Source organism: Microtus pennsylvanicus, chromosome 16 (assembly GCF_037038515.1).
Source record: "Microtus pennsylvanicus isolate mMicPen1 chromosome 16, mMicPen1.hap1, whole genome shotgun sequence".
Classification (NCBI taxonomy): Eukaryota; Metazoa; Chordata; class Mammalia; order Rodentia; family Cricetidae; genus Microtus; species Microtus pennsylvanicus.
In genome coordinates this window covers 11274165-12427597 of record NC_134594.1, presented here as the reverse complement: position 1 = coordinate 12427597, position 1153433 = coordinate 11274165, and the positions used below count along the sequence as shown (strand labels likewise).

The 1153433-nt window shown below is 40.7% G+C and overlaps 2 protein-coding genes and 1 non-coding gene across 16 annotated transcripts in view; 1 reads left to right on the top strand and 2 right to left on the bottom strand.

Moving 5' to 3' along the window:
• Positions 1 to 270733, top strand: part of Mecom (MDS1 and EVI1 complex locus) — a 549775-nt gene extending 279042 nt beyond the window's left edge. Inside the window, exons 1-16 of one of the 10 annotated variants that reach the window (XM_075951067.1) lie at positions 183872 to 184014; positions 212662 to 212796; positions 224578 to 224680; positions 229002 to 229218; positions 234771 to 234918; positions 236097 to 236253; positions 240799 to 242155; positions 244446 to 244533; positions 248760 to 248786; positions 254120 to 254286; positions 255232 to 255309; positions 258702 to 258871; positions 260745 to 260889; positions 264317 to 264553; positions 265356 to 265539; positions 269177 to 270733. In XM_075951067.1, coding sequence (XP_075807182.1) covers positions 224632 to 224680; positions 229002 to 229218; positions 234771 to 234918; positions 236097 to 236253; positions 240799 to 242155; positions 244446 to 244533; positions 248760 to 248786; positions 254120 to 254286; positions 255232 to 255309; positions 258702 to 258871; positions 260745 to 260889; positions 264317 to 264553; positions 265356 to 265539; positions 269177 to 269311 — 3159 coding nt within the window. In that variant the 5' untranslated portion in view covers positions 183872 to 184014; positions 212662 to 212796; positions 224578 to 224631 and the 3' untranslated portion in view covers positions 269312 to 270733. Of the gene's footprint in view, positions 1 to 183871; positions 184015 to 209200; positions 210004 to 212661; positions 212797 to 224577; positions 224681 to 229001; positions 229219 to 234770; positions 234919 to 236096; positions 236254 to 240798; positions 242156 to 244445; positions 244534 to 248759; positions 248787 to 254119; positions 254287 to 255231; positions 255310 to 258701; positions 258872 to 260744; positions 260890 to 264316; positions 264554 to 265355; positions 265540 to 269176 lie in introns of those variants that run through there. The other 9 variants (XM_075951066.1, XM_075951060.1, XM_075951059.1 and 6 more) reach the window with 9 other exon arrangements.
• A 136772-nt stretch (positions 270734 to 407505) lies between these two features.
• Positions 407506 to 1034203, bottom strand: LOC142836509 (EGF-like and EMI domain-containing protein 1). Of its 5 annotated transcripts, XM_075950804.1 has the most exons (26): positions 1033742 to 1033874; positions 975913 to 976047; positions 973149 to 973258; positions 971446 to 971550; positions 652123 to 652245; positions 590269 to 590391; positions 537888 to 538007; positions 535357 to 535479; positions 529895 to 530032; positions 524817 to 524939; positions 521640 to 521762; positions 520972 to 521163; positions 519260 to 519433; positions 515862 to 515990; positions 510973 to 511107; positions 507543 to 507674; positions 452625 to 452756; positions 447956 to 448084; positions 444846 to 444971; positions 438262 to 438390; positions 436534 to 436562; positions 435628 to 435756; positions 432187 to 432315; positions 430775 to 430903; positions 425591 to 425764; positions 407506 to 407837 (listed from the first exon to the last, which is right to left on the bottom strand). In XM_075950804.1, exons 1-23 carry the CDS (start codon positions 1033828 to 1033830, stop codon positions 432241 to 432243), a joined length of 2823 nt encoding a protein of 940 aa, XP_075806919.1. In that variant the 5' UTR covers positions 1033831 to 1033874; the 3' UTR covers positions 407506 to 407837; positions 425591 to 425764; positions 430775 to 430903; positions 432187 to 432240. The 5 variants fall into 5 exon arrangements, with proteins under 5 accessions (XP_075806919.1, XP_075806920.1, XP_075806921.1 ...); XM_075950805.1 differs by lacking the exons at positions 407506 to 407837; positions 510973 to 511107; positions 515862 to 515990 and having other exon boundaries at positions 424857 to 425764; XM_075950806.1 differs by lacking the exons at positions 407506 to 407837; positions 507543 to 507674; positions 510973 to 511107; positions 515862 to 515990 and having other exon boundaries at positions 424857 to 425764; positions 1033742 to 1034203.
• LOC142836686 (small Cajal body-specific RNA 4) lies at positions 667282 to 667409 on the bottom strand. Its single transcript, XR_012908152.1, has one exon.
• Positions 1034204 to 1153433: the final 119230 nt, after the last annotated feature.

Genomic DNA, 1153433 nt, shown 5'->3' with positions numbered 1-1153433 from the left:
CGCATGTGGCCATGAGGGTGTTCCATTCATGGGAGCGTGCCTTCAAGGTGATGTTCAAGAATCAACTCTCTTTCGATCTCATTACTTGATAAAGCAATGTGTTACTTAAAGGAATAGCATGATAAAAGGAATACCAACTGAAAAATGATCGAGGCAGCCCATCAGCTTAAAAAGATGACAGGAAGAGGTTGTAGTTTCTGGGCTATCATTCAGTACATTGGCTCTGACCATCTTAAAGAGCGTGTGGTGTGAGCACACAAGCTGCTCGTGAGATGTGTACATAGTATGTGATCTTTTGTGAGGCAGGCTTGTCTGGAAGGATTGGGGTAAAGCATATGTTTTCTCTATTTTCTAGCTATAGGTCAATTTGGTTAAACTTTAGCTTCATGTTTTCATTTACCTGTATCGTCCTTTTATGTAGTTTCTCTTCTTAATCAAAGGAGACCATTTTTATTCAACATGCGTCTTGAAAGTGTGCATAGCAGTCACCATTGAAATCTGTGATGATTCTTTATATTTAAATTGATTTGATGCATAATTTATATATTAAAACAAGAGCATGGAGTGATTATAAAAGTAGTCACTAGTTTTAGCTGTGCATTGCCTAGAACCCATCAGGCAACATCCAACATGTGAGGTCGTTAATCACAATAGCTGCCTTAATTTTATTTCAATAATATTAGCTGATCTGCAGTTCTAAATTTATCAGTTCGTTTATCATTTTGCACCAATGCACTGTATGTGTGTTTGTTGGTATGTACATAAATTCTTTATATTTATTTGTGCTTTTATTTTCATTCTCATGGCTTGAGATAGAATTTGTTATCGGTCAGGTCTGCCTAGAACTCTGGCTCCTCCTGATTCAGCCTCCCGAGTGGATGCTGGGATTATAAACTTATGCTATCAAGTCTGGCTTGTGTTTAGAGCTTGAAAACTGATGTGACTAAACCATAACATCATAATTTCTGGAAAATCTGGTCTTCAGCAGAAAATCTTGTAGGTGACTTCTGCCTAGGTCAACAGCCGTGGAGATTTGAGGGAAGTCTCTCTCCACAGTATTTCAGCTGGATGGAAATCAGATAAACAGGATTTATTTGGGTATGTTCCCTTAATATTTATGATCATTAATAGAATATCTGCTTAGCTTTTAAATAGAAATGCCTGCAGGATGTAATTTCTGCTTTTTGTCCTTTTGCCTTATATATGTCCCCTTGTAAAATTTATTCAAAATTCCATAATGAAAACCGCCCTGATTCACATTCTGAAATACCAAAAGTTTTGCTCTGGATTGAACATGATTGTAACTGAGCATGCCTGCCACAGTTTTGTCCCTGGATATAACCTTGCCAAGTCTGTGGTTTAGTAAACTTACTTTTAGGCACATGTATCAATAAGAGATTTTTAAAAGTCGCCCTATCATTAATGGATATGTGAGTTTGAATACGTTTTAAGGCAGATATGAGTGAATTTTATGTAATTTTTGTTCATCTTAAAATAATGGCTATAAACTATCTAATAATAATTAACTCATTGACCTTTTATTACCAAATCTGCAGAGTTCAGAGAGTGTAGTCCTGGTCTAGGAATAGACAGAGTTTAGCTGTAGAATCAGCTTCCGGTTGCAGGGTGGAAAAGTACCAGATGGGGCCTTTTTAGATACAGTGCACAAGGACTGGGCATAGACTTCTGCATTTAAGGACATTTAAAAATATTTTTATTTTTCTTTTTGGAAGAACATGTCTACAGCACACACACGAGCAGATATTTACCTTAAACAATATAAAATTATTTCCTTCATTGTGTTAAAACTGCCTAGAATCCAAGATGCGTACATAGCCCATGGCTTTCTGGCTGAAGATCAGGCACTCAGTTTCTGTCCTTTTTAGAAGACAGCTGATGGCCAGGTATATAGTTCTTTGCCATTTTAATATTTACCCTCTTCAAATTTTTTTACATTTATTTATTTGTGTGTGTGTGTGAGCACGCGTGTGTGTATGCACACACGCACACATATACTCCCGAGTGTCACCTTACACATGCGGAAGTCAGACTCTAACATGCCGTTTATGGGAACCAAACTCAGGTTGGCAAGCTTAGCAGCAAGCCCCTTTGCCCATTGAGTCCTCTTGCTTGCCTTCCCCACAGTTTAAAGAGTGGGAATTGTGTGCTCTAGAGATATAATGAACAAGGCCGTTGAGAAGGCTTCTCACTGTTTTGTCAAACTTTATCCTTGGTGGTGTAGCTGAGTCCTTGACTCTATCTGGTTAATACACAATCCATTTGCCATCAACTCAGGCACTTTCACACAGAGTTCTGTCCACTCCGGTGTGCCCGTTTCGAATTGTCCTTATGGCATATGAGTCTTTAATTGTAGCTCATTCTCCTCTTATCTGATTAGACCTGTAATTGGGTTCTAACCACAGCGACTCCTCTGAGACTGCTTCACGTTTCTTAAAAACGATGAACTGAGGGAAGAGGTGGAAAAGAAAGCAAGTCTTGTACATTTCCTTAAAGCAAATCTGAGTGGGGCAATTCTGATTTGGCAAGCAGTTACTGAGTGCCTACTGTATGTCAGATCCTGCATGAAGGGCTTCCTTTCAGCCACTTGCCTTGCTCTAATGCAGCAGCCCAGTGATGTCTCTGATGCTCCCTTCTCTCCTCTTGGCTCCCCTCCCTACATTTCCTGTTCCAATAAACTCTGAGCAGGAAAGAGTGTGTTGCTTCCACACCACTTCCACACCAGCATGGTTTGTAGCGCCCACCGTCTCTCAGCACGCTGTTCTTACAGATGCTATTCTTTGTACTTGGGTATATCCTTTCTCATCCTTCTGGATTTTTATATTTATTCTCTGAGTGTTCTTCTTGCATGACATCATCTCCAGCCTTCAAATCACAACTCAGTGTTGCTTAAATTTTGTTTCACTGGCAACAGTGAAGCCATTTACTGAGGAGCTTGAGAAATTATGTGGCATACAGGCTTCCGTAGATTACCCAAGAGGGCAGGCTTGTGTAGAGTTTTCAAAGTTACGCTCGCCTAGTGCAGTCTTGATAGTGTTTCACGAAGTTGTGTGGTATTGCCAATGCTCAGCATATTTTTTTACCTTTGTTTAATAAGCAGATTGTATTATCTCAAGCTGCCTCGACTCAGGGGCAGAAGCAACAGAAATTTGTTTTATCACAGCTCTAGAAACTAAAAGTCAAAGACTAAAATTCTGGCTGGTTTTTGTTTTGGTGAAAACTATCTGTTATTCTAGAGTGTGCACATACTAATATGAGCACTTGGAAGGTAAGCTGTATCTCTAGCTTTTAAGTATTTATTACACATATATATAGTATTTTGGAAAATTTTTATAAGTTTGTATTTCAGGGAAAAGGATATTTTTAAGACATACTTATAAGCTAAATATACATATACACACATATATATAACTATACACACATATGTAAAATAACCCAAAGATATTGTAATAGACCTATTTTTTTCCAAAAGAGTATTGATCTAATAAAGAGAAGCTTGCAAAACATTTTGGTTTGACTGTGACCGCTATGTCCTGAGGTATGTCACCCACTGCATTTGATTAAATCCTCTAGCTCTTAGGGCTTAGCTCTTGGGTGTGGAGGAACACAAGGCAAACAACAGAAATGCCATTGGCTAGGACACAGACTAGCCCTGGGCCATCACTGGGCAGAGGCCAGTACACTCTCTCAGATAGACTTTTAAAAATCTTCTCGTTTCCTAGAAACTCAAGTATCTCTAGGATGTTCAGTATTGTGTAGCTGAGGCCTCATTTGAAAAGGAAGCATTGACTGTTTCCTAACTAACAATGAAAACAAGGACTTAGGATAGGTTTCTAAACTTACTTTTAAGTCCAAGACCAATCTGAGTGGTATAGTTGTGGTCTGAAAGAAAATGACCCTCAAAGGGAGTGACACTATTAAGAGATGTGGCCTTGTTGGAGGAAACGTGTCACTGTGGGGGTGGGTTTTGTGGTCTCATATGTGCTAAAGCCATGTCCAGTGAGTCAGTCCACTTCCTGTTGCCTCATGATAAAGATGTAGCCAGCGCCATGTCTGCCTACATGCCACCGTGCTCCCTGCTGCCCTGCTCCCCACCATGATGATAGTGGACTGAACCTGTGAACAGTAAGCTGCCATTTCAGTGAAATGATTTCCTTTAAAAGCATTGCCATGGTCATGGTCAGGTCATAGCAAGAGAAGCCCTAACTAAGACAAGTAGTTTATTATTTTCTCCTAAAAAGTCCGAAGCAGTTTATTAGAACTATATAAAGGTTAGCCTTTTTGAAATATGGTCAGTTAGCATATTTTCTATACCTTTGCTCTCACTGGCTACTCTAAAACTCTACAAGTATATGTGCACCTATTAGTGAGGTGCCTACTGTGTGCCAAATCCCTATCATGTTCATCTTGTCGAACTGCTCCAAATTTGTGTGATCCATTAAAACTTCAGGTATGTGCTTAGTTTTTATTTTTCCCACTCAGACATACATAAAATTGTACACAGAAAAATAATGATGTGCGTAGATAGTAAATTTCTCCTTTGTCCTGTTAAATAGATGAGATGGGATAGTGGAAAGAGATTATGTTGGAGTGGGAAATTCATCACCCAGCTTTGATTCATTGCTTTGAAAATACATTCTGTTCCAGACTGTAATCTAGATATGCAATAGTTCAATGAGGTGTCCTTCCCTATCTCACTGTAAAACAGGCAGTTCTCATGGGTCTGGGGTTACACAATGGTATCATCTCAGATACTACAACATAAAATCTGTATGTTTACTGAAACATGAATATCCATTAACACCAACAATACTGAATTTTTAAGATGCCTGACTCATACATCAGGATTATAAGAACACGTTGTATATCCAGTGAACCAGATTTCCAAGGATTTATTTGTCTTAATACTTTTGATGTTGCTTCTAATTAGTGAGGAAGACAACTTATCATGTGTGTGTGTCTATATATATATATATATATATATATATATATATATATATATATATATATAACATATGTGCAATATATACAATATATATTTATATCTAAATATTCTAAGCACAAATAATAGCCTGAGTTACAAAGTACCTATTAATTGATGATCACTATAGTGACTTCTTACTTCATGAGGCATTAATGTCTCTCAGGAATATGCTCATTCATTCCTAGGATTAATGCAAACTGGCCCATAAAACAAATGAATGTTCCTTCTAGTATTGTGGGTCAGAACTCACTCCCAAGATCTTCCCCTCTCTCAGAGATGTTATGGCATTGCTCAATATGCATCTTAAGAGATTTCAGATCAGACCTGTTGCATCCTTCAAATGCTACTGGCAATACAGGTAATAATTTGGCTGAGTCTGCTAATTGAATTCTGGGGAGTCATCTTTATTGATACAGGAACAAGTATTCTGAATACACACTGAACAGCCTAGGAACCGCCCCCCCCCCCCAGACAAGTGTGCATACCTTGTTTCTTTTGAGAGTTTACCCGAGGTTGGCCATGCACTTGGGAGGCAAGGGCAGGTGGCATCTCTATGCATTTGAGCTCAGTCTGGTCTACATCCAGGGTGACATAATAAAAACATGTGCCAGTAAACAGACAAACAAGCAACCAACCACAAAAATGGTCATCTGGGGGTTTATTAGTATTGTATGTTACGTCTGATGCCCCTCTGTGTAGCCTACATACATCTATTGGCTTGATAATAACTATAAAAATTAGCATGTCCAATAACTTTTACATTCTCTCCCCAAATAAATATTTCCCTTTAAGATTTTTTTTAAGATTTACTTATTTTATGTGTGTGAGTATTATGTCTGTGGTGCGAGAGAAATGTCTGTATTCTGTCAATCATATTTTAAATAAATGCTGATTGGCCAGGCAGGAAGTATAGGTGGGTCAACCAGACAGGAAGTAGAGGTGGGGTGATGAGAACAGGAGAATGCTGGAAAGGAGGAAGCCCCTTTCTCTCACTCCTGCACAGACCACCGAAGGAACAGGATGTAATCTACCCAGCTGAGAAAGGAACTGAGCCATGTGACTAACATAGTTAAGAACAATGGGTTAATATAAGCTACAAGAGCTAATGGGAAGACTGAATGAATGGGCCAATCAGTTTTATAACTTATGGAGATCTCCGTGATTTTCCTTGGGACTTGCTGGCTGTGGGGTACTGGGCGGGACAGATACCCCAACGAGCCCAACCTTCATGTTACATGTCTCTATGTATGCCAGTGGGCCGTGTATGTGCCTGGAACCAAGGAGGTCAAAGAGGTCATCAGATACCCTAGAGCTAGATTTAAGGATGGTGTGGACCACTGTGTGCGTGGTGGGAACCAAGCTTGAGTCCTCTGCAGGAACAAGTGTTCTTCACCCCCTGGCATCTCCCCAGTACCAGTACTTTTCCAAACCATCTAAAGAGGATTCCCTTTATAATGCTTGGCATTATATTTAAATGTTCTGCTTATGTGTTTCACTCATTCTCTGACTCTCTCAAGGTCTAAAATCAGCAGGAATGCCTTTCAAATGTCTCCCTCTCAGAACTCTCTCAGTCTCTTTCCTATGATCTGGGAATCTACCTTGTTCCTTGGCCTTTTGAAAATGATGTCCATGGAGGATGGAAAGAGGCTCAGCAGTTAAGAGGACCCAAGTTTAGTTCCCAGCATCCACCATGACTAGCTCACAGATGACTTTAACTCTATCTAGCAATAGGAGATCCGATCTCTTTGTACACTGAAGACACCTGCATATAATCATACACAAATAACTTAGTCATGTACGTGAGTTGGCTCAGCATGGCCCTCTGCATTCTCTGGTAACCCAGTGTCTGGAACTAGCTGGCCAATGAGAAGCCAAACTGCAAAGAACACTCTTCTTCCTTGGGGCTCTGGAGGATGACTGGGTTATGTCTCTGGATGGCATCTCTGTCCCTGTTACACAGAGAGTTTTGCTTGTGTGGACATGAAGTGTATGCATACATAATGCTGTTGCTAGTAGCTCATGTTGCTGACCCAGGGGTGGTAGGCACCATTTGCAGGGAAGTGTTGCTTTCCTTTGACCGCCGACGTCTCCCTTCCTAGGTTGCTTGGCATGGAAACCTCACCTGGTCAGCAGTCCCAGGTGTGCATCGCACTCTTTGCTGTTGTCGTTATTGTTGTTTAAATTGTTGTGTTGGTAGAATCATTGCCTTCAATGCTAGCATTAGAAAGTCCACTCTGACACAGACACCAGCTGCCCCAAGAAAAGAGCAATCCCTGTTGGTCTTGCATTGCCTGCCTGAGTCCCCATTTTCCTGAAAATCTCACCCAAGACAGTGTCTCACTGTGGAGCTAGAACAGTCATCTCACATGGCCATGAAGCATCTTCATGGAGAAGGAAGAGTTGGTGTAAATCTAGTGTGCAGGTAGGAACAGATCACCTGCCCCTGCCCTTTGTGGGGTTGTTTTCTTTAGACTAGACCCATAACTTTACACTTATACAGGAATCTCTCAAATGGCTTCTGGAAGGCTCTAAATCATCCCGGAGTCCGGGCTTTGGCACTTACAGTTCTGCCCACTTGTAGGATCACAAATGGATGGTTGGTTCTGGGTGGAGTTCTCCATCTTTCTGGGGTTTCCCCAGGAAGTCATTAATCCTTCCACTCCTCTTGTTTAGTAGAGGATGAGGTAAAGCTGGAGCTTGTTCTAGGTCCCCTCTAGCCTTCATATCAGGGTAGAGGAGATTAAATCACAGTGCTTGATAGGCAAGATAGCTGGGGAAGGGGAGAGACTGCTTTCTGCTAAATCTAATGAGTGTTTTTCTGCCCCCACTTTCATGATCTCTGTTTCCTGTCTTATAGACTCTCCCCTAATTTTCTCTTTAGAGAAATACTTACAGATTGTTTAGAGTTGTTTTCTCACCCAAGTACACCTTTACTAGCTAGGGTTTGGAGGCCAGGAAGATCCCCAGTGTGGTCTTTTGCCTTCTGGCCCCAGCCCCTCTATGAGTATGCACAGACTCTAATGAAAGCCTAGTCCAGGATTGCCCAAGGACACAGCCACATAGATGAATGCCAAATAGCAAAACCCAAAGTTGGTGCCATTGTGCTTGCCCAGTCCAGGGTAAATCTACACCGTGCTTTGGTGGTGCAGACGTCACACTATGCCACCTTGCTGTGTGTTACAGAAGCCTTTGTTTGGAAGGACAGTGCATGGAACTTTTACTTGTGGTAAAAAAAGGATATCACGCATGTGATCTGAGAGTCACTAGGCTGCCTTTAGATCTGTATTCACCTTGATGAGCCCGTGCTTATTTTTAAGTGTGTTAGGTCTCATGGCGCGGTCTTACAGTCCGAGAACTGCCCACAATCATGCGCAGGCACAAAGAGCAAATATAAAGGAAATTAAAGTTAGCTTTGGAGCTGTTGCCATCCACTGTGCCACTTCGCTTCTCCAGCTTTGGCTGCCACTGACAGCGTTGTTGTAATTATTAGCTCTTGGAGACCTGGTTCTCTTGTGGTTGTTGTTACAAATACACGAAGCAAAGTTCTCATGAGTTCCCCAGGTTGACAGCTGCTGTGCCTACGTTCAGCATTTGCTCATTATCTGTTACCCATCTAAGCCCTTGCTACTTTCAAGCATCAGAGAGGGATCAAAACAGCTCCAAAAGAGATACTCAAAAGGAAAAAGAATTATCATTGTGTTTAATAAGAGAAATGACAAGCAATCATAATTCTTTCCATTAAGTAAATATGTTAGAAAAAAATTTATTATGAAATGACACATTATGCGAGCCAGGAATCAAAGATGACATCCTTGCATTAAATACGGTAGATGCCATTAAGGAAAACAGTCAATATGTCACCAAGCCACGGCCTGTAAAAATTAAATTGATTTGGTAAATGTAAGTAAGATAGATCTGTTTGCTTTCATCATCAATTTTGAGTGGGTGAACAGGTGATGTCACCAACCTGGGAGCGATAAAGATGCAGGGCCATCTGGAAAGGCGGGTGATGGATGGGCAACTGCTTTTGGCTAGTGACAGTGCCGTGGTACTTTGTCACTTGGGATGCAGTACTTAATAACTTTTCAATACCATCATAATAAATTTCACTGCCTTATTAATATAGAAATGGTGAGTTATTACCATGACGGTGAGTGTAAATACTGAGATGCAGCCGTCAAAGGCTGATTGTTCCAGCATGTATCTTTAAGCAACACAGTTCAGTCGTGATAATCAACCCATGTCTATACCAGTAGAGTTTATTGCACTTGTCAAAGGAAAAAGTAGTATTATTCAAAATCATATGAAGTCGTAATAAACAAGTTGAATATATTATCAGACTTTTCCTGTAAGTTTCCAAACGTGAGGCAGTAAATAATTTTTAATAATGTCTTTTCATGTAAAATAACGTCCATATGCGGTAGTAACACCCTCGCTTAACTATTAACAAAACAGTCAACTTCTTTGTGTGATTTCAAGGATATTTTTATTTGTAGTTTTCAGTCAGCAGAGCTCCAAGGCACAAAATCCTTCTGCATTAAGAGCAGAGACGGGAGCCTTAGAACATTTCATTACCGCGCTCCCACGTTGCTGCGTGCAAACCATGTCACACGTTCCCATTTTAATTGAACAGATGTCCCGAAGAGGCAACGACAGCACACAAAATAAAGACAAAATTATAAACACGTGTCACGAAGGCAGCGGCCAGGCCAGAGCCCCTGATGGGCATCTGTGTGTATTTTATGGAGAGCCAAGGACTGCACTTTATAAGTTTGCCACTGATGTTCCCAGTTTAATGAGGAGAAACCAAATATGTAGATAGGTGTAAGCTGAAGATGAATTATTGGATCAGTCACTTAGCACCACCGAGGGTGTCTGCCATTGTTCAGCGGGGAAGTGTCTAGAGCCGGCCAGTCACTCTTTCGCAGCAGGGTGCCTCGTGTGCGAGGGAATATGGAAAACTTCCTCCTTCATGTCGCCGTGATCTTTCTATTATTTCTGGGCCAGGCTGACTTTGAATCCTGACGTTGTCTTTCAGGCTGCAGCCTGCCAGCCTCTTAAACGACATGCCCGTCCGCCATTTCTATTACTGCTGAAAACACAGCCCGCAGTCTATTAACAGGCAATAAAGCTCAGGAAACCCAGGCCTCATTTCTTGGGTCAGAGGTGAAAACTGCATACTAAATGAAACAAAGGTGTGCCTTGAGCCCTCTGGAAGCTGCCCGAGAGTGAGCACACGTGCTTTTAGCCAGAGTCTCCCACTTAAAGGGGAAGGAATAATCATAATAACGGTGGCCCGTGGAGTTAAGTACTCAGTTGAGAGAAATTATATCAATCTGACAAATACAGCCTTCACAGGAGATAAAGTCTCTAATGACCTTAAATGCATATATTTATCATTTAATTCAACGACCCCATTCCCCCGGGCTTAGACCAACTACGTTTCCCCAAAGCTTGGGATTTTTTCTTTTTTTTTTACTAGTCCAGAGAATAATGACCATTTGTCAGAAGTTCCAAAGTTGAACACAGTTGGAAGCAGAGGACAGGAGAGGGGGAAAATGGTTAATGAAGTCATTCTACCTCAGAGAATATTAATATGAAGTTTTATTGATGTGCGAACTGCAGTATTTCATGGGTGAACAGTAGGTGGCACACGGGGTAGTGAAGGAATGGGTAAATTTAATCGAAGTTATTTTCATCGCATTGTATTAACTTCTGTATGTCACCAATGTACACAGCATATGAATATGCAAAAAGGGGGCTCCGAGATAGTTACGAAACATGCAAGTTGGATGTGGAAAGGTCCAAAGGAGCCCCACAAATAGAAGCAGACGTTCTAATATTTTATCATGTAAAGTGGGGAAACAGGAGAGTCCCAAGAATAAGGAGTCCTTGTGGATGGTGGCTTTCCTGACTGTGTTCCAGGTTTCATGTGATGAAGGCTCCGAACGATGCCCAGGAAGCACGGTGACTCCTGTGTCCCTCTTCCAGAGACTGTCGAGACCTGTGTTCTTGCTGTCAGTCATCCGCCCTCCACTCCCAGTCCCCCTCAGGCAGCCACATGGGTAACCGCAGTAGCTACTTGCAAATAGATTCTGTAACGTGTATTATCCTTCAGGCCTTTCCTCTGGAGCCCCCAGCCCCCATCTTCAACAATCTAGCCATTCATGTGGCTTCGCCCCTTGCTCACTTCTTCACCATGTGTTGAGTGGTTTGTGTTTCAGGGCCGTGTGTGACACGGTGGAACGGACACTGGGACAGATGCCAGGAACCTGGAGGGTTTGCCCTAAGTCAAACTCGGGACCTTGGAAAAGTCATTTGACTTTCTTCTGTCTCCCCGCCTCCCCTTTCATTCATGTGGAATACTCCCTAGGGTAACGGGTTGGAGGTTTTATTTATAGTGAGGCCATGCTTGGGTCTTTGTGTTCTGGGAAGAATACGGATTCGCTTCAAATTAAGTAAAAAATATGTGCTTGTTTTACAGTTTCTGTTGGTAAAATGACTGTAAACTTGTGGTTTGCGGACTTGAAGTGAAAGCAACTTTGGTATGTGCATCCCTCTGTGGAACTTGATGTTTTAATAGAACGGTCATCTGAAGACCAAACCTCCCTTTTGAGTAGAAAGTCTGTGGGCTAGAGGTGAGAAGCTATTCCTAGCTCTGCTTTGAAAGGCAGGGGTATGGATTTCTCTGTTTCCGTAGTAGGCCAAGTTCAAGCCAACACTGCACCATCCTCAAAGCAGTATTCAAAGTTATTGTTGTGCCCCTTCAAATAGAACTTAGATATAATAGGATTTTTAAAAACAGCACAAAACGGTAAGAAAGGAGACAATGTAAGGTAGAGAGGAAGGGTTCTTTTGTTTGAATTCCATTCACTGGCTTCTTGACGGGACCTAAGTGTTCAACCACTTTCCTCCAGATGGAGTAACTGCAGCAGTGACCTCAGGGGTCTTGCAAAGGTGATGTTGAGAAGGTGCACACAGGTGCAAGCACGGTGTGGAACTATAGAGCACATGCCATAGCACATTGCTTGGTGCCTCCATGATCCCCTTCCCACCAGCCTTCTGTTCTGGAGGCGTCTCACCATCTAGAAGAAAAAACTAGAAAATTAAATGTTCTGGGTTTGCAAAACCACAACCTGCAAGGGTTAAATAGCACCCCTGCTCTGAGTCTCTTGAGAAATGCTTTCCTGGAGACCCAGCTCCCATCAGTAGACACCGAGGAAGTTTAAACAGACCTTAAGTGAAGACTTTAGTAAGTGTCCCTTATCCATGACAAGACGGAAGAGGAGGAGGAAGAGGGGCTTTACCTTTGTGTCTAATGAATCTGGGTTTCAACAAGGCAGGGTGGGTGAGGGAGGTTCAGCATTGAAGCATCTACAGAGCATGCCCAGGAGATGGCTCGGAACGTGAAGTCAGCCTCCAGAACCCATGTTAAAAACTTACAGGCTTACATGTGTGATTCCTTCTCTGGGAAAGGCAAAGATTCACTGACTAGTCAACCTAGCCTACTTAGGAAGTTCTAAACCAGTGAGCTACTCTGTAACAAACAAACAAAACAGAAACAAAGGGCGACCGTATTATCTGACTACAGTCTTCGGGTTATCTTGTAGCTTGTGCACACACTTGTACACACACAGCTTCCAAGATTCACCCAGCCCTGAGTCTGTTGATGTCCACTCGCGGTGACTTTATGTGCAGGCTTTGCTTCTTCACTGCTCAACTTGACACTCGGTACTCCCCTGTCCTGCCAGGTCTGTTCTCTTAGGCTTTGGTAAGAAAGATGGGTGGGTTGGTTTGTTCTGCAAGGAGGGAGGGAGGTGTGTGGTCTGGTCAGGAAGTTGGGGAAGGTCTGAATGCTTTGGTTCCTGTGTGTGGTCTTCAGGAACCGCTGCTGTGGACCCTTCCTGACTAACTTAGAGAGCACACATACCTTGTGTCAGCTAGTCTCTTAATGGATTATGAATGTCTAATCTTAAATGAAGGCAATATACTTTATCCCTCCACGAGATTCTTTTGCTTGTTAAATGACATGGCCATCTTGTGAACTGGTTTTCCTTCTGGGCTCTGCTCAGTGGTTTATGATATGACAGTGATGTTTTATCACCGTATCATAACTCACTAGGTTATATAGACATCATATATCATGAGTGCTCACACATCTCCTGATCTTATCATATTGTCATCTGTTCACACGTAGCATTTTATATATAGTGTTAGCGCAATGGAAATTTGGGGAATCAAATTGAATAGAAGATTCTCAGTGACTTCTAACATGCTAAACTCTGCTATTTGTTATAAACTCTGTTTTTTGTTGTTTTTTTTTTTTTTGCGTGTAAGAAGCATCAACAGTTGTGTGGTTCTCTCAGGGAGAACTATCATCTGTAGTTTTTGAAATGGCGGGCAACAATCTCTTGAGCTCACAGAATGTTACAGTGGCAGACTAGATAATACAGTTGAGGGTTTATAGATGAATGGACCAGTAGTCCAAAGCCCAAAGTTGAGTTTGCCTGGGTATGGATAGAAACTTCTCAAAGGAAAAGTGAGAAGGGCCAGGACCTTGTACAGAAAACCTCTACTCCCTAGCTATGCAATTAGTCCCATCATTCAGTTCCCCTGGCTATAAAAACTCTGGGTTAATATCTGCCAACATCTATAGGACTAGTTTGTTGCAAAAATCCTTGCTATATTTTATGATTCTTCATTCAAATTGTGCTATCCTAAGATTTCTTGTGTGTAGGGGTGGGGTGGGGCTTCCATTCAGAATATTGTGGATTTCATAATATTTAATAGAAATTTGAGATGTTAGAAAAGGCATCAATATTGGGAAATCCAGGAAAGAATTCATTTTCAAGAGAATCTCTCTGTGTGCCTTCCAAAGCCTGAAACTTCTTATTTGAAGACATTAATTTTATAAGGATATTTCTAGTAATAATATTGAGGAATAGTTGAATTTGCCTATAGACACTTCAGTTTAAAAAAATAGCAAAAATATATTATGGAACAATGAAGCATTGCAATACTAGTTACATGGGTCCCTGACACTGCTCTGTTAGGGACACACGCAGCCACATGGTGAATTTATCTCACTGATGTTCAGTCCTCTCTCGTGGACCTCAGCTGAGTGTGGGCAACATGGCTCTGCAGTTGGCTTAACGTTGAACACCTTCAGGGTTCCTTGAATCAGATTTAGAGGTGAGTTGCCATTGGCTAACCCAGCTGGGGAGCGGATGTCGATGATTTGTCCAGCTTTGTACCCTAGAGAAGTTGTAGTGCTTCCAGTACGAATGCAGGCAAATAGGATTTCTTCTTCAGTTTCTGTGGACTTAGGTGTAAGGTCCTTCAGTCAGGCATGGTGGTTCTTGGAATATTCGAACTCTGAACTCAGGAAGGGTAGAAGGCAACACTGTGATGTGCTCTCTATGTAGGCAAGCATGACTACATGGGTTAGCTAGTTTGATTTGGGGAAAAAACTACCTTTGTAGGGTGTTAAAAATTCACCAGAAAACTGGTAGATTCTAAAAACAAGCAGGAAGCTGCCCTCCTCAAGCAGTCCGTCCAAGTGGATTTGTTTGTGATCTTTTTGAAAGTCACTTGCATTTTTACATATTCTTTTTTTTCACTAATCAGTACAACGTTCACCACAAATCTTCTATATATTGTCCCTGATGTGTTGGAATATGGTCCTATGTATTCTTGTGGAATAATATATCTGTTTTTACTCATTCATGAATGAAATGACACTTCTCTTTAGTCTGGATACTAAATCCATCCTTCCTGCGAGGTCTCTGGTTTTGAACAGTTGTCTTGTTTTCCTGGTCCTATTGCTCAATGCCTCTAAGCTTGGTTTTCTGCTCTGTGGAAGAAGCCAGTTTCCTACAGCTCTAAACAGAGCACACACTCCTTGAAGTGATGTGTTGGTCCTTTCCACGGGGCCACTCAGGAATATTACACAAATGTCAGAAGAAAATTATGTGGTAATGAAAACTGGTCTATCTACGTTTTTAAAAAATGAGGGGCTGTATTTTCAGAGAGATTGGAAACCTCTATTTAATGTAAGTCCTTTGGTCATTGAGATGTGTCACAAACCCTGCCCTTTATTCCGGAGGTGCTATTGTGTTAGTGTTGGAATGTAAAAATAATAAACAGCTGACATTTTAGGCACAGACTAAACACCAAACAAATGACATTACATCAAAGCCCTTGAGAAAGTTACAAGATGGGGGGATGCCAACGGGAGGAGAGCGCGAGGCAGCTACAAGTTCCTCTGTGGTACTGTGGATGCCTCTGCCTCGTTCTTGCCTTGAGAAGGCTTTGTTTATGTGGACAGTTATTTAAGCTTGGATTCATATGAAACATTGATGAAGTTCAGAAGTGAGCATGTGGTTCCGAAAATCCCTCTTGCTTTTGCATCTTATTAGTTAATATGTGAACTCCACAAATGTGTCACCTGAACACCATGTGTTCTTAGAACCTGGAGACTATGCAGGGGCATCTGTAGCTCCCCCTTCCTGCCTTCCTTCCCCTTTCCTTCTCCTCCCCTCTCTTCTCCCAGTTTTTTTTTAATCTCTACTTTTCTTTAGCTGTGTCCCAACATAACTCTCCTTACCTAATAGTTTTGGTTAAACTAATTGCATGTCCACCTAATATGTTTCTAGCCTTCCTCTAGAATAATTATTCCCAGGGTTTGACCATCTGAGGGACAGTTAGTCATTCTGAGGACACAGGTGGGGGAACACCTGCGGTGAGTCACTTGTGGCGTGATCATCTCTCTGAAGTGACTCACAGCTGTTCCGCATGTGCTGATAAAGAAGGAGGAGGCATGTTCGGTCCGGAACGTTGCCTCTTAAATTAAGGTCATTTTCACTCTCCCCCATGTCTTGGTTACTTGGAGAAAAACACTTAATGCCCGGAATGGCAGTGACGGGGGCTAAACAGGCAGTGTTGGCTTTTTGGCTGCTTCCTGTAACTGTTCTCCTCAGCTCCAAAAATTCACTTATGTCTGAGCTATAGAGAGAAACAAAAAAGCCGTCAAGTTTTCTAGTTTTGAAGACCAAATTTCTCATTAAATCTTGGGATCTGTGGTGTTCCTGGAGACCAGGCACATTTTAAGGCTTTTGCTGTGTTCCTGCCAGCGTTCCAGCATTCCTACCAGAGAGGAAAACTCAGCTATTTACTGAGTACAAGTGGGTATCAGCAAAGAGTTTTATGAGAGTTTTACAAAAACGTATTAACCTTGTACCTTGCTTCATGGCATAAAGGCTAGAAATAGTGAGAAATTTAGCAACCAGGGTCTCAGCGCTTACTTGACGTTAAATTTGACAGATTTCGAAAATTCTATGATCAGTTTTTTTTTTCCCCTAGGAGACATTACTCTTGTTCATTCTTCAAAAACATTTGCCTTAGCGTGGGGAATTATAGATAATTCCGTGCAACAGGTTTAACTCACCATTTTCATAGTGAAAAGAATAGCCTAGCATGGTCCCGATTTTCTTTGGTTTCCTCCCATTCTCAAAAGAAGCAGTGGTATTCACATTTCTTTGTCTAACAGTTTTATAATGTCTTAAGAGATTAACAGTGAGCATGAATGAGGGCCCATGGATTAGACAACAAAAAGCCTGGGACGTTCGCTACCTTCCTCCCAGATTTCAAACCTTCCGGCATCGCCAAGCGATGTATAGAAACTAAGAGAAGATAATAAGTACCAGAGTCTCAAAAGTGTTTAGTGATTCAAAAAATTCAGATGTCATGTCAGAACTGACAGACTGATGGAGCCGTCCGTGGCAGGGCCTACTTTGGGTCTTATGTGCAGCTCTCACACTGACTGAATGCAGATGTGCTCGTGGTACCCCAGACAGTCAGTCAGTGAAACCTGACAAGCTGTCAGTGCGCTCATACTAAGTTGATTTTGCTAAAATATCCACAAGCCTTACAGCTTCTCTTTAGAGATAAAAAGCAAACCAAATCAACAAACAACCCTCTTCCCTCATTCAATGGAGCGAGTGCGAGTGATCCCCGGACCCCTCCTAAACTGTCTTTTCTCTGGGGACTTTTCACATGTTAGCAGCAATGCCTCTCAAGTATCCAATCCCAAAGTAGCTCACTGCAGGGTTGTTTTTTTTTTAAATGAGTTGCATAATTTTTGCTTAATTTACATCTTACCTCGATGCTTGGCAAAGGGCATTTCAAGAAGAGAGGGAACCCCCTCTGCTTAAATCAGGAGCCAAGAGGAAAGGCTAAAAGTCGGGAGCCACGCCAAACAAAAAACCCTTTCTTAGAAATAGGCAAGAAAAATGAATGCGTGAGTTTCCAGTAATCAAGAACTAAGAATTCTCGTTTCTACACTTTTTTTTTTCTTCAAGAGGGAGCTAAAGTTTCCTCCTGGCCTCACCGAAGGCCGCATTCCATCAGTCCATGAGGCGAGATCTCTTTTCCATATATGGGTTGGACATTTAGAATTTTCTTCTAAAACCAGAATTTTTTTTAAAAGGACAAGGAAATATAAAGGATCTTCAATCTGATCATACATTGATCTGTAAAGACCATGTTTGCTTATACAGTGATCATTTTATTTAACATTAGTTCCAGATTTAAAATTTGAAGAATTTCAAATTGCAATTAAAAAAAAAATTCAAGATTTCTGGTCAGAGCAAGCCCACAAGCCAGCAATGAGCAGAGAAGAATTAGAAAAAGAACATAGTTCGAAAAATTCTGCCTTCCCTGTGTTGCTTTTCAGTGTAGCGATGGTGTCTTTTAAAGCAGAGAGACGGGGCGATGCCATGTGTGTGCCCACAGTTAGTCGCGCTTTCTGGTTGGCACGTGGCTCTCGTGTGGAATACGTGGATTTTGAGTTACGGGTTCTTTACCAGGTTGCTTTTTATCACTGTCCCCCAGCTTCACGGGACCAGGCCACACTTTTAGATACCAAAGGTGAGAGAATTCGAGTGACCACGGGTGCTGTCCTCACGCCACCGAGGAGGTTGTCGCACCACGAGAAACCATCCTGCGATTTTGAAAAAAACGAAAAAGCGAAGACATTTTGAAGATAACATCTAGCCCAGCGTTTCTGGAAAAAAAAAATGCGAGCTAAACAATCAGGCGGAATGCTGCATATGGAGGAAATGATTTAGAGTCTGTTTCGCCGCTAATCGTACTCACGCTCGAGTTTTAGATTTCGTCTGTCTGCTCAGATCTATTGTAAGCCATTAAGTGGCTTCCTTTTCCCCCTACAAATTGAATGCTGCAACTGCAAGGAACTCTTTTGTTCTTTTAATTCAGTCAGCATGGAAATGATTTTCTCATTTCAGACCCTTTTCTCTCCTCTCTTCATTGTGTCAATAAAATAGAGTTGTGCGGGCCGCTCTAATCAGCTTAGAGTGCTAATTCATTGCGCAGGGATGCTATCTGGGTCTGGCTACAGGTGGGCACTCTAAGGGGTCAGTCTCCAGGGGAGTGTAATTGTGTGTCTCCTGAGGCTTGTTTGCAGAATGGCCTAAAGCTGAAGTCCCAGTTGGGGAAGGGAGGGGGCCCGGACACACAGAAGCGGGGTGAACATACTCAGCTGTGTGTTCACGTTGGTCTGATGGTGGGAGATTGCAGTCCCTGTTCTTTATGTATTTGTGCATTTCTGCAATTACCCATAAAGCATGAATGCAATTAAAATTTGCACACATTTCCGAGGGGTACAAGCAACTTTATATTTCTAAGCTACGGGTTAAAAAGTTAGGCTAAAATGAATGTTTGCTAATATGACAAAACCAAACTGAACAACAGCAATAAAAAAAAGAGAACCCCAAACTACTAGTTTAGGAAAATGTGTTCTTTCATGTCTCGTGAAAGTTGCTTAATAGGTAGATGTAAGAGGTTTTGGGCTAATAAGTTAAACTTTAGGGGCACTGAGGAATTTCTGACAATTCTGGAAGGAGAACAGTGAAGAGTTGTTTGGAATAAGGAGAAAAGTAACTCTGGGCAGGAAGCTGGGGGTTCATGCGTCCTGGAGTCGTCTGGGTGTGGACTGCAGACCTTGCAATATTGTCTGCATGGCTGTCTAAAACCTGCTCTGAATATGGGCTTAGTTACCAGCTCTGGCATTTCTTGCATTAGGATTAAAAAATTCTCTAACATCCTCTTATTTGTTCCTAATAGTCATTTTCACTTTTTATTTTGGTTTACATTGGGGCTAATTCCTGTCATAATGGAAAAATCTGGACTTTATGGAACAGCTTTAAGCAGTTTTTAAAGCAGAAAGATGTGACAAATGCTCTTAAGCTCTGAGAATGGAGTGTGAGCTGTGGATGAGCTGAGCAAATAATCTCTCTGTTACTTATGAGATCTAGTGTTTGTCTAATGTATCAGAAAAAAGTACCGCTTTCTTATTAGCAAGATAACTAGGGAAAATTATTATACATTGACTATCCTGAGAAAAGTCTTATAGGTACTCTGTGCTAGTCCCACTTGCTTGGCATCAGATGGCGGAACGCGTACTGTGGCATGGGAAGTGGGGTATAGGCACAATTTATGGGGTTGTACAAATGCAAGTCCTTAGAAGACGTTTTAGAAGGGAGTGAGATGAGCATCTCTGAGTTCAGAATACACTTTTCGGGTTTAGCTCCTTTGTTTTCCCTTACTGTCTCAGCCACAGGCTGTGCCAAGACCAGGGCTCTCCTGCCATTGCTGCACCAGGCCTTCCCAAGGCTCTCAAGTTCACCTTTTTGTTTGTTTATTTATAACTCACATAAAGTAATATCAGGAGGTGAAAGAGGAAACAGGGGGACTTGTACCAGTGATCCCTCATTTTCATCCTCACGCAGAGGGGTCTTTATGTGGCACTCTGAGATACTCACAACTTAAATTCCTTGTCTTAACTACAGTATTTTCTCGATTTTAATTTTTGTTAAGTATTCGTAATTTCTCTGACCTAAGCCATTACGCTTTCATGAAAAATATTTCCACTCTTACTTTTCGGAAAAATTTTCCGATGAGGTTCTTGTTTAATTTTGCTTAAAGTGCTTTGTTCTTACAACCTGCCTCATTGTCCTCTGTGGCATCATCTTATGGTTAATTGTCTTCTATAATAGCCAAATGCCTGGGGCATATTTAGGCATACTAACTTTGGGAGGAAAAAGAGCAACATTTCATTAACTTGTTTAGAAATTTCTTTCTTTACAAAATCAAATTCTAATAGTTTTTAAATAAGCTATTATCAGTAGAGCAACTTTTTCCCCTCAGGAAAGAAGTCTCCGTTGTTAGTACGCTCCTGGCTCAGACAACAGAGCCCTAGCCCCCTTTCAGCTCAAATGTAACTACAAAGCAGAGAGGGGTGAGGACATGCACTTAAAGGGGGCACTTTCTAGGAAGCATTGTCCTTCTCTTTCTCAGTCATTTATTTCCGTATGTCTTCTGTGTTGAGAAAATTTCTCTGCTGTAGGAAAAACATTGGTGCAATGATTTGTCTCAGTGCCTTGGCAGGAGTTTGCGAGAATGGCCCCAGACATACATCCCTTTGAGAACGTAACGTTGGTTTGTTCTTATTTTGAATCTCTATTGTCATTCCCAAGTCCTGTAATGATGCTGATGGTTCTGTTATTACCAGAATGAATGAAAGGAAAGGAATGAATACAAAATGAGACATTCAGAGTTTCGGGTGAATGGCCTTTGTTCTTTGGATAACTTTGAAAGCCACACAGTGCCTCAGAGAAGTGAGCAGAAATATTTTCGTGCATGTAGTTTGTGTTGTTAAATTAGAAACTCTACAGTTAAGGGGCTATAGTTGAGGAGATTATGTCACAAAAAAGTTACAGAGCCTAGGTGACTCCTACTCAAGTTCTTCAGAACCCATGTGTGTCGTTTTGGTAAAAGAAATTGTGCCAGGTTGATAAAGATGGCCAGGTTCAAGGAATGGTTCCTGCAACCTCCTGGGATAAAACTCTGAATCCATTCAGCCATCTTCTGCTAGCAGTCTTGTGGAGGCGGTGAGGATTCGAACCTTTATAAATGTAAGTAACCGACTGTGTAGAATGAATTACAAAGAAGATGTAGAGATGTTTCAGATTTATATCCTTCTTTTTCATTTTTAGTTAGCAAACAAACAAACAAACAAACAAATAAAAATCAAATTTATTGAGTTCTAGGGTTAGAAATATCTGTCATGGAGAAACTTGGGCCCCCAGAAGACAAGAGCAAACCTGTAGAACACACGCTTTCTTTCCTAAACGAGAGGTCATCGACACAACTTTCCGTGACCCAGAGATGAATAGGTTCTCTCCTTTATCAGTTTGCCCATCTGGGAAAAAAGGAAATTAAGTTCCTAATTAGGTGAATTTGGACTAAAGAGGTGGGGCCTTGAGGGGATGAGGAAAATTGAGAGGTAGTTTATGCCATTTTAGACTAATGATAGGGAAGGAAATGAAGATACGAGCTGAGCCTAAAAGGTCAGCGGCCTCATTAAGGCCAAGAAGAGCGTGTCTTCAAAAGCCCATATCTGCAGTGGGCTGGGAGGTGTCAGTTCTGGGCATGCTCTGAGAATGTAAACACTTGGAAAAGACGTGGGGAAATATTATCGTGCATTCTTAGATTGAATGATATTTTAATGTTATTAGAGAAAATGAGCATACCTGCTTTATAACTGTTTCCTGCTCTGGGCTATGTTCTGTCAAACTTGTGTCTCCTGCAGTATGGAATCAGGATGCTTCTTTTTTAGAAGTTAGTTTTCATGGCTAATGCAGTAAGTATTCAGTCTGTATATATGCCTCCTAGAAAGACACATAATTTTGTGAATGTACATAGTATAGTTTCATAATATTTTACATGAATTAATTATTTACTGAAATATGTTTCACCTAGGTGTAATGCTTCCTAATGTATGTGAAACTTCAGCTTTCAGTAATAATTTAAATTTTCCAAGTACTGACAAGTTGCAAAAAAATGTGTTTTTTTCTGTAATCTTTCTGAGGTATGATATAATGTCAATATTGCTATATTAAACAATGAAGGATAGTGTAAATAAAAATTCTTCCATCCATATTTTCTAAGTGTTTTACTATGTGGATGAATATAATTAAGGTACTGAGAAAAGTGACTTGGAACAGTTAGATGCTACTAAACTTACCTTTTTTTTAGCCATTTAAAGTCCGACTGTGTGTTGGTTATCTGCTGCCCTGTAATTGTAAACAATGTACCTTTAAACATTAAATGTTCTTCATAAGCATTTGGTGGTTCAAACTTGACTCTATTTGAGTAGTTTGTATCCAGACTGCTTCTGTCTTATTATAAAGCCACAACGAATTGAATATTTCGGATTCTTTCCATTTGAATCCAATCACCATGGTCAACTCTGAGACCTCTTACTGCCTCCCTGCCTCGTCTGTATATGTAGCATCAGCAACAATAATTTAACTATTTCAGAACCTGCATTTTAAAAATAAGTAAAAGGACACAGGCATAATTAATCTTAATAACATCTCTTTATTTTATCAATGAATCCTAAACATTAGCATTTATACCTGCAAGACAAGCTAGAATTATTATTCAGGAAGAGAGATGGCTCTCCTGGTAAAGATGCTTGCTGAAGGATTGATGACCTGAGTTCCATTCTGAGGACCCACATGATCGAAGCAAAGAGCTGATTTCTGCAAATGGTTGTGGGACCTCCACACTCACGTCCCAGCGTGTGTGGATGCCCCTCAACCCTCACACGTACAGAATAAATAAGTAATGGGAAATTAAAGAAAAAGAATTATTGACTCAAATATTTACCCATTTGGCACTAAAACCTTTGAAATCCAGTCAGAAAGCTTTAATGTAGATTGGCCATCACTTCAGTAACCGATGTAGTTACTGGCTCCAGTATTTAATGGAGTCTTATACTATCTAGGAAACCCCATTTTCAGTAGTGCGATGAGTTTTCTCAGTTATTAAGGTGAAGGAAGCAATAGCCACGGCCATGGGGACCACCTGGTCCAGTCCACTTATCCTGTGAGTGCTGAGGACACTGAGGTCAGGTCAGGTCTGCTGCCTGCCCACAGTTGCCCTTTCTCAGTAGACAAGGACTTAGATTGGCTTCCAGAGTTTAAGTTTATCTGGAATTCTATGCTGCTTTTGTTAATTTTATGTAAAACGAAATATAAGGGGGGAAAAAGACCTACTAAGCCACTAACCCACCAAACAACCATAGTATACAAAGAATCAGAAACTGTTGAGGTGATCTTGACCTGAGGGCACTGAGACCATTACTGGAGATTTTATATGATTTTCTTATAATCCGTAGAGTTTTTCTAAGTGATAGTTGATATTGAGCATAGAGGCATTCATTTAGATCATTTACTTTGGTGCTTCTCTCAGTCCTAAGGAAAACAGAGGGTCTTTTGTTTCATTTGTCATGAATAACTAGAGGTTTTAACTTGATTGTTTTGATTGGAATTCAATAGGAAAATGATTGGGTCTCCTGTTTGTTGGCCCATGGACCCTGAAGAGAGCCTGAGTGTCCACTATGGTTTAGACCATAGACAACATCTGAAATTCAGCCCCATCTGACAGTGTCAATAAAAGGCCACCGATGAGAATTTCTGTGGAAATCAGGACGGGGAAAGATAGGGGTCTTCTTTTGGAGGATGGACAGCTGCCAGCATTGATCCTGGGCTAACATTCCCACATGAGATGAGGTGGGGCAGGTTGAGTCAGATGATAGCAATGCTGCCATTCTGCAGAAGCTGTCTCGGGATGAATCAGCGCAGCCAGGGCTGTGAACTGAAACCCACTGAGCAGCCGGCGAGTGCCACAGAATCTCCCTCAGCTGCAGGCTGCATACCCGTGTCCATGGGAGCGCCCTCCATGACAGCATGAAGTGACCAGAAGTACCGAAGCCAGAGAGAGGCTGCTGTCCCTGACAAGACAGGCTGTGTAATCGTATCGTGTCCCGTTTCCATCCCCACCCCCCCCCCCCAGTAGAGAACTCCACTAGGCTAACAAGGCAGAGGGTAATGAGAAACATGCCAAGGTAAAAAGAGGAAAAAAGAAAAAAAAAGGGAACAAGAGTGAGGGGTCTAACCTACGAACAAGAAACAAGTGTGATCAATTACTGCAAGTGTGACACTCACAGATACCTTATCTTACGCCTCCTTTAAATAAAGGCCTGATTGCTACCAAATGTGTCTGAAGAGCGAGGAGGGAAAACACGTTCACGAGCAAGGGCGGAGAGGGGTGAAAGGGAAACACGACTTTATATTGATGTGAAACCAAACAAATCCCCCAAACCCACGCCATTCTGTTTCTAGAGAAGTGGTCGACAATGGCCTTCACTCAGCCAGCAGTAAAATGGCTCAATGTTTGAAAAATAAAAACACCCCACTATGACACGGCGTGGGGAAGGGAGGTCTAAGCAGGAAATGACCACTGGCGGTTGTACAGTCATTCTGAGATGTTTGTTTTGCACAATTAATTTACTCAAATATTTTAAAGAAGGAAGTCCACTTTTGATAAGATCACTGATGACAGTAGGCACGATGACCCTATTAACCTTTGAACGGACCAAGAGGCGAGTTTTTATAGCCGTGTTTTCAAGGGTGTCTTCATACAGAAGACATTTCCTTGTCCTATGAAATACACAAAGCTAGTCATTACATGTTGAGTGGCCTTCATCTTAACAGGATTGCATTGTGCCCAAGGAAACGTGTGAGCCTGTTTCAGCCACGTCAAGTCGAGCAGGGAACATCAGGGTTAAAACTGTGAGACGACCCGAGGGCTGGCGGGCCTGGGCTTCACATTCCCCCAACTCCCCATAAGAACAGGAGAATTAACACTATCCCTTTCTTGGAGACCCTGGGTCAGTAGGTGTTACAGGATTATGTTATGAGGTGTGACTGTGGACTAGTAAGTCTGTTTTTCACACTCCACACACAGAAAGAGCCTCTTTTGACTTCAGTAGGTAAAACAGTAAAATTCCTCATGGCACTTGCCTCTGGTCCTCACACGCGTGTGCACACACAGGAGCCCACAATCTCCCCCCTTGTTCTCCACTGTCAAGGAGCTTGGGGAGTGGCAAAGGGGAGGGCTGTTTTAGAGCCCAGAAGTGACTTCTTCCAGCATGGTGTCTTGCCAGGAAGATGCCCTGTGGAAAGCAGACTACACAATCCACTTTCAGAGGATTGCTGCCTTGTCGCCAATTTACCTTCTGACATTCTTTCCAATAGAGTCCCGGCACGCTGGAATCAGGCGTGGTCCCAGCATGGTGCACTGTGCCAGTGGGCTGGTTTGCACTTAGTCTGCAACAGGTTTAGCTGGTAGGCTTCTCATGACTGACAGCATGTATTTATGGCATCCGTAATGTGGTGCCCTGGCTAGTTCCTGTCTCTGAGCTGGTGCTCTGATGTTCCCCGGGGCTTGCCACCCAGCCAGGATTTCCAATTGAACTTTTCTCTTTTCTAAAGTGGACATACTTACATTTATTTGAGATTCAGGAAGAGAAGGTTGGACAATAGCAGAAACAGAATCTTCTATGGGACATTGCTACCTGTTTAGACAGTTGATAACTTGTTGCTGGACATTTTTTTTTATTGTTTCTATACCGAACTTGTTTTTGTCTTTTGTTTGTGCTTACTATGATTATGAAAGAAACACGGGCTTATAATAAAGTTCAAATACCATATATATACGTCTTCTTTATCCTTGTAGATGTTCCACATTATCCTTGGCTTCAATGATTTCTTGCATATGATTCCAAAAGGTTTATGTGAAACTGTGTGTACACATGTAAACACATTATAAGCTTAGAGACAGAAGTCTCACTCTTGCAAATATCTACCTATGTTTTCATAAACCTGCTTTACTTTTATGATATTTTAGAGATCTTTCTTCTTCTTAGTTTGTTAATTTACATATTTATTTAATTATGTGAACATACATACCCCCATCCATTATACCTATCTGGCTCAGAGTCACACACAATCAATATTTTTTATTATTCTTCTTTCCAGACACATGTGTTTTATTAATTTATACACATCTATGTTTTTTTTCTCTTTTTCATGCTAATAGTATATACTAAGCACACATTTTTTGAGCTTGCTTTTTTTTGCCCACTTAATTTTTCTTGAGGTCATCCTATGGAAATATGTAAAGGACCTTCTTTTTTGTTGATTGCACAGTACTCTCTAGAATAGATGTACCATTCTTTAACTATTCCTCTATGGTTAAACATTTGGGTTGTTTTGATTGTTACCCTCCTTTGATATTGCAACAGTGCTAAGTGAGTAACTAAGCGTACATTTCTAATTATTTCAGGGTTTGCTAATTTTCTCTGGCAATATTAACCAATTGTCTTTAGAATAGCAAATGTGTTTTTCTCTTTTTATGCACCAGCATGATACAGAAATAAACCATTTTCTTTCTGCCAGTCTGGGTAAAGAGTAGTGCTTGACTGCATTTAATTATATTTTTCTTATTCATGACACTATGGTAGTCTTTTTCCCAATATTTAAGGGCCACTCAAGTATTCCTCAGGTGGGGTAATTTAAGACAGTGTTTTCTTCCCTTGTTTACATATCTTTGGTTACAATGTCTAGTTATGAGAAGACAAGACTAAATTTCCATTCTTCAGCTATTGACCAGATGGGTATTTTGATTAACTCAACACAGCTCTTAGTATAGTGCATAAGGCCGACCTCTTCTATCCTTTGCACCCCGCCAACTTTGGGTTCGGATGAACATTGAGTGTTGGAATGCAGGCACACTCTGGAAAGAAGAGGCCATGAAACAGGAGATAATGTTTCATTTAATTTTATGAAGAGACTGCACCATTTATCACTTCTGAAAAAGCAAGGACTTCCTAGTGCCAACAGAGCAGGAAAGGCTCGATGGGGCTGAGGGAGGAGACAGTCAGGTTGTTACTAGGCCTCCCGGACTAGCGCGACCCTGGTTTTTACTAGCTTCGTGCTGACATCTAAGCCTTGTATTTCTCTCTCTCTCAAAGAATGGAAAACAAACCTTCACGGAGTGATGGCAGTGTCGTTTCACCAAAGCCTTTGTCACCCTCCACATGAGCCATTTGCCGCCTTTAGACGGGGTAGGCGCGGGTCGTGCGCACTTGTCTTTGCAGGGCCTTGTAACCTTTCAAAGTAGGTAGGTTAAAATAGAGGTTTCTTCACCTGGGTTGGTACTTTTGGATAATTGATCTTACCAGGTAGGCTCTGGATAGCATGTGCCCTTCTCGGGGTTCTATGTAGTTACAGTGCCATTGTGTCCAACACTTCAGGCATTTATTCCTATTTGTATTTCACATTGGCTGGGCAAATTGCTTATTTTGTGTGCCCAAGGCTTAAAGACATTAGCTGATAAACTGGAATGGCTGTCCAAACACGCATATACGAAAGTGGAACTGGGGAGACTAACTTGTATTGCCCTGCCTCAGGTCTCCTGGTAATGAGGGGTGCCGGAGGACAGAATTAATCTCTCTCAGTTTGTGACTCTCGGGGCGCTGCTTGGGTTTTAAAAGTCTCTTGCCAAGGAGATTTGCTGCCCCAGAATGCTGCTTGTTGTGGGATGGGGCAGCTGGCTTCCTGCTCTCAGGATCGGGGAGACTGTTTTGATAGCAGGTGCATTGGGTCAACTGCAGTCCGCCTCAATAGGTAAGATGGGAAAAGGCTGCCAGACTTGTCAGACACGATGCCTTCTTCTCTTATCTGGGAAATCCCTGTTTTTGCAAAAACTCACGAAAGCTTTCAAGCCACGCTCTGAACGCACAGGAAACCGTCTTTTATTTATATTTGCAGCGTGATACGACAGCCCTGCTGCCGGGAAGGCGTAAGTCAAGTTGATATAATTTGGATTGATTTGCTTTTAAAAGCTTTGTGATGACGGAGCGATTGATGCCCCGATGCAGGTCTCTCACAACTGGATTAATGCACTTAACAAACAATTTGACCGTGGAATTTATTTCCGTGGCGTTCCCATTTACTGTTAAATGCACTTATTCCCCAGCAGTCGAACTATTCCTTCAGGACATGCAGCAGTTGTGGGGAGGCTAAACTCTGGGAGGACCTCTCCAGCCCACTGGGATTCCAGATTCTCTCTTCTTGCTCACTAATTTCCATTGTGAGGCAGATCAGTAGTCAAACCCATACGATGACACCCCGGTTGTATTGCTCCCCCCTATCCTGTAACATGGCAAAGGACAAATCATAGAAGAAAAGGCTGAAGCCAGAAACCAGTACACCCAGATCTGCATGTGTGCTCCTCAAATTTTAGTATATGACTCTGGCCATTCACAAAGTTATGGCTTTTGTTTTAGAGACCTCACCCTGGCTAAGTTTTGAATTGCATGGAGTGAATGCTTCTTTTAAGAAATTTAGAAAGATTTATTTTTGTCTTCTATATGAGTGTGTTGCCCACATATATATCCACCGTAGAATGCTTTGCTCACACTGTCCAGGAGGGGGCATCAGATCTCCTAGGAGTGAAGTTACAGAGAGTTGTCAGCCACCATGTGGGTGCTGAGAACCAGACCTGGGTCCGCTAGAAAAGCTGGGAATGCTCTAAACCACTGAGCCATCTCTCCTGTCCCACTAGTTCCTAACAATAACAACTTTGCAATTTGTGTCTGTCAAAGAGTCCTAAGGATTCTCAAGTTTACTGATGAGGAAGGAAAGGTTCAGGGATCAAGGTCACTTGCTAGTATGTCGCAAGCCAAAGCCTTGGTCTTCAGATTCTTGCATCAGGACTGTCCTGGACTCCTGGTTGTAGACTAAGAAAATCCTGCCTCTGTCTTCTATAATTGAGGATTGAATATTCCTGCCAAAAATGAGAGGAACACTCCTAAGTTCGTTAACTCTCTTTGAACTGTAAAGTAATTCAGCATTATTTGGAGGATATTCTGGAAGCATAAACAGTGACAAGTATTTCCTTGCTGTGTTACAACTTCTAGAACATTATGCCTGAAGTGATGGTTTTATTTAAATTGTTTACATCTAGGTATGCTATACACATAACGTATAATGTTCCACTTCATGCATCTTTAAAGAAATATCCAACTATCAAGACACCAAACCACAAATATTGTCTTACGATAGCCCAGAGAAAGAGTCTGTTGTTTGCTGGTTCATGGCAAAAGAGAAATGCTAATATTGATAACATTACTAAAATATAATGAGAATTAATATTATTTAAAAGTTTTTGATAAACTTCCAGTTTGAGGGAGAGCTAGAAAAATCAAGTTGCTTTCAATTAGAAGAGTGATGATTGAAGTTCCTCTTTGGTCATTTCAAAGCAAAGCTTGCAAGGAGTGGGTCTGGAGGCAACTGATTCTCAGTGTCTCGAGGATGGCAGTGTAAGATGCTTAAAGCAGTGTATCGCTTTAACTGACATCCACAGGACTCTCAATAAATATGGAGAACTGAATCCTGAAACCATTCATCAAAAAAGGTTTTGAAAACAATTATAAAAATATACCTAGACCCCGATTTAAATCCCAATGACCAGCAATCCTGAGATGCGGTTTTCTACCAGCATAGCTGCCAGGGGAGGCATTTTACAGAATGCCTGGTAGACTGCAGCCCTCCGAGTTCCCTTGGAGTACGATGGTCCTCCTTGAGTCAGGAGGAAGTCACAGCCCCAGAGACAGAGCCTGGGAAGCTGTGCTATGCAGGGGCTTCCTTCTTGAGTCAGGAGGCAGACAGAGTCAGGCAGGCTGTGCTGTGTAGGGCCTTCCTCCTTCCTCCTTGGACCCGCACGGCACTTTGCAAGCAGCTGCCAACATTGTCAGCGCTGATCTGTCAGCAAGGATTTCCCTTGGCCTGACTCCGAAGCCACTCTCTGACATCTTCAACACACTAATTGTTGTCTCCTGCCCCTGTGAGTCCTCTGAAGTCCCAACGAGTTAGTGTCTTCTCAGGAGACGAGAAAAAGAACTCAGAAAATCAATTTATCAGGCTATTGGACATTGTCATCAGCCAAAACAAAACCTTGCTAAAGACAGGAGGAAAAGTAGAAGAAATGGGTCCCTGAGAAAAGGTTACGTGACATCCATCTTCTGATTGTTCCCTTTCTTTGCCCATTTTCATACCGCTTCCCTCTGTTAAAAGACACTTTATGACAAGCATTGTAATCTCTTTGGGATGGAGGGGAACCTCTTCTTTGCGACACAATCTGGGCAAGTTGTGAGTGACAGTGGGAAAGGGTCCAATTGCCACCGAGGACACCAGGCAATAAATCATCCTACCCTGGCATCGGCTGGCTGGACCAATCCTACTTCCTGAGTAAGTACTAGGGCCTAGAGGGGACAAAACAGCCATTGTCAGCTCCTAGTGGCCACGCCACATTCTCACTTCTGCTGAGATCTTTCAGCTTCCTTGGGACTGTTAGCAGGGCAGGGCACATGTGGAAGAAATACTTAAATAAACTCCCCAGGAAAGAAGAGAGCCCAGAGTCACATCGCTCTTGCATAGCCTGCAATTTCAGGGCAGTCGTGGTTAACTGCGGGATCTTCTTCAGAAACTGCTTCCAATTCATCCACTTCTTAATGGCTAAAAATATAGACTTTATTAAAACGATCTGTAATGGATGAAGCACAGATTTTGCTGATCTCATAACCTGATAGGATTTGGGACTTTTCAAATTGTGCCCTTTTCTTTGCAAAAAATTAAGTAATTAGATATGCTGTTACTGCTTGCAAAATGTTGCCACCGATAAGCTGATGCCGAGTTATTTCAGGTAGTGATAAAAACTTCTGAAGAATGCCCAAGAGAGCAGCCCTTCAATGCATAACTAAAATTCACACAAAATAGTTGTTTGTGTGTATTTTATGTATTTAAAAATACACTTTTAAAATATCAATAAATATAACTGTGGTTAATTGATGAGCCATAAGAAATGACAGTATAAAGAAATGACTGAAATCTGATATTTTATATAATCTAATAGCTATTGTAATTATTTAAAAATTATCCAGCTCTTAGCTATGGGACAGAGAGCATATGCTGCTTTCTGTGGAGAAATCCTTTTTTCCTAATGTCTTGAGTACAGGTTTATTGCATACTTTTCTCAATGGAAACAGAATGCTTTAAATTAGGGAAAACTCAAGTAATAAGTTGCTAAAATTGTATTGAAAATAAGGATGTTTAATAGAATGAAAAGATTCCTTTGTTTGCCCTTTGCCTAAATAACCCAAACAAGGGGCAAAATATAATCCATCACCTTGATCAGTCTCAGAAATATTTTTGGTAACTTACGATGTCCATCTAATGTTCAGAAAGACCCAGTATTTATCATTCTATGGGGAAAATACCTGGATAATTGGCAGATTTTTAATGTTTTACCTGTCTGTTTCATGTTGGCATGCTGCATATCTATATCTCTCAGCAAAAAATATATCCTTGCCCAAGTTACCTGTCAGGGTCTTTTATGATTATGAAGAATACCTTGCAAGGAGCTGATGGATTCCCCACTTTCTCTGTAAATCATGGGCTGTCACGTCGGAGCTGGAGCACTTTCATTACCGTAAAATACACACAATGCAGATCCCGTGCCCCTTTTGGGCTTGCTAACACAGGCTGCGTGTGTGTTAATTGTGAGAGCTGCACGCGTTGTTGTCATTGTTTTCCCTTCTCCTGGGGTAACTGCCCGTGATTAACGGCCATCGTTTAATATTGCCTGGTTGGTGATGAGAAGAGGGCAGAAAGAGGCTGGCATTGTGAATTCATAGCCAAACGGTGACATCGACCAGAGGAGATGATGGTGTACCAGTTTCCGTGACAGTTCTATCTCAGTTTATCATCCTAACTAAAAAATAATCCCATCTAACCTGAAATCCACAGCAGCTATGAGGAGAAAATAAATCCAAACTGCAGCTCAGACTTGTAACCTAACAGCCATCATAAATAATCAGAGCCTATTTGAAGGTGGAAGATGGGACATTAGAAGCTATTTACACTACGGGAGTGATGCCATCGATCAGTCGCGGCAACCCGTAGATAAGACTCCCGTGATGTCATGGTTATTTATGATGGGCATTGACAGTAAAGCTACTATGGAATTTTCTCCTCAGACAGCTTCATTCATTTTTGTTTGTGATGCATTTTGTTGTTAAAGAAGGAATCAATAGCAAAATCGGGGCGATAAAAGTATTACTTGTTAAATATGTGGAAAATGTGTGTGTGTGTGTGTGTGTGTGTGTGTGTGTGTGTGTGTAGGGACCAAAGATGGAGAACCTAAAATTTCACTTCCAATATTTACATGTTCCAGATACAAATGCTCAGCAGATTCGTTTCCCACATCTGGGGGGTAGAAAGGCAATTCTCATGTCTTCCCTTTCCCACCTGACTCTGTTTGAAAGCAGAGCCAAATGTTTTGGGGCGCTGCCCTTCCATTCTATCTCAGCTCATACTAGATAATGTAAAAATGTGATTAGCTAGATCATACGTGCTTCCTGAATGCCGCTGGTCTATAAGACATGATTAGGGAATGTGGTTGTCTTTAATGTAAACATGTTTTCATCTTTTTCTCCTACCAGTAACCCCCCTTCTACTCCACATTTGTACCAGACGGCTCATCCCATATTGCACTGGTGATGATAAACCAGCTGGAGACCTCAAAATGAGATTCTATATTCAGTGGGTCTTAGGTAGAGCTTGAAGCCCAGTGTTTTATTATTTATTATGCTTCTTAATTAAGATTATTAAATTTTTTGTACATGTACGTGTGCATGTCATGGGGCATATGTGTAGGTCAGAAGACTCCGTGTGGGTGTCAGTTCTTCCTTCTACCACATGGAACCTGGGGATCAAGCATGGGTTGCCAGGTGAGGGCATGACGCTGGTCCAGGGGCCAGCAACAAGACAGAGGTTGTGTCCTTGTCCTCTGGTTTTTCTACTATAGTCAATGTTCTTGTTTTTAAATTCCTATCGTCTGTAAGCTTATAATACAGAGACACAACTGGGTGTTGTACAAGGTCTTGTGACCACAGAATGCAGCGCAGCGAGGGAACACACCTGTGAATGTACCCCTAGACATAAACACACCTCCTATAAAGCCATGGAACGTTTTTATTGATAAAAAGGTTTCCTTGGCCTTAATTATTTCAGTTGTCTTAGCTCTGATCAACAGCATTTCCATTCAGCAGGGATCTGAGGGGGGGGCTGCCATTCTGGGCACGTGGCGGGGCACATTGGGGACCCTACTCCAGCCCAGTCCTCCAGAGCTGGCAGTCTGGCGTAAACTGGTTTAGAAACAAGCAGGCAGCTATGATTCAGGGGGATAATTGTTCCCTTCCCTAAGGAGGAGGTGCTAGGGGACCGAGTTGTGTTCCTTAGGCATCCAGGAAAACTTTGTGGAGAAGGGAAGTCTCGGCTGTACCTGAAGGATAAGAAGCAATGAGGGCAGTAAGGCGGAGTGTGGGAGGATCTGGCAGTGAGCACAGCTTGCTTGGGAGCCCCAGATCTTGGCATAACAAAGTAGAAGGCACAGCGTAGGCACCCAAGTAGCTCTGCGTGGTTGAGCACAAATACTCTCAGATTCTGTTATTTCCAAATAAGTGCTATGTATTAACCACGTGTCTTGTGAGTACACGGTGTCTCCGAATTTTCATGCGTTCTTAATAAGACAGAATGAGGTTTTGAAAATGTGTTTTCCTTTGGTAAACAGTATTGAAAATAGTCACAAAGGACAGATAAGCTGCCATGCAGGCCTGGCTGCTGATAGTATCTCTACCTTCCTGTTTGGCCGAGGATAGACTATGCTGGGCATTAGTCACTATGTGAAAAATACACTTTGACACAGAAACATCTTTTCACATCTGTGCAGAACCCTGGAGGTCAAGCACAGGGTAAGGTTCCATTTTAGTAGAACTTTCCCACAAGGAGTGAGTTCCCACTGCATATTCTTTGTAACTTCTGACAACGAAGTACGGACCAGGGCTTCACAGTATGGAGTGGATTCAAGGTCAGGGTGATGCAATGGCAAAGAATGAGTTCCTAGTTAAGAGACAAGGTCTGCTTATAAGACACATATCAAGCGACTGGAAAGTAATTCCCAGGCAACAAATACCCCCTAGGGGTGGGTACAGACGCCATCAATTATTTTTTTAATCATAGTGACATTTTGAGCTAAAATAATGGAAGTTCGCATTAATACCATCTAGCATATTCTTGAAACTGACTAAGAGATATATATGTTCTGGAGGTTATTCATCAACACCCTAAATCTTTTCTGAGCTTAGACTCTTAGGTCACTGGTTGGAGTCTCCCTCTTCTGTGAACGAGAATCACTCCCATTCAAGCAGAGACATGTTGGATGGTGGCAAAGAGATCTTATTAAATCTCCTCCTGATTAAAAATGTATACATTTGGACTGGAGAGATGGTTCATCAATTAAGAGTGCCCTCAGAGGACCGAGTTCAGTTCTCGGCACCATGTTGGGTATCTCACAACTGCCTGTAACTCCAGCTTCAGGGGATCCAATGCCTCTGGAGTTTGAGAGAACATGTACACACATGTGCATATACCCACATACATATAATATACAGTAAACCTTAAAATATGTGTGTGTTATATCCAGAGGTTAAAATTAACTGCAATATTATTATGTCTCTTACCCTGTTCTAAGCCATATGAGTCAATATCCTGGTTTGATTGAAATAATCCTAAAATTGAGCAGTGATTCCAGAGAGGTAGGTTTTCTTTTCTTTTTTCATTAAAGGTTAAATCTTAGTGATCCCGTGAGAAGACAGAACCATGTTCTATTTCTCTGAAATGACTGCAATAGTTTCCACCAGATTTTCTCTGATACTGCTTATCATCCCCTGCAGCTCTGATTTCTGATGAAAAATGACCCCCTTAACTAGAATATTGTGCTTCTTTTAAGTATCTTTTATTAAACGCATTTATTCTAGAGGTCATACTTAATCGTTTCCAAGAGCATTGTCAAGCTTGTAACAATAAATATTGGAGTTAATTTAAATGAGTCAAAGTTCATTCTCATTTAGCTGCCATCCATTTAAGTAGATCACCTGCCCAGACGTCCTTCTCCGTGCAGCAAGGAACGGAAATGGCTGGAACCCTAGCACAAAACTTTTAAGGAAGAAGGACGGCATTTTAATGGATAATCTTTTAAAAGCATAAGATAAATGGTCAGCCATGGATGTGTGTTTTATTTTATTAAAACATGCATTTTATTTTAAACACTGAGTTATCTTGAGTTTTCCCAGACTTAACATCATATGAGGTATAAAAATAGCATAACTTTTCATGTTTTCATTGTAGTGCTTTCATTAAATATTTTCTCTCCAGATCGTAAGATGGTCCTTTGTGGTGTGCTTTTATTTGATGAGGAGAAACATTGTATTTATTAATATGTCTCACTCCTTCTAGGAGGCTCTGTCTCTATGACTTCATGTGGTCCCAGAAAGCTCCCTAGATCCTATTCAGGAAATGTTATTACAAGACGCTGCGTGATGGTTTTTTGAAAAGCTGGCTTCCCGCGACTTACAGAGAGCCGTGGGTGATTTTGCTGCCATTTCGCGCAGAAAGTGTCTGGAGTCCAGGCGGCCATGGGGGCTGTTGTGTATCACATGACCATTAAACGTGGTGCATTGAAGAAGGACTCAGGAAAATCACTCTGAACTCGTACAAAACCAAGTGGAAACAAAGAAAGAAAAGAATAGAGGGGCGAGAGGTGACTCAGTGTTTAACAGCGCTGGTCGCTCTCCAACAGAGAGGGTTCAACTTCCAGTACCTGTATAGGAGCTCACAGCCTTCTGTAACTCCAGCCCGAGGGGATCCAACACCCTCTTTTGCTCTGTGTTGGCCCCAGGTAACCACGTAATACCCAGACATATATGCAGACAAAATGCTCATACGCAGTAAAAAATATTCTAAAATGTGTTTTCCATAAATCTTTAGATGAAGCAATAAATAGGGACAGCACAAGAACATCAAAACTAGTTTTATAAATGGATTAGCCCTATAAAATGATATGGACTTATCTTTTATAAGTCCATCATCGATACCTGTATAGCGTACAACCATCTTGGTTACGCTTTCTGTTGCTGTGCTAGAACAACACGATCCAAACTAACTGGTGTAGAAAAGGGTTTATTTCAGTTTATAGTTCCACACCACACCCCATCACGGAGGGAAATTAAGATAGGAATTCAAGGCAGAAACCTTGAAGGCGGGAGCTGATTCAGAGGGCACGAAGGAGTGTTGCTTGCTGGCTTGCTCTCCCTGGCTTGTTAAGCCTGCATTCTTATACCATCCAGCACCAGCAGCCCATGGCTGGCACTGTCCACAGTGAGCCTAGCTCTCCCAATCAATCATCAGTTAAGACAGTGTTCCACAGACTTGCTCACAGGTCAATCTAGTGGGGGCATTTTCTCAACTGAGGTTTCCTCTTCCAAAATGACTCGAGCTTGTATTAACTGGACATAAGACCAGCCAACAACAACCTTATAACGATGATTGGATGTAAGCATGAATTATCAAATAAAGCTGAGTTAAAAAAAAACCAATCACTTTACATCATTTTCAAACGAGTTAAAAGTAGATAATGGAAATATAACAAATGAGAAACTGAGGTAGCGCTTTGGGTCAGAAACTGTTGTGAGTTTCTGCTGCCACCTGGGTGCAAACTGTATGCTTACATAGTTACATTGATACTGCGGAGCATGTTTAGAGACTATTCGAATACCTTCTCTGCCTCCGCTGGGGAAACATCTTATTCTATCAACATTAAACCGAGTAGGAACTTGCCTCAGTGTTTGGCATGTTGCAGGACCAGGAAGGGCTAAACAGAGAGACAGGTTCCTATTTTCTTAAGGGAAAGGACTGGGATCCCAGGCTGGGAGACAAGCAGTGTGGAGAGCAGAGAAGAAACCTTCCTTAGGAACCAAGCATCTCATCAAACGCAGTGGGCATGGCAAGGTCTGTCTCCTAGCCGACCTTAGCTCTCCTGTTCGGTTCAGAAGTGAGCAGAGCATACCGCTTACAGCGACAGCTCACGTGACCTTCTCCTAGTGTGGGGAGCTGTGGGGTCCTAACAAGACTGGGATGGCTTCCTTATTTGTTCACATGTAGCAGACCTGGGGCCCCTATTGGCTTGCAATGCCATTCCTCAAATGTTCCAGTATCTGAAAGTTTTGGAAGTGTTTGGTTAGGGAGCATTTTCATTTTCCGAATGCCAGATTAGAAATGCCCCGCCAGAGAAATCTGCGCAAATATTGCAAAATGCAAACAAATGAATCCGAAATCCTCTTGGCATCAAATATTTCAGAAGAAATGCTCAACTTCTACCCCCACACCCCCCCCCCATGCCCCATGAAGCCTCTGTTCCTTCTATTGAGGGAAATGTAACAGACAACAGTTGTACCTGCCTTTATCAGACAAACCGCACGTTCTCCTTCCAATGGCCACTATATTTTCTCACTCATCCCACAAATTCAATAAACAGCTTGGCAAATCATCCTTGCGTCTGAAACATTTGAGTGTCTTCTTAGTGTTCTTGTACAGGATGAGACTACATTCAACACAACACTTCCTGTCCTACCCAGAATATTATTCTCCCGCTACCAAGCACTCTCTGCACTTGTACTTCTCAGCTACATGCCGGAATTACGAGGTGGTTAATATCTCCGACCCCAAACTTAGACTGGAGCATCAGAGCAGAATCTTTGGAGCTTCCAAATGATTCCAACTTTGAGACCCACAGTCGTTGAAATGACCTAAGCGTGTCAGTTTTTGACCTGATTTTTGTCTCTGTTCAGCAGCAAAGATAAAATTTGTAAGTGTGGAGTCTGATGTGGGCAGTTTCCCGTCTGTCAGTGGGACTGATTCCAGAGCCGTTCCATTGATGTAAAGGGAGAAAATCAAAACAAGTGACAAAAGTCGTTATAAAACCCGATGGGCTAACCTAGGTTTAAATACGCTGATCTGCCAACTCCTTACAGATTTAACCATATGAGGAAGCAAAAAGTTGCAAATTCTTTTCTAAAAACCATTTCTAAAACCCCAGAATGTGTTATTAAAGCAGAACCAAACCAAACCAAAACAAAAACCAACCACTTAGAAGAAGCAAGTTCTGAAGAGTTGCCCCTGAAGACCATTGCTAGTGACCGGATTTGCTTTTAGGCTTTAAAGACAAGAAAAGAGCAGAAGGAAGGGAGGGAGGGCGGGAAGGAGGAGGTGCAAGGAAGGAAAAGACCATAAAACAGTGGAAGAAAACAGCTCAGTCCCATGAACACCTTTGAACAGAAATACAAATAAACATGGTTTGCTTGTTTGCTTTTGTTTTTTTTCTTTATCTTCAACAAGTGTTTCTAACACTCGCAGTAAGTCAAGAAATTAAAAATGTGTGTCTATCTGTAAGGCATTTGTTCAGCCACTGAGTTACATTTCAGTTCTTGGGAAAAGTGGCACTGGTACTAGATAAGCTTATTTGGGAAATTTAGCAGTTAGTCTAAGAAGAGGGTCCGGGAAAGATGCTTCAGCTGGCAACTACACCTACTGCAAAGACTGAGGACCTGTTACTGCATTCAATCCCCAGGACCTACGTGGTACAATGAGAGGGCTGGATCTCGAAAGTTCTCTTCTGACCTCTGCATGTGTGTTATGGCCTTCCAAAAACATGCATACACATATGTACACATACACATATATTCTCATACACATAAATATACACATACATACATATACATACAAACACACATGTAAATACACACATTTTTATATATACACATATACACACATATACATCTATACAAAATATCCACACATATACACAAGCACACATATGCATATACCCACACATACAAACCCACACTAACATACACACATATATACATATACACAAACACACACACACACATATATATACACACACACAAATCATACACATATATGTACCCTTATACATACACATATACACATGTACACACACACACACACACACACACACACACGCACGGAATACTATTAAAGAGAGAGTGAATAGGAAAGAAAACCAAGAAGAGATCAAGGTACAGGAGTGTGAACCAAGGAACTGATAAGATGAATATATCATACCTCCCAGTGTCTGTTGTGTGTAATTACTATGTTGCCATCATTTTATCTTATTTATTCATCTCTAAAAGACTATGGCTGCTTTCCTCTTTCTCATCGGTGTCTGTTCTTTGGCCCTGTGAGGTGACAGTGGCTGGTGGATCGCCGCCTGCATGTCACGTCCCTCCGAGTCCTCCGCGTTTGTTTCAGCTCTAAGCCATCTCCTTCTGACTCCAGCGGAGCCTCACGAGCCGTTACTGTTATGGCTGTGCTTTGCAGACGTGCGTGATTCCCAGGCAGGCTGCTTCTGAACATTTTTGGTGGTCAGCTGTGATGGAAGAGGATGTTGTTAATTTAAATTTCATAAACTAGAATGCTATGTTTTTGGTAGAGTACTATATTTTTGGAAGACATTGTCCTTTGTTAACCGAGAATTTTCCCTTTAATGACTTGCTTTTTTCCACTTCTCTAGTTATTAGAATTTTAAAGACATTTCTTTTATATACTAATTTTATTCTCTGGGATTGAATTCACTGGTCAGAATATTTTGGTTAATTTCCTTTATTGGTGAAATTAACTCATGGGTAAGAGGTGAGTCTGACTTATTTAAACAAGATCCATTGTAAGTAACTGACTTCGTTAGCGGAGTTTCTTGTGTGCGCATGTCATTTCATCAGTATGTGGCATCCATGAACAGATTTAAATACAGAACTTGGTTTTATTTTATGTTGACAGTGTTATCGCTGTATAACACAGGCTGGCCTGACCTCTCGCACGGGATTCTCTCCCAGAGCTGGAGCGGCAGATGCCTGCCACCATGCTGACTTAAACATCTCGTGAAGTACTAAGTGTTAGTGAAAATTTACACAAACTAGCCCACATAGTATGGATGCGTGTACACGAAGTGTGTCTATGTGAGTGTGCGGGGCACTTCACTGTATTTGCCCTGACACTGGAAACCGTGCACACACCACGACAGTCTTGTGCCTGTTGCAACCCTCCCTCTCGCTTGCCCATTAATCACCGGACACTAATAACACATTTTTTTTTTTATGTCATGGCACAACAAAAATTCTGGCTCTGACCCGTGTTCTGGCTCATTTACATTGGCCTGCCTGTCAGTTCAAAGCTTCGGGGAATTAATATAGCGAGATTAAAAAGTGGAGCCCTTGAAGCGTCTCAGGGACAGCAGTTAGTTTCTCAGGGAGGAAAAACTTGAATTCTTCCAAGGACCTTCAACTTTCTTAACTGCAATTTCTCCTCTGCTCCATCCTCCCTTCTCCCTGCACGCGGGAAGGCTCAGCCCTTCCTCAACTGTGTCGTGAGTGTTTCAATGCTGCATTCTAAGCTGGGGCCTCACACCCCCCAGGCTAAGCTGAGGTGAACTGAGAGATTATTTTCTGTATAGTTTCCTCTAGCTGTCTTTTGGTTTGTACCATTTTGGGGAACCATTTGAGAATAAGAGTCTTAGGAACACCTTAGAATTTCATGCATCTATTTATTTTATTATTGTTATTTCTTCATAAAAGAGACATTTTCTGCAGCCATCTGGTTTCCATGTAAGCGCATGCTGTGACTCCGGAGCCATCCAAATCCCAGGGTGCATCTCACTTGCTCACACTCCTTTCTGGTGAATCAGAAGAAGAATCAAAAGCCTCTTTGAGGCTTACAGAAAAGGAATTCCACATGTGTTAGTGTGTGCATGTACAGGCAATTTATTTTAGAGAAAAGCCCCACTCAAATCAAATGAATACAATCTAAACATGCTTTTAAAAGATTAAAATAAAAAAAGAGACGAATCTGGCAAGCCCTTTGAATTTTTATGGTGGGGTCAATTTATGCGGTCCATCCTATGTCTTTTCAGTTCAGTTTTTAATGGGACTGAAGAGAAACGATGTGTTAAAGATTCCTGCAGTCTTTCCGCGTGTTGTGACACTTGTGGAAAGAGGAGCGTTGCTGAGAACGCTTCTTGCCTTTTTCCGGCATAACTCACTGCAGACCGTTTTTGGAGAGATGCTATTTCTGAGCATTTTTCAGATAAACCTTTTATTGCTTTTGAGGAGATAATAATATTTTTTCCCCTGCGCATGTCTTATCAACAACATTGAGTTCTATGTCCAAAGCAACACGTTAGGTAGTTATGATGGCTGTCCCAAGTTTTGAGATGAGGAAACCTTTGTTCAGAAAGCTACCAACCCACATGGTCAAAAGCTATCTTAGCGCCTTGCTGCGTGATTCCCTTCATGACAATGGCATCTGTCTATTGTTGTTTCTGTGTTGTTTACGCATTTGCAAAGTGAGATCTGCATCTTGGTGGTAGGGGCCATCGAATTAAAAGAGACGAAGATGTCTACCACTACATGGAAAATTGTAAGTGGAAAAAACGATCAGACTGCTAATCATTTTATTTAGTAGTATTTTTAGGGATAGAAATGGTAAGATTTGTGCTACCATAAAGGTCAGCATTATTATATGAAAGTTAAGTACTGTTAATCTGTAGACAATTGAACATCACACATCTCTACTGCTATTAATAATACATGTAGCTATATAGACATATTTATTTATGTAGATTTAGTATATATACATATAATTATGGAAATACAGTGCATTTTGTTACCTAAGTTCAGTAAAATCTTATCAAAATCTTGCTTAAACGGAAATGCTTATACTTAGCTAATATGAAAATTCTTTTCTATGACTACATTTATTTATTTTTATTTTATGTGTGTGGGTGCTTTGCCTGCATGTATATCTGTGCACTACATGCATTCAGTCTGAGGAGGCCAGAAGAGGACACTGGATTCCCTCGAAGTGGAGTTACAGGCAGTTGTGAGCCACCATGTAGGGGCTAAAAAATGAACCAGGGTCCTCTGCAAGAGCAGCAGATACTCTTAACCTCTGTGCCTATTGACATGGTTTCTACGTTCCTAGGCCGGTCTTGATTTCCATATGTAACTGAGGATGACTTTGAACTTTCTGTCCTCTTATATCCTCTTCTGAGATGCTGGAATTTCAGATATGCACCACACGCTCTGTCCAGGATATACAGGGCTGAGAATCGAACTTGGCTTCCTGCATGCTAGATGGACACTCTACCAATTGAACTATGATCCCAGCCCCTTTTCATCCTTAAAGAATCAAAATCAAGGGGGGAATATTTATCATCCTAGAATGTTCTAAAAGTGCGAAAGGAAATTTAGTTTTGATAAATCATTTCTGATGTCCATAAATGTTTCCATAAATTCAGATGTTGGCCTCATTCTGGATATAGGCTATCATCTACTTAAAATTGACATTCACACTTTTCTAGTCTTTTAAACATAGACGTGTGAATATATTTATCAATCTTTTCTTTCTAGGGATTCTGCTGTGGAATTCAGGCACAGGTTTGAGCCAGGTATCATTTGTCATTTGCTATAATCCCATGAGCAAGTAGATTCTTCCCTCCACTCCTTGGGACACCTTCCACTCTTCTTTGCCTAGCTCATGTCCAGGCACACTAAAATTCCACTTACTTACCCTACCCTTGGCTTAAAGAGCCCTTGGTTCTTGAACTGGATTCACATATTTAATTCTGATACACATCCTGTGGGAATATTTTGCTTACGGCCTACATTCTCCATTGACTGCTATGGTTAGACATATTCCTGACTCAGACTTAAGTGCTCAAGGATGGACATACAGTATAGTCACAAAAAGTGTGAATGGGCCGAGATACAGTAGTCTTATTTTTCCCATATTCCTATAGTATAGAACTGTAATTAAAATAATCTAAAACTTAATCTACACAAACACTATATCTGGACTCCTCTTGGTCATCTAATTATTTGTCAAACAACAAAAAAGGCTAAAAATTCAATTTCTGTACAATCAAGAGCTGTCTTCTGACTCCCATTTAAAATGTTTTGGACCTGTATTTATTTATTGACCTGTGTATGTGTGTGCATGCTCATGGCTTCCCAAATGTCGCCAGGAGTGTGTGACAACGAGAGGATGATAAGAGTCTGTTCTCTGCTCTCACCTTGTGAGTGCCAATTATTGAACTCAGGTCGTCAGGCTTGGCCACTTGTCTGCTCCCAAAACCTGTTTTATTCCTACGAGAACATGGATGGCTCAGGATTCATTGGAATTGTAGTAGCTTCCCAGAGTTAAGGTGCCTCTCAGTGACCCAGTGAAGGGTGTCCAAGCATTGTCTATGGACAAAATGGTGCTGGCTTATACTTTCCAAATGATTTTCAGGATAAAGCTATTGCAGATATTTTGACACATCCCTTTGGATTGATTGGCACAGTGTCAAGTTTGAATTGAATTTGAATTAAGAACCTGGTAAGAGACTATTCTTTTCTCTGTTAATTAATTTAGATGAGTCTCATGTAGCTCAGGCTGTCTTTAGAAAACTCCCGAGATCCACCTGTCTCTGTTCCGCTCGTGTTGGCATGAGAGGCACATGCCGCCACACGCAGCTCCCGCTTGTTTTCTTTCTCACACATAACATGAAGCCTGTTGGGGTAGATGAGAACATAAGTGCGGCCATAGTCCACAGACTGAGTCTCATTACTACTTCCTCTATCACATATTAAAGGAATAGTTTGATTTTCATTGGTTTTGAATAAAATTCAAGACAGAAATCATCTTAGGCAAACCACTGCGAGTCAAGTATAGAAACTGATGGAGGTTCAATGTTAAAATCTTGATGATTGAGGTTTTATGCAGTTTACTGGGTGAAGTGTGCATTGGTCATGGACAATATCATAACGGCACTGAGCTTTGCCAATAGTATAACGGTGGTAGCCATCCAGTCATCATGTTTGTCTAAACAGCTGGTCTTTGGCTCCCCTCTGGAAGTAGTTAGTTTGTTCAGGACTGGTGCACGAACTCCATGATGCTCTCTGGAACATTGACTCCATGATGTCCTCTGGTACAATGACTCCATGATGTCCTCTGAGCCTTAGATTCTTTCAGTATTTTAGTCTCATTGTCTTTGGTCTGTGGCTTCCTTCTCAGCTACACAGTGTAGCCATTAAAGCTGCAGTTACCATATTTGGGTGATAGACGAGAAAATGGTGGAAAGGAATAAATGTTAATTCCACCATCTCATGAAGTTTCACGTGAGCATTCCTGTTTCCATTTTATCGACTAGGTGTTCATTTCAGAAGACGAGGAGATACTAGCTAGGCCACTATCAGATTGCAACACTGAAGAGCTTCAGAATGGCTTCAACTCCAGAATTTCCCTTGTGTCCGCTTTAGAGAAAGCTCACCTTTCTATCACAGTTGCATCAGAGTCCTTCCTGAAGGGATGCTTTCAACATTCTAAGTAACAGGCAGATCTCCCGGTTGTCTGCAGGAGTTGTTCAAAAACAGCAAATTATTTGGTGAAGCTAGGATTGTAAGCAAGTATATCCCTGATTTATTTTTACTGGTTCTGCTTCTATGTTGGGATTACAGGTATGTGTACAAATTCTGTTTTTGCTTCTTTTTTTCTCTCAATCATGCATGAATTCTACAGGGTGAAAGGGAATACTTCTACAGTCTATAGCTTGAAGTCTGCGACTGCTTCTTCCAAAGCAGAGGTTCTCAACCTTCCTAATCCTGGGACCCTTTAATACAGTTTCTCATGTTGTGGTGACCCCCAACCATAACATTATTTCATTGCTACTTCAGAACTTTTATTTTTGCCACTGTTATGAATCAAACCATAAATATCTGTTTTCTGGTGTTCTTTTGGGGATCACAATCCACAGGTTGAGAACCACTGGTCTAAAGTGAGTCTGATCTTTATCATTGTGCCTCTAGGTTCCAGGAAAGAATTGGGTCCTTGCACACACAAAATACTAAATACCCCTTAGTGTTTTGGAATGAAGGCAAGGAGGAAAGCCCTATTATACTGGGATGCCACGTGCAGCAATGTCAGTAATTCTTTCTTCTGCTGCTAAGTTTCTGAAGGGCAACGAGCTCTTTTGTAACTAGACTTGTAACTCAATGAGCTTCTATGATGTCCCACTGACACATTGATTAAAGGTGTCACATGCAAGCCACAGGTGTTTGCCTCAAGGGTTTTGAGCCTGTGGCTGCATTTTTATTGTTTAAACATTGGCATATTTCATGTAAGTTATTTTGATTCTGCCTTAAATGTTTGAAGCATTTAAAACGTTGTCTGCATTGGTTTCACCGTGAGTCTAGTCAATAACTAGAGGGAGCCAGTAGAACTTAAGCATTCTCAGAGTCCCCACACAGGCACCTCCTTACTCTTCCTGGACCTCAGGACATCTGCCCCAGGCACTGAGCATTTGTGTAGGCAGATACTTGGTTTGCTACTTGGGGATGAACTTGTATGCATAGGCTTTAGTCTGTATGTTTTCCTTCATGTCAGGACTGGACCTCTTCGCTTCATTCAACAGAATCAAACAGCTTCCAAAACAGAAGCACCATAGGAAAATTTCAATCTTATTCCATCTCAGCAACTGAATATAATATGTAGCAGAATGTTTGGACTGGCTTCAGGACCGACTTGGGGTCCTTAGAATGTAGCATGGTCTTTACTCAAGAATCAGCTCTGATGGGACTAACCTTCAACTTAAAATCATTTAGGTTTCTCCAACTTCACAGAGATTAAATGTTTGTAATTTTAGAGAGTCAGAGAACTTGTCCCTCTCATTATCAGTCTATTTGTATATTTGTGTCAGGGAACATTTCTTTACTGGAGGATGTGTAGTGTCCCAAGAAGCAGTTTCTGTGTCCAGCTACGGGTGATAGTCAGGGAACTAGTGATGTTTACCGACAGCCTGAACACAGTACTCAGGCAGCCAGGATCTTGTCCAAAAGTCAGGTTCTCAGACTGAGTGGCCATAAGTCTGACATTCTGTAGTAATTGGGTTGGATATGTAGTTTAAGAAATGTTTTAAAAGCTCAGAAGATTGTGGTTGCAGGCATCAGGTAGAACACCCATCTAACATGGGTGGAGAACTGGAATATGACCTTGCCTTGCACTGTAACTGGACTTGGGAGCTAAACCTCAGGCCTGCCATTTTCCCTAGCAGATGGGCACATCCATGTAGCGGCCACATCTGTGTTCTCTACCACAGTCAATCCACGTTGCCTTCAGCCCTCTAATACTTCCATGCCAACACACTCTCCTTTCCACAGACATTAGCTAAACACCGATCAAACTTAAGTATATTTGAACAAACTAATAGCTTCCTTCTCCACAATAGAATGTTTTAAAAACACTTATAGGGTGCTGAATAATGTACTTTATTTCTTTGATGACAGGACTAAACAAACTTTCTCGTAGCCTTCTGGGTTTTCATTCCGTTCTTGTAGCTACGAACTTGTAGGTTTCTCGCTTGAAACACAATCTAGTTGACTTATAAAATTTGAGATGTTGACAAAAATGTGCAGTCAATATTCAAATGACTGAAGTTACTTCATTTTGTGTCAACAGAGAAGGTGAAAAGTGCAACTTAGCTGGCTTGGGAAGATGGGAAGGAGGGGCTGGGCACACACAAGAGACAACAAAGAGATAGCTGCTAAGATTTAGTGGCTCGCTTCAGCAGGGGTGGTGAGCAGGCAGTGTGACAAAGTTCAGTCGGGTCACAGAGAGTGCAGGAACTTCCTCATAGACGCCGAAAGCACGGTCGGCCGGAGCAGAGGCAGAAAATTCGCAAATGTTGTGATCCCGAGGCAGCCGGAACCATTGTCAATGTCTTGCTCCTGTCTAATCCCGCTGTTCCTTTTGATCCGGGAAGTAGAGAAATCACCTTATCTCTCATGTACCAGGATGATATAATTAAAATAGGACATGTTTTTTGAAGTGAGGCCTTTAAAGGCTTCAAAGGAAGTGCAGAGTGCAGCAGGATCTGCATCTGTCTGCTTCTCAAAGACAGTTATGGGCAGCACATTTATTTAACAAAGACATCCTTCTGAAAGAAGGGCCGCCTCAGTCACGACAGTGTGTGATGTCTGCTGCCTCATGCTCGCCACCTACAATGCCGAGCTGACTCACTGCCGTAGATCTTAAAAAAAGACCACGATATTTTTATACGATGTTATTTTACTTCTGTAGGAAGATTTCATCAATTTGGGGAAAACATAGAGTTTTCATGAGGACCCCACATCAAGGCATGTCCATGCATTGCTGTAAATGCAAACAAACACATGGGCTTTCTTTGCAAGGAAGATCATCTGCTTGGGACGACCTGATGCCTGTGATTTGCATATGCAGCTTTTTGGCACGCCTCTTGTATCTGACCCTATAGTTGACCTTGGAATTGGCTCACTTTAACTCTGATGGATGTACCAGAAGATTTATTTTTGTCATCTAAGAATTGAGTCTTAGGCCATCGGGAGCATAAAAACTGCTTCTGGAAGGTAGGCTTGGCAAACCTTTGCTTTCAAATAATCCTCCAGAAGCTCATCTAATTTGGCTGATTAGCAGGAGATAAAATATACCCACATTGTCCTTCGCAATGACTCGAACCCTCTGCCCTTTCTTGATGATAATAGTATTAAATGCACGTGTACTTCTATCACCGGACCTTAATTGGCACGGGCTCACAAGAGGATTTTGTTACACATCCAGCCCTGGTTCGGAGATGTATGTTTCATGCCATATGAGTGTTTTAATATACCCTGAAAACTGGTAGAAATAATGAAGGTGACGTGATTCTTAACTTGCTGATCGGCCAAAAGAGGCTTAGGTGCCCCCTAATTGTCGAGGCCTGATTTTAATAAATAATTCAAGACCGAAAGAGCAGTTGTTTCCGAGGGAGGCAGGGGACCATTCAACTAGTACTGACCTTGTCACTGGGAATTAAGCTCTTTCTCGGAATCTAAAAATCAAAGCTTAAAAGGCCACTCTCTCCATAATATTTCATTAACTTTTCGAAATGAAATACCTATTGATTAGATTTTCTTTCAGATAATAAATCCTCCACGTCTACTCTGTCACCTCAATTACAGTATTTACTTGTACACAAGGAAATGTTTTCACTTCTGAAATGAATATACTTTTCACAATTGCACACTGTGAGGGTTGGGGGGCTATGATCTCGCTTCTCCTCCCTGAGCTCAGGAGAATCTGGGCTCTTCTGTTTGGCCAAGGGAAGTTTCTTGCTGTGGCTATTCTTCTATTCTAGGTGTCCTCACCACTAACAGATCTCGCTCATCCTTCCTAACTAGTCCTTTGCTAGTTGCAGTCTAAGGTCACCCCAAGAGCCTGTCCCCATGTATATGATCCCCCACATCTGTCCGGCTCTTCAGATCTGTTCCACACAACAGTTGGCTCCCTTTGTACCAAGTTGCCTCTGCTTGTTGTGGTGTCTCCCCAGCCACTGCGGCTGGCTTTTGTTTTCCTGGGGCCCAGCTCAGTGATAGGCACAGAGTGTTTCCAAACTCAGTGCTTCATGTTTTGGATTTCATAGCGTTTGTTTTTGACCCGTTGTCTCGTCTGCTTGTGGAAATCCACACAGTCTCAGGGATCTTTATCTTACTGTGGTTTCTATGAAACACCTGAAGTCTGGCAGATATTGCACCAAGTCCCAATCATACAGAACATGTAAAGTTATTCTATTATTTGTTAGAGGGAGAGTAAAAGGAGTGTGTGTATCTGTTGACCAGTTTCTAGGAAGGATACGAAGGCCACCCAGAAGTCAGAGAGTGCATGAGGACAAATGCAGTGTATTTAGCATCCGTGATGGATCAGCACCGAGCTACATCCTTCTGTATCCAGCAGTGCCTAAGCTCAGAAGCAAAGTTAGTTGGAGTTAGTGTGGTACAGAGTCAAATGTGAAGTTCATATTCCCTTCAGACAGATCTATCCTAGGCTGCCCAGCGCTGCTGCATTATCTTGTTAGAGAACGGATGTGCTGGCCTCGTAAATGCGGCTTTAAACGTGGTGGGAGATGGCTGGGAAGACAGCTTACAGTGCTTACCATGGAAGCACGAATATCTGAGTTCACAACACCATAATTCATGTAATTGTTGGCTGGACCAGTAATCCTAACCTAGGGATTCAGAATCAGGGTTCCTCAGTGTAAGCTGGCTAGGGAGATATCCGGAAGCTATGGAGACTTTGAGAGGCAGTGTCTTTCTTACTGAATAAAGTGGAAAATGATGGAGTGATTCCTAGTACCAACCTCTGCCCACCTCACCCCACATATAAACAAACACACACACACATACATACACACAGACACACACACTCTCACATACACCCATACCTCACATACATGCAAATACACATATACCATCCCCACAAGACACCCCACACACATATACATGTACACAGACAGACAGACACACACCCCACACACATAAACATGTACACAGACAGACAGACAGACACTCACACACACACACACTCTCTCTCTCACATACACACATACCTCACATACATGCAAATACACATATACCATCCCCACACAGACACACACCTGTCACACACATATACATGTATACAGGCAGACACACACACACACACACACGAAAGCAGCAAAAGAAAAAAGCGGTAGTGAGGAGTGGATTTATTACTCACGGTCACATATTCAGACCGCATGTCATGACCCTTAGTCAGTGTTTCTGAATTCTCTGACAGAGAGCAAACGTCGTCCATAGCCACTTGGAATTTGGTCTGTTACCAAACTGTGACACACTAACCTCGGCCCTTGCTAGAAGTGCCTTCTAGAAACCGTCTGAAAGTAACACAGACTGGACCCTGCACTGTTCTCCAGGGCCTTGCACAATCCGCTGCTGCTCTGTTCCCTCAGCATGCTTCTGTGCACCCCTGCAAGACCTTCCCCTGTTCATATAGGGTTTCTCAAAGCCATGCTGAGTTAGATCCTGCGCTTGCCTCAGACCGCTGTGGACTTACTGTTTCCTGGATAGTCCGAGCCATGTATAGTGAAAAGCTGTCAGAGCAGGGCTGATACCCACAAGGCACTGCTCCTTACGAAGTGTGGTCTGACTCTGTTGGGATGACGGATGTGGCACAGAGGGAGTAAGGGTGGCAGGGAGACACTATGGAAATACCCACAGTGAAAAGTCCCTGTCGTTGAATCTTCCAAATGTCTCAGCAAGTTCCTCCTGGCTCACTGCACCAATGGCGAGGTCCTTGGCCCCTCTTCCTGTACTACTACTAGGCAAGTCTGGGCTCTGGGAGTTCTAGCATGTTCAGCATGAGGGAAGGATTGAGAGAGGGAAGCCCCAGCGGCAGAGGAAGACGGGTTGGAGAATCTGAATTGAGTCGTGGCTCCTTAGCTGGGATTGGTAATTTGCCTAAACTCCTTAAAGGTCGGTTTTCTCACTTGTCAAATAATTAAATATACTTGCCACTCAGAGAGCTTCCTAAGTGAAAATTGGAGAGGTCTTACTTATAAAAGAGCCGTGAAACTTGTAAAAAACAACTGCTTTTGACAAGGCAGACATAAATGTCCAGAGTAAGAAGTAGATGTTTGAACACGGCAGAGTCTCAAAGACGGCTTTCGTACAGAGCACATATGTAGATCCCTTCCTATTTATTTGAATATTCTTGCACTTCTGAGTCTTGCTCATCTGGACTTTGGCAGAAAGAGCCTTTGCTACCACACCGGGGTACATGTGGTTTCCTCATCACTAAGCTAGGAACTGGGGTTCTGGTAAGGAACAAAGCCTCCATGTGAGCACTAACACTGTGGAGTGTGAGGAGCCCTGGTTCCCCTCTGTCCCTTTCCTCCACACCCTTGCCTCTTCTGCATGAAATAAAATCCTCCTTGCATAACTCACCAAGGTCCAGGAACACATTCCTGCAAGCCATAGAGGAGAGAGAGAAACACTTCCCTGTGTCATTTCACTGGGCTGGGACGGGGCTGATGTCATAGCTCTCCTCCTGGCTGCGTTTTGGTCAAAAGAAATTTGCGTCTGTTGAAAAATCGCCAAGGAGGCCTGTTTCCTAGGCATGGGAAAGAAGGCATGTTTTGTCCATCCTCCAAGTCCTCCTTGCCCAGATTACTGTCAAATCCCAGCACTTTATTTATAAAAATGCCAGCGTGCTCTGATTATTTGGCAAATGACCATGTTGCTGTCAGTGTCAAAATAGCACAGAGAATATAAAAACAACCTCCATTTTTATCATGCCTGTCACAGCTGGGAGGCCACGGAACAAGGATCCATTGTTTGAAGAGAGGCTGTAGAGACAGCACTCAAGTTCTTTGGTGGCCTCTTGGGCAGAGGGACTGTGGCCATATTTGGTAACTTGTTAGATGTTGTGTTACAGAAAGACATACATCTGGACCCAAATTAATTTCTTGGTTCAACACTGCCATTTTGACATCTTGTTGTTTTGAGATAGGCTGTCTCTTTCTTCTATAGCATCGTAGATCTTCACAGTGCTCCCAGGCCACAGGAAGACAGATCCAGTGGGGATACCCTGCCTGATGGAATCCACCATGAAATGAACTTCTAAGGACTTCATACTGCCTTGCCAAATAAAGCCCCCTAATTACAGCCCTAGAAGGAACATACACACACTGCCGGGGGAACAAGGGATGAACACGTGCTGTCTGTTTACTGAGCGTTGGTTCTGGTCTCCTCAGACTCCTAGGTTCTTAGTCCTGGATGAATCCCAGGGTGGCAGCACTTCCTCCGTCAGATAGCAGGTGTGAAGCGTGTGTATGAGAATCAGCAGCCCTGCATCCTCAGGCTTCAGCCTGGCTTCCTGATATTTGTTCTTCCTCGAGAACTGCTACCTCTCCTCCCCAGACACAAGCTGTACCCTCCTATGGGCCACGTGATGGATGAACTGGAATCATTTTCCTTTGTTAGTCATTCATCAGCATTTTCTGCTTTGAAGAATTTTTTTTTAGGAGAATGAAACCCTCCTCTAGAAAGAATTAATCATATGATGGCTTAGTTTCCACACGGGGAACGTTGTTAGGTCATTTGTGGTCAGGTGGGGAAAGAGCTTGAAATGGTTTTTAATGAAGAAATTTCATGCTGGAGCTTGCGGGGGGTGGTGAGCTTCCAGGGGCTCATGGATGTTGCTAATCTAGCAGTGTACAAGACCTGGCCTTAGATCTCTTCTGGAGATGTCTAAAATAAGACCGGCCTGTGTGGACGTATAGAGACTGATGGAGGTGTATGGTGAGTATGATTTCACTGTCACATTTATGACATCTCAGTAGTGTTGACATAATTTTGGTCTAAACATTATAGTGAAGTTGGAAATATACTTAACATTAATAAAAACCCCTGTGCACCTAGCTAAACATGCAGAAAATATCACTGCCAAAAAGTCTAGTGTCATCCTATGGATCAAAAATGATGCTTTTTGACTGGGGATAGAGGTCAATGGTAGACCATGTGCTTAATATGTTCAAGGCCCTGTGTTCAATCCTCAGAACACAGAGAGTGGACAGGGCGCACATGGAAAGCCAATGCCAGCTTATAAAGTCAAGTTAATAGAGCTGAAGGTAGGTGGAGAAGCTGGATGACCCTCGATGTTTTTAACTTTGGGACAACAGCCTTGGCAATTAGAAAATAAAAAATCATCGTTGCATCAGTTGTATTGATTTGACACCTAATTTAGATACAGCCGCAAGCATTACTGGTGTCTTTCTTCTTTCCACCCCGGTGATAGCCCCCGTCCCTTCGTGAAGTTACAGTTCATGTAACAGTGTCTTTCTGGTTGGCCTAGGAGAATCCTTCTTCACTGGAACTGTTCCACAGTGATAATTACTAATACCTGCTTTCACTGTCGGGAATGTCTTGGCTGATAAATTCCACAGTCCACCTATTTATACCTGTCCTTGATCTTTACCCTTGAAAATACTCAAATACCCATCCTGTTGAGAGCCGCAGATCTACAACTTCTCTGAATTTTTCTCTCAGCCATCTGTCTCTCTGTATCTCCATAGCTCCACGCTATTGAAATGTTTCCTGATTCCTATCCTGTTAAATTTTCAGCTTACGTCACTCGTATACACACAGTTGGGTCACAAATGTAACCTTCCCAAGTGGGTATTACTCCCTGTGACACCTTCCGGTTAGGCGCAACACAGTGAGTGACTCTCCTTCTCTTACAGAGAGCGAATAATGGAGCTTTGTTCTAATCTCCAAAATGGACCCTATTAGCTCTTCATTGTGCTATCCTAGCTCTTCTTCCAGCCATGGGAGAAATCCATTCTAGGTACTAAAGACTACTTGGCTGAAAGGTAGAAAAATATGTAAATTCTGGGCTGAGAAGCTGGCTCAATTGGAAAGGTTTTTCCTTGTAAGCATGAGAACTTGAGTTCAGTTCCCAAAACTTATATAAAGATCTGGGCACGATGGTGCGTGTTTGTACTCCCAGGGCTAGAGCAGTGTAGACAAGGCAGATCCCTGGAAACGTGCTGAACAGAAAGCCTGGCCTATCGGCAAGTTCCAAGTCATGGGGTCCCCTGTCTCCAAGTCTGTGGAATGAGACCTGCAAATGTCCCCCTGGCATCTACACACATATGCATGTGGGCACACTCGTGTGCGTATATACCCACATGCAAACATGCACACACGCACATGCACACACAATTGAGAAAGAAGGAAGGGGGGGCAAAACGGGGAGGAGCGAGGGGAAGGGGTGAATTCTGGGAATTAGATCTTCTGGAGTTTAAAGGCTGTCCTGCGGCATATGCCAGGGCTGGCGATGGCTGTGGAGCTGGATGTTTAAAACAGGGACGAGGGAAGTGTCCGTGGCTGTGGAAGTGGTGAGTTTTTGGATTTGAGTAAAATAAACCAGGATTTTGTTGCTTGAAGTAATTACACCCTGGAGAGAAGAGAGAGGGGTGGAGACAGTTATGAATGGCCTTGCATCTCAGGCTGTGGGGAACATGTGGAGCGGCGGCTGGCATCTTCACACCTTTTCAAGTGCGCCCTTTCTGTGTGGTCGCAAGCTTCAGACCAGACTTTGACAAAAGGCATCCTCGTCCCCCTTCTTTTCAGTGATATCAACCCTGACTGGAATGGCATATAATGACAGTCATAGCAAGAGAGGAAAGTATCTCCAAATACTTTCTAAAACTGTTTAACTATTCTGAAAATGTGGAGCCCTAAAACATTTTTTTTTAGGTGTGCTCTGTTGAGTGCTCTGGTTTCACTGGTTTGTTTCATTTCAGTGCCAGAATTGGCAAGGAGTTCCCATAAAACAAATAAAATTCTTCCAAGGAGCCTAAGTAGGTGGCATTGTTGGTCCCTACTCAACCCTCCATCCCTGGGCTCTGTCGCTCCCGAGGACTGTAATAACAAAGAGAACTATTTAGTAAGATTCTTGACACTGGGATAAAGTCAACTCCATCTCTATGTCGTGAGGGTCATGATGTTTAATTTAGTTTACTGAAAATTATGACTGTTAATATATTTTGCTTTCATAAATGGCATGCAAATGAGGAACAATATGCAGACATTTTTAGTTTACTAATGAGGCATGACATAGCGAAGACATGATTAAAATTATATTTCACGTCACTGGGAAGTGTGTGACATGTGCCTGTACAGGACAACACCTGATGTGTGACATTTGTGTTCCAAGTGTCATCTACAGAGCCACAGACATAAGACAAAACCATGAGACCTTTTAAAGGTGACTTATTTGAACTCCAAAGCTTGACTCTTAACTAGGTAGTAGGGTTTACTAAGGCACCCTGAGAGATGTAGTTTTGCTTTTATATGTGAGACTACTTAGATCTGGATATCTGGGGATGCTGGTTTCTGGATATCTGGGGTGGATGGCTTCTGGACATGTGGAGCAGATGGTTTCTGGATATCTGGGGAGGATGGTTTTTGGATATCTGGGGTGGATGGCTTCTGGATATCTGGAGCAGTTGGTTTCTGGATATCTAGGGCAGATGGTTTCTGGAGACTGTCTTCCTAGTTAGGATTGGCACCTTTTGGCACGATGAGTCTGTATGCGGTGAGGGGAGAGTCACTTGGTATTTCTCTGCTGAATATTTACTTAGAAACATCATTCTCTGAAGTTATTAAAAGAACAAAGTTTGTAAACAGTGTAGATGCCATCCATGGCTTTTAGCCCAGGTCTGGCTCGGCTTCTAAATTTATTTTGAATTACAAAAACACGTAACTTTTCTCCATGTAAGGATAACTTACTTATCTTAGCTATTCCCCCAAATTAAAACTTTAATCAGGAAAGCAAAAACTCTTATTGACTATGTGGGTAAATAATTAATTATCAAAGCACAAATGAGCTTAGTCTTAAATATTTGCTCACATTTGACTCCTGTGTGATATCTTTCGATATCATGGGAATAGGCCAGTATTCAGCATCTAATCATGACATATTTCTACATCACAAATTACAAATTGATTTCAACTCCTGGGCTTATTCTCACCTATGGCTGGTGATTGTCTGGAAGGGCTGCATTCGCCTCCATGACGAATTAAGGTCAAGCAGCAAGAGCTACTGTTGACTGTAGAAGGAAATCTGTTCGAATGTTGGTATAAACTTGTTCATCCCCGTATGTGCCCCCAGAAAACGTGCAAGTACTAATATGCCAAGCCACACACAGCATTGATAACGACCGCTGAGTGACTTGAATTCTTCTTTCTTAGCTCATCTTTCCTTCTGAGAAAATAGCCAAAACCTCTCTAGAAAATATTTCTGTCTATGTACTTGAATGCTCCATCCATGAGTGCAAGTATATTTTCAAAAGAATAAACAAATTTGTCCAAATGAAGTGTCCCACGAGCTGAACAGGACAGTGTGAGACTTGGATGAGTGTCTGGGTCCCATCTGCTTTGCATTCAGATCCCTGGGGTCAGTGCTTCAGGGCCTGTTCTGGTGGTTACCCCGTCTTTCTTCTCCGTTTTCCTCTGGACTTGGCCAGAAAAGGATGAGCTATGTGGGAAGCCCTGTCAGCTGGCTCAGAACTCACCCTGGTCTGCATATCCTCGCTGCAAAAGCAACACAAGCGGAGAGGACATGAACCCTGAAGGGAAATAGCATGGTCCAGTCTGGGTTTGAGGATCAGGAATCTTACTCACCCTCTTCCTAGTTGTTCCTCCTGCTCCAAGATGCCAATATTCATTGCCACGAATAATTGAAGGTCATATGGCTGAGTATGTAAATGTGGTCCATAGATAATATTCATAATATGAATAAACATTTAGTGGAATAAAGGTTAACTACGGGTAGTCCAAGGTATCCCAGCCTCCTTCTAGAACTTCTGAACTCTGTGGTTTTGCAATTTCTTTCTTCCATGATATTCGTTCTCCATGGCCTGTTTGCCTTTTCTTTATGTCAGTGTCTATTCTGAATTCCATTTTCTCTTGTACATTTTCCTTCTCCTTTCTTCCAATTCCTTTCTGGACATCGTTTTTTCTTCCTGTCCTTTTCACCCTTCTCCTCTCATTTCTTCTCATACTTCCCATGTGATAATTAAGACGATGGAAAATGAGTGCAAGAAGAAACGGGGAGATGGACTTGTGAACTGTAGGGCTTCCTTGAGATTCTAGGGAAGAGCAGAGCAAAATGTATTTCGAATTAGGTTAGGATGCAGAAAGACTGGCCCAGATAGGTCTTGGTTTGATGAAAGGGCGGTTGTCTTTTGGCCAGGGGCTACCTGATTCCCCTGGTGTGGTCATCTGAGTCAGTTAGTGAGTAAGAGCTCCTCAAGAATGGGAACTCTCTTACATATGACCTTAACTCCTGTGTCCCTCCTTCGGCCAATTCCCAGTCCTGGTTATCGCTTCCAGCTTATCCTTCTCTGCACCTTCTAGAAAAACACACTTCGTTCCTTTTATATTCCTCAACCCACACATTTCTCTCCTTCACTCTCTGTGGCTAAAAAGTAGCCTTGCTTTCCAAGTGAGAAGGCGAGCTAGACTGAGCGGCCCTTCCCCTATCCGACCCTCTCTGTCTGCTTTCTGCCCTGTTACTCTGCCCTTGCTGGTTCTTACTCAGACCCAAGAGGAGTTCTTTCCCAAGTCTGCTGGATCCAATCCTCTTCCATCTGTCTACACCTCTAGCGATGCTGCCCCTCCCTGGAGCGTCATTGGACTTTATTCTTCCTGTGACCATTTTCATCAATGTATAAGCACACCGTACTAGACAAGTGAATCTTTTAACCCAGCATGGTAGTGCGTGCCTATAATTGCAACTCTCAGGAGATGAGGCAGGAGGATCACTGTGAGTTTGAGGCTAGTTTATGTTGCTTAACCGAGGTCAGGGACATACTAACCAAGTGTTCTTCTACTAGTCATACCCTCAACTTCCTTTAACCCCCCTTCTATCTTTTATTTTAGCCAGTGACTCAATAAGTTTAACTCACCCTGTATCCCACTCTGGTATTGAACCTGTATCATACTGCCTCTTCCATTATTTTTTCTTTCTCTGTTTTTCTTGGAGCTGAGTATTGTAATTTGTACGTGCTCCTTCTTGCACGTTCTCATCTCACGTTGGACCAAAGAGGTTCTTATTTAGACTTTGGTGACCACCATATTGCCAAAGTCTAGGCTCGGTTCTCAAGCTTCTCTTTACTCAATTCAGTTAATCACTTCCTTCTTTTGGAAAAACGAAAACAGCTTGATTTCCTGCAACTCAATCAACTCTCCTTTTCCAGCTCTCTGGCTGCTGCCAAATCTGTCTAGTGGCTTCCTTGTCCTTGGCGATCTGTAGGCATTGAAACACTGAGGCTCGGTACTTGGAACTCTTGTAATCTTCGTTCACATTCATGCTCAATGGAAGATGATCTCACTCACATCAGGGCTTCAGCTGCTGGCCCTGCCCTCATTATTCTGCACCAGGTCTTAGAGTGACGAGTGACTCCTCTCTCTCTCTCTCTCTCTCTCTCTCTCTCTCTCTCTCTCTCCCTCCCTCCCTCCCTCCCTCCCCTCTCCTATCTATCTGCTTTGATATAAAGTCTGATTATGTAGCCCTGACTGTCTTGGAACTCACTATGCTGACCAGGATAGCCTTGAACTCATATAGATGTGCCTGCCTCTGCCTCTGGAATTCTGGGATTAAAGGCGTGTGCCACCATGCACTCAACATTAACATTAAAAACTCAGTTCCGAGGCTCAGGAGGTGGTTTGCCTCATAAGCATGAAGACTGGTGTTTCATTCCTAGACCCATGTATAAATGGTGATGCGAGGGGTATGTGCTTGTAATCTTGAGATAGAGAAAGGAAACGCTGGGAGGTTGCTGACCAACAAACCTAGCCTAATTGTTAACTGTAGTAGTTTGAGATTCAGGCTGGATCGTGCTTCTGAAGATGACACCTGAGGTTTTCTTCTGGTCTCTATACACACAAGAACATCATGCAAATTCGAGCGCATGTGCATACACACACACACATACACACATGCACACATGCACACATGCACACATACACACATGCACACACAAACACACACAAGCTCATCACACACACATACACACAATACACACATATAAGAACTTCACACACACGCACACACATACTTGCGAATACGCACTTACTTGCTTGCTTGTGCTGAACTCTTGGCTTTTTTCCCCTTTCTCTCTAAACCCTGCTCCTTCTCTAACATTTCTCATTTTCTCAGCTACTCACATCAAGGAAACCCTTGGAAGTATCCTTGTTGTTTTTCACCCTCTCACCCGTAGTTAGTTAAGCACCAGAGCACATTAGTTTGTTTATTCAGATTTCGTTTAGAATCCTTCCACTCTGAGCACATCCCCATCGTCTTGACCCAGAGCACCACCGACTCCCGCCTGATGAAGACAGCGTGTAACTGACCGCTCCTGACTTCCCCTCTGTAGTGTCTCTGTCCTTTCTGCTCATTGCAGCCAGCCAAGGTGATTGATTAGAAACACGAGTTAGTTCAAAACCTCCCAATGCTTTCCCAGTTTCCTGGGAGCAGAATGCAAAGGTACCTACCATGCCCAAAAGGCCCTATACAGTCCGGCCCCACCCCCTCTGGCCTCACCTGATACCACCAGTTCTTCCTTTTAATCAGCCACACTTTCAAACACTCCAAGGAATTGCTCTGTTGAGGAAGGCCTTGGAGTCAATTCTTTTAAGTGAACATTTTATCATAAACCATAAAATCAACTTTTTCCATATCACAGACTTTTTTTTTTCTTCCTTTCTTTTGACCACCTGCAAACTGGTGAAAGGGGCCATGCGTTTGCTTTTAGTGAAGCATTTCTTGGAAGGCATGACTCTTCACACACAGCCAGTTCCCATTTTCAATTTAGGGAAAATAGAACTTGTGAAAAACAAAAGTCTGAAAAAAAAAGTAAAATATGAAAGAAATACTTTTTCCTTTAAGGTTTTTCACTTGATCAGAAAGACCAGGAAGCAGATGAAGCCATTTCCTGCATTATGTAAACTATGTCTAAGGAAGAAATATGCCCGCGCTGTTCAGGAAAGCCTGCCATTGTTTCTGGTGCCATTTGACATTTCTTCATCTACAAGACAACTGATACGTGCACCCAAGGCTAATCATTTGGGGAAGTGTTTCTGATTTTTTTTTTAGATAGGTACAGTACTCAAGTTTCAAGATAGTTATTCAAAATGAGGGTGTTTTCAGCTATTTGTTTATTTTGAGGAAAAGCCCATTTGACGAAGGATTTATTGTGGTTGGCTGTCCTGAACTGTCCATGGCTTTTGTATAAAATCACCAGTATTCACTCACAGTGCAGGCCTTTTGTGTGTTTTCCTGAGAGATATTTTCTTAATAACTCTCCTAAGGCAGAGCTGGGAGCTTGTGCTCAGTGATATAACTCAATGCTCGCACTGACCAGAGCACCCATCTATCTCACGAGGTGGATGTGCCTGAAACCCAAATCCTGTGAGCTTTCCTTTGTAAGAGTCATTGTGAAGAATATCATCAAGCAGGGTCTGGCTGGCCCAAGACACCTTATGAGAAATAGTAGCAGAGTTGTCAAAGCTGAAAAATATCTATTTTTCCATGGATGCTGTGTTTGCTTATTTTTCTATTTTTCCCATCAGACATTTACCTTTATAATTTAATTTGTTATCCAGTTGATGGTTTTGCTGTATCTACTACATGTTAAAAACTCAGGGATAGAGGCTGTGGGTGACAGAGAGAAGCTTAAACTATGCTCTTGGTAGTCTAAGAGCATTTTAGGTAAATACGCAGTAAGAAGAGAATGCAATTAATGTAAGAAAGAGAAAGAGGTCCTAAGATTGAGAAGGGATAGCATGTGTTCATAGGAATCAAAACTCAAGGTTTTACTTCTATTCTGCATCTTTGACTATGATTTTTTTCAACAATAACTGCCTCCAATATTGGTAGTGGTTGTATGAGTTTAGGTGAAGAATTGAGGCCAGTAGAGAAAAGAGAGCAATTCCTGTATTTGTGGAGAAAAGCTGCACAGATCTTAAATCAAATAGAGAGGCTTTTTTGTTTGGTTGGTTTTTGTTTTTCCAGTTTATACCACACAGCCTTCAGGTTTGTTGAGTATGTAATTGCCATTGTTTTTTAGAAGCAGCTCCTTGTTGGGGCAAGGATTGGGAAGATAGGAGAGGATTCAGTAGTTATACCCTTTTGTGACTAGTGTTTAATGTAAGTTGAAGATTTATTACACTCCCTGGTAGCTGTTAGGCCAGAATGCCATGCATTTGCTTTTGAGGTTGCCTTAACAATTTTGTAATTGCAAGCTGTATGTGGGAAAGAAGCTTTTTCATGTTTTTCACCAAAAGAAAGTGCTGCTTCCATTAGGGGCACCACGAGGAAGAATTCCTTTTACGTCATTTTCTGTTTCTGTCTTGCCTGTTTGTAGAGTATATTTTCAGGGGAATTCCTTTGATAGTCTTCGTGGAGTGTCAGCAAAAGATATTATTTTTGGCTTCTGTCCTGATTAGCCCAGACATTTTAATGTGTGTTATGATGGTTACTTGATGGATAGTCACCTGTACCCTGTGATCAACTGAATTCTGGCCTCTGGAACGAAACCTCAGCACTGGAATGTCATAATTTCCCATCTTCTGCTTGATTAATACTTCCTTTTGAAACCCGAAAGGGAAATGTCTGGAAGTATCCCTCGATGTCCAGCCCCATCATGATGAGAAGGAAGACATGCCTTTTATGGGGAAGAATTCCAAGTTGATCACACCAAGTTCACCCGGGCCAAGCCCTTAGACATCTTCCCTTTCAAAGAGGAAAACAAAATAAACACTGAACAGTGTTTTCCCCTAAAATTCTATGGACGCAAATGCCTTTATTTAGACCTGAAAAATAATAGCCATGTGCCTGCAAATAAGTAAAAGAAAACTGTTACTTGACAAATGACAAAAGAGCTTAGTTATACTGCGTGAAATTACACAAGGTCTTCAGAGTTGCGAATGTATCGTAAGATGTCATGGGAAATATGCAATTCTTATTTGCCCTTTATTTTTGAAGAGTAGATAGAATATTTACAATGCCTGCAGCACTTTGGGTAAGGAACCATGACATTCTTTAACATACAGAGTTCTTTGGGCAAAGAGCTCTACCCCCTCATTATTTTAGAAACAGTGTGTTCCCTTTAACACCCCCCCTCAGCTACACAGTGCGCTTCATTGTCTCTGGAGGTGTAACAATTTAAGAGAATCTTAACACCTCTGGTGTTTACAGAAGAAGTATTAATTTATTCACTTTATTTAATACTTATTGAGTCTAAAATATGGAGTGGCCTCTTCTTCTAAGAGGCCAAGTGTGCTCCCTGGAGAACGGTAGAATAAACGCAACTTTTGCCACTTTGGAGTTAATCCTCTAGTAAGAGAGACCATAGGAAACCATGAATAAATTGACATAGGATCATGACATGAGATCATTTTGCTCTATCATCAATAGAGGCAAATGGACCTTGCCACACCATTACGCCTCAAGCAACAGCACGAGGGTAGAGGAGAAAAGGGGACATTGGTTTTACCCGAGTCATAGCACAGGCAATACCTGAGGCAGGAAGAGATTCGTTCATGGCAGCAATGAATGCCAGAGGGGAACATCAAGGGCTGGGTATAAAAAGAGGGCTGGTGGCTGAGAAGTGGAGTCTGGTGAGGTAGCTGTTCAGATCTTGGTCACATAGCAAGGGGCATAAGAAAGAGGAGCAGAAATTGCATGTGGGAGAAGGAGGGAGGCAGGGATGGTGGGAAGGCATTCATTCCTTATCTTTTTTGGGTGATTAGGAACATTTGAATGTATTATCTATTAATAGTTTTAATTTAGAAATGATAATGGGAAGTCGCATGCAGTTTTATGTAAGACTATATCACAACATGACAAGGCTTACGCTGGTATCAGACAGAGACTAGCATGAATGAGGCAAGGGGAAGTAAAGTCTGGCTGCATAGTCTCTGCAGGGGTGATGCAGCCCAGAGCAGAGTCCTGGCAGCACCCAGGGGGAGGGGAAATTGGGACTTGTCTGTAATGACTGTCTAGGAATTGAGGTCAGATTTTAGGGGTAGAGGAGGGAAACTGAGGACACGGTGTTGCTAATACAGCTGTGCCCATTGATGAGAGAGAAACCCGCATGGCAAGTACGATGCGGAAAACTTGGGTTGTCTGTGAAACCCTGAAGAGATGCCACCCAGTGACAGTCGGCCACGTGACTAAGCCCCTTAGCAAGGGGTCCGGATTGGAAGTCAAAGTTCAGAAGTGATCAGCTGTTAGCTGTGCCACGTGGGGACACTCACAGGTTTGATAGAGGAGTCTGCTGAAGTGTGGAAGGAAGAAGCAGGGTGGGGCCTGAGCCCTAGAGAAGGAGGACAGCAGCAGGTAGCAAACCAGGAGGATGTACTGTCTCTGAAAGTCAGCATTCTGTGACTTGTGGGGCTCCAGGAGACCCCAGTCCTAGCTTAGAGCCTGTCCCCTCCCTCTCTCCTTCCCTCTTTTCCTCTCTCTTTCCTAATTTAAACAGTTCATCTAATGTCTGAAAGGGTTGCCTCCTTATTTCCTTTCGGAACCTGTCTCTCTCCACTTCTTCCCCTCCCTCCCTCTCTCCATTTCCGTCTTCCAGTCTTGCTGCAGTGCTGGCAACTGAACTCAAGGACTTGCATATACTAGGCGTGTCTTCTAGCATGGAGCCACATCCCCAGCCCCTTGCATTGTTCACCCACTGAATGGAGTGAAATGAGTCTAGATGATCTGCCACCCAGTCTTGAGATGGGCAACGTTAAAGGAATATATTAATGAAATTGATGCTTTCTCTGTACTTATGTACTATAAGGACTGATTATATTTATTATATGATATCTTATAATTATGGTGAATTTATTTCCTCATTTGTTTGAACTTAAGCACCCACACAGTAGTGGCATAGAAACGATAAGTAGAGTTAAGCTACCAACCCATACTGAATTAATGTATTTACTTTAAAGAAATGGTAACAAGAAATTTAGCAAAATACAGTTGCAGGAAGAAGATCTTTAACCACGGCTGGCGTATATTGTTTGAAGTCAAAATCATTTTTTTTCTGTATTACTTTTGTTAACAGCTAACTTTTTTCTAGAGGAGTGAAACCTCAAGAACTCTGGCTGTTACAGGGTTAAACTGCCAAGTTCAAGAAAGTCACTGGGAAGGAAAAAAAAACACCTTTACACAACTTTGTTAAAACAAGAACAAAGAGTCCATGGAAAGCACCAGGTGTGACATGGAGAAGATAAGGAACAAACTCTTCTGTGTGCACATCACTCTTAGATTAGTTAATGACTGGAAAGATGACCTCCACTGAAAGGTGTGGCGTGAAACAGAACCCTAATCACATACTCCACCAACTCTGATTTCCAGTGGGCTGGGCCCTGGCACGGACAGTCTACGTGTCCATTGTGAGACAGCTTTATCTCTTGCATAAGTTTACCAGTATCTTGGAAGCTCTGGTTGCTGGCAAGACACGCCTGCCTGCCTTCTACCTCCCTGGGCTGCTCTCTCTCGTCCTCTCCCCCCTTTCTCTCTCTCTCTCTCTCTCTCTCTCTCTCTCTCTCTCTCTCTCTCTCTCTTTTCTCCCTTGTAGAACTCAGAAACACGGTGTGACTTTGCCCCATGATTAGGTAACCATTTATGTATCCCTGACTTGTAATTGAGATGCAGGTTGTGATTCCCCTTGACTCCCATGATGACCTGTGGCACCTGCCTTTTCCATCTCCCTGTATCATGAGATTAAAGCATTAAGGAGGGGTCTTAAGCAATGCAATAAAATCTGGAATTAATTGACTGCACCAAAGATGGTTGTATGAGGAATTAAGAAGTCCCTCTCAGCTCACCATAACTAGTACAATAAATCATGGTATAAAAAGCCAGGGGGCTTGATTTTCAAATGAGCCTTCACCAATCCTGTTAATACTTATTGGATCCTATCAGTACCCAGTGTTTGTAGCCTCACTCGTCCTGATTAAGAGTGCTTTTCCTTTCACAGCAATAGGAATTTATTGGTAACAAAATAAAGAAATCTGTAAGCTCTCCCAAGATCTCACTGTAATAAAAGTTTGCTGAGCATCTACTATAAACAGGAATATCAGCAAAGTGCCTGGTATATAAGAAGAGTTGACCACAAGTGTCAGGAGAGAATTTGGCTGGGAAAAGACATGTTCATAAAAATAACTTTAACAATACGATATTAAGAGAAAAATACAGGACAGGGGTAGGAACAAAACTCAGCCCTCATGACTAAGGACTTCCTAAATTGCTTTATTTCTCATACTATAGTATCAGATATCTTCAATGCTGATTCAGTTTGGGGTGGCTGACTGTGGACATGGGATATATTCTACTGGCCATTACTTCAGATAACTATGTTTAGAGATTTATTTTACCTTTAATTATGTGTGCATGTGTTTCCAGGTGTGTGCGTGTGAGGCCAGAAGAGGGTGTCAGATACCCTGGGGTTGGAATTATGCACCACATGACATGGGTGCGGGTCATCTCTCCAGCCCCTTGTTTATGTCTAGAATATTAGAAAAGACTTTCGAATGGGTCTTGCACTGACCGTCATGGGCTAGTGGACAAAAGCAGCGACTCATTGTCCCTACTTCTCACAGAGTTCTTTATGCTCACTTGCGTTTTATACATTTCGTTACTCAATCACTGGCTTCAAACAGAAGAAAACAAGATTGGTGCTAAGGATATACATTTTAATAGACTGTCCGATTTTCGTACTTGTTAACAATTTTTGCTAAATTACATTTTTCTTATGTGAACAGCAGACAAGGGTAAACCGATACTGTGACTAAGTTAAATTAGGACACCAGTAAAAAAGTGTCTAAAAGAAACAGCAAAGTATGTTGGAGCGGCGGGCTTGTCAGGAAGTACATAATTGGATTGGCCTTTAGGAGTATTTGTGGAGCCAAGAATGATACTGATTATTTCATTTACTTGGTTCTTTGAGGGTTGAGGGACTGAAAAATTCTTTCGGAGCCCATTGCTCATGCATGAGGGGCAATGGAATTGCTTCCACTGACCAAACACAAGAAGTCTTCACTTCTTGTAGTCTCGTGGACTGGACTCTTTCCAGTGAACCAGTTTCACTATTCCTAAAAGCAACCCTTCATCTTGCTGCGGCCCAGGCACTCTCCAGCCCTCTGTGCTGCAATCCCAGGCTCTCTCCAGCCCTCTGTGGACACTCGGCATCTGCCCCCACTGTTTAGAAGCTCATCTTCTACTTCTTTGGAAAGAACCATTTAGGTGATGGCCATCTAGCTTAGCTAGGAGGCAAGAGAAGACAACTAAAAATCCCAAACAAACCTAATGGGGTAGTAGCAGGAGGTGAGGGTGAAGGGCAGAGAGGAGAGTACAGCCCTTCTTTTTACTTCCGTTTTGTTGCATTTAGGATATTGGAGAGAGGATTTGACTCTTGTTCATTTGAAAGACCGTACAGCATTCGTGAAACACCAGGTCTGCAAACCCTGTTTGCAGGCTTCTGCTACAGTGTGCTGAAGGCCCCGTGTGAAAGGCTCTTGTCGCCGAGCCTGACAACCTGCCTTTGACCCTGGAACCCGCAGGCAGGAGGAGAGATCTGACTCCTGAAAGTTGTCCTCGGACCACCACACAAAATCTGTGCCACATTCATACACACGCGCATCCCTCCCCAACATAAAAGCAAGCAAGTGAACAAATAAATCAAAAGCACTTGTATTTGAATGCCCTGGCGGGGTGAATGGCTGTGCTTACCCCTCGCCCTACTGTCTCACACTTTCTCCTCTCAGTTTGATCCTAGGGGTTGCAGACTGGTGTGAATGGCCCCGGAATATCTTCCGTGTTTTATGAATCTGCAGACCAAGGCCACAGTTGGCATTTAGTACACACAGGTCAAAAAAGACCAAATAGAGTAGCAACAGATACACTTCCTTATTTGAAAAGAGTTGGCCATGAGTTCCATAGGTGTGTTTTCAGAAAATGATCTCAATGTGTCTTCAAATAGAGAGGAAAGAATAGTGAGGAATTTACTTGTTTTGTGGGGAGAAGGGAAGTGAGGCTGTTGGTGGGTGCTTGGCTTGGAATTTATAGAGAATATAGAACTCATCCCGAGACCATTCCTCCTCATTCCTCCACGTACTTAATTCAGCTTTTTGTCCCACAGCTTCTACCATCCCCAATTCCACAGGAAGTCTTACTTATTTAGCTGCTAGGTGACATTCAACAACAGGGTTGCTTTTCGATGTGGCTTTTTGGCACTCAGTCTTAAAAGAAACACTGTGAAGGGGGGGGGGAGATAGCCAAGCCCCACCCCATCTCTCCTCAGCAGAACAAGATGAGGAGCCCACTCATTTTGTTCAGGGCTGGTTCTGTGGAAATTATAAAAAGAAATTAGACAAGGTTGGTATAATCCTGATTAATTAAAAAAGGTTACTTTTTCCTTCATTTTCTTCCAAATTGATTGTAAAAAGTCATTCTTTCCATGTTGTAGAATGAAATACAACTCGTTGAGGCAAATAATTGCCAAGTACTCGTGCTATGCTAATTTCCTGATCTCTTTCTGCCTCTGTTTTGCAAAAGCAACAGAAGCAAGCGGAGGTTCAAGCTAAAGGATGCAGACTTCTGAAGAGCCCCAGCTTTCCCTGGGTGTAGGTGTGGCCACAGGGTTCAGACTGTCTCCCCCAGGCCTATTCTGTTATCTCACGCCTTGCTAACATGGCAAACAGGACTTTGTACATGTGTTTGTTTCTTCTTCCTTTTCTACCTCTCCTGAAGCCACAAACGTAGATTGAGCATGCTCAGTTTCAGCACACATTGCCGGAGGTAGGCATTCTCTCCGTCTCTCTCTGCCTGTGCCCCTCCCTGTGCCCCCCCCCTCACAACTAACCAATCAAGAACCCGCAACCCAGCAGCTTGCAGAATGACAGCTCCTTTTGAACACCATCTGTGTACTTAAGCAAGCTGGACCCTTGTAGGGTCTCCTCTCTCTCCTGGGTTCGACCTCCTCCCTGGTGATTTATACTTGAAGGAAATGGACATAAAGGGATGCCGTGTTTGGGGTTTATGAATTTCATAGCATTTTTAGGCTGTAAATGAAGGATTAGTGCCTATGTTCCACCTGCGTATTATTCTTAATATAAATCCTATCAATGTCCTTTCTTTGATTAGCACGAGTGAAAACTGTCATCAAAATTAGTGCATATTTAAATACTAGAAGCATCTCACCTTTGGTAATTGCGTTGTATTGATTTTGCTAGAGCAATGGGGAAGAATTTAATTTAGTTTAAAATATGAGTAATGTCCACACCTGCAAGCCATTATCCTGCCTCCTTAGATTTCAGACTCTCATTCCCAGCATCTTACATTTCATTGCTTTGTTTGGGGAGAGCGTTGACAAAGTCAAGTCATGGGACGCGCCACTATTGTTGCCTAGGAGTGAAAAGCCAGGGGCTATCAACACTGCTGCTGCTTATTGTCTGAATTCGGATGTTTAAAAAGGCATATTTTGTCCCCATTTTCCCTAGGGTGGATTGCCTAGCGTCTTGCTTCCCGGGATAGGAATGGCCAGTTTTCTTTATTGACAGTGTTCTGTGTTCCTGTAATCACGCGTCAGCTTTAAGAGGAAGGAAAGAATGCTGTGATGGAAGAGGGAAAATCGTGCTGGTTTGGCCTGATTTAGTCAGACACTCCCTCTTTGCTTCTGTCTTGTTTTCAGAGAGTAATTGCGATGCCGGATGAGTAAAGATGAACCGTGTTATTATCTGATGGAATCACACTGACATTTAATTAATTCCACATTTGCCAACATGGCAGCATCCTCAACAACCAGAGCTGTGGCTAAGGGCTGGATACTGAACTCACAGAACGGTTATAAAGTAAGATTGCTTCAAGTGAATTCATTAGCTTGCGACAGAACAAGAAACAGGAAAAAGTTCATGTCTTCGTTTAGGACCACTTACTGCGTGAGGCCTCGACAAATCATAATATAACTCAACAAGGTGTTGGAGTGGCTGTAAAAGCGAATAGAACCCCAGGCTCCCGTATAGAAGTGCAGTGACCTGCTTTAACAGGGCAGTGGTTAGCTGGGCTCCACTCGCCTCTGGTTCCCAGCTTGTTTGGGTTATTGTCTAAATTTGGGGGAACTGGGTTTTAAGAGAGGAATTCCTAACTGTAGAGCTTCCAGAAAGCACAAAGATGGCAGGAGACAAGAAGATGGAGTGGCTGGACTGTGGCATGGTGGGAGGGTTTGGCTGGAAAGGGAAGATACTTGGAAGGTTTCGGAGAAATCATTTTAAGTATTTACTGAACTGGCATAGTGGCATAGTTCGACTTATTTCCCAGTACACAGCAGACATAGGATGAAGACTGGAAATGTAATTCTTTAAGGGAAAACAAAACATTTTAACAGGTTTTAAGTCTACTCGAGCAACTCAAAAGTGGTGAGATAGCACAACCATGCGCATTTCACAGTCTCTGTAAGAGTTTCACCACTCAGTTCCCTGTGACTGATTTATAGAGCCATCGTCATTGGGGATCATCCACCACTCCAGAGCTCTGGACTCGGTATGGGAATTCCAGTTATACTGTAACATCCGTGATTTCTTATTGTGAGGGAAGAGCTCCCACTCCCTCTATTCAGCCTGTGGTTATGGCACTGGGCTAAGCAGCTCATGGACAAAGGTTATGCCTTCAGGACAATAGGCCGACGGCCAAGAGATAGTGATCTTACGTGAGCGTAAATCTCAAGTGCTCCCTGAAAATGATCAAGAATGTTATCAGAGCAGATTGCTGTGAGGGCCCGCCTCCAACCAGAGCACCAACAATGGGCCCCTTAATCTCTGCAAGGCTTCTGGGGCCCACGCCCAGAACTGTTGGAAAAGAGAAGGAAAGACCGGCTGATAGATGTGGGCATTTGAAGTACACAACATTTGAAATACATGCAGATTCATATTGAAGATTTCTTAAACTCAGTTTGTGTGTGTGTGTGTGTGTGTGTGTGTGTGTGTGTGTGTGTGTGTTGCATGCATGTGGGCTTGTCTTGATATAGGGTATCTCACTGAATGGGAAGCTCTCCATTTTGATTAGATTGGGTGGCCAATGAGCTCTTGGGATCTCCCTGTCTCTGTCTCCTAAAACTGGGGTTACAGGCATGTGTAGCCTGACTTTTTTTTTTTTTTTGGATTTTTCGAGACAGGGTTTCTCTGTAGCTTTTTGGTTCCTGTCCTGGAACTAGCTCTTGTAGACCAGGCTGGCCTTGAACTCACAGAGATCCGCCTGCCTCTGCCTCCCGAGTGCTGGGATTAAAGGCGTGTGCCACCAAGGCCCGGCTGTAGCCTGACTTTTTACATAGGTGCTAAGGATTCAGACTCAGGGTCTCATGATTGCATAGCCAACAGTTTTATCCAATGAGCATCTCCCCAGCTCTCCTCAACTCAATTTTTAGCAAAAAAAAAATTATGTGATTTCTTTTTATATTTGATTATTTTGGGGGTATAAAAAGGAAACCAAACAACATCAGGCTTTAATGTACATGGTCTCCCACCCCAAAACATGTGGCTACATTACTTAACGCAGGGCTTCAATTAAATGACTAATCTTCAACTTTCCTTTTTAGCTAAACAGTCTGCTGGTATATCTGGGATAGGGATATTGGCTCAAAAGAGTGAAGAGGGTGAAGAAATGCTGTATCAGACTGATTCATGAACGTGAGATGACGTGTAAGTCTGGTTGAGTGAACTTTACTTGGAAAGAGTTTGAATAATGGGCCCAAGGTTAAAGTAGGGCGGCAGTAATGGTTCAAAGTCAACCCAAATGACCTGATAGTGTGCTCCAATCCTAATTCCTCACTTGGCTTTCTCCTGCAACTTGTTGATCCCGGTGGAATCACAGGAGAAAGTACTGCCTCTACAGATCTGGTGGGGACAGGAGTTATGAGGAGCTACGACAAGGGTTGGGATGGGTGGAGAGCACAGCTATACCTCTCTGCCTCAGTTTGCATGATGGGGTTATGATCTGTGGGTAGAGCTAGTGTTTGAAGCATCGTCCATCTGTCTGTAATAAACCACTCTGAATCGTGGTGTCTTTGCTCTTACTTTTTGAGCGATGGGTACAGGCGGACAGTGGTTCTGAACCTGTTCCTAGTGAGCGATGGTACAGGTGGACAGTGGTTCTGAACCTGTTCCTAGTGAGCGATGGTACAGGCGGACAGTGGTTCTGAACCTGTTCCTAGTGAGCGATGGTACAGGCGGACAGTGGTTCTGAACCTGTTCCTAGTGAGCGATGGGTACAGGACGGTGGTTCTGAACCTGTTCCTAGTGAGCGATGGGTACAGGACGGTGGTTCTGAACCTGTTCATAGTGAGCGATGGGTACAGGACGGTGGTTCTGAACCTGTTCCTAGTGAGCGATGGGTACAGGAGGACGGTGGTTCTGAACCTGTTCCTAGTGAGCGATGGGTACAGGAGGACGGTGGTTCTGAACCTGTTCCTAGTGAGCGATGGCTACAGGTGGACAGTGGTTCTGAACCTGTTCCTAGTGAGCGATGGGTACAGGAGGACAGTGGTTCTGAACCTGTTCCTAGTGAGCGATGGGTACAGGAGGACGGTGGTTCTGAACCTGTTCCTAGTGAGCGATGGGTACAGGTGGACAGTGGTTCTGAACCTGTTCCTAGTGAGCGATGGCTACAGGTGGACAGTGGTTCTGAACCTGTTCCTAGTGAGCGATGGGTACAGGCAGACAGTGGTTCTGAACCTGTTCCTAGTGAGCGATGGGTACAGGTGGACAGTGGTTCTGAACCTGTTCCTAGTGAGCGATGGGTACAGGTGGACAGTGGTTCTGAACCTGTTCCTAGTGAGCGATGGGTACAGGTGGACGGTGGTTCTGAACCTGTTCCTAGTGAGCGATGGGTACAGGAGGACAGTGGTTCTGAACCTGTTCCTAGTGAGCGATGGGTACAGGTGGACAGTGGTTCTGAACCTGTTCCTAGTGAGCGATGTATACAGGAGGACGGTGGTTCTGAACCTGTTCCTAGTGAGCGATGGGTACAGGCGGACAGTGGTTCTGAACCTGTTCCTCGTGAGCGATGGGTACAGGAGGACAGTGGTTCTGAACCTGTTCCTAGTGAGCGATGGGTACAGGACAGTGGTTCTGAACCTGTTCCTAGTGAGCGATGGGTACAGGAGGACAGTGGTTCTGAACCTGTTCCTAGTGAGCGATGTCTACAGGAGGACGGTGGTTCTGAACGTGTTCCTAGTGCCCATCATAGTTCAACCCGCAGAAACCTCCCTTTCTTACTCACTTCTTGGAGCTTTCTTTCTGAACCACTCAGGTAAACAGCATCCATCTCAGCCTAAAGAACACCGTGAAATGAGTGTTTCCTGGCATCTATATCCTTGGTGATGCTGGGTTTCATTTCTAAATCTCCCCATCATAGTTTGGAATCCTTCTTAAAGCCTGTATTACTTTCATTTACTGAACCCGAACAATGCTGAGGCAGGGCCCAGGGAACATTCAAAGCCCATTACAGCTTACTTCCTGAAAGCCTGGATTTGTTCCTCAAGGTGGTGAAACACAGGCCAGTGTCGTGTTTCCTTCCTAGCTTGGCCGCCATCTGTAAAGTTGCGTCTTTACTGCCCGCTGGATGAATAAATGAGTGTAGATAATTCCATGCCCCAAGGCGTTTCAAATGCTTTGGGTCTTTGAAGAGGCTGTGTCTATGCGACATTTTCAGTTCTAAGTACTTTAAATCATGACAGGGTTTTAGTGCCACATCCAATCTTGGATTTTGATTAAGTAACATAATTTCCATACTGAAAAGACAGTGTAAGTAGATGTGGATAGAAGGGAATGCTCTCAGGGTGTCGTTCTAGCATTTATGTGTATGCTGAGAAGTGGTGGGGCATCTCCTTCCATCCAGTTTTACTCTCTGTAAAGTAGATATGCATGCAGACAGATGGCACAAGGTTAATCCACTCCTTAAATAAAAGACGCATTTACAACACACAGATTTTTTCCAAGAAGGAAATTTGTTCTTATCCCACCCTCTAAATTGCTCTTTATTAAAAAGAGAAGTGTTTGTTCAGTTTTATTTCTCTCAATGCTGTGTGATGAGATTGCCGTAGATGATATATAATCAGTTTTTATGGGTGATGTTCCCACAGTGGGAGTGGTCTGGAAATGAGCAAGCCACCCTGTACTGGGCAGGGCTCTCACTTTGTCCCATGGGACACTTGCTCCTTGTTTCCAAACAGAGGGAATTTAAGAAGGGCCTTTTTTCAGGTGTATGACAAGCGCGTGAGCTTAGAGATCTCTAGTGGAAACCTGCTGAAGTTCGTGCCCTGTCAAAAGGAGGAATTCCTGTCCTAACATGGCAGCTTGTTGCTCTCTGACTTCCTTTTATTTTTTTTCTGAGGCATTTCTCCCTCTTAGGCTGGTCAGTCCAGATTGTCCTTAAAGTTAATACAGACATGTCAAATTCTGATTTCTGCCTGAGTCATAACAGAGATAATTCACGCTGAACTTTGGGGTGAGTTCCTGACCCATCTCGATGCTATGGCGTCCGTTTAAAAAAAAAAATGACTCGTAGCAAGTTGAGACCAAACAGCTTTCGGTGGCTGATAGAATTTTTAATTGCCAAGATTTCCTCTGACGTGAGTGTTAATGAATGTCAAAGCAATAACATAAAAAGACATTACTCGTTTAATGATTGATAGAAAAGGAAAAAAAAACAAGGTCTTTTGTCAGATAAATGACTCCTGTTTGGTGTTCCTTTACCCGAGAGTATCAGGAATGATCTCAAGATATGTAGTAATGGCCCAGGAGCTAAGGCAGCCACCGTGTCCTTGTTATATAACAACCACAGCGGGAAGGCACGTTAGCGTTCCTGTTCCTGTTTGCTCGCTTGGTGACTTTGACATGACTTTTCATTCCTGTTCTGGTCTGTGTCCTCTGTGGGAGCTTTCTACTTCTAATCAGGGTTAGGGTGAGTTACCAGGTGTGCGTTTTGTGTCTTCTTTATCTCCAGCCAGACTTCTGAAATTTTCCCTGCTCATGACCCCTTCTCACCTGGAAAACTTTTATCCAGCCCTGGATATATAACATAAGACTACAGACCAGACATTTGCCAGTCAGACATCACAGGGAAATGTATCTTAAATAGTCCTTTGGCATACAAATAGTTCTCCCATTCACTAAAGTCAGAGATGAATTTGCATACTAATGAAATGGTTGTTCTTGCTTAGTTTTACTTAAAGAATTAAATTTGGGTTAAATATTAGATACTGCAGGGTGTAGAGCATCGAAACGTTTTTCAGTTGATTGATCTTTAATTTATGCTTAAAGGTTTGATTTTTTTGTGTATGTGTGTATTTGTGTGTGTGTGTGTGTGTGTGTGTGTGTGTGTCAGAGAGAGAGAGAGAGAGAGAGAGAGAGAAAGAGAAGTAGTACCCGAAGTGGCCCAGAGAGCCATTGGTGCTCGGGAGCTGGAGTTACAGGTGGTTGTGAGCCTCCTCTTATAGGTGCTGGGAACTGAATTTGGGTCCTCTAGAAGGGCAGCCAAAGCCCTTAACTGTTGAGCCGTCTCTCCAACCCCAATATTGTATAATTGTCAGTTCTTAGAATGTCACTTCTCAGAAATATGTGATGCACACAGGCAGAAGTAGCTCTTGAGCCATTTCAGAAATGTTCAGAAAAATCTGTCCTAACTCCGTCAAGTTTCATTTAATGATTTATTTTTGAACCAAAATATCAATAACTCCAATAGCATTTAAAGAAATCAGACATTTTAGCACAATACAATCAAGGATAGACTATTTGATATATCCTGGGGAAGAGTCTAAGAAAATCTTGAAAGTCTTCATTTTCTGTAATTAAAGAATTAAGTTTTCATAAGAGCAGAACACTTCGCATGTACAATAAAAACACAACGATATATAATCTACAGTAGTCTAGATCTGAGCCGAGGGACAGACAGCAGCCATCACTCGTGTGCTGGGATGTAGGGGTTACCTGTGGTGCATGGCATGACCGTGTGTTCAGAGCCGCAGCTGCAGAGACCTCATGTAAGAGTGAGCGCTCCCAGGAACATCTCAGAGACGCTGCAGACTTGGTTTTTTAAGTTACTTTTGATGGTTGTGGATTCATAACTTTACTGGAGCCACATTTTTCAAGACTCCACATCCAGGAAGGTCAGGACTAAAATTTGAAGCTGGTGCAAACTGTGCTATGGTTGCTGCAGCTGCCAGAAGGTCATGGCTGGCCACATTTGACTCTCTAGAGAGGCTGCTGGGACCAGGTTCATAACATACTGTGATTATATCAGAGGTATCCACCAGCCTCAAAGCTACAGTGACCAATGAGTTATCTGAATGGTGGTCCAGATCTGTGAAGTACCTAATGTTGGCTATGCTGTGTCAGAGGGATAAATGGTAGTATAGCTCAAATGCTCGAACTTCACAAGTGGCTAGTGTGGAGAGCACCATAGCCCATGATCACAGTGGCAAAATCCTTCAAATATGAAGATCACTAGATGGGTTCTTGCCATTTGGCTTTTTGGTTACTCCCCTTCCATCCTGTCTTTGCTAAGAAAGCGTTTTTATTTTATTTGTAACATCTTCATTTGTAGCTGACGCAGGAAAAGCTGTCAAAGAATATTAGTAAGAATGTTTATGGAAACCTGGTGCGGATATGGCTCATTGCTGCTGTCCTTAAATACCATGGGGTCACTGAGGGTAGACAGGGAACCTGGTAGGATGTTACCCTACTGGCCCCTGCTCCTTGCAAAGCCATCGTGACTTCTTCAGAAGTGTGTGCACTGTGGCTGTTGAAGGGCCTTCCTTCTGCTCTGCCAGGACTTGCTGCCGCTCCTCTTTGCGGCACACAGTTCCCCACAGTCCTGAGAGCTGGCAGGATGCCCCATCCTACTCTGAAGCTCTTCCTGTGTCTTCCTGGAAAACCCAGTCTAAGACGTCACCGCGATCAAGAAAGCCATGTCTTCTGAGTCACAGAGCGGAGAGAAGGCCAAGGACAGCACCCTTGTTTGTGGGGGAGGGGCTCTGTGTATCCAGCCATCCCCAGGACAGCACCCCTCATTTGGGGGAGGGGCTCTGCGTGTCTGACTATGTCCAGGACAGACCCCTCTTTTGGGGGAGGGTCTCTGTATGGCTGATCAGGTCCAAGACAGCACCCGTCATTTGGAGGAGGGTCTCTGTGTATGGCTGGAGACCTGGAGACCTCCAAGAAAGGCCTGGCTCTTGTCTCCTTTCCGTTTCATTCTCCAGTGCCTCACTTACTGGAACTAGTTCTGAGTGAGAACGGTGTTCGGCCTTAACAGAGCCTTGCTGAGTCAGGCCAGAGTGAGCGTGGCGTGGTTACAGTGGGCAAAACCGGTACACTATGGAACTGTCATGTGAGAGCTCAAAGGTCTGGAAAGGGAATAAATCTCCCAAGTTCTTTCCCCTTTCCTTTGCTAACATGTTGTACTCTGAGCCGCGGTCTGCCTGTTCTATTGTGCAGCAGCTTCTGAAGGTCCGGGAAAGTTGTCCTTGCTCTGGTTTTTGTTTGGTTCTGGAGGAGGAGAAGTGCAGCTCCGGGAGTCTCAGGTAGAATGAACTAAATGAGGATGTAGCATTCATTCTGACTGGAAGAAGAAAAAGCGGAGACTAGAGGGTAAAATGACACTCACATTCAAACATGGGAACAATTGGAGAGACTGTGAGGCTTGTCTTATAGGCAGTCACAGTGTTGGCTCTAAGACATTAGGAAAATATTTCCTACAAGCCGAAGAGATCTATGTAATAAGGTTGGCAATTCATTTATGGAAACCTTAACTTTTAAATATTAGGATTTCATTGGGAAAGCGATTTTGTAATTTTTAAATGTGTTTTTCTACAATGACATGTGTCTCTGGGACACTCCTGATACTACCGCATAACTTCTGAGTAGCGGGTTCCGTTCCAGCCTTTTCTATAGTAAAGCACATTGCCATTGATGTTTGGGTATGCTGCCACCAGGTGGTGGCAAACCCCTCGAGTCATGTGTTATTGTAACAAAAAACTTTCGTCCCATTTAATAAAAACACTACAAAGATTTCTTTAAAAGATGTCTTTGAGTGCTCAATATGTGAAGTAAGCCAAGCAAGTTATGGCGGTCTGTGGAGCAGAAGCGCAAAGCCCACGGCCGTTTGACAATACCCATCTCAATTATACTCATCTTCTGTCTGGCATTAAGATATAAACTACTTCCTAAAATTAAAATTAAAACTTAAACAGTAGAGAAGGCGACATTCGAGAGCCAGAAGAGAGACCAGGAGCCAGATCTCTAGAGCCAGGGGGAGGGCGGTGGAGAAGCTCATGGGATGGAATTGGCTCAGTGTGGGTGATGGGAGAAGCAGACACCCTTGGGAAAAAGCCCGCAAGCCTAGACTGTAGTGAATCTCATCCTATGGGGCTCTGCTTTGGCAGAGTTACCACCTGCAGAAGCTTCTGGAAGAAGGACTAGAGTAGAACCGTGCAATTGTATCTGTGATTGGCCTCGGTGCGTTCAGATCCATCCCTGTCCAGCTCCCCAGAGCTGGGGCTGGGACCCAGGTACAAGGCCATGTGTTCCAGAATGTGGAGTTCTGGGTGGTCTGCTCTCTGTTTGCCAGCACCTTCTCCCCCGTGTCACTAGAGAAAATGTCATGCAGTGGGACAGACTGACAGACATTTGTTTTACCATTTGTGGTGTGCTTCTCCATGATCAGTGTTAAAAAAAAAATGCACCCCCCCTCCGTCATTAGCTAACTTTGCCCTGGAAATACCTGCCTATGCTCTCCCAGAACACACACACACACACACACACACACACACACACACACGGCTGTGTACATATATATGTGTGTATATACATATATATATGGGTATGTATATCTATGTGAGTACATTTGTGTATACGGGGGCAGACTGTGTGTGTGCAATATGAGGCCAGAGAGGGATGTCATGTGCCTTTCTCTACCGTTCTCTGCCTTCCATCCCTGAGATAAGGTCTGTCACCGAACCTGGAGCTTTCTGGGTTTTGGTCAGATTGACAGCAAGTACAGTGATCTTCCTGTCTCTGTCTGCCAGTGCTGGGGTTACAGGTGTGCTCAGTTATGCCTGTTTTTTTATGTGGGTGTTGGAGGTTTTGATTGTGATCCTCATGTCTTCACAAGCGCTTTTCCTCACTCCCACTGACCTATAACCCTAGCCCCCAATCCAATCATCTTTAAACGAACAAACAACAACAGCAAGCACAGCCTTTGACTAAGGGAAATAGCTGAGTATGGAAATCTAATTATCCTACAGCAGGAAAACAGACCTTTCAGGGTTCGATGGAAAAGCAAAACAAAAAATCTCACCAATCAACTAAACAAGAAACTCTGAGCTGTAGTTAATGACCAACCAATAAAATAACTAGGCACCTTGGGTCATACAGTTATTCTAAGGAGAGAGAGAGAGAGAGAGAGAGAGAGAGAGAGAGAGAGAGAGAGAGACAGAGACAGAGACAGACAGAGAGAGAGACAGAGACAGACAGAGAGAGAGACAGAGACAGAGAGAGAGGGCGCGTGCTCACTCTGGATCCAGGAATGAGTTTCTGGTTGATGTGACTGAGCAGGAAGAGGGAGAGTTCCATCGCCAGGGAAGCCACAAGAACACAACAATAAATGGAGGCACTCTTGCGATCCTGGGCTGAGAGCTCCCCATTAACTGCCTATGAACCACTCTAGATCTCACCTGGTATTTTGGATCTAAAGATCCACAGCATCCTCTCATATATCTAAGCAGCCTAAGCGGCAGACTCATGTCTGGAGGACCTCACTGCAATCTAGATACGTGCTGTATATGTAGGAACTTTGTAGTGGGCAAGAAGACAGTGAACAGAGGGCCAAAAAAAATACATAATATTTGGTAATGAATACTCTAGAATACAGAAGAACCACACTCAACAAAGGGATTGGGTTCATCTACTTGGAAAGAAAATTTGAACAAAGACCTATAGAGAAAACTACATGGAAGCTATGTCAAAAACTGAAATCCTTCCAGGGTGAGAGATCAGTGAGATAAGAGCCTCCAAAAGGAAGTAGCAGGCTACAGCATGAGACTTAATGAACTAGACCAGCATCCAGGTCCATAAAGACTCTGTCTTGCTCGGGTCTTGGGTGCAGAATTGTAGGACTGGAGGCTTATACAGCAGCAATGAGGTGAGGCAGGAGCGCCCTTAAAGCTTTTGGGAGACCTTGAACACAATAGCTCCAAACTTGGCTCTCATGATGCAGCTTTTCTCTCTCAGATTCTGTATGTTCTGTTGATTTGAGTCCTCTGCTTCTTCTCTGAATTGGGATTTCAAACTTAACACCACTACCTGTTGGCTAGTCATGGCAGGTATTGGCGCTGTAGCAATACAATTGGGGTCTTGGCCAAGTCAGCTCCTCTGTACAAGGCTTTGGTGGCCCATGCTGTCCTCTTTCTCTGAACTGGCATCCTCTGCATCCTGCCTTCTGTGACTGAGCATTAATGAACACCACCACCCAATAGGACCACAAGCTAATGGAAAGCATTAGAATGCTCTGTGTGCTTCTGAGCTCAATATAATTTGATCCAGGTATGTTTCTATTCCCTGGATGCCTGCAAATACTCTGCAGCTCCTGGATTCAGATTGTCAACCTCTTATTAGGCCAGCTTGGTCAGCTCTAATGCAATAATAGCCCCCGTGTAGTGTGGGCTCCAACAGAAGCTCTCCTTCCCTTACCATCCCTGGCTCGCATCCCTTCTCGATTGGGGCTCTCAAAGTGGCTCCTGAGAAGCCTTAGAGGATCCTCCTCTGCGCTGATTTTGACTGTGATGCCTTGGGGAAGAAACTCAGAATCTCTGCTTTTTCTAGAGTTTCCCTGCACAGAGAGAAAACAAACAAATGAAAGCAGGATCCCCATTAACGGGAGTAACGAGTTCCAGGAAGGGAGGCTGCAGAAACCTCCTATTCTGTCGCAGCAAGTAGATGCCAACTAATCCTCTCTACGTCCAATCTTTCCAGATACAAAGTGCTAACCTAGCTACCTGACGAGCATTTGTGGTCTTGTGTAGGGGTCATGTTTCATGTCTATTGCACACACATGTTAGGAAATAAATTTTAAAAAGGCACCTTTGTTGAAGCAGATGTCAACACCTGTAGTCTCACCCAAAGTATGTGGTGTCCCTTGGCATCATCATGCCATGTGATCAAATTCTGCAGATTGGACCAGCTTGTCTCCAAGGCGACTCTGTAGTTTAGACAGTGAACCTAATTCTTGGCATGAAGCATGCAGAATAGCCGCCTGCAACCAGTGCACAGCACAATGAATTTGCTGCAGTTGAGTGTGTGCACAGCACTTATAAAAGCTGTTCCAAGCTTTGGGACATTTGAGACTTGATGCAAAACCCACTTTTGATAGTGGAGGCTCTAAGGATAACAGCTTCATAGGAACTTTTCGCTTGGAGAAGCCTTGGCTTAGGCTACAAGGCAAACAGATTTGCCTGCCTTTACTGTACGCCATACCAATTTGGTACTTCTCTCAGACAGAAACTGATCGTCTCCCTTCAGACAGAAACTGGTCTCCCTTCACCAGCGCATACGGTATTTCTAAGAGGCTGAGGGAGTTAAGGAGAAATCTGGAAATTTTCCAAGGAACCCAGAGGAAGGTGTAGGCCACATTTTAGGGCAATTGTATTTGCTATTTTAAATTAATAATCATTATAACCTCATGTAATATGTGATTTTATAGTCATAGGATATGCCCAAATCTTCCGGGAACTCAGTTATGCCTTAACACTGAATTACCAGCTGGGTATTTAGGAGAGTGTTGGGGAACTGAACTTAGCCAAGTGGGAGAAAGGAAGATAAAGAAATTTACTGACTTTTTTTTCCCTGAGTGGGATGGTTTATGTGCACATGAGTGTAGGTGGCCAGGGAGGCTAGAAGAAGGTATTGGATTCCCTGACGCTGAAGTTACAGGCTATTGTGAGCTACCCATGGGTGTTGAGAACCAAACGTGGGTCCTTTGGAGGTGCAGCAAGTGTTTTAACTGCCAAACCATCCCTCAATCCCCTTATTGAGTATTCCTAAATAATAACCTTTTTCATAAAGAGCACGTTGTGAGGCTGCTGATTTGACATGCTTTCGCCCAGAGGACCGAGGACTTGGGTAAGAATGACCAGATGATTCATTCCCTTGAGTGTGTGGCATTCAAGCTCGAGTGGGGGCACAGATCACCAAGGTGGAGGCAATGTGGCTGGTCATTGTTGGAAACAGGAGAACGCTACAATAACATGCACTGGGATGAGGAACCACGGGGTAGTTTGTTTGTCTATACTTTCTAAACTGGGAATTTTGCAAGGAGAAAGATGAAAATCATTATGCACGCCCCATGGGAACTCAGTGCAACAGTGTAAACTATTTTATGCCTAACTAAGAAACTTAAAACATGATTTTTGTACATTAGAAAAATGTACAAAAAAATGTATCTTGCCGGGTGGTGTTGCTGCACACCTTTAATCCCAGCACTCGGGAGTTCGAGGCCAGCCTGGTCTACAAGAGCTAGTTCCAGGACAGGCTCCAAAGAAACCCGGTCTCAAAAAACCCCAAAAAAAAAAGAAAAAAAAAAAAGAAAAAAAAGAAAACTGTATCTGTAATAGTTCAGAATACAGAAATGTCTTACACCAATGTTATGTTTCTGTTCAAAACTGCCATGTTCGTCTCCTTCACGCCAACTGAGTTTGTTTATTGAATCCCCTGAGAAATTTCCAAGGTAGATTTCTTCATCATGCGTGCCCTCCTTATCTGAGACATATCAGTTTAAAAAAAAAAAATCTTTGTTTGTCTGGGGAGATGGCTCACTGGGTAAGTCCTTGCCATGAAAGCATTGAGATCTGTGTTTGGATCCCCAAGATCCACATAAGAAGCCAGGTGTGGTAGCAGGCCCCTTTAACCCCAGCTCTTGGGAAACAAACAAGAAAATCCTGAGAGCTTGCTGGCCAGCTGGTATAGCCAAAATAGCAAGCTCCAGGTTCAGTGAGGGACCCTGCCTATCTCAAGAAGGAAGAAAGGAAGGGAGGGAGGAAAAGAGGGAGGGAGGAAGGAAGGAAGGAAGGAAGGAAGGATGGAAGGATGGAAGGAAGGAAGGAAGGAAGGATGGAAGGATGGAAGGAAGGAAAGAAGGAAGGATGGAAGGATGGAAGGAAGGAAGGAAGGATGGAAGACAGAAAGGACGGAAGGAAGAAGAAAGTGGGCCATGGAAGAGGAAGGCATTCATGGGCCGCTTCTGGCTCCGTGAGCACACACATTAGTGAGCACATTTACACACTTGTGGCTATCACTGCTTGTTTTCTCTCAGGGTCAGGTCAATTGTGCACATGCATGGTCAATACAGCTTCCTTACAGACTTTCCAAAGTTGCCTTACAATTACAGGGTAATCTAACACATGTGCAAACGGGAGATTATGTCTACGAAGAAACATTATAAATCAATGCTAAATGTTGACAATTTTCAAGACGATGTCATTCCATGCCATCTTTAAACATACAAATCAACCTTGGGTTGCCAGGTTGTTCTCGTCGTTTTTCCGTTTCAGCCGATGTTTTCGTTTTTCCTAAAAATACCGTAAGCCTGCTTCATAATCTAGAGGAACTTTATTAACGTGTGAATGTAGGAAACTTACCGTTTTTTTAAAAGGTAAATCTTCTGAGGAAAAGACTTCTCTCTCCACACTCGATCTCAAATTGACAGACTTACAGCTAGCCATGTGACTTTCTGTAAGGACACGGAAACGTCCTTAGAAGGTGCGACTCCAGGGTTGGCTCACCAGGCTACTGTGAATTATGTTTCAATTTCATGACTCCAACGGATGTTCTTTTTTTAAAAAAAATCTAACTCAATTATAAGGTATATTTTCTATACATGAAACCTAAGAAAATAGCTAGTTGAATGTAAGTGGTTTGCCTGGCCTTTGAGGAAAAGGTAGAATTCCTGCTTCTTCCTAAGCTGAGTTCTTTCCCACCCCAGAACTATAAAACTCGTCAGGAATTCGTTGTGTCTTCGGTCAACTCTTCCCTGGTGGGTACGCATGTCTAGGAAGAGCCGAGGCTTGCCTAGACTGCCAGGGTAGCTCCAGTAGCCGTTGGTTGAAAGTACTTGCTGAAGCAGAAAGGGCCCTTTTTTGTTTTGTAAGCATGTTAATGTGATAATGAAATGTACAAAGCAAAGAGGTTCATCCATATAAATGGGTCATTTGAATAATGAGCAAGGAGGAAGGATGTGGTTTGATGTCGGTACTGATTAATTAGGACATAAAAATAAATAACCAGCCCCACACAGCCTCCTCCCTTGAAGCAGACTCTATTAGTGGGCAATGAAGTTAATGCAATTGACAATATAATTACAGGTTAGTGAGCAGACCAATCCATGAAGAGGCTCTTGCTTCTTCTTTACAGCTTTAATCAACTAGATAGCCGAGCTCTATTAATGTTCTCATCTTTACCTTGTTAATCATGCGCTCCTTTATAGAAAGCTAGTGTTCGCCACTGGCCTCCTAGGATACCCTGGCTATAGACTGGTTCAGCCGAACCAACGTTCATTACGTGCCTTCCATATGATCGTCACTGTCCACACTCACGCTAGTGAGCGTAAACGGGCTCTGCAGAGAAAGGGGCTGCGTCTCATCACCCACTTCCACGTTTCTAAGGCCTCATGGTAGCGGCTTAAAAGAGTTAACCTTGAGGCAACCTCAGAGACTTCTATTTTACATATACACAGTTGAGGACAGCACAAAGTAGTTGGAAGTTAATAAACAACTCAGTATCAAATTCACAAGGAACACCTAACCGGAGATCTCTGACGTCGATAGAAGACAGAGGTCATTGAGATTCCTGGAAGGGCACATGGAACACACACACACACACACACACACACACACACACACACACACACACACACACTCTATATCAGGCACAACCACATTAGCTGGTGGAGATTCTTCTCCCGGTCATGCAGTGTTCCCTATAATGTGAATGACGTTGGCTAATATTTTCTCACCACTAGTTACGATGCTCTGCTGTTGGCTGTGGCTTAGGATGTGTTAGCTGCATAGAAGCTGGGCATGGGGTAGCCTCAAGGGACCAAATTCATTCTGTTAGAATCTCTTCAATGCCATTTTCAAAGGCCTGCTTTTAACAGTTCATGGGTGGAAATAACTTGTAAGGGTTATGAAATTAAATGAGAAATAAAAATGCAAAAGTGTGTTTGAAGCTACAAAAGGAAAACCTGGCTCTTCATATTTTAGCAGTAATGAGGGGCCACAGAGCCCTTCTCCAAGATATACATTTCCCTGTATTTTTCTGCATAATCTCCAGGTATTCAGCCCAAAGTAAATTATCTAATTTTTTTGTGTGTGAGCAAAGTTTGTCACTTCTCTTTCCTCTTCTGCTCTCTCCTCCCCTCTTCTCTGTCTGTCTGAAAACATGGAGAAATCAGAATTGTCTGGGATTTCTCTCTTCCCCCTCTACAATGGCTCTTTTGTATTCTCTGAAGCCAACACGAAGGCAAGTTCTAATGTCTCACTGTTTTATGTCACCACCGAGGCAGTAGTGACATGCTGGCTGCTGATGAAGAAATATATTTATCTGGCTTCTAAACCTGCTTACACGTTTGAATCATAATGAGCAGATGTTAACAATTACTCTAAATGTCTTGGATATTTTGTAAAACTTTTATCAGACTTAGGATAGTTTATTGATTTAGTCAGAAGCATGCCCTGGGCACAAAACATATTGTCACTTGGGAATCAGCATGGAGGGAATGCACATCCATTAACATTTTAAATTCAGACACTAGTGCCTTGCTTCTAGAACCTTCTGAACAATAAATCTTCCTATGTTCTTGTCCCTTTTTCACTTACACCAAAGGATATCAGTTGGTAAATTTTCTATGGCCTCCTCTTTTGGTATAAAAAAGTAGGGAAAAATATGTATGTGATTTGGATATCAGGACCTTGCATTTCAGGTAAACAACATAAATTAGCACAGTAGAGATTCCTTACGTTTGTTTTTAAAACAAGTGAGCAAAAATCGATATTGCCATGTCTCTAGATATACACATGGCTACACACTCAGGCACACACATGCACACACACTCTTTCTTGGTAACTTCAAGACATTTTAGTTGAGTGCTATAGAAAGCCACTTTGAATTCAAATGTAAAATAAGGTCATCCATCATGCAAACAGTTTAATTGCCTGGGTATATGTATTTTTCGATCATAAAAAATATCTTTTATTATTTGTTGTGTGTCTTACTACAGAGCGATTGCCCCAGGACAAGGTGGCTGTCACAGGCAGGCCTTGTGGTAAGATAGGGAGAGATAGGGAACAGATAAGCCGGTGGCCTTAAGCCTTCTTTCCTTCCAGACCCTTCCACGGGTGTTTGCTGGAGGCTGTACTTGTGAGAGTCCCTGTCGTCTTTGTTGCAACAGAGAAATGGTGGCTAGGAGAGGTGGCAAAGAATGGCCAGAGCGAAAGGGTAGCATGACATAGCAATGTTGTATCACCAACCCCCTCACCCCCCAGGGCTGGGGTGAGCAGCACTCAGGGAAGCAGAGCATCCAGCCTTCCCCAGAGTGCAGCTCAGGGGGCATTTCAGCAGAGAGAAAGGAGACTAGGAGAAGGGGGTAATGCAGGGAAGAGCCAAGCCTGGCTCCTTGGTACAGCCCTGGCTTTGCCCTGAGGGCTCACCCAGATGCAGGCAGATGTTGACTGTGGGTCTGTCTGTTTAACTTTCTATGTGTGTGCCCCAGCTTCAACGAAAGTCCACCAAAACAGCCAAGTCGCAACCATTCTGTCCCTTTGGAGGGTAAAGGGCACGGATGGAAGGCAGCCTTTCTGAATTGTACCATTTTATGGACCATGGAGTTTGGCTGCTGTGCAGTATGCTGCCTTCTTCACTTAGAGCAAACCTGCTCCACTGTGGGAGGTCTTCCGCCAGCGGGAGTGTGTGCCACTGGCATCCAGGCTGGTCACTGCGAAGGAAGGTGCTGTGTCCTTAGTGCGACACTATAGGAAGAAAAATCCTTATATTTCTGAGTAAAGATCTGAAAAATGACACATGTAACGGGCTCAAGTAATGTCCAGTTGGAAGCCTTTGCTGGCCTGATTGGGTTTATTTTTCAACCTGAGGACCTATAACTCTAGAACTGTGTTCCCTCTGACCCGACCCAACAAAGAGCTGGGGATCATTCTCCATTTAAACAAAGGTGTGGAAGGTTTTCTTTAGCAGTTCGCATTGAAAGTGTTTCGGTAACCGCGGCCCAGGGTGCACACAGGATCATGTTTTCTTCTGGATCCTTGATAACTTTACAAAGACATCTGATTTTCATAGCGAACGCATGTTTTCATAAATGGAAACAAATAAAACAGTAGGCAAGGCCCTTCTCAGATGCCTGCCAAGGGTATTAAACACACAAAAGTGCGCTCCCAGCGAAAGTTGGTTGGAAACAGCTGTTTTAAGGGATTTTTGGTGAACGCAGTTAATGGCATCATCATTATGAGGCCTGAAGCGAACGTGTTACTGATTACACCCCATTAAGACACTGGAATGTGCTCCCCCAAGGAAACCCCACAGCAGAGGCATAGTCGCCGAGAAATCACAAGCAACCCCCAACACTCAGCTAACACTCGCTCATACAGTATGCAGTCTATCTATAAAGATAAAACTCTGGGGGAAATGAGAGTCCATCTTATCTTAAATAATCAGAATTTTTTTTAAAAAAATATCGTTTGCGGGGAGGTTTCCTTAGCGCCTTCCACCTTTCCCCTAAACCGGCTCTGTCTCTTTCGGTCTTAGGCTGTGTTGAAGTCATCCCAGAAACCACATGTGAAGGAAGTTTGGGACAGCTACTTGTTAGAACATGCAAATCCAGTTGACCGGGTTGTTTGAGTAGAATGCGCATGCAGTTCTAGATCAGTGCCTTAAATGATGTGTTGGGCCTCGGTGCGCCAGTAATGCTCTTTGCTGTGGGGTGCGAGGTAGTGTCGGGATCTGTGGGGCACTGGAGTTTCCTATGAGCCAGGGGGTGAATGAAAAGGTGTTCCTGTGTTCTGCCACATGTCTCTGTCTAGGCTGTGACTGTGTCGCCCCCGTCTGAGCCACCTGCTCACTATAACACCAAAGGGCTTTACATATGCTGCGTGGTGGCTCAGAAGTCTCCTTGAGGCTCTGGCGTGTTAGGTGGGAAGGATGAAAAGTCTAATACTTGGTTAAAAAAAAAAAACAAGGAAAATAAAGGGTTTTTTTAAACTTCTACACATCTGAAGGACGGGTCGGATTTCTCCTGGTGATGAGTCACTTCCGGGCACAGGCTTCTGTCACACCGCGAAGGCCACATTCTGGGTCACGATTAGAGGGTAACTTCCCCTCTTCAGTTTCTTAAAGGCCGAGTCCCTGCCTAAGCTATCTATGATGCTGATATTCCTGGCAACAATAGTGTCCCAGACCCACGTGAATCCACGATGCTTATGGTAACACGAACATACGAACTGATACAACTATATGACGTAGCTCAATATTACAGCTATTCCTACTGTTGGGGAAGAGTCTTGCTGGGTAGCTCAGGTTGGCTGCAGACCTGAAGTCCCGAGCGTCCACATCTCCAAGTGCTGTGGTTCCAGGCACGTGCCACCACTCCCAGAAGTGGTGGGACTTTTCACAATCACTATAACGTGTATTTTATTTTCAGAGAGATGGCAGGAAGGTCCATCACATCTAACTTCTGTGAAGAGCACACGTTGAGCACACACGAGATATGTGCCTACCTGTGCACTTGAAGATACATGTGCATACATGTGTTTTGTATGTCACACACATACTCTAAGAAAATGGATGTCAGCCTTTACATCGCAGGCATCTCTTGGGGACCTAGGTCTTATGTTAAAGTTTGGATGATGAAACAGGCTTGTCTGTTAAAGGAGAGGGATGGTCCTGGGGGCGGAGAAGGAGGCGATCCTTGTACATTATGTTGAAACTTTGAGGCCCTCACTGTTAAGCTAAGACAAAAATAGACTTTTGGGGTTAAGGTCCATCCCTGTCCAGACTGAAAAGGCATCCTTCTCTAAATAACTTTACAAAGACATCTGATTTTCATAGCGAATGCATGAATTCCTAGACCAAGAAGGAGGCGACCTAAATGTGACATTGAGAATGGAATGGTGTCTGTGTGTCGTATTGAAATGTCTAGTAGCTTTGGGTATTAGAACACAGGGACCAGGACTTTTCTTTCCTTTAGCCTGGCTCTGAGAGTAGAAGGCCGTTCTGGTGTGGGGTCTTGACAGGGTGCTCTTAGCTCAGCAGGGAAGCTGGGCATGGAGCCTGGCACCAGCGATTGGCCTGTGCACCTGAAGGAACTATGTATAACTGGGCCATGCCTCACAAAGCACCCTTTGTGCACGCTGACAGTGCACAGCGGAGATGGTGATAAGCTTATTGCACCCAAACTTTGATGTCACAGATAAATCTATTATTGATAATGCTGTGACCATGAGTCTTGGGAAATGTTTTTGATAACATGACACAAATATTAGTATTACCAACTATCAGCAGAATTCACTTGCCAGGGAGAAAATACATTTGATTTTGAACAAAGGCCCTGGTGATAGGAGGCAGCTTTGAGGCCAGTGGCTGTGTAACTGTGTCTGCTTCCTCTTCTATGGATTGTGGGCAAGGTAAATAGTTTGAAGGAACTACCATGTGAACACACTTCAGAAATGACTACTTAGAGTAAAACTGACTTACTGACTACTGACTTACAAAGAGAGCTCAACAAAATTGTACCCTGGGGCTGGAGATGAGACCTGTCTTTGGATTTCACCTTAACAAATGAGACTGTGCTCAAGATAGACTCATTCTCAGATGAAGTTTTATTCTGATTTTATTATTACCATTGTCAGTATTATTATTCTTTAAATAACTGATGTGACTGGCTTTTTTTCTGGCATGCAAATTATTTTCTCTTATTATAGATGTAATCTTTAAAAAATACACGCATTTTCTCCCTTCCATTGTCTTCCCTGTTCTTGTCACACTTGGGATGAACACATTTTATTTTCAGGCTGTGTGATGACAAGCTTTTGAGAGTTGCTGCTCCAAATCATCTTCTTCATGGGGCCAGGAGTCCTGTCCATTTTGTCTGACCTTTAACCTTGAGTGGCACTATCGGTCACGTTTGGTGTTTGATAACTCTTCAGCAATGGAATGAATCAATGACTGAATACACCAGAAATGATGTTACCTCCTCAAGAGATGCCAACTAAAAGTGGTTGGTTTTAGCAAACTCTTTGTTAGCGTGTAGTAAGGTGTTAGAATGTGTATATTTTTTAAAAACACGTGGAAACGTAAAACATATTTTGTGTATTTTAGATGTAGTTCTGTACCTAAGCCACACCATACCTGGTATATGTAGCGGTTATAGCCTGTGATCCCCATATCTGCCTTCATGAGCTACTACCATACATGATAGAACTTTGCCTTGGAAATAAGGAATGGTGCAGTTATCACCTGAAGGATTGCCAAGGCCCTCTCTTTATCTCTTGTCATGTGGGGAAAAGCAAAATGATACAAATAGGCTCTATTCTATCCACTCTATTTTAAATGGTATCCATGGTGAAATCTACTTAACAGACAGAATTGGGGTTTGATTTAAGGTTAATATATTTGGCTAAGAAATGTATACCTGGATAGGATAAGCACCAAGGGCTTGTTCAGGGCACAGTCCTGGAAATGGTCATCATTCCCTCTCTGTATTAGGGAAGAGGTTTCATGATTCATAGAGGACCAGATGACTAAACTCTTCACATTTTTGACTGAAAATTTGTACCTTTGACCTTTCTACACATGGGACTCAGAGAGTGTTGCACACAGTGTCTATTTGTCGCAATGACAAGATGACATTGCCTCTGTCTGTTTCTCCTTTTGAGTTCCCTCCTGGTGATTACAACCAACCTGTGCTTTGGGACAATGGTCTTTTATTCTGTCACTTGTATTATTTTAATAAAATGCTGATTGGCCAGTAGGCAGGCGGGAAGTAGAGGTGGAGCAACAAGAAGAGGAGAGTTCTGGGAAGAGGAAAGCTCAGTTTGCAGTCATCACCCGGCCACAGAGGAAGCAAGATGAGAATGCCTCACAGATAAAGGTACCAAGCCATGTGGCTAAACAGACAAGAATGATGGGCTAATTCAATATGTAAGAGTTAAATAAGAAGCCTGAGCTACTGGGCCAACCAGTTTATAATTAATGTAGACCTCTGTGTATTTCTTTGGGACTGAACAGCTGCTGGACCAGGCGGGACAGAAATCTCTGTCAACAAACCTTCTTATTTCAACTAGTTTTAGGGAATAAAATATGTGAACTTCTAAAAAGTAGGTGAAAGAGCCTGGGCCTTTTTCTGCAACATCACATTCAGAGTGGGGCATGTCTGAGACTTTCCCAAGGTTCTCAGTCAGCAGTACCAATGCTGATACTTTCCCTGCAAGCAATCCGAACAGCCTGAGTCTGCCTCATTGCAGGCATCCTGTTTGAGGTTGGTACAAGATGGTTAGGATACTCAAAGGACATCATTGCTTAGAGAAGGAGACAAGGCATGAGGCCTGGAAGTGCTTGTTATTCCCCCTACCCCCCAAAAGCCCTCAAATCCAGCCCCCTTTTGCTGTCACTCTACTAATTTTATTCAGGACTTCCACACCTCTCTTCCGAGCTGTTGGAACAGCCCCCGAGCAATGGCTGACATCTGTTCTTGCCGTCAACTTCCCCCACTGCCATCTATCTGGTGGAATCACCATTGTATCGTGTGACTTCTACTGTTAATGGCACTGGAGGATTTAAAATAGGATGGAGGCGTCAGCGAAGGAGCAGGGTGTGTGCAAAGCTCCTCCATTTTCAGTAGGAAAAACTACAAGTTTTGAGTCAAGCATATCACAACACCTCACATCTGCCGCAACCCGCACTGTTGTCTCAACCGCTCCCCATTCCCATCTCAGTCATCTCACATTGGGCAAATATAGAATGTTTGCTTTCCTGCTTCCGTGGAATTCCATCTCTAAATCCAGTTCTTTCCTAGATTTAATAAGATCGGTTTTTTACAATTTTTAAACGTGATTGTTTCCAAGGGAGCGTTGGGGTCTTAAATTGTGTGTGTGCACAAATGTGTGTGCATGTGTTGTGTGTGTTTGATTAACACCTGGCCCTGCTTCTCACAGAATGAACACACCGTAAATATTTACTTAATGGGTATGGTGAGGTGCCTGGTGTAAGGACAGTCACTGTTGGATTAGTCGATCAGGTAGTAAATGGTCAGGAAACATAAAAGAAAGCAAAGTAATTAGGCATAGATATTTGTTTCCATTTCACAAAAAAAATTGTCCAGGGTACTTTCTGCATTGTTATATATATATATATATATATATATATATATATATATATATATTATAAACATTGTAGGATAGTTGATTTGTCTGGTCTCAATCAATGAAATGGCTTAGACTCTAGGTTCCAAGCCTCATACTATGGAATGTTGCAGGTATCTCACCTTTCCTCCCTGGCCTCTCTACTTCAATGAGAAGAGTTAGCATGTGGATGACTTCCGACGGACAATGATAGTGGTTCCACAGGTCTTCTCTCTGCCTGTCGGTAGTTTCTGTTTGTGGGACTTCTGTTTATAACCAAGATCTCTGGGGGGAGAACTAGGCAGTCTTATTATTTATTAAAATGTAGGCAGGCGGCTGTTGGACTGGATCTGAAAAGATCTAAAAAAAGTAGATATCAACTAACTAAACAATTAGCAATTTCTTTGGTTTATTTTAGAATGAAACAAAACTTTTTATATAGAGTTCTATTTTCACACCCACAGACACAAATCTATGAGCACTGTATTGAGAGTGTGACTAGATGCTGATGAGCAAGGCATCAGTGTAATACAAGGCAGAGCAAAAGAAAAATTGTAGGGTGTGGCCAGGAATGGCTGGCTGTCTCTAACTGAATGGAATCCTCCTTATCTTGGTAGTGATTGAGATCTTTTGCCATTTTTTGATGGAATGCTTAGAAATAGAATTCGTTGACCATGCTGCCAGCACATGGAAGTGAACTAGAGAGCAAAGCTGTCGTTATCCCTTCCATTCTGAGTAGACTCATCAGGTCCACAGAGATGCTCAGGTCAGGGTACCAGAGACCTCTACTTCAAGGAGATGGCAGGCAGTACAGCCAACAGGGTACTGACTTCACTAGACAGAATCACATGGTTCACAGTGGCATTGCTGGTGTTTTCAAGTGTCTCAGCCCCTCTGGACATAATTGAACAGTTCATAATATCTGGCTTATCTCCTCAAGGTCAGACAAATACTGAAGCAGAAAATAAGGTGGGGTGGTGGGGGCTGACGAGGAGAGCGAGTTTGTCATGCACCAGGAGTCTACAGCACTCTCTTTGGGTGGGGCCAGCCCGTACTGCCCCAAAGCAGCTTTATCCAACTGCCCGGCTCCACCTTTTCCCTATGTTGTCTGAATCCTAATGGTGTTATCAGACAAAGCACCAGAGAATTCCTGAGAATAATCTAGTAGTTACACAGGCGAATGTGAGAAAGGTTCCATGCTAACCTCTGCAACCCTATGCTCCAAGTCACACCTCTGAGATCACACCAAATGCTTTAATTTTCTAGGTTGACTTTTTTTGTTAGCATTCCTAAAATAAATTTGGAAGCCACTACGTTTTTACTGCGTCCATTTGGCACCCTGTGGTTTAAATTTTACATTCAAGGGCTAAAAATAAATGTGATTCCAGTTAAAGGCATTTAGGATTAGAACCTGATTCAAAGGACTGGACGTCTTCAATTATGCCAACCGACTAAATTAACAGAGTTTTTTTTTTTGAACAATGAAGACCTGACATGAGGTGTACGTAGAATTCTCTAGTGGCCCAGGGGTGTCCGAGGCTTAAGGCAGTTCTTAAAGAGAGAAGGAAGATAATGGAGCAATTGTGCAGAAATTGATATACCGTCTGGCGAAAGTCACGAAGACAATGAACAAATGGGATCTCCCATACAGTCTGTGCCGTCACGCAGGCACTGCATGTTCCCAGGGAGTTTTCTTTTGCCTCAGGAACGCTGGGAGATGTTTTCACAGTGTAGCGCCTCTGATAGTTCCCAGTGCGAGAAATCAAATCGGTTCACTTTAAACTCGGAGTGCAATTAAGAGTTCCTTAGGATTAGGGCACAGAACTCCGAGACTTACATGATTAATGGAGTGGATTTGAATTTTGCTGGGGCAGATGGTAAAGGGCATCTCTCCGGGAGAAACCCTGGTTGGGAGTCAAGAAGAATGTTTTTATGCAACGAGTTCCCTTGCTGCAGTCTTATTTAGTGGTCGGAGCAGAGTTCACATCTGGGACCCCTTGGAGAATTGGGTACTGTAAGAACAGGGAACCTGGAGGAAGCAGAAGTAATATATTTTGAAAGGCTTAATCTGATCTCTTGCCTGTCTTCAAAGGAAGCGTCATTTGTAAAAGGCATGCATGCTCCCGAAGAGAGGACCCCCATTAGGCAATGCAGAAATAATAAAAGACCTTCTGTGCACAGCCTCCCTCCGGATCAGGGAGGTAAAGGGACTCCCTCCATGCTCAGCCGGCAACGCCTGCTGGAGCTGCTCAAACTCCACGCCTGTGGGTTCCTTGCTGAAGCTGCTGTGCAGCGGAGCACAGTTCCTCTCCTTTGTTTTTGCTATAAATTAAGATTTGTCTGACAAGGGGCTTCCACACGGAACAGAAAAGTGAGAACCCGACAGAGCAGAGTGGACCCTCATCCCCTGTTGTTTCTCTTGCCTCCCAAGTTTCCATCTTTCTTTTTTTTTTTAATTTATTTATTTATTAAAGATTTCTGTCTCTTCCCCGCCACCGCCTCCCATTTCCCTCCCCCTCCCCCAATTAAGTCTCCCCCCCCAGCCCGAAAAGCAATCAGGGTTCCCTGTCCTGTGGGAAGTCCAAGGAACCCCCACCTCCATCCAGGTCTAGTAAGTTGAGCATCCAAACTGCCTAGGCTCCCACAAAGCCAGTGCGTGCAGTAGGATCAGAAACCCATTGCCATTGTTCTTGAGTTCTCAGTAGTCCTCATTGTCCGCTATGTTCAGAGAGTCCGGTTTTATCCCAGGCTTTTCCAGACCCAGGCCAGCTGGCCTTGGTGAGTTCCCAATAGAACATCCCCATTGTCTCAATGTGTGGGTGCACCCCTCGCGGTCCTGAGTTCCATGCTCGTGCTCTCTCTCTTTCTGCTCCTGATTTGGTCATCTTTCTTAAAGTATGGAAGTGAGTCCCACTTCACCCTCCTTATCTCAGGGAGGGTGCACGTTGAAGCTGTTCACCAGGTTACTGAGTTCATAGCCGAAAGGAACCACCTATGAGGATCAGGGAAATACCTTCGATGGAGCTGGAGTCACCTGGCCATCCTCCCTTCAACTCCACTATGTGCTTTCAAAGGATTTCTCATTTTTAAATGAATGGAGGCAGCTGCAGCCTAGAACTCATGAAATGTGTGTGTGTTTTGTATGCGTGTCTGTCTGTCTGTCTGTCTGTAACATAGATGAGTGCATACTGTATCCTTTTGAAGTTTGTGTCTTTCGCTTGTTTCTCATCATGATGAGAACAAAAACTTAGGCTACACTGGATTTGGCCCCGTGTACTTGCCATGGACTTTGGAAACTTCAACTCTTCCAAGGTAGATGTCTGACCTTGATTTACATTATAGTTAGTCTGCTTCGTCCGTAATTGATATTTATGATGCTTCTTTTTGTTGCTGTTGTGGTGAGTCATGCGATACCATCCTCGTTACACAGATTCCTCAGATGTGTGTAGGGATGGTGAAGGTTCAACATGGGTCTAGAACACATCTTCCCGGAATAGTGGATGTGTCTGAGGGAGCACAGCTTTGGTACGGATTAGGGAGCTTCGGGCTGCTTTGTCCTGTTGTAGAGCATTCCTGAACAAGCATGGAGTCCTGTATCACTTCCGTGTTAAGATTACTATTTCCAAAACAAATGCAAGGTTGGAAGTTTTTCAACACCTAAGAAGTCTACGTGTCCTTCCCTCCCCTGTCTTTTGTTTGTTTGAGGTGAGGTCTTGTTCTATAATACTATGTCATCAAATTTACCTTGCAGACCAGACTGACCTGGGAATTTGATTCCCCTGCCTCAGCTCTCTGAGTGCTGGTTTACTGGCCTGCTATGCCACCATACCTGGCCTCTTCCTTACTTTAAACCCACCATCTGCATAAGATCCGCACAGTGTGGCCATGGCTGAAAAAAAAGGGGGGGATGCTTTATGTTAGCGTGCTGGGTGAGGTGTTATGTGTATTTAAATAACTCTTACTCCATCATACCTGGATTTTAGTTCAGTAGCAAAGCCTCTACAGGATCCCCAAGAATTAAACATCACAGGGAGTATTCCCTAGTCTGAAGAAATAATGTCACCTGCATTGATAATAGAATTTGTTATCAATGAGGGGACAATTCTGTATTATGGTTGACATAATTGTGAGATTTTATAATTACTTTATGTGACTAGCAATTCTGTTCATTTACTAGCCCTGGATTAATTATAGCCAGCTGGACTTTTAACTGCTGGTGTTGCAAACAGCACTGCAGATGGATTTCCACTGTAGCTTCCTTAGGCTTCTTTCTGGGCAGGTATTCTGGTACTATCCCGTGACAGCCCTGCACATGTAAGCATGTGGACACACTCGTCCAACAACTGCAGTCCAACAGGACAAGAGGAGGAGGGGGGATCGAATGGTGTATTTTAAGCTGGCATTTGGATATCTTTGGAAAACTAAGATATGACCTGAATAACAATATCCCAGCACAGAAAATGACCTTGGACATTATCAAGATTCTTCACTCTTAAGATAGCACCCTAATTAAACACGCCGTTCAGAAGACCTTCCGGAGTCTGGCCCGTTGAGAACACGTGGGTGATGATTTCAGTCCTGAGTACACTCCTGTGGTGTAATGCACTGAAATTCTCATTTCTGGGGGGAACGAAATGTGCATGTACAAGTCAGAGACTTAAGTCCAGTGTCTTCTCCAATTGCTTTCTACTTTATTTTTGAGACGGGGTCTCCGGCTGAGACTAGAGATAGATGATTCAGCTAGATTGGCTGAACAGCAAGCCCTACCCCAGGGCTATTCTGGTCTCTGCCTTCCCAGTGCTAGGGTTACAGGTGTGTACCAGTGTACCTGGCTGTCGTGTGGGTGCTGGGGGTTGAACTCAGGTTATCATGCATGCTCCCTAAGCACTTGACCGTCTGAACCATTTCACATAATGTTTGCCCAACACATATCCTTCCTCCTTAAAAATCAGGCACGTTTTTTATAAGTGACACCAACCCTCCCTGATCTTTAGAGAGCTTTGGGGAGGTGTGACACGGCCCTTTATGCCTGTTAACCTCTGAGTACAGACTGGACAGAGGCCTTTTTCACACAGCCAGTATGGCACACTGTGACAGAAACATCTTCCTTTTGAGTTTCCAAGAAATGAATCGCTGATGAGCGGCACTTCCTGCTGCCCAGGGCCCCTGAATGTGATCAGGATGAGCAGCTATTCTTCAGAAGTGGGTAGAATTTTACAGCAGTAAACATGGAGATTACAGTCGGCATACACCCCATCTTCACACAGGCCGCCTGAGATAATGCTCCGACAGATACCACAGGTTCCCAGGCCTGTCACTGTGTCTCTTTACTCAGAGGCCAACCAGGATGCACAGAACACAGAACTGATACCACCTAGATAATTATTGACTAGTTGTAGCATAGATGGTGGAGGCCACGCTCTCTTCCTCGTCATGTATTAACGCAGCTTGCCGGTGTCTATGTAAGAACATGATGACGGGCATTCTTTGTGATGAGAGCTCCAACCAAGGAGACACAGGTAATTCAGTTGAGGGCTCCTATGGTACATGTGGTTTTCATGTCTAGAAATCGTCTCCTTTAAGATCTGTGATTGGCTGAGGGCAGAGATGCAAAGTTTCCAAGTGTGTTTGGGGTTCCTGGCTTGATGTTCCGACTCTAAAGGTGACATGTGGGTGACCAGGGGGTGCTGTAGAAACTGTGTTTCTATACATTTCGTATAGAAAAGCATGTGGGTAATCTGAACACAGCCCACACAAGCATTTTCCCCCTCCTCTGGGATCCGGGGGGCGCAGCTGTCTCCTCGTTCGCACACCACCGAGCCATCGCCACGCTCTTCTGCTGGATGTGGGGCAGGGGGCAGATGCTTCAGCAAAAGTTAACCTCTACTTCCTGCGTGCTCACCCGCAGTCAGCCCTTTCCTCAGTTCCTCGGCACCCCCTCCCCTTTCCCCTTCTCTCCTTACCAGATGTGGCGGGATTGGGTTGACCTCTTGCACCTGGTACGCACTCTCTGACCTTTTCCTGTCTATTTGGGAAGTGTGAGAGATGGGGTGTGGGGAATGGCATTGACAGACAAAAAAGAAGTTGCCCCCAGACTTGGGCTGAGCTCAGTGTGAAGCCACCAACCGTTGGAAGGTTGTACGTGCTGTCCAGGTGTGCGAGTGTCTGCCTCCTTCCTTTCTTTTTGAAATTTATTTTTATGTGTCTGGGTGTTGTGCCTACACATGTACGTAACGCATGCCCGGTGTTCACAGAGGCCAGAAGAGGCCTTCAGAATTTCAGACAGCCCTAGACTGCCACGTGGGTGCTGGGAATTGAATCCAGGTCCATCTCTCCAGCTCCATGTCCTTTCTTAACATTTTCCTGGTCAAGTTACTACCCTTTCACTCAGCTTCTGAGATAGTTGCCTTAGTATCCAAAGACTGATGTGAATTTAAAGCAGCTCTGTCTCAGAGTACATTTCGGAGGCCATCTTCACACAGAAGATCCTGCTGTCATTTACTTCTAGGTTTTTTTTTTATTAAGATTTTGTTCTCCAGAACCGTGCGTCTTCTGCCCCTATTTCCTTTACCTCTAAACATTCTGGGGCCATGGAAAGAAAGAGAGACTCGGTTCCCGTCCCTAGCTGTGGTGTTCTGAGAGCAGACGGAAGTGATGTCTAAGTTCCTTTTAGCTTCAGGACTCTGAGTGCTCATTCCTCCTAGAGCCCACATGGCTCCCCCTACTCCCTTCCCAGCCATGTCCTCTCTTTGCCTCTCATGAATCATGTCAGACTCCCAGAAGTCCCTAGGTCCTACGTGGAAAACTAATGCACTTTCCCAAGCCACAGGAGAGACTCTTTCTGTGTTTAGTAATGTGAACGCAGACTGCCAAAGGGTTAATCTTCTAAGACTGAGTGCGGATTGGGTGAAATAAGAGAAGATCAATGGTTATACCCTGCCACGAGTGGGGTGCTCAATCATGCAGGTTTCTAGCAGATCTGCAGAAATCTCCATCGCAGGAGTCCACCTGGCCGTCACACCCTGAGGAGCTCTGAGTTAATGTGTGGTGAACAGAAATAGCAGGGTTATGCCTATAGGGTGGTTTTCATTGGAATAAGCTTAAGCACGGGAAAAATGGCCTCGGCCGTGTTAATTTTTTTTTTATGGGCAGCGTAGGATAGCTGGCCTTGGAATGTAGCAGCCCTGTCGCAGAACTGAAAACGTTACCCTGAGACATTTTAAAAGAGCAATAAATATCTGGTTTTAAAATGCCAGCATTAAAAAAATTATAAAATAGGAAAGTAGTTTTTGGGGGGCTGTTGTTTTAGTGTTGGAATGCCGCAGCTGCCTTTCCCTTTCTGGCTTTCTGAATAAGCGATTGTTTGCCCCTGTACTTTAGTGATTCCTTGATGGTGTTGGCACTGAGCGAGTTATGCGTTAGAGGGAAGATGCCTGGGACCTAGGCTGAGGCCCCTTATCAAAGCGATTTGGCTTCATAGTGTGAAGATGAGGCTGTGCCCAGGCCTGCACATCCTGTGTGTGCCCTGCTGGGGCAGTCCTTTGATGTGGAGGGAGTGGCTCTCACAGAGGGCAGATGTTATTTCCAGACCAGTAAGCCATCTGCGATCCCATGCTACTGGCCGATAGCTGCGCCGCAGCACTGGCCGCCCTTGGAGAAATCTGACTTCTTTCCCCCACTCGCTGCAGGAAGGTGGGGCTAAAGTTTGGGGCCAGGGACGCTATTTACTGTCATCATTCTCCAAGCACTATAAAAAAAATTAAATGGAAAAAGGATTTCACTATTTTATCTCGCTTTATTCAAACTTCGTTCAACACATTTTTTTAGGTTAATGCTTTACCATAAGTGTGAGCTCGGGTTTTCATGGTCTTTATGGTTGCTATCATTATGAGTATTAACTCTTATAGGCATATAGTTTGTTACTTTCCATTAATCTCTCTTTATGTATGTATGTATGTATGTATATGTATATATATCAAAAGATCTGAGAGATTGAGAGATTAAAGGAAAGTAAGCAAACTATTATGCCTATAAGGACTGAGTTTTTGATATACATCAAAAGATCTAGGTATACATACACAAATATATATATATACACACACACACACATACACATAGAGAGAGGGAGGGAGGGAGAGAGGGAAAGAGGAAGAGAGAGAGAGATTGAGAGAGGGAGAGATGTGTGGATGTATATTCAGTAGTTGTTCAGTTCACCTGACTGGATGTCTCAGCCAGTCCTCAGAATATGACGGAGTACTGAAAATACTGAAGAAGTAGGCTCTAATGTGAGTGAAGGACAGACCTGCAGTGAGAGCAAGAGCAAGCAGGCAGGGAGAGAAAGCTCCCTTCTTCCATGTCCTTTATATCAGCTGCCGGCAGAAGGTGTGGTCCAGATTAAAGGTGGATTTTCCCACCTCAAAAAAAATCCGGATTAAAAGTAGGTCTTTTCACATCCCTCCCAGGTGTTTTAGTTAATTCTAGATGTAGTCCAGTTGACAACCAAGAATAGCATCACATTTTCTAAAACTTCTTCTTTCAAAGCCACCATGAATGATGACATTTACTGGTACTGGTAATATCTGACAGAAATATATTTCAACATATACAATTAAAAACTGTAATTTGGTACATAAATAGTGTACGTAATTTGTATACGCACACATACTGAACTTATGAAGTTTCTATGTGCTAGGCATCAGTCATCTTGAAGATGAACAGTTTGACCATGTGTTTGTTTTGTGTTTCAGTGTTTATTCCTGTTCTCTATGGAAGTTTTTATAAATTCAACGTAACTAGCCAGATCACTAGGCACCAACCCACACTGTTAAAGGTCTGTCAGCTACTATCCTGATTCTGATGCCCAATTGTAGGCTTGGACATTGTCTAACTGTGTCCAATGAATTCATAGCCACTGTGAAGTTGTTCGTTTTCCTTGGGTGTATTAGAATGCCAAGCATGGAATGGTTCCTTTATAAAGGAATCTGTAAGGATATTTCACATAATACCTATTCCGTGGTCAATGGGGTGTGACTGTTAGAGCATGTGCACGTGTGTGTGTGTGTGTGTGCGCGCGCACATGTGTGTTGAGTTGCTACTATAGTAAGATTGAGAGAAAAATATTTTTGGACCCATTTAAAGACAGGCATGTTATAACTAAAACCCACTTACTTTTCAAAGTCCAGGTTTAATCCAGGAAACAAAAATGTTCACATAATTACAGAGAGTGCCCAAGCCTATCCTTTCAGAAGTCATTTCTACAGGTCATAAGAGAGTGCCAAGGAAACAGATAATTAGTTCTGGGGAGCTAGAGGTATCTTAAAGAATGAGAGAATCTGCTAAGGATGCTCTTGGTGCCAGAGACTGCTGTTATCTGAATTCCCCTAGAATTAAGTGAGGTCAGATTAAGGATCCCCAGGACCGTGAGCATGAGCAGAACTGTTATTGAGCAGGACACCAGCAAATGAAGTGACATGTTCAGGACCCACAAAAGGCTGCCAGGAACCCAGGGCAGTTGCCCGTCACGATGAGCCTAGATGTCGATTTCATTCTTGAGCTCTACTGCCTGTGTACTCCGAGTTCGCTGTGGCTAAGTTCAGTGCCTTCCCTAGAAGACTGTGTCCAGCATGTTCCGAGTTTGCTAACACGGAGATTGCGGGGACTTTTGCAAAGGCAAAACAGCTTGACTGTTTTGAAGAAAGCCATACGCAAAGACGGAAAATCAGCCGTCCTTTTCAGAGTGTTGCAAATGTGGCGTAGTGACGCTGGCTCACGTGTAATCATTAACTAACATGTTCTCCCGAGTAGACAGAGCATTCAGCATGCCAGGGTGCATTAATCGAGACAAGGAGGGAAGGAGGGCAGCAGAGTGGAGGCCTGGCCACCTAGGAATAGAGCTAGGGCACGAAAATAAACAGAAGAAAGAGGCTTTTGTGTGCACGGGGAACAATCCCATATACAGGTGCAAAACATTATTCCTGAGTGGGATAGGACGTCTCTGTCCTTCCCACATCCTTGGCATGCAGAGCCGTACGCCTCTAGGCCTCGTGTGTTGCTGTTTACTCATTCAATCCAGTAGAAACATCAAATCCCACTTGTGTATCCTGCCCCCAGTCTCTGTCTTCCCACCCAGAATTCTTCAAGAAGCACCGAGGCTACGGCAACGGGTGCATTTTAATATATGTTTGTGCAAAGACTAATTATTCATTAGTATTGAGTGCAGGAGGGAAACTTTGGGAAGATGTATACATGCCACCAGCCTCTGCTTGGCAGGTAATGTTCTTAAATGGCCTGGCCTCCCTCCAGACTTGGATTATTCATGAATATGTTAAGTGTGGTGTGTTGTGCACTATTAACATTTAATATTTTATCAAGGCAAACTCGAGAGACTAAAATCTATTTGCTCTGCCAAGTTTGGTCAAGTTTGATAAATGTATAATTTAGAATTTTCCTTTTGTGAATTCCACAGCTCAAGAACAACACAGCTGGGCACGGCACAGATCATATTTATCTTTTCCTTCACTAAAGTACAAGAAGATAGCATCGTCGGAGGCTTAGAGGGAGGGATTGCTAAAGAACACTTCTCCTGTTTGTCTACTCACTTGAGAAAGCCTTTTCAAACAAGTGTTTGAGATACTTGGGAGCAAGGCTAGTCTAGTCGTCCAAAGAAGACCAAGTGAATGTCTATAAAGTGACTGGATTTCAGATAACATTTTCCCCCTGAGTGTTTAGATTGGTTAAATATTAGAGGAAGAGAGATAATGACAGTGTTTGTCGCCATAAACTTGGGCATATATCTGTTTTCACAAGGTTAGTTTGAAAGGCCTATCAAAGATTTTATTTTTCCATACCAGATGATTTTGTTTCGGCTTGGTAAAGGACACAGGAGGTAGAGATTGGAAGGTACCTGCCAGGCAGTAACAAGGAGACTTTGTGTAGACTTTATAAGACACATAATTTCTTGATTCTCATGAATAGCATAATATATTGGTTGTCATTGTGGTACACAATACTTTTATGATCTATATTTAAATTTGCATATTTAATTCTTTCTTATTTTCTTTGCTAGTGGTCATCTGAGCCTCAGGGAGATGCTTATTTGTAAACTTAAGCATTTCCATTATTAGATATTTTACAGAGTGAAGCAAGCAACTTATGGCATATATGAATTGATAATGAATCCTGAAACAGGAGAGTAAGTGAAACGGCAGCAGTCCTGTCCTTTCCCCGCCTCTGAGGGATTGCAAGGCTCTTGTAGTTTTGTTCTTAGAGTCCCTCCTATCCGGAGCAAAACATCATGCAAAGACCAGGTGACCAATCACAGTGGATGGAATCATGTGTGATATCTGGGAAGGGATGGAGGATGTGGGAAAGAGGGAGGCTCCTTTCTGCCAAGTCCAATGTGGCTTCCATTGTGTTGAGCTCATTCTGACTCAGTGCTGTCCCAAGTGGGCTGATGTTCAACCCCGAGTCATTAGCAAGTGCAGCCTGAACTGGGTCCCTGTCTTACCTACTGTCCACCCAAGCTCTTGAGCTTTCCTTCCAAATGGAGCCAGACCAGGCAAAGACAGTTTTTTCCTGCCTCCACTTTCCTGCCTTTGTCACACATCTGTGAGATTGACAGAAACGTTCCCTTGCTTTCTTCTTTCTCTATCCCTCCTTTCCTACCCCCACCCCTTCCTTCCCTTCTTTCCTGCCTATGTCTCCTTCCTTGCCGTCATGTCCCCTCTGCCTCCCCTTTCTTTTAACACCCTCCCTTCTTCCTTTCCAGACTCTATATATTGCAGCCTGACTTCCAACTTGTGACCCTTCAGCCTTTGCTTCCTGAGTTCTGGGATTGTAAATGGGAGGTTAATTAAATTATTATTTGTCCTAACTGATACTTCTGTGAGGTTTCATCTTTTGCTTTGTGAGTTCTGAAGTTTGTAGCTATTTCTCTCTCATTCTGACACTGATTTTTCTTCTATTTTTCAAATACACAAGTCCAAATCAACTATAATTTTATATGTGTTTAAAAATGGTATCTCAAAAACCATTCTCAGATGCTAAAAGCACAAGTGTAAAATGAAATCGATCTTCTTATTTGATTCATAGAGGAGAGAAGCAGGGTCATTAGATGGAAGGCGAGTTTTCCAAAGTTTTCACTGTTTACACAAAGGCAAGAACTAGAGACTATGGCTCAAGTCAGCATGTTCCACCTCCCTGTTATAACAGCATAGCTCAGCAGACACCTAAAACAGTGGCTTCAGATGTAAAAGGCAGAAATTGGCAACCAGTTGCTGAAATCATAGCCTCATGATGTTTCCAGGAGTCCAGAATCCTCTCTCCCTACTGTGCTCTCACTAGGTGTATCTTCAGCCACGTGCTTTCAAGATGGTTGCCAACTGGCAGTCGTTCTACACACATTTGATGTAAGAAACAGATCAAGAGTGACAAGCAGGGTTCATACTCATTAAATGGTTACTTTTAAACTTCTTTGTTGGAGATTCCAACCCAGAAAGACTTCTTCCCTCTATCTAAACAGAGCTGGCTCAGCTGCAGGGCAGGCTGGGAAATGTAGTCTACTCTTTCCTTCCATCCTTCTCCTGCTCTTCCCCCCCCCCTCTTTCTTCATCCTCCCATCCCTGTCTTTCTGCCTTCTTTTCTCTCTTTCTGAACAATGCTCTGACGAAAATTCAATCTATTGCCAATGTAAAAAGCAGAAGAACTGATATTGGGCAGGCAGCCTCTTGTGTATGCACAGCTAAGTTTAAAATTAAGAAATTACCATTAGCGATTGGAGTGTAATGCATTATACTTTTAAAAAATTGAATAGCACTTCCTTCAAACAACTAACACAACACCCCCCCCAAATATAATGTCAGACAATAAATGCTGATTGCATCATACGAGCGAGATGATAAGAGGCAAACATGGAGGTTCTTGCCCCTCTCTTGTGTGCTGGCCTTCCTGTTCAGTGAGACACTGGTGCCATTGTTTTCCTTGACTTCGGGTGAACTTGGCAATGAAGACTGATGTGGCTCCACCTAGGTATGCTGAGAGATAATAGCAAAAGTCACCTACGCATTTCAAAGTCAACAACAATTCATTTGCTTAACTTGCCCTGCACCTGTAATGGATGCAGGGTTTCCAGAAACCCAGTCACAACCCATGTTAAGTGATTGAAGATGCTGGGCGACAATGACATGTCCCTCAGGTCCTGCTAGAGGGAAGAGAGCAAACTCACTTGTAGCTCTGCTGAGGACTGCGTGCTCCTTTACTATGAGATCGATGGTACTCTTGTCTATGTGACTGTCCCTTGCTGGGCTGGTTTTTGCTAGTTCTTTTTATGCTAATTTAAATAGAAGATAATTAGAAAAAGAATTTGATGGACAGAATCCCTCCCTTGTCCCCAGACTGGAAGCTATGTTCCCCCTTCACTGATGCTCTGTGTGAGTGGCTCCTGGTCTTGATAGTGTATAGGTTGGAGACCTCTGCAAATAGAAAATTCCAGGAAGCAATGCTCCCCCTCCAAAAATAAAAAAAAATGATCTGGTGCCTGACTGGCTGCTGTCTCATTCTGTAACTCTTGCTCTCTGTGGGTGGTTTTTGTCCCTGACAGTGCACAGGTGGTAAGCCCTAACGATAACGAGGAGATTCCTGAAGGATTGATACTAGAAAACTCCCCACACAGAAATTCATTAATATCACTCTGTCTAATAAATGAACTGTTTCATTCCAGTGTTGCTGACTGCGACCTCCTTAGCCACTGCTAAGCCCTGGTGTGCTGTAGAAGGACAGGGGCTTCCTGGTGTGTGTGTGTGTGTGTGTGTGTGTGTGTGTGTGTGTATGGTGGGGAAGGGGAGGGTGCAGAAAGAACCCGAACCTGTCGCACCTGAGACAATGTTTTTAGTGTTGTCGGAATAGCCCATGCCATTTTATTGGTCTAATTCTGTAGCGTTCCCCCTTTTTATACGTTATTAACTTATTGATTCTCCTACTATGTTCCCTTGCACTTAGGACTGGTCAAAGCCCCAAGGGTCCCAGACCTTTGACGTCATAGTCTATTTCTTTCCAAATCTCTAATGTATAAAGAACTTTATGGCAAGATTTCCCAACCAGAATCTCTTGAAGTTGCTTCATAGTCAAATTCTAAACTCTTTTTGAAGTTAGAGACTATAACGTCGGTGTTCGTAATAGTAGAGGTTGCTAAATATACTTTAGTAAATAAGTCTTGTCCATCCTGGCTGTAGAGTGAGGATGCTGGGAACATATTTAGTTCCAGGCCACGGAACCTCTTTGGAGACCATCTCTGGCTACCTGCGTGGCATGGGTACCCTCTCTCTGCATTCCATCAAGCTGACCTGCCAGGTCTTATCAGTGTAGAGTCCGCAAGGGGGGTCCATACATCAGCCACAACATGACCCATGTGTCCGGAGTCACCCCTGGTAATTACTCAATGATGGAGAAGTGATTTAGAGTGAGCACCACGGGGAAGCCACTGCTGGCGATACCCCTCGTAGCCCAGACCACAGTGGAAGAGCGTCTTGTTCTCAGCTGAGGTGGATTTATTTCTCAAGACAATTGGCAGCTGATCTTTCATGAAATTTTCTTGCTTTTGCTCCTGGTTACAGGGATCCTAACTGGTGGAGATCCTGACAATAACAACACCAGGCAACAGTTAGCCCAGGGCACAGTCCCCAGCTGGGCTCCTGGCAGGAGTCCTGGGAGTAAGTGCTTTCTCTTGGCAGCTGCCTGAGCCCTAGGTTGTGGAAAGACGCCGTTGGTTGGCAGGAGGAGGGTGGACCCTCGAGCACATTAGTTTTAATCACTCTCTATGTAGAAAGTTCCAGAAACCTGTGCAAAGTAAATAAGCTAATCTAGAATCCGACTTATTGATTGGGACAGTGTACTTGAACACAGATATGCTTCTCATGAAAGGAGGTGACAGGGTTGAAGAGGAATGCCCGTGCTATCAGCGTGTCTTAGGTAATGAAATAACTTCTGCTTCCTTGTCTCTTAATGAGAGTGCTGCATTAAAAGAACTTTAGGCCTCCTCCTCTTCCAAAGCTCCACGATTTCATGTGACCTGGAGAATCTTAAAAATGAAATCGTATTTGTTCCTCATGCTTTACTATTTCTTTAAAAACTCATCATCGAACATCGGCATGCCCATAAAAACGTTTGAGTCAGCTTCCAATAAAAGTGCAGTGCAATGAAGTTAAAGACAAGGAAGACATAAGTACTGAAAAACAAACGGAGAGAGAACCATGTATTCACCAGTTCTGAAGCAAGCTACAAGAAAGGATAGACCGAACTCCTCTGAGTTCCCCAGTAGCCAAGGCAAAACCAAAACCAAAACCAAAAACAAACCGCACCATCACAGGACAAAGAATATAGCACATAATCCTTTTCCACACTGCTTGTTAAAGTTAAAATTTTCCCTGGTATATTAGTTGCTCTTCTTTCACTGTGACCACAATAACTGACAGAATCAACATAAAAGAAGAAAGTTATATGTGGGCATCCCATTTTCAGAGGGATTCAGACCACCATGGTGGGGGAGGCACCAAAGGCCAGATCACATGGGGGTGGTGGAAGTACAGCAAAGACTGTTTAACTGGCGGTTGACTAGGAAACAGAGGGTGTGAGATGGAGACAGGACCCAGGGCTTGGCTACAGTCCTTAGAAGCCCATCCCCAGGGGCCTACTTCTGCTAGCTCGTGTCTGCCTTCTAAAGAGGCTTTAGTCTCCCAACACAGCATCTCTGTCTGGGGAACAAGCTTTCAAAATAAGAGCCTGGTGGGCATTTCTGATCTAAACTGTAACAGCCAGGATCATGGAAGCTAGCTGTAAAGATGTAGTATATTTAGATGTTAGTATTTAATTCTTGTGCTGTGTCTTAAATCTAGAGAATCTATATTTGCGCCTGCCCCTGTGTAAAGACATAGCAACAACAGTCCTGTCTCAGTCTAGTGAAGAACATCTTAGCGTATTTTGTCATCTCGGCATTTACTCTCACTACTGCTCTGGGGAATAACTTTTCTTCTCAGATAGAATGGAAATAATTTTCATTTGTTAGCTTTATACTGAAATAATGTAAAAGTTTCAATATTGAAGGGAAATAAAGCTAGCCGGGCTTACAAAGGGACATCCTTAAGACTTAGGATGTATTTTCTTCACATTTGTTTCCAATTCATTCATGCCAAAACAAGGGAATCACTGCTGTGTAAGTGACATGTATGCCCCTGTTTACAGTTCATATAAATGGTCTTTATTACTATTTGATAATCTAATTTGATAATTCTATCCACAGAACAGGGATGCAGCTTAGTAGTAATCTGACTGATTAACATATACAAGGCCTGATTTGATTTCCAGTCCCATTAAGTATTTTTAACTAGAAAATTGCTAGCATTCACTAGTCCGTATTTTAAGACTGGAAACTCAGAATTCCACTTAATTCTTATTCATAAATTTAGTTGTTATCTCCAAGTTAACATTTCTCTCATTTTTTCAAAATTATGTTTATAAGTAGAAGAATAATTTGAAATTGTGTGTGTGTGTATGTGTGTGTGTGTATGTGTGTGTGTGTATGTGTGTGTGTGTATGTGTGTGTGTGTATGTGTGTGTGTGTGTGTTCTCGTGCGCATGTGCACATGTAAGTCCCCCCAGGCATTTCCACACATTTGCCTGCACATGCGCTCTGCTCTGTATATGTGCTCTAAAGAAGATATTTACATCAGGCTTGTGTTTCACCAGTAACATAGGACCTGAGTACCTTTCATGTTGGGAAACAGGAAGGAGGATGGTAGGCTCAAGGTGGTTCCCAGGTGTTTGTTTTTTTCTTGGAATCAATGCATGCAGGAGGGAGCACCAGTGAGAAGAGCAGGTGGGCTGGGACTTGGGAATGATTGCTCCTCAGTCTGTCCCCAGGGCCTAGTGCTGGCAAAGGTGGCCAACATGCTTGTAGGTCTCTAACATAACCTCAACCAATAAACCTCATGGTGTAACAGCATTTATGTCTTCCTCAGTATGTGGTGCTGGTCAGAGAACATGAGGAGGGACAGTTACTGTTACCCCCAGATTTCTAAGTTTATCCTAATGGAGTAGGGGTAGCAGAGAATCAGGTCTCACCCTATAGATTTGCCTTATCACTTCTGCTGGCTAGTCCCCACCACCTAAAGGGTCTTTCCCCCCAAAATAGTGCCATCACCTGCGTTTGACCACCCTTCTTGCTTTCTCCTTTCTTACACTAAATCACATGCCCACGGCTAAGGTCAACCGATCTGGAAAAACTGGAGATAATGTTTACTTGGGATCTGGGAAGCATCTTGTGTAATAGGAAACCAATTTCACGAGTCAAGAGACATCTACAGGAAGCATATTAGCTGAACTTTCAATACACGTTTGACCAGCAAGGACATTTTAACACAAAGATCTATTCTCTTGCAGTGATAATCAAGAACCCAAAAGGAAAGTTCCTGTATGCTATGAAATAAGAAATGCCATTTGTCTTAGTTACTTTTGTATTGCTTAAGATAAGACATCGTGGCCAAGGCAACTGATAGAAGAAAGATTATTAGACGCTTACTGTGTGGTAGCGTTAGGTCCAGGACCACCTTGGTGGGGAGCATGGCAGAGGGCAGACATGGCCCTGGAGCAGTAGCTGAGAACTCATATCTTGACCCACAAGCGTGAGGCAGAGAGAGCCGAGAATAACACCAGGCTTTTGAAACCTCAGAGCCCGCCCCAGTGACACACCTCCTCCACCAAGGTCACACCTCTGAACCCTTCCTAAATAACTCCACCAGCTGTGGACCAACTTTTGAGAGCTGTTGTCAATCAAACCACACACTGTTTCTGGTAAAAGGTCCCTGGTCAGTACCATGGTTGTATTATGTTTAAAACTTGAGGTACTTTTGTCAGAAGTTAGACTCTCACTCTCCACAGCTGCGTCTTTCCTCAGTGCTCCCCACAGACTTGTTCTTGTTCCCAGATTAGGGATAGGCATGTGGTATACATAAATAAGTATCTGAGGACCAAAAGGGCCAATCTGTAAGAAAGTCAGGCTAGTATATCCATTTTTTTTAAAAGACTTGGGGTAATCAATATATTCAAATGGTTTCCTCGGAGCTTGGGACAGTAGGTGGACTCTCTGTTTAGAAAATGATCATGCTTCTCCATATGAATTTCTATGTGGGTAAAGTCACAGAAGAAGCAGGGCCCAGCAAGTAGTTAGAACTATGAACTCTGTACCACCTTCCCTGTCCCTTTTTCTTCTTTCCTTTTCATTTATTGAACATAGATTCTCTTCTCATACAATATATCCTGATTATATTTTCCCTCCCTCTATTTCTCCCAGTCCCCCCACCTCCCCCTCCTCCAATCCATATCCACTCTTTTTCTATCTCTCATTAGAGGAGAACAGGCTTCTAAGAGATCATAACCAAACATGACAAAATAAAATATAATAAGGTAAAACCAAAACTATCACTTCGAGTCTGGACAAGGTGACCCAACAGAAAGAAAAGAGCCCCAAGAGCAGGTGCAAGACACAGAGACCCACTCATTCACACACTTGAGAGTCCCATAAAAATATGAAGCTGAAAGACATAATATATGCATAGAGGACCTGGTCCAGACCCGTGTAGGCCCTGTGCTTGCTGCTTCAGTCTCTGTGAGTTCACCTTGAGCCTTGCCCAGTTGATTCAGAGGGTCTTGTTCTCCTGGTGTCCCCCATCTTTCTCTTTGCTTTTCTAATCTGTATCATGCGGCTAAGAGAAACCTAGCACTAGAGAGATGGCTTAGAGTTTAAGTGCTTTTATTGCTCTTGAAGAAGGCGTGAGCTCAGTTTATAGATATCACATTAGGTGACTTAAAACCACCTGGAACTCCAGTTCTGATCTGACACCACAGCTTCTGAGGACTCCTATACTCATCTGAAGAAACACAAAACACACACAAACACATAGCCCCCCCAACACATAGATCATACATAGACACACACATACATAAACACATACATAAAAACAAATTATGAAAGAAGAAAGTTGGCTTTGGCCATTCTATAGAGAACTTTGAATATCTCCTATGAATAATTTGTTATTGTAGACAGTTAATATACATAGTTGCCCATGTATAAATTTGTTATTGAATTAGAACCAGAGATAATGAATTGGATTTATTTTCTAGAAGATCTCTGTCTCTTATCACAATACAAAAATGTGAATATTTTTCTCTTAGGAAATAACATTTCAGACAGGCTGTTACAGAACACATTGAAATGCACATTTATTATGTAACTAGGAAGAATAAACAGCCCAGAGTAAAAAGGCCCCAGGACCAAGGAGATAAAGGAGCGTGTTCCCCTTTGCTTGTCATTCCTGTGTAATGATCAGGTTAAAGCTTCAACCAGGACAGTGAATTCTGACACATAGTAAGTGCCATCGTTTTATCAGTGACTACTCATATAACTGCCCTCTGACTAATTCTCAAATGTTCATTGACACATGACAGCTACCCGAGCTCTCTCTCGTCTGTATTGAAATTTGGAATGATGATCCTCTTATCAGATCTCAGATAAGTTTCTAAATTGGATAAAAAATGGAAGCGACAACAACAAAAGACTTTGTTCCAATCAACATTATCACCCCTCAAAAATATAGAGATTAAAAGGGACACAATAGATATCTGCATGTAGCAATTTAGAAGACTGTGGCCATTCAGGAATCTGTGCAGAAGTGGAAACTGATCAACTCGTGCAGTTATTTGCCATGAAAGCTACTTTAGCGTGAAGCCAAAGAAAGGGACAAAGAAAGGCTTTATTTTTCACAGTTTTAACCAAGAACAATGACACCATTTGCAACCACAGTAGAAAGCCAAAAAAAGAAAAAGAAAGAAGTAAAGAAAAAAGACAGAAAGACAGACAGACAGACAGACAGAAAGAAAGAAAGAAAGAAGGAAGGAAGGAAAGAAAGAAAAAGAAAAGTAAAAAGGAAAAGAAAAAGAAAGTCATTGCTTGCATGGTAGTGTAAGCTCCCTGGAGAGCAGCTGGAAAAATTTACCATCTGCCAGCGTTAAATTTTATTTCTAAGGCAAGCGCACAGAGCCCCACATCTTTTTAAAGAAACTGAATATATCTCTGTAAATGAGTCATCTTTATTACTTTTCTCCTGAGTCTTTAGATTCGATGATTGAGTATAAAATGTTAAGAGAATTTTAGAACAAGATGGAGTAAGTTGAGGCAATTTTGTCATGGCCGTGGTGTGAGAATGGCAGTTATCAGGTTGAAGTTTCATCATTTTTTGAGGTAAATAAAAATATATGTGAATTATGTTTGTTTGTGAGTGGGTCTTACTGTGTGGCCTAGGTTAGCCTCCAACTCATGATTCTCCTGCCTCAGCCTCACAAGTGTTAGGATTATAGATGTGAACCACCATGCTTGTTTTGGCTGAGCCAAATTCTCAACCAGCATGACTGAATAATTTTATGGAATAAATTTATATAATCCAATGTAATTTAAAAGCAAAGACACATAAAATTATTAATGCATCTAATATACACTAAAATTAGAAACTAGTGTTTTCCCTAGCTCATTACCGATTTCTGATCTAACAGACAATACTTAGTAGTTGCTTTGTGTCAGTCCTTATTCTACACACTATGTTCTTGGCCTCACTAACTTCTCATGAGAATCTATTTTCCATTGGGAAATTGGGATGGAAAGACAATAGATAACTTGACCAAGGTCGTCATGTGAGCCCTGGAGACTGGATTCTGCCCACACTTACTTCGTAGTATAGATCCTTGTTGTGGTCAGTACACTCCACACTGAGTGCATTCAATTATTGTCTCCTGAGCTAACTTTGACCTTCACTGATAAGTGCAGAAATTCTAGAGGCAAGAAAAACAAGTAGAGGCATAGAACCATAAAACTCTAAGGATAGCATGAAAGCCTCTTAGGGCTTGACTTCAAGTCAACATGTTGAGTAATGTAAGATTGAGTCACTGTCACTGTCTCAAGTCTTGTAGGAAGAGATCGAACCACAGAAGTTGCATTGCAACCAAGACTGCCTGTGTTGTCTTTACAAAAGAAGATAATAAGCAGTTAAGACAAAAGAAAAAAAGCGTGAAAACCAAAAACGATAGACTGGTTTCCTCTTGATCTTGGCTTTTGTCTTGGCTCTCTTCGCTCACAGCACTCTTTGTTGAATATGACCCAACTCATTAGGGAAGTGGCTGATAGAAGACAATGTCAGCTTCAGGCACTCTACATTAAACTTGGAGTGTTTTCTAAACTGAAGGTCAAGAGAGCCTGAGATTGAGATACAAACCCTTATATAACACATGTCCGTGTTCAATGTGTGACCCCAGTCTCAGCTGTGACAGAGGAATACTAGAGACGATTATTGCAGTCAGTGCTTTAACAGTTAAACGAGATAAAAACACATAATACAGGAGGAGGCTCTTTTAACAGAATACAGATAACAGTTGAGATTCTTAATCTTAAATGCTCCCATAGGATTTGGCTGGCATCAAAGGTCTTTGAGGCCGTGGAGGTACTAAAGCTCCTGGTGACAGGATTTTGATTTAGTGTGGCTCTGATTAGCACCCTCTACTCATGGAACTGGACATGGGTGTGTGCTTAGCTGCGAGGAAGCGATCCACAAGGCCGGCAATGCCAACTGGAAGGTGAGCTGCTCACTTTCCGGAGCAATGGGGGCAGAACAAAGAAAGCTCTCCCAAGCAGAGACCTTGGAGAAGAGCCCAGGAAGACTTCACCACAGGGGTTAGAGCAAGGGTGGCTAAGCCACCTTAATAAAAGTTAGCTCAGAAGTTAGAATAGCAGCACCAGAGGTGTGGTTGCATGTATTTCCTATTAAATAATATTTTTAAAAATTATAACATAAGTACATATTTCCCCTTTTCCATTTCTCCATCTAATTCCTCCCATGCATCTCCCTTGTTTTCTCTCAAATTAATGAAATTAGCCGGGCGGTGGTGGCGCACACCTTTAATCCCAGCACTCGGGAGGCAGAAGCAGGTGGACAGGTGGATCTCTGTGAGTTCGAGGCCAGCCTGGTCTACAAGAGCTAGTTCCAGCACAGGAACCAAAAAAAAAAAAAAAAAAAAAAACTAAGGAGAAACCCTGTCTTGAAAAATCCAAAAAAAAAATAATAATGAAATTAAAAAAATTATAATTCTCTCTCTCTCTTTCTCTCCTAAATATATAAATATGACCTGCTTAGTTCATATAATGTTACATATATACCTGTATGTACAAGAGCCAGGCTCTTGGTACCGATAACAAACTGAAGGATTCTGGGAAGATTGTATCTCCCACTCTCAGAATTTCCCAGTTGACGAAACATGTCCATTGGTGTCATGTTAGGCTATCCTGTCTTCAGGTCTTGTCTAGGCAACCATGCTGATGAGACTTCGTGGGTAGATTAACCATCTACATGAGTTGATTAACTGGTCTTACATCCTTGTATTTTACTTTTCTACTGTAAAATAAATAAGTAAACTCTGAGAGACCTTTGATTATAAATTTTGCATTTCAAAATCACTGTCCATCTAGGTTTCAATATATTTGTCACTCATTTCCTGAAATCTATTCATTCGCGAGTCAGTCAGTACTTCTTCAGTTTGCCTCTGGTGGTTGGGACGTAGGATGGTTACCTTCTTGTAGAAAAATATTTCACGCTAGGCTCAGACTTGTGCACACTCTACTGGTTACATCTGATGGTAGCAGAAGCATTTGTCCACAAAATTTACTTGGTGGTTGAGAAAAGCCCAAATATTATGTGACAGAAGGGGCAGAGGGAATAAATATAGTCATTCAGCATTTCTCCAGAGAGTGACTGTTTGAGTCCTCCTTGGTTGAGTTGCTATGGCTGTAACTTTGGAAGAATTACCATCTAAAAGTATAAAACAGTGATCTACCCAGAACTCTGGGATTTTCTTCAATGAGGCCTTGGATACAAACATGAAGTCTGACTAGTTGACTAGTTTCATTGTACAGAGCAAACTGTCACACTGACATAGATATAGAGCAGCACCACGAGACTGACCAACCTTTGCCGAGATTTTCAGTTTTCGTGCCAACCATTTAAAATTATCCTGGCAGAGGAGAAGGATACACTCAATGTTTTCTGGAAGAAACATGCAAATGACCTCATTCTTAAACATTCCCCAGAGGCCATTATTATTTTTCATCCCATTCCCAAATGTTACTCACAAAAGTGAAAAGGGATGACCTGTCTCTTAAAATGTTTTTGACAGTCGTTGGTGTTTATAATGTATGTAACATTAACAAAAGACAGGTACATGACCCGGACTATTTCTATTTCTCTGTCATTGCTCGTCCTCCTTCTTCATGGGTATCCTAGTCATTCATTATATTTTAAAAACTAACTAATATTTTTTTAAAAATTGACTTCCCAGTTTGGGCCCACATGTGAGTCATTTTCCTTGGTTCATGATCTCTGTGCTGGCTGTGCCCCTGGCAGTGGGCCCTAAGGCTGCTCGTGTTTGATCAGCTTCAGCTTAGCTGCACAAGGATTTTCTTTTCCAGAGAATCTGCACCCTGGCCTCTTGAAAATCAGGAGAAGATTCTAGGTCTGCTCCACCAGGGCTAGGATGCTGGGAAGTCACAGATCTTGACCTCAGTTTCAGAATCAGCAAACCCATGGGAAGAGGGTTTCAGAAGGTGAGAGCAGCAATCCTTAGTACACACTCTCATCTTTCCTGCCTGAGTGCTCATCCCTTCCATGTATTGAATTTCTGAGACAGACAGACAGACAGACAGACAGACAGACAGACAGAGACAGAGAGAGCTGTTCCTTGTCACAGTGCACTTGTGAAGGCATGAGGATAGTTTTTAAAAATTGCTTTTTGCCTTCTACCTGCTTTTTGAGGCATGATCTCTCTCTCTCCTCTCTCCTCTTCCTCTCCCCCCCCCCCCCTCTCTCTCTCTCTCTCTCACACACACACACACACACACACACACACACACACACACACACACACACACTATCTCTCTGTCTCTCTCTCTCCTCCCCATGCTGTGTAGTCCAGAATATCTGATCTGCAAATGTCCAGTCTGTTCTTCTGTGCACACTTACTTTCTTGCACATGTGTGTCAGACTGCAAGTGTGCATGCTCTCTGCTACATCTGACTTTTGAAAAGTAGGTCTGGAATCAGGCAGAGGTTGTCAGACTTGCACAATATGCACCTTTGCCTGCTGAGCCTTCTCACTGGCCCTGTGCATAAAATCTTTTTCTGTTGATAGCTAAACCTATCTGCTAGATCCAGTCAAAACACTTTGGTACCAAGCCCTGGCACCTCCCAGGGAGAAGTCTGTCCTCTCTGGGGCTTGTTGCATCTTTGTCCAGGTGGAAATCCACATTGTTGGATTTGCTTTTTTTTTTTTTCTCCTTATATTCCTGTGTGACAGGCATGGTTTCCATGGAAGGACTATTGGAAGAAAGTGGTAAAAGAAAAAAAATCATGTCATGATTCTGGAAGGATGTGTATGCCTCAGAACCGTTCTCATCTTGGGATAACTTACATATACTCTCAGGAGAACAGGCAATGTATTCGTCTAGAGCCCAAGGCCATTAGGCTCTACTGCTTTGTAGGATTTTTCTCTTGTTTGAATTGGTCAAAATTGTAATATATCCTTTACGTCACAGTAGCCACCCGAGTGGTTATCGTATTGCATTAGTTACAGGAGGTTTCGAGGAACATTATACAGTATATACTGCCTCCAGTAAATACACCCGTCATGCTTATGGTCACACAGCCCGTGGCAGGAAATTTAGGATGACATTCCCTGCAGGTTGGTAATTCTAGCCATTATTTATATTGGTTTGATTTGAAACTAGTTGAAGCTAAGTATTTTTTGAAGACTTTTCTGACAGAACTCAAAAAAAAAATCAGAGAATGCATATTTAAAATAAGTTAAATATCTTTGGATTAATTTAAAAATTTACATTTTTTTTCATATGTCAACTCATTGAGAAAGCAAAGACTTGTTATGAGCACAACGCATTTCCCCTATCCAGTGAGACCGCTTACAGATTCCTTTGGGGTAAAAACTTTAGTCTCACTTGAGGGAAAAAAATAATATCAGTTCTTTAAAAAGGGGGATAAAATTAGTGATGAGACTGTGGCTGCGGAGCTCAGCCCGACGTGGGGATGATGAAGCATTCTCTTGGCAGCTGAAGTGGTCTTCCCAGCTGGATGTCTTCTGGAACTGGAGATTTGTCACGTCTGTGCCACAATACAGGAGTCAGTCCTCTGAAATGCTTGTCATAACAGTGCATCATTTTGATGCAAACATTGGATGATTAGAATGAGCTTGACTAGTAAAATCTGGGCTGTCATAATGAATTAAGAGCAGATTATGTGAGCTTCTCCTGTCGTTTCGCAATTCCATCAAAGTATCCCATGCTTCCTAGCCTAGTTTCCTCGGGAGGAGACAGAGACAAAAGAGGATGGTCAGCGGGACTAATCTTGCCCCCGCATTTTTGTTCCGTCCAAGAATCTTCTTTCCCTATTTGCCAGTGTGCAAAGGTCTCTGTGTAAGTGTTCAGAAAGGGCAGTGTGGTACACAGAGGACACTAAGTGACTATTTCCTTTGTTTTCTGATTGGTTAATGGAGTTTATGAGTCTAGGAAAGGCGGTGCAGGCCTCTAATGTAGAAAGTTCACCAGACTGTAATGTCACTGAGATGAGAGGCTTCTCTGCTGTGTGTCGTGGGTACTTACAGTGTCAGCCTTCTTTGCTTGTCCTACCTAAGACTTCGGCTTCTCTCTTGACTGCAAAGGCTATTACAGGTGAGGTGAAGGGAAGCTGTGCCACTCTGGGTGAATTATCCAAGTATGAAAGAGTTAGACGCATCTTTTCCTTGAGTCAACTTCTGGACATTGAAATAGTCTGGAAACCGTGGCCTGGCTCCGTGGCCTGCTGTTAGCACTGCAAATGTCAGTGAGAGGAGGCCATTCTGGCCTTGCCTCTACTCCTGACTGGGCAGGTGTACTCCAAGGTCACTTCTAGATCTTTCTCTGGCCTCATGCCTGTGCCATTTATTCACTAGTTCTTTCCTGACCACTTCTGGCATTTTTATTGTCCTAAAGCAGTTTGGGTCTTCTGGAATCTTTCCCATTTTCCCTTGTTTTCTTTTTTGACAATTGGAAAAAAAAAAACCTCTCTCTTTTCTCATATGGTAGGTGTTATTGGAGAATAGTAGTGTAATTTTATTAAGAACAGAATTTGTTGTGAACAATGTTGATTGTCTGACATAGAAACATTGGACTGTGGAGGTGCTGAGCAAATAAAGGGCTGGCTTTACAAACATGAGGGCCTGCATTTGAGCCTCCAGACCACATATACAAACAAAACAGCAACGATGACAAAAAGCAACAAAATAAACAAACAAACAAAACCATGAAGCGCAGGAACAGGGGTTGTGCTTCCAATGCCGGTCCTGGGGGATGGATACAGGTTGATCTCTGGGCTCCCTGGATGCCCAGCTTAGAACACTTGGGAAGTTTCTGGCCAGTCAGAGATCTTGTCTCAAAAATCAAGATGGACAATATCAGGAGTTATCGTGTGCCATCCACACGGGTGGGCACACAAATGAACACAGTAACAACCATAGGGGAAATTGTTGTCTGATGTGTTTTCTTAATATAAAAATTATACAAAAACAAGTGAGTCTTCTCCTGTGAGTTAATGAGTTGTTGAGGTTGCAGAACCACCAAAAGAGAAGATTCCAGATGGCAGTAACTCTCCCTGGGAGGATACCATTATCTCTTTGTTCAATGAACGAGGTAGTGTTGGCTACTTAAAGTAGAAAAGACTATTGGGATATCGTTTGGCTTGGGATTCTCAGCCAATGAAGCTGGACAAAACCAAACTCAGTTCCCTGGTTGGGGGTCAAATTTGTGATATTTGCTCCTGTGCTACTGTCTGGAAAGGAGTTTATATAGGATTGTAGGGCCTCACACCTCAGCTTTCCACTTAATTCTCGACAACATCCCAGTTGACTACAGGCTTAACTATAACTTTTTCTTTCCTGTTCTGAAACCCTATGCTATAAGTTGTATGTCACAGGCATGATAAGACAGAGACCCTAAGTTGACTGAAAGATCACACTAAATAGTTTAATGAGAAAAAAAATTAATGAAAATGACATTGACAAGAAAGCCTTATTTTATAAGAATTGCTATTCATTTTTTTAGGTAATCACAATATGCCTCATAATGTATACTACTGACCCTAGCATAATCAAATAAGGACAGGTTGAGTACCTACCTCAAGCCAAAATGTGTTAAGTATCACTTGTGTACAAAGAACTACAAAATGCGAGTAGACTGGATAATTTACTTGTTCTAAGGGTTCATTCTGTGTTTATGCTGACTTTATATGCTGCCATTAAGATGGTTAATTCATGTCAAGAAATGTCATTGTTTCTATTTTCTTCCCAGAAAATTATTCTAAAAATACACAAAATCAGAAAACACTAGGAAGTATGTTTTAATATATATCTCATAACAAATGTAAAAGTATTAATAAATGCATATTGTGTAAATTCTTGCAAGGTTTCCATAAAGCATGGAACTCTAAGCTCCTGATAATATATTTTTATTGCTATACATCCCAAATGATGTTTATAAAATGAAGTCTCATAACTTAGGGGGGAAATAAGCAAAAGTGGGTCTGCTGAGAGTCACGTGTGTTAAATGCTGAAGAAAATTGCCTCGCTCCTCTTACTGGTAGCATTAGCAGGCTCATGGTATTCAATTGAAAACAATCCGTCATTTTCTAGGTACAAACATATTCTGGAAACCACTTTAAGAAAGAGTGGGCGCTTTTGTGTAGTTAAAATTTCCAATCAAATTCAGTCCCTTTGGCATGGGATTAACACGCAGTGTTCATATTCCCATTCCGAGGTACTTGGCAGAAAACAGTTTCCTATCTGAAGGAGAAGCTAAGGACCTCCAGTTATTTTCTTAAGAGCTAAATGTCTCTGAGAGAGAGAAAGAGAGAGAGAGAGAGAGAGAGAGGAGAGAGAGAAAGACAGACAGACAGACAGACAGAGAGATCAAGCTTTTGAATGTCAAATGGCTCTTACAGAAAAATATTTGATGAGTTAAGTATAAAAGAATAAGAAACATATGGATTAAATTTCACTGAAAATACACATGGGCTTAGAAATTAAGAGGAAAGTATTTGGCAAAATGTGGTTTTAGTTTTGCCAAATCCAAAGTTTGAGACTAGATTAAGACACTGAACAAATGCAAACCATACCTGGCGTTAGCCATCCGCTAGCCTGACAACTATAGAAGCCTTTGATGAGGCTTTTCTAGGACCATGGATGGCACCTGGATTTGCTGTGTATCCTCTCCGAGGGGTGCTGAGAGCCAGCGAGCTCATGGAATAAGCTTAGAGCTCCGCTCTTTGTCAGCAGCTGTGCTGAGATAAAATTTCCAAGTGGGTAGTATGAAGAAATCCAGTGGGTATTATGTGAATAAGGGTTTATAATATTATAAATGTTTAAGCAAATATATTTTACTAAAAAGTTTGACTATTTAAATGATATTTTTATTTTTATATGTTGCTATATGACAGTATACCATTTTGTTTGTGCTTGTGCTTTTTTAAAACAATGACTTTGATCATTATTATTTGTGTGTCTGTGTGTGTATGTGTGTGTGTGTGAGAGAGAGAGAGAGTGACAGACAGACAGACAGAGAAAGAGAGAGAGGAGAGACAGAGAGATAGAGAGAGAGGGGAGAGAGAGACAGAGAGACAGAGGCCCTAGTGTAGGTGTGGAAGTCAGAGAACAACTTTCCACAGCTAATTTTCTTCTGCCTTGAGTTCTGGGGATCAAGCTGAGGTCATCAAGCTTGAGTGTCTAGCACTTTAGCCCTTGAGCCGCTTTACTGGCCCCCAACTGCCTGTTTTCCCCTCTCTCAGACGCCTTGTCTCTGCTGCCTTCTGATACCTAGCATGTGTACTCTTATGATCTCCTTTGATCTCGTACTTCTTCCTTTTCTCAAAACTTAAAACTCATTTTGTAAAAATTTTCCATCCAATTGATTTATAGTTTTCAAAGATAATAAGTCAAAGCTTTTGTGAGTATGGACGGAGGTTTGATGGAAGTATTTTAACAGGCTGGTTTTAAAAGTAAATTGCTACCTCATCTTGCCCAAAGCTAGTTCTTTTAAATTATTTGTATTTTATACATGGATAATTTTATATTTGGTTAGAGTTATTGTATGTCTAGTTCTGATCAAGAGCAACTTCATGTGTATCTCTTACATCACAATCTGTAAGTAAATGTGTGTCTGCAAGCTATGGGACAGCTATGAAATAAGCAGTAGATATGAGTTGAAGTTGAGTTTCATTCCATCTATTTCGCTGAAGACAAAGAAGCAGCAAGTTCTGAATAATGGGAACTTCCTTGAAGCATATACATGTTCCATATGTGAAAAGCTTTGGTGAACGAGTCCCACTTGATTTTCTGGGCAGTCGGAAGATGTGTCTCACTTTGGTTAGGTATATACTCAAGAGGTCCGAGGTTTTCTGTGGTGCTGTCTACACTCCATGCTGGAGACACTTGGCTAGGACTTCATTTGTGTGTCCAACAGGGTCTCATATGATGTGGCTTCTCTCCTGCTGGGCTGCACAGGATATGAGCAGGGCTCTGGCAACTTCTGAAACAGGAATGAGTGAGGCTCTTGTGAAGCACTCTTAAGAAGAAGAAAAAAAAGAGCCCTTTGGAGCCGAAGTTGTTTTAGCTTGGCATGCCTATCTGGGAGCAGACTTTGGCACATGGTACTGAGAGATACCTAAACAAAGATTTGTTCAATTTGATAAACTCCCTGGCTAAGACTACCTTGTCAACCCTTTCTAAAGTAAAGCTTTATAGCTGAATTATAAAACCTTAAAAATCAAGGGTTTATAGTGGAAATCCTGAGAGATCTGACTGATGTGTAGTCATGGCACCCCAACATTGCCATCCTATTGATAAAGAGGAGTTGGTAACCGGAGCCAATGGCACCCTCTCCTTTGCTACCACCTATTGAACGGCATCATGACATGCTGCTTCCCACATGAAGACAAACTTTCTTTGTGGCCATTGGGTGACAGAACAAAATTATTCTATTATCAAAGTGTCCATTATGGACTAGAAAGTACAAAAGTTAGTATCTTAAATATGGCATAATCTTTGAATAGATACACAATGCTAAGTCAGTTGTATACCTTTGAGGCAATTCATATTGCTTGTCAAACCTTCAATTTTAGTCATTAGCCACATTTCATACTTACTCAGATTGCTTGTCATCAGAAAGCTTCTTAAAAAACCGAAGGAACGAATAGAAAGTGATTATTCACCAAAGTAATTAGCTGAGAATTGACACTTGAGTTTCTGAGAAATCCACATTTAAGTATATTTTCAATGCTAGTAAAATATGATGTTCCTATTGCATACCTTAGTATTTGAGATTAGGAGATAATGACTAAAGAGGCAAAAAAGGAAAAAAAAAGGAAGTAGAAGAAAAAGAAGAAGGCCTGTTAGTCAAATACATGCTTTTTGTTTTGTAAAATTTTGCATGAAGGTCTGCCTTTGGTATACGGGCTCCTTAGCAGGCAGGAGAAGGTACAGTTAACAAATTAATGGAAAGCAAGTGAAGCCTCTGAAGAATTCTTAAGTGAACCTTAACCAATGCCTTGGGCTACATGTTCAATGCGAACAGAAAAACGAAGGTGAACTGGCCACGGCTACTAAGAGTCAATTGACAAAATGCATGGGTCATTAATTTTGTGTCCTTTGTTTTGTCAGTGTGTTTTCATGAGGCCTGGTAAAGAAAGTAAAACCAGTGATGCTGAAAATTGTCTGCTCGGGAGCTCATTTCCCCTCCCAGCATGCACTGACCCAGGGGAGTGGGCTTCAGGTCGCCAGCCCCGACTTCCCTTCCAAATAGTCCCGGCTCCTGCAAGTTTAAGAACAGCTCCACTGGGTTGGTACTGTGGATAATTCTTTGCAAGTTTGTGCTTAATCATATGCAGAGCCTAAGTCAATAAAAAGTGAGACATCGGCTCATGATGCTTTCTTGGATTTTAAAAATAATTCTTGAACCAGGCTTTGTGAATTCAGCTCCATAGGTTATGGGAAGCGAATGCGTGAGATTTAAATTGGTCAGCTTATCCTAATTCATGGTTCTTTCATTAGCAGGAACCCCTGAGAACCACCTCCTGACTCTTGGTGCCTTGGATCAGTGATAGGACTCCAGCTGCCCACAGTGCTGGTGTGGCGTGCTAGGGTTCACATTTGACCTTCAAACTACATTCTCAGCCATTATGCCTAGATACTCGGGCATATCAACAGTTCCATAATCCAGTATCATTAGAGCCTAGATTTTATTACGTTTTATGACCACATGACTCCATTTAACCAAGGTTATTTAGGGATTGCAGTTTTTAAAAGTTCTTTGGCGTATTAGAATAGGTATGCAAATCTCAGTAACACCTTTTTAAGTCCCCAAAGTAGGAAAGATGCGACTGGCCTGAATAAGAGTAGCCATGCCTCTGCACAGGGTTGGGGGGCAAGGTAGATTGACAGAACTTAGACAAACAATATTTTCTTGTTTCGTTGATAGAATTGTTCATATAGTGCAGAAATCGTGGAATCGCCTATTAATCTGGTTTTGCTACAGGGATTTCTGTAGGCACACTTGTCGATCAATGACACTAGATGCCCAGGACCAGAACATAGGAGGTCAGAGTGGTTCTGTGTAGGGGTAAATTCTCCCTCTACTTTTAAAAAATTGATTTTTATTTTATTCATTATTATTTATGTGCGTGTGTGTGTGTGTGTGTGTGTGTGTGTGCGCGCACGCATGTACCATGGCATTCATGCAGAGGCCAGAGTTAAACTTTTGGGAGTGGGTTCTCCTCTGCTGGCTTCTGGGTATGAGATTCAGGTCTTCAGACTTACACAGAAATTACTTTTTCCTGCTGGGTCACCTTGTTGTACTTCTCTCCCATTTTCTGTACGTAGTTATTATTCATTGACTTGGTAGTCAGGTTTTTTTCCTCCCATTCATTTATTCACTCATTAATTCAAGAATTATGCCAATTACATGGTAAGTGTTAGGTAAACAGAAGGACTTTGGTTAATTCTCAGCCTAAGGAATCTCTGTTTTGTTGGCTTTGAGACACGAAAAAAAATGAAAAAAGGCATTAAGGAGAGAGAGAGAGAGAGACAGACAGACAGACAGACAGACAGACAGACAGAGAAGGAAGCCTGGGCCTGCACAAATGAATAGAGAACTCCTTGTATTGGCTGGGCAGTGCTGCTATAGTGAGCAGCTGTAGACCTTGTAGCTTAACCAAGGTCTCTTGTGAAGCTTCTCTCCTTGGCTTGAAGAGCACCTGCTTCATACTATGCCCTTGCCATATGACCTTTCTCAGTGCATGCATGCCATCGCTATCTCATTTTCTATTTCATCATTTAGGATACTAGTCAACTGACTCCATGGTCTATCTAATTGGTCTTATTTTAATAATTTTATATGTCTAGTCTCCAAATAAATACCAACTCTAAGGTGGTAAGAAGTAAGATATGATCATACTTATTTTCACAAGTCATAATTTATCCCCAAACATAATACATCCCCCGTGTGCAATGTTACTCTAAGAATTTATGCAAAGCAAACTGAGAGGTAGGTTGGGAAGTTCTTTGTTTTGTTTGATAATAAAGCACCGACTGTATGGAAACCATCAAACTAAGCTTTTCCCTTAGGAAGACTTAGTGAAATGACCAGAAAACTGGGGCCACCCAATTGCTGAACTCGAATGACTTCATCAATGGTTGTCACTTTCAGGTACAAATTTTGATTATCCATTGAGATTCAGATTGATTGATTTGAGTTGATTTCCACAGAAAATATTAATGTTGTGATAAAGCTTAAGTTTATACTTTTCAGATGCTTATATAAAAAATAGCTAATGCATTTTACACGGTACTAATTATTATCCTAACCCTTAAACACATTATCATAGTTAATCTTTAGAAGGAGTCTATGGGTTATGGAGTATGATGATTTTATTTTCAGAGTCGAGGAGATTGAGTAGTTTGGCAAAAGTTACCCAACTCATGTTGTATTGACCCAGGATCCAGTTCAATCTGATTTTGCCGTGTTTTTCTTGGTTTTGAGCTTGTACTTCTCATCTTCCTCCCTTTATACCTCCTGAGTGCTGGAATTGCAGACAAGTGCTGGGACTGCCACCATGCTCAGTTTATGCTATACTAGAGACTGTACCCAAGTCTCTGGTGGCTCATTCACTGCGGTGCACTCCTCACCTTCTACATTTCGATCAAAGTATTGTGTGTGTGTGTGTGTGCGTGCGTGTAGACATGGTCTTGGTGTTCAAAGATTCAGACTGAATGTTGATTAGTGGATTCTAGGTTTTTAAAAAGTCCTTTGGAATCAAGAGTAGGAATTGTTTAGTAAATGCTTAGATTGCTATGAATTCAGACATGTTCTACTATTTCATTGAAGTACTTTGTCTGTTCTTACTCTATTGTTCTTTCCATTAAATACCTCATTTTATAAAAACTATCGAGGTGGTTCTTCACTTGTTATTGGGTTTGCTGATTCAGGCTCTATGATAATGTGAGAGAACACACAGTTCTTTTTCTTGGAGTGATCAACTATTAAAAGAGAGCCTAGCTGGGAATGTGAATTCCCTAGCCAGTTCTAAGACAGACAAAGTACTTCAATGAAATAGCTGAACATGTTTTAAATTTAGTTCTTGAAATTATGTCTGGTCTAGTAGCTGCAGTTTGGAATGGAACTGTGGGCACAGCCTTATTTATCCTTTAGATATCTGACTTCATCTGTTGAATTTTAGAGTTTGGGAAGCATAGTAACCCCACTTGAAATCACCAGCCACGTTATGGTCCAATTTCATATTATAGAATTTTCAATGATTTTCTGAAAAGATAAAATAGCTTACCCAATTGTCTTCAATGACCCATCAAAGCAAGAACTATTTTGTTTATCTGACAATACTTCTAAGAAAAGAATAGTTCTTTTTTTTTCCAAATTAGCCTCAAAACTTTCTATTCTGATATGGATTAGCCTCAGAAAATAGAGTTTCATTGTGTTCTTGCTTGTTACATATAAATCAGAATCAGGGTCAATATCTAAGAGAAGGTTCCATTTACTCCAAAGAGAAATGTTGACTTTTATTTGGAAAAAAATGTCTTGGCAGACAAGCGGGGAACTCCAGATGGAGGAGGCTATGCCACATGGGCTCTGAGTTTCCTCTCTCTTCTTATTGATGTCTCAAGTTGAACATGTTCCGTCTGTCCACTCTCAATAATGAACAGCGACTTTTTTATTGTAAAGGTAACAAATTCCATATAGGGTAAATGAATTCAAGCATATAATGAAACACGCACGAGTCCATACTCTGCACCATGTAGACGGTGGGGATTATGGTGAAGTATGGAAATCCAATCCAGTTTCTGGAGCGGACTGTGCTTTACATGGGAAAAGTTTAAGAATAATTCTCTCCAAACTCCAATTTTGTTCTCTTCTGGGGGTTAAACATCCCAATCATGGTTTGTGGGAATTATCTGAATCTTATTTAGTTTTTTTAAATGATTATCTCTATGGAGAGACTCATTGAAAAGAGAATCCTTTCATCTACAACAAAATACTTCTCTATCATACAGTTAAGTGATTTGAAGGACATTAAATGTTTCACTTAAATCCAGCATGTCAAATATAGTATACCGATAATGAAAACTCGTTAATCATAGCATTGGCCTTTTGGAAACTGGCTCCTCTGAGAATTTTGTTTTGTATCTAGAGTATCAAGGATGGTTGGCATCCCTCAGTTAATGCTAGTGGAACCATTATGTTGCTTTTTACATATTTAATTGTGACTAATGCCTATGTTTTATAATATTAGTAACAATTTTTTTGTTTTTGTTTTGCATACTTAAATTATTTTAAGGAACCAAACCTTTGTTTTTTCTCTCATTAAACGGTTGCTGAAAATCCTTTCTTTTATTGCTTAAGCAAGATACAGATTTAAGCAGCTGTTTGGCCTATTTACTCTAAACATATTTTTTAAACCTTGGTTTTTAGTTATCTCTGTGAGTGAGAGTGTTATATCTGTTTGTCTGTCTATATACTGTCTGTGGCAGTGAACTCTGAAATGTTGGCTCCATACACAGTTGAAGATATTTTATTTTAACTTTTGGTATAACAATCCTGTTTTTCCATGACTGCATTTCATGTTCTCTTCTCTCCTCACTCCAGCATGGGAAAGATTCTTTTTCATCATTTGCAGATAACTAACGCTAACCCAACTTATCCAAGTCAGAACCAGCAAGGCCAGGCTTTATTCAGTACCCCAGTTCAGCTGCAGAGTTCTACAAATGGTCCGGCTTCCGCAATGGCTTCAGAAACCCAACACTCTAATTTTCCTGTCCCTAATGGAGAACTAAGAATTTAAAGGGCCTGAGCTGTTCACATGGACTGAATCCCCAGGGCTTGGGTGCAGAGGTCTTACAAAAATTTAGTAAGTGAGAAAGAGAACAAAGATTCTTAGTTGGCGGGGGAAAATTTTTGATCGCCTGTGGCTAAGAAGCTGAGGGGGACAGGTAGGCACAGTGGGGCGCAGGATAATGAGGCGCATGGCAAATGTGATGCACAGATGTTAAGCCAACTGTAGCTCCGGCTCCCACAGTGGTGCATGCCACAGCACCATGCCCCAAGGCTATGTCTACACCAGAACATTTGGGGCAGTAAACGACAGCAACATTAGGTTCAAATTAATCTATTATCCAGAGCTGTGAAATGCTGGTTGCTTGTTTCAGAATTACATTGCCTGTGGGTGAAATGTTTTAGGTAGATTTTAATGCAAGCTCATGACTTGCTGAGGAGATTAAGTGGAGAAAGGGAAATTAACAGTTGGGAGAGTTGTGGAGGGCACAGTTCTGGTTAAAGTATATGAAAAAGTATTACATATTTCATGGGCAGGTCTGGTCTCCTGTTGGCCACCTGCTGGGACTGAAATATCCCACATCATAATGAAGGCAGGTTTGCAGAAGTCTTGTAAATACTTGAGCCCTGCAATTGAAGACGGCAGACAAAGGCGGCTTTGGGGTCTCCTGCAGACGTTGGAGGGGTTGGCCCGTCAGACTGTGCTCTAAATGAATTTGGCAATATATTATTCTGCACTTGTTAAGGAGGACACACAAAATCTCACAGTTGGGTCTTCACTCTCCTGAGCTTAGACTCCTAGTAACAGGTAGCCTTGGGAGGTTTCAAGAATTTTTTCAAAGTAATCTTGCCATGCTTCCTGAATGTCATTCCACTGGTATTGGTAGGTTCATTTCCCCATACCTGTGTGATATTTGACCCTATATTCTCCCAAAATAAACCCCAAAATCAAAAAGCGAAGCCTCAAACTAGCCTGTAACTTTTTTTGTCAATTAAATGGTTTATTCAATCAGATGGGAGACCAAACCTGCTTGGGAATATCTATAAAGAATTTTTTTTTTACAATATTGTAGTTTTTCTTATAAAAACACTTAATTGAAATGCCTAAGAGCTGCCCAGCACAAAAGTCAATAAAAACCCTAGAATAGAGTTTATAAGGGTTGTCTATGTACATAATTAAATCCTTCAGGCACTTTAAAACTCGGCAAAATAAATGGTTATGCAAGAATAGCCTGCTGAGAGAAGAAATGCTTGTATCAGCTTTAACCAGCTACCCTGTGTTCCATGTTTCTGGACTGGAATGAGAAAGCCATTAGAACCCAGGAGGAGTGTGAGCCACATACAAATCATCTTTGTTACTCACACTTGGGGGGTACTTTATAATGGCTGTCAAGGCCAGTACGAAACATGGTCTGTGCATGAAGGAGTCAAATGCCATTACTTAAGAAGGAAGATACCAGCTACCAAGTGACTGAACAACATCCAGAATGCTTAACTGGGCCCCGTTGTCAGGGGTGCAGATTTATTATTGGGCCCGACTGAAGTAAACCTACACGCACGTTTGCATTCTGGATTTGATGGACTAACAAAGGTTAATTACTTGCAATGATCTATGTGGAGCAGGAGTAGAAGAGAAGAGCCATGTTTGATTTCATTTCACCGCTGTTCTTCGGGGAGCATCTAAAAGGATGGGATTATTACGTTGGGGGGAAGGGAAGAGTGCCAAGGGGTGGGGGGACTAAAAAGAAAGCAGTCTACTGAATGCAACCAATAGAAAGTCCAAGGTTTGTTTCTCCCCCTGGCCCTCAAAGTTATGATAAATGATAGCACAAGGGAAAGATAACCTACCAGGAGAGTACGATCGCCAAGGCCAAATACTAAAACTCCCAGCTGACGGGGCTCATACACTGCAGCCTCTGTTCGTGTTTATTTTTTCTGCTCACTCTTGGTTTCGTCAATCAGTATGATAGACGATAAGTCCTGACTAGAGCGGCCCGCGTCCTGCTCTCTCACGGTGGGTAGCATGTTGTGGTTGGCGCCGCGCAGTCGGAGCATCGCCCGCACCCGGAGCAGCAAGGGATGAGGTTCGAGCAGCTTCCAGCAGCCGACTCCTTGGAGAATACCAAGCAGGAACGTTATCAGCGGAGTGTGGGGCTGCCAAGAAACTGACCACACATTAGTACCTTTGTTTGGGTAGAGTCTAAGGGGGCTGTAGCTCATACTTGAGACACTTTCTGTTAAATCATCCCTGGTGTTAAGTGTTAAAAGAAAGGCTTGTTTAAAAAAAAAAAAGAAAAGAAAAAAGGAAAGAAAAAGAAAGAAAGAAACCAGGGCTGATGGCCCCAGGCAGTCCTGTGACAAGAATCCTCCCAGTTAGAGACTGAATTTGTGGACTTCCTGGGCTGAGTTACAAATGACATCAATTTAAAGAAAAAGAGGAAACCCTTTTGAGTCTCCTCTTTATTTCTAAATACACTATCTGCTGCAAAACAGCATAAAAATTCCTGCAAGAGAAGCCTGTGGGCACAATGGGGGTGGGGTGGGGGCTGAAACACCACTTAGGTCGCCAACAGCTCATTAGATAAATGGAATTTCCTGAATGCTGTCCACAGATACTGATGGTGTTTATCTAGTCCCTCAGAACTAACAACGCTGAGTTTCTTCCTAAGAGAGAAGTGTTTCCCCCCACTTCTACTTCAGACATTGGAAACTTTTAGAAACATTTTGATATCACTAATTTTTTTTTCTTAATTCATTTTGTAGGAGCTCAGTGATTGTAAAAAAATCAAGAATGTCCTGACTTGATGCGGTGAATGAGCCAAAGTAAAATTCTTTTGATATCTTCTGATGTAACATTGGTCAGACATTTCCTGTTGGACATTTCCCTCCCCCCCTGGATATTATGGTTTCCTTTCTTAAGAACAGATGCAGTGGACATCTTGAGTCCTCCTCTGTCTGAAATTTCGAATGAGTGATCCACACCTCCCCTGCGCACTGATTGCCTCCTGGTAGAAAGAGGAGGTAAACTTGACAGCTCTCTTTGTGCGCACAGCTTTTTTCTACTCCAGAAACTTGGTGGATGTATTCGAGAAGGCTTCCTCCTACCAAAAGACACATCCCCCAAACAAGGCATGCACTTTCTCATTCCGACTTCTTCGAGTCCCTGGTGTGGTTTCTTGGAGCTGCTGATGTCTGTTAAGGTGAAACTCAACACGGGAATATTAGTTTTATTTCAGTTAATTATGTTCCTAAGAGCTCCTGAACCTTAAGATTTAGGGTTGGTCTGTTTCTAGTTAGGCTGCCAAGTTTTCGACTTGATGGAGGGGGTCTGTTTCATTCTGCGTGGCCTCTGCACCTCTGTAACCTCTGGCTTCCTCTTTTCCTGAATCACAAGTTTACGTTCTCCCCTTCTGTGAGAAGATTGAATGCTTATTCAACTCTGAAATGACTATGGTCACAAAATATCAACAGTGATTTTTAATAGATCTTTGCCTATCAAAATATTGTTGCTGAATAACAGGGTAGAGGCGGTGGTGGCTGCTGATAGTAAGGAATCCGACTGTTAATAAAAAGCAGACAGGGGGCTTGAGCAATACTTCCACCCTTGCAATTTAGACACTTTATATTACTTTATTTAGTGTAACACCTGCAGCTACTCACATTGCTGGTGGCTGAAATAATCCAGGTCCACACGGGGAGAGTATTACAGTTTCATTGTGCGATCTGTGCTTACCGTTTGAGCCTCTCTCACAGGAGAAAACATTAGTTCAGTGTACAGTAGATAATAAAATAGGGGATCTGGGCTCATCTGTGGCCCTTAAAGCTGCCTAGTAAAAGCGCCCCCCCCTTTGTAATTAGTATCTGTCTTTTCTTGCACCCCTGGCTGGCACCTGGAAGTGGGCAATGCTACAAGCTTGCACTTGTTGAAGTGTGCTCAGTTGTCCCCACAGTTGGTGGACTTTATGACCAGGCCCTCTTCTGAGCCTTGGTGAGTGTAAACTTCCTAAGCCTTCTGCAGATGCCGTAATGGATTTCAGACGGAAAATGATCGCATCTCAATGGGACAAAGAGGGTGCTCCACATTAAGGCAATAATAACAAGTCGTTCTTCATCTTTAATTGACACCCCAATTTAGGTTTCAGATGGGTGCTTTATAGTGATATTCTACTTTATTTTTAACTCTAAAGGGTGGATACACATGACTACATAGGTACGATCTATAAAGAGTTCAAATTAAGTAAACTTCTAACTCAGGCAAAATAATAATAAACATAAAAAAAATGTTGGGTCCAAATTGGGGACTGGTTGAAACCAAGCTTGGGGCTATCTCTCCCTCATTTATCTGGAATGGTTCACAGTTCAGTGGATTCATACCCTTGACTTTAGTTGTTCTGGGCCCATTGAGACAAAGCCATGATGCTCTGTTTGTTTGGGGGAGCCAAAGAAGTAACCATTAAGGCCTTCAGAATATTTTCAATCATTTGTGTGTGGTGGGGGGGGGAGGTAAATAGTATTTAGAAATTTTATAATCATGAGATGAGTTTCCAGATAGTTATCTCGCTTCCTCAACTCTGCTTGCCGGAGTTTATTTGGTCATTGAAACATTAAGCTCAGCCAGTCCTACTTTATGAAAATGTAGACAGGAAATTATCAGCAAATTGCTCGTTTAGAATTAAAGGCAGGAAATGAACTTCGGTAGTTGAGTTCTTGCTATAAAAGCATCTACCTAAAGCGTAAGTAAAGCCAGAAAACCATGCTTTGTTTAGTTGTAAGTCTGGGCTTTGTTATAGCAGCACAAATAGATTTCAGTACTCTGTCCTATTTCTCCTCCACGTTTGTGCATACGTTTACAGGATCCATAACTATTTGTTATTAATTTCCTAGCAGTTTAAAATTTTAACTGGTCATTTTTTTTAACCTTTCATTACAAAATACAATTTCTTGTAGTATATTACCAGACCAGGGTAGGCTAAGACTCAAAAAGACTAACTTCATCATTTTATTCTAGACACAAAATATGTAAATATCTCTTTAAGGTTTTAAACTATTTTTACCTGCATTTCCAGAATTTCATAATAAAATCTTGCTTAAAACACACAAATATATTTTCTTAAATAGTTACTAGTTTCTCACCATGGGACTTTTTTTGTGCTATTCCTCCTGGAAGCTTGTTAATCGGATTGTATTCCTTGCATGTTATATTGTTAGCATGCCCAATACATCAGTGGTCTCCACAAAACAATTCCTGTACTTAATTTTCTTTTATATTTTTGTGCTGTCATTTTTATTTCTCTATATATTTCAAATGCTCTAATATTCTTTAAAGTTTTCCTTATTGGTATTATGCTATTTAAATAAACCACAGACATAATTCTCCTCCAACTGAATGATGTGTACCATGTCTGACTGTTTTGATTACCGTTAAGAAAAAATGAATTGCCTTGGATTAAATGAGAAAAAAAACAAAACCCTCAAACTTTAGCCCAACTTTCAAGCACTTACTTAACTGAGCATGAGGAAGTCAGAAAATGCTGGTTTTTAAATTTAGTTTATTTTTCATTCTCATAGAGACTCATGTCTAACACTTCTTCCAGTATTTTAGAACCTGTAAAAGACAAACATGTTTTTTAAAAATATATAGTATTTATCTTTTTATTGTAGATCCTTGCTACAAATCTTCTATGATGAAAATGTAATGCATTAGGTAGATTTAAATAAGAACAAGTTATTCTTGGTATTTATTGGCACTAAAACTTTATAGAATCAATCATATTAAGTTTTAACATGATAGTTTATAATTTTTGTTAAACACATTATTAAGTAATAGCTGTAGATATTCTTAGATGTCAGTGTGCCACCATTAATATTTAAACTGAAATATCCTTAGCCAAATTCTATAAAAGATCTTACTTAAAAGAAAGTAGCCTCTGACCAGACGTAGTTTTTACCATAAGCACTGTGTCTTAATCAAACTCTTAGACCAGAGTTCAGATGAGATTTCGGCAAGACATTATTTCCAAGTTGTTTTATTTAATAACTACTTCATGCACGATGCATTTGAGATTGTTGGTTCCTTCTGGGTTTCATACCTTTATCTGAAGTGTGTAATAATGTCAGTATGACTTCATCTGAGTGTAAAATTGTTGTGGCCATTTTAAGGTAGTAGCTTTCCATGCCTTTTCTCGTGGTACAGTGAACATTTTTCATAGCCCTGTGATGCTAGGTTCCTAACGTATGACTCTGGACCGAGAGAAAGATGGCTGTATTGGCCAGAGTGCTAACTTGGATCTGAACTCAGTGCCATATCTGACTCTTGCAGATACTACCAACATTTATGAATTTAAGAGATATTTGAGGAAGTTGTTAGTGTTGGAAGACTATGGTGATAAAAAGTTAGAAACACAAAGTTAAGTGTCAATAAAGAAGACTCCAGGATAAATTTGAAGGGGCAAAGAACTTTTAAAAATGTCAACCTGCAGTTATAACATTATATTATATTATAGTCATTTCACACATTCAGATTGGTGGTCAATATTTGCCGTTATGGTCTGGAAGTGATTTATGATGACTGGTTTTTTTTTCTTTGAAAATGTTCTCTCTACAAGTGGGTAGATGGTAGATGTTCTTTGGGGTAGTAAGGGCACAGCATCGAAGATAGATTCTTTGGTCTCATGACACCTCTTTTCTATTGGGGACAGACAAACTGCACAATAACAAAGAAAGAGTACTAGACATGGTGACTAACGCCATGAAGATAATGGAGGACTGCTGTGGGGTTGGGGATGTGGTGGTAAGACAGCATTCAGACACGATTTACACTGCAGCCTTCAGTGAGCACACAATGTTTATCTAGACTGAGTCATCTGATATCTACTTAGGAAAAGTCTCTAATTCTCATATTCAATGACAAAATGGTACATTTCAGCATTAGATGCTTTAAAGAGGTTCCACTTTTAACTAGAACTTGGTAAATTTTTAATGTCATCAGACGAGAGAACTGTTGTCAGAGGTCTTAACCTGAATCTTAGAAGATTTGACATATCCTAATCTCATAATTTTCTGCTCTTCACCTTTCCTCGGTGTAGCTGTCACATTGTCACATGGTGAAACCTTGAAGTGTGTGGTTCTGTGTTCTGTCCACTCAGACTTAATTCAGTAAGAGCTTCATCCATGTTTTGTTTACTCGCTCCTCAACTACATGCATGAGATTTCAAAATTTAGGAGATCACAGGTCAAATGAAAGGTCACAGAGCACAAGTAAGAAGTTAAAATTTGCAAAAGCGAAGAACCAGCAGGACAGTGCCAAATGAGAGGGCAAAAGTCAAGGGAAAGACTGCACACTGATGAATCAGACGCTGCCTTCTGGACATCTGAGCACGGTAGAGTATCCCAGGGCTCACATGTGCAAAGTCAAAGGTCCCAGCCTTGGAATTCATGGTTGGGAACTGTGTGCCACTATAAAAATAGAGTTTCCTCACTCATGAAGAAAAGCAGACAGAGCACAGAAAAAGGAGGCTGAGTTCCTATAGTTACTGGTTCCTGTCAGTTAGGATGACCCCTTTGTTAGCAGAGCTCCTTGAGACAGCCACAGAATGCTCACACTAGGGAGACTGCTGTAGCCTTCCATTCCGTCTGATGTAGCGACAGTGGCACAGATTGCTGAGCATGCTCAAAACAGCATTCACCATCATCAGTCCGAGTATGAATTTCACTGCATACAGACTTCAGCTGGTACCTATATGTGTTTGCATTTCTCCAAGTGTTTCTTCATTTATTTAATAAACAGAGGTTAAAAACAAAGTCTTCTTCATTGCTTCTATTGTAACTGACTGACAGAATAATTTACTTGAGATGTAATTTCTTCCTTGTGCATCATTCCCAAGTTTTAGGCAGTGATTTTAAAGAGTCCATTTATTGATGATTGATTGATTGATTGATTGATGATTGATTGATTAACTGATTAGACCAACTTTTGCTGCATGGCCAAGCCTGGCTTTAAATACATAATCCTCTTCCCCCAGCTATCTGACTGCTAGATTACAGGGATGGGCTACCACACCTACAACAGTTGTTGGAATGGCTTTTTTATGCAAAAAATGCTTTTATTGTAAGCCTTATGAGGGAGTGGAAGCTATTATTTATAGTAAGGGAACTAGAAAAATGGATACTTACAAGAGCTCTGTTCAATCAGTGGTATGCTTTCTTGGTATCATCGTGTTTGTTTTCTCTCAGGAAAGTGGTTGTTGTTGTTGTTGTTGTTGTTATTGTTGTTGTTGTTGTTGTTTCTCATCACTCTTGGTCACAGAGACCAGGAAATGTGTACTTCTTACTTTTCACTTGGATGTGATGTGATCTTATCCCTAGAACCTCTCATATTAGTTTTTGAGGTGTAGTCAATACTATTTTGAATTTTTATTTTTCAGAATTATTTGTTTAAAGTTACTTATCACATTCTTATTGGAGGCCTATGGGTACCATTACCATGCTTGGGAAGGGTGTCTGTGTATGTGTGTTTGTGTGTGCATGCATGTTCTTGTGTCTGTGTGTGTGCACGCAGGCATGCTGTGTACATGTGCATTTGTCATTAGCAATAAATGGTTCTTTGGGGTTTAGAGGCCTCTTGTCAGTGCCTTGTTTTATGAGTTGTACAAAGTGACCATTCTTCAACAGCAAGGCATTTGAGTGACGTCTCTTCCCATATACTAGAAGTAAAAAGTGATATTGTATGACAAACTTGAAAATGAATTAGTACGGTAGGGTTTCCCAGCTTTAAAAGAGGAATTCAGCAAAGGAGTCTCCCTTTCCGTGGAACTCTGTGCTCTCTGTTAGTAGGTCACATTAGCTGGGAACATTTATTTACAGGTTAACAATCTCCAATGATAATGGAATCTTTGGAAAGCCAATACATTCTAAGGTCTACCAAACTTTAGAGTCTGCCTTAAGTCATACATAAGTGCTATCATTGTCTAAGAAAAAGTCTTATTTTTTTTTCTGTTTTACCTTTCACATCTCTGACATAAATTTCTTTAATACATACTTTGCAAGTTAAGGGCCCACTCTGAGGGATGAAATACTGCGAACCAATTAAAAACAACTGAAGTCAGATTCTGCAGTACAGGAGTTTTCCAACTCATGAACAATATTTAGAGAGCTGGTTAATTTTAATTCCTCAGGGAACCGTAAGTCTGGGCATTAATAGGCTTACAGTGATAAAAACAGCCATATACTATGCACATGTAGATGGTATTGTCAAGAAAGAAGCAATTAGTGGCAATGAAAGCCCAAATATGTACACATATGGTGAGCAGGTTATGTGTAAAATATAGCTGCGTGTAAGAGCCGGTGACAAAGAGAAGGGCGAGCTGGGCTACTGTTGAACTGTATGATGGCGTATGATGACTAGCTCGCAGACCGGGGCCAGCCAAGCCAGCCTAAACAATAAGAGGGTTTTTAATAAGTTTTCTGGATTCTATAATATATGACTTCTTCATTTCCTTCTCCTTCTCTCTCTCTCTGTTTACACTTCTTTCCCCCTTCCTTTTCCTCTTTCCTAAATTACTTTTGTATGTTCTCTTCATCTCGTTTTCTGTCTCTTTCTGTCGTTTCCTTGATGACAGAACTGGCTGAGTGGATAACTGGCTTTGTTTTGTGTGTCTGATCTGTAGTGAATAATCTTTACCAAATCTTTGTGTGTGTGTGTGTGTGTGTATAATATATATATTATATGAATATATGAATAATATATATATTATATGAATGATCTATGTGTGCGCATATCTGAAGATAGATGTGTACAGGCCAGCATGTGTGTGATACATGTGTGTTCATATCTGAATGTAGATATGTACACGCCATGGGATGTGTGTAGAAATTATTGGACCAACCTTGGGCCTTTGTCTTCACCTTCTAACTTGTTTAAAACAGGGTTTCTTTGTCACCATGGTGAACATAGGGCCAGTTGGCTAGATGTGCTTTCGAGGATCCTCCTAACTCTGTCTCCATCTTGCCATAGGACACCAAGAGTCCAGATGTTTTGGCTTTATCTAGATCTTGGTAGGTTCCGGTTATTCAAACTTAGGTTCTCTCACTTGTACCACAAGTGCTTGAAGCACCGAATCATCTTCCCACCCCTTTTGTGAATAATCTTGATAGATTCTAAAATGTTGGCTTACCTAATCAAGAATGGCTGCAGAGAGAGGAACTGAATGGCTCTGAACATCTTTCTTCGTGATCATGATGTGGATGGCTTAGGGCGTCTCTTCAGGAAAGCACGCTTTCTGCCATTGGTCTGTTAGCTCCAAGTCAGGGTATACACGCCTACTTGAGAAATCTCTCTCTCTCTCTTCCTCTCTCTTCTTCTTCTTCTTCTTCTTCTTCTTCTTCTTCTTCTTCTTCTTCTTCTTCTTCTTCTTCTTCTTCTTCTTCTCTCTCTTTCTCTCTCTCTTCCTCTCTCTCTCTCTCTTTCTCTCTCTCTCTCTCTCTCTCTCTCTCTCTCTCTCTCTCTCTCTCTCTCTCTCTCAGAGCATTGTACCATAAACACATTTGTGTTGGAGGCAGTCCTGAAAGGACACATTTACAAATCTTAGTTTATAAAAGTTATACAACTGTCACTATAAAACGTCACCAGCAAGTTGTAACCTTATCTTCCACATTATAGATTTTGTGTCACTTTCAAGAGAAGCCAGTGGATATGAAAAGGAAATGCGTTTTACAATCTGATAACCAGCAACACGTATTTCACCCTCCTGAGTCAGGAAATTGAGGGAGCGGCACAGGTTGGCTTCCAGCGTGAAACTCGCCCCACTGTGACTGGCTTAGGATCTGATTGTTCTACAATACAAAGCACCGTGGAATGGAATATGTAGGAATCATTTTTAGTCATTTTTAGTATTATTCTCCTGTTTATTTTGGCTAGGATTTTTTTTTTGCGGGGGCAGGGAGGTGTCATCTTCCCAAAACACAATTGCTAAAAGCTGGTTTTGCTGGCAGAAAAGTAAAAAAAAAAAAAAAAAAAAACACCAAAAAACAGCTGAGTGAGGCTCTGAGCATTTGAGTGCAGGGGGTTGCCAACCCGACCACAGCCCAGTCTGAGGAGACGCTCTTTACTGTTTATTAGCAGTTGAACTTATATGAGAAAACCACAGATGCTCCACTTAGCTAGTTATAAAATGCCAGGGTCTCTACAGTTAGAGAGAAGGTGCCATTGCCCTCACACATGTGCCGGTTCCCTCCCTAGGCCTGCGCAGAACCCCTTTGTTTCCACAAAAGCATCCTTAAGGGTAGTCTTCAAACAGACAGGTTTCCCTCCGCCTCATGACTCACAGTGTGGTAATCTGGGTAAAATGACCTGTAGTGATATCAGCTGAGATAGGTGGAATCATTTCCTGTATTCTCTGGTGTGGAGCCCAGTCAGCGAGGTGTGTAGGATGCTGGTATTCTCCAGAGAATCCTTCAAAGGCAGCTCCAGGGAGCCGCACCATTGCTGAAAGTAGGGAAGCCAGTATCAGACGTCAGTATCTCTCCTTTGGATTTGAAAACAGGAAATGACTTGGCATTTCTGATCTTGCCTGGGAGACAGGCCCCGACTCCACAATTACAGGGCATAATTACTCCAAGCTCAGCCGAAGAACCCCCAACTGCTTCCTGAGGACCTGCCAGGAAACTGACCTAGGAGAATGGTCTAGAAGAGAACACGAGGTGACAAGAGCCCGGGATGCCTTTTCCAAGCTATTTCCATGAAAAGGCTGCTTAGAAAGGTAGAGGTTGTTAAAATCAGCTTGGCAGGGGGCATACTGGAGTTTGAAGTGAGGAAAACTGGCAGGCAGTTTGGGGCCTGAATCAGATATTCATAGAGGCTTTGAATTTTGTGTGTGTGTGTGTGTTTCTCTGTGTGTTTTAACAATCATTTCAGGGATTTTACCTTTAAAAGATTGTAATTCTAATCACACCACGGACACATCGGAAGTGACCTCTTAAAGCCATGTGTACCCCAACTCATATTCTTCCAAAAGCGTGTGACTTCCCATGCAAAACAGAGCCATGGCCCCTTATTCTCCTTCTCATTTCCTCCTGGAAGAGGATCGCTTTCTAGTGATGTGTCTCAGGATTCCCTCTCCAAGTTCACAACTCAGTGACATGGGTGCCTGTTGCCATCCATGAGCTCGTTGATGTTCCTTCCGTCTCTCCCTCCTTTCTTTCTTTCTTTCTTTCTTTCTTTCTTTCTTTCTTTCTTTCTTTCTTTCTTTTTCTTTTTTTCTTTCTTTTCTTTTAAGGTCAACCTTAAAAGAATCAGCTCCTAACAAAAGTTTTTGTTGCGGTCTGCTTGCATCATGCTTGGCAGAGCAGCAAATGGCAGGCTACAGTGGTGGAGCAGGACCATTTCAAAGATTTGATTCTTGTGTCCAACTTGTTTATCACAGCTGTTGTCGAATGGCCTCAAAATAGCAATCTAGGGGCCATGGTCTTACAGACCTCGCTGGAGTTGGAATAATTCAAAAAGGTGATTTTAAAAGAAAAATGAGGAAGTCACAGAACCTAGAACTTCATTTCTTCTCACATGACCAGAGAGGGAAATTATTAGAGAAGCCTCATAGAGTCTCTAAGTGCCCTGGGCAAGCACTTTGAGCTACATGCATCAGGCTGTCAGCATTGGGTACCGTACTTGTTGGAACGGAATGGCTCAGAACTTGTACAAAACTGGCTTTTAGGTGGTACCCTTCAGCTTCAAATGACTGTCACTGAAAAACTGAGACTCGCTTCGAGGTGGAAGGTCACTATTGCCAACTGTTTAAACTTGGACACGTATGCGGGCTACATTGGCTGTATTTGAGTATTACTTCACAGGACAATCAATTAAAAACATCACCAACAGAACTTGCTCTAAAGAACCCTATCCAAATTCCTCTCCTAACTGTGAGTCGGGCATGATTGATCTTCTACTTCCTGGTTTCTACTCACTTACCTCTGGAGCTCGGCCATACTGGCTTCCTTTCTGCTGTGAAAAGACCTCCCTTCCTGGGGAGCAGTGCCCTAGCTAGGCTCTAGTACAGGAGGCTCAGTTCTCATCTTTCGGTGTGAGGTCAAATGTCACTTCCACAGTCTGCGGCTATCTTAATGACCTCCCCCCGACCCAACCTCATTATCCCATTTCTTTCCTTTGTGTCTTACATGGAGCAGTTTATTAGTTGGCTATATATTTGCTTGCTGTGGCTTGTGCTACCCACTTTGCACTCTGGTCATGTAGGCTTCTGAAAGGAGAAGAACTTGTGAGCGCTGTTCACTTCCTCATTCCCAGCACTCTGAGCGCATCCAGTGTAAGTAGGTGCTCAATAAAAGTGTTTCCAAAGACTGAATGAATCAAAGTGTATAAATGAAAAGCAAACAGTATGCTCACATTAATCTGTGTGCTAGGTTTCTTTTGAGATGTTTCCAGATTGATGTTATATACATGAGAAAGTGGCAAAGTAGATCATGAGGAAGCATGTGGCGATGAGACTCCTTTGGACTCGCACTGCTGTTTGCAATTGTAAGGTTCCACTTCCACCAAAAATATCCTCAGACTGCTTTGTAGATGTGCTTCTTCTGGTAGAAGGCAGAATGAGATAAAGGAGGGTATCTGAAGGAAAAATCTAGATGATAGGTTAATAAAGGGGAAAGTTAGAAAGGTAATTAGTTATGTGATTTATCATTATCTTTATTATATCTACCTATTTATTCTCTGTGTGTGTTGGGGGGGTGGTGAATGCACATGATACATTGTAAATGGTGAGGATGCGGCTTACCGGAGTCAGACTGCACACTCTTTCTACCATGTGGGACCTGGGGTTCGAACTCAGGTTGTCAAGCCTCCTTATCCACTGAGCCATCTTGCCTGTCCAGTTATGTTATTTAATAATAGTACTAATTCATGCTCATAGTTTGGGAGCATCCTTGGGGATCTCACATACTAGGATGAGTCTGGAGAAGGGATAATTCTGCACGTGGCCATAGTGATTGTCTCTATAAAGGGAGTGAGCCGAAAGAATCAGCATCACAGCTGTAGGCTTCAATAATGGCATGCTGATTTCTTGGAAATTCTACACACTTTCTGTTTTACTTATAATATCTACCAGGGAAACCAGCATTATTTAACCTGATTCCTCATAGAAAACACAATGACCCGTGTTGTACACTACAGTCCTTGTGCTATCAAATGCAGGAGAGGCTTCCTGTCCCAAGTGCTTCAGAAGAGGTAGAAGTAGCTTATTAAAGGGAACTTCCAGGACAGAACATTTGTCAGGGTTACTAAAAGGGAAAACTCAAACAACGACCAAGGTGCTAGGCTTACATCTCAAAGGTACTTCAGGAAGAGAAGAAGGGGACTGTGTGATCTAATAATGGCTTAGGAGAAGGGAGAGCTACCCTAAGACACCAGTGAATATTTCTAGAAAATTAGCCGTAAATTCCAATACAGTGTTTCTACATTTTGATGTAACTTTAAAAATAGATCCCTCAAGTCATTCTCATTTAGAGTAAGGAAGATAGGTCCAAAAGTCAATTAACTTGAGATAGTTGTCATTTTTGTATTCCTTTATTGAAAAATTTCTCAGCTTAGTTTTATTGCATTTAATCAACTCATGTTGTACAAAATTTTTGATCTAGTTCAGACCATAACATGCAAAGGATTCCTAACTGAAGAAATAGAAAAGCCATATAACTGACTAGAAAATAACAGTCTCCAGGAGAATAAGATGCCTTAGAACACCAGAGTTTATGACCAAAGAGACATCTGAGATCCAGAGAGTCTCCTCCTTGTGTGGGGATTGAGGGGGTAATCAGAATATCTCCCCAACCTGAGCCACTGAGACACAATAGACCTTGCCTTTACAATGGCAAGGAAGAGGTAACTAGAGGCCATGAAAAGCAATAGGGATAAAGCCCATCTCCATAGCCAAGGTCACAGGTAGCCCCATGGTTTTGGCCATGCTTGCACTTTGAGCTCCATCCATTGATGTCCATCACTGACAGAGGATAGCAAATCAGGTTCTCCAGACCCTGGACACTTGAATCATTAGGCCAGAGAGGAAGCTCATGATTGACTGGGGATCGTGACTGCTGGGATTTCTAAGTTTTGGGGTATGGAATTTCTTGCTAGGTTGTCATGGTGACTGGTGTCTCTAGACTGCCTGTGCCTTTGCCTGCTTGGCTAGTCATCCACCGTCTCACAGACCCAGGTGGCACTCTCTAAAAACACATGTAGTCTTCTGCACAGACCTCTTCAGCTTCCTCTGAAGGACTTGGAAAGGTTGGTCTTTCTACGAACACAGGGAAGAGGTTGAATTAAACCCCACTGGAAAGGATTATTATATGTAAATGCACCCTTGGCTTGCAAGACTGAAGCAGGCTTTCCAAGCCAGTGTAGTCAGTGCTCACACGTGTGTGAGAGTGGGAGGCTCGAACCGTATAGTCGACACGCAGTGTTTGGGGCACATTTCTGTCTTATTAAAATAGCATCGAGTAGCATCTTCATTATGTGCACTCTTATGACATACAGCAAGACAGAATAGTAGCATCGAGTATGATCTCCAAGCCTGCTGGAGTCTGAAGGTTCCGAGGAATGTTTCAGCTGAGCGTACAAAAAGCCATCTGCTTTAAAAGCTGCAGACCCATTGTATCCTTGGAAGTCCAGAACAGCTCTGTCTACTGCTGTCCAACTTGGCAATAAAAACAAAATGAAGAGAGCACAAACACTCCGGGGCTCCCACCAAGTGTGCGGGATCTCAGCTTGACAGGATTATTCCTCCGCAGGAGTGACTTATGATAGAGAGGGAAGTTAGCATGGAAATGCCTTTGAGGTTAATTGTTATGTCGTTACTGTGATGCCACGATCACAGCTCTGAATTTCCTTCATAAATTTTTTCTATTTTTATCCTGTTTTTATTTTAATATACTACTGTCTTGAAGAAGTCTACTGCAGTCTTATGAAAATACCCCCTATTTTTAAAGCCTCCTGAAAAGCTAGTCTCTACATAAATTGCAGTGTGTAAAGTGTAGTGGCCTGTTCTCTCTCACTTTTCATTCCTTGATAGCGACACACTCCCTCTTGATGATGGACATTAAATGGTCAAATTCAACAACATAAGGCTTTGTGCTGGGGTGAAAGAAAACAACTCATGAACTGGTATTTTCATTATGACTTCCCACTATGATATCATGAGATATACGGGAAAACCACCATGGATGATTCTTTTTTTGAGAAAATCATTTGTGTAACCAAATCTGTGGCAGGTCTGCAGTGCAGATTGCAGCAGAGGAGGACCCAGGTGCAAACCAGCAGATGCTGCTTAGCGTTGTGGCCAGACTGCTGCAGATGTGGGCTGTTGTCATCTCTAACGTAGGTTATGGAAGCTACCATGTTCCTTGTCGTCGCTGCGGTGGTCTACTCCCTTGACCTTTGACTTTTGAGTGCATTATCTCCATTGTTCTTGATTTATCAGTTGAGAATGCAATGGTTCCCATGGGGAACAATGGACCAAACCAGCCAGAACTTTGGACTCGCTTATCCAGGTTGAAAGGTCCCAAAGTTGGTAGTGCTCCTTTTCCGCCTACCGTAGGTGGTTCTCTGTGGTGCTCCTTTCCGGCTAACCCTAGGCTGTCCTCCACAGTGCTCCTTTCCGGCTAACCCTAGGCTGTCCTCCACAGTGCTCCTTTCCCGCCTACCCTAGGCTGTCCTCCACAGTGCTCCTTTCCCGCCTACCCTAAGCTGACCCCGTAGTGCTCCTTTCCCGCTTACCCTAGGCTGTCCTCCACAGTGCTCCTTTCCCGTCTACCCTAAGCTGACCCCGTAGTGCTCCTTTCCCGCCTACCCTAGGCCGTCCTCCACAGTGCTCCTTTCCCGCCAACCCTAGGCCGTCCTCCACAGTGCTCCTTTCCCGCCTACCCTAGGCTGTCCTCCACAGTGCTCCTTTCCCGCCTACCCTAGACTGTCCTCCACAGTGCTCCTTTCCCGTCTACCCTAGGCTGTCCTCCACAGTGCTCCTTTCCCGTCTACCCTAGGCTGTCCTCCACAGTGCTCCTTTCCCGCCAACCCTAGGCCGTCCTCCACAGTGCTCCTTTCCCATCTACCCTAGGCTGTCCTCCACAGTGCTCCTTTCCCGCCTACCCTAGGCCAACCCCTGGCCCCAGGAGCGCGTCTGGACTGTGACTGTTTGAAATATTGTCAGTTTCTAGCCATATTTTTTTCTTCCAATGTGAGCCACTTTTTCCCCCCATGGCTTAGCCAGTTTGACACCCATAGAAGTGATTTTTCATTCTTGTCCACCCTCTTAACACATGTCTTTGCCAAAAGTTAGAGACCCACCTGTCTGCCAGGAATGACAACATTTTGGCCCGGATTCCCCACAGTGTGGAAGGTGGCTGAGTTAGGCACTATTCATGGTACCCATTCACCACAGCCAGAAAAACAAGTCTCTCTGATTTTCTCATGGGATGTGGAGAGGAGAAACGCAACCCAGAGTTTCTCAGACACATTCTTGTGAGGGCATTTGGTGAAGACATCCTGGTGTGGAAACATGAGAATAGGATTTCATACCAAAATGACGATGGATAGGACGTGGAGCTTAAACTAAGAATTATTATATTCAGAATTCATGTGTATATATTGCCTTTCACAGGGTGTATATTATAACCAAATATTACAAAGAGAACTTCCTCCTCCTCCCTCCCTTTATTCCTGTCCATTTGAAATAGAGTCCTACAATCCCAGCTGGCCTTGCTCTTTTATACTCAGAGGTGACCTTAATCTTCCTGACTCTCCACCCCAGGTGCTGAGATCTGAGTTGTGGGCCAACACACCGTGTTTATGTAGATCTGGAGGGAGAAGCTAGGGATCCATCCATGCTAGATCTACCAGCATCCCCAACCCCATTTTGATTTTTTAAGATAATAATTTAACAATTTATTTTGTTTTTCAATAAAAACAATTTAGGAGAAGTGAGATGATTCAGTGGGTAAGGCACTTGTAGCCAAGTCTGAAAACCTGAGTTTGATTCACAGGATCCACAGGGCAGAAGAAGAGAATACGCTCCCACAGGTTGTCCTTAGACATTTAGGTGTACAAGACACACATGCATGTGTATGTGAGCACACACACACACACACACACACACACACACACACACACACATGTGAAGAAATAAAAAAGATACCCAAAACAATTCAAAACCTACTTGGTGTTTTCTCATTGGTGAAATGTGGCTAGTCCATTATCAGTATGAAGTATAGTTGTGTCCTCTTCCTGTCTCTCAGATACCCATCAGGCAGAGTCCTTCCTAGTTTACATGTTTACATGACAGAGCAGTGAGTTTGACTACATCACTCAAAGAGTCCTTTTACAGGAGAGATGGAAGGCATGCTAACCCAGTGACTGACCAAGGACAGAAAGAGGCTTGAACACTCTGTACAAGGGATGAGCTTTTCATCAGAGCCCATGGCCATCTTTATTAAATCAAGTAGCATTAGAATTTCCACTTCCCATTGCTAAATATACAGCAAAACACAACTGTTAGTCACTTCAGCGCAGGAAATAAGATCTGGCTTCATGCAGTTGTGAGATCTTGTAAAGTGATTTAATTCTGCACACTTGAAAAGGACTTTGAGTAAGATCCTTGTATGTGAGTGCAGGAGCTCTTCAGACGGTTGAAGAGCTTTGTTGGCCGTTGCTTATAATTGCTTGAATGAGGAGAAAATAGTCACATTTTAAATAGAGACCCAAAGAACTAGTAAATGTGGCTGCCCGGTCCTTGTTACAATCCAAATGTTTGCAGTATGACCTTGCCTAATATATCTAAATTTTATGATCATTTATTGCCACATCATTGAAAAGATAGTCATTAGTGTCCATAAGATGGCTCAGCATGTGAAAGGCCTTGTTGCTAAGTCTAATGACCTGAGTTTAATTCCTGAATACTGTATTATAGAAGGAGAGAACCAACCCCCAGTCCTCTGACCTCTACACACATGCCATAGCGTGTGTGTGCCCATACACACCCACTCACATACACTCGACTGCATGCACATACACAGTAAATGAACAATTTCTTCCTTCCTTCCTTCTTTCCTTCCTTCCTCCCTCCCTTTCTTTCTTTTTACATGGAAAGAGCAACAGTACTTCTTTGGTCCATAGTAGATAAGTATCAGCTCCAGGCATAGACCTAATGTAGAGAGTTAAAACATGTACTGTAAGGTTTATGAAACCATGTCTGTGTGTTTCATGACATTTCATACCTCATAGGCAAATCTTCCAAATGACTGGAGCCTCTACAGACTCTGAGCACAGTGTGCTCTCAGGGCAGCAGACCCTGTAGATACTCAGGTTGGGCTTCCTGCCTTATTCCTTTTATTCTTGTGACTTTAAGTTCAGTGTGAGCTTGTAGTAAACTCAGGTTACAATGGTTAGTCATCCTGTCTACCAGCACCAGGATTTAAAATGAAGCTTGGTGCAGGGACAGGTAGGACAGCGCATACCTGCTCATGTAAGGATGGGATGCATGCTTAGAATGATTCCTTGTGGTGAAGAATGGATGAGAGACAGTGGAAGATCACATGTTCTCCAGGAGTCTTTTCTGATTCCCTCCCACCTTGAAGGTCCTTTATTGTAGGCTACGTGTCCCCTTCCCATACTGTTTGAACAAAGTTCTTAGCATGAGTACCATGCTATTTCATCTCCATCTTCGAGAGCAGAAGTTGAATGGGCTAGCCTAGACTATGTGCTCTGTTTTGAACTTGTTTTGGAATATTTGGGAGACTATATAGCTAAGCCCACTGGTCTTTGATAAGGCAGAGATTTTTCTATGTGCTTCAGAAGAAGTGAACAGTAATTTGCCTCTGCTTCTTCCACGCTCACACTGTCTCCATCAGTTTGCGTATGGCATCATCCAGGCGTGTGCCCTTAGGTGGGCAGGGGTAGCATTTTTAGTTAGTCATACATTCGTGACACACACATTCTCGGGCATATTGAAAGTGACATCTAAATGTCTCTTCACTTAATTTAAGATACATTAAAAATATTACTGTAGCTCATAGCATCCTGAACTTCCCCCACCTTTTTTTTTTAAATTGAGACAGGTCTCAGATAGTCCAGGGTGGCCTCAAACTCATAAGGATGTTCTCAGATATTATGGAGGATGACCCTGAGCTTCTGATTCTTTATCTCTATTTCTCAAGTGTCTCAATAGCTTGGTAGTTTTTACATTCTCTGCATATTTGTATAGATGTTAGAATAAAACTCACATAATGATACTGAGTGACCTTACTTTAAAAAATTTTCAGAAGCCCCCAGAATCAGTAAATTTATTGGGCTGGTCACAATCATTTCTGCTTTGGTCCACCTATAAACAGGTTCTCTTAAGTTAAACAAATATTTCAGTATAAGAAAATCTGTCCAATGTATTCAACAGACTTTGTGAACTTTTCCTTCCTTTCTTTCTAAACTTGGTTTTGGGAAATACACACATATATTTTGCCAAGAACTTGCCCCTTAATGTTTAATCTTGTGGCTTTCAGGGGAAATCTAATTTGTATCCTTCGTTTATGCTCAGCTCAACAGATTGGTGCACTGTTAGCCAAGTGCTGGATGGCCTTACGGCCCATGGGATTTTTGGGTTTCTGAATACTCTATGGGCCCTACTGCCTTGCTTCCCAACCTCTGATTGGTCATGAACTTGGCCAATCAAGCTTTAAACTTAACCGAATAATAATTGAGTTAAGTTTATTATTCATTTCTTACTGTGAGGTATATTGGGATCAATCTGATTATGATGACTGTGACATTAGACGCACTACTGCAATAATTGATTTAGTATCTAACTGTGCCTTTCCATGGTGACTGACACCAGATTGGCATTAGATCTGTTGGGCATAGATTTTTGAGAACCCTAGAATGCAAGAACCAACCCATCGAGAAACTCAGATACAGAAACCTGTCTTTTACGTTTGCATTGGGGATGGCCACTGATGATTTGATGCCTTCCAGCCATTGCTTTGTGTTTCTACCCGCTTCCCTCCCATCCACATGGATCCCCAGTCCCCGGTTTCTTTTTCTATATCCATCTCTTGAAAATCTAGGACATGTACTTCAATAGCGGTGTTTCTGGTGAGGGATAGAGGGAGAAAGGACTTCAAAGTCCCTGCATGAGCTGACATTCTCCATCTCCTCTCTCCTCCCTCTCCTGTGCAACTTCTAAGATAACTTCTTATCCCTTAGGGTAGATGCCACTCTGAGCCCTGTCAATCATCAGTGAGTTAGAGTTTCCTTCTGAAATGCAGTCTCTATATGTTTGGAGCTTATGTTACAGACCCCTTAGTAATGTTTGTTTTATTTTGTACAAGATGTATATTTTAAAAAGAGAATGATTGGGGAAAAGAAAAGATTCTAGGGCATCCTAGTCAAATGTTGCTTCCAGGAGTGCAGAAGGAAATCCCGAAACAATGCCCCTATTGAAAACAATTTCTGGCGGAGTAGGGATTGCTGAGTTTCTCCAGCATTGTCCGGCCCATGTCCCAGATGCTTCTTACCACTACCCCTTAGCATGTCTTCCATGTTATGCTTGCAGCGACCAGACCTGAAACCTGCTGCAGTTCCTGCCTGGAGCTTTGCGAGTCACTAGAGCAGCCCAGAGCCTGGGAAATGTGAAGGGTCTGCAGAGTGTAAATAGGGGGCGTGAGGTCCTGGCACCCAGGGAAAGCATGCTCAGCCTTTCCCATGTGTGTGAAGGACTTGGATGCTGGAGCACTACTGTTATTGACAATAGGCGATCTGCTCCGTTAGAATGTGACTGCATTGCACCGTAGCACCGAAGCATAGCTGAGATAAGCTCCTGCCATTTGCCATGTTACTTCTAAAGGAAAAGGAGTTCTATCTTCCAGGAATAAATACACAGTTGAATTTGTACAATCCTACTCAACGTTGCAATTGGGAGTTACTTGCTCTCCGTGAATCACAGTAAACACAGATGATTGAGGATATTAAATTTGCCAGTATGGGAGCGGGGATTCTTATAGCCATTCTTAGACCACAGAGTTGGTGATGGCTATCTCTGGCTCACCAGGGCATAGATGGGGAGATCAAGGCTCAGAATGGTGAATGAATCTAAGCTACCTCAGTTCCTTCCTATCAATAAGCTTTGCATTTTTAAAAAAAAGCAAAAAAATCTAATTGTTCTGTGGAAGAGGGCACTGTTCATTATTAATGGAATTTCTTTTCATTCAATTTTGTGGTGTCCACAACAAGATTATAAAAACAATAATTTGATTTCTAAATCTTTCCAGTTTCAGCAAGGTTACTTTGTGGAGTTGGAGATAAATGACCAGAAGAAAACTTCACAAAATTAGTGTTTACACTTAATCTGGCAACGAGCTATAATTTGATTGGTAAAAAATTCATTTGGTGTACCTCTGGCCCTTTGCTGCCGGATAATGAAAATTTATATCTGCGTTTCAGACAGCTGGGGAGGGCCCGACAGCTTTGGGGCTGAATGAAAGATGATGTCGCGCTGACCCCTGTCAGCATTTCCTCACAGACTGGTTACCCAAAACCCAACAGCAGCCACACTTTTTTTCCCCCTGCCAGAGCAGACTCTCATTTTATTTTGGAAGGTTAATGACACTGTAAATCTAATAGGCCATTTTAGTGCCATCGTGTGGATATTAAAAAGTCATGTGACCAGTCAGGGCACCATATGTGGAGTTCACTGTTGTCTGACGGCAGGGATAAGACGCCATAACAAGGCACCAAGGGCAGCCGGTGTTGGGAATGGATTTCCAAACCATATCTACCTTGCGCCGATTTAGAATCTCAGCTGATGATCACTGCTCGCCAGTTTGACTAACTTCGCTTTCATAAGCTGAGTAATATCAGATCCACGATGGACCCCAGAAAAGTTTTGATTACTTGTGTAATTATCAGCGACTCCCATTCCAGACAACAACACTTCCTGATGGAACTCTCTGTACAGTCTAGCACCATAGCCTGTAGCTACTGGTGACCAATGGCCCCAGGAAACGAAGCTTTAAATTCACTCAAATTGAAATAGAAACACGTGTCCAGTGGTTGCCATTTTGGACAGCACATGTTGGAGCAATTATGAAATGAGACCAAATTCACCAGGAATAAATTAGGAAATCAGTGTTGCTTCACATTCTTACCTGCTTCTCCTTAGATTATCTGAAAGACAAGCTGCCTAGTGACAGAACTGGAGTCCAAACCAACCTTGCATCCATATAAAGTCTTATATGTAGAGTTCAAGCATATAGAAGCAACCAATAGAAAGGTGAACAAGTGGAACACACGCATGGATAATGAATAACAAAAAGCCAGGAAAGGAAACAGAGTTTCCCTTTTTACTTTTTCTGGGTGCCCTCCCTCTGAGTGACCCAGAGGAGAAGTTGTGATCCCTCAGCCCCAGGTATTCAAAGGCAAGCCAGAGAAACTTCCGCAGGCAAGCCAGAGGAACTTCCGCTCTCTGTTGCTGCCACTCTTGGAAGCCCTGGTTTACCATCCCTGACACTGAGTCTTCAGGTAGGAGAACCAGAAGGCCAGGAGCCTGAGCCAGCCAAAGAAAACCGAAAGACCAATACGAGCATCTAACTCAGACACTCCTAAAGCAAGAAATTGGGAGGGAGGAATCCGTTCTCTCTGGATAATGGGGCTATTGATTGTGGAGTGAAACAGAAGTATCAAACGGGAGACCGGAATCATTTGTGAGTCTAGTCCAAAATGTTTATTTATTAGAGTGTTTTAAAGTGGTTATTCATGATTGCTACCTCATGGCACAGAACGCTCAGGAGGATGTTTCTGATCATTCTGATGATGCTGATGGTGATGAGATCACTATCTTTGTGTACTTTGTCTACTCTTTCAGAAACCCTGTAGAATTCGGTGGACAGTGATTTTAATTAATCCGCTCTGTCCTGAGACAGTGCTACCATTTCTTGCTTGTACAGATTAGGAATGAGAACAAGCATAAACAAATCTTTTTACTTTAAGTTTAGACAACCAAGAAATGGCAGAAATGGATCTTGAAGCCAACTAACCCAACTGTGGAATCTATGTTGTTAAACACTTTTCTATCTTGCATCTTTCCTTGTGTTCTCTTTCAAATCTCATTGACTGATTCATTCATTTAGTGAAAGTATTTTTGAGCCCTGCCGTGAAACAGGCACTGTTTTTGCCAATAAAACGGAAAGATATCTGTTCCCTTGCCCTTTCTTTTCCAATGATGAAGACAGAAAAAAGAAAGGCTAAGAACAATATGTAGGTTTTGTACATAGAAATAAGTGTTAGGAAGGAAATAACAAGCCGATGAAGAAGGATTTAGAGAGTCAGCCAGCAGGAGAAATGGACAGAATAAAGTCTAAATAGAGGAAATGTCACTGAAAGATACTATTTTGAGAAAAGAAGCAAGCAAATTTTATTTTTAAATCGCACGTGAAGGCTTTGGTCTTTCAGGAAGAAGGGAACTAGGGGGAGTGATTTCCCTAAGATTCAAGTAGAAGATCTTAGATTTGCGATAGGTTGAGAGGCTACTGCAGGCAAAGTGAAGAATAGCAGACATCTCTCTCTGTGTCTATGGAGTTTCCACCTTTAGATCCTGTGACACTCCAGTATCTGCTTTTACAGCAAGGTGAGGAGGACGCACCAAATCTTACCGTTACTCAGCATGCAGCCTACGACCAGGCATCCCCTCAGCAGACAGACAGACCAAGCACTCAGCCTGAGAGGGGGTTTCCGAGTGGGAAGTCCATATGTGAAGCTCTCTGTGCAGAGGTGTGAGGACTGTGTGCACGGATGGCCAGCATGGCAGATTTCTCTTCTGAGCTGGCAGGCCTGCCTACCCATAGCCACAGCCACTGTCAAGTTAAATTAAATATGGTTCAGCATTCTCCATCAAAATGAGACTGCATGATCCGTTAAACAGAGATACTTGGAATTCCCGAAATGCATTTAGACAGGAAGTAGTGGTCTTTGTGTATACCTGGACTAGAATGCTGAAGAAATGAAAGCTTATGGCTACTCAGATCTTATTTAAACACACACAAAAAGAAATTTTCCTCCTCTGATGTACTATTGTTGGGTTTATTTATTTGGATTTTAATTTTTTTTTCTTAATTTTCATTTGGGGGGATTTCATACACAAGTACTTCATTTCCATCATTTCCATACTAGGTTTAGAAGGCCCATGCCTCAGACTACAGAGTGTGGGCTGTATCTGAGGGACACTCTGCCTCCCTCTGCCTGCCATGAATGCATAGCACTCCTTGGACTGGAAAACACTCCAGTCAATAAGGAAGTGTCCTTTAGTGATGCCTGGAGTCACTTCCTGTCTTTTCCTTATTAACTTGTTGCATGGCTGGAACCACAGGCCTGGTAACTTTCCCTTGTTTCAGTCAGTACCCGGGGCTTTGAGTGCACACACCTGATTTTGGGGACTTCCCTCTTAAGAGGGACAGAGTCTGATTGTAAATTAAGAGGCACTCCCTTCTCATCCCCTGAAAATCTCATCTTCCTACGGTTATTTTATTTTTCTTTCCAGAATATCATGCAGTTTTGATAAAATAGATTTATTTCTGTAACTTCAAAATGCATAGTTGATATTTTTTCCAACAAAATACGTTTTAAAACAGTAGCATTTTTCTTCTCTCTAAAATAAAACCATAGCTTCTTTTCCAGGTCCTCAACCTATGAGGTAATATTACTAAAACATTGGTGTCTTGTGATTTATAGTTTTAAAATTATTACTGTCATGAGCATTAATTGCACTCAAATTTATTTTTAAGATGATGTTTAATTATGGAGTAAGAATTTAGGGTGTGCAGGGAAATAGTTGTCACTACCTAGGCCATGGTATACATGCCTGTTCTGTTTGCGGGTGAGTGTGATCGCTAGACTCACATTGATAATTTTGTAACTTTCACATCTGAGGCCAGCATATTTAAGTGTTTTATGCGTGGCTGTATTAATTGTGCTCAATTTCTAAAACCGTTTAAGAATTCACTAATTCCTCTGTCCTTGACTCCAGCAGTGTTACCATGGACGGTAACATTCTAGCTTACCCCATACATAAAATGCAATGCCATGCCAGGTTTCACTCCCTTGGATGCCTTCCTCTGTTCAAAAACTACTGTAGGAAAGGCAAACCAAGACTCAAAGAAAGAAGGTAAAATCTAGTTGTAGTGTGCTTGAGCTGGTGAGAGAGAAATCTCCGTGAAAGCCACACAGAAGTGAATTGAGGCATCTGTAGCCAGTGTTTACTCTGCCAACAAAATTCCTATCATGGGGCTTCAAAGACAGCTTAGTCACTGGAGTGATGGCGATGCAAGTGAGAGGACCTGAGCTCGAATCTTTCAGCAGCCATGTAAAATGCTAAACACAGTGGTGTGTGCCTCTGCTCTCAGCACTGGGGAGGTTTGCAAGGGAGGTTTTCAGGCTCCGTGGCTAATTGGTTTATACAACTCAGTCAAGCTCAAGACTCAATAAGAAGTTATGGATCACACCAAAAGAAGAGAGACTGAAGAAGACATGTACACCAAGCTCTGGCCGCCGCACACAGGGCACATGCTCAGAGAACCACATCTTTGTATTATGAGTTCATCCTACAAGCGTCAGCTTCTGGATTGTAGGTCATCTCCCCTTTCCTTTGTACTGAAGGAAGTCAAGATCAGCCTGTTGAAAATGGGAAGGTCGGTCAGTTTTTCTGCATGGTAAAAATTCTGTGCTTTTGAGACTGCTGGTAGAGACTGAACTGCCCACTTGTAGATGGTTATGACTTAAATTATGGGATCATGTATTTGTTTTGCTTCAAGTACCCCTGTCAGGCATGAACATGAAGATTGCATAATGGACATTTTGGGGGGAGGTGACACTTGTCCATTTTTATAGTCACACTCATAGCCATTGTGACTTCCAATCTCTGCATGTCTCCTTTGCAAAATTGAAATTATATTTTATAGTTGTACGAATTTTTTTTTCTCATGTAACCATGCACCATGAACTTTAAATAGTGTTTCCCCAACACTGAAAAATCCTTCTTCACGAGGACTATTTAAATACTAAATTGTATAAATGCACTAAGTAGAAACATAAAATTATGTTTTTATGTATAGGCAACAGTTGACCTTCGCAGCCTATAATGTACGGTTTAAAAAGAGACTATATGAGCGTTGCTGCTATTCATCTTTACTTTAAGAATAGTTTAGAAATACACGCAGGAAGCTTGAGGCAGGTCAAAGGGTCTCACAACATGGCAATCTGGTGCCCAGGTATCAGCTGTCACTTTGGGGCTGTGGCATTGATACTCCTGTACCTAAACACCACAGGGAATGACACAGTGGGTTTCTGTTCCTCAAGCCCTAGGCAAGATGAAACTGGATAAGACAGTAAATCTTCTGATAAGAACAAAACTAGGTGGCGCTCATCCTGCCATCAGATGACAGCCCATGCGGCAATTCTCCCCAGCTGAAGTTTGGTCAAGGTGGACTCTGAACGCAGCGGTCAGCGCAGCAGCCAGCGAGTTTCTCATTATGTAGCGAACACGGAGTGGAAGCCCTTCTGAGCTGCCTGTGCTCGGGGGTCCAGGAAAATTAAGGTTGACACTAAAATAACTTTGGCTCCCATACAACTCACAGCAAATGCTAAATAATGAAAAAATATGTCTTTTTGCTCTAAAATTTTCTGGGTTGTGAGAAAATGCGGAGCATAAATCATATCAAACCCTTTCTGGCATTAGGCCTTCAGGATGCATTTGTTTGAAATCAAGGGCCAAATTGCCTGGAAGAGTGAAAACTGCTCGATGCCAGCCGAGGCAGAAAGCCAGCTTTGGACCGAACACATAATTTCTAGAGAGATCCGTGCGCACGATGACTCGAGATTGCCTTCAAAGTGGTCCCCTTGAATTGAGATTGTAAATTAACAGGGTTAGGCCTCCTGTAGGCTGAAGAGTGTGTTCGTCACTCTGGGCTTACTTTACTGAGCAAAGGAAACCATTGTTCTGTGGCGGCTAGAGTGGTCCCAGGGCGGGCTGGGATGGATTTTGTAACGTTGGGAAAGGAGCCGTGTTCAGTGTTCAGGCAGGATTAAGGAAGAACTTTCGTAGCCAGAGTGAACATGACAACGAGCGGAACTTCACCAAAGAACTCTAGTGGGGCATCGGGGCAGGCTCCTGTTTTTACGAGAGTGTGTGATCGTCTTGAAGAGGTGCCAGGCATCAGTTGTTCCCAGTGAGTAAGGACACAGAGTAGGCAAAACTCAACAATTTATTGACAAAATGTTTTGAAAGAAATTTAGGATTTCCACAGATCGGCATTTAAATTCACCAGAAGCGATTAATCTTTATGTTCCATTTTCTTTTTTTGTTCAAGGTCATTTTTACACACCATGTAAAATCACTTGTTTAGAAGAAAGTCTTTTTTTTTTTAACAAAAAAGGAAAAGGGAAAATGATGGGGAAACAGGGAGAGAGGTATGGGGGAGGGCAAACAGGCCTCCTGGGAAATGCTCCATATGGCATCTTTCCTGTTACATGTTTGTGTGGGTATTTGTTTGTTTTGGGGAAAGAGTATGTTGTGTGAGATTCTGCAGAAATAGTGGGAGGAGAATAATAAACTGAACACGCACGTGACTGTTTTCAGGAATTGGTGGTGACTATGTCAAAAGTGCCCTGGGTTTTCAATATTCTTGGTGTTATCTATGCTGTCATCACGCACGAATTGTTGCCAACTCTGAACACAGAGAGGCACACACACATGCACACACATACACACACACATGCACACACACACAACCTTCCATTTTCATGAACATATTATATGTCTGTTTGGATGGGATGTTTCTTTTATAAACTTTCAGACACGAATTTTACTGATGAAACTTTGGCTGTAAAGTAACAACTATATTGATGCCTCTAATTATGGAAATAAATTTATTGGAAAATGTGGGTAGGAATAAATATCTCCAGATTCATCTGCTGCATTCTCACTAGACTGCATTTTGAGCTACTCACCTGATGGGGTTTATGGGACTGAAGGCACTCGATGACTTGAAACAGAGAAAGGGGTTAATGGGAGACAACAAACATTTTCATCACTGAAAATGCAAACGAGGATTTCCAAGCTGGAACTGAATTAAAATTGAGTTCATTTGCAATAAAGATGGAATTTCTTCACATTAAAAAAAAACCCAAAAGAATAATAATAGACTACCTTGGTTCCATTTCTTTTGCTTGTAAACACAAATGTTTGGTTTTTATGACTTGCATTGAAGACTAATCTTTAATTAAGTGTAATTAAGTTAATTTTGACAAAGATGCTCATGGGCTCTGCTGTGTGCCTGTTTGGACTTTGGCTGCTGGGATGCCAAGCAGAGCCTGACAGTCCCACAGACAGTCTTGACTGTTACTCGTTTCAATTATTGGCTTTTACAAAGCCATAAAAGGATCAAGTATATCTCTATTATCTTCCCGGCTAAGATGTTTTAGCAATTGAAATCTGGCGTTGGTAGGGATGCTGGAGCCCTTGGTTCTCTGTGGATGAATGCTACCATGCAGATGTGTGTTGTAGCTAATTCTTCGTTCCTACTCACTTACTTTTAAGGACATTAAAGTCCATGTAGCTCCTAAAGAAGATAAATAAGGGCAAGCCCCCTTTCTTCCTCTAGTCACAGACGAAAGAGCTTACTTCAGATAATGTGTAGCTTCTTAGCCATGGACGCAGGAAGTATCTGGTGCTTTAGCCAGGTCCCAGTTGATACAGTAAATGGTCTACTTTCAGGACCTTCTTTGAAATCAAACCTTCATTTTCTCTGCACAAATAAATTTGTCTTGTTAATAAAATATTCTAATCAGGTAAGTCTTTAAAGAGAGTAAAAGCAGGATTGTGCCCCTTTTTTTCTGCTTAAAAAGCCTATTAAGTTTGCTGGAAATGATGAACATTAAGGTCCCAAAGCCTGCGGAGTTTGCCTCTCCGGTGACTAAGCAGGGTAGAAATGCATCTCTTTGGAATTATTGGTACATCTTTATTTGAAATTAGACCTCCATGCAGCTCTCCCACTAGGTTGAGAGATGAGACTGAGTTAAAATGGATCAATTTTTTTCACATGTGCTAATGTTTCTTTAAAATGGAAAACCTGGGGAAAATGTAAAAGTGAAACGTGACAAACTTCTTTACTTCCTGTCTGCCCTTCTCCAGATTCCACTTTGCAGTTCTGAGCTTCCAGGACATCTATGCTCGCAGTTCAACCTAGCTTTGAGAGATGTTCATCAGGACTTAGGGTGCCTGAAACCTGTGGGCAAGGCATGGAGGAGACAGCTGCAGCTTCACTCTCGGGGAGCTTCTGTCCTTACTGTGAAACATATTCTGTTAGTGAGCGAGTGCATCCCCAATAGTGGGAGAGGCAAAGACAGAAACACAGCTGGTTGCTTATGGTGCCTGTGATAAAGCTGGGCAAGGGAGCTGATTTAAAGTGGAGTGGAGTGGCTTAGAGTTACTATTACTGAAGTAAAATACCGCAACTAAAAAGCAACTCGGGTAGGAAAGGGTTTATTTCACTTACACTTCCAGGTCATAGTCTATCACAGAAGGAAGTCAGGGTAGGAACTCAACCAGGGCAGGAGCTGACCCAGAGGCTGTGGAGGAGTGCTGCTTACTGGCTTCCTCAACCTGCTTTCTTATATACCTAAAACCAGCAGCCCGGGGTAGCACCACCCACTGCGGGCTGGGCCTTTCCACGCCAATCATTAATATATAATATGCCTCAGAGACATAAACCGATCTTGCGGAGAAATTTTCTCAATTGTGTTTCTCTCTTTTTAAATGACTCTAGCTGTGTCAAGTTGACACAAAACTAGCAAGCACAGGATGATCCTCTGGAAAAACTATATTTCATTGAAAACTGAGTAACAGAAGGCATTGGTGAAGTCAAAATCAGAAAGGGGAACACTCTAAGGGAAAGGTGACGGCATATACAAAAGGAACCTGTCATAGTTGGGGAACATTAAAAAAGGGTCTAAAATAATAAGCTGGGGGAGAAGGGAACAGTGAAGTCTGTAGCGGTTCAAACTGTTAATATGGCTCACAGAGTGGATGTAGTCAGTGTATACTGGTGGCCGGTGTGTGATGAGTTTATTCATTGGCGTCACAGTTAGCTGAGATTTTCACCCCATGGGCACAACCTACAGCATGTATTTATTTCTAGCCAAAGCAGAAAGACATAAGAACAGTGTGTGCTCTGGGTTGTGTTGTCTAAAGACCACATGAGCTGATGCAAGGAGAAACAGTGGGGTGAACCTTATATGGAAGCTGGTACCTCCCATGGTGCTTGGTGTTAGGAGCATTGCTGGCATAGACAGACCGGTTCTAGGCATGTTCCTAAGAAAAGACCCTTGAAACCCTTTCTGATGGAGTGGAAGCAGATAGAAAAGGTCCAGCTGAGGATCATTCCCCGGTGACTGGCTTGGCAAAGGAGGTGATAGATGGAGTCCTTTGGCTATTAGAAGTGTGGAGAAGAGATGTGTTGGCGAAGAATGGGTAGGAAAGAGGAGATGTTAAAGTCCTCATGGAAGAAATGTATTGGAAAGTAGAGATCAAACAGTCCACAGGGAGATCACTCTGACAGATGGAAAGGTCTGGAACTTGGGAGTCAAGTCAGGGATAATGATAGGAACATTGGCGCCATGAGCACTGATGGTCTTGGAAGTCATGGAGATAGAGGATGACCATTCCCCTAACAGTCATCTTTCTATCTACTTAGCTATATATCGTACTTACATTTGAGTTTGGGTAGCTTGGGGAGAAGCATTTTCATAAGAAAATTAGGTCTTCTATCTGGATAAGTACGATTCTGAAAGAGCAAATGTGCTTTTCCTGATTTTTCATAAAGCTTGTGTGTGTTTAATAATAGCTCCTCTTCCATCAGCTGCCGCTTTTGTGATTTCTCCGGGTATTAATTATAGCTGATCCCCTGGCTAATGTCGCCTCTTACAGTGACTGTGACTTCCGCCCTCTGTGTGTCCAGATGGGATATTCTGAGATAGTCTCTTCCTCCTGAGGATATGGAACTCCTCTCCAGGAAGCACGCCTGACTATTCTTAACTTATAGTGCCTATCCATCTTGTGACATCCTTCAGAGATGCTGCACCTTCCCAGCCGCCTGGCCAGTGACTAGAGCACTCACTGTTTACTTCTCGGCTATTTTAGGAAGGCCCTTCCTCCTCAGTGATGATTAGCTATGGATCATCTCCCAACTCCTTTGTTTCCTAAAGAAATCCCTAGGCTTCAAGGCCTTTTCAGCTTTCCTTCATAGCATCATGTTCTTTATATAGAAATAGCTTTAAATTGCTTTGAAACCCATCTGCTGGTAAACATTTAATAACCCATAATATGTTTAATAATTCAATTCTGTTAATATAAAGCTTCATGTAACTATCTTTAGTCCTGTATATTCAGAAATTCTGATTAGATAATCTCGGGTCGGGCCTGAGTTTCAGGAGTTTTTAAAGCTCTGTAGGCGACTCTTGAATGAAGCCAAAGTTTGAGAACCTGTGCTTTAGAAGCTACGTTTTCCCAAGCATTGAAAAGATATCACTGCACACCCAGTCCAACAGGTCCTTCCTGTGCATTTAAACAATCGGGGAGTCGAGAAATGAGACAGCAGGGAGGTATGAAGTCATCCTTCCTGATGTTTCCAGAAAGAATCTTCAATTGGTTTTCCTCCCGGGGGAATTATCCCCACACAGGGCATATTTGGAGGATGATATGACTGTAGAGTGTTTGTGTTGGTAACTTCTGTTGCTGTGACGTTATAGCATCCTGCCCATTAGCAATTATGTAGGTAAATAAATGTAATTTAGACTGTCATCTATCTATCATCTATAGGTACTATCTATCTATTTTCTATTTACCTATCTATAGATATTATCTATCATCTTCTTTTTTTCTGTTTGTCCATCTACCCATCTACCCACCCACCCACCCATCCATCATTTATATCTATCTATCTATCTATCTATCTATCTATCTATCTATCTATCTATCTATCTCTATCCATTTATCCATCCATTCATCTATCTTATTTATCATTTTTGTGCATATGTGATGTTGATGGTTTAACTCAACTCAGGTCCCTAGAATTATAACATACAGTTAACATTTTTCCTTCTTTTTGAAAAATATGCATTTTCTTTTTATTTTATGTTCACTGGTTTCGTACCTGTATGCATGTCTGTATGAGAGTATCAGAGCCCTGAAATTGGAACTAAAGACAGGTGTGAGCCACCATGTAAGTGCTGGGAATTGAACCCGGGTCCTCTGGAAGAGCAATCAGTGGTTGAGACCACTGAGTCATCTCTCCAGACTTCTCAGTTAACATTTTTTTTTAAATTTCTATTTTTAAAAAGAAGTTCACCTTCTGGAGTGAATTTCCAAATGCTGCTGTTGATATCTAGTATCAAATATGTGTTTGTTATTCATATTGTGGGAGAAAATTACATATAGATAGTCTTTCATTTCAAAATGGATGTTGAAAATACTTGGGAAAATATATCTGCATTATACATATGAAGATGTTCTCTGGTATTTATAACCCCAGACAATATAATACCACTGCTATTTAGTTATCTTCCATTGCACGAGCTGTTTGAAGTCATCTAGAGATGGTTTAGACTATAGCAGATCATAAGCACTTACTGTGCGCTTAAGAGGTGTGACCCTCTACAGAGTCCTGGAAACTCTTCTCCATGGGAGAGAGCAACTCTCTTTCTTAAGAACGTGAGCATCTATTTCCAAGTGTGCTCCTGCTAAAGCCTGCTTCCTAAATCTTCTTCGTTTTGAAGTACCCGTTATCTCTTTGCTCTTGGCAGCTTACCTTGCTTCTTCTGGAGCATTCTACAGTTGATATCTCCAGAACTTAAGCAACTGCAGCTCGTGTGTTGTGTTTATAATCTTTAGAGGATCCTGGTGTTGTGTCAGAGAAAAACCTTGTCTGAACTTTCCAGAAGGGAATGGAATGTGCAAACACGGTACGGCCTATAAATCATTTTCAAATTAGTATTCTGTACATCTGGAGAAGAGTACATTTCTACTCATGCATAAATTGCCTATGAACACATTTCAGAACCTACGCTTAATCTTAGCAATGAACGTTTCAAAAAGTAAATTAATATCTTCAAGGGGAAGAAATACAGTATATTATACAGGAACCCGCTGGAAACTTGAGAGCTAACAGTCTGTCAGCGTTTCCATTATAAGCCCTGTTTTTGAGGGGTTTATAACTCACTTATAAAATTCATCGTAGGCCGAGACTTGGCATGTAAGGTCTCAGCCCGGCAGCTTGACGTGATATTAGGTCTGAAGGACCTCAGATTCTTGTCAACGGGATTCTATTTTAAAGCTCCACAATGAGGCCTAAATAAAGAGAAGGAGTGATTTAAGTCACAGAATCGAGAATTGCAGAGGAAGACTAAAGCAACTGCTGTCAGATCAGTAGGTTGGGTCTTGACTCTGCAGATTCCCACATTGTTGTCTGCCCTTAATTGTGTAGGACACAGGGTAGGGTCATATTCCATGCGACCTTAACCCTCCATTTAATAGCTTGGTACGTTCTTCATTGAGGTTACAGTTTTAGATGGGAGTTTATAAATGAGACTAATTGACATTGAACTTGTAACCCTTTTATTTTTCTTTCCACTTGATAAAAAGTGTTACTAGGAAATAGAAAAGCATATAACAATGTCTCCAGCCATCTTAAATGTCCTCAGAGAAAACCCTGGGACATGTTGAATGCTTGAATTAGCACAGTATGTATTCATTTTAAATACTGGCCTTTAAAGTGCTCACATAATGAATCTGTATACTCTTCCAATGTTGTTTACAATTGGTCTTTGATAGAGTAAGAGAAACAGTTGTTGCGTGATTTTTTTTTTTAGCAGAGAAAGCAGGAGCATATACATAATCCCATTTCCGATTACACAAAAACACTGATGATAAACTACTGGGGGGCTATGTGACATCTCCAGAGCTCGGCTGAATCATAGCCCTGGACCAGGTCTGTGTGTGACTGGTATACAGCTGGCAACGGGGCCATTGTTTCAACCGGGAAACAAATGAACCTGCAGCATAGAACAAAATTCTATAAATGTAGGCTTATCAAGATGCAGTTCCTTTCCAGCCCTGAAGTTTCTAAAGAGTTACTCAAACTATTTTAAAAACATAAAAACACACTTATTTGGCTTGGTAATGGTAGTAATTTGTCTGTAACAATGTTAAGTCGGCCGTGGTATCCTTCGTGGGGAAAAGCCCTATGGATGGACTTGGCTGTGGCTTGAGGTTTCCGTCTTTTCCCAGTAATGGCTGTCGGACTGTGGTATAAACTTCCCTTTGAACAATTTGATATCTCAACCAAATTTCAGCTAGGAATGTTAAAACGTAATCGTGGAAGATTAAGAATAAATTTACACCTAAGCCATATAATTCCAGGGCCAAGATCAACCCATTTCCCTTAATATTCTGATCATCTATTTGGGAGTACAAATATTCACATGGAAATGAGGTTGGTTGAAACGCTTAGCTTTTATTGGAAAAGGTGTCTGCTAAGCAGCTGAGAAATGTATTCGTTTCAGTCTTTCCATTTGACAAGGTTCATTCTCCCAAGCAAAACACTAAGAGCGCAATGACAGCAGCCGAGGCTATTCCATTTCCTTTCCTGACTTTAATCTTCCCCTAGGAAAAATATTTGTTGAAATGCTATAACGTGTGGGCATTGACACTCTTACTTAGATATTTAAATACCTTTGACTTTCTATTTATTCACTACATCTAGCAAAGCTCTTTTAATCTTTACTTAAATGTGTGCTTATTACGCTTTGGATTAATAGTGATTATTGTAATCCTACAGTGCTTTCCAGGCATAAACATAATTTCATACATGTTATTATATTGTTGACATGATGAGAAGAATATCAATATATGGATGGATCAATATTGTGATTTTGTCTTCCAAGCTTCTTTTTTTTTTAATGATACAAGTTCAGGGAGATTAAGTGACTTACCCATGTTTATTCTTCTTGTAAGCGTCTAACCTACACCTCACTGCAGTGAACTTTAAATGCTACGTTCTTTCCACTGTGGCTTTAGAATGGCGTGTTTTTGAGGGACTAGCATGGGGAATCCTAGGGAAGATGTGTGTAGGTCTGCCAGCTTCAGGTGCTCTAAGCCTTTCCATCACCACAGTGATGCTTCTGAGTACGGCTAAGGCTGCGTGGGCAGTATAAGCAACTGCTCTGCGGTCTCCCTTTAATCAGTGCTACCCACACCCTTCACGAGTTCACCTTGACCTTGCCTCCCTTTAGCACCCGTAAAAATGCCTGGGGAAATAGTTACAGGTGGGAGAAAAGAGGAGGTTAGTGGAAACTGGCAGCATGGTGACGGTGTAGCCACAGAGTCCTTGATTTGCGATTTTCCAACTGTATTTGATCGTTCTTTGCAGCTCATTGTGCACTACACTTCTACAATATACACCCAATAAATCCATCTCCTCACTTGGCAGAGCTAACCCTGATTCCTATAAAGTTGGACTTAATTGTTAACTATACATGTTACTAACAACGAGATATTTTACCAGATGTTCTTAGTACTGAAAGAGCTTTCTGGAACAAAGATCAGGCAAAATTTCTTGAGAGGTGTAGAAACTGAGGCATCCAATTATACATGCCCTGGACATTGAGGTAGTCTTGTCCAATCCCGGTTAGACTGTAACATGATAGCTGTCTTTTAAATAGGCAACCCTCTGTGACTATATTAGAAGGGAATTTGTCTACTTGAGTCTTACCATTAAAAAAGCTTCATATTTTACCAACTAATATGGAATTTAATCTGTTTTGTCTCAAGCCTATGATTTAGTACATAATTGCTGCCCAACATGATAAAAGAAAATGTTCTACAGTGAAATGAATACTGAGCCGAGAATACTATATGACAGCTAATTTGGATTGCCCTCCAAAATTCTACTCAGCAGGTATAGACCAGTCACAAAGCATAGTATAATTACAGCACTGACTTGCTTTTTCCTCAGTTCAGATATTAGATGATGATGAAATATTCTAACTAGAAATGGTTTTAATAAAAATCAATTATTTTAAAGTGGTGTAGAACTATATTTTTGTCCTCACTTTTTGTGTTTTTTTTTTTTGTGTGTGTGTGTGTGTGTGACTGTGCGCTGCATACAAGGTTTTCAAGAGAAAGGAATGCAATGGTTATGGTAAATTACAGGACTCAGGCAGTAGGGTAATCAACAGGTAATTACCAATAAACAATTTAACCACAAAAGCCTGGATCCCACCTACCACTTGTCAACAATAAAAGTTCAGTAGTCCCACAGGCCGCTGGAAAGGGAGCCTACAGGGAGCCGCAGAGAGGTCTGCCAATATAAATAAACAACTCTTTCTCGGGAGAATACACAAAAGCCAGGCTGAGAGTGACCACATTGAGGAAGGACAGACAGTTCCAGCAGGTAGGAAAGATACTAGGGAACCAAACTTTGGGATTCAGATTTAGGAGAAAATAAGAATGTGCTGGGTACCGAGGCCAGAAAAATTATCTATGAAATGTCGTTCTTTTCCCATACGTAAAGTTTACATTTCCTCGAGTAAGATTGGAAACGCAAGCTTATGTAGTTAAACTGGTCTTTTGAAACTGGAAAAAGTGGACCTCATCCAGGTTTAAGTGTAATGAGCATGAGGTATATTTCCAATGATTGGTGAATAATACACTATAAAATATTTATTATGGAAACGTGCGAGGAGATCTTATGCAGAACTTAGTTGCAGGAGGGACTGATTGTTATGATAGTTTTTTTTCCTGTTGTTGTTGCTAGTTTTTGTTTTTGGCATTTTATTCTGCCTACACATACACATATCTTGCTCAGAATGACAGTTGAATAGTTACAGTGAAATGCCCTTATCGAATAATGCCAACATTTGGTCTGAGAAAAGCATATGAAGTAAATTTGTTCTCTGTCATCTAAGGTGTGGGAGATAAAACTTGTAGATCAAGCTTGAAAGACATACATGCAACTGAATAAACTTTGAGCAGATGGACATATTCCATCAAGATTTCATTATCTACAGGCCAAGGGGTAAATGTATATTGCAGAGTGATGAGAGAGAGAGACACAGTCTGTGGAAGTTGCAAGGTTAGGCAAGGGAGTCTAGAGGAAAAATCACCAGCTGACCACAGATGATAGCCTTTAGCAAAGAAGAGAGACTTTGGACACAACTTAGATGGTCTGCAATACATAAACCCAGCATATGTTATGTGGGGGACCTTGCCTGTGAGTGGGGCAGAGTCATGTTTTGAAACACTATTTTCAACAAGCGGTCCAGGTCCTAGCAAAAGGCCGTCAGTGTTGTGGGGAAGACTCCTGTGCAGCAAGAGTTTCGATCATTAGTATAATGGTTCAAGTCCTGAAGAGCTAGTTGCCAAAGTATCTCACTCATCTGGTGAACTTCATGTCAGATCATTTTTTTCTTTCTCTCTTGCTTGATGTTGTGTGCCTTACATCTTTTGCTCTCAAAGTGCCCACATCCAGTTGCATTCTTTAGAACTCTGTAACTGCCAAGTACCCCATGCTTTTCTTAATTCCTTTTTTTTTGTGACAAACCCTCCTACCGTGTCTTCTGTTGTTATTTCTGCTACTAAAATGTAATTAAATTCAAAGTAAATTTGGATACATCTCTCATTTATTTTAAAACTACATATGATTGCAGCAAGGAAAAGTGACTTTAAACATCAGTTCTCAATTTTTTGTATAAGAACTGTTATTAGCAGAAATCTTATGAGCAGAGTCCATTCTTTTGACCCGTGCAGAGTCTGTCCTAAGCAATTACTGTAGCAGGGCAGGGGACCAGCAAATAGCTTTGAATCAGTCAGACCCAAACTGATTTAAGTTTGCATGTGGTTAAATGAGACATTTGTTAAACATAATTAATGCCAATTGTGACCTTTGAGATGTGGAAGGACATTTGCAACCCTTCCCTGCAACTCTTGCTCCATCTTGTGTGACTCAACATGGCTCCATTTTATTCCTTAAAACAAAATATTTTGGTGATATTTATTTGATATTAAATATTTTGAATAATGTGTATAAGGCTATATGTTTCCTAACTGGATTATATGAAGATGTTTCACTCAGATATTCAGCGCATACATTTTTCTGTAGCTCTTGGGCTGACTGTTGAGAACATGAACCTGGATAGTAGATGCTTCATGAAATGGCCACTAGTCAAATCCCAACTTGGCAAGACCCTATGGGACTGTTAGGAGGCAAACTGTGACGTCCTTCTTCCAGAACTGGCTTTGATTATGTGTTGTATATGCCAAGCACATAGAATTTGGGGACCGATATCTGTTTACATCCCAACGATTTGCTACCAGAAAGAGGAAAGGTGCATGCTCCTCTTTCTTCTCCAACTGTCATTCTTTTCAAGTACCATCGCTGCTCTTCAAATGAAGAGTGCACAGCACTGGCTGTCTATCAGGTGGAACGCAGTAGGAGACAGAAGGGAGTGTAGTTATCAGTATCCCAGTACGAACTATTCTACTTTGTTAGTCACTGAGATAAGGGTGCTCTATATGGTCCTAGGTAGCAAAGTTTTATCAACAAATGAATGGTCAGTACAGGTGGCACAGTAGGTGTGTGAGACCCAAGCACACTACCAGTAAATGGCCAGGGACTGAGCGATTGCATGAACTCCACTCTACTTTCTGTGTCCCACCCTTTAACATTCTTTAGTTAGAAAATTCTTATTTATTCAATGGATCCCTATTTAATTGTTACTTCACAGGAAGGACTTTCTTTGTCTGTGCTTTTTAAAGTAAACAATAGAAAAATAATTTGTCACTATGTCATGCTTGATACATGTCTATTGTGTCTTTTGTTGTATTTTGTTAAGATTCTGCATTAATAACTGCCTCTTCTGTTGCATTGCCAGAACCTAGTATGTGTGATTTCCTATTCCTGTTGCCTAATACAGCAGATTGATGCTTGGTTTGAAAGTAGCAGGAGGGAGAATAACTGGGAAGTACATTCTAGCAGGAAAGAGGAAGCAAGCAAGGAAGAGAGGGGTAAAGAAAAGAAGTAGGAAGGACGGGAGAATACAAAGAAATGAAAGAAGAAAAGAATGGGTAAGATACACTAAAGAACAAGGCTATGGACTCTGGGAAAATTAGATAGAGGAAGGGGATGCTCAGAATTAAACAATAAGAAGACAAGTAAAGAAGTCACAGCCACGACTTCATGGAAGAAGGTTTTTTAAAAGAGAGAAGCAAAATTAGATTTAAAGGTAATCTAATTACCTTTAAAACTATAAGTATACTAGAATAGAATTTCTTCTACTTATTTGATAGAAAAACAATATAAAATAAACTTCATATAAATATTTTCTTTACTTATAGTTTTTTCTCAAAATGAAACCCCATAAATATGACCGCTTGAGCCATCTTAATGATGAGGATCTATGTCATTTTTAAGGACATATTTTATTGTTAGAAGTCTTAATTGCTATGTATAGTTTACAAAGTCATGTTCCATGCTTTAGCATTTACATGTATTTTTCAAAATCTAGTTTAATACTGATAAATAAAGTCTGTGTTTTAGGATTTCTTTCAAAATATGTCCATTATAGAATTTTCCATAGAGCCACAATTTAGCATTGACTTTAGTAAAATTGAACCCTATCAAATGAATACTATATATTATGAATGATAGATTACATTCCTGTTGTGATATTATATTGTTACTTCTCTTTGAGGAAGAGGCAAAATACCATGTCTGCCGTGTTATACCATGCCAAGACATTTGCCAAGGAATCCTTAGCCTGCAACTCCCAAATAAAAACCTGGGATTATATTCTTTGTATCTACATAGAAACTACAATTGCTCATCCTCCTCATGATGAAAGCCCATTTCCCTGGCAAATCACAGAAAAATCAATGTCAACAGAAGATTCTATTTAAATTTCTCATAACCCTGAAACGTGCCAACTGTGTTGGGGAGGATATAATTTGAAATAGTAGCTCACATCGTCAGTGTATTCTTGTATCTGAGAGTGGCTAATAGAGAAAGCAGCTAGAAGTCTTCCTGGGAGCCTAGCAGACCCCGCTTGTACTCACCTGGGATATGTTGACAACTGCGTCCTTCTCACTAATTCACGTGTTTGTACTTCACTTTTGTGTAAAGCATGAACACATCTTGTGCTTGGGTTGCTCACTGTCACCACTGAATTACATCTGTGGTTATCAAACTTTCACAGTAGACAGTTTGGAAGGAGACAACTGGACATTACTGGTGCTAAGCAAAAGGCAAAACAATCCCGCCGTGTAGTGACGCTTCCTCAAAGTTGCAAATCATTTTACAATGAGGGGTGTGGTTGAGCTGGCACACATGTGAGTGATGTACATTGCAATGTGAGGGCATACATGGGTTTACACACGTGTGAGTGCATATACGTTTTCCAACCCATTGTCATCTACTTTGTGCTTCAAATAATTCTGTGTTCCAAGCTAAGGCTTTATTTTAGTTATTTTAATGTTTTCTTTTTTCTACTTAGAAAGTGATATCTCAGAACACATGATACGTGAAAATTAGGGAGGAAATATTACATCTCGTGAGCATCAAGGGAAGTATAGATATAAAATGCCATCTCACGCAGCTCAGTCATATTTAGAATTATGTTTTTGTTAGCGAAGAATGTACCCACTGAAAGGCTATCTGATATAATCAATGGGCATGATGTCCTGCGAACTCCATTCATGCTGGATTCCTATAGTTAATAACAGCTGGAAAGAGGGGACTAGAAAATACTCTTCTATTTGATAATTACAGAGTCCTTGTTAAGTTGGGAGCTTAGCCGTATAGCACATTGGTCTCAGCAGACTACGGTAAAGTTAATTAAGGATGATTAATGGTGCATTTTCCTTCCAATGATATCTGTGACAGAACAAAGCTGTCTGAGGCTTGTCAAGCAGAATTTGAGTTGAATGAGTATTTATGTGATGAAATCCGAAGGCTGCCTCTTGACAGAGAGAGGATTCATCAATCAATTGCTCTGGCTCACAGTGGTGGGAAATTGGCCTATCCAAGGAGGTTCTGCTCCCATCCCCCATTTTTTTTTCATTCAATCATCCCTCAGGCTACAATGCATCTTTAGCTTTTACCTCAGACCACCTTAAGGGCTATCAGAGCCAAGCCAAGGCAAGAGCGGAAACATCTATTACAGAGGTTCATTCTGAGCCGGACTCCTACAATTGATTTCTTCTAAGTAGAAGGTTATAAAGTCACACAGGCCCAAGCGAAGAATTAATTGTCTTTAATTAAAGTTATCTCGCAGCCAGATGAGAAAAAAAATTGTGAGCTTCGGGTTTGTTTGTTCCTATCTGTCTCCCATCTGTGGCTTTTCAGGTTTCAACCCCTTTTCCTGATAAAACTGCATGCTGCTTCTTAAGTTCCTCTAAAGGCAGTCACTCTAAGAATACTCTCATGAAGAAAGCACACAGTCTAAATGCAGATATTTGTTTTAACCACGCTCTGCATGCCACAGAAGTTAGTTTTGACTTCTCAGAGTTACAGCTCCTGGCCCTGTAAGGCAACACTGCGGGGCCGCGGCTCAGGCTTGCTTGTGTTTTGACCTCATTCATTTTCAGCACTGGATTCAGGGCCTCATTTGATTCTACTGGACCAGAGACAGTGAGCAAGGATGGCTGAGGACTATTTTGCTAGAGTTTAGATATCCAGTTTATAAGGTTACATTAAATGTGTTATTATCTAATGGTAAAAAAGACTTATTCAAAGAGAGCAGGTGTGATCATTCTTATTAAACATAGATAGCCGAGCTGAGAATGAGGATCCAGAACCTTCTGCAATGATTTGGATGTGTTTTGCTATGACTCAGAAAGATGGCGACCCACATAAATAGGTCCAAGAGTGCAGATCAAATTTCAGTCATATCTACTCTACCCCTGCACCTCTTTGTGTGGACTTACGTCTTCATGAATCACAGCTAACTGTATGTTTTCTCTAAAACTATGACAAAATATTTGTAACCAGCATCTAAGTACGCTCCTCTGAGGTTTTAATGACCAAGGGTATTGATGACCTTCATCCTATTACTTTGGAATTGTTTATTGAATTCTGAGGTTCAGTGACCACAAACGATAGTGGAAAGTTTGTGGTACCATTTGGCATTAGGACCCCTGCAGTTTTTGATGGTAACACAGAAACACTCACGATCCCTTCAGGGTGTTAGTGTGCAGAACCAAAACAAGCGTGGCGTCCTGGAAGTGTGGCCTCTTATTCAGAAGAAAAAGCATGCCTCCATCCCCCCTCAACAGCCATTGCTGCTGTTGTGATGCTTATGAAGAAGCATTTCTAAGATTTGATTTTTAATTGTAGAGAAGATGCTGAGTTAACCCGTCTGAACACTTTACATGTTCTCTAAGCCACATGTATTCACTGTGAGCTGTCTCAAATGCTACCACATTGGCTGCATTGTCTTCACCTGTTGGAAGCATGCACGAATAACTAAACAATAGAATCTGCAATCGGTTTTGTTTAAGAGTTTTGGAAATAATTTGCTGTCACAGTACCAGTATTTCAGAGAACGGGTTTTGAAATCTTATGCATTTTTAGAGTGCAAAGAGAAATATAAAAGAGAAAAGGATTTGGTAAAGGAATTGTCCCATGGCATAAGGAGTTCCATTTGAAATATTTTGGTTTTTGTTCTTTCATCTGTAAACATGAAAGTGTTGATTAGTTTTTAAGCCTTTGTAATTGTGAGTATTTGGTGATGGTTTGTGTTTGTTTTTTTGAGACAAAGTTTCATGATATAGCCCCGGCTAGCCTGAAACTGAGCATAAAGAATGAGCTAACCTAGACTCACAAAAATCTGCCTGCCTCTGCCTCAAGAGTGCCAAATATCAAGATTAAAGGCGTTGCTACTACACCCAGCCAATTATGAATCTTGATTACTAAGATCATTTATTAAGGAGTAATTAGCATCCAAAATTTTAACATACTCTAGTTTTTTATGCATAATAATTACATTAAACATGATCATTTATTTTTTTAAACAGTTTTGTGAAAATATTGATAGCCTGTGTTTCATTTGTTGTCCTTTTATATATATTTTATGTATATATATTTTATGTAATATTAAAAACCTTTTGTATAGTTCTAAAATGCTAATAGACTAATAATTCTTTAGTTTCCAAAATATTGCTGAATAAGAACATTTATTTTAGCTTTCAAATGAACATTTTAAAGCCCAGAAGGGATGTTCAAGACAGTACCTAGAGAACAGCCAGGACTGAAGGCTGTTGCAGGATGACTCTTGAGCCAGGGCAGTCTCCGCACCAGACACACCCACAAATGCAGAGGACAGTTCTGTTTGTCTCTTGAGAAACACAAGTGCAAACAATATCTTCTATGAATCCTGCTTCTGGACGTTTTGTGTCAATTGTATCACTGTCTGAGCTGTGTAGACCAAGCCTCAGGGAACACCCCAGAAGAGAGAGCAGAGATTATAAAGGCCAGAGGTGGAAGAGGGCTACTGAAATAGAGTGTCTTCTGAACATGATCCGGCCCCGTGAACTCATGAACTCAGAGCAGCTGCAGGTCATCTAAACAAGACTTGTACAAGATGAAGCCAACTAAAATCCCAGCATGGATGGGGATTCTCATGAAGTCTCACCCCTAGCTGAGGAGCTATTGATAGCTGCAGTCTTCTGGCAGAGGGAGAGTCGGCTTCCTCCACAAGCTAAGCCCTGGGAAGTTGCTCATGCTCCAGTGGATGGCTCTACCTCCATCTCATACATACATTACTAACTGAACCCGGGGGATTATTTAAAAATATTGAAAGGGGGACATAAGGTTGGGAGGGAAATGTGATGCGGTCTCTGAGGAAAGTTGGAGGGAGGGTGTCTGGGATGGATATGACTGAACTCAATGGCATATATGTATATAATTCTTGAAGAATCACTTAAAATTCTATTTAAAATTATGCTCAATAAGTTAGATTCTTGGACAGTCCACTAAATAAAACATTTTGTTCTAGAACCAGACAGAGACACAGTAGTGGTGAAAATAGTTTGGTGATATTGAAACAGCCCGTGCATCGTTAATCTACCAGTCCCGTTCTTGGTTCAGCGACCTGCAACCCAGGCTTTCCTCTCCTCTCATCATTCTGAGTGATCTAACCTATATTCAGCACACAGAATCCCCAATGTGAGATTTTAATATTTTCAACCATGTCACTTTGTTTGTTTCCTACCTGACAAAGGGATTTCTCTTCCCTTCTAAAAATCTCTCTGATTTCATTCTTACTACTTCCTTCTTCACTCATCTGAAACAACCCCCCTACTATCACATCCACTTCCATCTCACTCCAACTTACATTACCTTTCTGTGCCTTATCTGATCAATTTCTACCCTTCAGTGGATTTAGATTGACTCTCTCCATCTGTGGAATATTTTTTTCTACCTATTCTGGTCCAGGCAGGTGCTTTTCCATGGTCTTATCCTCCCGTCGGGGTTTTCTTTGTTACTTCTATCCACCACAAGAGCATTAGCTCCCCAAAGCCTGTCCTAACCATGCGTCTTATCTGAGAGCATGGAACATAACAAGAAGGGGCTCTCTTAAGACTAAAGAATGATATGGAAGGGAAGGAGTGAAAGATGGAAGATGCAATTTCATAGAAAATAATAATAACTATTTTCAATTAATTTGCTGATAGAGGGAATCCTGTTACTTCCCAAGAAGCTGCAGTGGCGGTGCACAGCATGTGGACTCTCCAACAGGAGCAGGCTCTGGTGGTTATGAACGGTGCACCTAAACGAAACCTTCTTATCTGAGAAGTCATCCGATCCATTCATGCTGAAAATGAGGACAGAGTAGTGCCCTAATCAGGGCAGATTTATATGGATGTACACGATCATTGTCCCCAGGCCTCCTTTTGCTACTAATAGGTTTGTCATTTTTGCTAGCTTTTTCTCCTTACCCTTTGATTTCATCTTAGACCATGGCCTGAGGACCTAAGCATGTGCTTTTGTGCATAAAGAAATCTATGCTAAATTTCTGTGAATTAAAATATCTACCTTCTTTAAACATTGTCTGGAGATCGTGATTAAGATAGTCCGTGTAGTCTAGGAGATCCAACAGTCATTCAAACGTTGACTGCATCATATCTACGCATATGACCTTATGGATATGACTTCTCTAAACTTTCTTTTGACCGTCCAATCAGAAATGAATTCACTTGGAAGTTTTTGCAATGGAATGTAAAAATATGTTGTAAACTCAAAGTGGTATGAAGTCATGAATTGGTGAACACTGATAACAGGGTCATGGGCAGTAAGTTGTTCACCAAGAGCAATGTTGAGTATCCCTCACCATGTAGTACCCATGGTAATGGAAAATCCTTTCTCCTTCATTCTGGGGCTGGATTGAAGGATTGGGAATAAAGAATGTTTGCTAAAGGGCTATTAGTAAGTGGGCTCTCTTTTCTTCTCAACTCAGGAAAAGGCTTCCTATTTTATTGTTTGATGCTCTGAAAATGCACCCAGATTTTGAAAATATCTTGAGTGTTCAATGGCTAAATTTAGATTATATTTATACTAGCGTTGAGTACCATTCTTTCCTTCCTTAGATATGTGAGTACTATTTTTGTGTGCAAGTAAGCTTAAAAATTGGCTGTCTAAATATTTAACCAGAGTTATTTGAAAAGAATTTCATTATTTATCTTCTTTATGATTTATATTATTACGTTCCGTGTCTGTAGTCCTGGTTTATCATAAGAAACCCATCTGCTTCAACGACCAAGTTGGAACGTTCATGTAAGATGAGTTCAGATCCCATAAACATGACACGAGATGAATTACATTTAGTCTTTCTCCATGTTTAACCAACTTAATTTGTTTCCTATGCAGAAGAGGTTCCACATTTACTTAATATATGTTAGCACTTAGAAGCATAGCTAGAAACAAGGCGAAGGTCTTAACCTATTCGTAAATAAATGAGAAGAATCCTGCCGGGCCGAAAGAGAGAGAGAGAATTTATGTCAAACAATCAGGAATTTAATACATAGTGGTCTTTTAGGATGTCCAGTTTGTATACATACTCTTAAGGCGTGATTACGAATAACTTCACTTCCTATAAACAATGTGACTGGGGAAATTACTCACAGATACAACAAAAAGGGGAGGAAAGGTAAGACACTTTAGCTAAAGCCAATAAGTGGATTACTTTCCCTGAAAAGGTTAAAAATGGCAGATTTATTTTTCGCTGCCATAATATTTGTCTTTGTTGGGCCGGCTATCTGAGGTATTCTCCAGGAGACGCGGGGCTCGCTGAGACGTCACTGCATGACCCTGGGTTCAAAGTTACAGCAGAGCCTGGGGGATTTTTCCCTTCTTGGAGTGCGGGGACTGGCCGAGCCCTAAAGGAAAGCACAGTCTGTGGACTGAATGAAAGTATTGACAGTGCTGTAGGGAAAGCAGCGATGATACTGGGTTTGCCTCTGCCCGGGTAGAGGTCAAATAGAGGACTTTTTAGTGCAAGCACAAAAGTCATTTCTCACTCTTCAGGTAAAAGGACTCATGCTATATTATTAGTGCAAATGTGATTAACTGTTAAAGCAACATAGGTTGTAATGATCTATAAAGCTATTTCTCTCCAAGTTATGGATTCATTGCTCTGCAACTCTAAATATATATTGTGCTAGGATCATGCAAGTCATGAATACTAAAAATAAAAATAAGCATATTTCTTTGATGATGATTTATGACCAAACAATTTGAGGCTAATACATTCACATTATGGGACACAAATTCAAATGTGACATAGCAGAGTGGGCCTTTAAGATGGAGTGACATTACTTCGGGAAATATGGGCAGTGCCTCAACTCCATCACTGTGTTAGCCACATGTTTTGAGAGCCCATGACTGATGCCTCAACTTCCAGTGTTTGGTTACTAAATTCCATACTTAGGAAGAAAATAGTTCCCTTAAAAGCCTCATTGAGGACCCTGAAACCCACAGCCAATTATGGGGATGTAGGTGCTCTTGGGAGTTAATGTGCACAGCTGGTCAAAGAGACTGGGTGGCTTCTCTCAGGGAACATACAGAGTTTAGGATGCAGCCTCTGAAGAGTGTCTCAACATCAGCTCACCCCACAACACAGAGTCACAGTCCACAAGGGGCCAGGGCATCCGTGGTTCTTCTATGAACTGTTTCCAATACTTCTGAGAGACCACAAATGCCTTGGTTGTGCACTGCAGTTACTCCTTTGTATATCATAATAGCCACCCACAATCACTCTCTGATTGTGTCGCAAAGTTAAAAGCTGCCAGAACCTTAATTCGGTGTTATTAAAAGTGTATTTTTATGTGTGTATGTGTCTGTGCATGTGTGTGTGTGTGTGTCAGAAGTTTTCAACTCAGTTTTTGAGACAGTCTCTCATGAAACCTGGAGTTTACTAATTAAGCAAGGTTGGCCAATGAGTTCTAGTCATCTGCCTACCCCTGACCCACTGAGGTACAAGCCCAGGCTGCCACATGAGGCTGTGCTGTGGGTGCTGTGGACCTGACTCACGCCCCATGCTGTGTGGCAGGCGCTTGCCCTTCTTGGCTCTCTCCCCAACCTTGAGTCTTTTCTACAGTTGCATCTCCCCAGGTCCTGTACTTCCAGGGCCCAAACTTGCTCTCTGCGTCTTTGTAGCCCTTGTTCACTTGCGCTCTTTGCTTTTCTCTCATTGTCTCAGATCCTTTGTCCTCCTTTCCCTTCCTCTCACCCTGATTGTTTTCTTTCTAAATCAGAATAGAATGTAAGCTGGCATGAAGCGTATTAAGCTGCTTTCTTGGCACTACCCATGATTTGTGTAAAGGAGAAAGGTTTGTGGTACGAAGAGAGAGCTGCAGCCTTTATGAAACTTCCTATGTGATCCTCTTCTTTTTCTTGTGCTGAATTTTACATTATTTTAAACCTCAGTTTAAGTGAATGTCTTCATCTGCTAGCAATCCTTTTCCATTGCTACAATATGTATGATATGATAATTATATTGATACTTTGATAATTATATTGATCTTTAACAGAAAGTTAGTAAGCTGAAATAAGAACAGAAGAAAGCAAGAGAAGACGCACATATGCACTAGATGAGCTCTGTGGATACTGGGCACGGAGGACCACACGAGCGCATCTGTAATTTATGTAGTTTATAAGCAAAGTTAGCAGGGACCTTGGCACTATTATTGAGGCAATCTTTTTCTTGAGGGCGTACAGCCTTAAACAACATCTTCCCACTTTAGGGTCACACATGCTCTGCTTTAGCATAAAGCAGATATGTCTGTTCTCTTGTTCCATTTCATTTTCTTGGGAAAAAAATTATTGTGGGCCCGTTGAATGGAAACATTGCTTACTGTTGATTGTCTGAAGTTGCTCTCCCGCTCTGCTGAGAATGTCTTCACTCTAGACTTATTGCACGCCCATGTCTTTCTTTCCAGTCTCCATCCTTTTTTCTTTCTTTCTTTTTTAAGGTTACTGTTTCAAAAGCGAGGTTTTGGCGGAGCAGCTGGCAAGGTTTAGCAGCCACCTGCGCACGTAATTCTCCTTCCAGTGGAAGAAAATTTAGCACGCATAAAGGGAAACCTGCAAGGTGTTGGCTTCGCCACTTTTAGTTGTATTTGTGTACGTTTTCTTACACATTGATGAATGTTCTGCTAAGTGAAACTTAACTCTTTTGTAAAGAATGAGGGGACTACGGTAAAGGAGTCATTTGTTTCAATCATGTGGGTTACATTGAAAGACTGGAAACGGGAGATTGATCACAGTCAGGAAGAGACTCTTAGCATCTGTCAATTTGTTGAAGGGCAAGAAAGCACCCACTGGTTTTGGAAACTTTCAGTGTTAGCTTTTTTTTCCAGGTCGCACTCCCATCTGAAACTGAAAACATCATGGTGCCTGCTGAGCCCCACTGACTGCTGTGTTACAGTCAGACTTTTGGGATCCGGCAGTAAATAAATTTCTTTACTGTTGCTCCAGACTGACTTCAAATCTCAAAGCTTGGCTAAACTGTTCACATAACTGCACATCGAATACTGACCTTTTCTGTGCCGACAGTGACAAATGGGTCAAGTAATTTGACATCCTTAAGTCAAGGCAGACAACGCTGCAAGTAACACCCCCGTCGGAAACCTGCACCAACCCCGTCTTGGTAAAGCCAGCCTCCTCAGTGTCCTTTGTCTTCATTCACCCTTGAGAGCCAAGCTGGATGGCTGAAGCGAGACCACTTAGCTAAGTGTGAACTCAGTAGACTTCCAACTCAGTCATCTTGTGAGAAGAAATGCCCAACAGTTAATACTGTTTTACTTAGACAGCTACAGAATACAGCTATGCACTTCTTCTACCCAGGAAGATAAATCATCCAAATAAACGCTAGATTTCTTTAAAGCCCTGTCTAAGGTGAAAATGTTGATAGAAGAAATTTAGTATGATGTATAGGCATTATAGGTTAACATGCTAAATTCATGCGTGAAGAAACCCATCAGTTTATGCTGACTCTGAGTTGAGAGCAACATCGTTTGCTTCCTCCCTGCTTACTATCCCATTTGCTCATCTCTCTCTTCCTTCTCAAGTATTTGAGTCCATATCTGAGTCCTTTATTATTGCTCATCTATGAGAGCAATTAAAGCCAAAACTCACACTTCTTTTCTAGTCTTAGCAGGACTTCCGAGATGGACTCAAGTGAGCAGGTGCCACGCCTTCTTAGGGAAGGTATCAAATAGTAGGCACATAAGTCATCAAGAAGAACAAAACTATTGAGGGAACATTGATTCTCTTATAGAAGCATAAGCCATCACTTAAAGGATATTGCCACTTATTACAACAAAGGGACATTGGACAGCTGAAGGGAAACCTGTCTAGACATCATCTCCCAAACTAGAGCAAGGGTCCAAGCTGATAGCTCTGTGTGGCTGTGGCAAGGCAGGTACGGAGTGGTAGAAGATGCAGTCGCACTTTTTAGAGGTAAATTGAATTCCGGAGGCATTAGAGGTCTATACAATACAGTTAAAAGTATAGAAGCTTCAGGATAATATATTGGAATCACAATGACATCTAGGGCCATAAAATGTAGAATGATAATCCTAATACAAAGGTTACCAGTTATGAATGGCCCTTGGTGTCTATCTGGTAGAGAAAGAGGTCAATGAGTTTTAAAGGTAGTAGCATACCTGTGAGGCACTACCTTCAGAGATAAATATAGCTTACTATATATTTCTCCGTTTCTCTTCAGTGTTCATCTTATTGTCAACACATCCAAGTGGGATGCTGTCTCAAAGCACAGATTTCTGAATTTAGTGTGAGATTTGTCGACTTAGCACATTCAAGACTCTCCTTCCTTGTATGAAATGAACACCATGAGGAGCAGTGTGGCAGTGGTGCTTTGGAAAAAGGGAATTCTAAATACCGTTGTTTAGAGTATGTGGACGTTAAATACTCGCTGTTAGCCTTGGAAGCTGGGTTTTGTGTTGCAGCCTGTCAAATGCCTTCTAGTCAGGGGTGTTCTGTGGTAAAGAATCACAAGCAACTCTGCTCTGTGAGTGTGTAAATGTGCAAGCACCGTTCAAGGCTCTGTGCCCTGTGAGTGTGTAAATGTGTAGGCACCGTTCAAGGCTCTCAGCTCTGTGAGTGTGTAAATGTGTAGACACTCTTCAAGGCCCTTGGCCCTGTGAGTGTGTAAATGTGCAGGCACTGTTCAATCCTATCTGCCCTGTGAGTGTGTAAATGTGTAGATGCTGTTCGAGTCTCTCTGTCCTGTGAGTGTGTAAATGTGCAGGAACTGTTCTAGCCTCTCTGCCCTGTGAGTGTGTAAATGTGTAGATGCTGTTCGAGTCTCTCTGTCCTGTGAGTGTGTAAATGTGTAGACGCTGTTCGAGTCTCTCTGTCCTGTGAGTGTGTAAATGTGTAGGCACTGTCAGTGTAAGATCTCCCCTGCCCCTATTTTCCGGTTTAGTTTGGGTTTGTATTTGCCATCTACAGAACATGTATATTTTTGCCTCCCCCACTTCTCTTCTGAGCAGAAGTGGCACATGCTCTGTGTTATTTGATTCTCAGGAAGCCTTGCCCAAGAGTATCATGAGTCCTATTTTATAGTTGAGAAATTGAGTTTAATGTAAATTATTTCATGTTTCTACTTCATAGATGCAGGGATCCGGAACTGGGACTCCAGTCTACCTAGCCCCGAGTCTTAATCTTGCCCTTTCTCATCATGCCAGCTGCTCCCTCTCATTGACTTCTAAAATGATAGGTGCAGCTATAACGAGGGGCACATTTCCACCTGGCCACTTTCTGAGACAGGGTATCTAGGATGCTTTCTGAATCGCCACCTTATCCTAGAGAGTCAAACAGATTGAAATTCAAGGCAGAATTGGAAACTAGAATTTGCTTTTCTTTTTAAACAGTAACATGGTGCATGTGTGTGATATTTGCATATATGTGCACGTTTGTGTAGATGTGGTTCCATGTATGAATGCGAGTGTGCACGTGTGCATGTGTGTGATATTTGCATATATGTGCACGCTTGTGTAGATGTGATTCCATGGCTATATGTGAGTGTGCACGTGTGCATGTGTGTGATATTTGCATATATGTGCACGTTTGTGTAGATGTAATTCCATGCATATATGTGAGTGCACACGTGTGTGCATGTATGTAGAGAAGCCAGAAATAATAGACATGAGGTGTCCTCCTTTGTTCCATTCATTTGTTTGTTTATAGACAGGGTCTCTTACTGAATCAGCAGCTTGCCGTTTGGCCCACCTGGCAGCCACATAGACAGGAACTGCCTGTCTTCGTGAACTCTCCTACCACCAGGCCTAGGGTAACCAATGAGCGGTGCTGTGTTCCTACCCAGCTTTTACAGTGGCCTTGAGGATCTGAACTCAGGCCGTAACACTTGTACAGTATACAGGAAACACTTTATCTACCGAGCCATCTGCCAGCCCCTTGCTAGCAGTTTTGTTTAATCTAAACTTACACTCCCTTAATTACTGGCTGGTGTGTAAAGCTAAGGGACCCGTTCTGACCAATTCTCAGTCCGTGCTAACCAACGGGGCTTCTGCAGAGGCAGAACTATTCTGTATCTGCATTGTAGATAAAGTTCTTTAACAGTAGGCACTGGCCACGTGTGGCCAGTGGGACTGAGGACTTCATTTTCATTTTAATTAATGTTTCTACTCAAATAGCCACATGCAGCTGCTAGCCTCCCTGCTGGGCACCATAGGTTCAGATAATTGTATCAGAAGAGAGTGAGTGGCCAGGGACTGTTGTTCGGGGCCACACTGCCTTTCTTACTGCTGACTCCGCTGTCTGAAGGACCGCACGCCTCTAGTTCCACTCCCTTAGATATCAAGTGGCAATAACAAAATAACAGCAGCACATTGATCCCAAGTTAGGTGTGGGGATTTCCTGCATATTTTTGTGTCTAAATAACTCAGTTCCCCCTCACAGCAAGTGGGCATTGCCACAGTCTGCTGTTATTACTACTTTTGCTAATTTTTGTTTTACTCTCAGAATAATTTGAATTTGCCTTCCTATTTCATGGCTTTAGATATACTGAGAAGTATTGGTATCATGATAACCAATTTCTTAGTTTTAAAGTAAATTTTGAAATCTCTTTGATTAAAACTTTTGCTATATGAACACACACACACGCACGCACATATACTCACATACACATGCCCACACATGTGTATGGTTAATATTGACATTAGGTTTATAAAACCTTTTCACTTAACGCTGAATAATTCTAGCCAGAACAAACTGACAAATTCGAAGTTTAACTGCCTTGGTGAGTCTCAGGATATAAAGGCTTGGTAACCAACTAACGAATTCTTTTCCTAGTGGGAGTATATTCCTATCCAAGGTTTAAAGCACTATCGTTTGAAAAGATAAGTAATGAGACGTACTTTTACTCTGTGACTATATTATTAGTTCCAGACACTGCAAAAACTAGAAAAATCAAAGAGAAACCTTGAAGTTAAATAACAGGTTGACTCCCAGGTTTTCTCTCTTCATCAGCATGAGTCAGAGTTGATGATGTGGCCTGCGAGTCACCTTAGCAGAGCAATTCACGCTGCTGGTCCTGTGCTAGACTGCCATAGACTGGAGAGAGAGTCATGGGATGTGGGGTGGGGCTGAGAAGCCACCGCACTATCCATGAAAATGTATGGTACCTTGGTCAGCCAGTGTTAACAGAGAGACCTATTGCTCAGTGGAAGGAAATCTAGCAGGTCCTGTTTTGAAATCTGTCTTTGTAGTGAGTTGCATTAGAAGAAATCGCCAAGGAAAAGGAAGCAGCGTGTTTCTGTGGGCACCGTTTATTATGGCTGTGGCCCGTGTCTATTAGTCGGTAAAGGCGGAGCATCAAACTCTCGCCAGTATATTATAAAGCAATTCTGTCCTTTCAAGCACTTTTGGTGGCACAATATGGAGGCACCCTTATTGTGATAACCATGTTTAATTGTTGGCTCTGTTGGTTTTATGACTCAAACAGGCCCCACCTATTGTTTCAGAGGTCAAGGAGTTGTCTGGCTGCGTTTCATCGGAACTAGAGCTTGTCAGCCACACTCTGTCTTCCTAAGCAAACATGGCACCATCAGGGCTGGAAACGGGCATGCTTCACACCACAGCAGCCTCAGAGACTTGCATTCACCATCAGGGCTGGAAACGGGCATGCTACACACCACAGCAGCCTCAGAGACTTGCATTGAACCGCTCCCCGTTGAGCGGCTTTGCCTTTGCTAGAGTCTCTTTTAACACACTCAAGTGGAGAATGGAAATGTGGGTTTCCGTATTCTCTGCACAATGGCTTTGCCAGTTAGTTTCTCAAGGTTTATCTCAGAGACAAGGTCTTTTGTGGTCTGCAAAGGTTGTTTAAATGTTAAAGAGAGCTATAAATAGAGAAAAGAATACCCACAGATAACTTCAGGCACTCTCTGAAAAGGAGGACTCCTCTAAGACTACTGTGTCTTTGCAAGTGGATGTCAGAGATTTTTGATTACCCCTTTGATTTTCTTAATGTCAGAACACTTATGTCTATAAACACACTAAATAGATAACGTAGGCCTAGTACATCCCAAACTGACCTTCTTGTGACATTTAGCAAACTGTAACTTGATGATTAATCATGACTAATATGAGTGTCTTAATACCTTGGACTCCAAGAGGGGTGCAGTATCAGTGAAGATTGGCAGCCTCATGAAAGGCACAGTTTTGTAAATGATAAAATTATATGTATTTCAAAGGATCATTAGGGTTTTCTTCATGATACTAGCAAATGTTTGATTTATACAACCGGTTTTAGCTCTCTCCATGCCCAGGGTTGAGTTTCAGGAGTGTGGGTGGTCGATGTTCAGGAGACTTTGTTACAGGTGAGGAAAATGCCTGTATAACATGAAGACACTAGAGACAGGGAGAAATCCGCAGACTCCGGAGCATAATGCAAGTTCCGTAGTGTTAGACTAAAATGCCCCATCCAGACAAAAGAGAACCGATCGTTGCTAGAAAAGATAGTCTCTTTTTCAAAGCCTGGGTATTAAAATGTCGTTTCATGGGGGCTGGAGAAGTAGCTCAGTCATTGGGAACACTGGCTGTTCTTCCAGAGGTCTTGAGTACAATTCCCAGCACCCACATGGTGGCTCCCAACCATCTGTAATGGGATCAGATTCCGTTTTCCGGTGCTCATGAAGACAGAACACTCATACACATAAATACATGAATAAACCAGTCTTTTTTAAAAAAGTCATTTCATGCCTGTTTCACTGTGAAGAGCTTCACTTTAAAAATATCAGGCTTCAGTGGTCACTTAAGTAATATCCCAGGCGGTGGCACAACTCCCCAGGAGACTGGGTATTCTTCTGTTTAACTTTAAGTACTGGCTGTCAAGTTGGAAAAGACAGAAGAAAGAGCTGACCTTGTCTTGTATTGGTCAATTGCATTCTCCCAATATTCCTGCAGTTAGATGCTGCAGAATCACATATATTCTATTTCTAAGAAGATGCATGAAAGCATTGTTTGGCAACATAACCTTACATTGACTTAATATGGATAAAATGGTTTACAGTTGAATTATTGCTGATATCCCTAATGATTTAGGGATAAAACAATTTTGTCTTGGTTTTCATTTTGGAAGATGTTTTCACCCATGGTTTTTCTTGTGTTATGCCCTTTAAAAACATTGTCTTTCTACCTAATCATTGTAGTCATCCACATGACTTGGAAGGAAGCTTTTGTAGTTTGATACCATGCATCCACTCATATTCACTGTGCGAGTATTATATCTGCATGCCCGGAAAATGCGCTGGGGACTGGATCACTGCCAACACGTACAAAACTTAGTTCTCTGTTAATTTTGTCTCTAATATGAGCCAGCAGCAAAGATTCACAAGACTGTTTTCCTGGCCTTGAAAATCTTAGTGTTGACTGGTAATCAGATGGGTAGACAGACCGACAGACAAACAAGCAGATAGGCAGACAGAGAAACTTTAGAGAAAACATTGGCAAATTCATGTCCAAAAGGTCATGGAAGCATAGAAAAACACCCATTCTTTGGTAGTTTGGAAATTTGCTACACATTTCTAGGGACAAAAATGTTTCAAATGTGAAGCATGGTCAGTTAGGAACGTCACCCTTAAGAGAATATAAAGAGTCGCATGGTAAACCAGGTGTACCTGCTCAAACAAAGGCTCAGACCATGAACCGCTAAGGTGAACTTGAGCCTTTATATTCCCGTCAGTCCTTAGAGAATGCCAAGTAGGGAGTGGGCAAGCCAGACTTAGATAAGATGCTGGAGACCACACGAGTGCCATGCAGAATTCTTTGGCCTTTTGCCTGTCAGTGTGTCATGCAAGGACATAAGGCAAGAAAGTAGTGTGTGTGTGTGTGTGTGTGTGTGTGTGTGTGTGTGTGTGTGTGTGTGTGTTCATTGCAAGTATATGGAGCTAGAGACTGAACCCAGACTCTTGTACATTAGACAGGTATTGTCCTACTGAACTAAATCCCTAGACCAAAGGGTTTGCTTCCCAGTCAAGCTAAGTCATCCTAGCTGCATTTGGAGAAAGGGCTTAAATAGGGCAAGTCTGTATGCAAGGAGGAGGGTGCATGGGGTGATGTGGGAGAAGATAAGAGGGAAAAGCTACTGGTGTAAGAGTTGTTGGGGAAATGTGATCAGAAGCCTGAGGATCTGCTGGGTTGGGGGCGAGAGAGAAACACCGAGGCTAATCAAATACCAGCCAGAGAAAGAAGGCACACACTTTTCAGTTGGCCAAGTTGAACTTAGATACCTGTGGGACAACTGGATGAACCAGTTTGAAGTTTAGAAGGAAGCTGTGGTTAGAGGCATTGTCCATGAGCTATCAGCACAGGGAAGGAGAGAAGATTATAGCTCTGGGAGTGGCTGGAATAGAACCTAGCAGGCATGTTAAAGGAGAATACACGGAGGACTAATCCTTGGGAGGAACCCAGTCCGTCCTCAGCAACTGGAGAAGATGGCTTTCCAGTGGACGTTCTGGAAAACAGATCCAGGAAAGTAGAAGGTAAACGAGGAGAGGGTGGGCTGTTGGGGGGAGCAAGTGATGATAGCATCAGATATATTTCATATGCATTTTAGGTTACCTCTATGGTCATTTTTATGTACTTTCTGAAGATGGATACAGGAATGCATGAATAGAGCAAACATTTTAAAAAATGTAATCACCATAGGGTAAACTTGAAAAACTGATTTTTTGTAGATAGAGTGAATTTCATAAGCCTTTATTATGATGATGTTTATCAAATAGTATATAGTTCATGAATGTCTTTATATGCAATGTTACTTGCTTTTTAGTGAATGTACATATAACAAACATCAAACCATTACGATTTCCCACTTTCTCCAGCCATAGACCCCAGAGCCTGCTGAAGCCCAGTGGTTTGGCAAGGTGAGCTCCTCAGAGCTGAAGGGTTTGCTCAGCGGAGTGTTGTGTTCTCAGCCTTTTGACCCATTAAGCCTTTCTTTCACGTTAGAGGTCCAGATGTGACTGCTACACACCCATTCAGCATTTAGCCACAAAAATCTCTGCATGCATTCTTTAGTCTTCTTAGGTTCCTTCTAGTCATTGCTGCTCACAATCATGAACTTCATATTGTTGCAACAATGAAAACACCAACTACTGCTTTAATATAATCAATTTTTCCTCATTTTAGGCCCTTAGGAAAAAGGTTGCAGCTATAATTTATTTCCGGTAAGAGTGAGTGTATTTTGAGGCTAATCGCCAGTCTTTATATCTATGAAGGTTCCCCCAAGAGTACATACAGTGAAAACTCATAACACAGTGGAAAGAAAGAAAAGGAACTGACATTCGTCAGGGTCTATGTCTCCCCAGTAAATATTCACAGTATCCCCAGTAAAATAGAGAGCGATCTTTAGAAGTTTAAATCCATGGTATCAGAGGTTGTCAGGCTGTGTTACTTAGTACAAAGAATTTTCTGTCCTGGTTGCTAAACACAAATTACATTTCTATATCAAGCTAAACCAGGGAGAAACTTTTCATTGTAATTTTTGAATGTGGCCCTCAGGAACAACCAATTCTTCTTTGTCTCATTCCTCAATGCTTTGTTAGTTTTACCAGATTCATGTACATTTCATCTGTCTTATGTCCCACTTTGGGTGGTGCCCATTGAATGTTGGTTTAATTTCCTATTTCCAGTTCTGGAATGACCAGTCTCTTTGTATGTGTATTTCCTGGGAACTTTCTATTTTGATAGAACCAACTTTCTTCCCCCCGCCCCCGAGAAAACTAAACTCCAGGTTCTTGCCCATCATCTCTTCACCTGTGTCTTAGTGCTTTGAATATTCTTGCAGGCCAGTCTGCCCACCCCTCATGATGACCTCTGACATTCTACAGTAGCTGAGAAGTTCTTGGCTCTGTGGTTGCGCATTTCCATCATTGTTTGCCTTAGAGTAGCACGGTGTAAGTGCTTGACAAATGTTTATTAAACCATGTATTACAACGATTATGTTACTTGTGATTCATTTCATTTTATTTTTTATTTATTCATTTCCTTTAAACAAAATTAAAGATCATTTTAGTCTACTCTTTTTAAAAGAATAATGGTTGTATAATATAAACGTTGAAGAGTTTTTAAATTTTTATTTTAAATTGACGTAAATACATAAAACTTGTATGTATGACTAGGGTAACAATATTATGATATTATACATGTTTACACTGTATAACGTTGAATCAGGTTAAGTACACCAGAGTTTTCAAACATTTGTCATGTATTTACAGTGAAAACATTCAAATTACTTGCTTTAGCTTCTTGTTGTCTATAGTCACTGCACTGATGCATCTTGTGCCCCTAACTATACCGTAGTACTGACCAGCCCCACCCCACACCAGCCTCTGATACCCACCATTCTGTTTCCAACTTCTATGGGACAAAATATGTTAAAGAGCTTTATAATGGTCATAAAACAATATTTCTAACTTTCATTTCATCACACATGTATTGTGTACAGACTGTGCCCCAACCTCCAGATGGGGCAGTAAAAGTGGTTTAAGAATGAAAAGAACCCCCCTTCCAAGACGAAAGTCTAGTGTGTTTTGGAGTTTTATCATATATGCCCAGACTCTGTTATAGTGTATGTTGTGAAGTGGAGTGCTATATATTGTGTGAAGTGCTTGTATTGTATGCTATGTGTGTAAGGAGTGTGTATGTATGAATAATATGCTTATGAATATGTGTTGTATGTTTGTGTGCTGTGTCTGTGTGTTGTGTATCCTGTACATGTGTTTGCTGTATGTGCATGTGTGGGTGGTTGTGTATGTGGCGTATTTATGCTAGCTTGTGTGTTGTATGTGGGTATGTATGTGTGTTGTGTGCTCATGTGTGTGTTGTCTGTGGAGCTGAGTGTCAAATTCGGGGTCTTGCACATGTTGACAAATGGTCTGCATTGGAGCTACATCCTGAATCCCTAATATCCATCCATGAGAAACCCATCACAGAAAGAATTAGGAATTCAAAATGGAGATTCCATTATTTTCCATTTTGTGGTGGAAGAGGAAATACTACATAGAACCTCAAAAGCACCAGTAAGTTTCTTCAAGAGAAACAGGTCAATAAAATTTGATATTTGATCATCACCTGAGTCCCATCATGTACACTCCTTAAATTAGCCAGGAAGAAAAGGTGCTCAGATGTTGTGTGTGCTTGAGAACCTACTTCTCCACTTCCAGGTGAACTACTATGAGCATCTCTAGGAAGCTTTGTGGAATGTGGCTCAGAATGAGACTTGTTGGCTCATAACGCCAAACATTACTCCAGCTACTTTCTGCTTGATGAAATTACACACACACACACACACACACACACACACACACACACACACACACACACAACGTCAAGTGTGTTTACTCACAGAAGTGTGTACACGTTTGAGTTTTGTCTTCATTAACTATGGTATAATTGGAGAGTGAGTTCTGAGAGAATGGAGATGAGGCGGCTTCGGATTGACTTTTAAAGTCTAACTTAAGATAGGCAATTACAATTATTAAAATAGACATGTAAATCAACAGACGTAAGGACACAGTACTGGGCTCAGGAGGGCTTGTGGTCTTAGGCATGCATTTGGAAGAGTGTCTGCGACAGTCTGAGCATCTGTTACCAGTATGGACAGCCTGGTATAATATGATCAATAGCTAATATGATCGCTCCTTGGACTAGGTACTACCTTTCTCTTTATGCTTTGTCTGGCTAACATTTGTTTGTTTGTTTTCTATGAAAACCTGCCTTCCTCTAGAATTGAACAAAACCAAGTATCGCATCAGTGATTTTTGTTTGCTAAGGTAAACTGGTGATAGATGGTCAGCGGGAGTTTGGGTGGCTCAGGGAAACCACTGCTTGCTCTCACTATTCCATACCCATCATTTTACACTCCAGAATCCCAGCTTGCAGTTTTGTGCAGGGTTTTAAGGATACAATGTACTAAATTCTGAGTGATACTTTGGCTTCTTTTTGTTGACATTGAATAACTGAAATGTTAATATTTTTATTTCTGTTGACACTCTGAGGTCAGGGTAAATGTTCAGCAATCTAATGGGAAGTATGCACTTGAGTTCTACAGTGTTTGCAAAGAACATAGCAGGAAATTTCGGAAGAAAAAACACAATCATTTCTCTTTATGAATCATTTTCTTGCATAATAGTTAAGTCTAGATTAAGGTGGCTCTTTTACCTCATTTTGATAACTCCAGATACTTCTCCAAGCGTCGTCTGACTGGAGAAAAGGCGTCATGAGCCAGAACAAGATATTATGTCTTATGGTAACAAGTGTGCATGTGTTCTCCTCTGTTCAATTACAAAGCAGAATACAAATTCTCCTTTTAAAATGATTTTTAAATTTTTTATTTTATGTGCATAAATGCTTTGTGTGTATGATATATGCAGTGCTCATGGAGGCCAGAGGAGGGTGTCAGATCCCCTGGAACTGGAATTACAAATGGCTATGAATCACCACATGGATGCTGGGAATAGAACCCCAGTTCTCTTCATATGCTGACAAATTCTTAAAAGCTGTTTTTAGCAACAAAATCATACTGATTTGTTTTAGTTACTCTATGCTTAGAAACTAAATGAAGGAGAAAAATGACCCATAATTTTTAGTACACAAAATTCAGTTCTAAGCAATATAATCTAATTTATTTTTTCTATATGGCTTTCCTATTAATTCTATGTCTAATTTTTATCTATAATCATCCATTATGTATATATTTGCCTATAAATGTATTGTATTTTTACTAATAAAATGTTATCTATAATGATTTTTTTCTCTACATATTTTATCTATAAGAGCATCAAAGATGATTTTATTTTTAATAACATATTCTAAATCATAAGTATTTTACTTTAATTTCATTTGAGTTGTGATATATGCTAATAATGTAACTTTATGTGGGATTTTATATTTTTCTATAGGATTTGCCAATTTTCTGCTTCTAATCATGAGCCTTTTATTGAAAATCTGTATATTGAGTAGTTTTTATAATACAAGCCCCCTAAGGTTCAAGCACCAGGAATTGAAAAAGTAAAATAATGAGATCAATAAAATAGCTTTAGTAAAAAGAAAATGATTAGATGTCAGACCAGCATAAACTTTGAAGTTGGTAAAGCAAATAAATTTACAGCTTTTTTGCTTGTGCATAACCAGTCGCAATCAGTTGATGTTAACAAATCTGATAACAACAGGATTTAAATCTGGGAACTGACATTTACCAATTTCACATATAAAAATATTTAACTTGATATCTCTAAATGAAAATAAGATAATACTATAATAAGAACCAAATGAAAATAAAATAATAGTATAATTTAATAAAGAACCAAATAGATTAATTTGAGCAGCATGGAAACAATTCTTACTCATTTCTCATGGGCTTTGAACACTGTTTTCAACTTGAAGTCTTTACAGCAAAAACCAGTAACTGGGTGTGCAGCAATCCTAGTGACTGAGTAGGGAACTCAAAAGGACAAGTGAGCAAAAGCAATTCAAAAGTATACACTATGATTTGTTTTATCAAGTACAATTTGGAGGAGCGGGTGAGATGGCCCATTCCCTGCTTCCAAAGGACCAGGTTCGATTCCCGGCACCCACATGGCATCTCAATGTGCCCCTAACTCCAGTTCTGGAGGATATGATGCCCTCTTCTGGCCTTAATGGGCACCCAGGCACACATGTGGAGCACAGACATACATACAAGTGATCATTTATGCACATAAAATAGTAAAATTAAGAAGTATACTTTTGAAGTCATATGAATATATGTGTGCATGTGTACCTCACAAACATGAATTCTCCTTTCCGACGTTAGAGTTGAAGAGTCTGCTTACAGTAGACATTGATGTTCATTTTCAATCAATTAAGAACAAGGTGACATATTTGGCGAAGCCTTGGTAAAAGGCAATCTTAAAGTGGAAGCATTTTAGACTTTTGTCAAGCATCTGAACCCTCCACAGTATCGGAGGCAGCTGTTTGTGACTTGGAATGTTGCCATAGATACATAGTCACGCAGCATCTGTTCCACGTGTCCCTGGCCAGTCACATACACCGCAGGAGCTGCTTTTTTGCTTCGGCGACAAAATGCACTGTTGAGAAACAACTGAAGGATGATTTGTCCGGCCTCCCCAGTCTGTGACAGTGAGAGCACATGGCAGCAGACACATGAAGCAGCTAGTCACGTGGTGTCTGAGGTCAGGAATCACAGAGTGGTAACATGATTGCCTGTAGGCTGCTTTATCCAGTCTGAGAGTCTAACCCATGGAACGATACCATCCACACTGAGGTTCAGTCTTCCTACCTCCATTACCGTGTGCAGGCACTTCCTCACAGACACGTCCAGAGATGTGTTTCCATAGTGATTCTAAATCCCATCAACTTGACAATGAAAACTAACCATCACAACTTCATTCTTTGTCACCCTAAGACCCCCAAACATCACTTTTAAAATGTAATTTCCTATCCATTGTCTATGGGGTCATGACCATCTTGTAATATAAAACACATTCAGTCCAGCTTCCAAATTCCTCATAGTCTTGAACAATCCCAGCACTGTTTGTAAGTCCAAAGTACTCTCGCTTCTGAGACTCAAGGAAATCTCTTAATGTGAGTTCCTATAAAATAAAAACCAAATTACCCTTCAAATTGACAGTGGTACAGAACAGCCATCCCTATTCCAAAAACAGGAATGGAGTGTGGACGGTGAGAGAAATGAGCAAATCAAAGCAAGACTGACATTCAGCAGGGAAACACACCGAATCCTACTCCATATCTGGCTTCTGGGGCTTGTGATGGAAGTTCCCGGACCCCGAATGGCTTTGATGGAACCACCTCTCAAGCTATGTCGCCTGAAGCACACATACCCTCTTTTGGGATAACTCTTTCTACATGCTTGCAGCTTTCCACAACAGATATCCCATGGTCCTGGCATGTAGTTCCTGACCTCAGCAGCCCTCTGGTGTAAGTAAGACTCCATGACCATGACCCCCTTCATCCTGCATCCTATAACATCAGTTCCACGGGAACACTGTTGCTTATTCTGCCGGAAGTTCAGCCGGAAGCCTGGCTCGCTGCATCTACAGCTGCCAAGCCTGAGAAAACACTGTCTGAGCTTGTTTTTAAGGAGCGAACCCCTTCAGCACAGTTCTCAGCTCAGCCTCTCTCCTTTCAAATGCAGCCTTCATGTTTCAAATGGATCTTGAGGTCTTGTCTTCGAGGCACCATTCCTTTTCCTTTTCCAGAGCAGGAGCCCCCCTCAATGGTGTAAATCTGTATTTAAATCTCTACAGAGATCCTTTCTCATCCCTGCCCCCTTACCTAAGGCTTTCAACTGTTCATAAACCTCTCCTCACTAAACTTCACATTTTTCTCAACTTTCAGCTTCACTTTTTTCCCCTCCCTCTCTCTGGAACTGAATGCGAGCCATGAGAAAAAAAAAATCATGAACACAGCCTGAATGTTGACCTGTTTTAAAATGCCCTCTGCCAGCAAACAGGCCCATTATTATCTTAAGTTTGGCCTCTTTCAAGGTCTCAGGACACAGGCAGAACACCACCAGATCTCTTGTCAGAATGCCGCAGGAGTGACTCCAGCCAAGCTCCTCACTCCCTTCTGAAACCACAGGAGCCCAGGCTCCACTGCACACTGATAATTCCTATCTTCCAAGCTCCCACCAGAATGGCTTACAACATGCAACTGACTTCCTAACCTGAAGTTCCAAGGTCTTCCACATTGCTACTACAAGCTAGTTTCAGAGGCCCAAGGACCACATGGTCAGGCTTATTGCAACGGTTCCACTTCTCAGTGCTGATCTTCTGTTCCGCTTTAGGATAGAAAGGGTCATTGTGCTAACAGCTGGGGAAACAGTTCATCCTATCAGGCAGCAGGAGCTGGAGGCCGCTGTGGCCCCCCGCAGTGTGGAAGCAGCCGGCGATGAAATGACTGCATTTGCCTTTCTCCTTTTAATGCATTCTGAGATCCCATCCCTTCAGAGGCTACACCCCACGTTTAAGTTGGGCCTTCCTATCTTAATTACCCTAACATAGACAATCCCTCACTGATACACCCAGGCATTTATTTCCATGGAGATTCTAAACCCCATCAATTTGACAAGATTAACTGTCACAGACTCCATAGACGGCTCTAGAATATTGCTCTGTCCTCCTCACTGCCCTCCTCAGAGCTAAGAGATGGCTGGCAAAGGAGAAAAGGAAGAGCTAGAGGCAGAGAGAAAGGAAGAGCAGGACTGACCACGTGAGGTTTGCTTTCCTGTCATGTGAACCTCAGTGTTTGAGATAAGCAAGTGCAGAAAGTGAAATCACCTGTGAAGCCAACAGGACACTCAAGATACAAGATGCACATGGTGCTATTTTCACAAGTTTTCATAAGTTGTATACTTTGAGGAAGGTATTTATGTGACCTGCAGATTGGGGGGGGGGGTTTAACTTCTTGGGCTATTGATCCTACCCTCCTGAGTGTATTACACTGGCCAGGAAATGTGAAGTGAATGCCATGTGTCAGTTTGCTCTGCGAATCTCCTTTATAGCATTTGCAGTGTTGTTAAGGGACTGATAGAAGTTTAGGCCTCTCAGACAATGCACACTGGAATGTTCCATCACACTTTTGAGGAGGCCCCGGTGAGGGCCCTGGAAGCAGGCAATGCCATCTCTTCTCCGGCCCCATCTTATTAGGGTTAAAGTCTTGACTACTAATTTATTACCTTTGACCCATGATAAACACAAAACCATTGTCATTTTTTTTTTAAGAAAAAAGCTTTATGTTTTGGTGAGGAATATAGCTTTTGGCAGTCGGGGCTCTGGAGTAGAACTTCTGGGAAAGCTGTGATCATACTGGGAATCCATTAAGATGGCTAAGTGTCAGGAAGTGGAATTAAAAGGGACCTTCTCTCTGTAGTCGGGTGATGGGATCCTTCAGTGCTGGTGGAATTCAAGATACATACACTGTGGCCCAGCTGTTTGAGAACATTAAAAATCCCTTCACTTAAGCTGTTGAAAGCTGCAAAAAAAGACCAAATGTTTTCCATCTCAAAACACATTTTACTTAGCCATGTTTTGAAAGCTGCTATCTAAACATAAAAAAAAAAAAATCCAGTGTGCTTTAGAACACTTTCTTCCTTGGGTGTAGATTGGGAGTTATAATTTAATTTAGGAAAGAGAAAAAAGAAAGAGGATGGAAAAAAATCCCATTTTATTCTCCTCCCTCCTTGTTTATCTTTCCTCAAAGCCCTTGAAGGATGTAAAACAATAAAAAAGCCACCAGGCTACAGTTTTGTTAACTTATCTTGTGAACATTAAACATTATGCCTCAAATTTTATATGGTACATAAAGTGTTTTACCTTGCAAGATCGTGTATACAGCACTTCAAAAAGTCTGACAGGGCAGCTCACGGACATGATCGATGCGTGACAGAGTCCTTTAGATCTCTTGTATTTAGCATGACATCTCTGGCCTGTTAGGTACTTTAAACATGATACCTAAAACTATATAGTTTTCACTAGTGTTGAAAAATGTAGACTAATTACAAACTACTCATATTCTATAGACGATCAGGCAGTCTGGTACAGTGGGAACATTTGATTATACCAAATTTCCTCTCATTATTGAAGTTAATCAGTTTTACAGCTTTGCTTTATTGTTCTTAATGAGATTCTCCCTCCCCCCCCACGCACTAGAATGAGCGCTGTGTTAGCAGGGTTGGCGTGTGGAACAAGGCAGTAGTTTCGTCCTCATGACACTCTGAAAGCTGAATTCTTTTCCCGAAGGTCCATCCGTCTCTACAGACAACATCCCAAGTTTTCCAGAACTCTAATCAGCTTCGGAAGATGCTCCTAAAACCACCCAAACTCTGAGATCTGTTTTCTGAACCCAAAACTGCAGGTTGACAAACTTTTGTCAAGGCATTTCCCATGGAACATGGCTAAACTAGGAATGTGCTAGAAAATCACTGCCTTGTACCTCAGGTGCAGACCTCAAGTGGGTCTTTATGATAGAAGCCCTGGGTGTGTGTGTGGGGAGGTCTGTAAACAGTTTAAATAATCAGATAAGGAGGCAGGCATGCTGAAAACAGAGGAAACATCTACCAACCCAGTGACCTTCCTGGGCTGTGAGACACAGTTATGGCTGAAGGATAGAATGTTAAAAAATAAAATATCATTGTGTTTATTACCTTTTATATATAGACATAAATTCATAGCTGGAAGTTGGTTTTTTTGCCTTCGTTTATTCTTGTGTGTTTATGGAAATACAGCTGCGCCATCAGGATAGGTAACAGGGATTTTAGGGAACTCGTGGACACCTCAGGAGACAAGACATGCTGCTCTCCTCACTGAGCTCTGAATTTCTTTCTGTTTGTGTCCATTCTGAAAGACTATAATTAAAATACACTTAATTAATGAGTGAGTAATTGAAAAACTGGTGTAATGCCACAGACCAAGCCAGGATACAAATTAGTTCTTGCTTTGATTGTGGCCAAGCCTTGGCCGAGCCGGCGTACGTACTGGCCGATATTTAATTAATAGAGCATAGACTTCCATCGTGTCTCGGGAGTCCATTTTGGTTTTGGAAAGGCCTCTGGAAGTATTGCTTTCTTAATTTAATATATATCATTAGACTGGGGCTTGCGGTTCACCATAAGGGTCCCTGAAGTCAGCGATTGACTCAGAGTGACCAGAAATGGCTGCTTTCAGTGACCAGGATGACAACACTTTTGGCATCTTAGTAAGTCATCCTGTCAGGCTGCTGTGTCTGATGCAATGTAGACCTGTTGTAAAGGAAAACTAAAACCGTACTTAATATAGTAAGACTGGCCAGAGGTGCTATGCAAGCACACACCAGCATTTGGGAGGGAGAAGCAAACACTTAGTGTGACTTAGGGCAAATTACTTACTTATTCTTGTTGTATTTTGCCATCTGTATTAAACAACAATAAACTTCTAATGGCCTTTTTTGTGAATTATTAAATCAAATTGCACAGCAGTGCTGGACATAGAGAAGATACGTATTAAATGCTCACTGTCCTCTTGCTTCTGCTGTTTCACTGCTGGCTGTTGGCTTGCCCAGTATCACTGTCTCTGCCCCTGTGCCCTCACCACGTTGTTGCTAGTGAAGTTTCTAAGATGAGAATTTGACGAGGATTATGTCTGATTTTTTTTTTCTGGGATAAATGAATAGGTTAGTAAAACGAGCAAGACCAACTTAGGTTACAAATAAAATACTCCATTACTTTCTAAGAAAAACAAGCAGGTGGCATTGGCTTATGATTTTATCTTTTAATCACATAATATTAAAAGGGGTTAAATGCATGGGCGAATTTAAGGCATTTCTTTGGACATTATGCTTATGGTGTCCTGTGGTCTTTGCTTTTGCTATTATTCCTGTTAAAATGAAGCCAATGTAGCATACAGGTAGTGTTTTGAGTTAGTAAGTCAAATAGGAAGACCTATTATCTAAAATTAATGTTTTCAGTTTGTTTACAAGTCATTATGACCGAATATGAAGTATGTTAGCAATTTTTAGATAAAAAAAAAACTTTTGTATATACCTTATATTTTCCCCCAATTATCTCCTGGCATTGCTTTAATTAATGTTGAGAAATTCACCAAGGATAGGTTCAAAACTATTTGGTACTTTAGTGTCTACCAGGAAATGAGTATATTTAGAACTTGCACAGCAATGCACATGGCTCTGCGTGCACCACTGAACTCTGAGGCCCATCTGACCCCCCATAAGAAACAAAAGCATGCGTGGATTCATCTAAGCAGTCAGACACAGAAGACACTTGGAGCCTAGGCCATATGCTCCCCTTTCCTTCTCTCTCCAGTTCAGAATGAGAACAGGCTGACTTTGGCCCTTGCCACGCCGGCCTTTACCTTTCTCCCATCTGAAGTTCTGCAGAACTTACCAATCAAACCACATAACTTGATTCTTAACAGCACACAATCTTGCGCTGTCTGCAGCTTCTTTTCTGCCTAAATCAATCAGGTGGGAACAGCGATCCACATGCATAGTGTGATTCCCTGTGGCTTCAAAACCTTCTCCTGAAACATACTTAGTTCAGGCGTTTTCAACATGTAAGTTGAAACAAAGTGGTGGAGAGAGTGAGGTGGGTGTTGGGGAAATATCCCAGAGTCATTCCCAAGCCCACAAGTCCACATGAAATTGTGTTCATGCCTGTTTGTTTTCCCGGAGCACATGCAATTGAACGGGTTAGAAAATACCTTCAAAGGATGATGGTGGCACATGCCTTTGATCCCAGCACTCGGGAGGCAGAGGCAGGTGGATCTCTGTGAGTTCGAGACCAGCCTGGTCTACAGAGCTAGTTCCAGGACAGGCTCCAAAGCCACAGAGAAACCCTGTCTCAAAAAACCAAAAAAAAAAAAAAAAAAATCTTCAAAGAAGGCACACCTTTGAATCTGTAGTGTGCCTCTGATAATGTTGCATTCAAATCCATGTTATAAACTCACATGAATAATATGTCTATTAGAGCTCTATTTTTCTTAAAAATGTTATTTGAGAAAATTTATATACTCAAACTGACTGGATTCAGTGGATTCAGTGTGGTTGCTTGTAAGATAATGGTTATCATCACCACAGGGAGCATAGGTGAGCAGCTAGGTGAAATGGTGTGTGTTGAGCCTGGGCATTACTTTGGTTGGTCTGCATGCAATTGTGACAATCTCTTTGGGAACCTGGGAAATAATGGCAGTGGCCTCATTATAGCAAGTGATTAAAGTGCCAAGGAGATGTCTTGCTCTCATGGGCAAACAGGGAGGCCACCATCTTAGGGATGTGGGAAGATGAGAAAAACAGAAATCACCAGTATTATTTTTGTTCCTGATGTGGTTATATTGTCTTTTGTTTCTAGGTTTGGGCTGGCTTTGGGGACTTTCTTGGTAAACAGTAAATCAGAATATGTTCATGAGCAACATCACAGCATTATATATACAACCACAAAAATGAGTCTGACTCTGCAAATTAACTCATCTCTATTTTGGTACATGCCCTGAACCAGTTCACAGTTTACAATCTACTCTGAGATTCCTGGAAATCTTTTTATTCTCTTTCAACTCTGAAACTTTTGGGTTTTGTTTGCTTGTTTTTTGATTTTTCTAGACCAGGTTTCTTTGTGTAACCCTGGCTGTCCTGGAACTTTATCCATAGAACACGCTGGCCTTAAACTTACAGAGATACGCCTACCCTTGCCTCCTGATTGCTGGGATTAAAGACGAGTACCAGCACTTCCCAGTCCACTCTGAAACTTATGATCATTGTCATATTTTTATCCCATGTTGTTGTCGGGGTTTCTGTCCTGCCCAGTTCCTGCAATTGTTATGTCCCAAAGAAATCACACAGAGGTCTATATTAGTTATAAACTGATTGGCCCATTAGCTCAGGCTTCTTATTAACTCTTATAACGTTTATTAGCGCATTATTCTTATCTATGCTAGCCACATGGCTCGGTACCTTTTTCAGTGAGGCAGTCACATCTGGCTTCTTCTGTGTCTGGTCTAGGACTGCGGAGGAATGGGCTTCCTCCTTCCCAGAATTCTCCTGTTCTCATTTACCTGCCTCTACTTCCTGTCTGGTTGTTTCGCCTATAAGTCCTGCAGGGCTATTGGCCAATCAGCGTTTATTTAAAATATAATTGACTAAATACAGACCATTCTCCCACACCATGTAGCCTAATTTCCAGCTGGTGTTAGACAGCTTTTCATAATTTGGTCTTATCAAGTCATGTTCCCTGATGTTCAGCCACCTTATCGCTCTTGGGACACTGTTGTGAGTCTATTGAATGATGACTTGTGAGTAGAACTCGGAGAAACACTTACGGCAAGATGGCTGTCTGGGAATCTATCCAGGCCAGACTCTTTTAGATCCAAGTCAAGACAAGTTCCTTAACTAGAAACCATTATCTTTTGCTGTGTGCAAGTAGGCCACAGCTTAGGGGCCATCTCCAGTCCCTTGGTGGTCCTCTTCTCAGAAGTGATAACGGCTCGCCAACATTCTACCTTCTTGTCAATTATTGACTGTAGGGTATAGTTTACAGCAATGGCCAATACAATGGATTTTTTTCTCTTGAACTTGGAGTTCCTTGTAGGCAGGAGCTTAAAAGATCAATTATCTTTTTAGTGCCAAATTATTTGCCAAGACGTTGAAATTTCCTGATAAATAATCGTGGAATAAAGTGAACTAAGTTGGTTTGCATATTGAATTCATGGTGTGATCTTACTGTAACATGATGGCATACTAACTAACAGAGCAAGCTTACGTATTCAAGACTCGGTACCTTCTCTGGGTCTTCTGGAGTCACACAGTGTCACATTCTGCAGAGTTTTCTCTCTTTTTCAGTGTATCATCTTTTGTCTCATCTTCCACTATGAAATATTATAGCTTTTAGTAGCCAATATACAATGCTGACAAAAAGGAGAGCTCAAATTGGTTTTCTGTTGAAGATTTGTTTTTTTAAATCCCATACCAATTCTGGTAGTATTGGGAAGATTCCTGTGTTGAAGCTATCATTGTGGCACATGTCTCTAAACCCAGCAATTGGACATTGTAGGCAGAAAGGTCAGGAGTTCAAGATCATCTTCTTTATATAGCTAGTGTGAGACAAGCCTGTGCTATGTGGAACCTTGGGTTCAAAGGAAGAAAAGATTACTGTATTTCTTCATATGTTTTATTTTACCTAATTAGAAAATTAATTTCTAAAAGACGCACTTTACCCCCATCAAGACAAGGATCCCTGACTTGGTCGGCAGCCCATTTTGGTGGAATTCCATTCTATCTCTTGTTTAAATCGTTCCTCACTGTCTTGGTGTATTTCCATTTACTTTTCTCAGAAACAAATCACTGCCTGGGTGAGCAGCAAATAAATGAGGAAGAAAAAATAGTTTCTCTATTATAGTATAAACATGCACACATATAATAACAAAGCATGGAGGGCATTGGGGAAGATGACCATTCTGTTCTCAGGGTAGCATACTACTATAACAGATGCTCAGGAGATGCTCACATACTAGCCACTGAAGTGGTCCTGTGCATACATTATCTCCTATAACACAGGAGATACCCACATGCTAACCACTGAAGTGGTCCTGTATATAGATTATCTTACATAACCCTCTCAACAGAAATATAAGGCATCTCCTAGTCTAATTTATCTTCACTTTACAAGGGAAGAAATAAACAAAACCAACATGATATCTTTTTGCACATGCTCCTCACCTAGCACACAATAAGGCTGATAACTATAGCAGGCCCTTTGGATTCTGTAGTTTTAGTGTCTTGTATTTAGTTTCTTTTTCTCTTGGTAGAGTCCTATGGACCAGGTAGTATACTAAGCATCGTATATAGATTATCACGACTGTTTAATTCCAAGAACCTCCAATGATGTAGGTGCAATTCTACAATTTTAGAAGTAGCGAGAAGGAAGCCCAGAAAGAAAATCTCTCAAACCCACCTAAGTAACAACAGACTGGGAAGGCTGCATCATCAGAAGGACACAACATAGCAGGAACCGGGTGAGAGACTGATTTGTCATGAGCCAAAGGATTTACATCTTCCAGAGAGGAAGTCTGTAGTCTTCAGAAGTCCAGGGAAAAGATTATTTTACTGTATGTCACAGCTTATCACATCCAGTCCTTTTCTTTCCTGTTCCAGGCCAAAGGGGGGCAGGAAGTTTGTGAAGACAAACAGTGTGATTACACCTAGGTTACATGATTGACAGAGTCCTGTACCAATAGCATTCTTTAGATCATACCAAAAATTCCCTAGGGGTGAAGAATTAGAAAAGAGCTGGTTTTCTCTCTCAGTGTGCAATGGATGAATTCTTCGGTGACTCGTTTCTTAAGAAACCCTTTGTTTGGATTTGTGCAACTATCTTTTAAGTGTTCTCTCTCCCTTTCCCCTCCCCGTCTTCTTCTTCCCTTAATCCTAAGACACATTTTAAAATCTATATTAAGACATTTTTTAGGTGGTAGAGGGGTATCTCAGCACTTAAGAATATCTGTTGATCTGTTGCCCTTGCAGAGGACCCAAGTTCAGTTCCCAGCACCCACATGGCAGATTACAACTGTCTACAAATTCTAGGAGATCCTGTTCTTTCTCCTACATGCCCAGGTTCCTGAATACAGACAGTACAAATACACACATACAGTCATACACACACACACACACACACACACACACACACACACACACACACACAAAATAAGAAAATAAATTTTATAAATAGGTTCTTGGTCCGCACATAAAAATATAGTATTGATTCTAATTATTTAACTTGTCACTATTATTCAATAATTTTCAAAACTGAATCCAAATTCGCATAATGTACATATTTCTGAGACATTAGTTTGTGCAATGAACAATTCTCCTCTTCTCTTCATTTCTATTCACAGTTTATGATAGTTAAATTGTATTAAATTGAGTGTGTTCATGGTGTCACCCCACTGATTTTGACAAAACACATGATATAAAGACTTTCAATAACTTTTTGGAAATATTTCAGCTTGCAGTACCAAGGAGATAAGTACAGAAAATGAAAAGCATTTCTGAAGAGACACCAACAACATATTTTCCAAGTTACACGGCTGAAGTACCTAGTGAATTATTAAAGTTTGGTTCGTTAACAACTCTTGGATGGCTAATGAAGCTTGCTAGGCTAGTAGAACGGAGGCAGTGAGCAGGGATCTAAAACTAAGAGGTGATATAATCTGACTCAGCTGTAGGAGTATAAATTTTAAAATGTGTAGTCATTGGAACTGTATCATTCTGGGCTCCTGGTCTGAGGTTTTCCATGTCATCAAAGCCTTTCTTTAGCAGGTGAGTAGGCCTGCATCGCATGGAGAGAGACTCTTAGGAGTTGGAGTTGGGTGAATTAACTGCTTCTTTTGAGCGTTTTCTTTCATACATGTCCCTGTGACTTCCCTTTCTCCAGTGGTAAAACATTGTATGGGGAAAACCTGGGAGTTTTTGTCCTAGTCAAGAACTGTAGACAGAATACAAATAAATTCGGAGCTCTGTATGTTGCAACTGACCAGTACTTTATTCTGAAACTTACAGACAGCCTACAATAAGGGTTTATTTGACACCGAAGAATCGATGCAACGCAATTTACAGAACGATCTTTGAGGTCTGTATTTTTACAATGATACTAGGATTTTACTGGTGCTTTAAAGACTGTGGTGATAGTTTGACCTTGGACTGCATGTATCATAAAATATGCCACACATTAAATGGATTATAAGCCATACTTTTCTGACTCTATAGAGATTTTATTTATAATGTCTGGCTACAGTTACAGATATGATAAAAATGGAATTTTAGGATTATCAACATAGAAGGAACACAAACATTTCATTACATCATAGATAAGAATTCAACGCATAACTGAGTCCTAGCTGATTAACAGGTGTAAGAGGCAGAGCAGTTTCCCCCACTCCCTAACTCTTGTAGCCCCAAAGCTGCCCCAGGCCTAAGACTGGTCCTTGAGGCTTTATGTTCCTGCTTCCATCTTCCATGTGCTGGGATGACAGGTGCGTAGCACCCTTCCGTCACCCACTTCCTCTTGCTTTAGTGCATGGCTCTGTAGCTGGGGTTCAGTGTTTTCAATAGTTCCAGTGTTAATTGCAGCAGGTAAAGCTTTTTGCAGAGATTGTGTGGTCACTCTAGGGAAGCTCTGCTCTTCGGTGCACTGAGTTAATTCACCCGGAACCACATTAGTTCATCGAGGTTTGTGGTTCATCTACAGATTGAATTCCTGGAATTTTGCACGCCATCTGACTTAAAGTTCACTTAGTTCAGTGGCTAGCTAGACAGCCACAGGCAGAGGCAACACATGGCGCCAATGTCAAAAGCTCGATAGAAGAAATCTTCGTGTTTAATTCAGGCATCTATAGCTGGAGATGGTTTTGGTAAAAAATCATATTAAGACAAACCTAAACATATAAAATATTATGTGTAATATGCTCATGGTAAAAAATTTATGTTTCAAGAAGACTTTTAATGAGAAATGATAGGAATGAGTTGAAATGAGATTGTATACATTCTTTCAGAAGGTTCTCATACCATATCCTTAAATAGAATTTTGAGTTTACAGGTAAAGGGTCAATTTGCCAGAGTTTACAGATGATAACTTGTTTTTTTTTTTTTGTGAAAGAATTTCCAAATGTATTTAGTTGAATAAAAAAAATTGAAGCTTTATTTTGTCTTATTTGTGACCTTTTGGTCAAGAGTTAGAGTCAGTTAATAGAAAAGTATATATGGGAACATTTATGCTTTTTTGAAACACAAAATAATTTAAATGTTTGTTTACAAGACCTAATCCTCCACCCCAGGTGTTTCACTGGAAAGAGAAAAGAGGGAGGGGTTGTGTATGCTTAAATACCTTGCATGATGCCTAATAAAAATCAAATCTATTTTTAACTAAGAAACTTATACTTTTAGTCTTTCATAAAGTATTTACTGCATGATCTTCACTGGGATGCTTCAAGAAGCAGCCATGTTTACTTCGGTTAACCCCAGATCACCTGGGGTTGATAAGGGATGCCTGTGAGGATGTGTTGGTGTGCAGGATGTTTCTTGGCATGAGCCAGGCTACAGGTGGCCTGGATAATCACAGAGTACCGCTGGTGGTCCTAACTGTGCTTCCTGGCCAGTGCATGCTTTCGCAGTGAGGACTGTAAGAGCTTCAGAGTTTAGAGGATGCATCTGGCCTAGGGAAAAAGCAGACACGGTGGCTCTTAAGGACAAACCCACTATAGACAGGGTTGGCTTTGGTCCAGGAGAGAAGCACAGTGAAGGGCTTCTTCGAACCCAGCTGCTACAGATCAGTAGGCATACAAGGAAGAAGGCGTAGTGGTGACGGCTAGATAAGGAGGAACCTGAATCACCAAGGTTCCCAGCAGTTAAGAACACTGCCTGCTTGCTCTTCCAAGGTCCTGAGTTCAATTCCCAGCAACTACGTGGTGTCTCACAACCATCTCTAATCAGATCTGGTGCCCTCTTGAGGAAGAGACCTGGTCAGTTGGCCTCATCAACTTAGACCATGAAACCCAATATGGACAAGTTCAACAGAGCCGCCAAACATACGGGCTGCCCATGCATGCTTCAGCATTGCCAGGGCATAAATTTCAAAATGTCATTCATTTCCCCAAGGCTCCAGGCAGAGTGGCACAAGCGACAGCAATTACATCACTGATCAGTAATATAGCATTGTCTTACTACAACAATAGTACCATGAGGTGTCGATCAAACGCTGTGTTCCATGCAAATTCTATTATTTATATTTACTACCTCATATGACTTCCCCAAACTGGGGTGGATTTGCATTAAAAGGTACTGCAAAAGTTTGGGGAGTAAAGTCTGGAGAATTAAAAGCATGGAAACTAGTAAACGGTGAGTTGGAGGATGCCGATGGGTGGCAAGACCACTGCAGCAATCCAAACTGGAGTCCCAGGCTTCCGAGTTCTGCATGTGTGTTTACTCTAGCCTGCTTGCAGACACCGTGGAACTCACCAATTCTGACCTGTTCCCATGGACCCAGAGCCACTCACACTCACATTACTCAATTTATTTTCCCAACACTCTCATTATGCTGATATTATGAAACTTGCATGGAAATCAACTCAAAGGTTAAGTGCCTTGCCCAGAGGTTCACAGGAGGATGGAGGGAGGCGTTGCCTTCCAACTCACTTTCCCCACAAGATCGGGAGGCTGAAAGCAAAACCCCGGGGAGGGTGTCAACCCCGGAGTTATTGCACACTGTGCTGAACACTGTCTTGAAAGGCTGAATTAATTAAAATGAATAAAATAATGAAAAATCAAATCTGTACAGAGTTGAAGTTACTTCCAAACACATTAGCTGCTTTCGTTTTGTTCCAAAACGGAGAGAAGAAAAGAGTTGGCTTTTTGAGACCAGCCATGATTCTCTAGAAATTGAAGATGCTTATAAAATGTCCTCAGTGCTATAAAAAATACCTGTTTCTTATTGATACAGGTGTGTGTCATGTGTTTTGCGAATCTTTGTTTCTTAGTCTTTGTGAGTATATATTGGTTCATCATGTGATTTTCTTGAATGCGTTCACATCAGACAGACAGGGAAGAGAAAAATAATGTTGTTTTCGTGCTCCACTACAATTTTGCTGTATTTTATTAAACTCTTTATTCATCACAAGGCTTTCACGGAAACTTTAGATGAAGCCCTTTGTTGTGATATTCTAGCCACTCCTCACAATAGCTCGGGAAATAGATCAAAATAGCCAAGAAAAAAATTTAAATATGGCAGCTGGAGTTGGAGTTTGGGAAATCAATCTTTGAGTATAATAATTTAGTCATGTGAGCTGTTTTGTCGGCAAAGTATTTCATCTTAGTTTCCAAACAGTTGCTATTTATTACTAAATATTGTGTTTAAAAATCAAAGCAGAAAAATTGACTTCATTCTCTCCAGATACCCTAAAAAATACTCAGGTGTTAAAGTTAGGGGCTCTTTTGGGAGAGCCTGTTGGATAGGGAATTATGGCTGTGTGGCTAATTAATAAGAAGGGAAGTAGGGGCCAGTTCAGGGGTAACTGCATCAGGGCTGTGGAGGACTTCACGTTGTAGGGACAATAACAGGGTGCTAATTCTGAACGCACAGTGCTGTCCGACAAAGACATCAAGATGTGTAGGAAATCAACCCTCCTGCAGTCCTGGCAAGCCAGACTGACCCCGGCAAATGAAAATAATCAAAAGTAATTAGAAGCGTGCTGGACGACTCCTCAGAGAGCCGAGCAGGAGAGTAAACACGCCTGAATCCTCGAGCCACTGCAAAGGCCCATGTCTGAGCTGTTAGGTGCCCTGACCTTGTCCACATAAAGATGTGATTTATGAAGTGCAGGGCACAGCAGCCCGGCTTCTGTCTTCTCCTGGAGAACCAAATTACTGAGGCCGAGATTAACATGCTTTCAGGCGGGCCCATTTCCAGACCAAGGAAAATTTTTTATTTACCTTTTTTTCCCCCTTTTTACCTTTAATTTTCTTTCTTTCTTTCTTTCTTTCTTTCTTTCTTTCTTTCTTTCTTTCTTTCTGACTGCATCAGTAGATTCAAGAAAAGATAAATAGATAGATAGATAAATAAATAAATAAATAAATAAATGGAAGAAAAGCAGAGTTCCTCAGAAATGCCCCAGTATCTCTCTCCCGAGCAGCGATGATAGGGGTGCCCTGGAGGCTCAGAACCTTTGTGCCTACAGCCTTGGCACTGTGCTGGGCAGACTTGCAGGTCTGCCTATCAGCGTCTCAGAATTCAAGTTCAAGCTTGTGACATACTTCCCTGATTAAGCAGTATAAATAATTAAAATCAAATGGGACATTCATCACAGCCAATCCTGCGGCTCTCTGGTCTAGTTTTTGCACCTGAGCATTATATTTTATTCAAATCTTTTCACTAAATCTACTTAGAGAATTAAATAGATTGTGGGCGGTGAGAATTTGGGGGACTCAGAGGGGAGGAAAATTGGGCGACACATTTGTGCAGGAACCAAGGGGACATGTCTTGAGTCCTAAAGACATACTTAGGTTTTTCTTATCTGTGTCTCACTTAAGCCTAGGTCTGCCCATGTCCCACATACTGGTGTACCGTAGAAAAGGAAACATTGATTTTCTTTTTAAACACACATCAATATCCATAACAAAGCTAATTTAATTAGCAAGCAGTTATTGTTCAGCCAAATGTCAATTTCTCAGATTATTTCATGCTTCCTGACATGAACTGTATGAAGCACGATTTTCATGGGCAGTCTGTGAATGAGACTGCACGTGAGAAACCAAAACCCTGTATTTGCTCCGTGCTGGGAGGAGGGGGGGAAGGCAAGCTCGGAGAGTTCAGTGGCTGCTGAGCCACCCCAAGAACCCAGAGCTGCAGAATTAAAGGGACTGTACTTAGGGCTAAAGCTATAAAGTGCCTTCCTCTATAAACTCAAAACATAATGTCAGGGTGAATGCGAACCTACTTTATTAACTTTATGGTATTGAAAACTGCCAGCGAGTTGTCTTGTTTTTAAATACCGTCCTCTGCAGAGTGTTACAGGGCCGTTTGTCCACAGGAAGCCATTAAAAGTGGACAGTGCAGTTATTTCATCTGGCTTTTGGTGGACTGCTTTTCTTTCTTTTAATGATGTGCTGGCATGTACCGTGCCCATAGGGTCTCCATTAGCTGGACTCCTACTTCTGGGACAACCATGAAGTTTAAGGCTTAAAAGAGGCATCGGTTTACAGTCCTGTGGGGATCATTGGAATACTGGGGCACTAACTTATTACTGTTTTAACTAATATATTGACTTATTTTGAATAAACAGAAGGCAGAACCCATGGCCTTATTGGAAATCTTTGGGCTTTTGAAAGATTCTGCAGTCCCTGTAGCTGGGGAGGAAGGAAAAGGCTTGAGGAGGGTTTTATACCCTTTCAAACAAGGAAGAAAACACGTTAACCTCTCCCACCCCAGTGCTGCCGTCAACTAAAGTGGAGTCTTTATAACTCCTAGAAAATCCTCCCGTTCCCACTCAGACCTCGTACTTTCCAATGTCGTCTTCTTGGTAAACAACGATTAAGAAAATAAAAAAGGGGTGACGCCTCTGCTACTGAAGAATGTTTTAAAAGTGTGATTCTTTAAAACCATTTCCCACGAGCTACTCTCCTTCTGCTCTCCCAAAGCCTCGCGTTTGTTCAAGCCGCCCCCCCCCCCACTCTATCCCCTTGGTATTTAGATCATATGTCCTGATACACGCTTGCAAATTAAAGCCGGTTTGAGATTATAGTAAAACCATTATTTTTAATAGCCCATTGCAAGGGCGGTGCTAAACCCTGCAGAACATGCATGTTCCTGATTACTACAGAGCAGAAAGCGGGGCTTGCAGCGGCTTAATTTGTACCTGGTAACTACTGTAAGCAGACTTCTCTAGAAATCCCAAGGAATAAAGGGTGGTGGTGGTATGTGGCTCCTTGTATTTATTTGTTGTTTTAGAAACCTCCTGACTGGAAGCAAGCTTATGGTGGGGGGTGGGGTGGGGAAGAAAAGCAAGCTCCTTGCAAAAACTCTGGCTCCCTACCCTACCCTTATCTGGGCCTGTGCTTCCTCTAATGGGGTAGATCTTCTGATGAGTTATTATTGGAAGAGCAGCATGCTAGTCCGGGGCTCGTCACTTATTGCGGGGTTGTGGATCTCTCTCTGTGAATTTCGTTATGTCAAGAAAATGTAAGATGGCTAACCTCACATGAAGTTATTATTCCTTTATAATAATAAAGAGGGGGCGATGATCATGAATCCACTGTTTTGCTTTCTTTGCCCAGATCCATGTAATGACGCCTGTTAATTCTTACAGTTTATTCAGTGTACAGGAGTGATAACAATGACAGCAATGTTGATATTATTTCATATGAAACAAATATTAAATCAATATAGTGATGCTAGAATGGATCCTCCCTGCCTCTAGACTTATCTCGCAGGGTCCCAGGGAGGAAGTTAAGGTTGTGTTTGAAGAAGGGACTCTTGGAGTTGGGAACATTCTCCACTCAGGCAGTGTCGCAGGTATCTGTAACCTGGAGGATGAGACTAGCAAGCAGGAGCCTGGTGGGTTCACCTGGGTTCCTGAGGCCGCAGACACCAGGCTTTATTTCGGGATACATTGCCACCTACCGGCCTCCAGCCATACCTGCAAGGATCCCGTCCAGACCCGTCGCCCCACCTCCCTTACCAGAAGCAAATACGGACGGGGGGGGGGGGGGGGGGGGGGAGGGGGGACGGGGCTGGGGCGGGGGGACCAACTCAAAGGGAGGCTTTTTCCCTGGAATGTGATTTTAGTCAGGACCTGTCACTGATTCCGCAGGACCTTTGTCTCATCACCCACGTTTCCTACTTTTCACAGACGCTTTGGAAAGGATTAGGAGGTGGGTGCTGCAAGGCCAGGCTGGGTGGGGTAGGTCAGGAAAGGTTTGGGACACTGAGCGCCCATAGCCCAGACCAAGCCCAAGTGTCTGAAGCAATCAGTTCCCTAGATTACTTGTATTTAATACACAATGCATCATAAAACAAATCTCTCATCCTGACAGGAAGAAAATAGAACAGCTCATAGCTCCAGCTAGTCCAATTTATGGCTAAATTAAAAAAAAAAAAAGCTCCAACAATGGGCAAGTTGAGGAAGGACCCACGATCAATGCAGGGAGGCCAGGGCTCTTCAAGGTTCTCAGGCAGGGCTCTATGGGAATATCTGACCGCTTAGGTTATTTACAAAGGATTTTTTCCTGTCTTACCTACCACTGCTGTGAGATTTTCCCCTCAAACAATGGCCATTATCTGAAATAACAGTTCAATGTCACAGATAACAGGCCACCAAAATGAATTAGTCACCACCTCTTGTCATTCACTATCCCTCACATTCTTCTGTTCCTAGTTTTGTTTTTCGATCAGCATTTTCGGGAAAATAAAGCTTTGCTAGATCTTCACACTAACTTGCCCTTGGAGAAAACAAAATGTGGGTGGCGCTTGGGAGACCTGGTTTGTGTAGAAGTTTAAAGTCAGCACCTTGTGAGCCCGATGGTGGGCTCCGCCTATCCTAGGCAATTGCCCCTAGACCTGGGCACTTTCTTAACTTTCCATTGTTGAATTGGGAATAAATTGGAATCGGGGCTTTGGGATTTAGCTCAGGGGTAAATCTCTAGCCTAGCAAGGGTGGGGCTCTGTGTTTGCTCCTTTCTTGGCGGGTGGGAGAGGGGAGCTGAATTTTTGCTATTTGCTTTAGCTTTTATTCCCAATTAAACTGTGGGCTTAACAAAATTGATCCAGATTTGTCTGCAGTTAAACACGTGGATTTTTATGGTTTGCTATTCACTCTACAAATTCTTTCATCCAATGTCATTTCTGCACGGTATTGATAGAAACTGTCCAAACTTATAAAGTTATCTAATGTATAAAATATGAATCACTAAAAACAAGCATTTGTATAATTCTACTTTGGGACAGTCATGATCTTTTGAATAATGCAGCAAAGATAATAGCAAAATTCTCTAGACAGTCCTCAATCTACTAACATAGCGCTCTATTTGGAAGAGAAATGTGCAAATAATGTTTTAAATTTTAAGATTTGTTCTTATGTGGGGGGGGAAGCGATTTTGAAGTGTGGCGCACTTTTCTGCTGACCTCACTATAAAAACTAGGGATAAATTTAAGTACAAACTTAAATTAGAATTTACTTTAAATATGCTTCACGGAAAGCTGGAAATGCCTGTCAGTTTTCACTCTTGAAGCTGCTGTCTTGAGAATTTTAGTGTTAGCCAGTGTCTTTTTATCCAAGTGCTACTCTGGCCCTCTCCAGAGCTTCCCAAACCCGCTGCCTGGAGAGCCACCCTCACACCCCTGAAAGCAATCTCCACCCCACCCCATCCCCCACCTCTCTCTCTCTCTCTCTCTCTCTCTCTCTCTCTCTCTCTCTCTCTCTCTCTCTCCACACACACACACACACACACACACACACACACACACACACACACACACACACACACAGAGTCACACTTGTGCCCAGGACATCAAAACCGAAGAGATTTCCCTGGGGAAACAAATCCTGCCTGGAGAAATCTCCCCATTGGTTGTTTATCCGCAGAAATCTACATGTTCCAGGGGATGGTGCATCCATAATCAGTCTGTCCCTATAGGACTTGGGTCTTGGCGACCTTTTTGTGACCTCTCCCGCCAGAGGAGGCTGCTGTCACTTTAAAAATTTACTGAAAGAGGAGCCCGTCGTCTGGCTTCCGACCACTCTGGAGATAGCTCCCTTTCTCCCTCGCCCCGGTTTCTTTCTGGATGGCCGAGCAGATCCCCTTTAAAGAGACAGTTCATGAAATAGAAACCCCGCGGCTGGGCGCGGAGTGGCTAAAGGGGACGAGCGAGTGAGGGTCTGGACCCGAGGAGGCTCTGGGAGGATCTGGGGGCCGTCCTGGCCTGGCAGGCCCCCCACCTTCGCAAGCTCTCCTGCCGGTCTTGCCCCTGGAGCTGGGAGAGAGGAGTGGAAGAAGTTTTAGTAGGTTTCAGATAACTTTCATTACACATCGGGCTGATAAGAGCAAGAGAAAGTGAGGAAAGAGGGAGGTGGTGAGAACAGAAGGAATAGCTGCGAGCTCATTTAGGAAGGGGGAAAATCCCAAATACACCAAACCCGGGTCATTTCTGGTCTTAAAACACTGTTGGCGGACAATAAACCCGAAACGCGTGGTCCCGGCGGCGAACAGCTCCCAGGGAACGACAAACTTATCAGACACCCATTTGGAAGGCGAGACACAAGGCTTTTTTATTTTTTTATTTTTTTTTAATGTCTCGAAATGTTACCGGGTGTTCTTTGAAAAGACTTTCCTACACGAGTGCCGGGTGCTGCTGATTTTATTTTGCTTAATTCTGCTGTGATTGCTTTTGATTGCTGAGTTGAGGCCGTAGAAATCGGAAGGTAAGCGAACTCACTTTAAAAAGTCTTGGCTGTGGGCAGGGTGTCGCTGGGGACGGCGTCTGTGTCCCGGGTCTGCGCTGAGCTCCCCGCGTCCCCGGAGCGTCGCCGGTCGCCCGGGCTCCGCCGCCTCGGGTGGGTCTGGCCAGCTGGCTGCCGCCTTCTCGGCTCTCGCATCCTCCTTCCCCTCCCTCCCACGGTCTGTCGGTCAGGTTCGGGGACGCAGAAGGTGGGGTTGCCAAAAATCAGAATTCCTGGCACCAGCCAAGCGACTTTGGAAGTGGCTTTCGGCGGAGTCCCACCTTGCCAAGTAACAGCTTCGCTGGCCAACAGCGTGTGTGCTGCCTCAAGAAAGTCACATTCGGTCCCTTTGGCTGCAGGCTGGGATTTTTCCCCCTTTTCGTTGGGTATTTTTTTTTTTTTGAAAGGGCCTTTCTCTCAAGTCCACCTAAAGGAATTATTATTATTATTATTATTATTATTATTATTATTGAAGCTTAACAGCTTTTGAAAACACAGGACTGTGTTAGATGGGGCATGAAGATGCGTTGTTTATTGTATTCAGATTTCCGAGGAGATTGAGACTTTTGGGCACAAATGAAGTCCTGGTAGCAAATCAAAAGTGAATAACTCGCCAGGGGTGAAGATAGTTAGGCGGCCTTGGGGCAGGAATAGTGAGAGTAAGGACATCAGTATGTTGGGGAAACCTTTGAATAATCGCGTAACATATTTAAAAAGCCACATTCTTTGAAAATGTGTTTTAAAAAATTAGCCTTGCTGTTGACAGAGACCGTCAGGGATGCTAACACGGAATAAAATCACACCTATAATTTTTTTGTGTACAGCATGTAATCTTCAGTTCCTTACCTTGCTTGGAAAGCGGAGGGAGTAGATGCTTCTTGACTTTAAAATTAACAAGTTTTCCACGTCTTTCTGCAGCATGAAATGAGAGCAGTGTAGCATTTCAGTAGCTCCACCGATTTCCTTTATTAAATATTTCTCTGGGTGTCAGTTGGCATGCCTCCCCACCCCTTTTCTTCTCAGTCAACAAAACAAACAGCACACCCCAATTCAGAATAAATTAGCAGACCAAATACAATCCCACTTAAAAAAGAAAATCAAATTTTAAGAACCATGCTAATTATTTACCTCCTCTATGTCTGGGAAGGGAAGAATCTCAGTGCCCTTTGAGTTGTTCAGTCTTGAGAGATGAAATGTCTTAAAGTTTGTAATTTTATAAATAACGTATTTGTTGAAATTTGTCCTCCATAGAAAGGGTATTTAACTCTCTGTTAGAGTGGAGAGGCGGAGGGAAGAAGAGGGAGCAATTATTGTCTTTCTCTTAGGTTACCATTTTTCTTTTTTAAATCCTGGGGCGACTTACTGCCCTTCAATGGCCCCATGGTCAAGGACTTATTCATAGTGCTTTAGGCTGGGGCGCTCAGAACCGAGTTCTTGAAGTTTATGGTAAGTTAATGACTTAAATCTGCAAGTGGGTGATTATCGGAGTTCTATGCAAAGCTGCTCTTGGTCCATATAGTGAAGGGTTTAACGTTAATTTCCAGGCAGGTATAGCAGGAGCAGAGTTCAAGGGTTATTTAATTCATGAATTCTCGTCCTAGAGTGTGTTGTTTAGTCTGGAGCAGAAACCATCCCCACAGTTTGCATTAGCTGATTGACATAGCATTGCCAGCCCCTAGTTCTCCACCATGAGGTCAGTGACTCCATAGCTTTTAATATTGATGCTTAGCAAGTTATTGAGGTTAATGACTCAGAAAAGGCTTGATCTGAGTCTATGAAACCTTAAAACTAAAAGCTTCCCATTTCAACGCGGATTTCGCAAGTGTCCTGAGTGACATTAACATTTAGTAGGGGCCAAACACACATCTTCAGAAAATGATGAAACACTGCCATAAGGTAATGCTGGCAACATGTGAGACCTGCTAAGTCTATGCTTACCTGCAAACCACTTTGTTATTTTGTTTACTGGGCATAGTATGTAAACATGTATTGATATGGGTTAGTTAAACCTTAGGTTGTCATACTTTGCATGTATATATATGTATATATATACATGTATATGTATAATTTTCTTTTGCTTGTCTTTAGTTTGCTCAGAAACATCTATGAGACAATTCTTTAAGCTGCAAGCATAATTTTATGGTGAGGAAATGCAAACTAATAAAAGAAATTTAATAATGTTTAGATGAAAGTTTTTAATCAAATTAAAATGAAATAATGTAAAAGTGCCCACCCAGATGAGGAGGCTAAGCAGAACTACAATACTGACAGCTGAGTCATCCAAACCCAAATATTGAATATTTAGTTTAGAAATATTAGTTTGCACATGCCGTTCTATATGACTTTTTGGTGAAAACAAAATAGATAAAATTAAGTCATTGAGATTATTCATGGATGAAGAAGAAGCAAGCTTGTTTTGAAAGCAATTAATCAGTTTCTGTGATAAGTTAAAATTGCTTTATGCCTTTTGTAAAAGCAGTATAGCTCATGCTTCCTTTAAAAATATATGTGCTGCCTGACCTTTTCCTTGTAAAGATTCAAAGGGAGAACACGCATTTCAATGGTAGATTTTCAAGGAACTGACTACTTTCAGCAATGGGCCGACATGGCAATTTATTGTTCTCATCTTCTTCCTTCCAGATCTTAGATGAGTTTTGCAATGTGAAGTTCTGCATAGATGCCAGTCAACCAGATGTAGGAAGCTGGCTCAAGTACATCAGATTTGCTGGCTGTTATGATCAGCACAACCTTGTTGCATGCCAGATAAATGACCAGGTATGTTTTAAAGATTTTCTTGTCTTATTTAAGAACACTAAGGTATCAGGGAAGCCCGAAGAATAAAAATATAACAGGGAGCTACAATAGACTCCTCTGACCTGGTTGTGTTGATACGGCAGAAGCTAACACAGAGACACAAGATACAGAGCTAAGACATTTTCAGCACTGCCTTTTTCCACTGCTGTTTTCTTTGGGTGATCTGTTCATGATGTCTTACCATCGATATCAATGCTGCAGCTATTGTAGTTTACTGAGTGACTTAGAAACTAAGTACCTGATACTACTGTTGCACTTTCTCTTTATCATCCTAATATGTACATTCATACAAAGTATAGAGCTAAATTTGAGATGTATTCAAAATTTGCAAATGATATATTTGAAATGTTATAATATAGTTTTATTTGAAATAGTGTTTAGATACGTATGCATGTCATTGGTGCAGACTACCTGATTATACATTATAAAGTGCATAATTGTGTTGAATTACCTAAATCAACATAAAATGAGATTTTTTTACTCTTCAAATAAGCAAACTACTGGTCTTTTATGTAAAGCAAAAGTTTAAAGTTGTCACTGTTGGATCACTTTGTGACTTTATGGAAGACCAAGAAGTGAGACCGACTTAAAGAAAAGTAACCATGAACTAAAGGTCACAATATTATCCTGAAACTAATTTTGCACTTAATAAAATTATGACTCTTGTAGATTTATCTGAAAGTGCCTAAAGAATAAGGGGTTATCCTGTTGACTTTTTTTTATTACAAACATCACTGGGTTAAAATTTAATTGTATCACAATCATATATTTCCTTTAACACCATGGTGACTTAAATGTGCTTCCAAGACCCTGTTGAAATGGTTGCTTGGCAGATCTACTACACCCAGAAAATGAAAAGTTTAAATTAGATGGTTGCAATTGAAAGCAGTTAAATAAAGCTAGCGCCATCAGCCCAAGATTCCCAGCCATCATTAGGAGATTATTTTTTGGCTTTTCACCAGCTCCCAGATCATTTTTTTTTTCTGGCTAAACTAAACATAAGGTAGTAAGTTGTAAAAATATGTTTAAATGGGAATCATTTAAATCTTCGGCATAATCAAAAACAATAAACTAATCAATTGGGTTTTCCCTTTGCTGTAAAAAAAAACCAAAGTGTTATTGACAAATGAAAATATTATTAAATTAGCTATTGATTTTGAGAACAGTATATCCCAATCCTGTCCTAGGAGTTATTGTCTCCAGCAGCAAAAGCACTTTTGGAGCATCTCCTGTTTACAGATTGGGAAATAGGTAGGTCTAGTAAGGGGTAAACTGTGCTGTGCTTCCTAAAACGGAAACTATGGGACCTCAAAAGATCCCTTTAAGATGAAATAATATAAATATATCTTAATGATTATTTGCTGTTCATATTTACTGACAACAGATGTATATCATTATTTTTCTAAAATTATTGAAAGGTGACTCAAGAATTCTACTTGTAGCTAATTCAAGGCCACTTGTGGCCAACTTTGCATTTAATTTTTATTTCTGATGTTTCATGATAAGTAAGCTCTTCTTGCAAAACTTGGTTGCATTTAAAGGGGAAGTCCTGTGGTTTCTAATTGTGTGTGAATCAGGCTGCTCATTGTAGTTGGTGTTTGTAATTTTTCCAATTAGTTTGAAAGTACACATTTTATAGGCATTGTTTCTAGAGAAAACATGTTCCTTATTTTAACAATATCTAATGTTTTACCTGAAGAAACAGAGAAAAAAATTGAGAAAGACACAGAACACCATTATGAGATACGTATTTACCTTAAGTATTCATCCTGAACTTCTATATTACACTAGCCAAAATTAAGATGGTTGTACAATGAGCACATATCAAATAACTTAATCGTGAAATTGATATTGCATGGTCAAGTAGGTTCATCTATACACTTAAAAGTCAAAGATAGAAGACGACTGTGATAGGTGCCTTTGTAGACTACAGCCTTATACTTGGCACACTTAACAAGACCCAAGAAGACAGCACCTTAATAGCACATATCTGTATATTGTAAACATATTCATCTGTAAGCTCCTCTGCGGTTCCAGAAAGGCCATTTAGCTGGGCATCTCTGGACAGCTTTGAAATGTAAATGTTGGGCCAGGTGCAAAGATACAGAGCTGACAGCAGAGACCCTCCAGATGTGCTTTTGCATCCTCTTTTCTGTGGGAGGATCTGTCCAATGGTGGCTAGGCACAGCCCATCTCATTCTAAACACACCCGTCCCATCGTTGGAGAGTCCATTTACTTTCTAGACACTGAGAGAAGCCCTGCATTCGGGCTAATTATTAAATTAGTGACATCAGCTTACCTGTCCAGTACCAGCCTGTAGTATTCTAGAATAAATCATAAAAATGCTCTCCTTTGCTCTGATTCTTAGAAGAACGTTAAGTTATTAAAAGAATTTTGATGGCATAATAGGCAAATATTGTACACTCTGAAAAGAAAGAATTTCGGGTAAATTTTTTCAGCTGTGATCTAGTTTTGGTGATGTTTTAGGTTAGCAAATAAAGAAGGCAATGGTTACCCTGAACAAATGACAAGTGTGTGCATCATAGTGTGTATTCAAAAAATTCCTGATGCTGAAGTTAAAACTGAATGAGTTTAAATCAGCTTCATAACAAGGTGGAAGGATAAGATCTACTAAGGAAAATAAATGTGCATGCTAAGATTCTGAAGTTCGGTAGGAGGCAGCTGTCAGAACATGGACCCTGGATAAAACCCATGCTGGTCTTGTGTGATTGGTGGATTTTGTTTTTTAAATAATACTAAGAACGAATGTAACCTGAATTATGTCGTAAAATAGAGAAACAGGGACCACACAATGAACCATTTCCCCTCCTACTTTTCCATAAGCACTTTATCCCAGGTGATCTCTTTGGTTTAATCTTTTTAACAGATTCACATGCATGTGTGTGTGCTCATGTGTGTGCATGTGTGCATGTGATCATTTGTACCTGTGTGTGTGTTTCTTTATTTCAGATATTTCAGAATGAGCTTTGAAAATGAGCTCTCTTTCTTGACACAATTGCCCAGAAAGAGGCAGGTCTTACGACTTTAGATGTCTCTTTTCATTTTATATTCTCAAAATTATTGCTGTGATGTTGTGGGGCGCAGAAATTCTGGGTGTGCTGGGATTGTTGCTGAGATATAATTTCTAAGTAGCTTCAAGTCTGACTGATGTTGTATTCCCTGACTGAAAGCATTGAGTTAACTGTAGTAATTTATCTTTATAAAGGAAGGCCATGCCAAAGACATGAGGACTGAGACCCCAATCACAGACAAGTCATAGAGTAGTGCAACCATCCAAACACCCAAACTTCGTCATCCTTGGTGTCTTGATTACTTTTCCCTACATTCCTTAAAGTTTGTTTTCGATAGTATGTACCTGTACTGCTGACACGCAGCAGTGAGTTGGGAATATTCATTCCTGGCAGCAGACAGTAGGTAGATGCATTAGATAACTTGGGTGGCTTCCAGGAGCAGCAACTGGTTCTGAGCAGTAGGTTGGGGTGGGAGGAAAGGCAGAGAGCTGGATACTGGAAGCTGTCCCAAGGCTAGATCCTCAAGGGGACCAAATATGAGCTTTATCAGTTATTTAGAGGCTTCGTTTATATCGAGAAACACCCACCACCACATATTTAAAGTCAAATAGTCCAAAATCTAAATGATTTACTGAGGCTTTTTAAAATTTCTTGTTATTTTTATACCTTTCTTTTGAAGTTGTAGAGATTGCTTCCTTTTATAAACCAGGGTGGTTGGAGGATGTAGCACATTATTTTAGACTTGGCCTCAACCTACTCTTGCATCACCCTTTACCCCCTGTCTATAGCTTACCTGTCTATATTCCTTACCTCAAGTCAAAGGCCAGGCTACCTACAGGGAGTCTATGAGCCTCAGGCACTGCTCGTTCTCCTCATTGAATATATTCAGAAGTTTTGTGTTCTTATGGGGGTTTTTACTCCAAAGCATCTTTAGAGTAAAACTCTAAATTATAATGAGAGCGTTTAAGCTCAGCTCCTGCAAGTTGGCCTTTTAGATGAGAGCCAAGTCCATCTTTGTATCATGGTAATCAGAATGATCTGAGGATTTTCTGTGGGATAATTTATATGTGTGCAAGTATTAGTATTCTGCACCACGGAAGGAACACAGTCATCTGAGTCCTGTCTGGCCCTCACATGGTCTTCAAATGGAGGAAAGACCTCAGAAAGCCAGGACATTATTAATCTTGTCATTTACACAAAGTGATAAGTACTTTCATTTTTAAACGGGCCCTTGACAGCTGGTATTTAGTAAGTAGAACCAGGGAAGTCTACTGTTGCCTCTGAATAGAAAGAAAGGTTTCGATAAGAGGTTACCTCACGCCTGCCGTCCATTCTGAAGCAATGAGATAGGGAAGAACGTATGGGCCACAGAGAACACGAAGTCAGAATTCACTTAGGGGACCCAACCAGCTTCCGAGTGGTTAATGAATGGCAGCAAGACTCCACCGTGTTTTCAGTTGGAATGGGCATTGTTCTCGTTTGTGCTTTACCTTATAAACTTTTAACTGCTTCCAGGACGACCATGGTTGATTTGGCACACCCGCTTTTACTCAGCCCAGGCTCATATGAGTGATGCTATCGGACTCTGTGACACTAGAGCAGTGTTGTTATTGCAAGCTTATTATGGGCTCAATTATTAACTTATTTTCTTTGGCCTTTTACTGAGGAGGGGAAAAAAATTCCCTTTCCTTCAACATTCACTTAATACATATGGTGCAAAAATGGCCCAGCGAATCAACTCTGAGTACAGAAAATGGGGAGCTCTTTAACCTCTCCCCACTTTGTAGAAACTTTGTTTGCCTTCACTGTCAGGTAATTTGTTAATTTCTCTTCCTTTACAAGGATTTCTGTTCATGTTTGTGTGCCTTCTTTTGATGTTAAAGTTATTATTGGCTTTGGGCATTTTCTTTGCTTTGCTTTTAAGTCAAGTCCTACTTTTATACCAAAGTTATACTCTGCTATTTTAAGATGAATGCCAGCTGGCAGTACCTAGGGACCAGCTTTGCGTGCAGTGTGCAGACTGACTCTGGTGTCTGCTATCTGCTTGATAAGTTGCTTCCTTTACCCCAAGATGAAACTGCCTCAGACATAGCTTGCAGTTTAATATTTACATGAGAAAAAGTCCCACCTTCTTCCCCAAGTATAATGCTTGGGACATGATGGTGACGTAATATATATACATAGATTTTGTTCATTGAGACCCACGGACCCGTGCCTCAAAAAGCGTGACCTAAAGTATTACACCCATATTTAAGTTGCAAACAATGACCTGATACAACACATGCCCGTTTTTAATAATCAGTGTTTGCATGTAGACATCATCTTTCATTTAGGATGAGCTCAGAACACCACATGAGCAAGAGATTCTAGCTATTTCTGGTGTGAAGCCAGAAAAGTACTCAGCAGCATGTCTCACGGGTCACCAGGGCTGGTCAAGAGCAGAAGAGAAGTCTTCAACTTGCAGTGCAGCACCCAACCATGAGCTTTAGCTTCTATGTAGTGTGATGGGGCCCTTTTGACAAACCTTCAGCAACCACTTACAATGATCACGAAGTTTCCATACAGTCAAACAAATGGCCAGTGTAAGGAAAGGGGGATCACAGACATTGCTTGTGGGCCCTGCGGGAAGACCCTGAGAGGTTATTATGTAGGGTGCACAGGTCTCCAGGCACACGAAGGAGCTTTTCAGCACTTCTCTTTTTGTTGAAACTAGGACCAAAGCCAAATTTGTTTTCTTTAATACAGTAAATTATATTGTCTGTGTTCTCATGTTACTAATAAATAAGTAAAGAATGTATAGAAGAAAAAAACTCCAATGATGTGTTCTACTGAATTGTTTTTAGGACAGTAGGCCCCACTTTGTCCCAGTTGTTTTATTTATTTATTATTTATTCATGAAATTATTTAATTTTGGTGCTTGAATGAACACTTCATGTATGCCAGACAAGTTGGTGGCACAAGGTTACATCACTTTATCACAAGCTTCTCCATTTTTTTTTTCTTGGTTTGCTCTGTGTCTATAAGTGTAGATGGAGAATACTTCCGTTTGGAGAAATTAAAGGGTGTTTGGCTTGGGCAAAGCTCAGTCATAATAAAGCTAATATTCTGTTGGAAGTGTTTATTTCCTGGTGGTCTATCTCTGTTTTCTGAAGATGCTTCTCTGCCTCTCAGTAAAACCAGACCTAGACTGACCATTAGGACTTTCCCCCAGAGGTTAAATGCTTGACATCATTATTGCTCTCCTGATCCAGGGTTTCCCACATTGCTAGAGGTAGATGAGGGGCCCAGACTGTATTTCCTGAGGAGGTCAAGTATACACACATGGCCTGTGGACTCATGCTGTCTCTGAAGCCCCGAGACTGGCAGATGTGTTCACATCAAATGTTGACTTTGTACAGACATGTACACTGTCACTTAGCTGCCCTCCTAGCCACTTCCAAACATGCAAGTTCCACTTGGCCTTTCCTGCTTTTTCATGGTGCTTTGAATGAAGCTGTAGAAAAATAAAGCATTCAAGCCAAGCATTGGGAGTTGGAGGAGAGAGAAATCAGCTGACAGTTTCAAAGAGAAAACACAGTAATAATCTGAAAAAGCTGCTTCTCCATATAGATTCTGCAGGGAGTACATTTCTCTATTATTTCAATTATTAGAACTTCCTGAATAGGTTGAAGGTCACTCATAATTCACACTTCTGTCATTTTTAGACATGCCAAGTGCAGTCTATTATGCATAAATAAAACTTCCAGTGTTTGACCACGGAAAATAAATGGAAAGTCATAACAATGAGGCCTTGTTCATCTTTTTAAAAGTAAACGGTTTGTTTTCTTTCTTGTTTTCTCTTGTACACTGAAGTTTATCTTCTAACGCAACAGTACAAACAGCACACTTTAAAGTGATCCAAACCTGGCACACTAACAGCACAGTTGTTCTGGAAGATTCTTAGAACTTCTATTCTGTAGGATAATGAGCAAGAACATTTTACCATTTTAAAGTACAAATGGAAATATCATTATTTTGATGGCAGATTAGGTTGGACAGAGGCCTTGACAAAATGGAGTTAGTCTGAGAGCCTTCTGAAGACTTCAGCATTTCCCAGAATGCTTTTGAGTGTCTCTACCCTCATTAGTGTGGTCTTCTTGAACTTAAGCAACTGGTGGAAAGAAACGCTTAACGATATGTAATTAATTAAAGTTAATTCAAATTTTATCTTTATATAAGATGTACATAACATAATATATATTTAAATATACATACAAGTAGAATTAATCTGACGAAGCATTAACCTCATTTAGATACAGTTAATACATAACATGAGATTGTTAATAGTTCATGTAAAATTTCAAATTCCTTAAAAATGTGAACTCTGCTTCATTTAGGTGTTACATGCAAAATATGTATGTCCCAGCAAAAAAATTATGTTTATGCAACATTAATAGTGGCTCGCTCAGAGTCTGGAAATTGGCTGCTCCTGTCCACATCACTGCTACTTTTTTACCCCCTTGTTTTACCTGATCTTTCTTTCTTTCTTTCTTTCTTTCTTTCTTTCTTTCTTTCTTTCTTTCTTTCTTTTTTTTTGCGTTCAGAATTGGTTTAAGAGTTTGGTTAAAACGAATTAATTACAATAATTCTATCTATAGAAAATGATGTCTGTTTACTAGTATATTATGTTTATGCCTTAAGCTACAAGTGTCACTACTACCGAGAGGGAACAGTTTTGGGTTTCCTGGTATTGTTTGGCAATTATGCAAATGATTAAGAATGCTTTGTGAAACCCAGAAATTTTGCTAGTGAGCTGCTCTTGCAAAAATTGGTAGTAAAAGGCTACAATGAAGGCGGTTACCAAATCAATCATTGTCGATGCTTATCTTCTTAAATTGAAGAATTCAAAAACCCAAGTTTATGAAGATAGAAATACAGCTTATTGGAAAAGAAAAAAAAACAGTTTATCCAGATAGTAGAAAAATTAAATTTTTATGTTATGAAAGAGTTTAGCCATGTCCATGACATCTATTTCTGAATTTTAGTAACAGTTATCAAATTTAGAATTCCAGAAGAGATCACAGGGTTTTAGATATGCAATAACTGGCTTGTGAAATAGAACGTCCGTGTACCTGTTCCTCACACTGGTGGGACCCTTCTTCTGCTTTTCCACTTTGTTTCGGGATTGTCTTTCATTCCAGAAGAGTGCTCTACAAGAGAGAGCAGCACAGAAAACTGACAACTTTTGAATTGGTTCAAACTTATTTCTGAATATTTGAGATTTCTGTCCTTGTATTGAATTCATCACAAAACCCAGGACATTTTAATTTTGGACCCGGTTAAGTTTTTCCACACAGCTACAATGGGAAAGGAGGACTGTTAAGTCTTTTATGGAATTTAGCAGACTAATCAACTCCCATTTTTTTCCACAGCAAAACCCCCAGAAAAAATAGTGTCTTTTCCTCTGGTGTATAAGTCAGATGACACAGGGTTTATAGACTTGCCGTGCAGCTGAGTCTCTGAGGTGCCCTGGTCCTAAAGACAGTGTGTCTGTGAGCATCCACACTGATGAGTGTCTGCAGAGATCACCCCTGCTGCTGCCGGCTTCTTATTTACCACAAGATGTTTTTATAACATGAAAGTAGAGACACAGCATTTCCTGAAAACAGAGACACGGTATTTCCTGAAGGAGGAGGTTCATTCAGGGTTGCGGCCCATCATTTTCCCATGCAATCAGTTTGAGACACACACACACACACACACACACACACACACACACACACACACACACAAAGACGGAAAGTCATCTTGCTTTGAATGCTTGCTAATATATTCCTATTATTGTGATAAGATATCTCTGGGCTCAAGTTTTCAAATTGTAATCAGAGGAGGAGCACATAGTTTGACTTCAGCACTTCTGTGGTCCTAAGGAAGGGCAGACAGCAAAGATCCCAGGAGCAGAAACCCCCCTGAAAGGAGGACTGGGCCCATGAGGGTGTGGAAGATAGGGCTTTAAGGCACATTCTTATTGCTGTATGGGGAAGCATGCCCAGAATTTGCCCTCGTTATGGCTGGCGTTTGCCAGTTCTTTTCGTTTGGTACAGTTTCACGAGCACCATAAAAATTCAGTTAAAATTGAAAAGAACACCCTGAAGTTAAAATCCACTCTGCTTTGCCTTGCCTTTCATGGCCTGGAATGTCACCTTTTACCTCCAGTAAATAAAGCCAACGTCAACACTCGTCCATGTCTTTTATATTTTATGCACCCAATATTCTTCACATGATAATCTGGACACTCAAAGGGTAATTACAGAGTGATCTATGTCCTGGCAAGGAGAATTGTCTTCATAATATATAGTCGTAGTGCATCTATCATTTCCTTTTGTTCCTCGGACTGTTCGCATTGGATTGCAGAAATCTAAAATGGAATTAGAAGAGGCATGATTAATAGAGGACCGCAAAGAAACCACGATATCATAATCCTTTTTCCAAGTGGCCTGACGTGTGTGTCCGAGAAGGGGTCCCCAATGAGACAATTGGACTTGCATTGTCTTTCTACCCTCCCTGTTTCGGAGAAGCTACTGAAAAGTCCTCCTGCGTCATGATTTGCATGTTCACGTGCCGTTGGAAAAGAAATTAATAAGTCAAACCTTTGAGCAATGTCAGAGCAGAGGTGATTCAGACCGTGGAGAGGTCTATTGTCTTCTCAGGGGAAATAGAACTCGAGGAGGAAGCAGGGTACTAACCAGTATTTAACCCGCAGGTGGAAGGGCAAAGACACCCTGCGCGCGGATATGCTTTTAACCTGGTAACTTTTGAGCAAGGACTCTTCCTGCCTGTGGGCCTCCAGAGACAGGAGGGTGAGGGTGTGTTGGGCGGGTGCCGGGCGCAAGGTGAGCATGCTCAACTTTGTGACCCTTTTAGGCAGCAGCCACAGAAGGAGCCCATTTTGTGGTAGTCTACACTTCACTTCTGGAAAAATAGAATAATCACAGGTTATATTACAGCAGTGCTCAGCAGTGCTTCCTGATTGATATTGTTTTCTATAAAGGGACGTAGACCGGTTTAAGTACCAATGAATAAAAAGAGCTCATTTTAACAAGAAAGAGAGTAAGCAGTAAATATATATATATATATTTTAATTTAGCACAATTTCATGCTCTGATCTTTTTTTATAGAACAAAATAAAATGAAATAAACAACTGGAGTTTAGAGCCACCTGCTGGAAAAGAGAGGCACATACTTCTCTGTAAGGTCTTCAGCTTTTCAAAGGATAAACAAATAGGCAAACGGAACAAATGCATGGATATTTCCATTGCTCTTACAAGATGATTTACGCAGATTGTCTCAACTTGAATGATCAGATGGTCCTGGGTACCAGATGCAGAGCAAGTCCGAGGCCTGGCTCAAATAACAGTGTCTTCCAGGTTCCTCTGCCTCTTTCTGGATTGATTTGTTTGTGTTCTGTACTTTTCCCATAGTTTTTACTATTTGTGTTGCTTTTGCTCCTGGATGTGCTCTGGTGTTCAGACTATGTGGGGAGGGGAGTACACTCTTGTTTATTTATGGATTAGCTAGTGAGGAAGAGGATTGGTGTGTGGTGACCGAGAGAGGGAATGCACGCTAGCACAAGAGAGATGAGCGTGGAAGAAAAGCCACAGGGCCGACGCATACAGCTGCTGTAGAGAGCTATAATTTTCAGTGCTTATTAGCTATAGTATAAGCTTCATTGTCTCAAAACTTCTATCTGGTTGTAGAATTGCTCAATAGCTAACCTTAGAATAAGATGAACCATCGATAGCATTTTAATGATAAAATAAATGCATATCTTGAAGACTTTTTTGGGGCTTAAATGCTTATTTTATCAGTGATAAAGCCTGGTGCCTGGACACGCAAGAGGTCATGACTAGTCTGTCACTGAGCTACTTGGAAAGACAGGCAACTCTTGGAAATTTGAGATTGGGGTTCTCCAGACTGCTCCTGTCTCCCGGATCCCTTTCAAGCCACTAGTAGCAGATTTATTAAACACTTCCTGTTTTTACCTCCTAGGTAGGAAACCAGGGCAGAAGCACCCAGCACAGCAGCCTGACTGTGCACTGAGCATAAGGGGCAGGGCCTGCGTGTTGAAGTTGAAGTCAGGCCTGGGGGGCACAAGGGCAGGACCTAGGGCCTCACCTTTATTGTTGGTGGGAGGAGTGTTGTGAAACGAAGAGACTCCCCTATGATCCTGTTCTCTAGGGACCATGGCAATTCAGTTTGCTGCACCCCACCAACCACTGCCTTTGGGAAGTCACATAGAGAAAGGCTCCTCTGCTGGTTTAGGGGCAGCTCAAGGTTAGCAAGGCCTCTGCGGAATAACTAGGAGTGGCTCAGCTCTGCGAAGGTGTGGCTGCTGGGTGCTTTGAGGAATCCAGGCATGGAAAAAGTATTTGTTAAACATTACACAGACTGACTATACTGCAAACTCCTATTAGGAAATTTGGTTTGTATACTAGAGCTACGATTTGGTAAAAGTTTGTAAACTGTTTGAAAGATTTTTTTTCTTCCAACGAGGACATTTTTTTTCTTCTTAGTTTATAAAACAGAAATCGCCACCTCCTTTGATAAAACTAAAAGGGAATATGTTTATTAAAATATGATAAATTGTACAGCTGCCCTGCTGTGTGTCCTGCCTTGTGTTAATGCTTGCTCCTGTCTGTCTTCCCTGCCACCTGCGCCCGATCTTCGAAGATCTTCTACCGAGTAGTCGCAGACATTGCGCCTGGGGAGGAGCTCCTGCTGTTCATGAAGAGTGAAGAGGATCCCCATGAGCCCATGGCACCTGACATCCATGGTGAGCACTGTGCGCAGCACCCAGGGCCAGCTGCCTTCTGGAGACAGCAATGTTTCCAAGAAGGCCCTTCACACCTGTGCTTTCTTCATTAACTTCCTTGGCTATACAGTGTCTATGTTGACAAATGTGTTATCCCAGAATGGGTATTTTCTGGCGGTGACGTGTGGACTGTTGTGTTGGAGAAATTTCATTTGGCTAAGGTCTAACCCAGAGTGCATGGAAGAGGACTTTGAAGATCTGGTCAAAATCATCACTGTCAGTTTGGTTAGTTTCTTCTGTAAGAATCCTTCCACTCTTTTAAAGAGTATTTAGTCATTCATTCACTTTTATTTATTTGTTTGTTTGTTTACTTATTTTTATTTATTTAGTCTGTTAGTTAGTGCATGAGTGCTCTGCCTGGAGGTTTGTATGTGCACAATGTATCAGCAGTGCCTGCAGAAGCCAGAAGGGGGTTTCAGACCCCTAAGCTTGAGTGATAGGAGGTTGTGAGCCATGACGTGATGCTGGAAATGGAACCCATGTCCCATGCAAGAGCATCAAATGCTTTACGCCACCGAGCCTCTCTCCAGCCTCCCACTTTTTGAGAGTCATCACAAATAGCCAAACAGGGAACTTTCTTAGAACGACCAGCCATTTCTCCCACTTATATTTCTATTACTGGGAAAGTGTTTCCATGGGAGCAGAATTTTAATCAGCTTTCCTTGTAGGGGGAGAAAGGAAGAGATCGTGGACAAGAAAACTATAGATGAGGAAATTTTACAGCCAATGGAATTATTCCATGCAAGAAGCCTGTTCTATATCCAAAGATGGAGACTCAGAAAAATGACAGCTAGGAGTGACGCAGGTTCAGGACAGACCAGGACAGCTGCTCGCGCGTCACTGACAGGAGACAATGTCTTTCCCTTCTGATTTCTGTCACCTAACATAATGTGATTTGGTTCCAAAAATACTTTAGAGTACTTTTCAGTTGAAAGTACCAGAGTTGATCTCCAGGGAGAGAGGACCTTAAGACTCTCTGTGATGGAAACTACCATCGTGGCTAGTTATTTTCACACAATCATTGCCCCTATAGTTCAGCTCCATTCTCTCTTTGTAAAGCATCCTGGCAGTTTAGGGATATCTTTGGGGCATACATTTTCTTCCTGGAAAATCTGATATCAAATTGCCTTTAGAAACCTAGACTTCCCAGTCAGCCTGGTGGAGTTTGAGCCCAAATGTGGCTTAGATTGTACAGGGTGCTTAGTGATTAAAAATGGGTAGTCCGGGCCTCTTTGGGTAGAGTGTTTGGTTTGTACATGGTTGTTTAGTCCTAGATGTTCTCAAGTAGTTTTTTAAAAACAGAAACGATTAATTTGCCACTTTCAAAATACCCAAACAGAAGTAGCGATTCCATTCTTGAAACTGCTGCTCAGAAAAGCAACCATGGTTTGAGGGATTTGGGGGAGCTAAAAAGATAGCTTGCTGCCAGGCGGTGGTGGCGCACACCTTTAATCCCAGCACTCTGGAGGCAGAGGCAGGCAGATCTCTGTGAGTTCGAGACCAGCCTGGTCTACAGAGCTAGTTCCAGGACAGGCTCCAAAGCCACAGAGAAACCCTGTCTCGAAAAAAACCAAAAAAAAAAAAAAAAAAAAAAAAGAAAGAAAAAGATAGCTTGCCTTGCAAGCCTGAAGACCTGGGTTTGATCTTTAGAAGTTGTGCAGAAACATCCAAGAGTGGGGGCAGGGAGTGTCAGTGCTTACGAGGTCAAGACAGGTGACACTTGGGACACTGGCTGGTTCATCTAGCCAACTTAGTGAGTTCTAGGCCAGTGAGAGACACTGTTTCAAAAAAAGTGCATGGCACCTAAGGAGTGCCACCAGAGATTGTTCTCCCACCCACACACATGCATGCATCTGCGCACACACACTTTTATACACACACATACGAACACACATACATTTCTGCAAAAATATCCTTGAACTATTAGTTGATTATTATCTTGATGTATCATATCTGTTTTCAATTATAAGCATATACTGATGTATAAGGCTTAGAATGTTTAAGTGGTCGTTTGGGTTCTATACTTCTAAAAAAATAAATTTAAAGCTATGCTTCCATAGCTTCTATATGCTGGATGTAATGTGCTTTGCATAGCTTGTTCTTTTTAATCTTTTACACATAGATTCAGCCCCCCTGAGTCAGATATTATAGTGATTTTGCAGGTTGAGAACTGAGGCTAAAGGGAAGTTAAGCATCTTGGAAGAAAACATGGTCAGCGCGTAGAGTCAGCTTCTAGGGCAGGGTCTTTGCTGTCTAGTATTAGGCTTTTTCTGTGCATTTTGCGCCTGGAAGTTCAGTTTCTTTGTGGGTTCCTGGATGAGTTTGGAATCACAAATCTTGAATATATAGACGTGTTATAACCCTTAGAAAAATGTCTTTTGTTAATATTGTTGAGATTTCTCCTCCAATGCAGAGGAGATGATTGTGGAGTACTTCCACCCTCTGTAAGTCTCTGCATACAAAGTAAAGACCATGCTATCTGCCATTGCCCCCCCCCCATTACTGATGTGATTTAAGGTAAACCTGTGTATTGGTAGGCCTCTCTATTAGACTTGCCCCACTGCAAATGGGGGAAATTCTTCTATGCATGAAGCCTAAACATAACCTAGCTTCCAGGCCCCAATGAAATTCCATTCCCCTCTTAGCATGAGCATTAGCATCATTTTATGCATTCCCTCCAAGTGTCTTATACACCTGGCTTACTTTTTTTGCAGCCTGGTCCTTCTGTGAGCCATGTTTGGTGTGAGTACCTTCATCCTTAGTGCATTCTAGCCCCGTGTCACTGCACTGATTTTGACCTATTCTAAGCCCTTTGTGAAGGAAGCATTTTCTCCCATGTAGTTGAGTTGGGCAGTTATTTCCTTCGGGTTCCTGTGTGTTTGTTTGTCATAGCGTTACACTCATGCATGTCCCTTTGAGTTCCTTGTGTATTCATTCTCTAGCAAAGTCTCTGGCAATTTGGTAGGTGCCTGCAATGTTTTCCCCACACACAGTGAATTAATAGCTGAAGAATAACGTCTTCCTTGGTTATAGGTCTACAAAACAGCTTATGTGTCATGGTGTTACTATGGGTGCTTTTCAGCTTCGTGGGATATACACAATACCTGTGGGATCATTACCTGTGACCTCCACTGAGTGAGGACTCTTGAGTGGGACCTCAACTATTGAATAGAAAGGCAGGAACAGTGCTCTTTGTGCCTGACTTATAAAGAATGCTGTTGGTAGTTTCCACTATCACTGCCTAGTAATAAATCTGCTGATTTAAAGTGTAAATTCTTGTTTGTTGTTTAACAAAGCCATGTCAATTATGGCTGACCCCAGAGTACAATAAATTAGCCTTGAAGGGTGCTGGAAACATCCTGTGCTCCGTCCCAGGTAATGACAGTTTATTGACAATGATAGGCATGATTATTGCTCAGACAGGGCCTCTGTGAACACTTGTGTCTTTCAAGCAACATATCTTTGGCTTAGCGAAAAGTAGAAGTGAGTTCAAATTCTGACACAATCTTTTAGTTCCATAACTGACTGCTTAGTTTTTCCTCAAACTTTAGTACTGTTATCTGTTATACTTAGACCTGTATTTTCTCATACCTAAGTTTTAAGGAATGTGAATCGTGCCTATACTGGCTTGAGAGAATAGATCATGGTTTATAAGTTGTGATTATTATTTCTGTTTTCCCTAGAACCTGTAGAGGTGTTTAGGTGTTAAGTTTTATTTGATCAGATCACACTGTAACCAAAGGAAAAATGCTATTTTCCCAATTCTTTATGGGGCTCTTTGCATTCATTATTTTTAATTTACACATTGAGCACGCCTTGGGAGAAATGGCAGTCAAACTTTCAGGATTAAGAAATAACTCAGCGGGTCAAGTGCTTGCTATCCAAGCATGAGTGCTTGAGTCTGGATCCTCAGCACCCATGGAAAAGCCAAGCATGGCTCGTCACGTCTGTAACCCCATCAGAGGTAGAGGCAGAGTCAGGAGTGGCCCCAGGACTCGCAGGCCAGCCAGTTTATCAAAGTGGAGAGTTCCGGGTCCAGTGAGAGATTGCGTCTCAAAAAACACAGTGGGGATCAATAGAGACAGCAACCTCTTCCCTCCACATGTGCAGACATGGATGGATGAGTACACTCGTGCCCAGATAGTCTCCTTCAGTCTCCAGCACACACACACACACACACACACACACACACACACACACACGCCGAAAGCAAACTATGGGTTATGTTTTGTTTCGCTCAAAAAGATGACTGGTTTACAGTGGCAATTGACTGTCTCCACAGAAGAACGGCAGCGCCGCTGTGAGGACTGTGACCAGCTCTTCGAATCCAAGGCTGAACTAGCCGATCACCAGAAGTTTCCATGCAGCACACCCCACTCGGCCTTCTCCATGGTAGAAGAGGACTTGCAGCAAAACCTTGAGAGTGAGAGCGATCTCCGAGAGATCCATGGCAACCAGGACTGTAAGGAATGTGACCGAGTTTTCCCTGATCTGCAAAGGTTAGCAAAAGCCTATTGAACACGAGTGTTTGCTCGGCAGCTACATGCTAGGCTGGAGTTTGACAAGTTTGCTTTGGGGAAGACTGGAGCTTCAAAAACCTGGCCAGACGTGGTGACAAGTTCAGGGATCATTGTTTCCTTAAAACGCCTTGTCCGTAAGATAGCTACAGTGAACTTGGGTCATTTTTTGTCAAACAGAATTATTCCTTCCCTCCCTTTCTCTTTTTGCCCCCTTCCTTTCTTCCTTTTTTTTCTCCTTGTGTCTTTTTAAATTTTTTTCTTTATTTATTGATTTCATTAAGTTATACATTTTTCTCTGTGAAGGAAGCAACAACACTGGAACCTCCCCTTAAAAGACAGTGTTGATAGTTATGCTACAAAATACAACCTTATGTTCAGAGATACTAATAGATTTTCTTTTTGCATATTTCTACCTAATAGCTTTTGCTTTTGGTTCACAAAAGATTCTAATAAATGCATTCATTTTTTTCTCAATCTAGAAATGAGCTTTGGAATACACAGTTGACTTTCAAGTGAACACATCCTACCATGTTATGTGGAATGGCTGTGCATCAAATGGCCTTGTGCAAGAGTGTGTCTGAGTAGGCTCTCGACACAGCTCTCACCCCATCTAGCCTTTTCTTGTCCAGTCTGTCCTTACTGGCTCCCTCCCCTCTTTCTCTTTTCCTCCTCTCACTGCCATGCATTCTTTTCCCCTGATACAGTCTGTGTGAGGAAAGGATTTCATGCAAACATCATTCTGTTTAGGTAGGAATGACTAACAGACATTGAAGTATAACAGCTTCTCAATGGCTCTCCTCAAATAAGCTGAATCAAATAGATACATCTCTAGCTTCAAGTACAAGTTAGTTCATTACTAATGAGAAAAGAAAATGGGAAATAAGAGAGATTCCCTAACACCTTTCAAATTTACTCTATAAATATAAATCTGCAGAGAATAAATCAGTTAAATACATATATGGTTAGTAAATTATAAATTTATAGTGAAAAATCATTCAGTGTCTCTTAAATATAATCATGCCCCAATATTATATAAAATAAAAACCAGTAGATGTCAGGGAGAAGAGAAAATATTCACACAAAGAAATGGTATCTCTGGACCAGAAATGAAAATGAAGCATTTTACTTTGGTGTTTTAAAAGGGAAGAATCTCTCTCTCTCTCTCTCTCTCTCTCTCTCTCTCTCTCTCTCTCTCTCTCTCTCTCTCTCTCTCTCTTTTAAAGAGAAGAACTGTGCAAAAAAATTGAAGTTTCCAGTTCCTTTGGAAAGTTGATAGCAAGTGTTCTTAGGAGGGACCTTCTAGATCTACTCAACCTCAGGCAACAGCCTCAGGTAACTCCACTTCATGCTGAAGGCGACTGCCAGTCAGTCATTGGGTGAACTGCCCTATAGAACCCTCCACACTTACCTTTTGGAAGCCCGGCCAGATGCAAAGAGCATATTATCATGCACTTGGGTACCATTTCACCAAGTGTTGTAGATGGTCATGGACTTATATACTGTAGCACTGCCACAAATTTACATTTCCTGGATATTTCCCACTTTATCATGCTGCCATTATTGCTAATCTTGTCAACCGAAGAGATGGCCTTCTTTAATAGGACATTTTTTTCTTTCTGCACATACCATCTAAAATATTTAAAATTCTTGTGTGTGTGTGTGTGTGTGTGTGTGTGTGTGTGTGTGTGATCTTACACTGAGCCATCTTTTTGTCCCTAAAATCTTTGAAACTAATCCATATATGGGCAGGGGACTAGAACATGGGATGCTGACCAAAGCTCCACCCACTATTATTAATTTGTATGAAAAGTAGAGAAGTCTGATGGCTGGCAGGAGGGCTTTGATGTTTATGGAAACAATGCAGTTTCTGCTTTTTGAGAACTTGTTTCCCTTCCTCCTACTAGGTGTGCATGTGAGGGCTATGAGTGTGTGGGGGGGAAGTGTTTGTGTGGGTAACTATATGAGGAGGACAGAGGAAACCTTGGCTATCATTCTCTGGAGGTTGTCTACCTTTTTTTTTTTTTAAATTTTGAGGCAGGGTTTCTCTTTGGCCTGAAACTTACTGAGTAGGCTAGGCCAGTTGGTGCCAGTGAGCCCAGCCCAGGGATCTTCTTTTCTTGGATTTCAGATGCGTGCCGCCATGTCAGCCTGTTTATGTTGGGGTGCTAGGAAAAGAACTTTGTTCTCCATGCTTTCATTTTACTGAGTTACCTAAATGGTCCACGCCCCCTTTTATCAGCGTATTTGACAGTGATAACACCATGGGACAATAATGTGTCTTACGCTACACAAGAGAAGGAAGAAGGGAAGGCTCCCTTGCTTTGTCATCCCCCGAGGAGTGCTATGCGCTCACGACATTCTCTCGGAGCTAGACCACAACCTTGTAATCAGGAGAAAGAATGAGTCTCAGAACACATGGCAGTGTTCTGCCTCTGGGAGGCAGGGATCAGGATTTCAGATACACATACTGGAATCTGTAGCAGAAATGGCTTGCCCTCCTTGGTTACTGAAGACAGCGCACTCCCAGTCATGGTAGTGGTTTGTAGGAATGGCAGCTCATGCTCATTGCTGTTCCTGAGGTCTGTCCTCCCTCATCTATTACCTTTCAACATCTTCTGCAAACAGAGGATGGCATAGTACAGGTAAAATGGGGTCTTCCTTTCAGCTCCACGTCCCCGTTCCCAGCAGGTACTTTGTTTTTCAGTGAGGCATCAGCACTTGTGGGCGAGCAGCAGGGTTTGCTACAGGACTGGCTCACGGGCCTCAGAGTGAGTCCATGTGCCAGTATGAATAGGAAAGAAGCTATAGAGGAAAATGAACGTGGGAAAAGCATTTTCAGTTTATGAAGATATGAGAGTCGGGGCTTTATTCACAAACCAATCCCACTCATAACTGCTAAGGAGTGTATTCTTAGTGCATGTCTTAGTTAATATTCAAATACAGAATTCTGATCTCACAGAGAAATGAGACAGCAAATTAAACACTCGTTCTTGGCAGTGTTAATAGATTTTTATTGTGGAATGCTTCAAATTGGCACAAATCAGAAAGGACGGTGAATTTAAAAGCACCACTATGTTCAGCTTCCACAATCACGACAAAAGACCAGTTTCGTTTTCTCTTTCTTCTCTACCTATTTTGGGGTGTTTGAAACAAATTTTGGATAATATATTTTTCTTAAGAAAAAATATATAGACAGGATGTTTGAAAAGTTAAGACTTTTGAAACACTATTTTGGTAGTGCACTTTAAAAATACTAAGCTGACGTTATAATTCTGATAGAGCTCTTAGGATTATTATGAACAGAAGGTCCGTGTATGCTGTTGATTGACAGAATTATGTCTACTTTAATCTAGTAAGTGTTCCTCTTGTCAGACTCTCCCTCTCAGGATATCTCTCCCCTGCTATTTTTCTCAGTCCATTTTTCCCTTGCAGTTCTGCTGTTTGTATATCCTTGGTGGTCCTAACATTGTTCTTCTTCCCTTCCATTGTCCATAAAGGCATCACTACATCCTAGACCTGGCCTGGGCTTTGGATTTATTGGTTTAACAGCTTGCATCATTGATATTATCATTTATTTATATCAGGTAGCATACAGCAGATTACCTGGATTCATTAACTAATTAATGAATTATAAGGATCAATTAAGTCTGTGTACTCCTACTCCTGATTGTCTATTTTGCCACCTTAAAACAGGGTTGACATCACAGGGAAAACCCGAGATGTATGTGTGCTTTCTCCGTTACCTCCTAGTTTTCACACCAATCATACTGTTAGGGTCACTGGCAAGGTTTTGTTTGTATATTTTGAATATCCTTTTTGTTAAAAGACTCACTGCTGCTGGGCAGTGGTGGTACACATCTTTAATACCAGCACTCAGGAGGTAGAGGCAGGCAGAGCTCTGTGAGTTTGAGACCAGCTGGTCTACAGAATGAATTCCAGGACAGCCAAGGTTTTCAGAGAAACCCTGTCTCAGAAAAACAAAAAAGACTCGCTGTTTTTGGTGCTTAATTTGGACTATTTTTGGACAATGTACATCTTTTCAGATTGGCATCCTAATATCTTTTGAGGTCACTTGCCACTTTCTTGCTCCCTTTCATAACAAACTGTTCAGAGCCTAGATTGTGTGCTGTATCGGAATGCACATAGGCTGACTCCAGGAGCTCCTCGTCTATGTGAGCGCGTATGCTAGTATTCCACAGACAGTGTGGCCGGTGAACAAAAATGTTGCAGGTGTCTGCTACCTGCAGATATTATGGATACTGGCTTTTCATTTTATTTGTACAGAGTCATGTACCAATTTAGAAAACAAAGCCAAAATCTTAAGAAACCAAAACATTCTAAACTTTAAAATGTAGACAAACTATTTTATAAGGAACTTCATGTTTTTCTCTCATTATCAGTCAATACTATCTTTAAATTCTGTATGCTTTCCCTTATAGCTTGTGATTTATCTATCTATACTCCATCATCTATCTATCTATCTATCTATCTATCTCTCTATCTATCTATCTATCTATCTATCTATCTATCCATCTATACTCCATCTATCTATCTATCTATCATCTATCTATCTATCTATCTATCTATCTATCTATCTATCCATCTATACTCCATCATCTATCTATCTATCTATCTATCTATCTATCTATCTATCTATCTATCTATCCATCTATACTCCATCATCTATCTATCTATCTATCTATCTATCTATCTATCTATCATCTATCTATCTATCTATCCATCTATACTCCATCATCTATCTATCTATCTATCTATCTATCTATCTATCTATCTATCTATCTATCATCTATCTATCTATCTATCCATCTATACTCCATCATCTATCTATCTATCTATCTATCTATCTATCTATCTATCTATCTATCTATCTATACTCCATCATCTATCTATCTATCTATCTATCCATCCATCCATCTATACTCCATCTTCTATCTGTTTGTCTTCTGTTTTTCACCCTCATCATTTCAGTCACCACTTTTATCGTCATCATCTCTTATCTATCCCCTTGTCTCCCCATTTATCAATCCACACACGCACACACCTGTATCAGAGCCACAATAGGAAGTTACTTTCAGTTCTCTTTTCTATATGACTAGAAATATAAATGCTGTCTTATCTAGAGATTACATATATTCGAGAGAATACCTACCTCATGTCCTTAGCATCGTATTAATATGTTTTATAGTTGAATAAAGTAGACAGCACCAATCAATTTTGCTATTAAGATTATGTCAGAAATCCATAATAGATAAATAATTTTTATCATAGTCCTAAATTCAGGCAATCCTTGATAGGTGTGTCAGATTTATTTCTCCAGGGCTTGACCTGGTGGGAAATACAGTCTAGGAGCTATAACACACGCTTCTGCCTGTCTCTTCTCTCCTTCTCGCTTCAGTTTTTTTTCCCTCTCAATTCTTGCCTTGCCAATTGAATTAGTAATAAAGGATAATTCTGTTTGTGAATGTTTTCCTTGTCCCTGCCTCTCAGTAAATCAATTATTCTCTTAACAGCCTGGAGAAGCACATGTTGTCACATACCGAGGAGAGAGAATACAAGTGTGATCAATGTCCCAAGGCGTTTAACTGGAAGTCCAACTTAATTCGCCACCAGATGTCACATGACAGTGGAAAGCACTATGAATGTGAAAACTGTGCCAAGGTACAGTGAATTTGTAGGCTGCTCGCCTCTCCCTGTTGTCCTCTCTCGTAATCCATCGCTTGCTATACTATAGAGAAAAAGCCTTGAGATGGGGAACTATAAATACCTTCAGCAAAGCAGAGTGAGTGTTCTGTGCTAGAAGGCATTAGCAGCTCACATAGAAACACTTAGTGGGTACCCTTTTGTTTCTGTCAGAGAGGAAGTGGGACTTAATGCTGAGCTCCCGAACTGCATGTGCGACATCCCTGGTCAATTCATGGTTCCGCTACTGACTTGCCCGTGTAGGGTTGGTTTGTAGCCTCATGGGAAATGAAAATTATATCCAACGTGAATTACTTATTTCTTTTAATGGCAGTTTGTGAGGAAGGTCACATAACCCTTCAGAATGCTTATTCAGAAAGAGTGTGAGACTCCAAACTTTCAGGTTTGTCGGTTTAATCCTTCGTGGAAATCATAATTTGGTTCTCACAAAGCAGTGCAGGGCTTTTAGCGATCAGGGCTACACAGCACGCAGGTGAAACGACAGTGTTCCATTGGGGCACAGAGTGAGCTCCAGCAATGGCCGTCCACAACTTCCATGTTCTTGGACTTTACAGTGAGTGCAGAGATGTCCTGGAATAGTCGCTTTCTATTCCTCTCGCTTTTTGTGGCAGTGGAAACTGGAACATTTGAAATAGTCTTCAAGGATATTTTATTTCTGGATGCACTACTGGGTTTTCATCTTTTATTTAGTAAAATGTCCAAAGGAAAAGCTCCAGATTTCTGGAAACTTGCAGAAGAAACAATATGTTTGAGTTTAACTTCTTAGGAAAATTATTTAAATAAATTTGGGGTACTTTCATCAAAATTTTCCAAATTGTGTGTGTGTGTGTGTGATGTTCTTTATTTTAAAATGTAATTTTAATGGTAATCTGGACGAGGCCTTGCTCGACTCTGGCCTGATAGTCCATTCATGATGTGGTCCAGTATCCGACACTAATGGATTCCCTGTTACAATCGCAGAGAACTGAGTAATTCCTGGTTTCTTCCTTAAAGGAGTTCCTTGCACTTTGGAAATACAGTTTTCTTTTGGTCTTAGGCCAAAACAAGACAAATCAAATTCCTCCTTGGGCTCTTGCTGGTCTTCTTTCTTGTATTCATGAGTGAAGTTTCTGGATTAATCAGTACTCATTTCCTAGCAGGTTTTCACGGACCCTAGCAACCTTCAGCGACACATTCGGTCTCAACATGTTGGTGCCCGGGCACATGCTTGCCCGGAGTGCGGTAAAACATTTGCCACGTCGTCAGGCCTCAAGCAACACAAACACATCCACAGCAGTGTGAAGCCCTTCATCTGTAAGTCTCTAAACGCCCCAGCTTCTCCGCATCTGTCTGTCCTTCAAAGGGCTCTGTGCTCTGGAGCATGGCCGCGCACGGCCACGGTGGGTGGGAGAAAGTTGCCCTCCTAGCTTTTTTGGGTCCAAAGTAGGAGGGTTATTTTAGAATATAAGAAATTATTTTATAAGCAGATCCAAAGCATTTCGCCTATAATCCTTGGGGTGTTTTTTTATGGATGGAGTCAGTACCAGGTAAAGAAAAGAGAAGTGATTAAATAAGGAAAGGAGAGCCTTCCTAGGTAGTAGGATTTAGCCAAGATGATCAGGTGTATCTCACATTGTAAGTGACTGTGGCTTGGTTAAACAGCCAATAACGGATATCATTAAGTGATTAAAAACCTGGTCTGGACCTCAAGGAGCTGGAAGAAGCCGGGCAGACGAGAAGGCTTATGTTGCTGTCTGTGTACTGGAGTGTGTGTGTGGAGGGGTAGATGCTGGAGTGTGTGTGCAGAGGGATAGATGCTGGAGTGTGTGTGCAGAGGGATAGATGCTGGAGTGTGTGTGCAGAGGGATAGATGCTGGAGTGTGTGTGGAGAGGGGTAGATGAGGGATTGTATGTGTGGAGGGGATAAAATGCCCTTCACTCCTCCTCTTCCTTCTGCTTCCATTGCAGACTGGTAGTTCTGGGCCACTTGAAAAAGCAGAGTCTTTTCTCTTTAATGCTGGACAGGTTCTCTCCCCCAAGCACTGCCCTCAAGCAGATATACAAGGTGCACGCTTTCAGGGGACATCCCTCTGCCCACCTACTTGGCACACTCCTGGACTGAGCACTTAAGTAGCACACTTCAAGAAACAGAGAACTTGGCTCATTTTCTTTTGCTCATCCTTGTGGGTCTGTTTCTTGGTTATGCGGCAATCTTTCCAATGATTCAGAAGGTAAACCTTTTGTTCTCGGTTGATCTAGTCAACAGTTCTTGAACTCTTTGTTCCTTTGCCCTGGTAGGTGTGTAAATATAGGGAAGAAGCGAGCTGTGCTACCAACTTCTAAACTGATTCTGGATCCAGATATGGGTGGGATGCCTTGAATCATTACCAGCACCTGGCAGCATCTGTGGCTTTCTGCTTTGGGAACTGCATGAGAACCAGTTTTATTCCCCCTTTGGTTTGTTTGTTTATTTATTTATTTTGACAAGCACTGGTGGTTTGGAGCAGGTAGCCGGGCTCTAATACAGAATTGATTGGCAAAACACCTAATTCTCAGTGCCAACGTGGAGCTGCCAGAGACTAACCGTCCTGTTCTTTGCCTTGATACAGCCTTCTTTTGTGCTTCCAAGTGCCAAAAGTTCTCGTCTTTCCTTTTCCAGTGCACAAGAAAGTCCTGTTTTGCTTAGCTGTTCTGTTCCCTGGGCGGAGCGAAGACAACCAGCAGATAAACAAAGGGTGCCCTGAACTCCCTGGGGAAGCACTGCTAGAACATGGGAAATTATATAGACAATAGGAATTAGAAGTTTGAGAGAGAGAGAGAGAGAGAGAGAGAGAGAGAGAGAGAGAGAGAGAGAGAAAGTATTCATTGTCTAGTCCATAATTCCTACAAGCTCTCTTGGAAGTGCTATGAGCATACTATATTAGTTCATTTATTTCAGAAATAAATGTGGTAAGTTTTATGTTTTGGTGAGAAGAGCGGAATAAATCACAAGGACTCTTATCACCTATTTCCTACTTTATCTCTCTTTGAAGACTAAAGTCAGAAAGCATCAACTCTGCCGTTCAGCACGTTGGTCCGTGCTCTGAACGATGCTAGAGTCAACTGTTCCGCTTTCCAGTTTCAGAGACTGTCCTTTCTTATTCAGGCTGCATCCAGTATTTCCCTTGAATACATTCTCAGCAATTATTGGTAAATTTAAATAGCAGATGACTTTCTTCAAATATCAACTCTGACAGTGAACTGTGGAGTAATTACAAATAATAGCCAGGCAATTTCAGAACAAAGGGTTTAAACATAGGAGTTTCCATGAGGCTGAAAGGGTGGAGGTTCACCTATGACTGCTATCTGGTTCCTCCTCGAAGGCCACACACCATGATCTGCCCCCAGTAGTGTGTTTATGACAACTGTCTCTTATTACAGTGAGCACAGGGTCCCTAGCGCTAAGGCAATTACTCATCGCCTGCACAGCAATCGCCAGCCTTCCTAAATAGAAACCACATGCTCTAATAGACAGAATATATTCAAAATACCTCTTCATTTGTTTAAGAAGGAGAAAGATGCAATGTTAACTGGAGGCTAAGTCCTTGTTGCTGAGAAAATTGCAGTTGCGTGTAGACTTGAACATCAGTTGAACCATTGACCTGGAGCCTGGTTATTGATGTCTCCATCCAAGTTTTCGAGGCTGAAAAACAAAGCTCCTGACTAAGGAAACACCCAGATTCTATGTTAAGAGAGCGACACAGACTCTGCTCACCCTGTAAAAAAGTTTCAGACAGACAAATCCAACTACATCTTATGTGATTCCAACATAGACACTGTGGATTTTCTTAAAGTCATCCTGCTGTAGAAAAGAAGATGACCTAGCAACATTTTATTTATAAAACATTGCAACTCCTGTCTTTACAGTTGGTTAATTAACCCATTAAGACATTTTCTTATAGTACCTTAGTGCCCAAAGGATAGATTATTGATGATTTTTAAAAGTGTATTTTTACAATTCCAATTATATACAAGTATATATATTTATAAAACTTATATAACGCACACACACACACACACATATATATATATAAATTTTGCTTGACTGCATTCTATAAAATAACATATCTATACTTTTTTGGAATTATCCATAACTGAATCACAATCATACAATTATGTGGAGGTCTGCTCCCCAGGTGATTTTATTTAATGTATTAGGTAGTATAAATAGTACGTGTGTTGATTGAGCCTATTGAAATGCTGTTAGACCAGACTGGCCAGTGTACTCTGGGAGGAATCTGAGAAGCGATCACCCCATCTTCTTTTCCTGATAAATCCTGTGAGAGTCTCTGCAGTGTGGCCAAGGCTCCGTCCTGATTAGCGACATGCAGCAGTCCTGTTTAGTCTCCATCAGCAGAAAACAGGAACACAATCGCCTAGCACTTCCTGTTGGGGAGGGGGGGTGGGGAACGAAGCTCCAGTGAGTTTTGCTTGACTGCGTTCTATAAAATCCCCGTGGCATGAACTGCTCTAAAAATCATCATTGCTTCAAGTCACGTGTTGGGCTCGGCCATTCTGCACCCACGGTCAGCTATCACTTGAAAGCAGCGTCTGTCAAATTTTGTGTTTATTTTCTTGAAATCAATTTGTTTCAACAATTACCAGCCAAGTATATCGTATTTCCACATATATAAAAAATTGCAGGGAGGCATTAAATTAAGCTCACACATAAAGTAACTCATCGACAGCAAAGTTTTTTTTTTTTTAAAAGCTATGATGCTTAGCAATTTGATATTATAATCCTGAAAGACTCAAATTGAACAAAGTCTTACTTGAAAGGCTGGAGGGTTACAAAGTTCGGACTTAAAATATACTTAGAAATATTGGCACATCTGCGAGAGGGGACATGCTACTTTACTGACAAATTCATGGTGAAGGGGGCTAGTGTAGGACCACACCGGCTGCTGGGTTCTTCAGGATCAGCGTTTTCACGGCCCTCCCCTCGGCTTCCCATACTTGGCCATAACAGGCAGAAGTCAAGCCCTGAGATAACCGAGGAAGATACAGCCACAAGTGAGCATGTTTCCCAAGGATGGGGGTTTCATGTGCAGGAAGGCTAGCTTAGCCACTGGTGTGAGGGGAAGTCAGAGGACGTGCTCATAGTTCATGGGAACCAGCAATGCAGGATGGGCTACATTCAATTGAGTTTCCTTTGCAGGCTTAAAATAGAGCCATTGTAAATTATGTCAGTCTTTCTCGAATCATGAAAATGATTGTTAAAAAGGTCTCCCAATACACAATGCGCATTGTTGTGTGGCTTTGATGTGTGAACGATGGGAGTACACGATACAATCCTAATGAAGTGTGTGTGTGGGGGGGGCACAGCCTTTCCCACACGGAGAGATGATAAAGGCGAAGTGTGTGGATGAGGGGAAGGCTGTCTGCTGTCCTGATGCCTCCAAGGCAGGCTGCTTGAAGTGCTCTAAAGTTTTTGTGCTTAATCTGTCTTTGATTTTTCAGATCCTACTAGTGTTAGGAATCAGGTGGAAGACGCAATGCATTCTGGATTGTGACTTTCCCATAAATATTTAAGCACACAAATATTATGCAAAATATTGTGCCTTGGGGATGGAAACCATTTGTGTACTCTGTGTGAAGTATTTGTGCTGCTTTGCAGACGTTTGTCAATGAAATGCTTTGCTTTGGAATCTAGTAAAATGGAAGGTATTTTATGTTCAGAGCATCCAGTCTGGACTCCCAGCTCCTATTCCTGGCTTCCTAATTGTAACCATTCTGGGTAAAGCACTTGTGATAGATACTTGCTGACTTGAGAAGCAATTGTCATAAAGCCTGAGACTCTTTCTTGTTGTTTGCACGCAGGTGAGGTCTGCCATAAATCCTATACTCAGTTTTCAAACCTTTGTCGTCATAAGCGCATGCATGCTGATTGCAGAACCCAAATCAAGTGCAAAGACTGTGGACAAATGTTCAGCACTACGTCTTCCTTAAATAAACACAGGAGGTTTTGTGAGGGCAAGAACCATTTTGCGGCAGGTGGATTTTTTGGCCAAGGCATTTCACTTCCTGGAACCCCAGCTATGGATAAAACGTCCATGGTTAATATGAGTCATGCCAACCCGGGCCTGGCTGACTATTTTGGCACCAATAGGCATCCTGCTGGTCTTACCTTTCCAACAGCTCCTGGATTTTCCTTTAGCTTTCCTGGTCTGTTTCCTTCAGGCTTGTACCACAGGCCTCCTCTGATACCTGCTAGTCCTCCTGTTAAAGGACTGTCAAGTACTGAACAGTCAAACAAATGTCAAAGTCCCCTCTTGACACATCCTCAGATACTGCCAGCTACACAGGATATTTTGAAGGCACTGTCTAAACACCCACCTGTAGGGGACAATAAGCCAGAGGAACTGCTGCCCGAGAGGTCCTCTGAAGAGAGGCCCCTTGAGAAAATCAGTGACCAGTCAGAGAGTAGTGACCTTGATGATGTCAGTACACCAAGTGGCAGTGACCTGGAGACAACCTCGGGCTCTGATCTGGAAAGTGACCTTGAAAGTGATAAAGAGAAATGTAAAGAAAATGGTAAAATGTTCAAAGACAAAGTAAGCCCTCTGCAGAATCTGGCGTCAATAAATAATAAGAAAGAATACAGCAATCATTCCGTTTTCTCAGCATCTGTAGAGGAGCAAACCGCGGTGTCAGGAGCTGTGAATGATTCTATAAAGGCTATTGCGTCTATTGCTGAAAAATACTTTGGTTCCACAGGACTGGTGGGGCTGCAAGACAAAAAAGTCGGAGCGTTACCTTACCCTTCCATGTTTCCCCTCCCATTTTTTCCAGCATTCTCTCAATCAATGTACCCATTTCCTGATAGAGACTTGAGGTCGTTACCTTTGAAAATGGAACCCCAATCACCAAGTGAAGTAAAGAAACTGCAGAAGGGAAGCTCTGAGTCCCCTTTTGACCTCACCACTAAGCAAAAGGATGAGAAACCCTTGTCTTCAGTCCCCTCGAAGCTTCCAGCAACACCTGCCACAAGCCAAGACCAACCCCTGGATCTAAGTATGGGCAGTAGGAGTAGAGCAGGTGGGACAAAGTTGACTGAACCTCGAAAAAACCATGTATTTGGGGAAAAGAAAGGAAGCAATATGGAAACAAGACCAACTTCAGATGGCTCCCTGCAGCATGCGAGACCTACTCCCTTCTTCATGGACCCCATTTATAGGTAAGGATGATGAGAGAGGATGCTGGAAAAAAAACATATGTACGAAACCAAGATTGTACACTTTGTCAGTATTTCCTCTTCCAAGTCACTTGTTGTTGTTATTGTTGTGGTTATCAGCAGTGGATGAGGCTTAATCTTGAGAAATCAAGTTTTATTCAGAAGTTGAGAGGTTAAGTGTGGACTTATTTTTGGATTTCTCTGAAATTGAGGCTTTGGAATAGGACCACAGAATTTTTTTTTTATTTTGACAATAAACTTATTTTTAAACATTTTTGGGGAGTGGAAAATATGAGAAAGTCATCTTTAAAGCAAACTGTCAAGTGGCAGAAGAATGAGGCTCCCAAAGGATTAGCACAGATATGCATGGGCATGAAAGTGGACTGCTTGTTTAGAATAACACGAGACCTAGAACAGCCCGAGTCTCCTATGTGGCAACCCACTGAGATGTCTAAGAATATGATACTCATATTCTCTTTCTAAAGAAACCTCTTAGAATCCAGAGTAAGTGAAATTGCTCTGGATTAATTTTGGTATTAATCCCAAAATGGCTTTGTATATAGAATGAGTAAGTTGCTTAAAATACATTTCTATTTAATATCACCATTATTCCTTCAATATATGAATTCTAGAGGTAAAGCATTTATGTTTAATAAGATATGTTTTGGTGGCATACTATAACAATCACCATTAAAAATTATTTGGTTTTTGAATATTAATTTTCTTTAACCATTATATTTATTACACCTTTTACATATTATGAGTTTTTAATTTACTTCCTAATTAAATTTTGAATATTATCAAGACTTTGTGGAACATGTGGACTTTTTATTGAACTTATTTAAGATAGGATTATTTTCATATTGTACCCAATATTTGTGAATGAAGAGATATGGTGAGATTCTTTCATTCGGTAATATTTATGGATGTCCTCAGTGCTAGAACTGAGAGGCCTTATCAGTCAATGCCTTCTACCCATATTATCTACAGAGTGTTTGGAGAGCTTGCTAGTGTATGAAAAGGCTATTCCCATTTCAACAAGAGAAAGAGAACACAATACAAGGACATGGTAGCACATATTCAGAAGACTGAGGCCGGGGTATCCTAAGTTTGAGGCCGGCTGGAGGCCCTGTAACAAGATCATATCTGAGGACAAATACTCAAAGATGCCCTTGTGTTCCGAAATTCTTATTTCAGCACTGAAAAAGCTTCTGTCGCGTCATCATCTGTGACCATCCTCAGCCCTGTTTGCTGCCTTCAATTCCAAGACTCCAAACCTTCATTTTATAAAAGATAAAGTTCTTATGAAAAGCTCTGAACCCTAATTACTGCCAGTCTGGAATGAAGCTCAGTTTTGCAGCCTCCAGATATTTTACCCAGGAATTGACCTCTTAATGCCTAGTTTAATAAGATCAATAATACATGTAAAACATAGTAGAAATAAAATTTTTTGAACTCATAGCTATTCTGTTTCAATAGCATTTTGTTTTGTTTTGGTCTTTACACAAGTAGCCCAGAATGGGCCTCAAACTCACCATGTAGCCAAAGATGAACATTAGCTCCTAGCCCCTTCTTCCGTTTCCCGAGTGCGCACTATGTCTGGCTTACAGATACAGTTCAAAAGTGTACTTACCTAAAAGTTTTTAAAAGATAATTGCCAATGGCTGGTGAAAATTAGTCTGTCTTACTTCACTTCCTATGTACCTAATTGCAGGTAGGATGTGGACCATGTTTAAGCTTCATCCTTTGCTCTAAACCTTGAAGGACAGAGAGGTGAAGAATTTGTCTATTCATATGCCCTTCTCACACATATGCTGGGTATATATGTCTATAACTGAGCATAGCTTGAATATCAGTAGCTAACTTGGAGGTTTCCTGTTTCCCAATAGGCAAATTTAAGAGAACCAGAGTGGATATTTGGAGATGTAATTTTTGGTAGAAAATGGCTTAAATTAAATTGCCCTACTTTTCCCCAACCATCTCAAATTCTTCAGATATTCTTGCCGCATCTGAAACAGCAAAGTCCTAAAGTTGTAGAGAGGCTCGTGACTCAGCAACTCTGCATGTTTCAAACTCCTTTGCCGCTGGAGTCACTGAGTAGGGTTTTTCTGTTGTAAAGGGTCTTTCTCCCCTTAAACACTTAGAAGTGCCTGACGTATCCTTCCCCAGCGGAGGTCTTCTTGCCAGTCCCAAAGGAAGCTTCCATTGGCTTTGCTGTGATGAATGACAGGGACTGTGCTCTGATTGACAAGCAAGACTGATTCACCTCCCCAATCTAATTTTAACCTTTCAGAGTAGAGAAAAGAAAGCTCACCGACCCACTTGAAGCTCTGAAAGAAAAATACTTGAGACCTTCTCCGGGGTTCTTATTTCACCCACAAGTAAGTATTTTGGATTTGAGATTTCAAGCTTGTAAACTAACTTGTTGATCCCGAAAAGCAGGTGCAATGGAATGAAAGAAACTTTAAGAACACTAGGATTTCCTATGACGCTGCTGTGGAAGAACACAGGAAATTCTAGCGGGACTAAAACCCAGGCTTTTGAAAGAAAAACCTTTCGGTATATGTGTAAAAATAACATAGTTTGGGTGTTAAATTATTATGTGCATCAACTATTTATTGAGCGAAAGTGCACATGGGAGTGAGTAGAACTCAGTTGAGGAAATAAATATTGAAGTTATCTTTTGTGTTTAAAGTTTCCTGACACAAAGATATGGATCATACTGCATCGTGTCCCAGCCTCTTGAAGGTCACTCTTGTCCTTTTAGTGCTTAGATAAAAACAGGAAATGAGTCTACCTGACAAGTTGTTACCATAGAGGGTGAAGGAATTTATCTCGACACCACTGGGCATTCCAGTGAAGGTCTGTAATTGCACAAGAATTCACCACAATACACAGCGCTATTTACTGAATGGGGCCAGGCCCATTTATCAAAATACATACAGTTTCTCCTTGCAAAGGGGCAGGCTGAACAGCTCTGTCTCACTGCTTCCTCTCTACAGTGCCACCCATTTAATTCTGTTTCCCCAAACTGGTTTACATATCAACCCACAGCTAGGGAATTGTGTTGAAAGTGCAACCATGATGTCTGGAATCTGTTTTTTTTTTTAAATCGCATTTCATTTTGTTTTGTTTTGTGTTTAAATGATACAAGCTCTGATCTTTAATGATACCGAAGATTTTATAAAAATGCTTGAGCATTTAGTAAATAAATTTGTTGTGTTGTAGTGTGTCCAAAACACAAACAATAGCTCTCTAATTAAACTTGTGATGAAAATCTCCTCAATCTCTGTAGTAGATTCATTAGTTTTTTCCTGGGCTAGGAATCTTACCTGCTGTCCGGTCCTCACTTTTTCAATTGTCTTCTTTAATACCAAACGAGAGTGTGAGAGCAAAGATACAAACATCTGTTTTAGTTATAAATAGCTATTTTTTTTTGCTTTAAATTCTCACTCTAATCCAAATTGAAAAAAAAATATGCTTAGTTATCAAAACTTTCTGAAACATTCCAGCCATGGACTTTTATTTAGCAAGAATAAGGACTAGTACTGTCTACCTAACCCTACATGGAAAAGACCCAAGTACTGAGGCGGTAAATGTTTAGCGGTGAATATCTGATATTTATACTGACCTAGATGACACTTGCAAGGGTTTATGGGATAAGAAGCCTAAATACAATATGCTCCGTGTTTCAGATAGTGTAGTAAAAATGCAACTCTCTGATACTTTCTCTTCTAATTGTAAATAAAGCATACGTGACACTATATTATTATTATATGCTTTTAACAGTAGTGATCAAATTGCTTGCATATTTTAATAATATAACAAATCTAGCAATTAAGCACTTCAAAGCTGAGCGGTCACGATAGGATGAAGAAAAAATGAAACTGGTTTAGTGTGTTTGAGCAATTTGGTCTATATGAGTGTTGGTTTTCTTTCTCTACAAAAACTCTCAGGAAGAGTTGATTTTAGCATGCCCATGCCATCTGAAAACTATTACTAGCCTAGGTAAATATGCCACTTGATAAAATGGGTAAGTTCATTTACCAATAATTGCATGTGTATAGGGCTGTGTTAAAAATATGGAATGCTCAGATACTTAATAAGATAATATGAAGGAGTGTGTTATATTGTAATATTCTCAAAGGTAATAAAGAACAAAACAGATAAGGGATATGCCCAGAGCTCAGAGCACAGTGATGCCCCCTCCCACAGTCTCACTCAGGCGTACCTGTGGGAACACAATAGTATACTTCGTTCTTACCTTCTGGAATAGGTCTCTGTGTAATGCCAATGTTGGATGTGGTGGACAGAGAGCTGCTACAGAGGACTTGGGAGGAAAAAAGGAGCTAGATATTCAGGGTGCTTAATTCCCAAGCTATTTTTAAACTATTGTGGGGATCTAGAAGTTTTAGTAAGTAATACTTAGGAAGCAAATTCCTGCAGTACACACAAGAGAAGCTCGGCTCTCATTCAAGTTTGTGGTCTTTGGAGGGATCAATTTCTTTTAGGAAACTCTTCAGGTCCCAGAGGATTGGTTTGGTTTTTGTACTTGATCAGTTCTATTCTAGCCACAACTAATCAAAGCCAAGGGATTGGGATGATGAATAACCGAGGCACAAGGTGTTATTGCTACTTGCAATTAGCAAAAGTGCTTTGGTTTGAGGAAGATTTTTCACCCCTTTATGTATGAGACCCCTTGTCCTTTCAGGGTGACTGGATTACAAGACTTACAGAGAGGATATACTTGGCTCTCTGTGTGGTCTCTGAAAGGACCTAATGGAGACTCTTCTGAATGGACATTGAGATCATAAAGTCATTGTAGTGAATGATTCTTCTTTTGCCCTGATCTTACTTTCTAAGTCATGACTTTTCAAGCATGGCCGCCCCATGTACCCAGGGATATTTGGAAAGATGGTCGTTGTATCCTTGGCAAGACCTTACTATGTCATGAGCCAACACAAAGGACTGCTAAATACATGCTTGGCTAAGACCACTTGGTTCTTTACTTCCCATTTAATATATCTTGAATCGCAGTTAGAAGTCGAGGACACCCACTGTCTGTTTTTTGAATTATCACACAACAAAGAGGATATCAATTCTTAACTGCTTTAGAAAAGTATGAACGCATACACCAGGTTTGAGTAGTGGCACACCATGGAGAAGCCTAGTTTTGCATTATTAAAAACACAATCCCTCCCTATACTTAATCTCTAGACAAAAATAAGTGAGCAAGACAATAGATAATCATAAGATTTTGCTCAAAGATTGTTAGGCTCTCTTGCTTCTTAGAGAAGTACAATGTTTTAAATGATGTCCAAGTATTAAGAAGATACATGCTCACACATGTCCAGATTAAGAGATAAATCTAGAGCCCAAGTCTCCTCATTCTGTGCTCAAGGAAGCAGTTTGTGCTAGGAGGCCATTAGACTACGTAGCCTTCCTTTATCTTCACCTGTGAATAAGTTACTTGACCAAAGGGAGTACTGAGCACTGTAAAGTCTCTCCCTGGATACAATGTTGAAAATTACCCATGGTGCTTTAGTTTAAATTAGAATTTTGAAAAAGAAAGAATGATCACAATAGATAAGATGTGCGATGGAGAGGGCACATCACTGAATGACGACCCAGACTGTCCACTTCCTTGACCCCTAGTCAGTGCCTTTCACACTCACATTACAGCTGATTGAACTGGAATACAAATCATTTGGTGATAGACCCTTGTAAAGGTGGCCGTTATCCATGGTTGGGTTTTCCTGACCTCTTAATATTATTTTTGCTTTTTGTCACTTTTTATTTTCTCAGATTTGACCTTTTTAATCTATATCAAAGACCCTGTCACTTAAGTTTTCTCTCTTATTCGCTTACTCACATCGCCTGAGTGTGTTTTACTACATTCTGAGGAGCTGAGAATAAGTTAAATGTATTCAATGCTATCATTTATGCGTGGCTGTGGGGATACCACATGCCCTTTGCCATTCACATGCTGTATTGCTTCCAACACATCTTTCCCATTGTCACATTTCATACTTGCCACTACCTTTATGGAAACAAGTCCTGTATCTCTCAACTTCTCAAGGGTAAAAACTGCAGCCTTTTGGAAGAGCATCTAAGTCACTGGAACTATAACATTTTCATTCCTTCCTCCATACTTTTGTGTTCCAAGTACCACTCTGTCAAGCACAGAATTCCCAACAACATTTTCTTTTGTTATGTAATTATTCCAATTTTAGTAAGTGCCACATTTTCTGTATTAATGATATGATAAAGATGCAGCAGACTGGGTTATGACAGGGAACTCTTGCAATGAAGAAGAAGAAAAGGATGCCCTGTGTTATGAATTCTGTAGCACACAGTAGGTAGATTTCTTAGAGTGGTGGACATTCTGGTTTCTAATCAAACTTGGGTCTATGATTAATCTTAGGAAATAGAGGAAACTCAGCAATATTATACATAGGTTTAATTTTCATTTCTAGAACTCCAGATAGAATTACATGATAAGTAAACATTATCAGATTAGCATAAATGCTCATTTCTCAAAGGATAGATTGCAGTAAAGATCCAACACAGAAGTAATTTTCTGTTTCTGTTTCAATTTTGCTACCAGTTCCCACTACCTGACCAGAGAACATGGGTAAGTTCCTTACATTTTTAACTAAAGTAATGTAGCATTGGAAAAAAAGAGGTTAATCTGTATGCTGAGTAGATAAGAATCCAGAGCTTTCCTTTCAGTGAGAAACCTGGAGCACACATTTCCCCTGCTCATCCAACAGCAGAATGTTCTCAATATAACGGGGAATATAACATGTTAAAAATGACTCATGGAATGATTTTATTAGTTAAATCGCACTAATTCCATAATTCCATGTAATTATGCCTTGGTAAGAGTGTTCTTATATAGATTTTATATGGGAAGCTTTGAAATGAATCATTAAGTAGAACCCATTATTATTTGGGGACAACGTATTACAGATTTTTTGATAAAGCCCCATGTAAGGTAAAACTTGAACTAATATTCAGGGTTGACATTGGAATTCACATTCTTCTATCCCAAGGCAGGAATGGTTCCTACCAGTTGGAAACAGGTTAATGTTAAACTATTGTACCTAAATACTGAATGGACTTTTCAGAATTAGGTCTCATTTCTGTAACTTTTGTATGAATGTATATCTGGTTTCTGCTCATGATGCTAGGTGTAGGTTATTATTTATTCATTGATTGATTGATTGATTTATACAGAAAGATATACAGGGAGGGAAAAATCCTCGTTTTATATTTTACCCCTAAATAGAAGTTGGCGGATGGGAGTAACATAGACCTCAGCTTTCCCTTTAAGTCTTCCTGTGTTTACATCACCCATCTAAATGGCTTATTTCACAGGGATACCAACAATCTTGGGAAGTTTGGTGTCCCGCAGTCACACTTGTTTCCGTGAAAACTTAGTTAGATAGACTATGTTAGCCTTTATTTATTTCCTTTATCTCATTTATGTTAATTATTATTATTTTTTTAAAGCAGGGTCTTCTTTATTTTCTCTGTTGTGGAATATGTGACAAAATGAGAAATTTTCTCACTGTTGTTGCGTGCTTGATAATTAAGTACATGTGTTCAGAAAGCATAAAAATGTGTATTGCCAGGGAGGGGAAAGCGTGATAGAGGGAAAGGAGGCCGGTGAGAAAATGTGGAAGCCACTAGTCTAATTATGCCAAGTCGTACAACCAGTGCGTTTTTTTTTTTTATCGGAATATACTGGCCTGCGTTTTCAGGATTCCTCCCCTGTCCTTCCAGTAGAGGACTGTTCTGAGCTCCACACCTCAGTTCTCTTATCTTTCCTAAGGTACAGTGTGACTTTGGCATTTGCCACCTTTGTAACTGCTTAAAGCTTATGATGTTGATCCCAACACTTAGGGCTGATCGCTACATCCACTGGCAAAGCCAATTCAAAGTCCAGGCGAGGTCTCCTTTGTAGCATCCTGTGTTACTGCTGTCCTGTCTGGAAATACGCCTTTCCACGTAGGAATTTCCAAGGCGAATTTCACACTGGCGAGATGAAGTAGATACTTGCCATACATTCTGAAGACACGGGCTTGCAATTCTTGGTGGTAAATAGCTCTCAGTGATTTTGTAGCCATGACTGTTGAGCTTGATCTATGAAGTGAGATAAACATAAAATATGAGTATTCTCCCCCAGATGACCATGGCTCCGAGTTTCTCAAGATTATCAAGTGAGCAAATATAGAACACTTCTGACTCCACAAACTTTCCCAGCCTGTTGTTTATGAATAGTTAGTTATTCTATGATAAAGTCATGTGTAATCTAATTGGGCATCATTAGTCCACATAACTCATGGTGCGCCTGGACAGACAGCCTTTCACATAATCAGGTTGTCACCGAATAGTTTCGATGAGAAACTTTCTCAGGTCCTCAGCTATCGGCCCTCCAATAATAATGCTAAGATAAGTGCTTAGATCCATGGTGGTGATATCTTGCCTGCAGAATTTTTTTTTATTATTACTCTATTTGACGAGAGGCTTAGCTGCATTTGGGGGAAGGAGCTAGGGCACTGCCTCTAAACAGTTTGCGTCAGTATAAAGTTAATAGCCTCTTGGGGACTGGAAGGGAGAGAAATAACTTCCTTTTCCAGACATCTGGCTGTAGATACTATCAACAACTATTATATATATGCAAATAAAAAGTACTACTACATTGGAAAAAACCTGTCATTTGCTGATCTTAGATTAGTCTAAGATATTAATGGGTCATTTGGCATTATAATGCTAAAATATACAGTGGGTAATTTCTTTGCTTTAATTTTCCTAATTTTTTATTCATTGTATTGCAATTCTTACTATATTTTATAATTAAATAATATAATTTACGTCTAGCCATTTCCTATTCTATTCATCCTATTTTACCTCAACTTTTTAAAATACCTGGTCAGACTTTAAAACAAGTATCAAAATGTATTATCTTTGCGTAAGATATGTTTCTTCTGGGGGAACATCACATGAGTCAGAACAGATGGAAAGCTGAGGCTTTGGCCCATGTATTAGATAATCCAGTATCAATCGGTAAGGGCTAGATCAGCACTGATCACAGAATTGCTAAACTATACAGCTGGATGGTATCTAAATCACTTCTATCTGTTCAAACATGGGCCACTTAGTCATTTTAATCGAGAGTGGCGTAAGAGCAAATACCAGGAATAGGAAAGGGAGAATGTAATGAAAACTCTCCTGTCTCTTCAGTGGTGTCTAGCTAAGCAGCGTGTGTGGGTGTGGGTGTGTGCACGCTTGTGCATGTGTGTGTGCGTGTGTGTATGTGCATGTACACACACACACGTGCATGCACACATGTGTGTGTGTTTGTATATGTGTGTATATATATGTGTGTGTATGTATGCGTATGTGTATGTGCGTGTGCACACACATGTGCATGCACACATGTACATGTGTATGTATATGTGTATATGAGTATGTGTGAGCATGTGTGCGTGCGTGTGTATACATATGTTTATGTGTTTGTTTAATGCTTATACTTCCATAGTCTTGTTTTTCCCTTCTCCGTCACAATTTTATCCTCTTTTTATTTGACAGCAGAAGTCAAAGCTGTGTGTGTGGCTTTTAAGAGAGGTTCTTGGGCAATGGATGCTCTTTTCTCACTGTCTTTGAGGACGCCATCATGTGGCTATTGAGTCCACGCTATGTCTTCTCATTTGTTGATGCTTTTGCCACGTTGAAACTGTTAGAGGTGGAAGTAATCTCACTGACCTTCCTTCGAAAGGATCTAGTATTACAGCTCCTAAAGCAAGACACATTTCCCAATGGCCAATCACTCCCAAATAACTCGAAGGTCGTGTAGTTTGTGTGTGCTAGGGATGAAAGCTGAGACTAATAATAGTCATGAGGAGGCTGCTTTCTATAAAAGTGAAAGCGTGTTTCTTCAAGACACATTGCTTCAGGCATCTGAGTGGGAGCAAGATGGACATTTAAATTCTTTACAATTACACGATAATGAGACATTACCCAAATATTAAATGCACACAAATAAAATATTTATAACCTCCAGCCATTCACCTACTTCTCTGCCCTCGCAATGCATGAGAACATTGCGACCCTTCCCCTTGCTTGTTGTCACGAGTCAGATTGTAAACCAGAGGTTATTTTTCACTCAGATAATTTATTCCATGGTGGATAGACTATCAACATGATTTTCCACAAGGAACAATTAGAAGGAATAAATGCAGATAAAATAGTATCATAAACTATTTCTGAATTGATTTTTAATAAATAAAGTGAGCATGCTAATACTGGCTGGAACGGGGTAATGGCTGTGTTCGGCGGGGACAGACTTTCCTCCAACCTCTCTGAGCAGCGTCATCATTCCTTATCTTTGCCCTGTGATCAGTATGTGTCAAAATCCTTCACAGTGACAGATGTGCTGTCCGCTTGCATCTGTGCAGAATGTTTTAGCAGCTGAGTGATTATGAATCAAACCCTTGAGCTTAGAGCCCTTACTGCCTCCCAATGCGTTCACATTTGTCGCCTGACAAGTAAATGGATCTTGACTTTCCTCTGAGATTTTTTTTATGTGTTGTGTTTGATGAAAGACATTTGGCAAATTGGCAGTGGTACCCTGTACAATGCAATTTGTAGCTAGCATTAGGAGTCCGGGCATGAAATGGGCGAGCAGGTTCCAGGATAAAGAAGAAAGAAAGATAGCTAATTAGAACATGAATAGTCATTTGAAGACTCCAACCTACAACACACCCTTTGTGAGAAGAAAGTAACGTTTGAGATTTGACTTTAGGTTATGATGCTCATGGTAACATACATTGTTACTTTTCCTTTTCAGGTAGACATGATAGATTTTCTTTTTAACTGTTTGTGGAAAATACATTTTTAGCATTAAAAAATTAGGCTTCTGATTGGCTCAGTGTTTGGGCTTGCAGTTGCTCTCTGGATCCTGTGTCCACCACCATTGCCTCTATGAGGTGTATTTGCATTTGAAGAACTGTTAACTGGTGTTCCCTTGGTCATATAACACCCTGAGAACCAAGTGAGTTCATTTGACAAGCTGGCCTGAGAATTAGTTGTCTGTTTACAATTTTGTAGTTCAGGTTCTCGAATAAAATGTGAGTGCCAAGGTGACAACGCTTTGGGAAAGTTGAGGAGAAGAAGAATCTATGTAACTGCAAACAATAAAAATCAAGAAAACCAACACAATTCTGTACAAGTCAGTCTGGCAAATATGCCAGCGGGTGGATGACAAACAAAACATACGAGACTGATTGAGCCCACGGAGAGAGCGTGGCTTGAAAAACGGGAACCTTCCCCTTGCGTGATGATATCTATTCCATCTGAAATTGTCTTCAGATATCATAAACTCAGCTTAAATATATCTGCTCGGGACAAATGAACATTTCGTCAAAATTTCTTGAATCTGATCCCACTTAAAATTTTGGATCATCCTGATATTAATCTAACCTAGCCTCAGGTGATTCTTACATACCGAACCTTTTCTTTCTGGATGGCATATGTTTTGTTTAAGCTTCACCCTTTGAAGACTTGATGTTCTTTCCTGCTTCTCAGTTCTCATGCGGCACCACGGCTCTTTTATTCTTAATTATCAGCAATGGTGGGTCGCACCTTTCCCTAAAATTCTCAGTTTCTCATTGATATCCGTAGTACAGGGCTACCGATTAGATAAAACTGATTTCGTTTTGTTATGTCTTTGGGGTATGCCACTGCTCAATCATGTTACTATGGTGTAGCCTAACCAGGCCACTGTGGAAGCAGTCCAGCTAGCTCTGCTTCTTATCAGTTTCCTCATTGGTTGGCACTGATGCCCTGCAGTCTCCTTCAGAACCTATGGCATGTAGGGATTTGAAGTCTTCTTGCGGAGTATTGTCTTGGTTAGTAAGCGATCATTGCAGAAGCAAAGATGTCTGGGATTGTGCCTTTCAGATGTCAGCTATTGAGAACATGGCAGAAAAGCTGGAGAGCTTCAGTGCCCTGAAGCCGGAGGCCAGTGAGCTCCTTCAGTCGGTGCCCTCTATGTTCAGCTTTAGAGCACCTCCCAACACCCTGCCCGAGAACCTGCTGAGGAAGGGGAAAGAGCGCTACACCTGCAGGTAGGCGGAGCTAATGACAGCCAAAAATCTTCCCTTTGGTTCCAAACAGCCTGTTGTTGGCTTTACAAATTATTCTTGATAATTTGTCAAATTATCAATATCAGCCATGACAGATTCCGGGTACTTCAAAGTGCTCTTTATTTGGTGATATATAAAAATAGTGGTTTAAAAAAACTATCATTAAAGAAGAATTTTAATACAGACCATTTGGTTGTGATATACAGAAACAATGCAGGGACTATCTACTTGTCTCACAGTAGTTATGCGTTTTCCTTCACAGTTAATTATTTTCATGCAAATATAGAATATTACTGCCTTCAATCATATCTTTATCAATTGTCATGGCACTAATTTTGAATCAAGCTATTCACAAAAGACAGAGTCTTTAAGTGGGGAACACTGCTTAATAAATTTCTTAGATCTCACGAAGGGATGCGCAAGCTTCCTTTGTGTGTCTGTTGTGTTCCCTAATAGATTATGCTCAATGATTTCTCAATTATTTTCAGATACTTGTGCTATCTGTTTCAAGCACATCAGTTTCTCTACTTTTTGGCCACACTGTTCCTTTCTCTCCAGTTGAAATATATATCCATCAACCCAGAATCACACACTCTTTGCAATTTCTTAGGTCCTCTTGTCCGCTCCAGCTTTGTGAGTGTGAAGATATGGAATTAATAAAGCAAGTTTCTGGGGGTCATCCGGGCTGATGCCTATTTTCATAAACTGTTCACTTATGCGTGAGCAAATTCAACAGGCCTCCTAATGCAGCCCTTATTGGTGGAGTTATTTATAACTTTAGGACGACTTTGCTGCAAACTGTAGATGCCAGAGATGACATGAGTTGCGTGCAGGATTAATTAAGTTAAGAACACACCCATGACGGCTTTCTCCTGTGGCGTAAGACGACTCTGCTGACTCTCTCTTATAAATATCTTTTTCTCAAAGATACTGTGGCAAGATTTTTCCAAGGTCTGCGAACCTAACACGGCACTTGAGAACCCACACAGGAGAGCAGCCTTACAGGTTTGATGATATTTTTTTTCTAACTATCTTAATAAATATTGTCTTATTCAATGTTCATTAGGTCACAGCAGAATAAGAATTAGTTTGGTGTATATTTGAATGTAAATCAAACTCAAGTCAAAATGGAAATGCCTAGCTGCTGGGACTAAAGTTAAGAATGGCTTTTCTTCATCAGATGAGACTTCATAGTGTTTATAGTCTAAGAGATCTAGTGGAATTTCTAGTAATAAATATGTGTTTAAAAGATGTTAACAACCATAAAAATGTTTTTACTTTAGTTCTTTTTTCTCAATAATCAGTGTCATTTTAATTGACAAAGACCATAACACTGAAGTTCCTCTTGTCCAAGCTGCGAGTCCCTGCTAGGAGGTAACCATCCAAATATATCCTCTTCCGTAGTACAGTTAAGTCATCCTCCACAGATCCCAACAGGAGGTTTAAGAAACAAACATCTTAAACCTCAGAAGAAGAAAAAAAAAGTATAGATTTAGAGATTCAACAGATAAGTATTCCAGGAAAAGGGCCAATTCTATCAATAGCTCTTTATTCTGTTAAAGGCTAAAATTAACCAAATGATACACAGGTCATATTTGACTGTAATAGCTTTGCTTACAACACAATGGAATTAGTAACATGACTACTTCAAAAACGCGACTCATTATTGACAGTGCAGTCCTTTGCCCTGACAATTTCTCCAAGAGTGAATCTATTTCAACCAACACCGAAGTCTTGTTTCTCCTTCGACATTCTTAAGGAGTGCGTATTAGTAGAATTATTTGGCCTGAACACTATTATTTTCATTACAGTAACAAATAGTCTTGTTTTGATGGTATTGTTTGTAAACATGACGATGAGAAAGGGGAGAGAGTTCAGCAGCTTGCTGTAAGACAGATCACAATGCCAGTAATTTCATCTCAGGGGAATTTGATGCCTCTGAATTCCAAAGTCATTTTTACTCTCGCGCTCTCGTGTACTTATCTACCCTCCTATACTGCATGCAATAAAAATGTACATCTTAAAAAGAGAGAATGAAAAAACGGGGAGACCCATGCTCACTCGAAAATTAGAGAAGTTTTAGGAGAAACTTAGAAAATTAGCATTTTCTTAAGTCCCTTGGTTTCTATTTATAAATGAACTTTATATAACAAATATTTAAGAGGTAGAACAATGGAAAACTCTAGGTAAACTTTTCTTTGGAGAATATTCCATCACCTAGGAATTGTTAAAAATTCTTAAGTGGAAAGATTCGTATATTCCCATTTTGTTATGGCTGAATGTTATCCCACTCCACAGCTATGACATCGCTATGATACCGTGCTCCTTTAATTCTAGGCAGAATGAGAAGGTCTCATTCTGCTTCATACATAATACTTTTGTCATATATGTGTTCAAAAATGCACAAACTTGCGTTTGCATAGCTGGAAATCCTGAATGATTTGTCCAGATCTTCTATTTTACAAATGGAGAAAAATAAGAAATCTTCTCTTTAGATGCTAACTACTATCTATGAAGTTTGGTACCCAGACTGGACTTTTTCATTTTGGATCTTTTACCTCATATCAGGTTTCAAAGGGTTTTTGGCTCCTATTTGATTTGAGCTGTCATTTAAATACCAGCTAATATATTGGACTAGAATAAAGTTACTTTAAAATTTACAGTACTTGCCTCTCTATTCAAGGTGTTAGCAGAAAATAGGGTCAAAATGCGAGTTGATCACGGGTAGAAACCTTCTTATTGATCAACTTTATTCACAGCCAAGAGGGTGATGTTAAGTACATTTGGAAAAGACCTTTCACACAGAAGAGAAATGGGAGCATGTGAAATTCCAACTCTTTCTCCATTGTGGTTCATGCAGACTGTGTCGTGAGCAGAACATATCAGGCTTCTGATTACAGTGTGCATTTTCTCTGCAAGGCTCGTGGGTTTGCTTTACTTAGTCCAACACAGTTGTGCTAACTGCACCGAATTCCTCACTGCGGTGTGCTTTCAAGATGAAAGGATGGCAGTAGGGAAAGCCAGTGTTCCATAAGTGTTCTTCCTATGACAATGAAATGGAACAGCTCCGATCACAGCACATGTTCACTTCATTTCTATTACTGTTGTAAGCCAGAAATATTAAAGAACATTATGATGAAGAAGTTGTTCCCACCACCTCAAGGACTCTTGAGTTGACTTATTGATACCATGCCAAAGTAACTAGTTCAGCAGCTTATTTTTCCCACTGACCTGACTAGATTTCTGACATCACAAGGGAAGCAGGAAGAGTTGAATACTTGGAGTGTAAGGAGTGGAGTGACTTTTAATGTGGAGTGTTTGAGCTAAAGAGCGCATTGAGGTGCAGAAGACCTGTCGCATATGGAAGTGCAACTAAAGGATTTTCTGACCTTGAAGTTACAAACTTTTACTTAGAAGACAGTCAGGAAAGTCAGGTTATTTTCTTTTAACACAGTACACACACACACTCACTCTCTCTCTCTCTCTCTCTCTCTCTCTCTCTCTCTCTCTCTCTCTCTCTCTCGCACACACACACACACACACACACATAAATACCTGCGAGAGTCTCCCTTCAAGTGTGGTGAAATAACTCCATTGATTACAAAACCACTTCCATTCTCACGGAAAAGACCTGGGGTAGCCTGGGTCTCAAAGTTTTACATTTTTTTTATTTTAGGGACAAAGGAAAAAAATAAAATAACTTAGAATTTTTTATTTGTATCAAATGTAGAAACAGTTAATAATTCACAATGATTCATTTTCAAGGAAACTGACCTTGTTCGGAGCAGTGGCCAACTTTTTAATAGACATCAGAATGGAAAATTGGGGGAAGGTGAAGCAGGAGGCTACTGAAGACCTTTGCTTTCATCCGGGGGACTTAGTGGCACCATCACTTGCTTTTGGAACATTTTCAGTATTAAGGGAGGCTCCGGAATTCCTAATCACTACAGGTTAAGAAAAACCACTGTCTTTGGCACCAAACACATTTTTTTTACATTGCTTCAGCTTTTAGAATATTGGAGTATTTTGTGCCATTTAGGAAAAAGCAATGGAATATTCTTTGTAGTTATCATCAGGCGAGTTGAATTGGTTAGACTTTCAATATCCATTTAGGAAATATTTAACTGTGTGTGTTAAGCAGAACAAGAGTCAATGCTATCGCTTTGTAATATGCTTAGTTTAGTGAGATTTGTGTAAAACATTGGAACTCAGTGTTCTAATCAATTAGAGAGCAATGAAAGCACCCTAAACAAAACGAAACAAGCCCACTGGAATTGCAGCAGTCCTATATGAATAGTATTTTCCTATGTGAAGTGTTAATTTAGCTTTCAGGTCCAAAAGCCTTGTGAAATGTCTTCTAACGTGTTTGCTATACTGGGTCTGTATTTGCTTTCCAGATGCAAATACTGTGATCGGTCATTCAGCATTTCCTCCAACCTGCAGCGGCACGTCCGCAACATCCACAACAAGGAGAAGCCGTTTAAGTGTCACTTGTGTGACAGATGTTTTGGCCAACAAACCAATCTCGACAGACATCTGAAGAAACACGAGAATGGAAACATGTCTGGTGGGTCCTCGGTGGTGTTGTGGGGAAAGGATGACTTTCGTTCTGTCCCGTGGAATACGATCACGCTCAGTCTTCCCTCCCATTTCAACACTCTAGTCTGATGGCACTCTGGAAGTTCATGCCACATTTCCCTGGTGTTTTACAACCACACGAATGAGGCAATCACTGATGAATGGGAATGTGAGACTCCACGGTCATATTTAGGTTTCATTTCCATCCAGCTGGAGTTATCTCAACAGGCAATCTCAAACAAAGACAGCCATGACCTAGACGCTGCACAGATAGGCGTCAGAGTTTCCTAAATGGCAAGAATTCTCTTTCCATTTATTCACAGAATATGTATTCTAAATGTGAAAAAACTCCCTGCATATGAAGCTAGAAATCATGGTCCCCGGGGTAACTTTTATGTAAGACTCTGGATGGATGGGAGGGAATATGATCAGAACATACAAAGGATGCTGAGATCATCTGGTTTTGTCCCAGATTTTACCTAGAATTGAGTAACTAGCAACTCCACCCCAGTCTTTAGCCTTCCTTGCTGGCAAATGTGCCAATTGTTCTTAACAGAAGAGATTCTCAGTCTTTTCTTTGCTTTTGACAGTTAGACAACTAGCCAGGAGCTGGCGTTTGTTGCTGGTGTATATGTAGAGAGACAACCTGTGCAATTAGGAGTGTGGTGGGCGAGTACTGAGTTCAAGGAAGGGGCTTCAGAGAAGGAAAAGGAAACAAATTTGGATAACCAAATAATTTTTCTTGAGTAAATTACTTTGTTGATCCTTTGTGAGTGTAAGCGACGTTATCTGTGATCTTGAATGGGAACAACATATATTATTCACCTTCCTCATATCCAGAAAATCAATCCTGGGTTCAAAGTGTTAGGTTTTAGGCCTAGAAGTTTAGCCCAATGAAGAAACTATGGCAATATATTCTATGTGATAAGTATTCTATATTACGTAAGCAACATTACTTCAGAAAAAAAAATAGAAAGTTAGAAAATGCAACTGGTTGGAGGCCCAGAAATATAGCTCAGTGATAGAACAGTTACTTGGCATGTTCTGGGTTCTGAGTTTGATTTACAATATTGAAAAATAAATTGTCAAAATTGAATGCTTGGTTTTTAACCAGATAATTTCTTTAAGATGAGGGAAAAAACCCTGGTTTTTCTTATAAGGACGATAATAATGAACTACTAAATTGTAGACACATTGTGGGAATACATAAGCAGCATTAAGCCTGTGTTTGCATAAGACCTGGCAATACATAAAGTACTCACGGTGGTGCAAATTTATGTAAACCAATACAGCAGCTCTGTGACAAACGTATCGTGACTTTAATTTTGCAAGGAAGCTGAAGATCCTCATGACAGACAGATCCATTTTTGGACTCTTCATGCTGTACAAGCCCCTGGGTCGTTTCTGAGTCTGCTTACACCCTGTAACAAATCAAGGCACACAGTGCTGGGCGTGGTTTCAACCTTCACTTTGTCACATACCTTAGTGTAGCGACAAGAGACATGCACTGATGCAGCGAGGACTGTGTGCAGTGTGTGGTGGCAGAATCTGAATATAAGGTTCCTATAGTTTCTTACCCGATCTTCTTATATGAATAAAAATACTCCCATGCTCCAGAAAGATAAGAAGAAGCAGGTTGAGAGAAATGACAACCTCGCTAGGCTGTGGTTCTTGGTCTTGGTGTACCACAGTGCTCTCAGGAGACTCTTATGAGCGGGCACTGTCAGTTGGAGTTGCTTGTACTCCCTTTGAAAAGCACAAGTCTTAAGACCTAGCACTCCTCTGGTTCACAAGGAATGAAGTTCTAAGTAAGTGGCCAGATGAACAGTGATCTTCTCACAAAGGCTTTCTCTCCCACTCAGGTACGGCAACGTCATCGCCTCACTCAGAGCTAGAAGGCACAGGTGCGATCCTGGATGACAAAGAGGATGCCTACTTCACAGAGATCCGAAATTTCATCGGGAATAGCAACCATGGGAGCCAGTCTCCTCGGAACATGGACGAGAGGTAAAGCAGACCTTGTAGATGTTTCTGCACGCATGTGCCTAGGGCTAGAGTTACTGCTGATGCCAGTGGTTGGTGTTTATTTGAACAGACAGCAAATAGTTATACAATATGTTACATGTACTAGTTGTGTGTGTGTGTATGGTGTGCATGTGTGTATCTTGACATGTGCATCACTACCCATGCACATGTGTCCAAGCTGTGGAAGCCTGACGTTGAGCACCTTCCCCAATCATTCTTCCACCTTATTCTTTGAGGCAAGGTCTCTCCAAGTCTAGCCTATAGCTCACGAATGTTTCCAACTTGGCTAGCCAGCATGCTGCCAGAATCCTTTGTCTCTGTCTTCTGAGGATGGAGGTATAGGGGGGCCACCATGTCCATCCAGCATTTATGTGGGTTTGGGGGACTCTGGTCTTGTTGCTTGGGCAGTTATTGCTTTAAGTGCTGAGCCATCTCTTCAGCTCTATATTAGTTGATTTAATTTTCACAATGATATCATAAAGGTGACTGTAACATTATCAGCAAAAGAATGGGGACATCGAAGGTTAACAACTTGCCAGAAGCCACATAAATAATTGATGAGACATAGCCTGGCCTATTTGTTTTGCAGCCCATTTCGCTACCAGGCAGATCTGCTTATCTTGGCAACTAAATAAAAATATTTTACAAAATTTCAAAGCCAGCAGGAAGCTCACCACAAGGGGTCAACTTTATCACTAGTCCTTGTTGGCTATTACTATTTCCAATATGGTATTAACAGATATCTTGTGATACAATTTCTTGTGTCTCCATCCTATCTCTCTATCCCTCTATATATCAGCATTAATATGTATATGAAGTTCACATTGATTAGGTCAATATGTTTGCACCAAAGCTATTTGAGAACTTTTCATTTGGGAGCCAATAGTTCCCCTTGTTCTCTCAAACAGGCTTTAAGTTGGCTTTAAGTGGGCATGGCTGTTCTTGAGCTAGTAGCATCAGTAGCATCGAGGACATCAGCAGAGAAGCAAATGCTGTTAATAATTACTCGTTCATCTATGCTTGACCTTGTATATGAAGTTAATGACACAGTATTTTGCCAAAACTTTTCTTACATTTAAATTTCTGTACCATTATGGGTAGCTAAATATTTGGTATTGAAGAACTACCCTTCTCTGACCATAGCCATCCTGGAGCATATTAAATTAGAATATTTTAAAATATCATGAACTTAATTGATAAAGATTCCATCACTTTATTGTGGCACTGTCTTTAGTTTGTTATGCTGGTAAAAGCCTAGACTAACCATTTTACGTCGTTCTCCAAGGAAGCACACTTCAGATAATAAATGTTCTAACTGAAATAACAGTAAAACAAACCACTGCCCCTGTTCTTTATTTTGTGTAACCGTAGCTAGGGAAAGGAGAGAGAAGGACCCTTTTAGGCCTTTAAGAAGTCGTAAGAGCAACAGTATCTCCTTGTTGGACGTCCCATTCCTTTCACTTGCCCCTTTGTGTTTGTGTGGTGTGGGGGGAGATGAGCCCATTGCTCGGCAGTACAAAATGGAGTTAGTAACAGACATAATGTACAAATTAAAGTCTGATTATATAATAAAAATAAGAAATGCTAAAATCACCATTGGGTTCCGAAAAGTCTATTCAAATTTGATAGCGCTCAACTGGAGATTTTGAGGCTGCATAGCCGCAACATCTGGCTTCAACATGTCTAAACACGGAAGTAGAAGTCAAGTCATTTGACTTTCCCTCTCTCTGCACCTATCAGGCTACTTTTGATGAATAATTTTTCCCTATAAATTGCCACATTTGAAAGCATAATTAACAAATAGGCTTTCTTAATCATGTGGCTTTTGTTGCTCTTGGTTTTTATCCATGGACTCTTTGTTCTTTTACTTTCATTTTTTCACTCTTTTAAAATAATAACAATTTCCTTCCATTCAAGCTAGCAAGTTGGCAGTGTATCTGAAAACTAATAGTTTATGTCTGTGAAAAGTATGTTTTCATCGTTCTTTTTGGTAGAAGAGGTTAGGAGGTTGTATAAAATACTTGATAATGATGTTACTTTTTCTGCTCAAATGCATTTGTACTTCGTGCTTCTGTCATCTCCAAGGTTGCTCCATGTATGTATTGCTTTAATTCTCAGAAATCTAAACGTTAAGTTCTACGTATTTTTGTGGGGGAATTGCTGTGTATGCCTTCTGTTCTTTCATGGCCTGAAAAGTCATTTCAGTTAATGTGGAGGTATACTTACCTACATCAATAACCGAAGGTTCTGTGAGTTTCTAATACAGTAACTAGATAGAGGAACATGGTAAGACAAAAAATATGGATGACTTCGAGATTCGGATGCGTGGGGGCCTGTGATGGTTCATATCGCCGCATACTCATCAACCGCTCTGACCATGCCTCTCTCAAAACCAGCTCCCTCTTTTAAAGTGCTTATGGTTGTGACATGTTTTAGTTCTATTTTAAAGTCTTATAACAAAACTTCTATTCATATTTTCCTTAAATTGATGGTCATTTTGAAAGCCTCACCATCATCTATGCCTTCAAATTCCATAAGCGGAATTTCTGTAGTACATTACACGAGTTCTGGATTGCAGTTCTTATCAATGTGAACAGAGATATTACAAAGGACATTTTAAGCTGAAAAATGATTGTTTTGCACTGTTAGCTGGGCCTGCTATGTCAGTTTCAAAGGATGTTAGTTCGCTTAAATTCCTACATGATTTACCATCTGTGTGTTTTCTTGGAAAACAAAGACCTCCTTTGCTCTTAGACAATTTAGGATCGTATAGAAAGAGTCAAGATTAGTGGGCTCTCAATAACTTCCAAGCTTGAGTATTGTGTCCAAGTAGAGAATATCACAACGGCCATCCAGGAACAGTAAATACCAATCGCTGCTTGGCAGCTTTGCTCACTTTGTCTTTGGTTTCGTAGATTCGGTTTGTGTGTGTGTGTGTGTGTGTGTGTGTTGAAGCTATTGTCGCTATTGTCAGCATTGCTCGGTGACACATGTTTTCCAGAAATCAATTACTTTAAATGGTGGCACTTAAACGGTAATTATATACATAATGCAGAGAAAACATTCATGTGCTTTTACATAGTGCTCACCATATCGTTTATCAGGAAAGATAAGAAATCCGAAACTGGGGTTGCTTTTCCTGTTCTGCCAGAGGCTGCATTTGCAGCCTGAGTAATCATCCAGTTATTTTTGTCTTTGTTTGCGCCTTTGTGAAATTACATTATTTTCCCAAAGTTGCAATGAGGCACACACACTATAAATTCCTTTTGTAAGTGCTGAATATTTAAACTGTTGTTACGGGGAATGATGAAAAAACTAACTGCATGTTTATATATCATCTATCTATCTATCTATCTATCTATCTATCTATCTTAATAACTTATCCTTTTACTCTCTATACTTTTGAAAGGATGAATGGCAGTCATTTTAAAGATGACAAGGCTTTGGTAACCAGCCAGAATTCTGATCTACTGGATGATGAAGAAGTAGAAGATGAGGTGTTGTTGGATGAGGAGGATGAAGACAATGATATGCCTGGAAAATCCAGAAAGGAGCTGGGGCCAGCTAATTTAGATGAAGAAATCCCCGAGGATGAGTATGAAGAAGCCGGTGCCCTGGAGATGCATTGTAAGACATCCCCTGTGAGGTGAGTGCTTTGAAACTTTGCAACTTTGCAAGCCAAGCAACAGACATACTCTGTGTGGCAGGCTGCGGTGGAAATTCCTCCAGCTCTGCTTGGCTACTGAAAGAATGTGTTAGATTAGAAGGAATCTGTGAGTAGCAAATCATTAACGTTCTATTTGACCCGGGAAAGGCACACACAGTGAATCAGTTTGACATAGGAGAAAATGAGGTGGCAAGGGACAGAAACATGTAAATACATTAGTGTTTGTGGAACTCTGGTGGCCCCAAGCAGGGAGGATGAATGAAGATTACACAAGCATTTACTTTTTAGATTTTACTTAGGAAGCCCAAAGGAAAAATAGACATTTCATTGTGATTGAATCCATTCAATCATCTATTATAGTTGTAACTCAAATGTTTAATATAAATTTCACAGATGATAGATTTTTTAATAGGAAAAATTAACAAATAGGTAAGGTGAAGGTGATACTATATTTTTGTGATCGCAAGGTATCCTGACTGAATATTTTTATAATTGACTTTACTCTAGAAGAAGCTTTCAAATGTATGATTTCTGTTTCCACACATTGCTAACTCAATATGGCATTGACTTTACTTCTAGTACATGCTTGACTTTAGTCAATAAAATATTGAAATAAATATATATTAAGATGTGCTATTTGTAAATATTTTAAAACTAGCCATTATTGCATGCTACTTTACATGACAGTGCAGTATGAAGTTTGACAGCTATTAAGATAAAAATGACTAAAAAACTGCCAAAGAAAACCCAATCTCTGTGCTTTCCCATTGGTTCATTTTAGGTATAAAGAGGAAGACTATAAATCTGGCCTTTCTGCTCTAGACCACATAAGACACTTCACAGATAGCCTCAAAATGAGGGAGATGGAAGAGAATCAATACACTGACGCTGAGCTGTCTTCCTTTAGTTCTGCCCATGTGCCAGAGGAGCTTAAACAGCCGTTACACAGAAAGTCCAAGTCACAGGTACTGACTGCCGCAGTCCACACCAGGGGACATGGTGCATGCATGCCTGCATTTCTTCAATAAACAGAAGGAGATACTGTCACTCGGTAGCATTCTAGAATCCACGTAGATCTGGTTGCTTTATTCATGATGTTCCTGGTTTTTCTCTATATAGATGATCAATGCCAACGTTAACTAATGCAGCCATTAACTTGGAAAACTGCATTCTGTACCACTGAAACTTCCATGGCAGGGCTGCCCTTGCCTTGCAGTGCCTTGAGTTTCCCTTTGGTTCTTTGCTTCTGGGTAGAGAGCACACACGGCTTATCTTCAAGTTTTCTTACCTCAGCATTATTTTCTGATCGTTCTGTCATAACCTCCATTGACATATGCATGTTTTAAATTTATTTATTTTTCTTTACTATATGTAGTGAATTCTGATATATCCATCAGATAATTAAGTCCAGAGATTAGGGCTAAAGTGAAGGCCAAAAATAAAATGAGCTACCAAAGATCTGTACCAGCTTAGACAGATCTAGAAGTAAAGCCTGCAGTGTTCACTGAGTGAATGAGTAATCTTCTGACTCATGACCAACCAGCACATGGCAACAGAAAATTATTCTAAAAACGGATTCACCAGCACCAATTAAAAGAGCTTTAGTCTTTTGTTAAAAGATAAAGAGAAACAATAATTTTTTATGACATCTACACTCAACTGAATGTTCATTAAGACCATTTTTAAAAAGACAGTTTAGCTAAGCGGTGGTGGCATAAGCCTTTAAACCCAGCACTTGGGAGGCAGTGGCAGGCAGATCTCTATGAGTTCGAGGCCAGCCTGGTCTACAAGAGCTAGTTCTAGCACAGGCCCTAAAGCTACAGACAAACCCTGTCTCAAAAAAAAAAAAACAAAAAGCAAAAACAAAAACAAAAAAGAGGCAGGTTTAATTATGGTCACATTGGTTGAATTGTTTGCTTCACTTAGAACATTTTGGAGGTGGCAGGACATATTAAAACAATGGGCGATATTAGCATCCAATTTTGATATGATTTCCTATTCTTTGAGATGCATTGGGCTGGTGTTAATAATGATATAGTAAAATCTCAGCTAAGGTGTGGTGATTGCTGATCAGGGACGTTATGTGAGTAGAAAATGTATATTGTCTGTAATCATTTAATTCAATAAAAGCCTATGGTACTATGTATGTAAATAGAAAAAGTAATATTCTTTCTGAATTGGATATAATCAGCCTCTGCACAGTGGGCTTCTACAATCTATGTCATGTTGGCAGAAGCATGTAGGTTATGGTCAGATGCCATTTCCTCATTGTAGAAGAAGGGGAGAGAAGTTGTCTTCTTCTTTTCTCTAACTCGATGGGCTAAACATGACTTCTCAGTTTCTAATGTTAAATTCGAGCCATCCAGAGACACTTATAGACACTTCCATAAGAAGTGGTTGCTTTGAATACACACACACACACACACACACACACACATTCACACAAATATATCCCATGTTTCCCAGCTGTCAGAGATTCATGGAGGATCCAAGCTTCCTTTCTTTTAGTTATCCCACCCCAATAATGTGCAGTACATAATATACATTTCAGAAACTGTCAGACATGAAAGAAAGCCAGGGGGTCTGAGAATGTAAAAATAACAGCTGTGGCATGTGTCTCAGGGCCAGCATTCTGAGGTAAATATCCTGCCTAGGCATGGTAACAGCTGGCATCACAATAAATATAAGCATTGTGTAACCTAGCTTATGTTATTTTACCTCACTGTCCATATATGCACATATATGTATATATGGGTGTTCTATCAAGTATTCATGCAAACTAACTTTATTGTAAGGCTCTGTATTCATTCCCTTGTCACTGATTCAGCCACTCTGTGGTTTAGCGGCTGTCTCCGTGGTGTGGAGGAACTGAGCAGTGATCCCTGTATTTCAGCTGCCATTCGATTTCCCAAGAGCGCACGCTTTCTGTCATTTTTTTATATAATTTGAAATTTATGGTGCTTTTCTCAAGCATTTATATATTAACTCTTTATAATGATTGAATCCAAAACCATTAATCAATAAAATAGTGACTTTATTTTGCCATGGGAATTTCCTTGAGGGAAACCATATTGTACAAAAAACTATGTCCCTGATGGTATCAGTTTGCATGAGGCTTCCTAACCTGAATTCTGTGTTTCCTCTGCAACCACTGGAGACAAGTGCTGGGGTGTTCTTAATTAGTGTAAGGAAATTTAAACTCAAGTGATAGAGTAAGCAAGGTCACCACAAAGGACATGGGCTCTGCATTATCTGTCCTTAATCCTTTAGAACCACAGTGCCTGGCATAGAGCTCATGCTTAAGGAATATTAGTTGAATAAACACTGGGATTTTTGTGCAAACCCAGAAGGCAAATCTCATCTATAAAAATCAAATGTGGATCAGTCACTAAAGTAGTTGCTATGCAAGCATAAGACATGAGTTTGACCTGCAGAACTCACGTAAAGAAAGCCAAGTATGGTGATGGAAGGGTTCCTGGTGCTCACTGGTCAGCCAGTTAGCCACGTTGGTGAGCTCCAGATCATACTTCAAGGTGTGCTATACCTGATAAGCAGTATCTAATGCTGACATTTTGTCTCCACACACACACACGAGCGCACGTGCACACACACGAATATGTAACTCCCGCATGCAAGCACGTGTACATTCATGCATGTGTGTGTACGCATGTGCACACACACACACACACACACACACACACACACACACACACACACAGAAATAGAAAAGCCAAATGTATGCCTTGAGAGCCATGACCCAGCAAATTAAAATCAGCCTGTAATCTAACCAAATGCCATGGTGAGAGAGAAACCACAGGCTGGCCACATGTCTCAGCATGACTCCCCGAGATGAAATTCTGCTGAACAACAGAGGCATTTGTCTTTGTTTACAGACACTTGGAATGTCTTTGGCAGGACTTTAATGATTCCACTTCAACAGCATTTTGACAAGCAAGTTTAGCAATGGATGAGACCCACAATAGCAAATCAACAGTGAAAAGTTCACTCACAAGTCAAGACCAAACACTTCATTTGAATATTTTCCTTGGCAGTGGGCAAGGGAATCTCTGAGCAGTTATTTAGAGCTTGGCATGATCACAGGGAAGAAAGAGTTGCTCCTGACAGAGACCCTCTGTGTACCTTCTCCTCGTGGACTCATGACTCATGGTTGCTTAGGATGTTGTCGGGCCTCCTATTTTTTTTTTCTTGATGGAATTTACTTGAGCGCTTAGTCTCAGGGGTGTTAGATGTCTGCAGTAGGTAATTCAAACACAAAGGGAAACTTGAGAAAGGACACGAGTCTCAAATTTGGGCAGAAATAAGGCCTAGCTCTATAGAGTTGAAGGACCTTGGGGTGGTCATTCACCTTCAGGAGTCTGGGTTACAGGTACAAGAGTCAGACCATCTCCTCCACAGTCTGGCTAAGGTAAGCACTTATGTCCTTTGGATGAAAAGAATAGAGCCCCTCTATCAAATATAGTCATGAAGGGTGCTTGTGTCCAGGGTCTCCTGTCTTCCTCACGTGCATGGACTATATTCTTTGAATTGGATTTACTCCTTCTGTTCAAATGGCCTTTTCTGAGTCTCTCCTTTTCGCTCCAGGCATACGCTATGATGCTGTCACTGTCTGACAAGGAGTCCCTCCATCCTGCCTCCCACAGCTCCTCCAACGTGTGGCACAGCATGGCAAGGGCTGCAGCAGAATCCAGTGCCATCCAGTCCATAAGTCATGTATGACGTTGTCGAGGTTGACCAGAGTGGGACCAAGTCCAACAGTAGCGTGGCTCTTTCCTAGAGAACTCTTTACAAGACTGCTGAGCAGAATGCCTTATCAACCGAAAGGGTCACTCATTCAAAGTTTGGTGACCTTAAACTGAATGATTAAAGAAAAAGAGAGAGAGAGAAAAAAAAAGGAAGCTATTTATTCTCAATATTTTGTTTTGCACAGCAAGGCAGCTGCTGACTTCTGGAGGATCAATTAATCTAACATGATCGGAGATGAATGAAAACCTCACTGGGGAAGGCACCTTCTATTCTCCTGTCCTAGGACTGGTGGATGAGAGGGGCGGTTGAGATGGCAGCATTGATGATACAAATGAACACTCCATAGAAATCAAATTCTGCTTCTTACAAGATCACCTGATGTGATTGGGAACAGTTGCTTTTAATTACCAGATTTAATTTTTTTTCTTTTTTAAAGTTTTATGTAATTTAATCCTTTGAAGATGGAAGTAGTCAGAAAAAAAGGCACAATGATTCTAGGAAGTAATAGCAGGAGTTTTGTCACCCCCTTACCTTTTGCCTTCTTAAGTACATTGTTTAAAACTAGGGAAAAAGGGTATGTGTATATTGTAAACTATGGATGCTCATGCTCAGAGAGGGTAAGCCAGTGATGTAACCTATTCATCACCATTACCGCCGTACCACTAATACGATGTTTGCCAAATCCTTGTGATAACATCTTAATTTTAGACAATCATGTCACTGTTTTTAATGTTTAAATTTTTTGTGTGTTGCGTGTATCATGTATTTATTTGTTGGCAAACTATTGTTTGTTGATTAAAAAGAGCACTGTTCCTGTCAGCCACTATGTTATGATGTCTGAGGCACACCCCTTTCGGAATTTCCAGGACCAAGGGGACACGCCCTGTGTATGGGAGTGCCCAGTAGTGTTTGGCTTTTCCTAACATTCCTTCCTTTTTGTTGTTGTTGTTGTTTTGTTTTCCTTTTTAATGAACTAAATACAAATAGATGCGACTTAGTTTTTGTAATACCGAGATCAATTCAACTGTATAAATGATTATAATTTCTTTCACGAAAGCATGATTCTTCTGATTAAGAACTGTACCCCATATTTTATGCTGGTCGTCTGCAAGCTTGTGCGATGATGTTACGTTCTTGTTAATCCTATTTGTAAAATGAAGTGTCCCTGACCTTATGTTAAAAAGAGAAAAGTAAATAACAGACATTATTCAGTTATTTTTGTCCTTTCTCGATAAACCAGATTTTGTTTTCCTTTTGTTTGTAATCTCATTTGGAAATAATTGGCGAGTTGAGGTACTTTCTTCCAATGCTTTGTACATTATAAACTGTTATGCCTTTCTATGCGTCACTGTGGGAGGAGCAACTAAAAAATAAAGACTTCCAAAAGTGATGAAAAATAACGACTCCCCCGTGTGCTGTTTTCCTTGCTTGTGCAAGCTTAGTTCCCTTCTGGCGTCCAAATGATGGAAAGATAAGGCGTTGAAGACCCCGATGCCCTAGCGGACTTGTGGAATGTCAGCATGTTTGTTTGGCTTTGAGATGACAAAGTGATAGATCTTAGCCAGCGGTGAGGTCGGCTGCCTGTGCTGAACTTTCTTCATGGTGCAAAATCAAGACCCATGGTCCTCGCTTCCCAGCCCTGGCATCACCCCAGGTCTGCAGTACACATTGTAATCAGAACAGAGACTTTACCACAGGGAGCTTCCCTGGTGTTTGTGCCTCGACTCCTGGTGGTATGTGTTCCTGGTGACAAACCTAGGGACTTAGTATTCATGGTGAAAACTCTAAAGCACTGACTATATGCTCTGTCACTGATTTTCCTTATAACATACTTACTGTCAAAGTTCAGAAGCACAGAAGCATCATCCCCATTTCCCCCCTATGTTCCTAACTAACTAAGATCATGTTATTTTTTGTATGTGCTTAAGAATTTATATGTATACATCTTGACCATGCCTGGTGCCCCAGAGGGCCAGAAGATGATATCAGATAGCTTAGAAATGGTTATAAGTGGCTGTAAGTTTTCCGTTGTGAGTGCTGGAAACCAAACCCAGGTAAACTGCAAGAGCAGCAAATTTGTTTAACCATTGAGCAATCTCTTCAGCTCCACCTATGTTTCTTTCAAAAATTTGCTTGGCTTCAAAATATCATTATAAAAAGAAAACAATAAAATCAGTGTATATTGCAGCGAGTTCTGCAAGCTTGTCATGTAGATGTTTGATCTAATATAGTTTATTCAAATTTTCAGTATTCTTGAAAAATGTAGCTTTTCTCTTTTCACTACTACAAATGAAGACATGTTAGTCTCCTTTACATAATTGTTCCTGGGAATTGAGGGCCACATGTGCGGTGCTGAAATCGGAGGAGGGGTCCTGTAGATCATGCCTCCCCTGGAGTAACAATTAAGGATTTCATTTCGCTTCTTACATATGATTCTGACTTGCTTAAAGAGGCTAGTTCATGTCTGTCCAAGCACCGGATTTGACTGAACAAGTCTGAAGAGGAAAGGTGTACACATCTGTTTGGACTCCTTCCTTTGCCTGTGCATCGCTAGCAACCATGTTAGCTCTGTAGCTTAACAGTGCTTACTAAGTAGTGTCAGATTTCTCTCTAAATATTTGCATTATAGAAACAAAATTCTGAGATTAATTATAGATTTTATAAAGTACACAAAATTTTCAAGAAATGAACTTAAGGTATAAATCTGTAACCAAAGAAATAGAAGAAGAACATAGCATTTGGCTGTAAGAATAGCACACACGAGAAGGTGGAGACGTGGGTAAAATGTTATTTTCAAAAATATACCTATGCATTCAATCAGAGTGAATGCAATTAAAATACTCCCAATGCTGCTGACCTCCTTGTCGACTTTGATCTTCATGTTTCAATTGGTTGCTAGAGTTTATTCTCTCAAACTCCAGAAAGACAACCAAGATATATTCCTCCCAGTCTCTCTTGTTCACTTGCTTTTCCCGTCACTACACCAGCTGCATGCCCTAAGAAGAAGCAATGATACGGACAGGAGACCACCTTGGGAACCAAGGCTGGGTTTGAGCTGTGGCTGCAATCCCTATCAGCACTCATGTCTCATGTCTTGAGAAAGTCATACCCTCATCTGGGGGACCCGGAGCTGCTACTGCCTGCTCTTCTGCTTTGTTGAGAGGCTGTAGAAATCAAAGTCAGAGGACTTGAGTTCGGTGGTAGAGTGCATGCTGAGATCACCCAAAGTCCTGGGTTCAATCCCCACACTGCACATAAATAATTAAACGAATTAATAATAAAATTAGAAAATAATTTGAAAAAGTTCTGAACATGCAAAATACTTATAATTTTCTTGTGATGATCTTAAAGACTATAATATGTGGGCCCATGTATATATTTGCCCTGGCAATACCCATATGTACATAGAGGTACCCATGTGTACATAGAGGTACCCATATGTACATAGAGGTACACATGCAAACACTCTGCAAAAGAACAGTTCTACAATATGACAGAGATCTATTTGAGATTAATGCAATGATTGAAAGGGAAGTTTTATAACAAAATTAGCTAGGAATGTTTTTTTTTTTTTTTTACCTCATTCTGGTCCTTGTTTTCCCGCTTGGCTTTTTGTGATGGGCATTCAGACTAGGGTATATTAAACACATGCTCTACCACTAAGCTATGCCCCCTGTGATAGACACATTTTTGGAAAAGCATACATTGTTTTGAAACAAAGAAAGTTCAGTTCTTTAAAAACATGAAAACCGACATTACATCTGTTGATAGTAATTGTACATTCTGAAATAGTTAAATTAATTAGTATGCACTTTATGACAATAGTAATCTACCTATTCTTTAAATTCAAAACTGCAATATATTGTTATTTCTACTATTGTGTATATTAAATAATTGTCACTATTAAGTGTACTAATAAAGCTCTTTAAATTTATTCAAATATAATCTTTGAAAATTCCCCAAAAGTTCAAGTATAATTAAGAGAATTCATTCTTAACTTTATTTTCAGATGGCTGCTACATACAACCCTATTTCAGAGAAAATAGAATTAGTTGTTTTTGCAATTACATATGCAAATGTGCGAAAGACGTACACAGCCTTTGCTCATCTAATCTGCTTAAAAGGAAGACAGGCAGCTGCCTTGCTGCTTTAGAGACGAGGAAACTGGAATTCACTGTCAGTATCTGGGTGAGATGTGTGGACGATGGAGGACACAGTGTCTTAGACTCCACAGTTCATGCAGAGTCACAGAAAGGGAGTATTTCAAAGCTGAGGAAATGTGCCCCCCGTCAAAAGTGCGGCTGCCTCTCTGCAAATGTGCCCAGAAGACACTGAGGCGCTGAGTCTTAGCTGCAAAGAGCTTAACAGATATCTGCCAAGCTTTTGTTCCAGGTTTTTTAAAAATTCAGGTTATTAAGACTGCCATAATTTGCTGATACTCATGAGAGACCTGCCCTTTCTTAAACAGAAATGGAAGGGGAGTGGATTAGGGGGTGGGAATAGAATTAGGAGAGGGACTTAGAGGAGAAGAGGGAGGGGAAATTGCAGCCAGGATGTAAAAATAAATAAATAAATAAATAAATAAATAAATAAATAAATAAATCTAGTTAAAAAAAAATTCAGGTTATCCCAAATCAGAACCAGCAGTGCTTTTGAAAGCCCCTCGATGCTTTGCTAGTAAGTCTTGACCATCTTTTCTGCATCTCTTAAGCTTGATCACTTGTTTTTTCTAAAATGGATGATTCGTTATAAGCTTACATTTTGAATTGATTAACATGCAATGATTTAAGCACTTTCAGGAATGCTTATCAGACTCAAGAGAAAGAAAACATGAGAGCAAGAGCAGATAAGAATTGTCCTTATTCTCCATGGGCTTAAAGGCTTGTGGGTGAGAGGAGAGTGGAGAAGGAAGGGGAGGGAAGAATGTAAAAGGAAACTTAGCGAGCAGACTGGACACCTCCCCAAGAGATATGGGTTAGTGTTTAATGGTTATTTTAAAATATTATTTTTACAGTATATACAAGACACTTTTTTGAAGCTCTCTGGGTTCAAAAAGCACACTGTACTCATCACAACGTAGGATAGGTACTATTCAAAACACAAAAAACAATTGTTGGCAAGAACATGGAGAAAATGTACTGTTAAATGGAATAGCCAATTTGCAAGACTACATGAAGATTCTTAAGAAAATTGTGAATTTACTTCAGGCTGCACATTCAAAATGACTGAAATCAAAGTGTTTAAGACATATTTGCATACTCCTGTTAATAACATTTTTATGAAGACAAAAGTTGGCTATCAGTAGATAGACAAAAATCAGTAAGTATGTGAAATTTATATATGTATGTGTGTATGTGAATATGCATCCAGTGAGGTATTCAGTGTTCAAAAGGAAGGGAATTATGACACAGACAGTAATGTGGATAAATGTCAAGAAAATTTTACTAAGTGAAACAAACCGATCACAGAAGGAAAAATACTGTAGGATTCTGCTTATATGGGGTACCTAGGGTAGTCAGTTCATAGAAGGAATGTCTGTAGCCATGGACCTGGGGGACTAAGGCATGATGAATTGTATAATGGGAACGGGATTTCAGTCTTGCACGATGAAGTATTCTGGATGTTCATTTGTCATGCATGAACTGTATACTTAAATTGGTTGTATGATATTTTATGGAATATATATTTTACTCTTATTAAAGAGAAAAGAAAAAATACCTCTCTATGGTTCTTCAAAAAGATTAAAATTAGTGAGAATTTATACAATTGAGGGGAAAGCTTGAGACCCAATCCAGAAACAGGAAGTAGCCAGTGGAACTCCTTATTTTGGCCACTCTAGGTCTAGATTATAATATAGGGGCACCTCACGAAATTTTCCCCTGTAGAAATGAGGAAATATCTGAGGGCCTTGGCTGCTGTGGGTTTTCTGAGTTGTTGCTGTAGCCTAGATACCACACCTGCTACCACTTACCTGTGATGGCCTATTACTGTTACTGATGCAACTGCTCTTTCTCGAGCCTTCTTCCCTACCACTGTGCTTTACTGGGAAGTAGAAAGCAGGAGAGAAAACAGAGAAGAGGGTTTAAAACACTAGGTCCTTGTGATCCAAAGGGACAGTGATGGGTACCAGAGGCCAGATCTAGCACAAGACTGCTACACTACATGTGTTCCAGAACAATGGGGAAAGCCTTCAGCAACTCCCTTGCAAGTGTTCCTTGAGTGGTTACCAAGAAGTCAACCTGGCCTCAGACCTCTATGAGCTGGTTCATCATTGCCCTCTAGCTTCAATTTGTCTCAAGCTAGCAGGAAATTTACCAGTCACCAAGTTCAACTATACCTTTGAAGGCTTTATACATTATAGAGATCTTGGAATATTTCCTCTTTATTCCTACCTAATTTACTCTCTTCTTGCAGCCTCTGCAAGAAGGTGGGAGCCTAGCCAGTCTGGATGTTCACCTTCCTAGATATGGATGGAGGGGGGAGGACCTAGGTCTTACCACAGGGCAGGGAACCCTGACAGCTCTTTGGACTGGAAAGGGAGGGGGAGAGGAGTGGGGAGAAGGGGAGAGGGGTGGGAAGAGGGGGAGAAGAGTGGGAGGAGGGGGAGGGAAATGGGAGGCTGGTGGGAGGAGGTGGAAATTTGTTTTTTTTTTCTTTTCTTTATCCTCCTTTTATCAATAAAAAAATTTAAAAAAATCTGTTAATTTCTGTATATTTTCCCCTTTGAGTGCAATTAATTTTACATGATCAACTACAAAGGAGTTTTGTAGCCCTTTCCGTTTTCCCTAAATTGCCATCCAAAAGTACAAAAAAAAAGTCTAATTAGAACAAGTAAAAACAGCCAATTTTTCTCACTCCTGTCAGCATTCAGAAGTTAGTTAACGTTATTACACTGGCTGTAGAAAATGAGAAGCGAGGAAGTCAGTCTTGTGAGCTAACTTTGCGAACTGATCATGCATAGTGAGCGTTTCCCTTGTCCACACATCGTCAGTGTTGCTAATCCACATTTCAAAACTCTGGAACATTGTGGACACATCATGAGCCTTTGAAAGGCAAAAGCATTTCAGCAGGCTAGGCTCTAGGCTTACAAGGAGCACAGGACACGTCTTGGTTGAGTCAAGTCTCTCCATGCTGGTGGCAACCAAGCGGAGCCCTGAATGCTAGGGGAGTCCTCCATGGAAGATATAGGTGAAGAATGTGTCTGGGAAAGGAGAAAAGTGGGTAAAGTTCCTCGGACATGAGATCCAGGTTGTGAAAGTGCAGAAAGAGTAAAAGAGTAGAGATAAGTGTCTCATTGGTGTGTGTGTGTGTGTGTGTGTGTGTGTGTGTGTGTGTGTGTGAGAGAGAGAGAGAGAGAGAGAGAGAGAGAGAGAGAGAGAGAGAGAGAAAATATCACCAATTTAGCCTGTTGGAAATGAGAGCTATCATTTATTAAGTCATTGCCATTAATACACGGAGGGCAATATTCCTCTGTCCTGGAGATATATATGTCAAGGCTTTCGGCAGGTTAGGTAAGAGAATGTCCCACATTACTGTACTACCTGCTAAGGTCTTAGTTTCTGAGACAAAATCTTGTATATCAAAATCTTACATAGATAAGCATGGTTCTACTTGAGCTCTTGATCCTCCTGCCTCCACCAGCTGGAGTTACACCTTCCGCCAGCAGGCCAGTCTTGATTTTCTTTCTTTATAACTCTCACTACAACTCTGCTGTGGGAACAACGGTGTCAACTGGAAAGATGAAGGGAAAGAGCGAGGGGACATAACCCAGGTTACACATCATCATCATCATCATTGTCATCGTCATCATTATCATCATCATCATTGTCATCATCATTCCTGCCCTGGAAACACTCAAGCATGCATGGGCAGCCCATTTATGGTGGCTCTCCATTTGTTATCCTGTGCAGTCCTAGATGCTTGTGTTATTGTCATACCCAAGGTTCTACAGTCTTCCTTTGTCTATTCAGCATTTTGGGGGCTTTCTTCTTCGTCTTATCCTCGGGTATCTTCCATCATTCATTCACATATCATGACGAAGGAAGTAAACTACAGGAAATGGCAGGCTACACACCAGGTTACTAAAGACTGGACTGGGCCTTGTGATCTATGTCAAGAATACTATCTATGTAGGCAGTTAATGCAGGAGGGTCGCAAGCTTAAAAGCCACCCAAACTAGAGAGAGAGAGTTCTAGGTCATACTGTCAACTTACAGTGACCTTATTTCAAAAGAGAAAAAAATTAAAATGGGCTTGGGCTGTAGCTCAGTGGTCCAGTGCATGGCAAGCATGTTCGTGGCCTTTGGTTCAGTTCTACCACCTCACAGTAAAGAAACAAACAGGAGAAGCAAAAATGCTGGGGTCGCTCTCAGCAGTGTGGGGATCCAGAGTCTGCACCCCAAATCTTCTCCCTTCATCCTGATGCTATGCACGAGCAACGCTGTTCTGCTTTCCACTGAGTAGCTGAAGTCACATTTTCTTCATCTGCTGTGGCCTGCTCTTCTCGTCTTGACCGCTTGGAATTCGGTCATGAAGACAGCCTGCCATCCAGCCATGTGCTGAGAATTTGCCTGTGTAAACAAAGCGCTTTGAGGAGGAATTCGCAGGCCCGGGGTTGCAAAGGCAGCTCAGCTCAACCAGCCTGCAGAGTGGGACGGATACCACTTAACTTTGACCAATTACTCGCATGTGTCTCGAACATGAAAACCATTTGTGAGTTTCCCCCAATTATCCAGGGAACCGTGCAAGGCTCTGGGTCACTGCAGAGTAGGTGGTTGCTTTCCAAACAAAGTCATTTCGGGGTGTATGAGCGTCTGTGTCAGGCTAGGGGGATCTGGAGGGGTACACGAAATGATAGATGGTTGGTTACAAGCTGCCCAGTGGGCTGTAACAGCATCAGGCTGGCCTTAAAAAGAGTTTCAGTAAAACATGTCATATGAAGAGGGAAAACAGTACAAACAATATAAGATGGAAGTCAAAACGCACCCAGTCAAGACTGTAGCTTTGTTACTAACTGGTGTGTGACTCAAGGCACTCATTTTACCTTTCTTCACCCCATTTCTCTGTGGAAATGAGGGTAGCTAGCACGCAGGCGTGCAGAAGGTAACACATGGATGCGTGTGGTGCATGGTCAGGATCACTGGATCACATCAAACCATCAGCATTTGCTTTGTTCTGAGTCCTACTGACATTAATTTTTATTGCTATTTCATTTATCTTCAGTGTGTATCTGCATGGGAATTGCAAAGCAATACAAGAATAAAAGGAACTACACTGGAGTAGTGTTCTCTCTCTCTCTCTCTCTCTCTCTCTCTCTCTCTCTCTCTCTCTCTCTCTCTCTCTTTCTCTCTCCCTTTCCCCTAGATCCTAGAAAAATCTGGTTTTCCCTTTAAACCTGTGCATTGCTAAGATTCTTGAGCACTTTGCTGGAACTGTATATCTTTTATTCTATTTATTGTTACCACACCATAAAACTCTGGATATTTTCTATACAATCTATTTTGGAAATCATGTGTATGGCAATCAATCCAGCTCCCCCTTTCCCGCTTCTCCTGTTCATACTTTTAGGTATCTAACAGTCCACTGTCCCGTGGATATTTGGGGACACACTCTACTTTGGTATTGTGAACAGTTTGATGAGTATTAGAGTAAGGAACCACAGAACTCCAGGGTGTAGGTTTCATGCTTAAGGAAGAGTCACCAACAAACATTGTCACCATCGGTACAATACTTCTTTCCCATACCGATTAGCACAATTTTCTTTTTTTTCTTTTTGTTTAACCTTTGCAGTTTAGGATGATGTAGCAATACATTTCTTTCATTGTGCGACTATGTGAATATCTTCATGTATTTAAAGATGTTCTACATCTTTGCTCTCTGTCTCTCACTCACTCATTCTCTCTCTCTAACTTATAAAACATTTGCTCAGGTTTTCCTTTCTAGCCTGCATGTCTAGTTTGCATGGTTGTCGGCTTTGTTTTCTGGCGAGCCCTTACTTAAGCCAAAGGGGTTTTTGTCATGTTGCCTAATGGTTTTAGCTCATCCTTTGCTGACTTCTCTAGTGTAGAAATTATTCTCATGCTTAAATTTGTCAATATTTTCTTTAGATTTTACTTTTATACAGTTCTGGCCATTATTCTTTTTGCTGTATTTTGTTCTACTTATAGCTTGTTTCATTGCAAGATACAAGCTACTCTGCTTAGTCACCCCCAAAACAGATAACAATTCACATGTTAAGCACTAATCTGAAGTGCCCCCTTTATGTATTTTCTATATTTTTCTCCCTGTCTCAGCCTCTGTTTGTCTCTCTCTATCTCTGTCTCTCTCTGCCTGTGTGTGTGTTCACTCTTTCCTCTAACGCCTGTTTAGAATCTTTTTCATAGTCAAGGAACAGTTATTCTGTACGATCATATATGTAGTTCACTTTCCAGGATCATCAGAAGGGTGATGCCTCTTTCTCTACCCCCTACCATGTACAGCTCATGAGATCATTCTATTCAATTATTAACCTCATTCAAAATTTCCTGGCCATTATAATCTGCTCATTTTAAATGGCGTCTTAGAACTCTGCAGTTTAGAAAAGGACTCTTGGGTTTTTTTTTTCCAACCAGGACATTTTAAACTCACAAATTAATTTAGGGAGAATTGATCCCTACCTCATACCACAGCAAAACATAAAATAAATTCCAGTTGAGTTTATAAGTAAACAGACAAATCTAAGGAACAAATATTTGCGATAACAGAGTTATCTTCAAGAAATTATTGTAGAAGTCTTAAAATTGGTTTCAGATACTTTTTCCAAAAGGCTATCTTGTTGAACTTTGGTTCAGAACTTATGTTCCTAATCAATAGGGTTAAGAAAGACAGCTCTGGCAGACAGATAAACAGATACTTCACAACTGCAGGTGTCTGTGTATTCAACTTCATCAATGATCAGTAGGTACCGAGTGAAGCCACAGTTAAGATAACCCTTTCACACACTCTACAAGTACTAGGATTAAAGACTGACAACGCTAATTGAAGGCAAGATGTGAGTGAAGCATTGTGAACCCTCACACAGTGCCAGCAGGAGTGCATGTGTCTACTTTAGGAAATGTTTTAAACCTTATTTGCCAAAATGCAATGTGTTACCCATAAGCCCCATGCAGACCCAGCTTAAAATTTATGTGCAGAAATGTTGACAGCAGTATTATTCCTAATAGTTATGAAGTGCACAAAATTAACATCTTCTGCAACAACTGAATAAATAAATATAAATGTGATTGTGTTATTTGTATGCAGGAAATATTATTTAGCATAAAAATTCATGACAAAATGCAACAGAATAGGTTGTGCAAGAATATTTTTTATTCAAGATCTTAAATGCAAGCCAAGTGATAGTGGTGCGTGCCTTTAATCCCAGCACTTTGGGGAGCAGTTCTCTATGAGTTTGATGCTAGCCTGGTCTACAGAGTGAGTTTCAGGATAGACAGAGATAAACAGAAAAACACTGTCTCAAAAACAAAAACAACCAACCCACCCCCCCAAAAACTTAGATGCAAAGAATGCATTCCATATTATTAAATTTATTCATATAAAAAACAGTAAGGCTTACTGTATTATAATGGCAAAGATAATGTTTATTTGCATAAAGGGGAAGAAAAAATGGTTCAGGAACAATAGAATAAGTTTTTGGTTACTAATGGCACTGTATTTATTACTCTGTGTGGTGGTCATATCGATATGCCCCATTCACAATGATCCTCCAAGATGTCACTGTGCTTTAAAAGATATTGATATACATTCAAATAGAGGTTTACCTTCCTCCTCTTCATCCTCCTTGCTCATGAGTTTGGTCATGGTGGTGGTGGTGGTGGTGGTGGTGGTGGTGGTGATGGTGTGTGTATGTGTGTGTGTGTGTATGTGTGTGTGATATGTATATGTGTTACATGCGTGCAAGTGTTTAGGTTCTTGTACCCATACAAGGTATATACAAAAGCCAGAACAGCACACAGGCCATCTTCCTGCGTGCTGTTTACTGAGACTGGGTCTCTGACTGAACTGGATACTGAGATCTTGCTCTTTCTGCCAAGTCTGACTGGACAGGGTGCTCTCAGGATCCACCTGCCTCTGCCCCTTGGTTTCTTTTCTGCAGCAGATAAAACACCATGATAAGGCCACTCTGGGAATAAAGGACTTATTATTGTTCTAAGTTCCAGGAACGATGGGCAGGAAGTCACAGTGGCAGGAGCTGGAGACACTGTAGCTTTAGACGGGAAGCAGAGAGCAATGGATGAGGCTACTGTTCAATTCCCCTCTGCTTGTACAGGTAGGTCGCCTGACACGGGCAATGGTCCTGCTCACAGTTAAAAACAATATTTCATTGTTTTTTAAAATCCTAAACAAGCTATAAAATAATTAGACAAGACAAAAAATTAGTAATGATCGCATTGTATAAAGTTAGATAAATATCTAGAGATCATAGTTTACTTTTATAATTTGTTTATGTTTATTTATTTATTTGTAGTTGTGTATTGGCTAGTTTTTTTGTCAACTTGACACAAGCTAGAGTCATCAGAGAGAAGGAAGCCTCCGATGAGAAATTACCTCCATAAGATAGGACTGTGGACAAGCCTGTAGGGTATGTTTTCCATTAGTTATTGGTGGTCGAGGGCCCATCCCATCATGGGTAGTCCATACCTGAGCAAGCCAGTAAGCAGCACTCCTCTGTGGCCCCTGCATCTGCTTCTGACTCCAGGTGCCTGCCCTGCTTGAGGTCCTGCCCTGACTTCCTTTTGCGGTTAACTGTGATGTGGAAGTATGAGCTGAACAAACCCTTTGCTTTGGACATGGTGTTTCTTCGCAGCAGCTACAACCCTAACTAGGACGAGGCAAAAGGTCATATGCACACAGAGGCCAGAAACAACATCGGGGAGTTGGTTGTCTTCTGTCCTCACGTGGGTTCTGGAGATCAAGCTCAGGTCACGGAGCTTTGTGCCCAGAGCCTTTTACCTGCTGAACTATCTGGTTGGCCCACATTTTACCTTGTATTAACAATTATTGTCTGATAAGGCTGCTAAATCACCCCTGAATTTTATCATCTTTCCTGATGGTTGCTGTTGATAATTGTGTATGCAATTTGCAGGGTTTTTTTTGGCTTGCTTTCCACTGGTGTTGTCGGGGTTTCTGTCCTGCCCAGTTTCTGCAATCGTTAAGTCTCAAAGAAATCACACAGAGGTGTACATTAGTTATAAGCTGATTGGCCCATTAGCTCAGGCTTCTTATTAACTCTCATAATTTATATTAGCCCATTATTCTTGTCTATGTTAGCCACACGGCTTGGTACTTTTTTCAGCGAGGCAGTCACATCTTGCTTGCTCTGTGGCTGGGTTAGGGCTGTGTACCAAGCTTTCCTCTTCTCAGAATTCTCCTGTTTTTGTTGCCCTGCCTCTACCTCCTGCCTAGTTGTCCCATCTATACTTCCTGCATGGCTACTGGCCAATCAGTGTTTTATTAAAATACAATTGACAGGGTATAAACCATTGTCCCACAGCACTTCCCCCACTTAAAAAAAAACTCTGAATCTAATATCCCTTGTTTAGCTTTTTTCCTGACCATTATCCATAACAACTTGTAACCAATATTCGTGGCTTAGAGGTGCAAGAGGCTCCGCCATTGCTGGACTGAGCAGGGCAGGCAGGCTTTTGCCCTAGCAATGATGCAGCTTAAGTCTTTAAGAAGCAGTTAGCATTTTAAGAAGTGTTTCTGGACAGTAAAGAATTACAGATACACAATAGGACAGATTCAGATGTAAAAGACCTCTAATGGGCCACAGTGTTGGATAAATGTAAGTAGGCTTGGGAGAGAGAAGAAAAAGAGTATAGATAGTCATACAATAAAGTTAATGCTTAAAAGGGGGTAAAATCTTTAAAGAAACAGAGTACAGATAGTCTTAGATTAAAAGGAGTAAGCAAAAAATAAGCCATGTAAAAATGGAAAATTTGTAGAGAGTCTGGGTTATGTATATTATTGTGTTTTCTTTGAATTTTTTTGACTGTGAAGGAGCTAAATACAGAGAGACATTTCATTGTATGGGCTGCTAAGCTAAACCAGCATATTTGTTCTAAAAGTATCTTGATTCCAGAATTTGAGTCTAAGGATATGTTGGCTTGGAAAAGAGGTTCTTCTTTTGTTTTCACAGAAGATAAGAACCTGTGTATTGCTTCCAGGTGAATATGGTTTCATGGACCAAGACCTCCTGAAAGGTTGCCTTGAACACCCTCAAATAATTGTTTTGCCCAAATGCTGACTGAGATGAACCTAGCACACAGGATACACCGTGAAAGACCTGATTAACAGTGCCCCCAAACAGGAAGAAGCAGTGTGGACAAAACTATGACCATGTTTCCAAATATTGTTTATAAATGTTCATTTATATTTAAAGGGGTATATGATATAGATATGAATAATTTGCATTGGTATGTATCTTGGTTTATTGATGCAAATTTCAGGTCAATTTTGTTATTTGTATATTTCTGCTCTTGATTAAGGTATTGTGATTGTGTATTCATTTAAAAATGTAGGGTATAATTAAGAAATATAGGTTAATAGATAATCATTTATAATAGTCAAGTTTGTAGTCATGTTAGTTAGATGTTCTAAATGTACAGAGAAGTATTTCAGATGGATAGGGATTCTCCAAATATTTCAGAGGCTTTCAGAATATGGCATTTAAAATGCTTTAAGAATTTAGGATTTTTCATGACAATGAGACACATCTGCTCCTGGTAGCACACCAAGCTACGCCAAAAGGATGATGGGCATTGAAGAGGCTCCTTATGGAATTTGCTAACCATTTGGAAAAGAAACTGCTCTTTCATAGAAAAATGAATGCTGAACTTGCCTAAAGGTAAGATGATTTTTTGGGGTTACTGCTTCATGAAAGAGTCTGCGAGACATTCTGCAGGGCACAGAAGAAAAAAGGGACTGACAGTATAGGTGGAAGTGTCTTTTAAATTTCCTGCTTTGTGGAAAATCTGCTGGATACTATGAGCCTGTAGGCTAAATATGGATGCCCCAATGGTACAGAAGAACTTTGGGTCCAGGCAGCAAGATGTCTGTGTCATTTTTAGTGTTATGGGAGTTGCTTACAATGCTGTTTACTTAGGTAATATTATATCCTTCTAAAGTCTTTGATGAAGTTGAAGAATTTATAGTTATATTTTTCCTTAGTTATGATAAAAGATAAGATAGATATAAATATTGTAACCGTAGTTTTTGCTTGATACCTGTTTTGTTATATGCAATTTTACTATGTTAAATCTTTCCTTCTGTCTTTGTGTTGCTTTCATTGGTTAAAAAGAAACTACTTTGGGCCTGTTGATAGGGCAAAGCTTTAGGTAGGTGGGGAAAACTAAATGGCATGCTGGGAGAAAGGAAGCAGAGTCAGAGAGAGGAACGCCATGGAGCTACCAGAAATAGACAGGTTGAATCTTTCCCAGTAAGCTACTGCCACATGGCAATATACAGATTAATAGAAATGGGTTAAATCAAGATGTGAGAGTTATTCAATAAGAGGCTAAAGCTAATGGGCCAAGCAGTGGTTTAATTAATACAATTTCTGTGTGGTTATTTTGGGCTAAGCTAGCTGGGCTGCCGGGACGCAAAAGCGGGCCCTCTCCCAACAACACACAGACATGAAACAGAGGCAGTTGGTTACTGTTTTCATGTTGAACAACTGCTAACCCCCGATGATTGCACTGGTGCATGACTGGATTCTCGGTTTTCAGTTAAACTGCCCTTTGTGACATCTCGGCGTCTGTTTTGTCTAATGGAAAACTTGCCTCTCCCTCATCAGCAGCATGGAATCTTTCACAGACACCTGCCAGCTCCCTCACAAACTTCTCTTATGTTTATTTCCTTGTCTTTATTTCTTCTTTTCCTCAGTGCCATGCTTGGCCCTAGGATTCATTGCTTGCCTACCTCATCAAATTCATTTCTGTCTGGTCCTTCAGTTGAGTCTACTTCCACTCCCATCAGCCCTTCAAACCATTAACAGATTCAGTTTTCAAATCAGGAGCCTGATCATGTCATGCTCCTAATAAAAATATTTCAGTAGTGTATTTTAAAGACATTTGTAATGTTATACTATAAAAACAATGGAATACATGAAAAATTCTCATGATACTATGTAAAAGGAAAATCTTGAAAACAGAACCACATATAAACCACCATTAAAGTTTTATAAAAGTACCCATAGACATTGAACAGAAATACATAAATCATTCATCGTGTGAAGAGTCTGGAGGGGCTTATGGGTTTGTTTTTCTCTCACAAAGGAGAAAAGTGTGACACTTTTATTGAATAACATGAAGTTGTGCACACACAAAATGGCAGACAAGTTTGTCTCAGAGGCTAGGCAGATAGCAGGAAGATGAATGAAGGATGCTGTAGTTTATTGAGGCAATGGAAGAAGGCACATTTGAAACCACAGAAATAGCTGGGGAAGAGCTTAGGGCATGAGAATGAATTCTAGATATAGGAGCTGTGGCTTAGAGAGAAACTAGAGGCATGAGAGAAGGGAGTGGCAGATGAAAGCTGAACATACCAGATGACAACTCATTCCCAATTGATGAACAAAAAAGCACAAATATATCCTGCAACAACAGGAAAGCAGACAACAGAACAGTATCATATTGTAGAAATATTTAGCCTGATAACATTTGAAATACAGGGACAGAGTGATCAACTCCATGGTTCTCAAGCAGGCAGCTCTCATTTGTAGTAAGTAGGAATAATTTTTAAATTTTCATCGAAGTGTATCCTGTAAATCTATGTCTGCCCACATAAGGGTGTTCACATTTCTAAGTATAAGCAGGTCAAATGTCTAATGCACAGTGTTTCTCTGGGACTCACATCCTCACTTTGAAGCCTTCTGTTCCTATCTACAGCACCCTTTTTATAAGTACCTACTCTGACTTCTCATAGCGACCTCATAACTACTCCAAGTGTTACAGACATTTGCAAGAATCCAGCAGAGAACCGATGAATGTGAATTGAAACAGAACATTTCCTAATAATTGAATATGCAAACAGAGAGCAAAGGAGGAGGTCTTCCCAAGAACACACACAGATACCTTCACAGGCCACAACACTTACCCCACACTCAAAACTAGGAAGACAATATAGAGGAAGGTTGATCCTTTTATTTTTTGTCTTAGTCTGAGCTACCATAATAGAATGCCTGCTCCCACTGGTAAATGAAAACGAACTTAGATTTCTTCCTTACGATTATAGAGTTGAAGAAGCCTAAGAGAGGAGATGAGCGTCTAGTGAGCCTTCTTGGTACATCATCTCATGGGTGAAGAGAAGGAAAAAAGACACAACACAGAGATGACAGGAGTCCACTCACAGAGATTTTTCATGGATGATGTCTCAGAATATCCCATCTACCAACAACACTGAATGGGGCATTAAATTTCTAATGCCTGTATTTAGGGGAATACTTTTAAGGCACGGTACTATCCAGCTTGTACAAAGGTACAAAACACCTTTATAAACAGTCAGGAGGCCAAGCTTGAATCAAAATCACATATTCCTCAAAGTTCTGCTCCAGCACATTGCAGCTGGGAAAAGTCATTTCTAGTTCCCTACACCCCCACACAAGCTCTTCCTTTATTCTTCCCTGCTCCTCCTATGTGCTGTGGGAGATCTGTGCATGCACTATGTATGTAGGTGGTACCCAGGTTACAGCCCATACTTGTTTTTCTGTCAATATCAACTCTAGCTAGATGTGTCTTAGTTTTCCAAGCCTCTGGGCCATACTCTTAGACAGCGAGCTCTGCTTCCTCCAGAGTTGATTGAAGGAGTGTGCTCTAAAACAGGCAAGAAAAGCATGCTTTGGGGTAAGGAAGATTTTATTTTATTTTTAGATTCAAGTTCTGATCATTTAGTTGTTACTCTTAAGAACTTAGTTCTCATTGGGGTCTGACTTAGAAGCAGAAGCTCTCGACAAAGACAGCTTCTTTGGTGATCTGTTTCTGGTAGTTTTCTTTGGCTTCCTTTACTCTCTTGGTTAAAAGTTTAGCCCTGATCTTAAGTCTCCTTATTTTGTTTAGTGCAATAATTCCTTCAGGCAATGTGGCATTTGTGTTGTAGGTCACATGGAGTAACAAGATGCTGAATCTTGTTATGTGGGTGCTTTGGTCCTGAACTTCTTACCTTCATTAAAGTGCTTTTTGACAACATATTGTCAGTCAGCACCTTCTTGAGAGAGACTGAAAAGCCTTCAGATTCTCTTCGGGACCTAACCACTGAAGCACGGTGCTATGTATCAGTCCAGAAATGTCCTCTTTTTTTTTAAAAAAAAAAAAAAGTTGAGAACATTTAGATTGGCAAGCAAATACACCCAGAACAGACTTGCATTTTCTCTCTACAGTTCTCCTTGATCTGTAGCATGAGGGCCCCTGACTCAAAGGCAAGTGCAGTTTGCCATTGGCCAAGGCACCCTGCTTCACGGGAAAGCTTTGTTTGCTATTCACAACACTGATTCGAATCATATAACCCTTCCATTCTTCATCCACAGGTGCTTCTTCTGTGGTCAGGTGCTTCTCATAGACAGTCTGGAATTTGCAGCCATCTTCTGCTTGAATGAGTTTCTGACAGTGGGGAAGGAGATACTCAGCTGCATTTTGACAAAGATGACTGCATATAAGAAGCTCCCCCAAAGATCTGGGGGCATCTTTGTCATAGTTCTTTTCAACAGTAGGGGCAAGAAGTAGACTTTGACTTCTGCAGAGAAGAGGGAAAGTCACAGATCAATTGATGAAAATGGGAGAGTCTGACCGATTTGCCCTTGAGGGTCCACTTTATCTGGAAATTAAGACACCATCTCTGTTGAGAGAAATGGGGAGAATGATGGTGGGGGCTAGGGTAGGGAGTTGCACTGCATAGCAGAAACTGCTGAATGGTAAGGAGATGTTCTGCAGGACAAGTGAGACCAAATGACCTCCAAGTATCATGTTGAATTTGAGTGAAAAATAATCCGTTGATGGGTGATGTCTATGATGTTGTAGAGTTGGTCTTGGCTGGAAGGAACATGGCACACAATACTCACTATGATGAGGTAAGGGCGAGAACGCACTCAAAGGCACTTTGGGGAATAGTTAGTGGATAATTACAGGATTATTTTTGATGCTTAAATATTAAGTCATAGAAATCAAAATGAAAAAAATCTCCTTCCACGCTTGAGCCAAAATTGCCCCTTACAAGGGGGACTCCAAGCAATCACGGCTTATTTCAAGAGTCCTGAGTAAGGCAGAGGACTCTGCTTCCTGTAGGGATTATTTCAAAGCCTAACAGTTATTGTAGCCAGGGAGTTTATTTTTTTTCTCCTCTTAATATTTAGTTCAAATCATATTCTTCTTGATTTCAACCTGTTATTTTTAGTCATTTCCTTGGGATTAGCTTAGGAATCTCTATCCTTTCCTGGAATTTACACCTTCCAAATATTACATTGACTTATCACCTGACCTGGCAGTAAGTGTTTGAAGGTGCAGACTTTTGGTTTATATATGGATTGATGGCTTTACATCCTATAAACACACTGTACATGGATGTTGAGGGAGTTGTGAAAATACACTTTGTGAGTTAAAATATGTAACTCCATATTTACCTGATCTATGTAATCATAATCTTCATAATCATTCATTTTGGATTTGCCAAATGGCACATGTGGAAATGTTCAATTTGTAATGTGATTATAACTCAAAAAAAGTGTATTTGATACCTGTGGCTTGGTACAGAAAATTTGCAAAACTGTGTTACATTTCCTATTCTAAGCCAAGTCAAACTCTGAAGGAGTTCTATAATTCTTGGGGAATCTCTTTAAGCAGACTTGTGTCAAGGCCAATTACAGTCCAAGCAGCCTTTCTATAATTGGGGCGAGGTAAGTAGCTGAATACTTCTGCTATTAAGTAAACCCCTTGTAAAGGTTAGAGTACCAGGGCTGAGAAAGCATAGGAAGGCAGGAGCATAGCATTTCTGTAGTGGCACCTTCACCCCCGTAGCCCTGGGAGGGGGTTACATTTCTTTCTATGCTATTGCCACCCACCCCTTGCTCCATCCTTGCCATTGCTCATATGTGGTGAAGGTATTACAGCAGTAAGGGGTAATAGATTTCCATTAATTTTTGCCTTGCCAAGAAGCAGTGTGTGTGTGTTAAAAGAATAGTAGAGAACTTACTTTTGGCAATAGTTCCGGTCAATTTGTGTGTAAATATGTAAATATATGCGTGTTGTGGCTGTCATGGCTAATCCCAACCTGAACTGTGCCATCCTCTTCATGCATGCAGAAGGCATGCAGGCCAGTAAGAAGGCTCACTGTCCGTTTTAGTCACACCCATGTCAGCACAGCCCTTGAGATTTTGCCACCAATGAAAATGTCCTCAGCTATAACACTGCTGCAAGTCATGAATGTATGCATCCTTCTGAAGCAACCTTAATGAGTCTTTATTGACAACTGACGATTGTCAACAGTCTAGATCCAAAATTATATTTGAGTCTATATGTTTAGGCCAATCCTGGTACTAGTAGGTAGTCACAAAATTGACACTAAATAGATCAGGGACACAGGAAGAAAACTAAAAAAGGACAACTGAGCTTCTATGTCATTTTATCAATGATATCTGCTGATTCAAGTGGAGCTCCATAACCTGGAAGCATCTTTTGAGTTGTGCTAAGTTAAGGACAGATAACAGGACATTTGTAGCACACCATCTAACAATAATTAAGTAAATAGATATATAAATTCCCATCTTTCTTGTGTCTATCAATTATCTATCTATCTATCATCTATCTATCTATCTATCTATCTATCTATCTATCTATCTATCATCTATCTATTTATCTATCTTCTATTTATCTAGCTATCTATCATCTATCTGTCTATCATCTATATGTCTATCATCTATCTATCTATCTATCTATCTATCTATCTATCATCTATCTATCATCTATTTATCTAGCTATCTATCATCTATATATCTATGATCTATCTATCTATCTATCTATCTATCTATCTATCTATCTATCTATCTATCTATCATCTGTCTATCTATCTACCTTTTGTCTACCATCTATATATCTATCATCTTATCCTTTTCATTAAATATTTATCATCTAACTAGCTTTAATTGATTGATTTATGAATCCATTCATCTACACAGTCCATGTAATTTTCAGCACCTCCTTTTATTCTTTTCCAAGCTATAACTTACCTTGGTCCTAACACCTTTGTGATGTAAACAGCAGTCACCTCTCCAAATGCTTCTCTGTTCACAAGGGGGTCATCTTGGGAGATAAGACACATCTTCCTACACTATCTTAAGATCTTTTGTTTTCTGAAACTGCTGAGTCATTATTCCTAACACATCTTGCCAGGATGTTACAAGAAACATGTATTAAGTTGCTCTAGAGATTTTCATCTCCCATAGTGTGCTATATTTTGTATATATTGCCTTTTTCCCCTAATTCTAAAGTATTTACCCCTAGTGTCTAAAACCCAGTGTCTGATATACAGAATAGAAATTAAACGTATTTGTGAAATAAATTGCTAAATTTATTACTTATAGATTCATAGTGTTACCAGATGTTGTACTGATAGTCTTTGTTGGAGGTATTTGTGGGTTCTGATTTAATAATAAACAAGAAGCCGAAACACTTTATATCTTTTCTGAGTTAAATTTAGCTTTAATATTAAGACAAGGTAGACATTCTTTCTTAAGTGGCCTTATTTCCGTTTTCATTGACATCCACTTTGGTATACCTATTGTTTTGTGAACTTTGCTCTTGTAGAATCCACTGTTTGGCATCACACCAGCATGGAATCCCTTACAATTAAACAAAAGGACTAAACGGGATATGGATAACTGCATTTCTTTTCAACAGTTGGCAACAGGATTCCCATGACTTATCTGATCTCAAGATGTTTCGTACATCTACTCTCCCTCCACCCATTGAACCCAGACTTGAGCACATTGCTTGGCAAACACTGCTCCACTGTAGCATGGGGCTGGAACCTCAGCCCCATCTTGTTCTTGCCATGACCTCTCTGACAGCCAGCCTTGTCCTGGCTGTTCGCTTGGCATTCTAAATGCTAGAGGAAATGAAGACAGGCCAAGTGATTAAAAATCACCTACTTCTTGTCATCCTCTTCTATGCAAACATCTGGTGTATAATCCATAGCCAGTTCTGCTGCCTGTAAATGTTTACATTGTTTTCTATGGATATTCTCTGAAGACCTGGAGAGGCGACTCCACAGTGGTGACATCAATGTCTGTTCAGCTTTCATCCAAAGTCATGTGTCATCATCATTCTTTGACATCTAGGGGATACCCCAGGGAATTGACCAATAAAGAAATTGCTAGTATTTGCTAGATTAAGTTCAGAAATCACTATGAATTCTTAGAACTTGGTATTTACATTTTTTTTCATATTTGTGTATATGGTCCGTTTTGCTGTGTTATTAGACTGTAATCGTCATTAGAGATAGATTCATTTCTATTTTTTCACCTTTTTATTCTGAAATACCTAGAACTTTTCCTGGATGTATTGAACCCTTCATATATGTTTTTCCTATACGTGAGACAGAATCTTTTCTGCCCCCAAAGGGCTGAGACTATGTTGCGGGAGGTCCTTCCACTCCTCCAGCCAATAGCTGAGATACCAACCCATTGGGGCGTGGTCTCTCTCCCTTTAAAAAAGCGGCCACTTCCCTTCTCACTCTCTCTTACTTCCTGCTCCGCTTCAGGCGACTAGACTCCCTTCCTGGTTGTGCAGAGGGCTGTTGTCTGGGACAGTGATCTGTAAGTTTTTACCACTTTAAATAAATAACCATTCTATTAATCATAATTCTAAACTGGTGTGGGATTGTTTTTGACTTACACCTTCGCTTTCAAGACTACAAGTGTGAGCCATTATGTTTCTTAAAAGAATTAAAATAGGCTCTGTGGTGGTGGCACATCCAGATGGTGGTGTAGTATGCCTTAAATCCCAGTACCAGGGAGCCAGAGGCAGCTGGATCTCCATGAGTTCAAGACCAGCCTGGTCTACAGAGTGAGTTCCAGGACAGGCTCCAAAGCTACAGAGAAACCCTGTCTCAAAAAACAAAACAAAACAACAGCAAAAAGAATTGAAATGTCTGTACCTCCTGCTCATGGCCATTTAGCCTCCCTCACAACTAGCTAATTAGAATTGCTGATTTCTCTTTGTAAAGAGAATTAACGTAAAAAACATGTTTCTGATTTCAGAGACTGTCAAAAGATGTCTTAAGGAACTGAAGAGAAATCTCTGTCAGCAAAACACTCATCTTGCAAGCATGACCCATGTTTGACCCTTAGAACCCATGTGAAAATGCTGGGCATGGTGTTCTGCTTGTAACCCCATTGCTATACAAATGAAGGCAGGCAGACAGGTCAGGGCCCTTTCTGTTTATCCTCCTTAGCCCACTTGGCAAGCTTCAGGCCAGTAAGAAACTCTCCCTTTCTCAACTATTTGGTGTCTAATGCCTGGTGCCTGAGAAACAACACCTGATGTCTTCCGACAGCCCCACTCCAGGCACAACGCAATGTCTTTCTTACCTCAACCACGATTTGAGATTTCAAGAAACATGAACTTTTCACCATTTACCAAGCTCTAGGGAAATCTGATTTCATATCTTCAGCATGCCTGGTATTTGACTTTTTACCATTAATTCCTCATTGCTATAAATGTTTAGGGAGATATATTTTATATCAAGAATTAATTTACCTAATTAAACCTTCCAGTAAAATTTCCCCATTAATCTCCAAACTCTGTTGGAATGGTTTGACATGGGACTAGTAATTCCACTGTTGAATGTTACAAAAGAAAGCAGGGAAGGTGTTTCTGGGAGCAGTCAGTCAAGAGTGGTGACCTCTGGAGGAAATACAGCTGACCTAAAGAGTAAATGGTAAATTGAGGTTCTCTATCTGAAGGACAGTAGAGCAAAGTGTCCTTGGTAAAGTCCAAAGGTCCCAAGCACATGAAAAACTTGTTATAGTGTAATTTTGAAAGTCAACTGTAAGCCAATGACTCTGATAACAACAAGCAACAGATGATATTTCAAAGCTAGATACTGGCAAAGAAACTATGCTGTGTGAATCTGACTTTAGACTAGGAAATAACTAAGTGTCCCCTTAATAAAGAAGTGGATAGGGTCAGAAATGGCAGGATAAGTTGTGTAAGCTTGCTGGCTTTAATGAGAAGAACCAGGGATAGTTTAGGGTCCTATTGAAATTCTTGTGAGCAGCCAGGGTGAGCTGGAGGCCACTGTGGTATCTGCTGAGATAAAGGAGTCTGAGCAATATGGGGTCTAAGGGATGGAATTCTAGAACTTACCAAAGAGTTGACTTTGGGATATAAAGGAAAAGGTGGAGTTAGAAGCACTTTTGCCTTTGGGCTAATGCAATCAGGAGCAATGGAGGGCACACACAGCAAGGTAGAAAGAACTCAGCTGGGTGCAATGTGGTGTAGGCAGCCACCTGCTTTGTGTGATAACTGAACTTGTGAGCATTCCCATGCGTGCATTGAAACTTTCAGGATTTGAACCTAAAGGGGTTTGTAGGTCATCTTCCCAGGCCATCTCTTCACAAAAAGTGCGGAAGCACGGTAATTCTGTCCCAGGCTGTTTCTCGAAGGAAGTCTGTAGCTCTTACCCTGTAGAGCTCCTTATGGATGTCTCCCCATACTCCTAAAATGATCAGCTCTGTCGTACTTATCTGAGTCTTTTAAGATTTGGCTGTTCTTCTAAAACAGATATCTGTGGGTTAAATGCCACACTTTAAGTTTAATATGACAATCTTGAAGTTCCATAAGGCTGCATGTTGTCCACTGTAATTTTGTTGTAGCTAAAGTCCTTTCCAGAAAGTTCTCGAAAGTATATTTTTAAATATTCTGGAATGAGCGGTTTCTTAGAAAAAATATACAACATTTTCTTTGAAATAAAGTATTAGAACCCAGTGAAGTGAAAATACACAGCAATATTAGTAATGATATTAAATTACCTCCAGCTACTTGTAGTTTAATTTTTCATGTCTCCGATAGCTTAACTAGAAGATATTAGTTCTATACTGAAATGTTAAATAATAGGATCTTGAGATAAGGGTAGGGTGGCAGAGCTGGAAGGTGCAGCCATATGTGGAGGTGGAGTGGAAGCTGAGTTTCCAAGCCAATGAGAGGACAGGGTGGATTGTTTAGGTTGTGGGGAGATTAATATAAGCAAGGACAGTAAATGCAAGATGAACGGCTCTGGGAAATGATTAGTTTGTAGGTGCTTCTCTGTGCTGAGAGTCCATTTGCCAGGGATGCTCTGATGCTCCTCTTTGTCTAGGTTTACTGTAGGGATCAGAGAGGACAGAGCGTGCCATTGCCGCTCCTCTGGTGATAGGTAACTGTCAGTGATCAGTGAGGATAAGAACACAGCAAAAACATTAAAACTCCCAGTGCTGAGTCACACCTCAATTGGCCAAGAACTGTTTCAGCACCCTCATACAGATGAGGGGAGAGTTTGATATCTGATTCCCATGCTTCTTAAACAGGAGTGCTAATGATTTATTATGACACTTAATTTTCTTCTTTTTTTCATGTGGGAAATGAAGAAGCAGAACTGAGAAGCTTTTTAAAACAGTTCTAGATGACTCCAGCAGAGCAGTCTGATACACACCCCTTTCTACAGATCTCCATTTCCAGCCAGGCGGAGCCTGCCAGTTACCAGCAGACCCAGCCTGTCCTGGCAATCAGTGCATGAGGCAAGTGATCATGAGCCATGCTTAGCGCAGAAAAGCATTAGCTTTGCCATCTGGCAAGAGTTAGTTCTGCCAAGACAAGAGTCTGCCTCACTCCACGGATATAAAGACATTTGTCATTTTCTTGCCATGTCTCTGGGGCCCCCTTCCCTAGGGAGAGAAGCTCTAAGCCAAAAGAAGAAAAGAACGTAAGGCACCTTCTTGTCCCTCTGCAGGTTTGTCTTAGAGATAGTCTCACAGGCTGCTGGTTTGGGTAAGCCTTCATGAAAATCACAATGCTTAATCTCATTTGGGTTATCAAGCCTGTTGTGCATTCTAAACCCTCCAATCAAGGCAGTGGGAACCAGGGTTTCTATTTAATACCAAGAGAAATGGTGGAAGTCAGCGATTGATATTAACACAATGATGGGAAAAAGTGTCCAGAGGTGCTGCTCACATATCTCATTTTACAGCATCTTAAAAATTCAATAGAAAGGACTCCACCACAATACCGCTCCACACAGTTCGTCATTGTTCTCCAGAATTCCTCCAGCTCCAAATGCAAACTGCACAATAAAAAATGCTCTATAAATACAGACCAACCGTGCACACAACTGTTCTTTTTCCTTTCGAAAACAAAAGCATACCTGTTAGTCATGAGTCATATAATATCCCTGAAACAGGTTCTTTGCTAAACGTGTATATTCACGTTTAAAAGATAAAGTCTAAATAATTGATCTGTTACTGGGCATTAGAAAATATTTGCAGTTAAATGAGAAAAGAATTTGAACAATAGCCATTGAATCACCACTGCCTGTGTGCCCTGAGATTTTTATGGAAGCTCTGCTTTGCCCAACATGTGTTCTGTCTTATTTGTAAAAGCATTCTGGGGGAAATACTATTTTCTTCCAAAGGTCCCATAAGTTCTAAATTTTTTCTGATGTGTATTTGTCTGCTGTTTTTTATTTTATCACTGGAAATGTTGGAATAAGTACATTTTAGAAAGACTTTAAATTGTAGGATATCATTGCCATACCCTCTCCCCTCTGCTGCCCGTGCCAAATGAACAAACAGATAAAACTCAAACACGCAAAATATGGGCCACCCAGTCCTCGAAAAAAAGATTTCAAACTAGTTTAGAAAAAAAAATTATTTCCTGTTTCATTCATAGGGGAATAAGAACCAATCGGTTATATTAAAAACACTATATCATTCTGTAACGGAAAGAAATAATAAATGAATAGCTCTTTGCTGAATAATTTAATACTAAAATACCTAGTCGTTATCTTTTTAGTTTAACGGTCTGAATTTTAAATGATTCAAATGTTGATGATGGGACTGAATGAGGAAGGATGTTGTTGAGAAGACTGCAGAGGTCACCTCACAGGTAAAAGAGCTGCTCTTTCAGAGGACCTGAGTTTGGGTCACAGCTCACAGCCGACTGCAGATCCCACTTCAGGGCACCTTCTGGCCGTCAGGGCTTCTTGAGCATCTATGCATACATTGCACACGCTTGCTCAGACAGACACATGTAAACACAAATACAAATTTTAAAAGAGCATTGTTAGTGTTATTTTTAAAACCATTTGTGAAAATTCTGAATGTTTTCAAAAATTATGCTTTCATAAAATTTATTTTCAAGGTCTTACACAGAATTCCTTAAAAGTTGTTGAGGCATAAAAGTTGAAACCCAATTAAGGGAAGCCTGGTCTATTGGTTGAGTTCCAGGACAGCCAGGACTATTCAGTGAAACCCTGTCTGGAAAACCCAAAACAATCAAACAAACAAAAAAACTGAAACTCAAACTAAAATATTGATAGTGGCAAGTTAAAATACAATTTATATATTCTGTATAATGTTTTATATTATTACATTTTGCTAATTTTCATTATTAAAAACTGGTGTAGTATCATTAATATGTGAGACATTGATTGCAGCTGAACCATAAAGGATACATTTTTAAAGTGGGCTTTCTTATCTGAGTCTGCAAAGACATGAGGTTGTATTTTATTTATTTCAATGTTTCAAGATGATTGTTGAATCAACTTTCTTAGATAATAACTGTTTTCTCTCAAATCCACTCCTAGTTAGCAATATTCACTAAAGAATGGGAAAAAACAATCAAAAGAGAAAGATTTAACTTTTCAAGTGTACTAAAATAATTAAATGTTTAGAATAGAAACATATTATAAAACATGTGTCTTAATTGATACAGTTTCCAACCAAGATCAGTGACTTTACGTTTGTTGACTCTTTCATAAACCCACATTTACTTTTAAGAGTTCACCATTTTAACGTACTAAAACTGATGGAGAAAGGATTGATCTGATGAGTTTTTCCACTAGACACTATAAAACTCCACCTTAGCACCTTGCAGGCTGGGAATGTGTGACTGAAGCTCACAACTAAACAGTGCCAGACTTTATTTTGTGGACTGTGTCTTTAGGGTGTGAACCTAAATCTGCGTGGAAAACCAGCCCCACAGAAAAACCAGGCTGTTCCTGAGGCTTCATTGGATGGGAGCAGTACAAATGTCAAAATTTCAGGGGGTCATAATGCACGTGATGGGGACATAACGCAAGAAAGGGCAAGAAGAGCAAGCATGGAAAGAAGACAAAAGCAAGGTGAAGTCTACTATGCTCCCTGTGTGCTATCCCACCCAGGTTCCGCCCCCGTCCTCAGTCCTGAAGGAACCTGTCTACACAGGAGAGTCTGTGGAGTGATCTTGCTGGAAAAGTTGATAGCTGATTAAATTATTTATTTTGCATGAATACTTAGTGATTTTTTTACATCTTGTTCTCTGCAGAATAAATAAAAATATCTATAAATTCAATAAAGATTATCTTCATAAGCAAAACAATACACCGTTTAGAAACTGCTACGGTAATAGCATTTCCCTGTTGGAAGAGTAGAGCTGACAAGCATTTTGGAGAGCTGATTCACCCCTCATGATTCTTGCCTAGAAACACTCGGAAGACGTTTGTTTTCATTCTAGATATAATTCCCACAAGGCAAAAGTTATTCTCTACTGTTTCCATTTTACAGCGGTTTATTTTAATAAACTCCTAATGGAGCCCGGGGATGTCATTGCTCTATGGTAGAGTGTTTTCCTAGCACATGTAAAGGTCTAGTTCTTACCTAATTTATAACACTGAAATACACAGAGGTGGTGGGGAGGAGAAGAAGAGAGTGGGGGTAGCGGACGGGGGAGATGACACACTGAAACACCAACAAAACCCCAAGCAACTACGAATCTTCATTGAACAATACGATCTTTAATGAATAACCCTGCAAAGTTGAGGTATTTATGGAAGACTCTATTTATGCAGATACTTGAGGGCATAATACGCTATTTTTCCCCTAAGGACAATGGTTTAAAATCAATGTTTCGAACGGCAGGGGCAAAGGAGTCCTCGACTAGAAAGTTCTACATAATTCATGGATGTGCTTGGAAATAGCATTTCCACACTGAAGTCAGAAGCAGCTGCTGAGAAAAAATGGCTTTTTCAAAGGGAGGCACTGCAGCAACAACCCTATTGTCGCAGGTCAGTTCTGACCATTGTGTGCCATGACAATGCAACGTTTGTGTATGTATACTGGTTTGGGAAAGAAAGCTGAGAAGAATTAAAGCATACATACACCATCACAAATCTAGACATTTGTGGCTTGGTAGCAAGAAACAGTGCCCCACTGGAAGAATTAAATAGACCATCCCTTACGCCCTTAAAGAGGTTGTTAATTGGCACCTATTAGCTGCACAATTGTATGGGCTTAAAACAGCTGAAAGAAATGATGAACTTTTGAGGTGATCGTTTTGAGATCTTAAACATTAAAGCACGAATCTTAGGCAGAGCTTCCCTAATCCACGAAGAAGGAACAACACAAAACAGGGTGTCGCCCACCCTGCCCCATTTGGTTTCACGAACAGCATTTCTCTAGATGTAGGAGCAGGAAGAGAGTTCCTGGGAATCAATATGAACCTCAGAAGAGTCCGGGGAAGTTGCTCGGCGTCTTCGAATTGGATGATGAAGAGGAAGAGAGCTGCCTGTTGTTCAGAGTGTCGATGCTAGATGTGTGAAGCTGAAAATGGCCGAGTGAGAGCTGGCTCACAGGAAGGAAGCGATTCTCATTCGCTTTGGGAATAAATCACGAGATGAGTCCTCTTCACACTGGTACCTTCTCATGGCAGGAATTGCCTGCCCCCCTGGCCACAGTGAAATTATATGGACATACTACTTGATTTAGGCTTTAGAAAGAAAAAAAAAAACCTTAAATTCCCTTTCTATTTGCAAAAAAATAATAAGACTAAACTAATTTTTTTTAAAAAAAATAATTTAGCAATACCTTAGACTAAGTAATTTTTTTTTTCTTTGAGACAGGATTTCTCTGTCCTGGAACTTCCTCTTGTAGACTAGGCTGGCCTCGAATCAGTCTCTACCCCGCCCCTTGGCTTAAGTAATATATTCTTAAAAGTAACTTTACACTAAGCTTTTAAGGTTATTTAAGTTACTGTATTTTGACTCATGGTAAATTAATCTTATAGTTAATTAGAAAAATAACTGTTTCTATTTTTTTTTTTTTAGGTTTTTCGAGACAGGGTTTCTCTGTGGTTTTGGAGCCTGTCCTGGAACTAGCTCTTGTAGACCAGGCTGGTCTCAAACTCACAGAGATCTGCCTGCCAAGTGCTGAGATTAAAGGCGTGTGCCACCACCGCCCGGCATATAACTGTTTCTAAACTTTAATAAATATTAGCTTTCTATTTTACAAACCTCTGTGAAAATTTCCAAATTTGTAAATTAATCTGTCTGTTCAAACAGGAAGGCAGAAAAAGTACTTGCTGAAGATACTTTTGGATACTGAGAAACCTAAAATATTTTATATTATTGAATAACACTGCAGACTAGGTAGCAATTATTTCTAATCATGGTTAAGACAAACTCCTTTTATTTAATCAAGGCTACATTTTAAGATGCTCATACAGCGATGGCAGATAAATCACAGATGAATCTTAATTATGATCTTAGTGACAAAGTCACTTGCAATGAAAACTTTTAGCCTATACTTAATATCAACGATATGCCTTGAAATTTTGTAGAATAACGTTTTTGGTAACCACCCCTTAATTCTTCATTTCTGTGACTTCTAGTTGAATATTATTAAGAATATTCCATTTACTTGCATGTCCAGGAGACACTAGGTTCTGTGCTACACGCTGGATGAACACAGTGTAAAACAAAAGTCCCCTTTCCTATTAAATGCATCGACTTTCTCTTAGGCCAAGATTTTTAGGGTTTGAATGATTTTCTGTCAGCAAATGGGCCAGAAAGAGAACAATTTTTACCAGTTCATTTTATTAAATACATTTTCTTCTGTTCTCTCCCAGACAAAAAGAGTTAAGCCTTCCACAGTCAGCCCATCAAAAATCTTTTTAAAAGCAGATGTGTATGTGTATGTTCGTGTGAGGCCAAGCGCCTAAGAGGCCAGAAAGGGGCATCAAATTCCATTCAGTTGGAGTTAGAGACTGAGTTGCCCAGAGTGAATGCTGGGAACTGAACGCAGGACCTCCACAAGAACAGCAGAGCTCTGAACCAGACAGCCATTTCTCAAGCCCTAAAAATCTTCTCATTTTTGATTTAAATTTTTTATTTTTTTGAGAAACGCGTGAATACTGGAAGACTTACATGAATACTTGACTGACTTCTAAATTCATGCTGAGAGTTAATTCTCCACACCACCATCCTGTAACGTGGATCTCTGTGTAAACAAAAATTGCAAATCAGTAGCATTCAAGCTACTTTTAAAACATCCTTCTAAAGTTGTGATTTTTCTTCTTCCATTTTAAAATAATTATCAAAGGTATTGTTTTCTGTTTTTTTTCGTTGTTGTTGTTGTTTTTAATTTGGTAGTACTGCAATATCCCAACCTTTGTGTGGTTGATTCAAATTAAGCCTTCCATGAAATTATCATTTTAGGCCATGCCAAACCGTGCCCACTACTGAGTTGCAGTTCATGGGTAAAAGCCACCATGTGCTGAACTCAGTATGGGTGAACTGCAAAGATGTGGTCTGATCTTGTCTTGTCTGAGCGTGTTAGCTCTCCAGTCTGACAGCGGCCTCCACTCCCTCTGCAAAGATGAACTTATTTACATCTGGCACACCAGGGTACCTCACTCCCTGTCCTGCCCTCTGAGTAAGGCTTCTGATGACATTCTTAGCCACTCTCGTCAGTTACTGAGAAACGATGACACAAAAGAAAAGTCCTTTCAGTTTTCTGCCCTTCAACCTGGAAACCACGATGTTGCGTTCTCTTCTGAGGTCTCACTCAAGACTCCAAGACAATACAGGCTGTGATCTGCTGGAGGCGCCCAGCCCCGGGCACAGACACAGAAAGTCTGACATCTCAGGTAGAGGCATGAGTGCCCTGCTGGGATTTGCCAGCAATCAGAAAACGGTCTTGAGGTTTTGTAGGCCAATTCTAGCCTACCTTTGACTTAACTCTAGAAAAATAAACATGCAAAAATTATATCTTAATGGTTTTAAAAGCCAGAAATCGGCAAAGGAACAGACTGTATCTTGGGCAGGTATCAACTTTCTTTTGCCAAAAGCACAGAAAAGATGAAGAGTACTGATTTTGTTCAGCACTTTAAAAACACGGGTTGATAATTGGCAGCATCTTGAGTCTGAGCTCATCTCTTTGCCATGAGCGGTGTTCTGACTTTGGGTTTTGGGTTCCTATGGACAGAGAGCAAGATCATAATGAACTGGAAATAGAGCACTAGGTTCAGTTGAAAGGGGCTCCCTGTTGGTTGTGGGGCATTTCGAGGAGGGCCATACATCCCCGTGTCTGCTCGCCGTGGGCTCAGTGACAGTGAAGCCCATTTTGCTATTTGTTTTTCTTTCTTTTTCATCCTTTTAATTTTTTCACTCTTTAGTGACTCCCATCTGGGAGATGCTGCCCTCTTCATTTCCACCTACCAACTTGGTACCCAGGGTAGGACCTAAGTGATCATCCGGATGCTCTGATAACATTTAATGTCAGGACTGTTTTCCACTCTAGGTCTTACTGAGTTGCATTGCTGTCTTGTCTTCCCTGAGGAGCACTGCTAAGAAGTAAGTGTCACCTCTAGAAAATCCTATTTAATTATATCCACACAGCTAAGGGGAGATGGGAAGCAAGTATGTCCTTTCGCATACACACAATTCAACGGTTCTCAGCAATAGCACATGTTCAGATGTGTTGGCCCACAAATGTGTCTGATTATTGGCCCATCAATTTCACTCATACCAAATAAAGTAGTTTAGCTTTATTATTTACATGATTCTTAAAGTATGCAGGCCAATGACCACACAAATAAACATGTGCCTTTGGATCTGTATAAAGCCTAGTGTTTATGAACAGGGATCTTTGTGTTCTTAACAATATCTGGCACATTGAAGGAGAACTCTTTGCTAAACCATGGAGCCAGGGTAATTGTGTGCTTTGTATCTGTGCTGGGCAGGAACCCCAACTTCTACTCTTCTGTCACTGAAGTCTGACATTTTCTTTGCATGATTAGGTCACTTGGTAGATTTCCACCCCCTCAGTTCTTAGAAGCCCAGATTTCCTGTTACAAAGCAATGTGGTTCTGATTACTTTACTGAAATCCCGGCATAATACCTGTGCTGTATACGCACATCTACCACCTACCTCTCATTTCCTGTGCTAACAAGCAACGTTGCCACTCCCTCCCCTACCATTTCCCTGCAGTGGCAGGGAAGAGGGACAGTCCTGTGAGTTGTGGTGAAGTAGAGAGATCATTGCCTCAAATGCAGTGTTCTGAAGTTGGGAATAAAATCAGGGTGTGTAGAACTGAGTAAGTGCTTTTCTACTGTAGGGCTGTGGCTTCTGTTCTAGGCTTTAAATCTGTCCCCAGCAAGTTTAGTTTGAAAGAGAATGTAATGGACATTACAGAAGAGAATTTGACACGACCCTGAAAGTCTCCATCCTGCCTGATATCACCAGGTGATGCTGATCCCTAGCTCACCTTTCCACACCCCACAGACTCCATCACCCTTCTCCTTGTTCTCCCCTGACTTCTAATCCACAGAGAAACCTTAAAGGTGACTGGAGATGGACAGAGTTCTTCATCCTAGCTCTGGTTCTAGCTCTTGCTGGAATCTCCAGATGCTTCTCACAACACTCTGATCAGCTCCTTTCTGATATATCAAAAGCCTGACATGATCTAAGCCGTGTCATATTGACTCAGGTTAATCCTCATTCCTGTTTCATAATGCATTCTGTGCACAATGGCTTCTTCCTAGGCCAGTCTGGAAAAATTTGAGCCTTTTTTTTTACCTCTTCCTGCAATACTTGTTCCATGCCTCATCACATTAGGTATGTCTCAATTGTCCTTTGAGTCCTAGCTGGCCCATTGTGTCATCTCAGCAAACCCTTCCTGGTACTTGAAAAAAAATCCTTCGGAATTTTCTACTACCCTGTTTCATTTTTGTTCTTCATGACCTTTATTATTCCTGGTATTGCCTGATTCCTTCATCAGTTCATTTTTATATTTCTATATAAGATTATGTTCTTCCCAGGAAAAGAATTTTGTGATCCATAGCTTGTATGGCCTAGCCACCCAGTAGGCAGATTAGAAACCTTAAAAACCAAACTATTGAGTTTATCTAAGTTTATCTAGGGACCAGAAAAGGCCTGTGAAGTTTTCCAGAGTCTCCACTGATCGTAGCTAACTCAGGATTCTGTCATCTTTGTTCACTTACTTCCATAACTGCCTTCATTACTGCCAGAAGCCTGAATATTTAATTTATCTTGTAGCCTAGAGAGAGAACCTAAAACATGCTAGGTGTTTAATCAATGTTGACAAAATTATGGTCATTTGATATTTTGTTTTCAATAAGCTGCAAGTCTCATGCTTACATAGCTAGTAACTCCACTAAAAGAAAAAAAAAGCCAGGTTTCTTAACATATAAGAGTTCGAAAAGACATGCTGCAATGCAACAAGTTTGTTTCCTTGGTGTTTGAATATGAGGGATGTTCAAACAAAGAGATTGAAATAATCCTAGATGCTTTTCCAGACGTCTCTTCCATAACTTCTTCAAAGCATAGCTTCAAGGACATGGTCATAAACTTCCTTTGCAAGGCAGAGTAAGTGTTCAGTGACTGGTGCAAAGGAAAGAAGCAAGCTCTCCACATTTCCAGCTCTCATCCCACCCACTCCCGTCCCTCCTCCTCTATTGCATCTTTACCTTTCTGGCTATTGGCTGTGTGCATGTGTGCTCCTTTTAGTTTCCTTCCCCCTCTCCATCCCTCCCTCCGTCCCTCCCTCCATCCCTCCCTCCCTGTCTTCCTGTACTTCCTTCTAATTTATTTGTTAGTAATTTCATACACGGATGCAATAATTCTGGTCACAACCTCCCCCATTCTCCTCCCTCTCTTCTCTTCCCATTAAGTCTTTATCCTAGTTTCATGGGGTTTCTTGTTTGTTTGGTTGTTTTGCTTTGTGATTTAGTGGATTTAACTAGAGCAGTCAGTGTGAGCAGTGCTGTGGAGCTGTCTACAGGAATATGTGTAACTCAGCAGGCAGTACATCACTGAAGATGATGACTTCCTCTGCCCCAGCAGCTCTCCACTTCCAATAACACCTCTAGGTGTGTATGTTTGTATGTGTGGAGATCTATCTATATCTATCTGTCTATCTATCTGTCTATCTATCTGTCTATCTATCTATCTATCTATCTATCCACCATCTATCCATCATCTATCTATCTATCTATCTATCTATCTATCTATCTATCCATCATTTATCTATCTATCTATCTATCTATCTATCTATCTATCTATCCATCATCTATCCATCATCTATCTATCTATCTATCTATCTATCTATCTATCTATCTATCTATTTATCTATCCATCATCTATCCATCATCTATCTATCTATCTATCTATCTATCTATCTATCTATCCATCATCTATCCATTATCTATCTATCTATCTATCTATCTATCTATCTATCTATCTATCTATCTATGCATCATCTATCCATTATCTATCTATCTATCTATCTATCTATCTATCTATCTATCTATCCATCTATCCATCATTTATCCATCTATCTATCCATCTATCCATCTATCCATCATCTATCTATCTATCTATCTATCTATCTATCTATCTATCTATCTATCTATCTATCTATCTTTGTGTGTGTGTGTGTGTGTGTGTGTGTGTTTGTGCATGCACAGGTTCATGTAGGGGCAACAGGACAAACTGATATCTTTCTTCAAGAGCTGTCAATGACGTTAATAGAAAAGTAAGGCTATCACCTGCCTGGAGATTGACAAGGAGATGAGACTGGTTAGCTGTTATGTTCCAGGGATTCTTCTTCAAAGAGTAGCTCACCTGTCTCTGTTTTCCCGTATGTGGGTTTACTGGCTTTTCTTCTGGAGTGGGTTCTGGACATCTAAGTCAGGTTCTCATGCTTGCAAATTAAGACCTTAACTGACTAAGCCCTTTCCAGTCCTCCTTTTTCGAGTTTCTAGAAATTCAAATTTAATTCTAGTTTTCATCGTATTGTGTAAAAGTAGACAAACGCATGAAGAGCTGAAGCTGTGAAATCGAGAGACAACTAGGTAGAGATTGTGTCAAGAATTAGGAGATCCTCGGAAGTTCTAAAGAGCTTTTTATCAAAAAAAAAAAGGCAAAGGCGTTGTGAGAAGTAACTCTTTTTATTAGCTAGAAGAGGGCAGACGATGACTAAGGTATCTGCTTAAATATGACAGCATTGCTACCTCTCCATCCTGTCTCCAAGGCATCCTATGAGCTGCACAATGAGAATATTTGAATGCTATGGCTACCAAATAAAATTTAACCAGCAGCTTAAGACTACATTTTCAGTTATGATGAATAAAACAGGGACATTTTTTCCTTGCCTGGTCTCGTGTCTCCATGACACACCATTTCTTTTTCTTGAGAAAGATAAAACTCATTATAAATGTGAGTTGGGGGGCGGGAGGCAACTAAGAGGGTCAGTGAGAAAACCAGTTCTAATCCATAGACTAGAAACAAGAAAACACAAAGACACGAACAAGAACCTCAGCCTTTTCACTTCGTCTGGGGGAAACAGAGAAGGATAACAGGCCTACTGGTTTAACCTGCCTTGTACTCATCATTACAGTCTGGTTCTCATTCCCTAAACTTTTAAGCAGGAAGAAAAGAATATTTTTTTCCTGCCTAAGAGTGTTCCCTGATATAAGGAAATGGACTCCTGTATATGATTAATTTGAGGATAGTGCCTCTTCCAAGGAAATATGAATTCCTATATGAGCAACAGAGCTCACTCATGAGATGCTTTCCAGTTTCACTACAGTCAAAGGATTGTGCTTACTATAATTAGTTTAATAGCATAAATTGGGGATGTAATAATATGTATCTTGCAGTGTTGCTTTAAATCTGATATATTAGTGGCTTTATAGGAAATATGTGATAATTCATAATTTTTAAAAAATTGTAGAGGTATTTCAAACTTGGTCAAAAATAGTAATTGATCATGTGTTATGCTAAGAAGCATAATTTTTTCAAAATATGAAATTATTAGCCCATCTCTAAATTCTGACTCATGATGGGGGAAGCCAGACAGAAGCCACATTAAGTAAAATTCCTTTTGGAATGCATTTCATTATATTAGCAATAGATTAAATATAGAACTGAAAATCAATGAGCAGACAGTCAGTTAAAACATCTAGAAAATACTGAAGTGGGTGAACTGCCAGTCACTGGCTTGGTCATGAATGAAATGGGAAGGAAGAGCCTGTCTCTTTGGAAAAGCAAAAGCTTTTACATTTAAAGGTATAAAGATCTATTTAAACTGATTTTAAAAAAAATACCCTACATGTATAAGTTGACTGTGAATAACATCCAAAGCTACTCTGGAAAATTTTCAACACATATTTTTTTCATAATATTAAGAAACTGTAAATTACATGTGCTGTATTTTGTTAATATGTTTTTACGGCCACTTGATATGTGGATGTCAAATTTCAACCTTTTCCTGAATTTTCCAAGCTAACTTTTAAGATTCTTTGAGGATTTTCTAAAAGATAGAAATAAATTTTTGCGTGCTTTTAATGAAATGGAAAGTAATATATTGTTTTAAAACAAAGAAAGCAAGGAAACAAAAACCTCAAGTTCTTTAAAAAAGCAAATACACACGCATACACTTACACACACACTCAAAGAGAGAGAGAGAGGGAGAGAGAGGAGAGAGAGAGAGAGAGAGAGAGAGAGAGAGAGAGAGAGAGAGATTATTTTTAAGGCTTATATCCAGGAGTAATTGCTACTTTGAAAATGATATACAGATTTTTTCCTATGCAACTAACCACGGGTTCATCCTCTACGTTGAATCACTTAGGATGTTTTCAAACTTACTGTGAATTAAAATGCATCCCACGTCGTCAGTGCCAGCACATGTATGTTTATATTTTCAATGTCTTTCATCGCAGTCCGACTTCTCCTCCATACCTTTATTTTTACTGCCATTTTTTCTTTTAGACATAGTTTTTACTTTTCTTATTCTCTCTTCTATTGAATCCTCTAAATGTAGTTTGTCTGACTGTTTCTATAGCACTAATTACAAGTGAGAAAATGACTAAGTTAAAGGAAATTCACGCTGTAAACCTTGTTGACCTATACTATTCCTGTCCTATGGATGGCTGCTCCACATCTGCCCCACGTGTTCTATGCCATCATTTTGTTAATACAAAGCGTTGTGGTTGTTTTCAGTCTGTGTTTGTTTGCTCACACAAACTTTCCATCCTAACTTGCATTTTGCTGTTTAATGTTCAAGCATGAATGACTAATTTTCCCATGCATATTGACTGTGATTCTGCTTTAGTTGAGCTTCAAGTAATTTATTTTTTAACCAGTTGTTATTTTTTTCTTGAACTGATACAAAGCAACATCTCATGCTACCATACTAATGCTGTGGCCAATTTTTTTTTGAAATTTGTGTTTTTAAAATTCCCTTTTAAAAATCTTGATGTCCAAGACACTATATCAAACTTGACAAAGTTATTGTGAGCAAAGAGGGCAGAGTATATAAAAATTAAAATAAGGAAAAGATTTAAGAAATATCACAGTCTCCTCACATACCACTTTATACAATAGCTAAACCTCAAAAAGAAAGGGTAGAATTAGAACTTTAGAAGCTCCTGGTTGCTGACACTCTTAAATACTGGCCATGCTCTAGAAGATGCCCAGGTCTCCCCATGGGACTGTGTAGTGTGCCACATACCTTTCCATCTTGAATATTCCACAGGGACAGGCCAGTAACTTCTCAAGATGTCCCTGTGCTCTAGGTGAGAAATTTTTCCATTTTCACACATGAACTTGGGTTTCTTGGAAGTTCTAATTCAAAGTTCTTTCCCGGTAATTAACTGGTGGTGTCAACATTGCCCCTCTTGGCTAAACAGCCTTAAGGGGAAAGAGTGGAGTCCTGGACAGTCTCTCCAAGTCTATGAACAAGGGCAGTCAATCTGGCTTTCAAATTTTCCTAATAGCAAAAAGCCCACATCAGTGTGACTCTGAGTCACTGCCCAAGCTTTAATTTCTTACTGCTCTCTTGTGGCCATTCAAATGAACTGTCCAACGGCTTCAAAAAGGCTCTAATATTAATAGGACAATTATTTTCCAGGCAGTCATCATTTTGGAATGGAAGCAATTTATTGTTTTGACATTTGAACATCAAAGTTCAACGATTCAGAAAACGATTTCTTTTCTTCTTAACATTGTGATAGAATTTCAAAATTCAAGACAAAAGGCTAGGAGTTTCTTTTCTCTCTCTCTCTCTCTCTCTCTCTCTCTCTCTTTCTCTCTCTCTCCCCCCTCTCTCCCTCCCCCCACTCTCTCTCCTCTCTCTCCTCTCTTTTTATCCCTATTTCCTTCCTTCTTTCTTTCCTTCCTTTTGTCTTCCTTCCTTCCTTTCTTTTCTTCTTTTCTAATTTCTTTTCGCATTCTCTTTTGTAAAGTCAACAACATAGTATTTCTCTATGAAATCATCAAAAAAATGAAGATTGAAACATTCTGGCCACTCTGAAGATAAAATAATGCAGTTCCCAACTTGCTCCATTGCTGTGGTTTTGGGAGTATCTGTAGTCTGTGTTTAGTCATCGTAATTTGAAACAGCCACTGCTTTATGGAAGAAAGCATTCAAATACAAATTCTGTATTGCAGGGCAAATGCAGCGCAGTTAATAAAGCCCCCTGTCATGTTTGTGTCCTACCACTGACATGTGAGTATAGAGGACCCAGAGACTGCAGTCTAAGAAATCTTAAGAGGAGGGAATGTTCTGGTATGCTTTCTTCCTGCAGTTGTGCCAGACAAGTGATCATTTCTCTAACAAACCACCAACTCATTCGACTTCAATTTCTGTGGCCATGTCTACTCAAGCTCACTAGAGTTTAATCAGAGTTATTAGCAACTCGATTGTAACTAGCCTGTACATACCACACAGGTAACTCTTCTACAACATGAGGGTCATGTTGCTATATAACCTATAGACACAGAGCTGGACATCGAGAACTTAAGGGTAAAAGTCATTCATCCAATGTCTTTAGTAACATCTATGTGTGTGAAATCCTTGTTGCAACGTGGTCTCCTGATGGTACAGTCTCACAGAATTTGCAGTTTACTATGAGACAAACATAACCAAAGAATGCCACGAAGAAGCATAAAAACACAATCATGTTAAGCATTATAAACAAGAGGCATATAAAACATGCCTGGTCATGAAGATCATATCATGCTTCCCTGAGAATGCAATACCACAGACAAGACGCCTCAGAGCACAGGAAGAGATGAGGCATATACACGGGCCCTGAACTGAGGAGGCTGATGGGTTTTCATAATATAAAACAATGACCAATGCAAGCAAAAGAGAGCATGAGGTACCTTAAAACTGAGACCTGTGTGTCATTTGAGTTCAGCCAAGGAGCTAGCCCATCTTTACTACGAGAGAGTAAAGAAAACATCAATATTCTCTAAGCGTAAGACCTCCTTGTGTTTGAAAAGATTGTTCTCCCAGAAGCAGAGACAAAGGAATTGAAGAGATCAGAGTGTTGAGGAGTAAGTCCTTTGAAAGTTTCAATAGTCCACATGGTAGGTGACGGTCTGAAGAAGGTCTGAAGAATGTAGCTATAGAGGGGATGGGATATTGACTTCTCAGGACTCCACTATCGGTGCCAACATCACAGAAGGTTATTCTCAGCACATGGCATGCTTATGCTTCCTAGTGCAGAGGTGACCAGTTGGAAGAGGAGAGTTAAGCTGAAGAGGCATGTGAGCCATCAAAGTGGATGCGTAAAAACGGAAGCTGTATGTGATGACCAAGATTTCCAAAAAACAACCTGTGATGGAGAGGTGTGAACGGAGTTAGTATTTTAATTCAGCAGGAGCCACAGATACCAGGGAAGAGATTGTAACTAAAGTAGAAAAAAGTTAGCAGTATGCCAAACAAGTAGGGTGCTAACTAAGCCTCTAATAGTTGTAGGTCTAATATGATAGTGATTTCCTCAAGTCTTTGTGTATATTAACTCCTCAAACATTCCCGTGTAGTCAATGATGCAGATACTACTGTTGTCCTCTTTTTCTTTTCCTGTGAATATCTGCATGTGTGTAAATCTACAGCTGTGGGAGAATATGTAGACCCATGTGCACGTGTGTAAATCTACAGCTGTGGGAGAATATGTAGACCCATGTGCATGTGTGTAAATCTACAGCTGTGGGAGAATATGTAGAACCATGTGCATGTGTGTAGATCTACAGCTGTGGGAGAATATGTAGACCCATGTGCACATGTGTGTAAATCTACAGCTGTGGGAGAATATGTAGACCCATGTGCATGTGTGTAAATCTACAGCTGTGGGAGAATATGTAGACCCATGTGCATGTGTGTAGATCTACAGTTGTGGGAAGACACATGTGCACGTGTGTATGATGCGAGATTTCCCTCTGTATGCTGTGAATGTGTTTTGTTACCATTGGTTAATAAAGAAATTTCTTTAGGGCTATGACAGTGCAGAATAGAGCAAGGTGTAGCTTCCAAACAGACACAGAGGAGAAAATTAGGTGGAGTGGAAGAGATGCCATGTAGTTGCCAAAGGAGACTGATGCCGGAGAATGTTACTGGTAAACTACAAGTCTTATGGCAATACATAGATTAATAGAAATGAGTTAATTTAAGATGTAAGAGTAAGCTATAAATATACCTAAGCTATTGGACAAACAGTGCTGTAATTAATATAGTTTCTATATAATTATTTGGGGTCTGGGAGGATATGCAGACATGTGTATGCACATGGAAGCTGCGGGCTGATGTCAGGAGTCTCCTTCAATTATTCTTTCTCTGTGTTCAGGCAGGGTTCCTCAATTAAACCCAGGGTTTGTTGTCACAGCTAGTCTAGCTATACAATTTGCTTAAGGACTTTTCTATCACTGTCTCCTGAGTGCTGGAAGTACAATCAGGTAGTATAAGTACAATCACTGGTACTGATGTGGGTTCTTGGCGACACAAACTTTGAGCATCAGGCTGCTGCTTCCAGGACAAGTGCTTTAACTGCTGAGCTAGCTCTTGTCCCCTACTATTGCCATCCTTATTGCACGGATGAAACAAGATGCTACACATCTTGCTTGAGGTCACATGGGCTGTGAATGAGGAATATGAGTTTCCACTGCTGTTATACTTACCTAAGATAAGAAACGTCAGGGAAACCTTTGTTTTGGCTCATATGTAGGGAGTCTCCAGTCTGATCAATGAGCCCTGTTGCTCTTGGGCCTACAAATCGGCAGGAGTGTAATTGCTTACTTTGTGGCTGCTACACAGAAAGTGAGGGAGAGAGGGAGAGACCAGAGCGAAACAACCGCTTTCATGCACCATGACTTAGGATAACCCACTAGACCCCACCTCCTAACTCTGCTCCTCTGGAATCACAGCTCTGATACACAAGTCTGAGAGGATACCCAGGCTCCAAATGACAGCATCGCATAATCCAACCTCACTTCCAGGCTTTGTTTACTATTATATTGTTCTAGTTCCTGAGGATTCAAAGACAAAGAGAACTATTTTTTTTTAAAAAAAATTTGTTCAAATAGTACTTTCAAAACTCCCAGCAGGCTCAGGGCACAGCTTAGTCACTGAGTACTTTCCTAAGATGCTTGCTTTATTATTTGAGAATCTCATACAATTGCTTTGATCATATTCACCCCTTCCCTACCCATCCAACTCTGTGTCTTTTGTTTTCCTTCAAGACTAATGTGTGCTACCCAAATGTTCTCGGATGTGTGGTCTACCACTGGAGTGTGGTTGACATACCGGGGGCTTCACTCTTAGAGAGAATGCCCTCTCCCCCTGTGAGTGGTTAACCATTGCCAATAGTTCTATGGCTAGGGTGGGATTGTGTGCTCGCCTTCCCACTCCACAGTGAGATTTGTTCTATATTGGATGGCACAGATTTGTGTGTGCTGTACCCACCACTGTGAATTTATGTGTGCAGTTTCCCTGCTGTGTCCAGAAAACAATGTTTTCTTACAGTCACCTACGGTCTCAGGTCCTCAATACTCTTTCTGCCTCCTCTTCTACAGTGAGAGCCTTAAGCAGAAGGGAACGTGCCTTTGATTTTAGTGATGTGAAGGTCAATCATGAATTGGGTAGAATGTCAGGGTTATAGCCAGGCTGCCATGAAAAGAAGAGTCAAAGAGATGAATAGTGGGCATTGTCTTAGCATACAGCAAAGAACATGTGCTCTAAAAGCCATGAATCTAAGAGATGTCTCCTGAATCAGGCCTACACAGACTTGTACCAGGGCAATTCCTGGGAGACAAGGGGAATTGAAGAAAACTCTCAAGTTTGAGGGATCAGTCCAGGGATATGAACAAAGGACTCAGCAATGGACCAGACTCCAAATTCTGCCTTAGAATGAGAATAAAGTGGAAAATACTAAATTTGGAAGTAAAAACAGTTTTGCTTCTTATCAAAACAAAATTTATTTATTTCCAAACCAAAATATTCCAGCCTTCCACTTTTCCTTCCTTCTTTTGTTTGTTTTGTGTTTTATTTTTCAAGACAAGTTCTCTCTGTGTATCCTGGCTGCCCTGGAGCTCACTCTGTAGACCAGGCTGGCCTTGAGCTCAGAGATCTACCTGCCTCTGACTTCTGAGTGCTGGGATTAAAGGTGTGCATGCTTTAGCTCTTCCTTCCTTCCTTCCCTCCTTCCTTCTTTCTTTCCTTCCCTCCTTCCTTCCTTCCTTCCTTCCTTCTTTCCTTCCTTGCTTCCTTCCTCCTTCCCTCCATACCTCCCCCTCCCTCCCTCCTTTCTCTCTCCTCCTGTTTCTTTTTTTCTCAGTTCTTTCTCTTTGCTCTTTGAGACAGTCTTATATGGCTCAGGCTGACCTTGAACTTGCTAGGTAAGTGAGGATGATCTTGGACTTCTAAATCCTCCTGCTTCTACTTTCCAAGTGATAAAATTCCAGGCGTACACCACCATGCCTAGTTTTTTGCAATGCTAAGATTGAACTCAGGGCATTGTGGGTGTGCTACTCAGGCACTGTACATACTGACAACATTTTCAGTCCCTTTATAGTAGGACTGAGAGGTGTGCTCCTTCAACTATAAAAGGGGAAAAACTATTATATCTTTGGTAAGCATAAGAATTAAAATATATTATTAGACACACAGTTTTATACAAATGCTAGGTATTAATATAATAGTCTGTTATTGAAAGAACAGAAGTATGTGCAAGAAGGAGAGATCCTGAGGATGGCAGCTATGGTTGGTTATGAGTTCAAGGCTGGTTTGGGTGGCGAGCAAGATCATGTTTTCAAAGTCCAAAGTAAAAGGAGGAAAAAAGAAGATAAATAATGAATGTTGATTCATTGATTCATTATACCAGAAGATACAGATGAATACCTACCATATAAGTGCTTGTTGGTTAATCATTTGTTATCTATTTAGAAAACCAGAAGCAGTAGGAAGCAATCATTGTGGTCAGCCAAGGGGCTTCCTGACCTTTGTGTGAACAGCACATTGGCCAATGCAAAAGGGTGTGTCAATCTAGCAGTACTGATAATTCAAAGCTTTACACAAATATCTGCTGATTGATTGATTGAACTGGACATACCATCAACATTTAGCCGAAACATTTCCACAAGCAATCTTGTGAAACTTTAGAGGAAGAAGGCAGCCAGACATTTCCTGAACAGCCATGCTGCCGCACCCCCAGTGATTTGCCCAGCCGTGTTAATTAAAGTTCTTGTAGTTAAACCTTCAGGGTGGTAAAGAACAAGATTGTCAGGACAGCATGGGATTCACTGGGGAGTCACCAATCTATAACATTATGGTTCCACACATATTCTGAGGGAGAACTGGAGAAAGATCTGAGATAGCTCTTTGATGCTGATGTAGACCAGACGTTCTTCCTTCAGAGCAAGACAGATGTTCATGAACAGTGAAATTTGTATGTCTTTCGGACATTATATTATATTCTCCAAACTTTTCCTCTTGGTACACAAAACTTATTAAGATTATTGTAGACTACTTAGCCTTGTAAAGAAAGTTCACAAAAGAATCACAAATAATGATGGAGTAAGTGAACTAAAAGGAGAAAAAGTTTGCAACTCGACCCTGTTCATGTGAAACCAGCAAAACCATTGAGAGTTTTCTCCATCAGACCCCTGGAAGAGTCAGCCATCAACTCAGACACTTCCGCACCCATGAGCATCAGCAGGCATCCCCAGGCTTCTTCCTGATGACTACAAACGCTAAGCCAGAAGGATGCATGCTAAAGTCAAGTTCAGATGTGCATTTTCTGTGCAGTTGTTGAAGAGACAGCCTACAGGTTGCATCTTCTGTTTTGTTTGTGTCCAAGTTGTCCCTGTCAGCTCCAGCTTAGATCATATTATATTTCATTTGAAAACATTTTCACATTTGCGTACATTGCTTGGTACAGGATCTTGCTATGTCACTCAAACTGTTCTTGGCTACACGAGCCCAAGTGCTGTTCCTCCTGCAGCTTCCCATGTAGCTGTTGTTTTAGGTGTGGCCTGCCACGTCCAGCTTCTCCATGCCATTCTTACTCATGAGTGGAAAATGCTAACAAAGCAGTGTGAATGGTGCCATTACAGAGCAGGTGCTAGGTCTACTGCAGCAGGAATAAGGAATGTCAATAGTATTGACAAGTGACAGTGTTAGGACGATTCACTATTGCAGGAGCATGACTTCCTAAGACACCCGAGACAAGTCTGACATAAAACAAAGAGTAGGCTCACCAGACAGATGAATGTATTTAGGCTCACCATGTTCTCGTAACTCCTACAACACATGTAGTCTCCATGAGGAAGACTACAGAGCTTTGGCCAGAACACGCTGTGCAAGAGTTCTATGGCAACAGAGATAACTCAGAAAGCAAGCAGACACTGATGTTTCCAGACCCTTGCATGTTTTGACAGATGATGTTGCATGTTTTGACAGATGATGTTTAATTCATTACTCTAAATCTATTTGTAGATTAGTTTTCTAAATGTAAAAATGTTCTAGTAAGTGCAATCGATATGTTTTAACTGTGTTAAGACCTATACAATTGTAATTTGTGATTCTTTTGATCTCAGTTCTAAATTCAGGCACCCAAACATCAATAACTTTATTGAGCACCTACTATATTCTAAAGTCCATCCTCATTTTTCAAATACAGCATGGGAAAAAATAGTCTTTATCCTCATAAGGTGTATTTTCAATGACAAAATAAATAATAAATTCAATTATAACAAAAGTCTAGAGGAAAAGCAAAAGTTGGTAACAAGACTTATAAAATGCATTGTGAAATTATAAAAAATTGATTACCTGGAAGGCAGGATATAAAGTCTCTCTGAGGTTTGGCTGGAGATGACATAAAATGTCTGTTTAGGGAGAGGATTGCAGTTAAATAGAAGCCATATATTCAGGATTTTAGGTAGCAAAGCATGGAACACGTGAAATGTTGGGCTAAGTGATTTTACGGGTTGAGGAAGGAGACGCAAGATAAAGAAGAAACCTAACACGTGACATCCTTGGTCTCTCTAACTCACGAGCTACTGTAGTGGCCTCACCCATGTGCTCTGGAAAGATCTTTTGACTTCACAGTGGGGATACAATTAAACTCTGCAGACACACTTGTTGTATCAATTTCCTCTGAGACAGAAACATTCCATCCTACAGGGAAGCTCCTTAAGCAAAAAGGTAAACAAGGCAGCTTCAGGAAGTCCCTGAAAGAGACCAGGTTCATTAAGCTCCTCCCTGTCAGAGTACACAGCAAAAGCTGAGAGTTGCTCTCAGGCAAAGATGAATTGCAGAGAGGACTGTGAGGTCAGAGCAGCTGCCTGGAAGGAGCAGAAAGCCAATGAACTGCCTGGGAGAGATTTAGACCACCTGAGTCACCGGGAAGAGCCACTCTACAGCCTGTGGAGTACCAGCTGCAGGCAGGGCAGTGTCCTCCGCATTCTCTGCTTTTGTGAGCTTTGGTGATGCAGCTGTCTCTGAGTATTTCTACTCCTGGAAGCAGCTCCTGTCCATGTTTTTGTAAGTAACCCTGACACAAGCCATGGAGTTGGGCTTTGGTGGCACCTGTCCTTGGGACTGTCTGGGTAAGAAGTCGTGCATGCTGCAAATGCCCAGAAACAGTTTTGTCCTACCACAGCAGTACCCGATAGTAAGAGTTCTTAGAGGTTCAAGCAAGAGCAAAGTGGTTCAGTTAAACTTGTAGAAACCATCTAATCTCCCTTGTGGATTTAGATCACTGTCTTGTTGTATCTATGCTCTTATTAAAACTAAGGAGCCAGATTCATAAAATAAGGGATGTTTGTAAGTTTACTTGGGACAATTATAGTCCAAAGATATAATGAAGGCCACCAAATGTCAGAGGCCTGATGTTCAGAGAGCGATGGTGATTAGCGTGAGGGTTGGAGAGAAGCCATCTCGGAGAAACCATTGTAGCACGTCCTATAGGCATGAGTGAAGAGGGCTGGAGGCATGGGGTCAAGGATAAGATGTCATGACTTATAGTCTTGTGATAAGAAACTAGATAAGGAAGAGCTGTTTGGGGAGAAATAGTCTATGTGGACTGTAGTATATAAAGTAACAGGAAATATTAGTGAGTGTGCAGAGAAAATGGAAAATTATACTGTTCGCGGGACTATAACTTAACAGAGACACTCTGGAATCAGTATAGAGGATCTTCACAGAACTATCATATGGTCCATGGGTGCACATCATGGATACTTGCACACCGATGCTTATCGTAGCCCTATTCCTAATTACTAACTCAATACTATATCACCTTAGGTGTCCATCAATGGAGGAACAGAAGAAGAAAGTGCAATATGTGCACACCAGGGAATTCGATGTGGCCGTAAAGAAGAATGAAATGACTTCATTTGCAGGAAAATAAATGAAACCAGAGATTAGATTAGAGAAGTCACGACAAATATCACATGCTTTCTCTGAGTTGTAGATCGTGGATTTTATATAAATATACACAAAATAATGTGTTCACACATGACATGAAAAGAAAAGGAAAACTGTCTCGGGAAGAAAGGGGCACTAAAGACATGGATAAGGAAGAGAGAGGGGGAAGGGAGGGAGCATTGGGAGGAATACGGATGCAGACGTCATACACTTGGGTGAGAATGTCCTATGAACCAGGTACAGTCAGTAATGAATGTACTTCAAAGGAGGTGGTAAATGCTGTTCAGAATGCCCATCTTAAAGTGTCAGAGGGACATCCATGTGGGACTACCCAGAAAGCAGTTGGATGTGTGAGACTGAAGATAAAACGCATGAGCAGAATCTCTCTAAGATTGTGTGGCAGAGACTGCTGGCTGCCCACCTAGATCAATCCTTTTCCTCTTCTGATGACACGCCTAAATAAAAACTGTATCTCCCAGGCCTCCTGGTGGAACTGCACTCTTACCAGTGGAGCATGCATGTGCTTGGTTATATTGCTTCCAGGGTATTTGATTTAATATTTGTTCCCATCTCCAAACTTCTGATTTTATTTTTTTTTCCTTTCCTTAAGATCCAGAACTTAACAGCAGTGAAGCTTCTTATAACAGATAGAGCAAGACACGGAGACTCTGAGCGGCTCTGGGCTGTAGAACTGCCTGTTGTCCTGGACCATGTGGACCTTCAATTTGGCATAATGAGAGCAACCTTAATTTCTAAGCCATTTCTTTTCTCATGTTAGCCTAGTTTTCATCCTAAACTACAGAGGTGGTGATGTCGTGAGAATGTTCTCAGTATGAGCAGAGAAAGGAAGACCGTGCTAGGCCCTTGCCAAACACTAACACTGAAAACACCATTCTGAATCTCATAAAAAAAGATGGAGAAGATACAACCAGTGAGGAAAGTCTAGTGCTATGAGCGAGCCTTCCTGCAAATTCTAGCAAGAGGGCCACAGAAGAATATGTAAGCATGGTCAGTAGTATCAAGTGATTCCAACGGTTCAAATAGGAGTAAGAAAAAGTCCAGGAGATTTTATATTTTTGAAGCCATTGATGACTTTGGAGAGAACAGGTTGAATGGAGTTATGGAGGGAAGAGAGAGCAAAGAAATGAACACAAAGAAGCTACAAACTTGGGAGCATTGCGAAGAAGTTCAATGTTGGAGAGTTAGAGACAGAAATGAGATCTGCAACTAACCTCTCCTCAGTGTTTGTGGGAGCTTGATACTGTAGCAGGTATTTCACACACACCGCTTCGTTCTGTTGTAATGAGGAGCAGTGAGCAGCGTTCCCAGCGCCTGGCCGCCCACATGGTTTAACCAATGAAAGCAACAAATAGATACAAGACCCACCTCCATCACCCTTCAGTCTTCCCAGCTGCACTAAGTTAGCATAACCAGGTATACATCACAAGTAGAAAGCTAAGGAAAAACAACATGAAATAATTATCAAAGTCCAGCAGTGTTTACCAGTGTCCTGATCACGGGTGCTATGGCTTCCTCTCAGGCACCCAAGGCAGGCCACCCATTCACGTTTTCCTGTATAAACAACACTGGGATACTTTACATGTTGCTGCTGACTGGTAGCTCAGGTTAATGTCCCCAAAATGTTTAGCTCTCTGGCAAAACAGATTCATTCCATCCAGCTGAGGCCCAGAAACTTCCTATTTTCCTCCTTCTCCAAGTTCTGAATCAATAAAGAAGAATGGCTTCAGATGTTCTCTGAAAAGACAAGAATGAGCATCATTTGTCAGTCCCAGCATGCAACAGTGAATTCACCTGGAGGTCTATTGGAGGCTTGCTGCTTTTGGGTGCCCGCATTGTTAAACATGCTTGTTTGTTTGCAGTGGTACCAAACAGGGTCACAATAGGATCTAGAAAAGGTAGGAGAATGTATTCTTGGGAAATGAGGAGAACCCATCTGCTTCTGTGAAAACCAAGAGTTATTGTCCTGTCTACGTCCATACTTGGAAGATTTCTTTCAAATTGTGTTCATGTCCTGGGGTTAATATGGTGAGATAAAAGTGGTTGGATTCCTTCAGGCATGGAATATGCCAGTATAGTTATTAGGGAAGTCAAGATATTGAAACAAGGGCAGTAAGGAATGAGTGAGGGAATCGAAGCTATTGTCTAATAGAAAAAACGTCTATTGTTGAGAACAGAAGGGTAAGTTTCATGAAGGTGGCGTCTTTACTACATGTTTTATTCCAGGAATCAAAGGACTAGAGCAGCAGAAGACACCCACAGGGCAACAGAAGACCCTACATGGCTCTGATGATATATCTTCAAACAGCTGTGACATTAAAGGTCACATCAAACAGAGTGACATTAAAGCTATAGGCAGAGAATAAGAACTGGGGGTCAAGTAATCACAGAGTCTGAGTTTGTACCTTTGAAACGGGAACAATATCAGGTAATGCTCAAAGTGCCTAATTTCTGACTTGCTCATGGATGTCTGAGGGCACCTGGCAGGAGGTTAAAAGGCCCTGGGCAAGTATCCAATATGCTCAGAGCCTTGGTTGGTTTGAGTTGAACACAGACCTTTCAAAGGACTCACTAGGATAATGGAAATGCTGGAAAAGAAATGTAAACCAAGGCGCTAAGGCAGTCTGAGATGATAGGTAAGAGATTGGAAGTCTCTAGTGAAGGCAGAGGATGCTCTAAGCAAGTCGCTTTGGAGTCACAGCTGTTTCCACTGGTCTCACTCCATGTCCTTAACCTTTAATGTGGTTGGTTCCCCTGCCTAATGACTGAATGAATATGGGAGCTTTATAGTCTTCTCTACCAGTTTTCATTATCCAAAATGAATGTTGATTGCCTGTCTAGAAAATTATTTTATCCTGTGCCATATGACATGAATATTACTCCTCTTTTGTGTGTGCCAACAGTGGTCAAATCTATAATGACAGTTTCATAGATGGTAATATCAATAATGCAAAGAACATTTAAGGTAGTTTGAGTTTCTGGTATTTCTTTTTTATTGATTTTATTGAGCTATACAATTTTCTCTGCTCCCCTCCTTTACTCTCCCCTCCCCTCCTACCCTCTCCCATGGTCCTCATGCTCCCAATTTACTCAGGAGATCTTGTCTTTTTCTACTTCCCAGGTAGATTAGATCCATATATGTCTCTCTTAGGGTCCTCATTGTTGTCTGGGTTCTTTGAGATTGTGAATTGTAGGCTGGTTTTCTTTGCTTTATGTCTAAAAGTCACTTATGAGTGAGTACATATGATATATGTCTTTTTGGGCCTGGGTTACGTCACTCAATATGATGTTTTCTAGATCCATCCATTTGTCTGCAAATTTCAAATTGGTATTCAATGAATCAACCAATTCTTATTATTTATGGTTCTGTCTTGTTAATAAATCACACACTCATTATTCTCTTTGTGTGACTCAGCACTATGTGTTAAACAACTTGTATTGGCAAAGCCATTATTTTTATATTTTGTATATAATTTTTAATGTTCTAGCTTAAAACTTACTGTAATTGAATTGCTTGCTTGTATATGCATTGTCTATGTGTGTTTGTGTATACGTGTTTATATATCTGAAGGCACACACATGTGCAAGTATAAATTTGTTGCATATGGATCCCAAAGGAGATGTCCAGTATTTTCCTCTGTCCATTTACACTTTATTCATGGATGCAGAGGATCTTGCTGCAGCTGGAGCTTGTGCAATCCAGCTATGCTAACAAGACAACTTAACTCATGGATCCAGTCTGTCCCTCCCAATTGCTGTAACAGTATATACTTGCCATGTCTGCCCAGGTTTCTTGTGGCTTCTGTGGATCCCACTTCTGGTTCTCCTGTTTGTAAGTAGACAGTATCTTTTGAACCACATCCCCAGCCCCATAATCAAATTTAATTTGTAAAATTGTCGTTTATAAATGATCACTTCTAATTTTGATAATATGTTTTCTTATTTACTTTTCTAGTGCTGGAATAAGACACGATGACCAAAGCAACTTATCTATAAAGGAAGAGTTTATTTGGAGCTTACAGTGTTTAGAGGGTTAGAGTCCATGGCCATCTTGATGGGAGTGTGGCAGTGAGCAGGCAGGCAGGGTGCTGGAGCAGTAGCTGAGAGCTTATACCTTGATCCATGAACATGAGCAGAAAGACAAACAGACAGAGATGAGGGAGGAAGGGACGGAGGGAGAGAGGGAGGGAGGGAGGGAGGGGGGGGAGTTTTTGTTAACTTCAAAGCCCACTCCAATGATGCACAGTCTTCAACAAACCATACTTCTTAATGCTTCTCAAACAGTTCCACCAACTAGAGACCAAGTATTCAAACACATGAATCTACAGGGGTCATTCTCATTCACTGCCATGTATGTATTATATTCAATATTTTGTTTTTAAGAGCAAAATGACCTAATTTCTCCAACTGTTCAGAAACAAATACAAGTAGCTTGTGTCATTGTTTTAAACCTGGCAAAGAGCATTGGATATTGAGACAATCATATTGATAATTACCGTGTGTGTGTGTGTGTGTGTGTGTGTGTGTGTGTGTGTGTGAGAGAGAGAGAGAGAGAGAGAGAGAGAGAGAGGGAGAGAGAGAGAGACATGGTTGTTTTATTTTAAAATGCTTCTTCAGTTGAATAATCTGAATATTTTAAATATTATTCCCACCACTTTCTACCTGAATCAGACACCAAGGGAAAGCGTTGTGAGGCCCTAGGTAAAAGCTGACTGGAAATGCCTGCACTTGCTGTGTCGGACGTCTCCCAGGCATCGATCTCTTGCTCCCCTCTCCTGCTGCCTTCTCTCGACTCTCGCTATTTCAACTATGCTAGTCGAATGAGTTTCCATGGCCCTGTCCTCAAAACTTGTACAGGGCATGATAGATTGTTTTGTTTGGCAAAATCCTCTAAAACGTGATTCATTGTCTGCAGGTGATTCATGGTTAGGAAATTAATTCTGAACGGTGCCAGTGATTGTGGTTGATTAAGGTCCAGAAGTCCCTGCTGTTGGCTCGCGAGCCCTCATTGTCAACTGGGACATTTCGAAAATTAAAGGAGCCGAAAGTGGATGGGCTTGATGCGTGGAATTCACATGCGTGTTTGCATCTTTTGAAGCAGCTCCCCAGCCTACACAATTTTAACTGTTGGCATGAAAATCATTCTCCAAGTGTCTGCCTGAATGAATCACATTTTACAAATAAATATCTGTCAAAGGGTGCAATTACTTCAGATCCAGTCATTAAGCAATAAAATAAAGAGTAAATAGGATACATCTGCTGCAAAGTGCTAGAGAAATGTGAGTTTCCTTCTCAAGTTACTTGTCTTTAATATGTTAGCGTAATTGGGAAAGCGATTCCCTAGAAACATGCTCTGCCTGGTCTATTCATGGCACCCAAAAAATGGAGAGGACGGCCTCCCTGTGTTTTCCCTTAGAAAATGAAAGAAACATTGTCTGTGAGAAAAGAAGGAGAAAATCAGGGAGAGAAGACAGGACAGCCTTCCTGTCATGAGCCACGGACAGAGCTCACATCAGAAAAGAAAGAAATAGCAAATCTCAGGGTGTGAAGTGCTTTTCCCCAACCCCGAAGCGTTTAGGTGAACATATACATGTAAAAGTAAAATTCAGGGTATCTGCTCTTGCAGAAAATAAACTGGAATTGTTTGAATATGTAGGTTTTTTTTAACTGAAGTAACTTTTTATTGTGATAAAAAAAGTATGGTTTCATTGTTAAAGCACTAAAAGAAAATGAACAGCAAAGAAATAGAAAGTTACAGCAAATATTACCAATGAGCCAACAAAGGTAACACCCATGTATCATAGGGCCTTTTTCATTTTCATTTCAGTAACCACAAACTATTACATAAAGAAGCTTCTCTGTGTCTGCTGTCTCTCTCAGTGTCTCCCACGCTCTTTGTCTCCGTGTCTCCCATGCCCACTGTCTCAGTGTCTGCTATCCCCTGTGTCTGCTGTCTCCAGTGACCCCCCCCCCGTGTCTGCTCTCCCGGGTGTCTCCCGTGTGTCTGCTGTCCCCAGTCTTCCCTGTGCCCACTGTCTCCAGTGTCCCCCTGTGCTGTTTCCTTGTGCTTCCAGTGTGCATTGCCTCCTGTATGCCTAACATCACCATGAAATCACACACTCAAGTTAACTAACTTTCTGCTTTCAGGAGAATGAACAAGATTTGGAACATATTGAGTAGAGGAATCCCATCTAACCACAATCATACAGTGATATATGGGTCATAAGTGATCATTGCTTGGGAATTGATTTGTTACATATCAATAACTAGCAAATACAAGTCTTGTTTTGGAAGCACAGTATCTTCAACTTGTTATTTGGTTCAGTTAACATATAACCACATATCGTAATTCAAATAAATATTTCTATTTTCCCCTTCCTGAAGACTGTGAGGTAAATGAAAGTAGATATGATTGTATAATATTACGAGAGTTGGAGCTGGTGTACTGTTAGATGAGTAAAATTATTGATAGACTAACTTGAATATTTCAAAGACAACCTTTTATTAGCTTTATTTAATTTAATTATATATTATTTATATAATATCATATCTAAGTAACATATATTTCATTGTATATAATTGAATAAAATGGTTATTAAATATACACACATATACATACAATAATAAATAAAATAAATGCTTTATTTTATCCATTCAAACATATTTTTCAGCCTTAGGCAGATAAGTTCTGCATTGAGTATTTTCTTGGGAAAAATTCTTGCACAAGGAATTTTTGAGCTGACATTGGAGAAAGGCTAGCTATTTAAATATGAACTTTCCATTCATATTTTTGTGATTGCAATTTTCCAAATGGCTTTCCTTTTTATTCTGTAATGTTTAATTCAAAGGTGGTCTTTCTAGGTTAAAATAATGAGTGGTCTCAGATTGCTCCAAGAACAAGGGAATTTTGTCCCTTAAAATTGAAAAATTAAGCTGTATCTACATCTTGTTCTGTCATTTTCTCTATCTCTTTAAAGTGTTATTTATTTACTGAAAAAGAGAGATATATGGAGATAGAGTCAGATCACTAGATATATGATAGATAGATAGATAGATAGATAGATAGATGATAGATAGACAGACAGACAGACAGACAGACGTATAAATAGATAATCACCCTTCCACAAAGGGGCAAGTACCCAGGCCCACATGAGGAGGTCAGAGGACAGCACTGTGGAATTGGTTCTCTCCATCCATCATCGCGTGGGTTCCAGGGATCTAGTTCAGCTCATCAGGCTTGCATAGCAAGTGACTTTACCTGCTAGGCCTCTCTCTGGCTCCATCTCTCATACTTTAAAAAAAAAATTTTACAGGTTATATGTGGACTACTTCTCTCATGAGTCTCTGCTGTAGAAATATTGTCCTCCGTTAGGCACTGAAGAGATCTATGGAGTAGGAGAGTATAGACCTGTAAAAGTCAAGGCAGAACAACGTCACTTTTTTTTTTTCTGTATATCCCTACTGTGCAACTTAAGGGAACCTTTGATACTTTGAGATAAAACAAGGTTGAAACCAAGAGATAGGGAGTTGAGTAAAGAAGCTGGGAACCTATTGTCACCCGGAAGAGAAGGCACGCACACCGATGATGGGGGATGTGCTAAGCATGGCCCCTTGGCTGAGCACAGTCTTTCACGGAGGCCATAATTGTGTCTGTGTCTCTTCCTTTCTCGTCTCTGTGGACCATTGTGAACACAGACTCCTCAGTGAAGAAAGACACTTTCATTGATGCTTTCTGCGTAGAACCTGCTCAGAGCACAATGGACTTGTCAATCCGTGGTAATGCTATTCCCACCTTGTGCTCCGCGCTGTGCTTAGTTTGCAGCATAAGTGGCAATGGCCTGACAGATTTTGTTAGCACAGACACTAGGTTTTGAACTACACTTAATCTGTCTTAATTGATGCATATTTCTATAGTTTCTAAAACTTTGGTGGGTTGTCTGCTAAATGTGGCCAATGTCTATCTTAATGTTGATATCATGTGAAGTTTTGTAGCTGAGGTGCATAAAATCAGAAGAACTTAATTCTTTCTTGAAACAGGGCAACGGTTTGTAAAGATTAGGAAGAAAAGGGGGGTGGCTTTTCTTAGTCTTGAGTTACTGTAATTTTAACCCTCTCTTGATATCGGGTTGATTTGAATATAACCCCTTTCAGCAGAGGTGAAGCATTTAATCCAGGATCAGAATTCAGCACTGTAAGTAGAATAAAAGCTGAAAGGGTTGGCAAAAATGCTCTTAAGTGTCCCTCATTCTCAACACTGTTTCCAAAGAAAGCCATGTCTTGTCACATGAAGTTGAGCTTCTATGAAGCTGTGCTTGTGAGCAGCCAATTTCAGACCAAAATTACAGTGGTAAGTCCCATATTTCAGTAAAGATTTTCTCATTTATCCATAAACTTTCAATTTAATAAAAAAAAGGCCACTGGATTTTGAAACAAATTAGAAGGGGAAAATGAAAAATGATCCTCTCTATTTATGTTGGACAATTGGAGGCATAATTCAGGGACTGCCCTCATCCCTGTCCCACAGAAGACCAGATTTATACATATATTCAAAATGATATGAATAATTGCTGCAATTATTCAGATATTTGGCTGGAGATATTCAGACATACAACATGAAAGTGTTTTGATATTTGGGGGGCTTGAATTACTGAGGTAATTGGACCAATCCACGTTTTCACATTGCCCGAAAGTGCGAGAGCGCCTAATTACACCTAATTTGCAGGGTTTCTTTGCCTGAACAGACGCTTTAAGAGGACTAGATTTTAAATGGGGAGCCTGGGGCTCTATTTTTCTTCACAGTTCTTGGTCATGTGATCTTGGGTGCAAGCCATTTTCTTGTTAGTGGCCCTGCACTCTGACCTAGACACAGGTTATAAAGCAGACCTACCACATTTTATGAAGTTGAGGAAAAGGTAAGGGACACAAAGGGCATGTGTCTACTCCTTGTGCCCAAGTGCTTTGGACACTTCCTTCAGTTTCGCCATCATCACAGTGATGTAGCACTGGCGTGCACAGAGACAAAGAAGGACAACCAGAACTGCACGAAGCCCAGGCAAGAGCCTGAGTCTTCTAATGAGATCTCCCTGCGCCAAACTCACCCCCTCACAACTAACTTCAGTCAGTTCAATTAAAAAGCTTACACAAAGCTGAAAAAAGTTCGAGTTGATATTTAAACTTTATAAAAATGTCACCCATTCTTTACTGATTTTTCTAAGACCCTTGAACAAATGGCCCTGAATTGTGTCACTGATGGACTCTTGCCCAACATGATGGGAATAAGAAAATTGTTGGCTTTTTGGACATTATTGCCAATAATATATTTACCACTTTTCCCAGTTTGAAGAGCAGTCCCTAGGGTTGCATTGTCAACACCAGTATGAGGCTCCTTATCTGATCAGAATTAGACCTAATCATATTTCAAAGTATTTGACAAGCAATGCCATAATGGACCTTGAGGACATCCGAATGTCACTCAGTAATATGGTTGTCAAATGAATGACTGGTAAGTTTAGGATAAATGTAGTTTAAAATAGAGCAACAGCTTTATGCTGATACTTTACTCATGTGCCTTTCAACCACACACGTATGTATGTGTCGACACAATACATTGTTACCCCTGACATAATAATGATATGCCTATGAAAAAGCTAGCTTGTCTTTGTTTTAAACATGGAGAAGTTGCCATTTTCTCCACACACAAATTTTCCCACACATTGAAGAAAAGAATTTCAAAAGCTTTTCTGTTTGAAGCCCAGCAGAGAGGCATCACCCACATGTTCATCACCTCCTTACTCTTTAGCTATTGCCATGGTAACAAAGTAGCAAATTCCATTTCCCATCCATTTCCACCAAACATACCATACAATGTGTGCAGGATAAGAGGCCTTGCATTGCGCAGTTGAAATGAGAAATGTGTAGTAGATAGAGGAAATGCTGTGCCTTTCTAGAAACATTTGGGTAAGACAACATATAGCCCAGCTCCATGAAATACAAAAATACCACAAATAGACTAATTGTATACTAAACCCTTGCTAGTAAAACTGCAAATACAAGTCAGTCTTTGACAGATCTAAAAATACCATCATGTGTATCAGATTTTGCAGTCAATGTTTCTTCTCTGTAGATATCTTTGCCTTTGAAAGAAGTCTTGCTTCTTCCCGTGTAGACGCTGACTGGGCTGTCTATGTCAGCACTGGGCAGTGAGCTTCTGAGAACGCACTTCAGCCAGCCACAATGAGGTCGATTCACTAAGGGCTCTTTCATCTGCCCAACACCTGCCTTGAATATCTTGCATTTCATAGTTGACAGTTTGCCTTCAGGATGACGTCTCTTGTAGTGACAACTGCTTGGGCTGTCACAGAAATAGGTGCTCTTTCTGAGAGCTCCTCCCAAAGGGCCATGTGGTGGGGATGTGCAATTTTTCAGCCTTCTCTATGGGTTAATGTGTATTTCTGCGCATTGCTCACATGGACTGTTGGCTTCTGACTCCAGGAAAGGAGTTGATAATATACATCATAACTCCAGCATATGCATTTCATAATGATTGAGGTAGATGGTGAAACAGCTATTAAAATAATTTATGAAAATGTCTCAAAGAAAATCGCTTTTTCACGGAATCAGACACAACTAAAGTTGTTGCTTTGCTGTGCCTCTTAGCTACTGCTTGGTGAATCACTTCCCTGCTAATACTGAGATATCAAAGACATCAAATAAAAGTTACGTTTAATAGATATCATCAGACAATAGTCTGCCTCAAACAAATATAACAAGATAACTGAAGTTCATTTTATTTAACACTCAGTTTATGTGTCTTTGTTTGGTCTGTGTTCCCATATGTGTGAGCATATATGGAGAGGCCAGGAGTCAACAGTGGGTGCTTTCCTTAATTTCTCTTCCCAGTTTTTTGAGACAGATTCTGTCACTGAAGATGGCGTTTGCAGATTCAGCTAAACTGGCTGCCCAGCAAATCACCTCCCCCATAGCAGAGTTGGTATTGGCATGCCCAGCTTTCATGTGAGAGCTGAGACTCCAAACTCAAGTTTACACACCTGCACAGAACTCATTTTCCTAACTGAAACACACTCATCCCCATACACTCAAATGTTGCATTTAAATTTATGCATATTGCAATTGAACTCCCTCTGACATCTACCTAATAAGAAGTTGTAGCGTTTTGGTCTAAGTCAATTGGAATTCAAATGCTGTTGTCATTTGCTATGGTGCCTTTGTGACCTGCAAGTCTTGGCCTAGAAATGACTCTAGTATCCCAGTTGGTCCTCAGTGACCGTTTGCACTCAATGTAAAACATTTTCTCCTGAATATGTTTTGTCATGCTTAGATACCTGACTTACCATGGACATTTTAAAACATTGTTTTCAAATATGATTAAACCAAGGGAAAGTCCCTTAAATTTAGAGCCTTTGGAGCTACTGAATGGAATGGTCAGGTACTGGAGAACTTGGGTCATACATATTACTCACTAGGTTGAGCAAGTCATTGTGTAATAGGAGAAAATGATAGACTTAGAAGTGAAAAGAAAGATTAAGACTGTGAGATTTTCATGGGGAATACCACTTTCTCTTTCTACTTATGTCTGAGGCTCAGCTATTGCTAGAGCTTTTCTTTGGGTAGAGATGTAGCTTTATGGTAGGTTTCCTTCATTGCTGAGGTGGAATATTGTCAATTTACTGTCTTGTAAAACCAAAGAACCCTTAGGATATTAGTGGCTTCCTATATTGTCTATAGCACACTGCTGAGCTTTCTTCACAGGACAGATTACACTTAAATAAAAACCTCAGTCAAAAAGATCAGCAATACACATTGGAGAATAGATGGACTTCATCAGTGTGGTCAAACTGAATAGATGCATAGCAAAGAATGAAACCCAATTCTTTATTTTCTGCCTTGTACATAACTCAACTCCAAATGGACCAAGGACTTCAACGTAAGACCTAATACCTTGAATTGGATGGAGGAGAAAGTCAGAAATACATTTGACTCCATGGCACAGTAAAGGACTTTCTGAATAGTTTGTAGTGGTGCAGGCAGTAAGAAAACCATTTGATTCTATCCTGAGTCTCTGTATTATCTTGCCTCTGGGTCCTGGCCTTGGGGGTGAGCACACTCTCGGGGTATGGGTCTTCAACTGGGCTGGTCATTAGTTGGTGACTCCCACAATTTCTGCACCATCTTACCATAGCACATCTTGTGAGTGGGATAAATTGTAGGTTGAAGGGTTTACGGCTGGATTGGGGGTCCCAGTCCCTCCACTGGAAGTCTTGCCCAGTTAAAGGAGATGGTTAGTTCAGGCTCTATATCCCCAATTGCTAGGAGTCTTAGCTAAGATAGAACAAAACACCACTGGCAAAAACGAAAAGTTAATAAAACTATTCCTAAAGATATTCTTCTATACTTATAGATTGGTGTCTAGCTCAGCTGTCATCAAGGAGGCTTCACCCAACTGAAGGTGAAACAGATGCAGAGACCACAGCTATTGTGGGATATTTATTTAACTCTGTGAAGATGTGTCGCATAGTTAAAGAACTATGTAAAAATGTGTTGTATTTATTTGTGATGGGGAATATGTGCTTAACTATAGAAAGATGTGTTGCGTTTGTTTATGTTGCAGAATATTTATTTAACTACGTAAAGATGTGTGGCATTTGTTTAATTATGGGAAGATATGCTGCTGTTTTACCTTGTCTAATTAAAAGCTGAGCATTCAATATCGAGGGAGGAAGCATAGGCAGGACTTTATAAATTGGAGGAGGAATTTAGGCTAAGGTGAAGAAAGAAAAAGAGACACCAGAAAGACACCAGGGAGCAGCCAGCCATCCATGGAGGAAGCAGGAAAGCAGGGCATACAGAATGATAGGGAAAAGGCCCCTAGACAAAACAGAAAAATAGAAAGAGGTTAAATTAAGTTAAAAGAGCTAGCGGGACAAGCCTAAGTTAAGGCTGAGCATTCATAATTAATGATTGTTGCGGGATATTAGTTTAAGATGTGTTACATTTTTTATGCAGTAGAACATTTGTTTAATGATGCAAAGATGTGTTGTATTCTTTTAGGTTGCATTTGTTTAACTCTGTTAACTTTCTTGCTTTGCTTATCTAAAACACCTGATTGGCCTAATAATGAGTAAAATGGCCAATAACTGGGCGGGCAGGAGAGCAAACTAGGTGGGGCTGTGAGGCAGAGAGAATAAGCGGGAGGAGAAATGAAGGATTGAGAGAGGGGGAAGAGTGAGAAAGGGGGAAGGAGAGGAGGATGCCAGGGCCCAGTCACCCGGCCACACAGCCAGCCAAAGAAAGGTAAGAAGCCCAGATGCTAAGCATAGTGAAAGAGAAATAGGATAATAAAGTTAGAAAAGCTGGCTAGAAACAAACAAAGCTAAAGCCAGACCTTCATAAGCAAGACTGAATCTCTATGTATTTATTTGGGAGCTGGGTGGTTGCCAAAGAGTTGTTTTTTTTTTTTAAATAAACTACAAATAAGTCTCTGTGTGTTTTCTTTTTTTTCTTTTTTTTTGGAGTTGGTTGATGGCCCAAAGAATATTCCAACTACACACAGCCAAACATTAGATGGAGCTCAGAGAGTCCTGTAGAAAAGAAGGACCAAGGATCATAGGAACCAGAGGACTTATCAAGAACACCACACTAAAATTCACAGAAACAAATAACCTGGGCTCACAGAGACTGAAATGACGACTAGGGAGCCTGTATGGGGACCAACCTAGGCCCTCTGCATATGTGTTGCCATTGTGCAGCTTGTGAGTCTCCTAACAGTGGGAGCACAGACTGTCTCTGACTCTGTGGCCTGCTCTTGGGACCCTTTCCTCTTACCAGATTGCCTGGTCCAGCCTTAATAGGAGAGGAGGTGCCTAGTCTCACCGCAGCTTGATTTGCCATGTCTGGCTGATATCGATACAAGGCCTGTGGTATCTGAGGAGATACAGCGGAAGAAGAGCAGGTGGAGGAGGAGGTGAGGTAGAGGAGAGGAACTGGGAGGAGAGAAGGGAGGGAAAACTTTGTGGTGTAAAAACGAAGACTAGCAAAAGATAACCCTTTGACAGCATGGACTGTCTGAAATGTACAAGCTTCGAGAGGCAAGGGGCACACTAGTAGTTGAAAGAGGACACAGCTTGTGAAGTGGAAAAATAATCATTCCCAGCTACGTATCTGACAGCATGCTAGTGTCTAGATGACACTCAAAGAACTAAAAACGAAGCCTTAGCATCCAGCAAACAAGCAGCCCTCCTAAAAATGGAGCACGGAATTTAAACAAAGAAGTTTCAAATTATGGACTATAAATGCCTCGGAAATATATTTCTTAAAATGTTCAAGATCCTTAGCTGTCAGGGGAATGAAAAATAAATCTCTTTTGAGATTTCATTGTACCCCAGTCAGATGAACTAAGATTAAGAAAAGAAAAGCAACACCCCCCCCCCACCCAAATAAAAACAAACGTTGGAGCAGGTCTGAGGAAAGGGAACATCTATCTATCCTGGCGGTGGTATGAACTGGGGCAACCACTATAAAAACCAGTGTGGATGTTCCTCAAAAAGCTAGAGATGGATCTATCCTACTGCCGAGATAAGAGAAGGTACCCATCTATGTTCATGGCTTCTCTACTCAGAACAGCTAGGAAATGGATACAGCCTAGATGTCCATTATTGGATGAATGGATAATGAAAATATGGTACATTTACGCAATGGAATATTATTCAGCTGTTAAGAGAAGAAACAAAATTAGAGGGTAAATGGGCAGAGCTGGAAACAGCTGTTCTGGGTGAGGTAACCCAGACTCAGGAAGAAAAAAATACCTTAGGTTTTTCTCTCATCTGTGGATGTAACTTTAACTCTTCAGATATGTGTGTTTAATTAGGAACACCCAAGAACTTAGGAGAGGACCAAGGATGGTGGTATTTCCAGTAAGGGACAGTATAACACAGTGATATTACAAGAGAGAGGAAATACTAGAACAGAAAGGGTTTAATGAAGAGGGTATCTCCATCTTCCTGTAATATTCTGGTTTATCACATGGCTTGATTATATCAATTATAAATATAAAAGTAAATAATATATACACATAAACGTGAGCACTTACTCAGTTTGGTTAGAATATTAGATTTCTTTTAGAATTGAGATTATTATTTACTTCTATTCCTATTTTATATTTTTCTGCCTTTATATTATTTTTGTCTATGTCATTTGCAAATCCTGTATCTAAGTAGAAATGTCCCAATTCTTTGCATACTTTTTATCTCATCATTTCTGGAAGCTGCAAAGCTCTATATGGTCTCCTCTCTCTCTGTTGTTGAGAGTCAAATCAATTAAGACTTTCAGCACTAACCGCCAATATGAGAAATTAAGCCACTGTCAAAGTTTTAAGGAAGTAGACACTGCAAGAGGCCACTCTGAACTCTGGCAATTCACGAGAAGCTTCCCATAATTTAACGGAAACTATGGCATTGCAGGTTCTTGCATGGGAAAGCACAGGTTAAAATTGAGGAAGGGAAGACCCATGTGGGGCTGAGGACCAGGCACAGCTGCTGCCCTCTTCCTGTGGAGTCTTCTGTGTGCTCTGCCTTGACACTGCCGCTTCCCAGTGTGTGGGGAATAGCAGCAAGCAGAAAAGATCACCCTCGCTTTTGCGTTTAAGGCTTCTGAAATTTGGTGGCATCCTGCCTCACAGTTTTTATCCTCTTTATAGGTCAGACTGATCTCTGCAGCCATGACTCTTTTATAAAGGCCGAACTGCTACAGCAAGATCCAAAGCCATTATCAAGAACCGCATCATTAGACCGTCTGGTGGCTATAACTCCAAGATAAACAGTTACTTCTGTCAGCCACAACATTCCACACAGCCCAGCGATCACAAGTCAGCAGTTGAAGGCACAAGGTCAGGGCTCCCTCTAACTGATGTTTATTTCTTACTCTAGCTCAGGACAGTAGGTTTGTCTATTCCGTTTCTGCCTCCTTAAAGGAAAAAGACATTTAGTTTTATAGCTCTGTGTGTAGAATGTTGGTGCCCTTCCAAGTACACATGTTGAGATTATAGCCCCCAGTATGATGGTATTGGAGGTAGAGCCTATAGTTGGCAACTGGATCATAAGGGATCATAAGGGTATAGAGTATGATGTACGACGTTAGTGCCCATAAGAAGAAACCCAGGGATAGTCTTCCGGAAGCAGGCTATCTTCAAAGTCGATGAGCCCTCACCAGAGGGCTGTGTGTTGATTTTGACTACCAGTTCGCAGAACTCACAGAAATAAAGACGTCATTTAAGCCACCCACGGTGCGATATTCTGTTAATGCATTTTGAAGCGCGACATCACCGATGTTTTCCACGAAATGTGGCACACATAAATGCTCAGTAACTATGGTTGTTTGTACAAAGTGGCTTGGCCTGCCTAGGCTCTCACTGCTTTCTGCACTCAGCTGGGCTCGCTCACACCCACACCGTAGGCAAGGCTTATGTCTCCTTTGTTCAGTGGAATTTACAGGCCGGCCTGAGTATGTATGTGGTATTAGGAGCTCCCAGCTCAGTTTCTGCTTAAAAATAAATCCAGATTCTCCCTTCCCTTATAAAACTGGAAGCCCAGAGGCAGTTCTGAACGCAAATAGTCAGAGCTAACAAGACCCTGTGTCCTACAGACAGGAGCCCTCCCCCAGCTTTCCTTTTGTTGCCATCCAGCCAATGTACACATCCCATATTCAGTAAATTGCTCTCCCATGGTGGTTACTGCCTCCTACACAAACGCTGCATTCTGATGCTTCCTAGGGAGTCTTTCTAGTATCTTAATAATCAATAATTTATTCTTCCAGAGTAACCAAATAGAAAGAAAAAGGCCTTTTTTTTTAATTACATGAAATCTGTGGATGTAGTGAAAGTAACGGTACGGCTTAAAAATAGAATCCAGGATCCTAGAACATAAAGTTATGTTTCTTAAACTTTTACTCTTGTAGCCCCTTTTATCCAATAAATTTAAATGTATCCTTGGTTAGGAATACAAATTAGGTATACATATCAAACATTTCCTGATAACAACTCATAAAGAAACTGATTTAAAAACCATACTTTGCTATACATGTAATTTTACTGTTTGTTAAAGAGAAGAACAAATTCACATACTAATGAGATGGGTGTACTTATTTACTATTTCACAGAGGAATTAGATTTTGGCTGAATATTTGATACCAAAAGATGGAGGGCTTGCTCAACAGCTTTCAGAGCTGACCAAGACTTTGATTTTTATTGTTGTGAGTACTAAGAGTACCACTCAAATAAATGCATTGCATTTCATAATATATAGTAGCCTGCATCAGAGCTGAGGCGCTTTGGACAGTGGTCATGTGTTTTGTTGGGTGTGACAGCATATGCTGTACAAAGTTTATGTGTGTTCAGAACCAAGCTACAGTGAAATCAGGCAAGGCGATATGGACAAGCACTGGTGGAAACAGTCCTGGTTCAACACATGCTTGATGTGAAATTGTATTTTCACCCCTATCCATTCAGAAAATGTGATTCTTGACAATTGTTTTGTGTGACAGGTGTTCAGTTACTTTACCCCATATAGGACCCAAATCACAGTTTCAGAGGTTAGGTGATTGATAGAGAAGTATATTAGGTTCCTGACTATTGTAAGATGTCACCCTCCCAGATACATATGTGAATTAGAAGTTAGATAAATAAATTAAGTAATAGTAATAAATAATAGTAGCAATAAAAGTAAATAAAGTAAGTTTCAAGGATTTATGACTGCATAAACAAATGAACATAAACAAAATTGTTCTGAAAGAACAATGATTTTAAATTTATACAGCACACCATTAAAATGTCAACAAAGACTCTGATGTTGTGCTAGGGGAAGGATGAAGTCATGAAAGAAAACAAAAAGTGAGAGACTCATTGCATTGCCAACACCGGGATTTCTAGCCCTCAGATTCCATAGGAAGCAAATTTGAAAATCATGTCATATCTTAGTGTGTACAAATGTATGCCATTGCAATGCAACTGAGAGTGATGGCAAGAGGGGACAGCTATTGGTTCACAAAGGACCCATCTGAATCATCAGGAGGGACAGCAAGAGGGGATAGCTATTGGTTCACAAAGGACCCATCTGAATCATCAGGAGGGATGACAAGTGCGGGCAGCTATTGGTTCACAAAGGACCCATCTGAATCATCAGGAGGGATGAAAAGAGGGGACAGCTATTGGTTCACAAAAGACCCATCTGAATCAACAGGAAAGACTGACTTATTCTCTCCCTCGGTAGTAGCATAACTTTTTGCTTAATTGGTAAAAGAAAATTTATTTATATTTAGTAAAAAATCCAAATAGATTATGTTGTTAAAAAGAATAGTTTTAAAGTAAAAACAATTTGAAGAAACTATATGAAAATGCATCATTTCTTGGTAGAAGATCAATAGAAGAAAATAATCAAAAACAAAAATGTTGATAAATTTAAACACACAAAAATGAAAAACTTAGTTGGGCTTGGACTTATGTCTTTAATACCAGCACTCAGGATGTTGGGGCAAGAATATTGAGTTCTAGGACAGCCTTGTTGTATATTATAATAATAACCTCTTTCCAAAAACCAGTAAGTAAATAAATACATAAGTGAAAAACTTAAAAAACTATTCTCATAGTACTTGAAAATAACTAAAAATAAATTAGTAAAAATAATTGAAAATTGAACTCAGCTATTGCTTTTATAAATATAAGTGAAGACCCATGTAACATGAGGGCCTGCTTGTTGGGGGTTTCTGTTCTCCCACCAGGTCACATAGCTGTTTAGCCCTAAAGAAAATCACACAGAGGTCTCCATAAGTTATAAACTGATTGGCCCATTCTTAAAACTTACATTAGCCCATTATTCTAGTACATGTTAGTCACATGGTTCAGTACCTTTTATTCTTGTTGCATTAAGTCACATCCTGCTTCTTTGGTATCTGGACAGGACTGGGGAGGAATGGGCTTCCTTCTTCCCAGAATACTCCTTTTCTTATTGTCCCACCTCTATTTCCTGTCTGGTTGTCCTGCCTATACTTCCTGCCTAACTACTGGCCAATCAGTGTTTATTTAAAACATAATTGACAGAATACAGAATTGTCCCACACCAGACCCACAGGCAGCAAGGTGGAGCAGTGGATACAGGAGCTTAGGACAGACAGACCTGGACATATGATTTCCATTCCTGGGTCTCTGAGGTGGGGGAGGAGAGAAAGTAATGCAAGTTGTCCTCTGATGACCTTACATGAGTGCCATGGTGTGTTTGTTAGTGTGTGGACACACAAACCCATACATACCCATAAACATACACTCTCAAACACACATACATCGATGTGATAAAGTACCAAAAATAATACTACTAAGGAAATTTTATGAAATAAAATGATAGTGAATTTATCATACAAACTGTGCGTGTTATAGTAAAATGTTTACATAACAAAGACCCAGGTAAAATAGATTAGCACACAGTTCTGTACAGATAGTGTTACACATGAATGAAAGCAGTGATGTTTAGTGTTGACTGGTGGTGGCAAAGAAGGCAGGTCCAGCACTGGGTTAAGATGCTGCACTAAGCACTTTCCTAAAGTGTGACATGGAGCACATGTAATGAAGCCTTAACATCATCACAGACCTGCGATAGGAACTTAAATGTATGAACACATTCTAAGGAACCCCTTAGATCTGTTCAAAGAGATTTATGTTCATTTCATTTCTTTGTAACATTTTTTTATGTTGCCATAAAAACATTCAGTAAGAGAAATGTGGCAAAACAAATTAATGCTAAATGAATGAATTCAATGTAACCATGAATTAGTAAGTTGAAGAAGTATACATTTTGTGATGTATGTAAAATTGTATATTTGTAAAAATAGAAGTTACTAAAATTAAATATGTGAAGTAATAGATGGAATTTAATTATATTATCTTAATATTTTTAGTGTGAATATGCATGTCTTTATGCTGTATTTGTATAAGTGTCTGTGTACAGGTATATGATGTGTGTGTGTACGTGTGCACTCATATGCAGAGACCAGAAAACAACTTTAGCTACCATCTGCATAAATCATCATAAAGGAATTTGAACTCAGGTTCTAATGCTTGAACAGCAAGCACTCTTTCCTACCAAGTTATTGTCCCAGCCCACTCAATGTTTGATTTTAAAAATAATGGTAAAGCTTCTTGATTGAAGGGCAAGAAATCCATCTTTTGTAATTGGGTAAGACTTACCTAGTTGTTTCTTATGTTAATGTAGGATTCCCCTCTGTATGCTATGAATATGTTTTATTATTGTTGGTTAGTAAAGAAGCTGTTTCAGCCAATGGCTTAGCAGAGTAAAGCCCGGCAGGAAATCTGGACAGATATATAGAGAGAAAGTAGGCGGAGTCAGAGAGATGCCATGTAGCTGCCAAAGGAGAAAAATGCCAGAACAGAATCCTACCCAGTAAGCCACAGTCTTGTGGCAATACACAGATTAATAGAAATGGGTTAATTTAAGATCTAAGATCTAGCTAGAAAAACACTTAAGCTATTGGCCAAACAGTATTGTAATTAATATAGTTTCTGTGTAATTATTCGTGTCTGAGCAGCCAGGAAACGAATGAGCAGCCCCAGACTACATTATGTAAAGCACACCATGCTGAATTCCAGAAGCCTGGTGAGAAACATGCAAGTTTATTCGCCACTGGGGAACTTGAGGTCTCAGGCAAGTGATGCTGCGGCACAATGGCCACATGTACCCCAGGATAGCCATGAATGTGACCCAACACAAAATTCTCAACTTACTTATAATGTTGATTTTTATTCTTGTTGCATTAGATTGCATGATTCTCAAGTATGAACTCTGTAGATGAAGATGTCTTATAAAAAGTCTAGACATGCCTAGAAGACAGAGATATAAACTTAAAATATTGTAAAACATTTACTGTAATAAATGTTAAGACTAGGTTTGAACAGCTGTGGAAACAAAAGAAACGTCAAATGGTATCTGGAGGCAACAGTGTCTATGAGAAAATCTTCAGGATGAATAAGAACTGGGTGGATGGTTGAATTCTGGACGAAGAAGGTTGTCACATGAGAGGAGATGGCCAGAGATCTTCTCCAGAAAGGGAAACGAAGCTTGCTATGTTTTGAGAACCGAAGGCCTGCTGTCTGACTGCAGGGAGAAGAGCAGACTGATAGCTCCCTGATGATCCCAGAGAAAGTGGTAGACCTCAACTGAGGGTGCTACCGCACTAAAAAGACTGCTAAGGAGGTGGGGAGCAGGAAATCTCTGCACCATCGGCAGGACTGTAAGTTAGCAAAGCACCATGGGAATGATACAGAGATATGGGAGGAAGCCAAAAGCAGAACTATCACATGATCCATTCCTTCCACTGAGATGTGTGTATACATATACATACATACATTTCTGTGTGGGTATGCATGTATTACATATTATAAATTATAAAACAGAATAAATTATATAATTGTAAACTGCCAAAATGAAAAAAAAACATTTCATTCTCATTTTTAAAAACTTCTTCATGAGATATGATCTACATGCAAACAAAATATATTAAATTTAGTGTATAATTTGATAGTCTTGATAAATTTTGTCTCCATCATGACACAAGACATTTCTGCTATTCTCAGAGTGACTCTGGGGCCTTTACTGGCTGTCTTGCCTGCTTTACTCCCAGGTCCTGGCTACCTCCGATCTTTCTGTGAACTATATATCTTTGTAAACATTTACAGAAAACAAATCATGTAGAGTCATTTCTTTTTTTGCAACTTAAAAATTTAATACATTCACTTCCTTAATGTGTGTGTGTGTGTGTAACAATAGCAATCAGGGAGGAGAAATTTTGAAGAAAGCGGGGAAGGCATGGGAGAGTTAGAGAAAGGAAAGGGGGTGGGAAATGATGTAACTGTGCTTTATCTTTAAAAGCTAGTTAAAAAAATCTTCACTAGACTTGCCTACGGACTAATCTGATGGAAGCACTTCTTCAGTTGAGGTTCCCTCTTCCCAGATGACCATAGCTTGTATCAAGCTGACAAAATCTAACCAGTACACTGCCGTAAACTTTTAAACACAATTCTATAGGTGGATATGCTTTTGTTTTTCCCAAGGAAACCGAAAAGAATGCTAGTTTGTCAGAAACCATCACAGTGTTTCCCCTTGTGGCTGCTGTTAACATGTAAATATTCTGAACGTTCAACATCCTTCCAAACTTCTTATGCTACCAACTCTGCAACATTTAGTGCCTGCAGCTTGTGATGGCATGCTGGGATTGGAGTTGTTTTCCCTACTGCCTTTCTGGGGTGAACTTTTCTCTTTGCTGCTTGTAATTCATCCTCAGAAAATTTGAAGTTTTTTCTCAAACACTTTTCCGCTTCCATTCTTTCCCCCTTCCTGTTTCTTTGCCCACCCTACTCTTTCTTCTTTTCAGTCTTCCATGTTGTAAACCATTCTTTTATACGTTCCTGGTCCTTCATTAGTTTTTCCTGTAATACTGTCTTATATTGCATGGCTTGCCCTGTTTTGGGTTCAAAAGATATTTTTGCATTACAAAGTCAAAATTTGGACCAAATTGAATTTATTTGTCTTTCTTTGACAATCACCACAAGTTTTCTCCCATCCAAGAGCTGTTTTCCTGATGCGGATTTTGGTTTTGTCTACTGTCACAATTATGCTATCCTTGGTGTCTGCTTTTGTGTGGACCACCATTTCTTTCCATTTCCTAGGGGTTCAATTTACTTTTTCATCATTAGTTTCTCTAAGTATTTAAGCTCAGTTTGTTGTTTCAGACCTGTTAATGGTAGAACTTCCTTGTGAACTTGACTGGACCTGGAGCCAAGTGACAGACAAGCTGTTAGTACGCCTATGAGAGATTTCCTTCAGTTTAACTGAAGTAGGACAACCACCCTAGGTGTGGGCAGCACCTCCAGGTGGCAGTAGGGATAGGAAGTCCCAGAAATAAAAGTCTGGCTTTTGTCTGTTTGCTTCACATTGTACTGGTCCAAGTTCCTCTGTCCTATTGATATCTTGTTGTTGGTACTGCTGACATCTTTCTCTAATATCAGGACTCAGCTTCCCCCTCTTTCCATTGAAGACTGAGAACCAGCTGCTCTCCAGGAATTTCCAGGTTCTCAGTGGTAAACGCGGATTACTGGGGTATCTAGCACAGTGGACTAAGCACCTAAGAGGTTCTCAGCCTCTTGAGTGTGAAGCCAGTCATTGAGTACTCCCTAGGACATTATACATAAGGCAATTGGATAAACACTTTCCCCTTAGTGTTCATTCATTCCTGTGATTCTGATTCTATAGCAGACCTTGGCTATCAGTGGACCTAGGTTTCCAGGATAAATTAATTTAAAATTTTGCACTTCCCCATGTATGTTACCTTAATTACATTGCCCAAGTTTTAATCTGTTAAAGTATTTCCAAATTATTCTCAAAATCGTGGGATTATTTCCTTTGTTTTTCATTTCTGTTTTATTTTCTTTATGGTCAGAAAACTTACTTTGCATGATTTTAATTCTCTTAAATTACTGATGCTTGTTTTTAAAAATACAGATTATATTGTGTCTTAGTTAATTTTGCGTGGCTATGTAATTCTGCTGACTTAGAGTGATATAGTCTATAAATGTGAACCAGTTTTATTGAAAGTAGTGTTTAAATATATGCTATTACTGATTGTTCATCCTATTCATTACAGTGATGTAGAGGGAGGGGAACTGCAGTCGGGATGTATTGAAAATAAAAACATGCTGGTGGGAATGCAAGCTGGTACAGCCCCTTTGGATGTCAGTGTGGCAATTTCTCAGAAAATTAGGAAATAACCTTTCTCAAGACCCAGTAATACCACTTTTGGGTATATATCCAAAGGATGCTCAATCGTGCCACAAGGACATGTGCTCAACTATGTTCATAGAAGCTTTGTTTGTAATAGCCAGAACCTGTAAACAACCTAAATGCCCCTCAACCAAAGAATGAATAAGAAAAATGTGCTACATTTACACAATGGAGTACTACACAGCAGAAAAAAATAATGGCATCTTGAATTTTGCAGGCAAATGGATGGAGCTAAAAAATATCATTTTGAGTGAGGTAACCCAGACCCAGAAATACAATTATCACATATACTCACTCATAAGTAGTTTTTAAACGTAAAGTAAAGAAAACCAGCCCACAAACCACAATCTCAGAGAACCCGGACAACAATGAGGACCCTAAGAGACTTACATAGATCTAATCCTCATGGGAAGTAGAAAAAGACAAGATCTGAGTAAATTGGGAACATGGAGACCTTGAGAGAGGGTTGAAGGGGAGGGAAGTTGCAGGGAAGAGAGCAGAGAAAAATGTAGAGCTCAATAAAAATCAATAAAATAAAAAAATACAAATATAAGAAAATAACAGAAGAGAGGAAGAAAGAAAGAACTTGAATAGCAGCATACCAATGCATATACAAATCAAACTACGAAAAATAGTGATAAAACTTTCAAACATCTTGGCAGGAAAACCTATATATATTAATGAACACATGCATATAAATATGCACTCAGTAGCTGCAAAGTGATACATGCTTTTAATCCCAGGACTTGGGAGGCAGAGGCAGGAAGATATCTATGAATTCAAGATGGCCTGAATAAAATAGTGAGTTTTAGGACATCCAGGCCTACATACTGAGATTGTGTCTTGAAAAAAGTAAAACAAAAACAAGATCAAGAAAAGAATTACAGCAGATGTTTGATCAGAAACTATTCAAGTCAATTGACAACAAAGTGAAATCTATTCAGTGTTAAGGATTGAAGGGATAGAGAAAGCAAGCAAGGAAAGAAGATGGGAAGGAGAGAATACTGATATCACTAAAAACAAAAAGCTATTTCTGGGCTTGGGGTATACTCAGTTGATTGACCACTTACCTAATCTGCACGAAATTCCCAATATTCACACCAATTATGGTGGCACAATTCTATATTCTCAACACATGAAGATGGAGGCAGAAAAATAAAAAATTCAAAGTCATCATCAGGTACATATAAAGTCTGAGGGCAGCCTATACTCCGTGAGATTTTGTCTCAAAAAAGCACTTTCCAAATTACACTTTATAAGCAAGAACCAATTATGTTCTAGCTACAGGAAGCACATTTTATATTTTATAGTGAAAACACATTCTGAAGATAGGTAGGTAAGTAGGTACGTAGTAGATAGATAGATAGATAGATAGATAGATAGATAGATAGATAGATAGATAAATAGATAGATAGATAGATAGATAGATAGATAGATAGATAGATAGGGAAAGGACACATACATGTATGGCTATTGATGTTATTGTTAAAAATATATTCATATGATATTGGAGACTGGGAAGAGCCACTCTGTCCTTCAAGCTGAGAGCCACATAAGCTACTGGTGACTCCCCTGTCTGAGCACTCAAGAACCAGGAGCACAGATAGTGGAATTTTAAGTCCAAATGCTAAGCAGACTGGTGTCTCTGTTTCACAAGTGTCCTTTCTATTCATTCTATTCAGACATTTCATGATTGACTTTGATGACAACTGCCATGGGGAGAACAGTGTGCCTTGCTCTGTCTACCATTTCCAATGCTAGCCCCAAATTATCTCACAAACCTCCCCCAGAGTAGCACTGAACCGAAGATTTGGTCTAAAAGAAGTTGGCACAAAATTAACCATAGCATATACCAACACAGTAATAAGTTATAAGGAAGAAGATGAGAATGGTACACCAGGAAAAATCAAATTTAAGATATATAAAATATATAGACGGGAAATAAAAATTTAAAAAAACCCTACATAACTCAGAAAAAGTCTCCTGCCAGGGAAGAGAAATGTTTCATAATGACATGATATATATTCATCAAGAGAGCAAAGATGTATTCTTGAATGTGTGTTTCTCTAACAGAAATTCAAGGAAGAGCAGGTAAGATGACTTGACGGATAAAGGTGCTTACCGCCATGCGTGAGTTCGAATCCTGGGACCCATATGTTGGAGGGAGATAACGGACTCCTGAGCGCGGTCCTCTAATCTCCATATGTGTGCCATTGCATGTGCAAATAATAAGTAATAAAGTAAATAAAAGCAAAAACTTTTAAAACAGACGTAAAAAGGTATATCGCAAAACTAGAGTACTATCTCAACACCTCTTTCCTGGGATGAATAGGATAATCAATCAGTAATAGCATAGATTTAAATGCCACTTCCAATAAAATCAACTGACGTTTATAGACCATGCCACTCTAAACTGGCAGAATTACATATCCATGCAGAATTTACCAAGACAAGTTATATTCTGGACTTTTAAAAGTTTTAATTACATTGCCCAAGTTTCATTCTATTAAAATATTTTCAAATTATTCTTAGAATCATGAATTATTTACTTTGGTTTTCATTCTTATTTTACTTTCTTTACTGTCAGAAAACTTACTCCCTCCAGACACACTCCTCCTCCGTTCCTCTGCAGAAAAGAGCAGGCTTCACAAGGAAATCATCCGAACATGGCCTAACAAGTTATAATAAGACTGGCTAGGCACAAACGCTCATCTCTAGCCTGGATAAGCCAACCCAGTAGGAGGAAAAGGGTCCCAAGAACAGGTGAAGGAACTGCTCATGTTTCTTCTGCTTGCTATTCTTTGTAAATTGGTGACTTGGACAAAATTTTGGGGAGAAATTAGTGTTACTTTGTATAGTACTACTTTTTGTTTTTCCGTACTCCCCATTCTTCTTTCTTTAGATTAAATTGCAATAGTATTATGCTACTCTGTGCTCTTTCATCGATTAATAGTATTTCATTCATGTTTTTCAGTCTTTCTCAAACTGTTATACTCCAATTAGTTACCCCTGCGACATGTTTCTATTTCCAGGGTCATATTTTCTTCTGCAGTACCTGAAAGGTTGCTTATATTATCCAAATTTCTTTTTAAAGCCACACATTGTCTTAGAATTATTATCTTTAACCTTTGCAGTGTTAGGGATCAAATCCAGGTCCCCAGGAATCCTAAGCAAGAACCAATAAATAGAATATCACCTTTTCCTGTTCAACGTGATTGGTACAAAAAAAGGGAATAGTACACCTCGAAAAAATGAAGACGCAGAATTCTTAGTTTTACCTTGGCTTCTATAAACTATACTTTTTATCATAGAAGGTTTCTTTTGATTATCTTTTCTATGTTCATGTTTTCTATCTCTACTGTGCTCTTCCTAGCTCCAGGATTATGAAGAGCATTTTTATAGCTTGTCCTCTTAACTTTGCTCACCATTTCCTTATCTCTGTCATAGCTAGGATTGCTTCTACTTATGGTTCTACTAAATATGTGACAACTTACTTTTATTAAAACTACACCTAGCAAATTTCAGTAGATGATGGACATTATGAATTTCTACTATAGATGCCAAGATCGTTTCATGGCTATTTAATGTTATAATTTGCTTTGGAAACAATTGGATCTTCATGAGAACTGCAAATTAGTTAAAATTCCAAAAATTCCAACAGGCAGGACTTTCTCCTAAGGTTGATGCAGCCCACTCCCAACAAATGACCTTTTGGAGGATTTTACCCTTTTACAAAATAAGATCTTTCTATTCTGGCTAACGGGACGCTGACTTCTCCCTGATTGGTGTGAGAATCAGAAGTTGTTTTCCTCCTTGTGCTTATGCCTAGCACCCTGTTTACTGGACTTGGGTTATTTCCACCAGTCTGAATTCTAGCTAGAATTTAGCGAGAATGCCCAAAAAGGGGGAAAGCTACAAGGGCTGCTCACAGAGCCCCGAAGATTCAGAGGGACTCTAGCTCTTGGGTGAACTCAGGCTGGTCACAAGACTGTCGCTCTGAGTTTGTGAGCATCCCAGTCTAAGGTGCTGGTGGTGAGGACAACGGCCTGGTGCACAAGTTGAGGAGGCCAGCTGAGGAGGCCAGTTGACGGGGACGAAGCAGCACAGCTGAAGGCGCAGTGTTGCAGTTACTTTTGTTTCTCTTGGAAGCTCCATGTGTACTGTTCACTTCCCAGAATTTCTCCAGGCGGCACCAAGATGGTTGTAGACCCCTTCACACCAGTATTCCAGGAGTTTGGAAAAAAATGAATAAACAGAAGAAATCTTTTGGTAATTGTTCTGGCAGAAAATCCTGAGACGTGTGTATGAACATGCATATGTGTGTGTTTATATGTGTGTGTATTTGTGTGTGTTTGTATTGTGGTGCTGTGTGTGAGCACACATGTATGTACAGGTGTGTATGTGTGGTGTGTATGTGTGCATGTGCGTGTGTGCGGTGTGTGTGTGTTTTCTGAACGAATCACTGAGAGCAGGAGAGAGTGATTTTCTAAAGAGCAAGGTCTCTGAAATCCAGACACTGGATTAGATGCAATGGGGTTTAAACTGCAGATTGGATGCAGATTGGTCTCGTCTCTCTGACTTGGTAAGTTCATCATGCTAGGCAGTGAGTCGCAGAGGAAGGTATAGCCAGTTTCATCCAGTAAGTGGTCTGGAGCAGGAAATTACCAGCATGTTTTGATCCTGCATTTTCTTAGCAACTTTCATGCCACAAAAGTCCCACGTGCTGCGTCACCAAGTGGCTTGCTTCAAGGGGCAGGCAAATGAATGCAAAGCTGTCTTTTACAGTATGGTGAACAACCGTACGTTTTATAAGGATACAGGGGAAAACAGCACTGTAGTATGCTTAAGTGAAAAGTTCCAAAAACTGACAATGCAGATAATTTTGCCTGTGAGTTTTCAGAGATTAATCGTGCTGAAGACAGAAAAGATGCGCCTTTGGTCTTTGTTCTCTGCTTAGGCACAGGACAGTGTTTTATCCATGTGAGGTTTTCAAGAGAGTGTTTGTTGAATGAATAGCGTGGTTTCTGCATCAGTATCTTGTGGGATCACCTATGGTGTCTTCCTAACAAGCTCATGAGATACAGTCTACTCCTTCCTCATTTGACAAATTCATAAGTTCATAACCAGAGACGTGTCACTTGCCTACAATACTTAATGAATTATTAATTAATGAAATACCTTAAGCCAAGCAGTTACAAAAGTTGTAGCCTGGCCCTTGGTATTTTGGGAATTCCTGTTAATGCTAGTTAATGTTAATAAATAAACAACAACAACAACAATAAAAACATAGCCAAAAAAAAAGCCAAAAAACAAAAACCAAAAAAAGCAGATCTGTGGAAAGGGTTTACTGGATAATGTCAAACAAAGCTGAAGAACGGACCCTGTGCATGTCTACAGCAAGGGCTCAACTGTGAAGGAAGTAAGATTGAGATTTGCTTAGCAACTGTGAAAACACAAGGGAATTATTCATTAACCGATGAGTCAAATGATGGTGCGCACCAGAAAGTCTTTCCCGGTGAGCTCCAGCAGCCACCTGAGTGATGAGCGCATTGTTAAAGGCAGCAGGGCTGGTCCCTTTGTTCTGAGGTGGCCAAGTAGAAAGGAACAGAATCAAGTGACAGCTTCAATGGTTGCTGGTACAAAGAAACCACATTCTGTTTTCAGGGCAGCAAATTAGTTGACTCACACAATAAGACCCTACAGGCCTCAGCTGCTGTAGGAAGGAGAAGGGCGAGCTCTGCTCCAGGCAGGAGTGCGGCTGTGGGGGCTTCAGAGCGCCCTTGCCTGAGAAGGCCATTGTCGCGGTTTAACAGCGTCCATTTGCTTCACCGCTGCTTATTTTCATGACTGCATTTCAATCACTTGGGTTGAAATTATCAATAATCTCATCTGGTTCCAAGAAAAATGGCACCATGAGTGACATCTCTGTTGTTTCTTACTCCCCTTTCTTTTGAGCGTTGTTTTGTCAGAGGTAACCTGAAACACGCTTAAGCTAGCTTAAATAATAAGGAAGGTAAAGTCGGTTTTGTTATGTTCGAAGCAGAGGGCTGTGGAGGTGACTGATGGGCTCGCATTGGTAGCACAACCCTGGACAGTTTCAAATTCTCTGCAAACATAGAAGCATTGTGAGGAGGTTCCTGGGCGGGGCTCTGCTTGGTCACGAGCTTCTCTGCTGTTTCCATGTGTCTGTGTTCCCAGAGAAGAGCAAGAGTCAGGTAGTCACATCCTAAGAAATTGAAAGAAGAATGTCAGATAAAAATAAACGACTGTAAGCTACAAAGTGCTCAATACAATAAGTAATAAAATATAATTAAATTCTTAGACCATAAATTATAAAAGCACGTAATTAAAATCTGTTTTAAAGGAGTTTCTGACACAGACCCCCTACCAATGCAGGGCACTGGGTTAGCCATTCATTTTCCTATGGGAGAGAGAAAGAGAGTACTCAGGAGGCTGAGGCAGGAGGATTGCCATCCAGGCTAGGCTATTTGATGAGATCTTACCAACAATAAAAAAAAATAAAATTCTCTGTACTTATTGCAGTAAAATTCAGCTTATATCTGTAGACAATCTGTTGACAGTTATAAATGTTTCAGTTTGAGTTAAAAAGAAACAGCATCGAATGTTCCTGGGGGAGTCAAAGCTACACTTCAGCATTTATCTTCTAGCTAGTGTTGACCTGGATGATGGAGACATTGGTTGGATCGTCGCAGAGAGTTGTTCATGTTCTCTTAAACTCTTTCTTACTGTTGACTCTACTTGCCAGCCTTGTGGCACAGAATGATCCTATGGTTCTATGACAAGTCAGGATGGAAGAGTTGGTTGATTTCCTATGGAATGGAGAATATATTTAAAAAGTTTTCTCATCACTTGAGGAATATTCAGAGAATAACCACAGTAATGACTATTACAGGTTCACTGAAAAACACAATGAAAATCTGGTTCTGAGCCTACAGGTGTTCAGTATGTAATATTGCCTACATTTCCATGCCCATAGAGGCATACACGTAAACACACAAGAATGCACACAGAGTCACAAGGATGTGCATATTACACAGGCTCCCACATACACATACATAGACACACACACACACACACACACACACACACACAATGCACCAATGCACATATACACATAGACAAATGCAATTTTATTAGTGTAATGTCTTAACTTTGTTTAGTTTTTTTGGGGTCAGCTATCCTCATTCTGTTAAATCTTGGACTGAATGGGGTGGTTTTCAGCGTGAGTTAAATGCCATGTATCATATGTAATGATTGCTACATGTGGTAACTTTATCGCATATTCTGTAAACAACGTCCTTCATGAATGACAGACAATAATGCGAACCAACTGTGAGCAATCGACTCCAAATTCTGTGCTAGAGATTTTCAGTTCCCAGGGTCACGGAGGAAAGCCGTTAAACGCACATGTGACCTGGTCTTGTTGTTTGACGACCTCTCCTGATCAGTTTCTGTAACGGCTCCAGACAGAAAGAACTAATCATGTTGTATTTCATATTAGCACCAAGCTTTACAAATGAACAAGGGAACTTTTAAGCTGTGCATGAAGTTACAGGTTAGATATGGCAAACAAGAATGACTACAAAATACCAGAGATTAGATTAAAATAAAACACGTGCATTCCATCAGCTTATGCTACACATACACAGAGCATAAGAACTTACAACTTTCATCAGATAAATAGGATAAAATCTATAAAATGTAAATGTAAAATAAACTTTTGACATTTGAAATTATTTATAGTTCTATGTTCTCATTCCTGTGTTTTTTTTTATTTTGCTTGTTTGATTTAAAAAAAAAAAAACAAGGTGAATTTTCTACTTCCAGAAAGGAAAACCCTTAAATTCTTAGTCTCAAATGCTTCCGATTTTCAAAAGTATCAGAGCCTGTGGGAGATCCAACAGGAAAAAACAAAACAAAACAAAAATATAAAACAAAAAAACTACATATAACCCTTGCTCCCTAAAAGCTTCTACTATAATGAAAAAGCAGTGAGATATTTGAACTCACAGGAAACCAGCAAAAAAATTAAAAGGTAAATCACATTTTCTTGTACAAATTTTTGCTAATCCTAATGTCGTTTATAAAGTCCAAAGGAATGCTGATGCTAATTTGCTTTAGTAGAGATAGGTTTCTGCGCCAGGAGAGGATTCTATTTGATAGTTATTTTCTAACCTTTATTTCTTGTCTTAAGTCTAAAACTTATTCACACAGCTGAGAGGTGGAGAACAGGCTTCGACGGGTTTCTACTGAGCAGTCAGAGAAACTTCAGAATCATTTTCGATTGCCTGACTCTTAGGATTAAGTCCCTCCTACCCCCATGTTCCCATCCTGGATAAAGGGGACATGTAGCCTTTGTGTATGTGTGTACATGTTCATACGTGAAAGTGCACATATATGCCTGTGTTTTGAAATTTCATACATGTGAAAAATAAATAATCAAACCAACACACAAATCTTTAAGGAAAGGTGGCTTCAGATAGCTAGACTACCTGTACGGGAGTTGACTGAGGCATACACAGTTTGAGACAGAGCAAGTGTTTGAGTGGCCCACTTAATCTAACTACAAGATGGTTTGATTTGTGAATTCATTATAATAAAGTCTGGTAGACAGCAAGCATCAGAGGACCCTTGTTTGCTTCAACAACACTGTTGTGATATGTAGAATGACACTTTGGCTTCTTTTTCAGAACTATGTTTATGAATCCTGAACGTGTATGTTTATAAATTCCACTCAATAAACTTACAGGTTATATAAAAGCTATTGTGTGACTTAGAAGGTCCTAACCAGGGCATGATACAAAAAGAACCTAAGGGGCATACCCTGATCCACATCATTTCCCTGGTGGACTCCATTAGAAAACCCTGGCCTCCCAAGTTTTTCCTGAAAGACTTTTTTTTTTATCTGTCTGACCCAACAGCACAAAATTCCATCAAGCAGCTTTGAATGCCATTATTTATTGGGATATAAGCAACAAGAGTGGAGATGAGAGACTAATAAACTCCAAGTTAGATAGAAAAATGACGAAAATGATCTATCTGGTTTGGGGTGATTTTCCTTATCACTATGTCAGACACCCTTACTCATCAGACACCCGCTCTCTGGTTATACGCCAGCCTGGCCTTGTGTGTGTCCTTTTAAATTGGGTTTACAGCTCTGTTTCTGATCAGTCTGCAGCTCATGCCTGAGCTTTCTCCCCATTCTTCAGCTGCGACACCCAGAGCCAGGCATTGGCTCCATGTTCTTGTCGCTCTCTAGAGGTGTAGCTTTCTTCTAGTCCCAAGAGTCAGATATCTGGGAGAGGAGTCCTGCTGAAGGGTAGAGGCTGGGGCCGACATGCTGGCATAGAAGGTTTTAGGGAAGCTGGGCATATTCCTCAAGACTGGTTTGTACTCATTCTCGGCAGGAGCAAAGATATTCTAATAAGATAAGGTCATTTTTTTTCAACAACTAAAAAAAAATAAAGAAAAAAAGATATTCTAATAAGAGACATTGCCCCTCACTCCGGATATCAGACTATGATATCTAAATAATGAACCTCAAGGAACTGGAGTTTCCTGCAAGAATCTCATGTTGCGGGAAGGGAAAGCCTGCAACCCTGCTGCCAGGCAGAGGAAAAACAATATTCCAGGAAGAGATTTCTATGATGGCTTCAGATGTACATTATGAGGCTTCTATGTGCCCTCCCCAGATCTCGTCATTAAGCTCCAACCCCATTTGTTAACTCGGTCTCCAGTCTGTGCAGTGTTTTAAGCAAGTTGGTTCCGGGCGGTGTATATTATTCTCAAGGTGTTTCTCTTCCAGGAAATGAATTAAGACGTGTGAATGAAGCACTAATGTAGTCATTGGCAACCCTTCTTACCTTTCCTGGTTGGTTCATTGTTTACCTAATAGCTAGAAATAATATTTCATTGTGTGGAGAATGTTGGCATCAGGGGCCCAGGTTACCAGCTTATTGATGGCTCAGAGTTGCTGAATTGATGCCCTCAGCAGGTGGCTGCCCTGATGAATGGCAGTTATGGTGGCTCCCACAGAGGCCACTGTAGCCAGAGCATTTACTCCTTTCAGATAATTGCCCCTGAGAAGCTGAACAGGTAATTGTAACATCTGAAAACCAAGCTTTTGGCTCAGAATCAAAGAGTATCAATCTCGACGACAGAGGTGTTCGGAATGACCCTCAACAGTTGTTAATGAACAGTTTCTAGGGGTTTAATTTTAAGACCAATTGGAGAAACATTAGCCTCAAGCTCCCCCACTCTAATGCAAATTAACATACTGTAAAGACACCTAGGTAATATGCACCCTGTTAGAAATTTGTAAATATCCTTTTGTGATAGACTGATTTTAGAGTTTGTGACAGACTTCAACTCTTTCTCATGTCAACCTAATCTGCCCATGCACCTCAAAAATCTAACACGTTCGTTCTCAGCCCCTGAATGCACACCATTCTGTGATGTTGTTCCACAAAGGTACCCAAAGGGTCCTAGTAAGCTCTCAAATGAATTTTAATTTTGGAGAGTGATTTAGGTGGGGTTACCTAATGCTCTTTCAGTAACGGCACTATCTTGGGGTTGGGTGAGTCTTCTACAGGATCATATGATTGTCTGGTGTGGAACTTCTGTGTTTATTCTTTGCTTAAACTTGACTTTTGGGGAAAACGATTGCACAAAACAGGAAATAGAATAGAAAGCACCTAATATGTGGCAGTTTGAGGACAAAGAGAAGGTGACAGCAAGCAGCAAATGTGTATTAGGATGTGGTCCCTTTACCGTCTGGAGGTCTAGACATCTTTAAGAGATAAAGAAATGGAATAAAGAAAAATATTTTCCTTTGAATCTAGAAAGAAGATATAGAAAGATCATAAACTATTTCCAAATCTGAACTACTTGTTGTACAAATATTTATTCTTCTTGAATTATTGGAAATAAGTCAGCATGCCGAGCAGCGCTCAGCCAGGTCTGCTCGGCTGAAGTATCATCATTCAACAAGCCAGGGGCTTCCAGAGGATTTCATTGTCATCGTATTTCAGGCTGAGCAATATTGCCAAGAAGAGTGACTAGGAGACCAGACTAAATCATGAGTCAGTTCAGAAACACTCAACAATTAAAACAAAAACGTTGAGAAGATGATTATAAACGTAAGCAAATTTGGCATTAAAGTGAGGGGATTAAAATAGGACTATAGGTAAAGTTGACCTAGGAGACATTCTATAAACACACATGCATCTCAGAAGATTGAAAAGATAGCAAGATAAAGGTAGAATTATGTATGTAGCCATACACATAAATTGCCTTAATCTTGATTTACAGAAGGCTTTGATACACCAGTCTCCTTCTCACACAATCATGGCCTTGTTTTCCTAATTAGATTATTGGAACTGACGTCTGTGGATGTTCTGAATGGAGGCATGGATTTTAGAAAGCATCTCTTCCAGGTACCTGCCTTTAGGCTGATCGATTTCTCAGCCATGCATAACAGACAGGCTTTAACTTACAAGTCAATTCCAGGAAACTGCCAGTTCATTGCCTAGACCACTGTGCTGACTAGGATCCTAGGGAGGAAGGGAGGAGTGAGATGGTGTATGTACCTCGGGATATGCAAGAAGCTTCTCCGACTGCAATTACTTATGGCCAGGAATTAGAATCCAGACACACACTGGTGGAAGCCAGCTCGAGTTCCATGCATTTATTTCATTTAAAATCAAGAACCTAACTACATGGTGAAAGATGGTTGGGGTAGAGATACCAAGTGCAGATAGATGTATTTAATGTGGATTCCCTTTTCACCAACTTTGCCTCCAATGTGTTAGGAGATGTTTTTAATATCTTCTGTATTATGAAGAACCTGAAAGGCCTCATGCTCTCAGTTTCTGACCATGCAATTCTTTCAGTTTTGTGGGCTCTCAGATAGGATGCAGAGGCAGAGAACAACCCTATTAGCACGTGATGGCAATAGCTGGGCTTTGCCTCTTGCTCTTGTCATTTAGATGGCTACAAGAACCTAGACCCAGGTCATTTCTTAGTTAGTCATTTTTCCCCATAACTAACCCTGCCATATGCTCGGGAAAAAAACCATAGAAACATATTGATAATCAGCGCTATTGGTCCTGCCCCCCCTCTCAAATCTATTCATACCTAAGAGATATGCAAAGTAGTAAGATGTTTTCATATGAAAGATTCACCTGGATTGTTTTGGGAGATGTCCCATATTATTACCACAGGCGTGAACTCCACTGATCCCTTCTCCTTAGTTTGAGAGTGTGCTTCTTAGACATAGTCACTTTGTCTTACTTAGAGCAATTCAGGTTGTTAAGACCCTCATGGACTTTTTAAACTTTGAGCCATTCTTGCTCAGTTCCTGTAGCCTATATCGTCTATGTGTTTTTCTTTGCTGCTTCTCTTTCATTTGCACCGAAATGCACCTAAAGCCTTTATCTGTACATGCAGCAAATGCTTGGTGATAAATCTTCAAACCCAAACCTAGTGTGTGGCAAATATAGCAATGAGCACTTTTCTATATGTTCTTCCTTTGCCACAGCGTCTGAGGAATTCAACACTGCTCCTACATAGCGTGGCTGAAGACATTCAGGGCCAGAGATACTTAAGAAGTCATTCATCCCCACACAGCTGGGATTGGAGTTCGTCATTCCTCACACTGGCAATTCTCCTGCACTTTTAAAACTCTGCCTGGTAGTGTACCCTTTTATAAGGACAAAGCCTCGCACAAATCCATATGGAGATTGCAGATTAGACAGATGTCAAAGTCACGCCTACTTTTCAAACAGTTCGACTTAGTCTGATGGCTCTGTCTGGCCTGCCTTTCCTATTGTCAAGCCTGGACCCAAAGCTTTTTTTCCAACATAGCCTCTGCTGGAACACAACCTGCAAAGAGGCTTGTCAGTGTGCTCAAGATCTGGCCGCTGTATTAGTGGTTTCTATGGTCGCATGAGTTGGTTCAAAGATATATACATAATTCATGATTTATCACGTGTTATTTATAATGACAACATCCACTATTCCCACTTGAACAAGTTCGTCAGCTCTTCCTGAGAAGAACAAAATTCAGCTGTTTTGGCTAAGGTGCTTCTAAGAAGTATGAGCTCCAAGACTGAAGAACTAGGCTTCAAAGTATGCCACAACAGAGGAAGTACAGGGATCAATGAAGCTGAGAAAGACCCTAGAGTTTTGCTCTGTTTGGTCTAATCAACAGAACCTCTGTCTGCAGGCTGGCTGTCTTTTCACGGCACGTAGTCTCTACAAGGCCAGCGATGCATTTCTTAATCTCAGCTAAAGCAGCTGAGAGTGTAACACAGCATTTGCTCCACAATCGCTCCATGACCTATGACATTTTAAATTATGAGTGGGTGAAACTATTTGAAGACGCCATCGAAAATGTTAAATGACTATTTCAGACGACCCGGGAAAACAGTAAGCAGCAAGCCAAGATAGGATGTAGGATGCTTTCAGATAGTTCTCTTTTTTTTGGGGGGGGGTGTTGAGACAGAGGTTTCTCTGTGTAGCTTTGGAGCCTGTCCTGGAGCTAGCTCTGTAGAACAGGCTGGCTTTGAACACACAGAGATCTGCCTGCCCCTGCCTTCCAAGTGGAATTAAAAGTGTGTCCCACCACCGCCTGGATCAACCATCAGATAATTCTTGATGATCACTGCTTTTGGTTAAATATAGTTATCCAGTCAACAACACTCATATTGAATGTATAGTGGGGTGCGTCAGGCTTTGTAGCTAAATATTTTAGAGAAAACATAGGAAAAAAATCCCCCTACTTCAGTTTTAAAGCAACATTCTCAAGCTTATTTTGAAATGAACCATATTTCTTTAACTATTTAAGTTGGGATGTGTAAATTTTAAGTAATATTTAACTAATATTTTTATATTTTATAATAGCATCCCATTTTTTTCACCCTTGAATAGACGGCTGTTCTTCAGCTCAGTCTAATATAGAACAAAATTCTTTAATATATATACACATATATGTATATATAATGTTTCACTTTAATGTTAAAAACTGACTTTTATGAATATAGAATTATCACACCCCTAAAATTGGACTTTAATACTTCTGGGATAATTTAAAAATTTATAGTATAAAGGTCTGTCTATGATATTGACAAGAAAGACTTCAACTCATCTTGTTAAAAGGAATGTGTAATTTTGTTTGCACATATAGCATGAAGACATGGTGTCTGAAGAGACACCATGACAGCCAAGCTTTAGAAGAACCCCCAAAGAAGAAAATGGACCAGAAATCATTCCAGTCCTTCATTGCTTTCAGCTTAGTATGACACTGCTGCCCATGAAGAGTGTTTACCGGTCCCATGAGAAGGTTCACCACTTGCTTCCTGTGTTAGCAGGGTGTGGCATCTTTACCTCTGTCTCAGCCTTTCTCACAGTGAGGGTTTCATGTATACTTTTGGTTTTCTCCACTCCTCTGTGACTTCTCCTTAGCCAAAAGAAAAGAAAAAAGGCATCTGTCCTTATATTATGATCTCTGTTATGCAGTTCATCCATTTTTTAAAAAAGAAGCACAGAATGAGCTAGAGTATCTCAGCCTGTTTGGTAAAATGAATTGCCAGGGCCTGGAGACAGACCTCAGTGGGAGAGTTCACACTCTGTCACAGAAACAGAGGCCTCAGGTATGATCCTCAGAACCAGGAAAGCTACTGTTGAGAGTAACAGAACAGGTAAGACTATGAAAACAACATAAAATACAGAACAGATACACAATATGTCTAATGAACATAATACCTGATGAATATTTGCTCACATAAATAGCTAAATTCTTCTTCATTAAGAGATATGGCCAGGATGAGATTAAAATAAAACCAAATGGCAAAATATTTAGATCATCTTAAGGTTATATTAAGTTTCTGAGCACAGATCTCTAATAATGAGAATTATACTTGAATCAAAAGTGGTTGGAATTTAAATTAGGAGGTTTTACTTTTGAAGAACACAGCCTTTGTATAAATAAGTGAGATTTTATATCCTGACAATCCTACATATATACGCTATGTTTTCTTAGTAGATTCCTGCTTCTATGAAGAGTCATAGAAATGAAATTGAACAGTAGAAGCCTCTTACAATTTCCCGAAGCACAGCCTGTCAACCTCAGGCCAAAGCTTCTAGCAGTTTTTCTACTTTCCCTTGGACTTGGTAATTTTGTGGCAGAAAACTTTTTCTCCAAACTTTGTCTTAAGGGACAGGTTTTTTTTTCTAATACAGTTTAGTTGCCACATAGGTAGGATAATTAAATATACATATTTATACAAAATTGGACTAATATGTGCTTTATGGTAATGCTAAATATGTTTACATATTTTCAATTACCATATAACAAATTAAGCACCAAAGAGAGTATCTCCCTGTAACAGGGTGTGTTAGACATCCCAGTACAGTCGGGTTATCTCTAAGCAGAGCCAAGACTTTTGTTGTTAATGGTAATTCATTTGGGTCATTTACATAGAGTGAATGGGCTAAGAATGGGATACCAAAGAATCTGAACATGTTTCTGGTGTGAGAGGAATGCTTTAGGAAAGGGATGGGAATGAGAAAATGTGACAGAGTTCAAAAACCAATTTAGTATACTGTAAAAAGCGTAGACCAAGAATTCTGAGTAAACAATGGTGACTCAAAATTATACTGGGGCTCAGGTGGTAAATTGCTTGTCTTGAGCTCATGAAGACCTGAGTTCAGATCCCCATGGCTCACATATGACAGTATTTAAGCTTAGAAACCTAGTGCCAAGGCAGTGGAGTCAGAAGGATCCCTAGGACTAATGGACTATCCCAGAGACTAATGGAGGATCCACAGGACTAAGGGAGGATCCTCGGAACTAGGGGAGGAGCCTCGGGACTAGGGGAGGATCCTCAGGACTAATGAAGGATCCCTGAGATTAATGAAGGATACCTGAGACTAATGGAGACTCTCTGGAGCTAATAGCAGATCCTTGACCATCTAGTCTCCACAGATTGATGAGCTCCAGGTTTAGTTAGAGATCCTGTCTCTAAAAATAAGGTGGAGAATGATAGAGAGATACGCCTCTGGCCGCCACACTCACCCATACTCTGTTCATATGTACCTGTGTATGTATAATCTTAAATACTACTCACAAACAAGTCAATTATAACTTACCTGTAAAAACATGAATGGGATTAATAACACTCATCTGTCAAAGTAATGATTATTGCATAACAAATGACGTCAAAGGGAAAATCCATGGATATAGAAAGCTATTCTCTGATAAAATAGTAATCAAGCCAGATCTTGAGTGATGAAGAAGAAAGGGCATCTTTGGGCAGACAAATAACTTGATGCACCAATGACCACACTTTGTGGTGTGTGTATAAAATATACAGATATATTTACGTATATCTGTATATTATTATGAATATGTTTAAAATATTCACATACATGTAAAGGTGTGTGCATTTGTATACTTGCATGCAGATGACAGAATAGTATGTCTCGGGTCCTCCTCAACTGTTTCCCTCTTTATTGTCTTGAGACAACAGGGCAGCCTCTCTGAGCTGGAAACTCACTGTTTTGGGGTCAGGCTGAATATCTGCCGGTATCTGTCCCAAATACAGGGGTTTGGTGTTTGCACAACTATGCCTAGATTTTTAGGTAGGTACTGAAGATTTAAGTTCAGATTCGCAAAGCAAATGCTTTTGCCCATTGAGTATTTCCTCAGCCCCATATGTGCCATTTTATCAAGAAAGTGGGACCTGCTGATTGTGATGTGGGGAGGCAAAGATTAAGGGCAGTGAACACTGTCATAATAGTTGAGGATGAGCCACAGAGTTCTTTCAATCTTGGGTTAAGGGTTTATTCATGGACATAGGGATGAGGAGTCTATGTGATTTCTTTCTTAAATTCAATAAGAATCTAATTGTAGAGATTTCACAGGGTCATCCATAAATACCAGTTAGTCACCGCTGTATGAAAGGCATAGAAAATCAGAGCATTTTCTATATGTGAGGCACCAGGCTGGAAGACAGATCTTCGGAAGAGCTTCCACATGGACAGAGGATAGAAACTGAGAAACTAGGAGATAAGACCAAGAAAGAGATTGCAGGGAGACACCGAGGAGGGCCTTGGGGCATCACACCAAACTTCTTCATTGTTTACCCTTGCAGGGTATATACAGATATATCAGGAGTCTCACACTGTTGCTGCCTGCTGTAGATCTTACAAAGACCTGGTCTATGTCCTAAGTCTTGGGATAATATAGAGTCTATTATACTTGAGGATGTGACATTAACTCTTCATTCTTTGCTCCTAAAGACATTCAACCTGATATTTACTTAGTTTACATGTTTATGTGTCAGCCTTTAATCTCCAGTCACAGAGAATAATTCTGTCTAAGGCTGTGAAACAGTTTCCTAGTATCCACTTGTCAAAGAGCAGCTTGAACAGTCTTAAACTACTTTATTATATCCATAAAATATTAACCCCAAATTGATTTCCTTGGTATGTTATTACTAAGCTAATAATTAATTTGGGAGCAGTGTTTAAGTCAGCTTTTATTGCTATAAAAATTCACACAAGATGCTCAGGTTGGAAAGAGAATGGCACAACTTTCCAAGTTACAGTTCATGGTCAATTGACCTGACTACTGCATTTGTGCCTTCGTGAAACAGAGCATCCTGGCTGGAGCACATGGTAAAAGTTGCTCTTTTTGCTTCATCGTGGGGGTGTGAAGTAAAGGATTCAAACTGAGGTTCCTGTGCTTAGATAACAGGCACTTTAACCCTACTGAGCTACATTCATAGCCTTGCACCTCAATTCTTAAAAAAATAATATTTAAGCTTAAGAGTATTTTTTATGCATGTCTGTTGGTGAAGCACACAGTCAGTACTGGTGGAAGTCAAAAGAAAGCTCTGGATCCCCCTAAAACTGGAATTTTAAAGAGCTCTGATCTGCTATGTCGGTGATGAGAATCAAACCCAGGTCCTCTGGACAAGTAACAAGAGCTCTTGACTGCTGAGCCCTCTGCCCAGGCCTGCACCCCAAGTTTTATAGATGCAACAATCTCCCAATTGTGCCTTGGTTGTTGCCAGTATTTTGACAAATTGGTCTTTGTGGATGCCTATCCAAGTGATAGCAGACAACAGTAGGTAAGGTATTTCTCCTTCAATGCTTGCCCAGTTATCCCCATGAGCTAGAATGCAGCATCTTATTTTCCCTTTGTATAAATGTACGATGGCGGTGTCGTGCTGATTTCTGACTCCGCTGGTTGATGTCCAATTCTTTCTTTGCTGCTCCACGTTTCTTTGTTATAAATTAGCAAACCTTTCTTTTGGTCAAAATTTTCTACTGAGTATTTAGTTTCTGTTCCATCAATTCCTACTCCAATATAGTCATAATTTCTTCTCTTTCCTTTGAGTTTCATTTCTTGTTTTAATTAAATTTTGAAGTTAGCTTTTAAAAGTATTTTCACTCTTTTTTGTAATACATATAATATTATACATATATTCTCTAAGAATGACTGTAGTTGATTTGTTTCACATGTTTTATATTTTTATAATCATTAACTTAATCATTCTAATTTCCATTGTGTTTTCTTCTTTAACCCATGGTTCTATAGAAATATGTTTCTAGTTTTCAAACACTCAAGAACTTAAATCATTTCTGTTACTGACTTTTAGCCTTCTACTACAGCTGCTATAAAAAGAATGTACTTCAAATGGCTTTGGAGTTTGAAACGGCCAAGACGTGCCTTATGGTCCAACATATGTTCAATTTAGGTCAGTATTTCAAGGATACTTCTGCAGGTGCTGGATAAAGTACTTCAGATGTGAACTTAACATTGTGGCGACAGAATGTATTGCCAGGAAAAAATATCATAGAGAGAGAAGGACAAAAATACAAAGATCTTTGCCACAGAAGCTGGAGGAAGTAAAAGTAGGGTCGAGAAGGAAGAGATGTGAAGGCAGAATTGATACACAGACGTCAGAGTATCCCTTGATTACATTCATCCTGAAGCTTTCTCTCTTCTGCTTTTAATAATTTTTCCTTCTGTGTTCTTCTTCTTGTGTCTGTCACTTCTTGGTACATGACTAAACATTTTCAAGAGCTGCATGACCAGCCCAGTCACTGGGGATCACACGGCAGCTTTGACTCAGACTCCTCCTTGAGGTGCAGATCCGAGGGGAGGGCGGCCTGCCCTGCTTGACTCCAGCTGGACTGAGATCTAGACGGCTCCTTCTTTGCTCCTCTACCTCTAACCCTTACTCAAGCTTTGCTTGGTGTTCCTGGCTGTCTGCCTGACACCCAGATTTGCCTCATTCTGACAAGACAGAATGGTTCACCTCACTTCAGAACAACATCTCAGATGCCAACCAAAGTAGATCAGATACTCGATCCAAACTGCCCTTTCAGGTTATTCCAAAACCTGGACGAAGCCAGGAGCTGTTCCAGAAATACATCATTGTATTCTGCCTTGGGTGTCATTTCTCTCCTTGCCAAGTGAAGGCAAGGGAAGTAGGAACAGAGGTTCCCTGTTCCCTCGCTCATGTTCTCCCCTTTCAGATACTTAACTTTGTCTTTGACTCTCCAGTAGGACTGAACTGCATGAGATATACAACTGTCCGTGGCCCATTGTAAAGAACTGGATGTCTATATTTTATCTCTGGCTTTCTTCAGAATGGTTTCAGTTAAGCCGTCATCAACTAAACAAAGGAGTTTGTGTAAACACCCCAATGTTTGGATGAAGATATATTTTACAAATATAACTTCATATTTTACACAGAAATTTTATATCTTGTATCTTTTTCTTGTCTATTATAATCATACCCAATCCTTGATGACCTCACAAATCTTGGAGTCTTTGCTTGGCTTGCTTGATGTACATTGTAAAGTAATTACTAAGATAGCAATTTTTGTTGGCAACAATTAATCGTAAACATTTAAGTAGTGTGAACACCCAGCGAAGACAGATACTGCAGCTATAGCAATGGCAAACTCGTAGTAGTGGTAAACTCTGTCCTTTTCACACCTCCCTGGGCACATTGTGTGAAATGCACACAGCACTATCAGCTGCTTCAATCTGTCTTCTTCGGTTCTTAAAATTTCAAAGAAGGATAATGATCTTATTCCAACTCAAACATGGTGATAAAAGATGGGTCTTGGGGCAAGAGCTCATGGCTAAGCAATCATGAGGCGCTGGATTTGATTCCCAACACCACAAAACAAAAATGAAAAACAAGAAAGATGATGAAAATGTGTTTTAGGAAGTAACAGAGACGGGCTTAAGGTCATGTTAAGTGAAGAAGCAAGTACTGAGCTAACATTCTTACTTCAAAGATTCTGACCCTTTTTTTTAACCTGCTGTTTCCCAGTTAATTTTTTAAAATTATTACTCATTTATCTCCTTCCTTTCTTCCCTCCAATTGCTTGTATGCACCCTTTCTTTGCTCAAATTCATGGCACTTTTTAAAAATTGTATAGGTGGATAGATAGACAGATAGATAGGTGATAGCAAGATTCTTAAATATATAAATACAACTTGCTCAGTTCATACATTACTTTCTCATTTTAAATATCTTATTTTTTGATATTAGAATATAATTGCAACATTATCCCCTTCCTTTTCTTTCTCCCGCCCTTGCCATATGTACCTTCTTGCTCTCTTTTAAATTCTTGGCCCTTTTCCCCAATTTCCCAATTATTTGTTCTCTCTCTCTCTCTCTCTCTCTCTCTCTCTCTCTCTCACACACACACACACACACACACACACCTCTTTTATGTGTGTATATTTCTAAATTAATAATACAACTTGCTCAGTTCAAAAAGGTTACTTATACGCATGTTTTCAGGGCTGACCAGCTGGTATCGAATAACCAATTGGTTTCCTCTTCTCAGGAGAAGGCTGTTTTTCTCACTGTTGGCATTCCTTAGTTATCTTTAGTTCTCTAAGCTGAATTCAATCGGAAATCCACCTCCCTGGTACTAGAAGGTGCCATACAAGCTTCCAAAGGAGTGAAGCAACCAATATTCCAACCCAACCATGACTCCTGTGAACCACAGCAATCAATATGCTTCGCAGAAAAACACAGCCTAACAAAATGCAGAACTATGCAGGCCCATCTCCACCGATACACCTACAAAACTTCCCGCACCTAAGGCTCATGGATCAGTTTGTGAGAGGGAGTGTAAGATGATAAGATTCAGAGAAGCAGGGAGCTTGATGGAAGATTGCATCTCCTAGAAAAGTTTCCCATTTTTTTTAAAAAAAAAGTGCTTCAGACTCCTAGCAAAGACTCACACAGATCTGAAGGGCTCAACAACAACAGAAAAGTTCTGTTACAAAAACGTGAAGAAACAAGCTTTATATTCTATATAATAGTTGAATATATATTTGGAGACCGACTTAACGATATTTTTGTTAGAGTACCAAGATATAGGCACTTTTCAGTGCAGAAAATAAACAACAAATGAATGTCTCCAGACTTGGATTCATGTTGCTAAGTCAATGCTTCTAAGTTCTGATTCAAGTTATTCTCACTGTTTGAGTGAATGGACTGACGTATGTGTAGGGTGATTCCTGATTTTGTGTCTTGCTGTATTTAATGTACTAATAGGCTCTACCTTATACATGTTCACTTTTTGTACACATCCAAACACATGGGCAATACAGGTCAAATGTTAGTATGATCCTTTCTCCAGACCCAGCTTTCTTGGAGATGTTGGGAGATTTTGTGTTAGTAAGTATTGCAAAATGAAAAGATGTTTTGTAGAGCAAGACCATATGTCTCCATCAATTGACTTCTCCCATTCCTAGAAGGATTTGAAAGTGTTAAATTTTCTGCATGTTGCCTTTCTGACATGTCAGCAGAGATTACCAGGTATTATCTGTACCACTAATTTACTTCTCTGACTGAAAAAAACAAGTATATCTTTAAAAAAATCAAGAAAAAGGAGAAGGGAGATCTTAATGATAGGTTCTTGGGCATTAATCAGCATTCCTATGAACTGGCTTTTGTGTTTGAATAGCTCATTTGGTGCCAGAGACAATTCAAACCTTACAGTGCAAAAAGGTGAGGCTTGAATACAATGCCGTCTAGACAGAAATTCTGTGACAATGCAGTCAAACCACGATTATAAAATTTAAAAACAAAACAAAGTAAATGATGTAAAATTACTTTCAATTATTTCTTGGTGCCAGATCCTCCAGCCTTTTCAACTTTTTAACTGGTATTTCTTCCCCCTTCGAAAGTTGTTTTCAAGTAACTCACTTGGTCACAGGCAACGACTATAACCCAAGAGTTGGGGCAGCAATTTTAGTAGTGCCCAAATCAGCTTGGCTGTCCTCTCTTAGGCTCAGCTCTGCCATCGCCAGCTCTCCAGTATACCTGCATAGGACTCTTAACCCTGCCAAAAGCCCTGGCTAGTCATTTCATAAGTTGGCAGGCCGAGGGTGCTGCTATAAGTCAAGACAGTGTCCTAGCAACCAAATGACTCACCTCTTAAATTATCTTGAAATTGGTAAAAAGTTCTTAATTTCCTTCCACTAAGCTTTGCTGCCACAATCCAGTTTCTCTCTTAATTGCATGCAGGGAAAGGAATCTGCGTTGTGGTGGGTTTCTTTGTCTATCCATTTCAAGCAGTATAAATTTGAATCCCTTCTTTATGAATGCATATGTCCATATACACGCACACGCATACACATACAAATGAGAACTTCATCTGTTGCTTCCTTTAATCTCTCTATTTTAAAAAATATACATTTTTTTTTCTGTTAGCTTAGGACCAGTTCCAACTTCCAATCCTCAATTTAGATTACATGCTCTGAAACCAACTCCAAACGTTTACTGAGTTTGAAGGTCACAGGGCTATTGATTGATTTCTAGTTATAATGTGTGTTGTCCTAACATGAGCTGTGCTCTTTTTTTTCTTCTGTAGAATTGGGCTGAGTCCAGAAATGCAAGGATCAAAGCATCTGGACTTGTTGCTTTTATGTTTGGCATATAAAGGGGCTGGCAGTCACCAATGTGGTCTTGGCTGGGCCCTCCTTGTTTTCATTCTCTGATGTAAAACAGTTGGGAATCACAAGCCCTCCAACAACTAGAGTGGACTCAAAAAAATTGGCTTACTAATCTTCCAAGAGTTTGGAAGTGCCAGTCTGAACAGTTTTTCAGTAACTATTGGCCACATTTTTCTTTCTTTCTTTCTTTCTTTCTTTCTTTCTTTCTTTCTTTCTTTCTTTCTTTCTTTCTTTTCTCTCTCTCATCCTTCCTTCCTCCCTCCCTTCCTGTCTTCCTTCCTTCCTCCCTCCCTCCCTGCCTTCCTTCCTTTCTTTTGCAGAGGATTCACTGAGAAGTTATTTTTAAAAACTTTATTTTTTTATGTTATGTTTATGATGCTATGTCTGCAGATACACCTTATGGCAGAAGAGGGCATCAGATTCCACTATGGATGGCTGTGAGCCACCATGTGGTTTCTGGGATTTGAACTCAGGACCCCTGGAAGAGCAGCCAGTACTCTTAACTGCTGAGCCATCTCTCCAGCCCTGAGAAGCTACTTTTGAGACCAATATTACAAATAGGCAGATATTCATCATAATAAATCAACTTAGGTCATCATTAATTACATTGTTGTCAGTATTTCATGAGCTCATTCTTCTTCATCTAGGGAAGGATTATATTTTCATCCATCTGTTCATCTATCCCTTGAATATCAAATATGACATTAAACAAATAATTAAGGACATGTCAACATATGACAATTTTATCTAAAGTTAACTAATTTAAATAAACTTACCTATTCATCTTAAAGTATCTAGTTATTTAAATACAGTTTCTTTATTTTATATAATCAAAATTTTATTCAAGTAAAATGTTGGACATAATTATATTCAAAAACTATCTTTTATGGGAACATCTATTTAGTTAGGCTGAATTTTCTCAGTTTTTAAAATCTTTTATCCCAGGTACATATTGTCCATTGTGGCCATGAATACTACCTGAAAATGTAATATTTTAAGCTTGAGAATAAATAAATATTTTCATCACTTTAAAATTCCCTTGGCTTTTCATAAAGATTTTAAGCTCACCCTCATTTTATCTTCCTTTACTGCCTTGATTCCCATTCACAATAGTTACAGTGCACTTTTTTTTATTGAAAAAATTTCCTCCTCCTCCTCCCTGCCTCCCATTTCCCTCCCCCACTCGTCTCCCTCTCCCCCCACTTCTCTCCCCCCCCCAGTCCAAAGAGCAGTCAGGGTTCCCTGCTCTGTGGGAAGTCCAAGGTCCTCCCCCCTCCATCCAGGTCTAGAAAGGTGAGCATCCAAACAGGCTAGGCTCCCACAAAGCCAGTATATGCAGTAGGATCAAAACCCAGTGCCATTGTCCTTGGTTTCTCATCAGCCCTCATTGTCTGCCATGTTCAGAGAGTCCAGTTTTATCCCATGCTTTTTCAGTCCCAGTCCAGTTGGCCTTGGTGAGCTCCCAGTAGATCAGCCCCACTGTCTCAGTGGGTGGGTGCATCAACCGCGGTCCTGACTTCCTTGCTCATGTTCTCCCTCCTTCTGCTCCTCATTTGAGCCTATAATTTGTGATCCTAGAGAAGCTAAATAAGAAGGTAAATCCAAAGAAAAACATAGTTATCCATCTGGATATTGGAAGTAGACAAGATTGCTGGGTAAAACTTGGGAACTTGGGGGTGGGGTGGGATGGGGGAAAGGGGAATTGGGGAGAGAAAAGTAAGAAGGGAAGGATGGGGAGAGCTTTGGGGAATGGGATGGTTGGGATAATGGAAGGGTGGATATGGGAACAGGGAGGTATATTTTTTAATTAAGGGAGCCATCTTAGGTTGGCAAGAGACCTGACTCTAGAGGGGCTCCCAGGTGTCCAGGGAGATGTCCCCAGCTAGTTCCTTGGGCAGCTGAGGAGAGGGAACCTGAAATGGCCCTATCCTCTAGCTATACTGATGAATATCTTGCATGTCACCAGAGAACCTTCATCTGGCGATGGATGGGGATAGAGACAGAGACCTACATTGGAGCACTGGACTGAGCTCCCAAGGCCCAAATAAGGTACAGTGCACCTTTAAAGGACTGTTATCATCTTCTGGGAAAGTTTAATCTTTTCTGGGGCAAGTGTAGAAGTGGGTCAGAAGTGAGGTTTCGGAGTAAAATTACAAGAACAAGAACACCTAACATTGAATCCTAATTCACACTGGGACTCATGATTTATCCAGTGAAACAAAAATAAAAGGGGAAAAACTAAATATTGGGGAAAAAGAAATTTATCATTATTTGCTCATGATATGTTTGTTCACTTAGAAATGTCAATAAGTGAATTGTAGGCCTTCCTAATAAATATCGTTAGTAAACTTGTTAGCAGAAATGTCGACATGTTGAATTCATTTGCCATTTTCTATCTAAAAATGCAATATAAGACAGAATCTAGGCAGCACTTTATAGACAGTGCTATTAGAGAACAGCATTAAAAGATGAAGTGAAATATGGAAGAATATTCTACCAGGAGGTGCATAAGGCCTATGAGAAGAAAATATGAAATACTACAAAATAAATCATGATTTAAATAAGTTTTCTAATGCCTTATAGTAAGTATTTATTCCTAATTAGTCTTTGCATTTAACGATAAAGAAGAGGAGCTATCTGGAAGCAGACATGTTTCTGAGATCATACAGAAGAAGTGATCAAGAAAATGGAATAAGAACAATTCTGAGAAATGAATATTATGAAAAAGGAGTGGGCCCGATGTGAAACCATGTTACAATGCTCAGATAATTAAAACAGTCATGCTGGCACAAGACTTGACAGATTGATTAACCAACTGCCCCAAAAGAGCACAGAGAGACTCAGATATAGAGAAGCATTTAGCATATGGTAAAGATGGGATTATAGATGGAAGAAAAGGATTTATTCAATAAATATGTTGGAACAACTGGGCAAACATCTGGTAGAAAATAAAGTTGAGTCCTACCTCATGTGCTATGCCAAAATCAATCCCAGAGAGGATCAAAGATTTGAATTCATAGGAAAATGGCCATGAAGCCTGAGTGTGAAAAGCTTTAAAAGCTTGGTAGATCAAGAAGCAATTAAAAACAAAGAAATTCTAGTATAAATACATGTCAAAGAATTCTTAATGGATTTATATATGTATATGTATACATTCTATATACACATATATGTAGTTTATATGCATATATATATATATGTAGAGAGAGAGAGAAACAAACAGACAAAGAATTTAAAATTTAGTAACACCTACAAATGAAATAAAGATAATGTGATTATTTTTATTCTCTGTATATATGTTGCAATCTGGTAACTTTTTCCATTCGTCTTGGAAATGAGACTATTGGTGCAGAAGTAAGTGAGGAACGCATACAGAACACTTAGCACAGCACCACACACACAACACAGTTTCCTACCCGGTCCTTTCTGCTTCTGCTTCTACGGCAGAAACCATTCTTCCTGAGGACATTAACATGAGGTTGTGAACGCAGTTCTACCAATGGAAACATCAAAAAGACTTCAGCAGAGGGAAGTCAGTAATTAATGTCAGCCCTATCCAACCTTCAACAGTCTTTAGTCATCATAGTCTCCATGGGCATTTTTTTCTGTTTTATTTCCACGTGGATTGGATAAATACTCTGACACCAGTACCATTAAGTGGGTCATGCTTTATAGAAGGCTCACAGCTCAAGGCTACAGTCCACCATGACCGAGAGTCCAGGCAGCAGCGGAACGAGGCAGCTGCTCACATGGAATTCGCAATCAGGAAGCAGAGAGCAGTGAACGTTCACTTCTGCTTAGCACCCTTTCTCGACTCACACGGTCCAGGATTCCAGCCAGGTCACAGTGCCATTACTTTGGGCTGTCTTCCCAACCCTATTAAGTTAATTTGGGTGATCCCCAGAGGTATGTCTGGAGGCTCACCTCCCAGGTGACTCTCGAATCTGTGGAGCCAACAATGAACACTTCCCCTCACAGGCATGAGATCACGTCATATAGGCAATTATGTCACCAGGCTCAGCACACTCAGATAGATACACCTACCTCTTAGCTAGAGCACCGCTGACATTAGTTTCTGGTCCCTGACAGTGTAGCTTGGGGCAGATTTTGCAAGGTTAAAAGAAATTGACATTCCAGACTCAATAATTTGTATCATCCTAACTTCTGGTGCAAGATTGTGCAATACCAATTTTAACTTTTGTTGACAACTCTTTGTAAATGGTAACTTTCCAAGCAACCGAAATGATCAAAACCATGGTGGTTAAACAGGAGATGGATCTGAAAAACACATCTGTCAGAACTGTAGGGTGACACACTGTTTATATTTGAACGTACATGACAAGATAATAGGTCCAGTGTTTAGATAGTACTAGTGTAACACATCCTACTCAAACACAAGAAACTATAACTTAAAACAAATTAAGTGGCCCTTGGAGACTGTTACTGACTTTATAAATAAAAGATGAAAGGCACTTATTAAGCAGCTGGATTTCTTTTGTGACCCATTTTCTACAAGGAGTTAAAGGTTTCTAGCTTCAGTTTAAGACTTTTATGCACATAAAGTAGAGATAAGAAAACCTACTGGAGTCTTGCATCTCATCAGCTCCCCAGCACACCCAACTTGTGCATGCCTCTCAAATGAGATAGCATATGTTCAGGCAGGAGTAGCCGCTGTCTTGCTTCTTCACAGTTGCTTACAAACACTGGAATGCTTTAAACTTATAGTTCTTTTTTTTTTTTTATTGAGAAAAGGAAAAAAAAACCAAGTTTCCGCCTCCCAGCCTCCCATTTCCCTCCCCCTCCTCCCACCCTTCCCCCCCCTCCTACTCCTCTCCCCCTCCCTCTCCAGTCCAAAGAGCAGTCAGGGTTCCCTGCCCTGTGGTAAGTCCAAGGTCCTCCCCCCTCCATCCATATCTAGGAAGGTGAACACCCAAACTGGCTAGGCTCCCACAAAGCCAGCACATTAAGTAGGGTCAAAACCCAGTGCCATTGTCCTTGGCTTCTCATCAGCCCTCATTGTTTGCCATGTTCAGAGAGTCCGGTTTTATCCCATGCTTTTTCAGTCACAGTCCAGCTGGCCTTGGTGAGCTCCCAATAGATCAGCTCCACTGTCTCAGTGGGTGGGTGCACCCCTTGTGGTCCTGACTTCTTTGCTCATGTTCTCCCTCCTTCTGCTCCTCATTGGGACCTTGGGAGCTCAGTCCAGTGCTCCAGTGTGGGTCTCTGTCTCTATTTCCATCCATCACCAGATGAAGGTTCTATGGTGATATGCAAGATATTCATCAGTATTGCTATAGGATAGGGTCATTTCAGGTTCCCTCTCCTCAGCTGCCCAAGGAACTAACTGGGGACATCGCCTTGGGCTCCTGGGAGCCGCTCTAGGTTCAAGTCTCTTGCCAACCCTAAGGTGGCTCCCTTAACTAAGAATTGTGCTTCCGTGCTCCCCTATCCAACCTTATAGTTCTTGAAAGTCAAGCCTCTGATATCCCGCTATATCATGTGTCTGTTTATATTTGGAATTCAACATAGCTCAATATTGAACATCCTTGATTGTGTCAGGATATCACTGCTTTCTTTTTAAATGAAGTATATAAAGGACTCCAAGTCCCCAAGCTGATTGAATACCATCCCTTTATGAAGTTTCAGAAATTTTTGTGAATCAACAATATTTAGTTTCTCATTTTCTCTGCAGATTGTATATAATATATATATATATATACCAGGACTATTATATATTTATTATATATTTATATAAAAAACTATTATATATTTATATATAAAACAGATCACACAAAAGAAAAGAAAAGGAGATTTGGCTAATTCAAGGTTCTCGAGCTGTTAAGGCAACAACCTTAAAACATGACAAAGCCATTAGTCTAACGTTCAGAAACTTAGTTTGTAAGCCTTGGCCAGAATGCTAAAATCTTGCTGTTTTCCAAATCATTAACACTATCAGTAGCATAGACACTCAGCGTGCCCAGCCAGAGGAAGCTGAATGTCTGCTTTGTGCTCTTTCCTCCTGTGTCCTTCACCAGCATGGTTGTGTTTTACACATTTCAGGTTTCCCCTCCTCACATCCCACAGCTTTGAGGGGGTCTTCAGGAGGGAGGGGACAGGGTCATGCCAGCAGTCTCAAAGCCGAAGTAAACGGCCTAGCCAAGCAGAGCTTTCTTTGCACACATAGGAATAGTCCTGTTTCAAAAGTGAGCATGGCGGGATTCATTTAGGAATCTTTTATTAGGTAAAAACTTGAGGGCGAGAAGCAATGCTTTCTTCATTTCTTCAGTGCATCAGCAAATTTTCAGATTTTCACACACACTTTAAAACTGAGAGGTCCTTCTGTAAGGGAGCATATGTAAGCCATTGGGAGGGGCCAGGGAGAGGGAAGGAAAGAAAACAACTTTGGGTTATACAACTCCGTGTCCTTAAAGACAGCTTGGAGACATGGAAACCATATGTGAACTCTAAGCTAATAAAATATAATGCCAAGATGTGGTGTCTAAAGCTATTGCACCCAAAATGTAATTGGACATATGTTCATTTACTTGCTTATAATCAAAACATTAAAAAAATTGTTTTGAACTCGGCTAGGTGTGAGTATTGGACTAACTTAATTTATGTAATTATCTCACGTGGAAAAAATGCATCGGTGCCCTAGTATTATTATTACATCGAGGAAAGTAAATAATGTATAAGCTGGAATAGATAATGCTTAAGCAGAACCAAACGGTGCCTATTGATCACACTGAAGCAAGGAAAACAGCTTATTAATTTGACCCTGCAGTTGTTCTCCCGTGAGCATGCTCTCTGCAGATTTACTGTGGCAAGGCAAAGGAATGCCAGTCTGTTTGAGCAATCAATGCAAATTTCATTTCTTCAATGAGAAATCACAGCTTTTGTGTGTCTGCTAAAATTGCCAGGATGTTAGGATTTAGTTGCTCGGCACAGTTTATTCACTCTACGGGCCTGGGTTTCATATGTGAGTTCATTCAAGAATGTTCAGACAGGGCCTGGGTAGACAGCTCCATGGGTAAAAGCACTGGCTGGTCTTGAATAGGACCTGGGTTAGGTTCCCAGCACCCACATGATGGCTCACAACCATCCCTGACTCTTGCTCCACGGCTTCTGACACCTTCTGAACTCCACAGGGATGAAGTAGGCATGTGATATTCACAGACACATGTAGAAAAAGTACTCAGGGACATAAAATAAGCAAATATGCTCATGCCCCCCAAAAACTTTCTGAGAAAAAACAATCCAAGTAGAGTTAGGGTTCCCCTACCTGAAGGGTCTTCTGGGTCACTTGATGCATTTATCGCCATTTATTGATTTGTTTGTTTATTCCTCAGTTGGTTGGTTTATTGAACACCTAGAGAAAAGCCACATACTAAAAAATAGGAAATACACATCATCATTCGTCATGTTTTAGATATAGGTTAAATAGTAGTTTTCCTCATTATTAGGCACAGACAATGCTTTCCACTGTCACTATTTATGTTACATTCTACATAGCACTATGAGTCTTAGCCACAAGAAAAATCAATAAAAGACACCCAAACAGGAAAGGATGGTAATCATCACAGTTAGTTGAATAGATTTATATAAAGCCCTGAACACACACACACACACACACACACACACACACACACACACTCATACACATGACACAAATGTAAATATGTTAATTTATTAAAGTTGTAGGATACAAAATCAATATACTAAAAGCTCCAAATTTCAGTCTTGCAAGAATAGGTTCTGAGAGTCTAAGGGGTAACATGGCAGCAATAGTTGATAATAACTGTACTTTAACTGAAAAGAAAATGTTTTATATGTTCTTACTGCAAAATAGAAAAATAGAAAGGTCACTCTGTGAGATGATAGATGGATACATTATATTGGAAGCGGTAATAATTTAGCTATGCTCATATATATGTGTGTGTACATATGCATAAATATGTATATACATATATATCAAAAGTCAACAGAAACTAAATACAAGAGCAAAAACAAATCAAGAGGATTTTTGTAATTAATCAGTTTTGAGGAAAAATAAGAAATTTGAATTAATCAATAATAAAGAATTATTGAACTGAAAGGAAAAAAAAACCTAAAAATGAATTTTCTCCATCAAAACAAGGTCACACAAGAAGCAAAGCGAAAACAAATTAAATGTGCAGAAATGCTATGTGAGCCAACTTTTCAGCCTACTGGGATCACAACGTAAACAGAACTCCAAGTAGCGGGACTTGGAGATGTGGAAATGCCACACCTTTCAACCACCTCACATCCTGTGTTTCTCACTACTAATTTATTAAAAAGATTCAACACTCACCAGTCTGTATGTAATCAACAACTCTCAGAGTGTATCTCCTACCTTTAGACACTAAGGAATCATCGCAGGATATAGGTTTTCAGAATATATTTTGGGGACAAGCTAACTTGAAAGGCAGATGACAAACCTATTGGCAAGGGCTGTGGGGTAGCTCCGTGGGGAAAGTGTCTGCTGGACAGCAGTAAGGATGCATTCCAGATTCCCAGAACCCATGTGAAAGTTGGGTGGCATAGTGGCCATCTGTGTGAGGTCCTTTTATTTGGGAAGAGGAGGCAAGCGTTCCCCAAGGCAAGCGGACTATTATACTAGCCAAGTCAGTGAGTTCCAGGTGAAGATCCTTCCTCAGTAGGCAGAGAGAAAGTGAGGAAGACACTCGATATCAACATCTGGCCCTCACAGTAGTGCACACAGATGTGCATACGCACTACATTCATGTGTTCCCGCATGCATACAAATGCATCCACACATGCACAAGCCTCCCTACACATACACACACACCCCAAATATGCGTCCAGGAGAAACAGAGTCATGAACTGGGAAACAAGTCAAGACCAGAAAGATTTAGTTCCTTACAGACCTGAAGAGAGTTGATTAAGGTAAGAGACAATGCCCAAAATCAAGAAGTGTATGAAAAACAACAACAAAAAATTAAGTTGAATCGAAATCTGAGAATAAGGGTAGCATTTTGGCCTTTTGGGTTTTGTATTAGTACTGTGAAATAAATCAATTAAATCTTCAGCTGTCTGTGGAGGAGGAAACAAGTGGGTAGTGTTTATGGAAGCCATGCGGAAGGCCCCGTGGTTCCTTCACGTTGTCACTTTTAGAATGGACATCAGCAGCAACCTTTAATGAAATGATTAGGAGTGGACACTGACTTGTGAGTATGGGAATCGGGGCAGGGGCTCTCTATCCATGAGGTTTCACCTCTTACCCAGAACTGTATCCAAGCAGCCGAACGCCTTTTCTCCTTCCAAGAGGACATTTGTAGGTGTACGCACAAGCAGGAAGTGAGAAGATGCTTAGCATCTACAACAAACTCAGAGCATTGCAAACCTCTCAAGGTCCATGCACAGTACTTAGAGGGGATAAGTCTTCCCTTGCACGCAGCCAGTGGAGTTATCAACTAGACCTAACCAATTCTCAAGGTGTCTTCCAGGTTCATATAGCTCACATCAGAGTGGTGGAAGCTAATCATATACCCAACATGCACCGAAGCTTGTAAATAGTTTATTTGATAAGGACGCCATGAAATCTATTTGCAAATGGCCCTTCTACATCAGGCAATAATATCAGCACAGTGGCAAAAACAAAACAACACAAAGCATAAAGCATGGGCATTGGAGGCAGACTATCTAGATTTACGCCGTATCTCTACCAATTGCTACTGTATCTATCACTTTTGACCAAGTGTCTTTTTATCAGAGTCCATATATTAAAGCAAAACAATAACAGTATTGTATTTCTTATGACTTAGGAATATAACAAAATTTAAATGTGTTATTATAGGCAATGTGCTAGACAGGGTCAGCACACAGGGACACACACATGTAAATCCTAACGTTGTAAGGATTGAAGCACCTGGCTTGTGGAAATCTGTTTAACTTCATCCAGCCAGTTACTAACATAACTGGGATTTAAATCCGGATACATCTGGCTTATCTCTCATGGCAGTCACAAGACATCACCACGAGAGCTGGAACTTTCTCTGACTGTCGCTTCAGCTGGCATACTATAGTGGATCAGCCTCCCAGAGCTCCAATCTGCTAATGCCCACGAACTTTCAAACAACACTTGCTGTCCCCTGACCTATGTGGAATTCAATGAAGCTAAGCTGCAGATTTGAAAACTCAACTCATTCAAAGGAAACCAAAAAGTCTCCATTTCCTCAGAGAAGCCAGAACGGCTCTTTCGTTTATTTGTTTGCTGCGGATCGTATAACCTTCCAAGGAAAATGTGTAAGACTTCAGAAAGTCATTGCTTTTCAGTGTTGAAAAAAAATAACATGATAACTGGACGGACTTGGATCCAGAGGAGGGACAGAGCAAATCAAATCAAGAAGCATTTCAGCCATACTGTTGAAGTTAGAAAAATCTGTTACCAAGTTGTGGAAAGAAAACAACTGGAGGAAATATCATCTAAGGTCGACCGTTTCCAATCACTGGTACTCCATTCATTATATGCTTGAGTGGTTCCAGGAACAACAGAAGACTGTGCGCTGCTACAACGCCAAGGACAAGAAAGGCACCACAGCCTGTCGGCCTGACTTCCCCTCAGTCAGTCCTGACGTTTCAGGCGCCACTTCCCTTGCCCAGATGAGCTCGTCACTTGAGAAGAGAGTCTGCAGCCAAGGGCTTCTTCGTCCAGCGACTCCCCCAGTTCTCTCAGAGGCCATCTGTTGTTGCTCCCGCAGGCTTTGCACAGGGGAAGCACTTGAGAGGGACAATCAGATGTGTCCATCAGTCCATTCTCATTCTACCATCTCAGGCACATTTGAGGATCTCTGGTGAGCAGGAGCCATCTTTGTGCGGTAGCTCTTTACACACTCCCTTCAAGTCACTTCCGTTCTAGGCGAGAGTGAGCTGGCACTCGCTTGATTTGGAGTGACACTGAATTGATTCTGAAGTGTTTTTAAACGAATATTTAATAAGTATGGTTATTATACATCCATGACTTTTACGTGGCAGAATTTGGATGCTTTGGGAACATGAAAAACAATTTGGAAAACAGTATACACTAACTAATAGTCCTCCATTAGAGGAGAGGGGGAAATACAAAACTGCTCTTTGTTTGAGCAATCCAGAAATCAATGCCACAGACAGAACTAGAACTCTGGTGCAGAAAGCCTCTCGCTGTGACAGCGAGAGAAGGATTGCATGTGTCCAGTGAAGGTCTCGTTAGGAAAGAATGGGTGGAGAGAAAACCGTTTGGTGGTCCTGCATAGTCTTTTTAGTAGATACATTGGCAGAGGCCAAAATAAATAAAACACACAGCTATATTGAGACATTATTTTTTAAATTCCACTTGACATCCTGTTCATTTGAGTTTCACTTAAACGTTTATGCTGACTTATTCACCAGAGCCTAAACACATGTATCCCAAACCTCCTTTGAACACTCACGTAGCAATGTTTGTGGGTTAAAGCATAAATGAGACTTCAGCTTGGTAGGCCATTCCTAAATATTGTCTAGATATTAAGTTTTAATCTAAAGATCATCTTAAAGCTATATTAAAATTAGTTGTTCAGAGTATATTTGTTCATTAGAAAGAAGGCTATTTGCTTAGTGTTGAGATGACATTACTATTTTTCACAGCAGATGGTGTCTGCTATAGAATGTTGGACAACCTTGAAGAAAGAAAATAATACACTGAGTTTTCAATCATCCATTTAATAAACAGCCCAAAGATAGTTTCTAGATATTGGTAGTGGTGATAATGTGTGTGGCAGTAGTGGTAATGTGTGTGTGGTTATGGTGATGGTAGTGGTGGTGGTGGTGTATGTGGTAACAATGGTGGTAGTGGTGATGTGGGTACTGGTGTTGATTTGTGTGTGGTGATGGTGAAGGTGTGTGTTGATGGTGTTGTGATGGTAGTGTGTAAGGTGATGGTGGTCGTGGTGGTGATAGAGGTAGTGGTGGTGGTGGTGGTGTGTGGTTCTGGTAAAGGTGTGTGTTGATGGTATTAGTGTGTTTGGTTATGGTAATTGTGATGGTATTGATGGTGTGTGTGTGTGGTGGTGATGATGGTAGTGGTGGTGGTGTATGTGGTAGTAATGGTGGTAGTGGTGGTGTGGGTACTTGTGTTGATTTGTGGTGGTGGGGGTATGTGTTGATGGTAGTAGTAGGTGTGGTTTTGGTATTTGTGATGGTGTTGATGGTGTGTGTGTGTGTGTGTGTGGTGATGGTGATGGTAGTGTGTACGGTGATGGTGGTCGTGGTGGTGATAGAGGTAGTAGTGGTGGTGGTGGTGTGTGGTGCTGGTAAAGGTGTGTGTTGGTAGTATTAGTGTGTGTGGTTATGGTAGTTGTGGTGGTGTTGGTGGTGTGTGTGTGTGTGTGTTGATGGTGATGGTAGTGTGTACGGTGATGGTGGTCGTGGTGGTGATAGAGGTAGTAGTGGTGGTGGTGGTATGTGGTGCTGGTAAAGGTGTGTGTTGGTAGTATTAGTGTGTGTGGTTATGGTAGTTGTGGTGGTGTTGATAGTGGGATGTGTGTGGTGATAGTGACGGTATGTGAGGTGAGGGTATGGGGGAGCTAGGCCAGAAGTAAACCTTGAGTGGCATTTCTCAGGAGCAGACCGCCTTGCTTTCAACGGGACAGTCTCTCTCACAGGCTCTGATTAGGGTGGGATGGACAGCCACTGAGCAAATCCTTTCCTTCTACCTCTGCCTCCAAGTGCTAAGATTCCAAACATGGACAAACATCTAGCTTTTTTTATGTGGGGGATCCAACTCAGATATTCATATTGTGGTGCAAACACTTTAAACACTCATCTGTCTCCTGCTTTTGGGTACCTAATTTTTTTATCATTGATTTTGGGCTAAATGTAGTTAATTATTCCCATAGCTATCCATTATTCTCCTCTGAAAGACGTATAAAAATAAGGAAAGCAGCGCCACTGGTTCACTTTCTATTTTCTATTCTGTGGAATATTTTGTCCTAATATTGTTAGCTCAGGAAAGAATACATTTATGATGAACTTGAGTTAGGGAACAGCTGGTGTTGAAAATGTTTCTCTTCCTTAAGCCCTCTCTGCTGCTTATACAAACAGAGAAGACAGATATGTTTTCCCCCAACTCAAAAAGAATGGAGGGAAATCCAAGAAAGCCAGCACCGCTCCTACAAACACACACACACACACACACACACACACACACACACACACACACGGGTGCCTCCAAAATGTTCACTGCGCATTTCAAACTTAACTTCTGGATTCATGGCATTTTCCAAATGTTGGGTCGTTTTGCAAAGGCTTTAGCCTCCCAAGAGGGAGGTGAGGATGAATTCCAGTTTAAGAAACTTTTAAGTGTAGTTTTAAGAGACAAAATGGCAAGCACACAATTTGGATACTGGCGTTTCTTGGTTTTCCAATGAATGCCCCCAATTCCACCCAGTGATTGCGCTCTTCACCCCCCCCCTCCTTGACCCTTAAGTCTTTCAACAAGAAGTTTGGGAGAGACAAGAGCACTGAAAAGTTGCCAGTTAAGAAGTCAGTTTGGAAGTTGCTAAGCCAAAGCTGTGTACTTAGAACTGCTGGTCCTGAGTATGTGTTTGAGTAATCTATTAAATGGTATTAACATGGACAGTAAAACTCTTGCATTATTTTCTTCCCCGGGGGCACATAATGCAAACCTTCATTGACTGGAGCCCTGTTTGGTAAATGGGGCAGAAAATGCCTGTGGACCTGATGGAATGCGCTAGAGAAAGTGACGCATAAGATGGTGTATAAAGTCTTAATGGCATTGTTTCGGGGTTCTGAATGCGCAGCACAGTGGATATGGCTGGATTCTTTTAGGGAGCAGCCCCATTACAATTAAGACATCAGCGGGATCATTTCCAGGCATGCACACAAACGTGAGGCATAGATTAGAATGCATTTCATCAAGCTTTAATTTCATTTGCAGCCCCTTAAAAGTTCCATATCTCTTAAACATGCTGCGGGCAGCCTGTTATCTGGTGGGACCAAAAGCAGCATGCCTGCTCACCAAATAAAAGCCCAAATAAAACCCAAACCTGTTTTCGCTTTCCAGGCATGGGTTTCATTGCATCTTCCACCCACCTTTTCTCGCTGCCAGAAGCTCTAATGAGCACCAACTCAGGCCTAACGCTGCCAAGTATGAGCAGGTGGGTTTAATGGGATGTGAGATGTAGCTTGCCTGTAAACCAGACTACCATTTCCTGGCAAGTTTGTGTGGCTATTAGGAGGAGAGAGAAGGAAAGAGAAAAGGGGAGAGGGGAGACAGGGAGGGAGGAGAGAGGGAGGGAGGGAGGGGAAAGGGAGAGAGGGGAGAGAGAAGGGGAGACTTTCTAATCATGTTTATAAAAGAGACTTAAATCACACAATTCAGTATAACTACTTAGTCTGTTGAATAACACTGCCACGTCAGATTTGAAATGTTTGGAAATCTTTCCTCTCTTTGCTACATGTGACACAAGAAAATTTTCACTATAAATTATCCGCTTTGATAAAGCAGATGAATGGAAACTAGACCTATGATTACCCATTGGTTAATTCCTTCATTGATTTACATACCCTCCCAGCCAAACAGTTTAGAAAATAAGTATTGATTTTTACTTATCTCTTAGACAAATCAAAGCATGAAATGGTGGAGCTGGGGATATAAAAACATAGTTATTTCATGGGTATGTTTGATTATCTACACATTTTTAACAAAGAGATCTGATATGTAGATAGCTAATTCTAGGTTTGGTTTAAATTATGTTGCCTGTAGATTGTGAGGAGGAAAAAACATGCTGAACACATTCAGGGGTGAGTGTGAGAATCATAACAGATGACGCGCTGTGGAAGGCATTTGGGGAGCAGTGCAATGTTTCAGGCTTCAAGCCTGTTACTCTCTTCCGAGGTAAAATGGCACAGGGGAATCAGTCAACTCTGACCCATGCGACCAACAGTTATGTGGCTCTGGGCAGGTGACTTAGCCTCTGAAGGATGTAGGTTTCTCCTTATTTTTTTCTTTTGCTAATTTAAATGTTCCATATAATGCTTGTCTTATCTCATATAGGCTTCGCCTATGTGAGAATCAAAGACATTTTAAAGCGTTTTTTAAAAAATGTAAAGCACAATAAATAATTTTTAACTTGTATCTCAATTTCTAGTCCCCCTGTAACCCGTGAGACTGGACTGCTATCTGTAATTTTGCAGGACAAAGTGCTTCTGGTTGTAAGACATCCAGCTCGCAGCTTCCGGGTAGTTTTCTTTATGGTAATTGGATTATAGATTTATGTATGCTTTTTTTACATTAAAAAGAAGTTTACATTGGTTACATATTTGTAAACACTTCCCAGAAGGTATAATTTCCATTTTTATTTTCTTTGGAAGCACAGATATAGTTATTCTTGTGTTGTTGTTGGACTTTAGTTCTTTGAGAGTTTCAACTTGCCTGCAATATATTCTGATCATATTCAGTATAAGAAACTTTTACTTATAGATAGGTCAACAAGACAGAAAATAAATAAGGACACACAAAAGTTTCAAGACCTTGACTTTGCCTACATGGTTTTCAAAACATTCAGTTTCATATTTTGCATAAGAAGCTTTAAGCTATCCATCACTGGTTTTAATAAGCTAAGGAAAAGGGTCCATTTTAATTTTTGAGGTTACATTTATTGAACTGTCTTAACTTCCCAGTTGCCTGGCGTGACATTTCAGTTCTTTATCGGGTTCTTCTATGATTAAGTGTATTCTGTCCCATTGACCCATCAGAGTATCCATGTGGTAAAGTCACTTTCTTAACTACTATGGATTTCTCAGAATATTTTTTAAAAGTGTGCCTAATGATGTGTATGCTTGTATCTGCGTTGGTATGCGCATCTGAGTACAGGTGAGCATGGAAGCCAGAGGCATTGAATCACCCTGGAGTTGGAATTAGCACCCAGTGTGGGTGCTAAGAATTGAACTTAGGTCCTCTTCAAGAGGCCTATGTCTCTGAACAACTGGTTGCTCCATCCAAAAGAATTATCATAATTCTCAACATCCATTGGGCAACTCTTTCATCCTCATTCTGTCTTCCTATTAGCATCTTAGAGCATCTTGGTCTTTTTCTATCTAAATATGAAAGCTGCACACAAAACAGAATTTCATGCCACAGCATTGGACCTCTAGAGCAATTTGAGGATCCCTGATACCCTTTGGCCTTTGACCCTATCCACATAAAAGCTATCACTCTACTATGTTAAGTATTTCTGCATTGTTTTGATTTATCTATCTTAAAATTAATATATTTTGCCTGCTTTTTACTGGATTCCTTCTAAATTACTAACATTTCATTGATATCTCAAAAGGTATTTTAAAAAGTTATATTTTCTTCTTATTGCTGTTCCAGAAAAAATGTAATTGATTATTACAGAATCTAGTATTCTACCAACTTTTTATTCAACCTCATAACATGCTCAGCTATTTGGGCTGGCAAGATAGCTTAGTGGCAAGCAGCGCTCACCCAGCAGACTGATGACCTGAGTTCGAGTCCCAGAAGTTCTATGAAGGTGTCAGGGGAGGACTGACTACAGAGCAATGTGTGTTGGCTCCCACAAGTGTGTGTTGTAACATGTCCTTCCCACTACACATCTCACACGGACACACACATGTGTTCACACATGCACACACATATGTGAAGTTGGATGTATTGATCTTAGTGTGCCTCTGTTCATCCTTTGGAGACAGTGTCTCACATTATTAAGCAGATGTCTCTCAAACCCAGGAGTTCAATTGCTCCACCAAGTGACTTGGGACTATGGACATTGTGACATCTTTTCTGGATTCAGTTTTTGTATATGCACATGTGCAAAATGAGGGCCATTCAAACGATATATATGCTATTATATATATGAGCTATGAAAGTTCATCACTTTCCAAAATGCCTGACAGGTAGCCAGGCATGGTGCCATTCACCTTTAATCCTGGTGCTAGGAGACAGAGATAAACAGATCTCTGTGAGTTGTTCTACATAGCACATTCTAGGACAGCCAGTGACATGTAGAGAAACTCTATCTTGTATAACAAACAAACAAAAACCTTTGATGTGTAAGCACTTTAATGATTTGAGGAATGCATTCCAGGGCCCGGTAAGGTGGTGGGACACGCTTTTAATACCAGTACTCTGGAGGTAGAGGTAGTTGGACCTCTTTGAGGCTAGGCAAGCTTTATCTACAGAGAGAGTTCCAGGACAGCTAAAAGTGTTTCACAAAGAAAACCTGTCAAAAAAAAAAAAGGAAGAAAGAAAGAAAGAACACAACACACTCCAGGATCTTCAAATATTTATCAGGGACCTCCTATTTTTAGATATTGTCTAGGGTTCTGTCTACACACACACACACACACACACACACACACGAGTCATAAACAGTCACACACACATTCTTTCCATCTTGTAGATGTTAACAACATTTTGAGAGTTAGTGATGGGAATCACTCATTGTAAATTGTAATTATCAGCATATGAATATAATATGACACAACACAGGATTACAGTTAGGATCCTTTATGACAAGGTTTCTAAAACCGTTCATAGAAAGACAGTTACTTCACCTCAAACAGCTTTGTTCCTAGAATTTTTTTGTACAACAGGCAGTATTTCTAAAATGGTGTCAAACTTTTAATCATGTTATAGAAACCCACTTGGTGGGGTTAGGGATTTGAAAGTTACTTATTAGGCTTCTGATATGAAGAAGGAAACAGAACCAGGAATCTGATTCTCCTTTTATTAATAAATCTCAAGTACAGCCTTGGCTTCGGCTCACCCGTTTCAGAGAGAACAATCAACAGGTGTCATAGGCCACTAGAGTGCTGTCTCCATGACTGTCTTGTCAGAGGCAGAGCTTTGAAGCACTAAGAGCTGACAGTCCTCAAACAATGGCTTTCTTCTTCAGGAATTTCAATCCAGTGATATATTTGACATAGTTAAAATTGTCAATTTTTAACCTCTCAAGATGACAGGTGGGCAAAAAAATTAATGGATGAGGCTAACAGGTAATAATTAATTACTGCAAAACTAGAAGGGAGAAATCCCAAAAGACAGACATTTGTCAATTTCTTCTTGTTTTGTTATTAAATTTTCCTGTATGTATGTTGCGAGGCTAGTTTTTAAAAAGTTTATTTCTAGACAAACTGCAGTGCATTGTGAAATCAAAATAAGTTGACTCTAGTCAAATTTTTGAAATTTGAGAAATAGTAAGGATTGGTGAGATAATGACTACATGACATTTTGACTCTAATTCATTGAATCTCTCTCTTCCTGGAGCACTTTCAGTCTGGTTATGAAAAGATAAATTAAACCTGGACTAGCTTGTAAATACGTAAGTATAGCTCTGTATGTGTAATCTAATATAAAAAGTATGTGTTTTATTGTTGGCAAGTTGAGTTCTTTGGAAATAGAGTGCTCCTGTGATTAAAAAGAAAGTTTAATTCTGAGAGCATGTAGATACCAACAGGTCTAGGGAAGAGAAGAGGATATATGCGATTAGAAAATAGTTAAACCAAGCCAAGCAGAGGAAACAGTATATATGGTTATATGGGAAAGTGCCGAGATAGGAAATTATATTCAGTACACAGAGAAGGCCAATAATGTATGCCATGGATTAAGCTTATAATAACAATGCTGATTGGCCTATAGCATGGCAGAAAGAGACTGGGCAAGACAGCCTGACACAGGGAGAATGCTGGGAAAGAAGGGCAGAGTCAGGGCTGTTTCAAGAGACCAGCCAGCTCTCAGCAAGTAGGATGTGTAAAAAACGAGGTAACAAAATGCAAGCCCCAAGGACAAAGCATAAATAGAAACATGGGTTAATTTAAATATAAGAATTAGCTAGTTGCAAGTAATGAGCCTGAGCTATTGGCCGAGCATTTATAATTCATATTTGGCCTCTGAGTCGTTTGTTTGGGATCATGCAGTCGGGACAGAAAGTTTACATTTACAAATGTAATGTGAGAAGGCAGGAAAGGACAAGACACAAAGCTAAAAATGATGGGAAACCATGAAATCACAGAACATGGCAGGCCATTTTGAAGACTTTGACCTTTCCCTAGAGTGGTTAGGATCAATGGAGATTCTTCTCGAAGGAAGCCATGGGAATTGTGACTTTTTAAGTTGAATGATCTACCCTGAAGAATATGTGTCAGGGAAATAATAGACACAAGAACACTTGTTTAAAAATTACATTTGAGTCCTGAAACAGAGCTAGTGGTAGCATGTACCAAGATGGTAGCCAGGGAGACCCGGCGAAACTTAAACAGACAAGCTACATCTGAGAAGGAAAAAGACAGGAATGAGCGAATACAAAGGAACACTGACTCACTGTAAGCAGAGAGGCATGGAGGATCCGGGCAAGAGTCAGCGATGGTCATTTTCTTCCTGTTTTTCACATTTTTCCTTCTTCCAGGTAAGACTGAGGACAGGATTGTTACGTGAAGATGGACGCTTAAAAGAAATCCCACACTAGCTCAGAATAGAGTATAACAGAGGGGTTATTTATTTAGGGGTAGACTCACAAATCACAATCCTCTGCTGGAACGGAGAAGAGCAACCAAATCCCGCAACAGGAAAAGAGGCAGAACGTGCACTTTACGTCAGCATAAATAGTATAAGAGGCCACGCCCTAGTGGGCTGGTAACTTAAAGGCTAGTGGCAGTAGGAATTCCTACAGCAGTTATGGCCTTCCAAGGGCTCTTACTTGGTTCCTGAAGCTTCTGGTGCCTCAGAATAAGCAGCCTAAGTATGAAGTAACTAACCTGCTGGCATGGCCCTGTCTAACAAAGGGAATCGAGCTGATCTTCTATGATGAAGTGAGGAAGAATGTGCCTACCATATAGCGATTGCATGTGTTACCACGACCTGAGACTGACCTTGATGGAGAGAGCACCAGCATCTGATCCGGATTCTAATAATGACTACTAAAGGCTTGGATCCTTCAGAAATAAAGCTTTGGGCTCACTAATCAAATGAAGAACGACAGCCAGAAGAACCACGGCCAGATATGGTCCGTGATGTCGCCTGAAGACAAAGGGAACATCAAATCATTATAAAATAATTGTACCTTTTTTTTTGCTTCTTAGCCTCTCTCTCTCTCTCTCTCTCTCTCTCTCTCTCTCTCTCTCTCTGTCTCTCTCTGTCTCTCTGTCTCTCTCTGTCTCTCTCTCTGTATGTGTGTGTATGAATATATATAACAAACATCTTTGTTCTATTCTATCTTTTAATGCTTTTCCATGTCGTAAGTATTCATTCATAGAGTGTTGAGGAAGAGTAAATTCACTCAATACTTGTGCATCTTTGTTTAAGAACAGGGTCAGTGTAGCTTGGGCTGTACAAGGGATAGCTCTGCTACATTAGATGGAAATGCAATGTGGCGTCTGCTTCTTCTGAAGACCAAATGCTGTTTAAGGAAGTGCAGATAGGTACCAAGTTAGCAAGGTGTTGACCTGTGATGGCTGATTTTATGCACCAACTTGAACGTACCATGCACTTAGTCACCGTTATGGACGTCTGCCAGACAAACTGTTTGAGTAGAATTAGCAGCTAAATTGGTGAGTTTTGAATAGATTGCCTTCCTTAATGCAGGTGGGCCTGCCTTACCTACTCAATTGAAGGCCCAAATTTAACTAGAACAAAAATGATTGTAAGAACCTCTTGACATAGTAGAAGGAATCATAAAACAAAGGTACAGCAATGTCAGCTCATATAATGTTAGATAACCTCTGTGTCTTGAGCTAGAACTTTCCCCCTTTGCACTTAGATGCCCTACCTTCTAAAATTGGGTAAGCCAGTTTAGTAACAATGAATTTCTGTTTCTCTGGAGAAACCTAGCTAATACAAGGTTGAATGATCAAAGAACTCTTTGGAGGTTGTTAATGTAGAGACCCACAACTTGTCAAAGTATAAAGAATAAGTGTTTGCTGAGTTCCTGGTCATAAATGGGCTGTCTATATCATTCCTTCTTGGTCATAAATGGGACAGCTATATTGCTCTCCTCAAGGCTCAGGGACATTGTGAAAGAGGGGAGGGGAAGATGGGAAAGTCGGTACTGAGGGAGGGCTTGCGTGGAACAATGTCCCCTGAATTTACCAGGACTTGCAGCAGCTTCGCATACCTGCATTATACCCGCACAAGATTGAGTCAGCCTTTATTCCAGTGAGGGTGGGGAGGGTGCACTGCCCACCTCTAGCTGCCCCGACAGTGGCGGCTGTTGACCACTGATGACTGCTCGAGAAGGGAGAGTCAGTTTTCTTTAGGAGTGTGGCAAGAATTTTAAATCATAAGCGTTGATAGTAGCATCAAAGACAGGAGGTACTTAGGCGTAAATTAGTAATAAGTACATAAAATGTGTTTTACCTTCATATACCAACAGCTAATGTAGTACTTCATAATGAGAATTCAAATGCTTCCCACTAATATCTAGAGCAAGACAAGATACCCTCTCTCGTCACTAAGTTTCAGTATTGTAAATAAGTCCGAAGAATCAAAGTTTTTTCTTTACAAATTACTTGGAACTTTATATATAAAACCCTAGACTTAAAATATAAGAATCCTATATATAATAAGTGAACATGAATAACAAGGTTTGGGGGTGAAAACTAAACAAACAAAAGGCTATTGCTTTTCTGCATTTTATGGTAACCAAGTAAGTGTCATTTATACCAGGACCATAAAATCGAAATACATAGATATAAATCTAATAAAGCTATTTATCCTTTTATACTATCCACATGAGAAACTCACTAAACTTTTATAAAAGAAAACAAGGAAGAAGCAGACAACTAAGAAAAGTTTTTGACATTATTACTTTCCAATTTGATATATTGATTTAAGCAAACCTGATCCATTTCAGGTCATTTTTCAGGATATTAACAAACAACCTAAAAAGTATATAAATATGCAAATGCGGTCTGGTAGATGGTTGTTGATAAAGTGCCACATAAACGTGAAGGCATGAGTTTAAATCTCAAGAACCCACATTAAAAAACTGGTGCATCTTCTCCCTCCTTCTGCTCTTCAACTGAGACAGTGTGCCTGAGCTAATGGTAGCTCACCAACTCCAGCTGGACTGGGACTGAACGAGCATTGGATCAAAGTAGTCCCTCTGAATGTGGCTGACAATTGGGGCAGACTGAGGGGCCATTGATAATGGCACTGGGATTTGTCTCTACTGTATGTACTGGCTTTTTGGGACCTATTCTCTTTGGATGCATACCTTGCTCAGCCTGGATGTACTGGGGAGGGCCTTGGACTTCCCACAGGGCAGGGTGCCTTGCCCTCTTTTAGGACTGGAGGGGGTGGGGGAAGGATTTATGGAGGGGAGTGGGAGGGGAGTGGGAGGTGGGGAGGAAGTGGGAATTTTGATTGGTATTATTTTTAAAGTAATAATAATAATAACAGTAATAATAAAAACTGGTGCATCTCTGTAACCCCAGGGCTTTATGGCAGGGGGCGGAGCAGAGCCAGGTTGAAGCCTAATCTCATTATGCAGCTAGCCTGGGAAAATTGATGCTTCAGGTCTCAAAAAACAAAGGTAGAGAGTGATAGAGGAGAATATTGAACATCGGTTTCGGGACTCCATACACAGCTGTATGTACACTTGCGCGTACACATATATGTAACAACCACACAAGGAAACAATCAGGCAAAATGCAAAAGACACAGAACAGGCATGTGATATTGAAGGAGAACAAACTTGAAGTACTTATACTGCTCAACTACAAAACCACAGGAATGAAGACAAAGTGATCAAATACATACCAGGACAGAGTACAGAAACCAGAGACAGACTCAGAGCCTCCGTCAACATAGGCAATGAGTTTCAATTTGCACGTTTTCAATGAGAAACCATGAAAATATTGTGGAGATGAGATCATCTATTCAATATGGACTCTGGAACCACGCAACAAATAAATGTAGACCCAGAGCTTCTATCCAGCACAAAAATTGCATTGAAATGAATCATAGAGTTAAATGAAAAGCATAAAACGGTAAAATGACTAGACAATAATAGGAAAACATCCACATGAATGACAGCTAGGCTGTATCTTTCCAGACAAACACACAAGCCTGTAAAAAAATGATAAATTGGACTTTAGTATAGTGTCTATTATTATTTGCTTTGGGAAAGTCAGTGTCAATATAGTAAAAACAGAAGCCACAGTTTAAAAGGAAGTATTTGTAAGACTTAACAAGAATCTTATGAAAAGTACCCCTAAGTACCAAGAAGAAAGTATAGACAGTTAAGTCAGCATCTAGAAAGATCTCTCTCATATGTCACCAGGGAGAAGATATACCTCTTTAGTCCAGGTTCAGTGGTCAGCATCCCAAATGATGGGAACACAAGGGAGGCCCTCATAGGAATTCATTCAATAGGAATGGCGTGTGAGAATTTTTTATAAAACTAAACACACTCTGACCCAGGAGCTACAGTCTATGATAATGTATCCAAAAAGATAACATTCTAGGGCTCCACAAAATACCTGCCACAAATGTTCACAGCACTTTAATTTATGAATATCCACATTTTGAAGTGAGCCAAGGATCATTCCGAAGACAGATGAGTGTGTCAACTCTGGAGTATCCAGAGGTCCAGTCAATGGGTAATGCTCCATGCTAAAAGGAAGTGAGTTATCAAGCCATGACAAAACACGGAAGCCACTTAAAAGCATCTGACTAAGGGAAAGCCTGATGGGAAGCTGCTTGCCATACAAATCCCACTGTAGGCATTCTGGAAGGAGACACAGAGGAGGGAGGAGGGATGTAAACACAGATGAGGCACAGAGGCCTTCCAGACACTGGTACTCTCCTCTGTGGTACCTTAGTGGTGGGTATCCTTCACTGTGAAGATTGGTACTCTTCTCTGTGGTACCTTAGTGGTGGGTATCCTTCACTGTGAAGATTGGTACTCTTCTCTGTGGTACCTTAGTGGTGGGTATCCTTCACTGTGAAGATTGGTACTCTTCTCTGTGGTACCGTAGTTGTAGATATCCATCACGGTGAAGTAGTCCAAGCATATAGAATGAAACGCCCTGAGAATGAACCCTAATGTAAGCCATGGGCTTTGGGTTACTACTATGTGATTCTGTCACTGTGGAAGAAAATGTTGACAATGGAGGAAGCTATATGTCTGGAAGAGGACAGCGCAGGTAGAAGGGCCTGGAACCAGGGGAAAGCTTCTACTTCTTGCATTTTTTTTTCCTGTGAAAGTAAAAAATGTTTCTGTGAAAGTAAATTAAGGATTTTTAAAATATGGGAAAAATCTGAACTCTAAGATATCCAAGGAGTGTTTGAAAGAAAGCAAAAATGTAAGCAAATGAACAAAAATACCATGTTCTTACTTTGGAAAAGAACATACTGTTCAGACTGATGTATGGACTCAACACAGTCCATCTGAAAATCCCAGTGGCTTTTAGAATTAGAATTTGATAATTTAGTTCTAAAATTCTCTTTGGAAAATCAAAGGGCCTGGCATTGCCAAAAGAGTGTAGTGAAAGGAGAATAATGTTGACTTGCCTATTCCAAAGCTCTAACAAAGGCAGCATGATACTGGCGTAAGAATAGACAATAGGTTCAACAGAACAAAATAGCAGTCCAAAAATAAATTAATGGATATATGGGCAAATTACTTTTGACAAAGATGCCAAAATATTTCAATAGAGAAAGGTTAGTGTTTTCAACAAATAATGCCAGGAAATTGGATGTTTGTGTGGAAAAAAATTAACTAGAATTCTGGCACATGCAAAAATTACCTTAAAAGTATATGATAGACTTAAACAGAAAACATAGTGCGATAGAACCCAGAAGATAAAAGCGCAGGCAAACATCTTTAGAAAAGCAGTTTCTTAAGCCGTGATAAGAATAAACGATGAAAGAGTAATAAATTTGACTTCCTTAAAAACTTCTACTCTTAAACCAGGACCAATAAGAAAATCAACAGGAAGTCATTGGCTCACAGAAGCTCTCTCAGTCTATCATCTGTATCTGTCATCTATCCATCACCCAACATATCTGTCTATCTATCTACCCATCTATCTTTATAAATCTATCCATCTATATACACTATTGATGAGTCACCAAAATGCTCAAGCTCATTAATTCTCTCGTAAAAAATTTAAAAGCACATGAAAACCCACTGAAATGGTAGAAATTAAGAAAATGTCAAATGATGGTACAGGGTATGGATATGCAGAGCCCCAGTTCTTACATCTAGCATTAAATTTGTGCAGGACTTTGAAAACCACATGGTTTCCTAAAGTAAAATAATACTTGGGTAACTGAACACCCCCAACTTATAAGTCCACCTAAAGAAAACTACACAATACTCACACAAAAGCCTGGCATGGAAACGTTATCCTATGTAAGCAGAAGTATAGCCAACAGGTAATGTGGTATATCTATAGTAATTAATGGTATAGAACAGTAAGGAAGTATTCCCTCCTGTGTGCAGCAATGTATCTAGCTGTGCAAATTCTATGGTGAAGACATGTAATCAGAAAGACTTCATGATGTATAATTTATTTAACAATAAACACTAATGTGTAGTGAGAGAAATCACAGTAATGTTTACTTTATTTTGAGTGGGTTGGATATTCACTGGGGCTCTCAATCCTCATTGCTATGATAGAAGAACATGAACTTACAGTGAAAATAGATTTGTGAATACAGTTCAATTTTTTTTTAAAAAATAGCTCTTAATTGTTGGGTAGTGGTGGTGCACACCTTTAATCACAGCACTTGGGAGGCAGAGGCATAAGGATCTCTGTGAGTTCAAGGCTACCCTCGGCTACACTAGACTGATCATGATCAAAATGAAACACAGCCAGGCAGCAGTGGTGGATGCCTTTAATCCCAGCACCTTGGAGGCAGAGATGAGAAGATCTCTGTGAGTCTGAGACCAGCATGATCTACAGAGGGAGTTCCAGGACAGGCTCCAAAGCTACAGAAAAATCCTGTCTAGAAAATCATAATTATGTGTATATCTTAGTGAGGAGGGCAGATGTGTAAGAAATTCAGCAAAGGCAGAATGCTTCTTCACTAGTTTCCTTTCTGAGGTTAGGACAAACACCATGACAAAGGCAGCTTGGGATTGGAAATGGTTTGTTTGACTTAGTCACAGTCTGTTACTAAGGGAAATCATGGTCACGACTCAAGGCAGACCCACTTGGCAAGAAGTTACTTCATCTCCAAGAAACACAGTTGAGACCAGGGAGGATGTAGCTTACTGCTGACTCGCAGACAAACATTGAATTTTCTTATTAGTTAAGTACCAGCTTCCTAGAAATGATTGCCAGTCATTGTAGCTGGGATCTCCTACATCAATAACAATCACAGCTATTCCCCACAGGTATGTCCATAAGCCATACCATTGAATCTATTAATATCTCAGTTGAGATTGCCTTCTCAAGCAATTCTAGGTTATACTCAGTTGATCATTAAAGCCAGCCAGAGCAGACTTTAGAACCATAGGAGTGTTAATTTACTTCAAATCATCTGCCAGACAAGATTCTCTTTCACACACTGGCCCTTGTGACCTTGTTTGTGTGTGGTGTTGGCATCCCAAACCCACTGGTAGAGATACACACAGTTCATTCCTCATTTTCCCCATAAATCTTCGTGGAAAGAAAACATATTCAGCAGGTAGAGCTGGCAATGCTGTCTAATGACCAATACAATCAGAGCATCCACGGTTCAACCTGGGCACTCTGGAACCCGAATGACAAGGTGGCTGGAATGGAGCTTAGGGAACTTAGTTGACAGGTTTATTTTCTGGTTTTTTTTTCTCTTGCCTTTTAAAGGAATAAAGCTGTTTTTCATCTTTCAAATAGATACCAAATGCAACTGTGTAAGGATAACTCTTGGGAGCCCTGGCAGAAGGATGAATGCATAGTGACTTGGACTATTGCTGTGGGTTTCTATCCGCAATTAGGAATGATGAACTCTACTGCTCATGGGTCGTCTCAGAGATAGGTAAATATGACTCTTTGTACCAAAGTTCCCTTCTTTCTGAATTTGGAATAATACTCTTCTACTTACAGGTCCTTACTAAATCACAGAGAGTGGCCAATGAGCAGTGTGTGGGACCATTACTGCAAGATGATTGGTGGAGGTTCGAAGTCTTCATGTCTGTGATAGGAATGAAGAGATAAGGCCGAGGGAAAGCAAACTTTTATACCAATTTTAAATTTTGATTTATGAAAGGTCATTTTGAAGAAGAAAAATATATGAACTGCAAAATTCTAGTAAAATAAGAAAGGTGAAAGAGATGATCTTAATATAAAACCAGAGTGAAAATTATGGGTCATCCTAAAGTGCAAACAAAATGTTAAACTTGGGGGAAATGTTGCTAAAAATGACTAAGAAGTGAAAATCATTTTGGCTTTCCTTTAGGCATACTCCACATGCATACGCACGCAGAAACACATATACAAGCACATGCTCATGTACACAGAAACAGATATAGACACACACATGTATAGATCTACACATAGAGACAAAGATACACATATGTACATACATATATACACATACATGCATACATACACCTATATACCCACACACATATATAGGCCCACAAAGACACTTACACAAGCATACAGACACACACACACACACACACACACACACACACACACACCTCCCTGTGGTAATGAGCTTTGCTGCTGTCATTTTGAAGGAGCCAGTGCTGCACAGGACAACTGGTCTGAGATGGCACTCTGCATCTCTTCCCTGTCCCTCTTGCATAACCCTGGACTTGAAAAGGAAGGGTGCTGCAAAGAGGGGCTGCTTGTTCATCCCAGACACCAGGCTAGCTTAGCTCCGAAATAACCACACAGAAACTGTATTAATTAAATCATTGCTTGGCTATTAGCTCTAATTTCTCATTGGCTAACTCTTACATATTAATTTAACCCATTTTTATTAATCAATATATCACCACGAGGTCGCAGCCTACAAGCAAAGACTCAGTATGTCTATCTCTGGCAGTGGATCCATGGCATCTCTCTGACTCCGCCCTTCTTTCTCCCAGCATTCAGTTCTGTCTTCTCCGCCTACCTAAGTTCTGCCCTATCAAACAGGCCAAGGCAGTTTCTTTATTCACTAACGATAATCACAGAACACAGAGGGGACTCCCACATCAGAAGGGTCCAAAAGGAAGCAGACAGAGCTCAATCAAAGGTCTGAGCAAGAAACAGCCAAGTACACCTTTTATTTTGACTTCAAAGATGGTCAGTGGGCTCAGCTGAAAAGAATTCAAGTGACGGTTAATGGACTAGGTCTTATTCTTAAAAAATATCCCTGGGGTCCCCCCGCCCCGCAGTAAACTCTGGCGTGTCCCAGTAGTGCTGGGCGCCGGCTCTAGGGTCAGGCACCCGAGCAAGAGGCTACAGCTTCTCACCAGCGGGAGGGCACACACGTGGCGGGTCAGACATATAAACACAGAAAATAGCCATAAATGTTTATTAAAAAGGGAGAGAGAGAGAGAGAGAGAGAGAGAGAGAGAGAGAGACAGAGAGAGAGAGACAGAGAGAGAGAGAGACAGAGAGAGACAGAGAGAGGAGAAAGAGAAGAAGAGAGAGAGAGGAGGAGAGAGGCAGAGCCCCGTGTGTACACCGGGAGAGAACACAGGGAGAGGGAGCAATGGTGGGCGAGGTCAGAGGTTAAAAGGAGTGGGCGTGGCCAGAGCAGGGACCAAAAGAATAACACTAGGTAGCAGGAAGAAGCCACTGAGATGCACGTGTGGCAGATGATTCTGATCTGTTGTTAGGCAGCTGGAGCAGGCATTTAATGAGACGAGGGGCAGCTTCCTGAATGGTGAGATCCTGATGGGAGCAATGAGCCCTCTCCGGCGGGGAGGAGACAGACAGGGCATTTTGATGTGTCCCTAGAAAGACTGTTTTCTCTCGACATGTCATCAAGTTCTGTTTATACCCCTGACTTCAGCACCATGATACTTGGCAAGTCGGTCCAATGGTTCACAGATGGATGCTTAGAGGGGCATCAAAGCACCCAGATTTCGTTGTAGCCCAGAGAAAATGAAGGAGCTGATTGTTGTAATGCGGAGCATCCATTGAATGGCAATATCTAAGGTTGATGACTAAGATGGACACCTCATGGGAAACACTTGAAGGATGACATCTTTTTTTTCCCCACCCTTTTTACTCGGTATGAAAGCTGGGATTTACTTAAAGCATGGACTAAGTTCTACGGCTGATCACCCTGGCGACTGTAGAAAGAGAAGGCTATTCCTTCCCATGTTTGTTATCCTCATTCTTCTATTGTTTGGAAATCTGCCAGAACAATTGCTTTCTTTCTCTGCTTGCTACACATTGAGTGTCTAAGCCTAATATTCAACCATAGCTCCCTTCCCCTGGAGAAGAGACACAGTGTTAGGGTGTGGTCCCAAGGCCACTGAATCTGTGGTTTGGCTTTTTGGGCAAACATAACCACACAGTACTTTATTCTTTGTGTCTCAGATAAGAAAGATATACTTCCTTGACAGCTCTAGTAATACTGGGATATTGGAATAACAAAACCAAAATTTTTCCAAACATAAGGAATTGTACTGTTGGCTAGTATCAATGTCATTTGGAAACCAAGGGAAGACACCCTCTGTGTGTCACTGATTTTATCTGGTTTCTTAAGTTTTGCCTGCAGATACACAGAGGGATAAAATATAGAATGTATAAGTCACTGAACATACTGCATTTTCATCTCCTTTGTTTTCTCTGGTATTACTAAAATTTTGGGCCATTACAAAATAAAATACTTTCTTCATCTTATCCTTCCCATTTTTGAGCATAAACTAGGTGAACTGACACCACAGGCAAATCACTGCATCCTCTGAACTCCTTCAAGACCTTGATTTGGCACTATAATGCTCTCTTTAGAATGCAGAAGAGTACCTGCTCACATAAGATCCGGTCCTAAGAGATCACCCTTATCCCTGGGGCCTTCGTGAGGAACGCACATTTTTTCTCAGCTGCATAGTCCCTCAAATCGAGCTATGTCTGTGTGTCTAGATCTCAAACATCCTATTCCTCTTGCACTATGTACTAGTCAAAGCAAACGCTGTGATCTGGCCCCTGTATTTTACAGAATGTAATATCCGATGAGGTCAGACCAACCAACCATGAGTAGCAGGTCAATGTAGGGATTTTCTTTCTTTTTTTAATTGATTTTTATTGAGCTCTACATTTTTCTCTGCTCCTCTCCCTGCCTCTTCCCTCCCCCTCAACCCTCCCCCAAGGTCCTCCTGCTCCCAATTGACTCAGGAGATCTTGTCTTTTTCTACTTTCCATGTAGATTAGATCTATGTATATCTCTTTTAGGGTCTTCATTGTTGTCTAAGTTCTCTGGGATTGTGATTCGTGGGCTGATTTTTTTTTTTTGCTTTATGTTTAAAAACCACCTATGAGTGAGTACATGTGATGCTTGTATTTCTGTGTCTTGGTTACTTCACTCAATGTTTTCTAGCTCCATCCATTTTCCTGCAAAATTCAAGCTGTCATTATTCTTTCTGCTGTGTAGTACTTCATTGTGTAAATGTACCACATTTTTCTTATCCATTCTTCAGTTGAGGGACATTTAGGTTGTTTCCAGGTTCTGGCTATGACAAACAAAGCTGCTATGAACATAGTTGAGCACATGTCCTTGTGGCACAATTGAGCATCCTTTGGATATATACCCAAAAGTGGTATTACTGGGTCTTGAGGAAGGTTGCTTCCTAAATTTCTGAGAAATTGCCACACTGATATCCAAAGGAGCAGTACCTGCTTGCATTCCCATCAGCAAGGCAGAAGTGTTCCCTTTTCCCGGCAACCTCTCAAGCATAAATTGTCATCAGTGCTTTTGATCTTGGCCATTCTTACAGGTATAAGATGGAATCTCAGAGTTGTTTTGATTTGCATTTCTCTGATGACTAAGGATGTTGAACATTTCCTTAAGTGTCTTTCAGCCATTTTAGATTCCTCTGTTGAGAGTTCTCTGTTTAGGTCTGTGGGGATTTTCAGGGCCAGTCTTGCAGACAGCTGAAGGAGAAGCACCGTAATATGGTTGTCTCTTCCCATGTCTATCATGAAGACGATGCGGTACTTAGAGTTTAGATCGCACATGGAAGATGACACGAAGAAAGAAGCTTGCAGTTATTCAAAAGTTATCCCTTGCTTCTCTCTACTCCCAGGCCCACCCTGCTCAACCACCGATGTTAAAATACTATCCAGAGTTCATTGTGAGCCACCGGAAGGCATGTTTCCATTGGCAACCACTTCACATCATAGCGTACCAACTGGGCCAGAAAGAGGACTGGTGGAAACAAAGGTAAGATTTGTTCTAGAAGATGATTTATTCTGCTGTAATTTCTTCCAAGAGCTCCCCCCTTGCAACACACACTCCCCCTCTTTCCCACTTAAATAAATAATGAGCTTGGGAAGTCCTTTAGCCCGCCTTGCTTATAGACATATTTCTAAAAGAAAATAGAGACAGTGTATTCTGGAAGTTTATGTAAGGTCTAAGGAAGGAGTCACTCTGGTGCACTTTCCGTCCTCGCTACAGCAGGTTTCCTTATGGTGAGCATGACAAAGGGCAGGCTGTGCGGCGGGAATGCCAGCCGGCCCTGTGTTCCAGAGCCTTCTATCACTCTTCCTGATTTGACATGAAATATTAAACACCGGTTACCAACAAAAAGTTATTGAACACAGATGTGCACTATCACTTTCGAATTGCTAAAGTCAATCTAGGGACACATACATGTATATATGCTCATATACATCTATGCATTTATATATGTGCATTTCCCTGAAACACAAATGTTCTGTGACAGTAATGATTTCACAATATACCCTTTCAATTAGAAGAGGACATTGTATATGTGTTTTCATTTTTAAAATCCCTACTCTTTTCATTCAAAAGGTCTGGGTATTTCATTACATATGGGACCAAGGAATGAGAAATAAATTAAAAGAAAGAGCGCCACCTACTGACGCATTTAGAAACCCTTCCAGCGGCGCTGTTTTAGAATGGAAAGGGCTTGCACAACAGAGACCTTGTGAATGTGTAGCTCAAACTGTTTGGCTAAACGAGAAGGAAGAAAGAGGTAGGGGCTGACCCCATGGAAAGCAATTGGTTAGAATGGAGCTGACTCTGTAAAGGAGAAAGCCCGCTACTTTTCTGTGCCCCTCAGAAGCCCTAATTATTAAGTCTGCTTCAGGTTTAGTGTTCCCCCAGGACTCGGGTTAACTGTGGCATTCCCTTTTGCTGGGTTTAACGGAATCCTGTCGGGTCACACATTTTGCTCCATTACAATAATCGTATTCATGTCCCTGGCTGCCCCTTCCGACTCTCAGACATGGTGGGCGCCCTTTGAAAGGATTTACGGGACTACTTCTCCCGCTAGTGAAGTTGGGATTTGTTCAGAACCTGCCTTCCTCTCCCCTGCCCCCACCCCTGCCCAGATTCATGTGATTTCACAGGGGAGTGAAGAAAAACATCCACTGGGGACTTAAAGCCAATGTCAGGAGGCAGAGCGTAGTTATGTGAGTAGGAAGCCGCTGAGCGGGACCACGGGGTAGGTGGCTGGGAGCAGCTGGTCAATGGCCCCTGCCATGTCAGCCGGTTCTTGCCCTTCGACCTGTCTATAAGATCTTCCAGAACCATTCCTAATTCCTGCTTCGATACTTCTTTTAAGAAAGGCACTGTCTCTAGAGTCACTGGCTGAGATGTGACTTATTGTGGCATATCCTAGTGACTCAAAGGGTCACAGCGACCTGGTTCTCCCTGCTTGAACCTGGCTTCATTAATTACAGATGTTTTTTTTTTAAAGATGAATCAACTCTAGATTTCGCTTGTCCACTACTTTTGAGCAGTGACTATAGAAAATATTATAAATATGCAATAGGATGGTATCTGAAAACACACAATGGAATGATTTCGGATAAAGTCCTTTGAACCTGTATCTCCAGCCATGCGTAGACTTGATTAACTAACTATAGACCCAGCTATTCAAAGTCTGAGGAGAAAATGTTTATCTTTCCCCAAATGAATCACACATCATTTATCACTGTAGAGTGGCCAAACTCGATGGCTTCCTTGTCACACATAAATTCAATAGCTGACCACATCCAGGGACGAAAATTTCTTATAAATCAAACAACTACATACATTACAAAGAAAGGGAGTGGAACTCACTGCTGAATTTCGGTCCATCAGAATAGGTATGATGAGGGTCTGGTGTATTCAAGGCACAGTGCTAGGTGTCATGGGGACGGTTAGTGAAATATGATCTGGCCCAACCCTCAAGCAGAGAAACACCTGCCTGACATTGCTGCTCTGGAGATTACATGCAGTGACCTGCCGACAGGTAAATGGTTAGTACCATCTCATTTTGAGGCAGTATTTAAAGCAGAGGGGAGAGGGATGGCCAAAATGGAAGAAATGGCGCATTACTGAGTGGTGGCTGAAACACCAATCGTGCTGGGGTCAGAAGAAGGTAAATGTCTGAATCCTCCCCCGAGAGAGCTTCTTGCAGTTGGTTTTAGCCCTGACTAGCATTTACTGTCTTCAATAACTCATTATGTTCTAGACACAAGCCTATGCTACTGAAATTTTCATCTCTCTTCAAACCTCTCCAAAATCAAATGATATCAAATATTATCAACCTCATTTTAGAGTTAACTGTCCCAGAGAGGCTACAGAATTTATGTCACAAACGCAACAAATTTTTAACTGATATTTGGAGTATCTCCACTTGATTAAACTGTCTCCACCACAGACTTACTTTCATTATTATTTATATACTTACACGTTTATGTCTTGTGCGCATGTATGTGTACAGTCAGTGCAAAATTCGCAAAATTCAAGTTTTCTCTTCAGACGCCATCTACCTTTGTAAGCTTTTGTTTTCTTTTTTCCTTCCTGTTTCCCTTCCTCTCTCCTCTTCCCTTCTCTCTCTCCTTCCTCCCTGCTTCCCTTCTCCCTGTCCTCCCCTTCTTCTCTCTCTCCTTCTCTTTCTCTCTCTCCTTCCCTTTCTTCTCCCTTTCTCCTTCTCTTCCTCTCTCTCCTTCCCTTTCTTCTCCATCTCTCCTTCTCTTCTTCTAACTCTCCTTCCCTTTCCCCTTCCCTCCTTCCTTTCTCTCTTCCTTCCATCTTTCCTTACTTTTCTCCACCTCCTGTCACTGAGATACAATCTCTTACTGGTCCAGGGCTCTTTGACCAGGGATGGGCTAGCTGGCAAGCAGTGTCTTAGAGATTATCTTATCTTTGCCATCCCATGCTGGATTTAAGGAATAGGTCACACTGTCAGCTTCTGTGGATGGAACTGTGTGTTCTGTGGATGGAACACGGGTTCTCTTGCTTATATGGCCACCGTTTTACCAGTGGGGCTGTGTCCCCAGCACTGTACAGAGTTTTAGACTCTAGACTAGAAAGGAATGCAGCCACCATCTTTGGTCCCCTCACAGATAGAGAGGTCCACAGGAGAAAACAGCATGCCTGAGCCCACATGCCCAGCTAGTGACCTCACTGAAGTCAGAAAGAAGCCAAGGTCTACAGCGCCAGACTGGTGCTATTTATAAAGTTGTTAAATATTTCCCAGTAAGTCATAAATCAGTAGCTATTATTTTTATAAAACGAAGAGACTGCATTAGGAAAGATCTCCGTGTTGCATCCCATCTTTCCTTGGCTGAGGAGAAACCTACTCATTTCCAGATCCTGACAAATCATTCAATAACCCCCCAATTCACTTAACTCCAACCCCATCCACAATGGGCTCATCCTTATGTGAGGAAAGCAAAGTAGAGGCATGGGGGTATGTGTACGGATGTCTAGGCTTAATTGAACCATTTTCTTTCTTGGAATGTGCTACATTTTGAATTATATATTTGATGGATAATTGTACCTTTGCTTTTCTCTTGCTTATAAAAGTGTTCATTATTTTTGGAAATCTTGGGCACATCTTCAGTGAAATTAGATCACATCGATTTCCCATTTCTCCCCTTCAACACCCCCTAAGTCCTACAATATACCCCCTCCAGAATTCATGTATTTATTTAATTTTTAAAAAAAACTCACTAACTCCAGTTAGACCTGACCGTTCCACTGGAGCACAGTGGAAACCTACAAGAGCAGACTCATCAACCAAGGATGATTCTCCCTCCCCCAGTAACTGCCTGGTTCTGACAGCTTCTCAGTGGCGTGGGATGACGGGGTTTTGACTGGGTTGATCTTGTGCACATAACAGGGGTACATCCTTTATGATTGTGGGCAACATGCCTTGTGTAGAAGGTGATTGCCCTCTGGATCTTACACTTATCTCATTTCCTCTTTCTTGATGTTTCCAGAGTCTTGATCGTACTGTGGTCAATAGAGATGTCCCAATTATGGCTAAGTTCATTACATTTATTTATACCTTCTAAGCCTGCATTGCTGAGTATTATATTTTTCATTTTCCCCTGTTTTCAAATTATGTTTAAATTAATGGCTTTATGTGCACACATACATGCATGTGCACACACATATACAAATTTTGGATTGTCTTTGGCTTATTTCACTCAGCACTCCATGTACCCATTAATAGGAATGTCACAAAGTATTGAAGCACTTTACCATTAACAATGTTGGGTTGTTTTCAGTTTGACAGCAGTAAAATGCCGCTGTGAACAATTTTGTGCATGCTTCTAGGTGTGACCAATAATATTTTAGCTACATATTGAAGAGTAAAATGTCAAGGTTTTAGCATGTATATTCTTAGTTTTATTAATATAATTTTTGGGGAGGGCTTAGCTATACCCAGTTAATTGCTCCCTTGTTTTTATTAATCCTTCTTATATGTGACTTTCGTGAATGGTCCTCCTTTTTATTTAGGCTTATTATATTCTTTTCTGCATTTAGTTCTTTTTATCGCACATTTAAAGCCGCTATGTGTGTGTTTGTGTTGGAGGAGGGGGCCTTTTCAGTTTCCTTGACCTTGTTCCCTATGAGGTTGTCTGTCTTTATGTGGACATTCTTGAGATGATTAAGAAACCAGTTCTTAGCCTGAATATGTGCGCCTTTCTTCTTGGTGTTTGGCCTTTCCACTCTCTTGATGGCATATTTTGATGAGTATTCACTTTGAGCTTATTATCAAATGTATCAATCCCTCACCTTCGGGCATTGCCTTTGTTTCTTATTACATTTTGTCTGCAGCGGTATTATGAAGATATCCTACCACACTGTCTTCTAGATGATTATCATCTTACCTTGCATGTATGTAGGACTGGCATTATGCCTTACTTTTTCCTGTGCATGCCCAGACCCTGGGTTAACAAGAACATTCATCCCCACCCCCCGTCACAGCGTGGCCACTGCTGTCAATACACTGCCGTGCATCAGTGTGCTGACGGACTTTGGTTCTCTTAGTTTATTTTACTTGTATGTGTCTGGCCCATATCAGACTATCACATTAAAGTCACTATCCCATTAAAGGTTTCCCATGCTGTAGAGCAAAGTAAGCTATTAAACTATGGTTATGAGATGATTCTGTGAGACTATAGAGAAAGAGCACAGAACGAAGATTGGAAATTAGGAGACTGAAGCTATCTAGGGCCCAGTCTTTGGGTCGTTTCTCTTTCCCTGTACATATTCTGCAGTCATTCCTTCTGACCTTGAGGGTAAAATGTCATCTACACACAAATGGATTAAAACTCAGTATCCCTGGCTAGACTCTCCCAATGAACTCATGACTTAAATTTACAAGACTCTGCTTGATACCACCAGTCCAAAATCTGATAGGCATTTTAAATTTCATATGTTTAAAGCAGTCATAGCTTTCTTTCTCTATCCAACTTCTAATTCTTGTGATCATTTTTATCCCAGTTTAAAGGAACATCCCTCCCCAGAAGATTTGGTGTCATTCAGTTTTTGTTGCTCTTTTACACTGTACTTCGTGGTATCAGGAAATTGCTTCATCCTGCATGATATCATATCCAAAATGAAAAGCTTGTGCTACCCTAACACCAGCATGGTGATTAAAGCCCTACGTTGTCTTGCCTGGACTGCTGCAGTAGCTTCCGGTGGGTCTCCCTGCTTTTACACTTCGTCTCTCTAGTCCGCCCTCTGTACAAAACATCAGTAACAACAAAATAGCAACTATATTCTCATTGGCTGTTTCTTAAGAAGTGTTTAATGAATTTTTACACAACCCAGAGTAAAATCCAAACTGCAAAATAGAGAAACCACTTGAAATATCTGGTTCCAAACGTTGGGCTTCATCTCTTAATGTTTTTCTCCTTTTCTCCCACTGTCTCCGCTGGTGTCAGCCACCTCAGGAGCTGATTTGAGTTTTCCACAGAAGATGCTCCATCCACCTAGAGCATCATTTGTTCCTCTGATAATTGCCATCTCTCCAAATTCCCATTCTTAAGTCTAATTTTCACTCTAACTTCACCTTTCCAGTGAGATTCTAACTCGTATAAACAGGCTTGATTCCATGTTTGGGTTCCATGCTTTATTTCTCCATAACACTTATGTCTAGCATGCTGTCTAACATATAGACGTTGCTTATTTTATTGCTTATAAGGCAGAAGGATGAAAGTATAAATGCCCCCCATAAAAAAGTTAATAAATCTGCTTGGTTGAAGAGCTCACAATTCACTCTGTAGATTTTGTCCCTGATGACTCCCTGTGATATCTTTAAAGTGCCTGATTGGGCAAATCATATATCTTAGAAGCATATATAGAAAAATTCTTTATGATTGACTAGTTTCTGTGCTTTGTAATTGTGTATACTCCTCGGTCTAATAAAGAATCTGTGCCTCAGTGTACCCTGATCGTTATAAACATTTCCTGCCTCTTTAGGATGAACGCAACTCCTTTTTAGAAAATATTATTCATAGTGTATTGTGTAATCTGAATAAGTTAAAGAGACCTTTGTGGAAGATGTTCATTAATCTGACTTAATGTTTGATAAACTAAGCTAAATGTGCTTAATGTCTGCAAAACTATGGTGACAGAGATTGACAACTCCAGCGCTGTCCTCATTTATCTCGAGGAACCCAAGACAGTCTGGTCCCTAAACTGTGGTCCACTGTTAGGTTACTGAGGCATGGTAATAAAATTTTAGAGAGGGAGATTTCTATAATCCGATTATTAAATTCCATGTTTTTAATGGGCCCGTTACCTGGGCTGCGTTTCCCCCAGATGTTTCTTAGTACTTTCATGTCTTCAGTTCCATTAGAAGATGGGGTGGGGGTGGCAGAAAGGGGATGGGGAGGTTCTTCTGAATTTAGGAAATGGACTTTTGCATACACCTTGTGTACGTATCTTTTCATCTGGATAGCAGGGGCTCCTGTGAGCATCCTTGTCTCTTTCCTTCTTGAGACCAAGTCCCACCTTGTCACTCAGGGTGTGTTTTTGTTCTCAAACTCCTGCTCTAGGCACTCAAGTGCTGGAAAAACAGATGTGTGGCAACCGTGCCTGGCCGATGTCTCTCTTTGAATGCATTCTTCTTAGAACTCCAATCTGACCTAGAGAGGTGCACACTCTCAACCAATGCCTGTTTCCTATGTACTCAGCGATGAATCAAACTGATCTCCAGTTTCAAGACCCCAGAACCCAAGTGAGAATGACAAGAAAATGCAGATTGCATGCTCTCAATTGCAAACTTTTAATCCGTAACTAGCATTCAACACAAATTACTTAAACTATAGTCAAGAAACGTTAATAAATGAGCTTCATTTGTAATTTCTAAATGTGTTTTGTATTATTTGGTATTTGTATTATATAATGTTAAAATATCGTTCATATTTCTCTCACAATACTTGTTATTTATTTTGGTGAAAACTTTAAAATTTTTTGTTCTATATTTTTTCTTTTTCACTTTTGTCTGTTTTGAACATATAGTATATTATCACTGTCTACATAACTTGCTTCTAAACAAGGAATAATTTCAGTACAACACTGCAAGTTTTCTACTCCAGGCAGACAGAAACAAAGCTATTATCAGCAAAAGGTTATTCTGCTCACATGATCTTACTTTCTCTTAGACCTCTTAGACCAGGTAGGAGGCCACCACAAACCATGAGGGGCAGCGGGTCCCACCACCTGAGCCCTCTGTGGGTCCCAGGCTGGTGGGAGGTAGCAGGTAAGAGATCTCGGCAGCTGGTCCCAGGAGGAACCAGGGTGGGTGAGAGACGGGTAAGCATGTCAGGTAGAGAGGGTGGGTATAGTCTATTTAGTGGGTTATGGAAGGGAAAGGGAAGGGGGAGAGAGGGAGAGAGAGACAGAGACAGAGAGAGCGTGCACACACAGGCTGGAGGAAGGGGGGAGTGGGCAGGGATTGCCTCTTACAGGGACAGGAAAGCCGGCAGCAGATCATAAGACAGAGGAGAATGGCCTTCATTGTACCTCATATCAAGAATTGAAAATGCTTGTTTTGATTTTTATTATTTTTCATGTTTTGGGGTTGGCAGAGCATTGGAAGCAGGAGACCCCAGATCCTGAATTTCTTGTAATCCCCTGATCTGAGTGCCTACAGCTGCTCTGAGCACGAGACCTTCAGGAGTTCCTGATGGCAGGAGAGTGGTTTCTGGTGGGTTTGGTTGGGGCGTGGCTATCTCTATATAATCTGCCCCTGAACACAATAAAGGGAGCATTTTTGAAAATTTCAAGGATGACCCGTGTCGCTGTCTCTCTGTCTGTGTGTGTTTCTGTATTTTAATCTCCAGCCCCCTTGCCCGAAGCTAGCGAACTGGGTGCCAGCGAACAGAGCTCAGACATGGGGGCACGGTGAGCAGCGGCAGAGGGAAACAATGTGAAGTTGGGTGGGTAGGGAAGTGGGGGAAAATCTGGGAGAAGTTGGAGGAGGTAAAAGAACAAGATCAAAATGCATTATACGAAAAGCTTTAAATAAAAATTAAAAAAAAAAACCTGGCAATGCCCCCTCCCTCATAGTCTTTAGAGGAAGCATGGTCACATGGTACAGATCTGTGATGAAATAAATTTTAACTTCATTAAAAACCACCCAGCTTGTGGTCCTTTGTGAGGGCAATACTGAGTATGTGATATATATTCTTTCCCCAACTTTCCCCCAAATCCAAAGCCTTCGGCCTCCTCTCACACTGAACCTCATCTGCTCCTGTGCTTAAGACAGCTGCTCCTTCTTTCCACGAAGAAGGCAGCTTTGGCAGCCGCCATCTGGAACTTCTGAACATGTCAGAGTTCTGGGAGCACATGACTGTAAGGATCGTGTAAGCCCCGTGCCTCTCAGAGCTGCTGTGAGGAAACTGAAGCTCAAGCAGGCACAAGATGATTTAAAGCAAAAAAGTGTGCTAGAGCTCTGGCCTCAGACTGCAAGTTTGGTTTTCTTTCCAACGTGCCGGTTTTATAAGCAATCTGGAGTTAATTTAATGTTATCCACTTCAAGAAAAGCAATTTATTATTTGTCTAACAAGTGTTTATTTGATATTGTGCCTTTATTATAAATAATTTCCAAATGAGAAAATAAATCTCTGTCAGAATTCTCACACAGATTTGTGAGGAACCAGGATAACCAAGCATTTGTATAATGCACGTTCCCTTCTGATATTGCTAACGCAGTGTGTTCGGAATCAATGCTGAGGATGAAGAGGGACAAGGAATCCTGTTTCCAGGATTTATTTATCCCAAATCGTCCTCACTCACTTTTAGTTTTAATATTTTCCCCATATTGTAAAAAATAAAACCTAGTAAAACTGACAAATTTCAAAATACTCTCTACGGATAAGAGTTCTCTTCCCAGGTGTAAAGAAAACATAAGGAAACAAGAGACTCATCCATTGCCATATGGAGGACTCCCTGACCTTGGACAGGACCCATTACCGTTGCACTATTTACACTATTCCTCAAGTGGAATAGAGCAGGGAGGGAGAGGGAGGAATCCCTGTACGTCCCCCAAGATGTCAGACTGTGCCACTAACTGTGGGTACATCCAGGCAGATGTCCAAAATTTCTGTAAACCACATTTCTCCTATCTTGTCTCAGATATAGCTCCTGAAGTGGTGTACAGGGAAGGGAAGGTCAACCAGACAACGGTTTAGTGCACTGTTCTGTTCATTCAGGAAACAGAACCACCGATGTGTGTGTGTGAGGTAGTTGGTATGGTCCTGAGGGAACTGGCAATCATAGGAAGCCTTTTGTTTGGGACCTTTTGAATATGGGGAAGGTCGACGTTGAGTGAGAATTAAAAGTGTACTGAGTGATTAAAAAAAAAAACTGGGGAGGAGACTGGTGGATTTATTTTTGCAGAGCAGGAGAGTTTTCTTGAAGAAAATTATATATAAACTAAAATCTGAAGGATAAAAGTTTGTCAGGCAAACTTGCCAGTCAGCTTGGAGAAGTTAATGTCCTAACCAATAGAACCCTGCTTTGGTGTCAGTCAGAATTCCTCCTGCTTTGCAAACAAGAGGAGTTTTAGGAAAGAGCCCCAGTGAGGCTGATTTTAGAGTTCAGAAGGAACTGAGAAAATCATTTGAAAATTCTCAACCTTGAAAATGAATTATAATAGAGAACTCATATGATGTCCTTTGAAGGGAGAGAGAGAGAGAGAGAGAGAGAGAGAGAGAGAGAGAGAGAGAGAGAGACTCATAGAAAGGTGCCTCCAAACACTGCTTCTATAAAGGAAACAGCAGTTAGTAATAGACAGCCATTCAAAGCAAATTATAACATTCCACGCTTGTCAGAACATTTGTTTCAAAGCGAAGAAATAGCTGAGGCAGCAGTTTCCCTAACCATGGTGACAGTCTAGTCTGGACAACAGCCTACCTCGCCACTACAGATGCACCCATCATTCCAGTGGTTTGCTTTGGAGGTCCTGTAACCACGCACAGGCAAACATCTGCTGGGACCACATGAACAATTGTGGCAGGCTAGGTTGCTATTTTGATTTTAAGCTTTGATTTCTAAAGCTCTGCATTTCTCCCTCCAGTTATCTCAGGTGTATGTATCAAGTCATGGGGGGATCATTTCCGGGCTTTTCTGAACCACCAGGAGCAGATGCTTTTAGCTATAACATTGTTGCTTCTCTCGGAATTTGAACATTTCATAATGATCACAATTCTACTATGCTGTTTCCAGAGTCACACACTCATATTATTCCCTACACCCAACCCCTGTGATGTCTTCCAGGTTAATGTTTAAATGTTAATTAAGTCTAGCCTCACTTAAGAGATAAGGAAGTAAACAGACTAGCTAGGATGACAAGGTTTCCAAGAGCAGACTTAAAGGAATGTTAATGCATCTTTCATAGTGGAGACAACACATTTATAAGCTCAGACTTAGTGTTACTATGGTTACAAAGCCTTATGCTACCTCACCTTCACTGCCTTCCTTTCACTGGCATCTACCTCTGTCATCAGGAAAGAGTCTCCTTGTGCTAATGGTACTTTTTTTTGTCACCAAGAGAATACAAAGATTAAACACCTAATGAATAGAGAGTGTAAATTTCTTTATCTGCCTGAGAAGTGTGTTTTCAATAAGGAAGACTTAGTCAATAAGAGAGAAGTGTTCTCATTTAAGCTAACTTTACAAACAAAAAAATATTGGCTTTTTATTGTGCATGAAGTGTGTGTTATCAGGGACTCTGTATCAAGTGCTTCGGTCTTTGTGGCCATCTTCTTAATGTTGACCGAGTGCTTCAGAAAGAGCCTCTGCAGATACTTAAGGTAAAAGAGCCTGGAAGATCTTATCAGGATAGGATTTAGATTCCTGGATTAAGGAGGGGTGCTGGAAATAACTTCTCAAAGAACATTAATAAGATAGAAAATTGTTCATACTAAAACACCAGAGCACCAAATTATTTCAATCATCCATCTTAAAAACAAAACACAACACAACAACATTGTAAGACATGTGAAGAGAAAAGAAAGGCCGGAATGAGGAAAACATAGTAGAATTGTTGGTGGTTCGCTGGAAGAAACATGCTTTTCTTAGTCAGGGGAAGCACCCAGCATGCCTCACACAGCCATGATGTAGCTGTGTTTAAGTCAGTGCTACAGACTGCACAGCTATGCAAGAATTCATCTGAAACTTTTTCAAAATGGGTCAGCAGGCAGGATCTAGATATGTCAATGGCATTAGCTCACCTCCCCAACTTTTACAATCTATTCTTTGGAAATTTCGTGCACGTATACAAACATTTATAAACAGTCATTTAGGGAATTGGGGCATAGTTCTCTCCAAACTGCTTCCTACTCTTTGTTGAGTGAAGTATTTTTGGGGGGTGTTCATGATGACCTTTTGTGGGGGAGGTCTTGGTCCATAAAACCACATTAATCTAGAAGAAATTCATGGGTTCTCATCCTCTGGGGAAACAAAAGAAGAACCTATTATCCAAAACAACATATTCTTATACCCAAATTTGAAGACAAGATACTTTTAAGATATATATGTTGCTTTAGCTTAGCAGCTTGCACAATGAAATGTGTCTCTGTACTTAGCTCCTTCACAGTCAAAAAATTCAAAGAAAACACAGTAATATACATAATCCAGACTCGCTGTGTATATCCCATATTTTTCTTTACTCCTTTTAATCTATGACTGTCTGTATTCTGTCTCTTTAAAGACTTTACTTTTTTTAAAAACCATCTACTTCTTTTTATGTCTGTCTATATTCTTTTTCTTCTCTCTCCCAAGCGTACGTACATTTATCTAACACTGTGACTCATTTAGATGTCTTTTTTAAAATCTGAATCTGTCTTTATTGTTCATCTGTAATTATTTTCTGTGTAGAAGCACCCCCCGCCCCATTTTTAATGCTAAGCAGGCATGGCTAGGGCCAACACGACCCTGCCTGCTTTTCCCATTCAGTCCAACACAGCTGAGGCATATTTTCCACCTCTGAGAGCCATGTACATTGCCCCATTTTTAGGCATACCGTGGGTCTATGTTGCTATTAATCAAGTTATATCACTGTGCTCACAGACTCCATTTAAATGCTTGGCCTCCTGAAAGAGTCAGAGTTTGCACTGGCAGCACAGCACAGGAAGCAGCCATTTTGAAACTATGTGGGGTTTTTTGTCTGCTACCTCTGAATCAGGAAGACCTTTCTTAAAGAAGCTGAAGCATGCTACTAGGAAGCAGAGCCCATCTGAAAAAAAAAAAAGGCGAGAGAGTCAACAAACTCAAAAAAAAATGCACAGGGGATTGTTGTGGGGAAATTGAAAAAATAAATCACAGGGAATTGTTGCTGGAAAGCACTTGTGGCAGCGGGCTGCCTGAAGGCAGAACCAGGCAGTCTGGGCAGATGAGTCTTGTGGCATTTGGAGCCCAGGTGCTTCTGGAGTTTGGGTGGCAGTTGGAGACTGTTTCAAAGAGGCTACGACAGGAAAATGCTAAACTCACAGGTCTGCTCTGGCCTGTGCTTGTGGGAAAAAAGGCACAGGCAAATGACTTTTTGTGTGGAAATTTGTACCCCAAATGTTAGGTATCAGATTTTGCAAAATTAATAAAAGTCCAGAGACAGATATTGGAATTCAACCCGAATATCAGAAAAGCAAAGCAGCCAAGCCACTAGAGAGCTCTTAGCTCTATGCAAACTTAGGACTGAAAGAGAGCGAGTTCTTGTCTCATCCTGCCTTCTAGTCCTCTCTAGTGCTGGGATTAAAGGTGTGTGCCACCACTGCCCTGTCTCTACAGCTAACTAATGTGACTGCTGAGATTAAAGGTGTGTGACACCTCTGCTTGGCCTGTATGGCTGACTTGTATGACTAACATTGCTCTCTGTTCTTTAGGGAAGCTTTGTATTGTGAAAACAGTCAAAGTTAGTACACACTTTTGTTCCAAATACCAATGGCCAATTATCCTCTGACAAAAATAACTGTATTAAATACAATGTGTATATAAATAAAAATGTTTGAATGAGCCTCATTGTTTCATATATTGATATATGTTAATAGGCCACTGAGGTGGCTTGAATAAAATGGCTCCCATATGCTCATTGGGAGTGGCACAGTTAAGAGGGTGTGGCCTTACTGAAGTAGGTGTAGCCTTGTTGGAGAAAGTTTGTCACTGGTGTTGAACTATGATGTTCCAAATGCTCAAGTCAGGTCCAGGATATCTCTCTCCTCCTACTGCCTGCTGATCCAGATGTGGAACTCTCAACTACCTCTCTAATGCCGTGTCTGCCTGCATGCCACCATTACATTAATGGAATAAACCTCTGAAATGTAGGCCAGCCCCAATTAAATGCTTTCCTTTATAAGAATTGTCATTGTCATGGTGTCTCTCCATAGAAACAGAACCCCTAAGACATCTCTTAAAACAAAAAGTAATTATTTATCATTTTAGGCAATTTATATATTTAGAAATAGCAGCTCTCTAAAGCTCAGGGAATATCATCTCTTTCTGTGTTTTGTTTACTTGATTTGAACAGTATCCTGCTTGAGACAGTTGTGAGAATGAACTACACACTAAAGAGCAGGTCTAATAACAGCCTCCTCCAGGGTGACCAAAGGTTCTGAAGCAATGTCCAGCCTATGGTAGTCTGACTTTCTGCACTGAGCCACACATGGAGAGAAGATCTATTCCTCACGGAGCATTGGTGGACCCTGGTAGCAACTCCTAAATTGGTAGATGAACAAGAGGAAGGCAGACAAATTTGTTTAACCAAAGCTGTATGAGACATGAAGACTTCAGAAAGGAAACCAAGAGAGCAAGGCAAGTGTTTTTAGGGACATTCATGCAGAGTAAGGTGTGATTTGAGACCCAAAGGAAAGCACATAATGGTGACAAACTAGAAGGAAGTCAGACTATTATCTCTGGGTCTCCTTGGACCTAGGGACATTTTCTCTTTTTGAATTCATGAAGGACACATGTGAAATGAGGATCTTCAAATAGGACAAAAGCGAATGCAAAATATCACCTACCAACGTCTGCAGTTTTCCCTAAGGTGTCTTGTTTAGGGATCTGCATTCTGAGCCCAGCCATCCACACAAGGGCTCTAAATGCAGTACTCCTGCTACTGATGGCTTTCTACTAATAAGCAAGGCTTACATCTTATAATTCCTGCCCCTAATTTCATTTCCACTGCTGTAGTAAGATGGCCCCAACAAAGAGCAAGTTAGCAGAGTGAGGGTTTGTTTGAGCTGAATACCAGGTTACTGTCTACTGTTGGAGGAGAGTCAAGGTGGCAGGAACTTGTAACAACTAATAACATATCCACAATTAAGCAGAGAAAAATAAATGTGTGCATGCTTATTACACAGTTAGCTTTGCAGTATGTGTTGCTCACTTTCAGGCTGGGTATCCTCACATCAATTAAGGGAATCCAAACACTTCTCCACAGATGTGCTGATATGCACAGTCCCTTTTGAGACTTTTCTCAGGAGATTTTAGCTTGGGTCAAAGAGCCAATTAAAGCTAGCCAGGACAGTCCAGATCCTTGTTTTTCTTAAGCATCGCTATTCCCCAGGTACTGTATTCTGTTTTCATTTGCTTTTGATGAGTGCAGGCCTTCTTCTTCTGACCAGATGGGTTAGCCAGACCACATAAAGAGTTCTCTTGCTTATCGCTCACAGTGATGCTGAGGTAGAGTGAGGATACAGACTGAGGTCTCTGATTTCATGACTGAAACAACTGCTCTTCTTTTTAGTATTTTTTTATTAAAAAAGTTTTCTATACAATAGAGTCTGTCTATGATTTTCCCTTCCCTCTGTTAGTCTCAAATCCTCCCAACTTTCCTATCCATCCAACTACATGCTTTTTCCTTCTTTCTCAATTAAAAAAATAAACGGGCAAGCAAACAAACAAAAACTCACAAGAAACATACAAACACACTCTCACACATGTACAAACTAATCATCACAAAACCACAAAATCTAAAACCATTAATCTAAAACCAATAAGGCAAAGACAAAAAAAATGCCCAAATAAAACAATGTGAGACAGAAAGCCTCCAAAAATATTATTTAATTGAATTTGTGTTGGTTATCTACATCTGGGCATAGGAGTTACTGTGCAGTGTGCTTAATAAACCGAGAGAGACTCCGTTAGAGTAAATTATTGCTTTCTTTTTGAGTGTGTGATGTGGGAGTCCCCTCTGTATTCTGTGATTAGCAGTAATGAATAAAGAAACTGCTTTGGACCTTTAGCAATGCAGAACTGAGGTAGGCAGGGAAAGCAAGGCTGAAGGCTGGAAGAAAGAAGGGTGGAGTCAGAGAGATGCCATGGAGTCGCCACCAAAGTCATACATGCAGAAACTTTGCCGGTAAGTCACTGCCACATGGTGATACACAAATTAACGAAGATGGGTTAAATTAATATGTAAGAGTTAGCCAATAAGAAGCTACAGCTAATGGGTCAAGCAGTGATTTAATTAAAATAGTTTCTGTGTGATTATTTCGAGTCTAAGCTATCCAAACAGCTGGAATGAACAAGCGGCCTCTTTCCCAGTATACAAGTGTGTGTCCATTTTAGCTAGCTTCTTGATTAGGGTAAGAGCCTCTCACTGCTGGCTTGATGGGAATCTGATTTGAATATGTGCAGGCCTTAGACATGTTGCCACAGTCTCTGTGAGTTCATATGTACATTAGCTCTGTTGTGTCTGGAGGACACTGAGTCCTTGAAGTCATTCATCCCTTTTGGTCCTTATATTAACCTTTCCACAGAGATCCCTGAGCCTTGAGGAAAAGAGAGAAAGAATTTGATAGCGATATCCCATTTAGGGCAGAGTGCTCCATAGTGTCTCACTGTGCACATTTTCCAGGTGTGGGTATCTCTATTAGGCTTCATACACTACAAGAAGAAGCTTCTCTGATGATGGCTGAATGAGGCACAGATCTATGTGTATACCAGAATGTGATTGGAATTAATTTTACTGCTATGTTCCTCTAGCAGAACAGTGGTACTTTATTTTCCCCTGGCTTCCTGACCTATCCAGTCTCAGGTTCTTGATATTGAGCAATATCAGGCTTGGGGTCCATCTCACAGTTGCAAGCCTAAAATCCAATCAGAGAATGAAGATGAGACAAGGGATTTTTTAATATCCTCTCATCCCATCTGAGACAAACATTTAAGAGTACTAGCTTGTCCTGCTAACATTTACAGGACGAGTGTGGAATTCATAACAGAGCCATGAACACTAGCAGAGCCCTTAATGAAGAACAATGGACCTCAAAAATAACAGTTCCCAAATACTTGGAGTCATTTCTTGGTCTTCACATATAATTTAACATTTATTTATCCCAATGTAGTGTCCTTTATTTGTAAACGCTTAAATCTTATAGCTATAGTTCCAATGACAGGAGGAAAAACATTTCAATAAGATGGAAATGCTAAAATTAAACTAGAAGAAATTGGGGTAAGATGAAGTAACAGGTGTTAGCTTTTCTTCTACATGTCTCAAGACTGGAAGAGAGAAGAGAAACACTCTTGTTATTGTACACATATGCCAAGGGAAGTAAAAAAAAAAGCCCTGGCCAAGTTGTGCCATGAGTCTCACAAAGGCAGACAAAAATGTTCACTTGCCTAGAGAATGAAGTTCTAGGTTGCTCAGGCACAAATCAGCTTTTAGAAGGTGGCCTGCATAAGCCTGCATGGTTGTCTAATCATTCCATCTTCTGGGAACACTAATATAGCTAAATCCAGGATTTGGATTTGGTTTAGTTGTAAATCAGAAGAATGCTACGTGGTTCTGCAACCTTGTTCAAGAGTTTATTTGCCCTTGCATTAAAAAATAACTTGAGTTATTCTCAACGGATTCATTAGAAAACTGATGTTTCTGGTTTATGGCTATTTTGCCTGGCAGATGGGATCTGGCATTTTTCTTATACTGCATTTTTTGAGCTAAGTATATATGTTGGAATAGCGATATACTCACCCATGAACAAAAAAAGCAACATTCATATTGCAATGAGATTACATTATTTGGCATCTACTGTCCACACATGTTCATTTGGCAATGGCTTGTCCAAGCCAATTATAGCCACAAGGGGAGTAGGTGTTTGAATTTTAAACAAGGAACTCTGGCTTTTCTGAGAGAGAAGGAGCTTTCTGATGGGTGGATCAGTCTCTAACTCATTTTGAATGCAGCAGCCAACTTCATAAATCATCCATTTCCCTCCCATTGCACAAAAACTTGAGTGCTGTTGAAGCCCCCAGAAAAGTTTCTCCATGTTAAATGAGTCTTTAAGGACAAATGGCTTCACCATGTAAGAATCCAGGATATCTAAAGCAAGAAAAACAGCATGGCAATGTGGTGAGGTCCCTATTTAAGCCCCGTGTGGTTGGAGGGCGGAGGAGGAATGGTGCCAGGGCAGGGCAGAAAGGTGGAAAGGAGCAGGAGAGAAGGGGCTTTCTACTCCCAAGAGCCACCATCGGAGATTTCCGGTGTAATCACTCTGCTTTACATTGGTAAAAATTGAGAAACAGTACATCATACTTCCTCAAACGTAGAAGGAAAATGAAGTACCTGCTCTGTCACACTGTAATTCTATATCGTGGGTTGGAAGCTAACTGGACAATTAGGAGGCACAAAATCTGTCTGCAAATATCATAGAGACACTAGGAGTCCAAACAGAGAACACCATGAGCAGAATGTTCTATTGTATCCCTTTCGTTGTGAGTGCTGATGATTTGGTTGGTGACTGACAGAGAACAGATCACAGACACAAAGACGGAGTCGCCACTCTATCTAAGCTTAGCCTCATTTAATCCGAATTCATAGATGTACCAAAAATGCCCCCAAGCAAGAAGCTCACAGGCACATACTTTTATGCACTAAAAATAAAGTTGAATAAAAACGTGACTATTCATGTGTTTGAGATGCAGTGTTAAATATATAGATACAGTTAGTTCTGTGGTATGGTTCCATTTTAACATAGATATATCAAAAATTTATAATTCTAAAAGCTGGAGAGATGACTCAGTAGTTTAGAGCGCTTTCTGCTTCTGGAGAGGATGTAGGCTTGGTCACCAGCATGCACACCCAATGACTCACAACTACCTGTATCTGCAATTCCAGGGATCCAACGCCGCCTTCTGGCCTCCTCAGACATGTTCACACATATTGTGTACACACACACACACACACACACACACACATACACAAAATTTAAAAATCAGCAAATCTTTTTTAAAACAGTGTCTTTTTCCAAGTATGCAGCTGGTGATTTTCATCCTATGCAATGCTGCTTTAGAATTGCATGCATGCCATGAACAGGGGATTGGCCTTTGGGTCAGGACCCTGAGCTCTGTCCTACTCAATGACAATGTGACCTCAGCTAGCAATTAAGTTCCTTGAGTCCCAACTTAATTATCTGGTATTGAGAAAAAAATGAGTTTTTTTACTCATATCTTTCAAATAGTTATCAAAAAGATTAACTAAAAATGTTTTAAAGATATGAGTAAAAACCTCATTTTACTGGTACGTGGTATATACTAAGACACTGATAAATTCTACAGTCTATCATGCAATTATTATCATCAAATCACAAAGATTTTAATCAACACTAGAAGGAAGATCTGGAAAAAAAATCTTTATGCCTAAACCAGCTGACTCAATGTAGTTTGCTAGGTGAAATGATGATTAGAGTGGTAATATTAACACAATGTAATACTTAGTATCTAAGTTTAGTGCTTAGAATTTTACACTTTCTCTGTGAACTACAAAAATGAGAAATTTTCTTATGGTTAATAAGGAAAAGAAAGGGAAAGAAAACAAAAATATATAAAACATTGCATAGAAGCATGTGCAAAAGTTCATGCCAACATAGATTAAGGAGATGAGGTTGGGAAGGGAAATGAATCCAAAATACTAAGTGTTCACAACAAATGCATCCAAATATCAGCAGTCAAAACTCTAAAATGTATGTTATTCAATCTTTTTAGATCACATATTTTTATGATATATACACTTATTCCAAATACCAAGCAATTCAATGTGTAAATTAATATTTGGATTATGGTTGAGACTAATTTTAATACACATTGTTACAGTAAAAATATCATGGGCATATTTGTTGCAAATGAGAATCATTTTTATAATATTTTTTCGAAAATACAATATGTATAGATGTATATTCTCTACTTTTTATAATTACAGATGCATAGACTGAAATTAGTTCACATATTTACCTTTTGATCAATAACGTATTAAATAAATTTGAGAGGAATAGTCCCGAAATGATGGAGTAACATACTGAAAATAGGGAAGGTCCTATTACTTCATTGATTTTTAGATAACCTTTCTTTAAGTTTGCATTTCCTTAGATGTTTCTTATTTCATAGTCTCACTAACAAAGTTTCTTTAAAAATTCAATGCCCAAGCCGGGCGATGGTGGCACACGCCTTTAATCCCAGCACTCGGGGGGCAGAGGCAGGTGGATCTCTGTGAGTTCGAGACCAGCCTGGTCTACAGAGCTAGTTCCAGGACAGGCTCCAAAGCCACAGAGAAACCCTGTCTCGAAAAAACAAAAAAAAAAAATTCAATGCCCAGTAACTCTACAGTCCAACATGGTCTAAGTATCATAAAATATATTGGTAAAATATCTCAGCATGGTTATGATGCAATATCAAAGAGTTATTTATTTTTTCATTATTTGTACAAAGTTTAAAATTTTTATATTAAATGCACACAATAAAGTTACAACTTATCTCAGTGGTATTAATCCCCACTGCTACAACACTAAATAACCTGGCTATTTGCACTTCAGCTGGAGCATCACGGAGCACAGATAAACCACCTCTTCATACAAGCTGGAGCATCACGGAGTGCAGATAAACCATCTCTTCACACACGCTTGAAAGTGCATCTTTCAAAGTGTACATGCAGCGGGAGCATTGATTTCTATTGATTCTTTCTGAATTTTCTTTCCTAGATCTCTGTTGAATAAAGAAACACTGGGCAGCATGCATGGCTAGTCATATTTCTACAGAATAGGTTCATAAACACATTCTGTGGTTTCCATTACAAATTCCTTCACACTAATGGAAAAATGATAAACTTGATGTAGTTTTCCTTATGGCTAGAATCATACCCTTATGGGGTATTAGCCAATAATGTTTCTCAAAGAGTCCTTTGACACTTACGTAATAACTTCAAAGAAAAACTCATGTTTCTGTAGTGTAAATCTGTGACTTACCTTTCTCATTCATTACAGAAATTGATAGCTGAGAGAAATTTAGGTATTATTAAAATAAGTTGGTGAAAGGCTCTTTCTTCTAAGATAGGGTTTCACACTAGAACCCAGGATATCCTGGAAACCCCCGTGCAGCCTATGGGGGCTTTGAGCTCTCAATGTCACTCCTGCCTGAGCTTCGACCATGGTGGGATATGATGCCATAATATGCATGGCAGGAAAGATGTTGGTCTACCCATAATCTCCAAAGGAGATTTTCAATACAAAGCTTGAGTAATATGCATTTACAATTCAACTATAATCATGTGACCACAAACTTGTCACTAAGTTTAGTCTCTGTTGCGCTCAAACACAGTGTGTATATTTATGTTAGTGACTGCACACATTTGTAATTCAGAACACATTCTGTGACATGAAGTGCACTGACTTTATGCAAACAGGCCATCAAAAGGCAAACTGTGAGAGGACCTGAGAGATAAGACAGAAGGTGTTAGTTCTGTAACCTTCTCCTTGAAGGATTCATCTCTGAGCTTGAATTTCTCTGCCTGGAAAAGGAAAGGAAAAATCTGTGGGGATTCCAGTCTCTCCAGCTCTGCCCTTTCATGATTGTAGCTACCAGAAGTCTCTGCTCTGTCTGGGCAGAGGAAGCCCTGAATGAATGAGTAAGGAACAGATCAAGCCCAGAGTAAGTGTGTATTGTTGACATGGTGCTGGCATGTCAGGACTTAACGTTGTGTGGCAAAGCCTTCTCCATGGGATGAAGCTCAAAGGGATGGCAAAGCCTTCCTCTGGTCTGAATACAAATATCGACAGCGTGTACAAGGAGAGCTTACTAAAGATCGTCCAGTGTGCTTACAGTCTGAGACTGCTCCCTAAGAGAGCTCCCATTAAATCGTCTCCTGTACTGTGAACAATAAAGTGCTGAGGCTGCCACGTCATCAGAGTGCGCATGTCCTACATCGTCACGTCAGAGTGCGCATGTCCCACATCGTCAGAGCGCGCATGTCCCACCTGGCTCTGAGTTTCTGTAACGTGTATCTGTGTATGCTATTTCTTTGATCCCTTATCTCCTCAGTCATGGTCCCAGTATCAAATTCATGCAGCAAACAGCGCTGCTTGTTGTTACCCCTTGCTTTTGCTTGACTCTCGTCCATTATATGAAAAACATAAGGTACTTACTGCATTGGACCCAGACCATGAAAATTTGAAATTTTATTTCATTTTTAATTTATTCTTTTTAGATTTGAATATATGTGCATAAAATCATATAGAACTGAAAGTTTCTGTAAGAAAGATGTTGTGGATACAGCATTCTAGAAATGTATTTGCTATAGTTTATGATATTTCAACAAAAGATATCTCAAATTTACTATACTAAAAATAATTCTTCTCTAACATTCAACAGCACCAACATGAATACAATCACATATGTGTGTGTGCATTGTGTGCATGTGTCCTGGGTACACACAAACCTCTCCCTGTGTGTGCAAGTGTGTGTGTGCATGCACATGCCTGTGTCTTCAAGGCTTTGACAAATTTATGGTTTAAAATTCTGTTAACTACAGATGATGTATTAAATATCAGAACAAAGCTCATTAGATAGCAATGCGTAGGCCATAGCATGTATAACACAACTAGAAAGCCCAACAATTTATTTATCTATTTGTTGATTCTCAGAAAGCATTTGCATTGAGTCTATAAGATATGTAACATAATTTCTTTGGAATTTTTAGATAACCCTTACCAATTTATTTTCAAAATGGAATATGTAAAGCTACTGTAAAATAACCAGATATTAGTTTTGGTCTTGTGTTTTGTAATACTTTTATTCTGACACCCACTACTGTATAATGATATTCTGTTTAAGCACAATAATTTTGTTTCATATCTTCCTATTTTAAATGGTTTCAAAACACTCAATTTCTCCTATTAATCAGAAAAACAAGAAAGGCAAATCTTTATAAAAATATACCTCACCAGTTTGTTCTGTATTTATAAAGTCCCCCTTTGAGAAGCCCTTGCTGGGTTTCAGGACTTTGTGGGTACCCCCTATAGCTGATGCCGGCAGTTACTGCAACACTAGAAATGTCTTAACAGGGACGGGCTAGATGGCTCAGTGGTTAAGAGTACATTTGCTCTTGTAGAGGGCCTAGGCTTGATTCCTAGCACTCAGAGGGCAACTGACAACCATCTGTAACTCCAGTTCCAGGGAATGTAACACCCTCTTCTGGCCTCCATAAGCATTTCTTACAAGTGGTCCACAGATACACATGAAAATGAAACACCCACAACACATAAAATAAATATAAATACATTTTTTTTGGTTTTTTGAGACAGGGTTTCTCTGTGGCTTTGGAGTCTGTCCTGGAACTAGCTCTGTAGACCAGGCTAGTCTCGAACTCACAGAGATCCGCCTGCCTCTGCCTCCCGAGTGCTGGGATTAAAGGCGTGCGCCACCACTGCCTGGCTTATAAATACATTTTTTAACTGTAAGCAGAGTATCAGGTTAACAGTGTTCTGAGGCCTCACTCAAAATTTACTTTCATTTACCAAAGAGGTAAAACCCTCTTGGGTTTACTCCCTCCATCCATCTCTCTGTCTCTCTGTCTCTCTGTCTCTGTCTCTCTCTCTCTCTCTCTCTCTCTCTCTCTGTGTGTGTGTGTGTGTGTGTGTGTGTGTGTGTGTGTGTGTGTGTGTGAATGAGTGCCTGTGTGTATTTCAAACTAGCATCATGATCATGGCATTCCTGTCTCAGTGTCCTTAGCACTCAGATAGAAGAAGGGATCTTAGTATCATATTTTAAAGAAATCTATTGTATTTTTGGATATTTTTGAGAATTGCTTACCTTAAAATAAATCCAGATTTTTAGAACTATCTACAATCACATTTCCTACACCTAGAGTTCAGAGGGCAGAAGAAGGAGCAGGAAGATGGTAAGATCCTCCACACTCGAACCACTGTCACTGAGCAGGACAAAGGTTTGTTCCTGTGAATCCTCAACAGTATGACTGCCTGCAAAAGACCTACAAAAAGCACACCAGTCTACATTCCAACATGGATGGAGGAAAATTTCACAGTGTCTCACCCCTAGAAGTGAAGCTACAGAGGTCAGGCTAATGAGGCAGGGTGAGCCAAATTGGGTTTTTGTTTCTTTCTAGAGACAAGACCCCAATTCTAAGTGACCAATACTAACTGGACTGATTAGGGAGCAAATACAGAAAAGATGGCTCTGAATTTAAGAGTGGCACAGCAGGAGTGGGGGAGGTGAAAAGGAGGCAAAGGCAGTAACCCCCACTCCCCCCTCACTCACGGGGAACACTTACATCCACCAAAAGAGAAGGCGTAGGTATTGAATTCTGAAAATGACAGTGCCATTGTGAGGATGCAGGAATGTTCTCTGCTCTCATTCTCTGCTGAGGCTTCCTAAGTTGCCATCACATTGGAGGACTAACACTTGAGGGTGTGAAGAGTTATATGTATTTATTTCAATGTGAAGAGTATTTTTAAAGCATTTTTACATAACATTAAAACATGAAATGGTTAAATAGTTCATTAACTAATGACGTAAGATTTGGTAATGACAGAATATGGTCAGTATTTGGAAGAGTGTAGGAAGAGGTGTGCTCTGGTCAACCATACAGGGCAGGCAGTGGTGGCACACACCTTTAATCCCAGCAGCCACACTAGTCAGCCATACAGAGCAGGCAGTGGTGGCACACACCTTTAATCCCAGAAGCCACACCAGTCAGCCAAACAGGGCAGGCAGTGCTGGTGCACGCCTTTAATCCCAGCAATAGAGAGGAATATAAAGCAGGATGAGACAGGAACTCACTCTTTTTCAGTCTGAAGATTTCTCTAGTGGTTTGGCAGTTTTGCTTGTCTGATCTTCAGGTTGTATCCCTCCCCCCAAATAAAAGAGGTGTGTTAGGGCTGGAGAGAAGACTCGGTGGTTGAGTGTTTACTGTTCTTCCAGAAGGACTGAGTTAGGTTTCCAGCACCCCCATCAGGCAGACATCAACTATCTGTAGCTCTAGCTCAACGGACACGCAATGTCTCTATCCTCCTGGGGCATCTGCATCCATGGGCACATTCACATCCATCTACCTACACATAAACAAAATTAAAACTAATTTAGAAAAAGGGAAGGTGTCTGTCCCTTTCAAGCATATAGTTTAGACTTTTGTTATTTGTCTTGGCATCCTTTTACTTAGAAACACTGGAATTTCAAGAGGAAAGCTGAATACAGTTTCCACATGATTAGCTAAAAGGGGCAAATTTTGGAATCTTTTTGAAAACTATTTTAAAAGCTCAGCTATACTCTTTTTTTTCTTTTCCTATTACAGAGCCATGAAATGTTATTTCAACTGGACTGCAAACACAACTTCCAGAGCATAAGACACTTGCTAGTATTTGCTTGCTTCATCAAAATGCTCTTTTAAATTCTTGCTACATCTCTATTACTGCGTCCCGAAGAAACCGAGGTGAAGGAGGCCCAGCAGAGGCCAAACCTCCTTCCTGTTTCTAACAAAGGAAATGCCTTCCTGCCACTAAGTTTTGGAATGATTTCCAAGTTCTCTAAAAATAATTTAACCCGTGTCAAAAGGCTGCCTCTTCTGAAAAATGCAATAAATGAATGTAAAAGTCAGAGAATGCAGGGAAAGTTAGGTGCTGTGCTGAAATGGTATAGCACAGGCATGTCAACGCAGACTTAAATTAGCAAGCACACGTCCATGCCTCTGCCCTCTTCTCTTGAAACTGGAACTACATTATTGTAGAAAAGCATAACAATCCCCACTCTGATCTTGTGTTTCAAATGGGAAGCCTGAGACTTTGCCGCACAGGCACTTCTGTAAAGAGGTTAAATATTATGAGTGGATATACTGCCTTCAAGGATCAGCCTCTCTGCATTCAAAGGACAGGTTATACAGTGAAGAGAAACAGGAGTTGGAATACATAAATTATCCCAATGACAAGGATTCTAATTTTACATTGAACTTTAGCTTGAGGAGGATGTGTCTATTAAATTATGGGCCGTTTTAAACAATAGCTAGATTCTTTACAGCGTTGTAGAAATTACAGCGCAGTAGTCAAATCACAGTTCTCAGGAACTGCGTAGATTGTTTAAAGGGTTGAAGTTATTTTAAAATATGTGTACGGGCGTTTGTCGGAGGAAGGTGTGTGCACATGAGTGTGGGTGCTCAGATTCCAGGAACATCAGATCTCCTGCACGGGAATGCTAGGTGGTCCTTAGCTGCCTCACCTGGGCACTATGATCCATCCTTCGCAGCAGCATGTTCTCTTAGTCTTGAGCCATCTCTCCAGCCCCCTGCTTAGCTTTTTATGTGGAGAAACCGCAGGTAAATGCTTATTGTGTGAAAATGAATGGTACGTTTTCTTTGTTCAGAAAACATGGAGTTTCAACAGACTACTTTCTTAAATGACATATTGTTAAAAAGTCGTCGCCATTTATAAATATTGTTTAATCCTCTTAAAGCCGTCTGCAGGAAAATTAGATTTTGTGCACGTTGTACTGTGACTTTTCTTCAGATTAACCATGATTGCTTGTTAGTCCACCTGTGATATCTTGCTCTTAATAATTTTCCTTATTTTACCAGTCAGCAAAATCACCATAGCGTCCCTTTTTTGTAAAAACTTACCAGTTACCTCTTACCTCGTCCACATTAAGAATGAAATGAGAAAAAAAAAATGTTTGAAACCAAATTTCCAGTGCACTTCTGGTCACCTTGAAAAAACAATTTCTTTGGGTTTTCATTAGTCCTCTTTTGATTACTATAGCAAATACTAAAACTATCTTCGTAAGAAGAAAAATGTTTAATTTGTTTGTTAAATGTTAATTTGTTGCTCATGTTATTTTCCAACAGAAGTCACATGGTTTTTAGGAGGGATGATGTGAGCTACTGTCTCCTTATTTGCAGAGTATCACCCCAAGTGGTCCTCAGAGCTGACCATGGTAAGACCTTGATGCCATGGTGGTGCTCCTTGAAGGTGATGGAGGTTTAATATGCAAGGCCTATAAACAGTCTTCAAGTCATTGGTGTGGCCCTGCTGCAGAAAGTGAAAGCACCTCGAAGGCTTCCGTTCCCTAACTTTTCCCATCCTGATCACAAATAAGCAGATGCCATGCACAAATCTGCAATTCCGGGTGTTCCTCAATAATAAGTAGCCCCCACTAGAGGCCTGAAGGCAACAGGTCCAAAGAGTTGCAGCAGTAGAAACTAAACGAACAAATTAAACATTATTTTCTTCTTAAGTTGATCGTCTTAGTACTTGCTATAGATTTATAGTATTTGCTTAGTATTGCTATAAATCCAACTTAAAAAAAAAGCCCAAAGATTTTTTTCAAGGTGACCAAGAGTACACCAGAAATATTTTGATTTCAATTTTTTTCTGGTTTCAGTTTTAATATGAAAGACACACCTTGCAAACTCTTACAAAGAAGAGGATCGAAGGTGTTTTTCCTAAGTTCTTGCTCATGCAAGAAGGAAGATGAAACCTAGTTTGTCTACAGCGTCATGCAATCCAAATGTGGTGGCACTTGTGTTTAGTTCCAGCACTCAAGAGGCAGAAAACACCTGCTCTGCATAGTGAGCTCCAGGATAGCCAGAGCTGCATGGTGAGACCCTGTCTCAATACAACAACAACAACGAGTCATGCAAATTCATGCTAAGAGTTGCATTACATTCGTAATTTTTTACATTTATTTCTTTGGTGTTTGAGGTGGAATGGAGTAGAAGGATAAATATGAAGCACCTGACATTTTCCCAGAACTGTGCTTAACATTTTACTAACAGCTTCTCATTTGCAAAGACACGGGTATTATGTATCAAAAGCAAATACAGGCAGAAAGAAATTTCATTGCTTTTCCTTATCAAACTCGGAGTCTGTCATCTCTTTCAGTAGAGAGAAAATCTCAAGTGAGGACAAGAAATGTAATTCTGGGCTCCTCTCCTGTTACAGCTGCCATCTTTAGCAAGTGGTGAAGTAGGAGCCCAGAGCAAGAAAGGGATGCTAACCCAGGACTGCACACTGCTGACTTAAAAGACAAAACAAAACAAAAAACATTGCTTGTGTGTGTGTATGTGTGGGTGGGTGGGTGTGGTGTATTGTAAGCAAATGTGTGAGTGTCTGTGAGTGTCCACAAGAGCACATGCTCCTGTGCATACAGTGTGCATGGGGAAGCCTGGGTTAACACTGGAAAATTTCCGTGATTCCTCTCCACTTTATTCTTTGAGGCAGGGTCTCTCTATTGAACCTAGAGCCTACTGATGAGTCTTGGCTAGCTGCCAGTTCTCTCCAGGGATTCCCATCTCCACCTTGTAACTGAGGCTGTAGCCACTGTGCTCAGCTGGCATTTAAGTGGGGTTTTGTTACTAGAAGTCCAATGTGCTATATCCATTGCTCCAGAAAGCCATATTTAAGCCATATTTGAGAACCCATACTCTGGTCCAAATGCTAATGCTCAGCCATCCCTCAACCCTCCTACTGCCTTTTATGCCGATTTCTCTGAGGATTACAAGGTAACATTTTTAGGGAGACTGGAAAACACCTGATAAGGAAATGGGTTCAGAATAGAGCCTGGCTTTCTGTTAATCTGAACCATTAGCTATAGCATTACTGCTACATTGACCTAAGTAGCTCAATGCTTGAAAATATACAACTTTAATTGCTAATATGGAAAAAACAGAAACTAAATTGAACGTGCCTCTTTCAGGGTCAGATTAAATTTATAGAGAATGAGCTCATCAAAGCCTGTATATCATCTAGTAACCTTTAGTTTGCCACATCTTCCTTCAGAAGGTATGTTAACACATATTTTGATGTGCTGAGGAAGGGTGAAGGCAGCCGCTCAGCAGCAAAGCGCATGCTTGGTATGGAAGAGGCTCTGCCTTTCCGCCCCAGAAGGACGAGAAAAACAACTGTGGGAGCCAAGGTTACCTGCAAACCAACGACGCCGCTGAATTAACGACAGCAAGTATTCTTCATAAATCTTTCCAGCAATTTTATCCAAAATCAGTTTTGAATGTTAAAAGGTACTCTAGTCACTTCACAAAAGTAAACTCAAGTCATATCATTTCAATAGTCAAAGTCTCTGTTTTCATTCTGAAAATTCTTGAGCAGCATTTTCAGTAGACAAAGTCTGAAAAAAATGCATATCCAAACTCCTTGGAAGCCATAGCACACTGGCCCCATCTTCCACTTATAAAAGACTAGGCGCTGCTGGAAATGATGAGTAATTTGGGTTTTAAGGCTATTCAATTTATTCCTGAATTACGGGAAACAGAGCATCCCCAGAGGCAGCCAGGTCTTGGCCCTATGGGCTCTGCCCTTGTTTTCCCTGTGTGCTGGCTGGAGACGGAAAACACCACTAACGTTTTCATGACTCACTGTTCACATGCGTGTCATGTATTTATTCTGATCCCATCCTCCAAGGGCTAAAATATTAATAATCTCCCACATTAAAAGTCATGAACAAAATGCAGTGTGTTTGAAGTCTGCAGCAGAGTTACCGGGAAGTAGGTTCTGCGAACAAATGGATGAAATTCTAGCCGTTTCTAAAGAGGATCCAGCTACTTAAGGGCACTGGGGTTTCCAGTGAATAGGTGTGAATATTTCAATGCAGCCCAACCTGCAGTATGAAGCAGTTATCCCTTCCAAATTCAAATACTGCCTTGCACAAATTTTCTAAAAAGCGCCCTTTATTAGTTCAAATGTTACTATTTGTTCGGATCCTGAACAAATACTCTTTTTCTTTTCCTTTCCTTTTCTCTTTTTGGAGTGCGTCCTTCGGGGAAAGGAAGTTCACAGGTTGGGCTGGAGAATTGGGCACAGGGGTGGAAAACTGAAGGTGTCACCTTTTCCCTTCCTGACGCTCCATGTCGTAAGGAGACCAGGGACTGTGTATTTTCCCTTCAGGGTTCCGAAGAAAAACCGTGAGGAACTGCAAAAGAGATTCTATTCACCTTCGGAAGAACTGTGGGTCTTTGGCTGTGGAGGAGGCAAGTCAGTCTCCTCACAGGTTGGGCCCATTCTCCTCCTGGGACAGGCACAGCTGCCGTTGACTGGGTTGCAGCGAGCTCCCTGCGAGCATTCACACCGCAGCCTGCAGTCGGGTCCATAGTAGCCTGCCTGGCATTCTGTGGGGCAAGAAGGAAAAAGCGAAACAACTTAAACATGCTTTCAACTACACAATTACTTTTTGGAAATGAACAAGATAATGAGAGTCTCGGAGAAAAAAAAATCTGTTTTTCTCTGTGGTACCTTTCCCTGGTGCTAGCATGCTATGTCATAAAAGCAAGAAAAAGTCCCCGGGTGGCAGACGGGAGGGTGGGCGCATGGAGGAAGTTATTGAGAAGAATTGGGCAGAGGGAAAGTGAGGATAGCAACTTCTATTTCTAAAGAGCCTTCTCAGAAACTGATTACTCCATAACATTTATAGTCGGTGCACTGTGTGGGACACGGAAATGGATTAGCTGCCTGAGGTCAGAAAAAGTCAACGCTCCCTCCGAATGCTCAATGCGGGAGGTTTTTCTTTAGGTTAAAAGCATGATTTTGTGTGCTTGTGTTGTTGAAAGTGAAATGGATTTATATTCGACTCTTGTCTCTTAAAATATGTCAAAGGGGCCGTAGATCCCCAGTGTGCCCGGTGTTGTGAACGCACGAAAAGGGCTCAAAGAGGCTGTAAGTTGAATTGTATCGTGCCCACCAAGAGAAGGGCAGTTAAGGGGGTGGACTGGAGGGCTGGTCGTTATTAGAGCTATTTAAAAGAGAGGACCCGAAGGGGGCAAGCTGATATTTGGGCACTTAGTCTGTTGTACAGAAGAGAATTAGCAGAGAATAAACACATTCATTTTCTGAGGGACTGAGGACAAGAAAAAAAGAGTTGCCCAACCCAGGAAGGGAAGTAGATTCACGCTTCCCAGAACAGGAAGCAACTAACAAGTTTTCGAGGACTAGAGAACCCAATTCTGTTATTGTAACACTGCCCCCTCCCCCACCTCTGCCCCAGCCTACAGAATAAAAAGTGAGAATTTGAAATGGAACAAGGTGTGATATATGGGAAGGATTGGAGGGAGGGAGGTGAACGGGGAAATGACGTAATTACATTATAATGTCAAAATAGAAAAGAAACAATTTCTAAGTGGGTTATTAGCGAATGACCTCATTTGCTTTCAGCAAATGTCTGCAAGGTGGGCAAGGCAGTGAGGAAGCCCTCCCGCTCTGTAGAGAAATGGACAGGTTTGGTGTGGTCCACAACAGTCTCTGTCTACCTCATACTCCTGCAGAGTGTAGGGCTGAGTTTCTGAATAAATACCGAAGGGTCTTTTCTCCTTTGCCTAACTATGTGAAAGCAAAAACATTAAGCATATTCAGAAGCTTAACTGAGAGTTAAGGCTGGAAAGTGAGAAAGCTTGGGAAAGCCCAACATAAACACAAAGATGTGATTCTAGAGAGAATGTGATCCTAGAGCCCTTGGAGACATTTTTCTTTAATACATCTTTATTGCTCCAATATGCCCTATGATAGATTAAAGATGGGACCCTCATAAATTATTGATCTTATTTTATTCCTCATTGTGTGTGTAAATGTGGTTGCTCATGTGCCACAGTCAAACTATGGCAGTTAGCCACTTCCTGGTCACACTTCCACTATGAATAGGTTCTGGGAATCGAACTCAGATACTCAGGCTTGTGCAGCAAATGCATTTGATTGCTCCCTATACTGTCTCCGGGTTCCTTCACAAGTCCTTCATGGGCATTTTCTCTACTATTGATTTTGGTTTTGACTTGCACTATGCAGGCAGGTTAAGTAGTTTTCTTGTCTTGCTCAATTAGACTTTAAATATAAAGTAGAAATATAAACCAAAGCTTCAATGAACTATCTTCTTGATGGTTCAGCATTAAGCAGAAGAACCAGTGTCCTTCAGGGAGACACTGGACCAGCAATGCGGAAGCTGCTCACAAATGCATTTGGGGCCAGTGAGATGGCTCAGGTCTTCAAGGCTCCCGTTAGCAAGTCTGGTTACGCCAGTTCGAACCCCAGGAAACCCATGAGTTGTCCTTTGACCTCAGCGTGCATACCCACCATATCACCACAATGCTCATGCGTGCATATACAAACAACAAATAAATTCAATAAAAATAAAGATGAATCTGTCCTCTAAATTTTAGACTCTGTGGAAAGTTAAAGAAAAAAAAAACATCATTTCAAAGTGAGCTCAACGCATGAGCTCTGCCCAGAGTCTTGCAAGACCTTGCAGTTTGGTGGTAAGACCACATTTTTTTTTTTTTGTTCAAAAGAGTTATTAGTCAGGATTTCTCCTGAGCAGTGGAGAATCTGATTTTAATTTATAAAAATACCACATTTCCATGTTAATAACCGTGTGTATTTAAGACATCTGTTTGAATGTCTGCAAATGTCAATTTACCAAGGGGAGGGGTGAATGATCCAATAAAAAGTTGCTACATTCTTTTATGAATTAATATTATGGCTGTTTAATAGGTCCTTTACCAGAGTTAAGTTAAAATGAGGCCTTTTATCTTTATGGAGACTGCATAGACACAGCTGCTCACAGTTACTATTGCAGATGAACTGTAACTAATTGAGAATAAAAATGCAAGTAAAAGACCTTGTAGTCCATCTATACACGCCCGGGGCCTCGAGAGTCCCTGACAAGAAGACTCTCAAGGTTCCGTGGAGAACGCTTACCACATTGGAGTCATGCCATTTTGTAATTTTCTCACACGTAACAAGGAACTCTGGAACACGACACACAGAGGGTACACAGAGTGTGCAAGTCCTTACCTTGTCCCAACTGCCTATGTTGCCATGTTTGGTGTCTAGCGTTATTTTATATTCCTAATTTTTCATATTTCTAATTTTTCAATCATGCTTTTAGTTTATTTATTCTCCCTGCTGTGCGTACGTGTGCATGTGTATGTGTGTGTGCGAGTGTGTGTGTGTGTGTGTGCATGTGTGTGTATGTTTATGTGTGTGTATATGTGTGTGTGTATGTGTGTGTGCATGTGTGTGTATATGTGTATGTATGTGTGTGTGCATATGTGTGTCTGTTTATGTGTGTGTGTGTATGTGTGTGTGTGTGTGTGTATGTGGGGGGGATGGGAGACAAACGGTTTAAGGTCAGAGGACGACTTCCCAGAGTCAGTTCTCACCGTTTACGATGTAGGACTAGGAATAAGGCCCAGGCTGTCAGGATCACCAGCATGCGCCCTTACCCACTAAGCCATCCTGTTTGCCCTGACATTGCTATCATTCACTGAGCGCATAGGCGTGAGATAGGTGTGAGTACTGTGTGCCCCACAGGATGTGGGGGACCCGAGGACGAGTCTGACGAATTAGTCCTTGCCTTTCCACTTGTTTCTGAAGCAGAAAGTCTCCTGTTTGTCAGGTTAGCTGGCACACGAGCTTTGGACTGGTTCTCCTGTCTCTGCCTTCTGTTTCTTACAAGAGTGCACCCTTGGTATCTTGTCTTTTTACCTGCAACCAGCAATAGGTCTTAGACTGTCAGGATGTGGTACAGATGCTTTTATTCACAGAGCTCATCTCTTACAAGTGCCATCTATTAGAGCCTTCTGCAATGTTGGATGTTTTTTACGTTCTATTACCCAATACTTCAGCCAATAACTATCAGTGGGCACTGAGGATGAAGAGGTTTCCTGTGAGTTGAAACAGGGGGATTTTAAGTTAATTAAGCAGTGACATGAATTTCATGACCTGTGTGTCTCACACGCATTCAGACAGACAGGCAGCATCAATCCCTCAAAGCTTTTCATCAAGAGGGGTGCAATATAAAATCTCCACAAAAGAAGGCCCTCGTAGGGAACACTCTATCTCTGAACCCAGACTTCCTCCTTGAAATCTCAAATCTGCCATTGGCTTGTTGTGCAACATAGGCAAATAGCTGAAATTTATTACTTTCTGGGGATGTCTTCTTCCGGCTCTATCATATGAGAAGGGTGAGGGCAGTAAGGGGATCAAGGCAGAACAAACAATGGGCACTCCCTCAATGTGCGGCTGGTGCCACAAATGCTGGAGGTGTGTCTATTTTCATGACCTTTCCTGTGAATGGCATATGTATCTTAGATATTTGTTCTGGCAGAATAATTTCAGATATGACAGAGTACAGCAACTTCCATCCACCATGTCTCCGACAAAACAAGAATTCTTTCAACAAATGCTTGTTGGGGTATCTACTATGTGCCAGAATCTATTCTAAGCATGTGTGCGCCCGTGTGCCTGCTTGGCACACACACAACACACACACACTATTGTCTGCTAACTTAGGTCCTCAGTATCCCACTTTATCCAATAGCAATAGAAACATAGACAACGTCTTGGGGTAGTGGGATGCATTAAACAAAGGCAATGCTTTTAGAACGCTGCCTTCACTCCAGGAAAGCAGCTGCTATTGATATTGCTCAGAAGAGAGCTGGGATGTAAAGTGATGCTGGGGGAATAGAAATCTTTTGAAGCCTGGAAGGCTAGCATGGCTCTCTCGCCATTACAGAGGCCACGAGCTCATAGCCGACAAGTGCCTGAATGGGCCTTAACAATATGTAACCTTAGCCTGGTTCTTTTGAAGATAAGCAAAGTAAATTCGGAGATTAAACATTCTATGTGGGGTCTTATCGGAGGTGGCTCAGTGTCTTGGGTCTGAGGTGAATTATATAAACCTTTTGATCTAAAATCATCCATCAAGTCACACTGCAGGAGATTTGTCGTCAATCGACTCAACCCACTCTCCCATCTTCTTTTGGCAGTTGCTAAATTACTATAACCTTACATTCTAGGTCATTCTTTCTGTGTGTGGGAAGGAAAACAAAGTATGAATATCAATTCCCAAAGACAATCTGGGTTCTTGGATTTAGAGAATGCTACCTAGATAGTCTACTTTTTGTTCTAGTGGGTTTTTAGAATCACCATCTATTCATTGTGTCTCTGCAAGGAATTGTGTTAAGCAAGGTATTGGTGTGAAGGACCTATGATGTAACGGCTACAAATGGTGACTGCTCAAACTGAAGTTACTAGGAAGCATTGTTGGGCAATTCTCTTTTATAGAGTGTCATTTCCAGGTCGAGGCATCTCTGGATCCCTGTCCCCTCTGGATTTTTGTTTGTCGGTCATACCTGTGTCACATCTGGTTCCTGCCTTCCCTGGTGGGCAGAGGCATTTTCCTGTGGTTGGGTGGCAAGAACTTTCTCCTTCACAGTCACAGGATTGTTGACAATTGTCCCCAAATGTTCCAGGTGGACACTCTACAGAGGATAGAGACATGCTGAAATATTAACCCTTGAATTACCACATGCAAAATTTTCTTCAGATGCTCTTCTAAGTGGAAAAAGGAGTTATCTTAGCAAGTCCAGAATACTCTGTATTACCTGCAAGCTTGATAAGGATCAACATTTTGTGGCTGAACATCTGAGAGAATACACAAATTCATATTAAACAGATGTTCATAAGATTCAATAGTAGATGGCAAAGGAGAGCAAGTGGGGTTTTGCTGTTCAGTAGAGGACGTTTTGGGAATTCTCAGAGGCAAGATCCACTGTCTGACTGATTTAACAAACAGTTCTCAAAGCTTATTTACGTTGACACTTGTTCATGGTGTTCTAGAATGTAAGTAAACTTTTCTGAAAAATCTTAAGAAATCAGACCATGTGTACAATTCTTACTATTTTTATTAACATATAATATATTGTTCATCTTTAAAGAATGATGTATGCTCCATACTTCCCTTTGTATTTCCAGAATTTAACACAGAAATATGCAGATAATAGTTTCTATCTTATTGAACTAATAAATATTAAATGAATAAAAGATGAACAAACAATAATAGATACCAAGCTATGGTGATGTTTTAAAATATTGTTTGAACAAATAGATGGACTATTTGAAATGTTCATAGTCAGGAATTTTGATTCACTATATAGAATTAAATTACCATGATCCCTGTAATATTATTTATCATCTTTATCCTCATCACCATCATCATCATTGTTATAACTTTATACGGAAGTCGTAGCTGATGTGACCACAGATATACTCTTAGGTGTCTGGAAACATTTTAATTGACAGAATCTTTTAAGACTTTGTGATATTTTATTACAAGGTGATTAGCCTTTATTATTTCACATTTCATACACATTTATAACTGTGGTTACTTTGTGATCAATGCTCAATTCTCATCTTTAAATATTTACACAACTCCTTTGATCCGTCTCAACACCATAAAGCCAGGCAGGTATGTCAGATTGCTATACCAAGCATTACATGAAATATTGAATCTTATTCAGAGGTATTATCCTTGCCTATAATGACTTTCAGCTTTCATTTTGTGATATTACATGAGAGAACAATATTTTGAACAAAAGGGGAATCTGATTATACTGGCGGCTGTATATATTCTTTATAGTGTAATTATGTATTGAAAGCATAGGTGACCAGTTTTGACTCAGGTTTTCATGTTCATGAATAAATCAGAAGACCTCATGCTCACAGGGACCTCTCACAGACGTGCCTTAAAGCACACTTACCATACCTTGCTCACAATGGTTGCCATGGAAACCTGCTGGGCAAACACACTGTCCACTTGCTACATCACACCTGGCTCCATTCTGGCAGTCACAGGTGTGAGCACAATTAAAACCATGAAATCCAGGAGGGCATTCTAGAAGACAGAAATGTCACAATGTAATCTTTAGCTTAAAAACAAACTGGAAGGAAAGACTAAAGGATATAATCTAGTTCATGTGTCTATCAAGCCTAAAAAAATGATGTAAAAGGGAAGAATTAGATGGACCGGGAATCACACAAGAGATTAATCATAAAAAATGGGTTGATAGTATGTCTAAACCTGGTAAAGCCCATGAGAAGATCTGAAATGTCTCAATAATGTCAGTTTGCTTTGCTGTACTGTAGTTGACCAAAGAGCACCACAACCGTGTCGTTGTTGTTTAGAGGTGAAATGTCCCCATAGGTGCACATGATGCACCATAGGCTCATTAACTGGTCATACTGTTTTGCAAATTTGTGGAATCTTTAGGAGCTGGAATCTACCGGAGAGACACTGGTATCATGTCCAGCTCCCTTTCTGCTCACTCTCTGCTTCCTGACTGTAGATACAACATGACCAGCCAGTCTCCTGCTCCGTGGTTCCTAATCTAAATCCTCCTTGTTGGGATAGATGGCATCCCTGTGGGACTATGAGCCAGGGCAAGCTCTTTCTCCACTCATTACTTTATCATACAAACAGAAGAGGAATTAAAGCATCTAAAACCTAACCCGAAGCCTCTGATTTAGGTTAAATATAGTGGCACTAATATTGAATTGATTCCTTAAAGAAATAAAACATTGTGTGTGAAAAATAATGTACATAGCCTTTGTATTTGAAATCTGGGGATCTGACTCTTAGCAGATGAGCGTGAAGGAGACAGGAAGGGATGAAGAAGGGCAAAGGGGAAGAAGAAGACAGAAAACACATTGTATAAACAGTAGGTTGGCATTTTATGAGTAAGTTAGGTTTTATAGTTTGTGGGATTTAATCTTTGAAAAATTTCTTTGGATACTCTCCTAAGCAGAAAAATAGAGTTATCGTAGTAAATCCAAAGCATTCTATCTTAGTTCCAGGTTTGGAAAAGATTGATATTTTTGTGCCTGGGCCTCTGAGGGAGTATTTGTTTTATCTCCTGGAACTGTAAACCTCAGTCAACATTTTCTTATAGGACAAACTTATCTTCCCACAGAGATGCTCACCTTGGAGTAGCAGGAGCTGCCCTTGACTGTGGATAAAATCTTTCATTTCCTTCCTTGAGTTTCCTCTGGTGTAGTCACTGTCTATTTACAAGGTCCACTCACTTAACCATTGCTCATTATTCCCCTAATCACCGAATCCCTCTCGCCCATCTCCTTTTTAGGCATGTAAGGATGCAATTTTTTATTTTGATTTTTTACAATGTGGATGATGCTTCTCCAGTGTGCACAACATAGGACAATTTAGAAAAGTCATCCAGCAGGGCAAAGGAAAACCAGGAAATACAAAAGGAATTAATTAATGTGAACATTGCCTTTACTGATCTCTTGGTAACTGTTGAATGGAGGAAATGGAGAGTTTCTTCCTTTGATCTTATGAATGTTAGATAGAGAATACGCAGAAGGGTCAGATCCCTGTGTCTTCCTTATAAATGTTGTTAGAGAATAAACAGAATGATCAGATCCCTATCTTCCTGTCTTTACTTCTATATAAACTGAAGGATAATGTTTGCATTGCTTGTGTTTCCCTTTCACTAAATTATCTAATTTTCCCAAGTTGCTCAAACTGGAAATTTAGATGTATCTTTTTATTCCTCCATCACCATTACAGCAGATTGTTATCCCGACGTGTTGTTTCATTGTGAGTTTCCATTTTCATCCCACTCCAGCTCCGTTTCACATCCTAGCCTGTGGTTGAAAGGGAACCATTCCCCCAAAACTCTGGTATCTAAACACTTCCTTGCCAGCTGTGGTGCTATTCAGGACCATAACAGGATTCTATCTGCCCCCCACCCCCTCCCCCGAATACCAACCAGGCTGACCCAGTTGCCTTGATAAACAGCGACATACCCACACTTCATGGTTATCTCACCTTGGCGGTATTTCTTTAATCTAAAACATTCTTTGATAAACCTATAGCATAAATGGAATGGGTTCTAATCAATACCATTTTTCTTTCTTCCTCTTATTTATATTTTAAAAACAATGTAAAGAAACCAAATGAACAAAACTCACAAAATGTCTGATTTTGCATCCTTAGCCCTAAAACATCAGATTAGTTCTAAGAGTCTGAATCACCAAGTACTGGGTGATGCTCATTCCTACTCCTGAGGTTGAAAGGGGAGGACCATGGTCAACAGCCTTTCAGACAGCCCAGAAAAGCCTTTGCTTTGAAAGCAGCTAATATCCACCAAGCTTTTGTGTAGTGAGCTGCGTGGAATCACAACTGATGGAGATGTATAATCAACTCCTATGGCTAAAGTCTGACCTATGCTATGATCACGCAATGTTTATCAGCTGCTTGCATATGCGTGGGCCTATGGGCAGTGCCCACCTGGCAATCCGGGATTGGCAGGCAGCCCGTGCCTACTTAAGGGCTGGGAGAGGTTTGCCGGGGAGAGAGGAAAAAAGGAGAGAGGAGAGAGGTCAATGGAGAGAGAGGAGAAGAGAGGAAGAGAGGAAAAGAGGAAGAGAGAGAGAGAGTGAATAAAGGTCCTGGAATAAACTGCAGTGAGAAGAGCTCCGGTGGTCGCGTCATCCTTGCGGGACGAGGTGGGGCGTGACACTTTTGGCCACCCACCTCCATGCTCTGTGCTTAAACATGATTTCTTATTTGGTCCTCATGGTTACCCTTATTAATTCACTGTGCGGATGATAAAGCCAGCATAAGTTGGCTGTCTAGGACAAATCCTATGCCTGCTGAGTGATACTGTCCATCAGGACTCTCAGGTGCCAAGTCATGAGCTTCTTGTTTTCCAATCTGAGTTGCAAATATGGAGTGCAGATATAGCAACAATATTAGAAACTATTTGGAAAGACAAGGTGGGGTCAGGTCTTTCAGAGGCGAGTCACAGCTAACATGGAATATAAGCAGGACTTCCATCCATTATTGTCCAAAGGCAGCTGGGTAAAGAGCATCCCTGCTTAGACAAACTCACAGCTGGTTCATGGGGTGTCTGTCTGTTGCAAGTACCTCCAAGTAATAATGGATTGTTAAGTCCATTATTGGCAGAAAAGCCTAAAGACTTTTAAAGTCCATTTTTTTTCTTCATGGTACTTGTTAAAAGTCTGAAATTTTAATTTGAGCTGTGAAACTTACTCAGCTTACAGTAACATACACTGAAAGTTTGTGTAATTTGATATAATATGAATATATTATCTCTATGATTTAAAATCATTTTGGAGCTTAGAACCTCCACACAGAAAACATAGAGAAGCCTCTGCTGTTTACCGTGTTCACAGCCTCGTCCATAGAACCCTTCGGAGCACTCACAGGCCCCAGACAGCCGGCTGCAGACACCACCATTTTGACATGAGCAATTGAATTTGCAGTCTGGCCCGTAGTTACCAGGAGAACATGCTGAGGAAGAAAACATCAAAACACTAGGATTTGTCAAAAGACAGTTAAAAATTAATAAGTTCAAAGATGAAAAAAAAACTGTCATTAGTGAAGACGTGAGTACAGATAAACCACCAACTAATCAAATTAAAATGGGGAACTCACAGGCTGGGTATGTGGTAAACAGTAATTCTCAACCCCTGGGTCTTGACCTCCCAACATCAGATACGCTGCATATCAGACGTTTACATTACAATTCAGAACAGTGGCAACATTACAGTTATGAAGTAGCAAAAAAAAAATTATGGATGGGGTCACCATAACATGAAGAACTGTATTAAAGTGTCACAGCTTTGGGGAGGTTGAAGACCACTGTGGTAGAGAGTGTGTCTAGCACAAATATGGGGGCGGGTTCCAACCCAGCAACCTGGAAACGAACAAAGCACAGCACCTTACATTGTTTAAAAGGTGAAGGAAGGGGAAAGAGAGGTTGCTCAGTGGTTAGCAACACTGGCTGCTCTTACAGAAGACTTAGGTGTAGATTTCAGCATCCACACAGCACATCACTGTCACAGACCATGTGTAACTCCTGTTATACTATATCCAATCCCCTCTTCTTCCCTCCAGTACACAGACACACACTCAGGCAAAACACCCCTGTGCACACATGCAGACATAGACACACACATTTTTTTAAAGATGAAGAAAATGACAATCCAGTTTGCAAATGTGAAAATCATAATATAAATAAAATTCCAAAATTAAATGAAATGGATAATGCTATAGGGAATGACTTACCCAAACCATCCTAATTTGAGGCAGAAAACCTAGATAAGAAATTATAGTAACAGTTCTTACATTGAATAAGAGTGAAAGAGAGAGAGAAAAAAAGTGCTCTCCAGATTCACAGGGATTCTATAAATGTTTACTAGGCAGGGCGCCATCCACAAGCGTTCACTAGACAGGGCACCATCTCAACTTAGAATATTTCAGAACGTTGAAAGAGGAAGGAAATTTCGAAACGCTTTTCACTGAATGTGTGGAAAACGTTGCATATAAAACAGCTCCATTTTCCTCTTGGATATCAATGCCAAAATCATAGAATATATATGTATATAGAATCCAGTAGCACTTTATGAAATAGTTAATCCTCATCACACAGTATTTATTCTTGGAATATAAGGCCACTTACTATTAGAAATTCGTTAATATCGTATCACATATGCTATGAGACTAAAAAGAACTCATATAATAAATTACATTGATGAAGAAAAGGCCTTGCAATAAATTCACTAAAATATAGTTGGGTATTTCATATATTAGAAAATTAATTATTTGCTTGTTAACTTGAATATCTTAATGTGAATTCTAAGATCAGGGTCTTTATTGATAAGGAATATAAAAAGAGGGATAAAGGATGGATTATTTGTTCTTGAATACAATGAATTTGGTGTGGGAGAATTGTCTGTATTCTGTCAATCATGTTTTAAATAAACGCTGATTGGCCAGGCAGGAAGTATAGGTGGGAAAACCAGACAGGAAGTAGAAATGATGTAATGAGAACAGGAGAATTCTGGGAAGGAGGAAACTGATTCCTCCCACTCTTGCCCAGACCACCGAAGCAGCAGGATGTCATCTGCTCCACTGAAAATAGGTACTGAGCCACATGGCTAACATAGATCTGAAAAATGGGTTAATCAAGATGTGAGAGTTGGCCAGCGAGAGGATAGAGCTAATGGGCCAATCAGCTTATAATTTATGGAGACCTATGTGTAATTTTCTTTGGGGCTAAACAGTTGGGGGGGTACCGGGCAGGACAGAAAACCCCAACATCTAGCAGGCCCCTTCATGCTACATGAGTTAATCTCAGAATGCATTGTTTTTTTTTTCTGAAAACACACAGTACAACGGAACAACCAAAGCATTTTTCCTAGATGAATGATTATAACATTAATTTGGAAGAATAAATAAATAAGAACAACAACAACAAAAACCTAGAATGCAGAAGAGTAATGGGGAGAGCCATTCATATTTCATGTTTTGCTACACAGCCAAGGCTGTACTTAGAATCCAGCTCCCTTCAGTCTCCACAGTGCTGAGATTAAGGACAGGAGCCACCAGTCCTGAGACACACACCCACTTCTCTCCCAGAGGCCCGTATCTTCTAACCATTTGTCAAGTCCTCCACGAGTGTGGTTCTCTTCTGTCCCCTGCTTAAAACCTTGAGGGGCAGCCAATGCAATGTCCATAGTGGCTTTGGGATTTAGGATAAAAAGTGGAATTGAGGTCTCAGGGGAATTTTGCTCCCATCAATACTATTTCAATTTAAGATGTTTCAGAGTTTTCCTGCGATTGTCTAGAAATAGGTAATGACTAATGATCAATATTTACACAGTTTTATGAAAAATATGATCATAATTATAAATAGGTTATTGGAATGTAGCTGCTTCATAGGTCTCTACTCAGCACCCCATAAGGGTGGAGCCCTAAAATGGACTTGGTGATGCTAAAAAGGAATCAGCTTGCCTTTCTCACAGTGCTCCCCGGTCCACCCCAGGCCGCAGGTGCAGCTTCCATCCTCAGGATTGCAGAGTCCACCATTTCTACACATACATTTGAGCTCACAGTTGGTGCCATATTTAGTCTGGGGACAACCTAAAGGGAAATATTTTTAAGTATTACGTCAAATGAATATGTCATGAGCCAACATTTTTTTTTCTCCTTTGAGACAGCTTCCACCCAAAGATAGCAAATGCAGCAGAAAATCTTCAGACGAAAAGATCCCCCGGGATGTCACAAGCACAGCGCTACCATAGGCTCACTCAGTTCACAGTCACCCTGTAAACATATTGGGCTGGTCCTGTGTGCCTAGGACACTGGCACCTAGGGCTTGCCTGTGGAACAGTCAGCAGGGATTTGGGTCAGGAGGTGGGATGGTTACTGTTGACTTCAGGGCGATCAGGAAAGCAGTAGGCACACCTGAGGGATTATTTAGTTTAGGTTGGCCTCTGTATGTGCTGGTGACTCGCTTGATTAGGCTAATTGATTAGGGAGCCATCATTCTATTAGTTTGGATCCTGGGTTGCATGGGAAGCAAGCAACCTGAATAGCAGCATCCACTGTTCTCTGCCCTTGACCTCAGAGCACTGTGACCACCTCCTTGAAACCCCTGCCATCGTGACTTTTCCCTCCAGCTAGGACTGTCCCCCAGAACTCAGGGCCAAAGTAAACGCTTCTCCTTTAAGTCACTTTTGTCAGAATATTCTATCACAGCCATAGAGGAAGCAACCAATGGTGGGGAATAGTTTATACAACGTCTCAAAATTGATGAAAGAGGAGCAGTTCTTTCTTTAATATTCTGGTACTTCACTATTCAATGTAGGAGGGTAGTACCCTAACATACTGCCAACAGAAGCTAAGACACCAATGAGTGAAGAGAAGTGGGCAGAAGGGCCCTCCTATCCATGCCAGGGGAACATCAGGAAGCACCACCAATGTGAAATGACTGCCCCTGTAAGATGGGGATGATTCCCATATTTACTTAGTTTTTGCTATAAAAATATGGCCCCACACTGCCATCTAATACAATCTTTTAAGGAAAACTCACTATCCATATATTACATGAATTTCTCCAATCTTTGAGAGTTGGCAACTAATTAAAATCATTTTATAACAGCATGGAAGGCATATTCTGAAGCCAATGCAAACACATTTGTGGCTAAATTTGGCCAAGAGCCTACCATTTATAACCTCCAGTTTATGGAGTCTCTACATAATGGTATTTCACACGTGGATTATCTCATTTAATGCCCCCAAAAACCCCTGTGATGTGGGTAACAGTGTTCCTAATTTTCTCTTGGAAAAACTGAAGCTTGGAGACTAAAGCCTTGTGCAGACTTAGACAACCAATAAGGTCAGAAGTCAAGACTCAAGTTTGAAACCTCTAACCAAGCCTACTTTCAGTTTCAATAGCAGGAGAGATATTGGAATATCTGTTTCTTATTGTTTGTTTTTTAATTCCAGCTAGCATAAAAAAGTAGGTGTGTTTAAAAGGAGAAAAGCAAACAAACACAAAGAGCCTAATCTGCATGAGATTTCAGCTAAGGTAAGGCAGAATGTATGGCTGAACACGGTGGAGGCACTTGCCTGTGTAGATCTGATAAAGGACCAGTTGTTGCTGGTCAAATAATGGAAGGTTTTCTTTTTTTGTATGGGGCAGGTTGGGGCGAAGTTGGGCAGGAGCGAGAAGAATCTGTGGGTATGCAAAATGAATAAAAAATTAATATTATAGGGAAGGTTTTTATTCTGTTGTGCAGATAACAGTGTGTGGTATTCACATATGTGCTATTGTTCTTGTGTACTTCTCTGCATGTGTAGGGGGGACAGAGGTCAACCCAAGTATTGACCCTGAGGAGCCATCCCCCCCCCATCTCCCTTTTCAACCGAACACTTCTATTGATTCCCCGGGAAGCTCACATCATACACCCTAATCACACTCACCTCCCAGTCTTTCCAAGTCCACACCCACACGGACCTATAACTCCCCTCCCAGCACAAAATAAAAAAGTCCCCGCCAGAAGCCATCAACCATAGAGAGCTAAGCTTCAGCATCCCATCCCAACTTCTCAAGAGTTCTTTTGAAGGCTTCCCACCCAGGCTGTTACTTTTAGTTTGCACTTTAGGAGGGGTGTGGAGGCAGAGTCACGTATGCTATCAATGTCCCTGTCTCCAACTGTTTGTCTGCAGGCCAATATTTCTGCAAAGGTAGTTTCCTTGCTCCTTACAGTCGTCAGGAACATGGATCTTGGGCTTCCACATGGTTTCTGGGGAAAGCCCAGACCATGGACAAGGCTCCCAGCTGCAGCAGAACTATGGATCCAGGATCCAGGCATGGCTCTCAGTGGCAGCACAGCCTTGATGTCACCATGGCCTCAGACCGCAGCACAGACGGTGAACATCCTAATGACCTTTGGAGGTCAATGTGGGTCACGTTATCAACACAAACCCTGTCTACAGTAGGACCACGTTGTGTCTCTTAAGATAGGGTTTCTTTTTGTCCTGATGGTCGAGGTTAGGGTAGAATGATTGGCCAGCATCTCTAGGGATCTCCACATATTGTTCTACTGAGATTACACATGTGTCACCATGCTTGAATATTTTACGTTGATTCAAGGGATCAAAGTAAGTCTAGAGCATCTGTCCGTCTGTCCGTCCGTCCGTCCGTCCGTCCGTCCGTCCATCCATCCATCCATCCATCCATCCATCCATCCATCCATCCATCCATCCATCTATCTATCTATCTATCTATCTATCTATCTATCTATCTATCTATCTATCTATCTTCATCTATCATCCTCTCTATGTACTTAAATTAATAGGTACAATTTACAATTACAAATTTTTTATTGTGTAGCTTTCTGTTGCTATGATCAAACACCATAATCAAAAGCAGTCTATGGAAAAAGGGTTTATTTTGGGCGACAGTTTCAGAGGGATGAGTCCAGCTGAAGGCAACAGAGGCACATCAGCAAGACTAAGCCTACCTTCAGCGATATCCTTCCTCAATAAGACCAGTCTTTCTAAACCACCCCCTAACAATGTCCCCTACTGAGGACCAAGTGTCTAAACCCTAGAGCCTATAGGAGACAATTGTCATTTAAATTGTCACATACTGTGTAAACCATGATTGAAGTATGTAAATGAATCCTGCCCTAGTTGCCTCATTTTGGCCATAGCACATAATACCTACTCTCTTTATGTTGCTCAAAAATGGTGTCTATCATCAATCAGTGTATTTATCTACCATGTAAGGGACCTCTAAAAATTAGTCCTTACACCTACCTGTAAGCTTGTGCTCTGTGACTAATATGAACCCCTTCTTCTTCCATTCTAGCTACAACCACCCCAGTCTCCGGTAATTACTGTATTTTCTACTTCTGTGAAACTCATGATTTTAGATTCACTTATGAGTCGTGTTTCGCATAATTTCTTTTTCTGTACCTTACAGAGAAGTGAGCGTGTATCATCACTGTGAAATAGAGTCCTATAGTCTGGGGGACTGTTTAGAAAGGGAATGTGACGTTAAATAACATGGAAATGTCTTTATTATGCTGGCTTGCCAGTATTGATGGTTATGTAATCAAGATCATTTTATTTTTCTTTTCTCCCAATTTTAGTTGGATAAAACTTAGCCTTAGCCAGGCAGTGGTGGCGCACACCTTCAATCCCAGCACTCAGAAGGCAGAGGCAGGTGGATCTCTTTGACTTTGAGGCTAGCCTGGTCTAGAGTGAGTTTTAGGACAGCCAGGGTTACACGGAGAACGCCTGTCTTGAAAAAACAAATAAAAACAAAAAATCAAAAGCCAATACCAAATCAAAAAAAAGTCTTATATTTTCAATTACAACGGTCAAAATTCTGGAGTTTTCTATGAAACACTTAAAATATTTGAGTTGTCAGACTTATACCACATATACTAACAGAGTTTGGTGCTGTCTACCCTGTAAGCTTCCATGAAGGATGGCCAGTAGACTTGCCTTCTTTCACTTTGATTTTTCAATTTATGGATCATCAATGTTTGATGAAATCTCCATATTGTCATAATTCCTAACATCTATCTGTATCACCATGATGGCTGTGTTGTTTAAAACTTGGCACGAACTAAACTGAATTTAATGTTATTAATTGTCCCGTTACTATATTTTTTATATTTTTCATTATTTATTTTGTTTCTCGGATTTATCTTTTAGCTGTCCCTTAAGAAATTTAAAAATATCATTTTTTCCAGGAACATTTTATTTCAAAAAATAGCTGCTGATTTATCACGATGCTATATTTGAAAAAGCTTAACTGTGAATAAAATACTTGAATCACATTTTTTCCCCAAGATATGAATACACATTGATTAATCATGTGCTAGCATTGAGTTCTGCTGTGAGGTACAAATCTCCAGACAGGCACCCTCACAGTGGCTTCAGACTTCCCTCTTATCCTCAGCAGAGTTCCGAGGACAGGAGGTTTTAGTCAAACTTTTTTCATTTCTGAGTCATATATTTGCGCATTTTTCTCTTTCCCATTTTTTCCACATCTCCCTCCATTACTTCCTCGCCGCTCTCCCATTCCCCTTCCTTTCATCACACGCTTCCCGCCTGCCCAGGCACGGATGAGCTCCTCTATTTTTCCAGGCCCTGCTGTTAATGTGGCCTTCATTTGCATGATTCAGGGTCTAAGTTTCATTTTCATTGTTTTCTGAGCTCTTCAGTTTACTCTCCACTTTCTTGTGTTGTTTCGTGATTCCTGCAGAGTCAACACTAAAAAGCAAACAGAACTCCATCTACTTTGGTTTTTTTGTTTGTTTGCTTCTAAAGTGGGAGATATATTCATCGACTAACTTTATAAACCAGCTGTTCTCTTTTGGGGGTTATTTAAATTTTATTAATAAGAAATTACTTAATCTTTTTAATAAAATATTATACTTATCCTACAACTCTTTCCAGACCCCCCATCCCAGTGTGTCTCTTTCTTAAACAAGAATACTGTAATACTGTGCTGTCTAGTTTTTTAAAATTGTTTTTATTGAGCTATACAGTTTGCTCTGCTCCCTTTCCTTCCTCTCCTCTCCTCCTCTACCCTCTCCCGTGACCTCCACGCTCCCAATTTACTCAGGAAATCTTTCAGGGATTATTTCTATAGTTCTTCACCAGCTATTTTGTTTAGGGCTAGTGTGGCTTCGGGGCTGAAAAACTAGTACCAACAATCTGGAAGTTTTCTTGGTCTAGAATGAAACTCATGTGTACAAGTTGTGGGAAATGCATGTGTACATATGTATCTGTGTAAGTATGTACAAGTGTATGATATTTGTGTTGTTTGTGTGTTTCTATGGTAGTTGTGCTCCCTTGCCTGCATATGTGTATGTGTTCACACTATGTATGTGTGTCTGTATGTGTATTTGTGTATACATATGCATATGTTTGTGATGGTTTAGCCATCATTTATAGATTCCAGCTTGTTCTGGTCTGTACCAAGCTGTACGTATCCTATATTTGTTTATTTCATGTCTTTTCTGTAGTATATGATGCCCAGGGAGATTAAGTTTGTTCCCACAGCCTGCCTGGTACACAGCCCTGACCCACACATAATTACCGTTTTCTCCCTCTGTGACCAGCAAGGGAGATTGCTAGCTCAGAGGTCACAGCGGAGGGCCACAGCCAGCGCTCTCACTATAATTCCTTGCCCTGAAGATCTGATGGTTCTTCTGGGTTTAAAATTTTAAATATGATAATAATCAATGTTAAGACTTCAGAGAAGCAAGGCTGTTTTCTTTTTTTTCTTTTTTTAAAAATATTTATTATGTATACAATATTCTGTCTGTGTGTATATCTGCAGGCCGGAAGAGAGCACCAGACCTCATTACAAATGGTTGTGAGCCACCATGTGGTTGCTGGTAATTGAACTCAGGACCTTTGGAAGAGCAGGCAATGCTCTTAACCACTGAGCCATCTCTCCAGCCCCAAGCAAGGCTGTTTTCAACACAGACTGTATTTGCATGTTTGTCTCCTGTTTTTCTTACAGCGGGCCTCTGTAGGTTGGAGCATGTCGAATTCTTTCGTCTTGTAATTTAAGTCCTCTGGCACACTTTAGAAAGTTTTCCAAGAGTGGTCCCTGTTGCCTAAATTGCTCCTCCTAACCAAGAGTATCCATAAATCATTTTCATATCAATTTCTTTTTCTTTCTTTTAAAAGTTTATTTATTAATTATGTATACAGCATTTGCCTACGTGTATCCCTGAAGGCCAGAAGAGAGCACCAGACCTCATTACAGATGGCTGTGAGCCACCACGTGGTTGCTGGGAATTGAACTCAGGACCTCTGGAAGAACAGTCAGTGCTCTTAACCCCGGAGCCATCTCTCAGACCCCTCATATCAATTTCTGTAGCCTTCTAAGAGGCTGTTGCCTCAGCAGTGCGACAGACAAACAGGCTGCCACGTGATTAAAGCCTCGTTTTAAAGAAAGCATGGCAAACCGTGCCATGGTGGAGCAGCATCCATTCTGTCCTACTTCAGCGTGTTTATTGCTTGGACTGTTGAGGTGAATCTTCAGCAGCCTTTCTTACCTTGCCGACACCTGGATCCCATCAGGCCGGGTGGACAATGACATCTTCCTGTCACTGGGTCACACTTTCCTGAGCCACAGAAACACCGTTGGACACAATCCTGTCCATAATGACCTTCAGGACAAGCTGGATGAAAGATCAAAATAAAGACATACAAAGTTTATTTTGCTTATTGGACATCTGCCACTCAAGACTTTTAGACACTTGTCAACATATGGTCCTTTCTCCTAATCCAGTATCTTGATGACTTCCCTACAGTTTAATTTTCAACCTAAAAGGCTACTTTAAAATACGAAAACCAAATAGGAAGCCCCAAGCTGTTGCTTTCTTAGAACAGTTTCGGCTGGAACATGGAATACATAAGCCTGCATCTGGTTTCAAAACTCATACCTGATAGATTTCATTTGCAAATTAAAAGCAACAGCTTCTGGGCTGGAGAGATTGTTCAGTGGTTAAGAGCACTGTCTGCTCTTCCAGAGGATCTGAGTTCAATTCCCAGTAACCACATGGCAGCTCACAACTGTCTGTAACTCCAGTTCCAGAGGATCTGACACCCCCACATGGATATAGATGCAGGCAAAGCACCAATGCACATAAAATAAAAATAAATTATTAAAATACAAAACAAAACAAAAAAAACAGCTTCCAGTCTTACTTTAAATACAGGTACATGTATGCATACATGCCCACACCCACATCACAAACACACACACACATGCTCTGAGTGTGTATGTGTGCGTGAAAGAGAATGTGAGTATGTATATATGTCTATTTCTGTGCTTGTGTGTATGGGGATGCATGTGTATATATGCATTTGTATGGTATTATTGTGTGTGCGTGTGTATATGTGTGTATATATGTGTGTAATATTACTTTCAGTACACACATAAGATTTTTGCCAAATTGAATATTTTTTTCTCTTAAGTCCTTTCTGGAATCTTACTTTATACTCCTAACCTCAACCTAAGATCCACAGTACTCATATTTTCAAATATTTATTTATGTCTTTGGACTTACGGATCTATTTTGTATTGTTGCAAAAAATGAATTGAGATGAACGCTGAAAACAGATGACCCACAAAGATAAAAGGAACATCTGTAAGAACCAGCTGAGGTGGCTGCGTGGTAACAGTGTGAAGACAAACAAGAAAAACACTTGGCCTTGCCAGAGGCAGGCTGCATATTTGGCTCTAACCTATCAATCTGTCAAGGCAAGGAAAATGGCTCCTACAAGATCACAGCTTTCTTAAGACAACGTGTTCCCGGTGTTCAGGAACCATAGCCTTTGAACACGCTCTTGCATGGGGACATTTCTCCCAGTTACTCTCTTTGAAGAACAACATAAAGGAGCCAGCCAGTACCTTCCTCAGGACGTGTTTATGGGATGGCTTTCCCTCAAAGATCACTTGGCAGTTGGGAACACAGGCACTACCAGTAGGTGTCAATCATCAGTTCTTTGGATCTGATACTTTGTCCTAGTAAGTTTTTATGATCAGTACTGAGGGCTGCTGTCACAGGACAATTAACAGAGGACATTGTGTTTATGTAAGTCAGAGGCAGCAGCCACCTGCCTGGGAAGCACAGGCAAGGAAAGCATCTTCTGCTTACACCAGCTTAATGGCCTGAATTAACAGAAACTTCGCTACTCCTTCCAGCAAGACCTTAAATGCAGGGCATGTTTGCATGCATGTCTCTGAGTGTGTATGTGTGTGTGTGTGTGCACATACATGAATGAATATCTGTGTCTGTCTATGTATGGTATATGCGTATATGTGTATATATGTACATATGTCTATTTGTACCTGTATATGTTTGTATGTGTATATGTATATGTGTATATGCATATGTGTATGAGTGCATATGTGTTTCTATTTGTGTATGCATGTGTGTATGCATGTATGTGTACGGTGTTCTGTATGTATGTATATTTGGGTATCTGTGTATGTGTGCATGCTTTCATGTGTGTATGCATGTGTGTGGTACGTGTGTATATACGTATCTATGTGTGTATGTTCATGTGTGCATGTGTATAGATGTGTATTTGTATGTATATATGTACATGTGAAAGTGCACACACATGCATGTACACACATGAATGAGAATTAAAGGTATTGCAGTTCATCTACTTTTAATTTAAATTCATACTAATGCTGCTTCTCTCTTTTAATTGTGAAGTTAATGATTACTGGTGATAATATGATTTTAATGGCTGACCCAAAAGTGAATAACCCAATCTCAAGTCCTTTGTCTAAAAACTAGATATTTTAGCCCTGCTTCCAACCTCTCTCTTTTTCAGTCTGTTCTCACTACCTCCTGTATCTTCTGAAAAGATCATTAGTGATCCAGAGTTCAGACACAAGGGTGACATAATTGTCACCACCTGGGCCAGAGGCATCAGAGGGCACGTGTTCAGCTAGTTATTTGGTGGAAGTAGAAACCACCCAGTTACTTAGAACTGGTGGGTCTGACGACAGAAGACACACGTGTTCCAGGCACAAACTCACAGGCTCCAAGCATGTGCATTTTAAAGGTATCTTCAACTCTCTGTCCCTTACACTTGATACTGATAAGAACAATTAAGGTATTTGTGCTTACGGCACTATTTCCCTTTTGATGAATAGAGAAATTACTTATTGTTGAGACATAAACTTGCTGAGTATAGTTAAAATTCTGGAATTTTGGGCAAGATTGACAATGTGAACACAAAAATTCTTATGCTGACCTTGCCTAACATGATTTTTTGAGTCCTGACTCGAGTACAGTGTTTTGGGGTAGAAAGGTTTATTGCAAAAATATTTATTTTGGTACTTATGATGACTTCAACTCTGAACCCAAATCTGATGCTATTAGTCCTCAACCTAGGGTTTAGATCAGCTTGTATTTGCCGTCCCTATAATAAATCCCCAAGTGAAGTATTAGGCCACCGTTCACTCTCATAACTGCAGTATTAAGAACTATGCTTTAGTATTTTGCTGCACCCTTTGGACACTGGAATAGCTATCCTACCTTTTCCATAAGTACAGGATGAAGGCAGTAGGGCAGCCACAAGTTCAAAGCCAACGTAAACTACACAAGGACGCCACCTGAAAGACCAGGCGCAAATCGCTTACTTTGACTGCAGTCTGCTCCAACGAAGCCAGGAGGACAGGTGCAGGTGCCGAGTGTGCTTTCACATTGACCCCCATTCCGGCACTTACATGTCTCTTGGCAGTTTGGACCATAAGTGTCTTCTGGGCACCCTGTCACAGGAGAACAAAATTTCATGTGTTGTTGTAACTTGAAGAATTCAGGTGTTCAAACTCTCTTAACTCAGTATTTCAATTATTTATCATTAATGATTTTAGCTGCCTTCAAACTACTGATTCAAACATGGTGATAGAAGTTAAATACACAGGAAGACAGGGAGAGAGATAGGCAGAATTTTGGATAATAGATACATGACAATAGCTAATATATACATACAGTACACACATACATACATACATATATATATGCATATATAGACAGGCAGATTTTATATGACATGCTGTCCCTTGATAAATCATGAGACATCCTTTGAGCTTCTCTGGTATCCCCTCTGAAGCATTCTTACAATCTAAGCAAATTCAAATTCACCCCTTCCTTACTAATTAAATATATTTTGTTTTGACCAAAAGGATCTCGGTGTGTGTTTAATAAATGTAAGAATTCAAAAGGCACCAGGTGTAAAGAATGCCTTTCATTTTTGGGTAGTTTTTCATTTTCCATTTTTTGTCTCAACGCATGCACAGACAATAGCATGCACTGTGGTTTGAAGAAGAAATGTTTCCCATATGTTCATATATATGAATACTCGGTCCTCAGGTAATGTTTGGGAAGTTATGGGACCTTTAGGAAGTAGAGCCTAGCTTGAGGAAGTACATCACTGGGCTGGACATTGATGTTTTGTAGCTTGATCTCAATTTCTAGTTTCTGTCTATCTCTGTCTCTCTCTGTCTCTGTGTCTCTGTCTCTGTCTGTCTGTCTCTCTCCCTCTGTCTTTCTCTCTCATGTGTGGATGGAAAGTAACTACTCTGCTTACTGACAGGCTGGTCTTATGGTCCCATTAAAGAAAGACCTTCAGAGCCATGATGGACTGTCCCCTTCTGGAACTGTAAGTTAAAAATAAATCCTTTCCTCTGCTAAGGGACTTTTTGTGAGGATATTTATCACAATAAGAGAAAAATAATTAAAGTAGGTGACACCTAATGTAATAATAATGATGACACCATGTAAGAGATTGGTCAGAGAGGGTCTTTTTGTCAAAGACACATGTTTTACAAGTTTGGCATGTAGCCTGCCTCCAAAACCATAGTTGTTCTTTGGAGACTTAGATTTGACTACAGACTTAGAAAGCACCTGTATCTTCCTCCTTTTGCCTTCCATAAAAATAAAAAACACAAAAAAACAATAAAATCGCACGTGGTGGGAACTAAGGCAAACACTGAAGTCCCGTGCACACGGAAGGCTGCTGCTCTGGCGGAGCTGCTATCTTGCTCTACTCCTCTCTGTGCTGGATCCCCTCTGCTGTCCCCTACTTCTAAAGGACAGCAGTGCTCACAGCAGGCTTAGTGGAGGCCAGTGCTCCTGAGGTGCCTTCCCCTCTAAAGTGTATTAAGGAACGGTAAGCATGAGGTTAGTGCAAGAGCATGCATCCTTGTCCTCATCTTCCTTTTATTAAGATAGAAATATTTCTCCTGCAGGTCTAACCGGGCGTGTCTCATGGAATGTGATTTTCATAGTTTTATACAATCAGTGATTTACAAAAATGTACGATGCGGAGAAATGTTTGGAGGAAAACGCACAGGGAAACTGAGGGTGTACAGACAGAACCAGTGTGCTCAGGCATGCTCCTCAGGCATGCTGCCTCCTCAAAGGAGATTGAAGAGGTAGTAGGTCTTCTAGAAGTCTCTAGAGTCCTAACTGGAAAGGGAATCATGGTGTGGAGATCTGGGCAAGTAAGGGGAAAGAGCTTCACGTTACAAAGAGAGAATTTTTTATAAAAATGAACATATAACTGTGGTTACCATTCTGAGTATAAAGAAGCATCGCATCCGTTGACCAGGAAGAATGGCACAGTGTGAGTGTCCCATAAAGTGTCTAAGAGATGTTAAGTGCAGATTTTAAGATACTTTCCCAGTGAGTTGAAGCTATAGGACAGCCATTTCCACCTGGGACGTACACCACTGCAGCTATATTATCCCTGCCTTGTCCTTAGTAAAATCAGTATTGCTTCCTTTTTGTCATAAATAGAAAAAAACACATTATTTTATCCTTCAGTTTAATTATGCTTCTTAAATGAGTACACTATATCTGATTTAAAAAATATACTATCTATCAAAAGACAATATTTGCACAAATCTATGGGTCACTGATTCATTAAATTTACATGTTGAGTATGGTGTGTGGTTTATAGAAGTTGTGGGAATCTTTTTTTCCAAGAATTAATTATTTTGTGGACAATCCCACTTTTTTGGTCACTTCTGTGGGGCATGCAAGTGAGAATTCTTAATTTGTGAGCACATCTCAGAGGGTCACTAAACTTATCAAGACACATTGTGGACATAATGATTTTACTAAACTTGTCATAATAAAGGTAAGGCCCCCCTATTTCCTGACCTTCTGTTTTCAGCGTGGTACCACCTTTGCTACATTCTTCCTGGGAATGTTGTCTCCCTAGCAAGGGTTGTTGGGTTATTTTCCATTACAAAACCATTTTCTCCCTCCAGAAGAAAACCTTCCTTCTTTGACTCTAATAAAAAAAATCAATTTGGAATTTACTGTTCTCATTTGTTTGAATACTGAAGGCTTGGTGGCAGGCCCCTTTGCCACTACACACTGTGATCATGTGAATGGCATTTCACTTGGGCAAACAAGGCTGCTTCTGTATCTGGAGGCACAGAGTTCCTAAGCAAAGGACTAGCTTTAATCTGCCGTTTGCCTAGTATTTGAAAAGGTTACACACATATGGGCAAGGCATTGTGACACAATCTGGCTTTATTCTGAAAAAGGAGAAACTAAAATCTTCTCGTAATGAATGTTTATGACCATGGGCAATGCATCTATGAATGCCTTCATATCCTCCTGACCTGGTAAAGCTGTTCTCACCACGTTTCCTAAAGCATCCATTTGAAGCACGGGGCCATTTTACAAAACTGACTAGTTACTGAGAACTCAAATGAGGGTGATTCTAAATGGCAGGCAGAAAGAGGAGTGTAAGGTTTCCAAGGTCTACAGTAGTGTAGGACCTCTCATTGGTCATGGAATTCATAGGACCGAGAGTCCGCTCTCAGGCCCTTGCGTTCTTCTATGTAAGAGCCACACGCTCAGGCTGAGCACCCCGAGCAGCTCTGAGAAGAAGCTGGGAGATGTTCAGTGTGTTTGTCTGCTCCCTCTGACCTCTGCTGAAAGAAAAGTTTGATTCTCCACTCTGAACTTGAGAACACGAAAGCCCAGTTGTTCTTGGCTGCTGAAGTTTGGCTTTGGAGCCAGCTACACCTTTTATGGTTATTTTCTTGAGTCTTTCTTCACAGTCTTGTAATTACAGTGGATGCTGCCAAGGAACCCTTGCCGCCGTATCCAACCACGTGTTGCTTGGAGCTAAGCCCATTTGACAGGCAGGGAGCTACTCCTGGCTCAGCCAGCTCCACTTTAACAAGGTGCGGCTACCTCCCTTAACCCAAGGTAGCTCATCTTTGGAAATGAAAACACAGTCAAGTTGTATGTAACCTGATATTATTTTCTTAACAAATAATATCTTTGAGACCAGGAAGGAAGTTCTTCTGAGATATGTGACAATACCTTTCTAGGACAAGATGCTTGAGATTGATCATAGCCATAAACTAAGAGAAATTTTGTTTTAGTTATTCATTTTCAACTGGAATGACTGTACTATGGATCTAAAAGGTATTAATTGAAACAATTTTCATATATGTTTAGTTGTGGCAGTCGTTGTCAATGTTTAAAATGTATTAGTGATATTTGGAAAATACTATCTGTAGCTTTTAGAAAATTTGGGTGATCAGAAAAAAATGGTATTTAGAAAAAATGACTGGCGTGATTAGAGGAAGGCGTAGTGATGGCCAACTTGGGGGAACAAATGACCCTGAGGCCAAATCATTTTATTCTTACACCTATAAAATCCGCAGTATAAATAATTACAAGCTTAAAATTAAATAGTTGATTGAACATTTTTACATGCTCCTTGGGACTTTTTTAGTGTGTTCTTTCTTCTATCACCATTTTTGGTGTTAAATGGTTCCAGCAAATCAATATAAAGTTCTGAGTTTAGGGAGGATGCTGTCGCACTACTGGACCAGGAGCAACTGGTGTTTTGTCACTTACCCAAGTCACTGCTTTCCTTACTGAATAACAATTCACTTAAGTTTTGTTTCGAAGCAGGCATGGGATCAACTTACATTCGAATCTCTTTAAATATGTTGTCGTTTGTTCTCGGTAGATATATAATGATAAGCACATAATTTCTGATACTTTTTTCTTTGTCTCTTTTCTTATTGGATACTTGTGAAGAATTTGGCAAAAAAAAAAAATAAAATCGATCATGAAAGACCAAAAGAGAGATGGAGAAGGGGGAAGCCTAGAGAGAGTGGAAGATAATGCTTTCTACGATTCAAGTAAAATATTCTACAGAATTTGTTATAGAGATGAGTCTTTCATTCACCTGCGCCCTTTACTGTGAATGACAGTCTGTCCTACTGGTATCTCCTCAGCAAATCCCACTTCTGCACAGACTGTACTTACGGAACTGACAGTGGTTTCCATGGTAGCCAGGCAGACAAGTACATCTCCCAGTGACTGGATGACAGTCTTCGTTCCTTGCTGAACACTGGCATACCTGGTTACAGTCTTCCCCGTACGTGCCTGGTGGGCAGACTAAGGGGGAGAGGAGAAGTCAATCCCAATGAATTGAATTTGTCTGTGTAAATACGGTCCTAAAAGTGAAAGCAGGGGCAACTTATTAAATAAGACCATTGCCTACAGAAGTGCGCAGCCCTTCGGGATTTAGGTTTCATTAAATTTGCTTGGGGATTACTTCGCTCTATGATTTTGTTTTGTTCAGTCAATTTATGATTGACTGTCAAGGGTTGGCTGCAATTTTCTTGTCACAGAAAAAAATCATAGTGTGATGTCAGGGAAAATCAGCTAAAATAATAGTATAATTCATACGGGACCACGTATCTGGATAAAGATATTATTTCTGGGGAAGCTGTTTTAAAGTCTCAAGGTGGCTTCTCCCCGCGCCTTAGCAGGTGCTGTGTTTATGTCGCCTGTCAGCCCCTCGGCTGCGTTCTGCTGTTTCTTTATGTAGTCTCAACAGTGAAATCTCCCCCTCCAACTTTCAAATCACACCAAGGCATTTTTTTTCCTTTTTGGAAAAAAGGAAAAAGGGCTATGGGTATTTTTTAGCACAGAACATGGAATCAAGTAGGCAGTTTTGGTTTCATGGTTATGGACACACGGCAATGCAAGCAAATTCAGCGGAAAAGAAAGCAGACAAGTTGGCCGTTAGGTCCTATAGACCTGAAACAGTCTAGCAATGCCTCCAGCGACATTTGACAGACTCTGCTGTGGGTATAGACACTCTTTGTTTCAGATATACTAATTGCTCAAATATCAGTTTACGGGGCGTTCATCCTGGATCTGCCAGATACCCAGAAAGACCCATTTGACGCTACAGTCAGCAAAGCTTATTGGCCTGGCTGATTAATGTCTAAGGGAGAAGAGCCAACCAGGCTGGGGGTGAATGTGGGCAACCTTCCTGCTTTTTTCCACCTCATCGTCAGTGAACTGGGAGCAGTCTTTCTACCCTACTGCGATGTGATATGATCTTGTTAAGGGGAGGTATCTACACAGGAGGCTGACAATCAACTAACACAATAATTTGTCTTCATTAAAGTCGTACAAAAGTTTTATAAAGTCAAAGGTGAATCGATTAGACATTCTTCCTAGCTTTTGTGATCTGTGCCTGCTGTGACAGTTACACGTTGCTATCTTCCCATAGAAAACATGCCCATAGCACACTGCAATGAAGAATTCTGAGAGATGCAAAGGGGGATTCTGAACATACTAGGTTCTGGGTAATAAATTATCAGCCCAATTTATTGGCCTGTTTTCCATTTTGAAGTGTGGAGCCTAATGGCCCAGAGAAATCTGAGCTGGTGTGATTTGAATGAGACCTCAAAAATTATGCTGAGTGAAGGTTCCTGGTGACTATGCAGTCTAGGGAGACTGTGAGCATCTGGACCAGGAAAGCAGACCACTGTCACTGTGCTATCTGGGTCCTTAAAGAACTTGCTCTACATAAATCCCTCAAACCAAATTTCCTTCCTATGGAAAGATGACTGGAATCTATGCCCAGATGGTTATGAAGAGGAACACATGTACAGGTAGCACTAATTGGACCCAGGGGGCTACCAAGATGGAGGAGGAGTGAGTGGGAGAAGGGAGAGGAAAGGAAAAGAATAATAAGAAATAATGAACTTGGGAGAGACTTTTTGGGGGGTGCTATGGTGATAAATGTGGAGTAATTGGGTGGGAGATGTTGGATATATTCCAGTGAAATTCTCAAAAATAAAAAAGTTTTTAAAATACTTGAATTTAAAAGCAATTTCAATAAAAGCGCCATGTATGTGCAAACTATGTAGAAAATATAGCATAATTATTGGGAGGAATTATCTACTATTTAAGAACCATTTGTACATATTTCTACTACTCATGAAAATTTACTTTTTCAAAAAAATTACTGAGGGGTAGGGAGATAGCTCAGTAGGCAAAGGTGCTCTCTGTGAAATCACTGGGACCTGATTTTGACCCCTAGACCCCACATCTGAGAACTTCTGAGAAGGGTAAATGCACAGCTGTAATCCCAGAGCTGAAAACAAGATAAAACTTGACTCTGAGGGGTGCCACAGCCCACATAGTTCTGTTGTTGAGTACCAGGACAGTGAGAGCCCCGTTTTCATAAGACAAGGTGGACTGTGCTTAAGAAATGACCCCCAAGGTGACTTCTGATCTCTTCATACATGTGCACACAGACACACATGCACCCACATACATGTTCTTCTGCATGTACACAGACACACAAAGCATTGAAATAGGCTGAAACACATATAAATAGAACAAACCATATCGCTTGTATTTCCTTCTTCGAGGTCTTAATGAGACTATGCAAAAGCGCTACCCACTTCTCCATCCTAAGGGAACCCCAGTATAGCATCAGCTTTGACTGTGAAAATCAGAGAATCCAAAATAATAGAAGTTATAAACGCCCCGCTCAAGAAACTCTTGATTTCTTAGTGGTCTTATGATTAGTTCTCCAGCACTAAAATTAAAACGGAAATAGAAATAAGGCAAAAACAAAGAGTCCCAAATGCTACACAGAAAGAGTATTTTAGAAACTGCATGCCGTTTTCTCTGTTACTCATTCAGCATGCAACAATTTTTAGCAGTTGTCCCTCAGAAAGAGACGTGGTGACTGTCCCCAGGACCTCAGGAGCGTGTGACTTACTGCAAAGTCTGGCAGGCTCACTTTCTCTGTGAGCAAAGATGGAGAGCACAGACCCAAGCTCAGCTGTTGCCTTTCCAAATGAACGGCACCATGTCACCAGCTCAGCCCACCAAGGGAGACCTGCAGAATTCTGAGGATTCTTAACCCACCAAGAAGCTGCTTGTGTTTGCCACCAGGCACCAGGTCCACAAGAGTGGGCAAGATCAGGCTTGTGTACTTATCAAGCCCATAGTAGTGAGACGACAAACATGGCAACTGGACCATCCAAAACAAATACCAAATGCCAGCTGTGGTGAAGGTGCAGGTGTGACAAGGGGAGGAGCCTTAGGGCCACGTTAGCATTGGCAGGAGTCGGATGGGAGTGCATAGCTCCAGATGTTCTTTGTGAAGAGGGCACTAGGCAATTGAGCTGTTAAAACATCAGGGACAGTGTATGTAGATCAAGGGAAGGAAGACAGAGGAAAATATGGAGAACTGTTTTCCATAGAGGACCTGGAGGTACATGGGTGACTGAGAGGATTCTTAAGGAGCATGACCCATGGCCTTTATAACAAAGTTACATTTATGAATCATTGACTCAAGGTGACACAGATTTATTATCACCTAATTATGGAAGCCAGAAGGCAAAAGGCAAAATGCTCTTTCTTAAAGCTTGAAGAGAGATGGATTTAATTGCCTCTTAGTTTTTAGAAACTACTTAGAATCCTTGGTTTTAGGTTCATGTCCTTAACAAACAACTTAGCGTCTTGATTGCTGATCTTACAATAATTTTATGATTTAATTAAGTCCACTCAGGTAATTCAAAACTTGAGATGCTCAGTTTAATGTTATTTACAAAATTCCTTTTTCTTTATATAAAAATCACATTATCACGGGTTCTAAGAATTAGGGCACGGACATCTTTGAGGGATCTTTATTCAGCCTATCACAACTTCTGCATCCCTTAACGCTGCATATGACTCTGAACTTATTCCTTAGGGGTCATGTAGTTGTACAGGGTCAAGCTCTACGAGCAGCCTCTAGTTCAACCTCCTTGTAAACAGATGCTCATGTCACACTTAACCATTCAATGACAAAATATGTGAGAAAGCTAGGCTAATAATTTAAAGATACTTTCATTTAGTGAATTGATCTAAAAGATACCATTTAACATGCCACATTGAGAATGACTTGAGATTCTTCCAAGGTCAAGACCCAGAAAAGAGTGGAAGCAGCTAGGGATTCCAGCAGATATTTGAAGGAAGGCCAAGGGAAAGGGCTGTGAGAGAAGAAGTCCCAAGATAGACATTTAGATGAGAGTCTACTGGACCACAAACTGCTTCTCATCCTGGTGTTCCATACAGTCTCCTGTAAAACCATCTAAAGCTATGGTGCACACAGTTATTCATGTGACTGGACAGTGTGATAACTGAGCATTGAAACCAGGAACAACCTAGAGTGTTCTCAGGATAAGCTCAGGGTTCCCGCCTTGACATACACACACTGTCATTGATTCTGTTTCTCTCTGTGTCTGTCTTTGTCTCTTTCTCTGCATCTCTGTCTGTTTCTGTTCTTTCTGTCTCTCTGTCAATCCTTGTCTCCCTGTCCCCCCTCTCTCTCTTTCTTGGTTTCAGAGAAAGTAAGAGATAGTTTAACATCCAAAAACTTTGAAGGCATCATGAAGACAAATGGCATAACCTTGGCTATCAACCTAAAACATCTTTACACTAAAATGTTCTTGTTCCTGTTTTATCCATCACACAGGCTGGGAAAGCACTGGTCAGTCTCATTTGAACAGATGGAGGTGATTCCTCTCCCAGATGACATCATTCTGGATGAGAGAACAACTACAAAGCCCCCATTGTGTGGCTTCCCTAAGGATGCTAGCTACGTTTTGTTCTTTGAATTGACCGGCGAAAATAGTTTAAAAAAAATGAATGGACAATGGCCTTTTGAATTAGAGATAACAACATATTTTGCTTGAGAATCTATAATCTAGGTAAAATAAATGCCCAAACCATTGTGAAGGAGAAGTCCTGGTTTTGTCTTGCTGATTTTGGCAATATCCCAGATTTTTACTACAAGTTAAGAGGTCAGCTTTGGTAAGATTCAAATTGGAACAAAATCAGTTAGACAGACAGTTTAGTAAATCTCAGGGCTTCAGGAACCTTCTTGCCCTAGCTGTGCTATAGCGCATTTCTTACTATTGCCTTATGTCTTTAATAAGAAAAGCCTCTCATTTAAGATGACTTCGAAAACTAATTCCATACTGTTCTCCTGAAACAGAAAGTCAAGTGAGACCCTGTAAAGACTTTAAAGAATTTGTCCTTATTCAGTTATTTTATTTGGGCTGGCAAATGCTTTCTAAGACGGCATACAGAAGCAAAACTTGTAAGAGAATGCAATGTGTTGTCTTTGCATTTGCTCAGCCGTTGTCTTTAGCATTCAGCATGACACATAGCTGCTTCCTCAGGAAGATAGGTCTAACCTGCAGGATCATTTGTAGCCTCAGTCCCTTTCACTGTGGCTCTCACAAATTTCTTGGTCATGTATTGAATCTCAGTGTCTCCAACAAGCTAAATATGCACACACACACACACACACACACACACACACACACACACACTTTGGATTACAGAAAGAAGTATCCTCCACTATGTCAACCTTTAAAATTTCAAATTCTGCCTTAAACATTGGCTTTCCCCGATCGAGACTGACCTCAGTGCTCTATGCAACATCTTTTGCTCAGGTCTCTATCTGAAGCTCAGAGCCACTCGATGATGGATCAGCTGTCACCTACAGTTCCTCGGAATGTCTTTGTATTAAACTAATGGTGCATTGGAGCAGCCAGCCTGACAGGAGGGTTATTGATTTGCAATCTGGTAAAAGAACTGACAACTTCATTGTTTTAATTGTTCATTTTTCATAGGTTGATGCATGATCTCACCCAGACCTTTTTGCTTCGTTCAGAGAATAAATATATGGGAGTCAGGACATCTGAACAACTGGGTCCCTCTTAAAGTTCAAGAACACAGGGTAGACTTGGGGCCACTGCCTGGGATCACCAGCGGTCCTTGAGTGTGTGGAGACTGGCTGGGGGCGGTTCTTATCTGTGTTCCACATCTCTTTCCTCTTTCTCAGGAAGACCTATGATGTCAACTGATCTGATTGTTCCTTGAAACAATGTTCTTAGTTCTCACAGTCCATTAAAGGAGAGAGAAGAGAGTAGGCAGAGAGTTACTGGCGTTTAGTCTGGGTGGGGACCAGCCAGACACTGTCCTGGTATCACAAAGGCCCAGAGACCTCCTGTATCACCAACTGTTGGGAACAGACGTGGCTCAGAGCTCAGAATAGTGGGGATGTTTAAACATAGACCCCAGTTCCCTCGAGAGATTCAAATTCAGTGAATTTGGAATGAGAACTACACATATATAATAGCATGTTACATATATACTACATATATATAGGAAGAAGAGGAGAAGGAAAAGGAGAGATAACACTATGGATATTTGAAAAAGCCATATAGAGAATCCTACTATTTTATAAGCTTCCTAAAGATGCATATATGTTTAAGTATAATTGAAGTTACCCTACATGGAGGAATGATGCCTCCCAAGAAACACATGGCCCAGTGTTAGGTACTGGATATGTACTAATGAGTTGTTGTTCAAGGAAGGGCCCAGAGAACCCCCTAGATAATACCATTGCACATGCCTTTGATGCTAAGTAACTTTTCGACAAAGTCGCTATACATCATAATCACCAAACAGAGAAATCAAGCTGATGCTCGTCTGGGACCAGTCTCCTTGCTAGTTTGCACAGTTTTGGATGGTACAATTCAATCATCAGCTACGGTAATGCCTGGCCTGATGAAATATGCTCATTGGTGCAACAATTGGACTCAAGGTACACTCTATAGAAGGGAACCTATGCTTCATGCTAGAAATCTGTCCAGAATCCTTGCCTGGGAGATAAGTCTTACTACAATTATTTTGTTAAAAGAGATATAGTATCAAACTGCATCCTAAATACGTATCCTCACACCCATAGACTAGTGCAGCTTCCATCTCTCATGCGAGAAACTTCTTTATGTAGAGGAATGTGGTTGACATAGATACTTACAACTGGTCACAGTGGAGAAAATTCAAGACTGGGAACTACCCAGTCCTAAATTGGGCATGGCTGTCACCACCGCGATTACCAGACCCATCCCCGATGTTCAGGGACCACTGTGGAACAGGAGGTGGAAAGATTGTTAGATCTGGTGGTTGAGGAAGACTGTCTTCTGGACATTTATGAGCTCACAGCAGGTCTATTTACCAGCATAACCCTGCACAAGATCAAGGCAATCACTGCTGGAGCACAGGAAGGGAGGGGCTCCTGAAGCTCCACTCACTCCCCGCTGAGAAGCTACCTATGGGTGACAGAAGCTGAGAAGGACAGCTGTTCTTCTTCCTTGTTAGATTTCCCATGCCCCAGGTGACGATGCCCTACATCCATGTGTATGTAATAACACTAATTATATTCGATACATTATAAAAAGATGAATGTAGAGGGATAGCTATGGAGAGTAGAGTTTGAGAAGGGAAGAATATGATCAAAATATATTTTGTTCACAAAATATATCTTGCAAACTAGCAAACTAGCAGGGAGAATGGTCCCAGACCAACACAAGCTTGATTTCTCTGTTTGGTGATTATGATGTATAGCGTTTTTGTCAAAAAGTTTCTTACCATCAAAGTCATGTGCAATGGTATTGTCTAGGGGGTTCTCTGGGACCTCCCCTGAACAATAATTCAATAACTCATGCTCACAAAAGTCATTTCAGTAGGGAGGGGGAGAGAGAGAGAGAGAGAAAGAGAGAGAGAGAGAGAGAAAGAGAGAGAGAGAGAGAGAGAGAGAGTGAGAGAGAAACCCTGAATACAAGTCTTAGCATTGCATCTCCCCTGGCCATCCTCCAAGAAACCCGCTACTTTGTAAAACTTAATGGCAGCCATTTTTTCAGATATGTGGTCAGTACTAACAGATCCTCTTGTGGGGTCAGGGTAGGCAGAAGAGTAAGTCAGAAGGAACAACTTGAGTGAGAAGTTTTTTATTCAAAATAATATTTATATTTTTCTTCTTGGCTGGAAGACAGAAGCTGGGAACAAATTGAAAGACTGAAACAGTTTTTCTAAGTGGGAGTTTCATGCCAATCATGCCGTACAGTTAATCTTAGCCTGATGACAATCTGCATGTGGATATGAAAGTGGGTGTCTTTTTGTGTGGGATTGCAGGCATCCAGGCTAGAGATACCAAGATCTGGGCTGCCTTTCTGAAAGGCAAGGAGATGGTGCATAAACCAAAATATATTTATAAGGTAGAATAGAATCTAATGGGTGAGAGATTCTCCATGAAACCCAATGAGGCTCCATGGCTTCTTTATCTCATTGTTTGTTTGTACTATTTGATTTCACTCCGTATCATCTCACTTTCAAATCATCCTAATATACTACATTCTGGAACTGTAGGGAGATGTTCAGGAGGAGAGGGAAGTGAGGAATGAAGGGCTTATACATTTAAGGTCAGGAGCCTGAGAAGGCAACAGCAAATGTGGAATTCTTAGGAAGCCTGCAGATATTCATACATGTTTGATTAGACACCTCCAGCCTTCCTTGGTTGGTGGAGCACAGACTGCAAAATCCCCAAACAGGACAGAGTCACTGAAAGAGCAGCTGACTGTTTACACTCAGCATTTGGGAGCAACTTAAGGCTGTGGGTCTGAACAAAGCCACACCTAAAGCAATGCATTTGACAAAGGTTGGGAAAACAAGTCGACCTGGCCCATTCCTTTTCAATTTGCTATGTGATTACAGGCTCACCCAGGGCACAAACTCCAGGTCAACATGCACAGTGTTTCCTGTCTCTGAATTCAGAGATAAGTTCTCTTCTGCAATGGACAACCCGAATACTAATGTTAGCGTGGTGTCTCCCTGGGTCCTCATGCACGGTGGCTCTCCACTTTATAGACCTTAAGGGCTGCCATTTTCAGATATGTGGCCAGTACTAACAGATACATAGCATCAGCATCAAGATTTCATCTTCATGAGTGCTGCAGATAAATTCAAACAAAGGATCACAACTTCATAGCACTCATAATAGACTCCATGGACATGATAACGCTCACAGAAGTCAAGCATCTCCTCAGGAAAAAAAGTAAAAGAAGGCTCAATTAGTTATAGCTGATGTCTCATCTCCTCCATTGAGCTGGGGTTTCTTTGGTAATAAAATATAAAAGTGAGAAACACAGCTAAAGTATTATGATTTGTGGACCAGGAAGATGGCCCAGCAATTAAGAGAGCTTGCTATACAATCACAAGGACCAGAATTCAGACTTAGTACCCAGGTAATCACTTACAGTTTTGAGAGATCTGATACCCTCTTCTAGCACATACTTGCACACACATACATATAAATAAATATTCATTTAAAAATGCTGTTGTTCGAGGAACGACACTCTCAGTAGATGTTCAGAGTAAGAAGCACAGGGAGCCCATGGAAACACAAGAGGAGTTCGCGATGGAAGTGTTAGCATTTTCTGAATGCCGGTGATATGCCAAACACTTGTTCTAAATCCCGTTCCTGCACTCTTTCATTGGAAAATCAAAGCCACCCCGTGGGAGCAGCTATTATTTTTATTTTTTTGTAGAATCTATGGAATCGATGTGCACTCATTTCGCCGAATCAGCATTCTGAGTCAAGCCATCAGCCTGATTCCCGGAAAGTAGCTGCAGAGCTGGAGAGGTATGGACACATCCCATAGACATCAGGGCACATTCCTCCCCTCTCCTCACAGAATCAGGATATGACACTGGAGATACCTGGACTGCGATTGTCAAATTACTCATTATACCATTCCATGATAACTCAGGGAAAGTCATCTCGTGGAAGCAGCATCAGATTTTGCATGAAAGTCTTATGTTTCAATTTTTATTATGAAAATGATCAGCGGAGTGTTTCTAATAATTGGAATCTGGTTCATACAACCATAGTACAATAAAATGGCTGTGTAATATTTAAAACCATAGCAACTGAAAAATCAGACTCAATCTTATAATAATTCTCTGTTCCTTTATAAAACAGGCATTAAGATGCTATGCAGCTAGCGTTGGCTTTCCTTGGAAGCTGAAGGATTTAAATGACAGGGCTTGCGGAGGGGACAAGCACACTAAGTTTGTGCATTGTGGCAGTATTGCGCGATGCAAGAGCTCTCCTTTGGTGATAATGAGAGTGCTGTGGCCATGGGACCAGTAGGACACAACCTAGAAGGGAGCTCTACACGTAGTAGGCAAGAAACCTCAAAACCCAAAATGCATAGGTGTGTATGCTTCTTCTCACGTGAACTGGCACACCCTTAAGTGGACATCCAGGACTTTTCTGGACTCCAGACAGTAAGAACAGCAGAAATTATCACAGTCACTTTATTTTTCCAAACTACTGTCAAAGCATGGAAACTTCAATTTCTATTATCAACATGTACTATTGCCTATCCACACTAAATGATCTTTCAGAAAATATTCCTTCAAATCAACATTAAAGTCAATGAATGATAAGCTAACAGAACTCTTTATCTCGATGACCACCATGCATCCTTTTATTTTTCTCTGCCCATGGGTGTTTTTTACTCATATACCTAGGGCAATCAAATGTTGACTATGATGATCAAATCCATGAAGTGAAGGGATCATGGGAAGAAAACATGGTTTTGGTTTACAATATTATTGTAAGATGTATTATGCGTATATTATTAAGATGTAGGATTTCCTAGCTAATCCATCCCTGTAGTCTTCCTAAAGTCAGTTGATTGACAGATACATTGAAACCAAGGTTATCAAGACCTTCTTGGTGATCCTTGGTGGCTGAGAGTTATCTGTAGACTGATTGTTCAAGAGTTGTATGGATCATTCCAGTAAGAATCTCCACAGACAATTGCATGTCATGACCCTAACATGTAAAATTTCATGTTGTGATGCGTACCAAGACCGCACACCAAGGGTACCAATATATTAGGTGACTTTACACATGATAGAGATCCCTCTGCTTAATGGGAAGCTCTTAGTGCTCTCTTCTGTTCCATCAGCCACAGAGCATATTTTAGCCTTGATTTAATCAAGCAGCACATATGAATAATCAGGTTCCCCATTTTCTTTTATGGGATTCTCTATCATATTTTGCAGAATAAAGAGAAATCAAGAAGTTGTTTTCAGTCAAGTCACAATGTTGCAATCCACCATCCCCCTATCTACCCACACCCTTCCTGGGATCACAGAAACAATCCTTGATCAGCCTACATTCTTACATCAAAAGTATGTGTCTATTAGCCAGCCTGAGAAGTACCCGTTTATCACTGCACACAAATCAGCAGCAGAAGTGGAAAAATACAAATAGTTAGGAACTACAAGAAAGAATAAGGAGATGGCGCGGGGAATAAAGTCCTTGCTTCACAAGTGTGAGAAATCGAGTTTAGATTAAACACTCATGTTAAAAAACAGCAAAAAGTTGGGTGTGACAGTGGACACCTGAAATCTCAGCACTAGGGAATGGAAATAAATGGACGCTCAGAACTAGTTTGTCAAACTAAAATGGTGGGTGGGTTCCTTGTTCAATGAGAGACCCTGAATCAAAGCCTAAGATGGAGAAGCAATTGAGGAAGACATTCAAATGCCGGTCTCTAGGCTTCACATGCACTGATGTGAAAAAGGACAACCTCTGCACACATACACACACACACACACACACACACGGATAGCTGCTTAAGTTACAATAGTTTTAGTTTTTGATGCAATACAGTCAAAAACCTATAAAAAAGTAAATGGGAATTTGGCAATTCAAAGTATAGAATCATTTTTAAAATTTTATGCTACTCCTAATGAAACGGAATGCCCTTTTCTTTTAAAATATTTTAAATAGTTACTCAAAATCATCCACTATTGGCACATGCACTCATTTTGTAAATAGGAAGCCAACGCTAACTCTATTTGGGAAAATCTCAAAGTGGAGCCAACATCTATGTTTTCTTTATTTCCATTACTATTTTGTCTGAATTCCTAAGGAATCGGAACAACAGAATACTTAAAAAATGTTGGCCTCTAAGTTTATGAATTGCTTGTCTTAACTCCAGTTACTTGAACTTCCAATACTCCAAAACAAACTCTAATGCAATTAGTAATAAAACACCATGTCTCTCCTTGAAGTGCCATCCTTTCCTAAGCTCAACTCACTTGGTCGAGGAAGTGGAAACGAGCTACTTCATTTTATCAACGCTCTTCTTACAGATAGCCCTGAACAAGTCACATTCTTCCTAAATGATTGGAAAGCATTTTTATTTGTGCCCTGGGAATGACTAGAGGAGCTTTTAATATTATGAAATCTAGATCAAATCAAATCAGTCCAAACTGGGCATGGGACTAACATATCTTAGCCACACCCACTTCCCACCAATTATTCATCCCAGAGTTGGTGGTCGCATCAGGGAATCCTTGACATCTGTAACCAGAAGTTCCAGACACAGGCCAGTTTCATACATTCTGCTGACAACCTTTGAACCAAGCTGCCCAGTTGAAGCTTACTATGCAGTCTTAGCATCCAAATGGTGATTCATCACTTGCAAACAGGGACAGATTAGTATTGTTAACCTGACCTCAGCCTCTAACTCAGACAAAGAGGCTTGAGGACCTGGGCATCTTAACTAGGGCAAGACATAAATCAAATTACCTTCAGCACCACGAGGACATCAACATCCGGCATCTTATGAACTCCAAAGCACCATAGTGTTTCTCTTGGAAGATGAAGGTGAGCTTGATTTCAAAAGTCTCCATTACTTAACTGAGTTTAATAAAACATAGAGGGACCAGCTTCACCATGGGCTAACAGAGTTTGATGAATAAATAGCTTCACTTTGAGAGTTCACCAAATACAGAGCTCTTAGGAGCAAAGGTCTCACAAAATTATGAGAATAAAAAAAAGGGGTGTAGATAATAGCTCAGTCTCTCGGCTGCAACCAAATCAAATGAATGAGTTACTCTTCAATGGGTCCACCTGCAAGATTCAAAAAGGAAAAGACAAGAGAGCAAGAGAGACCAAGAAGATTGCTATGTGGAGGACACAGGATAGGGACTTGCTCCAGAGAGAAAGGCACAAACTTGGGTCAAATATTATCATGGAATCATAACTTAAGGCACGTTAAACCTCCTCATGTTGTGAGCTAGGCTGTGATTTTATTAAGTGTCAGTTGGGCTGAATTCAAGCAGCGTGGATCTGCAGTTGAGGGGAAATAAAAAGACTTGAGAGTTTAGGAACTGACAGGTCATGTTATTCTTGGTCTGTAATACCGACTCTTCAGTTCCCCTGCGTTTCCATTAGAACGAAAAAACTAAACATGTGTGTGCACGTGTGCATTTGTGTGTGTGTGGGTGTGGTGTGTACTTAACCCAAGAAATCAGTTCTGAAACCAAGTAAAATCAAAGTTAAATGTTTTAAAAAATATGAGTCTGACAAGGGATAGCACCAATCCTAATAGTTTTCAGTTACATTTCTACTTTTGCTTTCCTGCTTCAAATCTGGAAAGTGTTGAGCTCCTTGTCATCAGTTTGGAAATACGATAACTCAATGTTGCTGCTCTTGATGTCTCCATAAAACTATTGGTTTTGCAAATCAAATCTTTTTGGAAACTGTTCTAGAAAGAAAGAAAAATCACTTTTCTACACAAAGAGCAAATAAGCTCTTGGGAGAATTCTTCCCAGAGGGCTTTGTGGCCACGTGTGTTTAAAAAAAAAGATGACATAGCCCAGAAATACTACGGAATTTATATTTTAATAGTCTGCCACACTTTAAGTTATTAGAAATCCAGAGATCCTAAGTGTGGCACCAGTAGGTTATGTCAAAACAGACAAGTATTTTCGAGTTGGGAACTCTGGGGAATACAACTTAACAGGAAGTGGCATTCAAGGACATCAAAGGATCCAAATGGTGTGTGTATATACCCCAGGGTACAAGTAACACCCACCACACTCTGAGACTGCTACATCCATATGTGCCTAGCTGGGACTAAGCAACACCCTGTCAACGAGCTGATGGAAATGAAAATGTTAATGTCGTGTCTTATTGTTTTGCCTATGCTCCCTGAGCCTGACTCTTCATCTTCTAAGTTACTGAGTTGATCAAAACTTGTATCACTTCTAAAGACTGGACATTTACAGTTCCTTTGCCCATACCACAGTTGAAAGATATTTTAAGTGGGCACTTTTGCAAGATGATTACAGAATAAAACAACTTTTGAGTGTACACTACTAAAACTGTAACATTTCTGAAAAATAAAACTGGGGGGGGTGAGTGAACACTGGAGACCTGCGTGTACACACACCGGTGTCTCAAAAGCATGGTCATAGGTCGCTCCCTTGACCTTCGTTGTCTTTACTAGCTTCAGCACAGGCAGGAAAGCCTAGGACACTGTGCACTTGGCCAAGAGCACAACTCACAGAGATTCAGTCAATCAAGATGAAAAATGGATGCATGCATCAGTGTGTGCATATGGGGAGACCCAGAGGTTCATTTCAGGCTTCTTTCTCTGTTGCTCTCTACTTTGTGTTTGAGACAGGGTCTCACACTGAATCTGTAGCTTGTCACTTTAGCTAAACCAACAGGCCAGCAAACCCCAGGTTCTGCATGCCTTCACTCTGTAACAACTGGACCGGAGTTACAGGCTTGTAACTTACCTGGATTCTTGGATCTGAACGAGGTCCTTTCGTTTGTGCAAGCGCTTTACTAGTGAAACCGTCCCCACAGGCCTGTTTTATTAATTTTAAAACAACAAATCCAAATGTCGTTTTACACAACTAATAAGAAGTTATAATCTAACAAGACTTTGTAATCCCAAATCATACTTCCAACACAGAAAATTATGGTATAAAAAGGTTCAAATGCAAAATTATCCACACAAATCTTTTTCCTTTCTGTTTTGTATAAGTATGGTTTTTATTAAATTGCTATGTTATACAACAATCATTCTCAGGAATCGATCATGTCTACAGAACCTGTCTTCCACACATCACTTTGAGTCTGTGTGCATGTTCCTTTTGAACAGTACCCTGTGCTTTAGTCCTTTTGCCATAGAAGATAGAGAACCATTCTCTGTGTTTATTCCAGAAGCTGGTGAACAGTACCTTATGCTTAGATTGGAATCCGGGGTTGAATAACAACACTGTCTCTTTCCTTCACTCCAAACTCAATAGTTATCTAAAAACTGGAACTCAATAAAGGACAACCTAAGTTTTCAGAGCACTCAAGGTGCACTGATCCTCACTCTGCTTGGTATAGGGGACAGAGGAGAAAGGCGTTGCTTTAGCCAGAGACGAACAAAATCCCTCGACCCATAAAAGTTGGAATACGGATTTAAAGCAAACTCTTCTATAGCATGAAGTATTTGTGGCAATAAAACAGAAGAATAACACCAAAGCATTCAGAGGAAAAGAAGTGAACTGTCATGTTGAAGAAAACAGTGATAGCCCACTCCTTTGTCTACACCCCTGAGCTGCTAATCCAATCCGGCAAACCCTGCACATTAACAGGCACAGAGTCCAGCAACAAGGCAGCCTGTAAAGGTAAAGCTACCACTTCCCATTCTCTCAGCTTCCATTGAGTCTCTCAGTATCCCGATTCATATTTTGTTAGTTCAACAACGAGTAGGGGAGCTAAGAAACTCTTCCTCTCTGTGGGGACTCCTGGGCAAAGGGCAAAGCTGAACACAGTAGGTGATGGGCAGGCAGAAGGAGACCACGGGAACTAGATGGCAGTCATACCGTGGCTGTGGAAGGTATCAGGAGAGAAGTCTTGCCTGCTTCATATTTTTTTCAGCATAGTTCCATCCTTGATAGCTAATTTTGGTCCATGTAGAATACATATGGCTGTCACTAAAGAAGCAGGTTTTTCTCAAAGAAAAATGAATGAAGCTGTTGCATCCCTACCAACTTTTGTTGTGCTATTTGCAGCCTGTGACGTTGGGTGGCTATTAAACCCAGTAATAAAATGCTTTGATAGGGGAAAATACTTGGCATTTGTATTGGAGACATTTTTGATGTTGTTCAAAGTTCAAAGCAAAAGCTGGTGTCTTTTAGAATAAGAAAAGGATGGAGAAACTGTGACAGCCTCTTTGGAGAAAGGGAGAAAGAGGCCAAAAAAGGTAAGTGAAATTCAGATTTGAGGCATGTTCAACTGATAATCAAAAGGAAGCCCAAAGCATCATTTCCTCTGTAAGCTGCAGTGTCTCACCATTTTGATTTCGGGTTTCACAATAAACAGAAACATCTATCTGACATGAAGCTGTTAGGGAATGTAGTAAACAATTTTTTTTTTAGATGTCCAAGTAAGTGTGTTATCACTGGCTTGCATAGGTCACATTCGTTTACCTAATGAAGAATTTTTGTGAGCCTACTTGCATGTCCTGGCAAAATCTGTAAAACATTTCTCTTCATAAGTTAACAAGATTATCCTGAATAGCAAGTTCTGTACTTGGTATTTTTGTAGGCTGAGGAATCTTCAGAACTGGTATCATGATAGTTTGACGTGCCCCATGTTTATCAAGGTCAGGCCTCACAGGCCCGACCTCACACACCTATTGTGTGTATAAACTGGTGTGACCTTCTGTTTGGAGCACAGGCACAACTTATAGTAATGGCTATAGTGCTAATTAATTATAGCTACTATAATAAATTTTAGTTAACAAACCTTTCAACTCTGAGTGCAGGGAATTTAATTTGCAAATATAGTCATAAGAAATCTATGAAAAGATTCACTGCTGGGCTATTGAGAATAGAAAAACACTGAGCAAGACCTGATCGTTATGGGTAGCTGGTTTCTGAAGCAGATTGCCTCAGAGACATTCAGTAGACAGTGGGGAAGGCATCTGGGTAGACAGATATAACATGTGTAGGCACAGTTTAATGACTGATAAGCAGTCTGGAGAGGGTTTGGCACAATTGCAATTACGTGGAAGTGTACTGTGCTTACATGTGGGGGTGGTGCTGTGTCTGGGGCTTGGGATGAGAAAACCTAGAGAAGCTTCTCTTTATAGCACACAATCCTGGAAAGAGCATTTAAGATACTTCTCATTATTTTTCTTACAATATGTTTTGCAATATAAGTGTGCCTATATGATATAATAAAAACGAGGTTTCTTTTTAAACTTTGGTCCAAACTCGCAATGAGTGAGGGAGCCTCTGCCCTCTAGTGGGCAACTTGAGCAATGTCTTTTCCTGAAAACTGCTTTTCCCCACGTTCTGGAAAAGCCTCAACTTTGCCATTTGTTCCTAGGTGGATAGAACCAACTCAAATTTTATATTAGGCAGCATCACAACCACACGCACAATACAGTCACCAACTGTATGTCTTAGTTTAGAAGTCTTGGGAACATCTTGGCAAATTTGGACTCGTGATGCATTCTCAACACCCAGGGAATTCTTTGCTATTCGAGCCCTATTTTCTAGCCCAGCTCTGGCAAGGGCTGACACTTAAAAATGGCACAAGCCCCTTGCTAATAGACAACAGTAACGATCACACAAGTCTCTAGACTGGAATGCAAGGAGGCCTTTGCCACCTCAAAACGGAATCGTTTTCCTGAGTAATGAAGGCACTGGTGTTCATGGTCTGATCTAAAACATTTCCAAAGAGAACAAATATTTCAGAGCTATATATGGCCATGTCAACCGCCAATTTCTCTCAGTCCAGCTGAAGGCGTGCAGAGCTTCCTGTCAACTTGTTCCCTGATGCAGAACAGTCTCCAAGCCCACAGCGGAGGGAGCTTTGCTCTCTATTAACTACTGGCTACCTTGGAAATGGACCGTCTCTCGTTGCAAAACTCCCCAAAGGGCAATTCAAATCACATTTAGAATTTCCTATTTACATTGCAATGGCCATGGCAGAAGTTTGAATGTCGCCATACAAATCTGGTACCAAACGCAGGGCATGTTCAGCAGATTCGGTTTCAGAATTCACTTCACATGAGCATATTTTCATGGTGAAAGGGGGAGGGAGTGTCAAGGGATCAGGCTGTGCTATGAACTTGGTACTTAACCCTTTACGCTCTCGAATGAATGAACTCATGTTTTTACAGAGGCAAAAGAAAATCTACTGAAAAATTTACACGGTAACCCTGGTTTGCAGTCCTGGGCCGATGTGTTATTGAGTGAGAAAGGCCCCTACTACTTCCAGTTGAACTTCCAAGCTCAAGAAGAAGAAATTTAGTTACATTAGCCTAGGAAGTAGAGACAATGTAAATAAGTTTCCAGGCCAGTCATAGTCTAATAACATAGCTAATTCTGTCTTTATTAGGCTGTGCCTGCCTGAGGGACTGCATATTAGGATGTATATGTTCTCTTCTTGAGTTTTCTAATAGATGAATTTATAGTTGCAGAGAAACAAGGGATTTTTAGCAAATTTATCTCATCTTCCCTGCCTTGCTTTGGTTACAACGAGTAATCATCAAAAAGGAAATGCTGTTTCCACAGGACATGGTCACAAATTCATAACATTTGAATCTCTAGATTCCTTTGGTTCATGCAACTGAGGTGAAATTGAAATTGCCCATGCAGACAAAGCTGCAGGGCTGGCTAGGAGCAGATTGCTTGGGTTCCCTGTTGCAGACACACAGATGTAGGTCATTCACAGAACACAGTGATACAGTCACTGATGTGTCAGAACTGGGCATTGAAATAATTTACCTTGACTCTGTTCAAGCGAACTGTACCTACAGGCGAAACATAACCACCCTGGACCCCAAGACCCAGGAAATTATAATTCCTATCACTTGTAGTTTACATGATTGTAAAAAAAAAGTAATAGTTGCCATTGAACTAAGGGTGCTTTTGAACAATCCTGAATTCTGAGATTCAAGCTATTGCCTTTGTTTTCCAGATGATAAACTCATATGGGGCTTGAACCGTGTGTGTTACCTTCAAATGGAGATGAGTACAGGAATGTCTGGAGAGAACTGGCCTACCAGCACATGGAATCTCCTTAAATCAGAGAGAAGAAAGTTGCTTGCCACTAAAAACCCACAGGGAGCTGGGGAGATCACTCTGTGGCTCCCCAGAGTCTTTGAATGGCAGGTGAGTATAGCAACTCACGTATTATTCCAAATCTCAGAAGGAAGAGGTCGGCAGTCCCCAGCATGAACTGGGCAGCTAGGGAAGCTCTAGATTCACATGAGAGACCGTGCTTCAGTGAATAGCACAGAGAGCAACTGAGGAATGCTCCCAACACCAACCTCAGGCCTCCATTGAATACACACATGAGCACATACACACATACACATATGGATATCCACACACACATATACACACACAAACACACCATACACACAGATGCACAGATTTCTTAAATTAAAAATTCATTGCGGTAGAAACTACTTTCCTTCCGAAATTTCAAATTTCTTAGGCTATGAGGACTCTCTATCCATTTCTGCTAGTTTTGGGTGTTAAGTTACCTTGTTGGTTTACTAGAGCAAATTAAAACTCACAGTTAAGAAAAATATTTTGGAGACCCATAACTCATTTCATACAATAGTGAAGACAGTAGCTCTCACAAGCCAGCTTCAAATATGAAGAAGCCCAGGAAGGTAAGAGAATCCTCAACGCTTCAAGAGTCGCTACTCTAAGAATGCTTAGCTCGGCCTTCTGCGGTTCTCGGCCGTGTCTGGTTCAAGCGTGTTTCAATCTTCACCCCTCCCCCCTCAGGGTAGGAACCAGAGTGTAATGAAACACTCGGGAGCCGGGAGAGATCTGGTTTCTGTCCGACTTCTGCAAAACGAAGAAGACAAGACTTACCACTCCTCGTGTCGTCAGGCATCAAGGACGGGGCTCGCACGGCAACTGGGCCAGAGCCTGCAGAGACCTGGCCAAAGGAGCTGTTTTAGTTTTGAGAGGCAACTGAGTCAGCTATGGCCCAGAGAACAAAGGTGGGCGAGCAGCGGGGCCCAGAGGAAATAAAGAAAACTCATGACCAGAGCTCATCCTGAAATCCAAGCGCCAAGCCTGACTGTTCATGCAGGCACTGTTCCCAGCCTTCTAATTGCTGTAACCAGCGCTCTCAAAAGACAGACATAGCCAAGGTGGTCATTGCCTAGAAGCCACTGCCCCTATGCAGCTCGTGGGAGCAATACTGCCACAACATTGTCCCTGTCCTCTGTTTGGATCCCTTTAGCACCCCAACCCCTTTCACTCGGTAGAAGCCTGTTTCACAGTACCCCGCTAAGACCCCAGAACAGGTCCTCCCTCGGCGTTTCTGATTTCATCTCCATAAACGTCTTTGCTCGGGCCCTACTACTGGCCCTGGCCCTTGTTCTTTTTTCTTTTTTTTTTTTTTTTGGTTTTTCGAGACAGGGTTTCTCTGTGGCATTGGAGCCTGTCCTGGAACTAGCTCTTGTAGACCAGGCTGGCCTTGAACTCACAGAGATCCGCCGGTCTCTGCCTCCCGAGTGCTGGGATTAAAGGCGTGCGCCACCACCGCCCGGCTCTGGCCCTTGTTCTTAATCTCTCCCTGTGACTCCCATCTTGCCTTTTCAACAACGCCTGCCTTAACTAACCTGCCTTAACTAATCGAAGTGTGGTGACTGCTCTGCATGCCTGATCCCACCTATTGTCGTCGGTAGTTCCTTCTACTTTGTCCATTTCCGATGGCAGTTACTTCCCAGATGGCTACAATGTACTTGATATTGGTTTTTTTTTTTTGTGGTGTGTTTATTCTAGGTAGAACATAAAAGGTAACAATATGGGGCTCTCTGGTTTTTTCCTGGGTAGAACCCAACCAATTTCAAGATTAGTACTTGGCATATAGAAAGCATAGACTATTAATAAGCAACCCATGGATTAAGTATATTGGAAGAGAATCTTTGAAAAGATATAAAATGTTAAAGTGATCAGAAAATTAGAAATATTTCCTTTAGAACCTAACACAAATTAGGACAATGAAGCAATATATATTTAATGCTCAAAGAACTGGTCTGCCGACTTTGGGGAGCGATTTGGTATTATTTAACAAGGTCAATGGAAAATATCATAGTCTTTCACCCAACAAGTAGGCTCATTAATGCAACCATAAAGAAACCTTGCCTTTTTTTGTACAAGGAGATGTGTAGAAAGCTAAGTGCTAAAAACGCTGTGCTGGTAGAAAAAGCTGGGAAACAGCTGATAGTCAGTCCTTCTCTCGGGAGAATGAAAAACGGGTGTCCTGGCCATTCACACAACTCAACTTTTCACCCACAAGAGATGGGTACAGTCAACACTAGGCAGTACAAAATGGTTTCCAAAGCAGTGTTGAGCAAAAACACAAGTTGTCAGTTGCGATCCCGAAGTGAAACTATTTGTAAATTAGTGATGATAAGCATGTAGAATAACAGTCCAGCTTGTGAGCTGAATATATCGGTTGCTCTTTGCTGTCTAACACTCTGGGCCCCTAAGTAGTTCCTCAAACCGTAGCTTCCCAAATATCGTCCTCCATTGTCAAAGTCAACTGCATCGCCTGTTTCCTGACACTGCTCCAGGTCTGGGCTAAGTTCAGTGATGTGTGCCTCAGGCACAGATAACTGTAAGCTATGCCTCAGAACTCCTTCCACATCGGTTTCACGTCAACAGATATGCGTTCATTGACTGCGAGGAAAGCTGCCCCTCATGGCTGGAGTCACACACAATGTTCGCATTAAGTAATCTAGGTCCTTAGAGTTCAGCCATGACTTTCCTGAAGCGCTGTTTTCATAGGCTTTATCTTGTTTCACGTGACCTAGCCCCAGCAACAGCCATTTCGGTTGTTATTTGCAGATACCAATCCCTCCCTCAGTCTTTGTGGAGACAGAACCGTTCCCTGGTTCCCAAACACTAGATTATCAGGTAGATAGCAACATTTTTAGATACAATCTAAATTTGTGGAACATTAAGTACATAAACAGTTAAGAAGTTAACTCATACATTCCAGAATGCCAGAAGCTAGAAGCTTCATTTGTTATTTGAAACAGGGCAAAACATTATATATATGTACCTATATATATATCAGTTTCTGAATGGTCATGGTACACTTTGTTTCTGCTTTTGAAACTTTCCAATTTTTCAATAAATGCTTTACTTAGGGTGGAAATGACCTAGAAAATGCCTGGCTGGCAGCATGAATTCTTCTTTGTGAGTGTGGGTACGTCTCTTTCATAGCAAACACTGACAACATGAGATTAGGGTGGTCCTGAATAAACCTGCTCAGGAGGGATTGTATGTATTCCTTAACCTTGTCTGAAAATCCTGCTGGCTATATTCCTATTGCCGGCAGCGCTCATCTAGCGTTGTTTAAATTAGTTGTTAGCCAGCTTCCTTTCCACGGTTACTAGCCTGAGACCACAAGTCTGGGATCCCTCTGGAAGAGTTAGCAGAAATGACTGCGAAGACACATTTTTCCGAGGGAGAATTTGGGCAGTTTTGTTTGCTTGCTTTAAAAACATCCTCTAAAATTCTGAGAGTCCTGAAAAGGTTTGAAAACTTGAAAGGCTAAAGGAATGTTTTCTCGGAGCTCAGATGGGGCTGCTTTCTTGGCTCAATCCCATGTGATTCTGATTCAGCATTCCATGCTCCAGGTTCAAGCGCACTCTCTAAGTACTACTTGGCGCACGAGCTACATTGCTCTATGTCTAAGCAGCATTTTTGGTGTCGGTTTGAAGATCTTTGTCCCTGGCCAGTCTTTCCCGTCTGATTTATTCAAACACCCACACTGTCCCACTGATGTGCACACAAATCATTCTGCAGTGTTTTCTTTATTTTGCATTTTGACAAGAGATCACACCAGGACTTTGGTTGTGATGGGAAAACGCCACTCTACAGAGCCACAGGTCCGCCTTGTGCTCATTTCCTAATTGAATTTGAATAATAGTTCATTGAGTTCATTACAGTGGCCAGTTACTAGGCTTCAGATAAATGAGCTGACATACTCTAATCACAAATAATAAACCACAATAGTATACCAGTATCCGAAGTTTTGCTTTCTGTGGTCTATGCTACCCCTACCCTCCTGCCAGCCTTGGTCTGAGATAGTAAGTGAAACATGTTTGGAATTAAAAGTTAGAATAAGGTTTCATACAGTATATTAATGCTCCAATTTGTTTTCATTATTTTTGTTAACTTCCTGTTGTGCACACACAGGAACTATGCTGTATCATGGATATGTATATGCATGTATAGGGTTTGGTAGTGTCTACACGTGCAGGCTTTAACTGAAGATCTCAGACCTTATTCACTTTGGATAAAGAGAAACTATTGTAGAGCTTCCCCGGGACTCCTTATCCAATCATCTTAGTTTTTAAATAACCAGATAAGAGGATATTAATCTCAAGAGACTCAGTACAAATGTCACCTTGTACATGCAGCCATTCGTGGTCCCTTGGGACAGACTTCTCTGTGTCCTTTGCTTCTCAGTGGACCTTGGCCACTGTTTTATATCCAGTGAATGCCATGAAATGCTCGCTCTCTCTCTGTTTCTCTCTCTGTGTTTCTTCTCTTTTCTCACTCTTTGTTTTTCTCTGTCTCTCTGTCTCTGTCTCTCTCTCTCTGTTTTCTCTCTCTCCCCCCTTTCTGTTTCTCTCCCTCTCTGTCTCTCTGTCTCTCCCTCTCTCCTACCCTTTCTCTCTCAATGTAGAACCTTATGACTACTAAATAGAGGAAGGACCCCTGAGCTCTCTCCCCAGATTTTTGGTCCACTTTTTATTTTTGCAATAGGGTCTTAGTACTAGAAACAGGTGAGACACCACTGACACTATTTTGGTCCTTTCTTTGGGTTTATTGGTGTCTGGCCTCCTCTTGGAAAGGAACCATGTGCAAGACTCCACCAAGCTGCTTCCTGTCCCAATGCCACCAGATAAGGGAATCCTGCTGGTTTTATCCCTACCAAAATAACTATGTATTTTCATGAAACAATCCTTAAAATCAGGTGCATTGAGAAGAAAAATGAAATATTCTCATGCAGGGCCACAAACACAATGGCAAATTACAGGATAAGATACTTTGGTCAGGCCTTTCCCTTACATGACAGCCTGTCTGAAGCATCCCTCAAACCTCAATTGCACAGAGAATTAGATGTGCCCCCTGGTGGCCAGAATCATGTTTGGCTCTATGTGAGTATAGGAACTTAAGCCAGTGATCTCATCACATCACCTCAAAGGTAAGTCAACAGATCAGCCACATGGATTTTTATTAGTTTTGGAAGGAGCCATAAACACCCCGCCTTATATCATAGAATAGAATAGAATAGTCCCGCCCCATTAATTTTCCTGATAATTTCATTTTTTTCATTATGACCTAATTAAATTGCATGGAATATGTGTATGACATTTCTCTTTTGCATATATCAGATAATGGACATTTGTACTGACTCCATTTATTAGCTCTTACAAATAGAACAGCAAAGAACATGGATGAGCAAGTATCTCTGTGGAGAAGTATAGGGTCCTCTGGGAAAATGCTCAAGAACGAAAGAGAAAGATAGACACAGCATGTTCTCACTCCTCAGCTTCTATTTTATATGTTTGTATTTAAGTGGAAATGATATATACAGTGGAGATTAAAGGAGACCCAAGAGAGGAGTGTGGGAACTGTAACAGATCACCTGCTGCTGACCTTGAAAGAGGAGACTGTGTGTGGACTAGTGTGAGCAGGCACAGGGAGCGGAAATGGGTCAGGGCCAGGCAAAATACAAAACCAAGGGTGTGTAGAAATGTCATTTTTTTTTTAAAAAAAAACCTCTTACTTTGTAAGATGACAGAAATCTCTACAAATGTATAAGAGATTCGAGTGTAGCTCAGTGACAGAACATCTCCCTGAAAATGTACAAGAAAAATAAAAGAAGTCACAGGGAAAACTAAAAATGGATCTACAGTTGATTTGTTCCTAAAGTCCTCCCAGCTAACCTACATGTGGGAATACAGTGAGACAGCCCCTTTGCATCCTGAATGCAGCCAGAATAGTGAGGGCCAGTCATGGAAAATAGGCTTAGCAAAGAAAATCACGCCAGGGATACTCTTTCTATCAATATACTACCAGCTATTTACTAACCATTTCTATCAAAGTTAGGAAGAAAAAACAATTAATGATGTTTTGCTTAAAATAAGTACCTTAAATTTATGCCTGTGTCTAGTACTTTTATTCTTAGAATTTCCTGTTTTTTATTTATTATTTTATATGTCACTAAGAATAGGCAACATAATAATAAGTTTGTATATAGCCTTAGTCCCTTTGTGCTGAGTATGTTGTATTTGTAAGATTTTAAAACGTGAATGTGTGTTTCATCTGCAGTGGTTAATACTGAGGTCAAATTGTCATGCATTACAGTCATCTAGGTGACAAATCGCTGGACATGTCTGTGAGGCAGGAGACCCACCCTCCTTTAGCTGCTTCTAGCATCCCATGATCTGAGGTCCCCGGTGGAAATAAAAAGGAGAAATGGATCTGAACAATTGCCTTCGTCCTCCTCTGCTTCCTGCCTGCAGATGCAATGTGGCCAACTGCTTTACGTCCTGCCCCCCCCCCCCATGCCTTCCCCACCGTGACGGACTGCATCCTCAAACTGTGATCAGAACACAGCTTTCCTTCCTGAGGTTCATTTTATCACAGAAAAGTAGCTAAGGCACCACATTAGAAAGACGGAGCGTTTTCTTGTTCCAGTGTGATGCTTTGGGGATGTGCTTTTGAATTCTTCACTCCAGCTGCATTTAAAGCAAGCATTGCTAAGGATAACAATTTCCCTCTGTGATGTGGTGCTGAGTTTCCATGCTTTGCAAGCATATATTTGCAGAGAGACATGAAAATATGCTTTAACAAATTGCTTCAACAGAAGCCCTGCACCAATAATGGGTGTTGCGGTGTTACTCGTGACTGTTACTAAATGTCCATCTGAAAAAGGACAGACCAGATTCAGTGAACAAACTTAACAGACAATGACTCTCCATTCCTTTAATTCAACATATCCCTAAAATAAAACCCACACAATAAATAGACGGTTCCACTTTAAACCTCTAGGTCTGGCTCTTTGTTTTGGAGAGGTCAGAAGTTCTGCTGACAAGGGGAACTTTTGCTGCATGTCACTGTTGAGTTAGTTAGGACGCGGGTTAGCAGGTCTGCACATTCATACCATCCCGTTTGTTTTTTTTTCCTGACATTCTCAGATCCTCCTGGTCTTTTACACTTAGGTTCCTTTCATTAAACTGCGATTTCAGTGTCTAAGCAACAGCCTGATTATAAAACACCCACTCACAAGACTGACTTGTGGTCCACTAGTCCCGAGAGGTTAAAAGATTTACTCCAGGTTGGGCCACTGCAAATCCCGGTGGCATTAGAGAGGGAAAGACCTTAGTCAATGATTGCAAGGGACACATGTGCACGTGTTCTGCCTTCTCCTCAGGCAGACCTTCATGGCACTGGGTGACCAACAGGATAGAGAGCGCAGTGACTCCTGATGTCCATATCCGTGTATCCTTCTTTAAAAACTTTGGAGTAAGCAGTTCAATTTAATACTGCCTAAAATAAAAGCTATGTCAATAAACTCCAGAAGAAGTGAATTTTTTTATAGGTTGGAAAACTAGAATCGCGGGAAAATGTGTGTGTGTGTGTGTGTGTGTGTGTGTGTGTGTGTGTGTGTGTGAATGCCTGTAGGTGCAGGTGTGTGTGTGCCCACGTGGGTGGGGACCAGAAGACAATCTTAGTCCACGGACACCGTCACCTTGTTTTCCGAGGCAGGGAATCTCACTGACTGGAAGTCACCGAGGAGGCTAGCCTTGCTGGGCTGCAAGCTCTGAGAACCCTGCCCATCTCGACCCTCCAGCACTGGGGTAACTAGCATGCACCAGCATTCCTGGCCCTTTCACTCCAGCCATGGGGATTGAACTCAGATCCTCATGCTTGCAAGGCAAGCATTTCACCTACTGAGATATTTTTTCATCCCCAAGAACTTTTGAAATCCGGATTTCTGGTCTTTTTCTTCAAAGTTTTTCATTCAATTCTGGAGGTAGAGCAAGAACGTTCAAGCCTCTAATGTTCTCAACCTGTGGGTAGGGAACATTTTAGGAGTCAAACGACCCTTTCACATGGGGTCACCTAATCATTTAACACAGATAGTTACATTATGATTCATAACAATGGCAAAATCACAGTTTTGAAGTAACGCCAAAACAATTTTAGGGCTAGGGTCAGCATAACACGAGGAACGGTACTAAAGGGTCACAGCGTTAGGAAGGCTGAGAACCACAGGTCTAGTGAATCCTGGGGATGACACTGTGGCTGCTTCTGATTTGGGAGTGTCAGCCTAAGGAACACCTATCTGTGGCTATTTATAGTGAAATTCTGCGATTCTTCTGGGCAGCAGCTAGACTAGGCTGGCCAGGTGGCCCAGGTGCTCTTACTGGCAAAGGTGCCAGGTACTCCCTGGGTAGAAGATGGATTCGTGCAGAATTGTGCAGAACTAATTGTGTCCACCTCCCCCTTCACATTGCCCCTCCCTAACTCTGCACCTTCATTACCCCGTGCAACAATCTAAAGGGTAGGCGAAGATAAAGGAACACCAAAATCATTGAAAGTAGCTAGATTTTTTTTTTTTTAAATTGTCCTTTTGCATTACTTAGCAGGCCATGTTTTAATTGAGAGAGCTCCTTAAACCACACGGTGGCAGTGTAATCACGCGAGTGACAGTCTCAGCGCATCAGCCTACGGCTTTGAAGCCCCGATAAATTAAGAGATGATTCGGAAAGCTATGCGTCTGGGATTCTGATAACAATCAATGGTCCATAAAGTAAAAAGTGACAAACTATGGCCACCTTCGGGAAGTTTTAGTCGGAGCCTTCGACGTGCTTACAGTGCTGAGGAAGGCATCTCCCCTCTACTGTTTTATAGTGTGAGAACAGATCACACGCACAAGCAGCAGATCTTTCTGTGCATAAGCTATGGAGCAAAGTAACGCCAAGATGAGTCGCGCTTCAGCGAAGCAGGTCCCTTAGCAGGCTTCCCTTCTGTGTTTGTGTCCTGTTAAGGAGTTCCTTTCGCTAGCATTGTTAATTCGGTCATTCTCATGTCTCCACCCTTCTTACAAACAAAGAGATTAGACATGTTGATGTGTTTGTTATATCGTCTTCTCAGTCTTCCCATCAGAACTGAAGTTTTAAGCTGGACCGTAGCCTTTATGCATTCTGACTCCGTAGGTGACTACTGGTCTCTAACCCATCCCCCAAGCAATCTATATCATTCTAAAAGAAGAGGCACAGAATTATTAGGAGCCTGGGATGTTATCTGAATAAAATATAGACACCTTTCTCTCCCTATCCTATAGCAAAACTCTCAGTACTACAGAAGCTTTTTAGGAGTGGTTGGGTTGCCTAGAGGTTAAAATCATGACAATGTCCCTTATTTATATCGTGATACTGTGTGTCTGATCACTAGCAATAAGGAAACAGCTAAGTAAAGTCAAATGTAATAGATGCGGGCATAAAAAGAAAAGGTATTTGCTGACAAGGTATACTATTTCTCAAGATGATGGGACCTAAAGGTGCTAACATCCAGGCTCAACCAAAGTGAGGGACATAAAATGTCCTCATCCATGCCTGTGGATACATACAGATTTCCCACACAAGTGCAGACATCTGGTTCAGATAGTTTTTTACCAAATTTGCAGTTTGGATCAAAGATTTCCTCTGGGTATTCTGAGTTCACATGGCAAAACTCTCTCTGGGATCTGTTGAAAATAATGTACTCACCTGGTAAAATATAAGACCCAAGGCCTAAACTCATCCTCTCCAACATCCATCAGATGCCATTTGAGAAGGTAACTAAACTCCTGTGCTGTTGTAGGTAGTGTGTGCTGCATGTTACTGGCATGTGAGTTAGGTGCAACAGGAACATTGAGAGCCTGCAAGCCTGCATGTTACTGGCATGTGAGTTAGGTGCAACAGGAACATCGAGAGCCTGCAAGCGCTGGAGTGCATTGCAGCAGAGAAACCGCCTCCACAACTGCAGATGTTATAACTCCCCAGGTTCCCATCACCAATGATGGTCTGCACACAGTGTTCTGAATTGCTCATTTGCCCCATATCACCGGGGCTTTTTGCCTGCTCTCTAGCCGAGCCATTGCGTACTCAATCTGCCCGCTTCATATAGGTGTCCGAATGCCAAATGTCAAAAATAATCACAAAAACGGTACCGAATTTCAGAGAAACTGCTCTACAGAAAAGTATATATAATTTATGTACATATTTGTATCTACAGACCAGTCTCTGTGAGCTAGGTATTATGATATGAATTGAGATCTTTTAATTACTTTTTATTTTATATGTGGGGTGTATTGTTTTGCATGAATTTTGTGCACCATGTGTGTGCCTGGTACCTGAAAAGCTAAAAGAGGGCATTCGATCTCCAGAACTAGAGTTATATCTGGCTGTGTGCCACCGTGTGGGTGCTGGGAACTTAATCCAGGTCCTCTGGAAGAGCAGCAAGTGCTCTTAACCACTGAGCCATCTCTCCAGGCCAAAGTGACTGAGTTTTAAGAAAGACATAGATAACTAGTCTAAGATGACACAGTCATTACTGTCAGAACTGGGAGTCCAATGTAGATAGATCTAACAGCTCCAAAGCCAATACCTAGAATCACTAACAGGGTGGGCACTTGTTTCCTGCCTTGAATGCGCCCACCTTTAAAGTCAATAATTTTCCACACATTCCTTCCATATGAGCAAGATTGTTCAATTGCCAGACTATTTTTTCTTAAAGAAGAAATTACCTGTTGTCTGAATATATATTACAAGAAATTTATGAAAAGTAGATTCTTCTCTGTGTGAATACAATACTGTTACTTTTAATACTGACACATACGTTAACTTTTAAAGAACATCTTATATAATATTTATACCTGCAATATGTATTAGCAAGAAGATGTTGGACAGTTGTAATTTTATCAAAGTATAATTACTGGGATTTCTCTATGAGCTATAATTCTTTTTGACAATTCAGTCAAGCTTCAAATATTCAAGTGAAGTTTAACTTGCCTCATTGATTGATTTATTCATTGCTTATACTCTGCCTATTTCAAAGAATGATCCAAAAATATCTCACACACAAAGGAGAGAACCACAAAATAGAATCATTAAGACAAGGCTGAAAGAACAATTGCCACCAAACACAAGGAAAAACAAAACAAGGCCAGAAACCTTAGATTAAAGAAAATTACTGTCATCAGACATGGTGAAGAGGTTAGCCTCTAGACAGAAAACCAAAGCCAATTTCACTAATAAAATATAATTCCCTAACTGAGAAAAGCATGCTAATTATTTAGAATAGGTATTTATTTTGAGTAATTAAACAAAGTGTTTTGGTATGTGTGCAGCAAGCATATAAGACTCAAGAGTCATCTTTTTTTTCTGTGTGCGTAACTACTCACTAGATCCAGATTCATCATCTTTTGAAGACACCACAACACACATCTTTTACTGTTGGGGCCATCGTAAATCTACCGTAAGTCAGTTTTCTGATGATGATGATGATGATGATTATCATGTTCAGTGGTCTGTCTGACTCTGTTTGGTCCAATAACAAGTTAGCTAATGTTACAGCTCTCAGTTCTAGTAAAAATTCTGCCGTTCAGCTAATTCTCACCCTTCAAGACTGCCCTAGATTTTCCTCAGGTCTTTTCTCTTTCATTTGCAGCAAGCTTTAGGATTGCAAAAACCTGCAGGTCTTTAAGGTGTATTTGAGCTAGATCTATAAATCACTCTGGATCATACTTTCCAATAGCTGTGATATGTGTTTCCATATCCTTAGCTTCTTGTGCTTTTTGACTGATTATACATTATACATCTTGTATCTAAGTTATTTTATTTGTGTGTGTGCACCCATGCACAGGTCTGCGTTGGGGGTGTGAAGTGAATGTGTCCATACATGCGGACATGTGGACGCTGGTCAACATCTGCATTGTTTTTTTGAGATGGGATCTCTCACTGAATGTGGAGCTTGCAGATGTAGTTAGTCAAGTGGCCAGCAAGACCCAGAATACTTTTATATCTGCCTCCGTAGTGTTAGTGTTATAAGCACGCCTGCCTGCTATAGCCAGTTTTTGACGAGAATTGAGGATCTGAACTCAGGACCTTATGCTCACACGGCTAGTCTTTTACTGATGGAGTCATCTCCTCAGTCCCTTAATTTATTTTTTGATAGTCAGTTTTCCCTAATTGATTGTGAGTAGTGTCTTTACAGCTTCATTTTCTTTAGTTTCTGATATCTTTTCTATGTACAGAAAGGATGTCCTATGACCTTGCTAACGTTATATATCAACTTTACTAAGTTATGGAACCTCTTAAATTTCTTAGAGATTAAGAACAGTGGCAGTTTTATACCTCTCTCTCCAATCAGCCTTCTTTGTGATTTACTGGCCTGAAGGGACCTCCAGGACACTGTGTTAAGGTGGAAAGTAGAACACAACCTTTGTCCTGTGCTCCCCTCCTCAAGGGAAGGTCCTGTCATTTTATCAGAGAGATTAGTGTTTGCTCTATGTATGCCTATAGATTAGTTTTAAAAATCACATTAGCCTACCTCCAACAACTTTTTAAAAATTCATCCTAAATTTTGTGAAGTTCATCCATAAATATCAGTTTAAGTTCTATTATTGGATTTCAAAATGAGTATATGTGTTTAAAAATGTATGGTGTTATTATAATGAATATTGGACGCTATCATGTTTTTATGCATCTATTAATATAATCATATAATTTGTCCAAATTATGTAGTACTATGATATATTACATTGACTGTAAAATCTCATTTAAATTCCTATTATAAACCCTCTTATGGAAGGCTTGTTATCTTCTGTATACATTGTTAGATAGCTCATAAATTTAAATGTGAAATATGAATTCATGAAACTTCTAGAAAGACAATGCAATGAAAGGTTCTTAACAGAGATTAAAAACTCTAAATACATAAAAACTGATATATTAGACCATATTATAAGTACAAACCTCTGTTTATCAAATGATATTATCAACCAAGTGGAAAGTGTGACATGGTGGCGTTGGAGCTCTCCGTAACATGCACATCCCGCAGAGGACCATGGCTGGAACATGGGAAGAACAGCTAGAGACCAACCCTAAACATCACATGCTTCCCTTAAAAATTAGTGCAATGCGATAGCAGTTAAAGAAAGACAATCTAAACAAGGTAAAGTAAATACTATTATGAACCTGAGAAGGTGTCCTTCTGGACACTTAGTTTGTATCAACTTAACACATGCTAATGTCGTTTGAGAAAAGGAAACCTCAGTTGGGAAAATGTCCTAATAGATCAATCTTCGAAGCACGTGTTTAGTTAATGATTGACCTAGGAGGACTCAATTCACTGTGGGCATGGCCACTCCGAGGCAGGTAGCCCACGCTGAGCAGGTAGTCATGGGAGCAATCCAGAAACCAGGACTACTCCATGGTTCCCTGTTTCAACTTCTTGCCTTGAAATCCTGTCCTGACTTCTCTCAGTCATGGACTGTGGTCAGGAATTGAAAACTGACGGAAATACTTTCTTCTCCAGCTCACTTTTGGTCATGGCATTTGACCACAGCAATAGAAACCTAACTAAACACAAGGAATACTGAAAATAACAATGAGATATGTTTGCAAACACTCACATCCCCAGGCTGACTGACGTGAAAATTCCATAATATCAAGGGTAGGACCAACGAAGTCTTGCTAATGAGAGTGTACATTTCTGAAGTTCTATGGAAAGCCTTTTCTTGGCATCTTCATAATTGCAAATGTCTTTAAGGCATATGAGGCAGGGATTTTACAATTAGGCATGCACTTAACAGACATGTACAGCTCATTTATGAAATGTATATAAATGAACCCTGCAAGCGGTGCTATTTATATCGGTCGCAAGCTGAAAATACTCCACGAGGGGCTGCAATAGCTAGCCGCTGAATTAGGAGTGGTTCTAGGCAGAGGTTTCAGTGTGAACGGAGGCGTCCTACTCAAAGCTACAGGAGTAAGGCATCCTGCATCCAGCCAAGGCTTCAAAGACCTGGCCTGATAGGCATCTTCAACAGATTTCCAAGAGAGAGTGCAGCGTATTGTGATAAGTAAGTTGAGTTTGATAGGGAGGAACGGTTCCGTGTGTTTGTCCGTGATCCATGGAACATAGTAAACTATGGTTTCATGATGCATTAAAAGGACAACTTCATATATGTATTGCAGAGGTATAAGCCTCTGCTCAGAGAGTGACTCAATAACACCGACAAAGAGCTACTCACACGCACTCCTAAAAGAATGTCACTGACACTGCTCACAAAACACAGAAGTAAAGCTACACATACCCCAGGCAAGCCTTGATAAGTACTTTTGTTCCCCAATTCGAAATAGAGACCGAAATGTAATGGCAACTTTTTTCTTAACTTCACTCAGGATGGGGATAAGCAACAAGGGAAGCTTGATCACAAACATTTGTATGCTAAAGTCCTTGGAAAATGAAATGATATGAGGTACAAAGTCTTGCACTTTGTCTATTCTGTAAGGAGATTTTATATCCGTGCACAATATGCACCTGTTGGGTAATGTGGTGAGCATCCCCTGGGTCTATATCATGAAACTGCAACCTAAATTGTTTCCTTGGAATCCTCAAGCAACAATAAACATGCCTCACAAAGAAAGAGACAAGAGACTTTGGCAAGATTGCATTGGTTCTTTCTGCGTTGCTAGGTCTCATTCTCTACTACACTTTCCCTGTCTTCCTTGGCTGTGAGCTGACTGTCCCAAAATGTGGGCTTCTGGCTTAAAGGACAGGAAGAGCAGCAACTTCCTCAATGACCTGTTTTCATGCAAACATACATACAACAAATAAAGTCGATAAAAGGAGTCCTGAAGACATAAGATAAACAGGCAAAATTATTTATAAACTGTGCTTTCCCCCTGAAACTACCTAAGAGGCATCAGCATGCCTTTACGGGCCCCTCATGATCTCTGATATAAATACTGCTGAAAATAACACACAGCAGTAATAAACCATGGGTAACTAGAGAAACAGGCATGCCATTGACTTTACCAAACAGGGTTTATTTCTCTCTCTCTCTTGTCTCTTCTTTGGGTCTTCAAGACCCAAAGTGAATTCTGTGTCTAGATGTATGAGTAAGATTGGGCAGGTCCCAGCTCTTTATAAACACCAGCATCTCTGCAATCATGCAACAGCTTGCTGGGCAGAGGATGTGATATGTCTGTGTTCTGCACATTAGTAAGGCTTGCTGCTGTTCATTAAAGTCTTAATGGAAATGACAGCTCTGCAGCTGATGGAGAATTATCAACTCAGCCACTCCAGGTGCTAAATTATGGGCCACATTTTGTGACCCCCTGTTGCTGAGCCCGCGGATTTTCGATTAGAATGATCACATGGAAGGAGGCATAAACGCGTTTCTTAACATTCCCCCCCCCCTAGATTTCTCCTATATAGAATAGGCGGTTAGTCCCAGGGAGAAAGGCACCATCTCCTCCTCTGAGCAGTCATTTATAGAGTAAACAGCAGCAACAACAAAAAGGGAATGGAGAAAAAACATGTTCAGGACATACTACTTTAAAAATCCATTAAACAAGGTAACCAAATCTTTATTGATCTAAACATAGAAATGTCATAGCTAGCAAACAACAACAATATAAAGTTGTGTAGTTAGATCACAGAGAGGCAGCATTGAAAGTATTACATATCATTTTGCCCTAAGAAATTTACCATAGAGAGTTGGCATCACCTAGCATACGGGGGTAGGGTGTGGAGGGACCCATAATGATCTAGGATGGCAACAGGGGTAGACTGGTTCCAAAGCTGGCCCAGATCCTCTACCTGGCCCGTATCTCCATCTTCTGCAGAGTACAGTTTAGCTTCGTTCGGAAGGATTGCAGTCTATTTCCCTCTTAGTGGAATCTGGGTGTGCTGTCAGCTTGTGTTTATCAGTAGACAGCAGCAGAAGTGGGGATCTGCCAATTCTGACCTTAAGTTTCTAGAGACCACCTTGGACTTGCCAGCTCCAGACGACCTGCCAGGTGACTGCAGACATATGAACGAACCCAACTATCTAAGCCCAGATCCACACAACTGCCTGATATATCTATGGCCTCTTGAGAAATAACACAGTCATTGCTTCATGAAATTATATTTGGGGTCTATGTATGACACACCAGTAGCTACACAGTCTTGTTTAACATTAGGTCAGAGAGGTTACCTATGAAAGGCTATTATTTATATTCCTTTTTTTCTTTGGATCCTAGATTACAGTTACTACCACCTTTTGCTATCTCATATCAGATACAGGTCTTTGTACTCTGTGCAACTTTGATAAAGAATGGCCTTAGAATATAGAATGCGAACATGTATTTCAGCACTTTAACTAAATGGGAGGGAGGTCTGTTTCTAGTTATGGAGATAATCATTTCCTGCCATTGACCCTCAATATTGGAAAAAGCAGTTCAAGAAGGAGCAGCCCAAAGCAGTGAGAAGGTTAACAGAGATGTGGGTGTGGGCTCCAGATGAAAAGCGGGTTTCATGAATAGGCAAACCCCACCAAGCTTTTCATCCTCAGTGGGTACTTGGAAGAGAGATCAACCTCAAAAGCTCAAAATAAAATGCATTCAGACAAGTGGCAAAGTTCTTGAAATCATCCAGACAGGTACCAACTGTGAGCCTGGATCCCATGATAGAAAAGAACGGTGACAAACATTTAATATTCCTTCTTCTCAAATCCTGATCTTAATTTCCGAGCAGACCTTCCACCAACAAAGGAATCTGAAAATATCCTGGCATCCAGTCTCTCATATTTGAATTTAAATGATAAAAGAAACCACATAATGTAAACCATGGACTCTCTAGACACACACACACACACACACACACACACACACACTCACAGCATATTGGAAAATCTACAAATTGGAAGATGGTAAAATACCATAAAGACATCAAAATGAATATGTTTCCTTGTCTCCTATAGATTGGTTGCTTTGGTCAAGGCCGCTTCTCCCTGAGCCCCTCTCAGAATTGTCAGCGAGGTGGAAAGGGTTCCCACAGGTTGGGACTCTTCACCTCTGCCCCACACCTCTCCATAGCCCAGGCCCCAAACACTGACTTTCCTACTTGCACAGAAACATGAATGTAAATGAGGGTGGATTTCACACTTGAGGCAGCAAGCAGCTTTGCATTTGGAACTGACATTCAGAGCTGTGTAAAAACACTACTTTGCATGCAGATTGTAGGATGCTTTCCTTGGAAACCAGTTCCTGTGCTGCCGGTGCTCCAGGACCAAGGGAAGCAGGCAACACTGACTTGCAGACTCTTAACTCAACTTCTAGAATTCCCAGGAGTTAGAATGTTTCCCAAAGCAACTTTTTTTTTCACTATGAAGAAAGGAAACCAATAAATCTTTGGGGGTTGATTTACAGGTATCTACAAAAAGGAAAAAAAATCCCATTGAAAGACAAGGAAACTGTAATTTCCCCTAACATGGGAATGAAAATAAAAACTATAGGGATTTCCATTATCATGCTAAGTAATGTGGCATCATTTGCTGGACTATCCTTTTCTTAAGACTCAAAGATCTTGAAATTTTTAATATGCCCATATCCCCCCTTATGCCCACATGTGTGTCTTTGCCCATAAAGGCCAAAGGTGGACTGAGTGTTTTGTCAGTCGCCTGAAACAGGGTCTCTTTGAACTTGAACAGGTTGAGTAGGTGAGGCTGACACCTGGCAAAGCCCCAGGACTGGAGTTCCAGACCCACAGTGTTTTGCTTGCGTTTTCTATGAATGTTGGGGTTCAGACTCAGTCCTCATGGTTGCACAATACGCATTTTGCCAACTCTCATCTCTTCATCCCCCACTTAGTTACTTTTTTATTCTATCCATCCCAGTCCCTCTGCTTGAATTAATTTTAAGGTCAGACTCAATGAGAACAACTAGGTTTATCCAGTGCAGGTTCATAGCAGACACCACCTCTGGTTGACCCTCGGCTATCAAGTTAAGCTGCATTGGTTAAGAAGTTAATCTGCCTTCCCGCAGGACACACCACTGTATCACAGCTCCTTCCCTGCATGCGCACTGCTACGACCCTCGCATTTACTTATGAAAGACGATTGAGTTCATGTTTCTATGTTTGTGTTTCCAAAAACAAGGGGTTTGGATTAGCGGGGGAGGCAGAGAAACTTGTACTCTGGAGTCTTTTCAGAAGTGATACATCTTAACTCCAATGACTAAGATCACTCAGACTCCTTGACCTCAAAGCTGACATGCAATTAACCATTAATGACTTATTAATATTCTTTGCCAAGTTTTAAAGGCCTTGCCAGGGACTAATAAATTTGTTAAAGTTTGAAAAATTATCCCTGAGCACATAAGTGGGATATTTTACTATCTTGTCAAGTAGATAAGGTCTTTGCATATTAAGTGTGTGGTACTTTTTCACTTTACAGAGGGGGTGGATGGCACCCCTGAAATTATTCGGCATATAATGCACAACTTTCTGTGTTTTTAGAAAGATTTATCTTGCTTTTAGCTTCTCAATCTCCAGAACAGAAGAGAAAAAAATATATAAATTTCAAGATAGTGAAACGTAAAACTGTACAATAGTTACTAATTCAAATTTGATAAAAAATAACAATAAAGATGACTATATAGCTGGAATACACTTCCTGTCTAAAAGTAAGTAATTTTATAAAGTAATTAATACTCAAGCTGATCACAGTTTTCCTCCTCTCTCTCCTCTCCTTCCTGCCCCTCCCCCAACCTCCCCCTTCTCCCAGTCCACTCCTTCTCCTTTCTCTTCAGAAAATGGCAGGCTTCCCATGTGTATCAGTCAGCCATGGCATATCAAGGTGCAGATAGACTAGGCTTTCCTCTCCTCTTATGGCTGCGTGAGGCAACCTGGTAGGAGGAGAGAGTCCCAAAAAGCTGGTAATGGAGTCAGAGACAGCCCCTGCTCCCTCTGTTAGGAGTCCCATAGGGAGACCAAGCAACACAACCGTGACATAAGTGCAGAGGGCCTAGGTCAGTCATATGCAGAAGAACTCACTTCTTTACTGTTCACCCAGACTGTAACATTGAGGTGAATTCTTTCCTTAGAAAAACTTTCAAATTTAAACAAGATACTAAATATGGCAATATTTAGTAATGAACAAAGTGCTAATTTTTATCCTAATGTCTTTATAGATACATAAATTAGACTGTTTTCTCTAATGTTTCATGACTGTCTACATTACAGACATTCCTTGTAAAATACAGATATCCATGTATTTTGTATGTGAACATGCTGATATGCTAATAGTACCACTTAAAGGTAAGTTAAAACATAGAAATAAAAAGTTAATTCATCTGACAAAACACACTCTAATTTAGTCACTAGCAAACGTTATCCTTGAGGAAATGCATAAGCAGTTTCAAGGCTTTCATGGAGTCATTGCTTTAGCATGGAAAAGTTTCAAGGGAGTCTTCCAGAACATGATTCTGGAAGCCTGGGCTCTTTGTTGCTGTGCAGGGGTGAAGCACACTGACTGGCCTGAAAGCCTCCTTCCTTTTTTGAAAGCCTGGGGTCCTGGCTGCTGTGCAGGGGTGAGACACACTGACTGGCCTGAAAGCCTCCTTCCTTTTTTGAAAGCCTGAAGTCCTTGCTGCTGTGCAGGGGTGAGGCACACTGACTGGCCTGAAAGCCTCCTTCCTTTTTTGAAAGCCTGAAGTCCTTGCTGCTGTGCAGGGGTGAGGCACACTGACTGGCCTGAAAGCCTCCTTCCTTTTTTGAAAGCCTGAAGTCCTTGCTGCTGTGCAGGGGTGAGGCACACTGACTGCCCTGCAGCTTCCTTGCTTTTCTTTTCGCTATTCAGACAGTTGATTAATGATGGCACAGAAACACAGTTAGTTAGATCCACAGCATCTTAAAATAGCAGAAGGGATTTTTCCAGCTTTGTGGGCCTGTCATTTTTATTGCAAAAGAAAGAAGCAAATACAGATATTTCAGGCCGAGTTTCACTATTATCTCCAAAGCCAAGAGGCAGTTATTTATTCCTACTTGGAAATAACAATGATGATCAATCAGGCATTTAAAATGGGGCCACTTCAAACTGTTTGAAATTGATTAAATACATATATTTATTCTGATTTTCCTTTCACATTCTAGCTCCCTCTGTGCCTAAGAGACAGAAATTATTTGTAATACAGTCCCAGACACTTTTCCTTAATGCATTCCTAGACAATAGACTATGTTAGAAAATCACAAGCACACACAATTATATGTTGTTATGTTACCAGGTTTAAGACACTCCTACATTTTTAAAAGACTTATTTTTATTTTTAATCTTGTGCATATGTGTGTGGTTATGTGTGCACGCATATGCCTACAGAGGTTAGAAGAGAGCATCAGATCCCCTGGAGCTGAGCAAATGGGTGGTTGGAGCTGCCTGATGTGGGTGGATGGACTGAACTCAGGTCTTCTACGAGAGCAGCAAGTGCTCTTAACTGTTGAGCAATATCTCTGGCATCAAATGTTTGAAGAGTCATTATAATGGAAAAAAGTATGACTTAGAAAATATAATGAAATGTGGTATGTATTAGTATAGACAAACTAAACTTCATAATAAGAAATCTATTCAGTTTAAAGAGTTACTTCTAGAACTCTCTATCAACACATTTCAACGTATTTTTTCAAATTTTATGTCAAAGCAAAATATATGAATTTTTGCTTGATTTTATCCAGTAACTTTTATGGTTTCTGAGTCTCTCTTGCTGACTGGACCTCAGCTTCTGGAGCAGGAGGGGAGGAGACTTAGCAACTAGTCAACAGAGAAATGGCATGGGCAGATGTCAGGGAGGAGTAATGCATCTCGCATATGCAAAGGAGATTTTAACCCTTCTGCTGTCAGAGGAAATGGGTGTTTCAGTCATTCTTTACACACATATTTTCTGAAAGACTAGTCTAGTGCTATATGATTTGTGTTTCAATAAATAAAGCTTGCCTGAAGATCAGAGTGCAAAGCTAGCCACATTAGTCAGCCACACAGGCCAGGCAGTGGTGGCACACACCTTTAATCTCAGCAGCCACACTAGCTAGCCTTAGAAGTCATGTGTCATGGTGCACGCCATTAATTCCAGCCCTAGAGAGAAATAGAAGGCAAGATGAGACAGAAACTCACTCTTTTTTTTTTCAGTCTGAAGATTCTGCAGAGGTAAAAACTCTCTAGTGGTTGGCTGCTTTGTTTCTCTAATCTTTCAGGTTGAACCACAATATCTGTCTCTTGGTTTTTATTAGTCATGCTACAGGCTGGTCTACAGGTGCTGTTTTTAACTTATTAATACCTTATTTGTTTTTTCATCCCAACCTGAATTCCATAATCATCAACATTACCACATTTCAAATCGTCCATGTCTCCTTTTCTTTTTGTAAGTAGTTTATGAGATCACAATTGTCCTTTTTTTCCCTCTTGAAAGATATTATTTTCTGAATCATTTCTCTGAACATTCCTATTTCTTTTTCACATGCTCTAAACCAAGTGCCACAAACAGAGGTTCCCTAGACCATGCAGCTGATGCAAGAGAGGAAAAGGTAAGGACAGGCCAGGTGAATCCTCAGAGAACTGCATGGTATAAACCAGCTGCATAGTGCCTGCCTCACCTGAGAAATTAGGAACTCATAAAATAGTGATGCATCCCCACATGGGAACTGGAATCAGTACTCACTTGTATTCTGACCTTTAAAGTGTGGAATTGTGCAGTCTTTAAAACACTTGTCAATCATTCACAACACATCTGCAGGCCACATTTAGCTCTAAATTCATCAGACTTTCCCCTCTGCTAAGACTTGCTTATTGGGTTCTGTTTCTGTATGCCCTGGACAATAGCTGGCCCTCATTGGATTCTGTTAAGTCTTTATAGTTTCTCCAGTAGAGTCTTAGATCGGTCATCTTGCCAAACCCATTTCCATGTTAGTGGTTACTCTATTCAAACTTCTTTTTGTAAAATTTTATCTAAAATTTTTGTTTCAGGCAATGTATTATGATCATATTCTTCCCTTCCCCCAACTCCTTCTGGATCCTTTAAACCTCCCCTCTCACATAAATACACATTCCCTATCTCGCTAAAATAAAAAAACAAATAAAAAACAACAGCAAGAAACAAGATTGCCCAAAATTGTAAATCAAAGAGACAAGAAAGAAAGAGAAAGAAAGGAAGGGAGGAAGGAAGGGAGAGAGAGAGAGAGAGAGAGAGAGAGAGAGAGAGAGAGAGAAGAAAAGGAAAGGAAAAATAAGAAAAAAAGAGCACACATAAAACAAACAAACAAACAAAAAAACCCACATGGGCTCCACTTCACACTGGCCAGCTACTACTGGATATGAGTCCTTCCCTGGAATGTGTCTAACACACCCAGTGACACTGATACTCCATTGGAGAAAATGATCACCCCCTTCATGGCAGGCAGCAACCGTAAACATCTCTTAGTTAAGGGTGGGACTTCGTGTCCACTTCCTCTTCTTGGTGCTAGGATTTTGTTCAGGTTTGAACTGTGCAGGTTTTATGTGTGCTCTCGCACTCTGTGAGTTCGTATGTGTACCAGTTCTGTTTTGTCTAGAAGATGCTATATTACCGGAGTCAAACACCATCCCTGGCATTTCAAATCTTTCTGCCTCCTCTTCCACATAGATCATAGCCTTGAGGGAGGTGTTTAACGAAGACATCCCATCTAGGCCTGAGTGCTCCAAAGTCTCTCACTCTTTACACATTGTCCAGTCGTGGGTCTCTGTGTTAATTACTGCCTATCGCAAGAGGCTTATCTCAAAGGGTTGAGTGATACTCTAACTCTGTGAGTACAGCAATATGCCATCAGGAATAATTTTATTTCTATTTTGTTGCAATGTTCCTTAGGCAGAATGATAGTACTAGGTCTCCTGTAGGACAATGACCAACCCAGTCTCAGATTCTTGGCCACTTAGCACTGTTGGGTATAGGCTTCAACTCAAGAAGTAGAACTTAAATCAAAAAAACAGTAGCTGGTTACTCCTATAACACAGTGCCACTATTTACCAGTATATCTTGCAAGCTGGTCTCTTTTGCAGGTTATAGAGTTTGTAGATGGATAAAATTGGTGATAGTTTTTCTTTTCTGGTAGTATGCAAAGAATCTTCCAGGGGCGAAGCTTCTAGTTGAACACCATCTCAATTACACCATGTTTGATGATGTAAGTCAATGCTGTCTACATCAACAGGGCCTTACCCTCAGGTTTTGGACAGTTATCCATAGCCTTTGCAATAGCCTGTGAGATATGGGGGTGGAGGCTTGTAGAATCCCTTTGGTCAAGGACTCACCAACCTATAACCCATTCCTGGCACTTGAGGTTTTACTTGGTGGCATAAGATGTCTAGTTGAAACACTGTCCATGCCACTATATGGTGACTCCATTTAAATTATTTTTATGTATATATTTTATAAAGCTTCTATAGCAGTAGGTTTCCATATGGCTTTTTGAAAGACTTTCCGTCTCAGGTATCCTTTCCAATATTCCATGTTATACCTTGTCCTCTTGTGCCCCTCCTCATTTAATCCTCCTGTTCTAGTTTCTGCATTGTCTCTGTGTAATACTCTATTCTAGTTCTTCTTCCTTGGACCATCTCCTCCTCCCTCCTGGGCCCCTTGATAGCTACCTAGCCTCTGTGGTCATTGGGATTGAAACACACATATCGAAAGTTTAATAGCTAACATCCACATATAAGAGAAATCATGTAAAATTTGTCTTTTGGGGTCAGGGTTTACCTCACTCAGGATGACTGTTTATAGCTTCCTCTATTTGCCAGAAAATTTTATTTTCTTTTAGGTGATGAATATAATTCTATTGTGTAAATTTATCCTATCAAAATTCTAACACTTTTTTTTCAGAATTTGACTAAACAGTTTTCTACTTCATATGGAAACACACACATACATACACATGCATACACACACTCAAATGGATGCATACAAATCATAGTAGCTAAGACAATCCAGAATAATAGCGTAACTGCTGGAGGTACCACCATACCAGATTTCAAGCTATATTACAGAGCTATAGTAACTAAAACATCAAGGTATTGTCATAAAAAATCAGACACATTGTTCAATGGAACAAATTGAAGATCAAGACATAGTTATACACATCTACAGACAGCCAACTTTTGATACAAAAGTCAAAAATACACACTGAAGAAAAGATCGCATCTTTAATAAAAAGTACTGTTTTAACTCAATAGCTGCATGTAAAAGGAAAACATATCTATGTCTATCACTTCTATCACATTCCACAAAAATCAACTCAATATGAATCAAGGATGTTGGCATTCATGTAGATGCCATGAACGTGATATAAAAAGTAAGGAACAGCCTTGAACTAACTGGACAGAAAAGAATGTCCTGAAAAGGACACCAATAACACAGATATTAAAGACCAATAACTAATAAATGGGACCAAATTAATCCCAAAGTTCTGAACAGAGAAAAACACCATTCAAAGAAAGTGGAAGCCTACAAAAATGGGAAAAAATTCTTACCAATTATACATCTAATAGAGGATTCATATCTAGAATATATATTTAAAAATTGAACATCAAGAAAACAAATAACCTAATTAAAATAGCGTATAAAATTAAACAGAGTTCACAAAAATAAGCACAAATGGCTGAAAACACTTAATATATGGGCACCATCTTTAGCTACCAAGGAAACACAAACTAAAATTACTTTGAGATTCCTTCTTACCCCAGTCAGAATGGCCAAGATTAACAAGGGAAATGACAATACATGCTGGTGGGCATACGAGGAAGGAGATCCTTTATTAATTGAAAATGGGAGTGCAAACTGGAACAGCCCCTGTGAAGTCAGTGTGGAGGTTCCTCAGAAAGCTGAAAACTACCACAAGATCCAGCTATAGCACTCTTAGGAATAGACCCAAAGAACTCTTTGTCTTACTACAAAGATTCTTGCTCATCTATGTTCATTGCTGTCCTACTTATAATAGTCAGGAATTGGAAACAGCCATATCTAAACATAAATTATTAATTTTCTTTTGAATTTTACAGATAGATTTTTCCCAAGAAGTTATTGTTCATGCATGTCCTGCTCATCATAACTCAAACTATACACACTGTGCGCGTAAGTATAAAGCATTGGTCCACAGGGTCAGCATCTCAGTTTCCTGTGCTGCTTAAATCCTTCATCAGGAAAACCTCATCTCTCAGACAGCACTTCACAGTGGTCAAAGTCAGTCATTGGTATTACACTACCCACAGCTCAGCTTTAACTTTTTCACTTGCATCCTGGTCAAGAGCATGTTGCTTTACTCTTCTCTACCTCAGTTTCCCTGCCTGAAAGTTAATAGTCATGGTTCCCTCTCCAGAAGACTACTGCAAGGATTTAAAAGGTTTTGTTAGGTAATAAGACACAAAATAAAATCTCTCATGGGCCCATAATTACACAATAGACCTTAATTCAATTTCTCAACCTCATTTTGTTAGCTTTTGGGGTATTTGTTTTAGGATTTATAACTATTGTTTATATACCATGTTTTTCCAAGGGTATAAAACATATTTTAACACAGTATTCATAAGACTGATTATATGATATGGGGGTTCTTTATTGGTTCGATTTTATATGTAAGAGGAATAGGTCAAATTAAGCACTAACCCAATGAACCAGAAAGCCCCAGTGTAGTAGCCTGCATAAGGAGCTTACAGTCTGGATTGGAGCTACAGGTGCTCACTAAGTGGTCCTTTTGCAATTGAGGTGAGATTCCTCTCTCCTCCTCTGATATCCATGGAGTAGCTCGTCACACGTGAAACCAGCTAACCAGCTGTAGAAGCCTCAAGCAAACACTCTCAGAGCTCTGTGTGGGTCTTCAGAAACCTGGCTGATTTGCAAGCTTATATCTGTGCTTGAAGTACAGGGTGATGTGTCAACACCTGCGCAACAAAGGAGTCTGTTTCCTATTGATGGGTGCCCACCATGTTGTGGTTTCAAGGGTAGAAGGTAAAAGTAGGACGCACAGAGAGGAAGCACAGCATTGCTGTCTTCTCCACAGCTGAGCTTGAGATGGAACAGACAAGAGAATTAAACTTTAAATTAGTTTAAGAATTTAAGTTTGATAAGGCAGAGCTATTCTTTTAAGATAATGTTCAATAATTTATCATGGTAGTAGTACTGATTATATTCAATAAAAATTAATGACGACTATAAAAGCCTTTCCATCTCTTTGGATCAATATTCAGAATTGCAGGGGAATAGGGGCTATGACAGAACATTTGTAAGATACTGTGCTACACAACAGCTCATCTGTAAGCCATCCTCCAAACAGGTTCTCTGGGCTGGAGAGATAATGACTCAGCCACTTAAGTTCTCATGAGAATGAGGCTCTGAGTTCAGATCTTCAGCATCCATTCCAAAAGTCAGACATGGTACAGTAAGAGTTTGGCACTTAAGCGACAGTGGCAAGCAGAGATAGGCGGGTTTATGTAATTTATTGCCCAGAAAGTCTAGTCAATCATAGAGCTTTTGGTTCAAGGAGAAACCTTGTCTCAAAAAGTAAGATGGTGAGCAATGTGAGAGACACCCAATGCTGGCTTCTGGCTCTATGAGCGTGTGAGTACGCATACTTGAAGGAATGTGTTCATTGTACACCCTGCCTGTGCCCTCGCCACACACACAAGTAATACAAATTCTTTAATTTTGCTTATTACTCCCAATAGGAAACCAAGGTCCAAACTGACTAATGCAGCATCTTGCCACTTTGCTAACTGATCCTTTTCCTTTCCTTTCCTCTCTCACCACACTCAGACCCAAATGCAGTTACTCTCTCCACGTCCACATCATTTCACTCCATTGGACTTTCGCTAATTAGGAGCCCTGACTAACATGCCAATTCTATATCCAACATTTATCCAGCTGATTTATGCAGTTTAGATTGATAAATCTTCCTCATCAAGGAAGCTTTCAGGATGCTTCCGCTGATGGATAAAACACAGCAGCAATTGTGCATCCATTTTATTTTGTTTTTTACATATAATTGGTTTATACACCATTCTTACTCAATAAATTGTATATGAATTTCTTAAGAGTAAGATGGTGTCTTTCCTTGTTTATTATTCCAAACAGCGCTTAATAAGTGCAATGTAAAAGAAGTCTCATTGGAGGATAAGAATAAGGCTTAATTGGTATTATGACCAGACCAGTCATTAACCTTCAGAGAATGGAACAAAATTCCTAGTATAATCTACAGTCTTAGGAAGTTTTGAATTGTTTTGTTTTTAAAAAATAAAATAAAATGAACAGTATTTAGATACAGCGGGATAAAAAATAAATAACAAGTTTTTCTAAAAAAATTTTATATGTCAAGCTGGTCCTTGTATTTTCATGGTGGGATATTATATTTCAAGAATAAATGTGTGCAAGGTAAGAGAAATACCCAGTCTCAAGTAACTAAAAATTGCAAGTTGGATAGTCCATGATCTCCATGGAAAATATAATCTCTGTGCCCAGATTTCTGAAAATGGTGTGTGTAATAGAGAGTAGAACTTCTGGATGGCTCACGTCGTGGGAAAAAGCCTTTGTTTTGTGCTCTGCCAGATACTCAATTCAGGAATAATCACGGATTAGTGGAGGCAGCCAGCCAGCTATACTTATCAACAGGCAGGGAATTTTAAACCCAGTTAGATTGGGAAGCCCTGTGCAAACAAAGAGACCTTGAACATCGAGCATCTGCAGAAGGTGAAGGCAAGTCAGGTTATTTACAGTGGGCTGTGGAAGTAGAGGCTCTGGCAGGAGATTGAGTCCAGTCGGATGGGCTGACCTCGGCATCCCACTGAGATCTGTCGTTGCTTTGTGTGGTAGTCAGCAGCTCAGGCCGTGTAACATGTTGCAGACAGACAAACAAAAAGCAGCATTCATCCATCACTGAGTGGAGCATGGGTTATTGTGATAGCCAACAACTCGGTGACACTCCCAGCTGTCAGTCAATCTCTCTTTGCAGTGTATAAGTGGGCTCCAAACAGAAAAATTTAACTTCTTTTATTAGTTGGTTGTTCTATGGAATCCTCTCCATGGAACAAAATTTCTTTATTTTTTTCTTGATTGTGAGTATACGGCTACAATATGAAACATTATTTTATCGAATAAATCCACATTATTTTATTGAATAAATCTGTGGATTGTCATCTACTGTGCTTATTACTTATTATCGGGAAGTGAATTATGAATTACTTAAGTTTAGATATGTTTCTTATCTCTTACTAGATTTGATTTTCTTGTTCAGAAGACACGTGTTCTGGTTAGACTTTTTGCCTATAAATTTTCTCTTTTTGCATCTTAGTGAGTCTCACAATTCAGTAGAGCTTATTCTGTCCAAGTCACTGGTTGCTTCTTAGTCGCATCAATTCTGTGTTTATCATGTCTCCTTTCACCCAGTTGACTATTTCTATGAAACTTTAATCCCGAACTTCTTTATGGAGTTGTCAAGGGTGTTGCATCACTGAAGCTAGAAGGCCTTTCTTGAGCACCCCGGGTGTGTCCAGAGCTGGATAGTGCTTCCCATTGAGAAGCAGACAACTGATTATAACACTGAGCCATAACATATGAAGAGAAAGGACCTCGTGGTTGATTTGTTTACCTATGGTGAAAGATGAAATCCTTGATTTCTAACTACATATACAGGGGGCCAGCAAGCGGGCTCCAAGGGTAAAGGCATTTCTTACAAGCCTAAGGGCATGAGTTGTATCACTGTATCCCATAAGATGGCAGAAGAGAACCAACTTCAAGAAGGTTGTGTGATATAAACCCTTGCATGTGTATACTCATACCACACACACACACACACACACACACACACACACACACGAGGACATATTTATTGGAAATAAAAGCAATGAAGAATGACACCATGTTTAGAGATTTGGGAGGAGGGATTGAATGACTGAAGTAAGTCAATTACATGTGAAGCAAACATAGTAGGTCATAACAGACAAAACATTAGAGAAGGTAAATGTGATGCTATGAGGGTGAAGACTAAGTTGCCATAGGAACCCCAGGATTCCCAGTGCTAGAAACACAGGGGAGAGCAGTTGTCCAAAAGAGAAACTGTGTGTGCTGTCAATGACAAGGAGTGTCTTGGGCCTGTTGGAACTCCCTTCGGGACGCCACGTACCCAAAGCACCAAATGTGCAATTGCAGAATTTAATCTTTGCCCTCTGGGGCCTTACGGGTTTATTTGTTTAGACTTCTTTTGGTCCAACTTGCCACACCCCTATCGTTCTCTTTTCAAACAGGAAAGTTACTCTGTGCTTCTTAAATAAGACACCAGGTGCTCACAGCTAAGTATGATCTGGGTGTTTGAAGAGACTTGGAACTCTGGACTTTTAAACAATAGCAGAACTGTGAAGAGGTTGGGGGACTCTCAAACTGAGAGCGAAACTAAAGTCTTCCTCCTTTCAGTTGTTTTTAAACACTCAGTCTCAGTGGTGGGGAAATTAATGAATACAATGGACTTTTAGTGCCGTAGCGTTTCGTCTTATACTGACGCTGTTATCAGTAGGACACTGAGGTTTAGAGAGTAATAAGAAGATTTATTTTTACTTTTAATCGATGCACAGACATTATAAAGGTGACTAGGGCCCCATTCATAGGGAATATGTTTAAAAACATGAAAGCTAATGTCAGTACTAGCTTGTTCAGACTGCGGGTGTGAGATCCAGTTCACGGAAGTCCAGCCTCGCCACCGCAGAGCTTCACGACTGTACAAGGGTGCACTGCCTCCCTTTGTTCCTTCTGACTGTGCGGAGATGAACACGAGGGAATGGCATAGCCGTCAGTCGTCCACCCCGTCCCTAGTTTAACGCTGAATTTGCACAATAGCTTTGGAAAGGCCTGTCACTGCGTCTGCTTTGCCTCTGTCACACTTCGCTGTGGGAGCTGACATTTTGCTGATACTTCATCAGGCTGGACCACCTGCTGAGGACCAGATTGGTAAGGGAAATGCATCTCACCGCAGGGAGGGGTGAGAAATGTATTATTTAAATACAATTTATTTTACAGCAACTTTTAAAAAAAGTCGGATCTTCAATCGCTTTGGAGGAGGAAACATTCGGTTGGATCTGACATCTTTGCATTTGCTGATTCTCAAGACGCTGAATTGTTCTAAATGCTTTTAGTCATCTGGCCGTTTTGTTTCGTTTCATATTTCTTTTTTTCCTTCTACTCTCAATGCCTATACTTTTTTTCTTTAATAAAGATATTTTAGAAAGTGTGTAATAAAATGCCAGCCCTGGTTGGGATGAGAGAGGTAGAAGCTGTTGGAAAGCAGCTCGTAATGAGAACAAAAGGTCCCTCTAAATTAGAATTCTACATGAGTTCCAGAATAGAACCCAAAGAGGCTGTTTACACGTAAGACAATATTTTCTGTTCTGCATTGCTGAATCTTGAATTATTTCAGCCAAATAATTGTGTTTTTTAAAAAATGTTCTCATTAATTCTTTAAGGATTTCACAGTGTATTTTTTATCTCAGCCATCCAAAGTGCGCCTTGAACTTCTCCGATCCACCTGGACAGCCCCATATCCCTGAAACCTATTTTCCTCTTATGTACTATTTTTTGTTTTAGACCAGTTCAAAACTATTTGCTGATTAATTCGACCACAAAGGTCAAACTGGTTGTTTGTTTAGAAAGCACTCTGAAAGGCAGTGCAGAAGAAAGGGGGAAGGTGGAGAAGCGTGTGGAGAACATAGCGTTGGGAGCCTGTGGCGTGCCGACCTCATGGCTACAGCCTGGAACTGCCAATTGCCAAAGGTCCAGAGATCTTTCAGAGCCATTTGACATCACACTGGTGTTTGCAGTCATCACAGTGGGAGCATTGCAAGCCGCACAGCTCAGGTCTCTAGTATCTCATTCATCCCGTTAATAAACATTTACCAGCTTCCCACAGGCGCAGGACTAGGCCAGTGGCCAGGATGGCTTTCCTGGGGCTTCATCAAACGATGCTCAAAGCATGGGTATATTTGGGATGGGCATCTTCATCCTCACATCTCTCCCCTTTTTTCTCTCTGGCCTCCCCTTTCGGAATTGAGGGAACCTAATGTGGTTTACTTCAAAAAACACATGGCAGAAATTTGAAATACAATAACCAAATTATTAAGATTTCTAAAGAAACAGAAGTGAACCATTCAGAGGCAATATTACTAGTTTTTTTTAAAGGTTTGTGCTTTTTTTGGTTTTGGTAGTGTACTGGTGGATTAAATTCAACATACATAGCAGGACAAAAAGGGGAAAGAGTCTCAACTACAAGGAACAATCAGTACAGCAAGATTAAAGGGAAAAAGTTTGCTCTCGTTGTGGGAGCCCACATGTGACTCCCTTTCCATCTGCAGTCCATTCTGACTTATAAGTCATTTGAGTTCAAGCTTGCCTACTCTGCCTTTCCCAGTAAACTTGAGAGATGTGAGAGACTTCTGATGTAGCCCACGAGAAAGAACACTCTATCTAGTAGACGGTATACCGCTGATGACAAACCTCAGGAACCCCAAGACAGAAAGTGAGGCTGCTTCTCAGCAGCAAGCACATGATGGAGAGGAACCTGCTCAGGGATGGTCTTGTGGTTAGACACTGACTGACCATCTGTGCTGTGCTTTGTTCGGCTCTTCTATAGAAACACGTTCTGAAATAAACTCTGGGCCGTTGTGATTGCTTCAGCATGACCAGACAGACCTCCTGATTCTATGCTGTCTACTGTTTCCTTTTTCTGACTTTCCTTTGGCCTCGAGGATCCCCCATCCAGGAACTGGAGCTGACTTTGTAGGAGTGGACTGCTACATCTAATAGAGTTACTAAGCAACCACAGGTTGCTTTAAGAATAGAAAATTACCATGCATAGATACTTAGTCAAAGAATGTTTAGAGATGATACCATGTACTACCATACCTATGATTAAAGGAAAACAAAGTAGTAAACGTAGAAAATCAGCAACTGGATAAAGGAGAAAAACACTTTTATAGTCCTTCCACGTGGATATGGCCACAGCTTCGGCCAGCCAGCGTTGCCTTTCTACCAGTTGTCCCCCACACAAATAGGAACATTTACAATTGCTAGTCATTTTCTATCCATGGTATTCAATGTCAACTCCCCAGATGCTATGCATTCATCTAAATCATGAACCCTAACATGGTCAAAGTGGTCACACAACTGTGTTATATAATTGAGTTAATCACTCCCCCCCAGTAGCCAGTTTATCTTTGTTTTGTGCTTTGGCTCTGGAAATAGTGGTCCAACAAGCATAAATCTGGGACGACTTAGGATAGTCACTGACAGGCCTGACACAATTATAAACTTCCTTCACTTAGGTACTTTTTTAGTCATCTAAATTTTATTAGCAAATACTTATTGCTCATAACAGTGGTTTTTAGGATCATATTTTCATACATGCCTGTAGCTGCGGATTTGTCATTCCAACCTCCACATGCTGTCTAGATATAAAACTTAGAAATAAGTAAGCCGTACAGCCCCTGCAATACACACAAACACACACACACACACGCACACAGCCCAGCTCATTACACACACATACACACAACCCAACTCATCAACACACACACCACAACTCATCAACACACACACCACATCTCATCAACACACACACACCGCAACTCATCACACACACACACACACACACACTCATACACATGCTCACAGCCCAACTCATCACACACACACATATACACACAACCCAATTTATGACAAACACACACCACAACTCATCACACACACACACACACATGCACACAACCCAACTCATCATCATCCAGAGGATTTTCTTACACTGAAATAAAGTTTTCATAAAGAAAAAAAATTTTCAAATATGTGTATTTATATTTTCCAAACAATGGGGTTTATATAAATAAGGCCAGTATCTTTCAAATTGGACGCTGGGAGAAAGCTTAACTGGTAAAAAGGACCTCAGTTTGAATCTCCAGAATCCACACCCTAAGTATGTCATATATACCATACGACTCAGGCCTAGGGAACACTGTGAAAGCGGGTATAAATACCAGAATGACTAAGAACTAGGCAGAAGGGTTGTACAATGGCGTCTATGCATGACTAGGCCATGACAATGATGAGCTCTCAGCAGCTATGGGCACTGGTACTGGGCCCACACATAGCAGGTCCATCAAGCAATCAGCTATAGACGAGGAGGAGATCATAGAACCCTTCTATTTGCTATTGAACCACTGGCAACTAACAGATTCTGAGCGCGGCAAGGCCTAGTGTTCAGTATCCAGGGGTGAGCCTGTTTGCTTAAAAGCATCACCTCAGTTCCCTGGCACCCTTTTATACAAAGAGTCTGGATTGTTTAGTCAAGGGGCTTCACCCCAGCTCCTGGCATAAGCTCCCTCCCCTGGGAGTTGCCTCAGTCCAAACTCAACCTCCAGAGAAAGCCTGCCAAATGGTGAGCCCCTCCCCATGGAGGGTCAAGAAAGCCTGCCAATCGGTGACCCCTCTCGAGTGAAGGCCAACACCACTCCAACAGGCTATTTAAACTGTCCCCCAGAGAATGAACACGTGGTCTCCCTTTTTCCCTCTTTCCCTCTCTGTGTTTTCCCAGGAGCCACCCAGAAGTGCTGGCAGTCATTAATCATGGACATCTTTTAATTCGGTCTGATTTGATCTGATTGGGATTATTTACGTCAGTGAAGAATTTGTTGGTTAAGAAAAATATTTAACAGAGCCTACCGGTCTCTAGTTGACAGTTTCAAATCCATGATCATACAGATGACCTTAGTTAAACTCTGTGGAACACAAGACAGAAACTCAAGACTATAGGGAAAAAGTGATGGCACAGAGGGAGGAAGACAAGACGAAAGGAGAAATCATAATGTTTATATGTGTATAAAATTGTCAAAGAACAGCACTTATTTACAGAAGAAACTGAACTATTACTTTTAAGTCAAGCAGAGTGGTATATATCTGTAATGATAATGATGGTGATAATAGGGGTAGATATTCGGACAGTGACTGGTCAGCCAACCCAGCCTAAGCGAGGGGATATAGACTCTGTGAGAGACCCTGCCTCAGAAAATAATGTGAAGGGTAACTGAGCTACATTGCTGACAACCTCCACATGAAAGTGCACAGGCTCACGAGCGTCCACAGACATATGTTCACACACTACATCACACACACGGCCACAAGGAAATGAGGTTTTGGTCTATCCCTGAGAGCCTATAACAGTTTGACAGTTCATTAGTCCAAGTAGCAAAATTTCACAACTTCATGAGTACCACCTCGAGTATTTACAGAAATGCTGTATGCTTTTTCTTCAAGTGTGAGCCTTTAAAAATACACTCTTGGATAAGCGGGTGTGGAGTGTCTTTGGGAGTTCTCTCTTGTAGGCTCATCCATCTTTTTATTGGAGTGGTTATATAATTTGTGTTTGTGTGTCTCAGTGTAAAAATCCAACTGCTCTTGAGAGTGATGGAGTGTTTTTCTCTGTTTAATTTAATACATAAATTATAATCTAGTTAATAAAATTTAAGTCAGACACTTCATAGGGCCATCATTGAGGCACTTCCTAGAGGTTGAAATCCCAGTGTGAGAGAATTGTTACGCAACTATTAAAAGCAGTATCCGAAAGACTAAAGAGCTTGCCTCTTTCAACAGAGTTTTTTTTTTTTACACCTATTTATTTATATCACCTGGCAAGTGAAAGAGTGTAAACTTTATTACCCTCTGCTTAACAATTACCCCATTAAGGTTGAGTTAGATGAGGGGAAATGCCACTTCACTGTGGAATCAGCAAATAAAAAGCAATAAAACCTTTTGAATATGTAAATTCTTACCTTTAAGTCCAACCCCTCCTACACCTTTCCCTAATGCAAACAAGAATGTTAGTATGTTTGACTGTTATTCTGGCAAACTTCATTATTGAAATAATGGTCAACAGTGCTAGGAAGATGGTCTCGAAATAAAATCTCTCTCATTATAACTGAAACTTGCCAGACAAAGACTTTGCCCTGCCCCCTTTGTTTGAGGGTTATTCTTGGGGACCACAGTGTATTCTTCCAAATAACTAGCTGACTGGCCAGCTGCTCAATGCCATCCTCGGGGTGTTCGCTTTCAGTTGCTTGGGGATTTGCACAAAGTCTTAAGCATGAGATGCTAATTCACATCACTATGTCCACTCAGGAAACAATAGACAGTCAACCCACAGCTGCCCATAGCTTTACAGAGAGAGGCTCACAGGTCACTGTGATTCCCTGTGCGCAGAGCTGAACAGAGCAGATAGTGCAAGTGGGCTTGGCCCATGACTCCACCAACACCATCACCTGCAGGGAACATGGGAGGCAGTGGTCCACTGACTTTCTCAAGCAGCTTCAATTTAATTTATCCTTTCTTTTTAGCTCTCTTCAATCTCCTTTATTGCTGCAGAAATGGTAATTCTAGTCTAAATTAGAATTTAGTCTCCTAAAGTGCCTTTTGGAAAAAAAAAACCTCTAAATATGTGACATTGGTCTCCACAGTGGCAGTAACTGTATCTCCTGCCTTGCTGGTCTTTGGCAGTGAAATTTTGCAACTCTTCCAAACAGAGAGTAGAATCCCTTTGTCTACCTCACCAAATCTGGCTCGCCTTGGGATGCGTCATAACCAACAGGAAGAGGTAGGAATGGGACTGGCCGTCTTCTGAGACTAGGTTTTGGTCCACTCTTGTTAATTCTGGAGACTTCTTCTTGGAAAGCTATCTGACACTGCTGTGCTGTGGGACTGGGGCAGATCTTGAGGCATGCCACACAGGAACATAGAGGACGGAAGGCAATGATGCTCAACCAAGTCCAGGCAAATGATGTCTCTTGCTGAAAGAGCTATCTGAGTGACACCAGTGGCCCAGAGTAGGGCAGCCTCATCAGTCCACAGAACTAACAAAAGCAATAAATCATCCTTTATAGTTACCAAATCCTGGGAATGTTTCAACAACAGTTAGTCAACTAGTCTCTAGCAGTCTACTGGGCAGCCGTTCATGAGACAAAGCCTTTATATAGCTAACAATTTGTTGACTTTATTCTTTGTCCTGTCTGGGTTTATTACTTACACACAGCACAAGATTCTCCTGTGTAACCAGGAGCACAATCACAGCTTCCAGACTCTCTGTTGCAATGACCTCCATTTTCACAGAGTCCACAGGAAAACTGGCATTCTGGTCCCCAGAGGCCATCAGGGCAGGCTTGTAAAATAAAAACAAAAAGAAAGATGGCTCCAGATTTCACGTTCACTGTCGCCTAAGTGAGATGGCAAATTGTGTGTGTGTGTTTGTGTGTGTGTGTGTGGGGGGGTGTTTTCCAAAGAAAAAAGTGTTTGGTAGCCTCTGAAGATTTATAGCTCCTCCAAAAGCATTCCCGAAAGAAATCAACACAATGTTGTGTCTATCACTTTGGAAACACAGATATAGTAATTGTCGTTTTTCTTTTCTCTTTTTCCTTCGCTGAAAGTGTGTGTGTGTGTTCCAGGCAGTAACAATGAAATCCATTTTGATTTATTTTTGAAGGCACTTGAACGGATCAAGCATGAGACGGGAGTGTAATTTGTGAAAACATCCCAGAAGAACGCCCCCAAATGCTAGCTGCACATCTTCTTCCTCATCAATGCTTCCTTCTCTAAGCCTAGACAAGGCAGGGCTCTGCGGTTTATGTTCTTTATGGCATACAGTGTCTAAGGTGGCTAAGGAGAAACTGCATGCTGTCCTGTTGAATGTCCTTTGAACTACTGATGGAAAAGGACAAGCGGTAGATTCTACCGGCACTTGGACCTTAAGAGACACTGTCTAAAGCCTACAAGTCCAAACCTGGGAGAACTTATCTTAGGACACAGAGAAAACAGTGAAACTTCTTTAAACGCTTGACAGTGGTTGGAAGTTACAGCCCACTTCGCCCATCTGCGATGTGTGTCTTGGGCTGGGCAGAGTCTCGGAATAGCAGAATCACCACACTTTCTGAGGTGTCAAACCAGATCTTCAGCCGTATCCTTATATAATTACATCATATTTAAAAAAAAAAAAAACAAACCAGCCAATCGCAACTTCACCCTGTACTAAATAAGGCTTGGAGAGGCCGTGCATCTGCTGTCATAACGCTGTGGGCAGCAAAGTTGAAATTTAATCCTGCATCTTTCAGTTTGGGGATCTGGTGATCCTATCACACTTCGTGACGCTGAACCACTCAGAGGCTCTCACGTCGTCTATTGTGCTCTGAGAGACCCACTGTGGTTTTGAATTTTGAGTTTGCCTGTGGTAGAACGATTTGAATCAAGACTTGATTTTCCTGCAATGGCACAGGGGCTGCACAACCTTCCTAAAATGGGCTTATGGGGCCCCCCACATTTAAAAATCTGCCTGTAGTTGGGGTTCCAAATACCCATGATACTAACTTTTACCTAGAATACCTAGGCAGCCGTTAAGTGGTTTCTCTCCCCTCTGTCACAGGTTGCTGGAAGAAGTTTTTGCTGTTTGGAAGAAGTCGCTGCTGATAAGGTAACTGAGGTTACCACTGATTGTTCAGGGCGCTGCTCCCCAGTACCACTGAAGCAATCCTTAACTGAGTATTCACATGCAGTTTTGCTGCAGGCCTGGAGGTAAGATTCCGAAAGCTGTGTCTGGCCCTGGGAGCATAGGGGCCACCCCAGGGCTTGAGATGCAGAAACCCAACAGGGCCGGTTTTTACCATGCTCGACTCAACAAGTGCTCCCCTTGCCTTAATTTCAGCTGCCAATCATGGCGAGCTCACCCACATGCTCCCGTCTTACTCATAATTTCATTTCGTGGTTAGACAAAACTATCAGGATTGGACAAAGCTATCTGATTGAAAAATAATATGTTTTCTAGAGATTATGGTGACCTCTCTATTTTGCTGATTTACATATACTTTCAACTCATTTTCCTTCACAGTGGGGATCTCAGAAGCCGTTCCCAATAAAGTATATTCAGCAGCTGCTTTAAGGAAATGTTGTCAGAATAAATTAAATTTACCCAGGTGTGTGTACATTGTATTACATCCTTGTACATTGGCTTCCAGAACACGCCATCTCAGTAGGGACACGAAGAGAATGCTAACATCAGGCTTAAAATCAGGGCAGAGATTGAGTGACATGAGACCTATTCTTTTGTCATATTAAACACATTTGCTTGAGACTGGACTTCCGTTTCCTCAAGTTCCTTTCTTCATTACTTAGGGAGTTACAATGCAGCCACCACAATAGCCCACAGGGCTGGCTCCTAAGCCTAAGAGGTTTCTAGTTGCAGAACAAGATGACATCCTTCCCTAAACCAGTGCATAAGGGATTCGAAGACAAGTTTCAATCCCCTGCTTCTGTGAGCGGATTCAACACTGCGCTGTCTTCCATCGGAGCCCAGTATCCTCTTCTAGTCGCAAAGGATGTAAGGACTCGCCGTTAGTCCTGGTCATTTGGTTTGTCCTAGGTGTGCAGTTCTTATGAAAGAGCAAAGGGCCATGACAATTTTCTTTTCTTAAATAAGAATCCCTAGGGCTTGATGAAAGTATATATTATATTATATTATATTATATTATATTATATTATATTATATTATATTATATTATATATACCTATATAGTAAGCATGATCCTACATACTATGTGTTGATTTAAGGAAAGATTTACTGACTAGTGGTCACAGGAGCAAGGGAATACCCAAGAGAACAAAGCAGAAAGCCTGTCTATGTGGGACCCAGATTCTGTCAAGAGAATGATCAAGAGAATGATCACCCATATCAAATACAACAGTAATAGGTGAATAAGGTAGAGCAGAAGATGAGAAATACTATAGAGCAGAAAAAAAAATCCAAGGAAAGTGCAAGGCGCATTCTAAGAAGTGGCATGAAAGACATTCAGTGACAAGCGACCAAACCCCAAAACCATGAGCATCCCAGAGTCTACAAGCCAGGGATGGCTTTCCTGACAGGCTGAAACACCATTTCCCCAATTTATCACGCAACTGCAACATGTCCACACTTTCTTACGATTGGCATCGTAACTCACTGTCTATAGATTGGTCTAAAGATGATGTGACATCTGTACAGTTAACAAATGACAGTCCTGGCATCCATATCTAAATTCTCTATGGTTAAGGAACTGTTAATAAATGTATTTGCATGACTAGTTTTTATATCAAAGAACATGGTCTCTAATTCTGAAAGAGAGCAGGTCTTTGGTTGATACGTTAATGTTGTCTATCTTTAATTGTTTTCAGATATAATTTTAACCAGTGTGATCCTTTTCTCTTTTGCTCGGGCTGAGAAAGGGACTACTAACAGCAGTGGCCAAGAAGACAAGGTTCAATAATTGTATTGCCCCCCACCCCCCCGTCTCAGTTTCCTCACCTGCAACGGGGGATCAATAAAACATCCCTACCTCCAAGGACACTGGTGTGGATCACCTCATTAATAACACATGCTGAACAAAGACTGATCATTTATTATTAGAGAAGCCCAGAAATCCATCATTGGTTTGTACCTTCCTGGCATCTGTTTCCTTGGTAACCAGATTTGCAGGTGCAACTACCATTTTTGGCACTGCATTCCAGGGTGTTCTCCTCCACACATTGACATTCCAAAGAACAGGAAGTTCCATACGTCCCCCTGGGACAACCTGCAAGCAGAGTAAGGCAGGCTGGTCACCTGAAAACCATGCTTTGTTTATTTGAAATTCTTAGTGCACAGGCATGACATTCTTTGGGACCTGATTATAAGGAGAACAGGGGATCATCATGACTGCCAAACCAAAAAAAAAAATGAGGCAACAAATGTCTTTCAAATCAGGCAATTCATTTGATTTTTGGCAACTGGACATGAACATTGAAGGCTGAATTACTTAAAAGGCCGCGGTGATGCTGGGAGAGAGATTGCTTCTCAAATGTGCACTATTGCTGCCTGGACTTAATATTCTCCAAGGACTGCTTTGGCTGCCAGGCCCCTCATCATCCAGCTGAAGCCTGGAGATGATGGACAAGCACTTATGTGAAGGTTGGCCATTGTCCTGACTCCCCCTGATTATATGGCAATCAGAAATAATTTTACATCTCACAGATTACACAAAGCTTCCATTGTGACAGCGATATTATCTTGACCACTTCTGTGGCAAGTGCTGCTTGCCCTGTCTTCTTTGTTTTCCCCAGGCCATTGAGTTTTAGAGATGATGCGATCAGGACTGAAATTCTAACTTGAAAACATCCTGCCCTTGTGTTTAGGACAGCATCCCATAGTTCATGCATTCTCTCTCTTCTTCTTTCCAATTGCTTCTGCTGAGTTCTTAGAACAGCGCAATTCCCTTTCCTAAACAGATCTCTGACAATTATTTTGTTTCCCGGTTATTAATGTTCAAGAAACTTCTCAAATGAAATCTGTTTTAAGGTTCTCCTGGGATCAAAGTAATTGTTTGGTGTGCCCTTACAGGCTTTGCTGCAAAAAATGCAATGAATTGCGCTGCTTCCCCGGGGGACCGGAAGTGACATTAATGGAGTTCATTCAATGTGGTGGTTATGATGACTCCTAAGGAATCCCACTCTGGTTGCCAGGGAAAGTACAAATATCTTTAAAGGCAGACAATCAACAGAGCCATGTGGATGCTTCAATAATTGGGTCCAGTTCTGGTAACAAGTGATCGTTTTCATGACCACCAAGTTCCATAGACAGCATCAGCCTCACCAAGACTGGGGTCTGCTTCAATCTAGGTTCTTCTGCTTATTCCAGAATACATACTTGGTAATGAGTTTGGATAAAGAAAAAGTGGAAAGCCAGTATCTCTCAGGGTTTGTTAGGCATCGAGATAGAACACCCAGCATTTGAATATTAAAGTCCTGATTTTCAGGACCTAAAAATGTGACTTTACTTCTGAATACATTAAGGATATAATGTTTTAAGACAAGGTTGTACTGGGATAAATGAAATTCTAATTCAACACACATAATAAGCTTACAGACTGAAGGGTTTGCCAGAGACCTGCACGTAGTGAAAGCACCAGAGAAGGGCAGTATGATGGTGTAGGAGGTCCTTCTGTATTTGTGTTCCTTTCATTGGTTATTAAAGAAACTGCCTTGGCCTAGTTGATAGGGCGGAACTCAGGTAGGCATGGAAGACAGAACAGAATTCTGGGAAGAAGAGCAGAGTCAGGCAGATGCCATGAAGCTCCTGCCTGAGTTTCTCGGTAAGCCATGACCTCATGGTGCTATATAGATTATTAGAATTGGGTTAGATCAAGATGTGAGAGTTAGCCAATAAGTGGCTAGAAATAATAGGCTAGGCAGTAATTTAATTAATACAATTTCTGTGTGATTATTTCAGGGGCTAAGCTAGCCGGGTGGTGGGACATGGCCCGCCCTTTCTACTACAGTATAATGCCATAGAAGGAATTTCCTATGGCAGGAAGAGGCCTGAACAGATCCCTCTGTAATATCATCAGATGGACCAGAAAACTGCTGACACCTTGAAATTGGGCTCCCAGCTTCCAGAACTCTCAGACAATGGGTTTCTGCTTTGAGATACTCAGTTTGTGGCACTTGGTGTGGTTAGAAAAATAATGTTGTAGGATTTGAGGTCCTTGGGGCTAGTCAAGTGACATTCACAAGTAAATCCAGAAGAACTAGGATGTGTGCAGTCTTCCTAAAGATTGTGGCATTTAAAATGTTAATCATCACTACTACCACCTCACCATTACCACCACCAACACTTCTACAGCCACCGCCACCAGCAGCAACCACCTCATCACCACAGTCACCACCATCATCACCATCACTACCACACCACCACCAACAACAACAACCCCTCCATCACCACAGTTACCACCATCATCACCATCACTACCACCACCACCAACAACAACAACCCCTCCATCACCACAGTCACCACCATCATCACCATCACTACCACACCACCACCAACAACCCCTCCATCACCACAGTTACCACCATCATCACCATCACTACCACCACCACCAACAACAACCCCTCCATCACCACAGTCACCACCATCATCACCATCACTACCACACCACCAATAACAACCCCTCCATCACTATAGTTACCACCATTGTCACCATCACTACCACACCACCAACAACAACCCCTCCATCACCACAGTCACCACCATCATCACCATCACTACCACCACCAACAACCCCTCCATCACCACAGTCACCACCATCATCACCATCACTACCACCACCACCAACAACAACCCCTCCATCACCACAGTTACCACCATCATCACCATCACTACCACCACCACCAGCAACAACAACCCCATCATCACTATAGTTACCACCATCATCACCATCACTACCACTACCATCACCACCACCAACAACAACCCCACCATCACTACAATTACCACCATCATCACCATCACTACCACTACCATCACCACCACCACCAACAACCCCACCATCACTACAATTACCACCATCATCACCATCACTACCACCACCAACAACAACAACCTCATCATCACCACAGTTACCACCATCATCACCACCACTACCATCACCACCACCAACAACAACCCCACCATCACTACAGTTACCACCATCATCACCATCACTACCACTACCACCAACAACCACCCCATCATCACCACAGTTACCACCATCATCACCATCACTACCACCACCACCAGCAGCAACCCCATCATCACCACTGTTACCACCATCATCACCATCACTACCACCACCATCATCACCATCACTACCACCACCACCAACAACAACAACCCCTCCATCACCACTGTTACCACCATCATCACCATCACTACCACCACCACCAATAACAACCCCATCATCACCACAGTCACCACCATCATCACCATCACTATCACCACCACCAGCAGCAGCAGCACCCCCTAAGACTCCCACCACCACATCTTGTTTACTGGTATTCTCTTAAGTCTTTACTCCTTACAGTTGGCAAGTGAGCCTGTTATCCCTGTTATTCAAATCCCAAGAATGCCAATTTTGTTACTGAAAAGTGAGCTTCCTAAACTTTTTGACAAGATGTATTGATTTAAGTTTTGTGCTCAAACATTTGGTATTAACATATAAGATATTCAAAGGTTATTATTTCATATTGGATATATCTTGCTACAATTCAAGACCAATAACAGAAATGGTACGACCTTTATTTCCAGCCAGATTTTCTTCTCTAGGCATGCCTTAGGAGATGAAAGATAGTCTAGAATGTACCCTCTGTACCTCTGCTTTTCAGTTATTGATGGCTCTCTCTATTCTCTCCTTTATTTACCTAAGCCTAATCTTTTTGCTCATGGCCCACTATCAATTTACTTTGATGCTTTCACTCGATCTCTTATTGGCTTATTCACAATTTACTATGTTTTTTCCCAGAGACATTCCTTCTCTTAAGTATGTAAGTTCTATTGATATTAAATTAAAAATAAATTATAAATTATAGAAGGTAATGGTACCTTGATAACAGCAGTGTGAATGGTACTGTCCTCTTTAAATGGTTATGGTAGAATCTTATGCCCCTTGAAGAATGCTATTTGGAGGTTGGATTTTAGGAACATTGTTAGGTAGGGACGAAGGGTGTTTATTGTGAGATTAGTGCTTTAGTAATAAAGTCTGAGAGAATATTTGCTTGTCTTCCCAAAAGGAGGATGCACTGCCAGGAACTATCTAGGAACCAAAAAGTCACCTTTCAGAAGGGACCTTATGCAGATTTCCCAGACTATAGAATTAAATACAAATTTTATGATCTATCCATTTTATGGTATTCAGTCATAGCAAGCTAACTAGACCAAGACACCAACATTCATTAGGAGAAATCTTTGGAGGACAGAGTTGCTCAATAGCAAGATGAGGGAAGGACCATAGGACAAGGAGCAGGAAGAGCTGAGGTCACTTTAGGGAGGGCTGCACTCACTTCTGATTCATGGATTTTAGCTTCAGTGTTGGAGAAAAGCCCTTCCATGTCACTCCATGGAGAAACTGTAGAAGTTACAGCTGAGCTTACAGACTCAGATATTTGGGGCATCGTTTGTGCATGGTCAGTGTAACGCAAGCAGAAGAGCTGTTCTGAATTTTAATGTTCTAGTGCTTTGTGCTAGACACAGAGACATGATCTAGGCCCCTCACAATCAGTGCCTACAACGTGACAGGTATTTAATTAATATCCAACAATCCTTGCTTGATAACTAAGAAAATCAGGAGATAGAAAAATTTAAAATTTGGAAATATTTTTTATTCATAAAAATCTAGATTCTGTAATTTAAAGAGCCCAAAGAACATAATAAAATCTTTGCCTCTATGAGTAGACGAACTAGGTTTTGTCTGATCTGTCCCCACACTATTCTAAGCCACTGTGCTTCACCCAGGGGCAAATCACAGCTGCGACTTACTGAGATGACAGAATCTTCCATAGCGCCCTAGGTCACATACGCAGGCACCATACACCCTGTGGCAATGGCCGTTGTTGGCACAGTGACATTTTCTTTTGCAGTTCTTCCCAAAGAACCCCTTTGGGCATCCTTCAAGGTATGGAAAAGAAGGAAATATTAGCTCACATTCCGAAATTGCTACAACCTTTGTTTATAAAACACAAATCCTGAGTTTCTACCCCTATCTGAGGAGCTATAGATAGTTGATGGGTTGAGGGAAAGACAGTCACTGTCCTCTGGGGAGTTGGCCAATGGCAAGCATTCGTGTCCCAGCAGATGACCACATGCACATACGGACAGCACTACATGTATCCTTAGTAAGACGTGAACTTGGGGGGAGGAGAAGGTTTGGTGCTCTAGGGGGCTGGAGTGAAATAGTGGTGGGCAGATGTGCTCAATATACATTGTATAAATGTATGGAACTTTAAAAAATAAATCTTTTTAATAGTACCTGAGACTTTCTTACAATGTATTTTAATCACACTCACACCATCTCCTGCTACTCTTCCAAAATTCAGCTAACTTCCCTTCATAACCAACTTTGTATCTTCTTTTTCCTTTTTTTACACACATCAAGTCTAATTTGTGATGCTCTTGGATGTGGGCTCTTCCACTGGATTGTGGTAGATCTTTTAGGGGCCACACTCTTACAGAAAACTGATTCTCCCAGCAGTTATCAATTGCTAATGGCTCCTCAGCTAGGGGTGGGACTTCATGACCACTTCTTTCCATGCTGGGATTATGTGAGGCTTGAGCTGGCATAGGTCTTATACATGTTGTCTCAATGGCTATGAGTTCATATGTGCCGCTGCCTTGCTGCATCTGGGAGACATTGCCTTTGTAGTCATCCACTTCTCTGGCTTTTAATTATATATATATATATATATATATATATATATATGTATATATGTATATATACATATAATATTATATATTATAATACATTTATTTAGGAAGTCATAGTGGAAGACAATAACTCCACAGGTGAAGTGCTTGTGGTAAAAATGTGAGGACCTGAGCTCATTGATCAGAAGCAGATTTTTGTGTGTTTGAAGCCAACCTGGTCTATGTCATGAGTTCCATGTCAGCTAGATCTGCGTAGTGAGATGCTTTCTAAAAACCAAACTGAAAGAGAAACCAAGGTGCTCAGCATCCTGAGGAACGACACTGGAGGTTGACTTCTGGTGTGGACACAGACCTGCACAATGTGTACCTGCAATCCACGCAGGCCCACAGTTGTCATTCTACTTATATGGAGATAGACAATAAAGAGAGAGTCAAAGGCGAAGAAAACCTCTAAATTAACAAGTAATGTAACTTTGAATTCTCCCAACATCTATAGAAGAGAAAGTTTTTTAAAAACAAAGATAAAGAATTCTAAGTGGCTTCCATAGTAGCTGGGTAATAGTATGTCTATCACTGTGATACTTAAATAATTTCCTTGTAATTTACTGAACAGATTCCTGAGAAGTTTGAGTAGATTCTGTCTCAGAAGACCAACAAAGATACTGGGATAGTTATCTACTCAATGGGGAGGGTTGGGGTCAGGGCTGGGAGCCCCACTTTCCTGATTGCTACTCAATTTTATTTTTAATTTCCTGGGTTGCATTTTAAAAGTCTGTCATCTTTTAAATATGTAATTTATATGGATTTTAAAGATTATCAACACTCCCTTTGGATTGAAGAATTTAGTCGAAAGCTCTGAGTTGGTTTGGGTTGTTCTGTCTTTATTCTCAGACTGTGTTTTCTGAAACAGACTCCCAGAAAGGCACTGGTGAACACTCAGACATCTGCAAGGTTTTCCAGGAATGACGATGTGGACTTCTTGCCCTTTTATCACCTTGATCCCTTCGATCTCTCAGTGTGGGATTCGTATCAGTGATGCTTTCCTCTGATGCTTCAGAGGTAGATTGTCTAGTTTTGTTCCTCATGCTACCATGTCAAGGACCATGTGTTCAAGCCACACATGCATATCAATGGACTGCATGCTAAAAAACTCTTTATATTGTAACAATAATATGATGACATTATATACACTTTATACTATGGAATATGTGATCATATGGGTTAATATAATTGAGGGTCCCTACCAAGATTTGTTCTATCTGTACTAATGTGGTTGGCATTTCAATGTAGAGTAACTTACAATAAATAAGAATGAGTTGTGCCTGACCAAGAAGAATACTCCTCAAGAAAGGTAAGTACAGTAAGAGAGGCTTGACATCCACTAGAAAGACCAAAGCTTGCCGAGGACACCACCTGAAGCTTTACATGACAGAAATGAATCTTCAGAGATTCACTTGCTCTGTGGAGCAACAGCCACAGAATTAGAACATGCAGAATATTAAGTAGTCAGTAGTTTACCTTTCTAGAAGTAGTCAACTGGGCAAAAACTATGGTAAAGATTAAAAAAAAGAGGGGTTTATGAGAACCTAATTGTGGAAGGTTCCAAGTGACTAAGTATACATATAAACACACACACACATACATACATACATAAAACATACATACATACATAAACTGCATAAAGACAGTGGGCTCCTTAATAGGTTAAGAGCAGCGGAGAACATGATCACAGGAATTCTTGGGGAACAGCCTGAAGACCTGAATAAGTGATCCTGGCCAAAAGATGTCACTGTGTCAGGACCTGAGTCCTGTGTCTGTGATATGTAGTAGAACATATCTTTGCTCTTTTTCTCTTGCGTGCAGTGAGCTAAAAAGAAAAATCTGCTCATACCATCTTCTAGATAATCATGAAGACACATATTTTTAAGTATATGAGCAAGTTAAAAAGAGAAAACACTCAATGTATTTTATTTTATCATGTGGAAGTTTCAACTCCTAAAAGCTGTCTTCATTTAAAACACAAATGAAATGATATTTGGATAGCATGGTATTTAAATTTTTGATAGTTTCTCTTGAGAGATTTATATAAAAAGATGAAACTATCACCATTGGTTATGTTAATGTGATTTTTAAAAGGGGGAAGAGAGGTAAAAGAACAGAAGCAAGCCCAGTTAAACAATTTCATTTTTGAAAATTTTAAGCAAACTCACTGTACTTTGTAATACAAAGCATCCTGGTTTTCCATTGGAAAAAACTGGCCAGGTCTTGGTGATTTATTAGAGTCCAGGGTTTTTTTTTTTTTTTTATAAGATCAACCTTGTTAGGAGCCTTTATTAATTTCTGTTTTGTGGGTTAGCAGAATTAGGAACATTACATTCCACTGGAAATATACAACATTTCCTTTCTGTCATATATTCAGTTTACAAATGCCACTATTCCCTATCATTCTTTAAAGCAAATATATTGATAGTCAATTGGTATATTTTAGGCTGCTTTTTTTGAGAAGAACTCACCTAAAGGAACTGACTGGTTCACACTAGTTGTTAGGGTGTTGCTTTCATTGCAAAGAATGCCAGTCCAGCCTTCAGGGCAGAAGCACCCACTCTTTCCTTGTTGGCATTTACCTCCATTCAGGCAGTTGTCACAGCTCAAGCTGCAGTCCAGGCCAAAGGTGCCATCTAAACAGACTGTCATGGGAAACCATCTTAGTTGACTCCTAGCTATACGTGTAACCAAAAATAAAGTAAAATACTTAAATCCTCAAAGGTAGTCACATCAGATATCTTTCCCAAAAAAAATCCAGAAAAGGACCTTTGCAAAGAGATAGCTCGTAACACAGACCAGATCTTATTTTGGCAAGTTATAATATTAGATTATTGTTCCTTTTTAAAAGGGCTATGGGGAAGAAACAAACCAGGCCTATGACTGATTCTAGGGCACAGAAGGGACAGAGAGTTCAGGCTTGTTATGCTTCCCTTTCTAGACTTTTCTATGCATATGTTATTGAAACTTACTCTCATGTGTAAGGATGCACACATCTCAAATCTACCCACCAGCAGCCCACACTCTCAGATCACGGTACAACATATTTACCTCTTACCTAAAATGTCAATGCTATTAGGGCTCATAAATAAAATACTACCATAGTCTCTGACACCACACATGTTTTTCTGAACGTTTTATAAACGGAATTGTACAGTAAGTGCTTTTGCAGTCAGGTTTCCTCTATCAGTACAAACGCTTGTGACATTCCTCCCCGCTCTGTGTATAATGTTCTGTTCCTTACTGAGAGGCAATCTGTTCACATCTTCCTTCTCTTCTTGATGGAGATTTTCCTGATATGAGTACGTTCAGAGGTATTCTTTTATGCAGTTGTTTGGGCTCATGTTTCGTCCTCATCTTGGTGTGGGGGGGATGGGTGGATGCGGGGCCTTGCTACTCTGGGCGGTGCTGGCTTCCACTTTGTGCATTCTCATCACAGCTGTGCTTCTGAGCACTGCACCTGCCTGGCTTTCTTGACAGCTGTCTGTGGGACTGCATGGCCCATCTCATGACCGGCTAATGATCGAAGGAAAGACAGAAGAGGTGTAACTGGAACTCTCTCTTTTCAAACCTTGGTCAAATGATTTCATTTTGCCTACATGTGCTGTTCGCAACTACATTTACTTTGATATCGAGTAGCCAAAACACCAGAAATTTAATAAGGGAACATTTAGATAGTTCACTTTTATGCAGAAGCATTGATAGTCTTATAAATGAACTATAATACAAATGTTTTACTGCCAGTTTCTATTTTCCATTTGTTTGTTTGTTTTTTATTAGGTGCATGTGCATATATGTGTACAAATGGCACTGCACATGTGGTGTGGTCAGGGCACAGCTGTTGGCAGGGGGTCACCATTCTATGTGGGTCCCAGATGTTGAACTCAGAAGGCTGTTCATGGTAGCAAGCATTTGCTCACTGAGCCATCATCACACTCCTTCACTTCGTACTAATTTCCACAAGTACTTTCATATCTTCTCTTTATTGTATAAAAATGGAAATCAAGAGATGATAAAGTTATAGGAAGTTCTACAAAAGCAAAGGTTTTGGACCCATTTTTCTACTCAATCTCCCATCTCAACATCTGATGACCTTAACTATTGATAATGAAATTGCTTGGGTACTGTGTCTGAGTTATCGGATGATGAGGAGCCATAAACAATGAAACCATCCTTGACTCACCCACTCTGTGCAAGGCTGTCAGACCCTGGAACTCTTCTTCTGCTTCCTGGTCTTCTTCATCGTCTTCATCTTCGTATGAAGCAGCCGGAGAAGGAGCGTGGTAAGGGAATGGCCGAGGTGAGTTTTCAACCAGAAGTCCTGGAAACCTCAGGATGTCTAGTACCTCTTCTTCCTCCTCTAACTGCTCATCATCTAGAGCTCAGAGCAGAGAAGAAGACACTGGTTTTCAACACTGGGGCTAGAAGGAGGAAAAAGCGACCAAACATTGACAAATAGTGAGACGGCTACGCAGGGATGACTGATGGGCAAAGAGCTCTCTGTAGGCTTTTCAAAGACCCGTTGTATCAGCAGCCAGATGCTGCTGGCATGGGGTTCAGTGACAGTAGACAGAGTGAAGGGAAATAAAATAAGGCCAGAAAGAAAGAGGAGTGGGAGGAAAAGAAAAAGAATGAAGGGAGTCAGGAAGGAGGGAAGGAATGAGAGGGAAAGAGAAGGAAGGGAAGAAAGAATGAAGGAGGGAAAGAGAGGGAGAGAAGGGTAGAAGGTAGAGAGAGAGACAGAGACCTGAAGGAGGGAGACAGGGTTCTGAAGTGTTCTTCTCCAGCACTCTGAAGAGCAGGAAGTGGAAGGAATTTACGAAAGACTCAGAAAATCCCTTGACTACTGACAGAGACAGGTCCTTCCATCACTTCCGATTCTGTATCCTTCTTCACAGGCGCAGTCATATGTCCCCACAGCGTTGATGCACAGCTGGTCACAGTCCACACTGACATCCAGGCACTCGTCCACATCTAGGGAGAGTAGAGTTAACCAGCACCTGCCCTTTTGTGGTATTATGTGCCCTTTATTAACTAGCAGAGGCATCCTGCCACACAGAAAGCAAGTACAGCCCCTCAGTATCGCACATACCCACCTAGTGACTTGCTTTCGTTCATTTGCAAGTTTACCGAAGACTGGCCACACAAACTAATGTTTTCTGAGCTTTCTTTGTGTAGCTTGGATGAAGAACATAAAACTTAAATTCGCTGGTTCCAAGCTGTGCCTTATTCTGCAAAAATGTACTAATTTCTCAGCTCAAGTATGTGAGTGAACATTTTTGCATAATTCCACGCAGGGTCCACGGAGAACTTTTGACACAGAAGAATACTAACTAGTGTGTCCTCGTGTAGTGATCAGACTTATGACTGAATCTGAGTTCATAGCCAATCTGTGTGTTAGATGCACGGAGAGTCCCAGAGTGAAGCCACACTTCAGCTACACCTCAGACGGTGCACACCTTACCCTATGGGTATGCGCAAGTGTGCGCCTTCATGTCATACAATCAGATCTTGGCTCGCTCCTCTTCGGAGCAGATGGTGCATAAAACGCAGCTTTTGTTGGCTCTGTTAATTGGATGGAAATGATGAATCTGTTCTGCTGTGTTTAGATATATAGATAGCACAGTGTGTTTTTCTCCGATCTACACTGAAGGGCTGGCTGGTAGTGGTTTAAAGCCTGGCTACCATCAGAATTCAGGATTTGTCTCTTTAAGCAATGAAACTCCACGTTCTTTGTGACATTAATGTCATATATTTGACTTGATGCTGGAATAGATCATAATGCTATGAACGGTGGATAGATTTAATGAAAATACATTTTTAATAATAATAATTGCAAAATTAAAAAATCAGTAATGTATTTAAGGTAATTTTTGTTTTGAAATTAACTCTATATAAACATAGAGAGCAATTGATTATACTATGGCATGCTTATACACACATAACATTCAGTTTCAATCTCCTTCTTACTTCCCCCCATTGCCCTCCCCTACTCTCTTTGTCCTTACTTTTAACCCCTTCCTCCCCTATTGCTGCCCTTTGACTTTAATGTCACTGGAATTCCATTACAACCTCTAATGCCTCCCACCTATCTTCTCTCTCTTCCCACTTTCTGTGTCCTTTCTATTTTCAAGGAACAAACAGATTTAAGTTTAGATTATGCATATGAAAAAAAATGTGGTTATTGTCTTTCTGGATCTAGTTTATTTCACTTAATTATAAATGACCCCTAGTTGTATACAATTTTTTCAAAAATGATCTGATTTCATCTTTCTGGGGATGGATAAAATTCTGTTGGGTACATGTTCCACATTTTCTGCATTTATTCTGCTGCTGATGGCCATGTAGGCTGGTTCTGTGCCTTGGTTATGATGAGCAGGGCAGTAGTAATTATGGATGGGAAGCATCATGTGGAAGGGTGACCTCACCCTTCCATCCTATACAGAGTGGTGGAGCCCCATTATATGGCAGTTCTAGTTCCTGAGTTTTGAGAGTCTTCCTCCATGACTCCCAAGAGGGCCATGCAAGTTTGCCTTCTCTCCAACAGTGCATGAGATTTCTTCTTTCCCCATGTCCTCTCTGCTGTTTTTAAGAACAGCCACATGACTTAGATGAGATGGAAGTTAAAAGTATTTTCAATGTGCATTTCCTTGGCAGCGAAGCATGTTGAATTTTTTTTCAAATATTTATGCCATTTTTATTCGTTGTTTTGAGCACTAATAAACTATTATGCTCATTGATAAATTTAGCAATGGATATATTAGGGGCTTCTTAGTTTTTAAATTTTGCAGCTCTTTCTATATTGTAGCTATTAATCCACTCTGTAACGTTGGATGACAAAAATAATTTTTCTGCTCTTTAGATTGTCTCTTCATTCTGGTGATTGTTTCCTTTGCTGTGTAGAAGCATTTTTAGGTTCTTGAAATCTAACTTATAAATTATTGGGATTTTTCTCTTGGTACTGGAATCAACTGAAGAAAGTTCTTTCTTATGCCTCTATCTCAAAGTGTTTTTTCCATAGATTTTTTTTTCTAGTAGATCAAAGCTTCATGTGTCTCACTAAGATGTCTGGTTCATTTTGTAGCAATTTTTGTAAAGGGAGAGAAATACGGATTAACTTTCTTTATTCTACGGGTGGATATCCAATTTTCACTGCATTTGTTGAAGAACCCCTACCCCAACTCCTGTAACCTCAGTGTTGGTTGGTACAGATGGATCTCATTTGCCAATCTATCTAGCAGAAAAGCTGAGCTTCAGGTGCAGCAAAAGACCCTGTCTCAAAATTAGGTTCTAATAATAATAATAATAATAATAATAATAATAATAATAATTAGGTTCTCTAGAAGCAGTTGAGAAAGACACCAACATCAATCTGTAGTCTCCACGTGTATCCACATGAGTGGCTGCATCCACATACTTACAAATACACACACATACATACACAAGAGGGGGGGGAGAGAGAAAAAATGAGAGGGAGGGAGAGAGAGAGGGAAAGAGAGGAAGGGAGAGAAAGAGCGCAATACTCACTCTCCAGACTCCAGATCTTTATATGATTTCTGAAGGAAGACACTATTAGTTAGGAAAGCAAAAGAATGAATAAATTTCCTACAACGAAGAGATGACTAAAAGATAGCTAAGAAGGAATCTCTCCTATCCAATACTAACCAGAAATCCTCTAACGGTAGTAGAGGAGGGAAAAAAGGAATAAACAGTAATCCAACTAACAACAATGACAAAAGAGTAATTGGGAGCATCTCTAATTACAGCTGCCTTCAGGGGAGTGCTTATCTTGTTCTTTACCTTTATTGTTGTGAACTTCCCTTAATTTACTCCCTAACCCTATTGCTGTCTTCATTCCACTGACTGAAATCTCGGGTTCTTCCAAATATGAGCCACCAAAGGACACATCGGCTGTCACACGATGCAACACAGAACTCCACATTTCTCTAGCGTGAAAGGCACCGCTTCCAAGCTCCGGCCCCCAGTTGCACATCACATCAGTAGATCCATGAGATAGCAGGAATTTACCATCACATCCACAGCCGTCCGAACTGATCCGAAAGCCTTCCTGACAGCCGCATTCGTAGCCTCCTGAATAGTTGATGCAGAGCTGGGCACAGCAGGCGTCTCCACTCTCACATTCATCAAAGTCTGAAGGGCAGAGGACATTTGTGTTATCCCAGGAAGCAGAATCCAACAAAACTGAAGAAGCTTTGAGAGGCCTCATTTCCGAATTAAACCTGATTAACCATTTCTCACTTCTCAGGCCGTGTAGTAGAGACATTGAAGAAACAATCCCATAAAAATACGATACCAGTTTTGGTTTATGTTTCTGGTATGTTCCTTGCATGTCTGTTATTTAATTTAAAGGATTATAAGTCATCTTTAAATGCATTTATAATTATAGGAATAGAGTTCTCTGCTACTTTTTCCAGTTTCAAAAGCAATATGACTGAATAAATAGAACTTGAGGAACAAAAAGGCAGAATTAAGGATGAAGATCCAAAGAATTCCACTTAGTAACTAATGTTTGACAGCCGCAGAAAGCACAGCTACAGACTTTGTAATGTGCCTGTTCTTTAAGACTGCAGATCAAGAGTGTTCCCAAGTAAACATTCCCCTTGCACTCAACGAGGGAGAGGAGGGGGAACTGTATGTCTGTGAGATGGAAGGAGGTACCCTTACTTCACATACTGTGTATTAAATTCTGGAGTATTCCAGAGTATTCCCTTAAAGGTGCTGATGCTGCATCATGTGGGAAGAGTGAGGTTCACATGCGAGGGTTTGCTACAGCTGTGAAGTCATTCCCCTGTCAGGTGAGCAGCTGTTTAGATAGCATTATCATCGAGAACTCTACAATCGTGAATGCTTGTTCTTAAGACACGGCTGGCCTGGGGACAACCAAAAAGCTCCAGTAGTTGTCAGGAAACCCCGCAGCCAAACAGCGATCTGCTCCACCCAAGCTTTACAGGGTCACTCTGGGCAGAAGAGTGAAAGGCTGCTGTAAACACTCGCTCTGTTCCCGTGCTCTGGGCTGCCAGGGATTGCATGATGAAGGCACTGGCTTTCAGCCCCTGGCTCAGTTCTAGCCTGCCTGCTGAGCTGTTAGGTTGGGTGGCTGTCACTGCTGAGCATACAGAATCCTATTGCTCCAGGACTACGTGAGTGACCACTGGTACAGAGAGGTCAGTGTCTCAATTAACCCCGGAGAGTCAGTAGAGGCAGGGAAATGAAGACAAGAGACCGGAAGGAAGGAAAGGAAACGCAAGCAGCCGGTCAAGGTGAGGGGTCACTATCTAAATGAAGGTCATCTGGTACAATGCATTCTTTTTCTAGCAAAATGTCACCAGGAGCTCCACTCAGAAGACTGCAGATAGACTGCAGATATTAGCTTTCATCATATTAAGCCTTCCCCTGCCCTTTAGATTAAACAAGGTGAACAGAGAAGTTAAAAAAACAAAAGATAAAGTATTTTTTACTTCATTTAAAATGGTACTCTTTGTGATTTTTTTCAAAAATTTTTTTAGATATTTTTGTTTTCTTTTTTCTTTTAAAAAAGCCTTCTTGCTAACAGAGCCTCTGAACATACAGGTCTCAACTAGCAAGGGGCTGGCTATGTCACATAATCTGAAAATATCCCTTGTTCTGATTGTTATTATGTGTTAATTTCTGATTGTTTTGCCATTTCCATTCTCCAGGGAAATTTCGTACCTGGCACACTGATTTCAGCTCAAAATCTCAACAGAAACTTACCTTTTTTATGGTAGAATTCATGTGGGGGGCGAAGAGGTGCACATGGATGTCATGTGTGTGTGAGTACACATGCATGCCCTGTGTGATGTGGGTGCACATGCAATATGGGGTCATAGGGGCTGTACACATGCATGTTATATGGGGGAGGGCACACATGAATGTCAAGTGAGGGATGTACATGTGTCATTGGTAAAATCATGTAGGAACTCAAATGCATGTCATTTGTGTGAATAAACATGTATGTCATGTATGTGAGCGTGCATGCACAACATGTGGGGGAGTGTAAATGCATGTCATCTGTGGGAGTGCACATGCATGTCATGTGGGGGAGTTCACAGGCATGTCATGTTGGAGAGTGAACATGCAAGTAATGTAGGGGAGTTATGCATGCATGTCATGTGGGGGAATGTGCATGCACGTCATGTGGGGGAGTGTGCATACACGTCTTGTGGGGCGGGCACATGCACCATTAGTCAAGTCATATGGGGGCTACACATGCATGGTATGTGGGGGGCACACATACCTGTGGTGTGTGTATGGAAGTGCACATGTATCATGCGTCTTCCTCAATGCTCTCTTCACTTCATGCTTTGAGAAAGGGTCTTAGTCACTGCATCAACTGGCTAGCAAGCCAAGAGTTTCCTCTGTCTCCCCCCAAAAATCCTGGGATTACATGCCCAGGCTTTTATACGGGTGCTGGACCAGAATTCATGTTTTCATATGTACAGAACGAGGAGTTTACAGACTTAATTCTCACTCGAATCTTTTCTAACACTGTCACTTCAACCTTAATACCAGCTGCTTTTGTACATTTCTTTATTTCTTTTCATAGCCTTGATGGAACTGTTGATCGTCTGAGTTCCTGTTTTGTTCAGACTTTAAGGCTTTTGGCTGTTGTTCAGGCTGCAACACCGCTGCAGAGACATAATGCAACTCTCACCTGAACAGGAAAAGCCAGCCCCAGACTGCTGCAGAGACATAATGCAACTCTCACCTGAACAGGAAAAGCCAGCCCCAGACTGCTGCAGAGACATAATGCAACTCTCACTTGAAGAGGGAAAACCAACCCCCAAAACTGGAAGCTTCATGTACTGAGGTGAAATTCTGAACCACTCAGTTCTGAAAAGCATCAGCGTGAAAAGCCCCGTCCTCTGCCCACAGCCACTAAAGGAAAGTTGCCAGTATTTCCCAGTATCTAGCCTTTTGGATAGCTTGACAAACCTCACTGTGATCCGACAACGGTTTCTCCAGTGACCCTTTACCCCTTTCTCTAGGTTCAGGACTGGACTTCTGCACTTTGGCAAGGCTGACCATTGGGGTGATAGCTGTACTTGGACCACTTTCATCTTTTCTTCTATGTCTCCATCTTTAGAAAATACCCCATAGTAACATATGATAGAACTCGTGGCTGGTTTAACAGAGCAACAGGCAGCAAGAAGGGTGGGGTGACCTCATGGTCTAAGGAAGCCATTGCTTTTGTCTTGGTGAATATATGATCTTCAGAAATAGGCATTTTTATCATTGAAAAATAAAGGAAAATGAACTATAAGCAGTGTAACATTGCCTTGTTGACTGCTGAAATCTCATAAATACGCAGTTTCCTGCATTTTGACCCTAGCAGATGCTATATTTTTCTAGCTGTAAATAAGTTTCCCGAATTGTACTTTTCAAATACTAAAGACATCAAGGTTTAAAAGAATATAAGAAGAAATACATTAATTAAAATATAAAGAAAAGATGTAACTTATCAGTTTTCTTTATTTAGTGCTCATAAAAAACAAAATGAGAAGGGAAAAAGAAAGGAAAGAAGGAAGGAGAGAGGGAGGAAGAGAACCATTCATTTCTTTCATAAATTTAAATATTAATGAGACAGAAAATATGGCACAGTTTACATTGCAAGAGACTCAAAGAAAACAATTGGTTCTGATTTGTTGGGCTCTGTTAACCCATAGCAGTGTAAAAAGCACTCCTGGATCAAGAAACATATGCAATGGCTTTGTTTAGGCTTAAATAGTCTTGCGAGACCAGAGTACTGTAAATTCCATGATAGTGTTCTCTCATAGTGCCCAAGTACAAAACCAAATAACCCAATCCAGTGCTTTTGCTACCTCTGCATTCCTGCTCTAAAGAGTCAGAATAGCGTGCAGTGAAAGTGAGTCTCTCTAGCATTCTTACTATCGCTATAAGGAGTGAAAACACATGCCTTCATTAAGAAAATAAGCAAATGTAGCGCTTCCATTTTAGAACGAAGACATCACTATCTGGGGGCTTGGCAGATTCAGAAGCGGAACCCAGCAGTGCTGCTTCACACTGGATCCATTGCCTCTTAGCGGAGAAACACTGGGAAACCTCCATTCGGCATTTCTCTATGAGGGAAGACTGGGTTGGGATTATTCTTCTCATTGTTGCAAATGATCTAAACAATAATCATTATTACTAATAAATGAATGAAACTAATGACGCAACCTCTGGTAATATGTTGTTAAAGCCACCCACTAAAAATGGGTTTGGGGGGGCTGGAGAGCTGGCTCAGTGGTTAAGAAGATGAATTGCTCTCACAGTGGCCCCAAGTTATCTTCCCAGCACCCATACCAGGCAGCTTATAATCACTAGAAACACTGGGTCCAGGGGATCTGAGTCCCTTTTCTGGGACTGACTTGTTGCACTCACATGTACACATACCCGTGCACAAACACACAAATGCGCATAGTTAAAGAAACGGGCTTGACCTGGGATGTCCAAAGAATGATTATCTTTTAAATTTTTCTTTTGGCAAAAGCTTCTATAGCATAATTGGACATTCATCTAATTCATTACCATACTGAAAAGCAAGGAGCATGATTTCATTTCTGCTTGAGGTAGGAAGACTTGGAACTGACAGCTGTATCTATTCTGAGCATACAAATCTGGTAGATTTGAGAGAACTTAGGATATTTTCCTGAAACAAAAGAGTAAGTTTTAGTCACATACAGTTACTAGCCCATATATATATATATATATATATATATATATATATACATATATATACATATATACTTTTAATGATATATATAAAAATACTTTTAATGATATATATATATATATGTGTGTGTGTGTGTATGTATATATACACACTTTCTTTAGGGACTGCAAAGCGTGTGTGTGTGTGTGTGTGTGTGTATCCTTAATTTCAGGGAAAATATCCAAGTCTAAAATGTCTTTGCTATGTATCAATGGTCAGGTACACAGCTTAGTGCATTTGTCTCTCTTCAGTCTGAGGGTTGTGGCTCACACTGTAGCAATGGGTATTAGCATGAAAGCCCTAAAGCAGTCCAGAGAAACTCCGAATGAGGATGGCATTTACCGAACATTACCTATGCATGTTTTCTCATCTGCGTCCAGTCGATGTCCATGGTTACAGGAGCAACGGGGTCCACCAATCGCAGGTTCGCAGTGGTGAGAGCAGCCCCCATTGTTCTTCTCACAGCTATTTACAATCTCTAGTTCAATTCCTTCCCAAAACAAGCAAAAGAGGGCCATTAGCATAATAATAGAGGAGATGGAATATATGTTAACAATGGACGTGCCTTCTCTTTGGAGAGGATGACTCATTCTATTGAAAATATATCAACATTTTATGCATATAAAACTCTAAGGCTTATCATGAAAGACACATCATGAATATACATGCCTATGCTGTGTTGTACTACTAAGTGATAAGAAGTATTGATAAGCAAAGTAATAAGAGGATAGGAAATGCAGTTATGAGTCCATCAGTGGCTACTAGATACTATAAAAGACACTTCCTTTAGGGACTGCAAAGCATGTGTGCATGCGTGTGTGTGTGTGTATTAAAGCTGATAATTGTTCTTTTCAGTGACTTTAGGTTAATGAAATGACTATTAAAAGTAACTTGGTGTTGACGAGATACTAAACCAATGTACTGGCTGATCATATGTAAGTTGCATCTTGTGAGAGTGCTAACTAGCTTTGATGCATATAAAACACACTTATCACATTAGCATCCTATTATTTTGGAAACATGTCACCATCCCCGGCATATGCTAGTAATTTGGACATATTGGTGAGCATCAGGCCCAGCATCTGAATGTCGACTGGCCTGAGCATTCAGACGTTGTAGCCTCTGATTTTCTAAATGAAGACACAGGAAGTAAAAGAAAGCTTGGCTCGGTGTTTCAAGTGTAAAATTTCAATGCGCTGACCACTGTTTATTTGGTCATTTCTGCCAAAAAGGTGTGGGCACCCTGCACTCATTGACTGCCCCCATATTGGCTTATTACCTTATGCGGTTAATGCCCCAGTCCGTTGGAAGAAGAATATGAAAAATAACAGGACAAATGCCCCTGGGATTGGGGCACTCCCTGTGAACATGTTTCATCCTGACACTTTGTGGAGAACCTGTAGCCTCCAAGACTGTGCTTGACCACTACAGCCTGTGGCACACTGTCCCCAACCAGCACTGCAGGTCCCTGCCACTCTGAGCCCAAATGAAGAATGCCTTCTTCATTTTGCCTTAGTAGCTCCCAGCAAATGTTCAAACATACATTCCCAAAGATTGGTGAAATAAATGGAGATCCTGCCAATCAGTTCCCTATTGAAAGAAGGAATCTCTGTGGGCAGCAACTGAGAACACTAGACCACGTAGAGGACCGAATGGCAGAGGGATTTCAAGGCATACGCTAACATAGAACACATGACATCGACCTGAGCTACTCTTCAGGTTTGCCACTGTCAGCCGCGTAAAGAGATTTTCTTAACAGATTAAAACTATAAGGTTCAAAACAAACAACAGCAACAAAAACACCTTGTTCCAAACAATTGAAGTGTATAAATGTGCGAGCTTTCTGACCAGAGATGACTTCTATAAAGGACCACCCATAAGGCAAAAAATTATTTGATTAACAGCTTAAATGTGAATTTATAAATATTCATGACATCTCTCTTCATAAAGTGGCCCCAAATATGAGAATAACTGAAATTTTGTTAGATGGGTAAATAATAAACCAGTTTTGGTATGGCCAGTCAGTAAAACAGCGCTCACTAAAGAAAAGCCAGCTCCTCAGGGAAGCAGGAATTTGCCTGCATCACAAAGGCATATGCCCGATGAAAGTTTCTGCAGCGGATAACACAGTACTACAGCATTCTAGACGGACAAAGTCTGGAGAAGTAGATAGAGCAGAGCGGTAACTTTTGAATGTCTGTGGTGGGTAGGAATCAGGGACAACCAACTCTAACCCAAAAGTGCTTTCCCGAGTGACTAAGTCACTTAACCCTGGCTTCAAGGGTTTCCTAAAACTACACATGTTGCCCTGATAGTATTAAAGAAAAGTTAATTTTCATGCCTGTTAATTTTAGAAACACAAGAGCCTCTCTAGGTCTCACACTGTTCTCCAGTGGCTGTCACATTAGTCCACAGTCCCCGTTCCTTTGATATGCTCTCTGGGCTTTCCTACTCTCTCCTGGATATTTGATCTTGTTCTTTCCTGACTCTGGTCCCTACCCAGAGTTCTCCTTTTTTCCTCCACTTGCCCTCTCTTTCCATATGAACTCATTCTTGCTCACAGCCTAAACATTATTTCCCCAACCCTGACCTCTACTAGTATCTAGATTATTATTTTTTCTGTTTAGAAAATAGGTAGAAACTTTTGACTTGCATTTCCGTATGGGTTGCCAAACTTCACACACTAAAGACAGAACCGGTGGGTTGTGAATGCAATCTCTGTCTCTCTGTGTTTTTCCCTTAGACCTACACTTGGATAGAACTGATTCGTGTTCTCCTGCTTAGTGAGGCTTGAGACCTTGAATTATTCTTGATCTTCTTTTCCTTAGACACTGAGAAAAATTTCACAGTATACCTAAATCTGTCTCATTAAAACATACAGGATGAAAGGGTTTGAGCTGTGCGTAATGGCGCACTTCTATAATCACAGCACTTGGGAGGCAGAGCCGAGAGGATTGTTCAGGAATTCTAGGCCAGCCTGGGATAAATATCAAGTTTGAGGCTAGCCAGGGCTACAATGGTAAAAAATAAAATAAAATAACATAAAATAAAATAAAAAAAGACAACCTTAGATCTACAGTTGGCCACTAGAAGTCAGTTGGTATTTGGGTTCTTAACCTGGGATGATTTACAACTAGCTACTTTCATAGCGTATAAAAATCACACAGGGGCCACACACACACACACACACATACACACACACACACACACTCACATAAACTCACATGCATAGACATGCACACACGCACACACATGCATGTGTGTATCACATTTTTTTAAAAAAAATTTACTGAAAGAAAATTTGTTTCTTCTGATAGGTGAGAAATTCATCATTTGCTTGATAGATACAATAATAAAGCATATGTATATAATAACACCAATATTAAGTTGAGAATTCTTTTGACGAAAGTCTCCTCTCATGGTGAGCTGTGTGGAACTTTCCGAATCCGAATCACAGGGCAGTGAGAATGAACTCACAGGATATCGTGAGGACTGAGTGACGGAGTGGTTAGATTACAGAGTATATCAAGATTTCCTCTAAAGAAATTCAATGACCATAAAGCCTTTTCTTGGATAAAGGTGAAGCCAGTGTCCACAACACACCCATCTCCTAGAGGAGCTGCGTTTACGCTTAATTATCATCATTCTCTGACCAGATCTCCTTGGCCTGTGTGTGCGGAAACACCTCAGAACTCAGATTTTCACTGAGAAACGTTTGTATGTCAGTAGTAAACATTGAGGTGTGGAGACGACCTTAGAGGAGACTTAGTTAAATATTCCCATCAGGAAAGTAAATGGAAAAACGCACTTCCACCCAACATGAGCGACTCTAAGGCAAATTGCTTTCCTGAGTAAATTCTAAAGAAAGCTCGTAAATTATAAACCACTATTGATAATGATCCCTGCGTTCATGGTGCCTGAGAACTTGCAGGCCAGTTTGCAAGATTCATTTGTACATTTTAAAATATGCTCAACCCCTAAATGTCTGGCTATATTTCAAAACCAAATATTAATAAAGAAAAACCCATCCCCATTTTCTCTTCCTGCAAAGGGAGTGCTGCAAGTGTTCTGAAAGGGCTCAACCTCAGAAGTCCATTCTTAATTAATAGTCAGTTTCTCTCCCATTGGATTTACTTTGCTCTTTCAAAGGCAAACATCACTGTGAAGAAGCTGCCCTATAAACACAGTAGTAATGCATTGGTAGACTGGAATGGTACTTCAACAACCAGAAAATAGAATTCTATGCAGAGGAGAGTAAATTTCCTGACTTCTCACGGTGTCTCCTCATGAAGAAGCCCAGGAAGAATGTGAACATGCTTGCTTGTCTGTCTTTCTCTGTGTGTTCTTTGTCTCTCACCAGTAAAAAGACATACAGTGCGTAGAAACGGTGGTGAAGTCGAAGGTCTTGTTTATGCATAATTGAAAGGCTCTTCAAGTCCCAGCCCTAAGACTTAGTGACTTGTGCTATGAGCATTGTGGCATTAGCAGTGAGTGTGAAAGACTGCAAAGAACACCTCCAAGAAAGAGCTGTCACCTAGAATGCAGTAGCTGTCACTCATGTAAGTAAGGCCACCAAGGATGCAGTTAAGGAATGTCATTAGAAGTGGAGGAAATGGAAGCACAAATATTGAGACAGGGCAGAGATGGGGCCGAGGAACTAGGACAGTGGAGGAAGGAAGAGAGCATTTCGGGAGCAAAGAAAGTCATTGTCTTGGTTTGGTATCTAATGCTGTGATAAACAGCACAGCCAGAAACAACCTGGGAAAGATGGGGTTGTTTTAGCTTACATATCCCAATTAATCATAATCCGTCACGGAGCAAAACTAAGGCAGGAACTCAAGCAGGGAAGGAACCTGGAGGCAGGAACTCAAGCAACAGCTATGGAAGAACTCTGCTCCCTTGCTTACTCTCCAGGGCTGGCTCAGCCTACTTGCAAACACAGTGACTTCCACATGAATCATTAGTCAAGAAAATGGCCCGCAGCCTTGTCTATAGGCTACTCTGATAAAGTCATTTTCTCAGCTGAAGTTCTCTCTCCCCATACCCTGGCTTATGCCAAGTTGACCAAAATTATCCAACACAGTAATCAACTGCTGGAAGACACTGAAACTTGATAAAACCGAGCAGGTTTTAATTTTATCTGGAAACTTGAAAGGATAAAGATGAAAGAGTCGATTGAGGGTCAGGGAGGGCCAGACCTGTTAGCATGGGTTGATGAGAAGTTAGGAGGTGAGAGAGAGACAATGCTTATTTTGGCTAACGAAATTTTTGTTGTGGAAATTCTAGCGGATGTGAGCTCACTTGAGAGTACTTTTAAGATAGGAAATGTTTGTATAATGTTAATTTAGAACACAGTAATAATGATGATCCAGACAAGAAGGGGATTATTTATGAGGGCAATCTTTTGATTCCACCGTAATGCCCAAAGAAGCCTAGAGCTGTTCTTTTCTCTTATGTTTTCTTCACCCATGCTCTTTCCTCTTCTTTGGGCATTACAGTGAAACCTTTAGTGCTCAGCAGAGGTGATACAAGAAGACAGAACTTCACAAACCATCAGAGTCATTAATTCAAGATTTTCTGGTCAGAAGACCTGAAAGTCCACCCTCGCTGACTAGCCTGCGAACCATACTGCAGACTCTGTTCTATTTGCCTCTTTCCTCAACAACAGAATGAAACCGGTTGCACTTGTCAGTCCCCATCCCCACCAGGCAAAGTGCTCGGGTACTTTCTCTTAGGCTGGTCTTTCAATTATCACTCTTGCTTGCTACTTGTAACACCTGACTCACTTCCCAGGCTGTCATGGTTGCTACTTACGGTAACAATGTTTCCCGTCAGCTCCTAGCTCAAAGCCGGGGTGGCAGGCACATGTGAAGGATCCCTCTGAGTTCACACAGCGATGAGCACAGGGAGCAAGCTCTTCAGAACACTCGTCTATGTCTACAGGGAGAGACACACAGCATCTGTCTTAGCATCTCCAATTCAGCCTTATTTGTGATTTTTAAAAATGAATATACTGTCACCTTCCACTCACCCTTTAATTTTCAACACAATACTAGATACCACAGACTCCATCCACTTAGCGAGAAGGAGGGACTTGTGAGCACAAAGCTGTTATGACTACACATCCTGAGTTAGTCTGATGCTCACTAGCGTTTCTTCCCGTCCACCAAACCCAGCTGCTGTTAACTGGGAAAAATGAATAGAACTAAAGATAATAGTTCGAATCCACTCCCCAGCAGCACAGAGGCCATTGTAGTCTGACATTATGAACATAGCATATTATTAAATAGATACCCCAATCCCCTGGCTTTTTCTTTACTGTTGAGATTGTATGTTAATTACAACATTTCCCCCCACTCTTCCCGCCCTTCAAAGCCCCCCCCATATTTCCTTTTCTACTCTTCTTCAAATTTATGGGTTCTTCCTTCTTCAATTTTTATTGCATGCATAAATGTATTTGTATATACACATATGTTCCCAAATATGACCTGTTGCAGCTCCCTGCTTTAAAAGGAGAGGTGCAGCGATGGGCCACTCAGATGTGGGGCCTTTCTCTACTGTCCCTTCTGGCAGTTGCCAAGCTAGGTTAGTGCTGAGAAATGAAAAGCAAGGATTGGGCCCATGGCTGAGCAGTTAAGAGCACTGCCTGCTCTTCTAGAGGATCCAGGTTCAATTCCCAGCACCCGTCTGGCAGCTCACATCTTCGGTCACTCCAGTTCCAGGGAATATGCTGCCCTTTTCTGGCCTTGCGTACTGCATGCACATGACACACAAACATAGGCAAAGCACCATACATATTTAAAATAGTAAAGCAGTAATTAAAAAAGAAATGGAAACCAAAGTAGTATATCTTTGCCAAAATAATATGCTTAAAATTCGTAAAGCTGGGGGGAGGGGGAGGGAAATGGAAGGAGGTGGCGGGGAAGAGACAGAAATCTTTAATAAATAAATAAACGGAAAAAAAAAGAGCAAAATAAAAAAATTCGTAAAGCTGTTTTCTTTGTATTTCACTTCACTTATTTTCTGTGCATGTGTGCGTATGTGAACGGGGACCGATGTCAAGGTACACGAGAGTGGTCAGAGGCCAGCCAGCAGCAGTTGGCTCTCTTCTTCCACCGTATGGGACCTGGGACTTGAACTCAGGTTGCTAGATGTAGCTGGAGACTTTCTCTGTCCCGCCCAGTCCCACCCGGTTTGTTTCTCTCCCACCTGCCAGTCCCCACAGTCACTCATAAAATAATCGTTCGAGGAGGCTTAATATTAATTATAATTGCTTGACTGATGTCCCAGGCTTCTTACCGGCTAGTTCCTACATGTAAATTAATCCATTTCTAATAATCTGTGTATTGCCACTTGACCTGTGGTTTACCAGTAATGTTCTGGCATCTTACTCCGCTGGCTGCTCCTAACATCTCCCCACTCCACCTTTTTCTCCCATTCTCTCTGCCTGGATTTCCCACCTATTTATAGTCTGCCCTACCATAGGCCAAAGCAGCTTCCTTATTAACCAATGGCAATAAAACATATTCGTAGCACACAGAGGGGCATCTCACTTTATCTAGGCCCAAACCTGTAAAAGCTGAGCCATTTCACCAGCCCTCATTCCCCCATCCCAATCTCACAATGATTTTTATGTCTAGTTTGTATTCAATTTCTCAAAATGTTTCTCAGTCCTGGAAACCAAGAAATATTTTGCTGTTTTCATAATTAATCCAAATAAACTTTCTCATTTCATGGAGATGCCATGATAAAAATGAAGAATTCTGTGGTTTCTCAGAAGTTATTAAAACAAAGACTGTCCCACGGGACTTCTTTCATTCTCCATTGGTGCCAGTCATGAAATAATTTAGCCCTTTCATCTCTGAACTGAAGTGTGTCTGCTTTGCTATTTCTGGAAACAGAACCGTGTAACCTTGTGTTTATGGCGTTTCTTTCTCCTCTCGTTTTAATTATTCCTAAGTTCTGAGAGCCTCATTTGCACACACTTGCTTTTCAAAGGTTACCTCCACCTCTGTAGCCTATAATCAAAAACTCCCTATGTGGTTACTGAGGGATTTGAAATATTAATTGTCGATTTTTCTTTAAAAAAAGAAACAGAAAACAAAACAAAACAAAAACATTACCTCTGAAAGCACACTAAGTCATTTTTTAAAATAAGCAAGAATTTCACTGTTTTTTTTTTGTAGCAGTCTAAAATACTTTCATAGTGATCAAGTAAAGAATTAAAGTGTTCATTTTTAGCATAAATAAAAACACCTTTTCTCCTACCTACTCCAACTGCTCAATATGACTACAACAGAATTTCAAACAATTACCCAATTAAGATATCAGTTTCAGCTTCCTACCTTCACAGGCCTTTTTGTCTGCAGACAGCTGGTACCCAGCATGGCAGGCACACCTGGCCACACCGTTCTCGCTTTGGCATAGGTGAGCACATTCATTCCTTCCTGCACAGGGGTCTGTCTCTGAAAGCAACGAAGCAGTCAGTGATCATAATTCACTCAGTTTAGAAAGATGTGCATAGTGGATGGCTGGATAAAGAAAAGTCACAAAGATATTAGAGTCATGTGTTTCCCATTTAAAGGTGTTTCGATTCCAGAATGGTGTTTCCAGCTTTCAAATGGAACTCATTCAACAAACACATTTCTGCTTTTGCATCTGAGACCTGTTTCTGGGCAAGATACATAAAGAGATCAAGGTCAAAAGGGACTTAACCTAACGTCCCTGTTTCCAAGTTCTGATCCCCTTCCCTCTGATCCACAAGGCAACCAACCACAGTTCTGCAACATGACTCTGGTCTGTTTCTCTAGCTACAGTTGTCCACCTTTGGGCTGTCAGGTTCTCATTGCATCAGCTCCTTCCCTAGAGTCCCCCTGATACTGGGTTAACAGTCAGGGTGTCAGGAAAAGGCATGTGAAGAAACAAAGGTGGGATTCCTGGCTCTTCAGGACAGGGTCTTTGTATGTAACCCAGGGTGGCCACGAACCCAACCTGATCTCCCCAGCTCTGGCTTCAGAATGTTATGACATTCTGGTTGTTCAGGGTCACAACCATGTTCCACCACACTTGCTAGTAATTACATTTGAAATTTCTGAGTGTCTTTGGTTGTCTCAGACCAATTATTGGTCCCAGACTATAATTATTGTTATAAACTGTTAAGTGAGGTTTTCTTGTATTTGTTAGGAGTTTTAAATTTGAGAAATGTTCATTTATTCTGTAGTCTTCTCCCGTGGGACAATGGTCTGTTCCCTGTCACTTGTATTTTAAATAAATGCTGATTGGCCAGTAACCAGGAAGAAAGTATAGGTAGAACGAGCGAACAGGCAGAAAGCAGAGGAGGGGAAATGAGAACAGGAGAATTTTGGGAAGAGAGTCAGTTTGCAGTCGACACAGAGGAACCCAGACACAGATCAAGCAAGATGTGACTGTCTTGCAAAAAAGGTACCAAGCCACGTGGCTAACACAAACAAGAATTGTGGGCTATTATAAGTTCTAAGAGTTAATAAGAAGCCTGAGCTATTAGACCAAACAGTTTATAATTAATATAGACCTCTGTGTATTTCTTTGGGACTGAATGGCTGCAGGACCGGGCGGGACAGAAACCCTGGACAATAGTCTTGTTCTTCTTCTTTCTTTTTCCTAATGTCTTTTGTTTTGTCTTTAGGACAGAGTAATGCCAGCATCATGGAATGTGTCCCATGGTGCTGCATATGTTTATACCATCTGACAAACACTAGAGCTTTGCTCTAAGTTCGTTAAAAGCTTGGTGGAATTTGCTTTGGTGGTTTCTGTTTTGAAGAACTATGAACATTAATTCACTTTCTTTACTAGACACAGGGATGTTCAGACTGTCTCTTTCTATGAGATTACCAGGTTGTCTTTTCAAAAAATGGATGCAGTTTTACCCAGGTTATACAAAGGGACTGAACCAAATAGTTAGAGACTTGGATATTCCTGTGATTGCAATTAATAAGACAAAGTCACAGGAGGGGTTTATGGCGCCATTCAGTCGCAGATTGTCTGTTAGTATATACTCAAAGTTTCCTAAACATCCAGCATTTGTTTCCAGCACCATAAACTAATAAACTGAGACAAGATGACAAGACATTAAAAATCTGGGAGATGAAAGTCAACTGACACTGTATCAATTGACTGACGCTTCTAAGTCCTCCAGCAGGGTCTGCATTCTATGCATTCTTTCCCAGTGCACACAGGGTACTGAAAATGACAGACCATGACCTGGGTCAAAACAAAACATTGATGGATATAAAATGACTAAAGGGGATTTTTTTCCCCTATTTTTCTGTTCCCCTGCCAGTATTGTTTGCATGGGTGTTGGGCATTCAAACTCAGGTCCTCATGTCTGGTCAGCAAGTACTTTCCCACTGTACCATCTCCCCAGTGCAAGGCAAATACACACACACACACACACACACACACACAGAGAGAGAGAGAGAGACAGAGACAGAGACAGAGAGAGACACAGAGAGAGAGACAGAGAGAGACATGCACACACTTTTTAATTAAATTTATTTTTTTAATTTTAAATCTCTACCTTAGTTTTCCCTCCTTCCTCTCCTCCCATCCCCTCTCCATACCTTCCCTCCAACCCTTTCAATCTACTTCTCTGCTTCTGTTCAGAAAGGAGCAGTTCTCCCACAGAGGCCTGCTTATCAAGTGGCCATAAGACTAAGCAGCTCCCCTTGTATTAAGGCTGGGCAAGGCAACACAGTATGAGGAATAGGTTCTCAAGAGCCAGCCTAAGTGTTAGAGAAAGTCCATGCTCTCACTGTTAGGAGTCCCACGAGTAGACCAAGCTACACACTGTTACATATGTATAGAGGGCCTAGGTTGGTCCCATGCAAGTTCCCTGGCTGTTGGTTCAGACTCTGTGAGTTTGGATGAGCCAGATCAGTTGCTTCTGTGGTGTTCTTGTCTCCTCTGGCTACTACAATCCTTCTTCCCTCTCTTCAACAGGATTCGCCAAGCGTAGCCTCATGTTTGACTGTGGGTATTTGCATCTGTTTCCATCAGTTACTAGATGAAAACTCTCTGATGACAATTGATGTAGTCACTAATCTGATCACAAGAGATGGCCAGTTCAGGCTATCCCCCTTGGAGTCTTATCTGGGTTTATGCTTGTAGATTTGTGGGAGTTTCCATTGCATCAGGTTTCAACCTGATCCCCCAAAGCCTATCCCCTTTCTATGCTTCTCTTTCAATACTCCCCCCCCTCCAGCTGTCACACCCAACCCTCAAGTTCCTATCCCAGAGATCTCTTCCATTTCCCCTTCCCAGAGAGAGCTATGTATCACTGCCCCCCTTGGGTTCCTCTTGTTACCTAGCCTCTCTGAGTCTGTGGATTATAGCATAATTATGCTTTACTTCAGAGCTAATATCCACTTATAAGTGAGTATATACTGTTTGTCTTTCTGGGTCTGGGTTACCTCACTCAGGATGTTTTTGTTTTTTGTATCCATTTGCCTTCAAATTTTTTGATGTCATTGTTTTGAACCTTTAAGTAATACTCCATTGTGTAAATGAACATTTTCTTTATTCATTCTTCTGCCTAGCGACATTTGGGTTATTTCCAGATTCTAGCTGTTACAAATAAAGCTGCCATGAACATAACTGAGCAAGTGTCTTTGTGGTATGATTGAGCATCCTTTGCATATATGCCAAAGAGTAGTATAGCTGGGTCTTAAAGTAGATTGATTCCCAATTTTCTGAGAAGCCACCATATTGATTTTTAAAGTAATTGTATAAATCTGGACTCCCACCAGCAAAGGAGGAGTGTTGCCTTGTTCCACTTCCCTGTCAGCATGAGCTGTCACTTATATTTTTGATCTTAGTCATTCTGACAGGTGTAAGATGGAATCTCAGAGTTGTTTTGATTTGCATTTCCCTGATGGCTAAGGATGTTGAACATTTCTTTAAATGTTTCTCTGCCATTTAAGATTATTCTTTTGAGGATTTTCTGTTTAGGCATATACTCAGTTTTTTAAAATTGGATTATTTGGGTTTTTTGATGTCTAGTTTAAATATTTTTAAATAATTTAAAACATCATTGAAATGAACAGGAGAAAACTGAAACAGTATTTAAAGAATCTAGAAGTTTTAAGTATGTAAATCATATGTCAGCACTAAAATTTAGAATTTTCAAAAATTAAGTAAAGCCAACCCAAAATAAATAGAAAAATAACTCTGATAATGAAACACCGAAGACACACAATAAAGTATTTTTTTCCAAAGATGAATTGCACTGTTAGTACTCTCGTTAAGCTGGTTAAGATGAAAGCAGGACCACAAACAAGAGAACACAACAAACAGTTTATACACATGTACCTGACAAGTGTGTAGAATGCCAGCCAAAACCTGTCAACAGAACAATCCAGTAAAGTTTACCTAAACCGATTTAGAAAGTCATGGGAAGCTTTTGAACTCCATTTCAACTTTTAGATATGTTATCAATTTGATTTTTTAATGAAATTGTTAGTAAACCATCTCAAACATTTGAACAAATGACTATCCCAATGCTATAGAAACCAAGGCAGAAAAAAAATGTTGAAGTGTGATGCCGCTCATCTTTAGGATTGAGCTGACATCCATTGATATGATAATACAGACATAAAAATCACAGAACAATAGTCCAAATTATTGCAGATGCCGAAATGCCATTTCACATCTGTCTTGGCTCTTCCAAAGTTTACCAAGGCGACAATGCTCCTACTCATCCTATATGGAGTAGGAACATGCGGTTGCTTATTCTATAAGCTGGAGAGGTGGCTTAGAGTGTGAAAGTACTTACTGGCAAGCCTGATGACCTGAGTTCCATTCGGAGGATGAGCCCCACGTGCTGGGTTGAGAGAACCAACTTCTTCTTACAAGTCATCCTCTGACTTCTCCATACATGTGGTGACTTGTGCACCCATACACAAACACCATGTGTGCACCCACACATCAAAGAAATACATGTGATACAATTTTCTTTTTCTTTATTCTTCTTCTTCATCATCTTTTTTGGGGGAGGGGGTTAAGACAGAGTTTCTCTGTGCAACCCTAGTTGTCCAGGAACTCACTCTGTAGATCAGGCTGGCCTCAAACTCACAGAGATCCACCTGCCTCTGCCTCCTGAGTCCTGGGATTAAAGGCATGCACCACCACCATCCGGCATAATACAATTTTCAAAATGGTTAGTTCTAGAAGACACCATTGCAGTGTTTAAAAGGTTAACTGTATTGGTAGAATATGATCCAATAATACTTCTGTAGGCTGATTATAACTTAATAAATGCTCCTTTGTAAATAGCATGGAATGAAGTATTGATAGGTGTAATAGCAAATGAATCAATAAAACATTATGTTGAACAAAAGAGGACAGACAGATGATCACATGCAGACTAATGCCATTTACATGACTTCTGTAAACACATATCTAATTCCCAGTAGAAAAAAGCAGACATAAATTGCTTAAGTTGTATGATGGCTATTCTTGGCTTTCAACCTGACAACTGATATGGAATAACCCTTTTGTAAACGGTATAAATTACACTGTGATTGACTCCCCATGGGAAACCTCACCCTCCCTAAGGAGTTAATAGGGGATGGAATGGATAGAAGGTTGGGGAAGCAGAAGAGGGGGAGAGAACTGGGATTGGTATGTAAAATGAGAAAAGATTGTTTTAAACAATAAAAAGGAAAGTTCCAAAAAGAAAAACTGCTTTATTGAATATCTCAGAGCTTTTTAATGTAAAATACTCGCTCATCCCAGAATGGTAGGGTATTTGAGTATCCCATTCATGTTTTACCCTGGCTCATTTATCAAAATATATTCTATAAATGAATGTTTTGAATTAGAAAGGCCCACTAAGCACATATGTTTGAATACTTGCTCTATAGCTGGTGGAATTATTTCAGAAAGATTAGACAGTGGGACCTCATTGGAGAAGATGCATCATTTGCTGTGTACTTTGTAGTTTCCAAAGACAGGCAACATTCTCAGTGTTCATTCTCTCCCCTTCCTTCTCCCCTGCTCTTCCTACCTCCCTACCTCTTTCTTACTCTCTCTGCCTTCTACCTGTAGATCAAGACGTAAACTCTCAGCTGATCTTGATACCATTCTCTGCTCCATCACCGTAAGCTCTAAGGCTCTGAAACTGTCAATCCAATTAAACACTTTCTTTTCTAAGTTGTCTTATTCATGGTGCTTTGTCACAGCAATCAAAATGTTACCAAATTTGTACCAGGTAGTGGGATACTGATATAACATGTTTGACTGTGATGGTTCTTTTTTTCTTTTTGAGGACTGTGTAAGACTAAGTGTTTGGACTAGAAAGGTGGTTGAATGCTGGAAGCAGGGCTTATGGGCTATCCTAGTTGGACCCTGGAAGACAATGGTGTTGAAAGTTATATGGGATGTGGAGGTCCAACTCAAGAGGTTTCAGGAGGGAACAATATTAGCACCTGGGCTAGAAGTCATTGTAGAGATACTTTAGCAAAAACTGTAACTGATTTTTTCCTTTGTCCTAAGAATTAAGATGAGGCCAAATTGAACATTAATTAACTATATTAGGTTTCCGTTGTTGACAGAGGTTTCTGTCACACCCGGTCCTGAAGCCATTCAAATCCAAAGAAGTACACAGAGGCTTACATTAATTATAAACTGATTGGCCTATTAGCTCAAGCTTCTTTTTAAGTAACTCTTACATCTTAAATTAACCTATGATTCTTGTCTGTGTTAGCCATGTGGCTTGGCACCTTATATCAGTGAGGCATTTTCATCTTTCTTCCTCTGCATCTGGGTGATAACTGTAGACGGAGCCTTTCCTCTTCCCATAATTCTTTTATTCTGGTCACCTTGCTTATACTTCCTGCTTGGTTACTGGCCAACCAGATTTTATTAAACCAATGAAAGTGACAAATCTTTACAGGGTACAAGACTGCTGTCCCACAGTATTTCATACCAACCCTCAAATCTCCATTAATATTAACTGTCTCCGCATGTATTTCCTTACACAACCCCATGTCATCTCCTGACTTGATTCTCCCATTCCAGCTTATTATCCCTTCTATTTCCCTTTCCTAATGGCTCTATCTGTCTCCGCTAGTACCTTACTCTTTCCCTACCCTCTGTGGTTCTATAGATTGTAGCTTGCTTATCAATTACATAATAGCTAATATCCACATATAAATAAGGCATACCATATTTGTTTTTCAGGCTCTGGGATACCTCACTAAGAATGAATTTTTTTTTCTATATACATCCATTTACCTGCAAATTCCATGCTTTCTTTTTTCCTGCCTGAGTAATACTCCATTGCATTTATACCTCATTTTCTTTGTCTGTTATTCTTATAAGGAACATTTAGGTTTTTTCCAGCTTCTGACTATTATGAATAGAGCAGCAGTGAACATGGTTGAACATGATCTCTCTTGTAGGATGAAACATCCTCTTGGTAGATGCTATAGACAGATCTTGAGATATATAGATTCCCGTCTTTCTGATGGAACAGTCACATTGATATTCATACTGGTTGCACGAGTTTTCACTCCCACCAACAATGGAAGAGTGTTCCCCTTACTCCACACTGATACCAGCATGAGCTGTCACTTGTTTTGCTTATTTTAGTCATTCTGACAGGTGCAAGATGAAATCTCAACATGGTTTGAATTTCATTTCTCTGATTAGTAAGGATGTTGAATATTTCTTTAAGTGGTTCTTAGCCATTTGAGCTTCTTCTATTGAGAATTCTCTGCTTAGAACTATATCCCATTTTTAGACTGGGTTATTTGAAACTTCCAAAAATATATAAATATGTGAAGACAGTCTAAACTGCTAAATAATGGTGGAAACAGAATCCCAATGGGACATCTCTTGACAACAAAGCTTCCAGTACTGGGATTGGGTTATATCCAATTGAGTTGTTGGCCAAAGGGGTCCCATGGTAACCCACAAAAAAACCCAGGCTATTGACAAGACTGTAGTTTGTTCCCGATAGAACATCCCCATTGTCTCAATGTGTGGGTGCACCCCTCGCGGTCCTGAGTTCCTTGCTCGTGCTCTCTCTCCTTCTGATCCTGATTTGGACCTTGAGATTTTTGTCCGGTGCTCCGGTGTGGGGCTCTGTCTCTGTCTCCTTTCATCACCTGATGAAGGTTAATATTCAGGAGGATGCCTATATGTTTTTCTTTGGGTTCTCCTTCTTATTTAGCTTCTCTAGGATCACTAATTATAGGATCAATGTCCTTTATTTATGGCTAGAAACCAAATATGAGTGAGTACATCCCATGTTCCTCTTTTTGGGTCTGGCTTTCCTCACTCAGAATAGTGTTTTCTATTTCCATTCATTTGCATGCAAAATTTAAGAAGTCCTTGTTTTTTACTGCTGAGTAGTACTCTAATATGTATATATTCTATACTTTCTTCATCAATTCTTCCATTGAAGGGCATCTAGGTTGTTTCCAGGTTCTGGCTATTACAAACAATGCTGCTATGAACATAGTAGAGCATATACTTTTGTTGTATGATAAGGCCTCTCTTGGGTATATTCCCAAGAGTGGTATTGCTGGGTCCAGGGGTAGGTTGGTCCTGAATTTCCTGAAAGACCGCCACACTGCTTTCCAAAGTGGTTGCACAAGTTTGCATTCACACCAGCAATGGATGAGTGTACCCCTTTCTCCACAACCTCTCCAGCAAAGGCTATCATTGATGTTTTTATGTAGGTGCTGGGGAACAAGCCCTTAATATCTCAGCCACTTTCAGACTCTGCAGCTGAAGCTTTCAGAGAGCAAATCTGGGAAATGATGCTTGACACCATACTTTGCTTCTTATCCTATCCTATGTGTAACTTTCTTTGATCAATATCAGGACATATTCTATAGTTTTAAAAAGAGTATAATTAGTTAAAGCCAGGGATTTGACTTATAGCAACTCAATATGCTTTTCTATCTCAAATCCATAAAGAAGCTGTAACAAACTAGTTTTAATGAACAAGAATGAAGCCATAATTTCTTTTTGGCTGTAGGTACCAGTTCATATGTTGCTAGAAGAAAGGCAAATATTGCTTTTACTTCTGCTCAATAGATTTAATGTATCTGACTTAGGATATGTAACAGTGAATAATAGAACCTGCTCCTCATCTTCATGCAATGTATATTTTAGCGAAAATGACCACAGACTACTCTCCTTATTATAAAATAAACAAACAGGATATGGCTTCAGATCATATCTGGGGAAAATATGATATAAATGGGAAATTTGTGGTAGAAATCTTTAGGTAATGAGGTTGGACAAATTAAGCAAGTTAGACTCTCAGCTTGTTCTCTGTTGTTGTATCAGCATATATAAAATCTGGTGTAACATAAGAGAAGAGTTCTATTTTTTGAGTCTTATAGTTTTGGAGTCTCAAAGTATGAGAATTATTGGTTGTGTTGACTCAATCACAATGCAGGGGGAAAGGTTTATGGGGCATGGCATCACAATGTCAGAAGAGGTCACATGGCAAGAAAGGACACCAGAAAGGCTGATGTATCAATCTAGCTTTCTTTATAAGATCTCTGTCTCTCTATCTTTCTGTTTCTACATCTACCTCTCCTCTCCCTTCACCCTCCCCACTTTCTTGAGAACAATATCATTCAACTCTCACTCAACTCCAGGCAATACTGGCAATGATTTTACTATTTCTGATTATGGTTCATTTCTTAATAGCTTCACCCCTTCATATTCTCACCACAGTAAAGGCCAAAATCCAGAACAACATAGTCTTTGGGAAAACTATATATATATATCAAAGCAGGGTTCAATGGGTCAAAGGAATCCTGCAGCTAATCCAAGGCACCCTCACTTATGATATCCATTTAGGGAGCTTAGTGTTCATTGCTTAGGAGACTACAGAGTTCTAAGTGGAGGTGTGGGAGGAGGTTTTGTTCCCAGCTTCTTTAATATATAATAAAATGGTTGTTTTATTATATATTAAAGTATTTATGTGACTTAAAAATAAAATGGCTTACTTCAAAACCATAATCCTGAGGTAATGATTTTTTTCTCTTTTGTTGACTTTTTATTTATGAATTTCTTGGTTATCTTTCAGGTTAATGCACAGTTAGTACACTGAATATTCAAAAGGAATTGCTGCTTCTTTATCACATCCAACATTACTTTGAGATTGCAAATAAGAAGATAAACTGGATAAATGTATTATCAAGGATTCACAAAAAAACATTAGTTTAACTGTCATTTAAAATAATTAATATTACTATAATTTATCTTGAACAGCTCAAACCTTGTTTGGAATATTTATTTTTAAATGATGAGATTATTTGTCACAATTTTAGAAAATGTTTAAATGAAAAAATGTATTTAATTTCATGTATTCCCAATACAAGTTAAATCCTATAGTAAGGTTTTAAGAAATACAAGAAGGAAACCATACAATTTTAAAACATTGGCAATGTCAGAAGGATTTTCGCATACTTGTCTCATGAAAATATCAGTCTTATAAACTCCCTGCATAAGAAAATATCCTCAAAAGAGATTTGAAATCTAGCTGAGAGATTACACGGTGGGACAGAAATAAGAAGAGGTACATTGATGGTGGGGAAAGAGAATTTTATGTTTCCTGTGTTACTCTTTCCACAAGCAACAGCAGCATGATATGGAGAGTGATGTCTTCTACATGGAGGAAGGAGAGTGAATTGAAGCCTCAATGACGCAGCAGACCCTGACACCAGGGTTGTCCTGGTAACTCGGCACCAAGTCAGTCCCTCCCTTGTTCCTACTAGCACCCTGAGATAAAGGTTACAGACTGGCCCCAAGGCTAGAGTGGGCACTGTGGCTTCAGTCTTTGCCTCTTAAGGACCTAGATTTCACTGACCTGAGTTAGCTAGTTCCATACCCGCTATAGCACCGTAAACGTAGGCTTCAGGCATATTCCTAAATTCATGGGGTACAGCAGACTTGAGGTTCAGAGCAACTCAAATCATAGTTCAGGCTTACTATCGCTTTAGATTTGGCAAACCTCAGTTCAGACTAGTCTATATAGTCTCAGTTGCTGGGACATACGCTATGGATCCAAGATAAAGTTTGGATGGAGTGCTAGGTTGCTTTTTGTGGCTGTAAGTCACCAAGTGAGCTCACTTTGACTGGGATGCCAAGCCAGTTTCCCCACACCTGGCTTCAGGTCCAATAATGAACTCTCATTGCCAGCCCTATCCAAATGTCAAAATAGACCATGTTGGTGAACCCATACCCTAAGCCTATTCTGTGGACTCAGGGGCCAGACCTGACCTAAGCCTCAGGCCAGACTGCCTGAGGACCCCAACATTCTCACTAATAGACCCCAAGGCAGCTTTTCCAGGACCTCTTGACAGACTTGTGAAGAGAGTTTCTTGTCAAATGCAATTGATCAAATTTGGAACAGGGATTTGTTTCTTTTACCACAAAGACATAAACCATGGCCATAAGTTCATGAATAATTGCAAAGTATGATACCACCAGAAATTGCATAATGAATCACCTACAAATGATCCTAAAGTAATGGAGATCTGTTATGTGTCTGACAAAAAAAATTGAAATAATCTTTTTTTAAAAGTTCAGAGACTAACAAAATAAAGATAACTACATGAAACAGGAGACTAACATGTGGATAAAATGCAAGTACAACAGAGATGCTAACCACAAGAAAGAACCAGAGAAAGAATTTGAAGTTAAAGAACACAATTAGCGAATCAAGAAAAGAAACAAAATTATCAAGAACTTCAATTGCAAACTCAATTAAGCAGAAGAAAGAGCCATCTATCTCTAAGAAGAAAGTGTTAAACTAAGACACAGTGACATAGAGGGGAAGGGAAGGTGAAAAGAAAGTGCCTGTCGCTGAAGTCAGTGCAGTCTGCTTAGAATCACTATGTTTATCCAGGCCTTGCAGCAACCCCAGAGGGAAAAACTTGTGATGGGCATGCAGCAGGAGGAGTGGCAAACCACAAAACAAAAACCAACCCACAGAATGAGATGCTGAAGAAGAATGCAATGGAATAAGGAGTCAAAAAACTCCAAATATGGTCACACAGTCTATAATACAGGAAGAACCCAAATATTGCCACCCTCCCACATTTTAGTAGAACTGATGAATCAATCCTGTACTGTTTCAGTATACATAATCAATATACACAAGTGCTATTATTATATACTAAAAATAGTTAGAAGACTAAGAAAGCAACAATGTACTGCTGCTGAAATCCCTACCTCAAGAGATGCAAAAGCATTTGTTCAACTGTGTTCGTAGCAGTATTATTTGTAATAGCCAGAACCTGGAAACAACCTAGATGCCCTTCAATGGAAGAATTGATGAAGAAAGTGTGGAATATATACACATTAGAGTACTACGCTGCGGTAAAAAACAATGACTTCTCGAATTTTGCATGCAAATGGATGGAAATAGAAAACACTATCCTGAGTGAGGTAAGCCAGACCCAAAAAGAGGAACATGGGATGTACTCACTCATAATTGGTTTCTAGCCATAAATAAAGGTCACGGAGTCTATAATTGTTCAACCTAAAGAAGCTAAATAAGAAGGTGAACCCAAGGAAAAACATACAGTTATCCTCTTGGCTATGGGAAGTAGATAAAATTGCCGGGGGAAAAATTGGGATCTTGGGCGTGGGGTGGGATGGGGGTACGGGAAGATGGGGAGAGAAAAGTGAGAAGGGGAGGATGGGGGGGAACTTGGGGAAACAGGATGATTGGGATAAAGGAAGGTTGAATAGGGGAGCACGGAAGCACAATTCTTAGTTAAGGGAGCCACCTTAGGGTTGGCAAGAGACTTGAACCTAGAGTGGCTCCCAGGAGCCCAAGGCGATGTCCCTGGTTAGTTCCTTGGGCAGCTGAGGATAGGGCACCTGAAATGACCCTATCCTATAGCAATACTGACGAATATCTTGCATATCACCATAGAACCTTTATCTGGTGATGGATGGAGATAGAGACAGAGACCCACACTGGAGCACTGGACTGAGCTCCCAAGGTCCCAATGAGGAGCAGAAGGAGGGAGAACATGAGCAAGGAAGTCAGGATCACGAGGGGTGCACCCACCCACTGAGACAGTGGGGCTGATCTATTGGGAGCTCACCAAGGCCAGCTGGACTGTGACTGAAAAAGCATGGGATAAAACCAGACTCTCTGACAGACAATGGCACGGGGTTTTGATCCTACTTCATGTTCTGGCTTTGTGGGAGCCTAGCCAGTTTGGATGTTCACCTTCCTAGACATGGACGGAGGGGGGAGGACCTTGGACTTTCCACAGGGCAGGGAACCCTGACTGCTCTTTGGACTGGAGAGGGAGGGGGAGAAGAGTGGGGGGAGGGGGAGAAGGATGGGAGGAGAGGGAGGGAAATGGGAGGCTGGGAGGAGGCGGAAACTTTTTTTTCCTTTTCTCAATTAAAAAAAAAAAGAGTTGCAAACAATATCTGTGCCTGACCCCACCCCAGGGTCTGAAGTTCAAGTCCACAGTGATCACTTAGGAAAACTGATGAGTTCTAGTCTATGGTGAGTTCCAGAACAAGTGGTGAAGAGAGAAGTTATGGGCAGTAGCATGGGTGACCTCATAATAGCCACACTGCGAGGTCTGTACCCAGCAGGGATGATGGCTTTTGCCATCTGCGTAGATGGAACACTTCTCCTCATCTTTGCCACGTTTATCCTCTAGTCTCTTCCTCAGGACCACATGTAATTAGGACAGCGTTGCATACAACTGGTTGGGAGGAGTGGATGGATACTCAGATAAGGGTCTCATGACCTTCCCATACACTCTTCCTTTGAAGAAAAGCCAATGATCAACAGGCCCAGCGGTGATAATCTTTTGCAATCAGGCCCAACAGATCCTGAAGATGGTGACAGTTTGGCTCAGAGGATAATACTGCATTAAAGAGCATCAAAACACTTTTAATAAGCTGCACCAAAGAGGATGCATACTATTCTTTACTATGTGCATTGAGAGAACAATCTTCTCAAAATGTCCACACTTCTTAGGCCAGCCAATAAATTTAATATAGGCAGTGAAATCTCAATGCAATTTCTTCATTGACAAACTTCTACAATTAAAAATTAATGACAAAATCATTGAAAACCTTGGGCTGGAGAGATGGTTCGGAGGCTAAGAGCACTGGCTGCTCTTCCAGAGGTCCTGAGTTCAATTCCCAGCAACCACATGGTGGCTCACAACCATCTGTACTGAGATCTGGCACCCTCCTCTGGCATGCGGGCATACATTGAGGCAGAATGTTGTATACATAATAAATAAATCTTTTAAAAAATCATTGAAAACCAAATCAATATTAAGAATAAAAATTAAAAACAACAACAAAAACCACAAAGTTACAGTGTTCCTGAATTTGAAAGACTCTATAATGCTATAACAAAACAACATGGTTAAAAGCAGATGATATAAATCATTGAAACACAGTATAGAGCTCAGAAAGAGACTATACCATCAATCTTTGACAAAACTGTCAGAAACACACCAGGGGAGAAGATAATTCTTTTAACAAAATGCTGCTGAGGTAATTCTCTGTATACAGTCAAAAGAATAAAATCTCATGTATAAAATTATCTCATGTATAAAAATTAACTCAATAGACCAAAGATTTGGACATTAGAGTAAAACTGTAAAACAAATGGAAGAAAACATAGAGAGAGCTAATTGACATTGGTCTGAAAAATGGTCACTTAGGTACATTCCCCAAAGCACAGGCAAAAAAAGCAAACAGATAAATGGGGTTTCATTGAGTTAAAATTTTCTGATCAGCCAAGAAAATGATCATTGAAGTGAAGAGACATCCCTTGAAATGGGAGAAAAAAAATTTCAAACTGTATACTTGATAGGGAATTAACAGTTTGTAGAACTCTAAAATAACTCTGAGGCCTCTCAGTCTTAGCACTTTTTCTCCTCCCCTGGGAACCAGGAATCTATCAGTTACCCACACATGCACTGAAATGTTGGAAACTTTCCATGTCCCCGAGTCTTTGTGAATGTTCTCCAGATAGAACTCAGTTATTGAAATTGGGGCAAGATAACCCTTAAGATGTTGACTTAGTTCCTGATGTTTTGGCTTAGTCCCTGGGAAGGGGTCAAAGTAACCCTCAAATGTTTCCTCTTACCTCACCTGTTCTGGAAGCTGCCATCCAGCTCTGGCTCAGACCAATTATTGTTAACAGCCCTTTGAATAAGCCAATCCCAATAGTTGGAAAACAACCCCCAAACTTCCCCCTTGTTTCTATGGCTTTTTGCTTTAAAAGTAGCCTGTACCAGCTATTTGGAGTCCTTAGATTGAATGCTGAGTGACCCTTTTGAGACAGAATTAAAATCCTCATGCTTTTACATCAACTGTGGTGTGAGAGTTTTTTCTTGGGGCAACTCCTCCTCGGCAATTAGACTCTAGGGTCCAACAAGTCAACATAAATAATGAGTTGGTAAAACTCAACAGAAGGACATACAACCAAACCAAAAACCAGGAAGTGCCCTTTGATAGAATGTGCTTGATACATAAGGCCCAAGAATCAGTCCTAGGTACCCCTTCCCAACCCTCAAAACAGGAGGAATAGGAGATAAATGGACATCACTCAAATGGCCAATGGCCATATGAAAGATGTTCACTATTATTAATTATCACAGATATGCAAATTATACACAGGAGAAGACACTGCCTTACACCTTTTTAAAAGGATAAAATAGAACAAGAGTTGCTGAGAATATATAGAGGGAAGGATTCTTGCAAGTAATGGTGAGAATTCAGCTTATCAAAATAATATCGAAAGTAGTATAAAAGTTCCTAAAAATAAAAAAATAGTTGTACTACAGGAATCCCACTTCTGAGTGAATATATGTAGCATGGTTTCTAATTGGTGTTATTAATAAAAACACAGATAATTAGGGAGTAAAATCAGAGAAACAGAGTAGCCAGCCACTAGTTCTTACCTTTACTGAATCCTCAGACTGAATGTGCAATCCTGTCTCTACAAAACCTCAGACTGAATCCTGAATACTGTCTCCTTCCACCTTATATTCTTCTCCCTGCCCAGCCATAGTACTTTCCATCTCTACCTCCCTAGTGCTGAGATTAAAGGTGTGAGTCACAACTCTTGGCTTTGTTTCTCTTTTAGAATGATTCAATTTTACATGCTTATATACACAGAGGTATATAGACAATCATTTATAGATAGTTAATAAATGCATATTCACACATAAATACATACACTTAATACTCAACTACCCATGTCCACATATTATTCAGAATTAACTATAGTATCATAGTTGTGACAAAGTTCATGAGAGTACTCTAAACATATCGTGAATCATATTATTGTTTAAACCAAGATTTGGATGTTCCTGTTGTTACTGATGTTTCATCATAAAATCAATATTCTTTAATAATTCAGTAAAGTATTCTAAATATGAAAAAAAGAATGATTCAATTTTGTGTAGCCCAGGGTAGCCTCGAACTCACAGAGATCCATCTGCCTCTGTTTCCCCTAGTTTTGGGTTTAAAGGTGTGTGCCTGGCCTCTATGGCTAACTAGTGTGATTAGTTCTGCACTCTGATCTTCAGACAAGCTTTGTTTGTTATAACACAAACAAATTATCACCACAAATATATGCAAGAAAATGTAGATAAAAATGTTGAAGAGATATCATTGTAGTGATTCTTTTGGTCATGGTAGTGATACAGCAGAGGAGATATGGAATCTATTTAAACTTCATCACATGATGAATGAATATAAGCAAATGTATGGAGGAAATCTACATGTACTCAGTAGAATATTAACCAGTCTATAAAAAGAAGCCCTCTTATAGTCAATAACATGGTCATACCTAGAAACCCGAGGCTGGTGAACAAGCCGAGTATGATACACGTGATTTTCTCTGATTTATATGAAGATCTAAAAGTGCTTAACCTGTAGAAGCAGAGAATAGAGTGGAGCTTGTCAAGGCCTAAAGTTGTGCAAAGGGGAAGTGAAACTTTAGGAAAAAGAATCAAAGTGACATCAGTTTCGGGGGATGAGTATGTCTGGGAAGTGATTGCTTAACACAGTGAGTATGGTAAGCAGTACTGAACTTAAATTTGAGCATGGTTAAGAAGATTCTAAATGTTCTTTCCACAAAAGTCATGTGGGCAGTAATGCTTATGCTAATCAGTTTGGTTTAATCATTTTACAGCATGCACCTATATCAAAATATGTCACTTACTGGAAACACATTTTAGTTCATTTTTTAAGCTTTTTCCCTTTGGGGGTCTGGAATGAGAGATGGCGTGTATTTGGGGGTCAGAGGACAACTTCTGAAAGTTGGTTCTTTATTTCAACCAACTGAGTTCAGGGATCAAACTCAGGCAATTGGGCTTGTGTAGTAAGTACCTCTCTGCATGCTGAGTTTTTATTAATAAGACCAATTAGAAACCATGCTACATATATTCACTCAGAAGTGGGAATCCTGTAGTACAACTATTTTGTTATTTTTAGGAATTTTTATACTAATTTGATAAGCTAAATTCTTGCCATTACTGTGCAAGAATCTTTTCCTCTATGTATTTTCAGCCTGTTTTTAAATTATTCCTTGATAAGACTGGGGAGAGGAAGAAGCCTTAATAAAAATAAAAATAACCTTTATAAAATATTTATCTCTTGCTTTTTTATCACACATGGTCATAGTCATACATGTGTACTTTCTACATAGCATATTGCAAGAAGTGCCAGAGGGGTAGAATTTCGAGCCACGTGTTGAATAAAACCTATGCCTACTTTATCCCACAGTGGTGGCCATTTTATATATCTAGAATGTCATAGAAAATATCCTTTAGAAACTTCAAATGTGCCTTTGTCAGATAAATATTATTTGATTATAATCAATAATCTACATTTAAATTTTATTGCCGTGATTTTCACATTTTTGTTGTTGTTTGAAGACATATTTCATATATGAATGTACTGTGCATTTATCAAATCCACCTTTCATTCTCTCCATTCTAGTCTGTCCATGCCTCCCATCACTTTTCCTTCCCCACTTCTATGTAAACCCACTTGGTTCACTTTAGTACTAAGTGTGCTTGTGGGTATAGGGCCATCATGTACTAGAGCATGGGCAGCCTCTGAGGTGGAGCATCGAAGGAAATCTGAACGTTCCTCCTCCCAGCAGCCACGGATTGCTCCTTAGGCAGGAGTGGGACTTCAGGAGCCCCTCTCCTGGCCATGCTTGAGTTTTGATTGGCTTACATTGGTCTTGTGCAAATAATCCTAGCTGCTGTGTGTCCTTATGTGCAACAGTTCAGTCATGTCTGGAAAATGCCGTTTCTCAACAGTCTTCCACCATTTCTGGCTCTCTGAATGCTCTGCCCACTTCTTGAAAGGTTCCTATGTATGAAGAGGAAGTAAGGCAGCACACATGTGCCACTTATGGCTGGGGCTCTCACGGTCTCTTTTTCTTTGTTCAAGGCTACTGTTTCTCTTTTCTTCAAGTTTCTCTGGCAGTGTTTTGAAAATCAAAGAATGAGTGATCCAGATGTTTTGGACAAGAACTGAGGCATTTTTGTGTCAGTGTCAAACGACACTTGTGTTATACTTTTTCAAAAACATGTTGGTGACTTCTGCACATCCTTACATGTTTCCATACAGTGATTCTTAACCCGCAGGTGGCGACCCCTATGGGGGTTACAGGGCCCCTTCATAGAGGTTACCTAAGACCTTCTGAAGACCCAGATATTTACATTACAATTCATAACAGAAGCAAAATTAGTTATGAAAATAATTTTATGGCTGTAGGTCACTACAACATGAGGAACTGTACTAAAAGGTTGAAGCATTAAGAAGGTTGAGAACCACTTCTCCAGCATATTTACAAGGGTATCTCATCATCAGAGCCTTGGATTTCATCCACATGTGAACCTCTTTCTGATCTTTAAGGACATGTAGCCAGGTAGTCTACTCATAAAACCAAAGTGTACCTATTGAGCAAAATACCCATGTGTATGAACAGTGCACACATCCATACATACAAGTGGGAATAATACCACCACATTGAGATAAATGATGGACTTCTTACCTGCGTAACAAGCCTATAACATGTAGGATACTGAGAATTGTTACAGTTCTCTTCTTGGACTAATTCCAATTCCTCATTTAAAACTCACCGCAGCTGGCCTCTTCTCTTAACACATTCCCCGAACACCTGTAGACTATTGTAGATGCTCATCCCTCATCCCTCCCTTCCCTTTAAGACACCACACACAGCTTTACCATTGTGCCGCCGCCCAACAGTAGTGGAGGTGAAGCACTGTGCCGCCTCTTTCCTCACACACTTGTCTTTTCATCAGTTCTTGAGCTTTCAGAGGGCAGAAATCTCTAGCTTTTTGTGTATAAATAAGTCCTTCTCTCCAAGGCCAGTTCCTGGCATGGGGTTGGCTTTAAATCTCCCCCTTGCATGAAAAAAAAAATGGAAGACAGAACAACATGTAGAGGAATAGTAAGGAACCTTTTCTCCCAGGGAGAAACACTAAGTGGCTATCCCAAGCCTGTAGAAGGAAATCCTCACAGCAAATCTGAGGTCAAACAATCATTTGGTACATGCATTTTAAGAGAAGCAGAACCCGCTCCCAAACTTCAGATTTTCCTTTCAAGTTTTGCTCATTACCAATATTCATTTCATGTGCCTACTTTATCAGTTCAAGTCCCTCAGAGAGTTAAGGCTTACTCCTTTAACAGCATGGAGGATCTCTTTCATCTAGCCCTAGATAAAATGCAAGAAAGCTGGGCAGTTCACGGAGAGGAACCTTTGGAACTACTGCAAGCTTAATGAACCACACAGTCGCTGTAGTCCAAGTCGATCTGCATCCGGACCAGCACAAGGCTCACAGGGTGTTCACACCTGAAACATTCACTGAGAATCTGAGTAAGATCCACAACAGGCAGTGTCTTGGTTTGTGGAACAGTAAGATTATCATTGCAGTATAATGGGACTTGACTTTGACTGAAGGTTGAAAGTGGTCACATCTTCCTACGAGACACCCGCAGTCGAGCTGTGGATGCTGTGATTCTTGGGTTGCAAACTGCGGACATAGTACTTAGCATTCATGTCTGGTTTACCTCCCAGCAGCAGCAATTCACCATCTAAACCCTGCAGCATCCTCTAGCCAGAGATCCAATTTTCAGCACGAAAGAAGACAGTCCTGACAAGACACCTAGTAGTCAAATGTCATATTCTCTGGCATCTTTGGCGGGTGTTTGCATTGTAAAGCATTAATAGGTGCAGTAAGAAAGACAAATTAATAAACTAGACATATTCTAAGTAAAGATATATTGCTAATAAGTAATCTATACCTCTGAATTCCTGTACTGATTATTGTTAATAATAGTGAAATAAATATGTAAAGTGAAATATAATATAAAATGGAATGAATAGAATAATGTAATAAAGTGTCTACTATCACATGTGGTATATAAATGGTGACATTATTAGCACAAATAAAGTTGTATGAAAATGTTCAAAAGCAAAGTAAGCTAGTACCAATAATAGAAATTGTACATTTTATTTGATACAACACATCTTTCATTGTATGAAAGTCCAGAATATGTTTATGTGTGTAGGTAAGCATGACTAAAATTGAAGAATTTTTATATCCATATGTAGGGAATTGAAAGAATTAAGCAAATGTCAAAATCAGCAGACTTATTGAATTCCTGTTGTTTTTAAAGTACTGAGGAAGAGAAAAGGAACTTATTCCTAAAGCAGTGTGCATTTTCCACCATGCTGGTAATATGTAACAGAGAAAAGATGAAGAAGGAATACACTTAGTAGAAAAAAGAAAATACAAGAAATTAATGAAAACCAAAAAAATGAGGAAAGAATAGGGTCTCGGTGTCTGTAGGAAGACGCTGTCAAGAAAGTTAAGGGCAACCTGGGGCAGATCCTGAGCAGTACAGTCAACCGAAAGGACTAGTGTTTTATGGGTGCTACCTTAGTGTATTTACTGCTGTGATAAACACCATGACCAAAAGCAATGTAGGGACTAAAGGCTTTATTTCAGTTTGAATTTCTAGTCTCTTAATCAGGGAAGTCAGGGCATGAGCTCAAAGAAGAACCTAAGGACAGGAACTGAAGCAGACGCCATGAAAAAATGTTGCCTACTGGCTTGCTCTTCATGGCTTGCTCAGCATGCTTGCTTATAGCACCCAGGACCACTTGCCCAAGGATGGAACTGACCATAGTGACTTTTGTCTTCCTAGACACCAAACATTAATCAAGAAAATGCCCCACAAGCTTGCCTCCAGGGCAAACTGATGGTAGTATTAAAAGTGTCAGCCAGGTGCCGTCTAGTATAACCATAGTTTTGGGAACTGCACCGCGCCTTTGTTCACTATTACATAAGATCCACATATCAGCTGGTAATAGGGAACAAGGACATGAGATAAGAACAGATAACTAGCAAGGCTCAGAAATTTTCATACATAACAATGAGAATATTATGCACATTTCTATAGTAGTCATTATGTTCAAGGTCCTGTCTTAGGTGCTCTGCGTGCATCCCTTATTTTAACTCCCTAATTTTTTGATGGGCAAACAGCTTCAATCTCTGTTTCACAAGCAAGGAAACTAACGTAGAAAACACAATGAAGAATCCCTGCTACAACGTGTAAGAGCTTGCAACTGTAGAAAATGCAGAGCTGGGTAGCATAGCTTCGGGCTCTGCTTCTGTGATCTACTGTGTAGTAATAGGAGTGGCAGGGCTGCGTCCCCAGCACCCCGGCCGCCTGCTAGCTTATGCCCTGAAATAATTACAAGGACACTGTATTCTTTTAAACACTGCTTGACCCATTATATCTAGCCTCTTCTCGGCTAACTCTCGCACCTGGACTAACCCATTTCCAATCGTGTGTAGCACCCCAAGGTGCGCTTACAGGGAAGATTCTAGCCTACATTCATCCTGGGTCGGAGATGAATTGCGTCTGTCTGGGAGCGGGGAGCATGGCGTCTCTCTGAGCTCACTTCCTCTTCCTCCTAGCATTCTGTTCTGTTTACTCCTCCCACCTATGTTTTAACCTATCAGGGCCAAGCAGTTTCTTTATTGCTTAACCAATGAAATCAACAGATTGATATATGACACTCCCACATCACTACTGAAGCAAGAAGAGTCTGCACTTTCTTGTGTTTTTTGTTTTGTTCATGTTGTTCTATGGTTAGTTGGTTTTATTTTGATTTTTATGGCTTATTTTTTCTTTCTCCCTTTTAAATTTTGGTGGTTTTATGCTTGGATAAATCACACTGAATTCATGTTTAATGCCTCTCATTTCCCTACCACTCTTGCCCAGACCCTTCTTCTTGGCTCAAGCTCTCTTCCTTCCATGCCATATGTGGACACACGTCTTAAGTAAGTAGACATGGCTGCTCTTTGTGCTTGTGCTTACTTATCTATGTCATATACAGAACACAGTATTGGAGCATTCCTCCTGTACCTCACCATGCAGCCTACAGAGCTGTAGATCTGGGTTCCTTGCAAAGACCTTGCAGACACTGGCATACTAAGATGAAGGAGAGCTCAAGAGATTAGTGATAAGAGGCAGGCAACATGAGATAACAAGGAATAAATAAAAAAAAAACACAACCAAAACAGTAAATGGTGTGTTTGGTTCCTGGGAGTTGGCAAAAATTGAGAGCATGAAATTTATTCCTAAAAGCTGTCCCAGTGGTAACCATGGAGGAGAGTATGGGGAAGAACACAGTGGTTACTGAATATGCATTCTGGACACAGGTCTTTGGGATTCGAATATACTTATATATTATTCTGATCTAATCCTGAATGAGGTTTGCTACCCTTTTTTCCCCCAAAAATGTCCTTTGACTTCTAGCTATTGGTCAGGGTCTTAGCAATTAAACTTTTATATGCCTTATTTTATTTAACCTCCACTTACAAGTTACGGCACAGTGCTATCATTATCCTCAAATTATAGGTGAAGAAATACTGAATCAATTAACTTAAATAATTGCTTAATATCACAGTGGGTGACAGTGCTCATTCCAAAGTCTCATTCATGTCCTTCAAGCCACTGAGCCAATTTGAATTTCTGTTGTTAGCAAGGAAAAATGAAAAATAGGCTTTAGTGTGTGTGTGTGTGTGTGTGTGTGTGTGTGTGTGTGTGTGTGTTGAGGACAGTGACAACAGGAAACAGAGCTGGCTGTTTGAAACTGGTTATTCACAGCATAATCCCGAGAGCCCACTTGGGAAGTCTGACCGGAGAAATGTAATTCTGCTGTTCTGAGATTTGTCCCAAATGGTGCATACTTTGTAGGTGACTGAGCAAAGAGATATGTAGGAGTGCTTTTGAGAGAATTTTTTAATATTGACTTACTTCAAAATTGGGAGAAATGATGAGATAAGTGTTAATTGTTCCTTTTTTATTAAACACTTGATTGCTTCCCAGACCTTGATAATAAGATCCTATTGCTAAAGTTACCACACACTACAGACACAACGCTTTGAGAAATCAAGCAGAAACTGACTAGGATGCTTTCTCCCTAAGGGTTTGTTCTCACAGGATCCAAACGAGCTAGACAAGCTGCCAAAGGAGGAAACCAGCCAACAGTTCTACTCAGCTGGAAAGCCCATGAACCACCACAGCCAGCATGGCAAGACAGTCCCAAGTATACCATGGTGACACTTACATATCAAACCTTTGAGATTAATAAATGGTTCTGCAATCAACACCCTCAAGAGAAGTGAGTTCATGGTGGGGACTATAAACCTAGCCAACTACTCATGGCTGGTGAGACCCTAGAGGTAGGTGAACATTCCTTTCTAAAGCCAGGATATTCCTAACTATATTCGTAATATTTATCTTTTTCTCACAGATGTATCTCTTACTCCTCATAGAAGAAGCTTCTTTTCTGCCATATACGGAATTCATTAGAAATCCACGGTAGGTCAAACCACAGAGAATAGCAGAATATGGAGCAGCCAGCCTGGATTAATTTATCTGCAGCACAAAACTGCACCGAAGTCCCAAGGAACATCATGGAAGAGGGTGCAGAAGATTGTAGGAGCCAGAGGACCAGGGTGTGTGCTATGAACTCATGTCTTCTATATATGACAATGAAGATATGCATGAAATTTCAAAACTATGGTTGCTTAAACAAGACCTGCGCACTACACCAGTTGACGTGCCAACATGGTTAAGGGAAATTTAATAAGGTACCAGTGCTAGATGAGGAACAAACAATGGGCAAGATGGAAATAATCAGTCTCATCCAGGGATGAAACTTTAGATAGGTATCTAATTCCAAGTGGTTGGCTGTCAAATATATGTATGTGTGTGTATATATATATATATATATATATATATATTTGTGTGTGTGTGTGTGTGTGTGTGTGTGTGTGTGTGTGTGTAACTGTTTAACAATAATTAAAGAAGGCCTCATGACTTTCTGTGGAGGGCATGGGAAGAGTTGTATAGAAATGGTGTTCACATTGTAGTCATACATGAAATTCTCTAAATATTCAAATAGAAATCCTCTTGTCCATACTGAATATAATGTACATACACCAATGAAAGCAGTTTAAAATCTATTATTTTGTATGTTTGTATACAAAAGAGACATTGAAATAGTCAGATATTCCCAAAGTGTTACTGTAACATAATGTCTGCTGGAAATAATTTTATTGTAGAAAAGACATCTTTAAATATACTTACACTGATAATAAGAATTCAGAAACTTCTACTGAGGCAATGTCAATATAATTCCTTAATGTATTGCAAAAACAGACTTGGTCTCTAAAGACCATTTGACTTAAATTCTCTTACAGATTCTATTTAGTTTGCAAGGTCTTTCCTGAATTATCAAAAAATGCTCAACACTGTTAAGATAAGCTTAGGAGAAGTAGGACGCTCGGGAAGCTTTGCAAGCATGGGCTGGGCAGTTAATATCAAGACACTTGTCTGGGTGTTAGCTTTTGTCAAATTTCCAAAATCTGTGTTTTGAAGATTTTGTCAAATCTTAACTAAAGTATTTAATAACTCTGAGATTTAATAAATGGGGGGAGGTTATTAGAGATTTCTCACCACAAGACACAGAAAGGTGTGATCATTTCCTAGAAATCAACTATTCAAATTTATTGTTCTATTATTTTCAGCCTTCAGCCCATATCTGTCTGGTAGACTGGGCTACCTTATAATTTAAGTGTGCATAAATATTTGATACCATAAATTGTGCAAATATCCTTCTGGCTCAATAATCTAACCACCGGAATGTATCTGAAGAAAATTAACAGGTATAGAAACAAAGATTTATTCAAGTGTATTTATTGTAACACTCATTACTGTGATTAAATCTTCAAATGTAAATATCCAATACCACAGAATCATGTTAAGCTTACCACAATAGGCTAGGGATTGTCAGGCCAAAAATCCCAGACTGAAAATAGAGTTTTTCTCTCCCAATTCCTGCACTCTCTTACATGCGAAATCTGTGTCAAGGAATAAACATGTACTTACTGTTCTCCATTCCCACTGTCATATGGGGACAGTCATGTGACCACGGTAGATGACTCTGACACAGTCATTTAAATACACAGAGTTTATTTTTAATGGCAACTTGCAACCAATTAGAGTTTTCTGAAATGGAAGCATCACCAGAAAAGATGTTCTGAGCACCTTGATTAATGTGGGCACCTTTTGTGGTACTGATTTGTCAGGGGCACCTTCAGGTACCAGCCGCCCCCCAAAAAAAGGATATTTCCAAAAGAAGGTTATTCTGCACTTTGTGCTTGGTTGGCCTTTCCACTTGCCATCCGGTTGTTTTACCTTTCTGTTATGGCCACTACTGATGTCTTCATAGATAGCAGAACCAGTTTCCAAGCTTCCTCCCTGGAATAGGAACTAGCAGCTTCCCAGTGACACTCTAGGCCCCTAGCACCAGCCTGAGACTAGTGGAGCACCCAGGCTTGTGAAGTGAGTAACTCGGAATTGTCATGATCCCCTACCCCAGTGATGGTTCCAGCTTTTGTGGGACTACTCTGAGTTGATGAACCAGCCTCAAGGATGGGGAGCCTAATTCTCAGTGGCTCAGGGATGATTTGGTTATTGTTATTTTACAGCTCAATTAATAGATTATATATATATATATATATATATATATATATATATATTCACCCCATTGGTGACTAAAAATGTGTATATATATGAATTTCCAGTGTTGACTGGCACAGGGAAAATCCTAAATAAATGTTAGTGTTATAACATCAACATTAAGAATCAGGGTAGAAATTTAGATGACATCAAATGATGACTTAGACCTTTTAAAAAGCAATTTATAAAACAGAAAGCACAGCAGAACCCTACCAATATTTACTTATGCAAATAAAACATAAAAAAATATCCAAATGATTGTGCTGACATTTGCTGCTTATGCATGGAGGGAGGGTGAGTGCTTTTTAGCATTTCTCATTTGTGTTTTATTACCCAACTTCTCCAACTTTCATTCAAAGAAAACACAACACTTTTATAAAAGAAGACATAAAGCCAGGAAAATAAAATAAATCACATGGCATATATTGATCCATGGGCTGAGTTAAAAAGATCTCAGTAGACGTAGCTCTTATTAGTATGCCAATAGTTCCTGAGGCTAGGCAAGCAATGGCACCAAAAAAGACCACAGGGAGGGGGAGATGTGAAGAGACTTGTGCATCCACCAGGAAGAAAGAGAACTTCAGGTTGATGGCAGCAACACCAAAGTCAATGTCTCTTTGAAACACAAATGTTGAGCTTCAGCACTGAGAACATTGCCACCGAAGAAGACGTGAATCTAGTGATTTCAGAAAGTAATGATTTCACCGTAAGTAGGTAAAGTTAAAGTGATTGATTCCTTTATAGTTATCCTGAAGTTTGTTCCCCCTACTTCAAGTATGGTGTTTGAGGGCATCTAAAGATGTGGCCAAGTTCAGCCCATGGTACGAAGCTGAGGAACACACCTGTCTTGTAGAATCTTAAGCCACCCTGGCCCAGGACTGCCATGCCACAGACAATTCAATGTAGAGCTGTACATAACAGTCGAAGGCAGTTAGCTCCTGCTCCTTGTTTGATCATTTCAGACTTACTCATTGTACTTTCAAAACCTATCTCAGTTGCTGGCCTAAAGCAAGCATTAACAAATATTCAAAGTGAATGGATATGTGTAAAGAAGCCACTTGCTGCCTTAGAGATTAAGTTACAACATCTATTTGTTTATTTAGGATTTCAAACTAGATTATGGAGTTTCTAATCTTTTAATATAACAGAAGCTCTTTGCACAAGTGAAGTCTTATGGAAAAGCCTGGTGCCCTGGAGTTAAATGTAGAGACTACAGAAAAATAGTAAATGAAAACAATACGGAATGAGTCCTATTAGGTGTTATGGACTGAATATTTTTGAGTCCTTCAGTAGACACGTTGAAGCATGAAATACAGTTTGAAATTGAAACTTGTGGAAGGGAATTATGTTTAGATGAGAGATGAGGTAATGAAATAATGAGGGTGGGGCCCCATGATCTGTCAGCTTTCAGAACTGTAAATACAAATATATGTTGTTTAATATGCTTGGTCTATGCCATTTTGTTCAAGAAGCTCAAGGTGACTAAGACAACTTAGTATTCTTCTTTATAACATAAAAGAATAACACACATAAACACACACACACACACACACACACACACACACACACGCACCATGTTTTCCTCCGAATTACCTTCTCTAGCTTCTGAAATCTAACTAAGTTCCACAGAGAGTTAAGTTTGAAGCTGGAAGACTACTCAATTACACAACCTCTAAAATTCTTTCACGCAGCTGTGGCTTTTCCCACAAAAGCTCCCAACTTTTTCCTTTCTAGTTTCCAATCTCCCTTCCCCTTAGTCAGGGCCTTACATTTTCATTTTTGAGATATTCGTCCCATTAGCTCATTTCTCTCTCTAATTGGTTTATTCTGTTAGAAGTGCAAGCCTATTTCCAAATGAACTGAGAACAGAATGGAAATATTCTCGGCCTCCTGAATTTCCTGTACCTACCTGTCTTGCAATGAGATCTCCACATAGTTGCTTTCTCTGTGTCCCTCCCTATGGGCTTTATGTCCATCACTCCAATTACTTTTCATTTACCATCTCCCCATCTATTCCTATCTTTCCCTGCTCCCAAACAGGAAATACTTGAAGCCTCTTCTCCTCATATCTTTTTCCTTTCTCCCCATTTCTTCTTCTTCCATTTTTGCTGGTACTTTAGTACTGAACATTGTAGTAAACTTCCTAACAACCAGACTGAAGTCTTTGGAAGTGCTGGCTACAAGATCGTGTCCAAGCATGTAACTGATAGAACCTTCTCCAGTGAATTGTTTAAATTTCACGACAAACTTCAGCTCAGTTTGATCTCTGAAGCTTCCTGAATTTGGTGCCTTTTATTTGCCTTGTCAAAACATACTGCAAATGAAAATTTCTGAAGTTACTTTGGTCTGTTCACCTGTGAAGATAAACAAGAATGATAATATTGGGTATAGTAGGAAATGAAAGCTGCCTCATATTCCAGATGAAAAGAGATTAACATTTTTTTCAAAAAGAGTATTTTGATAAAATAGACTATTTTAAACATATTTTGTACTCCATAATCCTACATATATTTTTTTACCTTTTTATGCCTTTTAAAACTTCATTTCACATGTCATTTCTCTCATCCTTTTCAATCCTTTCTGAGTCCCCTACATAACGCCCTTACTTTTTAAAATTCATTGGCTTTTTTCATTAAATATGTTATATAAAATCTATATGCCATATATTATATAATTGTTATTTGTGGATATTCTACATATATATATATATATATTAGCCCAATATATAGAATATACACCCACGAACAATATATATATTAAATTATATATAAAATATAGATTCACATATAAAATTTTAACTTCAGGAAATAATCTGACCAATCTCCAAGGATTTCCACCAACACATTACTTCAAGTTTCTATTAATTAGGTCACTTAAATGGTAACAACTTGCATAATCAAGAGCTATAGATACATGAATATAAAGAGGAAGTATCATATTTTCATCTTTCAAAATTAATGATTATGCATGTTTAAATTTTATTATAAAAATGTTCTATATATAATTAATGAATTCACATTTTAGCAGTATGAACTATTTTAACATTTTAAGCTAAAAACTCTACTTGGTCCCTTCCCTAGGCTTCATATTCCAGGCAAAACTCTGGCAGAAGCCTCCCACTCTAAGTCCATGATGGTACTAGTGACCACAGGTAAGACACTGCCCACTACCCCATAAGCCCCGCCCAGCAGTCCACAATGCCATCTCACTCCCTGGGCTCCATATCCTGACATACAACCCAGGAGATGACTCCTGCTCTGCTAGAGGCCACATAGGCACTAGGAACCCAGAAGACACCTGCCCTACAGAAAACCTGCCCTTTTCTGAACAGAAATGGAGGATGTGGATGAGCACTGTAAAGGGGAGTTGTGGGGAAGGATTTGGAGGAGAGGAGGAAGGAGAAACTGCAATAAGGGTGTAGAGAAAAATAAATAAATAAATAAATAAATAAATAAATAAATTCTACTTGGGTAAAACGATATAATCGTAACAGCAAGAAAAATGTTCATAAATCATATCAAAATAAAATAAAGAACTGGGAGAAGAAATATTTTCAAATAAACTAATGTCATTAATTTTACTATATATTTTTAATTTGGATACATATATGTACACACATATAGCAACAAACTCACCTGTTAAACAGCAAAATGTCATGAAGAAGCAACTCAATACAAACTATTTGCAAATAGCCCAGAAATCCACAAGCAAATGTTGACCTCATGCATGACAAACGTAACAGGCAAACCAAAGCAGGTGCATTTTGTTGGGATGGGCAGAGTGTTAGAGGATGGAGAGAGGATGCAGAGTCTCTACACGTCCACAATGTGCTAAAGATCAAACTGACCAAACTAAGTACCATTAGCTGTGCCTCCCCTGCCCAAAGCTAAAAGAAACTAAGAGGGAAGTGTGACATAATGCATTTCATTAACCATCTCCCATTCCAACACCTATTCTGAGTTTAAAGCACACAAAACAGCCTTTAGTTGACCCACAGGCAAAAGTTACTATAGTAAAAGGTGATCATTTCTTCCCTATTGCTCTATGAAGGTAGAGTCTTTTCAAACCAGGGAAGCATCATTCTGGTCAGAATGTAGTTTTTCTTTCTACCTTAATAACTGCCACTCGGGTGCACAGACAGAGAGGGGTACAGATTGTGTTTTTTTTTCTGATGCCCACTCTGACTCTCCAGTGTGTGCCTTCTACCCCATCTTTTCCTCTGGTCTCTCATTTTTAGAAAATGTCTCTGAAGAAAGCATTCCTAATCGTTGTCTTTTGTTTTGGGATTTTCTAGTAATATCTCTCAAACATCCAAGTATTGGGAGAAATGCACATGAGAGCATCCCCAATGGACATGAGGGGATTTCCAATGGGCATGAGAGCATCCCCAATGGGCGTAAGAGCATCCCCAATGGGCCCACGCATCCCCAATGGGTGTGAAGGCATCCCCAATGGGTGGGAAGGCATCCTCAATGTGATAACCACAGTTTCCAACTCTCTCCCAGCTTGAGTGCACATCAAAATCTCTATGATATTTGATTCCATAATTACATACTAAAGAATTCAGCTTAAGAAAATAATTAAGGGTGAATATTAAAATATAATTATGAGTTTTCACTGCAGTGTTGTTTTGAGTGACAAAAATGTAAAATTTAATGTTTTCAGATAGTGGAAAAATTACCAAAGGCATTTTTCTATATTCATTTAAGATTACAATTGTTGCAAAGTTTGCAATATTAGTGGAGGATTCCTTTTCTGAAAAGACTTGAACCAAAAGTAATTCCAATTCCTTATTTTTTAAAGTCTGGAATATTTGCATACATGTAACAAAATAATTAGAAGATGACATCCAAGTCTAAACACAAAATTCATCATGTACACCTTATGTATATTATCTGAAGGGAAATCCATGTAATATTTTTTAGTGCACCTGTATTTTTATTAACATGTATACTTTTTTACTCTTCATAGACGTCATTGGTAAAAATATTTCATATTTTAGAACATGAGATGTTTTATTTACCTGTCTCAGAAATATATTCACAGAGATAATAATTAAATAATAAGCCAATTAGTTGGCAAAACTACTACGCAATCCAATACGACCCCTGAATTTCCATGAACAAAGCAAGGCTAAAAGAACCACATGTATTTTATGGGAAAACACATCACTCTCAAGAAATTTCTCTTTGGTTCAACAAAACAAAAGACATAGACACAACAGTGGTAATGATGCCAGAAAGCTAGATGAGTTACAGGTGAACACGTGGATGCGTAGAGAAGGGTACTTGCTTTTCTATAGGGAATTTGCATGTCAATGTATATGGGGACTGGAAAACACAGGCCTGAAGGATGAAGGTTACAAGCAAATGTTATTTTCTTGTCATTATATTCAGGTGACATTGAACCAGCCTCAAAGAATTATAAGTTCCTCACGGCAACTCGAGTCTCTTCTGAGTTTTGTTCTCTCTATGGTAGTACCAGTGGCTTTTTGCCTATATATTTGCCTATATATATATATATTTGCCTAAATATTTGAAAATCCCTGAAGTTTCTTTCTGGTTTTTCGAGACAGGGTTTCTCTGTGGCTTTGGAGCCTGTCCTGGAGCTAGCTCGGTAGACCAGGCTGGTCTCGAAATCACAGAGATCCGCCTGCCTCTGCCTCCCGAGTGCTGGGATTAAAGGCGTGCGCCACCATCGCCCGGCTCCCTGAAGTTTCTTAATCACAGTGACAATTAGGACAAGTTTACAAGAAGAAACTGAGACACAAAGAAAGGCAACATCAAACACAGGTGCGATCTAAAGAAAAGGGGTGTGTATCTCCCTTTACTTCCTATACACACCTACCTGATAAGCTCTCTTGGTGATTCATATAATTCTAAAAGCAGAAAACATTAATAAATCAATAATTTCCTCCCTCCTACTCTTTAACGGGGTCAGCTATTGATCCTCCAGTCTGCAAGCGTAGGTGATGGACATTAGCCACCAAAGTCAGTGAATCTGCGTGCTGGAGTTGTAGCTCAGATGGCAGGATTTGGAAGGTGCTCAACGGCTGCACTTAAAACCCTGAGTTCACTTCTTAACACCATGTAAGCAGGGTGTGGTGGCGCATGCCTGTAGTTCCAGCTCTCACTCTAGAGGTAGACGGAGAGGGACTGGAACTTAAGTTTATCGTCCCCATCACATAGTTCGGGAACCCCCAGGGCTCCGTGAGTCCAGATCACAAAATACATCTCTGAAACTAGTAATTTAGTGACATTGGTTTAGATCCACTCTGGCTGGTGCTCAGGAAAACGGCCCCTGCCACTTCCCACAGCTTACTGTGAGGAACTGCCACAGAACAGCCATGCCTCAAGCCGTGCATAACTGCTCAGATAAACCATGCCTCATTCACACCGTGTTCTCTATTCTCTGTTGTGAAACATGTATGATATTGTTCTTCATGTCTATGACTATCATCCTTACCTTGCCCTAGCACTTCGAAATGCTGAGTCCAGAGTGTTTCCCTGCTTTCTATTTTGGAAAATAAACTGTGGGTTGCACAAAAACCAGAAGCAGTCACTTTTTAAAATCACTTCAAGGGGTCTAATAACGATTCATGGTCAAAGAAAGCCTAGGATCTGAAATGTGTGCTTGAGAGTAAAAAAGCTGGGAAGGAGGTGGGGACGGAAAAGAGCACTATCGAGAGGCTGGGTACAGGACCATCGTCATCTGGCCGGAGGCTCGCTAATAAGGAGACTGGAAGATGGGAAAACATTGAACTCCAGGGATAAGAAATAAAACAAAATAAAATATAACACAAAACATGTGACTTGAGTCAGAAATCTGTAACCATCTGGAGGATGAACGGTGCTGGGATATGCATTTCCTTTCTCTAGAGAGGAGTGCAGGAAAATTATCTGTTAGATAGAAAGTGAAGCTGTGTGTGCACGCATGAGTGTGTGCGGATATGTTTAGACCAGTGTACAAGTTTCACGTGTTTCCCTCAGAACCATGTACATTGTTTTGAGACAGGATCCCCTGGTGTTACAAGTGGGGATCATCTAGCTGTTTCATGTGGTTCTTGAGACCAAATTCAGGTCTTTCGCTTGCAGTGCAAATGCTCCCGCTAAAAAGCTGAGCTGGCACTATAAAAAAAAAAAAATCCAAGCCTTTTTAGGGAATCTTAATTAATTCAATAAAAATAAAAGACAGAGGCATACATTTAATCAAAACCACTACTATGAATTGCAATGAATATATTCAGTGTTTCTCTTGAAAGAAAACACATATCAGCGAATAAGAGCCCTCACTCAATCTGCTTACAGTGCACAGCTAAACAATATTCCTAATATCTTTGTTTTGGGAATTTTTACCAATTCATATAGAATACCCAGGATCATCCTAAATCTTGAAATCTTATCACAGCTCACCACCACAGATAGTATTGAGATAGGTGGCTACCCCTCCTTCAAAGGAAACGCCTGCCAATCCAGGGCCACAAATGGTTTTTGAATCAAAAATCCAAAAAGAAATAGCTGTTTATGGCCAGCAATGAGCGAAGTGGATTGTGGGGAAAGTATTCCTTCAAACAATCTGGCAAACTGCCACGTCGTATTGAAGACAGGTTTACTGCTCTCCAGGGCTGTTGCTTTTGTAGCGGAGCCTGCGCACTGACAGAACGTTCCTTTCAGCCTCTGCCGTCTCCTGTGAGCTAGCAGTGTGGAAGGCACCCATGCCTGAAGCATTCAACGGGGATCTGAATAGACCCCGGCTCATAAGCCCCATTGTTAACAGAGCAAGAGCTGACAGCGTGAACACTGAAAAAGGCAGGGAATGAAATAAAACAGATGTCAAGAAAAAAAAATCCCTCTACTTGTTTGGGCATAACTAGTATGCAGAGAAATCAACTGCCAAAGGGAATATATTTCTATTTCCAACTGATTCCGGAGGGGTTTTTGGATAATATATTTTTAAACTATTCCCCTATCCCTCAAAAAACCATCTCATATATTAATCCAAACTGTCCAAACTCAAGACAAACAACATAATCATTGTCTATAATATCCTCATTCTAATAAGATGTAATTCTTTCTTAATGGCATTGCTTATAACACTTGGAGAACAATATCCTTCCAGGAAGTCATGGTAATGAGAGAAAAATTTGGTTGCTCTTCCAGTCCCTGGCACATACATGCCTACTGCTGATATGAAACACCCTTCTAAGGAGCGTTTGGAATGCTCCATCAAAAATGACATGTTAAGAGCACACATAAGATTCTAATTGTATTTTATCCTCACAAGCTCATGAGAAGGTACTCTGCAAAAACTGTTATCTCATGAATTCTGATACAGGATTATCAAGGAACCGGAAATGAGAAACTATGTTGGAACTTAGAAATGAGTGTAGTTTAGAAATCAAATTTCTAAAACCAGCTCTGAATTAGAGACAACAATAAAGGGTTCTTCAGGCCAATAAACCATCACTATTAAACATTCGCCTGCAGTCAACCTGTGGTTTCCCCAGGGCCATAATCTTAGCTGGTCCTTCCATGTCATCACGCCCAGCCCTGCACAAATGGGCTGTGCTCGGTCATGGGAAGCTTGGACTTAGGCTTCTGCAGGCCAAAGTGAAGTAGTTTATCACTACCTGAATTTCTTCACAGCTTTTTAAGAGGAGACCCCACAGTTTGATGCTTTGCTCATCTCCATAAATTATGTGTCTTATCCATATCTCAATCTACGTATGAAGTAAATGAAAGACTAAATTAAATAAAAAAACAGCCATCTAGGTCATTCTATAGGCTTCAAACTTTCCTTCTGTGTTTGGAGCTGTTCAAAATTAGGCTCAATGACACCCTTGAAAGTCAACTCAACTGCAGCAGTGTGCACATTTGGCCTTGAAAGTCAACTCAACTACAGCAGCATGCACACAAGACCTTGTGAGTTTCACCCCATAGACATACTGTGTGAAGGTCAGATGGCCACTTTATAAACATAAAAAATTTTTTGAGCGGCAACATTTTAGAAAAATGAAAAACAAGTAGATATGTACATATGATTTTAGTAAATATTTATGCAGCCATTTTTCATTCTTTTCACATTGTGGGATAATCTTGACATTGCTTTCAACTTAGAGAACTTAAGAACCATAGAGATGACATAAAAAGGAAATTATTCATTCAACATTCAGAAAATGTGTTTTTTTTTTATTCCATGTACGATTTGGAGGATAAAATATAAACAATTTGAAAAAAACAAGCTCAAAGTTAATTTTAAAATTAGTAATAAGCTACCAAGGAAAACAGATGGGGGAAGGAACAATAGAAAGACGTCCAGATAGAATTTAAACATTTGTCAAATGCCCAAATACATAGATTTGACAGTGAGAAATGAAGGACTATATATGCTTGATATAAGCAAAAAGATATAGATTTTTAGATGTGTAAGAAACATAATCACCTACTGCTTTATCTATAGTTGCTCACTCTGGTGGTTTAGACTATCTGGGTAATACACACAAGTATGCATATACATTCATACACGTATAGGAACAGAGACATGAATCACACAATACACATATGTCATCCACACATATATGCATACACACATATACCATACACACATATACACACCACACAAACATATATTGTACACATATATACATACACATTCAAGCACATTTAGACACACACATATGCATATCCATAATTTTAGTTACTGCCTTAAAGTATACTCCAGAAAAAATTTTGAGTAGATAAAATATTAAGTTTAATAAAATAAAACTCTGAAAAGACTAACACGAGCTGGTTGGTGGTGGCACACGCCTTTAATCCCAGCACTCGGGAGGTAGAGGCAGACAGATGTCTGTGAGTTCGAGGCCAGCCTGTTCTACAAGAGCTAGTTCTGGGACAGTCACCAACAGTCACCAAAAGCTACAGAGAAACCCTGTCTCGAAAATCCAACAAAATGAAATAAAAAAAAAGAAAAGACTAATACACAAATATAACACACACATACACACATGGCACAAATATATTGTACATGTGTATATGTATATATACACACACATACATATTCAAACACATTCAGACACACACACATACATATATATCCATAATTTAAGTTATTGCCTTAAATTACACTCCAGAAGAAATTTTGAATAGATAAAATATTAAGTTTAGTAAAATAAAACTCTGAAAAGACTAAATAAACTTACTTGTAAATATTTATCTAAAACAGAGATCATACAAAAAAGAAAATACAAAAATCTAAGAAATGCAGTATACTAAGTAAAATGTGAATAATATACTCAAACTATGGAAAACAATTATTTGCAACTTACATGCAAAAAGTAAACAGTCTTTATACACACACATATGAAAAGAGAGAGAGAACTAAGCAAGAAGTTTAAAAATAAAGACTGCCTAGGGTTCTTGACATACATTATAAACTACAGTAACATAGTGAGATGCTATTTCAAGTCATCGTAGTAGATACCATGGTGTGCTTCCACGTGAGAACTGAGATGCACCGTTCTCTTACTGTTTATTTAGTTGTTGGCAGTTGACAGTTTTCAGTTTAGCCTCTCTTTAGAAACTGCCACTGGCTGAGAAGAGCCACCTTGCCCAGGGTCACACTCCAACCCTGCAACAGTCTCTATCTGATGATTGATTGGTCCTTTGCACATGTAAAGCTCCGGCATCGCGCACAGTGGCAGGGACAATATCAAGGGCTGTTCCACTTCTGACAGCCCAGGGAGGTTGCTCAGCCACGTTGTAACCCAGCCGGTCCTTTGTTGAGTTCTGCCCTCACTGCCCCCTTTGCTGGTGCTGATTCTCACACTGTTTTGTATAGCATCCAGAGAACGTATCTCAGAATTTGCTTCCTAGAAATCCCTATCTACCACAGTGGATCTGAGCAACGAAAGACCTAGACTTCAATAAAGGCTCCAGGACAGTGGTTCCCAACCTCCCTAATGATGTGAACCTTTAATATAGCCCCTCATGTTGTGGTGACCCCAACCTTAAAATTACTGCATTGCTACTTTAAAACTGTCATTTTGCTACTGTTATGAATCATAATGTAAATAGTTTTGGAGACAGAGGTTTGCCAAAGGGGTTTTGAGCCCATACTCTAGTGTATGACCAATCTTTTCTTTCAGACCAGCTCTCGTTCCCATCTTTGGCTAGCTATGGCTACTGTAATACATAATATAATATATAATCTATGGGATACATGATATAATATGAATAAAACTAAGGAAACAAATTACAACACAAACAAAAAGAAGCCTCGGGCAACCACTAGATGTCAATTATTCAATTGGTTATATAACCATGCCCAGTTCAAGCAGACACCTAGCAGTAGCTAACAGAATGATTACTGTGCTTTCATGGTCAAACTATAAACTCTCAGGGCTTATACTCCAGTAGACCCAATAGTTGCTTTTCAGATTGTGACTTCTAGGCGTACCAATCACTCTTTCTCCAATCATCAACTATTGTATTTTCTTCTATTGTAAGCACTTCTTCTCAAGACAGATAGAAGACAGGCAGACAGACAGACTGATGATAGCTGAAGTGTGGGAATTGAAACCCTGGCATCCTCCATCTACCTACTCCTGACCCCCAGGATTGCACAGACCTCAGCGCTCATTTTCCACTCACTGCAACGACATGGCAGGAGCTGATAGAGTGCTCATGCTGATGTGGTTCAGCTTTAGTTCTGCATGTTTCTTTTTTCTCTGTTTTCCTATATTGATGCATATTCTCTTACTTCCATGTATACTTAGATAAACACACACACACACATGTTGCTTTTATCCTCAAAATGATGGTTTGGTTCTCCCTATTTATAGAATCTTAAATAGTGAAATATTTGTGGAAATTATATTTATAATTTTCTTTATAAAAGAATATATTTGAACTCCTAGCTAGAATATACTTGCTCAGCAATGTTCAAAGTTGCCCTAGTGAAATAGCCAGGAAATGGAAGCAAACTAAATTTCCCTCAACTGATGAGTGAATAATGAAATTATGATACACATGTACAATGAAATACTATTCAGGTATGAAGAAAAATGAAATAATGAAATTTTCAGGTAAGTAGATAGACCGAGAAAAGATTGTATTAAATAACACTGAGGTTGTTTGGTAATGCCTCAATACTCATATTATTTTATATTTACCTAACATTATACACAATACACTTAAGTGTACTTATATACTCCCCATTCCACCCACCCCCATACTTAGGCTAGAGCCACAGATTAACAAAAACTCCAATGGTAGGCATGAGGAATCTCATTTTGAATGATTGGTCAGAATATTCAAAAAATCCTCCACATATAATACAGATTATTGCAGTCGTCCTTGGCTGTCTTTTGGGGATTGAGGATAGGTCCTTTTTGCTAAAGGAGGACTCAGATGGCTTAAGATGGATCTGATCTGAAAGCCTCTTTCCTATGGTCTAGCTCCCCCGATTCCAGAAAATTCTGTGCACACTTTCCAAGGACAGAAGCAATTAACAGCCTTACCCACTGTAATACCCATAAGCCATTACATGGCAAGATGTGTTTTAAGGTACAATTAGTGGCACTCACATGTTGGTGGCACTTAGAGACTTAAAGCCTACTCAACGGGAGATAAATCATGCCTGGTACTGGAAACCTAGGCAGCTTCCAGGGGCTCATGAGGCCATGGCCTTGGAAAATAATCTACTACTGCCACCTTGCCAGAGTAGTATAATTTCTTACTGCTTTTTAAATCGTACCCTTCTAATCACAGATAAGTGAAGGTACCACCATGTCTCATCAAAGAAACGGCGCTACAGCAAATGGAGACAAGCACAGAAAATCACAATTGCGTACAATACAGAGATCAACAGAGGAAGCCTAGCCCCAAGAGATGCATCTACATCACAGCTCCTGTATCTATGACTCAGGTTGGCAATATCACAGAAGAGTGTGAAATAAGATTGTAAGAAACTAAACAGCAGGAAGCCTGCTGTGAAACATTCTCTCCCAGAAACAGGTACATAGAAAAGACTGGAACAATGGCAAAATCAATGTTGTGTTAGCAAGAATTGGGGAAATTTTCACAAGGTTCTGTTGACTGAAGTTTCTGTCCCACCAGGTTCCAAAGTCATTCAGCCCCAAAGAAACACCCAGAGGTCTGCATTAATTATAAACCGATTGGCCTAGTAGCTCAGGCTTATTAACTCTTACAACTTATATTAGCCCATAATTCTTGTCTGTGTTAGCCATGTGACTTGGCACCTTTTTCAGCGAGGCAAGCACATATTGCTTGATCTGTGTCTGGCTTCCTTTCTGTCTGGGTGATGACTGCAGACTGACTCTTTCTCTTCCCAGAATTCTCCTGTTCTCATTGCTCCACCTCTACTTCCTGCCTGGCTATTGGCCAACCAATGTTTATTTAAAATACAAGTGACAGGGTATGGACCATTGTCCCACGGCAGGGTTCCACCTTCAAAAAAGAACTACAAGGAACTAATGACTACGGGAAGAAGGAGCATTAGCCTCTTCTAGGAGTGAATCCCCTTAATGGGTGTCCACTATAGAATGGCAAGCCCTAAGACCATAAATGCCAAAAAAATGAACCCAGTAGATTGTATGTATGTACATGTGTATGTATATATGTATGCATTATAATGTATATATAGTGCTAGTGCATATATATATATACATATATATACCTATGTTCACACACACAATTAGCAATAATGATCAAAGAATAAGAGACTTTCAACCTGAGAAGGGGAGGTTAGTGAGAATGATTGAGGGAGGGAAGCTTGGAGGGGCTGGAGAGAGGAAAGGAGGGGCAAAGTGATATAATTCTGTTTTCATTAAAAGCATTGAAATACCTTAAGATGAAATTCACAATTTTGAGAAGTTAGGGGAAAATTTTAGAATCTGAACTTGAGAAAAGAAATAATGATGAGTACAGTCTCACTTATTTTATCAGTAAGAGGCTGAAAAGGACAGGGAAATTTGGTGCCAACAGTGGTAAGGTAGAAAACATTATGAAATTGTAATGGATTAAGAATTTCCACTATGCCAGGCGGTGGTGGCACACACCTTTAATACCAGCACTGGGGAGGCAGAGGCAGGCGGATCTCTGTGAGTTCGAGGCCAGCCTGGTCTAGAAGTGCTAGTTCCAGGACAGGAACCAAAAGCTACGGAGAAACCCTGTCTCAAAATAAAATAAAAATAAATAAATAAATAAATAAATAGAATTTCCACTAAAATTTTCACTAAAGGAATAAAGATTAAAAATTAAATATATATTCATTATTAAATATATATTCATTGTTTCACCTTTTTATAAATAAACATCTATTGACAATTTCTCAGGAATATATTATTTTTTTCTAATAACAGCTACAAAAAAATAACAGTTTTGAAAAGATAGAAACATTTCATAATATATATGCTTACATAAACATACAGAAGTATTTGTCTCTAAATGTTCTTAGTAAGTAGTTTTAAGTTAAAATATGCCTATATATCTCTGTATATATGAAGGTACATGTGAAAGTATGTGATGTGTGATCTCTGCCTTTATTACAAAATTGGTGAAGGCTCAATCAGAAAGTAATAACTGGCAGGCAAAAAGATTGGAGCAAAAGTTTAGATATTAACAATGGCTTCCTCCTAGTGGCAGGTTGTGATTACTTTTACAATATTTATACTTACAACCTCCTCATTTTTTTTTATCCTAGGCATATAGCCTAACAAAAAAGTCACAAATAAAAATATTTAAAGAACAAATAGCTACTTTAAAAATCCAAGCTTTCCATTGAACCTTTCATTAGATATTATTAAACTAAGAAAGATGTTTTGGGATTATCAGCTCACTAGACTGTTAATCAAAACATCTGGGTTGGCAGCTAGCTCTGACAGCTTCTGGCCTCACGCCTTTGTTCTCACCTGTTTACTGAGGGTTTGATAATAAGGAGATTTATTTAATTCCTCCAAGCTTCAGTTTCACATCTTTAAAGGTATTCTAATGAGTATTTCACAGGATTGTTGCAGGATTAAATAACTTTAAAAGGGGAAGATCCAGGCAACATCCCTACACCCTCTAGGTGTGCCCTCCGTGTTTGTTGAAGTTAAAACAGTTGGGTGTTTCCATCATTGGAAACCACATATTTTACAGCTTCAATTCTCAGTTCTGGGTCACAGTTTCTCACGCAGACAAAAGAGCATCTTAAAAATATCTGCACCTCTGGCAGATCCTGACCTGCCTTTGAGATCTCCCCATGATATTTTCATTCATTATTCACTTTCTTTTAGCCATTTCCTTGTTTTTGTTTGTTTGTTTGATTCGACTCAGGAAATGAGTATTCAGATAAATTAACCCCCCCAAGAACTGTCTTTGCCTTGGTTTATATATTTATTAAGAGCAAGCTTTGATTATTACACATTTGATATACGATCACTGAATAGAACGAAGTAATATAATTATTTTTACTCAAAAATGAGGACTACAAAAATGAAAAATTAAAAAGGAGGGACGTCTGTATTCGTTCCTGCAGAATGATGGACATTTTAGACATGGCAGCTGCAAAGGACTGCAAAGCAGAAATTAATCCCACTCCTGTGGAGTTCTGAGGATGTTCAGGGCGGCAGATCTCATTTAGAACCCTCCTTTGCCATCTATTAAGAAGTGAGCATGGTAGAGCTGGCCATGGGGGAGGCTTTTTGATTCTCAATTCCTCTGAACATTGTCAGTGTTTAATCAATAGCTAGTCCGGGCATCATTAAACATGTGCTCTCAGTTCAAGGTCCCCCAGATGGGGATGGTTGAGGGAATTGCTCAGTCTCGCTGCAAAGTGGAAAAAGGTGCCTCCATTCAGGCTAGCCTACTGAAAGTGCATTAAATGAGACCTGTTTTAATGGGTCATGTGGAATATCAATTATGCTTGATCTCATAATTTTTGCTTCTGTTGCACGGTACATCCTACAGCATTGGAGTCTGCACGTGCTAATGTATGCTGGCTACAAGGAGACAAGTTAGCAAACATGTCAGTCAGGCAGCGCCGAAGCCTGCCCTCCCACACCTTGCATTTTGTAGTTCAATGATTCCATACAAGTTGGAATTCTTTGTACCTTGGGCTTAATCAAGGGTGTAATGAAGGCAGGACAGTCTGTCTCAACATTTGGGGTGCAGGTAAGAAGCCAACTACAGAGTCTTTCCTTCCGCATTATAATCCTTTGTTCTCTGCCTGTGTGATACGGTGCTTTGCAAGCCAAATTTCCAAACCAAGAAATGAAAAAAAAATGTCTTTTACTACAGGGTCTTATGGAAATTATAATGAGAAATGAAGATTATTAAATCATTTTCTTTTATAAGTAAGACCAGGTTGAAACTAGACTGCTTCCTGACTTGACTTTTAAAATGCAACTTTGAGGAATCAGAAGCTTCTCCATAGAGAAAAGAGGGTTCATTAATCAGGCTAAGTACAAAAAATAATTTGCATTATTTTTACTGAGTCCAGGAAAAATGTTAAACTGTTTCCCTCCCCCCAATATATAATATAAAAAATATTGGAGGCAGAAAGTCAGTCAAATCATTCCCTTTTAAATATTAAAACTTTGAATCATGTATTGTATTAACATCCAAAAGAAACGAATATGGATCCTAGGATACTGCAAAGCAAAGCCAGCAAATCACAGCTGTGCCATTGGGTTCTAATCTATGAACTTCATTTTGTAGAGACCAACTTGGTAAAACTTCTGGTAATGCTGGAACCATGTTATGTGAAAGTTTCAAATTTCACAATACCAAACAAGAATAAATCCTGAAATGCCCTGTGTTGTTTTACAAATCATGAAGTTATTAAATGAAAGAGCAAAGGTTTATGACTTGATGTTTATAATGTTTATCCAAAAGATTATATAGACTCAATAAAGTTAACCTTGATACTCTGTGACAATGTCAATTATGACATTTTATAGCCTATGCTGGCTTAGGGGGTCACTGTAGGTTTTCCCCTAAGACCCATGACTTCAGATTGCCCTGGGTAGGTTGACAGGTTTTGAGTATTAGGCAAGATTTATCTGTTGATGGGTAGGTATCTTAGAGTTTCAATTACTGTGAAAAGACACCATAATTATGATAACTCTTATAAAGGAAAACATTTAATTGGGTGGCTTACAGTTCAGAGATTCAGTCTGTTATCATCATGGTAGGGCAGGGCAGTGTGTGGGCAGACATGGTGTTGGAGAGATAGCTGAGAGTTCTACATCTTGCACAGGCAACAGGAAGTGAACTGAACTACTTGGCGTTACTTGAGCATATATGAGACCTCAAAGTCCACCTCCACAGTGGCACACTTCCTCCAACAAGGCCATACCTACTCTAACAAAGCCATACCTCATAATAGCGTCACTCCCTATGAGCTTAGGGGGCCAAATACACTACGCTAGTGGGTCTTATTCAAACTAGAGAGCTATTGGTTACTGCCAACATATGGAGCTCCTGTTTTGCCCTTAGGGTTATTGTGCTTTACTAGTTGCTGTTGTATTTCACAGGTATTACAGTTGGGTTGGACGGTTGGTTGCTTTTCTCCTCTGAAAACTTGCATCATAGTGCCTTCTGGTAACATGGGAGTTAGTCCTCAGGTAGGAGGTTTTCAGGTCAGTTCTAGTTCTGGGGCCTCTGGGCCCTGTATCGAAAGTGCTTTGTGCCTTCAGCTGTAGGGATTTCCCTTGCACTTCTGTAGCAGCTGAGGGAGGTAACAATAGCCTGTAATGTTTTGTGAGTCTCTTAAACAACCCTAGCCAACAACCGAAAAGAGGGCTTTCATGCCTGGTGTTGGGCCTTTTTAGATTATCTTTGGATCTTGTGGGAGAAACACTGTCAAGTCTTTGTATATATGTGTGTGTGTGTGTGTGTGTGTCCCCATCTGGAGGCTATACATGTATGCATATTCTTGGGTGGATGTATATGTGTGTGAAGGTGTCTATGTACTGTGTGTATGCAGAGAGACTGACATCATATACTTTTGTCAGTTACTATCTACTTCATTGTTTGAGATAAATCTCACAGTGAACCTGGACCTTCACCAGTTCCTCCAGATGGGCTGGTCAGGAGCTCTTGGGCCCCTTTTGTCTCTGACTCCCCAGCACTGGGATTACAATTGTCTATTACCATGCCTCACTTTTAATGTAGGTTCTAAGAATCCCAACTGAAGTCCTCATACTTGTGTAGAAAGCACATCCATTTCTCCAGCCCCTTTATTTTCATACTGATTCTTCATACAATAATTTCTTTACCATGCTCCTTAATTCTGTATATGCTGAACCTACTTATCACATGAACCAGTATGAACCCTTTACACTTTACTGTCTTTTTCTTCCTTAAAAAGCCTTAACAATAAGACTCAAACACATAACTTGTAGTAGACATGTCTTTTTGTTTGTTTAAACATGACAGGATTCAACAACTGAGCCTTCCCCCCAAAGACATGTTCATAAGCAGAGTTGACTTGATTAATTGGCCAACTAGACAGCTAACATGCTACACTTAACAGAATCTGTGAGGTACTGATGTCATGAATCAAGTTTTATTCTTTAACACAAATAGAGGATTTCTTTAAACTCCAAAGCTGAACATGAAATAAGATTCTAGAGCACCACGGTATAAAACTGAGAAGAGAGAATTTTGTCACAATTACATAGCAGACGCATTCGCTTGTCATCTATGCCCTGTATTCATCTCAAAAAGTGGCGGGGAAGAGACAGAAATTTTTAGTAAATAAATAAATTTTAAAAAAAGTGTAAGTCATAGTCCAGTCTGCTCCCCTAAGTTGCCAGGAGCGGTAATTTGCGAACCTGCAAACCCAAGTCCTATTCTGAAACTCTGATGTTGACCTCTAGGACAGAGCAGGTCCAGTCTGCCACAAATAGTGATGGTAAATAATACCTTATGAGATGACTGGGAGGGCTAGAGATAATATTTTTAAAGTATGGTAATCATTAATGACGATGGACATGACCAAAACTGCAGGCCAAGCCCAATTATCAGGACTCCAAAGTGTTTCATCCATGTAATTGTTTAAACGTCAGGACACTGGATGATGGGACCACATTTGCTCAGCTCCCATGACCTCTCAGTCCAGAGGAATTCCCAGGGAATTTCCCATATCCCAGTATTCCTCACCAGCCTACAGGAGCAGGCGCCGTATGATCTGGAAGGTTGCATCAGCAGTCTGTCTTACTTATGTTTCCTAGGAGGGCTTCAGCGTCTCAGTTCATGGTGTTTTTTGTCTTTCTTTTTATTCTTTGCTCAAATTTTAACCCTAACTTTGCTCTTTGCTGTTTGCCCTTTCAACTCTGACCTTCAGAGCTATGGACCATCTTACAGCTGGATTCTTGACATACTCCTGATTTTGCTGTGTCTTCTAGTTGGAGACATGAATGAGCTTAAACCATCCTTTGCCCTTGACTCTCATTGATAACCACATATATCCTGTCCTTAGTGGAGTGGTCACTCAGCAAGGCTCTTGGAGCCAAAGGCAAGCACCATTAACTCTTTAAATCAAATTAAGAGAAGATCACAAGACAGAGAAAATATCCATCTCCAAAAAAAGCAAAGCCTTTTGCAGGAATTTTTATTTGTTGAACACTGATTCTATACATGACACTAAATAAAAACACTTTGCCTCAGTCACGACTGCAGAGATTAAAAACAACATGAGTCTAATGTGAGGCACAGGCAAGATGTAGCCCTTATCTTCCACTGGGAGGGATTCTGTGCTAGAACTTTTAAAGATTTTTCATTTTCATTTTCATCAACTGTATGTCTCAACCTGTGCATGTTCGTGTTTGTGGTAGTGCCTGCAGAAGCCAGGAGGGGGCATCAGAACCCTGCAGAGACGTCATAGATGGTTCTGAGCCATCCGGCATGGTGCTGCTAACTGAACTCTGCTTGTCTACAAATGCAACAAGTGTTCTTAAACACTGAGCCATCTTGCCAGCTGCCCTGAGCTACTTTTACCTTGACTAGGCGGGGTCATATAAAATGGCATTTCACAGATCTTACATATCTGAAATCATGACTACAAAATTATGGCCTCTGCAGGCACTTGTGTGTTCTAGCATCTTTGGTACAGAAAGTTACTTTCCATGCTACCAAAAGAGACCCACAAACACTACGCAAGCCACAAACCCTTAGATCTGCAGTGGTGTCTGCAAAATGTGCTAAGGCAATTGCAGCCAAAGGCTTGTGGGAATAACCAACCAATATCAATATGAGTTAAGCCCACTCCATGGAGATGGGACCCACATAGGATATTGCTCAGGTGACCAAGAATCCGAGAATAGATAGCTCAGGAACCTAGGGTAAAACCAAACAATACTGTTAAAATTAAAACCAAAACAAAACACCTTCAATGATAAAATGACTCCTAATAACATTCTGTGCTCAGCTTTCAGAGAAAAGCTTTCTTCCAGCAGATGGAAACAAACACAGATTTAGCGATATTACTCAGAGAGTGAGAGGTGGAGATGCTGAGACGCTCAGCCCTACACAGGAAGTCCGCATCAACTCCCTAGCCTTGGGGTTCAATGAACCCGCCCCCAGGAAGAGGAAGCAAATGAATGTAAGAGCCAGATGGGATGGAAGACACCAAGAAGGATGGATGACAAACTCTCTGAAAAAAAAAAATGATCAAAGCTCACATGAACGCACAGAGACTGAAGCAGCACACACAGGGCCTGCACAGGTCTGCACCAAGTCCTCTGTGTATGTTATGGCTTCTAGCTTAGTGTTTTATGGGGCTCTTGAGCATGGGAATGAGTGAGCCTCTGATTCTTGTGTCTCCTCTTGGGTTCTTTTCTCTCTGTTGGTTTTTCTTGTCCAATTCTAATTGTTAGTTTTTGTTTTATCATGTCATATTATATTATACTGTATTATATCTGTATTATATTATAATCCTATAGAAGCCTGTTTGTTTTCTAATGAAAGACAAAAATAGAGTGGATACAAATTGGGGTAGTTGGGCCTATGGGGAAGAATGGGAGGAGTAGCAAGAGGAGAAACCATAATCAGGATATGCTATGCAAGAGAAAGCAAAACTAATTTCAATAAAAGGAAGATGAAGAAGGAGGAGAGGCAGGATGGAATTTCCTGATGTAGTTTCATCAGGAAAACAGCAGATAGCGAGTTTGCCCCTGAGCAAAGAACCAGGTCCTGGAATAAATCCCCAGATTTCTAGGTGTGATCAAACTGTGAAGGACCCTCAGCTAAGAATTTGATTTGTTCTGAAACCAAACCAAACCAACAACACTGAATTCTGTCATTCACCACCAACACCATTTCACTAGAACTGTGGATAAGGTGTACGAAATCAGTAACTGAGCTTCTGTTCCTCGGATGTTAAATTTGAGTTTTCAAATTCTGCCATAATCTAGCATCTACAAGCACTCATCCGTCGTCATGGCTCATCAAAATTTAGATTTACAAGGACTGACCACCTGTTATTGTATTTGGTCCTATGGCTATGGGCAACAAAAGGTGCCAACTAATAATTTCTGAGTGCCTCTTGCTATCAAATACCCACTCAGGATTTTACCTGATAAGTGATAAAAAAAAGATTTATCACTTTTTCTCATGGGCTCCATGCTAATAAACTGAGCTATTTATATGAAGTAACTAGATCAGCTCACATAGTCTATATATATATATATATATATATATCACTGTAGTAAAGTTACTGTTCTTAGCCTACAAAGAGGGGACAGATACTTTCCCTGTATGTATTCTTCCCAGATTACCTCCCCCTCAGATCCCGAGGGTCGTAATACACATTCGTAAATGAGGAATGTAAAGTTAACATGCTACACTTTCAGTTACACACAATTAAAACTCCCTCATGCTCAGCACTTCTACTTTGAATAAGTGTTCCATAGGGAAATGATGGAGTAGACACATAACAGCTCAAAATCATTGGCTTGAGCCATGATTTACTGGGGGTCTGTTGTGTGCTAGCTATGAACTTAATGTCTTCATTTTAAAGTTTATCTTATTCTCGGCTGTTATACAATGAATTAAAAAGTCAGCTAGGTAACACAGGAAAAATCGCTCTTTATGTTGGGTTTTTAAATTTGATATTGTATATAATAAATATTTTATAAGTGGAAGAAAATGCAATAAAAATAAATTATGTGAAGACAACCTTTCCAAAGCGACAAAGGAGAAATGCCATCTATGGAGACCACCAATGTGTGAACCTTTCACTACGAGGCTTTTATGTTCATGTAAAAAAGTGTGTACATACGTTCCGTGTGTGTGCATGTGGGTGTGTGATCTGACTTTCCTAACCACAGGCACAGAAACTGGAGATCATCACTCCATGGTCCTTAAAGAACCTTTCTTATTTACTCCTTTAGCCCCAGAACCCATGCTAGGTCTCCCCCATACTCTATAGGCATCACTTTGATTTTCCTCTTTTTTTTGTTTTATTTTCTGGTTTTTTTGTTTTGTTTTGTTTTTGAGGCAGGGTTTCTCTGTGTAGCTTTGGCTCCTGTCCTGGAACTAGCTCTTGTAGACCTGTCTCTGCCTGCTGAGTGTTAAGATTAAAGGCTTGAGCCACCATAGCCTAGCCGCATCCATTTTTTGCAGAAGTGGGAGGAGGTAATGCTATTTTCCTTTATGATGGACATGCTCATGTGCAATGCATAATATTGATTTTGTGAGTTATTGTCCTGATAGTATTAGAGATAAAGAGGGAGAGATGGAGATGAAACAGATTCTGAAAATGAGAGGGACAAAAGAAGCGCATTGAGACCCCTCAGCTTTCCTCTGGTGTAGCCAGAACCAAAACCTCAGTCCTTCAAAACTGCCAGGCTTCACTTCCGTAGTTTGAAGTCTGAGAAAAAAGTGCAGAAAAAAAATCCAGAAAAGATCTCAGTGTGTTCCTGATATTTGAGTGGACAAATGCTGAATTGATCCTAAAACTCAACATTGGATTAAAACTTGATAAATTCTTAATCTTCTTCAAAGGCCACACAATGGCTATGAAGAGGCAGAAGGGAAGTACTTCTCAAATTCAACTTTCAAGGACTAAATTTAGCGCCCACCACACTAAAGTGCTTAATATTGTAAGGCTGATGAATTTGATAATGACGGAGAAATGTCATCAATCTGACAAACTAAACAACTTCTCTAACCTGACATAGACCCGTTCAACACATCAGCTGTCATCCAAAAGGAATTCTGTTCCTAATTTCTCTTCATAAATAATGCAGCTAATTGAAAGGTAGTTACAATGAAGTCTTTAACCCCCTTCTCCAGTGTGAAGGCAGTCAGTCTCTCTGCATTTCTTAGAAGCTTCTCCTCTTCACATGCAATGAAACCCAGACACCATCGGAGCACTGAGAGAAAACAAAGAAGCCCATTGTGCGGAGGCCGGCACATCTAATGGTTTTCTCATTTTCAAGGTTTTAAATTCAGCATTATCTTAAAAGACAGAGCTCATTAATGGCTCATGCAAGGATGTTTAAGCTCAGAGATTCACTAAGGATACCACTTTGAAGCTTCTTAGCTATGCATCTATATCATCCTTGTTGCCCAATGTCTTCATATTTGTAATAAATTAAAATATAACAGTGACATTTAAATATATGTAACTGAAGTACGACAATGTGATATCCACATAAAACTGTATAGTAGAGGACTTTACTCTTTCCTTCATTTAATGGGACCAAAGAGGAGATAATAAATAAAGACACTTTCTGACTTTTCCAAGTAAGTAGCATGGAGCCATGAGTGTTCTAAAGACTGAAAAAATTAAAAGCCTCCTTTTTCTGAGGCATTTCATTGTGGACATCTGTGATTGCATTTGTTTATTTCTGGGGGAAAATATGAATCGTCTTACGTGAGGAAGGTGCAAAGAAGGGAATGCATTTAAGTTTTCAGTGGCTTAATTATCTCGTCTCTCTGAGAAGACTGACTTCAGCAAACACACCAGAGGACAGGTATGCTTATAAACGGATAGCTGAGATGAACATTTTTCTGAGGCTGGTATTAACAATGGAAATTCAAGACAATTTAAGTGGTATGCCAACTTATATCCAAAGCTTTACAAGTTACTAAAAATGTGAATTACATAACCACATACGAAAAGTTTAGGTGATTTCATTAGTCTCTGTTCCCTAGTTGTTCAAAGGTAATGACTGGAAATAGATGCTGTCATTTCATATTACCATTATTTAGGTTCTAATATATATGCCAATAATAAGACAATAGCTAACTGAAAAGTACACAGAGATGATATATATATTTTGGTTTTTTGAGACAGGGTTTCTCTGTAGCTTTGGTGCCCGTCCTGGAACTAGCTCTTGTAGACCAGGCTGGTTTTGAACTCCCAGAGATCCGCCTGCCTCTGCCTCCCAAGCGCTGGGATTAAAGGAGTGCGCCACCACCGCCCGGCCCCCCTAGGCGAGATGCTATATTTTATAACAGAGGACATTGCCAAATAAGCAGTCTCCGCCTACAATGAACCATGTGTGCGCATGTGTGCACATGCATATACAATTTTATATGTGCATTTGTATGTATGTGCTTGTGAAGGCCAGAGGACAGGGTTATAGCTCAGTCACTACAATGCTTGCCTTACAAAGATGAGAAGCAGAGTTAAATGCCCAGAACACATTTAGAAATGTGTGGCATGGTGGTGTATACTTGCACTTCACATCTGGGCTGCTGAAGAGACAGGCTAACCCCTGGGACTCACTAGGACTTGTCTAGTTGGTGACTCTCGGCCAACGAGAGCATCTACCTCAAAGGCAATGAACAGAGTTTTTGAGGACAGTGCCAGAGGTTGTCCCCTGACCCACATACAGAGCAGAAGCTAAGTTGCTGTCATAGCAGCCTCATGTATAGGCAGTTAGATGTGGCTCCTAAGGACAAGAAATAGGTGGGGTAAACCATAATATCTCAATCCAATGAAGCTCAATTTTGCCCAAATGTCATTAACACACTAACAATGATGGCAAAGGGAAGAAGAGCGGCTAGTTGGAGCAGCTACTGATTGCTAAGAGTTTAGAAAACTAATTTTACACCCAGACAAAAGTTAGCTCCGCTTGCTGTTTATTTTGCCTTTCCACAAAGACCCAGTATTACTGACTCATATAAACCATTACTTCAAAAATGATTTTACTTTAGAGAAAACTTTCACTGGCTTAAGTTTGTCCTTTCCCAACAAATATCTCATTTGCATACATCAGCCCCTGCTGCTCCTGCACAGCTGTGGATTGGGCTGCAGTTTGAGGGGATGCTAGCAGCACATGACCTAGGAATGGAAATGCCATTGATCTTGCAAAAACAAGAGGATGTTTCCATTGAATAAATCTGCTGGGGCCACTGACCTGCCCCAAGAGCTTTTCGCGACCACCACCACGCTGATTCGACTTCCTAGCTATTAGGGTCTGCCTTCTATTTGTGCCTTCATCTGACTTTGAAAAGGGACCTCTCTTCCCTCTTGCCCCTCTCTGTCCGTTCTTTCTCAGTTTCACAGCCTGCTTGCTACCATCAAGAGCAGATCATGACTAGAGCATCCTTGTCTGCTTGCTGATCTCGTCTCCCACCTGCCAGGAAGGGCAGAAGGCGTATGTGCGCCCACGCTACTTCACATTGTAAAATACTTTGTAAGCTACTAACAACCGTTAGGTAAGGATGGAATGGTTAATAAAACTTATATAAACAAAGTAAGTAATGAAAGTGTCCTATACCAGGTGCTAAGTTGTTAATATAATAGTTACTTTAAACAGGGAACTGAGATAAAAGCGGAACATATCGTTATGTCAGGAGAAAATCATAACTCGCTGAAAAATAAAAACACTTTTATTTAGACTATTTCAGAGAAAACAAGGAGTCTTGATAGTCTTATGAGGAAAAGCGTTCTTAGAACTCTATTTCTTTCTTTTCATTTCCCAAAGTAGCATTTACTTATTTCAGGAAATCCATAATCTTGAGATCATGTAAATGAATAGATGAATGATCATTTTACTGCTCTAAAATTACATTTCAGCACATTTTGTGGCAGAATGAATATGCTATAACCTATATTAAATATGTGTAGTCTTAAGTGCACTTGGGTAACTTTAAGTTCTTTGGAATATAATCTTTATAATTTTGTTGATGTCTGAGTTTTAGTCTTGAATTTATTTCTGATGACAGTTCTACATGAGATCACTGTACCTAGTAATTATCATGGTTTAAGTTACCCCATCATTTTAGTTTGGTGTCATACTTGTTTGTATAAGTAATAAATAACAAATTTATACGCCACCAAATATGCCCAAAATTATACAGTATAGAAATAACCACATATGTGGAGAAACAAGTTATGCTTGTAAATCTTAATCCCTGCACTTCTTCTCCGTCTTTGTCTATCTGTTAATAGCAAAATGCCTTTTGTATTCCAGAAGGTAGAACTGAACTCGAATGCCACCAGCTTCCATAGATATTTTTTATAATAGAAAAATCTCTCTCCTCTGCCCCTTGCATGGGCAGGTCGATTTTCATTGAAAATGGCTTCAAGCTGGCTCTAATATTTACTCACTTATGCAGGTGCGTTCGTCAGCATGGCGTCTGTACCCTGTATCACACACGCAGTGGAAGGTGCCCAGAGTGTTAATACAGCGCTGCTGGCAGCCTCCGTTCACCACCGCACACTCATCGATGTCTAGAGGAGGAAGACAGATGGCCAGGATTACAATGTCACTCCAATGTCAACGTGAGAGAAGTGGCAAAAATATTTCTCTGATTCACAGTGTGTGTTATATTGTACAAAAGCACCATCTCTGTTACCACAAATCTATGCTTGTTTGATCCATTTGGCTCCACATTGCAAACAACAAAATAAAGATAGAAATATTATCGAGGATTTGTTGTTGTTGTTGTTGTTGCTTCTTTTATTTTAGAACAGCAACCATGAGCATTGTGATTGTCTCACGATTTTCTGTTCCTCATGCATTGGCTAATTAGACAGAGCCGAGATAAAGATATTTCTTTGGGGAAGGAAAACTGAGAGAATTACAATGAGCTAGTCTCTCTGGAGAAGCACACACTAGTAGATAAACACCTATTCTTGGCCTGACAGCGCTGAATAAAGCCAGTAATGGAGTTAAGACCTTGAATCTCCTTCTCATGTGCTATAGTAGACATCAGAGCAAAGACAGATGACTCAAAGGAAACCATGGCTTAATGTTCTCAGAAAAACATCAGTACATTGCTTCCCACTAATTTAGCTTCTTGTTCAAGTGGCTGTTACCTAAAACAGTGTGTTTGTATAAAACACTGGCTATTAACTTATAGAATAAAATGGAAAATAGTCAAGAAAAATTTACAATTACCTACCTTTTATTATCAGTAATAAATACTACCAAGATGCACAAATATAATATTGATTTCTCGCTGAAAAGAAATTTCATTTCCCAGCACTTACACTTTATTGTGCCTCAAGCAGTCACTACGTCCATATTTAAAATTACAAGACAACAAGTTTCAGGTCGTCTATGAATTAAAAAAAAAAAAGATTCTAAACTTTCTTATTTGGTGATTTGTACAGGTGGGAATGAGGGGTGAGAGTGATAGCTAGTGCCTGTAATCCCAGAGGTCCAGATTGTAAAGCAAGAGAAACCTAAATCCAGGTTAATCTAGGCTATAAAACTGGGAGGGAAGAAAGAAGGAGGGGGCGGGAAGGGGGCATGGAGGGAGGCAGAGAGGGGAGTAGGGAAGGGAGCAGGGAGGCTGCAGAGAGGGGGCAGGAAGGGGCAGGAAGGGGCAGGGAAGGGGCAGGGAAGGGAGCAGGAAGGGGGCAGGGAGGTGGCAGAGAGGAGGCAGAGTGGGGGCAGGGAGGGGTTGAGGAGGGTGACAGGAAGGAGGGCAGGGAGGAGGGCAGGGAGGGGGCAGGGAGGGGGCAGAGAGGAGGCAGAGTGGGGGCAGGGAGGGGTTGGAGAGGGTGGCAGGAAGGAGGGCAGGGAGGAGGGCAGGCAGGGGGCAGGGAGGGGGCAGGGAGTGGGCAGGGAGGAGGCAGGAAAGGGAGCAACAGCCTTCTGAAAGCATCAGAGTAATAGCTATCTCCTAGCTTGGGGCGTGGATATCAGGGGGGAGTTAGACTCTTATTGCCCTTAAACTGAAACCTTCTGGGAAAGATATTTTATGTGAATAGTCATTGCTAAAGTATGAGTCACTCATTGGAAAGTTCATTTTCTCAGAAGGAACACAGAAAACTACGACAATGACCATCTCTACATATTCCCATGTCAAAACCCCAACATTGGTGAGGAATATTTGACCAAAGGTAGCAAAAAAGTTTTCATTTGCTAGGCATTGACTTTGTCTTTTCCCAAATAAAAGTGGCAGTATATTTTCCACAAATTGGCATATCTTTTGAAAAATAAAATATTTTGGATGAAGTCCTAATATTCTGAAAGTAGATTCTATTTCAGTGACAAGAATTACTAATGTGACAAAATGTGAGAATTTTTATTGCATTTTGAGTCTGTGGTAACCTAGTCTGTAGGTCTTTTTCATATAAAATAACGCTATATCAGAGTTTTCTATTTGTTGCCTATTCTTTGTGCAGGGATTTAATATCTATACAGGTTATGTTTTCATCTTTTGGCTTTGGAATATTATTCTTCAGAGTTGAGATATAATTCTGAATCTTGACTGTCAACCTCTAGATTAGACATTCTTCCCAGGTCTTTCATTCTGGACATATAAATAAAACCCAAGCATAATATACTTTACATGATAAATGACATTACAACTATCATTAATCATACAGCAATGTTTTATTTGTGTAAATATAAACTGAAAAGGGTCTTAAAATACGTAAAAAGGCATAAATTATTTCTTCTGAGGTGGGCAGACAGATGAATTCCATGACAGAATTGGCCTTCCTTTGATGGCATAGGGCATTAGACAATTCTTTTAAAGCTTTTTTTAAATTTTATTGTCTGTGTGTGCATTGCCTGTATGTATGTCTCTGGCTCATGAGCATGCAGTGCCCACAGAAGACAGCATCACGTCCCTAGAACTGGAGCTACAGGTGGCTGTGAGCCTCCATGTGGGTGCTAGGAACAGAAACACAGTCCTCTGCTCTCAACTGCTGAGCCGTCTCTGCAGGCCCTGGACAAACTTGTTTCACCATATCTCTGGGGCTCAAGTTTGTTATAGGAGAGAAAGCCACATAGATGCTACTTGTGTATAAAAATGTAACTTTAAAATAAAGTTTACCTGATAACTGCCCTCCCATGACTTACTCAGAAAGTTTTAATACTTTCTCACCAAAGATGTAATGAATCTTTTATTTTTTTCAGTCACTGACTATGCTCCCAAGATATAATGGTACAGACTTGACAATGAACTTTCTCTACAAAAGCTTTGAAATATTTATATTCTTAGTCAGTCTGTAACTGTGCACTCTGGTGTCTGTACGTATGCAAACACACACACACACACACACACACACTATCAAATAGCCTCTGTTCTTTGAGTGAGATAGTCAGATAGTCTTGGGGGAAAATATTCTTTTTTTTCTTTCAAGGTTTTCTTTTATATTGATTTTAGTGAGCTCTACATATTTCTCTGCTCCCCTTCTACCTTCTCCCACGGCCTCCCCTGCCCCCAATTTACCCAAGAGATCTTGGCTTTTTCTACTTCCCATGTTGATTAGGTCCATGTATGTCTCTCTTAGGGTCCTCATTGTTGCCTAAGTTCTCTGGGATTGTGAATTGTAGGTTGGTTTCCTTTGCTTTATGTCTAAAAGCCACTTATGAGTGAGTACATATGATATTTGTCTTTCTGGATCTGGGTTACCTTACTCAATGTGATGTTTTCTAGATCCTTCCATTTGCCTGCAAATTTCGAGATGTCATATTTTTTCTGTTGTGTAGTAGTATCCCATTGTGTAAATGTACCACATTTTCTTTTTCCATTCTTCAGTCGAGTGGCATTTAAGTTGTTTTCAGGTTCTGGATATAACAATGCTTCTATGAACATATTTGAGCACACATCCTTGTGGTAAGATTGAGCATCCTTTGGGTATAAACCCAAAGTGGTATTGCTGGGTCTTGAGATAGGTTGTTTTCTAATTTTATGAAAAATCACAATATTGATATCCAAAGGGGCTGCACCAATTTGCACACCCACCAGCAATACAGGAGTGTTCCCTTTACCCCACTTCCTCTCCATCATAAGTTGCCATTAATGTTTTTGATCTTGGCCATTATTACATGTGTAAGATGGAATCTCAGAGTTGTTTTGATCTGCATTTCTCTTCTGGCTAAGGTTGTTGGGCATTTCTTTAAGTATCTTTCAGCCATTTTAGATTCCTCTGATGAGAGTTCTCTGTTTAGGTCTGTGCTTCATTTTTTATTGGATTATTTGTTCTTTTGATGACCAATATCTTGAGCTCTTTGTATATTTTGAAGATCAGTCCTCTGTCCGATGTGAGGTTGATGAAGATCTTTTCCCATTCTGTAGGCTGCCATTTTGTCTTGTTGACCATGTCCTTTGCTTTACAGAAGCTTTTCAGTTTCGGGAGGTCCCATTTTTCTCAGTGTCTGTGCTACTAGGATTATTAGGAAGTGGTCTCCTATGCCAATGCATTCAAGTGTACTTCCCACTTTCTCTTCTATGAGGTTCAGTGTGGTTGAGGTCTTTGATCCATTTGGACCTGAGTTTTATGCATGGTGATAAATATGGATCTATTTTCATTCTTCTACACGTTAATGTCCAGTTATGCCAGCACCATTTGTAAAATATGCTTTCTTTTTTCCATTTTATACTTTTTGCTTCTTTGTCAAAAATCAGGTATTCATAGGTGTGTGGATAAACATCTGTGTCTTCTATTTGGTTCCATTGGTCCTCTTGTTTGTTCTTATGTAAATACCAGGCTGTTTTCAGTACTGTAGTTCTGTCGTAAAGTTTGAAGTCAGGGATTGTGATGCCTCCAGATGTTCCTTGAGACCGCTTCCTCATCCATAAAACAGGGTGATAAAGGGCTTCATGTGTATCATGCTGTGGTTTATTGTTTCATGCTAACTTGCTCATGCCTGTCATTCTGGAACAGATGACTAATTCTTGACATCACTGTAGATACCAAATGACAGGTCATTTTGTGTCTATCTAGTGCAGTAAACAACATAAGATTATGAGGTGAGACTGGGATAGGAGAGGAGAGCAACAGAATTCAGAGGGGGGACTGTTAGGCTTGATGTAAGCAGCAGGGGCAAAATGAGAACTGCCTGGAAGTGCTGGGCATTCAGAATGGCAGTCAATGCAACACATACATTTAGATCTGTCAGGCTAGACATCAGGGTTTGAACATGAGATAAAGTTGAAAAACAAACCCCAAAGCCCCTTTCTTTAGTTAGATAGTAACTTAATTTACCGCATAGTCTAGGGCAGGTTGAAGCATAGCCGCCTGTGTTCACACAGCAGCCAAGCGAACTTATTAAAAGTTAAACATTGGATCATTTGTGAAGGGCCACCCAACATTAAGATATTGGCTTGACTTTTTCCTTTGTTATCCTCTTTTAGAAAACAGTAACTTTCCTGGCTGTTCCAACATTTTAAATCAGTAGTTCTCAAACCTGTGTACACATTAGAGCCCCTTGGCACACATTTAAAAATGCTGATGCTAAGGTTCCAACTTTAGTCTGATCTAATCAGTCTCCTTATTAGGTCTGGGAAAGAAAACAGTGTTAGAGCACACTCTAAGTGGTTCTAATGTGCAGCCTGAGCCAGGATCATCCGGTGTAGTTAAGGCTTTGATTACCCAGCGATGCTGTTAAAGGTGGATGCTGGTTCTCTGGCTCTGGGGCTCTAAGTTGAGATCCTGGTATACAACTAGCCCCAAGGCGATCTGGAAGCAATTGGCAGTGTGCCAGAAGGAGCAAGCACACAGGTAATCTTGCTCAGCCCTGCATTTCAGGAGCATCATTGGTGTGAAGGTCTGAATCGATCACACAGAAGCTTAACCAAGTTGACTAAGTCAATCCAAATATTTAAATTAGTACTCCAATAAAATTCCAGGCATGTGGATTTGTGTATGCATGTATACTTACATGTACAGACACATACTATAATAATGGAAATTAACAGGTATTCTATCACTATGAAACCTACAGGAACCGACTTCTAAAACTGTTCATAATAGCCCCTATGATAATAATATCACGGAAATGTCAGTGTTGTTTCTCACGAAACCAATCTGCTCCTGTAAAATAGAAAGGAAACTTAGATCTTTCCTCCTGGAGTGTGTCTGATTTAGGATGAATGTGAGCTGAGCTGGCATGATGCCAGGTGCTCATGCTGTGGCTACCACAAGTGAGTTTCCCTCCCTCCAGACTCTGCCCAACAGAGTTAAAAACCAGAAATGTCAATATTACATTAAAATGTTATTATCAAGTGTACTTCATGTGAAGAAACAATTTCTCACAAAACTCTCTGAGTTCTGTCTTCACATCAGATGCCTACATAAAGCCTTGCCCTTAGAATTGAAACTCCAGGATACTGCTGGGAACAATGATGAAGTCATTAGAATTTTTTTTTTCAGTATTATCACTGCGATATGGACCCTGGATAGCATACTGTAAGAGACTGTCGAAAACCATCAGCTCTGTCTGTTGTTTTTCTTCTAATATCCTTTCTACTGGATTTACCCTCCAAACTATTTCCCCAGATGGTCGCAGAACATAATAGCTTAAAAGAATTCACATTATTATCCAATGTGCTTTGCACATAAAAGCTCTCTGAGAGAACAATGACCCACTTTTGTCACTGCACAAGCGAAACTGTTTCGTGTCATTTCTTTTTTGTTTAGATTTTGTGACCATTTACCTAAGAACCAAAGTAAAACAAATTAGTCCTCCATTTGCCCCATAATATACTATTCTCAGAAACTTATTGATTGATACTAAGCAGTGTGGGGGCTGGTGAGGGAAAACTGTCCTCTTCCTGATCTCCCTTGCTACCTGCAGCAGGAAAGAGAGCTGGCCCTGCCCCTCACTAACTATAGCAAACAGAAGGATGGGTGGACCCAGCACCCCACCTGGACAGAATGCTAGAGCTGACTCTGTTGTTGGGGCTGTGGTGAGCCAGATGTTAGGGTGTGAGAGCAGGAGAGCTGACTGCACCCATCCCCCATCCCCTCTGTAGCAGTCCCAAGAGAGTGCCTGGCACCTTGCCTGCCTGTACAAATTAGTGGAACTGGCCCTGGTGGTGTGAAGGCAAGTGGGCTGGACCCGGAACCCGAGAGCAATAGAACTGGCCCTGGTCGTGTGAAGGCGAGTGGGCTGGACCCGGAACCCGAGAGCAATAGAACTGGTCCTGGTCGCGTGAAGGCGAGTGGGCTGGACCCGGAACCCGAGAGCAATAGAACTGGCCCCTCCCCTTGCTGCAGACTGCTTTGGATCAAGCAGCTGAGGCAGTGCTGGGTGGTGATCATGAGGGAAACCTGGTGGGCTGACCAACCCAGCTACTACCCAGGCCCAGAACCAGGGCTATGACTTGGCCTACCCCAACATTCACCGCACCTGTGAACTGTTGGAACATGTGATGGAGACAAACCTATAGATCCATAACAGCAGAATCTCCATGGCATAGGACATCAACAAGATATCCAAGAGGAGCCGCTGTGAGAACCCATCAGTGGGTGTGGCCGAAGCCAGCGGCCTCAAACTAGACCAATGAATGACTCACAGCGATGAAGACGAACGGACTGAAGGGTAAACTGTGACTCAGTAAGGCACACTACAACTTCCACAGTGAGAGTCTTCTCCTTTCTTCTGTGTATTTGGTTGGTTGGTTTTTAGTTTTTCTTTTAAATTTTGTTTTGTTCTTCTTTGCCAGGGCAGGGTGGTTGCATGGGCAGAGGGAAGAAGCCAGAGCATGGGGAATTAAGTGGTATCGAGATGCATGATGTGAAAGCCACAGAGAATCAACAAAAGTTGAGAGGGGAAAAAAAGCAGTGCTGGGGCTGAAAAGATGGCTCAGTAGTGAAGAGCACTTGCAGCTCGTGCAGAGACCGGAATTTGGTTCCGAGCACCCATACTGGGTGACTCACTATAGCATGTCACCCCGGTTCCAGACAACCTGGTCTCCAGCACCCCTCATACACGCCATACACTCACAGACACACAGACACATACATAAAAATAAAAATACAGATTTTGATTTAAACTGAAGGAAGTGTCACCTTTGCTCTGCAGCCTGTTTTCTGGAGATCTTGGGAGTGGATGGTGAAGGGCGTGTTCCCCGCTGGACTCAAGGCTGGTCAGTGGTGACCACTCCATATAGCAAAAGGACTTTTGCTTGCAAATCTTTAGTGTATGATAGGCTGAACCAGCAGGATAACTTTATGTTGTACACGCTCTGTAAGTATTCTAGGAATGAATCAGTGAATGGATGGATGTTTGGAGTAATTCATCCTGTGGATTTTGAAGAACTGGACCCATTATCTCTGCTTCCTTTTTTCACCCTTGTAAGAAATTTAAAAAGTTCTTAATATTAGGGTGTGTATGTGCAGGGGCACATGTTACAACATACATGTGGTGGTCAAGAAGAACTTGTGCAGCTGGTTCTCTGCTTCTGCCATTATATAGATTCAAGAGACCAAAAAAGCAGTTTGGTGGGGTTGACCTGCAGGGCCTTTACCCAACAAGCCAACTCTCCAGACAAGACATTCCTTTATTTTATTCACAAGTACCTTAGAAAAACCTAGGGGGGCCGGACGGTGGTGGCGCACGCCTTTAATCCCAGCACTTGGGAGGCAGAGGCAGGTAGATCTCTGGGAGTTCGAGGCCAGCCTGGTCTACAAGAGCTAGTTTCAGGACGGCACCAAAGCTACAGAGAAACCCTGTCTTGAAAAACCAAAAAAAAAAAAAAAAAAAAAGAAAGAAAGAAAGAAAGAAAGAAAGAAAACCAACAACAACATCAAAAAACTTGGGGGGGGTACTGTTGGGCTCATATCCAAAGGACTCTGCATCTTAATAGAGAGATATTTGCTCATCCATGTGTGTGGAATATTATTTTAGCTAGTCAAAGATATGTTACATTTGTTTATGCTGTGGAATATCACGTTAACTGTGTAAATGTGTGTTACATTTATTTTTGCTGGATTTGTTTACTTATGAAAAGATGTGTTGCTGTTTCACCTTCCTGCCCACGGCACTTGGTTGGTTTAATAAAAAGCTGAATGGTCAATAGCTAGGCAGGAGAGCGATAGACAGGGCTTGTGGGCAGAGAGAATAAGTAAGAGGAGAAATCTAGGCAAGGGAGGAGTGAGGAGAGAACAGAAAAGAACAAGAAGGGAGGATGAGGGAGATGCAGGAGGCCAGTCAGGCAGCCACCAGCCAGCAGACACCGAGGAGGACACAGAGAAAGAAAGACAAAAAGGCCTGAGGTAAAAATGTAGATGAAGACAAACTGGTTAAGTTATAAGAGGTAACAAGAAATGAGCCTAATCTAAGCTGATCATCCATAACTAATAAGAAGTCTCGGGTCATGATTTGGGAGCTGGTTGGTGGCCCAAAATAAAAGTTCTGGTACATTCATGCTCTACTCTGTTCAGAAATTGGAAATAACCTAGATGTCAATCAACAGACGAATGTCTAGTGAAACCATGATACATTATACAGTGGAATATTATTCAGCTGTTAAAAAAATGAGATTCACAGGCGAATGGATGGAGTTAGAAACAAATCTGAATGAGGTAAACGCAGACCCCAAAAGATTAATAGTGCTTGTTTTATCTTATATGTGGGTGCTAACTTTTTAACTTTTGATACATGTATTTCATTTAGAATACCTTCAGAGGTTAGATAAGGAGGGGAACAAGGGATGGGCAATATAGCACAGTGTTATAACGGAATAGAGGAGAAACTAGAATAGGAAGACTAAGTAGGGATGGATATAGGAGAACAGAGTGCAGCAGGGACTGTGAGGAGGGACAACAAACACTGAAAGCCTTTACAAAAACATACAAAATTGTACTACCATTAACGTTTCCTAAATTATACATATATAAAAGAAATTTAAATGGAGTCATCATCTAATGGAAATATGATGCTCCAACTAGACATCTTAGGATAGCAAGTCAAACCTCCAGAGCCAGCAGAGGGGCATATCTACTTGAGCCCTTGAGAAAGGGGTCCCATAGACCCTACCAGACATCATGGAGTGTTGCCAAGTCTGTTGGGTACTCTCTACAACTTGTTGGTAAGACTCTCTAGCTGAAGACAGCACTTACTTAGGTCATTGACCATGGGGAAAAGGATTTGGTGACTAAGTATCAGTTGCACCCTTGTTGATTGGCATTTGTAGTACTGGAAGGTATCCTGCATGCTACTGGAGGAGAAAGTAATCTTCAATATCCCCCAGCTACAAACACTGAGACCTACCATAGCAACTTGTTTGCAAGGCATATGCAAAATACCTCCCATGTTTTTGTGTGTTTTTTTTTTTTTGGTTCTTTTCAATTTTTTTGTCCTATTTGTTTGGATTTTTTAGCAAATGAAAGAGTGTGTGTGTGAGAGAGAGATAAACACAGAGAGAAAAGTTGAAGTTGGGTGGGTAAAAAGTGGAGAGAATCTGGCAGAGTTAGGGAAATGGAAGAAATATGTTCAGATTAAAAATGAATAACAACAACAACAGTAACAAAAGACAGGGCATAGAATAATTCCTAAACTTGCTGATTAACAATCTTATACCATGCCTACCATGTTGAGTATCTGCTTACTTGGTAGACATCTAGTTTTCTCCTCTCATATAACCTTCAGAAATTTCTTTGGAGGACTTTACCTCTGTTGTTTCAAAGTAGCCATAAGGTTTGTGGAAGATTGAGGATTCCCCTCTTATATCCAGGTAGCCTTTTTGATATGATACCATCACTGGATTCTATCTAGTTTTCCATGTGGCTCTCTCATTAAGAATCAATAACTTATTGCTCTAGCTAGAACTTCAAGTACTATACTGAATAAATGTGGAGAGAGTGAATAGTTATAAGTATAGTTTTCCTTAGTTATGATAAACAGTAAATTAGACATGAAACTTTACAGTCACAAAGATAGGATAGATGATAGAGTATTTTCTTTAATTTTGTCAAATACAAATAGACTAAATATTATATCTGTAATTTTTATTACATGTAATTTTACAATGTTAAAGTTAAAAACCTTCCTTCTTAATTAGACAGAAGAGGAGAGATGATGTGGGATTACCCTCTGTATGCTATGAATATGTTTTATTACCATTGGTTAATAAAGAAGCTTCTTTGGCCTATGGCAAGGCAAAATATAGCTAGACAGGAAAGCCAAACTGAATACTGGGAGAAAGAAAGCCAAGTCAAGGAGACACCAGCAGCCTCTGGAGGAATGAGATGCCAAAGCATTACCAGTAAGCCATGGGACAAGTGATGATACACATTAATAGAAATGGGTTGATTTAAATGTAAGAACTAGACAGTAAGAAGCCCGAGCCATTGGGAAAGCAATTTTAATTAATGTTAACTCACTGAGTGATTATTTATAAGCTGCTGTAGGAACTGACTGGTAGGAGAGAAAGTGGTTCAGAAGACCATTTGAAGAAAGGAGGATCAAGATAATGATGGGGAAAACCATAGAGACAGTTGACTTGAGCTAATGGGATCTCATGGATTCTGGACTGACTTCCAGGGAACCTGCATAGGACCGAACTAGAACCTCTGAATAAAGGTGACATTAGTGTAACTTGATCTTTCTGTGGGGTCCCTGACAGTTGGATGAGGATTTATCCCTAGTGCATAAACTGGCTTTTTTGAGACCATTCCCAATACTGGGATACATTGTTTCGCTTTAATGCAAGGGGGGAGGGGGACCTGGTCTTGTCTCAATGTAGTTATCCCAGACTTTGTTGTCTCCCCAAGGAAAGACTTACCCCCTCTAAATAGTGGATGGAGGTGGAATGGGGTGAGGAGGGGGATGGGAGAAGGGAAGAAGGGACTGGGATTGATATATAAAATGAAAAAAATAGATTAAAAACTGAATAACTTCATGTGTGATACTGTCAGCATGAACCTTAGTGTATAGATTAGAAATCCTGCTACATACATGTTCTCCTGCTTGGTAAGTTTCAATTTGCAGAAATGAGCTACTTTTTCAGTAACCCTTTTGTATGAATCAGGCTACAGTAAAGATGTAATCAGTGGGTGGGACAAAACTAAATGACTTAGACAGAACCAGAGACAGAGCCTGTGGTGGTTTGAATGGGAGTAGCCTCCATAGGTGCACGTGATTGAATGTTTGGGCCCCATTTAGCAGAACTGTTTGGGAAGGATCAAGAAGTGTGGCATTGTTGGAGTAGGTATGGGATGTCACTGGGAGTGGACTTTGAGGCCTCCAAAACCCTACACTAGGCCCAGTGTCTTGCTCTCTGCTTGTTGCCTAAAGATAAAGGTGTAAAGCTCTCAACTACTCTTTGAGCATGCCTTTTTGCTTTCCAGCAAAATGACCATGATCTAGGTCCCTAGAACTCTAAGCAAGCTCCAAATTAAATGTTTTATTTTGTAAGTGTTGCTTTGGTCATGATGTCTGTTCACAGAAATAGAAACCCTAACTAAGACAGAATCTAAAGTCATCTCTACCTCCAACTGCTCAGTTCAGGGTTCAATGACTCTTTTGGCTCTTTGAACACTTGACATGTATTATTCTGTTGCTTATAAAGGAAAGTTCCTTGAAATACACATGCTGTAAATTGAGTCAGCAGGAAGGAGCCACCAGTTCAAACACAGCATCTATGTTTAAAAAGATGTGTTGTCTTTCTGCTCATGAAGATGGCTCTCGGAGGTTCATCAAGGGCATATGATTTGCACTTACTCCTTATTTATTAGAAAAATTATATTTCATCAAGACTTATGATGCACAGGATTTGTGTCACACATATGAGTGACAGGAAATAGATACAGAGATCTTGAGCTAGATGCCAAGTCAGGCTAGATAATGAATTTGAGCCTATCCTGGGTATCAGAACAGAACCTTGTTCAGATAGAGATAAATATATATATATATATATATATATATATATATATATATATATATATAACATTTTAATGAACTTGAGTATTTATGTTAAGCTTGACTCATCTTGTATAACAAGGGCTAAGGATTTATCAGACTATTTGTACAAAGTCTATGTATATGGTGGTGCAAGGGCTGGTCATGCTGCCTACATGAAGAGCTTTCTTCTCACCTCATGCCCATGATTCTCCTGAGCTCCAACCCCAGCTCCTTCTCTTCTCTGTCCTTTCTTTGTCTCTTGTTACTACAAGCCATGGCAGTAGCTTGATGCTCAGATCCCCACAATTATGAACGCTGATGGTAAAAGAATAAATGCTGGTAATTTTAAGGATACTTTTAACTTTCTCTTTCCCAACATTTCTATAAAGAAGGTTACTCATTTCCTAGTCAGAATATTCACTAAGCAATAAAAGCTGAATATCTCAGGAAAAAATGCAACAATTTAGGAAAGACATTGAGTAGGGCCTTTCAGAAATTTAAGAGTATACAAAGGAGTAAAGTTCACGGAGGATTTGTTACTTTGTGCTAAGAGCAGAAGAGTTTTGACTTTCATAGAAAATGCAATTAGTTCATTCTGTGTAAAGTAAGTGTTAAAAAGTAGAAAAAGATTATGTTAGAAACGGTACTGAAACTTGACCCTGGAGGTACGTGGAGGGTTTTTCATGACACTCTTAGAGATAATGGCTTCACTCCATACACAACGTCCAATGGCAAAGGGAAGAATAGAGAAGTGGAAAGCTGAATCCAGAGTTTTCAATCACTAGTGTCAAAATACATATGAACATTAACAAAGAGCTGACCTAAGCTACCACTACTCATAGAAAGATCTAGACTGGTAAAAAAATAGACTTAAAAAAGAATAAATGTGACTTAGTTGTTAAGTGGACTTGATGGAAGGGAGTGAGTTAAGGTCAATTGCCTTGAGCGATTGGATGGATGGTTATGGCAGTCGCTGAAATAGCACAATAAGAAAACTTTCGATATTAAAGGAATAGCTCAGTTTTGAACACAAATGATTTGATGGGCAGTGAGGTGGGGAGTTGAGGATATCTACTAGGCATCTGAGGATATGGAAAAAAGGTTATGAGACAATAAGGAATTGAATTTCCCAGCTACCATTTATTGACTGAATAGGCCTTGGGAATCCATCCTTGACAGTTAGCATCACCTACATACATTCTAATTCTCAATCTCATTGTAGCAGACTTATTTCCATTAAATGTCAAATCTATTTCTTCCTAGTCTTCACTGCCATGCTACTTTAACCTTTGTGGATGATTGGAGTGTCCTTATAAATTCTTCCACATATTTTCTTCCTAATGTATCATACTGAGATTTTGAAAATAATAAAGAAAAGGGGATAAACTCCTGCATACCTGTGCCTCTGCTGCCAGTTCTGTGCTTCAAATCCCGTCTGCATTCTCTTACCCAACCTTCCCTAACTTTTCCTAGTGATTTCCAATTCATCCCGTAGACAGTGATCTTGTCCTGCTCCTGTGGTCTGGATTAGTATCCATATACAGATCATCCAATTGGTTCTCATTTATCAGAAATTTAGAGAACCATATGTGTGTCAAATAATGGTATTATTGTTATGGACATAAACTAACGAAGCTCTTCCCACGTGGCATTAGGGACTAGTGGGGACCACGCAGATATTACACATTGAGCACATGAGGGAATCTATATCAATCAACAGATGAGTTAATAACTTCAAAAGGACATTCAAAGAAAGTATGACACACAGATCGCCTCAAACTCACAGAGATTGAACTGCCCCTGCCTCCCAAATGCTGAGGTTAGTGGAGTGTACTACCATGTCCAGCAGTAGGTAAGAAATCTTAAAACTCAGTCTAAGTGGAAAACCGACGTCAGCTCATCTAGTTTCTACAACTGAATTAGAACGAGGGGAAAAAAAAGACAATCAATAAATGCTTACTTATTGATTCATTTACTGATTTACTGAAAGCACCACTTATACTGCCAATTATGACTTCAGTTCCTACCTAGAATACAATGAGCTGGAGAACAGCTGAAACAATGGTTCTTTGCCCTTAACAACCTGCTGATTGCCACACAAGATTGCTTGTAAACTCTTCTTGCTTGCTCCCCCATCTTGTGGTTTTTAGGATATGAAAGGAGAATACAAACTGGCTCTGAGATTGAAACCTTTCAGGAGCTCTTCTGGCTTCCACCCAACCAGTGTTGTCTCCTCTCTTCCACTCTCTATGGTGTCGGAGTACTTATTCCAGAAACTCTCCACAACTTGATAATGCGTTGATTATAGACTATGGTTTAATGGTAACAAATACAAGAACGTCTTAAGTAACTGCTTGTGTTAGTCTACAGTCTTGTTTGCTTTGTATTTTTGAAGCAATAGTTAAAGATAGTTAAATTGTTTGTCACTTCCTTAGCTCATCCAGTAAGAATTTTTGTGGCCAAGACAGGAACCACTGATGCACCGAAGTAGAAATGAAGGATCTCCAACAAGGAAGTTCTCCAGTTTCCTCCCTCTGCAGGAATCTCTCCTTCAACCTGCTGATTCTTACTAACCCTAGCCACTTTCAGTTGCCTGGAGCACATTGTTTATCCTTCTTAAACCTCTTTGTTCTCCCTTTTCTTTGTACTAGGTTATTATAGAACAACAGAAGGGGAAAAATCCATAATTGTGATTCAGAGGAAGAGTCTTTGAAAACAAATACTATAAACAAGATAAATAAAGAGCACTAAAACAGCAAAACAGTTGACTAATTTAATCATCTAGCAAGTTTAGTGCCTTTTAATATTTGTTCCTCTCTATGAGAAGTTGGCTACATTGGTTGATAGCTCATGTTTACTCTTTGATTGAAAAGTTGGTTATATTTTGACTTATAATTTAGTTCATGCTTGTGTTCTTTCTCTCCACCTCTCCTTATCTAATATTTATAAAAACTAAAAGCTGAACTTCTAAATTTTCTTTTCTTTGTTCATTTTCTTTTTTATTTTTTCTTCCTTCAATGAAATCTCCAAAACGATCAATTTAATTGAAAGTGCACCTTTAAACTATCTAGGATTTAAGCATTTAATTAGAAATCCATTAAAATAATTGTATTCCCTTTTAAAGTAGTCACGTACCCTGTAGTTAAAATTGACTTCTATTATTATAAAATAGCTCGTATATAATCTGATGCTATACTGTTTTAAATTATCTCAGAAATATTAGCACTTGCAAATTAAGTTAACTTTCCTGGATGCCGTACCTTAAAGGTAATGCCTGCCAAAGTGAAACGCAGCATGGTTATCCTTCACATCTCTGTGTGAAGCTCAAACAAGTAAACAAAGAAAATAACACAGCAGTCTTCTCCCCTCAAAATTTAAGAACCTTATAAAAAGTTTAGTTCGAAAATTTCTAAGTAGTTATTACATGATAGCTTACTACATGAAATCCATTCGAAAGAAACTGGGAGCAAATGAACCCTAAACTCCACTGGTCAGGGGACAAAGATAATACTTTGTCTCTAGACCAAAGATTTGAACTTTCCTGTCTTTTTTAAATTGATATTTATTGAGCTCTACATTTTTCTCTGCTTCCTTCCCTGCCTCTCTCCTCCCTCCATAAATCTTCCCCCCTTAAATCCTCCCCCAAGGTCCCCATGCTCCCAATTTACTCAGGAAATCTTGTCTTTTTATACTCTCTATTTCCCATGTAGATTAGATCTATATAAGTCTCTCTTAGTGTCCTCATTGTTGTCTAAATTCTCTAGGATTGTGGTTTGTAAGCTGATTTTCTTTGCTTTATGTTTAAAAACCACCTATGAGTGAGTACATGTGATAACTGTCTTTCTGTGTCTGGGTTACCTCACTCAAAATAATGTTTTCTAGCTCTATCCATCTTCCTGCAAAATTCAAGCTGTTGTTATTTTTTTCTGCTGTTTAGTACTCCATTGTGTAAATGTACCACATTTTTCTTATCCATTTTTTGATTGAGGCGCATTTAGGTTGTTTCCAGGTTCTGGCTATGACAAACAAAGCTGCTATGAACATAGTTGAGCCCATGCCCTTGTGGCACGATTGAGCATTCTTTGGATACATACCCCAAAGTGGTATCACTGGGTTTTGAGGAAGGTTGTTTCATAGTTTTCTGAGAAATCTCCACACTGACGTCCAAAAGGGTTGAACAAGCTTGCATTTCAACCAGCAATGCAGAAAGTGTTCCCTTTTCCCCACAACCTCTCCAGCATAAGTTGTCATCAGTGTTTTAGATCTTGGCCATTCTTAGAGGTGTACGATGGAATCTCAGAGTTGTTTTGATTTGCATTTCTCTGATGACTAAGGATGTTGAACATTTCCTTAAGTGTCTTTCAGCTATTTTAGATTCCTCTGTTAAGAGTTTTCTGTTTAGGTTTGTACTCCTTTTTTTATTGGATTATGTGATCTTTTGAACTTTTGTCTTTTGAAAACTTTACCACAGTACAACCTAGACTCCATCCCAGTTTGATCTGAGGCTCCAGTGTGTTACTATCTCACATGCTGGCCCTACTTCCTTTGCATCTCTTTGACTGTGGCACACATCATACTTCGCTCATCTTCCCTCACTAATTCCCCTACCCACACACATACACTCATCCACTGTTGTCACATCCTCAGTGAAACCCAGAATCCTTTCCCTTGACCCCCGACCCCCTCATCTGCCGGGTGCCCTCTGAGTGGCTCACAGTTTCCACCGGACCCTGCTTGGAATCCACACAGTCTCAAGAGGACCACACTCCTTTCTAAGACCTGTGTGTGTGCTTTACTATTTCAAACTGGAAGGGAAAAAAGTTCTTAGGTAAAAGAGAATATCTTTTATAAAGACTGATGACTCTTTGCTGTCAGCTTGACAACATCTGGAATTAGCTAAGACCCAAGTGGTTGGGCACACCTATGAGGGGTTTTTCTTGATTGGATCATTTGAGACCAGAAGATCCACCCTAATCCTGGGCCACACCTTCAATGACAGCCTTTATAAAGGCCACAAAGGAAGGAAGCTTTAGCTTTTTGCCTGTTTGTCCTCACTCTCACTTGCTGGCAAGTTTATTCACCGGTATTAGAGCCTATCTCTTTGTGATTTCAATGTGTTCTGATAATCAGCTGAGACAGTCAGCTTTGTGGACTGCAGAACTACTGGATTCTTGGCCTTTCCATCAGGAAACAGCCATTGCTGGACTAGTTGAACCATATCCTGTAAGACACTCTAATAAGTCCCATAGATATATTATGATTATATTATATATACTTATATATTATTCTTTCAGTTTTGTACCTCCAGAAAATCCTAAATAATACTAACATAGACATAGGATATGCATTTTGATATTCTTTTGCTATGGAGAAATCAAACCAAAGATAGAGAAGCACTCAGTGGTCCCCAGTATCATAATGTATTTGCCATTCATTATTCTATCTGCAAAGGAACCAAGTAGACCAGTATTGAAGCAGATGTCACCATTCAGCTTGGGTTGATTCTGCATTAAACTGTGCAGGCTGCAAGCTGAGCATTTTTTTGTTGTTGTTGTTTATTGAGACAGGGTTTCTCTGTGACTTTGGAGCCTGCCCTGGAACTAGCTCTTGTAGACCAGGCTGACCTCAAACTCACAGAAACCCGTCTGACTCTGCCACCCAAGTGCTGGGATTAAAGGCTTGCACTACGGCAGCCCAACAAAATGAGCATTCTTAACTTTATTTCCCAAATAAACACACACTTAGTCTTGACCATGGTAACTGCAAAGACTAATGCAGAAGATTCCCCAAGCCTAGTTCTTAGTGCCACGTGCCTATCACCTTAAAATTGTTAATACTTTCATCTTGAAACTTGCGATTCATATTTTTTTCTAATGATTCTTTACTAGCAACTTCAATATCCAATACATCAATGGGGGTTTCAATCTTTTTTTTTTTGATTTATTCTGGATGTATGTGCCATTTTATTTTCACACGTAACTAATACGACGAAAGTCAAAGACTGTAAATTAATCAGACCCCACATACACTTCCAAAACCCCACCAGCAACTGCCCTCACATCCATGCCTCACTGGGGAGCAAGCTCTACCCTGCAACTCAGATTTACTCACTTATCTACTCTGCATGTGGAACTGGAGTAAACGTGTTCCTGTGGTTGTGTATGTGAGTCCACGCAGTACATCTGCACATGTGTATGCACGCATGTGTCGGCCAGAGGTCTACACGGGTTCTCCACCTTCTTGTTGAGGTTTTTAAGATTTATTTATTTATTATGTATACAGTATTCTCAGTACTCTGCTTGCAAGTCAGAAGAGGGCACAGATCCCATCACAGATGGTTGCGAGCCACCACGTGGTTGCCAGGAATTGAACTCAGGACCTTCGGAAGAGCAGGCGGTGCTCTTAACCACTGAGCCATCTCTCCAGCCCAGAAACTTGCGATTCATAAGTGAAGTGGGTGACGGAGCTCACATATGCTTTCTTCTCCAAGTTTCCCCTTTGTTCATGGTAACTGCTCTTGTTACTGCTAATGGTAGGAGAGTGTGAGCCCCAGAAGCCCTGACCTAGCAGTACATGCTCAGCCATCCACCCTCTACAGACCAATTCCAGATGCAAAGCAATAGTGAAAAACAGAAAAAGCAGATTTACTTAAAGTGGTCATGTTGAGAAGAGGAAGAAAGAGGTTCATTGCCCTCCCACACAAGTCCATCTTCCGAGTCCTAACATGAGGCTTATGTTAACATAGAGAGTGAGAGCCATTATCAATGCTCAAGAAGGTGACTTAGTTCCCGCCCTTCATGCTCACAATCAGACAGGATCACGGTTAAAAAAAGTTCCCTGTGGTATTGCAGCAGGTTATAGTAGCAGGCAGCTTCACTGTAGGCCAGCAGTTCCACAATACATTTGATTGGCCCCTTAGCAGAGTTGAGCTTTGTTCTGTCCAGTCAAGCCAATGCTATATCAGTCCGGGCAGAGCTTTCTTACCTCGGATTGGTGCAGTTATTATGGATCCAGTGCATGTTGGCAGCACGTGGGGACTGATTTTATGTCCCAAGTGGGTTCTTGATGTCCCTTAGGCATGCATGTACTGGACTGAGGGACTAAGTTCCCATGTACTTGTAGTTATTGCACAGGCTCTCCTACCTCAACACAAGCATCCTCACGCCCGTAAAACCAGAAGGAAAGATGAAAAACACCATGCAGGGGAAGGGGGAGAGGCAGGATGTAAAATAATGTTTCTACTGTAGCAAATGCCTTTAGGCAGAGGTACCCCTCCTCCTTCACACTGAACAAGAGGCCTGAGGTCGCTTTGCATCCTGCCTGTCGACTGCAGGACCGATTGTGCTACCCCTCTTTACCCACAAGCTCTGCTTCCCTTTCATCCTACTGTGAACCTTGACCTAGCTGGGAAGGGTTCAGTGTTCTCTTGAGGTCCCGTGTTCTCTTTAGGTCCCGTGTTCTCGTGAGGTCCAGTGTTCTCTTGAGGTCCCGTGTTCTCGTGAGGTCCCGTGTTCTCTTGAGGTCCAGTGTTCTCTTGAGATCCCGTGTTCTCTTTAGGTCCCGTGTTCTCGTGAGGTCCAGTGTTCTCTTGCTCTCACACAGTACCCAGTTTCCGTTCCTTTTTCCTGTGGGTTCAAAGAAACCCCATTTGGGTTTCTACCATGTGAGCTGTTCTGTCAACCCTTGTCTTCCTCTTTCCCTCATCACTGGTTCCCATCTTTCACTCTCAAATGCACCCTCTCCTTCCTCTCGGATACCCTCCCGCAGTCACTGCAAAACCAGCATCCAACAATCACAGCCTCTGCATCCTTGAAACCCCCCTGGTGGTATAGTCATGATTCTCACACTGCCAAAATTTCATTGTTAAAATTTGTCCATATCTCTGCTTTTCCACTAAAAATAAAGCACGCTGTGTGTCAAAAAAAATCATTTTCTGGAATCTAGTTGTTATCAGCTGTTTTAGAAGGATATAGACATACTGGCAAATCCCATAATTTGTGTATACCATTAAAATATACAGACTGTGTAACAGATTCCTGACACTAAAGTCCTTGGCCTTGTAGGCGATACTACATGTCGTCTACACTTAAATTGTTTTTACTCTATGTATTCGGGGTTCCAAACAGATTTCACGACTTATTAGCACAAAGGCCTTTAGCTGACTTCATGTCCCGACTCACTCAAAGCCGACACGTGGCGTGATCAGATCTGTTCAGTTCTTCCTAACAGAATTTCCCCCTCTTCCTTTCATATCTCAGCTGAAACTTTTATCTCCTATAACGACTTCTGTAGAATGCCCCACTAGACACGGTTTAATTCTTAGGAAAACGTCGGCAGTATTATCGTGCCCTTTTCCCTGAAGTATTTTCCACTTGCCTTTCCAGTGATTCCCAAACACTTTCATATTCTTCTCCGCTGAAATATAAGCTCATTAAGGGCAGGGAACACGGGTAATTAATTTTCGCTAGCTATAATTTGCATTAATCAGCTTCAAAGTGATTTGACATTTGTTCCGTTCTTGTGAAGTTAGTGAAAAGTGTGCTACCAGCCCCGTATGAGATGCATATTGAAAATGAAGCTGAAGTGGTTGATGTAATCTGACCAAACTCTACCGTTAAGTAAGGGAGGCAGATGAACCCTCCCCCTTGTTTCAGATCAGGAACCTAGCACTCTTTGGCTTTTGCCCTCTGCTGTGTAAAATTGCCTGAATATTGTGTAAAGGTAGACATATGTCATACTTGACATGTGGGGCACAGCATACACTGCGAATAGATATGTTAGTTACAAGTAAACAATAAACATAAATATGAAATGCTCTATTTCACCAAAATGCCTAGATTAATATTTTTAAATTATGATAGAATATTCATTCACAAGATATGTTATCAGTCTAAAAGATCTGTTGTGTGGAGAAGACTCTCAATAATTGTTAAACGGAATCCAAGCAATGTTGCTGAATGTAAATCTCTCCTAAGTTCTCAGAGTGAACCTGGATCAGCAAGGGAGGCCATTTTCAGCACTGGGGAATGGTGGAGGGAAAACACATTTCCTGGTTTACCAGTGCAGAGTTTGTGGCCACAGGCAAAGAAAAGCCAAGGTGAAGGTCTCACTGAGAACTAAAGAAGGAGGAGAATTTTGCAGGGGCTGAAAAACTTGGTAAAGAAAACATGCCTCTGGTCTCTGCGCTTTCTTGTACTGTGGTTCAGAACATGATTTTGTGGACTCACAAAGCCAGCATAAATGAAGGAGATGGAAAAATCCAGGCTAGTAACACTCAGAAGGAAGTGCGGGCTGCCTGAATTCCGGCTGATAACAACGAATTTGTCTAGGGATGAAGTCTCTTGAAATTCGCACATGATGCTCCAGAAGCTGTACCGAGAATTATCAGCTGCAAGAAGGCACTCTCATTTAGCCTATGAAGCAGTTTGTGCTCTGCTTGAATGGACATTGATTGGGAATTGGAAGAATGCGATGTAGTAGGTCAGGACTTTATAATGCAATCTCAAAAAAAAATGGGATGCTTAACCCAATACATAAACTTCATTTCAGGGGAGACGTTAACTTACAGAATTGTGCCTACTGATGAAGAATCTGGCACTGTTATTCTGTGTAATACAATGTTGTGGAGAAACTTAAATTCTCAGAAAAGACTAAAAAGCACAGAAGGGCTACCTCACATAAAAGGGACATATAAAGAGAATAATATATGACATTTTAAATTATGATGGATGCACTTTACAGCTAAAGCTTGTCAAAATATTTTAATATGAATAATAATAAAACCATTGCAAAATTTAAGCTTCAACTATGCATAGAAATATATCTGAAGGGGTGAATTTAATAAAAAACTTTATTTTAACAAAATAAACAAATTGTAATAAACCCAAAATATATTTTCAAGGAACATTTATTTATGTGCTTTAGCATGGTTATGTAAACATAGTAGAGTTATGCTAGAGAACACTATTTCAAAATTGTAAATGCACAGTGTATGTTTTCTTAAACTGCATCAGCATGAAAATAGTCTGTGCTGAACTGGGGGATAGAAAGAGAGAAGTCTGTGATAACACACACACACACACACACTTGTGTGTTCATGCCAAGTTGCGGAGTGAAGGGAGATGTTCATTAAATAAACATATAGCCTATATGGATATCTCTCTCTCTCTCTCTCTCTCTCTCTCTCTATATATATATATATATATATATATATATATATATATATATATATATATATATATATGTAAATATCAGGAATATAAGCACACACACATATATATTTAAATGCTTGAAAAACTACGAAGGAATCACATAGAACTGATGCCAGGTATTATGTAAAGGTAAAGACAACGGTGCTCAGAGGAGGAAGACATAATAAAGAGAAGCATTCATACGACTTTACTATAAGCATGAGTCCCTACATTTCAAGAGGGAATTGCTTGCCAGAGATCTGAAATGGCCAATGGCATCTGGCTGCCAGCAGTGTGTATGTCACACATTCTATATGTAATATCAAGGTTACAGTTATCTCTGTGCCTTTTTGAGTGTTTTCTTTACATCCCTCAGTAACGTGAGTTATACTATGAGCAAGGAACTGAAATTCAAGAACAAATTTCAATATTTACCACAAAGATTTTTTTAAAGTTAATAGAACAATGAGTATTCTTTCAGTTTTACCATGCCATACCCTCAATTAACCACACACACACATGTTTAACTGTGTTACATTGGATGAGAACAACAGCTCACAGTTTTAGGGAAGTACTTTTTATCAGCAGTTTACCCACAAATTTCATAGAAAATAAAATTTCCAGAAGTAATTAGTACATGTAATTCAAAACTAATTATTATTGCTTTAATTTTCCTACAACTGAATTATGACTGATAGCTTGCTGGCCTAACATTCCTCTAGCTCTTCCATAGACATTATTGTCCCTTCCATCTATTATAAATATTTTATGAAAACCCTATGATACATTAAGAAATGTTGCAGATTCTAGTTAAAAGTGTCCATTAAAATGAGAGAAGGTCACTTAAGAAATCACTTTGATATCTACAATATTTCTTGAGGACCTACATATGCAGACCTATTGTTGGTTAAACCTATCAAAGTGTTCATGTTGGTCTGTAAAACAAAACAGGAGAAAACAAAGGATGCCACTAGATGGCCTCTTAAATATCCAAAGAAAGTAATAATGTCAGGGAAACAGAGAGGGCAGTAAAGGCAGCATCTGCTTTATAATTCTATGTTACAGACACATAAGCTCGCCTTAGCCCAAAACAGCCTGACTCAATTGTTGCAATGTTTTATCATTGTTTGTTGTGGGATAATGCTCTTGTACACTGTAAAGATTTGTCACTTGTATTAGTTTAATAAAACACTAATTGGCCAGTAGCCAAGCAGAAAGTATGGATGGGGCAACCAGATTAAGAGAATTCTGAGAAGAGGAAGGGTAGAGATGCAGTCACCAGTCAGATGCAGAGGAGGCAAGATGAGAATGCTTTACTGAAAAAAGGTACCAGGCCACATGGCTAAACATAGACAAGAATTATGGGCTAATTTAAGTTGTAAGAGCTAGTCAATAATTAGCTTGAGCTAATAGATTAAACAATTTATAATTAACATAATAATCCTCTGTGTGTTTCTTTGGGACTGAATGTGGTGGGACCAGGTGGTACAGAAACTTCCATCTGCACTGTTCCTGGAAGGCTAATGTAGCCAGTGCTACCGGACGTGACACTTCAGAACTAAAGAACCACTGTCTTAGCTGCTAGGAGTGTTCTGCGGTGACTCCTTGCTGGGAGTTTTCACTGCTGACAATATCACTCAAGCCCCCACCAGTGAATGTGTGTGTGTGTGTGTTGTGTGTGTGTTGTGTGTGTGTGTGTGTTGTGTGTGTGTGTGTGTGTTTAATATGCTCATCTGGGTGTGTGCACATGTGCATGCATATAATCTGGTTATATATGTCTCCCTCAATCACTGCCTACCTTAGTTTTGGGGATGGAATCTTACACTGATCCTGAAGCTCACTGACTCAGTTAGGCATGCTGTCCAAGGAGCTCCAGTGTTACAGATAAATCACTACTGCTAAACTTTTCCTTGCACGCTGGGGATCCAAAGCCAGGTACTGACACTTGCATGGCAAACGGTTTATTGAGTCAGCCATCTACCTAGTTCAAAAGTAGCCTGTGTATTGTAGGGCATGTTCCCAGGGCACCCAAGTTTAAAGACGGACCTCAGACTAGAGCAAGGACAACTAAGGAGAACAATATGAGTTTCACACAAGAACAGCTAAAGTTATCTGCTTTTTATTTTCTTTTGTTTTGATTTTTAAGACAGGGTGCTATATAGTCCAAGTTGAACTTAAACTTGCTGTGGACTAGGAATGACCACACACCTCTAATCCCTACTACCCTACCTTCCAAGTGCAGGCTTCCAGGCTTTCGTCATCCTACCTTACTTACTTGGGTCTGAGGATTAAAGGCATGACCTTGTGCACTTGACCAAGCACTCTATGAACTGGGCTACATCCCCAGGACACAGATGAGAGTCCCACAGCTGCAGCACTGTGATCTCTCTTCCCTACTCCTATTGCTGCTTTTCAAGACACATACTCCACCCTCAAAAAACAATACACTTTGTTTCTGGAGAATCAATTCATTAGAACTTTATTTAAAAAATTTGAAACAGTAATTCACAAGGAGTATTTTTAAATATTAAGATATTATAGTTAAAATTAATATGGTTTCCATTTTGTTGTGAATATACAGTAATAAATATTACTATATTCCTATAAAGCCACACTTTATTATTAACCCATTTTAGAGTATGATTCTATTGAATTTATTCTTTGAACCTCACGTGAGTTCTTAAAACAAAGGTTAATAATGAAGAGAGGTAAAGGTTTGGGAACAAACTCCATATTTATTAGGTGCAATTAAAATGATCAAAATTGAATCTAAGTGGAGAGGCAGTTACTAGGAAAGATTCTAGACAACCAATACCCTCTAGACTAAAACAGAAAAGGACTCAGAGCAGAAGAAGAAAAACTTCTTATCCAAACATTCCAGAAATCAATATGCAGAAAAGTACTTTTTTGCGGTACATAGAGTTGAGACACACTCCAAGTTGTATATTGATTTGTATGTATTTTTAAAACAATGAAGTATATCAACTGGCTATTTAGAAGAGCCAATTGAAGACAATTTCTATTGTCCTCTATAAAGTTATGTGAAAGTATTGTCACAGAAGGAATTAAAATGTAATTATTGATTCTTCCTTATGGCACACCTCTTGAAGAGAAACAAACAAATTTATAAGCTATGTATATATTCTTTTTTTCTGTTTGCTTGTGTTTCTGAGATGGTAGCTCACTGTGTAGCCTAAACCAACCCTAATATATCTCCCTCAGTTTCCCAAGTGCTGGGATTGTAAGCCTATACCACCATATACAGTGTGCATGCCTTTCAACTGGTCAGACCCTATCCACTGGGAAAGACAATCTTTTTTTCATTTCATGTAATTATTAATTCATTATTCAAAGAGAAAGAATTGTTCATTAGAATAACATTTGTTTTGTTTTGCTAAAAATGGCTGATAGTTTTGTTTGTTTGTTTGACTTTTTGAGACAGGGTTTCTCTGTGTGGTGCTGGCTGTTCTGGAACTTGCTTTTTAGACCAGACTGGCCTCAGACTCATAGAGATCTACCTGCCTCTGTCTCCTGAGTGCTAGAATTAAAGAAATGCACCACCATCACCCATCTGCTGATAATTCTTTTTATGTAAATTACCTATTGTTAAACCCCAACCTTAATTCTAATGAACTCAGAATCTTATGTTCTCAAAACTCTTGAATTAACATTAATAGCACTTAATACAAGGGCAGGAACTTACACTGTACATATTTCAGAGACTTGCTTTAAAAGAGAAGGGGAGGATGGGGGAACTTGGGGAAACGGGTTGATTGGGATATAGGAGGGTTGGATAGGGGAGCAGGGAAGCACATATCTTAGTTAAGGAGCCACCTTAGGGTTGGCAAGAGTCTTGAACCTAGAGTGGCTTCCAGGTGCCCCGGGCGATGCCCCCAGTTAGTTCCTGGGGCAGCTGAGGATAGGAAACCTGAAATGACCCTAGCCTATAGCCATACTGATGAATATCCTGCATATCACCATAGAACCTTCATCTGGCGATGGATGGAAATAGAGACAGAGACCCACACTGGAGCAGCAGACTGAGCTCCCAAGGTCCCAATGAGGAGCAGAAGGAGGGAGAACATGAGCAAGGAAGTCAGGACCACGAGGGGTGCACCCACCTACTGTGACAGTGGAACTGATCTATTGGGAGCTCACCAAGGCCAGCGGGAATGGGACTGAATAAGCATGGGATGAAACCGGACTTTCTGAACGTGGCGGACAATGAAGTCTGATGAGATGCCAAGGACAATGTCACTAGGTTTTGATCCTAATACATGAACTGGCTTTGTGGGAGCCTAGCCTGTTTGGATGCTCACCTTCCTGGTCTTGGATAGAAGTGGGAGGACCTTGGACTTCCTGCAGGGCAGGGAATCTGGACTGCTCTTCATTCTCGAGAGGGAGGGGGAATGGAGTGGGGGGGAGAGGGGGAGGGGGTGGGGGAGGGAGCAATTTGTGCATGGAGGGGGAGGGAAATGGGAATTTTTTTTTTGCAACAACTAAAAAAAATAAAATAAACAAAAAAAAGTTTGTCATTTGAGAGAACATTTCAACATTTTTCTGTAGAGGGGAAACAAATCAGGTTTTGATGTGGCATATCCTTCTTTATATATGTTGTTTTTATTGGTGAATGAATAAAGCTGCTTTGGCCAATGGCTTAGCTCAGTAAAGTCAGGTGAGAAATCTGAACACACACACACACACACACACACACACACACACACACACACACACACACATATATATATATATATATATATATATATATATATATATATATATATATATATAGAGAGAGAGAGAGAGAGAGAGAGAGAATAGGAGAAGTCAGGGAAACACCAAGTAGCTGCCAAAGGAGAAAAATGCCTGTTGGAACATTGCCAGTAGGCCACTAGCTTGTGGTGATGTACAGATTAATAGAGATGGGTTGATTTAAGATGTAAGAGTTAATTAATAAGAAGCGTGAGATAATAGTCCAAGCATTGCTGTAATTGATATAGTTTCTGTGTGATTATTTGGATCTGAGGGGCCTAGAAAGAATCAAGTGATCTCTGCCTACAAAATGCCACCCAACATGGTTTTCTTGAGAATAGAGTAACAGTTTCCTGAAGAGGGAAGGGGACCTGGAAATGGATTTGCTTAAATTACAATATTTATTGCTATATCTTTCCTGCCTGGTGGTGTATACCTTTAATCCCAGAATTCTGGAGACAGGGGCAGGTGTATCTCTGTGAGTTCCAGGACAGCCAGGGCTACACAAAGAAACCCTATAAAAAACAAAAACAAAATTTAACAGTAAATTTTATAAATTTAATGTCCTGAAATATTTTGAGGTCTCAAATACCTCAGGTCATTATTAGGTATTTTTATATCACATTGTGCCAGTGATATTCTCATGACTAGCTTTTCGGGTACTTAGAGAAAAGTTTAAGTTACACAGCATCAAAACCAAAGTGAACCCACTGAATCTTCCAACTAACCATCTTGAAGGTATTTTTCAATTAAGAATAAATTGAATATTTAAAAGCTGCTGTTTTATTTTTAATTTTGGCATATACCAAACTCATAAAATGCAAGACCATACAGTAATATGATTTTTCAAATTAAGTGGGATTGGAGAAGCTTTCTCTAGCAAAGTTGGTCTTCAAGTCATTTATGAACACACAACAAAAAGAGCAAAAATGAGTTTCAGGGTGGTGGAAGCTTTTTAAATATATGAACATACTATTTGTTATATTCCATTTGATTATTTTATAGATTTATAATTTATAAAATTAACTTTCATATTCTTGGGTTATTTGTTATTTTTTTCAACCCTTCTTTTACTTCAAATTAAGTATGCCTAATTAATATAATCGATTAATATGTGCATTCTTCATAGGTCTGTTTCTAATGTCTACTTAAAAATATTAAAGTGAATAGAGTTTAGTGTGCTCATTAGCAAACTTCTTACAATACTCTATTGAAATCCCAACAGCTCCTCAGGGAACAAAGACAAAGAGTCTTTTCATATAGTCAGCACCTGAAATATTGAAGGGGAGTAGAAAGGGTTAATTTAATTTCCACCTTCAGCAAAATGTAAGATAAAGATAGTTGTAGCTATTGGATTCTGGGGAGGCCCTGCTTTATTCTAATTCCTCCTATTGCCCCGGTGGAAAGTCCTCATTTTAAAATATGCACCCGCTATCCAAATACTTCATTCAACAAGCTCCCAATAAGAGGAGAGAAGGGAAGTTGACCAAGACAAGTTCAATTTTAGGACATGACCAAAAGGAGTGGTATATTTCCTATTATCATATGAAAGCCATTTACTATGTTCTATTCTTATCCAGACCTTATACATATGTACTTTTTCTTTAGTAAAAAAATTGAACTAATCTGATATGGTTCACAGAAGATAGACCAGAATTCTTTTTAAACATGTCAAGCAGCAGCAATCATTTCCTGTGAGGATGGCATGATATTCCTGTCTCCGCACACACAGCTGGCTGGCTAGCTAGCTAGATATCAGAATTTGAGGAACTATCGTTTACATGAGGAGTTTTTTTAAACTAAAGACGTAGGTGCTTGCCCTGTGTTTATTTAAGTTTGGCTCATGTATAAAACATCTTCAGTATTTTTAGAACTGCAAAATAACACATCACTGTTGTTGACAAGGTAGATATTCCTCTAAGTCATTTTTTTAAAAGACTTAAATATCCCACATAGCCACCACCAGAAAAGCAACCATGCTGACATTTCAGTGTGTGGCGTGTCTTCACACATCTGATCTGTCTGTATTTCCACCTTACCGATTTCTGTTCCCTTCTTCTTCCATTTGTCCGTCTGCCTCCATGTCCTCCTCACTTCCTTCTTTGTTTACCAGTCTCTGCAAACTCACGGGCCCTGGATAAGCCATCCTCTTTTCCCTTGTCTCTTCCTTCAGGCATCATTATAAGGAAAGATCTCCATTATTATTTTCAGAACTAAAATACAAAGCTACAAGCAAGCCAGGTCTCATTCCACTCTCTTCTCCGCCTGAAGTTAGCACGGCTGCATCACTTGCCCTCCAGCCAAGCCTGGGATCCTTCCCTTTTAGAGGCCGCATCCTTGTGGCTCTGTCAAATCTCTGCACTTTGTAGCTGTGGGACAGGCAATCATTTTCCTATGCCCTTCCTCTGAGCTCAAGTCCTCCTCCTCTTTTGGGCACATTTCTCTGACTTTCTCTCTTGGTTGTTCCTGCTGCTGTTCCCTCCTGATGAATTCCTTAATCCTCTCCACACTCCAGAGTCCTACAAGATTTTCTCCTGGATGTTTAGTGTTACAGTGTTCCATACAACTACCATACTGGGCAAAGAAACTAAAAATACCTGAAAGGGGGTGCCTCTGGTTCAATGAGAAGCACATCTTCCGACAGAGAAGATATTCTTTGTGCTCCAGATGTCTAGAGCCATGGCAACTAAAGAGTACAAGAATAGAACATAAAAATAAAGGGTCCGGGGGCTAGAGAGATGGCTCAGAGGTTAAGAGCACTGGCTGCTCTTTCAATGGTCCTGAGTTCAATTCCCAGCAACCACATGATGGCTGACAACCATCTGTAATGAGATCTGGTACCCTCTTCTGGCATGGAGGTGTACATGCAGGAGGCACATTGTATACGTAATAAATAAATCTTTAGAAAATAAAATAATAAAGGGTTCTGTCCAGGAATGTAGAAATCTAAAACTGTAAGCTTAAACACATCTTGAAAGAAAAAAAAATAAAGTTGGCAGCTACTGTTAACCTTTAATAAACTCTTTCTGCCGTAAGAGCAGACATCCTGGCAGCCACTGTGCCCAGAGGTAAACTTTTAACAATTGTCTCCCAGCTTCCCAGCTAAGCAGGTACTGTAGACAAAGGTTAGCTTCTAACTGTTGCCTCTATGGGACCCTCTGCTTGTATTCCCTTAATTTTAAACTGTCCACTATGTGATTCTACTCTCTGCCTTGCATTCTTTCAGGAAACATGGAAAGCCATAGGCTTTTGCAAACATTGTAAGTTAACATCCTACTGTCTTATAACTGAAAAGTTGTAAAACTTAAAATGTACTGTAACTTTAAGCCTGACCTCAAGGTCGTAAACGTTCTATGACCCACACCTGGTGTTTAATTTTACAACAAAAGGCCCAAATCCCATCCCCATTACCACAATTTCAGAAGCTGGGTCTCTGGCTGTGGTCTCAGGTATAGCTGATAAGCTTTGTGTGCCTTTTGGTGTTTATTTTTTTTTTCTTTTTGGTTGTTGGTGTTTTGATTTTCTTTTTCTGGAATAAAGTTTGCTTCTGGTTTAATAGACTTGGGTGGTCTGTCTGCCATCATTGTGAGACCCCAAATCCAACCAAACAAGAAATCCATCCCTATTGGAAGACACCATTCTCCTTTGCATACTATTCGGTCAGAAGAATTTTCAAATTTAAACAATTTTGTTTATAGCTCTTGAATGCTTGGATTTTTTTTTCCGAGTGAAAACTCCTTGGAGATACCAACATTGTCATGGCGTGACCATAGAATTTTTATAAGCAGTGTGCTGATTGATTGCTGGATCGAAAGATACTGTCCAATTACTCAGAATTGATTCAAAAGCTACAAATAGTTCATTTGACTAATATTCCTTAAGTCAGCACACTACCATTTGCATGTTATTGAAGATTTAATGAAAAATTCATAAAGGACTTGATTACACTCATCATTTTGGTTGTACTGCACCTTTCTTATCAACCTGGATACAATAATGCTAATAAACTTGCCTGCATTTCTCTCATGTTTGTGGCGCTCTCCCCCATACGGCCTGCCTTATTGTTCTATTTCAGGGATAAGCATTATCAGCTGTGCTGCTGGTAAAAGCGAGAAACAAGTCAATTTAATGCATTGCTTCAGATTTGATATTTTCCTAGGATATTTGTGGTTTACCCAAGTGCAAGCAGCTAAACACACACTATGCAACAACTTTCCCCCAACAAGTACTTAGAGTGTTCAGGGGTGCACGCAGGCCCCTGACTCCTGTGCCCATCTCTACCCGTAGTCTATATCTTCTGCTTAGGTTGAGTTGGATAACTCTACTCTTGGAAACTCAGTCCTTTCATATTATATTCCTTCCTTTCTTTCCTATACCCGAAAGGCTCAATCCGCTCTCACTCCTTTTTTTTTTTTTGCCATTTTCCCCCCTCCTTTTTTAAGGTAAAGTGGCATATAAGGAATTTGTCCTCAATCTCAGGAATATTTTCTATCAGTATGACTATTCTGACCAATAACACTGGTTAAACAGTTAAACTTGTTTTTGGTGTTGATGCGTTGTTTTAAAATCTGCATGATTTTTAGGACTAGGGAGGTGTTTTGTTTGTTTTTGTGTGTGTGTGTGTATTGTACTTGTATGTGTGTGTGGTGCGTTCACACTTATGTCTGCATATGTATGTAGAGGCCAACATTAAGCTGGTTCCTTTCTGCCTCCCCAGTACTAGGCTTAGACGGGTACAAGTGCTGGCTGGTTATGTTGGCGCCAGGGATCCGCATGCAGGGATCATGTTTATTATGTGGCAGCCTCTTTACCAACGGAGCCACCTCCCCAACAGAATTACAGAAAGTTTAAGATGTAATTTTATGGACTAAACATTTTTACATTGTATATTTTTATTTCCTTATCTTAACAAATTAAATTAAAAAAAAATATCTCAGGAACCTGTCGCACAGTGGTATGAAGGAGAATGAAGTCCAAGTTTTCAACTCCCAGTCCAATGACCCCGACTTAGGAACTGCACATTGTACATTGGTCACCTCCAAACCCACGCTGTGAAGCCTGCCGAGAGGTTCACGGTCGTGGGAAATCCTTAGGACACTCGGTGTGTGCCCTCGAAGGGATTTGTAGGACCCTGCCCCTTCCTTGTTCTCTTTTGCTTTTTGGCATAAAATTGAATAGTTTTTCTCTGCCATCCCACGATTCAGCAAAGGACCAAACTATCTGGGCAAGTGGGCATAGACTAGAACTTCAAAACTGTGAGCACATAAAAATGAACATGAAAACTGAACCTTTAGTTTATAAACAACATACTTCAGATATTTTGTTACCATGAGAGAAAGCCAACTAATGCAGATGTGCTTACAGATGTGTTACAGATGCTATAATCTGTTTTATGGACTCGCTTCTCTTGCTGCCTTGAATTGGCCTCCAAGTCTTGCTTATGTCTATGATCTTCACTATGCGTTCGGCTACTCTGATTTTTGATTCTTGGGATACTTACATTATGGTAGAAGTCCTGTCCTCGCCTCTGCCCATCCCCATCCCTTCCTCCACACACACCAAAGTCGTCAAAATACAAGCACAGCGAATTAGGTTTCCAGCACAGGGACTGGAGTTCTAAGAGGAATCTTCCAACTGACTAAGGAAGGGTTGTCAGTGCACATTGTTCCTGCTACCCCAGAGCGCTGATGTCTGGAAAAATGAATTAAGGACCTTCTTGGCTAACAAAAATGAAAACACCTGATTAACATAGACCTAAATATTGACAGACCAGCCCCCAATAGAGCTACTTAGAATGATTTATTACAGATGGGTCCTTTGCAACACAAACACTGAGCATCTCCCACGTATTCTCTACCTTCAGGCACTGAAACACACAGACACACAGCTCATTGTCTGTCCGCCTCAAAGGGCATGTTTTAGCACTATGGCTCTTAACACCTATACCATCCAGTTTATCAAGGAGGGATTTTTTTTTTTGATTTCCAGTCCCTGGCACAGATGAACTTCTGATTCATGGTCTCTGGAAATGCCCAGTCATGTGCATCTCTAGCATCTTCCAGGTACGTCTGAAGGGAAGCTCCTTCACCAATCTGAGCTACGGAAAAGGAGCTCAGTCCGAGTCTAGCCAATAGGATCGCTTGGAGGAAGAGCAAGCCCCACATCACGGAGCATGGCATAAAGCGAGAAACCAATAAATGCTGGATTTTATTTTGGTTTCTCCCACCAAAGTCACTATCTTTGTCATTAATATGATTGTATTTATTATTATTAAGGGGCGACAGGTGGATGTTTTCAAAACTAATCAGTCTGTTTTCCACTGCAGGATGTGTGGGATCCCTTTAAAGGCAAACTGGTAGACAAGTCAGTGCAGGTCTCCGGAAGGCTTGCCTGCCAGAGAGGAGAAATTAAGCCGCTGATATCAAATCCTTCTCATCTTCTGCTTTTGATGGCGTGGAGAGCACTGGGACTTACAGCGGTGTGGACCAAGGTGAAAGGATTATCCCGAGGAGAAGGAAGACTTAACCACAAAGGAGCTGGGACTATCAAAGCGAGCTGAAAAGAATCCTCCTGAGGCCTGCCCAGTCCCCACTTAACAGGGGCAAATTTCTCTCCACAAGTAGAGTCCCATCTCCAGTCTCCTTCTGCCTTTGTAAAGCCCATTATTATTATAATGGTGGAGTCATTAGACAGGAAAATTCTAAACCCCTTTCTATAGCTGGAGGTCTGCTGTTCAAACCTCAGGCTGAGCCCAGCTCTACTCTGTGGCAGGCCCCCTGAAAACTACCTCAGCGGGACATGGCATGTTAAAAGGAAGGCTATTGAATAAGGAATACAGAAACTAAGGATTGATCTCCCAGGGAAAACAGCTGTTTCTTGTTATCAGCTACCTAAGGCCTCTCCTTTCATTTTGCAGCCATCTGAACACTGTACTGGTCTAGAGAAATGCCAACTGAGGCATTTGCCCCATTGAAGAAAGACTGTGAGCTCTTTTTTTAATCTAATGCCGTTTAAACTGAAGTGTATAAAAATCTCTAAACAATGACTAATACTCCCCCAAATTGTTGCCTGCTATAAGCCAATCAAAATGAACTACTCCTGACAGAAAGGTCCTTACCAGACACAGAATAATGCAGGACACACACAGACCCTCAATCAAAAAGCATTCGGTTAATGTTCGATAACTAGGAACAGGAGCTAGTGGAGTATCCACGCGGTGACCTTTGCTAGCCTAGCGAAGGTCTATTTAAGCATGTCACATTTGGCTGCACATTTGTCAATATCTAACCTTAAATTTCTGAATACACATTTTCGTCTTAAAAATCACTGTCTGTTTCTGTGAACAGAAATTTGTAAACACACACACACACGCACACAAAACCAGTTCCTGAATGACATTTCTGAATGAGAACTATTGTCCTGGGGGAAAGGCAGGGTTATGTTTTTGTGAGCCTCTGCTATGGAATTCACACATAATCAGAACAGCTGCATTCAGTATTCCAGGAACCCTACTGTCAGTGTTCCTATAGATTCTGCTATAATAAATCACCTGGCACGCTAGGTAATGTCGCCTTTACGCATTGTTAGTCTTGGGATTTTCTCTTCATTCTTTGTACCCTGAGGTTTCACTGTAAAAGGTTAAGGGGTACGAGTTTAATTTTAAAAACTTTATTTTTAATTTGTGTGTGTGTGTGCGCGCATGCGTACGCACACGCTTGTATCTTTGTGAATCTATGCCATGTGAGTCAAGATGGCTAAAGGCACTGGAAGATGGTATCCAAACCCCTTGCACCTGGAGGTACAGGCAACTGTGAGCTGCCTGCTACAGTTATTTTTTTTTTAATTTTTTTTTTTTTTTGGATTTTTTTCGAGACAGGGTTTCTCCGTAGCTTTTGGTTCCTGTCCTGGAACTAGCTTTTGTAGACCAGGCTGGCCTCGAACTCACAGAGATCCACCTGCCTCTGCCTCCCGAATGCTGGGATTAAAGGAGTGCACCACCACCGCCTGGCCTGCCTGCTACAATTAGCGATGGATTCAGGTCCTCGTTAATATCACAAAGCTCTTTTAACTGCTGATTCATCTTTTCTGCCTTATGAAATTAATTTTAGTCACCTCTGCAACAGTTAGTGATTGCTTCCAATCTGACTCTTGCCCATATATGTATGTAGTATATACACATATATATTAATTATACATATACATATATGTATGTATGTATCCCAGAAAACTGTTATTTCAAAGCCACTTTTTACTATTGTTTGCTTGCTAATAAAACTATAGTGATCTTTTGACTCCTGATTTTAGTTCTTATTTTTGCTGTTTTTCCTTCTTTCTCTATCTTACTTGGAAATTCAGGACACATGAAATCAGGTCTTCACACTCTTTCCCTCTGAACTACTTCTTCCCCTGGTACTGTTCTTACAGTTGCCCGCAATGGGCTCCTCAGAAAAGGCAGCTCGCTAGGGCAGTGTGAAGCAAACTTCCCCAAGATTAAAACAGTCCATCCTGGAAGGGAATACTTAAGACAGAAGTTAAACAACTCAAAGTAGCTTCAGGAAGTCTCTGAAACTGACAAGCTTTACTAGGGCCCACCCCCTCAGTGTAAGCAATAAAGACAGCTGAGAGTCTCCAACAAGCTAAGCTGCAAAGAAGACTCTGAGACCAGCCGAGCTGTCTGGAAGGGGTTTAGACCAAATCAATCACTTGGAAGGGACACTCTGCAACCTGTTGAGCTTCCTACAAGTTGTGCTATGTGCTCCAGGTTCCCAGATTTTGTGAACGGTCAATACCTATGCTAGGGTAAGCTTTGATGATGTAGTTGCCTCTGAGTCCTTTCTGCTCCTATAAGTAACCCCGCCCTCTCCAGACTCCTCTAAGTAGTTGCAGTAAGACTCATTTGCTCACCAAGTTGAATTTCGGTTCTGGGTGTATGTTGGTCTGGATGGGCTCTGTACCTGGGATGGGTAGACATGTGTTTTGCATCTTCCCAGGAAAATTCTTGTCACAGAAGGCAGGGGACACACATTCCTGGAAACAGCACTTATCCAACCACACAAAAATTCCCTTAATTCATCCACTTGCCCAATTTTACCCATAACTTTAAGAAATGCTATACAAGGCTGCACTAGGTTCCCTAGGAAATGAATACTGGCTAAGTGTCTTGGTCAATTTCATTTTCTCTGCCAGCTAAAGAATTAAAAGCAGAAGAAAATCTCACATACAACAGGCAGAGGCAGCGGAGATGAGACACAGATGCCAGGGTCAGCCAATGAACAGAGGCTCTTATGTGGGGTGAGAAAAAATGCACACAGCATGGCACGGAGAGAACGACCCTCCGCAGAGGGGCACGGAGACCTTGGAAGCCAAAACCCAGTCTCTCTTCAAATGCTGTTGCCTTTAAGGGTCTTCAATCAATTTGAACAAAGACAGGGAGGTTGATAGTCTCTCAAATTTGCTATATAAAATTTTCCCAATGTGGCTTTGAATCCACAGGGCCAGCCCACAGGTTGGGGTAGGTCTAGGGAGCAGCAAGGTCTTCATCTCTGATCAATAGCCAGAGGTCTGCCATCTTCACTATTATCTGTGGCTTTCCCCCCTGTTCGTCTCCCTAACAGGAATCTGTCTAACTCCCAGTTCATCAAAAGGAGTGTGAATGTGTCTGAAGTCCTGTGGGCATCTGGGAATCAGGACACTATGCTACCAGGAAAGACAAGCACACACTTGCAGACTTGTTTAATTTCCATACTGGCCTGACAGAGAAGGACTCTTTATGAAAACCTGTCACTGATTCCAGATTCATCTTGTCTGCCAACATCAGCCCATGCCCTGCAAACAAAACCTTAGAAAATACTAAACTGAACATAAAGTCAGCTTGAAACATCCACTAAAATAGTCAATAAAGCTAGGATCTAGGCAACACATGTTTGAAAAAAAAAACAGTAACACAAATTATGTAAAGCAAATGCAGTTCTATTATTTCCCACAAAATCCCTATCAAACTTTATTATATTTGAACGGAAAACCTTCCTGGGATACACAGGGCTCTTTTCATTTGAATTATTTATTGGACAATGTGCAAATATCTCTGCTGCCCAAAATGTGTGGATATGGGTGTCATCATGGAAGTAACACTGGATTCTGAGTTTAAAAAAAAAACAATTCCTCAAGTTACCAATCACGAGAAAATAATCCCTCTTTGTCCCATTTTCCTCATAGGTAGAAATCTGAACTCTGGTACATCTTGCTTTATGTTAGATTATATGAAACACAGAGTGTTGTTCAATGTGTTCAGTTAAGATCCTCAAATCAGAAGCCGAACAACCCGAGAATCAAATAAAACAGCGCAGGATCACAGTTCTTTAAAAGGTCAAAGTAGATATTGACATGGCTGTTTCAGTGCGTGAGAATGTATACTCTTCTCGTCAGATGTCAGGCAGACCCGAGAGAAGAGAGAAGAGACCCGCTCACAGAGACCAGCTGATCTCATGGCTCATGGTCAGACTCAGTGGGGACAATCAGAGTCTTGGCTGTGCTAGTGACTTGCTGGGGTCACTTGGAGAGTTGGCTGTGCTGGTTGACATAAAGGCCCTGTGAGAGGAAGCAGGCAAGGCTCACCTGAGCACCTATTCATGGATGTATTAGTAGCTTAATAACCTGGATTGTTCTTCACAGTGAATCATGTTCCCAGAGGGCAGACCTACTCAGGAAACCAAATTAAAGCTGAGGAAGTAGCCTTGTCACTATGAACAAAGAAAATCACAGGCCTTTAATAGCCATGGCCATCAAGTGAAGAAGCCAGAGAATTGTCCTCCTAGACTGTATAATCTCTCTCTCTCTTTTAAAGCAGCGCAGATTGGAAAGTAGATACTTCCTTAATCAGAGTCATAGACACCCAGTTAGCTACAACTGGCTTCCATTACTCTGTGCGCGTTCATGCTTGTGCATATACATATGTGTGCACCCAGGTGTGAAGGCCAGCAGTCAGTCTCAGGTCTCTTTCATTTGTCTCTTAACTTGTGTTGGAACAGGGTGCTTCCCTGCAACAAGCAGTTTACCAGATAGTTTTAGCTAGCTAGTCAAGTGACTTCAAAGGATTCTATTGTCTCTGCCTCCACAATGCTGGAATCACAAGTATGTGTCTGTCACTGTGCTATCTTTTTAATGTAGGTTCTGGGGCTTAAATTCAAGACCTGATTGATGCTTTTGTGCAACAAGCACTTGAATCAATGAGACATCTTTTCAATCCCTGATATTAATTTTTATGAACCAAGGAATAGGCTGAGCTCAGACAGATACGTACATGTATGAAAAGGAGGCTGTTTCAAGGAGTTTTGTATCTGTGAGGCAAACTTGTGAAGCCCTAGCTATAGTAAAACTATAGTAAAGTCAGTGTCGTAGAAATTCTACAGGTGGTTGGTGGTGGAAAGGCGAGACCGAATCTCCAGTTGTTGGGGATTTAGAACAGTGGGACCATGGACATTCTCTGCATGTTACCATTTCCTCCTTCTCACAATTTCAAGATATACAGGTGTAATACATAAATTAGCTAAGGTCACCTTGCCCTCCAAAATCTCAGAGAAGGTTGGTTCCAAGCATCCCATTGCCACAGTCTGCCATCAGGTGACATGGTAAGTGAAGGAATGAAGGAAAACATATAGCCAGCTGGTAGGAAGCCGAGAGCTGCCTCAGGGCTTGAGCGAGCTGTCATGGACACAGTGTGGCTCTATGCATGCGCTCATTTACTGTGAGGAAAATGTATTTCCACTATGGAATATAATGCCTCTTCATGTTTTAACACTTACAACAATAAATGTTGAATTATGTAAATATTCCCCTCCTTCCCTTTATTTTCCAAAGTTGTCCCAGTTCAGGCAATGAGTGGACCGAGTAAACTTCTCTGTGACCATTGTATTTAGTTGCCCATATGGTCCTGGGGAGGTATTTTACAGAGACTCTTGGAGTCTTGTCTTTGAAGATGCACTCAGTCACAGGTCCCTAAATTGTCTCTCTATTGCGTGAGTAAAGCAGATAACTTTCTGCTAGTTTGAGAAGCCTCAGCCAGGAAAGGAGGTGGCTGCCTTCACCTGGAAGACATCATTTATCATGCTGTTAATGTCTCATACAAAGGTAACTCTTTGTATCCCTGAGTCTTCAAAATTATTTCATTGTATTAATTTGTTTCTGCCTTCTTGCCCTATTAAACACCATATTTCCTGGAAGAAGATTATGTTTCCTGAATAAAATATTAATAAAAGTGTTCTTGTTTTCAAATTATTTCATATAAATATTATAAAAGTTAACATCTTTAATAAGTCATCTTAATTAGAAAGAAAAAGCACATATTAAATCAGGATGCTCCTAGCAAGTCTGAATAATAGAACTGTTTATGTGAAGCAAAACAAACAAAGAAACAAACAAACAAAAACAAAAATAAAAACAACAAAAAACCAACCCACCAACCAACCAAACAAAAAGAGAAACAAGAAAAAGAAACCCACATCATTCCTGAAAGAAAGTATGAATTATATATAATTTCCAATTATAAATTAGATGCTATATCCTTCTGAATGGTCCTAAATCACTCTTATCTAGCTTTCCAAAAAAGAATAACCTAGTTACGAAACCCCCAAGTTATCCTAATATCTCATTAACCTCAAAGGGACTGTTTATTACTCTGCAGTGTTGAAAATAGCACATGAAAATTAGCATCAAAGAAGCAGCAACATTTTAAAAAGCAAAAGAACATGTGAAAGTTCTCATAGAGAAGGTCAACGGCACAGCAAGGGACAGGAAACTCTGTGTGAAGCGCCAAGTGACAAGCCCAGGTCTGGCCTGCTACACTGGGGTGATGGACTCCAAGCTACTGTTTGATAAATACAGCTGCAGAAACAGCTGAGGTGTGAGTTAAAATAAATGTCTTAGTTTGCTTTCTAATTCTGTGATCTTGACCATGACCAAAAGCAACTTGGGCAGAAAAGAGTTTAATTTATCTTAAATTGTCTTATCATAGTCCACGACTGAGGGATGTCAAGGCAGAAGTTCAAGCATAGAGAGGCTGCAGAGGACACTGCCTCCTGGCACGCGCTTCCTAGACAGCTCAGTATGCTTTCTTATGGCACCCAGGACTTCCTGTCCGCAGTGGCTTCCACATTAATTGTCCGTCAAGAAAATGCCCCACAGATGTACCTACAAGGTAACCTGATAGGGGCATGTGTTCAATTAGGGCCTCCCTTCTCAGATGACTAGATTCTGCCAAGTAGTGCCAGAAAATAAATGCAAACAGAACCCCAAAGGGAAACTAAATCTCGTGATGGAGTGAGAATTACCTTACACCCAGGAGGGGTAGGTGAATGCCGCATTCCCAGGTTTTCCTTCTTCACAGAGCAGTGGAAACGGTCACTTACTGAACGGCACCCAGGAGGCTAGTATGCACATTTATCTCATTTGGTCCTTCTTGTCTCATACCAGATTAAATAATCCTTAGGGATGAATCAAGTAGGGCCACCGATCTGGGACATGCGAGAGATGATTTCAAAATGTAACATACTTCATAACTTTGACTTATCACTTGTCTAATGAATGGCTGGAAGTCTTTAGATGATTTTGAGTAATAATATGAAATACATAGATTTGGATATTAGACATACTGTTTGATTAAAAGAAATAGAGCTAGTAAAATCAAGCAAGGGCAGTTCGTTTGTACTAATCTCCACCCTGTGACTCCAAGCTAATACCTGAAGCTAATGATAATCAAGCAAGGGCAGTTCGTTTGTACTAATCTCCACCCTGTGACTCCAAGCTAATACCTGAAGCTAATGTTTTGAAAAGGGAACACTGCACCAGCTTTGACACCAAAGTGACCTGGGGAGCTTCGCCTGTGCCACCAATGCTGAATATTAGAGAGAGATCTGGTGCCATGTTCAGGAGCAAGGGTGACAAGTAAAAGCATATAAAGTCTAGTCTGCTCATTAGTTCAAATCTACTACAAATCTAAAGTAAGAAGAAAATGAAACTAATAGAAACAGTTTTAGAAAAGGGGTTTAATAAATAAATAAATAAAATAAAATAAAATAAAAAGAAAAAGGAAAAGAAAAATAAGGCTCCTGGCCTTGACTGTCCATGATACTGGAGCTGGAAATCAAGGGCACAGATATTGATATCTGTGAGTAGTGGGGAAATAGTTTATGTCACATAGCAATTAAGTTAGTGACCAAAGTCAGATCTCCCTGTTATACATCATCTTCAATTTCTCCTAATCCAGCGAGCGGTCTTACTGTTAATGAGTTCCAATGAATTCACGTAGACTGACCACCAGTTCTCACAAGCACAGGAACACGTTCGTGTAAGGGTTTAAGCAACACTCGTGATTTCCACATCGATGGGGTTTCCCCTCTCAGTTTTAGAGCAGACTCCATCCGGGTTCACTTTGCTAATGTGTTCTAAATAAAGGAACAGACCTGGGACCAAAAGCATAGCCTTTTTCCTTATAGAATCTGACAGAAGAAAAAAGAGCCCCTCTGCTCTACCAAAAAGACAGTGACTGCAATGAATTGAATTGTTTGCCTTCTTCTGCAAATAGTGGGTGAGACAGGAGTTGGCAACTGAACAAATGTTGTGTGAACTAGCTGTCAATCACAAAGCTTTCCTGCTTTAACAAGCTAGAGGTATTTTTGTTTTAATCAACTCTTTCTTCTCATGCAAAATGACTTAGAAATGTTGGCATTTGCCATGAACTACGTATTTGAGAAAATGAATACAAGCCTGCCCTTTGAAAGTAAAAGACAACATGCAATTGTGTTTGTTAAACTACTCGAAAGAGGAACCTAACCGGATTTGGAATAATTGAGCTTCTTGTCCCTTCAGCGACCAGTTTTTCAATATTAAACAACCCACCACCACCATTTGCAGGTAATCATGCCGAAAGTAGTGTTTAAAATCAGCTGCTAAGGAGAGCGCTGGAAGATCCAAGCTTCCTGTGAAATCTAGTATGGATTGTTTCAAAACTTTATTAAGGCTACATGAAAGAAATTCATAAAATACAAGGATTTTTCAATAGAGACTGTGACTTTTATTAGGGCTTCTCATGAAAAGCATCATCAGTTTGATTTGAGATGGCAATGAAAAATATAGCAGGTTCTGGGGGAATCTCTATTGTCCCTGATCTTCAGGTCTGACATCCATAAGCAAAAATTGTATATCACATAGCAGGCAAATTAATGGACATAGTAAGTTTATCCAGCCAAATATTTCCATTTAAAGTCAAACAGGGACAACTTTGTTCATATAGTATTCCTTAAGTATATTCAACAATTATATGCATACTCTTTCAATGCTCAAGAAAGCAGAACATGGTGGGCCATGGACAAATAAAAGTTGAAACTCTTACTGTGGTTTTATAATATATTCATTTCACACACTTCTAAAAGTTTGTTTCACAGATTAACTAGAACAATCTCTATGTTATATCAAAGATTCCCATGTTGTTCATGTTTCCAGGCAGGGTATTAGACCCCTCCAACTTTGACACTTTGTTTCCTAGCCTATTTCAAAGAAAAACATACTTTCGGGGTAAAGTATTATAGCTGTTTTAAATTTATCTTTGAGGAATACATGAACCTAATGGAGTCTGGGCCTTGTAAATTAACCAAGATATTTAGGGTTATACTGATAAAGTTTTATCAGACAATGAACCTTTTGCTGTTAATTTGGATACAGGCTTTAGACTGTAATCAATCCTGAATATAATATTTTCACACATAAGAAACACTTTTTCATAAAAATTGACCACTTATTTCTGCCAATAGCATTGATCTGTTTTCCAGCCCTACATTGACAATTTACCATAAACAGGTTCTCTGCAAGACATAGATCAGAGATACTAGAAAATCAATGCAAGCCCCTTATCTTCAAGGCATTTTAACCTGGTGATATAGACAGGCAAGCTGAGAAATAAAACAGCATACCATGGGAAGTCTGAATGGAGTCTTTGCCCAAAATGACTTGAGAACAGAGAGAAATAGATTGAGTCTTCATTCTTTATGAGGGGAAACACACCAAGCGGAGGAATATTCCATGAGAAATTAGTGCTGAGTTGAGTGTCTTAGGAAGACAACACAGGGTTACTCATCAAAACTCACTTCCTCTACAAAAAGACAGAGAAGTCTAAAGAGTTCCATTAAAAAAAAGCTACCCAGAGATAAATGAAAACCTGATATCCAAGACAACTTGCCAATGTTTGATAAAGAAAAGAAATAAATGACCTTGTTGTCAGGGCATCATCAAAACTGGCAAAAATAAAAGTTCATGTAGAGAGGTCCTTCACACACTGAAGAATTGTTGACAATGACACTCCCATCTCTGACCTTCCACCTGCAGAGCTGTAATCAAGGAAGGCTAACATGACATCCCAGAAATGCGAATTAACTGGTTCTCAAGACCTCTCTCATATGACACTACTAATGGATTCCTTTTGGTCCTTTTCCTCCTATTCCCCTTGCTGCAGTTTAGTATACTACACGAGATGACCCAAAAGTTCATGCTATAGTTTGAACAGTATGATCATAATAAGTCAACCAGAAACTTGAAAGCTGCTTGTTCTCAAACATGGAAAAAGCATTAGACGCAGGATTCTAGACTGAAAAGTGTCCCGTTGTAAAGAGGCCATTCATTCATTCATTCCCCGCTGCCCAGAACTGAAAGAACCACATGGAAACTGTATTAATTTAATCACCACTTGGCTTATTAGCTCTAGCTTCTTAGTGGCAGCTCTTACATTGTAATTTAACCCATTTCTATTAATTTGTGTATCACCAGGTGGCTGTGGCTTACCGGATAAAGTTCTGTCTGTCATCTGTCTCTGGCAGGGCTACATGGCTTCTCTCTGACTCTGCCTTTTTTTTCTATTTATCTCTTCCAGCCTGCCTATGTTCTGTTAAGCCATTGGTCAAGAGCAGCTTCTTTATTCATTAACCAATGAAAGCAACACATATACAGAAGGACCTCCCACACCAGTGAACTTGCATTTAAAACTTCTACTCTGTTGCAAATGGAGGTTGTATTGCTTTCAATTACATCCTATTGGCCCATGCAAGTCCTAAGACCAGATCAGCCAAGGAGTAGACAAGATATCACTTCATTCAGGGTAGTATCCAAGCCATGACAAAGGACTTGCACTTTATAATTCTCTTGTGAGGTGAGAGAGTACTGTTGGAAATCATGCCGACTGCTGACTTACTGACCCCTTGCTCTCAATTTTCGTTTTGCCTTCTCTGTGAAAATGGATGTGACTCTTATTAATTTCTTTCTGTAAATGAACAGTGATGCTGGGTCTTGTTACTAGTGAGCACTGCAGAGTGTGTGATGAGACATGGTAAAATAATCAATAGTCCTTTCTAGTCCGGTCTATTCTTAAAGACAAACGCCTGCAGAGGCTTTCCCAGCATCTGGACCCTCAGAGTGAATACTCTCTCCAGTGTGGCCTAGTCAGCACATAGCTCCGGCAATCTGCTCAGCCTTCCAAAGCAGGCTTCTCTAGCGTTTCTCTCCTCCAGTGTGGTTGGCTTCTAATTTTTACTGCCAGGTTTCTGTCTTACAGTCAGCTTCTTCAATGCCAGTTTCTATGGGGCAGAACACGTAGCTTCCTCCACACCCAGCTTCTGCAGTGACTGGATACCAACCTAACCAATGGCCAGCAGCTTTGTTTCCCTTGGGGCAATGCCTCACTAAAATCAGATCTCCATGAACGTTTTCCAGTCTGCTGGTTAAAGAAGCCAGAGTTTCCATTTCTGTGGCTGTGACCACACAGCGACCATCCCTCCATTCACTACACTGTGGTCACAGCTCTCCCAGTGTTGCTTGCGTCTCACTCCACTGAGAGACTCTTATTTTTAAATAACACAATCACTCATCCTGAGTTTAGTGGCTGAAGTCTCTTTACATACTAATAATTCCTTACTACTTCAGTCTCTGCCACCAGTAGCACCCTTTAAACTTTCTCTATATTAAACTTTGTTGACTGGACCCAGACTTATATAGCAGTTAAATTAAAAGCCATCCCAGGAACCTAACAAGTGAAATCAGATGAAAGTGAACCAGTGAGGAAAGTACTTATTCATTTCCTCACAGGATGGAGTAAAGCTCTGTCTTTGGGCAGGTGCTGATGTAGTTTTCTTTCTCCGTAGATATACTTCACCAGTTTTGCTTGCCAAACTCTTTTCTTCCTTCCATTTCCTTTTGTTTTGTTTTCCTGAGTCTGGGTCTCATGGAGCCCAGCTTGGAATTGCTATGTATGCAGGGATATCCTCAAATTACACATCATCTTGCTCTTGCATCCCGAGTGTTTGGGTCAGAGATGTCTGCCACCACATCCAGGTAGGCCAAACACGTCCTAAAGCTCTGTAAGCACCTTAATCATTTGGACAGGCTATTCAGACCTATCTGGAAACAGACTTAGCCCTGTTTTGTTCTGTTTGAACCTGTGTTGAGTTTTAAAAATATGCCTAATTTTCTTCATCTCTCCCAATGGTTGAGCTTGACCTCTTTGAATCCCTTACTTACATCAATATCATATGCATTAGAAAGGATGCATGAAAAATAATATATTAATAGCTGCCATGCCTTCAAACAACATATTCTGCCTTTCATTTCTGATGCGTTTATTAATCCGTGGTTACCATAAATTAAATTGTTCACATCAGCAGTCAACCAGGAGGAGTTTTTTTGATAGGAAAATTGAACATAACAGTTTCACAAGCAACTCCTTTGATTCATCATTCTTCAGTTGAAAGGGATAGTCGTAGTTTCAAAATCACTTCTGTTAAAATTATCAAAATGTATTACTTAAAAATTCAAGTTGAAAAATCTCCTCCTGGTTGACTATTGATGTGAACAATTGGTGGGAAATAAAGTCAACCTGAATATATTGATTTCAAGGTAGTACATTAGAGATCTGTGAATCTACTTATTTATTTGATGACACAGATACAATTTCTAAATAAAAGGCAATATCTTAAGCTCTATCTGAAAGAGCAGGCAGACCCCACAGCTCCTGACATCTCCGATGGGTTCATCTGCCGCACTCCTGTTCTCTTGTTTCCTGTTCGCGATCCTTTCAGATGTCCAGGTTCTCATTACAGCCATGGGATTTACGGGAGGAGCTTAGCCTTTGCAACATAACTTCTAGCTACTGCTCCCTAATGCTTTCCTCAGAACTCCAGCTCCTGGACTCCATGTCAAGCTCTGGGTTTGGATGTGAGAACTGATAACCTGGAGATGTTTGAAGATTTCCCCCATTCCTTATGCCTAATTCTACAGATGAGGAAGCAAAACCCAGAGGAGAAATAAAATGCCTTCCAACTTGTGCAGTGGGTCTATTTGAAGTCATCAATGAGGTCTCTTGATGTCCAAGTGAAGTATCATGCCGTTGGAGCTCATGTGGATAGAATGGGCAAATCTCCTCTGCAATCAAAGAGCACTCTTGTGAAGTTGGAGGATTAAACTTACTCACTTAACTCAATAAATCTCACCCATGGCACCCGAATGTTTTCTGTATGTTAATGACAATACATTTTGTGCAGGGGTGAACACACATGTGTGTATGCACACATGCACACACACACACACACACACACACACTTATTATATTCTCCTTTAGGAACTAAAATTTATACTCATCATTCTCCTCCTGTCAGAAACTGGTTTATTTCAAGAAAGAATCTCTTTTAAGCCAAAAACAAGTTTTCAAGCAACATTCATTTTGTTTGCTTATATGTATACAAAGAGCTTTTTCTTTAATGAAGTAGTTTTTGTTCCGTTCTCTCTGCATACTAGCTAGCAATTTCATTTTCATTGACCTACCAAACTGAAATGAAAAGAGGGTGAGGAGGGAGAGAAAGAAGAATGATCATTGAAAGGAACATGCTATACAGCAGTAGCCTGTGGTGTTACTAAGCTCAGACTTCTGTGCTTGTCTTAGTTAGGGTTTCTATTGCTGTGAGGAGGTACTACAAGCACAGAAACACTTACAAAGGAAAACATTGAATTGTGGCTGGCTTATGGTTCAGAGGTTTAGTCTGTTATTGTCATGGAAACGTGGTGGCATGCAGGCAGACAACGTGCTGGAGAAGGAACTGAGAGTTCTACATCTGGAACAAAGGCATCAGGAAGAGGTTGAGATACACTGGGCCTGGCTTGAGCATCTGAGACCTCAAAGCCTGCCCACAGTGACACACTTCCTCCAGCATCACTACTCCAACAAGGCCACATCTACTAATAGTACCACTTCCGTGAGCCAAGCACTCAAGCACATGAGTCTATGGGGTTATTCCAATTCAAACCACCACACAATGCAACTAAGCCATTTCTCTCAACATACATTCCATTGAACACTTACAATCACTGAGTTGTAAAGCTTTAATTTCTAAGATTTCGAAGAATGTTTGGAAAGCATGATCATGAAACCTGAGTTTAAAAGGTAAAATAACACTTATTTCACTTGTTTTCTTTAAGAAGGCTTTATTTTGAAGTTTTAATTCTCCATAATCATTTGACCATGGACCTTTTACCTTTTAATAAAATAAGTTGTTTGACATATATGTATCTATATGACCATACATGTTAATATCTATGCTTACTATTTTATTCATTTATCTAACTTGAAAAGTAAAGAATAAAATGTAGAGAATGTGTAACTTTATGGCTCGGTCATTCTACTTCTGTATAAATGAGAATGGCGTATGTCCAAAGTAGAGGCAACCAAAAATGCCCATCAACTGACAGATGTGTAAACAGGAAATGGTATGTCTCTATATGATGGGAAATTACTGAGGTATAAAAATGAATGAAGCACTGTTGCTGGGCATGGCAGCATCCAGAGTTTGAGGCCTGTCTCTTCTGCATACAGATTTCCAAGATCATCATGAGCTTCTGTCATACATATGCTAAAAGAATGTACTTATTGATATATATTACAATAGGGATGCACTTTCTAAGAATATGTTAAGTTATTCACAAAAAGATATATAGAATTCCAGTAATAGAGAAATCTGGAAAAGGGAAAAGTATTTAGTGGCTAAAAATAAAGTTGCTGTTTATTAGAACCAAGGGAGTGATAGTAATATAAGAAGGTGATCCTAGAAGTTCCTGTGTGTAGTAACAAAATATTCTACAGCAGACTGTGGTGAGGATTGTAGGAATAAGGGTGTGATTATGCTCAAACCACGGGATTGTAAAACTTAAGAGGATGAACAATAGGGCATGCAAGTTGTTTCTTCAAATAGATTTTTAAAGAATCAGAGACTATGTTATACCATCTTGTGCACCCCCTCGTTATATCTACATTAGCAAATATTTTCTAATTACCTGAGAAAGCAGCTGAGCTCAGTGTGGTCTATGGAGCCCCAGCACCAACTCTCCTGGAGCTCTGGTTCCCCCAGCAGAGGCACATTTGAATAGATCCTGTAGGGATGTTACACACACTGAACTTTATGGCACATTGCACTGTGTGCATTGGGGAGTCTCCTAATCACTCCGTTTATTGCAGCGCTTGTACACAGCTATTCTGCCTTTTCCTGGCTTACTTACTCTTTGCTCAGATTAAATCAACTCACTTTTAATAAGGACAGCAGTAATGAAATGCAATTTGCCTAATTTCTTTGGCTGCAGGTTTAATGTGTTTTCCAGTGATCAGTCAGGCCTCTAAAATGTGAAGATTATTTAAAGTCTAAGGGATTCTGTTAGAAATCACCAGATAGCTGGCTTAGAGCTTTAGTCTTATGGATTCTGGAAAATCAAACCTTCTTTAATAATTGATTTAAATGTGGAGCTTCCAACTTTCTTGTATTCAACATATGATTGTGAAGCAACTTATTTGAGCTCTACTGGAATTCAATTTATAATCATATTTTAACTATAACCAACAACTTTTGATGAGTTAGCAAGGGGTCAATTTGAACATGCCCCAAATATTTAAATATTCATGAACAAAGAAAAAATTTTTTTTTGTCAGACTCCTACTGGATGTTTTTGTTCTTAGGAAGAGGTCTGCAAGAGTTCACATGCCCCACTTGGGCTGCTTGCTGGGACTAAAAAACCTTACAACACTGTGGTGGTTTGCAAGAAAACGGCCCTCAATGGAGAAACACTATGAGGAGGTAGGGTCTTGTTGGAGGAAGTGTGTCACTGTGGAGGAAGGCTATGAGGTCTCATATATGCTCAAGCTGTTTCCAGTGAGACAGACTACTTCCTGCTAGTCAAGATGTAGGACTCTCAGCTACTTCTCCAGCATCACGTCTGCTTGCATGCCACCATATCATACACCATGATGATAATGGACTAAACCTCTGAAATTGTAAGCCACCCCAATTACATATTTTTACTTTTTAAACGTTGTTGTGCTTGTGGTGTCTCCTCACAGCAGGAGCTGGGCCCTGGTGGCTCATGTCTTTAATCCCAGCACTAGGGAGGCAGAGGCAGGTGGATCTCTGTGAGTTCAAGGCCAGCCTGATCTACAAAGTGAGTTCTAAGACAGCTAGGACTGTTACACAGAGAAACCCTGTCTCAAAAAAATAAATATAAAATAATATAAAAAAGAAAATAAAAAAGTCATAAGGAAATTTTCTACAGCAAGAAAATTAAAAATAATAGGCCATGTTTACTTTTTATGGTAGCAGTGGAAAGTAATATGGATTTTTACAAGAGCAGGAACCAGTGCTCCAAGTTTCAGCCCTTTGAAAAGCGCATCAGTCTATAACACAGGATAACACTGATGTTCTGGGTTCTACATTCTACAAAGTATGAGGCAGATACAAACATATGTGGCATATGGACACAATCCTACAGTAGAGACAGAGTCTTGGAAAGACTCATGTAACAACATAATCCTTCATGTTAAACTACTTAGCAGAGAACCTGAAATGTGAATAAAACACAGCCCATTGTTCAGAGTATAAAACCTACTTAGATAGTAAAACATAAAGATTGTGCTGAAGTTGGAAAAGAGGTCTCTTGCTGCTCCTCACCCCAGCTCCTCACACACATCCCAACCATGATTGGCTGTCTTTGAAATTGTCACAGATGGCTGAGGCAGAGGGTTGCTTCTAGGTTTAATTGGATTTGTTTAATGTAATTGAACTATAACTCTCCCTTCTTTTTCTTCCCCCCAACTCCTTCCCCTACCCCTACCTCACAACCGCTTCCTTCTCCTCACCTTTCAACTCCTTCCACGTCCCCTCACTCCTCAATTCATGGCCTCTTTTTCTTTATTCTTGCATTTCTATGCATACACATCCAAACACAACCCACTGAATCCATTTAGTGCCGTTTGTATGTATACGATTTCAGGGATAATCACTTGGGCTTGGACATCCTATTAGGGATCATTCTTGGGAAAGAGTAACTCTCCCTATAGCCAAGGTAATTAGTTGTTTATACTTCCAAGTTAGTATGTTTATTGATATAGTCATTTTCAGTTCTTGTTTAGGCTGCCATATTGTTGAAGCATCATAGGTGCAGTTTCCCTGTAATTTCTGGGAGACACCATCACACAAAAGACTTCCTCATCCTCTGTATCCTTGAATCCCAATATGAGTGATGCCCCTCAATTGAACTGGTCATCACCCAGGAGACACCCTCTGGGAGTGTCTTTGATGGAGTTTAGAGAAAAGTTCAAGTTGCTCTGAGGATGAAACACACACTAAGTACCAATGGTTCCATCCATGGGCTAGAGTCTGAGCCAACACAAAACTGAGAGTGCTGGTGTTTCTTTCTCTCCACTTCCTAACTCTGGATCCATGACCATCTTTCTACATTGCTGTGGTGCAGCCAGAGCTACTATCTCTTCCACACCTTGCCTGCCATGATGAAAAATCGTGGGCAAGACAAACTCTCCGTTCCTAAGTTGGTTGGGCCAGATGCAGCTGCCACGCCCTGTTGACGCACTAAGGGTGGAGGGAGAAGCCCTCATTCTCTCATTTCTCTCTTATAAATGCCACTCATTGGTCTGTTCCTATTAAGCCAAGACAGTGAGCCAGCTCATCTTGGGGCTTTGTATCAGCCAAGCTCCCTTTAATATACTGTAAACAGTAGCTGAAACTAGGGGTGTTGGGAAATGATCCTTTTGAATTATTTGCAGGGAACTACAGAATTATTTAAAAGGAGAGACTAAAAAGAGATGCAGACAGTTTTAATTTTCACAGCAAAGCTTTAGCTTTGACTTTTCTGGCATTTTCGTCCTAGTCTGAAAGACACGGATACTAAAGAACGCCCTCAGAGTGTTGACAAAGCCTGCCCTGGGTTGTAGCGCTGGCGGTTTTGTTGTTAAGAACCCAGGTGCCTTTTGTTGTCCATCAAAAGCAATGAGACAGCAAGCCGCATGGTAACAGGTGAGTTTCAAAAAGGAAACTGTATTAAGGAAATGGAAGGAGGGCCCTCAGTCCCAGGACTCCAATTTGTGCCTGCCCCATCCTTTGCAGCTCACTTTGATTTGGCATTGGGTGATGTCTTTCTGCTCTCAAGCCCCATGGTACTTTGCTTTTGCCTGTCTCATATTTACTCTGCTCTCTTACACTATGGTCGTCTGTGTACCCATCTTATCTCTTTTATTGAACTGGAAGCTCCTTGGAGAGGGAAAATACTGCTGGCCATATTCTTTAACCTTCAGCAACAAATATTATGGAAGAAAATAAAAGAAAAGAGAGCTACAAACGTACATTTTTTGAGCCTCTATTATACAGCAGGGAAATGTTGCATTAGTATTTTTGAGGAGGTTCAAGAAATGCATGCTGTCTGTCTGAATTTTAATTAATTATAACCTCAAATAGCCAGATGGAGACAAAAGTTCATGGCTTTATTTAACTTAAGACTTGAGACTAGAATGATGTATGGGTGAAAAATGACTGGACTCCCAGGCAAACCTCCTGCCTGGCCACAGGTGCCACTGGAGACTATCAGACGTCCCCATGTGAAGTTAGTTTTGCCCGAGCACACATCACAGGAGGGTTAACAGTAGCGTCTGTTTCTTCTGGTAGTCACAGATTCCAAAGAGGAAATAAAGAGTGATCCAAACCTTAGAGCCTGCTTTCTTTCCACAAACCTGTATTGAGGTAATTTATTTCTCTTCTAGGAAGAAGGGGACTGAGTGCAAATGGGGAGGCAGAGAGGGATCAGGAATGTTCCACTCACAGGCATCTGTCTCTTTGCGCATGGCTATAAAGAGGCAGCAAAAAGGTTTTCCCATTGTCATAGTGACTCATCCAATGTGCCATTTGATCCCCCTGACCCCACCACGCTAAGTTTTTATAAATGTTTTTATAGATGATGAAATCTAACCTACACTAAGTAACGGGCCCTAAATCTCATAGCTATTCGACATTAGAGAAATAAATGCACGAGTTCTTGTTCTTGGCTTGGCATGTTGCACACTGCGAAAGGCAGATTGTATTTAGGGCTTGAGTGAGAGAATAAATGAATGCGTGCATGAGTCAATGAAGGAGTAACACAGAATCTTCGTGCAACTGTGTAACTGCAATAAACCTAAAAGTGTGGAGCAATCTTTTCCAATGTGATGCAGTCTGTCATTGTAAGTGTACCAGCGAATTTTCAAGAACGATAAATCTTTCATATGCTGTGTAACCCCAGCAGAGGTATAAGGCTTCCTTCATAAAGGACTAAGAGAAGCAGCACATAAAAATAGATAAGATTTTTTTATAATATTTCAAGCTGCCTTTATGATCTCAAAAATACTTGTGCATCTTTATATTATATGTGCATACATCAATAGCTTTCACTACTTGACAAAACGTAGTCACTTTTTGAACTTGAGATGTGCCATGAAGGGTGCTGTTTCAAAACTAAAAACCACTGTAGAGAAGGATTCTAACTTTAGCTTTCTGAACTAAAAAAAAAAAAGACTTGGGGGCTTATGCTTCTGCAGAGCACACTGCACATCACGCATAGGTGCCTGTATTCTTGGGGATCCCTACAGTTCAGCACACTAGTCACCCAGTGAATGTCTACAGACCAGGCCAGATGATGGATTGATTGAGAAGAATGGCAAATTGGGGAAGGGGAATAAGATTTCATTTTCTACTTCTACAAATAAATGTCCTGGAACATAGGGAAGTCCCTGCTTCATTCTGGGGCTTAGTTTTCTAGCCAGTGGGTCGGGGACCCAAAGCACCACAGTGCTGTAGCTCCATCAGTCTGAGGAACACTTTCCCACCCATCCTGCCTGATGCCACCATAGAAGCTGTACTGTTGCTGTCATGATACTCACCACCCAGAATAAAACTATGACTTTCCCTTTAATTTAGGAGACCAAATAGCAGAAAATATTTAAATTACAACTTTCTGATAGCCAGATGACTCAGCTAGTCACATTTTAAGTGGTAGCCTCTGCAGGGGTAAAATGGGCACATATGGAAGTAAATACAAGGTGAACTGACTTGACATTTGTGCAAATGTTTGACTGCATAAGTTATTTTATTTAATTGATTTATTTATTTTGCGTTCCAGCTACAGTTTCTTCTCCCTCTTCTCCTCCCATTTGCTCTCCCCATGTCTCCCTGCCCCTCAAATCCACTTCTCCTTTGTTTCTGTTCAGAAAGGGGCAGGCCTCTAATGGGTGTCAACAAAGCATAGAATATCAGTTGTTATAAGATAAAGCACCTTCCCTTGTATTTACACTGGGTAATACAATCCAGTATGAGGAATAGGTTCTCAAGAGCCAGCCAAAGTGATAGCCCCTGCTCCTATTGATAGGAGTCCCATGAATAGACCAAGCTACACCACTATCACATATGTAGAGGGCTTAGGTTGACCGCCTGACTGCATAAGTATCATTCATTCAATGAAAACTCTTGCAATTTTACCCTGTATCAGGCACTCTGCATTGGTAACAAAAGGTGGCAAGACCTAGTCTTTACCTGTATGAACATATGTAACTGTCATGCTCTGTAAGAAGATCTATACTAGAGGCATTCCTGGTCTCTGCAGGAAAAGAGAGAGTGATCATAATGCCTAGAAAAGAGATACACTGGATTAACTGCCTACCAGGAGCACAGGTGCTGGAATAAGGTTATGAACAGTGAATGACTATGGAAGAGCAGAGGAGATCACACATGTAAGATAGTGGCCATGCATAAAAGGATTCTAGAAAAATAAGGCTTCTAAAAAAATATGATGTATAAAGTGAAAAGGACTAGCATTAGGGTAGCAGAGTCTCAGAAGATGTTGGCCTGATGTCCTTCCCTAATGCCAATAGACTCCAGCACCACCATGTCCTTCTCCTTTGTAAAGATAAATACCATCTTTGACATTTTCAAATGTCTATAACACAAGTGAAAGACCTGTATAACAAGGACTTCAAGTCTTTGAAGAAAGAAATTGAAAATATGGGAAGATGGAAAGATCTCTCATGCCAAGGTATCCATATGTCTAACAAAGTAAAAATAGACATCTTACCAAAAGCAATCTACAGATTCAACATAATCCTCATAAAAATCTCTATATAATTATTTACAGACCTTGAAGAAACAATATTCAACTTCATATGGAAAAACAAAAAACACCCAGAATAGCTAAAATAATCCTGTACAATAAAGGAACTTCTGACTTCCGGAGGCATCTCCACCCCTGATTTCAAGCTCTACTGCAGAGCTATGGTATAAAAACCAAATGGCATTGGCATAAAAACAGACAGATGGATAAACAGAATTGAATTGAAGACCCAAATATAAATCCACATGCCTATGGACATCTGATTTTTAATAAAGAATCCAAAAATAGACAATAGAAAAAAAGAGCATCTTCAACAAATGGTGCTGGTCTAACTAAATGTTAACATGTAGAAGAATACAAATAAATCCATATTTATCACCCTGCACAACACTCAAATCCAACTGGATCAAAGACCTCAAAATAAAATCAGATACACTGAATTTGACAAAAAAGAAACTGGAATAGCCTTGAACACACTGACACAGGAAACAACTTACTGGACAGAACACCAATCGTGCAGACACCAAAACAACTAATAAATAGGACCTCATGAAACGGAAATCTTTGATAAGACAAAGGACACTGTCAATAAGGACAAAACAGCAGCTTACAGAACTGGAAAAGATCTTCACTAACCCCTCATATGACAGAAGGTTATTTTCCAAAATATATAAAGTACTCAAGAAACCAAACAATCCAATTAAAAAGTAGGGCATAGATGCAAATGTGGGAATTCTCATCAGAATCATCTCAAATGGCTGAAGCACCAAGAAATGATCAACATCCTTAGCCATCATGGAAATGAAAATCAAAACAACACTGTGATTCCATCTTACAATCGGAATGGCTATGATAAAAAACACAAGTGACGGTTTATGTTGGAGAGGATGTGGAGCAAGAGAAACATTCCTCCATTGCTGATAGGAGTATAAGCTAATTTAGAAAACATTATGACAGTTTCTTAGAAAATTGGGAATCAATCTATCTCAAGACCCAGTTATACCATTCTTTGGTATATACTTAAAGGACATTTCATCCAACCAGAAGTACACTTGCTAAAGTATGTTCAGAGAAGCTTTACTCATAATAACCAGAACCTGGAAACAAACCTGGATATCCTTCAGCTGAGGAATGGATAAAGAAAACTTGGTACATATACACAATGGGGTACTACTCATCTCTTAAAAACATTAAGAGATTTTCAGGCAAGTTGATGGAATTAGAAAAAAAAAAACTTCCTGAGTGAGGTGGCCCAGACACCCAGAAAGAAAGACATAGGATGTATTTGCTTATAAGTAGATACTAGCTGTTAAGTAGTGGATAATCATGCCGCAATCCACAGACCCAGAGAGGATCAGTAACAAGAAGGGATTAATGTGGGGCGGGGGATACATGAATCTCCACAGAAAGGGAAAATAGAATAGATACACTGGGTAGATTGGTGGTAGGTGGGGAAGGAGCAGTGGAGATTATGTGGGGAAGAGGGTGGAGGTAGAGTACTGGAAGATACAACTGGAATTAGGGAGCATCTGGGGGGACAAGCTAGAAACCTAGTGCAATGGAAACTCCATGAAATCTACAAGAGCGACCCTAGCAAAGATGCATAGCCATGGGGAATAGGAGCCTGAATGGGCTATCTCCTATAACCAGGCAAGGCTTCCAGTGAAGGGATTGGGACGCCATTCAGCCACAAAACCTTAAACCTACAGCTTGTACTGCTTACAGGACGTGCTGGGGTAAATGTGGTACAAAAATCATTGGACTAGACAAGCAATGAGAGGAAGCCCATCCCTGGCACTTCCTAGATGGGAGGGAAGCAGAGGCTGAAGAGCTCAGAGACCTAGGATAGAAGCAAACATGACTGGAGAAAATAAAGCCAATGTAATGAAGCCTAATGATACTCTGTTATACTCGTAGACTGAAGCCTAGCTTAATCGTCAGAGAGGCTTCATCCAGCAACCGACGGAAACAGATGCAGAGACCCACAGCTAAATATTAAATGTAGCTTGGGGAATCCTGTGAGCAAGACGGGAGGAGAGGATTGTAGGAGACAGAGGGGTCAGGGAGACCACAAGAAAAACCACAGAATCTGAGTAGCTTGATCTTCTTGTGGGATTCCTAACAATGGGAGTAAGGGTTGTTCCTGATTCTTTTGTCTGTTTTTGGGACCCCTTTCCTCCTACTGGGTTGCTTAATCTAACCTTAACAGGAGGGGAAGGGTCTAGTCGTATTGCAACTTGGTATCTCATGTGTGGTTGATATCCCTGGGGAGCTTGCCAGGTTCTCAAGAGACAAGAGCAGTGGTTTTCAGCCTGTGGGTCACAACCCCCACGGTACTTTCACAGGGTTGTCTAAGATTAGGAGATGCCTATGAGAGTAGTCATATGCTCTGCAGCCTGATGACGAGAGTTTGACCCTTGGGGACCATAGAAAGGCAGAAGGAGAGAACCAATTCTAGAAGGTGGACTATGACCTCCACATGCCTATCTTTTTTCTTTTCTTTTTTCTTTTTTTTTCTTTTTTGTTTTGGTATTTCGAGACAGTGTTTCTCTGTAGCTTTGGTGCCCGTCCCGGAACTAGCTCTTGTAGACCAGGCTGGCCTCAAACTCCCAGAGATCCGCCTGCCTCTGCCTCTCGAGTGCTGGGATTAAAAGCGTGTGCCACCACTGCCCGGCCACATGCCTGTCTTAGTGTGAACACACTCATACCCATCTACACTCACCCACACCCACCCGCACACCGACAACCAAACACTCACACACTCACCAATACCCACCCCACAAACACTCTCAAGCACACTTTCTCTCTCACACACACTCATACACACTGATAATAAGAGTATTTTTAGAAAGACAATGTCTTCACAAATTGATAGATCTTTAGAGGAAAATTTAGAGGATACGTTGTCTCACAAAGCCATCTACAAATGTTTCAGTCTCACTTGAGGGTACGCTCTACAGTTGTTATAGCAACTCTAATTTAAAATAAGATAATAAATACCCACTGTAATGCTTTTTTATATTTTAAAACCAACTTAAATAAGTTAAATAAACAACGGTCATAAGTGACTGCTCAATTCTATGGCTGTAGCATCCCACACGATGTTTTTGAAACCAATGGACCTTTCTTTTATCAAGAACAAGCCATTAGAAAATGCTAAGGACCCATTAGCCACTCACTCGCAGTGACTTTAAACTGTCCTGGACTTCTAAATCTCTTCCCTCAATGCTTTTTTTTTAATTTTTAAAATTTTCCTATTATTCTTTTATTAATTAATTAATTTTGTATACCAACGACAACCTCTGTCCCTCCTCAACTTCATTCTGTCCCCTCCTCAATTCACCCCTTCTAGAAAAACTCATCTTTAATGAGGGAACTCAGATCCCAAAAGGCTAGCATAGCATGTACTTACTCATAAGTGATATTAAACATATTAATATAAATTAATATTAACATATCAATAATAATATCAACATTAATGGATATTAATTGTAGAGTGAAGGATAACAATGTTACGATGCACAGACCCAGAGAGGCTAGGTAAAAAGGAGAACCCAAGGGAGGATGCATGGATCTCCTTGGGAAGGGGAAAGAGAAGAGATGTCCTAGGTGGACTGGGTGAATGGGGATGAGAACTTGATGGATTATGTTGTAGGCTGAGCAGAGGGGGAGAGCCCTGAGAAGGATGACTAGGTCGAGGGGATTTATGGAGCTGGGTAGAAGCCTGATGCAAGGGAAACTTCCAGGAGTTTACAAGGACGGCCCCAGCTAAGCCTCCTGGAAGCAGTGGCTACAGAGCCTGAACTGTGATCAGATTGAAGACTATCTTGGCTGTCAACAGAGAGCCTTCATTCAGTGAATGATGGAGGCAGATTCATAGATCCAAGACCCAGAGATCCAAGGCCAAACATTTGGCCAAACTCAGGGAGACCTGCTGAAGAGAAGGAGCAGGGGTTGTAGGAGCCAAGGGGTGTCAGGGACATAGGAGGAAAATATTCTCTAACTTTTAACTTAGCTATTGTGAACTAAAGATCCTGATTAATATGTAAATGATATGGAGGTTATGGAATCTTGAAGTCCAAAGCCAGATTATCCTGGGCCAATTTCTTGCACAATTTAATAGCCATCTATTAGCCTTCTCTGTATGGGGCCTACCATCTTTTTGATAATTAGATAAATCCTTTGAAATCTATAAACAGACACCTAGGTCCCACCAAACAAAAGGTTTAGTATGCCATCAGGTACCATCCAATGCCTATAGCAAAGATTTCCCCAGATTTTGTGACTCACTTACCTGGTATTCCCACAAATGCTTAAAAAGGTGTCTTGATTTATAATTTCCTTTTCCTATCAATATAAAATCTCACAGAACTTTTAGCATATTTAAACATGGAACATAGGCTGAATTAAATCAGTGTTTCTGGGCTAGGACTATGATCACTCATACTTGGCTCCAGAATAAATTGTCTCTTATTTCCTTTGAGATGGAGTTGTGTATTTATATCAACACTATGTTTATAAACAAGTTTAAGCCACCATGTGGTCAGCAGCTGAGCCAGCAGCATGACTAGGCTCAGCATCTACAATAATCTTCTCTAGCATAACCTTCTCTTCCAGTCATTTTGGGAAGTGAAAACAAGGGTTTCCAAGATGAATGAGACTGCAGGTAGGGGTAGTCTTTGCAGGAAAGGTTCTTCCTTACACATCCCATATCCCTATTCTCAGTTCTGGGGCCAGGTAAGAGCAAAGCATCACTACTCTCTGATGCCCCTGTTGAATTTCCTTAAGTTAGCTCTAATCCTACATGGTTTCTATAGAGCTACCACAGTTCAGTGCAGCTAGAGAAAATACTTCGCTAAATAGGTGATGTAGGATTTCTCTTTGTATGCTGTGATTACCATTAATGAATAAAGAAAACTGGCTTGACCTGTTGATAGGCAGAACTTAGGTATGTGGGGAAAACTAAGCTGAATGCTGGGAGAAAGAAGAATAGAGTCAGAGAGATGCCATGGAGCCATGGAACCACTGTGGGAGATAGACTTGCTGAAACTTTGCTGGTAGACTATGACCTTGTGGTGATATACACATTAATAGAAATGGGTTAAATTCATATGTAAGAGTTAGCCAATAAGAAGCTAGAGCTAATGGGCAAAGCAGTGATTTAATTAATACAATTTCTGTGTGATTATTTTGGGTCTAAGATAGCCAGGTGGCCGGAAACCAACAAGTGACTTTCTCCTTCAACAGTTTAGGGTTGATGGAACAACTTGAGTCAAGATACAAGACAATCAATTGAAAGTGCACTATGAGTTATATAGTCTAACTTGCACTGTTAACCTAACAGCTGCTATAGAATGTCTGGATGGGGAAAGGTCGCCACTAGCAACATCTCTGTATCTCTTTTGTAATTTGTACATATGTCTGATATGGAGTACTACTGCCTACCACATCTGAAGTTAGACATTATCACAAGGAAGTGAATGAATGAATAATGAATGAATGAACAAATGAATGTAGATGATGCTTTGCCCTTATGAATTTATACCTTCCCCAAAGTGCTTTCCCAGGGTGAAACTTATCTCTGAAGATCACAGATTCTTTTGTCCTTGAATATGCCTGACTGTTTATCTTAAATCTTCCAAATTAAAGCACGTCCAAGTCATGGCAGAGAAGACTGATCTTTCTAACCTGAGCTGCGAGGCAATTGAGTAATCCCTACTAAATATATTACCTCAGTCCAGGCACCTTCTCTGGTAATGTCTTTTATTTATTCTCTTTGTCTCTTTATTCACGTGTCTCACTATGAACACTGTTCAGGGAGGCAGGGAGTGAGAGTTCCTAGGATCAATGCCCACAACACAACTAGAATACTTTTCTACTTATCATGCTCTTAAGTAAACAAATCAGGAGGCAATGATGCCTGAATTTTTATTGATTGTACATTATAGTAGAATGAATAGAGAAAAAGCCAGAAAAGACAATAGGGAGTAGCAGACCTGATCCTCCCAGGTCAGATTACCTGCCCAGTGCTTTGAGTGGGAAGCTCTCTCTGCTCCCCTTCACCTTCCTAAGGTGAGCATCCAGTAAACTAAAGGTAAGCACAGTGCATGGCTATCTTGAGCCTAGGCAGTTCACCCTCCATGCTAAGTGCTTTAAATGCATTGTCTTCTTTAGGTCTCAAAGCACCTTTGCTGGTGGTGGTTTCAGTAGCTAACATTATCCTAAATTTTACAGATGGCAATCTCAGAGAGATTAAGCAACTTGCCCAAGGTAATACAATTAGGGGTAGAGCCGAAGAGTAAAACCCGTATCTCTGTTCCCAGTGCATTTAACCCCACTTAAGGATTCCCAACCACATCAGTTTGTAAGATCTGAGCATACATTGCCATCTTCTCCTCTAATCAATGAGCTCCTTCAGGGAAGAATTTATTGCTCATTAATATTACATCTCTAAGGCAAAGAATAATGCCTAATAGAGAACAGAAACTCAATGACTGACAAGTAAATAATACGTTGAATTAAAAAAATAAAAGATGAAAAGAATTAATTTGAAAAAGAAAGGTTAAAGTCAGGGCCAAAGCTCATTTGGTAACAGATGACTCTTTTATAAGAAGTACCATTTTTTTTTTGCTATAGAAATAAATAAAATGCTTTCAAAAATTTTCTTTACCCCAGGACTTAAATGAATGATTGAAATTCTATAATCAGAACATGACACAACCAACACCAGAATATAATCATATGCTGTCTATAATAAGCTACTTCAAGTTTTCTAATGGGTCCCAGTTCTGTAATCTAGGCATAAGAAGAAGATATGCTCTTGGCAATAGTTAACACAAGTGCTTCAACTGGCTTAGAAGGAAAGCAACCCCCATATTTGCATTCTATAGATGTTCTCTGTTTCCTTATCAGGAAGCAGAAAGTCTTCTCTGGTACCTTCACATCCTCTGCCATCTTCCTCCAGCTTTTGGCCAGCTTGACATCTGCAGTAATAACTGCCAATCGTATTGCAGCACTGGTCTTGACAGCCACCATTGTCAACAGCACATTCGTTTATATCTGCAATTGAATAGTTGTATAGAATCAGTCTTTCCAAAGTAAATACACAGAAAAAAACCTCCAATGCCTCTCCTAAAATCGATCCACCAATTTGGCATTCCTTCCTCATCAGATTTTAAGGAGAAAAGAAGAGCATCTAATTTTATTTTATTTTGTGTCTATGTGCACTTGTGTGTGAATATGCATGTGATTACAAGTGTGCACGCGGCACAGCATGCTGATGGAGATCAGAAGACAACCTCAGGTGTCCTCAGCTTCGACCCCCTTTGAGACAGGTTCTTTTTGGTGTACGCTATGATAGTTGGCCTTTGAGTTTTTGAGATCTCCCTTTCCTGTCACATCTTGTCACAAAAGCACTGGGATTGCAGCTGTGCAACTGTGTCCAGCTGTGCATGGGTGATTAACCTTAGGTTCTCAAGCTTGAGCAGCAAGAGGTTTAGCTAGTGAGCCATATCCCAAGCCCGAGCTTCTCATTTTAATCAGAGCTAATGTGTCATAGAGAAATAGCCACATCCTAATCCTTGATATCTGTAGTAATAACTATTTTAAAATAGTTAAGTAAGGAGTTTTTAGTGCTATAGATTTGGAGAGTTTGTAGGACATTTCCTACCAGTCAGCAATTCAACGTGAGATCCAGAACATAGAGAGAAATTACAGTAGTGTTCTGTAGTATCTAGCAGGGGTTGGGGATTAAACAGAACTATAGCTTTGCTGAGTCTTCTTCTAAACCCATGGCTAAAAGTCTTTAGTTTTAGAACTCAAATTTATGCAGTGATCCTTTGCAACTAATGCCTGAGAAATATTCTAACTTATTTTCAGCCTTGACTGATTACATTATTACTCTTGTGCTCATATCAGCATGGTCAGTGTAAGCAGAGTAGTTACCTTGGCAGAGTAGTTACCTTGATAGATGCTTGCTCAGTAAGACGAGTGTGGGTAGGAGAGGGAAGGTGGGGAAGGGAAAGCATGAGGCAGCAGGGCAAGTAAGGATGGGAGATCTGGGCGGGGGAGAGAAGAGACAACAGGAAAGACTGACCAGTGAGGAATAGTGGAAGCCACTGAGGGCATCCAACCTGAGGGCTTGTGTGTGCTAGGCTATGCTCTGGTGTGAGCCTAACCACAGAGGAGCAGCACAAGCTCACTGCGGGGACCAAGTATGGTTATTATTCAATAAACATTCTGTGTAGTTGAAGGTCACAGCTGCTTTGACCTTGAGACACTACAGACCAACTTCACTTTTTTGTAAGGTGTCCAGACAAACTTGGACTGTGAATTTTTTCTGTGTTTTTGTCTGCCTTCCTTCCTTAGCCATCCATTTATAGACACACCCTTGAGCTGCAGGAACTTGCAGTTCAGTCTTTCTTGCTGTATCCTGAATACTGCTGTATTCTAAGGATTTACCAGAATGTTTATTAATCCATTTCACAGATAAAGCACAATTGATCATTTTTTTTTCTGTTTTGGTGATGGGGAAGAATGTTGACATGAATATTCTCACCTAAGCAAGCCTTCAGTGGATTTACACATGTACTTCCGCTGGATGATACAGGAGTCACAGGGTCAGATAGTCCAACATGTTCTGTTTTAATGGTTATAACCAAGCAGTCTCCCAAAGAGATTAATCTGATTTATACTCCCACCAGCTGTGTATTGGGGACCAGATGTCACTAATTTCTTCCAGTATTTGGGATATCCTGTTTCTGATTCAAATCCTCTGGATATTTTATAATGGCATCATATTTTGTCTTAATATGCATTTTCCTGGTTATTAATTAGGCTAAGCACATTTTCATGTTATTGGCCATTTGAGTGACATTTGTTGAAAAGTTTGTTCAAATAGTCTGTCAATTTGTTTAACTCTTAAAATATTGGTTATTATAGTTATTGGTCTTAGGGCACAACCTCAAAGTAAAGAGATATTTGTAATCGACTTTGTCTCCCTTCAAGCCTTGAAAGGATGGCTTTCTAATATGCACATTCTTGTAGTGGAAATGAATCTGTATTTCTATCAGTCCATATATAAAGATTCATCTGATCAGATTAAAAATGCTGTATTATGATTTCTAATTGGTCTTAAGAATAAAAACCCAACGTCGGATGTTAGGGGTGAAAGCAGAGTAACCACCCACTAGGGAATTCTTACCTCTACCAATGCTCAGACCCAAGGGGTGATCCTGTCCCTGTGAAAATTCAGACTGCATCTATAGACTTCATTTGAGCTCCTGTCTCCTTCTACCTTATATTCTTCTCTCTGCCCAGTCTTGTCTCCTCTTATCTCCACATCCCTAGTGATGGGATTAGAGGTGTGTGTCACCACTACCTAGCCTCTATAGCCAACTAGTGGTGCACTCTGATCTCCAGGGAAGCTTTATTTGTTAGATTATAAACAAAATATCACTTCAGAATGTTCTCATTTCATACATATTTGGTTCAAAAACAAGTGTTAGGTCTTACAATTATTGAATATATACAGAAAACTATTTGGTTTTTTATTAATTATATAAGGTAATAAATGACACTGACTGATTTTGCATCTCTAAAATAAATCTCATCAAGACTTTATATGATTCAAATGATTCATTTATGATTTCAGCTAGGATTTTTAAAACAATTTTTGTGGTTATATTTATGATATGACTGGTATTCTTTTTTTTCCTTATAAATCCCCACATTTTTGATAACACCAGGTTCTTATATCCACCTCTCATGAGAATGAAAGCAAGTTAAAAATATTTTTTTTATCATCTTAATAGTTTGGTTTTATTTCTTACATCAATGTTTGTTTAAGTTCATTTACTATGCTACTTGCAGCATGTGGCTCTTTGTATAATGTGTGTCTCTATGTGTGTACTCTGTTGTGTGTTGTGTGTGCAATCACTTATGAGCTTAATTTATTTATTACACGTAAAAATATTTGGTTATACAGCTTAATGCATTGGAGTAAATTGTATCACTCAAAGAATTTTTTCTATTTCATATAAATTTCTGAATATACTCCTGCTAAGTTTTTTCAATGTTTCCACACTTTTAGCTACCCAGCCTGCTCAATCTGTACTTAACTCTCTACTCTTGTTCCCAGAACCCATTTTGAGGAAGGAACACTGAGTAATGTGTTTGTGTTAGGTTATAAATTTTCTTCTTCTTTATTTTTACTGGAATTGTTTTAAATTCCCTTATATTTTTCTGTTGTCTAGAATCTGTTTATGATTTACCTATCTTCTATTGTCTATCAATCTACTTATTTATCTATCTGGGTAAGTATGCATATGTCATCTGTCTATCATCATTCATACCTCTATTTAGTCACTGTTCTATTACTGTGAAGAGACACCATGACCAAGCAATTCTTACTGCCCGCCCCCAACAAAGGAAACATTTAATTGGGAACTTACATACAGTTTCAGAGGGTTAGTCCTTTATCATCATAGCAGGGATCATGGCAGCATACGTTTTTCTGGAGCAAAAGTTGAAAGCTACAGCCTGATCTATAGGCAGCAGACAGAGACAAAGTAACACTGGGCGTGGTGTCAGTTTTTGGAATCTAAGAGTCCACTTTCAGTGACACACTTCCAACAAGACCATCCCTCCTACTCCTTCCCTGACAACTCATCAACTGGAGACAGGTGTTAGCTTATTCTCATTCAAACCACCTCATCATCCACTTAACATCTCCATCCCAGCCATTTGTCATTCATCTTGTGTTTTCCAATACCAAGGTCTTGGCCCTATTCAGTTTTCAGTGTTGCTCGTTTGTCTTCTTAGTTATCCTGTGCTTTGTCATTACCTTTCTTCTTCTTTCTGTGTGTTTCTCTTACAGTTCTAACTTCAACCATTGTCTTCTAATCTTACTCTAAAACTTTACTTCTGTTCACCCATATATGCATGTGACAACCTACCCCAGCAATGAGTGGTTAAAAGAAAACGTGTTATTTTCTTTCGTGTTTCTGAGGATGGCTAAGCCCAATTTGATGGTCCTCCCAAGAGGGTCAGTAGAATCAGTTGGCAGTTGAACTCCTCCTGTATGCTGGCTGTTCACTCATAAATTGGAAACTGGGTGGAGGCTCGAGGACTTCTGGAGAAAGAGAAATAGGGTGAGAATGAGGAGAAGGACAAGGAGAAGGAGGAGGAGCAAGAAAGGAAGGATAAGGAATTCGTCCTTTTAGTGAACAGTTTCATGGGTGATCTAGGAGAGAAAGACACTATGACAGCTTCTGAAGACAGTGTATTGCACTGAGATGTTTGGGGTAGGTATAATTTTCCAAAAGCTAAAGTATTGCCGATTCTTTACTTGCTTTTGTTCCTCATGTTGCATTTTAATTATTGTTCAGCTCAAAACATTTATTATTATAAATAAACATTTCTTCTTCAGGTTATTTTAAATTATATTTTGGGGTCTTTCTTAAAAACCATTGTGAACTTTCTATTGTTTCGGTATGAAATGCTAGATCAATTTTGTGGTGCAGTATATACATATTCAACAAAATCTCAATTCTTCAAAATCTGTTACATTACTTTCATTCTAGCACTTCCCCAGTATGGGTTTCACATTATATGTATACAATTTGAATATGTATAAACATGTATATTTAATTAATTCAAGTTTGTTACCAGGGTTTTCATATTTTTACATCTTTTGAGGATTTTCTCAATCTCTTTATCAGATTTTGTTTGTCCTATTATGATGGAGAGTTTTGTTTCATACAGTTTGAAGCTTTATTAACAATGCCACATTTTCCTAGCACACACGACTCTTTGTTATAAAACGTGCCTCTTTAGATCCAGCATCTTTCATTAGAGCTGACTTTTCTGTTAGATTGTTACCTGTATCTATTTCCTATTGATGACTGTTTGCATGAATTTCATTCTCTGAAGTCTACTTTTACACTTCATTATCCGAACATTTGAAGTTTCTCTAAGTATTATTTGAATATATTCTAGCTCTTTCCGAACATAAACATATTCTAGATACCTTACTCTTTACCAATAGGATGATGGCATGTAACTGAGCTCTAACTACTGACACCTTCGAATTAAATCTACCGTTTGCTTATTTCTATAAAGTTACTGGGTATCATGTTATAACTTCTATTAATAAGCACCTTATTTTAAATTTATGATTTTAGTCTGCAACTTTTCCTCTCTTTTCAACTGCCCGCTGAATATTAATTTATTACTTTTCGTGATAACCCTAGCACAGCATTCATTATTATATTCTAATATAGATTAGGGCTTAACCACTTCCAGAACCTATAGTCACTGGAGTTCCTTTGACAGTGGTAGGCTTGGAATTTTTGCACCATTGTCATTGTTATGGTGGTTTCAGATGTTTAGATGATGTCTACCTCATATTATTATTTTATGTAATGAATAACATCTGTTTACCCTTCTATTCACTCTTTCTTGGACTTATCATTTTTTCCTCCATTTATCTGCCCCTTTCTAGAACAATGTTGTCTTTCTGAAAATGACCAGAATATATATTTTCATGTTTATAATTAGGTAGGAATTTTTCATGTTTTGTTGGGAAATATGTCTTTAGCTGATTATGTATTTTAAGAGTTTTACAATTATGAGAAAATTGTGAAAATAAGAGTTACCCTGCACCACACATTCCCCACATCCCATGACTATAAAACCTTACATTAGCTAGATACATTTATTTAATTAATGAGTCAATATCGATAGGCCATGGTTACACATTATTGACATTTCCTGCTTTCAAATAATCCCCCTCTTCTGTCTCAGAAGTCCTTCCATGACATCACACCAAGTTAATTGCCTTGTCTCCTTAAGCCTCAAACTTTCTATACTTTTGATGCCCTTGAGAGTTTTGAGAAAAACTAATTCGATGTTGTGAGGTGTAATTTTCGATATACTTTTGTATGATGTTTATCTTGTTTTAGGTTGGAAATCATGTTTTTGATGAGTGAGACCACAGGGATAAAGGGTAATTTTCACATGTACAGGACTTAGCTTGGTTGGTGCTGACCTTGATATACGGCTGACTTAGTACTTGCCAGTTTCCTCATTTTACAGTAACAAGGTTGTCCTGAGTCTTTCATCCTCTTTAAAGCAAAGCAGTCATACAGAGCTGTGCAGTATACAATTAAAGCATCCCATAGTCACCTGAAACTTTCTCCCTGGAGACCTACCTCTTCTCCATTTACTGTATGACAAATTTTAAGAGCCATATGTTACAGCACATATATCCATGGATCTATCAACCATGTTCTGAAAGAAGAGTTATATATGTACATATATTACAGTGCACATATCCATGGACCTATCAGGCATGCTCTGGAAGAAGAATGTGTATATTTACATGTGTTACAATACACATATCCATGGATCTATTCATCATGCTCTGGAAGAATCAGAAAGAATAAGGTTAAATATACTCAGTAATTAATCATGAATGAAATGACTGTGGATGGTTTTGTTTTTTGGTCATGTATCTTTCTATTTCTCAACTTATTTTTAGTAAAACTTGAGGGGAAAATGATAAAAGGAGAATAACTTTATAAAGCTACCACGAGAATCAGATTATATTACATGTTCAAAATATTTAGTGCATTTCGTGATATAGAATAAACTCTATAAACAGTGGCCATTATTGTTAGAAGAACAATACTGGTTTTTATTATCACATATATAGGAGGCCAGTATATCCTTGTGCTCACAGATAGCAGTAGGGAAAGCTGGAATGTTAGCACACCTGATTGTTCCTTCAGCAGAAGGAACAAAATATCTCCTCTCTGCCCAGAAGGCTGGGAACAGACTTGCATAGTAGCCTGGTGACCTATGTAGTATCTGTGTGAGACCACACTGGACATTATGCCAGAACCTTATCATAAGTGTGTTTTTCTCAGTCCATTTATAGTACCTATCTTCACAGAAGGTGTCATGTACTTTACAAAGAATTTCAATGTAGTCACATTTGATTTTTATTTAGCTTACTTTATTCCTCAAGGAGATTTATGCATGTTTTATATTGCACGCGACGTTGACTTAATTATCACCGGGAAAATTTCATCAAATTGTGTTGTGCTTAAATATGTCTAAAATAAAACAGTTGGAGTCAGACCCTCAAAGTTTGAACCAACACCAGCTACTTAGTCATGTTGAACTGAACTGCCTTCTTGACTCCCAAGGATATCCACTCTGCTGGCCACGGAAGTCACAGAAACCAGACCCTCCCCACTCCACATATTTAAAAATCCAAACCTGGTTAACAGGAAGTGTTCAATTGCTTTCTGCTTAATTTAAATTGAACAATAGCAAGACTATCTTCTGATACAGCCTATTGTATACTTTTCAATACAGAAAGCTCAAAAACAATCTTGATTTCCCTGGATATACTTTCATGCAATTCTGTTATCTGTTAAATGTTGGCTGAATAATCTGAGGAAAAGTTAAGCCCCGATGCCTTAATCTGTTGACTTTCCAGTTGCACACTGACATTCTATGAATATAAGACACACGCACACATGTGATTCAATGGTATTAATTTCTACTTCTTTCTAAAAAGAAAATGAGAACATATGGTACATGTTAGGTGACCTCATGTGCCCACAAAAATACATGAAAACATAAAGTTTTGTTATCAGTTAAAAATTTGCTGGGTTTGTAAGAAAGTATTTGAAAGTCATTGACTTTGAAGATGGTTCTGAAAACCAGGTCAACACTTAGGATTTTAAATTGCAGTTTTATAAGACTCAGGCATGATAGATTTCAGGCTGTTTCATGTAGCCAATGTCATTCAAGGTTGCAAATAAATTTGGTCTTTCAAAAGCAAGATGAATGACAAAATTCTCTGACACACAGCAAGTCTTCCAGGTTTGTCGTGACAAAAGTTCAATGATACCATCAAGGCTATCAGTCCATCTGTAATGACAAACTGCAGTCTCTTGGGGAATTAAATATGACGGCAACAAGAGCAGCACTGCATTTCTCTTACAGGACAAAAATCATAGTACAGCCTGAAAGGAGGAAAAAAAATATCTGCATAAAGCAGCTATTAATTTTTCCCTTTAAGCAAAATTAGTATATTTGGTTCTTTGTATGTGATCATTTTATTAAATGGGGCATCTATCTCAAGTTTCATGCTTCATTTAGTCTGTTGTTTCGGTGTTAGTGAATTTTCATATAGATTTTAGAAGCTTGACAGCTACAGTGAAGAGAGGTAGTGACATCAGAGCAAAGAGGCAAGAGGAGAAATGTTTGATTTTAATTCAAAATTTTCTGCAAACTAAATAATATATGTCCTCCGGCTTAGCATGCATACTATTGCTTTGTTTTGAAGGGACTTTGTGTTTCCTTTCTGAAAACTTCCACGAAGTGTATGTAAACCTTACATAGCATCTTGATTTTGTTTTTTGAAACAGGGTTCCTCTGTAACTTTGGGGAGTGTCCTGGAACTAACTCTTGTAGACCAGGCTGGTCTTGAACTCACAGAGATCCGCCTGCCTCTGCCTCCCAAGTGCTGGGATTAAAGGCGTGTGCCACCACCACCCTGCTATCAGCTTGGTTTTTAAGCAAATAGGTTTAATGAAGTTATGATCTATAGATCTGACTGCAGTCAGTGTCTACAGAAAATCAGTCTAGCTGCATTTAGGTGTCATGTTTTAAAACTTCTTTGCAAGTTAAAGTGACCTATTGCATCACTTCCTATCACTAGCAAATTTGTGTTTGCCATGTCTTAGATCCCTCTAATTTGTTGACATTTTGGATTACATCAAAAGTACATAAAATATCTCTTCTGAAGATTATAGATAATATGTAGAAATGACTTCCAGCTACAATTTGTCTTAGGTTATTATTACAATGTTGTAAATGTGGTCCCATTTAAAAATCAGCCTTATTCTCTCTATTTCAGTCACTAGGAAACAAAGAAGACCTCAGAAAAATTATATAGACCTCCATGAATCTCCTGAGGCTCAATTGAGTGTCTTCTACTATTTATCATCGTTGATGAAGATAGAAGGAAATAAAAACCCATGCCATCAGACAACAGGGCACCAAACTTATGGTTCTGAGCACCTACTGTTTGTTTCTATACTGTCATGAGTGTCAGGTCACATCTCTGTTCTCACTCATTTCAAAGAGTGTGACAGTCATCCACTAAAATATTGAGTACTGTAGCTATGAAAATCCCCTTTCCCTTTGAAATCTATCCTGAGTGCTCTAACTGTTGTGAAAAAAAATGCCTTGTTACATTTTCTTTCACAGAAAACTATTTTAAAAAGACTCAGCAGTTTATCCAGTGAAGAAAATTGATGACAAAAGTTACAAAATAATTCCACACTGGTTCAGAATTATGTATAATAAATGGTTGTTTACTTAGTGGTAGACTCACAGATCACACTCTTAGATCACAATCCTCTGCATGAATGGTGAACTGGAACCAAATTCATCAGGCGTAAGCAAAAGAGCGAGTGCATGCTTTACAGCTGCATTTATAGTAAAAGAGAACACACCCAGGTGGGCTGGTATCTTAAAGGCTATTGTTTGAAGGAGCTCCCACAGCACCTCCCCCTTTTGTTTAAATAATAGCATTCTGAATACAATATAAGACTATATACACTAGGAACAGATATCAAGTATATGATTAAAATTACAATCAACATAAACAATATTAAGCAATAAACATATGATAAACGTTTTAATAATCATTCTATCCTAAGGAGTCTAAGTCTTGTATTAGAATTGGCCTGGCTAGGTCAGTTGGTAAAGCATGAGACTCTTAATCTTATGGTTGTGGGTTAGAGCCCCACATTGGGCATCATTTATTGACAGAGGATTCTGTCCCATCCAATCCTACAGTTGTTCATTCCCAAAGAAATACACAGAGTCTTACATTACTTATAAACTGGTTGGCCTATGAGCTCAGGCTTCTTATTAACTCTCATACCTTAATTTAACTCATAATTCTTGTCTGTGTTAGCCACGTGGCTTGGTACCTTTTATCAGCAAGGCATTCTCATCTTGCTTCCTGTGTGACTGGGTGACAACTGCAGATTGAGCCTTTCCTCTTCCCATAATTCTCCTGTTCTCATTACCATGCCTATACTTCTTGCCTGTTCACCCTGCCTATACTTCCTGCCTGGCTACTGGCCAATCAGCATTGTATTAAAACCATACAAGTTACAAATTTTTACAGGCTACAAGATGATTGTCCCACAGCAGAAAATTGTGGAAAAAAAAAGAGAAAAACACAGGATACATGTTCATAGAAGAATTTTACCATAAAGTGCTGCATTAAATATACACATGCACTGGGACTGAGACAATTACAAAGGCTACATCCATGTAGTACAGCCTACTTGTTATTTTAAAGAAGTTTAATGAAAGTTATGGAAATACTGTAACTATAGCATGCTCTCTTTAAGCTTGTCCTAGCTCACAAAGCTTGCAACAAATCATCTCACTAAGTAACTAGTTTGAAATGTTATTCATCTTCTTAACATTGTTATCACTTGTTCATGGTTAAGATATTGGCAGTTTAGCAGGTAAAGGCTCTTGCTATCACACATGAAGACCTGAGTTTTCTCTTGAAGACCTACATGGAGCAAGGAAAGGACTGACTTCCTCAATTTGTCCTCTGACCCTTAGGGGTGAACAAATATGCCTGTGCACATGCACACACACACACACACACACACACACAGAAATGCAATAAATTTAAGATATTGGGATACATTTGTGCTTTTAGAGCCGAGGATGTGACCCTGTTAGTAGAGAATGCATCAGCATGAACAAAGCCCTGAATTTAATTCTGAACACTGTGTAAAATTAAATGTGGTGGCAATCTTCCTGTTATCTCAGACTTGAGTAACAAGTTTGAAGCCATTCAGGACTACACTCTATAATAGATATAGAATATTTGATGTTTTAGAAGCTTACTTGAAACTGAAAATGTCTAATGAAATAAGCAGTTGCATGTTAACTACAGTGACAGTCAAGTTAAGGACATTGTGATGGTTTGAGTCAGAATGGCACCATATGCTCAAAATTTGAATGGTTGGTCCCCAATTGTTGGAACTGTTTGGCAAGAATTCGGAAGTGTGGCCCTGTTGGAGCAGGCACAGCCTTAGTCTGTCACTTCAAAAGCCTACTCTGGGTGCAGGTCACTCTTCCTGCCTGGAATTTGCTGATCAGATATAAGCTCTCAGCTACTGCTCCAGCACCATGCCTGCCTGCCTGCTGCCAATCTCTCTGGTATAGTAATTATGGACTAACGTTCCAAAACTGTAAACAAGGCCCTAATTAAATAATTTATTTTATATGTTGCCTTGGTCATGGTGTCTCATCACAGTAATAGAAGAGTGGCCAAGTCAGATGTATACTGGATCTGAATTGCAAATCTTTCTTTTATTTAGTTCATGTATCGTTTTCCCTATTCTGCATCTGTAAAATGAGGCTAATGACATTGATACCTCCTCTATCAGTTGTTCGCGAAAAATTAAATAAATTATTATGTAAAATTGATGACCTGTGAAGGTTCAATAAACTAAACTTCCAGTAAGTAGTATCATCATTTCCCCAATGGTAATTACTTAAAACTTTTATTCTCCTTTAAAATGTTATTCTATTTATAGTAAAGTGATCTTCTAAAACAAATTGCCTTAATTCAAATTCTTTGTGCAGTTTATAAATAATCCTCATCAATTTACTGCACAAAAAGTTGTTCCATTGAACGACATGATTTATGTAACACCTGAGTTTACTGTACTTTCATCAGAAAAAGTCACAGGCACAATTATACAATATAACTAAAAAAAAATCTTATAAAAAAGTAAAAGTAAGCTGTGAGGTGCAGTGAATAAAAGCACTCACTTCAAAGACCTCCTAGAGTCTTGAGTTTGATCCCCTGGGCTCATGCAGAAATGGTGTATACAGTGACCCACACCTGCAATCCCAGCCCCAGGATTTTCTCTGTGTCTCTCATTAATACATAAAACAAATAAATATCTTAAGGTTGAAATAATTCATCTTTTCATTTCTGTATCCTTTACATTTCTGTATGCTATCAACAACACAAGTATAGTCATATACTGTGATGTAATGTAAATATAATTGCATTATATCACTTTATAAAGTATTCATTTTCATTAGAATTTTATACTGAGTAGTAATTGAAGTTCACAAATCAGAGAGACAAAGGATAATTATGCATAAAAGGTTGAATAAAACTGTCTGAATTATGATGGTGATTCTAGAAACTTCGATTGTAGAACAGTGTTACGTGATCACATGAAGAGTTACAGGGATCAAGCTTGCTGAAAGAGGAAGAATCAGCCTCCTGTAGCCATGAGCTCCCACACAGGCTGCCCAGTCCCATATGGCTAGTCATGGATCCATGTGCATATTGACAAAATGAGTAGTAGATTATAAATTATCTTTATAATTATTATAAACATTAATAGATTATAAATATATTCATGTGTACATAAGTATATAGATTCAACAAAAATGATGAAAGCCAAGGTCATGAATTTGGGAGTGGGGACACTGGAGGAGTTAGAGTTAGAAGTGACAAAGATGCAGTACCCGTGTGTGCAGTTTTCAAAGACAAACTATTCTAACACTCAAAAACAAAAGGAGGAAGGCAGGGAAGGGAAGGAAGGAAGGTGGGAGAGAGGGAAGAAGGTCGGGAAGGAGAGAGGGAGGGAGAGAGGAAGACGAATAAGTCTCCAGAATGAAGCACAATGTGCTGTCCCAAAGTCATCTCTTGGCCAGCTTCCCAAATGGTCTTGCATCATGGGCTCATGGCAGTCACAGATATGACATTTGTGTGCACTGTGTTTTACACAAAGTACTGATGTATCCTGAGACATGTCAAGGAGATAAATTGTACCTGTAAGTATTTGTTCATGAAGTAGCCTTTTATAATTTAGAAAAACCTCTTAGTTGAATATATGACAAGTGCAAATAATTCCTGGATGGAAAACTCAGCTATTAATTTATATTTTATAAAGAAACTGAGACAGTAAGCAATCATTCTCAGTACCTTATTTAGTAAATGTCATTATGTTTATCCCACAGCTTCCAAGGAGGGAGACTTTATTGGTTTGGAAGTTCATCTTCAAAAGCTTGCTGGTTTCTACGGATGCATGAACTCAATAAGTTGTTTTAACTTAAGAGGAAAGGCTGTATTTTCTCTCACTATGATGTGAGCTTTCTTCCTCAAAAATAAGTTTCCTTCTCTCATCCCATCTGGTTCATCAGAAATTATTGTCTGATTTAAAATATCAGTTTCCATCCAGTATGAACACACATCAATACCATTGGCATTCAGTTCACCACTGCAGTGCTGTGCCATGCATCCCAGTCACTGGACAGGCAGCTTTTACAGCCCTGACAACTATGTGTTTGTGAGCTCCTAAAACCACCTTTTAACTTCCTTCATTTAATTTTCTACTTTAAAATGGAGGGGGATAAAGCCTTAGTGAAAATATTTCTTGAGTCTCAGAAGATTGATCTAAAGGAACAATTTTTTTCTTTTTTTTCTTTTTTCTTCTCTTCTTTCTTTCTTTCTTTCTTTCTTTCTTTCTTTCTCTCTTTCTTTCTGTTTGCACATCTCCATGTGAAGGGTGTGAAGGTGTGTTCATAAATACCATATACACCAGGACATAGAAAGGTGCTATGGAGCCAAAGTTAAAATTCTGACTCCAGCTCTGACTCCAGCTCTTCTTGGTGACGTATCTATTAGTGCCTCTGTATAAGGAAATCACCCTGAAATTCAGTGACTGAAACTACAGTTACTTTGTTATCTGGAAGGTTCTGTGGGTTAGGACATAGAAACAGGCTTGTCTTGGCAATCTTAGCTCCAGTTCACTCTTGGGTGCAGTCAAATTGTGGCTGGAGCTGGAAGTGCTAGAAGATGCTAGCCTTTGGTTTCTTCTCTTCCTCCTCCTCCTCCTTCTCCTTTTTTCCCTCTCCTCTTTCTAACCACCCCCCCCCACTCTCCTTTAAACTTATGCTGCTCCTGATGGTCTCTTCCTTAGGGTAGGTAGCTCGGTAATCTCAGAGCATGCCAACCATGGACAGATGGATTGACAGAGCTACAGAAGGCCAGAGTCTCAAAATGATGCTCTAGTGGGTGTGGACCCTCAGTCCTGAACTAACCTTGGGAACACCCACAGCATCACTTCCTGCTACATACTGGTTGTTTCTTAGGAGACTCTAGCGAAATGTAGATTCAAACAAAGGGATGAGGCCCCTCTTGATGAGGCACGAGCACAATTGTTGAAGCCTTCTGGGAAGGGTGCTGCTATTACAGACAGTTCTTCTTCCAAACCCTAACTTTATACACTTTTGTCCCTTGTCTACAAAGCAGAAGTACCCTGTAGTGCTTGTTCAGGTTTTCCAGAGATTCTAAGAAGATAATCCTCTTTCTAAACATTTACAACAACAACAGAATGACACCCCATAAATTTAAGCCTTTATTAATGCCTTTGCCTCTCAGCGTGACTATCACTCCAGCTTCAAACCTTTCCTTATTTTTTCCCTGAGTTTTCACCCCCTCTACAAACTCACCAAAGCTGTGAAGTTAGCTCCTGTCTATAGAGGCCTCCAGACTTCTCTTTAGTTATGTATTTGTATGCATGGATCATCTGTGTGTGAATCCTGCTTCTGAAGACTCTAAATCCTCGCCCAGTGGTACAGGTTGGCTTGTTTGGGATTGATTTAGTCTACAGTAATGATGCAAATAGCAGAAAAGATATATAAACTCTGACCAATGGTGAAAATGAGGCAGAACAACACAGCGATCACATTGTAAAGAATGCCTGATGCTAACTCAGGTTCACTCTTTTTACAAGGTTTCTTTTTTTCCCCCCACCTTGAGATTTTCTGTTTTTTGAAAAGTGAAAATATATATGAAAAGTAATAACTCTGAAAGACTTGATAACTAAACTAGTTACCTGACAAATTTGTATGGTTGGTAATTTCTTTTTTACAGTGTTGAATTATCATACTCACTTCTCTTTAATTTATGTTTAATTTAAAAAGAATAGCACAGACAGAGCTACTGGAAAATGGCGGGTCGTACAGTCAACGCTGTGGTTTTCTCCAGTAAGGGCTGTTTTCTCCACCCCTTTGTCTAGGAGGAGTGTATCAGCCAAGTCCTGCTTCATCAGACTCAACCTTCTTGGTCCTCCAGTTTAACAAGGTTTCAAAGGTTATGGTCACCTTAGTAACAGAAAGAGAGATGGCCAAGTTAAACACCTGGCTATGAGTTGGAAACCTTAGGTCGTCAGTTATAAGGAACATAGAATACCTTCTTATGACAGAATCTCGGACCTAACTGGTATTTCAGCGATCACCTCTCTCCTCACAGAGGAATCAACACTGCATTTCTCTCTAATGCAATGAAATCTGATCCAAGAACAGCACCCATATCAAAAAGAAAGACCGGGGCTCCTTCTAGACTGAACCACAGGCCACCAGTCCTGCAAAGTTTTAAGTAGGACTTGCTTTCTTGCTCTGTGCCTAATCATTTAAATTCCATAAAAAAAAAAGAAAATCACAGTACATTAAAATTTCAAAAAGCCATTTGGGAATAATACAACTCTAGCATTCTCATTTCCCGGGAGCCCAGAGATATTTCAGATGAATTTGCAGTTGAACTCCAGGAATGTCAGGTCTCAGGAACAACAGACGAAGAGGCTCTAATTAGCTGTGATGAACACTGATTATAGAGCACGGATATAACAATGATTGCAAAAGAAAAAAAACAAGAGGTGATGCGGCGGTCCTCCATATCAAGTGGGGCTGTGTAATTAGAGGAATTTAATCCCAGCAGGCAAATGGATGTATTTGTATTTGTGCCATTTTGTGGCTTTGTAGCAGGGAGTTGCTCTTTGAAAGCACAAAGGCGATGGAAGCATACTTATTCCGTGTGCTTTATCTATTATCTATTTAATTTGTGTTTTTTTGTTCTTGGTCATTTCCTGCTTCCTTCTTACTCTCCACAGAAAATCCATTTCCTTCTCAATATCTGGTACTGTTACCTGATTAGAGCGATCTATTTAGAACAGCCCCTAATCGTTCTGATTAATAGAAGAGACATAAGCTCACAAGGAAGAGGAGATGCTATTTTTATATGAAATAAGTGCTTTTAAGTCAATGCTGTCTCTCTCACATCTCCAAAACACAACAAGAAAACTGTGCCTGGCAGTGACGCCAGGGACGGTGCTGATGTCCAGAAGCCCTGCGAGGCTGGCCAGAGTATGACTGATCATAAACAAATTTCTTAAATGTAAGAAGCCATTGGTTGTCTGAACTGCCACAAAAGGACCAGTCACTTGTTAGGAGATCATGGGATTCTCTTGGGCAGGAGCCTCTCTTGAAAGTCACTGTCTTTTGATTCCCTGATGGCCTGATGGAAGAGATAGGAGAGGAACAAGGACCACACCAAGTCCTGCACAGTACACAAAGACAAAAGCAGCTCACAACAGCCTTAGCTACTGATAGCAAGTTCCTGCCGCCCTGCGGATTGCTCACAAAGCCCCTTTCCTGGGCTCTTCTGCAATTAGGTATTCAAGCTGGAATGAAGAACAAACGTAAGATCTGTTTTTACATTGTAAGAAGTTATTGTTGGTGAAGTTAGATTGAGTGGCATAATTCCTTGTTGTGACAGATTGTCTGTGTTTGCTCTGAGAACACCGTGTAAGTATAGAGAAGCAGCATAAATTGTTAGGCACACACAATACACGCCACACATCCATGTGCTCTGCACCTTCTTTAATATTTCTATCTAATAATTCTCTAGATTTAACCAGTACAATACAAGCATAGTCACTCATATGAAAATTATACCTCAGATTTTACTATCCTACAATTTAAAGCACAAAAATATCCTCTGATGGAAAGCAAATTATGCTGCCTGTGATTTATGAAAAATGTGAAGAGAACGCCTCATTGTCATACACATTTACTAAAGATCTGCTATCAAAGGCACTTCGTAATTCCTTTTGGGGGCACATATTTGTAACAGAAATGATCATACATCCACAATGATATATACATAAACCAAATATTTCTAATAAGCTCCTGTTATATGGCAGGCAAAAGATATGGACAAAGCAGGCCCTGGACAGAATTGCCAGGGTCCACTATGCTCAATGGGTCTCAAGGCCACAATGATGCAAAGAAGGAAAACACATGCAATAGTGTACGGCCTTCTGCTGCACTGGAATAATCAGTGAAATTTACTCATTAAATATCAGCACTGTATACAGACCAAAGCATTCAGGGCTGACCTGGGCCTCGGCCTACTAGTTTGGAACTTGTTGTACATTGTGGCTTCAGCCTGGATTAAATGTGCTATGGACTGGCAGTGACAAGTTGCGATCAGTGGGTGGTCAGGGAAGTCCTAGAGCAAGACAGACAAGTTAAGAGTTATAATTTAAGAGTTGACATAAATTGCTATGCAGGATCTTGGCAATTTAAATACACAGTAATCTTTTCTGATGATACACAATTACTCACTTTTCTGGTATCTGCCTGATGGTTAAACATGAGGTTAAAACCAAAGCCCTCAGTTTCACCCTAACATCGTCCCAATATCCCACTTTTTGCTGCCAGAACATTACACATAACAGAAAACAGGACAAAGTCTACATGGCAGCTTTGTAGTCTGCACATTGAATGGAAGGGGCATCCTTCCCACAACTAAGGAACCTTTCCAGGAGCTAAAATCCTACCACCCTGATACTCTGCGTAGACTTTGAGCTTTCTGCCTTCCCGGGGACCCATCTGCAAAGGAAGTAGAACATGTCCTTACCCAGAGGATGGCAAACACTATTGAGTTCCACTCAGAAAACAAGCAAAGACAAAATCAGCATGATGGTTGCCTTAAGCTAGGAAAAGTAAGTCACTGTTTCCTGGTCTATTTTTGGAGAGAAGGGATAGGTGAGTGCCTGAATCAGAAACCAAGAGGAGCTAATAAAAGCAATAAGTAAAAAATGATGGTTTTGTCTAAAAATGTATCACCCCGATTTTGACCAAATCGCGGGTAAATTCCAATGTTACTTTCTAAAGCCTGAGTGATTACAGGAAAAAGATTCAATTCCCCAGCCCCCATCTTGTCAAGCTAATTTTTCCTCAAGGTTGCTGCATGATCATGGTTCTAAGAGTTAATGGTGTTCAAATCCCTGTTTGCATAAGGACACATGTTTTTACTGTTTTATTGTTAACAATCTAAACATTCCAAAAGGGGAAAAAAAAAACTCCAGGAAATTGTGCTCATGACCTGGGAAGCAGAAAATCATGGCAATGTTCAGGGAGTCTTGGCTTCTGAGTGTAGTAATATTTTACTCACTTTTTTTCTACACGTTTATTCTTAAAATGTTCTCATATATGTCTTACAGTCTGGTCAGATATCTCTAGTCTTGCTGTCCTTGGTAACTGTCCCCACTCTGTCAAGGGCACCCACTTTTGCAACATTCCCAGACATATTTTTTATTTTATTTATTTATTTTTTTGTCGGTGTTGTTAGAACAAGTTTAGGATGAACTGCTGTTATTAAAGACTGGTGTTGCATATGTTTTTCCTGGGGAGACATGAACAAATGCTCGCACTCCCTCTGATAGAGCAGCCATGACAAACAAAAACAATCCCAGCAAAATCCAACCTTTTGTACAACTAAGCTGTTTATTGGACTTAATTACAGGTCATGGGTGAAGGGTTTCTCATAGGATCATGGGTGGGTACATAACACAAAGCCTCACCCCACATAGTGGCAGATGTGGAGTTCCTTGTCTGCGGTGTATATAATCTAGCATTCCATAATATCACGAGGCCATGTTCATTGAGGGCAGAATTACATAGAATTGGCTGGGAGATTTATGAGGGAGCAGCCTGAACCCCAGGTGCTGGACCAGTGACCTCATCCTTTTCTCCTTCTGTAAGGGAGTATCAACAGTCAACAGGCCTCACCTCAAGAATCTCTTTCAAATGATCACAGCCTCTCCGATGAATGACAGCTGTCATGCTGGAAAGTCAGTACTCCATAACTTGCTTTCCTGCTCACTAACAAAATAGGACAAATGCAAAGATAATAGAAATAAGGAAAGGTATTCTTCAAAATGAAGAAGAGAAAATGTGATACTGTCCCAGCACTGAACCAAAGAAAAGCAAGGGTGGCAAGAGCTGTGGGCCTACCACTGGCAGCTGGATTGGCAGAGCTGGAGGGATGGGATTGGAGAAGAAAAGTGCATCTCAGAGAAAGGGAGAAAGATGTGCCTATGATAAAAATTAAGTTCCGTTTACAGTCTCATCTGTCCCTTAAGGAGCACCAGGGGAAGAAGTAATTTCAAAACTGCACCTCCTGTGCTTCCGCATCAATTTTGATTTATGATAGGTACTGGTATTTCAAATATTACATTCCCTATAACTAGGAAAGATGAGGAAAATAAACTGTCCAAACTAGATTTGAGCTAAATCCTATTCTGACTTTTCAAATAGAGAATAATTTCAGTAAGAGTAAAGGTCTTTGTCAAGAGAGGAAAAATAGACACTATATTTAGCTCATCAGAGCCAGGATCAGGGTAATTCAAAAACATAGCCATCTGAAACTTGGCATAGGATACATCCTTTAAGATATGCTTACTAAAAGGGGAGATATAAACAAGAAAAAATGTGTCCTAGAGTGAGAAATTTGGTAAAAGCCCACATGCATGTGTGCCTTTACAGATGCACACACACTCACAGAGGCATACTCACACAGATGCACATACTCACAAATGTGCACACTCACAGATGTACATTCACACAGATCTGCATACACTCACAGGTGCACACTCACACAGATGCACACTTACTCACAGATGCATACCCACAAATGATGCACACTCACAGATGCACACACATATAGTTGAACACATACTTACAGATGCACACACACTCACAGATGCACACACATACAGATGCACACTTACAGCTGCAAACACTCACAGATGCATACCCACAGATGCACACTCACAAATATGCACACTCACAGATGTAAACACTCACTGGTGCACACTCAGAGAAGGACACACATGTAGTTGCACACATACAGATGCACAGACACACAATACAGATATACACTCACACAGATAGGCATACATTCACAGATATGCATACATTCACAGATGCACACACATACAGATGCACACTTAGACATATGCACACTCACAGATGCACATTCACAGATGCAAACTCTCACTGATTCACACACAGATATACACTCACAGATGCAAATACTCACAGAAGCACACTCATTGATGCAAACACTCACTGATCCACACTCACACAGATGCAAACACTCACAGATGCACAATCACATAGATACACACTCACAGATGCAAGCACTCACACATGCACACTCGCAGATGCAAACACTCAAATGCACACTCACATAGATACACACTCACAGATGCAAACACTTCCTGATTCATACTCACACAGATGCACACTCCACTCACAGATGTACACTCATACAAATACTCAGAGATGCAAACATTCACAGAAGCACACTCACAGATGCAAACACTCACAAATGCACACTCACACAGATGGACGCTCACAGATGCATACTCACAGATGCACACTCACATAGATGCACACTCACACAGTGCTAGTTCAGAAGGCTGAATACTAGAAGAGACTTTCCTTCCCACAGTTCGTGAAGGAAAAATGCCTCTCACCTTTGACCTGAATCCTGAGCTCCCAAAGACAACATTCCTATTAATTATAATCCTCTGTCTAGTGCTGGAAAGCTAAAATCTAAACGGTTACCAAGAGTGGTTGAAGGGTTCTGCTTGGCTGAATTGGGGAGAGTTGGTTTGAGATCATCATCCATCCCACAACTGTCGACTCTACAGATTTGTGGCCAGCCTATGTGTCTTTGAAACTGGACATATAAAGCATTCAGACAAATAGCAAGTCTATAACTAGACTCTTCCCAGGCAGGAGGATCTATTCTCTTAGCTCATGTACTGCAAGTACTCTTCCTTTCTGTCTTCTACTCTCTGCCCCCCCATCACCAGCCACCGATGTTGTGGCTCTCTTTCCTGTTGTGAGAAGCTGTAACTGTACAATTTGACTCCAGAAGGTACTAATGAGCATGACTTTGCCCCTTTGTGATTTTATTTTGGCTTCTTTCAACAAACCAAGAACAGGCTGCTTCTGCCTCCAGAAGGGAAACCCAAGAATATTCTCATTTACCTTACTCACAGCTCTTATGACTTGTCTGATTTGGGGGAAGGTGGATGCACTAGCAAAGGAAATCAGCAAGAAATCAAACCACTTCCCAAACTCCCAAGTCTATAAAAACACCTGTCTGATTTAGCTGTGGACTCTGTAGGTTCATAGGATCATTAGTTAAAAGGCTGCATTTTCAGGATTTCCACTCTCTGGGATGTTAACTTTCCCTCCAAGCTCACACCAGTGCCGACAAGAATTCAACTTCATGCACATTTCCTCTCATTCATAATTCTGCACGAATGTACAAACTAAACAAATACAAATAACACTACTTAGGCTGGAGAGATGGGCTGGTGGTTAAGAACACTCATTGCTCTTGCAAAGGACTTGAGCTTGGTTTCCAGAACACATATTAGCCAATTCATAACAGCGGGTACTTGTGCTGTAGGAATCTCCTGGCTTCCATGGGCACTTGGACTCATGTGCTTATACTCACACATGTGCACACACTTAAAAACAATCTAGAAAACACTGTTTCTTCTTGTAGATATTCCTTCATCTTCTCATTTTATCAGAACTCTTTTCCTGTATCATGTTTTATAGATTGAGCTATTTCTTGGGTGTTTTCTCTGCAAGCCGACATTTGCATCTGCAGTTTTCTGAAAGGGTGGCTTCACATTACAAAATGTCTCCTCAGTTTGAGTCCAGTCTTCTCCTTGTAATTTGTTTTGAGTGATGTTTGGAATCACAGAAAGTTCCTGACTTGATGCCAGCTTCCCCACTGGCCTCCCACTCAGTCTCGTTGTCTTCATCTTTTCTATCTGTCATGCTTATGAATGGCCTACGCGATTCTTTGTTTCCAGGCTAATTGTCTTAAAATGTGCTCGCATCTTCGTATGCTCTTGCTCTGGTGGTATCAATAGTTTGTCCTCCACCGTCACTTTGAGTCTAAATTCCTTTGTTTGCCTTACGTCGCCCTTCATCGGTTTGTGCACAACAGCTCTTTGTTGATAACCATGTCTAATCAAGATTAATCCTTGCAGCCAAGACCCAAGGGAAAAAATGAGAATATATGGGGTATAAAAATAGAAGTGAGACTCTTCATTCTATTTAATTTTTTTCTGCTGTTAGTTGTTGCTGCTATTGTTGCTGTTGTTGTTTTGACAACTTGAAATAGCCTAAGGTCATCTGAAGAGAAGGGACCTCAAATAAGAAAGCAACTACAACCATTTGGCCATATAGGGGCATTTTTAGATTAATGATTGATATGGGAAAAAAGCCCACTGTGGGTGGTACCAGTCCTCAACACGTGATGCTGAGTTATATATAAAGCCTACCAGTAAACTATGAAAAGCAAGCCAGTGTGTGGCACTTCTCCATAGCCTCTGATTCATTCAACTCCTGCTCTTTGGTTCCTGCCTGGAATTCCTGCCCTCACTTCCCTTCATGAGTGACTGTACAACCTGTAAGTCAAATAAATCCTCCCTTTCCAAAGTTATCCTTGGTTAGCATTTAGAATTTTTTCTTAATTTTAAATATCAGATTACCATTAGAATTTCAATGCTTATTCAAGAAAACACCTTACTTCAAGTGGAAACAAAGTTTGAAGAGAGCCGAGGTGTTCATCATACCATTCTGTGAAGGTTTAAGTACAGCTTTCCCCACTTACTTTATTTTGAAAACACACTGATGCTTCCCACTCAGAAGAAACAGGTATGAAGTATGAAGCTGCACACAGATTTAGTCTGTGGCTGTCATGAAGGACATTGGGAAAGGGTAGTGTTTATGAGCTCAATTCTTTTGTTAATACTTCCTTAACTTTATGTTAATGTTGCTTTTTTGAAGGCTAACCCACAGAGAATGTCATTACCACTGTCACTCGGGGTCACAAGTCTTCCTGAAACAAAACAAACACGAATCTTTCATAAAAGTGTATCTTCAGATATGATAGACAATAGATAGTATGAAAGAAAGAGATTAAATCTCAGTTCCGCTCACAAAGCAGATGCTTAGTGAGACGGCGCTGTTCACAGTGGAAATCATCAAGTCTTGGAAGTGATTTTAGTATGTTCAAAGTATCGGTTCTCAACCCGTGAATCTCTGTCTCTTGGCACGGGGGGGGGGGGTCACATATCAGGTAGCCTGCATACAAGGTGTTTACTTTATGGTTCACAACAGTAGTAAATAACATTACAGGTATGAAGTAACAAGTAATTTTATGGCTGGGGGTCACCACAACATGAAGAACTATGTTAAAGGGTTGCAGCATTAGGAAGGTTGAGAAGCACTGGTCCAAAGAAAAGACACTCCATACCCAGCTATACTTCCCCAATAGTTGATTTAAACTAATCCTCCGCTGAAAGAAATAGATAACATCTGTGCCGTGGAAGCCTATTAACACGCCCCGCAAAGGTTCCACGGAGCCCAGAAGGAGAATGGATACACTAGAAAGGACAAGCGCCAGGAAAGGGGTGTACCGTTTCCACAGTGTATAGATCATTCACTTGTTCTAGGACCATCTCTGCTGCCAACCTTGACTCTTTAGGCATGGTTTACAGTGGCTGGATGAAAAGATATGAAACATTCTGATACAAGCTTTCTGGCCAATGACTTCCATTTCAGAACAGACCCACTTAGGGCATCATCACTTTCGCAAACAGCCCGAACTCACCAGTTTTGTTAGATGTAGAAGAGCAACTTAAACTTAGCAGCTCTGGAGCTTTGTCTATGGTGACAATGGAGGCAAGGTCAAGTCCTCCGAGTCTCAGATATCAGAGGTGCCCCTGAGCATAAATACAAACTCCCCAAATCTGTTCCACTGGAGAAAGGATTCCTGTTAAGACCCCAGAAGCTCACAGATGCTCAAACACTTGGTCTCTGGCCTCTCACAAACCACCTCATTGCCTTCCCAATGCAGTGCAGTACCTTCATCTGGTTCTAATGTACGCACACATGTCTAGTTGAATTGGCTTCCTTGGGGAATTGCATTTTAACTCAAGAGCTTGAGATTTTCAATGGCATGTCTATGATCAGTTACAAATTGCTGAAAGTCTTATAATTGTTCTCTTAATTTTTTTTATATGAGCTGGATGTTTACTTTCTGATCACCTTGAAACCTTCTAGCATTTCAGAATAATGTTTAAAACATGGTATTATTAAGAACTCTGAGATTACAGCTGTGAAAACAGACATGTGTCATTATAATCAGAGAGAATGTCCCCTTAACTGGAATTTCAGTGTGTAAAAGGAAGTCATGCAGAGAATTCAGAGTAAGAACCAAAAAAGCAAGAAGAGAAAGGGGGAGGGGACCAATCAAGCTAAGAAAAGGGTGTTTCTTCTCCTGACAACTCATTTGAAAATATGAAAGTGAATTAATGCTCGAACAGAAGTCTCTTTCATCGGGAATGGGGCGCTGCCCTGCAATAGCTTGTACAATTCCTTTGCATGTTGTATCTAGTAAGGTACTTTCTCCTTCCTGCTGAAAATGGTTACTAGCCTATCTCCTTTAGTGTGGGCTCTCAGGTGCCAGACCCTGTAGTATACCTCTGCTAAGACAGCACCTGCACAGAGTCGATATTCAATATTTATACTTGAAAAAATGACAAAGATAGGAAAAGTGTAGAAAGAATATGTTTATTAAACTCACACACAGAATGAGGAAGATATCTGGGGACAGAAAGCTTATCTCATTTGAGGATTATATTAATAGAAGCAAATGGCTAAGGTATATTTGTGCACTTGTGAACACAAAGAGCAAGAAAATTCTCCAGCACTCCTTTAGGGAAATAGTCTCCTTCAGGCTAATGTGTGTGTCCATCTGTATGATTGCCTTAAGGCAAGGGACGCCATGAGGAGCAGTGGGAAAAAAATAAAAAGCAGAAGATGGTATTCCTCGTGAGATGTGGTTTTATGAGAAGTCTTGACAAGTGAAAATGATGAGGCCCTCCGAGTCCTTTCTGAAAATGGAGCTCAGGAACTTCTAAACTGTCAAGAGGGAAGACATTCCAAAAAGGAACTGACAAAGGGAAAGAGTAACACTAGGGTCCTGTCACAGACCTGCTCTGCCATATCACAATGTGTCTCTCAGCTCAGACTCCACCCAGTGCCTGTATCACCTCATACCCCACCCAATGCCTCTCACCTCATACCCCACCCAATGTCTCTCATCTCATATCCCACCCAATGCCTCTCACCTCATACCCCACCCAATGCCTCTCACCTCATACCCCACCCAATGCCTCTCATCTCATATCCCACCCAATGCCTCTCACCTCATACCCCACCCAATGCCTCTCACCTCATACCCCACCCAATGCCTCTCACCTCATACCCCACCCAATGCCTCTCACCTCATACCCCACCCAATGCCTCTCACCTCATACCCCACCCAATGCCTCTCACCTCATACCCCACCCAATGCCTCTCACCTCATACCCCACCCAATGCCTCTCCCACCTCTTACCCCACCCAATGCCCCCTCACCTCATGCCCCACCAAATGCCCCTCACCCCTCATATAATATTTGTATCTGAATCCAGTATGTTCCTATTTAAAGGGCATCTATATGTTTCACTGAGCTGAACGGATGTTAATAGTGGAAAGGGCATACAAAGGGCCTGGAGAGACAGCTCATTTGCTCAAGCTGTTTAAGCCATACAAGTGTGAGAACCTCGGGTTCAACCCAACAACTCCCATTAATAAACCATCATGGTGGCACACATTTGTAATCCTAGAGTTGGGGAGGCAGAAGCAGGCAGATACCTGGGGCTCACTGACTATGTAGCCTATGCTACTTGATAAGTTTCAGGTCAGGGAGAGACTACGTCTCAAAAAGTGGTTTTGAAAAATAGGTGAGCAGCACTTGATGAGCACCTCTGAAAGTTGACTCTCACCTTTCCATACACGTGTACCTGCACAACATGGGCACCTTCTCACACTTGAATATACACAGGCAATGAAATATAAATCACACAGAGAGACACCACAGACAGGTGATCAATCACCCAGTGAGATCCAAGAATGTCTACACCCTTCTTCATGGGGAGTGGGAGTGAAGGAATGCAAGCAATTTTGTATGTCAGCAAATGACTTTCAGAGGATCTGAATAGACTCACAGAACACAGTCTGTGACAAAATCTGTCCCAGTCTGATGATCTTTCTCGGTCTTCCCTCCTGAGATATGAACTTAAACTTTTCAAATTAATGGAATTGAGGGCAGGGGGCAGTAGTTTCATAAGTAACTACATACTATTTTTATGGATTAGGTTTTGGGGTAGATCAAGGCACTTCAGAGAAAACCTGTCCTTGTGCTTTGGGCAGGAGGGAAGGAGGTAAGAGAGGCCCACTACAAGGTAGCATGGAGGGCCTTCCAGCTTCTCCTCACTTAAAGAACTCACCCAGCTGGTATTACACTTCAGTGACCCTTTGCTGAACACTGACCACATCTAAGTTCCTAGCATGATTATTTCCTCAGATAGAGGGCTATAAACTTTCTATGAGTCACCACGATCTCAGTCATCAGAAATAGACATTAATTCAAAAAATAACAATGAGAGCAATAAAGGGAGATGCCCAATGTCAAACAATAGTTTCTAAATGTGTAGGCATTAGGGTGTGCACTGCATGAATTTCACCAATTATCTATATAAAATAGTGTCTATTTCTGATTCTGGAAATTCACCATGCTGGCTACTCAGCAAGTTCCAGGCTTCATCTAGATTTCTCTCTCTGCCTCCTTGCCCTCTTGACACACTGGAGACTTCATCCATTGTATTCGGAGTTTATCTACCCTGTTGCTGTTTCTCTCTCTTGACTCAGGAGCTTCGTTTCCTTATCCCTGTGTGATCTGAAGAAATCTTCCAGGCCTACAATGCAGGTTTGGGACTACATCCAGCTTTTTAGACTGAGACCAGGTCTTCAGCTCAGCAGAGTGAGACATCCATGGTTGGGATTCACGGAACAACCATGGCTGTCTCACACTGTCAAGCTTGAAGAACTGATGTACAGCTGTCAATATATTATATACATAAAATATAATATAATCATTATATATATTTATAAATATAATCTATTCTGTTGCTCTACAGAACCCTGACTAATGCATCAAACATTTTTTTTAATTTACATGAAAACATAAGTGTCAAAGTGCTTGACTCACAATAAACAATCAAGCATTCACTTTCTATGCTTCTGCTGAGACATTATGGAATGAATCCTGTTCCTCCAGCCCCTACATTCATATGCACTGTATACTATGTAAATGGAAATTGTTGAGGTGACATGGGTGGGTCAATCATGAATTGAATTGTTCTTAGAAAAATACTCTTGTATTAAATATGTAGACTTTTCTTGTCATTACTGACTAAATGATATATTCTGATAATCGTTTATGCCTCAGTTACAGAATAGTCGACATTCTGAGTTTAGCAACACTATGACTGGTATTCCTGTGAGAATGAACAAAGAGGTGAGAACATGCCCCAGCTGTGGACAAGCTCAGGAGACAAGCCTTGGGATAAACCAGCTGTGGTGGTTTGGGTGAGAATGACCTCCCTAGACTCATATGTTTGAATACTCCTTCCTCAGTTGGTGGAACTACATTGGCGAGAATTAGGAGGTGTGGCCTTAGAGGAGGTTTTTTGCCCTTTCCTAAGCATTTGCCTGACTCTAAATTGAAAAGTAGTGGGCTAATTTCATTGGTGAAGGAGATTTCAAGACAGTCTTATATTGACTTTGCCGTGTGGTTACTCATAATTGCTCTTATGGGACTCCACAGCATAAAAAGAAAAACTGTGTCCAAAAGAAACACAAAATGTACAGTGAAGAGAAGATGAATAGCAAGAAATTTTATGTTAAAGCCAAGGCTTATGCCAAACTTAGGAGGTTAAGGGGAGGCCTGGTCTAACATGGATTAGAGGGAAGGATCCTCAGAGTCACACCCCAGCTAAGCTTCCAACGTGTGACAGGAAAAGGCCTATGAGATTTTTCTGCTTCTGAAGCACAGCAAATGAAAAGCTGTGTAAATATGATTCACATGGTCAGGGTTCATCCCAGGCAAGCAATCAAGCTTTGCAACATTGTGCACATGGATCTGGATTTAGAGTCATAAAGAATATGTAAGCAAAGGAGTTCCAGAATCTTCCTCCATGGTTAAAAAGAGCTGCTGGATCCAGGCAATGTGTGGTAGGACAGTCACTGTGTGAAGACCATGAGAAGTCACTGTGGGAAGCTGTGGAAATGAAGCCTGGACTGCCCTATGAAGGGGAATCAGCTCAGGAGAAAACTGTGTCTTGCAGGCAGCAAACATGGAGCGACAGAATATCTCAACCCTTTGACGTCATACACGGGCTGTAGGATTTGGTGTTTGCCTTGTTGGTTTTTTATCTTGCTTCATATTACCTCATCCATCTCCTTCTTTAGGATGGCAGTGTATATTCTATACAATTGTATGTTATAATTAATTTGCTTTTTTTTATTTCACAGGGGGTTACAATTAAGATTGTCTTTAGTTCCAGAACAGACTTTGGGCTTTGAAATAAGTTTGGGACTGAAAGACTATGGGGACTTTTGAACTTGGACTGGATGCATTTTGCATTATTATATGGCTAAAGGTCTCTGGGGTCCAGGGAGTAGACTGTGTGGTAGTTTTTGCAGGGTGACCGCAACAGGTTACTTGTTTGTCCTGACTGCCCAGCTAGCTTTCACCTGAAATAACTACACATAAATTGTATTAATTAAAACACTGCATGGCCTATTACCTCTAACTTCTTATTGGCTAACTCTTACATCTTAGTTTAACCCATTTCTATTAATCTGTGTATTGCCACGTGGCAGTGGCTTACTGGGAAAGATTCAGCATGTCTGTGTCTGGCGGCTCCATGGTGTCTCTCTCTTACTCTGCCTTTCTTCCTCACAGCATTCAGTTCTGTCTTTCCTGCCTACCTCAGTTCTTCCCTATCAACGAGGCCAATGCAATTTCTTTATTCATTAACCAATGAAAGCAACACACAAACAGAAGGAACTCCTACACCAGGTAGTTTGAATGAGAATGCTCCCATAGGCTCATATGTTTGAATACTTGCTCCCCAGTTGGTGGAACTGTTTGGGAAGAATTTGGAGGTTCAACCTTGTTGGGGAAGGAAAGTAACTGATGGCCCGCTTTGAGATCTCAAAAGACTCCTGCCATTCCTAGTGTGCTCTTTGCTCCCTGTTTGTGGATCACAATGTGCTCTCTCAGCTGCTGCTCCAATGCCATGATTGCCTGCTTGCTGCATGCTTCCCACCCTTCTTGCTGAGTTGCCTTGGTCATGGTGTTTCATCACAGCAGTGGAGAACTAACTAATACACTACTCCTACAGAAGGCTTCATCTCGGACTTATAGCCTGGAGAACTCAGAAGAAATCCCTTTTTCCAGCTAACTGTTACTGAGCCAGTGGCTTAACTTAGCTTGTTTTTGTCAGCCCTAAGAATTTTGCTGATGCTAAGTTGAAAAGAAATGAATAGTATATTGGGCAAAGGTAATTTTAAGACAGTCTAATATCACAGCCAGCATGTGTTATTAATTTTGCAGCTTTTATTTATGTCTTTATTTATTTATTTATGTTATTATTTTGGAAGCTTTTAAAGACTATACCTCCAAGAAATGGCTCCAGAGCAAGTCTGATACACTGCATTTAGAATGAATTTAGGGACTCAGTTCGTCAGCCAATGGGAAGTCAAAAATTTTGAGCTAAGAATACTCTGATGATCTGGGTTGATTTAGGTGGAAAGATTTGGATGTTTTGTCTAGAATAAAAGCTGAATAGGGAAGATGTACTTGGAAAATACTGAGTTACAGGGTCAGCCCAAATACAAAATAATGAGGTTGCAAATTGTCTTACTTACAGCAGTTGTTGTCATAAAGTGTATTTAACTTGGAAACTGATTGTATAATATATAACCAGAAAATTAAAGAGTCAAGGTGCTGAGTGTTTAGCATAAAGCAGATAATACTAATAAGAATGCAAGTGTAATTTTCAAAATCAGGAATTTATTGCAAATACAGAATGAAATAGTGCTAAATATTTTACTCAGCTTACTTGTTAACAAAGATAAAACAATAACATGCACAGAGACAAACAAGACTGCTGCAATCAATTTGCTAATAAATACAGACTAGCTACTACTGTAAAGGTCAACAGAATGACTTATAATATTCTTTTCTATATAGTTCAGGAACAAGTGTATTTCTCTGGATGAAAATATCTGTGAAAAAAATAATCATTTGCATGACTATTAGGTTTCTGCAACTTAACTCCCATGCTTCAGGCTTGTGAGATCATGCATTGAGGAAAAAACAGTCAATAAAACCAGACAGTCTTCAAGGGCTCCCTGCAGGAAGCTACAGTCCATGGAAAGGCAGATACTTTGCCATCGCCTTTGCTCCTTCCCAATCCTATATTTCTCTCCTGACTACAAATGCAAGAGAAACTACCTTTTTATTTTAGACATGTTAGGTATTAGATATGCTACATACATGAGCCAAAGAAACTTGGAGAAGTCCTGCCTGTGGTCCGAGCTACAATACTGCAGGCAAAGCTGAGAAGCCAATGGAAGCCAATTATCAAGCACCCCTGGTCTCCAATGTGTCCCGATAGTGGGTTCATATCACTGAGACAAGATGAAGGTTTGACATCAGAGGTGACTATTGGAGAAGCCTCCTCTTTGCTGGTTAACAAAGACTTGACTGTGATCCTTTGCCTAAACAGATTTGGGAAACCTTTAGTGTTCTCTGTCTGCCTTTCCTCTTTGGGTGCTTTGCTCCCCAGCATAGATAGTTTATTCTTAGAGGTCTGCACGATGAGCCCCAGCACACATATTCCAGCTTGTGGTTTCAGTAGAAAATGATTAGTCCAATTTTGACCTAAAGAACCCAATCCTGTCTTATTCTGCTGGTGCTGAGCTGAGTCCTGATGCAAACTACGGCGTCAGTAAATATTGTGCTTCTCACAATGATGAAAATCTCTTCACTCATAAAATGATATAATTTTGATGCTGTCCTTTGTATCTTTTGTGACTCTCAGGTACTGGGGCTTTGTCTTTCCAACTGACTCTAGAGAATCAGCCATAGGGTTATGACTAGATCTGGGAAACTCATAAGTCAACCACTGTGTTCATTCCTTGGCCCATCCATTCATTCCTCAAAGATTTCTAAAACCTTGGTGTCTGCTAGGTGTTGTTGTGCTAAGTCCTGGAAGATATCCAAATAAAGAATTCTAATCTTTTTCACTAAAACCAGAGCCACACAGAGCTACAAGGCAATGAACATTTGACCTTTCCCAGTACATGGCAGGCCTGTTTCTGTATGCTCAGAAAGGAGTCGTCTGTCAGAACAAAGCAGACTGTGCCTCTGAGGTGTGCCGAGAAGCAGAGCTGAACACAAGGCTTTCTGCTCACATCAGGTCCAGCTGTCGTCTTCTGCATTTTGACAAAATCATCATGGGAATTCTTTGCAGCCTTACCTCACTCTCCACAAAGCAACAAAGGCAGTGAAGCAGCTGAGCCAAAGGCCACCAATTTGGCCATACAATTTCCTGATTTTACTTGTAATACAAACTTAAATACTGGATCCGAAGGAAGACATCAGTAATGTTCATTTCTCTATAATTCTGGTTTAATTACAGTCACCTAAAACACCCAGCCTGTACCTTTTAACTGTCTTAGAATGTCAAGGTACCTTTAACAAGAATGCCTGTATACTAATTTTCAAGATGACTTGATCAAGATATTTTACATCATCCAGATTATGAGAAAAGCATTGAACAAGACAAATATAGTGATATTTTATTTGTGTTTTAATAAATGAAGCTTGCTTGGAGATCAGAGCACAAAGACAGCCACATTACTCAGTCACACAGGCCAGACAGTGGTGGCACATGCCTTTAATCCCAGCAGCCACACTAGCGAGCCACATTTGTGCTATCTGCATTTGTGACATTTCTGAGCCCTTCCAAGGCTGCAGGGTTGTCCAGTGCACAGATATTGTTTATTCGTTGATGTGTGATTCCCCTCTGTATGCTACGAATATGTTTTATTACTATTGGTTAATAAAGAAGCTGCTTTGGCCTGTAGCAGGGCAGAATATAGCCAGGTTGGAAGAGATACAGAGAGAGAGTAGGCAGAGTCAAGGTGAGACAATATGCAGCTACCAGAAGAGACAGATGATCAAAGCCTTGCCAGTAAACCATGAGTCTCATAGTAAAATACAAAATAACAGGAATGGGTTAATGTAAGTTGTAAGAACTAGGTATTGGCCAAGCAGTCTTATAACAATATAGTTTCTGTGTAATTATTTCAAGTCTGGGCAGCTGGGAAACAAAGAGCCTTTGCCTACAGATTGCATGCCAACGTGGGGTTGACTACATCCATGTAAAACATGAGAAATCTTGGAAAGGAATTCTAGACCCAAAAGAACAGAGTTAAGCATGGCTTCTTGGTAGCCAGAAAGTTTTTTTTTCCCGGATGGGTTCTGTTTGCTGGCAGCAAGCAGGAGTGCTCTTGCTCCTTTAAGAGAGGTCTTCCTGATTCAGCATTAGCAGTAAAAAACAAACAAACTATGTGGCTTCTTTAAGAAATAATAACTTCCTGGCAGCACAAACTCTGGTTCTTTCAGGAGTCCAAATACTTGAATGGAGTTTGTGGTCAGCATACTGCAAGTTACTTAGTGGTTGCATGGGCCAACTAGTTACCAGATTTGAAATGATGATGAAGGCTCCTACCTGGAAGTCTCAGAAGCAATGAAAGAACCTCTGTCATGTTGGACTGGACAAAGTCAAAAGACAAAGCAGCCTTAGTCCTAGTCACATGGCTTAGAATTTTAAGAAGCAGTCCTGGACAGAAAAGGATTTCAGATATACAATAGGACAGATTCAGGCATAAAAGACCTCCAAATGAGACACAGTGTGTTTAAATAATGTATGTAGGCTTGAAAAAGGTAAAAGAGTATAGACAGTTATAAAAGAGTAGAGACAGTCATAGATTAAAGAAGTAAAGATAACAGAATAAATATTAAACTTTTAGAAAAAGTAATAGAGTATTGGGGGCTTGAGTGCTAGCTTCAATACCCCCTCAGGGCTCAGAATTGGGTGTCTATGGCAGACGAGGGTCTGTGGGTAAAAAATTAACTTAAGTACATTACCTCTGCATCTTATTTATTTTTCATGCAAGGGGAAAAATGAAATGAAAGGGGTGCAGAGGAGAGGAAGAATATGATGAAGAATAAGGGAAGAATAAGGAGAAGAAAGAGGTAGAGTAAGGGTGAGAAATAAAAGTAGTGAGGAGAAGGAGAAGGGTAAGAGTAAGAAGGGTAAGGGCTGATGTCCAAGAGGTTTCTAGTTTTTAAATACACAGTTGGAAAATTCGACAGGCAAGGATAATGATAATATGTATATCAAAATCACAAAAAGGAGTAGGTAGAACCTGACAAAGCAGTACTCTGGAACAAGTGACTGGGCCCAGGAAAGAGCCAGCATCCAAGGGGAAGTATCTGACTTCCAAACCATTAGATAAAGTTAATAAACATCCCTGAATCCTGAATTCACCCATTCTCCTCATCTAATCTCTTTGGTGATAACCAGCTTTGGGGTTACCCAGTATTTGTTTGTTAGTAAAGGTGGGGTGTGCTGCCTTTCTGCTCCGTGCCTGTCTTCTATAGAAATTTCTATGTGGTCTATTAGCGGGTAATTTTGTGGGATTGACTCTAATCAAAATTTACTGTTAGAACAAAGAATGAACGTTTTCACTCTAAGACCCCAGGGTGTGGTCACTCCATTTCCCCTGCAGAGGTTACATTGCTGAGGTGTTCTGGGTATGGATTCCATTTCAAAGGGAAGAATCATGGTTTCACAAGGTTTCCACAGATACAACAGTGACTTTTCCAAAAGACAAGTGTTCCTGCTGCTCTGCAAAACAGGTTGCTCAATGTGGACATGTATGTATAAACTTCCCATTGATCTGCCTATTGGCTTGTCATCTGTACAGTCCCTGTATAGTCTTGCGGGCTCCAACAATAGAGTAAGAAAAATGAGCCACATGTAGACAGAAAATACACAGAGTCTGAATTATGGATATTATTATGTTTTATTTGAATTTTTTGACTGTGAATGAGCTAAGTACAGAGAGACATTTCATTGTACAGGCTACTAAGCTAAACCAACATATATACTTTAAAGGTACCTTGACTTCAAAATTTGGGTCCAAGGATATGTTCTTTTGGAAAAGAGGTCCTGCTTTTGTTGCCACAGAGTATGACAACCTGTGAATTTCTTCCAGTCTAATGTGGTTTGATGAAACAAGACCCACTGAAAGGTCTTCATAAACCCCTAAAATTACTTTGCCCAACAAAAAGCAGAGAGCAGTTTGAAGAGAACTATGCTCAAATTCCCAAATATTATTTATAAATGTGTATTTACATTTAAAGGAGCATATGCCATAGAGCTGAATACTTTTTATTGTTATGGATTTTGGTTTATTGATACAAATTTAAGGTCAATTTTGTTATATGTATATTTCTTCTCTTGATTAAGATATTGTGTTTGTACAGATCATTTAAAATGTAATGTATAATTAAGAAATGCAGGTTAATAGTTCATCATCTATAATAATCAAGCTTGTAGTCATGTTAGTTAGGTTTTCTAGATGTACAAGATAAATTTCAGATGGATAGTTGTTCTTTAGATCTTTCAAAGACTACCAGAATATGTCATTTAAAATGTTTTAAAAATTTATAACTTTTCATGACAATGTGATACATCTGTTCCTGGCAGCACCACTTACTTCAAAAGGAAGATGGGTATCAAAGAGGCTCCTTATGGAGTTTGCTAGCCATTTGGACAAGAAACTTCTTTTGCCTCGGCTGGTTGATGTTATGCTGTATGAACTGGACATGCAGGACCCACAAAAAATGACTGCTAAACTTACCTAAAGGTGAGACAGTCCTTCAGGGTTCCTGCCTCATGAAAGATTCTGCCAGGCATTCTTCAGTATACAGAAGAAAGTGACTGATAAACTGCCAGTATAGGCAGATCTGTCTTTGAAAATTGTTGCTTCATGAAAAAGTCTCCCAGATGCTATGAGCCTGTAGGCTGAAGATAGATGTCCCAATGTTACAGAAGAACTTTGGATGACTGTCCAGGCAGCGAGATGTCTCTGTCAATTCTAGAGTTTTTGAAATTCCTTACAATGCACTTCCTGTTTCCTTAGGTAATATTATATCTTTCTGAATTTGTTGATTGAGCTGAAGAATAGATAGTTATAGCTATAGTTTTTTCATAGTTATGACAAAAGATAAGGCAGATATTGTAACTGAAATTCTTGCTTGATACGTGTTTTTGTTATATATAAATTTACTATTTTAAAATTAAAACCTTCCTTTTTATTTATACAGAAAAGGGGAGGTGGTGTGGGATTCCCCTCTGTATGCTATGAATATATTTTATTACCATGGTTAATAAAGAAGCTGCTTTGGCCTGTAGCAGTGCAGAATATAGCCTGGATGGAATAAATATATAGAGAGAGTAGGTGGAGTCAAGGTGTGATGCCATGTAGCCGCTGGAGGAGACAGTTGCCTGGAGCCTTGCCAGTAAACCACAAGGCTTGTGGTAAAATAAATAAAAAAATAATAGGAATGGGTTAATTTAAGATGTAAGAGCTAGCTATACATACTCTTATGCTATTGACCAATCAGTGTTGTAATAATATGGCATTTATGTGATTATTTTGGTGCTGGGAAGTGGGAAATGAACAACTAATCTCTGCCAACAGTTCATACCTCAACAAATCTCTAAAAGAAGAAACAACACAAACAAAATGCTGTCTTTGGTGACTATGTGTTGAGGGTAAGCCATGAAAAAAAATTTTAAAAATATTCCTAATTGATCGTGAAAATAAAAAAAAAAAACATCAACACTGAAGCAAACCAGAAAACTTTACCTTTTAGTTTTGAAATGGTGCGTTTTAAGTAATGCATCTTAAAGAGGAAAAAATACATTTATTTTAAATAATTCTCTTCTATTCCTCTGTTATAGGTATGTTTTGTTTAAATTTTGGTTTGTGTGCATGTGTGTGTGTGTGTATGTATGTATGTATGTGTTATATCAGTATGTCTATAGGTACCCATGCATATGTGGTTACACTTGTATATATGCAGAGCCCAGAAGAAAATCTCAACAGTCATTCCTCAGGTACACTACACCTTGTCATTTGATGGTGTCTCTCACTGGCCTGGGGCTTACCAAGCAGGATATGTTAGTTGTCTACATGTCTCTACTTCCCTGGTGCTGTGGTATAGACAGGTATTGACACATCAAGGTTTTTTTTTTTAACCTGGATTCTGGGGATAAAACTCAGTCCTCATGCTTGCAAGAAAAGTACTTTACTGACTGAGCTATTACCCCCAATCTAGTTATAGGTATCAAGATAACTTTTAAGCAAGCTCTACACAATGGAGTTGCATAGATGTATAAAGGAGACCTTAAAAAGATGAAGCTATATAGTAAAAGGGTACATTTTCAAAATTTACCAAGGTCATTAATACACCAAATATAAACTGTCTTCCATTTATCAAAAGCCCTGGAAATTTCAGGAGATAATTGAAATGATAGATGAAGAGTTGAAATTTTAGAGTAATGGACTGTACATCAATGAATCAATGTCACATTTATATAAGTTTTTGGAAGATGATTCCAATTTCTGCTCTTTTAAAAGTTTTAACCCAAAAGAGTATATGTAGACAAAATAAAATAAAACAAACCAAGGAAAATTGAACTAGAAGGAGACCATATTGATCCCGCATAAGCATATATACTGTGATTCTACTCATAATACATCGTATTTCTTTAAACTAGTTACAAAGAAACTTCTCACCAACTCTGCCCTTTTGCTTTACATTCTCTTCTCTTTCTTTTTGTGAAATCATAAGTTCATGGATTATCTAATGTGGGAATCAATTTTCTTTTGTTTCCCCTCTCAAAAAATTCAGGCATGTTTTATAATGAAAAAAATGGTTGGTATGCTAAAAGCAGGGTTTTTAAATTGATGTCTCTTTTGCCTTAATTAAAATTGAATATATAATTAACAAAAGTAATTAATATAGTTCAGAGTTGCTTAAAGTTAGACTCACTAAAGAGAAAACTTATCTTTTAGAGGAGGCTTTTTTTTCCCTAAGGTTCAAACAGGCATATGTTCTGTCCGATAATGCTCTTGTACACTGTAAAGATTTGCCACTCATACTGGATTAATAAAACACTAATTGATTAGTAACCAGGCAGGAAGAATAGGCAAAGCAACCCGACTAAAAGAATTTTGGGAAGAGAAAAGGCAGAGAGTCAGTCACCAGATGCACAAAGGAAGCAAAATGAGAGTGCCTTACAGAGAAAAGTTACCAAAGCATGTGGCTAGACATGAACAAGAATTATGGATTAGTTTAAATTGTAAGTGCTAGTTAATAATAAGCCTGAGCTAATAGGCTAAACAGTTTATAATTAATATAAGCCTCTGTGTGTTTCTTTGGGACTGAATTGCTGTGGGAGCTGGCATGATACATCTACAAATAGAAACCTTGACTTAAGTGATTGTTTGAAGATGCCCCTGAATAAAAAAGAACCTATTTGGAAATTCACAGAGAGCAATGGAAACCTAGTTCAGGTGCGTATGTGTCAGCAATTTACAATTTTCAAGAGTCACAAAAGTGTCTCCCCAAGCAAGTAGGATTTTGTAGCTACAGAACAAATGTGTTGCAACACCTTCAACAAAACTTTTCAAAGTTGCATATGTAGAATTGCATGCGTAAGTCAAACCTAATGCTGGGGTTTGATTGGTGACTGCAAGTGAAACCTAAATTGGGCAATGGGCACACAGGTGAGGCTACAATTCCAGGGAAAGATTTCCATCTGTTTCCATCAGCCACCACGTAAGAATTTGGCTACTGGAAACTTCCATATCACTTCAGGTGGGAAACACAAGCAGCTTAATGGACAGTGTCCAGTGCTCAAAGGGCAGGGAGGAAAGAAATTCAGATGAGGCCTCATAAAATGAAAAATATTCAGATTCTAAGGTCTGATTCTTGAGAATCTCAAATCCTGAACCTAACTCCTCAAATAAAATCTCTAAAAGGATTTTAGTGGCTGGCATGTATTTGAGCTGTTAAAATATTACTGTATGCACATTGATTATAAAACAGTGTCTGTGGAGGGTAGGAAGATGATATGGTAGTTTGAATGAAATGTTCCCATGGAAAGGGGGCATTTAAATACATGGTATCCAAATGGAGCTTGTTTGAGAAGAATTAGTAGATGTGGCCTTGTTGGAGAAGGTATGTCACTGGGGAGGAATTAAGATTTCAAAATCCTCCCACCAGCCTTCCAGTGTGCTCTCCTGCTTCCTACTTGTGGGTTGAGATGTGAGCTCACAGCTGCTGCTCCAGCCACCTGCTGTCATTCCTTTGCCCTGCTAGCAGAGACTCCACCCCCCTGTAATCATACACCCAATTAAACAATTCTTTTATAAGTTGCCTGGCCTCATGTAACGAATACAGATGGCTTGTCAGGTAAAACCACCTGGCCTCATGCCTGAATGCCCTGAGTTCGATTCCTAGGACTTCACAGGAAATGGAGAAAACTGACTCCTGCCAGTTGCTCTCTGACCTTTCCAGACACACTGTACACACATACATGTGCAAACACACACCACAGGTAAATAAATAAGTCCTACAAAATAGAATAGTGTCTGTACTGAGATCTTTGCATGGCCCTCACTCCCTGTGCTCCCTATCCCAGTACTTCTGGATTCTAGCATAGAATGTGGGTTCTTAGTGCCAGGGAGCAGAGACCCTCCGGATCCTGACTTCCTGACTTCATCTGAATGTGGAGAGTTCCTGCAATGTGCAGGGTACAAAGTACTTCTTCTCACTCCACATTTATAATGAAGTATTGAACCTGTAACCAGCCTTTCCCCTCTCTTTTCTCTGCAGTGCTCCCATGCCCACTCCTCCTCACCACAAGTGTGACTCTAGATTTATGTCAACTCTTTTGATCCAGCTAGCAACATAGGAAACCTCAATTGAGAAAATGTTCCCACAAGATTGGGGAGTGAGGCACTTTCGTGATTAATGATTGATGTGGGAGGACTCAGCTCTCTCTGGGCTGTGCTACTCTTGGACACGTGGTCCTGGGCATCATAATAAAGCAGTCAGAGCAAGCTATGAGAAGTGAGCTAATAAGCAGCATTCTCTTATGGCCTTAGCATCGAATCCTGCCTCCAGGTTTCTGCCCTGACTTCCCTGGATGACAGATGACAAGATGTAAGATGAAACAGACCCTGTCCTCCCAGAGTGGATTATAGTTAAAATGTTTATCACAGCAATAGAAGCCAGAGACACTAATTCAACCCAGTGTAATCCCCATCATCTTTGTCATTTGTGGCTGCAACGAAGCTATTACTTTATGTCACTTAATTCAAGGCTTTGGTTACTAGTTTCCTTTCCAGCAGTGCTCTCTGAGATTGGTACAGCAGGAATCAGAATGAATATGAATTTCCCCTATGTCTTATCTGCCTTATGAGAGTCCCTCAGGTGCTATTTAGTCATGCCTTGTATTGTTATCAGGCAAAACAAACTTAGTGAGCAAGAACTCTACTTACACACCTTCAAGAAAACATATATTCCCCTCTTCATGTATGCGAGGGGCCTTTTCCCTTGGAAACTCGACTGTTTCTAGAGAACCTCAGAGTTAGTTCGGTTTTCATTTTCTTAACATATCTTGCTGCAAGAGTAGTATTTAGCATTTTACAGTACAGAATTATGTGGAGTCCAGGAACAGGAAAAATCCAATCGTAGTGTGTTTGTATTGACATGATTCTGAACTATAAAAAGCTACACATGTAGATAATCCCATAATCTTCTTAATTTTGTGCTGGATGTGTTTCATATTTTTTATCTCTTATTTACAGATTAATAATTGAGCACATAGTCTAAACATATACTATTTTAGCAGTGTGAGAACCCAGTTTAGTATCTTTTGATGTAGTGTCATTTTTTATTTTTATTTATTTTTTTGTTCTTTTGGATTTTTCGAGACAGGGTTTCTCTGTAGCTTTTGGTTCCTGTTATGGAACTAGCTCTTGTAGACCAGCCTGGCCTCGAACTCACAGAGATCTGCCTGCCTCTGCCTCCCAAGTGCTGGGATTAAAGGTGTGCACCACCACAGCCCGGCTAGTGCCATTTTTTAAAACTTAGTAACACTCCATGAATATTGTCTAGATTTTGACCATATATTAATGCTGTTGTAAACAAGCATGCACAATATAAGACAGCCTGTTTTGTGTGTGGTTGAAACACTGTACCTGCAAAAGAAATAAGCTAGTACCCTATGCACTGATACTATAACAGTGATTTCAGGAGTCTTTTCTCAGAAGCCTATGTACAAGTGTCTGACACATGCATTCTCAACTACAAAATAATTATTATTGTCTTTATTATTAATTTTCAAACATAAAAATACTAGTTAGAGTTAGAAACAATATATTTACTATAAAGTATCATTGAGGAAACATCACAAATAACAAAAGTGGATTATTATAATTTACTCAGATTATCAGATAAACTCTTTAAATAAATGTTTATCAGTCTTCAGGAAAACCCACTTAGAGCATCACCCCAAACCAAATGGATTTGGGTAGATTTCAGTAATATGTGTTTCAAAACTGCTGAAAAAACTTAAATAGAAATGGAATGGCGTCAAATCTCCAAAGAGGGAAGAGTTTTTACAATTAGATGTAAGAGAAAAATCACAAGTAACACAGTGCTGAGAAATTTGCTTTTAAAACTTCTGAATGTTAGCCGGGCGGTGGTGGCGCACACCTTTAATCCCAGCACTCAGGAGGCAGAGGCAGGTGGATCTCTGTGAGTTCGAGACCAGCCTGGTCTACAAGAGCTAGTGCCAGGACAGGCTCCAAAGCCACAGAGAAACCCTGTCTCAAAAAACAAAAACAAAAAACAAACAAACAAAAAAAACTTCTGAATGTTACTGAAGCAGAAGAAAATAAGAACATGAACCATAATGTTCGCATCAAGTAACATCAAATCAAAATAACAGGCTGCCATCCTTACTAAAAAGAATACTCATTAATGTAAAAAATCACTAGATAAGTAAGAAAAATCTATAAAGGGTGTGTTCCCACCTGAGAAACATTAAAGTATCATCCTCATTAGAAATCAGCAAGAAATGTGTACAATCAAGATGTGATATTTAATCTATAAATAAAAGATATGATACAATTAAAATACAATGAAGCATGCTTACTCTTATAGTTTTTTACAATTAGTACACATTAGAACAAATTTGTATATAAATTTTAGGAAGAATTATGCAATTATAAAGTAAAAAGGTATATGAAATAAATGTCAAGTGAAAGCAGGTATGTTTGAGGTGGTATATAGCTAAACAGGGTAGAGGATGGAGGGCAGGGTAGAGGAAGGATGTGGATGGATAGCTAATACTAAAATACTAAATACCTTCTGAAAAAGCTATAGGAAAAATACCGCCACAGGACCTTCTTATAATACAACTAAATGGAGTTACCCTATAACGAGGTAACATTGGCCCTACTAGAAATCCATGGCCAATAAATAGCAGGGTACCTCTTTTGGAGTTGTTGATCATAGAGTCCGACATATTATAAAGTTTTGTCTTTGCTCTTAGTTACCCTCCAGAATTTAATAGTAAGACCCTGTTGCTGAAGACACAACATATGTAAGTCACAGATTATAAAGAAATCACGTTTGTATTGAGCTAGAAACCTCATCCCTGCTGGCAAGCTTTCGGAGTGTTGTTAGGTGCAATGTGGGATACTGTAGCAAAAAAAATGTGCATCAGTAATACCCAGCTGTGGACCCTGATAGCAAGTATGATGACTGCCCTGGCAAGATACGCCCAGGGGTACAATAGTGGTACAAATGCCACGGAAGTAACCAATCACATTCTGAATAGATGTCAGACTTGTTCCACAAGATTGAACCAATAGCTGACTTTGCTACCAGAGCCAAGAGCCAGTGGTTTGGCATTTCATAGGCTCTGGGGGAGAACTTACTTCTCTGACTTTGCTAAATGGACATAGTATTAAAACAACTCCTAGTGACCTGCCATTATACCCATACATCAGCACATCTCTGAAGCCCCATCAGAGAAACTCTTTCTACAGTAGACTGTGTTGAACATTGAGACCCGCAACTGGTCAGCATGTAGTGAATTAGAAACTGTGAAGTGCTGCGACCTAAGTGGAACATCTCTATCACATCTCCTGTGGTTCAGAGATCGTTGCAGAAGAAGGGATAGAAAATTTGTAAGAGTGAGAGGTGGTTGATCAATACAAGAAAATAATGGTTTCTGTACACACCAGACATTTTGCACATATGAACTCATAGTGGTTCTAAAAGTATGTATAAGACCTGTGCAAACCCAGGCCAAATGTATCCAAGCATTGGTGGTGGGAGAAGGGAGGTAAGTTATGGAACTATTGATAATTAATAGCTTCTCAGAGTCAATTTTATTTAAGGATGTAGTCTCTGGTAGGTGGAAAACACCCCAACTGGATGGACCACACATAAGTGAATATAGCCAGCACTAGTTGGACTGGATGACTTCTAAAAGAGATGAGGACATGTTTTAGTTATTGCTGTGAAGAGACACTATAACCACAGCAACTCTTTTAAAGGAAAGCGTTTTATTGGGGTGGCTTACATTTTCAGAAAATTAGTTTGCTATTGTCGTGGTGCAACACAGTGGCATACAGGCAGACATGGTGCTGGAGAAGTAGCCGAGTGTCCTTTATCTAGACATGCAGGTAATAGAAAGTGATTTTATCTAGACACGCAGGTAATAGAAAGTGATTTGTAATACTGGGAGTGACTTGAGCACATATGAAACAAAGCCTGTCTCCACAGTGATACAGTTCTTTCAACAAGGCCATATCATTTCCAACAGAGCCACACCTCCCAATAGTGCTACTCCCTTTGGGGGCCATTTTTTTTTCAAATCAACAGAGGGCACAAATTTGGAAATTGGGGAGGTTATGGACTGGAAATGGATCTGGGCAGAGTTGGAAAAGGGATTGAATGAAATCAAAATACAATGTTTGAAACTCTCAGAGAATAAAACCTTAATATAGACATATACATATATATACTCTTAATTCTTTGAAAATCTAATAATAATAAAGAATCACTTGGAGGGTGTGAATTTATGTACACTCCTATTGAGAAATTTTGAAGTTATGAAGCAATGCATGTGCATGTATATAAATGCAAAATTCACATGTGAAATCTGTCCCTCAGTTCAGGTTGCCTGCAATGTAGATCTCATGCAATCAATAGCTGTTAAATGGGGAAAGCAGACACATAACAAAGAATAGAACACTCCCCACTCAAAAGAAAAATGTACCAGGGAAAGAACTATAGATGGACACCAAAACCCTTTAATCAGGACCATGGAATTACAGATGGTTATTTTCAGGCTCTGGGTAGTGTTTTTTCACATATATGCATTTTTTTTTGTATTTTGTTAAATTACATTTGTGTACGTGCCTGCATGTGTGTTTCTCTCTGTCTCTGTCTCTCTCTGTCTCTCTCTGTCTCTCTCTCTCTCTGTCTCTCTCTCTGTGTGTGTGTGTGTTTGTGTGTGTGTGTTTGTGTGTGTGTGTGTGTGTTTGTGTGTGTGAGTGTGTGTGTGAGTGTATGTGGTGTGTGTGTGAGTGTGTGTAGTGTGTGTGTGTTTGTTTGTGTGTGTTTGTGTGTGTGTGTGTTTGTGTGTGTGTGTGTTTGTGTGTGTGTGTGTTTGTGTGTGTGTGTGTGTTTGTGTGTGTGTGTGTTTGTGTGTGTGTGTGTGTGTGTGTGTGTGTGTGTGTGTGTGCTCATGCCACTGCACATATCCAGGTCAGAAAATTACTGTTGGGAACATGTTATCTCTCCTTCTACCGCATGGACCTTGGGGATTGCACTCTGACCCTCTGGATTGTTAGCAAGAACCTTTTTTATCCACCAAACAATTTCTACTGCCCTAAATCTTTTGTTAACACATGGTCCTATTATGAGCCTTGGCTGGACTTAAACTCTCTATGTAGAACAGGTTGGCCTTGAACTTTGAGCATCCTTCTGTCTCTGCCACTTAAGTGCTGAGATTATAGGCCACTGCTACTGTAGTCAACTTTTAATTAAAATCCTTATCACAATAAGCACAGAATTTATAACTATGCCCCCTTTTTTTAGTTTAAATTCTTTTGAGTTATTGTATCTAACACCATGATGGGCTCTCATTATGAGATGGCTCCTTCTGGAAATACCAAAAATGTCTGATTCATGACATATTTCTTCTGGTTCTTGAATAAATCAACCCCAAATATTACTGGAGAAGAAAGGAAAATATGAGAAAGAATCTCTAGGATGAAGCCATGGAGATGTCTGAGAGATGTCCATCCTGTCCAGACTAGTCTTGATGTAGTTTTCTTATGGGCAATTGTAGCGGCATTTAATTTGTATTTTAACAAACAAAGCTTATCTGAAAATCAGAAAAGTAAAACAGCCACATTGACCAGCCTTAGAAACCAGGCAGCAATGACATATACCTTTAGTCCCACTAGCCACAATGACACACACCTTTAATCCTAATAACTATACTTCCTTGCCATAGAAACCATGTGGTAGTGTTGCAGGCCCTTAATCCCAGAACTAGAGAGGATTATAAAACACGAGGAGACAGCTCTCAGTCTCAGTCTCATCCTGAGATTCCTGGAGGCAGGATCGCCATCTTCAAAAGGAGGTAGAGGTAACAGGCAGTGGTTGGCTAATTTGCTTTTCTGGTCTTCAGATTGATCCCCAATATCAGTCTCTGAGTTTTTATTAATTGCACTTCATTTAGCATGAGCACCATTTGTAAACAAAGAAATAAATAACAAATGGGAAGGACACTGAGGAGAGCAGCTGCAGAAGAGACCGTTGGATTGTGAAGTGGTCACCCAGCTGTGCAGAGAGCTGTCTTCTTGTGTAGTCACTTGGTTTGGTTGAGCTTTTCAGTGATGCACCTGAGTCATGCCTGTTCCTGAAACACCTCACCTCTATTCCTATTAGTAACTCCAGGAAAAGTGCACTGGGTCACCTTGTTGGACCTGTTGGAGCTTCCCTAGGAAAAGTCCCTCATACAACACCTATATATGCTGTTAGTCAAACAGGCCTTAACTCAAAAACAGGATGATTATTTTATTAAACGAGAGAGACCTACTTTGGGGCACATGACAAGTCACACCATATATATAACTGGGAGGGTGTTGATATTACTGTACAGCTGCCAGAAAAGATAAATGGCGTTAGCAGGAAGAGGGAAGGGTGAAGGGAGATGGGGAGGGGAGAGAAAGAGACAGGACATGGAGGACAAAGGGAAAATAAGGAGGTAGAGAGCAAGATGGAAAGGACTGGAAAGGGTGAGAAGAAGGAAACGAGGAATGGGGGAGTGGAAGAGAGGAGGGGCTGAGACAGAAAGTGGGAAAGGGGGATAAGAAAAAGGGAAAGGAGACAGAGGGAGGAAGGGTAAGATGAAAGGGAGGAGAGAAGATGGTGTTTACCTAAGATCTAACCTCTCTTTGAGACATGTGAAATTCTGAGTGTATGCTTCCTTCTCTGTGATCTGCTTCTGAGATCACCATCTGTGTGAGATACATGGCAACCATAGGTGAATTTCCCCTAATATCACCATTAAAGTAACAGATGCAATAAACAACAGTGAGCGCTGTGTGTCTTGGGAATCCTAGTCGGGGAGGCTTTCCAGATAGAGGATTAATTCACTTCTCTGCAAAATGTCACGATTTCAGCTATGAACATACAGAAGATAAATCTTTCTGATGCGAATACCTCACTAGAAAAATATTGAATATCACTTTCCTCTTCATGAAGAGTAGAGGCCATTCCCATATTGCTTGATGTTACCCCACTGTAACAATAAGAAGTTTATTATGTCTAATTTAAATGAAGCCTCCTTTTGTATACTCCTACAGGATTGTTCTCCTACTAATTGGTTTTGTTCTTTTGCACAGTGAGACAGTGATCCCAGGCTGCCATCCCTCTAGCCACATAGTTGTGGATAACTGAACTTCTGATCTCTTACCTCAACCTGGGAAGTGCCAGGATTACCAGCATGTACAATCCTACTGAGAGTGTTCCTTTACTCAGTGTTGATTTAATAACTGTTAGTGCTGCTCACTGAATCTCACAGCGCCTATGTTGTCTTGATCTGAGGGGAACCCTGTAGTTCAAAGTTCAAAAACTTAAGTGTTTATCTGGTGAAACACCTAGTTTCTTTTTATTTTCTTTCTTTCTTTTTCTTTTCTTTCTTTTCTTTCTTTTTTTTGGTTTTTTGAGACAGGGTTTCTCTGTGGTTTTGGAGCCTATCCTAGAACTAGCTCTTGTAGACCAGGCTGGTCTCAAACTCACAGAGATCCGCCTGCCTCTGCCTCCCAAGTGCTGGGATTAAAAGCATGCGCCACCACCGCCCGGCTCCTAGCTTCTTTTAAGTGGAAAACATTTATGATTATTTGACATCCGAAAGTTGTATTCTAGCCATGTATTTGGCAACTACCAGAGACAAGATCACTGAACACCCATTTTGATACCCACCTGCTATTTCCCCCTGAAACTTGAAGAGTTTTTCACAGCTAGCGGTGGTTTCATGTGATCGCTATTCTTGGTTGCCAAGTTGACATACCTGGATGGAGGAAGCCTTAGCCAGTGCATTGCCTTCATCAGATTGGTCTATGGACATGTCTGTGGGGCATTTTCTTGACTGATAGTTGGTGGAGGAGAGCTTCTCCCACTACATGTGGTGCCAACCCTGGGCAGATACATCTGGTTTGTTCAAGGAATCTGGTTAAGCAGAAACAGGAAGCAAGCCAGTAAGCAGCATTCCTCCTTATTCTTTAATTCAGTTCTGGCTGCCAAGTTCCTATTGTAAGTACCTGCACTGGTTTCCTTTCATGATGGACTGTAACTGACAAGCTTAAACAATCCTCTTCCTCCCCAGATGGTTTTGATCAGAGTTTTATCAAAACAACAAAAAGTCAACTAACACCCTCTAATCCAGTGGCAGATTTCAGAGTATAAACAAAACACTGTCAGGATTTTCAGGAAAGGTTCCTAAGGCAGGCTGGCCCAGTCCACTTCCTGCTGGACTGTTCGCAGTAGTTAGGCGCAAAGCCTGCAGGTGCAAAGCCTTTTTGAAACCTCAGATGGGAAGTTCGAAATGCAAGTGACCTTTCCTGGATGCTGCGGTGGGAATAAAAAGAGCCTGGGTGCCTGAAAACATTCTTAAGTCACATCTGGCCCTGGTGACATCACTGAAGCTGTTCCAGCGACTCTGGCTATTTGCAGTTAAGCAGTTTGTTGGAAACAGCACTGAGTATCCATACCTGCTTTCTCAAGAAGTAGATACCACTGAAATTGTTCAGATTGTTAAATATGCCCAAGAAGATTTCAGAATTGTAAGACACAGTCAAGGCCACTTCGAAACTGCCAGAGACTGTCTTGTAAACAGAGGTAGGAACCCCAAACATAGTGTGCATTTCTAAGCACTATCAATGTTCCTTGAAAACTGAGTCATGAGAAATTGTTATTCCCAGGGTTGCCAGCCAGGACACACCTTGTTCTTATCACAAAAGGGTGTGTGTTCCTGCTCTTTTAACATTTCAAAAGGCAAGCCAATAAATAAACTTTCTGATGCCAAACTGAATACGAATATATTCTAGAAATTTCTTCTCAGATGTATCTTTAAATGACAATTCATCCCCCTCAGAAAAAATGTCAATAAATATCAGAAAACTCAAACCCACTTGTCAGCAGCCAAGAGTGTGAGGAATTGAAGCAAGTGGCGGAGAGTCTTACAATGAATTTAATAACTAACAATTTGGTGCAAAATTGAAATCAAATGCATTCCATCTACAGGATGTTTAGCATTGATTTTTTTCTTCTTTCATTTCAATAATAAGATGTTAAAAATTCTGTGTGAAATAACTTTAGACACTGGAGAGCTCATCTGTGGGATTTTAATTTTAACAATTCATGTAAATTAAATAAAAAAAATGTTTGTGTCAGTGTCTCTTCACTTTGAGCTTTCTTTACCCTATCAGCTAAGAAGCAAGGCATGGTCATCTATGCATGTGGAGTTGAAACGCTGATGAAAACCAGGTCAGAGGCTGAGGAGACAGCTCAGTCAATAAAGCTTTGCCTCGTAAGTATGAGGCCTCGGAATTCATGCTTAGAACCCATGCGAAAAGGTAGGTGTGGAAGCACAGGCTGTGATTTCACAAAGTGAAGATGATAGGCAGAAAAGGCAGATCCCTGAAGCTCACTGACTGCTCACTGCTTACTTAGTGAAGCTCCAAGCCAATGAGAAGGTCCCAAACAAAAAGTTGGGAGGTTTCCTGGGGCATGACAACTGAAGCTGTCCTCTGGCACCTATATTCATGGGCACACACTTGTTCAGCACTCACAACAAACACATACCCCCCCCCACACACACACACACAAACAATCTAGTCTGGAAAACTGTTGACTAATTGAAGGAATGAAGTCATTCCCTCATCCCTACGTCTGACTACCTGAAATGGGCAAAATGAGAAGACTTTGTTTACCAAGTCATAGTAACAAAACTGGCTCATTCAAACTTCAAAGTTTGAATTAAAAGAAAGCAATTCCTCTGATATTTCTGGTCTTTTAATTTAGCATGAACAATAGATAAATCAAAACAGCACCAAATGACCTTAGCAGAACCGGTGTGTGTTACATACATATATAATAATAATAATAAAAGAAAAAGAGGACATCAATTTGAGAAAAAATAAGGAGGGGTATGGGAGCCATTGGAGGGGAAAAGAGAAGGGAGAAGTGATGTGATTATATTTTAATTCAAAAATTAAAGACAGATATGATTTAAATTAATTAAGCATCAATATTAGCTATAGAAAGCACAGGTTTAGAAGTCATGAAGATCTAGAACCAAATTCTTACCTTATCACGAAAAATTAGCAGTCTTTGAGAAATACAATTAAGTGTCTTAGTGTTCTACGAAAGGCTATTTTACCTCAAATGTTTTTATGAAAGGATTAGATGAGGTGATGCCTAAGAAGGGCCTGGTTCAATTTCCGGCACAAAGTAAATATTCAATAAATAGTTCTTATGGTTTGGATTTTTAAACTGTCCCCAAATAGCTTGTGTGTTGAAGACTTGGTTCCAACAAAAAAGTGGTTGGCTCACCCTTGGAGTTCCTGAATGAGATGCTAGAAGATGGTACTGAGATGGAGGAGATGGAGGAAGTTGCAGTTTGCCTTTGAAGGTCTGTTTTATACTAATAGTATCTATCTGTCTATCTATCTACCTACATATCTATCTATCATCTATCTATCTATCTATCTATCTATCTATCTATCTATCTACCTACATATCTATCTACCTATCTATCTATCTATCATCTATCTATCTATCTATCTATATCTATCTATCTGTCTGTCAATCTATCATCTATCTATCATCTATCTATCTATCTATCTATCTATCTATCTATCTATCTACCTACATATCTATCTATCTATCTATCTATCTATCTACCTACATATCTATCTATCTATCTATCTATCTATCTATCTATCTACCTACATATCTATCTATCTGTCTGTCTGTCTGTCTGTCTGTCTGTCTATCTACCTACATATCTATCTATCTGTCTGTCTGTCTGTCTGTCTGTCTGTCTGTCTATCTACCTACCTACATATCTATCTATCTATCTATCTATCTATCTATCTACCTATCTATCTACCTACATATCTATCTATCTATCTATCTATCTATCTATCTATCTATCTATCTATCATCTATCTATCTATCATTTCCCTATCGATCTCTGCCTCCTGTTACTAAGAAGTAGGAAAACTTGCTTCCATTAGTCCACCATCACGACCCACTACTTCAACACAGTCCCAGAGACAGTGGGGACAATTTCAAAACCGTAAAATGATGAAAATTAGGTTCTTAAGGAAAAGTTTTCCTTAGGTCTTTCTCACAGCAACACAGACCTGACATACACAGTAGTATTTTTAAAGCATGAGTTTTATTTGGGAGCCTGGATTGCAACAAATAGGATGACTACAGACTGGGATTCTACAAGTAGCATCCTAGCTACTGAACTGCAGTTTGGATTTCCAATCAGAGGAACTGAGTATATTCTGAGAGAGGAGAATGAAGTGGTTTAAAGTATTAATCTGAGGTTCTAACATGATCCAACACCCAGTGTCTCTGAAGTGCTGCAGTGAGCGTGACCTGGACCCACAGGCACAATTTCCTCAAAATCATCTCAGTTCCAGTACCAGGTTAGCCAGGTCAGATCATCTATTGTAGTAAGATCTTAATGAAGTCAGCTTCCAGGACTAAAGTATTACTTCCCAATATCCATGCATCAAACTCTAAATGAAATCACCAATTAGTGGAGGACATAGATTCCCCAGTAGGACATCTTTAATCACCAAACAAAGCTTACAGTACTGTAATTGAGCTATATCTAATTGAGTGGTTGGCCAAAGGGGCATCATGGAAATCACCAAACAACCTAGGTTGTCGCTAAGACTATAGGTTACTCTCTACAAACTGACAGCAAGTCCCCATTGCTAAAGACAACACTTATACAACTCACTGAGCATGGATAAGTCGAGCTGGTGCCTGCATAAAGCCCTATGTTGCAGCATCTTTGGTACAGGAAGATACTCTGGATGCTCTCAAAACAGAAACAAACACCAAACTGGCCACAAACCCATTAACAACAATAGTGTCCTGCCTACAAGATAATGCTATGGCAGTGAGTAACCGACCAATGTCTGATTTGACTTAAGACCCACTCCCTGAGACAGAATCCATACCCAACACTGGTTCAGAGACTAGAAAACCCAGGGACCTAGGGGAGAACCAAGTAAGAATGGTCTAGAAAAGAAAAAGAAAGTGTAGTAATTAAACAAATCCTAACGACATTCTGCTGCACTCATAGATCAATACCTTATTCCGCCGTCATCGGAGAAGCTTCCTCCTGTATCAGATGGGAACAAGTACAGGGAGTCACAGCCAGACATGTTAGACAGGTGAGAGACCATAGAACAGTCAGTCCTAAATAGGTTATATCCATCAAATCCCTGGGGCAGAGCTCAGGGAACCTTGGAAGGGAAGGTTAAAAGAATGTAGGGGTCAGAGGGATGGAGGACACCGAGAAACCAAGGCCCTCTAAGTCAACATGAGCAAAGCTCAGATGAACCCAAAGATTTTAGCGGCATGCACAGGGCCTGTGTGGGTCTGCACCAGGTCCTCTGTGTATATTCTGGCTTCCAGCTTAGTGTTTTTATGGGATTTCTGAGTAGGTTTCTGATTCTTGTGCCTTCTCTCGGGTTCTTTTTTTTTCTGTTGATTTATCTTTGTTCGACTTAGATATAATAGTTTTGTTTTATCCTATTATACTTTCTATTCTTAGATTTTTTTAAAAACTGAATGAATGAATGAATAACTGTCAGTTGTATCTGCTGGGAGAGGGAACATCAACTTTCTTCAATAGGGCGACCCTGGGAATATCAGCTACTCCAGGACAGACCTCATGTTCAGGAGTAGTTGACAAACATATAATTTAACTCCATAGGTTTTCTTTTTTTTTTGTTGTTGTTGTTGTTTCTTTTTATTTGTTTACAGTTTTTTGGGGGGGGTGTATTTTGTTTTCTTTGCTTGGGAAGTTTTATTGTTGTATTATGTTTTTGATTGTTTTTTGAAAAGGAACTTAAAGTTGGAATAGGTAGGGAGAGGATCTGGAAGGACTTGGGAGAGAGGAAGAACATGAACAAAATATACTTAAATTTAATTTTTTTTTAAATAATAAAAATACAATAATAACAATAAAAATAGAAACACGGCCACATTTCTTCTTTCCATTAAAGTTCAATAGGAAGTTGAGCTATTTCACACAATGTCCTCCTGACAAACTTGTGTTCATTGTTCATCAGAACAACCCCTTGTCTTGGGAATCACATGTTTAGTTTCTAAGTGTGGCAAAATACTTTTAAAATATTATTACCAACACATCCTACATTTAAAATTGGTTACAGTGATTTCATTTTCTACATTTTTGTATAGAGGGGGCAGGTATCTCAAAAAAGACTTGTAATTTGTGGGATTTGTCTACTTCTCAGGGGGTGGTTCAGTAGCATCACAGACAAGCTGTGTCTTCAGAAAGAACATTCATCTAGCCATCGCACCAATCACGGCAGGTAACCTCTCTGTTGAATTTAGCCAAGATGAGTGAAGTTCTAATTGCTAGCTCTTTCTGAGTCCCAGTTTGTGGGGTTGGATTAGTCTCTAAAAATAAATACCTATAAAAACCTAGGGCTTGTCTGCCTCTGGTGGCCCCCACCCCACCCCCACTAGCTGGGAGCTGGCACTCCCCTTTCCAATGCTCTCCTTTCAAATGTCATAAAAGCTTTTTCCCCTTCTTCTGGGTGACCTGCTCTAATTGGAGCTCATTTTGTGTCTTGGCCTTTCTGACCGCCCCGCAGGCTTCTACTGTTCACTTGCATCGGTCCTTGCTGATCTGTGCGTGTTCCATTCAGCAGATAATTGCCTTTTGCATTTCAGATCTTGAAAGCAGCCCCGCTTTACAGATGGCGGGCTCCTGTGGCTTCCTTGTCTTTTCTTTTCATCTGGGTGGCTATCTCTGCGCGTTGCCTTTCATTCTCCTACCCCAACTTTTAAAGTAATTCCTGTACTTTGCTCATACTGCTTTACCTTTGAGAGTCAGCATCCAAGGGATTGCCCCCTCAAATATGCTAAGCTCAGTCAATCTGTCTGTTTTATCCATCTCCGGATTCTGCCTCTTTGCTTCCTTTTCCCACCATAACTGCCATTTCCCCACCAACTGCTTACCCGCAAGGAAGCTGAGTACCTTCATTACTCTACTTGCCACCCAGTGAGTCCCTAGGGTGCTAGCAGCCCCTTTTATCTGGTACCATTCCAATGACTTCAAACACATATTATTCCCATTGTGATGAGCCTAAGAAAATAAACCTAGAGCTGTATGATCCAGAACGTTCTTTTCCCAATGGTTTTGTCTTCAAAAACCCAGTTATTTTCTCACATTAAATCTCCTTTTTATATAAAAAAGTCCCTTTCCTTTATTCTAGTTCAGCTAATCATGTTCTTTTTATTTACGTATTTATAAAGAGCTTAAGGCACATGCAGCACTCTCAGAGTAATAAAGAGAACCGAACTCAAACACAGCCTTTACCCCAAGAGCTTAAAATCTATGTTCACATATTTCCAGTGTTTTTCAGAAAGGCTCTAAATGAGCCCTAAGTTTGACTGTGCAACGGCACCTGCTATATCGGGAGAGCCCAGACAACTGAGAAATAAATTGTTTTATCCCAGACATAGCTATCAGGGGTGTGAATAAGTAAATAGTTTCCAGTCTTTCACACCTGAATGAATGGATTATAGCTGGCAGGAAACTGCTCGTATGAAAGATTTAATTAAGACAGAAGAGAAAGAGTTTTCTTAGGACAAACAGGATTATGACATTTCATAGATAACATGGGAAATTTATGGATGTGTCATGTCACCAAACTGAACATTGGTTGGATTGCTTTTCTGTTTTTTATTTCTGTATGACTAGATGACTGTTGAATATATCAGGAAGCAAAATCACGATAGCGCTGATATTTTTTATTCAGAATAGGATTGTTGCATACCAATGAGGAGCCTTTGGACAAGCATACAGCTGCACAGTTGGAGGTTAGGGGTCATATAGCCCCATAAATATGTATATATATGTATATATACACATATGACACTTCAATGAAGCTTCTCAAAGATATATATGTCTATGAGCACAGGAGACACACTGAAGAGAATAGAAAGTGAGAGTTAGCTCCATGAGGGTAGGAAACACTTTCTCTGTCAGTAAATGTGTTTAGGCTACTGCTTGACTAGAGACTCTGGGGTAGACATGTAGTTCTCAAAAATTTTGGAGCCTAGAGATAGTCTCCTTGCTTCTCTGCCCTATCTGTGCTCAGATAGTCTTGCAATTCCCTTGCATAAAGCTCACACTGCCCTCGGGTGCTGAAATTGCTATTTCTGGCTCTACCACAAGAACATGAATTCTTTGCTGGTGTCTTTGATCCGTGTACCCCCAGGGCCCTGCACTGAGTCTGACACTAAACACGCTTTATAATCAGTGCCAGTCTATTCGATAAATGAAATAAGAGGTAGGTAGGTAAGTAGGTGGTAGGTAAGTAGATAGGTGGGCAGGTAGGTAGATGGAATTGGTTGAACCGAACTAATCACAAATGGTAATTTTATGTTCGAAGTTTAATCATTGCTCATGCTAACTCTCCCAGGAAATCTATTCATGTTCCTCATTTCCTTTCTCCCTAAATACACAGACATCAATCGAATGATTCCAAAGGGTGCAGCACTGATTAGAAATCCTATTTTTGTTCCGAATTAGAACTTGTGAAAGTCTTTTGGAGTCTGCGTCACCAAGACTTCTATTGAACACTGTAAGTCATTGCCACCCTTTGGAGACTAAAAATAAGTTGATGGGCGGTTTTGTTCTTTTGTCTTCTGGTAAATGTCTAGATACTGCTACTGCTTCTGTGTGTTCGTGTGGGTGCTCACGTGACAGCCAGTGGGAGGACTGGTGGCTTCCCGCGTTGCTTCCCTTATTTTTCTGATTACCTTTGGAAACAATGTCTCTCACTGAGCTTGGCAGTCCTGGGTTTGGATGACCTGGCTGGCTACTGAGCCTTTAGGACCTTCCTGCCCAGTTGACTCACCACTAGAATGATGGGAAGAGGCCACTGTATCGGGTTTATTTTTATTTGGTTACTGTCTGTTTTTTGTGTTGTTGATGTTTGTTACAAGAGTGTTGAAGATATGAACCCTGCATCAAGCCCTTTACCAGTGACGTCACTGCCCCAATGCCTCCTCCCACTGTCTTTTCATTTGAGCATGTTTTCTATCAAAATGACACACTCCTTTGTACTCCCTCTGGAAAAAATTTTAAAGCATTTCAAAGGTTAAAAAAAGGAGGAATAAGTTAACGTCATTTTGCATTTAGACAGTGTTATCTCTCCAGGTTTGTCAATATAACCTCCATAGATGTATTGTGCCAGATGTAAGGGCCAGAAGAGATGAGAGCAAAAGAAGAGCCAGGCAGACTCTAACCTCAGACTTTTACATATGCAGTGTCCTTGGATGACAAGGTGATGTTTAGGCACTTGCCAGTCTGCAGTGAGTTCTGTACCTGTCTGTCAATTTTCACTGTGAAGTGTCTTGTGTTTGGAGTATTCCTTCCCCCAGCTCTGTGTCACCTCCGGTATAGTGTGTCTGCTTCCCCCAGGTCCTGCTTGTGGAAGAGAAAATTAAGCTCCCATTCAATGAGTAATCATTAAGTAACTTTAATGTCTTCCTGAAGAGCTACAGGATGGGGGCTGGGGTGGGGAGGAAATGGTGGCTTGTCAGGAAGAATCCAACTGATGTCAGAAGCCAGAAACCACTATTAAGACCAATTAAATCTGAAGGCTTTGGTAGGAGGAAAGTCATTCACACTTGGCTCTGCAAAGAACAATCCCAGTGAAATCACAGTTGTATGTGAAGGCAAGGGTGGATGGGAAGGGAAGACACACTTTCCACACACCATCACCGTCCCCTCCCTCTGCCCCCAGCTTGGGGTGTACACACAATTTCCTTCTGGAAGACAGACTTTCTGCCGCACCCCTGCTTGAGATGCATATGAATTTCCTTCTCTGAAGTCAACGATATTAAACAGAAAGCAAGTTTAGCTTGCAAAATTCAAGTTTGCAAATGGAAGCAACTGTAACAATACAGAGCCATTTTTGATTGGTCTTCTAAGATAATGACCGCTTAGTTTAATTTCAAACAAACAATACATCATAGCTCAGAAAGCACCAACACCACCTCAAAATGCCTTTCGATCATTAAAAAAATTAAAACTAGGTGGAGGAGACTGCTCAGTGACAAGAGCTCTTCTTGTTGAGCAGGAATCAGGACCTGAGTTCAGATCCAGCACTCCTGGAGCAATCTCTATGTGTCCCTGCACCCCTGTAATGCCAGTACTGTGTTGGGTGAGGCAGGACGGTCCACTGGGCTTCCTGGCCTCCAGCCTACTCCAGGTTCGGAAAGCAACCCTGTCTTAAAATAATGAAGCCGACTTTGATGAACCAGGGCAAATAGCATCCTCTTCTGACCTCTGTATGTGTGCTCATGGGTGCAGGTACCTGTGTAAATACACCACGCAGGCACACAAATAATAAAAGAAATCTAAAAATATGAAGTAAAATTAAAAAATTACAGGCATGATCACAGTGTTTTGCAAAAGCAGTTCGGCCATGAAGTCTGAGAGAAAGGAAGCGATGGTTTGCAGTAAAGCATGGCTTTTCACACAAGACCCAGGGGCCACAACAGGGACACCCATCTTCCTTTAATGCATAAGTTATCACAGATTCATCGCCGTCGGGTGACACAGCATGTGATCCAGCTGTTTTTCTAGACACTCGCGTGGGAAATGCTGCCAGTGGGGGCAGTCGCTGTCTTCCTTTTGCTAAATGTCTAAAACACGTTGGTAAAAGGCCGAAGCCTTTGGTGCTGCTGTGCCTTTAAACACAGTGCTGTGAACTGTGCAGGAAGACCAAGAGCTTCATTCCGCAAGGCCAGGCTCCAGGGTAAGAGGACTCACTACTCACTGATTAGGCCCTAATTTCAGCCTAAATGCTCTGGCTGGAGTCCTGCCCAGCCACTGAATGCAAGAGAGTCAAAGGAAAAACCATTGCCTTTCCACTGCCGAATTATTGCCACAGTGGACAGCAGGAACGCCAGAGTGTGAGCGTGGGGCGGAAGAAGCCAGTCTTTTAGGAATTATCCTCCTGCAGCTCGGACGGTAGGACAGGAAGAGTTCCCGAATGATACGTGGGGGTGCAGATTAAATTGCAAACTCCTTCTCAATGTAAGGTCAATACCCGAAGGAAAAATCCTTTGGCTCATTCTTGAAAACACTGGGTGAGTCGACAAAACAGTAAATGAAAACAGACATTTTAAAATTCTATGGAAGCTTTGCATGGGAGGAATGTTGTCTCCTTTTTCCCCCCCTTTTTCTGGTATTGGAGTTGAACCCAGGGCCCTGCTTGTGCTAGGCAAGTATTCTACTCCTGAGCTATATTCCTAGTTCAAGGGAATTACTTTGATCTAAAGTAATCAAATAAAATTTGAATGAAATGGCAAAGTCTGACTTAGGTCTCCCAAGGCTAGAGCTCTTGGTGGCTACCGGGTGTGGAGAACAGAGGAGAGGTTAAAGGCAGAATTATTGCTATCCTCTTATGTGATAATAAAACAGAACAAAACTTCCAGGCATTTTGATTTCTTCATTCTATCGTTTCTTTAATCTTCTCACCCCTTTTCTACTGCTGCCTCGTCTCCCAAACTCTATGGAGGACGGGCCGGTTGGAAGATGTAGGTTAATTTAATGATAATAAAAAAATGTCTGGGGCTAAGATAAAGGGGGAAAAGTGTAAATACTGGACACACAAGCGAAGAGGAGCATTCTGCATAAATTGGCCGTAGGAAAGAGACACTGTGGTAGGAAGCCTGTGTCTCTGCAAATGTCATTTTTTTTTACAGGGCCAGCAGCTAAGGCTGTTGAAAGTGAGCTATTGAACACAGAGCCCAGGAAAGGCCCGTGCTGGTTTCAACCCTGTGAACTTCCTTACCAAGTGTCTTCTCTAAATGCCCTCTGAGCCCAGCAGTGTGTGCCCTGTGGTATGAGGTGAAGAACGCCCAGTAGAACCTAGGTGAGAACCTAGGAAGGACTCAGCAGGAGGAAAGACCATCCCAGCATTAGGGAAAGAATGAAGTATTTCAGGTCTTCCTTCTGAGTCCCTGTAAAGGAGGGTGCTCAGAACGTACAGGAAATGGTTTCCAAAATATCGTTCATGCTGTTCACTAAGCAGGAGACAAACAGGAGAGTGTTGGGGTTTTAATGACACATAGTCTTTTTAAGTCCACACTTCCCAGCCTGAAGTGAGTGCCCTTGGCCTACATCCGAGTCTCCAGGGTAGATAGCTGGTTCTCAGATGCAGACTGGGCCTCGCTGGCGTGCCTTGGCACTCAGCTTTCTGAAGAGGTTCCTTGACCTATCTAGTACCTGCGCCTCCAGTTAAAAAGGGAAGAGAGGCACCTGGCTAGGGCTGAGGCAAGTAATACCATATGCTCAGGAGAGCATGAGAGCAGCCTTTCTGCGCTCCAGTGTCACCTGGAGAATGAGGGAAGAAGGAAGGGAGAGCAAGACAAAGAGAGTTCAAGGGAACAGTCACGGTAACTATCTGGAGCACTTTGCGAAGGTGGGAAAAGAGACGCTCATGTGCCCAATTTTCTTCCCTAATATTTATGGGAAATTAAAAAAAAAATAAAAAAAAGAGCTTATCTTTCAGGGATAGGAGTCTTCCCCCTTCCCACCGTCTCATTTCCATATCAATGATTACTGTCTCCCTGCCAGGAGGAAGAGAACACTCAGGCATGTTTTGATTGTGTTCCTTTCTTCTGTCTTTACCTGTCAGCTCCAGCTCGTTTTTAGTGACTTGATGCTTTAACACTGCTTATGGCAAACACCTGATATACCTTTTATTTAAACTGAGAAGTCAGTGCTTAAAAAAAAAAGAGACCTAAGCAAAATATTTCACACACGATTCCTGGGAGAGCTCAGAATTAAATTGTTAAATGTTCTACTATAATGAAATTTAGTATAATCAGCAGGGAAGTAGCTGTTGTCCATTTATCAGTTTTTTTTTTCTAGCGACATATTTTTTTTATGCATGGAGAGCGTAATTAGAAAGCGCCACAGGTGGAAAGTCTTATCCAATAATAGCCCATTTTATCAGAATGGCGCTTTTTAACTTGGAAATGTTAGGCTATTTTCTAGTGATGGCCTATTAACAATAATAGCTATCAGATCCCTGCATGTTTCAATATGGAAATTTATGGAGAATGAGGAAAGCACTTGAAGAATTAATTCACCTTGCCTAGATGCATGCACTCACACGCTCAGTTGCTTCTAAATACATATACATAGAACAATGTTTAAATTTTACATTTTATATGGTATAGAAAGGATGTGCATGTGTAAAGTTTGGGTATCCCTGAAGCCTAAAGCTAAGGTAGCTTTCGAAGTTCCTTTCAGGTTTACAAAGGGGACCCATAGGCCACCCTTCGTGGAATAAGCTCTCTCTGAGACATATTGGCCTTTCTGATCTGGAGACCATCCCCCCACATTTTTGGCTCTAGTGACTGTCCCGGTGCTTGTTTGGAATCCAGGATCCCAAAAGGAATTACTGGATGATAGAAAGGTCACTTCATATTTGAGTGGATTACAACATTAAAATGAGGCAGTAGTTCAAGATGAGTATCTCACGTTAAGTAACTATGAAACCACTCAGTTCCACTCCAGCAGAAGAAGAATCCAAATTCCAATGAGTGCAAAATCTGCATTCTATGAGCGAAATGCATTGCACTTTAGGAAACATCCTGGCACAGTAGCAATTGCTGGCATCTTGGACCACAACTGCTTGGGGTTCTTCTCTCCTTGACCCTCCTTCTTCTGCCTTTTCAGTTTTTACTCACCAAGCAGAAATAAACTTGGCTTTGGAAGCATGGAGGTACCATAGTCAAGTCCAGTCAAATACTACTATTCAAAAGGCCTTATGAAAACAATTTGGGGGCAGGATAGCTCAGCAGTAAAGGTGCTTGCTACTTAGCCTGACAACATTGGTCATCTCTGAGACATACAGAGCGGAAAGAGAGAACCGACTTCTGCAAGTTGTCCTCTGACCTTCACGCACACACACACAACACATGTATGCACACGCCCATGCACATGTATGTGTGCGACTAATAAGTTAAAAATTATTTAGGAAGTTATATCAGCATCTTAAAACTGGAATAAAATAATATGATGGGAAACACTAGAGAACAGTCTATTAAAACTAATTAAATTTGGAAGATATAAGTAAAAAGGCAGGCAGTGGCCTTTCAATAGAATGGATGGGTATTATTGGTTCCCAACAAGAAGAATTTAGGGAAGAAGACAGAGTCACTGGTGGTAGAGTCTACTAGGTCCAGCCAATGCGTGGGTAAATTTGTAGCTATTTCTACTCTTAAAGATTATGGTTGCATGTCCTTTAGGACACTTTCAGTTTTATATCTAACCTAACAGTCTTAACTTCATACCTTTTTATTCAATTGCTCATAAATAGCTACTACATTTGTCTAAATTTTATTAAACCATTTATTATTAATTAATAAGATGGATGAGGTCTCGGACATGCGTTCCTTTTATTTTTATATGATGCTTGTATTGGTTAGCATTTTTATAGAAATAACTGAGAGAATATAGTGACATACGTAAGGATTTAGTATGACAACTGGCTCACAGAATGCTGGAGCCTGACTACTCCTATGATATGTCAGTAGCAAATCTGAATGCCAGGAAATCCAGTGGTGTAGCTCCGATCAGGATATAGCTCCGATCAGGATATAGCTCCGATCAGGATATATCTCCAATCAGGATATAGCTCAGATCAGGATATAGTTCAGATTAGGATATAGCTCAGATCAGGACCACATCAACGGCTGGGGTTGGGGGAGCTAGAGTGAGCAGTGCTGGCGTGGATCCCAGGGTGGGAAGGGCGGAGAACCGGGACGTGTGGTGCTCAAGGACAAGAACTCTGATTTTCCAGCTCTAGGGATGTGAGCGGGAATGAAGGGGGTGAATACGCTCTCTCTTTTTTTTTCTAACAGGACTGTTGGACAAATGGCAGGAATTATGTCTGCCTATGTTGGCAAGAGCGGATCTCAAATTCATTGACTTCTCTATTGATTTGAATGGTAATCTCTTCCGGACACATTCATACACACGTTCAGACACACTCATACACACGTTCAGACACACTCATACACACGTTCAGACACACTCATACACATAGCCAGAGTTCCTGTTTTTCTGTGTGTCCTGGAACATGGGTTTAATTGTGATCAAGCAAGAGATAGGAGTCATACTTTTAACTGTTAAACTTATATTCCTAATAGTAAGATCACCATTTCCTAAAAGTTGACTTAGACATATAAATATAATGTCACTGAAAACTGTATCTCTTAGTGTTTTTTCTTCTTCAAAATTATTCAAAAGTCATGGTTTGAAAATGTATTCCCTGACCTCTTAAGAGCACTGTTTCCCCAGCTCACGTGACTCTGTTACAGCTTCTCACAGTTTTCAAGCCTTAAGCTTCCAGCACGCAATTTCTCTCAGACCTCTTTAGGAATTACCCACAAGTCACCGAAATCCTTGGAGTAATTTTTAAACTAAGCAAACTGTCAGAGGACCGATAGCTAATCTCTTTCCAGTGTGGACAGTTTTTCGGGGTGTGAATTGGTGGTTGGGCCTGCAGTATCAATCTGGCACCTGCTCACAGGGAGCTCTACTCCACAGCCGGCTGCTTTGTAGAGACAAACTTAGAAAATGTCAGAGAAAGGGTAAAAGCACAGATATTACAAACTCAAAATAAATACAGCGGTGGCATGAGGCATTTGTTGACTGAGCACAGAACACCATGTGGCATTTTACAATAACAGCAGAATAACTACATGAGAATTCAATTCATAAGTAACTGGGATCCAGTAATAAAGATGGCAGAATCTGGGGAACAACTGAGTTACATTAGAGCCCCAGCAAGACCCTGGCTCAGAATTTTCACATTCCAACGTGGTTTCCATCTGCTTGTTGGCAGCATTTTGATTTAGAGTCTACATAAAGCCTCCCTTTATGCAGTGGCTTCTTCACTGGGAATAAAAATTCTCTCCTTTGATTCTCTGCTTAGAAAGGAAGGCTGTAAGGTTGGTCAAACTGTTTCTTGGAATGGTGGCATTTTCAAAGCCACAAAGCAGCCACCTGCCAATTCCATCGTTCTCCTAAAGAAGAGCAATAATGGAGAACCTCGTGTCTAGATACTTGGCAGGTCTCTTAGCTCTGGTCTGAGTGGTGAGAGAGCCCTGGTTTGTATGTAAATAAAATGCAGTGGGGATCTTCCGTACTTGCTCAAAAAGTCCTCTCTCATTTTCCTGTTCAAGCACAGAGTTACTGAATCTACAAAAGGACAGGTTCCAAACCAGAATATTTGCCATTCTGGCCAGATCACATTTGCAGCTAAGGTCTTCAATGACATGAATTGCTTGTGTTATAAGAAACAATAAACGCTACACCTGCCAACTCCAATAAGGGCATTCAAAATATCCCTGACATTGCCCACCATGACCCAAGCTAGGTAAGCAGTTTCATTGGTCAAAGCTTTCTCATTTTCATTTTCTCAATCGAGACCTCTAAAGTTAAATTCTACCATGAGCAACTTAAAATAAAAAGTAGCAAACTCATATAATAACAAGTGCATAAATTACCATAAGCTGAAAACATGAAACTCATAATTCACAGTATTTTTAAAGTCATGATTTGTCTTAATTTAATGTTTTATTAGTTTGTTCAACATTTGTAATATTAACTTTCAAACTCGTAAGGGGAAACCAGAGGAAGTTATTAACATGAAAATCCTCTATAAAAACGTGGTCAAATTCTTCCTGTCCACAGTTTATTAAAATTTGTATTCTTATTGATGACTATATTGTTCTGCAGGTGAACAATTCAAGGGCAGATGGAATAAAATAGTGTCACTAGCGAAGGATTTATAACAGGGACTCTGGGAAATAATGGTGTGAACGTTCCTAAAAAAATGCTTCTGTTCAAAATGGCAATTTGGATGGAGGACATGGCTCAATCCAAGTTCCTGCCTCATAAGTCTGGAAAGCTGAGTTCGAATCCCAGAAACCTACATAAAAGCTGAAGGTTTGCCAGGTGGTGGTGGTGCATGCCTTTAATCCCAGCACTCGAGAATCAGAGGGATGTGGATCTCTGTGAGTTCGAGGCCAGCCTGGTCTACAAGAGCTAGTTTCAGGACAGGAACCAAAAGCTAAAGAGAAATCCTGTTTCAAAAAAAAAACCAAAACAAATAAATAAATAAAAATAAAAAAGCGGGAGGTTTATCATGAGTGTCTTAATCAGAGTTCACACTGGGAGGTGGGAGGGAGAGACAGGAGGATAACTATCAGCGTGTATAGAGCACAAAACAACAAAGCTCCCTGCCGCACAGAAGGTGGAAGGCAAAGCCTAGCACCTGAGATTGTCCTCAGATCTCCAGACATGCACCGTGCTACCGGTATACCTGCCTAACACCTGAGATTGTCCTCTGATCGCCATACATGCACCGTGCTACCTGTATACCTGCATACAAATGCACACGCACACACACGCACACACACAAAAAAATAAAAAGAATCATTTATAATATATCTGATTACTGCCATTTGTAAACAAATAATTGGTGCACCTATAACAGTTGAAGCACGATTAATAAATCCTCAGAGAGAGAAATTGGGCTTCAACTTGAAGATCCAAAAGCAAAGCAGCCGGCCATTGACTCTTACCTCAACCTCAGTGCAAAATAGTGATCCTGCATTCAGGAATCTCAGAATGAGACTGTGTTTGAGAGCTGTTTCTTCCCATTTTATAATCCTCTCCAGGACTGGAATTAAAGGCATGCACTGCCTGGTTTCTATGGCAAACTAGTGTGGCTACTGGTGTTGAAGGTGTGTGTGTTATCATTACCTGGTCTGTAAGGCTGACAAGTGGGGCTATTTTACTCTCAGATCTCCACGCAAGCTTCATTTATTAAATACAATTGAAATGCCATTCCAACAGTCATGCTTTCTTTTTGAGTAGTACATAAGCTCATACAGAAGAAGTGTAGACAGTCCTCACAGAGGGCCCTGTGGCGTGGAGACCGGAGCTTTCTCAGCCATCATCTGGGTCAAAAATGAAAATCACTAAAGTTGGACCTAACTTCCTTAGGACTACTTAGCTGATAAATACTGGAACTCATGATCTCACCTAAATTTCATTCCATAATAATATGGTTTTGTACATCTCAATGTGAATTACAAATTTTGCACAGCACTTGATAAATTTGGTATGTCAGGGACAATTAATAACATATAAACATGTTCATTTCCTGGCATTTTGAATGCTACTCCAAACACAGAGTGTGCCTGATAGCATGACAGAAAGATTGGACAGCCTTACCTCAAGCTCGATGACTCATTCCAGGCGAGCACATTCCCACAACACAAAAACACATCTGGGCCAGATGTGCCCACAATTCTACCGCATCACTCATCTCAAAAGGTAAGAGGAGGGTCTTTCTCAGTTCATTGTTCCCCTCTACAATAACCAGAAAGGATATCAATTATTTTTGCCAGACAGGCTGTCACTGCCCGTGGTAAGTAAATATGGTTTTTGGAAGGTTTTATCTGAAAGGAAGTGAAATGTATGTCACATTCCTAATCAGCTGTCAGGCACCTTTTATTCTAACAGGTTTTCAAAGAGGAAGATAAAATTGCCGTTTCCAAAACCGATAGAATCTCTGAGTGGTTTTGAATATATGCATACATGTGCAGTAAACATATATATGTGTGTATGTACATATGTGTGTGTGTGTGTGTGTGTGTGTGTGTGTGTGTGTGTGTGTGTGTGTGTGTAAGTTGGGACAAGTACTTTTTCCAGAGAGAGAGAGAGAAAGAGAATGAAAAGATCAGCAAAGTGGCAAGTCACTAAGCATCTGTGATCTGGAATAAACAAGCAAAAGGTCTTTATAAAAGCTCACACTCATCTTACAACTGCCTAAGAAAAGGGCCAAACTAGGAGTCCCAAGACAGTGCCTTCCACACAGTCAGGCTGAAACCAGAGCCAGGACGCCTTTCACTCCTTCCTAACGGGAAGAATCCACAGAGAGACAGACACATTGTCCATGGAGTGCCCTATTGTTTGATATTTAATAACAATAATGAAGTGAAAATGTCTTCCTGAAAGAATACTGACTCAAAGACCATCCAGCAAAACAGAATGAATGCAAAAGCTCGTTGAGTTGCTGCCTTTGCTTAGTCTTGGTAAGAGAAAGGAAAATGAGAGGGGGCAAGAGAAATATTGCTGACAAACGGCGTTTTGAGTGTCTTCTACATGAAGAACTTTATCATACATGTAAAGGAAGCCCTCAACCATGCCCATCCCCCAAAATGCCCATTCTGGCAAAATATAAAACAAGAAACAAATATAAAAAAAGAGAAAAAGTCTTTGTGTCAGATTATAAGCGAGGCTGCCACAAGCTGCATTCCATTTGTGATTTGCTGTCAAACAGATCTCAGCCTTTATCATGGTCCTGGGTTCCTTCAGCTCTTCCGTGACCTCCCCTCTTTTTAACTGCTGCTGACTTCTGCTGAATGACACAGGACTGCACTTGTGCAGAGGCACAATGTCCCTTCTCCTCTTATCTAGTCCTTCATGGCAGCAAGCAGCTGATATGCTAACTCCCAACCTCTCTGGAAAGCAGGCTGAGGATAAAAGTGATTATTTTAGTTTGACATATTTATTTCTAAAACTAGATGTAAGTTTTTTTCTTTGCTGTGGCAGGTTAGTTTTCCTGGGTTTTCCTAATTTAATCATCGATTCTGTTCTATTCTTGACAGCCACAGCTGTCAGAAATACTCTTAAAATTGTCAATCTTGGGACAAGTTGAAAATATCAAGATGAGTGAAAAAAGTGAAATCACATTTGTAAATGGAAAAATGAATCTAGAAATAGCCTAGGGTCAGGACATTGACATTTTAAAAGGACATTATATGCTTGACAGAGTCTAACAAGAAAAAAAAATGCCAGAAGCCTGAGAACTAGAAGGAAATTTACCCTCAGAATAATTAATGCATTAAATTCAAAGCTTTCCCTGAGCCAACAAGTGAATACTGTGTACTCCAGTGGAGAAACATCCATCTCCCAATGCGCTAGCTTCAAAACTGAACACAAAAAAAAATTAAGAGTAGACTAATATTATGAGTAAACTTGAGGGCAATGAAACACACTTCTAAAAATAGCTGATTGTTAGTGAAATTTTGTCCAGAAAGGCTGGCTAACCTAGTGTCAAAGGGCAAGAGATTGACCTCCACATCACATGAGAAGTCACATGATGTGTTCAGGAGGCTGATGGGAGCAACCCGCAGTGTAGCACACTCGTCCAAAGACCAGCTTTGCAACGAGGCTGCAACTAGTCAGAGGTAGTGCCGTTTCAAATCTGCTCTCACGGTAGGAGCCTCAGAGTTGGGGGAACTTGGAATACATGGCTGTGCTCCCAAAGTCATAACCTTCCCATTCAACTCGACAACTGAAGAAAAAACAATTTAGCGCTAAGAGAAAGCAACAGCACCCCAGAGTGTAAGCCACGAACCTCACACAGTCAAAGTGCTCAAACACTTTATGTTATTCAGTGTGCTTGGTGGGAAGGCCAGTTTGGAGTGTCGTTGGCATTGTCAAAGCTTACACCCAGTAGCACTAACAGCAAATTGATGAGTCTGTGTCATGGAGACTGCCTATAATTATGTTTTAACCGGTAAATAACATTTAACAGCATTTTCTAACCCGATGAAAGATCTTCAGTCGGGTGCGGAAGTCTTGGCAGACAAGCTCTTGGGAAGAGAGCAGTTAGTGGGAGCAAATCAAAAGCAGCCCTTCAATGAAGCTGTTAGACACAACATCAGCAGCCTCGGCGGAGCAAGGGCTTGTTAAAAATCGATTCATTCTGGTGATCAAAGCTGAAGAATCGTTCTGCAGCCTGCTTCATATCAATAGACAATTTTGTGCAGTACATCACACACACAAAATAAGGTCTAGCAGCAGTCAAGAGCATCAGAAATCTGCCTTCCAAAACGATATTTAAAATGGATTTCTGTCAGGGAGAAAGAAGGAGCTTAAGTAGAGCACTGTATCAAGTTAAAAGGTTGAGCCCTTTAACAAACAAAAACAATCAACGAAGCCTCTTTTTCAGGTTTTATTGTGTAAAAAAGAAACAGGAATGATTCAGAAAAGAGATGTATTTGTGACCCCTGACCTAATTAAAGATCAAGGGATGCGTATCTTCTGATCACGGAACATGTTTACACATGCAATATGTCGGGATGCTCACAAGCTCATATATAATTTCAGTACATTAACTATTTCATAGCTGAGATGTTTATCCAAAAGGGACAAAGTTCATTTGCTGGGAGCTGCTTCAATAGAGCCACAGAATAAACGATTTTCTACATCACAGGAAGGAGAACTAGACGAGAACTTCAGGTCTGTCCGCAAAAGGTAAAAGTCCGCACCAAGCACACGTGTATGGAGTGGTTCCCCAGATGTTACTGGAGATGTTTCCGGGGCTAGGGTTATATTCCAGTGGGTAAGGTGCTTGCTGTGTAAGCATGAAGACTCGAGCTCAGATCCTCAGCACCCACGCAAAGAGCAAGACATGATGATACATGACCGTGATCCCAGTTCTGTTGATGCAGAGAAATGAGGATCCCTGGGGCTTTATGGACAGCTGTTCTAGCAAAATTGGTGAGCTCCAGGTATCACTAGAGACCCTCTGCCTCAAAAAATAATATGAAGATCAATCAACCAAATGCTTTAGCCACTGAACCATAGCTTTCGCCCTGAACTCTCCATTCACTAGATGCTCGGGCAACTATCTCTGGGTCTTGACTCACATCTCCTCTGGGGCCTTCATATTCTGTGGTAGCTTGAATGAGATGTCCTCTGATAGTCTTGAGCATTTCAATATTTGGTCTCCAGCTAGTGGCCCTGTTTGGTTAGGCTTACGAGGTTGTGGCATGGCTGGATTAAGTGTATTACTAGAGGCACCATTTGACTCTCTCTGTGGTTCAAGATGTGATTCTTCTGCTTCTTGCTCCAGATGTCATGTTATACCTGCTTTCATACTCCCTTACCATGATGCTTATAGACTATGATCCCGCTAGAACCATAAGAACCAAATCAACTCTTGCTTGAGTTGGGCATGCCGTTTTATTAGAGCAGTAGAAAAGTAAGTAAGATGCTACCTAATGTGTTTTTCCTCTTTACATATCAAAACACTTTTCCAGGAATATCACATGGTGTATATTATTATATGTATTCACCTCAGTTATGTCCAGAAATCACACAAGAACCATTAATAAGTATAATGCTCATAACACACACACACACATACACGGAGGGGGGATGTAGGAATGGATTACCTGATTATAACCTTATAATTCTTTAAGTTCTTTAACTGTATAGTTCTTTAGAACTGATAGACAAAGAGAAAGTAGTGTCAAAACACAGGAAGAGGAAATGGACCGAAAGAAGCTAAGTTGTCTGATTTCATTTCTTCCGTGGAATCTGGGGGGTAAATGACCAAGATGAGCTATGAAGCTACAAATGTGGAAGACTTGAGCCCTAGCTACTGTAACATTATCAATAAAATTTTGGCACTCTCGTAAGCTGCCTTTTCCTCCAGTGACATTTCCCCATGCATGATACTACGACAATGCAATACTGTCTATGGGTCTATGGTGATGGTAATGGGGCTACCGACACTCCATAGAGAGGGTCAAGAGGACTCTTGCTTGGGGTTTTAATTTTCCTCTCTCCCCAGAGCTAAAATTGCCTTGGGAGATGCTGTGTTATATGCAGAAATGAAAGGCTGATTCAAAGTGGCCTTTCATGATGAAGCCTCTGGGTTTGCCCTCTATAGTGATATTTTATTAATGTCTTATAAATAAAACTTGCCTGAATACCAGAAGGTAAAACTAAGCCACTAGAGGCCAGGCGGTGGTATCACACACCTTTTAGTCCCAGGATTTGGGAAACAGAGGCAAATGGAGCTCTGTGAGTTCAAGGCCACCCTGGGTTGCACAAGATCAATGCAGAAACATATCTAGGTGGTGGTGGTTCACACCTTTAATTCCAGTACTAGGGAGTCACATGCCTTTAATCCCAGCACTAGAGAGGAATGTAAGCTGGGATGAGACTAGAACTTTCTTTCAGTCTGAGGATTTCTTAGAGGTAGAGCTCTCTAGTGACTTGGCTGCTTTGCTTTTCTGATCTTCAGATTGAACATCAATATCTGTCTCCGAATTTTTATCATTCGTGCTACAACCCACCATTCATGATAGTGTGGGACACGGAGAGACACAAGTGTATGATGTCACCCATATTCCCAGAAGCAAACCCTCACCTTGCTCTGTGAGTAAGTCCAGAAACTCGCTGGTGTCACCAATTTGGACTTTGATGAAATCATACCTTGGTCTGTTGTTGGTGTCCATCTGGATTGATTCCATTAGAGAAATTCCAACCAGCAAAGAACCAAGCGTGGGCTTAGAGAGATGGGAGAACTCCTTGTTACTTAGGCACAGGTTAAAACCCAAGCTAATGCTTTGTTAAGATCCACCCAACACCCAAACACACACACAATTTCTTACAGCTTTTAGTGGTAATAGTGTGGTCTCTAGAGGGTGGTCTTTCAGTTACAAGTCCACCAGAAAAAATTTACAACATAGTTAGGTATATTTACAGGAGCAGAAATTGTAGCAACAACATTTTGCAGGTAGATGTTCTGCAGGCAGCAATAAAACACAGGAACATTAAAAAGCAGCAATAAATGCATACAGACCAGCAGGGAGCCATAAAAGGATGCCACTCTTAGCACACAGGACTCACAGAATGGCCTTTATCCAGATAGCAGTGGTAACTATCTCTTAAGGCAGTTTTGGCCAGTGTTTTCCTTCTCAAGATAAGGGGTAAGAAATCTGGAGTCTGGCATATCTAAGTATGACCTTAACTCATTTTATTTCTATTAATCCAATTCTAGGAAAGAATTATATTAAGATATCAAAACAGAGAGGATTAATTTGATTTCATTATATACATAATTAAGACTACAAACATGTATATATTTATACCATCTACTTTTTAACTACATGTTCTCTTGTCATTCCTCAGGGAAAGATATTGAAACACATATGCGTGCACATACACAGGCTCATAAACACAGGTATGTGCAGGCACGAGCACGCATACACATGCAAACACACACACAAACACATTATCTTAAACATGAGGGCTTTTACCCGCAGAGGCCAGAGTTGATGACGGCCTCTGGAGCCAGAACTGCAGGAGGCTGTGAGCTGCCTGGTGTGGGTACTGGGACTCAAACTTGGGTCCTCTTCAAGAGCATTATCTGCTCTTAACCATTGGACCATCTCTCCAGCATCTCGCTCTCATTTTTTTTTTGGTGACCTGGTAAAAAGTCACCTGAATTACACACCAGGACTGTAGTGTTCCTCCTTTGCTTGGAAGTTCTCCCTTTGCTGCCCTGGGTTTCAAAGGACTTCCTTGTATAACTGGAGGTTTCTCTCCCACCTGCCAGTTCCCAAATAATCACTCTGAGGCTTAATAGTAACTATAATTTCTTGGCCAATGGCTCAGGCTTCTTACTTCCTAGCTCTTACATTTAAATTAACCCATTTCTTAGAATCTGTGTATTGCCACGTGCCACATAGCTTACCGATAATGCTCTGGCATCTCACTTCTCTGGTGGCTGCTGGTGTCTTCCCTATTCTCTCTTCTTTCTCCCTGTATCTCTGTTTGGACTTTCTGCCTAGCGATATTCTGCCCTTCTATAGGTCAAAGCAGCTTTTTTATTAGTCAGTGGTAATAAAACATATACACACACAGCATACAGAGAGCCATCCCACATCATCCCTGTGCTCCACATCTGTTTTCCTGAGGAAGAACAAAGATGATCTCATCAGCCCCTTGGTATAGATACAGTTTATGCCAGATTAAGAAAGACAGGCTTCTAATTCCCGGAAAAATGCTTAGGATATTTTTAAATTAAGTGTTTCACAAAACTATTATTAAAAAGGGGCTTCTATACCTTAGGAGGGGAGAAATGATGCCACTTATGGGTTTCTGTGGTGCTCTTAAACATATCTGTTTTCTAGACATTGGCATGACATACTGGGACGTGAACTAGATGGGCTACTTAGGACAGCGTGGTAGCCTTTCTGCATTGCAGTTTCCTTAAATAGGCTGAGAAAATGCTACCGAAAGCCTTGTTAAGGTTAAATAGTGAAAACACACACACAAAGTTAAGGCTATCCTCAAAACAGCATGCTGCCAACATAAGGTTTCATTTGTAAGTGAGTGTGTGCTGTATTCATTCCTGTTATAAACTCTGACACTCATTTCATCGGGCATAGATGCAACTCATTACACTTTTCAGATTAAAACTCACTTTATTATATTTTCTTAAATAGAGTGTAAATTATAGATATTTTATTAATTGAGAGTTTCATACAGTGGATTGTGGGCAATTAGACCTTCCACATACGCCCTCCTTCATGTTGTGCAGGCAGTCACAGTGCTGTGAGTTATTGAGTTCAGGCGTCCCCGTGTCTTGAGGAGAGAGAGGTAGTAGGACATAGGTGCCCCACCTGTGCCTGAGCACTTCCCTGTCACTTACGCTCTGCATTTTCTCAGTTGTCACTTTCTCCATTGACCACTATCATTGCACAATGGAGCTTCTCTGATGAAGACTAAATGCTGCATGAATCTATGGGTAGAGATATGAATTTGGAAGATAGTTTGATATTATATCTATCTAGCAACATGATATAGTAGTAAGTCCATCTCTGAGGCCTATAAGCTCACCAATCATGGTTTCTTGGCCAGATTTATAGTTTTTCATATGTGTTTCCTCCTGTGGAGCAGGCTTTAAATATAATAATAATGATAATAATAATAATATAAAAATTAGTTGGTTATCTCATAACATTCTTGGCACTAACATACCTGTGGATATATCTTACCATGCTGGAGACATACATATTTATCTCAATTTTATTACAATGAGATTGTTGATAGAAACAAACATAAATGTTAACTCTTAAAAATTCTATTTTTATCTGCAATTTGACCCTCTATAGAAAAAATACTTATATAACACACATCTAACAGAGTTAGAGGCAATCCTTGAACCTGATCTTCCAGCTTTTTTTGTAAAGAAGGGATACATAAATACATCAGTAAGAAAATGTTAGTTTTCCAAACATGGAACCTGAGTTCAATCCACAGATCCCACATAAAACATTAGGCATGGTGAAATGTACCCCAAAAGCCTACCTCACCGGGGAGGTGGAGAGAGAAGGATCCCTAAGGCTTTATGGCCACCCAGACTAGCTTACTTGGTGCCTACCAGATGGTGAAAGAGCCTATCTCAAAGAACAAAGCAGATAGCATGCCTGACCAACAATGTCTGAAGTTGTCTTTTGGTCTCCATGTGAATCTGCGTACACATGTGTGTGTACACCCTAAAGTACATATATGTATCTAAATATGCAATCTCGCACACAAATGCCTATAAAACTTCCAGTAAGAGATCTACACTGCCTCGGTTACACTTACTAGATCTGACATCTTTACCATTGGGAAGGAAGGAAGGAAGGAAGAAAGGAAGGAAGGAAGGAAGGAAGGAAGGAAGGAAGGAAGGAAGGAAGGAGAGAAAAAGAGGAGGAACTTATATAAAAATTAAAATTGTACTTGCACAGAAGAAAGGGGGCATCTTTCAATCACCCGAGATGTACCAGGTATTGAACCAGATGATCCTAAAGATAAATATGTTCCTGGGAACCAGGGTCGTCTGTGTTGCTGAAACAGGGTTTCCGGACAAACGTAAAAATCCATGCTCCCTACAGGAGACTTACGCTGTTTTTCAACCCATCTAAGCCTGCCATTAGAAGGAGAATCGAAAGGACAATGTGGTAAGATGGAAAAGCTGAGAGTAACATGTACCATACAAACGTGTGCACTCTCTGCAATTACAACTTTGTGTAAAGGACTATGAGTTCCTTAGGTGTAACAGCAAGACTTCATCCTCACTTCTGTGTGTTAATTCTGCCCAGCTAAAGAGAAGGAGTTGTGAGGCTGTACCTCCTAACAGAGCGAAACAGTACAGAGAAATTACAGTGGTTCAGGCTAGGCTGTCATAGCACTTAGAACAACAGTGCATCTTTCTTCTACTCCCAGTTTTCTCCAAATCTGAGAAAGAAGAGACAATGACCTTTCTTTGTTTGATGCCGTCAGTTCATGACCTGGAAGGGTTTTAAGACTGAGGGGTGATGTTTGTTGCCAGCTCTGCGTCTCACTTCAGAGGCTAGGTTGGTGCCCTCTAACTTTCTAGCTACAGAGGAAGAAGTGTGGGGGCCTGCTTTGTTGATAGGCTCAGTTCTATCTTAAGTCACTGGGCATCAGTCCCTATTTCTTTGTCGGGAGCCATAAGTGTCAATCATGCAGGGATGCAGTGAGCTGAAGAAAAGGCTGCCTGTGGAAAACAAGATGGAGCCTTCATTAAAATGGTCACAGTGACAGATAGTGCATGCTTTAACATTTCCTTACCATTTATTTTCAGACATTTATTTTTGAAAGTCATATGTAAGAAGTCAATGACAGAAGGAGAGAGTTGGATGAGAAACATGCACACAAAACAGAGCCTGGCTACCTCCATGTGTCTGTTTCCTCAAGGTGTGTTCAGAATATGTAATACTATTGTCTTGCTTGCTAAGACACTTTGCCTTGCTGAGAAAATACGTCCATAGTGTGGAAATAAAGAATGACATTGAAGTCTTTCATAGTGGTGAACTAGCAGGCAAGTACAAAGCCTACCCATTTCTCTAGGTTTGGGGATAAGAAGGGATGCAGGGAGAGAAGGGAGTGCATGGTGAAATGATAGGCAGAACCCTGAGACAATGGCTTTCAGTAGCTCTTGTAGGCCTCCACGAATGAAAATGTTTCTACACCCAATATCCCACGTGGGCATTCTCAATAATCCCTGCTCTTGACCAAAAGCTCATCGTTTGGTTTTTTATCAACAGTTCATAAGTTCTCAGACTCAATCCAAATCTTTCTAACTTTTAAGTGTTTTTCTGGTAGACACATAAATGATTTTTCCCTGATGGACAAGATGTGCTCAAAGCCTATGTTCGTCTTGTTCATCAATTAGGATTTTCTTTCTCATAACAAACGTTGCATTGCATCATTGTCAACTAACTATATAAATTCTGCTCCAATCCGTGTTTTCAAAGTTTTTGACTATCTTGAGGTCTTTATCAGCAAGGCGAATAATTTTTTTTGACAGTCATATGTTTAAGACTTGTTTAAAAACTATTGTGATAGCACCTTTTTCGTCTAAAGGGAAATCATGTGCTTTCTTCTCCCTGTTAAACTATTTCTGGGCACACAGAGAATCGCTCCAGTATCAGCGCCTTTCCAGTACATGAACAATAAGAATTACATGTTGTAAAAAGAAAGATAATGTCTTTAAAGGAAGATTGAAAGTTACGGTTTTCTTCAAACGTGATCCCTTTGTGTGTGTGTGTGTGTGTGTGTGTGTGTGTGTGTGTGTGTGTGTGTATACAATAATAGTTCAGGTGAACACTGTTTCAGTGACAAAAACAAATTAGGAAATCTATGTAAACTACACATCTGAAAAAAAAAACAATCACCATGGAAAAATCCCCATGCAGGCAAACAAGGACAAAGGCATTAAGTCCATAGCCTGACTTCTTCCTTGGGCAGTTAAAAGTATGGACACACTCTGATTCCTGAGGGCTAACAGGTTCAGCAATTATATTTTAGAAATTCTGCACTCCAAAAATTGAAAAAGAAGAGAAAATTGTTATTTTTTAGTATTTCCAGGTTTTCTATCAAATGGCTTCCCACTCTTAATGAATCCTCTTTAAAAGAAAGAGACAGGAGTCTGAATTAGGCAAACTGTTTGGCTGAGAATCCTTATTAACGTTTACTTTTTATTTCTTGGGCATTTATTTCCTACTTTACATATAACAAATGAGTCTGGTTTTCTATTTCCATTGTTAAAAGTTTAAATTTGAAACAAAAACCTGAAATATATTTATAAAACGGTAGAAGGTTAGAGCAAGGAGGAGAAAGTAAAGCTTTGGGATACTGTGCCAGACACAATATTTAAAGTAGAATGCTACTTAAAATTGCCTGATTCTGAGGTGTCTTTTCAAAGAACTACTACTAGCAAAGCTCTCCCCCAACCCCTGCTACACACACCCACACCTGGAGGTATCTCAAAGGTAAGTCAGAATGGGGAGAAAAGACTGATGATCAGGGGACTGTCATTCAAACACTGGTCCTCTCATTAACTGGATGTGACATTTCAAATGGGCAAGCTCACTAAAATACAATTTTATTGTTCCAAACTTCAGTAAGAGACATCCTTAGAGGCTTCTCTCTTCAGTGTGTAGAGATCAGCTCCTCTGACATACACTAGCCTCCTTTCCTAGATGCTTAGTTTCCATAATACAGTGGGACACTAATTTACTTTCAATGATTTCATGTCTGCTTGTTTTGCCATTTTTGCAAAACTAAAAGATTATTGAAGATCACTTCAAATCTTCCTCAGTAATTTAAAGAGAAGTTTACTCAATGATGGCCAAATAGTAACACTAAATAACTGGGGACATAGGTCGATAACTGATCTGCTTTTAGCATCTAGAAGAAATCCAGGGCTTCATTACAAAGTAAGATGCATTTATAAAATAATATAAAATAATTTTTAAAACATAAAATGTTTTAATTTGTTCTACTTTATAGAAAATTTGTTTAATAAAAACATGATGTTTGAGTACTTGTGCCAACCTCCCCAATTCATATATAAAAATCTTTCTCCCTGAGGCATGAAGAGTTGAAGTTGTTTTTTTTTGTTTTTTTGTACAGAGGCCTTTTGTAAGGTTATTCGGTCATAAGGGAAGAGCTCATGAATGAATGTATCTTTCCGAAAGGTCCTGGGGTGGGGGGAAGGACACAGTAGAGTGGCTATCTGTGAATGACAAGGCCAACTTTGACCTACCATGAAATATGTTTGTACCTTGGCCTTACACTTTCTAGCTTCCATGTTTGCAAGAAATGAACTTCTACCATTTATAAGCTGCTCAGTTTATGAAATTTTGTTATAGCTGCAATGAACAAAGCCAAAAAAAATTGGTAAACTGAAAAAGCTCTAAGATATACATGTTTAAGTTATCACCTAAAATCTACCAAATTTACAAGGGAATTAATGATGTTGAATTTGATAAGTTTTTAACCTCAAAAAAATCATCAATATAACTAAAATACCTCAGATTTGTGATATCTAATACAGAAACAACTGAATACTGAGAACTATATAAAATTTAAAACTTGTTTCTTAATTTACCTACATTTTAAGTACCTGGTAATGGCTAAAATATTAGCAGAGTCCTTTCTCTCATTAGAGAAAAATCTACCACACTACATTTCCTAAAAATCTGAGTTCTTCAATGGAGATAATATTACAAAGAAGACTGTTGTGGTGGAAATCCTTCTGTATATGTGTTGCTTTAAGTGGTTAAATAATAAAATAGCTGCTTTGGACTGTGATAGGACAGAATAGAGCTAGACAGGAAAACTAAACTGAGTGCTGGGAGAAAGTAGGCAGAGCCAGGGGATGCCATGTAGCCACCAGAGAAGAAAGACACAAGCTGCCAGCATTACGTTGCTTGTAGACCACAAGCCTCATGGTAAAACATAAAATAATAGGAATGCGTTAATTTAAGATGTAAGAGCTTGCTAGGAATATGCTAGAGTTATTGGTCAAGCAATGTTGTAAATAACATAGTTTCTGCTTGATTGTTTCTAGTCAGGGCAGTTGGGAAACAAACTAGCAACCTCTGCCAACAAATTGGCACCAACATAGTCAACTAAATCCACTTAAAAACCTGAGAGAGCCTGAAAAGGAATTCTACACACACACACACACACACACAGAGAGAGAGAGAGAGAGAGAGAGAGAGAGAGAGAGAGAGAGAGAGAGAGAGAGAGAGACGGAGAAAGAGAGGAGAGAGAGAGAGAGAGAGAGAGAGAGAGAGAGAGAGAGAGGGAGAGAGAGAGAGAGAGAGAGAGACGGAGAAAGAGAGAGAGAGAGAGAGAGAGCTTAACACACCTTCTTGCTCTCTTTGCTGACAGAAAGCAGAGATGTGGCTGCTTTAAGGGGTTTCCTGACTGAGCTTTAGCAGTAAAAACTATGCAGCTGCTTTAAAAGGACAGCTTCCTGGTTCCCCAGCATTAATGGCTCTGACTCTTTTGGGAGGTCTGTCTATGAAGCATTTAAATGGGATTTGCAAACACAATGCTACAACTTGCTTAATGGCAACATAGGCCTGCTATGACCTGACCCTGGATCTGGGGCAGAGAGACTGGCTCTCGGAAGTTGTGACTCTGTCTCTGCTATGCTGGACTGGACAGAGGCAACAGGCAGTGCCAGGGAGTTGGTACTAGCCAAGTCCACTTAGAATTCTTTTTTTCAAAAGGCACTTCTGGTCAGAATATAATTACAGATACACAATAAAGACAGATTCAGATAAAAAGGCCTCTACATGAATCGTAGTGTTGAGTAAATTTACATAAGCTTGGAAGAGAAAAAGAAAAAGAATATAAACAGTTATAAAATGAAGTAAATCTGTATATGTGTTGCTTTTATTAGTTAATGAATAAAGAAGCTACATTGGCCTGTGATATACCAGAATATAGCTAGGCAGGAAAATTAAACTGAATGCTGGGAGAAAGTAGACAGAGTCAGGGGAAGCAGCCATAGATGTGCCAGAGTTCACTGACACTTTGCCAGTGGACCACAACCTCATTGTGATCCACAGATTAATGGAGATGGGTTAGTTTAGGATATATGAGCTTTCTAGAAATATGCTTAAGCGATTGGCCAAGCAGTATTGCAAATAATTCAGTTCTGAGTGATTATTTCGGTTCTGGACAGCTGAGAACAAATGAGTGGCCTCCGCCAATAAGACTGCCATTGCCAGCTCCTTATAGTAGAAGAAAATTTGAGAAAGAATTGCCTTAGGTATCAGAGGCTAAGAAAATGGGGCTACATCCTTTATTAATTTTACATATTTTAAAAATTAACCTACCTTATGTGGAACAAAGAATTGCCATTTATAAATTCAAAGGGTATTGCATATATGAAAGTCAATTAAGGAAATATGGACTAAACTTCATTGAAAATGAATCTCATATTTCTCTAAGTAAGCCTATCAAACACCCATGACCAGGAGCTATTTAATATAAGCTTGGCATAGCTTGCCTTTCCAGCTTCATTTTCCATTGTCAAGGATCCAGACCTTCAGAATTCTGAATGAGAAGAACGTTTAAAAACAATTGTAAAATGACTCCTGTGTCCTAAGAACCACGGCAAAATTAAATTACAGCATATAGGACACAGAAAGAGAAATTAGGTAGTGGCAGTTCAATAAGCAGAGTCAATAAATGACTCATCAGTAGGAATACATACAAGAATAAGTAATGATACATTGTAGTATTAGGAGCAGCGGGGCTGCGTCCCCAGCACCCCGGCCGCCTGCTAGCTTATGCCTCGAAATAATTACACGGACACTGTATTCTTTTTAAACACTGCTTGGCCCATTATATCTAGCTCTTACGGGCTAATTCTGATATCCCGATCAACCCATCTCTAATAAACTGTGTAGCACTGGTCTTACCGGGAAAGATTCAGCATGTCTCATTGCGTGCATCTGCCCTGGAGAGAGGAGCATGGCTTCTGAGCTCACTTCCTCTTCCTCCCAGCATTCTGTTCTGTTTACTCCTCCCACCTATGTTTTAACCTATGAGACCAAGCAGTTTCTTTATTACTTAACCAATGACCTTCCTCCATCAATACATGCTTTGTTGACATGAGTTACTTTGCTTCTCTTGATTTTCTCAGACAGATAATTTGAAATAATTCCAATCACCTACACAGAAAAGTAGGATCATAGTAATTCTTTAACTAGCTTTTTCTTTAAAACAAACAAACAAACATGTGGCCTTGTGGGCAATTATGAGTGGAGGTGGATTTGGGGAAATGCTAAATACAGAAAAGAGTTGGCTGGTGCATACGTATAATATAAAGTCCCAGAAAACTTCCCATATCTGCCTGTTCATTTGTAATTCACCAAGGACACATCTCAGGACCATGGACAAACTGACTGTCCCAGTAGAAGTGGAGGAAGAGAAGTATGTTCAAAGTCTCCCCTGAAATAGACGTTCAGAAAGAGAGCATTGACAAAGAGACAGGCACAGCAGAAACAGAGGAGGAGCAGGGTCAAAGTGAAGGTCAGGGTAGAGGTGGAAGACAGGAAACAAATCTGAGAGGAAGAAGCTTTAGTTTTGCTAAAGGACTGGTTGGATGACAAGCACATGTGGAGGCCTGTTCTCAACACTTAGCTCATACATGTGCTGAGGATTCAAACTCAGAACCTTATACTTTCTTGGCAAGCACTTCACCAACTAAGTCATGCTTTCAGACCCTGTGGAATGCTTTTCAAAAGTCCTTAACCGTGTAATTCAGGGGTTATTGGCTCTAATATAGTTAAAGACATCTTCTTGAAGTATGGATGGTGCTAGGGTCTCGTGTGTATCTGTGTGTAGTAACACTGACTTGAAGGTTTTCACTGGCTTGCTTCTTGGAGGGCCTGTGTTCACATCAAAGGCATCATGTCAACAATGGAGCCATTCTTGCAGCCACTGAAACCAAGTATGGGTCGCCTTCCTGTTCTGCACCAGGTCTCACCCAAGCTTGATTTCATGGGCCACAAGAGCACATCTGTCAGGTTCCACAGAAGCCTGGAGTCAGGAGAATCAGCAGCAGGAAAAGAATAAAGCACAAAAAGTTTCAGGAAAAATCAGCCATTAAATAACATTTTACACACAAGCTGGTGAAAGTGGCTGACTGTCTCCAACATAATGTGTGGTGAAGAGTAAACATTTAATAACTCTTTCTAAATTTATTTAGTGTGTAGTTCTTCCCTGCCTGTTGTCTATTCTCTGGAAAGTTCAACTATATGGTCTCATCTAATTCAGTCTATGCCAATCATTCTAGATTTAAATGTCAAAATTCCTCCAACATCAAATTTTATTTACAAAGCTTGAACTTCCAAACTAGCAAACTAACAAAATGGAAAGAAATAAATATACAATCTAAGCTAAATTATGGATATGTCAATCTATTGAACTCTCATGCTACCTAAAATTTCATTTTTGAAAATGCAGAGCTTTTGAAAGAGTAGAGATTCTGAACTCTTTGTTTTGACTCAATTTGAAATGCTAGAAATATGTATCGTGATGCAGAAACTCAGAAAATGACAATAGCCATGCTGACACAAGACATCTGAATGCGCAACATACAATTATATCTTGTGTCAAAATCCCAAGTAAAACTGAACCATCACATCATAATGGAAACAACAGATAGCAGTAATGGATCCTACTCCATGCCTGTTGATTTAGAGATGGTAAAACAGAATTAGCTGCTTTCTTTCAGTCTGCATTTGAAAAATATGATATGAGGGTTGACTTAGGAAAACCAGGGACTTGGACAGGTCTAAAATGCCTAATGATCTGACTTTTGGGTATCTCACAAGAAGAATTGACAGCTGAGGACATTTAATGGTAGACCAAAAATAGTTCCAAACCTCTCTGCTCCAAACCTCTCTACTCCAAACCTCCCTGCTCCTGTTTGGTTTTATTTTTATTTGTCTCCATGCTTGGTTACATTATTTCACTACATAACCCAGGCTGGCCTTGAACTGATGATCCTCCTACCTCAGCCTACTGAGTACTGGGACTCTGTAACACACTATCATATGCCTGTTATCTTATTGTTCATGTGTTCACTGCTATTTGCTATTTGATCCGTGTTTATGTGTCATTTGCTTGCAGTTTGCTTTTCTGCTCTGAACTTCAGGGCTCTCTAAATTCTCTGCAGCCTTCCCCAGTTTTGCTTCTGTGACTCCCTAAAATAGAAAAATGCATCTTCCTTGGTCTCTCCCTTCAACTTCCCTACCACCACTGTTTCTTCTCTTTCCCCAGAAGCGCACACGCTGGTGCTGAACAAGATAGTGCTTTAGATAATCATTTGTGGTCTTCCAAGGTCAATGGGCCAAACTTCTCAAAGCACTATGCTTTAATCCCCAAGTCGCTCTATGCCAACATCAATCCCTTCATAGAAAGTGTTATGTCAGGATGGCATTTTCTGCAAGGGCACAGACTGCAAGCAGGGAGGGCTCTTCTAAGGCAACAACACAAAGACCCTGTATGGAGAAGGGAGCAGCAGGACATACATGGGAAAGAGCTTTCCACACAGAGCAGGACAACAAAGCCCATTCCAAGAAGATGGTGAGGGTTGCACAATGGCCATTAAAAGGGAAGGTTCAGAATCACCAGCGTACACGCAGAAAATCAGTGACACCAGCAGAAAACTGAGGTTTTCTTTATGGCTTCTGAGCTCACTGCCAAACACCATGGATACAGCGACAGGGGTTTTGAATGTTTGCCCAGGCAGTATAGATATGGCCCATTAGAAAGCGGTGGCAATTCTCAAATGAAGCAGAATCAAGTATATTCAACCAGGGTGTACTGGTGAAAGAGACCAAAGTGCACTGTGCCATGCACACAACATGAGCTGAACGTGGTGACGGAGGAAGACGCACAGGGACACTTGCATTTCCAGCTTGCCAGCTCAAAGATAGCAGCTGCCATGTATTCACAGAAAAATAGAAAACATAAAGAGACTTAAAGAAAGTAGAAATTTTAAATTGGGTAAATATTAAATAGCAGACTTGGGTATCCAACTTTTAGTAATAAAAAATAATTAAGAAAGCCCACAAATAGGATATGGGTCTCTAGAACACAATAGAAATATGCACCAACACTCATGTAAACAGACACACATATACACACAGAAAATAACTTTTAAAAGCCAGCCATTCCCATCAAAGGGCAATAAAAATGTAAAAGAAAAAATATTTTTAAAAAGCGTCTATCAGGTTCCATATAGGCTGTCCAGAGTCATATTTTCATAACAAGAATTATTTGCTGGTTTAAATATTTTATTGTTCTATTAAATCTCAGATTTTAACTCAAGTTAGCATGAACACAGAAGACAGTTTGTTATTTTGCTGTCTTGGATTCAAGGCGGGAATTGTTCAAGATTTCAATTATTTCCCAGAACAGACACGCCAGTTTGAAGTGACTGCAGAGCGGTGAGGCCACCTCCAGGTAGGACAGTTACCTGAGGACCTATTCCACTTTATACCAGAGTTTCACATAGAGAGCACTTTCCCCATGTATACCCAAGTAAATGTCTTCTTAAAATTAAGTAAAGAAATCAGTTTACCATATTCACATATTGTATAAGGGGAGCCTCCGTTGTTTTCCTGCTTACCCAGTACTCCAGTAAGCAATAGCATTTGGTTCAGGATCAGAGAAAGATTCCTGGAGCACACTTTGAAAAAAAACTGTGTGTGTGTGCGCGCGCGCGCGTGTGTGTGTGTGTGTGTGTGTGTGTGTGTGTGTGTGTGTGATGTATGCGAGGTGTGTTTGGGGGCGTTTGTGATGTATGTATGAATTGAGTGCACTTGTGTGTGTGTGCATGTGTGTGTGTGGTGTATGGGGGGTGTGTTTGGGGTGTTTGGGCTGTAATTGTGTGAGGTGTGTGTGTGTGTGTGTAGCACGTGTATGTGTGTGTACACATGTGCGAAGGTCAGAGGAAAGTTTGCAGCTCTCCTTTCACCATGAAAGTCCTGGGGATCAAACTCAGGTTTTCAAGGTCAGCATGAAGCACCTCCACCCACTGAGTCCTCTCACTGTCCAGACTTCAGCACAACTCTTGATAAAGAACTAAGTGGATATTGTCACTGGCTAGGGGCTCCAGCTCCAGTCCTTCTTGCTGTATGCCTTTCTGCTCAGCTTAGATGCAGGAAGTCCCCATCAGTCCATAAACTTAGTTTTACACACAAATTATTTCCCCAAAATGTTTCATACAGCCCTTTGAAAGAGCAGATGGCCACCGTCCATACAGACCAATGTTTCGTACACTCGCCTGTGTTCCTATCAGGGTCATGGCAAGAGTTGGCAGCATGTCAAAAGTAACTCTAACCAAACACGTGAAAGACCTGTATGACAAGAACTTTAAGTCTTTGAAGAAAGAAATTGAAGAAGACACCAGAAAATGGAAACACCTCTAAAGTTTTGGGGTAGGTAGAATAAACCTAGCAAAATGACAGTCTTACCAAAAGCAATCTACAGATTCAGAGAAATCCCCATCAAATTCCCAACACAATTCTTCACAGACCTCGAAAGAACAATAGTCAATTTCTTACAGAAAAACAAAAACTCAGGATAGCCAAAGCAATTCTGTACAATAAACTTCTGGAGGCATCGCCATTCCTGACTTCAAACTCTACAATAGAGCTACAGTACTAAAACCAGCCCAACATTGGCATAAAAACAGAGAGGAGGACCAATGGAATCCAATCGAAGATCCGGAAATTAATCCACACACCTAAGAACACTTGATTTTTGACAATGAAGCTAAAAATATAAAATGGAAAAAAGAAAACATATTCAACAAATGGTGCTGGCATAACTGGATTTCAGCATGTAGAAAAATACAAATAGATCCATATATATCGCCATGCACAAAATTCAAATCCAAATTGATCAAAGAGTTCAACATAAAACCAACCACACTGAACTTCATAGAAGAGACAGAGGGAAGTACACTTGAATGCATTGGCACAGAATACCACTTCCTAAATATATCTCCAGTAGCACAGGCACTGAGAGAAACAATTAATAAATGGGACTTCCTGAAACTGAGAAGCTTCTGGAAAGCAAAGCACATGACCAACAAGACAAAATGGCAGCCTACAGAATGGGAAACGACCTCACTAACCCCACTTCAGACAGAGGTCTGATCTCCAAAATCACAAAGAACTCCAGAAATTTGACACCAAAAGAACAAATAATTCAATTAAAAAATGAATTAACAGAGAACTCTCAATAGATGAATCTCAAATGGCCGAAGGACACCTAAGGAAATGTTCAACATCCTTAGCCATCAATGCAAATCAAAACAAATCTGAGATTCTATCTTATACATGTCATAATGGCCAAATCAAAAGCACTGATGTCAGCTTATGCTGGAGAAGATATGGGGTAAGGGGAACAGTCCTCTCATTGCTGATGGGGGTGCAAATTATTACAGTCACTTTGGAAATCAGTATGATGATTTCTCAGACAATTAGGAAACAATCTACCTCAAGACCCAGCCACACTACTTTTGGATATATACCAAAAGGAAGCTCATTCATACCATAAGGACATGTGCTCAACTATGTTCACAGCAGCTTTATTTGTCATAACCAGAATATGGAAACAACCTAGATGCCTCTCAACCAAAGACTAGATAAAGAAAACGTGGTCCATTTATACAATGGAGTACTACTCAGTGTTAAAAAGTAATGACATCTTGAAATTTTCAGACAAATGGATGGATCTAGAAAAAAACATATTTAGTAAGGTAACCCAGACCCCAAAAGACAATATGATATGTACTCACTCATAAGTGACTTTTAGACATAAATAATCCACACCCCCAGAGAACCTATACAAAAAAAGAAAACCGTAAGAGATACATACATAGATCTAAATAAGAAGGAGAAAAAAAAACAAGTTCTCCTGAGTAAATTGGGAACATAGGGGTCATGGGAAAAGGTAGAAGAGGAGAAGGGAGGAAAGGAGGGGAGTGGAGAAAAATGTATAGCTCTATAAAAACAAACAAATCACAAAGAAGGTAAAAAAGAAAAAAGTAACCAATCACATAATTAAACACAGCATTTCCCTCACCTCAAAGGGCTGAGAATCTTTAACAAAGGATGTGTCTGTTGTAGCAGATTACTTTAGATTTAGCCTCAGCATCAAAGGAGTAATTGCATTTTATTTTTTTAATCCAAAATATTTATATAGAATATTTTCCAGAAGTAGAATTTTCATCTTAATATTGATTTGGATTGAAGGAACCTCAGCCGGCAAAGATGGTGTCAATCAACATTCTGATGGTTCCTCTGAAATAAATCAACATTTAGAACTAACTCAAACATTTCACAGCATCTAAAATCTCTGGATTCCAAGTTGTCACGTGAATATAAAAATGCTCAGTGTATGCTTCGCTGTGTCTTTTTAGCTCCTAGGGGTAGACCACATTTAAGAATTAGTGTTTGAAGGTGGCACCACCTCTCGGTCTTTTGACAATCCTCACTGACTTTCAAGCAAAGCACTTTCCATTATGGTTGAGACTTAATAACATTATTGGGAAGTACAACACAATACAGAAATATAATTATAGATTTCATTCTTTTATATGGGAAATATAAAATGCCTTTGACATATGAAAATTCTTTTAGCACTATTTTATATGTAGCCATTTACCTAATCAGAGTGATATCATTACTCATATTAGCTCAAAATAATGTCACTAATGCTCTTTTGTTCTCTACAGGTACTTTTTACAAGAAGCGCTGTCAAAAAGACTCCAGCGGGTTTTTTTCTCCTATTAAAATCAAACAGGAAAGTTACCAGTTTCTCCACCTTCGGGTACAGTCAACTGTGTAGAAACCCTTGCATACTTCCAATTTTTCCTTATTACATCTACAAATCTTATGTCAATTCATTCTTCCAAATCTCCAACCCTTTAAGTTGCGAGGGATCCTAAGTCCAGGCCACACCGTAGACTACAGCTACCTGGTAACCATGCTATAGCTCTAGCTGGGTGGGGAGAAGTTCTGATGCTTTTCCCAGCATCCCAGGGACTTGTGACCTAAGTACAGATAGGATGAACCCCAGCCACAATGGATCTCTTCTTTATTCTAGCATCTGTATTCATAGCCTGTATTAATTAAGTCATAGAGTTACACCTTCTCTGTCACAACCCCATAGAACTAGAAATCAAATCAATCTGCCTTTCCATATCTTCCTATGAAATAATTTGCATGACATCTTGGTATAACCTGGATTCTAAAAGAATTGGATGTTATGCCCTATGTTTTCAAGTTACATACTTGAAATAAAGTGGGGGAAGTAGGCAGAGAGGCAATTGTCTGTTATATATACCATGAAATACTTAAGCAATTTCGTCAATCAAATTTTTTCTGTAATCCTTTCTCTTCAATGCTTGCTATTCTTTACTTTTAGTAATCATTCATCTAAAGGTGAATAAAAAGACTGAGAGGCACATCTTTTATTGTCAAAGTGGAAATTAAATCATGATGCTTATGTGCATCAGAGACACGTGTGCACCAGCTCATTAGTATCTCCTCGTGGGGAACACCACTACGCAGCCTCAGCCTTCACACTGTTACTTTGCCACTCTATGAATGAGATGTGCAGCCTATTTCTACAGTCATCAAAAATGGCCTGCTCTTCAGCCATTTTCACACACACACACACACACACACACACACACACACACACACACAAACACATGTGTCAGAAACAACAAGGAATTTCTTCTCAGGATCAGCCTGAGACCTGAAGCCTCTATTTTTGCCTTCTTGGAATGCTTCTACCATCATCTGAATAAACATAATCTAATCTATTGGGGAAAAAATGAGACACAAGGTAGAAAAGAATTGGAACACCACAGCAAACAAGCACATTTAACTGACAAGTTCTTAAATAGCATTGTTTGAGAATACCCATCTGAGCAGCCACATGTCCACAGCTCTAGGAGGGGTCCAGACAGTTTGATCAGCAGTAGTAGCCAAAGGACACATGAGCTGAGAGTAGCCCTCATGTAGATGTAGTAAGGATGCATGACTTCTGTGAAAAGCACACCCATTCTGGTGTGCTTCACCCTATACTGATAGGAAACTTACAGAAAGATTTGTGCCATATTCAAAAGGATGGATGATGACTTGCTGGCCTATTACTGTGTGTGGTCTATTATATAAGTTTGTAAGAACAAAATTTTTGAAATGTCAGCTACATAAAGTATTTTGCAGTTCACCTTCCCCCCTGTTAACCTCCACAAAGCCTATACATTTACTTCCCATTTCTTTCCACGAAGACTTGAATAAAGAAAAGTGTCAAAACCACCACTAAAAAAATCAGTACACACATTAGCCTGAATTTTCTCTATAATTATTATGACATCTGGGCTATTTCATGTTCCCCTTGAGAACATGAAATAGAAAGGAAAATGCTAGGAGGGATTAACACAAAATTGTTTTCTTACCGATACTGCAGATCTTTTCAAGCTGGGCTACTTTTCCTAATCTTTACAAATCATTTCACTAAATAGTCTACCTAATTAAATCTCCTCAGATGCCTTTCTATGAAAGCGGTGACAGCAGGAGTACTGGAGCCAATCTATCAGAATCCTCCTTCAGCATGGGTCTTCTTTACGGCTGATGATAAACATGGGCAGGGGTTTTCATTTTCTAATTCTAGTTTCGTATGATTTTGCAGTGGGTTGGGTGCAGATGGCTATGTGAGTTTCCTTTCCCTGTTTTAACAAACTACACTAAACACGAACTTAATCTCCTACAGATTTGGAAGCGAGCGATCTGGAAACTGCTCCAGTGAGCTAACATCAAGTGTCATGAGGCACTGCATTTCTCGGGGATGCATTTGTAGAGCCCATCTCATTGCCCTTGACTTCTATAGTGGCGAGAGTTCCTTGCATTCTTTGACTGAGAGATTCTCTATGCATGCTTTAAGCCAGAAGGCCAGCCTTCCAAGCTCTGTGTCTCCACCATCATGCTGTCTTCTGTGGTCCTCATCTCTCGCATCATCAATGATCACTTCTAGGGATACCTATGGATATCATGAGTGGCACCTAGATAATTTTCTTATGTTTCAGTGCTTAATTTAATTATATCAGGTCAGTCCCCTTTGCCGTATCAGCTGACAATAATCGCAGGATCTGGGAGTTGGGCTGTAGATGTAAGGAATGCTTAGCCCCACCACACAACTGGGCTGTGGATATAAGGATGGTTAATCCACCACACTATCGACAGCTGTTTCTTAATGACTAGACACCTCGGATAAGGCCAGCATTGAACCAGCTCAAACCAGGGAAAGCAATTAAACACCTTTGTCAAATAATATTAATTTATGATACGTTACATTTGCTTATGCTGTGAAACATTTGTTTAATGATGCCAAGATGTGTTGCGTTCTTTGATGTTACCTTTGTTTAACTCCGGGAAGCTGTGTTATTTTGCTTGTCGAAAACACCTGACAGTCTAACAAAGCGCTGGACAGCCAATAGCAAGGCAGGAGAAAGGACTGAAGGGGCTGGCAGGTAGAAAGAATAAATAGAAAGAGAAATCTAGGAGGAGAACACCGAGAATCGAAGAATGAGAAAAGAAGGAGTGAGGACGGCAGGGGCCAGCCACCCACCTACACAGCCAGCCACGGAGTAAGAAGTAAAGGAAAATAACCAGCATAGAGAAAGATAAAAGCCCAGGGGCAAAAAATAGACAGGATAATTTAAGAAAAGCAGGCTAGAAATAAGCCAAGCTAAGGCCGGGCATTTATAAGTAATAATAAGCCTCCGTATATGATTTATTTGGGAGCTGGGTGGACAGCCCCTCCCAAAAGAGTAAAGAGAATAAAAGAAAACAACTACACACCTTAGGTTAACCACCATCCATCTATAGGTTAAATCAAGCCATAATCAAATCACCCGGAAGTTCTAGATAAAGCCAAAGGATGTTCGGTGAAAGCACTGGCAATGTGCTCTCTGAGGTAGGACTCTTCATTTCCGTTAGTTTGTTCTACTTAAGAATATGAATGTCATCATTTATCTGTCAAGTTCAATAAAGACTTCATCGGCAACAGTTGCATCTAGGGGTGCTGAGTATTAGAGCCTTTTGTTTAAATTTGAACACAAACAGCACGGAAGGGCTTCCTGCCTAACTATCATTTTAATGTATTCTTACCTAACACTGTTCCATTTTATTAGCAGCATAAAAATAAACTTGCTTCATAATTCTTTCACGGACAGAGTTGCCTACTTGAAGGCATCATAAAGCTATAAGCACAGATTCATAATCCATCCATTATTTAAAAGGAAGAGACCCTTAATACATTTTATCTGCAAAAGAAAGTAATGTATTTCAATTGACAATTACATTACTGGAGAGAATGATTCAAGCATGCAGACAAAAGTATTAAGACCATATAACGGAAATATAATATTTGCATGTTTAAAATCTCATTGATTCAGAAAATAAGTAATACACTATTTCTAATCTCTCGTAAGGGGGATATTTCACAAACTAAATCAGATAAAGAAAACAAAGCATTAAACACAAATGCCTGTGAGGATGATAGGGAATCAAATGCGCATTAAAACATCTTATTATGGAACAGATAAAGCAAACTTCAGAACATGATCTAAACCAGAATATTACCAAGCCACGGTGTGCACATTAACTATTGTCATTTCTTCAGAGCTCAGGCTGCTTACTGCTTGGGTTATAAAAATAAATGGCAAATGATTTTAGAGACTTAGGAGTTGAGGGAAATAATGTTCACAGCCAAGTTGCTGCTAAGCAAAGGTCAGAGCTGATAATAAATCAATCACCAGTTATTTACTATACAATATGTTTTACATTTTAAAAGCCTATATTGACCAATTCTTCTTAGTAATGAAAAAAGAATCCTTCATAATCCCTGATCCATCCATTCCCCAAATCTCATGAAAATGGAAAGAAAGAGCTCAAGCACTCAGAGACTGGTAGAGGGGATGTGAGCAGACATAGCAGCCTTTCTTCTGGAAGGAAGAAAGCCATGGAGAAGAGGCAATCGAGGCAGCCAACCAAGAAGCTACTTCTTGCGGGGAAGCAGTGAGCTTTCCCCAGAGCAAACGGTTAAGTCTCTAAGCACACTCTTTGGCAGACTTAGACATTCAGGGTTCTGGGGAGCTCTGAAATGCAGGGAGCAGGGGAAGTGGAGAAGAGGACATCCGCTTCTCAGTCACTAAAAGGGAAGTCACTTTCAGATCTCAAGGGCCATTTGGACAGAAAATTGCTCACTTCCCACATGAATTTGCTTTCTGGGAATATTCAGGTGCATGAGCCGAGGAGGAGGGCGAAGAAGTGCACTGAAAAAAGGCGAACTCTATCCTGCATGTGGAAAGATAGCATGGAATTGTTTCCCGGAGGAAAGGAGTGGCTAAACAAGACCATCAGATTTGAATCGAGGTATGGATATCTTCTCCCCAAACAAGTAAACATGTTAGTTATCTTTGTCCTTTACCAGAAGATGACATCCCCCTCCATATCAACCCTAACACACAAACACCATCACCAAAGCTCTTCTGTGCTTTGTTTCAAATTCATGAATCAGTAGTCAAGGATGATATTAGAGAAATATTCTTAAAATGAAAGAAACACTAAAGTAAGCAGTAAGAAAATAAGCACCTAAAATTCTTAAAGGAGAACCTATGGTTTAAGAGGATAAAAGTAAACAGATTCTGGAGAGATGACTTGGTAGTTAAAAGTAAGCACTGCATGCTGGGTTGTGGTGGTGCACACCTTTAATCCCAGCACTCCGGAGGCAGAGGGAGGCAGATCTCTGTGAGTTCGAAGCCAGCCTGGTCTACAAGAGATAATTCCAGGACAAGCTCCAAAGCTACATAGAAACTCTGCCTCGAAACAACACCAAAAAGAGTACATACTGCTCTGTCAGAGGACCAGAGTTCAGTTCCTAAAGCTCACATAAATAAGGCAGTTCACAACTGCTTGTAATTCCAGGTCTGGGCATCCAGTGCCTTCTTGTGATCTCCCAGGGAAACTTTAGGCATGTCAACACTACATATGTATGTGCACAGGCTTGCACACACACAGACACACACACACACACACACACACACACACACACACATACATAGTGACAAGAAATGAAAGAATAAGTTAACAGCTCCATTATTTTATATAAAAATACTGCAGATATGTGTCTATATAATTTAAACAGGAGGATATAAACAGAAATATTTACAAACCAGTTAGACTTCTTATAAAATAATCGGTTCCAACAATAATGCAATAAAAAAGCTGAAGAAAAGAGAAAGCATATAACAGATAGATGGAGATTGGTATATTTGTATGAACTATTCCATCTAGGGGCATAAGAATTGACTAATGAAAGTTATAGACAGAGAAAACAGGGTCAGGGTGATTTAGTTAATAATAAAGTACAAAGGGTTTTCCTTTTTGGTTAAAAAATTAGTCAAATGTACACAACAAGCAAGTGGAAAACACCTCACACCAAGACACAATATTGAGAAACTATAAGAGACAATGTGCAAAGAAGAACTGTAAAACCTACTGAAAATGTTGGTCAGATTTTGCTACCAGTAAATGTATTTTAGTTACTAATGTGATCTAGGAAAATAAAACAATTATTGACTTACACATGACCAATATTTATATGGCTATATAAACATGAAATGTTAATTTAATAAAAACAAGTGACAGAAATTGTAGCTGACTGAAACAAAAAGGAAGTTCTTCCTGTATAATACAAGTGAGATGGAGCTCAGACAGCTAATAGATTACATAGACAGAAAATGGAGTTTGTCTTCTAGAATTCTATAATAAGCCATATAACCAGGTAGTTAAGATTTCAAGAAGCTAATGAAAGGTATTAACCATAAGAAATAACCAGTCATGTGATAAAGAAAACAGAAGACCCATTGTGAGAGACACAGAAGCAACTTTTGGGATGATGATTCAAAAGAGATATTTTCCAAAATAATGTTCTGCCCACATTCAGAAGAAAGTCCATATCATTGTAACGGTAGTTGATCAGTCCCCAGAAGTTATCCATAAGAGAAAACTGTCATTATATTCCTTCATGATTTTGACTGTTGTTGAGATAATTCTGAAGTTTTCAACTGAGTTAAAATGACAAACACCGGGGAAAGTAAACAAGAAAGAAAAATAAATCAATTATTGACTCCACAAAAAACAGTAAAAAAAAATTCAATCATATAGACAAAACAGTTAATATATGATCAATACTTATATAATTAAAAAATCAACCATGAGTTGTAGGATAAAGGGAAAAGAAACTGCCAGTAAAAATGAACTGAGATCTACAATAAGAAGCCTGAGTCTCACATTTTACAACAAAATGGCAGATCATAACTAAATAGAAATAGCAGGTGTAGGGCTGGGGAGAAGGCTCCCATGGCACAGCGCTGGCTGTGCAAGCAGGAGAAGCAACACCCACAGAGACGTTGGCAGTGTCCTGCCTGCAAAGCACTGCCGGGAGAAGGGTGAAGAGGTGAGAATCTCAGAAACTCACTGACTACCCCATCCAGTAGAAACAGTGTGCCCCATGTTCATTAAGATAGGCCCTGTCTTAAAAGCAAGGCGCTGAGCAATTGTCAAATATACTCAAGGTCACATACTTCTGTATGTGAACACACAGGTGTATGCACCTGCAAAAACATGTGCCCACACATGACTCTCCCATATCTCTCTCTTTCACACGCACATATGTACACACAGACACATGCACACGTGCTCATGCACACACACGCTTGCATGGACATAAAAGAAAAATTAAAAAAACAAAAGTAGAAACAGTGTGCCCCATGTTCATTAAGATAGGCCCTGTCTTAAAAGCAAGGCGCTGAGCAATTGTCAAATATACTCAAGGTCACATACTTCTATATGTGAACACACAGGTTTATGCACCTGCAAAAACATGTGCCCACACATGAATCTCCCATATCTCTCTATTTCACACGCACATATGTACACACAGACACATGCACACGTGTTCATGCACACACATGCTTGCACGGACATAAAAGAAAAATTAAAAAAACAAAAGTAGAAACAGTGTGCCCCATGTTCATTAAAATAGGCCCTGTCTTAAAAGCATCAAACTCAGGTCATCAGGCTTGGTGACAAGAGCCTTCACCTGTTAGGTCACCTTGCCAGCCTCAACCATGTTCCTGTCACCTGTTATACACCTGTGTTAGTGACCACAGAGCTAGCACTCTGGGTAGCTGCGATGAACCAGGGCTCTGTATAAATGTATTAACTGATGCTAATGCATCAGTACAGCTTTCATTAGTCGATGGTTAGTGACTGCATATTTTTCTATCTACTTTTTAAGTACAAAATAATGGGCTTCATTCCGACATTTCCAATGCATGGCTGTAACAATCTACTGTGACCATAGTCACCCCCTTGTGCTCTTTCTGTCTCCCCACTCCCCTGTGTTTCAGCTCTCTCCACATCTCTCTTAGTGTCTCTTTGAACTGTCTGTACATTTCAACTTTTTATTCAATGCAATTTTGGGCTAAGGTTAGGCCTAAACCCTAAACTCCGAACATCACATTTTAAATTAGATAAAGTATTTGGAGTATTTTATGAAATAGTATCTTTGGATTGCTTGCAGAATTATTTCCATCAGTGTGGATATGACATTTTCAGCTTCAGTGTTAAGAAACATGATTCAACAACTCTTTTTAGAAGGCATTAAGATAAATGAATATGCAAATGAGGGTCTGCTCTCCCATATGATACGGGAGAGAATCCACTTCAGAGTGTATGATGCTTATGCTGGGTAACACATGGAGGAAGAAAATAAGTCATTAGCCCATTGGCATATGGACCAAGCCACTAAGTGTAAGTGACAAGATTCACAGTGCAGAAGCAGAAAGCACAGTCTGGCTGGGGCTTTGCACTCCCAGAGACTTCCATTTAAGTTCTCTTCCTGCTTCACTGGGTGTTGAATTCAGACAGGTTCCTTCACTTCACCTCTCTGCATTAGTCAAGGTTCCCCAAAGGAACAGAATAGGTGAGTAGATAAACTGAATATCCAGCACTATGGAAAAACCTAGAATCTGGTGGTAGCAACTCTATTAAGAGGCTGGCTGTCTCCTGAGTCCCCATATGGCACCAGTGTCCTGGAGGTTTGCTGCGGGGGGTGAGGGGGAATAACTGATCTTCAGTCTACTTTGAAATCCTGAAGAAGTTGGATTTTGTACTGGTCACAGCAACAAAATAGACTCACCTCCCAGAGGGAGTGAGGGCAAGCAGGCAAAAAAGCAACTTCTCTTTCTTCCATGTCCTTTATGTGGGCTGCTATCAATAGCGTGGCCCCGATGGAGGGTGGGTCTTCCCGCTTCAAATAATCTGATTAAGAAAACCCACACAAGAGTGGCAGGCAGCTCAGGTTTTAGCAGATTCTAGATGAATCATCAAAGAGCCTTTTGGAGAGTGGCACCCACAGAGAAAGGGTCAAAAGCAACTGGCGAAAGTAGGCGGAGGAAGACAACAGCTGGGAGACCCAGGGAAAATCTGGAAGCACGGTCCTGATTGCTTTATAACACCCGGAAGCCCTCAGACACACCAGGGACCAGTAACATTCAGGTATGAAAATAAATATTGTTTAGAATAACTCTTGGAGTTAAGCATCCATTTCCTTCTCTCTCTATTCATAGATAAAGTTTCTGAGGTTATTCTCCTCCATTCCTACAATGAGCCTTAAAGTCTAACAAGTGTTTAGAATAGGTGTAGATCATCAAAAATCAAATTAGAAAGTGCCATTTCTTCAGTGGGGCTATAAATTTCATTTAGAGCTGCTAGCATTCCACCTGAGTGTCCAGGTGGAGACAGTTGCCCATCACCACACCCAGTAAGACACTGCATCATCCATACTGTAACTAAATAAGATATCCCTACCTGAAGACCAGACTAATCTCAACCAGATCAGACCGGACCAGACTGGACCAGACCAGACTGTGTGTCCTGCTAGCAAGAAGCCGAATCAGGGTGATAATAGCTACAGGCTGGACCTTCTTCTGCCAGTTACTGACTTATCCAAAGTGAAAAGTATCAGAGTGATTCTGTCAGGCATGCTTGGCCAGCCATTAGTGGGTCATGGGCATCCCGGAGGAGCTATGCATAGAACCCAATCCGTCTTTAGATGCCACACCATCCCAGTTTCAAAAGGCTGGACACCCCTTTCTGGTCTCAACTGATAAATTAAAGGTAATTATCTAATCATGCAATTAGGATAATGATACTTATCGATTTATGGGAAATAAAATCAGAGACATAATTTATATCTGAAAGTGCCAATGATCAATTTCTAATATATATATATATATATATATATACAACACAATGTCATTTCATTTTCTGAGTATACTATGTAACAAAATGTATATGAGCCACATGGGTGATTAAATTGAATTCTATATTGAGAATCAACACCAGAAAGGCCAAGCTCATTAAATCACTTCCAGATGATACTTCACATTGGGAATGTTCAATCCAGTTCCCACTTCAGCTGCTTATTTCCAAAAGAAAGGGGTCTCAGAAACACTCAGAAAACAAACAAAGATAACTGAAGATATAATTATGAATTCTTTGACATGTAAACAACATATAGAGTAGGGTCAGGATTGCTGAGAGAAGAAAATGTTTAGTTCAGCTGATTTCTTTTGCAGCCGACACAGTGTATCCTTTGGTTTCCCATCTCCCGTGTTGATATTATCATGGCTTCATATATTATTTTCATTTTTATAGTTCTTCCCTCTGAAGTAATCCCTTTCTGGGAGAAGAAAGATAACCTAATAGATTTTCCTATCTTTAATTTTGTGGGCTCTGTGGATTTTTAATGCTAATGCTTTGAAGAATTCCTCGATTTAAATAAGATATTTGATTAAAAAAAAGTATTCTAGATAATCTTTCCACTAAATCTTTAACAGTACAGCTTTAAAAAAAAGTTATTACCATATGCTCTTTAATGCAGAAAGCAAAGATCTAGTATGGGACCGAGAGTCATAATGAGACCATTCTCAATTCCATCAATGCTCCGTTCTATTAAAATCAAATCCAATCACATTCCTCATTTCAACCCAGCACGCCTTGGCTTTGAGGTATGTTCAGAAATGCACTTAAATTAGAAAAGAAACATTAACATTTTATCATATGAATACCACTAATGGCTCGGAAGATTAGCAGTAACACATTCTGGAGACTTCTGAAAATTCACTCGCTAATATTTCCCCACACATTCCCTGCAAAGGTGGAAGCTGCGTTTTCAACTACCAGTGCTCAGGAGGAGTTGCTTTCGAAAAGAAAGAAAATGGGCAGCCTTGTCATCAATGAAAACCCCTAAACCAGAAGCCCACTTAACATGTTTCCAGAAAACAGTTCTTCGTTTACGTCATCCTCAGCCAAGTGAACTAGTGGGAGGAGGGGAGCATTTCCATGTGAGTAGTAGATCTTTCCAGAAAGTTAGCTAAGTGTTTGATTTTATTGTTAGTTAGTTGTTTAACTAATTTTTCCTCTACAAAGTCACCATAGGAATCACATAAATTCTTCATAATTCCAGTGTCTGTGTCTACACTTTGTACAGCCATGTAATCCACAGGCTCAGCTCATCCAACATGATTCTCTCCGTGAGAAGCCTGAGGACATTGGTCCTATTGTAAACAGCTCCCAGGCTGACACTGTTCCACACAATAATACTCTGTTATGGCAGGAGTGTGTTCATTGATGCCTATTTCCTTTAACTTAGCTAAATTTCTTGAGTGCCTAAATTACAACTACCACTGTTCTAGAGATGTTATGGAAGCCTTGTCCTGTGGAGGAACTGTCGTGTCTGTCTGTGTGTGTGTGTGTGTGTGTGTGTATGTGTGTGTGTGTGTGTGTAACAAGTTAAATGAAGTTATGCTGCACCGACTATAGCAACTGCCCTTTGTTGCCTCTCATAGTTTAAAGGTAAGATCCCACTGCTGAACACACCACACAATGCAGATGCCAGACCTGGAGGAACGAAACTGGAGCTGACCTAGAAAGCACTTTCCTGAGGACTTCCTCTCCTATTACCTCAGGATGCTTTGTGAGCTGTCAAGGGAGGAAAGCAATTAGAAGTCCTCCACAGGTGTAAAGCCAATGAACCACGATGACCAGGAAGCAGCAGTCAACTGTATCTTGGGATAACCCACAGCCATCTAACGAGTTCACTTACCCAGAAGAAATGCATGCTGGTACTATAGCCTAGTGAGCTTCCTGTGACTGGTGAAGCATGGATCCAGGAGGAGAGCATACCGCTGCCACCTTCCTAAGCTAGCGTAATTTTCAGCTGTATACTAAAGACCTGCCCTACACCGTGGATAGCTGTAGTTCTCACCTCTCAGCAAAGAAGCTTCTTTTTGCAGATACCATCACAGCCACCTGTAACTGGTTAAAATGTAGGACACACATTTTATTGAGTGACCATCTCTAGCTGATACAGCTGTAACACAGTTCTCACATCTGAGGTTCAGAGAGCATCATGGAAGAAAGAAGGGGGAACCATCCTAAGAGCCAAGAGATGCATTGGGAGATAGTATCTTCCATATATGACAAGGAATGGCACCCATGAAATCCTAACAACTAGGTCTCTTAAAGAAGACTTGTTCCAGGCTGTGGTGGCACACACCTTTAACGCCAGCACTCAGGAGACAGAGGCAGGAAGATCTCTGTGAGTTCAAGGCCAGCCTAGACTACAGAAAGAGTTCTAGGACAGCCAGGGCAGCCAGAGAAACCCTGTCTCAGAAAACAAAAAAACAAAAACAAAGAAACAAGACCTGATCTTGTAAAACACCAGTTCAGATGCCAGTTTGAATGGGGAAAATCTCACAAAAACCCATCCCTACATAAAGAGCTGCAGGCAATTAATGGACACTAAGAAATAATCACTCTTTCAAAGGAACAAGCCCCCTGTTCCAATCCCATGCAATCAGCTCTAAACACACACACACATACATGAGCAAGACTAAATGGGCTCAGTGGGTTATATATGTTTAAAAAGGATAGGTAATGAATTTGAGAGAAAGGAAACAAAGGAGGATTTATAGTGAGAAGGGGTGGGGTTAAAATGATGTAAATTACAGTACTGAGCTATGAAATTCTAAAAATAAATCTTAAATGTTTAAAAATTAAGTCATCAATAATTTGTGAAAAAAATTGAAAGCTTTGGCTCCTTGTCCTAAAATGTTTTCCTGTAATGTTTTGACACCTACGGAGTACTGGCCTTAACACAATTAGAACATTTGTAAAACTATTGATTTTTTAAAGGACTTTAGAACAAAGTCAGTTTTATTTAAGTTTATGGATATACAAGTGTCTACTAAATCTTGCCAATCATATTTTCTGTATATTTAATGCAAACACTGTATATGTAAACACGGTTTTAAATATTTGGTCAGGAATTATAAATAATACGTCAAATATGCTTAGTTTCTACAGTTGGAAATGATTAGAATAAGAACTATGACCTCACTGAATGAATGATACAAGGAAGAGAGTGGGTAAAATATTTATTGCTCTGATGTCCTTCTTCCCATGAGGTCTTAGGGAAAATATTATATGCATATATGTCTATATGCATTCAGAAAGATAGGCTAATATAGGCTAACATGCACACATATAGTTGTGGGCAGAGGAGAAGAGATGGGGTGCGGAAAGAAGAAGAAGGAAAGGTAGGGGAGAGAGGACAAGAAGGAGATGCACACACATGCACGTGCGCGCGCGCACACACACACACACACACACACACACACACACACACACACAAAACGAGGCAGTCCTGTGAGGCTCCAGAGACTTGCTCATGTTGCACTAGGTCAAAAGCAGTATCTGAGACACTTGTCACAAGGAACAACAAAGAAAGGTGTTTTGATCCTGGGACAAGAGTCCACAATTCTTAACGAGTCAATCAGAAAGAACTTAAAAGTTGAGCTCACGGGAGTGGAGAGAACAATGAATGAATTTACAAATCAGGAGCTCAGCAAAGGTATCTTCTTACTGGACTGATGTTCTCACAGGCTTCTGATGCCTATCCAGCTGCAGAAGCCCTATGCTCTGTACTCTGTCTTCATTGCTTGCTTTCAATGTTTATGAAAATATCTGTATGACATCATTTAGTGGCTCATTCCTTACCTCTAACTCATAACCCTAGTCTTTCTCATTGACTGTCACACAACTCAAACTCTAAGCCTGAGTATTTTCTCCTGGAAAAGACACTCTTCACTAAGTTACCTTTTTGCTTGCTTGTACTGCTTTTTTGTCATTAATTAATTTATTTATTAAAGATTTCTCTCTCTTCCCCGCCACCGCCTCCCATTTCCCTCCCCCTCCCCCAATCAAGTCCTCCTCCCTCGTCAGCCCAAAGAGCAATCAGGGTTCCCTGCCCTGTGGGGAGTCCAAGGACCACCCACCTCCATCAAGATCTAGTAAGGTGAGCATCCAAACTGCCTAGGCTCCCACAAAGCCAGTACGTGCAGTAGGATCAAAAACCCATTGTCATTGTTCTTGAGTTCTCAGTAGTCCTCATTGTCCGCTATGTTCAGCGAGTCCGGTTTTATCCCAGGCTTTTTCAGACCCAGGCCTGCTGGCCTTGGTGAGTTCCCGAAAATTTCCTTAAGTCTTACTTCCTGAATTTTACATATAACTTTTAGGTTCTATGTAACTTTGTTGTCTGGTGGTATTGATCCCCTCCTTGGAAATGCCATATGTTTGTGACATTTATTATCACACTAATTTCAACATGCATTCCAGGCACTAGCATGGCAAGGCTACAAACTTAATGCTTTGCATTATCTTCGCCCTACTGTGCTGTGCCCAGTATCTGTTTACTGAAATCAATGATGATGGATCCCAGGAAGCCCAGTGTTTCCAAAGTTCTTCTTTACTATCTCCAAAATCACCCAGGCTTTCACAAGGAAATTATTCGTAAGGCAAAAATCAAGAATGTATAACCCTTAATCATATACATCGAAGAAACTAGACCTAAGACAAATAAGATTAATATATGAACAAATTGTTATCCTCAAATACCTAAATGGTCTTGATTTATTCAAGACCATCCAATTCTACAAAGACCAGACCATCCAACAAAGCCACACTGTCAACACAAAGACGAGCTGCTAGGGATACAGGGCTTAAGAAGTGAAGCCGTCATAAGAGTGGCAGAGCTGGTCCTGCCCCTTATCAGCTTCAGGCCCTACACCAGGCCTGGGCAACACAGTAGAAATGGCCCCTGAGGACATGAAAGCAGGAGAAGTCCTTGCCCCCTTGCTCACTGCTATAAGGGGTGGACTAGCAAGGGCAATGCCGAAGAGCTCACCCTGGTGGTGAGGCCCAGGGAGAACTGGCAGGCTAGACAACCCTGCAACTACCCAGGCCCAGAACCAGGGTTGTGTGTTGGCCTATTCCAACATCCACCCCGTCTCTGATCTACTGGAGCACGTGAAAGGACTCGTCCTGCAGACGCAAAGCTGCAGGATCTCCACAAGACAGGGCAACAACAGAATATCCGAGAGGAGTTCCAGTGAGGACTCAACATTCACAGTGTAGCAGATACCAGAGGTCTCGAACCAGACCAATGACTGTTTGCAACAAACACTTACTTGCAAGTAAAGATATATGAATAAAAGGGTTTACTGCGTGGCTCACTGGGTCACACTACAACTTCTATGATGAGACTGATTTTTCCTTTTCTCTTATTTTCTTTTTTCTCTTAAATTTTATTTTATTTTGGGGGGGAGGAGGTTACAAGGACAGAGAGCAGTCACGGAGGGATGGAGAAGGGAATGAGACTAAGATATATGATGTGAAAGACACGCAGAATAAATAAAAGGAAAGAAAGAAGAAAGGAAGTGAAGCTGGCGCACACAGGGCTTTTTAAGGCAGTGAAATGATTCTGCACGATGCTCTCATATTGGATATGGGTCATGTATTTGCAGGAACCACAGAAGACAAAACGGCAGGAGTGAACTATGGGCTTTGGGGGACATAGTAAATTAATTAGGTTTCTCAATTATAATGAATCCATCACTTTAGTGGTGGTATTGGTCATGGGAGATGTTATGCATGTGAGGCAAAGGGGATAATATGAAAACCTCTGTATCTTTTGCCCATTTTCCCTCTGTCAGTATGAAAGTCTCTTAAAATGAAGCCTCTTAAACAAAATACAGACCTGTATGATGGTTTGAAGGAAAAGGGCCCTCAATAGGAGTGACACTATTAGGAAGTGTAGCTTTGTTGGCGTAGATATAGCCTTGTTGGAAGAAATACGTCACTGTGGAGGTGGGTCTCATATATGCACAAGCCATACCCAGTGTTTCAGACCTCTTCCTGCTGCCTACAAGTCAAGATTTAGGACTCTCAGCTGCTTCTTCAATACCATGTCTGCCTGCATGCCACCATGTTGCAGAATGATGAGAACCTGTGGAAATGTAAGCCACCCCAATGAAATGCTTTTTCCTTATAAGAGTTGCCATGGTCATGGCCTCTCTTCACAGCAATGAAGCCTAACTACTAAGACAATGCGCCTGTGTTAAAGTAAAGGCAGGGCGGAGGGGATGACTCCATAGTGAGGGCACTTGCTCTGCAAGCGGGAAGACCTGAATTTGAATTCCCAGCTGGCATGCGAAAGGGTGGACATGGCTGTGCATGCCTTTGGGAGGAATGAAAGTGGGGAAGGCAATCACTGCCTAACCAGCCAAGATCAAATGGGCAGCAAGCATGTATCAAGGCAACAAGGCAGAGGGAACAGAGAAGAGCAGAAACCTTACTCTGCTTGCAAATATGTACACATGCGCACACACACACCTGTACATGCATGAATCACAGCCACACACCACACCATATACCCAATACCACATAGTCACATAAAGAAATAATAACAGAGAAAGGAAGAAGTGATAGTAGCTTTTTTAAATATCCAAAAACATTTTTAACATTCAGAACATTACAAAACATGCATGCATGCACACATGCATGTGCACATGCACACACATGGACACACACACACTTCCAATCCCTGTTTGGCTGACCTTTGTACTAATTTGAGGATGATGAGCTTGGGTTATAAGACAAAAGGAAGCTTTCCAATGAAGTGAGCCATTGGTGCACCCAAACCTCAGAGAACAATAAACTGTAGCTAATTTCATTGATTTCCCTGATTGATGTAAATTACAAATGACTCTATATCCTGTCAGGTATTTCTCAAATGGTTCTAGCTAACTCTGCATTGAGCCTCACACTCTAAAACACCAAGGAAATGTGCCACAACCCTAGGCTGAAGTAATAGAGTACAATCTGTCTTTTTAAAAATTAAACACACCCTATGTAATTGTACTCAAGATTTTCAAAAGGTTTTGTGCCTTTAAACAGCGTGAGCATGCACTAATAGCATGGCCTTTTATAATTTTGAGAATAAAAACCATTTGGGGGACCCGAGAAGAAAGGTAGCCTTCAAGGTACAGGCCTCAAAGCAAGGAATGAAAACATAAAAGCTGATATGGTCTGCTTTAGACACCTTAGAGTAGAGAATAATGGCCTCAGCTCCTGTCCCCATTCCTCCTGTGATCAGAGCTCCATTTGCTGTTAATGCTGACACCTTCTATAGGAGGCTCTTTTAGAGGACATGGGGATTGTGAGCAGCCATAGAACTGCAACGTTCCACTGAATGGGCTTCTCACCAACCGCCCCTTCGTAGACAAAGAAGAAAAGGGAGCTGACACACTCAGCAGGTATTCCAAGAAACAAGCGATCCAGAGACGATGCCAAGTCATACGGGTAGCACAAAGAAACAACATCCTCATGCCACAAGGTTCAACACCTGGCAGCCTTGCTCACCAGTGTAGTAACTTGCGCTATTTTCTCAGTCTTTTTGGAACCTGGCCTTTTATTGCCTGAAGAATGAAAATAATGATTCTCACATTGCATGTCTATGCTGAGCCTTATGTGATTGCTGAGACATCAAGAACAGTGCCAGGCACAGTGAAAGTATTGTACTATGACAATGGCTATGGTGACAATAAAGGACCTACTCAGCGCTGAGAGCCACTATGACGAAGATGTCATGGGCCATCCAACATGCCGCGATGAGTCTTTGGGGTGGGGGTGGGGATTCTCACTGCTTCCTGTCTTCTGTGGGAAGTTCTATCTCGTCTCTTTGAGAAGCAAGAGGAGTACTAAAGTTCATCTGATTGAGGCTCCTTATTTAATCTTCACACACAAGCCACAGAGAGAGGTGCCTAGGTAAAAAGCCTCCGAAAATAGCTATGTTCTGCCTACCAAGGGATTCTAAAACATTTGACTTTATACATCCTCCAGCTGCTGTGCTGAGGAATGACTTTAGATTGACGGACAAATGAGATGTGTAGCCTGCATGCCTCGACCCTAGGCAAAAATAAATAAATAAATAAATAAATAAATAAATAAAATAAAAACCTGTAGTAAAAGCTATGATAAAAATATGTAAAGAATTATTTGAGAATACCAGAGGAAGAAGTTGAGTAAATCGTGGGAAGACAGAAGGAGAAGCTTGATAGACCCTTTCCGTTATAAAATAACATCGAAATTGGACCTTAAAGGGTGAGTACAAAGAGTTGCCCACAGTGATCTCTCGGCATCAGCGCGTCATCAGACTTCCTCAGCCAACTACCATGGAGCTGCAGTGTTACAGACAGTCCCGCTAAAGCTTCAACAGGTCATTCCACTTAGGAGGAAACACAGGACAAGGGGTAGAGGAAACAGCTTACACTTTGCTTTTCTTGTTCCAAAGGTGACTTCTAATCAAAGCAAGCAGGATGGTGTGAGCAGCAGAGAGAGCAGTCTTGGGTGCTCCTAACAGCTCAGGTCGTAGTGTGGTCACGGTTGCCCCTTCGTACTGGGCAGGATGGGTGGTTAAAGGAATTGATGATTGTAGTTTGCTTTGAAAATACACATTGTCTAATAAGTGCCATGAATCACTGTTCAATATTCTCAGGAGATGAACTTGCCTACAAATAGCAAGTCTTTGAAAGAAGGACTGTGTTTAGAGACATTTAGGAGCTTTCTGTTTTACACAGCAGATGAAATTTTTAGCTAGATTTATTCTAAAACCATCATAATGCCTAAGGGTAATCTTTTTAAAATGCCATTATAACAGAATAAATCTGAAATTGCTCAAAATGCCACTTACAGGAAACATGAAGAAAAAAAATGCATTAAACTAAAACAGCTTTGCTATCTCACTTAAAAATGTATTATAAGACAAAGAAAGCTTCCCACAGGGGCGGTGACTGTGATAGCTAAGAGAAAGTAAGGAGAAACAAATTAAAAGCTATCTAAACCACATAAACACATGAAGAGGGCTCTTTTCACAAGATGGGGGAGAAACTACTAGAAGAAATTCACAGTGGATTCAAGTACTCAATCATTCTCTACTGTAGATTGTTCTCAGTAATGTTTAGAAATCTCCCTTGATCCCTTCCAACAATTACAAGGAATTAACAGAATATGAAATTCCTCATAAAAAGTGGAAATAACACTGATAATGTCTTATGCAGCTATATCGCTCCTTAGTTTGTACAGGAAATTTAATTATCTAAGTTAACACCCAAAGCACCCTGAAGTAGATAGGACAGGTATTATCTTTTCTCAAAAGAAATTTAATCACTTGAGGCTATAGCAGACTATATGGCCTGAAAGGCTAGGAACCTAGAGTTAGAAATCATCAGAGTTCAAGACAAGAAGATTTACAGACATCTACACAACTAATTCAATGACATCATTTTCAAACACACACACACTTACACATACACACCTGTTAAATTGTTATTTCAAAAGCATATAAAGTTTTACGACAGGCTTGAAAGGTATGTTCAAAACATAAATCTTTTTGACACTAAAATATAATTAATATTTATACTAATTTTGAAATGAAAGAAAATTCATTTTAGGAAAAGGAATTTTACCCAAGAAAACAGAGAAAGAGAAAATTTGGGCTGGTCATGCTGTAGGATGCTCATATCTTAGGCTGGTCATGCTCTAGGATGCTCATAGTTTGGGCTGGTCATGCTATAGAATGCTCATAGTTTGGGCTGGTCATGCTATAGAATGCTCATAGTTTGGGCTGGTCATGCTATAGAATGCTCATAGTTTGGGCTGGTCATGCTATAGAATGCTCATAGTTTGGGCTGGTCATGCTATAGAATGCTCATAGTTTGGGCTGGTCATGCTGTAGGATGCTCATAGTTTGGGCTGGTCATGCTGTAGGATGATCATAGTATAGGCCGGTCATGCTATAGAGTGGTCATAGTTTGGGCTGTTCATGCTATAGAATGATCATAGTTTGGGCTGGTCATTCTGTAGAATGCTCACCCTGCACTTGTAAGTGGTCAGTTTGAAAGGGTTATGATTAAACTATGCTCTTAGGGGCTTAGTTGGGGCCGTTCTTTTTTATTATTTTTTCTATTTTCAATCTAAATTTAAACACCCTAGACTCCCCATATTCTCTAGCAAGAAGTCAGTCTTCTGAACCCTACAACATCCAAAACTCAATGCTTTCTCACACCCATGCTTCCAGAAATGCAGCGCACACCACATAGTAAGAGTAGTCCACAATGAGATGGAAATGCCTCAGACTACAGATAATAGACCCTATCTCTCTGGAGTGACATAGTAGTCCACAATGAGATAGAAATGCCTCAGACTACAGATAATAGACGCTATCTCTCTGGAGTGGGGTCTTCAAATGCCACTTCCCACCGTGCAGAAGAGCGAAGTATGTCAAACTATTTTCAAGTGTAAACAAATAGTACTCATTGTACTATTGCTCGTGGGATCCCACTTTGTCCCACGCCAGGCTCCTAAACACAGATACACTTCTATCTGCTGTGCAAGGCTTCATTGGAAACCCCATGACAACTGGTGTGATCAACATGGAAACCAAGGACACTTTTTCTTTGGTTTGAATTATCAGTTAAAAATAAAAAGAAAGTAAGGTGAGCATCCAAACTGCCTAGGCTCCCACAAAGCCAGTACGTGCAGTAGGATCAAAAACTCATTGCCATTGATCTTGAGTTCTCATTAGTCCTCACCTTACTAGACCTGGATGGAAGTGGGTGGTCCTTGGACTTCCCACAGGGCAGGGAACCCTGATTGCTCTTTGGGCTGACAAGGGAAGTGGACTTGATTGGGGGAGGAGAAGGGAAATGGGAAGCGGTGGTGGGGAAGAGACAGAAATCTTTAATAAATAAATAAATTAAAAAAATAAAAAGAAAGGAAAGACCATGCGAACATATGCGTAAAATAACACACCGTGTTGGGTCCCGCTTGCTCACTGTTTCCCCTTCAGGAGCCATGTATTTTACTGTCTGTGTAGATACAAATCACACTCCTCCTCCATGGAATGACATGAATTCAGGTGTGAATCTTTTCCATCTGTCTTAAGGTCACGATTGGATTCTCACAAACAGTAACCGACTTACAGTTTGGAGATGAGTAGCAACCACAATGCAAAGGAGCCCTCGTGATCTCTAAATAAATTGGTCATTAATATGAACCTCTAGAGTCATGGATCGCTTGGTGTGCAAAACAGATGTCTTGGTGACAATGTTAGATTGTTCTTGCTGGAACACAATCCCTGAGATAAACAACTGAATGGAGGCAGGTGAATCTTTGGAGAGTTCTCTCCCATGGTCTACTAGATTCATTGCTTTTAGGCCTGTGGCCAGCAAAAAACTCACAGCAGATGGAAGTTATTCATGAGATGGCAGCCATGGAGGGAGAGAGGGAGATAGATACAGTTGGGACAGGGAGGGGGAGAGGAAGAAAAGAAGTCCCAGAGAGAACCCTATTCACACTTCTCACTGTCTCGATAATAGCAACAAATTACAGATTAAGAAATGAGTAAACCACTGATTAGTTCTAAGCCATCATGATTGCAGTCAACTTTCCCCAAAAGTCTGACCTCTGAACACCACAATGATGATCAAGCCTTCAATAAGAAGCCTCGGCGTGGTTGTTTTATCTTCAGCCCAGAACAGTGGCATTGCTTAGGGAGTTAAGGAGAGTTGGAGATACTAGGAGAGCATGCTGCAGGATTCTGGGCTAGTAGTTGGAAGTCTGGCATGGTTATAGGCCTGTAGAGTGGAAAACAACAAAAGGCAATCAAGTATGCCCCATTTGGCTGAGGCCCAGAGGACTATGTCCTGCTGTCTGCTTTGTTAGGACTGCAAGCAGGTGCCTGCACACCCAGGGGTGCTCGGGCTTTTGACTCAGAACCTCATACTCATATAGCAAGCACTTTCCAAGCCTTAAGCTATCTCCCCAGTGAAAGCCTTAAGATAATCAATGTGAGGGAGGTTTTCTAACATCAGCAAAATCATAAATGTAAGAGGAAGAAGAGGAATTTTTTCGAGGAAATTCTTGTTATAAGAAACAAATATAGATCAGAAGAGCAATGTAGGGAATTTATTTTCCCACAGCTAATTCTCCCACCTGCCTGCAATCTTACCCTGTGTGAGAATTTCTTTTCTTTGTCTGGCTTTGCTTCTTTCTTTCTGCTTTTCTAAACGCATATCTTAAAAGTAGGGGGTGGGAGATGAGCCAGCTAGTGTAGCATTTGCTGTGCAAGCGTGAGGCTGTAAGTTCAGATCCGAGCTCTGGCATCAACACACTTAGGAGATAGAAGGACTCCTAGAGCTTGCAGGTCCTGCAGTCTTGCTGAATTGGTGAGCTCCAGATGAGACAACTTGCTCAGAAGATAAGAGGGGGAGTGAAGGAGAAGAGATAGAGAAACAGATGCCAGCCTCTGGATCCCGCCTGCCATCACATGCACATGTGTATGCATCTATCAGACACACATGCATGCACAGGCATGTACATACACATACACATTCACAATACTCTTAGGTATTATAGCTCTAATTAGCTGATTTCTTCAGACAAATGTGCTTTCTTTAGCCAACTTGTTAAACAATAAATTTAGGCATGAAGTTTAACATGTTAAAACTCAATCCATAACATATTTATTTTGCAAAATCCAAATAACAGGTCAGATAGGGTCAGGAAGTTTAACAACTTTCAGTATCTCATGAGAGTTTAAACTTATTTCTTTGGAATATAGGCAACAGGTGGTGTAGGAGATTTTTCTGTCTATGTGTTGCTTTCATTGGTTGAATAAAGAAACTGCCTTGGCCTTTTGATAGGGGAGCACTTAGGTAGGCAGAGTATATAGAACTGAATGCTGAGAAGAAGGGCAGCTGGAGAGCAACCATGGAGACACCAAAACAAAAAACATGCTGAATCTTTCCCAGTAAGCCACGACCTCATGGTGATATACAGATTATTGGAAATGGGTTAAATCAAGATGTGAGAGTTAGCCAGTAAGAGGCTAGAACTAATGGGCCAGGCAGTGTTTAAATGAATACAGTTTCTGTGGGAGTATTTCAGGTGTAATCTAGCTCAGACGACAAGCAACCCTCTGCTCCTGCTACAAACAGGAGCATTCATTTTTAAAAATATCTCACTTCTAACAATTGTCATTTGCGGGTTCAGAAAATTATGGCTACAATGAATAGTTTGCTAGGACTCAGGACTCAGAGAGCCGTTAAAATCACAGTGAGTTTACTATAGAGAAAGCATGCAGATGGAATCTGTCAAAGAAAAGGGGCTTTGGTTGCATGGAGTTTGGGGAGTTTTGAATCCAGAACTTCCATTAGTTTTCTTTCCATACTGAGCTGGAAGTCTTAATTTCACAACACTGATGTCCTAAAACTTGCTCCGTAGCTTAAGCTTCAGAGGTTGCATTGAAGTATTGAAAGGCAGTATGGCTGTATACCTGGTGGGTATCAGTCTCCAGGCTGACTGATACCAACGCTCAAAACCCACATCCTCTATAAAATAAAATAAAATTCAGAATTATTGTTTCAGATAGTCTATAATGGCCTCCATCTTGGTATCTTCCTATCTTAGCCTCTGCAGTGCTGGGATTATAGGCATGTGTTATAATGTTGGGTAAAATGCATAAACTATTTTAGGCCAATCATTTACTGTAACTTCTTGGCTTTATAATAAAATATTAATGTTAGATATTAATAAGTCCCATTTTGACAAACTATATTATAGTGTGAAGTTTCATGAATAATAAAAACCCAGACACAGAAATTGGGGTTTAACCTGGAAACTAGAAAAGCAAAACAGCCAAGCCACTAGAGAAGTCTTACCTTTACCATAGCTGGGCAACAGCTAACTAATCAGACTAAGCCTCTCTCTCCTGTTTTATATTCCTTCTAGTGCTGGGATTAAAGGTGTATGACTTCCTAGTACTGGGATTAAAGGTATGAGCCACCACCACCTGGATTTGTTTCTGCATTGATCTTGTGTACCCAAGGGTAGCCTTGAGCTCACAGAGATCCATCTGCCTCTGTCTCCCAAATCCTGGGATTAAAGGTGTGCATCACCATTGCCTGACCTCTAGTGGCTTTAACTTTCTCTCTTGTCTTCAGGCAAGATTTAGCTATCAAAATACAAGTAATATACCACTAGAGTATGATATAAAAGAGCAAACTTCATTTATTTGCCTATATTGTCTAAGTGTGTGCAGAGTCAATGTGTAAGGAAAACTGTATGCGGCACAGGCATGTTATTTGCACAGCCATCTGTGTGAGTGTAGAGGTCAGAATGGGATCTTGGATGTCTTCCTCTGGCCATGTTGCCTTTAGACTGGGAGTTTCACTGAACTAAAACGTCAAGCCAACCATTTGCCTAGGCTTGCTGGCCAATGAGAGCTGACAGTTCTTCTGTCTCTGACCCCCAATACAAGGGTCTCTAGCATGAGAAGCCCTGCTTGACATTTAACATGGATGCTAGGGAATCAAAATCAGGTCCTCAAAACAAATACTCTTATTCATTGAGTCATATCAAAAGAACTATTTATGCATGCAATGTGATATACTTAAGTTCCAAGAGAAAAAAAAATGTTACTCTATAAAAAATAGTGAATTCAGCATAGGTATGATTTTGATATTATTTCTCTTACAAAACTTGCATGGAAAAGAAGCTGCTGTATGAAGAGAGAAAGACTCATGTCCTTTGTCATTATCCAACCTCTCAGCGAACTGGTGTAGACAAATGTAGAGAATAATGGAACTATCTGGGAAGATGCCTTCTAGTCTCCCACACCAGATAATTTGAAAACCCCAAACAGAGCTACTCTTTCTAGCTTTATTCAGTGGGCCAAGAGACTTGTGGAAACATGTAATTTAACCCACATACATTGGCCATAAATGTCACTCTGAAAGCATAAAAAGTCTGTGATCAGACTTTAACACTGTGTGGCTCTGAGGCTTTGCAATGAGGAGGAGATTGTGATCTGACCATATTCAGCTTTCTCATGGCTCCCTGTGAAGACAGAGAATAATGTGCAATAGTAAGAAGCAAACAGACAGCTGGTGATGATCATATGGATGGTCAGCAAACAAGTGTGCTCCCAATCTAGAAACATGCAGAGCAAAAGGACCTCCTGTGCTGGGAGCCTCCAATTGCACTAAGTAATAGCTCTGCAGAAAATCTAAGTCAGAATGGTCAGGTCAGGCTGCTGGCTCATGCCCTCCCTCTGTGACAGCTCCAGGCAATTTCACCATCCAGCTGTTCTGTTTTTCAAAACTAAAGTAATTGGAATTGAACTACAGTGCTTTTCTAAAACCCTAGCAATTAACAGCACGTTCTCCCAAATTGCACTGCAATGGGAAAATGTCCATCAATCAACCCAGTGAAATAACACATTTTCTCACCAGATGTGAGATTTAATATCTTCATAACTCTCTGGATTTACCACTTATGAATTGTCAGGCCTGCCTCAAGCTCTGCGAATTAATGGACGACATCCCTGCTATGCAAGGATGGTTTACAGTTGTAAAATATCCCTCCCTCTTTGAGATGTATGTACCAAAACATTCTCTAAGATATAATCATAAAATATACTAGATGGGAAAATCCCATCTGTGTATACAGGACTCTGCATCCTCATTGACTAGATGAACTCCCTTCTCCTCTGAGTCTCAGCACAGCACATTCCTGTAGCAGGAATTACCATCTTCTCAGTGCCCATAAACAAAAAATTACAAAAAATTACACTGTGAAGATGTAACCATGGAAGGCTTCTACCTGATCATGTCCTCTATGATTTTCTAGACAGGAACTAAAACTATTCTGCTTCTAATTACAAGGCTGATGCAAATTTCGTTGCTCATCTTCAACTAAGACAAGAATTCAAAGAACACATACTTTTGTTTTCTTTCAATGGTTGTCAGAGAGACTCGTTCTCATCTTAATCTCCATTCCCACTTCAAACAGATAAGCTCTAACTATAGTTAAACTTCCGCCTCAGAGCACAGGAAAGCATCTACCAGTGCCAAGGCCTCAAATGTTGCAGATTTGGAAATATATTCTTGCTTCTGCACACAGGGAGGGAGTGGTACACCAATGAAGGTCAGCTCCACAGAGTTCTGATGGACTTAATTCACCTGGCAAACTAATCTCTACCTACTCTGTCCCAGTGCTTCTGCAATGAGATGCACATGGTGACAGAGCAACAAAGAGAAGCCTAAGGACATGGCAGGAGATCCAGTTGTGAGAAGAGACAGGTTCCTGATAGTAAAGAAATGGAGTACATGAGGATCTCACCAGGGGCAAGATTGATACGCAGATACAGGAACAACTAAAGCATAGATACCTCAACACATGAAGGAAGAAAGCATTAGAATAAAACTATGAAGTAAATACATTTGTGTGCACATGTGTGATTGTGTGTGTCTATGAGTGTGTGTGTGTGTGCTCCTATTTTTGCAATTGTATACTGACTTAAAGATACAAAATAGGAGCCGCTTTCATTGGGAGGCACAATCCTGCCTCCCTCGATCTGGAACTCAAGGCTGCCTCCAGGGTACTCTAGGCTCCCCAGCCTTCTGAAATAACAGACCAAGAATGGGGTTTCCATGTAAACAATTATGACTCTTGGCTTCTGAGGCCCACATATTGGGTGGCTATTCCATAGTGAACACTATGGTTGGAGTGTAGGAGGTTGTTTATGGCTTCTGACAGTATTCATTCTTTTAAAGAAGAAATCTAGAGATACTTAACAAGACTTGTAAAACTTTGCATTTGTTTATCTTATTTCTGCTGCTTAAGTTTTTGAGTTCTTTACATATTCTAGAGTTAATCTTTTCAGATGTTTTCACATCTGTTGGCTGGTTCTTATGTCGCTAATCATTTTCTTGACTGTGCAGAGCCCTTTAGCTTCCTACAATCCCGTGGATAATTTTTGGAAAAAATTTACTGATCTTTGGAAATTTTCTTCAAAAACATAAACTAAAAAGCAATTGTTGGTGATGAAAGAGAGGAAAGGAACTCATGTATTTCTGGCGGAAGTGTTACCTTGTGGAGACACTATTACAATTATTATAGAGGTTCCTCAAAAAAACAAACATAGAATCACAATGTAATTCAGCCAGCACTCTTAAGAATCCACTTAAATGGATGTTACACGGACACAATGGAGTTCTATGGAGCCACAGTGAAGGAAGAGATTATGTTATCTACACAAAGACTAAGCTGGAGTCTTCAAATTGAGAGAAGTAAGGCAGACCTAGCAGGATAAAACTCATGTTTCCTCTCATACATAAACTTAGATTTTATAGATACACACATATGCGTATGACTCAAAATGGAGCACTGGTGGGGTAGGGAAAGAGAAGGAGTGGACATGTTCTAAGGAGGAAGGGAAGAAAGAAATGAAGACTGTCAATGGGCTTGGTATAGTTGATCAAGAGTGTCCTTATGAAATTCACTGATTTTTTTACAACATATACGCATTAATTCTAGGTATGTCTAATAAAATCTACTTACTTCTAAATGAATTTCTTTGTTATGCTAATTATACTTTAGGGTCTTTATTTCAAGGAATACTACATTTGTTTCCTCAATTCTACTTCCCCTAAACTCTGCCTTTCAAAGCATGGACTAGTCACTCATGCTGTAGTAAGACAGAGGCAATTGTAAATACCAGTCTATGAAAACCTAGCTAAACGAAGGCAAAGCTTTCCTGGAGCTACAATAGGTGAAAGCAGCTACAGGTGTAGCCAGTATGAGTGTGTGTGGAAACTGCTCATGTGAACAACGCCAAGTCCACTGCATCTGGTGCCAGGCTCTAGAGACTCTGATTAGAAGTGAGGAATGGCATTGATTAGTCAGGATGTAAGCACATCTTTCAAATTGTGGTGTTTGCAATCATAGTAAAAATTGCTAGGAGGAGATACCAGTGCAGCTTTACACTCTTCTTTTGTGTGTTTGTTCCCCAAAATTTTAAAAAGTTAGTATGGGCTATGTAATTCTTAAAGGCAACGGTCCATATAGAATAGAACCACTCTCTTGATTCTTTGATTACTTTTAGGCTCCAAAGATCAGGATTTTTTCTCCTTATCAAATCAAATCTCTGTTAAGTTGATTGAAATATGTTTTCTCAACATTTTTTTTAAACTTGGAAAGGTAGAGGAACTATACACATTAATATAAAACTAGTCCGATTTTAATATCTACATCCCAACAAGCCAGGGAGAAGAAATTAAAGACACAGGCTATGGACAGGCTGTACTGGGATAAATTCTTCCTTCAAACAGACGGCTCTTGCCCACTTCATTCTTAGTGTTCCTTTCTGCCTCCCTCTCTAATGCTTGCCCTCTCTCCTTTCTCTTTTCCTCCTCCATCTTTCTCTCTCCTTGTCACCATGTCTTTCTCTCTTTTTCCTTCTTCCTTCTCTCTCTCGTTCTCTCTTATATGTCTTCCTTCTTTCCTTCCTTTCTTTCTGCCATCTCTCTTCTTTCTCCTCTCTCTTTATCTTTCTCCATCTCTCTTTTTCTTCTTTCCTTTTCTCTTTCTCTTCCTTCCTTTCTCTCTCTCTCTCTCTCTCTCTCTCTCTCTCTCTCTCTCTCTCTCTCTCTCTCTCTTGTCAGTGTTGAGAATCGACCCAGGGAACCCAGGCCAATGCTATAGTGTCTAAAATGCTAGAAGTACCCTTCCAGTCAGCCAACATTTTCAGCCCAGCTAAGCCACTTAACCTTTGTGATTCTCAGATGTCCTACCTGTTAACAAAGACAATAGCGATTTTTGTCTCATTAGAAATGTTTTAAGTGTAAACGAACTAATAAAGGTGAACGCAAAGCTTGGTGTTGAGCCCTTATCCATGCATCCTGTCAGTATCTACGATTTTGTGCTAGTATTGTTTTCCTATGAACATTTTGGAATGTCCCAGTTCTTTGTTCTCTGCAACAACATTTTTTTTTCCTTCTAAGAATCCTCCCTGGATATGTGTTTCTTCTTTCAAAATGTAACAAGATGGTAAATATTTGGTGATATTAACTTCCACTAGAGGGATAATTATGTAAAAATGATGCAAAACTACAGAATAATAGCCATGATTACTGTGTGGAAGATTTCTGTAACCTCCAGCAATTCCTCTCTTATAAGCTATACATGAAATCTGATTACAGTTTTCCACCCTAAACTGAGACATTGGAATTTATATTACAAACAGGGGTTCTCAACAGGGCTCATTATCACAGCACTCACAAATCAAATAAATTGTCATTTTACCCATACACGCTCTCTATGCCTCCCAAGCACTAGGAAAATATAATTGATAACTAGCAAATAAAATATGACTCCATGCTAAAGATAGAAATCCAGAACTATAATTACAGTTTTTTTTTCTATAGCCACACCACCTTGAATGTTCCCCATGTCCCCTAATCTTGGAAGCTAAGAAAGAAAGATTAGTTTGGTCAGTACTTAGATTATAGTACAAGAATTATAATTGAATTCTATCTGTTTACTATTTGCCACTTAAAGCCTTGTTTCAGTGAACATGGTAGCCTGACATTTTGCTCTATTGTTTTAATAAATAATAAAAATTCACTTTAATTAGCTCTTAAAATTATTTGCTGCATCAACTATTTTCCTTATTAAAAAAATAAATGTATTTTTTTTTAATTCCACTTGAAGCTAGCTTCAGGCATCCAGAATACCATTGCATTTTCCCCATGGCCAGCCAAAGTGAGGAGCCAAGGCTCTTCAGAGGTGCGTGTGCTTCTGACCCACAGAATAATGGGAGTGTCCTAGAAAGTTTTTTTTAACCAAATGTGTGTTTATTTTGATCTAAAATAATGGTTATAAAACATAAAGAGGTGTCCTGGTTTTCTTTCATCTATTCTTTACTCCTTTATAAGAGGCGATCGTCCATGGTAGAATCAGGAGACATTTCAGAAGCTTAGTGTGGCTCTTGTCACATTTGAGATATATGGTCTCACATCTAACCTTTATTTTTGTCAATTAAAAAAGAGGGCCTACCACCACAAAGTTAGCTCTGCCCTAAGGTCTTTTCTTTCTTTCTTTCTCAGTTCCTTTCAAAGCCTATGAAAATACCAAGATTTTCCATGTGTTTGTTCCCCTTTGTATCCATTCACGTTGTTACTTAGTTTAAAGTATATTAGTCTTCCAGCGGAGACTGCATTGTGGTTTGGGCCAACAGAGAATAACACCAGAAGAAAAATCAATACTGGACAAGGCAAGAAAGAAGTCTTAATGGCAGGGATGTGCCTGCCTTTCAGAATGTCAGGCAAATGATTGAAGGAGAATCATTCATCAAAGGGGCTAACAGTGATCAGTGACGTGTGGATGTGACAAACTGATTCCTCAGGAGTTATCATCTTGTTCAACTCTATAAGAGAAGCTGAGGCAAATTAACCAGACTTGGCATTGCCAAACGTCATCACGTGGTTCCATCAGGGTAATGCATTCAAGGCTCTATTAATCTAAGGTTCCGCTAGGGCAATGTATTCAATTTAATCTAAGGTTCCATAAGGGCAATGTATTCAAAGCAATGTTAATTTATTTCATATTGTGTTCCTTCAGTCTGACTCCTTCATTAGGAAGAAGGTGGTGTTCAGTAGATTTAAAGCGAACTTCTCCATAGTCACGCCGGGTAACTCTTCATTTATGCTGGTAAAAACACTACACACAACGGCCAGTGTGGTTATGAAACACAGCATAATAATAAGAAACTTCAGAAGTGTAAGACACTCCAGGACAACTTGCAAGACAAATAAGACTTACTTTATTAATAGAAAGTTTAGTTTCAGAGAAGTTAAACCAATTACTGGAGATTGCAAAGCTAAACAATTTAGACCAGAAGCCACAACCTTTTATAACAAGAGATGTACTATCAGGGAACTTGGGGGAGTGACAGAGTCTCATGTAGGCTCAGATTTGTCATGTAGTAAATAATGATCCTGAACCCCTGATGATGCTTGCTTTGTATCTCAAGTGCTGGAATTATAGAAATGAATATAATGCCTGACTCAGTATAAATTTTGAGACCTTATAAAGATATCTTTAGTCATAAAGATAAACATTTTTTAAAAATGAAAACCTTCTAAAACCTGATCTTAAATCTCATTTTAACTATTCTGGCAATATGCATTTTACCAAACTCCCAGGCAAGACCAGAATTATGGAAATCCATGTATGCTCTACTGAAAGATTTATTACCAAACAACATAATCTAGTTCTGTGGCAGACAAAACTTTCCACCACTTGTAAATACCTAGAGCTTGGCAAACTCCTCAGCAGTAAGTGCTCCATAATATACTATAAATACAACCTAAAGAATTTTCTAGGTTTCAAGTTCTGTAACTGATCAGGAAATGTTTTCTTTTCTCTTTTGTTTCATTTCTGTTTTCTTAGAATGGAAACATTTCTGCAGTCTGGAGACATGGTAGTAATATTCTTGCTGAAGAAGCAGGAAGACCTGCATTCATATACTTAGCACGCAAGTAAAAATCCAGGTGTGGTAGTGTGCATATGGAAGCCCAGTGCTGGGGTGGGAGTGGAAACAGGAAACTCATGGGAGATTTCTGTTCAGCTAGCCTAGCCAAATATACGTGCTCACAGTTCAGAAAGCGTATGGGCCAGAGAGATGGTATGAGAGGTACAGCTTCTTGCTACCAAGCCTGACAACCTGAATTAGATCCCCAGAATGCTCTTGATTGAGAGAATAGACTCTTGCATGTTGTCCTTTGACCTCCATATACATTCTATGAACACATGTACACAAATAAATACATTTTTTTTCAGACAGCAAGATGGGTCAGCAGGCAAAAAGGTGCTCACAGTGAAATCCTTATAACCCTAGTTGCATCACTGGAACATAAATAGGAAGAAAGAGAGAACAAAGTGTACAAAGTTGTACTGACTTCCAGAGATGGATCATGGCAAACATGTCCTGAAATAGAGCATATACCCACCACATAAGCAATAGTAAGTAAAATGAATTTTAGAAAACAATAATTACAAAAGCCAGGAGAATGGCTCATGGGTAAAATAAATTCCCATATGATATAATGGAAAGGAAAAACCAGCTCCTGAATGGTGTCCTCTATCCTCCACTTTTGCCATGGCAGCTGGCAATAAATAAACTATGTTAAATAAATTTTTTTTTTTGGTTTTTTCGAGACAGGGTTTCTCTGTGGCTTTGGAGCCTGTCCTGGAACTAGCTCTGTAGACCAGGCTGGCCTCGAACTCACAGAGATCCACCTGCCTCTGCCTCCCGAGTGCTGGGATTAAAGGCGTGTGCCACCACCGCCCGGCTTGTTAAATAAAATGTATGCCTCTCTCTGTGTGTGTCTCAAAGAAACTTTCATTTCCAGTTTAATTTTAAAAAGTAGACTAAGATTTAATTAATATAAACTTGCATTTCATGGACTTACATATGAAAATCTGTCTCTGCTGGTATCACCGACCCCCGTTTTGACTCTAGTTATCTATTAGATATTTATAGTGGCGTTACATTTATATTTTAATAAATAAAGCTTGCCTGACGATCAGAAAAGTCAAGCAGCCACACTGGCCAGCCCTACAGACCAGGTAGCAATGATACACACTTTTAATCCCAGTAGCCACACTAGCTTGCCATAGAAACAAGGTGGTAGTGGCGCATGCCCTTAGTTCTGGGATTATATATAAAAGGAATATAAAACAGGAAGAGACAGCTTTCACTTCCAGTCTCATTCTGAGATTTCCTGGAGGCAGGATCACCATTTTCAAACTAAGGTCGAGATAAGAGCCAGTGGCTGGCTGATTTGCTTTTCTGGTCTTCAGGTTGAACCTCAATATCTGTCTCTGAGTTTTTATTAATCATGTTTGAGCTACTTTTAATAAAGGTTCACAATTTAGATTGTTATTATCAGAAATATTAAAATCCCACGTATTATTCATCTTGCCATGGTACCATCTGTTTTACTTCACATCAATTTAAGTTAGAAGGATCTCATTTAAAAATGCAATTCTAGGAAAACTTACCTGTACCTATAAGGAATTCTAGACCAAAATGGGCAAGATCCTGTCTCCACAAATCCTCTGACTGAATGCCATGTTCCCCTTCTCTTCCTACCTATATTCCTCCATCCCTCAAGCCATAACCCTTCCTATCTTTCCTCCCTAGTTCTGGGATTAAAGGTGTGTGATTCCTAAATACTTGGATTAAAGGTGTGAGCTGCCACCACCTGGTTCTGTTTCTTTCAGACTGGATCAATTTCAGTCCAGCGTGGTCTTGAACTCACAGAGATCGGTCAGGATCTGTCCCCGGAATGCTGTGTTTAAAGATGTGCGCCACCACTGCCTGGCCTCTGTGGCTAATTAATGTGGCTAGCTCCACACTTTGATCTTCAGGCAAGCTTTGCTTGTTCCAGCACAAACAACAAACAAAGTATCCCCACACTGAACAGCCATCAAATGACAAGAACATGAATCCCCAACCTTTGGAGAATTTTCCAATTGTTCATACTTGCTTCCTTTGTGTTTTTAAATTGTTTGCTTCTGCTTCCTCCTCTGACCAGAGCAGGAACTTTTAAAATTATAGAGCAATGGCTTGACCAGTGTGGATATGTGGAATGACTGCAAGAAATCTAGGTTTCCAGACCCAGACACATGACTATTCCCACCCACGTAAAAAAACACAATGCTTACTCTACACATGCATTGGTTTCCCCCTACCCCTGCTTCTTCTTAGGTAGCTGTGATAGCTACAGCACTGTCGCACATGGGGTCAGATGATGGGAGTCGAGTCATCTCAGCAGAAGCAGATGCATGGAGTTGCCCGGGGAAAGAAACCCAAAGCTGAAGACAGGAATGTGTTTCCATCAACTGCCAATGACTCTTGTGTCATTCTCTACTTTTCTATTTTTTTTTCTTTTAAGAAGATACCAAGACTTCTTAGCCTAAATATAGTAACTCTAGGCTTTCAACATGGTGGTCATTGCAGATGAAAACGTTTAAGTATGCACAACTTGCACAAGTTTTCCTTCTGGCTTCACACAATGATGTCAATCAACCTCTGGAAACTTTGGAAACCTCTGCTCTTTAACTCAAGCTCCTTTACCTTCACTCTTTCTCGAGTGGTGTTGTTTTGTCCATGATCCAGGAAGTGGTCACTGAGAAAGTGCTAGAAGGGTCAGGGCAAGTGTTCTTAGACCCCAGAAAAGAAGACAGAGCAGGTACCCTCAACAGAAGTCGAAGAGCAGCGTGTCTTCCTGCAACCACATACAACTTCAAAAGGAATCATTTCAACTTAAGAGTTCAGTTGGCTGCTCTGTAGTGAAGTGAATTATTCCAGCTGCTCCGTTTTTGAAGTTACTCTATCAGAATTTTAAATCCTTTCCATACATCCCCTAAGGGCGCGTGAGCAGAACCAAGCCTCCTTTCTGTTTTATGATGTCTAGGCTGACGGGAGTTCACAGCAAAAATAACTTCCGAACATCAATCAAGCCGGGTCTGTCTGCTCTTTTATTCAACACCCTTCCTTTTCATTGTGATAATACACTCTTTGTCACATTTAAAGCATGACATTCAATACGAATCATTCGTTTAGAAAAAACTTCATGAGAAATGCAAACCTTATCAAGTGCAGAAAAATTAATAGAAACCACGAAGGAAAGAATGAAAGAGAATAGTATAGATTCAGCAGAGCAGTCTTTTGTTGTACTTAAGGAAATAAAACATAATCATGTGATGTGTTCAGGGAGTGCTGTACTTTATGCACATGCCCTGAGAGCACCTTTACCCAGTATGGAGGTGGGGGAAGGAGAGCATTCTCAAAGTGCTTTGCTTGCACGAAGATGGAAAAGGCTAAGGAGTTCATAAATCTCAAGAATTTTCTAGGTGTTTCATAAAATTCCTTGACCTTGCTTTGGCACCAACTTAAAGAAGTTGTTATTTCTAGAAACAAAATGTTTATCCAACTGTAGGCTGCAACCCATTGATGAGATGTGAAATTAATTTCAAAGCCTTTGCTCATAAAATAGGAAAACAAACAACAGCAATGGGCAGAAAAATCTTGGAGGAAATTGTATATAAGAAAGGAAAAGTCTCTTTCAACATGCAGTTTTGAATATGTGTGTGCTTCACAGCTGCGTAAATGCATTGCTTCAAATTTACCAGACTTAAATGTTTGATGACGGTTGACATCCCCATAAAAACATGTAACAAGCCAGAGACTGGTGACAAAGCAGTTCCCACAACTTGTCTCTTCAGTTTCAGAAGACCATGGCTAGCAAAATGCTTGGAGTGTCTTTCATAGAAATGTCATTACAAAGCTTGCATGAAAGTGATTCAAGAAAATGAGCAAAACACAGCAGGTGTTTTCATAAACAAAATAGACAAGAATCATGACACCTCACTTTTATTTTAGGCAACAGATCTCTGGTTGTGAAAAGTAGAAATCAGCATTGCCAATGAATTTAATTAAGGTCATGTTCAGTATGGGAAAGGGGGCATAGCAGAGACACTATCTTTTGAAAGCTGTGAGGAAACTCCTAGTCTCTGGGTTTGGAACACTAGCTAGGGGTTTCTATGACATCAAAGAGCCATCAATCTTCGGAAAAGGGAGTCAGCCAGCAATCACCAGACCAGCCGTGTGTCCCACTGTGTACCCGTTCCTAAGCAATCTAATTTCTAATAAAATATTTGGTTTAATAATAATGATGGTGCTGAAATAAGATCATCAATGAGATTAATATTGGGTACATAAACTGAATAGTTACTATGCAACTCAGTCAAACAAATATGTATCATTTAAGTTTTGGAATAATATTATGAGATATTATCTACCCTCTATGTTATAAGAAAACCAAAGGTCAGACAGACTTAATAATTATTGGGACTGTTTCAAGGTTTAAATGCAAAGCAATCATGACTTCATTGCATCTCAGGATAGTGATTAATAGCTTTGGACTTTTCTATTCTATATATCAGTATCCCAGACACCACTCGGAGGGAAGAAGAGAGTGCAGGAGGAAAGAAGTAGATGGATGCATAGAGCCAAGATTAATTTTAGGAAATGCTAAAATATGAGGTTATGTGCTCTCGAAAATAGCATTGAAAATGTGCATATAGTAATTGCTATCATCCCATATATATATGGATCTTGTTAAATGGCAATGAACTACCCTGACTGCACGATATTAAAATCTATAGGTATCTGTGAAAGGAGGAAAGAGAAGATAATAATCCAGGAGAGAGGATGGCTAAAGTGGAAATTAAAACCTAGTTAAGTCACTTCACAGCTGAGAGGTGGCCAAGGTACCCAACTCTTTTTCCATACTTGGCCTGGGCATCTATGCATCCTGAAAAAAGTACTAATAGGATTGGTCTTCACCTGAGTTGCTTTAACCCTTGCAAACTGTGATGGAGAGAGGACAGCCCAGGTGAAAGGTACTGTGTAGTTAGGTTCACAGGCCAGCTCTGCGGATGCCTGCTCATATGATTTCCGAAGAAGCAACTGAGTCTAGACTACAAACGAAGGAAGCCTGGACCACTGTTTTTCAGTCATCTCTTCTACACTGGTCAGTTTCCATCTATGAAGTTATGTTCCCATTCCTCTTTAACCCCAAGTCCCTATCTTTGTGGTTTGTCCATCCACATAGCTCCTGTTGCATTTTTTTTAATTTTTAAACATTATTTGCCCCAAACAAATATGACCAACTCACCATTAAAAAGTATGATACCCTTTTCTAAAATAAATGAGTTATAAATAAAACTCAACTATTCATCCTAATTATTGTCAGAAGTCATGAAAAACCCCGTGTGGAGAAATCTAACTTAGTGGTTTCAGAAAGAGAGGGCTACACGACATTAGGAAAACACAGCTTGGTTTAATGAATGGCCCAGATTGTTCATTAGGACTACACCCCATGGTGCGTGGAAGAAACTAAATTAAAAATGGACAAGAACTCTGAGAGTCAAACCCTTAGACTCACAGAGAAAATACAGACACACATTTTCATGACTGTGAACTAGGCCCTGGGTCCCTGGCCCCAATGCCAAAAGGCCAGAAGTACTTGTTCTTTTCAAAGCAGAAGCAGAACAAAACTCAGGAAAAAAAAAGATCCATTGTGTTCTGAGGGAAAACACGTCCTATAGAGTGAGAACAAATAATTTAAATTTATAGATTTGATGAGTCCAATGACCAGAATATATAAATAAAACTTAAAACTCAACATTAAAGAAACAAATATTCCAACTGTAACTGAGCAAAAGATTAAGAATTTGAGTGGAAATTTTTCCATTAGAGAAAATGTCATGGAGAAGGCTAAGTAAAAACTACAAAGAGATATTACCTTAAATCAACTATGATCAGTCTGAGTTTTCTTGGGTCCACTAAAGCAACCAGGGGGCTAGGTAGATGGCTTAGATGTTAAAATGTTTGATATACAAGCATGAGGGCCTAAGTATATGTCCCTGGCACCACCTCAGGTGTGTTAGCATATAGAATCACCACCCAAGGGGAGGCAGAAACAGCCAGACCCTGTGCCAGACTGACAAGCTGCGCCTGGTTGAATTGGTGTTCTCAGGACTGATCGAGAAAGCCTGTAGCCGGCTGACCACTGAGTCTGGTTGTTGTGTTCAGGGTTCATTGAGAAATCCTTGTTTAAAACTAAAGTAGATGCTCAACTTACTAGACCTGGATGGAGGTGGGGGTTCCTTGGACTTCCCACAGGACAGGGAACCCTGATTGCTTTTCGGGCTGGGGGGAGACTTAATTGGGGGAGGGGGAGGGAAATGGGAGGCGGCGGCGGGGAAGAGACAGAAATCTTTAATAAATAAATAAATAAAAATAAAATAAAATTAAATTAAATTAAAAAAAAAGAAATTTAGCAGTTACTGCTGGCTGGTCATTCATAATACATGTATATAGCAGATGATATGATGATGTTGACTGTAGCAATGCTATGTCCATAAATGTCTGCCACATTCCAGGGGCTCTAAGGCGGGTTCTGAAGTTTCCCTTTGTGGTAGAATAGTCTTATGCAACAATATAGAATCCTTGGCTCAGAAAGATTAAGGGACGACCATGGATTTAGTAATCTGCAGAGCTATATAGTTCAACCTCAAATCTGTGTGTTTCCAAACTTGTTGTTCTTCCCAAAACAATGAAGGAAAGAGTAAATGATATTTTTCAAATGCCTGTTTTTCTTGAGAAAAAAATAAATTTACTCTGTGTGGATAAAAAAAAAAAAACTAAAGTAGAGTATCATACAAAAAGCTAGCCAGTCTATGTCTCTGACCTCCACACATGTGTCAGCACCTGGACAAACATGTGTACACATGAGAATATTTACAAGCATGCAGTACATACTGCATACATATACATATAATATGTTGAGATTATATTTATCTTTATATATTAGTTATCATTTTAAGCCATTTTTGCAACAAAAAAGACCTCTTTGAAAATCTGTATCACATTCTCCTAAAGTACATTTCTCACTGCTAAAGTATATTTGGCTTCTTCCTTACACAAAGCCAGCGCTCATAAAGAATGGTATCAAAGTCATGGGTGCATGGCCTTTCTGCAGAATCCCATAGACTTTAGCAAGGCTCTGATGACTCTGAAAGGGGGTATAAATTGGAAATTTTAAAATGTCCAGGATGTAGGCGTGTGTGTGTGTGTGTGTGTGTGTGTGTGTGTGTGTTCTGTGACTTAAAACTTTGCTCTTAAGGTCAGTTGTTTCTGAATTCAGTAGACTGGTCCTTTCCCTTCTTCCCTTAAATAATCCGCCACTGAATAACGTATGATTGATTTTATTTACAGCATCTCGTATAAAAATATACGCTGTTATAGTGGCATTGATTGATTCATACATGCATGATTGATGGCAATACATTTGTTTTAGCTGTTTAACAATTGCCTCTAATCAATGGAATCATTATTATCCTACAGATAAAAGTATGTCTTCCCTTCAATCAAAAGCTTATGCAAAGATGCATATTTGATATCATCCACAGGAGAATTATTAGGAAAATTTCTAATAAAAATGGACTTTTTTCCAAGCCTTATCTTCAAATCCACATTCTAAGAAAGCTAAGTCATCATTATCATCAATACTGAGACCATCATCTCTGTGAGAGAACTTCAGTCTAATAGCAGATACTTCACAACTTTATGTAACAGTGAAAGAGACCAATGAAGTTATGTACACGGAAAAGTCAAGAAGCTGCATTTTACTGGTGGCCAAACTAACAAGAGCAAAAAAGTATAAACCTAAGCTGAGATCTCGGTCGCACTGCCTATGTGGTCAACACAGCACTTCTGTAGTATTCAGGTTACTCAAAAGCCAAGAAAGAGGTTTGAAATAAGGAAATATGAGTATTAGATGTAGTCTTGTCGAAATTGTACCATCACCTTGACAATGCAACTCAGTTTATTTTTATTTCTCTTCTATAATACGTACATAGACTTGCTTCCATTAGTTGGGGTGACTGTACTTGTAATGCTTGCACTGGTGTGACGAAGCAAGGAGGGGAGATGTTCTATCATATCTCTTTCATAGAGTGTGATATAACATTCAATAATCAGCAGAAGAGAGAATGCTAATTCAAGGATTGCGGAAGAAGCAAAGTGACTGTAAACTGAAAACCTGAAGTCTAGGATCAGTTTGACCCCAACTTTGCATCAGAAATCTCGGAATGTGCCTTTCCCCTCACATAGTATAGGCTGCATATAATTGTGTTCTCAAAAATTTACTAAGAGTATTCGATTCTTTTGGTTACACGAAAGCAATAGGAACAAATATGTTTAAATGGCATAATACGTAGGTGAGACAAATAAGAAAAATATATCTTCATGTTTTATCTTACTACTTGTTAATATAGTTTTGTTAAGTGAGAGCAAAGAATTTTATCTGCTTTATTATATATTTTAAACACCTACAATCGGTGGACTAGAGTAGGCACTCGATATTGTAGGTCTAATGAATGAGTTCTTACATAACCGCTATACGGGGCTACATTTATCCTCTTGATTTAACATAAAACAAAAGTATACAGCCGATACAAAAATATTTTTTTTAATTTTGTAGACTGCTTTATTAAACAATTACCTAAAGCAACCAAAAGTCAACATTTCAGTAAAGAAATGGGAAAGTCAATGGCAGGCATAAATTACCTCTGAACAAAAACCAGTTACACTAAAAAGAAAGAAGACTGAGATCATTTCTAGTGATTTATCCTGATTTATTTGATACAGTGGACTGTGGAATTTAAACCAGCTTCATGGACTCACAAACTCTAGAGAAAACTGGAATCTCCATACCTGTATTCCTTATCTTGGCAAATGTGCTCGACTTTCTGAGTGCCTACTACAGTCACCCAAGAGAGGTAGGTGCAGTCGAGATCACCAAACTTTTCAAAAAGGACTTTCCCTGATAGAAAGTTTTGGTGAAAGAATTATAAAAGTACACAGCTTTCTTCAGAAAGAGAGACATCTGTTTTTAAAACAATATTTGTCAACGTGTTAGTAAGCATATCCATGTACCACTATTTCAAAGGAGGTCTTCATGTTATAACTTACAAAATTGTATGTGGCAGATATTTCATTTCTACTGTATAAAGTTGACTTGTAGACCTCCCAGCAAAGCAGTGGAACCAGATTTGAAGTGCATAAGTGCATGTGTGTGTGTGTGTGTGTGTGTGTGTGTGTGTGTGTGTGTGAGTGAATGTGTGTGTGAGTGTGTGTGTGTGTGTATGTTTGTCTGTCTCTCTGTGTGTAGGCCATAGGCTAGCCCTGGCTGGCCTCCTCTGTCACTGTCCTCTGCCTTGCTGTTCTTGAGACAATTTCTCCTCCTAGCAGGGATCTTGTCAAGCAGTCTGGGTTCGGAGATCTGCTGTCTTTGCCTCACTAGTGTGGGGACTGTGAGATGCACCTTATTTCTAGTTTCTTCTCCTTTATCATGATTTGTCCGGGTTTTTTATTTGTTTTTGTTTTCATGTTTGTATGTTTTCTAAACAGAAAACGGAAGAAAGCGTGGGGGAGGAGTTGGGTGAGTGGGGAGGTGGCCAAGGTGGGCAGGATCTGGAAGGAAAAATCATGATCAGATTACCTCAGTAGAAACTTTTTTCCTAAAATAAAGAATATTACAAGTTTTTCATCTTGGGACTAAAGATCAAAATAAGTTCCTCATAACTGCAAGGCAAGCACTTTCTCACTTCTGTGAGCCCCATTCAAAGCCATGAATCTTATTGTTTAGTACTAATAATTTTGTGATACTTTTTACTAGATATCAATTGCATTGTTCTGATTTGAGGCTCTATGAATCCTGAAACTTTAAAAACATACTTTTTTCTTTGGAAGTAAGTAATTAGTATATATTCTCAAACTGCTGTTTAAACCTAACCCTGACTGGGCTAGTTTTTACCCTCCTTTAAATACAGGCAGCCAAGACACTACCATGAACTATCATTAGCTCTCCTGGATTCTGTTGTCTCCTTAGATGTGGTGGTGGTTTGAAAGAAAATGGCCCCCAAAGGGAATCACACGATTAAGAGGTTTGGCCTTGTCGAAGGAAGTTTGTCACTGTGGAGGTGGAGGTGGCTTTGAGGTCTCATATATACTCAAATCATGCTAGGCAAGACAGTTCACTCTTCCTGTTGCCTTTGGATCAAGATGTAAGAACTCTCAGTGCCAGCACCGTGTCTGCTTATATCCTACAATGATGATATGGCCTAAACCTCTGAACTGTAAGCCAGCCATAATTAAATGTTTCCCTTTATAAGCATTGCCGTAACCATGGTGTTTCTTCACAGCACCTTCACATCTAACTAAGATGAAGTCATCTTTTGGACTTCCATTCCTTCCCTCCATCTAGCCCCACTGGATGGACTGCATGAATCGCTGGCTAAGAGTAACCTGACCACTTTATCTTTTTAGGTCACAGCCCCACTGTTGGCCTGGGGTCATTTTGAGGATGCTTGCAGCAAAATACCACTTCTTGGTCTTTGCCAGAATCTAGAATATGAATGAACATTCCCGACAATAATGTGGTTTTGTGACCTCCAATCTAGCCCCTTATTTTCTTATCCCCTCTAATACAAATAACCATAATTTCTTGTCTTATAAGTAATTTTCTTTTACTGCCTACCTGGAATCAAAAGCATCTCTATCTCTCTTCCCTGGGAAGGAAGCTTAATTATCTTGCTGCCATTACTGTTTCTGAAAGAAACTTCTACTTCAAATTTATTACCAGAGCCCTTCACTTATCTCATAAATGCCATTTTGAGAGAGGACCTGTTCTTACTATTCTTACAGAATTTAAAGTTTATCTCTGGAGAGAGGAGTATGTTTTTCAGTATGATCCTCCAAGAAGGAGAAAAAAATAAGACCTCATCACCTAAATTATTCCATTACATCAAAGGCTGACAGTTCAATTCTCTGCAGAGGGATGTAAGGTCAAGCTACACAAGGCGAAGTCGCGGATTTCAACATAACATAATTTGGTGAGGATGGAGGAAGGAAATGTAACAGATCATTCTAGCAGCTTCCGTGAGGACAAACAAGTTTCCCTGCAGGTGCTTTGAAGTGTGTGTGTGTGTGTGTGTGTGTGTGTGTGTGTGTGTGTGTCTAGGTACACTCATGCATGAACATGAACGTGCTCATGCCTTCAAGGATACAACTGGCTGTTAGATGACACTGCCATTTATTTTGGAACTAAAATCAGTAACTACACATTATTAACTTAAGAACTGTATCCAAGAGAGATAAGAGCAATAATTAACATGGGTAACTGAATAAATACAGTCTTCTGAATGCAAAGAGAGGACAAACTCACAGGAAGAGTGATGTGGGATTTTCCTCTGTATGCTGTGATTACCATTAATGAATAAAGGAACTGCTTCAGGTATATAGCAGAGCTAAGGGGAGCAGAGCTAGGCAGGGAAAACTAAACTGAATGCTGGGAGAAAGAAGGGCAGAGTCAGGAGAAGCCATGTAGCCCCACCAGAGCCAGACAGCCCGTAAGCCACAACCAGGTGGTGGTACACAGGTTAATAGAAATGGTTTGAATTAATATGTAAAAGTCAGTCAATAAGAGGCTAGAGCTAATGGGCCAAGCAGTGATTTAGTTATTATGGTTTCTGTGTGATTATTTCAGTTCTGAGCAGCAGGGACAAACAAGCAACCTCCTTACTACAGAAGAGTATATTGAGTTTGATTATAAAGATGCCCATATTTTTGTTTCTATTTTGAACAGTGATATATTCTTATGGAGGTCTTAAGTAATAGGCAATAATTTCAAAAGTATACAACATTTAAAATAAGTTTTGAAGTCATTCCTTAAATGTAACAGTACATGGGTTCCCGGCACTTTGATGACTCAGCATATTGTTTAAACCAAGGATAACATACTAACCTACAGAGCAAGCATGTCTGATTCTTCACTGTAAACTTTTGTCACATGGCAATGTTTCTTCAAGATATACCTTCTGAACAATTAATTATTTAATACTATCAACACTCATTATCTTCTTTTGTCTTTCTTTAGATAATGCTATTGCTTTCAGTGATATTTTATTTGTTTTATAATAAAAAGCAGAGTGTAAAGCGAGCTAGTAGTCAGCCACAGAGGCCAGGCAGTGGTGACACATACCTTTAATCCAAGACCTGCGGAGGCAGAGGCAGAAGAATCTCTGTGAGTTCTAGGCCACCCTGGGCTACATTAGATTGATTCAGTGTAAAAGAGAAACAGCCAAGTGGTGGCGGCTCATTCCTTTAATCCTAGTACACAGATCTTTAATTCTAGCACTAGGGAGGTGGAGACAGGAAGGGATTTGGCTGGGCAGAGAGAGGAATACAAGAAGGGAGGATACAGCACAAGCATTCTCTCAGTCTGGGGACTTGTAGAGACAGAATACTCCATTCCATCTGAGGATTTCTTAGAGGTAAGAACAAGTGGCTGGCTGCTCTGCTTCTCTGATCTTTCAACTTTCACCCTGCAATATCTGACTCCAGGTTTTTATTAAGACCATTTAGAATACATGCTACAAATGCTTTTCATGTTTCTGTCTTCAAAGTCATCCCCAATGGTATCTGGTCCTCTGTTCCTCGGGGGAAGTGACTACACCTTTTAGAAACGGAATTGAGTTTTCCTGAGATTTGGTAAAAGTTGCTGAGTTATTTAAATTGCGAGCAAATCTCTTTCTCTACTTTGAAAGGCTTAATTGACAGTTCTGGCATCAGCACAGGAAAAATGGGACTCTTTCTCTTTTTCTCAAAAATATCCTCTTATAGCTGTTTGCTGTTTATCACCAGGTGACAAGATTATGCACTTCGATGGGAAAGCAGGTTAGCTACAGTGCCATTTGTGGCGTATGACTGCCTGGGGCAGCTGGAAACATCTCCACTAATGCTTCTGAGAAAGAAAATCATCAGTCAATCTCCCTAGAAGAGCTACAGAGACCAAAATCAATCACTGTAAAAGAGCAAAGAAAAATATCACGTACCAAAGATAAACACTTGCAGTACTATATTAAAAGGAGATGTGTATTTATTTTTTAGATTTATAAGATGCCATCCCTCGAAAGAATCTGCACTGAGCATGTGCACTTAGGACAAAGACATGTTAATCACAAAATATTCAAATTTTGAAGCATAAAATAATTATTAAGGCAAAATAGATTGTTACATTTAAAAGCCTCTTGCAGATGAGGTGAGCGTACTTGGAGGGCATACATAGTCAGTGTTTAAATGCACTTCATTTCCTCACACTGTGTGTGTGAGTGTGCATTTTAATAAGATCACTGAAGAGTTGGAAATGTTTTAGAAATTGGCTTGAGTCCACAAATCTTTAAAATTTATGGTCTTCCTCACTTTACTGTAGGGATCCAGGTGCCAGTTCAATGTTCTAGGAGTTTGTTCTCCTCCAGAGGGTGCAGACTTCAATTTCTGCAAAGTTCGACCTGCCTCAGGACAAACTTCCATGTCTCCCACCTCCTAAATCATAACTTAGCTCTCAAAAATATTTTTCAGTTTCAGTCTTTGTAACTCTGTGCTGTCTGAATTTCAAATGACAGCACCCAATCTTTTCATTTCTTTCTTTTGTTGGAAAAGGTAAATGCTAAATCATCAAATTCGTCTCTGCAATTTAAGTCTGTTAAAAACAGAAACAATCAGAATCAATAAATCCTTCAGCTTCAGCTGGGAGACTCATATGACACAAGAAATTGTCACCTTTATCTAACCAGCATGAGGAAAGAGAAAGAAATGTAAAGGATGGGTACATGCTCAACTTTGGTGAATGATTAAATAGCTTAACATAACGTCCCCCTCTCTTTATTCAAAATCTAGGTTTAGTTTCTCTTGTCAATCATTTATAAATAAGGAATGATACAAAATGGAAAAACATTACTTTTAGCAAGGGCATTTTCCCTCACATTTAGAATTATCCAGAAATGAGTAACACTTACGCCCAGGAAGAAGGGAGTTCAGAGTGAGCTGCTTCATCACTGACAGGCTGTGGTAGAACAGGCGTTTAATCAAGCAATGATAAAATCTGCCCCACAATGCTTCCGTGGGCAGGATTCCCCACATGTGACCTTCCTACAGTTAACATTCCGCCAGGCTAACAGAGGGACATGAGTGAGGATGTGAAGACCATAGGTCATTCTAGGTGAGCTTTGTTACCTTAAAAATAGAAAGTTGAGAAGCTACTCCATCAGGATTCTAAAGGAGTGGCCAACTGAGAATCTGTGGGGGAAGAACGAGGCAAATTGAAATTTCACTCGCTTACCTTGGGAAGAAATAGTTTATTGATTCTGGTATTTTTTTTTTGGTTCCATGCATAAATGCCTACAGTCGAAGATATTCCCATGAAATAGAATAGAATTGAAGAGCTATACATAATGCCACACACCTTCAGAAACCCACGATTTTGATGCAGAGTCGAAGAATACACAGTAAGGAAAAGACAGCATCTTCAGTAGGCAGTGCTGGCTAAACTAGATGGCTGCGAGGAGAAGAATGCCAAGAGAATATTTTCTATCACCCTGCACAAAACTGAACTCCAACATCAGACCATACACACGAAGTATGAGAGAAGAGAACGTTTTGAACTCATCATCCCAGGAAAGTACTTTCTGAACAAACACTGACAGTATGGGCACTGGAAACAATTAGTAAACGGGGCCTCATGAAACTGAAAAGCCTCTGTATGGCAAAGGACACTATCATTTGGACAAAATGGCCATTTAAAGAATGAGAAAATTCTTTACCAATCACACCTCTGATAAAGGGTTAGTGTCTAAAATATATAAAAACTAAAAAGAACCAAACACCAACAAAACAAAGAATCCAACTAAAGTGGATTACAGAACTAACCATGGAGTTGTAAAAGTTGAAACACAAATGGTTAAGAGACAAAGAAATGCTCAACATCTTTAATCATCAGAGAAATGCAAATTAAGACCACTTAGAGGTTTTATCTTACACTTCTCACAATGGCCAATATCAATAAAACAATGACAGCTCATGCAGGCAGGAATGTGAGGGAAGGGGAACAGTTATTTATTGCTGTGGGAGTACAAACTGGTACAGCCACTATGGAAATCAGTGTGGCTGGTGGTTCCTCAGGAAGCTAAGAATACATTTAACACAAGATCTAGCTATACCACTTTTATACAAATAGCCCAAGGACCCTGCATGCTTGCTCATATAGATACTTGCTCATTCATGTTCATTGTTGCTCTGTTGATAGTAGCTAGAAATTGGAAATAGCCTAAGTGCCCATCAGAAGATGAATGAATAAAGAATATGCAGTAGTTTCACACAATGCAAAATCACCCACCTGCTAAAAAGAATAAAATTGTCATGTTAATTGATGGAACTTAAAAAGGCGTCCTGAGTAAGGTAACTCATCACGAAGACAAATATTGTGTTTTTCTCTTATATGTAGATGTAAGTTTTTAAACTTTTGATATGCGTGCTGCAGTTCAAATAACCGCAGAGGTCAGGTACTTAGTAAGAGACCAGGAGTGAGTGGAGGCTCTCCCAAGGAAGGAGAAACAATATAATGTGATGGAAAGACAAGGAAGACTAAATAGACGTGTATGGCAAAGAAGGGGAAAGGAGAGGCTGTGGGAAGAGACACTAACACTAACTGCCATTTGAAAAGTCATATGGAAACATACAGCTGTTTTTATTGAGCTACACATTCTTCTCTGCTCCCCTCCCTTCTACCCTCTCCCATGACCCCCATGCTCCCTATTTACTCAGATCTTTTCTCTTTCTCCTTCCTATTCAGATCCACGTATGTGTCTCTTATGGTCTTCTTTGTTATCTAGTTTCTCTGGGCTTGTAGATTGTAGGCTGGTTTGTCTTTGATTTATGTCTAGAAGCCACTTATGAGTGAGTACATATATTTGTCTTTCTGGGACTGGGTTACCTCACTCAGTATTTTTTTTCTAGATCCATCCACTTGCCTGCAAATTTCCAGATATCACTATTTTTTTACCTCTGAGTAGTACTCCATTGTGTAAATGTACCACATTTTCCTTATCCATTCTTTGGCTGAGGAGCATCTAGGTTGTTTTTAGGTTCTGGCTATGACACAGAATGCTGCTATGAACATAGTTGAGCACATGTCCTTGTAGTATGTTGAGCATCTTTTGGGCATATATCCAAAAGTGGTATTGCTAGGTTTTGATGAAGGCTGCTTCCTAATTTTCTGAAAAATCATCATACTGATTTCTAAAGCAGCTGTACCAGTTTGCACTCCCACCAGCAATGGAAGAGTGTTTCCTTTACCCCATATCCTCTCCAGTGTAAGCTGTCATCAGTGTTTTTGATCTTGGTCATTCTGACAGGTATAAGATGTAACCTAAGAGTTGTTTTGACTTACATTTCTCTGATGGCTAAGGATGTTGAGCATTTCCTTAAATGTCTTTGAGTCATTTGATATTTGTCTATTCCGAGTTCTGTGTTTAGGTCTGTACCCCATTTTGATTGGATTATTTGGTCTTTTGATGTCAAGTCTCTTTAGTTCTTTGTATATTCTGGAGATCAGTCCTCTGTCTAATGTGTAGTTGGAGAATATCTTTTCCAATCTTTAGGCTGCTGTTTTGTCTTGTCGACTATGTCCTTTGCTTTACAGAAGCTTCTCAGTTTCAGGAAGTCCCATTTATTAATTGTTTCTCTCAGTGTCTGTGCTACTGGGGTTATATTTAGAAAGTGGTCTCCTATGTTAATATGTTCAAGTGTACTTCCCACTTTCTCTTCTATGAGGTTCAGTATAGTTGCATCTATGCCGAGGTCTTTGGTCTATTTGGATTTGAGTTTTGTGCATGGTGATAGATATTGATCTATTTTGCTTTCTCCTACTTGTTAATATTCAGTTTTGTCAACACCATGTGTTGAATATGCTTTCTTTTTCCATTATATATTTTTAGCTTCTTTGTCAAAAATCAGTTGTTTGTAGGTGTGTGGATTGATATCCAGGTCTTTGACTTGGTTACATTGGTCCTCCTGTCTGTTTTCATGCCAATACCAAGTGATTTTCATTACTATAGCTCTAAAGTAGACTATAGTATAGGCTATACTTTAGTATAGTCAGGAATGATGATGCCTCCAGAAGTTCCTTTATTGTGTAGAATTGTGTTGACTATCCTGGCTTTTTGCTTTTCCATATGAAGTTGAATATTTTTCTTTTGAGGTTTGTGAAGAATTTTGCTAGTATTTTCATGGGTATTGCCCTGAATCTGTATATTACTTTTGGTAAAATTGCCATTTTTACTATGTTATTTCTACCTACCCAAGAGCATGAGAGATCTTCCCATTTTCTGGTATTGTTTTCAGTTTCTTTCTTCGAAGGTTTTAAAGTTCTTGTCATACAGATTTTTCACTTGTTTGGTTAGTTACCCCAATATAGTTTATATTAGTTGTGGTTATTGTGTAGGGTGATGTTTCTCTGATTTCTTTCTTAGTCCATTTAACATCTGTATGGAGAAGGGTTATTGATTTTCTTTAGTTAATCCTGTATTCTGCTACATTACTGAAGGTGTTTATGAGTTGCAGGAGTTCCCTGGTGGAGTTTTTGCACTAAGCTAAGCCCCTAATTCCCTAATTAAAAATTATATATTCATCATTTTCTTATATAATTTTAATTACCTAGATCCTAACTGTTTTTATTCTATTTTCCTTTAGCTAGACTATAAGATTAAGGATAAAGTTAAAAGTCTTTCTACCTTTTTAAACTGGGTCTCTTGTAGATGGTAGGCACAAAACCAGCAACACCAGCTGAGTAAGTGCTAGAGAAAGAACGTTTTGGGTGGTGAGGAAACCTAGTAACACAGTGTTCAGGGGCTATGGAACACAGTGAAACCTTAGATACTAAGCATTTCTCACCTGATAATATCTACATTGACAGGCTGCCTCTCTTGTGGTCCTGAATCATGACTCTGCTGTTGTTCAGGGAAATTTAATATTTTAGAGATGGGAAGGAGAGCCATGAAGTTGCAAAGAATGTTGCAGTGGAAGTCTGGTCATTTGCATTTTCATTTGTGTTAACTAGATCAGTTTGCTTGTATGGCTTTCACTAAGTTTCATTCAATGACCAACCAATATATTAATTTATTATGAACTTCAAAGTCCTGTTTACCTCTAGTTCCCAGCTTAATAAGCACTCCCAACACAGACCTAGGTGCTCAAACTATAAATGTGAAACAGATTATTCCTGTACCATCCAATTTATTGTTATTAAGTTCATTCTACCTGTGAAAACACTGGCTTTTCTTCATTTTTATTGTTACCATAATGTAAGTCACAATTTTGTTTTTCTGTGATCTGTTCAATGTTGTGAACTTATTCATATTCTTACAAAAACAATTCTCCATGTAGTCATGACAATAAGCTTCCAAAATTTTAGTTCCATTGCTAACTCAAGAATTTTCTCAGTTCTGGCCCGTCTCCAGAGATGCCTTATCTACATGAAAGGCCTTTTTCTCCATCATTTTCATGCATTGTGGCTTTCTCTTTTATAGCAATGATAATCTAGTATGGTGTCAAGATCTGTAAGTAAAGTGTATGTGTTTGTTTTACTGAAAATCTTTGGATGAGGACTCCTGGCTATCCATAATCTAAAACTGTAACTGATTGATGAAGGCTACCTTGCACAAAACCACACCCTTCCTGGAGAAATTTCTACCCAGTGACTTCCAGATGTGTGTACAGCCAGAAAGCTCTGCCAAGATTTCTTGCTTCAATGTGAGGACAGCTACCAACAATCTCTGAGGTCTAGAATTTCCGTAGAATTGACTGTACTATAACTGCTGTACTATATTCCAATACAACCATTGTCAGTATTCCCTTTCCAGGTCATTTTCAGAAGCATTCTCCAGTCGACCTCTTGATGGCAAATCTTAAAAATCTACTTCAGAAATAAAATTTACAATGCCATCTGTCTCAAGGGTTACTTTAACATATGAACTACCACTCAACACTGTTGCCCTTATTATTTTCTTTCATCATTACTCATTCATTCATGAAAAAAAATCTGTCTCAATTTCCAATTCTACAGAATAAAATTCTTATCAGGTCAGAAAACACCTTTACTATATTAGTATGTAGTTGGAAACTTTTTTCAAATTCCACCCATTCTTTTCTTGTGGTAGACATTAGCAAACCATCTCATGTTGAAGATTTCCTCAATTGCCAGATTCCTTGTAAAGATTCCAAGGGATTATAGTTACTAATAGAGGAAAAGGTACTGGAGCTAGGACCACAAGAGCCCATGTAGAAAGCCACAATCCACTGCTGTAACCAGGATGAGTCTGGGAACAGCTCATGAATAACTGTCTATCATCAAAAAGAGCTGGCTTCAATCCTGCAACGATTCTTTTCTTTTTTATTGTTTTTATTGAGCTATATATTCTCCTACCCCATGATCTCCACTTTCCCTACTGACTCAGGAGATCTTGCCTTTTTCTACTTCCCAGGTAGATTAGATCCATGTATGTCTCTTAGGATCCTCTTTGTTTGTCTAGTTTCTCTGGGATTATGGATTGTAGGCTGGTAATTTTTTTTGCTTTATGTTTAGAAGCCACTTATGAGTGAGTATATATTATATTTTTCTGTCTGGATCTGGGTCAACTCACTCAATATGATGTTTTCTAGATCCATCCATTTGTCTGTAAATTAAAAGATGTCCTTTTTTCTGCTGTGTAATACTCCACTGTGTGAATATGCCACATCTTTACTCATTCTTCAATTAAGGGACATTTAAGTTGTTTCCAGATTCTGGCTATGACAAATAATGCTGCTATGAACATAGCTGAACAGATGTCCTTATGGTATGATTGAGCATTCTTTGGGTATATACACAAAAATATTATTACTGGATCTTGAGATATGTTGTTTCTTAATTTTCTGACAACTGACCATATTGATTTTCAAAGTGACTACACCAGTTTGCACTTCCACCAGCAATGCAGAAGTGTTCCCTTTACCCCACCCACATCTTCTCTGGCATAAACTGTCAGTGTTTTTGATCTTGGCCATTTTTACAGGTGAAAGATGGAGTCTCAGAGTTGTTTTGATTTGCATCTCCCTGATGGCTCTACTAGAGTAATGAAAACAGCCTGGTATTGGCCTAAAAACAGACAGGAGGACCAATGGAACCAAATCAAAGACCTGAATATCAATCCACACACCTATGAATACCTGATTTTTTGACAAAGAAGCTATAAATATAAAATGAAAAAAAGCATATTTAACAAGTGGTGCTGGCATAACTGGATATTAACATGTAGAAGAATGAAAATATCTATATCTATTACCATGCACAAAACTAAATGGCTCAAAGACCTCAACACAAAACCAACCACATTGAACCTCATAGAAGAGAAAGTGGCAAGTATGCTTGAACACATTGACACAGGAGACCACTTCCTATCCCAGTAGCACAGACATTGAGAGAAGCAATTAATAAATGGGACCTTCTGAAACTGAGAAGCGTCTATAAAGCAAAGGACACGGTCAACAAAGATAAAATGGCAGCCTAGAGATTGGAAAAATATCTTCACCAACATCACATTGGACAGAGGGCTGATCTCCAAAATATATAAAGAACTCAAGAAATAGGTCATCAAAAAAGCCCAAATAATTTAATAAAAAAATGGGGTATAGATCTAAGCAGAGAACTCTCAATAGATGAGTCAAAAATGACTGAAAGACACTTGAAATGTTCAACATCCTTAGCTATCAGAAATGATTTTTAAAAAACAATTTACATAAATTGAGCCAATAGTTAAGTAACTGAGGCCTCAAGATGTATATAGACACAGACCAATCGCACCTCATCAGCATAGAGACCAGGCAGTAGCTACACAGAAGAGCATAAAATCATCTCTATTTTCCTTTCTACTAAGAAAGAGATGGTAACTGAAAACATTTTTCATATTCCAGCTATGAAGGTCATGTGCCTGCTCACAGTGTGATCTGATCCCAGACCTGGATTCACGGTTTCCATCCAGCCTAGCACTATTGATGGAGTGCATCGCAATCATTTTTATGGGGATTACTATGCATCTTAGAAGCCATCTCAAAGAACAAATTGGATTTTTCCCTTCTTAAGAGAGTTTCCCAGAGAAAGGCCATTTAGGTCCAGTTTTCATAATTATCACTTATGCTACCAAGTATCTCAAATGCCCTATCCTCAATAAGTTTAGTCAACTGAAATATTTAGGTCTTCACCCTGGACCTGGACTTAAGTTTGTTTCCAGTATCTGTGAGTGAGGTTGTGCAGGCAGAAGGAAGGTCTGTGGATCTCCAAGCAGAACATCTTCCTTCAAAAGAAAAGTGGAAACTTGTGGAGTTTATAATAAGGAAAATTTTTTTAATTAGTATATAAACTGGCTAAGGTTAAAAAAAAACATCAAAATTTGAATAAAATTAAGCTATTCTTTGAATTAATTTCAAAGTAAGGGTGAAAAAGAACTAATTCATAATGTTTCCCCTCGGAGCATCACTAGACGTTGTCATTCGTTTCCACTTCAATCTTTAGAAGCAACGGAAACAAACCAAAGTGCTATAGCTCTCAATCTAGACATCTTCCTTGTCACTAGGTATGGATGTACTCACTGTGGTCCTGACACTTGGCAGGAAGGGGTAAGAGGGTACAGGGTTCAAAGCCACCTGCTATATACAATAACAGCCTACACTGGAAAGAAAGAAAGGGAGGGGAGAGGGAGGAAAGTTTTCTTCAAGAAGCAAGAAATAGCTCATTTTTTACAAAATATTGCCAATTATTTATTAGTGAAAAAATAATAAATGCTAAGAATTATAAATAACCAGAAAAGGCTACAAGCAGAATTAAAGTGAAACCTAATAACTTTCTTGACTGTTACATTAATTTCCATATATCTTTGATGATCACGAATAGCACACCTTTAATCCCAACACTCAGGAGGCAGAGGCTGGAAGATCTCTGTGAGTTCCAGGCCAGCCTGGTCTACAAGAGCTAGTTTCAGGAGAGCTGGGGCTGTTACACAGAGAAACTCGATCTTGAAAAAAAAAAATTAACACATGCAAACACAGACGAAAAATCTACATAGTATTCTTTGTAAATACATTTAGAAAACATATAGGCTCCTTCCATTTAATCTTGAATATAATGGTTTATTTTTTCTGCAAATCAAAAATATGTATACAACTTTATTGTTGAGGATTAAGTCTGAAATAATTTATGCTAAAATGTTAATGATGTTAATACTTATTATAATACACTTGAACTCCCTCCCCTATTTCTGAGGTATATATAGTTTTTATAACTGACAAGCATTACTTTTACTACAGGACAAACAATAAAACAATGTTCTTTCTATCAAAATGTAGAAGATAAGCTCTTCAGATATTCCTGGCAAGCATTTGTGGTAAATTTATCTGTTAATATTTAATGTGGTATGAATATTTTCTTACAATTTTTTTAAAGAAGGGATTGTATGTGATTTTGCAACCTGAGTTAAGATTTAATATTTCATTTTCATGAGAAAAATACATTCATCTGATGAAAGCCATGACAACCAAAATGTAAATTCTGAATGGCATTGCCAAACTCAAAGAGCATATGTTAACTCTGTGTTCTCCAGCCAAGATGAAACAGATCCAATCCTCAGAGTTATATCATAGGGGGAAACTATGAGATGTAAAGATATTCTCTAATTTCCTACCCCTCCAATAAACTCAGAAATTCCTTGACAACCCTCTTGTAAGAGTAGAAATAACAATAATATATAGTTAAAAATATGGCTGGGCTGGGGAGACAACTTGGGAATGAAGCACTTGCTGTGATCTGAAGGTGAATGACTCCCCACAGGTTCATAGCTTAAATTCTTGGTCCCCTGATGGAGGTGCAGTTTGGGAAGGCTGTGAAATCTTTAGGAGCAAGCTCACTGAAGGATACAGGTCACTAGGGGCTGGCCTTGAGCCCCACGTCCTGCCCATTCTCTGCTTTTGGATTGTAGCTGCAATGTTACCGGTCATCTCGGACATTCTGGGCCAGCTTCTCCGCCACAGTAGAGAATATACGTTCAGACTATGAGTCGAAAGAAGCTCTTCTTGTCTTCTTTATGTTCCTGAGACATAGTAACAAATGCAATACTTTCCTGGTGTGCTCAGTGTCCGCGATCTAATAATCTTCAGCAATACAGACAAAAACATGATAAATGCAGAGGCAAATATTGCCATCTTATGAGTTATTAGAATGCTGTATGTGAATAATATAGCATAGGGTTCAAATATCAGGGAGAAAGACCTTCCCCTTAAAGGAATAAAGTTTCAAGGGTGCTCATTATTAGCTATGCTAAGACATGTAGCTTGTAGAATGCAATGTACCTGCACACCAAAAATAAATGCTTACTTTTATACTTATACTTTATAATTTATAATACATGTTTTAGTTTATCTATACTCTCAGGAATAGTTATTATAAAAGGAAATATAATTTAAGAGAAGTCGATCATCAGCTTTAGATTATTGTATCAGAGAAGAGAGTAAAAATAAGAAAATTAGTGAAGACTTTACTTATTCATTCTCTCATTCATTTAACAAACATTAAGTGACCTATGCATACTTCACCAGCACTTTAAAGGAAGACAGATATATACAAACAAGAGCTCAAATAGAGAGGTAAAATCAACTTAAGACAAAGGTCACCTCCTAGAATGAGTAACAGCTTAACAGTGTTGGATAAAATGTCACTGCCATAGAAGTTCAACACATTGATAAACAAAGGATACTGGGATTGCAGTCCCTTAAAGGAACAGCATGTATTTAGGTTGAATATGGAGGTGTTAGCTATAACATTATTCTTAGCTAAACATGCTGGTCGGTCTGTAGTATTAAAAGGGCCACAAGCAAACAGTTTAGAGTGTATTCATTCAGACATCAGACAGAAGGAGGAGCTGTGGCCACAGGAAATGGCCATTGTATTAAGCTAGGATTTGGGATTGGGCCTCTGTCTACACTCGTCTCCACAGGTGCCTCACACACTAGGTGCACAGAATCCATCTATGCTCTTGTCTACACAGGTGCCTCACACACTAGGTGCACACCACCATCTACCTTGTCTACACAGGTGCCTCACACACTAGGTGCACACCACCATCTACCTTGTCTACACAGGTGTCACACACACTACGTGCACACCACCCATCTACACTCTATCTGCACAGGTGCCTCACATACTAGATGCACACCACCATAAGACACGAGAGGTGGAGTCCAGAATCTGTATTTCTACCAGCCTCCAACGATAGCCCATAATGCAGTTAGTGAGAGGCTGCAAGGCACCCAGTCCCAAAGTTGCCTGAAAGAATCACCTGGGAAACCTGTGAGAACTGGTTGGTGGGTATGGGCTGATTCTATAGATCTGGAATCAATCCAGTACCTCTCATTTTATTTTGAGCCCTGTAAGTGGCTCTGAAGGAAAGAGATGGCCCTTCAACTGGAAGAACACTGGCAAGTGTCTTAGGGAGCTGTTCATCCTTGCATCTAAAAAGCCAAAGAAATACGAAGATAGCAGGAGAGAGGTAAGTATTTATGCTTATTCTTTAAAGTACCGGGAAAAATTAGTGTAATTTAGAAAAGCACAAGGCAACATCAATTTTTAAAAAACTGCGCAGAATGATGAGATTTATGATTCTAGACCAATTAGGTAACTGACTTCTAAAGTGCAGATAATTTCATGATTCTTCATGAATCCGTATGAATTCACAGACATGAATCTTTGCACAGTAAATGAACTTGTAGACTATTAGACTAGCTTAGTGATCTATGTCAAAGATCCAGTTGCTAATTATAACTCATGGTTCTAGAAAGAAAACCAAAAGCTAAGAATAAATGTCCCTACAATACCGTGTAAGTACAGACACTTCTGTAGCCTGCATTTACTCCTGCTGGGTGTGTGCCCCACCAACATGAATGCTCTAGAGAGTCATGCACACTTGCCTAAATGTATTTAGTTTGCTTAATGCATTTGATAAAAATGCTGAAGAAGAAAACTTTGTGGTATTAATTTCTAATAATCAAAACAACAAAACAATACCACTGTTCCTCTAAAAATTGAGCGAAACATCTCCCTCTAGAAAGGTCCAGAGCACTAAAATAACCAAGATTGACCTAAAGCCCGACAGGTGTGCCGAAACATCTGTTATTATGTAAACCAACAGCTGGGTTGGATCAAGTGGGACAAAGGATCAGTGAGGTCCTTAATTCAGGGGCTTAGTTACCAGCAGGTCATGGGGAGGTCAGGGTTGGCACACTTGCTTTTTAACACTCTGTCTTTTTAAATAAAGAGTCACTTGTTGACTGTTCTTCCAAAAATCTAGCTTTTATATTAAAAGTGGAGCTTTATTTTCTCTTTTTTTGTTGTTTTATGTCTGACTTTTATTTTGTTTGTAGAAACTGGAGTCTGCTGCATTAAAGGAAGTGGAGAAGGAACACACAGCAGCATGGGGGTTTTCCTGTTCTGCTCTCAGTGTTCTTCAATTCAACTTTGCAACGGCTTTCACCATTATGAAAGTCATTGGAAATGAATACATTTTTACAATTGAGAGGGAAGCATCACAGGCTGGCATCTGTAAACAGCCTGGTTTATGAATTACACAATAATAGGAAAAAAACACACCTTGGGCTATTTCGTTGCCTATGGGAGTCCTGCCTGAAATAACTTTCAAAGATCTGCAACACTTTATGTTTTGTTATATTTACCAAAGATAATCACAATGTTTTATATACCACATGCTACCCTAGAGGTTGATCTCAACACTTCTTGTAGCGAGTCTCTCTGTCCAAAAGTCCCGCCTATACCTATGCCTAGCTATTGGGCATTTAGCTTTTTATGAAACCACTCACAATGATCTATCTTTACACAATGTAATAAAATATCTCACAACACATCCACTTCACCAACAAGGGATGAAGTCTAATTTTTCCCTCATCTATCTGAATGGGCCTCTATGACTTGCTTGATAGAATTTGACAGAAATAATGGTTTAGAATTCCTAAGGCTAGGTCATAGGAACTTCTTCAGTTCTCCTTGGGCCTCATGGAGCATTCACTCATGAGAGATGATTTTTAGAACCAGCTACCTGAGATAGCCAATCTCACTGGAAAGGTGATGAGGAAGGATTCTAGTTGACTGAACGAACCGACAGCCAATATCAAACCATCTCCTCATTCATCTAGCTCTTAACTTTGTAAAATCAATCATGGTCAGGAATTCATGGCCTTGTCAGTTTAAACAGTGGGAGATCCACACATAAATTTATGAAAATAATATCCAAATGACTTACTCACCACCCACAGTAGGGGCTAAACCTACGACATAGCACAACCATCAGGTAAGAAAAGCCAACTTCTGCAGCTCTTTGTCTACTTTTGTATTTGAACAGGGGCAGCTGGAGGAATGGCTCAGGGGTCAAGGTTGCTCTTCCAGAGGACCTGAGTTTGGTTCACAGCACTCACAAAAGGTAGCATTCAACTACCTAAAATTCCAACTCCAGGGATATCTATAGTAAGGTTTAATACACCCCCACCCACACATGTAATTAAAAATAATAAAATTAAATGTTAAAAAGGCCTGAATGGGGACATAATACTGAAGTAGAGATTAGTATATCTGTAATTGTCCCATTCTTAAATAAAATAAATTTCAAGACCAAAGTCATGTAGCGCTCCCTGAATTGGATGGTTTTTGTTTCATGTTGCATAGTTACGAAGGCCTACCAAGTGTGGAACAGCATCTAAAACATGTAGTCATCACTCCAACGAAGGATGCAGCTTCTTTGACCACATTGTTCCACAACACATACTAAGGGAAAAGACAGGTGCTGTGAAGATCTAAAGGAGTACCGTGCATGCACAATGGAAGTTTCAGGCTCACAACCAGAGGAGTGGTTATCTTTAGGGGGGGACTGATGGCACACAACCATCTGGCTGCAAATATGTCCATGGTTCTAATTCTTTATCTCCTTGGTTTGTGTGTTGCCAATGAAGTTTAATGGACAATAAAATAGGAATTCTCTGTTTAGTGTTCCTACTCACCCGTGCCCTTTCTCCTCTGTTCTGCCAACAGATCTCCAGCACAGTAGAAGCTGTGCCATGCCTGGTGGCACCTGAAGTGGGAGTCCAGGTGTGAGCATAGGTAGTCTCCTCACCTATGTGCCTATACTCTAGTGGGTGCCAGCCCGACAATGTACTGGGCTTTCGGCTCTTGCCCAACCTAATCCATGTATCTAATGGTAGATTTGGAAGGCCTTTGGGAGTCACTTGCTCATCCTCTGTGGGAAAGGCAGGTGTGCTTTCTCTTCTGTAGATGGGAGTTTATGCTATTTCTTTTTGCTCTTAGCCCCACAAATTATGTGTAGGTGGCCCTAGTCATTGTTGTTTGATGCATCTACAAACGCTTCATGAGAAGTTACCGGTGCACAAAGCCTGGCAAATCTGTCTGAAGCAGCATTCTGTTTCCGTTACACGCGTGTGATATGTTAGATAATAGCATCCAATTGCACTAATCACTCAATCACGTTTCTCAACAGAGGTGACAAAACAAAACTGATGTGCCTTCATTGGGTGGCAGGCAAGTTGACAAGAAGGTGCAAGTCAGGCAGGAAGAGGGAAAATGGGGGAAAGAACTTCTATCTGAAACACCCGGGGTTCTTTACAAGTAGGAAACAGAACTTCCCCTGAAGGCTGAATACAAAGAAATAATGTCAGGCAAAGAATGCGTAGAAAACCCAAAAAGATGGTTTTTAGTCTCAGATATACACATCATAATAAAACCTTGTGATTAAAAAGCTGTCACCATGGTATGGAATTGGGGAATTTGATTTCTAATTGTAAGCATATCTATTTATGACAAATGGCACAGTTCCCTGGAGTTGCCCACGATGAGGGGTTGGCTTTTATTAAAGGTCAGTAAGAACTCTAATGTCACAGCAAAAGTGACATTGATGCTTAACACAGCATTAAGAGTTGCTCATATGATATACCTCAAGGCAAAATTTGATATTGTAGATCGCTTGTTAACTTTGGAAATATTCCGAATGTGTGTGTGTGTGTGTGTGCATGTGTTTTTGTGTATTTGCATGCGTGTGTATGTATGTGTGTGGGTGTTTGCTTGTATGTTTGTGTGTGCACATATGTGTGTATGTGATCAAAGGCACTGATGATCAGACAGTTACACTTTCCAGGCCAGTGTGAAGTCGAGGTTTTAGCACATCAAAATATTTCATTAGCATCACATTGCAGAAGCCTGAGATTGGACGATGAGATGAGATTTTCCCAGTTCTCCTGGCAAGTTCCCACTTTTTAAAAGGCTGCCATTTGTGGTATTAATTTGGAAAGGAAAATACAGCAGGAAAAATAGTTAAGAAACATAAGGTGCATGTTTCTTCGTATCGCAGCCAATAAGCTGTCTCCAAAACAGACTGGCAGGCATTCTAAAGTGCTACTCAAACAAAAGGCAGGGACCATGAGAAGAGAAGCCTCCCCCACCCCCACCCGGGATGCTGGAACAGAAGAGAAGCCCTTTCCTGCTTCTCCCACTCCCTTATACCTCAATATGATTCGGAAGTAAAGATAAAACCTCCTGGGACACCACCCCCAGTGCTTAGCTGAAAGCAGCACAGCCCTAAGCAAAGAGACGGCTGTCCTTGCCTTTGATTAATTAGTTTACAAATCCTGAGAGGATCGGCTGTATATTCAGGACTCCTGAGGACTGCTGGGACAACATAGGAACAGTTCAGAAGATAAAGGATTCTAAAAACAAAGCAAACAAGGAGACCCAACATCCTCTCCTTATCCTCTTATCAAATGTGAGAGCCAGAATCTCGAAAGGAGTCTCCAAGGTCACCTTCTCACTACAGCCATAGCAAGAGGGCTCCTTTTAACCTGCATGATTGCTCTTCCTGAGAAAAGAGGCCAGAACAGCAAGACTTTAGAATTGCCCAAGCATGGGGACGGCACCATATTTTGTGTGATTTAAGTTACCGTTTAGCATACGCTACCCTAGTGTTTTATCTGCCACTCAGAAAAATAAAACTGTCAACTATGTTCCTAAGATATGGCAATAGTAAGGCACCGCCTAATTTCAAAGCCATTAAAATGTGAAAAATGCACACTTTGAAACTGATGTAATATAATGCTTAATGTCTCTAAGCTGCAACTTCCTCACCCGTTGCTCTTAGCACAATGTGGACAAAAGCTAATTCTCCTTGCTGAGGATATAAATGGGTGAAGTATAATAGTCGGGGTCGCCATATTACATCAGGCTTGACTATTATTTCTACTGTTGTTTCTTAGACTCTGCTGGAAGCAAGTGTCTTAAGAACCTGTCTGGTGGGTCATGGGGGGGAACCAGTGTTTCCTGTCTGATAGGTCATGGGAGGACCAGTCCACATGCCCATTTGTTATTGCAGCCCACTAACAATCTTCGGAGATTGTCACTAGAAAGATAGTGACAGACAAAATCTTTTCCCAGAAGAGCAGGAATGGAGAATTGTCGTGACCGCTTGGACCAGCAAGGATGATGCAACACTGGAACTCTTCTCGCCGCTAGCAGTTTATTCACGACTTTGTTACAGAATCGTGATCTTTTCTTTCTCTCCCCGGGCAAAACCTCTCCCAGCCCTTAAGTAGGCCTGGGCTACCAACCCTGGATAGTCACGTGGGCACCGTTCATTGGTCCATGCATACGCAAGCAGTTTGTGATCATGAGTGATGATCACAGGAGTCCGGCCTTAGCCAAATAAGGAGTTTTTTGTCTGAGAGCGCTCACTTTCGGGATCGTGGAGGGTGGAAGCCAGCGCCATCTTTAAGGTGCGGCTCCACGCAGCTCTCTACAGAGAATCACAGACAAACCACCATGAAATGGGTCTGGTCCCCTCATGGCTTTCCCACAGAGTCTTTCTTTAAAGTTTCAGCTGCCTGAACTTCTCTTGTGGCCTCTGAGCTGATTTCAGCTGAAGGACGTCTGCCTGCATGTCCCGATTCCTCACAATCTTTTCCTACGGTGTGTGCTGCGCATATACACAGCGTGTTCTTTACATGGAACACTGTACTGGACTTGCATATAAAGAAAAGAGGGAAGATGGAAAGGGGTTGAAACCTCCCACACTCATAAAACTTTTCAGATGTTGACTTGAATCAAATTTTATCAGCTAAGTAAACCTATATTTCAGGTGCAAAAGAAAATGTCGGTGCTATTTTCCTGCAAGTGAAACCCTCACTCCAGGCTGAATGCCTTTGAAATGCTCTTGTCAAAAGTGTGATTGGTATCAGCTGTGAGGACAGGGTGACCAATATAGAAATAATGAGACGGAGAGGCCTGCAGGCAGAAACACCACAAAGACTGTGATGAGTCTGTGCATGACTGAAGATCAATATGTTCGGAAGATGATGGAATGGGCTTCAATGAGGGAGAAAAAAAAATTGACTGAGATAGCTCAGGTGCATGCAGGAAGACCAAGAGGGACTGAGAACCCGGCGTCTGCCAACACCAACAGTAGGGATACGGTGATAGCCCAATCCTCAGATGCTCGCCTGTGTGCAGCCAAGGTAAAAGCAAGGTATGTGTGGGAGGGAGGAAAGTTGTTGAGTTTTCCAGCATCCCCAACTCTGCCTCTCCAGACTGCTCTTAAGCCATCCAGTCAACACTGCTACGTTAGCTCTAGCATGAGGGTACCTTTCTCTGAGGCTTGGCACACAGTGCTTACTTTATTAATGAAGCCTTGGAAATAATGACTAAGTTTTCTGTCTCTTAAACCGAATATCTATGCTGGCTGATCCACATCTATTTTCCTACCACTTGTACTTTCTGTCTTTCCCTTAGAGGGGTTTGTGAGGAGGTATGCGCCAGGGCTTTCATTCGAATCTGCACATCCTCTGGCCCAATGGGCTGCAGACCTGCTCGTAAACACTTCTTCTCTTAAAGCCATCATGAGCCGACACCTCACAGTGTAGACAGACAGTGCTTCATTCATTCCGTGAAATATCCTTCCTTGACTCCCTCAAAGAACACAAGATGCACTTCCTTAAAATATTTTTGCTAAAAGTAAATGATTGAAGCTAGAAAGGAACACACTGAGGTGACAAAGACCTAGAAGGACAAGCCCCCTTGTTTATGGATACTAGCTCTGAATTGGGATGGCAATGTGCTGTGTTCCTCAACTTCCTTTGGAGTTGTTGGTCAGTGGAGTTCAAGAGATCCCCAAAGTGAATGTAGTCTATTCTTGCTGCCCCTGGTGCCTTCCAGAATGCAATAGTAAGACCCTGTTGTTGAAGACACCACTCAATGCAGACATAGGATTTGGAGGAGTTGGCCTGACTCCGAACTGAAGACTGCTCACCCAGGACCAGTTCTCGCAGTTTCAGAAGCCATGCAAGCTGCCAACAGAGCAAAACAATCAAAGCTTGATCTACCGTGGCATCAACAACAAGCAGCATGGAAAGATATTCAGAAAGAAGGGATAGTGGCATTTATATTCTTAGAGTGACCAACTGCCACCCAACTGGACTCAAAGGCCATTCAATAGGAGAGGGTCCATGCCTGGAACTATAAATTTAGCCAACTAACTGTAACTGGTGAAGCCATGGAGCCTAGAGGAGCTCATACTATTGTCAGCTTCCCAATCCAGTATACTTTCTAGCTGCATTCCCAGTACTTAGCCTTAGACTACCAGGTGAGTGCAGCTTAAACTCCTTATCAGAGAAGCTTCTTTCTTGTCATCTCTAGCATACAGAAATCATTACAGAAAGCCACAATGTGTCAAATTGCAGAAATCAACTGACTGCGGGATGCCAGTACCCCGTCAATACGCTGACAACACAACCCCAACAATTAAAGGGAACATTGCCGAAGTGGGGAGGAGAGATTAGAAGAGCCAGAGGACCAGGGCTGCGGCTATGTGATAGTATCCTCTAAAACACTAAGATAAAATAAAACAAAGATACAAGAGAGGGAGTAGGGTTGGATCTGAGAGAAGTTGGGGGAAGAGTGGGGGATAAATATGATCAACACACATTATATAAAACTCTCTGAGAGTTATATATACTTTTCCAAGAAATATGTTTATTTTGGCTATAAGTTATAAGTTAAAAGGAACTTTCTGTTTTTCTCTTTGTCCTTTATACTTGCATAGGAAAGATATTACAAATTTTAAGGTGACCATGTGATACTATTTGAAATTCCTTTTGAAATACTTACAGTCACAGAAATCATCAAACACCAAAAATCAGTCTTTAAATACACTGTAAAACTGTGGGAACTCACAGAAGTAGATCTGTTCCACCTTGACTAAATGTCAGAGAGTTCAGACTTATTCTTGTTCCTTCACGGCTATATGACTCAAGTTTTGACCCCAGGTGTGACTACTAACAGGATGTTTTGACCAAGGGTGTGCTAATTGATACCTTGGGTACTGAGAAAGTAATTACTTTGTTCCTTGTCTCTTGGTAAAGAAACCTCTTGCCTCCCCCCTTCTCTTTGGATTGGAGTGTATAAAGCTTATGAGAAATAAACGCTAGATGAATCTCAGTATTTACCAGATGCTCTCCCGACTCTATCAGTTGTCTCTTGTCTATCGCTTTCTTAATCCTCATGCTTCCCTCCAAGCACGGACCAATAAGCTGGCCAGGACCTGACTGATGCTGTCTCCTGGATGTGGGATGTGGCAAATGGCCCCAACAGCAAATGGCCTCCAATATGGTGCATAGAGATAAAACCTCACATAATCAGAATAATAAACTAAATATCACATCTGCCTTGTTTAAGCATGTTTTCATGGTATTATACGGATCAACTATAATCTTTTACTCCCTTTTTTTTCTTGGAGTAGAAGCTATTTTAATTGAATGGGGCTTAACTAATACTATGAAAAATAAACACGCATTAGTCTTTAGTGAGAAAATATGCACTACTGTTTCAGAAAATAGATTTGGCCTCTGACCTTACCAGGTTTAAATTCTACAGGCTAGTCAAATAAGCGTATTTATAATCTCCGTGTAATAGACTCAATCCTGTTGCATTGGATGCTGAAGAGCAGTATATTACAGGTGACACACTAAAGGTGCTGACCTACCATGACTCTAACAGGATGATTGATACATGCCAGCTTAGTGGGAATCAAAGCTTAAAGATCAACGTTTTGGAAAGCTTATTCAATACTTGATTGGCCCAAGCCTAGATGACAGAAGACACTGTGGTGGAAGAGGTAGAAGACCAGGCCTTTCCTCTCATGTCCAGGAACTGAGGGGGCAAACTGAGTCCCACAATCCCCTTTGTTTGGAAGACACACCCTAGCCCCTGGCATTCATATATCCAAAGATACTGGAATATTTGGATGGAAGCCACTCTCCAGCCCCTGGCATCCATATATCCAAAGAGTCTAGAATGTTCAGGTGGAAGTTCCACCTGTAGCCTCCTCCCCTGGAAGTTGCCTCAGCCCAGACTCCATCCCTGAGAAATCTCGCCAAACAATGACCCTTCCCCAGAGATACTCAAGACCACTCCGATAGGATATTTAAGCTGCCCCCCCCCACACACACCAGAGAACAAATATGTGGCTTTCCAGTTTTCCTTTCCCATCTCTTTTCTGGGGGGGGGGGGCTGTAAAGCCATCCAGAAGCATTTGTATCCATTAAACCTGGACTTTTTCAAATTCGGTTTGATTTGGTCTGATCTGGGTTATTGCTTTGGCAGAAAGGTGGAACTTTTCACCTGGAGGTTCCATCAAGGGGCTGGTTTTCTCACCAGCCCAGGGCCAGGTGGTGGGAAAACACTGTTGTCCCCGGCACCTGCTTTCTGCCAGGCTAAGATCGACTCTGACTGGGTAAGTCGTCCTTTCCAAGTCCTTGCCTTAGAGGCCCAGGGCCTCTTGTGATTTTCAGGCTGTCCTGAGAAAAACACGGCCATGCTAGGCTCCTGACCTGTTAGCGGGACAAGGATCTGCCTTGTCCTGTGGGATCCCTTTTCCAGAAGATGTTCTGTTTAAGAGATTTCTCACACCCCTTCTGTTTTATGACCCCAAGCCTACCACAGTGGATGTGTTGCACTAGGCTTCGGGTCCCGGCATAGACATGTGAAATGGGCACCTGCTTTTTACAAAATCTTTTTAAATTGGGGCTACTGACACCATGAGTCCTTAACACCTAAAAAATTTTACTGGCGTGGGGACAGGTAAACAAAACCCCCCTATGCCCATGATTTGTGGATACTGAGCCCCTGCACCCCCTTCCCCCTCCATCTCACTTCTCCTTCTGTTTGTCTGTATCTCTGCACTTTTCTCTCTCTCATTCCTGGCATATGATCTGCTCACACTGGGATTCTCCCTACAATTAATACATTCTCCCTGACCCCCTATTCTGAGCTACATAGCTGTTCAGTCCTTATGTCTCTGTTCTTCTATATGACATCTGCTGATCTGACCTTCAAAGGGACCACCTCTGTGCTTGCCTGGCTTCTGCAACCTGCTTCAGGTTCCTGGAAAATGTTTTGTTCCTTTATCTGTTAATTTATATGTGTAAATAATGTGGCCACAGTATGCTTGTTTTATGTCTGTGTATGTATGTGTGCTTGTTTTAAAATCTGTAAAACTTGTAACTCCAGATTACAATAGCTCTGGACAAATACAAACACATAAATAGCCACCATTTTTGTTGAGATCAAAGTGAAAACCTCAGTGCCATCTTTGGTAAGAGTACTCACATGTACTGACCTTACCTATGAGACATTCCACCCCCAATATACTTTGGCTTACTAAAATATTCCTTCTAATCTTCTTGCCTCTACTGACATTGATAAGCTGTGACTGATTGGGTAAACTCTATGTCAAGATTTAACTTGTATATCTAATTTAGATACACCTGACAGGTGTTGGTACCCTGATTCTCAAGTGCCTTTACATATATGGATGTATGGCATTTAACAAAAGAGTTTCTTACAATAGAGAGACATGCCAGCTCCCGCAGCATCCTATAGCTCCTCTAGACCTTTCTCCTGGAGGCTTGTCTTTAGATATGGCAAAGCCACCCACACAGCAAAAGCTGCCTTTCATCTCATCAGCTGCCTGAAATGGATGGAATTACATCAGGGGATGTATCATCTCATCCTACCAAGATAGGTAGACCAAACCCTACCCCCACATGAAAATCTGTCAGGCCTCCTGGGCTCAACAGCTAAAGGCAAGTACTGCCTCTAAGACTGATGTTTGCCAAAGACCTCAGAGAGACTTGGAAAGCTGGAAAAAAAAAAAACGGTCTCATTTCTGCTCATTTATTTTTCTCTCTCAGAAACTGTCTAATGGCATTTGATGGCTTAGGTTCCTACTGGTAGTTAGCTACTACATTAGTTAAATTTCCTTCTACAAGTACAGACAGGTGTGCCTCTTTCACAGGCTTCATTCAGATGTAACTTCAGATTCAAAAGTTTTTAATTTCCTTTGTCTTCTAAAATGTTCGTACGTTTTAACCTAACGCCATAGCCTTTTGCTTTGACACTAAGGTGTAAATCTGTTCCAGCTGTCTTACAGATGCCTACAAGTTTCTGGGAGAATTTCTGCTGCTGTATGAAGAAATACTTTCTGGTGAAAACTAACAGCCTCCAGAACCCATTTTGACCCTACCCATTTTTTGAGCACATTTTATAGGTCACTCCTTCTGCCTGTGACAAGAACAACTTACAGAGGGCCCTTCAGATAATGCCAGCACCTATATCAGCTCCTGGGACTTTATACCATTGGTACCACCTCGCCAAGCTCAAATGGGCACCTACCCAGCAACTAAAATCTGTTTTTTGTTTGTTTGTTTGTTTGGTTGGTTAGTTGGTTGGTTTTTAGAGACAGGGGTTTACTATAGTTTTAGAGTCTGTCCTGGAACTAGTTCTTGTAGACCAGGCTGGCCTCAAACTCACAGAAATCCACTTGCCTCTGCCTCCTGATTGTTGGGATTAAAGGCGTGCACTACCACCACCTGGCTTAAAATCTGGTTTTAAAGGGCATATCTGATCTCATCTCACTCATTCACCCTTGCCTCTCCCGTGCAACCAGGACACTTCTCTGTCCCATTTTTTTTTTCTGGCAGTCAATCACCCTTACCAAGGCTAACCCTGTCTTAGGGACAATAATAATCTATTTTTTCTTCTAGCAACCTACTTTCTCACCTCCTTCAATAAACAGATGCCCGAGGTCTACAGGATGGATGCCTTTCCAGCCACACCTCCCTCTGAGCATGGGCCCACCAACTCCCAACTCTCTCCTCCCCTATGCCCACAGGAAGTAGCCAGACTTGAGCCAGCATCTACATACTCAAAGAGTCTGGACTGTTTAGATGGAAGTCACACTCTAGCCCTTGGCATCCATATATCCAAAGAGTCTGGGATGTTTGGATGGAAGTTCTATCCTAAACCTCCACCCTTGGAAGTTGACTCAGTCCAGACTCTACCCCTAAAAAAGCTTGCCAAACGATGACCCTCCTCCCCAGAGATACTCCAAACCACTCCCACAGGGTATTTAAACTGTCCCCCAGAGAACAAACACATGGTTTTCCAGTCTTCCTTTCCGTTCTCTTCTCTGGAATGGTGGTGGAAAGTCATCCAGGAGCATGTGTATCCATTAATCCTGGGCCTTTTCTAATCTGTATTGATTTTGTCTCATTTGGATTATTGCTTTGGTGGAGATGCTTATTGAGGTATTGAAACTTTTCACCCTTGAAGGGTACATCTCCATATTCAAACACCCCCTTGTCTTAGTAACTCTTCTATTGCTGTAAAAAGACACCATGACCAAGGCAATTCATAAAACAAGGCAGTTAATCGGGAACTTGCTAATAGTTCCAGAGGGTGAGTCCATGACCATCCTGACAGCGAGCTCAGTAGGGAGGTCACGGGAGCAGAAGCTGAAAGCATACAACTTGTTTACAAGAAACAGAAAGAGAGAGTGGAACTGGGCCTGGTGTGGCCTTTGAAGCCCCAAAGCCTACTCCGGTGACACACCTTTTCCAACAAGTCCACACCTCTTAATCCTTCCCAAATAGTTCCACTAACTAGGGATCAAGCACTCAAATACATGAGACTATGAAGGCCATGCTCATTCAAATCACCATATTCTTTCTTCTCTCACATGTCAAAGATACTTTCACTTCAAGAACAGACCTTTTACGCATGTGCATTGGGGTAGTTAAGATCCAGACCTTAGTAAGCATCGTTATTAGAATATTATTAGTAAAAAAAAAACATCAGAAATAGCCACTAAGTTGAGGCCTCATAGAATAAGTATGAGCTTTCTGAAATACCACGTTTAGGAGCTCAGTGGTAGAGCGCTTGCTTACCATGAGTAGTAGGTTTAGGGATGTAGCTCAGTGGTAGAATACTTATTCGGCATATGCAAAGTCCTGGATTTGATTGCTGGACACAAGAACAACCAAGTACCCCTTTCAGCTTTCTGATTCTCCAGCTCATTCACTATACTGATTCTCTGCATTTTGCTGTTAAGTCAAAGGATGCATGCATCTTCATTATGTTAGTTAGGATTCTACACACAACACTTCTGGCATGTTGGTGATTGCTCCTCTGCTTAGAAGTCACAGAATTATTATTTAAACCTTGTTAAAGCAAATAGGGAGGTGATCAGAAAATGTAACGAGATAATGACAGGAATTGGAGGTAAGAGGAACCTGCAACAGAAGTACAGAGCCAAGAGAAGGTAGAAAGCACCTGCCTCCTTGACACCTTCCTGTCTCTGCCCGGCTCTCTATCTCCGGCTTCATCTTCACTGACTCTCACTGCTGTTATAATGGGTACCTTCACAGAACACATGCAGGACCAAATTTAGGTGCTCTCATTTCACATCACTAAAGAAATGAGAGACAAGTTTCTTAGACTCAATGAACAACTGGCAGAGAAGAGATTCTAACCACGATTGATGCCATTACTTCCTTAGAAAATGTGTTGAATGGAGAACAGGGTTTCCTGGGCTCAGTGGATGGTGGAATGAACACTTCTAAAATATAAATCTCAGACCTTATAAACCCTTTAACATCCACTGTGACTGGTCCTTGTGTTATCTGGCTTCTCGACTCTTCCAAAACACAGGCAGGTAACTATCACATCTTTTGTAATATGTTGCTTTTCATTATTGCACACCCAAATACCTAAATTATTATTTCTGTATCAATGCAGTCTTTTTAACAAGTGTCTCTTAGTTAGGGTTATCATTGCAGTGATAAAACACCATGACCAAAAGCAAGTTGGTGAAGAAAGGGTTAACTTGACTTACACTTCCACCTTGTAGTCAGTCACTAAAGGAAGTCAGAGTAGGAACTCAAACTGCAGAAATCTGGAGGCAGGAGCTGATCCAGAGGCCATGGATGCTGTTTACTGGCTTGCTCTTCAAGGCTTGCTCAGTCAGTTTCTTATAGAATCGGGGATCATAAACTCAGGGACAGCCCCACATGAGCTGGGCCTTCCCACATTAATCACTAATTAAGAAAATGCCCCACAGGCTTGCCTACAACCTGATCATATGGAGGCATTTTATCAATTGAGGCTCCATCTTCTCAGATTACACTAGCTGTGTCAAGTTGATATAAACTAGCTAGCACAACCCGTTTAATTTTTCTTTCTATTAGTCAAACGTACCTCCCACTCTAGAAGAATGCAGGTGCCATATGGAATTCCTTTTGTCTCTGCTATGAAAGTTCTGGAAATAATAGCCTCAGTCAGCATGACAGCCACCTAGTTCTTGGCCTCAAGGCTTAAATCAATGATGTATTGCTTCTCAAAATAAATTGAAACTCTAAAGAAAGTTTTGAAAACGGTACACTAGCATACATCTTTTAACATTATTTTTTGCCTCACCTTTGTCCTTCCTAAACTGAAAAGATCGGGATCTTTGCTTTATAAATTTTAGTGTGTGTGTGTGTGTGTGTGAGAGAGAGAGAGAGAGAGAGAGAGAGAGAGAGAGAGAGAGAGAGAGAGAGAGAGAAAGAGAGAGAGAGAGAGAGAGACAGAGAGACAGAGAGAGAGAGAGAGAGACAAAGAGACAGACAGAGAGAGAGAGACAGAGACAGAGATGACAGAGAGACAGAGAGAGAGAGAGAGAGACAGAGAGACAGAGAGAGAGAGAGAGAGAGAGAGAGAGAGAGAGAGAGAGAGAGAGAGAGAGAGACTATTGCTGTTTGTGTGCCATGTTGTGTACATGACAGTCACAGGACAATTCTGGAAGGTGGTTCTTGCCTTGATCTTGTTCATGAGTCTATCTTGCTGCAGTGCTACTCCCAGCCAGCAGCCTGATCCTTCTGTCTGCATCTCCCACCTTGCTGTAGGAGTGTTGAAACTGTAGGTGTGCCACACTCTTCCTAGGTTCTGGCCCAGTGCTGGAAGCATGTTTCAGACTCTGCATATGGTGACAGATTAGGAGGCAAAAAGGTTAAATCTAGAGTCCAGATTATCATCTTCTAAAGCTGTATCCTAGCTATATCCACCTTCAAATGGTGGCGGGGGGTGGGAAATCAAGTCCTCAGAAAACAAACTTATAGGGGACATTTCAAACTCCAGCTTTAATGGTAGGCATCACCCAACCTTTTGGATTTCTCTCTTCCAAAACTATAAGATCACAAATGAACGGTAGTTCTCACCTGAAACCTGTAACTATTTTGATAGCTACCACAGCACACAAATGCACATCTGAACATTTCAGCTGGTTCATGGTGGCAGCAAATCTCAGGAGGAGAGTGAGTGAAATCGAAAACGTACGTTGTCTTCTACCTACATTGACATCATAAACTTTTGACTTCAGAACATTTGATACAGCCAGTAATATGACTACGTATGCAAACGAAGTACTAATTCTATGTCAAGGCTATTTTTAAAACAATTACAACCAGTGAGGAAAAAAAATACTTATAATTGAACATTGGAGAATATCATGTCCTTCAAACTACAATCCAAAAGAATGAAGTTTAAGCAATATCATGTTTTAGGATAATAATGTGCTGAGTAGAAATTTTGATGGATTGCACCAAGATTGCAGGAGGACTAGATAGCTGCATAATAGCAACTGTGTAGGCATTGTACATTATAGCAATTTCCAGAGATTTCCAAGGCATGCTAAGCAGGCAAGAGAATAAGTGAGCAGTTATCTACAAACATTTGCACTAATTAGGCATGTGTTCATCACCCTGTTATTAAAGAACATCTGACGGATAGAATTCTGCAAAATGCACAGCACCATATGCCCCGCAGTGTCCGTTCCTATGTGCTGTACGAGTCTGAGAAAAATCACAGTGCTCTTTACCCAGACAAAACTTCTAACTGTTGAAGTGCTATTTTCTCATTAATAAAGCTTGGTAGAACAATTGCTTCTTCCTAGTAACAAGAATCATCTCAGCAGTAGTGTGACTTAGAAACAGGTAGAAGGAAAATCTAGGCTGAACTGATCTGAAAACAAAAGAAATCCGGTTGAAAATAACATTCTGCTAGGTAGGCTGAATGCAAGCTTTGCATCCTGTGGTCATCGGCCCTAGCAAACGTGTCTCAGTCACCACATGCTGCCTCGGAGACACTGCCGAGCCCATCTCCACACTGATGAGACTTTCAGATGAAGATTGCACTCACAGTCGCCATCCAGACACTTCCAGACTGTTGAAAGGTGAGTCACCCTTCACAGGGAATGCTGTTTGCACAACACCTTCCAGAACGAGTTTCCCGGGACTGTTTCGGCGCTTCCTTTCCCCTCCAACAATTACTCCTTTGAAAAGAGCCACATTTTTTTTCCTGAGGTGCTGATTATGGAAGTCAAATAAATGTCATGGTGATGAAAATTCCCACACAATTTCCTTATTCAGTAGTTCAGTCTCGAATTGCAGCAGATCTGCTATTCCGCCTCTGGAGCACTGCCTGCGAATGCCTGCCAATCAACTTAACCTGCTAATATGAAGTTGCCAGGCTGCAAACTTGACTTGCTCTCCAGCTAAGAGAAGCGCTGTGCTCGTGAACTTATCAAAGTCAAATATGAACCCAAACAAGTGAGAGAGATTTGGAAACTCCGTACGCCATGGCCCGTTGGTATTAATGGAGTTAACAGAGCCCAGGACCCTTTTCTGGAAGTCTATGCAAGGGCACCTGCTTTAGCTTTTTCCTTCCTGCTGTGAATCAATTGATCAAAAGCCATTAGCCTTTTTCAGTAATTAATTTTCAGTCGCCAAGGGGGACTCCAAATTTGAATGTATACACTGCTAATATTCATTGACTTTTCTCTTTTTAACTAGCATTTTCTTGGACCCTTTAAATATTGCTTTTATTTAAAAACTCAAATAGGCATTTTGCCTGTTTTCTCCAATTTTTAGATGAGAAACAAACAAGCAAAGTCAGAAAAGTTTACACAGCACACCAAGGCAACGGACAGCTACTCAGACTCCCTGTTCGCTGTTACCATGAGCCTATGCACACTACCCCTGAGTAGTGATATTAATATGGAGGGCTCTAGAAAGAAGCTGAGACAGCTGCACAACCTGGAGGTTCAAAATCTCCTCACGAGCCTTAGCCCTTTGATCCCTACGATGTTCTCTATTTTCATGAAAAATAAATCTTTTACAATAAAACTCGCAGAGATCTACTTGTCTCTGCCTACTGAGTGCTGGGATTAAAGGTGTGCACCACCACCACCCGGCCCCACAACCATTTTTTAACACAGGAGTGCACACATTGGATAACGTGCAAATTACTGAAACCAGGTTTTACTCTCAGGACTAAATGTTCTTTAAACTCCATAAATATTTAGGTGTTCACATACCCCCAAGGAGTACTCATTTTTATCATTAAGATATTTTCAAGGTCACTGTGTGTTTCTCTCTGAAAATAGGTTAATTTCTTTTTAACTGAGATTCCAGAGACTTGGCTTAACTATCTAAAGATGTATGGCCTATGGAACCAGATAGGTTTAATAAAAAGCTAAACAGGCAATAATAGCTAGGAAGAGGTATAAGGGGACTTCCTGGCAGAGAGAGTAAGTAGGAGGAGGAACCGAGGCTCAACAGAGACAGGGAGAGACAGAGGGACAGAGGGAGATGCCAGGGGCCAGCCAGCTTGACAGACATGGGGAACAGGAAAGGACAGGCAAAATTAAAGAAAACTAAAAAGCCCCAAGGCAAAATGTAGATGAATAGCAACAGGCTAAATTAGGTCATACAACCTAGTTGGACAACCGTGACTAAATACTGAACTTTCATAATCCATAAGTCTCCATGTCTGTATTTGGGAGTTAGTTGGTAGCCCAAAGAAAATTAGAACTACAGATAACTAGTGAGTATTGGCCCTCTCTTTCTACATCGTGAGTCTCAGGAAATGAGCTCAGGTCCTCAGCAAGAACTTTTACTCACATGGCCTGCTCTGAGCTCTCCACATTTATTTTTATTTGCAAACATAACTTCTTTGATAGACACGTACATTGTCAAAAATTTAGATATTCTTATAATATTCTTGTAATTCATATTTACTAAATATAGTAGCAAGTAAATAAATAATAAACATTTCAAATCTCATTACCAACAATTACTGTTGATATCTTTATTCTTTCAGATGGAGAAATGTATTTTGAAAAACTACAATAGAGTATTACCATATTCTCTTTTTTTCATCTGGTTCCTTGTAGATAATTTTCCGCAAAATTAAACATCATTTGGTCACATATTTTAAGTGGCTACTGAGTATGTCGTTATTTGAATAGAATGTAACTTAATTAATAAGCAACTGCTGGACACAAAGTTGGTGACTTTTTGTTACCATAACCTGGAACTGCTAGGCCGAAGTGTAACACATATTTCCAGTATGTTCATATACCCCACACCCAACACAGACTTGGCATTCTGTTTCAAATGTTTGCCAGTGGGAATCTTCAAATTGTAGCTGTGCACCTAATCCACCTGTCCTGCGTCCACTCCTCCTGACGCCCACCTGATCAACACTGGCATACCTCCGAGAAGCATATGGGATCCGTCACCCATTTTATCAGCCCTTCCACGTCCTCAGAGTGCCGGGATAATGGGTTGAGCAGGTCAGCTGATGCAATAAGGTGGACAGATTAAAAGAAAAAAGGCACTTAGAGAAACAGATACTTTGGGGGAAAGGACGCTCGTGTGGCTAAGTGCTCCCCAGGCAGCCTTCTCTCTCCCTCTCGCTTGCTGAACGGTGCTCTTACTGAATTGACAAAGAGGGCACAGGGTTCATAAATAGACTCTAACAGCGCTTTCAGAGCACCGCAGTTCAATTATCATGAATTAACTTTAAAAACAGCATTAACTCTCCAGCATCTACAATGTTCCCAAGAAAAACAACATACTTAGAAGTTCCTTCTCCATCATTAAACTTCTCTCCATTTGCTTGAAACCAGGAAGTAACCTTTACAGAAAGGCTTCTTGCTCCGTAGATGGGCTGTTCCTTGGTCTTTGGAATTGTGTACTAAAGACTGTCTCTGGCTGGCTGACTGGATAGAGGGGTCTTCCAAGGGAACAGTCAGAGAAAAATCAATTGCTTGACTGTTCCACCTTGATGTTCAGGGTCCTTGGGTTTATGTAAAGGTATGAATTTCAAGGGGTTAGTTGACAATCCATAGTTATAATTTAACAGTTTGTACTTTAAATATTCAGATCCCCCGCCCCCCAATGTGTGTTTCATCCACAAGCTTTCTTCTTGGCAGTGATATACATCAGAGGAAAAAATAAACAATGCAAAAAAATAAATCCACCAAAACTAATATGAGGCAGAGGAGATGATTCTGTGGACCCAAGATTTAGCTGTGCAAGCCTGGCTACCTTTGCTGTGTGCCCGAAACTGATGAAGGCGCTCTATGCAGTGCTGTGCACCTGTAATCCCAGTACTCCCATGGTGAGACAGGCAGTAAAGACGGGTGAACTACTCTGAAACTGTCAGGCCAACTGGCTGCTGGCTTTGAGTGTACAGCACAGTAGCCAGCAGCATCAGAAGCAGCAAAAGAGACAGGGCCAATAAAAGGTGGAAGGTGAGAGTCTCAAACGTTTCCTCTGGCCTCCACCTGTACACTGTCATCTCTCTTCTCGTCTCCCTCTCTCCCTCCCCTCCCTCCCTCACTTCCCCCCCTTCTCTCTTTCTCCCTCCCTTTCTTTTTTTCTCTCTCTTTCTTTCTCTCTATCACAAAACACACACACACACACAATTTAAAAGTTGTAAATCACCTAAGCCCACTCTTAAACTAGGGGGACTATCAGAATCAGTTAAGATTTGTCCTTCAAACTATGCACCCATCATGGTTTAGATGAGGAATGACTTCCATCCCTACCCCACCACAGGGATGTGTTTAAACCCTTGGTCTCTAGTTAAAAGCTGTATGGGAAGTTATAGAAACCTTAGGAGGTAGAGCCCTGTTGGGGGCAGGCTTTGCGGGTTTACATTCTTGCCACACAGGAGGTAGGGCAAGGATATAAACCCTCTATTTTTCTGCTTCTTGTGTGGCATTAAAATGTGACCAGTCAGTCTCTTCTTCCTGATGCTGAGTCGTGGCTTTCTCAGCATTATGTATTCTAACCTCCCGAAATAGGAAGCCAAAGTAAACCCTCTCTTTCTTGAGTTTCTTTTGGGGATGGTATTTTATCTCAGCAATAAAAAAAAATGTAAATAATCCAACATCTCTGCATGTTTGCCTGTACTTCACAGTGACTTCCTGGTGTCTCCAGCTACTGCCTCAGAGAAGTGCATTTTATTCATCTTAGAAACATTGTGCTTACCAAGTGCCTTGAAATTACAGGTTTATATCTGTCTTAGTTAGGATTTCTATTACCATGACCACAGCAACTCTTACAAAGATAAAACATTTCATTGGGGTGTCTTACATTTTCAGAGACTTAGTCCATTATCAGCATGGCGACTTTCCTTAATCATGGAGGGAAATTACATAACTCCTTTCTTCTATCCTTAACTCTAAAGCCAGAACCATGTGGCTGAAGTACAAAGTTCTGCTGCTTACATACCTTCCTCTTGTTCAATTACATCTTCACCAGTCTTTGTTTTTTAATGATGATCCTCACTGCTTAAAATTGGCTGTCCTTGATCTTGCATTATAAACCAGTCTGGCATTAAACTTAGAGATTCACCAACCTTTGCCTTTGGAGTGCTGGGATTAAAGGCATGCACCACCATACCCAGCTCTAAGTGTTTCTTTAAGTTTTCACAAGTTGGAAACATAGTTGAGTATGCTCTTACCCCGAGATCACTACTACCTTTATGTCATTTCTTAATCTGTTTATCTCTTAAATGACAACAAGCATTCATAACCCACCAAATGACCAAAACCACCCATGATACCTCCTGGGATTTGGGTGTTGTGCTTTCTAAACTGCCTTCTGTTGTCTGTGGGTGATGGCATCTTTAAGGAACCTGAGAAAATTGAGATAATGGTCAACTCCTGGGAAAACTAGCTATAACATTTGTTGCCCAGTCTCCGTGCAATGGGAAAATGTGAGGGTTATCTACAGTCCTAACTAGAATAGTCTGTAAGGCTGGACCAAGGCTTAGCCAGCAGCCTTGAAGCTATTCTGGATGTAGAACTCCAAGGAAACTGTAAGGTACTCTGAGAAGCTGGATCATCTGGGCCACTTGTTTTCATTGGTGTCTGTCCCCTTGATCTGAGAACATACAAACTTTCAAATGTAACATACATACCTCCATTACACAATATGGACTGTGCATTGTGCATAAGCAAGCCAAATTTTTTTTTTATGTTTGAGCAGTAAAATATACATCACTTGTCTTGTAGTTTATCTAGGTTTATTTCTTTAATTCTGTAGCTAGGATTTTCAGGGTGTCTTTCCCAATCAAACCTGATCTCTAACAAACTTGAATAAATCCACAGCCTTTCATTTTCTGTGGAAACAGAAACAAAACCTCTTTCTCAAAGCAATACATTTTCAGACTTTCATTTTAAAGTAAAGGCATTCCAAAAATATCCAGGTGGGTTTAATTAAGCAGTTTCTCTTACAATCCTATGTCTCTCATCAGCCGTCATTCAATCATCAGCAATCAAAAATTTCAAAGCCAGCAAGATACAGGATCCAGACTCCCTGTATATTTTCCACCTTTATATGGCTGATCCATTCTTTATTATTTTATTCTCTCTTTAAAGACTTTATTATTGATAAGCTATTTTTCTAGGACTGTCTACACCCATTTCTTTTCTTTTGTAAGGCTATGTTTAGAATTTTTTTTTCCATCTGGATCTGTCTGTGCTGAGCACCAGCAGTATTCTCTGTCCATGTGAGACAAATATTAAATTGCCAGATCAGTTCCATGCAACTCAACTTAACACAGAACACCGGCACATGGTGCTGGAAGCTGGCTCTAGCTCACAGGCAGCAGCCAGTAGCTGCACCACTGTATGCCGAGCACCAGCCCACCTGAGAGACTGCAGGACTATCAAGTCACATTTGGCTCCTTGCCCAGGTTTTTTTTTTTCTAGCTTTCCCAGGCCCTATGTTTGGATATTCAACCCCCACCTCATTAGATACCATATTATCATATGTAGACAGAGTTTTCTTTGGACTGCCAACTCATAAAAAACAACATGAAGATTTATTATTAATTATGAAAGCACAGATTATAGCTTAGGTTTGTCCAATTAGCTCTTTTAACTTAAACTAACCCATTTATATTAACATATGTTTTTGCCTCACGGCTTTTTACCTCTCTTCCATCTTGTACCTCTTGTTTCCTCTCTGTGTCCTCTGGCATCTCTCCTGTTCCCAGATTTATCTCCTACACTTCTCTCTCTGCCTGGAAGTCCTGCCGAACCTCTTCTTGCCTAGATATTGACCATTGAGTTCTTTATTAAGCCAATCAGAATGTGTCTTCCCACATTCTTTACATCTTCATAGTGTACAGAAAGATTATTCTACACCATGGAGGTTTAGTCTCTTATCATCATGGTGTGTCGTGGTGGTGAGAAAACAGACACGGAGCTAGAGAAGTAGCTGCGTGTCATATATCTTTTTGTAGGCAACAGGAAGTGGTCCCAGACACTGACATGGTTTGAGCATATGAGACATGAAAGCCCACCTCCACAGTGACACACTTCCTCCAACATTACCACACCTACTCCAATAAAGCCACACCTCTTAATAGTGCCATTCACTTTGGGGGTCGTTTTTTTTTCAAGCCACCAGAATATCCAACTTAATTATTTTCCCCGGATCTTTTCTCATGAAAAAATTAATGAAAAGAATAATCCATGGGTTTTGCTTAAAGAGAAACTTTGTAGGAAGAGGACAGTGTGAATAATTTTTACAGAATAAGATAAAATCAGGGAAGATTTTACAAAGGGAATGACCAGTGTGCTTTGCTTGGTTACGTCCTCTTTGTGCCACCTTACAGCTAGATAATAACCTGCATCTCACAAAATACAGACAAAGCAACTGCTGTTGTCTATAGAGATGAAGAGCAATCGGTTCCTAGGGATGTTCATGATCATTACCTCACATACAGCAGTCCTGTATCTGATTGCTTATGCGCCTTCTTATATATGTTTTTTAAATTCTCCTTGAAACCCATTCTAATATCTCATTAATTGATGTTTTTATTTAGAAAAGCATCATCTTCTCATAACACATTTCCAGGGTTTTTACTGCTCCATCCTCAGCCACCCATGTTTCTGGATTTACAAGCAACCTTAAATACTTCACCCAGTTGTTCAATGATGACTAACCATTCTCTGACTAGAGGCTTTGAACTCTTTGCAAGAATTAGTAATTAATTTGCACTAAGGAAAAATAAATAAACTAATGCAATGGTGAATCCTTTAAAATACATTTTGTAAACTATAAATAGAACCAGTAAATCAGTGGTTTTAAATCATAACTACAATTAAGAAAAGAAAATATACTATTTATTCTTGCCTATTGGAAGGATATATTCCAGGTCCACCTCTCTTTATGTATCTAAATATTAAACCAAGTAAATGTTTTTCTTATCTTCTTTAAACCAATAATATTTAAATTTTTCCTTGTAGAAATAGATTTTAATGGATAAAAAGTGGGTTCTTCATTATCCAGGATTATCTGGTTATGAAATCGTGAACAATGAAACATAAAACCCAGTAAGGGGAAAGTTGATTTTAGAGATTATACATAGGACAGAATGCTGATGCCCAGGGTCTGGTTGGAATTTCCAGCAATACTGTCTGCGCTGTTGTGAGGGCAGTGTATTTAGCATAGTCCAGAGTTGCTGTCAGGGTGGTATAAATATTTGTGAGCACATGTCTGATACTCATGCAATTACTTTCTGAGGTCATGTTTTGTGGCACACAAGGAATTACTAAAACCTGGAACTCACTATACAACTTCATAAAGCACAAAGAGCTACAAAGGGTACTGTACAGAATTCCCAAGCTGCTTCAGTAAGAAAATAATAATGATGCTCCTTGAGGACATATCAGGTTTTATTCGACATGGTCAATGAGACTTGAAGGCAAGCAGAGATTATGATACCCAAAATCTGGGAATATTCTCAATCTATAAACTACTGTAAAATATTAGGTTTATAACAGTCTGGTAACACAGACATACAGAACTGAGTCACAAAACATGTTCTTCCTCCATTTTAATACTTGTTTCATTAAAGGGAGTTTCTGGATCTCTCTTTAATCTTTAGACAATAAGCTTAGAATAAAGTAACCTCTACTTTAATAAACTATTTCAAAGCATGGTTGTGAATGCCCTGAGAAAACATAGAACATTGATAAAGGATTCTCCTTTTCAGAAGTCTACCAGAAGCAGCAAATATGGGCCTGGAAAGGTGGCTAAGCAATTAAGAGCAATTCTTGCTACTCCAGAGGACCAGAGTTTGGTATCCAACACCCATGTTAGGTGGCTCACAACTACCTATAACACTGGTCCAGGGAATCCAGCTCTCTTTTGACCTCAAGAAGCACAGTACACATGTGTCATAGATTTGCATAGTCACATACATATAAACAGACAGACAGACACATGAAATAAATAAAAATAAATCTTAGAAAATAACCAAATAATAGTATTACCTGATTCACTGTTTAACAAAATATTAGATATACAGCAAGAAACACAACAAGATGAAATGGTCATAAAACTATAGATATATAATCTCATCTCTAAGTAGCATTTCTAAGCAAGGAAATCTCTCTCTCTCTCTCTCTCTCTCTCTCTCTCTCTCTCTCTCTCTCTCTCTCTCTCTCTCTCTCTCCAGAGTATTATTAGCTACCTAAGTCTATTATGGAAGTCTCCCAGAGTAGCTGGGAATCATGTATCTCAAAGAAGCAGGTGAACCCACAATCTTAGAGGAAGTAGTAGTTACTCAACACATAAATGCACTGCACTTCATTTGCTGGGATTATCAACTTTCATTAATAACTTTCAATAGAACAAATAACTCTGAAGTTCTTGAGAATGCACGTAGGAAACAAATCAGAGGCCACACATTTGCTAGACTTACTAATAATTGTCTAAGCATAAAATATTGCAAACCAGAGACTTATTTTCCAGGTTTTGGCCTACTATACTTACTCTTACCTGAAACAGACCATTCTCAAATAATTAATATTAAAGGGATATTTCCTTTTATATCAAATTGATTTTTGTTTTTGTTTCTGTGTGAGAATATGTCATAGGCCAGAAAAAGGTGTCAGGTTTCCGAGAGCTAAAGTTATATGTGGTTGTTAGCCTGGGGAGGAAATTCAGGTCTTGCACAATAGCATCAAGTGCTTTTAGTCATTGAGCCATCCCTTGGTGTGGGAGGTCCTTCTGTCTATGTGTTACTTTTTTTGGTTAATGAATAAAGAAACTGTTTTGGCCTATAGCAAGGCAGAACTTAGCTAGGCAGGAACAACTAAACTGAATACTGGAAGAAAGAAGACTGAGTCATTGAGAAGCCATGTAGCCCCACCAGAGACAGACACCCAAACTTTATAAGGCAAGCCACAGCCATGAGGCAATACACAAATTAATAGAAATGGGTTAAATTAATATATATGAGTTAGCCAGAAATACACTTAAGCTATTGGCCAAACAGTATTGCAAATAATATGGTTTCTGTGTCATTATTTCAGGGCTGAGCAGCTGGGAATGAACAAGCAGTCTCCTAAAACCATCCCTCCATATGTCCTACACTCATTTTTCTACTTAAAAGGCAGTCTTGTCTGTTCCCCAAAGCTGTGTTGTATGTCACAGCTCCACTAGAGGAAGATTTTACTCTTTCTTCTTGTCAATACACTTACATGAAAGAGCATAGAACATTTAGGGAAAGAAGAGGAGACCTAGAATTAACTATTCTTTCTTTGATCTGTCAGTTTCGTGATAATTATCAAGTAAAAGGGCACAGTAAGTTTACTCTTAAAACAAAGCTAATCACTTAGAAAGCCCTGGAAAGGATGGATAGGTTAGCATTTCAATTGGTGGGAAGTGGTGCAAGGGCAATCTTGCTGTGTGAGGTCTGGTACATGAACACCACATGTACCAGAAGTTGGTGCTGCTCAGGCATGGTTCTATTATCTTTAGAACATTTATAAAGAGCTGATTTCCCTAAAGGGGAGAACTTGCATTTATACTGATCTCAGTGCTCGACAAAAACCTACAAGGTAGAAAGAACCAACTCCCTCAATTGTCCTTTGACCTCCACATGCATGCACATGCGCGCACACACATACACACAAGCACAAATAAAATAACAAATAAAATGTATAAAAAGTTTAAAATGAATAACATTATCTAAAACAGTATTTATACAGACCTAAAAATTTAACCCAAATATATCTTGAAGTGGTAAAAAGGAATAAAGGTAAAAAATAATGTATCTTAAATGACTTTATCTTAGGCAAAAAAGAGACAACAAAGGTCTCAATTATATATCTATACTAAGAAATTGTAGTTTTGAAATCTGTAGTGCCTTTAGTAAAAACCAATGAAATTATTCCAGGCTAATTAAAGACAATGGAATAAGAAATGTGTTTAATAGATAAATTTGTCATATTACTTGGAGATTTGTTTTTATTCTCAGAAACCCTACAAAATATTTTAATTGACTTACCAGCATTTCCACTCAGATCATTACATTTACAAGGACCATTCATTTAATTATTTTTTTCATTTAAAATTGAATTAAAGTTTCTTGTTTAATTCTATTGAGTTTAAAACTAACTCAAGTTGAACTCATCTGGCTTATGTGATTAATTTACTCAAAAATTACAGCTGAGATGATTACTTAAACCAAAGATAAAAAAATGTTATTACAGGGGTGTGGGGAGACAGTTTAGATAGTAAGGTCTTTCAAGTAGAATGACCAGGGGGCCTGAATGTGAGCTCTAGATCCCATAGCCTTCATGTGTATTCACACACACACACACACACACACACACACACACACACACACACACACGTAAGGGTTTAACTATGCTACACAAGAGGCAATGCTCCTCTCAGAAGTCATAGATTGAAGAGTAAAAGCCCAGTGCCAGGTGTGGGATACCATTCCTTGAGTTGTTGATTAGGTGTCTTAGTTAGGGTTTCTTAATCTGTTCATCTCCTTGCACACAGGATTTTGCTCTTACTATAACTCCTGTTTGCCCTCTTTCTCTTTAAATCATACATTTTGTATTTTTCCTTGCTCAGTTGAGTCCTTTTTATTATAGATCAGTATAAGAGTAACCACTAATAACCACACAACAGAGTTAGTATTAGGTTGATTTGAGATTTCCCCTGCCAACAGAATTCATCCAAACACTCTTGAGTTTAGCCTCAGGCACACTTTTCAGACAAGGGCAAAATGCAGCTATATCTTTGCCAAAGTATCAAAAATAGTATCTAGGCCACATACTAACATTCTTCACCTCTGAAACTTTCTCAGTCAGGCCCCGCAATTCAAACCACCCAGCACCACTGACTTCCGTGTTTCTATTAGCATGGCCCAAAAAGCAGTGCTGCAATTATTGTACTGCTTTCTTAACTCAAAGTACCAAAGCCTAAGTTTATCCAAACAAAACTCTGGTCAAGCCTATTATAGAAATACTTCGGTCCCTGGTACCAACTTCTGCCTTAGTTAGAGTTTTATTGTTGTGAAGAAACAATGACCATGGTAACTCTTATAAAGGAAAACATTTAATTGAAGCTGGCTTACATTTTCAAAGTTTTAGCACTATAACATCATAGAGAAAAGCATGGCATCATGCAGGTGTCAATATGCTTAAAAAAAAGGGAGCTGAGAGCTTTACATCTTGATCTGCAAGCAACAGAAGGAGACTATGTACCACACTAGTCATAACTTGAGCATATCTGCCCTCAAAGGCCTCCCCACAGTGATACATTTTCTTCAACAAAGCTACACATACTCCAAGAAGAACAAACCCTCTGACAGTACCATTCCCTATATGTCAAGTATTCAAACACATGAGTCTATGGGTGGCAGAATTATTCTAACCAACACACCAGGGATATCACAAAAACCTTTAAAATATTAAAGGCTATTGTGGTTGTTCTCAGTTGACGACCAGCATTTGGTGTAAGATCTGTCACTGAAGACATCACAAACTTTCATCATTGTACTTGAAAAATAAAACTGGTATCAATCAGAAAACTTCTTGCTTTAAAGCTACTTTGCACAGTGCCAAATGTTGCTATGTAGTCTTCAGGAAGAAAAATGCCATTGAAATTCTTCCCTAACTATGAACCCTGCAAGTTACAATAACAACTGTCTTGAAAAGATATGCCCATGCATGCTATAGTGGCACGTGTGTTTTGGGGATAACCAAATACTTTTTTTTATTTTATTTATGGCCCAATACACAGGAAGAAGCATACACCTGTTCCTGTAAACTGAACAAGAGCCCATCATTTGGCAGCTTATAGGCTCCAGGCATGAATCTACTATTTGGCTTAATGGACATAATATCAAACTGCTCTCTAAAGTCCTGTATCCTTACCCATAACTTACTGCATCTCATCCATATCATAAAAGTTCCTTTGTGAAATGGATAGAAGTTTACTTGGAAATACACAAATGGTCAAAGATCAAAAATATGTGTTAGTAGAATGTTTAGTCACAAGTGGGAGATCTGTATCACTCATCCCCCCAACAAAGAACATGGAGTGTTGTAAAAAGGGGGGAGGAGGATGTAAGAGCCAGAGGTCAGAGTACACTGGGGAAAACAGTGCCTTTTGAACACAATAGGACAGATGTGCTCGTGAACTCACAGGCGTTCAGGTTGTTTACATAAGAACTTCAGGGCATCAAGTCAGTCAGCATTCCAGCACACAAGGGCTCAGAAGCCCCAGCCCAGGAGCTATTGACAATTGATGGTTGTTAATGGAGGAAGAGTCGGTTTCTTTAGAGAGATAGTATATAGTAGATGGACCTTTTCCAACGAATGGCTCCACACCCATGCATACATGAGCCCCACAAATTGGTCTCAGTGGTATTTGGGGGAGACATGAAGTTGAAATTTAAAGTCTGAAGGAATTAATGGGAGAAGCAGGGAGTCAACAGGGTAAAAATACATTGGGTACATATATAAAGTTCTCAATGAATTGATAAAAATAATAGATTTCAAAATAATCTTGAACTCTATTCGTGATTTATAGTTTTACACTGAACAGAATAAACAAGAAAAGGCCTATGCAAAGTCATGCAATTCTTATATTTTCAAAGTATCATAAATTAAAAAAAATCTTTTTAGAAAAATAAAATCTGGGCATGATGACATGATTTAATCCAAGTATTGAAAAGGAAGGGATAAGTAGATTTTGGGAACTCACCAGACAATAAGCCTAGATTAATCAGTCAACCCCAGGTATGTGCGCACACACACATACATGCACACACACACAAAAAAAATGCCATTACAAATGATAACATGATAATACATAATTTTAATGATGTTGGAACTCTTGAAAAATCTTCCTTTCTATGCCATAGAATCATTTATGGCATTTTCTTTTAATAATTTTAATAATTTTTACTACTTCAGCAATTAAAGTAAATTAAATGGAGTCCATATATCATACTTTCCCAACCCTGATGTGGGAGTTTCCTCTGTGGGCTGTGATTACCATTAATGAATAAAGAAACTGCAAGGCAGAACTTAGGTAGGCATGGAAAGCTAGGCTTAATGCTGGGAGAAAGAAAGGCAGAATCAGAGAGACGCCTTGGAGCCATTGCCAGAGATAGATGTGCTGAAACTTTGCTGGTAGGTCACTGCCATGTGGCGATACACAGATGGGTTAAATTAATATGTAAGAGTTAGCCAATAAGAAGTTAGAGCTAATGGGCCAAGCAGTGATTTAATTAATAGAGTTTCTGTGTGATTATTTTGGGGTTAAGTGGTCAGGACTAATAAGCAGCCTTCACCAACATAACCTGCTCCCCCTCCCTTGCACAATAAAATGAATTTTCTCTCAAGTTTCAGAAACATAGTAAATAACCATATCATTTAATTGAAAAGTGAGATTCCATCTTATTTGTTACTGTTTTGTCTTAAGCTTTATTTTAACTGCTGTAAATTGCAAGTGGAGTTTTTATAAACATAAACATCATTCTTCTAATGGAAATATCAGGTTTTCTTCAGAATGAGGCATTGTCATTAAAGCAAGACTCTGCCAGGCACGTGATAACTGGCTTCTGAATCAGCTGGCACAGCAAACAGCTGCAAGGTTCGCTGACAATAAATGGAGGTGAATAAACTCTAGAGAAAGAGTCTTAAAATTGCATCTTTAAAAAAGATCACATGTAGTATAGGAAATTCGAGAAACAAACAATTTCTAAAAAAGTAAGTATAATCTTATAATGCAGAATCCTTATGAGAATGAACAGACTCTGTAGGAAATAAATATCGAAGTCACTGACCACCCTTATCAGAGGTATATAGTATATATCATATCAGAGCTTTATAGAGTGTATATGAAGATAAGTCCAGAATTCTTCAGCTCTGCGGTAGACTTAGGCTTCAGCTTTAGATATAGACCATGCTAGAACTTGCTATTTCTGGAAAACAAGGGCATTCGGTTGGTAAGGTTTGAAAATGAAATATCATTGACAGACTCATATTTTGAATGTGTAATCACTGCTGCTGGTACTGTTGGGGAAGCTGCAGAGGTTTGGGGAAATGGGTGTAACTAGAGGAGGTGGGTTACTAGGAAGCTGCCTTTGAAGGCTGTGCTGTGTTTTGAGTCTGCTCTAGTCTCTCTGCTTCTGTGGTTTCAGTGAACAGTCCTTCACTTCCCCCATTGCTGGGACAGGGGTTTTCAGCCTTCCTGAAGCTGTGACCCTTTAACACAGTTCCTCATGTTGTGGTGACCCCAACCATAAAACTATTTTTGTTGCCACTTCATAACTGTAATTTTTCTACTACTGTGAATCCTAATATAAATATCTGTATTTTCTGATGGTCTTAGGCAGCCCCTGTGCAAAGGTTATTTGATGTCTTAGGGTTGAGACTCAGGTTGTGAACCCCTGCTCTAGAGGTATCAACCATGGTTGGGGGCCTAAGAAACCATGACCAGAGGTGTTGTGAAATAATCCTGTACACTGTGAATATGTATTACTCTCATTGGTTAATAAGGAAGCTGATTGGTCTATATCAAGGCAGGATAAAGTTAGATGAGATAATTAAACTGAGGATACAGAAATGATGAATGGTGGAGTGTGAGAGTTGACAGCAGATGGAGAGAGAGAGCAAGATGGGCATGCCGTACTGAAAGAAGGGACCAAACCATGTGGCAAAGCATAGATAAGAAATATGGGTTAATTTAAGTAACAGGCCCAAGCTATCGGCTGAGCATTTATAATTTGCATTAAATCTCCAAGTCAATTATTTGGGAAGTGACTGCTGGTTATTTGGGAACAGGTGGTTGGGATGGGAAACACAGGCCTAAACAGAGGGAACTTTTCCTCTTTGAAGTAATCCTATCAGGTACTTTAAGACCTCAAGATAATGAAACCAACTAACATGCACTTTCACTTAGACCACAGTTTCTGAGCTGTTACTGGCAGAGCACAGCTGAGCCTTGTTTCTGTTATTTCCATGACTTAAGTAAAATTTGAACTAATTGTAATCACATGGGTATAGCAGAGGGGCGTCCTTGCTCCTAGGTTGGGGGAGCATTGGTAACAATTATCAGTGGATAGTAGTTGATTTTTATAATGGGAAACTCATGGGGTCCATCAGAAGCAAGATCAAGACAAAACCCAGAGCAAAGGCTCGAGAACGGCTAGCCACAATGCATGGTATGCTGACCTGTGAGAACCATTTTGAGATAACTGACAGCAAGACAGGCACTCTGCCACCATAATCACATTTTAAAGTCAACGACAGTGGGGGCTGATAGAGATGCATAGATTAATATTAGTAATTTTATGCTATAACATACATTTCTCTATATAAGCTGAATTGTCACTAAACTTACCCATCATATGTATTAAAACATAACCTATCTCACTTATGAGATAGATCTTACATACAAATAAGTAATGTGAAAACATATGAATATAAAGCTGTCAGGAAAATATCTCATTCATTTTATATCCTTGCTGTATCAGTCAGGGTTATCTAAAGGAACAGAATTTATAGAACTAATACACAAACACACACACACACACACACACACGAGAGAGAGAGAGAGAGAGAGAGAGAGAGAGAGAGAGAGAGAGAGAGAGAGAGAGAGAGAGAGAATAGATACGTTAGAATAACTCACATTAATTCTAGATGAAGTCAAGTTGACAACCAAGAATAACCACAACACTTACTTTTTATAACTACTACTCTTTTCTTTCTTGAGGATTTGTTATGTTTCCCATCAGTGGATTTACCTGTGTGTATTTTTACACATATCTATACATGTGTGATAATTCTCTCAATCAGATCAGCATCACTGAATCTGTGCAATAGATAAGTTTCAAACATGCCTTTAAGGCAGGAAATACCAATGTAGCCAGGAAAGACAAATACAGTTGGTTCTGTTCTGGAGCATATGAAAAGGGATGGCATTGAGCCTGCCCCTTGCTCTTTGTTTATTAGCTGCTACCTGCTGCATTCCTCTGAATCCCTCTGCAATGCCACCAAATCTCTTGACTTGAATTTTGCTTCTGTTGAACTTTGGTTTTGTGCCTATGATTTCAACCTCCTCGAATGAATTAAAATGTAATAAGAGCGGGAAGAATCTCCATCCTCTTGACTAGAATAGTTTTGACACTATCTAGTCAAAAGCTCACACTAAAATAGCCAGTTTGTGCTTAGCACAGTGCCACATATTAATTGGGTTGGCTGTTTGTGGACTCCTTGGGTCCAGTTGTTTGTGGATACAAAAAAGAAATGTGTTGTGTTTTACACTGGGATCTCTACCAATTGCTATGACTCCTTATGGCCCTATTCAAAAGCCAAATTGGGTATCAAATGAAATGGGGTAAATAAAATAATATTCTGCTTTCAGATCTTGTGGCGTCTGTTTGAGTCCATGAAAACAGCAAAATGTACTAGAAGATGTGCATTCATAGGGTACGCTAGCCATTAGCACTAACTCTGAACAGCGACCCTTCATCCGTCAAACGACATCACTTCTTCCTTTTTATTGATTTTCACTCAGGACTCTGTGTAACTACGCAAAGTCACTTGAAAGTAAGAGCTAAGACATTTCCTAATTTAGACAGGACAGGTAAGGCGGAAATCCAGGTCTAATAATGTCATGCAAAGAACCATTAAAGTGTGATTTGCTCTGAGACTTTAATATTGAATTGGGCCATACAGTCAATATAAATGCAAAGGTCAAAATCAGAATAAAAGGTATTTATAAGGAAAATGACGTCATGTTCTCAGTGAAGTTACCAGATATTTTCCAAAGTAAAAATCATTGTCTTGAAAAGCAAACAACAAAGAAACAGAAGATAGATGGAGGAGAAAGAGGAAGGAAAGAAGAGCAAAAATACAGCCTGAGTTTACACACCCAGCTGCAGAGGGCTCTTGGCCTCCTGATTCAGTGCTTGCTTTCACATACACAGCCAGCAGCGTGTCTGGGTGATGATGGGAGGATGTTGAAGAAATGACAAGTAAATACACACAGCAGTACAAATCCACTAGCATCCACAGATCAGCAGAAAGCCAGGTTATTACAGCGCTGGTAGCATGAAGGCAACAAACATCAAACAGACACTTTGAATCCCCAAAGAAGTCAAAACGGAAATGACTTTCACTGCTCAAGCAGTTTCCAAAGATTAATGCACTTGAAATTGATTTATTTAAAACCATTGCTAACTCCTCGATCCTGACATGCTTCGTTTTTGGTCATTAAGCGATGAACCCTTTTGATGTTCAACCACATAATCACATTAGTAAAACCCAAATGGACAGCAAAGAATTGTATTAAAAAGTATAACTGTCAAAAGAAGATGGAAATTAAAAGCTTTCCTGCCCAATCATGGAAAATTGTATTCTCAGTAATTTCCCGAGCTAAAATGCCTGAAACCACAATCTCTCTACCAGCTTTTAAAAATGAAGCAAACAGCATTATGTTAGCACCAGCTGCTGATGGAGGGGCCTGATTGTTGAGTAAGACAAATTGGTCCGTGAATAAAGAGGACTCCATTCTGTTCCATGGGATATTATCTCAGAATTGGAGCAGTGGACAAGGTAGGGTCAGGCTAGGCTAGGCATCACTGATTTGTGACTTTCTTGTTGTGTGACTTCTTGGAAAGGTCCCACAAAGTTTTTTGCAGGGCTCCAGTTTTTAAAAAAAAAAAAACAAAAAAAAAACATAATGTGCTTGTTTAAATACTGTTGGAAATAAACCAGTAGTGAATTCAGTCCAGTGCTCCATGTAACAGCATGTATTAGGCACTGACTCATCTAATTTAATCTTTAGAATGTGCCTAATTTCTCTGCTTTTATTTCTTAAGGAACACCCCTCAAGTTATACTAAGTTAGGCTCTATGAAACTTTGATTCCCCACTGTTTTCTTTGAAGTTGTAGATACCGAGGTCCCACGTCACATTCTTTAGATCTGAATCTCTGACAATGGAGCTTGGCTGTTTTATCAGGGCCCAAGTGATTTCAGAGGAACATTGTATTTCGAGAATCAATGTGGCACAGATATACAAATTCTGAAAGAGTGAACATTACAGGCTCGCTTATTGCTATGCCTTTCCTATTATTCATATTGTTGTTCTGTATGTAAGGTCTAGGGTTAAATGCCATTTCTATATCACGGCTTGTATTTCTAGTTATCATTTGGATTTCATTCTTGCAGGGAACATAACTTTGACGCCCAAAGAGAATTTGTGAGTGTGGACTTATTTTGAAGAATATCCTTGCTGACATAATTATTTTGGGATATATAAATGAAAAGTCTACTGTCACTCTGACAGGAGAGAAGATGATTATATACTGACTAACACTACATACTAAAGATAAAATATTCATTTAACTCTATGTTTCACATTTTATAGTTCATTCATAATAAAAAAAATACCATGAATAAATGCCAAATGAAAAGACAAAAGTATAAAAATTTAAGACTTGATTAATTTGTTACAAACGGGAACAAAGAAGATGGTATCCAGACAACACAAAATAGTAGGAAGCCATGCATCTAAAAGAACATAATAATAATCCTAGCAAAATAATTATTGTAAAAATATAGCTGAGAAATGATGACAATGTGATTGAATAAATGCATAAAAAATAAATAAGTGGGGAATTACTAAAATAGTAAGCATATCAATATTAATATCAATTGAATTCAAGAAGAGGAATGAAAAGACCCAATATAAAAATCTACCAAAATGTATGTATTTGACATTTATTTAGTAAATAATGTATACTAGTATATATTATATATAATATACATTACTATATATAGCAAAATAGATACAGGAAGCACTTGACATATTCATGTTATTCTATGGCTGTCATAAAATAACAGTTCAAATAGAAAATAGATGTCTGATAACACCGCAGCTATTAAAAATACATACATGCTCACACATGAGCTTCCATTTGAAATCAATAATCACAACACTATAAAATACTTTAAAATTCATTATGTTATTGAGGTTGAAGTTGTGCCTATCTGTCATACCATCACTCAGGAAGAAATGGGTCACCTGTTCAAAGTCACCTGAGGCTATGTAAGTAAGTTCATGGCCAGTTGAGCTTTATTTTGAGAATCTGTTTCAGAAATACCATTATGGCTTGGGGGAGCATAAAAACACCAGTTTTCAAAAGCAGAGAACCTAGTTAACCTTAAACCTCAATGTAGTAAAACAAGATTATTTTTTCGTTAATTTTATTTACCTATTTATTTATTTTTGGTTATTCAGAGACAGGGTTTCTCTGTGTAGTCTGACTGGCCTGGGATTCACTGTGTAGACCCAGCTGACCTCAGACTCACAGATACTCACCTGCCTCTGCCTCTCAAGGGTGGGAATTGAATGCATGCTACACAACCACCCGAATTCATTTTTTTTAAGAAACACTAATACCAGATGGCAAGTTTCACTCCAAGAACCGAATAGAAATTAACGCAATACATTATTAGCTTTTGAAAAGAAAGAGGAGGCTGGAGAGATGGCTCAGCAATTGAGAGATTAGAGAGAGAACTTAGCATTCTATCAGAGGACCAGAGCTCAGAACCCAGCACCCGCATTTAAAGACTCCTAAATACTTGTAACCCTGGCTTCTGTTATCGATGGGTACCAGCACACACACATTCACAGGAGACACACACATGAACACAAATGAAACACTAAAATACAGTTTTAAAGAGAAAGAAACAAAGCTAAATTATTATCAGAGAAAATGAATAGACTCAAGAGTAATTATTGGTTGAAATAAAGATTCACCTTTTCTTGTGGAAATCGGGCCATGATTTCAAAACAGACTTTGAACCAATTGATTTAAATAATCAAAACAACTGATTGAATGGAAAAATATTGAATAAATTATACATTCAAATGCCCCAGGTATAGTTATTAATGAAGAACTTTGTACTGGCAGCCTAGAAACCTTTATTTTAGGTTTGATTCCATGAATAATTTTCATATATAACTTTCAATGTGTGCTCTTGTCTGCATTTCGGATTCCACATTCATTAAGAAGAGTTGTTCCAAATGGATGTCAAAATCTTGCCACCGTAAATGTCTACATTTGGACCATCTCCCTGCACTATTGCTGTATTCATTCCTACAGTATGTTTATGGCATGGTCTAGCACTGAGGACACGAAGTGAAATTCAACCTGTGTTTCCGGATACATGTGTGCATGTCTGTTTCTGATGCTGACCTACTACAATCCGAATAATTCAAGATGATTTTAGAGTTAATTGAAAACCATGTGAGATGGACCTGTGGTACATAGGGCTTAAAATATCCCCATGATCCAAGATGATGTAAAACTCAAGAAAGAAAATTACAGCTTTTGGGGGACAGGCACACAGGTTATCAAAAGCTGCCTGAATGTGTTTGCTATCAGAACAATCAGGAAGTTCAAGGAATTTCCCAAGACAACCCTGTAACTTTTTCAGTGTTTGAAACTGATTATCTAATATGGTTTTCCAAGCGCTCTCCCTAGATCTCTCATTAAATAGGGTTTGAATTGGACACCTTTCATCAGGACAGTATAGCTAATGATAAAACATGCATTCTGTGCATAGCTTCTGGTGAGATTCAAAGCCTGCCTGTTTTCAGAGCAGACTGTCTGGGGCTAACTCACATAGCCAGCTTCCTACAATTAATTCACCTCTTTCCTATGGTAACCATGCCACCTATTTTCACCCTGATTTCTGTGTATTCTCAATGTCTGCTTCAAAGGCCACAGCCATTACCAACACGTTTGACCACACCCTATCTTGTGTTCTAAATGACCATGACAAAAAGGGTCCCAAAGAGGGTAAGTTCTTCCATTCATGAATTCTAGAAATTTTATCTCCCTTGAAATACATAGTTTAATTTGTTCTTATTATGGTCATAATACACTATTACTGTTTGTAGTAGGTTAAACAAAAATGACCCCCATAGAGTGTGACACCATTAGAAGGTGTGGTTTTGTTGAAGTAGGTGTGGTCTCGTTGGAGGAAGTGTGTCGCCATGAGAGTGGGTTTTGGGGACTCCTATGCTCAAGCTACACCCAGCGTGGCACACAGCCAATCCAGATGTAGAACTCTCAGCTATCTCTCCAGTACCATGTCTGTCTGCGTGCTGCCATGTTTCCTGCCATGATGATAATGGACTAAACCTCTGAAACTATAAGCCAGCCCCAATTAAATGTTATGAAGTATAACATTACCATAGACAATGTCACTATATGATAGGAATTTTCAGTCTCTTTAAAATCTATGGGACTGTATAGTATATTTTACTAATGTTGGCCATTCTGTGTTATGTGACTCATTTAAAGTTTATAAAACAAAAATGTGTGGAAGATTAAAAAAAAAACAATGGCCATAGTGGCTCTTCACTGAATAGAATCCCTAACTAAGACACTATTTAATTGTATATTGAGCCAATTAACACATACGAACTTAGATTTTTCTTATCAAACCCTTTCCTACTTCTGTCAAACAAAATGACTTTATTTATAGCAATAATTTATGTCAATCAAGTATAATTATATAGTTATTCAAATGAATCAGCAAATATAAATAAAAAATAAACTTCATTCAAGTCAATATCTATTAATAGATATTCTGAAGACACAGAATATTTTGATGGAAATAGTTTAGTAAAGGAAGAATGTTAAATCACCATTTTGTTTAGCTTGATAATAATAATAGAGTAATTATATCTTGGTCATTAATTTAATTACCACTTAGTGTCTCCATCTTTAGCACTTGGACTTACTGACTACTTAATAATATCAAGAAAACAATAAAAATGATAACACAAATCAGAAAAGCCATTAGGCTATATTAAAATAATTTCAAATGTATGTCTTAATTTTTTAATCAAGTCTAAATTAGTTTTGGAAGGATGAACAAATGAAAGTTAATGATTCTAGGAATATTTTATAATGTGAAGAATATTCAAGAAAATCTCAGCTCTTTGTTTTTCTCTTCACGCTAAAGATATTCTGATGCTGTATTCTGCTTCAGTCACACGTTCAACAAGCAGTTATTAAGGACTGACTTTTCTCCACAATCACACAGTCATTTTATTTCAAAACCTTTCAGTAGCAAAACTATATTACAAATCAGGTACAAATAAATTACAAATCAATCAGATATAAAATAATGAATAAATAAAATTGGTACTCTAATCCTAAAAACCATTAAAGCTCAACTCTTAAAATGTCTGAGGAAATATGAGTCCAAGGACAGGCCTTTGAGATGGCTCAGCAGGAAGGCACCTGGTGATCTGATTTCAAGTAGGACCCACATGGTGAAATGAGTCCTGTAAGTTGTCTTCTGACCTCCACACATTCCTTGTGGCAAGTTCACCTATGCACATGTGATCACGTACACATACATGTGTACACACAAGCATTCCTATGCACAGTGTACACACTATTTTTTAAAGAATGTAAGAAATATATTTTATAAATCTTTCAGGAAACATTGAATAAGGAAAAAATAGTATTAATTCTATATGTTATTCATCTGTTCATTCATGAAATATATTTAAATGCATGCTATAAGTGGAGCCTTCTTCTAGATGGGGAGAGAGAGCAGTATGTACAACAGAATCCTTGCAATGATAGCAGTGGGGCTTCAGGGACTGAGACAGGAAGAAAATAAAGCAAAAATAGCTGACATGTCAGACAATGACAGGTGTGATGAAGACAAGAATGAAAATGGCTGAGGGGATGAGGAAGTGTAGGTTAGGTAACCAATGACCATTGAGTAGCTGCTTCTCTGGAGAAATATAGAAGAATCATTTGGACTCCAGTGATAATAATAGTCCAGGTTGAGGTCACAGCAAGAGCAAAGGCTCGAAGTCAACAGCTTGGATACCCAAGCCAAAAGAGATTGAGTAAAGATGAAGCAAGAGGGTGCTGAAGGTCAAAATTGACCTAGGTTGATCTAAAAGGATGCTAAAGGCATCCTTACCCTCTAAGCTCTCTCCCTCTAAAGTTGAAATTGAATATATTTAGATGACAGTTTCAAGCTTATGCAATGTATGATAAGAGCCTATTGGAATGTTGACAATAGAAAGTAGCACAGTCTAATGTGCTTATTACTGCCCAAAGTCATCTCCGTTAATAACATCAGTAACTACCTACAGGGCCCAGATGTATACACCCATACTGTAGGATAAGGAGAATAATTTGTTCAAAGACAGAAAACAATTGAACTAAATTAGGGGTTAAAATCCAGACCCTAACTTTTGAAAATCACTAATATCCAAATTGGGACAATTTAACCATTGAAGATGAAGGTGGAGAGCAATAGTCAGGGGAAAAGCAGGACACAAGTGACTTAAAAGGGGGAAATGGAAAAAAAGTAGGGGGCTCTAATTAGAGAAAGGAAATGTAAACAAATGCAAAGGAAGAAGGGTGGAGCATAAAATATTAGTAAGGATACATTAAAAGTTATAAGGAATTATAGTATTAATTGTCTACCTGAAAATAACTAACATGCATGTAAATTAGTATATATATATAGATATATAGATAGATAGATAGATAGATAGATAGATAGATAGATAGATAGATAGATAGATAGATAGAGAGATATTAAATACAAATTTCTCATCTGGCTGACAGTGCCCCCCAACAATTAGTCAGGGACTATGTAAAAAAAAGCCCTGTCATCAGGCATGAGAAGCTCTCCTTTGAGGTTCAAAGTTGTTCAAGAGACTTCTCAAACATGGGCTATTGCCCTTGATCGCCCCTCAGAGGTGGAAGGTGCTTCCCTATTGATGAAGGTACCATGTACTTTAAAAAGTGAACCCAGAGACACTTAGTAATTTTACTAAGTTAAAGTTAAAACCTTTCTTTGGTTTAGACATAAAAGGGGGAGATGATGTGGAATCTCTGTATGCTGTATGTTTTATTACCCCTGGTTAACAAAGAAGCTGCTTTGGCCTATGGCAGGGCATCATATAACAACGCAGGAAAACTAAACTGACTTCAGGGAGAAAGAAAGTTAGCTTCTGGTGAAGAAAGATGCCAAAAACTTGCTGTTTAGTCACAGCCTCATGACTATACACAGATTAGTAGAAATGGGTTAATTTTAAGTATAAGAGCTAGCTACATATAAGTTTGATCCACTGGCCAAGCAGTGTTGTAATTTATATAGTTTTGTGTGATTATTTGCATCTGGATGGCTGGGATGAAAGCACAGTCTCCAGTTACATATTGGCACCCAATGTTTGGCACATACATCCACATAAAACCTAAGAAAGCTTAAAAAGGGGTCTTCTGGACCCACAAAAACAGAAGTCAATTAGAACTTCTTTGGTAGTGCATTTTTCTCAGATAGGCTGTGATTGCTGGCCACAAGAAGGTGTAGCTTCTTTAAGAAATGGCTTTCTGTACAAGATTAACTCAAAAAAAAACTAGTAGCCTTCCTTTACACAGATGATAAATAGGTCAAGAAAGAAATCAGAGAAACATCACCCTTCACAATAGCCATAACTAGCATAAAAATCTCAGAGTAACTCTAACCAAAGAAGTGGAAGACTTGTATGACAAGAACTTTAAATCTTTGAAGAAAGAAATTGAAAAAGAAACCAAAAGTGGAAATATTTCCCATGCTCTTGGGTAGGTAGAATTAACATAGTAAAAATGGCATTCTTATCAAAAGCAATCCACAGATTCAATGCAATACCCATCAAAATACCAGAAAAATTCTTCACAAACCATCAAAGAACAGTATTTAACTTCATATGGGAAAGCAAAAAACCCAAGATAGCCAAAGCAATCCTGCACAATAAAAGAACTTCTAGAGGCATCACAATCCTTGACTTCAAACTCTACTACAGAGCTGCAGTACTAAAAACAGCCTGGTATTGGCATAAAAACAGACAGGAGGATTAATGGAACAGAATTGAAGACCCAAATGTTAATCCACACACCTATGAGTGCCTGGTTTTGGACAAAGAAGCAAAAAAAAATATTAAATTAAAATAAATTTATAAAAAGAAAGCATATTTAACAAATGGTACTGATGTAACTGGATATCAACATGTAGAAAAATAAAAATAGATCCATATCTATTACTATGCACAAAACTCAAGTCCAAATGGATCAAAGACCTCAACATAAAGCCAGCCACACTGAACCTCATAGCAGAGAAAGTGGGAAATACACTTGAACACACTGGCACAGGAGACCACTTCCTATATATAACCCTAGTAGCACAGACACTAAGAGAAACAATTAATAAATAGGACCTCCTAAAACTGAGAAGCTTCTGTAAAGCAAAGGACATGGTCAACAAGACAAAACAGCAACCTACAGAATGGAAAAATATCTTCACCAACCCCACATCAGACAGAGATCTGATCTTCAAAATATACAAAAATCCTCCAAAAAATGGTCATCAAAAGGACAACTAATCCAATTTAAAAAATGGAGTACAGACCTAAACAGAAAACTCTCAACAGAGGAATCTAAAATGACTGAAAGACACTTAAGGAAATGTTCAACATCCTTAGCCATCAGAGAAATGCAACTCAAAACAACTCTGAGATTCCATCTTATAACTGTCAGAATGGCCAAGATCATAAACTTGATGGCAGCGTTTGCTGGAAAGGATGTGGGGTAAAGGGAACACTTCTGCATTGCTGGTGGGAGTGCAAGCTTGTACAGCCCTTTTAGATATCAGTATGGTGATTTCTCATAAAATTAGGAAACAAACTTTTTCAAGACCCAGCATTACCACTTTTGGGTATATACCCAAAGGATGCTCAATCGTTCTACAAGGACATGTGCTCAACTATGTTCATAGCAGCTTTGTTTGTCATAATCAGAACCTGCAAATAACCTAAATGCCCTTCGACTGAAGAACAGATAAGGAAAATGTGATACATTTACACAATGGAGTACTATACCACAGGAAAAAAAATGACATCTTGAATTTTGCAGGAAAATGGATAGAGCTAGAAAACATCATATTGAGTGAGCCAACTCAGAGTTAGAAAAAAAATTATCATATGTACTCACTAATAAGTGGTTTTTAAACATAAAGCAAAGAAAACCAGCCTACAAAATCACAATTCCAGAGATCCTAGACAACAATGAGGACCCTAAGAGAAATATACATAGATCTAATCTACATGGAAAGTATAAAAAGACAAGATCTCCTGAGTAAATTGGGAGCATGGAGACCATGGGAAAAGGCTGAAGGGAAAAGGAGAGGCAGGAATGGGAGCAGAGAAAAATGTAGAGCTCAATAAAATCAATTAAAAAAAACATTTTAACGTAGAGAAAGAAAGAAAGAAAGAAAGAAAGAAAGAAAGAAAGAAAGAAAGAAAGAAAGAAAGAAAGGAAGGAAGGAAAGGAAAGAAAAGAAAAGAAAAAGCTTCCTGGTTTATACTAGTGGCACGAACTACTCTGACTCCTTTGTGAGGTCCTGCAATTTTACTATGTTCAAGTTAAAACCTTTCTTTTTATTTAGGGTGAAAAGGGGAGGTGATGTGGTATTCCCCTCTATATGCTAAGAATATGTTTTATTACCATTGGTTAATAAAGAAGCCCTTTTGGCCAATGTCAGGGCAGTATATAGCAAGGTAGGAAATCCAAGGGAATCTAGAGGAGGATAAAAGGTAGAGTTAGAAAGATGCCATGTGGCTAAAGAAGGAGAAAGATGCCACAACTTTACTGGTAAGCCATAGCCTTGTGGAGACACACAGATTAATAGAAATGGGTTATGATATAAGAGCTAGCTAGAAAGATGCCTGAGCCAATGGCCAAACAGGGTTGTAATTAATATAGCTTTGTGTGATTATTCTGGTCAGGGTAAAATGGAAACAAGAATGCAGTATCTGTTTACAGAAAACTACAATTTATCTAAAGGTAGAGTTGTGGAACCCAGTCCCAACTGAAACATCTATAACACAGCTCCAGAAACTAAGACTCAAGCATCATTGTAGAGGGGTAGGAAGACTGTAAGATCCAGAGGAAGTAGATGTTTGCTGTGAAATTCTATATCCTAAAATGTCAAAAGCTCCATCCATGAAGTCTCACCAATATGGCTGTCTTAACATGACCGGAACAAGGAGAAGACATTCAATAGATATGCTGATGTAGAAGGAAGAAAGTTCATGAGGTCTCAACCTCAGCAAAGAACTACAAAAATGCTGACAGCAGGAAAAAATAGTCTTCTCCAGGGAAGAAAACACCAACTTATTATCCAACACCAAAAGATCAATCCAGAAAACATATAGAGTGAGCAGGTTGTGTTTATATATTTATTTATATATATATGGGTGTGTGTGTGTGTGTGTGTGTGTAACAATAATTAAAGAAAAAAAGAAGCCATGCATGATTTTTAAAGAGAGCAAGGTAGGGCTCATGGAATGATTATGAGGGATCAAAGATGAGGTGCCATTATATCACAATCTCAAAAAATTAAAAAAGTTTTATTAAAAATGTTATGTAACATATCATAGCCTAATATCTTCTTGTACAGCCTATTAGAGAAAAAAAAAAACAGTGTCCAGTCATCCTTGAGTTTTCAGACAGAAAAGCTGCCTAAAGTAGCTGACATGATAGGTTACATAGTTGTTCGGAAGTTCAAAGATGTCAGTGAGGTGGAGGCATGGACAGCATGACTCATCGTTTTCTGAAGTCTGAGTTTCAGCCCTGAGATAGAGGCATGCATACAGAACAAATAAAGCCTAGGTCGTAAGGGGACATGGGGCCAGGCTGTGGTGCTCGGTGCAGGGCACAAAACAAAGGGGACATCAAACAGCATTAAAGAAAAGCCAACGTCATGAACAGATAAAAAGATTTTGCAAACCCTTTCTAGGCTAAGCAGAATGCAGATGGATTTAGAGAGGTGCATAACTACCACAAGTTAAGCTGATAAGCATCAACACGTCAGGCCACAGGAGAAATAAAGAGACTATCAACAATGGCAGTGAGAGATGGGAAAAAGACTTGGTTGCTATTTGAGAAATAAAGAAAACCAGAATCATCTTGATTAAATGACATTATTTCTCCTCTCTAATTTAGATAATGGTGATTTATTATTATTAATTAGTTATCACAGTATAATTGTTTATTCATTTTTACAGTGTTATATAAAGGTATATATAATAGCTACATTTATGAGTAGCTACCATATATCATGGTAATATATGTTAATTATATGTGCAAAGGATATATGTTAATTTATGCATATGCTAATGTGTGTATGTGTGTATATGTGTGTGTGTGTTGAGTGACTGACTACCTCTTTGTCAGTGTTAATACCCAAGGTAAGAAGAATCCAAAGGAGGAAAACATTGGCAGGGGAAGAAATTAGACAGGCTTGTTTACAGATGTGAAGAATCTGCAGAAATATTCAGAATCTGCAGAGATATTCAGTAGGTAGTACAACAGATCCTGCAAGCATCAGACACTCAGGAATCATGTATAGCTGGAGAAACAGTTCTATGATACACAAGAAGAGTAACAAGAAAGGGTGCAACATGAAGACCAGTCCCTGTGGAATGGTATCATTTTTACATGGACAAAAGTGGTTGAAAAAGAATGGTAAGAAATATAAGAGGAATTCCAGGAAAGAGGCATGCCCAATAACCAATAGAACAGAAAATCCCTCAGGGCATCTCAAGCAGAGAGCTGCAAGTAGAAAAGGGTGTCTATTGAGCCAAGACCAGAGTGACCTACACAGTGAGATTTGATAAATAAGAATAAGGCTAACTTGACATACATGGAGAATAAATAAGTGTTGAAGAAGAAAGGACAAAGTTTAGAAAGGAGCTTACAATAAGGATTCCTGGGAAGGATAAGTCGGAGGCTTAAAGAAGCATCCAGCAATGAAGGTATGTGGATGGCAGGCAATAAAGAAAAAGGGAAGCTTTGGCACAGCGTTCAGGTCCCTGAGGAGATGGCAGGCACAGGAAGCAGGCAGGAGGATCAAGCTCAAACCATGAAACAGAGGGATGACAAGATTCCCCAGGCTGGGTTTAACATTCAAAAGCAAAAAGATTTAACTGTGGTGTTTTCTCCCCAGAGAGAATTCTAGGTGTGTGCTTGCTTTTTTTCTTGCAATGTTTTGACAACACCTGTTTCTCACAGAGGGAGCTAATGGAAGCTGAAAACGGAGACAAGGCTCTGGTGTTACTTGAAATGAAATCACAGGTAGACCCTTCCATCTGCTGCTTTTAAATCCTTAATAGGTCATGTGACTTCCAGTCTCTCCATCTGCAAAATGAAGATAATGCCTTACTCATTGAATGACTGTGCCAATGACTGAAATACAGGCAGAGTGCCTATAGTAACCCACAGCTTCTCACTCAGTAACTAAAGGTTTCTCAATGTAGCTACTCTTCAGAACAACCTGTTAACTAGTACTCAAAGACAAGGGAGGCAGAAAGACCAGACATGACCTACTTCTGGCCATTTGGATTAAAAGTAGGAGCTGATACTCATATTCAGAAACCCTTCCCAATGTCCCTCTTTCCTCTCCTCACCATGTTTAGGACTCCCTGTTGATCAAGCTTCCTCCAGGTCCCTCTAAGTCATCAGTCTTCAACCCTTTGGGGGTCAAATGATCCTTTCACAGAGGTGGCTGAAGACCATCAGAAAACACAGACCTACGCATTATAATTCATAACAGTAACAAAATTACAATTATGAAGTAGCAACAAAAATAGTTTTATGATTGAAGGTCACAACAGTATGATGTCACACACAACTGTAATAAACTGTCGCAGTATTAGGAAGGCCACTGCTCTAAGGCTTTCAGGCTAGATCTCAGTCTCTGGCTCCTCATGCTTGAAGTGGGACTCCCCTCTGCAGGCTGTGATTACCATTAATGAAAAAAGAAACTTCTTTGGGCCTATAGCAGGGCAGAACTTAGCTAGACAGGGAAAACTAGACTGAATCCTTGGAGAAAGTAGGTGGAATCAAAGAGAAGCCATGTAGCCCTGCCAGAGACAGACCCTGGAACTTTGCTGGTAGGCCACAACCTCATGGTGATGCACAGATTAATGGAGATGGCTTAAATTAAGATGTAAGAGTTAGCAAATGAGAAGCTAGAGCTAATGGGCCAGGCAGTGATTTAAATTCTATGGTTTCTGTGTGATTATTTCGGGGCCGAGCAGCCAGGAATGAAACAAGCAGCCCTCCAACAACCAATTGGTGCCAACTTGGCCAATTAAAATCTACTTAGAACCTGAGAGGGTTTGGGAAGGAATTCTAGGCACAAAAAAGAAAAAAGAAAGGAAGAAAGAAAGGAAAAAAGAAAGAAAGAAAACAGATTTAAACATGGCTTAACACCACAGCACCTTCTAAGAAAGGTTTTCCTGATTTAACGGTAGCAAAAAAAAAAAAGGCACACTGTTTTAAAACTGTGCTGCCTGCCTGAACTCTGACTCTTTCTGGAGGCCTGGCTATGGAACATTTAAATGGGATTTGTGAACAGGGTGCTACAACTTGCTTAATGGCAATATAGACTGGCTGTGTGCCTAAAATGGGGCTGTGAACATGGCTCTCAGAGGCAGCAAACAGCTCCACCATGCTGGACTGGGCAGGGCAAACAGGCAGTGCTGTATTTCCCCTAGCAATGGTGCCACTTAAGTTCATAAGAAGGTCTTAGCATTTTAAGAAGCACTTCTGCTCATAAAAAGATTACATATATGCAATAAAGACAAATTCAGATGAAAAAGACATCTAGATGGGTCACAGTGTTGGATCAGTGTACATAGGCCTGGGAGTGGGAGAGAAAAGAGAAAAAGTATAGACAGTTATAAAAAGAAGTAAATGGTTTATAAAAAATTAAAACAAAGTCTTTAAAGACATAGAGTAAGACAATCATAAATTAAAGGAGTAAAATAAATAAGCCATGTTAAGATGGATTATACACAGAGAGTCTGTATTATGTATATTATGTAAATTATTATGTTTCTTTTGAATTTTTTGACTGTGAAAGGAAGTAAGTACACAGAGACATTTCATTGTATGGGCTGCTAAGCTAAACCAACATATATGTTTTAAAGTTATCTTAATTTCAAAATTTAAGTCAAAAGATATGTTACATTGGAAAAGAGATTTTGCTTTTGTTTACACAGGAAATAAGGGATTGTGGATTCATTCGGCATTTAGAAAAATCAGGTTTGAGCAAGGAAGACACCCTGAGAAATCTCTGATAGATGGAATGGCCCAGATGTCCGAGTTCTACATCCAGATCAGTTCAAAGACTGCTGCCTGAGATGATCAAACCTCACAAGATACTCCAGTCAGGTCTTGGTCATAATTCTATATTTTCTTTACGTCCCCATAAGATTATCAGCACCCCCAATCAACAGGAAGTAGCCTAGAAAACTATACCCACTTTCCCAAATAAAAATGGTTTATGGTTATTTACCTTTGTTTAGAAGGCTGGTTACAAGTTGTTATGGATAATGTTCAGTAGAGAAGCTAAACAAAGGAGATTCAGAGTTTTTGTTTCAAAAACAAAGTTTGGGGGAGTGCTGTGGAACAATGGTCTGTACCCTGTCACTTATATTTTAAATAAATGCTGATTGGTCAGTAGCCAGGCAGGAAGTATAGGCAGGGCAACGTGGCAGGAAGTAGAGGTGGGGCAATGAGAATTCTGGGAAGAGGAAAGCTCAGTCTGCAGTCATCACCTAGAGAGAGATAGAGGAAGTCAGACACGGAGCAAGCAAGATATGACTGCCTCACTGAAAAAGGTGGCTAACACAGACAAAAATTATGGGCTAATATGTTATAAGAGCTAATAAGACCCTGAGACACTAGGACAATCAGTTTATAATTAATGTAGGCCTCTGTGTTTTTATTTGGGACTAAGTGGATGTGGGACCTAGTGGGTCAGAAACCTCAGTCAACAGCTGCTGATTACTTAAAGAATCCTCTGCATTTGACAAGAATCCCTCATACCCAGGTGTTGAATCCAGCACCCCTTGGTATAGTCTCATTCACTTACTCTGCTCTGCGGAGGAACTAGGAACCCACTCACTGTGTATCATATTCAAAGTTGAGTTCAGCCTCTCTCCTCTTATAACATTGTGAAATGAAGTATTCTTTGACAGTTTTCATCAAGCCTGGTACAACGTTTCTTTCTTTTCAATTCAATGCATGGTATCATGTATAACATGTCACTAAACAGCAATTGAGTTGTCATGCCATTAAGAGCATCAGAAACAAAATAAAATGTACTAGCTAACAGGTAAACAGAACTTTCTGGATGGATGTGGCCTCCCTAGATCCTGTCTTAACAATCTTAAGAGGGCTGTGTGTGATCTATTCTTTGATAGCCTTATCTGTAAAATCATGATATTGACAGTAGTAACTACTGTCCAGGTATTTTTACTTTTAAAGACTTATTATCCTGCTATTTTCTGAGACAATTATTATCTAGTATATGATATGATTTTGCGATTGTGCTTATTGTCTATTTTTGTTTCCTCTCATAGCATGTCAATTCCTCAAAAGAAGAATTTACTGTGCCCGAGTCGTGGGAGACATTCAAGCAATGTCTGTAGCTGGATGAATTAAATATTGAAGATTGAGAGAAATCAAGCAGGAAAACATGGGGGCTCATGAGAGGGGTACATTTTCCATCTTTCTGAGCAAGCCCCATGACCCAGCTATCAGGGGATTCAAAACACACAATAAGGGAAGGAATAAAGCCAGTGCATTGATACTGTGAGCTTAACTTGGTGAATGCCTTGCTTGATGTGTTTCACAACTTTTCTCATTAGTCTTCCCTGACACGCCAATTGAGACATTTTCTCTTCTTTTTGTCCAAATTATCTCCATCTGTACCTATATAAAATTTCAACATCATGGAAATACCATAAAGTATTTCAGGTGGTTTGATGAAGTCAGTCCTTGGAGGGCTGCAAATAGTACATCTATATTCTATTTCTACCAACCAAGAGTCAGTCCTTGCTCTTGACAGTGGGGTTGCCCTAACTAAGAAGTCAGGGCTCATAGCTACAGAGTTTGAATCCATACCATTTGTTTTTGCTTTACAGTAGAATTGCTTCAGTGTTTATCAGATTCAGTGGTGTTGATATTTGGGGTCTAATAACCCTTCACTAGAGAGGACTTGCTGTGTACCTAGAAGCTAACTGCAGCGTCCTGCCTCTCTCTACTGGCTATCAGCAGCCCTTGCTTCCAGTTACAGACACCACAAATGTCTCCAGATATTGACAATGCACACTTTGGAGAGCAGGAACAAAAAAATTGTCTCTGTTTAAGAATGCATAGGCAAGCCAGGTGGTGGTGGCTCACGCATTTAATCCCAGAACTTGGGACACAGAGGTAGGCAGATCTATGTAAGTTCAAATCTAGCCTGGTCTATAGAATGAGTTCTAGGACAGCCAGGGCTACACGGAGAAATCTTGTCTTGAAAAACAAACAACAACAACAAAAAGGATATACAGATAAATAAACATAACAGAATTTAATTATTTTTCAAAGGCTAAAGGAAAATTGTAAAAGTCCCCATCCAGATTGGTAGCTTTTCCATTATCCCAAAGAATATCCTTTAAAAAAGAATAATAAACATTAGGCCATTTATAGCAAATATCTCAGAGAAATGACTTACCTATCTTATCAAATTATCATTTTCTGGAAAATCTAATAATGTTCACTTTATAATCCAGTACAGATGAATTCTCTTTCCGAAACTTTCTTCTGAAAATGTGACCTGGCTTTTATTAAAAAGGGTTACACAGTGGCAGACAATTTTACTGTTTTTATCACAGTCTTTGATTTGTATTGGTCTTAAAAGTCATGTATATAGGACTTTAAGTATTTAAAAAGACTAAATATATTAAATAATTCATTCTTCTCAGAGAAAACAAATATGCAAACACAATGAGATTTACATTAGCTATAACACATAAAGAAACAAATGAAGCTAGATGCCTAATGATTATTCATTGTTGCGAATTGTGCTTAGAATTTTTTCATATTTTATAATTTTATTCAGTTCTATAGATAACTATTATTATTAACATATCACAGATAAGAAAATCAGTTCAGAGACACTAAGGTCAGCTCACAGAAGTGGCATGCTCTTGATTTAATTTAGCCTTATTCAACTCCAATGCTTCTGTTCATTTCATAGAAAGCTTTTAGAGTCCCTTTTTAAAGTATACTTTTTTCCGCAAAGCAAAATCTTCCATAGGAGATGTTGGGGCTGAGCTTCATTTTACCTGTAAATGGTGTTTTTAAAAGCTGAAACTTCCTTTCAACATGAAAGAGGGCAGTTTATTGATGCTTTCACTGGGTTTCTCTCATGTTAAAGCCACTGAAGCAACAGAAAGCAAAGACCAACCTTATCTCCATCAACAATGAATCTCCTGGGCAGATTTCAGGAACTTTTGATGTTTGATCAAAACTAAAGCAAAACAGCAGCTCTATCTTTTTCATAAATTTTGCAGGTATGAAGAACCTTCAGATTTTGTGTCAAAAATGTAGGCTTAATTAAGCAATAAACAAAGAGGCATTGCGGGGTCAGCATGTGCCCAGACCTTTGACCAGCTTAGAGCCAAGCCCAGATATTCAACAATTATCCAAATCATGGTCATATACATATTTCCCAACTAAGCCACAATAAGGGAATTCCCATATCAGTGATTGCCAGACCAAAGGCCATTAATGGATACCTGGAACTTAGAGACAAACAACTGGGAAGTCAAGTCTCTTAGTCTCTCTTTGTATCTCTGTCTCTGTGCTTCTGTATCTGTTTGTGTGCGCACACACGTGTGTGTATACATGTATGCGTGTACATGGAAGTCAGACATCAACTTTGCTGTTCAGCTCTTTTTATATTTATTCCATCTCGTTGACACCTGGGGATAGCCTATTAGGCTAAATTGGACAATGAGCTCCAGGAACCCATCTCTCTTAGCCTCCCCAGTACTGGAATGAAAAACATACACCTCTCTTTCTGGACTCTTTGCATGAGTTTTATGAACAGAACTTAATTCCTCACACTGTGTAGTAGGTAGTTTACTGGTCTAGTTACCTCCACAGCCTGAAAGTCACATCTTTTAAAGGTATTTATGTTTTTTTTTCTTTATGGAGCATGGGGTAGAATGAAAGGTTTGGGTCTTTGAGACAAACTTTAAAAGAGACCCTCAGGACTAGTAAGATGGCTCAGCATGTAACGGTATTATCACCAAGCCTGAACACATGTGTTCAATCTCTGGCGTTCAGATGGTAGAAAAGGAGAACCCACTCCTATGACTTGTCTTCTGAACTCTACGCATGCACCCTCCTTACAAATGAATGCATTAGTTACAACTTTTAAAGCCATATCAGCTGTCACGACAACTGCTTCCCGTCTTAGATGTTCCATGTTTGAGATGCTTAGCCTTGAAGATGTTTATTCTTTAATTATGGGAGTACTTCAATTGTGGGATACAACATAAAAACTTATTTGATTAAAGGCTATAGACACTTATAAGTCTGAATTTCATGTTAATTATGAAACTTAAAGTCTTGATACTCAAGAATATGGGACTTGTCGGTTTGCTAGAAATGCATGACTCCAAATCTATGAACAAAATTAGCCTTGCAACAATATCCCCATGTAATTAAACACATATGTAAGCTTAAAAGGTCAGGACAAAATGGTGTTGCTATAAATGTAGACCGCTACAACAGAATTACCCCAATGGGGCATTTAATGAAAGTACAGATACTAAGGCCTCAGAACTCATCCACCTAACATCTGATTATGTAGTCTAGACTCATCAGTATTAGCAAACAGTCCAGACTGTCTACAAAGTAAAATCAAAGAGACACCATTTATCATGGGTCCCAGATTTGAGAGTCTCTATAATCTACAGATTCCATCAATGACTATAAGTTTTAAAACAGAAATGTGGAATGTTGAGATATTGTTTTTGAAGTTCAAGGAGCTACAAATTAGAGCTAATTATCAACCACAAGCAACTAAGCAGAGGTTAACTTCAAGAGTTGAATCATTTAAAATATTGTCTGAGCCAGGCAGTGGTGGTGCACGCCTTTAATCCCAGCACTCAAGAGTCAGAGTCAGGCGGATCTCTATGAGTTTGAGACTAGCCTGGTCTGCAGAGTGAGTTCCAGGACAGGCTCCAAAGCACCACAGAGAAATCCTGTCTCAAAATAAAAAAAAAAAAAGGTCTGACCCAAAAGTTAGCAAGAAGGATTCCCAGTGGAGCTATGAAAAGGAATCCTTCAAGCTGAGGCCAGAGAGATGGGACCATACTGAAGGAAACTTCACAATGAATGGAGCCAGTTTAACCCTTCAGCCTAAGGTCTCATTACATGAATTCTAAATGCTACAAGGAAGCTAAAAAGTAGAGAAATGCCCTCCATGTCCCAGTGTATGGGAAAGGGACAAGATCGAAGCCAACATGAGAGCAAACTCTATAACAAAACAGGGAAAAAGAAAGCCAATAAAGGGCATGAAACCCAACCTAGCAACAAAGTTCTGGAGAATGGGGAAAATGTGACAGACAGGAGACCTTTTACACCCTAGGCCTCCAGTGGCCTGTGAACCAGCACCAGCAGCTTCTCCTGGGACCCTGACGTGGCCACAAACCATAAGCTCCTGACCAGCAACTCTGGGGAAAGGCATCCGCCAGCCCCCCCAGAAGCAGCACACACACCGAGATCCAGGAACTTCACTGCTTTCTGACTGCTTTTCTCCAAATCTGCATCAGGTTAAACCCATCTAAGAAACTTCTGAAAGTTTTGAGAGCCCCAAATCTTGCTCCCTGGGATACCTGGGAATTGAATGCTGGCAAGCGTACCTTTGAAAAGCTCTCTGTGTTCAGTCAAGGTTGAAAACATTGAAGTCTCAATGTAGATATGAGCCTCTGGCTTCTCTTCATTTCCAAAGAGGGTAGCTACTCATCTTTTTAACTGAGCCACAGCAGTCTCTGTGTCACCAAACTGTAAGCCACGAGCTCATGAACAGGGGTCTGGGTGGTACATTAGTGCATTGCTGTTAATTCCTGGCAGTGGCAGGGTACTGATGTACACTGAGAGCTAATAGAGAGGTCTGCTCTCTTCCTGTAACAAATCTTTCAGACTCTCATCAACTCAACTAATCCTCTGAGAATAAGTAGGAAAGCCTAGCGATATTCAAAAGGCCCCCAATGGCTTAAGTATTTGAGAGAACAAGTGGCATTTGCATCTCTTCTTGCATTTAAAGGTCATGACATTATGAGAAAACCAAGGATTGGAAATGTGAATGTGTTTTAATAATCAGATAATCTTCAGTGTAAGGTGAAAGGTCTTTGCTCAAATCCACAACACACGTTTTAATACTTCTGTGATGAGCACACCCTGACGCTTTAACATGCAGAAGGCACCTTTGAAACGCTCAGAGTGCCTGTGGTGACTCTAGTATTTTATGGCAAAAGCAACTTAAAAATCAAAGACATGAGAATGTGAAGTAGGCATTCAGTGGGATCTTTTAAACTGAAATACAGAAAAGAAATGATAAAGTATTCAAGCCTATGCAGTGCACACATCTATAATCTCAGTCCTTGAGAAAAGGCCAGTATAGTCTATCTACATAGGTGATCCTCTAGGGCTGCAGGATGCTTCAGTGGGTAAGAGCTTTTGTTTCCATGCCTAGTGACCTGAGGTCAGTACTCAGGATTTAAATAGTGGAAGTGGAAAGCTGACTCCTCCAATTGTCCTCTAATCCCTACCATCACACACACACACACACACACACACACACACACACTAAGGCAGAGGCAAAATAACCAATGCAAATTTAAGGCCAGCATAGTCTACATGGGGAGTTTCAGTCTAAACAGGGGTTCATAGTGAATCTCTGCAATAATAATAATAATAAATTAATAACAATAATAGCAAATGATTAGATAAAATATGTAATCAAGCTTCACAAGCAGATTTTATGAAGGTCCCCAGCACACAGTATCTATAAAGGCTACCTTAGGAGATGTATCCCTACATTCACCATCAAACAGACTTGTAAAAGTATCACATTCAATACTTAAAACTTCAAAGAGAATAAAAACATGCACTATGAAAATAATCCTTTAAATTAAATTTCAAAGTTTCTGTGGCTAGTAAATAAATTCTCTTTGGTTTCCTGCACACTCCCAAGAACCCCAACACATTACAACAACCAGAAAGCAGGCCTCTTTGTGTAAGAAGGCATGAGACGGAGAGGACACTCTCCAGGTCTGAGATGCAAACTTACGGGAGAGGGGGACAAAGGAAAAGGAAGCAAGTCTCAGCATAGACTCTAGACTAAACTATCCATTTGCTGTATTATGCAGCAAAGTTTTTATTATATAATATTTTATATTTATATAATATATTATAAATAATATCCATTAAATATTACACTATACAGCGAGTCATGTACAGTGAAAAGCTAAAAGTTTTATAAATATTTATTTTATGATATTGGAGGGAAAATGAACTCAGGATATCAAGTAGAGAAATCCTTCATCTAGCTGCTCCTTCTGCTGCAGCTAAGAACTTGATCTGTATTTCACGGTCTTACCTGAAGAGGTTTTGTAAGAAGGTGGATTGGAGGGCAGTAAGAGGCCCTTCTCTCAGCATCATTCCAACCAAGTGGCTGGAACTAATGACCAAGAACATCACTGAGACCTTAGGACAAAATGACAGCCTCTGTACACAGCATGTTAAGTCGACGTGAATAATTCTTAGAGTACTCCAAAGTCCCCAAATTCAGGAAAGCAAAGTTAAAGATTTCATAGTAAAAAAGAAGAAAAGAATATAAATAAAAAGATTTTGTGTTTTCCTAGGCCATGTATTTTTGACATTAAAGTGAGTATATGCCTTTCAGGAATGGTACCATTATGATAAAACATATAAGAACACTGGAACAAGAACTCCAGCATTCAGAAGACTAAAATGATGAGATTAGGAACCCAGGCTTTGATGGGAAGGAAAACTACCCATATAGATAAAACTATACAGCAAGGAACGCTGGGAGTGATGCCATGCATGTGGGAGAGCAGGAGACACAAGTGATCTTGAAGAATGTTCCGTTTCCTTATAAGCCAACTGCTCACAATACGAAAACCTGGTAGGATAGCTGGGGAAACCCTGCTTGAAATTTTATTTGTTCCTTCTTTATCTTCCTATGGTGCTAGGAAGAAAGCTTAGGTCTTAGTGTGTGCAAGCCAAGCACTGTAGCATATAATTAAAGTTCTGTTTTGTGTTTAACTTACTGAAGGCTGCAGGCACTCTACCACAACTCAAGCTTATCCCCAGTCATCAATAAGGTATGTTTTGTTGTTGTTGTTGTTTCTCTCTTTCTTTGTTTTAAGTTTTTGACATGGTCAATGTCTCAGGGTTTTTCTTGCTGTGAGGAGACACCATATAAAACTCTTATGAGAGAAAACTTGAGGCTTATTGTTTAAGAGGTTCACTCCATTTTCATCACGGTGGAGAGCATGGCAGCAAGCAGGCAGACATGGTACTGGTTAGATCTTGATCAGAAGGCAACAGGAAATGGTCTGAAAGCCGCACTGAGAGAAGCTTGAGCAAAAGAGACCTCAAAGCCCACCCCATACAGTGACACACTTCTTCCAACAAGGCTACATCTGCTTCAACAAGGCCACACCTCCTAACAGTTATGGGCTTATGGGGGCCAATTGCATTAAAATTATCATACTCATGATGACTAGGTTACCTAGTTCTACCTACTAGGTTATCCTTGAACTCACTTGGTCACCCAGGCAGGCTTTGACATGCGACCTTTTCCCTCCTGAGCAGCTGGATTTCACATGGCATCACATGCACCTCCACATCAAATTTCTCCAAGGGGTTCAGCATCTTAAAAGCTCACTTCCCCCACAAACTATACACACTTATTTTCCTTTGAATAGTCTGTAGGTTCAGTTATATATTCCCTTGGAAAAAGAAGAAGCAGTAGAAGCTCTCAACTCCATGTCAAGATGCACCTTTATGCAGACTATCTAACAAACTTGTTTTGAAGACAATCTTTATTAGCTCTGTGTTTTTTAATTAACCCCATGAGCCAATCTAGTGTGAGATTTGTATGACTTTGCTTTTTCTCTATAAGCCTTTTTAGGGACATCAGGAAACAATGTTGGAAATAATTATAGACTCAGAATTACTATGAGATTAGTGAAACCTGACATTTTGAATATAGGTGCAAATAAAATATAAAAATACATCAAACTTACATTAATTTCTAAAAGTAGAGAAGGAAGTATGAGTTCTTACAGCTTTCATTCAGGAAGACTAACACACTGAGTTACTATTCCCCAAAATGATCCACTCAGCTGTCTGGATAGTCGCAACTTGGCAATATATATTGATCCATCTGAACTGTAATATACTTTAGAGTGTAACATTTTTGTATTCATGTTTAAACAGACAGATTTCATTTGAATTTAATAGTGAAGGGTTAGAAAATAACTATTCTCTGTGATACATAAAGATGTCACTATAGCGCTCTGTGAAATAACATTGTCCTTAGTCTCTTACGAATATGAAAAACTATGAAAAGCCAAGCACCTATTTTGTTATGGTTGGACTTCAGCATCACTTAGAAAACCTTTCAATCTTAATTTTAATTGTGTACTCCAAAGTTTTCACACAGGTTAAACTTTGAAAACACTGGGCTGATCAATGTTCCTTTTGGATAAGAATAAAAATTACGTTGAATTCATCTGCGCGAATAGTTCGTTGATCTGGCAAATAGATGCAAACTCCAAATGAACTAAATTCAATGCTCTTCTTCTTATTGACAATATGAACATATGTAAGTGTATTTCTTAAGTCTTTAGAAATACTAAACCTCTTAAGAACATCAGCAGGTAGAATATGGAGGGGGCAGGACCCTGTGCAATTAAGATTTACTTTGATTCCGCACCAGCTAAGAGTTCTTTGCACAAGAGAATGGACAATACCAAAAAATAAAACCTTCTAAGTCAACATGATTGACACGCATATGAAGGCACAGAGACTGAGCAGCTTACACAAGGCCTACACAGGGAGTCTTACTGGAGAAACGAAGAACTTTTAAGGAAGGCTGCATGCCCAGCAGCAAATGGCCAAAAAAAAAAAAAAAAAAAAAAAAAACAAAAAACTCAATGGCACTTTTGGAGGTTCCTTGTCTCATAATGTCAGGGCTTTTCCTTTTTTAATCTTATGTTATTATTTTCATTTTGTTAATATATCATATTTTTCTCTCTTTTAGCCTACAGGTCCTTTGCACTTACAGCTTCCAGTTCAATGTTTGATGGGATTCCTAAGTGTGGAAATAATGGCTCTCTGTTTCTGTGCCTTCTTTAGGGCTTTTTTCCTTCTGGTTTTTGTTTTGTCCAATTCCAATGTGTTATATTTGTTTTATCCTATGTTGTATGAGGCTGCTTATTTGTTTCCTGGCTGCCCAGATTCCTGAAATAATCACATAGTATCTGTATTAATGAAATAACTGCTTGGCCCATTAGCTCTAGCTTCTTATTGACTAACTACAGCGAAATTTTAAAATATGTGTTAGAGAAAATTTAAATTGTTCTACATGTACCTAATTTTTAGATTTATCTAAACTGGAAGCAGATAATTCCAACACCCATGAGAGCCCTTTTGGTGCAGACCTTTAACATCAGCTCCTTGGGAGACTGACACAGGGAGATCACAGCTCTAGACCTGCTTGAGTTACAGAGAGAAGTTCAAAGGCCAAAGTTCACTGAGCAACTTAGTGAGACCCAGAAAACAAGAAAGTCAAAAGATGCTGAGGATACAGAGAGTGGTAGGGTACTTGTTCTACATGAGTAAAACACCCTCTCATTAGTGAAAACCAAAAACCAAACAAAAAATCATGAAAAGAAAAAAGAAAGAAAAGGAAATATTCTCAAAGAAAGGACAAATTTTGACTAAGATTTTCCCCCCAATGTTAAAAAATACTAAGTAACCACAAACATTTTAACTCTTTTACATGCATATAAAATAAATATTATTCCACTTTTAAATCATTTTTAAGATTATATTAAAATTGTATCATTTCCCCCTTTACTTTCCTCCTGATTACTTCTTCCTTGTAGTCTCATTCAAATCCATGCCCTCTTTTTATTAAATGTTGATACATATGTATAAGATTTATTATATAATTAATATAAATTATAGCAATACGAATTCACCCTGATAAGCCCATATTGTGTTATTCTCATGTGTACGCTTTCAGGGATGACCTTTTGGTGCTGGATAAGCAATTTTTGTGCTCTTCCTGGGGAAGCCCCTTTCTTCCCCTCTCACTATTCTGTATTACCTTTGCCTGGCATTGGGCTTCACGAGTGTTCCCTCCACATTAGCATGTCTACTGGTATTGTCCTTGTTTGAGCCATGTTCAGGCAGCTATACTAATGAGACTTCATGGTAGAGCTTCTCTGACACATTTCTAGAAAATACTATTTTTAAAGTTCATTTTTCTTATTTGATATTATTTGTTTTGAGAGTTTCCTTTCTTGCTTTTGGTATGTGGTTCAATATATTTCTATTTTGAGCTCTGCTTTTTTAAAAAAAAATTCAAAGTAAATATGACCACAAGCATCTAATTAGGAAAATTTGTGAAGTTGATAAAAGGGAAAATTGTTGCAAAATGTACATAAGGTGACACTTGGAATAAGTTTCAATGTTTCTCTAAAATTAGGAAGAAATGCTCTCAACCTCTCTATTTTTGTTTCAATAGAAAATGGAATCTTTGTGTAATTCTGATCTTCATATATCTGTGCTTCTGGAGGCAGGGCTGACCCTGTCCGTGCTGAAACAGTATTGTCTTGCCTCCTACTGACGGGATGGGTGGCATTATTCTTGTTCCAGACAGGAGTATAATCTGATTTTGACTGAGAGATTAGGGCCTTCCAAAGACCCTGCCAGCCACAGCTTTTAAGAGTGCGGACAGCAGGAGCCCCAGTAATCCAGGTCCAGCGTCAGGCCTTTCATCTCGTATTTGAGAATCAACAGCGACAGGAGATCCTCTTGTGGTCTCTTAAGTACCTTGGACAGTGTCTGGCGTATGGTAACTGTTATGCATGTGTGTGCCTATTATATAAATAATCAAATAGATTTTTAAAAAAACACATTGGGACTATTTGGCTACAAATCGCTCAGATGGAATAGCTGGGGGTGGTGGGGAGCAGAGCAACTGCTACATTCCTCAGAACCACAGAGCACTGTTCTCATGCTTGGCATTTAATGGATGTATTGTCCACAATGGCATTCCAGATGGCTGTTGTTATTTAATCCTCATGAATATCCCTTTATCATGCTCACGGGGTTGCTGGTAAGAGCTGAATCGCTGACAGCCATTCCTGCTACAACAGGTAGGAAACGGTACTTAACAAAAACACATTAAAAGAAAAAGAGCCTGCTCCGAAGCTAAATAAAACATCTGTCTCTCGCTGCTGTCAAATAATGTGAAGGGCTCTAACCCAGCTGTTTGCAAGCATTGTCTCAGAGCTTCTCCTCCGGCACAGAGTAAAATGAATCATTTTAGTCCGTCTCTGCTCTCAACGTAGAAACTGACTTGCCTTGTCACTTTATCTCTTTTTAGATAGTCAAGCATAAAATTTATAGGATGCAGTTCATCAAAAAAGACTACTCTCTTGTAAAATTTCCTTCCCAATGTGTTGTGCATTCGTGTCACTCCATAGAAGTGCAGGTGTGTGCTGACTGTGCTGCTGTCCTTGGTTATATTTATAAACTTCATCAACCAAGAGCCACTGAACTGCCTGCTGCCTCGACCCTTCCACCCCACCAGCGGCCTTTGTAATAAGTGCTGTACCTATTGTTGACTGTGCTGCGTATCAGTGTTTTTATACTGTGATAAGCCACAGAGGATAGTGCCCACAGCACATCTTTGCTTTCAAACGGTTCCGTTCCCTTGTTCTACCCTTCAAACCAAGGATCAGGAAGAATACAGACAACATAGGGAAATGCCTGTTTTTTGTTTGTTTTTTTTTTTGGTTTTTATTTTGTTTTTTGTTTTTGTTTTTTTCGAAGCAGCTTTTCTAAGCTGTAGAATCTATGTATGGCAACCCCAAGAAATGTTTACAAATAATGAAGAAACAACTTTGAAACGACCTGTGGGAATTTTCAGAATCTAACGTTACCTCAAAAGTCCAAAGGGAAAACTGAAATGCGTTGCAAGAGACTCATTCAGCCTCCTAACTTCCTGCAGATGTAACCATCTGAGCGTCTCATTCATCTCCTGGAACAAGCGATGTCTCAACAGGAAGGTTACCACTTTCTCTCTTTTGCTTCCATTTCCTCCACACTCTATTTTATTGGCAATGTCTGAAGGGATTTGTACAATTGAAAACCTATTCATATTTCTTTGAACTACCATGTTTGACAAAAAAAATAATAATTTCATGCAGTAACTACTTCCAATCCTTACAGTGCCACAGTTATCTGTTTGCTTTATGAAGCAGATTTTCAAATGTCTTTAAACCATAAACTCCTCTGAGATGGGAAACATGAAGAATAGAGCTTTCTGGTGATAAACACAAAACTACACAATCTCCCATATAATTGCTTATTTCGTCAATTTAAACAACTGTATGAAACACAAAAAGATAATTTTCAAGTTTTTGTCCTACACTTCTTTGTGTTAATTCACATCCAAACACAGGGACTTTGAAACAACTAATCAGAACCCAAATGACAATAAAGAATCAGAAATTGTATTGATTAAGAGAGTAGACAGGGTATTTCACACAACACTTCACATTTTATATAGCCAAAGCCTCTTTTGTAGAAAATGGGTTCACTCTCCCATTCAACATTCAACAAGACAGCCCCAATAATTCTTCCTCCACACTGCTAATATTTTCATTTGAATGGAAAGTTGGAAGCCCCATGGGGGCACTGAAACAATCGCTCTTCTCATAACAGAAGCAGATGTCTAAAGAAATGATTCCAGACGTTTGTATGAGAAAAGAGCTATGTGGGGGTTGAATTGATATATTGCCCCAGTAACTTTCTGTTGCAAATATCTAACTAGTAAATTCAGAATTTGAAAGAGAAAATCAAATAAAAATCTACTACAAGCTCATAAAACTATTTAGACTTTTCTCTAGTGGGGAAGGGATACCTACTTTTCAGAGGCAAATACTTCATTTTCTCTTATACCCATTTGCAAAAGAAATCGCCTGCAGGTCTGCACTGCGTAAGTTTTAGAATAAAGAGTAGGCACAAACAGCACTCACACAGCAAGCGCAATTCCAGTGGAAGACCTAAGAAACAGAGCTTGCCCTATCTGAGGCCGCCTAGTGAGAAAGAAAAGCAAGCTAGCAGCTGGCAGCAGAGCAGGTGCAAGGAAAGGCCACTGCGACAAGGGGCCACCTGCACAGCCTACCAGCACCTGATGGGCAGTTGCTAGTTGTCAGCATGGGAGACATTGAGTCCAGAACACAGAGGACATGAACTGTCAGATAGGAAGGGTTCTTGGGATATTTGCAGTGTATAAAACTTATGCCCTCATTCAATAGATCAATTGCTTTCCAACGTGCAGCGTACTGAAAGAACAAAGACTAAGTTTACAGTTTTAAGAAACTGTAACAATAGTGAGCTGAGGAAGTCAGGTAAGTCAAATGATATAGAATTTAGTCCAGGGGTATTCACGGTGAAAGCAAGTATAATGCATGGTGACAAATGAGTCGAATAATATTCATAATATTCAATGTGATACAGAAGATTCCTCCTCCCAAACTGAGATTTCTTTTAAAAAAAAAGGGTTATTGTACCTTATATGTTTGGTAGCACAACAAATATAGCATTTAGCCAGACCACAAAGAGACCCATAAATAGGATCATCCAGACAAGAGACCTGCTATAAGGACATGGAGGTGAAAATACCCGCAGCTTGTTCAAAGATTTCCATGAATTCTGCTGTTTCTGGATTCAGGGAGAAAATTTTCAGGGAACTTCCACACAGGAACACACACAGAGACATACACAGACACATAGACACATACACACGCACACAGAGACATACATAGAGAAACGGACACACACTGACATACGTGAGTCATACACAGACACACACAGAGCCACACGCACATAGACAGCGACACACACAGATCATACAAAGGCACAAACACATAAAGACAAAGACTTTCTCTTGTTTATCTTTGGGGCTTCATTCTTCTCCTAGAGAGTCACTACTGCTCATAACTTTATCCTTGTAACTCATAACAACATAGCCCTCAAACCCTCCCTCTAGAGGTCAGTCCTCTCAGGCTCCAGCTATTTCTCTCTGTGTCTGTCTGTTGTCTGTCTCTGTCTCCCTCCCTCCCTCTCTCCCCCTCCCCCTCCCTCCCTTCCCCCTCCCCCTCCCCCCTCCCCCCTCCCCCCTCCCTCCCTCCCTCTCTTATATGCTTGTGTAGGTGTCAGATGCTCACTGGCCATGTGTCTAAGGAAGACCTTGAACTTTTACTTCTTTTTTTCTTGCCCACAAATGCTGGGATTTATAGGAGTGGACCACCAAACCTAGTTTTATGTGGCAATGAGATCCCACTACGGCCTCCCGTGTACTAGAAAAACACTCTTATAGTTGAGTTACAACCCTGGTCTACACAGTTAAATCCCAAGATGCATCCCATCTCTTGAGTTTGGGTTCCACAAAAAATCTTTTACTTTGCTAAGATTCCACTGCACCCTAAGGTACAAACTCCCAGTTTAGTGGTCTATGTGGCACAACCAAGAAGTGGCACAATCGCAGGTGGAGATTTTCTGATGTGCTCGGTAGTGTCTTGCACAAAGCTGCCAAGGTGATGCATTCTCATTACCCATGTAACTAATGATGCATGAGCCAAAAGCATACGCAAATAACAACTCAAGTTTCAATGTCATTTTCTATATGTATTTAAAATAATTAGCAAGTGCATCAGAAGACATTCCTTATCTGCTCTTAAAGAATGCACAATTCCTCACAGTGTGCAACTTTCTTTTCAACATCCTCACGGTGTACAGCTTTCTTTTCAACATCCAAGCCAGTTATCTAATTAGCTTTAGCTTCCTAACTTTTCTCTTTACAAATAAAAACACCACACAACAACTGCAAGAAATCTGAGTAATCACTTTTCTTTTCTTTTGCCCTATAATATTGCCCAAAAGATTCCTGAGGGAAATCCTGAAAAATAGAGGGTCACGTAATGGGGAAAACGTATGCACAGTAAGCTCTGAGAACTACAGTTGATTCAATCCTAGGACTACTGACTGTCTGATCACAGAGCCTGGGGAATGAATGCAGGGAAGCTATCAGCCAGAGCAGGAAAAAATACTATTTCATTCTCACTCTTCCTGAATTATACTTTCTGAAGTCCAAAATTACTTAAAGAAAGAAGCCTAAGTAATTTGAGAGTAGCTAGGACATTTCCAGCACATTAGGTAAAATACTTATTTGCTTATGATTATAAAGTTTTTTTTACCAAATCAATGATATGATTAATTTAATCATTTCATCTTGTTATGAAAGGCCAAACTGGAAATTTTATGTCTTAAAATAGATTTCTCCTAAATGAAGAATAGATTTCAGTTTCTTCAGAAAGTAACCCAAAACTGGAATTTGAATATGATAATAAAGCGTGATGGAATGATTATTTTGAGCATGTATTGTGTGTGTATGTCTGTGTGCATGTGTGTGTGTGTGTGTGTGTGTGTGTGTGTGTGTGTGTGTGTGTGTGCCAGTGTATACTTAGTGGCTGTGAGAGAGAGGATAAAAAGGGAACAAAGGCATTAACCTAGCCCAGCTCTGTGAGACATACTCTTATTTGATACTGGATTCTTATTTGTATAATATCCATCACCATGTACTTTCCATAACCATCTACCCCCTCTAGAAAAGCTCTAACATCCAAAATACCCATGATATGTAAGTCTGGATGACTAGTGTCTTTTAAAAATCTATAAACAGGCTTACAGAGAAGTCAGTTAAAATATGTAGCTATGTGCAGCTTATAGCACATTCGGTTACATCATGTAGATATGCATATAGTCAGCTATCTCCTCATTCTGTCTGCCATGGGTGTTCTGCCAGAGAAGCCAACAGAAAGTACAACTGGAAAAAAAACCAAAGCAACAGCATGCTTCACTCGGAAAGGCTCAGCAAGTGCCCACGTGGTACTCTATCACTTTTGCCTTTTCTCCCTGCAGACAAGGTGTCTCTCTGAACCTGGAGCCAGGCTAGTGATCAGCAAGTCCCAGAGAGAGATCTTCCTATCTCACCCCACTCTCCAGGGCTGAAATTGTCATCTCTGGTTTTGGCCATGAGGTCTAGGGACTCACTAAGCTATGTTTCTAGTCTTAGTCAGATTTTTTTATGTCTTGAAGAGACCTAGGTTGATTCTGTTATATTTATATTTTCATGGTTGCTTTGTCCTAAATGCAAGTCAATGAGACAACTATGTACTCTGAGAAATAGCCTCTGTGTGTCCTTACACCGGTTTTGACTCTGCCTCCTGAAGACTCTTTATTAAAATATAAATAAGTTAACTGTAAAGTCATCTTCTAAATATCATTAACATATTTTCTTTTGTTTATTTTATATTTTTTCTTCTGTCATACATGATATCCTGATCACAGTTTCTCCTCCCACCATTCCTCTCAAAACATCTCCCCTTCTCTCTGCCCCCCAATTCACTCCTCTTCTGCTTCCCTTCAGAAAAGCACAGGCTTCCCAGGGATATCAACTGAGCACAACATAACATGTTACAATGAGACAAGGCATAACCCTAATATCAAGGCTGGATGAAGCAATGCAGTAGAAGGGAAAGGGCCCCAAAAGTAGGCAAAGGAATCAGAGACACCCCCCCACTCCCACTGTTAGGGAGTCCCACAAGAAGACCCAGCTGTTGTGAAATATTATCTTACCAATATGTTACATTTGTTTATCCTGTGGAATATTTAATGATGCAAAGAAGTGTTGCATTCTTTTATGCGGCATTTGTTTAACTCTAAAGCTGTTACTTTACCTGCTTAAAATGCCTGATTGATAAATAATAAAAAGCTTGATGGTTAATAGCTAGGCAGGGAAGAAAAATAGGCAGGTCTGCCACGCAGCAAGAATAAACAGAAGAGAAGAGGAGGATCGAGAAAAGGAGAAGGAGAGGAAGACACCAGGGGCCAGCCATCAAGCCACACAACCAGCCATGGAGTAGGAAAGAAATAAACATATATAGAATTAAGAAAGGCAAAAATCCCAGAAGCAAAATATAGGAGAGAAATTGGTCAATTTAAATTAGAAAACCTGGTTAGAAACAAGTCAAGCTAAGGCCAGACATTCATAAGAATAAGTCTCCATGTATCTATTTAGGAACTGGATGCCCGACCCACCAAGCTACACAACTACAGAATATGGAATATATGTAGAGGACCTAGCTAAGACACACATCGGTTGAGGACACCACAAGAACACAGTCCACAGGATCAACTAAGCAGGTCTCTGGACTCACAGAGACAGAACTGAAACAACCATCATTAACACATTATCAAGAGTCATTTGTCTTTTCCTTGGCTGAAGGACGGGACCAAGACAAGTCCCCTGTGGCATGCATTGAGAGTGTGGCCTGTGTGCATAGGCATGTGCTCAGGGAATATACGAGAGGAAGATTTTATAGAAAAGGAAGCAACCCCTGACTCCACAGGACTCTGCCAGGGACAGTGGAAAATCACTAAGTACCTGCAGCAGGGACATAAACATCCCAGCAGAAGATGCCTGCTGCCCATTCCAAACACTGACTCCTTAGCGCTGAGCCCACAGCACTTCTGCATTCTAAACAGCTCTTGATGAGAGGAAAAGGCAAAATCCATGAGGCTTGGGCTCATGTTGCCATACAGCATGTGACTGGCTTCTTCCAAAGGTCATAGGGTTATCCACACACCACTGAAACTGCATGGTTGTCTGGGCAAGGGTCGGTCATTCGCTGCTGCAGTGTCCACCCCTTGTCCCCCTGGGGCTTTGGCAAGTCCAGTTCTCAGGCTTGAGTTGTCATTTGCTAACCAGTCTCACCCCAACCCCTGGTGTTCTTCTCCTGAAGCCCTGTCTGTGCTCTCCTCCTCCCTTTCCACACTCACTGCCTGCATGAATTGGGGGTGGGACTCGTCAGAGTCATCTTGTCTTTGCTATTTCAAATCGAGTAAGACATAGGCAAAAACAAGTTTCTGCTTCTACTGTAATAGACTGCAGTAGATTGTACTTTTTCCTCACATAATCCAGAGGCATCAAGATGCTGGCCATTAACTCTTGCTGAGGGTGCTCTTCCTAGCCTCAGGTCAATCACTGTCATGATTATCTCTTAAGGCACAGATGAGAAAAGAAATGACTCAGCCTCTTTCTTTTCTAATAGAACACTAATCCTATCACATTAGATCCCATCTATTTAGCTGTATTCTTGAGAAAAAAAAACTCCAAATACCATCCAATCGTGGGGTCAGACTTTCAACATGGTAGCAACACAATTCATTAAGTGCCTTTCTTCCCCTGACTTGTGCAATTTGTAGTTATCATTCACAGAAAAAAACTTCTATCCTACCATCCACAACAGTCATAATTCACCCCAGTGCCCCTTCTAAACCTACTGTCCTTGGCCTCATCTGAAAAGCTTCTAAACCAGACATGGCTAAGACTTGGAGTATGATTCACCCAGAGACCAAGTATCTCTCCAGCTGTCAACCTGGGAAGTTAAGCTGTGCTTCTAAGTTGCACTGGAGAGCCAGACACAGGACAGACACACCTGTTTCAAACAATGAAGACATCAGGAGAAAAGGCCTTGAACATACCCAGAGTTTAGTAAATCAAATCCCACTAGCTTTTCAGACTGCAAAGCAATCCTCTGCAGGTGGAGGCTTTGGTTTTGGGACCTGCTAGGACAACAATCCTGTCTTGCTGACTCTCTCAGATTGGGGTCACACTCTTAATGACCCAGAAAATCCTATTCCATGGACTCAATAGGAAGCTATCTTTGAAAACAAACCAAAGGCCTCAGTTATTTCAAACTGCTTTGGAATGAACTTTCCTCTCTCCCAAAGGGTTAAAGATTCTGTAAGGTTGGTTGATTAAGTATAAGTTCTATGATAATGGACAAATGGTACATTACAGAACCAAATTGTTATGAGCTATCTTTAGCTTCCTTAATAACAATTCATTGTCCACCTCTGTGTTTGGTCTAATACCCTTTAACTAACTACTAGGTAAATGCCTTGGGAATGTACCAATGGACCTTTAGTTTCCACCAAACCAATGGCTAAGATGGTCACCAGACAACATTTGACATTTGTAGCAGAAATTTCTCTGCTTTCTTATAAATCAACTTGCCTGGTATTCCTATTAATATATCTGAGAACACCTTTATAACTGTCTTTCTTCTGCTACTGTAAGAACTTCATGAAACTGTTACCATATTCCAACAAGGTATTTGGGGCAAACTGAACCATGTTCTCAGGCCATGGTCACTCTCATGTGTCCTATAAGGTGAGAGCTGGGTTTCTGGGCTGACACCGTGTTACTCTTACTTTCACTGAAAAACTCTGAGAGGCATCTATCTGTCATATAGGACCCAGATGTCTGACAGCCTTCCTTTATACTATCCTATCTATTCTAGCTTAATCCCTGTTGCCGTGATACACTCTGACCAAAAACAGCAGAGGAGAAAAAAGGGTTTATTTGGATTATGTGTCCAGGTCACAGTGCACCATTGGTAAATGTCAGGACAGGAACCTTAGGCAGGAAGTGCGAGCAGCAACCATCGAGAGCACTGTTTCCTGGTTTGCTTACAGGGTTTTGTCTATCTGTCTTTCTTAGTGTTGGGGACCACCTGCCTAGGGAACGGTGCTGCCCAGAGAAGTCTGGGCCCCAGTGCATCAACTAACAATCAAAACATCCTCCAACAGATATATGTCCACAGGCTGGGATTATCTGGGCAATCTCACGTGACTCAAGGCAATGTCATGAACTAGGACATGATCTCTGTCCCTTTTTCTCTAATAATCTCTCTAGTTAGAGAAAATCCAGCCACACAATGTGTCCTCTGCTGAAGAGAACATTTTCTACAATGTAGACTGGAATGATTTTCCAAATCATGTAAATTTTGTCTCCCTTTTGCCAAACTGCAACTTCCTTACTTCACCTTTCTCTCTCTCTCTCTCTCTCTCTCTCTCTCTATATATATATATATATATATATATATATATATATATATATTTGCATTTCACTGGAAATGTAAAAAAGACTCCATGTTCACAGAGAAATTCTCTGCTTAAGAGCTGACTCCATCTTTCACATTTTGCCTTCCTAGTTTAAGGCACATTCTTGTGCTTTACAAGAAGAATCCGTTTTTCTGGTGCCCAGTAATGTTTCTCCATTCTACCATGATGCTTTTAACACCCACATTTCTAGCTACAGTTGCTCAGCACTCACGATTACATGCCCATCCTCTGATGAAATGATCTCTGTCCCACCGTCATCTAACTGAACCGTTGCTGGAATCATCTCTCAGGTTCATATCTCCAGCTTGCCTTCCAGAATGCTTCAAGGCTCTCTTCACTCCCAGAACAACACCCATATTTAAAAATTGTTTGTTACTGCCACTATTCAGCAGGAGCTAACTCACAGGTGTGTGCATGCTAGAGGGTGGAGGTCACACCATGCTTGTTTCAGTGAGTATTTGCTCTTTAGTTCCCAGACAGTAAGATTCTCATTGGGTCTTCTGTGACTTTCCTGGGTGGATTTTCGTGAGGGAATGGAGACACACAGGCACGCAGAGACAAAGAAGCTGTCCCTTGCATGGAGCCTTCCGTCTATCATCATCTGTTTCTGTGAGCTCTTTTCATTTTGACGATGCCCTCAACTGTTGTTCCATAAAGATTAAGACCTCAAGGTCTGTGTTTGTCAGAGGACACAATTTAGGTCACAGGGCCAGGAACCTAAGAGGGCTTTTTCTGGAACATACTCCCATGCATACTTTTGGAAAGGCACACAAAATAAGTTGCTTATATAATCCTATATTTTCTCTATCAAGTTAAAGTCCATCACAGCCAGAAAGCAGAGGCAGGAGTGATGGGGATAGAGGGCACGTGTAAATAAACACGCCCCTGTGACATCTTTCCTCCAACCACAACAGGACCCCTAGTCTCTACCATTTCCCTAACATGCCACCAAATCATTAGTCCATCAATGGATTAACCCATTGGTTAGACCAGAATTTGCATGATTCAGTCACTTCTCAAAGCCTCACCTCTGAACACTGCATCAGGGACCAAGTCTTCAACACATGAATTTTAGAGGAAATGCCATATCCAAACCATAACAAATCACCTCAGCTTCATGTGACTGATGGTCAGAATACAATATGTCATCCAGCACAAGCTCTCAGACACCTAAGAAAATGAAAGCCCATGATCCCCAGTAACTAAACATGTTTTTCTTGAGAAGGACCTTTAGCTATAACCTTGAGAAGCACCCAGGTTGAGCAATATCCTCAAAAAGTTACTAAATATAACAAACATATCATCAAACAATTTAGAAAAAGCACAGTAAATGAAACTCAGTAGAAAGTGATGCTAATTAAATGCAAATAGTCTTTGGTGTGTAGGGCAATTATCTCTCATTCAAACATTACATATGGAATACTGCAGGCATCATTTCCTTTATGAAAGGAAACAAATGCTCCCAAATACACCATCAAGTTATCCAACACAAATGGCCCAAACCCTTTGCCAATGGGCTGAGATCCAGTTGACATTTTTCCACATACACTACACAACCAACTCCATTAGTTTCTGTTCAGCAGGTGTTTGAACATCACCATAAATGACTGTGTTGCCAAATTAAGGATGTCCTCATCTGTTTCTTCATTTCCAGCAATATATTCCCATGCAAACAAGTTAACACAAAACGTTGTTGTGGTTGTTTTGTCAGAAAAGCTTGAATAGTATCTATACAATTTTCAACAATAAGGTGTGCCTTAGGTTAAGCTGTGGTTTATGGCATTGAGTGAAATTGTAGTTAACATGATGTACTTGGTGAAGGGGACTGGATGTACGTAATTGCTGCTAAAATCCGAAATCTAATAAGACTTGGAAGAAGAGGGATACTTCTCTGCACAGAAAATGAGTGTTGATATATTCTTTAGTTGATCATTTATTCAAAGTCTGGGACCTGGAATTCCTGGCCTGCAGGATGAATAGGGATAAAAGTAGTTGTAATTCTACAAGGAACTTAAAGAAAGAAGGAAAGAAGGCATTAACCAGAAAGCACGAGAAAGGGCTAGAGAATTGTTCAAAAGAGACAATTACTGTGAAAACATGCATGAGTTACCTTCCTCTTGCTGTGGCAAAATGCTGGACAAAACAACAATTTAAGAGGAACACTTAGTAGAGCTCACAGTTTACAAAGGGATGTAGTGTGTCATGGCAGGCATGGCTACTGCAGGATAATATGGCTGGTCACCTTGCACATTCGGTCAGGAGACAGGGAACATAAATCCCGGCACTCACCTTTCTTAATCTATTCTGTTCAATCCAGAACCATTGTATGGTGACATCTACCCACACTTAAGAGCAGTCTTCCCTTCTCCCCTTCAGAAAGTTGAACCTTTCTGAACCATCTATCTGTCTTAGTGTTCTATTGCTGTGACGAGACACCAGGACCGTGGAAACTTTGATAAAGGAAACCATTTAATTGGGGGCTATCTTACGGTTTCCGAGGTTTTGTCTGTTATCATCATGGTAGGAAGCATGATAGCACACAAAGACACAGTGCTGAAGAAATCGTGGAGAGTTCCACATCCAGATCACCAGGCAACAGAAAGAGGGAGAACCACTGGGTCTAGTTTGGGTACTTGAAACCCCAAAGTACCATTGGCACACTTTCATCAATACTTCCTAATGCCTGTCAAGTGGTACTACTCCCTATTGACTGTGCATTCAAATATATGACTCTATGGGGACCAGTCCTATGCAAACCACCACATCATCCTTAGAGACAGAACCAGAAGGATATTTTCACCATCTTTTAAATTTCATTAAGATGACCGATCACAACATGCTTCACAAACTTTGATCCCCATATTAGCTGTTACATTTGCTTTAATTTATTCATGTGTGTATTCCTGAATGGAGGTGTGTGGAGGCCAGAAGGGGGTGTCTGAAGCTGGAGTTACAGATGGCTGTGAACTGCCATGTGGGTGCCGGTAATCAAGCCTTTGGTCCTCGGCGAGAGTAGTCAGCGCTCTTCACAGCCGAGCCAGCTTGCCAGTGCTCTAAGTTTATTTCCCTGTAGGCCCCTGATGGATTTTGTTCACTATAATGGTGTTTTACACCAACAAAACCTTCTGAAAGTGGGATTCCAGCCTGCTGTGAGGCCTTCCACGTGGGTAGAATATTTTCCCAGAACTGATCTTCGAAGGAGAACAGTTTCTCTCCCGTCTTCCTCTTCCAATCCTTCTTCCCACTCTTCCTTTCCTTTATGTCTTAGAGGAGAACAGAGCAGGATTCCACCCATTTTTATTTTTACTTATGACCCAAGAATAGGTACTAGCAGATCACAACAAACTGCTGAAATGACTGAAAGTAATCCCTTAGCAGAATTATTTGCCAACACCTTGAGTGTTTATGTTTGGTTTTTTTCAGCGTACCAGGAGGCCATGCAGAGCTTCGACAGACAGAACTTATTTCTACAATACTACAATACACATCTTTTCACAAGGTAACATCTTCGGATTCTATAGCTTGCAAACAAGAACAATTTAAATGTTTTGCTTTTTCTGGCAGCTTCCAGTTATTGTTATCACTTTTGCATAATTCCTCCCAGTATGGGTTGCACTGATGCTCATGTTCTGTTTTGTTTTACTTTCGCTTTCTAAGCCAAAGAACCCCTTGGACTGTAAAGTTGGAAGTTTTGTGTCAAGCCAATTGACTTTTTTGACACATTTGCTTGGTTCTTATTCTTACTAATTGAAGTAGTACAATTAAAAGACTATATTTGCTGTGCAGTGATGGCATGTGCCTTCAATTCCAGCTCTTGGAGGCAGATACAGGTGGATCTCTGTGAGTTCAAGTCAAGCCTGGTCTACAAAGCAAGCTGTAGGACAAGGCAGGGCAAGCCAGACATACCCTGTCTTCAAACAAACAAACAAACAAAGACTATGGTTTTAAGTTAGCTAAGGTGGAAGGACAGGCCTCACCTGGCTCTTAGAAGACCACTAGAGAGCTCTTTCCAGACACGTAAAAGCCTCAGGATTCTTTATACATTTTTATTTCTTAACCATCTCTAAAATAGTGGTATGCCTGACATTTAATGATATGTTAGATCTTAGGAAATTTGGGGGATGCTGACAAGATTTATAAATGGAAAGTTCTATCATTAGATGGGAGTAGCAAGGGTTCTTTGGCCCTCTTTAGTGGCTTACTCCAAAAGCATGAGATGTTTATAGTTACTTTAGTCTTGTACTTATGCTATAGTAGTCCCTGAGGGGTTCTCAAGGAGCCCACTGACATGTTCCACCAAAAGACTTCCCTTATTGCATCTCTATGGAACTGTCTGCATAGCCACTGACCCTCCAATGGCCCTCTGATCCCACCTACAGAATAGGACTTCTACTCTTAACACATTATGCAAAGCTGCCTTTGCTCACGCTGCTTTTCTCTTGAGAAAATTGGACACTTATGCAGAGATGATCCAGGGAGTATGGAAGGACACCATATGGAGTCACATCACTTGATGGATCAATTCTGAAAATTACTGTGATTTTAAGATAAAGTTCAAATTTTTCAGAAGGACTAAAGCAGTAGAGGCCATAACCCATTGGGTCTATTTTATTTCAAGACAGCAAAAATAAGAAACTTTTAAACTTAATATAAGATGTCACTCTGAACAACCACAGGGTGAATACGGACACGTTCAAATTTCAGTCATTAAACAGATTTGGACACATCACTCAAGCATATTCTATATTATAAGACCTACAGGCGAAAACTGGAGTAAGACCCTTATTGTCATGATTTGTTACCACTAGAGAGCTCACATTTGTAATATATATATATATATATATATATATATATATATAAAACAAGATGATCTGGAATACAGTATTGAATTGCAGTTTTGGAAATTATGCCATTTTGATATCACTGGACCCTGATCAAATAAAATAAAATCGCATCCATTATTACATGTCTGAAAATTGTCACAACTACTAGGTGTTTAATAATATTGGAGAATTATTGCTTAAAACACAAGGAAAGGCCAGGTATCTACTTTACCCCATGAGCAACGTTTTCCTACTTTGAACAACCACAGAAAGAAAATGTCCTATAGTCAGATGATCATGCCTATTTCTCTTTTCAGAAGAACTCTGAGATCTACAGGCTGAACTACCAACTTGTCCTACACCCGCAATCTTGTTATTTAAAAAAAACATCAAAAATGTGGGTAAATTACAAACAATAAGATCATATTTAGCATCATCGTGGAGCCTGAAATACGCAGTGTTTGGTCACATACTGCTTTATCATAGAGGGCAACTTCTTGCTCTAGCTGTATCCTCGTGTGATGGAAGGGGCAAGGTGTCTCTTTTGAACTAATTCCACTAACAGATATAAAAGCATTCATGTCATAGCACTCCTTAAATTTCTCCGAAGTAGACAAAAGCATAAGATTTACCTACTATTAGGCACGTATTACATTCAGGTGCCCACCTGCCTGTCTTCCGTTCTGTATTATAAGCTTCTGCAAACCAGCTTGTTCCTCACTTCTAAGCACTTTTCTTAGTATGTAATAGGGTCCTGATGTTCATGTGTCTATAACTAATTAATTATATTAGTGGGTGACTGTTTTTAATAATTACTAAGGTATACACTATTAGAGTCAGAAGTGATATTAAAGAGTCGTTGGGATTAACACTATCCAGTGCACAAAGATGTCTCTAATGAGGTCTGAGATCTCCATCAATCTATGTGTAGACAGATACTTAGAGGGCTGTTTGATTCGATGTCCATTAAGCAAAATAACAAGAGGAAGATAGATTCATCCCTGGGGACTTTGAGCTCCCCAGTCATGTATTCTTGTTGAATTTACACCAGACGTGCGTTCCTTCCTGTGGGACATGATTTGAATGCCATCATAAAGCCGTTGGTTATCCATGTAACATTCATGCCACTGCTGTGCACATAGGCAATTGCAGGGCTCACAGCTGGATAAGACTGCTGACGCTTTTCTCTCCCAGAAGCCTAAGTAGTACATTCTGATACTGTGAAAACGGATCAGCTGGAAAGAATCTTTCCGGTCAATATCAGTTTGATTTATCCCTGTCCCGTGATGGAAGCTTGTAGAGTCATGAGGATTAGGGCCTTACCATCAAGACCTCATGGGCAACTAAGAAGATTGAAAATACCCTGTGTCCTGCTTAGTTGTTATCACTGTGATGAAATCTCAAGGCCAAAAGCAACTTGAATATGAAAAAGTTTATTTCATCTCGTATTTCAGGTTACACTACATCACTGAAGGGAGCCAAGGCAGGATCTAAACAACCACAAGGAAACACTGATTATTGGCTTGCTCATTTGGGCCAATCAGCATGGTTGCCATCAATATAGTGAATCAGTGTAATACCTTGTGGAAGAGACAAGAGATCAAGATCCCTTTGAACTGTGTTATAACACAGGGCTGGAAAGTAAATAAACCCTGGAAGTAAAGCTATAATGGTATCCTGCTGGCTTCATCAGCTGAAAGCAAACTGCTTCTGGTGGTTCTTACAAACAGGTATGGGGTATCAGTCACATCAATAGCTGTATGCCATATTCTAGGAGACGTGTTAATCTGCCCATGTAAGGACACCACATCTGGCATAAACTGCTGCAATCAGATCAGTTTGCAATAGTCAGCTGTCCTTCTACATGATCCATCTGTCTTCTGCATAGGCAAACTGTATAATGAAGGCTTGGGTCTGGTCATTGTTAATTGAGCACTGTGGCTGCTGGAGGAGTTTCTCTTCCAGTGCACACTCAGAAATGTTCAGATTCTCTGTGTGCATCTGGAGCTGGTCAATTCTGTCATCACTAAGCTCATGCTTTTCCTTTGTCACTTTCTCAAAAGATGCTAAACGGGACCAGTCATCGTCATTATTTTCCTTAATTTTCCACACATGGCTTCTATACATAGACTGACTAAATTCCTTACTCCTCTCAAGAGATGAATCGGGAGAATCAAATGCATTTATTTGTCTTGATAAGTTCTTTAAACATTCACGCCATGGATTTCCAGTGCTATCCACGCCGCCAGTGGAGTCTTTAGTGACTGTAGATTCCTTCTAGCTGGAGGACCAGCTCCACGTAATGCCACGCCCACCAGAGGGTAGGCACCTCAGCATTCTCATCTAGCACTGGAACCCTAGAGAGCTCCAGTGTCTAGCCCATGATGAAAGTTCGAAAGCAGTTATTCTCATATCTGAGGAAATGAGCAGCAAGCACCAGGGTGAATTAACTCAGGGGCAAGACGGCAGGCCAAGCAAGCAAAAGGCAGGCTCACCATCCTTCTGCCATTTGCTTTTTATTTGGGATACTACCAGAAAGTGGTGCCTACAATCAGGATGAGACTTCTCACTATAATTAAAATAATCAGGCCAGTTCTTCAGGTGGTTCTCAACTGTGGCAAATTGAGATTGTAAGATGCCATAACGGCCTGTATTGTTTGGGGGCTCTTTGGGATAACCCCAATCAACAACTCACAACTGGTCAAATTGCAGAGAACAGCTGTTTTTGAGGTGCTCAGCCATAAACACCACATCTAAATTTGCATCCTTCTGCAAGGTTCCAGGAACACTGATGGGGAAGGACCAGAAATAATGCAAATGCCATAGATCAAATAGGAAGCCTGTTAAACATGGCCTTCTGGACAGGACAGGAGCAAAGCGCTCATGAGCTCAGCAGCTGTGCTTTCCAAGCCTGTCAGCCCCCAGTGTGGCGGGGGTTGGCTCATAAACCCCATTTTCTTCCTGAGAAAAGATTGATAGTTAATTCCTGCTAGAGAAGGGAGAGGGGTTTTTGTTTTTTCTTTGTTTTTTAGGTGTGTGGCTCCTGGAAGGTAGACCACGCTCCAGTGAAAGCCTGGCACCCTTTTGTGGATGGCAGAACACACTAGGCTCAGTGAGTTAAGGGAGACAGCAAGGTGGCTTAGCAGTGATGAAAACAAGCTGCTCTTACAGGGGACCTGGATTTGGTTCTCAGTTCCCATCTGGTGGCTCACAACCATTGATAATTCCAGCTTCAGGGGATACTCACCTTAGCAGACACCAGATATACAAGGGGGTGAACATACATACATGCAGAAATAATGTTCATCCACATAAAATAAAAAGATATAACATTGGGAAGTCAATCAGAGGTGAATAGTGTTAATCTCACCTGTTGAGAAAAAGGCCATTATCACAATTTAAAGTCAAATTTCAAGCAAGTTTTAATTAAATACTGGCCAGGTTGATGGACTCTCTTGTTTCCCAGAGAGTGGCCCTGAGTCATGGTTTGCAGGGGCTTACAACGGCAAAACCCAGAATTCACTGCATTTCTCAGGAGGTCCAATCAGGGGCAAGAACACATCCTGACATACTTCCTACCCGCATTCCTCCCACTTTCGTCCAATCAGGGGCAAGAGTACACCGGACACACTGCCTGCTTACCTCCTGCCCACATGTGATTAAACACATCCATTGCAGATGGGTCAAACAAGCTTGTTTAGGGAAGTGAAAGCACAGGACTTGTTATCTCCCAGAAACCACACCTCCAGCATTCCAGGAACTACTGTCCCTGGGCAAAGGGCTTGCAGATCAGAGGCATATTTATTTTACAAACCTCTTAGGCATACTAATTGAAAGTGAAAATGTAACTTTGGCTCTCACAATCCTGGGAGAGTTAGGGGGAGGGTGGGGGTGAATGTGTTCAAGTAAGTTCAAAATACATCGTATGCAAGTATGAAACTTTTGGAGAATTAATAAAATCATTTTCTTAAAAGAGACTCTTTGGGGATAAAAAGAACGTCATTAAGTAGATCAGAAGACAGCGTTCTGAGAGCTCTCCTGCGCCTCATCTCTCTTCAATGGAAAAGTCACAGACGGTCCACAGATGAAAGTGCCCTAACGTGGTACGTTATCACCATCATTTTCGTAAAAGACACATACAAATTGTGATAGTAAAACAATACAGCTCTTAATTTATCTTCTAAACATTACAAACCCGGAGATAAAGGATCCAAAAGTTTTCTCACTGAAGCCATAAAAAATAAGATTTACGCATATGATTTTATTTTTAATTGTGTGAAGCGTGTGTACATAAACTCGTATACTGCAGGTGTTCATGGACACCCGAGGCATAGCCTTCCCCGTGAGCTTGGATGCTGAAAGCTAAACCTGTATCTCCCGAGCTACTGAGTCAGCTCTCCGTCCTAGCGTTAGCTCTTTTTAGCTGCACTCTTGGCACTGCCAGTGGCGTGGGGGTAGGGAAGAGGAGAGGGAAGTATGGCTGTAGTCCGGATATATTATATGAGAAAAGAATAAAGAAAAAGAGAAAAAAAAATAAGTCTGGATCTAAGTAAGAGACGGGAGGCACATAAAGAATTAAAAATGGGTTCCACCCTTATCTTGCTTGTCTTGTGTATTCAGTAAAGGGGTGCAATTCATACAGTTAGCAGGAAACCCGTAAAGAAAGTGAGCTCCATTCTAGGCTTCAGTAAGCTATAGTCAGAGTGACTCTGGAGTGCAGATAGATACCAAGCCCCAGCTTGTGCAGAAAGGTCTGAAGAGCCTCAGTCTCATCGGAGTCCTCTAAACACCACTTTCACCCTGGTTCAACTTAAACACAAAGGCCTCCACACTAGGCTCAAGAACACTTCTTCCTTGAGGTTCCATTCAGGAGGGAAGTTAAACAGAACTGCTATTTTTGGACCAAGGTTCTATGGTGATATTTAAGATACTCATCAGCTTAACTACAGGGCAAGGCCAATTCAGCCACCCTCTCCTCTATTGCTTAGGGTCTTAGCTGGGGTCATCCTTGTGGATTCCTGGGGATTTTTCTGGAGACAGGTTTCTTGATAACCCCTTAATGGCTCCCTCATTCAAGATATCTCATTCCTTGCTCTCATCTCTGTCCTTCCTCCATCTCAACCATCCCATTCCCTCAAGTTCTGATGGAAATGGAGGCAGAGACCCACATCGGAGCACGGGACTGAGCTGCCAAGGTCCAGTTGAAGAGTGGAAGGAATGAGAGAATATGAGCAAAGAGATCAAGACCATGAAGGGTTCATCCACTGAAACAGTTTACCTGAGCTAATTGGAGCTCACCAACTCCAGCTGGATTGGGAAGGAACAAGCATAGGACCAAACTAGTCCCTCTGAATGTGGCTGACAGTTGCATGGCTGGGGTAGACTGCAGGGCCACTGGTAGTGGCACTGGGATTAATCTCTACTGCATGTACTGGCTTTTTTGGGATCCTATTCTCTTTGGATATATACCTTGTTCAGCCTAGATATAGTAGGGAGGGCCTTGGACTATCCACAAAGCAAAGTGCCTTACCCTCTCTGAGGATTGGATGTGGGTGGGGTGGGAGGCTGTGTGGAGGGAATGGGAGGAGAAGAGGGTGTGGCAATTTGGATTGGTATTTTTTAAAATATCTAATAAATTAAAAAAAAAAGAAACAGAACTGCTGACTGTTGCCTCCCATGTAATTGGATGCTCCTCACACAGTAAGGAACCTCTGTCACCTGCAGCAGTGCCTCTGCCCACACTCACCAGTGCCATCATCAAGGCCCCAGAGGAACTGGTAGGACATCAAGCCTGGATGGAGGGGATGGGATGGGGCACCTAGGGGTGGCATTTACGGCACTACGATGATTCTGAGGCTCCTTCCCAGCTGCAGGAGGTAGGCATCTCTTCACAAACTAGGATGGGCAAGGGCATATGAGCATCGTTCATTGCCCTTTCCTTACTGGTAACTGACACAACTGCCCAGAGGAAATCAGTCCTCTCGGTTCTCACCAGTCAGGCTGGACAGAGGTTGTTAGTCACTGTTTTTGCTTTGTAATACACTCATTATCAAAATAATGGGCACTTAAGGAGCAGCAAGACCAAAAGAATGTGTTTGTCTTTGAGAACTTTCACCTGCAGAGATAAGGGACTCAGATTGTTTCCCTGCTTTTCCTTGTGACAAGGAAGACAGATCTTTGAACTCCATTCCAAATTTTCTTCTAAAAATCATCCTAAAATGTATTGCACTTTATCCAGTACAATAAATATCCATAAATACCCATGCTAAACACTAAAACAGTGGTTCTCAATCTTCCTAATGCTGTGACCCTTTAGTACAGTTCCTCATATTGCGGTGATCCCCAACCATAAATTGATTTTGTTGCTACTTCATAACTGTAATTGTGTTACTGTTACAAATCATAATGTAAATCACTGACATTCAGGATATCTGATATGCGACCCCTGTAGCGTCATGAACCACGGGTTGAGAACTGCTGTATTAAAAGGAGGATCCAACCCCTCAGCACTATTTTCAGTTGCTTCACTCAGTTTGACTCACATGGCTTGAGAAGAAAATGCAAGCATTCCTACAAGCAGACTGACAGGTGGTCCGATTCTAGAACCTTCTCAGGCAAGCTGCATAAGCAAACCACTGCTGATCACCTCCAAAGGCGGATGGCAGGGTGGATGAAAAAGGTGTTGACTTTTCCCCTGCTTGTCCCAGAGTCTAAAACTGTAAAAATCATACACAAAGCTTGACACTAAAATATTTAAAATATTTCTTATGTAGAAAGTTACTGCCGCTGTGAAGTGTGGTGCTTGGATTCACACCTTTTATCTCAAGCCTTAAGTCAGATTAAATATTAGGACCCATACATGCCGGCACTATTCAAGATACTGAGTACAAATATTAACGTGTAGTCAGTGATGACCTTTCCTAACAGATTTTAATATACTGACTTCTCATAGACTTTATACAATCTTAATATACTATCTATCGTCCTATCCCCAAAAGCTTGTGATTCATTTAGCTACAACCACTTTAAAATGAATCCAGGGTATATTGCAATGTGTTAAGAAGTGGCTTATGGCACCAGGGAATGTATAATTATTCCCTCCCAGCTAGTGAGTTTTGCTGACAGCAGCCAATAATTGTGTATACCTACACCTTACACAACCCTAGGGCCTTTTCAGGGCAACGTACTTTGAAACAAAAATTAATGAAGAATATTCTGAAAATGGCGGCAACTATAGACAAACAGAGAAATATGTAATACAAATGTAGAGTTAGACATGGTGATATACACCACACTTCGGAGAGGTGCCGGCCAAGAGGATTGCTTGTGCCCTGGAGCTTGAGGCCACCCTGGGCAACACGGAAAAGCTCTAACTTAAAAAAAAAAAATCCAATTTGAGTTTGTCAAGAAGGCTGTGGGGATGAAGTAGAGAAAGAGGAAAATGTGTGCATGTCAGCACATGTATGTGTGTAACCGTGATGGGGAACCACAAATTCCATACATAAGAACACATTTGTGGTTGATTGCATAGGAAAGGCTCTACCCACACTGCTAACAGTGTGTTCGTTCAGAATTAGCCTTCAATCTAGATGTCATGCTAAAGAAAGGCTTAGGAGTGAAACGGGATGGAAACCGGGCTCACAGCAACCCAGAGGTCCTTCGGGACTCCCACCCTCCACTGGGACTTTCCTTGCTGGGCAGCGCTGATAAACATTTCACTCGTGGGCACTCCAGTTTCATATTCTGGAAATAAGTTTCCCCATATCACATGATCAAAGCAAAAGTCAGCTAAACTGTGTCATAGAGATCAGAGGGATAGAGAATCCAGAAGCCCTGGCCTCAGAGGGAGCCCAGGTGCCCTCTGAGAGAGGAGGATGAAGAGGAAAAGAAGGGAGGCAAGAAACAGGTTTCTCTTCCAGCAGCAAAGCAGCTTGGGAAGGTTAGAATCCAAGATGGTATAGAGAAAACGGCTTCTGCACGTAAATGTCCCATGCATGAGAAGGGACGGACAGACCTGAATCCGACTGTACATTTTTCTCCACACAGTCTGGCGCATTGATCCTATGCCTTTGTCCTCTAAAGTTCTGCTGAGTGCTGGCTTGCTCTTGCCTCATGCTTGCCTTTTTCTGTTCTTCTTACATTTGTCAATTATGTTTACTATTTATTCTTTGACAATTTCATTCGCATATATAATGCATTAAGATGCATTGCATTCAGCCCCCACCACCAGGGCCTTTCCAGATTCATGACATTTGTTTTTAGTTTGTGATGCACTTAGTTGAAAACAAAACAGCTATTTAACCATTGCATTGGGACTGCCCTTGCATCACGAGTGAACACACAACTCTTTTTGGGTGGCTCTGAATAGAAAGGCCTCAACGTGAAGTTATTTGATGCAACTCTCAGACATCCAAAAGACAATACTACTGAGGGAGATACACACAAGTAACATGAGACAGCCTGAGCAGGCTGCATTTTTAAAAAATTTTATTTCATGGACATTGGTAGAGGGTTTCAAATCCCCTGAAACTGGAGTTAAAGACAGTTGTGAGCTGCCATGTGTGTTTGGTTGGGGACTTCACCCCAGCTTGGTGGAACTTCCAAATGCTAAGTTTTTTCAGCATAACAAACCTCTCTGCCAATGCAATAATCCAAATCAGACCAAATCAAACCTAATTAGAAAAGGCTCAGGTTTAATAGATGCCAGCTCTCCGGGGTGGTCCTCTGGGAAATAAAAAAAAAAAATGAAGGAGGGAATGAAGTACCAGGAAGACCATGGGTTTGTTGGGGGTGGTGGTTAAGCAGGCTATGGGAGTGGTCTTGACCCTCTCTGGGGAGGGGTCAGGGTTTGGCGGGCTTTCTCAGAGGTGGAGTCTGGACTGAGGCAGCTCCCAGGGGAGGGGGCTTGAAATGGAGCTTTCCACCCAACATTACAAAATGGATGTCAGGGGCTAGGGTGAAGCCCCCAACCAAACACTCAGACATTTTTTGAATAAGAAGTTAGGGACTGAGATAATGCTTCCAACTAAACAATGTAGGTGCTGGGACTTGAACCCAGGTCCTCTGGAAGAGCAGCCAGTGTTCTCAACTCCTGAGCCAACTCTCCAGCCCGAGAAGGCTGCATTTTTATGCATTTATGAATATATTAATTATTAATGAAAAGAAAGCCATGGATTTAAAAGAGATCACAGTGGGGTATATGGAAGGGTTTGGATGGAGGAAAGAAAAGGGGAAGGCAATGTAATTATATTAGGATATTAAAAAAGAAATTAATAATTAAATTTTTGGGAGAGAAATATTTGATAATGAATTTCATATGTTGAGGAAAAAAGTGATTTGGAGTTATGTCAGCTATTGATGGCCTAGATAACCTTAGCATGTCTTGTTTCCTCTGGAATTCCTTTTGTTTATTTACACAGTGTGGTTCTTGTCATGATATATATATATATCATGTATATATATATACATATATATATACATATATATATATCATGTATATCATGTATATATATATACAGACCACCTTAAGCAATATATATATGTATATATATATACATATATATATGTATATATATACATATATATATGTATATATTGCTTAAGGTGGTCTATTGAATGATCCAAACATGATTGTGGGCTAATTTCCTCCACCCCTTTGAGTCCTAGAATTGTATAAACATTAAGTAAGCACATTCGATCCCATGCTTATGGCAAAAGAGTACAAATCATAGCTGTATACTTCCTAAAAGTGCGTGAGGAGTGGATGATGTGAATGATCACTTCCCACTTATGTAATACGTTAGCTAGGCTACAATCTCTACGATCCGCCTCTCAGTGCCATGGGCAAGTGTGTATAGAATATGCAGTGTCCCTTCTAATTTCATTGGTTGGAATTTTACCCAGAACTTGATGGTATGAAGTCATGGGATCTTTGGAGCACACTTAGGTCCTAAGCGTAGATTCCTCTTTTAGAGAATTGTGCCCTTGTGAAAAGAACTATAAGCTCTTGACCTGACTGCCATGGGCAGACACAGGGACAACAGGGTCATTTTCAAATTAGGAAGGGCTTTCTTCAAACACCATTCTGCTGTTGGTGTTTGAGAGATGAATTTCTGTTAGCAAGATAAAGCTTAACCAGTACACAATTTATCATGTGGTTCTTTACATAAGGATAGTCAAAATAATAGAAGAAAAAATTCAAAAGAGAAAAGAAAGGAAGCGCCACAAAATACATCAGCATGTAAAGGCACCCATCACCAAGACTGCTGAGCTGAGTTTCATCCCTGGAATGCAGTTTATAGATGGAAAGACTCCTACAGTTGTTCTCCGAACTCCCCTCAAAGCCCCATGCAGACACACACATGTGCACACACGTGTGCACATACACACAGGGTAGAACAACACGGATAGAGAGGAAGAAGGAAGAAGAGGAAGAAGGAGGTGCTGGGGTCCAGCCTTAGCTTGGGTTCAGGCCCTGAGGTGGGGAAGAGGTGCCGACTCAAGGGGGCCCCAAATAGGTTAGGCCATCTTTATTTATACTTGAACGAAGCTTTTCTTACTAGGGTTACTTGAACAGTTTCATTGTTGGCTTCTACTTTTGACTTTAAGAAATTCATCATAATTTAACAAATACATTATGATCATTATGAAAGCCCCATTGTTTCCCTTTCTGCTTCCCCAAATACACCTTCCCACCCCCTGCATAACCTTATTCCAGACAAAGAGTTCAGCATTTTTGTAGACTTAGCTAAATGTGGAGCAAAGCACTTACGTAGCAGGCAGCTACTTGAGGTTACAAAGTTAAAAAGTTGTAGACATGACCACAATTATTTAAAGACAACAGTATTCAAACCCAGATAATTCTTTTATGTCTGCAAGATATATTTTTATATTGTTCCCTTTCTCATAAGAGGGTCCCATGCCTCAGTCTCTCTGTAAAAGGCAGACAGTGACAAAGCATTCTTTTTTCATCTCGTTATGTCGTACATCTTCCACCAATAAAAGCTCCTGTGTATGGTAGAGATGGATCGATTCACTCCATATTTTAAATTGTCATTTTTCTTCTTGGCGCATACCAGATCTTACCAATGATTCTATGCTTGGTGTCCATGGAACTTGCTCTTACCAGTTGGCACTCTGTGTATTTCTGAGGCTCTTCCCTGTTCTGTGTCTGCATGCCTTACTCGCCTTTCCAGACCCGTGAGACAAGGTTAGTGTTCCAAGTATTGTTTTCTCAAATGTACCTAACTGTCTCTATTGACTCAGAAAAGCTCCCAGGATTACGAGTTGAAGTTAGGAATTCCAGATTAGAGATTTGAGAAGCATTAAGCCCCTGTTGAACCTTAGGGGAAAATATTTGAAAATAATAGAATATTAAGGGAAAATTACAGCTATTGCATGTGTGACTGACAAAGTAAATGTAAAGACTGTCCAAAGAATTACCAATATAATGAGAGAGAAAAGAGCCTGCACGCACATGAATTTTGCAAATTCTCATGCTATCCCATGGACAAGTGTGACTGGTTTCCACAGTTACCTTGCCCTAAGGAAACCCTTTGGACAGGGAGTCACATGCTGATCTGAGACTAAGCTGCTAGTCTCCAAACAAGGAAGAATAAGAGGGAGAAGGAAGAAGGAGGAGAAGGAGGAGGAAGGATAAGGGAAGGGAGGGAGGAGGAATATTTTTTTCATACCTTCAAAATAAGAGTTGTAGAATTTTCCATAGAGACACAGCATCACCTCTCAGTAAAGTCAAGGGCATGAAATACTAACTTCGTGAATCACATCGTGGTGTCTTCACTCTGCAGACACCTGCTGCTCTGGCTTTACCGAATCTTAGAATCACAGAGGAGTGTGTAATGTGGACTCCCTACAAGGAAGCTGTCGATACTTCTCGTTTTGGAGAAATTTTGAGAAAGCCATTATCAGGAGGTTAAATATAGAACGGTAAGGTAAAAAAGAGTCTACTCAGAAGAACTCAGACATGCAAGTGTTTGCATCAATAAGCAAACAAAAGCATGTGATGTCACATGGGAGAAGGAGATCCCAGAGGAAGGACCAGGATGGCAGGCCATGCTCTAGTCCATTCATTTTATTCAGCTTGTTAGCATCTCCCTGGGCTGATGATGCAAGTTGGCAAAATGTCATCTAAACATGTATTTTTATATAGAAATCTGGAAAGCAGACGAGTTGAATCACAGAGGGTGAACGTTTGAAGTTCACAGATTTTCAGCAAGAGCTGTGTGTTCACATGTATGAGGTGCTCGCGTGTGTGTGTTTGCGCACACACATACACACATGCACACAGGTGCATTTTGTTGCAGCAATAAGAAAAGCAGCTAATATATGTGGTTAATGCAACAGGTAAGCCACTGCAACAAATCTGCAAGGGAGAAAATTCTCAGAAAAGCCAGCAGCAGCATTAGAAACGTGTGGTCCGGAGCTTGAAAAGGAAACCATGTAGGAGGGAAGCTCTGCAGTCCCATGCAGAGAAGACTCCAGCTCTAAGCAGGAGCAGGGGTGTTCGACGCTACTGGAGACGGGGCTGACAGTGGCTGAAAAGAGGAAGGTTGGAATAACTGATAGCTGAGACTGCATCAGAAACATATTCACGATGACTGAGAGCAAACTGTGGGAGCCATTTGACAACGGCTGTTTGACTCATGACCTACAATAAGAACTGTGAACAGCAAAAAATGATAACAATGTACTAAAAATTGAGAATGTGCAATTCCAGAAGAGACAAAGAACTGGAAAAAAATGATTTATAGACTGTCTGAGTGCTTGAATAGACACAGGTGTGATAACTAGAAGTCAATTCTAACTGGAGAAAGAAGGGTTGATAACATCCGTCAAGATCCCTTAAAAGCTCTACTTAGAAACACACTGCTTCGGTACTCAGAACCTGCTGGATGCTAGACAGATGAAAGTGATCATCAAGCCAGAAATTATTCAGAATGAGCTATTAACAGAAGACTTGAAAAGCTCATTATATTTCAAAGATCCAATGTGAAAATGCTTAGGTGATTGGAGTAGTCAGATATTAAATTCTGCATTTGCCCTGTGGTAATGTGCAACTCTGGGCAAGGCACCTAAAGTTTATACTATGTTAACAGAAGAAACTGGCAAATCATTTTTCACATTTTTTTAATTATTGAAGAAGCCTGGTGAGGGGCCTCAGTAAATGAAGGGTTTGCTGGCAAGCCTGACAACCTGAGATCAATCCCCAGTGCCCATTTGGTGAAAGGAGAGAAGGACCAGCAAAAACTTCCCTCCCCAGAAATGCAGTACAAAGTAAAAACCATCTCAATTCCTATGGAGAGCTTTGCATTCAGTGAGCCTTGATGCATTCCTTTGGCTGATGTTTATGAAGAGAATCTAGATACAAAGAGATGCGAGGTTGTAGGAGGAAGGGAGAGTTCATACCTTTTAAAAGGCAGTTAACCTCAGTGGTTAAGAGTGTGTGTTGCTCTTTCAAAGGAACTCAGTTTGGTTCTTTGCTCAGTTCACAGCTTCTGTTAACTCCAGCTATAGGGAGATCTGTGCCTCTGACAGGTACCTACACTCATATGAGCACACACACACACACACACACACACACAGAGAGAGAGAGAGAGAGAGAGAGAGAGAGAGAGAGAGAGAGAGAGAGAGAGAGATGTGCACTTACAGAGTCTGCCCCCAAGTACCAGCCTGGTGACCCTGCGTGGAGCCTGGGGTCAACATGGAACTGCCAATACCCTGTGATCTTTACCACCTCTAAGTGATGATGGCTACCATGTGGACCCACCACACCTGCTTATGGGGGCTACAAAAGACAAAGACTTAGGATGTTCAAATCTTACCAGGCTCATGGAGTCCCTTCCCAAGACAATATAAGCAATAAGCAAGGGTTGGAAGACAAGAAACTGTTGGTGTAGCTGCCTGAAATTGTGTAGGGAATTTTTGTGATGCAGATCTCCTGAGCATGTCCTATGTCTCTCTGTCCTATGTTCCTAGAGGTCACCCAAACAAGCTCACAGCTACGCCATACTAGATTGGGTAGAATCGTTTCTTCCTCCTCTTGTTAGTGCCCTCTCTGAGTAGACATTTCTTCACATCTCTAAAAGAAAAGACTCACATCAATGATATACTGCAAGGAGCTGTAATCCCATTTGACCAAACAAAAAGTCAGCTGACATTCGTAGTCTCAAAGTAACATCCCCTTACTTGGTAGCAGAAACACATGGAAGGCACACACTTGCATCTTGGTGTCAATGAGAAGCAGCTGCCAAAAAATTTGATTCTGCTACACTTCTATTTAAGGATGTTTGGGGCAAAATGACTAGGAGCTCTGAACAACACTCCCAAGCAAACTCGCCTTGCTGATTAAACAAGCCCTTTCTTATAGACAAAGAGCCAAAGGATTGATATTAGAGAGCTCTTCCTATGACAAAGAAAAACACAAAGATAAAGGAACAAATTTATAAAAACAAAACATGATGGATACCAAAACTTGGGAAAGGGACTATTAAAAATATTACTAGACTTTTTTCAGAGAACCAAGAGGATATTGTGTCCACAAGTCAAAAACAGCCTTTAGACCTTACATGGCAGTGTGTGCCTTTAATCCCAGCACCTGGGAAGCAGAGGTATGTGGATCTGTGTGAGCTCAGATATGGAGTTCAAGGTTACAGAGTGGGACTCTGCCAGAGACAGGTGAGAGAAAAAGAGAGAGAGAGAAAGTGAGTGAGTGAGTGTGTGTGTGTGGTGTGTTTGTGTGTGTGTGTGAGAGAGACAGAGAGACAGAGACAGAGAGAGACAGAGAGAGAGAGAGAGGAGAGAGAAATGGGGAGAAGAGGTTTCTGTGACATTCTGGGACAACAATTAATTATGGTTTAAGTAAGTAGTTTTCAAATTTATTGTCTAATAAACACATTTACACATATTTTACACATGACACATATGTGCGCATGTGCATGTTCATAGTACTTAATGAAACACACTTACAGACAATCAGTTGTAATAAATAGTGCATCTCTTTACAGCTATCCACTCTTTACATTTATTTCATTGCTCCTTGACAGATTTCAAAGAATAAAACAACTGAAAACCATCTGGAGGGGGCATCCCATAGGATGCAAATGAGTAAGTCTTACCGATTAAAATATGGAACAACAAAGGAATGGCTATAAAACAGCAGAAAGTGGAGTTATAGATGAAATGTCCAGACAGAAAACTATGTGTGCTGTTAGAAAGAAATGACTCAACAGAGAAAGAACACTGGAAACATAAGACAATAGGAAGAGGCGCTTCCTGGGATAAGGCTGAGCAAGAGTAGCAGAAATTAACAATTGAACAAGGCTAGCTGTTCCAAAGCTGTGAACGACCTGACGCAAGCCCAGCATTCCAGGGATAAGCGGAGGCTCTGGAAGCTTCCAGAGGAGGCACACTAACTGCATGCCACACCAGAAGGATGCGTGTGCTCCTGGCAGCACTTTGCTCATTACCATCAGGGTCTCATTAGCATCCTGTTTACAAGGAAACAAGAAAGCATGATTATCAAAACTTAAAGGAAAATATTGAGTTTAAAATGGCACAGTCTGCTAGAGGAATACAGGGCAAAACAGCCGTCAACTTTGCAAATGCCAGGATACCAGTTCACCCATACTTCCCCTGCAAACACCCTCTGAGAAAAAAATCAAACAAAATCCAGAATTATTCATCAAAACCAAAGATAATGAATGCCAAGAATGATGAGGACATGGGGTCTAAAAAGCAGGAAGCTATAGGTGAAACATTTCAGAAAAAGATATGAAAATTGAAGAGGATGGTGTTAAGGAAAAGGATACCTAGAGGAGACCTAGAGAGCAGCACAGCTACAAAGGTATAGAATGTTCCATGAACCACACCACTGGCACGGCATGATGATGTATGCATGAAAATCATAACTGATTTAACCACCTTTGTTAAATGCCTTTTCATCTTTGAAATAATTTTGTGTTACATACCACGTAAATAGACTGAAGATGACTTAACTATAGTAAGAGACACGGTAATAATGAGGTGTCAGTCATATCACATGGAGCCTGAGGAAGGCAGGCAATAAGACATGTGATGAGTATACATTATAGATGCACGTACATCCATGCAGATCCGGATCACAAGCCAAGAATCACGGGAACGTTAACATATAAGAGAAAGCTTGCTTGCAAAGATGGACAGGAAGGCAAGGGGTTTCAAAGGCCCCGTTTTCACAGGGAATTCTAGAAATATTGTCACAAAGTGATAAACAGTGTCACAGAGACGTAGCAGTCTGATAACGGCTGTCAAAACAAACCTGGACACTGACAGCACGGAGCAGGTGGGACAGTGTGTCGGGAAGCAGGAACGGAAGCAGCACCCTTACTTTACCGTTTGAAATATGTGTGCCCATGTGTTTATGGAAACAAAAAAGTCTTTAGGATTTTATCCTGTTTTCCCTGAAAATGGCTGCTTTAACTGCATTTTCCTCAAGTGATGAGAGAAAAGTAACTCCTTGTTTCCCCTGAGGCCATTCTATGTTTCCATGATGACCTTTGGAGTTTCACTGTGTGCCTGTATGTGGGGGAGCTAGTGTGGACTTACCTGTGCTCATCTCTCTGAGTCTTCCACTCAGTAGAACACATACTCTTCTTGTTTTGCGACACAGACCCTGGTTCTTTATTTGCCTTGTAATATTACTTCTAGGTTTTCAGTACGCTTTTTTTCAGCAGTGGACACCACCCCTTGTCTTTGGTAGGCACAGCTTACACTTGTCCAGAACTTGCATTATTACATCTACACACCCTCCAAATACACATGCTAAATCTGATGGAACACTTGGTATGGGTTTGCTAGGGTGAGGAAATTCGGGGCTTCTGGTGTGATGCTCAAAATTATACCAGGCAGGGAAGCCAAAGCTCTAGTGAATCTTATATCTGGGAACCAGTCAAACACGGGCACTTCTTGGGTGAAGTTCATGGCGGGGAGCAGACTGAGTCCCCACAGAGCTTTTGTGTGTAGGGAGTCTTCTCCGTACTTGTTTAAGCTGCTCACTAACTATTCCAGACAGGATATAGAACTTCCCAGTCTATTCTGTATTCTTCTCTTTTCTCCATTTCCCATGTGAGGCGTCACCATGAGGTCCCACCCAGTGATGAGCAGCAAGAAGATGGTAGGTCAGGAGCCCTTTACGAGCGGGAAGTGTGAGAGAGAAGTTACCTCATCCTCCTGGTACAAAACTGAAAATGTCAAGTCACCTGGATTTTGCAAGAAGATACTAGGGCAGTTGTAGACAGGAAAACAAATGTGTCTTTATTTGCTGAGTTTCTTGTGTAAGGGAGAATGACCAGGGTCTGCAAGTCCACATACATTGCCCAAAAGGGCTTTTAGTGTACAAACTACATTAGGGATTAAGCAATTTGGTCAACGGATCAATTGATTTTGCTGAGACAGAATTTCATGTAGTCCAGGCTAGCCATAAACTTACTGTATAGCCAAGGCAGTCTTTCAGCTACTAATTCTCTGCTTCTGCTTCACGAGTACTAAGATGACAGGCGTCCATGCCCAGCTTGATTTTGCTTTTTTTAAAGAAGTTTAGATTTCAAATGAAGTTTCAAGAGACTGGTAGTTACTAAGCATGACAAGATTTCATCATGTCTGATAATGCTGTTACCAGGACACACACACCCACACAAGTTCTTAAATTGTGTAAAAACTGTTTTGTTTTTATATTTTACTCAGATTTTTTTGTTGTTTAGTTCATAAATGGTTCCCTTTAACTTATTTTGTATAAATATGGTATCATTTGATGTTTCTTCTTATAAATTAGCTTTCATAATATTTTTAAATAACTTACACTTTTCCAGTTCTTTGTCTCTAACCAGGATTTCAATTTATTGATGTGTTTGTGATTATCATTACTTTATTCATTGTGTGCGTGTATGATTGTGTGTGCTCATGCCATTACATACATGCTGAGGTCAGAAAACAACTTACGAGAGTTGATTTTTGTCCTTCTAGCATGTGGGCTCCTAGGATCAAACTCGGGTTGTCAGGCACACTTGACCCGCTGAGCCATCTTGCTAGCCAGTAGCCCTTTACTAATAACACAGGTACTAGGAAACTAACCTCCTACACTTACGACTTCCCGAAATTCAGTTCTGAGAGGCCATCTCATTCATCACAAAGTTCTTAGGTACAAATGGTATAACAAAAGGAGCCGTGGTTTCAGCAGAAAGTATCCCTCACAGAGCCTTGTTTTAAATGACTGGTCCATAGCTAGTGGTGCTGTTTTAGGAGGTTCTAGAAACTTCAGGATGGGGTTAGCTGGAGGAAGCAGTCTTTGGGGTATCTCTGGTCCCTTCTTGTCATACTCTGAACTTCAGGCTGTCACAAGAGGACAGCTGTCTTCTGCCTAGGGGGCCCCACTGCCACCTTCTGTTCATTCACATGGGGTCATACAACTCTTCCCAGAATTCCGAAAGCGTAAGGAAATGCACCTCCCTTCAGTTGTTTCTGCAGCATTTGGTCACCGTGACGGAAAGGCAACTCAAAGGTTGCTGAACGTTCTTGTAAATATTTCATGGAGCCCTTGCTGAACGCTCACAAAGTATTCCCACTCCGCAGCACAACACACCTTCCTGGAGTCGTTTTGTATCATTGCCGGCGTCTGTCTCCTCCAGACAAAGATGGTTTCTGCCTCAGGATAAATTTCCTCAACTTTGGATAGGGCAGGGCCACTGCACACATTTTATGGGCTCTGTGGACACTGTCAACGCATTAAGCCAGGCCATCCATTCTACCAGGGGACACCTAATGAGCTTATCCACTCACTTCATTTTCCTAGGACTCATGTGCATGCAATCATGTTTTCAAATAACAGAATCAATTTTCTTTCAATACTCATAATTTTGTTTCTATTTCAGAACATAGTTCATTGGTTGGAAGTATAAAAATTTATTTAAATTATTAAAAAATAAGCCCTCTCAACTTCTCTCAACTATACGCAGTGGAAAAACCACCAGAATTTTATTATTAAGACAATACATTTAATACAGATTTATTTACATTTAAGATAGTAATAATATTGCATAAATTATGCTTCGTTAACAGATTTATTAATAATATGCCATCATATTAAAACAATTCTGAGTGGTAGATCACTTTGCTTCTTAACTGTGTGTGTGATGTGTGTATGTGTGCACATATGTGTGTGTCTGCACCATCTGTGTGGTTCCATACAGAAGCCAGAGGCTGACACTGAAATGTCTAATATCTCAATCACTTCTCCATTTTATTCTTTAATAACTGCTCTCCCCTCTGGTCCTCTCTCTTTCTCTCTGTCTCTGTCTTTCTGTTCCTCTCTCTGTCTCTCCTTCTCTCCAAACCTGTAACTCACAGTTTCTTCTAGACTGGGAGGCCAGTGAGCCTCTGGGATTGTCTGTCTCGCTCCATGCCCCGTATTGGATTTTAAGTGCTGGAACCATGGCTGCCTCTTGACTTGAGGGATGGAGATCTCCAAATTCAGGCCCTCACGCTTGCACATCCATCTCTCTAGCCTATAACAATGTTTTACATTAGGACAACCTTACTAGAATACGGTAAGGAATGTTTGTATGAACTGCTGTGGGGTGTTTTGTTTGTTTTATTGCTTTATTTTGCTTTTTGATCAAAAGATTTGGGATTTTTGCATTTGTATCAGATGATTATTTATAGGTATCAACAATGAAAGCAAAAGCCACAAACGGTGCCATGTCATGCATGATATTTATGTGTGTGTGTTCTTGTGCTGTCTGTTGTCTCAACCAATAGGAGCATTCCAAGAGGTGATTCCCAGTCTGGCTCAGCCCCTCTATCTTTCCTCCATCATCCCTAACAACAGTGAAGGCTTTCACTTCATTCCACCCAACTCCTCATGACCTTATGTTCACAAACTGGCTGCTGCCACTGCAGAAACCACCAACAGCCTTTCCTTTTGCCTCATGGTTCTAGGAGGACTTCAAGCTCTCCCGCCCTCCTCCATTGTCTCCTAACTGTCCTTAGATTCCACTGGTCAGAAATGAATGATTCATGCAAAGTTCAAAGAAGGCTGGGAAGGTGGATAGCTAGCAAAGAGAAACTTGGGTGTCACCGGATTTAGATTCAGGTTAATCCTGAATAACTACCTGGGTTTGTAAGACTACTGCCAGGGAGATAAAACTAACAGGAAAAAGAAGGGAGAGATGAGGGCTGAAAGATAAGATTTTATCTATTTTTTTTTTTGCAGACACTGCCGTTTTCTTTACTCAATTTGTCTCACTCAATAACCACAATCACGGTTTTTACAGAGCAGTTGCCCTCAGCTCAAACTGCTCACACTCCAAGATGATTCCGACAGACATCTCTTCTGTGAACATTCTGGAAGCTCAGGTCACATTGCTCTCAGAGACTTTCACAGAATGAGAAACCTGACACTTATCTTCTACGTAGCATTGCTAGTCAACTAACTCTTGGTTAGTTGTGATAATGTCTGTATGATGTGCATTCTATTTTAAAATTAATACTTAGTTGTATTTGCTGTATTAAATTTAATACCCGGTTTCATAAGATTATTTAAGTATTAATGTCTCATTAGAGTATCTGCAAAACCTCTAGTTTTCAACATTAAATTTGTTGTCTATTATCAATTTGTACCTTTTCCAGAATAAATCAGTGCATTGTTTTCTCTTTTTTGGCAATTTATGAGTTTCTACTTCCAGTTCTTTATTTCTGCACTGATAATTTTCTTCGAAGTGTGTGATTTGAATCCTTGACTTACAGAATTCTTCTCTAATAAGTGATGTGCAGCTAAGAGTGTTCCCTCATCTTCTGCCCTGGCTACATTGTCAAAGATACAATATTTCTCAGCCTCTTTTCCTGTTTTAGATATAATAGCACTTGGATAACTTGTTTCTCTATAAGTTAGTTTATAATTCATTTGGCTTCTATAATGGCCACTTGATAGATATTTACGTCACCAAAGAACATATGTACCCAGAGCTATTTGAAGGAATTTAATAAATCAGGGTTTTTGATATTTTAAGTATGTGTGACCTTTGAAAGATACAAATTTCAATTTTATCCTTTTTATTTTAACTTTTTAGTTGTTTTATTTTTATTTTACTTAATCTTCCATTACCTAAAAGAGACAATAAACTCCACAATATTTCTTGGTAATAAAAGAATTTAAGGAAAAATTCAGAAAGACACCCAAGTATAACTTTAGTAGAATCTAAAAGAAAAGCAATAGGCCAGGCAAGCTGGTAATCTTGGCAGCAAGATGGAGACAGGAATGAGAGAAAGCCGGGCTTTTTGATTTAAGCTGCCTGTTTACCAGTAGAAATTAGAGAGAAGACAGACAAGTGGGAAGGGCTGGAGCGAGCTTCGCAGGAAGTACGAAAACCCAAAATACTGGAACAAAGCAGAGTTAGGTAGGCTCTGGTCAACAGCCAAAGGAAAGAAACGGAGGAGCAGAGAAAAAGTAAAACTCAGTTACATTCAGATTCCCCGGTAGGCCATGTGAAAGAGATGATCTTTAGCAGGCTTAAGGGGAATCTGAATTCCCAGGAGGTAGTAGCGGAAGTGATTGGCTGGATGTTCTATTTCTGCCAATGCCATTCTTTTCTTGATTCCAGAAGGAAACAACATCCCCTTAGTAGGTCTCTGGTGTTACTGTTTGTAGCATCTCCTGCCATGAAGAGGTAACCCTAAAATCATTTAGGAACTGGGCTGAAATTGGAAGAGGAACGTGATAATCCATCGTAACCATGGAAACCTGATAACTGTATTCTACAGCTGGGCAGGTCAATGTCTGGGCCCAATGTCAAGGTCCCTTCCCTGTGTGCCCAAGGAGTCCATCGCCAGTTCTCATCATTTCAATGAGATGATGACTTTCCTTTCGTCAAAGAAAAATAAATTGTTCCTGGAAAACACATTCTGAGGTTTATATACCACTTTCCACTTTCGTTGCGTTTATTTCACCTCAGGATTATCCCAATTGTTTATTCCCTGTCCTTAGATAAGCAGCTCTTTAAAGTTTGTCAGATGTAAAGATTTTATAAGTTTGGTGACTACAGCTCTGACTATCATATAGAGCTTCACTTTGGGTAAAATATTTTTATAGTTTTTATCTTCTGGTAATTTACAAAATACAGGTCAGAAATTATCAACAACAAAAAAAATGACTTTCTCCCCTCCATGTAAGTTTTTTTTTAAGATATTTTTAGATTTTGAATTCTTCTATCTTATACTTTAGGTGCTCAGTTACTAGAACAGGAAAGTTCCATTGATTTTCACTAAAATGGTTATGTTTACATTGCCCACGGTACTTAACACTAGCAGAACCTTTTCTCTTGTATCAAGATGTAAGTGTTAATGGGATTTTGAGGATTGCCAATAAGGTATAATTTTACCCCAGCATTTTTAAGTATCAGCTTCTTTGACAATTGATCCTATTGCTAAACATTTCCTTTTTTCTTTTTCAAGAACAAGTCACAGAAAAGAAGAGTAAAGCAAACAAGAAGGGTCAGGGAAAGAAGTCACACCTTCCTAGGATGTGGGCAGCTATTGGGTGCTGAGGCCTGTGAGGGCCTGAATGGAGCATTGGAAATGTTAGGAGTGTGGCTAGGACAGAGTTAAGTTTGTTGACCTGGAAAAGTGCAGCTCTGTGATATGCACAAGAGTAAATTTAAATTTCAGAGGCGAAATATCCTACTTTCAAAGCTCACCACTCAAAAGAAATTCAACATTCCTTACTTCAAAGCCCTACCTTCCTCTCCTTCCAAACCGGCTCAAGCCCACAAATAGCAACTCAGTATCCTTCTGTGTGGCCTGAGAAGCCTGTTGGTTGCTAAGGTCTGTTTAATAAATTTTTCTAAGCTGTGTGGATAATGAGATAAGATATTCAGGGGAATTAAAATGTTAATTATGTGTACAGGTTGGTAAATACGCTCAGTGATTTGAACAGACTCATTATATGAGCTTAAATTATTATTACAAGAGTGAATGCCAACCGTTCATGATACATTACCTTCATCACAAAATATTGACAACCAAACTCAACCATGTGCTCTCTAAAAATTAATGACTACTCCAAAATTAGTCTCGGTTTGCTTTCGGGAACTTCAGAAGAGCTGTTCTGACAATACAGGAGCCTCACCCTGCAAATAGCTCGTCCATTGTTCTTCTCCTCCTTCATATCTGGGCCTCTTGTTCTTCTAACTAAGGAACTCAAAGACTCTTCAACCCTGAGACTTAAGTAGCTGTCCAAAGGCTAACAGGAAGGAAGGGACAAAGAAATGTGCCTGCTACCAGCCCTCCTCTCTTCCTCCTGTGTTTCTGATCAGTCTTATGCGGCTACTTGGCAGATCACTCTAGTGAGTATCTGCTTGTCACGTTTACTTCTCCAAATAAACCTTTTGCACCTGTCTTTATTTTCCTCATTTCGAGGAGAAAAGAAAACTAAACATGTCGTTAACACCTAATCAGTAAAAGAACAACAAAATCTCTTCCCCTCCGCTGGGTTTATCTCGGTCACAGTGTCCTGGAATCCCCTTCGAACCGCCTTTAAGAAACAGAATTAGTACTCAGAATCTCAGACACAGACACCCAAGTCAGAATTGTCATCTCTGAAGACAAACAAAAACAAACAAACAAAAGTGCTGTGTTGTCACCAATCATGACAAGAAAGGCAAGCACCCAGTCAGACTAGGGACAGAGATGCCCATGTCCATGATTCTGAAGTGGCGCCCTCATTTGTCAGAGTGGGACCCCCATAACGACTCAGCACTTCCTACTTAAAAAGCCTGTAAATCATCCCTCCCCAGTAGCTGGCTTCTCAGTAGCCGTCCTCAGCATTCTGGCCAGGGGAAGGTCCCAGGGAGCCAGTTTGCACTGTGCTCAGGGCTGAGGATCTGATCTTTATAGCCTGAGCTGCTTATCCACTGCCTGTGAGATGTGTCAGCTTAACTCTTGTGAAACAGACACAAACAGCTCCCATGATTCCGTTAAAGACTGGCCCCTAAAATAGAAGATGAGATTAAAAGCATGCTATTATGGAGCATGAATCTGAGAGAAACCGATACATCTTTTTTATCCGTAGAAGGAATCATCAAGACTAAACTAACAAGGTGAGGTATATGCTTATTTAAAAAAAAAAGAGTGTATGTTCTAGGCTGTGCACAGCTTTCTATCAGAGTTTATGTGCACATGCTTAATACCCACTTCCGTTTTGAGTCCTGTTTTCTCTGTTTCTCATTAATCTTGTAAGAGGTCAGCCTTATTCAAACATCTGTTCACCTCTTGGTTATCAAGTTTAATTCTAGGCGATTTGGGTGAATGAAATGAAATCTATTTCAGTTGGGAATGGAGATAAGTAATTATCTATCAATTTCTACTCTGTCTGTTGATTTCAATGTGTGTTCTATTTCACTCCCAAGACTGGCCACCGGCTCCACCAAGAATGAATCCTGCTCTAAGTGAAGTCAAATGAACACAGTGCATGGCTTGGATGCACAGATTGTTTAAAGTAGGACGTTGAGAGAATTAACAATGAAAGCAATGTGGTTTCTCACTCCTGTAATCCCAGCACTCCAGAGGCTGAGGGGGGAGGATTGCATAGTGCAGAGCTAATCTGGGACATATAATGATACCAGGCTTCCCAAACAAAGCCAAAAATTAGCAATATCAAAAGCACAGGATGAGTAAATAATACAGTGTCAAATGTCTTAGCTTCCTACTTATTTATTATGTACCTGAATTACATAACTCATCAACACTGGATTGGTACCCCATCTGCCCTCTGCTATCCCCACAGGCATGCTCTGAGTTCTCTGTCGCTCACATTCATGTATTTGTTTTGTTCTGTGACCTACAGTGATGAACCAGGGCCATCTGTGTGATCAGGGATTTGGGGTATCCAGTGAAGCCTGATAGGCTCAGCAGTGGCTAGCACACTTGAGACACTGATTCTCCCTCCCGCAAAAACATTGTTTATAAAGAATACAGCATTAGGTTTAACTTTTAAACATTTTTAAAATCCAGAAAGAAAACACAGTATCCTGCTGATTGTGGACGTAGACTGGTTTGATTGTAAGAAAATAACCAATGAAAGAAATGATCATTTTTTGCTGACTTATAGAGACATACAACGTTAATCCCAACACTGTGTAGGTAGAGAGATGTGGCTTTATGTGAGCTCAAGGCCAGCCTGGTCTACATAGTGAGTTCCAAGTCAATCAGGGCTACACTGTGAAACTGCCTCAAACACAAAGAAAATAAATACCAACAAAACATCACACAAAAAAAGCAAAACTACCAACAATTTTGTTAGCTTTTTTAATGGTGTGGATATTATTGTAAAGCATTTCAACTATGTGCAAATTGCAAGCATACCATGATGTGTTACTGTTGTACATGATCAATAATATCCTCCTTTGTGTAAAGATAAATGTAAAATAAGAAAACCCACTTTCTATTCATAATTAATATAGCAAGTTAACTAACTCATTTCCACACAGAAGATCACATTTTCTCACAACCTAAGATTAAAAAAAAAGTGTGATTGCCATGAGAATGCAATCTGAGTTATCAAAGCATGAACGGACATCACACATAAGCTAGGCTAAAGGTCAAGGCAGCCTAGTTACTGTGAGAGGAAGTGTAATTTTGCTAGGAAATAAGAACTTCAAAATACAAACTGTTCAAGAATGTCGCTATTCCTCCAAGTGCTCTGATCAGGATGATCCACTCAGTAATGTTTGCTAAAGATTGGTTTTCTTAAGGAAAGTGTTTTACACTGCAAGGAAATGTCCTTTAGCTAATAATTAGTGTTTAGTAGGAAGCATCACCTACTAAATTTTGGAATGTTGGGTGGAAAGCTCCATTCCAAGCCACCTCCCCTGAGAGTTACCACAGTCCAGACTCCACCTCCAAGAAAGCCCACCAAATGGTGACCCCACCCCAGAGAGGGTCAAGACCACTCCCACAGGTTTTAAACTCCCCCTGAGAGACCAAACATGTGATCTCCCCCTTTCCCTCTCTGTTTTCCTGGGGGGGCTGCCTTGGAGCGCTTGCGTCCATTAAACCTGGGCTTCTTTTAATTTGGTCTGATTTGGTTTGATTTGGATTATTGCAACAGCAGAGAGTCTTACCAAGCCAAATATCTTAATATTTGGAGGTTCCATTGAGATGGGCTGTTTTTCCCACTGGTCCAGGGCTATGTGTTAGAAAACTCCCTTCTCGTCCCTGCTATCCACCAGACTAACATTGGCTTTGTCTGGGTGCGTTACCCTTTTTCAAGTACATACCCCTGGGTCTAGGACCTGTACGTTTGTTGGTACTCTGCTGAAGCCATGGTCTGTGCCAGATTTCTGACCCCACCAAAAGCGTTACCTCACCAAAAGTGAGGCCGTCCTCACTGAGGTGGGATTGTGTGGAATGAAGATGTCTGTGAATGCATTTCTCATACCCATGCATTTTGAACTCAAGAGTCTTATCACAGTGGATGCATAGTGGTAGGCATTGAGTCCTGAGACTTGGTATAGACTTGTAAAAATGGGCTCTTGCAATTCAAAGCTGGATCCTCTAATGCCCTTCTCTAAAAACCCTTTTAAATCAGGGCTATATAGTACTTAACTTAAAACAAACAAGGCCCCATATGCCCATGGTTTCTAGATGCTATGCTTCCGTCCCCACTCCCCTTCCCTGCTCCCCTCCCTGCTTCTCTGGCTGTTTGCTGTTCGTCTCACGCTGGGACTCTCTACCACAGATCCATTCTCCCCCTGTCCTTCCACTCTAAAACCGTAGAGGTGCTCCATCCTTTCTTTCTGTTCCCTCTTGCAGCATCCTTAATTTGGACCACCTGTGTACTTTCCTGGCTTCTGCCACCTACACAGGTACTTTAAGTTGATCAGCTGACACAGGTTCCTAAAAGGTTTTATTTGTCTATCCGTTAAAATAATGTGGCCACACTATGCTTTTATATCTATGTGTGTGTGTTTGTTTTCACAGTATGCTTGTCTTATTTCTCTGTGTGTATGTGTGCACATTTGAAGATCTGTAAAACTTATAACTCCAGGTGGAAGGTCTTCTGTAACCATGCATCTTCATTCTACCTCCAAAAATGCTTTAATTTACTAAAATATTCCTTTTAATCTTCTCATAACTAATTGGGTAAAATACATGTCTAAATTTACCTTATAAGTCTAATTTAAATATAACTAATAGGTAATAGCACCCAATTCTCAAGTGCCTTTATAGATAAGAGAGTATGGCATTTAATAAAAGAGCTTCTAACACAGAGACATACCAGCTCCTGCAGCATCCTATAGCTCCTCCAAGGAGATGCATGGTTACAGAAGACCTTCTTCCTGGAGGCTTGCCTTTAAGGATGGCAAGGCCACCCACACAGAAAAAAAAGTAGCCTTCCATCTCATCAGCTTCCTGGATGCTACCCCAGGGATGATCATCTCATCCTGCCAAGACAGCCTCCTCCCTTCTCATCTCCTTCAAGGGACAGCCTGAGGTCTACAGGATGGCAGTAAAAATGATGCCAGTCCAGTCACACTTCTCACTGAGCGTGGGCCCACCAATTCCCAACTCTACACTCTTCCACACCCCATTCCCAAAGGAAGTAGCCAGACGTGAGCTGGTGCCCCCTTTATCCAAAGAGTCTGGAATGTTTAGTTGGGGGCTTCACCCCAGCTCTTGGCACCCATTTTGGAACATTGGGTAGAAAGTTCCATTTCAACCCACCTCCCCTGGGAGTTACCACAGTACAAACTCCACCTCTAAGAAAGACCACCAAATGGCGACCCCTCCCCTGGTAGGGTCAAGACCACTCCCATAGGCTATTTAAACTACCCCCCAGAGAACGAACATGTGGTCTCCCCTTTTCTCTCTCCATATTTTTCCAGGGGGCCTTCCTGGAGCACTGGAAACCTTTAAACCTGGGCTTCATCTAACTTGGTCTGATTTGATCTGATTTGGATTATTGCATTAGCGGAGAGGCTTATTTGGCTGAAAAAGCTTAACAATTAGTATATGAAAATAAAGTACAATCCAAATTTATTAAAACAAAATCAGCAAAAGCACAAGATTGAGTAATTTCCCAAATATTTTAAAATATAATCAGAAAATTACTGTGTAGAGGTATAAAAAAATTGTTTAGCCAAAAAATAATAATATAAAAACTAAAGTTGGGAGGTTCATATTTAGCATGTTTCTAATAATTGTTCAATGAACTAGAACTCATAGTGAGAATTAAAAGTAAAAGAGATAATTCTTGACCTTATTTTAAAAATATGACTTATTCATATAATTAGTCTAATTTTTCTTTAATACATATTTAAAATTGAAAAGCTACATAGATGTGGTAAATTCTAGAACTACTATTTTGTATTTCATTAAGGCAACAAAAATTCCACAGATGGGGGTACATAAGTGTGTGCATGTGTGCCCATGTGTGCGTACGTATATATTTGACTTGAAGTTTCATTATAAATAAAAGTAAATATGTCTCAAGTACCCTCCTCTATTAGTCAAGTTGAGATAAGGAACTTAAATACCCCTAAAAGGCATTTTTATTCCTTTTCAATATAAAGGATGGGAACTCATTCAAAATCATAATAAAATGGTAGTCATCCTTAAGTCAAAACCACCTCAATTTTCACTAAAGCACCCCATTGGTGAAATAGAATAAAAAAGCTAATTACCCTCAGAATAACCCCATGACTCCTGCACATAGGAAATAAACCTATTGGAAATATGGAAATAATGGAAAACTCTAACACCAACTTTATGTTTTTAAAAATGTTTTTATTGTTGCTGAGAACCATTTGAACCATGGTTTTAATGTCATTGACTTGGAGCTATGAATTATTATGACTAATATTTGTACTTCCTGTTTTAATTCGTTTTTGATGTCTGTGATAAGACAGTACAATTAAGGCCACTGCTAGAAGAAAGGGTTTATTTGGAGCTTACAGTTTTAGAAGGTTGGAGTCCTTTATCTTCAAGGTGGGGACCATGGCAGCAGGCAGAAAGATGTAGCACTCAGCAGTGCCTGAGGGCTTCCCTCTTGGGGCACAACCACAGAGAGATGCAGGAGGGTGGAGTCCTTTGAAGTCTGCAAGTCTGCCCTCTTACATCTTGTTCAATGAGGCCACGCCTCCCAATACTTCCTCAGTAATCCCATCAATTGGGAGCATATGAGCCTAGGGGGCCATTCTCTTCTAAACCACAGCATCGCCTTTCCACTGCTCTGCACAGACTGGTCACCATCAGTCTCTTCTGCTTCTGTGTGCTGGCTTCTTTTATATTTCACCACTGAGCTCTGCATTATTTCACTTAACCATGATGCTCTCCAGTTCCATTCATTTTGTCACAAGTGACAAGATTTCATTGTTTTCTATGGCTGAGGATTATTCTGTCATATGCGGGTGGCACATTCTGTTACTCCACTCACTCACTGCATGCAGAAGATGGTTCCACTTATTACCTACTGTGAGTAGTGTTTAAGGATATAATTTTGAATCACAGTTAACCAGTATATCTTCTTAGGCTTGGCCAACTTGTAAAATTGACTTTTTTTGGGGGGGGGAGAAAATGTACATAGAAAGAAATCTGAAAGGAGAAATAAATCTTGGGCAACATAAATATTGGAAATGCTAATCAAAAACAATCAAGGCCTCTCTATGTCAGCCAAATTAAATCCATTTTTTTGTTGTTTTTAAGTACAATTACTTGATAGATGCTGTTTTTCTGAGTTACTTTGGTTTTAATTTCTTTGCCACTGGAGGTACTCTTACTTCTTTTCTGCAGTAAAACTGATACATGATAATTGATTTATCATTCCTCAAAAAAAAACCCAACAAATATACCATTTCACCAAACATCATATAATATATAGATATAGATATACAGACGAAAATGTCACATTTTACCCAGTATCAAAGCAATTAATGTTTGCCAATTATCTGGATACTATTTGGATCGCCTGACACAAGGAACAAAGCATAAAATATCTCTTGCACTAAACGCACAAAGGTATGAGGAAATTTGACCACCATGCAGAGAAAGAATGAGATACTTGTCCCATCCCACAACCAAAATAAACAAGGCTTGAGTAACACTAAACAAGGATCAATAAATATAGCAAACTTCTTCCTCGATTCTCGGGCTAGTGAGCACCAAGGAACAACAATGGCATGCTGTTTAGAAGAGAGTAAGCTTGTGAAAAAGAAGACAGCCCTCTCTCCACGGAAGAAGAGGAACACTGGGAAGGAGAAAACCAAGATGACTAGAAACTCCTAGAAAGAAAGGAAAAATAAGCAATGGCCTTCCATCTGTGCTCTCATTCTAGTGATAAAGATGATTAGCCTGAAACACATCTGTCCCATGTCATTTTCTCCTGAACAAGCTCAGGAAATAAAATTCTCACCAAAAAAAAAAATAGAAGAAGAAGAAGAAGAAGAAGAAGAAGAAGAAGAAGAAGAAGAAGAAGAAGAAGAAGAAGAAGAAGAAGAAGAAGAAGAGAAAAAGGAAGAAAAGAAATAAGTGAAAGAGGAGCATCATAAATTATGTAAAAATATATTTTTGAAATAGGAAATAGATGAATAACACAAACCATGCCTGGCTTATTAAGTAAGAATAGTTCCAAACTAAATTATTATTTGTCTGTTGTTTTCACCATGCAAAATGTAAGGTCTTGATCTGGTGAGATTGTTCAATAGGTAAAGATTCTTGACTGAAAATTGGTCCCTGGGACCCACGAGTTGGAAAGAGAGAACCAGTTCCTCAGAGTTTTCCACTGACCTACACATGCATGCCATGCATGCATGCCAGACAGACAGACAGAAATAATGAAGACTGGAAAGTCTCCAAATCCTGTCCAGGTACTCTCTGCTGAACTAGTTCAGGGTTAGAACTTGATGTCAGTTAAGACTTGCATCTCTTCTGAAAAGATTCTCCCTGCTTGGTGCTATGGCTGCTCCGTGCTTGCTGCTGTGGCTCCTCCCTGATCTCTGCTGTGGCTCCTCCCTGATCACTGCTGTGGCTCCTGGGATGCTTAGTCAATTACCTTTTGACTTCTCAATGAATCCCACACAGAGAGATTGCAGCCAGTTGCAGGAAAGGAGCCGAGCACATTCAGTCTCTGCTGTGTGATTCTCAGCAACTGGAAACTAAGAAAACTCACCTCTCCCCTCTAGGTAAGTACAGTGGGGAGGAAGAAATCAAATCGAACATAGGCCACTCGGCCCAAAGTTGGACGGCCCTATGCTGTGTCTGTCACCACATCAGGATGAGAAACTAAATGATAATTTGCCTCCCTCTTAGGAAAGACCCACAGATTATTCTGACTGGTCAGTGGGAGTCTCAGCTACAGCTACCATCTAGTATAACTCACAGTTAGGAATACGCTCTGTAGCCTCATTATTTAATTAAGGGTAGGAATTACAAGAGCCCTAAATGCAACGGAGCAGTACAATTTGCAAGGGCTCAAAATTTATCGTTTTCATTAATTAACATAAAGTAGTGTAGGCGAGTGAAATCAAGTGATCTGCTCAGCTATTAGAATTTTGAGAGTTAATTAATATACCACCACAGATCATTGAGCTTAGAAATTATGAGTAACATATAGAATGTTAAAGAGTGTCATGATGGTTTATCCTCACACGAGACTCCTCTGAGCCTTCAAATGGCCTCCTTGAGAAGCTTCCTATCCTAACTTGATTCAGGATCAGATATGGTTAAATACACAAGAAAAAAAAAAGAACACATTTTTTTTTAAAATCTGTGCCTCCAATTTTGCAAACCCTCTCAATAAATCATTTTCTTATTTATTTAATCAGCCAAGATGATTACCAAGCATTAGTGGCCATTAATAAATAAGCCTGTTTGTGTTTCACAAGTGGGTTTCAATTTCAGACTTCCTGAATTTCTCACCAGGAAAAGAAACAGAGCCACCTGCCTCACAGCCACAGGCTAAAGCACAAGCCAGCAAATTCTCATTTATCTTCTGAAACTGAAGATAAAACGTGGAGGGATCGGAGGTTACGTGAATTGCCTCTCTCGCCATCACTTGTGTGCCCCACCTGGGCTTCTTTTCCATTAAGTGCTCCAGAACATTGGAGACCACTGATCCTCTGAACCTTCTGTGAGGAGATGTATGAGTAAGAGCCAAGCCATGGCATTCCCAACCAAGTTTCCGTAGTTAGGCACAGACAGGCGTCATCACAAGCCATGGCATTCCCAACCACGTTTCCGTAGTTAGGCACAGACAGGCATCATCACAAGTGGAGTGATTTTCACGATGTCATCATAGGTCCCAATCATTTTAGTGCCCTTTACATTATTTACCAAACAGACAATTTTTGGTAAGAGCAAAATGAATAAAGATGCTTAATCAATGTTGTTACTGCAGGCAGCTGTTCTCTTGCTTCTGATGTGACTCTTTTTCACTTGTTTCCTTCATATTCCAGGAATTACCTTCAGTATCTAAGATGTGTCAAACACATTAGCAATTGCTTCCCATTCATTATCTCCATCCTGAAAAAGAATCCTGAAGGGCTGCTCCTTGTCTTATAAAGGGGAGCTTGGAGGTGGGGGGAGTAAGTAGTAGTCACCTAAAATTCTTATGTTGAGGGCCTAATCCCGAATATCTCATAATGTGATTGTATTCAGAAAGGTAGAGTATTTAGTTAAGGTAAGATGAGGTTTTGCAGGGAGACTCAATATGGATTGTGTTCTTACAAGAAGGAAACCAGGATACACATATAAAAAGGAGTGACTGATGAGAACAGCCACCTGCAGGCTAAAGTGAGCGGCTTCAGAAGAAATGGAACCTACCCAGACCCCGCCAGCACTGGGACAGGACTCGTGTCTGCTATTTTAGAGACCCAGGAATGGCACTTTGCTGTGTCAATGCTGACAAGCCAACAGCAACAGAGTAATACTGATATTAATGTCTTCAATGGCTGGCAATGCCTCTTAGTTGGGCTAAGCAGAAACTACTCACGTGTAAGACAGCAAAGACATGAATAGAAAGATGCAAGCTAGTGCTTCTTTGCTCAAAACGTAGCTTGTTCCACTGCACCCATGGTTTGTAAGAGTGTTGGGAGCAGTGAGACCCCAGATCCTGAATTTCTTGTAATCCCCTGATCTGAGTGCCTACAGCTGCTCTGAGCTCCCGAACTGGGTGCCAGCGCACAGAGCACAGACATGCGGGCGCGGTGCATGGCATAAGAGCAAATAAAAATTGTCCAGACAAACTCACAGAACTGCAAATGTTAACACAGACAGAATAGCTTTATCTGAATTAAACGTGAAAAACCATCAGGGACCCTCCTGGTGTGGGGTGAGTTCCTGTGGAGGCAGAGAAGTGAATAGAATACCACTTTGTGAGGCTACTGTGGAGTGAGTTCAGCATCTCCCGAACTGGTTTCCCAGAGTTCTGTGGTGTTTCAAGGCCACTTTTGAGGATAAAGAGGTGTGCACGGAGAGAACGGCCACCTACCCCCTAGTCTCTATTCTCAGCGTTGTAGGAGCACCGTTGCTCAAGCATCTTCATACGCCTTAAAATCTTGCTTTTTGGAAGTTGGTATTGTCTCAAAGACCTGGACAAGGACAACATAAACCCCTCATACCTGAAGACATTTTAATCATTTTTGTTAAGGTGAATTCACTGTATACTTGTAAATATGCAGTTTGATAAATAAAGCTTAGTATATACACATGCCCATAAGAGTACCAATGGTGATAAGACAGTAAATACAAGTCCTAGGGAAATTCTCCCTGAAGCCCTACCCCCTCCAGTTGGGATTTGAGCACTACCCAGGAAAGCCTGATGAGCTTTACTCTCTAAATATCAATTTGCATTTCTACAAATTATGTGATATATTAATATACATTATTTTGTCATTTTCATCTGGCTTCTTTCACTCAACAATAATTTTGAGATTCATATAGGATGAATGTATGAATAGTTCATGCCTTTTTATTGATAATAATATTTCATTGTACGGTCATATCACATTTTATCGGTTGGCCTGTTGACCAGCTATAGAGTTTCCAGACATGGCTATCATAAATAAAGCTGCAATGATCATTATAGTGCAAAATGTTTAAAGGTTTATTTATAGTTCATTTATTGTTTTGTGTAGAAGCCTACAGGGTCTAGGCAAGGGCATGAAATCCCCTAGATATGGACTTATAGCAATTGTGAGGTGCTGGGGATTGAACCCAGATCTTCTGAGTCACCAGTAAGGACCCTTAATTGGTGGCCCATCTCTCTGGCCACTTGAGGATAAAGTTTCGTGTGAACATCTGAACAAATGTTTTTTTTTATTTTTTTCCGTTTATTTATTTATTAAAGATTTCTGTCTCTTCCCTGCCACTGCCTCCCATTTCCCTCCCCCTCCCCCAATCAAGTTCCCCTCCCTTGTCAGCCCATAGAGCTATCAGGGTTCCCTGCCCTGTGGGAAGTCCCAGGACCACCCACCTCCATCTAGGTCTAGTAAGGTGAGCATCCAAACTGCCTAGGCTCCCCCAAAGCCAGTACGTGCAGTAGGATCAAAAACCCATTGCCATTGTTCTTGAGTTCTCAGTAGTCCTCATTGTCTGCTATGTTCAGCTAGTCCGGTTTTATCCCATGATTTTTCAGACCCAGGCCAGCTGGCCTTGGTGAGTTCCCAATAGAACATCCCCATTGTCTCAGTGTGTGGGTGCACTCCTCGCGGTCCTGAGTTCTATGCTCGTACTCTCTCTCCTTCTGCTCCTGATTTGGACCTTGAGATTTCTGTCTGGTGCTCCAAAGTGAGTCTCTCTGAACAAATGTTTTTGAACATTTCACTTTTTGAACAAATGCCAAGAACAAACAGAAGAGGGACAGTTGGATAATGTATGCTGTGTTGAGTTTGTAAGAAACCACTGAATCCTCTGAAGAGTTATTGGTACCATTCTCATTTCCACCTGTGGAGTACATAGGTTCTAACTGCTCTACACTCTGGCTAGCATGGTCAGTTTTTTAAATTGAAGAGCTGAAAGTAGTATATCCCACGCCTTTTATTTGAATTTCTCAAGTGATTTATAATGCTGAACATGTTTTTGTGTACTGCTTTGCCATCTGGACCTCTCCTTTGGTGATGTATCTTTAACATTTCGCCAATCTTTTAAACCAAGTGATCTCTTTACTGACTTTGGTTCTCATTTATGCATGCTGGACACATATTCTCTAGCAGATGTATACACTGCACACACCGTCTCCTGGTTTTGTGACTTTACCATTTTATTCTCTTCACAGTAGATTTCTAGAAACAGAAATTTTACTTAAGATGAATTCTGATTCATTAATTTGGCTGTTTAAGGATTGGAACTTTGGTAGAAGAAACCTGACAACACAGGATCACAAAGGTTTGCTTTCATGCATTCTTCGGCTAAATCTACTGGTTTTGTTTTATATTTAGATCTAGACTCCACTTTGAATTGTTATCTTCTTACTCTGTTCTTTCCTGATACATATGGATAGCCAATAATTCAGCACCATTTGATGGAAAAAAAAACATATTCCTTATCCACTGAATTGGCATTGCAGTTTTGTAGAAAACCAGCTGTCTGTGTGTATGCATATGAGCCTATTTCTGGACTCTCTTCTTCTGTTCCATTGATATATTCGTCTATCCTTATGCCAATACCATGCTGCCTCAATCACTGTAGATTAGATGTTCAGTCTCGGCAGCAGGTAGTGTCAGGTCTCTAACTGTCTCCTCTTGAAAGTCTCTTCTGCTATTCTGAGTCCTTTGCATTTCCCAAGACCTATGTAATAAGATGGTTTTAGTAAATTATATATAATAAATTTAATAAACTATAATCAGCACAAAAGAAGTGCTTTCTTGGATTTCCAATGAGATTGTAATGATGTCACAGATCAGTTCATGACTTAAACTGTCCTCTTGATTTATCATGTCCTCTGGCCCATGAACAGGGCACACTTATTTACCTAAGCCTTTCACTTCTGTCTGCAGTGTTTATAATCACGTGTGTAGGTTAGCATTGTCCTTTGCCTATTTGGGGAAGGCAGGGGCATCCAGGGCTTTGTGCATGCTGGGAAAGAGGCACCCAGTGCATGCTGGGCAGCTGTCCTATCCTGAGCCGTACTTCAATGCACTGGTTAACTCTTCTCCCCTGACAAATAGAACCAGATTATTGCCATGCCTTGCCATCCTATTGTGAACAGCATCACATTGTCAGTATGGGCACATGACTTGTTGCCATCATATAAAAATTGGATTCATTTTTTTTAAATATTTACCTAATATCCACTCACTTTGCCTAACTCACTTTTAGTACTGTCATCTCTTTCAGAGATTTCGCATCAGATTTTCTGTATCTGACATCAAAATGTAATGGCACCGTCCTTCCCATTGCCCAGTTATTATGCTCTGAGTTTCTTTCTCCTGGTTGATTCTGCTACCCTATAGTGTCTCCTGATGTTGAGCAACAATGGACACAGGGAGCATCCTTCCGGCACCCCTTATCTTACTAGGGGTGTTTTCCACAGCCAATAGCTGCAGTGCTAGTTCCGGTTTGCTTTGGAGATACCTTTACAGGTGAAACCACTTCTTGTCTATTTCCTCGTTTGCTCTGAGATTTTCTGTTTTGTTGCTGTTGTTTTTCTGGTTATAAATACTAAACTCAGATCCTAACTCAGAGCCTCTCTCATGCTAGTCAGATGCCCTTACCAGAGACATGCCTCCAAATGCTTAGACTTTTCCGTCTGGGAGGTTGAAAGAAAGTAGATATACCAATGTTCTTCATGTATATACTTAATTGATTGATTTTCTTTTCATTTTGTTAATTTGTTAGTTTTATAGTCCACCACATTGAATTCCTGGAACAATTTCCGCTTGATTAGCATGTATTATCCATTTTAAACTTCATTTAATTTTTATAGAATTTTCATTTAGGATTTGACAACAGATATTCCTGACTTACATTCCTCTGTGTTTATAGTTGTTCCTGGAACTGTTTTGATCTGCACTGAGTATCACAACGGCGTCGATCATAATGAATGAGTTGGGAGGTATTCTTTCACATTCTAAGAAAAAAAAATCTGTAAGAAATGGTATTATTTCCTTTTCAACGTTTAGGCTTACCACCATGAAGGCTCATAGCTCTGGGGCTTTCTTTACTGTCTGTTTTGAACTATAAATGCAAGCTGTAAGGATGAGTGCATCACTTATGTTTATGCCGCTGGAGATTGGACCTCGACCCTCCCTGCATGGTAAGCAGCTGCTCTACCGCTGAGCTGAACCCACACCTCATTCTGAAGAAGCTCTGGTGATTCTTCTTTCTGTGAATGTGCCCACTGCATGCAATTTGTTGGATACACTTAAGCGAATTGTGCTATTTTCCTTAGTGTTTCATAAATGTATGCTGAATGTATAGTGATGCCATCTCTCTTATTCCTGATGTTGGTAATGTATTTATTTATTCTTCTTCCTCATCCGTTTGAGTTTTTTTTTTTTCAGAATTGATCTTCTCAAGGAGCCAACTTCAGCTTCAATTATTTTCCTCTGATGCTTTTCTTTTTTTCTATTTTTGTTTCCTCTCTGATCAATGCTATTTTTATTTTTTGTTTACTTTGGATTTAATCTGTACTTATTTTCCTTTCTTAAGATAGAAGCTTTGGTTATTAGCTAGCAGACGTTTTAAAAATGGCTTCTGGTATAAGCATTGAGTGCAAAATGCTTTCCCTTCAGTAGGACACTGGCCGCACCCCCATAGCTTCTGATCACACTGCACTTACATTGTGTATTCAGTTAAATCACATCCTCTCTTTCGGATTGCTTGTTTCACCCATGGTATCTCATCACAACAATACCCACGTGACTAACACAGTAGAGAATGACACTGAACTCCTGATGTTCCTGCCTCTATCTCTCAAGTGATGAAATTACAAGGGTGGTGCACCATACTTGGCTCTAGATGACTCTTGTCTAAGTGATTGTGAGGGTCAGTACCAGAACCAAAGAAAGATCATCAGTAGATCCTAGATTTCCTCCACTGTGTTGCCATCTCTCATCCTAGAACTCTGTTCCTGGGTGTCTTCCTAAACCCTCAACTCTGTGTTTTCAACATAAGGCTCTGAGGCTTTTCCTGGTTTACCATTCTATGTAATATTCTGAACAATTAAGTCAGTGTGAACTGGGATAGTCAGAGGCACGATCCCATTTGTTTCCTGTCTCTCACAAGCCTGATTTCACGGCCTGATGCTGCAGATTTTGAAAACGATTGCATGTGTATTTTACCTGTTTGGAGGCAACGCTTTCATGCAGAATCTTAAACCCGATTTCTGCTATTGTATTATCCCCAAAATTTGCATACTCCCAAGTCACCTTTTTAGTGTTTTAAAATGTATTTTTCCTCAAGGTAGACTTATCTATCATCTTTTCTTACTTGGTGTATTGAGAAAGCTGATGGGATTTTAGTTTTGGCATATAAAATCAAATGAGAAAGGAGAGTTTTGACTGGGTGATGTAATATTAGAGAGAACACTAAGTTCCTATGGAGCTAGAAATTAGCTGTAAAGTAACGTCTTCTAGACGCGGCATGGCCGCTGCACTCATGAATTTGTAGCAGCTGGGAATGCCTGCACACGATCTGCACAAGACTGAGCCAGTCAGCACCGCAGCATCAGTGGGTTGAGGCACACAGGTCATGCGCTCAACTGAAGAGCTGTTCTCGGCCACTGGGAGAAGCGGAGTCCATTTTCTTTAACATGTGTGGCCCATGACAGCATACCTTGCCTCAGTGGGTGGTGCCCTACATCCAGAGCCCGTTTTCCTCTATGAAGAGTAGCACGTTTATATTTCCCCTTTCTTTAATCTCTTCATTTTCCTCCCCTTTCAGAGAACGTGCTCTGATACTGTACGGAAGGATTGGACTCAGTAATGAAGTATAGATTAGACATGTCAGGTTGGTTATAAGGCCATGGGAGAAGAGTCTGCAAATGGTTATCACTGATACCTGTGGTCTGACAGTGGTGCTCATGGTCCAAACAGTATGGCTATGAGTTTAATTCCTCCCAGCCAGGGCTGCCCTGTGCTTTACTGATGTCTGCTCTGTTTATACCCGTGCCAGAAGCTTCTCTCTCTCTCTCTCTCTCTCTCTCTCTCTCTCTCTCTCTCTCTCTCTCTCTCTTCTGTACTTCCCAGAAAAATAAAGTTTTTTTTAAAAAAATTCTCATTATCAGATTTAAAATCATGTCTGATATTTTGTTTATTAATATTTTTCTCCAATCGAAAACCCACTTTTAATCTCCTAAGGTGCTTCTGCTTTAAAAAAAAAACAAATACTTATTCTCTGGTAATTTCAGACATGAATACTACAACACAATATTTATAAAAATTCTTATAAAAAGAAGCCTTGTGCCTTATTCTTAATATGCTTTAAGATTGTCAAGAAAATGATTCATAATTTTATAGTGGTGATTTATTTAATTTTATGTCTACTGAAAAAAATTTTTGAGAATGGTATGTAAAAAAATTATTGGATCTTTCTATTTTTTTCAATGCCTCTTCTGTCTGGTAAACAAAACCATCTTGAAATTCAGCACAAAAAATTATATTTCTTACCAATGGGAAATGGGAGTGAGTATTCCATTAAATAGTGAAAATTGCTGGCCATATTTAATGGCTTTCCCTTGCTGCGGGTAGTTCAGACCAAGCATGACAGATAATGGGGAAAATGCATAGACTCGATGCTCCTCCACCTGCTCCTCTTCTTGACATCATTTATCAAGTTTGACGGGCTTTCCCAGGTGAACCTGCTTGGACACAGACTTGTCCTGAACACTGTATTTGAGCTATTCACAACCACCTGGGCAGAATTTGCACATGGCACAGAAAAGCTTTAAGAGTCTGCACGATGGCTCTATTAGTGACTCTTTTGGCAAATGTGCTCCTTTTTACCCCTAATGATCATTACTTAGTTTTACTCACACATCTATTATCTGCAAGTATAACCAACAGCATCTTGGAAACTGCAGAGATCTCATAGCACTTCGGACTGTCAGGGGTCTTCAATGCATAGTCATGTATTTTCATAAATATAAAAACAAATCTGTGGCGATATCCTTTTCCAAACACAAAACAGTGTAATGTCACTGCGCATATAACATCACTATGTATAGTAAAGTAATTATTAACAATAAGTTATTTATTAAATAGCCAAAACAAAATTACTAAAAATGAGTTTATAAATAATGCATTGTGTGTGCTGTGTGTACGCAGGTGTTTGTGCACCTATGCGCACATGATGCAAGTGTAGTTGCAATTGCAGTATGACCAGTTTTTGAAACAAAAACTAGACCATGCAAGCACATCAGGAGTGGGAAGGCGATGTCACTGTTTCCAATAAAATTGATTGTTAAACGTGTACAGCTTCAATGTGGGTGACACAGATTGTGCTCTCGGGATTGGCGCATCAATTGCTTTAGCTGCTGTGCCTGCATATGTGACTATAACGGAGAGTAGAGTTTCAGCAGAAACTGCTGGGACACCTCTGCAATAGAAATATCAATCTAAGACCATTTCACTTAAAGGAGAATAAGACGTGTTTTCACTACTTAGTGCCTGAGAAACAGATCATCTTTGATCTGTAAAAAAAGGAAAAGCACAGAAAACCATACATTCAAATAGCAATATCTCCTTAATTTGGACAATCCTCTTATTGCACCTAAGACAACCTCTTCATAAATGCAGATCACAACGACATCTATAAGACAAGAGTATAGTACATTATTTCCCCAGGGTCGAAATAATAACCTGTTAGTGGCCACCAGAAGTGCCAGCCTCTGGGACTCAACCTTTCCTTACCCTCCGTTTGTGTAGTTTCTTCTCAGATATGCTTCCAGTGACTAAACATTCACCAGTACTAGGAGAGCAAACGTGATGTGGAATACCCAGTTTTAGACAGGGAAGGAAGGAGCAAAGCGACTATGAGAACTGCAAGAGAAGGCACAGCCTGAACCAAGCCAGGGAGGCCAACTGGGCAGGAAAGCTGCGCCACAAAACACAAGGTGCCCAGGCCTCTGAGAACTCTTCTTTAACAAGGCACTAAGTTTGCCCTGTGGGGGGGGGATCTGGACTTTATTTGACCCTGTTACTATGAACCTCTGCCATGCTCAGCTAAACCAACATCTAAGTCAATCTACTTGTCACTTGGCTATGACACCATTAAAAAATTGAGAAAATAATAAACCAGTCTGAGTTTTCCATTTTCGATGCTAACAAGAATGTGTTGGATTCCTCTGTGTTCTTACTTGCTACTAATATTCAGGAAGGTCTTAGTGATTTCCAGGCATACCTTTATGGCATAGAATCACATGATATTTCATGTAACTACTATTTTAGTTACAATTATGTGCATATTATTTCTTAGTCTACCCATACCGAAACTCCTGATTAGGAAGGCATGTGATCCTGTTATGCCGTTTCACTGATCACAGAAAGTGATGAGGAAAGGTGTTGAGATAGTGAGATGAAATCAGAACCGGAGTATGAATGACGGATGTCTAAGTGGGCTGAAACAGCTGGTTCCTTAATCATGAATGGGCAGTGTATATTATACCCTATTCCTAATTAAGTGCCTCTTCCTTTATTCACCCATTTCAAACTTCTGACTCATGATATCATGTTCAAACAAGCTGAGGGCAGACAGTCTTCTATCCTGAACATTTGACTACATCTTGGATACCCATAATATAAAACTGTCATGACAAGATTCCTCTTTTAATCAGGTAGCAATTAAATGCCAGGGCAGAAATGATGATCTCAAACTGACAATGGTACTGTCAGCAGTACCAAGTCTTCTTGCTGACAGCTCAAGACGAGGATGTAGATCGGCGTGATTATCAGGCCATTCCTCCCTGCATTCAAGAAGTCCTAAGCATGCACAAGCCTCTACAACTCTCAGACGTAGACTCCATGAGAAATACCTGGGTCAGCTTCAGAATGTCTTAATGAGAGCTACTGTTTGAAGCTAGGTACCAAAAACCTAAAACTCGTTAAACTCTTGTTAAAACGTAAGCCAGAATATGTCATTTTCTGCTCATGTTTCACAGCTTCATCTCCAGCTCACTCAGCCTAGAAACTTATTCTGATAGCTGTAAGTGGCCATGGTGTGTCCCTTCCTTATACCTGCTTCTCTCCTCCACAGAATCTGTGTAGGCATCAAGTCTTCACAGACTCTTTCCTTTCCTTGAACTTTTGCACTATTTCTTCTTTCTAGAATGTTCTCCTACAACAAGCTATGTACAATTCTCCCTTATCTATGGTGGGTACCTTTCCAAATCCTCCTCCCTTGGTGATGGAGATGCCTTCTCTAACTACTGTCATCGAAGATGTGAACTCCTTCACCTCTGCCTATCGTCCTATTGGTTTTGTTTATTTTTTTCTCTACCATTCGTTGTTGACTCGCATCCTAGAAATACTGCCATTTCCATTCATGTACTTGGACACACGCTCCTCTCGAGCCAGGGCTTTGTATCTTGCTTCCTGCTGTATCACCTGCAGCCCAACTTGCACCTGACATCAGAGATGTTCTATCAGACTGACTCGACAGACAAATGAACTGTTCCAACTCCCAGCAAAACCCGCAATAAAATTAGCTCAGCAACCCTGCTCAGTTGAATTAGAAATAATTAGACACAAGGCACAGTTCTTTCCTGTATAATTAATATAAACGCGGCATGGTGAGAAAAGCCACAAAGATAAAAGAGAGAACAACCATAATGTTCATCTCTGACTTCAATTTCTACTCTTACCAAACATATCCATTGGCTCTTTCTCAATAGCTAGATTATGGTAGGAAAGATGTAACTAATTCCTCCAAAACAACCTGGTATTTCACTAAAGAGTGCTTGGGGAAAGAACAAATTAGAGCCAGTCATATGCCTGACACATCTCCTTCTGATAACCTCAAATATCTAACCAAAATTATACAACTGGAGACTACAAAGAACTAAACTCTGAGCTTGGAGAAGAAGAAAATTTCTCAGTAAGGAAGAGACCTTTTATTTTTTTCATTAAGACTTCCTCAAGAAAACTTCCACTCTTGGGAATTTACCCAAGAGATGCTCTATCACATGTCAAAAGCATTTGTTCAACTATGTTCATAGCAGTATTATTTGTAATAGCCAGAACCTGGAAACAACCTAGATGCCCTTCAATGGAAGAATGGATGAAGAAAGTATGGAATATATACACACTAGAGTACTACGCTGCGGTAAAAAACAATGACTTCTCGAATTTTGCATGCAAATGGATGGAAATAGAAAACACTATCCTGAGTGAGGTATCCCAGGCCCAAAAAGACGAACATGGGATGTACTCACTCATAATTGGTTTCTAGTCATAAATAGGGTTCACGGAGTCTACAATAGGCGAATCTAAAGAAGCTAAGTAAGAAGGTGAACCCAAGGAAAAACATATAGTTATCCTCTTGGATAAGGGAAGTAGACAAAATTGCCGGGGGGGAAAGTGGGATCTTGGGGGTGGGGTGGGATGGGGGTTAGGGGAGATGGGGAGAGAAAAGGTAGAAGGGAAGGAGGGTGGACTTGGGGAAACAGGAGGATCGGGATAAAGGAAGGTTGGATAGGGGAGCACGGAACCACAATTCTTAGTTAAGGGACCCACTTTAGGGTGGGCAGGAGACTTGACCCTAGAGGGGCTCCCAGGTGCCCAAGCTGAGGTCCCCAGTTAGTTCCCTGGGCAGCTGAGGATAGGGAACCTGAAATGACCCTACCCTAGAGCAATACTGACGAATATATTGCATACCATCCTAGAACTTGCATCTGGCGATGGATGGAGATAGAGACAGAGACCCACACTGGAGCACTGGACTGAGCTCCCAAGGTCCCAATGAGGAGCAGAAGGAGTGAGAACATGAGCAAAGATGTCGGGACCACGAGGAGTGCACCCACCCACTGAGACAGTGGAGATGATCTACTGCGAGCTCACCAAGGCCAGCTGGACTGTTACCAGAAAAAGCATGGGATAAAACTGGACTCTCGGAACATGGCGAACAATGAGGGCTGATGAGACGCCAAGGACAATGGCACGCGGTTTTGATCCTATGCAATGTGCTGGCTTGGTGGGAGCCTAGCCAGTCTGGATGTTCACCTTCCTAGATATGGATGGAGGGGGGAGGACCTAGGACGTACCACAGGGCAGGGAACCCTGACAGCTCTCTGGACTGGAAAGGGAGGGGGAGAGGAGTGGGGGGAAGGGGAGAGGGGTGGGAGGAGGGGGAGAAGAGTGGGAGGAGGGGGAGAAGAGTGGGAGGAGGGGGAGGGAAATGGGAGGCAGGTGGGAGGAGGTGGAAATTTTTTTTTTCTTTTCTTTATCCTCCTTTTATCAATAAAAAAATTAAAAAAAAAAAAAAAAAACTTCCCTAAAACCACAAGAGGCTTTCAGAAATGACACAAAAGGTCAAGTCCTAGCATAATGTGGTAGCTTTAGGAATAGTTCTGGAAAGCTCTGTGGAAATATACACTCATATCCGTGGTGCATATGTGTATGTGCATATATATGCCTAAATGTGTATAAATGTATATATTATATATGTGTATGTGGATGTGTGTGTAATAAGGATTTCACTTTTGTTCGCAATTTATGATCAAGTATATTTTAGAAAGCTGAACACTGTCACACTTGAGTCCATAGACTTGGAAATGTGTTTGAAAGAGAATAATAACTCATTTAATAAACTTTGCTTTTTCTCTCCTGGAAATCTCTAAAACTTTTCAAGCTATCAGGGCCAAACAAGTATGCAGAAATAAAACAAGAAATTTGTATAAAGTATGATAACCTACACATGATGGAAAGAGGGAAACATGCGTAACCCACAGGAAGAGCAGCCATGTTACCTTGTTTATGTGTGTTTCTTTAAGGAGCACAGAAGTCCAACACACAAACCTGATTTCTTGGAGTATCATGGTCTTAAGCAACATGTTAGTTAGTTATTCATGCCACAGGTGAGAGTTGTATTATGTTTGCAACATATTCTGTTTTGAGAAGCGCCCACACTGCTGTCATAATGCACATTAGTTTCTATGGGATTCTAGACAAAGTGCCACAAACTGAGTGTTGAAATGCCCACAATTATGGAGGCTAGAACACCAAAGCCATTGTGTTAGCAAGTATTTGTCATTCTGCAGTCCTAAGGGACCCTCCACCCTGGCTTCTGTCCCTGTTACTGGGAATTGGCAGCCATCCTCCTTGGCCTATGGATGCACCTACTTGGCTTAGGGATGCACCTCTCCAAGCTCTGTCTTTGCAGGAAGCCTCCTTTTGTGCCCTGTTTTCACATAGATGCTGGTCATTGGACTCAGCCTTCTCTAATTCAATAAGCCCACATCCTGAGTGAACTGCATCTACAGAGCTTTGTTTCCAAGGAAGCCCACGGGTTCTAGCACATGTGGATTTTGCCAGACTGCTGCTATGCTCAGCCCAGAAGGATGAAGATATGCCAGGTCCCTCAGAACTACAGCAACTAAGGAAATTACCCTGTGTAACAAAATCCTTTTTCTTAAAAGGAGAATGACATAAGAGCAAACAAATGGCCTTATTATAAAGAACAATAATAATAAGAGAAAGAAGATCTTCTACAGTAATGTGGAAAGTTACCTGTGCAATTCTGTGGTGTTTTGATTCCCTACAAAATATTGCACAGGAGATCTGTGGATGTGACAAGAATGTCACAAAGCTAAGACAAGAGAAAAGCCACCTTGATGGTGAGACTGTTCTGTCTCTGTGCAGCTCTAGGGGAGGATATTGCGTCTTGCACTCTGTGCAGCCTCTGAGAAGTGATGGCAAAAGGGCTCAGCAGCACACAATGGGACAGATCTGATTTCATCTCAGCACAGCAACAATGAAAATGGGTGTCACATCCCTATCCTCACTGAGCTGTCTCTGGCTTCTTATTAAATGATATCACCCCGACATTCTCATATGCCCGCATGCATTTTTCCATTAAATTATCATTGCATTTATCACTGAATCAATAGTAAAGAAAAGAAAACTAATATGAACAGGCCAAACATGAGAAGACTGATAAACTGTGCTAATTCATACCCCTCTGATCTAAAGAAGGAGAAAACTGGGTGCTGAGTGAGGGTTCGGAACAGGGCACAGCCTTGTCCTTTGGACGCCATTAACTATCTTGCCACACACCAAAGTGTCTCCTTACTTCTCAGAAAATCTTTGTGGGGGGAAAACAAATCAAATAAAGTCATTGGTAGAAAATCAAATGAAATTAAATGCCTATAATTTGTAGTTAGAGAACCAGTATTATACGATAGCCCACAGATTAATCTCAATTAAATAGATATTTTCACTTCTTATTAAAATGTGAGAGGACATTTTGGTGTTTTTATTATTCACTTATGGCCTCTATGGGAACCTCTGCTTGCTTCAGACTGGAAAGAGCATGCATGGAAATGCTGGTCACAGGCAGTCACATGGTTCTGCTTAGTTTCGAACATTCAAACCGCTGAGAATTAGAAATCCCATCTACTCCCAGACCAGCTAACAGAGTCCCATAAGCTACAAGTTGAGTGGATGGTGAAGGTCCCATATTCAAAAAAAATCATGCCAGAGATTTTAAAAAATGTAAGAAAGATGTATCAACAAACAGAAGTAAATATTAGAATATATTAAGAAAATATGAATATATTATTTGATTCTTGTTTAGATATATATTAAAAGTAGTATCATTAAGGGTAGAGTGGAACCAGAAAGAGTTTCTTAAGATAAATAGTAAATTATGTACAGATACATGCTGACTAGAATGTTCTTTCTCCCAGCCAACCATAATGACAGCCAAAACACTACCCAACACAAAAGAGCAAGCAACTGCCAATCTAAAATTAGATGCCCAGCTACACTGACCCTAAACAATAAGAAGCAGACTCCCCGCACATGGGGGAAAAGAGGACTCACCACTATCTCACTGCAAGAATTACTTGGGGATATACTTCTGGAAGAAAAAAAATACAGAAAGAAGGATGGTATGTATAAAACAGTTAAAATTAAATTCTAATTGGCAATTCTAATTAAACACTGAGTGCAAATTTTAATTTAGCAAACTTTAAAAATATAAATGGGACAAAAATTCAGGCATTAGAAAGATAGCAGAAGAGGAGAGATAGGAATAGATTGGGGCAGAATTCTTTGTCTTGCTCTAAAAGTAGAAATACTAAATGAATTTATTTTTTTTTCAAAAAATATAGAATTGAGCATAAAAATATAGTTAACTATGTATATTGAATTGCATTAATATTCTCTAAATCCTATTTTTGATAGTTGGGGATGCATCTAAGTAGTAAAGGATCTGCCTACAAGCACAAGGTCCCAGGTTCAATTTTTCGGTACTACAAACAAGCCAAAATGTCTTATTTTTTTCATCACTATAACAACAAACATGAACTAATATGTAAGAATAATTTCCATTTTGTTTAGTCAAGTCATGTCTAAGAATTCATTTGCCTAGCTCTAGGTGCTGACAATGGAACAGTAAGTAAGTTCCTTTCCATGACAGTTTGAATGGGGGCCCTACATTCAAGGAAGCAGGTGACCAAGTCATGGTAATCAAGTACTGGGGCTAGAATCTAACTGAGGCTGGAAGGGCAATAAAGAACTATGTCAGAAAGCCATAAGGGAGAAACTCTGTCTTAACTAGGGTTCCTATTGCTATGGTGACCAAAAAAAAAAAAAAAAAACAAGTTGGGGAGGAAAGGGTTCATTTGGCTTACACTTCCTCATTGAAAGAAGTCAGACAGGAACCCAAACAGGCCAGGAACCTGGAGGCCGGAGCTGATACAGAGACTGTGGAGGGGTGCTGCTTAGTGGCTTGCCCCTCATGGCTTTCTCATGGAACATAGGACCACCAGTGCAGGGATGGTCCCACTCACAATGGACTGGGTCATCCCCCATCAATCACTAATTTAGATCCAGGCTTTCCTACAGCCCAGCCTTAAGGAGGCATTTTTCTCAATTGAGGTTTCCTCCTCTTGGATTACTGTAGCCTGTGTCAGGTTGACATAAAACTAGGCAGTACATAAGAGTTTCAGAAGAAAGGTACTGAGCATGGCAGTGACATTGTAATATTGTAATAGAGGAAGCCATTTGTCCCAGCAAAGGGAATTACAGAGATCCTCGCTGTATTTTATCTAAAGCCATATATAAAGCAAATGGTGGTCTTATTAGTATTGCCACACAGCGGTAACTTTGAAAACGTCACTGACAAACATCCCTGCGAAGTAATGTATAGGTCTACTTTCCAAACAGTCATACATACACTGTGCTTGCTGAGTTTCACAATACATTTATACATCTACATTCTAATAGTTTCGGGTTTGTCTTCTCATTAGCGTTGTATTCTGCGTACGAGTTCAGAGGACCACAAATTGGATTTCCTACTTCGCTCACCAGGCTCTGGTAGGTAAAGATAAACTACACACATTCATTTCGAATACAGTTTTAAAATTCAGAACCATTTGCGCTTGCTTCAGGTGCGATGTCGCCAACACACAGGGCGCTATCTGTCCCCGTATTTAATTAGGACACTCTAAGCAGTGTTTGCAGCACAGTCTGAGACAGAACAAAAAGAACACAAAGTCGGTTCGCTCTGTCATTCTGGGTTACTACTTCAAATTTTTCTCTGTGCGAAAAATTTTAAACAGTGAACTATCACAAACTATTGGGTACCATGTTTTCTTTGGCTAGCTAATTTTTTTATTGTGTGGATTTAGCATTTTAGATTTTAGGGTGTGTTCTAATTTCAATGTTGTTTCAAAGCTCAAGACTGAACTACAAAAATGACTAACATTTCTGGTTACCTCCTAGTGATTACAGGAAAATATTTTGTTATGTAGAGGTGAAGGGGTTAAAACAAACTTGTTCCAGTATCAAATACTCGAGATAAGAAGTATGTGAGATGGGAGGCTGGGAGGAGGCGGAAATTTTTTTCAATAAATAATAATAATAATAATAATAATAATAAAAGAAGTATGTGAGGTAGGAACTCAGGCTGTGAGAGATTCCGGAAGCATGGGAAGTAGGAAATCCTAGCTCTGTGGTGTAGGAAGTAGGAATCATAGCTTTGTGTGACACCGAAAGTCACAGTCCCTTCAAATACACTGAAACCTAACACTTTGTAACTCCAAGTTCTATTTCATAATAGATAAACCCTGAGTAAAGGAGAAGTGCTGTTTATTCTTGATGTTATTTTGATGACTTTATAAAGGCCTGTCGCCTGTCCTGAGAGTTTCCTATGACGAGGCTCACACAGGGTCTATAAGAAGCCAGTGCACCAGGAAGTGTTCCCTTTTCCTAGTTCTGACCCTTCACACCAGATCATTTTACTCTGTCCTAATGTACCACCTGGTCTTTTTCTTCCTTCTCTGAAGGTCCCCCTAACCGCCAAACAGTATTAGCACCTCCAAAGCACAAGAGTGTCCCCTCACCAGGCCTCCATGGCATAATCACAGAAGGGGCCCCACAGGGGCAAATGTTCACTGTCCAAAAGACACCGTTCCTTCCTGTTGCATTTAGGCTTCCGGCTCTCAGTGCTCATTCAGTCAAAGGACCCTCCACTTAGTCTCTAGTGCTCACTTCCTGCTTGCTCCTTAGAAGCCCAGCCCTTGCCAGGTGGTGGTGGTGCACATCTTTAATCCCAGCAGACTCAGGCAGATCTCTGTGAGTTCGAGGCCAGCCTGGTCTACAAGAGCTAGTTCCAGGACATGCTCCAAAGCTACAGAGAAACCCTGTCTCAAACAACAACAACAACAACAACAAAGAAACCCAGCCCTTTCATTTCTTTTTTTTATTAATTTTACTGAGCAAGACATTTTTCTCTGCTCCTCTCCCCTCCCCTCCAATCCTCTTCCATGGTCCTCATGCTCCCAATTTACTCAGGAGATATTGTCTTTTTCTACTTACCATGTAGGTTAGATCTGTGTATGTCTCTCTTGGGGTCCTCATTGTTGTCTAGATTATCTGGGATTCTGAATTGTAAGCTGGTTTTCTTTGCTTTGTGTCTAAAAGCCACTTATGAAAAGTACATGTGATGTTTGTCTTTCCGGGTCTAGATTACCTCACTCAATATGATGTTTTCTAGATCCATCAATTTGCCTGCAAATTTTAAGATGTCATTTCTTTTCTGCTGTGTAGTACTCCATTGTGTAAATGTAACATGTTTTCCTTATCCATTCTTCAGTCGAGGGGCATTTAGATTGTTTCTAGGTTCTTGCTATGACACACAATGCTGCTATAAACATAATTGAACACATGTCCTTATGGTGAGCATCCTTTTGTTATATACCCAAAAGTGGTATTGCTGGATCTTAAACAAGGTTGTTTCCTAATTTTCTGAGAAATCGCAATATTGATATTCAAAGGGGCTGTACCAGCTTGCACTCCCACCAGCAATGTAGGAGTGTTCCCTTTCCCCCACAGCCTCTCCAGTGTAAGTTGTCATCAGTGTTTTTGATCTTGGCCATTCTTACAGGTGTAAGATGGAATCTCAGAGTTGTTTTTATTTGCATTTCTCTGATGACTAAGGATGCTGAGCACTTTCTTAAGTGTCTTTCAGCCATTTTAGATTCCTCTGTTGAGAGTTCTCTATTTAGGTCTGTACCCCTTTTTTTATTGGATTATTTGTTCTTTTGATGACCAATTTCTTGAGTTCTTTGTATATTTTTGAGATCAACCCTCTTTTCTTTTTGAAACAGTCCCAATTTATTTAAGAATTTGTTTCCTTATCTTCATTTCCATAGACCACTGCTTAGTAGGTGAATGTGTTTGTACTGATGCTGTCTTTGAATCGAGATTCTTAATCTATGAGATGGTTACACTAATGCTATCAGCTTACTAGGATGAGTCAAGAGGGTAAAATGAGAAGAGGCAATGCTTTGAAAACTGCTCAGAGGTACTATTTCATTTCTTCTCTTACCCCTGATTAGCACCAAAATTAATACCTGTTTTCTCTCAGGCATTAACCTGAGAACCTTTAGGGTTTCTGCTACTTCGATGAAACACCACGATCAAGAAGCAAGTTGGGGAGAAAAGGGTTCATTTGGCTTACACTTCCATATTGCTGTTCATCATGAAAGTCAGGACAGGCACTCAAACAGGGCAAGAACTTGCAAGGAGGAGCTGATGCAGAGGCCATGGAGAAGTACTACGTATTGGCTTGCTTCACATGGCTTACTTAGCCCGCCTTCTTATAGAATCCAGGACTACCTGCCCAGAGATGGCACCGCCCACAATGAACTGGGCCTTTTCCCTCAACCACTAAGAAAATATTCTACAGGTTGGCTCACAACTTGATCTTAGGGAGGCATTTTCTCAACTAAGGTTCCCTCCTCTCAGATAACTGTACTTTGTATAAACTTGACAAAAGTGTAGCCCGCAAGCTGACCTACTTTGTATCCCTCTTTTGTTCTCCCTAGGAGTTCTTATCCTTTCATCAGAGCTACATGTACCATGAGGAACATCATTGTTTTTTCTGTTGAGAAATAAAATGTGGTTACTTCCTCAGCTTTCAAAAATAGGATTATCAAGTACCACCCTAGTAAGTTTAATGTTTCTGGTCCTAAATTCAAAGTTTTTAATCTTTGTACCTCTGATTTTTCCTATTTCCTTAACTACCAGCTTTAGAAACGCAAAAGCAAAAGCTAGAAAACAAATTTCTAAGGCATATTTTATTTACTGTGTATTTATCTATTGTATGTGCTGTGGTTACATGAGTATACACACATGCATACCTGGGCATGCACACGGTCACCAAAGGACAACCTGCAAGAGGCATTTCTTTCCTAACACTGTGTGGATTCCAGGCATCAGACTCTAGGGGTCAGGCCTGGTGGCGAGCGCCTTACCCTGCTAACCAGCGGTTCTCAACTAGGGTCAAACAACCCCTTCCCAGGAGCCTTCTAAGACCACTAAATACCACATTAACTTTCATTACGGTTCGTAGCAGTAACAAAATCATAGTTATGAGGCATCAATGGAAATAATTTTGTGGCTGGGGTCATTACAACATAAAGAGCTTCAGCATTAGGAAGGTTGAGAACCACTGTTCTAGACAGTTTTGTTACCTCAAATTCCTTAAATAAAACAAAGGGAATATCATATCATATTACCAACCCCCCCAAAACAAACAAACAAAAAACAAAAACCTCAATTCTGTCTATTGTGATTGAAGGCAAAATATACGACTGATACTTTGGATTCTCTAATCTTTAGGGTTTAACCACTACTGTTGGTGTGTATTTGACTCCTTGGGTTCTATAATGTCTGAACACAGAATGAGAGCGTATGTTCATAATAGCAATTATTGATTATCATGCAAATGTAGTGTTAAATTCAGAACTAAAACTGCCAATCTCCAAGCTGAAAATTGAGTCCAGAGTGTAACATTATCCACTTGCCTTAGTGAACTGTGACTGCATGAAGATGTGTAACACTGTGTGAAATCCCCTCCTCCTTTGACATTAAGCAAGCATAAACGTTCCCACCTACACCTAACTGCTCTCTGACCTTGAATAGCTGCTTGGTTTTGCAACACCCAGTTATTCCACAGTTAGGAGTAACCCGCACTCCAAAACTGAAACAATCACTAAATCAACTTATGCAGTTCACTCCCTCCGGTTCTTGGCTAACATAAGGATGTACTCCAAAAACCACTGACTCCGAATGATCTGAGAAAATGAAGTTCTTTCTTTTTGTATAATGCTGGTACCAGATCCTTGGGGGAGTACCATATGTTACCAGTGAAATTGGGGTCCTTCTTATGATTCTTGGTTGTATTAATAAATGAACTTAAAAATAAACTGGTTCTACCCTAGGTTTCTGGGTATATATATACTCGTCTATACTCACAGACTGGTACCTTGTCCAGTCATCATCAGAGAGGCTCCTATGGCAGTTGATGGGAGCCAGTGCAGAGACTCACAGCCAGATGTCACACAGAGAGAGTTTATATTGGAGATCCCCATCTGTTCCCTCCCCTTGGAGAGTGAGGAACAACTTGGAAAAGGCGGTGAAAGAAGGACACTGGGAAACCTGTCCCCTGAATCAATTAAGCGGAGATCATATAGGCTCCCAGAGACTGAGGCAGCAGGCACGGGGCCTACAGGCCTCTGCTTACATGTTGTGACTGTTGGCTTGGGGTTTGTGTGGCTCTCCTAATTGTGGGACTGGGTCTTTGACTCTTTTACCCACTCTTGGGACCCTTTGCCTCCTACTGGGTTGCCTTGTCCAGTCACAAAATAAGGACTTTTTCTTTTTCTTATTGTATTTTGTTTTGTAGACTTTAGGTTTTGGTTTTTGGAGGCCAGCTCTTTTCTGATGGGAGATGGAAGAGGGTTGGATCTGGGGGAGAAGGGAGGAGATGGTGGGGAACGGGGAGGAGTAGAGGGGAAACAGTGGTAGGGATGTAGTGTATGAGAGAAGAATATATCTTAAATAAACAATAAAAATCAAAAGTATTTTTAAAGATTAAAAAAGAACATACAGGAAAGAAAGCTTGAGGACAGTTTTATTAGAGTTTAAAAGAAAACAGAGGACTAAAAACTGGAATCTTCTTCAGCTACATAAAGGATAAATGGAACCATGACATTTGGGTTAAGCATGAAGGTCAGGTCACACGGCAGACAAATGCCACATGGAAAGCAGCAAAGGGGACTCCAGACTAAGAGCAATGGAGCCCAACGTACTAGGAAACATACACTTGGGCTCTGGCTTGATAAGGACAGGAAAGACAAAGCTCTAGAAGCGGGGACAGATACATCGGAATCCCCAGGCAGCTCCCAGGAGCTGCTTTACGGTAGGCTTTCTAGGAAGAAAAAGTATAGCATCTCATTTAAGGGATAATCATTCCTCTCTTTGGCATAGTTTATGGTGAGTTTGCCTTCCTGAAGGGACTGAGTGCTCAACTGGACTGAGGTCTCTGCCCAGACATTTTTCTTGGCTAGAAGAAATAGTTTACAGGGCAGTGATTCTCAGCTTTCCAAAGGCTGTGACCCTTTAAAATAGTTCCTCATGTTGTGGTGACCCCAACCATAAAATTATTTAATTGCCACTTCATAACTGTAATTTTGCTACTGTTATGAAGCATAATGTAAATATCTGATGTTCAGGATATCTGATACATGAACTCCCAAAATGGGGTCACTACCCACTGCCTTAGTCAATCTTCAATCTACTGTAACAATGTTTTCTGCTTTAACTTTGGAAGTAATTGCTTTGTTCTTGAGTTTTCAATTGAATAAAATTAGGCAACCAGAAAAGTACAGTGACTATAAGCATCGAGCTTAACGCACGTTCACGGCACGACTTCATCCTATAACATTTAAGCAGACATGAAAATGGGACATTGCTAACAAAGCAGGAGTCCACAGGCCGCCAAAGTCTAGTTACAACCTTGGAGATAACATAATTCCTTAGACTATTACGCTATTTATAACCTGCTCAACTTCCTATTCGAAACCCACATGCACTATTTTTGCAGAAATAGCCAAGTCTTGATGCAGTGTATTCAATAACTTACAAAGCTAAACTATTTTAAGCCATAGCTCTCTGAAAACAAAGTCATAGTCTATATTGCCCCTACCTACTACGTGGTTAATAGAAATACAGTCCAATTAAGGGCTGCATAGATGGCCTTTGTTGCATAAAAATAAAAATTAATATGTACCGTCACCTCTCCTTGCATCTAACATTCATTTTGCGCCCTAGGGATCACAGCGGGACTGTGGACTAGAAGTTCATATAACAGGAGAGCACTAGCAAGTCCATATGAGCAGCACTTACTGTTCAAGTACATCTGAACTGTCATGCACAATAAGACCTTTGGGGTTTTCTTCTGCTGAGCATAACAAGTACCTCCAATGTCACCCGTTTCCAGCTCTGACTCCGATACAGGACCAGGGAGACTGGTGACAGATGGGCAAAATTTAGCATGCAGCTTGGCCAGTCTTTGGGATAGAAGTCTTGTTATCTCAAAGTTGCTGCCAAGTCCCGCACACTGCTTTGTAACAGACACCGCTGGGAAACTCTGCAGCCTCAGCCAAAAACACAGACTCGAAAGAACCCGATTTTCCCACTGCTGGTAGCATCTCTCTGACACTGGGCTGCACCGTAGTAATGAAGCAGGAACCAAAATAAATCTGAGTGTGGAAAAGCATCTGACACACCAGGCCGGAATCGTTTTTCTTTTCTCTCCCTTTCTTTCTTCTTTTTTTTTTTTTTAAATTTAGTACCATTTCTCATTGCATAGGAAATCTGCCCTGTCGAAGTTGATTCTTTAGTCTACTGAAGTACTACAAATTCACTGGACGTAAGGTCAAATCTTGCTACAGATAGTACATTAAAAGAAGTCTTTAAAAGCCACATAAATTCTTAAAGTTAAATACTTAAAAGATGTCTTCTCATTATTATCAAACAATATTTGCATAGAGAAGTAAATATTTTTAAAACAATGCCTTACGACCTATTGAGTCATTAATAATATATCAATTATTATTCATATTATTAATTATCAATTATTAATCATATTATTGCATTTCTGGGTCATTTTTGGTCAGTTCTAAGCAAGGAAGACTATGAAGTCTTTCCTGATTTGATAAGCACAAACACAGACATGATAGTCTTACTATTTGGGGCTGCATTCTCTCTCCTTCCTCTCTCTCTCTCTCTCTCTCTCTCTCTCTCTCTCTCTCTCTCTCTCTCTCTCTCTCTCTCTCTCTCCTGTCAACCGGTTATTGGAAGGGCTGGTTACAGATTTGGAATAAATTCCTAAATCATGGTTGAAAAACATTTTAGAAAATGCAATAAGTTAACCAGAAAAATGTTTTTGCTGTGAGTTTTGTGGATATTATCCAAGTGGTGCTAACTAGAAATAGATTCTGCTTGTACAATGAAGCCCTTCCCAGATTAATAACCTGCTCTCTACTGGACTAGAGAACAGCCAAGCCTTACAGTCTCATCCTTCAGTCAGCTGATCCGTATTCCTTTCCCCTGCCTCCTCTCTTTTCATCCCTCCGCATCTGTCCCTCTACACAAGCACAACCTACTCCCCACTCACCCCGCTTTCTTGTGTGTGTGTGTGTGTGTGTGTGTTGTTGGCAATCTGATCAAGGGATGCACCCCTACTAGGCAAGCTCTCTCACACGAAACTGTATTCCTTGCCTCCTAATCTAAATGGAGACACCTGGAAAATTCAGATATTTAATAAAACCATGGAAAAAATAAAAAGAAATAAAATAAAAAACCTAGAAAAAGTATTTCTAGTTACATGAACTGGCTGTAGTTAATGAAAGCTTGGTATAAGTCTGAGCTAGGCATGGTGGCATGTGTCTGCAGTGCCAGCTACTTGGGTGACTCCGTGAGGATGATGACTTGCCCCTAGGCATTTGTGGCCAATCTGAGGAACACACAAGACCTGATCACAAAATATCCTGAATGCAATAACAAATACTTGATGGATGATAGGCATCTTGCCTAATAAGAGGGGCTGGTAACCATAGCTACAAGTACATGGTACCTGCCAATAATCACGATTTCGATGTCTAAGGAAGCAAAAAGATGAAAACTGAAGGCCTAACAATGGATGAGCCTAGAAAGACCTTTTTTTTTTTTTTTGCAGTGGAGATGAAGGTAATTTATGAACTATCAAACCATACTCCCCGCTAGACCTCACCGGTCAGAATGGGGTCAGGTGGCTCAGCAGCAGGGAACTCTGATATCATAAAAAGGATTATGTTATCTAGGAGCAAAGAACAAAGAAAGGGAAGAGCAAATGGGTAACCAGCAGCACGTTGGCCACAAAATCCTCTCCGCTTTTACACAAAAGAACGACCAGTTAATTTTAGCATCGGCTGTTTCTTTAAAAGCACACATGCCACAAGAATCACGCTCAGAGATGTATAGACGCTTCTGTGTATTTTACCATACACCTGACCACAGTTTTACAAACGCTTTGCAGGAGTCATGCTGGAATTGAGGCACTAACGTGCTAATATCCAGATTCCTGTGTATTTGACTGGATGCCACACTTCAGAGAATCTTTGAATTACTGCTACCTTCCCAAGTACTTTTTGAGTCCTTAGGGCCAATTCAGGGGAATGAATCTCGAAAATGTCTCTTGAGCCCCCTACATTCATATGCCTACACCCTGAAAGGCAGTTCAAAAGGTCCCTGAAGTTAACTCAGAGCTCAGTGGAAATCGGCCAGAAAAGGCTGTCCTCTGATGCTAGGGGCTTCCTGCATCCTCCAGAGATGGCTGGATTGACATGAATCCACTCCCTGCTAGAATAATCTAATTATACCTCAAGGCTTCCAGGGAAAGGCTTTATTCCAGGTCCCTGTCACTTTCCCTGTGGTGAACTCAGACTTTCAAATAGTCTGCATGTGGCTTTGTAACACATGAAGGGGCTCCTGAAATGTCAGTCCTCGGGGACAAGGGCTCATGTCACTGAAGCAATGCAGTGTGACCTCTGCACTTCTGGATCTTTTAGACAAAAGCCCAAAGCTGTGACAGCCACAATGAAATCCTTCTTCCTACCCAAGATCTGACATATCTGTAGAGAGGAGGGCATATGTGTGCTCGTAGTTGTGAGGGTGGATTTACACCAGAGTGGCTTGCACCAAGCCTGCCCTATGAATAAAACACCCTCTGTTCCTAAAGCCTGGAAATCTGCTAACATTCAGAACATATGGATATTCACTTAAATAGGAGGAGAAGTTAAAGTGTGACATTTCTTTTAACCCACAGTTTCACAGCTGGAAGAAATCTCTTCCATTCTTAGATTGGCATAACGTGACAATCCAAGCAGCCAGGCTGAGGGTCTGTAAATTCACTACTTTTCCTATGCTACCAAATTCCAAGATTTATTAAACATCTCCTCTCACACTATTTTCGGCTGTATGCGCTAACCAGATTTGACCTTTAAAATAGTCGAAGCATCTGGATTTTTTCAACTGATTTTTCCACTGGCAGATTTTTAGTTCCCTGGTACACTCCTGCTTCGGTCTGACTTTGCACACAGGATATGGGGAGGTAGCATGGAACAGAAAAGTCTTAACACATGATGACGCATTTGTTTTAAAACAATGGACCCACCAATGCTGGTACATACCACGCTAGAGGACAGAACGCTGCCACACACCCTGAATCAGAATTGATTTCACCAATCCTTATTTATTTACTCATTTATTTTATCTATTGATATGCTTATTTATTTAACTGTGTGTCGGGGTGAGGGAGGGGACACACACCACAGTGAGTGTGCAGTAGTCCTAGGATACCTTGCAGGACTCAGTTCTCTCCTTCCATCCTGTGGGTCTCGGAGAGTGAACTCAGATAACCAGACCTAGAGATATCTTCACCCAGTGAGTTAGCCGGGTGGGGGTGTACAAATGCAGACGACTCAAGAGCCATCCATTCTTCACAGTCTCCATCCATCTCAGACACCACCTGCAGCTCTAATCCCACACCACCATACTGACACCATTCACAACAGAAAAATTGAAGACAGAGGAAAAAAGAGCATGATCTTGACCCAGTGGTGTAACTTTCATGACACACACTAAAGAGTTTATTCTCTAATCTCAGGACTAGAAAGAGACTCATACTAATAGGATTTTATGATAAGAGATCTGGGGTGGCAGAGGTTCCCCCATGCTGCTGCTGGAAATTCTATCTCAATCATGGAGCATCATTGACGGACCCCAAGTGGTATAAGAGCGAGAAGCACCTGCCTCTGAAAGAATTATTTACTGACTCTACTATGAATGTTTTCCAACACAGGTCATGTCTTTCTTCCCAGTCCCATATATTCTGAACATAAAAAGTGTAAAACTAAGACAAACCGTCACTGTTACTTCCTGAGACTGGCTATGAATAATAAAAAGGATCACCATGTTTTTTAAGTCGCTATAACACCACCTGTCTCTGTGTGTCAATAATGGGAAAATATCAACATGTAGGCACATCTGGATTGGTTCTCTATCCAACCCTATAATGATGCTGACTCGCCCAAGGCTGGATTTTACCCTGGGTATCACTGGCAGATGGGCTTATTGAGCCGTTTCGTTCTTTCATGAACTCAACACTTTCTCCGTCCCTTCAGCAAGCATGTGCTGAGCTCAGTGCTGAGCAATGGGGAACCAGATAGATGATGCCTCTGCCCAGAGGCCCCAGGCAGCCAAATACTGCCATCGTGATCCTCTTGATAAGACCAGGACAGACAGACAATACTTTATTGAGCCATAATCATTATGCTACCATCTCCTTTAATATGCATCTTGCCTGGTATGGGAGTTTTAGAAGCGCTTTTACAGGTAGGTATGTAACCTATATTTATAGTACCTAAATAGTAAGAGCAAATATTTGCTTGTATCTAACTGTACTTTGGACATGTCTGCCAAAATGCCTTACATGTCTTATGGCATCAATGCCTCATAAGCACCGTGTAAAGTAACTCAAATATTTCATAAATTACTCCACAGACACACATTCAAGGAGACTTTGTATCTCACACGCAGGTAGGAGATTCATACCTACTGCCTCTGGAACCCAGATTTTCAAACTCAGACACAAAATAACTTAAACTTGCTACTTTTCTCAGCAAAACTGCTTTCGTATTCACTCATATTCATGTTGATATTAAAAGCACTGAGTTTGAAATCATCAACTTCCAGATGAGCAGTGGTGGTGCACGCCTTTAATCCCAGCACTCGGGAGGCAGAGGCAGGAGGATTGATGTGGGAGTGTCATATATCAATCTGTTGATTTCATTGGCTAAGCAATAAAGAAACTGCTAGGCCCATTGGATAGGCCCACCCTTAGGTGGGTGGAGTAAACAGAACAGAATGCCGGGAGGAAGAGGAAGTGAGGTCAGACTCCGCAGCTCTCCTCTCCAGAGCAGACACCTCAGAGAGAGACGCCATGCTACCTGCTCCAGGGAAGATGCACGCTATGAAGCTCCGACCCAGGATGGACTTAGGCTAGAATCTTCCCGGTAAGCGCACCTAGGGGCGCTACACAGATGATTAGAAATGGGCCAGAGCAGTGTTTAAAAGAATACAGTGTCCGTGTAATTATCTCGGGGCATAAGCCGAGCCGGGCAGGCGGCTGGGGTGTTTGGGGACGTAGCCCCGCCACCGCTCCATATTACTACAAATGACGCCCAGACGTGTGGCTAACTAAACCCACTTAAAAAACCTGAGAAGGCTTAAAAATAAGGGAGAGAGCGTTTAACACAGATTTTTGCTGTTTGTTGGTGGCGTGCTGTAGAGAGATTTCCTGATTTAGCAAGAGCAGCAGAAAAAAAGCTGCGTTATTTTAAAGCGCGGCTTCCTGGGGCTTTGCCGCCAGTGCAAACTCTGGCTTTATGTTTGTGTTCCCGCTTGGGATCGGAAGGAGAGTGCTCTGAGACCCTGACGATGACTCAGAGCTCCCTGCCTGCTCCTGGGCAGAAGGCAGAATCAGGCTTAGGCAGGCGGAAGAGCATGGCGGATTCCTGCCGTCATACAGGGACGTGTTTTCAGACTGCGCAGTGCTCGAGCACTGCGTGTCAGATTTGGATGTTACTTGGATGAAAAGAATTTCTGTGCTGTGTGCTCAGTCTCAGAATTAAAGTGCTGAGTGCCGCTCCTACCTGGTGACAGAGCTAGCACAAAATGGTACGTCCTCCATTTTGAAATTTTCCTGACTCAGCTTCAGCTGCAAATCCCTGCAGCTCATTAAGAGGTCCTGCCACGAAACACTTAAATGGTGTTGACGAAAAGCTGAACACATGCTTTTCGGTTTTCAGCCGTAGCAGGAAAAAAGCTGTGCCGTTTAAAAATGCCGGCTTTCTGGGCCATCCTGCCAGGGCAAACTCTGACTGTTGAGGCAGGAGGGCCGGCTACAGAGAGAGGACTTGAGTGTTGTCTGTTGTAGCTCGCTGGCTGGCAGGGACCTTGCAGCCAGTACCTCAGCCTTGAGGCTGGAAAGCTAAGGAATGGGCCTTTAGTCCTACTGATATTGCTCAGTAATTTAAAGGACTCATGTGGTCAGAAAAAGAGAGATATACAGTAAAGAGAGATTCAAAGACAATGAAAATTTCTAAATGGTTTACTGTGTGTTAAAAATATATGCAGACTAAAAGTTAAAATTCTTAAAGTTAACCTCTGTGACTTCAAGGTGTGGCAGCACACGCCTTTAATCCCAGTGCCTAGAAGGCAGAGACGAACAGATCTCTGTGAGTTCAAGGTGTAGTAGCAAACACCTTTAATCCCAATGCCTGGGAGGCAGAGACAGGCGGATCTCTGAGAGTTCAAAGACAGCCTGGTCTACAGGGTTATTCCAGGTCAAAGATATGCGCTCAAAAAGCAAAAAGTTAACGTAGGAATGTCACAGCTTAGATTCTTAAGTGCCTAGTGATTTAAAGGCGTAAATCAAAAGTGCTCCTGGATAGTAAAAAATTGCAGATTCACAATAAAACAGATTCAGACATAAAGGACCATACTGTTGGATGAATGTACGTAGGCTTGGGAGAGAGAAGAAAAAGAATATAGAAAATAAAGTTAATGGTTTAAAAAAAAAAGTAAAAGTAAAGTCTTTAAAGAGACAGAGTACAGATAGTTATAGATATAAATAAAAATAAGCTGCGTAAAAATGAAAAATTCACAGAGAGTCTGGATTATGTACATTGTGTTTTCTTTAAATTTTTTGACTGTGAAGGAGCTAAGTACAGAGAGATATTTCATTATATGGGCTGCCAAGCTAAACCAGAATGGATATAAGGGTATTACGATTTCGAAATTTGGATCTAAGGACATGATGCTTTGGAAAGGAGTTTCTTGTTTTGTTTTCACAGAGGATGAGACCCTGTTCATTTCTTCAATCCCGATTTGGTATGATGGACCATGTCCTCCTGAAGGGTTGCTGTGAACATCTTCAGAAAATTGCTTTGCTCAACTGCCAACTGAGATGAAACTAGCACACAGGTTATACCATGAAAGACCTAATTAACGACGCCCCCATTCAGCAGGAAGCAGTTTGGAGAGAAAAAACTGCGCCCATGTTCCCAAATATAGTTTATAAATGTTCTTTTACATTTAAAGGGGGATATGATATAGACATGAATAATTTGCATTAGTATAGATTTTGCTTTATTGATAGAGATTTACGGTCAATTTTGTTATATGTATAAATGTTTCTGATGTAATTTTTACTTGATAACTGTTTTGTTATATGTAATTTTGCTATGTTAAGGTTAAAGCCTTCCTTTTTTTGTTTAAACAGAAAAAGGGGAAGTGATGTGGGAGTGTCATATATCAATCTGTTGATTTCATTGGCTAAGCAATAAAGAAACTGCTAGGCCCATTGGATAGGCCCACCCTTAGGTGGGTGGAGTAAACAGAACAGAATGCCGGGAGGAAAGGGAGTGAGGTCAGACTCCGCAGCTCTCCTCTCCAGAGCAGACACCTCAGAGAGAGACGCCATGCTACCTGCTCCAGGGAAGATGCACGCTATGAAGCTCTGACCCAGGATGGACTTAGGCTAGAATCTTCCCGGTAAGCGCACCTAGGGGCGCTACACAGATGATTAGAAATGGGCCAGAGCAGTGTTTAAAAGAATACAGTGTCTGTGTAATTGTCTCGGGGCATAAGCCGAGCCGGGCAGGCGGCTGGGGTGTTTGGGGACGTAGCCCGGCCACCGCTCCATATTACTACAGAGGATCTCTGTGAGTTCGAGGCCAGCCTGGTCTACACAAGAGCTAGTTCCAGGACAGGCTCCAAAGCTACAGAGAAACCCTGTCTCGAAAAACAAAACAAAACAAACAAACAAACAAAAAACAAAAAAAGAAAACATCAACTTCCAATTTAGGAGAAACTGTAGAAACCACTTACAGCAAAAACACAGGCCCTGAAATAAGGGTATTAATACACATATACACATGAAAAGCTAAACAGAGTAAGGAAAAAGGCTGAATAAGGAAACAGAAGTGAGATTTCTTCATTGTTTCTCTTTGAAGTCCTAAAGCATAATAAAATCTTTTTTAGGTAGTGAAAAGCCAGCTCACATTTAGTCAGCTGGCGTGCACTAAATGTCATAGGTTCAGGTTTTTTTTTTTTTTAACTGAATCTCCCAGTAGCCAAGAGAAGCACAGCCCCCCCCCTGCTTACAATATATGTCACAAACAAAAATGTTAAAACTGTGACGTGTGCTAAATGTTTGGCCTTGTTCATTAATCTTTGGAGTGACCGCCTCTGAAATCTCACTTGCGTACACAAACCAAAGTGTGTGTTCCCATTGAGGTATGAACAAAGAACAAAGCAGCCCAGCCAGCTACAGCTCTACAGACCTGCCATGTCATCGTTCCTAAAACAAAATTTAGATGGCACCTACCATGTTCACACGACTGAAAGTTAATACAGAGATTCATGCACCACCTGCCTGGACATCTTGAACCCAGAAGTGTCTATATCAGACTGTTGAAGCGAGCCAATGCAGGCTACACTAAGTTAATCCAACCACGGAATAGTCCTTACAGTAAGCCAGTGTAACTGGAAGTAAAAACGCTGCCCCACACTCCTATCCTGAGTTCCCCAATCCTAGCACACATACTGAAAGTCATTGTGAGGACCATTCCCTTAAAATATATGTACAGAAGCAGCACCAGATGATACGCTGCTTAGAGAGTCCTCGTGTGTTGATTACCCAGATGCGGGGTAGATTTTGCAGGAATTAGATTTGATATTATCTCCTTATTATGCAAAACCATGGAAAACATTTAATTAAAACTTAATTAAAATCTCCATGATTCCTCAACCCCACGGAGTCCATTTTCCAAGCACAAGCAGGGGAGGAAGCCTCCAGCACAAATCGTCCAGGAAAGATGCTGCGCAGAGCTCACTCTTCCTGGCCCTTCCACCTTCCCGCCAGATCTTCCATCTTCACCACGCCTTTCCGTGTTCGTTAGCCTACAAAGGGACAGACTAACCCTGAAGCTAATAAGTAAATGTGCGCTGGTTTAGATCAAATCCGGATGGCTCATTTCTAGAACCTTTATGTATCGTTTGAAAACATGAGGCAGTTAGTATGGTCTTCTGCCTGCCACAGAGCACGGCGCCAGGAAGCATTTACTTAATGCGTTAAAATATTCAATAAGTACACAGTTAAAACTCCAACACACTGATGCAATTATCTCAGAAGGCTTGTGCTGAAATATACCAACGTACCTGTCAATACGATTTGATTATTTTCATATAGAAATACTTTATGTTACAGGATAAGACACAGGAAGAAAAGGCCTACCTCCAGGAGGAAACCCTCAAATGGGATGTTAGTTTCTGACATGCAGTTCGATGGTCTGTTCTTCCCACACAGCCTTAGCATGGATCATAAAGCAATCTCGCATGACAAAAGCATTCACACTCAGCAATAAAAAAGAGAAAGCTTCTAACTCATGCAGCGTCATAAATGACTCGAGCGGCGTGCATGCAAAGAGAACACCGAGAGCCATCCTCTGTGTTACCGTTTCTTTGAAGTTCTACAATAGGCATTACTAACCTAGAAAGAAGGAAATCAGGGGAGTGGCTTCCTGGGTGGTGATGGGGTCCTAGTTCCAGATGTAGAGGAAAAGACCTGAGCCATAGCGACAGGATGGTCTAAACTTTAAAGGGCTGTGAGCTCTACCAGAGTGTGGCATTTTCAAGGTGCAGCTATCTGTAGGTACAATTATGACAAAAGCATCTTACCACATGCACAATTGACTCTGTGGTTTAAAACTCCATGAGTGCACGTGTGAACTTAGCTCATCTCTAAGTACGCTAGTCCCCTAATATGATGTGGCTGTTCTATAGAGGACTTGAAATTCCACTTCAGGGTTGCTCTCAGAGACTACCTCGCGTTTCTTTGATATCAAATGCAGAGTCTCTTCTCCGGGTGAAGCTGACTTTCAGAAGCAGCCAGCATCAGCCAGGACCTGATCTGTACAAACGACGGAGCGAGAAAAGAGCATTTTGCTTTACGTGATGTAGTTCTGACTAATTTAGTGAGACTGAATCTTCTCACAAACTGATTATACAAACAGAAGCACAAACAAGCGCACAGAAACAGACTGGTTAGGGCAAGCCTGTTAAACTACTCAAGAAACCTCTCAGTCAAAGGTGGGATTCCTGAAATCAGTGCCAAACCCACTCTGTGTCAGTTCTTTAACAAAAGCAGCTTCACTTAGATGTGCAGAGCTGATTGGGTATGACTGCCCAGCACACATCCATATTATAGTCTGAAATAACTTCTATGGCAGAGGGAAAACATTGCCGACTTTTCTTCTCACACACTGTTAGTCTCAGCTTTCTCAGATACAATTTTAATTTCCAATTATACTCACACTTAATCCCTACCAAAAAAAATCTTAAATTTTATTTAGTATCTAATGTGCACAATGTAGCGTTTTCATGTATCTCTCTATTGATCCTTCCTAATTCAATGAAAACGGAGCAGACTTAAGCACTAACTTTCCATATAGGAGAACGGTCTCTGCTATAATCCTCTTATTTTATTCCATTACTGGGATTGATAGTGTAGTTTTCTTATCACAAACCTATCTAAGGGGAAGCTGGGAGCAGGCATCAGCAAGATGACTGACCAAAAAAAAAAAATGCCTCATATACTCTAACAAAATAGGGTCAAGGAAAAGGAAGAGCCTGTTTCCATGGTTTAGGAGGCAGAACACCAAGAGTGCAGGCAGCTGAGACACAGATGCTACACAGCATAGGAACTGAAGATGACCTCAAACAAATGACAGGAGACACACCATCAACGGTCCCATCTTTCCAGCTAGGTTTAACCATGAACCCGGTTGCATTTCCCAGGTTAGAAAAGGATAAGTAGAAGAGCCCCAGTAGTCCTGACTACCACGACAGACACCCAACCTGAACAACTCACAGCCCCGTTTTGAGCTGAGTTCGGGGAGCTACTGAGCAATTCATATAAATCCACTGACTTAGCATATGCTTTGTGCTCCTTCCTGACGACTTTATCTTGGGACTTCATCCATCAGGGGATCTGTGAATCAGGTGGGAAGACACCACAACATCTCAGCGCATGCAGGCAATGGGACAAGATAAAGGGCCACGCTTCATCCCATGTGATTCTGTAAAGCAGTCAGACAGCCTTCTGTGAATAGCTCAGCCGTTGGTACCCAGGAAGGAGAGTAGCAACCCACCCAGAGTAGCTCAGGGTGCAGATTCCATGGAAGACAGCAGGGAGCGCTCACACTTTAAATCTCAACACCAGAAAGCAATTAGGAAGAGCATCACACAGCCCCAAGAAGACAACTCTATACACTCCCAACACTGTCTGGGCCTATTGCTACAGTCTGGCTCCCACAAGGCTCCAAGGGACTGACAAATTCCTGGCCTTGACTTCTTGTAAAATTGCTATACTGGCCTGGGTCCACTGGAAACATCTTGACCCCCATTAGCCCTACGACGATTAAATGGTCCAAAACTAGACCTAGGTGAACCAAGTTCAGAGTCCCTGGCAAATAAACCTTATGTAATCTGCATCCCAGTTGCTACCCCATAAGATTCTATAGCCTACGCTTCTGAGACACCCACAGGTACTGCTAGTGATGAACAGACACAAAAGTAAGACAAACACTATACTATTATAAGCACCTACCCCCAGCCTATCACCCAAAACAACTCCCTGGAACACATCTCTTATGGAAAGAACCAATCTATACATTTTAGAGAAGAAGCTAATCTGCAAGTTATATACATGCCCATTATGTACAAGAAGCATTAACATAAAAGCAGGAGTGAATTGATTTATAAGGCTTTGAAATTATGATTCTTACAAAAGCTAGATGGGGCATAAGGGCATACAAACAGATAATGCAACAACCTAGGGAAAGGGTTTAAATCACCCTGGCAAGTCCAGCAAATGCAGAGATATTCTAAACAACCAGCGAGAAGTGATAGATATGAAGAGCTCAGTAAAAGAAATAAAAATATAACTGAGAGCCTCAAACACAGTCTAAATCAGAAAGAAAGAGTTTCTGACCTTAAAGACAGATCTGCAGAAGAAAGCTAATCAAAAGAAATGCTTCAATATTACAGTACACAGTTAACTGGATAAAACTGAAGTGAAATAATCCAAGCCTAGAAACACAGAATTTGTGTGTTCTCAGTCATCTGCGGAAACTAAAAAGAAGGTCGTTTCCTAGAAGTTGAAAGGAAAATAGAAAGAAGTCCCTGGGGGTTAGCAAGTATCAGGGCAGGAGTTGGAAACAATGACGTCAGATGCCATGCACAATGCCAGGCATGGTAAGTTTTTCTGTTCCGGAACACAGTGAGGTGGTGATTGCCCACAGCTTACAATATGCTCTTATTATAAGAAGCTTGAAGAAAAGAGCTTGAATTTTCCTGCCCACTCTCAAAATGATACAGGACTTTACAAATGACTCGGCCATTAGAAGCACTTGCCGCAGGGTGGGGTTTACCTCCTACCACACGCATCAGGTGCTACACAACTTCCTGTTACTCCAGTTCCAAGGTATCTCACACCTTCCTCTAACCTTGGTTGGGCACTTCATGCAGGGTATGTACATACAGACAAGCAATCACACATACAGTCACATAAAGCAAATAAATCTTTTAAAAATAAATGAGCAGTATTTAAGGTGATAGAAATGTGAATTATCCTTATTTGATCATGACACTTTGTATATACGCGTCAAATTATAAACTCTGTCCATAAGTATGTGTGATCCTTTTGCTTCTTTTAAAATAGCAAGGAGGGAGGAAGAGGTAGTTGAGGTAGAAGAGAGGGAAAGAGGTAACTACCGGAATGGCTAGAAGAAAGCCTTTAAAAAAGGTTACTAAACTCAAACTGGGTTTGCACAATAAAAAGTTTGGATAAGCAGCTCCATGAAACCTGAATCTATTTCCTTATCACTAAATTAATATCCATAAAAAAGATTATGTAAGTTGGAAAAGTTCTTTTAAAAATACTTAGTTTTAGTTTTGTGTGTATGTGTACCATGCATGTGCCTTAAGCATAAGAAGCAGAGTCAAGAGCAGGTCATCAGGTAGGTACCCTGCAGCTGGAATTAGAGGTGGTCGTGAGATGCCAGATGTGGGCACTAGGAACTGAATTCGGGTTCTCTGCAAAACCACACAAAAATTCATTTGGCTGTTTTCACTGGATCTTTCTGGCTACAGTCAAAGCAGAAAAAGGAGAGTGGAGACGGGAACAGGACGGGTTATGCAGCCATAGTTAAAGTCAAAGGCGATGAGTGACAGCTGCATATGTGTGGCCACAGAGATGGTGAACAGTGACATGTCGTAGACATGCGCTCAACAGAAGACCAATAGGACGGTGTGGAATACTGGGCACAAAGGAAAAAGTGTAGGGATGATAACCACATATTTGGGCCGAGCAATAGAAAAATGATTGTCACCACCAAGAAGGAGCAACTTTAAAAGGAAGATATTTGAAACATTTCAAGTCTTCTTCTTTTTTCTTTTCTTTTCTTTTTTTTTTTGATTTTTATTGACCTCTACATTTTTCTCTTTAAAACGTCAGAGGACAAAGGGAAATTATCTTTGAAAGCAGTTTCTGCTTTAAAATCATTTGATCCCAGTGAACTCTTCAATACCATGCACTCCTTCTGGGCACAGTGGATGATGCATATTCTATTATCCCACCTCATTAAGAGGATGCAAACTTGGTTCAAGACCAAAACTAGGAACAAGTATTGAGTAAGTAAGGCAGGGAGTTGGCTATCAAAACATGTGGCTAACAAGTTGAAAGGATGGTTATCTTCACTGTGAACATTCATTAACAGTAGGATTACTGATTTTAAAAATCAGTTAATATCTAGTGATATTCACCATATACATCCTAGAACTCAGGTATAGGACCTGTGAGATACCATGGAAAGGTTCTTTCCATTAATCCTAAGGACCTGAATTCAATTCCTGGGACCCACATAATGGAGGGACAGAACCAACTCTCCAAGTTAACGTCTGTATTCAGATGTGCTGTGCCTTATCCCCCAATGAAATATATATGCATATATTTTTTTAATTTAAAAGGGAATTCAGGGATAAATAACTTACTGAACATTTCATAATTGCTTTCTGTTCTACCAGGCGATTTACCCCTGAGTTAAAGATGGACCCCTTGAATGGTATCTGTCAATAAAGCGACGTCACTCCATTAGTCAGATCTTAGAAAGAGTCATTTGACAAACGCTCTATCGTTTCTGAAAATGGCATTTAACATAATTGCAAGAGTTTATGTTTTTCCAAGCTTCTAAACATGTTGTACAGTTAGACATATAATTGGGAACGTATTCCAACAGAAAAAGTCAGGAAAGCAAACCAAAACTGCAAGCTTGCACGAGGTTTCTCTTTTCAAATGATATGAGGCTGTCAAGTCATGGCGAGGGTAGGCACACTCATACAGCTTTGCGCCCCAGTGCATTCTGCCACATAGATTAAATCAGACATATACTGACTTCCCTTCTATTGTTTCCATCAGTGCAACTCTTTTTGCATTCAGATTTTACAATATAAGCACATTAAGTGAAAAAAAATGACTAAGTGCATTAACATGTTCTAATTTGCATCCACTTTAAAGAAACACAGAGATGTGCCGCTTTAAGTGAAATCCACTCAGTCCTCACCTACTAGAACACACACACATACACACCTGTACACACACACATACACAGATCCAAGCCCTTCTGCAATCCTCAGTTAAATGGATCAAGCAACATATGGGAGGGACTGTCCATGAATATGTTAAAACTCCACCGCAGACAAAAAAAAAATTAAAATATGTGTCTCCCGGGACTAAAAAGCAGAATTGGGGCTGGGAAGACCTTATTATCAATGCAAAGAGCAAACACAAAGCCAGATTTGAGGTAGGTTCCTTTTTAATGTAAACTGACATTTCCTATAACCTCTGGCCCATGAGTCTGCATGTCTGATATAGGAAATTTCTCCAGAAATTGAGAAGAGCAAATCTGCGTGGGATCACAGTAAATTGGGGTTGAAAATGACAGACACTTTCGAGTTCCTGTTTCTCCCTGCGTCCGTTCTGCTCTGCTCGGATGGTATTTCTCTGCACAGGATACTATGTGGATGGATATTAAGAGGACGGCTCCACAATTACGCTTAGAGAGTGCAAAGGTAGTGACCAGACTACAACCGGTGAATATTGTCTTTTCAAACTCTCTGCTTTCCTAAGCTTGAAAGCAGTCCGAGATGACTGGGAAGCAAACAGACTCAGATCAGCAACCCTCAATACAAAAGCTCCACTTGGAACATATTTGTAACAGCAAGAAAAGCAATTGTCCATGAACGCTTGGCGAGCCAAAAGCAATTAGATTTACAAAGAAGAGAAAGTGTTAGAAATAAGTTTTCAGAGAAAAAAAAAGCCCATACCCCGTTCCCATTACTGAGGTCCATCAGAACTGATGGTGTTTGGGTCCAAATACACCAAACTGGTTAAAAATGAATGGCATCATTTTTATTCAAGGTGACCAAGGAATAAAGTTGGTGTTTTTCCACTTTGCTACTGTGACTAGGCCATGTAGGAATGCATTTAAGAGGTGAATTCAAAATGTGTCAGAGAAGGTAGGGTTTAAATTTCTCTGCGTTGTGACCGCAGCAACCTCGGTTCGTATCCGAGTCACGGCACCAAATAAATAAATAAAATAAATTTCTCAACAAAATGAAACCCAATACTGTTCCTTTAATGCAAGCTGGAACAGAAAATGTAACAGTTTAATCAGCCCCAATAGCTAAATGGATAGATGAGAGCCAATAGGAGCAGCCAAACTCCTAGCAGAGAACAGGAAGGAAAATGAGGAAATCCTGTGTTACATAAAACACTTCATATCACTGATCAATTAATTCCTAAAATGTTTTATGGGAAACATATACATGGAAGGCTGGAGTTGTATGTATGTATATGTATACGTAGATATGCAAAAAACAGAAAAAGTCAGCAAGATCAAGGTCATATAGGTGAGAAAGGGAGGGAACAGATCGAATAGGGAAGAAGGAGTCCTTGTTCTGTCTTCTGCAATTCAGACTGTAAAACACATCTGTATTCCTGGGTTCTCTGATGGAGACTTCTAAGACTAAAATAGTAATATACCCCAAATGTAAACCAAGCAACTGGCCTTTGCAAAGGTTCTTCCCATTTGAATCATTCTTTAATTTTTCAGCCTTATTTTATTTTTGATTGACACATCATAATTTAAAACGCCTTTTAAATTTCAGCTATACTTTCATTTTTTTTTAATGTGACAATTGTACAGGGCAGACTTCTTTTTACAATGCTGATCTTTAGTCTGGTAACTCTGTGCTACACAAAATGAGATCTAAGATTCAGGCAGCGAATGCCATCACATTAAAAAAAAAACCCTCAAAATGTATTTATTGAATCACACAAAGAAATTAAGAAAATGATTAGCAATTATCTTGACAAGAATTCCTTAATTAATTGCCGGCACTAATACCGTGTTATCTTCCCCATTACTAAAACAATTCGGCTTCTATTAAAAACTATTCATTAAAGATTCATTCGTTTCTTACTGCATCCCGCTGGTTCATATCTTATGTAGCTAAAGGGCTGCTTCCTAGAGGTGAAGCACGGCTGTGCGGAGTGGCAGTGCCAACTCCAGCATTTATGTTGAGCGACCCCACGTTTCCCAAGGATATTACTTATTAAAGCAAACAGAACGAACACAGGGAGGTCTGACAGGGGCAGGACATTCTGTGCGTGAACATGCCCACTTCAAGTCTAAGACATCAGTATTTCCAGAAGCATTCCATTCTCTTGGGAACTCTAAGCCCAAGAACCATCTTTTTCAAGTCAGAACTGGATACAATGGGAAGCTTGTTAGACCTCCCCAAAGTTCCCTGCACAGGGGAGATTTATGGGCACGCATCCTAGTACACTCTTCCCCCCGGGGGGGGGGGGGGAACTTGTAGCAATATCTGGAAGCTATTTGATTCTTCACAGCTAGGAAGCAGTGTTACAACCCTGCAGTGTGTGGAGGACATAGATCCTATGTATGTCCATCAGTGGAAAGAATACTCCCTAAACACAGAGGCAGAGTAGGTGGAGGGGATGGGAGCAAGGGAAGGTAGGGAAGTGTGTTAGAGGGAGAGAGACAGAAACAGGGGAGAGAGCAGGAGGGAATACAGGAGGGAAGAAGTGATTGAGGGAGAGAGGGAGGGAAAGAAGGAAGGAGGAAGAAGAAAGGGAGAAAGGAAGAAAGAGAGAAAGAGAAGAAAGGAGGGAGGAAGCAACTGAGGAAGAGAGGGAAGGAAGGAAGAAGGAAGGAGGAGAGAGGGGGAGGAAGAGAGAAGTAGGGAAGAAGCCAGGGAGGGAGGGAGGGAGGGGATGAGGAAGGGAGGGAGGGGATGAGGGAGGGAGGGAGGGAGGGGATGAGGGAGGGAGGGAGGGAGGGAGGGAGGGAGGGAGGGAGGGAGGGAGGGAGGGAGGGAGGGGAAGGAGTCAGGGTATGAATTATGTAATGGAGCTACAGAGACTACTCGCCTAGATAATGCGGAAGGTATCTGCTTCTGCCACCAGTGCCCACCGCTGCCCTTAGAAGGCATTGTCAACAACTGTAGCCAGAAGCAAATTGGTACAATGATAGCAGCTCTAAGGTACCTGGAACCTACAGGGTCTTTCCCACATTCCTCCATGTGAATGAGCCAAACAGGAAGTGAATTGGTTAGCTAACTAAGGATGTATTTCTGCTAAAGTCCTCCACCCTCCACCTTTCCCTCTCACCTACCTTTACTTGCATAAGAATGGCTACCATTTTCCTTAGAAGGAACAGAACCCAAGGAGACAGACCACACTGCAGTGTGCACCACCCTGAGAAATCTTTGTTCATTTTAATACACATTCAACCAGCTGTCCAGGGAATGGCAGGTTTCTATCTCTAATGCCAGTGCTCTGAAGGCCCCTGGCATTATCCATTCCTCAGCAAATGCTTCCGAGGCCCCAGCACCGCAAACTGATAACTAAGACTGGCTGCATCTGCTAGGAGTTCAATCACACCGACAGGAGCAGAAATTTTAGTGGTTATTGGTGGGTTTCTTTCTCCTTTTCTAGACAATGTAATTAGCTTCACTAGCCTTCTTAGAATAAAGAAAACTCCGAGCTAAAAAATACTATGACTAAAACCACCACACATACTGTTCACACAGAGAAAAGCCCTTGGAGCATCAGGAAGCTGAATGGAGGCCTCTGCTTTGCTTCTTAGGGTCTGGTCACTGAAGCTAATAAAGAAATATTCGAATCAGCAGGAAGGTGTAGTTTCAGGTTTCAATTGCAAATGCTCATGTTACATCTCATAACTCCTGAAAAATTAACCTCCAGGTCAATGAACAAGACAAAGATCACAACATAAAAGAGCCAACTTGACAAATATGGCAGTGTACCTACCAAAACAACATTCAAATGCTTCTGTAGAACTTAGGCTAAGCATGAACATGTGTCTACATACATACACAGGTGTCCTATCTCACACTAAGATCTCTCACAGTTCAAGTATTTCAATTTTGTATCACTATTAAATTATAGTCCAAAACATACTGTAATCAAAGCCATTTCGATCAGTGTGCAACATTGTTACACAGGGGAGAAAAAAGTCCATGAAAGGACACATTTGACCACATGAGACTAATGACTATTTTGTTTTTCCATATAAACTGTCACTAACTCTGTTATGCCCAGATCACGGAGTACCCCCAAAACCAACTAGAAGACTGAGTCCTGTATGAAAGAGCAATGAGTATTCTTACAAAGTTTGCAAACTCGGTCTCTCCATGTGTCCAACGTATAGGAATGATCGGAGAGCCCCGAGTTCAGTTGGAGTTGGGTTCTTATAGCAGCAAAAGTGGGGGTGAGGGATTTCTAAGGTTCAGGATCCCTGATTGGATGGCATTTGTCTAGGGGTATCCTGGTGGAAAGCAAAACGTATGTGCTGGCAGGTCATCCTATGTACAACGGTTGGAATGTTAGGAATTTCTTTTGGATGGTCTGTTCCTGAGTGGTGCCTGGGTAGTCTCAGTTTGTGGTCTTTCTTGGAACCAGGGTAAACTACTAAGACTCAGGCCTCTATTGAGTTTATCATGGCTGGATCCTTCAAACTTAATGCTAAAACAGTACAATGCAAAGATTTATCACACACACACACACACACACACACGTGACTGAAAGAGAAATGACAGTCGACATGCGTTTGATCTGGAGTCTCACAAGGGTGATGCCCACTCTTTTACTCACAGAAGTGTTAAGTCTTGTTGACTATATAGAATATAAGCAACAGGATGTCACCCTTCTTGGACCACTCTAGTGTAACCGTTATGTACAACAAACATTCTGTTACCTATTTCAGGGGGATATTACAACTTCGTGAGATATTGGCCACACTTCCTCGCATGACACAAATACAGCTTGTCAGTGTGTATACGTTGTTAGCATACTATCAGCCTAGTTGAGAATAATGAATAATGTCTTTTTCCTAATTGCCATGATAAAATACCCCAACAGAAGCAACTTGGTTCACAGTTCAAGCCTGAAGAAGCTGTACACATCACACCATGAATTTAGCACACTCTCCTTTTCATATGGTCTAGGATCTCACCTTAGTGAATAGTGCCAATCCCTTCCAGGGTGGCTCTGCTTACCTCAGTTAACCAAATCAACATAATCCCTCACAAGTATGCCCAGACACTGAATAACCCCTCGGAGGTGTGCTGGATTCTTGTCCTTAGGTGATGTAAGAACCTGTCAAATTGTTAATAAACACTAAACCTCACAGGGTTTTTATCTGGCCTTTCTCCACCAGACATGCAAAAATCATAAGCATGAATAACAGGATTTATTCTGCCAGTTAATATATTTATTTTTAGCAATTCCAAGAAGAAATTTGTGGATTCAAATACAGACCCTTCAATTAGCTTGGACCTTGTAGTTCAAACCAAAAAATCCCAGTTACATCAGAGTCTGAGTCATGAGGTCAGAAACTCAGGGATAACAGAGTAAGCTTCAGAACAATCTGGCCATTTGTGGTGACACCTGAGACTCAAGGAGATAGTTCAGCAACAGAGGATTCGCTTGGTATGCACAAGGCCCTGGATTCAACTCCAGTACATACAAATTAAAAAAGAAAGAAAGAGAGAGAGAGAGAGAGAAGAGAAGAGAAGAGAAGAGAAGAGAAGAGAAGAGAAGAGAAGAGAAGAGAAGAGAAAGAAAAAAGTAGATTTCTTAGAATACTTAGGTCTATGGTTGGTGAAGAACTATCAACTTAACTGGTATACCCTAATATGTAAAAACAATAAGAGTACAAATTGTAACATCCTTCATTTATTAAATTGCTACCAAATACCTACTATATATTGTTCTGTTCCAAGTACTGACTACCAGCAATGAATAGACTAACAAAACTTTCCATTCTTAGGAAGTTTCCATTCCACTAAGGTAAACAGTCAACAAACAAGGTACACAGTACAAAAGATATCTTTAAGTGCTCGTCATTGGGAGATGGAGATGAAGTGGCATAGCTACAAGAAGCGCAGCAGTGTTAGAGATGCAGAAGTGAAGGGTCGGTGTCGCAGAGGGGGCAGCTGTAGACATCAGGTGTATCCTCACTAAGCAGGACTACCTAGGAGGAAGCTTTCTGCCTGGGGTCTTTGCTGGGTCCCATTCTCTGTTAACATTCAAGCCAATTATCACCTGCATATCTTCCAAATCCTGCATGTGATCATAGTGTGCTTCTCATCTTCATCATGGTTTGTTCAGATCTGGGTGATTTGGATCATTTATTCCAAAGATTCCTTCCTCCATCTGAATTGTTTCAGAGTCCAGACTGTGAAGTCTACTGTGCACTAACGGTTCTGTTCCAACTTCCCAGAACTTAGAAACACAGAAGGCTGGGCAGAACATTTTATCACTGCCTGGATTAACCATAATTAGAACCACTTAAAATTCTTTTCTCTGGAATTTGAGAGCAACATTTTCCCAGCATGCAGTATGGCCTTAGGCTCTCTCCAAGTCTCAGGAAGAGTGGCTCCCATCAAGGCATGCCATGCAGGCAGGGGCTTCAAGCATACCTGTTGAATGTGTTAGCTCATTGTGACCTTACAAAGTGAAACTTGAGGTTGTCTTTTCACTTGTGACAAAGCAGGCTGTGAACAGCTAACTGATCTTCCTAGGGCATGACGGAGGTTTCTGTCCCGCCAGCTGTCCTACAGCAGTTCAGTCCCAAAGAAACACACAGAGAAACGTGTTGGCCTAGGAGCTCAGGCTTTCTTATTAACTAATTCTTATATCTAAAATTAGCCCATAATTCTTGTCTGTGTTAGCCACATGGCTAGGTACCCTATATCAGTGAGGCATTCTCATTTTGCTTCCTCTTGGTCTGGGTGATGACTGCAGACTGAGCCTTTCCTCTTCCCAGAATTCTCCTGTTCTGGTTGCTCTACCTATACTTTCTGCCTGGCTACTGGTCAATCAGCATTTTATTAAAGCAGTACAAGTGACTTCTTCACAAGGTATAAGACCATTGTCCCACAGCACTAGGGCTGCAGAGCTGGAATTCTGCCAATGTGATTTGCCTTCCTCATCAGGTTGTGTCTGGCTGGCAGCTCTTTCTACCCCTTCACTGTGACAGGATCTTACCTCACCTCAGTGGAACTCTGGCAGAAATCATGCCCTCCTACCTTCATGCATATTTTGTGTGATTTAACTCATAATCGAAGGAAAAGTGATGCTGCATTAAAATAAGTGGTAAAATTGGTCCTATTTGGAATTTTTTGATTTTAATTGAGATATTCTAGTATTTTTCTAACTAGTTAAGGTTGAAGCCTTTATATATTAAACATAATGTTTTTAATAGAAATACTTCCCAACTGTACTGTAAATATTCATTTACTTGTTTATAAAACCCCCAATGAAGATAAAAGTATCTTCACTACTTGGGATGACCCCTGGATCATTGACTATTCACTATGTTCAAAATGTGAAATTTAGCCTTAGGGTTAAAGATACGCTTATCATTTGTCATGTGACCATAGCCTGATCTAAAATACTCATTCTAGTGATTCTACGAGTTGTCCCTTGAGCACAAAATCAAGTGAAGATTATTACTGAACTACAAAGCCTTTCAACTTTTCTCTTTTTTCACAGAAAGAGAATATGATGGTAGGAGTAATGACAATAATGTTGGCACCGCTGGTGATGGTAGTAGAAGTGATGATGTTGGTGATGGAAGTGGTTATGGTATGGTAATGATGGTGATGCAGTAATGGAGATGCTGATGATAATGGTTATGTTAGTGCTCGCTGTGCTGTAGATGAAAGTGGTGGTGCTGGTGATAATATTGTTATAGTAACAACATGGGTGAGAGTGATGATGATGATGATGATGATGATGATGATGATGATGATGATGATACAGTGATGGAGCTATAAATAGTGGTGGTATCAAAGTGGTGGTGGTGGTAATATCAGGTTATTGGGTACTTGCCACTTGCTAAAAACAGTGTCAAATAATTTAGATTTGTCTATTCAGTGAATTATTTAATAATGATGTCAGGTAAGAAATATTCTTCTTTATATTTCACAGATGAAGAAATTAAGGTGTAGAAAGAACACTGGGGTCGTTACATGAAATATGACTCAGTGCAGACAGTGTGAAGTGTCTCTTCAGAAAGGACAGACCAATCATCATACAGGATTTTCCACCACCAGACAATAATGACCTCCCCTTTGCTGGCTGCTCACCACTGTTCAGAGCAGCAGAGAACATTGGTCAGTGATATCTGCCAAACAAACCTCCTGATTTGGGTGCTCGCCCTAGGGAAAGCATAGTGTTGAAGTCCGGGGACTCTGGAGCCAAAGTGGATAGACCTGATTAAGGACTTTTCTCTTTCCCTCGAAGTGCCTTAACTAAGTTACAGAACTGCAGGGAATCTCCCTGGAGACGGGCATTTGCTTCATAAAGACATCGTTGGATTAAAACAGCAGCTTGCATGCAAAATCCTTAAAGCAGTGTCTAGAAGCAATTAGATGCCCAGAAAACCCAGTGCTTGAGTTTTACCAGCATCACTGGGGCAGGAGTAAATACTTCATTGTCTTAAAACCTCAGGCAACTGGGAAATTCCATCAAAAGAGAAGGGAATCAAAGCAGTGCCATTATAGGCATTCCAGGAAGTTTTGAGTCAAGCAACCTGAAATCGACACCATGATCACCCAGAATCATACTGAACTCAATGGTGCAGGAGATGCTATTTTCGATGAGTTTGCCCCAATAAGTTGGACACACATGCCCATGTGAAACTAGTTAATGACTACAGCGTTCAGCAAATTAGCATGCCCCTAACCTCAGAGCTTTACAGCAGCCAGTTATGCAGAAGAGCTGATGAAACATATATCCCAGATAATTTAGGTAATTCAATTTTGGTGCTACAACTTTTATTGTCAGATATTTGCAAGATCTTTTCCAGACTTGGCTACATAGTTTCCTGAGTTAGTAAACAAACTAAGGGTGTGGGGGGGGGGGGGAAGGGGGGAATCTGGTTACAAATAAGCCATGAACTTTCCAGTGTCCAGTACATACTGAAAGGAAATCACAAAGACAAAAAGACATGATCTCAAGCTCCAAGAGACAACGTTCAGTGCACAAACTGTTACCGTAAAACAGGGCATGAGTTAGCCACCTTGGGATGCCTGAAAGAATACTGCAGAGTGGGTGGTTTAAACCAGACAGATTTCTACCTCATTCTTCAGAAGGCTGAGAAACCCAGGACGAAAGCACCAAAAAGGGAAGTTTGGCTCTGGGATCTCTGCACAGAAATGGGAAAAAAACAAAGCCTCTGGTGCTTCGAACTCATTTAAGGGTCATTACTTTTCCAGGGGCAGTACCCTCATGTCGTATAGGTATTAGATTAGGACTTGGACATAGGAATTTGAGAGGATTCAAATTCAATCCATAACAGGGGATGGATAGGTGTCAGGGAAGGGTGATAGGAGTTGATATGAAAATTAACAGTGATTTGGGAAATCAGTGTGGATATAACAGAAGGGGACTGAGCTAGGCCAACTTATAAACTTGAAATCATTCGATAATCCCAAATGTAATTTTCTCTCATCAGTTCAGCTGCTTCTGAGTGTAGCTTCGTGAAAGTCCATTCTCTGAATGATGTGGAAAACCCGAGAAATAATCCTACAGTTTGTCCAGTCACTATCTGAGGCAAAGAAAAGAAGGAGGTCTAAAAGACCTTCCCTCTTGTGATTGGCTGTGCTTCCTCTTATGTCCCTCCCCCAAGCCATTACTTATAGACTTTTTTCCCTCAGTGCATCTCAGGTTTCCCGAGAAAAGTCAGGACCACTACCTTTCTTCTGTTAATAATCCAACGCAACAACACTGTCCTTTGCACTGTTTCTCAGTCAGATCTCTGGTCCAGTTTCTGCTAAGTAACCAGCTGGCAGGTGGGGGTATAGCTCAGCTCTAAGACACTTGCCTAGCATGAGTCAGGCACTGGGTTCAGTCTCCAGCGCCAGAGTGAAGCAAAGATAAAAAAAGATCCAAGTTTATTATTCTGCCCCTAGTACACCAATGATCTGTGTTCTATTAGACCAAATCCTCAAAAAGATAAATGGATGAACATTCGTGGTGCTGAGAACGAGCTGCTGACACTAATGCCTGCCTCTCTCAGACCCACAGAAGCCATAAAATGCAAGCGAGTGGAGAGCAAGATACTGAGCTATGGTCCTCATGTGGATAGATATAATCACGCACAGAAAATTAAGTCACTTTCCCCAGGAAAACACTCATTTTTTTTGATAGAAACAGAACTCTGCAGCCTCTTCTCAAGGACCTGGTTTACCCCTTTGCCCTAAACTGTCAACAAGAGGCAGATTGACCCTTCTTGCCCACACGGTCTTCATTTCTTCTGGTGTCTCCATCAGTGTCTCTGATACTTCTGTAGAAGGTCTTGTCATGCAGTCATACATTCAGCCAGATGTTCCTCCACTTTGTTCTTCAATGCTTCCAACACTCCCAGTTCCTTTCATCCCAGCATTGCTTGTCCTCCATGCTTATTCTCTGACTCCTAAACACCAGGCATAAACCAGACTGTGCAAATGGTCCAGTGATCTCTTCTTAAGAGTCCTATACACGGTCTCTATTATGGGCTAGTATGATCCTTCTTCTTCGAGTTTCTTTGGGATGTGTTCATGAAAGAAGTCAAATTTCGTCACAGGTTTTCTATTGTTATTAAGGTGATAATGGAATTTTTGTCCTTGATCTTATTTATGTGTTGTATTACATCTATTGATTTGCATATGTTGAGTCATCTTTTTATTTCCATGAGGGGAAAAAATCTATCTGATCTGTTGTCTTATCTTTTATAAATGTGGTATCACATTTTATTTTCATGACAAATTTTCTGTTTATGTTCACCAAGGAATTTGGTCTAAAACGTTTTTCTCATTTTATGTCTTCATCATGTTTTTCATAATTCTGTACTATTAAATGCAATAGTGCTATGGAGTATTTTAAATTTCAGAGCTTCATAAAAACTAGATATCACACTCTATACATGAGTGATGATCAATCTCACTTGTTAAATTGATGATAGCATTACCTAGAAAATGGCCCTCTGAGCTAGCTTGTGCAGGACTATCTCTTAGGCTAAATGAAGTGGGAAGATCTATCCACTCTGTTTCCTCCCATCACATCTCCTTTGCAACTACATGCTTTATTTATATAATTTTAAACTTATTTTATGTTTTTCAATACACTTAGTCTAAGTAGTGTTACCCAGATAAGTATAGACATGAAGTTATCTGCTAGGTCATGAACAACTTCCCATTAGCCACATTCCTAGTAGAAAAGTGGTTGCTGTTCCTCCAGCAGCCATCAACTGCCCATAGCTCCTCAACTAGTGGTGGAAATTTAGCCCTTCTCTCTTCTGTGTGGGAAATTGAGACTGGCTTGTTCTTGTGCAGATCTTGCACTGGAACCACCGTGGCTATTGGTTACTGCATGTAATAGACATGTAATGCCAAAATGAAAGCATTTCACAGTGCCCTCCCTATCTTTAGGCTCTTAATATTATTTCTTACCTCTCTACCACGATATTCCCCAAACCTTGCTTTGGGGCGTTGACACAGATAATGCACCTAGAGTTGAGTGCTCACAGTAGCTTATTCTCAGTATTTTGAACACTAATGCATTGGCCTTTGCCCACTGCAGTATGAAGCATCTCTAACAAAGGCTGAGGAGCAGTACCCATCTATGGATACAACACAAACCATTTAGAAGTCACTTTGACAGAATGAACATTTGGGAAAACAGCATCAACAGTTTCTCTACTCGGGCTTGTGACTTTCTGAGCCATGGGTTTTAACCATGCTTCCAATACCAAGCATGACTTCCTTTCTGTGGTTCAGGGCTCAAATCCAACAAGAGAACAGTTGATTACCCCCATAAATAGTCTTGTCATTATTGTTACAGTAGGCACATCTTGTAGTATTAGGACCCAGCACTGGAGAATACAAACAACTGATGTATTTCCTCCCTCAGCAGCCTATATAGCACCTTCTAGAATTATGAAAGATAGCCAGCAAGGAGTTTCCTGTTCAGTTTCAGCGTGGTTTCTCTGTATTCAGCAACTAAAGTGAGTTGTATGGTGTCTTCAGCAACTGGATCTTACTACCTACTTATGATAGAAAACCAAAAACAATAGAAATCCACTGTATTGTTTTGAGTATTTCTGAGAGGTACCACTGTCCGAAACAGAAATTTCTATTAGCCCATGAGTTTTGTGAACAGCAATATGGGGTACTTCTGTCTAAACTTCAAAAGGAGAGACTAAGGATAGCCAAAGAAATACCAAATAAAATTAATTCTGCAGGAGGTATCACCTACATGGTTTCAAGTTATAATCCAGAGACTCAGCAATAAAATCAGACACATATATCAGTGGAAAAGAATAGAGAAGCCCAATATAACTCCATATAGCTATAGTTACCTGATTTTTGACAAAGATGCCAAAAGCATGCATGGAAGAAGAAAGTATCATCAACAAACAGTGGTGGGAAATATGAATTTCAATATTCAGAAAATGAAGCTAGACCCTTATATCTTATCATGCACAAAGCTAAACTCAAAATGGATCAAGCACCTCAACACAAGTCCCTGAAACTGCTAGATGAAAAGGTAGGGAGTTTCCTTGGCTTATAAGCATCAGTAAAGGCTTTCTAAACAGATTTCTTAATCTTCAAAATGAATCCATACAAAAAGATACCTATTTGTCATGGGATATAGCGTAGCAGATGTCCTACTTAGATTACTATTATTGTGATGAGACACCATGATCATAGCAACTGGGAGAAGAAAGGGTTCATTTGGCTTATATTTCTATATCACAGTTCATCATCAAAGGAAGTCAGTACAGGAACTCAAGCATGGCAGGAACCTGGAGTCAGGAGCTGATGTAGAGGCCATGGAGAAGGGATACTTACTGGCTTATTCAGCCTGCTTTCTTATAGAACCCCAGACCAACAGCCCAAGATGGCCCCATTCTCACTACATGGGCCCTCCCCATCAATCACTAATTAAGAAAATGCTCTACAGCCTAATCTTACGGAGGCATTTTCTCAATTGAGTTTCCCTTCTATCTGATGACTCTAACTTGTGTCAAGTTGATATAAAATTATCCTGTATAGCAGGTAAGTATACTTTCTGTACTAGGAGCCTGGGTTCAATTCCCAACACTAGTGCAAAAAAATGGGATTACAAGCACCTGTAATCCTGTGGGTTTCCAGGAGGAGGCTTACTGGCCACCAGCTCCAAGTTCAGAGAGACTCTGTATTAAGGGAGCATTATCTTCCACCCTCCAAGTGAACACCCTCACACACTCAGGTGTGTGTGCACGTGCACACACACCCACACATACTACATACACTACACACATACACACTGAGAGAAAGGCTAATATCATTATCGCCTATTCTATCTACACTCTACCAAGTTTTTTTTTTTTTGCTCCAGTGTTCTACATGTGTGTTATATTTAACTATCCCTTTGAGGAATGAAAAAGATGCAAGAGCCTTACAGGTCAGGCAGATTTTATAGAAAAGGGTTTGATTTCTACGTCTCCAGACACCTTATAACCATAGTGTGCAGGGCATGCCCAAGGATGCTTTCCAGGCCATGCCAAAGGCTTTCCTGTGGCAGAAATGCACAACTCTGGTTGAGCCCATGAGCCAGCATCTCATCAGTCTTGACTTGTAACTGTCCTGGGAGTTCCTGATAACTCTGCATAGTCACATGGCTGCAGAATGCACACTTGAAAAGCCTTCAAAGAGAAACAGTTGACCTTCTATAAACATCAGTTTTCACACCTCCAAACCATTTCCTAGACCCTTTCTTCCCAATAAAAATTGCCTGAAATGATGTAAACAGGGCATTTAAGTGGCTCTTGTTGAGGCTTGCAGTGGACTGGGCTTTTCTTTCTTTCCTTTTTTTTTTTTTTAACCTATTTATAAACTTCTGCCATCAGAAATCCCATTGCCACTGCGGTATCTCAATCAGCCTCTCTCTTCCATTTTGATCAGGATGAAAATGCAAACTACCCACTTCCCTGCTCCACTTGTGGGGTCAGCCAGCACTGTGAGCTGCCAACAGAGGAAAGCTGGTAGCTGGAATGTAATCTACTTCTTTGAGTCTCACTCCAGAGCCAGTACAGTGGGAGCACATTTTTGTACCAAAGACATTAAGGGAGAATTCCTTTTCATGTGGTTATTCTTGAATTCATTTATTTTTGACACACACAATGAAACCCCAATCCGCCTGCAGGCTGCGAGGTCTTTGTTTCCTGTTTTATGCACTGTCGATCTCTCCACATCTTTGAAGGAACAGCTGCAGATGTCTCAGAAGCTTACAAGTGCTTCTTCATGGAGGGCTGTTGCCATCGGAACTTAACTGTCTGATGCTTTCTCAATCACCCTTCTGCTGTTTCTTTAGGGGAGTGAAAAGCTAAAGAAGAGGTTCACTTCTCTAAGAGTCACAGAGAGCATCAGGATCTTTGGTGAGTGCCCTTTCAACAACAGAACTATCTCTGATCAGTGGGACTATGACGTACAATGTCATAAAATCCTAAAATATCTCCTTAATCTATAAAGTATTCCTGTTAGCCAGGAGAGGCCCTAAAGTTCAATAGCAAGAAAAACAAAAGGATGTGCGCTGCCCAGTTAAATATGGGATCACTAACAAAATATAGGAGAAAAGAGAAAGCAAAACAAACAACAGCAACAAAAGGCAGAGGCATGGGCCAAAACCACACCCATCCACACGGCATGCAGCACCATGTTAAGAAGGCAGAATCACATTGGCACCACAAGCTCATCACTTGGGTTCCACTAGTCTCCCTTACACTGGCCTTAAGTAATTTATTCAATTGCTCTTTTCCTCCAACTTCTCATCTTTGGTATTCTTTTTCTTTTTGTTTTATTTTGCTTTGTATTTTGTTTTGGTTTGATTTTTCGAGACAGGGTTTCTCTGTGTAGCTTTGGTGTCTGTCTGTCCTGGAACTAGCTCTTGTAGACCAGGCTGGCCTCAAACCCACAGAGATCCACCTGTCTCTGCCTCCTGAGTGCTGGAATTAAAGGCGTGTGCCACACCCACCCAGCTCCAACTTCTTCTCTTTAAAACAAGGAAGATGATACGGTTTTTTTCTTTCACAGAGATGCTTCATTGAGTATATGTGCTACGATATGATGCAATCTTTCACATTTGATTAAGAGGCAAAAGCAAACTGCCATTTTCCAAAATGTTCCCCATCTCCTGTGGTACAGAGTAAATTCCTGACACACTTTCTGATGTGGGATTCCCCTCTGTATGCTGTGAATATGTTTTATTATCATTGGTTAATAAAGAATCTGTTTTGGGCCTATAACAGTGCAGAAGAGAGCAAGGCAGGAATACCAAGCAGAGATAAAGGAGAAAAGAAGGCAGAATCAGGGAAATGCAATGTAGCTGCCGAAGGAGACAGACACCAGAGAACCTTACCGGTAGGTCATAGCCACATTTCTATTCACACAGATGAATAGAAATGGGTTAATTTAAGATATATGAGTTAGTTCATAAGATACCTAAGCTAATAGACCAAGAAGTGTTGTAATTAATACAGTTTCGGTGTGATATTTCGGGTCTGGGCAGCCAGGAAACGAATGAGCAGTCTCCGCCTAAAAATGGCACCAATGTGAGCAACTACATCCACATAAAACCCGAGAGACCTTGGGAAGTAATTCTAGACACAAAATAACAGAGTTAAGCAGGGCTTCTTGGTAGCAGCATTTTCTCAGGTGAGCTCTGTTTGCTAGAGGCAAGTGCGTCTTATTTAAGAAAGGCTTCCTGACTTAACTTTAGCTGCAAAAACCTTGCAGCTCTTTTAAGAGGCCCTTCCACAAAACACCTAGACAGTGTTTATGAATAGCCGGCAGCATGCTTCCTGGTGGTGGCAGGGGTCTTAAAACTCTTTAGAGTTTTGGCAATGAACATGGTTCCTGCCAGTACCTCTGCCATGAAGCTAGACTTTCAGAAAGCTAAGGAATTGGGGTTGATCCAGCTGTCAAAGTCACAGTTTCAATCCTAGCCATATTGCTTAGCAAATTCAAGACTCCTGTGGTCAGATAAAGAGAGATATACAGTAAAGATAAATTCAGACAAAAAACAAACAAAACCCGCTAAACAGTTTACAGTGTGATTAAAGGCTTGGAAGAGAAAAGAAAAAAGATAAACCCTTAAAAAAAACGAAAGAGAGTAGTTGGGTTTGGAGGCACATACCTTTGATCCCAGCACTTGGGAGGCAGAGGCAGGAGGAGCTCTGTGAGTTCCAGGACAGCCAAAGATAAACAGAGAAATCCTCTTTCAAAAACCCAAAAATTAAAAGCAAAAATAAAAGAAATGGGGTTTAAAATAAAGCCATTCAAAGATGGAAAATACAGAGAGAATCTGGATACTGTATGCTATTGTGTTGACCTTAAATTGATGGCTGAGAAAGGCGCAATAGCTGCTAAAAGAAAATGAGAGGCTCTGGATTAATTCTGGGTTAAGAAAATGAGGTTTGATCAAGGAAGACCCCCTGAAAAAATCTCTGATAGGAATGGATGACCCAGATGACCCAACATTTCAGAGGTCCTCTGTTGCAGTTCCCTCTGAGTTCTACATCCAGAACAGCCTCAAGACTGCTGGCTGAGATGATCCAGCCTCACAGAATACTCCAGTCAGGACTTAACCATAATCCTAATTTTTTTAGGTCCCCATAAGATTATTAGTGCCACAATCAGGAGAAAGTAGCTTAGAAAACTAAACACACATTCCCTCCCCCCAAAATGGCTTATGGATCTGTTGCCTTTGTTTATAGAGTGTTGGTTACAAATTGTTATGGATAATGGTCAGGAAAAAGCTAAACAAAGGAGATTAGATTCAGAGTTCTTGTTTGGAAAAGAAAAAAGGGGGAAGGACTGTGGGACAATGTCCTTGTACCCGTAAAGGTTTGTTACTTGTATTGGTTTAATAAAACACAGATTGGCCAGTAGCCAGGCAGGAAGTATAGGCAGGGTAACCAGAATAAAAGAATTCTGGGAAGAAGAAAGGCTCAGTCTGCAGTTGTCACCCAGACCAAGAAGAAGCAAGATAAGAATGCACTGACAAAAGGTACCGAACCACATGGCTAACACAGACAAGAATTATGGATTAATTTAAGATATAAGAGTTAGCTAAAAATATGCCTAATCTATTAGCCTAACAGTGTTACAATTATTATTGTTTCTGTGTTATTATTCAGGTCAGGATTTCCAGGAAATGAATGAACAATCTCTGCTTACAACTTGCCCTACAATACATGAAACTGGAGCTCGCCTAGAGTCTCAATTAAAACTATTGCAATGGACCTGCCCTCTTACATCCAGTCTTCTCTGCTTAGATTTCATATTCATCCATTTCAATGCAGAAAATATAAAATCACTCACCATGATTAATCAATCATTCTGCAACTGAGATCAGCCTGGAGGAATCCCTTTGAAGATCTAGAAACAAAATTGGCAGACTGTTCCCTTCCTATAGTTAGACATTTTTTCTCCAAATAAACTTCTCTTGGTTCATCTTTTTCACTTCAAATGCTTTACCTTCAAAATATATCTTTTCTTCTTATTTTCAAATATTGGAATGTAATCTCAGTATCAGAAAAGTCATGTTTTACAGTAGAGGGTAGAGCTAGGTTCAACTATTTGAAGCTCCGTTTCTACATTCTCTAGAACCTGACTCCTTATAACCTGAGTCTTCAGAATTCACATTTTAACCTGAAGGACATCTGTATATAAAATAATGTCATAACACCATAGGAATTTCACCAAATACTTCAATTACACTGGTATAAATTTCAACCACTGATAACAGCAAGTGTTTGATATATGCCTCTGTGGGGAAAGATCTCCCAAGGAATCAAGTGATGAGAGCACACATAGTGCTTGCGTGGCCAGGACAAAGTGGTTTTCCAATGGTTTCTGCCTGAAGTTACAGACAGGAACACTCAGAGCACACAGGTGTTTGTGAGTGATTATCGGGCAGGAGCATCAAGCAGCTCAGTGCCCCTCAGTCAAGCAAGCACAGGAAATGAAAATGTCTCCCCTCATACTGGTGCGCTGGAAGACTTAATGAGATGGCGGCTGCTCTACTCCAGGAAAGAGCCACATCAAAGGCAAATTCGTCCTAAGAAGATTAGATAGGCAGATCTGCACCGTACCAGTTCGATTCCAAAATAAGCCAACGCGAGCAAAGAAAAGGGAGCTTATTTTCAAACATCCATTCCAATTCCATCTAAGTACCTCAATCCGCGATGGAGGGAAACCAGGAGCAGCATAGGCACAGAGAGCACCTCACGTCTGTTAGCCAACAGTTTCATTTCAATCAAGGACAAGAACTGGGTGATCCAGTAACAGAGAGACATTCAGTTCATCCAGTGGAAAGATCAGCCAGAATTGTGTTGAATCGACAGTTTAAAACTAAAGTATGTTCTACTTAAATGCCTGTAGTCAAAAGGAGGACCTAGTGTATAAAGACAGCTTTTGGCTTAAAATTGACTTCAGTCACTGCTGTGAGATTGCCAGGAGTTATCTAAAAGGATTCTTAATTTGGTGCAAAGTGACTTCACAACAGCTGATCCTAAGGAGTCAGGAATCGGGCAAGAGAAACAGGTCAGAGGCATGAGAAAACTGAGGTTGGGGGGTGGGTGGGTACAAGATGCTAAGGATAGTCAGAGAGGCGCTTCTGGGACCCTCCCTTAGCTCTAACAGGGCATGGTGTCAAACGGGTTGTTTCACCTTGTGAGGTGGCAAGGAGAAGCAAGGAGCAGAATAGATAGAGAAACAAGACGACAAAACTGGAAGTCTTCCAGTGGCAAATTATTAATGCTTTCTCTTTGAGACATTGCAAGCAGGCAGGGAAAAAAAAGGTCTAACCTGAAGAGAATGATCAAAGACTAAAATAAAAGCTTTGATGCCCCAGTTGCTTCGGGGCCGCCTCAGCCTTGAGGAGCCATGAATGCAGCTGGGAAGACTGTCAACGCCAAGTACGTTTTGGAATGAGCTGGTGACTTAATCCCTAGGAGGATACAGGAGTGGGATTAGGCAGTGATTAGCTGCCTCTGAATTTTAGTGATGACATTTAATTTGAAGCTAAATATTTATATTTCGTTGTTACCCAACGCCCCTGGAGTTTTCTATCTTTTAAAACATATGCTAGTGTGAGGGATGGCTGCTATGACTGTTTTTATTTGATGAAAAGTTTGTTTTCTCGGGAGTTCATGTGACTGACTGAGTTATTGGGTGTGACATAAACAGGGCTCTGTCCCTGGGAAAAGCCAAGTGAGCTGAGCAGACAGCCAAAGCCACACAACCGTTTTCATAGCAACGATGACCCATTCCCCGACATGACGACTCAGAGAAAAATAAGCCTAACTTTTAAACGTAACTGTGCAGCCTCAGATTTAAAGCCGTATAATAATCAGTGACAGCTAAGTGAAATCCTGATTAATCCATTAAGTCAGTTCATTCAATGCATGCATTTAAAACTCAATTGGTCTCAGGTCCTTTGCTAGGGGCCAGACTCAAAGGAGCTTAGATTTTATCCTGGCTTCAAAATTGCCATCCAGAAATCACAGAACCTGAGACTTTGAAGTGGTCTTACTGGTTCCCCCACCACCTCCTATACGACTCATTCTAACTTTACAATCTCCTTTATGCAAACCATACCATGCGGTCATCCGTAATCTGGTTATATAGCTTTAATGAAGGGAAACTTTCTACTCCCCGGGGAAGATGGTTTGTCCTGATCAGTGTTTTAAAGCATGGGCAGAGTCAATGTCATGCCATATAAATAAATGCTGAAATGATTACAAGGAAAGCAGCGGTCATGTGAGTACAAAAATCGCCAACACCCATATAAGAGCCAGGTGGGTGTGACGGCCCTCCTGTCATTCCGGAGAACAGGAGACAGAGACTGATAATCCTTGGAGCAAGCTGGCTAGCCAGCCTACCCAGGCTAACCACAATAGTGAGCACTATATTCAGCAAGAGACCATGTTTCAACATATCAGGCAGAGAGTTATGCAGGAAGATGCTGGAATCAATACTCTCACATTCTGTCCTCCTCCCTCCCCTAAACATGCAAGTCACTGTTATACACATGTCATCATACATACATACATGCATGCATGCAAACATACATACATCTGCTCATTAATAGCACATACACATGCATAGATAAAGGGGAGAAGTTTAATTGGAGTAACTAGAAACATATCCATACACAACCCTGCAGACCAAGAAGGTAAAAGAAGAAAAAAAGAAACAAATAAATTGAAACAGTAGCCATATTAAGCCTTTCAAATTTAGACTGGACATATTTTCCGCTTTCTCCTGCATCTGTGAAGGTCGGTACATGGGCGTGCACACTTACAATGCGCATGAGCGATATCAAAAGTGCACCATGAGTGAGAACATTGAGTCTCGCCTACAGTCCCTGGCTGGTTCCATAGACGCATTTCACAGAAGACACAGTGGGAACCACAAAGACCACAGGAAAGAGGCCACAACAAAATCTCTTGGAGGTTTCTGTTCTGCCCAACCTGGCTAAGTCCTAAAGGACTAACTGAGGACACTCCACACACTGTAAGGAAATAGGACAATCTATTTCTAAACACGGGGAAACTTCCAAGACACTATTATTGGAACTAAGCGATGGGAGTCATGTGACATTTGGAAGGGTGTCTACTATTGTTGCTCTAATTTAATCCTTTACTATTCTTCTGTACTTCAATAGCACAGACTCGGGACAGGTACAGACATTCTTAGTCTCTGAAAAATATGATGTTTTACAAAGAATTCAAAATATTTTAAAGGTCATGAAATACTGGTGGTTTAAAGCTTTAGGACGTACTTGATCATTCCACTTAAAATTTCTCAACTATTAAATAAACTACTTCTGTGGCCAAAAATACATAGTGAAATATCTGCAAAGCAATTTGTGGAATAATTGAATGAATATATAAAACCTTCAAAAGAATAACAGAGCCATGCTCTGTGCAAATGCCATCATTTCAATGTCTTAACCCTCTCTTCCTGGTTTATTTTTTTCTTCTTAATGAAAGATTTCTTTATTCTTCTGCAATACATAAATGACCAAATTATGCAAGCCACTCTCTATAATTTTATGTTTAAACTATCACATTTGTTCAGCCTTTTTTTTCTGCTATTTCAAGAACTTCCTTGTTGATTGACCATAGAAATGTATTCTTCAGTCAGAAAGGAGCATTTGTCATCACAGAACACATATAAAATTTTAATCACAGCTTGTCGGAAAGGCAACTGCTCAGGCAACACTCATAGAAAACATTGTTCTTTTCCTTGCATTGTACTGTAGTCAAACAGGGAAATCTCTCAACGAGAACAGGAAAGGCTTTGAACTCCCTTTTCTTCGTTCACATCTTCATTTTCACATCATTCATATCCTTCCATTTGACTCAATCTTTGATTTGTTTCCTTTCAGTTTAATATTTTTCTTATTCCTTTCATGTTACCATTTGGCATCAGGGTTCCCTCTATCATCTATCAATGGTTTCAGCTCTTCCCCACAATTCTCTCAGTTAACCATGAATTGTCTTTATCTCATCAATCTTTAGAATCTTCTCTAACCCACAGCCAAATGCTCTTTATACAACTAAGGTATGTGAGCTTTGCCCGAATGCTTTTGATTCTTGGTAAGTATAAGTTACCATATCTAATATCGTACCTGAATATTTCTTTCTTTCTATACAAGAAGAAGTCAAGTGCTCAAGTCATGTGTATTCTCAGTCTTTACCCACATGGAAACCAAGGTGAATAGCATAGCCTTCCTTTGGTCTTCTAGGGAGCTTGGTACTGAAGTGCCACTTCAAGGATACCAAAATGACCATGTCCCTGATCATCGTGTACAATGAAACAGAATTTTCACATGGCCTGTGTACCTCTTTTCATATACATTAAATGATGTTTAGACTACTCAGAATACCTAATACGATTTAGATATTATATAAATGGTTGTCAGACTATATATATTACTTAGGTCATAAGTAGAATTTAAAAAATACCTTTATTCATTTTGTTACAAATGTTTTCAACCTTCACCTGGCTGAATCTAAAGAGCCTGCTGACAGGGGCTGCCGACTGCTTCCCCAACTCCACAGGGCCAACAAGGAAACCAAAAGGAGCGGCCCATGGGCTGCAAGGAAAGCGACTTTCTCTTCAGTATTCTTGGCATACTCTTCAGTCAGCTTAATTATTCCCACTTAAATCACAGATTTGCTTTGAACCTTCTCCAAGGTTGGACATAACAGAAGTATTTCAACATTTGTAGCAAATGCATGATCCTGGGAATGATTATTTGCGATAAATGAAAGCTCAGCAGAGGTCAGCACGACTCACAACAGAGCAAACTATGCCATCCTTTCTGCTGAAATGAAAAAAAATAGCCCCTGGTTAAGTTACATAAGTAAACCCTCAGTTAAATATTCTGTAGCATGCAGTCTTTAAAACCATTTTTAAATCATTCCAGCAACTTCAACAAATGTTTCCTCAAATGCAGGCAGGCTCTTAAAACTTCGGGTCTCAAGTGTTTTATTTTTCTCCTCCTCCATGTCCCCAGTCTCCAGCATTGTTCAGCTCCAACAGATTATAATAATGTTATTTTTGCACTCGCCTTCTGTGGTTTGCCATCTGATTCAATAAATGGGCGTGTTAAGCTATTACGTTCAGCCCACATAGGGATTCCAGACACCATTGTTCTTTCCCAATGATGAGGAAACACCTACTCCGTCCCCATCGGCACAGCTGAGCACAAAGATGCGCTATTTCATTGTCTCAGTGGCTCACAATCACAAGAAAACAGTGCAGATACCCAAAGTACTTCACTCTCGAACAAGAAAAGAGGATTTCCTTCTATAAAAGTTTAAAGCTACTGAGGCATTACAGAAAATAGTCTCTATAGGATACCGCTCTCAGCCTTCACGCAAACTGCAGGTATGGATGGTCAGGGCATCTATACAATCATCCTCAGATTTAATAATTGGCTATAGGAACTTAGGGAATTCATAAAAACTATTGTATTAGAACTAGCCAGGGGAAGCCATGCTAGGATAGAGTTTGGAGAAGTAGCAGAAGGGAAGTTCTTGTTGTCATTTCCCATAGTGGCAATGTGAATCAGCCTCTTGGGACCGTTGTCACCATATGGATAGTCTCTTGTAAAAAGGACAGCTCCCTCAAGACCCACTGTTCAAAGTTTCTGCTGGGGATCCATTATCCAGGGTGGTGATTATAACTGTCCACAGTGTTGGCGTCAGTCTCTAGTTTAGGACCTTCCTATGGTCACCCAAAGCCCCTATCCTCAGTTCAGTTATACTGTTCTTCTTTGTGGTGGGCTAAGAACCTTAAGTCAAGTTGGGTGTGTACCAAGACTGGACCTTGTTACATGATTAGCTTATCTGTTGACCCAAGGTCTCCAGTGAGAGAGATGAAGCTATCAAGTATATCATTCTAAGGCCGTAAAGAAAATCTCCCAGATGGGGAAGTCAAAGGGCAGAATGTTCTTGAAAAAAAGTTAATTTCTTTAACACACGTTATTAGTTTCTCGTAAATCTTTGATTAGAAGCACTTACCACTGATTTATTTCCTCATTACAGATGTACCTATGGCCTTTGCTATGTGGAAGGTCAAGAGGCACTTACTAAAACAGAGGATGAGAAATCTAGTTTATCAGAGAACATAAGGAGGCAGGGTCAGTAGATGTGGGTTTGGAATGCAACATGGCTCCTAGTTAAAAACAAACAAACACAAAAAAACAGACTTGGTGATGGTGTACAAAAAGAGGCAATACTAAAGAGAGAGAGTACCACCAAGTTCAAGTCCTTGCCTTTAGGTGGCGAGGCACAGACATTTTTGAACCTGGGGTGGATACATGAAGAGAAGCCTTCACAGCCCCCTTAGAGGCAGCCCTAGCACTTCCAGATTCTGCATTAACAACTGTCTGCTGACTACCCGACCAGACCTCTATCACCACTAACCTCTGCATGCCCAGAAGCCCATTAAAGAAAGAATCCAGGAGCAGCTACGGGTTATTTGTTTAAAGGTGCTTACTGGGGGAAGCGATGGAAATAATCTAATTGGAGAAAAAGAAAGGTGAATTATGGATAGCGATTTCCTCTGGAATGAAAGCATTTCATCTTACTGGGGGTGAGGGTGAATAATGGAATGTTCGAAGGGAGGTGAAAGATTCCATTCTACAGGAAAGCTCACAAAAGGTCCTCAGAGGTTACAGGATGTACCTGAAACGGATAGTTGGTCCCTCCCCTCTCAAGCACATACAATCTGGGAGTATTGAGAGACACTTTCAAAACAACTAAGCTGCCCACAAGAAGCAGAGGCCGTCCTTGACACCTGGAAGAGGCACAAACCAACTGAGACACCAGGAAAAGATGCTCTCCAACCTGTTGAGCTGTGTGAACATGCAATGTGCTCCATTTTTTTCAGCTTTCATGGGCTGTCACCCATGCTGGGGTAAGGTTTTGGTGATGCAACTATTTGGGCAGATCATTTCTGTTCCTCTAAAGAACCCACATAAAACTTGTTGGCGATTATCCATACTTTGGTCTGTTGTGGGTTCCCTATTTGGGGTTTGTGATACTCCATCACATCTCCCAGAGAATAGTACCAAACTTCAGTTTCCCAACCACCTGACCCTTCCAGTACACACAGAGGGGAGGCACACAGGACCTACCTACCGCAATCCCTGCTCATCCCCATTTACCTGTGGGATATTAATCTAAAATATGAGAGTTAAATACCCTGTTTGACATATTGGCTGCTAACGAACGTGAGCTGGGGGATTCAGTTACACTTTCTTTGTCTCTGTTATCTTGGTTCTAATTTGGCAATAATATAAACTCTTCCATAGAGTGGGTGGGAGCTTGAATGAGGTGACATATGGGAAAACACCTTGTGTGATTTTTTTTCACTACTGTATAAATATTCCATTATTAATAGAACAGATTTGGAAAAGTAGCTTTCTCTTGTGCTCTCTCTCTTGCTCTCCCTATCCCCTTCTCTTTCTTTGCCTATGTGTTATTTCTTTAAAACAAGAAGGTTCTACACGAAATAATAATGCTTTAAAATAGTTTCATTAAAAGTGCTTTATACCTATATGTTTTCACCCTTTTTCTTTAATTTTTGAGATTAATATAGCTACATCATTTTCTCATTCCTCTCTTCCTTCTCCTCCCTCCAAGTCCTTCTACATCCCCTTGACTTCTTTCAAATACATAGCTATTTTTAATTAAATGTTGTTACATGCATACACTACACACACACACACACACACACACACACACACACACATTCCTTTTGGGTACCTGAGAATCTATATGCCCTTCCATCAGAGTCACAGGTCACATTAGCATACTGAGGGTTCTGAAAAGCCCACCAAAGGAGCACACTAAAAAGAGCACATAACTCATTACTTCAAAGGCAAAGCTAAACACAGAAACTTCATTTCATCTTACATTTCTTAAAATACAACAGAAGGGGTGATTCAGAGAAGACACGCTGAGAAATATAGTACAGGAAGCAGAGTATTCTATTCATATTTTTAAGTATAATGATAATAAATTACATCATATACATTCAACACTGTATTTGCTTGACCTCTGCCTGGAGGACTGAGACATCATTGTATAAATAAATAAGGAAGATGGCATCTGCACCAAATGTTCTTGTTATCGAAAAGATCTTAGCCTTAGCACACATCACACATACCTCTAGTGTCAGTGACTGTCTCACTTCTCTCCTCCCTTAACCCAGTCCAGACCTGACTTCTGCCTTCTTCCTTAGGCTTCTCACCATCCTCTTCGTTTACCCTTTTAGGAAATCCACCGTTAAATCACACTTAAGTTAGGTGATTTGGAAGACTCTCCTATCTTAGGAATATCATGAAGATGGCAAACCCACCAGGTTCAGCCTCCTACCTACCATCCTTGTCCTCAGACGTGACAGACACACTTGAAGCAGAAAATATTGAAGGAAGTCATTCTTCTTTACCCAATGTAACATATTCTGACCATGTTCCAGTCATGTAGGAGTTTTAGTGACTGAATACCTTGCTCTCTCTCTCTAACACTGAGCACTCAAGCTTCTAAGGCAGAGGACCAGATACCCAGCTCCTCAGAACAGCATGACCAGACTTTCCTGTCAAAACTAGAATTTTATGGTTTCAAAAAGAGCTAGGCATGGAATTGCCTATCCAAACCAAGTGATGTTAGTGCACCTCTCATTCACTATCCTCGGAAACACATGAACGTGAGTAAAGTCTCCCCCACCACATCCATACCCACTTAGGAAAACATACTCATTTCGAACTCAGATACACTATCCCAAGGAACAGTGAATGTGGAAGGTTTATTTGTGCAATAAAAGATGTTCTCTTTGTTTCAGTCATTTCTCCTTTCAAACAATACACATTCTGTTCTCAGGAAAATGTAAGAGGGAGACCAGAGAGATGACTCAGCAGATAAGAGAACTTGCTGCTTTTGCAGGGGATCAAGATTCAGTTCTCAGGACCCACATGACAGTTCACAACCATCTGTGACTCTCCGTCCAGGCTCCTCAAGAACCAGACATGCATATAGTACATACTCATACACATAAAGTGAATGAATGAATAAATAAATAAATAGGTAGGTAGGCAGGCAGACAGACAGACAAACAGACAAACAGATAATGAGAGATTGATAGACTCGAGATATATTGCACACTTGTATGAAATAGTGAAGAATGAAAACACTCTTTAAAAATAAAATATGGTGGTTAAGCTCTAGTTAATATATTAAATGAAAATTTTTCATCTTATTTTTTTACCTGATTAACTATTGTGAGCTTGATTTAGTATAAGATAAAGCAAAAACACACAACTTGATTGCAAGCAGCAATAGAGTAAAAAATGATTATGTTTGGCTGGCTTCATGGAACAACATTTTCTTCCACTTTGGAATGTCACGGTCTTTCATCATATTGCTGCAACTTGTAAAGACATGTTTTTACACAAACTTCCCCGTCTCCTGTGGCATTGCATATTTAAACAGTTGTGATCTGTCCTGTCCACCTTGGCATCATTACGGACTGGGGTGTGACATTCACCCTCAATTGCCACACCTCCCACCATGACCTGCTTACTGTGTCAGTCTGAATCTGTTTCAGAGAAAACTATTCATTACGTTAGAACCATTTGCTTTCCTGTTTCCATAAGAACAATGTATGCTTTTTCAATAGCACAGGTCAGTGTATGTCTGTACAGTGAGCAAATCTAAAGTGAACACAGGAATGCACCTCAGACTTTTCAGATATGTTTCCCAGCATGGCTCCAGAATTAATGAGCCCATTACCAAAGCGGCAACAGCTTGGAAGCATGCCTTCAACACCTGAGTTCTTTGAAGGGCACTTCGTATGCAAACCATTCGTGTTTGTCTCCCCTGAACTCATGTGGAACTCCTGATTAGGAGAGGTTAAGAGCTGGGACCATTTGGATCTTTAAAAGGTGACTCTGGATCTGCTCTGGTGAACGAACCAACATATCCATGTGTGTGTAATCAATTAAGACTTGCTGGGTTAGTGGATTGTCTAGTTTAGTGGGTAATCTCTCATACTCTTTGTCTCTACACATGATGCTCTGTGCTTTCTGCAAGTGTGGTCATCACCAGACTTGGACCCGCACTCTTGAGCTGGAACCGTGGTCCAAAGTAAATTTGTTTTTTATTTTGATAATTTACCCAATCAACTAGTATGGTCTTTTGAGCAACAGAAAGCATTTTAAGATCTGGGTTATCGGTAAAATAAGAATACTAATGACACAGAATTGTGAGCATTTTCAACAAACACAGATGTATAAAGCATGCAGGACGGCTCATAAAACATGGCTCCTGGGTTACCCATCATTGTCATTATTATCAGCTTTCACCATGTTCTACTTCACCAGTAATTACACCCTGTGGACTCAAACAGCCCTGGATGGTGCTGTGCATTCTCCTCTGAGACTGTCATATTTGCAAACATCAAGTAATTACAATGCAGTCTCTTGTCAACTATGGCTTGTGATTGCTAACAATGGCTATTGAATGTACACCTATAAGCGTGCATCAGCAACATTCTTCTAAAGCTTTGATATCCAAATCCATGCTAGGGTAGAAAGTCCCATGAATGGAGTCCAAACAGTAGGCTATTCTCTTCCTTGGCACAAGGAAGAACATCAAATCTTAGTTTACTGTCCTCAGAAACAGCTTAACCAGTTCCAATAGCATGCATACCCATAGATAGTAGTGTTGCCACGCCTTTGTCTAGTTATGGGATGAAGACTGGTGACTTCAGTGCGGATAAGTTCATCCCTTGCTGAGAGCTTAGGGATCTAATACAAGGCATCTTTTACGTGACAGACACAATAAGCACAGATTTTAACTAGTGTAAGCTGCTAGCTCGTGTTAGGATTGTGTATCGATTTATCTCCACGATATAACCTGTCATTACTTCATTTGGTAGCGTCTGCTAGCAATGTTCCCTTCAGTGTGGCATTTTCAAGTGTTTTCAATTAATGATTTTTCCATTCTTTTCCAAAAATCACCTTCCCAGACTGATTTTATAATTCGCTTAAAAGAAGCCACCCACTTGCCTTAGCAGGATTTGCTCTTTGTAACCCCCCGCCACTTTTCTCACTCTCACCGCTCCAGCAGGCCAACTACTGAACTGAAGCAGAAGATGAAGGGGAAATGCTTGCTGAATTTCCCATGCTGCTTTGCAAAGCTGCTGCAATGAAACACCACAAACTGAGTTGCTTAAGAAAAAAAAATTCAATTTCTTCAGATTTTACTTTGTAAAATTAGGAAAATAATGCCATGTGTAGACAGCATGAGGATTAAGTGAAAATGTATTTCACACACGTGGCATATGACTGACTCAAGCCTTGGGGTTAGAACTGGGAGATCCACCTGTTGCCTCCTGAGGGTTATGAAGGTAACTCTCTCTGTTACCTCTCACCTCGCTTCTGGACATTTTTGGGAATGTTCGGTATTTCTTGGCATATACAACCATTGCTTTGATTGGTCTTCATTTTCTTATGATGGTCTCCCTTTGTGCATGCATCTATATTCAAAGGTTCCCATTTTATAAGGGTATCAGTCATACTAGATTTGATATGAACTCATTTTGCTTATTATATCTGTAGCAAGCCTATATCAAAATAAGATCACATTGTAAAGTACTTGGATTTAGGACTTTAATATAAAAAATGTGGCAACAGGGAACATAATTCAAACTATATAACATTGCTCAAATAAATAGTGTTCTTAAGAGAATTTCAACTGAAGAAAACCCCTGAGTCCAGTGTTCTATTATACACAGTCAATACAATTCCTTGGCTGGAACCTGCCTCGTGGTCAGCTGTGACTCAGTCTCCTCTGAGATTTGCTCAGATTCCCTAGTGTGAGAAGCAAGGCAACTGGAGCCTTTCCTTCTCTGAGGAGAGCTCCCCGTCTAGGGTCCTCAGGGCATCTATGGCAAATGAGAAGTGGTACAGCTTGGGTGACGCTTTTCAGCCTATAAATCACACATGTGATCCCTTCAGCCACTCACAAATAGCAAGCTGACATGCAGCACACAGCCACACTGAACATCGTCAGAAGGGCATCCCAGCTTTCAGGTTAAGCTAACAGGTTCTGAGGCCAGAACATTGTATGTGGAGATCTCATGTGTCCTACATCCTTGCTATTTGCTCATAGAGCCACCAGTATGACTCCATAGTACATAAAGGTGAGGTGAGAATACTTATTCATAGCCTTTAGATCACTGGTAATTTGATGTATATGAGATTCTGGAAATACTGTGGGAACACTGTTGGAACTCAGGAAGGCTGAAGTTTTTATTTATATCTTTAGAAATTAAAATGCTGAGGCTGGAATTAGAAGCACCTTCTTCAAGACAGCATAGATAGTCAACGGGGAGGCCCAATCTCAGCCTCAAACTGCCTGAAAACTTGACAGACATTATTTTAAAAACTTCTTATTTTTTATATACATCTAAATGCCACATTTAAAGGTGATACAAACATTTGTGGATTCTTCCATAAGTACAAGGAAATGGAGAAGCAACAAATGACGCTGCAGGTTCAAGATAGCCCAACTTGGGCTGGCGAGTTGACTCGGCCATTAAGAGTGCTAACTGCACAATCTCAAGGGTGGGAATTCAGATCTCAGCACATGAGGAATAATCCAGGCGTCCCATACAAGCTATCAACCAATTGTGAAAGAGACTGAGACAGGAGCAGTGCTGGGGCTTGCTGACTTCAAGCATAGATGAAAAGAAGTGAGCACCAGGTCCAGGGAGAGATACTACCTCAAGTGAATAAAGGGAAAAAGACAAAGAAAGATGTCCGATGCCCTTTTCTGGCCTTTGTATGTTCACATGCATGTGCACTACCACACACACGTGCACATGGTGGGGAGGTGTAGATAGATGATAGATAGATAGATAGATAGATAGATAGATAGATAGATAGACAGACAGACAGACAGACAGACAGACAGATCCTCAACCACAGGACTATATTACTCAGTAACTGAATTTGGCAACAGAGTTACGAAGAATTCTATCAATTAACCCTCTGTGTATAAAGTCTGAAAAACACCAGGTTTGGTTATAGGCTAATGGCATGATTTGGCCACTTCTTATGCAACACTCTCTACAGCCAAAAGAATTGTTGTTGTTTCCCCATTATCTACTACGTATCTTATGTCTGTGGAAAATATGCTAACATTTCTACCAAATTTCATAGGAATATTTTATACATCTCAAAGAACTGGCTGTATTTTGTACTTACAGGCATCTTTGAGAAACTTCTCCTCCCCTCTTGGTATGGCATGATGAACACATTCCTCTTTCTCTTAGGACACAACCATATCCCATCATGGCAATGGTGAGTTGCAGTATGATCGTAGAACTTCTGGTCTCTATCTCCCACCAGACTAAAAGGAAACCATTTGTTTTCACATCTGAGGTATTAGTGCACAGTCTGTTAGATAAATATTTACCAAGTGGGAAACTTGATTGACTGGCAGAGAGAATGAGCAAATGCATGCCTAACAAATAAGAAGCGGAGATGCCTACCATTAGCCACCCTGACATTTTGCTTGACTTCTGACCCAGAGGAAGGGAAGAGAGGTAGTAATGTGGGAATGAGGTGTGACTTTGTGTGTGAAGTTAATCAGTGCATGTAACTCCCAGCTCTCTCTGAAGCCATAATATTTCAGAAAAGAGGAAACTTCACTACCAGCTATCTAGTTTGATTTGCATGTGTTCAAACCTTCCATGTATTCCTTTTGATTTCTTTAATCAATCGTTATTTCAGAAAGCTTTTCATTACCTCCTTATTGTCAAAATTCATTTTTTTCATTCACCTTATGAGAGCCTGATTTTTTTCAAACGAGTTAGGTACATCAGCAATTTTAGAATCATTATTAACATCAAGTGTTGCTCTTACTTATTAGCACGGTCCCGCTCTCGCTAGGACTACAGTCTTTTCTCCACCTTAAGAAGGCCAAATGGCTTATTTTCATGTTCTCTCTTCCCACACACATTGGTAGCACCAACTTTACTCCAGGTGACAAACTCATTTACAGTGACCCTGATAATCTGAGACAAGCATCACATCTTTGGCTCTGAAGGAAGATGTGAGGATTCTATTAAAAGTAAACATCAAAAGAGATGCCCTATCATATGACAAAAGCATTTGTTCAACTATGTTCATAGCAGTATTATTTGTAATAGCCAGAACCTGGAAACAACCTAGATGCCCTTCAATGGAAGAATGGATGAAGAAAGTATGGAATATATACACAAAATTTGGAATAAATGTTTATCATTATCACTCAATAGTTAGTTTTTGTTTTTGTTTTGCTTTGCTTTGCTTTTTTGAGGCAGGGTTTCTCTGTAACTTTGGAACCTATTCCAGAGCTAGCTCTTGTAGACCAGGCTGGCCTTGAACTCACAGAGATCAGCCTGCCTCTGCCTCCCGAGTGCTGGGATTAAAGGTGTGAGCATCCACCACTCAATAATCAGTTAGAAATGTGTGTTCCACTGATGTAATAGACTACCATATAGCTATGTATGATTCAGTAAGTTTAGGGAAAGACGTAAAAAGGTTTCAATGGCAGGCAACAAAGGGAGAACACATTAGATGGGATAAAACAGAAGGACGTTCATTAAAAAAAATCTGTGTCTAATATGGTCTCCTGTGTACACACTTTTCATACCTGTGTGAACATAAACAAATATGATGGGATGTCCATCATGGTTATCTGCAGGCAGCAGCACTCCTGTATAGTTTTAGTTTGCTATATCATATAGACTAGGATTTTATAATAATTAGAATTTGTTAACGTTTTATCATTTGAGTGATTTTTATGTACAATTTCAAACATAGCGTTCAATTTATTTTACTGACATATGTGCATATATATGGGAGGGGGAAGATATCATGCATAAAAACTCTAGCCCCTAGAGAAGCGTTAGGTTAGGGGCCTGCCTCTCCAGGCTACAGTCAGCCTGCCTAGTGGGCTTTGTCCTGCGAGCTACACTTTACAAACAGCTTTTACAATCTGAACTTCTCATCCTTTAGAATTCAGTTAGTGTAATTTCCTCTTCATTGGGTTCTCCTCCTGTTTCTCAACTGCTTGATTTCCTAGAAAGTCTTAAAAATTTCTCCATTAAACCCACCTAGTTTATATAGTAAGGGGTGCCTCATTTTGATGAGGGAAATACAGTCCCAAGGAGAAGTCTAAACACCTACTCTCCGCGAATGAACCCCTTAGGGTTGTCAATTTTTTTTTTTTTAATTCAACAAGAGTCCTGTCATGGGAGAGGAACCAGTGTTAGAGTCTAAGGGAAGCATGTCTGGGCAGCAGTGCTGGCAGGGGCAGCAGGGAGTCCTGACGGGTATTGTGTATGTTGGTGTTATCCTGTGGCTCTGGAGACTTCGTGGGAACAAGACAAGCTTGTGCAAAAGACAATCTTTCTAACTACAAAAATGAAAAATTTGACACTTGAATTTCAGAGAGCACATTAATGATTTTGGTGTATGGCAGTTGGTAAGTTGGAATAATCAAAATATTCAAGTACCGGTGTAAAAGATGAAGAATAAATTAATCCAAGTATAAATGGGCTACTATCTTTACCATGTCTCTTTTATTACCTTTGCGTTCTGCAGCCTGATGTCCTGAAATATTTGCTCCACAGAACAATGCATTCATAAATCAATAATTAAGGTTTTTAAAGAAAACCTCTTGAACCAATAACATCTGTAATTCCCCATCACAATTATGAGCCAAAATAAGGAAGCCTTTAGTATCTTCTATTTTATTCAGAGACAAATAATTTGTTACCATGGATCCACGTGTGGCTTTGTTATTGTCGTTTCGAAAGCATTGGAAATTGTAAAGATAAATGCTATGCTCAGAGCCTCCATGGATCCCTGTTTTCAAGGGTAAGATCGCTCAATGTCGACTTTGTTTTAATTCATTTATTTCTTGAAAGGCAACCCAGGAAAAACTTTGGGAATGAATTTACGGGAACATCTCTGAAGTGGCCCATGGGAGATGAGAGCACTGTTCTTAATCCCAAGTGAGGAAGAGAAAGGGCACACGTGGTGGACCTCAGAAACTTTGTGCTTTTCCCTTCAGAAATCTGAGTGGTAGACACAAGAAAGCACATATACCATCTGCTTTAAGTGAGGTTTCATTCTGCAGGAAAGGTTCAATCATTGGTCATTCAGAAAACTTTCCACACAAGAAAATCTTATACGTACATATCCAGTGAGGGTTGAAGCCCTGAGAGTCACTCAAGCCTTATGAGTTTCAGGTTTTGTGATTTTCTTTTAAGGTAACAGGTAAAGGATCAGTCAAGTTCATGCTGATTGTATTTTGCTCATTTATAGAGCCCAGAGATCTCACAGAATATCATACCATAGCAGTAATTTCAAGCCATCCTCCATGAGAGACTTAACATCCTACCCTTTCTTTACAAAGTAGAACATCTTGTTCTTACAAGACCCTTTGAATGCCTATAGCAACAATTTACAACTCAGCTACAGAGCATATTTTAAGATGCATATTACACCATGGTTCTGGATTTCTGCTTAATGGCTCATATTCGGTGTTTACCAATTTCCAGACAAGTAATCCACCATGAGACGACCAGGACACAACAGCAAACAGTGTTGAATTGTGACAGAATGGTTCTGCTGGTGACTTACCATATTGACAGTGGGGTCCCTGAAACCCTTGTGAGCAGAGGCACCGTTGATCATCCCCATCCGAGCACTGCCTTCCACTAAAATGGGTTCCCAGAGAAGCCACAGCTAAAAGAAGTGTTCGAAGGAAGAATAGGTAGGGTCGAGAGAAAGAAAGGAAATCATCAGTATAAGTAGGCATCTTACAGTTAATACAACATGATCTTGAAATTTCCACTGCCCCCCCTTACACAGGAGGGTTATAGAAAAAAATTACTATTACTAGACAAGGGCTGACTATTAGAAGTCTTGCAGAATTATCTGTAGAAACTCTTCTGTAAATTTCGCAAACACACAGATTCTGAGAGCCCCTCTAGATGTACTTAATACAAATCTACCCTTTAACAAGAAACTAGGTCAATTGTGTTCACATAGAGACAGAAGTATCGGTAGAAAGAAATACGTGGATAAGGTGACTGTGTGGTCAAAATGATCTTTAAAACAACAACAACAATCAAACAAAATGCTAATATTTAACCAGAGGCAAAGAACTCGGGTAGCTGTTAAATAATAAATATGAATACTTTAGCTTAGAGCTGTCTGTTTTCTGTCCTTTATAACACAGTTCTGACGATATTGTGGAAAGATCTTTTCTATGATCTTAAACCAACCAGCCATGGTGACCTGAGTGTAAACACACTCTTGCCACTACACTTGACACTACCTGCTTAATATAGTAAGCCCACAACAAAACTTCTCCAATGTATTTTAAAAGCAGACAGCTCACAGGGAAAGGAGGCAGGATGCTGGCAAACTCCGTAAGGTGCATAGAGGCAGGAGATGAACTGTGCTATGATGCTGCGCTGATTAGACTCACAGATGTAATCTAAGGAACTTCCCAATCGCCATAGGCACATGATGCAGGTAAAGGGCTCACTAAAGGGAACCATTTCTCACAGCCCGGTGAGCTGTGGAATGCCACCAGTTCTCTGCCTGAGTGCTGTCAAACACCAGACTCCAAGGCTTCTGAAATCCCATCACCTGAGGCTTGGAAACAGAGTGCAGACCTCATCTTAAATAGCAAGCTGCCTCCAGAGCTCTGCAATTAATCATGACAAGCCCACGTTGAGAAATCCCATCTAGATTTAGTACAGTGATTTCCCTCTGGACTTTTGAATCAACTATGGATTATAAAGCTGATGATATAGGAAAGGGGAAGACAGCAAAGTGGGATGGACATCAAGGAGAGCCTTCCTGCTTTTAAATCGCCTGTCCTCTAAGTAGACAGAATATACTGGAGGTTCATTGGTCCTGACCCGCAACCCATCATGAAAATGGTTCACGGAAAGGCTTTTTATACGCATTTCCACCCACGTCACTCCTGAGTCCTTAGTCTAGAGCAATGGCCCTCAACCTATAGGTTGCAACCCTTCACAGGAGTCACCTAAGATCTCCAGAAAACACAGATACTACATTACAATTCATAACAGCAGCAAAGTTACAGTTATGAAGTAGTAACAAAGGTGATTCTATGGTCGCGGTCACTACAACATGAGGAACGATATAAAGGACCACAGCCACAGCATTAGGAAGACTAAGGACCACTGGTTTCAAGCAATGCTCTGAATTTGCAGTGCTTCTTAAAATGCCGAAGCACGACAGGCATCCTGTGGAGGAGGCAAAAGCATTCCCTGTTGCAGAACCTGGCAGGAAGAATTACAACTTACAGGAGAGGCATCCTGGCTCGTCATCCCATCGGCTCCAACCGGGACAGCATCTGAAGACTGTCTGATGTTCTGTGGTATACACCTGCCTGTAGACGGTGTAGTAGCGGGTCCTATGGCACACAGGATAGTAATCAGGAAACGTATCGTGCCTCTGATGGCAAAACTATCATTTCAAGGTTATTAAGAATTTCTCCCTTAGATTCAAATTCTGTTACATAGACTGGGAGACAGATAAGACATGGGATGGCTAGCTATGGGTGCACTTTGCATATAGCATACAACTACTACACCACACATGCAATCAGCATAAGTTTTAGGTATGGGTTGTGGAAGATTAAGAAGCATATAAGTGAGCTGAAGAGTTCTTGCAGAGGATTTCCAGCAGTTTATAACTGCCTGTAACTCCAACTCCAGAAGATCTGACTCTCTTCTGACCTCTGCAGACACTGCTTTCAGGTGCACACACACACACACACACACACACACACACACACACACACACACTTAAAAATAAGGCAATAATCTTTAAAGTATAAATGCAAAGTCAAAAGTTTCTTTGGGATGAAGCAAGTACAGTAGGAGATTATGTCAAAGGTCTCTCAGTGAGGAAGGACCAGAGCCTACCTGTCAGCTGGCTGCTGTATCACCCCATCTCAAAGCATGCTGATTTCCTTTCTATCAAACCAAATTCCTGTATGTGCTTTATCCCTGAAGTTCTAGCTCATTCTTTATCCCATGTCCTAGCCCAAATCCTTCATTATTCAAGGCCAACTTCTATTTCCACTTCCTTCAGATTCTCTCCTCTCTACATCAACCCTCTTTATCACTAGAGAGTTTATTGGCTTCAGCATTGTTTATCACATTTAATTATTCAACATCTTGAAATACAACAGAGAACTTCTGTGTATATCTTTCCAATCAGAATATGACTAGATGTATATACAAAAAAGGGGTATGTTTGGCAAGACATCAATTATTTTTTTTACATTGCTACCCCTCCAAATCAGTGCCACAGACAGAGCTGTTAAACTAGCGAGCTCTTGAAAATAAACATGTGAAGCCCGTGACACTTAGTCATGTTTGTTCTTCCCGCATCTGCATGGCTGAAGATAAACATGTGAAGTCTCTGACACTTAGTCATGTTTGTTCTTCCCACAACTACAAGGCTGAGGATAAACATGTGCAGCTTGTGACATGTAGTCATGTTTGTGTCTCCCACGTCTAAGCCTCTACACGGCTGAGGATTTTCTTTGGGTCAGATTACTATCTACAACAATTAAACCACATTGGGACAATACAGAAAATTTAAATGAAAAACCCTTTTCAAAAATGATTTCCAGGACTGGAAAAATGCCTTAATTGATGAAGGGCTTCCCCTCCAATCCAGTGACCCCAGTCTAATCTCTAGAATATGCATAAAGACTGGACTCAGTAGTACAGATGTTTATAATGACAGCCTCCCAGGGAGTTAATGGGAGGCATACACAGGAGATCTAGAGCATCACTGGGCAGCTGAGTCAGTAGTGAACATGAGAGACTTGTCTCAAACAACATGGAAGGCAAGAAGCAACGCCACACACACACATTCCTCTAATCAATAAATCATATATACTACAAGTATGTCTACAGAGACACACACATTCATCTAATCAATAAATTGTATATACTAGAAGCATGTTTCCTGCCTAGGTTTTGTGATAAATTCACTGCCACTGGTTTGTAGCAACACACATATTGAGTTAGGCTACATGTGTAAACTCTTTTCTGTACTTTTCATGCTATCCATGCATGCCATCATTTTCCAGCTTTGCACACTAAAATACAGAGAAATACTGAGTTTAACTTAAAGCCATGAAATAAGCAATAATTAGGAAAACTTTTCTGACTTAACTGACATTTATATATTCTCAATTTAAAACAACACCCCAAAGAGTACTAATCTAAAGGATAAATATGTATCTGTATGCATATGTACACAATATAGTAGGTAGCTGTAAATCATTTAGTCGTGTATTATAACTGTCACCATGGTTGTACAATAGCAAGATGAGTTATTTATAAACACCCTAACTTTTCAATGATGATAGTAGTATTAATAAATTCATTAACCTAAAACCATAATTTATTGTTAAGATTTATCATAAATTTAGATTCATTTGAATCATTTTCATAAAATCCAACCCAATACCCAATAGCAAACACTTCTATCAAGAGGCTCTTAGATGTTTTGTGAAACTATTTCAAAACTTTAAAAAAAATGATGAAGCCTGGACTCTTAGAAAGCATTATGGACACTTGCTTTTCTCTCTTCTTACAGCCTGCTGGGTTGATCCTAATTCAAAGGCCATGAGAAAGTTAAAGAATCTGTGGGTTTCAAAGTGCTCCAGAGTGACAAGGGCAGGTCAGATGCTGCTTCCCAGCTGTAGAAAGCCTGGATCAAGTCGAGCTAAATTTAGCAAACCAACACAATATTCCTTGTTTCTGCCATCTTTCTGATCTTTATCTTTCAATGATATATCATATCCTGAGGTAAAATTAGTGTCTATAACCAAAAATAGTTCACACATAAGCAAGGTCTAACATAAGTGTCCATCCGGTTACTGAAGGCTGCTATCTATGTAAGTGTGAATGTTCTTGGTAAGTTTGCCTTTGCCCTCTACTTAGTTACCCAACCAACTACAGTGTATGGGAAAAGGCATTTAGGAATAGGTGAAGCTTCTTGTTTCAAGTTTTAGTAGTTACATGAGTAAGGACATCACTTTACCTTCTTTCATAAGCCACACACCACCGTGGGCCTGTGCAGCCTTGTTTCCAGAACTTGACGGTGTCTATGAAAGCTTGGGTGCATGGGCGTGACAGTCTTACCACCACCAGCTGCTCCTCCTTGCAGACATTTGGCCTTCACAAAGGGAGAAATGCACAGTTACACAAGACGAAGCGAGCAGGGTTTCTGTAAGAAGCATGGGTGCTAATTCATCCATTTTCCACAACACATTTGTAATGGCATGGGAAAACATATACAGAAAGTAACAGGCAAAAATACAGGCAATGTTTGGAGGAGTTCAGTCTCCATGACAGTGTACAATTACCATGTGTCAATTAAGGTAAAAAATAGTCTACAATATCTGGGGACAGGAAGAAAGAAAACTGTAATCGATCTTGAAGATCAAAAAACTTTTAGAGATATTCAAGTTGTTATATTCCCATTGATTAAGATAATTGAGTTGTACATTAAGTTCTGAACTCTTTTAGAGCCAAAATTTAGAAAGAAACAGAATGTCAAAATTCTCAAAACCCATGAAGAAAAAGCAAGCCAATTCATTACAGAACTTTAGTCTTTCCTGGAAATCAATCTCTGAGCAATATTCTGCATCCGTATGTTTAATTTGATTTCATATGTAATATGATGCTTGTTTAAACACAAATAAGTTTCAATCTCCCTATCTGAGTTTGCTTCCTGCTTCTGTGGTAAAATACTGACCTAAAGCAACTTGAGAAGGAAAGGGTTTATTTGGCTTAAAGATTACAGTCCATCACTGAGGGAAGCCGGAGCAAGAACCCAAGGCTGGGACCTGGAGGCAGGAAGTGAAACCCTGGCTCACTTCTGTCTTCCATTCAGTTTGCCCTCCTGCACAGAACCATCAGCCTCCAATAAGCTCCACCCTCCTCCACCAATCAGCAATCAATGTGATGGAGGCGATTCCTCAACTTGAGGTTCCATTTTCCCAGGTGTGTCAAACTGTTAATGAACAAATGTTACACCACCCCATTACAGGGCAATTGCCTTAAAGAAGGTTAATCCAGACTCACAGGTACACTTGCTGTGTACCTATACACTGATAACCCACCTAGAGTACCAATAATATTTAGAATCTTTTGTGATTTTTAAGAATGCTTTTGGTGACTGATGTGGGATATCCCTCTGTATGATGTGAATATGTTTTATTACCATTGGTTGAAAAAGGAGCTGCTCTGGCCTATGGCAGGGCAGAATATAGCTAGGCAGGAAAACTAAACTGAACGGACGGAGAAGGAAGGTGGAGTCAGGCAGATGCAATGTAGCTGCCAAAGAAGACAGATGCCAGAAACTTACTGGTAGGCCATAGCCTCATGGTGAAACATAGATTAAGAGAAATAGGTAATTTTAAGCTGTAAGAGCTAGTTAAAAGTATGCCTAAACTATTAGTCAAACATTGATGTAATTATTATAGTTTCTGTGATTATTTGGGTCTGGGAAATGAATGAGCAGTCTCAGTCTCCAGGTGACAAACAATTTACTAGCTCAGTGCAGTCTTCATTTAGAGTAATACTAATGACAGTTGCAAGTTAGGCAAGTCACTCTTGCTTTTGATGCCTGCAGTATCATTTACAGGCTCCATACCAGCACAAGCTAAGGATGCAAAAGATAATCCAACCCTGGTGTTCCTTTCTTTGGGAAGCTGACATTCTGACTTAGTCTTCCCTACTCATAATCTCAGAGCCTTTGTGACTACTCACAGTCAGCCAAAAGTACAACGTGAACTCTATTTAAGTTGCTGCAGGAATGTCCTAAAAATTTCTGTGAACTTTCCTAGGAACACAGAATTCATGTCTAAATGTATGCCCCACACATAACTCAATGACAACACCTTAGTTGGCCACAGCTTCCATTTTTCTCACTGCTTTCTGTGGCTCTAAGTCTTGTCAACTGATTTCTCTTACAGCCCATTTCTCACACACATGTACATTTCTAAAAGGTGATTGTTTAGGTTTGTAATTGCCAGTTTCACCTAAATGCTGTAAGGATCATATGGAATTTCATTTATGAGTTTGCATAGCACATTTTAATATTTAAAATAAATACAATGAGAGCAAAGTAAGTATAAAAACTGAACCTAAAATATGTGTTCATGAAATCATCAAGAATTGGAGAGCAAGACTAAAGAAAATCTTAGTTTTTAAAAATCTGATATTATAGAAAATAAAAGCATGTCTGTATATTATATGTATTAGTTTAATATATTTGTGTCTCTATATACATTGCCACATGTATATAGAGACACAAATATATTAATATGTATACATGAATACAAATACAACTTTATTCAGTCTTATGTGATTTTTGTGAGCCAAGCAAAGATAGTTTGTTTTGTCATCAACAGTGTAATATATTACACAAGATCCCACATTGAATTCCAATGTACAATCTCTTTATCTATCGGTCCAGCAATGCACTCACTTAAAAATCCTTATTGTGTACCTATACACATAAATATTGTTTCAGAAGCATTCCACAAACACAATTTTGGGTATAAGTCTTCTATAAAAGCACTGACGAGGAAGTGATGAACTGATACACAGAAGGACTAACCAGTAAAGGGCACAGCACCAAAACACTCAACAGTATAAATAAACTGCCCTTAAAGATAATTAGGGAGGCCGGGCGGTGGTGGTGCATGCCTTTAATTCCAGCACTCGGGAGGCAGAGGCAGGCAGATCTCTGTGAGTTCGAGACCAGCCTGGTCTATAAGACTTAGGACAGGAACCAAAAGCTACGGAGAAACCCTGTCTCGAAAAATAAAAAAAAAAAAAGATAATTAGGGAGCCACACTAATTCCTCTCAGAGCTTGGTTGAGGGCAACTCCTTCTTAATATTTCAAGCCAAAGCATAAATGAGACAGATCCAGCTTTTAGAAATTACATCAGCTGTCCAGTTAGACTTAAATTGGTAAAAGAAAGGGTTTTCCCCAACATGTCTGGCAATATTAATTTCTAACTAAATCATTTGCTTGTCTAAGATTACCTGTTACCATCTAAAATATAAGTCACCAACTTCAGACTAAATCAAATCATTATTATTATCATCATTATCTAAGGTACCTCCTCCATCCCTAGCAGAATCCCAGGTTCCTTTCCTGTGGGATAATGCTCTTTTACCCTTCAAATATTTGTTTCTCTTATTGGTTTAATAAAACACTGATTGGCCAGTAGCCTGGCAGCCAGTATAGGTGGGGTAACCAAATTAGGAGAATTCTGGGAAGAGGATCTGGTAGGCTCTGTTTGCTAGGGGTGAGCAGAAGCGTGGCTCCTTTAAGAGATGCTTCCTGAGGCAGTGTTAGCAACAAAAACCTCATAGCTCTTTTAAGAGGCCCTGCCACCGAACACTTAAATGGTATTTATGAGCAGCCACTGGTATGCTTCTTGATGGTGGCATGGACCTAGTAACTCCACTGAGTTATGATTTTTTTTTTTTAAAAAAAGGCTCTCATCGGTACCTCCACCATGAAGCTAGACTCTCAGCAAGTCAAAGAGTGGGGCAGATTCAGCTGCCAAAGCCATAGCTTTAATCCCAGTAATATCATTTAGTAAATTAAAGATTGATGTGGTCAGAATAAATATATATAGTAAAGACAGATTCAGAAAGAAAAAAAACCTCTAAATGCTTTAGAAAGTCTTTAAAATATACACAGGCTTGGAAAAGAAAAGAAAAAGGATAAAGTACTTAAAGAAAGAAAAAAAATTAGGAAATTGGTTGGCTGTGGTGGCACACGAATCCCAGGACTTGGGAGGCAGGGGCAGGTGGATACCCATGAGTTCAAAGGCATCCTAATCTACAGAACAAGTTCCAGGACAGTCAAAGATACACAGAGAAACCCTATCTCAAAAAAAAATTAAAAATAAAAGAAATAGAGTTTATAATAAAGCCATGCAAAGATGAAAAATACACAGAGAATCTGGTAACTTGTATATAATTGTGTTGTCTTTGAATTGTTTGATTTTTGAGGCAGGAGCAACAGCTGCTAAAGGACATTTGATTATAAATGCTGCTGGGTTAATCCAACCTACATATTTTGAAAATGCCTTGCCTTCAAAATTTAAGTCAAAAGATATGTTCCTTTAGAGAAGAGTTTATGCTTTTGTTTCCACAAGAAATGAGAAGCTGTGGATTCATTCTGGGATATGAAATATGAGGTTTGATCAAGGAAGATCTCCTGAAAAGTCTCCAATAGGAGCAACATTTCAGAGCACCACTGTTGCAGTTTCCTCTGAGTACTATATCCAGAGTAGTCTCAAGACTATTACTGTAATAGACCAAGTATCAGCCTTTCAGACTGCACCATCTTGGAAGGTCCTTAGAAAAGGAAAGAGACAGAAATGACCGTTTATAGCATGCTGAAAGTTTGTTTTGAGACATTATTCTCCTTCACTACTCACTGCTTAACTCAGCACTGTCTCTGCCTAGTTCTGCATGCACACGTTAGTGAGTCCTCAGGGAGCACCAACATGCCACTGCTGGGCCCTCCATACATGCTCTGGTGTACCAAGAGACCTAACTTTCTTTCCAAGTGTCCCGGCTTATCATTATTATTATTTTTATTATTATTTCTTGAAATATCTTATCTAGGTTTTACAGATGTCTCACAAAGTAGAACTTCCATATACAGTCTAAAAAATAACACTTTCATAAATTTCTAAATTCTTAAGTATATTTTTTACTCTGCTCTAAAATATTAACATTTTCAACTTAGTTCAATAGGTTGTAACCAAATAAAGGACTGTATCATTTTGTCTTTAGGGGGATCCAGTGATCAAGATATAAATATCAGTTAGTGAAGAGAAAGGGTTTAGAACAGCACTTGACAGATAATCCGTGCTTAGCTATATATTAGGTGTAGGTTTTTAATAACCTGAGGATAAATTTCTCAAAGAACCTACAATCTACAAAATTTAATTTTTACATCAGTACTAATTTGCCAGGCAGTGAAACAGATGAAAGCGGATAATGTGTCATTTTCTTTAAAAGAAAAACTTAAAATGACACTTCCTCATGAAAACACTAATTAAAATTAATAAAAAGACACCACACTGCTGCTGCTGCATCTGACCCCCGGTCCCCTTAGGTATGCACGAGCCGGCACTCTTTAATATTGTGACATAAGTGGGGGGCAGGCACTGCCTTTTCTGCTTCCTAAGCTGATAGGAGAGTATTCTGGAGTCAACAGATAAGAGTGTAGTGATCTCCAGAGCACCTGAATAACCGAGTATCCCAACGAGGGTGTAGAAAGGATCTTCATGCTTCTGAAGTCTATTACTGTGTGTACTTCCCTCTTTGTTGGCATGAGCTGGATCTCTCTGCAGCTGCAAATTAATTTCCTCTACTCCCTAAATGAATTACACGTAACAGTTTCTAAAAATGACTACAGCCATGAAAGTCATTTTCACTTAATAACTAACTATTAATCTCATATTTCTTGGTGTCACTTTAGTATGAAGTGCAAACAGAAATTATGCTAAACATTGCAAATTTATAGCAAGCACCAGTCATTGATCTATATTATTATAGACGTTTTATCACCAGAAGCAATCTAAACAAAACTCCATCAGATTGATGCTACAATTTGTATTTATTTCTCCCAGCACTAAATAGTTCTTCAATTTCAGAACCATCATTAATTTCTTATAAATGCAAATCTTTATTTCTTATTTTAATCTACAATGATTTCTCTAAGTCTTCAGAAGATTAGCTTTTACATAGAATATTCAAATAACCATTATAAATGAGATTTGGTATTCCCTGGGCTATCTATTAGCAATGATGCATAGACGACTTAAAAGGAATGGGTGGGTCCCCATTGACCCAGGATGTAATGGGCTTACAATGCACTCTTTCCTTTTCAATGATCACCTTACAGTTCAAAATCAATTCATTTATAGGAAAAATTCAATATGTGTGACTATTTTCAAATTGCTTTGACAACCTCTGTAATCATCTAATTTTATTATGCATTCTTTGGGATTTCTGGGAAGATCTAAGTCATTGCACTGACATAATTAAACGAAAGCTATGGGAGTCTATTTGCCTTACTTATGTGGCCACCTCAAACAAAGAACCTAATGAATCTTATCCTGACCACTCAGCCTGTGCCAAGCTCCTTCTAGTTAATCCACCACAACTCAGACTCTTAAATCCCTGTAGATATCTGTATGATTAAGGACTTCACTAGTGAAATTTCTACAGTACACATTGTTGCCCAGCCTATTTGATCAAACAGAAGACAGAGCTATGCCATTTACAGAAGTCCAACTAACCATCGCTGCATCACATCTGTTGGACCTGTCGGCCGGCTCCTCTATGGACTGTGCCCCCTGACTCCTCCCCTTCTCCTATGTTGAGAAGTTCTTTATGAAAACTGATTTATATTATCTGTTTTCTTTTTCTAAAGCATAACCCTTATAGCTAAGGCATGTTCAACACCGTGTCATAAACAGTAGCATCAGTTAGCTCAAACTTCATAGAAATCAAATGCTTTGAAGATACTGTGATGAAGAATTCATGAATTCTCTCTCCAAAATTTCTCTGATCTTATATGATGTATCAGCAATTCTGTTAAGGGCTTGTAGTATAGTCAACTACAAACTGTCCTTGAAGTTAATAAAAGAACACTCAGTTCTAGAAGAGGTTAAATGGTATTTTCATATTAGTATACAACCTGTACAGAATTGGTAATGTAAAACATGTGCTTACTCTTTATGAAGATGCTCCAGATTACGTAAGCCCCCATTAGCCTTGAGATTTACTCTGACAAAAGGAGATATCTGTTTATCAAACACTATAAATTATTAAAGGAACAATGGAAAGAAGACATATATGAGTGGTAAGACAGCCCACATTTTTTGATGTGAAAAAATTAATATTGGTCAACTGTGCATACTACTCCTAGCTCTCTGCAACTGAATGCAATCCCTATAAAAACTATAGGGACATTTTTCAGAAAATGGGTAAAATTCTAACATCCACAGGCAACCCAAAGAGAGCCAAAAAAAATTAACAAACATCAAAAGTAGTTCAGGCAATGTTGAGCAAAATCAACAGAGCTAAAAAATCACAATGGCTAACTTCAAGATGTGTTACAGAACTACAGTGACCAAGAGAAGTCTGTTCTCATAAAAGATATACAAAACCAAAGAACAAAGAGACCAGATACAAATTCAAGTGCTACAAGTCAGGTCATTTTCTGCAGGGATACTAAGAACACACAAAAAGAAAAAGTAATCTCTCCAATAGATGATGTTTAAAACAACTGGACATCCACATGCCGAAAACCACCTTTCAAATCTTAGCTCACAACATATATAGACATCAACACCAGACTGTCTTCAATATAACTTTAAACTACTGATCTGGGTCTCTGAGATGACTCAGGATTTAAACCTGATGATCTAAGTTTAAACCTGGAACCCACAGGGTATGAGAAGAAAACCAACAAACTCCAATTGTCCTCCCTTTGACATATGTGAATTGTTACACACACGGATGCATGCACATAGGTCCACACACAATAAATAAATATAGTAGTGAACAATAGAGAAGCAAATATGGACCAATAGCACATCAACACAAAACCTCCTGCATAAGCTGGAAAGCAAGCAGGGAAGGAGGGATGACCTATGAGACAAGGGAAGATTCTCAAAATACACATTTGATAAGGGGACAACTAAACTAAGGAATAAACATAGTCCAAAAATAGCAAAGTTTATCTCACAGCACATATATATATATATATATATATATATATATATATATATACACACACACACACACACACACACACACACACACACACATATATATCATCATACACCCATTAGAGTGGGTATCATCAAATCAAACAAATGAAAGATGGAGTGTTGGAGATGATGTGGCCAGTGGAGCTACCAGGACTTCTCTGGACTGCTGGGAGGGAAGCAAATACTACAGAAGAAACAATGGAAATTTAGACAAATACATGGAACCAATGAGAAATCTACACAATACTTTAGGATTATTGACATAATACATTGTAAGTTTTCTTCCAACAAAAAATTTGAAAATGGTAATTCCTATCTTATTTCTACTTAGTAATTGCAAAATATTTCCATATACCACTTTGTATAAAATAAATCCACGAATTTCATATGTGGATTTAAAATGACTTTCAAATAAGAAGGTTTAAGCCTCAGGCGTCATGTATGCTGAAATAGGGGGAAAAGTCAGACAATTCCTCAGACCCAAAGGTATTGTACCACACATTGATTGTACACAATTTGTACACAGTGAATCTACAAAAATCACTAACATGAGCTTTACTTGAGAGAGTCGAACAGATTAATCCAACTTCTACTGTCCAATCTGGGTCAGAGATGCTTCCTTCCAGGGAGCTGGATGCCTTCCATTAAATCTTTCTTGTACAGATTAAGCAGGCTCATCTTTCTTCAAAGATAAATGCCCTTACTCTTCGACATCATTTTGCTTATCAAAATTAAATGAATGCCAGTAATCTACCGTAATAATGTAATGCTTATATAAAGAGACATGGGGTGGGAAAAATAGAGAAGGCTTGGAACTGCCCTTGATTACTGTGTGAGGTCATTTTTCTAATGTTGAGGTGTCGAGGGCAATGGCTCTTAACCTTCCTAGTGCTGTGACCCCTTAATACAGTTCCTTAAGTTGTGGTGACCCCCAACTATCCAATTACTTTCATTGCTGCTTCATAACTGTAATTTTGCTAGTTATGAATCATAACTAAATATCTGTGTTTTTGCATAGTCTTAGAACACCCCTGTGAGAGGGTCATTTGCCCCCCACAAGGTCATAACCCACAGGTTGAAAACCACTGATCTAGGGCTTAGATGAGACTCGTTTTAGAGAGATATTTTATAATAAATGTTAATACTGAAAAAGTATTTGGGGAAATTATTTGTAATCTATCATGTCCGTCCTTGAAAAGTCTTTTAAAAAATGAGCAGTTTGCAATCTCTCCCAGAAATATGGGGTTCAACATAAGGATCTACTCCCTCACAGTTTTGGGGGGGGTTCTTCAAATCTACGGTTAAGATGGTCTCTTTAAAAAGAGACATGGAATTTCCTGAACAGGGCTCTCAAAGCTTGTTGGACATGCAGATCTAGCATCCCACCTATGGTGCATGGGATCAGAAATTCTAGAGGCTAGGGGTCTAGGACGTTACCACTCTCCAGGTGACTCTAATGTGGGCTGCAGTTTGAAAACTATACCCTGCAGATCTACTGAAGACCGGCATATATACTTCTTCCACAGTGGTCATAACTGATCATGCCATCTTAACCTTGTCATCAAAATGTGGAAATGACAGAGAGACTATAGGGAACAAAGAAAAAGAACAAGATATGGTCTTAAGGACAGGCTGAGGGGTTGTAGAAAGAGCCTACCTCTGATACTCTGGGCAGGGATGGACCCTGCTGAGCAATGGTTTTCAACTTTAGCAAATGGCAGGAACAGGAATTGATGTATTGTCTCAGGTCCCTGCCACTGTTTGAGAACTGCTCTTGACTTGGAGCCATGATTCAGCACTGTCTCAGGAGCTGTGTCAGCTACAGTAAGTGCATGCTTCATGCTTACAGATTGTTTGATGATCTCTGCCAGTTTAGACAAAGTGGACCTGTCTTTTGGACTTTTTAGAATGAAATAAAAATTTAAATTTACGGAAACTAGCTTTTTCTCTTGGGTTCACGCACATCTCCCTGGTGCCTTTCTCTCTGTTCCATTTTATATATCTCGTTCTTGTGCTCTCGTTCTCTCTCTCTCTCTCTCTCTCTCTCTCTCTCTCTCTCTCTCTCTCTCTCTCTCTCTCTCTCCTGACTTCCTGAGTGTCACCCCACAGTTGTGAACTCTGCCAACCTGAGTCTGACCTCTGGGGCAGGCATGATGGGACGAAAAACCTGACTCCACAAGCTGTCCTGGAACTTAAACATGTGTGTCACAGCATGCATGTTCCCCAGACCATACATACACTGCATGCAAAAAAATTTACAAATAAAATGTAACTAAAGAAACTGAAAATGTGAATAGCCATTTCAGATACTCAACAACAAACATGGCTTTCCCTGCGGTGAGGATGCCCTGTGGTGAGGGTGCCCATCCACTCTATTCTTCTCTACAGAAGGTGAGGAGATGCTACACACTGACCCAGGCATTGTAGGACTGAAGTGTTGGCAGGAATTAGCTGCTGAGAAATCAAATTTCTAAATACAAAACCCTCATTCTATTGCTTTATTTTTGTTTGTTTTTCACAGTGCCATCCTGTGTAGGTTTTCTTCATCCTCATGGATAGAATTGATAAAGCTTTGGGAAAGAGTCAGGCTAAGTTCATAGTGATTTTGCTGTCATGACTACAGGGTGGGTATCAGTACTGTGCTCAGCACTGCTTTCCATACGTGAGTATGTGCTGATGCCCTCTGGGGAGTCAAGAAAATATCTTTAATTCCTCTTACGGGGAAATTTCCTGATTTTTGCCAAGTATCTTCAAACGATGTTCAAAAGAAAAAGGAAGGATTAGAGAGAGAGGGAATAGAGAAACAACAGAAAGGGAGAAATTCATCAAGCCAAATTGTGTGTTCGTGCACACATACATATAATTGCATGCACATATGAGCATGTTGGTGCATCATCTGTGGATGAATTTACGATTCTGTTCTTTATTTTGTTTAATGAGGGTCAAAGAATGAAAAGAGATGCTGCTCAAAGGTCAACCACTGAACAGTTTCTGGTGCTTCTTCTTTTTCCCCGTAACTGCTAAAAACAAAGAAAAAGCCTAGAAGTGGGATTTTTTTTTTCCTTATAAAGTGTTCTGTATTTGCTGCCCATAGTGATCACCTCCTTTTCTGAATTCTTCACTAACACCCAGTCTTTATCACAGCCCCCAATTATATACTATTCTCAGATTTCCTGTCCTCTGCTATTTTCCTGTGTTTCTGTACCCTCTTTCCTCCTGTGCATGTTCTTCTAGGATAGAGATCGCACCTTAGCATCTTCCGACATATACAGCTGTCCTGGGATCTATAAATCACTATGTAAATAATTCTCCCTTCCTTTCAAGGTACACACACATTGCCTCTTCTACTGCAGCATAAGGACTCTGTGTGTCTGTTCTCAGAACAAGCCTTTCTGTCTATAGTTCTGTTCTCACTTAAAAATCAAAAACCAGTGTTTGATTCTCTCTGGAACTTCTCATGGTCCCCACAGTGCTATTGGTACACCATAGGTACTCAATATTACCAGTTAGTTTGGATTTATTGAAAATGGAGCTGTTACGGTTCCTCAACTATATACAACTAAGATTTTGGAAGGGACAAGACTGAGGCAGATGAGGGAACTCAGCCTCCCTAGGGCACAGGGCAGGTGTTAGCTCTGTTGGGATCTGTTAAAAATTATTAGTGTTTCTGGTAAGTTTTACAAATTCCTATAATAGCCACTCTTAATGTTCCTTTTATTGTGAATAATCAAGATGTTGGGGACTGGGCAATTTGAATCCTTAATTAACAGGGTCTGGCCTCTCCCTTGCTGCCCCTTTTGCCCTGAGCCAAAGAACAGCCAGTCAGACCCCCTTTGGCCAGCACCAGCCTCTCGGAGTAATACAGGATGACGTAAAAAACCTTATGAAACACAACTGATTGCTCAGGTTCCTGAAGGTGAAGGCCCAATCAGGGCTATTCCAATTTTTACCAGCCTTTTTTGCTGCGAGCCTTGAAGAGCTCTAGTTAACCTTGCCACTATTTCCACTGAGGCCAGAGGAGGAGAAGTCTCCAGCGCCCTAGCAGCGGAACTGCTGAGATTGGTGCTAAAGAGACAGTTCAAAGCTTGGTGCAGACACAAGCCTTGATTTGCATAGGAGGCCCTGACAAAGCCCTTTTCTGACTACAGGGCCGACCATTCAGGTATACAAAGTAGATCTGCTGGCAGACTTGCTTCCTTGCTGCCTCCTCTCCTATCAAAACACTAGGCTCAAAAAAAGGGGTAGAGGGCTCTAGGGAAATTAAGATAAGCCTGATAACCTGAGTTTGATTCCCATAACCCACACTGGTAGAAAGAGAGAACTGACTCCCCAAACGGTAACCTGAGCTCCACAGTTGTGTCTACTTGATGTTGGGAAGCTCCTCCCAGCGCCACCCCTCCCATTCCAGACCACGCCCCTGATAAAGCCCGCCATTGGCAGCTCCTTCCTTGGACCTGACCTGCAGGCTGTTATGACCTGGCCCTTAGATCTGCTTCCTGCTTTGTGCTCTCCTGCTCTCTCTCTTTTTCTCCTGCCTTCCTGAGAGTCACCCCACAGCTTGCTTCGCTCTGCTCTGTTTACTAAATCTGGATCTATTCATTTGGTTTGATTTGGCTTATTACTTCACTAGAGGAACTCCATAACCAGGGATCCAATACTTACCAGGCACATGTGAACCCCCCCCCACACACACACAGGTAAAATAAATACATGTAAGAATTTTAATTTTAAAAAGCTTCCTTGAGTGATCTTCTCTTGCTTGCTCTTAAGAGGGTGGACCGAGCAACAGAGAAGCAGCAAGAGGGACAGCTGAGCAAGCCGGGCAAACCACAAGTGCAAAAAGGCAGCCAGCTCCAATGTGGGTCTCTGTCTCTGTCTCCTTTCTTCGCCTGATGAAGGTTAATATTCAGGAGGATGCCTATATGTCTTTGGATTCACCTTCTTATTTAGCTTCTCTAGGATCGTGAATTATAGGCTCAATGTCCTTTATTTATGGCTAGAAACCAAATATGAGTGAGTACATCCCATGTTCCTCTTTTTTGGGTCTGGCTTACCTCACTCAGGATAGTGTTTTCTGCACGTACTGGCTTTGGGGGAGCCTAGGCAGTTTGGATGCTCACCTTACTAGACCTGGATGGAGGTGGGTGGTCCTTGGACTTCCCACAGGTCAGGGAACCCTGATTGCTCTTCGAGCTGATGAGGGAGGGGGACTTGATCGGGGGAGGGGGAAGGAAATGGGAGGCGGTGGTGGGGAAGAGGCAGAAATCTTTAATAAATAAATTAATTAATAAAAAAAAGGCAGCCAGCTTCCTGGAAGCTGCAAGGAGACAGCTCAAAGTTCAGGAGAGCAGCCAGAGTGGAAACAAAGGGACCACAGAAGTAAACAGACCAGAGAGGTAAGGACAGGAGAGCTATGAAGAGCAGAGGAACATCAGGGTTGGGTCAGGGGGAGAGTGACAGAGAGCTGTCATGACCTTCAAGCCAAGGGTCCTTGGTACCCCAGTCCTGCTGTCAAGATGTGCAGAATTCTAATTCACAGCTGCAATGGCAGCTGCTGCCAAGGCTAAGCAAGCCTGGATTTCTAGGCATCCTCTAGAGCTAATGCTCCTGATACCCAGGGCCTACACTGGAGCTCTAACAGTGCGGGGTACCACGTGTTGCTGCTCTCATCTGCTTGCTGCTGTAGCCGGGCAATCAAAGGCAGAGGAACACGACCCTGCCAAAGACCTGCACCGGAAAGGCTCCTTGGCTACCCAGTATTTCCATCTGAAACAACCAAAAGGACCAAATCCACCAAAGTGGGGGGGGGGGGTCAAGATATTCAGCCTACTTTCTCATGAGGTTCTTCACCAGTAATAAATGTTGTAAAAGACATCACAGAAAGCACAAATTCAGGAGCAAGACAGCGGCTAGCTGAAGTCAGAGTTGCCACGCTTGATTTTTCAGTGTTTTCTTTTTCAGATGCTTGGCTGAGCAGCAAAATCCTAGCCTGGTCTGTAAAGTTGTAATGGGACTAACAACATCTGAATGGGAAATTTAAACGATTATTTAAACCTTCTAAGTTCTATGCATGCTTTTATACATTGCCGTTCTCCTTGCTCATTGACCTTAAAATAACCACTGTCAACCATCTAGTGGAAGCAAAGATAGTTCTCCGCATCTACATATATATGCATGCCATTTATCCAAGTGGGCTTTGTTTCAAGACCCCAGTGAGATGTCGAAAGCCACAAGTAAAGTCAAATTCTACATGTATTATCTTTGTCCTTTATATACATACCTATTATAAAGTTTCATTTTCTCTGCTCTGTTCAGTAAGAGGCCAACAAATAATGAGTGTTAAATAATCATAGTAATGTACTATAATAAGCTTTATGAAGGCAAATATGGTCTCTCTCGGCATATCATTTTGTACTGAACTCAACATTTTCCTTCTTGCAGTGGCGAGACGATGCAGTACCTACCAACTGAGATGAAGACACGTGAGCGGTTAAGCAAATAATGCAATTCCAACCTACTGCATATGGGCTGCTTAGCCATTGGCAGCGCTGCAACACTGGAGCAGGCACACAGGGAGGCAGAAAATATTCTGTGGATGCGCTAGACAAAGATGGGGTTTGCTTCCAAGGTGGGGTGGAATGGGATAGTGTACAATTCCTTCACTGTTCTCTGAATGGAGCAGTTTAAAAACATACCAAATTCTTAGTTCTGAATTTTCTGTTTCATACGTACGTTCTTTGGTGTGGTTGTGGATAACCGAATTCAAGGGAAGCCAAACCACAGACAAGGAGCAAACTCTGCCTCCACCACACTGTGTGTGTGCTTGCATATATACAAGTGTGTCTTTTCTCACTTAATTTTATTTATTTCAATCATCAGTGTCAATTGATTATCTCACATTTTAATAATTCTTTTTAGTACTGTGTCTGAGAATTGCCACATATATTCTAAATTTCAGTCTCTGTACCCGTAAGTTCTATTGGTATCTTTAAAAATGATTTATTTTGCATTTTAATTATGTGTATGTCCATATGTCTGTGTGTTGGCATGTACACCTGAATGCAGGTGCCCATCAAGGCAAAAAACAAGTATGATGCACGATTAATAAAAACTCACAGAGAGAAATTGTGTTCAACCTGAAGATCCAAAAAGCAAGACAGACAGCCACTGGCTCTTACCTTGACCTCAGTCAGAAATGGCAATCCTGTCCCCCAGGAATCTCAAAATAACACTGTGCCTGAGAGCTGTTTCCTCCCATTTTATAATCCTCTCTAGGACTGGGATTAAAGGTATGCACCACTGGGATTAAAGGCATGTACCACCTGGTTTCTATGGCAACGAGTATGGCCACTGAGATTGAAGGTGTGTGTTACCACTGCCTGGTATAAGGCTGACCAGTGTGGCTGTTTTACTCTCTAATCTTCAAGCAAGCTTTATTTATTAAACTAAAAGTGAAATGCCACTACAGGGGTATCAGATCCCGTAGAGCTGAAGTAAAGACTATTATGAGCTAACCAGTATGGATGCTAGAAATTGAACTCAAGTCTTCTGCAAGAGCAATGAGTGCCCTTAACCACTGAGCCACCTCTCCAGCCTCCAAGATAGTGCCTACTTCAACGAATGGAGAAAACAATTAAATAATGTGTGCAGCCCAACTAATCAAACAATGCTAAATAAATTTTATTTATTGTGTTTCTTGTCACTGCTGTTATATATGTGTCTTTGTGACATAGAAGGGAAAGTTCCCAGCTTTCTCATGGCTGATCCTCGGTGTGATTTGAGGGATCAGTAGTAGAATGGAAATCCCAGCGCCTTCAATGTCAGCATTCACTTTTCTCAGGAATTCTTTCTGTGTGTATGTGTGTGTGTGTGTGTGTGTGTGTGTGTGCTAGTCTGTTTTCTGCTGCTGTAAAAGAATGTCACATATAAGCAACTGAAGTTCATTTGGCTCGCATTCAGTTGTTCTAGGGTATGGAAGCTCCAAGAGCATGGTGCTGGTATGTGGCAAATACTTCCAAGCTATCTTATAACTCAATAGAGGAATGAACAAGTACACACTACACACACACACACACACACACACACACACACACACACACACGGGAGGAAAGGAGGGAGGGAGGGAGGGAGGGAGGGAGGGAGGGAGGGAGGGAGGGAGGGAGGGAGGGAGGGAGGGAAAGAGAGAAAGAGAGAGAGAAAAAGGGAAAGACACAATCAAAAGCAAAATCTAGAGGAGTGAGACTAAACTCACGCCTCGTCCTTTTAATTGGGGGACCTTTCCCTCCGCCACCAACCACTCCCAGGATCAGGGAATTCATTGCCTATTTAAGACTGTATCCTGGACCTTGAATCACCCTAAATATTCCTGCCTTTTAATAATATCCCAATGTACATTCAATTTCAACCCAAGTTTTGAAAAGAACGTTGGAATATACTGAAACAGGAAGCCCTTGGGATTGTAGGAAAGCTGGTTTGGCTGCTGATGTCACTGCCGTCTAAAGGCTACAGAGGGTAGAGTGGGGAGAAATAGAGCCTTCCTACTTGCCTCTTGGGAATCAGCTCTGTGAACTTCCTTGTTCACACTCCGTCTTTAAACAGAGCCAAGTATATAAAGTCAGGATCACAGACAGGGACCCCCTGACACTGAATTGTGACAAAAACTAAACTCATGGGCTGTGGCTCCAGCCTGCAGCTGATCTCCGAGGCACATCTTCTCCCACTATAAGGAGCAATACGCCACGTGTCTATCAATGCCTTACTTAAGACAGTATCTCAGTACACACATTTTAAATCAGACCTGAAATGCTGATCAAAACTGTTTGAAGTTTTCCAGATGCAAGTACATTTCTCTGCAGCACTTCTAAAAATAAGAGGGGGAAAAAAGCCCAAAGCCTGTCAAAGTTAATTAGATTCATACAAAAAGCTTAACAGTCCTATGCAATGTTTTTACTCTGCTACATATAAATGTACAATAATTCCGTGAACACTCGATTTAATTGCTCATAATATTTTAATTAAGGCTACGCTTTGTATAAATATCAACTCATCATTTACTATGTCTACAGTCCTATTTAAGTGATGAAGTCAATTTGACAGTACATTCATAAAAAGAGAACCTTTGAAGAGTTTTGCTTTATGTGGTCTGGAATACTAATGGGGGTTAATCGTCAAAACAAGCCCAGCGCTGACTTCAGAAGCTCCTGTACATCTTATAAGCCATAGAACAATACAGTCACATTTGCATTGTGACCTTCTGCCCTGGTGCCACGAATAACATAAGGGCTACTTCAAGTCTGCATGGCTGTGGCTGGAAAATCATGAAGCTCCCTTTTCGTATTTACATTTCAAGACTGCCCTTTCGGCGATCCCCTGTAACTCCTGTATTTGCGATTCAGATGATCGGATAATTAGATGTAAGATTAGATGCGCCAGAAGAGATGGCTGCCTCAATTAATCTTACAGTCCGTGCTTCTGCAAATCAGTTCTTGGTGTGTAACCGAAAATATCAAATTAAGTTTTCAGAGGCAGGAAATTTCAAACCTGTAGTCATTTTAATTCCATCTGAGGCAAGGATATAATTTATTACTGTAGTCTGAATTCATGTTCTCTCTTCCCAAAACACCAGATTTAATTAGAGAATTGAACCCCAAAAGAGTAGAAATAGGGGGAAAATGTCTTCCCCTTTTCCCCCCACAGGGATCACTACCACCTGCCTTCTATAGGCGATATCTCTTGTAGAGTTTTCACAGGGTGAGAATCAGAAGGTGCCACCCTGAGGGGAGGATGGGGGGGGGGGGGTCCTACCACAGGAGGGCATCACAGGCCTTGAAAGAAGTCACAAGCCACCTCTCAATTACAAATGATTATGCCACTACTTTCCCCGTTTTTGCTTTTGCTTTTCAAATTTTAGAAATCATTATGCCGTCCAAAATGATCAAATAATTTCTCTCATAAAACACAAGGTGCAAAAAAAAAAGAAGAACTCATATCATCAACTATATGTGCTTCCTTATAAATAGAACTTTTAAGCGAATAGAAGCATGAAATAAAAATAGATCTGGAAACTAGAAAACAGATGGTATGAAAGATACCGGTGTGCATCTCTGGGTGCCATTAAAAGACAGCGCAAAACCACCAGCCTGTTTGGGATTCTTTGAAGAGTTTTGGAAGCCATAGCCCAGGAGTACAGTCCTGTAGCCTCCCGTGAAGTAAGAGAGACTTCAACAAAAGGGAATCAATGGGCTGGTATCTCTTAAGTATTCTAGTCCATAACTCCCAGGTGCGAATGCTGAAGTTTGAGTCTTGTGCTAAGATATTTGTCAAGGCAAATACAACTCAAAGCCATTTGTAGGCTCCACCACATCTGAAAACGCTGTATGTGAAAGCTGGGGCTCAATTAGTTAGGCAAGTCATCCTATTCATTCACTGAACAAATGTTTTTGAAATACAGAGAGGCTTCAAGGCATCTGAACAGTAATTTGTGGGTGTAAGGAAACTCATCGAATAACACGGAGGCAGGAATAGCTTGCTGGGAATTTATTTAATATCCCTCTGATGTCTACATCGATCGGGAGGTGACAGCACATGGGGATGTGTGAACATCGCTGGGAACTCCTGAAGGAGAAACCCGTGAATAGCAAACTGGAACCCGCGCGCTGAGGTTGACCTCATTTATTGCCTCATACACAAGCTAGAGTGTGTATTTATATGACATCCAAGGCCAGCTTCTGCAGAGATGAAACTGCAACCTCCAGTTTCTCCTCTGATTGACACAGGGGACATTATCTGCAAATGATGTGCTACCCCTGTCATATGTGCAGATAGGTCCCATGTCGAACACCACATGGTAAGCAGAGACGTAGCTCCCCATGGCTGTGCTTCCCTTCGTTACTCTACCTATGCAGGAAGTAGAGCTTGCGTGAACATGGCCACGGCCCAGGCTCTAAGTCCAAGGACTCGTCAGTGCCCTTTTCTTCCGTCCACTTTTCCAGGGGCCTCAGCATGCACCTAGTGTGGGGGAGATACTTGCTATGCTGCACACGTGGAGGTCAGAAGACAACCTGTGGACAGCAGGTCTCTACTGTGTAAGTCCCAGAGATTAAACTCTGGTCGGGCTTGGGAGCAAGGTACCTCAGTCTGCTGAGCCATCTTGCTGGCTTCACTGTCTCTCTTCTCCCAAGAACACCCTCTAAGCCTTGGGATTCTCTTTCAAGTTTGTGTTGCTTTTCAGGAAACACTACAAAGCACAGCCCACATATAGATCCACAAGTAGCCCCACTCTCCGAGTCTAAGACCTCCGCCCTCCACCTCCCTGCAAGCTTCTGCCAAAAGGTTCATCTCTTCTTCAAGGTTCTGCCTAAGCACCATCGCTCCAGAAAGGCCTTGAATGTTTGCCTGTAGTGAACAGCAGCTTCTGCTACTCCCTGCTTTTATGGCAGTGCCAGGTTCAGACCTTACTGGATGGGACACTTTCGAGTCTTTTCAAATACACTGGAAATTCTTTTAAAACACAAATCCTGTGTCTTGTTAACCCTTTGTAGCATACATGACTAATTTTTATTTACTTATTTATTTATTTACTAAAGATTTCTGCCTCCTCCCCTCCACTGCCTCCCATATCCCTCCTTTTCCCCCAATCAAGTCCCCCTCCCTCATCAGCCCGAAGAGCAGCCCGGGTTCCCTGCCTTGTGAGAAGTCCAAGGACCTCCCACCTCCTTCCAGGTCTAGTAAGGTGAGCATCCAAACTGCCTAGGCTCCTACAAAGCCAGTACGTGCAGTAGGATCAAAACCCAGTGTCATTGATCTTGACTTCTCAGCAGTCCTCATTGTCCGCTATGTTCAGCGAGTCTGGTTTTATCCTAGGCTTTTTCAGACCCAGTCCAGCTGGCCTTGTTGAGTTCCCGATAGATCGTCCCCAATGTCTCAGTATGTGGGTACACCCCTCGCGGTCCTGAGCTCCTTGCTCGTGCTCTCTCTCCTTCTGCTCCTGATTTGGATCTTGGGATTTCAGTCCAGTGTTCCAATTTGGGTCTCTGTCTCTGTCTGCTTTCATTGCCCGATGAAAGTTAATCTCCAGGAGGAAGACTATATGTCTTTCTTTGGGTTCACCATCTTATTTAGCTTCTCTAGGATCATGAATTATAGGCTCAATGTCCTTTATTTATGGCGAGTAACCAAATATGAGTGAGTACATCCCATGTTCCTCTTTGTGGGTCTGGCTTACCTCACTCAGGGTAGTGTTTTCTATTTCCGTCCATTTGCATGCAAAATTCAAGAAGTACTTTTGTTGTATGATAGGGCATCTCTTGGATATATTCCCAAGAGTGGTATTGCTGGATCCTGGGGTAGGTTGATTCCAAATTTCCTGAGAAACAGAAACACTGCTTTCCAAAGTGGTTGCACAAGTTTGCATTCCCACCAGCAATGGATGAGTGTACCCCTTACTCCTCAACCTCTCCAGCAAAGGCTATCGTTGTTGTTTTTGATTTTAGCCATTCTGGCAGGTGTAAGATGGTATCTTAAAGTTGTTTTGATTTGCATTTCCCTGATCGCTAAGGAGGTTGAGCATGACCTTAAGTGTCTTTTGGCCATTTGAACTTCTTCTGCTGAGAATTTTCTGTTCAGCTCAGTGCCCCATTTTATAATTGGGTTGATTAGTTTTTTACAGTCTAGTTTCTTGAGTTCTTTATATATTTTGGAGATCAGACCTTTGTCAGTTGCAGGGTTGGTGAAGATCTTCTCCCAGTCAGTGTGTTGCCTTTTTGTCTTAGTGACAGTGTCCTTTGCCTTACAGAAGCTTCATATTAGAGTACTACTCAGCAGTAAAAAATAATGACTTCCTACATGACTAATTACTTAGGAAACGTTTGTTTAGTTATAACTCTATGCACTGGGAACTTTATACCTCATACTCGGCAACAACAAATCTCAACAATTAACATTAACAGGGACTCACAACGTAAGGGCTAATTCCTGGGGACCTTTGAGACCAACAATATGAAGTATATGTGTGTGACCTTAGTACCCACCCCTGTTTCATTAGTTATACCATCAAATCCCTCCCGGTGTTTACCAGTCTTACCAGAACGCGATTTGTTCTCTCTGGTTTAAATTTCTCACACTGCTATCTAAGGGAATGGTTCCTCCTTTTCCAGCCTCAGAACCTGTGGAGCACAGGATTATCCCGATTTCTCTGTATGTTTAAGGGAAGTCAGACTCTGTCAGAACTTGGCGTTATTCTGTCTTTATCTTACGTGATATTGCCTTTGATGTTATTTGTTTACCAGGAAAAAATAGCATACCGAATTCTGTCTCTGTAGGGACATTCCATTTCTCCCCCGCTGTTGGCACAGTATCCTTTCCTAAGCCAACAGCACCTGTTTTAAATTATGAAGGATTTTTGAGAGCCACAGAAATGGCTCAGCCTGTAGAGGTACCCGATAACAAGTACATTAGCAACTCCTGGGTTCCACATGGTAGAGGGAAAGAACTGACCCCTGCAAGCTGTACTCTGACGGCCACACATACAGTATGGCACGTGCATGATGCCACATGCATGCCACCTACCAGGCATAAACACAGCACAAAATAAATAAATGGATGTAATACAAAATTAACCACCTACAAAAATTCAAAGATACATCTTTAAGCTTGGTGACCTGCAACAGCTCACCTACTCCACCTCACAGCGGCATGGTGGAGCCAACATGATTGATAATATCTTCCAACAGAGAAATCCAAAGTAAAAACGGGTCTCCTCAGAAGACTTGTGTGTGTTAGCAGCACAGTCGAAGGGCCTGGTTAATAGTGTTCTCAGGTTCTGACTAAATGACGCAGGGACATTCTAGACTTCGTGAAATACACACATGTGGCAGAGAAGGGGTCAGAGGACAAACTTGGAGGAATCTTGGTCTTATGCACCTTGAATCTGCTATTAAAAAGGTCTTTTTAGCACAGGCAACTGTTCAAATTTTCTTTCTTTAGTTTGAAGGACAAGGAACGTTTTCTAGTATTTTACTAGTGATTCCCATAGACACGAACAAGAAAATGAGCAAATAAATGTTCTCATGGGCGAGATTGTTTATAGCTTCTGATCATGGGGCCTCCAAAATAAACTCTTACAATCGCCCCACTCAGGATAGAACAATGCCAATCTGACTGACTTAAGAATTTAAGAAATAACTTGATTTTTCACCTGAGACTATCTTAAAGTAGAATCAGTTTCTTTTAGACAACAGAAGATGAATTCTGTTTTTATTTTTTTTGGTTTTTGGAGGGTTTTTGTTATTGTTGTTGTTTCGGGTTTTTTGTACATTCAACTAGCATGTATCTTTTGCTTGGGGAGATGAGGCCCAACTTAATAATTTAAGGTCCAACTTATTAACTTAATAACTTAATATTTTAAGTTATTCCTGAAAGGTGTTAGTTGCTGTCATTTTGGTAATTTTTGCTTGCTTGCTTTTTTTGTTTTTGTTTGCTATTTGTGTCCTTAGTCCTATTTTGTGTTTCAGTGACTATAGCCTCCTTTCTTTCTTTCTATGATTTTCTGGCTATGCCTGCTTCTCTCTCAATCTGAAATCTTGTCTCCATTGTTCTCTACAGGGATGGTTTGGTGAGCATGAATGTTTCAGCCCATTTATATCATGAGAGGTTTTTCTTTTTCTTTCAACTATGGCAGATAGTTTTGCTGGGTAACACAGACGGGGCTGGCATCTGTGATCTTTTAGAACTGTGATCTTTTAGTACATTGTTTCAGAGGCTACTAACTTTTCATTGAGAATTAGCTATAACTCTAATAGGTTTTCCCATTTTTCTGACTTGTGGCTTTTCCCTTGCAGTTTTTCATGCCTCTTCTTTGTTCTATACATTTAGTGTTTTAACTGGGACATTCCGTGTCCTTTTCTGGACTTGCCTATTTCATTTTCTTTGTGTGTTTCTTGGATTTGTGTATGAGTGTCTTTCCTTGTTTTGAAGGAAGTTTCTTTCTGTGATCTGGTTGACAATCTATGCCATTGACAAAGGATTCCCCTCTGTGTTCTATATAATTAATACATGCTCTTTTCAGTGCCACAAAATTCCCATGCTTCTTTTATGTACTTTTAACTTTTTCATATTCATTACTTGAGTGGTACAATCCCTCTACATTATCTTCAAGTCCTGATATTCTATTTTCTACTTGATGTATTCTCCTGGTGTGGCTTTTCTCTAAGTTTTCTTTTTGGCTTATTGAATGTTTCAATTCCATCTTATTTCATCTGGGTTTTTTCCAACATGTTCATCTCTTTACGTAGTTTTCAAATACTGAGTTGCTCTCATCATTTCCTGTAGCCACATCTTTGTTTCCCTTGAACTTTATTCAGGAGTTTATCTCTTTAAGTTCATTGATGTGTTTGTTCATGTCTTCCTTAAACCCTTTGAATTATTTGATCATGCTTATGATTTTTCTTTTAAATTATGTGTACTGGCAATTCTCACTTGAAAACATTTGTGTAGGACTAGGGGGCTTTGAGCAAACAACATTCTGCCCTGATCTTCCATATTATCTACACAACCATAACAGATATGCAGAGGGCCTAAGTCCCATGCAGTTCCCTGGTTGTTGGTTCGGTCTTTGTGAGCATCTATGAGCCCAGGCTACTTGACTCTGTGTGGTTTTTTTCTTTGTGTATGATGTACCTGACCCCTCCGGCTCCTACAACCCTTCCTCCCCCTCTTCTGCAGGACTCTCAGAGGTCTGACTAGTGTTTGGCTGTGGGTCTCTTTATGTGTTTCTATCAGTTGCTGGATGAAGGCTCTCCAATGACAACTGGGGTTCTCTGGCTTTTTTAAAAAAATTAATTAATGACAAATATATTCAATTGAATTTTTCAGATGAAGAATATAAAATTTTGAGAAGGGGCCAATAAAACAGTTCAGCAACTAAGAGGACTTGCAACACATGCACAGGGATAGGGAGTTCAAGTCCCCAGAACCCGTGTGAAATGACAGAAGCAATCATGCATATATCTAAAGGCCAGCACTGAGGGTGGGGATGGAGGTGGGACTAGGGCTTTCTGGCCATTAACCTACTCTAGCCTCAGTCAGAGACCCTGCCTCAGAGGAATAAGGTGGGTGATGATGGACAAGACAAGGGCCTCCTTTGGCCTCTGTCTGTTCATGTCCACATGCACATATATCACAAACACAAATGCATATAAATGCAGAAACTTGAGAAAGGATAAAGTACTGTCGGATCTAGGACAAGCTCCCCCTCCCAAGGCACGGTAAAGCTCTCTTCCAGCAGTAGAGGAAGGGCTAAGATAAAAGCTTATTTCTTTCTATTTGTAATTTACCTCTTCAGAATAAAGACAGTTCTTAATCTACCTTGAATTGCCCTTAGCTGTGCTGACAGGAACCAGCATGACTGCTTGATTTTAGAATGGCTATCTAATTATCGGTTAGTTCTGTAAAACCTGCGTGTTTAGACTGGAATGATCAGGGTTATCAAAACAGAATAAATGTCCTTCACTGGTGCAAAGCATGGCTATATTTTAGCATCTTGAGTTTGTCATAAATAAATGGATAAATTGAAAGCATATCCCATTTCCATAGAAACTAGAAGAAGAACTATTCCTCTGTAGAGTGATATGTGGTGTTATTTTTGTTATATATAATTTGTTAAGTTTTACAGCCAAATGATAAAACTAATGGTTTATGGATTTAGTATTAATTACTCTACAGCTATAATCAGGATCTCTGGAAACTGTTCTTCAAAAGGCAGGTGGTATTTACTTCTTTGCTTATTGCTGTACTCCTTCCAAGAAGTGCACTGAGAAAGTAATATATCAGAAATATTCTTGTTAAAATGTCAACTTATGAGCATTGAGTTGGATAATTTTTTATTGTTATAATAAGGAGCAAGGCCAAAACCACTCAAGTCATTTAATAATATGGTAACTTTAAATATTTTAAGCAAATTATTTTCCTTTACCATTGACCATACAAAATATTCTGCAGAAATTCCAACGTATAGAAGTAAGTAAGCCCAAGTTGCTAACCCTGTTCCCCAAATTACCTTCTGGTAATCCCACAAAACTACCAAGAGTGAACTCAAATATTCAAGAAATAGAGCATAGGAACCATCTATGGTTTTCTGGATAATGGAATGGACTGTCCTATGTTCCTAGTTGATGTCTAAATCATACCTGTCTTATCACAACTTGAAACTGACAATATTCCATGCTAATGCCTTCTTCAATGGGTACCTGTTATCCAGTTCTGCAATTCCGGCTTAAGAAAGTGATGGGAAAGAAAATAGTGAAGGATACATGGCCAATGTTGTAGGCAAATCAAAGCACCTAGATGATAGTTCTAACCAAGGGAGGCCCCATGAAGTTCCAGTATGCAGAACACTGTAGTCACCATTCTCCAATGATGTTTGTGCTGAACGGACACTAAAAATGGCATCCAGAAACCACCGACCACCACAATTGCTTTAAAAGTGCCTTTGCTTAAAATAAAAACAAAACAAAACAAAAACCCTAAAATACGCCTCTCCATTTCACTCCTCTGTGACTCCTCTGTTATTCATCAGCCTCAGCCCATAAAGCTGTCCTTGTATGTTTTCAGGGATAACTAATTGTGGGGCTCTTATCTGGGGAGAGGGGGGGGATACTACTTCTCCGGGTATCAGTCTTTCTTCTGTAGTTCTTAGTTTAGTGGTGGGATCAATGTCAGCATAGATATTGGTGTCTTCCCTGTTCATGTCTTGTTTAGCTATGTGCTTGAGACTTCATAAGTGTGACTTGCCTGCCAATTCTAGCAGAAGTAATCCCACAGTGCATTTCCTGTTCTTCCGGCTCTTACAGTGTTTCTATCCTATACTCTTACTATGTAATACAATCAAAGTAAAAGATGGAGAAGATGAAGAGATCAAAGGGAAGGGGGAAATGATATAATTACTGTTATCACATTTTAACTTCAAAAAATAGAAAACACATTAATAAAGAAAAATCAGCACTCAGAAAAATTAGTTCCTGAGCGAATACTTTGATTTCAGCCTTTATATACGAGTAATGCAGCCACACATAGCTTCCTCATCATCTTGACTTAAAAGGACCCAGTTCCAAATCTCAGCTTCAATGATAAAGTGTATGGGATGTCACACTTGGGGTCCCTGGCTATATGGTCAGTCTTTGATGTGTATTTATGTTTTGTTGCTGCAGGTATTCTTATTATAATACCCTAAATTTCCTGTCTGAATAACAGAAACACTGTTTCTTTCTCACTAACTAGCACTGTGACTGCACTGGTCTTGGTCTACAGTCCAGAGGGCAATGTTATAATTGAGGCAACATCACTCCTGCATCTTACAATAATATGAATGGCTTTCTCTTGATAATATAATTCATTTCATTTATTCCTTACCCTAGTTTGGAGGTGTCTCCAGAAGTGAATAAAAATTACCAATCTAGTTCCATTTTGACCTGTGAAGATTATCTCAGAACTCTAGAATGTTACGACTCAAAGATTTTAGACCTGTAACACACTCATACTTAAAGGTTTAATCCTTGCTCACTCATTCCTCTCCCTTTTCTAGACTTCAGTTCATTTTCCTTTTTAATAATCAATGTTATGAACTAATAAAAACCATTTAATACTTATCATTGACAACACCACTTGAAGTATCTTATACTTCAATCACTAGACTGTCCCAACCAGTATCTCCTAACTTCAGGAGACAGAGAGAGAGAGAGAGAGAGAGAGAGAGAGAGAGAGAGAGAGACAGAGAGACAGAGAGAGACAGAGAGAGAGACAGAGAGAGAGAGAGAGACAGAGAGAGAGAGAGAGAGAGAGAGAGAGACAGAGAGAGAGAGAGAGAGAGAGAGAGGTGCTGAGCATTGACCCCAGGGCTTGAAGTGTGCTAAACACAAGCTCTGCCAGTGAAATACACTCTAACCGGCACAACCACAGTGTGAGCATCAGGAGTGCAGGCGCAGGCTTCTAACTTCCTGTCACCACTATTCTACAGTGCTCCTTGATTAGGCTTCTCTGCTATAAGAGATTAAGTAAAATCCTAGCAAGAAAGCACCATTCCATGACACTGTAATTGGAAAGGTTAGTGTGAGCAAAAGTATTGAAACTAATTTCAATGGCTTTTAAAGTAGGCCAGCATTTCATTTCCTTGAGCTGTCTTTATTGCGAGGCAGCCTGAAGATAAGGATGGGGCATGTGCTCTGAAGGCCCTCCTTCTGTATGTTTTACTTTTTGATAAGTAGGGTTTTATTAGAATGATGGACAATGCCTACCCGCCTGTTTCTTTAATTACGACTCTGCAACTTCACGTTACAGAAACACAAATAAGGAAGCATGGTTACTATGACATATTATGAAAAAAATATGACTCAGATATCATTTCTTCACAGAGGCCAGCAGTAACAATGGAAAGGAGGCATGCTGTCTCAGGAGACAATATGCTTTTGAACATATTTTCTGCATGTAGGGGAAACATACCTGTACCCAGAGGAATATGGGGAACTTTACACTACATTTAAGCACAAACACATTTTCTACTTCTTAATTTAAAGAAAGGAAGGGACGGCACTAAAATGCACACAGGAATAAACAGGCCATTTATTTCCTCGTACAAATTAACATCTCCAGATCTCCAGGGTCCTTTCCCATCTCCAGGGCCTCTCTGCAAAGGATGTTCTGCTGGCAAGAGAACCAGCGATTCAAAAACTTGCTGAGTCCAGAGGGAGAAATGTCAAAGAGGAAAAGGCACCCTAAAAACAAACATGTTAATTAAAAACATGAGATAAACACCACCATCTTACATTTCTCCCTGCCACCCCGGGAGGCCAGAGTAATTGTCTCTCTGCTTACAACATTTAAAAGATCAAATTAGCAGAAATCCTCCAGAAACAGTTAACACTGCCTCCTCGCATTCAAGAGCAACGAGACAGCCTGCTCAAAAATACAATCCGTAGAAGAGCAGTAGACATTTCAAATTTCTTGGATTTATGAGACCCGTGGAGTGTCACCTCCAAAAATAGGACTGGAGAGTTCCTTAGCTATTATCAGAAGTAACAACCAAGAAGTCCCCTCGGACAGGTAGGCAGCCCCCAGAGAAGGGTGAGTGAGGCTGTGATTTGGCTAGCCACCAATATTCTCAGTCTCTTCCCATGCCCTCTCTAACAGGGTCACTCATTGTCCAGGCTGTCCCTGAATTTGCTAAGTAGCCCAGGGTGAGCCTGACTTGATATTCTGACCCACCAGGATTATAGGTGGGCACCACCACTCCTGGTTCATAGGCTGCTGGGAAATGAAGTCAGGACCTCCTTTCTGGATGCTAGGCAAGGACTCTGTCAGTCAAGCTCCTCCTCGGCCCCTAAAGCCTATTGCTTCTAATTGAAAACTGAAAGAATGGAGAAGGAAGAAAGGATAGGAAAGGGAAAGGAGAAAAGAATCAACAAAGACCAGAACAAATAAAGCAGAGTACAAATCAAAGCAGAACGAATTAAACCAAACACTCCATGGGTCCAGCCAGGGTTTCCCTTGGCTTTTCTTACAGGGTGCTGTACTTTCATTTCCGTTGCTGTGATAAAATAGCCCCCAGCTCCAGGTCACAGTCTACCACGGAAGGAAAGTCAAGGTGAAGTCAGATCCTATTCGAGAGCGGAGAGGGGCTAGGCACACGCATTCCTGAACTCAGCTTTCCTTCTCTACTCATACATGGTCTAGGACCCACCTAGAAAATGACACTGCCCACTCTCAGCTGGATCTTCCCATAGCAATGAAAGCAATCAAGGCAATGACATGCCACAGACAGGCCACAGGCCAAACTAACCTAGACCTCACTTAGACTCTTTTTTCAGTGATTCCACGTTGCGTTAAGTTGACAATTAAACTCGTCATCATGTAAGCTATATTTATATTTTAAATACAAAAGCAATATAAGTTCTGCCTAATGTTCACATGTATGCCACTGGGAGGCAGGAAACCATATAATCAGGTCAAGCTTCTGCGGAAAATTAGATGTGTAGTTTTGACAAGCTATGTAAATATGCTGTTTGGTTTTTCTCACCCATAAATATTGATAACAGGAGCAGTCAAGTCTTTGCTGTTTCTTCATAAACTTCCCTTCAAGCACATATTTATAAAGAATGTAAGTCGCCTCTTACATTATCTGCTTTAGATGATATTACCATTATCCTCTCTGAGCAATTTTCATGTCACTGAAACGTTGGAAGGAAAATGTCCAAAGTCTTCAGAAATCCTATCAAGTAGGTCACCATGTTCTGTATTTTTATTCACTTAGTTTCTTTTGCATCTTGGAATATTCCTCTAGATGGGAGGGGACACGGCTTCTCCAGTAAGGGACAGGCATGACGAAGATGTGAACACTGCCTGTTGCAGAATATTCTTTTAAGGTGTGTTGCGTTTGTTTATGCTGCATTTATTTAACTCTGTGAAGCTGTGAGTCTTTGCCTATCTAAAACACTATGATCTAAAACACTGATGATTTATCTAATAAAGAGCTGAATAGCCAATTAGCAAGGCAGGAGAAAGGGTAGGCCGGGCTGGCAGGCAGAGAAAATAAAAAGGAGGAAAAGAGGAAGGACATCAGGAGCTAGCCGTACAGCAACCCAGTCAGCCATGGAGTACTAGTGAAAGTAAAATTTAAAGAAGAAAGGAAAGGAAAAAGTCTGAGAGGCAAAAGGTAGTTGTGGTAGTTAAGAAAAGTTAGTTAATTTATAAGTAGCAATAAGCCTCTGTGTATTTATTTGGGAACTGGGTCGTCCTTCAAAAGTCAAAAGACTAAAGAACAAAGGTGTAAAACATCACCCAACAACTGCTCTCCCCGCTTCATCACAAGACAGAGCTCTTCCTTGGCCCTCAGGAATCTACTGATGGGGTGCGGGGTGTGATTGGAGCAGCGCTCCTTCGCCTGACTGCAGCCAGCTTGTCAGCATAGGCCACTCTCTAAGTTCTACAGAGGCAACTATGCCACACTCCCAAAAACAGTCTTGATGGGATTCCGGATTCCAGACCAATGTTACCACACAAAACCTGCCAGCAGCCTCACTCGCTCCACAGATAGAGCTCCACAGCTCTATCTTTCTTTAGAGGATATTTCCAGACCCCATCTGCAATCACGGAGCTGCCCCATCGATGAAATGAAAGACCGCAGCCCATGCAGCCAGCTAAAATTCAACTGTAGGTGGTTGATTCCTGGCAGCTTGTATATCATTTAATCGAGACACTCATGACAATATTTTTTTTTCCTTTGCGTCTAGTGCCAAGTGTCATTCATCAAGAAGTAAACACAGATAGATCACCTAATCACTTTCAATTGTCTGGAAACTTGGGGAGGGGTGCAAAGTAAAATAAAAACTGTAATCGATGAAATTGGTAATGCTGACTGTGGTAACCAGATTTAGGTGATTTAAATATGCAGATGGGGTCATGACTTTCTATCTAGTCTTTACTATCCTGAAGGCTTGCCGTATTAACTAAATCAAAAGGTCACTTGATAAGGTTTTAAATAACATGTCATTTTGTATTAATATCTGCTATGACACATTACCAGCGCTTGTCTGCACAAGCAGCATTTACCTTCTGTCATATGTAAATCTCACATGAACAGCTTCTTCGGTAAATAGCACCGGGAATGTGTTATACTGAGTTTACCCACAAACCTTTCAAAGGTCATGTTGTGCAAAACACAAGTGAAGACAATGAATTTAAAGTGACTTCCTAAAACTGTACAGTTGTGTCCAGGCAGATGCTGTGTAAGATTGCTCTAAAGCACGCTGAGAGACTGGGTAAGATACAGAGGTATCATCTGGTGTTAGTGCTCCTATTGTTGTGGGGACTACATAGGCAACGGAAAAGCAAGTAAGGTAGTAATGATTCATGTTGGCTTTCCTATGGCAGGTACAGTCTGTCAAGGAAGGGCAGTTATAGCACAAGACAGTGGGCAGCTGGTCCCGTTCACCTGCAGTCAGTAGGCAGAGATCAATGATGCTGATATTCTTTATGCCTTCTCCTTTTTATACCATCGAGATCCCAGCCCAAGGAATAGTGCCACCCACATTCAGGGTTGTTCTTTCATCTCAGCTAAACTTTTCAGGATACATCCTCACAGGTATCCACAGAGGTGTTTCCACAGTCACTCTCAAATCAGTAAACCTGACAACAAAAGCTAAGTACCACAGCCCCAAGTTATAGCTCAAAAAGGAAAACCTGAAGTGCACCTTAGAAGCTTATTAAATGACAGTTGAAGCTTTTTTGTTTGGCAGTTAGAAAAAGATACAAAGGAAACAATAGATTCTGCATTTTATAGACACTACGGAGTAATAATATAATCTTCATCAACATTATTAATAATGCAAACATCCAATATTCTGGAAGAAACCTAGTACAGTAGAAAATATCTAAATTGTACATGTCACCCCTATAACAGTTTTAACTAGGGACTTGCTGAAGTTCAAAGGGAAGTTAGCCTGGTCCATAGAGTCTTCATCTGACACAAGGCATTATACTGTTGTACGTCACTAAAGCGGGAAGTAAAGCATGTGTGTGGAAGCATTTACTAAACGAGTGAGCAATCCAAGGATCCTAACCGCGAATCACACCTGGTTGACTGTTCCTGAATGCTGCCAGCATCTCTACTTTATAAATCAACTTTCCCCATATCTTATCACAGTCCATCTTCAAACAGATGGCTCACAAAGACAGCACCGTTTTATGTTGCCCACCCCCAATCCCTGTGCTAAATCTCAAAATCAAGAGAGGGCAGGCTTTCTATAGATTTGTAGGTTAAAATGTAGATTATGCTATGGATTCGTTTCCTTGACAAATATTTTCAGAGGATTAAACACAGACAAATAACACAGATAAAATTCTCCTTTGGGGCCTTTCTACATCTGATGGGGGACTTGTGGATACGACCGTACACTGATCTAAAGTCTTTTAACTCATGATGTGGAAGCGAAAGCTCTGGGTGCATAGAAACAAAAGCACTGAAGTTTGGCCCCGTGACCACAGAAGAGAGGACAGTTAAAGAATTCTTGAAAGGGAGGAGAGAAGGAGGAAGGAGGGATTATACCAGCCAGGGAGGTCAGGAGGGGAGGACCCACAGAGACAACTAACCTGAGCTTGCAGGAGCTCATGGACTCTGGATCAATAGTCAGGGATCCTGTGTGGGACCGACCTAGGTCCTCTGCATGTGTGTGACAATTGTGTAGCTTGGTCTCTTAGTAAGGCTTCTAACAGTGAGAGAAGGACCTCTCCCAGGCACTTAGCTGGCTTTTAATAACCTGTCCCCCATGCTGGAATACCTGGCCCTGCTTTTATATAAGGGGAGGAGCTTGGTCCTGCCTCAACTTGATGGGCCATGCTTTGTGCAAGCCCATGGGTGGCCTGTCCTTTTCTGAATGGAGATGGAGGAGGAGTGGATGGGGAGAGCGGTAGATGGAAAAGGAGAGGAGATGGTAGGAGTAGGGAGGGGAAAGTGGTTGGTATGTAAAATAAATGAAAAAAAGGTAATTTAAATGAAAAGAAAAGAAGAAAAAAAAAGAATTCTTGAATCCCAACTGTGCCATTCACAGACTGGTCAGGAATTTCCTTCTGGCTCTTCTTTCATTCCTGTTGTGATTAAAATAAAATACCCTAACTGAGAGCAACTCAAGTGAAGAGGGGTTGGTCTGACTGACAGTTCTAGGCTACAGTCTTCTCTTGAGGAAAGTCAAGGCAGACGGTCAAGCAGGTAGGCACACTGTATCTGCAGTGGGGAGCAGAGAGAAACGACTGACTCTTAGCTTGCTTGCTGATTATGTCAGCTAGTTTTTTATTCTCTTACACAGTTCAGGGCCAGCTCCAGGAAACAACACCTCCCACATTCGAGGTGATATTTCCAATTCTGTTAAGACAAGCTCACAGGCTGACTTACCTAGATAGTTCTTCCCAGTTCTCTCTCAAAAGACTCTCGGTTTTGTAAAGAGGATAGTTAAACTAAAACCGCTTAACTCAATAATGTCGAAGCTTTAAGGTTAAATTTCCTTGAAGTTCACCCTGCTATCTACCTCTAGTAAACAGGAAGCAAACAACTGTTGGTACAGAATTAAAGACACCTCCCACAAGAGTCAAATGTGGCATCTGACATTACTCAGGCCTTAGGACTAGACTAGCTGGTCTTAACCTGCCCCCGTGCTGGCTACATGACCTTAGCAGATCCTAATCCTTACATGCGCGTTGCAGTCTTCATCAGAAAAATAGGAGTTGGCAAGTTGGCATCTCCAGATGCTAGCTAGATGTTGTGTGATATTTTGTTTGTGCTCTCACAAATAAAGCTTCCTTGGAGTCAGAGGGTGGAGCTAGCCACTAGTTAACCATAGAGGTCTGGAGGTCTGTACAGAGAGGAGACAGGAAGTGATAAGGTGGGTGGGAGGGACGGAGAGAGAATGTAGGGCCTTTTGGACAGAGGAACGAGAGGGAAGCAACTGATGGCTGCTCCCATTCTCTGATCTTTCAGGTTGTTGCCCTGATATCTGACTCCGGATATTTTACTGATAAGATTAATTAGATTAATGCTTCAGCTAAATGTGAGCCTTTGTCCATGGCCAGTGGAGCTTTGCTGTTTCGTAGCCCTTTCTGCTCTACACTGCTGCTAACTCACCTCTGATTCCCGATTTTTTTACTGATAGGATTAATTAGAACGTAGAGCCAAAGGTGAAAATGGACAAAAATATAAGCAAAGTGCAGAATACAGTGCTTGGGAAAATGAAGTGGGGAGGAGAAGCAGGAGGTCAAAATCTTGGGGAACCGGAAGCTTTCCTGAAATTGTTGTTGCCCTGAAGTTACTGTGATCTGTAAGGTCCTGGCATTGTAGTTACCATGGGTACGAAATACCTGGCACTGTACTTACTGTGTGTTGGGTTATGGCCTGGTAGTTACCATGTACTGTGAGTACCTGGCATGCAGTCTTGTGTCTCCATGAACCTAATAGTTATCATGTGCTGTGAGTACCTGCTATTAGAGTTACTGTGTGCCCTGAGTAGCTGTCATTTTAGCTTTAATTGCTGTGCGCACCTGTTGCAGTTATTCCCATGTGTGGAAGTAGTGGCATCTGTCACTGTGGGATGTGATTACCTGGCATTGTATTTACTTGGTGTGTTCAAGACCTAGCATTGTAGCTGCTGTTTACTGTCTACTCTAAGTATCTGGCATTGCAGTTACTATGCTGCATAAGGACCTTGCATCACAGATTACTGGTCATCATGTGCTGTTGGCACCTGCCATTGTCGTCACTGTGATCTAAGTCCCTGCCTTGTGAGTACCTGGCATTTTAGTCATCGTGTGCTGTAAATAGTGGACATTTCAAGTTACTATTTCTTGCAAGTATGTGGCATTGTAGTTATTGATTATGGCTGTCTACAAATGCCTTTCCTTGTAATTATTGTGTACTGGAAGTACCTGACATTTTAGTTACTGTGTGCTGTAAGCACAAGGCATCATAGTTACTATGTGCTGTAAGAACACAAAAGAGCAGGGACCCAATAAACAGAACTTAATAATTGCAATTTTATATCGCATCCTATAATTCACCTGAACAAATAGAGATAGTAATAGATGACAAGGTTCTGTGGCTTGTTCTCACGCTCACAGACACACCATGTATACACAAGTGTTGTGAACAAGGATGTGAGATAACGCTAATTCTCAAAATTTCACATTTAGTACAGATAGCAGCCTTAAGTCCGTGTCATAAAAATTATGCAGGAAGTGGATCGGGCTTGAAGCATTATTCTTTGACCCCTACTACAAACAAAATGTGCCTAAGATAGTATTGTTTCATAGGTCCTCACTTTCTTCTTGGACATCACTGATGCTAAGGATGCTCACAGTGCAGTTGCTAGGGGAATCTTGGATGCCAAGCAGAGCAGGAGCCTGGAGGTTGGGGCCATGGAGGCTGGCATCCCATGGAGCCAGAGATTGCCTATTGATCCTGCCTGCCTGTGCACTCAGTTGGGTCAGGAATGAATTCCTCCAGATGCAGGCTATGTTCTTCAGAGCAATCTTGTTTTCTAGCAGATAGTTGTCACAAAGGAAGTTTTTATTCCTTTCAAAATTCAAAGGCACATCAATAAGACCAAAGTTCCACACACCTACTTCAGATAATTGCTAAAATATATATATATATATATGTATATATATATACATATATATATATACATTTTCAGGGTGGATTCAGGCTTCTCTGATCTACTAAGGGACATGGATGTCACACCAGAGTACTAGTTCAAAAACATCAATATTCACACACTAGTCAAAAAATGAAATAAACTGAATTGGTTCTAAAATTGCCAAATAAATAAATAAATAAATAAAAGCAACAGCTACCATTTAGCACATGTGCTCTGCCAGCCACAGATGACACGTTGGAGCTCTTTCTTGTTAAGCCTGGAATTGACCCAATTAACCCCACTAAGAGCAGCGTTTCTCAAAGTGGGGGAGGCAGAGTAAAATCAAAGTGAGGTTTTCTTCTCTTTATATTGATTTAATGGATTCTTTGATGGTAAAGTGTTAACGTGCATACTTTACCCCATCCTTTCTTATCTCCCTCAAACTTGCCGTATCCCCAAGGACCCTGCCCCACAACCTTTTAGTTTTACAGGGTGACTAAGGACTTTAACTGCGGTCATCTCTGTGGCCATCGGTTCAGAACCACCCACTGGAGCCCAGTGGCCACCATTTGGCATACAGCCGAAGGCCGTGACTGACCCTCTTCCAGCATCTGCCAGCTGCCAATAAATAGTCCAGCTGGGAAGGGCTCCATAAGCCCCATCTGGATAGTGACTATCGATGGCAGAGTTCTCAGTCCTATAGAGGACACTTATTCTACCCACTCTAAGGCTCAGGGAATATTCCAGAAGAAGGAGAAGAAAAGATTGTAAGAGCCAGAGATAGGGAGAGGGCTGCAAACACTGTCTTCGGGGCGTGACAGTCACTGCTATGCTGACCTTTCCGTGGTGGCGTTTGCCTGCAGTGTGCCTGCGCAAGACCGGACCTGTCAATGTCAAAGTAGACTTTCCCAAAACGCGTTTTCCTCAGTGTCTTTCTTCACTGGCTCTTCACATACTACCCCTGCTCTGATGAACCTTATAGAAACTTCTAGGTCATCTTACAACCTGATACATTTTGTCTTGCAAAGAGGGGCTTCCAACTCACTCCTTTCTGCATTTATGACCCAGCCCAGTTCCTTCATGAGCCAGCATTTCCCCAAAAGAAAAGAACTTGTCTCTAGTTTTTTTTTTCCTTTGATCTCCTGGCAGCCAATACAATCCTGCTTTCCCATGGAATGGCAGCCTGGGAGAATTCTCTTGACCTACTGTGGCCAACAGTAAAGGAGACTGAGCGGAGAGCTGCTGTTGGCTGTCACTCAGCTCTTCCTGTTCTGGCCTAACCTCCTCTTCTCAGGTCCCACAAAGTACCAGACTCTGCCTTAATTATAGGAACTCCACCTACACCACTTTTTCTGCTTAGAAAGTTCACATCCCCCATTCCTGCTACACACACACACACACACACCCTTTGCCTTGGTGAGATACTCTGAGCCCAGTAGACAGAGATGTGGACCTGTCTTTTCCTAAAAAGTGCTCGACTGTTCATTTACCACACATACCCTGGAAGGCAACTTCTCCTAGGCAAGGACCATAACAGTCCTGCGCCATTGTCATTCCGACTCAGGGCATGTTGTCTGGTACGCAAGATGCAATCAAATCCCATTTTTGAATGAATAAAATCACATTTCCTGGTATATAATCTTTCCAAAACACTGTTCAGCCTCTCAGAGAAAGTATATGCATATGAAAGGATGTAGCAAAAAAAAAAAAGCCCACCTATGCGATGAGTCAGCCAGCATTACCAGGCAGAGACTTGCGTGCTTGAGAAGGCAAACTGTGGTCTTACCTACCGACCTCACATGCTTCAGGTCAACAGTATCACTCACCCCTGACCCTGCCACCCCTGAATCAGAGCGAGTGTGTTAGATGCGGCTTTGAGAAGCAGAACCCTTTCCCAACCTTATCTCCTAGGAAGACAGACCCTAATTAGGGGAAGGAAGCCTTCTGGACCATCTCTGTGCACAACCTCAATCTGAAAATTCCTGGATTGACTTAATTGACTTAACTCATGTCCAGCTGCTATACGTAGGATTTTGGGGTGGGTAAGTGAGGGGTTCCTTGAGCTCACCACATGGTTTTCTTCTCCTGCACTGACTCCCTCACTTCCTTAAAATGTCTCCCACTTCCTCACCTTCACAGCAGTTAGTCAGTCTTGGGTCTCCCTCCGCCCCCCCCTCCATCACTTGTAAATACAGTTTCCCACAAATTCTTGCAACAGAAGAGACAAGTACAAGGCCTGGCTTCCTCCAGATTTGCTATTTCTTTCACGCATCTCTCTCTTTATCTCTCCTTTCCCTATCCTTCCCCTTTGTTCCTCCTCCAGACTTCCATCACTAGTGTTAACAGTATTATAAAGCTCACACTATTGAATGTTACTACACCTAACCTCCTGTGCATTCTCCCAAGGTATTAATTCGGTTGACTTGTAACCACCCACAATGCTGCTTGTGCTAACTCTGTGGTACAGAAAAAAAGCTGATGAGCCTAGGACACACACTTATTGGAGGCTGGAGCAATGACTTACTTAAAAGCACCGGCTGCTCTTCTGAGTAACTCAGGTTCCATCTCCTGCATACACATTTTGAGTGTTTGTGTATATGTGTGTGTGTGTGTGTGTGTGTGTGTGTGTGTGTGTGTGTGTGTACAGTTGTTTGAAAGAACATGACTCCCAAAGGGAGTGGCACTATTATTAGGAGATGTGACATTGTTGAAGTAGGTATGACCTTATTGGTGGAAGTGTATCACTGTGGAGGTGGGCTGTGAGGTCTCACATATGCTCAAGTCATGCCCAGTAAGACAGACCTCTTCCTGTTACCAGTGAACCAAGATGTAAGAATTCTGAGAGCCTTCTCTAGCACCACAGCTGCCTGCATGCTACCTTGCTTGCCACCATGATGATAATGGAATAAACTTCTGGATTATAAGCAATCCACCCCAATTAAATATTTTCCTTTATAAGAGTTGCTGTAGTCATAGTGTCTCTTCACAGCAATAGCAACCCTAAACGTTGTGTAATATTACTTTAAGCAAAGATGTGTTACATTTGTTTACACTGTATTTGTCTAATTATGTAAATATGTGTTGCTGTTGCACCTTGCCTGCCTAAGGCACCTTATTGGTCTAATACAAAGTTGAATAGCCAATAGCTAGGCAGGAGAGGGATAGGTGGGGCTGGTGGGTAGAGAGAGTAAGTAGGAGGAGGAAGTTAGGTTGGGGAGAACGAAGAGAATGAAGAAGAAAGAGAGGGAGATGCTCAGGGCCAGTCAGGCAGCCGCCAGCCAATCAGACATGGAGTAGGGCACGCAGAATGAAAGAAAGGTAAAAGCACAGAGGCAAAACACAGGTGAAGAGAAAGAGATTAAATTAAGTTGTAAGAGCTAGTGGGAAAAGCTTAAGCTAAGGCCGAGCATTCATAACTAATAATCAGTCTCTGTGTCATGATTTGGGAACTGGTTGGTAGCCCAAAAGAAAGTCTGATACACCTAAGACTATACAAATACATATTATATACATACATGATTATATAATGTTTACATAATTATATGATGTATTAATATATTAGGGTTTGGGCTATAGTATTACTATATATATATATACATACATACATATGTGGAATACACTATGAATTTATTCTGACTGTTTTATTCAAATGACTGTTGTCAATAATTAAGACTATATGGTCATATATATAAAATCTCTTGGTGTGCATGGGTAGATGGGTAAGGGTGGGGTAGAGGGTTGGGTGTGTAGAAACATGGAGGGGAAGAGAAAAGGAAGAAAAAAGAAAGAGAAACAGAAGAGGAAGGAAACAAAAAGGGTGAGAAACAAGACTCCAATGGGATTTCCCTCAGCAAGCCTGTCTGAGAAGCTATGCTGTGGCTCACAGTTTCATGACTGCATGCTTCATCAACATGGAACGTGGCAGCAAGACTGTATCCAGGTGAATGGCTTGCTCCTTCCGCTATTGGACACTTCAACTCTTATGTAGGGGAACCGTTTCTGTCTCCTGATTGATTTTCACTGGAAGACAAGGCAACAGCACCCAGAGAGCACGCACAATGACAAATGTTTACTGAGATACAGAGGAGCCATAAAATTCCTTTCCTATGCTGTCATAGAAGACACAATATAACTATAGAAAAAATTATTTTGCCCATAAATTTTTGGTGACCCTAGTGGCTCAAAAAATTCTCAAAGTTTTCTTCAAATGACTGTTGTCAATAACAGATTAAATGTTGAAAGATCATCTCAGAGGTATATTATAATTTTTTCCTAAGTAAAAAGTAATAGACACTCATTGTAAAAAAAAATGTCTGAAACTATAAACAGTAGCTGAGTGCATAAAATGTACCCACAATTCACCACCAAGAGATAAAGACTACTAAAATAGTTTGATGTATTTCATTCCATTCGTGCTTATTGTCTTTATATTTATACATTTATACATAAAATCGTGCTGTTACAGGCATTTGTATCCTGCCTCTTTTTTGACTTATTATAATATAGGCATTTTATTGGTCATTAAAATTCTTTGTAAACACTGTTTTTAATGGTTGCATAAATGTTCTATTGTAAGGATATGCCATAATTTCACCCAACTGCTTGCTCGTTCTTGGACACTTAAGATGCTTCCACCTTATTTTTTTCCTTCTAATACATGGAAATCTTAAAAATACTTTTCATGAGAAAGCAAGTTTATTTCCTTGGCAAATAAGCTCTCCAGAACACAGTCAGTGGTGGCATCTCAGCATCTTGTGAGCACCACAAGGCTCAGGTTCCACCAGAAGAGGCCATTTATCATCCCTTCCTGGAATAATTCATTTTAATTTAAACTTCCCATTCCTAGCCCCTTCCTCTCATATGTGTTTTCCATCTCATATAATTCCAAACACTCACTTTTCTGACAGGTGGCATTTAGTTTGTCTGTCGGTCCAAAGCTCTTCTGTCCCTTGTTACACATGGAAGGGGAAGCCCGACTTACAATTCTCCCCATACGGAGCCCTCCCCTCTTGTCAGTGAGAATGACTTCCTCTTTTTCAAGCTCCATTCTTGGCTAGTCTTTAAGATGTTCTCAGAGAGGAAGTCTACTTCTGGGGTTCTCAGTTCTCTTGAGGTGTCTGTCTCCAGAGGGAAGAGAGGTCCCATAAAGAATGGCACCCATGTCTCCCATAGAAAGGACCATTTACACAGAAGTCATGCCAGAGCATAGATGCTGTCTTACCTGGGGCAATAGAGGAAGCCGCTAAGCTTTGAAGTAATTATAGTAGCCAGAGCAAGAAGCAAGCCTATTAATAATGAGGCTACACACACACATGAAAGTATTCATGAGCATATTTAACTTAAAGGCCAAAGACTTTGGAAAGTTAGGAACTGCAGGTGACTTTCCTTGACCTAAGAGTTGATCAGAGCCCAAACATCTGTAGATCTATCACTAATGCATTCTAAATTAAATATCAAACATTTTGTTAAGGTCAAAATATGGATTCCACAAGAAAAACAGGCTAAAATTTATGAAAAGATGAGGTTGGGAAGTCCCTGAGGCACACAACAATGAAGACTTTTAGTGTCCTCTTCTGTTGACATTGAAACTGGTGAAGGGCTACAGTTGGCTGGTCCTGGCCAGGCCACTTCATCCTTCAGAAGACCCACAAGCTGTCTGGGATCAGGCACATACAGAGTAACCAAAGTAGACCCAAAGTTCATTCTCAGTGCACTGTGACTAAAGTTACACTGAAAAATTTCTAAACTGTAGAATTACATGGCCCCCTTCCTAGCAGCACTGCTCCTGATAACCAACCATTGTAAGGAACCCAGATGTTCATCCACAGTTGATAGAGACAAATATGGTAAATGTGGGAGAATACAATATAGCTTGGAAAAAAAGGAAAGCAATCTTACCACATGCTACAACGTGGATGAGCCACTAGATGTAAGGCTATAAGAATAACCAATCAGAAAGAGATAACCACTCTATGACTCCATTTATGTGGAGCTAAATTCATGAAAATGGAAGCTCAGATGGTGGCTGTCAGAGACTGAGAGAAGACAGAACCCAAGTATAGAGTTTAAAGTGTAGATCACCATTTGCAGCATGACTTGGGTCTAAAAGCTGGCTGTAGTGGTCTGAATAAGAATGTCCCCCAGAGACTCACATATTTGAATGCTTAGTCCTGGAATATAGGAACTATTGCCGAAGGATTAGGAGGTATGGCCTTGTTGGAGGAGGTGTGTCACTGGGAGTGGGCTTTAAGGTTTCAAAAGTCTCAGTCCCAAACTCTGCCTGTGCCCATAATTTAGATGTGAACTGTCAGCTGCTGCCTCAGTGCCATGCCTGCCTGCTGCCATGCCCCACCCCACGGTGTGCAAGGACTAACCCTTGGAAACTGTAAGCAAACTCCTAAGTTCTTCCTTTTCACAGAGTTTTGTCATAGCAATAACTAAGAGACAGTGACTAAGAAGAAGAAACACACAGAGAGAAAGAGAGAGACAGAGAACAGAGAGACAGAGGGAGAGAGAGAGAGAGAGAGAGAGAGAGAGAGAGAGAGAGAGAGAGAGAGAGAGAGAGAGAGAGAGAGATATTCAGGGAGTTCAGGCATTCTGATGGAGATTCACCAACAACACCAGCAACCCAGAACCTCATTGTGTTTACCTTATACATCTGAATCAAGGAGGTAAGTTTCCTATATACAGCTGAATAAGGTGGGTTGATGGTATACAGCTGCATGAGGAGGAAGGTTTTACCAGATTTGGGTGGGGTCTCTGTAAGGGAGCAGTATCAGGCTGCAGTCATCCCAGAGGAGGAAGCTGTGATTGATGGATTTTGCATACACTGTCAACATTCACACTCACATGAAAAGAGAGTTCTGCTCTCCCTCTAGCCTCACCTAGGAAGGCTTTGCTATTTCCATGGACACTGGGGTCCTTACTATGCCCATGCAGACAAACCCCACTTGTACAGGGCTTCCTCCATGGCCTGCAGGGGAGTTCTCCTTCTGGAGGATGAAAACTGTCTCACAATGATACAGAGAGTCAGCACCAACATAAATTACATGTTCCCTGAGCCAAAACAGATTCCAAAATCAACTAATGAGACTGTGCCATATAAGTGCCCTTTGCATGTGAGAAACTTAAATCTACCCTCATCGGCCTCCATTATCAACATTTAGAACCTTCTGGACAAGCATTAAAGGCTCCAAAACAGAACATTGGGAAATGCGCCACAATCTGTGAGCAAAACCCATCGTAATTTCTTCCGGAAAGAGCCACACAAACACTCCCCTTCATTCTTCAGTCTCATAAATGCATAGAAAACACGCATTTTCTAAGGAATGATAAGTAACCCCCTACTCGCAGCTATTACTATTTCCATATCCATCTATGTGTTTAATATTGCCAACCTCAATGTTACAGGCAAACCGTAGCATACAAATTGTCTTCGACACCAAGACACTACAAAGTCTTACTGCTTTCTAGCATGGTTTACTTGGGTGAAGCTCTGAGGTCCACTGGCATTGACCATCACTCCCTTCCAGCTCCAGCTCTCCACAGAAGTAAAATAATGTTCTCCTTCTGTGCCCTGATGATACTGCTCCATTATTATCAATGGGAAAGGTTCTTTAGAGAAGAATTGGTACCAAGTGTTTGTAATCCCAATGCTAAAGGGGCAAAATCCAAAGTACCTGCCGACTCCTGGACAGTCAGCCTATGCTGTAGAATATTATTTTAACAATGTGAACATGTGCTACATTTATTTATGCTACAGAATATTAGTTTTACTGTATAAAAAAATAATACATCTGTTTTGCTGCATTTGTTTAATGATACAAAGATATGGGTTTAATTATGTAAAAATCGGTTGCATTCGTTGCACCTTCCCTGCCTAAGCCACCTGATTGGTCTAAGAAAGAGCTGAATGGCTAACATCTAGGCAGAGAAATGACAGGCAGGGCTAGCAGGTGGAGAGAATAGTTAGAAAGAGAAATCGAGGCTCAGAAAAAGAAAAAGGGAAGAATGAGAGGAGGAGGAGAGGACGAGGGACATGCCCGGGACCAGAAGCCAGGCAGATGCCAGTGAGACAGACGTGGAGAGGCAGTGAAAGTAAGATAAACAGAAGTAGGAAAGGTAATAAGCCCTGCTGCAAGAGGTAGATAAACAGGTTAATTTAAGTTAAAAGAACCAGCCAGGCACAAGCCTAAGCTAGCTCATGTATTCTAAACTAATAATAAGTCTCTGGGTCATGATTTGGAAGCTGGTTGATGGCCCCCCCAAAATAGTCTGGTACAAGCCTCACCAAATCAGTAAGTAAGGGACCAAGGGGAGAGCCTATTTGAGCAACTAAGGAGAATAGTAACAGAGGAACAATCTCACAGTCTCTATGCGCATATGTATGGATGTGCTCCTCCTGAAAGGGGCAGGGGAGGTAGACCAGAGGAGTGAAGAGCAGATGAGAGAAGGGGCCCAGATGTAATGTACCTTTGAAGATCCTAGCACCTTGTATTCAGGCAAGAAAAGAGAGTCACAGAATGTACTCTGAGGAGCCTGAAAAAAATCAACACAACACCCTACTGTGGAACGTGTCTACCAACTAGAGGGAATCCCTCAGTTGTTCAATGAAGCAAAGAAAAGAATGTTTAGAGCCTTTGCAACCACCTCTGGGTCATTAGAATAGAACATAAACTCTCTGGTCCCTTAAATTTTAATGAACCTGAACCTTTTAAAGGTGGCAGCTAGAGCAAGTTTAGCAGGGAAACAATTAAAATGTTAATGGGACCTCTCCTGTAAATAGATTTATGAAAGTCGGAGAATGCTGACAGAGTTGTTTCCTGGCTCACACTTCTTAACTGTCAGTTGAATTCAAGCAAAATTTGCTTTTTAAGAAATGCAAAGCCCACATCTGTATGATGTAACGGCTGGTGCCTACTGTGGTTCCTATATCAAAATTCATTCCCGTAGTGCATAATAGCCCTAAAGCTACTCTGCTATCACATAATTGGCCAGTGTGCATTGAGTGTTGAGTGCCTACTTGTTTTCTTGTGCATTTAGTATTGCAGCATATTTAATGGAAGTCTGAGTTCGTTTGCGCTCATCCCAAAACATAGAGAGTTCAAAAGTTCAGAAGATAGGAAGTGCTTCTCAGCATAAGCTGTAAAATGCATTGGAAAATAAATTTCTGATGCCATGATACATCCCCAGTTTATTCATGCTGAGAATTGTTTTCTTATCTTTTGGACTTTGACAACTAGGCTAACCAAAATTTGTTTGAACTCCATAAATAACGTGATAAAATTTGACTACTATTTTATTATCATCAACTTCTTTCCAGCTCACACTGAGGCATGTTGACAAATCAAACCATATATATTTATGGTGTGTAGTGTGATGATTTGAAAACAGTGTTTACTGTGAAATGACCGCCACAGTCATCCACCATCCCACCTAGTCCCACTGTGTGCACACGTGTGACACAGTCATCCACCATCCCACCTAGTCCCACTGTGTGCATGTGTGTGACAGTCATCCACTATCTCACCTAGTCCCACTGTGTGCATGTGTATGACAGTCATCCACCATCTCACCTAGTCCCACTGTGTGCACTTGTGTGAAACATTACATGAACTATCCACTCCAAGTGCACAGTATGGTTTTCTCAGCCACACACACCTAGCTGTACAACTCTTCCTGAACCACATCCTTAGCAGTGTGACAATACACGTGGGATTTGCAGCTATGAGTTCAGAAGCAAAAACTATTCAAATAGGTTGATTTTTACCAATCAGCTTCCACTACACTAAATCGTGGAAGCAGTTTTCTTAATAATTCAAAAAAATGAGAGCTAAACTCTCCTGGGACTGCCTCCTTCCCTCAAGAGCAAAATGCACTAAAGCTCAGAATTACTGTCAATTCCTAATTAACCGTATCAATGAGCAGAAACATTAAACACCACTGAAAACTGTCCACTGCAGAGTGACAGAAAACAATTTCCAGATCATAAGTTGACAAGCCACGTAATTTATACACATAGAATTGATTCGCAGAGCTGCCTAGAAGCGTCCTTAAAAATCCCAAGCATGTCCTCATTGCCACGTGGCTAGGGAACAGAGTTGTAGGGTTTGTTGCTGTTGTTGTTCACACAAGCGAGAACTCTCCAGGCATCTGCAGCAAACACAAATGTCAGTTATCACTGCTGAGACAGACAGCTTTATCATTAATCCCCATCCCCACGTCCTGAAACATTCCTGAAATGGATAACTTTTATGCTGGACATTAGCTCTTTCCTGAAAGAGATGGAGGAGGCCCTGAAGTTCATCTATAACAAAGGCTTCAGGCCCGTAGGTTATACAGTGCAGTTAGGAACCTTGGGATGTGCCAGTGAGAAGAAAATTGCATGCACATAGGGATAAAGATAGAGACACTAGTAACTATGTGGTCCCCAGAGGTGTGTCCCATTCACAGCTTCTAACACCTTACCCTGCACGTTCTTCCCACTCACTTTAGGGAATGTTCATCTAGCCCCATCCTAGCTCACCTTCCAGTGAAACATGGTGATTTCCAGAACTTCCTCTAGTGACTTTGGCTTCTTCCTTTCTAATATCAGCAATGCTCTCCCCTAATTCCTTCATGGTATCGAAATATCTTATAATAATTCATACTGATAAGTCTCCTTGAGACATTCTCACCTACCTGATCATCTCTGCAGACACAGAATAACTTGATGGTTATGGGCTGACGAGTTCTGCTGGAGTAGTATGAAGTCACTCTCTTTGCTGAAATGTCTAACCAGGGGACGAATGGACTGAGAATAATGGCAGATAGAGGGTGAACGCCTGGTCAAGCAACATGCACGGAAGGATGCTCTTACAGGAGCATCTCTTCCTAGTCACCGTGGCCAAAAATGATGCCTGTGGGAAGAGCCTTCTCTGCTAGATCAATGTGCTTCCACTGGGTCTGTGGGGCAGTTCTGAATCTCATTTTCCAAGAGGGACACTCACTGTCTGTTTTCCAAGTTCCCACTTTATACAACTTCTCTGGGGCCTTCTGCAGCCTTCTCAATAGTTTAGCTCCCTCTGTATGTTCTTTTCCCCCTGCCTTCTCTCTCTGTCAGAATGCCTGGTTTTCCATTTTTGCTGACACTGTCTCCTCATCTGCCTCTCCTGTGGTTCCCGTCCAGACCACACTCCCGACTCCTCTCCTCAGATCTTCTCCAGGAGCCCACAAGTGGGACCTCGGGGCACACACTGACCCATATACGCATGCTAGAATACCTCTTCTCCCATCATTTCCTCCCTCCTTGTGTTCCCAGTGCTCGAGTTTCCCTAAAGGCTTTCTCCCTCGGCTCCCACTTGCATTGGCACTGGCTTCTCTTGATGCTAGTCCTTCCGGTCTGCACCTATCTTCTTCCGCTGTATTTCCTGGTTTCAACATCACCCGCTTCTCCCTAGACTGGGTACAGGAGTTCCCAATGGGACTCCCTTTCCCTGGATTCGTTCCCAAACCATCATCACTCAAGACGCAAATGTGACCAGATTAGCCTTCTGTTTTGAGTTCATGTCTTCTTGGCTATGGAATGAAGAAGCTGAGGTTGACAGCACTTCAGAATAAATGTTTACTTAGAATGAATGACACTGGTGCCCAGATGTCCCACAGCAGTGTGCATAGCCTTCCTGAGCTGTCCCATCTGAGCTGACCTAGACTCCTCCTTTGCTTTGTTCTGTACAGCTTCACTGTCCTAGATGTACTATGGGAAAATGAGCTATCTTATAGCTTTTATAAGAGAAGCTCTTGCCTACATTTCTTCACACAACCATCACCATCAGCGCCTTTCACCCACCACACCTTTACCCAGAAGCCCGTGAGGGACAATGAGCCCTGCAAGCCTTCTCAGAAGCCCTGCCCTCTTTCTTCTTCCCAGTTGGGCTGGAAGCTATGTGGGTAGCCTTGATAGGTCAGTTTGTGTCCCCCAGATCTTACTTGACTCTGAACAAATGCTTGTTGAACAAACTAGTAAGAGCAGATAAGCCCACCACATATAAAGGAATCAAGTGAGTGATTTGATTTCAGTATCAAAGAAAAGAAAAAAAGGCAAGAAAATGACCAACCCTAGAGCAGACAGGAGCTCCGGGGTAAGTTCACTAAATCCATTCTCATCTAGTCCCAGTATGAACATGCGCAAAATCAAAGGGCTGGATTCAATGGAGAAAAAAACTAGGCTTACACCTGAGTCAAATGTGTGCTGCTAGGATACGGAAGAAAAACATTAGGAGTGCTGAGAATGGCTTTTCCAGGTCTCTAGTACTTCCGTTAAAGCTTAGATGGCGTAGCCATGTGGATGGGTGTAGCTCAGTGGGGGAACACCTGCCTCCCTCGCCTACGCCTACATAAAGAGGAAGCCCTGGACTCCAGTCCTGGAACTAAAATAATAAGAATAAAAATTAATTACTTCCATGACAGCTTGCTCACCTTCTGGAGGGGTGTTTATACAATAAACCTCCTCAGAAGAAGGCTGGAAGATCTCCTGCTGGAGCTGGGGGCAGAGTTCTCCTGAGCGTTAGAACAAAGGCTGCTTTCCCCTCAGCAAGGGTTTGCAGGTTTGCAAACAGGCTCCGCAGGCCTGAGGTGCTCCTAAGTTGCAAGCTTCTCAGTTTCCACTCTTAGTGCTGCATTCTTCTGGGATGCTCCTCAGGGTACCCAAGGAACTGAGAGGAGGTTAGCGTTACAGACACCCAGCTTGGGCTGTCTGCACTGACTGAAGGACTGCGAGAGAATCTGCCACGGATGGGGAATCTATCCTCTCTCCATAGTTAATTGCTGCCATGGACTAACTGGCTACCTTGGGAGCAGAGTAAAATCACAGACCTTTCCTAAGTGGACCAAAGAGAAATCTAAAACACAAAATTCCAAAAGACACGTGTTTAATAAATGTTAGTGAAATAGAATCAGGAATCAGAATAAAAGTCCTTGAGTACAGTAAGGTAATTGGGGGCCCCAATTTTAGATCCAGCCTAGTATCAAGTCCTAACACTTTCTGAATTAGCTGTATGACCTTTCTGTGGATCTTCTTATCCTTATACGTAGTTTTTCAGAAAAATCTAACTTCTTTGAATATCAGCTTCTTTTTCATAAAATATACACTCTACAGTCATCTTCTGATATGTTTTTTTGTGGGGACTAAGAGAGCTAAAATACATAAGAACATAATTTGTTCCTGAAATATACTAAATACCTAAGAGCTTTACAATAATCGGTTTTTAATGAAAGGAAACAGTTACTAGAGACTCACTTTTATGACATGTATATATACATATATATTACATATTTCACATATATATATATATATATGAAAGTAGGGGAACATACGCATATGTTAGCATATATGTATTATATATACACATTTATTCCTCATTCCATTATTGAAAGAGAATGAAACCTTTCATTTACAATATGACTGGGACTGGAGATCATTACGCTAATGAAATAATCCAGGAGAGAAATCCAGACATGACCGGACCCTGGTTTCATAGACATTTCCCGTAGTATGGTGATAGCCCAAGCTAAGGCCGGAGGGTGGTGTGCAAGAAGTTCTAAGTACACACAGAAGGATCGAAACATTCTTTTCTATTGCTTCATAGAGAGAGTGGACATAGGCACAGAGGAGCCTCTGAGCGACTGAACTCCTGCACAGATCTGTGCTTCAACATGAGCACGGACTCTTGAGAACTCCCAAACCAATTGGCCCATAGTACATTGGCAAAGCCATTCCTCATATGAGCCAGGTTTAGAGGAAGGAAAGACTTCCGCAGGAAGATCCAGGATGAGTGTTTATAAACAACCAGGCGATGTGAGCACAGATGGACAACTGGAGCTTCCTCCTCCGGGGTGTTTCCAGCCTGAGCTGGCTGCCTACAGAGATCTCCTCCCTCGACTAGCTAACTCCTCCACCCTGTGTTGGACCCTGATGAACAGGAGGAGTTCCAGATTGTGGTGGTAGTGGTTAGAGAATCCCACATAAGCCCACTTTAGTGTATGTCCCTGTGTATCTGTCTTTTCTAAATTCCCTTGCCACCCCAGCCAGGGTTCTGGCACCCAAGGTGTGTATGTAAGTCACGGCAAGTGTAGATTATAATAATGTATATAAACACTATCTTTTAAAAAAAGACAGGCAATGTCTGAGGAATGATATTGAAGGTTGACCTCGGGCAGGTACATGCAAACTAGCACACATTTTTGCACACAAACGCATGCATACATGCACATACACACAAAAAAACACACACTTATGGTGAATGGCTAAAGACATAGATAGGCTTATCTGAATTTAAACATCACACAATGTACACAGGAGTCAAATATCCCACAGTGGTCCTCAAGTATACACAATATGTATCGATTAAAGCAAATCTAATTTTAAAATTAAATTATATACAATACAAATATATCATATAACAAAAATTTAAAGTATATGAAAGACCATGAGCTGACCATAATGCTGTGTGTGGACAGGCAGCCAGCTGGGCTACATACAAAAACAGAAATATGAACTGCACAAAGGGTATTTCAGTGCTGCTGTTTATAGGATTTGGCAACTGACAAAAATATAAAACTTAAATTACTCATAAGTTGCCATAGAAAAGGAGTTGTTACAATCATGGTACCTTAAACTCATAAATACCAAGAAAATAAATTAGAAGAAAAGTAATTTTAAAGAATGTTTTCAGGCTTAATAAAGTAGAAGATAGGCAAAGTACCCAGAAAGGTAGGAGGCAGAGATGAGGAGAGATGGCCTGTGGCATTCTGAGCTGAACCCCACAGAGATGATCAGTATCTAGCTCAAAATGCAAGTCTGTAGTTCTACAAAGCCTGCAGCTAGCTGTAGAGATAGAGGCCATATCAGAACAGAGTGCATGATGGGAGCCTGTAGGAGGGGAGGCAGGAGAAAGGACATGACGGGGGAGGAGGGAAGCTGCAGATGACACTGGGAATGCATACGAACAGGCCAAAGTAAAGCTTTAGAAAAGAAGCAACAGAAAGAACTAGCAATGTCACACGCTACAGAAAGTGAGGAGAGAGTGTATTCAAAGAAGACAGGCTCTGAGAAGGATCAACAGCAGAAGGGAACCAGAAGAATTGAATAAATTGATAAATTATTAAAAAAAAAAACAAGTTCTGGGAGGATGGCTCAGTGGAAAATTGGACCTGAGTTCAGGCCCCATCATCACAAAAAGCAGCAGAAAGTAGTTCATGCCTGTAACCCTGGCAACCACGAGGAAGAAACAGGAGGGTCCCTGGGTCTATATATATGAGTTCCAGTTTGGGTGAGATATCTTGTTTCAAATCACAAAAAGAAACAAACAAATAAAAAGAAAAAACTCAGACAGTTCTGACGAATGGACTAGAATAGAGGACCAGGAGATAAACATACAAAACTATGCCCACATAATTTTTGACAAAGGGGACAAAAACATATATTAGAATTATCAAGCTGTTCTACAAATGATATACACAAAACTGGATATTTATCTACAAAAGAATTAAACTGAGTTAGCATCTTACACCTTGTAGAAAAAAATCAATCATAATGGATTATATATCTTAGTTTAAAACCTGAAATACTGAAACTTCTAGATGAAAATATAGGGAACATTTTTGAAGGCTCTGGAGTAGGCAAGAACTGTCTGAACAGAACTTTAGGAGTGCAGAATTAGCACCAGTCCTCAACAGATGGGATACATGGAATTAAAATCCCTCTGTTCACTAAAGGACACCATCATGCGAGCACAGAGCCCACAGAATGGGAGAAAATCATTCTTCAGAGGAGAATTAATACATGTTACAAATAACGGCAGAAAGTAGATACCAAGGAAATAAAATTACCAATCAACAAATGGTCTAACGAATTGGGCACACAGCTTTGGGGGGGGAGGGGCAGGGGGATCATACCATAAGTGACCAACAACTGTTTTTAAATGTATTTCACATTCCTAGACATGAAGGAAAAGCAAACTAAACTTACTTAGAGATACAAGGGAAAACTTTATTCACTGCTAGGAGGAGAAAAATTAATACATTTTAGTTAGGGCTCCTATTGCTGTGATGACAAAACATGAAGAGGAGAGGGTTTGTCTGGCTTACACTTCCCCATCATAGTCCATCACTAAAGGAAATCAGGATAGGAACTCAAACACAGCAGGAACTTGGAGGCAGGAACTGATGCGGTCATCACAGAGGAATGTTGCTTACTGGATTGCTCCACATTGCTTGCTCGGTCTGCTTTCTTATAGAGCTCAAGACCACCAGCCTCGGGATGGCACTGCCCACAATTGGTTGGGCTCTTCCTGTCAGTCACTAATTGAGAAAATGCCCTGCAGGCTTGCCTGCAGCTGGATCTTATGGAGACATTTTCTTAAATGAAGTTCCCTTCTCTCAAATAACTTTATCTAGTGTCAAGTTGACATTAAAACTATCCAGGAAACCATCCATGTGAAAATTAGGATGGGTTTCCTCAAAAATTAAAAACAGAACTACCATATGACCCAGCTGTTCTATTACTGGGCACATACCTAGGGGACTCTGCATCTTAGTTAGGATTTTCTATTGCTGTGGAGGGATACTATGACCAAGACAACTCTAATAAATGAAAACACTTAATTGAGGGGGCAGGCTTACAGTTCCAGAGGTTCAGACCATTAGCGTCATGACTACATGCGGGCAGATGCAGTGCTGGAGCTGAGAGTCCTACATCTTGACTCAGAGACAACAGGAAGTCACTTGACTCACTGGGTGATATTCCAAGCATAGGAAACCTAAAAGCCCACGCCCACAGAGTCACACTCCTTCAACAAAGCCATACCTCCTATGAGTGCCACTGCCTTTGTGGGCCATTTTCTTTCAAACGCCCACACCTCACCTACCGTAGAGCTATTTACACATTCATATTTATTGTTTCTGTAATTACTGCAGCAAGGAAATAGAGCCAACTTTCATGTAATCAACAGATAACTAGGTAATAAAAATCTGGTACATGTTCTAAATGGAATATTACTCTGCTGTTAAGAAAAATGAAATAACTAAATTTTTTTAAAAAAAAGATGGATTTAGAGAGTGTGACATTAAGTGAGGTTACCCAATATCAGAAAGAAGGAAAAGAATGTTCTGTTGCATATGCAGATCCTAGCCTACACCTGTATATACACGTGTGTATGTACAATTGTGGTTACAATACGAAAGAAGGAGTGGTTTTAGGTGTTGAGGGAGGACAGGATACAAAGGGCAGACACACAAGTCATGAATGGGATACAAAGCAATTATTTCAAGTTTTAGCTCTGTTGTATGTTTTTCTTTGTTTACTGGTGGATAAGTGCATAAACATGTAATTGATAGTGAAATTGTAGAACCCTAAGTGAAGCCCCACAGCTTCAGAATGGCCATTCTAACTGTATGGATACCCATTGAGACACATAGAGCTTGAGACAGGGCAAATGCTTGAGTGACTATGTTAACTTATCCCTGTAGTGTTTATTATTCGTGAATTTATCATAATAACATGATTCTTATTTTTTCTTAATTAAGATGCCGAATGATAGGAGATACCTAAAGTTATCCTCTGGGCTACACACTCACGAGCATGCATGTAGACACACAAAGAAAGAGAGAAGAAAGTAAGAGAGCGAGGGAGGAAGAAAGGAGGAATGGGGAAAGAGGGAGAGAGGAAAAAATGGAGAAAGAGAAGGACAGGGAAGAATGATAGTGAAGTGTTAATAAGCTGTCATTAAGCCATAAGAGATAAGGCAAAGCAGCAGGGTCAAGACAGGTCAACAGACAAGGCAGACTACAAACAGAAAGTAGAAAATATTTGTGAATGGAAAAGAAATGGCACAAGTGAAAAAAGCCACAAATAAAGAGGAGGGGGTGTAGAGAGAACACACCAGGAAGCTCTGAAGCATCAAAATAAGAGTGCCATGGACTGGAGTGCGAGACAACAGAAAAAACAGTTAAACAAGGGGAACTGGAACAGAGGACAGGAACCACATGCAAATGTACACAATTCCAATGTTATCAATAAGGCATGGATTGCTAAAGGTGGGGCCAGCTACGTTGACAGAGAGAACTATTGCTAGATGTAGTTTACATCCGGTAGAAAGATCAGAGCGGGTATAGTTTAAACATAGTGAATTGAGGTGAAAATGGTGAAGGAACCACCAGGGAGCATGGTTGAAAGCGTAAGGCACAAACAATCCCACACCAGTTTGGAATTATGATTAATAGAATGGTTATTTATTTAAAGGGGAAAAACTTACAGATCACCATCCCAGACAACAGCCCTCTGCGCAATCAGGAAGAGAGCCTAGTCGCTGGAAGCTGAGCAGGAAGCCAGAGAGCTAGCCGGAGGGAAGCAGCCGGTTTTTTAAAAGGAGAGAGACCACGCCCCAATGGGCTGGTATCTCAGCAGCTATTGGCTGAGGGAGCAAGGAGCAGAAGGAGCTCCCTGCAACACACCCTGAACAGAAACAGGGCTCCAGAGACAAGAATCAAAGGTGACCCCGCTACTCCCCAGCCATGAAACTTCAGCCAGGTTCTAAATTCCTTGAGTTCCCTACCCCTCCAATTTTGGCTCCAGGTTTCCACATCAGCTGTAGAAGTCTGGACCACATTTCTGCACAGGTCTGTAGTAGGGAGAGATTGTCTTATGGTCTGTACCTGAAGGGTCCTCTCGGAAGGTTTATCTGAATGGCAATGCTCAGCAGTGAACCTTTAAAGAAGTGATTGCACCTGAGGACAATGACTTAGTCAATAGCTAAATCCCTGCTAAAATCCCAACTTAATGGCATCAATGGGAGGTGATGGTCTAGTTGAAGGGAACAAGCATAGGGCACACCCTGGGGAGATATAGCTAGTCCGCACCCTAGCTCATCCCCTCCCCACTTCCTGTCCTCACTAAGGTGGGCGACTTTGCTCTACCACACTGTTAGCCATGGTGTTCTGTCTCATTCAGCCCACAAAAAGCAAAACAATCCAATCATGGCTGGAAAACTCAGACACTTTGAGCCAGGGAAACTCTTCTTCCTTTACTATCTATATAGGCATTTTTTTTTTTTACCACACAGCAAAGGCTTCAACACATGTGAATGCAGTCTATCTGCCGTGCTTTGAATTCTCCGTCAGAACAGCCCATGTAAGATGCCCATATTAGAGCACAGATTTGGAACGTCCCCTATAGTTTAGGAGACTCTTTGGTTGAACATTGACCTTACCCTCTTAAAGTCTCGCCTCCCAGGTGTTAGACAAACATAAGTATCCCAAGTTGTAAGATTGTAGGCAGCTAGCTCTATCCTAATTCAGTGCTGATGTCTACAACACCTCCATGTTGGGGGATATTCAATCACACTGTGAACCCCAAGTTTGCATTTCAATTAATTAAATAAACCTAACGTTAGGTCAGGAGGCTGAGTTAGAAACTATTTGATAGAAAGTAATCAAAGAGCATCAGAGGACATCTGGAAGAGACAGACAGATACACTGGAAGTAGTAGGGTGAAGCTTTTTCTGTTTTGGAGTAGAGGGGCATGCTTCTTGGGAGACATATGCTATGGAGATGTGGGGAGTCAGGCATACAGAATAAAAGAAAAGTAAGAAGCCATATGGTAAATGTAGATTAATACAAGCAGGTTAATTTAAGTTACAATAGCTATTAGAACAAGCTTAATCTAAGGCCAACCTCTCATAATTCATACGAAGTCTCCATGTCATTATTTGGAAGCTGGCTGGCAGGGCAGACAAAGACTCATTACATCTCCATATTCACTGTTTTCATCTCATTATTAAGCACGTGTTCCCAAAAGCACATCACTAAGTTTTAATATAGCAACTGATCATTTATCCTTTGACGCCTCAAAGATCTGGATGGAGTTTGTTTACTCCTCCAATTTAATCCTGTGTAAAACATGTACAGAGTACCATTAACATAAGTAAAGTCATCAACACCCTCTTATCAAAATGTCATCACTGTGTGGCTCACACCTGTAATTCTAGCATTCATGAGGCTGAAGCAGGAGGATTGCTGAGAGTTCAAGGCCAGCCAAGTCTATAGCATGGTATAGTCTACCAAACAAACACAAAGCCTTAAGGCCACCACCAAGCAGCAGTCAGGAATTTCTCATGCAGAGTCTTAAGTAGGCAGAGAAAATTCAGAACTTCCACAAGTATTGTGGAACAATTAGCACGCAAAAGGAGCACTGATGCCCACAGAACCCAGAGCAGGTGCAACCCAGAAGAGGTGCCCAAATCATTTTGACATCCCCTAGGTTGAAAATATCGGCATCAATCCTACTGAGAAGACATGAGGAAATTGAAACAAACTTAAAAAACAGCATAAGCCTGAATGCTCTGGAATAGTTCAACCCCAACTCCGGAACTAGGAATGGCGTGGTGGCAGAGGCCTGCTGGTAATCTGTACTGGGGGCAGGGTGGAGGTAGCAGGATCAGGAGTTCAAGGACACTTTTCAGCTCACAGTGGGTGAGATCAAGTCTAGCGAGGGCTGCCTGTGGCACCTTGTCAAAAACAGAAAGAAAATGAAGAAGAAAGGATAGGAAGAACCTAAGTATCTGGGTTCAAACCTGGTGGTGCAAATCTCAACTCAGCCAAGCCTCTTCCCATTGAAAGCCCTGCCCATTTTACTTGCCATGGGACGGGTAAATGCAAAGGAGCTAGAACCACTTGCTGTCTAAGTAAGAACGCAAGGGAGTTAACCCTCTAGCCGTGGTTTGTGATTTCTACTCACACAATGACGCCACAGTGGAGAGCTGACTTTCTCCATCAGCCCACATCAGTCACCCGAAGTTTCCAAACCGTGATCGAACAAAATCATCAGGCGGGTCGATCATCACAAGAGTCGGAACATCCACGGCACACAGCTTTTGCCTCATTAATAAATTTTCTAAATGAGTTTCCCTTCTAAGACATGCAATCATGAATGTAACAAGTCTGTCATTCTGACTTTTGGTTAGTTGCCCCTGTGTTCCCTTTGTCCTCCTAAACAAGGGGCACCCAACTCTTTGCTGCACTGAGGATGACTGGGAAGTGTGGGTCGGTAGGATGGTATACTTTCATTACAATCTTTACCTCATCCGCAGGCTGTCTCCACCAGTGATTGACTGCAGAGGTCCCTAACAATCTCCGGGAGAATTCTCTCACATTTAACAAATAGGCAGGTGTGTGACAGCCAAGTGCTGTATGTGCCTGTGTTCTACACGCCAAGAATTGCAAAGAAACCTGGCAGTAGATACTACTGCAGTTCCTGATGAATGAACTCCAGCACAGAGAGGACCACAAACAAACATGACTGGATTTCCCCTACCCTAAAGTACTCAAAGTCAGAGCGATTTTAGCAATTCCTTGAAAAACATGTCCTTATTAAATCTTCCAAGAATTTGTATTGGTTTTAATATCTGACTTCATCTCATCTGATATGTAAATGAGTTACAATTCTTTTTTTTTTCAATTGCAGGGTCATCATTCTAGACCAAAGAGTCGACAATGAAAGGAGAGGAATACTGTCATGTAAAAATGGGGTGTGTCTTCCCACTGGGGTCACTCAGTCCAGTGTTTATGGGTGAGTGAGACAAGGCAACCCAGGGCTCACTATAACCGTGATACGACGAAAGCAAGTTTGCTCTAAAGTATTGTAAGACAAAGGCTTTCATACGCACAGGGTGATGTTTCCTGGGATAACCAGAAGAGTTTAAATTCACTTCTTCAAAGTAAACAATGCAAATCTATGTCAAAAGTCACAGTAATTCCTCAAATTTCAGAATATACATTTAGGTACTACATAGTCAAAGTTGTGAAACAGAATGACCCCCTAGCTCTGTTCCCAGTTCATGACCGGAGCAGTAACCAGACAGCAGACTGAATTTCACAGAGAATGAAATATTGAAAGGTAACATGAACCCAAAACGGTGTTTTGCTTACCGGAAGAAGCGAAGCTAGGAAAAGGTATGCGTGCCTTTGGGTTATTTCTCCCAACCACTTTTTCTATTATATAATATTTCAGAAAAGCAAAGAAGAGGGAATGCAGAAACGTTCAAAGGACTTTGCAGTCTGCCCCAGAGCAGAACAGGGAAAGCTGAGTGGAACCCGGCTTTCCCCAGCAGACTAATGGAAAGAAGACGTGGCAGAAACTTCTTGAGCCAGTTAAGTAGACCAGGCTACTAGACTTCTCCGAACTCCTCCCAGAGCGCCACATGGTGACCAAGAACAAGACATTTCCCTGTGTTACCCACTAATGCAGGAGGAATCCCTCCTGTGCCCCTTCCTCCTAACTGTTGGATTAACCACCCAGTGCCTCTCCCTGCCTCTGACACATGCATTGCTGGTTCTCGCCTCTCTCATCAGATCTTTGAAATAGTCCATTCTTTGGACTTCATCATACCTCCCATAAAGGGAGGGGGGATGTGCAGAAACGCATTGAATTTAAAAAAAAAAAGTCAAGGTAGTTCCCTTTCAACGGGATTTAGCGTAAAAGCCTGTGGGAAGTGGACAGTTACTCCCCAATATGAAATACATACACTCAAACTCTGGCGGGGGTCGGGGTCTGACAGGTGCTTGGAAAATAGCAGGTTGGAAGCATTGCATCTTCAGTGGCAGTAGTTGTGCTGGGCGGGGAGGGGGCGCTGCCTAAGGTCTAGTGTGTGTTAAGGTTCCCGCCCCGTACCCAGTCAATGACATCCTCAAGTTCTCATGCCCAGCGCCTGACAGCACCGCATCCCTCCATCGCTTCCCCTAGAGACCTGGTCTCTTCCTCTGCCATGGTGTCGCGAGCGTAGGGCGGGGGCACATGGAACTACGAAGCTGTCCGCACGCTTTCCGGAGCTGCCGGGCTCCACTTACATGCCGGGCTGGAGCTGCAGGGCGCTTCCTGGCGGCCAGTGATAGGCGGCCCAGACGCAGAAGCACCAGAACCACAGTGGGGAGGTCATCTCGTTGAGGATGAGACGGTAGGGACACCGCCCCAACTGCGCGCGGTGCGCCGCTCGGGATCTGCAAGTCCGAATCCCGCGCAGAAGTTGGGCTCGCCAGGCAGAAGTTGCAAGTGCCGGGCTCGCTCTCGAGGACCGCGACGTGCGTCTAGCAGCGGAGGGCGCGGCAGCAGCTCGACCCCAGCAGGCGACACAGGCAACAAGCGAGCGCGTGCTAGTAGTGGCCGGCCAAGCCAACCCCAGGAGCTGTAGCCCAAGAGCTGCACAGCCCCTGCATTGCTGGAGACAACTGGAGACCAGCGAGCCCAGCGGTCCTGCAGCCCCCGCAGTCCTGATGCCATGGCAACGCGCTCGCCGCCCTCTGGCCCCAACCCCTCCGGAGCGCTTAAAGAGACAGCCCCCTGGCCACCATGCGCTCCTTGCGCTGCAGGGCGGTCCCCGCCCCCACGCCCTCTTCACCCTCTCTCCCCCAAGAGGAGACGGGCGGTGGCTGGGGAAGCATCTGGCACCTCACATCGTGTTCTTCCACCAATAATTCACACAACTCTACTCCCAGCCTCTTCCTCCAAAGCCTTTGAGCATCCTCCGCCCCAAACCAGCAAAGATGCTAAGCAGTGCGGGCTTTCCCCCCTCCAACACCAACCTGCTTAGGACCAACCAGCTGCGCCTCTGCCACCAGCGGAGAGCAAAAGCAAGCTGACTTTTTTATTCCCTCTCGCTCAGCTCCCTCCCACCTGAAGGCTGTAAGGACAGTCTGAGCACAGATCTGGGGGAGGTAAGCTTGAAGTGGGGAAGGAATTGCAATTGACCGAGTGCAGTCTGCTGCCAAATCGACAGTTGCTGTACACATCGCTGGCGCGTCCAGAAGTCCTGGATATTCAAAATGAGATAATCTCCCTCCGCTGTATTTGGCCACCACCTCACTCATCTTAGGCACCAAGTTTTAAGAGGCGCCGCCGACTCTTTGGAGTCATCTTCTCCAAATCTAGTCTCTTCTTCCTTCAAACCAGCTCCAACTGCCTAAAATCCGCAAAGCAACCTCCAGTTGCTAGCCCCTATGGTCCTTCCAGAAGGGAACAGCGTTTGCTGGAATCAGGGAGCTTAGGCTGTGGTATTGGCCAGCGCCGTCAGGGATGCGCAGCCAAGAGTGGAGCAGAGCGATAGGCAGTAGCTTCTCCTACTGGAGGCTATGCCTTTGCCCGGCGCCAGCTGCTGTCTGGAAGGCCACAGCCTCTGGGAGTGTGTTTCGTGAAAATAAAAATCTATGGCGCGTCATGCCCTCCAACAAGGACAGCCCAGGCTTGGAAGCCATAATCTGCTCTTTAGCCCAACAAAACGTGCAGCAATCTGCACGGGGAAAACTTTTTCTTTTATTCCTAAACTTAGAAAAAGTGGCTCTCCAGAGAGTTGTTCCTCGTCAGATACTTACAGTGATACTACCTGGCTTTCTTGCTCATAGGAACCCTAAAAGAGCCTTTCTGAAAAGATGTTTGGGATGCCCCCCCCTCGCCCTCCATGGATGAATTAATCACCTGCCCCTTAGTTTCCATCTTTCAAACCAATGTTCCTTTATTTCTTTCAGCTTTTCCGACACTGAGGAAACAAGTGGGCATTTCTGGAGGGGCTGGAGGCATTCTGTTGAGACGTCTTTGAAAAGGAAAGAAAGGTCTGTGTGAAAGACAGTCATACCTGCATGCTTTAGTACTTCGTAATAGTTCTCCTCGATTTTGAGATGAATTCTTGTAGTATCACCTATTTGTCTTAGATTTATCTGTCATTATATACTCATTCTTTAAGTTTAACATACACACACACACACACGTGTGTGCTTTCTTTATTTGAGTTCAACTTGTAAACAAAATTTCAAAATTGTAAATGTGCAGCTAGTTAGCTTTTGGCATATATCCTGAAAAGATCATTTTAGAGCGGGTTGCACAAAAGAAACATTTATTTATACCCGCCTAAAATATAAAAGAAGGATTCATTCTTAGGTTCTTTCCTAGAGGCGGTTCTGCATCCTGCAGGCCCTGGAGACCAGAAGTCCAACCCAGAGTCACTGAGCCTAGGGATAGTGTCAATGAGTGTTCCAGAGGTCTGAGGTCACCGGACCACCTTCTCAGCATAGATTCCTAAACCACGCTGGTATTGTAATATCCACTCCCCATTCTTCTCAGGGATCCTGAATGTATAGGTTATCTTTATTTATAAAGAAATAATAATAAACAAGTTTATTGTTTAATCTTCTCTCCTCTTCTTTGATCTCTCCTCTTCCACAGCAATGTTAATAAACAGTCAAATGGCCCAGGGCAAGCAGAGTCCTATGGGGATGAGAAGGCAAGAGAGTTACTGGCTAATACATAGAACAGTGTCTTCTGAACTGTGTGTCCTGACTGTGTGCAGGACCCCGAAGAAAGGATGAGGCTCACCTTTAAGGTCACTTCTTAAAACTCCAGGTTGTTTTAATACTGTTTTGATCATAATTGTATTAATGACAATGTATAGCATACCCAAAGATAACAGGACGGATTAACTGTCTCCTGAAATTCCCTGTGAAGTGCTAAGCCTTTCTTTGCTTCTAGACTAGTTTTAACTCTGTGGGGGTCTGCAACTAATCCCATTCCCTTCTAGAATGCAGACAGTTTCTAAAACATTTCCTTTTTATTTATTTATTTATTTATTAAAGATTTCTGTCTCTTTCCCTCCATCGCCTCCCATTTCCCTCCCCCTCCCCCAATCAAGTCCCCCTCCCTCGTCAGCCCAAAGAGCTTTCCTTGTATTAGAGAAAACTTCCAGAAGCAATAGTCTATATTTATTACAAAACCAAATTTTGAGTAAGTCATAACTGAAACTCACAAATATGTGAAGACCCAAAGATAATGCAAAGATACTGAAATGTATGTAAATTACCTGATTTGCATGACTATACTGAAGGATGGCTTGGGTATGTGGGAAGTACATCAGTCCATTGGAAATCCTGCATCTGAACAGTTTTCTTTCATGTACATTAGTTTGAAAGCATATTTATTATAGATGAACGAACACTGAGAGCACTTTAGACACAACAGAATAAATATGATTAGTGTATATTCCATAAATTGAGGTTTGTTTCAATGTGTTCTTTCATGGATAATTATCTAAATACAACATCATTGCACAAGCAACATCATTATGTGAAATGACCTTAGTATTAATATTTTTCCACGAACTGAATGAACCTGATTTGAATTCAGCTCCCCTTTTGTAGCACATTCATGCACCTTAAAAAACAAACAGTAAGGTGTGGGAAGCATAATGCAGTTAGTGAAGTGCTTGGAGGACCACCAGGAGGACTGGAGTTCAATTCTCAGCACTCAGCTGAAGAAGCACAGCCTGGTTATGCATGCTCATGACCTCAGCCCTGAGGAGATTGAGACAGGTGGCTAGGCAAGCCAGCCAGCCTAGCCTAATCTGCGAGGTCCCAGAGAGAGAGCCTGTCACAAAACAAACAAAAAACCATGGTGGACAGATCATGAGGAATGACACATTGGGTTAACTTCTGGCCTCCAAACACATGTATGCATGCATGTGTGTGCTCATTCCCCACTGACAAGGCATACAAATCTGCCCATACTATATTCACAACCAGTTTGATCAGTGAGCATCTGGAAATGTGTCAGCTACAGTCTTTCATATTAAAGCAACAATACGGCTCTCTGGTTTCAGAGTCCTGTAGTCATCCAAATGAAGCTAGAAATGGAAAAACAATTTTCCCTCATTGCCTAAAGTGGAAGACATTATTAAATTAGTAAAGCAAGAGAATGAGTAGGCTAGGAAAAGGACTAATTTCAAAATTTAAAAAGAAATGTATTATTAATAATAGCCCCCATGGGAAAGGTAATCCAGAATCATCACGAATTGAGTTGTCTTTTTTCTCAGCTGATATATATTATATATGATATATGATATATCTATATCTCTTTATCTACATATAGATATGGAGATAGAGATATCAACAAACCAGATTGAGTCTTAAAAAATAGCAGGCCCAATATAGCTGTCAAATGTTCCCTCTGAAGCTAGCCCAGTGGTTTGGAGGGATTTCGGTGGGCATGCCTCATGACAGCCCCACAGTCTGTATACCTGTATCATAAGAGTGATAAATCCTAGCCTCTTCCTTGTTGCGGGGAGGGGTAAGCCAATTTTATGCTTTGTGTATGCTGGTTATAGAGACGAGTGCTTACCTCAAAAGAAATAGATCCAAGCCAGATGTTCTTCAAATCTTCCTCAGCTGCTGCTGAAGCTTCGCAGCCACCGAATACTTTATCTTCTCGTCTATCTTCTTCTAATTGAGAAATTGTTGATCCGTGCAGTTCAACAGGCAGGCTGCTGCAAAAGCCCCTCCTGCCAATGCTTTTCAGCACTGCTCTCCTGCAAACACAAAAACTCCTAGTGTCTGTATGGGGACTGAGCAAAAAGCGCGGGCCATCCCATTCAGCAGGTGTTGCGGGCTGAAAGAGGAGGTCAGAAAGCAATTCTTCAAAGGGCAGTTCCTGCCACCAGCGAGTGCAATGCATTGCCATTATAGAAGTGCCTACGAGGCACTAATGAGCCACGTACACCGAAATCTAGATGTCAGGCAAAATAGAATGAAATTCGCCCAGGACCCAACTGAGACTGTCACACCAAGATGTAGCTAATCATTCTCACTTTGATTTCATCTGCCACAAACCTGTGTCCCTACAAGTGCATAGCTAACTGCGTCTCCTGAAAGAAAAATGATAAATTCAACGAAACATCTTCAGACGTTTGTTTAATACTTCATCTATCACGTTTTTAGTTAGTAATAGGGACTTTAAAATTGTAAGTCGGGATGGAACTCCCATGCCTTTATCAGAGCATAGTGAAAGACGTGGGCAGACACACAGCTGACCTGTACCTTTGGTTTTTAGAAACTAACACCTTGTACAGCTAATAGTGAACCTAACATTAAATTACAGTCCTAATTTTTTTCTTTTGTTGAAAATAGGGGTTTTTTTCATATAATATATTCTGATTACAGTTTCCTTTCCCTATGCTCTTCCCCCTAACCTCCCTTTCATCTGGATCTACCCCTTTCTATCTCTCATTAGGAACCAAATAGGTATCTACAGGACAAAACACATAAACAGACGGAGAAGAGCCCAAGAGAAGGTACAAGAAGCAGATACAGACGCGGAGACCCCTTGTTTGTTCCGTAACAGTTTTTAAAATGGACAATTCGACAGTGTTAAGCACATCACATTTGTGTGCAGTAGAATTCAGAATGTCTTCATTTTATTAAAGTGAAACTCCAAACTCATGAAATGTGAATTCTCCTTTCCCTGCAGGCCTTGGACAGCTGCCTTTCTAGTTTTCACATCTATGTCCTCATATCAAGGGAATGAAGATCACTTAATTTGGGGCCATGAATATTTTTCATATTCTGCTGGATTCTGTTTCCTATCACTCCATTAAGAATATGTACATCTAAAGTCATCAGGGACACTGCTCTTTGGTTTTCTTCTTTGGGTATCCTCATCTGGTATTGGTATTGGAGCAATCACCAGGCTGTGGGCATCTTCATCTGACATTGGCATTGAAGCAGGCATCCCCAGGTTGTGGGTATCCTCGTCTGGTGTTGGTACTGGAGTATGCTTTCCCAGGTTGTGGGTATCCACATCTGGTGCTGATATTGTAGTATGCATCACCAGGTTGTGTTTCTTCCCTTGAGTGCTGAGGACCAAATTCCAGTCCTCCTTCTGGCCCTACAAGCACGTCACCAACTGCATTATTACTTCAGCCCCTTACTGCTTGTTTTTAAGTTATTATATTAGATTGGGGTGGCCCTCTCCTTTTCAAGTATCTGTAAGATTTTTCAGAAGGCTCAACAGTGGTTTGTTTTTAAATGCTTGATAGAATGCAACAACGAAGACAGGGTTTTCTTTAGTGGAAGACATTATATTCATGATTTAATTTTGATTCTTTCGCTTCTCTTCAAGCTTTTTCCCCATGATTCATGTTTGGTGGCCATTGTTTTCACTAATGCATCTATTCTTCTTGTTATCCAGTTTCTTGGAGTATATGGAGTATATAGAATACTTCATAGCCCTCTCTTGTGGTCCTCTGTATGTTCATAGTGTCAATTATATTGTCTCCTCTTACACTGATGACTTTACTGAGTCGAGTCTTTTCTTTTTTGTCACTTAGCTCAAGATTTGCCAACTTCATCTTTTCAAGAAACCAAGACTTGGTTTCATTTGGCCCCTTACATTGATTTTTCTTTTTCTTTTAGTCTCTGTTTTTGTTTTTGCTCACTGTTGTGGAACATTATTTGAACAGGCAAAGATGTGTTGCATTTATTTATGTGGTGGGTTATTACTTTGACTCTGTGAAAGTGTGCTACATTTGTTTCTGCTGCATGTAAAGGTGTGTTGCACCTCTTTCACCTGGCCTGCCGAAGGCACCTAATTGGTCTAATAAAAAACTGAATGGCCAAATGTTAGGCAGGAGGAATATAGATTGGGCTGGTGGGCAAAGAATAAGTAGGAGGAGATATAAGCTCAAGAGAGAAGGAAGAGAAGACAACTAGGGAGAAAGATAGAGACATGCCCAGGGCCAAAGGCTAGACAACCCCCCACCATCTAGTCATGGATACAGCAAGAAAGTAAGATATACAGAAAGATAGAAAGGTAAAAAGCCCCAAGGAAAATGTATATAAAGAGAAACAGATTACAATAAGAGCTAAATAAGGCCAAGCATTCATAATTAATAATAAGTCTTCATGTCATGATTTGGGAGCTGGTTGGTGACCCAAAAGAAAGCCTGCTACAGATTACTAACATCAAGTTACTTTGTTATTCTTTTTCTGGTATGATTAGGTATAATATCAGGCTTTTTATTTAAATAATCCTACTTTTGATATAAGCAATTATTATTTTAAACTTTTCTTTTAGTATAGCTTTCCCGGTATTCTATAAGTTTTATGTCTTATTGTGTACATCTTCAGTTGTCACAAAAATTTGGGGATTAGATTGTGTTGATGGTCACACAACTTTGTCAATATATTTAAAAACAATTGTACAGTTTGAACAATGGAATTTAATGGTAAATCAATTAATTCAATTCAAATTATTTTAAATAATTTCTTTTATTTTTTAAAATTATGATATAATTATATCATTTCCCCTTCTTTCTTTCCTCCAAACCCTCAAATATATCCCTCCTTTCTTCCCTCCAAACCCTCCAATATATTCCTCCTTCCTCTCTTTCTAACTCATGGTTTCTTTCCTCATTAACTGCTGATATATGTTCCTAAACGAATAAATAAAACCTTTTTAGTCTTTATATTACTATTTGTATCTGTATGCTTCCTGGGATGACCACAATTTCGCATTAATTAACCAATCAGCATGATCTCCCTGTGAAAAACTGTGTTTCCCCTCTCAGGATTCCTTAGTTGTGTGTAGATCTTTGTGTAAGGTTGAGTGCTCGTGAGTTTCACCATCCGTGTTAGCATGCCCATTGTGTTGTCCTTCCTTGCTCAGCTCATGTCTAGGCAGTCACATTGCTGAGATTCTACGACTGTAGCTTCTGACGTGCCTAAGAAACACAACCTGACAGCAAACTTCCTGTTCTGCGGACTCAGACCCTTCCAGCCTAAGAGCTAAGATCATATTGAGTGAGGTAATACAAACCCATTCAGACAAATGTCGCATGCTCTCTCTCATCTGAAGCTCCTAGAGCCACATCTTCAGATGTGAGTATACAACCTGGAGTAACTCTGGAAAGCAGAAGAATGAAAAGGCCTTCGTGGGAGTCAGGGGAAACAATAGAGAGGGGGAGTAGTAGGTTTCAGGTGATCTGAAGGAAAAATTAGAAAATGGGAGGGGCTTTAATTAGGGAGGGTGGAGATAAATACAGAAGAAGGAGAAAAGAGTAAAATAACAGTGAGAATGTCTGAAAACTTTGTAAGGAATCATACTATTAACTATCTACCTAAAATGTGTATAAGAGTGTATAAATATACATATATATTTAAATTAAATTTTCCCCAACACCAGACATGAGAGGCCCTCTTTGAGTTATCAGTCAGGGGCATCCAAGAGATGGTTGTTATTGCTCTTGGTTGCCCCGTGAAGGTGGATGGTAAGTGCCAATTCTTGAAGACACCGTCAGCTCAGAGGACCCACAGAGTCATGAGCTAAATATTTTCTTCCTGTGGATCATCTCTTACGGTACCAGAAAGCACCATGCAAGATTTCATAGAAGCAAAGCAAATAGCTGTCCTACCCAGTTATGATGCTTATAACCCAACAATGACCAACATGGAACAATGGTGCAAAGGGCGCAATAGTGGCCTGCATAACTTGGCAGTAACCAACAGCTCTCTAGCAGGACTTATGACCGTTCAATAAGAAGAAATATGATGCTTGGTATATGACACTTAGCTACTTCCCTACATGTAAAGAATAAACAAGAGGTACCTGACAGAAAAGGGCCAATAATCCTCCTGCCTAAAAATAATTTTTTTCAGAAAGAAAAGAAGATATTTACACACAAAATATATTAAAATATGTAAAGGAACATTTAAAAATGAGGAATCTGTCTTTGAGACTAAAATGAGGTAATTATAATGAAAAGTTTTAATAGAGATATAGTAGACAAATCAAGGAATTTTCTAGGAATGGAGAAAGTAAAAAGTGGGGGCAACAAAAAAAAGACATCAAATAAAAAAAAGGAGAGAGAGCTTAGGAAGGAAAGAAAATGAAACAAAATGGGAACATTAATCCAGAAGAGCCAGAGAGAAAGAGAAAACAGGTGACAAATTATAAAGAGCTCGCTCTCTCTCTCTCTCTCTCTCTCTCTCTCTCTCTCTCTCTCTCTCTCTTACTCTCTCCTGCCCCTATAACCCAGAATGATCTCTACCAGATATAGTTAGAGATTCCCCTAAACTTATGGTCCTTCTGCCTCTACCTCCCAAGTCCCAAATGCTAGAACTACAGGAATGCACCTCCAGGGTGCTGGGGATTCAGCTTCATCACACAAGGCAAGCATTGTATCATGCTCCAGCCTAAAGAAAGAACATAAGAACTAAAATCACATAGCTGTAGACTGAAAACACACACAGACCTCCTGGAGGTATCATGCCCATCGTGAAATTTCAGAAAGCTAGGACAGGGAGAAAATTCTGAAGGAGAAGGGTGATGTGCATGCGAAAGACTGTTTAGAAAAGTTTAGAGTTTCTCAAAAAAAAAACCAGCAAAACAGCATTAAATAGGCTGACCATAACCTCAGCAAATAGAGGAAAATATGATTTCAACCTAATAGTATACATGCAAAGAGTATAAACAAAAACATTTTAGTCATAAACCCTCAAAAGACAGTAGATGTGCTTTGTCTTAGGAAACTATTGGAGCAATTGCCTTAGCAAAAGGAAGAAGTAATCTAAGAAAGAGGAAAATACAAGCAGGCACCACCAGAAGAGTTCCAAGAAGGTGAGTTTCATGAGTAGTTCCTGAAGGAAATTTTTACAATTCCTCAAGCTGTGAGTCCAAACTAAAACCATCCTATCAGCTGCATATAAGCAGAGACTATGTGGGGGGGGGGAACTATCCAGAAGATAAAAGAGGAGAGTGGTCATTTGGGATGGGTGAAGGTAGTGAAATTATTCCTAGACATGCAAGCATGGGTGACTAGGGCTGATCACTTACACAAGAGGAAGAGAGAGGAGAAAGAATAACATTGTTATGTAAAGGATGATATTCTTCATCTTGTCTATAAACAATATTAATCACTTAAAATAATGCAAACATTTGTACAGATTATTTACATAGCTATAGTGCGAACATGAAGAGTTTTTCAAAAATTAGTTTGGTGTCTGAGAATTGGCTGGGTTGGTAATGTGCTTATACCATGCAAGCCTGAGGACCTGAGATTTGAACCTAAGCACCTATGTAAAGTATGGATGGAGAGATATGAAGACTTGAGTTTGAATACCCAGCACCTATGTAAAATAAAAAAGCAGGTGTTTTCATACACTGACTGTAATTGTAGTTCTGTGGGCTGTAATTGTAGTTCTGTAGGAGGATGGCTGGTCAACTAGTTTACCAGGTGACCTCTTAGTTTAGTGAGAGACCCTTACTCAAAAAATAACATGGAGTATAATTGAGAAAAACTCCTGAAGTTACACACACACACACACACACACAGAGAGAGAGAGAGAGAGAGAGAGAGAGAGAGAGAGAGAGAGAGAGAGAGAGAAACAAAGACAGTGATAGTGACAGAGAGAGATACAGGAACAAGTACATAAGCATACATCATGCGCGCACACACACACACACTAAAAAGAAAGAATAAACAAAAAAAGGAGTGGAGAGTATATCAAGTCAAAAACAAGAAAGAAATCAGTGCATATAGCTTAATTTTGACAAACAAGAATAGCTGAATAGGATAGTCTGTTAGACAATCTCTAAGTATGGAAAATAAAGAATATTCTGAGAAAAAAAGGAAGGAGAGGCAAGCTGCTTTGTGTAAACTTAATCCTTCTCTGAGCTAATACCAAAGCTCTAAGAAGAAAGCAGTCTGAATCTGGGCTACAAATCCTGCAGGCAGAAGTGATAGCAAGCGTTAGGGTGTTGGGCAGAAATAAATGCAATGTGTTTTAGAGTGAAGAAGACTAGAAGGCAATGAGTAAAGTGAGCAATGGTGGGGATGGGGGTGGATGAGACGCATCTAACTGGGAGGGGAAATAATTGCCATTCAAGACTGCAACACGACTTCTAAGGTTCCAGGGTGCAAAGAAAAATCAAGCCATGCCATATTTGTATTTTGTGTTGTGGTTTCCTCTGTGCTCCCGGTTCTGCCTTTTCCACCCATTTAGTCCCGTCTGCTGCTCATGCCGTGTGGACTGGATTCTACTAAACAGAGAGTTCTTCTGGCTCATCTATCTACGTCTACTGCATGCTGGAGAATTATCTCATTACCGCATACACCATGCCCCATCCCATGTCTAGCTCCCCTGCCTCATTTTACTTTGCACACTATGAACTTCTTCATCTTGGTTTCCTAAAGTGTGGTAACGTATAATCTGTCACCGGGTTTGGAAACTAAAGATGGGTACAAATGATAATTAGGCTGGCTGGGCACGGTTCTATTATTAGTAAGGACTATGTTTTTTTTTAAGAGTTGAGGGTTAATTGCTAATAACTGTATGCAGTGTTTTCCCTCAAGATGTTTTCTATGATAGTAATTAACTGAGCAGCTGGGAGAGGAGACGTTAACCATTTGTCTTCACAGTAGCCCTCACTGGGGACTTTTTCTACAGCCCCTGCACATGGCTTTCGCAGTTATTAGATAGGTACTCTAAGAGGCAACAGAAAAACATATGAGACGCTACACTTTGAAGACGACTGCACCTTAGGATGCTATTTTTTCTTTTTGGAAGGACTCTCTCCCGTGTGATGAGTAGATCCTGAGAAGCCCAGAACATCTTTGAGATAGATCAATTTATTTTTTTATGTGTGTATTTCTTTATATCTTCCCACACATAACAAAATCCCAACGTGGTGATTGTGCCTGCAACCTGAGCTAAATCTGCAGCTGTTTATCTGTTCACAGATCATAGATGGTCCCACTGGTTGCTCTGAGAAATGTGAGGGTACAAACTTTAAAAACTACCTCACCAGGCAGCCTAACTTTCTCTTCTTGCTACCAGAACTCTGGTGTTTCTTGGCCTTATGCCTTCTTGGATTTGGTGTCCTGGATTTTCCTCTTGGTTACTGTTGTTGGTGAACACTCTCTGCTTTTCCTGTCCTGGGCCCAAAATCAAATGCAAAATGATACCTGACACTAGGTTCTTCTTACCAATTCTGTTCTTGCATTGACTCCATCTCTGTCAAATTCTTTTCTACACAGTGCAAAGAACAGTAGCTTTTGTGGGTGCAAGGCATTCATGTTCTCTTGCAAGGAGTATTTTAACTAACCCATTTAAAAAAATACCTAGACTCCAAACAGACACTAAGTACAGGAAAGAACTTAGAAGACAAAGGGAGGCTTTTAGGAAAGGGCTAGGTATGAAAGAATTCCTTATCTTCCTGTCAGCTGGAGTCGTGAGCTTGTATTGTTTATATGCCATTGCTTGTTTTAAGCCTTTTTAGCCAGAAGCAAGAATTTCTTTTTCTTAATAGTACCTCCTTTTCTTTAAATCCATAAAAGCCTTGAGCATTTGGTTTGATTTACTGGAATCCCTCAGAAGCCTCAAAAACTGGACCTCTGGCAAATCAAGCAGGTTGAAGCTTATTTCCCCTCCCCTGAGATGGACCTGGACCTTAACCCCTTGCTCTACACTTGGTGATAGCTCCACAGAACTCCTCACACACACACACTGTAGTGGTCACCAGTGTGGTTCTCTAGCACAGACCATAGATCACACTCCTGAAAGTAAAGCCTGTAGATCTTGATGGTCACACAGGTCCTCAGTGTTCTAAGACAGGTGAGGCTGTAGCGCCTGCGATAAACTCTTCATTTAAAAAACTGGATGACTCACCCAGAATCTAAGCCATTGGCTCCAGCAATGCTGGAAACTAGTCAAGAAAACTGTAAATCAGGTGTATCCTGGGGTCTGATGGAGAAAGATCAGCAGTTACTGTGGTAAAGTGTAAACAGAGTGCCTGTTCATTTCCCGGCCACTCAGACCTGAATAATCACACTGAAACTATATTAATTACAACAGTGCTTGGCCTATTAGCTCAGGCTTCTCATTAACTAACTCTTACATCCTAAATTAACCCATTTCCATGAGGCTGTGGCTTACTGGTAAGGATCTGGCATCTGTCTCCTTCAGCAGCTACATGGCATCTCTCTGCCTACTTACTCTCTCTACATATCTCTGTTAGAATTTCTCACTTGGCTTTGCTTTGCTAAGCCATTGGCCAAAACAGCTTTATTCATCAACCAACAAGGCAACACATATACAGAAGGACATCCCACATCAGTAAAGGTCCTCTGGGAAGTATGAGGTGGTAGTCACCAGAGCTAGGTAGAGATCCAAGAAAAAGCAATGGATAACCAGATGTCTTCATGGGACCAAGTCTCTTTAAGTGTGGAGGAGGCAGCTGTTTTGTATCAAACACCTTGACAGCTATGATGCCTAGCAGGAAAAGGGTTTTATAAGTCCTTTCCAGCCTACTGTTGAACCAGTTTTTAAAATACTCTGCAAAGCATCAATCAAAATAGAAATTGAATCAGAACTGTTAGCTCTCACATTCTAAAGAACTGAGGTGAGTTCTTTATTCACCCTCCCATTTTTCTTCCACAACAGCCTCCTACCAATCATGAAGAATAAAAAGGAAGTAAACTCCAGTATTCCCAAAGATCAGCCTAGATCCCAATGACCTAACAATGAAAGCAAAGTAAAACCCAGCATTCCCTGTCCACTTGCCAATGAACTTCAGGAAATCCAAGTTTATTGTTTCAAGGTAAAATGTAAATGTTGATACTTTATTGTCTATTTTTCCCACCTAAATTTAGTTTGAGCTATTGGAGATGACACACATAAACTGACTATAGTGGCTTATGCCTAAAATCTTAGCCTTTGAAAGAGTAACTGAAACAGGAAGGTTTTGGGTTTTAGACTAGTCTGCCCTGAACCCACTAGGTAGTATCAACCATACCTTTTAAAATCATTTGTGTCTTTCAAAGCACCTGAGAGTGTTTGGTTAGGCACTATTGAATAAGTAACATGTTTTAACTAAAGTGAAATTTTCTAAAAGCCAACTTAAGAAACTGTATAACCAATTAGCTTCATATGCCGTGGTTAACAGACGAGAGAGAGAGAGAGAGAGAGAGAGAGAGAGAGAGAGAGAGAGAGAGAGAGAGAGAGAGAGAGAGATTCTTCCTTTAGTTAAAATATAAACACCATCCTACCTAAGAAATGAATCAAGGAAAAGTGTTAGAATGTGGCAAATCCTTTGAAAGCAAGAAGACATATTAAGGTTTTTCTGTAATTCAGGAGTTTCTTCTGCCAATACGGCGAAGAAAGTAGAAATTACGCTACGTTAAAGCTTGTCTTGGCCCAATTATAGAATGAGAATGAGGCACCCATGGAACAGTTCCAGGATAAGTTTCAAATCATCTTGAATCCAGCTATTTGGTCCTTATTAGGGCTTCAGGGGACAGCCAAGAATTACATTTAATTCATTATCTTGTTCTGGAAATGCTAGTGAGGCTGCTGCACAAATTGAAAGCAGCATTTACACAACCTAATACCTATGGTATCTTTCCAATTTATCTTCCAGGCATTATCACCTCCCACTGTGCCTCCTTGAATGTTTGACATGTGGCCTGAATTCTCATTTTATAGGATGATAGCTACTCACCCTGAAGAGAACAGTGGAGAAAATGGCCCTACATTAAAGTACTAGAAATGCTACCTGAAATACATTTTAAAAGATTTGAAAATAGCTCCACTACCGTGGCAGAAGTTGTGTTATGATCTTGCCTTCTGGGCACCCCTTTCTTCCTAGGTCGAAGCTGCGGTATTGTTGACTTAATTCTTTGGCGTTTGGCTGGTATCCAGCAGACAGGCAGAAAATCACAATGTAGTGATTGTCACATGCCACCTCCACTAGTGAAACATTCAAAGCAACTGGTTCTATTTGCCATTGTTCTCTAAAACCGTGTGTTTGTCTTTGTGATATGAAAGTAAATGTAGCATGTCAAAATTCAGGACTGGCCAATGTTCTCTTAGCAAAGGAGGAGGGATGAGACAGGAAGAAATGTTGCCCACATGCAGAGTGACTTCTAATAGTTTATTGATCTCTCTGTTAGCATCCCCTTCTGGAGTAAGTGTTAACAAAACCCTGCGAGGATGTGAAATCCCAGAATGCTTTATGTGACTAGACACCGGTGACAGAGAACAATGTATTGACACCCACATTTCCAACAATGGCACACCAAGTGGTTGTCCTAACGCTTTATATTGATATAAAACCTTTCTTCTGAAAAGCACAGAGCATTTCCTTGGAAATGCACTATTGAGATTTTTAACAAGTAGGCACTGCATAGAGCCCGAGTACACGGTGCGCTAAGCTGAGATAAAACCTGAAGTTCCCTGCTTCCCAATCTAGTCTTGCAAAGACATAATCAATAGAGGTCCTTTCAGCTTACAAAAGTGCCAACAATGATCCATTCTGTCTGCGGACGACGAGGAAAAGGTTATATTTTAGAGACGCTTATAAGGCATCTAGTATAAATTTAAAAATCAATTGTATAGGAATTCCAGGTACTTTATCTTTCAGCTAAGGATTGAAATCTATTTTGTCATCCCAGAGAAGAATAACATGAAGACTAAAGAAATGTCAATAAAATAGATATATTCTAGTCGCTATGCAAAATATTCTAAAAACCAAGCATACTCTTTATTCAGAATGTCTCACTGAATTTTTAACCACAGACAATTTCACCAGTTTTTAAAAACGATATAAAGATTCACTGTATTGAGAAATATTCAACAAACTTTAAAATATATATTAAATAAAAATAGTTGTTTGCATTAGTAATAATATATCTTTCTTTTTATAATAATATTTTTAGACTTAGCAACATGTGGTTTTTAATATAAATTCTGTCAATAGATATAATTAATCACTAGATATAACAATGGATCTTAAAAGATTAATACTTCATAGGGGCACAAAGGAAGGGGACACTGACTGGTTGAAATGCAAAGGACACTGGTTAGGCCCTCAACAGTTTTGCTGAGTCACCTCTAATATCACGTGAGTTGAGGCCTAACCACTGTCTTACCCTTCTCTGTTCCTTTTAGACATAGCTTCTATTCTATTCCTCCCGACCACCTCTTCCTACAGGAAGCAGTACCCAGCATCGCGCTGAAATTTCCTGTGGACTCTTGAGGGTACTTGCCTTCCATCGCTTCTGCCAAGATGCATGGTGATTTAAACAATACCCACCACTAGAAATCTCTCTATCCTTTAAATGGAATTTTTGCAAAGGGACCTAGGACAAAGCATTCAAGATATAGGCACAGATGGGGCTGGTGAGATGGCTCAGTGGTTAAGAGGACTGACGGCTCCTCCAGAGGACCAGGGTTCAATTCCCAGCACCCACATGGCAGCTCGCAGCCGTCTGTAGCTCCAACTCAAGAGAATCTGACATCATTATACCAATGCGCATGAAATAAAGTTAAAAAAAGATACAGGCACAGATAGCAGCGGAGAGGAGGGAAAATGGAGGGTGATGGGGTAGATATGATGATAACTGGTACACTTATGAAAAATGTCATAATGGAACTCATTCTTTTATAAATATACACTAATAAGCAGTAGAAAAACATTGAAAGGGAGGGAAAATGTACACATTTCCCTTAGACCTAAATGATCCTCATCTAGCAGAATCATAAGACATCTTTTCTTTTTGAACATATACACACATTCTCTTTCATTTGGAACAGTCTTGTGTTTGGTTAACAACCGCTCTGTTTGCTGCTGATGAGGGAACTGAAGTGCCATTAACACATATTAAAGTACCATTGATTCCATTAGGGCTGACAAGCACTAAATCCCAATTTCTTTTAAATAAGCATTAAAACAAATGCAGATGTCCTTTATTAACAAGCAGCATGCTGAGTAACCCTTATTGCAATTGCTTAATATATGAGAAATGTCTTAAAGACTAAGCTCGGATCTCATGGAGCCAAGATGCCAGAAGTTGGGCACAATGAAGAACAAGTAATGGAATACGTATGAATTTGCTTCACACTCAAGAGCCTATGAAGATGACATTTAAACCACTTGCAGGAGAATAATAGTCACTATTCTGCTTCTGAAGTAAAACTGTATCAGAGGTACAGTTATACAGTTCCACACCATGATGAACAGTGAACTTAGACCTAGGAGGATGGACAAATGGACAGGTCTCAGATGGACTTCTGCTCTGTGGCTTCTGCATATGGCTGCTGGAATTAGATGCCTTCAGACACCTGGGACACTTACCTAAAGATCAGTTGCAAAGAGAAGCCAGTTAGGTACCTGTGCTCCTGCCTTTCTTAAAAAGGTGTCCATTCTACAGAATTTTTCAAGAACAAGGGAACTTAGAAAACTTTAAGGAAACTCTAGAGTAAAATCTGTGGTGAAAACAAATATGTTTCATTGTGTTTGTATTAATTTCATCCCTGAGAACTATTTTATTCTTTTTTTCTACTTTTTATTTCTTTGCCTATTTCAGCGTGAATTTTTCTACTCGTACATAATCCTTGCAATGTATTTTTAATAATATTTAAAATTAAAATGAAGACACCAAAGACAAACGTGAAAAATATTACTTTGTTTACTACTTATTCTGCAGAAATTGGAACAGTGTCGACTATATGGGGACAATAAATACTTCTTAAATATAAAAGATGATAGAGACAGATATTAGGAAGTGGTTGGGTTAGCAGGTAGAGCCATAAAGAGTTGTAAACAGTATGGGAAAGAAGGAAAGGAAAAGGGTGGGGAAGGAAGGGAGGGACGGGGGGAGGAGATACACAATACTACCGAGGGACTTACTAGAATCTGTGAATGCTGTTGTGAGCTGTAAAACTTTCGCCGCTGGATAATGTGTTTGAACACTTGGTCTCTAGGTGGAGATCTGGATGAAGTGAGTCTCTGGAAGTGGGCCTTGAGAAGAGCTCAGGACCTTTCTCTCATCCTGAACTGTCTCTTGCCAGTGCAGCAAGGAGAAGGTGCCTCCCTAACCCCCCCCCCACACACACACATGTCTACTGTCACGAACTCTCTCATACCTGTCACACCATGATAGACTGTATTGTCATAAACTATAAGCCAAAATTAATCCTTCCTCTTTTAAGTTGCTTCAGTCCTAGCAATAGGACAGGTAACCAGCATAGATAATTACAGAACCAGAAACTGAATTGATTGCTGCAAATAACAATAGCAGGAATATTTCTATACTGTTTATTATATTTCTATAATATTCCCCTTAGCTCTGATAGTCTTATCACAGAGTCATCGGGGAATCCAAAACAAATGTGAATATTGTGCAGCATTCTTCTCCAAAAAGTCATGAAATAAGGGAACACTCCACATTACAAATTCTAACAACCCTGTTCCCTCAAACTGAATGAAGACTGAATCGAATCATGGCGTGTGATTCTTTGCCTTGTTTTCTAGAGTTGCTGCTTCCAGAATTCCTGGGGTAGAAATACCAGGGTAAAGAACAAGGGCCTAATGGAAGATGCCGCTGGAGTCATGTGCTGGTTAGCTTTCGGTATCAGCTTGCCACAGCCTAGAATCAACTGGGAAGAGACCTTCAGTTGTAGAAATGTTAAGATCAGTCAACCTGTGGGCATATCTCACAGGAATTGTCTTGACTGTTAATTGGTGTAGAACAACTCAGTCCATGGTGGGTGCCACCATTTCATGGCCTCGATCCTGAACCACATAGGGCCAAAGAACGCTGGATGAGAGCAAGAGAGCACGTTAGTTGAGTGTAGGCATCCAAGGCACACCCACTTCTCTTAGATTTTGACTGTGGCTCCGATGTGGCCAGCTGTTTCAGGTTCCTGCTGCTATGACTTCCCTGCAATTACGGACAGCAACCTGGAAATGGAAGCTAAGCAAATCCCTTCCTCCTCAAAGTTGAAGTTGCTCTTGGTCCGGTGTTTTAGGACAGCAACTGAACTGAAACTTGGATAAACAGCACGGGGTTTCAATGATATGACTGTTGAACCACAACTTACAATTGCTAGAGGAGCTGGAATCCATGTGAAATATCAAATATGAGCTAGCAGACATCCTGCGAGGGGAGGGTGTAAGCAAACAGAAGAGTCACACCTGACAGTTATTGGGACATTTACTGTCCAGAATGGCTTAGACATAGCGGAATACACAGTAATGTCCGTGACACCCCCCCCCAAATCCTCTAATGGATGACTTGCTCATATACTCAAATGTCACTACTGTGTTGAATCAGCAGTGTAGCAAGACATTTCCGCCAACATCTGCAGGGGGCTAGAGTATGTATATTCCTTCCTAGGTTACTTCACTAAGAACACTATTGCAGGGAGACGGTTTCCTGGTGGTTCAGGTGAATGCTGCAGGCAAAAAGAGTGGGAGAGTGGAGCATGAGATTTATCATCTACGCCACAGTACCACAGCTTGCAGTCAACTCTTTCAGGACATTTGGGTAGCATTTTACTAAAATTTCTTCAGCAAGCCTGTCTCCAGACACTCCCTGTGAGCCCATCATCATTGTCAGAATCTGTCTGCCTTCTAGAAGAACTTTTGAAAACCATTTGAGCCTGTACTCTTTAGGAAAAATAATGACTCATTATATTTGCTTCCTACATGTAGAGATATTCTGAAACATGTTATTGTTGGACAAGAGGCTTGGAAGCTGAACGGTACTACTGAATTTTTAGAACATCTTTTTCATCTGTCAAGATCTTAGCCATGTGAGATACTCACTTATATAGCTCCCTAAATTCTAATTTCTTCTCTGGGGCATAAAAATCTTCATTTCAAATACTATATTGAGTAGATATAGAAAGAATGAACAGCCTTGTCTTTTCCCTGAATTTAGTGGAAATGCTTTAAGGTTTTCTCCATTTAGTTTGATGTTGGCTACTTGCTTGCTGTAAACTGCCTTTATTATGTTTAGATATTCCCCTGATCTCCCCAAGACTTTTTATCATGAAAGGGTGTTGAATTTTGTGAAAGGTTTTTTTCAGCATCTAATGAGACAATCATATGGCGCTTTTTTTTTTCCAGTTTCTATGGTGGATTACACGGACAGTTTTCCAGATGTTGAACCATCACCAAATCACTAGGATGAAGCCCACTTGACCATGGGGGATGACCTTTTCAATGTGTTCTTGGATTTGGTTTGTGAATATTTTATTGAGTATTTTTGCATCAGTGTTCATGAGGGAGACTGGTCTGTAATTCTCTTCCTTTGTTGAGTCTTTGTTTAGTTTGGTATCTGGATGACTGTGGCCTCATAAAATGAATTTGACATATTCCTTCTGTTCCTGTTTTGTGGAATAATTTGAGGAGTATTAAATAATTTGAAGTTGTAGTTTTAGCAATAAGATGACTGAAAGAGATCAAAAAGATACAAATCAGAAAGGAAAAAGTCAAAGTATCACTGTTTGCAGATGATATGTTAGTATGCATAAGCAACCCCAAAAATTCTACCAGGAAACTCCTTCAACTGATAAACACCCTCACCAATGTGGCTGGATATAAAATTAACTCAAAAAATCAGTAGCTACCCCTATACAGATGATAAACTGATAAATGGTTGAGAAAGAAATCAGGGACAAAACACCCTTCACAACATAAAATATCTTGGTGTAACTCTAACCAAGCAAGTGAGTGACATATGTAACAAGAACTTCAAGTTTTTGAAGAAAGAAATTGGAGAAGGTATCAGAAGATGGAAAGACCTCCCATTCTCAAGGATTGGTAGGATTAACATAGCAAAAATGGCCATTTACCAAAAGCAATCTATGGATTCAACAAAGTAATTCTCATCAAAATTACAACAATTTTTTTACAGACCTTGAAAGGATCCACCTTGCTACTTAGCTTCTCTGTAATCATGAACTATAGGCTTGATATCCTTTACTTTACAGCTAGTATCCATTTATGAGTGATTATATACTATGTTCATCTTTCTGGGTCTGGATTACCTCACTCAGGGTGGTTTTTTCCAGTTCCATCCATTTTCATGCAAATTTCAAGATGTCATTGTTTTTTACTGCTGAATAGTACTCTAACGTGTAAATGTGCCACATTTTCTTTATCCATTCTTTGATTGAGGGACATCTGGGTTGTTTCTAGGTTCTGACTCTTACAAGTAACGCTGTTATGACCATAGTTGAACAAATGTCCTTTTAGTATGATTGAGCATCTTTTGAGCATATGCCCCAGAGTGGTATTGCTGTGGGATCTCGGAAAATTTTGAGTAAAATAAGGAAGAAGACTATAGGAGCCAAAGTGGTCAAGGACATCACAAGAAAACCCACAGATGCAACTTGCCTGGGCTCATAGAAGCTCACAGGGACTAAACTAGCAACCAGGAAGCCTGCATGTGACAGACCGGCCCTCTGCCTAGGTCATATGTTACATATGTTACAATTATGTTGCATATGTTACAGTTGTGTAGCTTGGTCTTCTTGTGGGTCTCATCACAGTGGGGGCAGGGACTGCCTCTGACTCTATTGCCTGCATTTTGGACCCTTCCCTCCTATCCTTGCCTCTTCTAGCCTTAATAGGAGAGAAGTTGCCTACCAGTCTCATTAACACTTGCTATACCATAGCTGGTTGGCATCTCTGTGAGGCCTGCCCTTTTCTGAAGAGAAGTGGAGGAGGAGGGTGTGGGGGCAGTGAAGGGACTGGGAGGAGAGAAGGGAGGGAAACTGCAGCAAGGGTGCAAAAAAACAAAAAATAAATAAGCAAATAAATGCAAAATATATACCTGATACATTCATCAAAGAAATCTAAAACACAAATCTTCATTTCAAGTTATTGCAGTATCAGAAAAACCAGAGAGCATGAACTTTCAGACAAGAGTGGGCAATAGTCTAAATGCACCCTCTCCTGCTTCCTTGTTGTTTTGATGTCCAATTGTCAGCAACTTCTCTATTATTTTGCTTTATATCTAGGTGGGGAACTCAGAGATATCCCTGTTTGATTCTTCAAGTCATTTCCAGGACAAAGAGCTTTTGCGAAGCTCCTTCTTTTTAACTTCTGTAGATCTGCGTGTGTCATTCCATGCCTCTGAAGGGACAGGGAAAGGACCCAAAGGAGCTCTCAATGGGCCCTCTCTACTATATTTTGTTTTTTTTTTTTTTGCAAATAGGCAAATCTAAGAACAAACATCTCAAAAAAGAAGCAATCTTGAAGTTACATTTTAGAGGCATGCTCTTCCATGGGGAAAACTATTTTTCCTGCTCTCAGGATGTCTTGGTTGCCTGTAGCTGTGTGTCGGGCTGAAGCCTCATGGGCTTTTCCTGTCTGCGTTGCCAGGCACATTGGTATCATCCTTGTCCAGCTAGTGTTTAGGCTGTCATGTTGATGAGACTTCATAGTGTCGCTGACATTCCTAGGAGATACAGTCTCACAGCAGACATCCTGATCCTCTGCGTCTTGCGGTCTCTCTGCCCTCTCTTCTAAAATGTTTCCTGAACACACCAATTAATTGGCCAAGAAGAAATGGTCAGCCCTGAAAACATACATACAAATGACTTTATACGGACTAAGGAGGTTGTACTTACATATTTAGAAATATGTATGTATATACATATATGTATGTAACAATATGGATTATTGTTAATAATAATAATAAAAGATCACAAATTTTAAAAAGAGCAAGAGGCATAGGGGAGGGTTTAGAGAGATTGAAGTGGAATGAGTAAATGATGTAATCAATATTATAATCTCAAAAATAAAAAAATAATTTTAAAATGTCAAAGACATGAATTAAAATTCTCATTTGACTTAAATAAATTTGCTTTTGCCTTGAATCTCACCCCAAAGTTCCTGAATACCTTAGCATCACTGTAGTGGCAATTCTAGCCTGTTAGCACCCCCATGGTGTCTTAAAATACCTTAGTTTGTCTGAGGTTCAAAGCATCTATTTTCAGGCCTTCTCCCTGGACATTCTGAGGGAAAATGTCTTGTTTAACAGAATGAGCACCTTGAAACCTGTAGCATACAGTTTACACTTTGACTCTGGCATTCCATGAGCATCATTGCTGCGTTCACCACTCCAGAGTCCTGCCACTTACTTGAAAGAATCAAACTATCACAATAGATTAGAAATGGGGTGTGCCTATTCTGCAAAGTTCATTTGATTTCTAATAAGATAAAAGGAATTTAAACTTTGTGCAATGTCCTTGAAAATGCTGGTAGCATTGTTCATGGGCATGTAAGAGTTGAGAGGAAACAGTACCTGCTGCAAAAGAGAAGGGAAAGAAGCAACCCTAGTATGTCTCCCCACTTCACAGTTTCTCCAGTTCAAGGGCTCTTTCCATCCCTCACTCTTCACTTGCACACTCAGCACTCTATATACTAGAACTACAAAGAGAAGTGTGTCTCCTTTGACAATGAACCAAAGTTGCTTAGCAAGGTTTAGCTGCACGGCTAATAACTGCAGCAGCCCCCTTCAGTGTCCAAGACAAATAAAATTACTCTGAGCCAAAACCAAATACCGATCATGCTTCAAAAAGCAGGCGAGACTTCTATGTGGCCAAACTACTCTAAATAGTGTGCAGAGACATGTGTATTAAATGGTCAATAACCTCTAACTCGATGCTAATCACATATCCATGTACCTACCAAACCACTTGATTCTTATCTCAGACCCCTCTCAGCATGAAGAGAGGTACCGCCAAGTATGTAACGTTGAGAAAACACGGCTAGTGTAACTCAGGAAAACAATTACAAAGACATTGGGATTGGCTTGTTGGCAGCCCATTTGGCATATTTTCTTCTGCTACTCCATGAACAAGTAGGCAGTTGCCTTTGTCTTGTTGAATGTAATGTCGAACAGAATGAAGTCTGAATTAAGCATTAGGATTCGGCGCTATATAGTCTACCTTTTATCTAACAACTACTTACGATTAGAAGAATGATTGCCTTCCCTGCTCCTTAGCTTTCTCCTCTACATAATAACAGATTGGCGTGGACAAACTCAGAGGTTCTAACTCTAAAATTTGATGCACTATCCTAAATAATAATGCTTTCTCAAGTACACCCCAGCTGAACGGTTCTGTGCACATTACCGGAGGAGAAAGGTATTCACCAATATCGCCTAGCTGTGAAAATAACTGACATCAAATCCTGGCAAGAATGTGGGAACAAGAGGCCTTCATTTACTGATGGTGGGACTGTAAAGTGGTGCTGCTATTATGGAATTGACTGTGGAGAATCTCAAAAGGCAAAAAGTAAAGCCAACTTACAAAGTCAATAAGCCAGAGGCTGCACAGGTGAAAATAGAAATTAAATATGGCAACCTTATTCCATACTGAACAAAGTCCTGAATCAAATCCCACCCTGAGCCAAAACAACCTGCGCCATATTCCACTCTAGGAACCAATGAGTTCTTCTTGTGTTTGTGCCTCTATGCCTGGATTTTTCGTCGGTGGAAGTATAGAAAGTCCTAATGCTTAATACCTATAAATACTCTATACTCAATTTAAAAGCCTTGGGCTCCTAAGAAGTCTCCTTCAAGGGACAGATCTTTGTATCTTCTGCATTCACCTGTTACTGCAGTCAAAGGTGTCACTAAAGAAGAAGGAATGTTTTATCAATTACAATGAAGACAACATTTGAAAACTTACTGAAAACCAAAGAAAATGAAAATCATAATGCAGGTGTCTGTGTGGTAGATTTTTGAAAGTCATTGAGATCAGTTAAATAGATGCCAACCTAAAGTCATCTACCATATACTGAGTATCTTTGAAATCCCATGCAGGTGTTGAAATAAATATACTCCACCCTGGAGCCTCAAAAAAAAATCCCATGGCTTCTATGATGAGGGCCAGAAGACCACCTTCCTCTCTTGCCATTCACGTTTTTCTTCTGTTCTATCCCTGCAGTTTCCAAGAAAGCTAGTACGTTTTTCTGCATTTCCCCTCAAAGTGGCTTCAATAATCCTCTTGAGTTTTCATCCCAAAGAAAGAAAAAAAAAAAAAAATATATATATATATATATATATATATATATATATATATATATATATATATTGTGCATTCATCTACCAGCCCTTCTTCCTTCCCACTAACTTGCAAAGAAAAGGCAGGTTGATCTCTGTTGGGTGCCTTCCTTTTCTGCATCCTTGAGTCCAGATGCAGATGGACTGAGTAGAGAAACAATGGACTGGGTATAGAGACAAAGGTCACTTTGCTGATGGCATCCCTACAGAGCATTCTAGAAATGGTTCTACCTCATCCCAATATCAACATTGACTGGGAGCACTGTTCCATGAGGCAAGAGAGGCAGGAAAGCTGTCAAAACACACAGAACCACACAGTATTTAAGATACAGCATTCCCAAGTCACAAGGAATAAACCATTTAACCCTACATTCCAATCTCTGTGCATCTCTCTACTGAAAACAAATGATGAAATTAATAAAAGAAAGATCATCCATCAACAGATCATGTGCATAAAATAGACTGACAAGTCTATTTTAGAAAGAGATGGCCTCGCCCACTCTCAGCCAATGAGTAGCCAACCTGACTGAATAGAACATAACCTGGAAAGTCTTGAAGCATAAACATATTCAGGACTACTTCAAAGCAACCAAACTAGAATTTCATTTTCTTTTTTGACAAAAAAAAAAATAGAGTCACATAAAAGAAACTAAGAATTAAAAATTTTGAATAAGATTCAAGATCTTATGGTAAATCAAGACCTGTTCACAGATGAATAAAAATGGGGGAATGGTGATACAGTTATAACATGATCTCAAAAATGAAAAATATAAACTAACTAAAAATAAAGGAGTCATTACCCTAAGGTCAGATACAGTTGATAACAGTATCTTAAAGACTGGAGGAATTAAACATGATTGGATTTAGTCTTCTGTTCACTTTTCAAGAGGGAATACGTGAAGAATATGGACGATCTCTCCGAGGGCTTTCCTCCCAGCGGCACTCTCAAGGACTGGGTTGGTCCCTTCCAGAATTCTGCTTGTGCTGAAGGCAGCATTGAGGACTAGGCCCTGCTTCTGAGCTCACCAAGCAATTGATGGCACAGAAGCTTGGAGCACATCTTCTTCACACTTCAATTGGCCTAAACACCAGCTCAGTCAGAAACACAGACGCTCAGATACAAATAGCCTAACGTCGCTGGCTCCAAGAATCAGATGACAAACGGGGAGGATGGGACTGGAGCAGGGAAGGAAGTGCTGCTGGAGGTGACATCCCAGTAGCAAGGCACTGCACCACTGCCAGTCAAAAATGTGTCCCAAACAAACCCAGATCCAGAGGAAAAGAAGAGGCTGGCACTTTCTTCCTTTTCTCCTGTGACTCTGAAGATAGATGTCACAGCAGATGTGTTCGCTCCCCGGAGAAAGTCATTTCAGCACCAACATCCCCTCCCAGGAAGAAGCAGATGGAGAGAAGTTGGTCTGCTGTTGGCTTCCAACCAGTGCTGCCGACCTTGGATCTCTGGAGAGACAGGTCTCTGGAGTAGGGAGAAGTCCATTATCAGGACACTCTGTAGATCTACTCACTCAGCATCCCAAGGCCTTCGCTGGATAGTCTTTAAAATTCATCTAAAAAAATTAGTAGCAACAGGCTGTCCTTTTGTGCAAAAGCATGGTCTCCTGATCCCCTAGTAAACAGGACAGCATGGCAGGAGAAAAGGAAGGAGTCACACAGAGGAACAGCGTAGGACGTCTGGCCACCGAGTGACAGCCTAGTCCTTCAGCCTGTGTTTTAATATAATCATCTGCATTCTTTCCTCTCGCAGACTGTGCCCTTCCCAACTTTGTGTCACCCCACAGAAAAGCACCTGCTCCGCTCCGGCTGTGTTGCCCAGGAGAGCAGCGTAATTGGGTGAAAGCAAAGGAGAGAGGAAAAGAGCTGCTTCTTTCTGACTTTGCTGAAGATTTAAGCCTGGAGGACACGGTGAACTCCTGTAATGGGTAAAGCATACGCTTGAAAGATAGAGATTCCCTTTCTCCAAAGCAAGGATGACACATGAAAGGATGAGGTGAGCAGAGGGCTTAAGGAGAAAGGGAGGACAGGGCCAAGCCTGCTAAAGGCATGCGGAACACAAGCCATTCCCAGCAAAGGGCAACTATGACATGGTTCAAGCATTCAGGAGCTGAAAGCGAGCGGAGTTTTCATCCTTGAACCACCAGCCTGCGCCTGAGATAATGCCAGCAGTTCCTCCCGTTGGCAGTGGTATCCACACAGAGTTTCCCTTCATGAGCATCCAGCATCTGTCAAGCGACCACCCAGCCATGGGCATCTGTCCCAACCTAGAGACTTGGCCTATGCAGGACTCTTATAATCTCACACACAGGCTGCTGCCACATCCTACACAGTGAGAATGGGTCCTAGTAACTGGAAATCCCTCAGACATGCTGCTTAGCAATACTTAGGAGAACAGAACAAAATCTGTCAAGATTATCCCTAAGCAAAGAGCCTGGTAAGATATATCTCATTATAGATGCTACAGAGAGAATAATTAATGCAAGTATCCGCATTATTGGATGGAAAATAAAAAGAGGATGTGCACTGAAATTTGAGACTCAAGAGAAGGATTGACTTCATGCAGGAGATGCTGTAAGGAGCTCATCTAGAAAAAGGAGCAGGCAGAAGTCATCCAGGAGATGAATGTAGCATAGGACCACGGAGTCCTGGTTAGTATCAACTGTCAACACCATGGCCTTAAATCACGGGGGGTAGGGGGAATGAGTCTAAATTGAGTAACTGTCTTTATCAGGTTGGTTTCAGCATGTTTGTGAAGGACTGTCTTGATTGTTGGAGGGTCCAGATCACTGTGGGTTTTGCCATTCCTTGCTTAGATGATTCTAGGCTGTCCAAGGAATCTGCAGGGGCATGAGTCTGAACCAGCCAGACAGTGAGCCACCAGTGTCCTTGCGTGTTTTCTACTTCAAATTCCTGCCCTGATTTCCCTCAAGGATGGACTATGGCTTGGAAGTGAAAGTCAACCAAGTCTTTCCTGCATGAAGTTGTTAACGGTGGGAGATAAGAGGGTAGAATCGAGGTGGGGATGAAGCTGGAGCAATAGAGACACAAAAGGCAAAGCAGCAGCCGCTACTCAACCTCATTTGAAAGGTTTAGAACTAATGAGAATAAGGCAAAAGTTCTGATGTATCCATTTAGAAAAAGCTGTTATCAAGTACTAAATGTCCCTTAAGTAAAATTAAGGAAAATTGGAATAGAAATTCAATATATTGCACAAATAGAAAATGACGTGGGAGGCATAAAAGGAGTGTGTTAGAATCTACCTAAGCTTTAACAATTAGGAGAAGCTTACTGGAACCTCTTCTTCTGTGCAGCTCAGAGATAATTTACAGCCCTGGTTCTCAGCCTTCCTAGCCCTGGGACCCTTTAGTACAGTTCCTCATGCTGTGCTGACCCCAGCCATAAAACTATTCCGTTGCTGCTTCTTAACTGTAATTTTGCTACTGCTATGAATCATAATGTAAATTTCTGATATGCAGGCTATCTGATATGTGACCCCCAAAGAAACCAGAACTGACAGCCTGTGTGGGCACTGTACTGCAGTGAAGCCTAGCTGCTTTGGGAATTGCTCCCAGCTGAGACAGGGCAGGGAACTCAGTGAACACTCCCCTCATCAAGGCAGACATCGTTCTGCTCTCCTGTGAGGGAACCCTGTTAGTGGGTGCTGTTTCGGTGCCCGTGATTCGTTACACAGGTAGACCAGTGCCGCAAAGGTAAGGCTTCAAGCAATTCAGAATATTCTCTCTCTGGAACACACATATGAAATAAAACCTTTTCTCATTTCATCTAGAAAAAAAATCACGAGGGATACTTTAGAACATGGCTTGGCTTCTGACATGTCAATCTTGGAGTCCCTGCTGCTGGAGACGGACAATAGTTTATCTACACAGGTCCAGTGTGATTTTGATTTTAATGATCCCAAACCCCTCCCACCCCTCCTTCTGTTCTATTGGAGTCCTTGGGAAGCAGGAACTCTCTTAACTGGAAAATACTCTGACACTGTATTAATGCTGATAATACATCCTGTTTGGATATGCCATTCCCTGGATGTTTTACTGAGCTCCATCACTAGAGTCTTCTGATTTGCCACGAGCTTAACTGAATGAAAAAGGTAGCCCCACGGTTAAGCGACTTGTCCGAGATCAGGAAGAACAGCTGTGGAGACTGTCACTCAAACAGCCCCACCCCATCACGGCTGCTGCCCCACCGTATTTCTGTCGCTTGCACTGTTTAAAGTGGGGCGGGACAGAACTGCACCCCATCACACCCATGTAGCTAGAATCCAGGCGGCGGGACCAGCCCATGTGTGCTGCGGCAGCAAATGAAATTCCCCTGCTCTGTTTGTGCTCCAGCCTATCACATTAAGTGTGGCTCGATAGGCACAACTAACCCAGAGCACCTGGGACCTCAGGTTTTCGAACAATGAAGGACTGAACTCCAGTCACCTAAGCGTTGTTTTGCGTTTTCTCTCCTTCGTTTTAAAAAGTCAACATCACTTTTGAAATTTAAAAGCAATTTAATGTACTTTGGTAAAAAAAAAAAAACAGAATACCACAACTTTTCCATATTCCCAACTCAAAATTTAAGCCACCCCTCTTCCAGCAGTCTATAAGTCCCCAAGATACTTTATACCCTTAGCAGTTAAATAGCGAATCATTTTGGAGAGATTTTACTTACTTGTTTGTTTGTTTGAGATGGGAAGAAAGCATGCCAAGGAACATGTGTAACCATCAGAGGGGTAAGGTCAGGAATCAGCTCCTACCTTCCACCTTAGGTTCCAGGGATCACACTCAGTATGTCAGACTTGGCAGCAAGTGCCAGGACCTGCTGAGCCATCCTGCCAGCCTCCTGAATCACTTTTAAGAGATTAGACTCTAGCTTGAGGCTGTGAAATGTCAGTGAGGGGAGAGCCTGCCAATCGTCAATGTTTAGCCTCTTTTTCCATGCAAACATAATACTGGTTCAGAGCACAACTGAAAGTTGGATTTCTGCTAGGGTGGTTACCTGGCTACTGCCATGTAAGCAGGAGATGCCTGGGGCCATGGGGGAGGGGTCACTCTCCAGACAACTGCAGCACTCCCTGTCTCTTTTAGTCACAATGCTCAGGAAGGCCAGAGGTGGAGCGTGTTGGGTCCACGAGATAACGATGAGAATGAAAGTCATATCCCCAATGGATTTTTTTTAAATATTTATTTATTTATTATGTATACAGTATTCTGTCTGTGTGTATGCCTGAAGGTCAGAAGAGGGCACCAGACCCCATTACAGATGGTTGTGAGCCACCATGTGGTTGCTGGGAATTGAACTCAGGACCTTCGGAAGAGCAGGCAATGCTCGTAACCTCGGAGCCATCTCTCCAACAGATTTTCAGAAGAAAAGCATCCCTGCTCCCGTTACATCAGGAGCCACTGTGAGAGCCCTGGATAAATGGGTGTTGTGCTCAATGAGAGCCAATAACCCCTTGTTTGAATAATCAAATATTGACTGTTTCATATTATTGGACGCAGCCTCATCTAACACACTGTGTTAATACTGATAAAGCAGTATAATCTAACTTATTGGTACAATGTTTACTGGGGAAATATAATAGCAACAAACCAGCGATAATTACAGCACAAGGGCTCATGCTGGGGCTTCTGGGGGATGGGTTTACACTTCTCAAAATGAGAACTCAAGGCCGATTCCTGCAGGAAAGAGAGACGTTTGCTGGCAAGAGACTCCGTCGATAGAGAAGGCACAAGGATAGTAACTGAGAGCAAGCGTGTGGCTTTCACCATTTCTTTGCATGCCTCGGCCGCTCCATAATCCAGGGGCAAATAAATTCTCCAGGCAGAATCCCACTGGAAAGCGTAGCTGTGATTTACATAACGCCTTTATTAGTGCTCCCAGGTTTTACCACTGGCCTACTGAATTCTTTCCTCCAAATCTGTGTGTTCTACGGATGTGTGTGTTCTACGTATGTGTGTGTTCTACGTATGTGTGTGTTCTATGGATGTGTGTGTTCTGTGGATGTGTGTGTTCCATATGTGTGTGCTCTATGCATGTGTATTCTACATATGTGTGTTCTACGTATGTGTGTGTTCTATGGATGTGTGTGTTCTACGTATGTGTGTGTTCTACGTATGTGTGTGTTTTATGGATGTGTGTGTTCTGTGGATGTGTATGTTCTATGCATTGTGTGTTCTACATATGTGTTCTATGTATGTGTGTTCTGCGTATGTGTGTGTTCCATGCATGTGTGTTTTATATATGTGTGTGTTCTATATATGTGTGTGTTCTATAGATGCATATGTTCTATATATGTGTGCGTTCTATGTATGTGTGTGTTAGTGTTTGCATATGCTCTATGAATGTGTGTGTTCTATGTAGGTGTCTCTTGGGTCTGTGTGTGTATGTTCTATGTATGTGTGTGTTCTATGTATGTGTGTGTTCTATGTATGTGTGTGTTCTATGTAGGTGTCTCTTATGTCTCTCTGTGTGTGTTCTATGGATGTGTGTGTGTTCTATAGATGCATATGTTCTATATATGTGTGGGTTCTATGGATGTGTGTTAGTATCTGCATGTGCTCTACGAATGTGTGTGTTCTATGTAGGTGTCTCTTATGTCTCTGTGTGTGTGTTCTATGTATGTGTGTGTGTTCTATAGATGCATATGTTCTATATATGTGTGGGTTCTATGGATGTGTGTGTTAGTGTTTGCATGTGCTCTACGAATGTGTGTGTTCTATGTATGTGTGTGTTCTATGTATGTGTGTGTTTTATGTATGTGTGTGTTCTATGTATATGTGTGGGTTCTATGGATGTGTGTTAGTATCTGCATGTGCTCTACGAATGCGTGTGTTCTATGTAGGTGTCTCTTATGTCTCTGTGTGTGTGTTCTCTGGATGTGTGTGTGTTCTATAGATGCATATGTTCTATATATGTGTGGGTTCTATGGATGTGTGTTAGTATCTGCATGTGCTCTACGAATGCGTGTGTTCTATGTAGGTGTCTCTTATGTCTCTGTGTGTGTGTTCTATGGATGTGTGTGTGTTCTATAGATGCATATGTTCTATATATGTGTGGGTTCTATGGATGTGTGTTAGTATCTGCATGTGCTCTACGAATGCGTGTGTTCTATGTAGGTGTCTCTTATGTCTCTGTGTGTGTGTTCTATGGATGTGTGTGTGTGTTCTATAGATGCATATGTTCTATATATGTGTGGGTTCTATGGATGTGTGTTAGTATCTGCATGTGCTCTACGAATGCGTGTGTTCTATGTAGGTGTCTCTTATGTCTCTCTGTGTGTGTTCTATGGATGTGTGCAGTGTATGAGCACGTTGTGCACAAATGATGCACCGTGTGTATACAGGGCACTGAGGAGACACCGAAGGTCCTATTTTTTCACTCTCTTCTGTTCATTTGTGAGATTTTCTCTCATTAAAGCTGGAGCAGGGTTTGTGGCCAGCAATCACCAAGAATTCTCCTGTCTTTGCCTCCCATGCCCTGGGGTTCTGCCGGCCAGACTTGGGCCTGTTCTACTGTTGTTATGTGGGTGCTGAGGATTTGAACACAGGTCCTCATATCTCCCCAGCACCATCCTGCTGAGTGCTCCAGCCCACTGAGCCCTTCCCCCGGCTCCTATCAGCTGAATTCTAATTTTATAAGCTCCTTTAGATCCTCAGGGGTTCTTGCACACTGCTTCACAGATACAACCTCTAGCATTGCCAAAGATACAATACATGAATATGCTGAACAAACTCATTAACTAGGAAATATGTGGCCTCTATGTGAACTGTCAACGCTTCCTGCGGATTTGGGGAGAGGTGGTGTGGCTCATCTCGGGGCGCCACAATGGGCCTCCAGACTGGCCCTTCTGCAGAATTTTCCCTGTCTACAAGCAAAGGGATTGTCACAGAGCTGGAGGTTGGACACCCAGTAGGCAAATTCCTTGAGGATGAAGGACTAGTGTCTCTCTGGATTCCTGCACTGAGCGCTGCTGGCTCTGCGGTGGCACCGTGTGACTACACAACCTTAGTTTGGATTTGATAGCACCAGATACAGAGTTGTGAAACACAGCCCCTATAATCCCAGCGTCGTGCTCCTTCACGGACTCCTGCACTGCATCCTTATGCTTGGCTGTGGAGCCCCATAGGAAACACGGGTTAATACAGATGTTAGAGGAAGTTTCGTATCTGTTTAATGGAAAGATACTGCTTAGATGAGTGTGGTGTGCGATTATTCACATGGGATCTTAAGGGAGGGAAGGAGGGAGGAAGGGAGAGCGTGAAGGAGGGAGGGAGAGAGGGGGGAGGGAGGGAAGGAGGGAAGGAGGGAGGGAGAGAAGGAGGGAGGGAGAGAGGGGGGAGGGAGGGAAGGAGGAAGGGAGAGAGGGAGGGAGCGAGAGAGGAGGGAGGGAGGGAGGGAAGGAGGGAGGGAAAGAGGGGGAAGGGAGAGAGGGGGAAGGGAGAGAAGGAGGAAGGGAGAGAAGGAGGGAAGGAAGGAGGGAGGGAGGGAGGGAAGGAGGGAGGGAGAGAGGGGGAAGGGAGAGAGGGGGAAGGGAGGGAAGGAGGAAGGGAGGGAGGGGGGAGGGAGGGATGGAGGGAGGGAAGGAAGGAAAGAAACTATTTTCCAGAACTAAGGTTATCTTTATGATTTTCCCAAACTTTGATATATTTTCCAAATAAATCCCGAACAATCAGATTTCAGCAGCCCAGCTTAAAGTTTATCTCAGAAAAGATGGTTTTTTTTTTTTTGATGTTCAGTTCTTTTGTAACTCCAAGTCTTTATTTTTGGATTGATTAACAGATGGGAAATTTGAACATTCAAGTCTTAATGATGGATCTTTTTTTAAAAAAATAATTCTAATTCCATAGGCGTTTTCTTAATACTTTTTTTGTAATGGCACCAATTTAATCTCTTGCTTCCACCTGCTCCCCTCTTAGAGCACGAATCAGCATTTGCTAATGCAAAGTTACGATGAACAATTACACTCACTGCGTGTTTTCTCTTTGTCTGTCTCAGGGTGGATTGAAGTCACGGATGCAGACAGAGTCTCCTTGCAAATGTGGACAGCAGCATCCATCCCGTCTCTTCATGCTGTCAAACTCCTTTGTGGATGTCTCTGTTTGAAGATGCGCTTGCCCCATGCATCAACAATGGCCTTTTGTTTTCACGCTGCAGGGAAGACTGGGCTAATCCATGTGTCACTATGAGACTTCAGGCCTCTCCGTTTGACAGGTAGCGAGCCTGACAGCAATCTATTGAAAATGCATTTTAGATGATCATTTTTTCCAGTCTAATTTGCTCTTCATAAAATGACGCTGTGGGCACGGGGTCCACTCGGTGTGGGTTGGCTTAGTTCAGATGGTCGCACTTTGAGAAAGACACACTGACAGTTTTCACAAAGCAGAGCAGCTCCCTTGGGAGTACAATGAGCTGGCGTCACGATAAATGGCATCCTTTAGCATGAGTGAACCCAAAGCCCTCTGGGAGCTGCGGACATTCAGATGACTCCTCTGGGTAGAGAGGGAGTCAGAGTTCATGCGAGCTGGGCAGCAAGCCACGTTCTATTCCCTACAGTGGGAAAATATGGCACCTCCCACACAAATGCACTTTTGTTGGATGTTGGGTGTTTATGAGTTTGCACTCACATGATACAATTGCAATACAACATTACAATATGACAGCAGCGGTGTCTATTACCTTGTTTCTTAACACGGTCCCACTTTCCAGCTTCATCCCATGCTCCACTGTTTGCCCCCATAATCCTTCTGCCCCCTCCTCAAAAAAAAAAACACAAAGCAGATTAATGTACACCATCCCTTTACCCCACAGTCACTCTGGCAATGCGGTATCAAATAGACTTGTTGTTGTTTTGTTTGTTGGTTACCTCTGGCAGTCTGCGTGGCTGAGAGTCTGCTCACGCTCCTCTGACCTTTGTGCCTCCAGCTCCTGGGTGCTGGGTTACAGGAGGATGCACAGTCATACCCAGCTGCAAGTTTCCAAATTTGTAATGACATCTTTATCTCTTTTTTTGCAGATTTTCCCTTCTATAATCTTTTTACCAGTATTTTTTTCCAAATTTGCAAATAGGTAGAATGTTTTAATCCATAGAATTTTTAAAAAATCCACTAGAATTTTTAAAGCCATCAAAGTTTCTTAATCTATGTCATGGACACCACTGACAGCTAATTATGTTAACTTGAAAGAACAAAACAAAAACAAACAGCAACAACAATAACGGCTTCTTCTGTAGTTTGGACATAATAGTAAGAAGCTCTATTTTCATTAATTTTATTAATTGTTTTACTGATTTACTAATTTACTAACTTACTGGTTATCATCTATGCTGTTTATATCAATAAAAACTAAATTTTAAATGAAAGAAAACTGATCACATCTTAAAGTAATAAAAGTCAGCTAAGTGTGTTCCTGGTTTTAGACAGGTGCCCGGAATGATGTTCGTTTGTATTGGCTGCTGGGCAAAGGAAAGGCTTTGCATTTCTATCAGAGATAAGCATTAGGGGCTGTGGCAAACAGAGCAGCTGGGCAGGGCAGAGTCGGGGCCCTGGCGTGCACTTTACTTAGCAAGGCCTCAGTTCTCTGAGCCTATAGAGGAAAACATCCAACCAAGCAAACAATAAAATCACCATTCTTAATACAGGTTCCCTCGTCCCGCCCCGTCCATGCCACCTCCCTTTTCTCTCTCCCTCTTTCTCCTTTTATTTCTCTCCCCTTCTCCATTTCTCTGTCTCAATCCATATCTCTCTCTCCTTTTTCTCCCCGCTCTTCCTCCCTCTCTCCCTCTCTCCCTCCCTCCCCCCCTCTCTCCACCCAATATGTTCTAGGAAGTTGAAACATGAATTTTAATGCGTGTTGAGTTTGTATCTGGAGTTGCGAATAATAATTTCAAAATAATAAAAGCTTTCCAGTCCCATTAACACGCAGGACAGGTGTGCTGTATTGGAATGTAATGTTTTGGCGCCATCTGGTGGCTGGTTTGCGGATTTGCCGCTTCACTTCATCCAAAGAAAAAGAAACTGAAGAAGCAGTGGAAGAAGAGGATTGTGGGTCTTCCCACTGTAGTAGGCCACAGCCAGCATGAATGGCAGTTATTTAGTGAGGAGGTGGATGAAGGAGAGACAGCAAGGAGATGGGAGTGAGGCGTGAAGGACGGACGGGAGTTCAACAGGACAGAGTAGCAGGCTGGCAGAATCCCTATCAGAAAGTCTGTGTCGGCACCCTGGGTAGATCGTGGGATTTTATCAGTGGCGGCTAATTCTCAGGCCAAACTGGCTGGTGGTACAGCAGCTATTGCTTTCGGTCTGAGAAGATTGTTTTATAATATAACAATAATTAAGCACAAAAAAAGGGGAAAGTTCAAGGTAGGATGTTGACAGAAACAGAATGAAACTTAAGGCTCCAGAATTCCTTGAGGGCTTGAAGATGCCTCAACTCAAACTCATGGAATTCTTACCACCACCAACTCAAACAAATGCAACCGGCTCGTTCTGCGGGGAAGGCAGCCTGGCCAGGTTGTGGACCTAAACAAGGAGGGAACTTTTTGAAGACCCCACTTCCTGGCCCGCAGGTCTCTCCCAGAGTCACCCTGACCGCGTCTCTATCGCTGTATTGCTGCTCTCTGTCTCAGGCACCACCACTGCCCTGTTTGACTCCCACCCCACTTCTCTGCCAGCCCGTTCTCAGCCTCCTCTTGCCTCTGTCCCCTGCCACCTCTCTCCTTTGTGCTTTTTCCTTAGACTAAAGGAAAAGCTCTTCCGTATACGGCGTCCGCCTTGCTCTCCTTACTCCTCTCCATTCTGCCCGCTCCTTGTTCACTCAGTACTAACCAATTAAGCTTTATTTGCGGCAAGTTCTTGCTACTACAGAACCCTCGTAACTGCTGATTCTGCTGTGGGGGCACGCCTCTCTTCCTCCGGAACATTTCTCTCTCCCCACTTCCAGTTAATTCTTACTCATTTTTTAAAAAGATAGGTTCTAGCTCACACATCCTTATCCCATCGTATTAGATCAAAGATCTAGATCTTAAGTTTTAATAACTGCAAATTACTCTCATTTAGACAACAATCACACTTGCCCTGAGAAGCTAGCTTGTCAGTTAAGAGATCAGGCTACATTTGCAAAGGACCCGCTAGTCAGTTCTTAGCACCCAAGTCAAGTGACTGATGACCAATTGTAGTTCCAGCTCCACAGTATCTGACACCCCCGTCTGGACTCTCCTGATTCTCCTACTCTCTCTCACGCACACAATTACACACACAATACACACATACACATAATGCACACATACACACATATACACATACACACACTTTAAAGTAATTTTTAGTGTTAAATACATTGGCAAAATTATTCTTAAAAATCCTCTGTCACACCCACTAAAGGGTAGTTGCTATAATAATGGAGATGCTATGTATTTCCACTAAATGGTATCTCCTGAGGTAAATTTAATCTCAGGATGAAAAATACTTGGCAAGGGAAAGAGACACAGAGATAGGAAGTTAAAGATTAAGATGATTGTGGAAGCAGAAGCTGAGTGCCTCTACTTAGTTTGATAATTTTACATGCAATTAAAACCTATTTACCCTGACTATCTTCAACCTCCCCTGCAGCGCAGAGGACATGGTGAATGGCTTCCTGTGAGCCGAGCAGCAAAGGCCCCATAGACTGCACTAGTTAGGGGGGTTGCTGTTTAGCCAGGGTCCACGTCTGGCTGCTGTGTCCAGCAACTGGGGGACCACAGGTGGCCAGTTCCATACATGGCACATGATTTCTTCCCTTTCCTGCGGGGAGGTCTTGCGGATCACTGACTGGAAACCCACTGTATAACCGAAGCATGAACTGGAACTTCCGGCCGCTTTCCTCTACCGCCCACACAGTAGGGTTATAGACGTGTATCGTCACCGCTTTGAGTGGCCCCATCACTTTGGGCTTCTGATAAACCAATTTACCCTGGTGAGAGTGCTTGACAAGCAATCAGTAAATGAAGAATGGAAGAGACAAGAAGGAGACCAGCTTCACAATCCTTCAATGACCCCGTAACCTCACCCCAGGGCCCACACACTGTGGGGGCGCACCTACAGTGAACCCCCTCCAGGACCTACACACTAGCTTCTCCCAGTGATATTGCACTGGGGACTAAAATTTTTAATACTTTGGGGGATATTGAACAACTAAACTAATAGATGCCAACCTCTTCTTCCTGCTCTGATATTTAATTCAGCACCGCCCCTTTCAGGAAGTCATCGATGGCCCCTTCGTAAAATCTCACATATATTAAGTTAATGTAACCTGTGTTGCCCCATTCTTCCTCCATAAACTTAAGCAGGTATACATAATATACAGCACATCTTACTTAGAACATTTTGTGTTAAAAAAAAATATATATTTAATTGTGTGTATAGTACCGTGTGCCTAATTTGGCAGTAGTTTTATGTGCTTTTCTGTGATCCTCTCAACACTGTGTTTTGAACTGTAGTGACAGCGATGGCAAAGGGATGCGTTAAAAAGTACCTAGGGTGGGGGTGAGACAGGTGAGTCAGAAAGACAGCAAACAACAGAAGCGACGGAAAACGAGGCGGAGAAAGGAATGTAGGACTACACGACAGAACTTGGCTTGCTGTCATTGCACAATCCTGATCAAAGACAACCAAGGTGAAGGCTTGTCATTCCACGCAGCACGGCAATCTCAGATGACCGCGACAGACACCTCAGAGATACCCATTCCCGCCATCCCTGTAGGGAAAATAGATTCCATGCACGAATGAAAAAAAAAGCCTAAGTTCAAATGAAATGTGTAGATTTTATTATATAAAATAAAAATATATTACTTTATTTTTAGAATCCAGGTCTGTTTACAAACTTGAGTATCTGAAAAAAACGGATTTTTTTTAAAATTAAAACAGCAGAAAAGACATTGGTTAACCTGTGTTTCCAATTAGCAGCAGGAAAAGATTTCCCTAGGGAACAAAATTATTAAAGGCAGCAAGAACCAGACATAACAACACAGGCCTATTATCCTGGCAGGAGTAGAGGCAGGGTGGTAATGAGTCTGAGGTCAAGGACAGAGCTCAGTGGTGTAGTGCTTGCCTAAAGGCACAGTAAAAATAGACACACACGTACACACATGTGCACACAGACATACAAACATGTGCACACACATACAGACCCCCATGTACACACACACTTACACACATATGCACACATACACAGATGCACACTCACGAGTACACACACGCACATCCACACATACACAAACATATACACATGTGTGCATGCACATCCACACACGAACACACTCTGTTTACTTTAATTCTGTTGGTGATATCATCCTCATTTATCAAATATTATTCCTATTGTAAACGTGAGGAAACCAATGAATGCATTGAGAGTTTTAGGAAGCTTGCTCAGCACCTAAAGGGAATAGTTCTGGGGCAGACAGTGTTTGAACTGTGATTTCTCATCCACTCTGCCTTGGATGCCACAGTCCCATACTAGCTTAAGCAAGGACACATAAGAATCTTAAATCTCATCCTCTGAGACACAGCTGCTTCTCTCTCTCAAGTAGAACTCTTCATCAAATCTCTGATTATTCTGCTACTTTTCCTGACTACTCTTTCACCCCTCTTTCATTTGTCACAATGCATCTATTCTTTAAAAATAATAAAATAAATGTGTTTCATACACGTATATACTGTTTTCTCACCATTTCCCATTACCTTCTCTTGGCCACAACATCCCTTGATTGGTCATTTTCTTTCATCCAAGGAGGTCTTAACTTTTTTGCTACACATTGGTGTGGGCTTCCCCTCTGTATGCCGTGAATATGTTTTATCACCACTGGTTAGTAGAGAACCTATGTTGAGCCTATGACAGAGCAGAAAAGAACAAAGTGGGAATTCCAAACAGAGAGAGAAGAGAAAAGAGGGCAGAGTCAAGGAGATGCCATGTAACTGCTGAAGGAGAGAGATGGCCTGGAACCTTGCCAGCAAACCATGAACCTCATGATAAAATATAAAATAATAAAAATGGATTAATTTAAGCTGTAAGAGTTAGTTAATAAGAAACCTGAGCTAATAGGCCACCAGTTTATAATTAATGTTGGCCTCTGTGTGTTTCTTTGGAACTGAACGTCTGTGGGACCAGGCAGAACATATGCCTCTATCTACAAATGGTGCCCCACATGGAGCAAGTACATCCACATAAAACCTGCGAGAGCTTGAGAAGTAAATCTAGACGCAAAAGGACAGAGTTTAGCACAGCTTCGTGTTAGTCACATTTTTAGATAGACTCTGCTACCTGCCAGCAAGCAGAAGCACGGCTCCTTTAAGAGAAGTCTTCCTGCCTCAGTGTTAGTGGCAAAATTGCCTGACTTCTTTAAAAGATGCCTTCCTGGTTCATGCTGACACAACAAACTCTGGCTCCTTCAGGAGGCTGCACTTAAATGGGGTCTGTGATTGTGGTGCCTGCACCACCTGGAACCGCTACCAGGCAAGGGTCTGAGGATTCAAAATCACACAGAGACACGAGTCACTCTTGAAACAGGAATGTCAAATTTATTATGCTCCATGGCAGCTTATATAGGGCTATCCTTGACAAAGGCCACGCCCTAGCTCTTGGGATTTTTCAGCTGCAAGTCCACCAGAAACCACTCCACGGCCATCAGGAACTCATGAGAGTCTTGTGCTTAGAGCAGCTGCAAGCACAGGAAAACAAGCTGTTTGCTTTGGCAGGGTCTGAGGGTCCACAGTCCTCAACATGTGATCAGTGTGTTACAAATAGTTTAATGGCAACACAGACCTCCTGTGTCCCTGCAGCTGTGGTGGTGAGCATGGCTCACAAAGACAGTGAACATACTTCCACCATGTTGCACTGGGTGGAGCAAACAGGCAGGGCTGAGGAGTTGGTCTTAGCCACACCTACTTAGCAATTAAAAAATAAATGTGCTCCTGGTCAGGAAAAGATTTCAGATACACAATAGGACAGATTCAGACATAAAAGACATCTAAACAAGACAAAAATGTGTTTTAAAAAAAATGTATGTAGGCTGGGGAGAGAAAGAAAAAGAGTATAGGTAATTATAAAGAGAAATAAATAGCTTTAAAAGATAAAGCAAAATCTTTAAAGAGACAGAGTACAGACAGTCATAGATTAAAGGAGTACAGAAAATAAGATGGAATATACACAGAGAGTCTGGAATATATATGTTATTGTGTTTTCTTTGAATTTTTTGACTACAGAAAGACATTTGATTCCGGAGGCTTATAAGTTAAACCAACATAAAGCTCTCTTCACTTAAAAATTTGACTCTAGGGGTAGGTTGATCCCGAATTTCCTGAGAAACCGCCACACTGCTTTCCAGAGTGGTTGCACAAGTTTGCATTCCCACCAGCAATGGATGAGTGTACCCCTTTCTCCACAACCTCTCCAGCAAAGGCTATCATTGGTGTTTTTTATTTTAGCCATTCTGACAGGTGTAAGATGGTATCTTAAAGTTGTCTTGATTTGCATTTCCCTGATCACTAAGGAAGTTGAGCATGACCTTTAAGTGTCTTTTGGCCATTTGAACTTCTTCTGTTGAGAATTCTCTGTTCAGCTCAGTGCCCCATTTTATAATTGGGTTGAATATACCCAAGAGAGGCCCTATCATAAAACAAAAGTATATGCTCAACTATGTTCATAGCAGCATTATTTGTAATAGCCAGAACCCGGAAACAACCTAGATGCCCTTCAATGGAAGAATGGATGAAGAAAGTATGGAATATATACATATTAGAGTACTACTCAGCAGTAAAAAACAAGGACGTCTTGAATTTTGCATACAAATGGATGGAAATAGAAAACACTATCCTGAGTGAGGTAAGCCAGACCCAAAAAGAGGAACATGGGATGTACTCACTCATATTTGGTTTCTAGCCATAAATAAAGGACATTGAGCCTATAATTCGTGATCCTAGAGAAGCTAAATAAGAAGGAGAACCAAAGACAAACATATAGGCATCCTCCTGAATATTAACCTTCATCAGACAATGAAACGAGACAGAGACCCACATTGGAGCACCAGACTGAAATCTCAAGGTCCAAATCAGGAGCAGAAGGAGAGAGAGCATGAGCAAGGAACTCAGTACCACAAGGGGTGCACCCACACAGTGAGACAATGGGGATGTTCTATCGGGAACCCACCAAGGCCAGCTGGTTCTGAAAAAGCATGGGATAAAAACCAGACTTGCTGAACATAGTGGACAATGAGGACTACTGAGAACTCAAGAACAATGGCAATGGGTTTTTGATCCTACTGCACGTACTGGCTTTGGGGGAGTCTAGGCAGTTTGGATGCTCACCTTACTAGACCTGAATGGAGGTGGGTGGTCCTTGGACTTCCCACAGGTCAGGGAACCCTGATTGCTCTTTGGGCTGATGAGGGAGGGGGACTTGATCGGGGAAGGGGGAGGGAAATGGGAGGCGGTGGCGGGGAGGAGGCAGAAATCTTTAATAAATAAATAAATTTAAAAAAATTGACTCTAAGGATATGTTACTTTGGAAAAGAGGTTCTGCTTTTGTTTCCACCGAAGAAGAGAACCTGTGGATTCCTTCCAGAATAATGTGGTTTGATGGGAAAAGACCCCCTGAACATTCTCCATGAACCCTAAAATACTTCACCCCAAAAAAGCAGGAAGCAGTTTGGAGAAAACAATGCCAAAATTCCAAAACTGATTATTCATAAATGTTTGTTTTCATTCAAAGTGGGATATGATATAGAGATGAATACTTTGCACTGGTATGGACTTTGATCTATTAACACAAATTTAAGATCAATTTTGTTACACTGTGTATATGTATTTCTTCTCTTATTTAAGGTATTTTGTTTTTACAGCTCATTCAAAAAATGTAATGTATAATTAAGAAATACAGATTAATAGTCATTTATATTAATCAAACTTTTAATTATGTTAGTTAGGTTTTCTAGATACAGAGATATATTTCAGTTAGATAGATAATCCCGAGCATGTCAAAGACCTACATATTATGGCATATAAAATGTTTTAAGAACCTAGACTTTTCTCAACAGTGAGCCATGTCTGCTTCTGGCAGCACCAATTACTTCAGAGAGGATGATGGGCATTAAAGAAACCTGTTATGGAATTTGCCTTCAATGTGACAAGGCTATACATTTGGGCAAGAAACTGCTCTTGCCTGGACTGCTTTACGGTATGCTGTTTGAACTGAACATACATGACCTACAGAAAAGTGACTGCTGAATTTTCCAAAAGATGAAATTCAGAGTTCCTGCTTCACATGTTCTGCCAGACATTCTTCAGGACATAGAAGAAAGCAACATATGAACTTTGCCATTATGAGGAAGAACAGATCTTCAAATTTCCTGCTTCATGGGAAAGTCTGTTGGGTACTATGAGCCTGTAGGCTGAAGATGAATGTAGAAGGAGCTGCTTGTTCATCCTGGCCACCCAGAACTGAAATAATCACACAGAAACTATATTATTAATTAAAACACTGCTTGACCCATTAGCTCTAGATTCTTATTGCCTAACTCTTATATTAATTTAACCCATTTCTATTAATCTGTATAGCACCACATGGCAGTGGCTTACCAGCAAGAATTCAGCATGCCTGACTCTGGCAGCTCCATGGTGTCTCTCTCTCCACCTTCCTTCTTCCAGCATTTAGTTCAGTTTTCCCTCCTACATAAGTTCTGCCATATCAATGGGCCAAGGCAGTTTCTTTATTTATTAATGGTAATCACAGAACACAGAGGGGACTCCCATATCAGATGGATGTCCCAACATTACAGAAGAACTGTGGATGATTGTCCATGCAGCAAGATGTCTCTGACAATTCTAGAGTTTTAGAAGTTGCTTACAATGTACTTCCTGTTTACTTAGGTAATATTATATCCTTCTGGGTCTTTGAAGAGTTGAACACATGTAGTTATAGTTTTCCTTAGTTATAATAAAAGATAAATTAGAGATAAAACTTTGGACTCACAAAGATAGGATAGATGATAGAGTATTTTTTTAATTTGCCAAATGTAAATGGGCTAAACATTGTGACTCTAATTCTTACTTGGTAACTGTTTTGTTATATGTAATTTTACTATGTTAAAGTTAAAACTTTCCTTTTTATTTAAACAGAAAAGAGGAAGTGGTGTGGAATTCCCCTCTGTATGCTATGAATATGTTTTATTACCAATGGTTAATAAAAAAAGCTTATTTGGGCCTTTGGCAGTGCAGAATAGAGCAAGGCAGGAATTCCAAGCAGAGATAGAGAGAAAAGAAAATGGAGTCAAGGAGATAGATGACATGTAGCTGCCAAAGGAGACAGATGCCCTGGAACCTTACCAGTAAACCACGAGCCTCATGGTAAAATATAAAATAATAGGAATGGGTTAATTTAAGCTGTAAGAGTTATTTAATAAGAAACCTGAGCTAATAGGCCATCAGTTTATAATTAATGTTGGCCTCTGTGTGTTTCTTTGGGACCGAATGGCCATGGGAGAGAAACCTCTGTCTATACACACACACAGAGGGGGAGGAGGGAGAGGGAGAAGGGGGGTAGGGAAAGGGGGAGGAAGAGAGAGAGAGAGAGATAGAGAGAAAGAGAGAAGGAGGGAGGGGGAGAGAGAGAGAGAGAGAGAGAGAGAGAGAGAGAGAGAGAGAGAGAGGAGAGATTCCTCACATGAGAAAAACTTTATTTGTTTTTGGGTCTGGCTTATTCCACTTACCATGCAACTCAGTTCACCCATTTTCTTGCAAGTGGCATCATGTTCTTGAATCTATTCTGGGCAGTATATAAATGCCCCATATTCTCTCTCTCTCTCTCTCTCTCTCTCTCTCTCTCTCTCTCTCTCTCTCTTCAAATAATTTTTTAAAAGTCATTTTTATTAAGCTATGTATTTTTCTTCATTCCCCTCCCTTCCTGTCCCCTCCCCTTCTACCCTCTCTCATGATCCCCATGCTCCAAATGTATTGAGGAGACCTTGTCTTTTTCGACTTTCCATCTATATTAGATCCATTTATGTCTCTCTTAGGGTCCTCTTTGTCATCTAGGTTCTCTGGGGTTATTAATTGTAGGCTGGGTTTTCTCTGCTTTGTGTGTAAAAGCCACTTATGACTGAGCACATATTATATTTGTCTTTCTGGGTCTGGGTTACCTCACTCAATATGATGTTTTCTGGATCCATCCATTTGCCCACAAATTTCAAGATGTCATTAATTTTTTTCTGCTATATAGTACTCCATTGTGTAAGTGTACCACATGGTCCTTATCCATTCTTCGGTCGAGGGGCAATAAATGCCATATTCTCTTTAGCTGTGAATCTATTCCCACGGTAACTTTGCCATTATAAACAGCACTGCAGTAAACAAGAGGGTGCAGGTATCCCTCTTACATGCTGGCCTGGGTTGCTTCACACATATACCTGAAGTGGCATAGAATGATCACATGGGAGCTTTCTTTTCAGTTTTTCTAAAGAAAGACCCTTCATTCTGACTGAGGAAGGGACTGGCCTGATTCTGTGCCTCACTCATTTCCGTGAACATCTTCACTGATGCTCTTTGTTCTCTTCACGACAGCCTCTGGCAGGGATGGAGGGGAATTTCAATGTAGTTTTGATTTGCATTCCCTCAGTGATTAAGGATGCTAAATGTTTTTTTCATATATTTCTTGAATATTTGTAATTCTTTTGAAACTGCCTGCATAATTCATATGCCTGTTTATTGGCTGGATCGTTGTTGAGATGTTCCATTTTCGGTTCTTTTATACTATAGGTATTAGATACCAGCCAGATCAGCAGCTGCCAGATGCTGCCTCCCTCACATTCCATAGGCTGGGGCTCCCTCTGCAGTGCGGAGCTTTTCAACTTCATGCAATCTCACGTGTCCGTTTTCTTTTCATTACAGTGCCCATGTGCGTGATGTGCATGTGTGTGCGTGTGATTGCAGGCATGAACGTGACATAGTGTGTGTGAATATCAGAGGGCAGCCTTGTGTATCCGGGCCTGACTGTCACTGTTGAAGGTGAAGTCTCCTGACCTCTGTGGAGGTCAGGCTAGCTGACTTGGGAGCTGCAGGGGACTTTCCTGTCCTGTCTCTAACCACGCCATAGGAGCACTTGGATTACAGGCATGCCTCACTGTGTGTGACTTTATATGTGTCCTTGTGAGCCACACTCGGGTCCTCACACTTGTGTAGCAGATGCTCTGCAGGCTACATCATCTCCCCATGCCCTCGTGACACTCTTGCCTTTGCTTTCTGAGCTATTGGTATTTTATTTGCTTTGTTTTGTTTCAGAAAGTCCTTGAACGTTATCTTCTGTTCTCTTCAACCATCTTCAAAGTTTCTGGGCTTCCATTAAGGTTATTGGTACTTCACACCTGTTAGTCCAGCACCCATAGGGCAGGAGCAGGAGGGTCAGGAGTTCAAGGCCAGCCTAGGTTACTTAAGACACTATCTCAAAAAACTAAAACAAAACAAATAACAACTGAATGGATGAAGAATAATAAAGGACCCAGAAATAAATCCACATAGAAACAGCCATCTGATTTTCAGTAAAAGAGCCCCAAATAAAGATGAAAGAACATACAGTTCTGGAAGGAATATGTGGAACACACACACTGATGAGCTTAGGAAGAAAAATAAAACTAGTCCTGTATCTCTTTCTCTGTGCAGAAGTCAATTTAAAATGGACTCAAGCTCCTTTTAGGACACGAAGTCATTCTTGGCAGCACCTCTGCAAATGGTAGCAGCTGAAACACCTCCTCCCTGGGTCTCCATGAAGCCCATCTTATCCTCTCTCACCTGCAGAGACAAGGGAGTGATTCTCTCTCTCTCTCTCCCGGCACCACAAAATTATCTTTCTTTCTGAGCTTTGCAAAATCCCTTTTTGCTCTGGAAAATAGTGTCTGCTTTGTAGGATAAGGTGAGAGGCAGTTTGTACTAAAAGGTAGTTTTCAGATTTAAAATTTGGAAATCTGGGCTTCCCAGGTTCACAGAGCACAGAACAAAGACTAGGCTACTGTGGCAGCCACTGCCTATGCACGTTGTCAAGCTTGTCAGTGGCCACCTAGTCCTCTCCTCCCGTCACTCTGCCTGCCAGGGCTCTCGGTGTTTTGGTTTGCAAACATTGGTTTATGATTTGGGAGACAGTAGCCAGAAAGAATTGACAGGGCTTATTTGGAGGGCGTCACAACCCTTCTCAGAAAGGGTGGACCACACACTATAAGCTCCAGGCTGTCCTGGATGACAGGGAGAAAAACAAATGCAAGAAGGGGGAAACTTCTGGAAACATGATTCATCTGGTGGTTTTCTTAATCAGGAAACATTTTAGTTTAAGCATTTTTATTTGAGAATTTCATACATGAGTAAAATAATATTATTTGTACCCTTCCCCCTCTCTAACTCCTCTCATCCTACCCCTACTCCATCCCAAACTCTTGACCTCTTCTTTTAAAATTTATTATTGCTACATGTGTGTATCTATATACCTTGTATATATGTATGTAGCAATATGCATATATATATATATATATATATATATATATATATATATATATATATACACACACATATACCTACACACTAACCCACGGCGTACTGAGTCCACTAAGTATTGTTTCTACATGCATTTGTTTAAGGGTTACCTTTCTTGTACCTGAGTTTTCGGGTTGAAGTGTACGGCTGCCTTCAGGCCACTGACTGACGATTTATGTTCAGCATCCTGCCTCGCACAGAGTAGGCCAGTCATAAAGATTTGCTCTGTCAAGCTATTTCCCTGCTTCCAAAAATATTCGTAGAAGAAGCTTCAAGATCAGCACCTGTGTTTGAACGCAGACGTGGTTTGTTCTTACAGTTTAAACTCTACCGCACGCCCAGGCACTCACAAGTATGCTAGTTGCAGCCATCTGGGAAACACAAAGCAAACAAGTAAGGAACGCATCCTTGATTGATAGCTAAATCATTAGTTCTGGAAGCTCTCAAACATTATTAAAAGGGAGTCATTAAGAAGCTGTCGCTTCATCCCAGCTGTGCCATCTACACAGATGAAATTCACAACAAGTGACAAAGGCTTCTAAAGAGTTACCTAGGGAACCCCAGTAACCTGCTCTTTCCTCTGGGTAACAATGCTATTGCCTTGTCAATAAAAGAAGGATTTATGCTCCTTGGCTGCATATTCGAAGGAACTGAACTCATGCATACCTGACCCCTGGAAGAGTAAATGGAGAAGGGGAAGGTTGGGAGCAGGAAAGCTCTGTAATATGAAAATGATGAACAGATTAATTGACCTTGCAGCTAATTATAAACTACTCACTCCTCTGTGAATTTTTCTCCAATGTTGGCTGTTGCGGCTCATCCAGCTCATGAGAACAACACACACAACACTTTTCTTCTTCTTTCACATTCTCCATAGGACTTCATGCTTCCACATCTAAGTGTGGGGCCACAAGGACAAACACTGGCCCCTTTTGTTTGGGGCATCACCTGTTCTTTGGACATTTAGACCTTCACACAGAAGTTATGGGTCCCATAGAAAGGGCGACAACAAGAATAATCTCAGCGCAATGAATTTTTGGATGTGGAGTAGTAGGATGCTCCATTTGTCTATCTGCAATTAGAAGGCTGAACGAAAGAGCCTGAGGACTCATTATGAGGGGGGAAAACTCCTGGAGTCAGAGAAGGCCATGCAAACATCCGTTGACATCAACCCCAAGCTGCACTGCGGCCATGGCCTGTTGCTAAGGTCCAAAAGTGCATACAAGGCACTTTCATCTGATGATCTCAAAGCCCATATTAGTATCGCCTAATTACATTTATTGCAAACAGGGACCATCTGTCATTTTATTTTAACTAGGACGTAGATAAATGTGAGAATTAATGAGGCCCATTAAGGGAAGAAAAAAATAGGAAGGAAAGAGGAAAAGGAGGGAGAGATGGGGAGGAAATGAGGAAGAGAGAAAGGGAGGAAGAAAATGGAGACCATGAGGTCTGAGTTTTCCTGTCAAATTTTGAACAAAAGAATAGAAGAATATCTGACTCAGGAAAATGATTTAGAATTATGTATGAGTGTGGACTTTAAAGCTAGAAATGGGGAGGAAAAAAAGGTCCCAATAGAGATTCAAATGCAGGCATTGAAATGTTTCTAAGTTTAGAGAGGGTCCCAAGAGTGGGTAGGTGGGTAGTTTTTTCACGTGTAAATTTATATTGAGCGTTTATGAATTGGGGATAGTGAAAGAAAGATGAGGCTGGCAAGATGTATAGAATTTGTTTAGGCTAAATAAACAGTTGCCTCTTCCCAGGGGAGAAAATAAATAAATTAATAGGAAGCACCTTCTCCAGATCTTTCCTATAAGCTCCTGTTCTCATCTGCTGAGAGAACGTTCCAGAAATCCATCTGCCTGAGCCTGCATCTCAGTGTGCTGCCTCTGAAGTACAGAGAAGAGCCTAGGGAGCAAGACCCTGTGTGAGTGTGTGTGTGTGTGTGTGTGTGTGTGTATGTGTGTATGTTATGTGAGAGTGTGCGTTGTGTGCTGCCTCTGAAGTTCAGAGAGGAGCCTAGAAAGCAGAACTCTGTGTGAGCATGTGCATGCATGTGTGTGTATGTGTGTGTGTGTGCATGTGCGTGTTTGTGTGTATGTTGATGTTTGTATGTATCCGTGTGTGCGTGTTCATGTGTGTGTTTACGTGTGTGCATGTGTGTATGTGTACGCATGTGTGTGAATTGTGTGAGTGTGTGTATGCGTGTGTATGTGCGTGTCTGTGTGTGTGCTTATGTGTGTATGTATGTGTGAGTGTGTACATGCATGGGCACATGTTCGTGTGCATGTTTGTGTGTGCAAGTCTGTGTGTATGTGTGTGTGCATGTGTGTATGTGTGTGAGTGTATGTGCATATGCTTGTATGTTTATATATGTGTGAGTGTGTGCATGTGCATATGTATACATGAGTGTGAAACTCTCTTCTTTGGTCTCTTTCTACCTTACTTTTTAAAACAACGTGTCTCACCAAACTTGGTGTTCTCTCATTGGCCTAGACAGACGAGCAAGCTTCAACAATCAATCCTCCTGTCTCTGCCTCTCCTGCATTAAGCTTTCAGACACAGGTGCACAGATTTTCCTTTCTTTCACACAGGTTCTGGGGATCTGAATTTACAGCCTTATCTGTTTTCAATGGGCACTTTAACAGTTGAGCCAAGACTCCAACCGTGAAACTGGATTCATAAGCAGAGTCTTCCTAGCAATTTTGATGCATACGAATTAAATTCTGACAGTTTGTGGACAAGTAACTTTTAAACTAATTACTGGTTGGGCTGGGAACACAGCTCAGTTAGTAAACTGCTTCCTGCATAAGTCAGAGAACCTAAGCTTGGATTCCCCACTACCACATAAAAACTGTCCTGGCTCCACCTACCTGTGATGCAGAGCTGGTGGGGTCGAGGCAGGAAGACAACCGGAGTCCATTGGCCAGCCAACCTTGCTAAGACAGTGAGTTCCAGGTTAAAAAAAAAAAAACCCTGTCTTACTGAGCTAAGACAGAGAGAAACCAAAACAGACACAACATCAACCTGTGGCTTCCACATGCATGACCACAGATGTACCTGCATACATACATATAACATACAAATTAAGAAATGAGAAAGGGTGTGGGGAATGCCTTTAATCCCAGCATTCAGGAGGCAGAAGGAGACAGATCTCTGTGAGTTCTGGGCCACCCTGGTCAATAGAGTGAGTTCCAGGACAGTCAGGGCTACACGGAGAAACCCTGTCTCAAAAACAGAAAGGAAGGAAGGAAGGAAGGAAGGAAGGAAGGAAGGAAGGAAGGAAGGAAGGAAAGAAGGAAGGAAGGAAGGAAGGAAGGAAGGAAGGAAGGAAGGAAGGAAGGAAGGAAGGAAGGGAAAGAAAGAAAGAAAGAAAGAAAGAAAGAAAGAAAGAAAGAAAGAAAGAAAGAAAGAAAGAAAGAAAGAAAGAAAGAGAAAAACAGGGTTGGGGGAGGAAAAATAAAAGTAAAGAAAAGCCTCCAAGAAGAGTGTCAGGGTTGGGTAATCCCAGCACTGGGAAGGCAGGGACAAGTAAGCTCGGGGCCACTGGCTACCCAGCCTGGCAAAATCAGCCGGCTCCAGTTCCAGCAAGAGACTTTATCTAAACTATTAAGGTGGAAAATGATATAAAAAGACACATCACGCAGATGTTCGCCCACATTCCCCCACTCTGCCCCACAAATATCTACTGTTGCAATGGCCTGTATCAAAATTACATTTAACACAGTGATAAAAATTATCGTTACTGAAAACGTGTTCAAATCAAATTTTTAAGATAAACATAGTAAAGATTTTGAATAGTTTTTATTCTCAACGGCTAACTTTGCTGGAGAATACTATGCTACACAATAGAACACAAGAAAAGCTCACGAGCAGACATGTGTCGATGGGTAGGAAAAGCTGGACCTGCCTGCTGCACTGAGATGCCATTTGCTAACTGGTTACTATGTCGTGTCCATCTGTGACGGCCCCATATGTTGTGCTCTTGCCAACCCGGGTCCTATGTCTTAGTCCATGAGCATCATCTGTAGAACAGTGACCAATCAATACAGAGCCTTGCACATGGGAGCCATGTAAGTTCCACAACAGCCTTCTGTGGCAAAATCAGCATCGGCCCTGTTTATGGGTCAATAAACTAAAAATTATAAAAACAAATTCACTTGTACAGGATAAGTGAGGGTACATCCCGGGCTCCCAACTTCTTCTGGATTCATAGTGAAAGAAAAATCTCTCCCTAAAATAATTATTCTTTTTGCTACCCATTGCTCTTCACCCTAAACCACACGTCCACTCCAACTCCCACCGTGCAGAATTCTTCTGGGCGAGCAAGACAGATCATTAATTAAAATGTCAGAATTCCCTCTTCGTATGAAAACACTCATAGGAAGGGGACGTGAGGCACCAATCCCTCACTTGGCTGTGACTCAGACTCATTAGTAGGTTCAGGGGAACTCACTGAACTGATGACAGGAAGAGGCTTGGGCTGGCCAGTGGTGTGTTGGAGAGCACTGTTGTGTTCAGATGCACGGGCCCAAAATTTCCGAGAGAGGCTTTAAAGCACTGAATGTTTAGGGTGTGGGAAAATGGGGTGCCCTGTGGGGCACTGTCCTATGATCTGCCCAGAGATGGTTCTGGATGAAAACAAGTAATGGTCTATATTCACAGGCCATCAAAAAAGAGGCCTAAAGTCCAGCTCAGCCACAGTCCGGATGGGCACAAATTGTTGCTTCTCTATACCTGTTGTCCAACCCTACACAGGTAGTCAAGCTTCTGCATGTCCGGGGCAACTGTCTATGATCTTAAGAACTCATGGTCAAGTAGTCTCTAAGACGTCATATGAATAAATGGCTCCTCTTGCACCTGACTACACCTTACCTGTTCATTCAGTCTTCTTCCTTGTGGTTATCTAATTTTATCTCATTTTTCTCTCTGCTATCCCTGTATGCTAATAAAGAGAAAAGGAAGAAGGACTTCTCATGCTTGCCTCTCTGTGACGTCATTGTTTTGACCTCCACCCTATAACACTACCAAAGCCAAACTTTCCAATTTTACCTGCAAATGAGTCTGAGATTTTTTTTCCCCAAATAAATTAATTTTATGTACCAAACTTGGTTTCCCATGAAAGCTACCAATCAGTAGGGCCAAGGAGAATATAGAACAAGGCATCCTAAATTCTGAAGACTTAACAGCACTCAGAAATTTCAAGTGCTGCGTCAGATGGTCTAGGCTGAGCCCTCCTTGACCATTCACCAGATATATAATCTGGGGTTAATCACCCTCTAATGCTTGACTCTGTATCTGAGTATAATACATCCATCACTTAAGGTGTGGCACTTAAACATGCTAATGTCCGTTAGCATTTATTATGAAACCTCGCACAGAGACTCGAAACTGATTACTAGTATGAAGAGTCATGTTCTTTCTCCATCTCCCCCAGAGATAAATATGTTCCACCACTTGCCTGGAAGAATCATGAAATGCTCCTGTCAATCTCATTCCCTGCAATCTCTTTTTATATCATCTCCAAAATATCAGTGCATAGAAAGGAAATTTCCCTAGCCAATTTATTTCCTGTACTATAAAAGGAAAGAAAAAGCCTTCTCCATACTGGGCACATAAACTGAGTTTATATAATGTAAATACTTCATGCAAATAAACTTGTGATATTTCTTATTCTGGATTGGAAGTGAAAAGTCAAATTAAAAGTGAGAAAAATTTGGTGAGTGGTGATGTTGTCAAAGGGTGTCTCTTGTATCTGGGTTAGGGCTGGGACTAGAGCTCAGCCAAAATGTGTCTTTAGAACTCACCAATGGGAAGATAAGGGATAATGATATTTACAAAATTGTAACTACAGTGAAATAAGAAACTACTATCTTTATAAGATAGTTTCACAGGTACACTTAATGAACAAAAGTCACCTCACTTGGGTGGAAGCTTCCTCCTCCTCCTGTCTGTTCAGCACTCTAAAGTAGATACATGGTGAGTGTTTGTCTCCCGAAGGATGCTGAGGTGTCTGCAGCAGACCCAAGGATGCGCACACTAGGACAGCTGAACTTTACTTAGTGGGTCATATAGGATGGAAATATTTCTTCCAAGAGGCATTATGCAAATGTAAACTTGAACTACCATTTATTTAGTTTTGCATATCTGATGAAGCCTGGTAAAGGGAATTAATTTGTAACCACACAAACTTATGCTCACATGCGTGCGCGCACACACACACACACACACACACACACACACACACACACACACAGATTCCTAAGCATCTTTTAAGCAAGGCTGTTTTATGGAGTTACAGAATTTAGGAGTTTTTATAACTAGGTTATGATTAGAACTCCCTTTTCCTGGCTGACAATACTGTTATAGCCATACTTAAGACTCCAATATGTTAGATGGATAAAACGATTTGATAAACAGTTTTAATGCCACCTCCTCTCTTTGTAGAGGAAACAATTTCCCCTAGAGACAAAGAATATTATTAGCATAAAAATGAGAAGCTTCAGTGATTTAAAAATAGAACCACGAATATAAGAACAGGCTGTAAGATCGAAGTGCAGGTCTGAATCACACTACACACACAGTAGCTGTGAATTTGCACAACTGTCTTCACAACTCAGCTCATCTCACTCATATTTAAGCATGTTGCATGTGTATCCAAAGCCACTGGATGCTGTGGATTAGGTCATCAAGCTGAGTGATTGAAGACAAGGAACACTAATGGCAAAGGGGAGACTTTGCAAAACGATTTAAGGAAGTGCATGAACTCGGTGCAGCTGGCAATGTTTAGTATGGTTCTTCTCTGGTACGAAGGTGCCAGATTATTCCAGTTTTCTCAGTACAACCTACCTGACAACATCTAACTTTAGTCTTAGAATAATTTTCTTTGGAAATGGAGGTACTGTTATCCCCAGTGGTAGCTTGGTTGACCATGTTCATAGGCAGGAGTTATTACTACAGATTTCTAAAAATAAATCTCAAGTCAGAAGTGCCTACCCAACATCTTTGGTTTTCTCAGTCTTACAAACACTGACCACAGCAGTTGAAGGGGCTGGTATTCTTTCCGCAGCATCCTTTGGATCCTTTAAACAGGGACAATGTGCCTTTCATCTTGCTTTCGAGCATCTATGTGTTGCTCTCTGTGTGCCTTGTGCTATCCGGGATTTTGAGGTTTTGTTTTCCAAGTAATCAAGCCTCCCTTGCACTTGGCAACAGTTCTGTTCAAGAGGAGACAGAAAGCCGGGCGGTGGTGGCACAGGCCTTTAATCCAAGCACTCGGGAGATCACAGGTGGATCTCTGTGAGTTCAAGGCCAGTTTGGTCTACTGAGTGAGTTCCAGGATAGACTCCAAAACTGCAGAGAAACCCTGTCTCAAAAAAAAAAATAAAAAAAAAAAGAGTGGACAGAAGCCTGCTCAGGGCCAAACCATTCCACTGGCTGCCCGCGTGGGAAGAAGAGTTTTTCCTAAGTGGCTGGAAAAACAATCAAAAAGATAATAATATTGCATCCCACCTGAAATCCACACTTCGGCATCCATAAACACATCGTCACTGGGACTCTGGCCGTGTCTGCTGTCTGTGGCTGCCTTGCTCTGCAACGGTACATTCTCTCTCCCATCAACTGCTTTTTTGGATTTTATTTGTTCTTATTTTTCAAGAACTTAAAGATATGATGAGTTAGTTATTCAAGATCTTTACTATTTTTAAGTAAGCACCTAGGAATATAGACTTTCCGTGAGGACTACCTGCATTGTATATTATAGATTAGTTTTATTTTCTTTAAAGTTTCTTCAGTGACCAATTTGTTATTCATTACTGTACTCTTTACCCTCCATAAATTTGTGTACTTTGAATAGTTTCTCTTGTTGATACCAAGCTTTATTCCATGGTGAAACGGAATAGAGGAGGTTATCTCAATTTTACTATATGTTTGTTTCTTGTTCTGATATGTAGCCTATTTTGAAGAAAGTTCTATGGACTGATGAAAAGGTGTGTTGTCTGTTACATTTGGATGGACTATTCCGTAGGTGTGATTGAGGTCCATCTGGCTTATGCCGTCATTTAAATTTTTTAGTTCTGTTTAATTTTTTATGTATTATCTATCTATGTATAATAACTGGTGATAATGAGGTCTCAGAATCACCAAGTATTACTGTTCTGTGGTTAATATGTGTGTTTTATTAGTTTTATGAAATCTATGGTTCTTTTGAGTTTGTGTTTAGAATTTCAGTGTCCTTTTAATGGGTAGGAAGTATTTTTTAAGAAGTATTCCCTGTTCTTAGCCACCAGGGAAATGCAGATTAAAGCTATTTTCAGATTCCCTCTCACCCCCATCAGAGTGGCCATCACCAAGAATACAAATGCATGCGATGAAAAATAAACCCTGCACACCGTTTGTGGGAATGTAAACTAGTAAGCTAGATGTAAATCAGTCTGGTGATGTCCCCAAATCCTAGACATAGCTGGACAGTGGTGGTGTATACCCTTAATCCCAGCACCCAAGAGGCAGAGGCAGGAGGAGCTCTAAGTTCGAGGCAAGTCTGGTCTACAGAGTGAGTTCCAGGACAGTTGAGGCTAACCAGAGAAACCCTGTCCCAACAAACAAAAAAAAACACCTAGAAATAAAGTTACCATATAACCCAGCTATGCCACTCCTGGGCATACACCTAAAGGACTTTATAATAGGTTACAGAGATACCCATATGTCCCTATTTATGATAGTTAAGAGATGGAAGCAATCGAGATGTGCATCAACTAGTGAGTAAATAATGAAATTGTGGTACACAAAATGTAATCAGCTCTGAGGACGTGAAATTGCAGGTAAGTGTAGTTCTCGACCCTTATCAGAGAAGCTTCTTTTTAAACATACAGAGACCAGTGCAGAAATCTACAACTGGGAAAAACGCAGAGAACAACTGACCATTCCGTCCTCAGCCTCAAATGATGCATCTACAACACAACCCCTACAACTCAAAGGTTCAAGAAGTGTCACGAAAGGTGGGGGTGAAAGGCTGTAAGGGCCAGAGGACAAGGACAACTGTTGCAAGATATTAAGATAGCTACACTGGCTTGCTTTTTAGCTCCATATGATTGGAAAATCTTTTCTCAACTCTTTATTCTGAGGTAATGTGTGTCTTTGAAGTTTGAGGTGTTTTTCTTGTGTGCTGCAGAAGTGTGGATCCTGGTTTTGCATCCATTCTGTTAGCCTGTGTCTTTTTATTGGCAAATTGAATCCATTGATATTAACAGTTGCTGTTGACTAGTGATTGTTAATTCCTGGGGGGGTTTTGGGGGGTTTTTTGGGGGTTTTTTTTTAGTTTTAGTGATGGCAGGGTGTGTGTTTCCCTTCTTTGGGTTTGGGTTTTGCTGTTGTGAGATTAGCTATCGTCTGTGTTTCTGTTCAGGTTTTTCTATTGTATGATCACTGGGTTCGGGTTGCCATATTGCTCTTTCGGTTGATGAATGTATTCTTACGCTCATGTTACTCATCTTTTCTTCCCACTGCTGTGGCTTGTGCCTGTGTCTGTTCTCCAACTCTTGTGGTTTGCACCTGTGCCTATGTAGTCTGCTGGGGTTGCAGAGGCTGAGGGGCGTGGCCATGGGGAGGATGTTCAGGTGTGTGGGGTTGGACAGTTGCCTTGCTGTGCTGGGATGGAAGGGTGAGGGGCATGGGATGTGCCCTGGGGTTAGTTAAAGTCTGGACTTGGGGGCAGTCCAGCTGAGAGGCCAGTCACTTGCCTGTTTTTACATCTGGTGTGGTTTTGCCTGCACCTATGCAGTCTGCTGGGTGTGTGTGTGTGTGTGTGTGTGTGTGTGTGTGTGTGTGTGTGTGAATGGGGGCTGGCCACAGGGAGGATGTTCTCACCATTTATTTTGTTTGCCTTTTCTCCCACCCTTTTACTTGAACTGCGGGCTCCTGGTGCCTCCCACTTCCAGAGACAGATGTTGGGGTTCAACCTGAAGGTCAAAAAAGCAAAACATCCAGTCATTGGCTCTTACCTCTACCTCAGTCTGAAATGGTGAGATTCCTCCAGGAATCTCAGATTGAGACTGGCTGAGAGCTGTCTCCTCTACCCCATTTTATATTCTTCTCTAAGGCTGGGATTAAAGGTATGCACCATTACTGCCTGGTTTCTATGGCAAACTAGTGTAGCTATTGGGATTAAAGGTGTTTGTCACCATGGCCTGGTCTGTAACACTGACAAGTGGAGCTGTTTTATTCTCTGATCCTCAGGCAAGCTATATTTATTAAAATACAAATGAAATATCACCACATGAACCCAGCTAAGACTCCTAGAGTAGTGGAGAGGGTGTCTGAGCTGGCCTTCCCCTGTAATCAGATTGATGACTGCCCTAATTGTCATCATAGAGCCTTCATCTGGTACCTGATGGAAACAGATGCAGAGATCCACAGCCAAGCACTAGGCCAAGCTTTGGGAGCACAGTTGAAGAGAGGGAGGAGGAATTATATGGGGGTGGGGTGAACAGAGTTAAGATCATGACAGGAAAACCCACACAGACTGTTGACTTGAGCTTGTGGGAGCTTACTGACTCTGGATGGGCAGCTAGGGAGCTGGCATGGGACCATTCTAGGTCCTCTGCATCTGGGTGGCAGTTGTGTAGCTTGATCTTTCTGTGGGACCTCTAACGGTGTGACCAGGCAGGACCTGTCCCTGATGCCTGAGCTGGCTCTTTGGGACCTATTCCCTATGGTAGGATGCCTTGTTCAGCCTTGATGCAGAGTAGAGGAGCTTGATCCTGCCTCAACTTGCTATACCATGCTTTGTTGATTCCCAAGAGAGACCTTACCCCATCTGAATGGAGACAAAGGAGAAGTGGTTGGGAGGGGGTTAGAAGGGAAGTGGGGGAGGGAATGGGATGAGAAAAGGGAAGAGAAACTGTGGTTGCTGTGTAAAATAAATAAATAAATGGTATGTGTAAAAGTCATATGGAAACTGACTTTCTTGTATACATCTTAAAAAGTACAAAAAACAAAATTAAAAATTGAAGGTTGATGCCTTGTATGGCTAGATAATGCAACTCCTAACAATAATGAAATACTAAATAAAGTTCTTTGTACCAAATGTTGTATATCTTTGTATGGCTTATTGTGTCTTCTTTTATTGCATTATTAAAAAATAAAACTCAGGAGTTAAATATTAGGAAAATAACCCTGAGAGACCCATGGAAGACAGAGAAATGATCACCTGCTCTTCTCCCCACATTCCCTGCTAGAAAAAAGATCACGTGTCTCCCCTGGCCCCGCCTTCTTCCTCCTCTGTGTGTTCCTCTAGCTTCCTCTCAGTCTACTAAAAAACTATGGTCCACTCTGGCAAAACTTTCTGTGGACTCTTTTTTTTTTTTTTAAACCAAGGTTGGACTCCATTGGTAGTCTTGGAGCAACAACAAAAAATCTGCAACAATGAGCTGTTGCTCAGTTAGGTCCCTACAAGTTCTTTTCAGTTCTCTTCCTTGCTCACCAGAATTAGAGGATAATTCTCCTTTGCTGAAGACACCACACACTGCAGTATGAAGATCTAGACAGAGTAAATGGGAATTGACCTGAAATCTACCTGCCTGGCTCCAGAAGGTACAATATAAAGGACAAAGCTCATCAACAGTCTTATCCAGCTATAACCCTTATCAACTCCAAACCTAACTTTCCCAGCAGATGTCACCCTGAGCAACGGTGGCATATCTGTTAAGAGGCCAGTCAACTCTCCTGGTTGGATTTGAAGGCTGCTTCCACAGGAGGGAATCCATGCGTGGTACTATAGTTCTTAGAAACAACTCATGCCTGAAAAAGTCATAGTCCCAAGGGTCAACTTATTACTGTTGTTTAATTAAACTGACCTCCAAATATATATTATTGCACTCATAAATAAAAGCTACACTCAGCTTTGAGCATAAAATCCTCTCTTTGAAGTGAATAGTGGTGAATGCAGAGACTCAGAGTTGTCCAAGATGCTGAGAAAGAGTGAGGGTTGAGGACCCAGCCCTAAACAAAACATTTATTTATACTAGCCTCTCTAATGCTCAAGGAACAAGGGTAAGAAGTTAATAATCATCTGGAAATAAAGACAAAAGAGCTACAAATTTCATACTCGAAGGACAGTAAAACTTTTACAATTATCAACTCATAATGGCTGCAGTGATCATAAGTCTGGTTTTGTCATATACAGGGGAAGGTGTAGTATAATGGCCGCTTGTTTGTTTCCTGGCTGCCCAGAGTCCGGAAATAACCACACAGAAACTGTATTAATTAAATCACTGCTTGATCAATTACTTAAGTGTATTGCTAATTAGCTCTTACATCTAGTATTAACTCATTTCCAGTATTTTATATTTTACCATGAAGTTTGTGGCCTACTGGCAAGGCTTCAGCATATCTGTCTCTGGTGGTGGCTCCATAGCTTCTCTTCTGACTCCACCTTCTTTCTCCCAGCATTCAGTTTAGTTTTCCCTGCCTACTTCTCTTCTACTAAGCCACTGGCCAAAACAAATTCTTTATTAACCAATGGTATTCATAGCCTACCGAGGAGAATCTAACATCAGGAAGGGCTCATGGGTCCCCGCTCCTTACTGATGATTTACTGACTTTGATAGATCAATCTCCAGTGAGGAAAAAAAAAACCATTGACTTCAATTGTGTACCCAATGTTGAACCAAGAAAGCTCCATGAGTAGCCCTGAATCCATTGCCATTCATACTGTCCTGACTAAACTCAATAGGTCACAAAAAAAAAAAATAGACAAAAATGTGAGAGAAAGATTTGTTGGGAAGTTCAGGGTAGACAGGAATTGGGGGTGTGATTAAAAGAGTACAGGGGTAAGAGTGATTGATCAATATATATCAGATATGTACACAGTATAATCAGAACTACTTTAATTAACTCAAAGATTAATACATGTTGAGGCAATGACTGAGTGTGAAAAATCCTATTCACTCCTCATTTTGGAGTTTCTCCTTTATGGTTGCTTGTGATATTTCATCTCTGTCTGGACTAGAGTCATCTAGGAAAAGGGAACGTCAATTGAAGTATTGCCTCCATCACATCAGCCTGCAAGCATGTCAGTAGGGAAATGTTCTTGATTAATGACTGGTGTAGGAAAGCATGAACCACTGTGGGCAATGCCATCCCTGGGCAGGTGGCCCTGGGTTGTATATGAAACCAAATGAGCAAGCCATGAAAAGCAAGCCACTAATCAGTTCCTCTGTGGCTCCTTCTTTAGATCGGATTTCTGCCCTGACTTCCCTCAATGACAGATTGCAGCATGGAACTGCAAGCCAAATAAAACTTTTCCTCCCCAAATTGCTTTTGGTCATGGTGTTTATACCAGAACAGAAAACAAACCAGAATACTTGCCTCTATGAAATCAACTTGCTAATGCGAAAGCTGCCTGAGACCACATAGAAAACTGCCTGTGTCCAAAAACCACACTTCCATAGTTTTCCTCTCAAGTAATAGATACTGTATTTCCTCTTTCTGTTTTGTTTCCTACAATTTGGTGTTTAGAGGAATTTGGGAATATTCTTGCTAACAAAAGAGTTTTCTTTTGTTTAATATGTGCATAAATAGGAAATCCCAAAACTCCAGTGCTTTGCTTAAATAGTTCTGTGATGTGGTTTGTATAATGCAGAATTATGACTCAGCACACATACTTACAGAAATGATGGTATTTTCCCTTTAAACAATAATTACAGTTTAAACAACCCCATTGCTATTAAAATTAGATATATTATGTACTTGACTCAATAGAAATCTTTAAGGTATTTCCTAGGATTAAAATAAATTATAATGTATGGTGTCTAATTTTACTCTAACTATGTACTTCTGTAACTGGCTTCCAATTTCACTGTTTCTTTGATCATTATAAACCATTTCCCTCTCCCATAATTTCCTGTGCTTGTTTAATGTGGGTAAAGATGAAATAATGAGACTTCAAATTTTTTAATGTTCTTAATATTTTAAAAAATACAATGCATAGTCAGAAAAATTAAACACAACTCAAAAGCAGATAAACAAGGAGGTAAAACTTGTCCCCACCTATTTACTACTGTGATGCAATCAAGATTTGATATGGATATATGCACATGTATATTGAAGAAAATTTAGGGGTGAGGTTGTGAGTTTATACATTTCTGCTTATAAACATTTCCTTCTGACACTAAGTTTGTGGGGACCCAAAGCGCACACTCAAATTCATTATTTTCCTGGGACTCAGAACACACTAAAAGCTGTTGTATTCGCAATTCTGATTTAACAATAAATATATAGTGTTTTTTAACAGCACACTGGGAAGAGTTCAGGCAAGTGCCCAGCAAGGAGTTTGTCTCCATGGATCTAGATGTAGTACATTTCTGAGTGGAGTCTTGCCAACCAGGGAAATCTGTTCCAACCTTGTTGTAAGGAGTTTTTAACTGAGGCTCTTTTATACGGAGAGAGCTGGCTGTCCCCTTGCCCATATAACTACTCTTAGTCTCCAGGGTTGGACACAGGGTGATGCGAAGTTCCCTACCTTAGGCGACCTTGGTGGTTTGTCTGGTATGTTCAAATGCCACACGAATCTGATCTGGATGTGTTAGCTATCTAGTGAAGCAATCATCAGGCAAGCAATCTCCAATCAGACTTGACATTGGAAAGAGTGCCCAGAAACTAAGGTCAAGGCCTCATTTATTTGGGAGGGCAAGATTAAATCCTTCACAGTTCTGCAAGGATAGAGACTATTAAAGGAGTAACATATTCGTGCTGACTCCCCTTGTTTTCAGACATGCTGCCTAGTCGGGGGAACCATCATTTTCTTGTCCCCATGAAGAATATCACGGGGACAATGGGAGAGAATAGGCACTATTTATTTTTTCTTTTATTTGTCACCATATGTGTCCTTGATTTCACTACATGCTCTTGCCCTTCTCTGCCTCCTTGAATCTGGTGTTGTTAGATGTGATTGCTAAAATATTATTCTGAGCGAGGGATCTCCTGCACAAACATCCATAAAGGTAGGCAAAGGGCTGAGTCTCGCACTTGACCTTGGTTCAACGCATGGAATATTAGAGAATATCTTTCTTTACCAGGAAAGGAATAAAGTCCATTCTTTTTCTATTGAGCCTTCTATATTTTCTAAAATGCACATAGCACTCAGAATGTCTGTCAATGGAACATAGGAAAACTTTCTGCTTCAGGAAAGTCAAGATCTTAGGCACATTGCAACTTGGACCTGGTTCTTAATCTGAGAACCACAGCACCTATCCAGAGTGTGGGTGGTGCAAGGTTTTATTTCTTACTTTTGATATCTTTACTAAATTGCCAGGCTAGACTTGAATTCATGCCGAATTCCGGGTTGGTGTTATGGAGGTGAGATCAGTATCAACAGAGCTCCAACTGATTTGGGAATGGGATTGACCCATTGGACTGCTCTCTTATCTCTGGCTGGGTGAAGCAGAAGACCATGTATAGGTCTAGCAGCTCCTCAAAGAGTTCAGGAGATCCTCCCTATTAAAACAATGCTGTCCTCAACCTCAGCATTTGGTTTATTTATTCCCACAGTAATTTCACTCATTCAAAGGGAGACAGACAGAGCATGTGGCCACAGAATCCTTTAGAGCTGAGGAAATGGCAGCTGGTGGAGGAAATTAGCTGTTGACATCGCACTGCCAACTGGATGGGCCTCAATTAAGAAGGACAACTTCTGTACCGGACCAAGTGAGCCAATTTCCTGTGTTTCATGGAGTCTTCACAGGCAAGCAGAATGTGAAGATCCAGTATCATCTATTCATGTAACAGAATTTATATTTATGTCTTTCATCTGTTTTTAGTAATTATGTCAACTTTTGAGGAAAAAGGAAAAATTAGGCCAACATTTCCATAATAAAAATAATATTTTGATCCACCCAAACCCAACTTAGTAATATGTAGAAGAACTATTAAAGATTATAGACCACAGCTACCACATAATTCTAAAGAAAGCCTGGAAGTGATGATAAAGAAAGAATCACAACTTCTGATGTATAGCTGTATGGGTACTAACACTAACAACAAAAACCCAACATGGTTTCTAGAAATTAAGTTTTGCTTGTAGGCAACTGCAAATTAATTAAAATAGTACTTCTTTAGAACTTAACATACTAACAAGGATCAACTCTAAAATTCATTTGTCTCTTGAAAAGTAATGTGTGTGATGTGCTAGTCAGGGTTTCTATGTCGACAAGAAATCTTTCTGACCAAAAGCAGCTAAGGCTGAAAGGGCTCATTTGGCTTATACTTCAGTGCTCCAGGCTGCCATTAAGGGAGGCCAAGGCAGGAGTGTAAGGCAGGAACTGAAACAGAGACCATGGAGAACACTGTTTCGTGGTTGGCCACTGGCTTACTCAACTTGCTTTTTTACCCAATTCATGACCAATGGCCAAGAGCTGGACAGTCTACAGTGGGCTGAGTCCTCTGGCATCAATAATTGGTCAAGAAAATTCCCCTACAGACTTTCATATAATCCAATCTGATGGAGTCAGTTTCTCTATTGGTGTTCCTCTTCCTAGATGATACTAGCTTCTATCAAATGGACAAAAACTAACCAACATACATGGCTTTTTAGGAAATTGTTTTCATGGAGATTTTAGTGGTGCTTGACTGGGATATGTTTTCTACAAGGTTACAGGACAAGAAGGATGTAGGGTCTATGGGGTCAATTTAGCTGCAGGGAGTTAAGAGGTGGACCTGATTCTTTTAGAAGTATATTAATGATAGGAGGAAGGAAGAAGTGAAGTCTTGGTTTTGACTGATTCACAGCTGGTTGCTTTATTAACTAGGACTTAACAAGTGGACAGGAAGCAGAGTCCTCCATCAATTATTTTAAACAACATAATATTTGCTCTTGGGGGCAAAGAAATTAAGTCAGGTCAAATGCACATTTTATATTAATGCTATTAATTATTTTCTTTATAAATCATTTCCCCATTTATGCTGAGATTATATAGTTTTATTTTATGTATATTTGGCTGAAAGAAAAAAGTAATGAAAACATGATAAAGTTTCTTATATTATGTCAAAATTCATGAAAACAAAGATATGTGGTATGTCATTTTATCAGAAAATTTAGACTTATTCCCTAGAGACTTAATAGGCACATAAACTTAATAGGCTCATGTGAGTTGATAATGGTAATGTGGGTTGATTCTTGGATATCCACCTACTAAAAGGAGGGGGAGATACTGACGTTTTTACTGGATTCTTTTGTCTTGCTGAACTTTGTTTTGTCATTAATACCTATAAATATAGAGATATCAGATAGTAAACAGAAAATGATGTCATTTTCCCAGTGTCCAAAATGAAGTAAGCCATGCGCGAAATCAGAATGCCACATTCTCATCAGCTAGAAGCAACTTAAAGTTGCTTTTCCCAGGAATCCACAATTCTAATATTTCATCCAACGTCAGTGGAAAGTGAATCATCATTGAGATCTTTGACACAACTTCCTGGTTCTGGTGGCATGTTGGGAATGAGACAGTAAGGAGAGGATAAAGGAGTGTGACCAAATAGGTATCAGGCCAGTAAGGAAAGAATAGAATCGGGGGAAGCAAGCCAATAGCTCATCCATGAAAGGACCAGAAAGCATTTATCTAGAGAGATAGGCAGTCCACACTAAGCAGATGGTGACACAAGCTTGCACTCATTTCTTAGTCGGTTAGGGATAAGACACTTTCTTCTACAGGGTCTATCTAGAGGGGTTATATACCACTCAACAGTACATCTAAGGAAGTGAAGTTTGCCTCCTCTCTTTCATTATAAATAAACCATTATGTGATGATAATTAGAACATATTTTTTGAAGAAGCACAGTAATTGTTGTGTCCAAATCACAAAGGATATTGGATACCAGAAAATGCCTAGATCTGATAATAGCTTTAGCTAATGCTTGCGCAATTGAAAGTCTTTGATGACACTGAACAATCCCATTAAAGCAAAGAAGGAAAGGAAACCCAAAGAAATTACAGTTCATACTGAGTTGGAAATAGATGGGGACACAAAACAAGCCAAGACAAGGGCATCTAAAGGGTTAAGTTCATGAGAGTAAAAACACTGACCACATAAGAATAATTGATAGTATCACATGATTGATCTGAAAAGAAATAAAGGCATACTTGGGTGGAAGGATGATGTGGGAGTGTCATATATCAATCTGTTGATTTCATTGGTTAAGCAATAAAGAAACTGCTAGGCCCATTTGATAGGCCCACCCTTAGGTGGGTGGAGTAAACAGAACGAAAGGCTGGGAGAAAGAAGCTGAGTCAGAGAGTCGCCACGATTTTCCCACTCCAGGCAGATGCAGGTTAAGATCATTCCTGGTAAGCCAGCTCGTGGGCTACAGCAGATTATTAGAAATGGGCTAGTCCAGGTGTGAGAGCTAGCCTAGAAGAGGCTAGATAAAAATGGGCCAAGCGATGTTTAAAAGAATACAGTTTCCATGTAATTATTTCGGGTAAAGCTAGCCGTGGGGGTGGCCGGGTGCCGGGGATGCAGCCCCGCCGCTCCTATTTCAACAGAAAGAGATCAAGAGGGCATCATGAATAGACATAAAGGAAAGGTTAGAAACACAAATAGATCATTGACAGTGAACACAGAACTAGAAGACTTAGTGTTGGGAAAATGAGAAATTCTTAAACATAATAAGCAATAGTTGCTTACTGTCAAGAGGAGACATAAGCCAAAGAATGTAAATTTGTTATATGATTAACTTTACAGGGTAACTGAGAAAAAATCAAAATGTAAGGAGTTTCTATGGCTATTGTCAAGTGGTGGAGTGTGTTTAGGGCCCTGAGTTCAATTTCCAGTACAGCGAGAGAGAGAGAGAGAGAGAGAGAGAGAGAGAGAGAGAGAGAGAGAGAGAGAGAGAGAGAGTGAGAGAATAGAATCTGGTTTTGAATTAAAAAAAGGTTACTGTTTGTGGTGTAATTTATTATGGAGGAAAATACTTGGAAGCCGATATCCTAGGTTAGCCCCTAGCACTTACTTGGTTCCTAAGGAAAGAGAGAAACTATAGATTACTATCTAAACCTAGAAGTATAAAGAAGAGGTGGGAGACAGGCAATGTGTGAATTCCAGGACAGGCTCCAAAACTACAGAGAAGCCCTGTCTCAATAAACCAAAAGTTTTCAAAAAACTTCAAAACGTATGTAACTAATGCAAATACAGACCAGCACATGTCACTATGTGTTTTAAAATAAATAAGTAATCAACTATTCAAATTTGTAGCAAAATACCTTTTTCTACTACAAACCACTAATAAATACTTTTGGAGGCCCTCCCAGTGCTGCTGGGCCCAGGCTGGAGGACACCTGGGGAGGTAGAGGAGCATGAGATGCCCCTGCCTGCATCCGTGTGGTACAGGCCAGGTCTGAGAGACACTGGAGAGCCCTCCTATATCCCCAAGCAGGCGATGGGCGTGGAGAAAGTGCCACTAGAATGAGCAAGCACGTGGTGGAGAGATGGTAGGGAAAGAAAGTACAAAGGCTTTGCACCATGAAGAGAGGCAGAACTGAAGAGGTGAGGGTAGAAAGGAACTGCTGGATGTGTGTAGCCAGCACTGCCACCTGAGGTCCTGGAGATGTCCCAGCCGGAGCTGCAGCAGAGCGCCATGTCTGGATTTCTGGTCAGCCGCGGCAGCAGCAGTGTCCATGGCCCACGTTACCACTAATGGCCTTGGGGCTGTCGCAGATCTGGGCTATTGCCTGGGGCCATGTTGATGTCTGAGGGCTGTGTGACGCTGGCCCTACCCTCACCTACTGCAGCACTCTGCTTGAGAGAGCAAACCCTGAGGGCGTAAGAGCTGGCCCTTATCACAGGGGAAGCTTGTCCTGTCCCACCTTGGCAGTGCATAGGTGTGGGAGAGATGCCCCCTTGGCTGTCTAAGGCAGTCTGGGGAGCTTTCCCTGAGAGCAGAAGAGCTGGGCCGGCCCCTTGCCTGCTGCAGCATCTGGGAGAGCCACCCAGGCAGCACCGTAGAGCTGGCCCTGGCGGTGTGCTTGTAAAAGAGCTGGCCCTGATGGTGCAGGCGTAGTCTTGCTGGTGACTTGACCAACTCAGCTACCACCCTGGCCAAGATCCAGGGCTTTGAGTTGACCTATCCCAACATCTACCCCATCTAAGAACTGCTGAGCATGCTAAGGGGCCAGCTCTGCAGAACCAATGCTGCAGGATCTCCATGACACGGGGCAATAACAGGATATCCAAGAGGAGTCCCGGGGTAGATCCCGTATTGATAGTGTAGCAGTAGCCAGAGGCCTGGAACAGGACCTCATTGCAACAAACATTTGGGCAAAAGGGTAAATTGGGTGACACACTGCAGCTGCCACGATGAGACTTCTTTGTTTGTTTGGGGTTTTGTTTTATTATTTTAGTTTTAATTTTTTTTACAATTTTTATTTTTATCTTTTAGGGAGGAGGTTGCAAGGGCCAAGGGCACATATGGAAAGACTGGGAAATGAATAGGACTGGATGCATGATAGGAAATTCACAAAGAATCAATAAAAGTTTAAAAAATACTTTTAGAGTAAAAACTAAATGAGATATTTGTTATTGTACACTTGAAATTAAACAAAATCAGAAAATAATACATTTCAAAAATATAATTATGCTGTTACTAATGATAACTGAAGAACATATATTAAATTAAAGACTTTGGGGGTTGGAGAGATGACTCAGCAAGTAAGAGAGCTTCTTGTTCTTGCAGGAGACTAAGAGTCCAATTCCCAACACCCATATTGGGTGATTCACAACCACCTGCAACTCTATCTTATATGGACAGTTCCCTCTTCTAGACTCCATGTCTGCTCCCACACACACAGCATGCACACACAGACAGACAGACAGACATACACACATGCATATAAATAAAAGCTAAGGACTTGAAAGATGGCCCAGGATTAAAGGCTAGGCTCACAATCAAAAATAAAAGCTACAATAAACATTTCAAATTAAAGGTTTACCAGCTGGTAGATAGTTCTTACATAAGGATTATAATCAATTCCACCACCTTTTCAAGTCTTAATCTTTTTCTAGTTGTTTTTTTAGCTAAACAAACAATGTTTTTTTTTTATTCTTTCATCTCCATGGCATTGAATTCACAGTTTCCAGCTCTATTTAAAGTTTTAATTTTTTTAAATAAGAATAAGGAAAAGGACAAGAAGAGGTCGTGGCAAAGGTATGAAAAGACGGCCATCTCAACCTCAATCTTAGTGAAGAGGGGAGGCCTCTGTGGTCTCACAACATCTATTTTTAAAGTACATTCACGCCGTAGATGATCATACCCTGAAAGAGTCTATCTTCCAATCCTCATGTAAAAAGAAAAGGGAGAAAAGAAAGAAAAGAAAATGTGGCCCACGTCAGAAACGGGTATGGATGTTAACATGGACTAAAAGGTGAACTTTGTGTCTCAATGGGCCACACTGTAACTCCCATGACGAGATTCTTCTCCTTTTGGTGTTGTCGTTTGGTCTGGTTTGGGGGTTTTCTTTTAAATTTCATTTTGTTTTGCAGGGAAGATTGCAAGGGTAGAGGGCAGATGCAAAGGGATGGGGATATGGGTGGGATCAGAATACATGATACAAAATCCACAAAGAACCAGTCAAAGTTAAGAGAAAAAAAATTGCATGAAATATTTAAATAAGAAAAAGGTTGAAATTAAAATTATGAAACATCAAAAAAGAAAGAAAGAAAAGAAAAGAAATGGGCCTGAGATCCCAAGAAAATGATCACCCAGTCCAAATATTTCTTCCAGGCAAAACAGTTTTTACTTCTGTGGAGGGATGCAGAGCCGTACTTAAGCAAGAAAGCACAGCCAGAGGAGCCTTGTGCCTCACTGAAGGGATTTTTTTTTTTTTGCCAGTTGGAGACTAATAAAGTTTTTTAAGAATAAGCTTTGTTTCATTTAGCACCTGACCAAAAAAAGAAAGAAAGAAAGAAAGAAAAAGAAAAGAAGCAACATATATCATTTACATTCCCTACAGTCTATAAGTCATTTTTATTTTAAATTTATTTATTTTTTTAAATAATCTTTTCTAATTTACATAACAATCCCAGTTCCCACTCCCTCCCCTTCTCCCACTCTTCCCACCTTCCCTCCACCTCACCCCCCATCCCTGGAGAGGATAAGGCTTGCTATGGAAAATCACCAAAGTCTACCATAACACTTGAGGCAAGACCTAGGCCTCCCCCCTATATCTAGATTTAGCAAGGTATCCCTCCAAAGAGAATGGGCTCCAAAAAGCCAGTTCAAGCACTAGGGATAAATTCTGGTCCCATTGTCAATGACCCCACAGACTGCCCAAGCCACACAACTGTCACTCACATTCAGAGGGCCCGGTTTGGTCCTATGCAGGTTCTACCACTGTCAGTCTAGAATCAGTGAGCTCCCACTAGCTCAAGTCCGCTGCTTCTGTGGGTGTCCCTGGCATGGTCTTAACCCTTTAGCCATATTATAGCTCTTCCCTCTTTTCGACTGGTCCAGTGCTTCACTGTGGATCTCTGCATCTGCTTCTATCAATTGCTGGATGAAGGTTCTATGATGACAATTAAGGTAATCATCAATCTGATTACAGGGCAAGGACAATTCAGGTATTCTTCCCACTGTTGCTTAGGGTCTTAGCTGGGGTCATCCTTGTGGATTCCTGGAAATTTCCTTAGTGCCAGCTTTCTCACTAGCCCCATAATGGCTCCCTTGCTCACCCTTTCTGTCCTTCCCCCATCTCAATCCCTTATGTTCACCTTCCTCCTCCCCATTTTCCCTCCTCCTCCCCTTCTATCCTCCCTTCTCCCCACCCCATGCTTCTAATTTTCTCAGGAGATCCTGTCTATTTTCCCTTCTCAAGGGGATCCATGTATGTCTCTCTTAGGGTTCTCCTTGTTACTTAGCTTCTCTGGGGTTGTTGACTATAGGCTGGTCATCCTTTGCTTTATATCTAATATACTCAAGGAATTAGACATCAAAATACCAAATAATCCAATCAAAAATTGAGTACAGATCCCAACAGAGAATTCTCAACAGAATAATCTCAAATGACCAAAAAGCACTTAAGAAACTGCTCAACATCCTTAGCCATCAGAGAAATGAAAATCAAAATTACTCTGAGATACTATATTATACCAGTCAGAATGGATAAAATTTAAAAAAATCACTGATGATAGCTTATGCTGGAGAGGATGTGGAGTAAGGGGAACATTCTTCGTTGCTGGTGGGAGTGCAAACTTGTATAGCTACTTTGGAAATCAGTATGGCAGTTTCTCAGAAAATTGGGAATCAATCTACCTAAGACCCATAAATATCACTTTTGGGCATACGGCAAAGATGCACAGTCATACTACAAGGACATTTGTTCAACTGTGTTCAAAGCAACATTATTCATAATAGCCAGGACCTGGAAAAACCTAGACGCCCCCTCAACTGAAAAATAGAAAAAGAAAATGTGGTACATTTACACAATGGAATACTACTTAGCAGTAACAGATAATGACATCTTGAAATTTACAGGCAAAAGGATGGAACTAGAAAAAAAAATCCCAAGTGAGGTAACCCAGGCCCAGAAAGACAAACATGGTATGTACTCACTCATAAGTCATTCTTTGAGGGAAATCTGGGATTTCTTTTTGGACTTGAACCACAGTACTGTAGAAACATGTCAGAATTTGACCCCATTTCCATTTGGTCCTTCCCTCACTACACCCAGGTGTCACCGTTAGTTTAGGAATCAGGCTCACTGATGCTTTTACATCCTATTTTGTGGAAAGTACAACAAGAAGTCTGAAAAACTGCCAATGGTTAGCCTGCTTGTCTGTGGATGGCCACTGATCCTAGAAAGTTTGATGTTATAGAAAAAGAACTCCATGATCAGGGATCACAAAAATATGGTATTTGATGATAGCTTCATTTCAAGGTCCAGCGCACAACAAGTTTTCTTGTGGCGAGGCTGGCTCTTATGTCCAGGACAGATGGCTGGCTCAAGAACCAGATGTTAGAAGACTGAAACAATTTAGAAGAAAGTCGGGCATCTTGGCTTCTCATTAATTCTGCAAGTTGTGAACCCAAGACTGACTTCCACTCCTCACCGTAATTCCTTCTGTTGGCTGGTGATGTTTCTTGGCCCATTACAAATGGAAAAGGATTAATTCCAGAGCCTTGGGAAATACCTCCTGATCCTTGAAAACGCCACTCTAGTACTCAGTCTTCGAAGAAGTCTTTCCAGATTCTGATACGGGCATCCCTTCTGTGTAACAGAAGACACATTGCAATAGATATTGTCTTTGTCCTGAGCTTGTCCATCAAGAAGAGGAGGGCTCATAAATCTCAGGAAGTAAATGACACTTGCAAGGCTCAGGATCTCCTGAAATTTCCAAGATTCATAAGGCACTTTCCCCACAGTTTCATAAAACCGTAAAAATTGCTTGGGAGAGGAGACCCCTTGTTGGCCCAGTTGTCTGCAAGTTGTGTCAGACCTTCCAAGGATTCAGTTTTATCATTCATCACCCATGCTTGGATGAGCTTGTCAGTAATGTAACTTGAAGTACCCATTCTCCTCCAAGTTACCACTCAGCCATGCCCCTGTTAGTAGTTTTTATCATCTTATCGCCTTACCAGACTAGGCTTGGAGGAAATTGTTTCTTTGGTCTACCATCAGTAATCTATCTGGAATAATACATATGGAATAACATTTGTTCACATGTACCATGTAGAAGCCATGCAACACACAAACACAACTCTCACCTACACACATACACACACGTACACATACGCACACACAGTTTTATCATAGCCCTGGCAAATTTCACCTATTTGTTATTTTTTTCTCCCACTATGCTCCCCCAGGTACTATTTATGTATCTTTTTATCCCTGTCTCACAAGAAATGTAGCTGGCAGGTGAGAAACCCTCAATCAATGCTTAAGAAACATCTAAAAAATATGTACATTTTCATTTAATACTGCTTTTGAATTTTTAATCTTATTGAATAAAATTCTGCAAATAAAAATCACATGCATTTAAAATAAAATTTAAAAATATTTAAACATCATATATCATTTTCAACATTTATAAAAGGAAGCAGTTGAATTTGGTCATCTCAAAATTGCTTTTGAAGTTTCTCTTGAAACAATACAAGAGGAAAGAGATACTTACACACATATACATGTATGTATGCTCATATGCTGACGGATGTCATACTTTTGGCTTGTTCTTCTTAAGCTTTAATATGTATGTTACTCGTTTTAAAGAGGGATTTTCCTGCAATTGTATAGGTCTTGGAGATGCATTTCCAACACCTTTCAGCCATGATGAGTCATTTGGTGATGGGCAACGCTCAGTGTGGCATGAATTGAAGAGCTGGAGCTGGATCCCAGCCCTAACTGAAACTGTGTCATGTGTTTTAGTAAGATAGCCTTGTACCTCACGCCAGATTCTGCACTGATACTCAGTAAGACACTGGGAATTATCTTCATGTATTTGATGGGTGTCTAATTTACAGGGGATTATTAGACTCAGAGGACGACCTCAGCCAAAAATATTTTATATAATCATTTTGTAATTGCAGTAAGTTCCAGAAAAGGAAAGAAAGAGATAGGGGATCAGAGTTTTTTTAAAAAACAAAATGAACAAAGCCCTCTGAGAATCTGATAATTAGGAGTCACGTGATTTGCAAGGAGGCAGGGAAGGAAATTAAAGAGGTTCAGAGGAAATCTGGTGTCCCTCGAGTATGCCACATGCTAGGTTTATCTGAGTCTCACATAGACTTTGGCGCTCCTAATCCAGCGTTGCAGTCCTCATTTTAAATATAACAAGCCTCTGACTTCTCAAACATTCTAGACAGAATTAGGTCAGCAGAGTTAGACCTTAAAGACATAGTGGGTATTCTGATTCAAGTCAGTACCTTCCTGCTCCCCTTGCTTTGAGAGAGCCCTAGATTTGAGGTTTCCCTTGTTAAAACTATATCATAAATAACAAGTCAGGACAAAATGAAGCACAATGCCAAAAACAGAGTCTATTAAAAAATAAATTACATGACTGAAATATGCTTGTCATGTTGTGACCAACCCTGTGGACTAGATTTTTTTTTTTAATTTCTCCTTGATCCATCCAGGGAGATACAGTGCATGCCTTCCCTTTTGATTTAAGTTACATTTGAAGCAGAATGCATTTCCTACTAGGTAGTTGAAAGCTCAGAGGCCTGGGTGTCTTGCGTTCTGTCCCTGGTCACTTCTTGTCTTGAAAAGTATTTCTTAGGTTGCCATTGCACATTGGATAGTGAAAATTCAACTGGGTCATGAGCCCTTGTTAAAAAAAAAAAAGTTATCCCAGTGGAGAAAATAAGTTTGTGACCTTGAATGATTGTGAATGTGTTAGCTGCTTTCCTGTTCCTGTGACACCATGACCAAGGCAACTTACAGAAGAAAGAGTGTATATAGTGTATAAGAGTGTATAGAGTGTATATAGTGTATAAGAATATATATAGTGTATATAGTATATAAGAATCCACCCATCAAGTGGCAGGCACAGGTTCAGAGGCAGGAAGAGTTCACATCTTCAATTACAATCGCAAACCAAAGAGAACGAACTAAAATTGCAGTGGGGCTATCAATCTCAAAGCCCACCCTGGGTAACAGTTCCTCCAAAGCAACACCACCCAAACCTCCTGAAAATAGTATCACCAACTAGGATCCAAGTATTCAAGTTCCTGACTGTATGGGGGAAAGGTTTTCATTCAAGGGACCACAGAGACTTAACACTCAGGCTTTAGTTCCCTTACCATTCATCCTATTACAGGTATATAAAGAAAACAAGATAGAAACCCTAGCCTATTGATTTAATTTGGATCTCACTATGCCATAAAACACTTTAATATTTTATATATGCATTTACTGGATATATTATCTAGTACTAGTTCATTAGTACTGAATCTAATGCATCTCTTAATTGTATACACATTTTAAAAATCATGAGAGGTGTACAAAATTTCAATCTGTTTTTCACACTTAGCAAAGTCCAATTATTTCTTATTTAATTATAATTCCCTGTGTTAGAATTAAAAAAACTTTAGTAATGAAACATAAAGGAATCAACAAGCTTTGCAATATTCCATTATTACGGGCTTTCCTAGTTGAAAGCTAATTGAATATATTTCTTTGATATACATGTTTCCCATAATATAAGAATAAAAGTAAGCTAAAGCTGTCATTCAATAATAGTTTTAAGAATCTTCAATATGATGTAATGAAGATCAAATACTAAAAATCGATGCAATTATTTTATTTATTTGTTTATTTATTTTTAATATCCACACAATATCTGTTAATCTTTTTTCCCCTTTTCTAACAATTCACATACCTTCTGTCCCCTCCCTAGCCATCCAACTTCATTTTCTGAGCATGATGCCTGCCCTGGAGTGATCTCAACACAGTGACTCTGTATTGAATAAAAATGATTTACTATCTCCGAGCAGCTACCAACTACATAATTAAAAGTGGGCTTTGTGTCCACTGACCCTTTCCTCTGTTGGGATTTTGTCGTGAATTCTGTTTTTTTTTTTTTAAACATAGCTTATAGCAAGGCATTTTCATGAAAATTGTTCAAGAAGTATATAAGCTAAATATTTTTGAGAAATTAGCATTTCCTTAATATAAAAGTAATTTAAAAGTTTATGTATCGTTTGATAAATCAGGAGGTATTTAAGACTCTTACTTTCAGGATTACCACATTAATCCACACTTAATAGGATTTGTTTTGTTACTGACATGTACCTCTTTTGTTAAGAAAAACAAACACACTAATTAGAAAGTTCAGAACTAAAGCTTTACTGGTAGGATAGATCAAATAGAAGAGACAAAATTAATATTAGAGGATAAAGTAGAGGAACTGGACCATTCAATAAGAGAAAATGAAAAGTTTTTATAATAAAACGATTGAAAGGAATATGTAGGAACTTTGAAACTTCATGGGAAACATCAAATCTATGAACTACAAGGCACAGAAGTACCCCAAGTCAATGGCATAGGTCAACCTACAGGATCATAGAAAAAAAAACTTCCCCAAGTGAAAGAAGCACACTGATGTGATTCAGTGATAGAGGGACCTTGGCGGTGGGTGGATGAAAACGACAGCAGGTAAGAGAGTCAGACATGCCAGGTAGACAGAGCTGATGTAGGAAGATTTATTAAGAGAAAAGGAGGAAGGGGGGAGAGAGAGATGGAGAGAGAAAGAGGTAAAGACCTGCTTGCCCCTTCAGAAGAACAGCAGAAAAGAGAGAGAGGGAATGGACAGAGCTTATCTCTTAAAGGGACCTGTTGCACCTGCCTAGAGACTAGTGTTGTAGCAGCCAAATGACCCTAGACTAGCCAGGGTACAGCCTGAGTGTATCCTGCCAGGTGACAGGCCAGAATAATGCCTGAATTCTAACACACATACCCATGCATATTCAAGAAGCACACAGAGGACCAAATAGACTGGGAAAGAAAATCCCTATTGCATCTTAAAGTTAAAACACTAAATATACATAACAAAAAGGGAATATGGGAAAAGAAAAATCACAAGTCACATATAAAGAAGGCAAAACCATCAGCATAGCAACTAACTTCTCAATGGAAACTCTTGAAGGCAGAATAACCTGGACCCCAAGTTTTACAAAACCAAAGAGACCAAGCCTGCTTAATTTAGGAAAATCATTGAGTACAGTTTAAGTGGAAAGAGAAACATCCCATGATATAAGCAGCCTAAGAGAACTCATGTCCACCAAGTATCCCCCTGCCCCAGAGAACATTTCAGACTAAAGAGAGAAATAAGAAGAACCAAGAGGTTACAGAAAGAAAACAAGCAAAACTATAATTACTGACACATAAAAAAAGGACAAAGTACAAAAGCAGCAACAAACATCTTTGAATAGATTTAAATATTAATGCCCTAAACCCCACAATTATGAATAATTGTCAAGGAAAAGCTAAACAAAGGAGATTAGATTCAGGCTTGTTGCTTTGAAAAGCAAAAAGGGGATATGCTGTGGGATAATGCTCATATACACTCTAAAGATTTATTACTGATATTGGTTTAATAAAACACTGATTAACCAGTAGCCAGGCAGAAAATGCAGGTGGGGCAACCAAACTAGCAGAATTCTGGGAAGAGGAAAGGCAGAGACACAGAGGAAGCAAGATGAGAATGCCTTACTGTGGAAAGGTACTAAGTCACGTGGCTAAACATAGAGAAGACTTATGGGTTAATTAAAGTTGTAAGAGCTAGTTAATAATAAGCCTGAGCTAATAGGTGGGATCGTTTAGTAATTAGTTTAAACCTCTGTGTTTCTTTGGGACAGAATGGCTGCAGAACTGGTAAGGACAGAGACTTGTATCTACAGAAAGTAGATTAAAATCTGCAAAGGAAAAAGGATAAATAAGATATAAGAGCAGACCTATTATAATTACATCTGAATTCTCAACGGAGACTCTAAAAGTCAGAAATGCATGGACAGGTGTGTTTCAGAGTCTAAGAGACCACAGATGCTAGTCCAGACTACTATTTTCAGCAAAACTTTCAAGCACTATATATGGAGGAAATAAGATATTCCATAATAAAGTCAAATTTAAACAATACCTATGTCAGTCCTACATAAGATGCTAAAAGCAAAACTCTAACTATAGGAGGTTAACTACACCCCTGAAAACACAGGTAATAAATAGCCTCAGACCAACAAAATCAAAAGAAAAGGAATCATACACACATATGCACACATACCACCACCAACAACAACATCACCACTACCACCAAAAACACTAACAACAACAACAACAACAACAGCAGTAGAAATATAACAGCACTCAACAATTATTGACATTGATATCTCTCAACATCTGTGATCTCAATTACTCAATAAAGACACAGACTAACAGAATGGATTCAAAGACAGAATCCATCATTCTGTTGCTTCCAAGAAACACACCTCATCATCAAGGATAGATATTACCTCAGAGTAAAGGGTTGAAAAAAAGATATCCAAAGCATATGGACCTAAGAAGCAAGCTGATGTAGCCATTTTAATATCCAACCAAAGAGACTTTAAACCAGAACAAATCAAAAGAAATGGGTAAGGACACTACAAAAGTCCACCAAGATGACATTTCCATTCTAAACATCTATACTTCAAACATAAGGCCACACAAATTTGTAAAAGAAACACTACTAGAGCTGAAAGCACATATTGCCCCTCATACACTCATAGTGGGAGACTTCAATACTCTACTCTCACCAGTGGACAAGCCATCCTAAACTAAACAGAGAAATGCAGGAGCTAATTGATGTAATGAACCAAATGAACCTAAAAAGTATTTATAGAAAATTTCCCCCAAACACAAAAGAATATACTTTCTTCTCTTCACCTCATGGAAATTTCTCCAAAATTGACATCATACCTAGACACAAATCAAGACTCAACAGACACAAGACAATTGAAATGACCTCCTTCATTTTATCAGACCACCAAGTATTAAAGCTGGATATCAACAACAACAGAAAGAATACAAACTGATGGAAACTGAATAACTCTCTACTTAACAAAAAATGGGTCAAGACAGAAATAGAAAGAAATTAAAGACTTTCAAGAATTCAATGAAAATTAATACACTATTAATACCCAAACTTATAGGACATCATGAAAGTGGTGTTAGAAGGAAAACTCTTAACACTAAGTGCCTACATTTAAAAATAAACTAAATAATAAAACTAAAATAAAAATATAAATAAAATAATAAAAATAAATAAAATTTAAAATGGAGTCATACTAGCAGGTTAACAGACATCTGAAAGCTCTAGAACAAAAGAGGAGTAGATGGCAAGAAATAATCAAACCCAGGGCTAAGATTAATAAAATAGAAACAGAAAGAACAATACAAATAATCTGTGAAACAAAGAGTTGGTTCTTTGAGAAAAATCAACAAGATAAACCCTTAACTAAAATAACTGAAAGATGGAGTGAGAATACCCAAATTAATAAAATCAGAAACAAAGGGGGACATAACAACAGATGAATCCAGAGATAATTCAGAGAATCATAAGGACATATTAAAAACCAATTTGGAAAATCTAAATCAAATGGACAATTTTTTCAATAGGTACAACTTACTGTAGCTAAATCAAAATAATAAAAACAATATAAATAGACCTATAACTTCTAGTGAAATAAAAGTAGTCATTACAAGTCTCCAAAAAAAAAAGCCCAGAGCCAAATGGTTTTATCACAGAATTCAATCAGACTTTCAAAGAAGAGTTAACACCAATTCTCCTCAAATTATTCCACAAAATATAAAAAGAAGGAACATTGTCAAATTCATTTTATGATATCACAGGTACTCTGATACCCAAAACACATAAAGATTCAATAAAGAAAGATAAATACAGATGAATTTCCCTCGTGAATTTAAATGTGAAAATTCTCAATAAAATATTTGCAAATAGAATCCAAGAATACATCAAAAAGATCATTCACCATGATCAAGCAGGCTTCATCCCAGATATGTAGGGATGGCTCAACATATGAAATTTAGTCAATGTAATACACCATATAAACAAACTAAAAAAAAATTACAGAAAGAGCCTTTGACAAAATCTAATACCCCTTCATGACTTTTATCATGAAGGGATTAGGGATACACTGAATATACCTAAGCATAATAAAGGCAATATGTAACTAGTTTATAGTCATCATCAAATTAAATGGAGAGAAACAAAGCAATTGTAATAAAATCAGGGACAAAACAAAGCTGCCCACTCTCTCCATATTTATTCAATATAGGACTTAAAGTTCAAGCTAGAGCAATGAGACAACTGAAGGAGCTCACAGGGATACAAATTAGAAAAGAAATCCAAGTATCACCATTTGCAGATGATATGATGGTTTATATAAGTGGCCCCAAAAATTCTACCAGGCAACTCTGGTAGATGATAAATATCTTCAGTGAACTAGTTGAATACAAAATTAGTTGGAAAGAAAAAAAATCAGTGACCCTCCTATATACAAGTGATAAATGGGCCAAGAAAGAAACCAGAGAAACTACACTTCACAACAACAACAAATAATATAAAGCATCTCAGGATAACTATAACTTCAAAAAAGAATCAAAGGATATGATAAATGCACACGTCTGTAATCGCAACACTCAGGATGCTGAGATGGTTAGGTTGAAAATTCAAGGCCAGCCTGGGCCATATAATAAGACTGATTCTGTCTCAAAAAATAAAAACAAAATGAAAAGCCAAAGAACACAGTTCAAAGTAATGAAGCCATTGCAGGGAGAACTGCAGTCTTCCCGCAGATGTATTCTGCATTTTTAGCTTCTGTGGCTACTGTGAGCAGAATATTTAGCTGCTCAGTGTTCCGCACAGGAGACTCCAGCTTATTCCTTGCAGTTGAGATAGAAGGGGTGCTCTTTCTTCCAGAACACCCCAACTGTGTGCCCATGTAGGAAGGAATGTGACGCCTTGCAGGTATCACCATTAAGCACCATCCCACAGCTCCTGGTACCACATACTTCTTGGGCCAGGTATCCATAGGTAACCAAGGCCCTCTGATCTCTCTGCTGTCTAACTTCTCAGGCCATCTATTCCATAGGTAATCAGAGCTCTCTATCCTATCTGTCTATCTTACTCTGGGATTTTTCTTCTAACTTCCCTGCCCCTCTCCTAACCCACTTCCTATCCCCAACTATTTTCCAAAGATGCAGGGTGCAGAAAGTGAAGAAGCAGTCATGAATGAGCTTTCTGGGTATAACCTGAATATGTGTCGCTTTTTCCAACAGAGCAAAGGGTAGAAAGAGCTGGGTTGTGTATGAGATAGGCTCTGGGATACACATCTCTCCCTCAGCCACTGGGAAAGTTAAATATTATTAAAAAAAAAAAAAACACAGTCAAAACCTGCTCAAAGTATTCCTCAGGATGATGGTAAATTCTTGAAGTTATTATTGTAAACCTCCTTTCTGAGGTTTATTCTCCTGCAAATACTCTACAACTTTGGGAGATGGGTAAAATGACTCCATGGCTGGCAGCTGTTGGTCTCTGCTTTGTTGCTCTTGCTGCCCCTGGGCCAAAAAGACTAGCAGTCAAACCTCCCGAGGTTGTCTTTACGTGAGCCCTGGCTCTTTTCAACACCACACAGATGACTAAGAAACTACACACGAATGTGCCCAACTGTGCCGGCTCTTCAAGGTGCAGCCTCAGCCAAGGCAGTTGCAGATACTGTCAGGTATTCTATGTTGTGCAGGACATTTGAAGAGGGAGAATCACCCCAGAAGGTTACCTAGGCTCTCTGAAAGCAGGGAGGAATTGTTTCTGTGACCTGAACCTTAAAGCTCTGATCAGAAGTTCATATTTATTGATTGTAAATAAAAGTTGTGTTTGAAGCACAAATTCCTCATACCAAAGCCCCTTTGATCTATCCTATATGTTCTCTGAGGAAATCATCCCACCCCTGCAACCTTAGTCCTTATTGTGTACTGTGTGTGGTACCCAGTAATTCAAGACCTCCAAGTGTGCCTGGATAGTCTTGTGACCAAAGTCATGCAATGGATGGAAAATGTCCTCAGACAAACGACCCCATAAATCATAGAAAACAATCACTGTTTTTTACTATGATTTCTTCAAGGTCTAGGTACCTCCAACAAACACAAATACATTGTACTGTTACCCTAGATCCAGTGAGAAACAATGTTTCATTCTAATGTTTACCCTAGATACAATGGCTCCCACAGATTCCCATCACATTTCCCCCAATCTTTAATCTATTTTAATTACCTTGATTATGTTGCCACAAAGCGATGATAGCCTTTTCTCTATCATGTTGTCTCATAGTGTTATGTAAACAAGCCATAATACATTTTAAAGCTAGTAAAATTATTACAACAAAAACCAGCATGACAATCACTAGACTAAGAAATCTATTTAAATGATGCGTAAGATTAAATGAAGCTAAGGTATTTGCAATACATTTCATAAGATCCATCACAGACACATCAGTTAATTTATATAGAAAAGTTTCCTTAAATTTTTGTTGAAAATCATAAAGCATTTAGGAAAAATTAGGGTGATCCAACAAATGCATTTTAACCCTTTCCCAATCATACTTGCTTTTATTAAACCTTAAAGGTATAATACAATAATATGTAATATTCCAATCATATTTTAATTTAATTTGCTCTCTCAATGTTTGTAACTAATCTCCCATTAGGATAACATATTGCCTTAAATCAGCAGTTTATTAACTACCCCACTATTTTATTTTGTTGAGCACAAAGTTCCTCAGAATGCTTATGCCAGTCTTTTTTTTTTTTTAGGAAAAGAATACCTTTATTTACTTGAGCTAGTAGTAACTGTCATACACATTTAGATGACTATGCCAGTCTTTAATAAACTCAGCAGTCTGGATTTCCTTATGAAGGACCAGTTCAGCTGTCACAGCAGTAGCAGTCGATGTGATAATTCCCATAACCACAGCAATAATCAATCCAATCATCTGATAAATTCTTCTTAATATTCTTTCGGTGAGTTTCTGGACTAGAATCATCACAAGTGAGTCTTGTCATGGCCTCTATTCTTCTATAATGTGTCACCATAGGTCTTTGGTCAAATTCTTCTCCTCTTTTTACTGGGAATTTGCTCTGGGAACTTCTTCAGCCATAGCCTTTAAGATACTGGCCCACTTTGGGTGTGGTCTCATGTACTATAAATGCAGATGAAATGCACGTGTGAGCTTCTTGGCTGCTGGATTCAGTTCCAGTTTCTAGCACCTGCAGAGAACTGTGGATCACTACTATTTCCGTGAGTTTGTCCCCTAATAAATTAATCTTTGTTACACTCCATTCCAGGCTATTTTGGAACTCTTTTGTATCACAACAGGATTTGGGTTTTTTTTGTTTTGTTTTGTTTTTTTGTTTTTCTTTTGCTTCCTTGCTTGTACTGGGAAAACTTCTTTGATTCCTTTTTTTTTAGTTTCTCTTATTTTTCCCCCTTAGGAGTTTTTCCATTTATATCTTTAATTCATGCAATTGTACAGCCAGTGTTTTAACCTTTCTCATTGCTAATTTTGTTTCATCTAAAGAAGGAGAAAGAGGTTCATCTCTATTATCTTGACCCTCCTGATTTTCTTCTTCCTCTGAAACAACATTCCTATCTCCCTCTGAGAAAACATTCTCCTCTGCTGACTGAAAATTTCTAGTTTTCCCTTTTACTTCCCTGTTCCATGTTGGTGTGAACTTTCTGTAATTCAGCAGCAGCTCCAAAGCAGTTGAGATCAAATTGCATAAAGAGCAAATCCTTACTGGTATTAGCTCCCTTCTCTGATGAGCTCTCCTTAAAGCTCTCAACACTTGCTCCCATGTCATCAGTTTAACTGAAGATGAGGAACTGCCTGAAACCAATAGCAATGACTTTTAACTAACACCAAAACCATAACCTGTTTTCTTCACATTCAGCCCTTTCCTTTTAATAAACACTTTAGAAGCTCACATATTGCTGCCCCCAAGGTGGGAAATTCCCTATGTCCTTGCCCTATCCTAGAGCACTGCCTTCTCTGAGCATACTTCACCTACAGTCCTAGGCTCTCCAAATCCCTTTCTTCCCTGAGCTCTATGTTAGGCACCAAATGTTGTGTGTTCTGTGTTGTGCAGGATATTCAAAGAAGGGGAGCCACTCCAGAACGTAATTTTAGGTTCTTGCAGTAGACATAGGAGAGTGACATTAGAGGCAGTGGATAGGCAGAAACAGTGACAATTGAGCAGTTGACAACCAAACTGCAAAGTTGCACAGGAAATGGTCACTTTCCAGAGGAGGAATAGACAGCGTTGAATAGGCCCTGGAATGAGCTACAAACACAGTAGGGTGCCTGGCGTCTTCCCTGGTGCAGAAAGATGAGGAAGCTAAACAGAATAATAGAGGAGCCAGACTAGAACCAAGATGTTAGTAGTAGTGGAGGGGATGGAGAGATGAGTCTGAAGATGAAGGAGAGGGAATGGAGAGAAGAGTCTGGAGATATAGGAGAGGGGATGGAGAGAAGAGTCTGGAGATGTAGGAGAGGGGATGGAGAGAAGAGTCTGGAGATGTAGGAGAGAGGATGGAGAGAAGAGTCTGGAGATGTAGGAGAGGGGATGGAGAGAAGAGTCTGGAGATGTAGGAGAGGGGATGGAGAGAAGAGTCTGGAGATGTAGGAGAGGGGATGGAGAGAAGAGTCTGGAGATGTAGGAGAGGGGATGGAGAGATGAGTCTGAAGATGTAGGAGAGGGGATGGAGAGAAGAGTCTGGAGATGTGGGAGAGGGGATGGAGAGAAGAGTCTGGAGATGTAGGAGAGGGGATGGAGAGAAGAGTCTGGAGATGTGGGAGAGGGGATGGAGAGAAGAGTCTGGAGATGTAGGAGAGAGGATGGAGAGAAGAGTCTGGAGATGTGTGGGAGGGGATGGAGAGAAGAGTCTGAAGATGTGTGGGAGGGGATGGAGAGAAGAGTCTGGAGATGTGGGAGAGGGGATGGAGAGAAGAGTCTGGAGATGTAGGAGAAGGGATGGAGAGAAGAGTCTGGAGATGTAGGAGAAGGGATGGAGAGATGAGTCTGAAGATGTGGGGAGAAGGGATGGAGAGAAGAGTCTGGAGATGTAGGAGAGGGGATGGAGAGAAGAGTCTGAAGATGTAGGAGAGGGGATGGAGAGAAGAGTCTGAAGATGTGTGGGAGGCTACAAAGAACAGATCCCTGTAAGAGTTCTAGGGAGCTGCCAAAGTTTAGGTCCAAATGTCTCGACACTGGCTACTGTTGAGGACTGAGGGATCCTTATACCCAAGCCTTCATGGGAACTACAATGCCAGCTGCTACCAAGGAGCTAGGAAACCTGAAACTAGACTCGGAGGACAACTGTAACACTTGTTGATACTGCCGCCTAAAGCCTACTGTTGTAACACTTGGGGACAACACCCGCTCCCGCTGCTGTGACTTACTGTGGTCAAACACTGCAGGATACAATAGTTGCTAAAGATCAACCCCGGAAGAATATTTCCTCTGCCACCTGTGATTTCTACCCAGGTGAGGCGAAAAGGCCCACCCAGCCAATTTGTAACATACGGATGAGAGCATCCTGTCTGGCTCTTTCTGTTAGCCATGTGATCTGGCATTAGTAAAAAAATCTCTCAATATATAACCTTCAGTGTGATTCAGAGCATGGAGAAAATATGGAGGGAGTGAGGGCAACTACTGCAAAGCAGTATCTCCTGGACATGTAGGCGTGCAGTACTCATGAGCGCACAGCAGCTTGACTACCTGCATAAGATGAAGGTATGTAGCAGTCCATCTCGGACAAGAGACAGGCTCGTGAGACACCATTGACCACACCACAAGCTGAGGGACTATTGGCAGGGCGTGGTATCTGTGAGAAACAGACCGTTCAATCAGGAATGTGACCCATGGTAAGTTGTTATACTCTTTCACATAAAAACAGCAAAATTGATCCCAGTGATTATAAAAGAAGAATGAGGGGAAGGGGAGGCAAAAAAGGAGAAGAAAAATCTAAAAGGAAGTTTTGAAGGGGATGGGATGGGTCTGGGAAGACGTAGAGGAGAGATTTCGCGGTGAAAATGATTTAAACTCATTGTATAATACATGAAATTAACAAAGAATAAATTCTGAAAGTGAGAAACAAGCCTTTAGAGCTATTGCTTTATTACTTAAATGTTTTATTTGTTTTATACAACCTGAACATCACAAAATTTAAAAAAAAAAAGGATTATCAGTGAAAAATAAATCTAGCTACCCTTGGCCTTCAATTCAGAAATTAGTCACTATTTGTAATTTATTATCCCAGAACAAGCTTTCGCATACTCAGTCAAATACAACTTATAATCATTTTTAACATCAAAGCTGTATATTAAATATGGTTTTCACATTTTTCAACTTATCGATATTTTTGAAGGCTTTTCCACCTGTGCGAGTTTCTTAGCAAGCATATCTATCACTTTGGAGTGCTGTATGGGATTATTTATGTAGCTTAGAAAATTATATGTAACTTAATATAATAAAACAAACAGATGGAGCTACTCATGACATTTGGAGGAGAGAATAATTAGAGAAAGAGAATTTCCTACGCAGCAATCTCAGTGTCCAAGTATATTCTAAAACAAGAGTTAAATTAGTATCATGCTACCATGAGGCAGACTTTAAAGAAAGACAGTGAAAGTATCAATTTATTCATAATAAGCAACAGTCATAGAAACTAGCTATTTAATTTGTGTGTATGTGTGTGGCATGTACTTCTGTTTAAATGTATGTTCACATGTGTGAGCTCGTGTGTGTGTGTGTGTGTGTGTGTGTGTGTGTGTGTGTGTGTGCATGTATATAGGTGAACATGCCTGGGGGGGCAGAGGCTAATGCTGGGGTATCTTCCTTGATCCTTTTCCACCTTACACACTGAACACACACTTCAACCCGCAACTCACTGCTTCACCTACTCTGGCTAGCCATATTGTTCCTGGGATTCCCATCTCTCCATTCCTGGAGATGTGTTTACAGAAAGACCTCAATGCCCAACTGTTTTTGTTTATTTGTTTTTGTCTTTAACATGGGTTCTGGGAATTTGAACTTCAGGAATCGTGGTGTGCAGTGGCTATTTTAACTGTTGGGCATCTCCTCAGCCTTGTTTAGAAGGAGCTTAATCAGATCAGTGTTGAATTTCTAACCTGTTTACCTAAGTATAAAAAGTGAAATCACACTGGAAAGCTACATGTGAAAGAGCAAGCCTAAATCATACTCTGTCACCCTGGACAAAACTCAACTCAACAAGGTCAAGAACCTTGGCATAAAACATGATACGCTGAACCTGACAGAGAATAAAGTGGGAGATATACTTGAACTTACGGGCACAGGAGAGGACATTCAGACCTCTGATTGCATAGGCATTGAGACCAACCATTGATAAATGGGACGTTTATGAAAACCAAAAGTATCAGTGCAGCAAAGAAAAGCGTCATTATGTGAACAGACAGCATACAGAAATGAAAAAATCTTTACCAGACATACAACTGACAGAGAGCTACTATCTAAAGATACAAACAATTCAAAAGGTAAATATCAAAAAAACAAGCAAACAAAAACAATGTTAAAATGTAGTATAGACCTAAACAGAGAGTTCTCAAAAAAGGAAAGAAAGAAGGAAGGGAGGAGGGAGGGAGGGAGGGAGGGAGGGAGGGAGGGAGGGAGGGAGGGAGGGAGGGAGGGAGAGAGGGAGGGAGGGAAGAAGAGAGGGGGATGAGAGAAAGAAAAAGAAAATTGGCTGAGAAATACTTTTTTAAATGTTAAACATCCATAGCCACCAGGGAAGTATAAATTAAAATTGTCTTGAGATTTCATCTTATTCTAGTCATAATGGCCAATATTTTTAAAAGGACAAAAAAATGTTAGTATGGTTGTAGGGAAAGGAGAAAACTTATTCACTGCTGGTGGGAATGCAAACTGGTGCAATCACCATGGAGATCAAAGTGGAGGTTCCTCTAAAAGATCGACTAAAGCATTTAGCTACACCATTCTTGGACATATAGTCAAAAAGACACACTATATCTTATGTCTTAGCTGCAAGCTCGCAAGGTGGAGAGAAAGATATTGGGAATGAAATCTCAAAAACTAAGCCCAGTTGCCTTCCTCCTTCAAGGCCACACCTACTAATTCTTCCCTAACAGTCCCACAAACCTAGGACCAAGCATTCAAATATATGAAGCTATGGGAAGCCTTCTCATTGAAACCAGCACATCCTACTATAGAAATACCTGCACTTCAATGTTTATTGCTGCTTTATTCACAATAACCAGAAAATGGAATCTGCCATCTAGTTCATCTACTGATGAATGAATAATAAAAATGTGGAAAATCTGCACAATGGAATGTTATTCAATTGTTAAGAAAAATTAAATTATGAGTTTACAGGGAAATGGATGAAGCAAGAAACAAACATTCTTAGTGAGGTAACCCAAATTCTGAAAGACAAATACCACATGTTTTCTTTCATTTGTAGATGTTAGCTTTGAATCTTTAAACATGTGAGTTTCATTTGGAATATCCACAGAGACGGGAAAATTAGCAGAGGTCAATGTCAGGGACTTTGAATTGAGGGAATATAGAAAACTGTGGAATTAGGGGAGAAGGAAAAATGGAACGGAAAGACTAGATTGCGTAAGAGGTGTTGCGTAAGTTCTAACTGGTCTTAATAATAAAAACATGGAGCCAGATACTGGTTTAAGTGCTGAAAGATCAGAGAGACAATGGAGCAATTCACAGCCAACTCTTACCTTGCTAACTCCTCAGGCAAAAAAGGGACAAGCTCCTGCATCCTCCCACCTTACATCCTCCCACCTTATATTCCTCTCTCTGCCCAGCCATATCACTTCCTGTCTATCTGTACAGACCTTCAAACCTCTATGATTAACTAGTGGCTAGCTCTGCCCTCTGATCTTCAGGCAAGCTTTATTTTTTAGGGCACAAACAAAATATCACATTTCTCCTTTTTTATCTAAAATAAAAATGGTTATAACTAATATAAGAAAAATTATATACAGTAAGTACAATAACTGTATATAATATAAACAGGCAATAAATACATCAACAATGTCTAGTTCATTAACAATTGACAAATTCAGAGAAAATACTCCATATCTATCCTATCTTGGTGAATCCAAAAACTTGTACCTAATTCACTTTCTATTCCAACTTGCATTGCCAAGACTATCTTTTAATGTCTCTCAAACTTAAACACTTTACACCTTTTTAGTGAATTTCTTTTCTGAATCTGGTAACAAGGAAAACTATAACTATAAAGTCTTCAGATTCTATCAGAGACCCTAGAAGGAAATAATATTCCCTGAGTAAACAGGAAGGGCAAGCAAGCAACTTCCAAAAAACTGTGAGAAGTGATAGAAACCCTGGCTGCCTAGACAGTCACCAAAGGTTCCTCTGCAATGTTGGGGCATCCATCTGTGTCCTGCAGGCCTAGCATATCTGATAGACTTTTCTGTGAAGCAGGATACTCTGAAGAGCTATCCTACCTTGTTGACAATGTTTATCACTTACTTCTCTTGTGACCTGCTTGTCCAAGTTGGACAGCATACTGTCAGCGGTGGAGGTAGAGCACTGGCTTCCCCGGTAGCTCACTTTTACCACAAAGAAAGCAAACTCCATGTGGAGTTTCTTTGATGGCCAGCCATAGATTGGTGTTGCCGGTAGCAGATGTCTCATTGTCAAAAAAAAAACATGTAATTTAAACATCTTAAATACCATATTCTGTAGATCTTTGGAGCATTTGAAAATGACCTGTCTCTCTAAAATATATCTGTTTGACCTTGAACATACCTAATATGACTTTAAGTTTGATGGTTATAGGTGGCTAACTACAAACATGCACTTCCTTATTATCCTAAATAGATGGTAATAGCACTTTCATGACCCTATTTTTAAAAAACTTATATTTTACAGACAAGAGAAGAATATGCTCTTTATTGTTCAGAGTCTCACTCGCCTTAGTTGACACACTGACCTCCATCTCCACACACACCCGTGACATTTTCAAATGGTGTAATTCTGTTCTTTGTGACTGAGTAATAGCCTAGCATTTTTTGTGACCATCTGCTAGAAAATCTGAATGAAGAAAGTAATTGTTTGGGAGACCCTCACCTTTTTCTAACTGTTAGCTAATTCTTAGCTTTTGGAAGCATTTATAATTTTAGCTGATTTTGTTGCTGTTGTTCAATGGAAACCATTTAACTTCCCACCTCTGCAAAGTTTGAGTCAGGTCTTTCTCCTGCCAACAAATCTGTTGTTTTTCAAGATTCTGTTTTCTCGGTTGTCATGTGAGCTCATCATCCAGATGAGTTTAATAAAAAATAATGACTTTATCGATTGTCTGGTTTTTGTTTCTTTCATCTTTAGTATTGAAGCGACATTCTCTGGTAGCTCTTGTTGTTAAGAATGGGATAGAACTTAACTTTGATTGGGTTAAATTCTCCAGATCAATTTTGGAAGAATTACTTTATAGGTGGTAAATAATCAACATTAAGATTTACCATAAAATATTTTGAACATATTAATAATATTAGTATGACTACAGTAATATTAAGTGGATACATTGATGCTGGAGAAAATTGTTGCTGTAATCCAGATGTCCCTGGGCAGCAGAGGTAGTGAGAAAGATGCAGGGATGTTGTGTTTACAGATCACAGAGTAGCATCAACCCTACCCAATGTCAGGCAGCTAACAGTAGGGACCAAAGACTAGACTGTATTGTTTCTGAGTTTAGACAATCTTTCCACTACCCATGTCATGCTAAAGTACTTCCGTTTAGGAGAGATTTAAGAGGTTGTTTGGCTCCCTCCTTCACCCTGCTCTGGCTTCCATCTCCTGTATTCTGGGCCTATGGGCACCAAACTAGGTTCACAAACATTACTGGGATCAAACCAGGGCTTCCTTTGCGCATGTTAGGCAGGCAGCCTCCCAGCTGAACTGCATGCCCCACTTCTTCTCTCTTGTGTGGAAGAAACATTACACAAACTTTCCAGAATGTCCAACATTTCCAACAGTTCATCCCTCTCTGAACTTCCGGGCTTTGTAGTCATAATCAAGGTTTTCATCTTGAATATTTGTGCCGAAGTCCTCCTGCCTAAAAACAAGGCAGCTTGCTGCCTGTCACTTCATCATCTCCCTCATGCAGCCTAGAATGTTATGTCATATTCTTTCTTGTACATATTTCAATACTGGGAAGGTTTTTTTTTTCTTCTACCATGAAATTGTCATAACCTAGAAGTTTCCACTAGCTTCTATCTTCTACTTAAGTGAATTTGAAGTCAGTAAAAGTAAGTCTGAGGTATTTTTTTAAGTGATTGTGTGTGTGTGTGTGTGTGTGTGTGTGTGTGTGTGTGTGTGTGTGTGGTCTAGTGAACCTGCAAGAGTCTGTTCTCTCCCTCCCCCATGTTAGTCCCAGGGATAAAATTCAGGTCAGACTTAGGGAAAAGTATATTTGCCCTCTGAATCATGCCCCTCGCCCCTGTATTTTAAGCTATTCGCTTGTCATACAACTTAAGTGAAGGAAACCAGTGTCATGTCGGAGCTTCAAAATAGTAATTCAGAATTGGATGCGAGAGGACAGGGACTCCAGAAGTCACAGGGGCCTTCTTTGTGAAAGTCAGCTGAGCAGTTAATAATAGCAATGAATGTGTGAACAAAGAGGTAATCAATTATAGGAAAAAGTTTTATTTACCCTACTCTATGTTTTCAAAGTATAGCCTAAAGCATGTAACTAAATATAATCAAGGACTTTTTAAAGCTCAGATTTGCTTACTAGGTAATAGTTCTCAAACTGTTCAGAGATCTGCTCATTATGACGTGTAAGATGTTTAAGCTTGCTGTGACAGACAAGAGACCCCAGCTCCTCGCGGTGACCTAGCCCCCACAAGGTCTCCAGGAAAACAGTGGGCATTATGATGACTTCGCCTGGGTTTTGATAATGCTAACCATTTAGCCAGACTGCCCCAACACCTCACCTGCCACCAGGATCCAGCTCTAACCTTGGGCAAGTAGGACCTTGAAAAGCTGATTGCTCTACTTTACATAAACAAAGTAAGGTCAGTCCCGCCCCCTTCACCACCATGCTCCTCCTCCACAGGAAAGCCTCTCATCATCTGGGTCTGGCAGCTAAAAACTGACACTTTCCTGATACCTCTGCCCCCAGTGCCGTGGAGAACACAAGAGGCTGGGATGCCTATCTAGGTAACGGACTAGGCTCTGTCATTTTGACTGATTACATAGGCCATTGGGGTTATATTTCCTGCTATAATTTATCCTTCTCGGATCTCTGATGGCATTGGTGACTACGCTAACTGTAGCTTTGTCAGTTTGACAGCGGCAGGCAACCAGCTTCTTCCTCCAGGTTGAAGCCACCCTTCTTAGTTCATCTAAAGCTACTAAGTCTCCTGTTAAGAAGGGGAAGACAGGGTTGCCTTGGCATATTAAAGGATTATCAGGTTTCAGGTGTAACTTTTCACTAAAAGAACATGTCTTGCAATGATTGTTCTTAATAATAACTATTCATATCTTTGTAAAAAGATTATATGAAAAAATGTTCTTAGATATATATAAAGGTCTAAAGATACGAAAACTTAAGTTCTTGTGTAGTATAACAAAATTATTTCTCATTTAAAAATTGGAAATTTTTTATGCTATTTTTATACTAAGGTTTCAAAGGTTCAGAACTCTGATCAGCTGGTAGAGCACTGACTACTTACTATTCAGCCACAGGCTCAAAATTTTAAATTTCCTTTGGTTATCTTCTAAACATAGACTTACAGATACTTATCACTGGGCTAAAAACATATATCCAGCTCTCAGGAGAGAGGGAAAATGTTCATGGATTTTTGTTGTTGTTGTTGTTGTTGTTTTAAGACAGGGTTTCTCTGTGTAGTCCTCACTGTCCCGGAACTTATTCTGTAGAGCAGGCTGATCTTAAACTCAGAGATCTGCCTGCCTCCTCTTCCAAAGTTCTATAATTAAAGGTGTATGTCACCACTTGGCTGACAAACTCTATCCAGGAATCACCTGTGGGCTGCAAACTGCTAAAGTCTGGAATTACTGAACACTGATGAAAATCAGTCCTACCTATGTGATGGCTCCCTGTGTCTTCAGTTGGGTCAGCTAACCAGATGAATACACCATTGCCTGAATCCCCTCTAAGCCTTTGAACAGTATTTCAGCTCTTCTGGCACCAAACATCTAAACTCTTAAGTCATCAGCTTCAGTCAACATCTCTTCTCAGGTAATCTACATTCTAACAGAAGAAGCTAGGAGCAGCCCATCCTGGCTTTTGTTAAGGCAGAGACAGCTTGTCTGCAGAGCTATGTGACCAGCTCAGACTGGCTAATGGCTTTTGTGCCATACCGAAATAAGGGCCTACAATGCACTAGACATTGTTGATGTATTTATTGTGTATAATTATTATAGTAGTTGTATATAGTTTTTCTAATATAAATTACAACCTTCTTTATTTTAGACAAAAGGGTGAAATTGGTGATATTTTATTTGTGCTCTAACAAATAAAGATTGCCTGAAGATGAGAAGGCAGAGCTATCCACTAGATAACCAGAGAGGCCAGGTAGTCAAGGGACAAAACCAACTCTTATACTAGGCCCTAAGGTGGCTGTCTGCAGAGGGGGAAGTTCCCTAGACTGGAGCCAACCAGAGAGTCATGGTACCCCTTATGCCCATAACAATAGATTTGTGGGGGTTTTTTTTGTTTTCTTGTTTTTGTTTTGTTTTGTTTTGTTTTACCTTTATAAACCCTGCCTAAAACCGGTGGGATACCTCCTCTGGTTTTTGTGCATTGGTGTGCAAATTGATGTCCAAATCACGATTTGCATAATTAAACCTTGATTTTGCGTTTTGATGAGCCTGTGTCTCCGGTGGTCTTCTTGGGGTTCCTTCCACTCAGGCACTGCAGTAGTGGTGGCACATACCTTTGATCCAGCATTTGGGATCTCATGCCTTTGATTCCAGCATTTGGGATCTCATGCCTTTGATCCAGCATTTGGAATCTCATGCCTTTGATTCCAGCATTTGGGATCTTATGCCTTTGATCCAGCATTTGGATCTCATGCCTTTGATCCAGCATTTGGATCTCATGCCTTTGATCCAGCATTTGGATCTCATGCCTTTGATCTCAGCATTTGGGATCTCATGCCTTTGATTCCAGCATTTGGGATCTCATACCTTTGATCCAGCATTTGGGATCTCATGCCTTTGATCCAGCATTTGGATCTCATGCCTTTGATCCAGCATTTGGATCTCATGCCTTTGATCTCAGCATTTGGGATCTCATGCCTTTGATTCCAGCATTTGGGATCTCATACCTTTGATCCAGCATTTGGGATCTCATGCCTTTGATCCAGCATTTGGATCTCATGCCTTTGATCCAGCATTTGGATCTCATGCCTTTGATCTCAGCATTTGGGATCTCATGCCTTTGATTCCAGCATTTGGGATCTCATGCTTTTAATCCCAGCACTAGGGAGGTGGAGGCAGGAAGTGATAGAAATAGAAGGTAGAAGGAGACAGGAGTTCAGCCTTTAGGGTCTGTGGACTCCTTGAGCTAAGAACTTTAGAGACTGGCTGCTTTGCTTCATTGATCTTTCAGCTTTTACCCCTTAATATCTGACTCCTGGTTTTTATCATTAAGACCAATTAGAATTTGCACTTCAGGGGAATGGTAAGAGACAGGTGACTTCATTTTTTTCTTTTTTTTTCCAGCCAAAAAGATGTTTTTCTGTCAGGCTAGTGACTGCACACCTGAATATACTGATATTTTAGCTGTCATCTGAGCCCCCACAGCCCTGCAGTTGGTGTCCCACAGTCAATCCACATCCTGGTGTGACTTCAGTCCTGACATCACTGCCAAATGTAGTTTTAACTAAGTCTCTACCATTTTATTTACTATAAAGACTCTGGAGTAAGATGTTGGGGTAAAGATGCTAGGACAGAGAAGATAAGAAGCAACCAGCTGACCTTCCTTTTATGACTTGAGACCCAGCAAGAAAGTGTCTATCTCAAGCCACCCCACACCAAAAAAAGACCACAAGGCTTCAAGTTCCTCCCTACTCTCTATCCTCTTTCTGGCTCTTCCATACTCTCTATGACTAATTCTGGTCAATTAGTTGCTGACTCCACCCCCAGATAAAAGGTTGATTTGATTAACAAATAGTCTCAGGCTTCACAGTGCAATCAAATACCCTGCAACAGGTCAATTTGGTTTTTTGAATTGTTCTTTCTCTTTAATCTTGTGATTGACACATTGAAAACTGTTTCCATTGTTTCGTGGTATGTTCTGAGAACTGCTGAGAGCTAACTAAATTAATTTTTGTAAATCTGCTTCTATAACCACTTGCTGTGTGCCTCAGGCTCGAGCTTCTCTATGAAAAGGCCCCTACTTTCAGTCAGGGACCCTTCTGCCTCCTACTCTGGAGTAGCCGGCACATTTGGCCTGACCTGAATAAACTTTTATATTGCAACATTTCAGCATTTACTCCTGGTTTTTGACACAAGCAACTCTGAAAGGAAAGGGTTTATTTAGCTTTCAGGTTACAGCCCATCATCAGGGAAGCAGGCCATGAGCTCAAGCAGAAAGCTGGAGACCAGAGATGAGGGCTGAGGCAGAGGCGGAGAATACTTCTAGCTGGCTTTCTGGGGCTGCTTTCAGAGACCAGCAGGACCGTCTTCCTGCAGATCATCCTCCCTTTCATAACAATCATTAATCAAGAAAATATCCCCACAGACTTGCCTACAAGCCACCTGATGGATGTCTTTTCTCAGGTGAGGTTCCTTCTTCCCAGATGCCCCGGGCTTGTGTCAGGATGACAAAAAAATAACCAACATAATGAATGAAAAATGGGTGCAGTAAAGAACCCAAAATAGCCACTCTATGGTTGAAAAGGGAAGTTTATTCCAAACTGCCAAGGCTGTCTCCCAGGAAGGCAGAGAGAAGTAACAGGGAAATTTTTTTCCAAGGGCTATGTGGGAACAGAAGAAAGGGAGCTGGTGAGCTGGGATGGGGCTTGTGAGCCAGGACTGAGAGAGCCCAGAGGTTAGCACTGACCTTGACAAGTTTTGGGGCACCAAAGTCCTAGGTAGTGGAAGACCCACAGGTCTCTATTACCAGAGATAAGAGAATGACTCCCCTTTTAGCAATGAGGAACTTTCTTCAAGCCCCTGAGGGAATGTTGGCTTTTGTCTAAATGCCTGACCGTGGGAAAAGGAATTTCTTGAAAGACCAGACAGACAGTTTCTAAAGGAATATTTTAAATTACAAATCGAATCTAATTTTGATGTAATTACGTATAATTCCTACTTAAGTTTTCCTTTATCTGGCAAGCAAAGTTGTCCAGAGTGTGGTCCCTGTGGCCCCTGAAGTACATTTCTCTTCCAGTCTCACACAGGCTGTCTTAGTCAGGGTTTCTACTGCTGTGAAGAGACACCATGACCACTGCAACTCTTATAAAGGAAACACTTCACTGAGGGGGCTCACATACAGGTCCAGTCCATCATCACCATTACAGGGAGTACGGCGGCATTCAGGAAGATATGGTGCTGGAGCTGAAATTGCTATATCTTGTAGGCAACAGGAAACCAACTGACTCACTGGGCAGTGTCCTGAGCACAAGAAAGCTCAAAACCCACCTCCACAGTGACACACGTCCTCCAACAAGGCCACACCCACTCCAACAAAGCCACACCTCCTGACAGTGCTACTTCCTATGAGATTATTGGATTATGGGATTATTGGGGTCAACTACGTTCAAACTACTACACAGGTACTTCAGCCTACTATACCACCTTGCCTCTGGGCTGCTGCAGCTTCTTCTTTTGACCAGAACTTAAATATCCTTCTGCTTTTGGGGGCTCCCACTTAGGAGTCTCCATTTCCTTGAGAAATATATACCCAATAATTCCAAAACTCCTACGTTTCAGGTTTGGAGAGGAAAAGGAGGGTGTGTGGTTTGGCACTGATAGAGTCATCCTTCAGACAAGAGGCTGATTTATGCTGCAACTCTCTAAAAGACTGGAGTCTAAAGTAAAAGGGTTTCCAGGGGAGAGCGTAGAGTCCATGCCAAGGAATTAAATTCACTAAATATGAGACTTGTGTTAGATGACTTTAGTCAGTCTGCCTCCCAATTGCTAGGAGAGGTGTGGGAGTGAGATTTCACCCTTTGTGAGAACAGAGAGACTTTAGAGGTGGGTATGGCCTACCAGCTCTTCCAAACAACTAGGAGGGGAGAGACTGAGGGTTGGGTGGGGCAGGCTCTGTAAAGCTCTTCCTTGCAGCATCTTAAGGGTCTAATTTCTAATGCTAGAAAGTCTACACTATTCCCCAGCAATAGTGCTCATGATGTTTCATTTGTGGCATAAGCTAAGAATGGTTAGCCTAGATCACAAGAGCCACATTTGGGAGACTCACCTGTACATGAGCCCTTGGGCTGCATCTGGGAGGCTTATCTGTGCATGAGCCCAAGGTGTAATGGCAAAATGGTGGGCTACTGCAGGTGGTTTAAGACAGCGGTAGGTGGGAGATCACAGTGGTCCACAAGGACGGTTGGTCCCACCACCCAGGCAGGTGGGAGGCAGTGGGTGAGAGACTGGTCTCACAAAGAGCTGAGGAGCCACGGTGGGTAAGAGACAGAGATGGATAGGTACACCATGCAGAGAAAGTGGTTATTTATTTAGTGGGTTGTGGAAGGGAAGGGGAAAAGGGAGAGGGAGGGAAAAGGGGGATGAGGAGAGAGAGGCAGAAAGGAAAAAAGAGAAAGAGATAAGGAGGAGAGGAGAGGAAAGGAGAGGAGAGGATGGGAGAGGCTACCTCTTCGGGAGAGAGACAGAAGAGAGAGAGAGAGCTCAGGTTGGAAGTGGAAGGAAGGTCCATTTGACTAGGCAGACAGGGTAGGGAGTGGGCTGAGCTTGTCTCTTAAAGGAACAGGACAGACCATTACACAAGGGCCACATCTGGAAGGCTTACCTGTGCATGGTCAAGATCCTCAGTTTCTGCATAAATGAAAAAGCACGAGAGAAAATAATACTATTTTACAACATATAAAAAATTTCAGGATAGCCGGGCAGTGGTGGCGCACGCCTTTAATCCCAGCACTCGGGAGGCAGAGGCAGGCGAATCTCTGTGAGTTCGAGACCAGCCTGGTCTACAAGAGCTAGTGCCAGGACAGGCTCCAAAGCTACAGACAAACCCTGTCTCGAAAAACTAAAAAAAAAAAAAATTCAGGATACTGCCAGGCAGTGGTGGTGCATGCCTTTAATCTCAGCACTCAAGAGGCAGAGGCAGGCATATATCTGTGAGTCTGGGGTCAGCCCAGTTATCAGAGTGAGTTCCAGGACAGCTATGACTGCTACACAGAGAAACCTTGTCTGGAAAAACAAAACAAAATACTAAAATTTCCTTATCTTTCACAACTGCAGTCTAATTGGAAGGAAGCCCATCCATTTGTTTATACAGATTGTTGCACATTGGGAGAAAGTGCACAGACAATGATGCAGAATGTCCTGTCTGAGTGCCCAGAGGCTCCAGTGTCTACCATGCCCGCTCCAGGATGGGCTCCATAGGAAGAACTCAGGAAATACTGTTGGCAAGGATGATGTGTGAACAATAACTAAATGAAACTGCGCTGTCTCTGAATCCATGGCAATTCAATACAGAACCTAGCCAAAAACAGTTCTGCTGTGAACTCAGCTGCCCCTCCCAACAATTTTAGAACATGGTTACTCTCAGAGTGATCACAGAAGAAAAACCCCTCCAGTCCCCACATAGTCTTAGATGTACCCTTTGTTAGCATTCAGGCTTTAGGCTAGCTCGCCCCTATCATCTGGCAGGATGCGCTTGTCAGTACTCAGGCAAATACTTAGTCAGCCCAGGGTCCTACGGCCGTATGTTGCTACATCATCTATATACATGCATTGCATGGCTGCGTAAGGCTCTGTAGGCACACACAAAGGTCCTTTCCAACATAAACTCCCTTTTTAAAGTAAGCTCTGCCTGGCCCTCCCCCTCTCTTCATCTCTTCCCTTTCTCTGAGGACAGGCACGACCTCCCTTCTCACCCCCTATCAATAAACTACCACGTGGGTTTGCTGTACATCGTGATTCGTTCTCACCACCACTAAACTATAACACCCTTGACTCCAGGTTTGAATAGGCATAAATGTTTATTAAAAAAATTTTCCCCATTATTCCACAAAGAGCAAACAGCACTTGAGAAGCCTTGCACCTGAGACACCTTTAAAGGGGTGTTTTGGTAAGTCCCGGTGCCGCTGGAAACCAGGCCCACAAAGAGGTAAATAAAGGTAAGCTTAGTGGTTAGCCACATTCAGATGGGAGAGAACTGAGTGACCTTTCAGTAAAAAGCACCTTCAATTCACTCCCCAGCCAAAATCCCCATTTCAACTTTCTAGCCAGCCAGAACTTTTAGCTGCATGAACAAGCAGGCTTGCACACAGAGTAAAGTCACCACAAAACATGCCAGCAATCCAAAAATTGTAATTACACAATAAAGACCCCAGTCTGAAACTTTCTTCAGGATTAATGAGTATAAAAAAAGAAAGGAAGGAAGGAAGAAAAGAAAAGAAAGCAAAACAAAACCAGTGGCCCCGTGCAGCCTCCATCAGTCAGGACAGCCCTGGAAAGCTGCAAGCAAAACGTGTTTACAGCTCAAATTGCTCCTAAAATTATCTTTTCCACTGCTGTATGGGAGTTGGGTTTCTATGGCACTCACTGTGGGAAAGGGCCAAATCTAATCAAGAAAAGAGAAAGGAAATATTGAAATTCAAAAATAGAGTAGGAGATTTCTTTTGCAAGGACTGGGAGGGAGGATGTAGAATGTCTAGCCTTTGTTTCCAGCCTTCCTCTAGTGGTCAGAACGATGAGGAGGAGAATATTCACCACTCACCAAACAATGCACACACATGTTCCCTGCCACGAGCTGAAGTTGAGTTCCAGCTGTTGGCCATTTAGAGCAGGTGCTGCGTCTCACAACTCACGGACTCCGCACCCTGCCTACCCTTGTGTATGTCCATCTCTTGCAGCCTTGGCCCGGCATCGGAGGGCTGCCTGACTGAAGGTATATAGTGTTTTATTCAGGCATCTGGACTGGCCTGTCCTTGGGGTCCTGACAGAACACATTCCCAACTGCAACCACTAAGAGCACCTCCTGTGCACATTCACTATGTTCTCTTTTACAAGGTGGGCCTTACCCACCTTGCAACTACCCCTCCCTCATCTGTTCCTTTCTCTGTCTGTGTCTTTCCCACTTCTGCTACTCTTGATCCCGGGAACCAGTCTCTGCCCCTTCTCTCTCCTCTTTCGTTTATTGGAAGGTCACGTGTGCCCTATTGTATGATGTGACTTATCTTGTGGTATTTTCTAAGTTACAACATTGGTTCCCTAGCCGGGAAAGGCTGTCCTGGTGCTTTCTCCTGCCTGCCAGCGGTGTGAGGACTCTGAAACCCCACCCACATATAACAGCCTCGCTTCCCCAATGGATCCCTCTATCCAACACCAGCATGATGGGTCCTTCCCCTTTCCCCACCTCTGGCTATTTCCCACGAGTAAACCTTTGTTTCCAGCTCATCTCCCGAGCATAGTTTCTTGACTTTTGGCCTTACTAAGCTCTGGTACCAGGCAACCACGGCTCTCTTGAGCTCAGAGCCCTCGGCCCCCACCCTTTGCGTGACTACTCACTGGGCAGCCTGTGCCTTTCTCGTTTCTCCAACCCTCGGGTCTTTGCACCATTGCCCTTTGGCCCCTGCTCCTTTCTCGATGAATCACTGAGCGACTTGTGCCTTTCTTGATTGATTCTCGCTTTATAAAAAGTCATTGGATCTTGCGATTCATTCAAGAGGAATTAGCCTACCAAAAATCTGCTTCCCAGAATCTTATATACTGATATTTTATGGAACACTTACAATATTCTGCCAACGATCCCAATAGAAGGAAGGAGGTGTCACCTTTTCCCTCTCCCACCTGCCCCTCCCAATAAACCTCCTGTATTAACTCTTGTTGCATACAGCATGTTTGCTTAGTGACAGATTCCATGAAAGGTAATCACTTCCTACTGGGCCCTACCCACCTGCTCCACCCTCAACAGATCTGCTCTCTTCGACCTGCAAAAAAATTATGTTTTCTCTTTCACTGGCAGCCGCGTCACCTTCCATTGACAGCTGGGTCTCTTGTAGGGCTCCCCACCTGTGACCGTTCCCCTAGATGTGAGACTTCATTTCTCGAGCACAGTCTTCTCCTCCCCATCTGACTCTTCTCAAAGTCCTGGTACCATGTTATTGTTTCTCTCTTGGGCTCAGGACCCTTGGTCCCTGCTTTGTGTTTGATGAATCGATGAGCAGCCTGTACCATCTCAAACTCGACCCTCTCTGAATTCCTGGGATGCTAGGAATTGTAGACACGTGGGTCTTCTCTGCTCACTCATGGGAACTGTGTCGTCGTTTATGCCTCCTTGCTCCCATTGGGATGTTTTTGGAGACCCACTGACCATTCCTAATCAGCTATGGTTGCAGGAACTGAAGGCACTAGACTACCAAACATGTCTGGGTGGTGAGAACCAGCAGCGCCCCTGAGGTACAAACCCTACAATGACTGCTCTCGGTAATCAGCCACCTGTGTGTCCTGGTAGACGGGACAGAAGGTGAGTGTCTGCGTGATGCTGTGGTGGTGGGAAAGGATCAGGGGCTTTAAGGTTTGGGGACTTGACTCGGATACACCTCAAACTGCATTTTGCAGGGTCCAAGTGGCATCTGACGGTTCCACCGAGCCTGGGCAGCGAAGTGAAACAGTCAGATATTCCGGGACATGGCCAGCAGCCTAGCTTTCTCAGGTTCCCCAAAGATGAACGATACCCCTCAGTTCAGCAGGAAGTAGTCTTCAGGACAATGCGGCCTCATCCCCACCTCACCTGCAACCCCTTTCTAAATCCTCACCTTTTTATAATAAACAAAAGGGAGGAATGTTAGTTATTCAGGCATCTGCACTGGCCTGCCCTTGGGGTCCTGACAGGAAACGTCCTCAGCTGCAGCCACTAAGAGCACCTCCTGTGCACACTCACTACATTTCTTTTTAAAAGGTGGGTCTTTCTCCTCCCACTTCCTCCCCCCTCCCCACCTTTCTCTCCCCCCATTACTCTTGTCCCCAGGGACCTGTCTCTGCCCTTCCAGTAAGCCCCGCATGTGAGTCCTGTTGTATGGTATGACTTCTCTTTGTGGTTTTTTTTTTTTTTAATTACAACACATAGTATACTTAATAACTATGCGGAAGGAGCCCCACCACTGAAACCTTTAAGAGGAGGAATCCTCTTTGGCTAGGGAATGAAGGCTTTCCCCCTCCTCAGATTCTGTCCATTGTATCTGCGGTTGAAGATCATCTATCACCTTTATAGAAGAGGAAATCTCAGAATCAAGAAATTTAACACATCCTCTTAATTTCTTCTATTTAATGTAGGGCTGAAACTTAAGCCTAAGCCAAGCACCAAACTGAGACAGCACAGAAAGGAGCAAAGGCAACTTGTGTGTTTTCCTCCTACAGGCAAACTGAAAAGACAAAGCACCAGATAAGATTTGTCTTTCCATTTCCTGTTCCCCAAGCATGAAGCCAGACGCTGCTCCCTCCATGGGACAGAAGGGGTATGAGTGATGGAGTGTTAGTGACCCAATAGCCTCGGGTGGAATTGTTGGGAGCTATTGGGGGCTGTGGACCCCCGGACCCTGTAAGTGGCTTATTTTTCCTATGCTTTCAGCTGCTGTGATCAAAACAACTTGTTTTCCTCTGCTCTGAGCAGCCTGCAGCTGCTCTGCGCATGAGACCTTGATGACAGACAGGTTGGTGAGCCTGCAGCTGAAAGATCCCAGAGCTGGGGCGTGGCCAGAGCCCTATATAAGCTGCCCCTGAGCACAATAAACTTGTCATTCTTGTATCAAGGATGACCCGTGTCTGTGTCTCTCTCTCTCTGTCTGTGTCTGTGTGTTTTTAAGTCTCCAGGCCCCATTCCCAAGGCTCTCATACTGTCTTGTATGAGCATTACAGGTATAGTACCATATAGCATGCAGTATGGAACTGGTGGAGTTTTACATGGAATGAGAAAATCCAGGCAGGAAGGTTAGCATGCTGATAACAGCTGTGTGCACGTAAGGATCTGCAAAGCTTCTGATGAGGGGAGGTAAACACACCAAACTCCATTGGTATCTCTTAAGATTTTGAGAACAGGCTTGTAGATGGCCTCATTCCACCTAAAAGTTCCCCTTTCTGCACTCTAAAACCCCCAGTCCTCCCGTGTCAAGGCTCACAGTCTCTACTGCAGCGAGACTGCGGTCTCTTGCTCTGATTAAAGGACATGCTTCGGTAGGGGTCTGTCTCTCTTTGATTCCCATGTTGCCTTGCTCAGCCTGAGCTAGCAACAATGCGTTGGTCACCTGACTATTTGAGTGGCTACTCATTCTCAGGTGTTCTTGCTCTTAACAGAGGAAGAGACAGAATATGTAGTCTCCGAGTAGCCTCTGAAGACACAGAGCCCTCCTACGTACTCATCACAACCCCCCTTTTCCAGATTCCCCTCCTGCCTCTACAGGGAGCAGACCTAATGTCGGTAATCTTAGAAAACATCAGATAACTACAATTGTGGGTAATTCACAGAGGAAAACAGACATCTGTATATCGGTCACTCCACAGGTGAAAGTCACCGTCTCCTTTCTGATGTATAGACATGCTACATAGTCCCTGCTGTAAAAGGTTGTGCTATAGGGATTTTTATAGCCCCCTTGAGAAAATAGATTAAATATTAACTATCATGAGCCACCTTGTATCAGAACCATAGTGAAACTCGAGCTAAACCATTTGCTATTGAGTTAGAATTCAAATGATGTCACAGAGCTTCACATCTATCCATCTACCTGTTCAATCAATGGATATTTCTAGAATGCTACCTGTGCAACAGGCAGGCATAACTATGCCAGGCATGGAAGGTAGAATAACATTTAAAAGGAAAAAAGAAAACAGTTGATTTGCAGAAATGCACCAGCTAAAAGAAGACAGATGTTAAGGGCAAACAACAAAAACTTCTTTCTCTGGAGTAATACAGTCCTGTCACATATACAATGAGCGGTATTTGGTGAGTATTTATTTCATATGAGTATGTACACACATTAGTGAGAAGTGCGGAGAGCTAGAACGGACTTAAGGTAGCACCATTCGAATGCTGAGGTAACGTGAAGGCATCAACCAGAGAAGCAGAATTTCCTGATGTGGGTTCTAGGAAAGGAACCTGGGTCTTGGGTGAGGGAAGGAAGTGCCCTTAACTGCCAAACCATTTCTCCAGCCCCATCAACACTATTTTTGTAAAAACAAAAACTTACATGACTTTTGCAAACAATTCTGTAACCATCAAAATATTCAGCGTTTATGGACCTATAGAACATGGTAAGCAAAGTGCAAGATGGGCTGGAGAATTTCTTTCTTTTGTTTTTCTTTTTCTTTTTTTTTTCTTTTTTTTTTTTTTCTTTTGGATTTTCAAGACAGGGTTTTTCTGTAGCTTTTTGGTTCCTGTCCTGGAACTAGCTCTTCTAGACCAGGCTGGCCTCAAACTCACAGAGATCCGCCTGCCTCTGCCTCCCTAGTGCTGGGATTAAATGCGTGCGCCACCACCGCCCAGCTGAGCTGGAGAATTTCTAAGTGGCTAAAAGCAATGCAGAGAATGGGATTTATGCACTAGTCTGAAACAACTTGAGTCACAACACAAATCACAGTGCTGTTGTGTTAGAAGCCAATAACAACCAAACACGTACGAGTTCATGCTTCTGTTGCTAAGTAATCCACTACATAACTAAACAGAGTTTAAGAGATTATTCTTCTCTACAGCAGAATTTAAAACCTAAATCCTGAAGACCTGGAGAGAAAGAGTATGTGCATTAGGACTCCAGGTGGCAACTGCTAGAAGCAGATCCTCGGCAAATGGGCAGTGAACCGGGAAGAGCTTAAGGGATAAGAGAATGGTTTCATGTCTGCAGAGAAATAATCAGCCTAGTCACACATGTTCAGATACTTTAAAAATAAACACAGGAAAGGAAGAGCAAAACTAATGAGATGTGTTTTCTGCCTGTGGCGTGGGGGTGGCAGGGAGGTGACAAGGAGGGAAACCCTCTTTCTTGAGTACTCTGTTTACTTTTGATCGAGTATTTTTTTTCCTATTTTAAAAATAGAATGAGGTAAAAGGGGATAAAAAACTAAACTTAATCCCAGATAAATGAATTGTCTTTCAAACTGAACTGTAACTACCCATAAAATGCTATTTTAAATAATCGGAGTATTCTGCTGTAAATGCCACTATGTATGGGATTCTGCTCACCCCCCAACATGATTATTTTTAAAAATTAACTATAGAAGAAATTTGAAGAGATAAATGGTTCATGCTTGTAACATCCTGGAATCTTGACATGTAGCTGCCTATGAACGTTATGGGATAAAGTGCGTAAACTTTAGTGTTACAGCTACTAATATTGAAGAGCAATATTTCATGTGAAACACAAGCAATGAGAATATAATAAGAAAAATTACCCTAGCGCTGTAAATAAGTTTGAACCAGAAGTATCAATCTGAACTTGTGAGTTTTGTCTGTGAAGTACATGCATGAAGATGTAAGAGAGGGGTGTGTGTGTGTGTGTGTGTGTGTGTGTGTGTGTGTGTGCAGATGTAGCTGTAACTACCATTTTTAAGATTAGTAGCAAAGAAAATGGAAAACATCTAAAATAAAAAGTAATTATCACACAAACTTCCAAATTTATCTTGGGATCACTTCAGTGTTGTGCATCCAATGGGCACTGACAAAAAGGTCAATCCATACGCAGCATTAAAGAAGCAACAAAGCATTTTCTCTGTCTAGAAATCTTGTGTTCTGTCTGTTCACCCCCCTACCCTCCTTGGCAATAGCTGTTCTTTTTTTATCTTGACAGTTTTATCTTTTTCAGAGATTTATATAGATGGAATCATACAGCATGTGGCTGTGTCGCCCAGCTTTGCACTGAGAAACAGGAATTTAAAGTGTTCCTAATTCACTTCATATCATTTTGGTGCTAAATAATATTCCTGTTGTCTGGGTGTACCAAGATGTTTTATTCATGAACTTGCTGGTAGACCTGTTGGTTGCCTCCGGGTGTAAGCAGTTATGAATAAAATGGCTATCACCACACACTGTAATTGGAATTTTCTTTGGGCTGCCAACCAGCTCCCAAATAAAGACATGGATACTTATTATTAATTATGAATGCTCGGCCTCAGCTTAGACTTGGCCAATTAGCTCTTTTAACGTAATTTAACCTTTTTCCTGCTTCCTCTTTGTTTGGCTGCCCTGGCATCTCCCTAGCATCTCTTTTTCTTTCTCCCCTGAATCTAAATTCCTCCTCCTTACTCTCCAAGTCGGGAAGTCCCACCTATACCTACTCCCTTGCTATTGACTGTTCATTTAGTCGGGTACCTTAGGCAGGCAAGATAAAGCAGCAACACATCTTTAAATAACTAAACAAATGTAACACATCTTTACATAGTTAAACAAAGCATATCCACTTTGCATAGTTAAACAAATATTTCACAACAATACACACGCAGGCTTTTGTAAGAGCATAACCTTTCAGTTCAAGTACTGTGATCACTGGGTCCTGTAGTAAGGGTGTGATGAGTGCTGTTAGGAGCTATCAAGTTGGTGAAAATCAGCTGTTAACGATGATGGGGAGTCCCTAATGCCTTGTGCTTCCTCAGTCTCCATGGTCACTAGTTCTGACTGTGGCCAGCTCAGCAGTGGACAGCAGTAGTTCACTGTTTCCCACTTTCCTGATGACATACTTTTTTATTTAACTTTATTATGTTCGTTGGTGTGAAGGTGTCAGATCTCGTGGAACTACATTTTCAGAGAGTTGTGAGCTGCCATGTGGGTACTGGGAATCGAACCCCGGTCCTCTGGAAGAGCAGTCAGTGTTCTTAACCGCTGAGCCATCTCTCCAGCCCCCTAGAACAACCTTTCTTATGCAGATCTGTGGGTGTAGCAAGTCGGGCAGATGTTCTAGTAGTTCAAGCTGAAGCACATTCCTCCTCTTCTTACCACTGAGATCAAAGACATCTTTGTGTGCTTTGAAAATCAGCCCCTTATTAGCTTTGGCTTTTGGGAATATTTCTTTCCGATCTCTTCATTTCTTTAACAAAGTCTTTTTTCTGAGCAAAAAGTTGAATTTTAATGGGGTTTAGCTTGTTGATTCTTTTCCTTCGTGCATTGTGCCTCGGGTATTGTATCTAAAAATGTCCTTGCCAAACTCCATGCCATCTAGATTTATTTTACAATATGTTGTCCTAGTATCTTGGCTTTGGGTTGTGCATTTAATTCTGTGATCCACTTGGGCTACTGTCTGAAGGGTCTAGAACTTGTCTCTAGACCCATTCTCCCTTGTAGTTGGTCAGTTGTTCCAGCATCATTGGTAGGGAAGACTATGTTTTTCTCCATTATATGACCTCTGTTCTTTGTCACAGGTCAGGTGAGTTTACTTTTGTACTTCTGTTTCTTTTCTCTCTTCTGAAAATGCTGTTGTTTGAGCACATCAGGCATAGAGAAACACATCAAAGATGTTGGTCATGCCACAAGCAGCTGGCTTGTGTCTTTCTGAGTAACCTCTGCTTAGCACTGACTACTTCACCTATAAGAGGGATTCTGTGCCTTTGGGGTGCCTGTAAAAATAAGCTTCTAAGACATAAACTTCTCTGTAACCTAAATGAAGACCTGAGCTAGGATTTGGCTATATATCTTGGGGTGATGGGCATTTAACTAGCATGTGTCAGGCCCTGGATCACCAGCACCCTTCACCCAACCTCGCTCCTACGGTGATCACACCACATCAACCATCTCCATTTTTATGTGCCTGTTGTAAATCTTTAAAATCTGGAAAAATCAGGGCTCTCTGTCATTGGACATTGTATGCCACATTGGTTTGAAAAGTGTATGGTAAGTCTTTGAATTCTGGCATATAAGAGTAGTTCTAATAGATTTCTCTGCTAAAACATCATTCCAGTAGCTAAATCATGTGCCTGTGTGCTCTCTATCCTAACACTTGGAAAACAGGTATGTGTCACAGAAGCCTCTCTCCCAAGCTCTGGGGCGTTCTTCCCTCCAGGTTTCTGTGTTGTCTCCTCTACTCTTTCCTGGTCCTCTAGATAGGGCACTGTTATGAGTAAGCCAGGGAATGTTCAGCTCGCCAGCTTCCCTGCTACCTAAACCTGAGCTCTGAAGCTTACACAGATGTGAAGTCATTTTCCAGACACACTCAGCAGAACTTTTTCACTTACTTTTACAAGTTACTGAGACTTGTACAATGCTCCTGTGTGCTAACTTTTTCTGTTCCCTAACAAGGAAAAGGACCTAGGTGTGGTTTCAGAGTGAGAATGAACTTGGAAGTGTTGAATACAGTGTAGGAAAGTGGCTTTTCTGCTTTTATGTTTGAAAAGAAGAAAACATAAAAGATAAATCTTAACGGCAATAAAATGTCAATTATGTGTAACCTCAAACTGGATTTGTTTTTTAAATTTCTTGTTTACTGTTGTGTTATGTGATCAAGAATTTGACAAGAAAAGTCAAATTATACCAGCCAGTGGTGGTGCACATGGGGATTAAAGAGTAGGCAGAGGCTGGCGGATCTTTGTGAGTTTGAAGCCAGCCTGGCCTACAGAGTGAGTTCTAGGATAGCCAGGGCTACACAGAGAAATCTTGCCTTGAACAAAAAAAAAAAAAAAAAAAAAAAAAAACTAGAGAAAAAATGGCAAATTATTGTTTTAATGTATTGCTTGAGGTTCCTCTGTTTAATATTAGAAATAATTGAGGATTAGAACAAAAAATAAACTTATGTTATTTCACTAGAATACACCGTGACCATGTATTCTAGTGAAAGGTTTAAACTAGGATCCGTTATGACAAGTCAATTTCAGTATAGGATTACCTAAGCAAACCTTATTTCACCCTTTAAAAATGATCGCCCTCTGAATTACATTGAGTGTTTAAGTTAATGTGCAAAACTACATAGAAGTTAAAGGATTAGATGTATTTTACTAGAAATCAGCAAGAACGTTTATTTAAGTAAAATTAAAATCAGTTCTTCGTAACTATATTGTTTTGAAGCAAGGATCTGATCCTAACCAGGTATGAAGTCTTTCATTCAAGAACTCCGGAGAGGCAGCCATGAGCACTTATCCTTAATCTCACCCAAAAGCCCCTCACATCACTACACAGCATGGTGAGTGAGGATTTGCGAAGACCCGATGAAAATGCGTATTTGTATGTACCATGCGTCCACAAACTGAAAATGAAATCCGCAAGTCTCCCTTGTCTCCAGTCTCCTAACGGCTTGCCCCTCCTACAGCCTGAGCGTGCAATTATGAGGTTTCTTACAAAATGGCATGCCACCAATGAGCCGTGACACTAGACTCCAATGTTTGTAACATTCTAATGTGGTCTTCCATAGTTTAGTACTTATTACAGGGGAAGGTGTGAGGAAATTGTCCTCCCTCTACAGCCCGTATGGAAAGCAGTTTCCCTGATACATAGCTCCTTGGATGACTTGATTAAAAAGGTAAAACCAGCATTTTGTTTTGTTTTGTATTTTCGAGACAGGGTTTCTCTGTAGCTTTGGAGCCTGTCCTGGAACTAGCTCTTGTAGACCAGGCTGGCCTCAAACTCACAGAGATCCGCCTGCCTCTGCCTCCCGAGTGCTGGGATTAAAGGCATGCGCCACCACCGCCCGACTAAAAATTCACATTTTATAAAATGACTTTGAAATACTGTGAACAGTGAGTGGAAGAGAGAATTCAAATCTAATGGATGGATTGAACTTTGCCCACACAGGAAAGTGTGTCAACTATGCGTGATTACTTTCAGACAGGCAAGTTTCCTCTGATGTAACATTCCTCCATTTAGCCCAATTATATCTGCATGTCTTCTTTGCTTTAAACGATGGGGAGATGATCCAAGCTCAGGCTAGCCTCACATGCTACGGAGGAAAACATGGATGCTGTTGGGCCTATGTGGTGAAGCCCTGGGAAAGAGCAGTCGTCTGTACTCATGCAAGTGAACCCAGTCCTGAGCAGCTGTATCACGGCCTTTATAGTTCTCAAACCCAATTTAAAGATTAAAAAAAAAACCCAGCCTCCCTTCTGTACAGCATGTTTATGGTAATCATACCAACCGCAGATGCTGCGCAACGCACACTATCCCACTCCCTGCCCACAATGTTTCTTTCAAACACGTTCATTTCTCTCTTAACACGAAAACACTCACTACCCACCAACAATCTGTTCAAAACCTTTTAAGGGCTTTGCATTCCCTGGAGCTGGAGTTACCCGGGGCTCTGATTCACCCAGCATGAGTAATAAGAGCGGAACTTGGGTCCTCAGCAAGAACAGAACAGGCTCTGAACGGCTGAGCCAGCTCCCCACAGACCCTCGATGATTTATTACAGTTATTGGGGGTGGGTATGCACATGGAGGTCAGAGGGCAGGGTCATGGAGGCAGGTCCAGTCTTCTGACCTTACATGGGTTCTGGAGATTGAATTCACATCTTTAGTCTCCCGCAGCGATTTATCCACAAGGCAATCTCACCAGCCTCGGGACTGTTAATGGGATCATCTAATCACGGGGAATGCTAACTATACTTAGTTATTTGGTTATTGACTTTTTGAGAGAGGGTCTTTCTATGTAGCCCTAAACATACAAGAAATCACTGTATAGATCAGGCTGGTCTTGAACTCAGAGATGCTCCTGCTTCCTGAGTGCTGGGATTAAAGGTGTGTGCCTCCCCGCTAACACATTGTGATCTTACCTTTGAGAAATTCATCATGAGCTAAGGCATGACAGAAAATACAGGACTTCATCTTGAAAAATAACCTGTGCACAAAGGATTTAGAGGACTTAAACACACATGACTATAGATTCCCTTTTCTTACTGTAGATTCCTTTTCTGACTATAGATTCATTTTATGACGACTATAGATTCCTTTCTGACTATAGATTCCTTTTTGACTATAGATTCCTTTTGTGACGACTATAGATTCTTTTTGATTATAGATTCTTTTTATGACGACTATAGATTCCTTTTCTGACTGTAGATTCCTTTTCTGACTATAGATTCCTTTTCTGACTATAGATTCATTTTTGACGACTATAGATTCCTTTTCTGACTACAGATTCCTTTTCTGACTATAGATTCCTTTTCTGACTATAGATTCCTTTTGTGACGACTATAGATTCTTTTTATGACGACTATAGATTCCTTTTCTGACTATAGATTCCTTTTCTGGCTATAGATTTCTTTTTTTTCTTTTTTTTATTGATAAAAGGAGAATAAAGAAAAGAGAAAAAAACAAATTTCCGCCTCCTCCCAGCCTCCCATTTCCTTCCCCCTGACTATAGATTTCTTTTGTGACGACTATAGATTTCTTTTCTGAATGTAGATTCCTTCTGACTGTAGATTCCTTTTGTGATGACTACAGATTCCTTTTCTGACTGTAGATTCTTTTTCTGACTATAGATTCCTTTTGTGACGACTATAGATTCCTTTTCTGGCTGTAGATTCCTTTTCTGACTGTAGATTCCTTTTCTGACTATAGATTCATTTTCTGACTATAGATTCATTTTCTAACTATAGATTTCTTTTCTGACTATAGATTCCTTTTCTGTAAATGAGCAATAAAAAGCATAATATGTGATTTCTAAGACACCAGGGACATTTAGCTGCCCCCACCAGAGTAGCAGGAAAACACATACCTCATCGCAATGTGTGGTCTCGGTTACTATTTGTGATTGAATGTAGTAAGTAGTTTATCCGAATCGCATTATGGCTCACAACGTATTTCTATGTATGGCATCTCACTTTATTTTCATGCGTATGTGTGTGTCTGTGTGGAGAGCCGAGACCCCACAGTGCCTCCTTAGCTCACTCTCCACCTTATTTTATTTTAAACAATGTAGCTCACTGAATGTGACACTCACCTACTTAGCTGTCAGTCAGCCCAGGAGCCTGCTGTCTCTGCCTCTCGGCTGTCTCAGGATATTTGATCACACTGTGACACCCTGAAGCTGCGTTAATAAAGTTAATCATGAATCACGGGTCCGAGCCAATGACTAGATGATAATAATTAGTCATAGAGAATACAGAGGACTCAGGATACAGATAGAGAGGCACAGGAAGGAGTAGGGAGGGACTTGAAGGTTCACCTTTTTTTTTGGTCTGGTTGGTTAGGTTTTTGTTGTTGTTTTGTTTGCTTTTGTTTGGGATATTTTGCTTTCCATTTGGTCTGGGAGGGGTGGTGAGGTCAGCTGGCCACTCCTCCCTTGCTTCTTTGATCTATCAGGTTCTCACCTTAATATCTGACTCCTGAGTCTTTACTGGTAATAGAATAACTTAAGAAAACCACTCCAGTGCTGGGATGACAGGTGATGCTGCAGTTTCCAACTCTTTACTTGGGTTCTGCAGGTTCCACAGCACATCTTCATCCTTGCAAGGTAAGATGATGTCAGGAGGATGGGGCAGCATCCCCAGAGACACAGTCGTGATCCAGTTCCTATAGATGCTCACACATCCGTCTGTCCACTGCACACAAGGTGGGTGTCCTCAGTCCTAGGACACCATGATGGTCAGGGGACATTTCTGGCCCAAACAGCTCAACAGCAAATAGAAACTACAAATGTGTGGTGTATAACTTAACACTGGCACATTATAATAAAGGCAATGGGAAATAAATGTATGCAAAGCAGGTGGCAGAGCAGAGACCATCTGGAGAAAGCGTGAATTGCAGGAGAAGATTAGTGCTGACTTTTTAAGATGAACGGGAGAGTAGGGCGGAGCGATGGCTCGGTGCATAAAGTGCTCACCATGCATGTATGAAGACTGAGTTCAGTGACCAGAACACATGTGAATGGCCAGGGTTGTGGTGCATGTGTGTAGTCCAGCTCTGGAGAGAGGGCAGCAGGCAGATCGCTGGGGCTCACTGGTCAGCCCGACTGGCATCTTTGGCAGGCTCTGGGCCACAAGTCAATAAATAAATAAATACATAGGTAAATACACAATTAAACGATGGTTCTGAGGCATGGCATCCAAGTTTGACACTCACACATGAATATATACATGTCGTCATTTATGCCCCGGCAACACTTGAGCATGCCTGGGTAGCTTGTTTTTGGCAGTTCTCCAGGTGCTCCTGTCCTGGGAAGTCCTAAATGCTTGCATTATTGTCCTACCCAAGGTTCCACAGTCTTCCTTTATGCTGCCTATAGAGTGTTTTTTGGGCCTTCCTCTTCACCTTATCCCATGCACTCTTCCAAGCAGTGATATACAAATTACAAATAAAATTAAATTAATATTTTAAGATTAACAATAAAAGGGATGGGAAGATGACTCAGCAGTTAAGAGCACTGGCTGCTCTTCCAGAGGGCCTAGGTTCAATTCCCAGCACCTACACGGTGACTCACAAGCCTCTGTAGCTCCAGTTCCAGAAGAACTGAAACCCTTTTCCGGCCTCCGTGGACAGTGCACGCATGTGGTACACAGACACATATGCAGGCAAAACACCCATACACAAAAAAGTAAAATAAAATAAAAATAAAAACACGTTTGAAAAATAATAAACCATCAACAGGAGTTTCAAGATGTATGAAACCCTAGGGCAGAACCTAATCCTAGGCAGAGGGAGGGAGTACGCAAACACATGAGGCCACACACGTTTACCTTCTGGAATCAGACACAAAATTCAGAGTTCTGTGGCCTATCCACTGAATAAAGGCTTTGATCTGAGTCCCTTTCATGTTTCCTCTTCTTCTTCCTTTACGCAATAAACTGCATTATGGAAGTATCACAGGAATTCTTCGTTCCTGCGTTGGCTGTCTCCATCACCTGTACACACCTGTGGCTATCAGAGAGACAAGCTACGGCTGGAGACTCTGAAAGGCAAGCACCATTGTTCCATCTAACGGCAGTTTCCATAACCAGCCATAAACGGTGGCTGCCATATGGCATATTGTGGTCACGTTCTGGAAGGATGTCATCCACCCCCACTCTCTAATCCTCTTTACAGAAGTGAGAGAGAAAGGGAGTTTGGCTCGAAAGAGTTTGTAACTTAACAATAGTTTTGAACACAGTACTCCAGCTCATAGCTCTTAGTTGTAGGAAGCCGCTTGTTTGTTCCCGGCTGCTCAACCCCGAAATAATCACACAGAAAACATATTATTTGCAATACTGTTTGGCCAATAGCTTAAGGGTATTCATATCTTAAATTAACCCATCTCCATTAATCTGTGTATCACCATCAGGCTGTGGCTTACTGGGTAAAGTTCCAGCATCTGTCTCTGGCAGGGCTACATGGCTTCTCACTGACTCCACCTTCTTTCTCCCAGCATTCCGTTTAGTTTTCCCCACCTAGCTAAATTCTGCCTGCCATTGGCCAAAGCAGTTTCTTTATTCATTAGCCAATAAAAGCAACACACAGACAGAAGAACCCCTGGTGTGAGAGGTCCTTCTGTCTGTGTGTTGCTTTTCCTGATTAATGAATAAAGAAACTGCCTTGGCCTGTTAATAGGGCAGAACTTAGGTAGGCGGGGAAGATGGACTGAATGCTGGGAGAAAGAAGGGCGGAGTGAAATAGACATCATGGGGCTGCCAGAGATAGACATGCTGAAACTTTGCTGGTAGGCCATGACCTTCTGTTGACATTAATCTGTTGACAGATTAATGAAAATGGGTTAAATTCAGATATAAGAGTTAGCCAATAAGAAACTAGAGCTAATGGGCCAAGCAGTGATTTAATTAATACAGTTTTTATGTGGTTATTTCGAGACTAAGTTACCCCGGGCGGCTGGGACAAACAAACAGCCTCCTCCTAGAGACGCCCCCCCCCCATACCAGCTCTTGGCTGTACTGAGGAATGATAGATGAAAAAACCATTTACAAAGCTATATGGCCTTTTAAAATTGTATTATGATAAAAGGATTGTTCTGTTGGGTTTCACATTTGATTGGAGAGACATACCACTAATTAAAATTGTACAAAAGTAATAACAAACAGGTGGGTGGGACCTGAAGGAAAAGACCCAAAGTTGATCTCTAGCATTCATATGTGTGCGCACATGCGTGTATGTGTGCATGCACACACACACACACACACACACACACACACACACACTAGTCAGGGGATATATTCTAGTAGAAAATGGAAAATTGTAGGAAACTCAGAGAAGAAAGGAAAGAATTAATGTGAGACACCAAAGCTAACTAGAGGTCAAATTACTAAGAAAAATGGGGACGCCATTTCACAGGAGCATCGGACAAAACCGCAGAGCTGGACAGCTTGCTAGTGTCACTGAGGTGGGCAAGCCTGCACAGAGGAGAAGGAGAAGGCAGCAAAGTGGAGGGCCCAGCAGCTCGGGGCAGGGTCCAGGAGGGCCCAGCAGCTCGGGGCAGGGTCCAGGAGGGCCCAGCAGCCAGCTCAGAGCAGGGTCCAGGAGGGCCCAGCAGCTCGGAGCAGGGTCCAGGAGGGCCCAGCAGCTCGGGGCAGGGTCCAGGAGGGCCCAGCAGCTCGGAGCAGGGTCCACGAGGGCCCAGCAGCTCAGAGCAGGGTCCAGGAGGGCCCAGCAGCTCGGGGCAGGGTCCAGGAGGGCCCAGCAGCTCGGGGCAGGGTCCAGGAGGGCCCAGCAGCTCAGAGCAGGGTCCAGGAGGGCCCAGCAGCTCGGGGTAGGGTCCAGGAAGACTCAGCAGCTCGGGGCAGGGTCCAGGAGGGCCCAGCAGCTCGGAACAGAGTCCAGGAGGGCCCAGCAGCTCGGAACAGAGTCCAGGAGAACCCTAACAGTTCAGGGAAGGGTCCAGAAAGGTCCAGAAGCTCAAGACAAGGTCCAGAAGGGTCCAGAAATTCAGAGCAGGGTTCAAGAGGGCCTGGAAGCTCATTCAGTACAGGGTTCAGGAGAGCTCAGAAGCTCATGGTAGGATACAGGAGGACGAACAGCTCAAGGCAATGTTCAGAGAGGGCCAGAAGCTCAGGGTAGAGTCCAGGAGGTCCAGAAGCTCAGGGCAGAGTCCCGGAGGACCTAGAAGCTCAGGGTAGGGTCCAGGAGGGTCCAGAAGCTCAGCACAGGGTCCAGGAGGGTCCAGAAACTCAGGGCAGGGTACAGATGTACCCAAAAGCTCGAAGCAGAGTCCTGTAGCACAGCTTACTTTCCTGTGCAAGAATTTGCATTAGCAGCTCTCAGCAACCAGTTATTAGAACTTGGGCTTTTTCAAAGGATGCAAACAATGGTGCCTGGATTCCCTCTGTAAGTACAATCTGTGGTGAGTTGATACGCTGAACACTCTTCCCATTGTTTAATGTCCAATCTGAGGTTAGAACCCATCCTGGCACAGAATTGGACTCAATTTCTAAGGAAATACAAAACCTTGCCGAAGTACTGCTTTGAAGCAGCAGAGGGCGCTCTCGCCTCTGTAGCAAGACTAGGTTTTACCGGTGTCGGGAATGTGCAGTGTTTCGCAGGGACATGGAATTACATGAGCTTCATTGTAAAGCCTGCATGGAATAGTCAACGTCCAGTTCCAGAAATTCATCCCAAGGAAATGATTTGAAAGAAGGAGTAACGGGAAAATAAATGTCCAAGATCAATATCACACTGTAACTTACAAAACTAAAAACAACTGAAATGACCCTAAGTGGAAGGATAGGAGGAAATGTGTAGAATACAATTCAAACATCAAAATAATAGCAAAAATGCTTCCAGGGTAAGCTGCCGTGGAAACTACATGAGAAAGTATATGCAGACTATAAACGTTGTTCTATAAAACATGTATAAGCACACATATAAATATAGATGGCCTCAAACATAAATTGAAATTCTAGAGCAATGATGCATAGCTTTGCTTAATTAATTAATAAGCATACCAGGCTTATTAATGCTTCCCCTTGTTTACTATTGCAATTGCTTCACTACTAGAGGTGCCTACCAGAGACTTCGACAGAAAGCGCTGGGTTACTTGTGCTCAGGGTGGAGCAAGAAGATTAGAGCTCGCAAACACTCCCGGCCGTACCACCCAGTGTTCTGGCACTGAGAACGCTTGCCCCAGGTAGTTTCCTGACCCTGGCTCTCACACACACTAATGTTGGACCTGATGTTACATCTCCTGTCTTCCTGAAAGATGGTGCAGAAGGTAGCTTTGTCAAACACGCGTGATGTTGGGGTTTCAGAGCTCACATCAAAGCACCTGAGTTGTAGTGGTGAAGTTAGTTGTTGGGGTAACTGATATTTGGAGTGGCCCCCATAGAGGCAGTGGGGAGGCAGAGGTGTGTCTTAGATATTCCCATCAGCAATGTGACTCAAAGGGAAGCAGGACAGCAGAGACTGTTTCCAGAAGGCACATGGCATAGTCTGTGAAACACTCTGAAACATTTCCACAAGACCCACTCCAGCTCAGAAAAACAAGGCAAGGTTGAATGTGCACTGTGTGTTGCTGTGTTCTGGGTCTCCATTGTTAAGGACGCTACGTGCTTTATGCCAGTTCTTCCCTAACTTTGTGGCATCCCTAGACTCCTGTTATGCCCACTTGCACAGGAAGAAACTGAGTACCAGAGAGAGGGCATCATACCTGAGTCTTGGTAAAGAAAGTACTGCTTTAGAATGACACTAGGTACTCTAACTCATTCCTTCCCCCCGGGGTCTGGCATACAGTGATCCCTGGAAGAAGCTCTCCTAGACTTTAGACTGTGAGACTCGGAGAAACAAAAAGATTAGGTGGCTACAAGGTCTAGGGGAAACTATTCTGTTTCAAAAATGAAAAGACATGAATGTGTGTGCACGCGCATTCGTGCATGTGTGTGTGCATGTATGTGTGTACATTCACGTGTGTCCATATGTTTGTATGCATGTGTGTGCATTCATGCATGTGTGTGTGCATTCATGCATGTGTGTGTGCATTTGTGTGTGTATGTGCACGTGCATGTGTTTGTGTGTATGTGTGTGTGCATTTGTGCATGTGTGCATGTGTGCATGTGCATGTATGTGTGTGTCCATGTGTGTGTATGTGTGTGTATATGTGTGTGTGTTTGTCCATGCTCATGTAGAGACCAGATATCTACATCAGTATTTCCTTCACACTCTCTGCTTTATTTTTGGAGTAGAGTCTGTCACCAAGCCTGGAGCCCATTGGCTACACTAGACTGACTGGCCAGTGAGGACTTGCCTGATTCTCCTTGTCTCTGTCTACTAGCATTAGGGTTACAGATACATGCTACTTGCCATACGAAGATTTTTATGTAAATACTGGAGACTCGAACACATGTCTTCAAGCTTGCTTAGTGTCTTAGAGTTTCTATTGCTGTGAAGAGACACCATGACCATAGAAATCTTTATAAAAGAAAACATTTAATTGTGGTGGGACATGGCAGCATGCAGACAGACATGATAATAGTGCTGGAACTGAGTGTGCTACATCTTGCAATCAACAGGAAGTGGTCTGAATGTCACACTGAGCAAAGCTTGGGCAAAAGAGACCTCAAAGCCCTCCCCCACAGTGACACACTTCCTCCAAAAAGGCCACACCTCCTAATAAAAGTGCCACTCCCTTTGGGGGACCATTTTCTTTCAAACCACCACAGTCAGCAAGCAGTTTATCTACTGAGCCATCTTCTCAGCCCCATAAGATGGTTTTGAAAGGCATTTGGACATCAATTTAAAAGTAAGTCTCCTGAATTTCATACATTGAAGCCCTGATCTCCTTGTGCCTCAAAGTGTCAGCCAGCCAGCCATTCTAAAGTCAGATGTTAAGACTGATCGCTAATATGGACACTAATCTAGAGAGACTAGTTTCCTTATAGAAGGAGAAAATGTGGATGCAGACATGGAAGCAAATCCGCCTGAAGACACCCACAAATCAAGGCCAAGAGAGAGACAGCTCAGACCAAAGTAACCAGCAGGTCGACTTCTCAAAATGAGAGGTGAATTTCTGGTGAGGCCTCCCTGTCTGGTGGGACTTGGTTGTGGAAGCCCCAGCAGGCTAAAAAAAAAAAAAAAAAAAAGTTGCCCTGTAACTATGGATATCTCACTATAAAAACCGTGACCTGGGAAAAAAGGGCAGAAGTGCTGACGAGGCCCAAAACATTGAAGATAGTTTTATAAAATAAAAAGCTGGCATGCAGTCAAATAACAGAGCTCATTCTATTAATAAATATCATTCTTCCTCCCTTCAGGAGCAAAGCAGAGTGTAATATAGCCTCCGCAGAGTCAGAAAATACCAGAAAATGCTTTCTGATGTATCTTACCTCCTCGTTATACAGATGACTAAATAGAGGCTCCAAAGGGAGCAGCACTATGCCTGCGTGCTGAGGTGCATCCGCCACTGTGTCTGCTTTGGAAGCATGAAAGCAGCAGGAGATTGGTGCCCCCCGAGAGCTGCGGTTCTCATTCTGCGGCTGGAAACAGCACTCAGAGTGCTCTAAATGTTTTTCTTAGAAACACAAAAGTTGAAATGACCTCCTTGCATCACAACAAAAATCACTTTTCTACTCCTAATTCTTATATAGAACACACAGTTTATAAAATTTTTCACAGCTCCCTGTAGATGTCATCATTTTCTACAGCTGTGACTTCTTTTACAAAGTCTCTATTGTGACCAGCAGGTGGCAGCATTTCAACCACCAGTTGGGCAAAAGAACCATGGAAATGCCAGCAGATTCTATTGTACTGAAAAAGAAGGTCTCAGATCATAGTCATCAGATCAACATTTTTGCCATCACCTGAGAACTTTTTTTTTGAGGTATAGCTGGGCAGTGGTGGCGCACGCCTTTAATCCCAGCACTCAGGAGGCAGAGGTAGGTGGATCTCTGTGAGTTCAAGGCTAGCCTGGCCTATAGAGCGAGTTCCAAGACAGACTCCAAAGCTACACAGAGAAACCTTGTCTCAAGAATAAATAAGTAAATAAACAAATGAATAAACAAATAAAAAGGATAATCTTGGGCTGGGAAAATGTTTCACTCAGTAGAGTCCTTGTGCTGAGATGAGGAACTGGATTGGATCCCCAGCACCAAGGGTTTTTGTTGTTGTTGTTTTGTATGTTTGTTTCCTTTTTCATTTTTACCCTTTTATTAAAAATAGATCCGTCTCTCATACAGTATATCCTGATTATAGTTTCTCCTCCCTCTACTCCTTCCAGTTCCTCTCTACCACCTGGGCCCTCCGGATCCACTCCCTTTCTGTCTCTCACTAGAAAAGAACAGGCTTCTAAGAGAAAACAATCAAACATGACAAAGTAAAATATACTAAGACGAAGGAAAACATGTATCAAAGTTGGACAAGGCAGCCCAACAGGAGGAACAGTGTCCCAAGAGCAGGCACAAGAGTCAGAGACCCACCTGCTCTCACAGTCAAGAGTCCCATAAAAATACCGAGCTAACAGCTATAATATGTTCAGAGGACCTGGTGCAGAACCACCCTGCGCTTGCTGCTTCAGTCTCTGTGGGTTCCCATGAGCCTTGCTTAGCTGATTCAGAGGGTCTTGTTCTCCTGGTGTCCTCCACCACCCCCTGGCTCTTACAATCTTTTTACCTCCTCTTCCCCAGGATTCCCTGAGCTCTGAGGGGAGGAAATTGATAGAGACCTCCCATTTAGACTATCTTTTTATATTGTGGTTGTGGGGTCTCTGCATCTGT

Coding starts and splice junctions, on each gene's coding strand:
- LOC142836509 (XM_075950804.1), bottom strand. CDS start 1,033,830: ATGACCTCCCCACTGTGGTTCTGGTGCTTCTGCGTCTGGGCCGCCTAT. Junction 519,434..520,971: donor GACAGCCTTGCACAGAGTGG/GTGAGTCAAGGA, acceptor TTCCCATGACAG/TCTGTTTAGATGGCACCTTT. Junction 435,757..436,533: donor CTCAAATTAGGATGGTTTGG/GTAAGTCATTCC, acceptor TTTCTTCCTCAG/CATGTTCTCCTGGTAACTAC.